The 1,153,433-nt window shown below is 41.6% G+C and overlaps 9 protein-coding genes and 3 long non-coding RNA genes across 32 annotated transcripts; 7 read left to right on the forward strand and 5 right to left on the reverse strand.

Annotated features, from left to right (window-relative positions):
• Positions 1-111,355: 111,355 nt before the first annotated feature.
• NAF1 (nuclear assembly factor 1 ribonucleoprotein) lies at positions 111,356-186,452 on the reverse strand. 2 transcript variants are annotated; one of them, XM_005299356.5, is made up of 8 exons: positions 186,101-186,452; positions 180,312-180,456; positions 161,245-161,338; positions 141,064-141,146; positions 138,340-138,500; positions 128,916-128,967; positions 119,912-120,017; positions 111,356-112,139 (listed from the first exon to the last, which is right to left on the reverse strand). In XM_005299356.5, the coding sequence occupies exons 1-8, from the start codon at positions 186,307-186,309 to the stop codon at positions 111,685-111,687; spliced, it is 1,305 nt and encodes a 434-aa protein (XP_005299413.3). In that variant the 5' UTR covers positions 186,310-186,452; the 3' UTR covers positions 111,356-111,684. The 2 variants fall into 2 exon arrangements, with proteins under 2 accessions (XP_005299413.3, XP_023961976.2); XM_024106208.3 differs by having other exon boundaries at positions 161,245-161,341.
• Positions 186,453-186,508: 56 nt separating this feature from the next.
• On the forward strand, positions 186,509-192,191 carry LOC135983664 (uncharacterized). The gene is made up of 2 exons (XR_010601390.1): positions 186,509-186,701; positions 190,780-192,191. It is a non-coding gene; the product is annotated as an uncharacterized LOC135983664 (long non-coding RNA).
• Positions 192,192-199,773: 7,582 nt separating this feature from the next.
• Positions 199,774-203,516, forward strand: LOC135983663 (uncharacterized). The gene is made up of 2 exons (XM_065596501.1): positions 199,774-202,296; positions 202,905-203,516. The coding sequence occupies exons 1-2, from the start codon at positions 201,759-201,761 to the stop codon at positions 203,405-203,407; spliced, it is 1,041 nt and encodes a 346-aa protein (XP_065452573.1). The 5' UTR covers positions 199,774-201,758; the 3' UTR covers positions 203,408-203,516.
• A 64,245-nt stretch (positions 203,517-267,761) lies between these two features.
• Positions 267,762-270,720, reverse strand: LOC135983662 (uncharacterized). The gene is made up of 2 exons (XM_065596500.1): positions 269,312-270,720; positions 267,762-268,317 (listed from the first exon to the last, which is right to left on the reverse strand). The coding sequence occupies exons 1-2, from the start codon at positions 269,886-269,888 to the stop codon at positions 267,842-267,844; spliced, it is 1,053 nt and encodes a 350-aa protein (XP_065452572.1). The 5' UTR covers positions 269,889-270,720; the 3' UTR covers positions 267,762-267,841.
• Positions 270,721-278,244: 7,524 nt separating this feature from the next.
• Positions 278,245-286,285, reverse strand: NPY1R (neuropeptide Y receptor Y1). 5 transcript variants are annotated; one of them, XM_065596502.1, is made up of 5 exons: positions 285,983-286,283; positions 283,883-284,311; positions 283,674-283,780; positions 280,689-281,539; positions 278,245-280,562 (listed from the first exon to the last, which is right to left on the reverse strand). In XM_065596502.1, the coding sequence occupies exons 4-5, from the start codon at positions 281,415-281,417 to the stop codon at positions 280,104-280,106; spliced, it is 1,188 nt and encodes a 395-aa protein (XP_065452574.1). In that variant the 5' UTR covers positions 281,418-281,539; positions 283,674-283,780; positions 283,883-284,311; positions 285,983-286,283; the 3' UTR covers positions 278,245-280,103. The 5 variants fall into 5 exon arrangements, with proteins under 5 accessions (XP_065452574.1, XP_005299349.2, XP_005299348.2 ...); XM_005299292.5 differs by lacking the exon at positions 283,883-284,311 and having other exon boundaries at positions 283,674-283,776; positions 285,983-286,285; XM_005299291.5 differs by lacking the exon at positions 283,883-284,311 and having other exon boundaries at positions 285,983-286,285.
• A 7,863-nt stretch (positions 286,286-294,148) lies between these two features.
• NPY5R (neuropeptide Y receptor Y5) lies at positions 294,149-303,111 on the forward strand. 5 transcript variants are annotated; one of them, XM_005299289.5, is made up of 3 exons: positions 295,044-295,183; positions 300,608-300,683; positions 301,292-303,111. In XM_005299289.5, exon 3 carries the CDS (start codon positions 301,304-301,306, stop codon positions 302,639-302,641), a length of 1,338 nt encoding a protein of 445 aa, XP_005299346.2. In that variant the 5' UTR covers positions 295,044-295,183; positions 300,608-300,683; positions 301,292-301,303; the 3' UTR covers positions 302,642-303,111. The 5 variants fall into 5 exon arrangements, with proteins under 5 accessions (XP_005299342.2, XP_005299341.2, XP_005299344.2 ...); XM_005299286.5 differs by having other exon boundaries at positions 301,295-303,111; XM_005299285.5 differs by lacking the exons at positions 295,044-295,183; positions 300,608-300,683 and adding an exon at positions 294,149-294,340 and having other exon boundaries at positions 301,295-303,111.
• Positions 303,112-357,210: 54,099 nt separating this feature from the next.
• Positions 357,211-409,624, forward strand: TMA16 (translation machinery associated 16 homolog). Its single transcript, XM_005299275.4, has 7 exons — positions 357,211-357,505; positions 363,421-363,530; positions 378,290-378,327; positions 379,495-379,579; positions 384,349-384,497; positions 402,880-402,922; positions 407,126-409,624. Exons 1-7 carry the CDS (start codon positions 357,503-357,505, stop codon positions 407,262-407,264), a joined length of 567 nt encoding a protein of 188 aa, XP_005299332.1. The 5' UTR covers positions 357,211-357,502; the 3' UTR covers positions 407,265-409,624.
• A 3,992-nt stretch (positions 409,625-413,616) lies between these two features.
• Positions 413,617-876,447, reverse strand: MARCHF1 (membrane associated ring-CH-type finger 1). Of its 12 annotated transcripts, none has more exons than XM_065596511.1 (9): positions 876,204-876,409; positions 798,917-799,030; positions 666,646-666,855; positions 587,809-587,948; positions 508,132-508,182; positions 477,774-477,853; positions 458,047-458,227; positions 422,193-422,340; positions 413,617-417,392 (listed from the first exon to the last, which is right to left on the reverse strand). In XM_065596511.1, the coding sequence occupies exons 4-9, from the start codon at positions 587,908-587,910 to the stop codon at positions 417,094-417,096; spliced, it is 861 nt and encodes a 286-aa protein (XP_065452583.1). In that variant the 5' UTR covers positions 587,911-587,948; positions 666,646-666,855; positions 798,917-799,030; positions 876,204-876,409; the 3' UTR covers positions 413,617-417,093. The 12 variants fall into 12 exon arrangements, with proteins under 12 accessions (XP_065452583.1, XP_042698069.2, XP_065452580.1 ...); XM_042842135.2 differs by lacking the exon at positions 798,917-799,030 and adding an exon at positions 476,750-477,511 and having other exon boundaries at positions 876,204-876,364; XM_065596508.1 differs by lacking the exons at positions 587,809-587,948; positions 876,204-876,409 and adding exons at positions 476,750-477,511; positions 875,569-875,680.
• LOC135983666 (uncharacterized) lies at positions 675,912-678,519 on the forward strand. Its single transcript, XM_065596513.1, has 2 exons — positions 675,912-676,955; positions 677,950-678,519. Exons 1-2 carry the CDS (start codon positions 676,379-676,381, stop codon positions 678,423-678,425), a joined length of 1,053 nt encoding a protein of 350 aa, XP_065452585.1. The 5' UTR covers positions 675,912-676,378; the 3' UTR covers positions 678,426-678,519.
• Positions 876,448-885,046: 8,599 nt separating the features above from the next.
• LOC135983665 (uncharacterized) lies at positions 885,047-887,717 on the forward strand. Its single transcript, XM_065596503.1, has 2 exons — positions 885,047-886,143; positions 887,448-887,717. Exon 1 carries the CDS (start codon positions 885,104-885,106, stop codon positions 886,109-886,111), a length of 1,008 nt encoding a protein of 335 aa, XP_065452575.1. The 5' UTR covers positions 885,047-885,103; the 3' UTR covers positions 886,112-886,143; positions 887,448-887,717.
• Positions 887,718-992,201: 104,484 nt separating this feature from the next.
• Positions 992,202-1,084,783, reverse strand: LOC135983667 (uncharacterized). The gene is made up of 5 exons (XR_010601391.1): positions 1,084,639-1,084,783; positions 1,074,672-1,074,744; positions 1,040,905-1,041,011; positions 1,038,476-1,039,692; positions 992,202-992,939 (listed from the first exon to the last, which is right to left on the reverse strand). It is a non-coding gene; the product is annotated as an uncharacterized LOC135983667 (long non-coding RNA).
• On the forward strand, positions 1,074,625-1,110,757 carry LOC135983668 (uncharacterized). Its single transcript, XR_010601392.1, has 2 exons — positions 1,074,625-1,074,762; positions 1,104,164-1,110,757. It is a non-coding gene; the product is annotated as an uncharacterized LOC135983668 (long non-coding RNA).
• The last annotated feature ends 42,676 nt before the right edge of the window (positions 1,110,758-1,153,433 follow it).

A 1,153,433-nucleotide genomic window follows, 5' to 3' on the forward strand; every position in this document is an offset into this window, starting at 1 on the left:
GACTGATCAGAACACTGCAAATAATTTATGGACATATGACATCTACTATTCTTTCAGCATCTAGTTTTCTTCAGGGGTTATAAACATTGTACAGTTTGAGAGACAGGTGGATTTTTTTGTATCGGTACCTCAATAGCATTATACTCAATATTGAGCTTTTTAAACTCTACTTCAAGGTAATTTGAATTCTTCGCACTCTTTTCTATTAATCTATCATGTCTAAATATACCATATCATGGGATTTTATAGTCTAGTTTTTCTATTAGCCAAGTCTCTTGTATGCATAGTATATCAGGCTTTCTTTTATCCCAGCCCATAGGCTATAAAACTGTGTGCATTCTCGCTAAAAATAGTCACCCCCATTCTCTTAACCGTCAATCCTTTCTTCACTTAGGTTGCTCACTCAGTTATTTTTCAGCAGCTATATCTATAATTCTTATTTTCTTAGTTTTCTTTCCTGTCTGAGAACAAAAAATTTATGGCAAATCATAAATGCAGTGAATCTTGTTCTATAATTGGCATGTCATCTCCTTTTACTCAGATATCACTCATTAATTCCTTCCTAGTATTTTGTTGTTTGCTAATCCCTGTCCCCCTATTGGTCTACTTTTGTTTCTCCTTTTAGATGTCTCCTAGAAGCTTCTGCATATGAGATGCTAATGATTTTGTTTTTTGAATTTCTTTAGCTTCCTTTGCCTCAACACAGCAGCCATATGGCGACCTGTGTTTTTCTCCACAGCTACAGGATTTTTGTTCTTTCCCTTCCTCATACTGGTCATATGAATGGTCAACTCCACAATTGCTGTACCATAATTTACCCTTGCAATTATTTACTGTGACACCAAATCTTGACACCTGTAGCATCTCAGTGGAGAAGATATATATGGCTAAATCCAGAACACCTGATATACTAGAGTTACTCTATCTTGAAGTATCCTTCCCTTAAATGTGACTAGCACAGCTGTTGAGGGCTATCACATCCCTTTCTGCTAATTAGCCTCTTAGCATGGATCACCTATTCCTTGTTTTTATTTCCTCTTCTGGTATTTCAAGTAGCACTTCATACACTACCCCTATTTTTCAGTTAGGAATCTGGGTAGCTGACAATTTATCTTTTAGCTTTCTAGCACCTTTGTCTTAAGGAACTTCCTTACTTGTCCTCTGCTTTTACATTCCACTAACAAGACTCCAGAAGGTAGTTTCCTAGCTCTTACGGTGTCTCCAACACTTTTTTGAAACACTCTGCAATCCTCAGGGAGTTGAAGTCTCCTCTCTTTATATCCTTAGCTAGGATTTACTATTAAGTAATTTTCTCCTATGTCCCATTCCTGCCTTCCCACTTCTTGTTCCTACTGCTGATACTAAAGAATCTACTCTTTTCTTTTTTCCTTGTTTGCATCCAGTCTTCCTCAATCTTTTTCCTATCCACATTTTCTAGTCTGGTTTTAGTATCATTTATTATCACTTCTATCTGCCCCTGACCAGCCAGTTTAGCACAGCCAGCCTGAGCCTCAGCAGACAGCCAAACCCGTACCTCACAGCCAGACCAATCCCCTTCTACTCCAGATGGCCTACCTTCATAATCACAACTCAGTTCCTTTCCCAGCTGGTCTTCATATTTAATTAAGCCTGGACCACCCTCCAGGTGTAGCCAGATAACATAATTAGCCGATCAGGCCCACATTAACCTTTTTGTTGTATGTGTAGGGTCATACACTATTACAATGACTTAATAGTGACTCTTTCTCAGTAGTAGTTATGGTTAGCAAGTAGAATAAGTTGTATGGAATTTGTATTAATAGCTTTTTTCTATCTTTGTCAAGTATAAACAGCAATGTGATGCAGGAATTATGCAACAATAAAGAATGTTTTATAGTAAAATAGAGCAATTGATATAAAACAATCTGATAAATAAAAAAATTCTTCTCTTTAACACTATTTCTGACTAAATAAGTTCAGAGAAGCCACACATGCTGACTAGAGCTGCATAAAAGTAAAAGATGCCCATTCTCAGGGGATTTAACCTTGTTCTTTGTCATTTGTTTGATTCAGTTTGTGTGGATGCACAACCCCTGCATCTTGCTTTGATTTCTAGATTCAATTCAAGTGGAATCTGCTGAGTTTCATGTGGTTTTGAACAAAACTTTTAATCCCTCCCCAAGATCCGTAGGGAGTGAGTGGGTCCACACCAAACCTGGCTACTGATTGCACAAAGTTTGGCAAACCTTTAAACCTGGCATGCATTTGACATTCTAATGAAAGGTTTAGGAACTAAAATGCTGGATCTGGGGGAGTTTATAACAAAAGGTTAATGTATAACAAAGGTTCTATTGCTAAGGAAAGGCCTATCGTTAAGTGAAGCAAACCTCTAGAAAACTTTCAGAATAATTTGTAATAATGTAGAATTATGAAATTAAGATGTTTGGCTTTTATTGATAGTAGTGTGAATAGAAAGTTTAAAGTTTCTTAATGTAATATCTTGTTTATCAAAGCAAGTGTTTTTAATCATAAAATGTACTAATCACAATAGTATAGAAAGTCTGGATATTGCAATATGTGCTTGGAAATTTGCAACATGTATCAGCCAAAAGGAATCTAAGTAACTATCACATGTAAAACAGGAGAAGTTGTACGTGATAAACAGCTAATCTATAAGTAGTCTTGTTTGGGGAATTGATCTTGAAACTGCTCATGTCATCATCTGCAAGCTCTGGTTTCCACAAAGACTAGGTATCATATGCAAATATCTGCTGTTTCTATAAAGGTAGTTATGCTTGGATATGCCATCATCTACCTTGTCAATTGAACACTGATACATTGCCTCTTAAATCCAAACCTATATCCATGAAAGGTAACTTTCAAATGCATGTTGTTATAGTAAGTAGCTTTTTGTATGAATGACTTAGTTTTAAAAAGTGAGTGTAGGGTAAATAAGCTTGGGGAAAATACAGTTGTTTTATAACTTAAATTTCAAGACAGAAATATTTGTGAAAATTTACATGGTGGATGTTTCTGCACCTGATGGAGTGAGCCAGGAAGATCCAAGGTTTTTTCCACCGTAATATTTACCAGTAACTGGTGCTGAGGCTTCAGAATTCCATCACTAGAAATGGAGGCCTCAGCACAATCCTTTGCTAATCTACCACCAAGACTCAACCTAGCACTGGTTGAGATTTTTCTCAGGCACCTCCTTTCTCTACTACTGTCTTGGTGACCTTGGTGACGACAAGGAAGACTGGAATATTCAGAGAAACTGGGGATTCCTTGTAGAGTTAGATTGTGGATGTAACCCAACAATTTTTGTTTGGTTGGTTGGTTTTTTTGCCCCTTAGCTTTTACTCTATCCAATCAAGAGTTGTGGTGAACCAAGAGAAGCTCACTTCCACTGATTCTGTGGATAGGAGTTATTGTCCAGGGGTCCACAATTCTAATTCTGGAAATATCTCTTTGGGGGATTGTGAGTATCCCTTTTATTTTCCTAATGCTGGGGCACACAAAGGGGCCAGATTTAGTCCTATGATGCTATAATCTGGATTTGTGAAGTAACTTCCTATTAACCAAAAAGTGAAAAGTCAATGAAGTAGTCTACTTAAACTTTTTAACTACAGTCTTGGCAAAGATTATCTTTCACAACTTATTTCTTTTTACATTAAAGGATTTATTTTATTTTGATTTCTGTAAGAGAATATGTACTATTGACATTTGCATTCAGCCAGATAACTTCTTTTCACTGTTCCCTCTTGTACCATCCTCAAATGGGGAAATTTACTTTGTGTTAGTTTCATTTTTACTTTGGAGTTAAAATGAACCAGCTGAAATAAATCAGTATTAGTACTAAATTTCCCCCTCTATCATCTAGAATGTAGATGAAACAATACAATCTCTGGAGATCCTGGCCTTTCCCATACATTGTTATTGGAAGGAGAGACTAATTATAGGTTTTGCACTACAGTTTAGAGCATATTTTTACCGACTGATATTCTCACTCCTTGTTGGGGATTATGGAGGTGAATGTGGCATATATGGGGAAGAAGGAAACTAGGAAAAGTGGAAAAAACATTGCTAATGTTGATTAGAACAGGGGGATTACAGAGGGATAACATTTTTTTAAAAAGTGTACTTATAACCTTGCTTTCATGCTTATTTGTTACTGCCTTTTCCCCAATTGCTAATCTGTATAATTGTCGTATTTTGGAGTTCAAACAGGACCAGTCAGAGGTTGTATCACTACTTGTTCTATAACCCCAAGTGCCTTAAAATGCTCTACTGCTGTAGCTCCCTGTCTAGTTTCTCCCAGCCAGCATACAAGCATGGAATGAGTGTCTGTATATTAAGCAGCCCTGGTTCTCCAGTTGTGACTCCAGCACTTGTTATATCACAACCACATTCTGGTCTACACCAGCCTGGGTTACTACTAGCCAAGTGACCCCAACACACCCCCAGTCTCACATTACCTCAAAACTGTCTGCCCTGAAATGTCCAGCCCTCTCCTGGAACATTCAGAGAAGTAATAAGGTCCATTGCTCCTTTAAAGAGACAAAAACACAGCAGCTTGCTGTGTTAGCTGGTGTTAATAACCACTTCAGGGTCAAACACAGTACTGGGTTGATTTAGAATAAAAAGTAAAACAAACTTATTTAGTCAAAAAGAGAGAGATTTCCAGTGAATTCAAGTTTAAGGTCAGAAATAGTTACAAACAAAAGTGAGAACACACATCTAAAAGTCTAAAACTTAATCTAGCATGATAAAGTCTTGTTCAAGATATTTTCTTCTGACCCACAGTTTTTCCAGCTTTTTACTGGTTGACCAGGCAAAGAATCATCACTGAAATCAAATCCCTTGGTTTCTTTGTCTCCTTAAGGTGAAGAATAACTTAGTCATTTGCTCCCCCCTCTATGTAGTTCAGTGTACCTTTGAAATATATTCTTCTCAAGTGCATCCCCAAATAATGTTCCTGCTGAATATAGAAGCAATAAGATCTGGAAGATAAGGCTCCATGCTGGTTCTCTACCCACTGGTGATTGCTACTATGCAAACTATCTCTTCCTGCTGCAAATTCTGATACATATGAATAGTCCATTGAATTTGGGCGACATCGGATCTGAGGCGTCGGCCTCTTTCCTTTGTCTGGAGAAAACCTGTTTATCAACTCTTCCTGACATGCCTGGTTTATGCACATTTTAGTGACATCACAGACTTTAAAGCATAATATTAGTGAATATCCATAATTCCACATACAGCATTATTACATATATTTTATAATGACATTATTAACCAATGTATTATTAATTTTCAAATGATACCCCACAAGGAGTATTTTGTACAAAAATCATTACAGTAGTATATAGGGTGTGAATACAGGGTGCCCCATGGTCATAATGATATCTATTTAGTTAGCAAGCACAGAGGGTTAGGGACTGTTTCTTTCAATGTGACAGTGAGGCACCTAGCACATGGGTAAAACTAGACAAATAATAAAAACATCAGAATCTTTTTTCATATCTCTAAATCATTGCTCTCTTTTAACTTTCTTTCCCTTTACTGTCAATAATGGAGTGCTGTTGGGAGAATAAGTAAAGTTTATCAAGTCCTATCCCATATAAGTTATCTTACAACTTTGCTATCACTGCAGTCTTTCTGATCTCTTGATGGTAGGCTCATAAACACACACACAGTGGATAAGAGGATATTTTCATGTTCTGAGGAGATTAGCAGATAGACATATAAAATTAGCAGGTAGAATCTGCAGGCACACAGCAGAAATGGCACAAGATCAAGATTAGCTGCCAAATCATATTCACTGTTGTCCCTGAAACTGGCACAAGAGTGTCTTACATTTCTAAAAGCTCTAGGCTTAATCCTTACTTGCTTTTTTTCTGTTGAGGAGACTTGTCCTTATTGTCAGATTCTCAGTTGCTATACAATGGATATAGGGGAAGACGAAAAAAGGGAACAAATAAGCCTTCATCTAGCATAAAATCAAAATGCTGAGAACAAAATTAATCAAGGAACCAAAGGACATTAAGAGAAGAAATTCTTTAATCGTCTATACACCAATGCTAGGAGCCTGGGTAACAAACAAAAGGAATTGGAATTGCTCTTTAATGAGCATAAATTCAACCTAGTCATTATTTCTTAAAGCTGGTGGGAAGATTAGCATGTCTGGAAAGTTAAAACCACTGGTTATGACCCACTTAGAAAAGAATGAGTGGGCAAAAAGGGAGAGGGAGTGGCACTGTGTCAAAAATGGCCTTACCTCTTTTTGAATCACTGACAACTCAAAAGTAAATGATCTTGAATGTTAGGGATCAATGTCCTAATAGATAAAGCACAAGATGCGATACTAATTTGGTGTCTGCGATAGCCCACCAAATCATAGATAATAGGATGACTAGCTCCTTAAGCACCTATTTATAATGTAAAGAAAAAGAAGCTATGTAATTAGGGGGGACTTTGATTTGAGTGACATATGCAGGAGGTCTCATCCTGACAATACTAAAACATCAATGAAAATTCTAAATATTATATTATAGAAGATAATTTCCTAATGCAAATAGTTTTGCATCCAATATGAAGAAATTCTATATTAAACCTCATCTTCACAGGTAAAGAGGAACTGATCACAGATCTAAAAATTTGTGGTAGCTTAGCTACAAGAGAACGTGACTTGATTAGATTTGTTATATGCAAACAGAATAGTCTAAACCAGTAATTTATATGCTTAGGCCCAGATCCTCTGGTATTTAGGTAACTGACTAGTATTGATTTCAATGGGAGTTAGGCACCTAAAAAACTTTGAGGATCTGGTCCCTAGTACTTTAAAGGGGCCTGTTTCACAAAGCTGAATGAAATTGAGCCATATCAGTTGGGAGAGAAGTTAAATAGAAGTTAAAAAGCCATAATTCAGAAAGAATGCAATGTTGGTTAAAAAAACAACCTGGTTTAGAAGGAAAGGAAAAGCAGTTATTTAAAAAGAGAGTGTGAGGGTGGGGGAGAGGACGTTGATAGTTGATAGTAACGAATATAAATCAGAAGCTAGGAATTCTAGAAAATTGATCAGGGACACAAAAGGAGACATCGACAGTCAGCAAAATCAAGACAATAGGACGGAATTTTTCAAATATATTGAGAACAAAAAGAATCATTACAATGGTATTGGTCCATTAATAAACCAAAATTGTATAACTGTCAATAATAATGCAGAAAAGGCAGAGGTGTTCAAGAAATGTTTCTGTTCTGTATTTTGGAAATAGACGGTGTTGTAATATCGTATGATGATGTAATAATATCCATTCTAACAGTAACTAAGGAGAATATACTAAACAGTATCTACTAAAACTAGACATTATTAAAACTACAGGTCTGGATAACTTCCATCCAAGAGTTTTAAAAGAGTTGGCAGAGAAGTTCTCTGGGCTGCTGATTTTTAATACGTCTTAGAACACGGGGGAAGTTCAGAGGACTGGAAGTAAGTTAAGGTTGTGCTAATATTTAAGAAGCATAAAAGGGATGACCCAGGCAATTATAGGCTTGTCAGTCTGACATTGATCCTGGATTGTCTGATATGGGAATTGATTGATAAAAATGAAAGGACATTATTTCAAGCAACATGGATTTATAGAAAATAGGTCTTTTCAAACTCACTTAATATCTGTTTGATGACATAAATTTGATTGATTAATATAATAATTTTGATGTAATGTTCTGTAATTTTGTGTAGAGGAAAAATCAACATGGCACATATTATATTTAAGGCTAAGATTTTGTCATGGATATTTTTAGCAAGCCAAAGACAGGTCATGGGCAATAAAGAAAAATTCAGGGAAGCCCATGGCCTGTTCTTGACTTTTACTAAAAATATCCATGACAAAATGGGGAGCTCAGCTGAAGTGACTAGGCAGCTGTGGGGGCCTGCTCAGAGCTCTGGAGGCCCCCACCAGCAGTGGGGACTCAGAGCTGCAGGGTCCCCCCCACTGAGCGCGGCGGCCAGGAGCAGCAGGAGGATCCTGCAGCTCCCAGCTGCTGCGGGCTGAAGTCACAGAGGTCACGGATTCCGTGACTTCCGTGACCTCCATGAAAAAAACCATAGCCTTAATTAATTATATTCATCAAAAACTGGCTAACTGATGGGTCTCAACATGTAACTGTAAATGGGGAATCATCATGGAGTCAGTAAGTTTGTAATGGGACACTGTAAATTGGTCTTGGCCCTATGCTAATTAACATTTTTATGTTCTTTTCCATTACTGATTATCATTACCAGTAAAATATACAGACACAAAGTCTGGGGGAATAGTAAATAATGAAGAAGACAGGTCACTGATACACTGTGATCTGGATAGCTTGGTAAGCTGAGTATAAGCAAACAAAATGTGTTTTAACACAGCTAAATGTAAGCCTTACATATAGGAATAGAGAATGTAGTCCATACTTACAGGTTGGGGAATCTGTCCCAGGAAGCAGTGACTCTGAAAAGGACTAGGGGGTTATGGTGGTTAATCAGCTGAACATGAGCTCCCAGTGCAATGCTGTGACCAAAAGGACAAATATTTTCCTTAGAGGTATAAACAGCAGAATATCAAGTAGGAGTAGGGAGGGTATATTATCTCTGTATTTAGCACTGTGTGTAACTGCTATTGGAATACTGTGTCCTTCAATTCAAGAAGGATGTTCAAAAATTAGAAAGGGTTCAGAGAAGACCATTAGAAGCATTAAAGGATTGGAAAATCTGCTTTATAACAAAAGATTCAAGAAGCTCAATCTTCTTAGTTAAACAAAGAGCATGTTAAGGCGTCTATAAGTACTGACATGGGGGACAGAAATTTGGTAATTGAGGGCTTTTCAAACTAGCAGACAAAGGTATAAAAAGATTCAATAGTTGGAAGTTGAAGCTAGACAAATTCAAACTAGAAATAAGGTGCAAATGTTTAACAGTATGGGTAATTTATCACTGAAATAACTTACCAAGGGTTGTGGTGCAGATGCTTCCTACAGAACAGAAGTGTTTTTTCCATCACTGTAAATAATCCACCTTCCTGGGTGGCAGAAACTAGGGCCTGGTCCCCACTAAGCCCCCACTTCGGACTAAGGTACGCAAATTCAGCTACGTTAATAACGTAGCTGAATTCGAAGTACCTTAGTCCGAACTTACCGCGGGTCCAGATGCGGCAGGGAGGCTCCCCCGTCGATGCCTCGTACTCCTCTCGCCGAGCTGGAGTACCGGCGTCGACGGCGAGCACTTCCAGGATCGATCCGGGATCGATTTATCGCGTCTAAACCAGACGCGATAAATCGATCCCAGAACATCGATTGCCTGCCGCTGGACCCTCCGGTAAGTGTAGACGTACCCTAGGTGGAGGAAGCATTCTTCCATCAACCTAGCCGTGTCTACACTGGAGGTTAGGTCTTCTTAACTATGCCTCTCAGGAGGGTCTGGATTTTTCACACTCCTGAGTAATGAAGTTACTTCGATCTAAATATTAAATGTAAACCTAGCTTAGATGACAACAGTGATCCCTCTTGGCATTAAAATATATGAATCTGTGTGTCCTATATATTCCAATAAGGATAGAGGGGAAAGAATAATGTTTACAACTTTGTTAGCAGCTGTGGCTTCAGTTTAATATCTGTGTCTTACCTTTTTAAAAGAGGAAACTAATTACAGTTTTTTATCATGACTATTTTTATTATGGTAGCATCAAGAGGCCCAGCTCAAGATCAAGGATAGCCACTGACTGTGACCAGGACAACCACCATATATACTCAGAGCATGAAACAGTCCTTGCCTTGAAGAGGTCATCATTTAAATAGGCAAGACAGACAATGTGTTGATAAAAAGAAGTATCATTATTCCTGTTTTATAGGTGGGAACTGAGGCATAGAGAGATTGAGTAATTTACGCAGGAAATCTGTGGAAGAGGCATTAATCAAACCTAGTTCTCCTATGTCCTAGTGCTGTAATCACATGACCATCTGACTCTAAGCCACTTGGATCAAAACTAGGCCTAACGCCATAACAAGTGATGTGGTCAGAGTTGATTTGTACACTCCTATAAAGTCATAGAAAGAATGCACTGATGTGCTTTCAGTCATTTTTTCTGTAGTGTTCGATTTAGGCATATATAATAATAGATAACACTGATGAAGTATCTCACACTTGTCTTTTGCTATTTTCCAAATGTAAAGATCTTTTTTCGAAAAACAAAACAAAAATATATTTCCATCCATCAGTCCTCTCCATATTTGTTCCTCTTACTCCCAGCAAACCGTAAATATCCCTTTCAAACACTTTCTAATATGGAAAATGTCTCAGATTTTTACCAAGATTTCACTTCAATTTTCTGTTTTGTAGCAGTAGGTGTTAGTGCCTCCCTATATAACCCAGTGCCAGCGGGTTTTTTTTTTTTTTAAGTTTTCCAGACTTAATGAAATTGCATTTTTCTAAGCCCCTACTTAATGCCACTGATGGAATTAGGTCACCCAAGGACCCTTTGTAGGATATCAGAAAATACTGAAAGGCCCGTTCTTCTCTTATGGTGCAGTTTTCTTGGACAGAAATGTTAACACATTTCCCTGCAAAGGGATTCCATTGTGTTTTTAAATGTATGATACACAGATGAAAATGCCTCACAGGATTGTTTTCCTATGCTCTTTTTAAACCCTGGCTATGACAACCTAATGTCATTAAGACAGAAAAGTCAGAAACGTTTGTCTTTCTATTTTGAATACCTACAAAAAAGAAGGAGAGCATCCCAGAGGGCATCATTACTGGATGTGCCTCAGTTCTGTAACAGCAAGCGCAGCAACAGAAACAAAAATCAGGAGCAGAAAGTCTTTTTGGTATGGAAGAATATTTACATATGAGAAAAGATTAGTCCTCTGGATGATTTCTCTGTCCAATTTCAGGAGCAGATTATAAAACAGACAGATGTTCAATTTAAAGAAGGGTAGAAGAAAGTAAAGCACATGAGGCTATTCAGATTGACAACTCTCTGCCACTTGCATTTACTGAAGTTCCTTATAAGCGATATGTTTTGCTATCTCACTGTCATATTTAACAACAATAATAACCCATCTCGTACTCATCTGCCCCAATCCTTTTATTTTTTAATATATGGATTTTACAGGCCTAGTCCTCTTCTCATTTACCCTAATTTTATACCACTGTAACTCCAGTGACTTTCATTTTACACCATTGAAAGTGACAGCAGAATCAGTCCTAAGTCTTATGCACTAGTCATCCTGCCCCTTTATACTTGTCTATTGAATAACCTTGCTCTAAAGCAGGAGTCGGCAACCTTTCAGAAGTGGTGTGCCGCATCTTCATTTATTCACTCTAATTTAATGTTTGGCGTGCCAGTAATACATTTTAACATTTTTATAAGGTCTGTTTCTCTAAGTCTATAATATATAACTAAACTACTGTTGTATGTAAAGTAAATAAGGCTTTAAAAATGTTTAAGAAGCTTCATTTAAAATTAAATTAAAATGCAGAGCCCCCCGGACCGGTGGCTAGGACCCAGGCAGTGTGAGTGCCACTTAAAATCAGCTCGCGTGCTGCCTTCGGCACGCGTGCTATAGGTTGCCTACCTCTGCTCTAAAGGTTATTCACTTGGTATGCTATGTCGGCTAAAATAGTATTAGAATTGTTTTCTTAGAAACAATTTAGGGATTGGTGATTGAAATGAAATATTGCTCTATATGAAACATATATATCATTTATCAAATGAATTGGGCTATACCAGTCATATGATTGTCTTCTAGCTGTGCAATTAATAGAGTACAATAGCACAGAACTAAGCTTGTGTGCCTGCTTTGCCACATCAAGGCCACCAGCATGGCTTTTGAGGAGGCACATAATCATCCAAGGCAGGCTTCTATTTCAGTATAATTCATGTCCTGTCTTATGTTATTGCTATACAGAGGAATCCTGAGTGCAATGTCATTGGCAATTAAATTCATTCTACAAACTGTGGGATGACAATAGTATATGTATAAGTATACATGTATGTACATATACATATACATATACTAAGTATAGTATATGTAGGGTTACATAATCTTTTGAAGTTCAAAATGTATCTTTTGAAGCACATGGACATTAAAGACCATCTCCCAGAGGGTTGAAGAGTATGAGAACTCCACACAATTGGATCATGACAGCCCATCCTATATTCAAGAATCCTAGACTCCCTGCCATTAAGACTTAGTATTCAAGTATATGCATACCGTCGTTTTTCAATTTGTCCTGGAAGATTTGTTTATTCTGCAACATGAATTTCTTTTCTATTTGGGATTTGTCTTTGCAAGTGAGGATCTCTGGGCAAACTATGCAATCCTCAGACAAAAGCTAAACTGGGCAAATTAAAAAAAAATGAATATATTCTTATAATTACAAATCATTTAAATGTCATGCAATGTTGTATCTAACCTCACATTTGCACTGGTGCCTACAGTCACTCCCTAGTGCACAAATACCTTGCTATGATTAACAATTTAGATATTTTATGGGTGCTAAAGAGAAAAAAAATCAATTATAGTTAGGCTATCAGGTCAATTGTAAAATTTGTACTGAAAGTATTATCTGTTTACACTATAGAAGCTGTTTGCCTTTTCATGCATTCTACTGTATGATGATCTGATTAGCATTCATGTACATTTATGTCACAGTTGAATTAGCAAAATTAAACTGAATTGTATCATACAGACCATGGATATGAAGATAAGCAGACTTTGTTAAAGTGAATCAGTTCTTATGAACTCTCACTAACATCTACTACTATGAAATATTCTGAATGTAAGAACATGCTACGGGTTTAAAGCTATAAGACAATTTCCTGGAGGCAGCATACTGATAAAATATACAGACTGTTATCCATTTTACAGCCTTAGCTAGAACTTTTGTGCCGTTACACTGTTTTACAGATATTATTTCTTATAGCTATTTTAATAAAATGGATGAAAGAACTTGAATAAAATAAGCCTGAAACTCTCAGTTTTGAAATATTTTTAATCAATTTTGTTTTGTTTTCAAAAAAGTGTCTGTGCACTTCTGCGCTTCCTAGTTTTGGCTAGGAACCAGAGTGATGGTTCTCATATTTTATGGCTTGTTTGAAATCAACAACAATAGAAAAATCTCAGAAGAAAGTCTGAACTTATGACATTTGCATATATAAATTGAGATAAACCTCTGCATTTTTGTATGTGAACCAATGCTTTTGAAGTCTACCTATCCATCGCTGGTTTCAAATAGCTTAGTCATTCTATAGTATAGAAAACTTTATAAGAACCATTACTAGTTTTTAAAATATGAGGGCAAATAAAAATAGACCATGTTTTATTTCTATCACAGATCCACAAAAAAAAGAAGGGCACAAGTGATTGCAGCATTTCCAATGAAATGATAGCTAGAGCTCACAGTGAACTGGCCATGGCTATTCGATAGAACCTCTATTGTATTTCTAGTTTTTCCTGGACTTTTGTAGGACCCACTCATCCCAAATGCTCATGATGTGCTGGTACAACAATTTGATACATCATGGATTTATTTAGTACAGCATTACCTGATTTAAATTTTGACATTTCAACAATCTTACTTTGTTTAATTACGCCACTCAGGTTCTAATAAGACTGCTGCTTTATCAGAGATGGATGCAGTATTGCTGTTGCCATGTTGGTCTCAGGATATTAGAGAGACAAGATGAGTGAGGTAATACCTTTTATTGAATCAACTTCTTACCTCGCCCACCTTGTCTCTCTATTATCAAAGATGGATGAGAAACAAAATCCCAGCTACAACTCAACTGTCTCAAATTTTGGGGGCTGTTCAGCTCTTGATCTGAGCTTTGTGGATGGTACTCCATCTGTAAAATAGGCCATATCACAACCCAGAATCCAAATGCTCAAGCTCCTACAGATCACAGAATAGGGATCTAGCCATAAGACTCCTAATGACCGTTAGGGAGGTCTCTGATGAGCCGCCTGAGGCTCATAAGCATGTGTGTGTTAAGAAGGCATGTAAGTACTTAATGGGTCTCTTGTCAGAAGTCTTATGGTTGCTCCCTTTCCCAGGGAACCACTAAATCCACACTGTAGTTAATGAACAATAATCATTAGAAAGGTAGGAAATTCAAAGTTAAGATTAAACTAGCAAGAAACCCATTTTAAGATTATGGAAATTCCCAGTTAAGGCACTATGCCTGTAGTGATGGCCTGAGAAACTCAGGAAAGGATATATGTCCAGAACAAGTATTTTCATTTTATTGTGAACACAAAATTAGAATGCTTTATTTTTTAATCATACAGGGGTTGTGCCAACTCTAACCTTCTTTACTGTCATATACAATCGAGAGGGGGGAAAAGACTACTTTACATATTTCTAATTAAACAAATTGCACTCTGAGGTCAATTATTCCCCACTCCTCATTAGGGCTGCAATCATGAGAGTGTGATTGGCACTTCAGAGGATCAGGTCCTGTAATTTCATATGATAACCAATTATTCAAATTTCCCTAAACACAGAACTAGCCTGTCTACAGTGGAAACATGAGAGAAATTATACAGCATTCCACTGTGGTGCACACTTTCAATATTTCACTTCCCAAATACAGTGGCTGGTCAAAATTTAAGTCATAGACTTTGGATTACAAGTCCTTAGAAAAAGTCCTTGTTCCAAAAGCAAAGCATCTTATGAAGCAGCTATAAAAGAAATGTAGAAGGTGGGATGGATCATCCAGGAAGATTACTTTCCATAACCTGCAAGCTTGGCAGTGCTTGAAGTCCTAAAAAGAGAAGTGCCAGAACTCACTACTCGGTTAGAGCCCTGCTGACACAGGTCTGAATCGACTTGCTTACGGGCAACAAGATCAGAGGAGGAGGAATAGCAGTGCGGGTCACTATACTCCTGACAGGAACCTGGCCTATGCATCAGTAAAGGACTCCTCTCCCTCCCCACTGCCTTGTGGGAAAGAAGTGGGTGCTAGCGGCACTAACCATAGGGAAGGCAGGGATGGGGCACAATGAAAGGAGGACTGCCTCCACCCCCAGCCAGCTCTGAGCAGAGACCGCTGCTGCCTGCCCTCCCTCCCATGCACAAGAAAATAGTGCAGGGTGGCCCCAGGCTGGGGACCTGCTGATCACACAGGAGATAACTGGATGGGGCTCCTGCATCCCCACCCAATGCAGGAGCTCCTGCCCAAGTCCCAGGCTGGGAGGAGAGACCCCAGCACTTCCCCAAGCACCCTGCCCCAGGCAGGGCAGCAGGAGGGAGTGGGGCTGCAGCCTTAATGCCAGAGCTTTCCACATGGAGCAGGGGTGCTGGTGGCCTGACAGAGCTGCATGGTATGCCCCCTGTACTCTCCAGGCTGTGCCCTGCCTGGCACTGGGGGACTAGGCTCTGCACCAGCGCTTCCTTGAGAAAGAAAGTGCATGTCTGTGATGGGCCTGGTCCCTTGTTGCCAGGGAAGGTCCACCCTGCACTGCTGTCTTGAGCAGGAGGAGAGGCAGCAGCTGCTGAGTCTCTGCTCAGAGCTGCTCAAAGGGGAGATGGGAGGACTGGCCCCTTCACTGCACCCTGTCCAAAGTACCACATCTCAAGGAAAGTGCTGGAATGTCATTCTGGAGTGTTCTAGAACCACCTGAGCAATGAACGAGGTTATTTTACATATGGCAGGTGGCTGACTCCTCAATATTGGCCAGACCCAATTTATTATCGGCAAATTAAGAGAATCTGCTGATTCATGGACAATATATGAATCAATGTCATAGGGTTTCTTTGAAGGGAGCATTGGATGACAGATATTTTTCCTACAGAGCATATAAAAATATTTCTCTCCATACCAAATATTGACATTATTGTCTATCCAATATTCTGTATGACTCACAATATTTGTCAAACTTGGTTTTTTATGTTGTAGGTATCTATTTTTTCAGAGCTATTACTTTGTTATGAACTTCATAGGAAGAAGCAGGCAGGAAATTTGCTACATAATGGGATGTTTAATAGACAAAAACCTGAAAGGATCTTTCATTGGCTATCATTAAGAATGTTCAGGGTGTTTAAGGATTGATCCATAGAGGTCTTTTGTGAAGTCACACTAATGAATTATTACAATAAATCCATGAAAGAGTGTATTGTGCCTTCTTCTAACATCATGTCCTGTTCTGACACCAGCATCACCCACTGCTAATCATTAGTAGATTTGGGGGTCTTGCAGGCCATCTTCCCAGTGGAAGAGAAATCAGTTACATGAAGTCCGGTAAATTCCAAGTGTAACTTGTTTTATTTATACACTTACTCCAGTCCTGAAACAGAGATGCTCAAACAGCATGCAGGCAATTCCTCTTTTCATGCCCCAAACCAGTGCCCAGATTCCAGAGAGTTCCTCTACCTCAAGTATTGACTCTAATAAAGCAGAGAGCAAACTGCCCTGCTGCTCAGGAATTCTGCTCCCCAGAACTTTGTATAACCAGAACAAACAGCACAATATGTCTTACCAAAAATGATCATTTGCTTACATGCTAAGAAAAAGAAATTGGAAGTCTATGTGTAACAGTGCTACCTGCTTTACCAAGCAGATAAGTCTGTGAGCTGCAGGTACAACTATATAAATGTGGGTTTAAAGGGAAAAAAAGTCATGGTGTTTGTGTATTTCAAGCTCTTCAAAAGCATGAAAGCTAAAAGCTCCTATTGATTAATAGAAGCTAAGAGTACAGCTGAAAAAGGAACAGAAAAACCTCATTAGAGATTGGAAACCATTTGGCTCAGTAAGGTTTAGAGAATTCAGAAGGTAAGAGGAAGAATATCTGTCAACATGCAGCCCCCACATTGCAGAATTCCCCCCCCCCCCCATAACTGTTTCCTCAATATACTTTAGAAAATTTCAGCTTTTAGTGCAGAAGTCAATTATGGCTAGTAAAATATAAAAAACACATCCTCCATTTATTTTTTTTCATTTTGAACCCACTCTTGCTTTGGTTGCAGAAGATTGCTACTGCAGCTGCTCCTCTGAAAAATATTTAATATGCATCTCCATATCACTGAGCATTGTCGGTGTTCAGAGACTTCATCCTTCATCCAAATGAGGTTAAATAATAAGGCACACATCAGGCAACATGTCATCTGGAGCAGGTGCCTTGTAGTTTTTCAGGGAGCTGACTGAGGCTTCAATTTCTACTTCCAATATGTGTTCTTTGTTGTTGCCTTCACAGTTGATAGCCTCAAGGACAACTGGGTCAACTTGAGTATTCATGTTCCATAACTGATGCAAATATTCTTTCCATCTTTTAAGCTTTTGAATTTTATCTAGTATCTAATTCTTCTGAGCATCACATAGCTGACTTGTCACAGGTGTTAATTTGTTTGATAGTACTCCGACTTTCTGAAAACCCCCTCTCTTATTATGTTTTTGACAGTGTTGTTCAAGCTTTTTTCCTTCTCTCTGAAGCCAGTATTTCTTAACCTTTTTAACCACTCTTTTTAATTCCTTGCCATGCAGTCTGTATTTGTTTTTCCACTCAGAGCAACTTTCAGAAGTTCATGATATGGTTTCTTTTTTCTTCTTGGTAGGTTTTCTATCTCTGGTGTCACACAGTCTTTCTTTTTTGGATGCAAACTCATTTCTAAAACCTCTTTGCTCATAGCATGAGCAATGACTTTCACTTCTGCCCAGAGTTGTTCTTGTGTTGCGTCCCCTAGGTCTAAGATAGGGGTAAAGGGCCACTGATGGCAGAACCAGCTCCAGGCACCAGTCCAGCAAGCAGGTGTTTGGGGCGGCCAAGGGTAAGGGGCGGCACGTTGGGCTCTTTGGCGGCAATTCGGCGGCGGGTCCTTCGGTCCCTCTCAGAGGGAAGGACCTGCCGCTGAATTGCTGCTGAAGAAGAAAGCTGCGCGGTGGAAACGACCACGATCGCAGTTTTTTTTTTTTCCCCGCCGCTTGGGGTGGCAAAAACCCTGGAGCCAGCCCTGACTGATGGTGTTCTGAAAGGTCACTATAGTGCCTGTATTTGTCAGGATCGGGGCGGCTCCAGGCACCAGCGCAGCAAGCGTGGGCCTGGGGCGGCAAGCCGTGGGGGGCGGCCTGCTGGTCACTGTGAGGGCAGCAGTCAGGCTGCCTTCGGCAGCATGCCTGCAGGAGGTCCGACAGTGCTGCGGTTTCGGCGGCAATTTGGTGGCGGGGATGCCAGTGCGGCACTGGCGGACCTCCCGCAGATATGCCGCCAAATCTGCATGGCCAGCGGACTGCCCGCAGGTGCGCCACCAAAAGCCGCCTGACTGCCGTGCTTGGGGCGGCAAAAAACATAGAGCCGCCTCTGGTCAGGATTCAACACTATAAACGCTCTTGTCTTTTATCCCCAAAACATTTTTTAGAGTATTAAGTCTGATCCTGACCATAGCAACCACTAAACAAAAGTCTGGATCTGCTTTTACGTTTTTATAGACCCTACAATTTAGGACACTTGTTTTTCAGCAATTATCTTAGGTAAGATGAAGTTGATCATGATTTTTCTAGTACCATTTTTCTTTATGGGCTTGCAGTATGTGCTAGAAACAAGTTGTTTAATAGCACAAAAATAAAGCAATTTATTGCCTTGCTTATTTCTTGCTCATATTCCTTCCTTTCCTATATTATTCTCCTAGTTGTTGTCACTCCCAATCATGGCATTAAGTTCCCCCATTACAATAAAAAAATATCTAGCTGGGGTTGGGGAAATCTCTCTTTGTAGTTCTTTGTAAAACTGGTTTATGACACTGTCCTCTGCATCTGTGTGAGTGAGCAGACTTCCATTAGAGTTAGAGGCCCATGTTTCCCTTGTAGCTTAATGCTCATTATGCATGATGAGATGTTCCTATAGCTTTCCAAGGAAGTGTAAGCTTTTTCTGATAGTATGAAGGCAAATCCTTCTCTTTGGGCATTGACAATCCTTCCAGAGTACATGATTTTGCAGCACTTTATGGAGAGTTCACCACTGCCAGTCCAGTGTGTTTCACAAATACTGAGAATGTCTGTGGAAAAGGATGTAGCTCTGGTTTTGAGTTTCATCAATTAACATTCTGGCTTTGCCACACTCATATAGTATTCTTAAATCCCATGTTCCAATATGCACTCTTGTTTTGGCACTGACCAATCTGTTTTTTCCTAGCTTTTTTATTTTTTTTTTTTTTTTTTTTTGTAGCAGCTGAAGTTTCCAAATTGCTGGTACAGACCTTTTTAGGCTGGGTGATGTCTGACCAATATGGTCATCATTTTGATTCTTGCTCATTTTGTCTGTTTCTTGGCTTAAGTAAGTACCTAGACTGACAACGACCTCAAATCTAGGCAACTCCTCCTTCATTCACTACCCATTATGAGTACCTGGATTGCACCACAAGGAGTTTGGAGTTGGACATTGTGTTTGTGGTCTGATCAGGTTTCTGCTCTGCTTAAGGTACCATAGGGTTGGACCTGCCAGTGTTTGACTCATCAACAAGATCATTTAGTAGAAAATTAACTTGCCCTTTACAACCCCATAATATAAGAGGGAGAAAAGGTGAAGAAAAAGGATAGAAGAAGGAGTTGTCAATATTTATGTCTAGTAGTGGGTTTTCCATGTCCATGGTGACTGGGACAATACCAAAAATGACCATTCCCTAATCTCCCAAGGAAAACTGCCAGATTTGGTTTGCCTCCTTATGCAGAAACAGGGTGGATTCAGTACTGCAGAGCTTTCTAAGAGAACAGAGCTGGTGAGAAACTGGATTTTTCATGCTGCAGGAAATTCTGACTTTAAAAAAAATTAATTTCAAATCAAATCAAAAAGCTGAAAATTCTAAATTTCCTGTAAAAGGAAAATGCTGGAATCTATTATTTTACTATGGTAAAAACATGTCATTATGGCTTTTTCAATTAATTGTTTTTACTCTTCTATTAAAATAAATACAATACATATTTTATTACATTTAATACTTTACTACTAAAATAAAAACAAAATGAATTGAAACTCTGAATCCCCCCACAACACATTTTGATTTTGACAAAACTGCATTTTTTGGCAGAAATGTTCCATTGAAGTTTTTTTACCAGATCTATAAGAGAACTATTTATTTATCAGGGAGAACTCCATACATTCCCAGAGTATCTATCACTTTGTTTTTAACATTAACAAAATTCCATGAAACATAAGTTGAAGTTACTGAGTTTGACTCTTATTCTCTACTTCTCCTATAGCAATCTGCATGGACTGCAGGAGGGAAGCGGTTGGGGGAGTCACCAGAAAGTCAGTCTGTTTGCACATGGCTTGAATTCTAGCTGCAGTTGCAGCATCTCTGTAAATAAACAACCAATTTAGTTTTAGAAACATGGAGTCTTTTCGTGTCATTACCCAGTATACAATACATGAAACATCTTCCATATCTCACACAGATTTGTATGGGGGAGTGAAGGGTGGGGTTATTATTTTGTATTTCCTTGTTAATATAAAAAAATAATTGATTAGCTTCTCGCAATTTGGCCCTGAGAGGTAAAATTAGTTCTGGTGTCAACAGTTCAAGAAGGATGTTGATAAATTGGAGCCATGTGGATGATTAAAGGATTGGAAAACATGCCCTGTAATGACACACTCAAGGAACTATCTATTCAGTTTAGCAAAGAGAAGGCTAAATGAGGATTTGTTCATCTTCTATAAGTACCTACATGGGGAATAAAAATTTGGTAATGGGCTTGCTGACAAGGGTATAATAAGATCTAATGGCTGGAAGTTGAAGCAAGATAAGTTCAGAATGGAAATAAGACACATATTTTTAACAGTCAGAGTAATTAACCGTTAGAGGAATTTACCAAGAGTTTGACAGAGTCTCCATCACTGGCAATTTTTAAATCGAGATTGGATGCTTTTCTAAAATATAATTAGGAATTAATTCAGGGAACTTCTATGGCTTGGGGTTATAAAGGTAAGACTAGATGATCACAATGGTCCCTTAAGGTATCTTATGCCCTTTGTAAGTTTTTCAGCTATGCAATCATATGGCTCATCTCATCAACTTTTGTGGAAGATGGTATCTTGTTTCTGTCAAAAAAATAGCCAAAAAGACAATAAAAATGCTCTTATATATGTCTGATATTGTAATAATCTAGTTTGCACAAAATGCTAGATTTAAATATAAAATTCTGAGCATGATTCTTCCTTCACACAAATGTTTTATTAGTGTAATCATATGTGTGTCTATAGTTGCTTATGATTTACACTGATAAAAGGAAAAAATAGATCCAGCCTATTACCAAGAGCATTTAAAGCCAGTAGCATGAATTATCCCTTTGATGACAGAATGGGAATAACTCAATTTACCTGGCAAATGGAACAATGGGTACAGTTTAAAAGTTTGGGGTTTAAAAACCTTTTTACTGGTAATATCTCATCTGTACTAGTGGTATCCCTATTCCAGGGACTACCTGCTCAAACTAGGAAGGAAAGGGAGACTCAGAGAACACTACTATATTGCCTAAATCTGAGAAAAAGGAATGATACAGGAAAGAAAGCATCTGAACGCTTCACTATGATGTCATCTTGTCATCCCAAAAGCCCAGTATTCTGAAATCAGCACTGAGGTCAGCACAGCACATGGAGTAGAAGATGAAGCCTGGCCTGCCTTTCAGAAGGGACTCAGCAGTTCAGCAGCATGAGAGTTAAGTGGCTGGGTGCAGACTCTCATGATCCTAGATGCACATAGGGAAAGTCAAGCAGAGGGAAAAGAGAAATGATAGATAGATAGATAGATAGATAGATAGATAGATAGATAGATGGGACGGAACAGGCATCATGAGGAGAAAAGAAAAGGAACCCGAAGAAATCCTTGGGAATGGATAAATTCCATGTGTGAAGAACATGTTTGGGAGCTAGTGATGGGGCAGGAGTGGGGATAAGGGTCAGGGTGTGAAATGATGAAAATCCTTAAAGGAAATTCCCCCTTTCCTCTTTGAAACAGAAATTAAATGAGGGCACCCTCCAGAGTGAAGAGCTGTGTTCTACTCCCAAAAGGCTATCAGATGGAAACCATGGGAGAGCGGAGGGAATGGACGCTAATAAAGTGCAAGGCCATAAGAGACACTGTGCAGAGATGTCCATTGAGCTTCCAACTGTGAGAGAGGAATTAGCATGAGCTGAAAAGAAAATTCTTATTGGAATCAGTAACTATAAACCTCAGTGAATTTTCTCATACGACATATTCTCTCCATGCACAACGGACTTCAAATCAGAATAGTGACTAAAGAGCTGACTTCTGTGGGTTAAGACTCCTTCACACTCCCCATGAAGGTAACAGATGGAAGCTCACTGGAACTAGTTGCTATGAATCTTGACAGCAGGGTTCAGCTTCTGGCAACTGTTCAGTCTGTGCCAACAGGTTGACTGTAAGATGAGGAAGAAGGCATACTCCCTTAGGGCGGAGACACAGCAGTGCCCAGTCACTCGGAGCAAGCAGTGGAGGAGAGAGAAAGGGCATTCTGTGTATTATGCAGGACCTAGCCCTGGGATTTCCAGGTAATAGAAGAATAACAGAAAGTTAGTTCTGAGTCTCTAAAGGGGCATTACCTTAATGCACTGATTTGAAGAGGCATGAAGTGGGAGAGATTCAGAGAAACAATTCCAGAGAAATTCCATCTCCAAGAGGGAAATGAATGGTATAATTTCATAAAGGTTTCTATGCTCAGTTGTCCCAAGGGGGGTGAGGGTTGCCCAGTAGCTTCCAGGGAAAGGAACAGAGTTTCCTGATCTTGCCAGACATCCTGGTTTCTTTTTTGGGGAGAAAAAAAGATGGGAAATGACACCAGAGTGTCAAACCTTGAAATTATGCAGATTTGACAATACCAAGAATGTATGTGATACTGTGTTGCCGTATAAAGTTAGTGTATGTAATCAGTCCTGATTGCATGAAAGTATAAATTGTATTAATTTGACAAATACTTTAAGATGATATAAAGCAAGGGTCAGAGTTAAAACTGAGCTTCCAATCTGAATTTTGAACCTGCAGACTTCTCATTGATTGATTTTTCAACCTTCGCTTTAATATTAGTTTTGTACATGGAACAGAAAATGCACTATAGCAGTATTGCCTACTCCAGGTCTTCAAAATCTATGAATCAACTTTCCCATCCCCACAGATCTTGAGGTTGGTTTAGAAATCCTTAGATTTAAAAAAAAAATGACTGTTATTCATCTACCTTTTAATTTTTCAGATCAATCAGGAGAAATGTGTCTCTGTCTTTAGCTTTCTCAGTTGAGCAGATGGTAGAGCTCCTGAGGGGTTCTGTGCTGGTTAAGATCCCAGGCAACTGGGGGTTGAAAGTTTCAAAGGCCCAAAGAGGGTAATTTGAAGATCCATGCTGATCTCCTGGTCCCCTGGATTGGCCCAGCCAGATTGATCAGGCAGGAGGAAGAAAGTTGGAAATGCAAGGCGGGTGCGGATCATTACAGATCCAAGACCAGTGGCAGATTAGCCCCTGGGCCAATGGCGCCCATTCCCAGGGCCCCCAGCCAATTCAGGGCCCCCTGGAAAAAGGCGCCCCGGTGCTCCAATTTGCTCCGTCTGCCCGGCGCTCCTGCCGGGGAGCTTCTTGCCCCATTACCACTGCCCGCCTGGTGCTCCTGCTGGGGAGCAATGTCAAGACATGGGGCGTGCCCTGCCCCACCCACCTGGTGCTCCTGCTGGGGAGCAGGGGAAGCCCACTTCCTGGCAGGAGAACGGGGGAGGGGGGCGAGGGGGAATGCAGGTGGAAGGGATGGGCAGGGGCCCCCTACTTGCTCCAGCCCAAGGCCCCACAAATCCCTAATCCATCTCTGTCCAAGGGACTGTGGGGTGTGTGGAGACCAGAACCAATCTCATCTGGGACTGGGAGGATGGTGCATGACAAGGCTGCTCTGTACATCTGGGGCAATAAAATCTCAAGGACTCTGCAGGGTAGATGGAGGCTAGGACCAAACCTCCTTTGGTCCTAGGCAAATGGTGCATGAAAAAGCAAGGCTTCTTTCACAGACTCTTTGCTTAGGACCAAAGGCAATTGGTTCTGGTCTCCACATCTCCTGGGGACCAGTGTATGTGTAAGGTACAGGAGTCCTCTGGTCCTGGAAAGATGGTGTGTGAAAGGCAAGTCCTCCTGAGATATTCAAGAGCCATTACTTCTTCAGGATGCTGCAGGATGTGGAGAGGATGGGAGAAATCTCCTTTGGTTTTAGACAGGCGGTGTATAAAAGGCAAGGCTACTCTGCAAATTCTGGGACCCTTAGCCAATTGCAAAGTGTCAATGGGGGCAATTTAAAGTTCTATGTCAACCTTATAGTTCTCATAACCCAAAGAACCTTAGCTCTCTCCTGTAGTGACCCAACGAGGAGAAGAATATGTCAAAAAAAGTCTTTAAAATTCAGTTTCATCCTATCAGAGACCATAAACTCTAAAATATGTTAATCAAATTAAAAGGATATTGCATGGTGGCTCTACAGGGCAGTTAGGCTGTTTGAGGGCCCTAACTGTGCATTTCCATACTTTAACATGTTTGGATTCCTTTTATGCTTAACATTAACTAGGAATGCCCTGGCTTAATCATGCTTAGCTTTGGTATAACTGCAGTTGTAATGTATTTTATCTTAACTTACTGATATGTGTTTTTAACCTTAATTCCATCTTTACATAGTTTTTGTCTGACAATTAAGGAGAGAGGAATAGATATCTCAATATGTTGCTCACTCTTTATGACTAGTAAGTATTTGATTGTAAAGGTTCAAAAATATAGTTCCAAAAAAAAAAAAAAAAAAAAACCCACAGGGGAAATATCCAAAAATAAAATTATCCTTACTGATTCCATAGAGGAAGCTAAAGAGTCTCATCTAGTCCCTCTTAACATTAAAAGACAAATAATATCTTTCCCAGAGCCCATTCAGTTAAAAAGGAAATAGCTCAGAAGAGAAACAGAGTCCATCAGATTCAGAAGATGAGCTTCCTATTAAAAGACAAAACAAACTTTAAATCCTAAATTCCTTTAGGGAATTTGCCATTTTTATTCAAGCTGAGTAATATCTTTCTCTTCAAGTAATCCCATTGATTTCAATGGGACTTCTTATTGAGTACTATTAAATGTGAATTAGAGTGGAAAAATCTGTCCCTTAGATTTTAAGAAAGGCCATAGACAAAGAAGAAATAGAGAGAGAGAGAGAGAGAGAGATTGTTCTTCCACTGACAACTCATCTGTCGCAGAATGGGGACAATTCAGATTTTGAACAAGAAAAGTCAGAGGAAAAGGGCTAGGATAGATTATTCCTAATGGAGTGTATTGCAACTGTGCCGAAGACATTGATTAATACTCTTTGACTTTAAGCCTGAAGAGGAAGAAAGCAAGAAGAAAAAGACAGACAAGAAAACTAAAAATGGCAAAACCAGCCATAAATATCAATTCCCTTCAGACCCAGCTAAGCAGGTCTGTGCCCCACTGCATTCAGAAATTCTAAAACAGAGAAGGAATATCCTCCAAAAAACAGGTATCTAAACAGGCAAAAATCAAAAGTTTTGTTAATCAAAAAGGACTTCATCATTCTTATCTAAGCATCACTAATTAAAATCACAATAATGCCTTCTTCCAAAGAACTCACTAACAAGAGAATGGAGTCCTCTCGGAGAAGGTCTGTGTTCAAGGTGCTTCTGCAGCTTTGCCAGAGCTGCTTTTGTTAAAATGGGTAACTTGCCACTCTCTGCTTAATCTTCCAAGCTAAAGGTTAGTGCCCTTTGAAGTCAGTGGAAAGATTCCCACTGACTTCAGTGGGTGCTGGATCAGGCCTTATGAATATAATCATACAAATAAACAAAGCCAGAGTACAAGGTCCTTGCTTACCTGAATGTGCGGAAACACAGCTGAGCTGAGGGCAAGGTCCATGCAAAAACAAAAACAAAAAAGCCAATATTTGGATCAGTGCACCATGCTGATCCAATACTAACTGTTAGTTTAGACTGTTAGAAGAGCCGCAAAGGAAGTATTTTTTGGAGAGCAGTGGCAGAGCTTTTCAATTATCCTTAAGCTCTTACCAGATCTGCAAATTCCCTTATTGATTGAGAGACGCATACATTAGTAAAGAGCTACAAAAAATGAGATTTTTATCTTGTCAGTTTTGATCTAATGCCTTTATCAAATGTATTTTGTGGGTTTTAAACTGCACTACATTTCATCTGACTTACAGCTTTGCCATGCAAACTTTCTACCATGAAGTAGAGGGAATCAAATCAGAACCACGTCTGTACTACCATTGGCCTTTGAAAGGGTATGGATTTATCAGTGACCTAAATTCACATGTCACAGGAGAAAAAGAAAAAAATATAACAGACTGAACTATTACATCAGAATAAAATGTGAGGCAGTTGAACGGATTATGAATCTGAGGTACATAAATGAGGGCAATAATAGTGATGGGTAGAAAGCATATATTTGAAATAGATAATGCTCATGTTTGGTGGTTGGAAGGGGAGTACATTATGAAATACCCTAAAGTCTGAGGAATTCTGACAAAGAAAAATTGAGAAGGAAATGTTTATGACAAAAATCTCTCCTAGTAATTTTTCTTTTCAATTGTTTTTAACGGATGGAGCTTTGAAATATTAGCACGTCAGCCAACACACCACTTTATTCCTGCAGTTTAAATGGAACCAGTTTGGAAACTTCTCATTACTGAGAAATAATTATTTTAATTAGTCTCCTATCGAAAACACTTACTTAGGTATTTCTAAATAAGAGTTGGGAGGAGAAGATTCCACATGAATTGTTCACTTTAGTACCATTCAATACTCAATATTGTTTTCTGATGGACATGCCAGATACATCAATGAACATGCTACCACCGGTGATTAGCAGATATTCCTCATGAGTTCTGTATCTGTCAATTTTGCCTCTTGTGAAGTTAGATTATAGTTTTCTCTAGAATAGGAAGGCATGATTCCTGAGTCCTGATATGATGCACAAGAAGGTTCCTGTTGGGAGACGACAGCTTCTTCAACACCCTGATCGCTCCCCCATTCCTATATATTGGAGCAGCTGGTTGGTGCTACACACTATCAGTGACCACAACAGCTTCCATTCTACTGCTGGCCACCTCACTTCACAAAGTGCTTCCCTCAAGCACTTCCTGTTTACCACAGGAAGCACTAGAAGGAGATTTACTATACTGCAGAGAAGACAGTGGTGAGAAATGTGATTGGAAGTAGAGAAAAATCTTTTAAGTCTGAATGACCCAATTGCGAGTGGCTCCCCCTTCATAGTAAGAATGGGAATGTTGACAATTTAGAAAAAGAAGGTGAACTCAAGAGAAAGACTAGGAGGGAAGACCTCAACAGAAGGGTGAGCATTCACAAAAGGAGGAAATGGCAAGAGTGGAGGAACTGGATGGAAGGAAACCTGTGGTTGAGAAGAATCTGTCCACAGGTTGGACAGAGGGGTGTTATTTTGGTGGATAGGAAAGATTATGGTGGAAAGCTGGATGAATAAAATGATAGAATTTGGGGGAAAGACACAAGGAAAGAGACAGTGTGAGAGAAAAGAGGGAATATGGGGAAATAAGAGAGAAAGACAAGACAGAACATTCTAAAACATTGGTGCCCAAACTTTTTATCTTGCATACCCGCTTACCAGTAATGAATATCTCCATGCTCCCCCCTGCCCTGCTCCCACACCCATTACTGCACAGTTGGTTTAGCAGAGGAGCTTGGGCTGAAAGCGGAGCTGGGGGCAGAACTGTGGATGGGGGAGGAGCTGGGGCTAGAGGCAGAGCTGGAGTGGGAGCGGAGATGGAATCAGAGCAGGGCTGGAGCCAGAGTTGTGGGTGGGGCCAGAGCTGGGCTGGGGGTAGAACAGGGCTGGGGGTCCCTGTCCCTTATGGGGGCTGTGCTGGGTCCCACTGTGCACCCCACCGAACATTCCTCCACCCCTCCCTGGTGGGTGCACCCCACAGTTTGAGGACCACTCTTCTAAAAGGAACAGACCGGCAAAATAAGCTGATGAGTAAGTGAAAAAAAAAAATCAGAAAATTGTTTTGAAGATAAAAGAGATAAGATACAAGAATAGTGGGAGGAAAATATTTTTTTTAAGTGAACAGCAAAATTATACCAAGAAAATTGATTGGCTTGTCCATTGAAAGTTTTCAATATGTGATAAAAGGCAAACAACATTTGCGTATGTGATATAAGCACATACATGCACAAACACACTTTCATTGTAAATGTAAATCTGTGCTTTGCCTCCACTGTCCAAAACTCCCCATCAACAATAACTTTCACTCTTGCTGGTCTTGTTATGGCTCTGCACAAATGTTGAGAAAAGTAGGAAAATTCACAAGAATGATACTGATGATATCATCAGTAAGCAACTGCTCATTTAGGATTTAATACTGAGCTCTTTGAAGCTATTGGCAAAACTCCCACTGTTTTCAGTGGTACAGGAGCAGGCTTTTAATTTTTATGCTGTTTTGGATTAAGCAATTAGTGTTAGTTTCCTACGTAATTATGCATTAAAGTGTATTCTGAAGTTAATTTTAAGAAGCATTAAATTGGAAATAAATGATGGTTTCATTTCTTGTATTCCAGTTTTTTTAGACTATTTAAAAGGTCTTTAAAAACCCTTATTTCCTGTCTAACTTAAATGGACATTATTTTCAAATGTATACTTCTCCCATTCTGTGCCAATGTATACAAGTAATTAATAATAGATCTTCACGTGAAATGGTTTGTTTAATTTTTTACCTTATGGAGCATATAATGGGGAAATAATAATAAAAGGAGAAAATTTAAATGTTATCATTGCAAAGGAAAGAGGCAGAGATTTTGGATTTATAACAAGGGTTGAATCTGGCATCCCTTGCCCATCCAAATTTCACACTGACAAAATAGGATGTATACAAAATATGTAGCTTCCTTCAGGAGCTATACGTGAAAGTAGGACCTTGGCAGACAAACATTTATGCTGCCAGTGCCATCAGAAGTTATAGTGAATCCCTGACATCATCAATGAATGTAGTTTTAGAAAAAGCTGACTTGTTCATTTTTATTTATATTGTTCCTGTTTCAAAGAAAATCTGGGATAATTTGAGGCTCAGGGATTAAGTGCAATAAGCTATAAATCTTTATTTGCACTCTTGAAGAATATATAGATGTCACAAGGTAACTATTTGGGAGGTGGGTGGGGGTGGTTATGTTTTAGTACACATACCATCATTACAGATGGAGTGAGTGGGCAGGGGTTGCAATCAACTATGAAATGCAATCGTATCTCATGCCATTTTTCCTGCTTATATGATGTGTAAAATATATTTTAAAAATCCAGCTCACTCTCTCTTCAGAAAGATGCTGTTTTCAGCACCACAAATATTTTTGATGCCACATAGAAATGTAAGAAAATACTGACATTGAAAAGGAGCTTAGCTATTAGGGACTGAATACAATAATCCTCAAACCACATAATTGTTGCAGCACAAGCAAGCACTTTACCTGAAACAGATGAAAAGTCACATAAAGAAGCTGGATATACCACACATCTAATTAATGTTAGTTGTTGCTATCCACTGATGTTGTGGAGTGCTGTAGGATCTATCAGATGTGTCAGTGGTTTTGATTAATTATGTATCCCTCCTTGAACATTTGCATTCTGATCAAACATTTCATCTTCACAATATTTTATGCAGCAATCAGCTTCACTGGGTCATCTTTCACGGAATCAGAAATGTTCAGTATGGAAAGTTACTAGTTTCAGAAAAGAAAACCTAAAGCATAACAAAATTTTGGTCTCAACTCAGCAGTCCATCTCTAGTCAATAAAACACAGAAGCACATTCTTATATTCTTTGCTAAATTGTACTTTAAAAGGTTACCTAAAATTACCATTGCTGAAAATCAAGTAATCTCATTTAAAAACTTATTTTTAACTGTTCTAAAACCTCCTATGGAATTTTTCCAATACTACACATGAACATGAATTTGGAGCCACATGTATATATTCATGGTAAATATGAAGCAGTCTTCAGTTGGTATCCAACAGGATGTGTTAATGTCTAAATGCAAATGACTATCCCCTCTACCCATCCTAAAAATAAAATTGTCCTGAATAGAACTAATATTTTTAATAGAATCAGCATCTATGTGCACATTTACAATACAAATACAAAACAATCTTAACTCTACCCCTTAAAATAAATGACTCAAAGTCTACAAATCTAAACCAATTTTATCCATCCTTCATCTAACTTTCAAAACTGTTCATTTGTGTGTAAAAATGATACCTTAATTCTTACTCATACAAAGTATGTACAAAGTCTGGTCATATATATAGCTATACAAAATCCACAAAAGCAAGGGTATTCTAATAAATCTGAATGAATCTTGCACATTCAACAATCTTATCCAACTGAGCAATATAATTCTTCAAATCCATAATTAAACAAATACTAAAGAAGGAGCAATAAAATAAATATTTAGGCCCAGATCCTGAGCTGGTGTAAATGGATGCAACTCCACTGGCATCAATGGAGGCATGCCATTTCCCCCCCAATTGTGGATCTGATCCCTAGTTTAAGTGAAAAGGTGAGATGAAGGGAATGCAAAATATAGTTTTCTCAAAGAAAAATTAATGCGCTGATTTCCATTTATTTGCAACACTTACAATTAAATCAACAATAAGGAAAAGGACATTTTAAAAGAAAAGGGGACATTAAAAAGAAGAGTACAGTACCAAGTCTGCAAAGAAAGAAGGGTTTATTAAGTTCATACTCGTTTCCATATGAGATTTCATTTTGAATTCTGGAATTCTTGAACTTGTTTTGGTTTTGTTATGGACTCATTGTCAAGATAAAATAAATAAACTTGCCTATGTTTCTATTAACACTGTAGAAATTTATAACATCTAATTTACTTTTTGCCATTTGTGTGGTTTATTGTACACTTTCATCAGAGTGGATAATGAAACTTGACTGGTTAATTACATTTGCTGATTCTAATGAAATAGCACAGTGCTCTAATATTTGGATTCCAGTACTTCAGGGCTAGAGTTAGATTCCCTAAAACCATGTATATTGTATATATATTTAAATTACAATGCTTTTATGCATATTAGTTTCACTAGCCTTTTTACCTGCAAGCCTCTAATTCTGAGGCTAATTACAGTCTATCGCTATTACCAATTTTGAACAATTAATAATTCAGTGGCTTTGTATATTTACAGCTATTTTACCTTACCATTTCATATTGATTTTGATCACATACCATCTGTGCTGTTATTAATTTGTATAATATTTTGAAAGATGATACCATTTAAGATATTCTTTTCTTCTGAGTTATATTTTGTTTTAAAACATACTGCAGATAAGCTTGTGGCTTTAGAAACTACTCTGTTCAGATGCATTGTTAATTGCTTATTAACACCTCTCTGTATTGCAGCCGGTATCAGTATGTCTGTCTCTTTTTCTATTGAACTGAACATGAACATTAATCAGGCCCATCTCGGATCTCTCACTTACTCAAATTTGACTAGGATATTCTTCAGCTTTTGATGGATATTAGAAGTGATGGGTGGGATTCAAAGGGTGGGGGGGCTGTGGTAATTGGGGAAAAATTTGTTAATTCTGCGTGAGATTATGAACTCCGTATGGATCATTACCAAGCTGCAAACTCCATCTTGAATGTGCAGCACTTTGCCTTTTCTATTGTCCATTTGCTTCTAAGCTGGACTGGAGTTCCAAAAGGCAGGTGGCAAAGGGCTAACAAAAGAGGGTTGTTAACTTAAAGGGTCAACCATTGACATTTTGTTGCTCTTCTAAACAAAAGGCTGGCCCCTGCCCAGGGGAACTGGTTTAGCAAGGGAGAGGTTGTCTAGCAATGAAGTCTCCTGGTAGGAGTTTGTAATCACTTGCAGAAGCAGACCATGGAGTTACCTGACTGATGAACTTGGAAGGTTATAAAATGAAAGAAGCAGTTCTATTTGGGTGCTGTCTTTAGCCATTTTTCACCAGTTTAATATTATGGGAAACTGTTGTAGGAGCTGAATGAGATGGAGGTAACCCCTAAGCAACTTACGTTTTGCTGACACAGCCTTAGCCTTAGACATATCAGACCAACCCCTGAAAGTGAGATAGGTGGAAGAACACATAGCTTGATTTTCACTGTCAACCTTCTTTGATGAAAAGGAAAGGGTTAATTTTACTTTCAGTCCTGCTGTGTGAAGGGTATTCACTTCTCCTGTTTTAAAGAACAAGCAGACATACTCAAGGTGACAGAGAGACAGGATAGGAAGGTGGAGGAAATATGGCTTTTGTTTATGTTCTTGGAACATTGGGTGGCTGGTCAATTATGAACAGATGTTTTTGGGCTGGCTTGCCAGCCACAACACCTATTGGTTGAACCTTGACTCACATTTTGGTTAGGGAAGTGACCTGATTGGGCCCTTTCTTCTTAGACAGGGCAGGGCTGGATGGGCTGTCTCATATCGCTGTGTTGAAGCAAGCAATACAATTGATTTCAGGATCCAATGACGTGTAGAGAGATAGGATAGGAAGAAGACTAATAAGGCAAAAAGTAACACAAAAAGGGAAGGGAGACAGAACAGGATCCTATATGCCTGACTGCAGTCTCTATGTTGCTGAGAAGTAGGTATCCTCACTGATGGGCTGAGGACTGGAAGTCAGGACTCTCAGATGAAGAAAAAAAAGTCCCTTAAACAAGAGCAAGGCCTTATGGCCTTTCTCTTGGGAAGAAAGTCCTTTGGTCTATTCTGCCACTTCTGTCTTAGGGTCAGGGAAGATAAGAGGACTTGGGACAAGATGACAAGACAGTGTCCAGCTGAGATGCACTGAGCTGAGATGCCATGATGATTTTTTAAAGTCTCATTTTAAGGGCTTCCCACAAAGGAGGGTGGCACATGGGCAGCACAGTTTATTGCCTCATTGTTTTGTCCACCGATTAGGTCCAATATCCGTCACACCAATCTTGGTTGATTAAATTCCAGACCCATATCTTGTTTACCAGGCACGACCTTAGCACAATCCTTGAGTTTTATCAGTAGGCCTTTTTGTTTGGACTAATTTAATCTGTCTGGTTTTCTTGCACCTGTTTAGAACATTTTTAATTGAAAATAACTTGACCTACTTTTCATGGTTAATTCCCAAACAGGCAAAAAGTTATAGGCCCACAACAACATTTTACCCAGTGTTATGAAGGCAGCAGTGTGTTGGTGGGGGAAAGGAAGAGTACTTTTCCAAAGAGAAGAATGATTATAAATACCTACCCTCAATCAGGTATCACATCTGTATTGGTAGAGAAGACACATTCTGCTCTGGCAAGTTTCACAGAATTTTTATAGCTGTTTCTATTCAGTGATGGTTTTGTTTGTTAGTTTGTTTTACTGGCTAGTGTAATGTCTGCATATGCATATTTTATTTTGTGGAGCACCCAAATGATTTTACTAAAAGAGCAACTTATAACTAAAATGTTGCTTTTCATACTTAGTCCAAGTCAATTCCTGCTTTCTCATTAGATTTTCCCTTGGAGCATTTTCAGGGATTTTATAAATAATTCAGCCCCTTATTAAAGATTCTGTTAAATCTCAATCCCATATTTTGGTTGGTATTAGAAGCTCTTTGTTTTAGTGAGCTATAAATTCTCTTTCTTTCTCAAAAGAGAAGAATGTATGGCACTATCAGAATATTTTTTCTGTGAAATATAGTATTCACCAGAACTATTTTAATATTGCTCTCTATAAATACATCAGATGGATAAATACCAGGGAGGGAGAAGAGTTATTTAAGTTAAGTGCCAATATGGACACAAGAACAAATGGATATAAACTGGCCATCAACAAGTTTAGGCTTGAAATTAGTCAAGGTTTCTAATCAGAGGAGTGAAGTTCTGGAACAGCCTTCCAAGGGGAACAGTGGGGAGCAAAAAAAAAATGACTTCAAGACTGACCTTGATATGTTTATGGAGGAACTGGTATAATGTAGGCATGTGTGGCCCTCCCTCTCTGTCAATCTCCAAGGGAGGCCACACCTCTTTGCTGTACATGCCCCTGTAAGAACAGTCTAAGATAATGGGAAAGTTAGTCGTCTCGGTGCTCGATACCTCCAGTGAGGTAGAGCAGTGAGTGGTTCAGGGACCCAAACCCTCAGGCAGGGCTGGGCACCAAACAGTCTAAAGCCCAACCCCTCAGGCAGAGTATAGTCAGGTACACTTTGGAAACCCAGGCCCTCAGCTGGGGCGGGGTACCAAATGCAGTCTTGGGTTCCAGCCCTCAGGCAGGGGTGAGCACCCAACACAATCTAGGGGGTTCCAGCACAGGGTGAGGTGCTCAGCAAACAGTCCAAGGGGCCGACAAGGATCAGGCACCCAGGTACAATCTGTCATTCTGGCTCTGGTGGGAGACACACAAGCACAGGCCTCTTGGCCTGAAGAAGAGGAGTACTGCCACCCCAGGGGTGGAGTGGCAGGGGTAGGCGGATGCAGGCCCACCTGACTCCACTGCTTCCCAGCCCAGGGCCCTAATAGTAGCAGAGTGGTCTGCCATTGTGTCAGTGGGGAATCCTACCAAAACATGCTGACCATGTTTCAGATGCCTCTTCAGCCAGACTACAGTCGGCTATTCCTGGGCTCCCCTCCTCTCAGAGTGTACCTGAACCCCAGGCTCATCCTCCGTCTCCTCAGGGTATGTTGCCAGTAACAATCCCAGCAGCTCTTCAGCACTGGTCAGGTCTGGTAGTTTGAGCAAGTCCTCAAGGTAACTGAAGTCTTCTGCATCAGCAGTGGAGAGAACGCATCCATCTCCTTTGGCAGTTGTCTCCCAACTGAGCTACAGGGCCTGCCTTTTATACTTCCTGTTCCTGTCCCACTCCTCTGATTCTGGTGTGGTGAGCATGGCCTTCATGGATCTGCCCACCAGCGGGCGTCTGCCCCTCCCTCGCTGTCAATCTCTGAGTGAGGCCACACCTCTTTTCTACAGGCATGTAGTCGATCTGTGACTACTAGCAGCAAATATCACCAAATATCACCCTAGATGGGGAGGGTTCTAAGTTACTACAAAGAATTCTTTCCTGGGTGTCTGACTGATGGATCTTTCCCACATGCTCACAATCTAACTGATCACCATATTTGGGGCTGGGAAGGAATTTTTCCCTAGGTCAGTTTGACAGAGACCCTGGGAGATTTTTGCTTTCCTCTGGAGCATGGGGCACTTGCAGGTTTTTATTAAAGTAAATGGCAGATTCTCTGTAACTTGAAGTCTTTAAATCATGATTTGAGGACTTCAGAAACTTAGCTAGAGGTTATGGGTCTATTACAGGAGTGGATGGGTGAGGTTCTGTGATCTGCAATGTGCAGGAGGTGAGACTAGATTATCATGATGGTCCCTTCTGGCCTTAAAGTCTATGACTAATATTGAATAGCATATTTTCATTTCTCTGAGTCTGGAAGTTGTTATAGAGATGCAGCATATAGTCTTTTCTCCAATTGCATGGAGGAAAAGCATTTTTTCTTTGCTTTTCTGTATAAACAAATATAATGCATTCAGTAGAAGAGGTGTCAAAGTAATATTTTGTACTTATGTACAGTACTTGGAACTTATATAGCTCTTTTCATCAAAGGATTCCAGTCCAATGACCATGTCTTAGTTGAATCGTCTTCATAACAAATAGACCTACTGATGGTATGCTGAGCATGCCCTAGTGGAGCAAAATAAGTGTTGTGTGCAACACAAGCCAGTGACCACCCTCTACACCAACTGCCTGTGTATATCCTGAATTATCATGCCTCAGTGAAGAAATGAGTGGTGTTAGCAGGTGGTGGACACACTTTGTTTTCCTCCTCACAGTTTTAGAGACAGCAGTGGCATCACTTTTCCAGTCTCTACTACAGTCACTGTTAGAAGAAAAGCGGTTTGGCTGTAGGAATGCAGAGACAAACCACGAGTAATAGCAGCTATTAGAGCCTATTACTTGTTCTAGAGGGGTTTTTTATGCCAAAATCCAAGGCAGTTCTTCTTACACTACCTTCACAGTTTTATGGTGAGAATATGACTCTGGATCAGCTGTCTTTTTCCAAGAGTGGAGGATCCTGACAGAAGCTGGAGATATTTTTGCCCTGTTGCTGGTGAATTAGAGGTAGGCAGGGTACCCACTCCACTGAAGATGTTTGTCATGGGAATTTGGAGTGAGCCTCCTTCATACCCTCAGGAGATGGCATCTGGAAGAGGATGAGAGGTGGATTACCTTGAAAAATGTGGTTAGGTGGAGAGACTGGAAAAGAAAATGTGGTGAAGTTTTCTGGTTTCAATGAGTAAATTCAAAACTAAAAGGCTGTGAATCTATGTGAACCAAATTCAGTGGTATAGATTCTCAAAATCTCTATGAACTGAAACCAGCACATTTTGCAAAGCCTAACCACACCTATACAAAGAGGAGAAAAACAAAGAAAACAACACAAATAAACACCACCATCACAAGAATTATTTCAAATGGATATGGGTAGAGTCATTATGCTATGCAACTTGTAAGGTGGGGGGGGAAAAATCACATAACCCAATTAAAGACCAAGAACGAAATCCTGCCTCCATTGAAGTTAATGGCAAAACTCCCATTGGCTTAACCAGCCAAGATTGTACCCCAAGTTTTCCTAGTGTTGATAAATTTTATATACAATTGCTTGAGTCACTTCATACTCAATAGACCAAATAATCAATGTCAGTCAGGTTTATTGCTATAAGCCAATAATATAGTACAAGAAAAAGGTTCTGTGTGATACCAGTGTTTGGTGGAAGCCATCTGATGCAGAATTGTTACATTGCATAAATTGTATGCAAAAGGTGTGCTTCCAAAATTATACCCTTAAGGCCAGCTTTTTATACCCTACCTGTTTACAAGTAAAAGGCAGTGTATATGTCATCTGAAATGAGATTTAACCAATCAGTTGTCTACCTTCTTTGATGGGGGTACAGCCAGAGAAGAAGCTGGTGTTACTACTCAACATTTGTACCCTTTCTCTTTTTGTTCTCAATACATGCATTACAACTACCAAAGGACGTGAAAGCACCTCCCAGCTTTGTACTGGGGTAGAACAACATATTCTGTCCTCTTCCTTTGGGATATCCTAGTACTAGCCTGTGAGAATAACTCCCTACCTGTTGCTTTGGTAAACTAATCATATGTCCTGATCCTGACAACTATCCTATCTACTCAGGGGCGGCTCCAGGCACCAGCACAGCAAGCATGCCTGGGGCAGCAAGCCACAGGGGGCGGCCTGCCAGTCGCCATGAGGGCAGCAGTCAGGCTGCCTTCGGCGGCATGCCTGCGGGAGGTCTGCCGGTCCTGCGGTTTTGGCAGCAATTTGGCGGCGGGTACACCAAAGGCGCGGGACCGGCAGACCTCCCACAGGCCTGCCTCCGAAAGCCGCCTGACTGCCGTGCTTGGGGCGGCAAAATACATAGTATCTACTTAAGCCAAATGGTGCTTCAGCTAAAGCAAGGTGCTAGCCTATGAGGGGCTGGAATGGAAACCCCTCCACAGTGCATAGAGTGTCCTCTCTGGGGGGACCTCTACTAGTACTCTCTCATCCTCAGCTCCAGTGTGGGGGATGTTACATGTGTGTTCCACCCCATGTGCATTTACACCTCAGGGCATTCAGCAGTTATTTAATTCTTGTTAACATATGATTCCAGTGGTGTTTACTTAATTTCCTTATTTAGGGTTAACCAGCTCTTTATAAAGACATTCTGTTCTCTGCATATGTGCTGTTGCCTCTAAATATAGAACTGTTTGTATAGAAGTTTCAATGATAATCTGAAAAGAGATTATTACAGACCTAGGTGAAAACCTATCATGGGGGTAATTCATAAAGTTTTTTTAAAAAAAGGCTGAAAATGTAAAAGTTGGCCAGTAACAGACCATGAGTCCCAGTGATGATTCAACTTGGTAATATTCTAAACAAAAAGAGCCCTCAACCATGCTTGTAACCTGTTGCAATCCATTCACACTGACTCAGATATTCTAGACTTCAAAGTGACACAGAGAAAGAGTAAGAATCCTGGAATCTTATTACAGGTCTGTCTCGTCTTACGCGGGGGTTCCGTTCCGCGGTTAGCATGTAAAGCGAAAACCACGTATAGCCAAAATTCCATTGAGTTCAATGGCGGGTGGAATCGCCCGCACTAGAGGTATAGTATTAAAATTGTTATTTCTCTCTTTTTTTGTTTGTTTGTTTTTTTGTTTTTGCCGACCATGTAAAGTTGAAATCGCGCATGTTAAATGCGCGTAAGACGCGACAGACCTGTATATAGATAGTAATAACATTTATTTGGTAGTATTCATAAATGAAATATATTAACCTGTTATTCCTTTGATCAATATAGCCAAGTGTTGTTGACTTCTAAGCCCTATGGAAATTAAACCAAATATGTTATTAATGAAGCCCCTTTAAAAAAATTTCTTTAAAGAAACATATATTCCTTTTTTAAAACTACATCAGCGGTTTATTAAGGGCAAAATTGTGATGTTTTTACTCTGAGTAGTCCCTGACTCCTTGAGTAGTCTCATTAATTTCATGGTTCCTTGCGATTTCAAAGAGATTTCTTGGGAGTAAGGTACTACTCAAAGTAAAGACATCAGAATCTAGCCCCATGTGAGCGCAGGGAAATGCAAAGTATGTTATCAATACTCAAGTACCTAATAAGTTACAATAAATGAGTAATAAATAATAATAATAATAATAGGAAGGCAACATAAAAAACGAATATAGAAAATAACTATTAAACCTCTCTTCTTAGGAAAGTGTACAGAGTGAGCTCTGCGCAGCCAGGATATTGATCCAATTTAATGATCCTAAAAAACAGAGAGATCAATATTGAAGAACAGAATATGACGCTGCCTATTTCTGCTGCTGAACTACAAATCATAGGTCTATAACATACGGACCTGAAGCTGTTTGCAATTTATGAACTAAAATTATTAATTAAAACATAGGAAAAAGTCAGGTTCTTCAACCCAATTTCCTGGTTAGTCTTTTTTACCCATTGTCAGACCATTCAGAATTGGCATAAGGCCCAGGCACAATTATTAAGAGAAAGATTTAGGTTCATCAAATGATAACTAAATCAAAACACTTCCTCAGCTATATGTTCTAGTTAAGGCTAATTTTAAAATTATGACTCATTTATTGTTTATTACTATTTATTTTTCTTTCTCAGAAAAATTCTCTGTCTTTAGTGGTGGTATCACATGACTTTCTGCTTTGTCTCAGCTTTTGACAGCTCTGCAGTTATCTGGATTTTATAAACAGTTTGTTCTTCCTTTGCTGATTAATTTTATTTTTGTTTATTCCATCTGCAATATACCAAAGGCCACACACAGCCTTTGTGTACTTTGTGTGACATTCAATGACATCTGACCAATTCATCTTTCAACTGTTGAGTCTAAAACTCTGCTTGTGAGCAAAATAAGTGTTGTAACTATATTGAAATGCAGTAAATTTTAAACATGTGGCCATTGAATAATTTATTTCTGTAAGCAATATATTTACATGATGGTTATTATAAAAATGTTAGTCATGAAAATTTGGTGTTTGAATAGATATCTGTAGTATTCATGAGTATATTAGAACTTTTTTTCTTAATAGGGCAGATGATATATTAAACTATTTTTACATATAACAAGATGACATCATAATTAAGATTTCATCTTTCACTATTTATAAAGCACTGGATGTTATTTTTTTAGTGTTATCTTAATACGGAGGGCCAAATTCTCTGCTGAAATCAATGACATTACGGCAGTAGAAATTTTTGCCTAGTGTTTTTTTATTTTTCTTAAGCTATATCCCTTGTTAAGAGATCATCAAGCCTGGAAGACTGAATATATAACCTATTGGCCCTGTTTCAGGTTGCATGCATGTGTATGCTGCAGGAGCTTTTCTCCCTGTTGTGCAGGTCTACTTCATTCTTTTTGTTAGCAGGCAGCTATTGAAATGTTTAAGAATCTTCACAGAGGCATTTCTTATACATTTAAATATCCTGCCTGATCACAAGTGCAGAGCACACAGAAACATGAAGGAAAACAGTCTGTTCCAGTGTTGTTGTGGTGGCTTTTGTTTGTTTTGTTTATATATAGTGCATCGTGGTAATTTATGGGGGGAGACACTGTTTTTGATGTCAGAAGGATAAAACTATGAGATTTCTCACCTATTAGCTTTGAAAATATTCTTTTAAAATGCATATTTTTTTCAAAAACAATTACAACAGTGATCCATGTGGCTCAGACTGAGCTGCCCGAGATCCACACACAGATTTCCCCTTTCCCATGACGGAGGGAGACCAGTCGCCTACACAGTACAATTCTCCAACCTACCCCAGTTTCTCCTGGGGATGCATAAGTAGTGATGCAGAAGGTGAAGGCAAGGCTTGGGGATATGAATTGTACCCTTACAACCACTGTGCAGAATAATTGGGATAAGTCCCTACTGTTCTGCATCATGGAGTCCTCCCCTGTGGGAAGGTCCCAGAGTTAACTCACGGGGTGGAAATACCACCGTGTGCCTCCATGAAGCCAGGAAAGGAAGCAGAGCACTCTGGAGTAAGCATAAAAGTACAGAGCTGCCCCATGAATGGCCTGTGCTTAGAGTGGCTCAGAGGAACCCACAGAGGTTAAGGCTTGACCCTGCTCCTTCCATGTGAGCATGAAGGGAAAAGGGACATACCCTGCTCTGCCCACTGGAAAAATTTGGAGGAAATTTGCAGAATTTTCTGGAGCCTTCCTGTGACAGGGTTGGGACTCACCACCGCAGCGCCTCCTGCTGGTTTTCTCCAGGAATTAGCTCAGTCCAGTGGAGCGCCCTCTCCTGGTGGTGTCCCACTCATTGTCTCACCCTTGGTTGGCCTCTGAGCCCGCGTTGCTCTCCAGCTCGTGGCATCCTCTTCCAGACCACTGCCCTCCAGCAGTGCCCCTTTGTCCATCCACACCCCCTTCCGGGGGGGGCGATGATCAGCAGTCTTTCTACGCCCCAGCCACCATGTCCAACCACGCCCCCAAAGTCTAATCCCTCCTGTCAGGGATCTGGCGTAGTCTGCGATGGCTGCTGCCCACGGCCGATAGCTGGGTGTACTGCAAGGGGGGAAGGGAAGGTACTCAGGCCCGCCCTCTACTCTAGGTCCCGGCCCAGGGACCCTCTGGCAGCAGTCTTGCTGTCCTCCTTCTCTCCCCCTCATTTGTCCACTTCCCTGGGCCGCTTCCCCTATGGTCCCTTGCACTCGCTAGGCCCTTCCCTTCAGGGCCTGCAGCCTGGCAGGCTATGGGCTAGAGCTCCCTTCTGCTCCCTGAGCCTGGCCAGCACTGCGCTGTCCAGGTGCTAGTCTCCCAGCTCTGGAGACAGATCTTCCCCTGTCAAAGGTCTGGGACAGCCATTATATAGGGCCAAGCTGAGCCCTGATTGGCTGTCTCCAATCTTGGCTCTGATTGGCCCACAGTAAGCCCCTTTCTTATTGGCTGCTGGTCTGTGCAGGCGCACTGGCTTGCTGCAGTCCCCTCCAGCATGGGGGTAGGGCACTCACCCCGCCACACCTCCCTTAACTCTTTTTCCACACAAGAGCACAATCTCCGTTCCCCCATGTTTGATAAGTATAAAACATGCAATGATGATCAAAGCCTCAATCATGAAAGGTGCTGAGTGCCCTCAGACCCCACTGACTTCTGGCTTCACACCCCCTTTTTAAGAGTCAGGGCCCAGAAATGTTTTGCTGAAGTTCTGCTGCAGCTGTTACAGAGTACACTGCAGTAGTCTGAAATCTCTGGAAAGACAAGGATTTTAGAATACTGCAGCAAATTCTACTACATCTGAACATCAAAGTGTCTTACAGAGTATATTTATTTATGGCCTTTCCTATGCCATTTATCACTATTGTATCTGAGCCGCTCCAAACATTAATTTATCCTCACAGTATTTCTGTGAAATATTATCCTCATTTTACGACTGAGGCACCGAGGGATTAGATAGACATAGGTAGTCTGACATTGAGCAAGAACAGAACTCCCTTCTCCTGAGTCCCCAAAAGCCATTCCTCCTCTAAAGTGTCAGTATGCCATTGCTGTGCAACTGAACCTTGTGGAGCATTTCTGGATCCCAATGCTGAAAAATAGGGGGAAAGCGTGCTGCTACACAGAAGCTTGTGGGCGATGACTTCCAGCTACACCCTGTGAACACTAAGCAGGCCCTCTGTTCAACTCCTGAAAGCTGGGAGAATAAGGTGGCTGCTGAACTCCTTCCAAGAAGGCCTACCAGCCAGGTAGAGATGGTTGGACGTTCCTAATTTCCTTATCTGAACTCCCTACACTTCCACCAAAAAGAGTTCAGTTTGAGATCAATTCTAATGATGAATGAAAATTTGGTGGAGATGTTCTTATGTTTTCCAAATCAGTTTGTTCCATGAAATTAGTAACATTTAAACGTAGAAATTTTATTTCTCCCTGTATCTACATGTCTTCCTATGGTACAGCAGAGGGAGAAAATTCAGGGAGTTAACTTTGAAAAGATATTGTAATGATAATGTAATGCTTTTTGGTGTCAATATAGAAGGTTATTACTGAGAAAAGGCCTTCTGATTTCACAGACACTGTCTCAAGCACATCTTTTAAACACTGGAAATATAATTTTAAAGAGAATATTCCAATCCCTTTCCCCTGTCCTCACCTCCAGTAATAGTGCCTTGGCTTTTGGGTGGTACTGGCAAAAAAATGATTGTCACTGTGCATTACTTCTGGGCAACTCATATCAGCCTAAGGGGACTTTGGAGCCCACCCTTAGTTTTAAATTGTTGTCTGTTTTCCATGCAAATCCCTCCCTCCCCCCAATTATTCTGGGTTATGTCATTCTACTATTCTTCTCCCCTTCATTTTAGGTCATTGTGCTGACTTACCACTTGTGTTCGTATCTGTGGACATACAGAATGCTATATAGCCAAGAGATCTGATAGAAGTGTTCTGTTATGGCTTTCTAACAGCTTTATTTCATATATAATCAGAGGCAGCATCTAGCTATTTTAGGCGGGGTCATGGAGAGATCTCAAATTAAATTTATGAAACTGCTGTTTTATTATCCATTAACAAAACAATTATATGAGCAAGGAATTTTGAAAGGGTGCTTTGGAATATTACATTCTGTCTGGAGACTAGTAATGAACCCAGGCCCACTGGCATCAGCCTTAACAGCTGTGCAACTAACCCACTCAGCCACCAGATATTACACATCCACCATTAGGGAATTCTGCCGATATGCCATTATAGTGAGCACATAGCATCCCTGCAGAAGAAGTATAGTCCTATGCACTTACCAAATGAAAATTTCCCTGAAGTGCTTCTGAATTTCAGATGCCCTGCTTAAGTGCCAAGAGTCACCATAAGTAAAATATAAGAAACTCCCTGAGGAGAACTTTAGCTAAGTCTGAGCTATTATACTGACTCTCTACTTAGACAATATAGTACAGGGAGGCAAGAGAAATACACAATCCCTATCCCCTGCTAGTACTCTGGTAAATGAAACACAGAAATTACCTAACAAAAACAAGACACTTCCATGTTTACTGAAGGATTTGTAAGTTATTTTGGACACTTGTGCTTACTCTGCAATTGGATGGCTCATTTATGACATTTTGCCAGTAAAGGTATAAAGTACAAGATTGCAAACTGTGCTATTCACTGGTAACTTTAACCCTTAGTATCTCAGCTAATAACCATGGTTTATGTCAACTCAATATATTGTATGCAGTTATTTAACTATGAGGAGATTTTATGAGTCTATCTTCTGTGCACTACAACTTTGCATTCACTAAGTGGCCTGTGGCTTTAATAATCCATCTTTTGAGCCTGTTATGTTTTCCATATGCAAAGAGTCAGAAAATATTCCTACTCTAAATAACTTATTTTAGATATTAGAAAAACTGCAAAGAATAAACAAGAGGCTGCACTATGTATATCCCTCACTCTGTAAGTTCCTCCATTGTGATCTGAAGATCCATTCCACTGTCCCCTACAGGGAGGCAAGAAGATTCCTTTACATTTAGAGGGGCCATACAAAGAAAACTAATTAGAACAAGGGGGATCAGGGAAAGTTGGGACTATGGCAAAGAAAAAGTCCTAGTCCAACCAACCACTGCCAGGAACTTTCTTCTCCAAGGACCAGATTAAGGCATAAGAGCTATAGTGCCTTAATTCAGCTCTGCATCCTCCCATAAGCCTATACTTCCAACGTGACCTACCTCCCCCTTGCAGTAATTTATTAGGAATTAACTCAGGGAAGTCCTATTGTCTGTGTTATACAGGAAGGCAGACTGAATGATCACAGTGACACCTTCTGTCTTTATAATCTGTGAAAGTCCCCCACTCCTCACCCAGTAGGAAGAAGATGGGTCACTTTACGATATCAGGATGGAGACATCAAATAGAACTGGAAACCAGCTGCATGGGTGAGCATATAATGGAACCACAGAATCATAGACGTGTAGGGCTGGAAGTCTGCCCTGAGGTAGGACCAAGTAGACCTAGACCATCCCTGAAAAGTGTTTGTCTACCTTACTCTTAAAAACCTCCAGTAACAGGAATTTCTGAACCTCCCTTGAAAGCCTATTCCAATGCTTAACTATCCTTAGAGTTAGAAAGTTTTTCTTAATATCTAACCTAAATCTCCCTTGCTGCAGATTAAACTGATTTCTCCGTGTCCTATCTTCAATGGAGATCAATCAATCAATGTCTTCTTTATAACAGCCCTTAACATATTTGAAGGCTGCTATCAGATCCACCCACCCTCCGCCCTCCAACCCGTCATCTTTCCACAAGATTAAACATGCCCAGGTTTTTTTAACCTTTCCTCACAGGTCAGGTTTTCTAAACCTTTTATCATTTTTGTTGCCCTCCTCTGGATTCTCTCCAATGTGTCCACATTTTTTTTAAAAATGTGATGCTCAGAACTAGACATAGTACTCCAGCTGAGGCCTCACCAGTGCCAACTAGTGTGGGACAATTACCACCCATATCTTACATAAAACATTCCTGTTAATATACCCCAGAGCGATATTAGCCTTTTTTGCAACTAGATCAGGGGTTCTCAAACTGGAGGTTGTGACTCCTCAGGGGGCCGCAAGGTTATTACATCGGGGGTCACGAGCTGTCAGCCTCCATCCCAAACCCTGCTTCACTTCCAGCATTTATAATAGTGTTAAATAAAAAAATGTGTTTTTAATTTATAAGGGGGGTTGCACTTAGAAGCGTGCAGTGTAAAAGGGGGTCACCAATATAAAAGTTTGAGAACCACTGAACTAGATCATCTTGTTGACCCATTATGAAACCAGGTACTTCAGAAAATAGAGACAGGTACTACTTATAATATAAACACACCTGCCTAGCCTGGATAAGATATCCTGGTTCTTCAGTTCCAAAAATGTTACAAAAGGAGATGTGTGGAGTGAGAGGAGATGCACAAGAAGTATAAGGCCATTTGCCCATTCTAGGATGGCAGGATGTGTTAATGAGGGGCAAAGGAAGGACTAGGAAAAATTGGGTGTTGTGTTAGGGGATGTCTGTGGTAAGATCCAGCTCTCCTGTTGTCAAGGAAGTGAGAGGAGATGTGTTGTCTTTTGCTCTTTACACAACAAATGGAATATGAAGAAACAATATAAGCACAGCAGATAACCATTATTTACCACATGCAAGGACAAGCTACATATACACACTGCTGGTTCAGGAAGGGTTTGGGTGGCTTTGAAAACCAAATAGCGAGGGCCACTACAGGGCTCACAAACTATTTAAAGGGTACTATACAATTCCTATAAACTACAAGAGGTACTGAAGACTAATATATAGCCTTTGACAGTCTCTGAGGAACACAAAATATGAAGATACTTCTTATTAGCACTCTAATAATTGGTACACATAATCCAGAATTACAACAGCAGCATCACAACCACACTGAATCATACCAATTAGAAATCATAGTCCATGCCACTTGATATGGTAGTGGATCTCAAACTATGGACTATGATCAACAGAGAATTTAGTGTTGTTGTCCAGAATTAAACTATTTGAGAATTAAGTATTAGGAGTGGGAGCTGATTCAGGAAATGAGCAATCTTACCAAATGAGAAGTTGGATAACCAATGTCATGGCATACTAGAAAGAAAGAATGTTGATACTATTGAACAACCTAAGGGCTCATCTATACAAGAAGTTAGCTATTCTAGACTATTATGCTTTAAATTAAACCTCCTGCTAAACACCAGCACCACTCTCCTTAGTGTTCCTTCACTTCTAAACAAAGAAGTGAAAGACATTGTTTTCTCTGCTAGAGATACTAAAACAAAGAAAATATTGGTATTATACATACAAATTCTATGGATTACAGTGCCTGAACTTGTTCAATTCCAGCTATCATGATTTCTTATGCAGTTGCTGTGAACAGCAAAGAACTCAAATCCCTAGGAAAGTGTAAGTCAATGGTACTACTTCTGGTTACAGCCAGGAGATGTACAAGTTTTTTCAGATGCTGCAGTTCTGCTAGTGCCTTCTGATCAATTTTACAACACCAACTCTTATTTCATGTGCAGCCACCTCTTGAATAGGGCATGCCAGTCACGCATCATTATGTGGTGTAGACAAATATCCATAGGAGACCAGAATGTGAACACCAAACTCAATTCACTTCTCATCCAATCAGGATTTGAATGCACCATGGAGGTGAAAGGTAAGTATGATAACCCACTGAGCTACTTAGTCTCCCAGGAATACTTTGGCTTTATAATGGAAATTCTGATAGACATGTAATGATGCAATTTAAAGTGGGAGTATGGGGATTTAGCAGACTCCAATTAGCAGGGTTAGCAGATGCTGCTGTTGTATAACCTAACATTCCACTTAAATTTTATTTTCTCTACTCTGTATTTTAGGATTAGCATAAAAGAAGTTCTTCCAGAACCTTAACAACTGTTCTTCAGTTCTTCGGTGGTGTGGGAGGAAGGGTAGAGAGAAAATATAATATGGCAGAGGACCTTATTATTTAATTGATCTTTTCCAGTTCTATTTTCATAGTTGATACTAATTTACATTTGCAGCAACTAGAGGAGCATATTGGACGTAATTCTGCATTCTCAGGACATGTCTAATAATCAAGTTTTATTTTATTGAATCAATACTAACAGAGCTTTGGTTCTGTTAAAATCTGTCTTCTAGTGGCAAGAACACTGCAGATAATAAACAACCATCTTACTTCTCCCGTACCAGCTTGTCTTTCTTCCAAAGCATGTCCTTTATAGCATGGTGCAGTATGAGGTGACCATGCATAGCAATGGCAAAAGGTGAAATCTAACCATTCTGTTGCTGTTTAACTTGCTGATAGTGGGGAAACCGTCCACTCTCCTGAAGGGCAGAATTGAGAAGGGGGATATGAAACTTCCTTGCCAGCTTGTACATCCCACAAAGAAAGGAGAACTTGACCAAAACATCATACTTTGCAGTTCACAAACAAGCCAGCCAGTTGCCCTATAAAGACCTCAATTGGTGTGCTGTGGGATGGTTAGTACATTTCATTCCATATACTGACTATCCAAATACAGGGGTCCTGATTTTTCTCTCACTTACACTGATTTAACACCCTTGTAATTCCATTCATTTCAATGGAGTTGCTCCAAATTTACACTGGATGTAAGTAAGAAAAGAATCTGTCTAAGAGGCTTTTCAAATTTCAGTTGCCTTAAAGCCTTTAAACTCATTCAGAACACAGAATCATGGAAACTAAAGGGTGGTTTATTTAATGTATTTTTAAATACAAACTAGGTAAAAGGTTATCTGGGGGGAGAGGAAACTGGAAGCTGGCTATCATCTTTGAGCAATGTTAATATTACTTTGACAATATTAATTTATTTGAATATGTTCTCCCCCCCCCACCTTATTTTTACACATCACCGTGATTTTGAATTACCAGATTAATTTTTGTTTTTAAAAGAATACTACATCTTATTCCTTTTCCCCACATTGAAGAGACATTTTTTCATTCCAAACTCTTCTGTTACAAAATGTTTGCCTGGATATTGGTCTTAAAATCCCAACCCACAAATATGTATTTGCACATCACTAGTAAAGCTTAGGGCAATGGACATCAATGGGACTACTGAAGGAATAAGGGACTACTCAACATGAATAAGTGTGGCAGACTCTGGCCATTAGTTAACAACCAGTTTCCGAATATATACCTACACAATTACGGAAGTTCTCATTTTCCTGGAGAAGAAACACAATTTAATTTTATTAAAAATGCGTGGTAAATAAGTTGTCAGAAGGAAAGGTACAGCACTTTCTAAAATAACATGCCTTTTAAAATATAACTATAATAAATCTCACTGACAGAGTGCCAAGAGACATTCAAATATCATTTACATTTGCCAAAATGCAGACTACTCCAAAGTAATAAAAAAATCAGTTTGAAAGAACTTGATAATGTATGGTTAAGAGGGTGAATGCTAGATGTATAAACAGGGGAGTATCATGTATGAATAAGCATTAGTTAGATCATTACTGAAATACGGTGTCCAGTTCTAGTGTCCACATTTAAATAAGGATGTTGAAAAACTGGAAATGGTTCAGAAAGAGCTACAAAAATGATTCAAGGGCTGGAAAACATGTTACAAGGAGAGACGTAAGCTCAGTTTGTTTATCATATCAAAGAGAAGATTAAGAAGTGACTTGATCATGATCCATAAGTACCTATGTGAAAACAAGATTTCTGATAGCAAGAGCTCCTTAACCAAGCAGACAAAAGCACAACAAAATCCAATGGCTGGAAAATGAAGCTAGACTGAGGAAAGTAGTGGATTCTCCATCACGTGAAGTCTTTAAATCAATGCTGGATTGCTTTGTAAAAGATATATCAGCACAACTAGATATTATGGGCTTGATATAGGAATCACTTGGTGAAATTCTATGGCCTGTGGTAGTTAGTGAGCTTAGTTAATGTGTTTTTACTAGATGGATATTCCTTCCTTCATAATATCAGTCACAAATATTATATATTGGATCATCATTAAGAAAAGCTGACAATTTTTCAAGGAATTTCAGGGCCTAGGATATCCTACAGTTTATGTCCTTATGCTTCTTCAGTGCACAGAGAATCTTTGCACTTAAAAAGAGGCCTATGAAGAATTTGCACAGAACACAGTTTTAGAATTGTGTAGGGCACAGAAGTATTATAATTAATTAATATAAAACAAACAACATGACATCAAAAAAGTAAAAAATGTTACGAAAGATAAAATCCTGACCCTATTGAAGTTTATGGCAAAACGTCATTTTCAATGGGGCCAGGATTTTGCCTGCAATGTTCAGCTACCATTATAAACTCAACATTTACCAACTGTTATCAGACATACAGTAGAACCTCAAAGATACAAACACCAGAGTTACGGACTGACTGGTCAACTGGACACCAGAAGTAACCCATCAGGCAGAAGCAGAGACCCCCCCCCCAAAAAAAGGCGCAAATACTGTACTGTGCCTGTATTGCATCTTAAAGGTAGGCACATCTGGGCTGCCTGTTCCCACCCCGACACCTCCACCTCCATCCCCACACTCAGGGCAGCCACTTACAGCAAGAGACTGGGGCTGCCAACCCAAAGCACAGCCGGAGCCAGCAAAGCAGGAGCAGGGCTGGGGTCTGCACCACTTTCACTGCTCCCACTCCCCACCTGCCAGGAGAGGTACATGCTGTTTTTACCCCTGCTTTCCCAGGACACGCTGTTGTTTCACACACACACACACACACACACACCCCTACAGGGAGGGGAACAAGCTTGTAAACTCATGTGGGGGCTGAGTAGGGGTTCAGCTGCTGCTGAATCCTGGCCCGGAGTGTTAGCTGCTGAGTCTGGAGCCTGAACTGCGCTTTGTTTAGAGTTGTGAACATTACGGACAACTTCCATTCCCGAAGTATCTGTAACTCTGAGGTTCTACTGTACTGCAATATCTATCTGAGTGTCTCACAATGTGTCTTTAATGTGTTTATCCCCACAACAGACAAACACTCTTGTGAGTTATGGAAGTACTAGTATCCTCATTTTACCCACAAGGCTCTTGTCCAATGTCACACAGGAAGTCTATGGCAGAGCAAAGCCTTGAACCCAAGACTTAGGCTAGTGTGCTAACCACTGGGCCATCCTTCCACCACATACTTAGAATAGAGAACAACTATTAAGAGAACAGAGGTTGTGCTGAGGTGATTGTGGGTGAATATTGATTTTCCAATGGCACCAACTGTATACTGTTATAGCCCTTATTTAAAGTGTCAGTAACATTATGTGATAGGTGAAAATACATAAAATGTACTACATTTTGAATTGCAAACTTACCCTCGCCTCACTTACCATGTGATGTGGTTGTCTGCCTAAACTGTCTGCCTCCCCCTCCCCTCCCCCAGCAGATGTGGGTATAGTGGTTCTGTTCAGTATGTTTATACATGACTGGTAAAGAATAATGGGTCCAGTTTAGCTAAACTGAATAAAAATGTTAACCTCAGAATTTGTAGAATCCTGTTTTGTTTATTATAGTAAATATTTTGGTTACTAGAAATCCTGAATTTAGCTGTCTGCAAATCTTGTTTAGTTATCCAAGCCAATTGACAAATTTTAAAGTAATGCACTGACACTTCATTTGGGATCCTTTGGGTAAAAGATTTCATATAAATATTGTTCAACTCCATATAATAAATGAGGAAAATTTACATAAAATAAAAAGTGAAGGTAAAAGTTAACATTTAAATGAGTTTATTATTTCAGGTTCTGGTGTTTGCGGAGAATATAGATTGTAGATATGAGATCTACATAAGCTTAAAGCATTGGTGTGCCAAAGGCCACAGATTTATTTTTGGAGCTGCAAATGGATCTGTTTCAGATTATATAATCGAACACAGTAAGACTCTGATCCAAAGCCCATTGAAGTCAATGAAAAGACTTCCTTTGACTTTAATTAACTTTGGATCAGGCCCTAAGCTCTTAATACAAAGCCTATAGCCTATACAAAGCCTATAATTGAGATAGGTGCTGAGGCCCCAAACAGTGTGTCCTTATTTAAGAAAATTGTAAAATCAATTTAATTTTTCTAAAGGAGTCACTTTGGCTTTCTTAGGATCAAAGTGACTTGACATGCATGATAATATGCTTGGTGAAAGGCTCTTGAAGAAACAAGACACCATTTCAGTTTGAGCTAGATTTTTTAGACAGCTTTATATTGTCTTTGATCAAAAGAGTGGCTGAAGATATTGCTGTCTTCTGTCCTCTTTAGTGTATTCCTACAGTGACAACTACATGTTTTTTAGCAATGACCCAACAGCTAATACAATAGAATCTTCACAAGCTGATCTTGTTTCATTATGAATTTTCTAGGTTAATGACTTGTATGTGAACTGATCTTGATTTTCTTTGAAGGTATTCTTCTTCTTCTTAGCATTTGTGCAATGTGCCTCAGATGACACGTGACCAGGATTCATCACCAAATTTTGTCCGCTGGTTGGATCATTAATTTCCCCAGCTTGAGCCAGTTACTGATGGGGAGTGCAATGTGAACACTGATCCATGCCCCCCTTTGAAAGTATTTATTCATGGTAAGTGTGAGGCTGTATGATTGAAGATGACCATTTATATCATTGATATTACTATCATTTTAGAACCGCAACAAATCTTGTACAAAGTGTATCGTGTAAGGTGTCAATGGAAAAGTTACAATCTGTCAAGTATGATTATCCTGGTTAAACCTATGTATCATCACTTTATCTGAAGTTCTGAATATTAGCTATGTATTTGTATCTCAAATGTGTTTGTTCTTGTGGTGACACCCACAAGGTCATTTATATGCAGTCTCATCAGCCCATTGTAAATCTCCTGTCTTCCATGACTTCTCAAAGATAATCACTAATGGCTCAGATATCTCCTCAGTCTGCTTCTTGAGTATTCTAGGATGTATTTCATCAGGCCCTGGTGACTTGAAGACATCTAACTTGTCTAAGTAATTTTTTAATTTGTTCTTTCCCTATTTTGACCTCTGATGCTACCTCATTTTCACTGGCATTCACCATGTTAGATGTCCCATCGTTACTAACCTTTTTGGTGAAAACTGAAACAAAAAATTATTTAGCACTTCTGCCATTTCCATGTTTTCAATTATTGTTTTCTCCCCTCATTGAGTAACGGTTCAACCCTGTCCTTGGTCTTCCTCTTGCTTCTAATGTATTTGTAGAATGTTTCTTGTTACCTTTATGTCTCTAGCTAGTTTAATCTCATTTTGTGCCTTGGCCTTTCTAATTTTGTCGCTACATATTTGTGTTAGTTTATATTTATCCTTGGTAATTTGACTTAGTTTCCACTTTTTATAGGACTCTTTTTTTGAGTTACAGATCATTGAAGATCTCCTGGTTAAACCAGGGTGGTCTCTTACCACACTTCTTAACTTTCCTATGCAGTGGGATAGTTTGCTCTTGATAATGTCTCTTTGAAAAAATGTGTACCTCTTTGGAACTGTTTTTTCCCTTAGACTTACCTCCCATGACATCTTACCAACTGACTCCCTGAGTTTTCTAAAATCTGTCTTCTTGAAATCCACCATCGTTATTGTACTGTTTAGAATCATGAACTCTACCATTTCATGATCACTTTTACCTAGGCTGCCTGCGTTCCACTTTCAAATTCTCAACCAGTTCCTCCCTATTTGTCAAAATCAAATCTAGAATACCTCTCCCCTAGTAGCTTTCTCCACCTTCTGAAATAAAAAATTGTCTCTAATACATTCAAGAACTTATTAGGTAATCTGAGTCCTGCTGTGTTATTTTCCAAACAGATGTTTGGGTAGCTGAAGTTCCCCATCACCACCAAGTCACGTGCTTTGAATGATTTTGTCAGTTGTTTAAAAAAAGCCCCATCCACCTCTTCTTCCTGGCTAGGTGGTCTGTAGTAGACTCCTACCATGACATCACCCTTGTTTTTTTACCCCTTTTATCCCTACCCAAAAACTTTCAACAAGTCCATCTCTTATTTCCATCTCAACCTATACATTTTTAATATATAAGGCAACACCTCTTCCTTTTCTTCCCTACCTGTCCTTCCCAAGTAAGCTGTACCCTTCTATACCAATATTCCAGTCATGTGTATTATCCCATCAAGTGTCTGTGAGGCCAACTATGTCAGAGTTGTGTTTATTAACTAGCATTTCAAGTTCTTCCTGTTTATTCCCCATACTTCTCGCATTAGTATACAGACATCTAAGATACGGATTTGATTCCCCACCCCCAGGTTCTCTCTTATTTCTACCTTATCCCTGCTATAATGGCCCATCCCCAGATTCTGACCCTTCTCCTAGGTGTCCATGTTTTTGACTTACCTATGGTGCTTCTAATGTGCCCTTCAATGATCCAGATCAATTTTTATTTATTTTGCTACATCTGCAACCCCTCACAACCCAGCCCACGTTAAGCACTGTGTGCTGGCCATTGAAGTCATTTGGTGTTGCTTCTGATCCCTTACTGGTTGACTGAAACTTTTTAAGCCAGAAAACAATGAGCAGCAACTACTACATTTCTAGAATGAATTTTCATACAAAAAATCATTTGCCCTAAAATACAGGATTCTTAGGATTTCTGCATATTTTCACAAAGAGCTGATAGTTTTCAAAATACTCAAATATATGATCTCCAAAAAGACATTTTTATTCATTAAACTATCCAGTAATCAGATTCAACCAGATCTACTCACCAGCAAGTGGGACCTAATTCTTCATAGTATTCTTTTCCAGTCTAAATATTTTGACTCAGTACAAGCTGGATGTGCAAATCAAACATCTCCTGCCAGCTTTGAAAAAAATATGGTCACTCCTGCAATTAATGCTAGAGGTATTTAGTTAAATAAGGATTGCATGGTGATTAATTTTTTTCTCTCTCCTTTTTTTTTTTTTTTTTTTTTTTTTGTAGTATATGGCAATTCTACCATGTATTGGAAGCAACAGGCAGTATCCTAAATGGTTATAGAAGAAGCGTCTTTGCCATGATAGCAAAAGGCTGGTTATTAAACGAAAGCTCTTCAAACTAAAACTCTTGCAGAATGCATTCAATTAGGCATAGAATGAAAATTAAGTAAAAATAGAGTAGATTGTTCATGGGGTTTTAATAGGATATATGGAGCCACAGCTAAGTGGACTGGATTGAATTTGGTCCAGCTAAGTGACTGACCCAGAATTGTTATCATAGCTGTTCTGTGTCCTATAACAAATGAATGTTTTAGTAAACTGTACAGTTCCACATTACAAAACCCACCAGCATTAATGGTAACCTTATTAGTAGTCTTACCAGAGTAGCCAAGGGTTTAAAATACATGGAGTGTGAGATACCATCTCACTTCTAGACATGATATTTCTAAGTTAAATTCCAAATGAAATCACATTGTGAAAAAAAAAATAGGTAGACCAGAATCATAGAGAACTTCCATCTCTATAGACATTCAAGTGATATGTTGTTTTACTAAAACTAAATTCACTTACAATTATTTGAAGCAAAAGAGTAAACATGAATGACCTGATCCAAAAGCCAGTAAATTCAAATGATGACGCTGACTTTGGATCAGGCTCAAAAATAGGTGGACACTTGCTACCTGTCAGAGCAGCACCTAAGTTTGATGGGTATATTGTATCCTTCTGCTCAGAGAAGGGGCAGTTACAGGTTTGGCTGATTTAATGTTTTAGAAAACATAGCATCCGTGATTGATTTGGAGCTGCTCAGTAATACTTATGAACAGTGTATGCTAACCTCATTATTGGGATGTTTACTGGAGGAATATGTTGGTTTTGTTTAAAGAGGTTGTCTGGAAAAGCAGGCAGGATGGGAAAGAATGGCTCAAGAGAAGCCAACTGTAGCGAGGCGGTGGGCTACCCCACAGCCCCACTGAGGGCCGAACCGCGGCCCAAAACTACTACACCAACCCTCAGTAAACACGTTAGGGTTGTTAAGGGACAATGACCAAAATATTAGCTTTGAAGATTCTACCTCCCCCTCCAGCTAATGTATAAAAAACTGGTTTGAACATGGACAGAAAAAGTCTGGTGAACACAGAAGAACAAAAGAACTATAGCAAGGTTTAAAAAAGGTACACTCTTTCAAGAGAGGAGGTAGTTGTTTGGAGGCACTAGACAAACACAGGCACCTGCTGGGGATGTCTGAAGAAGTTATTTCTATTCCCAAGTATGGTAAGCCTTTAGGTAAGATAGAAATTCATGTAGACTGCTGATTTTTTTTTCTGGAAATGCTTTGGTCTGAAAATAAACATTACTTTGATTTTAAGATGGCTGTGTAGTCACTACACACACACACACACACACACGCACACACACACAAAAACAAAACTGGTCACAGACTCCCACAGGGAAGAAACACAGGTGCCCTGGACCCAGTCAGACCTGCTAGGTAATAGTCAATACACAGGACACTGTATCTCAGGACCCATCTTGAGAAGGAGAATTGGGGAATTCCACCCCTGGATAGGTAAAAGGCACTAGGCCTAACCCAAAAGGTCTTCACAGCCAGCCGGATATAATGGCAGAGAGTCACAGAGCCCAGGTTTCCAGACTTGGGCTTGTAGGGTTTGCACTGTGGCACTAAAAATAGCTGTGTAGACATTTGGGCTCAGGTTGGAACTTGGGCTTTGAAGCCGAGGGACGGGATTGAGCTTCAGAGCCTGAGCTCCAGCACAACCCTGAAATGTAGACACAGAAATTTTTAGGGCTGTAACACAAGCCCTGTGATTTGAGTCTCTAGACCTGGGGTTTGAGACTTGCACCTATGGGATCCTGCTTGCTGTGTAGACGTACCCAGAGAAACCACAAAAGAGACAGCAAAGCAGCTGTGCAACCTGAAACAGTGACAAAAATCTTCAAAGAGGAATGATGTATAATGAGGAAACTAAGAATCATTAACTTGGACAAATGGGCTGCGTTGAAGACTTTACACCAATTCCCTGTAGAAGGTTAGCTTTTCTTCTATATGTGCATGTCATTCATACTTTCAGCTCATCCTCATATTTTTGCTACCAGACAGCTGACATGTTATAGTGTTGCCCATGCCCCAGAATACAAATGATTTTTCAGAAGAGGGTACTCTGCTTGCTTTATGGGGACAAAAATCTTGCTCAAATCTCTCACCATGGAAACTGTTCTACTATCTATATTCTTGCTCAGATTGTTTCATAAATTGTACAGTATTTAATTTTTACTTCTTAAAAAAATAGAAGTACTCCTTTTGACTGATTTCAAAACAGGGTCAAAATGTATCTATGGAATTTCATATCATGATTCATTACCTATTTCTAACTGCTCATGGAAGATTTTTTTCTCTCTTGCTAGACCTCAAACTGTCTGAAATAACCCTCTGGGAGTATTATGAATAGCAAGCTCAGAATATTGCAGAAACTTTTATGAAAAGATTTAAAACACTCCAGGAAACAAAATATTTGCAAGTTTTGCAATTTCAGAAATGAAAAGGAAAGTTATGGTTTCAGGTCCCATAAAGATTTTGTTTTACTGCTCTCCTTTTGGCACAGTGGGACTCAAGGGTTATTACAAGATTAAGGACATTCTGTGCAAAGCCATTCACCTGGGAAAAGTAGGACAGCAAGGCAGCTCCTTCAAAACTAACTGTATCAAAGTGAAGTTACAGTGACTGGCAATCATGAGTAATCAAAGGATGTCTGCAGTCAAGGGCATCACTGTAGTTACCAATGAAGCACCTGGCACTTCTGAGGGCACTAGAGAATAATTAATAGAGCTAGCTGGAAAATGAGGACTAGAGCTGCACAAAATTCAGAATTTCTGTCCTGTGGGAAATTCCAACATTTCAACTTTTGTTTTCCCTTCAATCTATAATTTAATTTACCCTAATTTGGAAATTCTGAAAAAAATAAAATTTGGAAATGAAGATTTCAACATTCCTGGAATGAAAATGTTTTGTTTCAATTTATTGAGCTGGTCTAAAATGCTTTCTTTAGATTCAGTTTAATATTAAACTGCATTTTCCTTTAGTGGTGCATTGCCTTATGGGAGTGTAGGGTTGTAGTGCCTTTGTTCTCCCTTATGGACTCAAATGCTTTCTACTGGGGGGGGGGGGGAATAAATAAATAATTGTATTGTGCTGCAACATTTATATTATGGTAGCACTTGGTGGTCTTGACCACGTTGAGCCCACTGTTATAGGCACTGTACAAGTATGTAATAAGTGACAGTTCCTGCCCCACGAGCTTACAATCTACAAGACAGGATGTAAGAGATGGATGAGAAAAAGCAGCAGGTCAGGATAGGATTGAGACAGGCAGTGTAACAAATAAATCTAATTGGATGTGTCCAATTCTTAGTCAGTCAGTAGTAGTGATCACGTGTTCTTTATGAGAGAAAACAGGGGCAACTTGTTGTAACAAATGTACAACTCAAGGGAACTCAATCATTGCTGATTAGAGAGAAGCTTGAGTCAAATATGGAAAGGTAAAGAACTCACCCCCTTGTGCCCTCTTCTCTTTTAGTGCTTGTAGAAAGTTAGGTGAACTATTCAGAAGAATCCCAATCCTGCCTGAATTTCTGTCTCATGCTATTTTCTCTGAGCCATTAATCCCTAACTGTGCTTAATCAACACTTCCAGACATGGCACTAAAACGGGAAATGGAGTTTCCAGAAGTTCCAGTCAGCAAAGTGGAATCAGGTAGCTTAGCAACAGTGGAAGTAGCCTTTAAAAACTATATCAATTTAACAATGCTGGGGGCGGAGGAGTCATGCTGAGCTGAGGTTGCTTGAGAAATGATAGTTCAGTATCTATAGTCACTACTTGATATAAAATAAAACATATTTATAGTGGTGGGAAATGGAATTACTAGTACATTCACTTCTGGAAAACTTCCATGTCGAGTTTTTTAGATTACTTAGATTTGCAGTTTAGCAGTGACTAGTTATATTCCTCAGTGTCCTGCAGCATCCCTGGAGCAATTACTTTCTAGAGTATTGTGTCCTCAAAGGATAATCATACCTCAGCTCAGCTACTTATTCTTTACCTACTTCCTTGCAACAGAACAATCTCAGTAGATTTATGGGAATAAAAAAATGCAATGTTTTGTCAACACACAGTGCATGAAAACTCAGATGGGATTTTATATCCCATTTAAATCCAATATCCCATCATAACAGGCTGCTAAAGGGAATCATGATGCTGACTGAAAACTACAATAACTCTGACACAGTCTGTAAATGCGAAGATGGGCTCTAGCAATTTCACCACAATATGCATGATAAATAGAGACAATTGCTTATACATTCGTTGTCAGGTCTCATTTGTGCTTTATAAATGGTTAGGAGAATGCAGATACTCTGAAGGCAGCCACACTAACCAGAAAATGTTGAAAATAATGGCACTGCAAAGCAGAGATTTTACCAAATACTGAATTTTGAGTGATAGTATTAGTATCTTGCAAAACATAATTATACAATTACATGCAGAAAGATGCTATGTGCAGTAGTCCTTAACTCTAGCTTTAGAATTATGACTATCACTTGTACTCACTTTCACTATACCTACTCCCATAACAACACCTTTTAAATCTAAGGAGTGCTTATAGTAACACTTAGGTATACAAAGTCATTTGTAGGAGAGGAGAAAAATCAAAATTAAGAACCATGCCTTTATTATTTACAGCTTCTGAAAGGTTCCAATTTACCAGCTCTGGCGACTGAATTCCTTAGCCAAGAAACAAATAGAGCATGAGTAGTGGCTGTGTAGCTTTCTGACATCATAAAGCTCAAATCCCAGTGAATCAGCTGTGTAAGAAATCTACATACTACAGTGATGCGTGCTTTACAACTACTGCATATAGTGTATTTTGTAAGCATAATGGGTGAAATTCTGGCCCTACTGAAGTGAATGGGACATCATTGACTTCAATGGGGTCAGGATTTCACCTAGTCACTCAAAACACAGAATATAGCATATGCCTCTTGGAAAGCAGTGCGTCCTAGGACTTGTCTTCATCTTCACCTCAGAATTAACTCAGGTTCTTACTCCCAGGTTATCCATAACCCCACTCCCATCTACACACAAAATTTCTAACACTTGGGCTAGCTGGCCCATCCCTACTAAAGTCTGATTACTGCTTGCACTCAGGGTATGTCTATACTTACGCGCTGATTCGGCGGCAGGCAATCAAACTTCTGAGTTCGATTTATCGCGTCTTGTCTGGACGCGATAAATCGAACCCGGAAGTGCTCGCCGTCAACTCTGGTAATCCTGCTTGGCGAGAGGAGTACGCGGAGTTGACGGGGGAGCCTACCTGCCACGTCTGGACCGCGGTAAGTTTGAACTAAGGTACGTCGACTTCAGCTACGTTATTCATGTAGCTGAAGTTGCGTACCTTAGTTCGAATTGGGGGGTTATTGTAGACCAGGCCTCAGACTAGAAACTCGCCCACTTTGTATTGTGGATGCTGTTTAACCACTAGAGTGGTCTTAGTCTTCCATTCCCTTCTCCCAGTTCTCCATCTGTGCTCAAGACAATTCCTCTCACTATTGACTGGAAAAGACTCATATAGCTGCTCAGCAAACTGTAGTGTTAAGAGTAATGTGAGGTGCTAGAACTTCTGAAGGAACCTTCCATGAGTGAGTATAGCCACATGAGTGTGGCTTTGCAGTGTGGCTGCTCACACCCAAGCTAGGACAATATGGGCACTTACACCTGAGTGCTAATCACCCAAACTAATTTGCAATGTAAAATTACCCCTAGTGGAAAAGGAACTGGGATGAGACTTAGAAGAGCAGGATTCTATTCCTGGCTCTTCCACTGAGCTACTGCATATTCTTGGGCAAGTCACTTTGCCCCCTTTTCCCTCCCAAACTTTGTCTCCTCTATTTAGATGGTGTGTGCTTTGCACACTGGCTGTCACTTACTGTGTGTTGGTTACAAGGTACCCCCAATGTCACTTGGGACCCATATTTGCTGCTTTAATACATATAACAATAATTGTAAGTTTGTTGTATCTATTTGTTTATCTGTGGAAAGTTTTTTTTTTCTTGATGCAAGATGTATATAAAATGTTAGTTTTACCTCCCACTTACTTCTCCAAGTGATGTAAAAAATGAAGTTGTCTAACAGAAGACAAGCAACTAAAGCCCCACAAATTTACCCCTTATAGAAAGGCACTGCTGTAAAATATGCATTTCATTTAATAAATACACTGAATTGCAAGATAAAAGCAGACAATAAAAAAATATCTCTAAGGCTTGCTGCTAAAAGCTGTTAAATTATCACAATCTTCAGGTAGGTAACAAATTGACCTCTAAAAAACTCTCATAATATTATCCAATATTATCAATTTCAGCCCATAGCTCTCAAAGCACAGTCTGGGTTCTCCAAGAATAGTACAGTACTTATATCAACAACCAAGCAATGACATCCTAACAAATGCATTGCTAATATCTCAAACTATTCACCTGATGCTAAGTAACATGCTTGCAAATTATTTGGGGAAATCTATTGGATCATACCAATAATGGCACTTACAGGTAGCATAGTAAGATCTCCTATAGCTTTAGGTTTTGATGGTTTTGCTACAGCTTCGGTGGTTGTATCATCTTTTGTTTGACTCAATTCTCTTGACTGTATATAAAAAGTAGTTGGATCTATCATAATTAGAATTAAAGAGACTGATATCAGGAACTTAATCAAGTCATTGATACTTCTGTCAGTCTTCCTGATTAGGGACTTGTAGACAATGGAAACAATCCCACTGACTTCAATTTACAGTGGCCTGGGCCTTAACCCTGAATTAACAGTCCTATAGGCATCTAAGGTTTTCCTCACAATTTGAGTAAATTCTCAATAGGTTGGTATGTAAATTCACGAGTACAACAAATGTAGAGCAGATGCTTCATTTATCAAGTCTTTTTGTTGCCTATACAATTGCTACTGAATATTTGCGTTGTCCAATTTAATGTTTTCTGAATAGGATGACATTAGCAGTAGAAATAGCACTACTCACAGACATTCTGATGGAATACAAAGACAAAACATTAGGGGGGCAGAATCAGCAAAAAAAAGGGCACAAAATCAACTATGTTAGCTGGCCAGCTAACAATTCCCATTATGTCTTCCAGTGATTCCCCACTGCTGCAACTGCCTTTTGGGAGCCATTGCAATTGTCCATATATTACAATAGCATCTGAATTTAAATTCCAGTCCCTCTTCCTTGCTTTGAACTTAGGGTAATGGGGTGGTTGTTCCCTCCCTTTCCACTCCTCCCCATTTGCAATCCCTCAAGGAACTCAGCAACACCTGTTACTTAAAGCTGCCTGTATTTAGTGTGTTTTTGTTTTGTTTTGGGAGAGTGGGTATTTTTATAAAACATTTTCCCTGCAATACTTACTGGACAAAAACCTCTTGGCTATTTCTGCTAGTGGAAAATGTGGTGTTGAAATAAGCAAATAGTGCTTCATATCTTCCTTAAATCTTCAGACAAACTCATTATAACTCATGATTCTTCACCATTATTGGATATGGTAGGTGCTTTCCAGAGGAACAGGAGGGCACAGTCCTTGCCTGAGAAGCTCACAATCCAAGGACAGACAGATGTTAGTGGAACAGTCTCCCACATATAAATAGAGTAGTTGGGGTGGTGGTTGGCCCCATCTTGGCAAAACGTGTCCATGTAAAACAACTAGATTCCTTGTAGGGAGCATGGCAGAAAAGTGTGCTCTAAAGGGAAAGGGTAAATGTGGAGAGGGTAGGGGGCCGTGGAAATGAGCTCAGCAAGGATGCTCCATGCAGAGAGGTGTGAAAAGTGGAAATGGACTGTGAATGCTGCCATCATTGGCAGAGCAGAAGGGCTTGATTTATCAGGATTAAACCTGGTTTTAGCAATGTACTGTATCAATTTTGGCTAAACAAAGGATTTGGAGGAGATTTCTTTCACGCCCTTTGCAGGCCAAGTCTTCCAAGTGTTTATTTTTTCCAGCAGCTCAGTGCAAACCCTTTCTAAATGTCCTGCAACTGCTTCTGGCAAAATTTCAACACTGCTTTTTACCTGTGGAGCTGCTGTCAGTTTGAGACTCATTTTATGGTTATCCTGGCAACTTGTCTTTTGTAAAGTCTATCTCATACCCTCTCAGAGTTTCATTAAGATCCTCTGTCTACACAATAGCTGCGATCATACAAAGATTAAATTCAGCTGTTAGTTGGAACAGTTTCGGAGGTGGGGTTTCTCTGGTCTCTCTTTCACAGAAACCACAGGAGCAGCTTATCTACCCTCTGCATGCTCCTCTTTAAGTATTTTAATCTCAGTATCTCTTTCAGTTTAGCACCTTAGTAGCACATTCTTCAAACTCTTTTTTTCCAGTCTATTGATTAAAATCTCTGAACATTGCAACACTTTCCTGTAACTCAGATCCTCATTTTCTTCAGCTTGGGGCTCTAATTTTTCTTCAAGCTTCATAGCTTTTTGTCAGCTTTATCTCTGTTCTTTTTTCCTGTGTGGCTTCTGCCGATACCTTATATATAAATTTCTATGCTTAGGAGATACCATCTTCCAGTTTTTTGTCTCTAGTTTAGCTCTTGCTTGACAAAGTTCTCTAAGATCCTAATTCTTTAACTTGTATTCCTTAAAGTTGTCCAGTTGGTGCTAAAGCAACTTCCAAAGTGATTCACATATATCTGTCAAGATTTTATTTTTACTCCCCCTTCTTTTCCCAAGCTCTAACACATCTATCCGTCTCAACTGCTCACTTATCAAATCAGTTTCAGTAGTTAAATCTCTTTCCCATTCTTTAGTCCGCATTTTTAAATGAATGATCTGCTGCTTCAAAACCTCTAGTTGTACCATCTTTTACCCAGGAAATATTCTGTCTATACTAAGGCCCTGGAACTGCAAGCACTTACACACATGCTTAATTTTGAGCAGGGGAGTAACCCCATTAAAGGGGGTGAGGCTACTGATGTGTTTAAAATGAATTATATTTGAATGATTGCACGGCTAAGGCCTAAATGAATCTGATAATGCCTCACATCCATTACTCTTTCCTTTCAAACTGTCCATAAGGTTCTTTCTTATACCTCGCAACCCTGCTCTGTCACCACATTTCCATCTCAGGATTGCTTGCTTCCATGTCACCAAGTACACATAAGGAACCAAGGTTTCAAGAAATGTGTTATATAAGCCAATCCTGCTTTAATCAAATATCACAACCTTTACACAGCACCCACAGACACACTAGTCACATAAACAGGTACCTTTACTTTTAACCTTAAGTTGAATGTAAGTTTACTCTTTTAGAGATTTGTGGCATTTGTCTTGAAATTATGAAAGGTTACATTGATTTTGATCTACATTACAAGGAGCAATGTTGAAGTTAGAAGTTTCTTGGACCAAGTCAAACAAAGACTTAATAAAAGTTTTCAACATTATCAGAACGCCAAATTTTCTGTGTGTGATTAATCTCTGAGCAAAAATATTGCCAAGCTTAAAATGAACAAAGGTATTGTCAATGTTAGGCCTCAAACTTCCGCTTTGCAAAGTTAAAAAGGGCAAGCTTTGCAGAAGTAAGCTAAGACTTGTGGTCAAAACGCGCTGCAACCAGACAACACATTCTAACTCCTATAAAGCGAGATAAGTTGTGCCCCTGGGCACAGCTTGTCTAACCCACAATTAAAATAATTGGCTACAAGAAAATAAGTATAAATTATACGGTCAAAGCGACACAAGGAGATAAGCATAAATTATACAGCCAAGGCGACACTAACCACATTAAAGATTTGGCTGACCCTAATTGGTTGGTCTGTTTTAAGACACGGCTGATAGATCAGATAAAAAGTACGGAGGCACGGGACTGTGTGTGTGTTTTGGTCATAAGGGAAACCTGACCCACACCCCCTGAACCCAAGGGACATGCACCGTCTGTACCTGGCCAGTGCGGAAAATGGCTGACTGAAGGGTAACGTATTTTCGGGCAAATGCAGGGTAAGGTTCTGGAGTAAAGATAGGGTTACCATATTTCAGCGAGCAAAAAAGAGGACGGGAGGAGCCCTGCCCTAGCCCCGCCCCTGCCCCTCCCACTTCCCGCCCCCCCTGACCTCCCAACCCTCCCCCCGTTCCTTGTCCCCTGACTACCCCCTCCTGGGACCCCTGCCCCTAACTGCCCCCCAGGACTATCTAAGCCTCCCTGCCTCTTGTCCCCTGACTGCCCCAACCTTTATCCACACCCCCACCCCCAGACAGACCCCTGGGACTCCCACGCCCCATCCAACCACTCCCCACCCCCTGACAGCCCCCCCCCAGAACTCCCAACCCATCTAAACCCCTCTGCTCCCTGTCCCCTGACTGCTCCGATCCCTCTCCGCACTCCTGCCCCCTGACAGCCCCCCCCAGAACTCCCAACCCATCTAAACCCCTCTGCTCCCTGTCCCCTGACTGCTCCGATCCCTCTCCCCACCCCTGCCCCCTGACAGCTCCCCCCCAGAACTCCCAGCTCTCTACCCCCCCCCGCTCCTTGTCCCCTGACTGCCCCCTCCTGGGACCCCTGCTCCTAACTGCCCTCCAGAACCCCACCCCCTACCTAAGACTCCCTGTTCCTTGTCCCCTAACTGCCCCCTCCTAAGACCCCCCCCCAACTGCCCACCAGGACCCTACCCCCTACCTGTACCCTGACTGCCCAAAACTTTCTCCACTCCCCCCAAAAAGCCCCCCCCCCGTTTCTTGACTGCCCCCTCCAGAACCTCCCTGCCCCTTCTCCTGTCCCCCCTTACCCTGCTGCTCAGAACAGGGTGTTGGGCTCTGTGCGAGCCGGACACGTGGCTAAGCTCCCCAGCACAACAAAACCCGGTCCCTGGCCCTGCACAACAAAACCCGGTCCCTGGTCCGGACCGGGTTGCAGGGGAGAGCTGCCCTTGTATCAGCACAAAGTGCTCTCGCTCCCGTTTTGCTACGCTGCATGGCAGAAACCGCTCCCAGTTGCAAAAGGGGAGGGCTGCACTTTGTGCTGAGACACTTGCTCAGAATGCAGGGCGGAGCTCCTCTCCAGCTGCTCCGGAGTCCAGCCCGGGACTTTCCTGCAGCCCTCCCAGCCGCTCGCTCTGCTGTGCCGGGGGAGGGGGAAATCCCGGACATTGTGAGTGCTTTACAAATTCCCCCCGGACGCTATTTTTAGCACAAAAAGGAGGACATGTCCGGGTAAATCCGGACGAATGGTAACCCTAGTAAAGAAGTCTGGTTGCTCAGGCAGAATTGATCTCAAGTTGTATCGATACTATAGTGTTAAGAATAGTAGTAAATAGCTAATGAATAACTTTACATGTACTTGTGCTTGTCTTCAGTATAACTTGCTATTTATATTAATCCTTATTCAGTGCTGGTCTTTAATCTTGCTTTTCTTATTTGGTCTGTGTTGCCTTTATAGGGCAAAGTCATTAAAAACCTTTTTTGAGGAATAATCAGTAGTTTTAATTTTTCTTATACCGGCACTACTCAACCTCATTACATCTGTGTTGGGTGGTGGAAAGTAGTGATCACCCAGGGCCCAACGAGGGTCCTGACACATGCCTCCCTCTTCCTTCATCTCCACACTATGAAAAAATCCAAAGCGATTAGCAGTCCCACACAATAACCCAAGACACAGGATTTTGTACTCCACTCAATTAGCTAGAATCTACTTTTATTATTTTCCATCAGAGAGCAAGAAATCAAATGGTATAATCATATTACAGCCCATACTTAACGGCAGCGTGCATATCACTTTGCAAGATCAACTACACTGTAGGTTATAGATAGGCTGGGAAGGATTAGATTTTTATTGGTAAATGTCAGTAAACATCACACACAAAGCAACAAACAATTGTAATAAAAATATATTGGTAATAATCAAAATTTACAAAGAGACAAAGAAAGAAAAATGCCTATTAGAACTCAGTTTGATTTAAGGATATTTACTTTGTATATTTTGACATGTGGTGTTGACATTGTGTTTTAACAGTTTTAAAGCTTTAACTTTTTAAATCTCAGCATCTATTGTCATTAAATAATGATTGTCTAACCCTTCTATTATCTGATTCCCCCAATAATTTCCCACAATTGAATCTAAACTAACAAAAATTGAAAAATTGCTTAGACAGATTATCCATTGAAATTGTAAAAAAAAAAAAAAAAAAAAAAAAAAGAATTCTTCCAAGGCTAATTATAGATTCCATCACATTTTTATTCCAAAAAATAGTATTATTGGGTACATAATTAATCAGGTGAAGATTTTGTATTAACCAAGTAACATGTTTAAACAACTCAAGTTTTAACAATAGTTATTCCAGCAGTCACCCTTTTCAGGATAAAGGTTAATTTATGTGATTGAATCCTTGCAAGAGAGAAAATCAAATGAATTCTTAGGAGGGTCTGTGTGTGTGTATATATATTCTACTAAAGAACTTTTAGCTGGATGCTAGTCAGAAGTAGTGCTATTGTAGGACATTTTTGCCAAAATGACAGCCAAAACTTTTCACAGATCTGTGTTGGTGTCCACAGAACTTTCAGCAGGATGCTTTTGGGTCTGGGGCCCAGAAAAAAGAAAACAACTATTGTTGAGTGGTTAAGTTGCTTTGTTGAAAAGTACTGATGGCTGCCATCAGGTTTTTGATCCAAAGACAATTACAGACCTAGTTAAAGTCAATGGGTATGCCAAGCACTATTTTAGACTCAATGGAAGGAACAGCTAACTCCCTTTTGTAGCCATCTGTTCTACATAACAATGAGAGGATGCCCAAGGCACATGGCAGATGAGAGCTAAAATGTGTGGGCTTTAGGGTTTCCCTGATTGCATGTGTGGGAGTTAGGATATCGGGTTTTTAGCCTGTGGGTGAGAGAAGCAGAAAGCTAGGAGAAGCTGCTATGTGACCCTGAGACAAAGCAGAGGGACACTGCTTCTTGGGCACAGGGCTCACTGGAGTGGCAGACATGGGGATTTCTGAGCAAGGAAACTGCCTGCTGTTTGTTTCTGTTGTGTTCAGGAAACAAGATTTTGTAAAAAATTTTGAAATAAACAAAATTTCATCAAAGAATATATCTGACACAGATCATAGATTTCTTCTCATAACAGAAACCAACTTGCAAGGCCCCGAATATTGGCTCATTACCCAGACCAAAGGCAAACAGTATAAAAGAAAATACAAGGGAAAAAGGAGACAGGGAGACAGAAAAGTTACTCTCAGAAATTATCAAAGGCTGAAACTGTTAATTTAGTGCTTTAGTAAGAGTAGAATTACTCCCAGGTTACGGGAAAAAGACATTTTCACATATAATCCTCTTAACATGGAGGTCTGGTTCCTGCTGCTTCTAGTGACCAAATCCAAAGTGGAAGCCACTTGAACCTCTACCTGTGGCCCAGACCTTGAGGTAAGGACTGAGCTCTCATCTGCCATGTGCCTTGGGCATCTTCCCATTGTTATGTAGAACAGATGGCTACAAAAGGGAGTTAGCTGTTCCTTCCATTGAGTCTGAAATAGTGCTTGCCATACCCATTGATTTTAACTAGGTCTGTAATTGTCTTTGGATCAAAAACCTGATGGCAGCCATCAGCCCTTTTCAATAGAGCAATGCTTACATACAGGCCAGTTCAGTTATAGGCACAGCTACAGCTGTTTATTTGGCCTCCCATCCTCACTCATACATTATATTTCCCTTCTTTTGAATTAGCGTATGTCTTCATTGCACAGTTAACCCAGGTGACTGGCACCCAAGTTAGCCTAGCTCAGATGTGAGCAGCCACACTGCAAAGCCATACCCAAATTGCAGTGTCCCTATTGGTGCTGCACTCACCTGTGCATATTGCTAGGACTTCTGGGGGAATCCACCGTGGTACTTAGGGAGCTGAGCTGTGCTATGATTCTTTCCCAATGAATTGTGGGAGAACCTCTCTGTCCTGGGCACACAGGAGGTACTGTGGAAGGGGGTTGGGGGTGGTGCCACTGGAAGACTATCAGCACTTGAGTGGTTTAGTCTGAGTTCTCACCACAAAGTGGGCAGGTTACTAGACCAAGTGAAAGACGCACTCAGATTTTAGTTTATAGTCCCAAATGGCCCAGATTGGGTTGAAAGCATCAGTGAGCAAATTGTGTGTGAACAGGAGCCATGTGAGGGACAATAACCCAGGCTCTTACTTAGTTAACTTTGCATTGAAGATATACCCCTAGTTATTCTGGCAAACTTCTTTCTCATTCTTAAATATGATATGCTCTCCTTTCCTGAGCTTCTTTCTCAGTTGCTTCTTTTTCCTACTCTCCTCAACTAGAACAATTATCAGACACAAATATGGGAAGGAGTATCTCATTCAATGTATACATAAACTACATCCAAAAAGAAAATTAAGATTGCAAAAATCAAACACTCAGAAGTTAGGAAACACCTAATTAAGGTTGCTAGGGCTTCTTTGTCCCAGTTCAAGTCTTCTTGCCTAGCCAGTCCAAATCTTCAGCCTCCAGGACTCCTCATCTCTTTCCCAATTGCAGGGAAAGTCCTATTCAGTCCCAGCACCACTGGGCTGGAGTAAGCAGGGGTGGCGAGTTATATGGGCCCATGGTGCCCGGGCTCCAGGAATATTCAGGGCCGGGGGCTCTGCTCCACCAATGTTTGGAGCTGGGTCTCTCCCCTCGCCCTGCCTGGAGCAGCCCCCGCTTTTCCCCCCTCCCCCCCCACACGCCTCCCCCAGGCTCCCGAGTGTCCTCCCCCACCCCCAGCATCCCTGCCTGAATGAAAGTGGCGCCTCTCCCTCGCCTGCCTGCGCTGCCGGCTGCAGCACAGCACAAGAGCAGCGCCCGCGGCAGGCTGAGGCAGCTGGCTGCTACTGCACTTCAGGAGGGGGAGGAGGCACACACCTGCTTGGCAGCCCTCCCCTCCCCCAGCACCCACCAGGAGGAGATGTCAAGGGGGCTTCCGGCAGGAGACATCTGGAGTGGACGTCACTCACCTCAGCTGCTGAGGCTTCGGTGAGTGTTTGACCCTGTGATCCACCACCCCTCCCCAGCAGACACCACTCCTGCCCCACGCTGGGCAAGGGGCAGCCCCATCCCCCACCCCCAATGAGGCTATGGTGAGGGGCAGCAGGCTGCAGCAGGGGAGGAAGGAAACCACATCTGATGGCAGTCTCCTCCCCCCCCCCCCAGCACCCACCCACCCTCTCCCAGAGCCTGCACTCCCACCCTTTTCCCACACACCCCTCTGGCCCCCAAACTCCCTCTCTCCGCACCCCCTCCTGCCCCAAAACTCCCTCCCAGAGCCTGCACCCAAACTCCATCCCAGAGCCTGCACCCCAAACTCCATCCCAGAGCCTGCACCCCAAACTCCATCCCAGAGCCCAACCTCTCAACCATCCTACACCCCAATCCTCTGCCTCAGCACAGGGCCTGCACCCCAGACCTCCTCCCTGCACCCAAACTCCCTCGCAGAGCCTTAGGCAGGTGGAGGGTGGAGTTTGGGGGGGGGGGGGGAGAGACGGGCTTTGGATGTTCTGGGCACCACAAAAATTTCTACAAACCTGCTGCCCCTGAGGGTAAGCTCAATACTGGCAGAATCTTCAGAAAATTTATCTGCACAACTCTAACAAGTCTCTACTGATCACGTTCAAACAGTTTGCAAAGGCTTATAACTTGACCAAATTTGGGCATCTTTTCACAGGAAGAGAAAAAGTCACTTCTCTGACAGTGGGAGACTCCCAGCCAAATCTGAAGGATTTGCACCAAAGCCTGGAGGGATTAGAGCTTTTCAATGAATGGTTGTATTTTTTTTTTTTTTTTAAAACATGGACACAGCAACATATTTTTCCTAATCTCATTCTTGGAATGGCTGAACCACTTTAGCTGAAGTTTCCAAACGAAAAGAAAAAAATATCAGCCGGAGGCAGACACCCACTATGGAAAGTTTCAGCCCAAATGGTCAAAGATTAGGTAAAGTTATAAACAACTGAAAATAGGGTATTATTATGGAAATATGTCTGACCAATTTCACCATAGATGTAGCTATAATGACAAAACCTAGAAGAGCAAAATCTTGAAAAACACGTTAGGGTATGTCTACACTGCAGTGAAACACGTGCAGCTGGCCCATGTCAGCTGACTTGGGCTCATGGGGCTCTGGCTGTAGGGCTACAAAATTGCAGTGCAGACATTCAGGCTAAGGCTGGAACCTGGGTTCTGGGACTCCGAAAGTGGGGAAGGTCCCAGAGGTGTTTTATTGCAATGTAGACATACCCTGAATAACCTAGGCCCTATTTATTTTCAAAGGGGTCTTAAGCACTTAGGAGCCTAAGCCTTTTAAACGTCAATAGCGCTTTGTCACTATATGTCCAGGAGCATGTTTACACTGCAAAAAACACCAAAAATTACACACCACAGCAGTGAATCTCAGAGCCCTGGTCAACTGACTTGGGCTTATGGAGCTCTTACCACGGGGCTAAAAATAGCAGTGTAAATGTTTGGGCTCAGGTTGGAGCCAGGGCTCTGAGACTCTCTCCCCCTCGCTGGGTTTCAGAGTCTGGGATCCAGCCTGAATGTCTATATTTCTATTTTTAGCCCCATAGCATGAACCCTGTAAACCCTCATCAGTTGACCCAGGCTCTGAGGTTCACTGCCACACATCTTTCTCTGTAGTGTTAACATAACTAAGGCACTTTTGAAAATAAGATCTGGAATCCTTAGTCATCCAGGCACTTCTGTGGGATATTTAACAAATTAAATGGTCATATCTAGGAGTATTCAATTCAATATATCCTTGTTATAGGAATAGACTCCCTTTCCCTACTGAGGGTAAGGACAAACTGATTTCAGTTAACAGCTAAATTCATTTTAACCCTTATTTTTAAGCAAGTGATGCTACACCATCAATTTTTGTTTCAAATTAATAGACAGCCCAACAAGCATTTCCTCTTTTATATTCACATGTACATTTAGACACCCCTGCAATCACAAGAGTCTCTCTTTATTAAATGACTAATAAAAGTCTAACTTGAAGTTTTCAGACAAGTCAGACCATTAATATTAACGAGTGACAGTCTTTGAATATAAAAAAAAGTATGTTTTGAGTAAAAAAAAAGGAACAAAGGTGAAATGAAGAAATTAGAAGTACACAAAAGAAAATAAAAGTGTTAATTTGTACCAAAGGCATCTTTGTTCCCACTTCCCTATTCAAAGTAGGCATGTTCACATGAGCATATCTATTGGATGAACTCTTTAGGTTAGTTGTCCAAGCCTGACACCCTTGGTTTGAAATTTGAGTTTCTCTTTTCCTGAGTGAACTGCCTACCAACACTACCAAATCCCACATGCCCTGGCAAGACTTATTTTAAGGAGGTCTTCATTCTCTTTGACATCCTAGTCATAGGCCCTATGTGGCACTTTATAGAGGTAGCTGTGCCACCAGCTGCCCCACCATGCCCTGCTGAGAGATGCCACCGCCAGTTGGTCCAATAGGGTATTTGCAGATGTCTGGCATCTGCAGGATGTTCCCCTATTTGCTACCCAGGGACCCACCTAATGAAAAACATGCCTAAGTAACCTAGAAGCCTAATGGTCACCTCTTCAAGGGCAATTTGTACCAAACATCAGTTATAATATTGATGCAAGTGAAGGCTATCTGGATGAAGATGGCATTATCCTGACCACCTGCTGAGTCAAAACTTGAATCCCCATGTAAATATCAAAGACAGATTCAACTGAAGACTCCTGCAAAGTTTTATGCACATGTTTAACATTAAGCTCAGGAGTAGTCCTACTGAATTTATTAGGACTACTTATAAGTGTGAAGTTAAACACATGCGTAAGTCTTTGCAGAGCTGAGGCCTTCATGCCCAGTCCTGCACCTTTGATATTAATGGCAAAATTCCCATTGATGTCAATAAGTGGAAGACTGGGTTCCTACAGTCTCTTATGGCTGAGTAGATTATTCAAAAAAATCTTAGTATGAAACTTCTCTGTAGTTTCTACTTGGCAACTGGTTTCTTATTGGAAAGCAGTATGTTCTTGAGCAGTAAGCAACAGCTGTAACATTTCACTGAACCTCTGTTATAATTGACAAGTATCAGGGGGTAGCCGTGTTAGTCTGTATCTATAAAAAACAACAAGGAGTCTGGTGGCACCTTAAAGACTAACAGATTTATTTGGGCATAAGCTTTCGTGGGTAAAAACCTCTGTTAGTCTTTAAGGTGCCACCAGACTCCTTGTTGTTATAATTGAGTTGCTTACTGCCCTTTTGGCTCAGAATTACATCAGGCTGGATAGGCTATTATGAGCTTAGCCATTCCATCAATGTTCCTTTCTACTGTGAACTGAACTGAATATCTAAAACTAATTATTCTGCCTATTAAATAGCAAATGATGGAGGTATGCCAAGAGAGCCTGTTAACCATACATAGCTTGGGAGAGCAGAAGGAATTGAGTGCTTATTTTTCATAGGTAATAAACCATTTATTTTCTGCATAGTTTTTGGATTCAAGCACTATTTTGAAGCATTTATCTTTGGGTGTCTTCAATTTACCAGCCCTTTTTTCCAAAGTTATATTTCTGATTTATTGTGGTATAACGTACCACATGCTTCCTACTAATCTAACAAAACAACTGTTATATCTTAAAGGCTATTTATTCAGTGTGAATCCAAACTGTAGGGATATTCAAATCTCACATGTTATTTCAAGACTATTTCTACTTAATGACAGGTGAAAATATGCAAATATAAGCTTGACTACTTTAGAATAAAGGTTAATGATATCACAATTTCAAGGCAGCAAGACTGTTAAACGACAACTGGGCCTTGATTTTCATAACTTATTTCTGGCTCATCCACCATATAACACTTTACAACACCTGCGTATTTAGAGCTAATCTTATTACTAATCAGGCCAATAAAGTAATCTAAAATTATGATTCCTAACCATGAGCCTGATGCTGAAAATATCCAGCAAAGTGAAGTTCCAGAAATTGTGCACCACAGAAAACTAGCCATCTTTTCTTTAGATCAGTACAACAAGCAGATCAGTAAACAGTACCTGTATTTGACTACCTTCAACCAAATGCTATTTTCAACCAGTCAGTCATGTAAATGAAAGAAAAGGCGCTAGAATGTTACCCATCCTGCAGATCAATGAAGTAGAGGACCAAAAATGTCTCTTCTTTGCACAACCCTCAGCAGACCTGAATGTACAAAAGCCACCATTATATCTGTCCTCTGCCACAGCTCTGAACATGGTCTCTTCAGGGAGCTTCATGAAATAATGTGCACATAAAGCAAAAATGGCAAATTTAGTCTTTTCTGGAGTGGTCAAAAAGGGGTAAAAGATTCATGTTCAATCAAGGTGGTGTCTCTAACTTGAAGTCTTTAAATCATGATTTGAGGATTTCAGTACTCAACCAGAAGTTATGGGTCTAAAGCGGTTCTCAAACTTTTAATGGGCTCACCAGGAATGGCTTAGACTTGCAGGGGCCTGAGCCCCACCACCCAGAGCAAAAACCGAAACCTGAGGGCTTAAGCCTGAGTGGTGGGGTTGGATTACAGGCTTCCCACTTGAGTCTGAAGCCCTGGGGCTTTGGCTTTTCTCCTTCCCACCTGGCGCAGCGGGGCTCAGGCTGCGGTCCCCCCTCCTTGGATCATGTAGTAATTTTTGTTGTCAGAAAGGGGTCGCAGTTCGATTAAGTTTGACAACCTCTGGTCTATTACAAGAGTGGGTGGGTGAGGTTCTGTGGCAGGAGGTCAGACTAGATGATCATGATGGTCCCTTCTGGCCTTAAAGTCTATGCGCTTAAATAACATGTTATTACACTGGGTTTTTTATTTTGTTTAGGGCAACAAAAAAATACCACCTTAGAACAGGGAAGCATGACAGGGCCAGCCACCTCCCAAGTGCACCCTTGTGAATTGTTCAAGTAAAATTTTGTCCAGGCTTTTTGAGGTCTGTCAAGGCTGAATCTCCATTCTGGCACTTCGAGTGCAGGAAGTGGGGGCCAGCAAGGATTTTAAAAATTAATACTTGCTACTCCAGGTTTGTTTTACACTCCCAAGATTACAGCTTCTCTCTGACCTTGGCTTGGTAAATGCTGCCACCACCCAAACGCAAAAATCCCCCTTTGAACCCAGGAAGGAGCACTTGGGAATTCCTCCCTGTGGGGTACCCTCAAGCCCTTTCACCCCTCTTCTGGGGAAGAGCTGAGAAAGAAAACAAAGGAAATTAGCTGTGGCTACGAGCTAATCAAACAACATGCACAAACCTCTTTGCACACCAAAAATCCAAATCCTTCTTTAAAAAAAAAATGTAAATTTTATTAAAACAAAAAAGAAAGAAAATACATCTGGAACTTAGGCATTTTCTAGATTTTAAAAGAGAAATTCCAAAAATTAAGCACCCAAACTAGCTTTCTTGGGTTCAGCTTAAAGGTTACAAGCAAACAAAAGCATCAGGGGTTAGTACAGAGCACATGTGTCAAACTCAAGGCCCGCGGGCCACATCCGGCCCGCCATACAACTATATCCGGCCCGCGAAATCGTTTTATATATCTGTTTTTAATGGCCCTGTGATATGACGCCCCAATAACACACACTACAAATCCCATGATGCAGTGCAATTGCCGCCAACGGCAAGCCGCGGTTCAAGTTCGCGGTCTGTTGATGTATACAACGCTAATATCAAATCAAAGCTAGACCCCAACAATGGCCAACAGAAAACTTGATTCTGAAAACCGAGGCTTTCAAAGCCGGTGGGAGAATGAGTATATGTTTACTGAAATTGCAGGTAAACCAGTGTGTCTCCTTTGCGGGAGTAATATCGCTGTAATGAAGGAGTATAACCTAAGACGGCACTACGAGACGAAACATGAGAACAAATTCAAAAACCTGAGCGCAGGACAGAAGCTACAAAAGGTAGAGGAGTTGAAGAAGAATTTGACATCCCAGCAGACGTTTTTCACCAAAGCAAAATCACAAAGTGAAGCTGCTGTGAAAGCAAGTTTCATTGTGGCCGAAGAGATCGCCAAATCAGGACGGCCGTTTACCGAGGGGGAATTCGTAAAGAATTGTATGATGAAAGTGTGCGACGTCCTTTGTCCAGATAAAACGCGAGCGTTTGCAAATGTAAGCCTCAGCAGAAACACTGTTGCTAATCGGGTTTGTGAGATGGCGACTGATTTGAAAACACAGTTGATTGAAAGAGCAAAAGATTTTGTTGCATACTCCCTTGCCGTGGATGAAACTACTGACGCGACTGACACTGCACAGCTGGCGATATTTATCCGTGGTGTGGATTCCAATTTGTGCGTAACAGAGGAAATACTGGACATTAAATCGATGCACGGGACAACGAAAGGAGAAGACATCTTTGGAAATGTATTTCAAAGTGTAACCGACATGAAACTGCCGTGGGAAAAACTCGTTGGACTTACAACAGATGGCGCACCTGCTATGTGTGGTGAAAAAAATGGACTGGTGGGAAGGATGCGCTCAAAGATGCGGGAGGAGAACTGTGCCGGTGAGTTGACAGTGTATCACTGCATCATACACCAGGAATCGCTGAGTGCTAAAGTCCTAAAAATGGATCATGTGATGAACACTGTAACACAAACCGTCAACTTTATCAGAGCCCACGGTTTAAATCACCGCCAATTCCAGTCTTTTCTGCGGGAAATAGATAGCGAGTTTGGCGATATGCCATATCATACGGAGGTCCGGTGGCTAAGTCGGGGAAAAGTTCTCAAAAGACACTTTGAGCTGCGAGAGGAAATCTGCCAGTTCATGGACAGTAAGGGGAAAGACTGCACAGTTCTGCGGGATGAAAAGTGGAAATGTGAGTTGGCGTTCCTGGCTGACATAACGTCGCATCTTAGCGCTTTAAACCTTCAACTCCAGGGACGGGAGCACATAATAACCGATATGCATGATGCAGTGAAGGCATTTCAAGTGAAGCTGCGCTTATGGGAGACACAAATGCACCAATGCAACTTGTCTCACTTTCCCTGTTGCCAAGTAATACGGAACCAAGAAAGTGCCACAGTTTTCCCAAATGCCACCTTTGCTGAAAAACTCAGCGCGCTGCGCACTGAGTTCGCACGGCGCTTCAGTGACTTTGAGGCACAGAAAAGTAACTTCGAGCTGCTTCGCAACCCATTTGCAGTCGATGTGGAAACCGCACCTGTAGAAATGCAGATGGAGCTGATAGAACTGCAATGTAACGGGACACTGAAGGCAAAGTACGACACTGCGGGGCCAGCACAGTTCACTCGCTTCATTCCTGAAGCGATGCCGCAGCTCCGCCAACATGCGGCTCGAATCCTGTCCATGTTTGGCAGCACATATCTGTGCGAGCAGCTGTTCTCTGTGATGAAAATTAACAAAACGTCACACAGGAGTCGCCTCACTGATGAACACCTGCAATCGATCCTGAGAATCTTCACAACACAGAACCTAACCCCAAACATAAACGAACTTGTTGCAAAGAAAAGACTCCAAGTATCAGGCTCTGACTAAATAGGACAAGAAAATGGAATGTTATGATTTGTTATGATTATACTTTTGCTTTAAATTCAATTTTTTATTTATATTTTCAGATTTTTTAATATTCCAGCATGTACAGATTTTGAATGTATTGTATTGACAGGATATTTTTTTATGAAGAGCAAAATATTTTAAGTTGAAATGTATTTATTTTGGAATGATATCCTGTATTTTGGTTCATATTAATGGTTAAAAAACATAAATATTTAGTCTGTTAAATAAATGGTTATACTGTTCGGCCCGCGAGTTTTGAGTTTTGGCCCCCTGTGCAATTGAGTTTGACACCCCTGGTACAGAGGAACCATAAGCCAAAATAAAAAATAAACCTGATAGCATCTAACTAAACATTCCCTATCCAAATTATTTCTTCTAGGTATGGAAGATACTTTTTCATACCTGGTTCAAACCTTACACAGCATTTCTGCTTATAGCATTGCAGCTCCGCTCCGTGTCCCTGCAGCCCAGAGAACAACAGACCAAGGGATAGCTTCTTTCCCCATTTTAAAAAGCTCTAGCCTTCCCATTGGCTCTTTTGGTCAGGTGCCCACTATTTTTTTTCTTTACCTGGGAGACTTTTTAACCCCTTACAGGTAAAGCAAGTAAAGAACAGCTGTACCATTTTACAGCTAACTGACTGGCTGGGTGTCCATCAAAGGAAGCTTTATTTATCACAAGGTCAAAAATAGCCTCCTTGAGGATTTGGTTTATTAATATAAATAACCTCCAAACAAAACTCAAAGTCCCCGAACAAAGTCCAACCAAAAATCCACACAAAACAAAGGGTTCTCTCCCTTCTCCCAGACATTTCCTGATTTGGAGGGCCACTCCCAGGCCCTACCTGGCTAGAGTCCCAGTCCTGACACTCTGCTTGAGCCTGCTCACTCCTAGCAGTCTCGGGTCCTTGAGCATTCCTCTCTTTTGCAGGTTCTTGCTGCTTTTTTTTTTTTTTAAATAGGAAAATCACCTGATTCCTCCCAGGTGTGGCTTGTTCAGTAATAAGAGATGATTGGTCCCCAACCCTCCAGCCCTTAAGGGCGAACCCCCATTACAGGAAGTAAGAAATTAAAGTTAATAAGCCATTGTCTGCATTGCTAGTTATTGAAATTAAACTAGTGCTCACTGAGAACCCAGGGGGGAGTTTGCAGGGTCAAGTGGAAAAGAGTTGAAGACAGTAGTCACTAAACTTCACTTAAAACTGATTTCTATTATTTACAAATTTAGAATCACACTTAAAAGGTTTGTTTCATTTTCTTCTGCAAAGGTTTGAGCCAAGAAGAAACAAACATGTTTGTTTTGCATTATTAATAGGGAGAGAAAGGAGGCATAGAAAATGATGAGACAGTAAAAGAGGAATAGATTTAAAAAAAAGATAAAAATTAAAATAAATTCCAGAAAATGGTTTGACCACACAGCAAATTCCCAGCATCAACACAACTGACACCTTTGTTTCCAGCCTCAGCAGAAAGTCCAAGGACTGAATGAACATGAAGACTATAAATCCTTGAGGTAGCTCTCCAAATCAGATTTGAGATACAAAGACACAAAGGGCAGGGACTGTTGTATTGTACCTGTGCTGGTGAAAACTAGAACTACCTTGTCCAACCATATCAATGGGAGCATTTTAAGAATAATTCTTTAATAGAAGGCATTGTATTCATCTTTCTAAATAAACTAAAAATTATAAGAATTTGTGAAATGCAAGAGGTGATATTACATTTTCTTCATATAATTGAATCCAAGAGATCATTATCCAAATAGCTAAAGACCTGTAGCTCAGTCTCTGTTGAAATGGTCTAATGTACAGTGAAGCAGGACAAGTACAGTATGAGTGCTCAATACTCAGACTATTAACTGAAAAGCGGCAGTTTTATATGTCAATGATTAAGGAATATGATCTTAAACTACCTGTTGCTTGGCAACACTAAAAGCTGTTACACTGAGATCCCGGAATCAGAAAGCTTTACATTAATGTCAATTATAGACAGACAGAAAATAGCATGGAATGGAATGAAGTCAAAATATAAATGACTTTAAGGGTATGAGATGAAAAAGCTACAGTTTTGGGATAGTAAGAAACATAGAAAAGGAATATAGGAGTCAATAGCAAAACATCCACTGACTTCAATGGGCCAGGATTTCACCCCATATCTTCTGATCACAGCCCTATCATTTCTATGTCACTGATTTTAATTGAGCACATTTTGATTGGACAGTAAATTACTATTAAATGATAACTTTCAATGTGAAATGGCATTTTAATTCAGTTAAAATTGTATTAGCATCCACATTACAAAAACCATCATCACAACTTTGCTGTCAGTCTCAGTAAACACCAGATATGGAATGGACTTGGAGATTGAACTAATCCTTAGCCATAAAGATGGCTCTCCAACTCATGAGTGTTTATTAGAGAGAGAAGTTTTCAGTGTATGAACTGTACATGGATCAGGAATAGAAAGATGACAATCTCCGAGCTATTGGTGCAGCAGCTTTTAGAAAAACTAAATTCACCTAATAATTGTGGGAAAAGATAATTCTTCCCTAGTATTTGTTTGATTAATTTTAATCCCATGAGTTTAAGCAAACATTGATTACAATTCTCGCCACAGATGGCAAAAAGTCATCTTGGTTAAAAAGAGATATGGAAGTGGATATATAAAGGATGGAAGTCAAAATACAAAGGATGGAAAAGAGGGGACACAAAAAGCAATGAATATAAGTCGTAGGTGACTGATAAGGGATACTAAAGGAATCAATGAAATACCAATAGTCAACAGGGCTAAAGACAATAAAAAGGCATTTAAAAAAAAACAACAACGAGATCATGTATATGGCCATTGCTAGATGCAGATGGTAAAATAGTCAATAGCGATATAGAAAAGGCAAAACTGTTCAATAGATAATTCTATTCTGCATTTAAAATGAAGCATTTCAATTTCTATTTCATATGATGTTATGAATGGAATAGAAAGTTTATCATCTGTATCAAAAGAGTATGTGAGGTAGCATCTGCTAAAATTAAACATTTTCAAATCAATATTGCCCAGATAACTGACACCAAAGAGTCTTAAAGGAGCTAGCTGAGTTCTCCAAACTACAAATGTCAATTTTTAACATATTTTAGAAAACTGGGAAAATTCCAAAGGATTGGAGGACTGTCAATGTAGTTCCAATATTTAGAAAAGGGTAAAAAGGGATGTCACAGGGAAAAATAAATCAGAATGCATGACATCAATCTCATGTAAAATAATGGAACAGTTAATTCAAGACCATCAACAAAGAATTGAAGGCTAAATATATAATTACTGCCAATCAGCATGGTCTCATGGCAGGTAGGTCTTGTCAAACAAATCTGTGTTTCTTCTTGATAAGAAAAAGGCAACTGTGGTGATACAACATACTTGGGTTTGTCCAAGTCATTTGATTTAGTACTGCATGACATTTTGATTGAACATTTGCATTATATGGCATAGACAGGGCACAAAACTGGCTCACTGACAGGTCTCAAAATGTAGTTATTAATGGGGAGACAAAAATGAGTGAGAATGGAAAGAATTTTCTCCAGATCAGACTGGCAAGGACCTAAGGGGTTTCTTGCCTTCCTCTGTAGCCTGGGGCATGAATCTTTTGCTAGGATCATCTGTCACCTAATCAACTCCCTGCCACTGCATGGGCCTCAGGCATTGGTGGCACCTCAGTCTCTCCTGTTCTTTGCCTGTGGGACACAGTAGTTTAGTCTCCCAAGGAATTATATGCTTTAGTCTATCTAAAGTGTTCAGCTTGCAAAAAACAATCTTGAGGAGATGTTCCATTACTGATGATGATTTTTGCAGTGCAGACTTCAAGTTCTTTCTCTATGGCAACTATGTTATTGACAACGGAGCTGAGGTAAAGTCACCCACAATCTTGACTAGTTTGTCACACATTAAGATGCTAGAGCCTGCAGCATGTTCAAAATCACTGACTGGAAGAATTTTGATTTTACCCCAATTAATTCTCAGCCATTGAGCTTTCCAGGGCTTTAAGTGCCACAACTAGCTTGTCCATTGATTTGACAACTAGTGCTATGTCATCAGAAAACTCAACATTGGTGAGGTTCTTATCATCAAGGCATATGCCTAAAATGTATTTACTTAGTGTCTGGTCAAGCACATAGTCTATGAAGGCCTTGAAGAGTTCTGGGGCAGCAAGGCATCCTTGTCAAGTGCCTGACCTAATTGAGAAGATGGTGGTTCTTTCCCTATTTCAAAGGACATAACTTGACAAGTCATCATATAGGAGACAGAACATTCCACAGAGCTTGTCAGGAAGGCCTGTGAGTTTCAAGGTCAGCATAGTGATTTCCTGTCAATAGAAACAAATGTGGCCTTGATACACAAATGCAATGTGATCAATTGAATTTTCATACCTTCTTGGTACAATGTAAAGATTTTCTCTGTCATGGAACAGCCACGAGTGAAGGCAGCCTGTTGTCATTTTCTCTTGCTCCTTTAGATATCAGCTGCTGGGCCAACAAGACAGAAGCAAAAACTTTTCCCGGGATGGATAGAAGAGCAATGCCATAATAGTTACAAGAGTCTCATTTGCTGTCTTTCATTTCCAACATGGCAAAATAATGCCTTTTTTTCCCCTCATCAGACAGGACTGACTCTGTTCTCCAAAGGATATTAAAGAGAATCTGCAGCCACAGAAGAATAGCTGATAAGTAGAAAGACAAAGGTGAGGCTATATATTTCTTTGATGGTCTGTATTCTGACCTATGTAATTGAAACATTGCCCCTCACTCTCAGGATTGAGAAGAAGTTAGACACCATTCAGACAAAGTATCTCCAAATGATGAAAAATATCAAATGGTATGAATTCAAGTAGAATGAAAAGCTCATTTTTCTAACTAAACAAGTCAGGTTCTCACAAATAGTTGCCCACCACTCTTTAAGATGGTATGGTCATCTGCTCTGAATGTCTACAAACTTCCCTGTGAGAATCATCTTTGAAAGCATGTAAGAAAGGGCCCCCAAAAACCTAAACCTTGATGGCTAGAGGGTGTCAACAGATACCTGTACCTCACAGGCATCCTACCCCATACTATGTCAGATTTGGCTCAGGACAGAACATCATGGAGGCACATAGTGCATTGGTGGCCTCTATGCTGTCGAAGCGACAGCGTGAGAACTAACCTAATCTGTTATACAGGAGAACAAACACGATGATCTAATGATCTGTGATGAGGTGTGTATCACAGATAGGCCCACATTAACTCCTTCAAGGCCTGAGAGGCCAGTTATGGTACCTGGAGGGAGAGCCACACTTAAATGATCATGAAGCCCAGCTGGACAGGTGCAGGTTGGTTAGTATAAAGCCAGGAAGTTGAGAGCAAAAGAAGGGAGAGAATCTGCCGTCACTCTCTGGCTATACAGAGGTGGTGAGGAGAAACCCTGGGGGGGAGAATAAGCCCGGGGATCCTGGCCCTGAAAGAAGGGTAAACCCAGAGAAGTTGCAGGAAAGAAAACCTGAGAAATTCTGTGTAGGAAGTAGCCCAAGAGAACAACAGTAAGGAGTAGGACTGTGCAGACCTTGGCTGCTAGTTATAGGGTTCCATGGCTGGAACCCAATGTAGAAGGTGGGCCCAAGTTCTCCTAGCAGCCACTGGGAAGTGGTGCAGGACTTGTGAAGGCAGCATCTGGACAGTTGGTACAGAAAGAGGTCAATACTCCAGAAGAGAAAAATTATGCAGTGACTTGCCGGAGAGCTGAGTCACAAAGAGAGAGCAACCTGAGTCCTGGTGAGAGAGACCGCAGGGTGAGCAAGTGATGGAAGGGAGCGCTAGACTGGACAAGAGCGGATCTCCAGACCCAGCTACAAGCAGTGAGTGAAGCCTGTTACATGGTCCCTTCTGGCCTCAAACTATCTGTGTGGTGGGTTCAATGAGAAGCCTCGGGGAGACTGGGAAGTATTCACTAAAAATCTCAGAATAATCCAAAATGCCTAGCTCCTCTTGAACTATGTGATAGTTACATTACATTCATAACTTTGCTAGACACTAAAAATCATGGTCTTGATAAAGACACTGGATTTATAGCTTATTACAAACTAAGCCCCCTTTTTGTCCTATGACCACAAGGATGTTAATGGGCCAGTTCACCTTGAGTGGTTCCTTAGAATATGTGCTGACTATTTATGCTAAACTATTTGTTGGACCTTGTATTTAGTTGTGGCACTCTGAGTACATTTCCCAGACCTGAGGAAGAGTTCTGTGCAAGCACGAAAGCTTGTCTCTTTCATCAAAGAAGTTGGTCCAGTAAAAAGATATTACCTCACCAACATTGTCGCTCTAATATCCTGGGACAGACATGGCTACAACAACACTGTACACACTATGTGAAGTCAGTTAACATCTTTGCACTCTAGTCTCCTGTATATAAGGCATTTATGATGCAACACTGCCTATTAACCCATAATTGAGGCTGTCTGAAACATCACTAGGTACACGAGGTACTATATGTAAATGTCAACATATTCACATCTGCAATTCTCCATTCTCCTTTTGCAATTACCAGATTCTTCTTGAAATTATACCTATCCCATATTAAACTCAGTGATTCATTCAACTATAGTGCTTCATAGGTATAATAATAATAATGGTGGGGGTAAGAAATCACAATTTCTACCTCCATTAACCTCCAGCCTTTACTAATCAAGTATCATAGAACTCTTATGTCCTGGAGAAATCCATTATGTGGTTGTTTTGTGTTTTTCCTAACAAGAAAGATGAGGTTTTCTTTGCAGGTAATGAATGAAGCACTGAAGTGAAGCAAGGGATTTTTTATTTTAATCTCTTGATGAACCTGTGTGTTGCTTCTGAATAAATCATAATGACTCCTATGACTTTTAGAGCTTGGAACCTAAGTCAGAATAAAATGAAAGGCATATATCAAGTAGGCAAGTTTGTGTTTGTTTTTGTACTGTCTGTAAACTTCCCAGATTTTTGCCTCCATTATTAAGTTTGATGACTACCATCAAAAAAGTTATAATATTTACAAAGACGGTTTCCTTTTCTTTCTTTGTGTAACATTAAAAAACACACACACACACACACACACTACCACACCTTTCACAGCACAACAGCAGTTAAAACAAGATCTGTCCATTCTGATTTACAGTAATGGACTAGTTGAATACAGTACCTCCTCAAAACTGTAATTACGTTTGAACAGTAAAAACGTGTTTTAACTGGATTTAGCATTTTATTCTCATTCTATTAACACAGGGGTTCTCAAACTGGGGGTCAGGACCCCTCAGGGGGTCACGAGGTTATTACATGGGGCGTTGTGAGCTGTCAACCTACACCCCCAAAGCCCACTTTGCCTCCAGCGTTTATAATGGTGTTAAATATATAAAAAATGTTTTTAATGTATAAGGGGGGGTCGCACTCAGAGGCTTGCTATGTGAAAGGGGTCACCAGTAAAAAAAGTTTGAGAGCCACTGTATTAACACCTTGTCTATTGCCATATTTTATTATCCTCTCTATTTCAAGACATACATTGGAACTATTGAAATTTTTCCTACCTTTCCGTATTTACAGTCATGCAGCATCACTAAGAAGAGAGTAGACATTTGTACAGCAATCTAGTGTGGCTGGAAATAAGCAGGCAGATCCTCAGCTGGAGGAAATTGCCATTGTGCTGTTGAAGTCAATGGCACAATGACAATTTACAGCAGTTGATGAGCTGTCTCTTAGAATCCATTACAGTGTCTTTTGTTCTTTACACAACAAACATAAAATGAAGGAACACAGGCACACTGGAGTCCAAATATCTGTGTTTACTAACCACACACACACACACTGCTCTGGCAGGTTTCTGGTGACTTCTGAAACACAAGAAGTCAAAGAGGGCCAGTAAAGGGCTTAGGGATACTACTCAATTCCGATACCGTACACATAAGCTCCTAGATTGAGCATTTAATTGGCAGAATTTATTAAATGCTAGGGGGGTCAAGTGACTGGCAAACTCATCTTTGGTGGGTTTGAAATTAGACACAACACTGAGTCTGAAACATGGGGAAAAATCCTAACCTCATAAAAAAAAAAGAAATGAAAAATGCTGAGCTTGATTCAAAGATCATTAAAGTAAATGGACTTCAATGGTCTTTGGATCAGGACCTTTCTCAGCTAAAACACAATATGAACTATATACAGAAAAAGGGATGTGTATAAAGATTCAAAGTATAGGCAAATAGAATGCTTCAGGCAGTTTTAGGCCTCTCATTCAGGCAAAATATTATCCTTGTTTAAATTTAACAAACTTGCATAGCTAGCAAACAATGCAAATATTCATTTGTTGAAAAAAAATTTCATTTATACTTTGTTGGGTATCTATGTATTGTTGTAAAAATTTCACAGGTGTCAAAGTGACATTAATAATAAGAGTAAGAAATTTACTTTGAATGTATTGGGAAGGGAGGCTGGGAGTACCTGTGGATTAGTTGTAGGGCAGCTTTGTCTGTATCTAATAGGCATATTTGGTCTTTCTAATAGAAATGTAAATAACTGCTTTGGGACCATGTCAGAAAGCCTGTGTATAATTCGCAGGCTTTTTGTAAATGTTGCAGAAGGAGAACTTTGACTTTCTTGTGTTCGTATCTGATCTTTTATTTTTGTTTTGACCAACATTTTTTTGATAGAAGTGGGAGGATGAAAGGCGAGGGAAGGAGAATCTGAAAAAAAATATTTAGAGACTTTAAAAATAATATACGTAATCACGGTCTTCTTAAGCATAAACAATTCTTACTTATTACAGACTAACAGTTTGATCCTGCTCCCAACTGAGTTTTATGGCAAAATTCTTATAGATGTCAATGGAAGCAGGACAGTGTCCTAAGTGGCCAACTGAATTTAGCAAAATGTGGATTTTCTTCGTTTTGTTGGACAAAAAGACCCCACTTTTAAAGCTGAACGTTCTGAATATCTGCTTACATAATATTATGTGATGATTTTGCTTGAAGTGCCTTTGGTCTCTGCTTGATTTTATGAGTGGAAACAAGAAAATACCTGCCAAGTGTGTTCTGAATCATCATGCACTGTAATTACATCTAGAGGAAGCCAAGATTCCTTCTGGAGTGAAAAACTGTCTTATTCTATCATCACAACACTAATAGAGTAAAATGCAGTAATATATTTCAGCAGAATGAGTCTAGGAATCCAAAGATGTGCTATAAATATTCAATTAATCCTCCTGGAAGAGTAGCAATAAGGCTAAGGATTAATCATCTTATCATTTCTTGATTGTTGTTGACAGTTTGACATGTGTTAATAATCTGGAAAGATTACACTCATCAGAAGCAGTTTCACATTTGACATCCAGGCATTTTCATGGTCTTCCATATAATACTACTGTGTATAATACCAGAAGTTCTGCCCCACTTGTGAGATAAAAGGCTAGGCTTTACTATTTATTCTGGATAATTTTTTGCACCATGCTTTGCTCTCTAATTAGCATTTATGCTCTTTGGGCAGAGACTACAGGTGGGATCCACAAAGGGATTTAGGTGTTTCAAAGCTGAGCATCACAGCATCTAACTTTTAGGTTGCTAGAAAAAAATCACAGGAACAACATTGCATTGCACAAAGCTGAGTTAGGCACCTAGGCTCGCCATACAAAGAATTGGGAAAGATAGACCCCTAAGAATGTGATCCACAAAAACTAGCATGCTAGGTGGGGAACCACCTAAACTAGCCAATGAAAGCGGTCAACTGGAGAGGTGTATGCTAAGCTCCACCCCTCTTGCAGAGATAGGCACCAAGACTGCATGGAAGTGCCTAGCCATCCATGAATGGTTGGAGGGTACCCACCTTATATCTTTTATCCCAGTGGACTGAGCTATGGAATAGTTTGATGTGGGGCCTATTGAAGCTGTTCCACTGTGGATAAATAATGAAAGAGTGATCGGAGCAAGGAGAGTGGACCCAGGGTCTCCCATCTCCCAGGTGAAAGATAACCATTGGATTACAGAGTCATTCCCTGTCTTGCTCTCTGGCCCAATGTCCATTTAATTATTTACAGTGGTACAGCTTCAATGGGAGAGACTGAGGGAGTGCTACAGAATATCCCATACCTCAGTGTTTAGAGAACTCTCCTAAAAAATTGGAAGCCCCAGTTGAAACCCCTCCGCCTTTGGCAGAGGGGGAAAATGAACATGTATCGTCCACAGTCCAGGCAAGTAGTCTAACCACTAAGCTATAAATTAGGCACCACTCCCACCTCTTTCTCCTCCAACCAGATTTGAATGGAACCAAGTCCAGAGGCAGGCCTCTGAGCACACATACCAAATCAGGCCCACTGTGGTTTAGGTGGCTAGATGCCCTGTTTTGTGAATCACTCTGGGGCTTAGACAGAAGGTCTACTTTTAGGGGCTACCCCAATTCTGACATTCAAAGGCACTGGGGGGCTATGACTTGTGCCCCCTACTTCTCCCTGCATGGCCAGCAGTAGGGACAGGAACTGTAGGGAGAGCAGCAGCAGTAGGTTCTGCTGCCCTCTGGTGGGGGGAAGCCAGGTGTAGTGTGTGGATAGACTGCTGAGGGTGGGGAGACTGCCAGAGTAATCAGGGGACCTAGCACCACTGCTTCATCAGGGGATAGTAGGTCCCATTGCTCAGCCTTGGCGCTTCACTGGTGGAGCCCAGGCTCTGACACCCTGCCTAGAACCCATTCATCCCAGAAGGAAAAAGAGGCACACCTGGTGCCCAGTCCAGCTGCTCAGCACCAATCAGCTCATGCCTGCTGCCTCTTGTACCAACCACTCATCCAGTGATGGGCAGGGGAGAGAGATGGTAAAGGGGGTCAGGGATCTGGGGAACCATGAGAGAGGAATTGGAGACCGGATGAGCCGAGGGGTCAGTGATCAAGCCAGCTGGAAGAGAGGAAGGTCAGGAATCAGTGGTCAGAATCTCTAGTGAGCCAGGGGTGAGAGAGAGGAACAGAAGACCTATGTGGGGAAAGAGGGCAGGGAACAGGATATTTCACCATAGGGGACCCAGGGGATGGGGGGGGGGGGGGTACAGACCCAGCCCTTCCCGTTCTAGGAGCTCTCCAATGGAGAGAGGCCATCTGTGGGCTGGGTGGAATGTCAGAGTGAAAAGGGAGACAGAGATGGGGCAGGCTTGGGGGAAGCAGAGTGAGTGTTTGTCATGTACTTCTGTCTTGCTCAGGCACCGGCTCCAGGCACCAGCCCAGCAGGCAGGTGCTTGGGGCGGCCACGGGGAAGGGGTGGCACATCGGGCTGTTTGGTGATAATTCGGCGGTGGGTCCCTCTCGGAGGGAAGCACCTGCCGCCGAATTCCCGCAGAAGAAGAAAGTGGCGCAGTGGAGCTGCCACCAGAGTGTCGCCGATCGCAATTGCAATTGCAGCTTTTTTTTTTTTCCCTGGAGCCGGTCCTGGTCTTGCTTATACACATCAGTTGTGTTCACCATAAGATCCTTAACTGCTCTTTCAGATATGGCTGAGGTTAGCTTAAATAAGGTCTTTTACACAAAGTGCCACCTAGAGGCTGAACAGTATAATACAGTTTATCATTCTATCACATCTCCCCTTTTAAGATCTACATTCCTACCATTTACAATATTTACACTATCACACTGTCTTTGAAGTTCAGTACAGATCAGTCTGTTAACTGTGTCTGAATCATACTGGTTTTCCAATTACATGACCCAAACGTGTAACAATTTGGTCATCTAGCGGTCCATTAGTTACAATGACAGATTGTGGTCTGTACAGAATCCTTGAGTTGTCTTCTTGTTATGCATCTACCATCTGTAGAGGTCACTCTGTTGATTGTTCTCTCTGAGAAACAAACTGTAGATGTCAAGAGTTTCCATTGTTGGTGTTGGTCACATATGAGCTGGGTGCTGATTTTTTTTTTTTCTTTATGACAGCTGGAATTGTCCTTTTTCTCCATCCTCTTTGACATGAACATCGTCATCCAGTTCTAGACCTGGCAGTTCTCTGAATGACATCTGCTGTAAAAGTGTTTGTCAGTTCTTTTCACCAGTTTTGAATTCTCTTCCCATCAGGAGCTGTGCTGGACTATATCCAGTAGCTGCTATTGATCTGTAATTCAGAAGAGCAAGGAATGGATCTTCCAGGATAGGATTTTCTTGGCTGTCTGTGCGGCTCTCTCAGCCTCTCAATTTGCTTATGGGTAATGTGAACTGCTACTAATATGATCACAATTATGTTTCATTCGGAATTATTTAAATTCTGCTTCAGTGAATTGTGGCCCGTTATCCATCACTAGTTGTTCTGGAATACTGAAGTGAGCAAAACTGCACTTCAGTTTCTCAATAACACTGCCACATGTTATGTCTTTCAAGTACATTCCTTCTATATGCCTGGAAAAATAGTCCATGACAACTAGGTAATGATGTCCTCTGAATTTAAATAACTCTGCAACTAGTAGTTTCTAAGGTCTCTCTGGTCAAGGTTTTTGTACATGGCATACTTCAGCACTGTCTCTTAAGTTGATTTGTACTGTATCTCCTTTCATCATATCATCATATCCTCCATCAAGTCCTTCCATCTTTCTGACTAGGCCCATCGTGGCTGAGAAAATTGTTGCTATTTGATCCTTTGATCATATGCACTCTGAATGCATAGCTTTTGTCTTTGTAAGTTGTTTTTGTGGTGAACTGACCCATGTAGTTCAGAATACCAGGTACTCAGAGCTATGGCAGATGAGTTCAGCTCTGGGAGAGGTTGAAGGAGATTGTAAATCCCTTCTAAGATGACTGTGATATCATGAGTCCATTTTAAAGTCAATAGTCTTGCCATGAAAACAATGCCGGACTCCTTGTTGTTTTTGTGGCTACAGACTAACATGGCTACCCCTCTGAGTCTTGCCATGGATATTCAGTTTCCCTCTCCAAGCAAGCTCTGTGTCATCACAAGTGACAGATCCCAGAAACAATGGCTCTTGACTGTCTGTATTATGAGTCAATTCCCTGATTCCTTGGGTGTAGCCAACAGTTTCAAAATGCCCAGGAGTGGAACAGGAGAGCTAAGGGGTTTTGTGTGTGCAGAAGGCTGGAAGGAGGCAGTGGTAGGGTGGCAGGTTAGACACAGGGGCAAAAGGCAGACAGCGATTCAAGAGGTAGTGGCAGGCAGAAGGGATGCTGTGGCGGGGGCAGAAGGAGGAGTGGGCATGGGGGGGAAGGTGGGGTAACAAGGGAAAAAACAAGCAGTCTTACTGCAGCTGGGCTTGGCTCAGCAGCAGACATGCCAAACCCGTGAAAAAAATGCAGAAATTGGACTTGTTTTTGGCTTAATTGGCTTGTGAGTTGCTTGATGGCTAGTTTTTGGCTTGTAGCTTGTTGCTGCTTCTTTTTTTAATCAGCTCAGGAGTTAGCAGTGGCAAAGGAGGAGAGAGAGTCAGGGGTGCACAGCGGGCCCACGACAGTCCCAGACTGCACGCTGGGGGGTCTAGTCACAGAGTGTTGGGGTTCTTAGGGACTGGCTTGTTTTGGCCTGGCTTTGAAATAGGATTAGCTTGACTTTGGGGTTATTGTGAAAGTTGGGGTGCTTATTTACTGCGTGAAAGTTGGCAATTGTGCTCAGCAGCACAGAAGAGCCAGCACAGGGGACAGCCAGGGGATACCCTAACACCTTGCTCTGCACTGTCTCCAGGACCATCTGTATTCATTAATGGTGCCCCCTATTTTTTCCCCATAAATTGAGCACTGTGGGCATGTAGTGCATGCAGCAGTGGGCATGCTCAGAGACTGAAATGTAGGCACCCAGGGAACTTTAACTTTGAAAACTCAGGCTCTGAGCAAGTTCAAAGGTGCCTGCTGGTCAGCGGGAGTTTTGTGGATTGCAATAGAGTCAAAAGTGAAACTTCGGGGTCTAAACCTGAGATTTAGGTAGCTAAGGCACCTAAGTACCTTTGTGGATCTGGACCTATAATTCTAATTCTGCTCTCACTTACTCTGCTTTTACATCAGTGCAACTCTATTGACTTCAGTGACATGACTCTGGGTTTACACTCGAGTAAATGAGAGGAGAGTGTGATCCTGTGGTCTCACTAGTTGTACTGTGAGAGTATTCATCCAAAGAATCCTTGGGAAAGTGAGGAAAGAGTTGATCTGCTTTCCTACAAAAGAAGAGCAGTTACCTATCCTGGTTGAAGGAATCTGCAAGGGAGAAGTGAAGTTATCTGCCTTCAAAGGGGAGCCAGAGATGAGATCAAGTGGGACTTGAAGGATGCTCCTGGGCTGGAAGTTTTGACAGAGGAAGCCCTAATGCTGTCAAGGAGGTAATCTCCTCCTCCCTTCCTGTATTTGGCTTATTTCAGATAGGGGGAAGGTCCTCTTCTGGATTACTAACGGTAGTTATTTTGTAATAAACAATCACTGCCTCAATAGCTTTGTCCAGTTTTACATTATATTTCCTGGACCTCACATGCCACAAGTGCCCAACATAGTTTTGGGTGCTGTTATGTAATTAATAATAAATGAGCAGGATATTTACAAGTACCTTGACGTTGTTGTTCTTCTCCCACATCTTTTACATATACCAACCTACCTTCCATCATTCCATAACACTGCACATATGTTGCTCACTTGTTCCCCCCTGTGATGGGGTATCCACTCCACAGAAGACCTGAAGGGATTAAGGTGGCTAGGTAGGCCAATTAACTGCCTAGGCTGCACCTGGAGAAAGAGCCAGAGAGTAATGAGTGTTAATTAGAGACAAGGCTGGCTCCAGGCACCAGCACAGGAAGCAGGTGCTTGGGGCGACCAATGGAAAGGGGCTTCAGCGGCAATTCGGTGGCAGGTCCCTCAGTCTCTCTCGGAGGGAAGGACCGGCCACTGAATTGCCGCTGAAGAATGAAGCGATGTGGTAGAGCTGCCGCCGAAGTGCTGCCGATCGCGGCTTTATCTTTTTTTTCTCCCCTTCGCCGCTTGGGGTGGCAAAAAAAGCTGGAGCCGCCCTGATTAGAGATGAGGCTCAGCTGGAGAAGAACTGTATAAAGCCTAGTAACTGAGAATAAAAGGGGACTCCAGAGAGAGGCAGACTGCAGTCACTGTCAGGGTGAGAGAAGGCATGGGAGGCAACACCCCAGAGATACAGCAGTAAGGTTTAGGATTGTGACCTTGACTTTTTCTTGTAGAATCCATGGGCTAAAACCTAGTGTGGAAGGTGGGCCTGGGTTCCTGCCTTACTGTGTTCTCACTTACATAAGCATGGTCACATCATCAATCACTCGCACCAGCTTCCTGTTCTTCCTAAAACTGATATCCTTGAGTGTGTTCCAGCATATCTCATGGATACTGATTCTCTTTACTCTCATCCCAGATTCATCCATTTCTCTGCTTCCTCTGTCTACCACCATTCTATTGTTTATGCAACAGCCTTTTTCTCTGTAATACTTGCCCTCTGTATCTTTCCATCTCCCTTTTTTCCTAAGCTGTCTATGTCACTTTGTGCATTACTTGCAGTGGAACATGCCACTTATTCCCTAGTGTACATTTACACAATTGACTTTTGTGATTTGTACCATACACTTATTGTATTATAATGTAAAGAATGATGGGAAATAGTTCGTATGAGAGATACCTGACAGGATAAATGTGGAGATCTCAGCACCTTTTTTTAAATTGAGTTGGGTTTATCTATTTAGGGAATGATACCTTCCAGTAATACTGGCAGAAGATGAATGCATCTTGAATTTAAACTCCTTACGTGGCTCCATGTGGCATTTAAACCATGCTTAGAGCATTAGCCAACACAAAATTAGCTAGTAACCCTGGAGGAATGGCCACAATGTAGGCTAACTAACCAGAGATACAGAGAATACCCAGAAAAACAAAGTTATCTAAAGTCTACCTAGGAAATTTGGCAGATGGTACTCTGGTTTTAATTTCTATTATGTCTGCAGGCATACTTCTAAGCAACATGTGGAATGGCAGCAACACTATTACTATGATAAAATCCACACCTTTCTAAGAGGCTGTCTACAGACACAATCAAAATTGAAACCACAGTCACTGCAAGGTGCTTTGCAGAGATGAACTTCTCAAAATGCAAAGGAACAGAGCTCTTCATTTGAAATATATGACTAGAAACCAAAAATGCTAATTTCACACAGAACAAAATAATAAATTCTTTACAGAATAACACTGAAGACTTGGAAAACCGATCTGGGCACTCTAAGTTCTGCTTGTTTGTTTTTCCAGAATATGATAAAAGGTAAACCAATAGAACTTAGGCAGATTTTTTTCTTTTTATGAGACTCATTACAACCCACTGATAACCTTAATTAACAAATCAATGTGCACATTCTGTATCTGGCACCAAGTCCCTTAGGAACTTCTTTTTGGAGGGAAGGCCAAGGAGCTACAAAAAATGTAGTAGGGTATCTTATGCCCTGCAAAAGTCATATTAAAGGTCTATATAAAATCTATAGAACAAGGCTCTAAGTTCTGAACAGCTAAGGAATTAACTAGAGGTCTTTACCTGTTGTATTTTAATTTCTAGCTGACTGTTTTCTGAGAGGGAAAAGATGACCAGCATTACAGTTTTCCCTTAATGGCTAAGGTAGAAACTTATCTGAAGGACCTGTAGATTAATAGAATACATTAGCTAACTACTAGTGTCTCTGGCTATTTACCTGGTTGTCCTGTTTCACGGTTTGCTTTATTACCACAGCCGATTCTTTACAAACAAGACTTCTGTGAGCCCTGGGAACTGACAAGGTATTGTAACTCCTCTAGATACTCTTATTATTAATCTGAAGCCTCTTAAATGTCTCGGGGACACAGATCCCCAGTGCAGAACTGAAATAACTGAGCTGGCTAACTGAGAAGAACAAAATTTTACAAAATTAGCCAATAAGTATATTCACCCAGCAATGTGGTTGAATTAAGGACTGAAAAAGAAAGGGAGAATAAAGTGATGGGTGAAATGCGAAAACCTATCCAGAAAAAATAAAAATAGATGGGAGAGGAGAACAAAGAGTAGTGTTCAAGGTCAGTAATAAAATAATGAGGGAACAACCATTCCCCCACACTTGAAAGAAGAAACAGAGATCTTTACTAGGCTACTGTTGAAGATAGTACTGGAAAGAGGAGATTGCCTAATATAAAACAATGAGTCTTAGTTGTCTGCTTTATTATTCCATTCTTGGTTCAGAATTAATAACTAAAAAGCATTTATTATTCTATTTACTAAAATCATGCATACATTCATATTGAGACATAAGATTACTGTTTACCCAGAATGGAGATTACTCACCAGTTGATATCACCTTCCAGCCCCCAGCCCAACACACACAATTAAAAAATCTCTTTTTTCGTCTTACCCTGGATGGCAAGGTGGGATTGCCCTCATTAGGTTGCTTCTGAAAATGATAAACTAGATAAGGCTTAAAAGATCAGCCTCACTGGTTCCCTCCTTCCTCTGCCACCCACACACCTCCCTTTTTATTTCATTATGTCTGGTTCAGAGTCAATTGTTAAGAAATTATTATTACTTTTTTATGCTCTGTACCTAACCATATGTGGTTTGAGACAGAATATTATAGTTTAATTGGATAAGTGATTAATCACTTATAGATACCGATCCTATTTACTTATTTTAACTTCACAGGGAAGAGGCAGAGGGACAAAACTGAGATGTGCTTAGAAGTCTGGCATAGAAAAAAGACAATGCTTTTCATCTACCTAGATTGCAAGCATCATAGCTAAAGGTGAAGATTATGCCCTGAGTGAGTTCTTCCCACCTTACACATTCCTTTGGGTCTTTATTCCTCTTTCTTATGGGTATGCAAACTGTTTCTCAATGAGGAGGGCCCCAGTCTCATAGACTCATAGACTCTAAGGTCAGAAGGGACCATTATGATCATCTAGTCTGACCTCCTGCATGATGCGGGCCACAAAAGTTGACCCACCCACTCCTGGAATAATTCTCTCCCTTGACTCAGCTGTTGAAGTCCCCAAATCATGATTTAAAGACTTCAAATCGCTGAGAATCCTCCAGCAAGCGACCCCTGCCCCATGCTGCGGAGGAAGGCGAAAAACCTCCAGGGCCTCTGCCAATCTACCCTGGAGGAAAATTCCTTCCCTACCCCAAATATGGCGATCAGCTAAACTCCGAGCATGCGGGCAAGATTCTCTAGCCAGACCCTCTGGAAAAAGTTCTCTGTAGTAACTTTTAATGTTCCATCATTGACCATTGTTACTAATTACCAGCGATGGCACGTTATTGACCTATTCACTAAAATCACTTTATCCCATCAAACCACCCCCTCCATAAACTTATCAAGCTTAATCTTAAAGCCAGAGAGGTCTTTTGCCCTCACTGTTTCCCTCGGAAGGCTGTTCCAAAACTTCACCCCTCTGATGGTTAGAAACCTTCATCTAATTTCAAGCCTAAACTTCCCGACGGCCAGTTTATATCCATTTGTTCTCGTGTCCACATTAGTACTGAGCTGAAATAATTCCTCTCCCTCCCTCCCTGGTATTTATCCCTCTGATATATTTAAAGAGAGCAATCATATCCCCCCTCAGTCTTCTTTTGGTTAAGGTAAACAAACCGAGGTCCTCGAGTCTCCTTTCATACGACAAATTTTCCATTCCTCGGATCATCCTAGTGGCCCTTCTTTGTACCCGTTCCAGTTTGATTTCATCCTTTTTAAACATGGGAGACCAGAACTGCACACAGTACTCCAAATGAGGTCTCACCAGTGCCTTGTATAACGGAACCAGCACCTCCTTATCCCTACTAGAAATACCTCGCCTAATGCATCCCAAGACGCATTAGCTTTTTTCACGGCCTCGTCACATTGCCGACTCAGTCATTCTGCGATCAACCAGGACTCCGAGGTCCTTCTCCTCCTCCGTTACTTCCAACCGATGCGTCCCCAGCTTATAACTAAAATTCTTGTTAGTCATCCCTAAATGCATAACCTTACACTTCTCACTATTAAATTTCATCCTATTACTATTACTCCAGTTTACAAGGTCATCCAAATCTCCCTGCAGGATATCCCGATCCTTCTCCGAATTGGCAATACCTCCCAACTTTGTGTCATCTGCAAACTTTATCATCCCACTCCTACATTTGGTTCCAAGGTCAGTAATGAATAGATTAAATAAAATCGGACCCAAAACTGAACCTTGAGGAACTCCACTGGTACCCTCCCTCCAACCTGACAGTTCACCTTTCAGTACGACCTGCTGCAGTCTCCCCTTTAACCAGTTCTTTATCCACCTCTGGATTTTCATATCGATCCCCATCTTTTCCAATTTAACCAATAATTCCTCATGCGGTACCATATGAAACGCTTTACTGAAATCGAGGTATATTAGATCCACCGCATTTCCTTTATCTAAAAAATCTGTTACTTTCTCAAAGAAGGAGATCAGGTTGGTTTGGCACGATCTACCTTTCGCAAAAACTTGTTGTAATTTGTCCCAATTGGCATTGACCTCAAGGTCCTTAACTACTTTCTCCTTCAAATTTTTTCCAAGACCTTGCATATTACAGATGTTAAACTAACAGGCTTGTAGTTACCTGGGTCACATTTTTTTCCCCTTCTTGAAAATAGGAACCACATTAGCTATTCTCCCGTCAAACGGTACCACCCCCAAGTTTACAGATTCATTAAAAATTATCGCTAACGGGCTTGCAATTTCTCGCGCCAGTTCCTTTAATATTCTCGGATGAAGATCATCCGGTCCGCCCGATTTAGTCCCATTAAGCTGTTCGAGTTTGGCTTCTACCTCGGATACGGTAATGTCAACCCCCACTCCTTTATTCCCATCTGTCTGGCTTCCACTATTCCTCAGCCCTTCATTAGCCTCATTAAATACCGATGCAAAATATTCATTTAGATATTGTGCCATGCCTAGATTATCCTTAATCTCCACTCCATCTACAGTCTTAAGCGGTCCCACTTCTTCTTTCTTTGTTTTCTTCCTATTTATATGGCTATAAAAGCTCTTACTATTGGTTTTAATTCCACTTGCAAGGTCCAACTCTACACGGTTTTTGGCTTTTCTCACTCCATCTCTACATGCTCTGACCTCAATAAGGTAGGTTTTTTTGCTGATCCCTCCCATCTTCCACTCCCTGTACGCTTTCTGTTTTTTCTTAATCACCCCTCTGAGACACTTGCTCATCCAGCTCGGTCTAAATCTCCTGCTTACAAACCATTTTTCCTTTCTTGGGATACAGGCCTCCGACAGCTCCTGCAACTTCAACTTGAAATAATCCCTGGCGCCTTCCGCCTTTAGATCCCTAAATATGTTAGTCCAATCCACTTCCCTAACTCGTCCCCTTAATTTATTAAAATTAGCCCTTTTGAAATCGTAAACCTTATTCTCCGATTTAATTCTGTTAATCTTTCCATTTAGTTTAAACCGAATTAGCTCATGATCACTCGAGCCAAGGTTGTCCCCTACAACCATTTCCTCAACGAGGTCCTCACTACTCACCAAAACCAAATCTAAAATGGCATCCCCCCCCTCATCGGTTCAGCAACTACTTGATGAAGGAATTCATCAGCTATCACGTCTAGGAAAATCTGAGCCCTATTATTGTTACTAGCATTTGTTCCCCAATCTATATCCGGGAAGTTAAAGTCTCCCATGATTACACAGTTCCTATTAGTATTTACTTCCCTAAAAACATTGAAGAGTTCTCTGTCCATATCCACGCTAGATCCCGGCAGTCTATAGCACACCCCAAGCACTATCCCAGGGGAGGCTCTAGTAGTTCTTTTACCCAATGTGAGTATTGCCCAGACAGACTCCGTTTTATCCATTCCATCACTTAATATTTCTTTACAGTTTACCTCATTATTGACATACAATTCTACTCCCCCACCTTTACCTTTGATCCGGTCTTTCCTAAACAGCACATACCCTTCCATACCTGTAGTCCAGTCATGACTACCATTCAACCACGTTTCAGTTATTCCTACAATATCCGGTTTCATTTCTTGGACCAGGAGCTCCAATTCCTCCATTTTGTTACCTAGGCTTCTTGCATTGGTGTATAAACTTCTTAATTTATGCCGTTTGGCATCTTTCACATTCGTTATCCCATTTGGTATGGACACCATACTGCTAGTATGACCTATTAGTCTAGTATCCATCCCCCCCCCTCCTCCTTATGTCCAATCTCTTTCCCCCGGCTATATCCGTTCTGATCTCACCGTCCTCCCTCTCAATGTATAATCTGGTGTGGAGATTAACTGGACATCTCCCAACCGTCTCCCCCAAATTCCTAGTTTAAAGCTCTTTTGATGAGATGAGCCAGTGTCCCTCCCAGAAGTCTATTTCCTTCCCTACTTAGGTGAAGTCCGTCCCGTGAGAACAGTTTTCTGTCCAGCAAACAGGTACAAATGCATATAACTTCTGCATGTACACCTGTACCCCAATATAACGCAACCTGATATAACACAAATTCGGATATAACGCAGTAAAGCAGTGCTCCGTGGGGGGCGGGGCTGCGCACTCCGGCGGATCAAAGCAAGTTCGATATAACACGGTTTCACCTATAACGCGGTAAGATTTTTTGGCTCCCGAGAACAGCGTTATATCGGGGTAGAGGTGTAGTTAGATCCATTGACTTTAAAGGGACTATTTGCATGAGTAAAGATCTTGTTGGCAGGACCAGGGTTTAATACAGTAAAGACACAGAGTTACATTCACAAGTGGAACTTAGATGCCTAACTGCTTGTCATTTTAGGTGATACTGGCATTCACAAAACCCCTGCTCAATGCCACCTAAGCCTGTAGGTGCCTAAAGTCACTAGCTACCTAAATTTCCACTGGTAAAGTCCCTCAGGTGCCCAAGTTTCAGCATCTGGGGATGTACACAGCCACTTAACTCATAACACCCCTCAGCAGCTTGCCATCTAATGCCAAAGATCCAGAGGGCTTCCCAACGAGGCATTCCCTCACCTATCTTGAGTGTGGGGCCCAATCCAGTAGGCATGTGCAGAGCATACCTAAACCTGCACAAAAGACAGTGGAATGTTCAGCGCTAACAAACTTACTTTCACTTTTACCTGATGTTGTGCATATTGTAATATGAAATTTAAAAGTTAGGAAATGCCAGGATTAAGATTGCCATGTAACCATTGTGTATGTATACATTAAGATAGTCTATAACTATATGATTTCATACTTTTTTTCCTACAGGATGTACAGAAATAAGGTAGGGTTATATAGTGAATGAGGCTGGGGTTTCAGAAAGGCAAATAATGGCCTTGTGATTAAAACATTGGGCTGTGAAACCCAGCAGTCAGAAGCCTGCACCAGTACATATAACAATAATGTGCACCATCCAAAGGTAAACTAGACTTGCCAATGGGCAATAGATTTTCAAACAGAAAATACTTAAATATTGAAAGAATGTTCCAGATACAAATAAAGTCCTGTATTTTCATTTGCACCAATATTCAAGAAAATAATATTCAGCACTTGCATTGCCTTTTTATTTTCAAAATGATTTACATATATTTAATCCTTACAACATTTCTCACAGGCATTGTAGGTAAATCATATTATCCCTCAAAGCAGATTTAGATGCAAGTCTTCCCGGAAAGCTAATAGAAGATATCTAAATCCCCCTATACTGACTTATCTTCCATTAGCCTTCCAGGAAGATGTGCATCCAACTTCCTTAGACTGCGTTAGAAATCTCAGCCTAAGTTACTTTTATCAGGCCACAGAAATAGTTAATATTAGTGAAAGTAATAGAATCAGGTTTCTAGCTGCTGGTCCTATGCTCAAACCACATCTCTCTTCCGTACATCATAGCTTTCTCAAGATGAAAGAGTAAAAATAAAAGATAAGGAAAGCTCAGATTAGAATTATGAGTTAGCCCAGTCATATTAAAACAAGGCAGAAATGGAGAGAGATTGATTTCAGAACATTATCCATCTTTTGCTCCTCCCACGTAGTTAGAGAAGTGGTGAAGTTCTGTCTTTTTTGGCATCAATTGCAATATATAGCATCACCATTTTATAGTATTCAACATTCAGATATAACTGCTTTGCTTTGAGGGTTGTTGTTTTTTGCGCAAAAAGTTACTGTTTCTTATATGTAGCATTTAACATATTGTCTCTTTTTTGCAAAGGGATTTTATCTCCTGTCACTGTTCCCCCCATATACAGTCTCTAATATTTGTTCTGATTTTAAAATATCCTACTCTTTTTGTCTCCTTTGTCCCTCCTCCGTTCTGCCTGAGTATCCTATCCCCAGAACGGGAAGACTGCATGCAATACAGGAACAGAAATCTTGTAAAAGAGTAGCTATCTCAAGATTTCCAGTGTCTGAGACAAAAGGAAGTCCTTTCTGATGGCAGAAGGTAACTAGCATTTTGAACCAGGAAATAAAACAAGATTTACAAGCCCAGAAGTTGCCTAAGAACACTAACCTTCAAAAGCTTGTAAATACATCTTAATTTTGAATCCACTAGCTTTACATGCACATAAGATCATGCAAAATGTGTTGTCATTCCTATTCTACAGTTCTGTGTACAATCCTTAAGTGGATAATTTTCCTGTACAAATTCCAGATCTGTGTCCTGAACAGATATACAGTACATTTGTCCTCTCCTCACTTATTGAATTAATTTCTTTGTTTAGCTATTCAGATAAAGGTAACTCTTCTCCTCAGTTAACCAGCAAATTAAGTCCAAAAGCCACAAAAGGGGGGCGGGGGGGGGGGGGGAGGAAAACCCATCTCTAACAAGACATAGCATTTACTCTCCTCCTTCTGTATGATATTTAGCAAGTTGTACTAGTGGACACGTGGAGTGTCAGCAGTTTTCTATCTATTACTGTAGCATGAGTGCAGGAAAATAAATCTCACTTAACGAAACAGTAGCATGAGTTCTAAAGTACTGCATGGAATAAAAAGAAACAATTATGAAGATGCCCCAAAAAACCTCACCCTATCTTTATCCATTTGAACAAAGCGAGCTTAATATTCTAACCAATTGAATTTTGAATTCAACTCACAGTCCAGAGTTCAGTATTTTAGACAACTTTAGCAACTAAATTCATTCTGCCTGAATTAAAGTTTAAATAGAATCTTCAATGCCATTTAAAATATACAGGGTTCACTGATCCTATCTTGTGCAAATGGGAAAAATAAACCATAATTACTTTTCTAACAGGATAGTCACTCTTCTGGCCTGTGACAACCATTTTTAACTTCCAGCATATTAGGCACTCTGCCTAAGCTAATTTCAACTTTATAGACAATTATTTTGTTGTAAAGACCAGAGTTTGAAACAAGAGTGTGCAAAACCTTCCCTCCTCCCCTTCAATGGGAGGAGTAAGAGGCTATTTGTTGTTTTGTCTAAAAGGCTCTTCTGATAGCAGCAGATTAATGGTCTGAGTGCTCTCACCTTCAGTGACATCCCAATTCTTTAAAATAAGGGTTTCTGTAAGCTTCATAACATTGTGGAACTTCTATCGGCTACATATCTTCCAGAGGACTTTCTTCTTTCATCATACTGAAGCAACTGAAACAAATACTAAACAGACAAATACTCATACACATGAAAGCATGAAACCCTAAATAACATGCCCAGGAAAGAAGTAAAGATTTCTTGCCAAATTATAGTAATTGTTTTTTACTTACTATCTCAATCTCTAATAGCACCATAGCACTGCTCTGCGCTGGCATGGTGGAGACCTGGGCTGCCAGAGCAATTTCAGAAAGAGAGAGAATTGTATTGACAACAGAAACTAGGTGGACTGGAAGTGAAATTATTCATGTTGGGGAAAACTGGTTCTTAGTGCCACCATGATCTCAGAGCACATCAAATGACTAACCTCATAATGTATTACTGGTAGGAGATAGTGGTCCATTTGTGCTGGGTGAGAGAAAAGAGCAGAAGCTTTCCTCTTGTAACCAATGCCAGTCCAAAGTGAAGATGGAGTGGAGGGCGGGGAGGGTTGCAGGGAACTGGCCATCACAAGGTAACACTTTGGGAAGCAATGGGTAAAGGCAACAGGGACAATCAGATAACTAATGGGAAAGAGATTAGGCTTATTAAGTGATATTGGGTGCCATGGCTTGGGAGTGGGGGAATTAACCCTCTTTCTCCCTCCAAGGTTGATCTCCCCAGGAAATCTCCAATCCTTTCCCCATGCTTGGAGGTTAGGCCCCCAAGGTAGGGAATGTGTCCTCTCCATTCCTAGCAATATTGTGTGTGTGCAGTATGGCATTCCAGCTCTTCACCACTTAGATGTGGAACTCCCTGGATAGAGGGTTCTCGCCATCTTTCACCTGGAGATTGCTGGGAAAGTAGTAAGGATTCCTCTTTACCCTCCCTCTCTTTCAGCAGCATGAGGGAAGGTGGAAGTGTGAGGGGGCCCGTTCACCAGGAACAAAATCAGTCTCCAACCCTCTCACTTCCTGATGTTATAGAACTATCATGAGCCACCGTTCTCACTAAAACTATTCTCCTTACCTGAGGTGACAGTTTTGTTTTACTCATGAGAGCACAATACACTCCAGCTGCTCTGGATAACCTTCATCCAAAATCCTAAAGTTCCAGGGAATGGATAAAAGGCTTTATTCTTGGCCCCTGTATGCTATTATTTTGAGGCTCAACTGGAATACAGTATCAGGTTTAGTAAAAATGGTCGAATGGACCTTCACTAGGAACAAACAGAGAAATAAATGGACTAATTTTCAGAGGTGCTTTTGTGTGCAGTTTACATCTCTGAAAAGTCAGGACATGATTTTTCTTTAAGGATGTGGGAGACCAAAGTTCAAATCCTGCTCCAATAACTACTTAGGTTATTTAGGTACAGTGAACTGTTTCATCAGGTTTTATCACTTCAAAAGTTTTTTTTCTCTTAATTAATTGGCCTCTCAGAGTTGGTAAGACAACTCCCACCTGTTTATGCTCTCTGTATGTGTGTATATATATTTCCTCAATATATGTTCCATTCTATATGCATCCGAAGAAGTGGGCTGTAGTCCACGAAAGCTTATGCTCTAATAAATTTGTTAGTCTCTAAGGTGCCACAAGTACTCCTGTTCTTCTTTTTGTTTCATCAGGAGAGATTGAGAGGGATCCCCCACACCAGAACATCCCATATTCTAGTGGCTAGAACAGTCTCATGCAATGTGAAAGCCCCAAGTTAGTATCCCTTCGCCAGATCAGGCAGAGGGGGAACTGAAGCTGGATTTCCCTATATCCCAGGAAAGTAGTCTAACCACTAGGCTATTGGTTATACAACACCATGAATCTAGTCCTTTGCTTTTGTAAAGAGGTCTGCCTTGGAAACAAATCATCTTTGTCAGGACCAAATGCAATGTTTGATTTCAACCCAATTGAAGATTTTTCTGACTTTGATTTGCTGGGAAAAATTGTTTTTGATTCAACCTGATTTATTAATTATTATTATTATTTTGGTATTGCTAGAAAACTGAAAAATCCATTATTCACTCTGCTCTACTCAGAAGTAGCCTTTCAAAACTGTATGAAGAATGGACCTGGAAACATACTGTAAATACTACTTACACTTCATCACCTAAAAAAGGAACGTTTCGGATATTTTAGAAAACTATTGCCTTTACACTGAAGAGTTGTTCATCTGAGCTACTGCACAAATCTATTTTTTCCTTCTAACCCGATGCTCATTTTTCACATGTATCAACATAAAAAAAGCATTTTTTAAGATTATTTTCCAATATGTGAAAAACACTTCATCTTTCTCTGAACATCTGCCTCTTTACTTTCTAAAAGATTTATCCCATGGTTTTATGTTCATTTTATGACACATCATGTTTTTCCAATGGCTTTATACATAACAATGCATTTCACCACGTCTCTCTTCTTTTGATGTAGCAGTGCTGATCAAGCCATGTCCTAGGATAACTGCACAGTGGTAGCTCCTATTTACAACAAATAAAAGCCTGATGGTGTTAGCATCTAAACCTCTTTTTCTGCAACCTAGTACTGAAGACGACAGAAAGCTTATGAACCTTTCTGAAAAAGACACAGGAAATGAGGCACCATATTTCTGATTGTCTTAAGTTATTATTAATCATGTTTAATAGGGCAATGCCTAGTGGGCCAGCAAAGAATGGGACCCTATTATGTTAGTTCCTGCCCCAAAGAGCTTACAACCTAGGCCATGTCTATCTGTATAGCACTGCAGCAGCATAGTTGTACCGATTCAGCTACGCTGCTGCAGCGCATGTGTTGAAGACACTCTATGCCGATGGGAGAAGCTCTCCCACCAACATAGTGCTGTGCTCATGAGTGCTTATGCCTGGGTAAGTTATGTCACGGTGGTTTATTGACACTCCTGAATGACAAATTATGCCAGCATAAGCTGTAGTGTAGACAGAGCTAAATAGAGAGGGCAGGGTAGGGGAAGGGATAGAATGCACAAGCAGAGTGAACTATGTGAGGACAGCAAACACACTAGAATCATAGGACTGGAAGGGACCTCAAGGTCATCTAGTCCAGTCCCCTGCACTCAAGGCAGGACTAAGTATTATCTATTCTAGACCATTCCTGACAGGTGTTTGTCCAAACCTGCTCTTAAAAAGCTCCAGTGACGGAGATTTCACAACATCTGTAGGCAATTTATTCTAGTGCTTTGCCACCCTGACAGGAAGTTTTTCCTAATGTCCAACTTAAACTGCCCTTGCTGCAATTTAAGCCCATTGCTTCTTGTCCTATCCTCAGACGTTAAGGAGAAAATTCTCTCTCCCTCCTCCTTGAAACAACCTTTTATGTACTTGAAAACTGGTATGTTCCCTCTCAACCTTCTCTTCTCCAGACTAAACAAACCCAATTTTTTCAATCTTCCCTCATAGGTCATGTTTTCTAGACCTTTAATACTATCAGAAATGCTAACCTTCACCCAAGTTAGTGCTGGCAGGCAGAGGCTGAGTTTCATGGACAGTACAAATTAATTAGAGTTAGATGTCATACAGGCACTCTGTTCCTTTAATTATTGTATGTTAACAGCTTTATCTGTATGTTTTTGATACAGAAGTGTCTCCTCATTCTTTAAGCTTTCCACTAACCTTAAGCACTATGTTACAAGTGCCATTGTGTACTCACAGATTACATGGTGGACAGCACTGAAGTAATTAAAAACTTCTGGTCTCTCATTCTGTCCAGGGACAATAGTTACTCTAATTCTGCCCCTCCTGGAAATCTCTGGTGTTAATGTGCATTTCCTCTACTTGCCATTTGCCTTGAAAGGAGAGTCTGGCTGCACATTCATTTATAGTTGGCATCTTGGTTTAACAAAAAATGTGATTGCAGGAACATAAGTACCTTTTTGTGTACTCTTGCATGCCTGCACAGTACAAAGACAGTTCTAAGGTAATAATAGTTGTTCGAGAAATCAGGAGAGATGAATCAGCCAGAGACTCCAACCAGTACAAGCACCCAAAGCATGTACTGCTGCACTACAGGACCCACTGGTGCCACCATTTCCTCTGCCCAGTTCTAGGGTTTGGGATACTTGGGAATTCCCCTGCACACTCTGGGGAAACTAGGACCCAGGTGTTGCCTTCCCTCCCCATCATATGCAGTCTTGAGGAGAAAATCTGCAGAAAGGGACCAGCTAGTAGGAGCAGCTACAAATGTTCAATTTCTACCAACTGCTCACAGAAGAGAGGAGGAAAGGAAAATAAGTAGAACTTAAGCATCTAACTTGCCATAGGTCATGGCACTGTCCTATCACAAATGAATTCAGCATCCCAGATATGAAAAAATGGTAAGTTCTGCTCCTCCAGTAGGTGTCATTAAAGGTGGGACACAATGTCTTAAAGGTATAACCAAAAACATTATGAAACAAAGATGAACCAGTGCCACAAACTTATTTTTGCTTGAAAGTCTAGTTCTATAACCAGATAGGGAATTAACCCACCCCACCCCCCCAAAAAATAAACTAGCAATATTTTGTCATGCTACAATTTTAAAACCTATTTGTTGAAATCTTCTGGCACATTAGTAACAGAAGATAAAACATGTAACTCCAATTCTGTCATGTTCTGTAGTTCAGTCAGTGCAATGTCTTTTTACAGTAATCATGAATATTAATTAACAAACTTGAAAATGTTAAGCTAACCTTGGGGGTATGCTTTAAACTTCCAAAACCAAAGACATTCAAGACGTCTATATACCTACTCATTCTGTAGCGCCTACATATTTTCGAAGGGCCTCCAAACACTTGATGATCTTACCTGTTACTGTGCAGTGTAAGTTCATTAGTAACTGGAACAACAACAACAACAACAACAAAAGGCTGGAGGAAGTATTGTTTCTGAAGAGAGAAGAATGGAAACCTGGGGCTGAAGAAGAGTCCCTCCTACAACCGATTTGACCAGATCAGCAAGCCAGGGGCTATTTTGCAGAGTTGTGAGAAGGTATTTGCCTTTCAGGTACAGATTTTGTTTTCTTTGTGGAGCAGGAGAAAGGGAAGAAAATGGGGAGACCAAAAGGCTGAGAAGGAGCAGTTACCTTCTGAAGTAACTGGAGTTCTTCATGGTGTGTGCCCCTGTGGGTGCACCACATACCTTTAATCAGAGATTTTCAGTAGCAGTGCTCATTTGGCCTACACTCAAGCTCTACACCTCCTTGTGCGTGGTACCTAGGATATATATAGTTGCTTGGATGAACTATCCTTGGTTCCTTCTGCACTGTGAAATGACACAGATGAGAGACTGAAGTGGATGGCAAGTAGTAGAGCACCCACAGGAAGACACATCTTGAAGAATAAGACAAGTAACCTCTCCTTCCACAAGTTGTGTCCCTATGAGCTCCACTTCAGGTGGCTCCCAAGCAGTATCTGTAGGAGAGAGCTTTGGAGCCAGATGTAAGACTGATGATCTGGCCTAGAGGCTCTACATGGGCATAGTGCTTTGAGAAAGTGTGAACAGATGCCCAGCTTTGCAAATTTCAGTCACTGGCATATCTTTCACCCATGCCATGGAGGTGGATTGGGATCTAGTGAAATAAGCTGTCACCTTCTTAAAGGACGCTTAACTTTAGTAGCCTTTTAACAAGTAAGGATACAGCCAGAAATCCATTTTGAAAGCCTTTAGGTGGAAATTGTAAGCTTTTGATCTCTCTGCAAATGAAACAGTCTCAGAGGCACTCTAAGCCATATGGTTCTGTTCTGTAGCCCTAAGGATTAATCTGCTTGTCTGTATAAATATATTTTTTTTATAAAAATGAGTATTTGATGTATTAAGGCTTATAGATTTTATATTAAAGTAAGTTTGGCTGTAATGCAAGAGACCTACCTACAGGCCAAAACCCTGTATGATTGAGCTAATGCGAAGTTAACACCTTTTGAGACCCTTACCCAGAAAAAGTAAAATTAGACAAAACACCCACACAGATGTCTAGAGACCTTTACCTAAACCAATATTAATAAAGGGTGGGAAAAAAAGGGATTTTGCCCACAATCTAACAGATACCCACAAGTGCGTACATACTGTATCCATACGCACATACATATTAGCCTATGGGGTAAGTGTACCCTAACATTTCCGTGGGGGAGGAATGAAATTTGGGCATAAGAGGAAGGGTTTCCTATTAATACCCTATAAAAAGGCAAGGCAGCTCACCATTAGACAGGCAATCTACCCACCTATTTGCTCCTGTCTACTCTTCATTGCCTCCATCTTTCAACTATGTCTCAATGCTACCCATCTCCTACACGGCTATTAACTATTGCTAGTTCTTTGTTCTTCATTTTTTTCAAGACTGTAAGTTAAAAAGATATGTAATCTCCCTTATATTTTATTTTTAGTTGAAACATATAGAGTTAAAGTTAGAAAGTAAATAACTCTGCAGTAGCTTCCTCTGTCAGAGGTGCGAAAAATGCACAAATGTTGCCAACACCAAGTTATTATCAAAACAGAGTATGAGTATTAATCAATTTTGCAGCTTATAATCTTATATTCATATATATCTATCTCTTAAAGAACTTTGATACAAGTCTAACTCTGTATTTCTAACTGTTTTACCATTTACTTACTGTCTTCATTGATTTTATAAAAAGTCATTATAACTACATCTGTCTCAGTGTAAACTTCCTGTCATAACCCCGAAGTTCCCTTTTATAAACTCTGTAAAGCCTGATTCAGGACGAACTTTATCTTCCGATCAAACAAATTGGCGAGCCAAAACCCATACTAATTAATATCCACAATAATCATTATTAAAATGATTAATTACATAAAATTAAATTAAGTGGATGAATTAAATCAACACTAGTAACACACCCCAAATCAGGCTACAGTTCAAATAGAAGGCTAACTCCCTTCTAGCATCCAGAGTATGGAGGGTAGATTCCAGCCTAGAGTGTTGAGGCTTTGGAAAAAACACAAGATATCTAACATAATTGATGTAGAAATTAGAGGACAGTTTGGGTTAAAAATTTAAGATGTGGACATGAGGAAACCTTTTTCTAAAAGAAAACTGTAAAAATGTGTCTGCCATTCATGCTCCCAGTTCTCCAACTCTGTGGAAGTTATGGCTACCAAAAAATGGTGTTTTCTTAAATAAGTGTAGCATAGAGCAATTAGCTAGTGCCTCAAATGGAGAGTTCATGAGGCAGTTAAGAACTAAGTTCAAATCCAATGTAGGAGTGGGTTGTGACACTCCACTCCACATTCTTCATAGAGATATTGTTATGATATGAATATGGCATAATTAAGATGCATTTTATGTAAGATGGGTCATGTGAAGTATCGTTGGAAAGGTTATGATTTACTGATTATTATTAACCTATCTGTATGCATGTATGGAATATTTACTATATAACAATTACAAGTGGATTTACACCTGGGGAGCACATACTAGACAGAATGCAATTAGCCTGGATGGGCCATTAGGGAGAACAATAGGACTTTGAAGATGCTAATCTCCCACCTTCATGAGAAGCTTCCTGGTATGCTGCAAACAACCTTTGACTCATGACTGCTTTGACACTGCAGAGTCATGTGATCATGTCATCGGGTACTGGACTCCATCTTGGACTACTAGTATTTTTCCACTAATAGGGAGTGGGGATCAAACTGGGAAACAAAAGATTCCCGCCATAGGTAAATCCTATTTAAGACAGAGAAGTGAGTTAATCAGGGTTCATTCTTCACTGAATCCCCACCCAGGATGAAACAAAGAAACGGGGGGAGAAGAGCTGAGTCCAGGCTGGAAAAGGTGTCTGGCCTGTGAAAGAAATGCTGAAAACATTTAGGGGGAGAAATTACTACTTGTAACAAGTTTCTTTGATGTATTAAGCTTAGTTTGCGTGTTTATTTTATCTGTTCCATAATCTGCTTTGATCAGTTTGCTATCTCTTACAATCACTTAAAAATCTATCTTTTGTAGTTAACAAACTTGTTTTTGTTGTCTCTAAACCAGTTTGTGGAATTCATAACTGGGGGCAAAAAGCTGTGCATATCTTCCTCCACATTGAGGGAGAAAGCGAATGTAATGAGCTTACGCTGTAGAATTTTTGTGCAGCGCAAGACAATACAATCTTGGGTTTACCCTCCAGAGAGAGAGTGCACTTGAGTTCTGGGCAATTCCCTAGCTGAGTCTTCCCATGCAGAGCCGATTTCAGTGTCTATCTTTCTGCAGCTGGGTGTGCCCCTATTTGCGTGTGTGCTGGAGGAGGCTTAAGGGCCTGGCTCAGCAGGACAGTGTAAGGGAGCCCAGGCTGGTGGAACAGGCGGGCAAGGAGGTACCTCAGTACATCAGGTGGCACCCCAGAGTGGGGGGTAACCTGTCACATGGATTTCCTTATTTGTGGGAATAGGTTAATCAATTTGTCACGGCTCAGGGCAACAGCACCTGTATTTCCCTCAGTGGTCCAGCAAGATCACCCATTCTCAGGCTTCCACTCAGAACAAGCACTTTCAGAACATATTTAGTCCACCCTTTATAGTGTTCAGAGGTCTTCACGTGCTCCTGGAAACTCCAGATCAATTAGTAGACAATGGATTTTCCTCACTGGGGCATAGCTTCAAAAGGGTGGATTCAAAGTGGATCATTTGCATTCCCCTTACACAACCCAGGAAATCCTAGTAAAGCCACTTTACATGTATTGTTCCAAAAGGCCCTTTGAAGTTCCTAAAATCTTCCGGTGATTGAATTAGTCAATGTCTTATAGAAGTTACATGCAATTCCACAATAACTCATACACAATTGCATTTTAATACAATGGACTCCAAAGGTATTAAAGCTAATTCAATAAGAGAACAAGGCAGGAACAAGAGCTATCACAGCTGTTGGTGACTGCTTTGAGCAGCAGCTAAATTGCTGCTGGGCTTAAAAGCTGATCCAACCAATCAGGCAGCGTAGCCAGTTAGGCAGCCCACTACAAGCCAGATGCATGTATTAGGTTGCCCTGGGACTGGCTCTGATGCAGGCCCTGTTTCCTTATAATATGGTTCCCTCAAGTTTCTAGCCTAACAGATTTACTTCCTAATATACCTAAGTAAAGATTATTTTAAATTCCTAAAGTATAGCTTTGTTCTCATACAATTCTTTTTTTATATTAATTTCATAATGCAGGTAACCTAGTGAGTCCAATTCTATCCCCAGAGTAGCTAGTTACCTGATTATCCAGAGTGGCTCATTCAGCAAGTTACTCAAGATTTACAGTTACTTCAGACATGAGGAGAAAAATTTGGCTCAATATATGTTTACAAAACAGTTCACTTGCAAATCAGTTCAGAAACAGAATACAAAAAAACCTTGTTTTAGCAGAGATTAACCTGTCACAGTTTCAGGGTTAACTGAACCTTTGCCCCCTCCCCACCCTGATCTTTCTGGAGGATACCCACTTAAGATTTCAGGCTCTTGGACAGAGACCCACACCTCTCCCTCCAGACCAGGGATTTAAGCTTGCAGTCCCTCTGCACCTGACTGATTTCTCTAGCAAGTGTGACTGTGGTCTATCACCTGGGGTTAACCTTTCTCCAGGGGCTACAAGTGTATACCAGGCAGAAAACATATAAAAACAATCAAAATTCCTATACAGATGCTAAAAGCTTATCAGAAGTCATCCATCTTATGGATCCCTAGTAAGTAAGTCTCTCCAACCCTCCACAAAAGTTGGGGTCCCATTTGCACAAACGTCCTGTCCATTTGCTAGATCAGAAAGAGGGCCCATTGTCATTATAAACTCATTGTTTTTATACCAAAAGCCCTTTTTGCACTCTGGAAAACAACAAACAGTCTGAACCAGCATACACCAACCTCCTCAGGAGCTGATAATTTTCTGGAAGTGGTTGCAGCCTGAGTAATTTGCCTTAATCACCTCCCTACTGTTTTTTATTTCCTGAAGGAGCTGTAGTAACACTCGTGCAGTGGAGCTACATACAATCCCTGGCCCATAGTGATTCATAAACCATTCATGAACTTAATACAATATGGTCCCTTGAGATATTACATGCAGTTGCAATATTAGAAAGGGTATATAATACCGGCCTTTAGAATGTGATGAAAGTGAATTATGTAATATTTTTCAACAAGTTGTACAGAAGCAACATTTTCAGTTAAGATACAAACTACAATATCTGCTTTTTTCCTAAAATATTTTTCTGGACCAATCATCATGCTATTTATGTCAATATATCCTTATTTTCATCTCAAGAGCAAATATTTCCTCTTGTACCTCTATCAGATTGATACTTTATATAAATGCTAGTTTAAAAGTTGCTACAAAAACACATCTAGACAGTTACAATGTAAAAATAGTGTTTATTAATTCTTGGAATACTTCAAACTTACTACATATTATCAAAGTTAAATCATTATTCAATATATTTCAGTTTTTTGAAGATGGGCTTATCAAAAGAAACACCAGGCTTTGTATGTCTGACATTGCTGCATAAGGCTGTATCTATTTAGCATTAGAACTTTGGATTTATTCTGTTCTTCTACATAATTTCAGCTCCCTCATATAAAATGTAAATAGCAATCACAAAACATAAGGGGGTTTGTGGGTGGGAAAGCCATAGTTTTCTAAGATCTGCCGCTCATTGTACACTCAGTCATGAAAATACTCATCTAACTGTGAGGTCCAAACTGAGATGGATGACCATTTGGAGAAGCAGGTGGCGGGGGTGGGGGTGGAGGAGGGGGCGGAGGGAATGGGAATGGTGGACTATAAATGTTAGAGTACATGTTGGGCCCTGTCCACATCATGTTTGGATTTGGGGGTGGAAAGTGATGCATCTCATTACCAACAGGTCCAAATCCTGGAGGAGGAAAAGGATACTGAAGCATCATGGGATTTTTTTGTCTATGAGGCTGTGGAAACATTGCAGATTCTTCATGTAGCCTGTGATCTGAAGAGTATAAGTGCGGAGGTCTTAGTTGTGGTCTTGAGAAGCCTGGATTAACAGATGGATGAGGAAACCTGTCCCTTGAGAAGCCAGGGTTAAATTCTCTGCCACGATATCCTCTTGAATAATTTGAAGTAGGCTTTTGCACAGGCTGATGTTGAACTTCATTATTCTCACCTTAAAAAATAGCCACAGAATTACTTTTTTTAAAGTCTTAATATTCAAATTTTGGAACTTGGACTATATTTAAAACAGCTTAGTCTAAAGGTCTGACAAAACAGGTGGTCTTCTCTTCCTCTTTAAAATCTAATAATTAAACATAAAAGTATGCAACCAACATTTAAACAAACTCAAAACAAGGACTAGATTATGATTATCAGCTGACCTATTTGTGTTTTTAAAATGATGAAAAAATAAACCATATGAACTGTAAGGTATCTTTTAAACATCTGAAATTGGTAAATTTTGTGCGATTACTGTGGCCAATAAATTACCATTTGTAAACAAAATGTTAAATGAACTCCATTAGGGTTTTTTTGTTTTGTTTTGTTTTGTAACAATGCTGAAATAACAATGATATTTAGTGGGTTTTTCTTGTAGGATTTGAAGGCTTGAAAATCAGTAGTAAAAAGAAGAAACAAACTTTCCCCCCCTCCAGCATGCTCAGATTTATTTACCATAGGGATACTCAAATTATGAATAGCACACTAAAGTTTTCTTTACAATACAATTTAAGAGTTTATTTTGAATAGAAAAAATATAAAGATGAAGATGTAAAATTTGTGTTCTGATTCTGTGCAGGAGTTTTCAGATTTTAACTCCACTGAACACTGCTAAGATTACTGGTACTGAATTGTTTATTGGGTAAATCCAATAAACCCAATAATTTGCCTGTAGCTGTCAAAAAAACACCACACACCACACTCATTTTGGTCAGATAAGAAGCCAAGACATAGTATTGATGCATAGAGTTAGAGGTGAAAGTAAGCCGGTACACCCCGGTACAGCGTACCTGCAAGAGCCGGTGCACCCTGACTTCCCCAGGCAGCAATTTAAAGGGCCTGGGGCTCCCAGCAGCAGCTGGAGCCCCAGGCCGTTTAAATTGCCACCAGAGCCCCCTACTGGAACCCTGGAGTAGCGGGGGGGCTCCAGGGGCTATTTAAAGGGCCAGGGCTCCCGCTGCCTCTACTGCCCTGGGCCTTTAAATAGCCGCGGGAGCCCTGCCGCCACTCCGGCAGGCGCCAGTGGCTATTTAAAGGGCCCGGGGTGGTAGAGGCAGGGGAACCCCGAGCCCTTTAAATAGCCCCCGGACCCCTGCTGCCGGAGCCCTGGGGTAGCAGCGGCAGCCGGGGGCTCTGGCAGCAGTTTAAAGGGCCCAGAGCGGTAGCAGCGGCTGAGCCCTGGGCTCCTTAAACTGCTGCCGGAGCCCCCAGCTGCCGCTACTACCCTGGCGGGGGAGGGCGAGGGCACTTACCAGTGCAGGGCGGGCCGGGGCTGGCTCTGACCCCCTCATCCCCGCCCCTTCTGCCCGAGACCCCGCCCCTTCCGGGGCCAGAGCCAGCCCCAACCCAGCCTGTAGCGAGTCGGTGTGGCTCCCCTCCTGCCCAGAAGAGGGAGCCCACGTGCAGGCACCAGAGTGGGTGGGACCACCACCACCTGTCCCCGCCCCCCGGAAGTCAAGGGGCGGGACAGGAAGTATAAAGGCCGGCCGCCAGAGCTCAGTCGGCGGCCAGCCACCGCAGGGAGCAGACGTGTGGCCGGGAGCTCCCGGCCAGGAGACCGCCGAAGACCGAGGCCTGGACCCTAGCTGGCCCGAGCTACCCCGGGCACGCTACGAGGAGGAGCCACCGGAGCCCGTCCACTCCCGTCACTGGGAGAATCCCTGGGAACCCCACCCCACCAACCCTGAGGGTGAGACTGTACCCGAACCCCTCCGCCCCTGCTGCTACCCAGAGGAGCCGCCTGAGGACCGTTGGCCTGACTTCCCGGCAGAGCTACCGGACCTGCCACCGAGCCCTGGCAGAGAGGAGCCCATGCAGATGGACTGGCCCGAGCCCGGCGCGACGAACGAGGTAGGCTTTGAGGGGGATCGTGGAAGTAGCCTGGGGGTAGCCGACCCCGGTCCGGCTGCAACAGAGTGTGAGCTTATGTCAGTGTGTTGCGGTCTGGATACCCCACTGACCAGCAGCGGCAGTAACCGCTGCTAGGGCCCCGGGCTGGAACGCAGTGGAGTGGGTGGGCCTGCGTTCCCCCCTGCCACCCCCGCTCACGGGTGGCAGGTTTCCCCCTCACCCAACGCTCGGCTACAGAAAGCCTAGGCGTGCCTTACCTGGGCTTCTGAACTGCTTGCTCACTCAGCCCCCTGCAAACAAGGGCCTGAGCCTAACTGTGTTTGCCCCGCCCTGATCCAGGGCCTGGGCTCTGAACTATTTGCTCGCTCAGCCCCTGCAAACAAGGGCCTGAGCTTACCTGTGTTTGCCCCGCCCTGATCCAGGGCCTGGGCTCTGAACTATTTGCTCGCTCAGCCCCTGCCAACAAGGGCCTGAGCTTAACTGTGTTTGCCCCGCCCTGATCCAGGGCCTGGGCTCTGAACTGTTGGCTCGCGCAGTCCCTACAGTCAAGGGTCTGAGCTTCACTGTGTTTGCTCCGCCCCTGCAGTCAAGGGCCTGAGCTTTAACTGTGGTTGCTCCGGCCCGGCACCAAAGAGCCGGAGCTTCGGGACTAACTGACTGCTTGTTCCCACAGTAGCGAGTCGGTGTGGCTCCCCTCCTGCCCGGAAGGGTCGAGCCCCGGCTAAGACCTACTACACAGCCCCGTACCGGTAAGTCCCTATTTCTACTTTCACCCCTGCATAGAGTTGACCAATATATGCAAGGCTAATTATAATTATATCATATTATCAACGTTAATTATTGATTCCACATATATTAATATGAATTAAGCATACAGTATCTATCTATATAAAAAATTTCTAGCAGTTACAGGGCCTGTTTTGACCTATGTCTTTTTATAAGCCTGTTCACTTACACTAAGTATCACTTTACAAAGCTAAACTCAGCTTTGGCATTAGAACACAAGAAATGTACCAAAGGGAAAATACATTAACGTTCTGACACGGTACAAGCTGAGGAGGTACCCTTCATGAACCAGTATCTAAAATACTAGTATACAAAATAAGAATAAGGACGGAACAGAACAACAAGTTAAAGAACAGTGACAAACTGGTGGATTTTAGTGATATGTAAAAAGTTTTGTAACTTGCAATATCATTTATAGGATGATAAACACTCCTAGTTAAAATGTGTAACTTTGGGAGCACACCTTGTGTGTCTGTTGAATTTAACAACACCTGCACAGGACAGCTTCCCTGAAACTAATATCCTTTAGCAATGAACCGGACTGAAAATGGTTATTTGGTCTCTTGAATACATTTCATACCAAACCAAAGTGTGGTCAAGCAATTGACTATACAATTTATCAACAGCAGTATGACAAATCTTGATTTCACCATTTAAATTTTACATGTCTCATGAAAGGTTGTGTCAAAGGATATCCTCTATATTAACTCTAGTTTATCAGAGTAAGCACATATGAGGCTTAATCAGGATTTTGATTTTTATGATAACAAAAACCAAGTCATGGAGCCCTTAATTAAAAGGTATTTTGACTCACTGTGTAAGATAATTTTAAAAACCATGTACATTTAAAAAACTGAGCTTATTATTCCACGGAAAGGAAAATTATCAGGATGTCTTTGGTCATAAAACATTCACAAGATTCAGCATTAGTCATCTAGGGAATTTACATTTTTATTGACATTCCTACTGTTGTAATAACTGAGACTACAGGTGAATTATGAGCTCAACTGTAAAAAAAATGAGCGAGTTCATAAGAGGTCATAATCTATAACAGGGGTCAGCAACCTACGGCACGCGAGCCGATTTTGAGTGGCATGCAGCTCCCTGCCGTGGTCCCAGCCCCCACCCCACTCAGCCCCCCCCGCCCACTGCTCTCCCCTGCGGGGGCAGGAGGCAGAAGCTTGGTTCTGCAACAGTCAAGCTTCCCCCCTACCCCTCTTCTTCCCCCTCCTTTCCTGTCCCTGCGCCAATCAGCTGATGGCCCTAGCGAGGGGGAGGGGAAGAGCGGCAGCATGCACACAGCTCCGTAGGGGACACAGAGAGAGGTAGGGACGGAGCCTGGGGGAAGCGGGTGGAACAGGGCATATCCCTTCCAGCCCCCTGCCCTCAGCCGCTCAGGGCAGGGGGCTGGGAGCACCCCCATGAGCCGAACACCCCAGCCTTCTGCCCTACACCCCCCATCCCCCTCTGCCCTGAACCCCCATACCCCTAGCATCTGCCCTGCACCCCCCACACACCCCAGCCTTCTGCCCTGCACCCCCCCACACACACCAGCCTTCTTCCCTGAACCCCCTCCCCCAGCCCTCTGCCTGACCCCTGAAACACCCCCTCACCCCCAGGTCTGGAGTCCCAGCCGCAGGCCCTGATCAGCCCTCTGCTGGCCTAGGTGAACAGAACCCCAGGCTGGCAGCGAGCTGAGCAGGCTGGTGGCGTAAGATCAGCATTTTAATTTAATTTTAAATGACGCTTCTTAAACATTTTGAAAACCTTGTTTACTTTACATACAATAGTTTAGTTATATAATATAGACTTGTAGAAAGAGACCTTCTAAAAACATTAAAATGTATTACCGGCACGCAAAATCTTAAATTAGAGTGAATAAATGAAGACTCGGCATACCACTTCTGAAAGGTTGCTGACCCCTGATCTATAACAACAAACGTTGATGCGAAAAGGTGCAGAAGCAAAACAGAAAAACTCAATTAGTCCCAGTAAAAAGACCTAGTGATATAACTCAAAGACTATGTTAAAATCATGCTTTGTAAACAAGAAAAGTGTAGAACTGAAAATCAATAGGCCAAAATTGGTGTTTCGGAAACTAGGCCTAACAATTGGTGAACAAAAATAATTAACGAATGGACTATTCCATCCAAACCTCCCTTTCAGGGTCCTTAAAAAACAAGCCTTTAAAAAAAAAAAATTAGCAAAAGCGGATTGCCAACAGCTACTGAAACAAGCTTCCCATCATGGCTGCCATCCCAAAGGTCTCCTGGGATCCCAGAACTTCTTTGGGAGTTCTTATCCTGAACTTGAAAGATGTCTTAAATAAACTGAGACAGAAAGAGAGCGAGAGAGCGAGAGCACGTGCTAGATGACATCACCAGCTCCAGTTGAATCCTGAATACTTTGGGGGATGTCAGACTTTGCCAACTACTTAACGCTCCTATGTATCCTTTTCTTTCCCCACCTTACTTCTTCCCTTCTCTTTCCTATCCCTCTCCTTTTGCCTTCTGTCTAATAAAAACCAAGACTGCATATTTTGTAACACTGCTATAAGCCCATGACCAGAAAGAGGCACCTTACAACAATGCCCTGAACAGCCCAATGCTGTTGCCAAGGCTTGGAGTGGCTGATAAGACTGTGTATTTCCAGAGGTGAGGTTGCAAGTGAAAGTCAACACCAGGGACAGAAGCTGCATTTTCCATCTTTGCTTTTCTTCTCTCCCCTTTTGTGTTTTTGTCTTATATCATCTTCTTAGGAAACAAAGATCGGACTTTAACAGCAGCAGGAATAACAGCTCCAGCCTATCACAACTAATTACCTCTCTTTTTCCCAAAAAGGATGGCTATTACTATCTTGGATATCATCTAAGAGATTGTCAAACAAGGGTTTTTGTCCTTCTAAAAATTCTCTTCAGCTTAGGAGAAAGGAAAAAAGGATGTTGTTAAAATGAAAGCCTTACTTAATACTTTACATTTTAATTGCTTTAACTGTTTTTCCTTCTTTTCTGTATCTTTAATAAAAGGTGAGTAGGATTTTTAATGGCATTTACTATGGCACTAAGCAGGTTGAGGTCTCTGTATACTAAACACTGAACCTGGTTTAAAATATTTAATGTTGAACACTAACTGAGTTATGTTAACAGCTTTGACTCTTTGGGCCCATTTATTCAGTCTAAACGTGTACACAGTTATGTAGTGTTTGCACACACATGCAAATTAAATATAATCTTCCAGACAATGTAATACTTAAGCAAAGTAATATTTTTAGTTCACAATAATGTTCTCATTTAATCTGTAAATATTTAAGCTCATCGGATAGCAATTATTTGTTCCAGTTTAGTGAGTTATGTTTGTTTTTGGCTTTCAGACCCAAAACCAAAAGAGAAAAACAGTGGTGAACTGTTGCAAATTCCAGGCCACCCCTAGACTAATGCATCAAGAACAACTCTTGCCAATGGTTTAAGGGTTAGACTATTCTAATAAACTTTGGTGCATTTGTGAAATTTCTACAGATACATCACCATATAACAGATCCTCCATTTTTCCAGTAAAGAAGTGAGATTATTTAAATGTCAGTTACACCAGAATCCTTGCCAGACTATGTACACTTTAATGGGTTAATGTAAATGGAGGGGGAGGAGTTAGGTTCCAGGAAAAAAATTTTTGCCAGATAAAAGACATTATATACATATACAGTACAAGTTTTAAATAATTTTATACTAACAATTTAATACTGTACTCACCAATGATGATTGTGAAGCTTGGTTGAGGCAGTGGCATAGTGGGATCGGGGTATGGTGGCTTGCCCTGCTCCACCCACTGGGCGTTCTAGCCAGGGAGTGCGGTCGGGGTGCAGAACTTGCCCTGTTCCATCTACCTGGGGCTCCTGCCGGGGAACGGGGTGGGGGTTTACCCCGTTGTGCCCACCCGGCGCTGCTGCTGGGGAGCGGGGTCAGAGCGTGGGGGCTTGCCCCGGTCCGCCTGCCCAGCGCTCTTGCCAGGCAGCGGGGTGGGGGCTTGCCCGCTCCCCGGCTGAAATGCCGAGTGGGGGGAAAAGAGCAAGCCCCCGGCACCCCCACCCCACTATCTGGCAGGAATGCCAGGCAGGCAGAACGGGAGGAGCCACACAATGTAATAAGGGAACACTGCAGGACTTTAAAGGAGTATGTTCTCTAATAGGTCAGCAACCTAGTAACAAAATAACGTTAACCGGGACAACATTAAGTGAGAGGTTACTGTAAATGATGAACTGAGTGCTTCATCAAGATTAAATGTTTTCATTTAGTGGATAGGGTCTTCTCTCTCTACTCAATGGCTCTGCACTGAGGCAACGATGTCCTTCCAGCCAAGGTGGCTGTGATGCAGCTCCCATGCAGTCTGTCAGTTTTGATAAACGTTCTCTAGAGAGGGCCACTAATGAGTCATTACTCCTTTTGTGAGAGTTCGTGACAGCTGCCCCCACTGTTAGCTATGCAGTAAAGAACTGAATTCCATTCCTAACCATGTTTCAACAAGCACACTAGACCAGCAGATTTACTTTTTCATTTTTGGATAGTAGGTAAATTGACAATTTAGAATATTCATTATATGTACTACTGATACTCAATAAATTATGTATATTTACATAGAAAAAAAGTGATAATTTAGCAAAACAATAATCTCCTCATAAAACTTATTAGTGTGTTTATCTGTAACAAACAGTGCAAGTTTAAGGGATGTGTCCTCATGTGTTTTTAATTACAACTTTTAAAAAAATTTAAGGTTTCAGAGTAGCAGCCGTGTTAGTCTGTATCCGCAAAAAGAAGAACAGGAGTACTTGTGGCACCTTAGAGACTAACAAATTTATTAGAGCATAAGCTTTCGTGGACTACAGCCCACTTCTTCGGATGCATATGCATAGGTTAGTCTCTAAGGTGCCACAAGTACTCCTGTTCTTTTTAAAAAAATTTAAAGATTTCATGATGAAATGTACTGAAGCTCCAATATTAAACCAGTATGAAATGTAAAGAAATATCTATCACTATGCTTTTCAGACTTGGTTTGAGGGATTGAGGTTAAACCATTTATTTTCTCTATGGTATTTACTCACTTGATTCATTCACTTCTGATTTGGGTTTCTTTCTTTCTTGATTCCGAGTTTTCTTTTTCTTTGGTTTTCCCTGCCTCTCCATTTCATCATCACTGAAATCTAAGGCCTTAGAAAAGTAGAAAAAGATATTATTTAGAAAAATTATCAGAAAGTTGTTATACATTTAAAAGTCAACATTTTAACTTTTAGAATACCTACAGAGGTCCTTTGGAAAATAGTTTGATCAAATAATTACAGACTGTATCATGATGTATATGCACAAGGGATTTAAATTAAGGTTTCACAGACAACATTAATTCTATCATTTCCTAACTTCTGAATGCTTAACTTAGTTTTTTGGATGTAATAACTAACTATATACGTGTACATAAACATACATGTAGTATTGTTAATAGCTACTGGATGCTGCCTACAATGTATTTTTACTCATTAGAAGTTAATGCATAACCGGGTAAGCCAGTTATCACACAACTAGTAATTCCTCATTCAAAAATTTTAACTGGCCAGAAAAACCCTCTGCAGTATATTGGCAGTAAAGGCATATTTAGGCCTGATAGAAGTGTACTGTGAATTTTAAGAGTTTGTCTGATAACATTTAACAGTGTAAGCATAAGTAGAATTGCGTAAGTGTAAGAAATTGCACATTAATCGTGTTTATGAGAAAAAGAACAGATAAAGTAACTAAAAAAGAAGATCCACTTAAACCAACACAAAACTTGTAATGATGGAGGAGGAAAGTTAACATAGAAATGAGACTAATACGTATAAGAAAAGATAAAAGTTATAAATAAGTTTGTGTAACAAAGGGAGACTGACGTTGTATTGTCCAGTGTTGGAGGCGAGTGTGATGGGATCATTCTGATGAGCTTCCTACTTGTAAGTAACTGATCATCACTTGCTGAGCACTTTGCCTTAATAAAGATTTCTTAGACCCATGTGCAGATTAAGTGAATCTCAATCCAACATAGCACATACAATAAATCCTCATATCAGGGGATGGAGAAACAACATTAATTTTTCTTCTTTTCTTCCCTCACTCCAACAAATTCCCAGCTACTAAACAAAAATATTGATGAAAAGTAAAAGGCACTTTGGCCCAAATTTTAAAGGTATTTAGGCAACTAACTCATGGAAATCAATGGGCACCTAAATGCCTTTAAAAATCTGATCCTTCTAATTATTCAGCTGCCTAGAGGCTGTAGTGAGAAATTAACCATTTACACAGAGGACAGAGTGCTTGTTAAGCACTCATTATGACAAGTCAAGGTTGAAAAATAATCCAATACATAAAGTATTTTTTGTGAATAGTGCTAATCAACAGCAAAAAAACACAAATACATTTTAACTTAATGCCTCTTACTTTAATTCATTATGCACAAGTACAGAATGTAAAATATACACATTTTATACAATAGAAGTTTCACAACAATAGTAAATTTTAAACCTGCATGGTGGTGGTCAGAACACCGCTTGCTGAAAGCTGGAGTAATAGGAGGAAAACTCTTTATTTTAAAGAATATTGATCTTTAAAGACCATTTGCCACTATTATAATGCATTCAATATTTCTGCAACATTTGTGTTCTGATTTAGCTTGGCTATGCAGCATTTGGAATTCTGGCTAACACAATTAATTTAAGATTAATATTACTCAGTAAAAAGTCACAGCATCCAGCCACATTCTATGACGAAGTCTTGTAGTGTGTTTAGTTCTTTGAGAACTTGCTCCTCTGTTTTGGACATAAAAACAAAACCAAACCATAACAAAGCCAAAATTATTTTGCTACTATACTAAGACCCATAGAAGAAAAACAAAGTGGGCACCTGTTTCTATTAAAGGCAGTGAGCTAACACTGCTGAAATGCTTGGATTTAAAAAAAATCATTAAAAACATAATGCAGAACAGTAAATAGCTATATTCAGAATTGTTGTATTACACTCATAAGTGAACCATAAAGGTCATGAAGTATATGCCAACACAATGTTTATTATTGAAAAAAATCTTTCAGCAACTTTTTCCAGTCATGATTCTTAAAAGACCTTGCATAAACTTTGCTCCCCTCCTAGAACAACTAAGGCACCTCCTGCAGCTAACTGTTTTGTTTCACTTAATGCTCTGTAAGAATCAACCTTATGGAAGAGCTGCAATTACTTCCCCTTAGCATTGCCGCAAATTGACCAATCTCAGAGTTTGCTAGAAAAAGCTGTGTGGCTTAACTGCCCAGATATTATCATGTGACCCCAAAGATGGGGGCCCAAGGCATGGGACAATTGAGTTTATGGTTAATCCAGGCCTATTTGAAAGTAACTTAATACTTCTTTACTGGCAAGTTTGTAAAGTGTTAAGGTGGTGAGTAATATGGGTCCCTGGTGCCCATACTCCACCAATATTTAAGAACGTGGACCAGCTCCATCAATGTTTGGGCTTACCGCACTTTGGGGGGCCCTGCACTTCAGGGGGATGCAGGGTCCAGAGTGGCCTGGCAGGCTAGCAGGGGGCCTGGCGCTGGCAGCAGCGAGCGACCCAGCCCCAGCCCACCCCAGCTCCATACATAGTCGTGGGCATGCTCCAACCTGCCACCTGGCAGCCTCCATTTATTGGCAGTTTGATAAGCAGTGCTGAAAATAACCTGGAGGAGGGAACACAGTCCTAACTGAACAGAGACTGAAACACCATTCTACCGAATCTAGCTTCAGACCTTGAGGCCAAATCAGAAGTCTAATACTTAGCAAAAGTATGTACAGAACTCCTGGTTGCAGCCCTGCAAATTTCAGTGACAGACACTTGCTTAAGGTAAAGAATATAAGCTGCCACAGCTTAATGGAATGAGATTGTACTGTCGCAGGCACAGGAATTTCTGCTAATGTGTAACATTCAATAATACATTTTAATCCATCTAGAAATAGTCTGGGAATGACTGTATAACCCATGTGATTCTTAGCATAAAACATGAATAATCTAGATGATTGTCAAAAGCTTTTAGTTCTACCTAAATATGCAAGAGCTCTTACTTCCAACGTATGTAAAACAGATCACCCTTATTAATGTGCAGCTTTGAAAAAAATACCATCAAATTAATTGTCTGATGTGAAAATCAGAAGCCACTTTTGGCAAAAACCTGGGATCAGTCCTAAGAACCACCTTATGTTTATGAGAGGACATAAAAAGTGGATCAGCCATCAAGACATTTAATTCACTCACCCTTTCGGCTGCTGTTATGACAATAATTAATTCCATTTTAACTGACAAATAATAAGGAACACTCATCCAAGGATTCAAAAGGTGGCTTCTCGTGTGTAACTAAAACCAAATTAACAAAGAGTCCTGTGGCACCTTATAGACTAATTGGAGCACAAGCTTTCGTGGGTGAATACCCACTTCATCAGACGTATTCACCCATGAAAGCTTATGCTCCAACACATCTGTTAGTCTATAAGGTGCCACAGGACTCTGTTGCTTTTTACAGATCCAGACTAACACGGCTTCCCCTCTGATACTTAAAACCAAATTAAGATCCTAAGGAGGGATAAGATTTCTCAAAGGGGGAATGCATAATGCATTGCCCCTTCATAAACTTCTTAACCATATTATGCACAAGCACCCATCTACTAAAAAAAATGGTAAGCAGAGATCTATTTGAAAGTTCAGTTGGCAGCTGAATGAGAAACCCCTTAGTTTTTAAGGTGCATTAAATGTTCTAAAATACAAGGTATGGAAGCTGAGACAGGAGAATCAGACTTTCCCTTCATCCAAGACACAAATCTGGTCCATTTCAAATAGTAACACATTCTAGTAGATACCTCTGTAGAATTAAGCGGTATATCCTAAATCAACAAGGAACATGTCTGTTCAAGAGCCAGAGTCCGATCACCCAGGCCATCAGGCAAAAGCACTGCTGGTCTGGATGAAGAATCCTGCCCACTTGCTGAGACAGAAGATCTGGAGACAGAGGAAGACGTACAAAGACCCCACTGAACAGCTGAAGGGGATCCATAAACTACTAAGGATACCACCAAGCCGGAGCAACCAGAAGCATCTTTACCCTATCCTGACTTATCTTTCTCACTGCCTTTTGAATCAAAGGGGTGGAGCGGGCATAAAGATAGCCCCTTTCCTTAGTGTAGAATGAAAGCATCTGATATGGATTGACTGTTCCTGTCTGCACTTGAATAGAAAGGGCAACACTTTTTGTTGAACCTCATAGTGAACAGGTCCATGTCTTGCTGACCCCAACTGGAAAATACGCTCTGAATCAACTGATCCTTCAGCGACCATTCGTACATTTGAGAACTGTCTCTATTGAGACAATCTGCAATCATGTTCTGTCCTGCTAAATGCAGGACCACGGGATAAATGTCACGAAGAATGCACCAGTCCCATAACCTGATCACCTCCGCACATAGCTTAGCAGGGTGAGCACCCACATTTGTTGGCATAACACATAGAACTACTTGCAGAAACCTTCCAAGTGAGGGAGGAATGATCTGAGGGCCAGACAAATGGCTCAAGTCCAACACAATGTGCAAGCCTCTCTCTTGAAAAGTCCAGTGACCTCAAACTTTAAGTTGGTTCAGATGCACCCTTCACCTCACCAAACATCTGTTGACACATATGAAGTTACGGTCACCAACAACAGGAGACTGAACTGGACACCTCTGAAAATGTTTGCTGACTACCACATCAATGTGTCCAGAATGTCTCAAGGCATGATGACTAACATTTGAAGATTATACAAACAAATCTGGACACTCAAGATATCCAATGCGATACTGGTCTCATTCTGAGACATGTAAATGGAATCCTGTAAGTAGTAGCTGCCATGAGACCCAGAGAAAAGATTAGTATCTTAGTGTCATCTGCGAACTTGCATAACTGAATGTTTAAAATATATTGCAATATCTTTTTAAAATTCTGCCCTCTGGTAGAAAGGCTTTCCATGCTACTGAGTCAAATATGGAACCTATGAATAAAATTCTGAGTTGGACAGAGATTTGATTTTTTTGACATTCAGAAGTTGTCCCACGTCTGAGGAAAAGGTGGCTGTAAAAGCAATGAGGTTTAATAGATTCATGCAAATGTCAGCCTTCAATAGCCAATCATCCAAATAGGAGTAATCAGAAATACCCTGCATTCTCAATTGAGCCGCTACCACAGAGAGGCAATTAGTAAAAACTCTTCATGCTGTGGGCAGGCCAAATGGCAGCACCTTGTCGTGGAAATGGTGTTTTGCTGCCACAAAATGAAGGTACTTTCAATCATTGTCAAAAGATTGTCAAACTGGCTCTGTGGATATGGGGAAAGTGGTGGACATGATATACCTTGACTTTAGCAAAGCTTTGATACCGTCTCCCACAGTATTCTTGCCAGCAAGTTAAAAGAGTATGGATTGGATGAATGGACTATATGGTGGATAGAAAGCTGGCTAGATCATTGGACTCAACAGGTAGTTATCAACAGCTTGATGTCTAGTTGGCAGCCAGGATCAAGCAGAGTGCCTTAAGGGTCGATCCTGGGGCCGGTTTTGTTCAACATCTTCATTAATGATCTGGATGATGGGATGGACTGCACCCTCAGCAAGTTGGCAGATGACACTAAGCTGGGGGGGAGATATAGATACACTGGAGGGTAGGGATAGGGTCCAGAGTGACCTAGACAAATTGGAGGATTGGGCCAAAAGAATTCTGATGAGGTTCAACAAGGACCAGTGCAGAGTCCTACACTTAGGATGGAACAATCCCATGCACTGCTACAGGTTGGGGACTGACGGGCTAAGCAGCAGCTCTGCAGAAAAGTACCTGGGGATTACAGTGGATGAGAAGCTGGATATGAATCAACAGTGTGCCCTTGTTGCCAAGAAGGCTAACGGCATATTGGGCTGCATTAGTAGGAGCATTGCCAGCAGATCGAGGGAAGTGATTATTCCCCTCTATTCAGCACTGGTGAGGCCACATCTGGAGTACTGCGTCCAGTTTTGGGTCTCCCACTACAAAAAGGATGAGGACAAATTGGAGAGAGTCCAGCGGAGGGCAACAAAAATGATTAGGGAGGTGGGACACATGACTTACGAGGAGAGGCTGAGGGAACTGGGCTTGTTTAGTCTGCAGAAGAGAAGAGTGAGGGGGGGATTTGATAGAAGCCTTCAACTACCTGAAGAGGGATTCCAAAGAGGATGGAGCTAGGCTGTTCTAAGTGGTGGCAGATGACAGAAGCAATGGTCTCAAATTGCAGTGGGGGAGGTCTAGGTTGGATATTAGGAAACACTATTTCACTAGGAAGGTGGGGAAGCACTGGAATGGGTTACCTAGGAAGGTGGTGGAATCTTCATCCTTAGAGGTTTTTAAGGCCCAGCTTGACAAAGCCCTGGCTGGGATGATTTAGTTGGGGTTGGTCCTGCTTTGATCAGGAGGTTGGACTAGATGACCTTCTGAGGTCTCTTCCAACCCTAATCATCTATGATATCTATGAAAATATGTTCCCTAAATCAAGAGTCACAAACTAATCTATGACTGAAAGTGAAGGCAAGAGTTTGTTAGAACCGAAATTTCCGAATATAATTGTACGGATTTCTTAGGTTTAAAATTGGATGAACCACTCCACTTCTTCTGTATCAGAAAGTAACTTGAATAAAACTCCTGATCCCTCAGGTGTTTGGATACCTTCATTACAGCCCTTATGAGAAGTAACTTCTGAAAGTAAAACAACCCCATGAGACAGTTCGGTGAAAAGGAAAGGGCAGGGGAAACTGAAAGGTTTTCAAACTGAATGGAATAGTGGTTTCTATAATTTCTAGGACCTATTCCTCCAATATAATAAGCCTTCATTTGCTGATAAAATGGGCTAGCCTATCACCAAACTGAGGAAGTGAAGGGTCCTTGCTGATTAGTGCTGGTCACTTGATACTCACATCAAATCTCAGGGTTGGTGTGCAACGAAGATGACGGAGAGGTAGCAGACTGCTTAGGTTTAAGACCTTGATTTAAAAAAAAAATCACTTTCTATGCTGGCTCTAAAATGACATACCCTGCTCGCGCTGTTGATGTCTTTGATTTGATGAGAAACAACCCAAAGATGACTGCAGATAATACTGTCTGATAAAAGAAAAGAGGAGTAAAAGGTCTATTCCTAATAGAAGAAATCAAGCCCAAAGAGCAGGTCATCAATCTTGTCTCCTTCAGCTTCTTCAGCAACTCATCCATCTTTTCACTGAGAACACTATCCCCTTCCAAGGGGTGATCTTCCATTTTAATTCTAGCACCCAGAGTCAAAGAAGAGGAACAAAGCTAAGAATGTCTCCTTGGAGTAGCAGTAGATGCCAATGCTCTAGCAAAAGAGTTCAAGGTGTCAAATGAAGTCCAGAGACTATGCTTTGCCACAATTTGAATCTCTGTTAGGATTGCATTTGCCAGTTTCCTTTTGTGATCCAGCAAATCCTGCACACACAGTGCCATCTTTAGAATTTATAACAGGCCATAACAGCTTGGTAAAGTGCCACCCTAATACCAAGAACATTTTTCTTCCTAGAGAATTAATCTTCTTTCCCTCTCTATCAGCAGAGGTGGAATGTGCCATGTAGAAGGTCTGTGCCAGGGCTCAACCCTCCCAGGCAGGAGGGGAGCCACACCAACTCACTACCGGTGGGACAGCGGTACAATTCGCTGGGTCCGGGCTCAGGTCCTTTGGCACAGGAGCTGCGCACAATATAACCGTTAAGAAGCTCAGGCCCTCTGGTGCAGGGGCTGAGCAACCGTACAACAGTCTAGGGAGCTCAGGCCCTTTGGTGCAGGGGCTGAGCAACCGTACAACAGTCTAGGGAGCTCAGGCCCTCTGGTGCAGGGGCTGAGCAACAATACAACAATCTAGGGAGCTCAGGCCCTTTGGTGCAGGGGCTAAGCAACAATATAACAGTTAAGGAGCTCAGGCCCTCTGGTGCAGGGGCTGAGCAACAGTACAACAGTTAGGATAGGCCCAGGACCCTGTTCCTGAGCATTGGATGAGGAGGAAGCCTGCCACCTGTGTGCGGAGGTGGCAGGGGGGGAACGCAGGCCCACCAACTCCACTGCGTCCCAGCCCGGGGCCCTAGCAGCGGCTACTGCCGCTGCGGGTCAGTGGGATGTCCTGACCGAAACACACTGACATCGGCTCATCCGTGACTGCAGCCTGACCGGGGTCGGCTACCTCCGGGCTACTTCCAGGTTCCCCCTCAGGGCCTACCTTGTCCGTGGTGCCGGGCCCAGTCCAGTCCACCAGCATGGGCTCCTCTCGGCCGAGGCTTGGTGGCAGGTCCAGCAGCTCCTCAGGGAAATCCGGCCAATTCAGCTCGGGCGGTTCCTCCGGGTAACAGCAGGGCCGGAGGAGCTCTGGTGGCGTCTCGCCTTCGGGGTTGGTGTGGGGGAGTTCCAACGGCTCCTCCCAACGATGGGAGCGGACAGGCTCCAGTGGTTCCTCCTCGTAGTGGGCTCGGGGTAACTCCGGCCAGTTAGGGCCACGGCCTCGGAGGTCTCCCGGCCACGAGCTCCCCGCCGTACGTCTGCTCCCTGCGGTGGCTGGGGCCGCACTGAGCTCTGGCGGCTGGCTTTTATACTTCCTGTCCCGCTCCTTGACTTCCGGGGGGCGGGAACAGGTGGCGGAGGCTCTGCCCACTTGGGTGTCTGTAAGGGCACTCCCCTCTGCTGGGCAGGAGGGGAGCCACACCGAATCACTACATGCCTGTCCAGACTTCAACCTGCTACTAGCAGCAGCCACTATCAGTGAATTAGATGCAGGGTGTGTATGGAAATATAAAATCCCCTCCAAAGATATCTGATATAATTTGTCTGCTTTCTTGGCTGTAGACAAAAAGCAAGAGTGGTCCAAGCTGTCTTACCAGGCTGGAGCACACCAGCAAGGATTGGTAAAGACATGGGGGGGGGGGGGGGGGTAGCCCTATGAACACCGAATGAGATATCTTCTCCACAGGCACTAAAGGCAAATTCAAAGTGGACACCAAATGATCCACTAAAACTTACCTCAGGTGGTGGCTCTTGGTCATGCTGCCATGATGCATCAGACCCTTTCTCCCTAAAAGATTGGACACAAAGATATTGAGAAGCTTTTAATAGCAATCTAATTAACTGGTTAACAAGAGATTCCTAATTCTGTGACTTCATCTAAAGTAATTACTTTACAAAAAACAACACTAAGATAACAGATAGGCAGCTATGGCACCTTGAATAAAATGTAAGTGTATTTTAAGCTCGTTTTTAAAACAATTTCTAACTGGTTAGAAATATATTTCACAGCTCGGTAGATAATGCAGTTACTACACACCATTTCTACAATGCTCCTACTTTGAGTGAAAAGAAGGCTTCATATAGTTAATATTAAGCTTTGGCTGAGTACTTTTTCAAATATTTTTTAAAGCCAAATTGTTACAGTAAACTGGGGTACCTGTTGCATGGCCATTCTCCTTCCTAAGAGTCCGTTTTGACAATGGCACAGCATAGTTTGGAGGAATAGATAATGTTAAAAGGAGGTTCTTCTTACTTATGGCCCTGTGTCCAACCAACTCATCCTCCTCCATATTGCCACTTCAGGTTTGTGCTTACCATTGTGTAACGCCAACAGACCCCGGTTGTCAGCAGGCGGGATCGAACCTGAGAGCTTAGTGCATGAGCCTCTACTGCATGAGGTAAAAGCCAACTGGCTTGTTAGCTAAGGCTGCAGAACAGACTCATTAATCTCTCTCTCTCTCTCTCTCTCTCTCAGTGGTCTCCGTGCCACTAGATGGGACAGAACACCAGACCCAGAAAGTATGTGGGTTACATATGCACTCCCCTTTTTCCCCAAACCACAATAATCACACACTATCTCTTGCTATCACTTTCGTCTCATTCCCCTTTCTGTTATTAGAAACCCCTCATACCCACAACCACCACCAGCTAGAGAATGCATTCAACTGTTCTAGCAGGTTCTCTGCAGTTTACTTATTGGCACAATAGAAAGATGGCTTAAGGAAACAAAGATAAACACTTCTTGCTTAACACAAAAGATGAACAATTACCAGTCCTGAGTTAAATTTCATTCAAAAGTCTGTAAAAAACCCCAAAGATATCAACATAAAAAGCAAATGCAAAAAAATGGTCAACTTAACGATTGTCCCTGAATTTCCGCTAGTCAGTCTTCTGCAAATTAGCAGGTATGAAAAGTTAAATTGTACTATCATCCATTTGTGAAAACATCAACACTATATAGCAAACTTAAATCATGATATTTGAGAGAGTTTATGCAAGCCTTTTTTTAAAACGATGAAAATATCTTTCTCCATATTTCTTACAAATAATAATAAATAATAATAATAATAATAAAACACTTTGATCTGCAATACCAAGATATTTGCTAAGATATTTGTTTATGATAGTGTTCTATTTCAGTGGTAAGCCATGGCTTGAGCAAAGTACAATGGAGATTTCTAGAAAGCAGTATTACAGTTCTATTATCCCTTTAAGTCACAGCACCAAATTGAGATGGGTCAGAGTTACATTGCCTCAAACTGTGTTATGGGAGGAATGCGATCTCGGAAAGGTAGAATTCTCCAGTCTGCACTGAGCATGCTCACTGATACACCCCTTCAAACTCTCCAATATACCATTATGTCCCATCTCCTCCTAACCTTCCCTGCCATTCTTGGTGCGTTTGGCCCACAGAATGAGCAGTCTCTGCACTCTGTGGAAAGTAAGGGTATGTGGGAGGAGGAAGAAGTTAAAGTAGGGTACAGCCTGGTGAATATTATTATATGTAATGAGGGCCATAGTGGTCACTTGTTTGTTTGTCTCTTACTGAGTCTTTGGTCTTGTCTTCAAAGACTGATAATTCTGTTACCATAGGAATGCATATACTGCAGAATCTATACATTTTGAGTGCAAATACAGAGTTGTAGGAATTCTCCTCTTCTTCTTCTTCTTTTTTTTCTAAATGTTCTTAAGAATATTTCCTGGGGTACACATTTCTGGTTCTTTTCCAAAAAATAGACCGTGCCGCTTCCTGCAGCTCCCAGTGGCCAGGAACGGTGAACTGCGGCCACTGGGAGCTGTGGGCAGCCATGCCTGCGGATTGTCAATATAAACAAACTGTCTCGCAGCCCGCCAGCAGATTACCCTGATGGACCACAGGTTGCCTACCACTGATCTAAAGTAAATGAACAGAGAATTACTTATCTGAACATCTGTTGAAATTATACAGTTCAAACGCACATAATGGAGAAGTAAGGGGCCACTAAGTGAAGAAGCCCACGCCTGTAGAGAAACTCAGTGAAAAGAAATACAATCACAGGAACATGAATTTAACAAGCACTACAAACTGAAGAGAAGCAAAAGATAGGACAGCAAGAGTGGAGCTGGACTTACAATGAAGGAGAGGAAAAGTTGATTCCTCTCTGAAATGACACAGTATACTACTGAGAGTAATTGTTAATGATGCATTTGGTGTTAACTGTACAAAGTAAGGAAGAGTGTACAAGCTCACAAAAGTTAATGTGTTGTTAACTTACAGTTCATTATTATAAGTAGTTGGTAATATGCTGTATTATTTACTTTCCAGCTACAGTTTTGGGTTTTCCCTTTTAAACTTCTAAAAATTTAAAATTATCCCTTTTGTCTTGACTTGCCTCTGCGTCCCCTCACATTTAGTATAGCCTAATCTAGTCTGGGATCACAGAATATGGATACAGTTAAAGCTGTATTAGTGGCTGCAAGCAATCTTAAAACTGTAATTCCCACAGGAGAATTAAGACAGACTAGTAAATTCCTAACGCAACATTACTCAGTGAATTTCACCTAATCAAATACTTTAGAGTTCTGAATCAAGCTCTGCCACTGCCTCACTGTATTGCCTGGTGAAGTCACTGAACCACTCTGTCTCAGTTTCTCTATCGATAAACTGCGGATAAAAATGCTCAATTACCTACTTCACAGAGATATTGTGAAAGATAAACTAGTTCTATTTTTATAGCACTTTGTAAATGTAAACCACTATGTAAGTAAGTATTAAGTATTATTTACTATCTAAGAAGTAAATAAAAGCTAGTTTCAAAACTGGAGTTTTAACTGAAAGGATGAATTCAAATTCTTGATAAGGAAGAAACAGATGTAAAAGATATCGGTGTACCTGGATTAAATTTAATGGCTGGTGATTTGCAGGAGGTCAGACTAGAGGATCTAATGGTTCCCTCTGGCCTTAAACTCTACAAAACTAACATTAAAGCAAGAGATGTCTTCTATCAAGGTGGAGCAGATAATGAAAATGACCACTGTATATACTCGTTCATAAGCCGATTTTTTTTTTTTTTTTTTTTTTTTTTTTTTTTTTAGTAAGAAAGGGAAGTACCAGAGAAGGTGGTCGGCTTATGAACGGGTATAGAGAGGGAGAGGTGGGACACAGCCCCTCCCCACAACAGAGGGAGCAAGGAGAGGCAGCACAGCCAGAAGGGAAGAGGCAGGGCCAGAGTCTCTCCGCTTCTGGCTATGCTGCTCTCCCCCCAGCCTCCAAAGCAGCAATTATGCAGTAACCATACAATTAAGATTCATACACAATAGTTTCAGAGTAGCAGCCGTGTTAGTCTGTATCCGCAAAAAGAAGAACAGGAGGACTTGTGGCACCTTAGAGACTAACAAATTTATTAGAGCATAAGCTTTCGTGGACTACAGCCCACTTCTTCGGATGCATATGCATATGCATATGCATCCGAAGAAGTGGGCTGTAGTCCACGAAAGCTTATGCTCTAATAAATTTGTTAGTCTCTAAGGTGCCACAAGTCCTCCTATACACAATAGTATTTGTAGCCTCAAATTAGAAGATATTTGTTTCTGAAAACATTTGACTTCCAATTTTTTCCTCATGGAAAAGCCAAGATACCTGAAGGAATGTGGAATGTGTCAGGAGTCACAATCTTTCCTCAAGCATCTAGGCTTCATTCCCTTTTGGAACAATAGGAGACAGTAGTCCTTTATGAAAATGGCTTTTTTCTAACGGCAACTCTAACTTCAATGTTCTTGTGAGCTATATGATGTCAATCATTTCGAAAGAGGGTGATATTTAATAGTTTTTTGTAATAACACAATTTATCAGGAGGAGAAGGAGAAACTTTCTGTTATGAAGAATAAAGGAAAAAATGACTTTTAATCCTGTAAAGCTTCTTTAAAGGTAGCCAATGAACTGTAAGTTATAACTATATGGGAAGCCTGAAGAGTTTGAACAGTTTCTTTATTAAGATCTCTCAGGACACAACAGTTGTCTGACACAGGATGCTAAGTTTCTTAGTGGACCCATTTTTTAAGTAAACTTTAACTTGGATTTATTTGTCAATTATCAGAAAATGTATTCTGTACCCAAAGACTAAGTGCTATAATTTTAGAGAGGATACACTGAATTCTTCACACATAAAATTCTTTAAGTGTAAAAAACTCAACCCCAACTATGGAGCCACTAGTGGGGCTTCCATGAGTTTGCAGCACTATAAGAACAAATTATTAGGATTTTTTTTTCCAATTTTGAAATATGTAGATTAAAATACATAAACTATACTACCCAATGGTTCAGGGAAACAGCAGGTTGCCCTCCAGAAAGACACTGCCTAAAAGTCTGCATTTTTTATAGCATCTGTGAGATATGATTGACACATTATGAATGTTATCTGTATGGTGTGTGCCAGCCCTTGACAGCATGAAAACTTCAAAGATTATTACCCTGAGATGGACCAGATGATATGGACCCATGGAATATTCATAGATCTTTGTATCAGAAAGTGTTAAATAGACTTGTGTTCCCGGCTCACTGTGGAATCTGGAATCATTAGAGGGCGATTACTATAAAATACCAAAACTAATTATGCACAAATGGTTTCCCTTGAGAGAAGGGACAATGACTAATTTTACCAATTGTTTCAGAAGACTTGGGTACAAAGGCTTTTGGGGGTATAAAGAGCCAGCTTGAACTGACAGAAGGGGATCCTTTATTTTGATTCAACAAATTGACGTGACTTTTGTCTAAGTGGGGGCCAAACACTCCAAAGGATTGAAAGGACTGGAATCTGCCAAGGTCTCCACCGGACTGACGGAGAGACACTGATAAGTTTAATGTAGTGTTTAGACCATTTTATTGTTTTATATATATTCTCTGTAAGGCTTTTATCCCAAAATAAATGTACTCTACTTTGAAAGAGCTGTTTTGTTACTTGTAACTACTTGCCTATACTATACATAACCCTTAGAGAATGCAAAGTGCAGGTGCTGGACTCTGGTCAGGCCTGCTGGAATAATCACACTGAAGTGCAGGAGGCCTATAAGCCTTGAACTCCAGTCTAGAGAAAGAGGGGTGCATGCCTCTGCCCAGAGAGAGGTTACTGCTCAAGGCCTGAGACCTAAGAAAGTATAGCTTGAGCAGATCACCGAGGGGATCAAAGCTGCAGTTATCCTGAAACTAAACAGAATCTATACTCAAAGCACATAAAACACAAAAATCCTGGTAACTTTTTTTTAGGGGAAAAGTAGAGGAGAGTGAGGGAAACAAGTGTCATCTTGTAATGAGTATAAAAAGTTATATTTTGAAACACAGACAGAAAGTAGAAAGGTGTTTTATTTTATTTACTTTTTAATCTATGTTTGGTTAATATATCTAACTTAACTTGTTAAGGGCTCGAGTCACGAAATTAAGCCTGGAACAAAAAACCTCACCAAACAAAATGTGTTCTAGAGAATTACTACATCTATGATTGCCATGAAGGCTGTTGTGATCCCTATGATGGACAGATTGAGGAAGAACACCAAGGTACTCATGTTGATTGATAAGATACACAAAAAATATGTACTAATATTGATAGTTCTTATCACTTCCGAATGAGGAACCTACTTATTCTAGATATTAAAACCCACTTTTAGTATTTATTAGGAAGTATCAATCTATTTAATGCATCAGTGGCAACTGAGTTATCTGAAATGGGTTTTATTTGACTTATGTAAATTCTATGGACCATAATATTCCCTTTCAATGCATACATGAAGGGAGATTCCTCTGTGGACAGATCTCCCACAAGAAAGGGTGACTCAGGCTCCTCTGTGATAGCATTTCCTCTCTATATCTGGGATCTGTGCTGGGAAGGGGTGGAAGAAATGCACAACATTCTTCTCCAACTCCACAGAAATTGGATAAAAGATAATACATCTTCTCTGTATCCTCCTCAGTGTTCCTAGAGGCAGTTGTTGCCAGGGGAAGTCCCTGGCAATGCAGCTAATGGAGGAGTGGGATTTCCCACTGGAGGCCTAGAGTGCCTCTGTTGGACTGGCCCAGCCTACTGGGGATCCAACAGTTTTAAGCATAGGCTCTGTAGCCTTTTCTAGCTCCTATCCCCAACCCTGAAATAATATACCTGGCAGCTACATGAGGGATCCCTAGGAGGTTGCCTCCCACGGGTCTGTCCAGAAAAAGGGAAGAGCTGAGCCCAAATTTATTTTCTTGTGTATTAACTGAATGCATCCAGATTCTATAGAATAAAAAACAAAATAAGTTTGGAAAAATACTATTATTGTTGGGTACTGCTGAAGAGACTGGTGAAATTTTGGTCCCAAGAGCAAACAGAAGAGAGGTCCTATGCCAATCTAAACAAAAAATACATATGTAAATGGGGGAGGTCACCAAAAAGCAATAATGGATAGTTCTACATGGCTCTTATCAGTGAATGCTTCTCTGGGGTTTGTCTTGAAAACAAGTAAATAAACTGGAATTTTTGAAGATTTAATTTGAAACTTATTCAGACAAATCCAAGCATCTGTCAGCTTTCTCAAAGGCTCCTGCAGCTGTCAAAGGCAGCACTAATGAGCCCATGCTAATCATTAAGCCCAAATGTCAATTATATTTAAGATAGTAACTGGGTTTTAACTGAAAATGACAGTTTCAGAAAAATTGTTTCAGCTATCATAATACTAAACATCTGGTGTAGCAACCTGTCCAAAAGTAATATAAGAAGCTTTTCTGACCACAATTTTGTTACATAAAACTTGTAAATAGAAATAACTGAAGTGCATATGTATATTACCTTGAAAGTATCTAATAGCAGCTGCATAATGGATATCAAGGGGAAAATTACTAGCAATTCTACTTGCACTGTTCTTCCCTCATCGTAGCATTAAGTACCATGGCTCCACCAACAAGGAAGCCAGGCAGCAAGAATCTACAATTCCAAGTGGTTTGAAGTCAGACACAGTAACCCCTCCCATTTCTACCTCAGTCAACAAGAAAATTCTTTTAAGGGACTCATCACCTAACGAGCATTCCCCAAGAGAGAAGGAAGACAATAGAGAGAAGAAGATAACAGTCAGTTATTGCTAAGTACATTTCTGCTGAGATACACATATTAAGCAGATACAACATGTCAGTAAGAATAAAGGGGAGTTAATATTCTCATAGCAGCACACATTTCATACTCTGAGCCTCAAGTGTCTACAATATGGTCCACAGATTATGGCATTGCACTGGAACTAATGAGATCTTGGTTCAATTCCTGCTCGAGCAACAGACTATCCATGTTAGCTTGGGCAAGTCACTGTAGGTACCATGTGTCTCAGTCCCCCCGTCTGTAAAACCACTGATAGCACTTCCCTGCCTCACACAGGAATCGGGAGGATAAAATCTATTAATAATTGTGAGGCACTCAGAACCAACAATGATGAAATACAAATACTTAGGAGGGGAAACCTGCTTTTTGTTGTGTGTGTGCACAGTTGATTATTCCTGAGCAGCAGAAGACTGCCAAATTGCTTTAATGGTGGAATGTAACTCTTGCCTTTGATGTCAGAGGAACAAAAACATCTCTCTTCCCCACCCTCCACCCCCAGAATTTCTGTAAGAAAACAAATGTCTGTCAGAAATACCAAAGCGAAGTATCAAAGGGAACCTGTAGCTCTGGTAGGCCATTACATGACACTTTGCAGCCATACTGATTGCCCATAATACTCAAACCTTGCTATAAGCCAGACAGGGAAACAATGACAAACTTGTCATCCTACTTCTGAGCCTGGCTTTTCTTCCTCATCATACCACAACAGTTCACATGACTAGAGATACTAAATAGCCTTCTGCAAGAAGGGGTAATAATTCTTTGATTTTTGAACTTTGGCATTTATTCTTACGATTTACAAGTCCATCAAAAGGCTGACTTATCAGAAATATTATGTAACAATAAATCTTAAAATTAAACTCTTTAGATTGGACTTCATGTTTCAGACAAGTGTATTTTCCTTTTTTAGCAGGTGATTATTCTTCATTAAAAGCATTACATTATTAACTGAACATCTACTTCCTCTGTTGTACTGGTTAACAAAACAAAGTGAGGTTTATGCATAAAACACTGAAACTTTACTTTGTTCAATATGGGCTGAACACAGGCTACATTTTCAAAGGAGATCATAGCTTCCCTTATGATCCTGATCTTCGAGCTGTTCCTTTTGGAGAAGTTACAATTATCTAGTCAGGAGCAGGACCTGGAGCATTATAATTACTGTCAATCATCAATGCTGGCTGCATAGGAGCTCAACATATAGGAGACCAAAGCTAGCTGTACTTGGAGCTCTGATTCTCAGGTCACAATCATAAGTCTCAGCATACCCAGATACACAGAGACTATGCTGATGCAGGATGAGAAAAATGCAAAGCCAGTCCTATAGCCTTGCAGATAACTATGGGCTACATCAGACAATGTACTGCTACTCAATATGACCATCCCCCACCCCCCTCCACTTGCAGCACATAGATGCAATCTGAGTTGTGTAATATTAACTACAGTTGCAGAAGTGCTATTTTGTCATAATGCTAGACAATGAATTTTATACTATTAATATCAAATTTGGAATAAAAAATCAGTGTCAGAGGGATTTTTATAATGGTGGTAGAGTCTCTTAGGACAGAAGAAAGCTTTCATTTGTGGAAGAAAGGAAATGAAATACATTACAAAGAAAAGGGGTGTTTTTTTTGGGGGGGGGCAGAAATTGTGCCAATTACAATAAAATTAAACTATTTCAGATAAAATAGTGACATGGGAACACTGGAAGTCTGATTATGTATTTTAGGTTGTTTTAACAATAATTTAAGTTTCAGTAATTACTCAAACACTTAGAAGCTTGAAGATTACATATGTTCCTCTAATAATTATCTTTCTACACTACTATATGTACAACTTTGTTATTACAGCATGGCTCTGAATCTCTGGAACAGTTTTGTTGGGGTGTTTTTTGTAGTAAGTACATGCAGAGAAAATTAGATTCTCTTTGTCAAAGTTGGTAGTACCAAATTTTTACCTTTTTTTTTAATTTTTTGTTCCTTTCCTGGCCAGTTTAAGATACCGTGCTTTGTTTAGCTACATTCCAATATATATTATACTAATATTTTAATAAGTTAGATACTCACTGTTTTAGTTTCTCTGTGAATATATACTGGGTGAAGTCTTCCACTGATGGCGCAAAATACACGGTATCTTGGATATTAATACCTTTTGCTTCAATATGCTCAGGGCTGTTAAATAGTAACACATAGAAGGGATGCAAAACAGGACCAAATATCTCATATATCTGAAAGGAAAAAAAAAAAAATCACAATTTACCTGAAGAAACAACTTCCAAAGAGAAAGACAACTGTGAAATTTTAAATGTAAACATTATTGGTTATTATAAGACAACATTAACTAGTACATTTTAAAAACTAGACATCAAATAATTAATTTTTTGCATGTTGAGATTTTGTGATCTGATTTTTTTAATGAGTTGTTTGACAGAGTTATGTTTGTCTTCTGCAAATATCACTGCTAAAAAATAATTTTCTTCTTTCCATATCTTTTCTTCTTGTCACCACCACACCAGTAGCAGTCTCTCACCAAATGCGCACTCCTCGTCCTTGCCAACATAGTCTTGCCTCTACCCAGCTCTCATTATCCTCTTCTACTGCTTTGACTCCCTCTGCTCCTCCCTGTCCTTTTGCCTTGTTACCTCTTTGCTTTCCTTTATTACTCTTTGTTCTTCTCTCTTTGGTCATGTTGCTTGTCAAAGTTCAGGGCAAGGCACTTATATTTTCCCCTCCATGGTCTACCAAGGGCAACCACTCTACATTACTGGATCCTCATCAGTCACCTTTTCGGACAGAGAACTACATCTCTATCCTTCCTGAATGGGTTTTTCCCCCCCCAGACTGCAAAGTTCCCTCCCTACACTGCGATATTTCTAGCAAGCTGAACTGCCCAAAGGCTCAGCATCTGCACTTTGCTTTCTTCCAGAGGTTATGAACAGTGTAATTGCCCACAGTTGTAAGTTACAACACAGTTTTCTAAGAAAGCACATTTATTATTAAGGTGAAAGCATTACAGAGAATACACTGAAAACAATAAAAGAACCTATAAGCATGTTAAAAAGCTTACCAGAGATCACCCCAACTCCGATCTCTGTAGGTATCAGTCCTTCAAACCCACAACTAGATTTCCCCATGCGTTACCAGTTCACAAGTAACTTAGATTCAGAACCACAATCACCACAAATAGTTCTGTCTTTCCTTTACAGTGCTCTTGACTTTAATCTTGATCTCATGTAACAGGTGATCAGCAAACAATGACCCACTCCTCATGGCATAGATTCTAAAGTATGGAGTTTTTTGCATAATCAGAAGTGGGGAATTTGCATTCACCCCCCACACATTCCACAGGAAAACCACTTAACACTTTCTGTTCCAAAAGCCCATTCTTGTCTAGCACATTGTTCAGTATAGTCCTTTGAATCCCCAGGTCTCACATCTCCCCCCTCAAAATATAACACACAATCCTGGTTCACAATAATATATAAACCAGGGATTCTCAAACTTTTTCTTTCTGAGGCCTCCCCAACATGCTATAAAAACTCCAAGGCCCACAGCAACTGTTTTCTGCATATAAAAGGCAGGGGCAGCGTTAGGGGGTAGCAAGCAGGACAATTGCCCAGGGCCCCACACCACGAGTGGGCCTGTGAAACTAAGTTGCTCACGCTTTGGCTTCAGCCCTGGGTGGCGGGGCTTGGAATCCCAGGCTTCAGCCTCATGCAGTGAGGCTTCAGCTTTCTGCTCTGGGCCACAGCATGTCTAATGCCGGCCCTGCTTGGCAGACCCCCTGAAACCTGCTTGGGGAACCCCAGTGGGCCCTGGACCCCTGGTTGAGAACCACTGATCTAAACCATTCATTTAATACAATATACCCCAAAGATACTGAAACTTAAATCAATAAGGTCTCCCTGGGATATAACAGGAAATTGCCTTACCACACAGTCTTCTATACCCAGGCCCCTACCAAATTCATGGTCCATTTTCGTAAATTTCAGTCATAGCACTTTAAAAATCTTGAACTTCACAGTTTCAAATATTTAAATCTTAAATGTCATGGTGTTGTAATAAAACATGAATACGTATTGTGACAGACCCAGACCAGTGGGGTACAGGAGTCTGGTAGAGGGCAAATATACTGGTCACTAGATTAGTAGTTTTCTGTTCCCTGAGTGACCAGAGAAGGGGCTGCATGAGAGTAATCAGGAACCTGCTAGAACCAGTTAAGGCAGGCAGGCAGGCTAATTAGGACACCTGGAGCCAATTAAGAAGAAGCTGCTAGAATAAATTAAGGCAGGCTAATCAGGGCACCTGGGTTTTAAAAAGAGCTCACTTCAGTTTGTAGTGCAAGAGTGTGAGGAGTTGGGAGCAAGAGGCACAAGGAGCTGAGAGTGAGAGGGTGTGCTGCTGGAGGACTGAGGAGCACAAGCGTTAGACACTAGGAGGAAGGTCCCGTGGTGAGAATAAGGAAGGTGTTTGGAGGAGGCTATGGGGAGGTAGCCCAGGGAGTTGTAGCTGTCATGCAGCTGTTACAGGAAGCACTATAGACAGCTGCAGTCCACAGGGCCCTGAGCTGGAACCCGGAGACTTTTTTCCTTGAAAGTATTAGAAGTATGGTTAATTATTTTAGTATTACATATACCGTCTGTTAAATGCAAGATACATAGGTTAGGTGTTTAAAAACATATGCAAAAATAGTCACACTCTAAACTAAAGAGAGCTATCAAAGTAACCTAGCAAATATTATTTTACAGAACAAACTGCAATACAATATAATAGCTTTTGTGTTTCACACACCTTTCCTGCTGCATGCCGATCTCCTTTAAAAATGATGCTTTCCTCATTTACTGGAGGTAGGCCTTTCAGAGACTCAATTATTACTAAAATACAAGAAGATTTAAAATATATTAACCTTTAAAAATGTATTTACCAAATTATTTTAACAAGAAGCAGTAATTGCAAATAAAGAGCATGTTTAATTATGAAACCGTTTTAAGTAATAAAATTTGTGGATGAGACACTGATGCACATTTGTCATGAGATATATATATACACACACATTAAACTATTTTTCAAATTAAGTTTTACCTTTACACGTATAATAGATCAAAATGCATTCTTGTTTGTAGTATCAGCATTTTATTAGACAGCCAAGAAACCCAAGAAAGCACAATAACTTCAAGGTTATATAATAAAACCTCTCTTGCAATACTGCAAGAGTGACACATTGATGGAGATTCTAGGTAGGAAGAAGAGAAAAGGAAAAGTTATGTACAGGACCAATATTTATATTGACCTTCATGGAGGAGGGAGGAGAGTGAGAAGAAATTAATTCAGATAGAAATAGAAGAAGGAACAGAAGAAGGGGGGAAAGAGAATAGTTTCACATACTATTCTCATCATAGGTAGGCAAAACTTGCCTTCTGGCCAAAAACATAATGCAGATCCCCTGAAAGCTTCTTGTCTTTCAAATGAAGGCAGTGGGATCATACAAAAAAGTAGCAAGTCACTAAGTATAATTTGACCCTGTCAAGTTTGTGGAGAAAGCGGTTTGCTGGTTTAGATTTACTTTTGAATGTAATCATTCTGAAGACTGAAGTTATGTCCTGGACTATGGGTCTTTGAAACATGCTAAAGTGTGTTGGTTGGGTGGAGACAGGTTTGTTTGTTTAAAAGAAAACAGTTTGGCTAACTACAGTGATAAATCTCAGATCAGAATGAGCAAATATTCCAGATTAAATGCACAACAACTGCATGGTGCATTATTTGAATTGCACTCAACCTCCACCATCTTCCCCCAGCCCAAATTGTCATACAGAGTTTAAAAGAAACAAGACATACCAGTTTCATGAACACAGCAAAAGTTGTTAGCTTCTCTATAAAGTTAGTTTGTTCTTGCTTCAAAGACACTGGGTCTTTGAAACTTAGCTGCAGTGAAAATACTTAAGCACACCTGCACTGCTAACAACTTCAAAGAATGGCTACTGTATGTATTGTCAAGATATTTATAACTATTTTAAAACCATTATTTACAATTTTAAAAACCTTCCCCAAACGTATTATACTCAATTTGAATGACAGGACCAACTGCATCACCTGGCAGCAGATGTATTAACACAGGGGTGGGCAAACTTTTTGCCCCGAGGGCCACATCGGAGTTGCAAAACTATATGGAGGGCCGGGTAAGGAAAGCTGTGCCTCCCCAAACAGCCTTCCCCACCCCCTCTGCCCCCTCCCACTTCCTGTCCCCTGACTGCCCCCCTCAGAATCCCTGACCCATCCAAGCCCCCCGCTCCTTATCCCCAAACCGCCCCTAACTGCCCCCCGGGACCCCACCTCCCCATCTAACCCCCCTTCTCCCTATCCCCGACCCCTATCTACACCCCCACCCCCTGACAGGCCCCCTGTAACTCCCACGCCTATCCAACCACCCCCTGCTCGCTGTCCCAACTGTCCCCCACCCCTGAACTCCCAACCTAACCAACCGCCCCCTGCTCCCTGTCCCAACTGCCTCCCGCCAAGAAGCCCCGACCCATCCAAGCCCCTCCGCTCCCTGTCCCCGACTGGCCCCCTGGGACTCCCATGCCTGTCCAACCCCCCCGTTCCCTGACACACACCCCCAGAACGTCCGCCCCATCCAACCACTCCCTGTCCCCTGACTGCCCCCCCAGGACTCCCCACTCCTTTACCATGACGGAGCCAGCCACACCACCGTGCTGCCCAGTAGGAGCAGCGGGCCAGAGTGCTGGCGGCATAGTGAGCTGAGCCTGTGGGGTAGGAGGGACAGCAGGGGAGGGGCCGGGGGCTAGCCTCCCTGGCCGGGAGCTCAGGGGGCAGGCAGGACAGTCCCGCAGGCCAGATGTGGCCCATGGGCCATAGTTTGCCCACCTCTGTGTTAACAGCTTCTCTAAAAGAGTCACAAGAATCTTTTATAATTAAGTGCTCTTCAATTTAAGTATGGGATGTCACCACCAGCTGCCACTATGGTTTATAATATATATTATAAGTAGGGCTCTACCAAATTCACAGACCATGAAATCTGGACTTTTGTGTGCTTTTACCCTATACTATAAAGATTTCACGGGGGGAGACCGGTGTTGCCCAAATTGGGAGTCCTGACCTAAAAGGGAGTTGCATGGGGGTCATGCTATTGCCACCCTTACTTCTGCGCTGCCAGGTACCCCGCTCTGAAGGCGGCGCCCTGCCAGCAGCAGCACAGAAGTAAGAGTGGCAATACTGTACCATGCCACCCTTACTTCTGCGCTGCAGCCTTCAGAGCTGGGCTGCTGGAAAGTGGCGGCTGTTGACTGAAGGCCCAGCTCCGCAGGCAGCAGCACAGAAGTAAGGGTGGCAATACTATACCATGCCATCCTTACTTCTGCGCTGCTACTGGCGGCGGCTCTGCCTTCAGAGCTGGGCTCTCAGCCAGCAGCCACTGCTCTCCAGCTGCCCAACTCTAAAGACAGTGCCACTGCCAGCAGCACCGCAGAACTAAGGGTACCAATACCACAACCCCCACTATAATAACCTTGCGACCACCCCACAACTCTTTTTTCAGTCAGGTTCTCTACAATTACAACACTGTGAAATTCCAGATTTAAATAGCTGAAATCATGAAATTAATGATTTTTAAAATCCCATGACTGTGAAATTGACCAAAATGGACCGTGAATTTGGTAGGGCCCTAATTATAAGTTATAAAATTTGAACACAGCTGTCAAAATACCATGTTAGTCTCCACGTGGCTTGAGATCTGCTTCCTACAGGTACTGCTACGCAAAATTCTCCAGCTTCAGTCCACTGAGCACATCCACATCAAAGTGGAATACACGGCTGCATCTACTTAAAGAATTATTAACTTTGTATGTTTTAAATTATGTACAAGTGCCATGGGCTTCAGGATAGTCACTTCTTGAAAGGCACTGCCTTGTCCCCAGTGAAGAGGATGGTTGCCGAAGCATTTGCAGAAGAGAAGGTGTGCAACGATTAAGTGCTAGAAACTTGCTGCCTGGGGAAAAAAAAGAGGGGAGGCTGTCTGTAGGAAAATAATGCTCTGCAGAAATGGTTGTAGATCTAGGCCAAATTCTCTCTCTCTGGTGTTTGTGTTAACTTAATTTTTGGTTATAAGCATTATCCTTTGAAGACAGAACTGTGGATACATCTGTATTTTGTTTCTACTGAGTCAGTACATCTCAGCTACCAGTACATTTTTAAAAATAATGCTACCATCTTTTTTCAGCTTTTTTAAAAGGTCATCCCAATATCCTGCATTGTGGTAATCCTCCCTTCCAGCAAAGAACTAGACTTGTCATAAGGGAAGCTCAGATGTGCCAAAAAACTATGGCATGGAGGTTATAATTTCACATTACGTTGTCGTTATAAATATGGAAGCTTTATTACTTCCACACAGTGCTGCTGTTAAAGCTAATTGTAAAGTTATTAGATTCCTGACAGAGAGCTGCAATACTCCATAATTGATGGGAGCTTACTAGACTGGTATAATTGAACAGGCACGGAGCAGTAGCTTCTATTGTCCCCCCCCCCCCTTTTTTTTTTTAAACACTGATTATGGCAATCTGTTCTAGAACATTTATGATTCTGCTACCCTGGAATATTTAACAAACATACCATACCATAAAGTACTCTTCATGTGCCCAAACACTATTACCTTTCACTGAGGTGTTTAGCATATGCATAGAGATGGACATAGGAGACGGAAGTGTTGAGAGTCTCTGGGTTAGGCTAAAAGGGGTAAAAAACAAGGGAGATGTCATGCTAGGAGTCTACTACAGGCCACCTAACCAGGTGGAAGAGGTGGATGAGGCTTTTTTTAAGCAACTAACAAAATCATCCAAAGCCCAAGATTTGGTGGTGATGGGGGACTTCAATTATCCGGATATATGTTGGGAAAATAACACAGCGGGGCACAGACTATCCAACAAATTCTTGGACTGCATTGGAGACAACTTTTTATTTCAGAAGGTTGAAAAAGCTACTGGGGGGAAGCTGTTCTAGACTTGATTTTAACAAATAGGGAGGAACTCGTTGAGAATTTGAAAGTAGAAGGCAGCCTGGGTGAAAGTGATCATGAAATCATAGAGTTTGCAATTCTAAGGAAGGGTAGAAGGGAGAACAGCAAAATAGAGACAATGGATTTCAGGAAGGCAGATTTTGGTAAGCTCAGAGAGCTGATAGGTAAGGTCCCATGGGAATCAAGACTGAGGGGAAAAACAACTGAGGAGAGTTGGCAGTTTTTCAAAGGGACACTATTAAGGGCCCAAAAGCAAGCTATTCTGCTGGTTAGGAAAGATAGAAAATGTGGCAAAAGACCACCTTGGCTTAACCACGAGATCTTGCATGATCTAAAAAATAAAAAGGAGTCATAAAAAATGGAAACTAGGACAGATTACAAAGGATGAATATAGGCAAACAACACAGGAATGCAGGGGCAAGATTAGAAAGGCAAAGGCACAAAATGAGCTCAAACTAGCTAAGGGAATAAAGGGAAACAAGAAGACTTTTTATCAATACATTAGAAGCAAGAGGAAGACCAAAGACAGGGTAGGCCCACTGCTTAGTGAAGAAGGAGAAACAGTAACAGGAAACTTGGCAGAGATGCTAAATGACTTCTTTGTTTCGGTCTTCACCGAGAAGTCTGAAGGAATGCCTAACACAGTGAATGCTAATGGGAAGGGGGTAGGTTTAGCAGATAAAATAAAAAAAGAACAAGTTAAAAATCACTTAGAAAAGTTAGATGCCTGCAAGTCACCAGGGCCTGATGAAATGCATCCTAGAATACTCAAGGAGCTAATAGAGGAGGTATCTGAGTCTCTAGCTATTATCTTTGGAAAATCATGGGAGACGGGAGAGATTCCAGAAGACTGGAAAAGGGCAAATATAGTGCCCATCTATAAAAAGGGAAATAAAAACAACCCAGGAAACTACAGACCAGTTAGTTTAACTTCTGTGCCAGGGAAGATAATGGAGCAAGTAATTAAGGAAATCATCTGCAAACACTTGGAAGGTGGTAAGGTGATCGGGAACAGCCAGCATGGATTTATAAAGAACAAATCATGTCAAACCAATCTGATAGCTTTCTTTGATAGGATAACGAGCCTTGTGGATAAGGGTGAAGCTGTGGATGTGGTATACCTAGACTTTAGTAAGGCATTTGATACGGTCTCGCATGATATTCTTATCGATAAACTAGGCAAATACAATTTAGATGGGGCTACTATAAGGTGGGTGCATAACTGGCTGGATAACCGTACTCAGAGAGTTGTTATTAATGGTTCCCAATCCTGCTGGAAAGGCATAACGAGTGGGGTACCGCAGGGGTCTGTTTTGGGACCGGCGCTGTTCAATATCTTCATCAACGACTTAGATATTGGCATAGAAAGTACGCTTATTAAGTTTGCGGATGATACCAAACTGGGAGGGATTGCAACTGCTTTGGAGGACAGGGTCATAATTCAAAATGATCTGGACAAATTGGAGAAATAGGCTGAGGTAAGCAGGATGAAGTTTAACAAAGACAAATGCAATGTGCTCCACCTAGGAAGGAAAAATCAGTTTCATACATACAGAATGGGAAGAGACTGTCTACGAAGGAGTACGGCAGAAAGGGATCTCGGGGTTATAGTGGACCACAAGCTAAATATGAGTCAACAGTGTGATGCTGTTGCAAAAAAAGCAAACATGATTCTGGGATGTATTAACAGGTGTGTTGTGAGCAAGACACGAGTAGTCATCCTTCCGCTCTACTCTGCTCTGGTTAGGCCTCAGCTGGAGTATTGTGTCCAGTTCTGGGCACCGCATTTTAAAAAAGATGTGGAGAAATTGGAGCGGGTCCAGACAAGAGCAACAAGAATGATTAAAGGTCTTGAGAACATGACCTATGAAGGAAGGCTGAAAGAATTGGGTTTGTTTAGTTTGGAAAAGAGAAGACTGAGAGGGGACATGATAGCAGTTTTCAGGTATTTAAAAGGGTGTCATAAGGAGGAGGGAGAAAACTTGTTCACCTTAGCCTCTAAGGATAGAACCAGAAGCAATGGGTTTAAACTGCAGCAAGGGAGGTCTAGGTTGGACATTAGGAAAAAGTTCCTGTCAGGGTGGTTAAACACTGGAATAAATTGCCTAGGGAGGTTGTGGAATCTCCATCTCTGGAGATATTTAAGAGTAGGTTAGATAAATGCCTATCAGGGATGGTCTAGACAGTATTTGGTCCTGCCATGCGGGCAGGGGACTGGACTCGATGACCTCTCGAGGTCCCTTCCAGTCCTAGAATCTATGAATCTATAGAGCAGTACCAGAAATAAGCATTCTTAAAGATATAACCACCTCAAAAGGTTTTTTGGGGATTATTTGTTTCTAAGAATTCTTATCAGATAGCCTAAAGGCTACATTTAAGACAACAGTATAAGAACTAGAATAAATGAGGAAAAAAGTTCCCTGGAACTGGACTTATAGCATTTCCTTTAAAGAATTATTTAGGATGGTAGGACACTAGCCCCTCTAGGGGAAGGACCATGCAGACAGGACAAGCTATCTCAAATATTAATATATTATAATAACTGCTACAAAGTCATTGTTCTAACATACCTATTCCTTTAAACACATATGCAAAAAATTCTGCTGTTTTGAACACACAGTTTGGTAGACAGGAAATAAGTCTACTGGATTCTTTTAATTAGATTTTTTAATGTATTTTCATCTTTGAGGAAATGTAAGTTTATTCCTTTTGTAGTTTCTTTTAAAAAAGAGTTGACTGTATTCAAGGGTTTTGTTTATTTTTGCTGCTTTACTGCACAGAAGAATTTAAGGTCTGTTCTTTTATTCTAGCAGAAATTAGCGTTGATAGTTGCTGGCCCACGGAAACTCAATGGGCCCCTTGGGCACAGCATTCAGGAATACTAAATCCAGACTCAAAGGTAAATTGTCCCCTCGAGGCAGCATAATGCTGAATTAGACAATCTCATTGTCTCATCACCATTAGTGTAGTCTCTTGATCACTTAGGCGTGGTTTACACTGGCAAGTTTCTGAGCAATAAAGCAGCTCTCTGCGGTGTAACTCCCGAGGTGTACACACTGCCAAGCCACTTAGTTTGCAAAAACTGCACAGTTGCAGCGCTGTAAAAAAAAAAAAGCCACCCCAACAAGAGGTGTACAGCTTTCTGCACCAGGGGTACAGTGATGCGATGCCAGTGTAGACACCCTGGTCGATTACAGCACTGCAATTGGCCTCTAGGAGCTATTCCACAATGCTTGTTCTCGCCTCTCTGGTCATCCGTTTGAACTCTACTGCCCTGCCCTCAGGTGACCAACTGTGAGCCCCAGTCCTTAAATTCCTTGGAAATTTTTGAAAGTCCCTTTCCTGTTTGCTCGGTGAGGCTTGTAGTCATCTCAGCGCAACTTTCCAGGTGATCCCCTACTTGGGGCAATGTCAAGCTGCCAGACCTCATCAGCATTTGGGGAAAGGATGCTGTCCAGTCCCAGCTGTGCTCCAGCCGTAGGAATTATGATACAGATTTCACAAAGCATGACAGAAAGGGGCCATGACGGGGAAACACTGCAGTGCAGGGTCAAAGTGAAGGAGCTCCGGAATGCCTATCACAAGGCGCAGGAGGCAAACTGCCGCTCCGCCCACATGCTACCAGTTCTACAAAGAGCTGGATGCAATACTCGGTGGCAACCCCATCTCCACTGTGAAGGCCATTGTGAATATTTCGGTGGCTCGTATGCCAGTTGAGAGTGGACCAAGCCAGGAGGAGGAAATCTTGGAAGAGGATGTGGAGGGGGACCCAGAGGCAGCGGATGACTCGGAGGTCAGAGATGCATGCAGTCAGGAGCTCTTCTCTATCCCGGAGGAGGATAGCCAGTCACAGCAGTCGGATCTTGGTGAAGCGCAAACAGGAAAGGAGGTCCCTGGTACGTGGCTTTGATTTTGGGAATCGCTGGAGCGAGTTGTTGGGGGGCAGCAGGGTTGCAGAAAGCAGGCTTGTGTCTGTATGATGCTCATATCCCTACATGCCCAGTCTGAGCGGTGGAACAGGGTGTTGATTGACTCCCACACTTCACAGGAATCTGCCTCAGAGATCTCCACGAAACTCTCATGGAGATACTGGGCAATCCATTGCCACAGGTTCTTTGGCGGAGCTACTGTTCCTTGCACCATTAAAGGTAACTTTCCCGCACCGCTCTGCCATCACTGGCGGAGGGCCAGGGCGGAAGCTGCAATCTTGGAGAAGACCCTCCCTGATTCCCTGCTCACCCTCAGCAGTGAGATATCTTCCATAATGAACACAACCTTTGGAAAATGTGGGGACAGGAATGAGTATAAGGCCTCTCCCTACAGTGCTGGTGCTCCTCAAGAGCAACATGCTTGGTCTACAGTACGGTCCTCAAACTCTGATTTCCCCTGCCCCTGTGGTTACTCACCATTTTGAGGGTCTTGTGGCTTGTGTGCTCTTGCCTGGGGTCAGCCAGTTAGTGACAGATATTTGAATAGTGTCTGTGTTTTAAATCGGTAGTCTGTGTTGCAAACAATACTACTTCTGTAAAATGTTGCATTTTGGCTTCCCCGGGATGACCTTGTGAGCCCAGCATCACTCTTCGTTATCGCCGATTGAACGGCTGCGCAGAATTAGAAAGCAGCCACTAAACACTAAGGAGGACTTTCTGCGTGATGTCATGATGCACTCCACAGCCAAAAAACAAGAATCGAAGGAGTGGCAGGACAATGAGAAGAGGGACCGAAAAGAGAACGCGGCGCGCCAGAACAAAGCCACGGAGCGGCTCTCAAACATTATGGAGCACCAAGCGGACACGCTCCAGGCGCTACTAGCATTGGAAACCGAGCAGCTCTGCGCCCGCCCTCCCCTGCAGCCACTGTCGCAAAACTCTTTCCCAAGATCCGCCCAGACAATGCGAACAAACTCTTATCAACCTCCTGGCTCCAGTCTGTACCTGCTGCATTCTACTCCTGCCCCATCACAGTCCAGCCCTGCAGACTCCCAGTACCCACTGCACTCAACACTCGAGGAAGTGGAGTACCACCCTCCAACCCCCATCGCAGACTCATACTGGCAGATGCTATAATTGGCATAGCCGCTGATGCCATCCCACACAGACCACTGCTTCTGGCACAGGGCCATAAGCACAGATTGGTGGGATCACATCATCATGCATACCCGGGATGACCAGCAGTGGGTCCAGAACTTTTGCATGAAGAAAGCCAAAATTCTGGAGCTTTGTGAGCAGCTTGTCCCCATCCTCAAGTGTAAAGACACACCTCGGAGGTCACCTTTGCCAGTCCAAAAGTGGGTTGCTATAACTGTCTGGAAGCCAATTACCCAACTGCTACAGGTTCATTGCCAACCAGTTTGGAAAGTCGACGGTGGTGGAGGTTTCTGAGGCAATCAGGTGTCTCGTTTACCCCAAGGAGACGAGCATTAAAGATATTCCTGAGAAAATTACTAAATTTTGAGGGAATGGGGTTTCCTAACTATGCCATGGTTATTGAGGGAACTCAAGTGCCCATAGTTTGCTCTTCTTAAGGACCACATGAGTACATAAATCACAAAAGGTACTACTCCATTGTTATACAGGCACTAGTGGACCATAAAGGCATTTTTATGAATGTCAACATGGGCTATCCAGAAAAAGTTCACAATGCCAAACTGTATCCTTATTTCAGAGGCCCTGGCAAGAAAAAAAAAAAGGTTTAATTACCAGCTTTAGAATGACTATTGAATGTGCTTATGGCAAATTAAAATCACATTGGAGGTGTCCACAAATCCATTTGGATTCCAGTGTCATCAAAGCTGTTCACATTACTGTCACTTGCTATGCTCTTCACAACCTTTGTGAAGCCAGAGGTGAGCCATTTCCCCCTGAACAGACCTATGACAGCAAGGGGACACTGGAACAGTACCCTCAGCTACCACTGCAGGAACTGGTTGCACCTGGGCAGCAGAAGTCAGGGGTGCTTTGTATTCTCACATTATGGACTTTAATGTCCCAATGGAAGAGGGGGGAATAGTACCTGTATAAATATGCTCGAGGGGAGTAGGCATGATTACCATGCAATATAAGTTAATGACACAAATAACGAATTTGGTGAGGGGGAGGGGGTAGCAGAATGGCTTTACAGACCATATTTATTGAAATATGAATCGCTGTGTCTAGCTAAATAGAGGAATACTGCTTGCTCACTAATGCTTAATTGCTCCTGAACATGTTTTTAGCTACATTAACTCAAATCATGATTGCAACATGTAATGCAGTGATAGCAATAAACTTTCTTGAAAACATAGCATGCTTTATTTGTAAACATATCTTAAAATATTAAAACACTCAGTCTTGGGCAGGCGAACTGCCATTATAAAAACCACACACACAAAAAAGGGCAGGAAATAGTTAATGCCCAACACACTCTACTTCCAGATGTCCCCTGGCCCCACATTCTCCTTTCTCTTCTTTACATATTTTCCCCTCTCTTGGCAGCAAGGGAGGCGGGTGGAGGTTTCCACTAGAAAGGGGTTGAAGGAAGGAAGGCCGCATGGCATGTAGATGTCCTGGCCTTCCCCTCATGATTCCTGAATGCATAAGCTGCCCCAACATGGAGATATCCAAGCTACTGCAGGTATGTTGCAGAATGATCATGCCATGGCGTGGGGGAGGCAGCAGGAGCTGGTGCTCTTGCAGTCATTATGGACAGGAGTTGCTGAAATAGTTCTCTCTGTTGAGCTCCGTCCTCTTCCCTTAGCTGCCATTCCTGTTCCAAGAACAGTTTTGCAAGTGCCTGCTCCCTCGCTGAAACCCTGTCTTCCACTTGGGCTGCGAGCCTTAGTCTTTCCTGCTACCTGTCAGCATGCCATTGTTCCAGTCTTTCATCCCTTTTCTTCTGGTACTGGACCTGCTGGTCTACCCTCTCAAGAGCATCAACCATAACATCATCGTGGAAACGCTTCCTTTCGGAATCATCCATAAAGATACGTTGGGCCAGGGATCAAGTTCCTGAAGAACAGCAGGCAACATAGCTTGAGGGTCCTGAAATAGGCCCCAAAAAACAAGAGGGTTACTGGCTAAACTAGCTCTGTGGAGGACCACAGAATTAATGATTGTGGAATCTGAAGGACATAAAATATAACATTTCTAAAGTGAACCAACACATATTGTGAGGTGGATATTTCAGTCCTCATACTGTCTCCGGACATAGCCTTGTTAATTGCAGTGTGAAGTGCAGAAACAGTGGTAAGTTTAAAACTATAATCTTTTTTCTGTTTAAAAATTTTTTTATAACTAAGTGCCATATTCAGGGGGCAGAAAAGGGTATAGTGCCTTTGCTGGAAAAGGCTTTTTCTGACATTTCAGGCCTTTCATATTTTGGAAGACATAACTGTTTTTGTGGTGCTCTATTGGTAGAGGGAGATGTTATTCCAAGCTGATGGATGGAGACCTGCAATGTATACAGCTCATGTAGTCAAACATACAGTGACTGAACAGCACATTTGAGAGTGGAGTGGATTGGTCAGCTGTATGGGGGGGGAGGTGGCTGTAAAATATGCCTTTCCCCACAATGTAGGTAACTATCTGGAGTTCCTGCTTCAGGAAAAGTTTGCAGCTATTAGCAGCCAGGATTGGGTCAGAATCTATGAGGGAATTAACACAATGCTGTGTTAGTTCACTTAACAGCTTGCATTGTTATTGCTGCATGCAAACACACTGAAATCTGCAGCTTTTCTCCACCCCACATCTGGCACGGTTCTGGGGAAAAAACCCAACCCACTTTGGAGACATGATTTTGTGACCTGCAGATTGCATGGATTACCTTTAACTGAAGGGACTAGATTTGGAAATAGAATACTGTTTCCCAAACACACACTCAGTTCACTGTTCACAAGTGGCTCAACAGACCCAGGAGGAGTGATTAAAGAATGGCAAACTTCTTATTACTGAAAGGAAAACAAGAATGACCCTAGCAGACATCTGTGACATAGTTAAAATAACCTTTTCAGTGGTCTATGAACATCTGAAACTCCAAGTCACCATTCTGAACTCCTTTGGGGAGGGGGGGGGGGGGGAACAGAGAAGACATCTAGGTGCTGTTACAGATTAGTAACTCAACGCCGGTAGTCAGACCTTATCATTTTTGCATTGCTTCTTACAGCAGAAATCTCTCCCATTACTATAATAATAAAGTTTACATTTGAGTCACACATACCGGGCTCTGGGACAGCTTCTGTCTCCAGCAGGTTCTCTGCAGGTTTGTCAGTGGGCTGTTCCTTGTCAGGGGTGGGGAACGGTGGAAAGAAAACAGTTCTTCCAAGTAGGGTTGGAGAATCTGCTGTTGATCCTGATCCACAGCCTGCTCTGTGACTTTTTTTTTTTTTAATGGAAAAAAGTCAATTCAAGCTCCTCACTGAGAGCCTGCTGCTGGTTCCCCTCAGTTCCCATGCTGCAGTCAGGGGCCAGCAGGGGATATCCCTGCTGACCAGGTCATCATGAAGCAGAATTGGCTCTGTGCTGGGTGCAGTGTCCAAAACCCAGAAGACATCATAAAATGGGCATGTTGTTGAGTTGCCTGAGGTTCGGTTCTTGTCTCTGGTCTTCCAGTACTCACTCTTCAGCCTCTTAATAAGCTCCCTGCATTGATCACTTGACCCAAAAATCTGCAGAGCTGCCAGTTTTTTAAGCTCTCTCCTAGTATGCATAGTCAGACCTGGTGCTTTTGCTGAAGTCCACAATTTTACTGGCCTCATGCCAGAGATTCACCTAAATCTGGTTGTGCTCTCATGACCATGAAGCAGCTTGCTTTGCAAAAGGTTTGATTAGTTCACTCTCCATTACAAACCCATGAGGCTCTCTGACAGTGTGCTTACAGACTGATGATCAGAAAAAAATGGGTAATGCTGATATGAGCTACTGACGTTTGCAAAGTGGGGGTGGCTTCTTGTTTTCAATAGAGTGGATTGCAGATTCTTGGGATAGAGGGGACGAAGGCAGTTATCCCATGGAATTGTGAAATACTAGCTAACTAACTCCTGGGACCTGAGTCAAGCAGGGCTGCATATACACTGCAAAGCAATAGGGCTCGGACCCTGTATCCTGGCTTGACACGAGTGAAGACCATCCAGCCCTGCATGGTCCTGTGACCCTGGATCCAAACCCTAGGTTAGCACAACTGCAATGCAGATGCAAGAGGAGTTAGGCTGGAGCCCTGGCTCAAGCTTGGGCTTACGCTGCAATGTAGACATATCCAGAGACAAATATTGGGAGACAACATCGATCTCAGAAGAGAATGGAATCTTGGGACCATTGGTCCTACCAATATGGACTCTGACTTAGATTTGGTTTTAACCTTAGACTTGCTCACCTAATGTCTGCCATATGTTTTATTCCAGTTGACTAATAAATGCCATCTTGTTTTGGAAAGGCTGCCTGCTTCACTGCACATACTTTGCTGGTTGCATTGCTCCTTCAGAAGGTACAGCCTCTCTCAGGAGTCTGATTTCAATTAGACTTGCTGTTGAAAGCTACAGTAAGAAGCAGGGTGTGCTGCAGCCCAAGAGTTCAGACTCAGAATCAGGGGGTTGCATGTCCCACCCTGAAAAAAGTATGGTCCCTTGGGGCCTCGCACACTGAAAGGGTTAGTCCAATCCCTTTAAATCTGTGACTATATTTTACTTTTCAGTGCTCTACAGATTTTTGTATTTATGATGCATCGTTTACACTGCAGACAATATGAAGTTGGAGGTTTTGCTAGTGCAGAAGAGAAAATGTAGACTTTAGTATCCAAAAGGAAGGAGGACACAGTTTGAGATTGTGGGATAAACAAACCAACTGAAGACAAAGCCACAGGGAGAAAGTCCATTCCCAGAGAATTAGAGGGAAAGGAAAACAGAGGTGCAGCGAGGTAGTGACCTGCCCATGCCTCACAGCAGGTCAGTAGCAGAGATGAAAACCTAGCACTCCTGATTCCAATTCTCTATGCCATGATATCTTGCCTAAATTATGTGAAATGCTAATGGCTAAAGTGATAACAGTTGACTCACATTGCCATTATAATGTTTCAGAACTGACAATCAATTGAAATTACTGGGCCAGTTCACACCTCGCAACTATTACATAAGGTAGTCTGCAGACTCAGGGCATGGGATGAGCTCATCACATAGTGCCATGAACGTGGCTTTCCTCATCCAAAAGTTCTGCAGCCAGTGCTCATCATCCCAGACGTGCATCACGATGTGATCCCACCACTCAGTGCTTGTTTCCCGAGCCAAAAGCAGCATTCCACTGTGGTCGGCACCTCTGTGAATGCCACAAGCAATCTCATGTCGTGGCTACTACGCGTGGCGAGATCAATGTCGCACTCCTCTTGACTTTGTAGTTTAAGGAGTAACTCCACTACCATTCGTAACATGTTAGTGAGAGCGAACAGCATACTGGTCAACAGAGCCATGAGCTCCAAACAGTCAGAGCACAGGACTACTAGGGGGCACAGTGTGGGGCCACAAGGATCGAGGATGCCTTGAGGCAGCAATTTGAAGCTGAAAGCCACTAATATTTGTTGCTATGCTCAGGAGTGCAGTGCTTGTAATGCTAGGAGGTGATTGGTGCAGACGATGAAATATGTGGGTTTAACATAATTCTATGTTGCTTTGCAGGGCTCTTTTTGCTTTCAATTAATAGAATAAAGATTGCTTTCAAACCAACACAATTATTTTATTAAAAGACAACAACAGAAGAAAGACTCAAACACTAATAATAATAAAAAAAACATCAGCGGGGATGGGAATGGGGATGGGGGAAGGGAAGGTCCCAAGAGGAGGAGGGGTCCCGGGATGGCTACAGATGTGTGTATGTCCAGGGATCATATCCTGGTTTGTCCTGATCATATCCTTCTCCTTTGGAGTACAATGCAGCAGGGCCAAACTGCAGAGGGCAGGTGTTGAGTGCAGTGGGAGTCCTCAGTGCTGGACTGTGAGGGGGAAGGAGTGGAATGCAGCGGGTATAGATAGACTGGAGCCAGGAGGTTGATAACAGTATGTTGGCGGTGTCGGGTGGGGGAGAGGAATGGGAAAGAGTTTTGCGACAGCGGCTGCAGGGGACGGCGAGCACGCGCGGAGCTGCTTTGTTTGAAGAGCTAGTATTGCCTGAAGCATGTCTGCTTGGCACTCCATAACCTTTAAGAGCCACTATGTGGCTTCATTCTGGTGTGCCGCATTCTCCTTTCAGTCCCTCTTCTCGCTGTCCCACCACTCCTTCAATTCCTGTTTCTCAGCGGTGGAGTACATCATAACATCACGCAGAAAGTCCTCCTTAGTTCTTCGTGACCGCTTTCTACTTCTGCACAGCCATTCATCAGCTGGTAACAAAGAGGGAGGCTGGGCTCCCAAGGTCATCTCTGTGAAGTTTAAATGCAACATTTTACAGAAGCAATATTGTTTGCAACACAGAGAACATTGATTCAGTCTGTACTCACACACCTGTCACTAACTGGCTGACCCCAGGCAAACATCCATGAGCCACAAGACCCCCAAAATGGTGAGTAGCTGCAGGGACAGGGTAAATCACTCTTCCCCAACCCTGGTGTACACTGGGTACTTGAGGAAAGCCAGGACTGTAGGGGGGGCCTGATAATCATTCCTGTCCCCACACTTTCCACAGGATGTGATCATTATGGAAGATATCTCGCTGCTGAGGGTGAGCAGGGAATCAAGGGAGGGTCTTCTCCAAGCCTGCGGCTTCCGCCCTGGCCCCTATGCAGCTCACCTGTGTGCAGCAATGGTCCCCCCCTCTGCCCTCCTCCCTGTGACGGCACAGTGGCACAGGAAAGTTACCGTTAATGGGGCAAGAAACAAAGCAGCTCTGCCAAAGAACCTGTGGCAGCGAGTTGCCCCAGTATCTCCACGAGAGTTTCCTGGAGATCTCTGAGGGAGATTCCCGTGAAGTGAGGCAGTCAATCAACAGCCTGTTCCGTCACTCAGACTAGGCATGAGGTGGGAGACAAGCCTGCTTTCTGCAACCTTCCTGCCCCCAACAACTCGCTTCGGCAATTCCCAAATTCAAATCCACTTACCAGGGGCCTACTCTCATGTTTGCACTTCACCAAGCTCCGACTGCTGTGACTGGCTAGCCTCCTCCGGGGTAGAAAACGTCTCCTGGCTGCATGCATCTCTGACCTCTGAGTCATCCTCTGCCTCTGGGTCTCCCTCCCCATCCACATCCTCATCCAAGATTTCCTCCTCCTGGCTCAGTCCACTCTCAACTGGCATGTAAGCCACCGAAGTATCCACAGTGGTCTTCGCAGTGGAGGTGAGGTTGCCACCAAGTATTGTGTCCAGCTCTTTGTAGAACCAGCAGCTTGTGGGGGCATTACCGGAGTGGTTTGCCTCCTGCAGGCCTTGTGGTAGGCGTTCCACAGCTCCTTCACTTTGACCCTGCACTGTAATGTGTCCCGGCCATGGCCCCTTTCTGTCATGCATTGTGAAATCTTTCCGTAGGTATCATAATTCCTACAGCTGGGACTGGACAGCTTCCTCTCCCCAAATGCTGATGAGGTCCAGCAGCTTGGCGTTGCTCCAAGAAGGGGATCGCCTGGTGCGTGGAGCAGGCATGGCCACCTGGAAACATGTGCTGAGACTACTACATGCAAACAGGAAGGGGACTTTCAAAATTCCAAAGGAATTTACAGGGTGGGGCTGATGGTTGGTAACCTGAGGGCAGGGCAGTATAGTTCAAACTGTTGACCAGAGAGGCGAGAACAGGCATTGTGGGACAGCTCCTGGAAGCCAATCGCAGCACTGTAATTGACCATGGTGTCTACACTGGCACCACAGCTCTGTAGCCCTGGTGCAGAAAGCTGTATGCCTCTTGTTGGGGTGGTTTTTTTAAAGCGCTACAACTGCACAGTTTCTGCACATTAAGTAGCATGGCAGTGTGTACACCTTGGGAGTTACAGCACAGAAAACTGATTTACTGTGCAGAAACTTGCCAGTGTAGACAGGGCCTCAGGAACACACCACCCATCCCTGCACTGGTTTACATTTGGAAGGTTCCTTTGAAGCCATAAGGACTACAAACTTAGGCCAAATTTTTCAAGCCTGAAAAGTCAGGCCACATCTACACTAGAGAGCTTACAGCAGCACAGCTGTACCGATGCAGCTTCACCACTGTAAGATCTCCCATGTAGCCAATCTATGCCAACAGGAGAGTGCACTCCCATCCACATAATTAAACCACCCCCAACGAGCGGCGGCTGCAGCTACATTGGTGGGAGAGTGTCTCGCACTGACATAGCACTGTCCACACCGGCATGTCTGTCAGTGTATCTTATGTCGCTCAGGGGGGTGTTTTTTCACACCCTTGACGTAAGTCATACCAACAAAAGCGCTAGTGTAGACATAACCTCAGTCTCTTAAAATTTCATGTACACAACTAAAAATATAAGTGATCCTCAGGAAATAAATGACTGAGGAAAAGAGATTAGGCCCTACTTTATTCCTTTTACTTCCTTCCAGAGGATCTGTTTCACGGGGACTATCCTTCCAAGTGAGGACAACTGAACTCAACTTCCTCCCAAGATTCATTTTGACTCCTTTGAACAGCTAGAAAATGCAAGGGGACTGCGTGAACAGCGCCTTCCTTTCCCCCAGTAACTTGTCACAATTTAAATTTGGTTCCAAATAAAAGAGGTTGTCGGGTTCAAATTCATTTAAAAAGAAAAACACAGCAGGTTTCCTTACCTATATTACCCAACAAAAATTTAGATTCAAATACATTTTAAGTGATCTAATTTATTTTTTGGATTTCACTTAAAGGAACAATTTGAGTCAATTGTCAGTCAATTTCTACTAGTCAATTTCAGTCTTCTTTAAAATGAGTTTCAATTCCTGGTTCTCAAAGGTGATAGGCTTCTGCAACAATTAGGTCTGAAATATTTTTAAAGGAATAATGTGCTCCCACAAATAAGCTTTAAGTTAGTTTTTTAAACAAGATTTCATAGAAACATTTCTTTTAATGTCATGTGCTATAGAAGTCTGATTTCACAAGATCTACATTTGGGACCTATATGGACCTGAAATATCCCTTTAATATATACTGCATGTATCTATGCTTTTGTCCACTATACTTCACAATCCCACCTGGGCTCACCCTACAACCAGCACAATACATTAAACACTTCTGCACTTTAGTCATGCTCTATCCTATGGCTGCTGGCACTCGCAACCAATACCTGGGTCACGGTGCCAGAAGCAACATAAGTAAAAAATGTGAAAAGGATGAACAAATGCATAGTGCAAACACTGTGGGAGAAACACAAGGTTGTTTCTCTATTACCATATACTGAAGGAGAGAGGAGAAAGCATTCTGACCTGCATTGCTATAAAACGTTGAAGGCTTTCCTTCACCATCCTATATACCTTCTAAGGATGGGTCTTCACTGACAGCGCTTTTAACGTGGCTGTGTAGTCGCGGCACCAGCGCTGGGAGAGAGCTTTCCCAGCGCTGTAAAAAAACCCACCCCCACGAGGGGAGTAGCTCCCAGAGCTGGTGCACTGTCTACACTGCCACTTTACAGCACTGAAACTTGCATCGCTCAGGGGAGTGGTTTTTTATACCCAGAGCGAGAAAGTTTCAGCGCGGTAAAGTGGCAGTGCAGACAAGGCAGCCTGAGACAATTTAAATAGAACATGTGGGACTAAAAAATTTTCTGAACATTTTTTAAATGTTTACAGGAAGATTAAACGTTTACTTCCCAAATATTTCTGTAATTAAGATATTTAAATAACTCATTCCAAATGATGGAGAAAAAGTTCTCATTTTAAACCTTTCACAAAAAACACAGCCACTTGACACCTCATTTTTGTCTATTGCTGTAATCATGCTGTGTTCACTTGGTCAACCTCCTTTGGCTTCCCAATTAAGAGTTAATGTTCGGTCACTGAGGGTATGTCGGGGTTCTCAAACTGGGGGTCGGGACCCCTCAGGGGATCATGAGGTTATTACGTGGGGGGTCGTGAGCTGTCAGCCTCCACGCCAAACCCCGCTTTGCCTCCAGCATTAATAATGGTGTTAAATATATTTTAAAGTGTTTTTAATGTATAAGGGAAGTCGAACTCAGAGACTTGCTATGTGGAAGGGGTCACCAGTACAAAAGTTTGAGAATCACTGGGGTATGTTTACACAGCAAAGAAAAACCTGCTGTTTTGTTGCTGTGTAGACTTCCAGGCTCAGGCTGGAGCGCAGGCTCTGGGACCTTCCCACCCTGCAGGACTTTTCTTTTGCTGGGTAGACATACAATGAGAAACTCAGGGTCTTGTCCAGATTCTCCATTCATATATGTTGATTCTATTCAGCTCTTGATGGCACTTTCACACTAACTCAGACAGTGACTTAACTATCCAATAGCCACAGAGGGGCATTCAGCACAACTAATGGACAACCTACCCTAATTCTCAATTACTGAGGGACAATCTCCACTCATTGATATATTTTGCTTTCCACAATCAAATCTCTGTACAACTTCTCATGAGTGAGGTGCCCAAATACTTAGATGCTAATATCAAAACTGTATTCTTAAATGTATTCACCTAAATTTGGATTATTGCTGATTATGTACTCTATGTATCATATGACTTTTAAAAACAAACTCTGTATTTGTGGATAATCTAAGCACTATACCCAGGTATACAGACACTCTTTTCTCTATCTATGTATTACATAATTTTTTTAACATTAGCTTTAATACAATTTTTTATCTGTTCAGTAGAACAGTTTGTATTCAATGCCCTACTTTCTTTTCCCTTACATTCTGTAAGAGCATGAAGCCAAAAGGAAATGGAGGACTGCCTTATCCTTCAATTCTAGTATACCGATATGTAGCTTCTTTTCCAAGTGGTTCCAATTATCATGAATATATATGTATAAATGTATTTTCATTTAAACAAAATAAGAGAACTAGATCTTGCTTACCCAACTGCTCAATAATGCTTGAAACTGTCCCAAAGGGCTTCAGCTCAACATCCTCAGGCAGAATTATTGTCAAATCTTCAACAGAAGGTGGTCCCTGCTAATATAAAAGTAATTAATTTTCAAAATATAATACTTTGTGGTCAGACATTCCTCAATGGCTGGCAGGGTAGGATTTTAAACATTTCACTTTTGCAGTTCAAGAAAAAAAATTATGGCTAATTTCTAGTAATAATTCATTCTAATAAATGGAATACAAACAAAATTGTTCAAATTAAAGAGAGCTGAAATTACATCTGGGGAATGTTATTTTACTGATTTTTAAAATACTTCCATACCACAGCACTGCTGCATATATATCCATTACATCTAAGTCAGTTTTACTCAACCAAAGATTAACTTGAACAGTTAAGAGAAATTTGGTTTTAAACTTCACTTTCTGACATGAACTTTTAAATGATTATACAATCACATCCATGTACAACACTGGAAAATATTTCTGTAGCAGCAGACAAAAATGGTATTAAATGCAGCACAGCAGAGATTAAATATCTGATATAACAGCATGGAGAAGAGTGTATTAAACCTAAAAATTATTGAATTATATAGGATACAAGTACAGCAATAAATTAGTAAGCCTTTAGTAAAAAGACATCTGAGCTGTTGTCCGGCACACAATAAAACAGCCTAGGAGAACCGTCCCCCCACATCCTCACAAAGATACATAGGTACAAACCAGTATACGCAATATACATATCTAAAGTTATATCTATACTACAGTCCGCAAATGTGACTGCAGCATATGTAGACATACCCAGCACAGTCTTGATCTAGCTAGATCAAAGCTAGCTTGAGTAACAATAGCCATGAAGCTATAGCAGCACAGGCAGCAGCCACTGAATTACGTACCCATGGGTCCTGGATGAGCAGAGCTACCCTATCCAGCCACCAGTCTGTGATCACACCTCCTGAATGCAGCATAAGCATGCCCTAAGTTTCACTGTGCGTAACAAAATGTTGAAAGACCCATCATAGTACAGCAATCAACACCACTCTCCAAACTTCTCTAAAACTATTAGCATACAAAACTTAAACACACTCAACATTATATTAATTATCTTCATCATCCCATTGTATTGTATTGCATTGATATTGTCAGGAAGACACCATGTGTAACTTCGCCCTATATTCCTGTAAGTTTGATACAGACCTCTTATCTTATGGTGTTAAGATAATATACACATTAGTTCACTCATCCCTGAATCCAATGTATTCTGGATTCTCTTCAGTAGAGTTCACAAATACTCAACAGACCTCACAGTACTAGCTTCATTTTTGTTATTTTTGCCCTCCACAATCAGGAAACTCCACAGTATTAAAAACGAGATATTAGTGAAGACTCCTTTATCCAGTTTCCTAGGATGGACTTGTACACTAAGATAAACAATTTTGAGATCATACCTCCCCAACCCAACCCAACCAGCAATGGGCCTAAATCTACAATTTTTGTGCCACATTTCAGATAAGTTAATTATTGGAATAAATTTGCATCTGAACAGTGGAGGAATGGTTTGAGGGGTTTAGTATAACTACAGTGCTTCTCTTACATCAACATCATTAGAGGCTTTGGTAGTTGTATATAGTACCACATTCAACACTATCAGCTCCCCTATCCTGAGACATCGTTTCATACCATTCTAAACTTAGATCTAACAAAGGTTCCTGTTTTCACTGAATTTTTATATTAGCAGAGACCATACTTTTAGGAGGGCTTCGGGTATACAAAATGTATTTCAGGGATAATAGAGCAAAGCCAATGATTACTTTATAGATTCACATAAAATACGCAGGGTACTGGCTGAGCATATACAAAAAATGTGAGGCATCTGGAAAGCTTTACTCTTAGTTATGCAAAAAAGTACAAAGGTTTGGAACCAAAACATATCAGCCTGACATTTAATACCAGCCTCGTACCACACATGAAACACTGAATTGGCCAAATTAATTTGGAAAAAGAAATGATTCAGGACTGGCCTTAGACAGGATAGGGATAGAAAATTAGCCAGATTGTCTCTACTTTCAATATGTAACTATCCTTTTTATTGGCTCTCATATCCCTAAATAACTAAAAACACATTAGCTTAATATATTACTCAATAGCTTCTTGGAGGCATCATGTTGACAAGCTCTTCTCAGTCTTGGCAGACAAGCTCTCAATCTTGGTAAGAGTTCAGCTTTTCAGGATTCAAACCCCAACAATTTGCCATTGACAAGCTATGCTCTACGGTTTCAGGTTGAGGACTTCTAGGCCTCAATTCTCCTTCCTACCCCTACCACACTGAAACATTGATAGACTTTTTAGTTGGATACTAAATTTCTTGGGACAGGAACCATCTGAAGGTTACTCTGCTGCACCCAGAGTTCTTCACAATGGATCCTGCACATTCCTACTCATGGGACAATGGAACATTTCACAGCAGTGCCCATTGCAGTGCTCTTGTGTCCTCTCCTACTCTTTTTCTCACATTTTCTGAGAATTAAGGAGACTGGTGCTCCAGTTGCCCGAGTTCCTTCCTTTGCCTCCTCAGGTCCAAGACTGTAGTTAGGACTCCAGGGAAGAGAAAGGAAAGCAGGGAATGTGAATGTGCAAAGAATTTCAGGTACAGGTAACCATCATTTCTACTTTGTGGTAGTACCCTCTTCACATTCCCAACACATGGGATAGTTTGGGAATAAGTACTGTCATCTGAGAAACAGAGACCTAATTAAACAGTGACTGAAGAACCACTCTACCAAACTGAGCAACTGACCTGTATGCTAGGTCTATTGCACAGTGTTTAGTAAAAGTGCAAACAGAGTTCCACAGAGCTGCTCTATAAATTTCTACAGTGGGAATATATCTAAGGCACAAGGCCATCTTTGGCACTGTGAAATGTTATCTAATCCCTAATGGGAGAGTAGAGGCTAGCTATCTTCAATAGATGTTTTCTTTAGGCGAGAGGAAACACATCTAAAATAGACTGATAGTCTGCTTCTGTTCTCAAGCAGAACCTCAGACATTTGGAGTTGTGCCTGGATGTGAACAGATTTCCAGATAACCCGAGGCAAAGCTCTCATCTATCAATGATGTCTTTAGAGACCATTCATGCAGTTCTCTTCTGACACTACCCAGCTGATCTACTACCTTGTCTTCTTTGCCAGCTATGGTGTAAATGTAATGAATGCATCAGTCCCATAATCCCACAGCTTCCCTGCACAGTTGGGCAGAATAAGCTTCTTTGCTCACATTGTACATCACTGATGTGTTGTCCAGAACAACTTGAAGTAGCTTGTCTTGCAAGTGAGGAGGAAAGACTTTAGCATCCAGCTAATTGCTTTCAATTCTAGTACACTGTGTGTATGTAGCTTCTTTTCCAAATGGTTCCAATTATTATGAATTGTTAGGTTGCTGAAATGGGATTCTCCATCCCATATTGGGTTGCTGATGAAGCTATGGAGTTTAAAGTTACTCCTTTCAGGATGTTCTAACACTCTTTCTACCATGAAAGAGATAGGAGAGCTTCTCTTGGGAGAGTCAATTTCAACTTGGCAGATATTGTGCTAGTCAATATTGCAGAGCTCTCATCTTGAGCTGTGCATTGAGGTTACGTATGTAGCTGAGGCTATTAGGTCTGAGGAAGAACACTGCTGTCTAGTTGGAGTTCTCTTGACATCTAATTATTGCTGACTGAATTTTCAGGAAGGGTTCATGTGAGGAAGGCTCTTCCTGCTTGAAAATCCAGAATCATCCAGTGAAGGAGAATTTTTGTGTATGTAGTAAGTGCTTTTCCCCCCCAATTTATTCTCAGTCAGGTTCTCAAAAAGGTAACATGTGTGAGTCATATTCCTGGACAGACTTCTAAATAGGGGTATACAGGGTGTCACAGTTACAGGGAAAGATGCACTTTAGACCGCCTTTAATCCTCTTGAGTACATCCTGCAGGTAGGAGGCCTGGCTTCCTTTACCTCCCCCGATGGGAAAACCCATGCAGTTCAAGCACTCAGGCTGGGTCTCCCCCTTTAACAATCATGTTAACTCAACAGGACCAACTATGTTTGGCACCTATAAGCCCTTTTCCTCTGGGAGCCTGTGACAACTGATTAAAGTGACTCAAAAGCAATCTTCAAAACTAATTATTCATTCACCTAGAGGTACATAACACCTAAAGCAAAAGATTGAAACTAAAAATCCTATAGACATAGGTTTTACCTATGTTATCATGTTTCCTTGCAAGTTTTTATACATACCCTTTCAGCCAGTTACCTCCAATTCTGAGTTGGGGGAGAGACCCTGACTACTGAAGTTTCTGTGACTTTCTAAGGCCATGTCTACACTACCACTTATGTCGGCAAAACTTGTCGCTCGAGGGTGTGAAAAAATAACTCACCCCGAGCGACATAAGTTTCACCTGCATAAGTGGTAGTGTGCACAACACAATGTTGGTGGGAGAGCTTCTTCCACCGACATAACTACCGCCCCTTGTTGAAGTGCTTTTATTATGTTGATGGGAGAGTTCTCTCCCACCAGCATAAAGCAGCTACAGGAGCGATCTTACAGCAGTACTGCTGCGACACTGTAAGCTCACTAGTGTAGACATGGCCTTGGTCTCTCTGTCAGGGTCTCCCTCCAGGCAGCTTCTGAATATCCACTCATTTCTTCCCTATGCCAATATATTGAAGGCAGTTTTCCAGGCTTTTATTTTTTATTTTTTTATTCGGGGGGGAGGGCGGGGGGGAGTGAGCTTCCCTTCAGAGATTCATGTCTCATGCACCCCTCTCCCCATTTCCCTCCAAAAAAAATATTTTTTGCAGGGAGCCAGAGATGCGTGCCAAGGAGAGCCATACTGAAGGTGGGCAGGTGCTCACCATGTGATAGTTGAGGAGGCCTTCTGTTCCCTGTAGTGGTCAGGCAACTTCAGCGGCCAGGACCCAGCTTCCTGTCTGTCTCACTCCCCACTGTGGAGGGGAAACAAACCGAGTATTGCTGAAGGGCTGGGGTCAGGAGAGGAGCAGAAGGCTGCACCCCATGAGTACTGGTTCCCCTTCTAGACACAGCCCCCATCCTGACCCTTCAGCACAATCCCATCCACCTCCCCAGCGCAGGCTCTGTCCAGCAAGGAAAGTAGGCAACATGGTGTGTCCTGAGGCCACGCTCAGGAGGGGGCTCTGTCTAGCAGGAGAGTCAGTACTCTCAGGGTACAACCTTCAACTACTTGCTCAGAGTCCCCACCGGCCTCCTGCAGCTACTCAGTGAGGACGCAATACGGGCAGGGAGCCTAGCCCCAGCAGCCAAGACACCCTGTTTAGAGCTCCCTCCTTCAGCTCAGGCCTATAAAGTCATCATGCCACCCTGATAACCTTGGTGAATCACCCATAGGTGTATATACCTCCCTGTTTGAAAACCTCTGCTTTAAGGTACCAGTATTCTCTTTGATCCTAGGCTAAGGCCCGGGAAGAGCGAACCTTGCCAGGCTGACTGGAGCTAGACAGGAGCATTCCTCACTTCATAGCGCCCCCACTGTCCCACTAATGAGCCTTGTGTGTCATTATTTCATTTGCCTGTTTGTTTCCCCCACAAAAAACCTCCTTCAATTCAACTCCTGGCAGTCAGGCCGGATAATATCAAACAGGTAAACTGAGGTGTATATATTTATAGGAGATTACACACAACTCCCTTATTCTCCACACCATGTATAGCCTATCATCTTAGATGTGCTGCCACCACCGATAGACACTTTGTAAATACTGTATATGGGAATAGCAGATACACCAAAGGGAAGGACCCTGTACTGCTAGTGATCTACTCCCAGAAGGAAGCAAAAATACTTGCAATGTGAAGGCCTCATAACAATGTGGTACACACCCTGTAAACAGAGCCCTGAACCAATTTTGGGTGGATAGGGAAGGAATTATGGATGCTTGTGTCAATAGACAGACTATGAACTTTCTGATGAAGAAGCTGAGCTTTCTCAGATCTAAGATGGGTCAGAGTCCTTCATCGGACGCCAGAAAGCATATGGAATAGAATCCCTTTTGAACATTCTATATAGTTCCTACTTCCAAGAGCGAACTAAATTCTGTCCTTAGCTTTCCGAGGGTCCGTGAATAGGAATGGAAGGGATGGTGTAAAACTGTAAGGAATAACTCCTTTGCATTATTTCTAGGATCCAAAGGGGTGGGAGAAGGAGGAGAAGAAAGGAGAAAGAGTATAAACAAATTAAGATTGGTTAGGAGCTTGAGCCTCACATCAAGCCTGAAAAAAGGCCTGATGCAGAAGACAAAGATGTGGTTTGTCTGCCCTTTCGATGGGACTTGACGCTATCTCCTCTTCGCTGCTGTTGAGCAGGAGGTTGCTGGTGCTGGTATCGATCAGGGTGGATAAAAATCAAAGTTTTTAAAAAAATCATTATTTAAATCGTATTTTTTGATAAAATGCTTTTTGAGGAAAAAACCTATCTAAAGATTGTTTTAATTAAGATGCATTATAGCTCAAAGATATCTCATCATGGAATAGGGATTATGAATTCTAGTTCTATAGTATGAGAATATATTCATGTAATATTTAAGTTTTGTAAATGAGTTCCAATAGTTCATGGATTAGGGACCCAATGTTATGGGGTTCCACAGGCTTCTGTATAGATTATTTAGGTTAATCTTTCTATCTACCCAATGGGACCCAGTGCTCAGTCTAGAAGATACCAGACTGCTTAGTTTTGCAGTTCACAAACTGTGATGTGTGCCTCCAGAGGTAATATGCTTGTTAACAGCAAAAATGTTTTAAAATAAATAAATATATAGAAGTGAGAAATAACAGATCTCAACCCTATTGTCCCTCGGCAAATTTGTGTACACAGAGTCAATCCCTTACCTCGTTCTAAAAGTGCAAAGTTTCAAAAAGTTCAATAAATAGAAGATTGATGGGGGTGGAATAGATCTGGACAGGGAGAAGAAGCCTAGAGATAAATGTGAGAAGTGAGGGACATACGCTTGTTTTGTTAAAATATTGTATGTTTGCTGTTGAAGAAAAAAATCCAGAATACTTAATGTTGTTGTTTTAGTTAAATAAAACAATTTAAATGTCTGTCTGGTGAGGTTCTCCTCCTAATGCAGCATGGCAAGAAAATCCTCCAAATATTAATGATAAACCTGTTGAATTGGAGATATTTATGAAGTCACTGGGAGGTGAACTATCTGCTTCAATTACCTTTGGTAAATGAAATAACCAATCATTCATTTTCTGATATAGCTGTAAAACTGATCTGAAAAGTGTATAAAATAAATCACTGTTTAAAAAATTATAGTGTGTACCTTCTAAAAATGAAACCTACATCTCTGAGTTATGAAGAATATGTATTAAGGTTATAACAACCAACAAGAATGCACATTTATGTATAAATCCATGATTAAATCGAATCTTCCTGACTAGTGACTGATGCAATTGCATCAAGATGAAGAGGCACAAAGGCAATGCTGTGTATGGTATCTAAAGACAGGAGCTTCAAACCTCTTTTCTGGGGACTGATAAACCCCTAGCAACCCAGGTGTTCATCTAATAAGGCTCATCTTTTCTAGGATTTCATCAGTCCTTACAATGAACAAACCATCACTTTTGAATAGAAGATCCTCCATACATATTCTGGTTTCAGGTAGAAGACCAGAGGATGCATGTCTTCTCTACATGATGGCTGGAACTTCTGCAACATCTGACAAATCAAATGAGGCTCTCACAGTGTTATGCACTCTACTCCATGTACAGGCCCTGCAGACTTCTGTCTACCACCCTCAGATCGATAGTCTTGTGGAAAGGTTCAACAGGACCCTCAAGGCCATGATAAGGAAAGTGGTAAGTTGGGATGGGAAAGACTGGGACACACTACTGTCTTACCTCATGTTTGCCATCTGGGAGGTTCCTCAGGCCTCCACCGGGTTTTCTCCCTTCAAGCTATTATACAGGTGCCACCCCGTGACATATTAGAAATAGAAGGGAGATCTGGGAGAAGAATCCAACACGGGGAGAAACATAATCGAACACATGCTACAGATGAGAGATCGGATAGCCCGAGTCACCCCCATCGTACGGGAGCACTTGGAGAAAGCACAGGAGGCCCAACGAGCCCACTACAACCACCAAGCAAAGGTTCAGTGGTTCCAACCTGGAAACCGGGTGATGGTATTGGTACCCGCGGCGAAGAGTAAGCTCTTGGTCCCGTGGCCAGGGCCCTACGAAGTGGTCGAACTACAAGGCGCAACAGCTGGGACACCGGAAACAAGAGCAAAGGACACGAGAATCCCTACCCAATAGGGCAGACGGCCCTTCCGGGCCCCGGAGGTCTAAAGGAAGAGACCCTGCCAGAGGGGAGAGACTGAACCGGGTGTCTGGTCTATTGCCATGCCGCCCGGAGGGGCTACCAGAAACTGAGAGGCTCCCCTCCCTACCCGCTCCCCATCAGGGAGGCCGGGAGGAACCGTGCTCTGACAGGGTGTGGACAGTAAACCCAAGGGCCTGGGGGAAAATTCTGAGGGAAAAGAGGAAAACCCCAGCCCGCCGCTAAACGGAAGTGTGGGACCCACCGAGGTGGAGAGGAAGCTTTGTCACAGTTGTTTTACAGGATTATTAACACCAGCACCATGTAAAGGTGGGAGCTGGGGCACTTAGTCCCAGGTCCCAATGTCACTCTGCTTTAAGGACTCCCTTCACTTATACCTTAATTCTCTCCAGCACTGCTGATTTGGTGTACAGTGCAGCAGAGGCAGCAATGCAATGGGACGTCTTTTCAAGCACTCATGTTCAAAGCATGCAGCCATGGAATATTTAAGAACAGTGATAGCTGGGACAAGTAATCTGTCAAATATAGCCTATGAACAAGATTTCAGTTAATTCCAGCTATATATAAAGTCTAAACAGTCTGTTACTCTGTTAAGATCTTCATCTCAAAAGACTAACACAGATGTTAAATGACAGTTTTTCAATAGTTTTAACTCAAATTAATTAACGGATTTAAGTTTGGAAAATTCACTCTGAACCCCCTAGTGCAGTAAGTCTGGGGATGATTCACTATATTTTTCATAAATAAAGCAAAAAAATTACATCACTGCTAAGTACAAAACATAATTCATATAACTATGGAATTGTGACCAATGCCTTCATAATACTTCTCAGGAAAATGATCAAGCCACCTTTTATATATTAAGTCTATAAAGTACATGTACCTAGTCATTTTATATTTGTTTAAGCCAAACATTCAACATCACATTAATGGATAAATTCTGTACCCTGATTTAATAAGAAGACTATTCATATATTTAACCTACGTCTCAATACTCTTTATGAGCACAAAGAACTTAAGAGGATCTATGAAACTATTCCAAAATTTAAGTCCATTTGACACATTGTATCCAATGTCTGCTAATCCTACTGTCCTAGAGTGGAAAGTTTTTTGTTTCGTTCTTTTAAAAAATAGGAAGTCTATGTACATTTCTTCATGTGACTTTTTCCTCTTCTCAGGATTTGGTTAAATGTACTTTTATGGAGGATTACATCACCAGTTTTGTAAGGCATCTTTGACCAAAGTCTATTTAAGTCATCTTAGAGTATATGACTACACTACAAGCGTTACACCGCTATACTGTAGACATTTGCTACACCAATAGAAGGGGTTTTTCTGTCACTGTAGTAAATCCACCTTCTTGAGAGGCTGTAGCAAGGGCTACAAAAGAATTCTTCCATCAAGCTAGCAGGGCTTAGGGTAGCCTGACAACTCTTAAGGGTATGAAGTTTTCACACCACTGAGCTATGGACCTAGGTCAATCTAAGTTTTATGTATAGGAGGCCTTAGTCATTAGAGGCCCTCTGACTTCCCAGTGAGAAAAAATATATATATTTGGATTTCTCTTTACCTTTGAGTTTCTCTTTACCTCCAAAGGTAAAGAGAAACTCCCTTCTCTTACTAGTGTTATTTTGAAAGATAGCTTACTCTACTTTGTTTGAATAAAGCAACCATAAATATAATTATATAAGCTGTCAGGTATATACCTCCTGTTAATTCTAGTACTGTAATGTATGGCAGCTATACGTTACAATTGATAATCTTGATGCTTAGAAGATCAGCCCTTATTACCTGTCAGCTGCATCAAGTTATACTTTTGTTTAAACAGCTTACAATCAGTGCTGAAGTGGAAGCTGAAACTTACTATCAATTGATCCTGTAATTTAATTAAATTTAAATCAAAAGAAAAAATTGCCGATCAATTCAGCATTTTCATTTGAACATGAATTTTATATAATTCAACATTTCATTATAGATGAGCATCCGAGGATTTCACTTCCCAGTTTGAGCCCAGTACGAGAAGTCTTGTTCATTTCTTTTGTAAGTCAAGACTTAGTGCTGGTAAGAATTGCAGAGATGCTTTGTAATGACTCCACTATAACTATATCCAAGAATGTGAAATCTGTATATGTAAATCAGCGGTCTCCAACCTTTTTACACCCAAGATCACTTTTTGAATTTAAGGGCAACCCAAGATCTAGTCTGCCCCTTCCCCAAGTCCCCATCCCGCTCACTCCATCCCCCATCTCTCCGTCACTCGCTCTCCCCTACTCTCACTCACTTTCACCAGGCTGGGGCTCGGGAGGGGATGCGGGCTCTGGACTTGGGCCGAGGGGTTCACAGAGTGGGAGGGGGCTCTTGGCTGAGCCTGGGGCAGGAGGGTGGGGTGCAGGAGGGGATGAAGGGTGCAAGCTCTCGGAGGGAGTTTAGGTGCAGGAAGGGGTTCTGGGCTGGGGCAGAGTGTTCAGGTGCAGGAGGGAGTACAGTGTGCTGGCTCTGGGAGGGGGGGTCAGGGCTGGGATGCAGGAGGTGGTTTGGGATGCAGGAGGGGGTATAGGATGCTGGCTCCAGGAGGGGGCTCAGGGCTGGGGTGCAGCCTCCGCAGGGAAGCACTTACCTTTGGCAGTTCCTGGTCAGTGGCACAGCATGGCTGCTACTAAGGCAGGCTCCCTGCCTACCCTGGCCCCACACCGCTCCCAGAAGGGGCCAACACGCTCCTCGGGTGGTGGGGGACAGGGGAAACATGTCTCAACGAACTTCCCCTCTCTGCAAGCACCGCCCTCGCAGCTCCCATTTGCCACAGCTCCCCATTCCCGGCCAATGGGAGCGGTGCTTGCAGGCAGGAGCAGCGTGTGGAGGGAGACCCTCCCTGCGCCCCCCCCCCCTCCCACCGCCCTGGGGGCGCATTGGCTGCTTCCGGGAGCAGCGTGGGGTCGGGGCAAGCACGGAGGATACCTTAGCAGCAGCCCCACTACACTACCAGAGATCGCAATCAACTGGAAGATCCTCTAGGATCGACCAGTTGATCGCGATTTACGGGTTGGTGACCACTGATGTAGATATTATTCTGATGCTTTATCCCTTCCTAAAGCAAAACAGCTCGTGGGATGAAAACCCTGCTTGTATAGAGATACTAATATGGCTCTGCTCTCATATAAGGTACTCATTTGGTTTCACACCCTTGCCAAACTTGTGGTGGACTATATTATAGTGAGTAACACATCCTTAATGTTTCAAAGTTGCTCATGGGTCTTCAGTGCTAAATAGTGTAGTAAATGGTAAATTTAACCACAACAGGCAAGTAAGTAACAGCTTACAAAATAACACTCAAAAGGTACATCAGCAATATTACAGAACCAGTCAGACCACTGCGATAGCTACAGAGCCTATCATTGTTTGACTCAATCACTCCATTTGCTTGCTTTTATGGTGTGAAGTCCTAAACACCAAAAAACCCTCCAAAAGGAGAGAACACTAAAGCTAGTCTTCAGTCCTTGATACATCTCACTATACTTCAGTGTGCCCTAGGCAAGCACGCTATCTTATATACACACAAGATGAGCTGGTAACAATAGGACAAGGACAGGGCAACAGGCTTAAAAATTATTTTTAAATGCTTTTTCCGTGTTTAAGTTTGTGCAGAATTTATATATATTTAATTGGCATGAATTTAGGGGAGTCCAACACAATACATAAAAGGACCTCAATAAAACCCACAGTATTATGGGATCTGCCATACTAGATCCTATTCCAATCCCATCTAGCCCAATATCCCGTCTCTGACAATGGCCAGAATCAGCTGTTTCAAAGGAAGATGCAAAAGCCATACATAGTAGGAAGGTATGGTACAATCTGCCCCAATGAAGATCTCCTCCTAACCCTTAATAGTTTGAAGTTGGCTTAAGCTCTAAAGCATGAAATATTTATTCCTTCCAAGTTATTTTGTTTGCATTAAATATTACAACTCTGAATATCCAATATTCATATTGTCATCCAATCCCTCCAAACCATATAAATTCTTGCCCTCAATGACACACTGCATTACTGTTCATAGTTGCATTAGGTCCATTAGAAGGCTCTCTAAAGCAATTTGTCACTAATCAGGAAGTATTTGTTAATGTTTTTCTATGCATCAAGTGAAAAACATTTCCCTTTTTCAGTATTCAATTTGCCACCTTTCAATTTCACCACCCATTCCCTCTTTCTTGTGTTGAGAAAGGGAGAACAGAAGCTCCTGATCTACCATCTCTATATGCTTCATTCTTTTACGTACTTCTATCATGTCCCTTTTTATTTGCCTCTTTTCTAAAATAGACAATCCTGACGAGTGCAATCATTTTCATTGCCCTTTTCTGAACACGGTCTAATTCGGTAGTATTCTTTATGTGATGAGATGAGTATTACTGCACATAGCATTATAGATGAGGGCATATTGTCAATTTATATAATGACATTAAACTATTTTATAATCCTCTTATTCTTACTTCATATAAAGTAGATTATGGCTAATTACCCAGCCTCATTTTATCAGAAAGATGCCAGTTTTAAATATCTTAATTAGAATTTAGTTCTTATCTTGAAATAGGGAGTAATAATTACAGAACTATTTAATGAGTTTGTATCATTTATGAAACTCAGGAGCAAAGAAAGAAACAATTAGATTCACATCAAGATGTTTCATCTGCAGTACTTAGAACAGAACTGTAATTGCAAGCACACAACAAAATATAAAAATCCATGTCAAGTTCTGTTACCCACCAGACAATTCTCATTAATATGAAGTGAGAAGCAGGATGGTCAGCATAATCTTTGAATCCTTTGGGAGCTTAAGAAGAGCCAAATACATTTGGGAGGGCCAAAACTTACTTTTCCAAGGTTTGATAAGCTCTACAAACATTTTAAAATAATTTGTAAAACTTGCAGAATGCATTCAAGTTTTACGAGTCCCACATTTGAAAGAAAGATTTAATTTAAAAAAAAACAGGGAAATCTGTATGACACAAATGATGAAGAAAAACACTAACAAATACTTCCTGATTAGTGACAAATTGCTTTAGAGAACCTTCTAATGGACCTATGCAACTATGAACTGAAAATATATACACACACACACATATTTTGAGTTGTGAGAACTTCTCTTAAGATGATCTTATGTAACACACTGAAATGTCTCTGAAAATTCTGAAATAGTAAACAAGCTTGTAATTTATACTGAATGTTAATTATAAATAGTCTACATTTCCTCTAACAAGTCTGTCTATGACTGACTCGTGAAGTGAAAAACCAATAAATAAGTACGGACATACTAGCTCAGACCAACGTCCACCTAGCCCACTTCCATGTCTTCTGACAGTGGCGGGTGCTAGGTGCTTCAGAGGGAATGAACAAAATAGGGCAATTATTGCATGATGTATCTAGTCCCACCTTCTGGAAAACAGAGGCTTAGGCAGGGCCGGTGCAAGGATATTTTGCGCCCTAGGTGAAACTTCCACCTTGCACCGCCCCGCGCCCCCGTAACATCGGTTCATTGAGGGGCAAATCCCAACAACCCTTTCTAGACCCCGGGGCGAGCCTGCCCAGGGGCCAGCCGTGGCCAGGGGCTGCTCCCCAGACCAGGTTTCCCCCTCCCCGCCCCCTGAACTCCCCTGGAGGGTGCACAGACCCTCTGTGAGCCCTCCCCACCCTACCCCGGCAGCCCCCGCCCTGAGTCCACTCAGTGGCTTTGCCGGGCTTCAGCCGCTGCAGCAGCTCGGCAGGGAGGAGCTGCCTTCTGGGGGCTCCTGCAGCAGATGCATGTGGGCAGAGGTCCCCGTGCGTCCCCCTGGCTCCTCCCTCACCGCACTCGGGCTCTGCCGCTCCTGGGAGTGCGAGCCGCCGCTGCTGCTGCTGCTGCCCCTCCCGGAGCAGGCTCAGGGCCCTGCGCCCCAGCGGTGGCTCACATGCCCAGGAGTCGTAGAGCCAGAGCGTAGCGAGGGAGGACCTGGGGGGCGCATGGGGGCCTCTGCCCGCATGCCTCTGCTGCAGCCTGCAGGAGCCCCCGGGGCGGGCGCCAGGCCGCACCCTGGGCAGGAGGGGCAGGGGGCGCGGCTGCTCCCCGCTAGCGGTGCCACCGCCTTTGTGGGGCTCCTGCCCCCCTGCACCGTGCCAGCTCCTCCATGGCTGGGGCTCACTGCCTCCACAAGCCAACGCTCCGGAAGGCGGCTTCTCCCTGCCGAGCCAGGGCACTGCTTTTTGGCGCCCCCAGGGCCATCCTTAGGATTTATGGGGCCCTATGCACTATTATTAAACTGGTGCCCCTATGCCCGACGGCAGCCTGAGCTTGTAGCCCAGCGGAGGCGGGGGCGGAGGGACAAGGCAGAAAGAATAACAAGACGCTCAGCCCGCCTCACGGTGGCGGAGAGTCACAGTTCCCCGCAGAGACCCTTGTACCCTCTCCCTCACGCAGAATGGACATGCAGAAGGTACCTAATTAAAAGCACTAAAATTGGGAATAAAAAAAAATGTCAGTCACGGGTTTTTTGATATGCCCTGAAGTTTGTCAGACATTTACTTGCAAAAACTTTGTAGTAAGGGTGAGTCAGCTGTCTTGCTGAATACGACATTAAATATTATGGAATACATGATGCAGCTCTTCTCTGTTTTACATTTTCTTAATCAGTATTTCTGAGCTGATTTTATATTTTAAATGTACTTTTAAGCCTTCATAAAAGTAATCATTCCAGATTTCTACATATTTAACGTACTGAAACACACATTATTTTAAATTAATTAGTCACAGAGGTTTAGTGTGTTCATAACAATGTTCATTGCTTTTAGAAAAAGGGAACACTAATTTACTGTGTGAGATCTCCATAACAATACACATGTTTATGAAATTTCACCATCTTTAAAAAATATGTTTCCAAAGATTTTAGGCATAACAAAGGATTTTATATCTTACTAAGGTACTGATTTATTTAAAACTAGTTCATCAGATAGTCAGAAGTAAAGAAAGGGAAACTCTTTGTCCAGCTATCTGGAAGCAAAGGGCTGTTGTTTCCTTGGGGGGCTGGGGAGGGCGGGGGGAGGGGGGGAGGAGAAATGGACGGACAGAAAAGACAGGAAGACTTTGGAAGTAATTTTTTTTACTATAGTAATTTAAATGTGTATTTTAGATAAGGGTGGTCTTTTTAAGAATTTATTTAAAAAAACATATGTCTGAAGATCCAAGCATTTAAGGCTAAAGGTGATTGTGCATCTAAAAATCTATGCAAGGATATTTTAGAGATGTGATTTTTATAATCTTCACCAACTCACTAATGAAATATTTTTAAAGCAAATTTTACACTAAGGTCCTGTAGACTGACATGTTCTGAGTAAATATTACAGTCATGCACAACTGTTTTTGTCAGTAAATTCAGAAACTGACAGATACCTGGGGGTTGGCAAATGCCTGTTAAATGTCTTCATTACCCCTTGAATGGCTCTTTAACAGTTTCAGTGTTGTACTAATAGGTCTGGCAGACTGGAGACTTTTTCTCTTTTAACTACTAGATCCCCTTCCCAGGACAGTCTCTACGCAAAAGAATTAATGGACACAAATCTGACATCAGGAATCAAAATACTCAAAAACCAGTGGGAGAACACTTTAACCTGTCTGGTCATTCAGTGACAGACCTGCGGGTGGCTATATTACAACAGAAAAACTTCAAAAACAGACTCCAACGAGAGACTGCTGAGCTAGAATTGATATGCAAACTAGACACAATCAACTCCGGTTTGAATAAGGACTGGGAATGGCTGAGCCATTACAAACATTGAATCTCTCCCCCCTTGTAAGTATTCTCACACTTCTTAACTGTCTGTACTGGGCTAGCTTGATTATCACTTCAAAAGTTTTTTTTCTCTTAATTAATTGGCCTCTCAGAGTTGGTAAGACAACTCCCACCTGTTTATGCTCTCTGTATGTGTGTATATATATCTCCTCACTATATGTTCCATTCTATATGCATCCGAAGAAGTGGGCTGTAGTCCACGAAAGCTTATGCTCTAATAAATTTGTTAGTCTCTAAGGTGCCACAAGTACTCCTGTTCTTCTTCTTCCCAGGAAGACTCAGAGCCTGCAGGAAGGGTCAGAACAGGGATAGGAAAACCAGGAGGATGGACACTAAGACCCAGTGGTGCCCCAAATTTTCAGGTGTCCTACCCAGCTGCTTATGCCTGAGGACCGCCCTGGGCGCCCCCAACCACTTGCCGCCCTAGGCCACTGCCTAGTTCGCCTAGTGGTTGCACCGGCCCTGGGCTTAGGGACACCCAGAGAATGGGGCTGCATCCCTGACCATCTTGAGGGACATATCCTCTATGAACTTATCTAATTCTTTTTAAAATCCAGTTATACTTTTGGCCTTCACAACGTCTCCTAGCAATGAGTTCCACAGGTTGACTGTACATTGTCTGAGAAAGTACTTCCTTAGGTTTGTTTTAAGCTTATTAATTTTGTTGGGTGAGCCTTGGTTCTTGTGTTATGTGAAAAGGTAAATAACATTTCCTTATTCACTTTCTCCACATCATTCAGGATTTTATATATTTTAATAATATACTTCTATTATATCACCCATAGTCATCTTTTCCAAGACAAAAAGTCAAAGTCTTTTAAATCTCTCCTCATATGGAAGCTGCTCCATACCTTAATAATTTTTCTTGCCATTCTCTGTACTTTTTCCAATTCTAATATATCTTTTCTGAGATGGGGTGACCAGAACTGTATGCAGTATTCAAGCTGTGGGTGTAACATACATTTATATAGTGGCATTATAATATTTTCTGACTATCGATCCTTTTCCTAATGGTTCTTTATATTCTTTATATTTATATAGTTCTGTTAGCTCTTTAACTGCCATTGTACATTAAGTGGGTGTTTTCAGAGAACTATCCACAATGATGCCAAGATCTCTTTCTTGAGTGCTAACAGCTAATTTAAGACACATCCTTTTGTATGTACAGTTGGAATTGTGTTTTTCCAGTGTGCGTTACTTTACACTTGTCAACACTGAATTTTATCTGCCATTTTCTTGCCTAGTCACCCACTTTAGTGAGATCTCTTTGTAACTCTTCATAGTCAGCTTTGAACTTAACTATCTTGAATAAATTGGTATGGTCTGCAAACTCTGCCACCTCACTGTTTATCCCTTTTTCCAGACCACTTACCAGTATGTTGAATAGCACAGGTCTCAGTACAGATCCTTGGGGGACTGCTCTATTTACCTCTCTCCATTCTGAAATCGATCATTTATTCCTACCCTTTGTTTCCTGTCTTTTAACCAGTTATTGATCCATGAGAGGACATTCCCTCTTATCCTGTGACTGCTTACACTGCTTAAGAACCTTTGGTAAAGGACCTTGTCAAAGGCCTTCTGAAAGTTCAAGTACACTAAGTCCACTGGATCACCCTTGTCCATGTTTTCTGATCCCCTCAAAGAATTCTAATAGACTGGTGAGGCATAACTTAGATTTACATTTCCCCAATATATTATACTCATCTATGTCTCTAATAATTTTGTTTTTTTACTAGAGTTCAAGCAATCTGACCAGTACTGAAGTTAGTCTTGCCAGCCTATTACTGCCAGGATCACCTCTGGAGCCTTTTTTTTTTTTTTTTTTTAAACCCACATTACATTAGCTATCCTCCAGTCATCTGGTACAGAGGCTGATTTAAGTGATAGGTTACTGCAATAAGTAGTTCTGCATTTTCATATGTGTTCCTTCAGAACTCTTGTGTGAATACCGTCTGGTCCTGGTGACTTGTTACTGTTTATCAATTTGTTCCAAAACCACCTTTCCTGACACCACAATCTGTGACAGTTCCTCAGATCTGTCACTAAAAGAGAATGGCTCAGGTATGGGAATCTCCCTCACATCCTCTATAGCAAAGACTGATGCAAAGAATTCATTTCTCTACAACAGCCTTGCCTTTCATGTATGTTCATTTACCACTTTGATCGTCCAGTGGCCCCACTGATTGTTTAGCAGGCTTCCTGATTTTTATATACTTAAAATAGTAATGCTGCTGGTTTATTTCTTTTGCTAGTTGCTCTTCGAATTCTCTTTTAACCTGCCTAATTATATTTCTACTCTTGACTTGCCAGAGTTTATGTTCGTTTCTCTTTTCCACAGTAGGATTTCACTTCCAATTTTTAAAAGATGTCTTTTTATCTCTAACCACCTCTTTTACTCTATTTCACCATGGTAGCATTTTTTTGGTCCTCTTACTGTTTTTCTTTTTTAATTATTTGGGGTATACATAGTTTGAGCCTCTATTATGGTTTTTTAAAGTTTCCATGCAGTTTGCAGGCATTTCACTAGTGACTATTCCTTTTAATTTCCATTAACTAGCCTCCTTGTTTTTGTGTAGATCTCCTTTTTGAAGTTGAATCCCACTGTGGTGGATTTCTTTGGGTTTTTTCCCCCTAGAGGGGGGGGTCCATTTTATTACATGATGGTTGCTATTACCGAGTGGTTCAGCTATATTCACCTGTTGGACCAGATCCCATGCACCACTTAGAACTAAATCTTAAATAATTAACTAATCATCAAGTGAAAGCCATAAACCCATTGATCATTTTATTTTAAAAAGTGACTTTACCAAAGCTGTAAATATATTAAGTTTAATATATTTAACACAATAACTGAAAAATGTTGGAAAGGTAGTTTTCATAATATACTTACTTCAAGAGGCAATTCATCTTTTGTTTTAACATGGTAAGATGGGTTATCATTTCCATTTTGCTGACTATTACTTTCATCAGCAGATCCAATTGAAAGAGAACATGAAGAAGAGGAGACAGAAGATGAACTATCAGAATCCGTATCACTACAGAAGACAAAAACAGAAGTTATAAACATCTATGTCTTTTTGTAAGAAAACTCCTATGCTACAGTAAAATAAAAGACTGTAAGAATTATACTTTAATCTATTATCCTTGGATAACTCAAATAAACACAAGATTAGGCCAGTTACCAGCAATGGAACAAAACCGCCATCTTTCTTAGATTGTAAACTTACTGGGTCTACGAGTGTTTACATAGTCCTGACTAAGGCCCCATTTTACTAGGTTTCCTGAATACCACTGTAATAAAAATAATAATTGTAAATAAAATAAGTCTGTGTATATGTGTGTGTGTGTATACACACACACACTTATTTTATTTTTACACACACACACACACTCATTTTATGCAAAGATATTGTGGTTACAAAAAATTTAAATTTATGTGGAGGTGTTTTATGTGTCCATCACTATGTCACCTGAGCATATGACAAAATTAAAACTTATTAGTTTAAACTATCTGCTACAGAGTACATAGCCATCGTTCCTGTACAACCAACAAAAACATTAACATGGAGTCTAGCCCAGTCAAGCAAATACTTGCTCCAAAAGATACATTTTGCACCATGCTCTGAAGGTAAATAATTCCTAGCCCTTACAGATAAGGAACAAGTTTCACAGCCAATGACAACCCCTTGAAAATGGTCTCTTTTTACCCTGCAATTATGCATTTAGAGATTTAACAATTTCATCTGTCACAAAGGTACACAGGGCACGAGAAGTCTTTAAGGTAGCCAAGTCCTAAACCATTAGGCTTTACAGGTAAGAAGCAACACCTTGACTTGCACAAAGAAGCAGTCAAAAGGAAGTACCAGTACTTCACACAACAGAGTCAACCTGTGGAACTCATTGCCAGGGGATGTTGTGAAGGCCAAAACTATAACAGGGTTCAGAAAGGACTAAATAAGTTCATGGAGGATAGGTCCATCAATGGCTACTGGCCATGGATGCAACACCATGCTCTGAGTGTCCCTGGCCTGTTTGCCAGAAGCTGGGAGTGGATGATAGGGGATAGAACACTTGATGATTGCCTATTCTGTTCATTTCCCCTGAAGAACTTGGCATTGGCCACTGTCAGAAAACAGGATACTGGGCTAGATGGACCATTGTTCTGACCCAGTATGGAAGTTATGTTCTTGTTCCACTGAGCAGACAGGCTCCCAGGTTCTGTATTAAAGTTTCTGAGCCATCTTCAAAGATTGCTGCAGTGAATTCAGGGTTCTTAGTCCTGCAGGTTGGAAAGGTATGTCTGAACATGGCAAGGTCTGCTACTAGGGAGAGCAATTAACTGTAATCAGCAATTGTCCAAATTACTTCTCCCCCCAACTTCAGCTTCAGCCAACTCTCTCAAAGCGCAGTTTCATTGCATTCTCAAAATCTATCTTCTAGATCTGATAGAAGAGACAGAGCAAAGTATCAGCAGCAAACTATGGTACTACATCTTAGGACTCTTTGCAATTTCCCAAACATATACTAAAAGGAGAGTAACAAAATGGAATCTCTAGGAAGCTATTATAAAGCCTTAAAGGAGGATTAGCAATATCAATCCTCCAAGTTTCTTCAAAAAGGAAAGAAAAAAGCCACTGCAGAACCAAACTAATTCAGACATATCAGCAACACCTCAGTCAAGAGTAACGAAAGCTTTTGATCACACTCGTATCTGGTTGTGCAGAAAGACCTAATCAACTAAGGCCCGGTCTACATCTAATAAATAGATCAACCTATCTTCATCAGTGAAGGTCATGAAAAAATTCACACCCTGCACAATGTAGTTAGGTCCACCTAACCCCCACTATAGACACAGCTAGGTCAACAAAAGAATTCTTCCATGGACCTAGCTACCGCCTCTTCGGGGAATCAATTTACCATAGGGATGGAAAAATCCCTTCCATCACTGAGTAGGCGTCTACACTTCAGCACCATAGCTGCATCACTGCTGCTGTAGCACATGTATAGGGTGACCAAACTTCCCATTTTTAAAGGGACAGTCACATATTTAAGCCCTCCTGCAGGTGTCCCAACTTTTTCTTACGAATGGGCAAATTGTCCATATTTTCTGTCTCTCCTTCCCTCAATAATGGTGGGTCCTGCTGCTGGCCAGATCCCTGCTTGCCAGCCAGCCGCCAACTCACCAGCGATGGGGGTGGGGGGGGGGTTGTTTCCAGTGGCAGATGATGGGTGTGCAAGGCTGGTGGCAGGGCAAAGCTGCAGCACGCAGGGGCAGACGCTCCCCCTGCTGATCCATGAGCGCAGTCCCCGCTGCGTGCCAGCTCTCGGCCAGCAGAGCCTCGCCCCCGTCCTGTTTCACTGGCTGCGTGCTGTGAGCTGTGGTGGCTGGTGAATGCAGGCAGGCACTAGGTGGCGGACAGTTACATGTCGCCTCTGCTGCCCACCCATCGGTCCATTACATGCTGCCCCTCTTGCTGTCCTCTCCCTTCTTTACCCCTTCACACACCCCTCCCAGCCCCACTGCTTCTCCATATCCTCCCCGGCGGGGTGTGTCCTGCTCCCAGAGCTGTGCAGAGAACCAGCCCCTGGTTGGAGCATTCAGCTCACTAACAGCCTTGCCAGCAGGCTTCTTCCTTCCCCTCTGCATCTGGCTGGGCTGGCACCGCAGGAAAGCCCAAGACCCTCCAGGCCAGGGCACTGGCCAGGAGGAGCCAAGCCCTGCATGTGCTAAAATCCCATACAGCACTGGCACAGGGTAGACTCTCTGCACCTCAGCTAAGCTCTGGAGTGGTGGGGGGGGGGAGGAAGCAATTTCCAGCCTGTTTGCACCCCGATCCTGCAGGCTCCAAGCAGCCTCTTCACCTGTCCCCCTCCCTGTGTCCTGCCCCCAGGGAACGTGGGGCTGCTTCATCCCATAGGCACCCTCGCCTGCTGAGCCACCTCTCTGGCTGGGTTTGCTGAAGCCCCTGCAGTCAGGTTCCTTGGGCCCCAGTGCACAACGCATCCCTAGTGCTTAACCTCTTCCTGCATGCGCTGTAGCCAGAGACGGCTGGGTTATGTCGGTGGTCAGCCTGGAGGTGTTAGCTGCTTTTTGACACTGTGCAGGCAGGAAAGGACAGGAGCTGCTTCCAGCCACATGGGTGGGGGCGGAAGAGATGAGCTTTGCAAAGACAGGGGCCAGATCATCCCTTCCCCTCCTCCTCCTGCCCTGTGGCTGGAAGCAGCTCCCATCCCTTCCCTCCCGCACAGTGCCGAAAGGGTGCTGCTGGCCACATTCTAGTGGGAACCCTGGCAGAAATCAGGGGAGGGGAGCATCTAACCACACACACACACAGTCTCAGGAAGATGTGGTGCCAGGTACCAGGTGAGGAGCCTAGTCCCAGAGGCCCAGCCAGGCGTGAGGGATGGAGAGCGCAGGGCAGGGAGGGTCGGGTCAGGTCGGTCACTCCCCCCGCACCCCGACATCTGTGTAAGAGAGCTGTACCAAAGTGTGTGTGTGTGTGTGTGTGTGTGTGTGTGTGTGTGTCACCCCTCCCTGTGTGAACCTTAAAGATAAGAAGGTAAATAAAAAGAATTCAACTATGTAGTATTTCTTTTTAACAGGGGGCTCAGTCAACTTGACATTAATTTGAACATTTATACTGCATAGTTCTGATTGATTGCCACTGAAGTCACTTGAATACGAGTAATTTTACCAGGTGTCCCATATTCAGCATAGGGAAATATGGTCACCCTACACATGTAATGTAAACATAACCAAATGATACTGAAGTTCTGTATGCCATACCCAATACTTGACACCAGAGACACAAGCTTGGAAGTCAGAGGAATCCAGATGAAGCCACACCTGCAATGCACGGGCCTTCTCTGTCTCCCTTGCCCCACCTCACCCACAAGGATACATTCAAGACATACATGTGCTGTCAAGTTTTTTGGTGTCAAGAGACAACTTCTTGAGCAAAACCTGACCCACCACTTGCTTAAGGTATTTTTCTTTTAATAACGGACCCTCAACTTCTGCATTAACCTTTACCAGACATAATTCTATGTAAGTTTTTATATCACACTCATCACCATGGTATCTGAGCACCTTCCAGTATTGCATTAAGAAACATGATTACACATCTGTCACTGGTCTCTCTTCCTCTCCCCAGAGGGAAAAGAATGTGTTGAGGAATGTCTTATTTTGGTAGGGTTTTTTTGTTTTTGTTTTTAAATAATATACCTTTTTGAAGAATATACCTGTTCTTATGTTTTTATATTAGAAAAGGCAAGTCAAAGAAATGGGCCTTGCACTTCAAATGGAAAGTGATGAGGTCTGTGATGGTCCTTCATTTGGGGGGGAGGAGCTCATTCCAGTGTCTTGGACCATCCCCCTCACAGAAATGATTCTCGGGACACAGAACTTTTACTCTTGTTCCATTATGCAAGAGGAGAAGGTAACTGTTGACCACAGTCTTTGTCTCGGGCTTTTAGGTGGTTTTTTAGAGATCTTGGATCCATAAAGTGCTCTAAAGATAAGGACTGAGACCTTGACTCAAAATTATATGGGAAGTGCAGAGAGCAGAGAGCTATGATGAGGTCAGCTATGATGCTGAGGATATGCATTGCAGTGTTTTGTTCTAGATAGTGTTTCCTAAGTGCCAAAGGCTTCATGCCCAGTATATTGCATTGCTGCAGTCCAGCCAAGAGGTGACAAAGGCTGGAACAACTGAGGCCAAGTCTTCGTATGCCGGGATGGGATGGAGAGATAGAAATATTACTCATGACTGTATCCAAGTGTGCATCTTGTAGTTAGTAAGTTGCAGCTCCTCAAGCATGCTCAGGACCCTAGCATACAAAATCAACAGGACAGCATATTTATCTCCTGATAGTGAATCTATAGTCAAGTCAGTCTGATCTGACTTAGCCACAAAGTATATGGAAGATTCCGCTCACCAACTGTACTACACTTCTGCTCACATCTGTACTTACAAAGCGAGTCTGTTCTCACTTACCTTTCATACCACAAAGAACAGTTCTGCAAGCCTGGACTAGATACATTTCTACCCTTCGCTATAGCTTCAGCATAGTTATGTAAATTAGAAGTCCCCTAAATCAACTCTTTCAAATTTGTGCACCATGATCCACCAATACTAGTGCAAAAGAAACTAGTACAGTGGTTGAGGGCCCATTGTTAAAATTATGACTCACATCCACGCACCCACCCCACAAAAAGTAGAGATTAGGGTTTGGCTTAAAAAAACAGTTGATACCAATAACCTTGACAGTTAACAATCTGCCTTGAATTGTACGTTGATTGAATTTTCACATTTTCAGCAAGTAATGCTTAGTTCTCCTCCCTTTCCACAGGGAAGGCAACACCTGTGAGGAGGACAAGGCACAAGAGCACATCCAGAGGGCTGCTGGGGGAGAAAGCCAGTATAACCATAATCACTGAAATACACATCAATGGGGCAATGATATTTTCCTAATGGTGGAGACTGGCAGACCCAGGGCTCTGCTGGTCAGCGCTTCCCCAAGTCGCACAAGGGTGAAACTGACAAACTGACAAGCCCTCCGCTCAGTTTCGCGACTGCTCCTGTCAACTCCGAAACTGACCGGAGCTGTGAACGCCACCAGCGGCCGGCACAGGGGACGAGGAGCAGGGAGCGCAGGGGACGAGAATAGGCTACGCACCTGTCCGAGTCGGCACTGCTCTCCCCGGGCTGCTCCTCCTGCAGGCCCTGAGCGCCGGGGGCTCCTCCAGCCGCAGGCGCCGAGGCCTGGCCCGGCTCCTCGCTGCCCCTGGGCTCCTCCTGCCCCGGCTGCGGCCCCGCTGTGCTGGGACTCCCCGGAGCCCGCCCGTTATCAAACTTCAGCGTCTCCAGCTGCTCGACCACCTCCATCTCCCCCCGCCCGTCTCCCACTGCAGCACCACGCGGCGAACGGCCACGCTGCTCAGCCTCGCCCCCCAACACTCCTTCCGGCTTCCTCTACACGTGCGCAGGGGTCTGGACCGACTCAGCAGCACCAGCGCGCATGCGCATCCCGTCCGCGGGCGGGCTCGCGTTCCAATTCGCCAGGTCTTATTGTTTTCTGTGTGCGCATGTGCAAAAAAATTAATAATAAAAATAAAGCCTGCGAGTCCACGAGAAGCTGCTCCCCGAGGAGCGCTAGTTCTTCCTCCCCGCTTCTCCCACTCCCCCGGACGCTTGTGACAACCGCAGGCAGGGGCGGAGGAAGCAGTGGAGTCAGGGACAGGAGTAGCAGCGGGGTGGGCGCTCTTTGGAGGAGTGAGGTAAGTTACTGAGACTCAGCAAGGAGAGTTTCTACCTGCGCCCCAGTCTGATCTCAGGTGCCCTGGTGGCCATTCCAGCCCCTCCAGCTTCCGCTCTCACTTCCACCCCCAACATGTATGTGCAGTTTACAGGAAACGATGCGCAGGAGTAGAAACATAGATCAGCCCCAGCCGTATTTCCATTCCAGGGTGCTAGCCCTCACCATCCATCCCACCCCTGTTCCACCGTCCCATCAAAGTATGTTCACTATAATTAGTAGGAATATACTTTGGATTTATTATTAATTTGTATTATTGTCAGATACCTAGGCACCCCAGTCATGGATCTGAACCCCATTGTGCTAGGTGCTGTACAGACACAGAAAAAAACAGTTTCTATCCCAAAAGGTAGGGCCCAGTCTTACAAAGCACAGAGCATCTTTCACAACTATGATGCCCAACTGCTTGAATAGGTTACAGAGCCAGGTATAGCCTCTGAAAAGGAGAAGTATTGGACAAGGTGACAATGTAGGTAGAAAGTTAAGAAACTCTTCTGCTAGTTTATTAAAGATTGTAATTTGTTATTGGCCTGATTTAGTACTTTACAGGATTGGGCCCTATATTAAATTAGGTCACTATCGCCACATGAAACTAAAAAAAACACTGCAACTATTGTTAATCTATTGGGTAAAGGTACAGTCAATGTTTATATTTAATTAGTTATTACCATCTCTAATTTGCTCTACCAATATGAATAATAGTTTTCAGTTTATCATTTTAAAAATGCTGTTTGCTTAATTGATTCCTAATTTCAATGTTTACTGTATTTCATAATTTATTTAAAGTATAAATGGTAAGTTTTATTTTCATTAGCCATGTATTTACTTATATGACATAACAAACATAGGGACCATTCCTACTGTTTTGGGTAGGCGTAAACACACCATTATGGAGATTATTTCTTTTTTAAATCAAATCTTGAGTGATGCTGGAGATATGAGGAATTCACCATTCATGTTAGTACACCTCTACCCTGATATAACATGACCCGATATAACACAAATTCGGATATAATGCGGTAAAGCAGTGCTCCGGGGCGGCGGGGCTGCGCACTCTGGTGGATCAAAGCAAGTTCAATATAACGCGGTTTCACCTGTAATGCAGTAAGATTTTTTGGCTCCCAAGGACAGCGTTATATCGGGGTAGAGATGTATTTCTTATGGCTCAGGTAAGGGGCTGACAGAACAGCACCATAAACATTTCCTGTGATTAAAATTAATTTCAAATGTATAGGTACTCCCCGTTAAGATTTACTCTCTAAAGTCTAATCAATACCATACCATCTTTAACAATGCCAGACTATGCCCTATTACCACCGTATGCAGGAGGGTTTACCATTATAGGTACATTTTTATTCTCTTGTAGATTAAGTCAGAATTTTGGCCCTGAGCTATCAAACACTTATGCACTTAATTTTACTCAAGGGAGTAGTCCCATGGAAATAATAGGACTAATTTACCATGTAAAGTTAAGCCCCTCAGTAAATGTTTGTAGGATAATGCACCATTATTTTACTGTGGTAGATTTACCTGAAATTTATATGTACAATTTAATTAGAATAGGGCCACTGTTAAATATTGCTGCAGATTTAATATTATTTTGTAAATTCTTTGGAACAGGAACTGTATCTGCCTCTCTGTCTTTATTGCATCAATCATTATAAGGCTTCATTTCAACCCTCAACAGAGTCCCTGGGCACTTGTGAAATATAATTATTACACATTCACAACAATATTAAATGTTAACAGCTCTTCATAGTTGCACAGTCAATGTCTCAAAAATAAATGGTGAACTGTCACCAAAAAGAATATATTTTAAATCTCACTAGTGATAGGGTTTTGTCTCATTTTGATTACATGAAATTAAGGAAGAATGACAAAATAGGGAGGTACAAGCACAGAAGATTGATGAAAGGCAGGATGCTGCTAAGGCCCCATCCCTGCAAAGACTTATGCACATACTTAATTTAAGAGTTAAGCAAGCCTTTGCAGGATTGGCGTCTAAGAGCAAACAGTGACTGTAGCAGGGCTACGGCAAACCAGCAAGAGAGAAAGTTCAGAGGTTCAGGTTGGAACACAAGTCAGCAGCGACTCTGGCCTCTGGGTAAGAGTTATTGCAGGGATTCTGGTTCAACCCAAACTGACATCAGCTTGATAGAAGTCTCTAGCTGCAATCCTTCCATGCAATTGTATACACCCCACACTCAAAAATATAATAGAAAGCATAAAGCATACAAGATAGTCACTATGTTTCTGGAGAACAATCCCCTTCTTACAGTGGGACTAGTAGTACTGACAATTATGTTTGCCTGACACTTGCCTTTATGAAATCCTGTTTTCAGTTGCATATAACTTTGCTAGACTTTACTGTTTGGGCTGAAATTTTCTGTAATGTCAGCCTCAAGCAGAATCTTTTTGTAAAATGTCAGCCAAACAGTCAGTTGTTTCCAGAGAAGAGACTAGGGAAAATCCATTGCTTTGCCCAAGTGAAATAATTCTAGTACCTTTTCTTTGAAAAGCTCTATCAACCCCATGCTTTGAAATAGGAAAATGAAATTTGGTATGGGTGGGGAGATGGCCTTTGTGTCAGGGATGTGCCTTTTACCATCTCTGTGAAAATCCATCAAAATTTGGCCAGGTTATAAGCCTTTGAAAAATTGCATATGCTCAGTAGAGGCTTCTGTCATTTTAGCAGCTAAATTCTACTAAGATTTCATCTGCACTGGGCATATTCAAACCTGGAACTGAGCAGGCTTTTTTCCTACAATTCTCTGTGCTGGGTCCAGGTCTGGATCCAAGCACCCCTGAGTGCTGGAACAAATTTTATAGTGGGGGTTCTGAGAGCCATTGCACCAAACTGTAAACTCTGTATATGATAGAAACCACTTCAAACCACGGGCAGCACTCCCAGTATCCCTATGCAGGCACCTGAACTGAGACCAGGGAGACTGTCTGTCCTGTGCTCTTAGTGCTTCCCTGCTTGTCCCAGGCAGTCTGGAGGAGATAACTGCCTGATTTAATGCTGAGGATACAAGAATAAGACCCAGGGAAACCTGGAAGTGGGAGAAGGAACATGAGAGGGGGATACTGAGTCTGGGTGGGTGATTAAATGAAGTGGAATGGGAGCCAGGGATAGAAACTGGGACTGGGAAATGGTGGGAAGAATGGGACTGAGGGGGCAAAGAGAATGGGACAAGGAGCCGGGGGGAAGGGGGAAGGGAGACAGTGAAATTGGGGAAGGAGCCTGGAGAGGGAGATTGGGATTGGGAGCCAGAGATGACAGGAAATGTGGGTGTGGAAGAGCTGACTTGAGTCTAGGATAGGTGAGAGAGATCTAATGAAGAGCTGGGAGGGTGTGAACTGAGACTGCCTGTCAGGGAGACAAGGAGATGAAGCTTGGGGCTGAGACTGGGATTTGCTAATCAAGAATATTGGAACTTGGATGAAAAACCTGGAGAATGAAGAGAATGTGACTGGGACAAAGAGCCTCAGTGGAAAAGAGACAAGACTGGGTAAAGGTCAGGCTAGATGGGACAGGCAGAGCGGGACAAGCTTGGGGCAGAAGAGACAGTTCCTCCTGGATCACACTTGTCTCTAGATCCTGTAATGAAACCTAAGATTTCCAAATTTCATTATTCCTCTGCTGATAGCAATTATCTGTGAAATCTGCTGGCAAAGCGTCCCATCCTCCACTGCTGCTGGACCACAGAGACTACTACTCCCATCAGTCCTATCCATTGGTTCAAGTGGCAACGGTCTGAGAGATGGAGCTAAATGTTACATCCCTTCTGATGACCCATCGAGGTGTCAATATTATGCCACATGATGGAATTTCTGTTATTTCAGTTTGCTTTTTGAAAAAGACGTAGGAAATTTTATGCTCAAAAATGTTAAGAACATTAAGATTGCAAAGTCAAGGACTCAAAAGTTTGGAAATGCCAATATATTAAGGTTGTGTGTGCAACCTTAATTCAACCCCCTCATGAATGTGCTTATGATACAATCTTTAATTACATGATCAGATGTTATTTTTTCCACAGGATCCCTGCCTTATTCAGTGCACAAGATGGACTATAGAATTGATTCAGATCAGAGACATTCAGATCAGTAGAGGGCTCATGTATGAAAGCTGACTTTGTGACATAACTTTCAAGTACTGAAGACAGCAGCTCAACATGCAACGGGCAGAGAATAGACTAAACGAGCCATATAAATATCTGGACATAAAAACAATATTTAACTTAATAAATAATATTAGTGGCTTCAAATTTGTCAAATGAGTGATTTGAAATGTCATTGTGACAGGTTTTTGGTAAATCCATGGAAGGGACCCCAAAGCCCTGCAGCACCACACCCAGTTCTTACCCTAAGAGGAGCCATGCTAGACAACACCCTGGAACATCAAGTTTAATTCCCCAGCCATAATTCAGAGACAATGCAGGAAGGCATTCCAAGCTAGGAGCTAATTAGGTGCAAACAAGTTCCCTGCTAAATGTAAATATTGTAATAATAAAACACTGATTCCTGTCATGCAGTTCTTGATCAGGCAAAGCACTACGTGATTTTTAAGCATCTTATGAATCATACTGTGACATTCCATATTCCTTATGAAAATGTGTATATGTCCATATTCCTTATGGAAAATATACTTACAATATGAATGACATAACTGAGGTGTACTTAATGCAAGATGACTCATGTAAGATATAATTGGAAAGGTTATGATTTACTGAATGTGATTATCCAATTTGTATGCCTGTATCATTTCTGTATCTGAAGTTAGAAATATTAACTATGTATCTGTATTTCAAATGTGTTACTTGGGTGTCAACCCCAACCAGCCCTTCACGTACAACAATGGAAAAGTCAGACAGAGCTAATAGGCCATTAGTAGAGACAGTAGACTGTGAATGAGCTTAGTCTTCCTGTGGACACTGGAGACAGCCTATGAGCAATGGCTGCCACAGCCTTGCAGAGACATGGTTCCAATTCACCTGGTGCTGGATACCCCTCCTCCCCTTTTGGAATGCCAGTGGTTTAATACTTGAAGACAAAGGGTTCCTGCCTTACACAAGAGCTTTATAAGGCAGAGGAGTGACATCATCATGCTTCTCCTCTGTTTCCCCACCTAAAGAGACACTGAAAAAGACCTGGAAGCAAAAACTGAACTGGCGGGAGAAGGGTTGAACCCAAGCTGGAAGGGCGTCTAGCTTGAGAGTAATAATACCTGAGGGAGACCAGTGCAGCAGCCTTTCAAGACTTTCTGTAATCTGTCTGCAACAATATCTAGGGTGAGAAATACTATTTGTAACCAGTTTCTTCAGGGAAACAATCTTAGTTTGTGTGTTTGGTTTCATTTGCTTAGTCATCTGCTTTTTTCTGTTTGCTACCCCTTTTACCACTTAAAATCTGCCTTTTTTCATTAATAACATTTGTTTTGTTTACAATATAACCCAGTTTCTGTAATTTCTAATGGGGGGGGGGAGGGGGCTAGCAGGCGAGAAGTTGTGCATACCTTCCTCCAGATTGAGGGAGGTGGTGGATTTCATAATATACCTTTGGGTCTGCATTCCAAGGGAGGTGGACACCTGAGTGCTGAAGCAAGTCCCTTAAGCTGTGTCTTCCCAGACCTGATCTGCAGCTGGGTGTGGCCCTGCCTCTGTGTGTGTGTGTGTGTGTGTGTGTTAGAGGAGGCTTTAATAGCCTGACTCAGCAAGACAGGTAAAAGGGGGCCCATGCTGGCAAAACAGGTCCACTCAGTGGTATCTCAGCACATCAGGTGGTTTCCTAAGGGTTCCAACCTGTCACACATACCTTCCCTATATATGCCTTGTAAAAGTATTTTAGTATTTGGAGATTATCCTGTAGCAATCACATTTGTTGTACTATACAAGTTTCCTCCATTTTGAGAAAATTACCATTTCCAACAGAATTCTTCATTTTGAGTAAAAGGAATCTCTCTCAAATTGGAGAATCTTTCAAATCAGAAGACTATTTAGTGTGAACATAGGGATTCTCTTAGAATAATGGTTATGAAAGGCATTATACATAATAAACATCAGCCTCCATTCAACAAGGGCAGAAATTGAAACAATCTGCAAAGCAGCAATGCAAGCACTAACATGGTCTAGGATAAAAAGAGAAATATTTAATATATGAACAGCTGAGACAGTATAGTTCATAAGCCTATTTTATTCTCTATCCTCTATTGCAATGGAAAGATAATGCAATGTCAGTTTCTTTTAGATGGATTAGGTAAATTTTGCTTAAATATGTTTACAAAAACAATTCTTTGCTTTTATTTTACTGAGTTTTTCCTCTACTGCTCTTTTTTGCTTTTGTTTTGGGAGAATGGCAGAAAATATGAAAGCAGACATTTTATCAACTGGAAAAAATATGTTTTTAAAAGCCTTAATTACATGGAGCATACTGATTTTTTTTTTTATGTTAAGGGAGTATTAGTGAACCTTGATTTGCAAGAAGAAGGTATCAGGTGATATTTTCATTAACTTGTGAAACAGGCAGAAACAAATATTATTTTATTTTATTATTGTTTTAAATTTTAATATTAACAACTGGAGTTGTTGATGTCCATAAAGAGTTTATAAAATCAGCTGTATATCAATTTATTATTCAACATGTTTAATTTCAAACACTGGATATTCATTTTTATTTTTTAAGGACAGGATTGTGATCTACCATTTTGACATTGCACAGGGAAGTAGGAGGACACTAATGTCCCTTTTCCTTTCTTCAGACCCAACAGTTATCAGTTCTGTGTTTGCACACTTTCGTCATAGCAGCCAGAGTCTAATCAGAATAGAATATTTTCTGCTGAATTAACTTTATCATAGCTCCAAGGAGGACAAGTTTCATATTCATGCTAGGCTGGATTCTTCCAGCCTTACTCAAGGTGAGTAGTATCTTACTCTGAAAGCAGTTCCATAGTATTCAGTGGGACTATTTGATGAGTAAAGTAATATTTAGCATAAGGGTTTCAAAATCTGGTCTGTAATGGCATGTTTGAATGCTGTGCTAGGTATAGTTAAGTACAACAGATGTTTGTATCTGCAATGCATAGCTTTCTGCATTTATTATTAATACGGCACCCCAAAAAGTTCTAGTTGAGTCAGGAAACATAAATGACCTCAGCCACAAATACTTCAGTGACTAGAATCAAGAGAAAATGTCAGCTGCTGATAATCTCTCTATGGGTAGGTAAGTATTCAATGGGCTGCTCATGTGAGTAAAGTTATGCATGTAAATATGTATGTGCAGAGTCAGAAGTCAGGACTGAAGGTAGCCAGAGAAACAATGTATGAGAAAGGGATACGTATACACAGTAGGAAGGCCTGTGTGTTGCTAGTGTCATGATATTTTAATTGGGCTGTCAAATGATTTAAAAAAAAATCATAATTGTGAAATAAAAAAGTCACAATTAATTAATTACAGTTTTAATCACACTGTTATTAATAGAATACCAATTTAAATTTATTATAAATATTTTGGATGTTTTTCTACATTTTAAAATATATTGATTTCAGTTACAACACAGAATACAAAGTGTACAGTGCTCACTTTATATTATTTTTAATTACAAATATTTGCACTGTAAAAAAGATAAAAGAAATAATAATTTTCACTTCACCACATACAATTAATGTAGTGCAATCTCTTTATCATGCAAGTGCAACTTACAAATGTCGATTTCTTTTTTACATAACTGCACTCAAAAACAAAACAATGTAAAACTTTAGAGCTTACAAGTCGAAGCATGGAGAGGCACACAAAATCTGCTAATCTGGCACATAAACATCTTGCAACACTGGTTACAACAGTGCCATGTTAACTCCTATTCTCACTTTCAAGTGACATTGTAAATAAGAAGTGACAGTATTATCTCCCTTAAATATAAACAAACTGTTTGTCCTAGCAATTGGCTGAACAAGAAGTAGAACTGAGTGGACTTGTATTTTTTATTACAAATATTTGTAATAAAAATAATAATATAAAGTAAGCACTGTACACTTTGTATTCTGTGTTGTAATTTAAATCAGTATATTTGAAAATGTAGAAAAACCATCCAAAATATTTATAATAAATTAAAATTGGTATTCTATTATTGTTTAACAGTGCAATTAAAATTGATTAATCTTGACTTTTTTTTAATCTGATTTGTTTTGCGTTAATCATATGCATTCATTGCGTTTAATTGACAGCCCTAGTATGAACCATTTCCCTCTCTCTTCCAATGTCTTTGGGTGCCTCATCTTACCCATTCTCTCCCTTGCCAGATAAAGTAAGCACAATCAGAATTACACTGTGTGTGGGATACCATAAGAAAAATCTGCTAATCAGAAGTTGCCTAGTCTAGTTAACGTGTTCTAAGGTGGAGCTGAAACTTCTGGCCATGGCACCTTCATGACTCTCCCTGCCATGAAATCCCTGCCAGCTCTTGCCACCTCCTTCTTGCCCAGAGGAGAGTGAGTGGAATCTGCTTTGGTGGAGCAAGAGAACAGGAATCCTTATGGCTGGTCCTGCCCCTAGATTTTGTGCCTGCTCATGGAGCTCACACTTCTCTTCTTTCTATCTCCCTTCTCGGATGGCAGGGAAGACAGCTGTCTTCTGGGTCACTAGCGTAGATCATCATGTCCATCGAGAACATTTTCAAATTGTTACATATATTCAGTAAAATGTTGCCATTAATTACAATACTAGTTTTCACGCTCTTAACATTTGATGCACGTTCTTCCTGGGACTGTGATCCAATACCATCTGTTAAGATAGGACTAGAAATGATCTCAGGCCTGTTCTCTGCCATGTGCAATTCCTTCTGTTGAAGCTCCAGGAAGCCGTTTTTGACACTTACTTTAACAGTTCCTGCCAAAAGCCGATGAGGGAGTTCTGCCTGCTTGACTCCATAATACTTTTAAAGTTAAAAGTGACACCATAAAAATTGCAATGTATTGTTGTTATGATGCTGGGTTAATTTTTTTCTATACACTTTAGGAACCAGTAAAAAATATCAGCTTAAAACTCAAGACTGCAAATTTCCTTGGGATTAATACGCTATATTGTGTGTGAGGAGAAAAAGTAGAAAAAAGCAATAATGAAAATGAAAGACACAATCTGTATTATTATTATTGATAACTTTATTTAATTTCATCGTTTTGCATTACAATTAATATTTCTCTTGCAGTCATATTTGTATCAGTAATCCATAGTCCTTATGTTTTGCCAGGATATTAATAAGTCAATTTTTACTTGTATAAATTGTTTTTGGTTCCAACATTTCATCTTTGCCACTATATCAATACTATGGCTTGCACAGTTAAAATGTCTTGTTCTGAAACAAGTTTAAAAGTTACCGTACAACATTTTGTTACCTGTTCTAAAACTTCAAGTTTGTTTGTTGTTTCTATATATGAAATCCTTTTCTGATAACTAGATAAAAGAAAACATAAACAGAGAGCTTAACCTTCTAGCTACAGAAGACATTTTTCAAACCATCTGCTTTCAAATTTGGAAGAAACAAAAAGAGTTCCTCTAGGATTTATTTTTGAAATGTTCATCATTTTCTTTATCCTTCCAAACACAACCAGTAATTTCTTGATGATTGAGCTCCCTACAAACCATTTCTTTTAGAACAATTTTACATCCATTCACTGGCATACTAATTCTCCAGCTATTCTCAGAGAACGTACAGTTCATTTATCATCTCTTCTAGTAGGTTCTATTAGACTTTTCCCAGTTATGATTTGTATCCAGTCTTTTTACTTATGCCAATTTAAGTACTGTTTTATCAGTTGTCAAGCTTGTAAACTGCATCTACAAAAGTGGTTTAATTCTTTACTTAGTTCTTAGTATTTTGGCCAGAAATTTCAAGAGTCTTCACACGTGAAATTGGTATTTTGGGTAACTAGAAGGTTTTTTTTTCTGGCCACTCATGGTGTCTTCGAAAAAGGGTGAGAGTTGCCACAGGAGTTCTGAGTGCACAACAGAGAAGAAAGGACCAGAACATGCTCTTGTTCTGGCCCTTTCTTCTCTGTTGTGCACTCAGAACTCCTGTGGCAACTCTCACCCTTTCTCAAAGGCTGCTGACCTAGCACTTTCAAACATCCTACCAAAGGTACCATGTCCTCAGTAGGTGCTACTGCTTAAGAGCTTTCTTCACCGCAGTGTTGCCCCTAACTTGACTCCTGTCCAGACACTAGAGGCTCTAGCTCATATTAACTGATGCTTTAAACTTGCACTAGCTGGCCTGCTAGGGGGCACGGGTTTATGTGCAATGCTGCTGATTCTTGAGCTAGTAATATATTGGGGCTGCAGCTGCTGTGTGTTGCTAATCCCAACAATCTGTGCAGCTCAAGTGTTAGTTTCCAATGTGACTGCTCTCACTGGGGCAAGGCTAAGTCAAGAGATGATAACTCAAGTGTAGATAACTTGAGCTAACTCTGCACTGAAGAAATACCCTTAGTCGTGCCTCAGGCATGTCTAACTCCATAGACAGAAATTATTAGATTTACCTCAATGACACTCATTAGCTCAGATACATGCCACACACCTGCAGACCCCATCACACAATGACAGAAAGACCACTCAACAGACAAGATAGCATAGGAGAGATAGTGGGAAGTGGCTGTGGTTAGTGGGTTTGTCCTGGCCAGGAGAAGGGTTATAGGAGAATGGAGGTAGGCAGAACAGAGGCTGGACATGGTCCAAAGTCTCTGATAGAGCTGGGAATTGAACACAGATTACCGACTTAACTACAAAACCTTTCTGCCTCCCTATGCAAGTGTAATATGTTCTTGCCAGCCCATTCCCCTCATCTTGTACTTGTACATCATTTATATATTTAAAACCCTCTTTTTTAATATTAAGATTCTGGAACATAAACAACAAAATAGGAAACCCAAGGTTAAATTTGACATTCCCTAGCTCTAATTTTTAAAGGGGGGGGGGGGCTGTGTTTCACCCTTTTCTCTACCCTGGGTTTGCATATACATATTCCAGTATGCATGTTTTTGTACACTCCCTTGCACTTTCAGATGACAAATTCCATCACTTGCCTACACAAGTAATAGAGGTTTACACCTGGATGTATGCAAATCTCATTGTGTGTGTATGCAGGGGACTGTGCACAGAAAGTGCACATGTAGGTGTGAGAGTCTTCAAAGTCATGAAACCACAAATGTCAGTCCTGTCCCATTGAAAATGAGACCCAGAATGTCAAATTTAACATTGGATTTCCTCTTTCAAAATTGTGCATGCACAAATGGAGGCTGCCATTTGAAAAATCTAACCCTCCCTCTTTAGCTGATATGAAAAAGTCAGTATTGTTAAGAGCAGAATGACAAACTTACACTGAAAAGAGTTGCCAAGACAAATAAAAGAGACAAACCAAGCTGAGATTGACTCTGGAAACAAAACAGTTTTCATTGATATGGATAGGAGTTCACTTATGTGGATATACAATTCTTTTATCCAAGGAGATAATTGAATATTACCCCCATACAAATTAGGAAACTTTGGCACAGAAAAGTTAAAATGACTCACACTAGGTCACACAAGATATCCCTGGAAGAATGATAGTAGAAATCAAGTTTCCTAACTCCCTGGCCAGTACCTTAACCACAAAAGCATTACCTCCCGCATTCCTCGCCAGTTACAGTAGATACAATTTTGGAATCCTCAGCACAAAACTGTAACTAAGATTATTTCTGGGTATTCTTCAACATGTCAATCCTTGAAAACCCTGCCTACAATGTATGCCATCATTATAGTGGAAGTGGACAAGAGTGTGAAACAGTATGGTATATTTAAACAATCAGGGCTGTTGTTACAGTGAACTGATTTGTTTTGATCTAGGATTTCCAATACATTTCTCCTGTGATACTCTGCTTACAGTTTTGAAGCATCACTTTTGTACTTCCAAATGGGGACAAGAAACCAAATTCCTTTTCCATGGACAATATTGAATACAACTGACAAAACCCATGCACAGGTTGAACAAGAAACTGTCAGTATAGTTTTGGAGATTAGATTTGTTCATATGGAAGGCCATTTACTTTGAACACAGATCACTGTTCTAAACACAGCATTCTTCTTCAATAGCAGAATGCCTATAACAATGAGCTCCTTTCTTGTTTGTTCACACTTACATCATGCAATACAAAATATAAAATTGTATTCCAGGTCCCTAGGCCTCTCACATTGTCTCTGCATAAATTATGAATAATTAAAAACTGCTTCAGAGATCTTTGATGAAATTGACAAAATTATCTGTCACTGGTAAAAACTGATCCACCGAGAGAGTGGCAAGGATCTTTTACTACTAATGAAGGAGGTTCTTCACAATGTCAACAAGAGACTGCTGATTTAGCACCATATCACACAGCTTTCTGCACTACAGCTGATTGGATTCACCCCAACTTATGCTCACTTCTGCTGATATAAATCAGAATGCAGGACCCCATCACTGGAAAGTTGTTCAAAGGACTCTGCATCCACATAAGGCAGCCATAACCTACCCTCTGCCAGGGCATGAAGGGGTTCAAACACAGCTCAAAACTGTGCTGTGTTAGGCTGGGACAGCTGGACAAGGCAGTTGGGGAGATGCCGTGATTTAGTGAACCTCTTCAGCAGCCTTTACTGGGGAGATCCTATGGAGCTTTGTCCCAAATTAATACTGCTTCTCCAATCTAACCCCTGAGGTTGGAAATACCTTCTGCCCTCTATGAACAAATTTCTACTGGAGAGCATTATGTCTTGCTGGCATAGGGAGTTACAGTTTGCATTTTACTGCACTCACTGGGATGGATCTGGCTCAGTAACATAGGGTGTGCTAGAATCAGAGGTGCTCTGTAATAATGTCTGAATACTATGTTGGATGTTTATTGTATGAGCATAGTGGTTTAATTTAATAGGGAGCTGTAAGACAAAACAACAGAAATAAAACATAATGGTTTGAGAAAAGCCACTTCTCCACAAACACTTGAGGGCTGTTAAGGGATAATGCCTAGACTGTTAGTGTGACTGTGGCCCTCTTGGCCAACACATCAGGAATTGAATGGGGACCTCTAGAGCTATAAGTGTTAATTGCCACAGTTTGGGCTAGAGAGTCAGAGCTCTGTAGCTGGGGAGCTGTAAGAATTTTACCCCCTCCTCAGCCCATTTGCTAAACTAATTTGTCCAGAAGGGCCACTGCCTGGGAACACAGAATAAAAGGACTACAGCAGTTTAAAAAGGGTCTCTCTCCCTCTCAAAAGAGGGAAGGAGTTGTTCAGGGGAACTAGACTAAGGTGCACGCACCCATTATGATATCTAAAGAAACAAGGCCTGCCTAGGTTATCATTAGAGCATGATAAGCCATTAGGTAAGATAGTCATGCATATAGACTGTTGTTTTAAGATCTTTTCTCTCTAAAATGCTTTGTTCCTACTGTTAAAATAAACATACTTTGTTTTAAGAAGGATATTTAACCACTGTATACTCCTGTAGGGAAGAATGGTTGGTATCAAATCCAGTTGGACCATCCGGGTAAGCACAGTTGATACACAGGGTACTTTAGCCCAGTGGCCCACTCTGAGAGTGGGAGAATTGTGTAATTACACCCAACTCAACATAGGTAAAAAGCTGAGGCCTGACACCTGAGAGACTAGAGGGGACAGAAGTACAGCTAGCTCTGTAACATAAGAGACCCATGATCTCACTCTCACATCAGATTAAATGCTATAGTTAGCACACACTAAATGCACTGGAGTATGGTAGTATGTGAACATGATCATTAGGTGTCATGTTGGGACCTGTAATTGATCAGACAATTGACCACACTGCAACATTTTTTTAATTGGTTGTCATCTGGGTCCATTATAGCTTCATCATGGTCTCATGAGTTTTACGTACGTTCACTTGTCCTCTGCAATGTTTCTGAAAACCCAAACAGCCATGGTCACAAAAAACACCCGGTCTTTTCCAATCTATGTCTGACAAGAAGATTGTGCCCCTTCTGTTTTCAGACTTATGCTCAGAGATCCATGCCCAATTGACCTTCAGGTTTGATTACTGGAGTTTTCCGTACCTAATAATGTAACTGCCAAACTTACAGAATCTACAACTGGCTCAGGATACAGCATGCCATTTGCTCTTCAAAACAGGTTAGATTCTAGTTAGAACAATAATAAATCCTCTGATCCCCAGTGGCACCAGAACACTTAATTTCTTTTGTTTTGTGGAGGAAGGGGGGGAAGTGTCTGAAAAGCAAGACACTTTAAGGAATCAGAAGCTGCAAATAGAAAACAAAAATATAGTGGAGGCAATGGATTTTGCCACCACTGCTGACCCCTTTGGTAATCAAGTTGAATTTAATTTCATCAAGGAAAAAGGTATCATTTATTTTATGACAAGACAAAGATACCCTGAACTTTAAAACTCATTAATGTCACTGGAAAAACTGAACGATACCTATAATTTTCTTAATTTGGTTTACTCACTGAAGTAATTCAATATATTAAAAGGAAACATAATCCAGAGTAGCTCATTCATTTTCAGTCCACTTGGAAATTTTTGTTCATTGGAAGAGCTTCAGTGCCTCATTTCCACAAACATTTATGGGGTGGAAACAGGGTATACTCAGGCCTAGTCTACACTATGGGTTTAGGTCGACTTTAGCAGCGTTAAATCGAATTAAGCCTGGACACGTCCACACGACGAAGCCCTTTCTTTCGACTTAAAGGGTCCTTTAAACCAGTTTCTTTACACCACCTCCGACGAGGGGATTAGTGATAAAACCGGCCTTTGCGGGTTGGAATTGGGGTAGTGTGGACGGAATTCGACGTTATTGGCCTCCGGGAGCTATCCCACAGTGCTTCATTGTGACCGCTCTGGACAGCACTCTCAACTCAGATGCACTGACCAGGTAGACAGGAAAAGACCCGCGAAGGTTTGAATTTCATTTCCTGTTTGCTCAGCGTGGAGAGCACAGGTGACCACGCAGAGCTCATCAGCACAGGTAACCGTGATGGAGTCCCAGGATCGCAAAAGAGCTCCAGCATGGACCGAACGGGAGATACGGGATCTGCTCGCCATATGGGGAGATGAAGCAGTGATAGCTGAACTCCGTAGCAGTAAAAGAAATGGAAAAGTATTAGAAAAGATTTCCAAGGCCATGAAGGACCGAGGCCATAACAGGGACACACAGCAGTGCCGCGTGAAAATTAAGGAGCTACGGCAAGCTTACCACAAAGCCAGAGAAGCAAACAGAAGATCCGGGGCAGAGCCGCAAACTTGCCGCTACTACGCGGAGCTGCATGAGATCCTAGGGGGTGCAGCCACCACTATCCCAACCGTGTGCTATGACTCTCTCACTGGAGAAACACACAGGGAAGACGGTTCGGGGAACGAGGAAGATGAGGATGGAGGTACTGTAGGTAGCTCACAGCAGCAAGGAAGCGGAGAAACCGGTTTCCCCAACAGCCAGGATATGTTTGTGACCCTGGACCTGGAACCAGTAACCCCCGAACTCACCCAAGACCCTCAGGGCACACAGGAGACCTCTGGTGAGTGTACCTTTGTAAATATTTGTAAACATTACACACAAAAAAGCAAGCGTGTTTAATGATTAATTTGCCCTGGCAATCGCGGCCAGTACATCTACTGGAAAAGTCTGTTAACGTGTATGGGGATGGAGCGGAAATCCTCCAGGGACATCTCCAGAAAGCTCTCCTTTATGTACTCCCAAAGCGTTTGCAAAAGGTTTCTGGGGAGGGCTGCCTTATCCCGTCCGCCATGGTAGGACACTTTACCACGCCAGGCCAGTAGCACGTAGTCTGGAATCATTGCATAACAAAGCATGGCAGCGTATGGTCCCGGTGTTTGCTGGCATGCAGACAACATCCATTCCTTATCTCTCTTTGTTATCCTCAGGAGAGTGATATCATTCACGGTCACCTGGTTGAAATGGGGTGATTTTATTAAGGGGACATTCAGAGGCGCCCGTTCCTGCTCTTCTGAACAGAAATGTTCCCCGCTGTTAACCACGCGGTGGAAGGGAGGGGCCTACCATGGCTGCCTGCAAGCCGAAATATGCGACCTTGTAATGAAAGAGTGTACCCATTGTTCTCTAAAATGTGTCTTTTTTAACCACCTCTCCCTTCTCCTCCACCAGCTGCAAATGTTTCTCCTTCGCAGAGGCTAGTGAACATTAGAAAGAGAAAACGTAGGACGAGGGACGATATGTTCACGGAGCTGCAGATGTCCTCCCACGCTGATAGAGCACAGCAGAATGCGTGGAGGCAGTCAATGTCGGAGATGAGAAAAGCCCAATATGAACGAGAGGAGAGGTGGCGGGCTGAATGGCGGGATGAAAAGAGCAAGTGGCGGGCTGAAGACGATAGGTGGCGTCAGCTTGCAGACAGACGCCAAGAGTCAATGCTTCGTCTGCTGGAGCATCAAACTGATATGCTCGAGCGTATGGTTGAGCTGCAGGAAAGGCAGCAGGAGCAGAGACCGCCGCTACAGCCCCTGTGTAACCAACAGCCCTCCTCCCCAAGTTCCATAGCCTCCTCACCAAGACGCCCAAGAACACGGTGGGGGGGCCTCCGTCCACCCAGTCACTCCACCCCAGATGATCGCCCAAGCATCAGAAGGCTGGCCTTCAATAAGAGTTAAAGTTTTAAAATGCAGTGTGTCCTTTTCCATCCCTCCTCCCCCACCCATCTCAGGCTACCTTGGCAATTATCCCCCTACTTCTGTGAGGAACTAATAAAGAATGCATGAATGTGAAAAAACAATGACTTTATTGCCTCTGCAAGCGGGAGGGGAGGGTGGGGTGGGGTGGTTGGTTTACAGGGAAGTAGAGTGAACCGGGTTGGGGGGGGGGGGTTTGGAGGGTTCATCAAGGAGAAACAAACAGAAGTTTCACACAGTAGCCTGGCCAGTCACAAAACTCGTTTTCAAAGCTTCTCTGATGCGCACCGTGCCCTGCTGTGCTCCTCTAACCGCCCTGGTGTCTGGCTGCGCGTAATCAGCGGCCAGGTGAGTTGCCTCAACCTCCCACCCCGCCATAAAGGTCTCCCCCTTACTCTCACAGATATTGTGGAGCGCACAGCAAGCAGCAATAACAATGGGGATATTCTTTTCACTGAGGTCTGAGCGAGTCAGTAAGCTGCGCCAGCACGCTTTTAAACGTCCAAATGCACATTCCACCACCATTCGGCACTTGCTCATCCTGTAGTTGAACAGGTCCTGACTCCTGTCCAGGCTGCCTGTGTACGGCTTCATGAGCCATGGCATTAAGGGGTAGGCTGGGTCCCCAAGGATCACGATAGGCATTTCAACATCCCCAACGGTTACTTTCTGGTCCGGGAAGAAAGTCCCTTCCTCCAGCTTTCGAAACAGAGCAGAGTTCCTGAAGACGCGAGCATCATGTACCTTTCCCGGCCATCCCACGTTGATGTTGGTGAAACGTCCCTTGTGATCCACAAGGGCTTGCAGCAGCATTGAAAAGTACCCCTTGCGGTTTACGTAGTCAGTGGCTTGGTGCTCCGGTGACAAGATAGGGATATGGGTTCCGTCTATGGCCCCGCCACAGTTTGGGAATCCCATTTCAGCAAAACCATCCACTATTGACTGCACGTTGCCCAGAGTCACTACCCTTGATATCACCAGGTCTTTCATTGCCCTGGCAAATTGGATCACAGCAGCCCCAACCGTAGATTTGTCCACTCCAAATTGATTCCCGACTGACCGGTAGCTGTCTGGCGTTGCAAGCTTCCACAGGGCTATCGCCACTCGCTTCTCAACTGTGAGGGCTGCTCTCATCTTGGTATCCTGGCGTTTCAGGGCAGGGGAAAGCAAGTCACAAAGTTCCATGAAAGTGCCCTTACGCATGCGAAAGTTTCGCAGCCACTGGGAATCGTCCCATACCTGCAGCACGATGCGGTCCCACCAGTCTGTGCTTGTTTCCCGGGCCCAGAATCGGCGTTCCACGGCATGAACCTGCCCCAGTGACACCATGATTTCCACATTGCTGGGGCCTGTGCCTTGTGAGAGGTCTAGGTCCATGTCAATTTCCTCATCACTCTCGTCGCCGCGCTGCAATCGCCTCCTCGGCTGGTCCGGGTTTCGCCTTGGCATGTCCTGGCTCTGCATATACTCCAGGACAATGCGCGTGGTGTTCATAGTGCTCATAATTGCCACGGTGATCTGAGCGGGCTCCATGATCCCAGTGCTAGCTATGGCGCCTGGTCAGAAAAAAGGCGCGAAAGTAGTATCTGATGGACCAGGAGAAGGAGGGAGGGCGGGAGGGAGGGAGGGCCGAGTGACGACATGGCGTACAGGTACAGGAACAGGGAATTAAAATCAAGAAAGGTGGCTGTGCATCAGGGAGAAACACAAACAACTGTCACACAGAATGGTCCCCCCAAAGATTAAACTGAAAACCCTGGGCTTAGCAGGCCGTTGATTTCACGGAGGAAGGGGAAGCAAATGAATACAGAACAAATCTATTTTTTACATCTTAAGCTGGCAGCCGACGGTGCAGCATGAGTGATAGCCTCTCCAGTATGACAATGACAGATAGCAGTCATAATATACCATCGTCTGCCAAAAGGCAAGGGGCTGCTGCTGTGTAGCAATGCAGCCCCACGTCTGCCAGCCCCACGTCCGCCAGCACCCAGCATCGCCCTCTGCCTCTTCTGGGTGCTTAGCAGACAATACTGGGCAAGTGGCAGAAAATAGTATATTACGATTGGTAGCCATCATCATCGAAACAGTAGCATGTCTGCCCAGGTGGCCATAATTGACAGCCACTCCAGTACGACGACGACGGGTACCAATCATAATATACCATCGCCTACCAAAGGGCAAGGGGCTGGTGCAATGCAGCCCTACGGCTGCCAGCCCCACGGCTATCACTCATGCTACACCGTCTACCGCCAAAAGGCAGTTAGCAGCTGCTGCTGTGTAGCAATGCAGTCCCACATCTGCCGGCACCCAGAGGACATATGGTGACGGTGAGCTCAGCTGAGCTGAGCGGGCTCCATGCTTGCCGTGGTATGTTGTCTGCACAGGTAACCCAGGTAAAAAGGCGCGAATCTATTGTCTGCCGTTGCTGTGACGAGGGGGGAGTGGCATGACGACATGTACCCAGAACCGCCTGCGACACTGTTTTGCATCATCCGGGCATTGGGATCTCAACCCAGAATTCAAAGAAAAGGCGCGAAAGTAGTATCTGACGGACTAGGGGAAGGAGGGAGGGCGGGCCGAGTGACGACATGGCGTACAGGTACAGGGAATTAAAATCAAGAACGGTGGCTGTGCATCAGGGAGAAACACAAACAACTGTCACACAGAATGGTCCCCCCAAAGATTAAACTGAAAACCCTGGGTTTAGCAGGCCGTTGATTTGACGGAGGGAGGGGGAAGCAAATGAATACAGAGCAAATCTATTTTTTACATCTTAAGACGACGGTGCAGCGTGACTGATAGCCCTCGGCATCTTTCTGGGTGCTTGGCAGCAAATACTGGGCGCTTGGCAGTTAGTGTATGACGATGGTCTTCAGGCCTACTGCACGATCGGGTGCTCGGGGAAGACTCTGCTAACGTGCGATGACCCGACTTGTAATAGGACGGTTAACAGTCGTAATACACCATCTACTGCCAAAAGGCAAGCCCCACGGCTGCCAGCACCCAGATCGCCGATGAAGGCTACCAGTCTACTGCACCGTCTACCGCCAAAAGTCAGTTAGCAGCTGCTGCTGTGTAGCAATGCAGTCCCACGGCTGCCGGCACCCAGAGGACATATGGTGACGGTGAGCTCAGCTGAGCTGAGCGGGCTCCGTGCTTGCCGTGGTATGTTGTCTGCACAGGTAACCCAGGTAAAAAGGCGCGAATCTATTGTCTGCCGTTGCTGTGACGGGGGCGAGGGGCCTGACGACATGTACCCAGAACCGCCCGCGACACTGTTTTTGCATCATCCGGGCATTGGGATCTCAACCCAGAATTCCAAGGGGCGGCGGAGACTGCGGGAACTGTGGGATAGCTGTGGGATAGCTACCCATAGTGCAATGCTCCGGAAGTCGACGCTAGCCTCGTACTGTGGACGCGGTCCGCTGACTAGAGCACCTAGAGCATTTTATGTGGGGACACACACAATCGTCTGTATACAACCGGTTTCAATAAAACCGGCTTCTATAAATTCGAACTAATTTCGTAGTGTAGACATACCCTCAGAATGGTTACTTACACACAAAAGCAGCATGCATATCTGCACTATTTCTGCAGCTCCGGGGCAGAAGAGCTTTAGCGATGGAAGAATTCTTGAAGCCTGGGATGCTATCTGCCGCTCCAAGTACACAAGCAGAGCCACTGTCTGAAACTCCCCTTCCCTGTATCTTCAGCCTGCACTGACCTCGTTTTGTAGGCAAGTGGTACCCTTGATCCGACTTCCCAGCCTTCTGTCCTACCAAACTGTATATATAGACCACCTCTAGCCCTTTATATTAGATACTTCTTTTCTCTATGGCAAGTAGACAGGGAGCACTGCTTAGAAGAGCTCTTAGCAAGGGCTGGAAGAATAAAGGATGAAAGATTGGAAATCCCATTCTCTTATAGAGAATCAATTCTGTCAGTACTGGGTGGAACTGGGGGAACGGACACAGGGCAATGAGGCATAAATGACTGACAAGAAGGGGAGAGGCATTGATTGGAGAAGATGAAGAGAAAATGAACCAGCAGTGAAAGGGAAATGGGTCGGGGGAGACAAAGAGAAGTGACAGCAAAATATGACATGAGGCAGAGACTGGTAGTATCTGGAGGAAGTAATAGTAAATTACTGGATTGTGGCTATTAAGAAGAGATGTGATGAGGGAGAAGCAGTGACATTGGAGCAGCGGGCAATGTAGGTGATTTAAATGTTAGTTTAATAGGGACACTGACATATGAAACCATTCCCTGTGGTCACAGTAAAAGCCAAATCCTAACTGATTAATAAAAAAATATAGCTCAGAAAACTAATAGTAATATTTACAAACTTTGCCCATTCATTTTTTGTGATTTGTTTTCATGGTTGTTCAGTAAAATTATGTCTCTTAGGGCATGAAGGCTTGATCAGCTACATGAAAAGTTAGAGGGAACATTGATTCAGATCACTAACAGACGATCAAAATGCAGCATCTTAATTCCATCTAGTATCACATGCAAAAAAGAAAAAGAAAGAAAGCCTCAGATACTTAGGCCAAAGAATTACATATGGGCCTATCAGAAGAGTCTTTTAAAATAGTTTAGATGAAATAATTGTATTTCTAATACAGTTACATTTAAATTAAATACATTTTCATTAAAATGTGGTTCTATCTGAAAAGTGAGTCAAATAAAAATTTAGCATCCTGGAAATTCTACTTACTCTTGCAAGAGAGGAAAATCAGTCCAATATCCCTTATTACTGTAGTAGATTGAGTGTTACTATTTCTCAATTATTCTATGCATTGATCCTGTACCACTAAAATCAAGGGAAGCAGGACAGGGCCCCACAGATGTTATACAAAATGGAAATATAATCAAGCAATAGAATTGTCTTTACAGTGTATGATAGGCACTGAAATATAAAACAAAAAAGGTAGTTTAACAAAGGTGACAAAAAGGTTGAGAAAATTTGGAATATGACTACAAAGCAAATATTTTCTCATGTTGTTACCTCTATCTGCAACCATATTATTTGCATACCTATCTTTTTCTTAATTTATGTTCTGCTTAATCTTTGTAGCCTTCATGCACAGAGCATAGAAATCAAATAACAAAAAGACTGCTGAAAGATAATCACGGTAACCAATAACAAAAGGCAAATAATTTGTTTGATTTATCACTTTATTGCCACTTCCCTGTTTAATTACTGCTGTATTAAATTTCTTTTTATCATCTGGTATTACATGGTATAATAAATGTACTTTTCAATTTGTACTTTAAAAAAAAATCAATACAAAGGTGTGTGTGTGTGTGTGTGTGTGTGTGTGTGTGTGTGTGTTTTATTTCTTTGATGACCCTGACTAGGATCAAATAATTTGGCAGTATTACCAAAGACTTTTGCTGTTTTGCAAACAGTTGGTTAGCCAATGCAACAATACCTTACTGAGGTACTCCTAGCTGATTTTTAATTTTACACTACTATATCTTTTATTTACATCTCACAGTTAGTAAGAACTGGATTTTTTTTTCAGACACCCTTTTCTTTTTGTACATTAAAATACACTAACAGTACTCAGAAATGTGGAAAGAATTAATATAGAGGATAGATTCAGTTTTCCATTCCAGAAATGTCAGTAGATTCAACAGTGAACATTTGGCATTTCTTCAAACTAATAATCCAGATGGTGAAGTCATATCTGAAGCATGTTGAGAACATAATTTTACCAATTTCTACTAATGTTTCTTGTCTTTACAGATAAAATGCTGAATTTTCTGAACTCACGTTGGTTAATTTAGAAGCTATATGAATTTACACCACTGAAACTCAATTTTGGAGAAAGGCAATATTTGAATGTTTTCAAATACTGTGCTTCTTGGACATTTCTGTTAAAGGAAGACAGAAAATAGGCAATGCTACTTATTGACATTTGTACTGTTTCTCGGTGTATGCAAGTGTGTATTCCACCCAGGCCTATAAGTTACCGATATCACCGTAGTTCTGCTGCATAAATGGGCCAGTTTATGGAGAGGCTAGGCAAGAGGACTTGGAAGCCACCTTCATTCTGGTAGACCAGTATGGAGCTGCTCTGTAATATCTAGCCTGTAGCTATGGACTGCCTGAGAAGGTGCTTCAGGTGCCTGCAAGTGGCTACAGGTTGGTGTGGAAGGAGTCAGTGTTCCCAAAACACTGATTTAGTCCCTTCCATAAAGCCTGTGTTCTTAGGCTTACTGTCAGTAACGGAATTTTCCACATATACAGCTATTAAGTGAAATGCTAGCCCTATTGAAGTGAATGGGAGTTTTTCCATTGATTTCAATGGAATTGGGATTTCACTCATTGTTTCTATCTGGCTGTGCAGAGTTGGTATAGTCCCAATTATTGATCTCAGGGGGTGTTGGATTGGCCTGTAAAAACACCATAGCGGTCTGTACTCAGAGTACTTTGTCTGAAATCATAAGAGTTAGAAACTTAATGTATCAATTTAATAATATTTAGCTTATATAGCACTTTTTCATTTCTAGATCTCAAAGCAGGTAAATAAGTTTGTATTTTGCAGAAAATAATCTGGACCATCAGAGAAATGCAGGTATAGTATCCCAGAAAGTAATAGCTCAATCGAACACATGCTTTTGGATCTTTCAAAAAGTTTGCTGGTTTTGTAATTAAAAGCTATCCCCAGTCTTACTTTCTTGCAGAGTAAATTTCTGGTCATTATATATTTCCTTTGCTGGAACACTTTTCTTCAAATGCTTGACATTTGGTGTAATGGTTCTCTAGATATGTTCCTCTTCAGATCAGCCATGACTACCCAGCAGATAAGTAAAAGTGATATCCACATATGCCTTTCTAGCTATCTAAAAAAGGTAAAATGAAACTTTCATGTCTCTCTCTATATATAATGATCTCAAGCAGTATGACTCCCGTTAATTGAGGATATATAGCTCTAATAACCATTCAGCATCAAAGAAAATTTCAGGTATCATTCTCTCCCTGAGGCCAAGAGGTATTTCCATACTTTCTCCCCATCCCCATTTTGAAAAATCAGAGGCTGAAAGAATCCATTTTATGACTGGACTCAGCAGCAAATAACTATGACAGTGACTGAAAGCTTTCCTCGTCAAACTGATGTCTATTGACTTCTGCAATGTGTATGATATCCATAGTTGCTGTCTCTGTGGACAAGGGCTCTGCACAATATTTTATGAACTGGGGGTCAAGGCAGTCACTTCCTGAAGGATGAATTTTCTCGGATTAATAGCATATTAAACTTTGACAGGAAGCCTTTGTATTGCAAAGGTCGATGCTGTAATTTGGTTACTTGACATCTGTCATGTTTGATTTCTTGGCTCATTAAATAAGACATGGGCTGTGGAAGGAGTCAATTATGGTTTCCTGTCTCCAATAAATGTTCAGCAGAATTGAAGCACCCGGAGAGTATGGTTTAACGCTTTATCACAAGCTGAGTACATCTTGTCAACATAACTGAGGCTTTTGATAGAACAACCAATCACACATTTGTATGATTCTTTGGTATAGCCCCATACTAATTCTTCAGTTAGATTACTCAATTTCAAGGAAAAACGTGTGCCATGTGGATATGCAAAATGAGGGGACATTGCTGAGCCTCTCCTCTTGTTTTGTTCTCCAATTCCATTTCTGATTTTGGTCTCATAACTCATTCAAGGGTCTTGTGACATTGACCTGGATCGACCTAGGTACTTAGATGCCTAAACCCCAGATGTAGGAACCACTACAATCCACAAAACCCTTGCTTGGCTGCCACCTAACCATGTAGGCACCTGAACTCACTCAATGTCTTTCACTGGAAAAGTTCCTTTGGTACCTATGTTTCTGCCTCTGGGCATGTACACTATTGCCTGATTAGGCATCCAGGAGCCTAAAGCCCCAGCACGATTCAGGAACTGGGGGAAAATAAGCACTCCTCCACCAATCTCAGATGTGGGGCCTGATCTGTTAGGTGTACTCAGAGGCCACTTAACTCCCCTCCAAATCAGCCAGAGGAGGATGAGTTCCCTTATAACCTTTAGCTAGTGATTAGGGTACTCAGGAGGTGAAAGAACCCAGTTCAATTTCCCCCTCTGTCTGATGAGGAGAGAGGATTTGAATAGCAATCTTTCAGGTGCGTGCTTTGGGGATCACATTTTTACATGCCTGCCTTTCCCGCTTCATTGTCTTGGGAGCCTACGTACCTAACTCAGGCTTTGTTAATCCCAATACTGTTCCAGAGATTTTTCTAGGCACCTGCAAGGTAAGTGTTCTGATGCTCAGTGTCACAATGAAAAGTCTCATTGTGGATCCAGTCCTGAAATAACAGAAAAAAAGTGTATATCTTTACAATACCACTTAGCCCTGTAAGGTTGGTGAAGGGTGTTCAGTTGTATCACTTCAACTCCTTCTCTCTGTGAGAGCAGGGCATTCAGTCTCACTACCATGCCCACAGATTTCACTTATTTTCTGCATATATCTTCTGAGTGGCATTTTCATTTTTTTTTTTTTTTTTTTTTGCGGAAATTGAGGAAATCAAGTACTTCTTGACCAAAGATATTCAGGCTAGCACTGACTGATTGTCTTATCCACATAAATGAAGACCCTTCTTTTCAGGGTGTTATCAGCTATGAATTTTTTGTAGCCACTAATGGATTCTGCAATAGCCTGGCATTTGCCTTTGTCAGGATCTCCACTGTATATACTGTACAGAGGTTAAACCACAATCTTACAACACTTAACACATCTTTAAATGCTCCAAAAATTAGGTGGCATTGTTTATTCTCTTCATTTGCTAGGGGATCTACAAGTAGGAACATATTTCTAATCTGGAGGTATTGCTCAATTTGAGCACTGAGTGAAAAACCTCAGAAGGAGGTGAATTTTTTTCCTTTGCTTTCATTACTTCAACATCCTGTTGGACACGGAAAGCTGCGATGTCTTTCACTGATGGAGTCTATATGCAAGTGACATAGGTGAAAATGGAATTCTGTGCAGTTGTGTAAATGACTTTCCTACCTTTTGTCCTGGGGACTCTTTTGTTCTTTTAGGGGAAGTTTCTATCTCCTCACTTTCCTGAGATAATGACACTATAAGCTGCCCTGAAGTCACACTGAAGGATGTCACTCTCATTTGGGTACTGCTCTCTCAAGGGCCCTTCATTATTACACTGTTAAAATAGTCAGGTCTATGTTTATCATAGTGGTGAGGATGAGGCCTAGAGGGCAATGATTTAGAGATGGGGGAAATGAACTTTTTTAGCAAAAAAGGAATAGTAACCACTTAATTCCAAAAAACATAAATGAGACTTTAAGAAAAGTCTCACTAGGTTTGAACTAGTCTCATGATTTTTGATCTATTGAGGTTGGCAAAACTGAAATGATGAGTTTGTTCTCTCATCCTCTGCCGAGGGGGAGAAGTGTGTGCAGCAGAGTGTCTTCTTTTGGTAGGGTGATTTGTTGTAATCTTTTGGGGGGAAGAAAAGGGGGGCAGTTCTGTGTTGATTCTCAGGGCACCCATGGCTGAGAGAGTCTCCTTGTTTCCACCTGCCTCCAGCATGAGGGAGTCTTGCCTGGGCAAGCTGGGTGATAGCTCCCTAGTTCAGCCAGCCTAGCCTGTCAGACACTCAAGCACTCTTCGTGGTGCTATACCACCCCTGACGGTTGAGAGTAGATGCACCCCCAAGTCCATTCAAAGTGTCCTCCTGTGATATCCAACCCAGGATCACTGGATACCCATAGAAATCTCAGATGCCCTGCTCCCAAAGTGGGTCACGACCACATTTTAATGGGGTCACCAGGGCTGGCTTAGACTTGCTGGGTCCCGGGGCCAAAGCTGAAGCCCAAACCCCACCATCCGGGGCCGAAGCCAAAGCCCAAGAGCTTCAGCCCTGGGTGGAGAGGTTCAGGTTACAGGCCCCCTGCCTCAGACTGAAGCCCTTGGGCTTTGGCTTTGGCCCCCCTGCCCAGAGCATTGGGACTTTGGCCCCACCACCCAGGGCAGCATGGCTCAGGCTTTGGTGTCTTCCCTCCCACCCATCCCCGGGTCATGCAGTACTTTTTGTTGTCAGAAGGGGGTCACGGTGCAATGAAGTTTGAGAACCCCTGCTCTAGATAGAGGCAGTTGCGGCCTCACAACATTTTATATTCAGTCTAGCCCCTAGAGGGCAATGAAGAGCCACATTTGTACTAACATGAATTGCATTCAGTCTATTCCTCTTATCTTTATACATACTATGCTGGAGTGCTTTTATGATTTTAACTACCACGTTTATGCTGATGATTTATGCATAGGCCTCTCTAAAGGACCCAGGAAAGCAGATTGGGATCTTTTTCATCTCTTAATAGATGGGGCAGAAGTGTCAAATCTTCCACAAATTAAAAATAAAAACCTTTCTATTTAATATTGTTAAAATATAATGTACTATTTTTGTGTTGACAAGAAACCACTGCAGCCAATATTTTGAATTATTGACTCTATTTTTCTGGTATATTCCAGAATACTGAATCATATATAATTGTATATAATTTCCTTTGTATTTATATACAGGAAAATCTCATTGTATTCCATTTCAATGACAATATCATATTGATGGAAGGATTGTTTCTCGTTGAAGTTTATGATGACAGGAAGAGACGCTAAAACATCTGAACTGATAGTCATTTACTGAAAGGGAAAAGAATGATTTTTAAAAAGTGAGTGGAAGGAGAGATAAACAAGAATACAGGAATCAGGAGCAGTGAATTTAAAGCATGAACAGATACAGTATATGCGTTGGCCATATTAATCTATCTTGGGTAAAGAGGATAGATAAGAAAAGTATGACCAAATGCATTATTTATGCCATTATTTCTTTATAACTATAAACCACACTATCCCTTTTGAGTTATAAATTTACATAATAGGCCAAAGCTGTCTTTGATATTTGGAAGGTCGCTAGAATTCCAGACTCTTAATATAATAGTTAGCGCACAACAATGTTGCTGGAAGCCATTTCCTGTGGGGATTTGAATTTCCAAGTGTGTCTTTGAACTTGTGAAGTGTCCCCAGTAGTAGTGCCCCTAAAGTGTCTAGGTATTTAGGGCCTGATCTTCTGCTGGTATAAATCAACCATTTACACCAGCTAAGGATCCTAGCCTTCATTTATGAAAAAAGGTGTAGCCTGTTGCCAGAACCTTCATCATTTCCTTCATACTGTAGAAGGCACACTGCACTACAACAGCACAGCTTATTTTGTATAAAACACTTGTGTTGCATTTGGAGATATTGAAGTCTTATTTCCCTGGATGAATGTTTAGATGTTCATGTTTCTCAGAAATGTCTTAGCTAGTGTTACTTTTGTTATATTTTTTTCCTGGATGTCCAAATCAACTTACAGAAAAGCTTTGAACCAAATTATAAGATGACATTAAAATGGCGGAAACAATGCAATGTCTAAATTAGCTGTAAACAAGTTAATCACACATCTTAACACCTATTTTAGGCTTGTTTATTTTTTTAAGTGAGTTAGGCAATATTTTCACCCTTCTTTTTATCTCTTCATCGTTTTAATGTGTGCTTAGGAGCTTTCACAATATTTTGACATTTCCCATATACGAAACATGGATCCCCCCCCACACCTTTATTTTAAAGGCCCCTAAAATAAAATGAATTTGATTGCTTTTGTTTACAGTTTCACCTAGTTGCTTATTCAGTGAAAATATATTTGAGTAATACCATTACTGATGAGGTAAGCTAGTTACTGGTGGCAAATTTAACATCAGAAGAGTATTTACAGTAATTGAGTAAAGACTGCCTACCCTGCTGTGTAACACAGCCAGTTTGGGTATAGAAATACTGAGTTCAAATACTGATGGGGTGCTTTATTGCTAATGGATTAGCAGAAAATGGATGAGGTTAATGTACCATGGAAGAATAAATTCTCACCCTTAATTCAAATGCTGTTTACAGACGAAGAAGAATATCCAATTAAAAAAATTACACAGAAAGCTTAGAATTTTAGACAAGTGTTAGCTGTTCAAAAAGCAAAGTTAAATAGACAGAGAAAAATCACTTCCACCCTCCAGTTTCATACTCCACAAACAGTACGATGACCAGACAGTAAATGTGAAAAATCGGGACAGGGTGGGGGGTAATAGGAGTCTATATAAGCAAAAGACCCAAAAATCAGGACTGTCCCTATAAAATTGGGACATCTGGTCACCCTAACAAACAGGGGCATCTAGGGCAGGAACACACAAGGGAAGAGGGTCTTGTTTGTTTCAGCAACACTGACTGTGTTTATTTTGAGTAGGTAACTCTCTTTCATTTTCTGTTCAAATGTTTTCAATTATTAGTTTATAAGGAGAATTGTTTCCTGACTTAGGACTAAATAATGCCCCCTGCAAGAGAATCCTGTGGTGGATGGGAACGTTCCAGAATTTCCTCAGAAATAAGGAAATTATGGCCAGAGGAATAGGAACTGAGCTATCTAGTAGAACCTCCATTGCCACAGATACCCCTTTCACATATTTAGGGTGGAATCAAAGGTAGCCACCACCCATGCACTGCTCATGGTCTGGGGTGGTTCTGCAGCACCCTACTTCATCTTTCCCCTCTTGTAGGCTCCTTAAATAAACTCCACCAGTCCATAATCCATAAAACATTCCCCTTCTAAGTTTAATTTACTTTATGGAATTTAAAAGTACTCAGTCCTAGGGCCTCTCTTCTTTTTCCAGAGGAGAATCCTGCTGTCTCCTGGCCACAGCCACATCTAGCTGGAGTCTTTTCCCCCTCATGTCCCAAACTCAGTCTTGGGCTTCCCCCCTTTTCACAGGAGAGGATCCAAGCCTTCTTGCTTCATTGTGGTTATTCCCTGCTTTTGGCAGGCCACTCTGACCCCTACCTGACTGAATTCTTATCCCATGAAGTCTCAGACCGTCTTGCAATCTTCTACTCTCAACAGCTTGCAGGAGACTTCTAGTTCCTTACAGCTTCACTCTACCACCACGTCCTTTCCCTGTTTCCTGTGGCCCTCTAGCTTCTTATACAGTCCACATGTCTTCTAACAAGCTCCAGCCAGAGGTTGTTAATGAGGCACAGGTGGGCTGGGTCAGTTCCCACTGTTCCACTGGCTCTTCAGGTTAGGTGGGTATGGCTTAGTTTTCAGGGCAGTGAAAGATGAGTTGGGGGGGTGGAGGATGGCTACTCTCCATAACATCAATCCCCTTTAAACCTCCAGGGACACAAACGACATGAACTGTCATTGGGGAAGGAGAACGTTATAGTGGCATTTGACCTCTGCATGAATGTTCCAGCTCTCAGAGATTGTTCTAAGATCCATAAGATTTCCTGACCAATCACAGGGCACTCCCAAATTTGGAATGTCATGACACAGCCTGCTCCAAGATAGAGCAAACAGTGTCCCTCTCCACTTCTAACAATAGGATGATTCCATGGAAAGAGGAGATTGGAGGGGGCAATCTCAATGGATTTTGTCAATTTTCTCTTGTTTGCACACACTGCACAGTGCTATGTTTCTAAAAAGAGATGCTCTAGTTCAAACAGGAATTATTTGGGGTAAGTTCTGTGGCCTGTGTTTTACAAGAGTTCACACCAGTTTATTCCAATGGTCCCTTCTGGCCTTGGAATCTATTAATCTATGTCTTTGATCAGAAGTAACCATAGAACTAATACAGTAACAATTCTACACACGCACACAACTTCAGTACACCAATAAATACATATGTAACAAGTTCTTTAAATAATATTTATAATGGCTTTTGTTTAAAAGTATAAAAGCTTTCCTTAGGTGCATCAATATTTTTCTTGCAAAAGGACTGTTGATTTTGATTTGTGTAAATCAGCTTCATTGTCCTAACTGGAATGGAGAGAACATGTGGAAGGTGTATGCTATTTACATTGGACGATATGCAAATTGCCACCACAAAGCCTTCAAGTAGTGTGTGTGTGTTTGTGTGTGTGTGTGTATATATGTGTATAAAAACACATCTTTTTTATGTAAGACAGTGAACACTACTATAATTTCAGTGTAACAGTCAGTTGTGCTCTAGTTGTACATCTAGTATATGAGGATATCTTGAGAACTATTTACTGATCATGAAACGAAAACGACTGATAACACAATGCCTTACTCATATATAGCATAGTAAGGTGTGAGCAGATGCTGTGTAAGGCCCTAATCCTGCAATCAATTGCATGTGGGTATGCCAGTGCACCTACACAGAGCCCCAGTGGGGGTCTGCATGTAATCAGTTACAGAATGAGGGTCTTTGTAGCCTTACATGATCTTCTAAGGTACTTCATTCTAGATCTGCCACACTATTGCTATTTCCTGGGCATTTTCTGGCAATTGTACTGAACTATGCTATTTTTGAATACCACAATACATATTGTGTGGTATGGAACACAGATGGTACATACCCAGTGGAATTTACATTCTAAATTAGACAGACAATAAGGGTCAGACACACAATTACCAGATGACAAAATGAGGTTTTAGTCCTAAAGCAGCGGAAGTTGTCTGGTTTATTTTCTCTCTTTCTTTCTTTGGTGGATATTTCTGATAAGGCTTCACAGAGAGTATATCTGAAGGAGGAACTTGAATGAAAAGAGGCTGGCCTCTTGGTAGTGGTTTTGTATGATGCACAAAAAGTTACTAGAGAAGAGGTTGAAGTTATCAAAGCTTTCTGCCTGAATCCCAGGCCTCAATCCTGCGAAGTCTTAAGCACACATGCTGAAGTCTCTGCAAGATTGGGACCCAAGTCTCCATTAGTGAAAAGCTAGTGCACTTATATATGAAGATAATGCCTTTAGAGACATCACAAAGCAAGTGCCTGGAAGTATACAAACTGAGTCACTTTAATCAGTGCTAACAGAGCTCAATTGCAGATCTTTATGATGCAGACTTCAAGACTGTGGAACTAGATATAGCCAGTGACTATACACAGTGAAATAGCTTCTCCTACAAAGACAAAACAGTCATCCCTTGCAATAACTAAAAAAACCAACCAACCTTAAAATGTGCATGTGGGGAAAACTCTTGCTTATGCAATCCTGTCAGGCTTTCCAGAAAAGCTCTGAGATCCTGAAATGTTTAATATTATTAAATATAATTTTTTTAATGGCCTATATGAAAGAATGTTACAAGTAGAAAACTTTAAAGAGATACTTGAAACTGATCCTGGCAGTTTCAAATTATTGAAGACTGTTCTGATTTAGGAATGATGTCACATTTCAATGATCTACTTTGTTTGGAATCAAAGGAAAGTCATTATGGTGACTGAAATATGATTGTAACTACATTTTAAATAATAATCCTGATCCTGTTTCCATTTACAGCAATAAGAGTTTTTTGTGGGAACATGATTGTGCCCAGAAATTGTTAATGATTTTGCTTAATTATATATTGACAATTTTTTTTCAGCTTCACCAAGATGCTTTGCTATGTCTGTAGAGTAAATCTGGAGATATCTGGGTCAAACCAGTTTTCCAAATTAAAGATAGAGAAAACTGGGCTTCATCATGGAAGCTGGTAGCTACCTTAACGATGCAGAGGCTAACTCTACGCAGTTGCATCAGACACCTTCCCTCCAACAGACACTCTCACGTGAGCGATATACGCTATCGAGCTCTTGAGAATGCATAAGAAAACAAAACCCAGCTTCTCTTAGGCACATCCTAGTTCCAAAACACTTAATAAAATCAGTTTGAGGTGTTTAAGCAAAGATCTTGTTTTCAACCTATTAACTACAAACACCTCCAAAGTATGGAAGGTAAATAGTTACAGTCTAAAACAAGTTTTGTTGATTGAATTGATCTAAACCATAGTCCTTTGAGATTCAGCTTTCTCTTCACAAGAAGAAAGAAGCTTTGTTTAATTATTAACACTTCATGCTACTGGGGACTCTTTAGAAGAGGCACTATCTTGTAGTCAGGTTAGAGGAAAGGAAGAAACTGATGGCACTACACAAGTCACAGAAATTACTGATGAGTTGGAGTGGGGCTTGTGCAAACCTCTAGTTAACAGAACAGACCTTTGGCCCCAAGAAGCAGAATCTCAGCTTTCATTAAAAAATGTCTAGTCCCTTTTCTTGAGAAGATAGCCTTGAAAATATAAAATTATATAAACTGATCTCTATGATTTAAAGAAACAAGTATCTTGACCAGGGCCAGCGCTTCCATTTCGCCTAGAGCACCAGGATTTGGGGTGGTGGCATTTTGCCGCCCTTGGCGGCAATTCGGCAGCGGGGGGTCCTTCCGCGCTTCGGGTCTTCGGCGGCAATTCTGCAGCGGGTCCTTCACTCGCTCCGGGACCCACTGCTGAAGTGCCCCGAAGACCGGGAGCGCGGAAGGACCCCCCCGCCACAGAATTGCGACAACGACCGGGAGTGCGGAAGGACCCCCACCTAGGGCACCAAAAACCCTGGCGCCGCTCCTGATCTTGACTCAATTTCAGCAGCAAATGTCTGGTAAGCGGGTTACTAAAATATCCACACCACTCCCATCCACCTCCGCACACACACTTCTTATGTAAAATGATTAAGTTAAATCTGAGATGTTTAAAAAAAAATAACACCCCCAAAATTCTCAGTCCAACCCTAATCATAGTGACTGGGAATCTTGTTTGAGAGACCATCCTCAGAATGCTGAGGCTGGTTTTACTTGTTAAATATTCTAGCCCTCAGCTGGCTATTCACTCAGGCAGCTGCTGTACTGTGTGTGTGCACACCTTTGTCATGCAGAGCAAGGGGAACTCCCCTCCTGCATCCCCTAACAGCACTATTAAGAGCATGATAGGTGGATACATCACATAGTCTCTGAAACATGCACCCCGCGGGTTGCTCCAGCAATTTATAGGAAGAAAACATGGCCAAGTTACTTCTGCTCTGAGTGGGAATCCTGAAACTGACTTCTCCCCCAGACATTTTATCAAGCATGAAGCTTGGGGTATGTCTTCACTACCCGCCAGATCGGCGGGTAGTAATCAATCTATCGGGGATCAATTTATCGCGTCTCGTCTAGATGCGATAAATCGATCCCTGAACGCGCTCCCCGTTGACTCCAGAACTCCACCAGAGTGAGAGGTGGAAGTGGAGTCGACGGGGGAGCCACGGCCATCGATCCCATGCCGTGAGGACCCGAGGTAAATCGATCTAAGATACGTCGACTTCAGCTACACTATTCTCGTAGCTGAAGTTGCGTATCTTAGGTCAATCCACACACACACACACCCCCAGTGTAGACCAGCCCGAGAACCTGGACTGCGAAATAGCCTGGAGAACTGATCCCTCCAGACACTCCACCAGTTGGGAAAATAGATTTATCCTAACAAACCAATCATACCATCTAGGAGAGACTTGCTCTCTCATTTCATCCTTTACCAGCAAAGGGAGACTGCCAGCTGTTAAGGGAGACTCATTCCTGCAAGAACCAAAGGGGATCTATTCCCAACCAGCCAAAGGAGAGGTCCCATTCCTCACCAATCAGCCATAGCAAGAGGCCTCCAAATGAAATGCCTGCCTCCACTGCTACTAGCAAAGTGGAGATCACCCACCTCCACTTTGAGGAACAGTTGCCAGGTCATGGAGTCAGACAGAGAAGCCTCCATGAACTGCAAGGAGAAGTGGCAGTGGTGGATTGAGACAGCTGTGTGGATTGATGATTTTGGTGTGGGGGGGTACTATTTTATCTAGGCAATGTTGCATGTAGCCTCAACTTAGGTAGAACATTTCTGATCCCCTTGTTAAAATTTTGGTAGCAAATCAATGGATGAAATAGACCTTTATCTTTTACTGCTTCTGTATTTTTGGGAATGTTTGGAGGTAGTTGGTATTCAGCTATATTTCCCCATTCAAATCTACAAAATAATCAGCTTTCATTGCTTATAATAATTAAGCTGAGATGAAAGACCAGAAAGCTCCATGGGACTGTTACTGTTGAGGAAAATGACACTAATTACCACAGAGAGAAACACTCTTTAATTGCCTGAAACAGATAGAATGTATTTCAATTGTTGTCTTTAAGGGATTATATTCATAGCAGCAGGTTATATTAGGCAGTATTTTTTTTCAAACAATTAAATGCTGAGGGTAAAGCCACAGGGTTCATTTCAGAGTGGGGGGAAAGAGTTCACCTTGCTAGGAACATTATTCCTATTACACAACAGGAAAAAACAGCAATCACCAACTTTTTTTAAAAATTACTTTTCCTGCTTGCTGTCATTGGACTTTTCTGCGCTACCATATTCTTGGACTTGCTTATCTATCTATTTATTCCCTTTTGGAATAGCAGCAGAGCCCCTCACAGTCATTAGCATAGTTATCTTCAAAACAGCTCTATGAGGAAGGGAAGTACTATTAGCCTCATTTTACAGATGGGGAGCTGAGGCACAGAAAGACTAAGGCTATGTCGACAGTACAAGCTTGGGGTGTGATTCCCTTGCTCGTGTACACATACTTATACTAGCTCTCATAGAACTAGTATGAGTATAAATAGCAGTGTAGCCCCAGTAGCACAGGTAGTGGCAGTGAAGGCACAGCAGAGCCATGCCGAGTACATACCCACCCATTTCAAGTGGGTCTATAGCACTGCTCAGCTATGTCACTATTGCAGCTGCAACCTGTGTTACCATGACTATACTGCTATTTATTCTCACACCAGCTCAATGAGAACTAATCCAGGTATGTGTACGTGAGCAAGGGAATCACATCCCCAGTGCATACTTTAGATTAGTCTCTAAGGATATGTTTAAACTGTAGCTGGCAGGTGTAATTTCAAGTTCAGGTAGATTGAGCTACTATGCTAAAAATAATTGTGTGGCCACAGTGGCACGGGCAGCGTGCCTGAGGATAATCAATCTGAGATCCTAGGTACATGATGGGCCTAAGCCACTGTCCATGCTGCCATTTTTAGCATGCTATATTGATCAAAGTTAGTCCCTGTATATCTACCTGAACTGGGAATTAAAGAAGAGTTAAGGACAACTGGTCCATTACTAGAGGGAAGTAGTAGAATTATCAATACTAATAATCATTCAGAAAAGGTAGCAGTAGTATCAATAAATATTTTTGTTTTGTATTTTGGGAAAAATAGATAATATCGTTTCATCAAATGCTGATGATAATGTTCTTTCCATTCCACTAGTATCTCTAGAGGAAGCTACTAAAGTTGGACATTATTTTAAATCAGCAGGTACAAATAACTGCCATCCGAGAGTTTTAAAAGGCTGACTGAGAACTTAATTGGACCATTAATGTGGATTTTCAATAAGTCTTGGAGCAATGGGGAAGTTCCAGAAGACTGGGGAAAAAAGCTAGTGTTGTGCTAAGCAGGGGTGGCAGGTTTATAGAAATTTTGGTGGTGCCCAGAACCTGCCCCCCCAAACTCCGCCCCTCACCTGCCTAAGGCTCTGGGTGGGAGTTTGTGTGGGGGGAGGAGGTCTGGGGTGCAGGCCCTGGGCTGGGGATTGAGGTGCAGGATGCAGGCTCTGGGAGGGAGTTTGGGTTCAGAAAGGGTGAGAGGTTGGATTCTGGGTGGAAGTTTGGGTGCGGGAAGGGGTCTGGGGTGCAGGCTCTGGGATGGAGTTTGGGTGCTGGTGCAGACTCTGGGGGTACAGGAGGGGGTAAGGGGTACAGGCTCTAGGACAGAGTTTGGGTGTAGGCTCTGAGCTGGGGCAAGGGGTGGGGGTGCAGGAGGGGTGCAGGGTCTGGGAGGGAGTTTGGGGGCAGGAGAAGGTGTGTGGGAAGGGGGTGGGAGTGCAGGCTCTGGGACAGAGTTTGGGTGCTCGGTGCAGGCTCCGGGCTGGGGCAGGGGGTGGGTGTACAGGAGGGGGTGAGGGGTGCAGGCTCTGGGATGTAGTTTGGGTGCAGGCTCTGGGCTGGGGGTGGAGGTGTAGGAGGGGGTGAGGTGTGCAGGCTCTGGGAGGGAGTTGGGAGTGGGAGGGAGAGTGGAGGGAGGGGGTGCAGGCTCTGGGAGGGAGTTCGGGGGCGGGAGGGGGTGCAGGAGTGAGGGCTGTGGGGTGGGGCTGGGGGTGAGGGATTTGGGTTGTGGGAGGGGATCAGTGCTAGGGCAGAGGGTTGGGTTGTGGGGGTGAGGGCTGTGGGGTGAGGCTGGGGATGAGGAGTTCATGATGCAGGAGAGGGCTCAGGGCTGGGGCAGAGGGTTAGGGTGCAGGGGAATGAGGGCTCTGGCTGGGGCTGGGGATGAGGGGTTTGGGGTCTGGGAGGGGCTCAGGGCTAGGGAAGAGGGTAGGGATGTGGGGGGTGAGGCTCTAGCTGGGGGCGCAGGCCCTGGGGTGGGGCAGGGCTGGGGATGAGTCTGGGGTGCAGGCAGTCTGCCCCGGGGTTGGGGCCAGAGAGGAGGACTCCCCCCAGCCCTCTCCCTGCTGGCAGCAGTGAGCTCTGGGGGAGGGGTCCCCCTCTCCCCCCCAGCAGCACACTCACCCCACACCACTGTCACTGCACGTGCTCCTAGGGCCCCTCTCAGGTCCAGGAAGCCCCCTCACCTCCCCTGTGGTGGGTGCCAGGGCTGCCATCACATGGGGAGATGCGCGGGGGCAGCAAGTGGGGGCCGGGGGACACTCGGGGGAGGTGTGTGGGGGCAGCAGGCGGGGCTGGAGGAGAGTTCCAGCCCCAAACATTGGTGGAGCCAAGCCCCCGGGCCCTGAATATTGCTGGAGCCCGGGCACCACGGGCCCATACAACTTCCCACTGCTGGTGCCAAGTTTTAAAAAAGGGTAAATGGAATGACCTGAGTAATCCCAGGCAAGATAATGGAATGGCTGATACAGGACTCAATTAATACAGAATTAAAGGGGGGTAGTGTAATCAATGCAAAATCAACATTGGTGTATGGAAAATAGATCCTGTTAAACTAACTTGATATCTTTTTATGAGGAGATTACACGTTTGCTTGATAAAGATATTAATGTTGATGTAATACACTGAGAATTCTGTAGGCATTTGACGTGGTACCACACAATATTTTGATTGAAAAACTAGAACAATATAAAATTAACATAGCACACATTAAATGGATTAAAAACTCACAGTTTGAGACCTATCAGTTAGCAATTGTAAACAGGGAATTGTCATCAAGTGGATCCCACAGAGATCAGTTCTTGGCTCTATGCTAAGTAACATTTTTATCAATGACCTTGAAAAAAACAAAATCATCACTGATAAAGTTTGCAGATGATACAAAAATTGGGGGAATGGTAAATAACAGAGAGAACAGGTCACTGAGTCTGAGCAATCTGGATCATTTGGGAAACTGGGCTCAAGCCAATGGCTAAATGTTTAATATAGCTAAATATAAGAGTATACATCTAGGAACAAAGAACATAGGCCATACTTAACAGGATGGGGGACTGCATCTTGGGAAGCAGTGACTCTGAAAAAGATTAGGGGATTATGGTGGATAATCAACTAAACATGAGTTCCCAGTGTGACGCTGTGAACAAAAAAGCTAATGCGATCGTGGGATGCATGAACAGAGGAATCTTGAGTGAGATTAGAGAGATTACTTTAGCTCTATATTTGGCACTAGTGAGACCACTGATGGAATACTGTGTCCACTCCTGGCGCCCACAATTCAAGAAGGATGTTGATAAATTGGAGAGGGTTCAGAGAAGAGTCTTCAGAATGGTTAAAGGATTAGAAAACATCTATTCATTTTAACAAAAAGGTTAAATCGTGATTTGATTAGCCTATAAGTATCTACATGAAGAACAAATAGTAATGGGCTCTTCAATCTAGCAAAGAAAGGTATAACAATCCAATGGTTGGAAGATGAAGCTAGATAAATTCAGACTAGAAATAAGGTGTACTTTTTGAAGAGTAATTAACCATAGAAACAACTTACCAAGGGTTATAGTGGATCATTGACAATTTTTAAATCAAGGCTGGATGTTTTTTGGATGTTTTTTCTAAAATATATGCTCTAGAATTATTTTGGGGAAGTTCAGTCACCTGTGTTATATAGGATTGACTAGATAATTACAAAATAGTTCCTTCTAGCCTTGAAATCTATGACTCTCCTATCTGCAGTGTAGATGTACCCAAAGTAACTTGCTGAAAGTTGCACAAGAAGTCTGTGGCAGTGTCTGTACTTGGGTCTCCTGAGTCATGCCACAAGACTATCCTTCTCCTCTCCTGATGTCACTTTGAGCGTGGGACTCTTGGATGAATACTTGTGTGGGCACAACACAAACAAGTGAATAACTCTCAGGGAATGGGCTGTTTCTGCGTGGGAGTTGGGGGAAGAGATGCTGGCACACAGATAGTGTCAGAAAGGATTTCAGTGTCCTTTGTGCGAGGAGGACTTTGTTTTTTCTTCAGATGCATGGAGTGGAAGAATGCAAGAAGTGGGTTTTTTACCCACGAAAGCTTATGCCCAAATAAATCTGTTAGTCTTTAAGGTGCCACTGGACTCCTCCTTGTTTTTGTGCATACAGACTAACATGGCTACCACTCTGATACCTTGTTTTTTCTATGCAGCATTACTGAAATCTTCTCCTGTCATACAATTTTAAATGATTGCTTTCTCCAACTTAGCCAAGTTAAAAACTTAAACCCATTAATTCTTCACTGGCATATTTTAATAAGCATGTTTTCTGTAAAAATCTTAAAGAAAAAAACTGCAAAAAGTGGTCCATTTATCTTATGCAATAATAATAAAGAAAATGAATTCTACTGCCATAAATTACATCATGTTTCATTGATGGTCCTGCTTTCTGATCAATGACTTTTTTCTGGTGTAAAACAAATAAATAAAAGTAATGAAAACTCAATAACAGCAGAGATAAGGAAATTTAAAATACAGATCAACTCATTTGTTCATTTAAAATTTGTGACAAAGCCCACAGTAATGCTATGATTCTTGCAAACTTTGAGTGCATGACAGGTTCTAATGCACAAGCACATACAACAATCTTTTCTTAATTAGAGTATGTCTGGCTCATAGTGACTGACAGAGCAATACACTGGAGTCTTGGAGTTCATAATAAGTATAATGATCTTAGTTTAAAAGAAGTTACATTCTTCATTACAATTTGCATAAATTAACCAGCTCTCTGCAAGATTTCTCTACAATCAATTATATAAACTAGAAATCTAAATTTGATTTTAATATAAAATGAGCTCAAACTAGCTACGGGAATAAAGGGAAAAAAGAAGACTTTTTATCAATATATTAGAAGCAGAGGAAGACCAAAGACAGGGTAGGCCCACTGCTTAGTGAAGAGGGAGAAACAGTAACAGGAAACTTAGAAATGGCAGAGATGCTTAATGACTTCTTTGTTTCAGTCTTCACCGAGAAGTCTGAAGGAATGCCTAACATACTGAATGCTAATGGGAAGGGGGTAGGTTTAGCAGATAAAATAAAAAAAGAACAAGTTAAAAATCACTTAGAAAAGTTAGATGCCTGCAAGTCACCAGGGCCTGATGAAATGCATCCTAGAATACTCAAGGAGCTAATAGAGGAGGTATCTGAGCCTCTAGCTATTATCTTTGGAAAATCATGGGAGACGGGAGAGATTCCAGAAGACTGGAAAAGGGCAAATATAGTGCCCATCTATAAAAAGGGAAATAAAAACAACCCAGGAAACTACAGACCAGTTAGTTTAACTTCTGTGCCAGGGAAGATAATGGAGCAAGTAATTAAGGAAATCATCTGCAAACACTTGGAAGGTGGTAAGGTGATAGGGAACAGCCAGCATGGATTTGTAAAGAACAAATCATGTCAAACCAATCTGATAGCTTTCTTTGATAGGATAACGAGCCTTGTGGATAAGGGTGAAGCTGTGGATGTGGTATACCTAGACTTTAGTAAGGCATTTGATACGGTCTCGCATGATATTCTTATCGATAAACTAGGCAAATACAATTTAGATGGGGCTACTATAAGGTGGGTGCATAACTGGCTGGATAACCGTACTCAGAGAGTTGTTATTAATGGTTCCCAATCCTGCTGGAAAGGCATAACGAGTGGGGTACCGCAGGGGTCTGTTTTGGGACCGGCGCTGTTCAATATCTTCATCAACGACTTAGATATTGGCATAGAAAGTACGCTTATTAAGTTTGCGGATGATACCAAACTGGGAGGGATTGCAACTGCTTTGGAGGACAGGGTCATAATTCAAAATGATCTGGACAAATTGGAGAAATGGTCTGAGTTAAACAGGATGAAGTTTAACAAAGACAAATGCAAAGTGCTCCACTTAGGAAGGAAAAATCAGTTTCACACATACAGAACGGGAAGAGACTGTCTAGGAAGGAGTACGGCAGAAAGGGATCTAGGGGTTATAGTGGACCACAAGCTAAATATGAATCAGTGTGATGCTGTTGCAAAAAAAGCAAACATGATTCTGGGATGTATTAATAGGTGTGTTGTGAGCAAGACACGAGAAGTCATCCTTCCGCTCTACTCTGCTCTGGTTAGGCCTCAGCTGGAGTATTGTGTCCAGTTCTGGGCACCGCATTTTAAAAAAGATGTGGAGAAATTGGAAAGGGTCCAAAGAAGAGCAACAAGAATGATTAAAGGTCTTGAGAACATGACCTATGAAGGAAGGCTGAAAGAATTGGGTTTGTTTAGTTTGGAAAAGAGAAGACTGAGAGGGGACATGATAGCAGTTTTCAGGTATTTAAAAGGGTGTCATAAGGAGGAGGGAGAAAACTTGTTCACCTTAGCCTCTAAGGATAGAAGCAATGGGTTTAAACTGCAGCAAGGGAGGTCTAGGTTGGACATTAGGAAAAAGTTCCTAACTGTCAGGGTGATTAAACACTGGAATAAATTGCCTAGGGAGGTTGTGGAATCTCCATCTCTGGAGATATTTAAGAGTAGGTTAGATAAATGTCTATCAGGGATGGTCTAGACAGTATTTGGTCCTGCCATGCGGGCAGGGGACTGGACTCGATGACCTCTCGAGGTCCCTTCCAGTCCTAGAATCTATGAATCTATATCTAACCAGATTGCAGGAGAGTTTGCAAAATAAGGTAGATTCCATTGCAGGGCTATGTTTCTGATTTACACATTTAAATTACATTCTCAACTGATCAGTTCAATCAAATAAGAATTTGTTACATGCAGAAGAGAATAAAGACTGAATGGGACCTAGATCCACCAAAATGCCACAGTCCTCAAACTTTCTGCACAGCCTCTTCCTCCCAGTGCCAATCAAATCCTTTACCTGGACCCAGACAAATAAACACTTGTTTCAATTCAGTCCTCACTGGAGCCTTGGCATGGTGTAGTGCATATTTCCTAGGGCTACCATACGTCCGGATTTCCCCAGACATGTCTGGCTTTTCGCTCTTTAAATAGTCGTCCGGGGGGGGATTTCTGAAAATCTAAAAATGTCTGGGATTTCCCCCCGGTCGGCTATTTAAAGAGCGAAAAGCGGCTGACAGGGCGGCCAAGCGCCACTCGCATTGGTGCCTCGGCAGCCAAAGCCCCTGCCCGGATCCCCTTATCCCCTGCAGCCTTAGCACGCCGCCCGGCAGCGCTGGGGGACGGGGCTGTGCGCCTGTGAGGGAACGCAGCAGCGAGGCTGGCAGCGGCAGCCAGAGCCCCTCCCCTGCTTCCTCCCTCCTCCACAGCCTCAGCATGCCATTCGGGCGGGGCGGAGAGGGTCAGAGCCAGACACCTGCTCTAAGCCGAGCGGCATGGTAAGGGGGTCGGGGAGTTGGAGAAGGGGGGCAGTCAGGGGACAGGGAGTGGGGGTGGGGGTTGGATGGGTCGGCTGTTTGGGGGGGGCTGTCAGGGGGGCAAGGGTGTGGAGAGGGGTTGGGACAGTCAGGGACAGGGAGCGGGGGGGTTAGATGGGTCTGGGGGGGCTGTCAGGGAGGCAGGGGTGTGGAGAGGGCTTGGGACAGTCAGGGACAGGGAGCAGGGGGGGTTAGATGGGTCGGGAGTTCTGGGGGTCCTGTCAGGGGGCGGGGAGCAGTTGGATAGGGCATGGGAGTCCCGGGGTCTGTCTGGGGGCAGGGGTGTGAATATGGGATGGGGGTGTGGATAAGGGTGGGGCAGTCAGGGGACAGGTAGGGTCCTAGGGGGGCAGTTAGAGTGGGGGGTTCTCAGGAGGGGGCAGTCAGGGGACAAGAAGCAGGGAGGCTTAGATAGGGGGTGGAGTTCTAGGGGGCAGTTAGTGGCAGGGGTCCCAGGAGGGGGCAGTCAGGGGACAAAGAGTGGGGGGGTTGGGGATTCTGAGGGGGGCAGTCGGGGGGTGAGAAGTGGGAGGGAGTGGATGGGGCGGGGCGGGGTGGGGCTAGAGCGGGGCTCCCCCCCAGTGTCCTCTTTTTTGATTGTGGAAATATGGTAACCCTATATTTGCTACTCAACATTGCTTTAAGGCAATGAATGCAGTATTGTGATTGTGAGCCATGCAACTACATACTTGTCACCTATCTAGGATTATCATCTTTCTGACTGCAGAGAGGCAAGGAGTAGGGTACTCCAATACTGCCAAAGGCACATCCGTGGGCCTCAGCACCTTCTAGTTTTAAATTCAGAGATGTTAAAACACTTTAATCCTAATTGTCTACTAACATCAAATTTGAACTGAGGATTGGTAAAATGAAATACTGGAACTGAGCCATTTATAATATTCTGAACAATAGTTTATAACCCTAATTCTCTGCATGGATAATATGCACTTTTATGTTAAAGTCAGATTGTGAGCATGCTCTGTCAAGGAAACAAAGTTCAGTCTGAGGTTATGTAAGTAGCCACATTTGTGATCCCAACAGTCCCTCCATTCACTTATAATCTCATATAAGATATTGAGGAAAATTCAGTATAGATCCCCACTGGTGAGAGATTAACAGGCAGCACCAATTCTCAAAGAAAGAGGTGGGTTGGGATATGTTAAATGAAGATTTCAGAAATGCTCACTCAAATGGGTATCTGATCAACCTTGCCAAGTCAAAGGAATGGTTCTGTGTAGGGGATGAATATAACTCCAAGTAGCAGCCTTACATGTCTTTTTAATTTCTGAGACATTCTTCAAAAGTTGCTATAGACCTACATGAACATGTTACAAGACTTGGATACTGAAACCCACAAGATCACAACAAGGTTTGATTCATTCAGACAGTCTTTGATCAGTGATCATTTTCACTCTGAAGTCATGTTCCTAAAATAGATAATCTAGGAGACTTCAGTTTATTCACAGGTGCAAATTTAAATGTTGTTTTCCATGAACATTTGTGCAAATAAAATACATTCACTGAATGTTCATTGAAAGCAATCACAAAAGAGGTACCTACACTGGCTAAGAGTGTTGGATCATTCTTCCCTCTAGGGTCTGTCCACCAGTAAAGGACTTAGAGCTGAATTTTAAAGGTATTTAGATGCCTAATTGTTAACTTCCGTGGGAGTTAAGTGCCTAAATGCCTTTAAAAATCTGGCCCTTACTCCTTTAGTTTAAGCATTAGAGGTCTCTGATTCAGTGACTTAGTTCTAGCTCTGGATTCTTTCTTGATGACTGATGAAAGTGAGGGCTAAGCACACCTGAAGGAAATTCATTTTAAGATTTAAGTGAATACTCAAACTTGTGCACATTATTTACTTAGCTACAATATTGTCAGTCATTTCTCTTCAATAGAGAATGGTGATAAGCAACTTCTCGTCTTCCCCAAAAACCTAGATGTGTGAAATCTTAAAAGTTCCCCTACTCTTTCAATGTAAGACCATTTGGAGAATTAATGAGATACCTCAGATTTTGTGATCAGTACACTAATGACTCTCAGCTGTATATCTCATTTTTCACAGGTGCAACCAGTGCTGGCACAGATACTACAATGCCTAGGGGAGATCATACATGGATGAAAAGCAGCTGTCTCAACCAAACCCAAGCAAGGACAGAGTGATGCTTGTCAGACAGGAAAGTTTTGGTGGACTAACCGAAACATCATCCTTCCCTTCTGCTAAGGAATTAACCACCATCATTTTTTTTTCTGAACAGGTCTTTCTTTATTCTATCACCTACCAAATAGTATATGAACTCTTACTAAACCGAATTTTGAGAGTGTTATATACCTAAGATCAAAATAAATTTAGCTCAAGACACTTCACAAAAAAGATTGGAATATTTTTCTTCTAAATTTTAACCATGTGACAAGGCACAGTGCCTCCACTCCTGTCTCTGTCTTCTCATATAAGTGACTCTGACACATCCAGTCTGTAATCACCACTGTGTATTAGATTTGTGTTTTATAAGCCACCACGCTCTTACACTCCCATGCAGCAATTCTTATTTATAGTGTTATACAATCATAATGGAGCTCATTCCATGCCAAGAGATTCCACTCCCTTCCTGTGCTCCTTTTCTACTCTTGCAGTTAAGGGACTAATTAACTGCTTAGCTCTCCCCCAACTCAGGCTGATATAGTAATTAGCCATTCCGACCCTCAATCAGGCCCTCTCTCAGGCGCTAACTGGATTTACAGTGATCAGAGTGCTGATTCAGCTGCTGGTTCTCAGCATTCTGTGACAAATCCCCAAACAACTATTTATAATTTTTTTGGAATTCTGGAGGTAGATGAAAAACAATTTTAATTGTTACAGCTCTTAAATGTAGTATGCAAGGACCAGTATGAAAGTCTAACTGCAATTTGAAATGCTAGATTTCCCAACACGTCTCTCTGACAAGCTACAATGTTACTCAGATGTACTTGCATAAGCTCTTAAAAACTGGAAGTGCTTTCCCACAGGGTGTTTTTGGAAAACTACAGTGTATGCAACATTTATTTTGTTTAGTGCAGAAGCATCACATTGTTTGACATCCTTGACTAATATAATCACAAACCCAAGGTAATTCTATCTGTCCCTGTAGAAGCATCATAATGTTGACTCTGAAAGGAAAGGGCAGCTCACCCAGTTTGAAGAGTCATAATACAAAGGTAAAAAAGTAACAAGAAGCCTATCATTCTGCCAGAGAGAGACATTAACACTCGCAAGTACCTCCTTAAGTTTCAGAGAGAGAGAATATTTTTTTAAAATCAATATGTTGGGTAAAGAGCAGAGGAGAGAACTAAACTGATTACGCAATATTCAGTAATGTTGCCTCCCACAACAAGCTCTCTACAAATTATTTTGTGGCACAGTTGTAATGAAGATTTTATAACAATTTTCTACATTATTTTTCTCTGTTCTGTTTTTCCCAAGGGCAGAGAAAAAGTGACTAAGAAAGAGATGTCAGCTTCAATAAATAACATCAATTTCCAATTATGCCAGAAGCCTTGAACCAGGCAGGCTGTAAAGCAGGAAGTGTTGGGGATGTCCCACAGAAAGTGCACTTAAAGTCTGCTCCAGAAGCATCACCATGGAAGCATCAAAGACTGAAATAAGTCATAACTTGGAAATTTGTATTTGAAGTATTTGTGTATGGCACTCATTTCAATAGCATCTAGGGCTGTCATGCTATTTTAAAATATACAGTTATAATAAACAATATCAGTCAATGTTACTATAACCCAATTATTAGTATGTATGCAGCAGCATAGTGTGTAAAATATCTAACTAGTACCATCCACTATTTTCCACATCACACATTACCATTCAAATATGTATTGAAAAACCTGATTAGCTAGATGCATTCTGCCCTGTAGATGATCACACTCAACAAAATTCCAGAAGGAACAAATTCTATAGGCAAGGGCTCTGTAACAGAAAAATACCCTGTAGACAAAGCAAGAGAAAAATGACTGTATTTATATTCTTGCCATTTATGTATTGGATGCAGCAGTAAAGCATGTGAAGTAGTGAACATAGAACAATGAAAGATACTCTTAACTGTGTTTGTACTTGATATCAAGTTGCCATTATGAAAAAGGAAATGAATTAGCTGTTGCACGCCCCACCTGCGAGACTATCTAGTATTTAAAACAAGCTGTACATGCACACATTGTTTGCCTTAAATATGATTTCCTTCTTCAACCTTAGTCCATGTCAATAAAGTCACCTCAATCACAGCATACATTTTCAATTGAAAGTAAAAAGTAAAGTTGTAACACTACTGAAACACTCTAGAGAAATGGGCATATGATGTTGAGAAAACAAATCTTCATTTGTAGAGAAATCATTCTAAGTGCCAAATGCAGTCTGGAGTAAGTGGAGGGCTGTAAATGTTGTACCTTCCTTTAAAAAAAAAAGTGCTAAGCATGATCTTGGGATTTTCTTTTATTTTTATTTTTTTGTTGGTTTTTGTGAACTTTTTGTTATTGTCCATCACTTTCCCATGAAAATTGGTGGAAACAATAATTTTAAACAGAATTATAAAATACTTGAATGACATGATATAATGGATAAACTAGAACTGCTCTGCAAAGGAAAACTATGCCTCTCTAATCTACTAGAAAGGTTTGAGAAGGTCAACAAAAATGGCTAAAGGGGAACCAGTTGATATAATGTATTTGGATTTTCAAACAGTCTTTGATGTAGTCTCTCAGAATAACCTATTAAGGAAAACCAACTAGTGATAAGATAAAGATCTGTCTCAAAGTAGAAACTGGATAATATACAGGGGAAAGGAGGTGTAGGAATAAATGGTCACTTTTCAACATAACAAATGGTTAACAGTGGGGGTGGTCTGCTCCAAGAATCTATATTAGGGCTAATGTTCTTCTTTTTCAAACTCCATGCAAGCAGAGCTGAGATAACAGAGTCCTCAAATTTTCCTTACTCCAAGGGACAAATTATGACAATCGCCACTGTAGATGTGACAATATTTTGGCCATGGTGGAATCAAAAATTTTCATGATTCTTCCCATTAATTCATAGATTGCAGAGTTTATATATTCCTCCAGCTGGACCAGTTCAACAAGAGGTTTATCAACTTTACAGAAACAGGTTGACATCAACTGAACTGATTAGATTCAAGAAAAGTAAAAAGCAATAATATATATTATATTTTCACATACCATTGTTATTAAATACTTATTAGAGAAAAAATCCTCAGCAAAAAGTGCTAAGATAAAGCTAAGGTTTTAAATACATATTATTTAAAACAATATTGTCAGAATGGTGTAGCTGTATAAAGCACTTGAAAGTGATAAATTGTTGATTTAAGTTTCCACAAATAATCTTAACTTTGACCCTTTATCAATGCACATCCTTTACCTTTCTCTCACCTATTATATCTAGGACAAGCATTTAGTTTTAAAAAATAGAAGGAACTGCCCACTGTTGTATTCCAGGTCTGGTCTGCACTAAAAAGTTAGGTCAAACCAGCTATGTCACTTAGGGGTCTGAAAAATCCATATCCCTGAGTGATGTAGTTAAGCTGACCCAACCCTCAGTGCAGACAGTGCTAGATCTGAGGAATTCTTCCATTGACCTAACTACCATATCTTGGGAAAGTGGATTACCTACACCAATAGGAGAACCCCTCCTGTTAGTGTAGGTAGTGTCTTCACTGAAGCGTGACCGTGGTGCAGCTGTAGATGAGCTCACAGACTATTTGTGTTTGTCAAGACTGGGGAGATATCCTTGAAAATCGCTGTGACAGAGTGTTGGGAACCAACAGCATAGCTAGAACTCTGATCTAGAGGGGACCTGACTTTGCCTAATTAGTGGATTAGAATGGGCTGGGAGAAGACTAAAGAGCTAATTAGTCCATTAACACAGGGAGTAGAAGCACAGGAAGGAAGGGGGAGGGTGGCAGCAGGCTAGCAGAGCCAGAACCAGGAAGGATCTCTCGATGGAGAGATCTCTTTCCTCTCCTCACCTTGGCAGAGAGCTGAAAATAAACTAATGCTGTAAATAATGTTGTATGAATCAGTAAAGATGGTGGAAAGACAATGTAAATAAACTACACAGTGGCATTTAACAACTGAAGGTCTCCAGACAGTCTGTGTAGACACAGCAGAAGACACAGACAGGACCACACCTTGTCACAATCCCCTTTTCTTTATCATGTGTTGATTTTTCTGAATGCAGAAAGCTAAGAAAGTGAGGTGGGTTTTTTTCCATCTCTATATTGTAATTAATTGGTCTCATAGCACACTGCTTGTGATACAAAGATAGAGTCTCATTAAAGAGGGATTAACTGGACAATTCAAACCCAGTGGTAAATGCAACTGCTGCCCCTGTTATCTGTTAGGGTAAGATGGCTCTGACCATAAATAGTTTCTAGAAAAAAATCTATTGAATGTGGAACCTGAAGTGGAACTAATGCATAGTCTAATTTCAAAGACATGGAGGGTTAATTTTTAAAATATTTACATTCTATTCAGGTAGGAATCTTGTTGCTTTTACTCATGAATTGGATGGCCCCTCATTTCACCAGTGATGCTGCACAGCCAAGAGAATGATTGGCTGACTTGATGTAATCTAAGGAAATATCTAAGGTAGTGCTCCTTGCAATATAAAATTCTTGGAGTTGACTTGACTTTGTGCTGGACAGTGTACAGGCAAGGAACATTGGCCAACAGGGCTTAATTCAACACATTGACTGTTAAGTACTCTAGTTTATGCCTTCTATGATCACCAGGGGGATCACTGCTAATACATGTTTACTGGCAGAATTGTTGGCAAATTTCAGGATAAGTCATGCTGTGGATAGTATGGCTTTGAGTCATAGGTGTGTTATAAAATTTAGACATTACTTAAAAAAGCCAATTGGGGTTTTTTAAAATTATTATTTCCCTTGCTGACCGATGTACTACACATATCCTGCAGTCTGCAAGAACGGCATATTAACTTAGCTTGTAAAAAGTATCTTATAAATTTTATTTCCCTAGGATATTAAAAACTCTAATGAAAAACTGAACATGCAAGATGTCTGTTGATGGGAAGGCAACCAAGGTAACTGATTTTGGGAACCAATAGCTAACCTCATTTTTATTAAGTCTACAGAAGTTTTAAATAATTTCACAAACGTACACTGGCCAAAATGATACCTGAGTTGCACTGAGTGTGTCACAGGCTGCAGTATTCCTGTCATTGTTATTCTTACTAATGAGGGGTGGATTTTTTCTTATTATTGGGCTAAATTGGAACTTACACTCCACTTCTTGGGCATGCAGTCTGAGAACCTTGGCTCTAGGCCATCATCATGTACACTTCCTCCACTTCTTGAGCAAGTGGGTGGAAATATACAGGAAATAGTCAGCGGTTTGGATCCACTCCCTTGTTGGCTGGTGCAGCGGGTGTTCATATAGGCCAGCAGCAAAATACTCTCCTGCCCTAAGCAAGGAGAAAGCAGGGAGGGAATTGTGTCTGAGAGAGGGTACCTTTAGTCAGAATGCCTGCTCTTGAGTTGGTGCAGTCTACACACCAGCCTTTGCTAGGGATTGGGTCTAAAGGCCTAATCTAACCTACAAATAGGAAAAGTTAAGCTTTGCATTTCATTTTTCACCCCTTCAGAATGCTAAGAGTAGTGATAGTATAAGGAACTGGATTTTACTGGGGTTTCATGTAGCTTTTATTCTAATTGGGAGCAAATTTGGTTTTGATAGCGTGAGTCTCGGGAAAAGTTAGTGTGTATCTAGCACTTGTGAAACATGTTGATCTGGCAGTTCTGGAGCCTGAAGTCTGCTGTTTATTCATAGAATTGATACAGTCAAGGGAATGGTAGTGCAAGCTTCCCACACAATCCCTCCTCAGCGTACCTCAGCTTGACCTGGAATCTATCTTTAGGGGGCAGAGAGGAGTGCAGTCTCTGTGCTCATTAAATCCTTGGTGTTTCTGATCAAACCAACAACATTTAGTTCCAATTAAGAGGTCTGAAAGCATTCACTGCTCTAACTTTTGAAGTGTTCTGACCTTGAACTGCACATTCAAGTTTAGTCTTCTCAAGATGCTTCCTTCTGGATGAATCAATCTGGATGTAGGCAGACGTGTTTTTCAGGCAACCTTCTGAAGAATAAAGATAATTAGAAGTCTTAGCATACATGCCAACCTGGCACACTGAGAAGAAACATTTATACTTCAAACAGGATATAATTTAGGATAATCATCATCTCAGGAATTAAGCACCATCGATGATGGTCATTCCAATATTTTTATAGGGAAGGGCAAGTAATATGTTTATACCATCTCATCTTCCTAAATTTAGCTTTGTTTTTGCTATGATCTTTCAGAGCTTGCTAAAGAATTAATAACCAAAATCATCAGGAAATCCCCAAAGAAGCATATAAACATAAGCACTACATTATTGGAAACAATTTCCTATCACAGTGTTAATACACTCATGTATTTTAAAGTGTAAGATAGTTAATTTATTGCTGCATTAACCATCTGGAACTTAATTAATTTTTACATTGTGACTTAAGAAAAGCATAGGAAAGCTAGAACAACATCTTTGTTTCTTTTTTATTTTATTTTATTTTAAGCGACAAAGATTTGCTGATGGAGCCTGCTCTGGATGAATGTAGGTTTACTCAAATTCTTTCCATCTATTAATCAAACGTTATTGCCCCAAAAACAGCAGCACAAAGATTTCAGTTTACCTATGGGCTCTTCATTTTTTTCTTTTTAAATAATACAACATTTCTGAGGAATGTTCCATATAATAATGAATAATAAGCAGGAATTGTAAGCCAAAGAAAAAGGTAATAGTTATATCACTGAGACTTTAAAAGACAGTATATAATGCTGGCTAATAATAACAGACTAATATTGATTTAGAAGAAGAAAAAATCCTGATGTTGATAATCAGGTCATGAGAATCTTCCTAAAAAAATTGTATCTGGATATTGGACACATGAATCCTGCACTCATGAAAACAGTAAACATAATTATACTCTTTTACTGGGTCCAATGGAGTCACAAGCAACTATCTTCACTGAAAGCCGAGCAATCAGCTTCCTTGCTGCTTGGTGTTATATATTAGTGTAATCAATGGGGGAAACTAGAGTTAAGGGGACAAAGAAAAAGATACAAAAATGGAGAAGGGGGGCATTAAAATAGACACTAAACAGTCTCTTCCTGAGTGAAACATTATAGCCACAATAATAAAGGAAGCAGGAAGTGAAGGACCAGTTAAAAGCTATACATTCTTAAAACTGGTCCATCATAGTTCTGAATATAAAAATACATACCAACAGTATAGACCGAATGTATTAGATGGCTTTAGAGAATTTTACTTTCTTGAATTAAATTTAATTTACACATTTACTGTCTATTCTATACAGGGTCTTATGGCATACCCATTACTGTGGTCTTTGAGCACCTTCTAGTATTATATTATATATTATTGTAGCACATAGGAGCCCTAGTCATGGATCAGGACCCCATTGTGGTAGTTGCTGTACAAACACAGGACAAATCAGACAGTCCCTGCCCCCAAAGAGTTTACAAGCTAAGGGCTCATTCTGAATTAAAATGACCTTCATTCGTTTAGTGTCAATGACTGAAATAGTCATTTTAATGCTGAATGACAGGGGTAATGCAGTATAACTAATCCACTTTAAATTCACACCTTTTGTTAATTCAGATTAATTTTCCTGAGTGTTCCTGTACAGACAAGCCCTATGTGATGTGAAATTGGGGCACATGTAGGGGTTAGAGGAGGAGTGCAGATGAGAAACTTCTGCATCTATGACTAGGGAATTGGAGGAGAGAGTTATAGGGGAGAAGGGAAGGCAAGTTGACTGTGCACATTATTAGCTTTTCTCGAAGAGCCTGATTCTGCAATACATTGTGCTGACCATACTCCAAAGAAAGACAATGAGAGCTCTGCCTGCATTGGGACTTCAGGAATGAGTCCTGAATATTTCCTTCTATGGGCAGGTTTTTGTGTTTCATTTCATACCCTTTTTTCTAATCATGGTTCCCAATGCACATGTCCTCTTATAAAGAAATTGAGAGTGAAATTCTGGCTCCATTGACATCAATGGAGCCAGGATTTCATCCTGAATCTTTAACTTCAGTACAAGTCTTACTTTATTGATGGAAAGGTGGATTTTTTTATTGTGCTTTTAGGGTAAATGGGAACTCCCATTGTGATTATTTGCTATGTATTACAGTGTTTTGCTTTTATTTTAAACATTGGTTAATTTAATCCTCCCTTGTAGTTAAAGGAAAGGAACTCAACTATTTGTATTGCAAAAAACCCCAATTTTATTTTAACCACTTTTGGCAGTTTTGACTACGTTTTTCCATCTATTGTCACAGAAAATTCTCATTTAAGTAACAGAGAAGTTCAGAATTCAGTATGAAACTAAAGAAGAAAGAGCCAAAAGGAAAGTCCAAGGCATGAAGGTCTATAACTTGAGACATTTCATAAGCATTTTTACACTATAGTTACACCAGGGGTGGGCAAACTACAGCCCACGGGCCGGATCCAGCCCCTCAAGGTTTTGGATCCGGTCCACGGGATTGCTCTCAGAAGCGGCCAGCACCACTTCCCTGTGACCCCCGGGTGAGGGAGGGCAGAGGGCTCCGTGTGTTGCCCTTGCCTCCAGGCACCACCCCCCGCAGCTCCCATTGGCCGGGAATGGGGAACCGCAGGCAATGGGAGCTTCAGAGGAGGTGCCTTGAGGCGCGGCAAGGGCAGCGCACGCAGAGCCCTCCGCCCCCTTCTCCCCCAGGAGCCGCAACACTTCCTGGAGCGGCGCGGGGCCGGGGCCAGGGCAGGCATGCAGGGAACCTGCCCTTGCCCCAGTACGTGCTGCTACCACCCAGGAGCCGCTTTAGGTAAGCGGCGACGGACCAGAGCCCAAATCCCTCCTGCACCCCTCCCCTCAACTCCCTGCCCTAAGCCCCCTGTCTGCATCTCGCACCCCCCCTGCACCCCAACCCCCTGCCCTGAGCCCCATGCTGCAGTCCACACCCCTCCTGCACCCCTGCCCTGAGCCCCCTCCTGCAGTTCGCACCCCAACCCCCTTCCCTGAGCCCCCTTATACACCCCGCACCCCTCCTCTGCCCCAATCCCTTGCCCTGAGCCCCTTCCTGCACATCACACTCCCTCCCGCACCCCAACCCCCTGCCCCGGCCCTGCATACAATTTCCCCACCCAGATCTGGCCCTCGGCTGAAAAAGTTTGCCCACCCCTGAGTTACACCATATTATGTATGTATTCTGCAAGCTGTGGTGTGGCCCCTGGTGATCAATACAGATAATGTAGTCAGCCAGTTATATAGATCAAAGGGATACTGTAGTAACAAATTTAATGAAAAATGAAAGGAAGACACTCTGACAGCTGTTTTCGAAATGTTTTCTTGTTTCTGGGGGGAAAAAAAGCAGAGTAGATGTTTGGGCTTGGGCTGAAGCCTGGACTCAGACTCTCTCCCTCTCTGGATTTCAGTGCCTGGCTCCAGCCTAAGCCCAAACATCAACACTGCTACTCTTTAGCCCTACAGCCCAAGTGCCACAAACCCAAGTCAAACTGACCAGGCTCTGAGACTCTACGCCGCAGGTTTGTCTTTGCAGTATAGACATACCCTATAAAACCAATCCTGCTCCAGTGGAAGTCAATGGCAAAACTCCTATTAATACTAGTGGGGGAGGATCAGGAATAAGCTCTCTCTCCCTCCCTTCTTCTCTGTTCTTTTTTTATTGTTTATCACATAGACTCTAAGCACTGTACAGGGTAGTAAGTGTTTACACAACTGGCTATAAATTATCACTTGTACACTCATTGTTTTTATGTTATGTAAAAAAAAATCTTTGCTGCATTTTTGACACTTTTACTACAGAACATGGAAAAAGTCAGTTCATTTCCATAGTGACTTGAGAACTTCTCAGTTTTAGCATTTCTAAAATAACAAAGCTATCACCCACACATTGCTAGTGTGATTCTTCTTAGTGTAAACACTTTAATATGTAACACCACAGAATAAGTACAGTAGATGCAGTATTTTGATTTTTGTGAAAAATAAAAGGCAATGGCATGAACACAAAGTGTGGTCAGAATATTTATGGAAGATATAGGAAAATATTATAAGTCTTCTCACTGAACAGGAGAAATGCCTTGAACTCTTGTCATTTGTAATGGATTAATGGCTTTCTCCATTGCCAATTTACCTCCTTTTAAATTATCTGGACCATATCCTTCTCTTTTCATGGAAGCATGTTTGAAAGATGAGGATATACTCAAACCTATCCTGTCATCTGTAGTCATATATGCTTTATGGGGTTCACATGCCACTCAGTACAAACCCTTTCCATCAGCAGATTTTATGCCAGGCTCTAAAAAAGAACATGCTAGTGTTATGAGCTGGGTGAAATGTTGTGGGTTGAGTTAAACCCTCTTTAAACTGATGTGTGAATGAGTCCCCCATTTAAATCAGTTGTAAGACAACTCACCTAAAACAAAGCCTAAGAGTCTGCCTGTGACCATCTCTCATCCCACAAATAGGGGGTTGAGGGCAGAAGCAGGGCTGGCCTTACCATGAGGCGACCTGAGTGGCCGCCTCAGGTGCCAGACTGTGGGGGGTTGCCACTAGGACCCAAAGTGTAAAAAATTGTGTCTGCTGCTAGTGCATATGTATTCTCTCTGCTCTAGATGCACAGAGATGGTGAAGTGCTGTGCTGGAGGAAGGAGGGCACAAGAGACATAACAGGCAGGCAGGAGAAAAGGTGAGAGGGAATAACAGAAAGCAGCAGGAGCTGCAGGGGGAGAGAGGAGGAGGAGCCTCTTATGTACCTTTCTAGCAATCCCCAGGAGCCTGGACTGATTAATGTCAGCTTCTCAGGGAGCTTCCTGTTTGAACCCACTTGAGGAGAACAAGCAGTCAACTGAAGTAGTAGGAGCCAGTTAGGCCCTTAAGACGCTGATATCTTCCCTCACTCAGGCCCTGCTACCAGCCTGCTTATTTGTCCCATTCAATTGAGTGTTGAGAGCCACTAAGGCTGGCACAGAACAGCAGTCATGAGTGAAAGAAGAAAATGCCCCTCTGGGGCAGCATTCAGAAAAAGAAAGAAACCAAAGGAAGCTTTTCTATCTAAGCAGGAAGGAACTCTACTGAGATATATAGACACAAATGTTCACGGTGAGCCTCACCCCAGTGAGGATGTGAGTGGTGAGGAGATGCCTGATCTTCCAGTTTGTCAGAGTGCAGGTGACCTGGCAGCTACTGCAGCATCCATATCTGCATCTCAAATGGATGTAACCATGCACGTTCCCAAAGAAAAGTGTAGATCAGAGAAGAGTGTGGTGGAGGTGCAAGAAACAGCTGCTGCTGAGTTTAGTTCCTTAAGTCTAGATCAGTGGTCCCCAACGCGGTGCCCGCGGGCACCATGGCACCCGCCGGGGCATCCATGTGTGCCTGCGTACTGGCTGGCGGAGGAGCATCTGCCGAAATGCCATCGACAAGCAGCATAATCCAGAGGTGTTGCCGCTGAAATGCCGCCAATTTTCGGCAGCAACGCCTATTGACATTGCCGCTTCTCGGCAGCATTTCAGCGGATGCTTGTCCACCGGGCCATGGTCCGTGGTGGCTCGTCATCTGGCGCCCGCCAGATGAAAAAGGTTGGGGACCACTGGTCTAGATGATCCAGGACTGTGGACCCACTTGAGCAGTAGCCTGAGGGACTTCCTTGTACTGTATGGGCCACAGCAAGTGAAAAACTTCATGTTCTCCAAAGACAATGAAAATAGAAGTTTCCATCCAACACATTACTGGCGTGAAATCCCCAATGGTGACAAAGTGGAGAGGCCATGGCTTATGTACTCAAAAACCCAGAATGCTGCATACTGTTTTTGTTGCAAACTCTTCCAGTCTAATGTTCCAGCCACATTGGGTTCTACAGGAACAAAGGACTGGAAAAATCTGGCTAGACATCTGGCATACCATGAGAAGGCAGCAAATCATCAGAGAGCATTCCATAGGTGGAAAGAGCTTGAGATGAGACTAAGGTTAAAGGCCCCATAGATGATGAGCATCAACAGAAGATTGCATCAGAGTCTCTTTACTGGCAAAATGTTCTGAATAGACTCATTGACATTGTAAGAATGCTTGCTACGCAAAACCTAGCACTGCGTGGCACTTCAGATCAGCTGTATGTGCCAAACAATGGAAACTTCCTTAAAATTGTGGTGCTGATGGCTGAATTTGATGCTGTACTCCAGGATTATCTAAGAAGAGTCATCACCCAAGAAATGTACACACACCACTACCTTGGGAAAACAATTGAAAATGACATTATACAGTTACTGGCAACAAAAGTCAAACAGAAGATTGTGGCAGATCTGAAGTCAGCAAGATATTACTCTGTTATTCTGGACTGCACACCTGACATCAGCCATATGGAACAAATGACTTTAATGGTGCATTTTGTAACCACAACAGAACTTAGTGAAAATGTCGCTGCAATGGTGACTGTCAGAGAGCATTTTCTAGAATTTATTGACATCGATGATACTACAGGAGCTGGTATGACAAATGTGCTTCTTAAAAAGCTGGAAAATACAGGAATTGCGATAGCTCACATGAGAGGTCAGGGCTACGATAATGGTGCCAACATGAGAGGAAAGAACAGAGGAGTGCCAACACGGATTCGAGAGTTCAACCCTCGAGCTTTTTTTGTCCCATGCAGTTCTCATTCATTGAACTTGGTGGTCAGTGATGCAGCATCAGCTTCTAGTGAGGCTGCTGAATTTTTTAATGTAATTCAAAGCATCTGTGTATTTTTCTCTGCATCAACTCATCGATGGCAAATTTTGAAGAAACATCTGGGAACATCCTCTCTGACACTGAAACCACTGAGTGCCACACGATGGCAAAGTCAAGTGGAGGCGATAAAGCCCATCAAACACCAAATTGGGAAGATAGATGATGCCATAGTTGCCATTATGGAGGATAATGCTATGACGTGAACTGTTCATGGGAGAACAGTGACAGAGGGAAATGGAATCACCAAAAACATATATAACTTCATATTTCTGTGTGGCTTAGTGTTGTGGCATGACATACTGTTTGAAATAAATGTTGTAAGCAAAAGACTCCAAGATGTTGACCTTGATATATCTGGAGCAATGGAACAACAGGACAAAGCAAAGTCATACCTACAGTCTTACCTGTCAGATGAGGGATTTCAAAACTTTCTGAAGAGTGAACAGAAGTTGGCAGAGAACTTCACACTGAAGCTATTTTCCCACCCATTCAAGAATACAAGAGTCACCGAAGAAGACGACATTTTGATTACGAGGCATGGGATAATCCCATAAGAGACCCCAAACAATAATTCAAACATGAATTCTTTAGCCAGGGGAGCAGTGGAGGCAAAAGACATATCTGGTTTCAAGACTAAGCTTGATAAGTTTATGGAAGGGATGGTATGATGGGATAGCCTAATTTTGGCAATTAATTGATCTTTGATTATTAGCAGTAAATATGCCCGATGGCTTGTGATGGGACACTAGATGGGGTGGGATCTGAGTTACTACAGAGAATTCTTTCCTGCATGTCTGGCTGGTGAGTCTTGCCCACATGCTCAGGGTTTAGCTGATGGCCATATTTGGACTTGGGAAGGAATTTTCCTCCAGGACAGATAGGCAGAGGCCCTGGGGGTTTTACACCTTCCTCTGCAGCATAGGGCACAGGTCACTTGCTGGAGGATTCTCTGCACCTTGAAGTCTTTAAACCATGATTTGAGGACTTCAATAGCTCAAACATAGGTCAGGGGTTTGTTGCGGGAGTGGATGGGTGAGATTCTGTGGCTTGCATTGTACAGGAGGTCAGACTAGAAGATCATAATGGTCCCTTCTGACCTTAAAGTCTATGAGTCTATGAGGTGCTAGATTGTGCAATACAGTCAGTTGAAGAATGTTTCATGCAGCTCAAGGAACACAGCAGTATATTTGGGATGTTGTATGATAATCCAAAACTCCTCACTATACCTGAAGAAGACCTACACCAGCAATGCAGGGCACTAGAGTCAGTGTTGACACATGATGACATGTGCGATATTGATGCGAGTGATTTAGGTAATGAACTGAAAGCCCTTTCAAGATACATTTCAGCAGGATCAACTCCAAAGGCTGTTCTGGAATATATGTGCACAAATAAGATGACCACCCTCTTTCCAAATGCTTTTGTTGCTCTGCGCATACTTCTAACACTTCCTGTAACAGTTGCCAGTGGAGAACGCAGCTTCTCCAAGCTTAAGTTAATAAAAACACATCTACACTCCACAATGACACAGGAGAGGCTGGTTGGCCTTGCAACCATCTCAATAGAGCATGAGCTGGCCCAGACTGTGGACCTTCAGCAGGAAGCAGTTCAAATCTTTGCAACCAAGAAGGCATGGAAAGCATCACTTTGATTATTCAAACAGATAAAAATGCTAATGTTTACTATGCAGACAAGAAACGTTACATTTGCTATTCAGGCGTTTTAAAATTAAGTGTTACTTACATTTTTGAACAAGGCATTTTAAGTTGTTAGTTCTCCTTTATTGGGGTAGGTAGCAGAGCAGTACCATGAGAGGAAGAAGGCAGAATTGAGACCTTTCAAAGCTTTGGCCCAAGCGAGGGGGCATGGGAGCATCATTTGAGCTCCCCTCCTCAGGTGCCAAAATGTTGTGGGCTGGCCCCGGGCGGAAGAGCACTGCCTACGAGTCCTCTCCCAAGCTTTCTAGATGACTGGGTCAAGGTCTACAGTCCAAAATACCGGTGAGGGCCCCGGGGATCGGGGCAGCGTGGCCTAGCAGCCAGAGTTCAATGGAGACACCCTTGGGGTGCAGGGCGGCATGGCTTAGCAGCCAGAGTTCAACAGAGCAGCCATTGGGTGCAGGGCAGCATGGCCTAGCAGCCGGAGTTCAATAGGGGTTGGGGCACCCAACAAGGGGTGTGGCAGCCCCATAGGAGGTCCCAGGCCCACCCAACTCCACCGGGTCCCAACTCAGGGCCCTAACAGTGGCGGAGCAATTTGCCACTGACTCAGCGGGGGGGTCCTACCGAAACATGCTGAGGTTTCCTGGATGGGAGGTACCACTCCGTCACCCTCCCCAGGTCACTTCCTATGAGTATCTGCGTTGGGGTCTTCCATGAGGCTTCAGATTCTCCGTGGTCAGTTGTGCCGGTCACCTCCAGTCACCGGAGTTCAAGCGGGCCCAGGGAGGCTCTGATTCCCGGCGCAGTCAGGGGCTGTGGCTGGCCCTCTGCAGGAGCTTCCCAGACAGGTCCTTCCCCTGTTGCCTCCAGCCCAGAATGAGCTGGGTTTCCTCCCTTTATACTGCTAGAGCATGCCCAGTCCCACCAAGGAGGTGGGACTTCTGCTGTCAATAATATGGACTTAACCCTTTCTGGGCTAGTGTGGGGTAAACAGACCCCATCACACTGCCCAAAAACTAGCATCAGGTGAGTGGAGGGTTTGACTGGGTATGGTCACCAACTCCGGCGATCAGGTGGGGAGAAGGGTAAATGGAGAAAGATAAGACCGAACAAACTGAGTGAGATGAGAGGCTGAAGTAGCAGCTGAAAGCATGTGGCAGACCCGGGAAGAAACCTGAAGAGATTTTGAGTCAGTGGGGTTAGGCTGAAAAGGATTCTTGCAGAACAAGCTGTTTCCCGCTATTTGATTCCCTCTGAGTTCACAGATACAGGACTTTGTACATTATTTGTAAATAAACAAAACAATATCAAAGAAATATGTAACTATCACCAGTTTCTACTCCCAACTGGAATACCCTCAGGACCCCAAACTTTGACTAGCCATTCAGGTCGAAAAGGGACAAGAGTAGTGTCAGGAGCAGGATCCAGTTTCCAAGAAGGGATATTGTGAGCTGGTATTCCTGCTGCACTAAAGTGGAACAAATAACGAAGGTGCTTTCAGAAATCAAAAATGGCTAGCAGGATTTTAAAAAAGACCTAAAACAAGAGCTGGAGATTTCACAAAAGAAATTAAGACCAGATTTAAAACAAGTGCTGGAGGTTTCCAAGATATCTTGCAGGCTGAGATGACATTCCTATTGGAATAGCAACTACAAAGTGCCTGGACATATTGGGAAATCCAGCTAAAACGTACCAGGCTGGAATGGTAAAGTGGAGATAAGGTGACTGCCATAGACCAAAGGATTTTCCACAAAGCAGTAAGGACCAAGCAAGCTTTAGCCAATACGGAACTTGCCAACTGAGATGAGCTGCAACAAGGACTTTTGGAGCTAAAAACTCAGCTATAGGAGGAAATCAAAGGGTCACTGTCCACAATGGAAGGCAGCCACCTGGAGGAGGAAGTAAGCCTGCCAGAGGATTTGGGTAGAACAAGACATTTACAATAGTTTTCTGCCCCCTTTATAACCTACAGAGGCCCAGAGGGGAGAGGTCAGGTTGTCTCAGCACAAATAATGCAAAAGCTCACTATCTTTGAGAGGGAAATTCCTTGGGATGCTTATTTGGCTCAATTCAACATTATAGCTCAAATGAATGGCTGGAAGAAGGGACAGAAAGGGGGATATACCAAAAGCCAACTTGGGTAGCCCAGCTCTAATGGTGCAGAATTTACCCCCAGAAAAGCGATGCAATGATCCAGACCTGCTACAAGTCCTTGACATATGGTTTGGATCTAGATATCAATCTGAATTGGCCAGGGCACAGCTAAGGGCTGGCAGAGCACTTGCAATGATTTGTGTTCCTGGCATATTTGGATTCCACCAAGGCCTTCCAGAATAGATTGGCAATGGACCAATTTATAGGTGTTCAGAAGGACTTGGATTTACAGATTAAGGTGAATGAAAGGAGGCCAAAAACAGTCAGAGAGATTGCAGGATTTGCCACAGAACTTGAATCTTTTCTTGAAGTAGCTCACCGGAAGAAAAAGCAACTGTAAGTGAGGAAGATGGAAGCTGACTGCCATTAGCCCTGTAAGTACAGCTCCATGTTCAATATGTCTGATGAAAGAGGGGATTCTAATCTGGTTCATGGCTGCACTGAATGGTTGGAGCAAATGATAAACTTAGCTTGTAAAACAAGGGAAATTAGCAATAATGCAAGAATTAAAGCAAAGAGTTCAGTTAAATGCTGGTACTATGATTAAATTGGCCACAAAGAGGGTTGTTATAAATTTAAGGTGGGCCAAGACAGACCGTCACATGTGTCTCTCCCAGTTTGGGGAACAGGGGGACACCAGGCTGAAGAGGCAAATTTTGGAGGTACAAGGATCAGGCCCACAGTTTTCTCTTAGATTTGAGTTTGACTATTTAATGTGTAATGTAATGTGAATGTTTGGCTGTGATGTGTATAGGAATAACTGGCACACGTTCAAAGATAAGTTATAAGACCAGATGTGCTAAAAAAGCTAGGGAATAGAGGGATCCAAAACAGCTTAATTGGTCTCAAACAGAGACAGTGACTGGGGTAACAAAACAAAAAACTGGGTTTGAAGACTGGACCTTTGAAATTTGAGCAAGAAATCTGGATGACTGTAATAGTGAATGAGCTAATATTTGGATTTCATTAAGGCTAATAACTGTGAAAACAATACAAGGAAAGGTGTCTTGCAAATTCAGTCTGTGGAAATCCCTTTAAAGATATGGCCTAGGTAAGATAAATGGTTTGTAGGCATTTGGTTTGCAGTGAATGAGTTGTCCTACCACTGAGGGCAGAAAGTATTATAACAGCTAGATAATGTGTTAGCTTTCCAGCATGACAAAGATGAGGAGTGGTTGAAACCTGTTTTTAGACCCAAGGTATTGGGGGAATCTTGGTTTCTAAAGCTCTTGTGGATCCAAACCAAGAACTGATCCCAGTTCATTTGCTGAATGTTTATGACAAGAAGCAAACAGTAAAAAGGGGACTGCAGTGGCAAAATGTGAGATCTGGCATAGAAGAAAACTACAAGGGAGAAGAGGGTGAAGGTGAGCTCCCAGAGTTTCTACTGGACTTTGTACAGTGCAATGCTGCATACTTTAAATGGGGAACAGCAGAACAGTATAAGAGACTTTCTGGTTATGAATCGGAAGTTGTTCTCTTGATCCAACAAAGATATAGGTTGTACTATACTGGTCCAGCACAAGATTGGTTCTGGAGGAAACTGACCCATTAAACAGGCATCTCACCAGTTACCAGCTGCAGAAAGGGAAGAAGCACTCCAGGCCATGAAGGAAATGTATCAGGACAGCATTACTGAGCCTTCAGCCAGTTCTGGGGGCCTCACCCATAGTTCTGGTAAAAACAAAAAAACAAAAAACAGCACCAGGTACATGTAGACTATAGAAAGTTACAGGAAGTCATTTTAAAGGCTTCTTAGCCATTACTATGAATAGATGGTACCTAGATAGATACGTTAGATGCTGTAGCAGATTCAGTTTGGTTTTCCACACTGTATCTTAAAAGTGAGCATTGACAAATGGAAATGAATCCAAAAGACAAGGGGTGGGGGAACTGCTTTCACAGTAGGACAATGCTTGTGGCAATTTAAAGTGATGGCTTTTGGCTTGTGCAATTCACCAGCCACACTTGAAGCTAATGGAGAGGGTATTACATGGCAAGCTATTCTCAGCCTATGTGTTATACCTAGAGGATATCCTGCTACATGCTAAAACATTTGAACAGGAACTAAAACATTTACAAATGAACTGTGTTGAGCTGAAGGTGGCCAATTTGAAACTGAATCCAAAAACATGTGAGTTGTTCCAAAAAGAGGTAATCTAGCTTGGGAACACAATTAATGAGGAGGAAATTTTCATGAACAAAAGAAAACTGAAGCTGTATAGAGGTGGCCCACTCCCCTGATGCCAACAGATGTGCAGCATTTTATAGGGCTCTGCTCCTATTACAGAAGGATCATTTGTAGGTTGCCAGTATTGCAAAACCACTGCGTAGGTTGGGTGAGAAAGGAAAACCATTTTAGCAGTCTGCAGAGTGTGATGTAGCATTTTCAGAGTTGAAAAAGGCTCAGACTGCTCCTGTCTTGGCCTATCCGTGTTTCAAAACCCCTTTCACATTGGACACAGAGGCTTGTATCTATGGTTGGGGGCAGTATTGACACAAGAACACAAAGTACTTGAGAGGGTGGTAACTTAGTCAAAGTCTAAGTTCTCCTGAGAGAGATTATTGCCCTACCCAAATAAACTCAAAGCAGTGTTTAAATCTAGAAAACACTTTCATCACTATCTCTTTGGGAGGCGTTTATGGTCAAGACTAACCAAGCTTCCTTGCAATGGCTCTTTAGAGTCAGGAATCCAGAGGGACAGCTTGCCAGATGGTTGGAGAAACCACAGTACTATGATTTCACAATCCACATGGGTCTGTCATGGTAATGCTAATGCTTTTTCCAGATGGTTTTGTTGGGAGGCTAATTACAAACACTGCCCCAAGCAGGAGCACAAGGAATTAGTTGCTAAAGGGGGTGCTCTTTCACCAATTTGCAGAAGTGCCCCCATTCCTGGTTCATCCACTGGAACAATGGGGATGGGGTTTCAGGAAAGAACCCCAGAACAACTAAAAACTTCCTAAAGAGAAGATCCTGATATCAAGATAGCATCTGAGTGGAAAATCAATTGGCAAATGTAGCCACCCTGGAATGTAGTATCACTTCACAATACAACAGTAGACGCTATCTGGTCAGTGGGACAGCTTGGAGTTTGAAGATGAAATATTGCATATGAGATGAGGTATGTGATGGATACAGGTACCAGCTGGTTGTGCCAGATATATTAAAATGGAGGCTCTGAGACAATGTTATGATCATAAAATTGCTGGACAGGTTGGGGTTACAAAACCTTAGCCAAGCAAAGGGAGAATTTCTACTGGGTGAAATGCAAGCCGGATATAGAAAGCTGGTGAAGGAAAGGTGATGCTTTCCTTGCAAGGAAAGGCTCCCCTGAAACTGGTAGAGTCTCTTGGCAACAATATCCTATGAGGGCACCAGTGGAGTCCATTGCCATTGGTGCTCTTGGGCCCCTACCTGAGACAGAGACTGGGAATAATCAATAGTTGTTGGTAGCTCTGGAGTACTTCACAAAATTGCTTGAAGCATATCTAATAAGAAATCAAGATGCTCTGGGTCCTAGTGAATGAATTCTTCGTCAGATTTGGGGTCCTGGATGAGTTATACATAGATCAAGAGAGAAACTTTGAATCCAAAGCATTTCAACAGGTTTGCAAGATTTTAGGGGTCCACAAAACTCACACTTCCCAGCACACCCACAATCTGATGAAATTATGGACTTTGAAGGTTCATCTGGTTATCTTGTAGTACAGCACCAAAGAGCCTGGGACCAGGATATACAATTCCTTTTGATGACTTATAGAACAGCAGTCATTGAGAGTTCAAAATATACCCCAACTCTTCTCATGTTTGGGCATGAGCTAAGGACCCCAATAAACATGGTATGGAGTTCCTAAAGAAGAATAAAGGGATATAAACCATTTGGATTACATAGAAACCCTACAATCCACAACTCAAAAAATCATATCTTTATTAGGGAAAATTTGAGGACAGCCTCTGTTAAAATGAAAAGGCTGTATGATGTAAAGTCATATGGGGAAACTTTTAAGAGGGGAGTTGGCCTGGTTCCACTATCCTAGGACAAAGAAGGGTAGGAGCCCTAAGCTGGATAAGCTTTGGGAGGGACCCTATACAGTAATGAGTTAAATAAACAAAGTGCTGTACGGGATAAATTGGGTCCCAGGGCTAAAACCAAAAGGTATCCATAAGGATTTATCTAAGGCAGTATCAGGGGATAGGCTTTCAGCAGGACTCCTCTTGATAGACATGCCCCAGGAGCACACTAAAAAGAAATCAAGGAAGAGAAAAGCCCCAAAGATTTGGATGGCAATAAAATTCTTATATAATGAAACTATCCTGACAGACATATGTAAGTGTAAATAACTTGTTAAATTCTTTCTTTCTTTCTGTTTGAGATGGGTTATTGGGTGTTACCATTTCAGGATAATGGACAAAGCTGAGGCGGGTCACAGTAGAGGGATGTGTGGAGCTGGATCAAATCTTGTTCTGAGTTGAGTTAAAACCTTTTTAAACTGATGAGTGAATGAATTCCCCAATTAAGTCAGTTGTGAAGAGCCAGTCAGGGGTAATACCTAAAACTAGGCCTAATAGAGTCCTCCCAAAAATTAGCACTAGGTGAGCAGAGGGTTCAACTGTGCATTGTGAGCAGGTGGGTTTTGGGAAGGAGGGGAAGAACACACACAAACTGAGAACAGTGTGAGTGGGAGAGACAGGGTGAAGGAGCAGCTGAAAGCACGTGCCTGACCTGGATGAAGCCTGGGGAGAAGTTTTTTGGGTCAGGAGTGCAGGGTGAAAAGAGTGTTCTTGGTACCATGTGCAAAAGAAGCTATGTCCTGCTATTTGATTCTTTCTGATTTGAGAGACCCAGGACCTTGTACATTTTTTGTAAATGAAACTGAATCAGAGAAATACCTGACTATCACAAATTTTTATTCCCAACTGGAATACTTACAGGGCCCCAAACTTTGATTAGCTGCCTGGGTTGAAAAGGGACACCGCTACATTGAAAGGCATGTTCCCTAACTCCTAGCTCTGTCTTTCTTCTGGTTCTGCCATTTTTATCTGGTCTGCCCCCTGAAGGGAGGAGATTGTAGTAGCTACAATGTGGAAGGGAACATTCTGTGTAGTCACTATACTCCTCATGGCCCTCCTGCTCCATTTTGTACAGAATTTCCATGGTTCACACAGTGAAGGGGAGCTCAGTCTCCCTCAAAATCATATGCAGACAGCTTTTGCCTCATGGAATAGTATGTGAAAAATTACAGATACCATGGTCACCATTCAAAGGTCAGTAGAGGGGTGTTTTTGCGTGAGCGAAATTAGGACAACAACTGTGATATTATGTAAGGTGGTGAGTATTACAGTGTCCCTTGAAATTAGTCACTTTCTCCTGTCTTCAACACATTAACCCTGTTTATCATTTCAAGTTGGCAAGTGATGGGAGGGGCAGGAACAGTCTCAAAATACCTGAAAGTGTATCAGTTTTACAGGATACTGCCACTAAACCAATATGTTATTGCTCAGTACACTCCTACAGGGCTCTTCATGCTCAACAGCAACCTGAGATCTATGTGGCAGCAGGATCAAGCCCAAAGGGCCTGAACCAAAGTCCATAGAAGTCAATGGGAAAATTCCCTTTAACTTTGATTGGCTTTATATCAGGTCCTAAAAAGTCAACATTTACCCAAGATGGACCACACAGTGGCATCTGGTGTCTCCTTGTTTTAAGTAAATACTAAAGGATGATAGCTATAGGTAATATTGATTTTTTTAAAAATAGTGACCACTGTTCCTGGACTTCATTAGATCACACAAGTGGATTGATATCAATGTGGTGGACATGTAAGATATAAGACCTGATCGGTCTGTTTTGTGTCCATGGACACCTGCTCTGTAAGTCTCAGTACTAACAAGCTTAGAGGAATGGAACTCTCAGCTGCCTCTATAATGGAAAAGCCAGCTTTGGTCAGCCCCAGTCACACAAATTATAATGTTGCTTATCCATAGCTCCACATACTTTGTTTTGTTCCTTTAATTGGAATTTCTCTGTTTTGATTGTATAAATGATTGGTACTGTGACTGTACTCATGAAAGAGCATAGGAATTTTGCAGGTATGTCCTGAAGTGCGTAAGTCATACCGAGCTTACAAGCAGTGGACGCTGGTTTGGAAAAGGAATTTAAGCTCAACAAATGAGGTTAAAAGGCTCTAGAGAGTGGGAAATCTGTCCCAGGATTGTATTGCTCTGGATTCTCCAGGAAATTCTGTGCCCCATTGAATTCAACAGAGCTAGGATTTCACCCTTGTGGGAAGATGTGGCACGCAGAAGTACAACAGTTACATCCATCTAATGTCATGCTGCAGTTGTAGCAGCAACAACTTTTAAAAAATTCATGTATGCTTCTGTTTTGCTTTTACAAAAGTGTTTAACCTTTGATTCTAGGAAATTGGATCCTTAGATGTGCTAGGTGTTACCAGTGGAGGGAGTTTCATATCTTCCCACTATAAAATACAAAATAAGACTGTGGTTTTGATCTCATAAGACACTTCAGGTACATGGTATCACAAGCTAACAGCATCAATCATGTTCTGTTGTTTGGCCTCTATGGTTTATGGCTAGTCTACTTGTTTGCTTTAGATAACACACAATTGTAGCTTGACAGTGTTACTAGGGTGCTACCTTGTAAATAAAATGTATTTTAAATATATATCCTGGTGGAGAAACAAATAAAAACAAAACTCTTTTATAAATACTGTGATAAGTTAACTAGCAACTAGAACTGAAACAGATCTGCTCGGAGACACTAATCCAGTGCTTCCGGTTGACAAGGCCTTGGTAATCATGTTTACTTCAGCTGGATATAAAATTACATCCACTGACTATGGCACTGTAGTTCCATGAAGAAGACTTATCTTCCAAATAAGTTAAATAATGTTCCAAGTGTATGTTGCCTATTTAAATAATGTGATCTTTAGGAAACCATTCTTTCAATAAGATCAAGTTAGCACATATCATGTAAGGGAAGAGTGCCCTCTTCACCCCACTGCTTCTCTGTTGTCATATTTTAATGGTCTACTAGTAAGTGATTAAAGTAACAGTGAGTGGACTAAACGTAGGACAGGAAACCAGGAACTCCTGAATACTATTCTAGATCGATCACTTATTCAAGTAATCTAGACAAGTAATCTAGGCATATGTCATCAAAACTGTCCACTAATACTGGGTACCTTAGATTCTTAGAGGTGCTGAGTACTTACAATTCTAGTTATCTTCCATATGAGTTATGGGTGTTCAGCATCATTAAAAGTCAAACACTATTTGTCCCAATTTGGCCACTTAAAAGGAGGCATCTAGAATTAGTGGAGAGTTTAAAAAGTACCATTAATCTCTCCATTTCTCTGTTTCCCAAGATGATATAATTGGATTATATACTCACTCTTGCTTCACAGTCATTGTTGTTCCAGTCTTCATTAGTTCATGTTTGTACAGCATTTTGAAATTGAAAAGCAACATACATGTGATAAATAATATTAATTTCAAGGGTAGCTAATGACAGGGAGGTAAAGGTTGGAGAATGCAGATAATTTAAAAACAAAGGAATCAAAGGAGAATGTAGTAGAAGCCAATATCTTGACTTTAGCAAAGCTTTTGATACAGTCTCCCACAGTATTCTTGCCAGCAAGTTAAAAAAGTATGGATTGGATGAATGGACTATAAGGTGGATAGAAAGCTGGCTAGATTGTCGGGTTCAATGGGTAGTGATCAACGCCTCAATGTCTACTTGGCAGCCAGTATCAAGCAGAGTCCCCCAGGAGTCGGTCCTGGGGTCGGTTTTGTTCAACATCTTTATTAATGATCTAGATGATGGGATGAATTGCACCCTCAGCAAGTTTGCAGATGACAGTAAACTGGGGGAGAGGTAGATACCCTGGAGTATAAGGATAGGGTCCAGAGTGACCTAGACAAACTGGAGGATTGGTCCAAAAGAAATCTGATGAGGTTCAACAAGGACAAGTGCAGAGTCCTGCACTTAGGACGGAAGAATCCCTTGCACTGCTACAGGCTGGGGACTGACTGGCTAAGCAGCAGTTCTGCAGAAAAGGACCTGGGGATTACAATGGATGAGAAGCTGGATATGAGTCAGCAGTGTGCCCTTGTTGTCATGAAGGCCAATGACATATTGGGCTGTATTAGTAGGAGCATTGCCAGCAGATCGAGGGGAGTGGTTATTTCCCTCTACTCGGCACTGGTGAGGCCACACTTGGAGTACTGCATCCAGTTTTGGTCCCCCCACTACAGAAGGGATGTGGACAAATTGGAGAGAGTCCAGCAGAGGGCAACGAAAATGATTAGGGGGCTGGGGCACATGACTTACGAGGAGAGGCTGAGGGAACTGGGATTATTTAGTCTGCAGAAGAGAAGAGTGAGGGGGGATTTGATGGCAGCCGTCAACTACCTGGAGGGAGGTTCCAAAGAGGATGGAGCTAGGCTGTTCTCAGTGGTGGCAGATGACAGAACAAAAAGCAATGGTCTCAAGTTGCAGTGGAGGAGGTCTAGGTTAGATATTAGGAAACACTATTTCACTAGGAAGGTGGTGAAGCACTGGAATGCGTTACCTAGGGAGGTGGTGGAATCTCCATCCTTAGAGGTTTTTAAGGCCCAGCTTGACAAAGCCCTGGCTGGGATGATTTAGTGGGTGTTGGTCCTGCTTTGAGCAGAGGATTGGACTAGATGACCTCCTGAGATCTCTTCCAACCCTAATATTCTATGATTCTATGAAATATATTATTTATAGAATATTAGGGTTAGAAGGAACCTCAGCAGGTCATCTATTCCAACCCGCTGCTCAAAGCAGGACCAATCCCCAGATAGATTTTTACCCCAGTTTCCTAAATGGCCCCCTCAAGCATTGAACTCACAATGCTGGGTTTAGCAGGCCAATGCTCAAACCACTGAGCTATCCCTCCCCCCATATGATTCCATGAATATGTCAAAGGAAGATTAGAGGTAAAAAAGATCAACATTCCAGAAATTGTGAGAGACCTAACTGAGCCAAATTCCTCCTTTCTTTAAGTCCATTGATTTTAATAGTATTCCACTGTAAATTTGCCCCATTATAACTGGAAGGACAGGCATTAATATGAGATACCATAAATGCAATCTGTGGTCTGTGGACAGCTGGTGTTCCATGGACAACTAGATGGTCAATGCTGGCCTCTCTCTAAGTGTCTAGATACTCTTCACTGGAGAGAAGAAGCAGCAGGCAGAAACAAGGTGGATCCAGCCTTGCTCTTTGTTTTTTCTCAAGCTAAACACACTACGTTCCTTCTCCAGATACATAGAAAAGCATTTGGAGATATTCCCATGACTAACAACTGCATTCAAGAATATATTGCCCCTAGCACTTGGCTGTTTTTAAACCAACTCTATTTATTCTCAGTAAACATGGTTGTAGTGCTTAAGTCACTGGACTTAGTAACTCCCCATAAACTCTGATTTCTGCAAATTCTCAAGTGTTCTATCCTTCTATTGTTGATGCCCCTTTAATTCTTAAGTTGTTAGCATTAAGAACTCCCACATTTAATGGCAAAAATCCTTCTGCAAATCCATTCCTCAGACAATATCCTTGCAAATATAAACTGTGCTGGCTTTAACGGTGGTTATTTCTAGTCAGACAACTTACTTTAAGGCTTTTCCAAAAGCTTTTCCTAAATCTTTCATACACCACATCTTAAAAATATTTATAGTTGTTAATGCCTTTAAAATATTTATCACATGCCATACTAAAACTGAATGCAGGATTACAGTTGTAGCCTCTTTTGTTTTGAAGACAATGAATGGTAAGTAAACAAGTATAGCCAAATATGTATGTTAGGTACACAAAATTAAAGATCAGTACTGTACTGTCTCAGCTGTTTCACCCTTAGCTTCTCACGCCAAATCTCTGTCTTTCATCTATTTACAAAGTAACCATAGGTAGCAATACTTATGGTCCCACTTGAGTGATCTCTGACAATGGCTGCTTCATCCTTGTCTCCCCCTTGTCCTTACAACCATCAAATCTTCATTAGAGAATCTAGGTCGCACACCCTAATACTCCATCCACTAAATTTACCTCTCACACCCTCTTCATCAGTCATATATGAAATATGCCCCACTTTCATCATTCTCATCTCAGCAGCAACCTTGTCATTTCTAATGTACATGCCTTCACATGGGTTGATTCACTGTTTCTCTGCACTTTGTGTAACCATTTACAACATGCAGTGTGGATATGAAATGCTACCATTCTGAGTTGGTGATATTTTACACACACTTTACACTGGTGTAAGTGACTATACCAAGTGTACAGCAACAATAATATTTAGGCACCTGCGATGGAATGTGAAAGAGGAGAAAGAACCTCCACTCTCAGAATGCCTCACACATCATTAGTACCTCCCACATGGCTTGCATCTGGTATGCTCAGGGCTCTTTGGGTTGGATACATGTTACAATTCTTTTTGACATCACCTGGAACATATCACTGAAAACTGACAGTTAATATTCAAGATGTCTGTCACAGCCAGAATTTCCTTCATCAGCTCTGTTGCTCAGACACATAGTAAAGCTTGCCTTCCATGTTGGCACAACTTTCTCCTCAGCACCTACTCTTTCCTCAACCAGCTACAGTACAGATCTGCTCCTAGAGACTGTGGCCCCAGTTCATAGCACTGCTCAGTGTAGCTCAGGAATAGGGCAGAGGAGCAAAAGTAGTCCAATGCTGCTTTTGTAGCCCCTGGATTTTAAATAAATTAAAGCAGCCTGGGGGATTCCCTAATTTACCCCTGGCTGCCACAGACCCAAGAAGCCATTGTAAGACCTATGAATAGCCAGAACACAAAGGCACTCCAGCAAAACCCCCTACACCAGAGCCAGTTGGTGGATGATGAGGAAATTCCCAGAAATCCAGTTAAATTAGAGTGGTGAAAAGCAACCAGAACAATGGCCAGAATCTGGTTCTGTTTGTCTGCAGTTCCCCACTGCCTCATCCTTTTCTACTCTCTCATCTCTTAGGAAAGTAACAGCAGTGAAGTGGCTTGGCTGGAACAGTGCCTGCTTGTGGATCTTCCAGGTCTCCTTACATGACCCTGGATCTCCCTGGGGGGAAGAAGTCTCTGTCTCTGATGTCCTTTGAGTAGGGCTCCAACCCACCAGCTAATTATCTCTTCAGTCCTATCCCTTTCTGTGGAATTTGGAACAGCTTAGCCCCAAATCATTTCAAACAAACCCAACTCAATACTGGCCATCCACCATATTCTTGTGTGGCATCCCTGCCCTTTCCTTCATGTGCAGGTCCCAAAAAGTCTCTTACTTATGTGTTGCCTGTCCTAGGGGGCTAAATGCTCCTCCCCAGTAGCTACTCATTTCTCCACAACTCTGCAAGCAAAGCTTCCTTGTGGCAGAGCTCCATCCTTCCTGGCCAGTCAATCCTGAATTGACTCAGGCTCTCTCCTCTTATCTGCCCCTAATTCCCCCTCCATTGGCTGCAAATATAGGGGGTGGAGCTAGCTGGGCCCATAGGTTGTCCTTAATGCTTTCTCTGGTGGTGTGCAGCCTCTCTCCCCATCACAAGCAGTTTTGTTCTAGTTCCCTTTAAATGGGAAAAGCCAATACTTCCCTTTCCTCTTCTATGCAATTCAGCTCATTACAACATGTCTTGAAAGCAATTATAGAAAAATATATTACTTAACACACACACTGGGGAATCTGATATTTTCAGGAGAAAGACACAGAAGGAATACTGGGAAGTACTTTAAAGCAAATGGTAGGCATCCCAACAGAGTTATATCATGGAGAAATAAATATGTTAGAAAGCAAAATGCAGCACGCCTGAGATATGCAGGGATCAATGGAAGAAAATGGGAATGCATGAGACTTATAAGTCAATAGAATCATTGCTATACAAATAGTGTGTATCACAGGTGCTGACTTTCCAAAGTGCCGGGGGGTGCTCGATCCCTGGCTCTGCCCCAGGCCTCACCCCCCTCACCTCTTCCCACCCAGTTCCTCCCTGTCCCCTGAGCACACCATGTCCTCGCTCCACTCTCCTCCCTCTCAGCCTCCTACTCCCCACGAAACAGCTGTTTGCGGTGGGCAGGAGGCGCTGATCTGTGGGGCCCACCAGCGGGCAGGAGGGTGAGAAGCTGATGGGGTCTGCCGGTGGGTGCTCAGCATCCATCATTGTTTCCCCGTGGGTGCTCCAATCCTGGAGCACCCACGGAGTCAGCACCTATGGTGTATACAGTAAAGAAATGTCAGAAAATAATCAAGACACCCAAGGATGTAATTTGAAAATGAAGTGCAAAAGACTTGAAAAGCAAACACCACAAAACTAAAAATATATAAGAAGTGAGAAGACTGAGAGACTGCAAGAGCCTTAACAGATAATGAGATGAATTTGTTGACAAATGAGATGTATATGGCTGGGAAACTAAACATATTTTCCTATTAATAAAAAGTATTAAATGAAAAAGTCATAAACACAACTTCAGAATAAATGAAAAATAAATCAGGGAATTAACATGAGAGAAATCTCTAGGAATGGATGTCTGCATGCCAATATTTCTGAAATATATGGAAATACAAGGAAGTGAAAACGTTCAAACTAGAGGGTTCTAACTTTTTGCAAGAAAGAGTAAAGATATCTAAGGACTGGGGAGATGATAGAGACAATAAAGTGTTTCCTGATCATTAAGAAACAGGGAAGCAGACTTCCCCAAAACACAATGATCCAATAACAGTGATGTGATATACTCCAGATATGTGCTAAAAGCAGTTATCATAAAGGTTATGAGAAACAAGTCCCAGGCTAACTACAAAACCTATCAGATTAAAAGCACAAGATGAAATTCTAGAATCTAGAATCTATAATACATAGTGTATATTACTGTAAAAGTAAAAATCTTATGTGGAATTAGCCCCAATCAATGGATTCCAGGAGTGGTGCAGTGATAGGCTTGAAATTTGTTCCTGGACAAAAATAAGGAGTAAGAGTCACACTGGCAAAACAAGTGTAGAATAAAGATCTGTGAAAGAGTAGGAAGCATAAGCCCAGTTTTCATAGTAGAAATGATAAAAAAAGACAAATAAAAGGAAGAGGCTATAGACATTCACCCCTGTGGTGAATCCTTATTATCATTATTATTAATTAGTATTATTTGTATTGATTTATGTTTCAGTAGCACTTACAGACCTTAACCAGATCCGAGTCACATTATGCTAGACACTGTACAGACAAAACACTGTACAGTACCAGCCTTCAGTCCTATACGTGTAAAATAAATAGTGCAGGCCTGATTCTGATGTCATTTACAATCTGATGTCATTTATGTTCCGGATATAAATCAGGAATTACTCCAATGAAGTCCTTTTGTAAAACCAATATGGGTGAGGCCAGATGCAGGCTCTGTAATTTCACACAGTCAAGGAGTTATTTGAAACTGTAATTTTCCAAATAAAAATATGTCACCATTCAAACTGAATTCTCATATGTTTAATCTAATATTGTCCATACTTAATTTTAAAGATATTACTTTGGAGGCCAACATTTGTCATCACATTGTTGCTGTTCTTTGACTGCTGAAGTTGCTTTATAGGAAGCATTGTTATTAGTGAAATCTACAATTCCTGCCACAAACTGATATTTCTTACAGTGCAGGGTGAATTTGTAATGCAAATCATTCAGCTCTTGAAGATAATAATAATAATAATTATAACAAAATAGCAGCAATAATAGTAATAATAATAATTAATAAACACACACTCTTGGTAATGAAAAAATTGTAAATGTGTACACCTGTCAGGAACCAAAAATACATTCAGCATTGCCAGTGCATTTCTTCCAATTTTTCACTGCAGTAACCTAGTTAAAATCAGCAAGCCAGACAGTTTTGGCAGATGCATTTGGCTTAAAGTTGCATTAAGAAAAATGCATAGTACTAAGAGACACTGGGGAATCCATTATATTTTCTGCTTCCATGAGCAAAGGACAGCAGTAACAGACATATCTAATTTGGGCTGAGGGTGAGGAAAGAGAAAGCTTGAAATAAGGTCCTGATCTGAAGCCCATTTAAGTCAATAGGAGTCTTTCCATTGACCTCACTGGGCTTTTGATCAGGCACTAAGGCCCCGGTTCAGCAAGGTACTTTTGCTTCTACCTAACTGTAAGCACATGAATAGTGTAAACTGAAGTCAATGGGACCACTCATACTGAAAGTTAGGTAGATACCTAAGTATCTTGCTGGATCAGGGTCTAAATACGCATTCCTTCAGACTGCAATGACAATGCAAGTGCAGAGGCTACACTGTCTACACTGCAATGTAAGCCCATGCTTGAGCCCATGCACTAACCCTTTACTGTCCCAGGGCCTTGGAGAGTTGGAGGGTCTGAGCCTAAGTCAAACTGGGACCCAGCATCAAAGTCTTATTGCTTTGCAGTATAGCTACAACCCCACTTGACTCGGGTCCCAAGTGTCAGCCAGGAGTATCCCACAATTCCATGGGACAACTTCCTTAGTCCTCTTTATCCCGACAATCTGCAATCCACTCTATTGAAAACAGAAGTCCCCCCACCCCCTGGGCAAAAGGCAGCAGATCAGGTCAGCATTAGCCCATTCTGTTCTGATCACCAATCTGCAGTCAAAGTATTAGAGCATCTCCTGGGTTTGCAATGGAGAGTGAACTGATCAAGCCTTTTGCAAAGTGAGTTGCTTCCTGGTAACATGCAGGGTGGGCAGTAAAGCTTTCCTACATTGCACCATGTTCCTAGAGCTAGAGCGGCCACATTTTGGGGGGGGGGTGCAAGGAACTCTGTGATATGGTTACTTCGAGTCAGGTTTGTGCTCTGCAGTGTGGAGGTCAGAGCCCTAGGTTCAATCATGGGTCAGAAAATTCTTAATCTAGGGTTAAAATAAAATGTAGACACTTAAGCTCAAAGTTCCCTAACACAGATCAGTTCACTTGAGTCCCACTGGCCCTGGGCTTACATTGCAGTTTAGACATACGCAACGGAGTAAACAAAAGGCAGCCTGGACTTTTCCAGCAATGGCATTATTGAAATATAGTATTTGCTAGATCTAGAAAAAATATAGGAAAGAACTTTTATTGTCAAATATCTGAGGATACTACAAACAACAAACTGTGACAGACCCAGACCAGTGTGGTACAGGAGTCTGGTAGAGGGCAAATATACTGGTCACTGGATGAGTAGTTTTCTGTTCCCTGAGTGATCAGAGAAGGGGTTGCCCTAGAGTAATCAGGAACCTGCTAGAACCTGTTAAGGCAGGTAGGCTAATTAGGACACCTGGAGCCAATTAAGAAGAAGCTGCTAGAATCAATTAAGGCAGGCTAATCAGGGCACCTGGGTTTTAAAAGGAGCTCACTTCAGTTTGTGGTGAGAGTGTGAGGAGCTGTGGCTGTGCTGCTGGCGGACTGAGGAGCACAAGTGTTATCAGACACCAAGAGGAAGGTCCTGTGGTGAGAATAAGGAAGGTGTTTGGAGGAGGCCATGGGGAAGTAGCCCAGGGAGTTGTAGCTGTCATGCAGCTGTTACAGGAGGCACTATAGACAGCTGCAGTCCACAGGGCCCTGGGCTGGAACCCGGAGTAGAGGGCGGGCCTGGGTTCCCCCCCAAACCTCCCAATTGACCTGGACTGTGGGTTCTTCCAGAGGGGAAGGTCTCTGGACTGTTCCCCAACCCACATGGTGAATCTCTGAGGCAAGAAAATCCACCAATAAGTGCAGGACCCACCAAGATAGAGGAGGAACTTTGTCACAATACATACAACTATAGGTGAGTATGAGGGAAAGATCTCAATACTGATGGGAAAATATTAATAAAACTATTAACTTTTGTTTTTGATGTTAGATCATCACAAACTTGTCTGTGTCTTCACTGAATATTAAGATTTAGCTACAAGTACATTAGAACCAATGCATGTTATGTTTAGCTAGTTATATTACAAAATGTTCCAGCTAATCAAAGAAATTCCAGGAGCTTTCTGCTTCTATCACCCAAAGACAAGCCAAATGTCAGGAAGATATCCCTCATTAGCCATAAAACTATGTTATTACCCTTATAGTGTCGTATCTAGACTAGGATATCTCACTCTTGTATAAATAACATTTGTACCAAACTGGAATCCTTATCTCAAGAATACAAATCATGTAAAACATTCATGCTTTAAGAAAAGATCTGATGTGAAAAGGAATGCAAGGTTGGGTTATCAAAGCAGTAAATCTTCATGTAAAGTTGGCTTTTTCATCCTCCCGAGAACAACTTCTGAGTAAATATTCACAAAGAATTCTAGAAATATCTTATGGAAATGAATTTTATAATAATTCTAAAAACATCATTCAGAAAAGGCTCTAGGAAAAACATATGTAGTTGGATATGTTTTAAACCTTTATTTCTAATGTTGAAATGGAAAATCATTTTGAATGGCATATTTGCAAGTATTTTACCTAAAGGCAAAGCACCTAACATAATTTTCTAACATCATTCCTATGTAAATGGTAAAATGCTTTATGTACCAGTGATGCTTTCCTGGCGTGTCCAGAACTATAAGTCATATTGTTACCTATCTGCCTCAACAGAAGAGATATTTGCTGATGCTAAACTAAGGCTGGGTCTACACTACCCACCTGAATTGGCGGGTAGAAATCGACCTCTCGGATCGATTTATCGTGTCCCGTTGGGACGCGACAATCGATCCCCAAATCGACGCTCTTACTCCACCAGCGGAGGTGGGAGTAAGCGCTGTCGACGGGAAGCCGCAGAGGTCGATTTTGCCACGGTCCTCACAGCGGGGTAAGTCAGCTGCAATACGTCGAATTCAGCTACGCTATTCACGTAGCTGAATTTGCGTATCTTAAATCGACTCCCCCCTGTAGTGTAGATGTAGCCTAAGTGTCAGCTCCCTGCCACCCCAGTTAGTTAACCAGACCAAAAAACTACTTAGAATTCTGCCAGCCCCCCCTTTGCTTTGAAAACCCTCACTTGTTGCTCTTCAGTTCCCAGACTCGCTGGAAGTGCGTTCCACTGCAGTATAGAGCCCGTCACTGGACACTCACAGAAATTACAAAGACTGCTGTTTCCAAAGACAGAATTTACACACCAGCCTGTTAGCTCAGCACACTTTACTGTTATATATTGCACTGAGATGAACTTACAGTAAAGCCGGGACTAAATGTATTAATAAAGAATAGATTCAAGTAATACTAAGCAAAGTTAAAAAAAAGAAAATTGTTATAAATAAAATAAAAATATAATACGATTTCTAGTGACTACAACTTAACAGGCTACAATCCTTGTCTGGGGTGGTTTTCTCATCTAAAGCCTCCACTCAGAATCACAAGGCCCCCCTGAGCCAGGATCCAGCTTTCATGGATGCAAAGAGTGCTGATCTCTTTGTCCCCTCAATGATGGATAACAAAATCTTTTGTGTTTATAGCTCCACAAAACTCACTGTTTTGACCCCAGAGACAAGACACCTCCATGTGGCTTTGGTCTCTCATGATGATTTCACATCCCCCAGTCAACCTGGCTTTTCCTGTTGACTTACTTGCAAATGGGGCTTCTTTTTGTGTTGATTTTACAATGCTTAGTTTATATTAGGCCTTGTCTACACTACGAGAGTAGTTCGATTTTACTTGCATCGAATTTTTGTAATTGATATTGCAAAGTCGAACGTGTGTGTCCACACTAAGGACAGTAATTCGACTTTGTGCGTCCACACTAACGGTGATAGCGTCGACATTCGAAGCGGTGCACTGTGGTCAGCTATCCCACAGTCCCCTCTGCCCATTGGAATTCTGGGTGTAGCCGGCAATGCCTTCTGGGTAACAAAATGAGTCGAGGGTGCTTTTGGGAAACTGTAAACATCCGTCCATCACTCCCGCCCTCCCTCCCTGAAAGCGCCGGCGGGAAAACAGTTCGCGCGCTTTTCCAGTCATTGACAGCGCGGACGCCACTGTACTCCGAGCATGGAGCCTGCTGCGACCATCGCTGCAGTTGTGGCCGCTCTCAACGTCTCACAGCTTATCATAAAGGTTTCCCTGAGGCAGATGCAGAAAAGTCAGGCGAGGAGGCTACGACACCGCGGTGATGTCCTGAAGTCTGAGAGTAGCACAGACCTGTCAGAAAGCAGGCGACCCAGCGCCGAGGACATCACAGTGGCAATGGGTCATGTTGATGCCGTGGAACGGCGATTCTGGGCACGGGAAACAAGCACTGAGTGGTGGGACCGCATAGTGCTGCAGGTCTGGGATGAATTCCAGTGGCTGCGAAACTTTCGCATGCGGAAGGGAACTTTCCTGGAACTTTGTGAGTTGCTGTCCCCTGCCCTGAAGCGCAGTGACACCCGGTTGCGAGCTGCACTGAGTGTACAGAAGCGAGTGGCCATAGCCCTCTGGAAGCTTGCAACGCCAGACAGCTACCGGTCAGTCGCGAACCAGTTTGGGGTGGGCAAATCTACCGTGGGGGTTGTTGTGATGCAAGTAGCGAAGGCAATCGTTGATGTACTGCTGCCAAAGGTAGTGACCCTGGGAAACGTGGAGGCGATCATAGATGGCTTCGCAGCGATGGGATTCCCAAACTGCGGTGGGGCCATAGATGGAACTCACATCCCTATCCTGGCACCGGACCACCAGGCCACCCAGTACATTAACCGAAAGGGATACTTTTCCATGGTGCTGCAAGCACTGGTGGACCACAGGGGACGTTTTACCAACATCTACGTGGGATGGCCGGGCAAGGTTCATGACGCTCGTGTTTTCAGGAACTCTGGTCTGTTTAGACGGCTGCAACAAGGTATTTACTTCCTGGACCACAAAATAACTGTTGGGGATGTGGAGATGCTTATAGTCATCCTCGGGGACCCAGCCTACCCGCTAATGCCCTGGCTCATGAAGCCCTATACTGGCGCCCTGGACACTGAAAAAGAACTCTTCAACTACCGGCTGAGCAAGTGCAGAATGGTGGTGGAGTGTGCTTTTGGCCGTCTCAAGGGGAGATGGAGAAGCTTACTGACTCGCTGTGATCTCAGCGAAACCAATATCCCCATTGTTATAGCAGCTTGCTGTGTGCTCCACAATCTCTGTGAGAGCAAGGGGGAGACCTTTATGGCGGGGTGGGAGGTTGAGGAAAATAGCCTGGCTGGTGATTACTCACAGCCAGACAGCCGGGCGATTAGAAGAGATCAGCGGGAAGCGCTGTGCATCCGGGAGGCTTTGAAAGCAAAGTTCCTGAGTGAGCAGGGTAACCTGTGACTTTATAGTTTGTGTACTGAGAAGCTAAACCTGCCCCCGTTTCTTTACCCAGGTAATGTTGACTATCCTATCCAGTTACATACCCCCTTCACCCCCCCTCCAACACACGTGTCGAAATAAAAATAGTTCTACTTTGTTAAAGCACACCGTTTTCTTTAATACTGTTTTCGCGGGAATTTTTTAAAACTGGGACGCAGACTGTGGTGCGGGGCGGGTGTAGTGTTGTGACGCGAATGCAGCTTCTAAACTCAAGGATTGACAGGCTCCGCTGCGGTGGGATGCTTGTTTCAACGGAGCCTGTCAACCCTCCTGATCGGAACTGTGTGTATGGGGGGTCTATTTGACTTTGTGGCAGGGGGAGGACGGTTACAGATCCCATGCTGTGTGGCTCTGTGATCCTGCCTAAGGACCGGCGCTTAAGATCTGTAACTGCCCTCCCCCGCCACAAAGTCACAGAGCAACCCACCCCCCCCCCCCAACATTACATCAAAACAACCTCCCAGACTAACCGGGGCAACTAGTCACTGCATCACTGCACTGTGTATGTGCCCTGCTGCTGTGCCTGCCCCCGACTATGTACCCTGCCAAAGGAGACTGTCCTGTCCAATTACCAACCCCCTTTCCCCTCCTCCAAAAGAACATGATTGAAACAGTAGTTAACAGAAACGAATTTTTTATTATCAACTACACATGGCATTGGGAGGTGAAACTTGGATGTGGGCTTGTGTCAGGCGGGAAGGAAAGAACTTTTCAAATTTTGGGAAATGAGAGCCTTCTGCTACTAGAGCTCTCTGCAGGGGTGGAGTGAGACTTAGCAGGGACTCTGCCGCCTCTCCTTCTTTGCACTTTGGGTGAGGTGGGTATGGGACTTGGTGGCGGGGGAGGGCGGTTAGAGATGGACTGCAGCGGGGCTCTGTCCTCCTGCCTCCGTTCCTGCAGAACATCCACAAGGCGCCGGAGCGTGTCCGTTTGCTCCCTCAGTAGTCCAAGCAGCGTTTGAGTCGCCTGCTGGTCTTCCTGCCGCCACCTCTCCTCCCGATCCATGTTGGCTTGGTGCATTCGGGTCAAGTTCTCCCGCCACTGGGTCTGCTGTGCTGCCTGGGCTTGGGAAGAGGCCATAAGCTCAGAGAACATGTCCTCCCGTGTCCTCTTCTTCCTACGCCTAATCCGCGCTAGCCTCTGGGAGTGTGATTCCAGGCTAGGTTGTGAGACAGTCGCAGACGGGGCTGTGGAAATGGGAAAAAGGGAGTGAATTCCTCAGAAAGATAAATGTAGTTGTGAACAAAGAACATAGTCTTTCTCTGTGAACAAGACCATGCACAGCACCTTTCACATGCGCACTCAGCACAAGGTCGAATTCTCGGCCTTCGCATTCAGTGCCTGGGGTCTTGAACAGCACATTTGAGAAGCGAGGCAGCACAACGGAATTTCTGTTGCAGGCAGACATGGTAAGCCGTACACTTGTGGCAGTTTAAAACTTTTATATTACCACTGGCCTCATTTCACATTTAAATCAATGTCAGTCCCTGCTGCCAGCAATCCGGCAAGCGGGAACTCTGCCCCTGTCCCACCCCCTCGCGGCTGTCCCCGGGAACGATCCCTTTCGGCTGCCCCTCTCCCGCCTCCACCGCGTGGCTGCAAACCAGCGGTTACAGTTCTGTAAAGGAACGGGAAAGCAGTCCCAACACTAACATTCCCCTACCTAATTAAAAGCAGGTCACCATGGCCGACATCACCCTGATGAGGATCTCCGAGAGCGACAAAGAGAGAATGCTCCGGGAAAGCCTCCAAAGACCAGGGCCGTATGCCGCCCTGCTGTGCAGAGCAATGATCCCCGAGTACTTGATAATCTCGTGGCGCGGCAACGTGTCGTACTTCGGAGGACCCAATAAGGCCGCTCTCCCCAAGAGCCTCATGCAACGGCTTTCAAGTTACCTCCAGGAGAGCTTCATCGAGATGTCCCAGGAGGATTACTGCTCTATCCCCGGACACATAGACCGCATTTTACTGTAGCAGCAGTAGCAGGGAATAAACAGTAGAGCGGCTTGTGCAGGACAATCACTGAAAACCGGACATTGCTAGATTTCTTTTCAAAACTTGCACTGCCCCTTACTAAACCGTTAAGCGCCTAGGGCACACTAATCATGAACAACCCATTCTTTTAATTGTTAATATTCCTGTTTTGTTAAAAATAAATGTTTAGATGTTTACAACACTTACTGGCTGATCCTTCACCAGATTCTGTGTCCGGGGTAACGGCGGGGGACGCTTCGTAGGGGATCTCTGTAAGGGTGATGAAGAGATCCTGGCTGTCGGGGAAATCAGCGTTGTGAGAGCTGCCGACTGCCTCGCCCTCCTCATCTCCTTCCTCATCTTCCCCGTCCCCTAACATGTCCGAGGAACCGGCCGTGGACAGTATCCCATCCTCAGAGTCCACGGTCACTGGTGGGGTAGTGGTGGCGGCAGCACCGAGGATGGAATGCAGTGCCTCGTAGAAACGGGATGTCTGGGGATGGGATCCGGAGCGTCCGTTTGCCTCTTTGGTCTTCTGGTAGCCTTGTCTCAGCTCCTTGATTTTCACGCGGCACTGCGTTGCATCCCGGCTGTATCCTCTCTCTGCCATGTCTTTAGAGATCTTCTCGTAGATCTTTGCATTCCTTCTTTTGGATCGCAGCTCGGAAAGCACGGACTCATCGCCCCACACAGCGATGAGATCCAAGACTTCACGATCAGTCCATGCTGGGGCTCTCTTTCTATTCCCAGACTGCACGGCCATCACTGCTGGAGAGCTCTGCATCGTTTCCAGTGCTGCTGTGCTCGCCACGATGTCCAGACAGGAAATGAGATTCAAACTGGCCAGACAGGAAAAGGAATTCAAATTCAAATTTTCCCGGGGCTTTTCCTGTGTGGCTGGTCAGAGCATCCGAGCTCGCACTGCTGTCCAGAGCGTCAACAGAGTGGTGCACTGTGGGATAGCTCCCGGAGCTATTAGCGTCGATTTCCATCCACACCTATCCTAATTCGACATGGCCATGTCGAATTTAGCGCTACTCCCCTCGTCGGGGAGGAGTACAGAAGTCGAATTAAAGAGACCTCTATGTCGAACTAAATAGCATCGCAGTGTGGACGGGTGCAGGGTTAATTCGATTTAACGGCGCTAACTTCGACATAAACGCCTAGTGTAGACCAGGCCTTAGTGGCAGAGAGATAACTATCTTCCCTCCTGTCTGGAAGAAAACCTGTTCTCTCTTTGTTTGGTTACAGATTTTAAAGCATAATATCAGTGAGTATCCTTAATTCCTAAGATAGTGTTAATACACACATTTCACAATGATATTAGAGACCAGGCTATTACCAGCTTTCATTAAATACCTTACAAGACAGTCTTTATAGATAAATACTATGACAGCAACATGTTAGGTCTAGTAAGTTTGTCAGGCCTGATGGTGGTTCACTACTCTGTGTCAGCAACTTCTAACGGGCCTCAGTATCACCATACCAGCATGTAACTGAATGATCTTGCTAAATCAATTACTAATGTAAGAAGCCATTCAAGTATAAATATTTATTTTAAGGGGGTTTTAATTATTGGCAGTGTTCTTGCACTCCCTTACCCATATTAGGAAAGCAAGAAGAATAATCTCTCCAAAAATTGTTATGAAGACTCAACAACTTCTTTCTAGTTTTTAAAGAAGTTGTTGAGTCTTCATAACAATTTTTGGAGAGATTGTTCTTGTTTTCCTAATATGGATAAGGGAGTGCTTGAACACTGCCAATAATTAAATCCCCATTAAAATAATAAGTAGAATGGTATAAAACTCTGAAGTGAGTACCTCCCCCCCCCCACACACACACACACCCTCTGCTACCCTGCTTAAACAGCAAGCATGCCACAAGTCATCCTGTCCATCTCTACAAGCAAGCTACTAGAGAGAGCTAACAACCCAAAACTTTAACATGGATTGGTGAAGGAAACTTAACTAAAACACTTGATTAGATTTTAAAACTCTTGCAGTAATTTTGTTTAGCTATGGAAATTCTGTTGTAATTTAAAATACTAACAGTTTCACCTGTTAATCACCAGATGGTTAGACTATGTATTCCTGGAGAGGAGACAGAGGCTAACCATTGGCAAACCAAGAAATAATGCATTTAAGATTCTTGCTATTCATAATTGTCTTGTCTTGAAGATCCTTAAATGGCTTTCTCCAAGTAACTGATTTAAATATTTTCTTAGATTTCATAAGAGTGCTTATTTTTTCCCAATTATAAACTGGCTGGTTATTAACAACTAGACAGGTATCGCCTGCCCTTAAACAAATTATTTTGTCCATACATAAACAATTTTAAGTATCTTTTAAGAAATGAAGACTAAATTGATAATAACTTTGGGAAACAATATACTTTGGTCTTAATTTACCAAATGAAGTACATCCTGATTTCACTTTTAAATGTGAAATCTCTTCTAAAAGTTCTCTACAAAGAGGCATATAGAAGAGATTGTAACAGAAGTAACCAGTTTATCAGTTGTGTTCTGTAATTTGTGTTGTGGTGTTTAATGGTTTCTTTTCCTTTCTTTAATAATAAATATCATGGTTAATAAGTGTGGTTATGTTGCATATCATGGTGTCCCCTAAGGTATGGACTTCTGTGACTAAAATAGTGGGACTCACATCCCTGAGTGTCTTACAAATAACCTGTATTAATAATTTCATCTTTTGATTTTGGTTTTCTTGGTTTGGCAGTAAGAGAAGCACGTACTAAGAGCTGGCCTACCATTTCTTGTTTCTCTGGACTAAAAAATATTAAAACTATTTAAAGTAAAACTACTTGGCTTGCAACAATTTAAAATTAACCCTTTCCACCCCACGTAAATATACAAACTTATCCATTAGGTGAAGATTTATAAAGCAAAAGGACCACATGTAAAGAATCTTAAAATAAAATGAGGAAGAGAATGGAACATGTTAATAGATACATTTTGTCTCCAAAATGAGATTCAGACGTCAAACCCGCAATAGCATTTCCACAGAAACAACCAACCTCATGGTCAATATATTGAAACACTTATGACATAAGGAATACTCAACACAAAAACCTGAGGCTCCTCCAAGAAACACCTTTTCACAGACATCTTTTAAGAAACCATACAAAGACCATAAAAATGAAACAACTTAGGGGGATGGAAGGGTCTGAGGGTAAAAAAAGAGCTACACCACATCAGTGAGAATAAGAACAAGGGAGCTTTAAGGTGGCCAAGGCTCTGCTCCTGCCATAAAATAGTTTGACCTCGCCCTGTAGAAATGAAAGAAACGAAACTCAATGTTTTGCCAGTGTCAAGGGCTGCACTGTAGAATATACTTTTCTGCTAATGCCAAAATGCTAATTCCCTTGGCCTTGGTAATGAGATCTAGGTAAATCTGAGATGGAAAGTCCTAACAAGTTATCAGTTGTCTTGCCTGGCAATTGTGAGGATCTATTTTTTTTTTTTTAAGGTGGAACAGAGAAATTTAATTGTTAGAGCTCACAGCTTGGGCTTACTTTCCAATGCCCCACCAACAATTTATGAAAACTTGTTGGCCTCAATTAGTGCTTGATTCTGCCCTCAAATCTTCATATACATATCTCCAAAAATGCAATAATTAATGATTAACTGTTCTGCTGTTTTTCTTCTGTCTTTTCTTCTTTCTGTTCTTGTTTGAACAGGTATATCCGATCAAAATTAGTAATAGACTGACAGGACATTGGAGATTTCAGCGTAAGTTACACCCATGCAACAATCTGAAACAGACGTATCTGGTATACATTTCTGAGGGCAGTGTGGATCTGGGAAATCTGCCCATAGTCTGATATGCACATGGAAAGTAAAGGGTGAACTGAGGAATACAATTTGTTGTGATAAACAGGAATTCTCTGTGCTGAACTGATACTGTAATGCCTAGGTTTTACAAAGGTACGACACAGTGTAAGGCCCATTCAGTAATGCATCCCTACCCTGAACAGAACTTACGTGCAACATATTGACAGCCTTAATCCTGCACCTTCTTTAATTTTTTAGCCTACATTAGACCACTAGTGCTATTTTTAAACAAAAATGTCATTTAATATATCAGCGTTGGCAACAGGCAAATTGGAGCATAAAAGATGTGAGTTGGTTATAGTTTTTTCCTTTCTTAAATTACATGACATCCCAAAACATTTGGACTTCAGTAACACTTTTTTTTTTTTGTATAAGTATCTTCCTTTCAAACACACACACTGGTAATGACTCAGGTATTTGTCTTTTCACCAAGAGATGCAAATACTGAATATCAAATAATTTAGAAATGAAAAGAACATGGTAGATCAGTCGTGATTTTGATCTATATCCTTTAGCTGAGAGACTGTCAATGCAACTTATTATTTAAGTGTAATTTAGCATCTCCTCCCTCTCCACCCCCTCCATCCAGCCAAATTCTTTTCAACTGCATAAATCAGAGGTGTTATCTGAGAGCACGTTCTGTACTGTTATATATGCTGTAAAAATTAGAGGTAAAATCTATATATTATTTCTTTCATTCACTGCAAATCAGCTGGTTAGAGTCTCTGCTGCTAAGAACTAGAAGAGAACTTGAACAAAAGCCCTGGATCAAAACCTCCTCAGGCTTTGGACTCCAAATCCAACTCTAGATCCAAACTTCATGGCTTGAACTTACCTGTATAAAAGGCTGAAACTAAACCCAAGAAGCAAATCCTTATGATCTTTGGGACAGATCTGGGGCCCTGATTCAGTAGTCCATTCCTATTCAGCAAAGCAATTAAGAGAATCTTTAACTTTAAGCATGTGCTTAAGTCCCATTGACCTCAGAGCGATTTGCTGAATCAGGGTCTTACTGAATAGGGCTGGATTAAAGCATGTGCTTTAAACATTTTGCTGAACTGGGGCCTGGATACAGCTCAAGATCAAGATCCAGACTTTGCTGAGAGGATGTATTCCTACTATAAACCCTGGTTATAAACGGTCAATATTTATCAAGAATTTTCTTCTTTTTTTTTTTTTTTTTTTTTTTTTTAAACTGATGTTAGAACAAGAGGTGCAATGACAAGTTAGTTGTGGGTGGGTAATCTATGTTAAATAAAATGTTGACATTTTATATAGAAGTTGATCATTTTTAGTAGAAGCTGATCATACATCCTGAACTGGAATTAGCTGACATTGATCATCCATGGCATCTTCAGCATATGTCCCACCATGTCACTTAATGGAAGTTCTGTAATAATTTTTAAGTAAAAATATTTATATACAGGATCAAGGTGGAAGGGCTCTGGTTCCTCCTCACTAACAGTAGTAGTAGGATCTCAAGCAGCTTCTTTGTATTGGTGATCGATCCTAATGGCCAGCTGAAAAGCTTTTGAACATCATTCAGCAAGGCACTTAAACACATGTTGACCCTTACACTCAGGAGTTCCATTGACTTCAATGACATGTGTAAGTGTCTCGCTGAATTGGGCCATTATTGTAAAATGGCAGGATCAGCACTGGATGCTCAAGCCACTGGTCTTCTGAATGGCCAGTCCTGAAGCATAAGTAGCAAACATCCCAGGTCAGATAGGGGCCAGTCCTGTAGGAAAATTTTTTCCCCAGGTTTAAACATAATTTTCAGAGATGGATTAAACCAAAATTGTTTTCATTTTTCTAATTGTAACCATAAAATACAGTCCTTAGTTAAAGGCCTCATACAAGATTATTTTCCATCACACCAACAGTAGGTGTCAGCCTAGAAACAAATAAATCAATGATTCCTTTTATATCTTCATGTAACCCTTCTTCATGAAGACACACAGGATATAGATCAGAATACACAATAACAAGTATTTTGAAAATAAGGAATATGGGACTACTAGTCTGAACACAGATAATTATTAACATGGTACCTACGTAACATTTTATCTGCTGTCAATCATAAAAATACTGAATGTTAAAAAACAAAAGCAAAATGTTTGTTGCTGGGGGGAGGAGAGTCTAAGATAATGTAAATGACCAAACAAAGGGAGGCTATCAGATTTTTACTAAATAATTCAATGTATTATTTAAGGTTGTAGTTTGGATTTGTATGTAGTGTAAATAAATGAATAAGTAATATTGATTCCTCTCTCTAAAACATTCTACCTGGCTGAAAGTCAGAACAAAAGCAATTTGCACAGAGTTTTGTCTAGAAGTCAGCATAGGTTGTGGGTTACAAGTGGACAGTACAGCACAATAAAAGAACCAATCTCAAAATTGTGTGATTGTTGCTTTTGTAAAGGTGAAACTGTGGAATTCATGTGGACAACATGACCTTGGATGAATGGCTCTCATACAAGGGAACTTGGCTGGTACAGGATGAGGGAAGTAGGGAAGGAAATCTGAATGAAGAACACGATCAGTGATGTGCCAGGTGTGTGTGTGGGGCGGGGGGATCTCTTTCTGGAATTTGGGGACCCTGTTGTCAAAATATTGACACCTAAAGTGACGGTGAATGTTGGCATAATCTATGAGGAAATTTTTAAAAAACTGGGTACAGTTAGTCTTAAGAAAAGAAGACTGAGGGCTGGGAGCAAATAGTCTCCAAATATGTTAAGGACTGTTATAACATGGAATTAATCAATTGTTCTCCATGTCCACTGAAGGTAAAACAAGAAGTGATTGGCTTAATCTGCTGCAAGAGAGATTTAGGTTATATATTAGGGGAAAAAAACATTTTAACTATAAGGGTATTTAAGCTCTGGAACAAGCTTCCAAGGAAGGTTGTGGAATCCCCATTATTGGAGGTTTTTAAGAACAGCTTAAATAAACACTTGTCAGGGATATTCTATGTCTTCTTGGTCTGACTCAGCATGAGAAGGACGTACTAGATGACCTCCTAAGATCACTTCCAGCCCTACATAAAAATACTCTGAAGAGTAAAGATTTTGCCTTTGAAATGCCCTAGCGTGTTAGGCATTTGCAAACACATTGTCCTAAAGGAGGAACTTTCTCATGCCCAAAATCCCCTCTGCAATGTCTTCACTTCGCACCACCATTCCAAATAACTTAAACTGCACTGTTAATATATTTTGTTCCTGCAAAATATACTGGACTATATCCTCAGCTGAAGAGTACACAGCGCTTCTTGGGGAGGAAAGGGGGAAGAGTGCAAAGGTGACCTGATGTTGGTTCCCAGGTATAAGACATAACCAGCCATACTGGCTCAGACCAATGGTCCCTCTAGTCCAATGTCCTAACTTCTGACATTGGCCGATGCCAAGTGCTTCAGAAGGAATGAACAGAACACGTAATCAGCAAGTGATCCATCCCATCATCCATTCCCGGCTTCTGGCAAACAGGCTAGGGACACTTCAGTGCGTGGTTTTGCATCCCTGCCCATCCTGGGTAATAGCCATTGATGGACCTATGCTCCATGAACTTATCTAATTCTTTTTGAACCTGTTAAAGTCTTGGCCTTCACAACGTCCTCTGGCAAAGAGTTCCACAGATTGACTGTGTGTTGTGTGAAATACTTCCTTTTGTTTGTTTTAAACCTGCTGCCTATTAATTTCATTTGGTGACCCCTACTTCGTGTTATGAGAAGGAGTAAATAACACTTCCTTATTTACTTTCTCCACACCAGTCATGATTTTATAGATCTCTATCATATCCCCCCTTAGTCATCTCTTTTGCAAGATGAAAAGTCTGTCATATTATTTTCTTCTCAGATGGCAGCTATTCCATCCCCCAATCATTTTGTTGCCCTTTTCTATAACTTTTTCAATTCTAACATATCTATTTTTTTTTTTTTTAGATGGGGCGACCAGATCTGCATGCAATATTCAAGATGTGGGTGTACCATGGATTTATATAGAGGCAATATGATATTTTCTGTCTTATTATCTATCCCTTTCCTAATGATTCCAAACATTCTGTTAGATTTTTTTTGATTGGTGCTGCACATTGAGTGGATGTTTTCAGAGAACTATCCACAATGACTCCAAGATCTCTTTCTTGAGTGGTAACAGCTAATATAGACCATCATTTTATATGTATAGCTGGGATTATGTTTTCCAATGTGCATTACTTTGCATTTATCAACACTGAATTTCATCTGCTGTTTTGTTGCCCAGACACCCAGTTTTGAAAGATCCTTTTGTAGGTCTTCGCAGTCTGCCTGCAACTTAACTATCTTGAGTAGTTTTGCATCATCTGCAAATGTTGCCACTTCACTGTTTACCCCTTTTTTCAGATCATTTATGAATATGTTGGACAGTACTAGTCCCAGTACAGATCCCTGGGAAACACCACTATTTACCTTGCACTGTTCTGAAAACTTACTATTTATTCCTACCCTTTGTTTCCTATCTTTTAGCCAGTTACTGACCAATGAGAGGACCTTTGGTGAGGTATCCTGTCAAAGGCTTTCTGAAAATTTAAATACACTATATCCACTGGATCCCCCTTGTCAACATGCTTATTGACCCCCTCAAAGAATTCTAGTAGATTGCTAGAACATTTATAGGGCAGCTATAACTTAACCACACTGACAACAGTCTCAAGAGGCTGTTACAGTCATCAGGGATTGCTTGGCTTTGTTCATATGTCCTACACCAACCACAAGGAAGGGTTGGCATAGGAGCTGTTTCCTCCATAGGTTCTGAAACTAGGGGTGCTAGGGTGCTGACACACCCCCTGGCTTGAAGTGGTTTCCAGCATATACCAGGTTTACAGTTTGGTTCAGCACAAGGCTCTCAGCACCCCCACTATAAAAATTGTTCCAGCACCCCTGGTTACCCCACTCTCCTATTCGCATCACAGGCAATAATAGCTTTAGAGTTGCTTTGCGCTAGTGAAGCCAAACACAGGGGAAAATGTATAAACATCTCCTGCAGGTACATTAATATGTTAGTTTGCCAAATACTTTTGTCTCCTGCCTTCTGTATGGTTACAAGAAAGTGTTTTTCTTTAAATGGGAAAAACAAGGATGGATTTGCCAGTCCTACTCTATTTCTCCCTGCGAGAATATTTACCCCTGATTCATGGCATTTATCACAGAGTGAAGGGGAAATATTAGTAGAAGTCCATTGTTAAACTATTGGCAATATATCACCAAAGATGACCACAGAGAAAAGGAAAAACATACAAAACACAAAAGTGGCCAAGCTCCTAAAACAAAATGTTCTCTTCTGGATACATTATATGTACAGTAGTTGTCTCATCGCCCTCATGATAACATTCCCAAAATAATGAGATACATGAAATTATAATAGTACAAGGACACACTGTTATCTTAACATTCTATATAATACATTATTTATAAGACTGCACAAGGCACAAATTATTTTTTGACTTTTGAACACTGGCAAAACAAAATAATTTCATTTCTTAATCATCTATTCCTATCATATTTTGAGTATATTAAATTCAACATCATACTTAGAGATCCTTTATGTTTAGAGATGCCAGGCCTAATTTCCACGTGTGCTATACTTACATTACACCTACTTTTAGGCCTTTTTTATACTGCCAAAATAGTTTCAAGGGATCTTAATGTAAACAAGAATTAAGTCTATTCTTTGTATTAAACAAGCTGATTACTTGTATAGGCACTGACTTAGACAGAAAAGTACACTTTATGGCATAGATTCTCAGCTAATGAATATTGTTGTAGTTCCATTTACTTCAGTGGAGCTATGTAGATTTACATCAGCAGAGGATCTAGCCCTGTATGCCTATATTCTGGAGATTTATAGTTGAGAAGCCTTTTAACAAATGTAATAATTCAGAGAACTGTATTGTGGACATTTGGGCAAATAATGAGTGGCCTCCACAGGTGAAAATACCTTTGATCAATAGATGGAATGGACGTATGGCAACCAAATGTGCCAACAAAAATTTCAAGCCAAATTCTGCCTTCCTTTACAACGGTGGAAATCTGGATCAACTCCTTCATTGTGTTGGAGAAAGTCCAGAAATACATCATTGTATCTGACGGAAGAATACAGCTCTACATTATTAATGTAGACTAGCAAAGTAATTACTATAAAAATTTCAGAAAGCCAGGACCACCATATAGTTTTACTAGTGGACTTGATTTTCAAAGTATTCTTTGAAGGTGAAATTGCACCCTGTGCAGAGGGCTGGCTATTAAACACTATTTAGGTCCTCAAAAAAGGGTGTAAGTAGGATTTAAATGGTGTGTATGTCTTGAGTTAGAGGCGAACTTCACACTAACAGTCCAATTCCCTCATATATTAGCAAATGAAAATGTTAAATTTTGGTTTTTAAATGAAAAAATTGTTTACATTTTTAAATTTAGCTGTAAAATGTTAGGATTAAATTCAAAGACAGGATTAAGAGCTAAATTCTGCTAAAAGTTACACTGGTGAAACTCCATTGCACTCAGTGGAATTACTCTGGATTTTCAGTAGTATAAATAAGAACAGAAATTGGCCCTTAATTCTTTCTTTGATCCTAATTGATTAAAAAACACCATTTAATTTAATTTAAGGGTTTGTCAGGGAGTCATTCTTGTCTGGTTATTCCAGCAAATAGGCTTTTATTTAATACTGCTCTAAAACTGGATTAAAAAAAATAAAGCTCTTCAATTCAGAATGATCTAATTTTATGCCAGACTAGATGTCTTCTTTAGTGATAGTCTCATTCAGACCACTATTGTTTCCAATGGATTTGTATCTATTCACACTGCTGAAAAAATATTCATTTTTGATAAATACAATAGATAAATCTTAGTGCAGACGTGCATAACTTTGCAACAAAAGACAGCTGATGAAAACCCTAAATAGAAGCAGGTCCAACAATGTCTTATAGTGTGATTCAAATATAACTGCTGTGAATATTAAAGCAGCAATAGGGAAAAATGCACAGCATATGATTTCAAAGTGACAAAAGAGTTCCTTAAAAAAAGAAAAACCATTACCCATTTTGTTACAAGTTTGTGCTTTTCCTTGGGCCCATATCACCTGTGACCATACTGCCAACATTTTGGGTTAGATGGGGGGGTTATATTTTTTCATCATAATCATTATTTATTTTTTTAAATGCTACTGGGCTTGCTTGCTTCAAAGAGGTCTTCGAAATATCTGTATGCATGGTGGACATGGCTATAGTCTCATAATCATCATCCCTGGAGCGAAAATCACAAAAATGAAAGAAAAATTGCAAGTCCCTCTGGAAGTTCTTGTTGAGAAATCCATAAAAGATAGGGTTCACACAAGTAGAGATCATGGCTGTGAGGTGGCAAATCAAGAACAACAAATTGTGGCTGCAGGTGGCAACAGGTAGAATTTCATGATTCCAGTCAAACACAATATTAAAGATGGTAAGAGGTAGCCAGCAGACTGCAAATGCAACCACAATAGAGATCAGCATGATGTTGATCCTTTTGGTTTCAGTGGATCTGTATTTATTGTCTCGCATCTTGTCCATCATGTTGTTCCTTCGTTTTAAGCGTATGTATATCTGCAAAAAACAAAATTCAACAACAAAGAAAAATATAGAATCATTTAGCCCAGAGGCAATTCTTTATAAGGACAAACAGAAATCAGACAGAAATAAGGAGAGATCATAAAATAGATTCTCTCTTACCTTTAAGTAGCAAATAAATATAAAACAAAGTGGTCCAAAGTACTGTATCACCAACAGAGCTGTGGTATAAGAAAGCCTGATAGTGTCCAAAGGGAACAAGTCCAAGCACACATATTTGTCCTTATATTCATCGATTGTTATATTTTTGAAGGGTTCATCAGTTAATACATGATAAACCAGGAAAGGCAAGGAGGAAGCCATGGCTAGAATCCAGATGGCAGCAACCCCTAGGTAGGCATGTCTGTTATTCGGCCTCCACCCTCGAGGGTTGATGATCAGCTGGTGGCGTTCAATTGCGATGAGGACCAAAGAGAAAACGGAGACTGTGATTGAGACACACTGCACAAAAGGATTCAGCTTGCACATGGCCTCCCCGAAAATCCAGTGGTCCATTAAAGTGTATACAAAAGTGAAGGGGAGACACATGATGGTCATTAGAAGGTCTGAGAAGGAAAGGTTGACAATAAGGATGTTGGTAACATTGCGCATCTCCTTCTGTTTTAAGATGATGATAATCAAGGCTAGATTTCCAGAAACACCAAGAATGATCACAGCCCCATAAACCAGAGCCAAGGTGAAGACCATGGCCAATGGCATGTGGCAATCTTCATCTTGGAAGTGTATGGTTCTGGAATTCTTCTCTGAAAAGTTCAGGTGGATGGACTGATTCCCAGCAGAGGAGAGAAATGATGTGTTCATGTTGTTGGAACTTGCGTCCAGGCCCTGCATTGGTCTCGACTGCACTGAGTTTCTTCCGAATGGTTTCAGAAGCTCAAAATGTTCTCATCACTCAAGCAGCAGGATCTCACTAAAAGCTGTCACTTCATTTCTTTGATAACCTTGATAACAATCTGCAAAGGGAAAAGAGCACATGTGTTTATTTCTTATCATTTTAATTGTGCCATAATTGTATGGTGCTAAGGATGCAGATATGACAATGGAGAGAGATTGGCCCTTCTTTCTGCAGTATAGAGTGTATGAGTTGCTTCTGTGATTCCTTGTTCATAACCCTCAAAACAGACCAAGTGGTCTCAGACACTAAGCAAGATCCCCACAGCAGAAGAGGTTTTACAGACTACCCTACATCAAACACCCGCCATGAGGATCCCATCCAAGCAATGGCAATGGAATATTCTCTACCATTTCAAATGCATCTACCCAACTGACTTAGAAATATAGCCAGCAGTGCCACTCACTCTGGAGCAGAAAGCACCAAGGAATATGAGAAGACTTGCCCATAAGCAGAACGGACGACACGAGAAGAATTTTCATCAGCACCACGGACAGACCAAAAAGCAAGGCGAGATTCAGCACGCAGAAGAACAGGACGATGAGTATATAATCCCTAGCAGAGCTGTCCTGCCGCGAATAGACGCCAACGGGGAAGTCACTTCCCAGCGCCCTGCACCCCGAACCTTAAATTCTCAGTCAAGGATATATGCTGATTTCTCTCTTATATGAGTTGACAGCGAATGAATCTGGAAGAGTTTCCCAGCTGGTGGGCTGCACCCAACGCTAGGAAGCAGACGAGTCCTTTAGACATACGCATGAGAATTTATTAGAAGGAGGGCGCTTGATCACGGGGGAAGGACACGTATCGTCTTAATTTATGCTAAATATAACCGAAAGTATAACAGGGACTATCGTTTCAGAGGCAGAACAGAAGCAGACGTATTGTCCTTCTAGTTTCATGTCACGCGTTTGCCAGCCAGGATGAAATCTGTCGAAAGGGGGATTGGAACAATGTGGGTGGGCAACGCATATCAGGAGTTTCACAATCTTTCCCTTGAATGTAATTGCCTCTCCAGACGTGGTGACATGAGTTCTTTCTTTGAGTGTGCCACCGTGAGATTGCTTTGTGCGGAGCTGAAGAACTGTATAGATTAGAATGAGCGAATGCTGCTGACAAACTAGAAAGTGAGGACGTAGGTATAGTGTCAGGGTGGTAATGGAGGCAAGGCGGAATTTCTGTTTGTATGAGCGACGCTGGCTATAAAACAAGGCTAGACGGAGAAGACGACAATTTTAATGGATTCTATGTCTTCTCCATTCTGGGACTTCAAAAGAGAAAAAGGAATCACTCCCAAACCTACAGCCCTCAACGATCCCCATCTCTCACCTTTCCCAAGCATCAATAATTTTCATTCGAATTATTCCCCCAAAGCTTTTTTAAAATAGAATGTTTGTAGTGAAACGGTTTCCATGGTTAACTACCTTCGCCATATGACTGGGGTTTGGGAGGAGAATTATTCACTGCTAAATAGCGGTGCAAGCACTTCTGCGAAATCCCTGGCCCCTTACCTTCTGTACTCTGCCATTACTGAGATCTTAATCCTACACTTCATCACATGCAAAAGGAAGCTGTATCACTAAAACTGAGAGAGGAAGAAAGGGGGTTAATGGATCCCAATCTATGCTAGGAGAGTACATGTGGCACAATTTTAATAATCGCTCTCCAGATTCTGGAAGTCCGCGAATCCTAGAATGCAAATAGAGACTGGAAGGCGAATTATCAAAATTAGGGGCTAGATCCCGCGCCCCTTACTCAGAGAAAACTCTTTATTGAAGGCGATGAGAAGTTTTGCCTCAGTAGAAAGTGCAGGATACAGTAGAAAGAAAGAAAGAAAGAAAGAAAGAAAGAAAGAAAGAAAAGCTCCATTATGTTACAAAATATTTACAAGTGAGAGAGAGAACAGTTGCCGACAGTTCAATAGCTAAACAAATTACATTTAACACTAATGTGTTAACAATAAAACATTAATAATGGTTGAAAAAGTGAGCTCAATTTACGACCGATTGAACCTTTAACCATTACATTCTTTTTAAGTTTTTTTCTGACCTGTTATGTTCTGTTTTCTCAAATTGTCATGTGTTTAATGCATCTCTTATTTTAAAGCTATTCAGCTATACAATAACAAAGGACAAGCTCAATCTGACATGAGTAAACAGTGATGAAAAAGTTACTGCAAAACATAAGTTCCTTACCTAATTGATTTTCTACTGTTGACGGGCTGGTCACTAAAGTGCAGCTGACATTGGGTCAAAGGCAAATCAGCAACTCCGATCACTTTAATCTCAGACAGAATTGCTGTCTAGCAGAGAAGAACAAAGGGCGCGGGAAGGAAAGAAAATTAAAAAGCAAAAATTAAAGAGTTTGCAAAATAAAAGAGAGAGGGGAAGCGATCGATATTTACCTATGCAACACAAATAGAAATGCTTAAATAAGCCCCTCCTTCGCAAAAGCTGCAGGCTATTACATCACAGAAACTCAGGCATGTATGGGGGGGGATTGGGGGTGTTGAAAGAAGTCAACAATAAACGGACACACCTCTGCTACAATCTGCAGTTAGCAACAGTCTGGTTGAATCTGGAATTTTCCCTTTGCCAAATCTCAGACACGCTATTTACAATGTTGTATGCTTAACCTCAGGTCAGAGCTGTAGGAGGGAGTATTGCCAGTTTACGCCATGTTAATGGTTCCTGAATCACAGCTCCATAATGTCGTTGTCACAAATGTGATCTTCAATGACTATGAAAGCCGCCGGAGCATATATTGCTGAAATCCACTTTATTTTAAGATACCTCCAGGGAGTGAAGTTACCTTAAATGACAGTCGGTATAAACTGCAAACACAAACACAGAGGTAAGTCTTCAGAGGAGAGATGTTTTCCTCCTATCAGGAAACTGGCCTTACTTCTATTTGATATATGCTAGGGTTCAGAGCCCGTACTCTCACTCAGACAGACCTGAACACGTTGCTAGAGTGAGGACTGCACGATCGGGCCCTAGATATTCAACAGGAAGATTACAAAAGTAAACGAGCTCACGCATAAATTAAATCGCACACTCAGCTCAGCTGGTTTTGCATTCCATTTCTGCAACGGATTCTTTACAACCATTATTAGCAATACATGCACATTTAAAATCGCTAATTAATATAGCCAGGCTTTGGCGATTTTCATCCACTGGCCAAAGTTTGACTACTCTGATTGTTCCAGCTAGCTTAATAGCAGACATCCATCCACCTCAGTGTTATCGCTTATAATATCTTTACCACATAGCTTCATCCAGTCTGTCTAATCCCCCCGGTCTATTTTAGGAGTTTATATGCAGCCTGTCATCATGGTATGTAAGGCCCCTAGCCAAACTGCGTGTGTTGTATTTTGTATTTTAACAGACAACTGTCTGTGTTGAAAGACAGTAGCGCTCCCAAGAACCAGAAGCTGTATGTAGAAGTATTTAGTGCCTGCAATGAGGACTTCATGAATTATCTACTCCTGACAGTATGACTTTGCCGTGACCTGCTGAAAGACAAACCAGGACTGGTTTTGCTGTAAACATTAACTACATTTTCATTTCAGCAGCAGAGGTCATACAACTCCAAGCACGTTGGGACTTCAGTAGGTTTCCGCAGGTCGAAGTACAGGAAGGGGGAATGTGTTCTCTCCTCCCCGTTCTCCAATCAAGAGAGGGACTGGACTCAGACCCCGCCGCAGGACCTTGTTCGGGGTCACGCCTGAGTCTCGCTGATTTTGCCAAGCTCCTTCTTAAACTACTTCTTGTTTAGTAGACGGCTCTAAAGGGAAAATGCTTATGCTCCTTATTCTCGACAGAGAAGCCACCGGAGCCCCCAGCCCCCAAATCGCCCCCCTATGATCGGATTAAAGGAAGCTGTGTTTGGTGTGCGATTGTGACTCCCTATCTCTCCAGCAGGGATAGACTGGGAGGGGTAGCGCAGATGAAGTTGACAGCGACCGCGCTTGTCTTTCGTTGACAGCTCATCAGCCGGAGAAGACGCCGGTTTTCCCTCTCTGTGCTCAGGTTCCCCCCCCCCTCCTTTTTTTTTTTTTTTTTTTTTTTTTAAGGCTCACCAGAGAGGCTAACCTGTGCTTCTAGGGGCGGGGAAGGAGAAATTAAAGGCAGGCAGAAAAAGCACACAGCCCGGCAACCCAACCCTCCCCCTTGTCGGGATCACACAGACCTCTCCTGCTCTCTCCAAAGATTTGATCTGAAGTTTGATGCTAAGGGATAAAAGGCTACGAGAATAAAAGGCAAGGTGACGGGAAATACCCTGTAAAAAACTATTCCAGCCGCTCACCGGGAAGCACATACTGTTAGCCTGAACCGACAGGTAGCATACCCAAGAGAGACTCCGGACGGTCAGGAATACACCTCTCTCAGCTACACCTGTTCTGTCACCCTGATGAGCCACACAAACATCCGCCTAAAAAGCACGCTCGCACACCACAATTAAAAATAAAATAAAAAACGAGGAAACCACAAAAGGAACCCACCTTGTAATTGATCGTATTTCCCCCTGTTCCTTGATTTGGTGAGGGTTTGAGCAGAAGGGTGGATCGAGAACAAGGAGCCAGGCAATGGGGAAAACATCCACTGGTATTTCTCCAGCTCTGATCCTAAAGATTTGTGAGGCGAGCTGGAGACACCCCCTTAAAGCTGAACTCCACCTTATCCCAGTATCACATGATGGTGTTCTATTGAGCAGATTCTGAAGATACCAGTGCAAGCACATCACCTTTAAATTATACATCTGGGGGTGGGTTGCCTAGTAATTCTGAAATAAATGCAATTAAGTATTGAAACAAAAGGGGAGGGGGGTTGCACTGAGAAGAACTTGGGAGGGGAAGCAGTTTGAAATTGCTTTTACGGATTGAATATTGCAACATTTTGTTTGCAAGCCAGTGCCACCTTGTGGCCAAAGTTAAAATGATATTATATAAGAGCTGACTGGAGATGAGGCTGGTAACATGCATTGTGTCTCAGATGTGTCAGTTATAAAGTGTTCTGTTGTTGGTTTAAAGCAGCACAACTGGTCTCCACTTTGTTTTCTCTTGAAAAGTGATTGAACTGATAAGGAGTCCCAAATGTAAAAACGCCCAGTTTCTTTACATTTCGAAATACTAAGAAAGCTAAATGTTTTCTTTAAAGTAGAAACAAGTCAACTAACCAACCACCAAACCTCAAGGAACTATAACTAGTACTCCTTAGATTCAGAGAATGTATGATTTTCTGCAGGTACATTTCACAGCTGTATGTAGTCCTGCTTTGCCCTAGCTCAGCATTTCTCAGATTTTGGTCTGTTGGATGTTCCTGAATGCTGGAACATCGTGAGATCTCATCAGTGGAATGGTTGGGGGATTAGGAAGAGAAATAGGCCATGAAAGAGTAGAATTATCCTCATAATATGATAAGTAGAAGGAAAAGTTGGAGAACCATTGCCCTAGGCAGCTCCTGCATGTATTGTAAAAACTCCAAGTTTGACCAGATATTTGAATACAGGATGCACCTGGCTAGTTCTGCTCACCTTTCCCACTTCTCACTCCATGAACTCAACAACAAAGCACTGCTGCTTAAGGGTTGTAGTAGTAGCGTTCAAGTCTCAGAGCCTGGAAGGTTTTAGGACCAGTGGAGAGTCTCAGAAAAGTCATACAATTAAACTTGTATTTAATTTTAAAAAATCACCACAATTACCATGTAACTTGCAAACACTGGTGAGTTTCACTTAAGTCTGGAATGACTAGAAAGCTGAGATCCTGGGTTTTCCAGTGACTTAAATTCATTTTCAAAACGTAAGTCATTGCTGACGTAGCTGTATTAGGATGGCACTCTGTAATTTTTGTGTGACTTGCCTTGTCAAAAAATGTCGGGTGATGATTATTATTATGCTATCACCATTACAGTAGTAATTTCATTACATTAATTAATACAATATTACCAGTAAATGGGAGGCCTGGCTTAGTGTAAGAAGAAATCAGGAACTGGTACTGAGGCTTGTGGCTAAGCTGCACCTACAGCTATAACTGCCAGGAGCCCCCATGTCTCTCAACTGAGCAGAGTAGGGCTGGCCAGTACTCAGTCAGGGAAGCCCAGCTGTTAAAGGGGACATGAGTGCTGGCATTCCCTAGATAGTGCTTTTCTTTCTGAGACAATGGCCCCTTCAGGATCTGTAAACTGAGGGTCTGACCACTGGTCATTGAAGTGCCTGTGACACTATTCATAAGTAGGGTCAGTGCCAATTTTACAGATTTTTTTAAAAGGAGTGAGAGAGTTGCCAGTCTAAAATGGAAGGGACCAGTTTCTTCTATCTTCCCCCTGTTCCTCCTGCACTAGAAGGCTCCCACTGCTTAACTGCTTCCCTGCGAGGCTCATGCCCATCCTCCCTCACCTTACGGTTATTTTAAAAAATAAATGTAAGCTTTAGTGTCTCATGCACAACCCCAGCACTTTGATTACCAACAGATGCCAGAGGCAAGGGGTGAGCCTATTTACACATTCCTAGTTCTGAGTAGTGGTGTTAGAGAAATTACATTTGTCTTATCTAAAAAAAAATACCAGCAGTTTCAATTGTATGAGACTCTTTGCTTCTTGTTTTCCAATCTTATACTGTATAGTGTTACTGTCAGCTGCAATGTTTCACCTCCGAGGTAGCTGCACTTCTGTAGTATAGGAAGTAATCCGTAATACTTTGTTTCTATTGAACCTTCCATCCAAGGATCTCAGTGCACTTTATAAACATGGATGAACCAATCCTCACACCATCCCTTTTGTAGTTGGTGGCTATTAGTATCTTCATTTTACACATGAGAAAACTGAAGCCAATAGAGATTAAAGATTGGCTCCTGCAATGACTGAGTGCTGTGAACTCACAATGAAGTCAATGCAATGGCAGTTCCTGATGCTCAGCACCATGCAAGGGGGTGCAAGTTTACAAGGCCCTTGAAGGATTGTCCACTATCACACAGCAAGTCTACAACAGAGTTGGCAACAGAACTCGGAATCTTTGAGTCCCAGTCCTGAGTTTTAACTACAAGGCCATCCTTCATCCCATTCCCATATCTACCATACAGTGAAGTGTCCAGGTTTAGTTAAATAAGATTTGTGCAGTACTTTGGAAGTCCCAAAATATAATTCGTTGGAGTACAGTCCCAAAGGCTTATAGTACCAAAACTGGTGTTACTGCTTCCCATGTGTTAAGAACCATTGAGTTAGATCTGTAGTTCTTAACTTTTGTACCCTACAATATCTTTCAAAGGCAGCTTATATTGCTATAACCCTTGTCCTATCTCACATCACATACCCCTTTTGTCACCCCCACATGATGTTTTATGCATTAAATTTAGACTGTAAACTCTACTGGACAGGGACTATAGCTTTCCTCATTGAAACACTTAATACACATGCGGGGCACTAAAAAAAAAAAAAACCAACAGTAATAATCAGGACTCACCTTATAAAGCAGAGATGTTTTCTTTTCAGACTCATAATATGTATTGTAAAGTAAATGTTCCATAATATATAGACATAGTATACTTGCCTTATGAAATGAACTCAGACTTTAGAAGTCTTCTTATCCATTCTAACTATATTTCTCTAGTGCCAGCACTAATAGCACTTTCCAGCTCAAACTCCCTGGTTCACAAAGAGGTCAAATAATTCCCCAGTAATTCTTTCTTATTGCTAGCCATAGAAAGGACACAAGAATACTGAAACAACAAAATAGCCAAGCAGTAGTTCAGTAAAATAATATATTCAGACTTCTCAGGGGAGTACATTATCTCAGTACACCAAAGGCACCATGAGCAGCAAACATATTATTGTTTATTTTGTAGTAATTGACTTTCTGCAACAAAACACACAGTATGCCAACACCCTACCTAGAAAAACAGTACTGAACAGATAAAATATAACAACCTTTCATAAGATAATAATTTAACATTGAAGGAGGAGTAACATCTGTTATAGAGCCATTAGGAAAGCAATATTACTAGCTTGCCTGTTGACCAATCCATAAATTATAATCTATTTGTATATCCCAAAATAATGTAAAGGATGTATTAAAGAAAAAGAAAACATTAAAATTAAGGTGGTGACACCCTCTGACATTTATTTTGTTGTGCCCAGATAGTGCAGCACAAATGTTATACAAATCATCTTTTAGTGCAATACTCTGCAATACTCAAATACAATAGGGTGAATTAAGGGATACCTGAAGAGTTTTGTGTGATCCTTTTCTATGTGCAAAAAACCCGTCTTTGAGGTTGAAATTGCTCTGAATAGAAATGTCACTCTTTTTTGCAACTTTATGTTTTTTGTTTTAAACTTTATGTTTATTGTTTTAATTTTGCAATAATGAGCATATGCTTCTACTTTCATAAGTCTGCAAGGCTTTTGTTGCACAACTGTACATTGTTCATATGTAAAGAATCACTTGTATTATTGAACCTGCTCCTGTTACCATTAGAGTGAATCAGGGCTTTGCCACAGGTTTCACTCTCAGCAGCACTAAACTCTCTGTTCGAATGACTAAATTATATGCACTCTGTTATAGGACTAAATACTACCCTCTGCTGTGCTGGAGACCTATTCTCCCCCCCACAAGTGATGGACCAGGATCTAGCGGTTAGAGCTGGATGCCAGCCCAGTGGTTAGAACTGTTGCCCAGCCTAGTGAGTAGAGCCAGAAATAGGAAACAGGAGTCAGTGCCAAGGGTCAGAGCAGGGCTGTAGCAAGCTGGAACCAGACAGGAACAAGGCTGGAGGCAAGGCAGACACAAGAGTGATCACAGCTGCAGGAATAAGCATTGAGCAGCCAGAAACAACTTCTTATGCTTTATGGTGAAGCAGACTCATTTAGACTCATCCTTACAAGATCCCATATTTGAGGAAGAAGACTGTGCTGCTAAAAAAAAATCTGGTTTAAAGGGGAAGTGAAGGCAGCTGTCAAAAACAAAATAATAAAAATATATAACAAATGGAAGAAAGGCAAAGCTGATAGTCATGAGTATAAAGCAGAAGTTAGGAATTATAGCAAATTGATAAGGGAAGCCAAGGAATACAAGGCAAACTCTGTGATCACAGAGTTAAGTACAATAAGGAGTTTTTTTAAAATTAATGGTAACAAAACAAATCCTGACAGTGGTGTTGGTCCATTGCTAGATGGATATGGTAGAATGGTCAATAATAATGCAGACAATGCAGAAGTGTTCAGACATATTTCTGTTCTATATTTGAGGGGAAAACAGATGATGCAGTTTCATCATATGATCTCATCTTTCCATTCCACTAGTATCTTTGGAGGGTGGTAAACAGAAGGTATTAAAGTGGTCTCTGCCATGTGTTATGCCAGTTCACTGTGACGCATCCTGACACTGCACAGATGTCACAACTGTATTTCACAAAGCCACCTTCCCGCTGCTGTCCAGGCTCATCCCTAATTGTTTTATATAAGGAAGGAATTTGGCTTATGCTGTCTTTTTGGAAAGGGAAGAGGCACAAATGGAGGCAGAAATAACCTGTAGGATTTTTTAAAATACATGCATTTTGGAGGGAAGGAGAGGAGAGAGAAGAACGGAGGAGATGGCATGGACAATCGAGTTATCCTGTGGAAAGCAGTGTTTTCAAACAACAGAGATACTGTATATAACTTCCTTATATATCATATCAAATCATAAAGTTGTAATTGTTTTTTAATTCATTCCAAATGTCTTGCTGATGGATTACTGCTACACTGGTAGCAGACTTCGTAATGACATTAGGATCTGACTCAGAGTGATTGTATGCCAGAGAGTTCTGACAATTACTAATTCAAGGCCTGATTGTCACAGACACTGAGCACTTACAGATCTCATTGACTTGTGCTGAAGCTTTGAGTATTCAGCGCCTCTAAAAGTTAGGCCCTAAAATCTTAATATACTCCCAGAGTGAAGGAGACATTTCAGAGTCTGATGAGAAACTTGTACTAAAATAACAGACTCAGAGCAATGTGTGAAGTGAGAGGTGATGGTCTGGGGCATCCCCACTCACACGCCATTGGTTGTGGGATTGGATTTCACTTCTGGGACCCCCTGCAATCTACCTGCACAGAGACTGATTACTCAGGCTTTTTGCATGTAGAATGGATTTTGCTCTGTACGAATAATCTGGAGGAAAACAGAATAATATGGAACAAATCATGCTCACTTGAGTATTACACTGAAGAGACTACTCATATGCATCAGTTGAGCAGGATTTGGCCCTGTATTGGCATTATGGTCTGAGAGGTATTTTAAAATGTGTATGACCATTTGTTTTTATATGGTAAAGCTTTTCAAACTGTAGTTATACCAAAGGGTTGTGTTCAGCACAATATTAAATATTGATAGTGTAGTGATTGTAAGAGAATGGAGAAGCTAGTATTATATTAAGCTGACATACAGACTTCAACATGAGAAACTGATCTATTGAGAAAAGGAAGGAATGCTGGTTAGGACAGTGGGGATATTCCCTGTTTTTTCCAAAAAGTGCTTTTGGATCTTTAATTTTCACCTGGATTGCCACTAAAAGGGGCTTCACTGTAGGGCCAGATTCTATCACTCTTACTGAAACTGTGTTGCACCTCACTTACTCCTCCCATTATTGTTCCATTGTGATCAGTGAGACTTCTTGCAGAGTACTTGAAATTCTCCATATGACTAGCAGAATTTGGCCTCTTAATGTCTCATCCCATGACAGACCCTACACTTCAAAAGGAAATCTTACAATTTTAAAAATAATAGTCACTTAAACATGTCCTGTCTTGGACTAGATAAGGGGTCGGCAACCTTTCAGAAGTGGTGTGCCAAGTCTTCATTTATTCACTCTAATTTAAGGTTTTGCGTGCCAGTAATACATTTTAACATTTTTAGAAGGTCTCTTTCTACAAGTCTATAATATATAACTAAACTATTGTTGTATGTAAAGTAAATAAGGTTTTTAAAATATTTAAGAAGCTTAATTTAAAATTAAATAAAAATGCAGAGCCCCCCGGACCAGTGGCCAGGACCCAGGCAGTGTGAGTGCCACTGAAAATCAGCTCGCATGCCGCCTTCGGCACACATGCCATAGGTTTCCTATTCCTGGACTAGATCTTTGGTCAGCCAGAACTCTCCCTTTGAGGGGAATAGAGTTTTACCTCCGCAAGGACTGCATTATTTATTTCTATAATAAGCCAGTGTTGTTATGCAGAGTCCACCAACTCCCATACTCTTCTAGAAGTATTGAAAACAGTGAAAATCAAATGATTAAAAGTCTCTTCAAATTAGTATTAAAATTCTGAACTCTCCAAACCAAGAAAATGCAGGCTAAAACTGTACCAATCATCCTGCTGTGATTACCTTGTTACTGGTCTGTTTCCAGATTACTTATCTCCTACAATATACAAAACATTCTGTTTTAGCAAAATAAGTGAACTATGGTCCGAGTTGAGAATGACCTACTGAATCTATGGTGTAGGATTTGTTTACAGTTTCAATAGCTTTCGATCAGAACCACTGTATGAAGTTTTGACAAGGGGTAATCTTGAAACTTGCAGGATACAAATATTGCATGAAATCGTTTGTCAAGATTCCCCAATAAACTGAATTAGGCCTGATCCTGTTCTGACAAGGGGGAATGGCAAAAACTCCTATCAACATCAATAGGAACTCGATCCAGCCTTTATATTATTTCTAGGCAAGGATGTTCTTGTTTGGAAGATATTTTCGCAATACTCTCCCTTTTATTGTGGTATTCTCCAAGTCACAATATTTCAACTTCGGACCTATTTATTAATTAGTTCACAGCACAGATCTGCCATTTTTATACCTCCTATTATATCATGTTTTTAAATAGTTGCATGCATCCATTCCCTCTCTCTGCTATGCATGCAAATGTGACAATAAAACCTAAGAGGGCGGCTCAAAATGTTTTGTTGGCGTCTGACCTATTTCAAATTCGCTTAGTCTCTCTCATGATTATAGCGCTCCTGCTGAAATACACCTCCAGTAGTTGTGATCTGTGTGTAAACTGGAATACCAAATTGCAGAGTACATAAAGATCTATCAGTAAAATGGGAAGACCTTACAAATATCACTCTGGAAATTATAGGAAGAAGGCAAACAGCCCTGATCACTCCATGGGAAGCAACATCCAAGTAAGACAAAGTTCAAGCACTTTCCATAAGGAATAGAGCTGGAGCTGGTTAGTACGTGCACAATTGCATACAAAACCCGAGTTATCTGGAACATTGAAAAGGTAGATGTCCAGTTTAACCTCGTGGATTGATTTGTCATTTTGATTTTTGCCCGTCCGAATTAAAAGGGAGTTTGTATGTTTACTAATACCTACTAAATCCGACCGAAATTAAATCACTTGTTATCTTTAAAAATATTGTATCGCTTTTAAGCCCTCTGCAATGCGGGCCCTGCCCCTTCCCACACTTTCACACACATAGGAACGTAAAAACGGGCAGGATAGCCAATGTTTCAAGAATGGTCCGTCCCCCCCCCCCCCCAAGTCCCTGGTGGTTCGCCTGGAGATGGATTCAGGGGATCTAGTAGCACTGCTTCTTTTCTCTCCATCCTAATCCTCCCATCACCCATTCTTACCCCCAACGCCCACGCTTCTGTCAGACAAAGACACAGTCTTCAGCTCAGAAACCCTCTTCGAGGCGGTGTTTCGTACATGTAAAACGCTTCATTGCTCTTTGCTCTTTCTCCAGGATTCCAGCAGCAATCAACTGCCTGCTAGGAAAGCAGCTCTGAGGACTTTGGGATAGTATGGCTCATGGCTATTAATTATTCTCCATTAAAAACATCGATAAATCATTGGCTCCTATAGGACTCGCCGATCAGAAATGTGAGGCTACATGAACATTATTCGATAGCAGGTGGGGAGGGGGAGTTAAATTAACTGGCTGGGTTTAGGGGCATCTGAATGGCTAGGAGTGAACTGGCTCGGGGAGGATGCATAGGCTGCATTGTATTTAGTACCGTTTGTCGGGATTAAAGGGATACCGAATGGTCCCAGAATGATTCGACCTCCGGTAGGTTGTGATCAGTTATACAGGTGTAAATGATGCGGAGTGACTCCCCCGAGCTCAGTGGAGTTACTCCGGATTCAGACAAGATACTGCTGGTCTCTCTGCTGGTTTGGCTCCTTTAAGCGGCGAGCCAGGCTGAGCAGCAAGTCCCCCGGGCCCCTTAAGAGGAAGTCACTGGGGAGGGGGCCGGGGAAGGCGTGAGCGCGAGGGGGCTGAAGTTAGCCGCGTAGCAGCAGTTCGCGCAGTGTGTGGCTGGCACTGGGCAGCGGGCTGGGGAGGCGGCAGCGCTCTGCCCCACCAGCCCCGGCTCTGGGTCGCCGCCCGCCAGCAGCGTGGAGGAGAGGACCTGGGCCAGGGTCGCTCCAGTCTCCCCGGCACCAGGCGCCCGGGTGCCGGGTCCGCCTATCCCCAGCTCGCCCCTTCTCCAGGCACTAGGCAGCCCTGGGGCAGGAGCAGCCTCCCTTCAGCCGCGCCAGGCGCCCTGGGGCAGGCTCTCCCCGGCAGCGCGGGCCACTAGCGCTCCGGAGCAGGGTCCCCCGCAGCCCTCCACCGCGGACCGACCGCCCCCTGCTGCCAGGCGCCGAGAGAGAGAGGAGCCGGGCCTCGCCCTCCCCGCGGGCGCTGCAGGCAGAGGCTCAGGCGGCCGGTCCCAGCGGCAGGTACAGTACGAAGCCCTCGCCCCGCAGCTGCTGAGCGGGGCGCCGTCAGAGAGCCGGAGGAGAAGCCGCCGCGCGCCGCCTGGGCAGCGGCTGCAGGAGGTGCTGGGTCAGGGGCCCGATCCCCTTGGCGATCCCATTGGGTGCGATGGGAGGCGGATTTGGCCCAGCATCTGCAGCTGAGAAGTGCCCAGGGGAAGGAGCTGCAAGGGGAGCGCTTGCTTTTTAGCCCCAGGTCTGCAATAACCAAGCCGGTGTCAGCGCCCCGATGGCCGCTCAGAGCACCTGTGCCAGACAGCATGTCTGCCGCCGGGCACTGCCCGACCTGGGCTGCTCGCTTCGGGCTGCTCCAAAGGCACCCAGGCGGGGCTAGCTCCACACTGAATGAACCCATGTGCAGTTTAGGAGCCAGGCTGCTAGAGGGAAATCTCTGCTCCTTATTTATAATCGCTTTAATGGAATATAGTGTACATACTTTTTAGAGCAGATAGTATCCAATTAAGGACTTTTCCAAAGTGTGGCTAGGTAGTGATTCAATATCCCTTGAAATGGAAGTAAATATTATCGAACACCTCCCACGTTGTTGAATTATACTTAATGCAATGCCCTTTAAACAAATATTCTGGCATTCGTGTTTTACATTTTGATGAATAATTTACCTCTGACTTGCTTATAGAATATGAGAAATGCCCAACTGGAATGAGCACGTGTTTGCCATCTCTAACTCTGTGATTCTTTGAAATTAATCCTTTTATTTTTAACAATGATACTTTGGCAGTACTCCACTGAGGATCATTGAGAATCTATGCTTAATAAAATTAGTATTTTGTCTAAGTAACTAATAATATACTTTAGTTGATTGCTGGAGGACAAATATAATATATTGTATTAGTTGGCACAATCCAAAATGCCTCCCTCTAGAAAAATAGAGAAAAGCATGTTACATATCTAAAGTTGTAAGGTCTTCAGTGTTTGGTTGTTTATCTAGATGTTTGTTACAGTTACTCTATGTGCTCAGTAGCATATACTTTAATAATATGTTAGGCTTGCTTTACTGATCAGTGAGGTACTACCTTACAGTATATCACACTCCTTTGAATTTGTAGGTATAATCCTATTTTTAACTAATAGATTATTTGCCCACTGTGGGAAGCCATATTGTTGTTTTTCCAGAAGAATTTTATAATATTTATTATCCTTTATCAATAATGGCCATTTTAAGAGAGAAAAGTAATCTTTTCATCATTAACATATGATAAAGCACTTGTCTGGAGTTTTGAAGTGCTCTTACTCTTTTTTTCAGAGCTCAAAGGTTCTTAAACTGAAGTTTACTGTTGAATGTACGAATTATAAAATAATTGGAACAGTTGCAGTGGTAGCTCTACCTCTTTAATCTGTGTTTTGTAAATGCACAGCCTTAACTCTCCTTTGTTGCATATAGGCATTATGACACAATCTGTAATTACATGACATTTTTTATCCAATATAATATATTTCAGTGTTTCTAGGAACTTAGATAGCCAATGATTAAGTAATTATGAATTATTATAATACCTAGATGCAACAAGGCAGCATTAAAGTTATATGTTCAACTTTTGTATTTCTTAGCTTCTGGGTGCTTAACTATACAGGGTTAACATTGTGTTTGCAGTGTTGTTCCCAGGATATTAGAGAGACAAGGTGGGTAATATCTTTTACTAGACCAACTTCTGTTGGTGAAAGAGACAAGCTTACACAGAGTTCTTCCATCCCCCAAAATTATGATTTATGGATTTTTTGCTTTTTGCATTTTAAACCAATCACAGCCTTAAAGTGGAATAATGAACATAATCTACTTCAGATATGTTAAACCAATATAAAGTTAGATCACTTTATATCTTAAACTGAGCTCAGACTGGACAGTGGTTTAAGCTCTTTGTGCCATTTTAAGGCTTTAGATTAGTTTAAATGGTTAAAAAAAAAAAACCCTCCCCCGCAAAACTCTTCCTAAAAACATAACTTGGGGGAGAAACAATTTGACTAAAGTGCTCATCAGAGGAAGATGAAAATTAAGTTACATCAGTTGGACATAGGTGAACGTGGTTCAGGAAGATGTCATGAAGATCTTCCTGGTTCATGATGCATTTTCCTACTTTAAAGTACATTTATTTACATGCTGAATGGTGACTATAAAGCAAAGTTGATAGGAAACCAATGAGACGCAAGGAGTATGGAACCCCAAGATACTGTTTTTACAGTCACTGTTCAGGTTAGAACCTCACTTTAAATATGATGAAGGGAAACATTTTAAAAATCACCTTAGTGATTTAGGAGCCTAAGTCCCATTTTTAAAAGTGATTGGCACCTAAGTCTTATTGAAAGTCTCATTGGATGTCATTGACAAGAATAGGGCCAGAGAGGGTAAACAGTAGAATCCCAGCAGTAGAAGTTGCTGCTAATACCAAGCAGCAAGAGAGAAGCCTCAGTAAGAGCAAAAGTCCAAATAATATCAGTGGCATGTTATTGTGTGATTGTGGGCTGAAAACCAGCAGTATGGTGGGGAAGCATTTACAGCTTCATTCAGCTAATAGCACTCAAGATGAAGACACACTGTGTAAGTGTTGTGAGTCAGGGTAGAACCCACAGAAACTGGCAACTACCTCTTTACTGAATCATCTCCATAACAATCCCCCACCCATTCCTTGCATGACCAGCATGCAGCAAAACAAACAGCTTTTGCAGTCCAAGCTTCGTAAGATACCCACCAGTTCCAATATATGTGCTGAATCATTATCTCTGGGAGAGGCAAGCAGTGCTGGTGCATGCAAGTTGACTCTGGGTATGTATTTACTACAAGCGCTACAGTGTCAAAGAAAGCTGAAGCATAGAAACTTAGTACAGTGGCAGAAGGGTTTTTTCTGCCCGGTCATAAAACCACCCCCTCAAGAGGTGATAGGTCGATGGAAGAATTCTTCTGTTGACCTAGCTGCATCTACAGTGGGGGTTAGGTTGACCTAACTACATCACACAGGTTGTGAAATTTTTCACAGCCCTGAGTGATATAGCTAGGTTGATCTAATTTTAAGGTATAGACCAGCCCAAATGTCTCCCTCTTTCCACTCTGTTATTCTACTCTCCCAAAGCTGGCAGTGATACTTCTGTCTTCATCCTTAAGTAGGAGTACCACTGTGATGGGTTGCCCCCCTTTAAGTTGCCACCTGGTGTACTCGGATACCACTGAGCCCTCCTGTTCTGCCAGCCTGGGCCCCCTTTACCTTGTCTTGCTGAGCCAGGCTCTTAAGCCTCCTCTAGCACACACAGGCAGGGCCACACCCAGCTGCAGAAAGACACAGACACTGAGATCAGCTCAAGGGACTTGCCCCAGCACGCAGGTGTCCACCTCCCTTGGAGTGCAGACCCAAAGGTATACTGTCTTGTGCTGTATAGAAAAATCTGCACTGCGCAAGCTCATAAAAATTCATCCTCTCCATCAATGTGAAAAGAGATATGCACAGTTTCTTGCCCACCCCTAGATATGAATTGCACAAACTGGGTTATATTATAAACAAGAAATAAGTTTACTGACTCCAAAAAACAGATTTTAAGTGATTATAAGGGATAGCAAACAGAACAAAGCAGATTACTAAGTAAATAAAACAAAACACACAAAGTAAGCTTGATTCACTAAAGAAACAGGTTACAAAATGTAATTTCTCACCCTAAATGTTGGATTAGGCAGGGTGCAGAGTTTCTGTAGCTCAGAGTTATGGATATTTGTTCTTACAGACTGGTCTCCTGTCTCAGTCTGGACTCATCCTTGCCTTTCCCTTCAGGTTAGTTCCTTTGTCCCTTCAGATTCTTTCAGCAGTCCTTCTTCTTGGTTAGGAAATGGAGGAGAGTCTAGATCAACCCTCTTCCCAGCCCTTAAAAGGGATTTACCTAAGGCAGGAATCCTTTGTTTGATCCCCATCCCCCTACAGAGGAAAAGTACCAGCAGTATCCAATGGGGTATTTTTCATCAGGTGACATTATCATCTGACCTTGTAGTGTTAATGCAGCATCTTCAAAGTTCTATTGTTCTTCTATTCAAAGTTCATTCTTCTATATGACATTCTATTGTCATTCAGGAGGATTGCCTACTGTCTAGTGGGCATTCCCCCCAAGTACAAACACAGTTGTAATTGTTACATAGTCAATACCCCTAACTTTAGATACAGAAATGATACACATACAAATTAGATAATCACATTCAGTAAATCATAACCTTTCAAATGATATCTTACATAAGCCATCTTGCTTATATCTTAATTATGCCATAGTCATATCATAACCATATTTCTATGAAGAATATGTGATGTAATGGCACAACCACATCACTTCAATTCTGTTCATGACCTCTCTCAGAAAGAAAAAAGGCAACGACAACCCATAAGTGAGAGCAACAACATTAGTGTTTATAACTAATCCAAATATGCAGACCTTTGGGGGCAAAACTAAATATATTTCCACTGACACAAGAGTACTTAGCTGAAATGAAGGCTATACTGGGTTTGGTTCCATAGTCTATCGATTTTGGAGATAGGTAGGTCTCCCCAACCCCCAATACATGAGATTTCCTTGTGGTCCACCTTTTCTATAAGAGTGCTGCCTTGTATTTATCAAAGGGTCTGAAGGGGAGATTCCAGACTTCTAAGGCAGGTTTATATCTGGACCAGTACCATTTCAGTGCACACCTAGCTGTCTTTGACAGCCCACTACTGTAGCCACAGCACAAAGCATCAGTGGACATTCCTACTGCTCTGTGCAACAACCAACCATCTATGGGTACTTAGGTAGATCTTGAACATTTACTGCAATGTCTTGATACAGGCTATGAGCTTACACTGGAATGACATATTGTGCACATTACGCTGATTGGACAGAAGCAGGCTGTACACCTCATGTCCATCGGGCAGGACACAAGGGGAAGCACTAGAACACCATAAGTGGTTCTTGTGGAAGTCACTAGTCATAGTAAAAGAACCCTTCAAACATGGCATGCTTGATCTTAATGACAGCAAGCATCATTGAGTGGCTCATATACACTAGACTTCAATCTCTCATTTGCTAGAGCAGGCAAGGAAGGATCCAGAGGAGGTTTCTGGGGATGATGCTGTCCCTGTCACTGCCTTGAGGTCATACCTGAAAACTGTGTACAATAATCTATAACAGAACAAACTGCATTGTTGCAATGGTGCTGGAATTTCACTGATCCCATTTTAGTAAAAGGGAGATTTGCTAGTATTAACCCAGAATTCTCTATTTCACCTCTACTGACAAAACTCTGTGTAACTTCAATTGAAGTTTTGAATCAGTGGAATCTGCAGGACTTGGCCTATCTATTGTTTTCCAGATTAAGGAGATTAAATACTATTTTCCAGATTAAGGAGATTAAATACTATTTTCCAGATTAAGGAGATTAACTTGAGTATGGCAGCTATACAATTCAGAAATTGCCACACGGGGAACTGAATTCTGTGGAACAGTGAGTAGCCATAATGTGACACTTTCTGAAAGATTCTTTTTCTGGTGAAATTCCCTATTATGAAAATAGCGAATATAGCTGGAACAAAACATTACGCATTTTTAAGCACTCCAGTGCAGTTTGTCATCATGTAACAGAAATAGATACCTTAATAATATAGTATATGGGTGGGTACAATTATTGCACAGAGCCAAATTATGAACTCCTTATTCACAATGGTGAGCAGTTATTCAAATGACTAGTCCCATTGACTCTAAAGGGACTACTTTGATAAATAGCTGCTCACTCATGAGTAAAGGGTCCACAATCTGGCCAACAGCAAACTATTGTTAATTGCTTACTTCATCTGCACCACGCTTTAAATTGTAAGTGCAAAATATGAGAATCCAAGGGTTTGGGCCTAGGTAGGCTGCATAACACATGCTAAGAACTGTGCAAATTAATTGGTGAGGGTTTATAGTACTACTTTGCCCTAAATCCTGCATAATGATATTACTGCACTTTTAAATGTAATGAAGCAATAAAGAAAATGGTTGTTTCTCTAAATTCTGATTAACACCAATGTCATCTTTTCTGCAATTGCTAATTAACATCTTTCTGATTCTAAGCAGGACTGTAATATGGATTTAGAACTCAAAGACTATAACACAACGCTTACTAAGGAGAACAGCTCTGCTACTATCAAGAGTTCTAATTTTTCTGCCTGGGAAGACTATAAGAGCAGCATAGATGACTTACAGTACTTTCTGATTGGCCTGTACACATTTATAAGTCTTGCTGGCTTCATGGGAAATCTACTTATACTGATGGCTCTAATAAAACGCAAGCAGAACACAATAATAAACATTCTCATTGGAAACCTAGCCTTTTCTGACATTTTAGTTGTGCTGTTTTGTTCGCCTTTTACATTAACATCTGTCCTGCTCGATCAGTGGATGTTTGGAGCAATCATGTGCCATGTTATGCCCTTCCTCCAATGCGTGTCAGTTCTGGTTTCAACTTTAATGTTAATCTCTATTGCTGTTGTCAGATACCGCATGATAAAAAATCCCCTTTCTAGTAATTTAACAGCAAAACATGGCTATTTCTTAATAGCAACTATCTGGCTTCTTGGTTGTACAATTTGCTCCCCTCTGCCAGTTTTCCACAAAATTGTAGATCTCCATGAAACCCTTAATTTAGAAACACTGAACAGCGGGCATATGTGTATTGAATCATGGCCATCTGATTCATATAGAATTGCCTTTACTATTTCCTTATTACTCATGCAGTATATATTGCCCTTGGTTTGTTTAACTGTAAGTCATACCAGCGTCTGCAGGAGTGTAAATTCCAGATTGTCAAACAAAGAAAACAAATGTGAAGAAAATGAGATGATAAACCTAACACTTCATCCACCCAAGAGTTGCAGATCTCAGGTGCAACTCTCCAGCAATTCTAGATGGAGCTATACATTTGTCAGACAACACAGAAAAAGGTATAGCAAAAAGACTGCTAGGGTGATGCCAGCTATTTTACGGAGTCATCAGGATAATAATTCTGGAGAACTCCCAGAAACCTCTGGTACAGAAAGAAGCCAGCTCTCTTCATCCAGTAAGTTCATACCAGGGGTACCAATCTGCTTTGAGATGAAACCAGAAGAAAATTCAGAGATGCAAGACATGATTACAGTATCCCGATCCATCACTCGAATTAAGACAAGATCTCGGAGGGTTTTCTGCAGATTGACAGTATTGATCTTAGTTTTTGCTGTCAGTTGGATGCCTCTTCACCTTTTCCATGTTGTCACTGATTTTAATGCCAATCTTATTTCTAATAGGCATTTTAAATTAGTATATTGCATATGTCACTTACTGGGTATGATGTCCTGCTGCCTGAATCCCATCTTATATGGGTTCCTTAACAATGGCATAAAAGCTGATTTGATGTCTCTTATTCCATGCTACCAAATATCATGATTTTAAAAGCTCTACAATAAAATATAAAACAAACAATGTTATGCCTATAAGCATACTGAAGTATAAAATATCTTTTATTCAGTTTTAGGTGTGAATCAGTTGTTAGCAATGATTAGCAGCTTTAGGTGTGAATGGTTAGTTCTAGGTCTGAATGGTTTGTATATGCCTCATGTACAGCAGAAATATACAGATACATTGTAATATTAGTCTTTTGTTTATCTGTTGTATGGAGGAAATAATGTGTAGTGTACAAAACCATATTATCATTTTAATAGTTCAATCAAATGTTTCAACTGTACCTTGCAAATATCTGAACTCTACATTCACAATTCATGTACAAAATGAGTTCAGTCATCTCAGTATCAGTTACCATAAGGCTATAATTTGCAAATTATTATTATTGCTAAATAATGTTTAAAATGAATCAGACTATTTTGACCACTTTTTAAAATAAATTTTTTGTTGCTTGATGTGAGTAGAACAAATTTATATTTTTTTATCTTGATACATCCAGTCCAGCCAATATCTCTCTATCACAATTGCTAGACATCAACAGATCTTTTGTTGCTTCTTTAAAGACTGTCTTCTTCACTTGGATGACTATGTGGATAATCACTATATTCCAGATTGTTCTCATACTTCTGGATTTAATTAGCATCATCTACCCCTTTTTTCTGGTAATTTTACTGTGTCCTATCATTTCATATGATTTTCAACTTAACCTGAACATAGATAGAATGCCTCTGTCCTTATTTTCATGACTTTCCTCCAAGAACAGTATGTTTTGAGTCAGAATGAACTCTATCTACTGATCCCTGGGAGAGCAAGTGACAAGAAATAAGAAGAAATAGAAAGATAAACATTTGTTCCTCATGAAAGCAAATGATAGTCTGTTGTTTTGGAGAGTTGTGGTACCTTTCAGATACAAATATTGGTTGAGTCTGCATCCAAGCAGCAGACACTAGGGCCCTGGTTCAGCCAGATGGTGGAGTCAGTGGAACTACTCCTGTGCTTAAAGTGAAGAATGTACGTAAGTATCTTACTGACTCTAGAACTAGATTTTAAGAGCCCACTGTGGCTCTTTGTTATCCCCAGTATCTCTGTGAACAAGTCAGTACCTGCATCTGTTTTAAGTACAAGTGGCTAGGTTCTGCCACCCCTTACACTGAGAAATACACTACTCCACAATGAACTCCATTGGAATGAATTAAACTGCATTTGGAGTAAGGTATGACTCAAAGTGAGCAAGGGTGGCAGAATCTGGCTCAATGTATTTCTTTTACTAAAAAGTACACTACGCTCCCCACTCCCCTATCTACTTTATTGCTTTTTACTCCTCACCCCTCCATTTTCCCTCTCCCTTTACGCACTTCCCTCTCTCTTCATGTTTATTAAATAAAAACTCCAAAACAAAACCAGAAATTACAGTCACGGCCGGGACAAATCACAGACACAAAAATAAACCATTCAACCTTCCTCACTCCAGACTCTTTGTCCTAAGAACTAAAAGGTCACTTTGATCTCATAGGCTGCCCACATCCAATGACAATTGCCATTTTGTTGAACTTATCTGTTTTCTCCTCAGCCATTGCTCACAATTGAATGACTGCATAAATAGTGTGAGCTACAGTATCAGGTAAGTCATTCTGTGCCTGCAAATGGGCTCTGCCAAGGTAGTATAAAACTACGGCATTAGTAACTGTTCAGAGGCTCAAAGAAAATACATGGCAAATGTCTGTCCTTCCTTATTGAGGTATGTGCCAAATCTTCTGGTGTCTGAAAAAATCCGAAAGTCAATTGTCCATAAGTCTCTCTTATACTCCAACAGTTGCTTTATCTTCCCAATTTAAATTGCAAGTGTCTTCCCCAAAGAAATCTGACCCCCTCCCATGCTATATTTTTATAATATAAATGAACTAAATATATATCATTCCTTGCTTCTGGCTGCTTTAACTCAGCACAGGGGAACTGGCTTTGCAGAGAGGCTGCAGCAACAGATGGGGGTACAAAGGTGAGCTTTAAGCCACTTTTGTACACACAACCTTAATCTGCGTTCCACACAGGTCAGCTTCACCCTAGGAGCTGCCCATTAATTCCTTTCTCTTTAGCCCATTTTCTCCTCCAGTTCACATTTTCAATCTGGTGGCATTTAAAGGGCATTTTTTGGTGAACAGGGAGAACAAAAGCAAAACTAAACACAAATAATTTTACATGCAATGGTAGGTATACTATTAGAAGTATACTTTGGCACTGTATCATCATTGATGTGTTTTGTTAAGTTTGCAGCATACAGAGAAGTCAGATGACATAAATAATCTTGCTGGAAGATTGCAACATAACACTACTTTATTTCTTAGAATTCCGAATGATAACGCACAAGAACCCAAAATCAGAGAGAGAAAAAGCAGGCTGCTCCCTAAGGGTGTCTCCCCACTGCAGCTGGGAGATGGGATTACAGCATGTGTAGAGATACTCAAACTAGCTTTGCTCTGGCTATATCAAAGCTAGCTTGAATAACTATCTAAATTAGAAATTGGTCAAAATACCAGAGTGAACATCTCTAGACTTGTTCTTAAAGACACCATGACAATTTTAACAAGCGAGCAGAACTTTTATTATATGTCTTCTTCAGAGATAGAATTAAGATTTAGGAATCTACTTTCTTACTGATTCTCACTAATACTAATGGGGATTTACTTGCTTACTAATCTGGGAGACGTTTAACCCAGTGCTGAAGAACCAACACAAAACCTGTATCCCACTGAAGCTCTATTTTGAAGGAATAAGTGGCACTTAAGCCTTTTTCTGGCCCTCTGCACACTTGTTAATTTCACCCATAATGCACTGGGGAGACAATAAGCCCCTTCTGATCAAATTTCATGCACAAACAAGATTCAATAGATATTGATTTAGTAGACTCAATCATCTCTAACGTTACACTGAGAACTATTCATATAGGGACCAAACCTGCAACATGCAGAGGTCCATTTGTGGGGTGCTGAGCCCCTGCAAATTCCATTAAAGCTAATGAGTCTTGAGGACATATAACACCTTGCAAGAGAGTGGACTGAGCCCATAGTTCAATAGATGACTCACCCACTAACATTTGAGGCCCTGGAAAGAGCCAGTGCCATAGATGGTTCTGCTGCATAGAGGAGATGGCTTGTAGAGAATAATGCAGGAGAACTAAACATTTCTTACTTGCCACAGAGCAAAGCTCCCTGTGAGCTCCACAGAGACAGGTAAGCTGTGGAGAGAAAGTAGCATGGCTATCAGCTGCTCCATGGTTACACTAATCCAGTGGCTGCAAATGCTAACAAGGGCATACAAGGATCTGTGCTGCTATTCCAGCCTTCTGCATAGTTCCTCACTCAAAGCTTATTTATTGAATGAGGGGAGTCTCTGCATAACTGAACAATTCAAATGCTTTGAATTTTTTTTGAAATTGGTTTTTGAAAGCACTTTTGTATGCTTTCAAATGAAGGTGATATATGCTTATGAAGATGTTCCTAGACTCAGCACCTTTCTATATCAAGTTTTGTGTTTTCACGCTTAAATAGTGCACAGAGAAATAATATTTGCTTACTGAATATCAACAGACCTTGACAGCTCTAGCTAACATCAGTGCGAAGGCAGCTTCAAGCCAATTAAACATATTCATGCTAAGGATATCGCACTGTTGGATCACAGTGGTTAACATTTTAAACTGTCTTAAGAGTTTTCAAATGATTGCGCAGTGCACACTTTGACATGCCCTGCCTTTTAGATTCTGAAATAGATAGGAAGTGTGGAATGGCAAAGAATTCATATGGACAAAGACTGATTTTCATATAACATTCATGTTCAACGTGCTTTACAAACATTATCTAAATTCTTACAATACCCCTGTGCGGTAATGGAGTATGAGTTCTTGCTTTAGAGATGTGGGGAAATGAGTCGAAGGGAAAGAGGCTTGTCCATATCTACAAAGGGAATCAGCGTCTAAAGTAGGATTAGAATTTGGGAATTCCTAACTTCCAGCATAAACTCAAACAACCAGAACATTTTGTACATTATGGGTGGGATTTTAAAGAGTGCTTAGTGTTGGTTTAACTGTGCTCTCACTGAAGTCAACTCATAACATCTTGGTCCCATCAGAGTCAACTGCAAGACTCCCATTGACTTAAATCAATATGGGGCCATATTCTATATGCTGTGCCTATATATTCATATGTGTATTCATAATGTAATGGAAAAATAGTGGGTGGGATTTTTAGAAATGCATAGGCTTAACTCAGCTCCCATTCAAGTCAATGGACCATGAGGTTGCAGGCGGACCTAGATGTCCCCTCCAGGGGGTGCCAGAGAAGTGTACACATTGTCACATGCACCTGGATGAGAGCTGAGGGAGGGCTCTTCCCACTGACCCCTCCACATTGCTGAAGGGGTAGTTTGGTGCTGTTTATCTCTAGTTGGTAATATAACGTGCCCCACTCTTCTATCGGTGTTATGATGGGGTTGCTGCTTCTTCTCCCCTACCGCTGGCCCCACCAGTTGCTATGTGAACCAAAAAGCATCTTCAGTCTGATGGGCTCTATTTCCTCTTCCTTGGCTGTTACAGAGCTGGCAGCCAAGCTTTATCAGAACTTCTCATATGTGGGAATAAAGCCACATGCCCTTAAAAAGATCAAACTGTTTTTTTTAAATCAACAGCCCATCTGCTTAGCAACACAAGTTTTCCACAGTATTGGGTCCCTGATGAATACAGAATCCAGTTCTAGGTCTCTGTTCTAACATTCAGAGCTTTCCATAGGACTGACCCTAGCTACACTGGCTCTCCCTCGAGGACCACAGCCTCTTGTGACAGCTATGCTCTGCAAAAAGGCTTACGCTTCATCCATGCTCCCAACTGGGCTGAAGACAAGTGGTGTGCAACACTTACATTTGACAGCTGCAAGCAAGCAACCTCTAGCCAGTCTGTCAGAAAATGTTATTCAGCTGAGCTGAGAAAGCCACTGGCTAACCTTTCCAACCACAAACCATCTTCCTGAAGCCAAATGAAGCCACAAGAGTCATGACAACCACCTGCATAAGTAATATAATTTTCAGTTTTATATTTTCAGTTTTGTTGTTCAAATTTTTATTAGTAGACGGATGCCTCTACCTCAGCATTCTTACACTTGCTTTTATTTTAACTCTAGCAGATGGCTGGTGGTGAGTGTAGGAGTTTGTGGATAGAACCCACAGAATTTATTTGAGAACACTGCTTGTTGAATAGTTCCTCAAATAGCCAAAACTGTCCTAGAATAAACAACCTCACTGTCCAAAAGATCACACATGAATATATCTTGTGTTAAGTGTGTTTAATCATGATAAGCTGTTTTCATCTAAAATTTTCATTTGAAATTTAAATGCAACAAATTGTGTCACCTTGACTTGGACTGGAAATGTAGAATCGTATGACTGGAAGGGACCTCAAGAGGTCTTCTAGTCCAGTCCCCTGCACTCAAGGCAGGACTAAGGGAAGGGGAAGAGACTGGCTATCATCTAACCACCTATGGGCAAGTCTACTCTAGAAGCGCTACATGGGTACAGCTGTACTAATGCAGCTGCACCACTGTAGCGCATGTGGTGAAGATATTCTATGCAGATGGGATAGCAGTCTTTCATCCGCTTAACTACTTCATCTCCGTAAGAAGCGGAAACGATGTCAGTAGGAGAGTGTCTCCCCCAGACATAGCGCTGGTATGAACAGCTCCCTTGAAAGCGCTCCCCTTTAGCTTCAGGGGTCTGAACAAGCCTCCCTCTTGGGGCTGGGGCTGTTTTAGTCAAGGCCTTCCCAGCCCATAGACTCTCCCATCAGGTTCAGACATTTTCCCACCCTCCTTATTGGGTTTGAGGGGATTTTAGTCAAGCTTCTCCTCCCTTGTGGGGCTGTGCTAGTTACCTCAGACCAGCTGTGGGTTTCAGCTAGCTTCTCCCTCAGATGGTTTTCTCTAGTTGCTCTCAGGCTCAGCAAACATCTTTCTCCTGAAGGTGTCCCTCTCTGAGGGATGAGACAGAATATATACAGCTATCTTCTCCCAGATCATTCCCAGTTGGTTGGCTGAAAAGGGAATCGTGTCTCACCCACTCTGTAAGGTTCCTGGTCTTGGGCCCTTAAAAAACAGTAACTGATGTTCTCCCAAATACGGTTTATTCCTGCTTCCTCTCCACCAATACCTCTTATTTCCGAAGTCTTTTGCATACATCAAAGCCTCCCAAAATCATAAAGGACCATGCCACATGACCAGAGTGATCTGACTGCTAGGTACTACTACCTTCAAGGGGGCAGACTGCCTGTGGCAGGGCTGGGTTATAAACCCCTTGGATGCCCTGCCAAAGGGGTAGCTCCTCCCTGGCTTCCCCATAGAACGACCAAGTGCAGGGGCCCAGACACTCAGCTACAGGCTCTAATGAGGAATCAGCTGAGTTGAGTGGAGCCAGCTGTGCTGGGGGCTGGGAGGAGATATAAGCCCAGGGGAAGGCTCACTGAGGAGGTGAAAGGTGAGCCAGGGGGGAAGACAGAGGGACTGTAGCTGTCTGTAATGGCTGCAGAAAGCCTCAGGGGCCGGTAGACCCAGAGAAGGGTTAGAGTGGGGACTGGTGTTGTGTGAATTGGGTCTCTGTATTAAGCACTGTAAATAAAAAGATACGGGTGAACCACCTGAAGGAGGTGTTGGGACCCTTTCTTTGACCAGCCTAAGCACAGAGGACAGGGGTGAGAGGGCAGTAACCTGTGCAGACCCTGTGACACTGCCCTATCACATCCTCACACAGAACATTCAGAGAAGCTGGACCTAGACTATGGAGCTCACTTCTACATGAAATAGGCCTGACTACAGATCTCACCACTTTCAGAGCTAAATGCAAAACTCATTTGTTTGACCTAACTTTCCCTCAGTAAATTCTCCACACACGCTGATGCACAACACACCCAGTCTCTCTCTTTCTATATCTCTCTCTCACACACACACGCACACTCACACACATACACACAAACTAATTCTAAACAACCCCTATAAATGAATCAAGTCTCTTAAGAAGACTGGGAAGAAAGAAAGGGAATGAGGTTTAAAATATTTTGGAGATGCTCAGATACTATGTGATGGGTGCCATATAGGTACCATAGATAGATAGAAAAAAGAACAATTTCCCTACTATGCTAGATGATCCAGCACTGACTACATTCAGTGAATCCCCTGATTTCATCATTACAATATACAACAGTCAAAATGGGGTGTAGGATGGGAACAGATTAATTGACTCCAACCATGGAAAGATGCAGGGGACTGGATAGACACGTAAAGCCAAAATCAGCTTTATGCAGCTGAATCTGAAGGGAATCATCTCACCTCAGAATAGGGAGGAAGCTCTTTATATTCAGAATCTGGAAGGCTTGTGCTTGTGTATGTCTTATACGGTAGCTGTGCTTCCCCTAAGAGCAGGAGTTGGAAATGATTCTAATGATGAAAATAGCTGTTTGCCTCAAAAAAAACAACACAAACCAAACCAACATACTACCAGAAAGAGTGAAGAAATATTCAGCATGGAGAAAGGGATAGGAAAGGCTCCAAGTTCTAACCATGTATCTGCTTTTTTGTTGTAAAATTCATCCTGTTAGATAGCTCTAGATTCAGAGATACAATTAATAAGATAAGTATTACATTTTTAATTAGATTAAAAATAGTCTAGATCCTCAGCTGGTATAAATGGATATACTTCCCATAACTTCAATGGAGTTATACCACTTTGTACTGGCTGGGGATTTATCTCTGCGTTTTTCAAAGTTTTTCTCACATGAAAGTTGGTTGATATATTTTTAAACATATTGATCCAGCATCACCAACAGAGATGCCTATACAATATACAATGATGGCACAATAAAGGGCTTTTTAGAAAAAAATAAAATCTACAAAATGCAATAATCAGCTGTCACAAATAAACTACTAAATGATATCACCATCAGACATGACAAATTATGTGCTATTGTGTAACCCAACTTTGGGAAAATTGTTGAATATTGAAGGAAAGACACGACTAACTGCTATGCAATAGACTTCTTATCAAAAGATAGTCTGGAGAGAGAAGATGTCAGAAATATTGCAATAACAGTAGGCTGACAATTGTTTGAAGTATTATAAAGAAGGACGGCTTTTGCCTGCAAATACCTCCAGCCAAGAAACACAATAAAAAGAAAGATTTTGCCTCTTAGTTTGAAAAGTTTATGAGCGAGACTACTGGAAAAATACAAAGATAATGAAAGGAGTGCTGTATATGGGAAATAGTTTCCTGAAATATGTTAAAATTAACAAGAGGACTCTTTACAAATAGGAAATTGAAACCAGGAGACAGGATAAAGCTCTCTGGTTTTATAGGGGTTGTTTAGATACAGGTTTACTGAAAAGCTTAAGGGCTTTTGACAAAGATTTGCCAGGACAAAGTTTTTTTCTTGTGCATTTAATATTATATAAATTGTAATCTATCATGAAAATGGAATGCATGCTGTGAGGAAGGATGGTATTCTGTTCTGTTCCTGGAAAGACAGATACTTGAGTTCTATTCCTAGATCTGCACAGATGCTCCATATGACCTTGAGTGAGTCACTTATGCCAGCTTTTCAAAGGTGGGTGCCTCAAGGGCTTTTCAAAGGAGCTGAGCACTGCCAGCTCCCACTCAAATATAGGTTGATCAATGCATCTGAAAAGCAGGCCACTTATTTAGGTGAATAAATAAGGATTTAAGTGCTTCAGTTTCAGCATCCAAATTTGAAATTTTGGCCTCAGTCTCTTGGAGACAAAATGGTCCTTCCTCTACAGCTTTATCTGCTCCCCTGACAGTGGAACCAATGTGCTTTCCTTGTTTAGGGGAGACTGTGGGAATGGGATTTGTGAGGATCAGAGAGGGGGATTCATCCCCCATAGACTGTGTCCCCACCCACCTGCATATCAGTACACAGGAAATGTGGGGGTGCAAAGGACTGGAGAAGTTGCTGCTACACAGATACTCCCATCATCCTCTTTTTTCCCACAACATGCACATGCTAAGGCTGCAGGGCTCACTGTAGTCTCAGAGTTGCAGTAGTAACAGCAGAGAAACTGTACAACTGCTCCATGTTCTGTGAGGGAGGAGTCCTGTCCTCTGGTTGTCCCACAGAGATACTCAATGTATTGCCTGTTATTTGAGCTATGAATTGTACAGATGGGACTTCGGCCTTGATGCATACGAGCTGATGGCTTTCCTACACAAAAGACAGTCTACGCAGAATATATAGGTTCAAAACTTACCCTTTTTCTTAGGGTTTTGCTTGATGACTCGTCTATAAAATGAGAATAATACTTAATCTCAATACCCCTGTGAAGAACTTAATTCATCGGTGTTAAATGCTTAGAGATCCTGTGATGGAAGGTTCTAAAGAAATGTGAAGTAGTATTACATATTATTATTAATTATTATTTATTATTTATTATTATTTATTTTGTTATTAGTGAGGTCAATTGTTACTTTTGAGTAGGGCTGACAAATGATTAAAAGTTAATCAGGATTAATCACAAGATTAAAAAAAATAGTTGTGATTAATTGCTGATGACGGGGTCTGCTAGATAACAATCCAAAGCAGTGCAGACCACCGCATGTTCATTTTCATCATCTGAGTCAGATGCCATTAACAGAAGGTTGATTTTCTTTTTTGGTGGTTTGGGTTCTGTAGTTTCTGCATCAGACAGTTGCTTTCTTAAGACATCTGACAGCATATTCCACACCCTGTCACTCTCAGATTTTGGAAGGCACTTCAGGTTCTTAAACCTGGGGTCAAGTGCTGTAGCTGTTTTTAGAAATCTCATGTTGGTTCCTTCTTTGCATTTTGTGAAATCTGCAGTGAAAGTGTTCTTAAATCAAATAACATATACTGTCATCTGAGACTGCCATAACACAAAATATGTGGCAGAATGCGGGTAAAATCACGGAGCAGGAGATATACAATTCTCCGCCAAGTAGTTCAGTCACAAATTTAATTAACACATTTTTTAATGAGCATCATCAGCTTGGAAGCATATCCTCTGGAATGGTGGTTGAAGTATAAACGGGCATACAAACATTTAGCATATCTGGCAGGTAAATATCTTGCAACTCCAGCTACAACAGTGCCATGCAAATGCCTGTTCTCGCTTTCAGGTGATGTAAATAAGAAATGGGGAGCATTATCTCCCGTAAATGTAAACTAACTTGTTTGTCTTAGCAATTGATTGAACAAGAAGTAGGACTGAGTGGATCGGTAGGTTCTAAAGTTTTACTTTGTTTTGTTTTTGAGTGCAGATATGTAAAAAATAATAATTCTACATTTGTAAGTACCACTTTTACAATAAAGAGAGTGCACTACAGTACTTATATGAGCTGAATTGAAAAATAGTAATTCTTTTGTTTATCTTTTTAGTGCAAATATTTGAAGTACTGTACATTTTGTATTCTGTGTTTTAATTGAAATCAATATATTTGCAAATGTAGAAAAACATCAAAAAACATATATAGTAAATTTAAATTGGTATTCTGTAGCTTAACAGTGTGATTAAAACTGTGATTAAACACGACTAATTTTTTTAATCTGGTTAATTTGTTTTGCATTAATCGCTTGAGTTAACTGTGATAATTGACAGCCCTACTTTTGAGTATTAAACAGGACTGTATCAGAATTGTAAGCTAATACTTTAACAATGTGTGAGTGTGTGTGTGTGTGTGTGTGTGTGTGTGCGCGCAAAGGGGGTTCCAGGTCCTGCAAGCAGACTAGGGGCTCTGTAGCAAAGCATGTAAGTAGAGTCAGTTCTGGAAAGACCCAGCTTAAAGCCAGGTAGGGTGTGTTCTGTGTCTCTGCTTTAAGGTCTGTCTACACTTCAATGGGGAGGTGTGATTGTAGCACGTGTAGACATTCCCAAGCTCGCTTTAATCAAAGCTTTTAGTTAGTATCCTCTAACTCCATAAGCAGTTCCATTGGCTCCAAGTGGACTCCTGGCGGAGTAGGGTACTATTCAGCATCAATAAGGGTTTTGGAATCTGGCCTCTGGGAGCAGAGTGTGGAAATCAGGATATAAGCTCAGTCTGAACTCTGACTTTTCTTGTCTGAATTTATACTGATAGCCACATTTTTGTTGTGATATAATATCCTGTAAATACAATTTGTCTTCAATAAATTTGAAAAAGTGCAAGTTGTTCCAGTGAAACTCATCTTGTTTGTTTTATGTAACCACTGGGACTCATTACTTAATACAGGCAGAACACTTATGCACTTGAATATGTGACCATCAACAATATAATAAATATTATATTATATTATAAATATTTATTATATTATTATTATATTAATATATTATTATATGTGGGATAGCTGTCTCAAGCCTTGTTCATCTGAATTAAGGCAGTAGAGTCTTAGAGGGCTTGAGAAAATACAAACCTCAGAATCCTTACAGACAGGCACAGTTGCATTTCTGAAGAGAACTCTATTTTCAACAGATCAGAGCTACTCAGATTGTATTGCAATGTGCTCTACATGGGGCTACCCCATAAGACCAGAGACTGAAGTTGGTGCAGAATGCAATGGATTGTTCACTGAGCTGGGATTGTCTGCTGGGAACACATGAAGCCAGTGTTCCAGGATCTGTACTAGGCACACATAGTCTCTGGGTGGAGTTAAGGTGTTGGTCATGACCTACAAAACTCTAACTATGCTGGAAGTAGCCTACATGGCTGAGGAATTGCCTCTCTCCCTGTGTCATAATGCCACAGCTGCAGTCATCAGGGACACTGGAGCTGGATCCTCCTCACTATAAAAGAGAGGAAGTACCTGGCAGGGTGTTCTCTGTGAGGACTCCAAGACTGTGGAGCTTGCTCCCCCCTTCCCCACCCCTTGCTCTGAAATAGCCTGAATGGTGTCCTTCTCCGCACATGGCAGAAGATGTCCATTTGAGAGGTATTGTTGAGAAGGTGGGTGTCTGCCTCTCACAACAAGGAAGGGGTAGAAAGAGTGTGTGTCTGTCTGGCTGAGTGCCAGTTGGGATGATTATTTTAATGTTGGGATTTTATTGAACTGATGTGTTAGGGCCTCTAGAGCCTTGGTGAGGCACCTTTGTTCATTATTTTTAAATTGAAATAATAGATAATCTAAGAGTATAGGAGGCAATGCGAGGCTTTAACCCTCACTTATGAAAGTCATGACATTAATGTACAGAGAAGAAAACAACTAGCTACATAAAGTTCACAGGACAGAAACAAAGTCAGTCTCTTTGGTGTACATATAGTACGTGACACTATGCCCATTGATTCTGATAGAGCCTTTAGACGTTACTATTATTAATCATTTATATCACTCTTACACAAGAAAAGAAAGTGAATGATTAAATAAATGAATCTATCCAAAGAATAGTAATGGAGATGCTATGATAGTTAAATACCACTTGTCCTATTAAATGAAAACAAGGGAACTTTTTAGCAGTAGTTCAATAAGTCTGCTTAGGTGAAATGTTATTTGTATTGTGCCTTTAGATAGGTGTATACAGAGGACACAGCTATACTTCTAATTCCACAATAGTGAAATAGAAGAAAAAAACCAGTCAAAGGCTTAAGTCTAAGGAATACTTTATACATTAAAAATCTCTCTTCCTTGCCCATATCACTATTACTACAGCAAAAGAAGTCAGTAAGTTGCTGCCTTTTTTTTCGCCATGCAAAAACTTAATAGCTTATTCCCTACAACAAATCATCTGCAGTATTACTGCGCTAAGGAAGAACTAACAAGCAGAGATATAAAATTCCATCACAAACATAGAATCATACATTTTACTGTGTGAATTTGATTTACTGTTATTTAAATCTAACTGCAAAACCAGCAAACTGTTTTCTACAGTAATTAGGCAAAGATTTTACTGCATGTACCATTAGGAGGTTTTGTGGGAAAGTTACCAGGCAGGGTGCTTATGGCATGGATAGGCCCTCTGTATTTGTATTCTGATTATACATTTGTTCATATCATAATGAATGATCCCATTTTTCCAGATATTGGGAATCAACTCTATAACGATGTTTAGAACATGCATAAAGTTCATGATCCCCTTTAGAGTTTTCCTTAGGGAATAAGTGATTGAAAGCCAAATGAGGAAAAGAGGACTAGTGCAACTACCTCTATAAAAAAGATCTTGATGAATATGGGGTATTCTTCTGGCAATACAAAGCACTGGAGCGTTATTCTTTGTGTGGTGTGGTTTTGCACAGAGCTGATTGTTCTAACATCACAAAGTCAAAAGTCTTATATGTGGAGAAATTAATAGGAACATTCTTATCCTTCTCACACTTTTGTTGAAGCATTGAAAGTAAATCAGTCTCAAATTTTACATTTATGGAGATCTTGACATGAAATTGGAAACACTGTTTGAACTTTGCAGTTCTTTTCAATTTTTTACATTAATTTTGGTCTTCTTCTTAGCGTATGCGCAATGTGCCTCAGGTTGCACGAGATCAGGATTCATCGCCAGATTTGGTCTGCTGGCTGGATCATTAGCTTCCTCAGCTTGGGCCAGGTACTGATGGGGAGATTTCTTCAGATTCCATATTTCTACAGAATTAGTAGAAGAATTTAGTCACCCTCTGCTGGTGGATTCAATACCTCTCATCTTCAGCTATTGCCTGCTGACTAGAAACTTTGTTACAAAGTCCTGCTCTATATTAGAAAATGGGTGGTGTTTAAAGCCTATGAAGTTAGTATTTTTATTACTCCCCGTAGTGTAATTAGAAATTTGTTATTTCTTAACATTCTTGTGAAATAAAAAGCAACCTAATCAGTGAGACCAACATGTGTACCTTGAAAATCTGTCCTTAGAGTCTTCCCTGGGTCTCCTTTGCCAAAAATTTGGCATACTCGGCCACTTCTCTTTTTTTCTTGATTTGGGATTATTGTTTCTTCAAAACACTGACTTTGCACTTGCGTTGCAGAATTCAAGGAGTCACTAAGTACCTACTGATATCAGAGGGAGTAGGTGTTCAGCCGTTCTGGAAAATCAGGCAATAAATGTTTTGGTCCCAAGTAGAGCTGGCAAAATATTACAACATGCTTCCTAAGAATATTCATTTGAATTCTTAAGTGAATTCACTTCAACTCTATTTGAGCCCAATAACAGGGATGGTCTTTCCCCTGTAAGGGCAGTAGGGGTCAGCAACCCCCATAATACTCAGTGAGTTTTAGTAGCACCGCATGCTCATAGGAAGTGATATTTAAGCTTACTTGCTTAAATATTTATGAAAGGAAGTTTTAAAAATTGATTTTCTGCTGCAAATGCTCAAAAATACTGGATGATTTACTCATCCACATAAGGAAAAGAAACAAGTTCAGGTTACCCTTAAGTAGAATAGGGATTCATGTCTCCAAGACCACCTTACAAAATGAATAGTTAAGTCACGAAGACTATTCATCTATCAAACAACAAATACCTGAGCAAGAAGTGGCAAAGAGTACAAGTAGTATGAGTTTCTGAATCTCTCGATACCCAGTACACTTTACAGAGATTGACCTGATACCCTTACAGAATGCTGCACGCTATTCCAAAATGGAGCCCCTCTGATGCATTATTCGTTTATAAAAGTGTTTTGACAAAGAGCATGTACACACTGAAATTTATCAAGCAGAAATTGAATGAGTGAGCACAGGTTGAAAATCCTATCACATTCTAGATCAAGGGTGGGCAAACTTTTTGGGCCGAGGGCCACATCTGGGTGGGGAAATTGTATGCAGGGCCGGGGCAGGGGGTTGGGGTGCGGGAGGGAGTGTGATGTGCAGGAAGGGGCTCAAGGCAAAGGATTGGGGCAGAGGAGAGGTGCGGGGTGTAACAGGGGGCTCAGGGCAGGGGGTTGGGGTGCAGGAGGAGTGCGGGATGTAGGAGGGGGCTCAGGGAAGGGGGTTGGGGTGCAGGAGGGGTGCGGGGTGCAGGCAGGGGACTTAGGGCAGGGAGTTGGGGGGCAGGGGAAAGGTGGGGTTTGGGTTCTGGCCTGGCACCACTTACTTAAAGCAGCTCCGGTGTGGCAGCGGTACGCACCAAGGCCAGGGCAGGCTCCCTGAATGCCTGCCCTGTCCCTGGCCCTGCGCAGCTCCAGGAAGTGCTGTGGCCCCTGGGGGAGGGGGGCGGAGGGCTCCGCGTGCACTGCCCTTGCCCCACCTCCAGGTACCTCCCCCGAAGCTCCCATTGGACATGGTTCCCCATTCCCAACCAATGGGAGCTGCAGGGGGCAGTACCTGGAGGCAAGGGCAACGCACGCAGCCCTCTGCCCTCCCCCCCCCAGGGGCCGCAGGGAAGTGGTGCCAACCACTTCTGAGAGTGGCGCGGGGCCCACAGCACCACGGGGGGCAATCCCACGGGCCGGATCCAAAGCCCTGATGGGCTGGATCTGGCCCATGGGCTGTAGTTTGCCTACCCCTGCTCTAGATGATACCATGGGAGAGCCCTAGAATTGAACTGTAGTAAAAGACTCTCAGCAGGAGTATGTTGTTGGTTGCAGACAAAAGACATGTTGGAGAGACAAGTAGAAAAATCATGTTTTGTCCCATATTTCCTATATCTATTGCCATACTCCCTAAATATGTTCACACTGCAGTAAAGAACTCAATATACTATAGTATTGTTTCCCTTCATCCACCCTCTCTCAGTTGCTGAATGCTATCAGTAATGCCAGATTTCCATTATACTTAATACATTGTTTATAATACAAATTGGCTCTCTCTCCAGCCCTCCCCTTCCCATTCTCAGTACAGATATGTAGGCACCTCATTTATGCCAAAATATTTAATAAAAAGTATTCACTCTCTCCCAGGGTTTCTTCCAAACAGATTGCTGCTCCTTTTCACTGATTTGTAACTGTCTCTGCTTCAGCTCAGGATAAAATAAGAGCCATTAGTGGGAATATCACTCATGAATTAAACAGATACACTCACCATTGAGGTGCAAAGCTGGGCACAGCCTAACAAGCAAATGGGGGTGGTAAATATGTAGCTTTAATAGAAATCTACAGGGCTCAGTTAGTCTGCCAGTGTTTGGTTCTCTGGCAAACAGCTCACTGCAGCTCTTCTTGGTCATAACTTCACCATATTAATTGCACAGACCATGCTAATGCAGCATAATGGCTGAGATTGGAAATACGAAAACATTACTTGTCCTGGTTATGTTATGTATACGTGGTAGCTTGTTTTACTATAGGTGGTATTAACTAAAATGCCATTGTCCCTTCCACATATACAAAAATCCATCTTCTGTCCCATTTTCACACACAAAAATCTATGCTTTGTCTTATCACCCTTTAAGTCACCATTCCATACCGTCTTTCAATGTGGTGCTGCTGGGGATTACATACAGGGTTGAGATAAAACGGGTGCCTAAAATTAGGCTCTTAGTCCATATTTAGGCACTTAAGTAAGTGGCTTGATTTTTCAGAAGCAGTGAACATTCAGCAGACCCCAATGTATTCAATGGCAAAAGGGGCAGTGAGAGAGAGGCTACATCAGTGGTCAGAATTGTAATTCTTTCCCTGCTCCTCTCTTGGTCTGCTTGGCTGGTAGGGAGAAAGTTACTGGCTGCTGCATATAATCTGAGCCTCCCACCCACCCCACCACTCCAAGGGAAGGTAGTATTGGGTGCATAGCACCTGCTCTGCTCTGCTCTGCTCCATCCTAGCCACATAGGGCTGTGCAAGAGGAAAATGCTCTTCATGATTCCACTCTATAGTCATATTAAGGCTAGTAAATATCTAGCCTTGTATCATCTGTAGCTGCTCTGGACAATTTAAGGAAAGTGTCTGATTAATCTGAAGTGGTCAAAAAAGCAAACAGTCAGATCCTCAGCTGCTGTAAATCAGAATAGCTCCACTGACTTTAGAGCTACGCCAGTTTACATCAGCTGTTTATTTGACCCAAAATGTAAGGATGTATACAGAATTAGGTAGAAACACTGAAAATATGATATACCCTTATTTAAATTGATGGTGTGCCCTTACCTAAAATATTGTATTCCATCTTGATCATCTGACCTAAAAAATGATGAGCACCAAAATGATCAAAAGCACAGAAATACTTCTGTATGAAGAGAGGTTGAAAAGATTGGGACCAGTGAGTTTAGAGAGGAAATGAGTAAGAGGGGAAATGGTAGAAAAATACAAAACAATGAAAGTATAGAGAAGGTAAAATGGGAGCTTCTAACTATCCTTTCTCATGATGCAAGGACAAATGGATTTTCAATTCAACTAGAAGGCAAGAAGTTTATACACGAAAAAGGGTTGTTTCTCCCTCTTCCCCCCTCCATGCATAATTAATCTGTGGAACTCCTTGCCAAAATATCACTGATGTCTAGATCTCAGTAAGATTCAGCATATCTATATGAATGATCAATTACAGTAGATGTGGGTGGAGGGAACTATACTCAAGGCCTCATGCATCAGGACATAAGCCAACCATTAGCATTAGGAAAAAATTTCCCCTGTGGGCAGGTTATTCCTTAATTATCAATTACAAGGTTTTTTTCCATCTTCCTCTGAAGCTTTTGGTTCTGGCCAGTGTCTCAGGCAAGAATTTGGATTACACATGTCACTAGTTTAATCCAGTCAGTAATTCTTATGTTTCTAGGAAACATCACCCCCATAAGTAATGTCTTTTTGGGGAAAAAAAACTATAAACCATTGTAGTGAGAAGGTGTGATCTCCCTCCGAGACTGACAGGGAGGAACCACTTCCCATCCTTGGTGGGCAGGGACAGGCAAGCCACGCCCACTCAGCTGGAAGCAGAGGGGTGGAACAGGAATTTCAAAAGGCAGGTCCCACAGCTCAGTTGTGTGAGAGCCAAAGCAGATAGATGCCTCTCACCCACTGCGGAGCCCTGCACCTGAGACAGAGCTTTGCAGTGCCAATGACTTGGAAGAGTTGCCGGGTCTGCTGACCAGTGAGGTCACAGAGGAGACTGCTGCTGGTTGTATATGCCAAGGAGACAGAAGAATCCCAGGAGATAGAGGTACATGCCACAGTGGTAGTAGGAAGTAGCCCAGGGACACCAGACGATAGCCCGATTCTGTTGCCAGAATTCTGGTCAGTGTGTTTTGGTGGGATTCCCGCTGACACAGTGGTGGAACCATCTGCCACAGTTAGGGCCCTGGGCTGGGACCCAGTGGAGTATGGTTGGCTTGGGCCCCTGGGGTGGCAATGTAGCCACCTTTGGCAAAAAGGCCTGCATTTGTCCACTGTCTGCCTGAGCCAGGAGGCCAGGTGATAGACTGCTTATTGCTCTGCCCTGCACAGAAGGCCAGCCCTGTAGACTGCTTATCGCTCTGTCCTGCCAGAGGGCCTGAGCTCCTGAGACTGCTAATTCCCCTTTGAGACTTGCCATTATAGATACGCGGTTGCGAGGAGCCATGGCCTCCCTCGGAGACTAATGGGGAGGGACGGCCAGAGACTCCTATAGCCACAAAGGAAAGAGTGAGCAAAAGCCTTATAAATTTTAACTGCAGGGCTGCTCACATGAAACTATAATAAAAATAGTAGCAAACAGTTCAATTAGTATAAAATTATTTCCCCTGGTGCTGCTAGGCAGATACTGTTTTATGAACAGATTTAGTTTACAGTGAATAATATAGATGCTGTCAGGAAAAAAAACAGCTGTTCTGAGTTGCAATACCCACTAAGCAAGAGCTGGCATAGTATCCAAAAAAAAAAAAAACAATTTTAATACACTAAGTCTTACGTAATATTTTTAGACTAAAGCCTTCCATAACAAGTGCACTACATTTCACAGAGAATGTCATGTGTTTACAGAGGCACAATATTAACACGTCCCTTCAATTTATATAATTAGTACACTTTGTCAACATATTGAATGTTTCTAGGGGGCTCCCAATGAAATTAATAAGCAACAGGTTTAAAACAAACAAAAAGAAATATTTCTTCACACAATGCACAGTCATCCTGTGGAACTCAATACTATGGTATATTGTGACAGCCAAAAGTATAACTGATTTCAAAAATGAATTAGATAAGTTCATGGAGGATAGGTCCATCAATGGCTGTTAGCCAAGATGGTCAGGGACACAATCCCATGCTCTGGGTATCCCTCTGACTGCCAGAAGCTGGGACTGGACAATGGGGGAAGGATCACTCGAAATTACCCTGTTCTGTTCATTCTCTCTGAAGCATCTGGCACTGGCCACTGTCAGAGACAGGATATTGGGCTAGATGGACCACTGGTCTGACCCAAAATGGCCATTCTTATGTAAAGAAAAGTATGACACTTATTGTCTAGGTAGGACTGAACTTAGGTTTGGGTATTGCCCTGCTAATATCAGGCGTTGAAAATTCATTGTTTTTACTATGCAATAGCATAATAGCTCTACTGCTAGCTATATTGTACATTATACCATTTCTTAGAACTGCTTCTCAAGTTGGAATGTTATTTCTCTCACCAGCTACAAGTATACTTACAATATTAAAAAAGAAAAGAAATAGCAGTAACGCTGTTATTCAAGTCTTGACGTTGAAGTCACAAGATAATTGGGTGAAGTTTTCAGAAGTGGGAGCCCAATAGAAAGCTCCTAAGTCTATATTTAGGCAACTATGGTGACATTTTCAAGCTGTTTAAAGGATTTCGATACTTAATTCCACTGGAACTGGCACCCAAATCCCTTATGAAGCTTTGAAAAATCTCAGTCCTACATAAGTAGCCTGATTTTTCAAAGATGCTTAGTGTCCCACCAGGCTCTCCTTAAAGTCCATGGGAAATGTTGTGTGTTCAGGACCTGTGAAAATCAGGCTGTTTATGTTGGTGCCTAAACATGGCTTTAAGAGCTTAACTGTGACAGGAATTTTCAAAAGTCTGTAAGGAAGTTAGGTATTCAAATCCCATTGACTTTCAACAAAAGACGGGTGTTTTTGAAAATTCCAACCTATATCTCTCTATATTACTAGAAATCTGAGATTTCCTAAAACTATGCTGTAAGACACATTTCTTAATCAAAGACCTAGGTAGAGTGTTTGTGAAAATTCACACAATTCTTTCTGGGACAAGTGTGAATGAGAAAAGACAGCTCAATTTCCCAACAAAAAGTCTATGTTAAAAAAAAAAAAAGAAGAAGAAGCTCAAACAAGATCTCACTTTCCCAAAGGATTGATCATTGTTATTAAAAAAAGGAATGTTCTTCATTACATCATTTCTTGTCCATAATAAGATTTCCAATTGTGAGTCAATAGATGTTTGTAATTGGCTCTTTCAATTCTGGCATCCCAATGAAATTTTAATATGCCTTTCTACTCCTCCACAGATGAGACATCATTGCACCTGCTATTGTATAGTTAGCCATGTTGCAGTCTTGTTAACTGGGTAACTGAATTTGACAGCAAATAGCCTTGTAGAGAGGTGGTGTGGCCTCCCTCCGAACTAGAGCGTGAGGAACCACTCTCTCTGCCTGGGTGGGAGGAGTCAGGCCGGGCTCAACCCTCCCACCGGAAGTTGAGAGGCGGGGCAGGAAGTACAAAAGGTGGAGCCCCTAGCTCAGTTGGAGCCAAGCCAGGGAAGGAGACAGATGTGCCTTGCTGGCCGAGCCAGGCAGCATCCTAGACCCGGAGAGGACTGAGGCTGGGGAGGAGCTGGTGGGACTGCCGGCGGCTGAGTACCCGGACAAAGCAGAGTATCCTGAGACCACGGAGCCTGATCTGGTACTCTGGTAGGAAGTAGCCCAGGGAAGCCAGACTTTGGGACACCCTGCCACTGTTAGGGCCCTGGGTGAGGACGCAGTGGAGTCAGGTGGGGCTGTATTCCCCTACCCCAGCCATCCCACCCTAGACTGCTTGCTAGCTCTCCCCTGCCTAGGGGTTAGAGTTCATAGACTGCTTGCTAGCCCTCCCCTGCCTAAGGGTGAGAGCCCATAGATTGCTTTATTGGGCTTCCTGATTACGGGCCTGAGCCTATAGAAGGCTTGTTAACCCAGCCCTGCCTGAGGGCCTATTGACTGTTTGGGGTTCCACCCTGTTACAAAGCCGAGGCAATAATGCCTAGTATGCTAATTCCCCTGACACTAGACCATGATCCCAGTGACGTAGTGAGACGGCGTGGCCTCCCTCTGACCCAAAGGGGGAGTGACGACTGTGACACCACTACACTTGGTGGAGAATGTGGGCAGCGACCCCACCCCTGCGATAAGTGGTTTAGAGAGAGTCACACCGCAAAGCATCCCTGACACGATGATGGAGATGGACAAGCTCATTAAGTTGGCCAATGGGCAACCCAAACCCCAAAGGCAGGATGGCTGGGTGGATGACACCCTGCGACAACCTGACCCTACACCATGGGGAACACCAGGGTGTCCAGATCAGAAGGCCCAGGCGCCGATCCCAAGTCCACCCTGGGACATGGCCAAAACCCCTACATGGCTAGGATGCCCTGAAGTGGGGCCATGCTTCTCATGCGGCAAGTTTGGATACCTGCAACAGGAATGCACCAAGATGAACTGAAGCTTTGGTTGGGTCTACACAGGCAAGTCGCAGGCATGTCAACAATCTGCCGCTAAACTTATGACTCCCATGTGGAAGTTGGGGAGACCCCCGTCACCACCCTCATTGACTCAGGGTGTGAACAAACCTTTGTCCGCCAGGAACTTGCCCTGGACTCTTGGGGAGATACGGATCCAATGCATCTACTGGGACATAAAGCCGTACCTCAGGGCCTGGGTTCCCCTTACCGTAAACGGGGTTACCCAGGTAATGACGGTGGGACTGGAACCCACACCTGCCTACCTTGTCATCCTGGGTCATGACTGGCTGGATTTTGTTGGAGTGCTCTTGGCCCTACTGCTCGAAGCAATGTCTAAACAGGAGGCCCTCGAGGGGAACTCACCCGAGAACGGTGTGACCCAGGAAAAGGGGCCCAACTCCAATGACCCACAAGGTCATTTGCCAGATGGGCCCAGTCACTTATGAAATTAAACAACCGGATCACCAGGAGAAAAAACAAATATACCATGTAAATCTCCTAAAACTATGGCGGGAGCATGAGGGGCTACTCATTGCCCTGTACCACCCTAAACTGGCACTGGGTCCTTAGGCAAAGGACACCCGCAACAATGGCGAACCCCAGTTAGGTGATATCCTCATCACTGAGCAACAAGCAGGCCTGCTGCCTGTTAAGAGCTTTCCCCCAGACCTTCACCGCGATGCCCAGCCAGACCACTCTTGCCCACCATGTCATCCTGACCAAATGTGGCGAGATGGCCAGGGAGACTTCCCACCCCCTTCTCCAGCAAATGCGGGAAATTGTAAAGGAGGGGGTCCAGATGATGTTGGAGCTCGGCGTCATAGAATGTTCCCAGAGTGAGTGATGGAGGCCCATCATCCTTGTCCCGAAGCCCAATGGGACCCACCAGTTTTGAATTGACTTCAGGAGGGTGAATGCCATTTGAAGTTTGATGCGTACCCAATGCCCTGCGTCGATGAGTCTGCTACATTACGACCCTGGATCTCACAAAGGGATACTGGCAGATCCCCTTGGACCCAAGCTTGAGAAAGAAAACAGTTTTTGCTACCCCTTCCAGACTATATAACTTCACCGGGATGCCGTTTGGCCTCCACGGGGCCCCAGCAACCTTTCAGCGCTTGATGGACCACATCCTACAACCACACACCGTGTATGCCGTGGCCTACTTGGATGATGTTGTGATCTATGGCCGCCATTTGGAAGATCACCTAAACCAGGTGGTGTTGTTGTGGCTTACCAGCCAGTCAGCGTGTTGCGGGAGGATCCCCACTGGTCCAATGGCAGGACACCCCACCACTGTTAGTGTCCTGGGTTGTGCTGCAGTGGAGTCAGGCAGGCCTGCATCCCCCTACCCCTGCCACCCACCCCTCGTCTGGCAGCCTTCCCACCATAGAGTGCTTGCTAGCTCTCCCCTGCCTAAAGGTTAGAGCTCATAGACTGCTTTATTGTGCTGCCTCATTACGGGCCTGAGCCTATAGACTGCTCGTTAGCTCAGCCCTGCCTGAGGGCTAGAGCAGACAGACTACTTGTTAGCCCATCCCTGCCTGAGGGCCTAGGGCCTATTTACTGTTTGGGGTTCCACCCTGTTACGAAGGCCAGGGCAATAACACTTACTCTGCTCATTCCCCTGATGCTAGACCGTGATCCAGAGGGGGAGGGACGACCGAGATACAACTACAAGCATGTAGAACCAAGCTGAGGCAAGTGAAACACTGTATGATGCACTTAGCATTATAAAATTACCTCAGTGTTATCTTTTTGATGATAAGCAAGGCTTTGGGCATGATCATCATTTACACTAAATGCTCATCACAGCCACTTTAAGGCCCCTTTACACTTGCAGAGTGAGGCAAGTAAAGTCCAATTTATTATGTCTGAATACTGTTACATCATAGCAAAATCTTCATCACCATTCTCGATCCATCACTAACTTCACACACTCAGCAGCTGACCTCCAGTGATCTGATGAACACTATCTATCTATCTCCTCATTAGTTGTTCCTTACTACAATGACCTGTCACATTCCTTCCATGTTAACTTTCTTGAGTGTATTTCCATCTCTCCGAGTGCGACCAAAGTACATAAGTTTGCACCTGCTGATTTCAAAAAGCAGACTCTGCTTCTTTCAATATTTCAAATATCAGCATTCATTTTTTCCATCAAGGAAACATGCAAGGGTCTTCACCAGCACTACATCTTAAAGGCTTTAATTTTCTTCTTCTCAGCGGCATTTATTTCCCAGGATTCACATCCATAAGTTGCTATGGGACAGGAGGAGGTTAGGTGGAGCTTACCATGATTTTTCCACACTTTAGTAAGGGAGACCATGGCTGAGTGAGCCACCCCTCATAGTCTTCAGATTTCTTTGGCACAGCCTCTTTGGTCAAAGGTGTATGATTCCAAATGATTAAATTTATCTACTGCCTCTACACCTTGGCTGTTAATTGTGATGTCCACTTGCATCCTGTTGTTCTTGATTGTGTACATGCATTTGGTTTTTGCCACATTCAGGGATAGTCCATATTCCTCACTAACTGTTTTTACAGACTAACATTTGTTGCATTGCATTGGTGGTTGCAGCAAAGAGTATCATATGACTGAGGTCAGTAAAGAGGCATCCATCAATAGAAATCTCAGCTCCTTCCACTTAGACAGGCCCTGGAAGATTTTTACATTGCGTGTACCTGTTGAAAAGATTTGGAGAAAGATTGCACTCTTGTCTCATACCCTGCCCAGTGGAAAACCACTTGCTGTTGCCCACTGTTCACATTGTGGGCTGTTAACAGTAGAGACTCTCAATGAGATACTGTAGAATCCCAATATCTGTCGATATCATCCAGCAATGACTATGTTACATGGTATTAAATGCTTTGGAGTAGTCAGAGAAACACAATCAATGGGTGACTACACTACCTACAGTTTTAAGGATATGACAGATATTCATGATTTGGTCATCAGTGCCTTGTCCCTCTCTGAAACCAGATTGTTGTAGTTCTGCTTCTATTATCTGGTCATGCAATTCCTGAATTACGGAGAGCAGTACTTTACTCATGTGCAATATCTGGAAGATGATACAATAGTTGCTGCACTTTGTTATGGCCCCTTTCGTTGGTAAGGAGGCAAAGATTCCCTTTGTCCAGTCATCAAGCCAATCTCTAGACCTCCATACATGGTTGCACATTCTCCACATGAGATCAGTACTGTGGTTACCAGAGTGGGGGTAAAGGGGCCTTAAATGTATATCAGACTCAGAGACTGCTGTAGGCAAACTAGATAGCTGAGAGGAAGTGCTGCCACAGATGATGAACTACAGCAACATGAATTGCAGAGTGCTCAACCGTGTAGACCCTGCTAGTGTGAACTAACAAGGTAGCTCATACATCTTGATGCAGTCTTGTTTGAAACAGGACTATGTTAAAGTGCAGTAGGTTTCCAAACAGGATTACCTCAAGGCATAGTATTTGCCTTTTTAGCTCAAGCCTGCAGGGTCCACCTGGGGCAGTTTGAGTGATTTGCAATTCATCTCACCATAGACCACCCTCTAGTGTGACAGCACTTCTCACAGAAATCTGCCAACCCAAGGGAGCTGCCTAGTTTGCCTATAGTTGGAGCAGCCCCTGGGTTAGAATGTCGGGGAGGCGAGCCAGAGCCCCCTCTTCCAGACACCTATTTCTCAGAAGAGATACACTGCATGAAGGAGTATGTGTGAGAAAGAGGGTGTATGAGTCTATGTGCAGTTGTGTGCAAGGGTGCATGAGGGAGAGGTAGTTGTCTTTATGAGAAGGGGTGCAGAGAGGGAGTGTGTCAGAACTTGTAAGTATGTGCACATGGAGAAGGGTTATGTACATTTGAGAGGCACGTATAAGTTTGTGCATGGGTGAGGTGTATGAATGTACGTGGGAGTCATGCATGTGTATACTTGTTGGGGGTACAGGGGTTGTGTATTTAAAAGTGGACCCCTGTGCATGCTCCAGTGCATACGTGTTGTATGCGAATGGGGCACAGGTAAGGAAGGAAGACCTTTATGAGCTGCCACAAACTAATCTACCTTGTCATGCCAGTAGAGCCTCATGGGAGTGAATTGTATGTGGGAGTACACGGAAAATTTGTGTGTAAAAGTCAACAATAGCACCACATTCATCCAAAGACAAATGCCCTGGTGGGCTCTGTCCCCACCATGTGGACTCTGCCTGAACTAGGGCTCATGCTTGTCCACTCCATGCTGCCACAGATAAATGCTTTCTGAGAGGGAAAAGCCCAAACCATGGCTCCTCTACCACCCACCCTGGCTCCCTCTTCAGCAGGTCCATTTCTACTGTCACCTGCACTCCACTCTCCCCCTGCAGCCACTCCTCACTCTCCCATTCAGTCCAGGTGCACCCCAGCACATCACACACACTGGCAATGAACATGCTAGAAGACAGGCAGGCAGATGTTCCCAGCATATACCCTGCCAGAGGGCCCACTGTAGAACAAACTGAAATTTAAGGCTGAAAGTCACCTTAGTCTATGAGTATGGGTAATGGCCACCATCATACTAGGCACAGTTTGCCCCACCCCTGCCCTGAGCCAGTGCCCAGCTGAGCTGACTGGGTTAGGTATAGGGATCTCCACAACCTCACTCCAGTACAGGAGTGTTTACAGCAGCCAGCAATGAAGGGCAGAGCAACACTTCCATGGACCTAGCAGCCTCTGGCAGGGTTGGGAGGGAAAGACCAAGGGCTACCAGTCAAATAGTGCGGTATGAGAAAGGGAAAGTGGTATGAGATTGAGTGGAGGGTCTGTGAAACTGTGCAAATTCTACCCCCACTGCAGTCAGAGTGTGGGCTGCTAGAGGGCTTGAGTGTGATCCCTTACAGATGAACTGTTCCTGGGGGCTGGCCATTAATGGGTCAGCCTGGCTCCTGCACAGAAGCAAATCTTGTAACAGAGAGCAAACATCCCTACTGATAAGGTATATAAACATTTCATCTTGCAATTAAGTACACTTGTGCTGATTGGTGAGGCTGTACACTCCAGAGCATGGGAAAGGAATGACTCAGAGAGAAGCTAGGCCCTTCCGAGCTGGGGACATGAAGGCTGGATTGGTAACAAACTGCTCTGGATTTCAGCAGGCTGCTGAGGGAGGGGATTCCTCTGCATACCTCTCTTTTTCATGACAGTGTTGCATTAAAATTAGTTAATCTGCAGTAGCCAGGGAAATGTCAGGGGCTAAACTTCAGGGCTGGAGCCATCAGTGTAGGAGGGGGGCAACCCACTGTGGCTGCAGATTGTCACAAGCGGTCTAGGGTTACCATATTTAGTGCCTCCGAAAGGAGGACACTTTAAAGGGGCCCCAACCCCGCCCCCAGCCCCGCCCCCGCTCCCGCCCCAACCCCGCCCCCTCCCCAAAGTCTCCGCCCCCTCCCCTGCTTCCCGCGAACATTTGAGTCGCGGGAAGCCTGAAGCAGCTAAGGGGGGGTGGGGGGGAGGAGGCGCGGCCCACCCCCGGCACCGCAGGTCCCCAGCCCGTCCCCCGAGCCCCCGGCCCGGCACCGCCGGCCGAGCTCCCGACCCGGCACCCGAGTCCCCGGCCCGGTCCGGCACCGGGCCCCCCCCGAGCACCGCCGGCCGAGCCCCTGGCCCGGCACCCGGCACCCGAGCCGCCGGCCGAGCCGCCCGGCCCCGGGCCCCCCCGAGCACCGCCGGCCGAGCACCCGGCACCCGAGCCGCCGGCCGAGCCGCCCGGCCCCGGGTCCCCCCGAGCACCGCCGGCCGAGCACCCGGCACCCGAGCCGCCGGCCGAGCCGCCCGGCCCCGGGTCCCCCCGAGCACCGCCGGCTGAGCACCCGGCACCCGAGCTGCCAGCCGAGCCGCCCGGCCCCGGGCCCCCCCGAGCACCGCCGGCCGAGCACCCGGCACCCGAGCCGCCGGCCGAGCCGCCCGGCCCCGGGCCCCCCCGAGCACCGCCGGCCGAGCACCTGGCACCCGAGCCGCCGGCCGAGCCGCCCGGCCCCGGGCCCCCCCGAGCACCGCCGGCCGAGCCCCCGGCCCGGCACCACCGGCCAGGCCCCCCGAGCCCCCGGCCAGGCACCCGAGCCGCCGACCGCATGTCCGATTTTCCCGGACATGTCCGGCTTTTTGGGATTTCCCCCCGGACGGGGATTTGGAGCCCAAAAAGCCGGACATGTCCGGGAAAATACGGACGTATGGTAACCCTAAAGCGGTCTCTGGTCAGCATCATACCCTCTGTCTTTTGTAATGCCTTGGGCCCTCACAACACTGCAGAGGGAAAGGGAAAGGTATTTGCTAATTTTGCAGTTAATTTCTGTCTTAAATTCAGAATGATTATCTAATCCGTTTATGGCAAGGTAGTGTTAGTAGACTCAATTAGTCTTTCTTACACTGTCTTATCATGTTTCTTCTTTAGGGGATTACTACTTAACTCATGTGTTGGAAGAGCTGGTGGTATTAGTTGCTAATGAGATGGATTATTTAAAGTGATTGAATAGTAGTAATAATATTAATTATCTATGGGGCAGCTTTAGCTTCCCATTGTAAAACTAATTTTCAATTAATTCACCTTATCAAGAAAAAGCACAAAGGAACCAGTTCCCCATAATGTCATTGCTCATGCATGGGTAGAATTTTTTTTTTTTTTTTTTTTGAGGGGGAGGAAAAAGGTGTCTCAATAGTTGTTTTTCAAAAATATCCTTGTCATTGCATATATTTTTGCAGGTTTTATGGGGTAAAGTTCAAAGTAACAAATATGGAGCAAATTTCAAAGTATGCAATCCTCTTCAATAAAGTTTATTCAGTAAAGAAAACATGCAGGAGTCAGCCATATAGTTTTATCATGTTTTTTTCTAAATAGGAAGAAAATACAAAAACTGCAACAACTTACCACAGAGAGAAGTTGATTATAAAGTACCCCTCTGGTTCATGACTTTTGGCTGGATACAATTGAAAAGTATTGTTAGGTAGTTTTCCTTTTGTAAATAGAATACAATAAATGGCATTTCTCTTTGTTATTTATCCAGTGGCTATTTTTTAAATAATCTAAAAATAAATTTCTGATTCTTCATACTTCGAATGAATCTCTTGACCTGTCATATGCCTGGATACATAACTGTTATACCTGTTTGTGTAGCAATATGTGGATATTATAATAGAGAGATCACTAAAACAAACATCTTTCTGCTTGAATATACTAATGCATATAAATGCTGTCCTATAATAATGCTATATAATTTATAACTTTTCCTGGTATGTAAAATCTGCCTTTGTGAATTAGCAGTTTTTTTAGATCTATTTACAGATTCCTTTTAAAATACAAATCAAGTTCTTGAATAAAGAGTACTAGTAGACAATATCACACAACATGAAATAATAATTCCCTATATTCAATATTGACAATGATTACTAGAATATTAATTGAAATTTGAACCTAGACCAGTAGAGACTAGATAATCTATGTATTTCATATATAAATAATTAGCTACCCAATTGCATTTCCATGTATACTGCTCATTGTTTAATTATGTTATAAACTCAATTACTGCAAACCCACAATGGTCACCATTATTTTTATTTAGTAGGCAGCATTTTTGGAATACCTGACTAGAGACTAATGGTACACAAGGAAACATTTGTAATAGTTCCATGTGATTGATTTTAGAATAAAGTTGGCTGATTGAAAATGGAGACAAGCCTGTGGCCACCTGGGGTTTAATGGTTTTCATTATGCTACACTTCATGGGCTTTTGGAAATTCATGGCAGCAGTGGATAGGACTCAAATCCCTTTTCCAAGACAAATCATAGGTACCTACTATTTAGGTTATGTCTACACTGTGAGCTGGGGGTGTGATTCCCAGCTTGAGGGGACACCCGCACACTAGATCTAATCGAGCTAGCACACTCCAGATACAGTGTAGCCATGGCAGCACAAGTGGTGGGAAGGGCTAGCTGCTCCAAGTACAGACCCATCCAAGACCCTAGGCCAGGGGTGGGCAAACTACAGCCTGGGGGCCACATCCAGCCCTTCAGACATTTTAATCTGGCCCTCGAGCTTCTGACAGGGAGCGGGGTCCAAGGCTTGCCCTGCTCCGCATGTGCTGGGACTCCATGTCCCCCCTCCGGCTCCTATGCATAGGGGTAGCCAGAGGGCTCCGCACGCTGCCCCTGCCCCAAGTGCTGCCTCCACAGCTCCCATTGGCCGGGAACCGTGAGCATTCATGGCCCGCCATACAATTTCCATACCCAGATGTAGCCTTGGGCCAAAAAGTTTGCCCACCCCTGCCCTAGGCACATATCAGGGTGGCTAGCCTATCCTACCACTCAGGTTGCCATGGCTACACTACCTTGTGTGTTAGCTCAGTTGGAGCTGGCATAGGTATGACCCCTTCAGCTGAGAATCATGATCGAAATGTAGATATATCTTTATTTTGGCAAAGTGATTCAACAACCAGCACACTGCCTTGTGGCTACATGCAGCATTTTTTCCTCTGTAATCTTGCCAACCAGGTCTGCCGGTGATCTCCCTTTGCCTTCTGATTCAGCCCTCCAGCCAGGTCACCTTTGGTCTCACCACTTTCAGGGTAAGCTAGGGGTTTTCACCCAATATTCCCAGGACCTCACAGCAGATCGAAAGCCCTGATCCAGGCCTGATAGTCCTCCTTCCCATGAGGTTTTCTGCTTATCTTCCCATTGATGCTGCAGGAGAAGCCAATACCTGCCTTTACTGTGGGTTCTGGCCCAGAGATCATTGTAGTAAGTGGTTAAGAGCGATCTTGTCAGACCTCTTGCTTCTTCCCAGGATGACTTCCTATGTTTGGTAACCTTTTCCTCAGGAGGCTCCTTCTCAGTGAGGGTCTGCTCTAGGATCAAGCCACTAGTCTCAATTCTCAAGGTAACAAAGGAAAGGAAGCTAACTTAACCGAAATAAGGAGTGGCACCAGCCCTCTATCCTACCAGGATCCTCCCGCTAGTTCTGTGCTCACAGACCACCTAAAGTAGCTTGGCTCATTTCGGTGTTCCTTTCAGGGAGCTGAAGATAAAGTCTGTCCACTTCCCCAAGTTCGGCACTTCTGAACAGAGCTTCTCTCTTTTAAGACTCCTTCTCCAAGATTAGCATGCCTCAGATGTGTGGCGGGGCTGCCTGAGCACACAGTTACTCTAATTCCTCCTTGCTTGGTACAGGAATTGTACACCCCAACCAGGCACTTAAGGAAAGTCCCCAGTAGTTGATAGCAGTTGTGTTTATATGGTAATTCAGTTCAACACTTCTGACTCTAAGAGAAACATGGTAAGCATGCATACCAATTTATTACACAATAAATGCTATAACAGTCTGCTTGTTTCCGTTTATTAAATAGTAGGTAGTATATCTGCTACATTAGCAACTAAAAACTAAGGAAGAAAAAGAAAAGGTGCTTAAAGCTGAAAATTATTCAGCAGAACATAATGAGATAACATTCAAGCATTAGTAAAGAAAGATGTTAGGCTAAAGTATGTCAAATTAATTTTGGTTCCAGATTATTTCGCTACATCCTATTAGAAGGATGTTTCTTTTTGGTCTGGTACTGATTCAATAGAAACTAATTGAGAGTACAGTATGTCACAGGCCTTTTGAGCTCCTTCCAGTTTCCTTTGGGAAATTAAGGAAAAAATTAAAATCAGGAAGGGGTGAACTGTTTCTTCTCATTCCTACTTATCTTAGAAAGTGATGAATTGATCTGTTCTTGTTTATCCACTTACATAAGTAAATATTGTGTAAATCTCATTTCCAGATGCCTGTTAGGCAGAAACAGCTATATGACAGTCTACTGTAGGGCTAAATGAGTCAAAGTACCTGACCTCAGCTATCAGAGCTAAATAGGAAAGATTCAAACTCATGTACATGCAACCACACCAGCAGATACCAAATTCAATATTTAATAAAACAAATTGAAAAAGTGGATGTGAACAGATATTGGGGCTTCTCAGGAATAATGGAACTTTGATCATATAAGTCTGATTTATTTACCAGGACTCTCAAACTGCTAGAAGAGTTATGCTGGAGAGGCATAAAGAGTATTGCATAATTATTATGCACAGGGTAAACACGTCCTACAAGTTCAGCGGTATTCAAATGTAGGCATTTGGTTCAGGAAGATTTCTTGGTGAAAGTGGTCATGTTACTAGTATAGAAAAGCAGACTGGTTATTTCAAGGGTAAGTAGATTTCCCTAAGCAATGAAATATTAAATTCATCCTAGAACCATAGGGTTAGAAGGGACCGCAAAGGTCATCTAGTCTAACTCCCTGCCACGATGCTGGATTAGCATCTTGTGTGCTGCAGTGGTGATATCAGACACCTATCATTCACACACTATCAGGTCACCAGGTGGTTGCACAACAAACAAAATGCTTACAGGACCTTGCCCCACAGCCATAATCCTTTAACTAACACTGGTTGGTTATTCGGCACAGGTTACTAAGTGATATGAAATATTCCTTCCCCTCTTCCCCAAAGGCCTTCACACTCCTGGCCCTGGGAACAAGAGAATGGGGCTCAGAATAGCCATAGATTACAGCTGTGCATGTTGTGCAGTGTGCAGGGAAGCAGTGTGGTCCATTGGCTAGAGCATGAGACTGAGCCTCAAAAGCTCTGGGCTCTATTTCCAGCTATGGCATGGATTGCTTTGTGGCCTTGGGTACTTCACTTTCTTCCTCAGGGAAACTGAGGCAGAGGAGTTATTATACTCATCTTTGTGAAGTACTTTGAGCTTTCTGGAGGATGAGTGATTATTATACAGCTAATCCCTTTTTGCTTCACAGATGTCTGAATGTTGTCTTCATACCCGTGCATGTGAGTTCACACCTACTATCACTCCAAGTTTGGGATCTAAACGTTATAGCCAAGTTTCAAGTGAAATACATGTAATATAATGAATTTCACGTGTTTTTGATGTAAGACACTTCAATGAGGCTTGCCCAAAACTGGGTCCAGGATTACAAAATTTAGCAAGCTTTTCAAACATGAGCCTAATTGAACATTAGGATTGACATAAAGAAGGACAAAAGCAAGTTTTCTTTGGTTTGATTGTATCGTTTCCTCTTTACGCAAAGATAATGTGAAGAAGCCACAATGGGATTTAGATTGTTATATTTACTGAATATATACAACTGCAAGATTTAGCTAAACATACACTGCTACTCTGGTTGCATTCTGGCAGCTTCCCAAACACACAATATGGAAAGGACCACCTTATGTTGAAATGTTTCCAATTAATACTATGTTTTTAAAAATAAGGGTGCAGTAAAACCCAACTTTTCAGGTTTGAGCCTCTCGGTCCATTACAGAACATTTATTTAGTAGAGGTCCAATAGGAAACACTTTGAATAATATGCCAAACTTTATTTAAAAAGAAAAATTAAGCAAACAAAAACTACAGTCATGCTTACATTCAAAGATGAAATAGCATATCAATGGGTGATCATCCACTAATAAAGTGAAGTACAGCCTTATAATCCTGTAACCTAACGTTTGATGTTAACTGGAGCTTCCCCACAATTTAGCAAAACTACTCCTTTAATACTAAATTAACATAAAACTATCCTTTACCATAATTCTGTTTCTTCCACTTTCTTATTTCCACTTCCTTGACATTGACCATTATTTAAATTAATGTCTGTACCAATGTTCTTCTCATGCTATCAATAGACAGCATTTAAATAAAATTCACAAATCTCAAAAACACGCATTAAAAACCTTGCTTAAGCTATTTATACATAAATGGTAACATAACTCTGAGTCATGTCCTTGCTAACTCTTACTTTCTCATTACACACTCTCTCCAACCTATTTCTAACTTTCTCACACTAACAACTTCAGTTTCCCATACTCTTCTACGGTTAGGCTAACTTAAGCCCCAAACCTAATTTCTTTTTATTTCTTAAGCCCCAAACCATCCTATAGGCTACACACTATGGGGTTCACAAACTATTGAGAGATACTACACTATTTTCATACACAACAGGTTTCATTGCAAACATTTCATACAGCTCTAGTATAGAAGTAATTTGTATCTCTGTTTTTGGCCACCGTCTCCTATGGCTAAATCTTTGAAACCCCATGCAAACACTTACTGTGCTATCATCTCTGTAGTTTTACTTGTTTCTCCTCCTTCGTTTCAATTTTTTTCCTCTCTCTATATTGGAAATAAGAGAGGAGGTAGAAGAGATAGTAGTATTGTACTGTAGTTACTTTCCCTTAAGAAGTTTTGTCATTACTTGTCTACTTTTTGTAGCAAACAAGACAGTTTGTACTACTGGAAAAATGCAAAACAGTTATTTACATACAGTTCTATGTGGAAATATTTAATTAACAAGCAAGGCCGGCTCCAGGGTTTTGGCCGCCCCAAGCAGCCAAAAAAATAAAATACAAGCCGCGATTCGGCGGGAGGTCCTACGCTCCGAGCTGGAGTGAGGGCCCGTCTGCTGAATTACCGCCGAATAGCTGGACGTGCCGCCCCTCTCCGGAGTGGCCGCCCCAAGCACCTGCTTGACAAGCTGGTGCCTGGAGCCGGCCCTGTTAACAAGATAGTAGGGCTTTAGCTGAAGCTGAAAACTAGAATTACGTCTCCAATGGATGTTATAGTACAAGAAAAAAAAAATGGCCAGAATAGCCCCATTGATTTCATGGACAGCATTTTCCTAAAGATGATACTGTACTACAACTTCAGTAGATTTTGCCATTTACACCAGCTGAAGATTTGGCCCCATGCTTTCTTTCTATGTTGCCACTCTAGCACTAAGAATATAAAAGATTAAGTTTGGGCAGAATCCTGCAGATTTCAGTGGGAATATTACAAGAGTAAATGAAGAGCTGAAGGGTTTGGCCTTAAACTGCAACTTCAGGGGACATTCTAGCCACTACACACATAACATATCCTTGTTCTTATAAACAGAGGATGATACCCTGTTCAATTCCTCTTTTTTGTGCTTAGTCACATGAAAACAGACTGGAGCACAAAGAAGAATCAGTTTGTGTTTGTGTTGGGTGTTTTCCTATTCACAGGCCAATAACTGAAGCAGTCCAACTCTAGGATTTTGTTGATGCCATGGTAGGTAGAGTTGTTACGGTGATGAATCTCACGATGGACCATGTGATATGGGCATCAGGCATGCTGTGTATGAGCCATTACAACTATTGCATAACATTTGGGCAGTGTTTTTGCTCTTTAAAAACACCACTTTCCATTCTTTCTACTCCGAAGCACCAGCAACTACAACTCTGATTGCTGCTTCTGTAAGCTTTTAGATCTTAGGGCAGGTCTAGTCTTTAAAATGCTGCATCAGTGCAGCTGCATCACTGTAGCACAGGGGTAGGCAACCTATGGCACACGTGCCAAAGGTGGCACGTGAGCTGATTTTCAGTGGCATTCACACTGCCCGGGTCCTGGCCACCCATCCAGGGAGCTCTGCATTTTAATTTAATTTTAAATGAAGCTTCTTAAACATTTTAAAAACCTTATTTACTTTACATACAACAATAGTTTAGTTATATATTATAGACTTATAGAAAGAGACCTTCTAAAAACGTTAAAATGTATTACTGGCACACGAGACCTTAAATTAGAGTGAATAAATGAAGACTCGGCACACCACTTCTGAAAGGTTGCTAACCCCTGCTGTAGCACTTAAGTGAAGATGCTCCTATGCCAGGGGTCGGCAACGTTCGGCACACGGCTCGCCAGGGTAAGCACCCTGGCGGGCCGGGCCAGTTTATTTACCTGCTGACGCGGCAGGTTCGGCCAATCGCGGCCCCCACTGGATGCGGTTCGCCGTCCCGGGCCAATGGGGGCGGCGAGAAGCGGCGCGGGCGAGCGATGTGCTGGCCATGGCATCTCGCCACCCCCATTGGCCCGGGACGGCGAACTGCGGCCAGTGGGGGCCACGATCGGCCGAACCTGCTGCGTCAGCAGGTAAATAAACTGGCCCGGCCCGCCAGGGTGCTTATCCTGGCAAGCCACGTGCCGAACATTGCCGACCCCTGTCCTATGCCGATGAGAGCTTCTACCGTTGGTGTAGTTAATCCACATCCATGAGAAGGCGTAGCTATGTCTATGGGAGAAGTTCTCCCACTGATGTAGCACTGTCTAAACCGGGGGTTAGGTCAGTATAACTATATCACACTGGGATGTAGATTTTTCACACCCGAGTGACCGATGTAAGTGTGTAGTGTAGATGTAGCGGGGTGGACACCCGCTCCTGCCTGAAAGGGCCTGAAACAGCCCTGGGAGAAGGCTGGGGCAAGGAAGGCTGAGCAGATTTGGGGGAAGTGGCTGCAGCTGGGGCCACGCCCCAAACAGGCTCAGCTGGCCCTATAAAGGCAGGGAGCCAGGCGCTCAGCCAGAGTCTTTCTCTACCTTCAGAGGGAGAAGGGCCTGGTTGCAGGGAGCTAAGACAGAGTACCAGAGTGGAGCAGAGCTGGGGAAAGACTGGGGAACTCCAGCCTGGAAAGCCCCAGGCTGTAGCCTAGTATTAGGCCAAGGGGTACTGGGGGTTGCAGAGGGCAACCCAGGCGTAGGCCAAGGCAGCAGGTCCAAACCCAACCTTGCCTGTGATGAGTGGCTGATACTGCAGTCCGCCCTTGGGCATGGGGCTAGATGGTGACTGGCAGTAGCCTTGTTCTGAGGCAAGGTGGGGTTAGTGGGTGGGGGTTCCCCTGGGAGGGGAGACCCAGTGAGTGTGGGTACTGCCAGGGGGTAGCACCCAGAGCAAGGGGCACTGGGGTCCTGGGAGGGACACGGGAGCCAGCTGAGGACAAGGCGGCTCGCAGAGGGCGCTCTGGAGGCTGGATTGAGCTGATTCCCCAGACCACCAGCAGGAGGCACCGCAGGGGTGAGTCCAACCCCTTACAGTAGACCTGGCCTTAGTAACTTTAGCACAGTATCTGCAGTGTTCAAGGTATTCCCTACAGTAGATACATGAAGGTTTATTTAATACTATAGATGCTGCTGTAAGCTTATCAATTAATCTAAGGCAAAATTAGCAAGATTTTCATGACAACCCTTGTAGTTACCATAATTCTCTTTGAACGGGGAGTAGTGCTCTAATGCTGCAAAATCTAATTCATTCCCACCATTGTGTAATTCAGAAAGTGTCTTTGTAGCTATAAAAATAAGACTATTACCTTTTTGTGGCATTACAAAAAGCATGTTGCAGCTTTAAGGAGTTTGGGTAAATCGGGGTTTGCAGCCTCTGTAATAAGAAAATGTACAGCCTAAAGTAGAAAGCAATGCTACTAACTTCTTTCTAAGAGCTATCTTAAGCTTTCTTCCATTCTCCCCTCAGACATCACTCTCCCTCCCACCTTCAGTTAACGAGGCAACCACTCTTTTCCTTGAAATTCAGCCTGAAAATACACATCTTCCATTAAAGCTCCTAATTTAATGCAACTACATTAGAGGTGCTACTACGCATGGATTTAAAAAAAAAATCATAACTACCTTGCATCATCCAAAGCTGTTTGTGGCTGTTGTGTACATTTACACTGTAAACTTTGAGGTAGGTACCAGGTCTTCCTCTGTTTTGTTTATACCGGAGCATGCTGTCAATGCTAAACACAAATGACAAGGACACTAAAATTATGTTTACTAAATCATGTCAGTCTGCTCACCCTCTCTTTCACATTTAGTCGGAGGCTATGAAATCAGTGACATTTTAGACTGTGGAAAGTTGCCAGAGAAAAGTGGTGGAAGACTGTCAGCTGAGCAATTTTAAATAAGAATAGACAAAGCTGTCAAAACACTGTTGGACCAGGTCTTGCCCTGGTTTGCGTGATCTATTAGGTCTACTCAATCTCATAGTCCACAATTCAAATTTACATTTTGCATTGTGAAGATCTCCTCAGGCCTCTATTACTGTTTTCTGTAGCCAGTTGTTTTAGTCTACCACAGGCTGGTATAAAAATATATTAAAGTCTTTAAAATAGTTGGTCAAATGCAAGTGGTCTCCGGAACCTAGCCAAGAGAAAATAACAATGCTATATTTCTCCATTACATTTTAAACATGGGTAATACATCCAGGAGGATCTAGCTGCAATTTTTTTTACAGTATATAAACGGAAACAAGATTATACTGTGCACCCAGGAGACTGTCTGCCTGTAGAGTAATTACATATTAAGCAGGCTGTCCCTCCTCAAATCAATCTTTTAGATATTTATGATTTTAAATTAGCAAAGTTCTTTTCCTTCCTTTAGGAAGAAAAGAGCCATCTGAAGTGCGATGTGCAAGTGCAGGGAAATGTTAGTCATATTACTAATGTTGTTCTTTGGTTTTGTCATGGGATTGCAGAGTCTGAGACTTCCTAATGGGTTTTATGTTGTTTGTTTTTTGTTTTTTGAGACCTGTCTTTCTGCCACTGCCCTGATCCCTGTAAGTGGATAAACAGCTCCACTACTCTTCATTTCTGCCTTCTACATGGGGATGTAAAGGCCCCTGATCCTCCCCTCCCTTTGGCTAAACTCAGAAGGCTTGTGACACACTTGGGAGGGTGACAATTTGTGACACACTTGGGAGGGTGAAACAGTTCAGACACCAGAAGTTAGTTTCTGGAAACTGAAAAGCTCAGATGTTTTCATCCTATTTATCTTCTTTTCAAAAGGCAATTACTAAAAAAAATAGTACCAATGCAATACTGTGTTCTGGTCACGTCACTACCAGGAAAAAAAATAGAGAAATTAAAAGTAGTAGAGAGAATCACAATAATTGTTAGATGGCTGGAGGATTGACTTGAGGAAAGGTCATCTCATATAGATAGAGCCACATCCTCAGATGATGTAAATCTGTCAAATTCAACAGAAGTCAAGAATGCACTGTAGTGTGTGTGTGCGCACATCTCAGTCACAAAGCAGTCAACTCTAGCTTCTCTCACAGTAAGGGTAGTTCTCTTCTTCTCCCTTTATACACTGGCTGTAAACTGCTCCACGATTGTTGGGGCTGGAATGCAACTTGTTTACATCACATTCTGGGGCTTTGTGTCCTGTCATGCTAGACAATATTTGGTCAGGACTGGGGCCAAGACAACTATCAGGTATCCACAAACGGTGCTGCTTTTTTAAAAAAAAAAAAAATTAAAATACTGACTTATGTTTTTATGTTGTCAGCTCTTTAAAGCAGGTAACATCTGACACAATAGAGGTTGTGAGGAAGAAAGTCTGAGAAAAATCAAGTAATAAATGGAATGTACAAATAGGATATAGGATTTGCCATACAAGATTGGACCATGGGTGTGTTCATGTCCACTATCCTGCCTTCAAATGACTTTTTTTTTTAAAGCATCAAAAGGAAAAGGCTTAAGAAAATATTGCCACTAACAGGTTATACAATAGGCGATACATTCCTTCCTGACCCCTACAGCAAGCAGCTTAAGGCCTGACTCATGAAGTTTGATTGCACTTATCTTAGCATACATAATTACAAGCATTAGAAGTTAAACATCTCCAGTTCTTTTAAAAATCTAATTTTGAGTCTGGGGGTCAAATTCAGACAATAGACCGAGTAATTAAAGTGACCTAAGCTCTAAAGATTAATATTGAAAAGTATTATGGGCCAGACACTCAGCTGGTATAACTTGATATAGCTATGTTGAAGTTAGAGCACTACACTGATTTAAGCCACCTGAAGAGCTGATCCTTAAACTTTTTAGGTTGTCATTCCCTGTGATCCTGTACACAGTTATTGCTGCAGTCAAGAATGTCTCAATCTGCCTGTCTATCCTGACTGAGAATAATCCAAAAACAGAAGTCATCAGTGGCATTACTTTTAGCTGGCTTCAGAACGATCACATGGGAGCAACTGATGAAGCCATTCTGGGATCAGACGAGGAAGCTCATATCCAGGAATCTCTAGCAAATATAGTTCCCAGACTGATCACTTAAAATGAGAAAGTGTACTGCATGTTTTGTAGTACATTCAGACAACAGAGGTGTAACTGTTGCAAATTGATTATCTGGTCCACAGAGATGTGAATGGATGGGGGGGGAGGGGAAGGGGAACCCACCAAGAGAACATCCAAAACAGATACCAAGAACAGAAAGGACTAAAGAATTATCTACTGTATGAATCACATTTAAATTAAAGAAAATGTGTTGTGATGCAAAGCTGACCCATTGCAGATTCTTTCCATGTTCTGTGGAGAAACCAGAAATTGTCTTCATATAAAAACTGACTCTTAAATGAGGCAGTTTTTTGTCAGGAAAATGTTCCTTCATCTTGCATTCTTATTAGAGTTTACTGGTGAAAACATCTCGGTGTACCTAGGAATATGTCAATTAATTATTTAGCAGGCACATGATTCAATTTACACTAAAATGAAGAAAACTGTGTTGCACCTTAATCTTAACACTAACTTAAAGGGACACGGTCAGGTCCTTCATTCCCAAAGTGTAGTGTGCCATTAAAGCATGCATTCTCATAAGGGAGGGAAGTCTTTATTGTGATTTAGGGCTGATCTACAGGAGGTCGCTGGTATACGTCTCCCCCTTAGCCATTGTTTCGGATATCTGTTGCTCATCAATAGGGGAACGTGTTCTGATTTACGTTGGTCCTGATCCACACATCCGTTGTTTGCATGGATCAGGACTGACGTGAGTTGGAACACATTCCCCTATTGTACAGTACAGCACATTCAAGGCTTATTACCTACAGAGGATGTTCTCCATGCTGATTAAGGAGATGGCAGGTGAAAGAAAGCCCAGTGTAAAGGAGTTTGGGAAGTCCTATAATATCTTGAACTGCATGGAAAACATTGACGGGTCGTGGGAAGAGGTCACTTTGCAATGTATGAATGGCATTTGGCACTGTGCATGGCTAGATGCTGTCCACAGCTTTGTGGGATTTGATGCCGTTCCTGCTCTCAAGCAAGAAATTGTCAAGTTGGTGACCTTTCCTCGGCTTTGAGGAGGTGGAGGAGGATGATGCACAGGAGTTGTTGGAGTCTCACGCTGAGCAAATGAGAAACTGATTGAGCTGGACCAACAATGGATATCCAAGGAAAGCAAGGATGATGATGACATAGGGCAGGAAACCAGGAGTCTGACAAAGAATCTCTCCTGTTTCTTTGGATTGCTGGATGAGATGATGGAAATCATAGAGAGCAGTGATCCTTTTCGTGAATGGTCTGCCAAAGTCTCCAGGGCTCTCAGTGATGCAGTGGCTTGTTATAGGGAGATCTTTTGTTCAAAGATTCATGCAGGAGAGCAGACATTTTTTTTAAATCCTTTTTAAAGACTTCTGCAACCAAGAAGCCAGCCACGGAAAAGCCAGCCCAAGAAAACCCAGCCACCACCCCTACCTAAATTTAGTGTAATTGACACTGGTTTATACTGTTACTGTACTGTATTTACTGTATTAAAATGTTCTATGTGTTTGAATGGTGTTAGTAGGGTTGTACATTATTTTATTCAATGTTTTATATGTAAAATGTGTACTGTAGTCTGTCATTGTAAAAAGGCACACTGTTTAGGCAAAAAGAGCATTGTCATAGGTGAGTGTGGTGAAGTTGTGAATGCATTCCCCCCGCCCCCTTCCATTATTTCTTCTGGGGAAAAATTCCCCAGTATACATTGTTTCGGTATCCATTACCCTTTTTCAAGAATGAAATCCCAGTGTATACATGGGTGTGGAAAAAGATGTAGCTATGCTGACCTAACTCCCCAGTACAGACAGTGCTAGGGTGACAGAAGAATTCTTCCATTGACCCAGTTTCTGCCTCGGGGGGGAGAGTGGATTAGCTTTAGGGCCAGGAGAACCCATCCCATTTCTGTAATGTGTCTCTGCACAGAAGTGCTATAGCAGCACAGGTAGAATTTTAAATGTAGAAATAATGTAGTGAAGGTTGCCTCACCGGTGCAGTGCCTCCTGCTGGTCATCTTGGGAATTAGCTCTCCAGCACATGGAGCGCTTCCTATTGGCCAGTGTCTCATCTGTTGCCGGCCCCATGTACCTCCCGGACCCTTTACCTCAGGGTTCTGCCCCAGCAGTACCCCCACACTCTGGGTCTCCCCTCCCAGGGGAACCCTCAACCCTCTATGCTCACCTTGCCTCAGGGGGCTGGATGATGACTGGCAGTAGCCACTTTCTCTGGGGCAGACTGCAGTCTGTAATGGCCACTCATCACTGGCCAGGGGATAGGTCCAGCTGCCTCTGCCTATTCCCAGGCTACACCTCTGTAGCCCCAGTACCTTTGTAGGCCTTCACGCAGGCCTGGAGCCCTAATTGAGCTGGCCACAGCTGTGGCTGCTTCCCCAGTCAGCCTAGCTTGGATGCTTTTAACCCCTGCCTATCGGAGTGGGGCAGCCACCCCACTACAGATAGCCTTAGAAAAAAAAAATCTGCAGCCTGGGCTGGGTAGATGTACAGGCAGAATGAGAAAACAGATACTCCCCATGGAGACTGTCTGTGGCTTTCCGGTTGACCCTGCACATCCCAAAGCAACTCAAAGGTAGTGGTTTGGGAGGAGAGAGTGGAAGCAGATCCTTGGACCTGCCTTTGCTCCTACACAGCCCTCTGCCTTGCAGAGAGCCCTTGAGGAGTGAAACAAATAATGAACATACACAAATGTTATATTATACATTTAGACAGCTTATTTCCTTTAAGCTCTTTGGGGTAAGGCCCAGCATTTTGTTGTGTTTGTACAGAGTCTAGCATAATTACAAAATACAAGTAACTATAGACCTGATTCTCCTCTGACTTGCATGGATGTAAATCAGGAATAGTGCAATTAAAGTCAATGGTGTTACAAGGAAGGAAAACTAGTGTATGTGAGAGGAGAATCAGTTCCTAGGTTTCTTCTGCTAGAGATTCCCAGAGTTTATTAAACAGCATGACAACAATGTTACACCAGTATCCCATAGTCTGGTTGCAGGGCCTTTTTAGTGAGAGGGTTCTCAGGTCCCCTCAGTCCAACAGCCTAAGATTGGGCAATCTTTAGGATTGCTGAAAGATTTCTCAAACAGATGGGATGAATAGAAGGATTTGGACAGTTTGCTGTGGGAGGTTACTACATTATGGTGAGGGGGTTGCTTAGCTGGTTTGGGAAAGAAAGCAGATGGTTTTGAGTTGAATGGGTAAGTTTGTGTGCACTGGTATTGATTTTTTGCTATTCTATTTTTTTAGGTTTTAAAATATTTAAACATGATTTTAAAATATATATATTTATCAGCAGGTAGAACATGAGAGCCACTTAAAATGTAATCTAAATAAGTTAAGGGATAGTTTCCTACTTGTATACAGTTAACAGTATTGTTAGAGTGGCTGGATATGCCAGCTAATTGCAATAGCCTAAAAACCTCTGACCCGAAGGTAAATGGTCGTCATCTTCTTTTGTTAGTGAGAGGCAATTGATCAGGGCTGTAATGTAACTGGAAAGGAAAGAAAGATATGGAGGTCCAAAAAGCTAGAGTAAGAAAGAGATCAAGTAGTATGTTAGGTTAATTGTTTAGAAATGAAGGGAAACTAGGATGCTGCAAAGGTGTAATTATTTAGAAGTAGGATTCCACATTTTAGATTTTATTAAGCTATCAGTTTGACTATAGTCATTGTATCTGATTCTCCATTAATTTTGCTTGTTGTGTGCTAGTTTACAAATTAGAGCCTTAATCATGCAAACATGTACATGCTTAACTTTAGACCTGTGAGAAGCTCTATTGACTTTATGCCCATGAATTGTTCCATTTAATTACTTGAGAGAATATTTGCAGGATCTGGACCTAAAATGTATATCTGTGCAAAATGAGTGCAACATGACTACATAAAGTGTAAGGTAGTTGGGGGGGGGGGGGGGGGGGGAATCAGGCCCAGAATCCCTGCAAGTGGACCATCCCAAGCTTGGGGGAAAGGAGAGACCTTCTGATGGCTTGTCTTAGATCACATAAGATACGTCTACTCTGCACTGTAAGATCAGGGTTAGTAGAACTAAAGTTAACAAACCCTGGATTTGTTAACCTTAGGCTTGATCATCTACCCCAAGTTATGAATTGTTGAACCCAGGGTCCCAACCTGGGGCTCCAGCATCTATACTTCATTATGGAGGCCCAAGTCCAAGCACTCATATCCCAGACTTCCTGTGCCCTCTCATAATGTGGGCACTCTAGCCCTTGTTCATGGTGCAGTACAGGAAAACTTGACTGTTCAGAGGACTAAAAGGTGGCCTGTGGGATACTTTTGGCAGACTTCCAAAGCATGAGTCAAGTGGTACTGTCTAAATTGCAAAGCAATAGAGATTGAATCCTGAGTCCCAACTTGAGAAGACTAAATGAGTGAACGAAAGCATATGGGCTAAGAGTAGTGGAGTAACTGGGAGAGGGGAATTTGGTAGAGGTAAAGAGTGGTTGAAGTATAGAAATGGCTGTGTAGTGTATTAATCATTTTTTTTAAAGACAACATAAATCGAAAGTGGTCTTCATCTCTACAGTATTTACATCGGAGTTATCATTCTCACACAATAATCCAATCATTTCCCCCCTATTCAATTAGGTTCTTATTTGTATTCCTTTTTGAAACATTAATAAAAACAGCAGAATGACTGTATGTGTTTTAGAGAACTAGGCCTAACACAATTCCAGCAGTTGTTCCCACTGTTGCCTGCAGGTTCTCTTCTCCATGGATTGTCGCCCTCAGCATCTTAACTTTGCTCATGGTCCAAGTGACTCAACCTCATCAGTTTCATGCTGATCAATTCCTGGGGCATTTCAGATTTCTTTCTCAAATATGCTTGCTGTATACTCAGTGATTCTCTTTGGTGATAGTCTGACTTGGTTTGAAAACATCCTCAGGGTTCAGGTAGCTTCCCAGAAGTTCTAAGGGTTCTTGATAGATTCCATAAAGTGCTTCACAACCCATCTGTTCCAATAGTATTGGAGAAAAATCGTATGTTCCTGCCACATCCTTTTCTTCCACGGTCAGTTACATGGTAGTTCAAGCAATGAAGAGAAAGATAGCCCAGCTCACGTACTTAACTTTACACACTGCACACAGTCCTATTAACTTCATCTTTGCAGGGTCAGAGCCTATACTGTATATAGTATAGCTTGGGCCTGATTCACTTCTCACACTTGGGTAAATCGTGAGTAACTGCATTCAGTTATTGGTGTTACGGTGCTATAAAAGTGATGTGAGAAGAATCATCCTTGGATTTGTGCAGAAAGGAAGGGAAAAAGCCATTTTAACAGCTACTGATATTGATCATCCCTTCCAATGTATGGTGCACAGGAAACCAAAGAAAGTAACCAAATGACAGGCAAGCACAGAAGAGAGTGTGGGCAGAGAAAAGCCTAAACATCACCCTTCCCCCTCCACTCCAACAAACTGAGATGGCCTCTCAGTCTAGCCAAGTCAAATGTGGGCTGCCATTGTGTTTTGGAAGGATGGAATAACTGGGGATCAGCCATACTACATGACATTGTTTCCTGAAAACCAGAGCATTTTCCTGTTTAAAAAAAAAAATGCATTTGGATAAATGCCCTCTCTGTGTGGCATCTCAAATTTTCCTTCTTGAGAAGGCAATACCTTGGAAACCCTTGATCAGCTGTGCACATAACAGATGTTTCAGTTCCCTGAGTCAATCCAAAATGAAAACTTTTCAGTTTTCTCAGCAAAATAAAAAAACAAAAAAAGTTGTTTTACATTGACAGAGATATTCTGTTTAATCCAAAATGAAATATTTTGCTTTTAGATATTTTAACTTTAAAAAATTAATTTAGGCAAACTTCAAAACATTTTGAAAGGAAAAATTGAAATATTTTGTTTCTAAAGGGTCAAAACAAAACATTTTAACTTTGGGGGGCTGAAATTATTCTCTGAATTTGACTGCAGTTTTTTTTTAATAAAATATTTGTTCAAAAATTGTACCCAGATCAAAATGCTTTAATGAATGGAGATTTTTGAATAACTTCCTTCTCCCATGCAATTTTGTGAGGAAAGGGATGTCATTGACAACTGTATAGAGAGGGAAATTAAAACCCATGTTCATTTAAAAACCCTTGAGTGTGGGGACTCGGATTGGAGCTTTTAGCAATGACTACAATGCAAATGAATAAATAACTGATTTGATATAGTTAAAAGAAACCTCACCTTTCAGCCTTATAGGTTTCTGATACATGGAAATGTTGTGAGGTTACACATAATCATATTACAAACTAAGATGCTTCCACTTGCTCTCAGTAAATGGCAAATGTCCAGCTGTGACATCTTATCCAGTAATACTCAGGGCCATGATCTTATGTGGATTAGAAAGTATGGTAATCAGGCAACATATTGAAACATTGCTAGGTTTGAGAGCCCACTAATCTATTCAAAGAGAAAATATTGTAATGTACTATCAATGCCCCTATCCTGAATGTCTTTGGCAAGTGCCCTTGAGATAAGGAAATTATGAATTTATGTCTATTGAAGGTGATATCTTAGTAAGAAATGTCAAGTTTTGAAAGCTACATGCTGCAAAGTGGATTTTTATCCCATACTTGATCTTCTAAAGGAACAGGAAATATTCTAAAGTGGCTCATACATTTTCAGTCAATAAATGGTCCTTAGATACGAAAACAAGATGTGAAACAATTACAAAACAATAAAGATTATAGAACTTGACAAGGTTGCACTTGGGGGAAAAAAAGGTCTCTTCACTCAGTTCAGTAGAGATGTAGAACAGTTTGATCAGCTAGTTTCAGCAGTAAAATATATTTTCCCTCTCCTCAATAACTAGTAGCTCTTCCACGTTTTTTCTAACTAGACATTTATATATCCCTCATCACCATAGTGTATAAGTGCTTAGTATTTCATGCTAATAATAGTGACAGATATGAACATACATCTGTGGACCTATTTCTACCTAGATGTATTTGCAGTCATTAATACCTAAGTGCACAGTGCCTATGAAATGCAACAACTCTGCTCTGGTAGTATTTCACACCCACATTGCACAGGTGTAAATAACTGAATAAAGAGGTAGGCAGTGGGGAAAAATCAGGGCTCTACCAAGATGTTTTTAAAAATTTAAATTCAGCTCAAACAGTAAAAGAAACAGCCTAAACTCACATTTATCTCCCAAGTCTATCCTTTTCCCACATAGAGTAGAACAGATGTACTTTTTTCTGAATCACAAAATAATAGCAATTTTAGATTCAATTCAGCTGGCATGCAGTCATATAATTAATGACATTGTTTTTACATTGTATTACTATTAAATCCAAATTCTCTTACCCATTATAATTTGTAATTATTGCTTATATAGTACATGATGTCTTAGCTCTCTAATGCTGGGCTAGTCTATCAACCCACACTGGACAGATTTTGACACATAGCAGATATGACTGACACTACTTTGAGTGTTTATTTCATTTCTGCCAGCGCACTTCAGAATGATTACATACTATGTTAATTTTTAAGTGCATTACACAAATATTCCAATAGCTATAAAAATTGCAAGTAAAATTTAACTTGATAAGGGTCTCAGGTGACATTTGAACCTTGAATAAAATCAGGACATCATAAAAAAAAATTTGGTTCTGTCAACATGTGGCCTAGTCTCAGGCACCCGTTTGTGGCCTCAGGCAGCCCTGTGAACAGTCCTTCACCTCACTTTCCCCTTTCCTCAAATTAGCTCCAAATGAGGATTTTACAAGTGCAATAATAGCCCTCCTTTGGGTCTGGTTTATTCACTTAAACTAAAACGTGACACAAAGGCCTTCCCCTTAGCCTTAGGCTGGGCACAGGCCCAAGCTCCCTTAGTGCCTCATGACCCTTCCTGCCTTGGCTTAGGCTACTCCCCGCCTTTCCTAACAACTCCCCCCAGTTTTAGTCTTCCCTGTCTCACCTGCTCAGCCCCCTGAATGCAACTTGCTGTTCCTTTGTAGGGGACCAGCTGCTCTCTTCAGTTGTGCCTCTTCAGTAATCAGGGTTGGCTGGGCCCAGGCCTCTAGACCACAAAGGAGCAAGCAACCATGTTAGAGTTCTGTACAAATTTTGTGTATGGCTCAGATCTGAATATCAGTTAGATAATGGAGTTTGAAAACAAATAAACAAAATACACCCTACAACCAGCATGAACAACTGTTCAAGATAGAAGTTTTCATATTTACCAAGATTATTTGCACTACAAACGAAGAAACTATCGCAAAGTTATTGTATTTGATATTACCCTCACAATAGTTCTCAACATATTTACCATTGTAGGCCACATCCAATACTACCCGTGTGGCCCGGAGGATGTCACATGGGCTGCAGCTCTGTGCTGAGCGCAGGTTGAGAACCACTGCCCTAACACCTCAGTTACTTTTTAATCCATCTGTGAAACTAGTATCTTTCCCTTAACACCTGTAAGATATGTGCTGTGCACAATTTTCTATTTTAGTTCAGTAGCTGATGAGCTAATTAACTCTTTTGATCCTCAATACATGATAGCACTTGAATAGCCTTTAGGGAACATTTCAAACTACTAGGAGATTATTCTACTACTTCAGTGACAAAACTTTTGGTAATTTGGTTTAAAAAAAAATCCCTTCCCTATTACACTGTACTGCAACTTTTACAAGTCTTCTGAGTTCAAGAAGGGAATCTGTGCAATTTCATCTCTGGGAGCCCTGTGGCATTCCTTGCAGACCTAAGCTCCAACTGAGAATGATCAATGGCAGTTTTGGGCATGCAAGGCATTGGGACTTCGGTGGATCGGTAACTATCTTCATCCAACATCAGTGTGGGCTAAGTTGCATGTTATTAAAACAAGAGGATAAGCAACTCTGTTTAAATTATCCTAAAAATATAGATGAAGAAGAAAAAGTGATAACATAATGGTACCCTGACTCATTTTAGTTCTATTTCCATTCTGTTCAAATTTTCCTGAGCCTTAATCACAAGACCATCCTTCCTCCAGTATTTACTGCAAAAATCTCTGTTTAGTTAGTTTTTAGAACAGCCTAAGAGGCTACACCTCCCATCACTGTAGCAGTCTTCTCCCGGAAGAGCAGAAATGATGTTGTGTTAGGTTTTAGTCTCTGATGCATGACAATGATGTGCATTTCTTGTGAAAAGAAGCTTTTCTACAAGCAATGTGTGGGATGGGTAAAGTGCTGAAAGGCAAGAGAGGCCTCTTATGACTAAGGAAATTCCGAAAGCTAAATGATTCAGTGGCTGAGAGGTTCACTGGTCTGCTTTTATTATGCAAAGTATGGTTGGTGGAAGAACAGGGAAAATAGGAAGGAAGGATTATGAGTTTATCTCTTGCATAGTGGATGTGGATAGAAACTTGTCTTTCTTCATAGTTATCCAGTCTCTTCTTTTCTTCCCATCCTGACAGAGGCTTATGTTCCCTTTGGCTCCATCCACACTGTACAAATGACATACTGGGTTACAATTGTCTCGTCTCGTCATATGGTTAAAGCATAGTACTGTTTTACAGCATGGGTGGTATAACTGTGATGCTTCCTTGGGGTAACTAGGGTTGTGAAACACCTTACTACCACCTTCTCTTAATGTGAGTCCTTGTCTGTGGCCGGCTGTGAGTCAGCTCCCCAACCCCACCGGCAACACAAGCACCCCCCTTATACTTCACAGGTCCTGCTGTCACTCTGCTGGTTAACAGGCACAGTCCAGTCCTGAGAGCATCTCCCTGGCCCAGCTTCTGGTCCATTGGATACTCATCATATCCACCAATTCACTGCTTCCAAAGAAACAGTATACCCCCACTTACCAGTTCCATCTCAGATCACTGCTACACTTAACTCACAACACTTAAATTTGCTTATAGGGAAATCAAGTTTTTTAAACAAAGTATAGAGAGTCAACAAGTAGAAGTATTGGAAACAAATGGTTACATATAAAATAATAAACACTCCATTCTAGAGCCTAGACTTAATTAACAAGATACTCTCATATCTAATCCTCACCTGAAATCCTTGCAGAGCTTTACAGCTAGGCAGGCTTGTGACCCTTCTGGTTTTGTTCAATATCTTCATTAATGATCTGGAGGATGGCATGGACTGCACCCTCAGTAAGTTTGCAGATGACACTAAACTGGGAGGAGTGGTAGATACCCTGGAGGGTAGGGATAGGATACAGAGGGACCTAGACAAATTAGAGGATTGGGCCAAAAGAAATCTGAGGTTCAACAAGCACAAGTGCAGAGTCCTGCACTTAGGACGGAAGAATCCCATGCACTGCTACATGCTAGGGACCAAATGGCTAGGCAGCAGTTCTGCAGAAAAGGACCTAGGGGTTACAGTGGATGAGAAGTTGGATATGAGTCAACAGTGTGCCCTTGTTGCCAAGATGGCTAACAGCATTTTGGGCTGTATAAGTAGGGGCATTGTCAGCAGATCAAGGGACGTGATCATTACCCTCTATTCGACATTGGTGAGGACTCATCTGGAGTACTATGTCCAGTTCTGGGCCCCACACTACAAGAAGGATGTGGAAAAATTGGAAAGAGTCCAGCGGAGGGCAACAAAAATGATTAGGGGGCTGGAGCACAAACTAGGATTGTTTAGTTTGCAGAAGAGAAGAATGAGGGGGGATTTGATAGCTGCTTTCAACTACCTGAAAGGAGGTTCCAAAGAGGGTGGATCTAGACTGTTCTCAGTGGTACCAGATGAGAAAACAAGGAGTAATGGTCTCAAGTTGCAGTGGGGGAGGTTTAGGTTGGATATTAGGAAACAATTTTTCACTAGGAGGGTGGTGAATCACTGGAATGGGTTACCTAGAGAGGTGGTGGAATCTCCTTCCTTAGAGGTTTTTAAGGTCAGGCTTGACAAAGCCCTGGCTGGAATGATTTAGTTGGGGATTGGTTCTGCTTTGAGCAGGGGGTTGGACTTGATCAACTCCTGAGGTCCCTTCCAACCCTGATATTCTATGATTCTTCTTTCATGAGACATGCACGCTGTGAATTTGACTCCTAGGTGCAGGATTCAGTGTGTCTCTTTGCATTCCAAGATATATCAGACAAAATCCTTTGTCCTGATTCTTAAATAGGACCCTTCCCCACTGCTGTTTGTTTCTTCCTACAGATTTCCTCTCTTGTAGATTTCACAATCTGTCAATTTAAACCTGGCTCAGTGCAAACAGGCATACAGTGCGAAGCATATCATATAGAGGTGGTCAGCCAGGGAGATGTCAGTTACTTCCTACCTGAGAGAAACTTCTTCAAAGTAGGTACCTTTTTGGTGACCTACCTTAACTCCAAGACCTTAAGCACATATCTTTTAGTATAGATACCTAACTCCTTAAATATTACCCATACATACATTTTACTACTGGCTCTTGGTAGAGACCTCACATCCCATTCTTAGGTGAACTACCAGGCAGATATCCAACCCAGGGGATCCCTGTAAAACCCTATGACCTCTGCCAACTGGCACCAAGGGTCCCTAGGTCACAACTGTCCTTGAAATGCTATAGCCCAGAGGTTCTCAAACTTCATTGCACTGCAACCCCCTTCTGACAACAAAAATTACTACACGACCCTAGGAGGAGGGACTGAAGCCTAAGCCCATCCAAACCCCGTCACCTAGAGTGGGGGGGGGAAGGGGGGAGAGGCTAAAGCTGAGCCACACTGCCCTGAGCTGGAGGGCCAAAGGCTTCAGCCCCAGGCAGGGGGCCTATAGCCTGAGCCCCAACACCCAGGGCTGAAGCCCTCAGGCTTCAGCTTCGACCCTAGAAACTGGGGCTCAGGCTTCGGCTTTGGCCCCAGGCGGTGGGATTTGGGCTTTGGCTTCCAGCAAATCTAAGCCAGCCCTGGTGACCCCATTAAAATGGGTTCACGACCACTTTGAGAACTGTTGCTGTAACCAGTTCTGTCCAAGGTTATAGCACAATTTGGAACAGAGTTAAAATAAAGCTGGGCCTGATTTTCAACTCAGCTACATTGGTGTAATACTAATAAAAATCCATCTAAGTCAAAGGAGATATGCTAGCACAAGGTAACGTGGCAGAGTTGAGAATCAGGCCTGGTTAGGATCAGTGTATGCTACAAAATACTATTGTGTTTAACTATGTTGGGACAATTCTGTGGTATCTGGATTTCCTAAACTGCTTGTCCATAGTGTAAATGGCCCCATGTAGCTGGTCATTAAATGTTAATTGAGAGAAGACTTAATTCCTCAATATGTTAAAAATAATAATTTGAAAAATTAACATAGTAAGAATTAAATGTTCAGAATATTATTTATTAGTATGAATGCAAAATTTGTTTAACAAGAAACAAGTTATTAATACGTTCATTTCTGCCTTTCTTCAGAATAACTACATTTAGTTGTCATTGAAATAAATGCATCTTGTCATGTTGAAGTCCAAAGGTGACGCAATGCTTTTCTGCAGTTTCTGGAAACAATGTGTATAATGAGGAAAATTAGTCCCTTTCCACACTTTAGGTTTTTTTTTTTTAAAAGAAAAGAGAATAACACAAAATATGATGATAATACGCTTTTATCTTTCTCCTACATCTTCATACATTTCTTTTGTCTCAAACAGAAAAACCAGACTTTGCAGACTTGGGAGAAGTTACTTGTAACCAGATACTTTTTTTTATTTTATTTCTAATATAATTGTCATATTGGCTAAATTTTATTATTAGCCTTGTTTGGTGTTTGATCCTCATTGCCACACAGGTGAAAACAAGAATTTCCAGTACAATTCTTATATCCAGTCAAATCCTAATAATTCAGGAGATATATAATATAAAAATTTGTGGAATCAGCTTTCTAATATAACCTCATTCTTTCTCATGTATCATAAATGGTAAATAAGTGCAAATAAAGAGACTACATTCCTCAGTATAGTCATTACATATTAAAGTAGCATACTACCCCATATTCTGTATTATTTTAAATCCACATACTGTTATAGGTGCTATGGACCCTACCTTTCAGCTCTTATGCAAAAAAGTAGTAGTCCTCATGCCCAAGTAGTTCCACTGATTTCAGTTGGGCTACTCATGTGATTAAGGACTTTTCTTATAAGGGCTGCAGGACCAGGTATTCAGATGTCCTGAGTTGGTCTTGGAAGGTAGCAGTTTATGGGAGTAAAGGGGGGAAAAAACAGCACAAAATAGGAAAAGAATGACAGAGTAAAGCATATAGGTAGATGATAGAAGCTCACAATAGGAGACAAGGGGGCCAAATCCCTAGCTAATGTAATAAACCAGCATAGCTCCATTGACTTAAATGGTAGTATACTAGTTTACTCCAGCTGAGGAGCTGGCCCAAGAATCTTTTTTTAAAGTGAACACTTTTAGTAATCGAAAGAATAGCATCTTTAGGACATGTATTCTATGGAAAATGCTCTCTATATTCTCACACTACATCAGACTCTGAACTAGTTCAAGATATTTTACACTAATTTCCTTGAGAGAAGCTGTGTAAGCAGATGTCATACAAATACAGAAGCTATAGTATCTTCATGAGATAAAAGTTACTGCTGTGATGACAGAATAAAATAAATGGTGTCCTGACATAATGTTGCCAAAGTAATCTACCACAATGCAGTTGCCAAGCTGACCTATCAGGATGCTCTTCTGACATATCTGAGGAATTTTATAATAGTACTCATAGATGCTGAAACTAAGGGTGCTGGGGATGGTTCTGCACCCCTGGCTTGAAGTGGTTTCCATCACCCATAGGAATTTACGATTCAATGGCTCTCAGCACCCCCACTATAAAAATTGTTCAAGCACCCCTGGTAAAACTTAGCAGTCATGTGTCTCTCCCCAGCAGTATGTTTTGGGTGCCGAGGGCAGAGAGGTAAATCATTGTGGGGCAGAGGGTGAGACAGGGGAAAAACCTGCTTGGTGGCTCCTACCCTGTGCTGGGCTCAGCTGCTCATCATGGCTGGGCGGGGGAGGACAGGACTTACTCTTCCCCTGAACGGCATCTGGGACCGGGTCAGACCCACCCCCAGCTTTCTTTCCCAGCTGTAGGAAGCTCTGCAAACTCCCCTCCCTCTACCCCTTCCTGCACCCATCACTCCTCAGCTGCAGGGTGAAGGATCTCTGTACAGGGAGATGCTCCCCCCCCATCTGCCCAACCCCCATACATCCAGACCCCCTCATACCCAGACCGTCCTACCAAGTCTTATCCCCCCTCACACTCAGAACCCCCCCCCCCGATGAGCCTCACTCCACCTGCACCTGGACCACCCCGATGAGCCGCCCCAACCAGCTGAACCTGGATCCCCATTCCAATGAGCCCCATTCCCCCAGCATGTTGATCTCCCCCACTCAGCCCCCCCAGACCATCCTGCCAAGCTCGCTATCCCTCCACCCAACCCCATTGCTGAGCCCCAACCATCTTCATCTGGATTCTCCTGCAGAGTCCAATTAATGTTTCACCCAGAAACCCCCATCTAGATCCCCCTGCACCTGGATCCTCCACTGATCCACCTGCAGCCAGATTGCCCCACACAGAACCCTCTCAACCCACAGCTGGATCCCCCCACACTAAGCCCCTCCATACCTGTAGCCTGATTTGCTGAGCCTGTCTGCCCACACCTGGTGCACCTGACATGGAGGGGCAGGGCCCTGGGGTGTCTGGGGGCAGGCCCGGTCCTTGCGCTGTCAGGGTTGGGTGCAACCTCACTGCTGAATCTGTGTTCCAGGGGGAGAGAGAAGCTGCACAGTGATCTCCCATCTCTGTGAGGCAGTAGCCTCTGCTCCCCACTGCCATACTAGAGCCTCCACATTTATTTGATAAATACAATTTTAAAATATTGTGCACAGAATTTTTATTTGTTTGGTGCAGAATGCCTTCAGGAGTAAAGCACTGAGAACTGCTGACTCCCTAGGTCTGTGTGCTAGTATTAAGGACACACATACTTTCTATCATTATTATTGTATTGTCAAGTGCTGCTCCTTTTGGGGGATCAGTCAAGTGGTACTAGTTTCCCACAACGTCCTTCGTAAAACTTGGTTTCGTTGTGAGATTTTTCTCGGAAAACTGCTGCTCTCGGGGTGGGAGCTGACCCACACCCGCGCACGTGGCTGTAGCTTGCTTTTTCCTCCAGTCGTGTTTGGGGTAGTCCGCGGCTAGCAGTCAGCGGGCGGGGCGGGCCTACCACCCGCTGGGGAGACACGCACCCGGCACGGTCAGGAGCACAAGCCGCAGCCTGGACCGGGACATGGCGCCGGGCCAGTGACGGAATCACCGAGCGCAGGCGGAACGAGACCCTCGGGAGCGGGGCACTGAGCCGGGCTCTTTTCACAACGGACCAGACATCCGGTTCCGGTTTCTGCAGCTGTGCCCGCCGCACCGCTCGAGTCGCCGTTGCCTGCCTGTGCCGCTCGCTCGGTGGGCGCGTGGGACTCGCCATGGTGAGTGCGGGGGAAGGGGGGGTGTTGCCTGTTGCGCTGCCTGTTCGAGACACGAGCACCCGCCCCGGAGGACACCATGGTCTGTGGCGCTCGTCGCCGCGAGACACGGAGCGAGGGGGCGGCCGGGCCGGGCCAGGGGGCTGGTCCCTGCGGGGAAGCAGCAGGTGCGGAGCCGCGTGTACAAACATTGAAGCCCAACACGTCCGCGCTCGTCGCAGGAACCCCGGTGCCTCGCCGCGTGTCCGGGGAGCGAGCGAGGAACCTACCCGGGGGCCCCTCTGCCTATTTCTAAAACCGACTGGAGACAGGGAGGAGCCGTGGGGCTGCTTTGGCAGGGCCACTGCCCGGCTGCAGGCAGGTTACATGGGAACGGCGGCGTTGGGGTGTCTGGAAAGGTCGTTCGTTGTCTCTGTGTTTCAGGGTCTTCCACCTCGTGCCTACGACAATCTACTTTTCCGTATAGTTATTCTGTGCTTTTAAATCATTCAAGCATGATAACTCCGCAAAGAATTAACTAAGGGATCCTGCCGCTCCCCTGCGGCCAGATAGTCCTTCATTACTTGCTATTCGCTCCACATGCCTTACCCGGCACACCCACTCTTAACCTTACATACTGAAATTTGCAAACGTATATACAAAGACCAAAAATAACAAGTAACCAGGAGATCATAACATTCATATTATTTTCAATTGAGTCCCTTCCAGTGTATTAAAATACCAAAATATAGAATTGTGTTGGTCAATATGAAGACTATAGATGAGATTTTCAAAGTCAGATGGGGGAGTTGGACATATAATCCCTATTGGTTTCTAATAGAAATTAAATATCCGAATTGCTTAGATAGATTTGGGAGTCTATTGCTACACAATATAATTAAAAGTACAAATTTGCAAAGTCCGTGTTTAATATATGAAGCTGTGCAATCCACACATTTCATAACAGATAATTCATTCCAGCTGTATTCATAAAAAATATTTTTACCTCAACATACCACAGTATAAGAGAACTAATAAATTTGTAGCATAACTTGGTATACCCTGGGACTATATTCTTTTCAAAATCTTTACTCCTTTAATAATAATTAAAAATATATATGCAACAGTATTTCTATTACAGAAAAAGGAATAAAGTTTAGGTGTAAGTCTTACTTTCTAGTCTGCTGATTTTTTTTTTCTACATGCCTTATGTAAGCAGTCCAAATGGTTTAAGTCATAGAATCATAGGATTGGAAGGGACCTCGAGAGGCCATCTAGTCCAGTCTCCTGCACTCATGGCAGGACCAAGCATTATCTAGACCAGTGGTTCCCAAACTTATTCCGCCGCTTGTGCAGGGAAAGCCCCTGGCGGGCCGGGCCGGTTTGTGTACCTGCCCCGTCCGCAGGTTCGGCCGATTGCGGCTCCCAGTGGTCGCGGTTCGCTGCTCCTGGCCAATGGGAGCTGCTGGAAGAGGCACGGGCCGAGGGACGTACTGGCCGCCGCTTCCAGCAGCTCCCATTGGCCTGGAGCAGCAAACCACGGCCATTGGGAGCCGCAATCGGCCGAACCTGCGGACGCGGCAGGTACACAAACCGGCCCGGCCCGCCAGGGGCTTCCCTGCACAAGCAGCGGAACAAGTTTGGAAACCACTGATCTAGACAATTCCTGACAGGTGTTTGTCTAACCTGCTCTTAAAAATATCCAATGATGGAGATTCCAAGCCTCCCTAGACACTTTATTCCAGTGCTTAACCACCCTGATGGGAAGTTTTTCCTAATGTTCAAACTAAACCTCCCTTGTTGCAATTTAAGCCCATTGCTTCTTGTCCTGTCCTCAGAGGTTAAGAAAAATTTTTTTTTCTTCCTTCTCCTTGTAACAGCCTTTTACATACACCTCTACCCCAATATACTCCTCGGGAGCCAAAAAATCTTACCGCGTTATAGGTGAAACCGTGTTCTATCGAACTTGCTTTGATCCGCCGGAGTGCGCAGCCCGTCCGTCCCCTCCCCCCCCCCCCCCCGAGCACTGCTTTACCACCTTATATTCGAATTCATATTATATTGGGTCACGCTATATCAGGGTAGAGGTGTACTTGAAAACACTTATCATCTCCCCTCTCAATCATCTGTTTTCCAGACTAAACAAACCCATTTTTTTCAATCTTCCCTCATAGGTCACGTTTTCTAGACCTTTAATCATTTTTGTCATTCTTCTCTGGACACTCTCCAATTTTTCCACATCTTTCCTAAAATGTGGCACCCCGAACTGAACACAGTACTCCAGTTGAGTCCTAATCAGTGGGGAGTTGAGCGGAAGAATTACTTCTTGTCTTGCTTACAACACTCCTGTTAATACATCCCAGAATGATGTTTGCTTTTTTTGCAACAGTGTTACACTGACTCATGTTTAGCTTGTGGTCCACTGTGACCCCCAGATCCCTTTTCATAGTACTCCTTCCTAGGCAGTCATTTCCCATTTTGTGTGTGTGCAACTGATTGTTCCTTAAATGGAGTACTTTGCATTTGTCCTTATTGAATTTCATCCTATTGACTTCAGACCATTTCTCCAGTTTGTCCAGATCATTTTAAATTTTAATCCTATCCTCCAAAGCACTTGCCCTCCCAGCTTGTAAGTGTACTCTCTATGCCATTATCTAAATAACTGATGAAGATATTGAACAGAACTGGACCCTGGACTGATCCCTGCGGGACCCCACTCATTACACCCTTACAGCATGACTGTGAACCACTGATAACTACACTCTGGGAATGAGTTTCTAACCAGTTTTGCACCCACCTTATAGTAGCTCCATCTAGGTTGCATTTCCCTAGTTTTGTTTATGAGAAGGTCATGCGAGACAGTATCAAAAGCTTTACTAAAGTCAAGATAATAATTTACTTTGTTTATATGCTTATGGGGAATTCCTCTAAAATAGGTGTTCTAGCTTTCAAGGCCAGATATTCAAAATAGCCTCAACGCCTGCCCCCAAAATTGTACCTGCAGTTTGGCATGTGCAAATTTAGCAGGTGTATTTGATTTTCCTACTGTAAGTGTAGGGACTAGGAAAACTAGTGTAATAAAATTCTACGTTGTCATATTTAATGGTGTCCACTGACACACATTCCAATTTGCAGACTTTGCTTTCTCCACTTAAAAAACATTAGTACTTTTTAATTCTAGCTGTGAATAAAATCTGTTGTTGTACCACAGAGTGTACTTTAAAAACTCTTCCAGACATTCATTGTAGGTTCTTTAACCAGGCCATTTTTTAAGCTGTTCTATCATCAGAAAAGGCAATTTGAAACTTGTTGCAGAAGTTGGAATAGGATCAGTGCTCTGTTAAATGCTCAGGTAGTTAATCGGTTCTTTCCTTTTCTATGTCAAGTCAACAGGACAGAAAAACATTCTGTTCTAGAGACTATAAACAAACAAAAGTTAAATGAACATAACAAACTTGATTGCAGCCAAAGGTCTTCCCTATATGTAGAAGACACATACCACCAAACCGAGAGAATGAAAAACTAACAGGTGGTAGTAAATATAATGTTAACTGGTTCTGAATCAATCATTTCAAGCACTATCTACAGGGAGTTGTCTGGATAAATTAGTTGTCAAGATAACCATATATAAAAGTGTTTGAAAGCTTTAAATTTTTACTCTCTGTGGTGTTGATCAATGTACAGCAACTGAAATGTATCTGTCTTTTTGGACTCTTTTGGCTCAAGTTTTGAGCAAGTAGTTGGCTCGTATGTGTGTTGCTGTTTCACAGTTGTATTTCAGTGTGTTTCTGAACTGGATGGGCAAATGAGTATGATTGTTAGCAATGACTTGACTAGAGCAATTATCTATGTCTAGAAACTCCAATCCTAAACTGAAAAACTTCTGTTCCAGTCTTGTGGGCAGGAGGCTGTGTCAAATTATATCACATTTTTGTGATGTGGACTAGAATAAGGCTATCAAACTGCAATTATATTTCAAAGCCAGAAAATCTTTGTGTTCAACCAGATTTTGATAATAGATATGAAAATGAGTTCAGCACCATGGGTTCTGGTCAACTCTTGGTTTTAAACATTTAATTTCTCCTATGTTTTATCCTCTTGGCCCTTATCCAGCACAGTGACTTAGGACAGAAGCATGCAAGTGTGTAGTTGATCACCAGATGCTAATGTCACTTGTGTGGTAGCAGAGGGTGTTGAAGCCCTCAACTAGATTTGTTTCCTTTGGAATGCATATACACCAGTTCATTAGTACAGATTCTGCCCGGTCCACATTGTGATGCCCCCAACAACGGAAACTACAGAGCTTCCTATTTGTTTGTTTTTCTGTAATGTTACAAAACAATGTTCATGTTATGGTGTGTTTTTAAGTGCTCTGTATATACGTAACTAAGTAGAATACAATATTACTTGCTCTTTGGCCAGAAGGAGTAAGTTATTTTGGCACAGTGGTGTGCGTAAGATTCAAGAGGAAAATTCCTTGCTGCTTATGGCATGATATTTTCTTTTTTATATACCTGCCTTGTTCATGTTGCTGTTGCTTCCAGTTTGGCATGTAATTGGGCTGAAGTCACATGAGCAACAATAGTTGGCTATTAATACCTTCTTTAAATTAGTGAAGCTTCAGGGTGTCTTCTCAAGAAGTGCTCGAGGAAGCAGTCTATGCAAATTTAAATCATCACATTAATAAACTTGTGAACAGTAGTGCAGGATCACTACTTTATGACCAAGCTTACTCTTGTTTGTTTTCTTCCCTATGTATTCCTCAATGTCGCACTCCTTAGTAGTCTTTCCATTAATTTTGGGGCAACCTTCAAACTTCATAATAAATAAATAAAAATGATGGGAACTACTGGGAAAAAAACAAGCCACAACTGAAACCTGAGTCTGGTTTGTATTAGGTAGATGTTTACCGCTGTATTCCTATCTGTATCTTCTTGAGAAGTTTCTTGTTTCAGTTTCAGAACTGAGAAATGGAGTGGTGTGGGGATGAGGCTTGCGATGCATTCCTTTTTAAAAAGAGCCCCTTCCTGTAACCTGAATGTTTGCTTAAGATGTTTTTCTTTAGAACATATACAAATGCACTTGAATCACTGACATTGCAGAAAGCTATAACTTTATCTCTATTTGTAAAAGTCCTTTAGTGCAGAAATGACCATTGGATTTCTTTCAGAGTAGCAGCCGTGTTAGTCTGTATCCGCAAAAAGAACAGGAGTACTTGATGTTGCCCACGAAAGCTTATGCTCAAATAAATTTGTTAGTCTCTAAGGTGCCACAAGTACTCCTGTTTTCATTGGATTTCTGTTGCTCCACGAAGATGGAGCATTGTATTTTGGGACATGTAGTCTCTGTGGGGGTGGCAGCTGCAATCTGGTTCTTTCTGTGCAGATTAGATGGGTTCCTGACAAGGGTTTAAACGGAGCCGTCAGTTGGGAAAAGTTTAAATAAGGGTATACTGGAAATTGCATCCTTGTTAGGAGAGGTAATTTAAAGTTTCCTCACCACTGAGCTCTTTAAGAAGGAAGGTATTTTCTGTTAATAGAAGAGTAGCAGCCTGTAACAAATTTTATATCTTTTTTTTTTTAGTTTAGAGTTGGTGTGTGTTATAACTGCATGCTTTGCTTCAGCCTTCAGAGTTTGTATGCCTGATTTTCATATTGCATGTGCTATGTTGGAATCTGAACTCAGGAGTCTGCATTTTATTATTCTTAGTAACACAAGGAGTGACATGAATATAACTTACACTAGTCCACCTAAACCCACTGTAAGAATTTTGGACCTTCTGAGGTGTTAATGCATGCTCTTTCTTGAGTGAGTCTCTTTGATAAGGTGCTGCTGGCTTCCCTTTGAGCAGTCTTTTACTCTGGTTGCAGTAGCTTATGAGACACTTTGTGAAGAGAACTGAAGTGTCTCATTTTATTCCTTGTTATGTTTCATTTCAGCCAAAAGTACCAAAGGGCAGAGGAGGGCAAGAGAAAAAAGTCATCCATCCTTACAGCAGAAAGGCTGCTCAGCTTACGAGAGAAGCACACAAACAGGAAAAAAAGGAAAAGTGAGTTAATTTGTACAGATGTTATCCAATGTGGGGAAAAGGGAGAATAATTCTGGTTTTTAAAAGTATTATTTTGAGTCTGAATTTCAGGAAAGCGGGGAACACGAAATTTGGAACCTTTTTTAGTAAGTGGGTAAAACTAGGAGTAATTAATAATATGCATTGAAAACAAAGATAATTAGGCTGAATATCAGGTATTATTTCCTAATAGTGAGACTGTTTGTAGAATAACATTTTTTGGAAACTGATAGAAGCTTCAGCACAAGAATAATGTAAAATTAAATTAGACAACCTGATTTATTAGAAAGTCAAGGTACCGAATTATAGGAATGTAGGATTGGAGGGGACCTGAAGAGGTCATCTAGTCAATGCCCTTGCACAGAGACAGGATTAAGTAATCAGGATTAAGTAAAATGTAAGATCATTGCATAAAACTTGAACCTAATGCTAAATTCTACCAGATGATTTTCAGAATTTTTACTTACACTATCAATCTATTTACCAAAATACTTTTTTAAATGATTCTGATTAACACGTGACTGGTAATTGACCTTTTCACCTGGTTTGAGTCTACTGCAAGTTGACATTGACAATAAGTTTGGTTTGAATTCTGTTTCTTGGTACAAGTGTCCAGATGACAGAAAACCCCAAGATAGCTGGCATATTTTGTAGCCTTACCAAAGGAGGGAAAGACTGAATGAGAATAGAGCCTGAATAACTCATCTCTAGAGGTGGTCCCTGCATCTTTTTTCCTGCTTTTTTATGGGATCTGTCTGCCTTCTCCCAACCCCCCTTCTGTGGGGCTAGCAAAGACCACTGTGTTGAGAGGGCTAGAGTTTGCCTAGTGCCAGCAGGGTAGAACATTTGGTGAAGAGTTCTGATTGTGTCTACTGCTGGAGCTCCTTTATGTCATGGTAATCTGATCTTCAGGCAGGACAGCCTCTCTCTTCTGGGAACAAATCTTCTCCTCAAACTGGGAACTCTTTTTTAGGGCTGCTTAGTGCTTTAAAGGTCTGCTTGTTGGCATTTTAAATGACAGTATATATAATTAGAACAGCTTTGGGAGATTCTCTGCTATTGCATGTTTCATCTATTAAATGCATGGTTAGAGATGACCAGGACAGTCAGGGTGGATAAAAATCAATGACTTTAAAAAAAAAATACAAAAAAATCCGATTTTATTTATTTAAATTGGATTTTTTTGATAAAATGCTTTTTGAGGAAAAAACCTACCTAAAGATATCTTTGAGCTATAATGTATCTTAATTAAAACTATCTCATAATGGGATAAGGATTATTAATTCTATAGTATGAGATAATATATTCATGTAATGTTTAAGAAAAGTTTTGTAAATGAGTTCCAATAGTTCATGGATTAGGGACCCAGTTTTATGGGATTCCAGGGGCTTCTGTATAGATTATTTAGGTTAATCTTTCTATCTACCCAATGGGACTCAGTGCTAACTAAGTCTAGAAGATACCAGCAGAGAAGCTTAGTTTTGCAGTTCTCAAACTGTTGATTTGTGTCTCCAGAGATAACATGCTTGTTAACAGCAAAAATGTTTTTAAATAAATAAATATATAGAGGTGAGAAATAAGACCTCAACCCTATTGTCCCTCTGCAAATTTGTGTACACAGAGTCAATCCCTTACCTCTCTCTACAAGTACAAAGTTTCAAAAAGTTCAATGAATAGAAGATTGTTGGGGGGCGGAATAGATCTGGACAAGGAGAAGTTTGGAGATAAATGTGAGAAGGGAGGGACAGGCAGTAGAAACAAAAGTGACACTGTTTGAGCAGCATGGTCCAGAAGTCTTGAGGTCTTTCAGAGTGTAGCCTTCATTGATTTGAGATCTACCATACCATTCTCTCACTAGAAGGGAAAACACATAATGGCAACAGGCCGTAAAAGAGATCCAGTTTGGGTCTCATCTATCACTGAGTTGTGAAAAATATTTATTAAGGCTATAACAACCAACAATAATTTACTTTTATGTAGAGATCTATGATTAAATCGAGTCTTCCTGACTAGTGATTTACATCATGATTTAAATCAAATCTACCCTGAGGACAGTTAATCTGGCTTTTCACAAACTACTATTGTCCCATAACCCTAATAACATTTAAATATAGTAATCAACCAGGAAAATTAAACTTCAATGTAAAAAAGAGTGGACTCACCACTGCAGTGCCTCCTGGCAGCTCTCTCCCAGTCTGGTGCCCCAACAGCCACACTGGTCCTGCAGTTGTCCACCTCTTCCCATGACTCCGCCCTTCAGGCAGGTCACAATTTAACTCCACCTCTTCCAGGGTATTAGAGTTCAAAAGACAAAGGAATATTACAAACTCAAAACCAGGGTAATCTGAGAAGCCTTTGACAGGACCATACCCCACCCTGCCCAGGATTTGTCTTGATGCAACCAGTCCTTTTAATTAGTCTTTCTGGGCTGGTTGTCCCATCTGCTTGGAGGTTCATCCATGCAGGAAGCTCTCTGACTCTTGCTTGAAACCAGGCTTCCCTTACCAAGAGGAGTAGAGCTCTACTTTCTTTCCTTGTCAACCCAAAACTGAGCTGGGCCACCTCCTTTTAATTCCCCTCTCCTCTCCTGACATCAGGTATAGTGGTGCAGGGCCAATTGGGACTACAGACCCTTATCAATCCCTTCCTTGCCAGTGTGGGGCCTGATGGTAATAACTAGAGTAACAATAACCAGAGTAAGACTACACACCACACTTGGGTTTAATTTGGTTTTGTTTCCAGAGTATTTGCCTTAAGTGTTACTGAAACCACACTTCTTGTGGAACCATGTGCAGAGGTAAGGTTTTATGGCTGAGTTAAGGATATTTGTGGAATTCTGACTATGAATTTCCTCACTTTCCAATATTTGCGTTTAAGAATTACGGTGTTCTAACCATGATTTGAATTAATGGGTATATGTGTAGGTTAGGTGTTTTTTAAACTAATTAGGAACAAGACATTTGAAATACATAATTGTAAAATATTTGAAAACTAGTATTCTATTGTGCACGTTTAAATGAAACTCCCACTTCAGTAAAATACCACTTTTTAAACATAGCTTTTTCCGGTTTATTTAACTGTCTCTCCTGAATTTGTGCTGCTGTCTTCTACCTGTGCTTCTGTTGTTGTCTGCTTCTTCCTTTCTTGTTCATGGCAGTCAGCTCTCCTCAGCCTAGTACTTCTTGTTTTTCCCCCTGTAGCAGTGAGTGCCATAACCCTGCATACAGTATGGACTAGTCTACATTAGAAGCGCTACCTCGGCACAGCTGCAGTGCGTCTGGTGAGGACATGCTTTGCCATTGGGAGAGAGCTCTCCTGTCAGTATAACCACTGAACCTGCACGAGAGGCGGTAGCTATGTCAGTGGGAGAAGCTCTCCCACTGACATCGCACTATCCACACTGGCACTTAGGTCGGTATAACTTACATTGCTCCGGGTGCTCCGAGTGACAGAAGTTATGCTGTTATAAGTTTCAGAGTAGCAGCCGTGTTAGTCTGTATCCGCAAAAAGAACAACAATAAGTGGTAGTGTGTACAAGCTCTATGTAGAGAGAACAGATGTGAAATGAGAAGTGGCTGAAATCCTAGAGACTGGAGGACGTGAATCTTCATAGCTGTCTTAGCATTTTTAAATAGATAAAATATATGTTCCACACTTTTGAAAATTTGTCAAGTATCTTTGTTCTAGGGCTTAATTAGGGTTTACGTAAAACCAAATGCCCAGTTAATAATACCGGTTTGGAAATGGAAATCTTCAAATAGAGGTGCTGGTGCAGTGTGTGCAGATGCAATTAAAATCATACTTGTCTCTTATCCTTCCAACCAAGGATTTTATTGTGCTTTGCAAACATCAATTAAGTATGCAGTGGAGAAAGTGACAAATATTAGAAAAATAAAAATGCTGTTGAATGACAGTGAGTGAACTGTAAGTAATGGACAAGACTGCCACTGCCATCAGTATCAGATTGAGACTGCATTATGATCTTTGACCTGCTTTGCCCAGTCTAAGGCTTGCCTCCAGAGGAAAATTATCCTGATATAAATTAAGGTGTGAATTTAAACTGATTATACCAGTATAATCTGGTATAGACACTCTGATTTGGTATGAGTGCTCCTTCTTTCCGTTTTGCTGATGTTGCTTGGAAACAGGTTTAAACTAAACCAAGAGAATAGGGAAACTGGGAATAGATGGGGAGTATAGTATATTACCAGTAAACCTTGATCCTGTCAACAAAGCCTTAGGCAGCTGTTAAAGGTTGCATGTGCATATCTGTGCTTCACCTGATAGGAAACACTGCCAAGTATGTCAGAATGCAGGAGGCAACCCAGCTTTTGTAAACCAGTAATTTATCTGCCTGACACCTTTAATATTGCAATAATGAGAGGTCATTGTAGCCCTCCAAGCACAGGAATATCTTCTATAGCTAGCAGAGGAAGATGTAGTAATAGAGTGACCTAACTAGACTGTAACATAATTCAACAAACCAGACAACAGTACTTGCTGAGGCTTGTTCCCAAGGCAACAAACATTGGTAAATATTATCTGGCTGATGTGCAGAAGTGACTACAGTGCATAAAATGTCTTAGAGAAGTTTATGAAATGCTTCTGTCTCCTGATACTAGTGAGTGCTGATTCTCTTGAACTGCATAAAGTGTCTTCTTTGATCCTCTCTGTATTATAGTGCAGGCAGAATGCCTTTGAATCTCAATTCTGTATTGATGGACCCTTTTATTGTGAGTGGGTCCTCCAGGCAGTGAGACATGGAACCAGAATAATGCTAGAAGTCCGGTTCTCAACCTCTACAGAGGACTGTACCCTTTTCAGGAGTCTGATTTGTCTTGCATACTCCAACTTTCTCCTCCCTTAAAAACTACTAGCTTACAAAATCAGACCTAAAAGTACAAAAGTATCACAGCACACTATCACTGAAAAATTGCTTACTTTCCCATGTTTACTATATAATTATAAAATAAATCGATTGGACTATAAATATTGTACTTACATTTCAGTATATAGAGCAGTATAAACAAGTCATTGTCTCTCTGAAATTTTAGTTTGTACTGACTTTGCTAGTGTTTTTTTGTAGCCTGTTGTAAACTAGGCAAATATCTAGATGAGTTAATATCTAAATGAGTCTCCCTGGAAGACCTCTGAATACCCTCAGGGTATATGAAGAATTTGGTATGACTTTAGGAGCAAAGTTTAGTCTGCAGGGTATGACACTGGGTCCCCTATTGAAGTGGTAACTATATAGGTTGGCTTTATCTTCATGGACATATGGTTCTGTGTCACAAAGAATGTGTGGCTGACATGCTTTGAAAAGGAAGAGGGATTTATTGCTACCTTCAGTGTCTCCTGTACTAGAAATAATCATCATTTTGTTCTGCTGTCAGATAGAATTTCATGGTTCACGTGATTTGCCAGAGAGAGGAACTTCACAGCTGAAGTTTGCAAAATATAGATAGGCCTGTTGTGAGCGGCATTGACTTTCAGGCAGTCTTCGCGACCACATAATACTTGATGCAGTACATTGTTTATGGTGTCTTCAGTAGGGCTGACCCAAACTTGTGATTTTCAGTTTGGGAGAATTTTTTTTTTTTTTTTATTTGGGTTAATTCTGCATTGGAACAAAACTGAATTTGTCAAAATTTCTCAGTAAATTTCTTGATTCCCAGCTGCTGTGGAGCTAGGAACCAAGTTCTGGTTCGAGCTGGGGTTCCCTGGGCTTTGAGACTCCGCTCCAAAGTGGGAGACTGGAAGCCCTGGCATGGCAGAGCTGTCCCAGAGCTCCAGCTGGAGCCAGGGCTCTCAGGTCTTGTAGGTTTCCTGCTCTGCAGCAGAAAGCCTGGCATAGCTGGGAGCCTTGGCTCCCTGCTGTGGATGGAGGAGCCTAGACAGTCCCAAGAGTCCCAATGTCATCTGGGGCTCTTGGGGCTGTCTTGGGACTTGCCTTTGAGTGAGGAGTCAAGCCAGCACTGAGAGTCCCAGCATCTGGATGGGGTTAAGGGGGCTGGGAAGCTGCCTGCAGTGGCATATGTAGTGGGTGCGTAGCAGACCCCAGAGACCTGGCTCTAGCTGAGAGTCTAGGGACTGGGAGGCTGCCTGCCTCAGAGCAGGGAGCCTAACAGACTCTAGTCCAGCCAGGGCGCCAGTGGAAACCTGTCTGTTTCAACAAAACATTTCGGTCTATCAAACTGGCATTTTCTGATGAAACTAAGTTTTGTTGGTTTCAGAGTAACAGCCGTGTTAGTCTGTAGTTAGTCTCTAAGGTGCCACAAGTACTCCTGTTCTTCTTTTTAAGTTTTGTTGGAAATTTTCCAACAAGCTCTCGCCTTGAGTGGTCTTGTTAGCATAGTGGACACAATGGAAGAATATTCAGATCTACAAGTGCTGTTTGAGTACTCCCAGAGTAGAAGATAATTTCATAGATTGTGGTTAATTATAAGATGGGTACTTGCACCCAAGAAAAGGGGGGGGGGGGAAAAAGGGGAACAGCTTTAAATACATTGTCAGGATTCCAGCAAGGGCAGTCAGGGCCAAGGGTGAGAGATGCGGCAAACCTGAGGCTGAAGTAGCCACAGAGCTCATAGGTTCAGGCCAGGGTCAATACCAAGGGTCAGAGTCTGAGTCAGGTTTCAGGGTCCGAGTCAGGAGGTGAAGTCCAAATCAAGCCAGGAATTCAAGAGTAGGAACAGTTGTGTCAGCTACAGAAGACCCACACTGTTACCTGGACACTTCCTGGAACGCCCCCTTGGTTTATATAGGGCAGGGTGCCAATTGGGATTCATGGACTGCTGTCTGTCAAACCCTTGAGGTAGAACATCCCATGGCCTATATCCACAGTGGGTCGTAGAAATTGGAGTGCAAGTAGGTTACAGCTGCTGCTGGGTGGCAGCCTGGAGATGTCAGCCTGGAGATGTCAGGCCTGGGTTGTAGAGCCTTGGGGCCTTACATTCACTATTAATTAGCTATGAGTGCACGTGCACAAAATTAGAGAAATTTTAGGTAGCTTTATTCGTAAGCAACCTCGAATACTTGTTTCAAGACTTGAGGAAAAGAAGACTAGTTTTATTAAGTAGCTATGTGAGTGTATTACAGACACCTTCCTGACTCCATTCTGTTTTATATAGGTACTCGCTTTGTCAGTTTCCCAGTTCTGTCATGTTTCAATCTTCCATTGACTAGAGGTTAACTTTACATACAATGCAAAAACTACAAAGCAGTTGCCTCATTCTCATTAGGAGCAAAGGGTGATGGAGTCTTTTTAATACAAGGCTGATAGGAAAGTTGGTTTCAGAGAATCTGCCAAATTCTACAATGATCTGACCCACTTCCACGTATGTGCTCTCTCTCTCACAGATGTTGGCTTCCTCCTTGCCCCTGGGGTGCTCAATCTCTGCCCCAGGCCCAGCCCCACCCCTTCCCCCAAACTCCCGCCCTGACTCTTTCTGCCCCGTTCCGCTCCTCCCTCTCCCCCAGCACCTCCTACATGCCGCGAAAGAGCTGATCACAGCGGGCAAGAAGCGCTGGGAGGGAGGGGGAGGAGTTGATCAGTGGAGCTGCCGGGGGGCGGGAGGTGCTGCGGTGGGGAAGGAGCTGGCTGCCGGTGGGTGCTAAGCACCCACTATTTTTTTTCCATGGGTGCTCCAGCCCTCGTGAGCCACATGCAGCTCTTTTACCGTTAAAGTGTAGCTCTCGGAGACCCCCATCTCCGCGCCCCCCCCCCCCATTCTGCACCTACCAGACTGGGGGAGAAGGGGGTTCAGGATCTCTGCCTTGCAGTGGGGTAGTGGCTTCTGCCCAGTGGGGAGGGGAGTGTTTTTGGGCTTCAGCCCCACAGGGTGCACCTGACGGGGCTCTGGGCTTCAGTAGGAGTGGGGTTGAAGCCCCGAGCCCCGGCAGACGCCTCCCGTGGGGTTGAAGCCCCAAGCACAAGCAGGTGAGCCCTGGCTCTCAAACTTCTGAAGATTGTCGTATGCAGGTCTGAGGGTCAGTAAGTTTGGCTACCCCTGCTATAGAGAAACAGATCATATTGGAACATCCCTTTAAACTTGTATCAGTAGTTATGTATGAAGTGTAGCCTCCAGTAGTTATAAAAATATATCTCGTCTTGTAGGCCTATAGTAGTGGTTCTCAACCTATTTACCGTTGTGGGCTGCATATGCAGCTCTCTGTGTTACATGGGCCACATCCATACAATATATATACTACCTGTACATCTACCCAAAAAAAAAAAGGTTTAGTATTTAGCAATACTATATCAGTTTGAATCATACCTTTAATTTCAACACTGGCAAATATCTACCAAGAGCATTTTAAATGAGCAAAATAACTGAAAACGTTAACTGTTAAAATTAATTAATTTGGGTGTCATAGCATGGTGTATTGCCACCCTCAATTCTAAACTGCTGCTGGTGGCACGGCTGGGCTGAGCACCCGGAGCCTGCCTGCAAAGCTCGGGAGCCCTGCCTGGTGTGGCGTGCCCCCAAGACAGGGACTGTACCTCATGCACCCAGCCCTCCCCAGGGCTGTCCCCTCGGCATTCAGACCCTCCCTTCCCCCCCCCCCCCCAACACTGGGCTGGAACACGTGCCTGCCCTGCAGAGACATGGTGCCATGTCCAGGGCAGGACTGGCCCCCCTCTTCCCCAGGGACTGCCACCTCTAGCATCCAGTTCCCCACCCAGGTGTGACCCCCCCATGCACCCAGCCCCCAACCTAGGGCCTACCCCTCAGCAACTGCCCTCAGAACGCAGTCCCCCTAATGACTGTTCCCCAGCACTCAACCCACTCATCCGGGGACTTTGCCTTGGTCTCTACCCTCCCATTCAGGGACTGCCACCAGTCCTCACCATCTAGAGTCTGTCCCCCATGCACTGGCTGTGACCCAGCCCCATGCACTCCCTCCTCACTCCCCAGCCCCCTGCACCTTCCTCCCCGTGGCCCTACGTCACTGGTTTTCAAACTGCAGTACTGGGTCGCGTAATGTAAGGCACTGGGTCACGGTGGCTCTGGTCAGCACCGCCGACCGGGCCGTTAAAAGTCCCGTTGGCAGTGCTGCCAGGCTAAGGCAGGCTAGTTCCTACCTGTTCTGACACCGCACTCCGCCCCAGAAGTGGCCAGCAGCAGGTCTGGCTCCTGGGATGGGGGATGGGGGACGGGACGGGACAACCAGAGCTTTTCATTCTGCCCCTGACCTGAGCACTGGTTCTGCACTCCCATTGGCCGGGAACTGGCCAACAGGAGCTGCAGGGGGGTGCCTGCGGTCAAGAGCTGTGCGGAGCCGCTTGCGTGCCTCTGCCTAGGAGCTGGACCTGCTGCTGCCGCTTTCAGGGCACAGCGCGATCCGCGGTGCCAGGACAGGCAGGAAGCCTGCCTTAGCACTGCCGCTGACCGAGAGCCACCTGAGGTAAGCCCGCTCCCCAATCCCCTGCATCAGCCCTGAGCCCTCCCCAAACCCTGAGCCCCTTCTTGCACCCCAAACCCCCTCATCCCTGGCCCCACCCCAGAGCCTGTACCCCCAGCTCAGAGCCCTAACCCCCAGCCCTGAGCCCCCCCAAACCCAGAGCCCCCTTCTGCACCCCAAACCCCTCATTCCTGGCCCCACCCTGCAGTCTTCACCCCAACCCTCTGTCCCAGCCATGAGCTCCTCCCACAGCCCAAACCCGTCATCCCCAGCTCCATTGGGTCACGGGCATCAACAATTTTCTTCAACTGGGTTGAAAACCACTGCCCTAGGCCTCTACACCCTCTCCCCATGCCAGCTGGTCTTCTACCTTGGCAGTACGGAGGTCAGCTCTGCAGCCTGCCTGCTGCTGCGATCCTAGTGCCGGGAGCCTGCTCCAGCTGGGATCACTGGACCTGCAATCCTGTGTGGTGGGGCAGCACTGAGCACCCTGGCTTCCTGCCAATGCTGCTGTGCCCAGTCCTGCTGGGGTGGGGGGAGCTGACGTCACTGGGCCCAATCCTACACTGACTCATTTTTGCACCACCACCCCGGCTCTGCGTCTGGGACAGGGGCCCCTGCCCCCACTTGTCCCCAGTTACAGCCCTGATGATGTCACTTGGTCCACAAGTTGAGAACCACTGGCCTATAGTGCTTCTGGTAGTCAAATTTAACAAAGTTTTCTTGTTCTAAGTAAGGATACAGTGTTTGTAGCTCATATATTGTAAAGCATTTAAGGGGTTTGTGGTATGTTGCATGCTTCCATTGCAGATATGCTAGTCTAATATATCTCATGCTGAAAGGCTTTTACCGTACTACTTGATTTGACATGAAACGACCCTTTAGAAGCAGCTTTAAACCCTTGCCTTTTAGAAGTGATTTTGTTTTTTCCCTAGCATGTCTCATGTCTTGCATCTTAATCTATCTCATGAAGGTGGTGTTAGCAGCAGGACTGCTTTAACGTTTACTCTTGCTTACAGATTCGATCTCTGGAATGGTAGAATATTAACTGTTTTCAGTTTATATAAGCAAAAGTGAAGATGTCGAAAGCCAAATGTAAAAAAAGAATGAGGATTTTAATTTTTATAGAGAGCTTTTCATATGGAAGGATCTTGAAGTGCTTTGCAAATGTAGTTGCTGGATCAACTTATGAAAAATGGGCTTGGGTAGAGGAGGGAACAGCAACTGTTTAACAGCCTGAAACGGGAAGAGAAGGAAAATTTATTCACTCACCTGTAATTTTTAAAGTAGGATCAAAGAACCCAGCTTGACCTTTGGAGCCAGGGATGGAATTTGTAGGAGAGAAAAAAACCCTCTTAATTTAGATACTGAGGAAACTTGACATGGAATCTGAGACACAAACATAGAACTTGCAGAGTAGAACCAAAGTTTAGTCTCAATTTTCAGAGTAGAATCTCAGTTTCATCTCTTAGCCATCCACCATATGCAGTCTTGTCTTTTTGTTCTGAGTTTGTACAGCACTTAGCACAATGGGGTCCTGATCCATGTCTAGGGCTCGTAGGTACTATAATAGTACAAATTAATAATAATATTGGGTAGATACCCATATTGCAAACAAATAAAAGCCACCACCTTTACGGCCGCTTTTCAATCTCCCCCCTCGCAGGGTCCCAATGCCCAGGCTGCAACCTGAGACCGAATGTCTACACTGCAGTTAAACAACCCCAGATAGTCCAAGCCCCGTGAATCCAAGTCAGCTGACACATGCCAGCGTAGTGTAGACATACCTGCAGTGTAGACATACCTTAAGACACGAGGAGGTGGAGTGGCTGACTTGTGCATTTTTATCAGACTGCAGCCTGTTGTGATGGGCAATTGTTTCTCATTCCCACAAGCGCTCACTTGTGAAGTTCCACATGGCTCAATCCTGCATCCAAAATGGTGGGCCAGTTTGAGAAAGCTGCTAGTTTTGTGGATAAAAGCGCCTTTGTTGTCACTGCAACAACTTCCACAAGCCCTAATATTCACTGGAAGAAGCCCTAATATTCCTGGAAGAATTCCTTGTGTTAAGCTCTTGACTAGAACATACTGCTTTAATTTCTAGGAGTCCCCTCATCCCTCCCCCTATTAGTGATTCCACAAAATGACAGTGATCCTTTCAGGAGTTTAATATTTTTTCATTTGGGATCTACATGGCTTTAACCTCCACCCACTCTAATCTCTTCTTGCAGAGTACAGTGCCAATCATGTAAATAACATGTGTTCTATGTTAACTTTTTTCATGATAATCTGTTAACGTGAAGTGTTTTCATAAATGTGCACACATAAATATTGCCTGTGTGCATTCAAGCACTCACCCCCGCCCCTCATCCCTGGAAAAAAGAAACAACAAAAAATTTTAGTGGTTTTTGGATAGTAACCTACTACAAACTAATACATACCTCATATGCAGCATTTACAGGCAGGGTGAAACTATATAGCTTACACTTTTAGTTAGGCTGCTTGTCTGTCTGACGTCCCAATTTTCTCCATGGCAACACTCTGTAGACATGCACTATTGTCTGTGTGTGTTGTCATGTAAGGTATGGCAAACACTGAAGATGACTAAATAAAATGCAAAGCTTCTGATATAACTAATATGTAAAAATAATGGGCTGACTTGTATTATTCAAAATATTAGAAACAACTATTTTGTTTTGTAAAAACTGTATCATCTGCCCATGCTATTTCCTTTGTCATCTTTTTTCATGCTGTTACCTATTTATGGAATGAGATTGCTTTTTCTGTGCTCTCCTCCTTCAAAATCCTCTCCCTTTGCTTTGCTTCGCTTCTCACCATGTGCTTCCAATTCTGTGCACTGCACTCCTTCCCTCTTTTCGTACATCAGTCTCTATTTCAAACCTTTAGGTACAACTCACATTTTAATTTGTTTTAATATTAAATCCTTTGTATTGTCTATGCTCATCACATTCCAGATTTGTCTAATTTAAAGTCTGCTCATCCTGTAAATCCTACATTCAGATGAATTCCTTTGACTTAATTGTTGTTTAAGCATTTTAATCTTTTAGCTAGCGTTTATAAACTTGCTCTTACTTGTAAAATGTTTAAAGAAATAAAAATAACTTCAACTCCCCCTATCCCCTACTAAACTAATTTATTTAGATTTAGACTCTACTGCACAAAAGAGTGTCCATCCCAGGTAGAGGGTGCCCTAGACCAGGGGTCTCAAAGTCCCGGCCTGCGGGCCACCTGCGACCCGAGAACCTCCCCATTGCGGCCCGCAGAGGAGAGATGCATGCAGCCATGCCGCCAGCAATGTCTGCTGCAGGTGCCGCCCCCTGCAGCTCCCATTGGCTGGGGGAGAGGGACAGAGATACCATCACTAGTCACCGGGCAGAGTCAGCCATGGAGGCAGCATCATTAGTTGCCAGACACAGGCAGCCATGGAGGCAGCGTCACTTTTTTCCACAATGAATATAAACAAGTCAAAATGCCGAACTCAACTATCTGATGCACACCTTGCTGCAATCCTGAAGGTTTCAACTGCTTAGCCACTGAGGCCAAACATCAACAAACTGACAGAACTGAAGCATTGTCAGGTGTCTGGCAAACACTAAAAACTCTCTGGCAGGCGAAGAATTGTATAAAGTTGTATGATAGTTTTATTATTTCTAAGAAATTCAAAATAAAAAATACAATATAAACTTTCTTTTCTGAACACCATCTTCAGTGACATTATTGGCCCACTAGTAGGATTTGAGGACTGTCACTGGCTCTAAGGTAAATTGATTTTGAGACCCGTGCCCTAGACATTTTGGGCAGATCCTCAGCTGGTGTTAATTCTCATTCGCACCACTGAAGTCAGTGTCACTATAAGTTTATACCAGCTGAGGATCTGCTCCTTTATTTTGTATATTTTAATCACTCTTTCTCTCATATAACTTTTGCAGAGTCTCCATCAAGTCTGTAATACAAGAGTAATACTGTTTTTTAAAAGAGTTAATAAAGCTTTCACATTGCCATGTTAATCTGCCATTACACCTCTACCCCGATATAACACGAATTCAGATATAATGCGGTAAAGCAGCGCTCTGGGGGAGCGGGACTGCGCACTTGGCGGATCAAAGCAAGTTTGATATAACGTGGTTTCACCTATAATGTGGTAAGATTTTTTTTTTGGCTCCTGAGGACAGCGTTATATTGGGGTAGAGGTGTATTGTATTAAATTAAATTAATGGAGATATCCTATCTCCTAGAACTGGAAGGGACCTTGAAAGGTCATTGAGTCCAGCCCCCTGCCTTCACTAGCAGGACCAAGTACTGATTTTGCCCCGATCTCTAAGTGGCCCCCTCAAGGATTGAACTCACAACCCTGGGTTTAGCAGGCCAATGGTCAAACCACTGAGCTATGCCTCCCCCCATTATACAGGTCTGTCGCATCTTACACACATTTAACATGCGCTATTTCAGCTTTACGCGGTCGGCAAAAAAAAAAGAGAAAAATAACCATTTTAGTATTGTACCTGTAGCGCAGGCGATTCCGCCCGCCATTGAACTCAATGTAATTTTGACTATACGCGGTTTTTGCTTTACGCGCTAACCGCGGAACGGGACCCCCGCGCAAGATGAGACAGACCTGTAATGTTTTTTTCAGTGCCCAAGTAAAAAATAATTAGAACACTTCTGTATATTTTACCCTGGCTTGCTGGAAACAAAATTAGGACAAATGTGGGTCATTGCTGGAGATTGAACTGAACTCTCCAGTGGTAAAATCATGAATGTCTACTACTTGAGCAGCTCCTTCAGGTAGTAGCTCTAGGAGACTTGTATCTTCTGTAAACCAGCCACTAGAGTGGGATATTTAACACGTACTGAATAACGGGTTACATATGCATCCTTCAGAATTGATGAGGTTTCAGTATATAACCCATAATTCAAAGAGAATGAGAAAAAGAAAAACTCTTTGGGAACAGATCAAGAAAATCTTAGTGTGAAAGCCATTGGCTGGCTTTGTGAAGATATCAAAACATTTATATCTACTTGTCACAATAAAATGTTTATATTGTAGGGTCCAATAAATATCAAGGGGTCTTTTTACTCTGCCTTCACCTCCCTTCCACCATTACTTTAAACAACGCAATAGCGAAATGTTAGAAATAATTCAGATTTTAGTAAACTAACTGTTGCCCTGGAGCTCTCACATAAAGAAAATCAGAAGTTGTGACGTTGGTAGGTTTTAGAAGTGGAATTGTGCTTCAACATATTTTCACCCAGTTTTTCCAATGACTTTTCTCTTGGGAAATGATTAACTAATGTGTGCACTTTCTGTCTTTTAGGTTGAAGAATGAAAAAGCCTTGCGTCTCAGTATTGTAGGTGAGTATCATAAGCTACTTGGTTGAAATCAAAATTAAGGTTTGTCCTATAATTTAGGTCTTACGGACTTTCTGGGAAAAGGAATTCTATCCAATTATTGTCTGTTTGGGGCAAGGACTGTCTTTATAAACTGTATAATTGTTGGAATATCATGGATGTTCTCTCTTCAACCTGGCAACTGCAAGTTTAATCAGAGCTAAGAGGTGTATGGTATCTTTTGACTTCACTTCTTTGCAACATATGTGGACTTCATCACATGGCTGACTGTAGCAGTAGGCAACTTGGCATACTACAGAACAAACCTCTGTTTCATTAATACCACCAAGCCTTGTCAATCCATATTATTAGATGTAGCCTACTCCAAAATTTATACTTGCGTCATCTCATGTAGATGTTTGTGAATGGACAGAGATGTCAGGCAGCAATTTGGAAGGCTGGTAAATTTGATCCAGTGTTTTAAAGAGTTTGATGTTTTACTTTTGTTAATTTACTTTACTCTTAAATTATCCAGATATGTTGATCAGGGAATGAAAAGGCCTCAGGCCAGTTTCTCATACTGCAACTCTAAGTTGCTAATTTTGACAATTTCTCCATTACATATTTGATTGTCTTTATATTGATCCAATATGGTGATTCCGCCTCTCTCTCTTCCCTCTCCTCCTCCCCCCCCCCCAATCATGTTGCAATAAAACATGATCTGAAAGTGATTTTTGGTACTTTTAAACATTTCTCAAGCAGTTCTTACAGAATGTTTTTTTAACAATTTTAGGATGTTCATCTAATTCCTCTGCACTTTACTATCTGAAAAAAATATACTGTGTGTATTGATTGCTGAAGAATTGGGTTGTGTTTTTAAAAAAATAAATATAACATTTTCTTCCTGATTTCCAGTACTTTGACTATTTATTTATTTATTTAGTAAAGGAGGATGGAAAACATCTGTAAATAACTTCTATCTTCTCTCCCAAATTAAAAATGACAACTGGATGAAACCTATTCTTTGTATTAATTTCATATCTAGACTGAGACCTTGTACTTGTACCATAGTGAGGCAAATTTTTATGACTGAATTTTAAACCCCTGAAAAATGGGATTTATTACAGGAACATTGACAGGGTTTGTTCTGTGCTAGTGTTACTATAATTAACACACACTTTGTTCCTGTAGGAGAAAAATTGCAATGGTTTCAAAGTCACCTTGATCCCAGCAAAGCAGACTACACAAAGAAAGAAGCCTGTGAACTAATTGAAAAGTAAGAATGGGGTATACAATAATATAAAAGGCTCTTTTTTGTTGGAAATAAAATTGACTTACTGACTGGTAAAATTAGGATGAATTTTAAATATACTAAATATCTCCCTTTCATATTTATTATTAGAAATCTCATTGATTTAGTAATAGTGAAGATATTATGCACTAGCATAAGTAGATCATAACTATTCTGGAACTACTGGATGAGATCAGAGTATAACCAGAGAGACTTTTATATTATATCTCTGCATATGTAGTGAAGGCAAACGCAAATTAAAATGGATACACCTATATATTTTCCAGTAACCACATGATCCACAATCTAAATGTTTATGTCCCCAGTGCATGAAGTGTTAGTCGCATTTCTTGGTGAAAGTGCAATCTACAGGTTCTACTTCACTTAGCCCTGCTTCTTAGCTTTGCCACATTCTGTTTTAGGAAGGCCAGCTGAGCAGCGCCAGAGCTGTTTCAAAAGTGGGGACCTGTATGGGCATTATATCCTTACTATACATAAGATTACATGTACCAAAGGCTGCCCCCGTTGCCAATTTGTCAGCTACGTCTCTTGATAGGTTATGCCTATCTCATGATGGTAAATTCTTTTTACCGTCAGTATTTATGGCATATTTTGTATGCAGTTCAATGAAACCTGCATTATTGAGGAGAATCTCCAGTGCTGCTCTGGGGCAGATCCACCACTGGTGTATGTTATAGGATCTACTGCCATCTTATGTTTTAAAGTCTTCGCAGTATAAATGATGGCATGAGACTTTAAAATATCCTCAATATATCCGGAGTACTTTAGTTTTTCTTTTAGTGAAAGACCACTTATAGCAGGCAACATATGACTTTTGTTTTCTGGGTTGCAGAGCATTTACTTAAGGCAGGTTACACTAAGTAAAAAGACATTCACATTCAAAACACTACATTAAAACAACATTATTATGGTCGTGAAGTCAAGCACTCAAAAATAAGGAAATGCTAGAATTACAATTGCTTGTGCAACCTTAATTTGGCTCCCTTGTGTATATAACCATTATGATAGTCCTTAAGTACAGCCGTGGCTGGAGTACTGACAGAGTCTTTGGACAATTTAGCTTCCAAACTCTTAACAAGTCTTTACTGAACATCTATAAACAGTGATTTTTTTTCCCCCCATAGGCTCATATCTTAGACAGATTTGGCTGTTTGTTCCACAGAAATGCAAAAATAGGGCAACACCCCTACCCCCCCCCTAAATTTCAAGCACTAGAGCTTCTCAGAGAAATGACAGTACAAATGTTTAACATAGGCAAAATAACACTTTTCTCTAATCTCATTCTCTGAAATGGCTAAACCATTTTAGCTGAAACATTCAAAAAAATTCTGCCTGAGGGAGACACCTGGCCTGATAAATTTCTGCTCAAGTGATTAAAGTTTGGCAAAGTTATAAGCAACTGAAAACAGGGTCTTATAATGGGAAGTGTCAGGCAATCAAGGAAGAAGGCTATACTTCTTCTGACCTGATTTAGAGGGGACGTGAAGGCAGCTATAAAAAATAAAATATAACAAATGGCAGAAAGGGAAAGTTGATAGTAATTAATATAAACCAGAAGTTAGGAATTATAGAAAATTGATAAGGGAAGCAAAGGGACACGAGAAATCTGCTAAGCAGTTTTTTAAATATATTAGGAACAAAAACATTCTGACAATGGTATTGGTCCATTACTAGATGGAAATGGTAGAATTATGAAGAATAATGCAGAAAAGGCAGTGTTCAATAAATATTTCTGTTCTGTAGTTGGGGGGAAAAACAGATGATATACTCTGATCAAATGCTGGTGATAATGTCTCTGGAAGATGTTAAACAAGCTCGTAAAGTCAGACATTTTTAAATCAGCATGTCCAAATAACTTGCTTCCAAGAGTTTTAAAAGAGGTGGCTGAGAAGATTGCTGGACCATTAATGTTGCTTTTCAATAAGTCCTAGAGCAATGAGGAAGTTCCAGAAGACTGGAAGACAACTAAGGTTGTGCCAATTTTTAGAAAGGGTAAACAGCATGACCCGGCTAATTATTGGCCTGTCAGCCTGATGTCGATCCTTGGCAAGGCAATGGAGCAGCTGATACAGGACTCGACTAATAAAGAATTAAAGAAGAGTAATGTAATTAATGGAAATCAACATGGTTTATGGAAAATAGATCTTTCAAACTAACTTGATTTTTTTTTTTTATGAGGATACAAGTTTGGTTGATGAAAGTAATAGAGTTGACATAACATACTTAGACTTCTCTAAGTCGTTTGATCTGGTACCACGTGCCATTTTGATTAAAAAACTAGAACAATATAAAATGAACATGGCACCAATTAAATAGATTTAAAACTGGCTAACTGATGGGTTTCAAAATGTAACTGTAAATGGGCAATCATCATCAAGCCAGTGTGTTTCTAGTGGGGTCCTGCAGGGATCAGTTCTTGGGCCTATGCTATTTAATCAGTGACCTGGAAGAAAACATAAAATAACTGATAAAATTTGCGGATGACCCAAAAATTGGGGAAGTGATAATGAAGAGGACAGGCACTGACTCAGAATGATTTCGATTGCATGGTGATCTGGGCACAAGCAAACACTGTGTTTTAGTATGGCTAAATGTATACATCTAGGAACAAAGAATGTAGGCCACACTTAATGAATGGAGATTCTATCCACTACAGCCCACAAATCTTTTTCAAAGTCACTGCTTCCCAGGATAATCAGCTGAACATGAGTGTGGAATGATCTGGAAAAAGGGGTAAACAGTGAGGTGACAAAATTTGCAGATGATACAAAATTACTAAAGATAGTTAAGACCCAGGCAGACTGAGAAGACCTACAAAAGGATCTCTCAAAACTGGGTGACTGGGCAACAAAATGGCAGATGAAATTTAATGTAGAGAAATGCAAAATAATGCACATTGGAAAGCATAATCCCAACTATATATATAAAATGATGAGATCTAAATTAGCTGTTAGCACTCAAGAAAGAGATCTTGGAGTCATTGTGGATAGTTCTCTGAAAATATCCACTCAATGTGCAGTGGCAGTCAAAAAAAGCGAACAGAATGCTGGGAATAATTAAGAAAGGGATAGATAATAGGACAAAAAGTACGTTGCCTCTATATAAATCTATGTTACGCCCACATCTTGAATACTGTGTGTAGATGTGGTTGCCCCATCTAAAAATATATATATATATAGGAATTGGAAAAGATTCAGAAAAAGGCAACAAAAAATATTAGGGGTAGGGAATGGCTTCTGTATGAGGAGAGATTAATAAGACTGGGACTTTTCAGCTTGGAAAAAAGACAACTAAGGGGAGATATGATTGAGGTCTATAAAATCATGACTGGTGTAGAGAAAGTAGATAAGGAAGTGGTGTTTACTATTTCTCATAACACAAGAACTAGGGGTCACCAAATGAAATTAATAGGCAGCAGGTTTAAAACAAATAAAAGGAAGTATTTCTTCACACAACGTACAGTCAACCTGTGGAACTCCTTGCCAAAGAAAGTTGTGAAGGCCAAGACCATAACAGGGTTCAAAAAAGAACTAGATAAATTCATGGAGGATAGGTCCATCAATGGCTATTAGCCAGGATGGGCAGGAATGGTGTCCCTAGCCTCTGTTTGCCAGGGGATGGATCACTTGATGATTATCTGTTCTGTTCATTCCCTCTGGGGCACCTGGCACTGGCCACTGTTGGAATACAGGGATACTAGGCTAGATGGACTTTGGTCTAACCCAGTAGGGCCATTCTTATGTGAGGCGGTAGCTAAAAGTGCTAATGCAATTCTGGGATGCATAAACAGGGGAGTCTCAAGTAGAGGTTATTTTATCACTGTATTTGCCACTGGTGCAATTGCTGCTGCAATACTGTGTCCAGTTCTGGTGTCCACAGTTCAAGAAAGACGTTGATAAATTGGAGAGGGTTCAGCGAAGAGCCACGAGAAAAATGAAAGGATTTAGAAAACATGCTTTATAGTGATGACTCAAAGAGCTCAATCTATGTAGCTTAACGAGAAGTTAAGGGGTGACTTGAATATAAATATCTACATAGGGAACAAATATTTAATAGGTTCTTTAATCAATAAAAAAGTATAGCGTGACTGGAAATTGAACATAGGCAAAAATCTGACTGGAAATAAGTCATGAATTTGTAATGGTGAGAGTAATTAACCATTGGAACAATTTACCAAGAATCGTGGTGGATTCTCTATCACTGACAAATTTTAAATTGATTGCATGTTCTTTCAGAAGATATGCTCTAGGAATTATTTTGGGCAAGTTCTATGCCCTGTGTTATGCAGGAAGTCAGACTAAATCACAGAGGTCCTTTTGGCCTTGGAATCTATGAACCTTTGCTATAGGTGGAACAGGTAATGCTGCCTATAACAACAAACAGGTAGGAGCAAAATCTGCGCTCTCATCGTTATCCTGTAGTAATTTGGAAGTTCTCCCAGTACACTGCTAGTCTTCCTTTTCCCAGAGATTCTTGGCTACAATAGGTGACATGCTATACTCTGCTAAATCTGAGGTAAGAGTCTAGAGGTCACAGCCTAAACAGAATTTCTCTTTTGGAAGAATATTGCAAATCTTTAATTTAGTGTGAAAAACTGCACCTGTGGCATATTTAGATGTGGTGCAGATGGCAAAGAAACAACTGGTAAATATTTCCCTGGCAAATGACCAAACCAGTATAGTTTTATTAAAATGTTACGAGACATCTCATAGCTTAAACTTGTTGTCTTTCAGATATTTACATCGATTCAGTGATGAACTGGAACAGATTGAGTTACATAACAGCATTAAAGGCAGACAGGGAAGGCAGCACAGTTCCCGGGAGATAATCATCAAACAGACCATAGAGCATGAAAGACAACTCTATGAAGGATATGGGATAGGTATGGCTGCCTTATTATTTCTTTGTTGTGCAAACTGCAGTAGCTGCAACTTACACCCCCCCCCCCTCCTGTTCTCAAGGCCTGAATCCTAAGTGAAGGCTTTAGGTGATACGTTGGTTTTTTTGTTTTAGAGAAATAAATCTTCCTTTACTTCTCTTGATTTCCAGGTTCTTTTAAGGTGGATGTAAAAACAAACAGAAAGATCCTAGTTAGAAATTCATTTTACTTCCTTGAATGCAGTGATCACCTTTGAGCAATGACTCTGCTTTATGCTTTATGACTGTTTTATGTTGCTTTAAGGCATATGTGTATGTAGATTTTGATTACTAAAGTTGAGAGGATTCCTGTGAAGTCTGACTTCTGTTTTTAAAGCATATTAATATAGCCACCCCAAAAGAGCATGAATCACATCCCCTTTAAAAATGTTTCTTTTTTAAACCGAGGGATAGCTCAGTGGTTTGATCATTGGTCTGCTAAACCCAGGGTTGTGAGTTCAATCCTTGAGGGGGCCACTTGGGGGGATCTGGGGCAAAATCAGTACTTGGTCCTGCTAGTGAAGGCAGGGGGCTGGACTCGATGACCTTTCAAGGTCCCTTCCAGTTCTAGGAGATGGGATATCTCCATTAATTATTATTATTAAAAAAGGTGGGGTTGTTTTTTTTTAGCCTGAACAAAAAGGTTTCCCCCTCTTTAAAAGGGTGCATAATTATGTGTTTGGAAACATACATATGAGGTTGTTTGTTGGTATAAAGTTTTATTAGCTCTCGTTTGAAATGACAGCATTACTTGCTCATGGCTTCATTACTCATGACTGGTAACCATCCCAAACTCATGACATGAAACCTTTGTACCATGAAACATCATAGCATTGTCTCAGTAATAGAAACCTAACATCACTGAGGTCTCCATGTATTCTTCTCTCCCCCAGGAATGGGCCAGTGGGAAAAGTTCTACAAGATTCACGTTGCATAGCTTATGGTGTGTTGTCCACTTAAGAGGGTGGACTTAGGAGCCTACTAAACTTAGAGGGCCCAAGGCTTCCCGCTCCATGAATCACAGGGATCTTTAAAGGAAAAAAAAGAACCCTTGATCCAAGGAGGTAGGAATAGTCCTGTATCAATTGGACCTGCCTCCACCAGGATTTACACTTTCTCCTTATTTGCGGTGGAGCACGGCTCCGGCAGTAGATGCAGTGGAGCCCAAGGGCATTAATATAGCTCCAGACTTAATTAAATTTCTTGGGGTTTCCTGGATTTCTTCATTAAAATGTAGGGGCTCATCAAGGAATGGTGCTTCATTTTGACAGGTCTCTTGCTCCACCCTAACCCCACCTAAAACTTTGTGTAGCCCCAACAGACACTCTGATCAGACTGAGGAGATACGTATACAGAAGGACCTCTTCAAATGTGTAGCTGATGATGAATCTTTGGCTCCATGGATGTTTGGAGTAGGGTTGAATGTGTACGTTTATAAAAATGCCCTAACATTTAACCTTTAACAACCAAAGGCTCCTGAAACAAAACCCTGAAACATTTAGAATACAATAATGCTGTAATTTATAACAAAAGTAATAATAGCCCAATAGACTGTTAGCTCAGAAAAATATTCTTAACTTCTAATTTGACATTTCAGTGTTTTCACTGTCTGCTATCACAAATAAATATAAAGTCAGACTGCCAGACATGATAATTGGTCTTTATTTTTAAATTGCCCTTGGGGAAAAAAATAGCAGTTGCCCCTTTGTCACCACAGTGTCTCACGAGGTCTTAAAAATAGCTGAGAGGAGAGCCGTGTGTGTCTTGAGAACCTCAGCATGAGTATTACCAATGAAAGGTATTGGTCAGGGATGCTGCATGGGATTAACATTAAAGAATGAAAATTTTTGAGCCTAAGTGAACTGATAGCATCCCTTTAAAAATATATATTCTCTTTAAAGGTGGTATGCAAATGCCAGCTATGCTTGAGAGAGAGTCTGAAATGACTGAAAATCATGTACATGGAACTAGGCTGATGGGCAAGAGCAGGAATCAAGTGTAACAAGGCTAATTGGGATGGGGAAAGGAATTGTGGAGACTGAGATCCAGGCTGTGTTGAGGAGGGTGTGGTAGAAAGTAATACCAAATTTAATGATCTGACATTACTTTTTAAAAATAGACCCTTTTTGGAGCCAAACCCTTTTTGGAGCCAAATAACCAATTTAACTTTAATGTCTAGAAGGAATAGTGTTCATATCACTATGAAAATATCACTGGCTCTGAAAGTTCATTAACAAAATGGAAAAATCAACATTTGTTTCCTGCTTGGAAGGTAAAATCTTGGCCAATTAGCTTCTTTGAAATAAGCATTTCCTGTGTTCATGGGGAGGGGGGACAATGGAGGGTAATGTAAGGTTTTCAAAATATTTGCCAGCCATATTTAATCCTCCAGAGCTGCTCATATCCTGTTCTGAATGAGATAGCAAACAATTCAGGGGTTCATGGCATTAAGCTATGTGACTTAGTGCAGAATGGGAATCCAGTGTTCTTTCTCCTAGCTTCCTCTTTTGCATTTCTTCTAGGGCAGAAATAGGGAAGCAATCTATATGACTTAAAAAAAAAAAATCTATTCTTGTTTTAAAATTGTTGTTCACCAATACAAAGTCCTCCTTCCAATTTCTGTGGTTTTAAAAATTACGTTTCCTTATTTTTAAAAATGTTTTTCTCTCCTGTTGCTGTGTGAAAGTTCCAAGCAAACAAACAAACAAAAAATCCATGAAATAGGCTAGCGAACAACTCTATCAAATGCACAAAATAAACAAACTGGAAAAAATAAAGAAACAAGATGTTTTCATTTATAGAAATCTCATATTTTACTTATTGTTGTTGTATGTTTAAAAATCGCAAAAATGTGACATTTTTAATTTGATGGTGCCCCTTTACATGTTAAATGCAACCTCAAATCATTCATCATTTGTTATTGCAGCTGTTGAAGGTTCAGTCTGTCTAGAACTCAGTCTTCATTCAGAGAAAATTGTTGCTGCTAAATACAATAATTGGAAATGGGAGGAAAAAAATGGGAAGTCAGCTGGAGATTGTGCTTTAATGGCTCTATCTCATCATTATCACTAGAGGCTTCTCTAATAAAAGGGAATATCTTCAAACTGACTTTATATTTGAGTCTCTCTCTTATTGATGTCAGAATTTTCCCTTCTGTGTTGTATGTTTTGCCTTGAAGCAGCCTTAAAATATAAAAGTGAAGTTCTAAAAGTCATCCAAGATTTGACATTTTTGTATAAATGGTCATGTTCAAGTGAATAGACATTCAGGATTATACATTTCTTCACTAGTTGATCATTAACAGGCTGAATTTCATACAGAAGTTCTTAAACAGCTACACCGGCAGCTGAGTATTCAGATAAATTAGTAAATGCTGTACAGATCCTTCTAGGAACAGTAACAATAAGGGAAGCTTCAGTCTGATAATCAGTGAGGTTGTTAAGGAAGTTGTTTCTTTACTAGTGTCTCATTGGTTCCTGCCTTTCCCTCTATGCTTAATTGTACGACTAAACAGGTTCCTACAGGTTTGACTTTTCTGGCATATTGTCATTTTCATCATTGTGTATTTCTGAAAGGTACTTATTTTTCAGGTGTTCATAGATAATGTCCAAAGCTTGTTGAAAGGGCATCCCAGATGTTGACAGAAACTTCCTGATGAATTGAGAGTGCATGCTTACAGCTAAAAATGGCAAGCAGTAGTTATTTCATCTGAACTTCATGTGGTTTAGTTAACTGACTAACTTTTAATTATGCATTCTGTCAGAACATGGAAGCCAAGTGTCCTAGAAAAAGGAATTGTCCAATGAGCTTTCAAAGTTAAATATATACAGATATGAAGAGTTAATTTTTTTAATATTTGGGATGGAAGGAAGGTCAGATGGAAGACACGAGAGCAGATTATAATAATATTTAGGTTTATCTCCCAGCATAGCTAGTGCCTGTACTGTTTATTCAATACATTAATGATCTGGAGGATGGCATGGACTGCACCCTCAGCAAGTTTGCAGATGACACTAAACTAGGAGGAGTGGTGGATAGGATACAGAGGGACCTAGACAAATTAGAGGATTGGGCCAAAAGAAATCTGACGAGGTTCAACAAGTGCAGAGTCCTCACTTAGGATGGAAGAATCCCATGCACTGCTACAGACTAGGGACCGAGTGGCTAGGCAGCAGTTCTGCAGAAAAGGACGTAGGGATTACAGTGGACGAGAAGCTGGATATGAGTCAACAGTGTGCCCTTCTTTCCAAGAAGGCTAATGACGTTTTGGGCTATATAAGTAGAAGCATTGCCAGGAGATCGAGGGACGTGATCATTCCCCTCAATTCGGCATTGGTTAGGCCACATCTGGAGTACTGTGTCCAGTTTTGGGCCCCACACTACAAGAAGGATGTAGAAAAATTGGAAAGAGTCCAGTGGAGGGCAACAAAAATTATTAGGGGGCTAGAGCACATGACTTATGAGGAGAGGCTGAGGTACCTGGGATTATTTAGTCTGCAGAAGAGAAGAATGAGGGGGGATTTGATAGCTACTTTCAACTACCTGAAAGGGGGTTCCAAAGAGGATGGATCTAGACTGTTCTCGGTGGTACCAGATGACAGAACAAGGAGTAATGGTCTTAAGTTGCAGTGGGGGAGGTTTAGGTTGGATATTAGGAAAAACTTTTTCACTAGGAGGGTGGTGAAGCACTGGAATGGGTTACCTAGGGAGATGGTGGAATCTCCTTTCTTAGAGGTTTTTAAGGTCAGGCTTGACAAAGCCCTGGCTGGGATGATTTAGTTGGGGATTGGTCCTGCTTTGAGCAGGGGGTTGGACTAGGTCACCTCCTGAAGTCCCCTCTATGATTTCTGCTGCTACTTTTGATAGAATCCCTTGTACAGCTGAATTGGTCCATGTCTAAAGAGATCACTCCTAACTCTTTTAATGACCCGTCGTTTCTCAACTTTACTTTGTGGCTCCTTGATTTTAACCCTGCCTCTTGTTCTCTTGATTTTTGCTCCACTCCTTATTGAGGAAATGTATACATGATTTGAATGTGGGTTCAAGAACAATGTATTCCAATTCTCGTAAGACTTAACAAACCTTTAGTGCAATCTGTGTGTCTGAGAGAATGAGGAGAGACAGTTGATTTTTATTTTTCAGAAACATTCTATTGATATGAATCTCTATTCTGACCTCTACAGAACCTGATATTATTTAAATTATGTAGGTATCTCTATACTTTGTTTGTAAGCTCTTCTGGGCAGGGATTGTCATTTTGTTATGTCTGTACAGTGCCTAGCAAAATGGAGACGTCCTCCTCAGCTGGGGCTCTTTGTTGCTACCATAATACAAATAAATATTAATAGACTAGAGTGTTTACCAGAAACTCTATGTAGTCACCTTTGTTTGACTTGCTACTCAGACTCATGTACAGTAACTCCTCTCTTAACGTCGTTATGTTCCTGAAAAATGCGACTTTAAGTGAATCCAATTTCCCCAGAAGAATTAATGTAAATGATGTGGTTAGGTTCCAGGGAAATTTTTTTCACCAGACAAGAGACTATATTATATACACCTCTACCTCGATATAATGCTGTCCTCGGGAGCCAAAAAAATCTTACCACATTATAGGTGAAACTGCGTTATATTGAACTTGCTTTGATCCACCGGAGTGCGCAGCCCCGCCCTCCCCGGAGCACTGCTTTACCGTTTTATATCCGAATTCGTGTTATATCGGGTCGCGTTATATCTAGGTAGGTGTGTGTGTGTGTGTATACACACACACACACACTCTCTCTCTCTCTCTCTCTCTCTCTCTCTCTCTCTCTCTCTCTCTCTCTCTCTCTCTCTCTCGGTTTTAAACAAACAATTTAAATCTGGTATACAGTGATGATGATTATGAAGCTTGGTTGTGGTGGAGGAGTCAGAGGGTGGGATATTTCCCTTACTGCTAAATGATGAACTAGCAATTGGCTGAGCCCTCAAGGGTTAACTCTCACTTTACAAGGCAGCAGGAATGGAGGGAGATATGCGAATTTCCCCTTTAAGTACACTGCCTTGTTAATTAGATCAGCTTGCTGAGACCGCAGCTGCTACAAGCTCCCTCCATCCTGAGCCCCGGTGTGTCCCCCCCCTGCTCTGTGGAAGATGGGGTAAGTGGGGTGCAGGAGCAGGGGGAGAGGGGGACACCCTGACATTAGCATTAGCCCCCTCTTCCTTCCCTCCCCCCCCTGCACAGCAAGCAGGAGTCTCGGGGAGCAGCTCCAAAGCAGAGGGCAGGAGCAGCACATGGCAGTGGAGGTAGGGACAGCTGCAATTGCTAGCCTGCTGGGCAGCTGCTGCCCAGGGAACTTAGGGGAACGGGGAGCTGATAGCGGGGCTGCCAGTCCACCCTGGTTACAAGCCCCCACCAGCTAGCTGCAATGGGCTGTTCTTCCTGCAAGCAGTAGGCAAAGCAGGTGACTGTCAAACGATGTTAGAAGGGAGCATTACACAACTTTAAACGAGCATGTTCCCTAATTGATCAGCAACGTAACATCGAAACAACATTAACCAGGATGACTTTAAGTGAGGAGTTACTGTACAGCAATGGAAAGGCTGATCTGGATTGCTTAGTAAAGTGGTCTCATTTAAGCAACATGGCTTTTAATGCAGCCAAATGCAAGGTTGTACATCTAGGAAAAAAATGTAGGTCACATTTACAGTGTAGCAGTATCCTGGAATGCAGTGATATTGAACAAGACTTAAGGGTAATGGTAAATAAACAAACAACTAAATGTGAGTTCCCAGTGCTGTGCTGTAGCTAAGACAGCAGTGGGCAAACATTTTGGCCTGAGGGCCACATCTGGGTATGGAAATTGTATGGCAGGCCATGAAGGTTCACAAAATTAACAATTCAGAGATATTTAATAAAGATACATTTTAGTGGAAATAAACATAAAACCTTACTTACTATTATAAATATATCATAACAATGTATTACAATAATTAAACCAAACTTAACCCCTTTTCATTAATGTGAGCAATACAGCTGGTCGCCCTTCTTTACTATGGCATCAAAGTCTGGTGTCATTCTTGTTATGGAAATCCGCAATACAGAGCTGAGATATGCTGGTCAGTTAACTAGGATCTGTAGTGAGATTTGTTGTAATTTAGCAGGGAACACACAGGTGGTGAACAAAATAAGGATTTTCTGTTCCACCTTGTGGTTATTTATGAACTTTGTTTCACTCAAGGGGCTTAAAACTTGTCCAGTTTTTCTGAATTGTACTTTTTCTTCAAGGTGGATTCACACTGTAGATCAATGAGCTCCAGTTGTAATTCTTGCGGGGCTCTCTCGTAATCAAATGACAGTGGGCATGACACCAACTCCAGTGTTCTCTATCTTCTCAAAGACAGGGAATCGATGAGAAAATTCTCCATGCAAGTCACTCAAACTTTTGCTGTACTTTTCTGTCTGCTCTGGCGACATTTCCAAGTATTTCTGTGTTGGAAACTGAGCGAACACTTTGTTCTTAAATTGTTTTGAAAACAAGACTAACTTGGCTTTGAAAGCTGTCACACTAGAATACAATTTGTGTACAAACACATTCTTTCCTAGTAGCTTCACATTAAGTTCATTTAAACGTGCCAAGATATCCACACCAAAAGCAAGGTTGCACACCCACTTTGAATTCTTTAATTCAGGGAAATAGTTTTCTTCCTCCTGCATCTCCAGAAAAGTGTGAATTTCAACTCTGAGCTCTCCCACTCTCTGCAATACGTTTCCTAGGTTGAGCCAGCGGAGATTTGTATGATAAAGTAAGTCTGGGTGTTCGGCACCAGTGCCTTCAAGAAGGGAAATGAATTGCCAATGATTAAATCTCCTCGCTTTTATGTAGTTCACTATTTTCACTACTGTGTGAACAACATGATCAATGTCCAGGACATTTATGCAGAGGGCCTCCTGATGTATAATACAATGTAGAAAACTCACCTCTTTATCAGGGTCATCTTCTTTTACTTTGTCCTGAATTCTTTTAAAAAGTCCTACGTTTTTCCCACTTAAATTTGGTGATCCATCTGCAGTTACATTTGCCAGTTTACTCCAAGGGAGCTTCAGATGTGCAAGGCAGCAGACACCTTCTCATATAAATCTGATTCTTTAGTTGTGCCTTTCATTGATTCAATTGATAAAAAGTCATCTGATTTCAAATTTCAAAAATCAGTAACTGTGCTGTGTCCTTAATGTCAGTGCTATCAGCGAGAGCTAAAAAAACAAGGTAAAGCCCTGTGCTTTCTTGTTCAACTCAGAAGCCAAATTTCACCAATCACTTCTACACATCGAGTAACAGTTCTTCATGACAAACTAATGTTCTCAAATTTGTTTTGGTATTCCGGGCACAGAATGCTAGCAACATAAACCATACATTCTTTCAAAAACTCTACTTTAGCAAAAGGCTTATTTTGTTTAGCGACTTTAAACGCCAGAACATAACTTGCCTTTGTAGTGGCTTCCTGAACTGTAGCTAGTTGCACATAAATATTTTGCTGAGCTTTTAAGTTTGTGGCGAGTTTCTCAGCTTTTCTTGCCCTTTCCTCAGTTGTTAAATTACTGCCATAATTAGGATAGTTCGTTGAAAAATGGTAAATCAAATTGTACTCCTTGAACACTGATCCTCTCCTGACAAATCAGGCATACAGCCTTTGAGTTCACTTTTGTGAAAAAATATTTTGCATTCCGTTCTTTGTTAAAAACCTGACACTCTTTGTCCGTGTACAGGAGTTTGCCGGGGCTCGACCCGCTCCGGGGCGGCGGGGAGCCACACCGACTCACTACCTGCTGGGGCTTGAGTGCTTTGTCTGGCTGCAGGGTCTTGCCCGGCAGCCCTTGCAGTCCTGAATGATACAGGAAGGCCGACCCTGGCTCAGGGCAGACACCAACGTTATGTCAGGGCTCAGACTCTTAGTCAGGGTTGAGCAACAGTAAACAAAGTATTTAAGCCCATGCCCTAGGTCAGGGCGGGGCAACAAATGCTGAGGCAGAGCTCAGGCCCTCAGGCAGGGCTGAGTAACAGTAATAGGCCTGAGCCTCAACAGGCCTGGGAGAGGGGAAGACTACCACCCACAGGTTGGGTGGCAGGGGGGACGCAGGCCCTCCCACTCTGTGTCCCAGCCCAGGGCCCTAGCAGCAGCAGAAGACTCCGTTGCTTCATCAGTGGGGATCTTGGCCGCAACACACTGACATCGGCTCTGGCAATGCTGCAGCCAGACTGGGGTTGGCTGCCCCTGGGCTACTTCCACACTCCCCCTCTGGGCCTACCTGAGTGCTGGCGTCGGCCTCGGGGGGATCCTGGACCATGGGTTTGTCTGGCCAGGGATCGTTTGGCAAGTCTGGGAGCTCCTCTGGATAGGAGGCGCTGGGCAGGCCCGGCGGCTCCTCTGGGTAGTAGGCGCTGGGCAGGCCCAGCGGCTCCTCGGGGTAGCGGGCGCCGGGCAGGCCCGGCGGCCACTCTGGGCTGTGGAGGCTTCCCAGCCCCGAGGTAGGCTGGGGACATCTGGTCTCTCCGGCTGCTGGGGCCTGACTGGGTTCTGAGGGCCCGGCTTTATACTTCCGGGTCGCTGCCTGACCCTCTGAGGGGCGGGCTCAGAATTCCCTAGCTCCGCCCACTCCGGCCTCTGGATGGGCTCTTCCCCTTCTGGGGCGGCAGGGAGACCCTGGCGCACGCTTACCTCGAGTGCGCCAGGTTGCAGCCCCTGTTCCGGCTCCTCCAGAACCTCTTGTTGAGGTTCTGGCTGCACTTTTCCCCACACCTGTTTGTTTATGCACACCCTATCCGTGGCCCCACTAAGTCGCGAGACCTCCTCGTCAACCTCTTCCTGGCCCTGGCCAAACTCACCATCTATAATACCAGGGAGAGGATGTTGGACGAGGGGGTGCTCTGCGACTGTGGGGCCTACTTCTGTACCTCCCTAGTCTCACGTCTCCGGGCGGAGTTCCACTGGGTAGCGTCCGCTGGCTCCCTTGCCACCTTTGAGGAGCAGTGGGCGCTGTCCAGGGTTCTCTGCTCGGTGTCCCCATCCGGCTCCCTGATTTTGAACCTTTGACCGTCACCTCGCTCCCTGCTTTTTTATTAGTTGTCCCAAGCGATCATTTGGTTTCTGGGTCCAGTGGTCCCTCCCGCTAGGTTGGGGGAGGGGCCTTTAGCAGTGGGCGGCTGAGCCCGCCCACTTCCCGGTTCACCAATACCGACTCACTACACTCCACTTTTTTTTTTTTTTTTTTTGCAGTGTTCATTTTTGAAAGGGAAAAGAAAATCCAAACTGCTGCCCTTATTTCAAACTGCTGTTTTACAAGATTTCATGCACTGTGAAAAACCTGGGCACTCTCTCTAGCCTGGATTTCTTGGGTGTCAGTGCCCCTGATAATTTTGAGCCATGGCATTCTGTCCCAGAACCCATGTGGACAAGAGGAGGCAGAGGCAGGTGTAAACTCATCTGTAACTTTATGTCCAACTCTCCCCCCCCCCCCCCAAAATGGTATATTTGAAATGTTCTTACTGTTGTACTTTGAGTTCTGTTTGCACTGTTGCGTTCATTAAAAGTTTACATAGTAAGGGATGTTACCAAGGTGGGGCGGGAGGACTCATGGGATGTGGCGGAGGGGGGCTTTATAAGGGATGTTACCGAGGTGAGAGGAGGGGGGATTCATAGGGTGTGGCACGGGGGGGCTCTACAGGGGTGGTATTGGGGACACCAAGGCAGCCATACCAGGCACCGCCACGGGTGGAGGCTGCGGCCCCTGGGCAGTTTCGAGGCTCTTGAGGGTGGGGCCACAAGAGACCACGAGGGGATTGGGCATGCCGGTGTGGGGGGGGCGGGGGAGGGGGGGCTGCCATGTAGGGGCAGGGTTCCGATCCCGGAAACAGTGCGGTGAAGTCGCTCCTGCACAGTGTGGCTCTTCTGTGTGCCGGAAGGAATCTTCCAGGAAGATGGTGCTCATCAGTGAGTCGGGGGCTAGGGAGCACCGGGCGGAGTGAGGCAAGCCCGAGACCCTACTCCCCATTGGGCGTGCCGGAGTGGGACAAGCGCCCGATTCTGCTCCCCGGCGGGAGCTCAAGGTCCAGATAAAAACGTCTCATGAGCTGGAAGCAGCCCGTGGGCTGTAGTTTGTCCACCCCTGAGCTAAGAGGACTAATGTAATTCTTGGATGCATAAGCAGGGAAATACCAAGAAACAGTTGAGAGGGGGTATTACTACTTTATAGCGCTTTGATGAGTAGAACTGGTTGAAAATTTTTCATTAAAATGATTTTTTGATGAAAAATGCCCTTTGTGCAAAATTGAAATATTCTACAGAATTTTTAAACCTGGGAAACCTTAACTCACTTTCTAGGTGTACAGGTGCCCGTAAATCTTTTGATTATATTGCAGTACTAGAATAAGGTTAATCTAGCTCTAAATGATTTTTGCTTCCTATATTCTACAAAGGTAAAATGTCTGTTATTGCTGTGGTAGATACCAACAACATTTAATAGCATTTTAACTGGGAGTATGGAATGGTCGAGATTTTATTTTTTAAATTACATCTTTGACCAAAGCTCCTCTCTCCAGTTCAAGATGAATCAGACTTTTATCACAATCTTTCAGGAAATTATTTTATTTAACACAAATAAACATGGGATTATCTTGTGTTTACATATTGGACAGGGAAAAAAATGAACTGAAGCTGTTAAAGACTAATCCCGTTTCTTAGAAGACAAACAAGACAAATGCACACAAGAGGGGCTGAAAAAGAATAGAAAAGATAGAAAATGGTTCCTGTCGCTGTGTTGTCTCCACTAGTATCTTCACTGCTAGAGAAACAACAGCATGGCACATGGTCTTATTAGCCACTCTGAGACCTGGTAAACTTGTACCAGCCTCAGGCAGTTTAAGGAATTGCTTTCATCATTCTCTCTGGTCACAGGCTGACAGCAGTGTTGCAAAATATATAGTCTTGGCTGGCTAAGCCTGACTTTTATTAAACAGAAGGAAAAAGGAGAGGGATAGGAAAGAGAAGGAATAAGGTGTGGCAGGAAAAGGATACAAAGGGTGTGTGTGACAAAGTCTCACATCCTAGATGGTGTTTGGGATTTAGCTGGAGCCAGTGAAGGTATTGATGTCATCTGGGTCCCTCTCTTGGCCCTGACTGGTGAGGACATCTCTCAGGACGGGGCCGACAAAAGCCCCACAATGCCACAGTGGCTCTTGAGATCCCAGAAGATGGTAGGTGTGGCAGCCATGATGGGGAAACTCTTGGCTAATCTTTGTTAGGGAGTGATGAGCAGAATAGCCAATCCTCTAATTATTGTCCCTAATTTCTGAAACACCAATTTTGGTCTACTGATTTTGGGACTCTCACTTTTCTTCTTTAGCAGGCATGATCTTAATTACAGTCCTTGAATGATATCAGCAGGAGTTTTTGTTTGCACTAGTTTAATCTTTTTGTCTCACTTTTGCAGCTTTTCCCATCAGTATTTTTTATTGTAGGTTATGACACTATATAAACTTTCACTCACTTTTTACAGTTGAGTTCACAATTAGGATAAATCTGCAGGGCCAATTATTACAACAGTTGCTGCACAACATGTGAGTAAAGCACTTGAGTTAGCCATGAACATAAAGGAAAAGGCAAAATTTATCTTCAGCTGATGTTGAACAAGCCAGAAAAGCTTGGATTATATACTCTCCTGTGACAAATTGGAAGCTTTCCCATGTCAGTGCAGTCTACTTCTAAAGAAGCTAAACTCTCATTTAAAAAACAAAACCAAAAACCCCCTCCAAAACCAATTTAGCACTTTTGAAGAAAATATTCTAAATATGAACCAAATGTAAACTGATGCAGAGATGTCGCCTTAAGTCTTCAGACAGTTGTGCTCTGCTGCTGCTCAGAGTTCTGACAAGTAGCTACAGGGTGAAGACTAACCGGAATCTTTAGTCTTCGCTGGTGCTATTCGGAAGCCTGTGAGCAGCAGGAAAACTGACAAGAGTTGGGAAAGTTTTGTTTTGCTACTGTCCAGTTAAGCTAGGAGCAGCAGCAGAGGCAATCATTCTGTTCTACAAATATTCTTATACTGTGCTCATCTGAGCACCTTCCAGTAATACATTACATGAAGTGACTACTCATCGGTCATGTAGTGTTTGTTCTCTCATCCTCTCCTCAGGAGAAGGTGCAGTGCCTTTGTTTTGGTAAGTTGGTTTTTGTTTTTTGTTTTTATCATACGTTTCTATGTATTGTTAGAGATGGCAGGGTGGAAGAAATGTACCTTGCACTCGGAGCAGAGTGTGATCTGACCAATTTGCCTGGTGGCTACATGTAGATGTTGAAAAGGACTGGGAAGAAAATTGATTCTTGTGGGACTCCACAAGTGAGGGGTCTAGTGATGGGAAATTGCTCCTCTACCACTACTCCTTGGTTGTGTCCCTCCAGGAAGGACTCAGACCATTTTAGTTCATTACCCTGGACCCCTGCTCCCTCTCCCTGGTGAGACAGCACTATCTCATGGTCAGCAATGTTGAATGATGTAGAGAGCTCCAGCAGGATCAGAATGGATCTGTCTGTCCTTTTATCCATTGACAGGAGGCAATCATCCCTCAGTGCTACTAAAGTGGTTTCAGTTCCATATTCTGGCCTGAATCCAGATTATGACGGGTCTAGAATTTTAGCTTCAATTAGCTGAGCTTGTAGTTGGCCTTTGGCTAGCTTCTCTTTGAGCTTGTTCAGGAATGGGAAGTTTGACATTGGGCAGTAGTTGGGTAGAACTCATTTGTCCAGGGTGGGTTTCTTCAGTGTTGGTCAAACTATTGTATATTTGAAGAAGGAAAGGAAGAATGAGGTGTTGTCTTTTCGGTCGAGAGTAGCACCAGTTGTTCATGCCTCTTTCACAAGCCAAGAAGGGTATATTTCAGATTTTCAAGGCTTGGGTCAATACTCCTTTAGGGACTCCTCTCTCATTGAAGCTATTCAGTAAAATACAGGACCAAAAATCAAGGGTTTGGGGTTTGTGTATAGTAGTGTAGATATCCCTGTTGTAGTAGTCAAGATAGGTAGAGCAGTTGAGATAATTCCCAGTACTTCTCAAGGCCTATCTGATGTATGGTTGCACTTCAGTATATGACCTTATAATGCAGTGTAAGGAAAATATTTTTTAAAACAGCATCGGCAGTCCAACTACAACAACAAAGATGAATGATAAGTAACATGCTATATTTTATCATGGAGAAATGTGATACATAATCCAATATGGATAGAATTATCTGGCTTATTACCTTGAGACTGAAGAAAATTGATAGACAAAGAATAGCTTCTAACTTTCACTGTGTGTTCAAGGTCAATCAAAGACAGCATAGGAGCCATCTGAAATGTGACATTTATATGACACGAGGCAGTAATTTAGATTTAATGCTACAGAGGTAGCATTATTCCTTGTTGAGACACTTTGCTGCTCCTTAAATCTATATAGTTGTTTCTAGATAGTAATAAGACATTTCAAGCTGTGCTAAAACTTCAAAGCTTCTGAGCATTAGAATCTCTCTGAAGTGTTCACTATTACTGATGGTATGAGAAATAGGTCACCTGTAAGATTTTAGAAATGGCCATGTGTCACGTAAAGCAGCCTAAAGGTTCTTGGCCAAATTGTGCACTGATTTGCACCCTGTACAACCACCTTGATGCCAATAGGAATGCACAGGGATATAAGTAAGTTCAGAATTTGGCCATGTAATTTCAACTGGAAATTAGAAAAATCATCTCTCCTGTACATCTATATTCTGCATAGTGTTAAATCAATAAAGGTTGGATAATCAGTGTATTACTAGATCCCATTTATTTCCTATTTAGTTAGGTTCAGTTAGGTTCAATATAAAAGGCTCTTATTAAAAGCTACTGCTATTTATTATGATTAAGCAAGAGATAAAATCACTTAAGGAGAAAGAAGACAAAACTCAACATACCATGTAAGCAAAAATTGTAATTACAAATTATACAACTGCATTTCTTTTAAAATAGAAATTTCAGTAATTGCAAAATGACAGTTTCTTAGTACCAAGAGTTCTGTTTATAATAATGATATATAATTAACAGTGTAAACTTCAACTACTCTGTAAACAGATACATTGATAGTGAAGTGGAAGTGCCCTGTCACTCAAGCAGGCATTACCTCAAGTTTTCCAGGCAATTCAGACAGTGATAGGGGCCAAGACAGTTGAATGGCTTGAGTGGGGGAAATGGTGTGTTCCACAGCCAAAGAGAGATTGTCGTTTGGATATCCAGGGGTTTAAACAGCAAGATATGATTATACCCCTCCATGAAGATACAATCTTATACATGCTCATTTTTTCTTAATGTTTTATTGATCTTTACATTCTTAGAACTGTGTTTTAAAATTAATTATTTGAACTGGAAACCTGGGTTTGATTCCCAGTTCAGGCACTGATCTGTTTGACCTTGCACAAGTATCTAGTGCACTGCGTAGGAAAGATAGGAAGTATGGCAAGAGACCACCCTAGCTTAACCAGGAAATTTTCAATAAGTCCTACAAAAAGTGGAAACTATATCAAATTACAAAGGATGAATATAAACAAATAATGCAAGTATGTAGAAACAAAATTAGAAAAGCCAAGGCACAGAACGAGATTAAACTAGCTAGAGACATAAAGGGTAACAAGAAAATATACTACAAATACATAAGAAGCAAGAGGAAGACCAAAGACAAGGTAGGCCCATTACTCAGTTGAAGGTGCGGGGGAACAATAACAGAAAATGTGGAAATGGCAGAAGTGCTAAATCACTTTTTGTTTCAGTTTTCACCAAAAAGCTTGGTAACAACTGGACATCCAACTTACTTAATGCCAGTAAAAATGAGGTAGGATCAGAGGCTAAAATAGGGAAAGAACAAGTTAAAAATTACTGAGACAAGTTAGATGTCTTCAAGTCATCAGGGTCTGATGAAATACATCGTAGAATACTCAAGTAGCTGACTGAGGAGATCTCTAAGCCATTAGCGATTATCTTCAAAAAGTCGTGGAAGATGGGAGAGATTCCAGAAGACGGAAAAAGGGCACTATGTTTGCCCATCTATAGAAAGGGGAATAAGGACAACCTGAGGAATTACAAATCAGTCAGCTTAACTTCAGTACTAAGAAGGATAATGAAGCAAATAATTAATTAAGCAATCAGTTTGCAGACCCCTAGAAGATAATAAGGAGCTAAGTAACAATCAGCATGGATTTAAAGAATAAATCATATCAAACCAACCTAATAGCTTTCTTTGACAGAGAACCAAGCCGTGTGGATGGGGGGAAGTGGTAGACATGGTATATCTTGACTTTAGTAAAGATTTTGATACTGTCACGCATGACCTTCTCATAAACAATCTAGGGAAATACAATTTAGATGGAGCTACTATAAGGTGGATGCATAACTGTTTGGAAAACCATTCCCAGAAAGTAGTTATCAGTTGTTCACAGTCAAGCTGGAAGGGCATATCAAGTGGGGTCCTGCAGGGATCAGTTCTAGGTCTGGTTCCGTTCAGTATCTTCATCAGTGATTTACATAATGGCATAGAGCAGGGCGCCAAAGGCGGCACACAAACTGATTTTCAGTGGCACTCACACTGCCTTTTAAATGAAGCTTCTTAAACATTTTTAAAACCTTATTTACTTTACATATAACAGTAGTTTAGTTATATATTATAGACTTCTAGAAAGAGACCTTTTAAAAACCTTAAAATGTATTACTGGCACGCGAAACCTTAAATTGAGTGAATAAATGAAGATTTGGCACACCACTTCTGAAAGGTTGCCGACCCCTGGCATAGAGTGTACACTTAAAGTTTGTGGACGATACCTAGCTGAGAGGGGTAGGATTAAAATTTGGAATGATCTGGAGAAATGGTCTGAAGTAAATAGGATGAAATTCAATAAGGACAAATGCAAAGTACTCCAATTAGGAAGGAACAATCAGTTTGTACACATACAAAATGGGAAATGACTCTCTAGAAAGGAATACTGCGGAAAGGGATCTGGGGGTCATAGTGGATCACAAGCTAAATATGAGTGAAGAGTGTAACACTGTTGCAAGAAAAGCAAACATTCTGGGTTGTATTAGCAGGATTGTTGTAAACAAGACATGAGAAGTAATTCTTCTGCTCTACTCTGCGCTGATTAGGCCTCAACTGGAGTACTGTGTCCAGTTCTGGGCACCACATTTTAGGAAAGATGTGGACAAATTGGAGAAAGTCCAGAGAAGAGCAACAAAAATGATTAAAGGTCTAGAAAACATGGCCAATAAGATTGGAAGATTGGAAAAAAAAATGGGTTTGTTTAGTCTCGAGAAGAGAAGACTGAGAGGGGGCATGATAATAGTTTTCAAGTACATAAAAGGTTGTTATAAAGAGGAGGGAGAAAAACTGTTTTCCTTGTCCTATCAGAGGTTAAGAAGCAGTAGGTTTAAATTGTGGCAAGGGTGGTGTAGCTTGGACATTAGGAAAAACTTCCTAACTGTCAGGGTGGTTAAGCACTGGAATAAATTGCCTAGGGAGGTTGTGGAATCTCCATCATTGTGGATTTTAAGAGCAGGTTTGACACACACTGTCAGGGATCGTCTAGTTAGTCCTGCCATGAGTGCAGGGGTTGAACTAGATGACCTCTCGAGGTCCCTTCCAGTTCTACATTTCTATGATTCAAAGTCATTTTAAAAGTGTCCAAGTCCTATATTCAAAACAAATTTAGCAATTTAGGAGCCGAAGTGCCCAAATCAGTTTTGAAATGGGACTCTTCTCCCATAGTTTAACTGGTTTGTCTGTTTAAACTGTAAGTTCTCGGGTGTGTGTGTGTATGTATGTATATCCGTATAGCACAATGGGGACTATAGGGTACAATTGTAATAAAAACAACTTAATTATGCTGCTAATCTCACTATAAGCATTTGCAGGTTCCTTTTAAGGGCCTAAATCTTTTGCTGGTTTTGACACAAACATTTAGACAAAATGCAGCTTCCTTTATCAACTTTTTAGTTGCCTCTAGTTGCTGAAAGTACCTTGGGAGTGTCTCCCCCGTGCCCTGCTAAAATGGGCTCAGGAACAGCATCTTGTTAGAAATCCCAGCATCCTCCCCCTTCCTGGCAGTTGTGGGAGAAAAGGTAGACTTCCTGCTAGATTATTATCCTTGGACCTCGCTATTCTCAGTATGATCTGTATCCACCTCTGATCTTGTGGGTTCAGTCCTTCAGCTAGCATATACCTGATACATCTTTGAAGTCCTAGTTTAATGTTTGCTCTGAAATGAGAATTGCTATGGATAATTTATAGCTGGTAATCTAACTGTATTTAATTTTGTTCCCTTTAGACATTCCTGACATTGTGAATGGCAAACATCTTAATATTTTCAGGTGAGTTTCTTTTTGTTGTATTTAATTATTTGTGTTCTGTATGCACCCAACTGGACATCTCTTGAAATGGCATGGCATGTCTCACCTTTTTTTTTGTTTTGTTTTGTTTAAAAAAAAAAAAAGCCAACCAACCAACCCAGCATTCTACAAGAAGCAGTTGGTGGAGGACAGTGTTCTCTTGTTTGAAAGGAAACTGATGACATATTATTAGTGTACTCAATATTTTGGTGTTCTAGTTTTTTTCTTAGCTACTGCAGCCTAAAAATTGTAACTTACTAGCTAGTAACAATCAATTATTGAAATATTATAAGGTTTAAAGTGCTGAGACTGTTAGAATTGAGTTCATATAACTTCAGTGGCTTCTTTTTTTTGATATTTTCAAACAAACTTTTAATGTGGGAAATTCTCGGCCTATATTTTAGCAATTCTTATAGCAAATAACCTTGGAGCATGCTCCTTTGAGAGATTCAGGGGATCAGAGTTATGGTGCTGAGCTTGATTCTTTTCTCCGTGCATCAGTAAAGGCTCAGTAGGGTGCACTATAGAGTTAGCATGTTCCTTTCCTGAAGAAGAAAACATACTTTGAATGTCATTTTGGGAGACTCTTCTGGCCCCAGAGAGACCAACATACAGTTCTTAACCGGGAGGACAGGCCAATATATAGTCTCAAGGCACAACGTTTAATAGTAAATGGGAAGATAGACGAGCACCACTCCTACCTGCCACATACACTCTCCTCCCTCCCCCCCACCCCCCAAAAAAAGTCTAAATAGTTATCTGCATCTCACTCATCCTATCATGTAATAGTTTGAGTATTGCATTGTTTAGATATACCCTTAAGTAACCAATATGAGTTAGGGCACAGTTTTATCTTCTGATGGGTACATCATACAAACATGCATCCGACGAAGTGGGTATTCACCCACGGAAGCTTATGCTCCAATATGTCTGTTAGTCTATAAAGTGCCACAGGACTTTTGGTCGCTTTTTACAGATCCAGACTAACACGGCTACCCCTCTGATACTTCATACAAACTAGATATAGTAAAATCAGTAGTATTGCATGTGTACACCAGATGCAGTTGTTGATTCTTCCCTTTAAGTTTTCAATGTGATTTCCAAGATTTGCATAGCCACGGAATGCACAGCCATAAAATATCATTCCTGCCAACAACTTAGAAGACATTGTAAAATGAGTAGACATTTATATGGATGAGAACTGGCTCAGAAAGTTAATTAAAGGAGATGCAACTATTTTTTTTTTTTTTTTTGAGGGATAACACGTTTCAAAGCATTAGCCAGCCACTAAGTCATGGAGACTGGAAAGAAACTTTCTGTATGGACAGGTGTCATGGTTACAGGTTAAACTGTGGTTTTTGTCCCTCTTGAGAGCACCCCTTAGATGACAAGCCTGGCTTCCACGGCATGCTCTGGGTGGAAGCATACAGTTCAACCATTCTGGGACTGGATTTCTGTGCTGCAGCCACCTACCCTGTTTCCTAACTGTGTTAATGTGACAGGCTCTGCTGGGTTTGGCACCTGTAAAAGTTTCCCTTCTCGAGCTTGTGACAATATAAGTGTGCAGTGACAGAAACAGCATCTTCAAAACAAAACATCATTTATTCTTTCATCCTAAGGTACAGAGCTTGCAGAGCAAAAGGTCAGAAAAACAGAGTCCTGATACCTATTTTTCTATACCTACATCTTAATCTTTCTTTGCAAGAATTTGTAAGTTCAATTCAGTCTAGTTAACTCCTGTCTCTGGGGAGAACCAGACTGTCCTGCTCGTAGCATGTTCTCTTTCAGTGTGTCTCTTAGCTCTCACTGACACTCCCTGGGCAGCCTCCCCTTCCTCCCAAAGACATCATTTTAAAGATTTTTAGGATCCCCTTTCATACTAGGCCTAGTCTGGGGGAGAGTAAACTCTTCTTAGCCTGGATGGTAGGCTATAAACAATTTCCCTGTTATTTCCTCAAGGATTCTTATCTGTGTCATTGTTTTGCCTTCCTGCTTGATTCCTTTAACAATCCTATTGATTTAACTCTGTGCATTGAGGGAGGAGAATATTACGGACAGCCTGAAGGGCATATGATATTTATAAAAAAAATACCACACACAAATCCCTCTTTCTCCACAACATGCTATTCTATAATCGGAGTTTCTTGGACCTTCTTTTGATACTGAATACAGGAGGGTGGACTAGATGGACCAGTGGTCCAATCTGATATGGTAATTCCTGTGTCCATTTGTAAAATGAAATCCTTAAGGATGGATTTTCAGAGTTGCTGAGCACCTTCAAGTCCTTCTCACTCAGAGCAAGTTACGGGTGCTCAGCATTTTAAATGTTTGTTTAAAAATTCAGCATAATAAACTAGCATTTTCCCATGGCAATGCAAAACTGCAATAATAATCCAGTCAGACTTAAGGCAAACTATACAGTCAAGAGCTACATTTATCTAAGAATAACTATAAGAAATCTTAAGAATTGGGCAGTGCAGTGGATTAAGTACCACAGCTCAATCTGCTCTGTCCATTAGGCAGAAGGCTTTGGAGGATTTCATCTGTGTGGTAGGAGTTAAATTTAAAGGCACTAAACCTCCAACTGCCATGAGATCAGGAATGTATAGAGTGACTTACCGTACCATGAAAATTCTGACAGAAGGTTTCTGGTTTATTACCTTGTTAGAACCACAGCAGATTTGGCCATGTAAAAAAAAAATGGAAAAAAAAAAAAGGCTATTGCCCTTGAGAAAAATCATCCACCAACTGCCTTTAGTATACTCAAACAGCTATAATTTTGATCTTGGGCCTGATGTGATTATTAAATGAGTCCTTCCTCCTTTATGCAGCCTCAAGCCTTTTGAAAGTAATAGATTCAGTTCGTGAATTTAAATTACACATGCATTGTATCTCCTTGGAATCACTCATACAACATTTTTACATTTCTCATAGATCATAATGAACTACTGTTTTCCAGTAGGTGGAATATTAGCTCTGCACAGTGAGCACCCAAATGGGGAAGTTGATCCAACTGCACTCATTACGTTGCACAAAAGGAGTTAAATCTGTCAAATCTAAAACCAACTGGTTCATAGTCAGAAAGGTACAGAATAGAAATTGACAGTGGGAGTAGAATGAGTAATATATGTAACTTACATTTTGTCAGCGTTTCTTATCCCACAGAATCCTAAAGCACTTTACAAACTAGATAGATACGTGAATCACTTAATTCATCACTGGAAGCAACCAGATGTGCGTTGAAAAGTCATAACGGTTTTAATTGCGCTCGGCAGCAGTATACAAGTTCAGGACAGGAAATGAAGAACATTGTATCTAATTGAAACTGCAGGGGGGATTTAAAATTGATAGTGTAAGTTAGTAAGGCAGACTTGCTTGACTTAATATTTTCTCAGGGGAGCTGGATTAACACTGCTATTCTTTAAAAAAAGTTTCTTGATTTATGCCTCATCAAAAAGACAGCATCAGCGTCCCCTCATATGACATGCTGTGGCACTGGGCAAGTACTGACTGTCAGGGAAGAATGTCACTGCTATAAATGGCTAACATCACTTCCCGAAGAACCTTATCAAAATACAGACCAGACCTTTTTTGGCTGAATTCTTACCATGTTTCAGCCCAATGCTGTATAGATGTGTAAACACACTGCAATTAGTGTGGTATACAGCAGCATGCATTTTAACAAACCTTATACAGTCAGTCCTAGGTTTGTTAACCCTTTAAGCACTGACTTCTCCTGAGCATCCCCATCTGCTTATTTTTAACCCAGCACCCCACTCCTGCTAATCATATACACCTTCTCCTTGCCTGTTGCTTTCTTATCTCACAGTTGGATAGTTGCTGGCTTGGGGTTCTTTTTTAGATTCCCCTGCTGATCTGCTATCCCAGCTGACAAGTACCCCTCTTACAGATTTCAGGGTGAGTGTAGAACAAGTGCGAGGAAGATGTATCATTTGTAGTAGGCACCTGCTTGTGCACGCATGAACCAGTAAGGGTTTGAGGAGGACAGAGCACATTGGGACTGATGTCAGGCTAAGGCTAATGCAGCATATCCTTTCTGGTTCCAGACTTATGCCTCTACCTGACCTACCTGAAAACCCTTTTCAGTAACCAACAATAGTTAATTTTTCTGGGTTCTGAATTTTAAACATTAATTATTTTCTATTATATCTTATTTTCTTTAAGAGAATGGGATGGCGATCTGAAGAAACTGCCAAACATTAAAATGAGAAAAGTCTCTACTAAAGATGCTGTTTGCAGTAGGACAGAGGTGACAAATGGGGAAGCTGAAGAGGAATTAGATGCAGCAAAAGACACAGACTAATGAGTACCAGCCAATACAAAAGGTGAAACAGCTGAAAGGGACTGCCAGGAACCTATTTGAACTATCACTGGAAGCAAGAATAAAGCTGGTATTTTCAATTATATTTGAGAAGACTTGGTTGGTTGAATATTTGATTAGTTGATTGTGCTTCACCCTGGCCTTAAGTTATGTAGTGAAATTTCAGCAAGCAGCATGTTAGATTCAGTGTGGTGCTTACTTAGAGAAAAATGAATGAAGGCTTTAAAATCTAAAACTTTCAGAAAATCTCCATTTTCCCCCTACCTCTTCCACCCTAGCTTCTCTTGAGAGTGCAAGCCCCTGGGTATGGGTTGGTGGGGAATAGTTATCTCTAGCCTAATGGCTGTGGGACAGTGCACTCTCTGTGACTCGCCTGTTTTGGCAAATGTCATGGGGGGAAGAGGGGCTGGATTTTCTTGGTAGTGTCCACTCATTGGATGATGATAATGAGAACATAAATGTCATTTAATTTTGATAAGTAGGTAAGATACTGTTATACAGCAGACTACCTTTACCCATAACTTGGTCCATTACCTGTGGCGTCTAAGTTAAGATAAAATGGTACTAAATATGTGACTTAAATCTATCCCCATAGCCACCATCTCCAGATTTTCTTTACTGAGCCAGCAACCAGGCCCTCAGCAAATTGTGCATTTGGCTAATGCTCAGGTAATGGCTTAGAGAAGCAGGCTTTCATACAGCCTCATGTTAACAGACTTGAAAAGGAGCATCAAAAATTGGAGGAAGGCTTTTGGAGCCTCCTGTAAAGCATCCCTCCACCTCCCTTTGTGCCTAATTTGGACCCATCTTTCAGGGAAGCCCTTGTCAGACTTGAGAACAAGCAAAAGAGAGAACAGTAGGAAGAATCTCCTTCTCTACCCACGTCCTTTAAGCGCACAGGCCCTGCCCTGTAACTAAGAAATGTATGTCAACCTAGAAGCATAGTGTCCCATTTAGTGATAAGGGATATCCATAACTTGATCATCAGAAGGGTTCCTAGATCTACAACTGCATGAACTCAAGAAAAGCCTTTAACTCTAGGGCTGTAGAGGCAGAATGTATTTCTGCCACTAAAAGCTATGTGCCTAAATTGACCATTTTCTGATGCTAGGGGTAGCCAGTTAACCATTTTATGTAGGAGATTTTATTGCCTTCATTACAAAGACTGAGTTGATCACTAAGCTGAGACACTGTTGGTTATTGGTGTGGCTTAGTAAATAGAATACTGGACTGAGGTTCAGGACACCTGGGTTCTCTTCCCAGCTTTACCACTGGCCTACTGGGTGACCCTGGTAAGTTACTTCCCTGTGTCTCAGTTTGCCTATCTATAAAATGAGGATGATGAGGCTTATTTCCCTTGTAAAGCACTTTGAGATTGACAGATGAAAAGTGATGTGTAAGAGGTAAATGATAGTATTTGTAGCATTGCTAGCACATTTACATTTACATAGGGAGTAGGGCTGGCTTTGAGGCAGAGCGTGGAAGACCCTAAAATCCTTTCCCCAATGAAGCCTTGAGCTAGCAGGGAGGGATAAGGGGAAGCAAGGCGCACCTGGGAAGGAACCGTCTGCAGAGAGGGAATGTCTCCTCAAGGGCTGCCTTTCACATTTTTGCTCAGTTAATCCATCATTCCCTAAGGCTGAACATCTGAGCATTCTCATTCGTCCGTGCTAAAAATTTTATTGCCTGCTCTACACACCCTGCATTGATTTAACTAGAGATGTGATAACTGATTTAGTTAAACTGGTGCAATGTATGTATAATTGCTCTTAACTCTATTTAAATCTGTCTCATCTGCTTAGCTTGCCTAAAACCTGAACTCATCTCACAGATCTGAATCACCAATAGACCTGTGTCCACAGAGCAGGTTTGGGGGGGTTTTTTGGTTTAAAAACCAATTTTAGTTGAATTGGTGTAACTTCCATATGTAGACAAGCTCAATGTTTCACTGTGGCGATAGAATCACTGCCAGAAGTCCTTTTTCTTCCGCATTTTCTTTTAATGGGATGAATAAAAGGGGCAGTAAGCCTTATTCTTCCTGGAATGACTTGAAAGGCTAGTTTGTCATTGTAAAAGATGTGGTGTCCTTAATAGCACTGTGTTAAGCTGACATTTGTGTAAACATTTTTTTTTAAATGTATGCTATTCGGAGTCATGGAGAATATTAGATTAGCTGTCTAAGTCTTTCCATGAACAATTCCATTAAAACAAAAGGCAATATATAAAGCAAATGTATAATCTGTAAAGTTAACTTGACAAAAATTGAGCAGTCTTGAAATAATTTGTAATACTCGCTGCTCATGTTATGCATTTTAAAATAAAAGCGAAATGAGATATAGAAATCAATTTTTTAATTATAATCTCATGTACCGTGTTCCTTTTTGCTATCATATCGACTTCAGCTTTTTAGACTATTATATAGGTTACACAGGGAAATGAAAACTTCTCCAGCTAATGAAGAGAAAAATATTTTTTATATTGATGTAGGCAGAAAAATTACTATAAAAATGGCAAGATCTTACATAGGGAACAGATAGGATGACTATCTGACTCATGCTGGCAAAGGCAAATTGTTATCAAGTGTCAGTACAGAAAAATGAGCTGGATTTTATTCTGTCTTGCACATCATCAATTTGTTGAGTAAGTTTTGACTGCAGAATCTTTATATGGTAATGATGGAAGAGAGAAACTCATGTTGACTTTAAATTTCTAGGTTGAGAATGTTATTGAGACAGAAAATGAATATAGAATCCCATGATGTCATTTTTATAGTAATCTTTCTGACAATTACTGTGCTTTACAGCCAGCTGGTTTGTTTACTGGACTGAAGAGCTATTCCTTCTCCGAATGCTATAAGGATGCTTTGATGTTCTGTTGCACTTACATTCTCTTTTAAACGAAAATATATATATAGTGACTGCCATTAACATGAAAATTTTGACTTCTGTCTAATTACTCCAGTGTTTTTCTATGTTTAGACATAGATTGCTTTAATATAAGAAATACCGTGGAAATGTTACTTGCAGAAAGTAGTTATAAACTTTGTAATGTTAACCACTGTAGATGGGACGCGCTCTGTGTTCATAACTAAACTTTATCATACTCTTAATTAGAAAATCCAAAAGAAGTTTTCTCTTTCAGAATGCTGTGGCTTGATTTTCCCCTCACCCAAATACCTGAGGATTTTTTTTATTTAGTTTTAGGTAATTGATTTTAATGGTGTTTAACTGCAAAGTTTTAAGTGTTACAATGAGTCTTTGTTTTAGCTAGAGGGACTGAAAACAAGTTGTGTACAAAACTTCAAACTAGCGTAAGGGCTGGTCTTTAAATTAATATAGCTCAAATAAGATAGGATGTGAATTTAAAGCAAATGAATGATGCCTCATTAATTCCACGTGTGGACACTTATTCCCGAATAAGAGTGCTTTATTCAGAATTAATTTAATCAAAGAGGATTAAGCTAATTCTGGAATAAGAGCATCCACCCATGGGGCTAATCAGGGGAAAAGAAACTGCTGCTATGGCATCAGTTAGTAGATGACTAAATTGGTATATCTAAGAAGCTTTCAAAGATAGGGGCCTTTCTTCCTCCCACCCCCCATTCCTACTCATTCATTCAGCGGCATGGAAGCCTCCTGAAGGATCATCTCTAATATACAAAAAGGAGATGGAGGAGAGGCCACCTGGTCATGTTTTTTCACATCTTCACCAAGTTTTACAAATTAAATGTGAAGGCCTCCTCTGCCACTGGAGGAAGAGACCTGTATGCTAGTATTCACCCTGTAACTGATGTATTTAAAAAAAAAAAAAGACAGTATCTCATCATTTGTTTCCCATGCTGGTGACACACTGCTTTTGGATATCCCATTGCAATGGATCTGCAGGCTTTCACTGTGAAGAATAGGAAAATTTGCCTTAACCTGGGAATCACCTTTTTTCTAGCATGGAAGTCAGCAGATCCAACCCACCCACCACAATGTTATAGTTCTGAGGGAAACTTCAACTGTTGCCCTCTCCTCCATTTTTTTTTGTCGGGCACATATATACATATATATCCACCGCTAATTGGGGTGGAATTTGAAGTTATTCTCCGCCAGGAAAAGTTTATATAAATTTTTGTTCTACCTCATAACCTCTGAATTAAGGTTTAAAGTAATTACTTCTAGAGCTGCTTTGTAGAGCTTGTTAACTGGGTCTTCAAGAATGTGGCCTCTCCCAGCCTGCTTTGACTGACCTGATATCTGCCTCCAAGGAGCTGCAACTATGAGTAAGACCCATTATAATGGAGCTGTAGACTCTCACTATAAAGGAGATGTTCAGGTAGGTTTTTTAAAAAGGGTTCCTAATTTGGAGCCTCATAATACCATTTTAGTAAGATATTCCACAGAGTAGAACTGTACTTTAAGCACCTACACTTAAACTGTTACCTTAAAAATCTGTGTATAGTGGTATGAAAATACCCTGTGCAAAGTGTCATGAGGCATATAATAAAACTCTGCTTACAACTTTACAAAACTACTCAGTAGAAAATCCATAGTTAATCAGAGTAACTCTTAATTACCTGTAATTCAAATACTCTGACCAATTTTCTACATAAATGGAACAGCTGTGTCATTCTGTAACTAGTTCATTGTTAGAAATGAACAAATAGAATTACTAAACCAATATTTACATAGAGAGCCTGGACTAAAATACTGGTCTCTCATTCACTGCTCTAAAAACATAGGCTTGTTCCAGTTGAGGTAAAAGAAGCTCTCGGTTATGCTGTCAGCCCTGATTTATATTCTTGAAGCTACATCCAATCAAGAAGGGCAACATGCTCATTGAGAATGACTGGGTCACCGTGCTATTCCCTATCCTACTATACATGTAATGTGATCTTGTCCAAAATTCTTATTTCTTTTGCAGCTTTAGAAAGATAAGCAGTAAATGTCAAGGTGAGATTGCTAACAGTTATCAATAAAACCTTGCCCAAGCTTCCCCTCAGACTGGTTTATTCCCAGGGTTGCTCACTGCAGGGTTTCCTGTATCTAGCTGTTTTGCCTCTGAGAGCCACTGAGCTTTTATTGGTTGCTGAACTGGTTCAAGTGAAACCCACCTAATTTTGTTACTAAAGAGAGACTTACAGACAGCATGTCTGGCTTTAGGAACCTCTCACTTTGCTACAACAATTCCTGTGTAAATTTGTTTAAGAACAACCTAATTTCTTCAAATTATAGACTATGTACTAGCTCTTAAGGAATTTTAACTATATGGCAAGTTCGAAGGAGTAGTAAGTTAGTTTTTGCTTTCTCCAAGAGCTTCAAACGGCACACAAAGCATCAATTGGAATAAACAAAAAAATGCTGTTTTAATTCCCATTTCCTCAGTGTAACTATAGAAGAGGCTGCTCCAGAGGTACTGCACACAGCTTACCAAAAGGTATGTGAATTCTCAGGCAAAGTGATCAACCGCACAATCCTAAGATCAAGTTGAAAGTGTATCAGGAAATACCTAGTGCTGTGGAAGGTAGGGTGGAGTTCTGGTCATCTCTAAAGTTGCAGCCAAGTTCCAACATAAGCCTTAGTTTAGCTGCCCAAACTTTAGCAAAGGACAATTTTTTTTCCCTGAAAAGGTAGAAAAAAAAATTGGCCAATGTGTTCGAGCTAAAAGGTTACCCTTGACAGATACTAGTCAAACATTACTTCAGGTTACCCATAATTCCCTACTTTTAAAATAAATTTAGCTCTGTATTTGTATACAATAGATAAAAATGACTGAACTGCTTCTATTAAACATGTAGATCTGTTTAAGCGATGAAATTTTCTTTACACTTTGGCAAAGCTGGCTTAGATGTTCTCTCAAGGAGCACTGTAATCCATTGGTCTTAGAGGCAATGGATACCATTTAATGTGAACACCCCTGCTCCAACACTTTAGATGTCATTAGATAATGTCAGACTGCTTTGTTTCAAATAGATTATCCAGAGCATAGTTGTAGAAGTCTATCATATGAAAATGATGGGGCCCATGCTTGCTGGAATTCTGTGCAAAGGGGCTTTAAAAACTTAACCAAAATCTGGGTGCATAGCTTAAGACAATGGGGAGGGGGCAGAAAGATGGAATCCTCCCAACAAATTCAGTTATAATTATGCGCGGAGTTCTGCCTGTGGAGAAAAATGGGATGTGAAAATGTTTTTTCCTGTTGAAGGAATGTCACAAAGCAAACATAAATTTTGCATGTTTGCTTTAACAAAGCAAAATGGTTTTTCTTTTGGAAACTTAAATATACTATATGGTGGTAAGATCATTTCTACCACTTAAAAATACATATAAAATATGGAAAACTGCAGTGGTTTGGGTCATTTGTTTAATACAAATACAAATTTGTTCTACAACAATTAGCATTTATATTAATTTTGTTTCCTTTAAGCTCCAGCCCCTTTCTTTCAGTACATATTCACTCACAAAAAACAACCTTTTTTGGAAAAGAGAATGGGGTTAAACAAGTAATAACTCTTAGTTCCAAGTATTACACGGTGTAAAATATTTTCTTCATAGATGAAGTGTCACTGCAGTGTCCAGATATATAAAAAAAGGGCTTGATCCAATGATGGGGAATGTATTGTTGTGGACAGACCAGGAAAATAAACATTTGCTTTCAAGCTATAGCGCTATGTGAAATACTACCATCGGACTGGGTAAAAATCCTCATCAGACTAATACAGAGGTAAGTGGTGCATTGTCACTAACTGTTTTAAAATGAGTAATTGAAAGCATTAGTTCTGGAAATTGAAACAAATTTTAAGAAACCAGGAAAGAAGCATTTTGTTTATGTTCCACAATTCCTCACTAGTAATTCTGCAATCGTTATCCTAGCAAAACTGCCACTGAAGTTAAAGGGAGTGTTGCTCAAGCACGAGGCAGAATTTGACTTCATATCAGTGCAGTCTACCTGGGACTGACCACAACTACAAAAGGGCAGCTCGCAATGAGTGTTCATCCCACAGCCTGATCCTGCAGTTCTTAGCCAGTCCAAATTCCACTGAGGTCAGTGGTGTTTTGCCTGAATGAGGACTGCAGTTGATTACTGGGCCTAGGCACTGTGGTTTAGCTACTTATGTATATGTAGGTTTTTACTGATCTTTAACTTCTTCTCAAAATAACATTATTTCATAAAAGAAAAGCATTAAATTACTACTTGCCAGTGAAAAACCGTGTTTTTTGTGGCACAGAATCCTCAAGTGGACTATACTGATTGGGTTCATACAGAACATTATACTCTCTGATAGACAAGGATGGCAGATGTTTTAAGATGAAGTGTTGTCCAGTACTTACATTCTTGACCCATTTTCATGTGAAGTTATTCATGCAAGCCTGTATCCCTAACACCTCAGTATAAATAATCTTTTTGCTGGAGACAAATCTTATACTACTAGGTAAATGTGGCTTTGAGTATATAGCTAAATCTCTACCCCAGACCAGAAGAAAGAGCTCTGTGTAAGCTCAAAAGCGTATCTTATAATTGACCAATTTCTGCTGATGAGAGAGACATTACTTCACCTACCTTGTCTCTCTAAAAGCAATCAAGTCAACTGTAACTGACAGAGGGGATGAGAGAGGATTTTCAGTTTTTCCCAGTTTAACTGAAACATTCCTGAGTTTTACAAAAAAAAGTTATTAGGCTTCTAATGATTTTTTTCATCTGAATTTTGGAAGAAGTGGAAGAGACAAGGGCATCTTCTCCTTATGCTGCCGCCTCTGTCTCTTCCACTTCTGGGCTTTGCCAACCTGGCCAGCTCAGTTTGTGAAGCTACCATCTCTGCTTCCAGAGCAGGGAGCCAGGTCAGAAGTATGGGAATTACTTGAATACTGGCTTATGTACTATTGTCAATCTCATGCCCACTACATACACATTTCCAGCTATACAGAAAACATGGATAAAAGTTAGGGAATTACTTTTCATACTAAAATGGGCTGAAAATAAAAAACTGTATCTGACTACCTTTTGGACGAGTAGGGGCGTTCTGAAAGCTAACAAAAGAAAAAAACAGGAGCAGTGATATTTACCCCATATTTACTCAGAAAAGTGCAAACTTAATTTTTTTCTGCAGATTTTCAATCTTTTCAAATTTTTGTAACTAACATTTTCTGGAAATTTATCAGTTTAACTAAATAAAAACTGAAAGGAAAGGGCCTCAATAATGCTGTAAGGGATTAAAGGCCTAATCCTAGCCCCTGTAGTCAATGGGAGAATTACAGTTGTGTTCAATGGGCTTTTGAGTAGACACTAAATACTTCACTTTCCCTGAATTCTCTTCAGGGGACAATTTCAGTTGAAGTATATCTTCTTTTGAACTGAAACTAAGACTCAATTGCACAGTACTTGCAAGACAACTGCCATTTAATGATGCTTTAAGGTTAGAAAACTCAGGATAATTACATTCTGCAGGGTAGATTCTGCTTGATACATTACATCCACAAAATGATTGGTTTGATTCCCTATCCTCCCCTCACATGCACACACCAATTTCCTAAACACAAGATCAAAGAGGGCCTTAGTTTACTGTAGTCCCCAGACTTACTCAAACTACTTCTGGCCACTTTCCCTCTCCTGTCCCAATAATAAACACCACAGCAATTGGAAGTGAATCACAAAATTCTTTATGTAACTCACCTTTGTTGGACATCATTTTATCTACATTTATTTATCTATTGCACTCTTTAATGTTATTCACACTTCAGTTTTACATGAAAATGCTCAAAACACAAAATTAACAACTGAACTGTTGAATCCCTAATCGCACAGTCTTATCCTGAACAGAGGAGAACTATCCAGTCAAGTCAGAACAGGGCGATACTGGCGTCTTTTAATAGGTCCAGGTATGCTCTTTTGTGATTACCTTAATTGTTGAAGCATGAAGTCTTAAAAAATTCTACCTCTGCCCCCCCACACTTTAACTGTCATTCCTAGGGGTGTGAGGGTATAAATTCATTTCATATTCTTTTGTAATGAACTGCATACTTCAACCTGTAATGCCTCTGATTATACTTTGTCTTTTTGCATTTTGGAGAAAAACTTTTCTATATATCCTTTCTATATATGTAGGCAGAGTGTTCATGTTAATTCACCACTTAACAAGTCTTTATTTTATTTTAAGATAAGCAGCACTAAAAGTGTTGTTCCAGATGTAGAGCCAATAATTTTAGCCTTGTGGCTAAATAATACTTGTATTTTATGGGACCAAGGAAGTGTTTGAGGCAATTTGAAGACTACTTGTTGAAATTGCTTATTTTGCAAAAAAAAAAAAAAAAAAAAAACCACACACATCCTCAGCTCACATGGCTGCCAAAACATTCAGGCTCCAATGTAGCCATTCAACGATTACTTTAGAAAGTGAGTGACATGGTGCAGGTCTGTTTACTTTGTTGATTTAAGTTTAATGCAAATGACTTTTTAGTAGTGTCACCTTGAAGTGTATTTTTAAGATGATTAGCGAATAAGATGCCTAGTGGTAACAAATAGAAAGTTGTTGATGTTTTCTGTAACAGAACAGGTCTGTTTTCAATTCCTCCTGATCATCAAGTTAAAAAGGTCATTTTGTCATGTCTGTGAGAATTGTTCTCTGTTGTGCTTTCTACATTTCCACTACACCTGGCTGACTGAGAAACTATTTCACAAACGGTCACATTCCATAAGTAATGCATGTTGCTTCACTGTATCCATTTCCCTGGTCAGGGTTTTTTGTTCTTTTATTTAAAATGCATGATTGTAGTAGCTGTGGTGTAAAAAACACACACACACCGTCATTGAAGAAACAATGCCACCTCTGTCAAACTGGCATGACCTCAGAGGTCATTTCTTCAGCTGATTGCTGAGAGTTTGTACCTGTCTGTGATACTGGCACTACCACAGCATCCTTGATTTCAGAGTTCTGAATGCATGAAGAATTCTTCTCCAGTTTTTTGGCAGTGTCCGGGCAGTTTTGAACAAAGATCACTCGATTGTAAGCCTTCAATCTGCGCCACAACTGAATGTAGACTTTACACTGTACGTACATGAAGACTAGGCCTCCAGTGAACCCAATTGCTACCACAACCAGTTTTGTCCAAAATGGCCATTCAAGGACACCTTTTAAACAAACAAGTTACAATTAATATCATCATAATTTCATCATGTCTTGCTGATTCTTGTCTTTTCTGTAGCCTATACATTCCAGTATTGCATAATGTTGACATATTATTCTTTTCAAAGGTTCTCTAATGCTATTTGTACTGTATGTATACAGTCACACACATGACGTGCAGCTGTTGTTATGGTAGAAGACAGCACCTGTTCCCTTGATCCTAGAAACATCTAGCACATTAGGGGATTTTTGGTTTAACAAGGAGTGCAGTAGCAGGTCCTATGACAGAAAGAAAAATGTCTGTTGTTTCTAGTAAGGACAGTTATACGTCCCTTAATTGTACCCATGCCCATAGTATCTATGTTAAGTAGGCAGAATGTTATTATCTAAACTGGAATGGCCAGATCACTGGGCTTTAGCCCTACTACTGAAATAAATAATTTTTTTTTTTAAACACATTTGAAGTTTGATGGCTAGTCTACAAGGAGACTCAAGTGTGCCACCAGCCAGGGTATGTAAAGTGTACTGGTCTGCTACACACTAAGTTCCTGCGTGGACCCTGCTACCATGCACAAAGTTTCGTAATGAGTGGTAGCAAGGTCCACATGGCCACTTGGTGCGCTGTAGTTTTACATCCTAATTTGCAGCATACTAATGGTCTGTAAATATACCGGGCACACCCTATTTTATACCTCATTGATGTCCCCCTGGTATGGTGCTGTAGCATTGGTTCAGTAGCAAATTAGTGGGAAGAAATCAACAGTACCACAGCTTTTGGTTTTTTTTCCCTTCTCTAAATCAATACATTGCTATTTTCCTACTTAGTTAAATAAGAACTTTACAGTTCCTGGTATTGTTTTTGCTCATTGTACCCTTTGCTCTCTGTTTAAAAACAGGAAAAACTCTTGAAAGGTCTTACTGTAATTGTAGAAAATTCTCTATTGGTGATGACACTAAAGCTACAGAACAGAGAATTTGAACTCAGTAATGACATGAGTAATGATTCACTTTAGCCTAGAACTAGTCTTAGAACTTTACAAAATCAATTACTGCTATACTGGGAACAGCTTTATAATCACAGGATAATTAACATCACTGCAGCTGCTTCTTCATATGTTTAGCAGTATGACTAAAATGGGGGGGGAACCTCAGTTGTGCATTACTGCATCAGATCTAACGATGACAGTGTTGGCGTTAATACATAATATGCAAGTGTGTGGTTTTGAGAATGCATGTCATAAGCCTCTGTCAATGCTGCTTTCTAGATATTTTACTTTAAATAAATTTATTAGTCACATACAGAAGATCTTTAAAAATCCTTAGCACATATAGAGTGCAAATCATGATCAAGGTGCTTTAGAAACAGGATAATTTATGCTTCACAGCAATGCTGATAGGTATGTCAGTTATCTAGATTTTACATATGGGAAAATTGAGGCAAAGAGAAACTGAACAACTTGCTTGTGACTGTTAGGCGTCATTAGAGAGAGGCACTCCAAGAAGGATATGGTGTCAGCCCTATGATTAGAATCCACGGGTGGTCAACTGCCAGGCTTAGTTGCAACCAATAGAGCAGTAATTTTGAGTTTAACCTAGGGCTGTCAAGCAATTAAAACAATTGTGATTAATCGCATTGTTAAACAATAATCAAACACCATTTATTTAAATATTTTTGGATGTTTTTCTACATTTTCAAATATATTGATTTCAATTACAACACAGAATACAAAGTGTACAGTACTCCCTTTATATTTTTATTACAAATATTTGCACTGTAAAAAACAAATGGTATTTTTCAATTCATCTAATACAACTACTGTAGTGCAGTCCCAGTTCTACATTGGTAAGTTCAACTTTCATGATAATGTACAAAAAAACTCCACTCAAAAATAAAAATGTAAAACTTTAGAGCCTACAAGTCCACTCAGTCCTGCTTCAGCCAACGCTCAGACAAATGAGTTTGGTTACAATTTGCAGGAGATAATGCTGCCTGCTTCTTGTTTACAGTGTCACCTGAAAGTGAGAACCGGTGTTTTCATAGCACTATTGTAGCCAGCGTCGAAAGATATTTACGTGCCAGATGCGCTGAAGATTGATATGTCCCTTCATGCTTCAACCAGCATTCCAGAGGACATGCGTCCATGCTGATGACATGTTTTGATCGATAACGATCCAAAGCAGTGCAGATTAACACATTTTCATTTTCATCATCTAAGTCAGATGCCACCAGCAGAAGGTTGATTTTCTTTTTTGGTGGTTTGGATTCTGTAGTTTCCGCATCTGAGTGTTGCTCTTTTAAAACTTCTGAAAACATGTTCCCACCTTGTCCCTCTGAGATTTTGGATGGCACTTCAGATTCTTAAACCTTGGGTAGAGTGCTGTAGCTATTTTTAGATATCTCACATTGGTACCTTTTTTGCCAAATTGCAATGCCAAAGCGCTAAGCGAACACCTGTTCTCACTTTCAGGTGACATTGTAAATAAGAAGCAGTCAACAGTATCTCCTGTAAATGTAAACAAACTTGTTTGTCTTAGCGATTGGCTGAACAAGAAGTAGGACTGAGTGGACTTGTAGGCGCTAAAGTTTTACATTGTTTTATTTTGGAATGCAGGTTTTTTTGTACATAATTCTACATTTGTAAGTTCAACTTTCATGATAAAGAGATTGCGCTACAGTACTTGTATGAGGTGAATTGAAAAATTATTTTTATTATAAATATTTGCACTGTATAAATGATAAAAGAAATAGTAAAGTAAGCACTGTACATTTTGTATTCTGTGTTGTAATAGAAATATTTGAAAATGTAGAAAAACATCCAAAATATTAAATGCATTTCAATTGGTATTCTATTGTTTAACAGTGCGATTAATCACAATTTTTTGAGTTAACTGCGATTAATCGACAGACCTAGTTGAACCATCTGTTTTTGCTGCTTATGCAACTGGCTTGCCTTAGAAAAGTCTTTGTAAGTGAGAAATCATTGAAATAATCACAGAATGGTGTTTGATAACAGCAATTTCCGTGATAGGGAAATCTGTGGTAAAGTGCTAACTTTTTCAGGTTGGCACTTTTGAAAGTCAAAGTGACTTTAGCACATGTTCCAGTGAAGTCAGTTGGACTCCTACTCAAATGACAGGGATGGTCTCCTTATTAAGACAATGACAGCTACTCCACACACTGACCTATGAGCTTCTGAAAATCCTACTTACTAGTGATGGTTGTTGAGATGTGCTGTTAGTTTTGAAAAGTTACACACCAGGCAATAGCCTCAGCTGCAGTAAATCACTGTAGCTCTGCTGAAGGCAGTGGAGCCATGCTGATTTACACTAGCTTGTTTGATTAGATATTTCTGTCATCTCACCAGACCTGGAGTAATTATGCCACGCAGAAATAGGGAAAAATACTTTTTAGGATTTTCCCCCATCTTCCCACTTTACCTGGCTAGCGTGCAACTTTTTGGGTAGTAAATCAGAGTTCTGAATTTCCATATGAAGAAGAGTGGGCCTGCTGTCCCATCACTGTAGCGGATGGGAGCTTTGCAGTTGTCTGCAGTAATCAAATAAATGCTACTACATGTGGATCAAATTCTGGTTTTGAATGTGCTAATCTGAGTGCCCAGGGGTGTATCCATAGCCAGGATTTGCTCCCATATGTTAATTTTTTACCTTAATGGATTCTTGTAACTAAAAGCAGCATCATTTGCAACTCTCTTCAGATCGTATAAATATTTCGCCTTTTACTATATGCATGTTGGCAATATCTACTTAGTTCATTAATCCACTGTAGTCTGTTGTAAAACAAATCAGCTATGTAAATCCAGTCCTGCATTCAAATGCCCTCTGGCACACCGAGGCCACAATCCTGTGGTATCCAGGAAGGGATTGTACTATTATACTACTACTGCTAGTACTGAAATAATAACCAAAACTTTTTTTAAGGTTCTAAATCAGGGATAGTGAATAGGTGGGCCACGGGCCAAATCTGGACTGCCAGATGCTTTTGAATGGACCCAAAAATCTTTTTATTTATTTATTATTTTCTCTGGATCCTGGACCTTGACTATACCTTGATGAAGAAAAGTAGACCTTGACAAAAATAGACTACCCCTGTTCTAAACTGTTCCAGTAACTCCTCCCTCTCCCTCATTTTTCTCAATCTTTGCATGTCTGGGTTCCCACTAGAACTGGAAGTGCTGAGATATCACAATAAAGGCTGCAGTCAGAGGATGAAATCCAGCTGTGTGCTGAGAATGCAGGAAAGGACCTCTGTGACACTTAATTCCCACATTAAGGGCTGCACAGAACTTTCTACACTAGGGTGAATTTCATGCAGAGTTTCCTGCTGGGTCTGGAAGTTAACTTGCTTGAAATCTTCTAAGAAAGCCTGTTGCAAGATTTCTACCCCAGTTTTGTAGAAGAGAGAGGTTTTAATAGGTCAGATGGGCAGCTTAAATCTTTTGGATGCTCTGAACTGAACTTGCACTGAACTTTTTAAGTTTCACTCATCAATTTTTAATTGTAGCTTAAAAAAAAATGTCCACCTATTGAAGTAGAATGAAAAGAATGAACTGAATAGTTTAGTAGTTGTGATGGGTGCATTGAACTGTGATCTCTTTGCACTACAGGAAAAAAAATATATTCAGCAAAAAACAGGTTTGTAAACTGAATTGTGTCCTTTGCTTTGTCATCAAACCAATTCCCTATAATACTGTTATATATTTACAAATAAAAAGTGCCTCACTATCTATCTGCATTTCTAATGTCTCCCTCATTATGTTAGCAATGAAGGAGATAAAGTCACTTACCATTGTCATTGCCTTGCTTAATTTCCTCAGCAGTCCGATCTATTAAAACATACAATGACCAAACAACACAGGTAATAGCAATAATATGGAATGTAACTGAACAGACTATCTTCCTCCTTTCACTTGTTGTCATCTGTAGTTTCTCCCACTGTAATCAGAAAAGAATTAGAAATTAAGTGGGCTTGTAAAGAAAGTCGCCTTTTCATTCTGGTTGTTCCTGTCTGAAACAAGAAAGAAGGGTTAATTACAAAATATTTTTCTTATAACATATGTCTCTAAGATAGCATTGTAAGGATCACAAACTAACCTGATGCAGTACATACAAATCTACATCAATTCATAAGACTGTAAGATCCTCTGGAAAGAGTCTCACCTCTCATATATTTTTCCACCTGCCTATGAGTTATGCCTAATCTTGTCTTTCTGCAGCAATAGCAGATTAACAATGATAGGGACGTCAAAAAGTGAATATTAGTTTTAACTGCAGCAAGCACCCCAAACCTGGAGCTATGAAGAAAAATCCACATCTTCCAGAACTCCAAATGTTCTTGGCTGCTCAAAAACCTGTCACTTAATCCTGGGTTAGACTCTGGATAGATTTCATACAGTAGGCCAAAGTCTCTCCTCAGTTGCACCCATGCAATTCAACTGACTTCAAACTCTGTCTTTTTCTTTTGTTAATTCCGTGTAGATTTTTTGTTTTTGTTTTTACTACAGTTCTTCCTCTTAATCATAACACATTCAACTAAAAAATACATGCTTTTTAAACCAAAGGATAGGGTATTTAAAAACAAATTGCCTCTAACTTTGATGAATACTTTTGAAATCCACAGACACACCCTCATGAATGAAAACAACGAGAAGTCCTTGTGGCACCTTAGAGACTAACAAATTTATTTGGGCATAAGTTTTTGTGGGCTAAAACCCACTTCATCAGATGCATGGAGTGAAAAATACAGTAGCTGTGTGTGTGTGTGTATATATATATATATATATAGCACATAAAAAGATTGTTTTTGCTGATACAGACTAACAGGGCTACCACTCTGAAACCTGTCACCCTCATGGATATTAGTAAAGTAGGTGGAAAACATAGTACAACAGTGCCACCTTTCTGATGGTCATATTACTACATGACTGAACTGTGGAGCTAATGAGACTTTTCTAGTTGTAGCTCTTTCACAAAGTATCGAAGCAATGGCACAAAGCAGAGGGTAAGTTCAGCTGCCAATACGTGCACAACTTGGGAGGCATGGGGTAGAGCTGAAGTGCAAAATAGAGTAAGATGAGAAGGAAAGGAAATGTAAAGACTCAAATTTTCTCTGACAGACATACATGCTCTCTCTCTCTCTCCAGCTCATGCAAGACGACAATTGCTATACCAGTAATAGTTCCTATTTAACCCCATGTCGGGACTGGCACACATTTTTATTGTTATGTTGGTGTCCTTTGCAGGATAGTGATTCCTATATGATGCTACAACTTCAGTAAAAGTGTCAAAAGTACCACTTTCCAAGTGAAGCAATTCTGAATGCGGAAACAGTTATGATTCTGGGGAATGTGCTATATATAGGTACAATGTAAGTCTAGACCTTTGGGACTGAAGGCTAGGGTGTTAGTGGGTAGGTCAAAGGATGTTACAAAAGCGTTCCTCACTCTTAAGGCTTCATACCACAGTTTTACACGTCAGTGATCTCAGTGGGTTGATGTAACAAAACAACAGTTAAAAGCAGAATACTCTGGAGGTGGAGGAAAGATCAGGATGGTGTGAGGTACAGGAAAGAGAAGTAACCCAGACTCTTACATTAGAGAGAGAGAACTAAATAGCCATGGTTTATATTGGTTAAAAATAACAGGTGTTAAAACAGCTAGTGCCAACCTTCAAGAATTGATTTAACATAGAAAATAGTTTCTTTTCCTATTTTCTGTCTGCATTAGGTCTCCTAAGTTATTAGTTTAAATAACTCTAGAACAATCTAGGCTAATAGTGTCTGTTGTTAACAGCCATCAAGTTCAAAGGCTTTGGGTCTCCTCCCCAGTTAACCTGGTTCCATGCTAACTGCAGTAGCTGTTAATCACTACTACATAATCCCATATCAGATATCTAGTTCAATTAGAGATGGTTGAAGAAAATAGGTGAACAGATTTGCCAATATACCACTTTATTTTTAGTCAAAATTCAAATTTTTCATGAAAATCTCAATGTTAAAATGTTTAACTCTAATTGACACCAAGTTATTGGATTAATATCTTTATCTTTCCTGCACTAACCTAAGCTCATTCACTCTTTACCACACTGCAATGAGAATCTGTATATGGAACATTTTATTGCTAAGGCAGAAAGGCCACATTTTGAAATTGCTTCTCCCTGACTAGCATGTTCGCAATGAACTGTTTATGAAACACTAGAATGTTACAGAAGGTGTGAAACATACTAACTTAATATGTGACTCACTCAGGTTCATATTCTATAGTCCTTGAATAATTCTTGTGGCTCTTCTCTGTACCCTCTCCAATTTTTCCCAACATGCATTTAAAGTGTGGACATTAGAACTGGAGACGATTCCAGTAACAGTCTCACCAGGGTCATATACAGAGGTAAAATCACCCCCCAGGACTACCCTCCCTTCCTCATTTTATGCACGTTCTCATACAACTTCATGTTCAATCTGATAGTAATGTACAAATTTACACTTACGAACAGATGAATCCACCAATCCAGAGTTTATTATTCTTTGATTTTGTTTCGTTTTGAAACCTTACGGCAACTTTAATCCAGAATGCTGTTTTAGACTGTCTAAATAATATATGGCTTTATAGTGAAATGTTGATTGGTGCCTGTAGTGCATTCTGCAGTGATAGTACCTGATTGGTTAAGGTTGAAAAATGTCACTGCCTCAATGCTGGGCACAGTTTCAGATGACTACTTTTACCCACAGTTTGTAATTCTATAAATGGTGTGCTGGACCAAACAATTTTCAGTCTTTCATAGCAATCTACCTACAATCAGACTCCCACAATTCACTTTGAGTTGGGTGCATTTCTTGACATTCAGATAAAATAGTCAAGATGCAAGATATTCAGGGATTATTTTCAAGTTAACGGTTACAACAGGTGGTCTAGATGAATTTTCCAGGTGTGTATGCTTGTTTCACGGCTGCTGCCATAGATGACTCTCTGAGGTTTCTAGAGCATTCACTATTCAAGGCCTTGGGATAGCTGGTTTCATTACAGTTGTTCTTATTAAATCTTGCAGTCTTACATAAAACTTTGGAATTGCTGAAAGATCTCAGAAGTGATGTGAAATGAAACATGCCAGGTACATGTCAAGCATTTAGTCTTTTCAATTTTCCCAGAGAATATCATCTCTGCATTCAGTGATATTGAGGATAGAAGCTTCTATGAGATTATTTGTCCACAGCCAGTCAGAGGCAATAACAAGAAGAAAAATTGTGCTCAGTTCTTTGTATCTTGCAGATAATTTAGATAGTATACAACAGCATTCAGTTGTCAGGATATATAGAATGTAGCATTATCATCACAACTCACAGTATTAGACCTGCAGACTTTTCATCATGAAAATTCCATTCAAGCCTTGCCACTAAAGCTTGCATTTCTGAGGAAAACACAGTCTTCAATTATTTAGATTTCAGAAAAGGGAAAGGGGCAAAAGGATTCCACCTCAGTTTAAATCACGGATGTTGACTCTGAATGCTTTACCTGGGATAAGTGCTGAATGTAAGAGGACTCAGTTGGGTTGCCTATAGAGAAGTTTGTTCTGTCATCTCATTTTCTCTCGTGGAGCATATTTTGCCCTACTGGTAGCAGTATTTCATGGTATATTTCCTTTGCCATTAGTATTTGTGACGGGTTGGATCACAGAAACCCCCTTGGGAGCTGCCACCCGATGTGCAAAGACTACCCCTGCTTCTGTTTTCCCTGCCAGCTCAGGACTCCAGCACCCTGTCTTGCTGAGCCAGACACTCCTGTCTGGCTCCAGACACAGATCCAGGGTCTGAATCACTTGTCCCAAAGCTGCAAGTTTACCTGAAAACAGCTCACAGCTTGTCTTTAGCACTCAGATGCCCAACTCCCAATGGGGTCTAAACCCAAATAAATCCGTTTTACCCTGCATAAAGCTTATGCAGGGCAAACTCATAAATTGTTCGCCCTCTATAACACTGATAGAGAGATATGCACAGTTGTTTGCTCCCCCAGGTATTAATACATACTCTGAGTGAATTACTAAATAGAAAGTGATTTTATTAAATACAGACAGTAGGATTTAAGTGGTTCAAAGTAGTAACAGACAGAACAAAGTAAGTCACCAAGCAAAATAAAATAAAATGCGCAAATCTATGCCTAATCAAACTAAATACAGATAATCTCACCCTCAGAGATGTTTCAGTAAGTTTTTCTCAGACTGGACACCTTCCAGGCCTGGGCACAATTCTTTCCCCTGGTACAGCTCTTGTTGCAGCTCAGGTGGTAGCTAGGGGATTCTTCATGATGGCTTCCCTCTCCTTCTCTGTTCTCTTCCCCCCCTTTATATATCTTTTGCATAAGGCGGGAACTCTTTGTCTCTCTGGGTTTCCACCCCCCCTCACTGGAAAAGCACCAGGTTAAAGATGGATTCCAGTTCAGATGACATGATCACATGTCACTGCAAGACTTCATTACTCACTTGCCAGCACACACATATACAGGAAGACTCACAGGTAAATACAGCCATCTGCAGACAATGGGAGTCATCAAGATTCCAAACCATCATTAATGGTCCACACTTTACACAATTACAATAGGCCCTCAGAGTTACATTTTATATTTCTAGTTTTAGATACAAGAGTGGTATATTTATACAAATCAGATGATCACACTCAGTAGATTATAAGCTTTGTAATGATACCTTACAAGAGACCTTTTGCATGAAGCATATCCCAGTTACTTACATTCACTTATTACCGTATTTTCTCTAAAACTATCTCAGTTACATTATATTGACTTATTATCAAGTTTTTATAAAACCATATAGACTGCACAACGTCACAGTATTCACTAGTCTCATTTCAGTAGTGTAACTATCTTGTTCTCTACTAAGGCCTTCTAAACTCTGAGAGGGCTGATCCACCAATAGTCTCAATAAAACAGAGATAGAGGACAAAAGCTGCTTGAAAACGTTGTCAGTGTTTTTTCTAGTGGAAAATGTTTTTATGGTGAAACAGAAATGTTTGTGAAAACTTCAGTTTTTGTCAAATTTTTGAAACGCTGAAAACTGAACATATTTTGGTCTCTGAAAATGTTTCACCTTCACATTTTCCCCTCACTTTCTCCTTTCCCTCCAGTAGAAAAGGTGGGGGGTGAAGAATAGGGAAGCCTTCCCCCTTTTTCACCCACTGGAAAATACTTACCTTTTTGGCCCAGCTCTCTAGTGCTCTTTTAGCCAGAGGTCTAACAATCCAGCTAGTCCGACCAATAGGTATTGTTTACATGCTGAGGTCTGTATATTTTTGTTTAAATTTTGGACAGGATTTGATGATCAGCTCAGATATCCGAAGACTCTTGGCCCCTTAAATCTAATCATTGTCACTAGTAAAATAACAAAAGTATTGGGGGAGAGAAGGGGACATCACAAAACATTTAAAGGACAAAAAAAAAGGCATGATGGGTTTATAAAGAACAAATCTTACTAGGCAAATTTAGCTGCTTTTTGATTGTTGACAAATTAAAATATTAGTAGGTGAAGGGGGATATGGCAGAGATAATAGGCTAGAGCATCAGCTGAGAATGAAGAGCATTAAGTCACTTCTGTGCCCCCACCTTAGTTCTGAGGAGATTCTGCCTTAGCCTTGTCTAATCTGAAGGATGCTCTCCCCTGCACCAGGTGCTAACAGCACCAATGGACCACTTTGATAGCTGGGACATACACTATCTCAGCTGCAGAAAGAATAGTGTTACTACGGTGGTGTCTACCACCTGCGGATAGTGGGATGATCTATCTGTGGCTGGATAAGCCAGCATCAGGGCTGTGATGTGTAAAGTTGCCCTGAGGCAGGAGAAGACTTGGCCTAATATATTACAAATTTAGTAAAGCATTTGATTCAATGTCCCAAACATTTTACTCCCAATATTAATACAGATTGGTTTGGAAATACAATAATATGGATTAAGGCCCATAAACAAAGAAATTGATAAACAGTAATGTATTGAATTGAGGGAATGATTATAGCCCATCTCATTTAATATCTTCATTAATGATCTGGAAAAGGGAGTAATGAGTAGTGTGATGGTGTGCACTCACCTCTCGTGAGCACCTCCTGTCGGTTAGGTGCGAACCTACATTCTCTCTCTCTGTGTCTGCTCCCAGCACCCCCCGTTGTCTGTTAATCTCTTCAGGCAGCCCTCTGGCCGAGTCGCACACAGTATGAATACATGAAGGAACCTTTTCCCAGATAAAAGGTCCAACCATGTCCCTGTCCAGGGTCTTCAGCCCCATCTCTAAGCCGGTTTAAATCCTAGCCCCTTTCGTGGGCTTTTAAGTATTGAATCTTATTACCGTCTTGGGTCTTAGATCCCTTCCCCAGTGGCAGGATCCGGACCCACCCACTACTCTGGGACCCAACGCAGGGACCCTATGAATAGCAGCCATGTGCTGCTTCCTTTAACTCTGTTGCTATTCCCTGGGCCCCTTCTTCACCCTTACCTCAGGGTTCTCTCCCTCCCCTGCTTGAGCAAGGTCTCTCCTAGGCCTCTTTATCTGTGGAGTTTCACAGCCTTCCAGTCTTCGTTACCCAGCCAGCAACTGATCTGCTCAGGCCCTGCAGCTCCTTTTAATTGAGCCTGCTGAACTCTGACAGGCTGCAGGGAAGCAGCCTTTCTAGGCAGACCTGGAGGACCCATCCTTACTGCTCCTTTCCTGGGATGAAGTTTGGTAGGACCATGAGGTTTCCAGGAGGGAGCCTCAAAAGGCCTGGTACACCCTGTTACAAATAGGTTAAGGAAATTAACATATTAAAGTTGGAAGGAGCTGCAAATACCAGTGAGAACAGATAAAAAATGTACCCAAATGAAATTCTGTTTGGAAGTATGTGTTAATACATGTAAGAGACTATAACCATAGATATTAGATGGGAAGGAGAAAAAATTACAAGGAGCAATGCAGAAAGATGAGGAATTTAATAAGGATAGGCAATTAAACGAGTCTGTAAAGTGATATGGCAACAGTGTGGGCTGCATAGTCTGTGGCATCTCTCTCCACTTGTACATCCATACCTGGTATGTCTACACTGCAATTAAACACCTGTGGTTAGCCCATGTCAGCTGACTTGGGATAGGGCAATAGGACTGTTTAGTTGTGCTAAAGAGGGAGGGCACCAGAACCTGGGCTCCAACCCAAGCCTAAACGTCTACCCTGCAACTAAACAGCCCCATAGCCTGAGCCCCGCAAGGTCAAGTCATCTCTCTTCATTTGCCTCTCTATTTGTTTCGCACGTCATCTTTCGTCCAAACCCCCACAGTTGGTCATACCATGGAGTTGATCTTCAGCACAGATACCAAGCTAGAGGACATTACAACCCAGACACTGTTTGGCCACACCATCATCTCATGAAGCAGTGGTCAGAGAACTTCATAAGAATGGCCATACTGGGTGAGACCAAAGGTCCATCCAGCCCAGTATCCTGTTTACCGACAGTGACCAATGCCAGGTGTCCCAGAGGGAGTGAACTTAACAGGTAATGATCAAGTGATCTCTCTGCTGCCATCCATCTCCCCCTCTGACAAACAGAGGCTAGGGACACCATTCCTTACCCATCCTGGCTAATAGCCATTAATGGACTTAACCTCCATGAATTTATCTAGTTCTCTTTTAAACCCTGTTATAGTCCTAGCTTTCACAACCTCCTCAGGCAAGGAGTTCCACAGGTTGAATGTGCGCTGCGTGAAGAAGAACTTCCTTTTATTTGTTTTAAACCTGCTGCCCATTCATTTCATTTGGTGGCCCCTAGTTCTTATATTATGGGAACAAGTAAATAACTTTTCCTTATTCACTTTCTCCACACCACTCATGATTTTATATATCTCTATCATATCCCCCCTTAGCCTCTTCTTTTCCAAGCTGAAAAGTCCTAGCCTCTTTAATCTCTCCTCTTGAGACCCGTTCCAAACCCCTAATCATTTTAGTTGCCCTTCTCTGAACCTTTTCTAATGCCAGTATATCTTTTTTGAGATGGAGACGACCACATCTGTACGCAATATTCAAGATGTGGGCGCACCGTGGATTTATATAAGGGCAATAAGATATTCTCAGTCTTATTCTCTATCCCCTTTTTAATGATTCCTAACATCCTGTTTGCTTTTTTGACTGCCGCTGCACACTGTGTGGATGTCTTCAGAGACCTATCCACAGTGACTCCAAGATCTCTTTCCTGATTTGTTGTAGCTAAATTAGCCCCCATCAGATTGTATGTATAGTTGGGGGGGGGGGGGGTTTCCCCACTGTGCACTACTTTACATTTATCTACATTAAATTTCATTTGCTATTTTGTTGCCCAATCACTTAGTTTTGTGAGATCTTTTTCAAGTTCTTCATAGTCTGCTTTGGTCTTAACAATCTTGAGCAGTTTAGTATCATCTGCAAACTTTGCCACCTCACTGTTTACCCCTTTCTCCAGATCATTTATGAATAAGTTGAATAGGATTGGTCCTAGGACTAACCCTTGGGGAACACCACTAGTAACCCCTTTCCATCCTGAAAATGTACCATTTATTTCTTCCCTTTGTTCCCTGTCTTTTAACCAGTTCTCAATCCATGAAAGGATCTCCCTCTTATCCCATGACAACTTAATTTACGTAAGAGCCTTTGATGAGGGACCTTGTCAAAGACTTTCCAGAAATCTAAGTACACTATGTCCACTGGATCCCCTTTGTCCACATGTTTGTTGACCCCTTCAAAGAACTCTAATAGATTAGTAAGACATGATTTCCCTTTACAGAAACCATGTTGACTTTTGCCCAACAGTTTATGTTCTTCTATGTATCTGACAATTTTATTCTTTACTATTGTTTCAACTAATTTGCCTAGTACTGACATTAGACTTACCGGTCTGTAATTGCCGGGATCATCTCTAGAGCCCTTTCTAAATATTGGCGGTACATTAGCTATCTTCCAATCATTGGGTACAGAAGCCGATTTAAAGGACAGGTTACAAACCATAGTTAATAGTTCCGCAATTTCACATTTGAGTTCTTTCAGAACCCTTGGGTGAATGCCATCTGGTCCCGGTGACTTATTACTGTTAAATTTATCAATTAATTCCAAAACCTCCTCTAGTGACACTTCAATCTGTGACAATTCCTCAGATTTGTCACCTACAAAGGATAGCTCAGGTTTGGGAATCTCCCTAACATCCTCAGCCGTGAAGACTGAAGCAAAGAATTCATTTAGTTTCTCCGCAATGACTTTATCGTCCTTAAGTGCTCCTTTTGTATCTCGATTGTCCAGGGGCCCCACTGGTTGTTTAGCAGGCTTCCTGCTTCTGATGTACTTAAAAAACATTTTGTTATTACCTTTTGAGTTTTTGGCTGGCTATTCTTCAAACTCCTTTTTGGTTTCCAGCACTTAGGTAACCCGGAAAGACCAGTATCCTGAATAGACCACAAACACTCAGACTCCCAACAAATTCCAGAGCCTACTAAAGATAATAACACCCAACCCACAGGACATGTAGCCTAGGACTTGGTGAATCATTACCATTCTACAATGGCCTTCATCACTGATACCCTAGCCCACCGGTGGCCCCATCCTCCCCATCACCCACACAGATCTCTTTGGTTTTCTGGCACCCTGCACTGGATGAAGAGAGGGATGGAAACTCAAGCACCAATGGTGGAAAACAAAGGATGATTTAGACAGGATGAAACATGACAAATTCATGAAAGCCTCTGCTGAGTCTGTATTACAGGCCAAGAAAACCTTCTTGTCAGCTACCATTCAGGGTGCCAAATCCCACCCCCAAAAAATATCCAGGATGGTACATGGATTCATCAATTGTGGGTGCCTACCACCTGCATTAGAGCTGAGCATCAAGTGCTGCAAAGAACTATCATTCTACTTCCCTGAAAAGATCACACACGTTTGAAAAGCCTTCTCCAACAGCATGAATTTTAAATTGGGTTCAAGGTCTCGGTCCCTATCTTCAAAATACATAATCAGGGGCTGGGCCCAGGATACCTAAAACACGATTTAAAACTTCAGCACAAAGATCACAGTCAACAACTATGCTCCTCTGACATGATGGAAAACTCTGAACAATAACAATAAAGTTTGTGTGGGAAACAGAACCTTTTCCAGAGATGATCTGAGACTGTAGAATGAACTCCCCCAGGAGTTGACTATCACATACCTCATTATTTTCCACTCCAAGTACAAGGCACATTGCTTTGACCTTGCCTGTTCTCATATAAACACACAGCAACAGTTGCATTTAACAATAACAAAAACCCATCACCCTACCAAAACAAGACCCTCCACTCCACACGATTCTCTCTGTGGGGAGGGGGGGAGAGAACAAACAAGTGACAGATGTGCAGTCATGTTGCTTCATTCACTACTGGCAGGCACTCAGATAGTACTGTGATGAGCAAGGTATAAAAACCTGTAGGGAATAGAAGTTTTAATAGTGAAGAAAACTCCACAGATTTTGTTTAATTTATTGATAGCATCTAGTAGTCTCAACCAGGTCAGGGCCCCATTGTGCTTGGCACTGTGTAAAAAAACAGAATAAATGATCATCCCCGTCCCAAAGAGCTTACAGTAGAAAACTTACCAACAAATAGAACATCCTTTAACACTGGGCTTTCATTTATAACACTTAGGAAAAACAAACACTCCAATTAATCTTTTCTCAAAGTTAAACTGGGTATGTAATGTTGTTGATGCCTGAAGCACAAAAGACTTTTGAATCTAACTAGGGAGACATAAGGGGACAGGAAGAGGGGAAGCAGTGAAACCTTGGGGAAGGGAATGAGGAAGCAGTCAACCGAAGAGACTAAAAGGGAAAAAAGTGAGGGGCTCCCTTCAAAGTCAATCTACAACTAGGAGCAGAATTTGGCTGAAGAGGGGGTGCTGTAATGAGGCTGGTGGAGTAAAAGAGACTGCAGCAGGAAGGAGGACAAGCCAGAGAAACAGCAAGAGAAGTCTAAATGGGAGTGGGGGAAGGGATTGGGGAAGACCTATTACATAAAACAAAAACAAAACAAACAAAATTTCACCCATGAGTGTCAATATGGGTGGTGATGGTATGTGCACCAGTTTCACTCTTGGTGAGATGTTTATACTGTGATTTCACATTGCTGTATAAGAGCTTGGTTACACTTGCAAGTTAGAGCGCATTAAAGCAGCCCCGGGCGCCCTAACTCCTGAGGTGTCCACACTGGCAAGGCACGTAGAGTGCCTGGACAGTGCAGCTGGAGCGCTACTGGTAACCCACCTCCAGGAGAAGCATAAAGCTTGCTGCGCCCCGGCTGAAACACCCGGGCGTCAGTGTGGACAAAGTGTTGCATTACTGCGCTGTGATTGGCCTCCAGAAATGTCCCATAATCCCCTGAAGTCAAGTGGCCACTCTTCTCATTGTTTTGAAATTGGCTGCAGGCATGCAGATATCCCCTTTCAAAGCTCTGTTTCTGACAGCTGGCATGCTTATCTGCTTATCTGCTCCGGGACAAAGCAAACCATTAGTGTGGAATGCTGGTGTTGTGAGTGTATGTGTGTGTGTGTATTGGGGGGAAGGAGGTCTCCTGTTGTCTGAACTTACAAGACAGCATGCTGACACACTCTCTGCCCCCCAAAACACACTGTCTCTCCCCCCACATACACACAAAACACTCTCTGTCATATCCACACCCCCCTTTGAAAAGCACGTTGCAGCCACTTGCACACTAGGATAGCTACCACAATGCCTTGGTCTTTGTGGTATTGCAAGAGCTGTTCATGTGGTCATGCCAGTGCGCTTGCAGCTGACAGTGTAAACACAAGGCAGCGTTTTCCCTGCTGCCGTCTCCGAAGGCTGGTTTAACTCCCAGCGCTCTACATCTGCAAGTGTAGCCATGCCCTAAGAAGATAGTAAGCTCTTCAGGGCAGAGATCTATAAGACAACAGAGTGAGTGAAGACAAACAGATAACGGAAGAATATGGGGAAAGAATGAGGGGTACAGCAAATAAATACTATGGTTCTAATTCAGTCCTGCCACAACTCCAATAAAGTCACTGGGGATGTACTTGTTTATACCAAGGATGCTTTGTGTCTTGTGGAATTTTGTGTTATAAGTGTCATAGGCATCTCTCAATTCTCTCTCTCCTTTTCATTTTGAGCAAGAGGGTCAAGTGGAGGTGAGTGACAGAAAGCTAACCAGAAGAGGTCATTTTAACAAATCCACCAGAATATCACATTTGTACTGCGAAAGACAAGATGGTTGTGGTAATAACTTTTATTGGACCAGCTTCTGCTAGTGAGAGACAAGCTTTTGAGCTACACAGAGCTCTTCTTCAGGTCTGGGAAAGTATTCAGAATGTCACAGCTAAATACAAGGTCAAACAGATAGCATAAGTAGTTAGCACACACTCTAAGGGATCATTCAAGGTAAAGTGGCCTGTAGTCATAGGACAAAATGGGGGGCGGTGAAGGGGTGTTTAGTGGGTTACAGAGTGTTGTAATGAGCCATAAATCCAGTGTCTTTATTAAGACCAGTGCTTAATTTGTGCCGGGGCTCACTGGGCTTGCCACATCAGTTCAAAGTTCAAAAATTGTTGAGCCCTTGCACCTCCTTCATTACAAATTAAGCACTGATTAAGATTATGATTTTTAGTTACTAGCTAAGTTATGAATTCAAGCTCCAAAACTTGTCTTTTGAAAGTGGTGTGCAGGTTTCCTCGAGAATGAGGCCTGCTAGCCACTAGAGGGGGCTATAAGACTGTACTAGGTTCATAAAGTTCTTAACACAATGTATTGTGATGAGCATTCAAAGGCACAAAGAAATGAAAGCAAGATTTTGTAACTTCACACAAAAATAAAATCAGCCATTAAAAAGTGTATTGGACTAAATACAGAAGTAGAAACAATGTGCACTGTAGATTTTATGCACACATCTCAAAACCTTTGAAAAAGAAATTGAACATTTTGTTACTAACTCATGCCATAGAAAGTTTGTAATAATCTTAGTTAACAGTACACATTGCTCTTCATTCAAGCTTTTTGCTTCCTCTGTGTTATAAAGACATGATCTTCCTCTGAAAACTAAAAGCTGTTACCAAAGTTCATAATCTTTTTTTTTTGTAATTACAAACTAAATCATCATGAGTCATCACAGAAATATGAATTTAAACAGTTTGCCTACACTCAGTGAGGAAAGTGTATCTAAATAAGACTATAATAGCCAGTGTAGTTAACCAGTTCCTTAGCCCTGCTGGGTAATCTACAGGAAATCCATAGTACTTGTGCGGGCTGGCTATAGGTCAAAAGGAAGCAGGATCAAAACTACCTCTTTTTATGTCATTTTGAGGAGACACTGGTTAATCAAAATCACTATGCTGGTTTTATTCAAGCAATTACTCAAAGACAGGTTTTCTGAAGTATCCATTTTCTAGAGATTGCTTACTATAGACATTTTTGGTCAAATTTTCAAAGGGGCCTTAACTCAGTCTGTAAAAGTATGCCTGCAATTCAAATTCCCACACACACCACTTAGGTAAACAGACTTTATGTAAAACAGTTCCATGATGGAAACAGAAGTCTCTCCAAACAGGCTGCACCCTTAGGATTATAGTTGCCATTGGCTCACATGTCCCCATTCCCCTGCAACAGAGTCACAGACACTGTTCAGAGAGCTACACATCCCTGATCTGTCCTCTCCTGTACCTCAAGCATTAGCCATAGTATGGCAGATAGAGCCCTGAACGGGCATATTTCTGCAACATGCTAAAGGTGCAGTACTCTGCATCCTTACACCCCCTCACTGCAGTCAGGGTTCCCACAACCATCACTTGGGCCAAAAGACTTGGCCCACAATAATTTATTCCCACAATTTTGTATTTAGCTATCCATATTTGTAAATTAATATGCTATTTACATACACAAAGGTTTCTCTTTTGCAAGGGGCAAATGACTGTACATACAAAATTGAAGTTACAAGTTAGGCTGCTTTGGGGAAAGGTGTCTCTCCTTTGAATGCTTGGAGCAGGAGGAAACTAACCTTGTACTGTATAACAAACTTCAGAAGAAAAGATAAAAAAGATCTCAAGAAATTCAGATATCGCCAGCAAAGAAGTGATAGTGGCTCAAAGTCCAGGTCAGTCAGCGTCCTGAGTATGTCATAGCAGCCACTCAGAGGGCTGTGCCACTTCAAAGAGGCAACTCAGAGACTGGCTGAAGTAGAGAAAGATGTCTGATCCTGCTGAGAAAGTGCTTCTGGTACAGGGCTGGTACAACCCATTAGGCGACCTAGGCGGTCGCCTAGGGCACTAGCATTTGGGGGTGGCATTTCGGGTCCTTCAGCGGCGACCGGATCTTCGGCCGCCCTGGTCGTCGTCGGCATTTAGGCGGAGGGAGCTGGGGCAGGGGGACGCGGGGAGGGCTGCCTGCAGCAAGTAAGAGGGGGGCACACAGGGGAACTCCCCACCCCAGCTCACCTCTGCTCCGCCTCCTCCCCTGAGCACGCTGCCCCACTCTGCTTCTCTCCCTCCCAAGCTTGCGGTGCCACAAGCCTGGGAGGCAGGAGAAGTGGAGCGGCGACGGCATGCTCGGGGAGGAGACGGAGCAGAGGTGAGCTGGGGTGGGGAGCTGCCGCAGGGGGGCGCCTCAGGGTGGAGAGCTGCCACAGGGCTCGGGGGGGGGGGGCAGCGCAAGGTGGAAGTTTTGCCTAGGGTGCGAAACATCCTTGCACCCACCTAGCTCCTGTAGAATTCATTAATTGTAACTATTGTATCTTTTTCTGGATCTTTGTTTTCCAGCATTGGTTAGAGCAGCCCTGTAAGGGGAAATTCTATAGTGATCAAGCATTAAATCTTTTGTGTTTGATGTGTTTTCCTGTTGCATCAGTCCTCCTTGCTATATATAATTCTGCAAACAAACATAATAGGTAACAGATACAAGAAGCAGCGCACACACCTGAATGGAGCTTCTTCTGTTCACATCTAGAGACAAGGCTATTTTATTACTAGTTTCTGTTCTTTTTTCAAGAAGGTAAATGGGGGGGGGGGGGGAGGGGAGGGGAGGGGAGGGGAGAGAGTGTCCTTCTCCCTACTCCCACCCAATAATCTCTGCAAAAGGGAGTCTGAAATGATGATTTTATGACGGCACCTAAAATGTGCTAAGTCAAGTGCTCTACAAACAGAGAGAAGTGTGGCTCCTTCCCCAAACGAAGCCTAATATGATTAGCAAATCTTGAATGATCTTTTGGAACAGATAGGGCAAACGACCATAAGGACTTTAGCAAGTATATGATGCAGTGAACTGAGCACTCAAGATATTTCAGTGAGATCTGAGTATATAACTTGGGGGCATTTATTTTCTATTTTTTTAGTCAGTTGTCAAAGTGCTAATTGTCTCTGACTCCATAGTAAACCACTCACTACTATTGAACTACCAGCTGGAGGAGAGAATCTGAGACTGTTTTCAGAAATGGAATGGGTTCACTAGGCAATCTGTGTGGGGAGGAAGGAGAAAGACAAACTAATACTAATAAAAGACAATAGGAGTTCCACACAGGGAGAGCAGAAGAGCTTTGAAGAGATCAGAAGTGTGAATCAGAGAGGAGAGTTTAGCCTTTGTAGTATAAGAAGCAAAGCAAAAGAGGCACTAGGGGTTAGATCTGTAGCAAGGAATCACCTTATACCCTAATGCAGCACAAAATACCCTGCTGTACATCACAGTATTGTGAGTGGGTCTCTGGCACCTCCTCTTAGGATAGTGCAGCATTTGCCATGTCTACTGGGTCAGCAGAATAAGGGACAGGACCATGAACTTCCCTTTGAGATAAGCAGCACCTCAGAGGCACCAGAAGAGAGCAGTTCCTGTGCTCAGTAAAGCATAGGGAGTATATTTGTGCCTGGTTGCTGTAAGAAGATGTGTGTTAGACTCATCATACCCCCTTCTCTTTCCTATGCATCCAGAATCAGGTCGCTATGTGCTAGACGTTGTACACACATACAGAAAGACATAGTCCACAGAATGTATAATCTAAGACCTGGTCTACACACAAATTTGCAACAGTTAGGCTGTGTCTACACTGCCACTTTCAGCACTAAAACTTTAGTCATTCAGGGGTGTGAAAAAACACACCCCGGAGCGACAAAAGTTTTAGCGCTGAAAAGCGCCAATATCAACAGCACTTTATTGCTGGGAGCAACTACCACCGCTCATTCGGGGCAGCACTGTATTACTGCCTAGGCCGACAAGGCCTAAGCCGGCAAATTTTCAGGGGCAGAAGCTCCCCTCCGCGCCCCGCCCCCCTGCTCCAGCTCACCTACGCCTCACCTCTGCAAGCGCGCTGCGGTGTCCTGTTTCTCTCCCCTCCCAGCGCTTGCGCCGCAAAACAGCTGTTTCATAGGGCAGAGAGGGAGGGGGGAGAAAAGGGAACGCCATGCGCTGGTGGAAGAGGCGTGGCCAGGGGCGGGGATCCAATAGGGGAAGGGAGGGGGTGGAGTTGGGGCGGGGACTTTGGGGAGGGGGTTGGAATGGGGGCGGGAAAAGGGCAGAGTCGGGGCAGGGCCAAGGCAGCAATTATTTCCCGGCTTAGGGGCAGCAAAATTATTAATCCGCCACTGGTTCGGGGTGGTGTTTTTAATCACCGGGAGAGCTCTCATGCGGTGGTAAAGCTCATCTACGCTGCCCACATCACAGCGCGGCCACGGCCGCACTGTAACATGGGCATTGTATACATACCCTTAGTTAAACTGGTACAAACCCCTTTGTAGGCACTCATTTCAGTTAAAGAGTAACTTATTTCACTGTTCCTCATCAACATAACCTAACATATACCGGTTTACACTGAAATCAGTGTTTACACAGACTTGCACCTGTTTAACTAAAGAAATTTTAAAATCACACATATTAAATTGGTGCAATTCTGCTTGTAGAAAAGCCCTAATATTCTACAGCTTCTGCAGTAATGGTCGCATTACAGCTTATTGAAGAACTGTGTTATTTAAATACATGACTTTGCTAATCACCTTTGTAATGAGATTTTTTTTCTGCACAGAATTCATAATGCAGCTTTTTCAAAATAAAGAGCAATACATTTCTCTTTTAAAATGACAGTGAATTGAAAGAGTTGTCCTTGGTTGGTACAATCAGTGCATGCCACTTGGTAAGCTTATGAATTTGTAACTTTGTATGTCATCAATTAGCAGGCCCTTAAAAAGTGCAAAGTAGGGATATTAAGTAATTGGAGCAGATCATCTCTAAAATGCAAAATGAAGTAGCCATTTTTGCAATCTGTATCATCAAGAATAATCATATTTCACTAACTATTCTCACCCCAGTACCTACATCCTAATCATTCCAGCACAGAATGCAGGAACGTGGAACATTAATATAAGAATGGCCATACTAGGTCAGACCAGTGGTCCATCCAGCCCAGTATCCTGTTTCAGGGTGGCCAGCAGCAAATGCTTCAGAGGAATGTGCCAGAAACCCCATGGTGGATAATTATAGCATCCTCTGCCCATAGCAGGACCTTCTTCTTAACCCCCATCATCATCACCTCCCCATCTATTAGGGATATGCTCATGTCACATTATGGTGGTTTATTTAGAAAGCAATATTTACAGCCTCCTACAATGCACCACCCTCCTCCCTAAAAAGCCTTTAAGGATCCTCTTCACGTGTTGAAACAGCAGTTAATACAGTCTTTGTTCAGTGTGACATTGCATGATCTAGTGGACAGGGCACTGGAGACCTGATGTGGGGCTTCCTCAGAATCTCCTGTTGAAGCTGTTCCACTTTGCATAAATCATGATAGAATCACTGGGGAGGTGCGAAAGGAAAAAGAGCAAAAGAGAGCAAAAGACTAGCTGATGGTTGCAGCACTTGCTTAGAAAGTCAAAGACCTCCAGTCCCTCTGCTCCAAATAATTTTATAGGCATCTATCTCCAACAAAGGGGCAGTTTTGAGCACACACCACTTGGCTTAATGTCTCCCATTGACTACCTGAGGGGAAGAGCTGCCTAGCATGCTGGCTTTTGTGAATCTCACTGTAAGGGGCCTATGTCTCCCATGCACTGTATAGGAAGCCAGGTGCCTAACCGAGGTGTTTTTTCTAGGCATGTAAAAGTTAAGCAGGTGACACTCAGCATTGCCATGCCCAAGTTCCTTTGTGAATCTAGCCCCATGTGACCTTGTGCAAATCACTTCACCTTACTGTGAATCAGTTTTCCTTCTGACTCTTTATTTGTCTTGTCCACTAAGACTGCAAGAAATCTGGGGAATACAGTCTCTCACTATGTGTTTGTACATGCCTAGCACAATGCATCTCCAGTTGTTGCCGCTTAGTGCTAGTGCAATCCAAAAGACAGTCATAATAGGTGCTGTGCTGCACTACAGGCCAGTACTGAAGCTACCACTATCAAGTGGAGCTCAGTGCCACCACAGAGAATAGCTTGGATGAAATCCAAAATGGATAAGGCTTTCTTCCAGATCAGTAGGAAGTGATCTTTTCTGACAAACAACTAGAAGATGGCCACACCTATCTCATTACAATATCCAGAAAGGCTGCACTCTGGCTGCAGAGAAATCCATCATTCACGCAATGTCAGAGAGGCCAGGCTAAATGTGAATAACCCACACAGGAGTGAAGGGGGATGAACTCTAGCCCCGACCCTCCACCAAGAACCTTCATCAAGAGCTGCTGCTACCACCCACTCTTGCTAAACCAGACTCTTGGGCAATCCTTCTGTATATTCCATGGATTTGTTGCTCACATCCCTGGCTCTTCCACAGCCAGCCAATTCCTTTCTCTGTCCACTCTGCCATAAAGAAATTACTGCACATCTTTGTGGCAAGATCCCATATAAAATGTCTCTACAGCATATATCTTTAGGTAAGATGTCTTGCTCCAGCTATCAAATGGAATAACCTAGTCTGGAAAATATTTGCACCTGAATTTGCTTTGTGTTAAGCAAATATAAGGGGAAAGAATTGCACTCAGTACTGTATTGTGCTAAAAATGTCCTGTTCTCTCCAAATCAAACACTTTCCCCCCCTTTTATTCCATTTGCCCTAGCATCAGAGTAAAACCACTCTCGAGAGAGAGAGAGAGTGAAAATCCCCTATGCTCGCTTGTTTGTTACAGACAAAACTATAAGCCACTTACTTGAGATTTGCCGGAGATCTTATCGTGTAATTTGACCTGAAGGCATAATATTTTCTATCATCAGTATAATCCTAAAGCCCATGTGCATAACTCCCCATCATGTTAACGTATGTTCCATAATTTGGATTGAAAGAAGTATAGCTTTGTATGTTGGAAGCAACAATACACAGATAAATACACACACAACAAAGAAAGACTATATCCCAAAGAAAGTTCCTAGAGAATCCTGACACAAAAGGGAAGTAACTTCATTAGAAACTTTAATACTCATTCAGGAGGAAGACAGAGTTAAAACCCTCAAATATTCTGAAAAATATATTCAACTGTAGCCAATCATTCTTCCCCTCAGTATCAGCCTTACATTTTGCTGAAATACATTCTTCAGACCTATTTCTAAATACCCTGAAGTCTCACTGTCCATAATTTCATGACTGTCTATTAGGAAACCACATACAAATATTTTTCTGGGCATGTCTACCTGGTGCTTTAGAGTGCATCAGCAAGGATGCAAATACTAAAGTGCATCAGTGTGTTGCACACTAAATGGCCCATGTGGATCCTGCTGACGTGCACTAAAAGTTCCCTAGCGCACATTAGCATAGTTCTGCTTGAAATGGGACTACATTAAAGTGCACTAGGGAACCTTTAATTCAGGCATAATTTGATAAGAGTTGGATGAACCTCTAAAAGCTGCCACCCAAATCCCCATCTGCGTCCCTGTTTTTATTTTCATTTTCTGTTCTGTTAGATGCAAACAAAATTGCCCCCAGCCAATTCTGCTCCTTCCTACTCACCCAGTAAATAGTGCAAGTGATCCTGAAAATAGCCATTTTTCATGTGGTCATTATTTTCTTCCTGAAGAATAAACTAACCTTACTTGGGTGGAGAAACAGAACCCACTATTTGATATTCACTTATTCAAATCAGTCATAAGAAAGGTGTTTGATTTGGGTGACTCGATAGGCCAAAGGTCTGCCAGACTGACATTTTCTCATGCATTTCAGCTTGATCAGGTCAGTACACTTGACTGTTCAAGTGCAAGTGTAATATATATGTCCGATTCAAATGCATGACTTGCCACATCCCAGTGATTGAAAGAAGGGAGGTGCTTTATTTTTTTAAAATCTGACCTTTGCAAAAAATGTACCAATTTGTCAATAAACAAACACTCCTATCTCATTGTTTCTTATACTTTTCTCCATGGAGATGATCCTCTGATCTAATGAAACAAAAAGCAATCTGTGCTGAATAATCCAGGAGAGTCCTTCACAAAAGTACACAATTGAGTCCTTCACAAAAGTACAGCCATAACACACAGATGAGGAGTTGAGGCAAACTTTACATCCTCAAAGTCCTCTGGCAAAGATCTAATATTGTGCTTTTACTTTTCACACAGCCAACTTCTGAACATCATGTGGCAGGGGAGTGAGGTATATGTAGAACATTTTATGTCCTTGTAGTGAAAGACTATATTTATAAACTTAAAAGAAAAATGAGTTCAATACTGAAAGTTGTAAAATATAGGAAGTTAAATATATTATTTTCTCTAATTTAACATAATTTAGACCCAGTGCTGCGAATATAGCAGTTGATTACAAGAGAAGAGCCATGATATATATTGTAAATGAAATAGTTACATTTATTCCACCAATAACAAGCAAAGCAGATCCAGGCAGACACTATATGTAACCTGCTTCTTAGCTAAGGAAGGCCTCCATTCAGAACTACTCATATGATTTGGAAGTTTAATTTAAATAATCTCGGTAAAGTTTGGATATTTTAATTTGATTAATTTAATCATTTATTACATTATTAATCAGTATTAGGCTGGCAAACAGCCCTCTCCCATTAAAGCCAATGGCAAAATTCCCATCAGCTTCAAAATCAAGCCCTAAAAACTGAATGTTTCAAGTATTTTTGGAACTACCCAAAAGTAAACAAATAACTGAAAGCTTCAGATTTGTTTTAAATCCAGGTTGGGGCTGAGAACTGAAAAATTGATGTTTTCTGCTTCTTATGTTTTTAAATTTTCCGGTATAGCTCAGTAAATTCCCAAAACCCATGTTTCATATATCACTATTAGGACATGCTTGACTGGACTCTTCACCAAAAAGGATGGGGATAAAAGGTCTAGACTCATTCTGAGTTCCACAGGCCACACTACTGAGTAGAGCAGAATTGTAATAATCTCAGCACCTGCTGAAATGCTACATTTCCGTGAGGATCACAGCTGGGACTCTGGGCTTACCCACAGCCCCCAAGTGTTTGTTAACTTTGTCACACAATGAGAGTTTGGAATGTACAGAAGGCATTTTACCTAGCCAGATTCAGGTTCAGGTTTCTGTGCAGCAGTGGATGACATCACAAACATCTAAAGTTGAGCAATGTCCTGAATTCCTTACACTTCCGTGAGCGTTATTGAGATCAGCCACTGTAGCTGGGGAAATACAGAACTTTGGAACGGCAGATGAGTGAAAGAGGAAATAGCTTTTAGTAGTTGATTTTTAACAAGCGTTATATTCTGATAACCAAAGCCTTGGTTGTTTATCTTAAAATAAGAGCCCAAATCACCGTGAACAGCAAAGCGACATTAGAAACAATAAAAGCCATCTTGTATTCTCTTCAGGAAGGCTGCTGCACTGTGGCGTCACAGTACAATGTTCTGATGTGATGACATTTCGCTAGCATGAAGATACCTTGGGAATATTTTTGGGTCATGAAAGGTTGGGGGGGACAGATTCTCAGCTGGTGTAAGGCACTGTAAATTGGGACAGGAGCAGCAGAACCTCCACTGAATAGAACAAAAAGAAATATTGGGAGAGGTGGCTAGCCCAGACTTTCCACTGTGAAATATTTATGACCTATTGTTCTTGTTGTGGCACAAGTCATGAGAAGGTTGCACCACAAGAACAAGTATATGTGTGATCTGTTTACATACAAATTAGCAGTAGAGCTCAACTATCATATCTAAAACATTAGAGGTACAACAACTGTCTGTACAAAACAGTCCCTTGTATCCTTGAGGCATCACAACCGGACATAAATGCTATAGAATGATTTTAACTTTAAAAGCTTTAATATACACATTCTCCCTTGTGCACAAAGTTGTTCACTATAATGACATGATAGCCAATAAAAAAGTAATAGCTTTGTGCCTTTGTGCATACTGGTGAAGTATTTGACCTCACATATTACAAGAAATGAGTGTGATTTAAGGCTTGCAATGTTTGAGTCTTAGTTTACTGTAGGAAAGAAAACACTGATGCTGGTTGCCTTGACAACACTGCGTAGCAGAAATCAAAGGAAAATGCAGGACCTTCTGCTATGTCAAGGATTGAAACGTATCCACCAAATTAGGTTAAAAGGAAACGAATCCCACAGCAAGTCAATGTTACCGGACCCACGCGTTAGCTATCACTTCTTATCATGGACCTTGTTATAAAGATAATGAAAAGGCCATGTGGTTTCTACATCACAGCTTAGAGTAATAGGAAGAAAACAGCAAGGGATACAGTAGTGACTGCTCAAAAGTTTCCTTTTTTCCTAGGAGATACTGCAGATCAATTCAGGTTCTGAGAGAATCTCTTCTGTTGGGAGGAGTGTTTTGTAATGGACTAGCTTGATTTCACAGCAGGAGCTCACACAGCTCTCTCTGCAGGGAATATCAGTTTCAGCAGTGAATACCACATGGCATGTTTTTAAATAATGAGCGTAAATAGGAATGATCAAAGTGAAGCTATCTTTTAAACAAAAAGAAAGCAACATCTTTCAGCATATTTTGCCTTCATTTCAATTATTATATCACCCGATAAAGAAGATTTATCCTCAAATCATCAAGCCTTGAACTAATCCCTCCAGTAAAATACTATTTCTATTGTCAGACAGATGCACTTCCTAAAGGTTACTCCTTCTCTGGCTTTGTACTGACCACACAATTTCAAGGCTCCATCACAAAGAAAACATTTTTCCTAATGAAACCTAAGTCATTCTCTTCTAACTCTGTGTCCCTTGTAAAGAGCTGACTTTAAACCATATGAGACGAATGTATTATATAGAATACAAAGATTTGGAGGATAGTTATAATGTCACTTTGATATGCTAGATTCTGCACTGTTTTCTGCCTCTATAGAGTCTATGGGTAAATTGAGACTGAAAATTTTGCCAAACACATGGAGGAAAATTGTTGTACCCATGAAGGTGAAACAATATAAGGAGTAGTGTGAGAATCTTTCCCTAAGTGTTCATGGAATGGACTCGGTGAGAGAGACTGGATTATTATTATTAGCAAACACAAGATACTGTATACAAAATCTGTAACAGAGTTTTGCCTGAAGATATTTTGAGGGAGCTCATTTGTGACCGGTATTATGGCTTTTTATTCTTGCATCTCATAGAGAACAATACTAAGTAGATCTTAATCAGTTGCCAGCCCCTTCCCTAGGACCCAGCAAGCCCTGCTACAAAGGGTAATAATTTGTTCCCTATTGCATTAAAACGGAATATCTGCTTTTGACCCAATAGTGAATCTCTGTGTTGAATAACTTAATTCTCCACTGACCTGCCTCAACCACTGAGTCACTATAATCTACCCCATTGGTGCACTGGGAGGACAGCAGTGACTTTAAATTTTTCCTTTGGAGAGTCTTGAATATGAGCTAACCCATTTAAATGAGTTTATTTCTTCTATATATTTTATTATTCTTATTATGGGCTGATGTTATGTGGGAAGAGACCTTATCTTCCTTCCGCCCCATTATGGGTATCAGTGGGCTACCTAAGGTAATCCCATGGAGTCCTCTGATATTTGAAAATCAGTAGCCCAGTTGAGAACTGTCTAGTAGTAATGCTTGATTTGGTATACAATATCAATGTATAAACAAACACAGGCTGCAAAACTAGTGAATGCGTGGAAGCATTCTCTAATGGATAAACAAAAAAGATCACATTTGTTTGAATATTAATAGTTCTAGACTTGCATTTAATTTGTTAATATGAGTAATGACAGAATTGTCATTCAATTTACGAAAACCCAGAAACATGCCTTACGTTTTGTAAGGAGGATCATCCTGTAACTTCTATTACCCTTCCAAATAGAAATAAAATGGTGCCTGAATTATTGCATAAACAAAGTTGATGAATTCATTTTTAATGGTTAATGGTAATTACATGATAATGATTTGTGAAATTGCTCTTACTTCCTAAATACAGTAAAAGCTTTGTTATCCGGCATGTTCAGGGAATGGGGGGGTGCCGGTAAGTAAAAAATTCCAGTTAACTAAGAGGGAGGGAGATTGGGTGTGGGAGGGGGCTCGGGGCAGGGGGTTGAGGCACGGGACAGGGGCTGCTGCCCCCGCCCTGAGCACTGGCTCTGCAGCTCCCATTGGCTGAGAACTGAGGCCAATAGGACATGCAGGGACAGTGCTGCTTGCGGGGAGCCACCCCAGATGAGCGCCACCCGGATCCAGCACCCTGCACCCCCTCCCGTACCCCAACACCCTGCCCTGAGCCCCCTCCCACATCCAAACTCCCTCCCAGAGCCTGCGTCCCACACCCCCTCCCACACTCTGAACCCCTCATGGCCTTTCTCTGCCTAAGAGCAGCAGGGACATGTCGCTGCTTCTGAGGTGTCACGCAGAGCCAGGCAGGGAGCCTGCTGGCCCCACACCAACTGGACTATAAACTGGGCTTTCAATGAAGATCAGAAATGCCGATTTATAGAGTTTTCTGGTTGGTAAAGTGCCGGATAACACAGATTTTACTGTAAATGGTTATTTAAAAAGTTTCCAAAGTTAAATCAAAACCAGGGAGAAAAAGTCATATTTGACCCTACAGAAAAATCAGTTGAGATAATACATTAAGGGAAAATAGCTCAGCAGAGACCAACAATCTTTAACTAGACAGCAAGATTTAAATATGAAAAGTAATTTAAAATATAATCATAGTGAGAGGCTTTGGGGAAAATCTCCATTTGAAGATGTATCTCTGTGTTATGCACATTTTAATTTGATGCTTTCATCCATTCCATATGGATTATTGTAATATGTTGATTCAGTTTATGTTTTTTACTATGCTTCACGCTTCAAATATTGGATTGAGTATCTCTGAACTGTAGCTGCAACTTTACCAAGATTCCAACCTTTTTAAAAGGAGAATTGATTTTCTCAAGGGTGGAGCTATAGCCTGATAGACTTCAATAAGGAACACTAAAACAGGTTAATTCTCTTTCTTTAATCCTCCACATGATAAACAAGGGGAGCTCCTAAATGGGAAACTGAGTGATACACAGTGGAGATGCTGAGTGGAAAATCATCAAGTGAAACAAAATTGCCTTATAAATGTAAGCAGATATAATGCACATCAGTAGAAATAAACCTGACTAGAAAGAGTGGCCTAGAATTTCAAACTTAACCACCTCTAGGCTTCTAAAGCCATGTTTAGGCAAGTGGCCTCATTTTCAAAAGTGCTGCTCATTGACAGCATTTCAAACCATGTATTAGAACTTTTAAAAAAATAAAGGTTACTTCAATATAAATAACCAAAATGACATATCTAAGTTTTATTTTATAGCACATGAGGCCTGGAAGAGACTGGGATAGGCAAACTGGTATAAATTGGCATATGACTTTTGATTTCAACGAGACTATCAAGTTTACATCAACTGAGAATCTGGCCTATGGCCCCGTCTGACTCAGATATAACTCTACTGAAAATCCCGCAAGGTAAGTGCCAATCTGACCTAGGGAGAAATTAATTCCTGACCCCACATATAATGATCAATTAGCCTCTGAGCATGTGAGCAATAACCAGCCAGCCAAGCACCTGAGAGAGAGAGAATTTTCCATGCCACTTCAGAGCCCTGACCCTCCCCATCCTATGTACCATCTCTAGCTGTGACCATTCCTCATTCTTCTGAGGAAGGAGATTAAAGGAAACCCAACAGAATACACTGGGGGAGGGGAGTGGGAGATAAAATCCATTCCTGACCCCTGGAGATGGCTAGATGAAACCCCAAAGTATGAGCTTTTAGGACATATGACATAAACCAAAAGTGAACTCCAGCACTGTTGAGCCTTGTCCCCCCCATTACCACCACAAGCAATCCCATCATACACACTCATAAATTTGTCCAGCTCTCTCTTAAAACAAAATAAATTGTTTTCCCTCACAACTCCCATTAGGAGGCTGTTCCAGAATCTCATCCTTCTGATGGTTAGAAACCTTCTTCTAATAGTCAGCCTGAATTTGTTCGTGGCTAGTTTATACCTAGTTTTGCTAGTGCCAGAATTCTCCTTGAACTTTAATAGCTCTTCACCCTCCCTGCTATTTACCCAACTGATGTACTTATAGAGAGCAATCATATTCCCTCTCAGATGCCTTTTTGCTAGACTAAACAAGCCAAGCTCTTCGTCTCCTCTCGTAAGACAGACCCTTTATTCCCCTTATCATCCAATAAGCTGTTCTCTGCACCTGTTTCATTTTGAATTTGCCTTTCTTGAACACAGGTGATGCAACTGTAAACAGTATTCCAAATTAAGTCTTACCAGTGCCTTGTTCAATGGCATTAATACTGCTCCGTACTGGAAATGACTCACTTGATACATCCTAGGATCGCATTTGCCTTTTTCACAGATGCTTCACATTGGTGGGTCATAGTCATTCTGGGATCAACCCACACAACCAGGTCTCTCTCCTCCTTTGTTGCTTCCAACTGACAAGACCCAGCTTGTAGTAGAAATTCTTATTATTAGACCCTAAGTGTTTGACCTTGCACTTCGTACTATTGAATTTCATCCCATTTCTGTCATGGGAGTCTTCAAGGTCATCCAGCTCTTCCTGTCTAATATTCTGATCTTCCTCTGTACTGACAATGCTTCCCAACTTTGTATCATCAGCAAATTTTATTAGCACACTCCTGTTTGTGGCAAGGTAGTGAACAATAATATTGAATAAGATTGGTCCCAAGATTGATCCTTGAGGAACTCCACTAGCAATCTCCTTCTAGTCCAATAATTCACTTTTTAGCACAACCTGTTGCTTCCTCCCCTTTAGCCAGTTCCTTATCCACCTTACAATGCTTGTACTGATCCTCTTCTTTCCTAATTTAACTAATAATTTCCCACATGGTACCATGTCAAATGCTTTACTGAAGTTCAAGTACGTAAATGTGGGTTAATCACACAATCTTAGACTGTGTTGTAAACAACATTAATACATATTTAAGGGCAAACGGAAGTCTGAGGCATAAAACCTCTGAATAAATATGGTACTTCACCAGTCAAGTTAAAACAATGTTCTTTTAATGCCAATCCTGTTTCATGGTATAGTAGAAATAGAAATGTAGATAATCTGTAAATAGGTTCATTTCTGATCCTTACAAGTCCGGCATTTGAAATGTTCCAAAGATGCTATTATGAAAACATTTGTAACGGAACATACTGCAATCAAGAGCCAAACCTCCACAGTTTGGTATCAAACAGAGATTTGTGAGAATTAGTGGCAAGACTGGTAATAGGATTGACACGGTGCACTCCATATGATGTTATGAAAATATGCTAATGAGTGTGAATATAATGTAACTGGAATATGCTTCATGCAAAAGGTCTCTTGTAAGGTATCATTACAAAGCTTATAATCTACTGCAGGCCTGCACAACTCGTAAAGCAGCGAGGGCTATTCCAAAGAAAACAGCTGAGAGCCGAAACCCCCGAGCGCCACCCACCCCCACCCCCAGCGCCACCCACCCCACGGAAACAACCCCCAAAGCGCCGCCGAACCCCCCCCCCCCCCAGCACCACCTGCCCCGAGGAAACAAACCCTCCTTCCCCAGCGCCGCCCCACCGAAACAGCGGTATTGAACCTCGGTAATTTGTTATAGCGGGCCCCTAAAGTAGTATAATTAAGGTAAAAGATTTTTGCTGTCTTTTTGCTAGAAGTAGAATAAGATCTTCCCCCCGCTTTGTAATCAATTGCCCTGTTGAATGAATGAGGTGTGAATGAGGACGGCGTGGAAGGCAGGCACCTCCAGACAGCTGCAACCCTTGGAGAGGGCAGGGCCAGCTCTAAGATTTTTGCCGCCCCAAGCAAAAAAAATGGTGCCCCCCCTTTTTTTTGTGCTCCTCTGCCCCCAGCCCTGCCCCAACTCAACCCCTTCCCCAAATCCCCAGCCCCGCCTCCTCCCCCGGCATGCCGCATTCCCCGCCCCCCATTGCTTCCTGCGGGCCCCCCGCGACCTCCCGCCCTAGCTCACCTCCACTCCGCCTGCTCCCCCAGGCGTGCCGCCGCTCCGCTTCTCCCCACTCCCTCTCAGGCGAGGGAGGGCGGAGAAGCGGAGCAGTGGCATGTTCAGGGGAGCAGGTGGAGCAGAGGTGAGCTAGGGTGGGGGGCACAGGAAGTAATGGGGGGTAGAAGAACCGCTCCCTGTTCCAGCTCACCTCCGCTCCTCTGGGAGAGGGGATGGGAGCCAGACCAGATCAGCCCCCTCCCCTGGCTCGCCTCCTCAGCCCCCCTCTCCCAGCTCACCTACTCACCCGGCCACTGCACACCTGCTCACTCGCCTCCTCAGCTTCCCACCCCCCCGGCTTGCCTACTCACTCCCCACCACTGCCTGCCCGCTTGCCTACTCAGCCCCCCTCCCTCACCTGCTGCTTGCCTACTCACCCCCCCGCGGGCTGCACAGTGAGCCCACGCGGGCCGCATGTTGTGCAGGCCTGACTGAGTGTGGTCATCCTAATTGTATAAATGTATCATTCTTGTATCTGAAACTAGAAATATGAACTATAACTCTGAGGTTCTATTGTAGTTATGCAAAGTGTGGGCCATTAATGGTGGATTAGAATCTTAATGGCTCCCATCAACTAGGACAAATTGACTGTAGATGGCTCTGTTTTACTTGTAAGTCTTCCTGTATACGTGTGTGCTGGCAAGTGGGCAATGAAGTCTTACAGTGACATGTGATCATGTCACTTGAACTGGAATCCATCTTTAACCTGGTGCTTTTCCATTTAGAAGGAGGGGTGGGAACCCAGAGAGGGACAAAGATATATAAGGGAGTGGAACAGAACAAAGGAGGCTGCAATCATGAGAAATCCCCTAGCTACCACCTGAGCTGGAACAAGGACTGTATCAGGGGAAAGGATTGTGCCCAGACTAGAAAGGCATCCAGTCTGTAATAGAAGCTTATTGAAACATCTCTGAGGGTGAGATTTTTATCTGTGTTCAGTTTTCTTACTGTACTAGGTTTAGAGTTGTGTGTTTTATTTTATTTTGCTTGGTAATTCACTTTGTTCTGTCTGCTATTACTTGGAACCACTTAAATCCTACTTTCAGTATTTAATAAAATCACTTTTTACTTATTAATTAACTCAGAGTATGTATTAATACCTGGGGGGACAAACAGCTGTGCGTCTCTCTCTATCAATATTATAGAGGGCGAACAATTTATGAGTTTCCCCTGTATAAGCTTTATAAAGGATAAAACGGATTTATTTGGGGTTTGAACCCATTGGGAGCTGGGTATCTGAGTGTTGGAGACAGGAGCACTTCATAAGCTGTTTTCAGTTAAGTCTGCAGCTTGTGGGGGACGTGGTTCAGTCTTGGATCTGTGTTTGCAGCAGGCAAGCGTGTCTGGCTCAAACAAGGGAAGGTTCTGACGTCCCAAGCTGGCAGGGAAAACAGGCTCAGAGGTAGTCTAGGCACATCAGGTGGCATTCCCAAAGGGGTTTCTGTGATCCAGCCCGTCACAAGGATATTGAGCCCTTCACCTTCAGATTGCTGCTTCAAATCTAGCCCTGATGGTAGTAGTGAAAATAATTGTTTTAAGCCGACAGCTGTTTGGTGGGTTTAGTAGAGCTGGTGGAATACTTTAAAAAAGCTGATTCATTAATAATGTTTTATTAAACTTGTGTAGTTCAATTTACTATGATTCATAGACTCACATTATTCATCGTTTGTGAATCAAGTTTCATGCATTTTAGCACAATGTTTTTTTCATACCAGAAGCTGGTTCTTCATTATTCACTATTCCCCTATTCAACAAGCTTTAGTCATCCAACAGGGAGCAGAAACAATATTTAGGTGACTGACCACACAATGTGAATAGTAAAGAGCCAAAGAGAACAGCTGTCAAATAATCCATATGTTGAACATTATTCATCAAAACTATTCAGCAAATACTTACAAAGAACAAATACATTCAAAGAAAAATGAAGACGGAGTCATGAATTGCTTGCTAGTCAAAAAAAGGCTAAATTCTTAAGAATATTATAGATACAGAACAGTCCATCTCTAACCATTAGTTCTCAGATTGTAGTCCATGGAGTGCCCATGGTTTGCAGAACCCTTATTAGGGATGAACAGAACAAAATGTTTTTCAAAAACAAGAAAGGAGGGTATTATAGCACACCTTCACCTCTATGGCACTCCCTCGCGCCTGGATATGGCATTGCAGGGGATTTTGCTTCTAGTGCCCTCAGTGGCCATTTTCTCAGCCCTCTGAGGGCCTGTCTTTCTCTGGGTCTTCTGTGGCCAATTAGACCTCATCAAAGGCTTTCTGAAAGACCAAGTACATCATACCCACTGGATTGTCCTTGTCCACATGCTTGTTGATACCCTGAAAGAATTCTAATAGATTGATGAAGCATCATTTCCCTTTATAAAAGCCATGTTGACTCTACCCCAACATATCGTGTTTAGCTATGTGTCTGATAATTCTGTTCTTTACTATAGTTTCAATCAATTTGCTTGGTACTGAAGTTAGGTTTACCAGCTTGTAATTGCCAGAATTGCCTCTGGAGCCTTATTTAAAATCGACATTACAGTACCTACCCTCCAGTCATCTGGTACGGAGGCTGATTTAAGAGATAGGTTACATACCACAGTTAGTCATGGGAGTCAGCTAACTGTATCCATGAAACAGCATCTCTCTCAGCTAACTGTATACACAATCCAATAAGGTGAAATAACTGTTATTTCACCTTATTGGATTGTGTATATCAAACCCCTACCCTACCAGTGGACCTGATCTTGCCTGGCTTTGAGCACTTCTCTCATCTGTGCCTACCACCGTACTGTCTTTCAAGTATTCTCAGGTCCCATGAAATCAATGACTAAGTCCCCAGTGGACATAACATACAGTAGGTATTGGATGCAAGTGTGATCTACTGGAAGCTGATGGCACTCAGCAACTTTGCAAGAGATGCTCAAACCCTCATTTGCATGGCTGCAAGACTGAGTCTTAAGGACCCGATCCTGAAAATTGCTAAGCACCTTAACTTCCAAAGGGAGCTCAGTATCTCCCAAGATCAGGTTTCAATCTTGGCTCAGTGTCCTAGATCACCACAAAATCTGTCAAATAATAGCCTTCTGTTCTCAGTTGCTGAAAATTTCCCTGTGTGAACCTGAGAAATCTACCATTTTGCTGGCACTTCTGTGCTTTATAGTTTGCCTTCCTTAATGAAGTTCAACAGCTCTGTAGAGCAAGAGGCTGTGTGGGGATCTGGGGGAGCTGACAGTGGCCTAACAGGCTGTGGAATCTGTTAAAAGCACATGGAGGTTTGCCAAGATCCACTAGGCAGAGGGCAGTAGTCGACATGGAGAAGGATGGTCTGGAAAAGATGGGTCTATATAGATGGCTTTGAAAGGGATGGTCATCGAGGGAATCTCTGGAGACCAGTGTGGGGTTGAGGGCGGGAAATCTTTCATATTTAAAGTGGTTTTACAATCAAAGCCATATTGTTTTCCTCTTTAAAAGGGAATCTTTAACAGGTTATCTGCGAATACCATGGCTTTTTCAATATTAATAAAACTTCTGTGATCAAATTAGACAGGAATATGTAAATTGCTTTTCTATACATTTTTCATTGTCATCATTGTATTTTTAACTGATTCATTTACGTCTTGATGCATTTACAGTTGATTCAGGCACTCTTGAAGTAATCATAGTTTCCAGAAACTGCCTGTTATACACCAACATTTCTCAATCCACATAACTAATGTATTTAGCCTGGAAGTAACTATTTCCTAAAGCAGTTTTTCTACCCTCATTCACTAGTAATAAGTATTCTCATTTGTAAAAAAATTGTTTAGTTTGTTATTTTACTCCAAAATGAAACTGCACTATAAATGTACAATAGAGCCACAGGATAATGTACTTCATGGTAACGCACTTTTAGGCTATGTACGCACTACAGCTTAAGTTATGTTGCTCAGAGATGTGAATAAACCACCCCCTGAGCGATGTAAATTACACTGGCCTAAGCGCTGGTATGGACAGCGCTATGTTGGAGGGTTCTCCCACCAACATAGCTACGGCTACTCACAGGGGCTAAAGGACTTAAGTCAATGGGAGAGCTCTCGCCCATCGGCTTAGAGCATTTGAACTACCAGTGTTACAGCGGTGCAGCTGCACCGTTGTAAGCTCTCTAGTGTAGCCAGCCGCAGCCTTACTCTGAACTACTTTGGAACACATACTTGCTTTCTCTCCCCCTTCACCCATTTTTAAAATATATACCTCCTACACATGGACAGATCCAGAGTTATGGGATAGCCCTATTGAATTTAATAGAGATAACATCAATGGTATAGAAATGTAAATGTAAAAGCTTACAGAATTTAATTAATAGAGAATGATAGGTTTTTCTGAACCATCTTATCAATTGTTTAGCAGTGCTATAATTTTCTATTAAATTCTATAAGAATGGTTGAAAAAGCCTAGATAAAGATTACCTTTTTCGATAGGATTTAGCCATAAGAGCAGGTCCAGCTAGACTGCATGGATAGAGATAGGTAGTCTCTGTGGCCCTCTCCTCCATTAAATATGACGGTAGCTGTGGCTATATGTTCTAGAATTCTACAGATCACATTTAACCTGAAAATGCCTCGCCTTGGCTACCCTTGCCATAAAAGTCACTCTCAGTGTTCTGAACTGACCAGTTGTAGAGCGGAAATAATTGTTTTGGGGATTCCCAATGAAGTGACTAATCCTGCTATCATTGATATCAGTTGCAGAACTCACATTCATTTGATTGGGAATGGGATCAGGATTGTAGTGCGTGGGTAGGCAATGCTTTGGCATAGGAAGAGGAGCCTCCATCTGATGCCTTTGAAGGGCTGAGTGGGATTATAGAACATTATTGGGACAGGTTAGGACATCTGAATCCACCAAGTTCATATAGATTGTGTTACTGCCACAACTACTATCACACATGAACATTCATATGGCTGATCTCTGTGTGATCTCTCTTCCCATTCTAATTTTGCTTTGCAACAACATACAAAACAGCTTCTTCATGGCTGTACGGTGTATCTTAACATGGTGACATGATAAGAAGAGATAAATGTAAACACTTAGGCATGGTATAGCCGTGATATTATATCAAAAGGATGTAATACTCAGGACTCCATTAATGCAAGTAATATAGATAATTTTAAGAACTTCTCAGTATTGTTTCAAAGAAATTCCCGGTAATTTTGGTATGTTGAAGTAATGAGCAGAGAAGAATTAACCAGAGAAGACCAGCAAGAAAGAGGAGAAAAAGTATATTTCCGAGCCCAAATTACAATATAAAATTCAAACTTTTGTCACTAATTTCAGTGGGAGGACTAGGTCCATGCAGTTATACCCTGGGCCCATACTGTACATACAATATTGGTAAGTTATGAATTTTGGGGGAAAAGGCTGGTTGGCATCTTTTAATATTGCTGAAATAAACTGGGCTTAGAATGCTTCTTCTAGTGGAAAATAACTACTTTCTGAAAAGGAGGGACAATCCCTGGCATGTACAAAATCAGAGATATTACCAAAAACTGGTGATAACTGAGAATCAGGGGGCCATGACTAAAGTGTTTGCCATTCAATGAAGAAAGTTACAGACTTACATGAATGTGGTTTTGTGTAACCACTCTAAATTTTCCAGTATTCCATATGATTTTCAGAATGAAAGAAGAATTCTGAGTGAGAGTTACCTGCTCAGATGTCAATAGTAATATGTTAGTTTTTCATTTCTTTTAATCATGGAAGCTGTAACTTGTATTTCTTGGGCTTTCCACACACACTGTTTAAATTTAATGTATAGTGGAATTAGGCAGCTTCTTTGTTTAAATAACATGCTCTCAGTGTATTCACTTGGGAAACATGGCAATTTTTACTTGTAAGTTTGGCAGTTATGTTGGCGAGAGTGAGCAATTTGTTTAGATCATGCCAGAGCGTGTGACTAAAGATATTTAAGTATGCTCCATCAGATACAATTTGCCTTTGTATTTTAAAAAATATAAATAATAATTAATAACTTTGTTAGATGTGCTCAGTTCTCAGATCCCAGGTTGAGTTTGCAGGACTGGCAGTTTAAAATAAAGTATTCCTTCTCTGTAACATGACCATCTGTGATAAAGCATTTGCAGATCAAATTAAGACTTCCATGACACCTGCACAGCCCCAGTGCTTTTTATTAGCTGGTATAATTGATTGGAACTTGCTAAATAATTTCTGTGAATGAGACACAGGAAGGCATAGCGTCCGGCTCACTCTCTCTAGGCTGTGTTAACAAGAGTAAAAAGCAGTAAAACCTATCTTTTTTTCACCGAAGTGGCTCTGAATACACATAGGGAACAAGTCTGTTGAGTAAGATGTTATTTTTACATAATCACTTTTCAGAAAAACCTCACATAAAAATTAAAGGTTAGCTTTAAATTAGATGCTGGCTCTAGTGAAACTCCAACCCTAAAGATAATAAAACCTCAGCAGGACACAATGATGTATTGGGGGAAGGGGAGGGAGAAAATCACAAGAGAAAGAAAGGATATTTTCCTTTTGCAAAAAAATTAACATCTCTTCACCTTCTGTATACTGACACTTTATTGTCAATTAAACTGACTTTTAAAAGATTCACCTGGAAGAATAATTTATCCTCAAGCTGCATATATTTGACTTCCTAGATACCAAATCAGTTAATGTAACCTAATTTACAGAGGAAACTTTATAATACCCACATGGATGGGTATTATAAATTTTCACACAAATGTAAACATTAACATGTATGCATCTAGAAACATTATTTGGGTTATCTCCAGTTTCCATCTCTGCACAATCATCTACATAAATCTCAACCAAAAATTATGTGCTTGATGGAGGAATTGCTGGGTGATATTCTATGGCCTATATTATGTGAGAGATCAGATTAGATTATCATTGAGTTCCTTCTGGTTTTATAATCTATGTACATACCAATATAACACCAAAGATAAGGAAGAAAAATCTAAACAGCAAAATATATCATATGAGACAATGTTCTAAGGGCATGAAACACATTGGACCGGAACCACAGCTGCTCTAAACTGATCAACTTCTGTGGAGTAGAGCATCACCCCCATTGTGTTTATTGCAACAGTAAATCAAATGACATTTGGGAAATGTAAATGTATCTTAAATGTGTCAGCAGGTTGTGCAGCCATCTCATCCTTTCAACACTTGAATGTAATTAAATTACTAATATCGTACCTTCCGGAGAGGTTTGAGCTTGGTCTCCATTATAAAGTCATACTTGCAGAGTTCACAACAGCGTGTATCTGAGCTTTTAATCCATTGGTGCAGGCAGGCCTGATGAACAAAGCGTAGGGTCCCTGTACAGCGACATGGTGTGATGAGGGGGCTTTCATCATCTCCCTCACAGTGACAGATCCTGACAGGGAGGACAGCAACAGATAGTAAGGGAGCTTTCCAAGGAGCAAAGCAAAAACACTGGTTTATTTACACTGCTTTTCATTCTCAGATTTGACATTCATAAGACTCAAGGTATGTGACCTTTTAGATTAGAGCCCAGAAATGCATTCCTCATTCCCTTCTGACACTTTGAATTTGCTGTGTGATATAGAGATGAATCAGTAGAAATTATACTCATTTCCCTCCCCCCTCCCAGCTTTTGTATGACAAAACTTTTAGGGCCTAATTCTGTCACCTTACTCATGCTGAGTAAGTAGTATCTCACTCTGTGAGTAGTCCCAGTGATATTCTCAGCAAGGATGACAGAATCAGACCCCAAGTTAAACAGGCAAAGTATGAAAGGTATAGAAAGCCTACCCTGAAAATGGTCCAAGGGGTAAGGGAGACAGACTGGTGGATATCTTTAGGATTCATACAGTCCCCTTGGGAGAGGGTGAGAAGGGATTGGAAGAGTCACAGCCCTGTCTGTTCTCCATTCGTTTCTGCCCCTTTTGAGGTAGGTAGCTGCACTATCTGGAAGCACAAAGACTACAGCAGCAGCCAGCCTGGCTATGCCTACACTGCAGCTGGGAGTGAGCTTCCTAGCCAAGACAGACAAATTCATGCTAGTGGGGCTTGAGGTAGTGTGCTAAAAATAGCACGATAGAAACTGCAGCTCCAGCAGAGACTTGCATAGCTACCTGAGCTCACACTCAGAGCATCGGGTGAGTTTGAGAATCCAAGCTGCTATTTTTAGCACACTACCTCAAGCCCCACTAGCTTGAGTCTGTCTACCCATACTGGGAGCTCCTTCCCAGCTGCACTGTAGATGTTGTGGGTGTTGTGTGTGCACCTTGTGGGGACTAGTCCTAGACGGTAATGGGATACAGAGCTTTTTTTACATTTGGATCTCTGTTTCAAATGTATTTGGAGTCAGTAGTGTCCTAAAGGTACTATTATTTGATGTCTTTTCTGTGACCTACATAAAATGACTTGGTGATCTTAGTCAGTTCTTAGTAAACATCTGTCCACATTAAAAACTAAACCAAAAACCACAATAATCAGAACTGTTACTTACTGACACCTTTGTTGACAGTGTCTCTAGAAAGGTTAAGAATTGTTCTGCAGGTGAACAGAGGACTTTGCTGTAGGACTGTTCATTAAAAAGAAGTTAAATTTCAACAACACTCACAAAAGCTAAATGGACGTCCTAAATGGCAAACTGAAAAAAATAAAAAGCCACAAGCAATGCATCAAAACCCAAACCACATCAACCTCAAAATAGAGAAGTGGTAACCACGGCACTTAGTCCTTCAGAGGCAAATGAAGCTTGCAACAGGCAATTAAAATGTAGAAAAGGAACACTTTGTAACTCTTCTGCAAATTCTGTCGCTTATGTGAGAAAACCTAAAGAAAAACTTTTGCCGCAATATACAGACAACTATGTCCAGTCTGTTCCCTATGGGACTGTCAAGCTGGATTTGTTTTACACAGGGAAGGAGCGTCATATCCATCAGGATACATGAGCACTTGACATGAATCGTGAGAAGGGCTAGCAAAGTCTTGCAAATATGTTGCTATAACTATTGACTACAACAGTAGCAAATACACTACCTAGTCTATTGCCAGAAGAAAGAGGAAATTTGAAAGACAAGTAAGAGTTGATTTATGCCAAAAGTGCCATTGAAAAAACTCAACTCCCTTCCGTTTCTTTCAAAGGCCTGGCCCACAGCCATGAGAAAATTAGTCTACAAAAATGAAAAAGCAGAACAGAATCAGTCTTCCAGATGTACAGCCAGAAATGAAAACACAACTTAAAAAGAAAACAGTACATGAAATTGAGAACTGTCCACACAGTTGGTTCAGTTGGTGATCTGATAATGGTGCCTAGGCACTACTCAAAGATACAAATCTTCACTCATGGGCACCATTTTAGGTTTTTGTACATGTTCAGGCAAATTCACATTCTACAAAAAAATCCATCCGTGTTCCAACCTTTGGGGGGAGGGATAGCTCAGTGGTTTGAGCATTGGCCTGCTAAACCCAGGGTTGAGAGTTCAATCCTTGAGGGGGCCATTTAGGGATCTGGGGCAAAAATCTGTCTGGGGATTGGTCCTGCTTTGAACAAGGGGTTGGACTAGATGACCTCCTGAGGTCCCTTCCAACCCTGATATTCTATGATTCTAGCCCAGCCAAACTTGACAAATTGAAGCCTCAGCTATTGTGTCCTCACTGTACACTGACTTTTTACTCAAAATCTCCCTTAAATGGGCTTAATATTTTTTTTAAAAATGAATAAATAGCTATTTTGATACAGCACACAAATTCCCAAGAGTTGATTAAAGTTTTGTGAATGCAGTTATGATCTTACCTTTTTGCTAATGGTAATTTGTAAGTCTTACTCTTTGCCAGTTTAGATAAAAGTTTCATCTCTGTCTAAAACATTACATAAAAAAGCAACATCACTTTCTTTTTAAATTAAAACCATTTTCCAAAGGGAAAATACAAGGCTTTGCTCATTTTAATTCCAGTTACATTTAATTTATTTTACAGCATTTAAGCCATTTAGAAATTAGACAACTAAATTGGGTACCCAAGAGTCTTTTACAACCATTGTTGAAATCATTTTACATTATTATAAAAGCTAAAATATCAAGCTAAAATTCCATTGGGATCTGCAAATAAAATGACAGTACTACTTTGAAAGGAACAAAACTATTCTTCAGTAGAAACACTTAATACAAAACACTATCTGAAATATAAATTAAAAACATGCAATGAGAAAACAAACATTCTAGCAATAGAAATGATATCCAGAGGAAATTATTCTAGAAACAATTTTCACTATATTAAGTGCTCGTCTCTTCTGTGTATTTCTGTTCTGTTTGTAATTTATTTACCCATAAAAGATTGGCTTAGAATGATGCACAGCATGTCTTGCCTAAAGACAGAGTAAGTAAATGTGAATGTTTGGCTTAGGAGGATTTGAGCCAGCACAGCAATTGACCAGGCCTACCACTGCCCACCTACCCTGGTCATAAATTTCACCTTATAAAAGATTTTCTTCAAGGATGTTGAAAAAAATATTGCATAAAATAATTATAGCTGGAGGGCTAGCAATAGCTATATTTAAAGCTGCCAAAGTTTTTCCATTCTAGCCCCCCATTTTCTGATGCTCAAATTGCTGAAATATCAGGTTGACATTTTGCAGGCCTGGTCTCTGCCTGAGGTTTTTTTTTTATTATTATTATATATTTATATAATACAGCTGTAGATAGCTCTCCAGCTATAATTCAAATTTTACATATGTGTTATAGACACAATTATATAATTTAATATATAAATATGTCATTTGATTCTATAAATACCCCATTCCCACCCTTGGAAAGTTTGAATATAAATTGTTTGGGCACTTTTGAGATGAATTAAAAGGGAAAAAATATTCCCCCCGCCCTCCCAAAAAAGTTTTGTTAATTTTTGAACCGTTCTGATACTGAACTGACTGTGCCAAAGAGAGCAGGCTGAGTTCTTGGAAGGGTCCTAAAGGAGGAGTCCCAGCTGCCACTGACTTCCCAAGCTTTAAATTTGGCAGACAAATAGTCTTCATTTTGGAGAAATTATTTTGACTATACTTGGGAAAATCAGCTACTTGGCTGAGTTAGGTTCCATTTAAAAATCACAATTTGAACGTGCACAGAATTTTTTCAAACAATGACAGTTCAATGTTTTAAAAATACCTGCTCATGGACAGAGAACTAATTTGGCTACAGTGTAAAAAATATACACAGTGACCGAGGCAGGGCTCCTCAGGAGATATGCCTCAATGATTTAGTTGCACTCTGATAGCAAGTGGTTTTATAAATATCTTGTAAGATCCACAGGACAGCAACTTTTAATTATGTATTTCCAAATTATAGAATTTATCCTTTTTTCATAGAAAAGCAAAATTAGAAAATACACACACACACACAGAGGAAATTCCATATAAAATACTGTTAAGAGTATTTATGGTGGCATAGTTAACATTACTCCTTGTGCCTGTGCATTATATGAGTCACGTATTCATAAATTCATAGATTTTAAGACCAGAGGAGACCATTGTGATAGTCTAGTATGGCTTTATGCACAACACAGACCATATGACTTCCTTGAATTAATTACGGCTTCGAGCCCAATAGCTGTGGTTGAACTAGAGCAGGGATCGGCAACCTTTGGCACACAGCCCGTCAGGGAAATCCGCTGGCAGGCCGGGATGGTTTGTTTACCTGCAGCGTCCGGAGGTTCGGCCAATCGCAGCTCCCACTGGCTGCAGTTCGCCATTCCAGGCCAATGGGAGCTGCAGGAAGCAGCACAGGCCGAGGGATGTGCTGATCCCTGAAGTAGAGCATATTTTTTAGAAAAACATCCAATCTTGACTTAAAAATTTCAGTGATAGAGAACCCACAACAACCCTTAATAAGTTGTTCCACTAGTTAAATACCCTTACTTTTAATAAGTTATCCTTTATTTCTAATCTGAGTTTGTTCATCTTCAACTTCCAGCCATTGGATCTTGTTATAACTGTCTGCTAGACTGAAGAGCCCATTATCAAATATTTGTTCCCCATGTAGGTACTTATAGATTGTATTCATGTCACTCATTAACCTTTTCTTTGTTAAATTGAGCTCTTTGAGTCTATAAAGCATGTTTTCTAATCCTTTAATCAGTATTGTAGCTCTTTGAACCCTGCCCAATTTATCAATATCCTTCTTGAATTGTGGGGCACCAGAGCTGGTCACACCAGTGCCAAATACAGGGATAATACAACTTCCCTACCCCTACTCAATATTCTCCAGTTTATACATCCAAGGATGGCATTAACCCTTTGGCCACAGCACCACATTGGGAGCTTACGTTCAGCTGATTATCCACTATGACCATCCCCCTCCCCCAAGTTTTTTTCAGAATCACTGGTTAGAGTCCCTGTGACTGTGTGTTCTTCAGAATCCAGGACAAATGATAGGGCAGACTCGACTAGAATGCAGAAATCTAGTCCCCTCTTCCACTGGGGATTTCTTGCAACAGTTTCATTAAGCCCATGGGCCAGCACAGACAGCTCAACAGTCTTTATGTAGCAAAGCAAAGAAACTGTCCCAAAACCAAACTCAATAGTTTTGTGCTGGCCTGCTTGCGTCCCTCACTCCTTCTGGAAGGCTCCTGCAGTCTCTGCAGTGGTTCTAGGCTGGCCCTTTCCTCAGGGAGCAAAGGGTAGAAGGTCTGTTCTTCTCCCTCATCAGCTCACTACTGAGCGCTCCTCTTCCTTTTTTACCTGCCCCTTCATTACCTGACAGCGAGTGCACATGTAGCAGAGTGGGGCTGAGTGGGCCCACATCAGCTCATTAACCTTTACCAGCTCACTGTGGGGTTGGTACCCCCATCACAAGTATGGCCTATATTCTTTGTTCCTAGTTATCTGACCTTACATTTGGCTATATTGAAATCAGGGGCAGCTCTATGTTTTTTGCCGCCCCAAGCATGACAGGCAAGCAGCTTTTGGCGGCGTGCCTGCCGGTGGTCCACTAGTCATGCAGATTCGGCCATCGGCGTCCCTGCCGCCGAATTGCTGCCGAAGCCTCACAACCAGCGGATCTCCCGCAGGTGCGCCGCCGAAAGCTGCCTGCCTGCTGCCCTCACCCCGCGGCTTGCCGCGCCAGGCACGCGCTTGCTGCACTGGTGCCTGGAGCTGCCCCTGATTGAAATGCACACTGTTTGCTTTCATCCAGCTTACCAAGAGAGCCAGATTGCTCCAGCGGCCTGTCCTATTCATAACGTACCACTCCTTCAATCTTTGTCTCATCTGCAAACTTCACCAGCGATTATTTAATGTTTTCCTCCAGATCATTGATAAAAATGCTCAATAGAGTAGGGCCAAGAGTAGATCTCAGTGGGACATCACCAGGAAACACACCCGCTCAAATTGTATTCCCATTTACAATTACATTTTGAGTCCTATGAGGCAGTTTTTAGTCCATTTAACGTGTGCAGTGTTGATTTTGCATTGTTCTAGTTTCTTACTCAAAATGTTATGCAGAACCAAGTCAAATGCTGTACATATGTTTAAGTACATTACATCAAATTAATGCCTGATAATTACATAATCATAAAATATTTCTCAAGCATAGAATTGTTTCTACTTTTAGAGAGACACACGCATAGCATCTGGTAGAATTATATGCTACTCTGTGTGTATGCAAGATAGAACCCATGAAAATTATTTATTTACAAAATGTGCTCCCACAGAACCCAGATTTATTTGTTATGCACCAGGAAAACAATTTTATGAACAATTTCAGTATTGTTTCCATTTCTAATATTTTATGCAAAACGTTTTGCAAAAACTGTTTTCAAAGCTTTTCATTTACTGAAAACTGGGTTTTCAGTAAGAAAATATCTTTCAGTAAACAAAATAAAAAAGAAAAATTTGAAAATAATTTAAATAAAAATTTAGAGAAGAATTGACAGTTTCAGTAATATTGACAATTTTTCATGGTTTTGTATTTTATTAAAAAAGCAATTTTTGACAAATTTTTTGCTGTGAAAAATTTTGACCAGCTCTAAAATGTACATGACAAGATTGCACAAAAACTGAATGTTAATATATTGCATCATGTAACAAATTGAATGCATGATGTAATTAAATGAATACACAGAAGTGGACAGAGGTAAAGTTGTACCTGCAACCTTAATTGTTTCATCTTCTGGCTTTTGAGTACACAACTGTGCTACCTTAGTTTTATCTTATACATATTACATCCAAAATTATTGTTAAAAGTATATTATTACGGTTGCACAGTCAAGCACTCAAAAGTTAGGAAATGCCTAAATTAAGATTTCCCATGCAATCTTAATTCATCCCCCTTGTGCTAAGGCACCATGATACAATCTCCAATTACTTGATCAGACACTACTTTTTTCCCATGACTCTTTTCCTTCCTCATTTTTCCTGACTCAATTGTTGTTGAAGTTGGAAGGATATGTAGTGAATGAGAAAAGGGACTGTAGAAAGGGAAAGGATGGAATGTGAGAACTGTGATTTTTCAGGGGCTCATAAATTGGCCATCTTTGGGTGGATTGTCACAGGGACAGCAAAGCACATACCCTTGACATCAGGCTGACCCCCCCTACCAAATTTCAAGTCCCTGCTCCAAAACATAGAGACACTGGAGTTTCTCAACTAAAGAGTTGTAAGACTTTAAAAAAAAAAAACATGGACAAAACAATGTAATTTTCCATAATCTTGTTTTCAGAAACAGCTGAACAAAAAAAATATATCCAGCACTGGGCAAACAGCTGGCATGGAACATTTTAAGCCCCTATGGTTAAAATCTGGCAAAATTATTAGCAACTGAAAATAGGGTCTTTTAATAGAAACTGTCAGGCAACCTTAATAATAAGTGTCACCACCTGCTCTGCCTATAATTTAGAGATATAGATAGGTTGCAATAGGTTTGTATTTTTCCCTTCACATGCAGGGTAACAATTTTACCCTCATTAGGAAGAATAGCTGCTAATTTCTGCCCTCATTAGGGAGAACAGCGGTTATCCTAACCTGTCTTTCACTAATTATCTTTACACTTCAGTAGTTAGGAAAACAGGCCAATTTCATTCCTGCTTGTGCAGCAAACAACATATTCCACCATCCTGCATCAGTCTTGCCTGCTTTATCTGAGGGATTGTACTACCATTGGTGAACAGTCCACTCTCAAGCTGTCCATCAACTGATCTGTGCAAAGTGTTCTGAAGGAGCTTTCTCCTGAGACAGATTAGGATTATGACTGAATCAATACATCTCTACCTACGTTATCTTGAACCCAGCATTTGCAGGGTGGCATTGGCCACATGAACGACCCCCACAGAAAGGAGACTGCAGGCACTTTGCGTCACCAGAACCCCAGAAATGGACTTTACATCACAAAAGATTCGGGATACATTTGGTATATTTATGTATAAAGCCATATCCACGTGCATAATTTTCTCATCAGGGATTTCTGGTGACAATGTAAACTCTAACATTGGTGACACCAGAATCCAAAGATGATATACTGTAGATTTAAAATAGGTTTGTCTTAAAAAGATCCCTTATCCACAAGATATCCACACCCATATTTTCCTATAAATTGCATCACTCATGGCTATATTTTAAAAAAGTGGCAGCTAAGGTCTGCACGTGAAATGTGGATGCAGTTTATAAAAGAAACAAGAGCAAAATGACATGCAGTAACCCATTTTCTGCACTCATGTGGGAGTGTGGATACACCAATTAAATGCATTTTTGCAAGAATGTGGCCCTTACATTTGTATTTATTTGATCTTCCACATTCATTCCTATATCTCAGTCTGGAAAAAAATAAATCAAGGTATTTCAGAGGATATTTTGATCCACTGTATTTCATTTAACTACGTAGGGCCAAATTCTTCCCTCATTTACATCTCTGCAAGCCCATGGGGCATTAACAAAGCCTTTCTGAAGTTCTCAGGGTACATCTCACCACAGCCAGGGATGTGAATTGCAGCTCGTATAGATGTACCCATCCTAGCTTTAATTTAGCCAGCTTGCTAAAAACGGACGTGAGGATGTGGCAAGTGTGGGCTTCAGTGTGGACTGCACAAGCCTGCTGGACACCAGTGGGCACATAACTTACATTTGTAGCCCATGCTGAAGCCTGTGCCAGTGTGTTCTCACTTCAATTTTAGTGAGCTACTTAGATTAAAACTAGCACGGCTATATGGTGACCATAGCATGTGTGAAAAATCAGGACAGGGGTGTGGGGGTAATAGGCACCTATATAAGAAAAAGCCCCTAATATCGGGACTATCCCTACGAAATTGGGATATCTGGTCAACTTACACGGGTATGTCTATACGAGCTGCAAATCACACCTCTGGCTGCAGTGTAGACGTACCTTCAAAGACAGAAGAGAGGGCAGATACATTCTGTGACGGCATGGTACATAAACCACCCATGCTGCCAACTATAAGGAGCAGCTAAAGAGGTATATGAAGCTGCCTTCATGGGGCTGGATGGCTGTAAATGAGGCTAAATATGGGTGTTATGTTGTCACTCAACAACGTACATTGGGACCCATTACCTTGTCAGCATGCCACAGAAAGCAGCTCCTTTCTCTGTCTTGCTGGCCACCCCCACTGTAATTGCACCAGGCTTTACTTGCCTTTGTTCTGAAACAGGCACGAAGGCATTTGATGGAAGGATGCTTCTGCCCGTGGGGACTCCCAACAGAGTCCTGAAGGGGAATACACACTATCCAAACTTTCAGGTACTTCCTCTAGAACAGGGGTTGGAATGGAAATTGTATGGCAGGCCATGAATGCTCACAAAATTGGGAGTTGGGGTGCGGGAGGGGGTGAGAGCTCTGGCTGGGGGTGTGGGCTCTGGGGTGGGGTCAGAAATGAGGAGTTCAGGGTGTGGGAGGGGGCTCCGGACTGGGACAAAGGGATGGGTACCAGGGCGAGGGAGGGGTCAGGGCTCCTGCTGGGGGTGTGGCTGCGGATGAGGGGTTGGGGTGCAGGAGGGTGCTCTGGGCTAGGACTGAGGGCTTTGGAGGGTGCGAGGGGGATCAGGGTTGGGGTGCAGGAGGGAATCAATGGTGCAGGCTCTGGGTGGCGCTTACCTCAAGCAGCTCCCAGAAGCAGTGGCATGTCCCCCCTCCGGCTCCTACGAGGAGGCGTGACCAAGCGGCTCTGCATGCTGCCCTGTCTGCAGGCGCCACCCCGCAACTCCCATCGGCTGTGGTTCCTGGCCAATGGGAGCTGTGAGGGCAGTGCTTGAGGCAGGGGCAGTGTGTGGAGCTCCCTGTCTGCCCCTATGCATAGGAGCCAGAGGGGGGACATGCTGCTGCTTCCAGGAGCCACGCGGAGTAGGGCAAGCCCCTGACCCTGCTCCCCAGCGGGAGCTCAAGGGCCAGATTAAAACGTCTGGAGGGCCAGATGCGGCCCCTGGGCCGTAGTTTGCCCACCCCTGCTCTAGAAGCAACCCCAGAGAATTGTGCCCTACATTCCTTTTCCAAACTTTTCACAGACCAGAAGAAAAGAACCTATCCATGTACCCACGCTTAGTGGACATAAAGCCACGCACCTACTGACAAGAAGATTACATTTGTCCCAGATTTCTTTTTTTATGAAGAGAGACTTAAATAGGCAGGCACAATCTGGCCCTAAAGTGCAAGGTGTATCCCACCTCAGCAGGGATTAACCCAGTGCGAGGATGAGCCTCCAGTGGAAAAGAGGCTCCTGTGCCATCCCTTCTGCTGCTGGAAGGGGGCATGGCCAGAGGAAAGGCACTGTTCCACACTAATCCATGGTGGTTTGGGACTCCTGGAGCCATTAGCATCCAGCATAATTTACTGAGCAACCCTCAGTAAGTGGGCAGAGAGGGACCAGCTCCATGCACAGCTGTAACGGATCCATGCATTGCTCTACGTACAGTCTGGCAGTCTTGAAAAGTCCATTATAAAAATTTCAGTCATCCAGTCGGATGTGTCAATACCATGTGTCTTAGATAATCAATCACACACCACAAACAGCAAATGACTGAAAATTTAGACTGTGAACAACCCACAGCAAATAATTAACACATTTATAAGAATCAAACTCAGCTCAGATAATTTGTCAACAGGAAAAAGAGTTAAATCTGCTGAATAAATTATTCTCTCTGGATAGTTCATCCAGCAGTAGACAACAGCATATTGAGTTTCTCCCTCCTTCATTTGGCAGACTTGCCTTCTGATCACACACTCTTTTTCTTTCTATTCCAGTTTTTCAATACAAAATAATCTAAATGACAAATTGGTCTTCCTCTCCCTCTAAACCTAGTGTGAATGAAGCACATTAATTCTGCATACTGAATGTAATCAATTTGTATACCTCTGCTCTGTCATTCCTGCCCTTCCATTATGCCATATAGTCAGCTGTCTCTATCTGAATACAGAAAAACACCTTTTGAAAATGTTGTACCACACTAACATAATTTCATAATGGTTCTGGTAAAATGCTCTCTTGATTTCTCAAAACGTGATCAGAATAAAGAAGAGAGTCAAGAGCAAAATGTACTAGGGAATGCAGGCTATGAACGATTTATTTTGTCTACAATACTTCTATTAATCTTCTTTCATTATAACTGATGAACAGTTTAATCATGTAAATAGTTACGACTCATTTCTATCCAATGCACTGCCAGTGACACTCAAAATTGCAGTGCAAAACAAGACCTCATAACACCCCAAAATTTAGGATTAAGGAACCAAACCCACAATTTTAATAATATAAATTGTAATATACACATCAGCCAATAGCCTCTACATCTCTGTTAATCAGAGATAAATGCTGAAAGCAATAACTTGATGACCTATTCAAGAGATGCAACCCTTGATTCCTCAATTATAGTTTTATATCAGGGTCACTGGTGGAGTTCCCCGTACCAGTGCGTAATAAGGCTTTCCCTACTATATTCTCACACTGTCCGTGCCCCTGGCAAAACCTGTGCCAAAATTTTGGGAAAGGAGGCTCAGAGCTTGTCTACACTTAGGGCATGGCTACACTAGAAGATGTAGAGTGCTTTGAGTTAAACCAGCCTTCGTAGAGTGCAGTAGGGAAAAACACTGCAGTCTGTCCACACTGACAGCATCAAGCGCACTGGTGTGGCCACATTTGCGGCACTTGCAGTGGCATTGGGAGCGGTGCATTATGGATAGCTATCCCATCATGCAAGTGACTGCAACGTGCTTTTCAAATGGGGTGGAGTGTGACAGGGAGTGTGTTGTGTGTATGTGGGGGGAGAGAGAGTCGGTTTTGGGGGGGCTAAGAGCATGTCAGCATACTGTATTGTAAGTTCAGACAGCAGCAGACCCCCCACCCCCCGCCTCTCTCTCTCTCTCTCTCACACACAGCATTCCACACTAATGGTTGCTTTGTCTCGGAGCAGATAAGCAGCTGGCTGTCAAAAATGGAGCTTTCAAAGGGCATATCCGCATTCCTGCTGCGATTCAAAACAAAAACAAGAGTGGCCACTTGACTTAAGGGGATTATGGGACGTTTCCGGAGGCAAATCAGAGCGCAGTATTGCAACACCTTGTTCACACTGGTGCCGCGGCGCTCCAGCGGGGGCACACCAAACATTATTCCACTCGCTGTAGCCGCGGAGTCAGAGCGTTCTACGTGCCTTGCCAGTGTGGATGGGTAGAGAGCTAGGGTGCCCGGGGCTCCTTTATTGCGCTGTAACTTGCAAGTGTAGCCAAGCCCTTAAAATGCTACAGCAGCACAGCTGCACCGCTGCAATTGTAGTGCTTTAGTATAAATACTACCTACACAGACGGGAGGGCTTCCCCCATCGGTGTAGGTAATCCACCTCCCTGAGCTGGATCCACCTCCTTCCGTCAACCTAGAGCTGTCTACACTGGGGTTAGGTAGGTTTAGCTACAACTCTCAGGGTTGCATATTTTCATAGCTACACATATGGTCCTAGCATAGACCAGGCCTCCAACAACCATAATTCCACCATGCAGGGACATTTATCTAACAAGCTGCAACATAGCCAGCAGCATCTACATGTCTTATAAAAAACACTGCTTCTTCATTGCACCACACTTTTGTTACTTTGGGTACTAGCCTGAGCTGTGATCACTCTTCCAGTAAATGCCATATTTCTTTTAGAGAGCTGTTACAAACAGGTGAGCCCTGCAAGAAACTCTAAATGAAAGGAAAAAAGATATGGAGAAACAGAAGTCTATTCACAGTTAAGATTGCTACCAAGTTTCCATTTTAAATCTGATGTTGCCCCCTGCTGCCATAAAATCCATCAGAAGAAGTCCCATCCACCTCAAGTTTGGGTAGCTTTTTTCTCGAAAGTTTGAAGTAATTTGGATAAGCAATTAATTTATTATAACCCCCACCTCCCCACAAAAACTCTGTTAAACGTAGTTCCAACAGCCTTCTAACTTTTTGCTATTTCCCAGTAAAACTGGAAAGAAGAAGAGGACTACCTAGTTTATTGGACTCTCCCGGATGAGATTTGTGCCCATTACTAAAACTTAGTTGCTTAAAGTCTAATTTTAACAGTTATTAACTTCTTAATGGCTCTTCTTGTATCCCCACCCATTCTGTTAGGAGCATGTTGGAGACAAAACTTGTAGGCCTAATACTGTACATACATACATCCTTCCACCAGCAGCTCAAATACTGCATGAGGAAGAGAGGTAAGCTTGTGCATTTCTCCTTGCCACTACCTGCCTGCCCAGCCATCTTGGAATTTGAACAGGGAGGGAGCCCCCCTGTGATGCTGTATGATTTAAACATGACCATTTATCTCATTAATATTGCCTCTCTTGGACAATTGCAATACATCTTGTACGAAGTATATCTTGTAAAGTGTCAATGGAAAAGTTATGATTTGCTGAGTACGATTATCTTGTTTATAGCATGTATCATTTTTGTATCTGAAGTTGAAAATATTGACTGTATACCGGTATTTCAAACGCATTTGCTCCTCAGGTAACCCCCACCAGGTAGTTTATATCCAGTCTAGCCAGCACATTGTGAATGGACCAACCATTAAAGGACACAGATATAGAAGCAGCTTGTCCCCACCCCATTAGCCAAAATATGAGTAATGGCTACTCCTATGAGTCATCAAAGCATGCAAGGGCATGTGACTTTCTCATGTGACCCTGGACTTCATCTTGTGCCTGTAATTTTCCACGAACTAAGAATAAGAGCATCCTCCCCACATGGGTGATGATATAAAAGACCCTGGAACCATCTCCATTTTGCCTCTTTCCTGCTCTGATCTCTGGACTATGAACTTCCACTAAAAGGAGCATTCCAACCAATGGACTGAGGACCTTCCAATCTCTTGGAAGTTGAGACTTTACAAGCCAGTAGTTTATTCCAACATTGCTACAAACCTGATTCAAGAACTTTGCAATGAGTATGTATGTATGTATATAATTTCTTTGATCAAATTTTAACTCTCTCCTCCTTCTTTTCTCTTATAAATAAACTTTTAGATATTAGATAATAAAGGATTGGCAACAGCGTGATTATTGGGTAAGATCTGAGTTATATATGGACCTGGCTAAATGGTTGCTCTTTTGAGATTAGAAGGACCCTTTGTTGGATACATTGGTTATAAATAACCACACATCATAAATCTAGTTTCTGGGTGGTGAAACAAGGGCTGGAATGCCTAAGGAGACTGCAGTTTGGACTTCTTGTTAACCAGTGTGGTGAGACAGAAGTTTACTTTTGTTTCTGGCTTGGCATATCTAACAATAGAATAACCACCAGTTTGGCGTGAGCCTCAGCAGTTTGTCCTGAATTTGGTATCCTCAGCTGTCAACCACTAGGGCACGGTGACACCCCCATACAATGCAGAGATCCACTTCCCTGACCTAACCCCTTGCCCCAGCTAAAAGAGACCACCTCTCATGAGGGGAAGCTTGTTCGACCTCAAGACGCTAAAGTGTCCAATCCCTGACCAGCCACCCAGTCTTACACTGCAGTAAACATGCATCACTGACTTATGTGGAAATTTGGAGGGAGCTCCTTATTAATATGTTGGCAGCACTTTACTCACTCTGAATACGACACATAGATGGGTAGAGTGTATGCCCTATATGCCAGGATATGCAGTGCAGAAGAGTGTGACTATATGAGCACATACAACAACCCCAAAGTGAATATTTCATTCCTTTTTTTATTCCTGAAAGAAACATTTGAATCTATGGAAAGAAACTACAAATCAGCTGTTGACTAAATAGCTAAGTAGCTTGTACCACAGTACCTAGTAAGATTCTTTCAGCTGAATCAGTATTATCGCATAATACATCTTCTCCCTTCTGTGGAGCTGTAGGCAAATTTAACAAGTAAAATAACTTAGTAGCAATGAAAAATTAGCATGATTTTGATTTTGTAGCATCCTTCCTAGATGTGCAATCTTCCATAGGTGATACATCTAGAACAGTGGTCTCCAAACTTTTTTGATCGCGCACCCCTATCAATAAACAAAATTTGAGCATGCACCCCCTGCCACGCCGCAGGGCCAGCTCTACCATTTTTGCCACCCCCAGCAACAACAACAAAAAAGCCGAACTGCCGAAGCAAAAAAAAAAAAAAAAAAAAGCTGCTCCTCCTACTGCGCACCCTGAAGGATCCTCTTGCACACCCCCTGGTGTGCGCGCACCCCATTTTGGAGACCACTGATCTAGAATGACTGCAAGAAATACAGCACTTTCCCTGAGAGTGAGGAAAGGGTGGCCTTATGTCTCTCTTAACATGGCAGCATTTTAAAAGAAGAGGGCAGATTCTCAGCTGTGCCACATTTACACTCCATAGAGCTGAGCAGAGTGACAGGGAAAGGAGGTGCCATGGATCCAATTATGTAGGCTGTAGCAGTCACACACAGACACTGCAGAGCTGCCTAGGTCTCAGGTGGAATGCCACATACTCTGCCCCACCCCTTCCTTGTTCCTCCTGATGTCAGGGGAATCTTTGGCTACTCCTTTAGGGTAGCTTTCCACCTGCATTTGTGTGCTCCCTCAGCAATTCCAATCTGGCAAAGTCAGGGCTGAGACTCTGTTCAAGCATTTATCTAATTTTAAACATGCCTGTGATGCTTTCTTTTGTGATTTTAATCACTCAGTCTTATTTTGGGTTGCATGTGTCTGTGTGTATTTTCAGAGTGAATACTGAAGATAGGTTCATGGGTCAAGCAGGTATTAGATGTTGCTGAATATTAACAGGGAGTTTTTTAATAAACTAGAAAGGAATTGTGTATGCAGCAAAATTACAGTAGTGGAGATTTCTTACTAATATGTCGTACAAGAAGAAAACGTGCTTCCCTTATTTTTATAATCAAACCAGGACAAAACACTTGGATTCAACTAAGGCAGTTACACGTTCCAACCTTGGCCATAACTAATGGAATCAGGATAGAGTGGAAACACAGGAAGCTACCAGTTTCTATCCCATCCATATCTAATACTAGCACAGCTACAGTGCCACCACAATGAAGAGTCAACACGATGGGACAAAGAGCCAGGTAGAGAGATTTGCCAGCTTCTCATAAGGGTGCCTGATCCTTTCATATACCTACTCCGTGTTCATGTTTACCATGAGATCAAGTAGGGCACACCCCTCTCTAAGCTGGGCACCCCTTTTTCACTACACTTGAGCCTGGGCCAGAGTTTTATGTGAACCTTCAAAAGTTTCACTTCCAGCCTCAAGCCAGGAAATTTTACACTGCTGTAAAAGCAACTATGACGGTTGAACCTTAAAGGGTCCTCCTATTTCCCTCTCTGTAATATCCTCCTATCTCCTAGTTTCTGACCCTACCTAATGTACCACACATTTATTTTGGTGCATAAACACTGTAGTGAAAGTACACTTGAGAAACACATAAGATGATAAAGGAAATTTAATTTAACAGTTCCTAGGCCTCCTTCTCGCCCTACATGACCTTTCTCCTCCTTTCCTGCAAGCCCCAGGGTGAGCAAAATGTGGATTAGGTAGCAGCCATAGCTCTACAGATAGAGGATTCCCAGGACAGTCATAGTAAAGCTGGGTGGGTGGACAGAAAAGCAATAAAGAGAAAAATGGAGTCCATGCTTGCATCTGAAAACACAATTTGAGTTCATGGGTTGGGGCAGCAACTAGGCCCTGTCTACCTGAAAAAGTTACACTTGTTTCATTTAAATCATTTTTTAAAATTGATTTAGTTAAATCCGGGCAAGCCCTTGTGTGGACATATTTATTTTGGGTAAAGAGAGAATTATATTCAGTTCATAACTGAATTTTCTTATTCTATATTTGTACAGTACCTAGCACATGGACCCTCAATATATGTTCAGGTCTCAAAGTGCTACTGTAATATAAATAAATAATAATAATAATAATAATAATTTATTGCAGTAGTAGGCAGGGCCCCAAGCATGGATCAGGACCAAAACACAAAACAAAATGATGGGCCCGGCTCCCAAGATCTCACAATGTACGTACACAATGAGACACAACAGGCAGATACAACAAACAAATAATGAAAAAGGGAGCTATGTTGTGGCTTGCCATTGAAGGATGTACAGCACATGATCCACTAATAATTATATCTTACATATAGTAATCTGAAGGAGCACACTGTCTATACTTCCACTGCCTGACAATTTTCTTAATCAGGACCATAGGAGCTTACTGCCAGACACAAAGTACACTGTATCACGCCATGTAGTTTCACCACACACATTCATTTCCCCATTCTACTTCTGTTTACATTTTCATACCAATTCTTCCCAAAAAGAAGATTGCAACGTTTTCAGTCACTGTACCAACATATTAGGTCTGATTCTCATTTACAGTAAGGCCCACTGCCAGGGGACTCACTGGAAATGAGAAAAAGGCCCAGCATATTTTTTTAAAGAAATACTAACTTTAATGCCTGATTCTCCCCTATAACTTCCTTTTCAATTTACTGATGAATTGATTTACTCAAGTTCACTCAGTTTTAAAGGGGTCAGTAAGCTGAAGAGTGTTTTTACTCACAATCCTGTGATCTTTCAGATCCACTGACACACTGCCATGTACTGATTTAATGTTGTGATGTTGGTCTGAAATCCTTCCTTTTAATAGTTTCCTCAGGCACAACTTCTCTGCTTAGCTGGACAACTTGTTGATGTTACTTTATCTTAATTCTAATTCCTTTTAATATATTTTTTCCTTCAAATATTGAATTTATTATTATTCCATGCACTTCCAAGGGTCTGTCACTGTGAATGGTGCCAGACTGACAGCCCTGGAAACCAAAGACCTCTATTAATTCACATAACACATCATGGATAGCAGCTGCACAAACTTCCCCACACTACCTGCCAGCATACCTCTGTCCTAACCTGGAAGGTAGTTCACTATTCATGCTGATACAACCCTTAATGTATGTGCCAAGCCTGCCAAAGGAATGCCAGCTATAAGGATGTCATGTATAATATGCACTGACTTGAGACCAAGAACTCACTTCATGTAGGTCAATGAACAGTCCCAGAGAGTAACACATTTCAATCACTACAGACCAGAGATGGATTTGAACTGGTCATATAAGAATGAAAGCCTCCGTATCCCATTAGCATTGAGCTATCTGATCTTCCCATTCAATCTCTGATTCTCATGCCTGAGTGCACAGTGTCTCAAACTTGGTAGGACAAATCATCATGTAGGAGGTGGGAATCTAATTCTGTGCTACTAGTGTTGTTAAATGAGTTAGGTGTCCTATCTTTAGAAATCTTCCTTTATCAACTATTTTGTGCTATGAATCACAGTCCCTAACAGATAGCTACCGAGCAGTAGTTATAAAAAAAAAAAAAAAAGATCCAAATGACAGCAAGAATCAGGTAAAAGGCACATGTATAATTCATGGCAATAATCAATTCCTTTTGGTAATATCCAATCTTTCTTATTAGAGACTAACCTGCATACTTCTAAATCATCAGACCAGTCATCATATAAAACAGGAAGTTTCTGAACTGCATCAGTCACATTGGGCGCTGCCCCAACAGGTTCTCCATTTTCTGGAACTGTCAGAGTATCACTGCCAGAGCCTCTCTCTGTAAAACCTTCCTCGGCCACTTTATTTTGTCTAAGGTGAGATGAAGACTGCAGCTCTTGGGGGTAGCTTCTGCCCTTGTTTTTTCCACATTTTCTTGAATAATTCCTCGCCTCCAGAGAGGACACTGAAGACAGCGAAAGGCAAGATTCTTTACATCTTGAAACCCTTCTCCTCCGGTGATTTAAAGTGTGGTTATCAGAATCAGACACCTCTTTTTTCTTTTCCCCTGTTGTCCCCAGAGTGACAAGTTCAATGGCATTGTTATTTGGACATCCATCTGTGTTACTGCAAGATCTATTGCTCCTTCTCCCTCTCCTGGGCTTTTTAACCTTTTCTCTGGCTCTCCTTCTAGCCTGAGCCCACTGATTCTCATCTGAGGATGATGAATCAGATGTTTCCTTGTGCAAAGCATTGCATCTGGAGCTTGCAACCATTGGGTACAATCTGCAGTCCTTCTCTTTTCTTTGCTTTTCTGTATGCTCAACATTGTCACCAGTCTCTTTCCTCCGCCTACACCTTCGTTTCACTTGTTTCTTACCAGACTCCCTACTAGCAGGGGTCAGCACCATGACAGGTGTTGCATGTTCAAACTCATCTTCTGACACATCATGCAAGGTGGTAGATCTAAACAAAGCAGCAGCAAAGGAAAGGGATGGAAAATGGTAAGGAGAGAGCAAAAAAAAAAAAGATGAAAATAGAAATGAGTTGATTTAATAGAAAATATGAGATTGAAAAGGAAACATGACAAAAACAAGAGCTCAAAAGAAAACCCAGACGTATGTAATTCATGAATAATGCCAGGCAGAAGCAAGAGCTTATAGCTTATTAGCGAAAGAAAACAACTAATGTTTGACAGACAGATTTAAATGACTGATTCAGCACCTACCTACAGATGTCCTGAGTAGAAGGGCATACAGACAACCGTGACTGACTCCTAGGAGCTGTTCCTGTTGTAGGACTGCTTGCCTGTTGAAAAAAGTTAGACAATTTGGAATCTTTGCTCATGAAATACATTGCAGATATTTTACTGCTTTGCCACATGATTAAAAAGTTTAAACAACTGTTGCAGTTGTGCATCGTCTTCTGTTGCAAGCACACAAGTTCGCAAAATACAGGAAGAGTGAACAGAAGTAAAACCTTTTTGAGGAACTAAATGTGACTGAAGGGCTGCAGCTCTCATTTGCCCTTGGATATTTTTTTGTTTCAGGAAGAGGCTTTCATCAGCTGAGATTTCATTTTAGTTCTGATCTACTGTAAGTGTTTGATGGGAAAGAACGTTGTTTTCTATTTCAAGCAGGCAAATAAGTATGATGATCCTTGTCAGAATTAAATAAAACACATTGACATTATTCTGAGTCAGGATGAGCACAGAGGCTCAGCTGGCAAACTTGCGTGGCACGGAGTGACCAAGCATCATGCATATTAAAGCATTTTTTAAAAAGGTTTCCAAGGCAATCAAATCATCTACCGGAGTTGAATGAATGTGAAATTGATGAGCCTGAGAAAGTCCAAAGTTCAGGCTGCAACTCTACAGAGCCTATCACATTCTCCAAACAGCAGGAGAGAGAAATTCAATACACATCTACTGTACACAATTCCCTTCCTAAGGTTGTCACTGCAATTTGCAAAGCGCATCCAGTGAGAAACATGTTTTGATGGTGCTGACAAGAAACAATTTTGGTCTGCTTGATAGTTTATTGGTAGGGTAGCTGTGAGGGATCCAAATGTAGGTCCTGAGAGATTCCTGTTTACCAGGGACTAGATTGTGGAGGCAGCACGCTTGCTTCTATAGGGAGAGAGAGACATAAAGTAGCTGAAATATCTGAACCCTCCCCATGGCTGATATGTGCACTATGATATGGGATGCATCCCTGTGAGGTGCTGAGAACCTTCAATTCAGTGGGAGCCAGAGTATAATGAATGCTAAACATGAAGGAAATGTGTCCAAGACAATCAGACCACATACAGGAGAAGAATGAATATTAAATAGGGGCTGAGAATGCAAAGGATCAGACACCAAAATTTAATGTTGATAAATCATAGGCCCTAGTTAAGGCAAATATTATATAGACCACTATCAAACTGACTCCTGCTTTACTTTGCACAGGGGAGGATGTCAATTTTTATTTTGATCAGGTGTGAATTTTGTAATGAAAATAAGGAATTAATAGCCCAAGCTAAACATTGTTGATAGAGGCATCAAGAGCTTCCTGCCACTGCAGCTTAATCCTGACCCAAAACATCCATAACGTTTAAGGTCTGAGTCTGTCTCGAGCAGGACCACCACTGTGTTATGATGATTTTTAATATGGACTCAACTGAGACTTGGGAGCCAAGGTAGGATTTGAAGCGAAGTCTGCATGAGTGAGGGATTCAGTCATTAAAAAAATTGAAACCTTAGGAATAAAAAAGTGAACTTGATAATGGTGTGATGTGAGAAAGCATGCATGTTAAAATTGCTTTTGTATGGATTAAGTCCCTTCTGTCTGTTATAAAACTCAGGTGTGATGTGTCATTAGGCACATTAAAGTGTCTGCCACTGAATGAAAAAAAACAGTCATCAATGGAGATAACATTTTATGTTCCTTTGTGTCTCTATATAAACAAACATCTCAATTCAACAATTTTGAAGGAGAAAAGGCAGAGTCAATTACATCTAGGGAAAGAGGATGTTAGAAACAGCTGGTGTGTGCGCGCTGTGGAATATATTCTTCCTTATCTCAACATCTGTGATAAGCCTTGTTAAGTGATAGATAACTCATGTCTCAGGCAGTTTGCGTGACTACTTACTACAGCATTGACACTGAGGAAGAAAATGCAGGGGTCAGTGTCTGACCAAACAGCTGGACTGTGCACCAGCAAATGCGTAGTGGATAAGGGCATGAGAACACTCCATCCAGGCCGCAGAGCAGCCAAGGAGTTGCTATCTGGCGATTGCTCCAACCCAGCTTATGGGGCCTTACACAGGCTCCCTGCAGGTAGGACAGAAAAGAAATTCCACATAGCAGTGGATCCTCTGCTCTTGGTACTACTGGACCCACCCATGCTCTATTCCTGCTAAGCTCTATGGCATGGACACACCTTGCCTGTTCCTCTGGTCTTTTCTTTTTTGGGGTGGGTGGATGGGTGGTGGAAAGTGGTGAAGTATTGTCAGAAACAATTAAGGACAGTTCTTACACTTGAACAATTACCTTTCCATATGTGTTTAGCTGTAAAGAGCTGTGTCCTTTGGTGAAACAAACACAAGTTGTACCCGACAGAATCAGACCACTGTTCAACTAGCACAACATCCTAAGTTAACTTTAGAGTGAAATTCACCCAATATTCACCCAGAAGGTTTAGGTGGGACTTAAATAACGCACAGACCTTGTGCAGTCCTTCTACACAAGGGAGAATTTGGTTTTGAGTTAATTTAGCTCTTTCTCTGTACATCAGTTGAAATTCACAGTGAGACTGTGAATTATATTATTTTGTTCCATATTGGCAACTATTTGGATTTTTTTTCCTAACAAATTTCAGCTGGTGGATCAGTCACAAACTATTCTCTGCAACAAATTCTTCATGATTCACTAGTTGGGTGGTGTGACTGATGACCTGGCACCATGTGCCACTGTTTCTGTTACCTGTTTGATTGACCTAACCTTTATAAATTAATTTTGCTTTTATCCAAAATAAATTTAATTTAAAAACAAAGCCAATTGTATGTTGTGATCGAACAAATCCCAGGATCTAATTGCTTTCTGCGAACATTTGTAAGGGGAACTTCAGTCACATAAATGTTTGTAAAACGTGAATAAAAATGGGTGACTCTCAATGTGGTTGAAGCAAAATTATATTTAGAAATGAGCAAAATGTTTGTCAAGAATTGGCCTAATTCTGGATTAGTCCAAGGTGTATTGAGAGGAAGGATATCCCACATGTTTTGAGCACTAGCCTGGTACTTGGGAGACACTAGTTAAATTCCCTTCTCTACCACAGGCTTCCTTTGTCAACAGACAAGTCAATTTGTGCCTCAGGTTCCTATCCATAAAATGGAGATAAAAATACTTCCCTATTAGAGCCTGTTATGAGATTTCTGAGGAAATGGCATTGTCATCAGAAAATGCTCATTCATCTAAAACTAAATGTTTTCAAACAAAACATCAGTGGAAACACAGTCCAGGGACACTAGGGCTTCCACGCTTCCTGCTGTGAGGAGAAGAGCCAGGAAGCCCTGGGACTCTCAGCTCAAGATGGGTCTCTATACTGCCCATTGAACCTGGGCTCTGACTCAGGTTTGAGCCCAAGCCCCTCTTCTGTCCACACACAAATCAGTCAGTGAGACTTAGGTCAGTGAGAACTCAGGACTTGGATCGCAGGACCTTGCTAGTGGCAGGGCGGTCCCTATGGGGGTGCAGGGTTCAGGACATAGGTGCCGAGTTTCTATCTGCCGGGGGGTGCTCCCCGCCCAGCTCTGCCCAGGCCCTGCCCCCACTCCACCCCTTCCCCCAAGGCCCCACCCCCCGCCCCACCTCTTCCCACCCCACCTCCAGATGCTGCGAAACAGCTGATTAGCGGTAGGTGCTGGGAGGCAGTGGGTGCTGATCGGCGGGGTCTGCTGGCGGGCAGGAGGCACTGGGGGGAGGGGGAGGTTGGTAGGGGTGCTCCTTCCTGCCCCCCGCTCCTCTCACTTCCCTGCCCGCCTCCTTGTGAAGCACGAGGCCCAGGGCAGTTGCCCCAATTCGCGGTACCCTAGGGATTCTGGCTAGTGGACTGGCCCACTGTGACTTAGGTCCAAGCTCTGTCATTTTGCACTGTGGATGGAAGTCAAGCTGCAGAACTCAGTCCGAAGGTCTGCATAGTACAGTGGGGACACATTTGCATGGCTGACACACAGAATTGGAAACACGGAGTCCACAAGCCTGGGTCTCACAGATTCAGGTTTATAATTCAGTGCACATATACCCTCAGAATATTGTCTCTGTGGAAGCCCTTAATTGGCTTCAATGTTATTAGACACACAAGATGGAAGAGATATTTATTATTAGACCAACTTCTGTTGGTGAGAGAGACAAGCTTTTGAGCCACATGGAGCTCTTCTTTAGGTCTGGGAAAGCTGGGTGAAATCTTTTGAGTTAAAACTTTACTGAGACTGACAAATGGGAACCCACCCTTCAATTAACATAACTGTAAAGATAAGTTAATCACACTCTCTCACCTAAGGCAAAAGATATTTGTGAACTCACCCATGAGTTCTGGACTGTATGGGTTGATTTCTCCCCCCACCCTCGCCCCCCGAGTATTGTTTTGGGGAACGGGTTGGGAGAAGGAGAAGAGAGACCCAGCCCAGACAACCTGAAGAAATCCAAGCAGAACCCTGTAAACACAGCATGAGTGTGACCCTGGGAGAAGCTAGAGAGACAGCGTTTGGGTCTGGTGCTGGCTAAAGAGGCTTGGGGCTGTCAGGTAAGAAACTGCTCCTTTTGCCTTTGCAGAAGCAGGATTTTGTAAACTCTAAACAAGATTGCATCAAAGAACATCCTAGATTCCATAATCAATTTCTACTCCCAACTGGAACATCCCCAGGACTCTGAATTTTGACTAGCCATTCAGGTAAAAAAGGGACAGCATTATGTTTCCCATTCACTCAGATGGTTAAAGAAGATTTTGAGTCTGATTCATAGTGAGGTTCACTTTCTATTTCTCATACATTGGCAAAATGGTGTTTTTTGGTTTCCAACACTAGAGTGGAATGTTCAAACCTTGCCAAAACTGTCTTAATTGAATTAAAAAACAAAAAAAACAAAACAAAACCTGGAAACATTTTCATGCCCATTACAGTGAAACATGACCCATATGCAGGCATAAGGGCTATGAATCACCTAAGCCCTCAAAATAGAGCTTAAGTAGGATTTAAGTGGTGCACATGCCTTATACAGATCTTCTCCTGAGGGTAAATTTCATTCAGTAAGTTCCCCACAATTTTTAAGTGAAACACAAATTTCAGGTTTAAACTAAACAGTGTTTCTTTAATATCCAAATCCCAAACTTAAGTGATGTGTGAGGCTCTAAAACTGAAAGACAGTGTTCTTAACATTTGTTTTGATTTATTTATTATTACCTCTTTTCAACCCAAATGGCAAGTCAAAGTCTGGCGTCCTGTAGGTGTTCCAGTTGGAAGTAGAAATTGAGGATAATCAGGTATTTCTTTGATGCAGTTTTGTTTGTTTACAAATAACAACATACAAAATTCTGTGATTCTGAATTCAGAAGGAATCAAATAGCAGAAAACAGCTTCTTTTGCTCATAGCACCAACAACATTCTTTTCAGCCTGCATCCCTCTGCCCTCCCCTCTCTGTAGATTTCTTCCAGAGTCAGCTGCTCTTTCAGCCTCTCTCTGGCTATATCTGTTCTTTTGTGTGACCTCAATTTCTGTGTGATCTTTTTTCCATCCCTACCCCAAACAATACTCAGCCAAATGTTCCTGGACAGGTTCACAAACACATTTTCTGTTAGGTTTGGCTTATGCTTTAACTATGTTAATGGAACTGTGAGTTCACAGCTACCAAATTTAATGAGGTTTTAACTCAACCATAGAAAGTTTCACCCAGCCCACTCAGGTTGAGGTGTACCTTGGGCCCTGGAGCCTGCAAGCTGTACCTTACTTAAGCCAATGGGGTTCTGCATAGGTGCAGGAGTCCATCTGTGCAAAGCTCCTTGCAGAATAAAAGCCCTTAGCTTGCAAGTAATCCCACTGAGATCGTACAAAGTAAAGTGCTACTCCTTGTCAGGATGGTAAAATCAGATTTTAAGTTTTGTATCAAGAAGCTAAATTTTTATGAAGAAATTCACACAGTTACAGTAACAGAATCATGCAGTTAAATTAATTGTTTATGGGCCCCCTCTAAACTGAAAGCATGATAACTTGCATGCATTTTTCTAATACAATCTCAATCAAGATAATGAATCCTTAAGGGAAAATGTACACAACAGATATCTTGCAAATACATAAACTCAGCATACCAAATCTCATTGCTATAATTTGCCACTTGGCACACTATGATTACGTTGAAGTTACTGTATTCATTGAATGGGGACAAGATTGATACTAAGGTCTCTATTTCATTTGGCGTGTAGAATAATGAATTCTTGTAAAGAGTGTATTCCTTTAATAGATGTTTATTTCAGACAGCTTCATTTTACGGTGCATTCAAATGTGGAAACTAAACCAGAGGCCAGCTGCACTAATTTTATCATAGCAAATTATATCGAGTAGCATAATTAAAGGCAGTAATTCAAAATTAAGTTGTCTGACAACCCATTTATAAGCAAGGCAACTCATTTCTCTATGACATGAAGGCTCCGAATGTGCTGAAGGGACAGTGCCAACTCCAGCTGATTAGGTTTGGCATTTCAAAAATTACTGTTAGAAATCATTCTCTAGTCACCACTTTCTCATGTCTTAACCAGTTTAGATTAATTCTTCTTCAAAAGGATGCAATTCAATTAACAGAGATGACAGGATGTTTTAGTCATAATTATTTTCAACGAGCACTGATGATGCACTTTACAAACAGAATAATTGTAAATAGTACACATTCAGGACAACAAAAAAGCAGGCTGGACCATCATCTGACTGCAGAAAACCCTCTAATATCAAGCATCTCTCTCTGCTTTAAAGGGCCTCCAGTAAACTACTATCTTCTGGTAAAGACAAAATATTCATGGTAGCAAGATAGTAGTGGAATTAATGTATCATTATTGCTGGAACCCTAAGAACCCTCCCATCAGCTTTCAAATTGTTTCTAGGTCTTTGGTTTGTACACTACAGACTTGTAAAGCTTCCCAGAAAATGTGTGTCTTCTGTAACTCAGCTGTACTCTTGACAAATTATTTCTGAAATATTGCACATTTAAGTTCAAGAATTTAAGTCACAAGCATGAAGCAAGCTTCCTTCTGAATTGGAAAAAAGGAACTTTGAAGTGACCTTATGGAAATGTTCAGTAAAGACACATGGTTTCACACTTGCAAAGCATTCAGAACTGAATGGGCAACATGTTTCAGATAAATAGTTCATTTGCCCAAAAAATGCAGTTTCAATTGACTCAAAACTATTTGTGAATTTGACCCAATAGTTTCAGCTGGGAAAAGATTTGTGTATGTGTAGTTTGAATCCCCATTCTAGACCAGAGTGTTAAACTAAGATTTCCTAGTGCCAGATAAGTGACTAACCAGGAAGCTATAAACTATATTGCAATCAGGGCCTGATTAATCTTTTGTGGGCTTGGTGCCAAACATATTTGTGGGCCCCCATGGGGGCAATTCAGCATGGCCCAGGGAGATTGGTCCCCGGAGCGAGGGGGCTGGCCAGGGGCATGGCATGACAGGAACGGCCTCACTCCTCCCAGCCCAGTGCAAGGGCACTATTTACAAACTGGCAGTTGCCAGATGCAGAATGGCCTGCCCGTCCCTATGCTCCCAGCGTGCCCCAAAAAGGCGTACATGTCCGGGAAAATCGGGACATGCGGGGCCGGCGGTGCTGAGCCGGGGACCGGCGGTGCTGGGCCAGGGACCGGCGGTGCTGGGCCAGGGACCGGGGCCGGGACGGGCCGGTGGTGCTCGGCCGGGGGCTGGCCCGGGGCCAGCACCCCAGGGCCCGAGCCGACCCAGGCTGGAGACGCCGGGGGGGCCAGACTGGGCCGCGCCTCCTCCCCCCACCACACCCCCTTATCTGCTTCAGGCTTCCTGCGAATCAAATGTTCGCGGGAAGCAGGGGAGGGGGCGGAGTTGGGGCGGGGACTTTGGGGAAGGGGTGGAGTTGGGCGGGGCAGGGGCGTGGCTGGGACCGGGGCCCTGGCCCCGTGGAGTGTCCTCTTTTTGGACACTCAAAATATGGTAACCCTACCACAGGGGGTGGGAAGCAGAGAATGTCTGGAGCCAGAGGTGCACTGGGGTCCAGCCAGAGGCAGAGAGAAGCTGGCAGATGGGGCCAGGGGGTGGAGAGGAGCCCTCGGTCAGCCGGTGGGAGCAAATGGGGGAGAGGGGAAGCCGGCAGGGTCTCAGGGCACAGTGCAAGCAGAGCAGGCCGGGGCCCCTTCTGAGCATGGGCCTGGATCCATAGTGCTGCTGGCACCATTGTAAACCCGGCACTGAAGCTGTTTCACTTTTACTATTTTTATATATTATAGACTCTATAGCCTGGTGATTAAGACAGTACCTAGGAGGTAGGAGCTGTGGATTCAAATCTTCTCTCTGACTGATTCAGTCTGAAGGCCTGACAAATGTTGGACAAATTTGCTGACAAATGTTAAGTATTTTCAGAATCAAATGCAGTATTCTCCCTGATTCTTTGGTCTCCTGGCCAAACTAAAAATCATTCATCCAGCTCTAGGTTTAAGCTTTGAATGTAGCCAGTTATAAATGGATAACCCATGCAGAATAATTTTACATAAAGGGTAAAGATATGGCAGGATAGGTGAATAAATTATCCTAAACCTCCCTCTTAAGTAATACCAAAAGTATTTGCATGGGATGCTTGGTTCAGGATGGTACTTGGGGCTATGTTGAAAAGGAAGGTGCTAAGACAGAACCAGCAGCAAAAGTATGTTGTCCTAGATGGCCTTGTCTGGTCCCTAAAATGACACATACTCTTATTCAGATACAAAGTATACTTTATAGCAGTGATTCATCATAAAATCCTCCAGATTCCCAACACCTGACATATTCAAATAACTGAAACTTCAAGTCCTATTAAAATAATGATACTGTGGGGAATGGATGCCTTAGAGGATCAGCAATAGTTTATGGAGCTTTACACATCTTGATTTGAATGCTTTTAAAGTCACATAAAGTCATTATCGTCTGATGACTGTTCAGAGACCCTGAAATGAGTTTGTTATCTCTGTCAAAATCCTGGTGGACATGTATCTATAGTACACAATCCATTATCATTGTTTGAGACTTAGAACATGCTTGGTGCCGCATAGGTGTAAAGGGAATTTACAATCTAAATTGGACATGGACAGCAAAAGTCCATATTATTATGCATACAGAAAACATGCACGGCTCAAAACCTGAACAGTAGAACTTCATGTAAGTGCTGTTTATGTTTTATTTCCATAATTATAAAAGATGGTTGAATATATATATATATATATATATATATATATATATATATTTCCCCATAAAAATAAATATTTTCTGATGAAAAAATCTGATTTTTCTATGGACATTTTAAAAACAAAATTTTCTTTTAATTTCTGTTACATTTTGAATTTTTTCCTTCACTATCTTTCCCTTTATACTTTCTCCTTCTTTTCAGTGAAAGAGGAAAACGAGTAGAAAACCAGAGAAACTGGGAAATAACCATGTCATTTTTCTTCCTTTTTCGCTGATGGAAAAAGGTAAAAAGAAGACCCTCAATCCCCCACCCCTTATTCAACTGAAAAAGTGTGAAAAAAGTTTGTTAAAAGATTAGCAAGTTAGCAAAGTAATACATTCTTTCACTTTATTTTATTTATTTCACTTTTTTCACACTTTTCAAGTGGAAAGATGTTTAATGTAAGTGTGAGAAAGTGGGAAAAATCCCTAGTCTTTTAACTTTTATTCCCCCTTTTCCACTCAAAAAAAAAAAATAGAAAAAGTAGGAATAAGGAGAAAGACGTTGCTTTTTAATTCCCCCCCTACTCCTTCTCTCCCCTTTCTATTTTTTTCCCCAGTGGAAAAGGTTTTCCCCCTTCCTCTCCTCTTTTCTTTTCCTTTTTAATATTTTCCAATGGCTCAAAGGGAGAGAAAGAGGGGAATAAATCCCCCCAAAACCCTAAACTGAAAATTGAAAACCAAAGTTTTTCAGGTTTCAAACTAATAAAACAAAATTTTAACCAAAAACAAAACGAAATTTTGAATATTTTATCAAAAAGTTGAAAAAATGTTAAAAACAAAATTTTCCTGTGAAAAAAATTGTTTTTGACAAAACTGCATTTTCTGACCAAAAGAGATGTTGCTAGAAAATTTTCTAACAGTCCTATGGTGACACTGTTACTTTGTCTTGCCACTCTCCGATCTGTGTGTTTTATCCACCTAGCTTGTGAATGCCTTCGAACAGAGAATTTTCTTCTTTGTTTACACAGACGTAGCTCAATGCATTAATCATTATACATAAAACACCACCATATTGTTTGTACTATAATAAAGGACCAACATCAAGGATGAGGGATGCATTGTGCTAGGTGCTGTACAAACAAGACGACAATCCCAGTACCATATGTATGCAGGACTTGAACATGTTGTCATCAAAGGACCTGAAGAAAAGGTCTGTATGAGCTTGAAAGCTTTTCCTCTTACCAGCTTCTTGTCCAATAAAAGATATTGTCTCACCTGCCTCATCTTTCTGGTGAATAAATGCACTTTAAAGAGGATTTTGAATGTATCTGGGGAGATTGCTTGGTGTACAAGGAGAAGGAAGGCTTTTCAAGCATAAGGGGCAATATGGAAGAAGGCTAAAAGACAAGAGTGGGCAAATAATAAAAATGAGGTGCTTGGGGGGCGGGGAGCGGGACGGCTTGGGAAGAGCCTCAGTTTTGGGAGGGAGAGTTGGAGGGAATGAGAGCAGAAATATAGACAGGAGCTTGAAGGCAAGATTGAGGAACAAGAATTTGATTTTCAAAGGCACTGAGTACCAAGAGCTCCAGCTGAAGTCAATAGCAGTTGCAGGTGCTTAGCACCTGTGCAAATCAAAGCCTTATTGTGTAATTTTTCACTCAAATGAGTACACCAAGTTTATTTCCAACAAATCAGCATTCAAACACAAATTCTAAGTGGTATCATTATCCATCTGTTAAAAAAAAAAAAACACGAACCAAACAGTATGTCCAATTTTGGCATTGGTAGTTAATGGATTTCTTATCAACTTCTCTCTTACTGGGGGAAGTCTGTTTCCTCAGGGGTTCAAGTCAAAATTCTGTTCATTGTATAAAATCAAGAAAATTGCTAGCTAAACTTGGAATTACCAGGACTATAGTTTCCATTATGCGTTTGTATTATAGCAATGCAATTATTCTGAATTGTGATTCCTTCTCAACTCTTTAGGACATATTTCTCAGCATTATCATTTTGTTAGTAAAAATATTGCCTAACTCCCTTGAACAATTAACGCTATTTCCTGAATCAGCAGCCTAAGCAACTGGAATTGAGTAAAAGCAAAAAAGTGAGCACAAATTTAGGTTTCCAACTATACCAAAGGTTATATGAAGTTAATTCCTGAACTTCCATCTCAAGCAACCTTTTTGTTTAACCATCTCCTTCTCCTCTTTCAGCTGCATAACTAATGAACCAGCTTGTGACAAGTCATTTTGTTCCAAGCAGAATTCTTACAAAGAGCTGAAAGTTTGTTTAAGAAGTAAAGCCAAATGCCTTTTCTTTTGGGAATGGGGTAAGTCAACATTATTATGAATATTTGTATTACAGCAGAACCCCAGAAGCCTCAGATCGGGGAGCCATCATGCTTGGTACTAAACAAACACATACTGTAAAATGTATATATTAAGAATTTATGGACTAGGTTTATTTGCTCTTTCATGCCTGTATATACACCTTATATGTATCCTAATCACAGTTCGGGGTGGAGAGGGGAAGCGGAGCAGACTTTGTGCTCAAATGGGATTTAGAGGGATTAGTATCCAATCAACTGGCCTCTTAGAACTGAGACAGAATGGGCTGAAGCATACAACCACTGGGCTCAAGCTAAGATGTAGGGCTCTTCACAGACTTCTGTAAACAGCTTCTATTTAACCAAATAGTTAAGTAATACAATACTGAGCTCTTACTTCCCCATTCCTGAGACATTTATCTCTCAATTGATATAAAAGCAAATAAAAGGCATTTGGAGAACATCCCCTTGGTGGTAGGAAAAAAAAATAGAAAAAATGCATCCTTAGGCAGAACTTATACTGGGACCTAGCAAAGCTCCGCTAGTGCTCCTTGTGCTGGCTACAAACCTGTGCCCCAATCCTGCAGGTTGATCCATGAGAGTGGACCCGTGGGCCCGTGTAGAACAGCTTGCAGAATTGAGGCCTGGCTCAGCAACAACATATGTAAATTAATCCTGCAAAAATTATTTGGAAACCATGTAATATTTTCTGATCTAAAATCAAGAGCACTGATTCCTCCCACTTGTATGCTAATACAAGAGATAGGATAGTTCAGGTGGGAAGAAATGCAAGTGCTAGATGGCCCATCTGTATCAATGACTATTAACACATCTAAGTCATAACTCCAATGTGCTTGCCAAAATAGGAGAGCAAGAAAAGGCCAAAGTGCTAACAAACACAATCACAAGATACAACGGTTTGAATTACTTTAGCTTGTCTTAGGTGCTGAAAAAGAAATGAAAAGAACAGACTCACTGCCTTGTTATTTAATAGACTCAGCTCAAGCTCATAGCCATATTTGATGTTCTAAGATTTTGAGTGTTCTCCTTGAAAGCTGTTCGGGAGAGCTCTGCAAATGCAACTTGGTTGTGATTCCACTCTTTGTGGGCTAGATTATACCCTTGTTTTACTAAGCCATGTAAGGCAGAAAGGGAGACTAAGGCCCTTTCCCCATCTTATAAGAACATAAGAACGGCCATACTGGGTCAGATCAAAGGTCCATCTAGCCCAGTATCCTGTCTTCCGACAGCGGCCAATGCCAGGAGCCCCAGAGGGAATAAACAGAACAGGTAATCATCAAGTGATCCATCCCCTGTCGCTCATTCACAGCTTTTGGCAAACAGAGAGTAGGGACACCATCCCTGCCCACCCTGACTAATAGCCATTGATGGACCTATCCTCCATTAATTTATCTAGTTATTTTTTGAACCCTGTTATAGTCGTATAGTCTCCTACTTGGCCTAATAAGTCCCATACAGATCTTGGATCTGGGTCTGGTGAGGAGTGCAAATCTGCTCTCCGGATACCCTTCTGTGAGCAAAGGGGGCAGGGAAGGGGCAAAACCTTGGCTACTCCTGTCCTACTTGCTGGCTGTTTGTTGTGAAAGGTGGGAAGTAAACTGCAGCCTTTCAAGGACTGAAATAATTTATTTGCCCTCAGAGAAAGAGGAGAGCAGGAAAGAATTGCGCCTCTGAGGGAAGGATCTGAGGCACAACAACTCGCATGACTCCTCCTGAGGTTGAGAGTGGAATGAGATTTTGATATCCTTACAAGAGTTGGAATGTGCCTGGTTCTACAGATACTCCCACTGGGCTAGACTGTGCCTTTGGGCACTGCCCGGAGACAAGGGGTCAGGCATAAGCTGCAACACCCCTGGTCTTTGATTAGCAATGTGCCTCAGACACATCCCTCTGACTCTCACTTCCTCAGAAACAGCTACAAGGATTTCAGTTACACTTTTGAAAACACATTCACCTTAGGATAGAGACCACACATGGGAAGGCTCAGCCCAACAGAAACATTTCTGGGAAGTGTGCGTGGGAGAATAGGGGGTTATTATGAAGACCATTTTGTACCTTAACAACAGCATTTGCTTCTCTGAAAGCCATAACAATATCATAATTGTACATATAGAAATGAAGGCCCTGTCCTGCAAACTCTCCTTCCACAGTATTGCCATTGTCTTCAGTGTAATTTCTCTAAGCAGGTGCCCTGTGGGACCAGTGTGACTAATAACAGTGCCCCGAGGATACCTGCTGATAGATACATTCAGGGCCAGCTCTAACTTTTTTGCCAAGCGCCGCCCTGCCCTGCCGAAACAACCTCCCCCCCGAGCGCCGCCCTGCTGAAACATCCTTCCCCCCTGAGCGCCACCCTGCCCTGCCGAAACAACCCCCCCCCGAGCACCGCATCGCTGAAACAAACAAACAAAAAAACCTCAAGCGCCACCCGCTGAACCAAAAAAAGAAAAAACCCCAAGCACTGCCCCGCCACCCGAAGATTGGCCGCCCCTTACAAGGTGCCGCCCCAAGCACATGCTTGGTCGGCTGGTGCCTGGAGCCGGCCCTGGCTACATTGATGTAAATCAGGAGAAATACCAAAGGAAACAGTGGAGTTTTGTGAACCACATCCATGTAAATGAGAGCAAAATCAGGCTTGGCCACTCAGGTAGAGTCAAAACGTTATTTCACCGAAAATATTTTCTATTTTTTAACCTGCATTGGTTGGGTCTAATTTGTCTTAGTTGTGTTAAATTGTAACGGCTGAATGTATACCATCAAGTTGTTCATAATGCATATTAAGTGAGCAGTATTCTGTCTTTCTTTTTATCCGATTCTGTGTGCGTTTTAGTTTAATGTGGAGAGTAGCCATTCTTCAAAAATTATCAAGAGGATTTTCTCTTCCATGGAGGGCAAATATTATTCTGACAAACAGTTCTGTTTGCAAGCCTTTTCTTAAAGTCTCAAAATACTTTTATAAGGTGAACTTCTTGCAAGAACATTGTCCCCCACAACAGAAAGCTCTATTTCATCTGCTTCTTTTTTGATCTTTTGTATTTCTGAGCATGCAGATTGAGGAAGTTCCCATATCTGGGACTATAAAAATGAAAGAACATATCCGAACAGTACTACTATGTTCTATGTTCGAGAACACTTTATTATTTTATTTAAAAGAAGAAAAGAGGGCAAAGGGGTTACCAAATCTTGGAAATAACTAGGTGAAAGGATCTCAATGCTCCAGTAAGGCAAAATGTTATAAGAATTATGGGGCTGCCACATTTTTAAAGAGACAGACAATATTGCAGAATGCAGCAAAACATTTTGGGGTCTGTGATGCCAGCTGGCCAGATGCCAGCTCATGCAGAGGTCCCCATGTCTCAGCTGGACACTGACAGCTACATAGCTAGAATCAGTCTGGCTCACTTGTGGGTTCATATTTGATAAAGTAGGTATTAGAATGATAAGAAAGTGTTTAGACTATTGAATGCTTGTGAGTTGCTGCCTGCATTAATTTCCCTTGTAATATTGTAATGTAATATTTGAGTGGTTGTACTGTGAATCGCCATACAGGAGAGGGACATTAATTAGGGCGAAGAGCTGCTCTTCTAGAGTGAAGAGCTGCTCCTTCCAAAAGAGGAGACCCAGCAATACCAGCTGGGCTAGGGTTGGATCTTACAACTGGAAACTCCCTACATATGGATTGAGACACGGTCCACAAAAGGACTGAAGACACTTATTGCTTTTCTCCCCTCTTCCCCATGAAGATGAGTCATGCAAGTGGACTCCTTTCATCAGCTGAGTTTGCACCTCAGAGCACATGACACAAGGGGGATAAAAACTCCAAGCCAAAGGAACTAAGGATCTCTATGCTTCTTTGACTCTGGGTGTGCAAGGTGTTTCTAAACATAAGCAAGAGATCCCCAGCTGTTTCTCTTGGCCCTAAAGGGTAATATAGGCTTCAGTAATCAGCAAGCTTTACTGATTCGATAAAGGACAAATCAGCAAAGCTTGCTGATTACCGAAGCCTATATTACCCTTTGAAATCTACGGCTATAACTCATTTGTGTGTCTATGTTTCTTGCTTTAACCTTGTAAATAACTCTCTAGTTTCCTTTTCCTATTTAATAAATCTTCATATAGGTTACTATAGGATTGGTTACAAGCGTTGTCTTTGATGTGAGATCTAACATGCAATTGCCCCAGAGCAAGTGACTGGTCCCTTGAGATTGGGAGTAACCAGAATATTGCTGTGATTCTTGGAGTAAAGGACCATGCATCACGGAGCTTCACTCACCTGGGTGGAGGCAGGACAGACCAGAGTACCCAGGGGTCTGTCTGTGACTCCACATTAAGGCTATTAAAGTGTCTGAGGAGTTTGCACTTGGTGCAATTGGTTAGTGAAATCTAAATTTAGAACTCAACCAATTTGGGGTTTGTGCCCTGGTTTTTAAAGTATGTCCTGAGGTTTGTACTCATGCTCTTGAGTCACTGTTGGGATCATCACAGGGTCAGTGGGACTCTGTACACGGAGAACCACCACTTAGCAGGACTGGGGCCTTAAATTTGCCATATTGCTCAACAATGAAATAGGCACATCAAATCTGATAAAAGTGCATAAGATAAAGTATGTTAAGGATAGGCAGATCAATCCCTCAATTCAATGGATTATTATTTAAAAGCCTGCTTGAAAACGGGACATTTTAGATAACTCAAACAACTTAAGCATCATTGTTACTCTGATACTATCAGGACTGCTTGATACATAGGGCTATGTATATAGTCTTATAGCTCAGGGTATCATAGGGTTACCATATTTTAGTTTTAAAAAAGGAGGACCCTCCAGGGGGCCCCGGCCCCGCCCCAACTCCGCCCCTTCCCCAAAGTCCCCGCCCCAACTCTGCCCCCTCCCCTGAATGCTTCGCCCCCTGCTCCTCCCCCTCCCCAGCTTCCCGCGAATCAAATGTTCGTGGGAAGCCCGAAACAGGGAGGCAGCAGGTAAGCTGGGGCTGGGGCTGGGGCGGCGCAGCCTAGTCCGGCCCCCCTGGCCGAGCAGCTCCCTCCGGCGGCCGGCCGGCCCAGGCCAAGATGCTCTGACCCCGGCGTCTCCCGCCCGGCTCGGCTCGGGCCCTGGGGCGCCGGCTCCCGGCTGAGCACCCCCGTCCCAGCACTGCCGGCCCCGTCCCAGCACCGCTGGCCCCGGCCTGTCCCCAGCCGAGCACCGCCGGCCCCGTCTCCGTCCCGGCCCCAGCCGAGCACCGCCGGCCCCAGCCGAGCACCGCTGGGTCCTCCCTCCCTATTTTCCCGGACATGTCCGGCTTTTTGGGATTTCCTCCTGGACGGGGATTTGAGGCCCAAAAAGCCGGACATGTCCGGGAAAATTTGCCAACTTGCATGACTTCAATTGAGTGATAAACTATTGTTTATAAACTGTTGGTGGGCATTTTGATTACATAAAACAATCAGTACAGCAGCATGCATAGTATTTTTTCAAACACACACACACCATTTTATTAGAACAGCAGTTTAAAACAGGTCAAGTATAACCAAGAATAAATTGAAAAATGCATTATTCTATACTAGTAGGCCCTTGAAGTTGAAGCATATTCAATGCAATTTTATTCAGAAGTTCAAAAGTCAGGCAGAGACTTAGGAAAACAAATGCTGTTATCATACACGTTGTGAGTTTATTGTAAACAGTATATTCTACAAACAGCCACTGTGTGTTTTCTGAACAAATTCAAATATTTACACCTGATAGGAAAACATCAATAATTTAGAATGCTGCTGCATCTAATTTTAACAACATATGCTTTATTAATGTTTGCAAGAACAGCCTATTTTTCTAAGAATGTGTTTGTCAGCATCGGAGTTTTAGAGTTATAATGGTTTAATATGAGCTATGCTCCAGGTCTACTCAATACTTTTTGATATTGCCTGTTCTGGTTATCAGCAGCAGGGCTGGCTCCAGGCACCAGCATTCCAAGCAATCTGCAAGGGTCGGCAGTCCGTGCATTTTTGCCGCCCCAAGCAGCGCGCTGAATTGCTGCCGTGGATGGCGGGGGCAGTGTGTGCGCTGTTAGGGCAGCACGTGCATTTCCGCGGCGGTGGCAACTTCTATGTTCAGCTTCCTGCGGTGGCAATTCGGCGGTTTCTGTCTTCCGGCTGAAGACAGAAGCTGCCGCTGAATTGCTGCCGCTGTGGAAACGCACGTGCTGCCCTAATGGCACACGGACTGCCCCTGCCGTCGGCGGCGGCAATTCGGTGCACTGCTTGGGGCGGCAAAAACAGTAGAGCTGGCCCTGATCAGCAGGAGTTAGGTGACTAAGATAATATTTACTGTAATATATTTTAATGCTGGTTTTGTAAACATAATATTAACTGAAGACACTTTTTGAGGCATGACTTAAGATTTATACATTTTTGGTATTGTTTTTTTAATAAGCCATAAACAGTTATTACATAGGTATAGGACAGTGGTCTCCAAACTTTTTTTGATTGTGCACCCCTATCAGTAAAAAATTTTTGAGCACGCAACCCCTGCCATGCTGAAGCAAAAAAAAACAAAAAACAAAAAGCCGCTCAGACTCCCGCCTGATGAAGCCCCCCCCCAAAAAAGCGCTCCTCCTGCTGCACACCCCCAAGGATCCTCTTGTGCACCCCACTTTGGAAACCACTGGTATAGGATATGCTCACTCTCTTACACATCTGAATTAATAAGGGCCTTATTATACCTCAGATTTATGCACTATCCCCATCGGACTCAATTGGGAGTTATGTTTTAAAAAAGATGGAATATAGCCCTTTGAAAAGTCACAGTAATTCAGAAAAGAATACCCATTCAAAGGATTAGTGCAAAATTTGGAAAGGCCTATTAAGAATCACAGACAAGGGCCAATTACCAGCTACATGCTGCCACTGTACCAGGGTATGTGGGATTAAATATTCATAATCTTAAACCCCAATCCTACAACTGATAGTGAGCAGATGCACAAGGCCAGCCTATCAATTGCAGGATGTGAATATAGATTCTTTTAAGAACACTCCCAGTTCTGTGAAAAATACATGTTCTTTTCTAAAACCTAAGTCAGCAGTGGTTATTTGCATAAAGAGACTGCTCAGAGCAACAAAAATAAGTCTATTCACAGAACTGCAGGGTGGAAACTTGCTGCTTTATTTAACTGTATCACGCCACAGTGGTGGGAAAACTCCCCTGACTAAAATGCGAAGTAAAGGAGGGGCAGAGCATAGCTCCATCCCATAATACACTTGGTAACCCAGTTAACACTCTCACAACCACTTTATTACAATTATACATTCTGATAGTGTGTACTGTGCATTCCCGGATAGCTGCACTGTGAAGGAAATGTGCTGTTTGCAGCTATAGAAAAGCTACATTATGCATGGCATCTTGAGTTTTGCTTGTTGTGTAAATCAGCCACTTACATTGTGATAAGGTATGCTTCATATTTGCACCTCAGAGTGCTATATAGAGGGTAAACTAAGAATTTGAAAACCTAGGCAGAAGAATCTTAAGCTTTGATTGAAGGAATGAAATAGCTCTCCATACTTCTAACTTAGGATGGGTAGAATAGATTGTAAACTATGAAAAAAAACCTTCCATCAGTGAAGTCTGCTTGTACCATTTTTTTAAACCCTTAGACAGAAAGCAGTATGTAAATGGGTATATAATGAATCTTTATAAATATTCCTCTAAAACACTATCTAGGACAGATGCTTCAAAATACCAAATCATGTGAGGTCAGTAATTCGGCATTTTTAATGTAATCATTAATCCAAACATTTAGCAAGTATATCTTTGACATGCCAGTGCCCCTTTTGTTGTTGTTTATAATATCATGAGAGGAGACAAAATTGATAAATATTTGGTGACAAAAATATTAGATAAGGTGAGGGTAAAGGTACACCAAAAATCAATTCCATCTTTCAGTCTCTGTCCGTCGAGTGTTACTGTTCTCCACATTCTAAACCAGGCAATGAGCATTACCACACTTCATCTTTCTCCCTCCCTCCAACTATAACTCAACTGAGTTTTATATGACAGACCCTGTGCCAGACTCCCAAAGAAAGAGTATTCTACTGCCTGTGCTGGGCTTTTGAAAAGTAACTGAGCCAAGCAAAATCAGACAATTTACTTTGAGTCTGAATTTCTTTTAATTGGAAAATAAGCACAAACCTCCCATCAGGGAATTTTTAAGACTTTCTGCATGGAGAGCATATAGCTTCCATCACTAACTAAGGGGTACGTGAATCATAGTGAACATGCAGAAAGATAATTACTATGTGTTAGAAGCATTTCTCCCAAGAAGCATTTTAGTACAACCAGTCAGTCTCACAAACACATACATAAACATATTCTCAGAGGGTTATATTTCAAAGACAAGATTTGTTCCAGATAACCACAATGGAAAGAAATGAATCCACCAGATCTCTCTCATATCATCAGACACCTTAAATAATTCAGACATTTAGGAAGGCAAAGAACAGTCACAGAGAAACGACACAGGCAGTGAAGAGAAATATACTCTCCTGTGGTAAAAGACTAGATATTTTATTTATTTAGATTTAAATAAAGGCATTTAAAAGACAGTTCCTGGGATAGACAATCAGACCTTCCCAAGAGTTCTAAATATTGTCCCAATCTCCCCCGCCCCATAATTAGAAGAGTAGCACATTCACCTACACACATACAAGCACCAGGCAGGAAAAAAAATACAAACCAAATCTGGATATCTCCACCCCTCACAGTCCCAATTATTTTCTATTTTCTTATTCTTATGTATTGGTAATACGGTAGTGCCTGGGGGCCATAATCGGGACTCCATTGTGCTTGGCACTGTACACATGACATAAAAAGACAGTCCCTGCCCCTAAGAGTTTACAGTCTATTATTGCAAAGCTGTGGGAAAAGCACACATTGCCAGCAAAGCAGGCCTAACCCTTCCTTCCTCCTCACTCCTAACCCAACAAGCACCACACATCCACATGTTGTAAAAACAAGCACTCTTTTGGTCTTGCCTTACAAAGAGGATTCAAAAGACAACACAGTAAAACAGATTTCATGTCCCCCCTCCCGCCCTTTAAAGTGTCCTTTTACTACAGAAACCAAGGAACATATCTCGACGGACAATTAATTCAGTTTAAGGGGGGCAGAATTACAGTAGCTGTGCATGCTTCCTAACTGTGGCATCTGCAAAAGGCTTATTATGAATGCTGTGTTTTCATTAATTAACAAAAGACTGATGAAATCCTGGGCCCATTGAAGTCAATAGCAAAAACTCCCATTGTCTTTCATGGGGCCAAGATTTCTCCCCATGTACTTTTTACAAAGAGAAAGCTAGCAGAGATCAAGCTGCAAAATACTAGGGTTTACTCAATCATCTACACTGAAGTAAAACTACTGCTTTGCCTTGTGTGCACTTGGATTTCACAGCGAGACAGTTTTCTCATGTTAGTGCTCATAGAAAAGGACACACAACTTGTACTAGTGAAAACTTACCCTATGTGACAGATGGCAATTTTCTGCAAAATCCTGGACAAACCTTATTGAATTAAGTTTAATCCCTTTGGGGTCCATTGTATTAAATATGCAATTGTTTATGTATTATTGGATGTAAATTTTATTGGAGGGGGTGTGTGCTAATGTAATTCCTTTGGTTCTCAACTCTTTCAAGTATCAGAGGGGTAGCCGTGTTAGTCTGATCTGTAAAAAGCAACTCTTTCAAGCTTCATTCTGGGGAGGGTGCCTATTGTCTGGCTGATTACCTATTCGTGGTCTCTTCAAAGATCCAAGAGGGATTATCTAAAGACCAGCGGACAAAGAAAGGACATTGGGATAAACAACCTGAGTTTAAACTGACTCTTGACCTTTTCCCTGGATCCAGAAAACAGACAGGACCTCCAATCTACAGAGGGCCCCAATGCTTAAGGAAGGATTGGAAGGACTTTGGTCAACTGCAGCCCATAGGGCTGGGTTCTTGTTCAGAGCAAAGCGGTGTGATGAACTTTAAACCACAGGAAAACCCCTGGTTGTGGGCTGATTGACTACTCCTGCTGGAGTTGGGGGGGGTGATCTCTGGTAAGCTTACTATCACATGTATAGGTTCTTTAATTGTTTGAAAATATATTCTCTGTAGTGCTTTTACCTTAAGAATAAAATAGGCTTGCTTAGAAAGAGTTGTGTGGTAACTTATATCTGTGGACAATTACACTGTTTTTAGTCTCTGAAGAGAAGGCAAAAGAAGCCTGTTTAGACAGTCTGTATTTTACTGGGAATAACACAGTGAAGGCAGGGAACTGTTCAGCCCAGATCTACAGGCAGGAGAGAGACATGTCTCCATCCAAGAGAGGCAACAGCCAGGGTTGCCAGAAGCCTGAGAAAGGCTAGACCACTGAGGGGAAATGCAGATGTAGTTGCCCTCAACTGTAAGGCCCTATAAGGCTATATTTCCAGTAGCAGTTAGAAACTGTTGTGCCCTCTGGGTATAATTAGCCTCTGAGTTTGTTTCTTTGCTTCAATGTCTTGATATCCTGCTCAAGTGCATGGTGTCTGAAGTTCTGTGGAACTAGACTAATGTGAAATTCTTCCTCACCAGTTTGCTTCTACATTTTCAGTTAAACTCAGGAAATGAATTTCTATTTCTGCATAAACTGAGTTATGATGTTTTTAAACTCACCTCCAGAGTCCTAGTGACTATTACTACAACCAATGCTAATCTTCGCCCCTCTAATTTTCTGGGTCCTTACATCACATAAATACCTGATTAATTACCTCTGTGATAGAGCATATTTACAGTGTTCTCGATAATGCAGCACAGTCTCTCATCAAGAGTCCGCAAAATGAACTAATAGAGTAAGCAATAGACCAAAACAAAGATATAAATATATGTGATTGTGTGAGAGATAGAGATGAGAGTGAGATAAAGAAGAGAAAAAAATGTACAGCTATTTAAAATGAAACTAGCTACTACCATATTAAAAAAAAGAAAGTTGACCTTTTCTGTAAGTAACATGGACAGAAAATCTACTCAGAAAAGACCTTATCAAATATGTTGCAGTGAGAGCAAAGGGTAACAATGAAATTTGACTAGAGCCTAAAAATTCTTGACTAATGCTTTGTTAAAGTGGTGAAATTCTTTTGCACATTTTCACACTAAAATTTTCAACATATTTCTCATTATTTTACATCCCTAAAATTCTAATTTCCTATGAAACCTGGTGAAATCACTGTTTAAACATAAAAACATGCAAAAATATGAATTTTGAAATGTCTTCAAGGCAAAGTCTCCGACACTCAAAGTTGGCCATTTTTCTTTGAAAAATATCCTTTAATGCTGAAAATGAGTCAATTTTCATTCATAATGGTACCAGGTTAAACAGGTCACATAACTGGGCAAATACTTAATGAAATTATAAAAAGTTTCATATTCAAAATAAAATGTTCATAAACTCACTTAAGAATATTTTCCCTTTTTCTCTCCTCTCAAATATTGCATTTACCTGTAGACTTTGATTTTAATCTGAGTAATCTAGTTGGACTCACATGCTATAGATCCTGTGATAGCAATAGATGTGCTTAAAATGAAAAACAGGCAATATTCCTATAAGTATATCTATTAGATTATGTGCAATCCTTTGCTTGAACTTGGACATTACTTGCAAAGGAAGTCAGATAGCTACAGTTGGTGCCTGCTGTGAATGACCTAATAATTCTTCTCTATTCAGTCATTAAATGTCTGCAAGCTGTAATGAGACTCAGTTCTTCAGACAGAAATACAAGTAGTGCACTGAAACGCATTTCAATGAGACAAAAGGGGTTGAACATCTTTATGCATGACTGATTTTCAAGGAGTTCTCTTCCCTGAGATGATAGAAAAATGGAAAAAAAAAAACTTTAATTTTAGTCTTTCCTTCTTTATCCATGCAGATGACCAGTGATAGTGAATATCTGGCAACTCAAGAAGTGCACAGAAAAATCTAGAGTACTACTAAGCCTCCTTCAGAAGTGCTATAGAAATTAAACACAATCACTTCACTATTTGGCCATGATTAAATAGACCATCAACCAATTGGAATAGTCCTCGTCTACATTTGGGCAGTGTGTAGGGTACATGTACATGACAGTGAAAAGCAGGCTGCAACCACACGGCAGTGTGTAGCTACACATGGCAGTTAAAGGCTCTGACGGGGCGGGGAGGTGGCAGGGAAAGGCTCTGGAAGCAGGGTGCTTGCTCCCAGCAGCATGGGAAAAGTACCCAGAAGTGGGTCTAATTTCCCCCTGAGAGCAGCTGTGCAGGGGAAGAGCAACTCCTGTTCCTCCCAGATCGGCAGGGACTAGCAGTTAGGAGCCTCTGGGCTGGAGCGCTCTCAGCAGCACAGGGGAGATCAGACCCACCACCACCTCCAGAAACCTCCTGCAGCTGCAGAAAGCTCCAGAGGTGCTGCCTTCAGAGCTGAGCTCTGAAGGCAGCACATAAGTGAGTGTGGCAATCCAGCATTCTCCCAACAGCAGCTTTGTGACCCCTCCACAACCCCCTTTTGGGTCAGGACTAGGGATGTAAAATACTAAAAACGGTTAACTGGTAAACATTAGTCTTACCGGTTAACCGACCCTAACTGTTAACCCCCAGCCACGCTGGCCAGCCGGCCAGAACAGCCCCAGGCCACACGGGCTAGCCGAAGCAGCCCCAGCCCCTCTCCCTTTAATTGGTTAACCAATTAACAACATAATTTTAATTGTTTAATTGGTTAACTTTTTTAACAGATATTTATATCCCTAGTCAAGACCCTGCATGGTTCCAACACCCTGAAATTTCGGATGTAAACATCTGAAAATGTGAACTTGATTAATTTTCAAATCCTATGGCCATGAAATTGATCAGAATGGACATTACATTTGATAGAGGAAGTGCCTAGCAATGGACTGCCACTGGAGCTACTGCTGAAAGCAACTTCTCCAGAAACCCAAACAGACAAGGCAGACAAGAAGGGAGCCCTGGAGGGCTAAGGCTCTAAGGAAAGAGCCAGGAAACCTTGTTATGGTGTGTGAGACTGATCTCAGGAAGAGATGACTATTCTTGCACAGATTTTGCAATAAGAGACATCAATGAGTGGGAGTGTGTTTTATAAGATGACTCAATTACAGGAACTACCCCAGCTGAAGATAGTTTCCCAGGATTCCTTGAGAAGCATGACAGGATAAAACTTGGTCCAAAAGGAGAAGGGCACTAGAAGATAGGCCAAATCTATTACAGTTGCAGCAAGTGAACTAGCATGCTCAATGGATTTTCCCTGAAACCAACCACAATTGACCACAGGAATCAATACTGTGCAAACCTACAGACTGAAACTGGAGGATTACGGCAGACAGACAGCATTAGTTCTATGCGTAGATTATCCTCTACTTGATTTTTAATAATCTTTTGCAAAAATCAGACCCTCCCACATTGTTTGCCCTAATGCTTAAGTGTTTGGGGTCATAGAAGTATCTTTCAAAATGTTAGTGCCAACTGTTGCACATTAATGATCCATTTCTGTCAGAAAGGATAACAAACAACAATCAAGAAGAGTATGAAATGTGGGTGACCATGTGAAATAGAAATATTAACGATGAGCTGCCTTCTAAGCTTAGGATAGTATTTCTTCCTCTCCAGACTGAGTGCACCAAGTAATGTGAAGATTACTTCACAAGTTTAAGCTAAACTCCGTGGCTACATCCAGAGCACTCCTTGGCAGATTTACAAAAATCAGCATGGGAAGAAAACAGATGGATGAGCAAAATGGTTGGGAGAAAATAAGAATGACTTTTCCTCTCCAATTCCCTCACCCAAAATACAATTTTCATCTTTGAAACACAATGAGATATTTCCATAGGTTTGATTTAAAATATTGTAATAAAAAGATTACATACCTATCTCTCGATCTAATGATAGAACTTATTAGCCTGGGCTGGGAAGTGCCAAAATAAAATGCTGGGACTTGGATCCTAAATGGATAAAAGACCAGCTTCTCTTCTCAATGATCACAGATAGAGTTCCACCACTGTTTCTCTCCTGAAGTCTAGCATCGCACATCATCATCATTCCTCAACTGAACACAAAAAGGTCTTCTACATCTTTCTGTCCCCTCCTCAACAGTTTCCTTGTTTACATCTCAGTGGCTGTGGTTTACTTTGGGGAGACAATAGGAAAAAAAAAACCCTCCTTGGACTCTAGTAAGCCTGCCACAAAGGTGCCTATTGTGGTAAGTAGTTTTGTGCTTGGAATTGGACCTTCATATAATATGGAGAACAGTGAATAGATGGGAGAAACCAAAAGTTGTCAGCAACATGAGCTAGATTTAAACAGAGAGCCACAAGGTTAAAGATCGCACATTCTATTATTAATGGAGTTTCGCCTGAGTAAGGACAGCTGGACGTGCCCCTGTAGTGACTGGTTTAAATTTTGAGGGTTATGCTCTACACTGAAAGACTAGAGACTCTTTCTTGTTTCAAAATGAATGTTCATAATAAGTAGAACAGAGCTTGTAACTTTCACCAGACCTCTCACTGAAGTTATAAAAGAATCAGAAAGTTGAACAGTTCGGGCCATATCTACAGTATACATCAGTGTAGCTTTATTCAACTCAGTGGAGCTATCCCAATTTACACTGGCTGAGTATCTGGCCCTTCATTTCATGCCCACAGTGGGCTTTTGTTCCCCATTTCCGATTATGGGATATTCTTGACATGGAAAACTTACTAATATGAGCAAAGGAGGAAACTGAACAGCATTTTGCTATTTGGTATCCTTTTATTAAACAAAATAAATCTCTTTACTTCCTATGTAACACTTATTAAATTGAACCGTTTCAGGACTGCTAAATGTCACTCATTGTGCAGGACACTTTATGTATTCCCTCAGCCAGCTGGAACCTCACACATCTGGCTGGGCTGATGTAGGAGCTGTAGTAACTCCTTTTTTGGCTGCCACAGACTACTGTGGTGCCTGCATTTCAGGCATCCTCATTAACTCTCCTTCTGTGAATGCCAGATTAGCACATAACAGCAGCTGCTAGTATGGAGGGGAAGGCCACAGGAGCAAGGTGGAGCTGGAATGGAGGACTGAGTGGAAGGCTGTAGAGTCTTAAAAGGTGGCAGGCTCTAATGGAAAGTGGAAAAAGTGGGTGAGACTACCTCAGTCCCCTCTTGCACCCACAACCCTCAGGGTCCACTACCATTTCTGGCCCATAGCAAAAGTCCCACATACTACAGCACCGAGCATGTTGTTGGGCAAGCATTTGTGTGAAGTTTGCCCTGCTGCTGCCCTCTAGTTAATCAAATTACTTCATTCACTAGGTGTGTAAATTGGCACCTTTCACCAGCAATAAATCTACATCATTTTCTAAGGTGACCTTTAGAGACAAGTGCACATTACATTTATTGACTCTGTTCCCAATAACGATTTTATCAACCACCCATAAATTGACACCTTTGTTGTTTTAATTTATGTATAAACCATGAATTACCACAAGTACAAAAATCAACTTCTAATCAATAAAACTTTTTTCCTATAGCTTGGTTAAAATACTTCAGTGAGCAAATTCTTATTGTGGATTCATATATAAAATAAGCAAAATATGTATATACTCAGCTCACTTTGGATTATAAGGAGAAAATATTCTAACGGGAAATATTTATTTATATTTCAAAGTCCCGTAACTCTCTCTGCTTCTCTCCCATATTCTTTTAAATTAGAATTTGGTGAATTAAAAAAAATATGGAATTGTTACTTTTAAGTACATGATTAACTAAGCTAATTACACATGTTCTACATAGCTACAGGCCTGAGGTGTATGTCTATACTGCATCTGCGGGCAGGCCTCCCAGCCTGGGTCTACAGGCTAGCAGGCTCATGCTAGCACTCTAAAAACAGCTGTGTAAGATGGTGCTTAGACATTATGGTTTGGGCTGGAGCTCAGGCACTAAAGCCCAAACCCCACCATCCAAACTGTGCTTTAGAGCCTGAGCGCCAGCCCAAGCTGCAATGTGTCTCCACAGCTATTTTTAGAGCATATAATCCAAAATGAGCAGAACATGTACATATTTTGCCAAATGCATAATCAATACAATGAAACTAGTGTATCACCAAGATGTTGCCTTTAATTCAACTGAATACACTACCCCTATTATGGGGAGTCAGAGGCTCAACTAAGCATTCCCAGCACGATCACGATTTATTTATTTATTTACTTTACTTTATTTTTCAGCAGATACTTTCAATGTAAAAAACAATTCATGGCAACTTCTAGATAGATTCAGGTTTGAAGAAGTTATTTGATCAGTCCACAGAAAATGAAATATGAATCTGTATTTGCTAAATCTTTGATATACTGAATCTCAAATAGGGTCTGATCGAAAATCTACTGATGTCAGCGAGAATCTTTCCATTGGGCGTTGGGTCAGATCCATAGGATATAGCTATCTCCTCCTCTCTCCTCCCCCCCATTTCTACAGAAATACTACAGACAGAAACCTGTAGAATAAAAGCAACATACTTTGATATTGTATTTCATATCACTAGATAAAGACTTAAAGTCTGGTCCTGCACCAATGAAGTCAATGGGAACTTTGCAATTGACTTTGATGGGTGCAGGATCACCTCTAATGAGAATAGTCTTGGTTTTTTAATGTTGCTCTGGGAAAAAATATGCTGTACAACTATGCCGTTTTGGGAATCATTTCAATTAGATCAGGTTTTGTACCACACTATATTAATCTAAAGCCATGTATTTTCTTTTTAAAAAATGTTTTCCGGAGCAGAAAATTAATTGGAAACATTGGATCCCCTGTCAAGTATACTCCAGCATATTCCCTATTAGTGGAATATATAATGTAGCTGGTCAAATGGAATGACATCATACTACAGATGAGCAGGAGACAGCCTAAGAAAGGGCAAGTCTGGATAATTTTGCATTGCAATAGCTAATTTGTAAGCTGTACACATCATATTTAAAGAGTATCATCCAGAAAAACTGGTCTCCACAGAGGTCACTTTAAGAGAAATGTTAGTAGTGGATATGTTCTGCCTTAACACACACTGAATATATTTCTACAGTCCCTTACTGATTATTTATGAACCGCTGATGCTGTGGCTTTGTCATAATTTACAAGTAATTCATGTACTTTGACACTGTTAGAAAAACAGACAACTATGTATTGTAAATCGTTATAGATTTAGTTATTATAAGTAACCAGATTCAAAATTAAGGAGGCACTGGGTCCTCCCAAAGTCTGGGAGTATTAGGGTTTTGAGTTTAGTTCAGCATATAGTAGAGTGAAGTTTGAATCAAAACTTTCCCAAAAGTTCAAGAGTCTTTGCATCTGGGGTATCAGTTTGGGCCCATCTATAATGACACTATTAATATTCACACACATAACACTACATTTACATAATATTAAGAGCAGCAAAGAGTCCTGTGGCACCTTATAGACTAACAGACGTATTGGAGCATGAGCTTTCGTGGGTGAATACCCACTTCTTCAGATACTTGATAATTTTAAGCATTTGTCAAAAATTAAAACGTGAGGAATTCAGAGTTAGGACCAAACATACATAATTGTAATTTCACTGCCAGAACTAAGGGTATCTGTTATTTAGTTCAGTCTCCTATCATGAGAGGTACCTGAGCTCATTCTTCTTCTTAATTATTATTAATACTTTGCATTTCTATAGCCCCTTTCATCTGAGGATCTCAAAGCATTTTACAAGCATTGATTAAGCCTCTCAGAACCCTTTCTACAATTCAACACCGGTCCTTTCTTTTAGCCAATGGTATGAGATAAAGGCATGACAGACTAAGTTAAGACTTAGAGTTTGAGGCTGAATTTTGAATTTCCTATAAATCTATCATTAAACTCACTAAAAGAGGAATTTGACATCATAGAGTCATTACAAAAAATCCTGAAAGAAACAAGAGACTAGATCATACTATACACTACAGTGGTTTTATCAAAGCCATAGTTTTGTTATACAAGAGCAGAACACCTTTTTAAACTTTGAACTGCTGTCATGTAACTTAAAAATTACTAGAGTGAGCATTTTCAAATCAAATGTTGCTATGGGGATAAAACCTTTTATTGCAGGGTCCAGCGCACCAGACATTTTTGTTAGAGAAGGCCTGAAGACAATGTTCAGATCTGGATCAGGTATAGGATGGAGTTTGAAATTAGATTATGGCTAGTATTTGGATTTGGCTTCTATAGTGCCAAAACCTTTGGAACTGCTCTCGTGAGATTTCAGTTTTTAACTCTGTTTTCTGCCATTTTGGACTTGACATTTCAGCCACATTTGAACCAAAACCATAAGAGTTGGTTAAATCCATGGATCCAAGTCTGAAACAGACACTCTCTTACTGTCCTGAAGAAACTGAAAGGGATCTGAGATTCTACCACTGGCCTATTTTTGGTGTAAATGTACTAGTTGTAAATCCCTGTAGATGGGACTCCGATAGCAAATGCTGATACAATCATAACTGCAACATATTGCAAACTATGGTGCCATCATTCCAGAACTGAGTAAGAAATAATTCTGCCTTAGACCAAAGATGACAGCATATTTCCCAAAGGTATTATGCTGAGTGGGGAAAAAAGATTGTTATGTATTTTAACATGTTTTACATTGAAATGAAAGAGCAGCAGCCTAAAATTACAAACTGGTGAATACAAAGAAAATGTCAAAATATGGTATCTGGGTAACGGAATAAAGTACTGCATTACACTTAATAAATTGCTATGACTTGGAATTCTATATAAAAGTAAATAAGTTAACATATTCCACTTACCTTTGAAATGTTACTTGATCGACTTGTAGAGCGTCCTGGGGATTTGTCATTCTGGAAAACAAAATTGGACGAATTACTGAATTAGGTGTAACCTAGACCCTACGAGCTCAGACTGAGAAGAAACTGAACTCTTTAATCTTGACTGTGAACATACTGAGTTCTGTGCATACACTTGTGTGTTAGTCCACACGTCGTATACTCTCCAGCAGCTCAGCAACTGGCTGCCAAAATTGCTCATACTGTGCATGCTAAGAAAAAACGAGCATGCTATAAAAAAATACAGTGGATACATTAATTTGAATTCTGAATTGCTGTTCAATGTGGCCTCTTTTTGTTTGTTTTTCCATGAACACTTGAGCGAAGAGGTTTGAATATGCATTAATGTTGGGAAGTGCTTGATGTGAACACCCCTATCCGCATGTAAACAAAGATACGTTGTACACAAATATAGGAATTCAATATTCCCACTGATCTCTGTTCATGAAATTTCAATCATCCATTTATGGAGAACAAATGGCAACAAAATGTAGCTTAAGTGACCAATCACACACTGTGAACAACAAATTGTGACTTGTCAGAGACAGTCACAGTAAATAGCTCACAAATATTATATATGCTTAAATATACTAGCATAAAGTGTTTGTTGAATGATTACTAATAAATCAAATTGTGTTTGCAGACAATTCACAGAAAAAGGGCTCCATTGGTTCAATTAACTATTCAGCAATAATACTTCTGCCACTCTTGTATCAGCTTAACTTAGTCTGATAAAAGATGCCTTCTCAAATCTGGATCTCCCTTTTCTAAGAATTTTATTTTGAAGCATAGAGCTCATCCATTCACTGCACCTATTATTTCACTGTTGTATGTTGGAGACAGTAATGTTTTTGTGAAGTTAATACAAAATAAATATTGCTGTTGCAGTTACAGTTGGTGGGTCACCCAGGGCCGGCTCCAGGCACCAGCCTGGCAAGCAGGTGCTTGGGGCGGCCGCTCCGGAGAGGGGCGGCATGTCCAGGTATTCGGCGGCAATTCGGCGGATGGTCCCTCACTCCCGCTCGGAGCAAAGGACCTCCCGCCGAATTGTTGCCACAGATTGCGATTGCGGCTTTTTTTTTTGGCTGCTTGGGGCGGCCAAAACCCTGGAGCCGGCCCTGGCGTCACCTGAATAAAAAGTTTGGGAACTGCTGAGCTAACAGATGCTCCTTTAGCTCAAGTGATTTAGTTTTGTGTTTTTAGCACTTAAGGTCCCGGATTCAATCCCCTCTGCACTGGCAATTCCCCACTGTTGGGGAGGAAGGTCTCTGTTCAGGCCCATAATTTCCTGCATGCCATTTAGAGGTTTAAGTGGGGTACCTTGAATGTAGGCCCAGAGAGTCCATAATACATTTGGCATGGATATAAAACTGATGTTTGAGACTGTATATTAAAAAAAAAAAAATTCCTAGAGTAAACACTATGAAAACCTACATAAATAGTGCCAGGTTCAAAATTCAGCTCTTCTGGGAAGTAATAGCTACCAGAATCACACCAGCATTTGAATCCACCATCTGGGTTGATAAAAAAAACAGATTATGACCTCCATAAAATATGTATTTTTTTCACATTATATTTTTCAGGTTATATTTTCTACCCTATTTTAAAAGTCTGAAATAATTTTCAACAAGAAACTTGTTGCATTGTTTGGTCTTAATTGCTGTCAGCATGGAAAAGCTGTTTTTCACACAGGTAGGTGGTGCAAAATGGTAAAAGCTTTTTCTGACAATGCAGGGTACTCACATTTAATCCCCAAACAAAGTTTCCAATGACTGGGAAGGAAATCTCATCTTCAGAAAACTAACGCATGAGAATTAAATGAACTCATTCTTTTCTTTGCTCTCCAGAGAATGCAGATTTTCTGAATTTACTGTAAATTGGGCCCCCAATCCAGTCAGATTTCAATTTGGGGAAGTAACATGAATATTTTTGGTGAAGTACTAATAAGTGTGTTTTATTTGATGCTGTCAAACATGTTGTCAGTACTATTGAGGTTTTCTGAAAGAAGTGGAAACGTCGGTTACTTCATTCTCAATTAGAATTTAACAAACGTGAAGTTTCCTCTGGAAAACTTTCAATTTGTCTTGCAAAAATAGAATATTGATATTACTACCCAGCAAACATAAATTAAGGGCATACACTGCATTAAAGATATCTGCAAGATCTGGCCATCCAAGCACCATTTCTGAAGCAATCTGCCAAACCAGAGTTAACTCCTGACAGAAACTACAGCCGTTTGTTTCTAAGTTTTATAACACATTCCAAAACTTTTCCGTGAGACAACCAACACATTTGTGAATGAAGCAGGTCAGCATCATCAGTTGTGCCCATTATAGAACACAAATAGCAAGTAAACATGAATTCAAGTGTTTGCTTTGACAAAGTTTACTATTGTAATGGCACTATTAAGAACTTCATGCTATTCTGCACCCATTTGTTTTGTTGCCAGTGCTTCGCGGTGGATAATGCAGTACATTGCGTTAGCATTCAGTACAATTTCTTTAGTGTTTCATAGTGGCAGCTCCATCTGTACAAATGCCCACACAGTTTTTCCTATTTATATTGTTGGTAATTATAAATTCATTTAGTAGTTAAAAAATTTCCTCCCCCATTGCATGACTTGGAATTTTTCTGAATAAAAGCATTTTTTCCCCATTAAAGTCCCCCTCTCATACAAACCATACAAATGCTACTTCTTGGCTTTTTGAGCCATGTTAGTTGACTCATCCAATTGTAGTGTGCATGTATCCCTAGCCTTAATTTCTCAAAGACCTGTGTTTTGATATCAGAAGCTATATCTTAAATTCTTCTGTGTACAGTGTTGTCAGGCAGTGGGATAGTTTCCAGTTTTCAGGCAGCTTCAGTACCAATCATGACTTCACAGGTCAATAGCTGCTGGAAGCAGAAGTTGTTCTCCAATCATGCGAGGTGTTTTATTTTTCATTATCCTCGATGATCTGAGATAGGATGCCCGCAATGGTGCTTCTGACACTGTTGCACCTTTACATAAGCAAATTTGTTGTTGCATTTTTTTCTTGCTGTTTATTCGTAAAATGCAATTTACCAGTTTATCAATTAAATAAGGATATCTGGTGTTCAGATGCTGCTGCAATTTCGATGGCTACATGGATTCATTTGTTAATGCCTCAGAACAAGCCAGGCACTGTGGTTTTTGATTTTCTCTGGGACCTACAAATCCAAAATCAAATTTTCAAGAATTCTCATCATACTTCTTGATCACAGATTTTGGCACTTTCACTCTTTGTTCACTGTTTGTTCCACTGGATTCTTTACTTGAAGCATGTATACATTGATGCTTGTCTATAACTACGTTGCTGTTTCTAACGTAAATATCAGGCGTATTCTACAACGTCACAAGTGTTATGCTGATATGAGACAGTTGTTAATGTTATTATATGAGAGTTACTTTAATTTTTCAACAGCTTTGAAAAGTTTCTTAGGAGATAGCCGCAGATAACCAGCTCATAATTTAATTTCTGATGCCAACGTTATGCAATTACTCTGAAGTGAAAGTTGGAAACGGACACCCTATATGCAAAAAGTGTTGAGTTCTACTCTGACGATTGAATAACAGCTGACCTTGAACACTTTGGTATGCTTACGTATTCTTAAAAACCCAATTAAAATGGAAATATGTAAATTTAGAACCAGGAAGCAAATCACTGTGCTGTTTAAGGAAAACCAGTCTGTTATATTGAGAATTGCTGTCACCTCCCAGCACCCATTTAAATAAATCCTGAAATATGGCGACCCATCTAGAATCTTCCTGCAATCCACTGGTTCATCAGGACCTATCATTTGGTGAATATTATATTATCTGGTAGCAGTAGTAGGCTCTGTTTCTTTCATGTGGACCTGCCACGAGACGGGGATGCAAGATGCAATGAAATAATGGGTTACATTCACAAGTTCTGTAAGCCCTAAAATTCACATTTATGCACTCACACAGCAAATCCGCAATCAAACTAGTATTTATATTTTGAACTACCAGGTCTGAGAGCACAACTAGCATTCTGGGATTGTGCAAAAGCTTATGCACCAACAATGACATATACAAAATGGAGGCGCAAATTACAGACTCTGTTTAAAGATCTGTCTCTTGACTAGAACTTTGTACTTCTTTCATGTGAGTCGCTTCTAAGGTGCATCACAGCAAGGCTCCCTCTTGCAAATCTTACAAAAGTGAGTACCACTCCTTCATTTCCCCTAAAGAGACAAGGATTCCTATGCCTGAAATCTACTGTCATCCACTCCTTGAAAACCATCAACTCAACCACTAAATCATCCATCCTTGAAAACTCCAGGTCTACCTTACTGCTGCATGCATGAAGAGAAAGAAGAGAAGAGAGACTTTGAGCAAATCAGTTATTTCAAAGAAACATCTAGTTATCCAGAAGCACACCAAAATAAAATTAAATAGAATAAAAGTTAAGATGGTTGAGATTATGTAGATTAAAGGCAGAGTTCTTAACTCAAGACCACATTAAATTAGGTGGTGTGTGCTAATAGGGAGAGCATAATAACAGAGCTGCAATGAAGTGATGACTATAGAAATTTGCCCTTAAATGACTCCTGGTGTAACACCATATGTAATTTTGAAGCTGAATTTCAAAATCAATGGTTTAGTTTCTTGAAATACGTTTTCTTGTTGAAGAACTTATTCCCTTTCAAGGAAGAGTCACTTTTGCTGAAAAACAGGCTGTGTTTTTCTGCACACTTGATATCATTTTACATTTAAAAGCTATTGTAAAAGAAACAACCATATGTTCTTTTTTATTTTTATAACAACCATATCTTCTCTATTTTTATTCTTATTTTCATATATCAGGAAAGTGTATTATCATGTTCTTCCTAATAGGTCTTTTGCAATAAAAACCAGCATTAATACTTGACAATTTTATAAGACTTCATAGCATGAATTAGTTAATGTCTGTAAAGTGCTTTAAAAGGTGTAAACTTGTTCGCTTGCATTTTAAAAAGTTCAAAACAAAATTCTTTTAAAGCATATTATATCAATTACAAAACCACAACACTATGTCTGGAGAGACCTACAGTAAAAAGTTCCATACAGCAGCATTTAAGATATTTTATTATTCCATAACACCAATGGTAAATTATACTGAATTCCTTGTAGTGGTAATTTAATAGTAAGCCTTTACAGTGATATTTTATACAGTAAGCCAGTCAACAGGTTTTAAGGAAACTGTGGCCCTATGTTTCTTCTTGGAGTTCCACTCCTCCAATTCCATTCTAGACCCTCTCCAATCCAGCTTCTTCCACTTTGCACTCCAGTGAAATCACTCTCACCAAAGTCTTTAATGACTTCTTTGTAGTTATAGCTGAGAACCAGTACACCATCCTCATCCTCCTTGAGCTGTCAACCACTTTTGACACCACTGACCATGCTCCTCTTCTTGAAATTCTTGTCATCCCATGACTTCAGTCCTCTCTGGATTCTCTAATTGCTTCTTCCTCCTTCAGAGGATCCTCCTTATACCCCTTCCAGCTTTCTGTTAGCGCTCCCTAGGGCTCTGTCCTTGGTCTCTCTCTTCTTTCTTTACATATTATCACTGGGTAATCTCATCCACAAATATAAGTTCAATTACCATTTCTATGCACATGAATCACAGATCTACCTCTCTACTCTAGACCGGTCTCCTTCTGTCCAAATTGAAATCTCAGCTTGTCTCTCTGACATCTTCTCATAGATGTCTAGCCATCAGCTCAAGTTCAGCATAGCTAATATAGATCTCTTAATCTTTCCTCACATACCTACCTCTTTTCTCTTAGGACAACACCACCATTCTACCAACCAGTCAGCAAACATTGAGGGTCTTGCGGCTTGTTTCCCATAGGAAGAGAAATTGATGGTAGAGTTGCTTTGATTCATTCCTGTTTATTTACAAACAATGTAAATAAAGTCCTGTTTCTTTGAACACAGCAGGAACCAAACAGAAGACTGTTTCCTTGCTCAACATTCCCAAGCCTCTTTTTTCTAGCCAGCACTATAGCCAGGAAGCCTCTCTCTCTTAGCTTTCTCTCAGGGTCACTCTACAAGTGCTTCTTTGGCTGTCCTTGGCTTTCTGCTGCCTTCTCTGTCCACTTTTGTGGTGTTTCTAGCTACATCTGTTCTCTTACACACACAGCTCCACCAAAAACAATACTCAGCCCTCTGCATTTGCATTCAGTCCTCTGCCCACAGAGCTCAGCACTTGACTGGCCTTGCAGGTGGCCTGTGTTTTGGGCCGTGGCTCCTATTGTTTCAACTATTTTACATCAAAAGCAGCCTAACTGCTTCTTACATTTATCCTTAATGAAGGGCAGCTATTATGGTTACCAACTTCACCTAATTCCCAGCATAGCAGTACTAATAAACTAAGAAATTTGTAGCTGAGTCGCCACAATCTTCAAAGATATGATTATTTAATTGAATGAAATAAGAGTCAACACTAGAGCTGTGAGGGACCTGAAATTTCCATTTTGTGGCAAATTCAATTGTTTTGACATTTGTTTTAATTCTGAATTAGAGGAAAGAATTTAGAAATTTTCTGAAAAACGAAATTTTGGAGAAAATTGGTTTGGGTCAATCAGAATATTTCATCTAGATAAAATTAAAATGTTTTGTTTTAATTTAGACTTTTTACGTTTTTATTGTGTAAAATAAAAACGTTCAAAAGCAAAAGTTGTTTTGAAACAAAAAAATCTAAATGTGCCATTGCAAAAATGTTGAGGGGGATTGTTTCAGCCTTATCAAAATACTTCTTTCCCCTACCCTCATGCCCCATTTTTTCTAAATGAAAAAAGTCTAAATTGATACATTCCCATGTTTCAATAAGGAAATGGCATTTTCCGACGGAACGATACTATACTGGAAAATTTTCAACCAGCTCTAGTCATGCAATACTATACAGCACAATCCAAAGGACCATACAGGACTGCAATATCTCCTCTCTTCGGTACATTGAGATGTCACTGTTCTCAATCTTTTGCATCTTACATCATGGTCTAGTGGGCTGACTGTGAGGCTAAGAGGCCATGAATTTCTGAGTTTAATCCCAGACATGCTATTTATTTGCATCATAGTCTCAGTCATTTAACTTATTAATTAGTATCATCCCCATTTTTAAGGTGATGCAAACACATACTTACCTATTATTGCTATTTCACAGGGGCATTGCGACAATTAATTAGTCTTGGTGAAATCACTCTGAATATGTAAAGACCAACTCATAAAAACTAAGTAATAGTATGATATTCACGTATACAGGTGCCACTTGTTACTTATCAAGGCCTGTAAGTAATTCTGGAGACAACATGTCCATGAAGAAATACCATGTGATGAGATGAACATGAGGAATTTCATTATGTCCAGGTGCCACTGGAAGATATGCAAAAGAACAAATCTAGTGAGGTTCAGTAGGCGATGCAAAGAATCCAAAAACTCACTTTGTGCTTTTTTCTGCAAAAATGAGGCAAAAGGGTAAAATGATGGATAGAGTTGTTTTGATCGAACCAACATGTACAAGGTGAGAGGCTGCTACATAGAGGGGTTGTACCTTGCTACGTAGAGGGGTTGCATCTCAATACATCAGGAGTGATGTGTAACTTGTTTGTATCTGTGTATAAGAATGCATCGCTGAGTGGTGTCTTTGTCTGGCCGAGGAGGCAGTGGAAAGTCCCGCCACTGACTGAGCCGGGTCCATTGCCAAGAGGCACTTTCTTGTAGTATGCCCAGTAGACTAAGTAATCTACGGGGAACTGCAACTGTGTCCGAGGTCGCAATAAACCTGGTCAACGTGACTTTGCATCTTACTAGACTCTGTGGTCACTGCGGGTTCTCTTCGGGTCTGCTGGGTCAGCTATCTGCGCAGAGCTGGGGCAGCACACAGAGAGGACACACGCACGCAGCCAAGTGATATCAACATAGGAGAAAGCAGAGCACCACACCGGTAGCCTCTGACAACACTCTGAATATATGGTTTTGGTGTCTCTCAAGGACACCATTTCTCATTAAGCATTGTTTAAATTATTTTATGTTAAATGTAGTTGTTATATTATGGGGAAACCACACACACGACTGAAAAATGCTTTTTAGTGTGACTGTTTTTTGTTTTAACTTACTATTATCCGTCTTCAAAAAAGAGGACAGAAAGGAAGGTTGATGCCATCTCACAAAGGGAAGGATAAGATTTTGCAGTAGAGAAAAGTATAGCAAGTCCCAAGGCTTTGGAGAGTTAATGTTATTTTCTAACATTTCAGTTGCATAAATTTGAACATACTGAAATTTATTCATAGTGGAAATTACTTAGACCTGAGAAACACAAAGGTCTTAACACAAGGAACAGGAATTAATGAGTATTCTTTAAGCTCTTTTGAATTATTCTTACATTTGAAATAACCTACCAAAGTACAATTAATAAAATAAGGCTGAGCATATCTTCTGAATATTCTCTCTTTCGATATCTTGAGTCCAAAAGAATGGACAGATCTTTGACCACCAGGTAAGATAGCATATGCTTTGTGAATATTTGGCAACATTTGCTCCAATTAAAAATAAAAATGGAGACTTTAAAATATAGTAACTCAAATAACTGTTTTAATTTCTAACATTTACAAACCTGAGTTATTAAAGCAAATATTAGCTTAAGGAATCCTTAGTGAGATCATTCTAGTGGCAACAGACTGAGCTGCAGAGAACTTCATTGAAAATACTCTAAAATGATTGCTCTCTGGGCTGATCAAGTTGGGAAAATAGTTCAGTATTTCTGCTAGGAAATTCATGCAGCAATATTCATGAAAGCACTGAATGGGCTCATCCATCTTCTCTTGATAGTGGCAGTGTCCAGGATTTTGTTACCACCACAGATAGATATAACTTCCCAGTGGGAAAGTTGCATTCCCCACCATGATACACCAGGTAATGAGGATACATGAGGAAAATTTTAAATTGTGGGGGAAAAGTTGAGGACTCCACTTAGGCTCATTGTCTTGTAAAGAGAAGGCATGATAGCAAGAAAGAACTCTCTAGATGTTTGAGGTCTTCACCTCAGTAGATAAAAATAGTAAAGTAGAGTGCATTTTCAAAGCTGTGTGAAGTACTGGTGGAGTGAGAACAAATTCTCAGCACTTGAACTTGTTAAGATGGAGGAAACTGATACACATGCCCTAGAATGATGTTAAATATACTTTTTAAATGACTTGTAATGAAAGTTCTGCTTAGAGATAAAGATAAAAGAAGTGTAGTTACAGACAGCACTGGATCTGCAGTCTGAACAAGGCTCTCCCGCACGCGCGGCACCTGCACAGTAACATTCTAGAGATGCAGTTCTAGGTCCACAAGCCATTTCAAGGCCTCATCTGAGGGTGAACTAGTTGGCCTATATCTGTCAGGACCTTAGCTCCTTTCTAGTTATTGGTATAGGAAAAGAAGTGAGGGTCAAATGCATCTGTGCTAAAGAAGAAACTGAGAAGATGACCTGCCAGCAGGAGCACCATAGACTGTTTCACACATCCAAAATGCACCAGAAAACTAGGGAATTTTTCCATCCGCTGGGGGGGGAGGGGAGGGGGGAAGAGGTTGGTCCAGCAGCTGTAGGAGCCATATTGAAGGATGTCAGAGTGAACAGAGATTTCTAAAAGGCTCTGAAGTGGGCAACTTTGGCCCAGGAGTGCACCAGAGTGCTGAGAGATCAAGAAGGTAAAGAGTATAAAGAATCATGACCATGAAAAATGTTGTATGTTTAGTCTGTTAGTTTTTAAAGGAAGTGTTTTCTGTGACTATTCAGTATTTTGCTTACTAAGCAATACAAGTCCTATAATTATCTATTGTTCACATGCACCATGACCCTAAATCACCATGCATCATTTCAAAATCATTTACACCTCAATGAATCTTAACAGCAGAAGCAGAAAAAGTTCTCTTTTACTTTTTCATATATGACACAAACACACAATTTTCTGACTTCAAAATTTTAGAGGTTCATTCACCACTAATTATTACCTACAATTTTAGAAGTTCAGTTTGGATATAAACATCTAACTTTTTCATGTTTTTATGAAGCCTGAACTTATTTGAAACTGATCTAGAACGGATGTTGGAAATCTCAAAAGACCAGGCCTTCATGGGAGATTTACAGCAACAACAGGATTTGTCTAAGGATAACCTTTCACAAAAGATTGTTGGTATTTTCACTTTCAACCCCAATAAAAACGACAGTAAAAACAGTGAAAATAAAACTTAAAACTAAGCTTTTTTCAAACCTCATAGGTTGGTTCAATTAGCGGGTTAGGATTGGGTTAGTCAATTTATCTGAAGTGTCTTACAAAAAAAAGTATAATATTTTAAAATAGTATCTCAAAATACTACAGCTTCCAACAGCAATATTAAAGTGCATTGGGCTACAACTATAAAATACTGTCATTCTGTATAAGGCTATTTGCCTTTTTTTTTCTTCTGTACAGCACTCAGCAAATAGTCAGCACCAAAAAATAATAAATAATGATATTGACTGCCTAAAATAACTTTTTAAGGTCCCATTTACATACAAGAAATATTAGCCATCCAAAATGAAAGCTCTAATACAGATAACATTACAGCTCGGAACCGGTCTGCCTCAGCAACACAAAAAATGAAACAGCAGGATTGCTTTACTTTAGCTCACAGGCCCTTACATGGTACAATTTAGACCCTCCACTTTACCCTGCCAGCTCCATTTGTGTGTTGAAAGAATACACCTACAACACTTTTCTGGTGCACTCTTGCAGTGTGTGAGTAGTGCATTCCTGTGAATCTAAATAAAGTTGGTAGATTCAGGGATGAGCTGAAGGAGGAATCTCAGGAACCTGATGTGTTAAAAGTTTAATAAAACCGAAAGAGCAAATGGAGTGGTTTCCTTGCTTTCCTCTCATCTTATCTAGTAAAAAGAACAGGAGTACTTGTGGCACCTTAGAGACTAACAAATTTATTAGAGCATAAGCTTTCGTGGGCTAAAGCCCACTTCTTCGGATGCATATAGAGTGGAATAAATATTGAGGAGGTTGATGGATTTCCACTCCATAGGGCTAAATGCAGTGCCTTGCATAATGACAGGTTTCAGAGTAGCAGCTGTGTTAGTCTGTATCACTTGGTACGCATCAAGAGATTGAAGAGTAAATATTTTTCCGTTTGGTATGAACCAAGCTGCATCAAATGGCAGATATTTTTCAAAAAATTCCAGAGCAGGATTCTTTGGACTCCTTCCCCGTTACACAAGCTGAACGCTACGGCATAGTATCAATATGCTTGGTACATAGTTATGAAAATTTCCAACAAATGCCATAAATATGGGCTTGTTTATGGTTGTGCGACACATGAAGAGACTCTCCAGTCCCTGACCATTCCTCTCTTGAGGCCGATGGAGCCACAGGATTTGTCACAGTGCAAGGAAGACAATTTTATGGCAATATCTGCAGCTGATAGACAGATCTCATTCCACACCTACCAGTGTTGTATTCTGCAGATAGCCATTTCAGGGAAATGATTTCTTCTCAGCATTTACTCAACAAGTAAATCTACACTCCCACTAGTGAAGGGAAAACTAGTGCCAAATTAATAGAGCACTTTTTGATGCTATTTATCATTACACCAACTCAAATAGTGGGCCAGATCCTGATACTCTTCCATTGAATAGTACCTTTCTTCACAAACAGTTCTACTGAAGTCAATGGATAACTTTGTAAAGAAGGGTGCCAATCAACAAAGATGATCAGAATGTGACCCAATATCTTTCTGATTTGAAACTGCTAATTGCAATGTAATGAGACTTGGAGCAATTTACCTCACAGGCCAAACTGAGTCAATAGTGTACGTACTGTTACAGTGTGAGGGTTTCACAGTAATGCTTTTGCCTGCAATTACAAGTACAATTTTCACGCTACCGTATTCGGTTACTATCCTTGCATTACTCTGACGCACAAGGTCAGAAACTGCATTCAAAACAGAATAAATATATCCTTGACTTAAAAACAAAATAAATTATCCATTAGTGAATGTTGAAACATTAGTGGTTGCTTTTCCATGATATAATCAGGTAAAAAAATCACATAGAGCACATAATGGGGAGGTTTCAGGTATGCTTTAAAGTGAAATAGACATGACTGTCCAAAAAAAAAAAAAAATCAAATCAGATGTGCTACAGCAAGAGCCTTTTTTTGCTTTGTTGTGTTTTATCCATGTGGGAATTTTGTAGCAGTCCTTATCAAAACTCCAAGCAAAATGAATATACAGTTTCAAGGAGAATTACTGACTAAGTCCAATACACAGACATGATATTAATTACATGTCATGTGACTAAGTATTTTTGAGTGATCCCAAGATAAAAAGCCTATCAGAAGCTTTATTGGAAAACAATTACTAGCATTACACAATGCTTATGGGTATGACATTATAGGAATAAAACCAAGGGAAGATATCAAAGGCTAGGATTGCAAGAGACCCATGTATGAGGGTAGAAGAGCGAGCAACAATCTCTCTACACACACACCTTGCACAGCTGTGCATGGGCCTCTCTCAAAAAAAATCTCTTGCATTTTGGGGAGTGCAGAGACTGTTTGACCTGCTCCCTGCCAGAGTCAGGATGCCAAGAAAGAGTGGGGGAGGATTGGAGATATGGCCATGATCCCCCTCTGCACCAGCCTGTGGAGAGGTGGCAGCACACAATCTGATATAGCAGATAGAACAGATCACACCCTCGCCTCCTCCCCCCCACCCACCCTGTGCACAAGGAAAAAACCTGAAGAATGATCTCTCTAGTCCTCCTCCTGGGCCAATGCAGTTCTGCAGCCTCCTCTACTCAGGACAGCAGTGGAAGTGCTACAGTCTAGTCTCACCCCCAAATGATTGAGATTGTTAACACCAGAGAAGGGAATTAAGTGACATGTAATATGCACAGAAAGTAAACATTACAACATTACCCATATTCGGTATTACTCAAATGCAATTTGCTGCATCTTTAACACATTTCCCCACTTTTGTCCCTTGGATGTAAAGATTTCAGGCTAGATCTGAACAACAATCAACACACTGCTGCACGGCCGCATATCTTCTGCTTTCTTTGATACAGATCAGCACTGTGAATTGCAACTACAGATTAACTAGTGCTGTTGTCCTTTCCCAAAAGTAAAGCAGCCTCCTTTCTTCCATCTCTTTCCCAAATGTCATCACCTATCACAGCCTGTGAAAACCAACACACCCTTCAATCTCAGGATTAAATTAATATCACAGAGCATTTCTTCACCTAGTGATGACTATCTTTGTTCCACACTATATGGAATGTTATCTACATTCTAAGCTTTAGACAGCTTTGACAGTTGTGGCACAGATAAATATTGAGTCACAGGTCCAGTGTGTGTTCATTGACAGCAGAAAGGAATCCTAGCCACATTTATCTAGCTCTCCTATGCCCCGACTTAAAGACTAAGATGTGATGGAAAGCATGTTATTGTGTAATGATACATTTATCCTTAGATAGCCATTTGCCATCACGGCATTGCACGAAACAAATGGACTGCAATATCTCAATACTGTTAGTAAACGTTGGATACAAAACTTAGTTAACTTAGAGGTATTTTCTCAAGTGCATTTCCTACCAGCACTATGACTGAAAAATCAAGGTAATCACTAATTAGGGCACTATTATCACCATTCCTTAACACCTACACATTATAATACCTAAACACATTTAGAGACATGCCACCACCAGAGGAAACTTCCTGTCACTTCCACCATATAGCTAATTCCTCACAGTCACATCAAAATTCAGTTTCTACTCTAACCTCAACATTTTAAAAGAAAGTAATAACATATTATAGGTCAGACTTAAGGTTGTGCATTGGAGTGTGATATTGAGGAATCGGATATGTGCATTGTGAGTGGTTGTCAATTGTAAGTGGAGAGGAGAGAGAGCACGTGCTTTGCCATTATTTTCCTATACAAATTTCAAAAGGAGAAAAAAAACATCAGAGGAAGACTATAGATAAGAGTAAACAAAAAGAAATTATCAGATTGAATGTAAGTGACATACACAAAAGATTATGAAGATAAATGGCAGGTACTTCACAAATGCTGATTAGATGGAGAAATACAGTACAGAAGATTAGATAGACAAAGAAAAACGAAAGAAGGAAATGAAGAGGGAAGGAGAGAAAGTGAAAGCAAACGTATTAAATATCACAATTGTCCCTACTACCTTCAGAACATACTGTGTCAAAAGGCAGAACTATACGTGAAGTCACAGATCATTCTTGAGCATAAACCTATTTTTAAAAGTTTGTCCTATACACAGTTCTTTAAGACAAGGAGTGAACTTCAGGGAAGTAAGGGTAGTTATATCAATGCATTAATTTTAGCTTTCAAAGTGGATAACAGGAGCAAACTGCACACAAGAAAAGATCATATTGATATTTAAATACATGGATCATCCTTTTCTTATTTATTAACTTTTATATCCTATATAACATCTAATTTTGGGATATACATGTTTTCTTAATACTGCAGCAATGTTCTGGTTTTCTATATAGCACTATTTGCCAATGTATTTCTCTGCAGCAAGTATAAGCTTTCTTCATTATTCATCCATCTAAATACAGTCTGTTTTATTTCTCTATGGCATCCCCACAACATTAATCATAGCGCTGTAGTTATAAAAGGTAGCAATATAATTTGTGATAGATTTCTGCATGTCAAAACCACCTTCTGTTACTTGCTTGCTAATGTCTAAATTACCTGGCAATTATAAATGACCTGCATGATTGCACGAATACTTGATTTACATTCATTTATTATTGGAGACCTGCTAGGGGAGCTTCGATATTTGGTGGCTGTTGATAAAGATAGCTTATGTTGTAAAACTGCAACTCTTGGTTTTGTATCTTTCTTTCTTACCATTGTTCATCTACTGAAAATCAAGACAAACACCTTGGTAGGCACAAAAACATTCAAATAGCTCAGTAAAATGTAGCAAATGTAACAAATAGCTTGTGGGTTTAAATCTATTTTCCTAATTTATTAGCATTGCTTCAACCTCACTTTGTCCCCTGCAGCATAAAAGGCATGCCTTTGTGTCATCACACATCCCTGATCCAGTAAAGTAAAGCAACTAGTTGCCTCTTATTTTTATGTATGAAGGAGTTCACTGTGCCTACAGTACCTCCCCTTCTAATTAAGCCTGATAAATGTACGATTGCTAGGTGTCCAGTTTTCAACCAGAATATCCAGTTGAAAAGGGACCATGGCGGCTCCGATCAGCACTGCCGACCGGGCCATTAAAAGTCCAGTAAGCCCGCGCTCCAACCCTGAGCCTACAAGACTCAGTCTTGGCTGTCAGTCTCCTTTTCATTAGCATCCTGAACTCTGATCCAAATAAATTTGAACCACCATGTGGAATTTTGAGCTAGGTGTCTTTAGGTCCTGCTAAATTCTTTGTTCTCTGGATATTCTGGGATGCAGCTATGAAATTAACTTATTTTGCACACTGGAGTGTATTTTCTCCTCTAGTTTTCTCTTATTTGAGGTGTGCCCTTCCACTGGTTATTGTATTTTAAGGCTCACAGTAAAACCCCAGCAGTTGATGGATTTTTCTCCCCTGAATATTCTATCCTCATAATTACCTCCCTGTATTGTAAAAAGAAGAACAGGAGGACTTGTGGCACCTTAGAGACTAACCAATTTATTAGAGCATAAGCTTTCGTGGACTACAGCCCACTTCTTCGGATGCATATAGAATGGAACATATATTGAGGAGATATATATACACATACATACAGAGAGCATAAACAGGTGGGAGTTGTCTTACCACCTCTGAGAGGCCAATTCATTAAGAGAAAAAAAACTTTTGAAGTGATAATCAAGCTAGCCCAGTACAGACAGTTAGATAACAAGTGTGAGAATATTTACAAGGGGAGATAGATTCAATGTTTGTAATGGCTCAACCATTCCCAGTCCTTATTCAAACCGGAGTTGATTGTGTCTAGTTTGCATATCAATTCTAGCTCAGCAGTTTCTCGTTGGAGTCTGTTTTTGAAGTTTTTCTGTTGTAATATAGCCACTCGCAGGTCTGTCACTGAATGACCAGACAGGTTAAAGTGTTCTCCCACTGGTTTTTGAGTATTTTGATTCCTGATGTCAGATTTGTGTCCATTAATTCTTTTGCGTAGAGACTGTCCGGTTTGGCCAATGTACATGGCAGAGGGGCATTGCTGGCACATGATGGCATATATCACATTGGTAGATGTGCAGGTGAACGAGCCCCTGATGGTATGGCTGATGTGATTAGGTCCTATGATGATGTCACTGGAATAGATATGTGGACAGAGTTGACATCGGGGTTTGTTACAAGGATAGGTTCCTAGGTTAGTGGTTTTGTTCAGTGATGTGTGGTTGCTGGTGAGTATTTGCTTTAGGTTGGGGGGTTGTCTGTAAGCGAGGACAGGTCTGTCTCCCAAGATCTGTGAGAGTAAAGGATCATCTTTCAGGATAGGTTGTAGATCTCTGATGATGCGCTGGAGAGGTTTTAGTTGGGGGCTGAAGGTGACAGCTAGTGGTGTTCTGTTATTTTCTTTGTTGGGCCTGTCTTGTAGGAGGTGACTTCTGGGTACTCGTCTGGCTCTGTCAATCTGTTTTTTCACTTCAGCAGGTGGGTATTGTAGTTTTAAGAATGCTTGATAGAGATCTTGTAGGTGCTTGTCTCTATCCGAGGGATTGGAGCAAATGCGGTTATATCTTAGAGCTTGGCTGTAGACAATGGATCGTGTGGTGTGTCCTGGATGGAAGCTGGAGGCATGTAGGTAAGTGTAGCGGTCAGTAGGTTTCCGGTATAGGGTGGTATTGATGTGACCATCGCTTATTAGCACAGTAGTGTCCAGGAAATGGACCGCTTGTGTGGATTGATCTAGGCTGAGGTTGATGGTGGGATGGAAATTATTGAAATCATGGTGAAATTCCTCAAGGGCTTCTTTTCCATGGGTCCAGATGATGAAGATGTCATCAATGTAGCGCAAGTAGAGTAGGGGCGTTAGGGGATGAGAGCTAAGGAAGCGTTGTTCTAAGTCAGCCATAAAAATGTTGGCATATTGTGGGGCCATGCGGGTACCCATAGCAGTGCCGCTGACTTGAAGGTATATATTGTCCCCAAATGTGAAATAGTTGTGGGTGAGGACAAAATCACAAAGTTCAGCCACCAGGTTAGCTGTGACATTATCAGGGATACTGTTCCTGATAGCTTGTAGTCCATCTTTGTGTGGAATATTGGTGTAGAGGGCTTCTACGTCCATAGTGGCCATGATGGTGTTTTCTGGAAGATCACCGATGGATTGTAGTTTCCTCAGGAAGTCAGTGGTGTCTCGAAGATAGCTGGGAGTGCTGGTAGCGTAGGGTCTGAGGAGAGAGTCTACATAACCAGACAAGCCTGATGTTAGGGTGCCAATGCCTGAGATGATGGGGCGTCCAGGATATCCAGGTTTATGGATCTTGGGTAGCAAATAGAATACCCCTGGTCGGGGTTCTAGGCATGTGTCTGTACAGATTTGTTCCTGTGCTTTGTCAGGGAGTTTTTTTAGCAGATGGTGTAGTTTCTTTAGGTAATCCTCAGTGGGATCAGAGGATAATGGCCTGTAGAATGTGGTGTTAGAGAGCTGTCTAGCAGCCTCCTGGTCATATTCCAATTTATTCATGATGACGACAGCACCTCCTTTGTCAGCCTTTTTGATTATGATGTCAGGGTTGTTTCTGAGGCTGTAGATGGCGTTGTGTTCTGCTCGTTCACCTGCACATCTACCAATGTGATATATGCCATCATGTGCCAGCAATGCCCCTCTGCCATGTACATTGGCCAAACCGGACAGTCTCTACGCAAAAGAATTAATGGACACAAATCTAACATCAGGAATCAAAATACTCAAAAACCAGTGGGAGAACACTTTAACCTGTCTGGTCATTCAGTGACAGACCTGCGGGTGGCTATATTACAACAGAAAAACTTCAAAAACAGACTCCAACGAGAAACTGCTGAGCTAGAATTGATATGCAAACTAGACACAATCAACTCCGGTTTGAATAAGGACTGGGAATGGTTGAGCCATTACAAACATTGAATCTATCTCCCCTTGTAAATATTCTCACACTTGTTATCTAACTGTCTGTACTGGGCTAGCTTGATTATCACTTCAAAAGTTTTTTTTCTCTTAATTAATTGGCCTCTCAGAGGTGGTAAGACAACTCCCACCTGTTTATGCTCTCTGTATGTGTGTGTATATATATCTCCTCAATATATGTTCCATTCTATATGCATCCGAAGAAGTGGGCTGTAGTCCACGAAAGCTTATGCTCTAATAAATTGGTTAGTCTCTAAGGTGCCACAAGTCCTCCTGTTCTTCTTTTTGCGGATACAGACTAACACGGCTGCTACTCTGAAACCTTCCCTGTATTGTACTTCCCCATATGAATGTTCCTGATGGTCCACACATAAATTTGAGCAAATTGCCATGATCAAAAATAGTAGAGGGCATAATAGGAAAAGAGGTGATCTTTGCCATTGTCTTTCCATATGCTCCTCCTTCCAACTTTGAATTCTGAGTGTGATACACGTTCATCTTTTCTCTATGAATTATCAGTATATTCACATTCTTTAATTTGGAAGACAAATTAATTTGTTTTGGAAGCCAGAATAATTCACTTTGGATTCCAGTCATAGTAATTGGCAGACAATAGTCAATTAACATCAGAGATGAAAGACTCTAGGTGGCCAAGTACTTGTCTAACAGGCAAAATACATTTCAAAGGAAAGAACATTAATTAAATACACCAGGTCTAGGTAGCTCAATTACAATAGAGCTATAAAACACTTAACTTGATTATTTTATGTACTGTAGCATCCAGCCATTCTTCATACTATATTTACTGATTAGAACAGGAGTACTTGTGGCACCTTAGAGACTAACAAATTTACTGATTAGAGTTTGCTTTAAAGGGACAATGAAGAAATGAACCAAATGATGAAATCCAGTTTCTTGTATGTAAACGGGAAGTGAGAGAAACATGGCTTTATTACATAAAACTCTCTATTTTTAAGGGAAGAGACCTGACGGAGGGCTGCACCTCCTACCAGCCTTGAATTGTCTAATGTGGTACATGCTGTTTCCAAGGGATTACTCATTAGGGTAAAACTTTTACTGAAGAAACTTGATGCCTGTCTTATTTTTCCTTAATCTTTTCTATCTTTAACACTATTCCTTTCAGTATAAATTAAACTGAAGAAATGTGCACCTGTAAAACATGTTACTATAATTATAAGGATTTTAATTAAGCATCCCCACCCCAAACACAATGCACAATACACCCAAAACAGGATTCAAACAATTCTTAGTGAAGCCTTTGTCTTGATTAAATTACTGTAATAATAATTAAAATAATACCACTGATAACCTATGCGAATACTTTTCATCTGCATATCTCAAAGCACTTTACTAAAATTGGTAAGTATCATTACCTCTGTATTATTCATAGGAGGGCAAGAGTGATTAAGTGACTTGCTTAAGGTTACACAGCAATTCTGTGGCAGATAGTTATAGAACCCAAGTATCCTATTACCTAATCCAGTGCTTTATCTACTGGGTGCATTACTTCCCATAATTAATAATTACTAAGTGTGTTCTCTTCTTCAACCAAGGCCTCCCTGAGACTGTCACTTTTTGTAGCATGGAAGGTGATGCTGATGAGCAAGATAAAAGATTTCCCCATCATCATTATCATACTGGAGATCACCACTTTTAGAAATCCTGTTCATGCACAAAAAAACCCCATGCAAGAATGAAAAATGAATCTGACAGTTCTTATGAGGTTTTGAGACCATTTCCAAACTCACGACCTCAGAGAACTTTAAAAATAGCTGATCTGGGCTAAATGGCTTATCCTGGGAATTATCCCATACCACCTTTTACTCTACCAACATTAGTGGAGTTTAGTGGGAGGTTTCTCATTCTTTTATAGGACTGAAATCCTTCCCTTTTTGCCCCAGAAAAAAGGGAGGAAAAATGGGAGAGGGACACACACACACACACACACACACACACACACACACACACACAAAAGGTATAAGAGTGCAGTAAGATTATCGTTCCAGAGAAAAGTATTTTGTTATACAGGCTTCACAGATTGCAGTGTAATGGCTCTCAGGTGGTGTAAATCAGAGGACCTCTACTGACTTCAGTCTCTATCTTTGTGTTACACACAGAGTACAGCATTCCCTGCATACCCTGCAAATTTAGTCACATTCACTAGCCTCTCTCCATGATAAAAATAAAATAAAGTATCCTGACTGAAATCCAAACCACAACTTGTATTTAAATTTCTTTATTTTCACTAAGGTTTTTTTTTCCTCCCTCATACTGTATGGTGTGACCCTTATTGATCTAATTGATTCATTATACCCCTCACTGTTCATTAATTATTGAATCAGTTGGTCTTTTAAATCTGTCCTATTTATAGTCCTATGACAATAGAAACCAAAGCTTTTTAGCAGTCCTGCCCTTTGACTATGAAATATACTTCCTCATGCCTTTTGTAATGCTCAATCTGTGCAGCAATTCAAAATTGGGTTGTTGTTGCTTTTAACTGTTCTTAACTCCTGGAAATTTCATAATGTGTACGCACTCTATGGCTTCTTTGGGAAGAGTGTTATATAAGTGTAAATTGCTATTGCTGATGGGCCAAATTCTGCTCTCAGCAAGGTGAATTTGGAGCACAGGTAAACCCTAATGTAGCAAACACCAAGTAACTGAAGTTTAGTTACATCCACTTAAGTTGCAGGAGTGGAGCATCTGCCCTGAAACATACCTAAGCTGTTCTCAGGGTGAGCAAATACTTAGCAGGACTGAAGTTCCCAGTTATGAGAAGCTTTCAGTGCCTTGTGTACTCCATTGGTTTCACTGGGACTATTCATGGAGTTAGGTACTACGCATTGTGTAATGGGGACAGAACCACGCTCTTAATTGCCTGACCCAAGACCTAGGCAGGCAAAGTGTCATGCATGCAGCACTCATTTAATTTTCTCCAGAAGAGCTGCTTATTTGAAAGAAACCTATTAACTGTATTTGTAAGCAAAGTGTTTGGGTTTATGATGAAGCCTGCTATAATCAAGCAGGTGGGTACACTACCGGCGCTGATGTGGAGTAGAGAAGGGGGTAGGTCTGCGCTGCAGTCAGAGGGTGTGACTGCAGCTCATGCAGACATAACCGAGCTCTCTTTAATCTAGCTAGCTTGGGTACCAGAACAATGAAGGCATGTCAGCATGCACTTCAGCAGCCTGTCCAGAATGCTGCATAATTACTCATACTGCTAGCCCACACTGAAGCCCATACTCGATGGGGACCCCATCTTCAAAGAAATCTTCCCTGAACCTCCTCTTCTGGCCTTCAAACAACCCCAACCTCTCCAACTCATAATCAGAAGCAAGCTCCCCACAGACCAGGACACACCACTCAAAACGGCACCAGACCCTGCTAGAACAACAGATCCAAAACCTGTAGATATATCTCCACTGCTACAATGATCAACCCCCAACACATCTTTCAAGATCCCTGGGTCCTACACATGTCTATCGCAACATGTGGTGTACCTCATCCAGTGCACTAAATGTCCCAATAACAACCATGTGGGTGAAACCAGACAATCACTAGGTACCCAAATGAACTCACACAGGAAAATGATAAAAGAAACACCACATCACCAGTGATGACTACTTCTCACAAAACGATCACTCTGTATCTTACCTCTCGGTCCTCATCCTCAATGGAAACTGCACAACATTTTCAAAAGATGAGCCTGGGAGCTTAAATTCATAATGCTGTAAGACACTGAAAATCATGGACTGAATAAGAGACACTGGATTTATACCCACTAACAACCCTCTATCCCAGCTGCCTTTCCCCTCTTGACCGGAAGGGGGGTAACTGGCCACTCCACCTTGAAATGTGTGTTAATTACTTATGCTAAACAATCTGTTCCACCTTGTATTTAGCTGTGACACTGAGTACCTTTCCCAAATCTGAAGAAGAGCTCTGTGTAGTTCAAAAGCCCGTCTCTATCACTAACAGAAGTTGGTCCAATAAAAGATATATCTCACCCACCTTGTCTCTCTAGTAGCCTGGGACCATTGGAGCTATAACACTGCATATACCTCTAAAAGCATTTGTGACTATTATGATGAAGTCAGATTTATCAATAGATAAGGATGACACCACAACATGAGGAAACAGAAATGTAGCAAGAGCACAAATGACTTGTTAAATCCTGCACTTTTAATAACTGCAGATACAAACACGTGTATTACCAGCCATGACCAGATCCAGATCTCAGTTACACCAGTGTGAACCTGAAGTATCTTCACTGAAATTACTCTAGATTTATACCACAACTGTTTTGTTTGCCTGTTTGTTTTGTAGGCACTGAGATATTCAGTATAGCAGAGGATGTCTGAAGCGACAGAACACTATTTTATTGCTAAAGCTCACTTGCTTCCCTTTTACTACGCATTGCGCTACCCAATAGATTTAACATTTCATTTAAAAGCTAAATCTTAATCCTCTTTTCCATTTTTCATAAAGTTTAAAGGTTTGGATGGGAGTGCTGCATATTTGGTCCTCAGAACGGGGTTAGAGAAGGACAGCTAGTTGAAAGTCACAAATTGCCCCTTAGTGACCTCCCCTACCCAGCTCATTCTTGGGGCTGTCTCTCTGACCAAAGAAAACATGGAATCTTTGAGAGTACTAGAAGATATCCCACCCTCAACAAAGGGAAGAGTTATTTGTACAGCATACAATTCCTTAGTCAGGACCTAATAATTTTAATAGAAACATGAAACCAAAGTGCATGTAAAAGAGTGACACTAACAGAGTAGCTGGTTGACTATAATGTAAAGACCTTGCAGGCAATTCTTAATTCCACCTAACCACACCTTCATGCTTGAGAAAATTGTCCTTTGCATGATCAGGACAGAACAACATCCAAGTTGCTACAAATAGTTATTTACCAGATGATGTGATCTTTAGCACAGAATGTATTTATTTTATTCATCTCTCTTAATTACTGCACAGAATATTGAGTAATGTAATGGGATTACACCCTGACACGGAGATTCACTTGAATGTTTGCCCACTGTATGCTATGAATTTAAATTAGAGAATTGTCACACTTCCTAGCTCAGTGGTCCCCAAACTTTTCCTCTCGTGTCCCTCCTGGCATTAATAGAATGTGGCTGTGCCCCCCATCGCTGGTTGGGAGCGAAGCTGCGGCAAGAAGCAAAGACCAGGGACGGAGAGCGGGAACCACGGCTGGGGCCAGGGGCATGGCTGGAGTGGAGCTGGGGGCGAAGTGGGGCTGAGCGGCACTCCCTCCCTGCCCTCTTGTGCCGCACCCCTCATTCCTCTGCATCCCCCTAGGACTGCGCACCCCACAGTTTGGGGACCACTGTCATAGATGAACAATGTGTTTTTGTTTGTTTTTATGGGTACTAGCTGTTAAAAATTACCATTGAAATGATTTATTTACTCATTCATGGACCATTTTAATTAGTTTTTTAAACTGCGGTTAATATCTTATTTTTTTTCCTCTTTCCGTTGCTGTAGAAAACCATGTAGTCTGGCTGGCTCCATTTTATCTCTTTCTCTGCTATCTCTCTTGGGAAACATGCATCCCTCAAAACAGCAATAAAACTATATTCTAATCACCATTCCCATTCTGAATAGATATCACATTTTTCTTTTTTTTATTCGAGGGCATTCTTAAGGGGATAGTTTCTCCAGGTTTTCAATCTGCAGTTTATCTCCAGCTTTCTTCATGTATGCTTTGTAGCTTCCAGAAAGAATATAAGACATCGGGCAATGCTCCACCAGCAATGCCTGGGCCAGATCCTCAGCTGATACCAATGCAGCAGTTTACATGAGCGGAGGATCTGCCTCAGTCACATGGTTGAGATAATTTACACTTTGCAGTATGTGGCTTGGAACATATCTTCAGTGAGATAGATTTGTGGAAACCTGGCCTCAATGCCTATATAAACTACACAAAAATGTGACTCAAGTTGTAATCAAAATTGAGAGGATGCTCAAAGTAATGATTCATGGTATATAACATATCAGTAAACCAATGCATTACCCTGAGCTTAATAACATAGCGTAAGTACACAGGAGATGATGGACTAATCTGAGCCATCTACACTGAGTTATCAAATTAAATACTTACCACTGTATGAAAATTTCTTCTTACTTTGTAGATAAAATTGTGCCTAGTTGGGAAGAACTCTCTGCCTCCATATGGCAGGACAGTATTATGAAGGAACAAGTTTTCTCTCCTTAGAGTATCAGTCTCGGTTACTCTAAAATACTGAATGCGCTGTGAATACTTTGTGCGATAACTAGAGCTGGGCAAAAAATTTCAGACAAAATTTTTAATAAACAAATGACCTTTTCAGAAAACAAAATTACTTTGTTCACTGTTGGATTCCCCCAAAAGCTTAGTCACAAGTTTTTAACATTTTTTTCCAAATCAGAACAGTTACCAACTTTTCTGTTTACCAAAACCTGGCTTTTTGATAAATGAAACATTTTTATAACCATTTTGATAAGAATTTCAATAATGTTTTTAATAAAAATTCCACTAAAATAAAAACAATTAAAAATAGGTGTACTTGGATCCCTGTGAAATAACTTCAAAATTGTTCACCATTTTTTGATGGCCACTAGAATGAACTGGGCTCATTACTGAGATTAGTGGTGCTTCTTTGGTGGCCAGCTTCTCTTAAAGAACCATATATGCAGCTGTTGCTCAAGCAATCATTCCTTGATATTTACAGTCTGGCCAAGTGTTGCCCTGTATCTAATAATATTTCATTCTGAGTTAAAACTAGTTAAAAGGTAGTGATGGACTTGCAGGTCACAGGAGGGATAAGCAGGGCTTGCTTTTGGTTGGCTGCATTTCTTTCTTGCTGCATATTCCCCAAGAGAGGTGATGGAAAATTCTCTTTCCTTTAAGGGCGAGTTCTTATGTTCTGCAGGATTCAATCTCATCTCCCCTCTTGTTTAAGAAGTACACCTCTACCCCGATATAACACGACCCAATATAACACAAATTCGGATATAATGCGGTAAAGCAGTGCTCGGGGGGGGGCAGGGCTGCGCACTCCGGCGGATCAAAGCAAGTTCGCTATAATGCGGTTTCATCTATAACTCAGTAAGATTTTTTTTGGCTCCCGAGGATAGTGTTATATCGGGGTAGAGGTGTATATGGGCCTCTTGGAGAGTTAGGGATGACCCCTGCATTGTAGTGTAGTCAGTACGGTATTGATACCTAATTATATATTTCCATCTCATTTGATCCAGTCAAAGCTGTTGAATGCCTTACCAAGTAGCTGCAGTGTCGCTGTAGAGGAGATCTCTGTGTAAGCTCAAAACCTTGTATCTCTCAACTACAGAAGTTGGTTCAATAGACGATATTACGTCATTCACCTTGTCTTACCTAGTGTCTGTCCAAGACTGGAGCATGAAAGACAGCTAGCTGAGGCTCAATCAGGATAAAACTGAAGTGATGTTGTTTGACTAGGGGAAACAACTGGAAGATGGGGTGAAGATAATACCCATCTTTGATTAAAGGTGTGTCTGCATTTTATTGTTGTTTGAGTTCATAATCTAAGGCTGGTTTCCCCGCTACTGTTAGGTAACCAGTTAGCAGCAATTGCCAAGGCAGATTTTTTTCTATTTACTTACAATCAAAACTTCCTGGTCCTTTATCACGTATGATGCCATCCATGCCTTTGTCACCTTGAGAGTAGGTTAGAGCAATGCACCCTACATGCAGCTACAGAATAAACAGATGGTGTTAACAGAACTAGTGAAGAACACATTAGCTCATTTGTTAAGCAGGGCATCTCTCCATGAGCATATTACACTCATGGTCTATGATCAGCACTGTTTGCCTACCAGTTTCCAGGTTGAGTTTTAAATGCTTTTCTTAATCTATACAGCCTTAAATGACCTAGGGCCTGCCTGCAAGATACCATACCCTCACCGTTCAGGTCAGCAGAGGTGCTCATGCTGAAGCCCTCTAGGAAAGGCAGCTGCCTGCAGAGCTTTCTGTCAGTTCCCCTCAGACTTGGAACTCACTCCTCCCCTTGGTCTGAAACAGCCCCAAAATGCTGACCATCAGAGCATGCTGCTAAGCCCATGTCATTTTCCATGGCTTCATTCCTAGGGAATGAAGGTATGAGAGTGGTGAGAGGATTTGGGATATTTTGTTTTTTGCTGGTTAGATTAATTGATAAACTTGAAAATCATAAAAATATTTTAAAAATTTTCTTAAGGGTGCCTACATCCTGGGATACGGGTTCCCATTTTTTGTATGCAACCATAAAAGGATTAAACCTTAGCATAACACCCTACTTCCTGTCATCATTAGCTACATCAATTGTTTTTTGCTCCATGTTATTTTTATTGATTTACATGATTGACCAAATGTAGACTATCATAATTATTAGCCTGCATGGCCAGTTCTATGTTACATGGAAAAAATCAATCCAATCTTAAAAAAAAAAATCTATAGCTTGATGGAGAAACTTTGATGGAACCATATTCTGTCAGAATATGCTATTCACCAAAATTCTTTGCAAAAGCAAGTTGATTTTGCCAGAATTCTGTTTTGGAAGAAAACCAGAAAAATAGTTCTGACAATGTAAAACGGGGCCAAAACATCCTGTTTTGACATTTTTGGAATGGAACATTTTCATTTTTTAAAAACATGTTACTTCAATTTATTTTATTTTGTACTGTAGTATAATAATAATACAAAATAAAGTTAAAATTGAAATGAAAGAGTTTTTGCTCTGATTTGGAATGAAGTCAAATTTCAAAGCATCAAAATGCTTCACTAAATAGAATTTCTGTCCTCTGCACAGCTCTACCTTTTACTTTTGTCTATAAATTTGTACACAAGAGGGTTTTCTCTCCCTTACACAAGAACAGCCATGTCCCTAAACTCACTATTTTACTATGTTTGTTACATAGAGAAAACTTCATCCGACTTTCAGAGGAATAGTGAGGTAATAGAGAGAAACATAATTTAGAAGTGGGCTACAAAGATATGGAATTATGGGTCCAGTCTTAAAGCATTTAACATGAGGTGTCTCACTGACTACTGTGCAAGTTAATCAGACAAAGACATCTGGCAGTGGATTATATCTATCACTTCTTTGTAATGCAGACATCACAGACACTTGCTTCCCTCATTTAATTTCTTTTACAATTTGCAGACATACCAGCAAAACAATTGGAATTTATTATTTATTAAGAAGGGACATGCTAGACAGAAAACGTTGGTGACTCCAGTGTGCCCTTTCTTTGCTGTTCCAATTTTACAATGAAGATGTATGAAAACTTTCAATACTCCATGAAGTTTATCAGTCCTTAAAAAGTTTAACTTTATGCTCTGTCATTTCAACATTCACTTTCCTTTTAATCTAATCTTATGCTATCCCAATATATGACAATTGGTATATGTGATCCAATAAATCTCCATGTTAGAATCTGCAACTATGGTTCTTTCTTATACTTACAACAAATAGCTTCTTGGTACATTCAAGGGTAAAATATTTGTACACTGGTTGGGAAGTTAACTGAAGTGTGGTTCCATCTGGTGGGTCTAGTTGGAAAGGTTGCTGTCCTGATTTAATCGACAGTGAAATGAACCTTTTACAATCAAAGATGACAATGAAATGGAGCTGTGGAACTGTAATGCAGCCACGTAGTGCTGTATATAATTCTGATCAGCTTGCTCACCCATGGAAGAGAGACTACCAAAGTTGGGGGAGGAGAGATGAGAATAGAAACTTCCACAAATCTTATGCTTATGACAAATTAATCAAATGAGAAAGGTACTCTTGCCCTGTGGCTTGATGAGTACACTCTATGCACAATGAAAGAAGAAATAAAATAATCCCCAATAATTGCAGGACTGACATATTTTATCTTTTGAAATTTACACATGCTTACTGATCTGAGCTACAGTTGTCCTTGCTACAAGGAGGAATATGATATTTTCCAACACACTAGTGTTGGTTTTGTTGATTTGCAACAAGGTCACTTACGTACCAGATTGAGCCTGGCACTTGCGTGCGTCTTTTGGGGACAGAAGGTTTGGAACACTGCAAGGAGTTTATTCCCTTGCATGGCCTATAAAAGGTCTAACAACAATTATAGTCCCTATGAACATGAACTGCTCGCCCCTTCTTTCCTCAGTGAGCAAACTACCCCAAAGGGCTGGGAGGAGGTGAACCCCACTCTGGAGCTAACCCAATCTGCACCCTCCATGGGTGGCACAGAGTGCACATCCTCTCCTCTCCACCACATACACGCCAGTGAACTCAGGTCAAATTACGCCTAGAGAGACTAGACAAAGACAAGGGGTTGGGGTATTAGCCAGTAAAAATATAGTCAGCATTCTAGTCCATATATTATCCAGAAGGCTAAATATAACCTAAATAATAGCAGCTGTGCTTGTGGTAAGGAGAGCTCCTGTACATTAGAACTCTATATCCAGAGGCCAAGCCCCATTGCCTTAATTTTCCTACAAAGTCCAAATGTTTGGCTCCTCCAGCTAATTGGAAAAAAGAAGTGGAGCAGCTGGAACCTTCTTTCCCTGTTCAGGTTTGCAGAGTGGTTGTTGGTTAGTTGGACTCCAGCGTTAGGAGAAAGAGTGTGTGTGTGTACGTGCATAAAAGCCAGATGAGCCCCTTATAAGTAGCTTAGGCGGTCATGGAAAATTGCTCTTGAAAAACTCAAAACAAAAGCAAGACTTTAGAGTCAAACCCTCACTTCTGCACCAGGAAAGCTCAGCACCGGGGCTGCAATGTTGCACTAAACTACTCCAGGGCTGGTGTAAGACCTGCCAACAGATCAGGAAGCTTCAGCCAGTTCCTCCTGTTCCACCCCAGGTGCCCAGCAGATACTAGGGGCAGCAGAAAATCTATCCCTCTTCTTTAGGCAGGTAAATATAAGCACAAGCTTTTAAATTCCATCACTCCAAATCCAGGATAGTCAGTGACTCATTTCTACAGGGTTACTGAGAACTAAGATCCTGCTCTCTAAGTCTGTAGGACATTAGCTTTTTTTTCTGGTCAGACTTCTAAAACACTTCTCCAATGGGTAATATTATTTTATGTTCCTCAGCCTAATTAAGATCAGGCAACTTGCATTAAATTTCTTCTCCCAAAAAAATCCTCTAAAAAACCTGTGGTAAAACGGAAGCAAAGAGTGTCTTTGAAAAGGTGCAACTCTTTGTAAGCTTTAACCTGGAATTTAAGACAGGATATATTTAACTTCTCCATTTTCTACCCTCTTCTCTCCCCTACTCTCAAAGTTAACACGTGAATGGTAAATGCAAATAAAGATTTTTTTCCCCATAGTTTATTAAGCTATTTATTATAATCAAACATCTGCCTGACTCTCCATTAAGGTGCTGCCTGTACAGAAGCTTTGTCAGGAATGAGTCATGTCTGCAAGTTAAATGCTGATCTCCATGGCAACGGGGTTCTACACTCTTCAAATAAAAACTGGTAAATCAAGGTTATTCTTTCTTTCTCTCTCCTGTTCAGGTATCTGGAACAATATAAAAAGGGACTGAAAAAACTAAGACTATTTATTTTATGATCAGCTTTAATCATGAGATCAACCAACATCAACAAAAATAGTATTAAGATGCTTATTATTTATTCCTATGATATAGTCATTGCAATTACATTAATTAGTAAGGAATTCTTGCTATTCATATGCGCATAAGCAGGTGTGCCACTGGAATCCTTCTGTAATTTAGCATTAACAACCATTCCTGTTAGGATGATATAGAAAACCTACTCTATGATACAGCAGTGCCACCCAGTGAAGAGTAAATCATTCCCACCGGGCAGCTATGGTTGCTCACTGAAAGTAGGAACACTTGTCTCTGTAGACTAGAGGATCATGCCATGCCTTAGCAAATTCATTTATGTTTCTCCAGAAACTTGTTTCCCTAATGACCACTGCACAACTGTCCTCTTTCTCCCCACTTTATTACCTAGCCTCTTTTGAGATATATCACACTATGACCACCATCTTACCAGTGGTATTGGACAAAGTTGGAACCTTTGTGGTCTGTCAATGTTTTCTAAGGATGTTTTCCTACATCATCATCAAAGGTGTGATTGCAGCTTGAGTAGGCATATCCATGTTAGCTTCAGTCTAAATAGCACAGCTAAAAATAAAACTGCAAAGACACAGTGGCACAGACCCTGGCACAAGCTAGCACCACGAGTACGTGTCCGGGTTTCAGGCTGGCCTATAACGGCCTGTATTGCTGTGTCTTTACTGTTGTTTTTAGCTTCACTAGCTAGAGTAAAGCTAGCTGCAGGTATGGCTATCTGGGCTGCAAATTACACCTTCGATTGCAGTGTAGGCACACATTTTATTTTGCTGCAGGGGTGTTTACTGAGCAACACAAAGCACCTTCTCCTGGCTAGAGATCAGTGTGATGCCTCTATGCCTTTCCATGCTCTTTCTGGCCCTGGGATAGACTTGAAGAGCTCTGAATAAGCTCAAAAGTTTGCCTCTCTCCCCAACAGAAATTGGTCAAGTAAAAAATATCACCGCACCGACTCTGGCATTGACATTCTCTGGATGTATCTAGTGCTTTGCATATTCAAAGCCTTATACATGAAAAGTAAAATTCACTCCTGTGCAAAGAGCCATCACTAGGTTTCTTTGCTACTTTGGCCCTCTTAGTTCCCCAAGGTTTAATATGCATAACTACTGGGTGAGGTTCTATAGCTTGTTATGCAGGACTCAGGAAGTCAAACCAGATTATCATAATAGTCCCTTCTGGCCTGAAGGCACATAAATTTGGCCTTAGGAACCTGACTTTAGGCTCCCATATTTCATATTCTTGGGCCAATTTTTTGATAATATTTTATCTAAGCATCACTCAGTGGGGAAAAATGATGCAAGAGACTTTAGAATTTCTGTCTATTTACTTGTATGTGTAACTTTCCACTTTGTGTGCACAATCATACATGCAAAGTAGGAAAACAATTGCATTCTGAAAAAATTATCTTTTTAAAGTACTACTGGGTTTCAGAGTTGAGTTAGCTCCACATTAGGGTGAATGGAGACAGTTCACATCTACCTTAACACTATGGTTTCAGGGCTATTTAAAACAGCATCACATTAGTTCACTTTTGGAAGATTATCTTCAGAGCCTGATTTTTAGAAAAACTCAGCACCCACAGCTCCCACTGTCTTCAAGGGGAATTTTAGAAACTCATCACTTCTGAAAAGTATAAAACCCTATTTTAAAAGAAAATGTGAAAGCTAGAATGCTGCAGAATTTGAGTCTGTCGGGGAATTAGGTGACTGGAAGTTTGATGTCCCTGATGAAAAATATTCAGATTGCTTTTCACCAATGTGCTCTAAATTCAGGGCCAAATCCTGAAGTCTTAACTCAGTTATTATTCAGACAAAGCTCCCATTGAGTAAATAGTAGTTTTGCCTGAATAAAAAGTGAGTTGGTCCTTAATCCAGTTTACTCTGTAAATAAGAAGCAATCAGAAACAATCTCCTCAGAAACATGGCTTTTACAAGTCATATTTTACTCCCAATGAAAAAAATACATAGCTAATGACACAGCTCGACCTTACTTTATGCTGAATATAGTGTTACAACCCATGCTACAATTTCTACTGAAACTAAACCCTCTGATTAAAATTGTTGTGCAAACAACAAACAGAAAAACCCTACGTAGGCGGACATTGAATACCACAGAATGATTAATAAATTGTCATTGCTGATATATTATACTTTAAACATGAAGTAGAGCACTTTGTTAAATAAAAAGTGAAAACGAGATCAGATTTAATGCCAGACTAGTTGATCATTGTCATTTAGATTACAGTCTTCCATTTATTCAAACCTAAGGAATATAGCTCTCAAGTAGACTATTATGTTTCTTTCTCTGCCATCAAACATGCATTACATGGATTTGCATGGGAGATCTTCATCTCTGACAATGTGATCCATTACTAAGTGCCTGATAAGTTCTGTTTCAATTATTGGACCGGCACAGCAGAATTCACAGTAAACCACACAAAATTTAACAAACTACAAAGAAACCAGTCTTGTTTGTGAACAGATGCTTCATATTTAGAAGGTTCTAATTAAGACACTTTGATAGCAAGGATATTTTGTAGGTGAGAATGTGTCTACTTCATCTATTCAGCACTTGGAAAATAAAAATTCAGGGTCGTGAAGAATATGAAGAAGAGGAGAGGGTTTGGAAGGACACAGCTTGGTGATATTTTAAATCTTGGCACAGGGATCCTTTTTTTCCATTAATTTTAAAAGATTGTGAATATTTTAATGCCAAACCTGTAAATATAAGGAATTTAACAAAGAACAGGTAGTTATCAGTGAATACATAATGCAGGAATGGTTTGACAGAATCATAGGGAATCTGGGTTTAGACCCACCCCCTAATTTTATTAAAGTTCTAAGTCCTCTAACTGTTGATACTGTAAAAGCTACAAGGCCTCTGCAACATCTTGTGTAAGTACCATTGTAGAATCTCAGTTGATAAAGCAAATGGACATATTCTGGATTGTCACATTGCAGTATGAGAATAATCAGGTAGATAGTACAAAAAAATAGTAGGACATAATGTTCTAATTTACTTTGGAGCTCTAATGTTGTATCACAGCATAGGCCAGTGACTACGTCCTCAGACATCATCCTATTCATGCAGCAATGGCACGTCGCCTGAGATCATTACAATAACACAGCTTTGTTCATGGACCAGTCAGTAGAAAACAAGGAAAACCCAAACATTTAAGCAGGTTTGAGATCACAGCTATTGGAAGCCAATGGTACACATAAAAATCAGCAGAACGTTCCATACTTCCCCCAGTTCAAGGCTTATCCATGTGCATTTAGTGTTTATTAGAAGCATAAACTAGGTACATATAAATCATGATCATCAGCTAAACAGCAAACAAGCAGAATCACGAGCAGAACTCAAAACTTCTAGTATGGTAAACACTGAGGTCTACCATTTGAGCTAAAGGAGAATTACCCTTAAGATTTATATCTTCTTTATAGGCTAGTTGCTAGCAGACAAGAAAATCAAAAACACCTGAGCAGTTCTGATTCTACTTAAGAGTCATAGCATGCATACCCAGAAATTAGTACACGTCTACCCTGATATAACACGACCCAGTATAACATGAATTCGGATATAATGCAGTAAAGCAGCGCTCCGGGGGGGCGGAGCTGCACATTCCAGCGGATCAAAGCAAGTTCGATATAACTCGGTTTCACCTATAATGCAGTAAGATTTTTTTGGCTCCCAAGGACAGCGTTATATCGGGGTAGAGGTGTATATTATGTTAACAATCCCTTATTCTTTATGAGGCCCTTTTCCAGTCCTGTTGGTCTCATCCATCACAAGTTTCAGGAAAGTTTATTCAACACTTCAACTTAATACAGACCTTTGATGAAGGGTTATCATGTAGCTGAACAGAAGCCATGTAAAGAATGGGAGATTTCTAAATACCTTTGGGATACCAGCTGCTGCATGATAGTGTGGGAATACAATTTTACATGCTGGGTTACTTCCATCAAAGGTCACCAGACACCATACATGATGAGGGAATGGTGCTTTGAAAACGGAACTAAATGAACAGGCAAGGAAATGGAACTAGGTGAAATAGAAAACAGTACATTTTTGTATTAACTGTATAGCATTCTTAACTTGAAATGCCACAAGACCCAGAGCCAATTATAAGCTTAAAGAAGGTTTTTAGGAAACATTTAAAGAGACACAATGGGAAAGACAATTGCTTTGGGAAACAGTGGAGGAAAGAAGGGAAAATGTGCGCATATATAGGCAGAACAAGTGGAAGATAGACTTCAATATGTGGAGAGCTGATGAGATAACATAAAGCCTGCAAAGTGGGCTAAGTAAGCTGGGGAGTGAATGTATGACAAGAGACAGGATAGAGATAATGTAGATGAAAAACTGTAAATCAGCTCAGTGGGTACATGAAAAATGGTTTTGTCAGGTCCAGTTGAAAGTTGCTCTCCTTGATATTAAAATCGTCCATGAGCTTGCTCCAGAATACTGCTCTCACAAAACTTCTCTGTCCACTCTTTTTGCTTATCCACCACTAGTTTCTATAGATGGTCAGGAAATGATTATTTTCTCTGCAGTAACTTTTGATTTTAATTGAAAAAAAATTAAAAACCTAAATAATTTGGTGTCTTGGTTACCGAGAAAATTTTCTATTTTTAATTCACTGGGTGTGTATGTGTGTGTTTTGCTTTGTTTTAGAGAAAACAGATTTGTATTTTTACAAAAAAAAATTTCTAAAGTAATTTTCTATTGAAAAAAAGTTTCAAAAGAAGTTTTTTGACCAGCTCTATTGGTTTCCTCTCTCTTCTTGCACTCGACACTACAGTAACAACAGACTCCTCTGTCGGTTTTTTGGTCTAGGACAACCTACTATATTTCTCTGCGTAATGGACACCCCATCTCATTTCATATCTCACTTGAAAATTTGTCCTCTTTAGGAAAATAGCAACAGAAGAATTACCATACTGTTCCATCAAGGCTAGATGTTTCAGGATAAAGTGCAATTAATCCAGTAATGGGCAATTATGGGATTACGTGCCAATTGAGGAAGTTCTTTCATAACCCATTCTTCATAAATTGGCATATGCCTGAAGCATCATCGTTTATATCCATACATGTATTTTATTTTTAATCCTATGCAAAGGATGTAGATTATCTTATTATTCATACAAATGTCAATTCCATTATACAGTCTTCCTAACCTCTTGGCCTCAATGATATTTTATAGCAGTGAATACTATAATTTTGCATTGTGTGAAAGAAGTATTTACTTTTTATCAGTTTTTTAATTTGTTGCAGTTCGTCTTATTCTTGCATAAGGAAAAAGGGTAAATATGAGTTCCCGATTTACCTTTTCTATACACATATACACATTCTAGTATATAATTTTTGAGGTAGTAGGCCCAAAATGAACATAATATTCTATATGACGATAATTAGAATTGATATATATAGTATCATCATAATACTTTCAGTATTACTTTCAATCCCGTTTATTATACTTACATTTTCTTAGCCTTATTGGCCACAATTTTGCATTGATCAAAGGTTTCCATTGAGCTGTCTGCAATTACACTTTGGTCATTTTCCTAAGTGCTAACAGTTAATTTAGAATGCAGCAAAGAATATGAGTCGTATATATAATTGTTTCCAATTTGCATTACCTTGCATTTGTTAACAATGAATTTCAATTGCCTTTGTGTTGCCCATTTATCTTTATTTGTTAAATCACTTGGATGTTCCCTCAATACTTTTAGCATAATCTTTACTAACTTAAAACATTAGTATCGTCTGAAAATTTCACAAGCCTAATGTTTCTCTCCTTTTGTAGATCATCAATGAATATTTTAAAAACTGATCCTTGGTAAACTTTTGCCATGATGAAAACACCTGACCATTGAATTTTACTCTGTGTCCAGCCCATACAGGAGAATCAGGCCATGAGACACCTGAACTACAACTCTTATTAGGTACCATGATGGCATTTCCAAATCTAAATGTTCTTTTTTCAACTGAAAGCTTTTGGCCAAAATTGTTCAGTTTGGGGGAAACAATTTTCAGTTGTCAATTTTTTACCAAAAAAAAAAAAATCAACTTTTTTCCCCTTTGAGGAATTCCTCACCTTCCCCTCCTCTGCATTCTCCTCCACCATTCCCTCCCAATCAGCTGTAATTTTCATGGAAGACACTATACAGATTGTGTTGTAACTCATAAAAATGGACTTTCTGGATCTGGTGTTGGTACTATTTCTCAACTTCAGACTAGGATCAAGACTTTCCATAACCAATTTCTTTTCCATACACAAATACCATGCTATCTGGAAAAGTCATTGTTTTGGGCAGTTTTCCTTCCCTCCTCTATTCAGAGGGAAGCAAAACAATTAAACATACTGTTTGAATAACCCGTCCCTAGTATTCCCATTATAATGTTTTTAGTAACCAATTTATTAAAACATAATTGAAGACCCTATTACTGTTAGTTGAAATATTTGTGCTATTTCATACTGAGTATTTCTCTTTGCTCATCTAATTATCATTTTACTCACTTATACTTAAATCTCTCTCTTTGCTAACATTCCATCCTACCAGATTTATATTTTTAACATGCTTTTACTTATTATTTGTACTACTCTTTACAGCCTATTTAACTGCATGGCTTTCTGCACTGAAAACTTAACTGGAACAATTTGCATTTGGGTTGTCTCCAACTCTTTTTAGACATATTTAACTTTACTGCCATAGTTCCCCCAAACAAAAATTTTGAAATAAAATGTATTAAGCCATTTCTTATTCCCTCAAAGTGAACTCTCATAAGATCACAAGTGTTTGTCTTGCTGCTTCTTGTGAATCTCTCAAATCTAATTATGTAGTTATTGAGAGATGGGCCAGATGTAGAAAAAAACCAAGTTATGGATGGCCAGTTCACCTGCTGTTGTGTTAAATACCCTCCGGCTTCTAGAAAAAGAGAGAACCTATAGAATTCTGGGAGTGATAATATTCACCAAACATTCACAGAGGTACAAAATCAGTTCTGAAAGTACCATATTTGAGGTTTCACTAATGATGGTACCGAAAATGTTGCTATGCTACAGCTATTTGGGGTTACTGAAATGCTCATGCAGATGGGTACCTTCATATTACTAAGCAGTTAAAATTTCCCATACTATCTGTAAACTTATCTTTGGTGTTATTACTAGGTCTCATATTTCCCTAAATGCAATTATCTTTCTAGGTAGTAATTCATATGTGCTAAGTATTATCATCATCATCAGCTACCACATCTATACTTACATGGACTGATTTCTAGAGATGATCAAACTGGTTCATCAGAAATAGCAGGAATTCTAATCTCCCTCACATGCCAACCTTAATTAATTTTAAAAGCAAAGGTCTTGAGTTTCCGCAGTGTCTGAACAGGCTTTTTATTTCATTTTTGTTTGCCTTTTCACCTCCATGCTAGGGCTAAGACAGGATCTAGGATTGATGAAATACTCAGAAAAATGCTGTTTTTCCAGTTTTTTTCCAGTCAGGATTAGAAGCAAGGTCCAGTAAATGTTGCGAGATCACCTGTCTATGGGAGACTTTGAAGCAATTTGAGTAGTCAAGATGAGCTTCAGATAAGCACTGGAATTTCTGAATGAGCAGACTATAAAACCTTAGAGTTTTGCTCATCAAAACTTATTTCTTAATAAGCTTGTAATGATATAGGAGAGCTGTGCAAATGCCTTGAAAACGTGTTCATGAATATTCACTCCAAAAAAAAAAAAAAAAACCATTCACTTCTACTGTGCTTATTGGTGTCCACCATCCTTAAATATTCTAACAAATATGTTCCTCAAGTATGTAGACAGGGAATTGCATGAAATTTTTGGAGAGTGAATTTCTAACTTGAAATCTGGTATTTGCATAAACAATTTGATCCAAAGACTTATGTCAACATCAAGGAACAGAACCATCATGTCAGCTCTGTGTCCAGTCAAACTTAATCAACACAGCTTGAATTTTGAATATTCATACTGAACTCCTCATGAACAATAGATGGACCAAGGATTATTCATCAACATTATTTGGAAAATAATTTTTAATTATGAAAAAATTGAAAAAGAATCAGTCTTTCCAGACAACACATGAACAGAAAAAAGGCTAACTTGTCAAATAAAGTATTTACTGTGAATTATTCACTCAACTTTTCTACATAGTATCTTAACTAAAGGTCAGTTCTAGTCCTTTTGAAGTGCATGGCAAAATTCCCATTGAATTCAGTGGGACCAGGATTAGGTTCCAAATGATTAAAAACAAAATCCTTCACTGCTCCCTCACAAAGTATGGCCCATCTCAGTTTCCACCTCTTTCATTATTATAACTGCAATTCCTGGAGTCAGTGGGTACTGACCCTTGTCTGGTGACAGGGAAATTAACCTTTGTAACTCTGACCTCAGTTAAGCGACTGGAGCCAGAAAAAAAAGTTCAGTCTCTTACCCAGCATCTCAGTGTGCTATATGTTTATTACAGTTATCTAGTAATTCAAGTCCTTAGTGATCAGACTTTGATCTGAAAACTGAGATCATGGTCTTATCTGTGAAATATTTCATGTTTTTAATCAATATTTTTTTCTAATTGCTCTGGAGGTCAATAACATTAAGGAGTATGCTGTCTACTTGAATTCTGTGGCTGGGTTAGGACTCTTAGGTGAAGTTATTAACCCTCTTCCAATGCATTTAAATGTAGGTAAATAATAGAGTACAAATCATTGCTAGAAATGGCAAGTTCACAGATTCTGGATGTTTGATCCCGCTGCATGCTGTTGTAGTTAAAAGCATGCCAACAGGTCCATACAACCAGGAACGGACCTGGAAAACGAATTCTCTCCCAACAGCCTTATGCACCAGCGTTCAGTGCATTGGAAGCAACATTACAGAATCCATCATAGGATCCCCACATATCATTCATATATCATACACTGACTAAAGAAAAACTAAACAAAATGAGACACTGTCACAGAATAACAGTCTCCTTCTGCGGGGGGAAAAAAGCCAGAGTGAACTTGGGACTGAGGTTATTTCAAATTGGGAGCTGTTGAACCTGAGGCAAACTAATATAGTGACTTATATTAATGCATCAACTGATTGAAAGAGGCATTTGGCCCAAATATTACAAAACAAAGCCATGTGTTATACTGTAAAAACATGAACACACATCAGTAATTCAGTTAAAATGAACAGCCTGCATTTCTCATAAAATCCACCCTTACAACACATCCAAGGCATATTGGTATCCTTATGGGTCAGATGCTTTGAGGGTGTAAATTTATTTAAAGTCAGTGGAGCTACAAAAATGTACATCTCTGTCGATCTGACCCAACACGTCAACACTCTTTGCTAAGAGCTCCTACTACTTGAGCTAAGTATCTCTACTGGCTTTTAGTAATATAGTGACTATGACATAGGGTATGTCTATATTTTGAGCAAGGCAGAGGTGATTCCCAGCTCAAGGAGACATACCCACACTAATTCAGATCCAATTAGCATGTATGGATTGCTTGGTTAGCTGGGCACGAGCAAACAATGTGTGTTTTAATATGGCTAAACGTAAATGTATACATCTAGGAACAAAGAATATAGGTCATACTTGCAGGATGGGGAACTCTATTCTGGGAAGCAGTGACTCTGAAAAAATATTTGGGAGTCAAGACGGATAATCAGCTGAACCCAAGCTGCCATTATGACACTGTAGGGAAAAGAGCTAATATCATCCTAGGATGCATAAAAGCAGGGGAATCTTGAGTAGAAGTAGAGGTTATGTTACCCTGTATTGGGTTGCTGGGATATTGTATCCAGTTTTGGTGTCCGCAATTCAAGAAGAATGTTGATAAATTGAAGAGGGTTCAGAGAATGACTGAAGGATTAGAGAAACATACCTCAGACTCATGGAGTGCAATCTATTATCTTAAAGAGTAGGTTAAGAGGTGACTTGAATACCGTACATAAGTACCTACATTGGGAACAAATATTTGATAATGGGTTCTTCAATCTAGCACAGAAAGCTAACACAGTCAAATAGTTGGAAGCAGGGTCGGCTCCAGCTTTTTTGCCACAAGTGGCGGAAAAAACCCACAACAACCCAATTGAGCTTCCACCAAATTGCCGCCGAAGAAGAAGAGATGGAATGAAGGACCTGCCGCCAAATTGCCGCCAAAGCCGAAGTGCCATCCCAATACCGGATGGAGCGCCGCCCCTTTCTATTGGCCACGCTAGGCACCTGCTTCCTTCGCTGGTGCCTGGAGCCAGCCCTCGTTGGAAGTTAAAGCTATATAAATTCAGACTAGAAATGAGGCATAAATTTTGAACAGTGAGGGTAATTAACCATAGGAACAATTTACTAAGAGTTGTGGTGGATTCTCCAACACTGGCAATTTTTAAATCAAGACTGGATGTTTTCTAAAAGTTAGGCTCATGGAATTATTTTGGGGAAGATTGGTGGCCTCTGTTATACAGGTGGTCAGACTAGATGATCACAATGGTCCTTTCTGGCATTGGATTTTATCAATCTATGAACCTGGCCTTTATTACAAAGTATTTTGTTAATTTTAAATCCAACTTGATTTTATTCAGGGGCAGGTTAATCTTGACAGATCTTGACAGGGCTTTTTTTTTTTTTTTTTTTTAAGATAAAATAAATGTATGGTCAATAATAACTTCTTCAGTTATACATGTGAACGAAATATCATATGTCTAAGCATTATGGGATTATCACTTGAGTCAGGAAATAACGCCCCTTGCTCTGAGTTACAACACTGTACAATTAGTAAGATTCTTTTTATGTATGTTGTAAAATTAATTACAGTGAACATCTGCTAATGACCATCCAAATGTGAAGAGAGAAATAACATTCTTTGACCAACTCTCCTGATTCTTTAAACTGAGGTTTATTATTTATGGAGGATGTCCGCTTCCTGTTTGTATTCAGAATCAGATCCATTAACTTCATCAACAATTTGGGGGTTTTTTGGGAGGTGGGGAGTAAGTTCGTTCCAGTAAGCCCACGTGTGGTCAACACAAAACTAAAAGGGAATGAACTGGATTTTATTTATTTTCCTATATTATCAACAGAATTGTTAGTTACGTTTCAATTACAGGGATACATTTTGTCTTCAGTTACACTTGTGCAACCACCTTGGATAATTTGAAGATAATGAGGCTGCACATCTGTAACTGAGGGTGATAAACAAGCTACAAAGAATCCATTTTGACTTTCAAATCACACTGAGTTTGCAGGGCTGGCAGTTACTGAAACATATTTTTTACTTGCAATGAGTAAAACTGAGCACATTTGATCTGGAGTCATGTAGTCACAATATGAACGGACCCCAGGAAGCCTTTCCCTCCCAAGTACTATAACCCTTTCCTGGGTAGCCTTGAGAGACTCCTCCACCAATTTCTGGTGAGTCCAGATCCAACCCCCTTGGATCTTAAAACAAGGAAAAAATCAATCAGGTTCTTAAAAAGAAGGCTTTTAATTAAAGAAAAGAAAGGTAAAAAAAAAACCCTCTTGGAGATTGCATACAAGCTGATGACAACAGATTCAAAACACAGGATGTTCCCCTGGGCAAAACCTTAGTATGCAAAAGAATACCCAATTTGATTATCCCGCTAATGTCAAGACAAGTTATTAAAAAAAATAAACATAAACCTATTTATTTTCTTCCTTAATACTCACTACTCTGATAAGTGGCTGATTCCTTGATCTTTTTCACTTTGGCCAAACTGAAACTGACTCTAAACAAAGGAAACTTTCCTCCTTCCTTTTGAAACATTTTGTTCCCCCATTGGTTCCTTTGGTCAGGTGTCAGCTAGGCTAGGTGAACTTCTTAACCCTTTATAGGTGAAAGAGGCATTAACCCTTAACTGTCTGTTTATGACACTAATGCTCATGGTGTGATCATCGGAGATTTTTGCCTATTTTTGCCTTTTGCGGTATCTGTACGGCCAGCTGTGTTGCCTCCTCAAGTGCCCTGCTCATGTGCTGGTATAAGAGGCGATGCCAATCCTCCGCCCTCTCAGTTCCTTCTTACCTCCCGTGGTGGTCAGTTGACGTGCCTTTCCTCGCTCGTCAAGGACTTGCGCTCTTTTATAGGCCTATTACAGGAGTCGCAGGGCTAGAAGGTGGATAGAAAGCTGGCTAGATCGTCTGGCTCAACGGGTAATGATCAATGGCTCCATGTCTAGTTGGCAGCTAGTATCAAGCGGAGTGTCCCAAGGGTCGGTCCTGGGGCCGGTTTTGTTCAATACCTTCATTAATGATCTGGAGGATGGCGTGGATTGCACTCTCAGCAAGTTTGCAGATGACACTAAACTGGGAGGAGTGGTAAATATGCTGGAGGGTAAGGATAGGATACAGAGGGACCTAGACAAATCAGAGGATTGGGCCAAAAGAAATCTGATGAGGTTCAACAAGGACAAGTGTAGAGTCCTGCACTTAGGACAGAAGAATCCCATGCACTGCTACAGACAAGGGACCGAGTGGCTAGGCAGCAGTTCTGCAGAAAAGGACCTACTGGTTACAGTGGATGAAAAGCTAGATATGAGTCAACAGTTGCCAAGAAGGCTCACGGCATTTTGGGCTGTATAAGTAAGAGTATTGCCAGCAGGTCGAGGGACGTGATCACTCCCCTCTATTCGGCATTGGTGAGGCCTCATCTGGAATACTGTGTCCAGTTTTGGGCCCCATACTACAGGAAGGATTTGGAAAAATTGGAAAGAGTCCAGTGAAGGGCAACAAAAATGATTAGGGGGCTGGAGCACATGACTTATGAGGTTGAGGGAACTGGGATTATTTAGTCTGAAGAGAAGAATGACGGGGGATTTGATAGCTGCTTTCAACTACGTGAAAGGGGGTTCCAAAGTGGATGGATCTAGACTGTTCTCAGTGATACCTGATGACAGAACAAGGAGCAATGGTCTCAAGTTGCAGTGGGGACGGTTTAGGTTGGATATTAGGAAAAACGTTTTCACTAGGAGGGTGGTGAAGCACTGGAATGAGTTACCTAGGGAAGTGGTGGAATCTCTTTCCTTAGAGGTTTTTAAGGTCAGGCTTGACAAAGCCCTGGCTGGGATGATTATTTGGGGATTGGTCCTGCTTTGAGCAGGGGGTTGGACTAGATAACCTCCTGAAGTCCCTTCCAACCCTGATATTCTATGATTCTTTGACTGGGGCATGCCCCACCAGGGGCAAAGTCCCCGCTGGAACCTAACTACTACAATAAATAGGTATTTAACTCCAGAGATAACTATGTACAAAGCCTAAAGGCACAAAGACCAAGGTAAGAAAAAAATGCAAGTCCTTGATGAGCATGGAAAGGTGCGCCAACTGACCAGCATGGTGGTAAGAGAACTAAGAGGGCGTAGGGCCGGCAGCACCTGATACACCATCGCATGAGAGTGGCACTCAAGGGGGCAATACAGCCAGCACTACGAATATCGCTAAGGCAAAAATCTCCGATGACCGTGCACTTGGGTGTGCGCACATCTACAATGGAATCGACACGAGCAAGCATTTGAAGAAGAACTGCTTTCTTTCCTCTGAAGCATCAGGAAAACATTAGAAGCAGAATACAGATCTTGGAAGACCATTGGCTGGAAATGGCCCAGCAAGATGCATGTTTATATATTCCCTATTTATTACTGACATCAGAAATGCCTAACATGATAATTGAGAATATAAAAAACTTGTATGTATCAAAGAAAAGAGTTCCATATTAATTCAAACGTTATCCTCTGCTATTTGCGATTTCTGTGACCCTTCAATTTGGTCTTCAACATCTATTTCAAAAGGCAATATCTAAGGCAGAGTGGTGCTAAATTGAGAGTTATTTTTCCTTTATTTGACTTCCCACAGCTGAAATGAACTTTCTAGGGTTTTGCAGTAGACTCTGAAGAACTGAGCTGAAGACAACAATGATTTATGCTTCTATAAACGGGCCAGAGCAGGAAAGTTGTTAGATTAAAGGCCGGCTAGTACCTTAAACAAACAGTGTCCTATTTTATTTTGACCATGTTTCTTCTTTAGTTCATCCATACACAGACAGTAATAATTTTCTTTTGGAGGGGGGAAGCGGGAAGGAAGTTTAGTTAGTGGCTAATGCCTTCTTTTCTGCAAGACTTGTTCACATACATGTAACATTATAAATGTACTCACTTTCATGTTTTATTACTGACTTATCCTGCTAGATTACAGACTACATTATTTTTTGTATCTTGCCCCCTTCGTAAAGCTGCATTATTTACTTGACATTAACATCAGTAGTGTAGTGGTGTTGGCCACATTATTCACTTCTGATGTGCAGGTTAGAAAATACAGTCAGAAATCTCAGCCCATTTTGTAGCAACACAAAGAAAAGCTGTAAAGAACAGTTTGCATGTTGATAAATCTATGCTTGGAATGCAAAGGCTCAGCTTGAACCATCTGAATGGTCTATTATTTGTGTTCCATTTCATCCATTTGTAAATAAAGGGCAACAATCTAGACTTGATGTAAGCATTTGAAACTATAGCATAGTACTAGTGGAAACATACGAGTTAACAGCAAGTGCCTCTTTTCATCAAGACAATATACTCACATTATGGAGAGACTGTCAAGGTTGCAACCAGTTTTTATTGTAAGTCCTATTTCAACCCCACAGTAACTTAAGATTGGAAAACCAATTTGGGCTCAAAATTGCCAGTTTTACTGTGTAGGCACAATTTGAAATAAACAAGTCATTAAAAATGTATCTCAATTTAAAATTTTAACCTTTGGTTAAAATTTGTCTCATATTTGTTAAAAAATGACTTGTTACTACCCCTTCAAACTTTTCATATCCTTGAATCTCTTTGCAAACTCCTGCATTAGATGTCTGAAAAAATTGCATTCAATCATGCAAAGTTATGGCTTCTGTCATGGATTGCGTTATGGCTCTGTCATAAACATACAGCTAAGGGTAGCGTAAAATCCCTCCTTTACCTGTAAGGGGTCAAGAAGCTCAAATAACTTGGCTGGCACCTGACCAAGGGGACCAATAAGGGAAGAAGATACACCTCTACCCTGATATAACGCGACCCGATATATCACAAATTCAGATGTAACGTGGTAAAGCAGTTACTAGTTCCATAGTACTAGGGGAAACATACGAGGGGGGGCGCGAGGCTGCGCACTCCAGTGGATCAAAGCAAGTTCGATGTAACGTGGTTTCACCTATAACGCGGTAAGATTTTTTGGCTCCCGAGGACAGCGTTATATCAAGGTAGAGGTGTAGTAGAGGTGTACTTTCAGGTCTGTGGGGGGAGGTTTTGTTTGTGCTCTTTGTGTTGTTCTCTCTCAGACAGAGAGAGACCAGGACAGGAAAAAACATCTCCTAAAACCCTACCTGAAATAAGCATCCAAGATTACAAAAATTGTGAGTAATAGCAAGGAAATGCGTTAGCTTATCTTTTGTTTTAGCTTGTGAATTCTCCCTATACTAAGAGGGAGGTTTATTCCTGTTTTTTGTAACTTTGAAGTTTTGCCTAGAGGGGAATCCTCTGTGTTTTAAATCTTATTACCCTGTAAAATTACCTTCCATCATGATTTTACAGAGGTGCTTCTTTTACTTTTTTCTTTATAAATAAAATTCTGTTTTTAAGAACCTGATTGGTTTTTAGTGTCCTAAAAACCCAAGGGTCTGGTCTGTGCTCACCTTGTTTACCTATTTAGCTGGTATATTATTCTCAAGTCTCCTCAGGAAAGGGAGTGAAGAGGGTTGGGGGGATATTTTGGGGAAACAGGAACTCCAAGTGGTCCTTTTCCTGAATTTTTGTCTAACTCACCTGGTGGTGGCAGCGATACCATCCAAGGACAAGGAAGAATGTATGCCTTGGGGAAGTTTTTAACTTAAGCTGGTAGAAATAAGCTTAGGGGGTCTTTCATGAGGGTCCCCACATCTGTACCCTAGAGTTCAGAGTGGGGAGCGAACCCTGACAGGCTCTCACTGATGTCAATAGGAGCATTATTCAGGGATTATCATGAGAGCAAAATGAGGTGCCAATATATTCCTGCAAGCATGATGCTCTTTGTTGGCTTGCAGAAAGAATGTAAGCTCAACTGTGGGCTTGGAGCTGTGATACTAATATACTCTCCTGCCTATGGAGTTGTGTGGTTTATTACTGAGAGTTGTTAACCATTCCTTTTACATATGCCACTTTATTTGAGAGAGACATTGTGTTTTTATTTATTATGTGGGCAATCTAAAATGCATGATTGCCCTAACTATTCGTTTCTTGATTTTCAAATTCTGGAGTTTTATAAATCATCCAATAGGTAGTTCACAGTTGCTACTTTGCAACCTTAAAAAGTGGCTTGTTTGTTTATTGTTTTTTTGAGGGGTGGTTGAATTATTGACAAGGGTTATAGTTTTTCTTGACCTTAAAAATTAGCAGTTTGATCCTGTAAACACACAACTAACTTTATTCATGCGAATAATCACATTTAACTCTTATCAAGATACCACTAATCAACTTATGATATACAGTAACTAATTTCCCATCCGATGTCCATCATTGCTCTTAATTGGAAATGATCATTCTAATTAAATTATGCTTCATCTATCAACCTTTTTAAAAAATGTAATTGCATATCTTGTTGAGTTGTATCACCTAATCAAATTATGGTTATAGGAAAAGAAAACTGACAGATCCTAATTCATCCTGATTTATACTGCCTATTTGTCGAATAAAAATTAAAATGTATAGGAGAACAATCCAGACACATAACGACATGTAATTATTATTAACCAGTTATGTGCTGCATTTGTAAAGCCAAGTGCTTTTTAGTGGTAGGACAACAAAGCACTAACCAATAAAAACAGACTTAATACTGTCCTCTCAATACATTTCTTGGAAGAAACACATGTAAGTACATCTTTTGAAGTATAAAAATCCTCTAGAGAAATCTGTCTTTGAAAGTACTCCAAGGTCAATAGCACAAGAAGATAAAAAGAAACAGTGAAATATTTACATCACTGTGCAAAACCATTATCTCAACTATCCTAATGAAAACATAATGCAGGAATTAATATATTGTACTGCATAGTTAAAAGAGCATAGAACCAAAATTAAGAAGTGGTCATACTATTAATTACAAAGTAATATGCCAGGTGAAGATGATCATGGTGCTCACATACTTTTAGTCAAGAAAAAAGGAATACCATGCCTGCAAGTTGATTGATAAAGAAACTAAAGTATAAAAATAAATAGGTCACCTGCAGACCTAACTCCAGGGCTTCATTTCCACCTGACAGTACTTCTCTGCTGCCTTCACTTTTAGCCTGCATCCAGTCCTGTCCTCCTTTACAGCTGCATGCCTCTCTTTTCCCTCTTGGCCTTTCATCACATTAAAATCACATCGGAAATTTTAATTATTATTTTCCAATGCGACTGCTTCTAACGATGTTAAGTGACTCTAGTTAAGCCTTTGAACATAAAGCCTTTTCCATCTTTGTATGGTAACTCAGCAAGTATCTGAATAATTCATGAAGGCAGATGAATGTCTGCTTCCCCGTAAATATACTACACAGACAAATAACTACTTTGAAGTAATACCGAGGGTCCGATTTAACCAACCAACAAAGAAATTCAAAGCTAAAACCTAAAATTGGTCCTTAGTTAGCAATAGTTAGAGAAATTTGGGGGCCCAATACATCATATTCCTTGGGGCCCCACTACCACCCATTTCACCCCCCATTTTGCCTCAATCACAGAATTTTTGGAGGGGGGGTGGAAGTGAGCTTGAGACCCCGGTACAAGTGTCTCCCCTTGCCCAAATCAGCCCTTAGCATAAGGTCTTTAGATATTGCAAAGGGGTCTGCATGCATTATGGACCAAATTCAATTCTCAGTTATACCCGTGCAGTCCTGCTGAGTCAGAGATTTCACTAGTGTAAATGAAAGCTGAATTTCATTCTAGGTAATTTTACAGTACGCTAAGAACATTAACACTTTGACACAACAGATTAGGCTTAGCATGGATTTTGAGTTGCTTTTAGACTTAATATTTTAGCAACTGTGCATATGAGAGATATTAGACATACATTACTGCATTCATTACTCCTGGGGAGAATTCTGCGCCACTGCGCATACACAGAATTTATGTCCCTCACAGATTTCTTTGCTTCCCTGTAGAAAAATTCCCCTTTCTGATGGGGAAGCAAAGGGAAGCCACAAGAGCGGTCATGCAACCTTCCCTGGCAGTTTCGGATGCCCAGGGCAGCCAGCAGAGAGGTAAATCACTGTGGAGAATAGGGCGGGACTGGGGAAGACCTGGATGGTGACTCCTACCCTGCGCCGGGCTCAGCTGCTAGTCCCAGCTGGGCTGAGGAGGACAGGACTTCCTCTTCCACTGCACAGCATCTGGGGCTGTGTCAGACCCACTGCCAGATTTCTCCCCCGGCTGTAGGAAGCTCTGCAAACTCCTCCTCCCCCCCCCCCGTTTCCTGCGCCCATTGCTCCTCACCGGCAGGGGGAGGGATCACTGTACGGGGAGCTTCTCCCCCATCCGACCAACCCCCATGCATCTAGACCACCTCGCACCCAGACCCTCCCACCAAGCCTCACCCACCCCCACACCCAGAACCCCTCCTGATGAGCCCTGCTCCCCCTGCATCTGGACCACCACAATGAGCCATTCACACCCTGACCCCTCCCTGCTGAGCCACAAGCACCTTCACCTGGACCCCCCTGTGGAGTCCCGTTACTGTTGCCCCCAGACCCTGCCAACAAGTCCTGTGCATCCAGATGCCCCCTGCACCCAGATCCCCTATTGAGCTGTCCGCACCCAGATTACCCGACACAGAACCCTCTCAACCCACACCTAGATCCCCCCATACTAAGCCCCTCCACACTTGGAGCCTGCCTTGCTGAGCCTGTCTGCCCACACCCGGTGCACCTCGCTCAGAGGGACAGGGCCCTGGGGTGTTTTGGGGGCAGGCCTAGTCCTTGTGCTGTGTCAGGGTTTGATGCAGCCTCACCACTGAGTCCATGTCCTGGTGAGGAGCTGCACAGTGATCTCCCACCTCCGAGCAGGCAGTGGCCTGTGCCCCGCCCCCCCAATGCCATGCTGGAGTCTCTACATTTATTTGACAAATAAAATTTGCAGAATTTTAAAATATTGTGTGCAGAATTTTTAATATTTTGGCGCAGAATGCCCTCAGGAGTAAATTCATAGATGCAACTTTAGTCTTCAGCCTTGAGACACAGTGTTACATTCAGCAAGCACTCTGACAGTTAAAAACAAACTTCTATTCCTTCACAACATAGCATCCTGATGTCCTCAGCAGATACAACATATTTTGCTGTCAACATATTCTAAACTTCCCACAGTCTATTGCTAAAGAAGCTGGACTATCTTATCAGTCTCTATGACTATCAGTTGCCAGATCCCTGGCATTACTGGCAATCTGTCACTACTGGCACACTGTGTACTTCTATAATGTTGTATGCTTCTATTATATTCTTGAATGGCTAAGTTCTAGAAGAGTAGATTAACATTCTGCAGTTAAAATTTTATCAGCATTTCTCATTTGCCTACCACAGTAGTTTCTGGGCACTGTACATAGGTTCTAGAAAACTGTAGTATCTGCCAAAATGAGACAGTTAATTCTGCCTCCTACTCTTTGATATAGTTGTTGGTATCTACAGTACCTGTGAAAGTGCCTTCAGTGCATGTTCAAAAAGGACTTTGGGAGTTAGTCTGTGCTGGCTTAATGCTCAGAGCATGCAGACATGTAAAGCTCAGTTATGTGCCTCCATATCAGTTCTCTTTTTCTTAATTTAAGGACTTCCCAGTGACCTGGGATAGAGAAGCGTAACAATTGGGTGTTCCTCCCACACCTAATTAACCGGGATTAGTACTATCACTCTCCACATTCTGGCATTCTTTATGTGTAAGAACAAAAATAAAATCAGTTTGTGGTCTACACTACATAGTACTGGTGCCTGCTATAATTACAGGAAAAAGTAAAAAATTCCTTTGTATTGCTTGGCCACTTCTGTATGTCATGGTACCATGTACCACATTGCTTTACATGGTTATGTAAAGCAAGGCTCTATGGTAAAGCATAAGACCTAGGGAAATGAGCTAATGTTGAAGTTACTCTTTTGGCATAGTCTCAGAATTCCTTGATTTTTCTGAGCTCTAAAGATGAGTCCTAAAGATGCAGAGGCATAGAAAATGAACACAACTTCCTTTGATTTGTATTTTTAAAGAAACATATCTGGAAAAAAAAAAGAAAATATGGTAGGTAAAGTGAAGCCAAAACTCCAGGAATAGCTTCTACAGATAAAATAAATGCAGTCTTAGCACAAACTCTGTTCTGCAGACTTATTTTTTTCCCTTGGCAATCTTCATGTACTGACCAGGCCCGCCTTGCTTAGCTTATGAGATCTGACAAGATCACAGCTCATAGCAGTATAGCTGTAGAGAACAGATTTTGTTGCTGCTGTGTTCATTGACACTTCAGGGAATGAGATAAAAGGAAAAAGCATCAACAAATCATAAATAACATCAACAAGACATAAAAAGATATTAAACCTTTCCTATACCTTACTGTATGCACATATTATATATATTAAATACTCCTGAAAGGAATAAGATTAGTGAAGGTGAAGGAGGGTGGTAGAATCTGGTCCATAATTAAGATTCACCACAAATCTAGAACACTAAGCACAGAGTTGACTAACATGAGCATTCATTACACCCAAACCTACTGTGCTTCAGGAATTAGACAAGATTAGGAATATTCAGACCAGAAAGCACATATTTTTCAAATCTGTAACTGCTGGGCTTTCAATTGCAATTGATCCTGATTCCAATAATTTATTCATTCCAGGCAACAATTGTATACTCGCAATATCATTATTGATGCTACAATTACATTGCAAATTAACGTGTAGGTGACACATTCTGCTACATTCTGAAAATGATGTTGAACAGTGTTCATGCTGAATAAGTGGTACAAGCACAGAGATATTTTGCTAAATGTTACCAACTAAGATCTTTAGATTTGAGAGAGAGAGATCCATACTACATCTGACCCCAGTGAAAAGTCTTTTAGAATTAGTGATGACTGGGGATATCTACATCTCTGAACAAGTGGATAATTGCACTTTGGTACACGGGAAAACACCCAGTAAAGATACGGTGATGTGCAGGGTTTTCAAGTAAAGAATGTATTCAAATATGTCAGTTCTTTTCTTAAAATAAAGCCAGTTTGTGTATCTATGTGCTAAAAGACCACCTGAAACATTCTCAAGAATATGTAAAAATATATTTTCCAAGCTTGAAGAACATGGATATTAAATGATTTTCTTTTAATTAAAAATAATAAAATCTCTTACAAAACAGTGCATGAGAGATTTCATCCACAAAAGTGACCCTGTGAGAGAAACCAACAGTTTCCAATAGAAAAGTTATATCAACCTTAAATGCAGCTTCACGAGTCTGATGCTCTAATTGTAGGAATCTCTGGGCAACAAAACTTTTAAGGAAGGGCTGCAAAAAAGTTTCAATTATACCTCCATGTTTACACACACACACACACACACACACACACACACGCACACACACATTCTTAATTCCTTTGGGGATCTGAAATGTTCCAGTCATGGCCTTAATTTGGTGATGGGAGGGAAGTACAGCTTGTGAAGAAAAATCTATTCTATTTTTCAGTTATGTGAAGCTGAAAAATAATATATATTTTCTTATTGATAAAAAACAAACAGCCCTCCCCGCTATCTTCTTTCCTCTCCACACACCATATTTTTATTGTAACAGGGGCACCTCAAAAACAGCTGAACTTTTATGTGTGACATACAGATATTGCTCTTTTTTAGATTACTTCTATAAACAAGCAGATAAAAATGGGAACTGTGTAATCCCTTGTGTTCATGTCAAGCAAACTGTGGTCTCTGGAGCAGTTTCCAAGTGACCCATGGAGCTGATTATTAATGAAGTGTCTGCCAAACTCATACTGCAGAATAACATGGGGAGTTTCACCAATTTTCAGCTCTCATTACAAAAGTTTGGCACAGTTCTAATGTAGACCGTTTTAAAGGAGAAGAAATTTAAAGCATTCAAATATATACTATGAGGGTGTGCAACCTTTCCAAGATGTTGACTTCTGGAGCTGCAACACTGAAAGAGTGGCAAAGACATTTGGAGGAACGGAGAGGGGTCTAATGACCTTTGCTGTACGTGGTCTCAATGCCATTATGTATAACTCAATTGTTATTTTGCAAGTGAGTTGTTGTAGGTATTTAGAAGAAAATGAAATACACAATACACTCAAACTTAGCACAGAATTGTTTTAGGAAAAAAATACCGAAAATACAAGTAGCTTTTAGGTTTGACAGTCTTCACATAAAAAAAAGCCATTATGTAGAAAGAAGAGCAATAAAATTATATTCTTCATATATTATTTTAAACCAACAATAGGACTAATTAACTAAGTTTGTTTCATATGTCTGATGTTCTAATCACTTAGTAATACCAATTACAACATTCTTACAAAAATTGAAATTTTAATCAAAAGAGGACAAGTTTGTGATATTTTTCACCTGTTTTCTCCTTTTTTCGAGCAGCTCTAAAGTAGAGTTCAAGCTGGAAATGATTCCTAATTTACACAAAGAGAAAGCTATGCTGAGAGCGGATAGGGATAGAACTGTCTACAGTTTGGTTTGAATGCTCTTACTTTGGGGGGGGGGAGGAATCTATATTCTAATAAAATACAAGTAAATTGCTAAGAAAATGCAAGCGGTAAGTTCATGATTCTTCATTGCAGAATAAAAAAAAACCTGCACATGGGGCCATATTTTTCTTCCCATTACACTGCTGTGAATACGAAGTAACTGCACTGAAGTTAGTGGTATTAATCTACTCTCTCTTACACCAATGTAGAGCTGAAGTTGGAACTTCGTCCTTCCATCGTTATGCTGATTTTGTTCTGGAAGCAGTTCATCTGAATTTGTGGAATAGTAACATATCATACTTTGTAAAAAAGTGTTGGACGGTTGGACCCTAAAAACAAACAAAAACCTAAAGGAAGTTATAAAAGAGTGTCGAGTTTTTGAATATCAACACGCTTTTAAAAAAAAATCACAATATATTCTAGACACCAAATTTAACAGTTAACTATAGCCACACTTATTAATCACCTCTGAATGGTGATAAACCAATATGTATACAACTCTCACCGGCTCCTATTCAGTCAATTACATTCTCAAAATAAACAGAGATAACAGAAAACCAAATTGTCTTTAATTTTCTCATGTACAAAAACATAAGTTGCTTCCAGTCACAATTTTTTTTTATCTGCTGCACAGTTTGAATTGAAAATAAACACACAAAATGACTAAACTAATTGCAAACCTCCTACATGATAGGAGCCAATATGTAACGTATTTCCAGTGACAGCCAGAGGCTGAACACAGCGCTAGCTCATATAACACTGCCTGCTGCATTATTTAAAAAAGTATCTCTTTGCAAAAGATTCACTTGGGCTCAGTATCAGGCATTTATAGAATTACACTATTTAAATATCATTGCATTCAAAGAAGCAAAATCCTCATCTTATGAGCAATGCCCATAGGAACTATGAGGATGGGCAGAGGGGCTGGTGTTGAAGTGATCAGAGTCTTTCCCACCAATCCAAAACTGTGGCATCAGGCACTCAGGATGCAATTACAGCTCACAGAGAATAGTAGCAGCCCAATAGCTCTCTTTCCCCTTACTCCAATATCCAGTTTCGGACCATGACCTGTGTACTATTCAGTGACAGAATGGCCACAGTCCAACCCTACCACGTCCGTTCAGCATTCCTATGCAGAGTCAACACAGAGTTGGGCTCAAGAGTATGAAGGACAAGTGTAATATCCCACTCTGTGGGTTTCTGCCACCCCCTCAAAATGCTACTTTTTGGCCCTTGTAAGGAGGAGTTGGGGTTTTGCCCTAGAGATGAGTATTTTTACAGGAAATACTCATAACAAGTAACCATATTTTATACGATTATTTGAAAATAGGAGTTTTGGTCCTAACTCTGTCCTGGATGAGGGATGCAATCTCCCAAATCCCACTGAAAGCTCGGACAGTGAAATGTGTGTACCTGAGAGAAGAATTTATCTAATATGTGTTCTAACTCTTTGGAGCATGGTATATACCAGGGGAGGGGGAAGCTGTCAGAGGAATGCAGAGGGACAGTGGAAGACATGGATGTTAAAGTAATCTTCCTTTACTTTTTACAATTTTGCCAGGGACTCTTTCAAACACTGCATTAGGTCACATCCCCTGATAACCAGACTACTTGTGATATAACAGATCATTATTTAAAAATAGAGGTTGGGTTGTTTTAATTTGCACCTCCTGGTCTATTCCTGCCCAGAGTCAAGTGCTACATGATGGCTTTTTGTAGGTGTGCACAAAAGTTTATTGTTGACAACATTCATTACTGAAGGAAAGCTTTGCTACCACACTTTGTAGAATCCATTGGGTTTAAATAATTTATTACAACCCATGAGAAAGACAGATTTCCAATAAATAAATGATATATATATATATGTTTAGGAGGGTCGGTGCTTCCATTTAGGTGACCTAGGCGGTCGCCTAGGGCACCAGGATTTGGGGGGGCGGTATTTTGGCGCCCTTGGCAGCAATTCAGCGGCGGGGGGTCCTTCCGCGCTCCGGGTCTTTGGTGGCAATTCTGCGGCAGGTCCTTCACTCACTCCGCCGCCGAAGTGCCCTGAAGACCGGGAGCATGGAAGGACCCCCCCACCGCAGAATTGCTGACAACAACCGGGAGCACGGAAGGACCCCCGCCTAGGGCGCCAAAAACCCTGGCGCCGCTCCTGATGTTTAGAAATAAAAGTAGATCAGAGTGCAGGTCAAGCTGAGAAAAGGGATGATTTTCATTAAACACAGAGCCCAGGAATCAGAAGACCTCAGTGCTAATTATGGCTCTGCTACAGACTTCCTGTGGAACCTTCGGCAACGACCTGCAGTTTTCCAGCAGCTATAGGCTTGGTGTCCTTTTCTGAACCAGATGTGGGCACCTAAATTGATACTTGAGCACCTACATCAAAGACCATGATTTTAGGAGATGCTAAGCATTTTGTTTCCAGATTCCTCAGAAAATCTAGCACCTACATAAAAATGGACTAAGTATGAAATTACATGCCTTTCTTTAGGCATCCAAGTTTGAAAATGTAGGCCCCAGAGCTTGATTTTCAGATATTGAGCATCAACAGTCATTTGAAGCCACTGGGAGGCGGAGGAGCTCAGCATCTCTGAAAAATCAGGTCTGTAAAGGTATGTAAAACTGAGCACCCAAAGTAGAAGGTCATATTGGAGAATGTGGGCCTTAATCTTTCTATGACACTGTTCGTCTGTAACATGGGGAGCATAAAACTCACCTATCTGATTGAAAGGCTCAATTCCTTCATGTTTTGTGAAGTATTTGAGATCTGAAGGCACTATTTTAACAGGTCTAACTGCTTTTCAGAATGCATAATGCTACTGAATCTTAGGAGCTACTCTGAAGAAGTAGCTGGATGCTCTGCATGCCAATTTACTTTTAAATACCCAAAATGCTCTTCCAGCTGTCTACTAATTCACAGCATTTGGGGGATCTCTAAGGCAATATGGAAAGGGTTAGTTGTGCTAGTTTGTGCATAGAGTTCTTTTCTCTATGATTTGTAACACATACTATTAACTGGAATCACAATGGGGATATCTGCATGAGGTATACTAGAAAAGCACCTGCACATTACAACTTCATTAACTCAACTGTGAGAGGACATGGCTCACAGAAAAGCACTTGGAATTCTGTTACTTAATAATTAATCCAGGGACAAAATTTAGACACCAGAATATTTAAAAGAGAACATCTGTACTTAGCAATAACGCTGTAAACCTGAAAGCTTCCTTCCACTCCCTCTGCACCCCAAAAGTCTATCTGCAAGTTGTTCCCCACCTGACCCCCATTACAAGTATAAAATTGTGTGGGTATCATTACCATGCCCATTCTATCCTTAGGCAGCTGGCAGACTCCTTTTGTTCTCAGGTAGCCAAATTGCATTCAGGTTTGTCTCATTTCTGCTAAGTGAGCAATAAAAGTCAAGTTTTAAACAGAATGCCTGGAACATCAATGATACCACAGTAAAAACAAGGGAAAGAGATTTAAAAATCAGTGGGACCAGATGTTCATAGTTACATCTTAACTGTTAGAAAGGCACTAAAAAAAAATCACCTTACAGGAGAGAATAAAATGTGAAGGTGATCAATAGGCACAAGATTACTCCCCTGTGGTCATCAGGGAAGTTCTGTGGGATCCTAACTATAAATTATATTGATCTGCAAGAAGGAAGATCTGAATACTATACAATGTCCAGCTGATAAATTAAATACAATGTTCTTTGTTCTTAAAAAGACTGTGCTGAGATGTTTTCAATAATGTTCAGATATCCTTTAGATTATAATGTAACCACTTGGAAGCTTGAAAAAGAAATTGACTCATTATTTAAATGTGTATACACATGGTTATATTACAAGTACAAGCACATAGGGGCAAACTCAGAAAGGATAAAGCACAGTATGAGTTACACCTGGAGAGGGACATAAAAGGCAATAAGAAGAGGTTCTTTAAATACATCAGGAGCAAGAGAAAGATGAAGAAAAGTGTAGTACTACTTAGTGAGGAAGGAGAGCTGATAACTGATGACATCACAAAAGCTGAGGTGTTTAATGCTACTTTGCTTCTCTAAAAAGATTAATTGTGACTAGATAATCATCACAATTAATATTAACAAGGGGGGAGGAACACAAGCCAAAACAGGGAAAAACCAGGTTAAAGAATATTTATAGATAAAATTAGATCAGGTTGGAGGACTTGATAAAATAAATCCTAGAGTACTTAAGGGACTAACTGAAGCAGTCTCAAAACTGATAGCAATTATCTTTGAGAACTCATGGAGTTCAGGAGATTCCAGAGGACTAGAGAATAGCAAATATAGTACCTATCTTTAAAAAGGGGAACAAACAGAACCCGGGGAATTACAGACCAGTCTGCCTAACTTTGATACCTGGAAAGATACTGGAACAAATTATTTATCAATTTGTAAGCACCCAGAGGATAATAGGGTTATAAAGAATAGTCAGTATGGATTTCTCAAGAACAAATCATGCCAAACAAACCTAATTTCCCTCTTTGCCAAGGTTACTGGCCCAGTGGAGGGAGGGAATGCAATTGATGTGATCTATCTTCATTTAAGTAAGGCTTTTAACCATACTAAAAAAATTCAAAAAATAAAAAAAGAAGACACTCCACGGGCCCTAGCCCCGCCCCTTTCCCAACCCCGGCCCCGCCCCAACTCTGCCCTTTTTCCACCCCTTCCCCAAAGTCCCCGCCCTAACTCCCCCTCCTCCCTCCCAGCCACGCGAAAAGGGCTGCCCGAGCGCTACCGGCTTTACGGTTTGCCGGGCAGCCTCCGGACCCTGCGCCCCTGGCTGGCGCTTCCCCAGCGCAGCTGGAGCCTGGGAGAGGAAGCACCCAGCTGGGGGCGCAGGGTCTGGAGGCTGCCCAGCAAACCATGAAGCCGGTAGCACTCGGGCTTCGGGCAGCCCCTATGCCTCCGGGCAGCCCCTATGCCTCCGGACCCTGCCCCCCCCGCCCGGGCACTTCTCCTCCCCGGCTCCAGCTGCTCTGCTCCTCCCCGGACTCAGACTTCAGCTCTGTTTAAGAGCCAAGCTGCCCGAGCCAGCGCTACCGGCTTCGGGCAGCCCCCTTGACTCTGGACCCCAGCCGCTGGCTGGGCACTTTTCCTCCCCGGCTCCAGCTGCTCTGCTCCGGCGGTGCAAGGTCCGGAGGCACGGGGGCTGCCTGAAGCCGGTAGTGCTGGCTCGGGCAGCTTGGCTCTTAAACAGAGCCAAAGTCTGAGTCAGGGGAAGAGCAGAGCAGCCGCGGGAGAGGAAGTGCCCGGCCGGTATTTTTCCCGGACATGTTCGGCTTTTTGGCAATTTCCCCCGGACGGGGGTTTGATTGCCGAAAAGCCAGACATGTCCGGGAAAAAACGGACGTATGGTAACCCTATTTTAACACAGTCCCACATGACATTTTCATGTAGTCTAGATTAAATTACTATAAAGTGGGTGCAAAACTGGTTTAAGGACCATACTCAATGGTTTGCTTTCAAACTGGGAGGTGGTAAGTCTTACATTTGCTATTATTCCATATTCTCATTAATTACTTGGATAACGGAGTGGAGAGTATGCTTATCAAATTTACAGGTGACACCAACATTGGAGGAGTTGCAAGGACAGGATTAGTATTCAGAAGCTGGACAAATTAGAGAATTGCTCTGAAATCAAGAGGATGAAATTTAATATAGATAAACAGAAAATATTACACTTAGGAAAGAAAAAATCAAATGCTTAACTACAAAATAGGAAATAACTGGCTGGGTGGTAGTACTGCTCAAAAGGATCTGAGAATTATAAAGGATCACAAATTGAATGAGTCCACAATGTGATGCAGTTGCAAAAAAGGCTAATATCATTCTGGGGTGTACTATCAGGAAGGTTGTATGCAAGACACAGGAGGAAATTTATCCACTCTACTTGTTACTGGTGAGGCCTCAGCTAGAGTACTGTGTCAAGTTCTGGGTGCCACACTTTAGGAGAGATGTGGACAAATTGGAGAGAGTCTGGGGAGAGCAACAAAAATGATTTAGGAAATCTGAGCTATAAGGAAAGGCTGAAAACATTGGGCATGTTTAATCTTGATGAAAAAGAAAGACTGAGTGGGGGACCTGATAACAGTCTTCAAATATATTAAGGGCTGTTATAAAGAGGACTGTGATCAATTGTTCTCCATGCCCATGGAGACAGGGCAAGAAATAATGGGCTTAATTTTCAGCAAGGGAGATATAGGTTAGATATTAAGAAAACCTTTCTAACTATAATGGTAGTTAAATTCTGGAATAGACTTCCAAGGGAAGTTGTGGAATCCCTATCATTGAAGGCTTTTAACACCAAATTAGACAAACACCTGTCAGGGATGGTCTAGGTTTACCTGAGGCTGGACTAGATAACTTTTTAAGGTCCCTTCCAGCCCTACATTTCTATGGTTATAGGACTGCTCAAAAGTACTTGGATGCAGGCATTGCTTTTTAATGTTTATCATATAAGCAAATAAGCATTTGTTTTAAGAAAAAAACAAAAGTATATGAATATCTGCATGTGATTTATAAAGAAAGTTCAGTAAAAAGATAGGTTATATTTGGGGTCTACCATTCATCTTGGCCCTTTAATTGAAATGTCTCTTTACTTTTATCATCTCCGAGAATTCAAATAAAATGGCCTTAAACTATTTCATCAAAGAAACCACATGAAGATCTTATTTATATTACACAAAATATTCAATCTACTCTACTCTATATTTCAACAGGAACCATTATTGGTGTTTTGACAATTTGGTAATTATCTATGCAGTCATGAAATCAATTTAAATTGATTAATTGAATTGCTTGTTCTTCTGCATTTTGTTTTATCAGCTGCTATTAACACTACATAAACATTAATATTTATAGATTATAGAGATTACTAGGAGCAATTAGCACATTTTGAAATATTATCCAGAGAAAACAAATGTCAAACGTGATTAATAAATCATATGATTTCAGTTTAAGGAAATATTGTGCTCTACATTAGAAAAGTTTGCCAAGATAAGTATACTCTAAAATGTTAGTGGATTGAATCTTGCCTCCCACCCAACACACAATTTTTGTATATGCTCTTGGTCTGTTGGAACTATGATGGGTTTGAGGGAATGCAGCCTCAGCTTATGAAAAAGCCATCTCTAGACCGCTCTGTTGCCTCTAGCAGAGACTGTGGCTTTATGCACAGTGGTTTTGAGAGACATTGGGTCTGCATGACCACAGACTCACTGGTCACATCACTGCGTCTCTACTCTGCTCTCCTCTCCAGCTTATATGCAAACCTCTGCTACAGAGATGTATGCAAAGCTGATGCACAGCCCAGCTTTACTACCTACTGCAGGCATGGAATCTGCAACCACTTAAGTTCTTATTGACTATGTACGAGGCAAACTGAGATTAACACCTAATATGTAAAATGTGCTTATTCCACTGTTACCTCTTCTCTCACCATTCTTTCCCATTTGTATGTTCCCAGGATGCGTCAAACCTGACTATGAGCTCTTAGGGGTAGAGACTGTCTTGCTTGTTTGTACAGCATTCAGCACAATAGGGGCATGACACACTACTGCTAGACAAACAATAAATAATGAGAATAGAACAAAGTTGCTCTATGTTTGTGGAGGGGACCTTCTATGGCTTCCTAATAAAAGGCAACAATGAGTTAAAGAAAAAAACAAACACATTAGATATCCTAATTTAGCAATAATCCTTAATAGAGATTGTGTCAGTCTGAGATCTTACAATACCCTTATGTATTGTTAGGACAAGGCACAACTGCCTGACAAGTGGCAATCTACTGTGCTAGCAATATGCACACCACATACATCTTAGGATGTCTTACTGTGATTACAAATATACTCTTACTCTATATTCATGACCCCATCTAAAGGAAAGAATAAATTAATAAGTAAAATCTTTTCTTAATTTCCAAAAATTCATATTAGTTATTGTTTATTAAATCCAAATTACATTTAAAAAAAACAACTAATTCATAATTCAGCAGAGCTTTGGTAAACATACATCCCTACTATTCTCTCAGACAACATAATGGGAAAGCTTCCACAGTTAATTTTTAGATGTACAAATGTGAAATCACGATTATGGTTGGATTTATCTCTACTTGAAGTAATGGAGCTCAAAACGCAACTCTTGTTTAAAGTATCCTGTGAAAAATTTGCATTACATCCTTCAGATTCTAGCCCACATCCAAAACCACATTGAATTGTGTATTGCTGAGGAGAGTTTGGGTGACCAAGGGGGAGGAATTTCAAAAATGGAGCAAGGATGGAAGATGCGCGCGTACACACACACACACACACACACACACACACACACACACACACACACACACACACACACACACACACACCCCTACCTACCTACCTTCACAGAAGAGCAATGGAGTTAGATTTAAAGAAAGAAACACAGCCTGTTAGGGTGACCAGATGTCCCGATTTTATAGGACTATCAGTCCTGATAATCCGGGCTGTCTCTTATATAGGAACCTATTACCACCGCCCCGCACCCACCCTCTGTCCCAATTTTTTACACTTGCTATCTGGTCCTATTCACCCTATCAAACAATAATTAAGCACTTGGCTAAATCCTCATAAGTCCATTGAAATATTATACAATGCCAAATACCCATTTTATTCCTTTTTAAAAGACTGGCCTTTCTAAGGGAAGAAAAAATGAGGAAAAACAGAAACATACAAGTTAGAGATCTATTAGAAAACCTATTGCACCACTATTCCCTTCACTGCTTTTCTGATATTTTGTACAGTTTAGTTTTCAGACTCCCAAATAATGGAGCTTCCACCATTTCCACAGCATAATATCTTTTACTGTACATTTTCCACAGCCAAATAAATTTTCTTGATAGTCAGCTTGATTTTTCTTTTCTTAGTTTCACCCCATTACCTCTTCCTCACTTCATGCAAAACACTACAGAATTTTATTCCATGTCTACTATCTATACCTTTGAAGCATTAGACTTTTATCTGTTTCTTCTCTCCTTAGTCACTGACTCAAGCTATACATTAGTTCTTTTAACCTGTCCATCAGGTAATCTTATGGTCCTCACCTGTGTAGAATCTGAGCACCTCACAGTCATGAATGGATTTTATGCTCACAATTGTGTGCTCTTTATATTACACATGGGAAACTGAGGCACAAGGTAGCTCAAGCAACTGTCCAAGGTTGCACAGGACTGAAGTCTATGGCAGAGCTGGGAACTGGACAGAGTTCTGCCAAATCCCAGTCCAGGGCCTTAAATACCAGATCATCCTTCTTCCTCTCAGGTTAATCTCTCTTACGCTTTATACCTTCTGTTGCTCTTCTCTCAACTGCCTGCAGTTTTTACTCAGTCTTTCTGGGAATGAGTATCCAGAACTGTATTTGCATTTGCACCACAGCTACATACATCTAAGGCTAACACCTTCCTCACTGGGGCAGAGTCATTTTGCATATGCATTCCAAAGTTTGTTTTTTTTATATATATATTTACAGCCGCTTTACATTGTAAACTCATGTCTAATTTTAAAAATTATTTCTATTGTGGTAATATTTAAAAGCTCAGTCAGGACCAGGGCCCCACTATAGGTGATTATAGGACTGGGTGAATCTGTAGATGTGAAAACAGGAATACTAGCCAGGTTGTAGAATCCCCTACTGATAGCAACCAGTGATTTCAGAAGAGTCAGACGCTAACCATTAGCTTTTGACTGCCTTTCAAGGTTTGTTGTGGCAGTAGTTCTGAAAGAGGAAGGACCGTGGTGGCCTGTTCTCTCCCCTTTGCTCCAAAACCTTCTATTGCCCCTAAACTCCCACCGTTTTTGCTGTGGATTCCACCAGAATCTTCCATAGAATGGGGCCCAACCAAACTGCCAACATCAGGCTATATTCTCTGCTTCTCCCATTCTCCAATGCACACAGCGAGGGGCTACAAAGAAGTTGATTCCAGTTCCATGATCCAGAAGCTGTTTCTACAATAACTGTGGCCTAGTTTAAAGCATCCTTGTCGCTGTTCTTATTTATGCAGACTGGCTATGCCCCCCAAAGTGCAGTCCACCAGCTGAGGAGAACTAGGGTGCAACGGGGGTTGTGTATGAGCTGGCTCCGCTGGCTCTATATCAGCTGGGGATTCCATCACATCAAAGGAATTCCCAGCTGTGGCTATCCAACCCATTTATAGACTCTTTGTGCTGCTGGAGCTATTCAAAAGAGATGCAGCATTGGGGAGAATATGGACCCCGACTATTTTTGCGGGGAGCATGGGAGGAAGTGTATTCTAAACTGTTGTAATTTAAGCGCTATCAATAGAATGGCCCGCTGTACTTTGAAATATAGTTCTCTAAGAAATTTTCTTCTTCCTTATTCTTCCATTACCATCAATAGCCAAATGGAGGACTTGTCTATACAAACACTTAGTCTGAGGCAAGCTGGGATGTAAATCTACCTTGCTGTAGCCTGCCACGTACTAACTGTCCATGTGGACCTTGTTTCTATGCACTAAAAGTTCCATAGGGCACTTTGATCTACACCACTTTGAAATAGGAGTAGATTATAGCACACTAAGGAACTTTTAGCACACAGCAGGATAGTACAAAGTAGATTTACACTGAAGCATGGACAAGCCTTTATATACATACTTATTTTAGTGCATAAAATGGCTTCTCTGCTTTGTTGACCAGTTAAATTTCCTTCTGTTAATTACATAAGAATAATTTTTGGAAACAGTAATAATTATTTGGTAAAATGTGATTAACAGAGATTGAATCCTGTTGCATAGCAAAATAAGTATCCATATTATTTTTCTGGTGCAAGTTTGAAGTAACTCAACTGAAGCTTGCGGAATAAACTGGTGTAAAAGTGCTATAGGTGAGATCAGACTCAAACCCTTGCCTTCAAATACTGTGTAACCTTTTATATGTTCTGTCATATCTTGAGCCCTCATCCTGCAAGCTCTCTTGCTTAACTTTAAACACGATTAGTCCAGTGAAATCAATGTAAAAACATGCATACATGCTTGCAGGAGTGGGGTCGTGGATTGTGATGAGGACCGTATCTTGTGTGTTTTTCTACCGCACCTATCATGATGGGGACCTGATCCTGATTGCAGCCTCTAGATGCTACTGCAGTAGAAATAGTGCTGAATCACAAAATATAATACAACTGTAATAATGTTCTGACACACCTAGGCAATAGAATGAGTTAAGGACAAGGTGACCTGGGAAGTTTCTGATTTAAATGGAAGCATTCAGGATGATCTGAGATTTCATAGATTTAGCACCCTGCACTCTTTGCTTGAATGCTGTACCTTAGCAGATTTTCTTGCTAGTATTACTTCTGGCAGTGTAAATGTAAAATGCAAATGCAAATTGTTCTTTATTGCTCTTTGTAAGGGGGAAGCTTGAAGGACAATGCATGTGTTCAAATTAATTGTGTACAACGGGACAAAAGACTTCACGGAGCTAAAATGAGAATAACCTTGTTCACCTTTTCAAACAGGCAGGTTAATTGCTTGCCCCTGCCTGACTAATTTTCTAGAACTCATTTTCACAGATAGCAGGTAGATTGTGATCTGGTAACCCCCTCTTTGTTTTATCATCTATAAACCTATATAATGTATAGCCTAGAGCTATGTGTGCTTTCAATTACTCAGCTTTCAAATAAATCCAGGATTTTTATGGATATGTTAAAAATTAATTTAAGCCCTGAAGGTTCAATGTGAGAATGTTTAAACTCTGCTGAGATGGCCCAGCCTTTTTCTCTTTGGCAAAAAGTATAACACATTTAAAACAATTTACAAACAAAGATGCCAGTTGTCTCCTTTTAAGTGGAATAGTCCCTACTATACAAGAGAAAAAGGAAAATAAATGACGAGAAGATAAATAGAAAATAATAAATAACAAATATTTTTGTTTGCACTCAAATAACCTTGTTTGCATGTGAATACAAGCACTCATGTGAGGAATAGCCACTACCCAAACATTCTGTGCAAAATATTCATGTGAACATTTGTAAACAGGAAATGAAAAGAGGTCAAACATGGTGTAACCAGACAGCCCTATGGAAAATTAAAAAAACATTTATCTACACTTTTCCTGTAACTGTAACTAACTGTATTCGGCCAGTTGTATTAAATATATTTCCTTAAGAATTCTGCAGTTTGTAAAAGCCTGTTTAAAGAAATATATAATTAATTATGTCAAATGCACACAAGTACGTTGGAAGATTGTAGAGCTGAACAAAACTTCATTGCCTCTTGAGTAAAACATAATATCTAACATGGAAGAGATAGCTTTGTTTAATGTGAGCTCACTGCAGTAATATGAATGGATTAACAAAAGTACAGAATTTACTATAGTAACACCATCAGCTCTTTGTAAACTGGGCAACATGGAATAACCACTTGGGAATGCCTTATCCTACTCCTTCAACATTCTAGCAAAGGTGACACTTGTAATTCTTTTGGTTACAGTTACCTGCATTAAGATAAAGTAACAGCATTATTTTCTGCGCCACACAATTGTTTTCAGATAGAGATGTGTTCCTTTTCATGAGTGAAGTAAAGGCTTCAGCCAGATTATGGATTTTATTGTTTATAGATTTAGATATTACTTAATACAACAAATTTATCTGGCAGTCAGCTCCTGTACATGATCACATAAAAATGCATCTTCTGAAGAAAGCAACACTGCACCCTAGGACTGGATCCTTATTCGACTCTACCCACATTCCCCAAACCCAATGTTTCTATCATGTATCACTGAGATGCGGTAAAGGACTTACAAATAAAGACATGAGGAACTGAAACTTTTATAAACAGTTGTAAATTGGTAAACAATTATCTTAATTTACATAGCTTTTCATCTCAAAATACCCCAAGCAAGACTGGGTCCTTTATACTGACAAAAATCACCCAGGGATGGACATGGCGGCAACAGGAATCAACGTGTATAACGAGGAAGAAGGGGAATTTTGGGGCAAGGACACCAGGACAAACTCTTACTTTTACTGAGACATGGTGTGGATTTTGTACTTAGTTGTTATGCTAAATGGGGTACAGGTCTTGATTAAGGTAATAATGCAAAAGCCTAGAGGTCTCAAGCCTGTAAGATAATAGCTTAGCCCAGGGTCGGCAATGTTCAGCACGCAGCTTGCCAGGGTAAGCACCCTAGTGGGCCGGGCCAGTTTATTTACCTGCTGACGTGGTAAGTTCGGCCGATCATGGCCCCCTCACCGGCTGCGGTTCGCCGTCCCGGGCCAATGGGGGCGGCGGGAAGCTGCGGCCCGCACATCTCTCGGTCCGCGCCGCTTCCCGCCGCCCCCATTGGCCCGGGACGGTGAACCGCGGCGAGTGGGGGCCGCGATCGGCCGAACCTGCCGCATCAGCAGGTAAATAAACTGGCCCGGCCCACTAGGGTGCTTACCATGGCGAGCCGCGTGCCGAACGTTGCCGACTCCTGGCTTAGCCAAATCAACCATAACCTACAGCCTAAAGACTTGACATAAGCAGCTACCCAGTAAGTGACCTTATATGACAAGGTGTAACAAGACAGAGTGGTGTTATAAGCAACTGTTGCTAAACTGCTGACAGATAATTACAAGATGTCAGTTTACACCATCTTTAGATATTTAAAGTTAGGAATATCAGCAGATGTTTGACCACGAGAATCCCATGGTAACAATTGACATACATGCTAATAAGCTTGAAGTAAAAGTCCTTGCCACCTATTGGAGCAGAACACACAACATTAATAGAATGAGAAAATACACATAAGGAAAGGGGCTGAAACTGCTACTGAATCTGATAATAGGCATAACCTCTGCTAAAAAGGTCACACTTCATCCATGCACTCCCAAGAGATTTCCCGGAAACTGTCAGGCAAGGACCACTCCTAGGTCATCTTATCTAGTATAGGACTCCCTGCAAAGGATGGCATAAGTAAGTTCTGATTCCTCTAGTCTCTCTGTCTACTTTGCTACATTGTAATTTGTGATATCGCTGGTTGTGTTTAAAACTATTACAAATTCAGAAGGTCTTCTTTAAGTGGGAGCGCCTCTTCTGCATACACCAGGGTCCTCACTTCCAACCTAATCTCAAGGCAGCTGAACCCTGCCAAACCATACCATGTTAATTGGAAACTTTAACTGTAACTAATACCTAACTGATAGATCAGGCAACAATTTTTAATGTCCCTGAAAGCAGAGAGAACCTCAATTTTAAGGTCCTCTCTGAAAAACTCATATACAATAAACTGCATGAAACTCAGTTTTCCAACCTCAGAAAAATGAAGGGTGAATCAACCCTACTGGGGTGTGAACCTCTAGTTCCAAGGACCATGAGGGATTAAGAATAAATTAAACTATCTCCTTTCTTATTCCTATGAATTTATGTATGCGCCACATATTCTTCTAAAAGCTACCCAACATAAGCCAGCAGTAATGGTGCTGAACCATAGGAACATGCAGTAACTATATTATATAGGGTGGCTCCTAGGTTTCCAAAATACACAATTATAAATACAGCATGACATATGCAACTGAATTTTGCATTTTTCAGACATACAGATGGTGAGACATGATAAACAGTGTCCAATTTATTATGTCTGTTGAATAATGCGGTTTTGTTTAATTTCCATAGGTGGAATCATTCTGACCTTGGAAATAAGATGTCTTTTATTTCTTTGTACACTGCAATAGGGAAAATGTAATTCAGAGTGAATGGAAAGATGTGTGTGGAAATTGACAAGCTGGGAAGTATGGGGTATGAAAGATATTTGTTTTCTTATCCTTGAGAATTACTGAATTGTTAAATTCGATTTTATTTCCCTAGGATAAATGCAGCGTGCACTGTATATTCAGGAAAGTTCCTACCCACCATCAGTGCACTGCCTGCACTGGATTTCAAGCAGCAGTGTTTGCATGAAATTTTTGTGGATCTCCTAATACAGCGAAATCATAAGCTTGTTTTGCAGCCTTGTTAACCTAATTACATTCAACAATTAATCATGTAAATGAGAAAATAATTAACACAACCCCTATCTATCTGTCCAGGTAATTATATGGCCTTCATCACAGTAGCATCTAAGCACTAGCTTTTGGCTTTAACCTACAGAATTTCCTTATGGCAAAGCACACTCAGTATTGATGGTGTTATGCTAAAAAGAGTTAAAAAATAAAAAAAAGTTAAAACAGTTGGACTTCTATATTCTCTTAACATGAGCCTATTCTACAGGAAAGTCGGTAAGTAATTACAATATCCCTGATGGAAATCAGGGAGGCAATTATTTCATGTTCAGATCAAGAGGTTTTCTTTTTATTTTGAAATTAAATTTTATACTTTATCTAAAACTAAATCACTGTTTCAGTATTCAGTACTTTCAAATAACTAGGCTGAGCAAATGAACATATTAAAATAAAACAGTTTACAGCATGCTTGCTATTCTAATGCTTCTGAAAGAAACTGTTCTATGTTGTTTCCCTCCGGGTTTTTTTGCATTACTATTTATTATATCATACCTAATGAATTGAAAAAGCTCTTCAGCTTCCATGGTAATCTGTGACCTGCATTTCTGCATTAAACTACCCTCCTCTGACCTTTCAGTTCACACATATGCATTTTGTTGTTGTTGCTGCTGCTTGTATGCTAAGCAGCAGGACAGAGGTGGATAATACACTATATCCTCAGTTGCATCAAAGGCAGGCTGGCCTGCTCAGATAAGTTAGATATCAACTGGCTCATCCCCTGAATTATGTATGTGAAAGACTGTGATGCTGGTTGGAAAAAAAAATGTATAGGACATGTATCGAAGGCCTCAGCTCATCAAAGCAATTAAGGCTTATGTCCCATTTATGTCGATGGGTTGGAAGCACATGTATAATTGCTTTAATGAATCAAGGCCCAAACTATTAGAACACATAGCTTAGAGAGAAGAGAACTTATCATATATTATTATTTAGTGTTTTTATTGTGAAAATGCTGAAAGACCTGAATAAGGATCAGGAACCCAATTGTGCTAGGTGCTTTGCATGTGATGAATTCACATGAAGACATGGTGCCACCTTTTTTGACCCCAAACACTTACTGAAAACACACACACAAGTAACTTTACAAATCTGAATATTCCTATTTAAATCAATTGGACCACTCACACACACAAGTGTTTGCAGAATCAGGTCCTAAATAGACAAGACAGATGACAGACACATATAAACCATTGAAATTTTGTTTACATCTTGTCAGTTACATTTTTAAAGTTTATTCCCAAACCATCCTCCAGACAAGAGATGAGCAGAGAGCATTTATTTCAAGGAGGATTTTGAGATTTCAAAATTTGGTTTCATTCTGATTTGGAACAAAACCACAAAATTTAAAAATACTCAGCAGAACAGAATTACTGTTCTCCACATAGCCCTGCTGGGAGACCATGCTCCGGGAAGAAGCACTGGAACCAGGGATGATGGAAACCTTGGGAGCCTGGGGGAGCCCTAAATCACTGGGAGCTGAGCTGCGAATGAGATACAAGTTTGGGAACCAGGACTCCCAGGCGCCCACCTTCCCATCAGCCTGCCAGGCAGATTGCCATGGAGCTGGGCAGGTGGGATCATTTCTGAAGGAGTTTTGTTAAAACCGACACAGTCCCATAGAACATTTTGATGAATTGGCAAATTACAGCAACTTTTTTTTGGTCAATTTTTTTCTGACCTGTTCTACTACACACCCTACACTTCTGTTCAAGTGTCTCAGCCAACATGCTCCGTCAATGCTGACACATTCTCTCTTCCACCTTTCCCTCCTCACAGAAATAGACTCAGGCTCAGCGTGTGAAGGGGTGGGGGAGATGAAGAGAGGGTAGTGAAGTGGCTAATCAAATACTGTCTCTATTGATGTTACTGAAAGAATCTGAAAGCCTCATGGCTTCCTTTGCCCCTCTGCAGTACTCGTTGTGAAGGCAAAATATTCAAAAACACCTAAGTGACTTAGGAGCTTAGTCCCACAGGCTTAGGTCCCAAAGGCCTAACTCAAGGGTGCTGGAACAATTTGTATAGTGGGGATGCTGAGAGCCATTGAACCAAACTGTAAACCCTGTATATGATAGAAACCACTTCAAGACAGCTGCATCCCCAGTACCCCTTGTTCGATCACCTATGGCCTAAATCCTCTTTGAAATGGGCTTAAGGTTCTAGGTCATTTGGGCACTTCAGAAAATGTTATGCTAAATCAACACAGTTAATGGATCATTCTAATAATGAAATTAATGTAAGTAAAAGATATACCAGATATGTACCCAGTGCTTAAAGTGGTGTGAAAAACTACAATTTCTCATCATCTGAGAGCAGGTGGTTGGCAAAAGAGTGCTTAAAATCTGACCTTCAGACACACACACAATTTTTTTTTTGCTGGATCTGACACCATTTGCACCATCCTCTCCCCCACTTTAAGACTGCATGCTTCTAAAGTTTATAAAAATTAATTGTAGGTATTATAAATGTATTTTTTGAGAAACTGTATGAAATCCTGTAATTATAAAATGCATCATAATTATGTGCATAAGGATTTCCTGGCATTTGAGTGCTTGGCCGTGTAAACAATGTTCTCAAAGTGGTTTTTAAAATAACATTACAATTATAACACAATTTAGTGAATTTGATGATAGGACTGAGGCATTATTTTTATCTAGTATTTTTATAAGAGTATTAGTTAAAAGAAATTTCAACCTTCATTTGAATTTCCTATCAGTTCTTTTTTGTCACTACCTTAATACTACTTTTTCATTACTTGAAATATTAACTCTCTCTAAGCTCCTCCCCATAATAAATCCAGGGTAGGCATCTACTTTGTAAATTTTTGCACAAACAGCCCCCTCAGGCTGCCTCTATCCCAGCATAAAGGGTCTACACTGGGGTCCAGAGTCACTGAGATCTTGCAATCTCTGCCAAGTGTACTCCCCTAAGAGTTACAATTATGGTGATGTTTTCTGTGACCAAGTAGGAACTGACAAACAGGCAGCTGATGGATTACTTTGGGCAGCTACTACTAACTCCAGTGACTTATACTTAATAGTCTCTATTTCTCGCTATGTTTTTTAGACATAGTTTTATAACAACCATAAGATTTTATATCATTCATTTACTTTGAACAAAGTTTCTCAGTGCATTTGGAATAACTCACCATCTTATTCAATGTCAAAGCACTGTTTTATATCCTTGGTCCCTTGTCTTTGTGGAGTTTTGGGAGTAGTTTAACATTGCACCTGTCCTTCATCAGTTTCCCATGTCACAATGCACTGCACAACCTGCATGCCACATCTGCTGAACAGTTATCTTTATATTAATATTCTCCTCACAGATAGCCCTATTTATAGTTTGGCAAAAAGCCAATTGAAATGTTGTGCAAATATTTAATCTGAAAGGTTTTCTTCCTCATACTACCCCATCCCCACTCTGCTTCTATATCAACTTCTTCCCCATTCTAATGTAATTCTCACAATACACGATAATCACGGCATGCTTCATTGTGTAAGGATCACACTGTTCTTTCCTAACTGTTCTGCTAAGCCTGTCTGGTCAGATCATTTACAGGAGCAGGGAGGAGAACCCAGGATCCCTTGCAAAGACAAAATGTTGCTGGATTCTTTTAAAATATTTAGGTTTTATTTTTTTAAAGAGATGCTGCTATATAGCTACACAGTCTTCCTTTATATAATAAGAACAATCTCTAGCATCCAAGTTGAGTGAAGTCTCTTAAGTAGCGCTTGTCTACTTTGGTTTAGTCTACATGGAATCAGAGCTTTCTTCAGCCTGATCCAAACAAACCAAGCAACCAAAACAGAGCTTAACCTTACTTCATAAGTAGTATGCAGTCCTTGAGTTTCATACTTCCCCCATGCTTCCTGACCCATAGACTGGGTAAGCTCTTCCTCTGCCTTTTCCTCTCTAAGCTCCTTCCACAGTATTTCACTCTTCCTTTCCTAGACATGTTTGAATAAGCTAGTAATTATCTTTCCTGCCTAACTTAGTGTGAAGTTGTGACATTACGAACAGCCCCAGGGTAGAAGGCAAGGGGCACCCTGATGTCCAGCAGTGTGTTTCAGCTGGCCTGACCAGCTCACTGTACCCCAACTCACTACTGTTATCATTTGCATCTAAAAGGTATCCTGTAATACATCACTGGAAAGCTCATAACTCACCAGTTATTCGTATCATCGTGTGATGTAGGTGCAACTGATGCAAAGTTATGGACATAAATTATAATTCTTAAAACGTTTGTCTAAGGTGGGATTGCTCTTGTGTGAGTGGCAAAGGAATGCAGTTTTGCCACAGGACAGTTACTTCCAAAGTACGTTGAAAGACAATGAGAATACATTTATGTATCAGATAAACAAAGCTATCAAGTAGGGGGAAGAGACAGCTTGGTTACATCTCAGCAGGGAAGAGAAACTTTATCTGAGCTACAAAGACAGGACAATCTAAACCTCAAATAATAACCAACTGAATCAACTGATTGAATAGAATATTAATGTATCATGTAAGTGTGACACTGTATAAAGATGGGTGATCATTTATATTATTGATACCATTATTATATAATTGCAACAAATCTTGTACAAAGTGTATCATGTAGTGTATCAATGGAAAAGTTAGTCTGTCAAGTATGATTATCCTGGTTAAATCCATGAATCATCTTTGTATCTAAAGTTATGAATATTGGCTATGTATTTGTATCTCAAATGTGTTTGTTCTTGGGGTGACACCCACAAGGTAATTTATATACAGTCTCGCCAGCCCATAGTGAATGGACTATTCAAGCTTGATGGGCCATTAAGAAGAATCAACCCTCCAGATAATTCTTCCTGAGGACGCCTCAGACAGTGTGGAGCCAATGGCAACCTCTGTGATTCAGCAAAACATATAAGGGCATGTGATATGGACAGGTGACCTCAGGCTCCATCTTTGTCATCTTTCCATACACATGGGCTGTGTTTGGGACAGTAAATTTCCATGCACATGGCAGAGGATATAAAAGACACCTGAGACATCTCCATTTTTCCTCTTTCCTGCTCCAATTCTCTGAACTGTGGATTTATAACTAAATGAAGTATTTTGAACTATGGACTGAGGACCTTCCAGTCTTTTTGAAGTTACCTAGACTTTTGCAAACCAGCAGTCTATTCCATCACTGCTATAATCCTGATCTACGAACACTGAAAATCACTTGTATGTATAGGATTCTTTAACCATTCAATACCTCTCCTTTTCTTTTACTAATAAAATCTTTAGTTAGTTTACTAAGGATTGGCTGACAGTGTGATATTTGGGTAAGATCTGAAATATATGTTGACCTGGGGGTAAATGTCTGTCCCTTAGGTAGAACCTTATAGATGGTGACTTGGTCTAATATAGTGAGAGGTTACTGAAAACCCTATTTGTTTGGATGAGAGCCATGGTCTGGAATGCCTGAAGAGGACTGTGTTTGGCTTCTTGTTAACCAGTGTGGTGCTATAGAAGCTCTTTTGTGTACTGGTTTCGTGAATCTAATTACAGAATAAACCACCATTTTGGGGGGATTGTTTGCCCTGTTTCTTGCAGTCTGCCCTGAGTGTGGCATTCTCAGTGTGGTCCATTCCAGGCACCCAGTCACAGTAAGGTCTTTTACAAATGCCTATAACACACTGGTAATGAATATCAGTGTAAAATGTATGTATTAACACTACAGGAGGAATTATGGATACTGCATTGATATTCTGTTTTCAAGTGTGTGGCCGAACAAAGAAAAACAGTTCCCACCCAGACTGGGGGGACAGGACTATTTATCGGTCTTCTTTGTAAATAAACATGGTAAAATCAGAAACAATGAAAATTCAGGACTCGGGGTGCATTTGGGGTCATCTAGCTTGTTGTAATAAGGCTGAGGGAAGCCAGAATGAGGCTGAAAACAGGCTGCTAGGGTCAGAGCAGCTGAACCACAGCTGGGTAAGCACACAGACATTCAGGGGGTGACCTGCTTGTGAAAGTCCCAGGTTGGAAGCTACTGTAGCAAGGCACTGTAAGGTGCCTGGGGTTGCAGGACAAGTGATGATACAACTCCTCCCTGATATAGGCTGCACCTTGAACCTGACTGGACTGTCACAGAAATATTATATGTGCTTTTATGTTTATTATATATTTGTAATTTCCACATGAACCTGCTTCTCTTCCTTTCAGAACACTAAAAGGTATTTCTACTTAGAAAAGCCATCAGAACATATTTGGAATTTCTAAGCCAATCATTTTTGGGGAAATACACAAACAAATTTAAGGTTGAAGGGCTAGTAAATTATTTCAAAATACAGTAATTTTGTGAATTTTAGCAAGTTCCTCTGATGAAATGCAGTCTACAGAATTTTAGTGGGAACATTAATCTTTGGGGAATTTAAAATAGGGCTAAAAATGGAAGCTAAATTCAGTTTGTATGAAACTACCACTGCCACTCCGTAACACACATACATAGGTTGACACACACACACACACACACACACACACACACACACACACACACACACACACAGCATGGTACCGTAGTTGTCTCTGGGAAGAGTACTTACAGTTGCTATCAGCAATTTAAAGCATAATCAATCTTCTGCAGGATGCAAGAAAATCCATAACACTCATAGGAGTGAGTACAGAGAGATGAATGGATTTACAGGATTTGTTAAACTGGATGGAAATTCAGTAAAACACCAGCAGTCCAGTTCCTGATTGAAGAAGCACTTAGCTGGGTAATGTTGGAAGTGAAGCAGTGGAGAAGAAAAGCTAGGCTGGAGCAATTCATTTTTGTAAAGATATAACCCTCTTAATCAGACCTTCCCACTCTGTAAAATTCCCCTAACAAGGCATAGGAATGAGTGTTTATCATGATCATTGTCCTCTGCTCCTGTGTTTCTGCACAAATGGGTCTAACATCTCCGGTTTGTAACCGCTGCCATGTAGTTTATTTGTGTTATACCAACTTCTACCCCTTTACATTTCCGTGCAGCAATTCTATTTACAGTGACATACATTCATCATCCCTTTTTTTTTTTTTTTTTTTTTTTGCCAGAGACAGGAGAAGGAAGAGATCTTTACATGCAGAGATCTCCCTTACCTGGATGCTGCTGGCCTTTCTTTTTCTCTTTCTCCCATGCACTTCCTTCCTGTGCTCCTTTTCTACTTTTGCAGTTAATGGACTAATTATCTCCAGCCCAGACTGATCTAGTAATTAGCCACTCTTTCCCTCAATCAGGCCCTCTCTGGGGAAGCTAATTGGATTTACAGTGACCAGAGTGCTGGTTCTCAGCATGGTCACAATCCTGAAAAGATTTGCTATGAAATTCTAAAAAAGAAAATGCTAGAAGGTTTTAGGTGCATTGGATTTAAATAGAAAGGACCATATATGCACATAAGAATCACAAAATCATATAAAGATGGAAAACACCTACTGGATCATCCAATCCAATCCCTCTTCAAAAACAAAGTCATTCCCTACAGTATATGCAGGGGAACAATGGCTCTTACTGCCACAAAATCTGCCCCCACACTAGCCCCGCCACCCCTGCAAAAAAACACCCTAAAAATAGCAAAGTCTACCACATACAGCAGGGATTGAGCCCATGCAGGTGATTTTACACTGCTGAGGAGTAGGCAGAGCTCATTCAGATATGAGGCTCATGACTCACCAAAAACAGTCCAATAGTCCTTGTTCTATCTATTCCACTAGGCTCCCAAGGATATTGCAGCCTTGGAGTTCCATAAACACCTGCAGAATACCTGGGAAAGGCAGTTGAGGAGTGTAACTGGAGTTGGGTCCCAAAGGGTTAGTGGGAGCTTGTGGGCCCCATCTCCCTCCCTTGGCTGCTGAGAATTATCTTTTTCCTGATGGATTATCCTTTCCCAGGTTCCAGATCCATTTTGCTGTTGTATCTGGGCAATATGGTCCAGGCAGTCTCTATAGCTGTCAATATGCCAGGGAGGAACCCATCCCTTACCTAGAGCCCAATATCTCCGCTACATTATACAGTTTTGCCACAAAATTAGAAAAATTAAACATTCTCTGACAAAAGGTAGAGAAAGAGCTCACAAAGGAACAGTTATACTATGAGTATACTTAAACCAAACAAGGATAAAATTATGGCACCATTGAAGTTGATAGCAAAGCTTACATTGACTTCAAGGGAGGTTGGATGTCACCCAAGACTCAAATTGTACCCTACTAGTAGAATTAAATAAGTAATAACAATAACTAGCACTTGTCATCACTTTATATGCTTTAAAAAGTGTTCAAGATCCATAGCCTCATTTTACAGATAGGGATATAGAGGTGCAGAGAGGTTAAGGGACATCCAAGGCAGATTATAATTATTTAATAGTTATTTTGCAATAACACTCAAGGGCCCCAATCCAGAGTGAAACCCCAGCGTGCTAACTGCTATATACAAGCAAATACACAATCTCTAACCTGGTGATTCTACAGTCTAACAAAACAAGTAATTTACAAAGGTGTGACATTTTGGCTTGTTTTGGCTTGGAATCAGCCCGATGTGCTGCAGTTTGGACAGAATCCAGGGATTTACCCAAACAGTGTATCTGACTTCTTCAGAACATATGCTCAGGAACTGCTCCTCTGCAAAACAATCAAGCAACTGTTCATAATTCCCTGCTTCCTTTCCCTTGGCCCATTTTTTATCCAAATTGCACAATTTACACACACACATTGTCTCTGACTCTTCTTGTCATGCATTTTGAGGGCTCTAAATTTCAATCTATACACTTCAGGAGTAATTTGAGACCTTTGCAATACAGCCTTTTAAAAGTCATCTTATTGCAAAGCCTTATCAACTGGCATTTCATTAAACACATGTAATGCTTTATCCAAAAGCTTACTAATCAATGTTGGTGAGTTCTATAACAGCCTTCCAAAGTGGAGCAATGGGGGTAAAAAGCCTAATTGGCTTCAAGACTGAGCTTGATAAGTTTATGGAGGGGCTGGTGAGACTGCCTACAGTGGCATATAGCTGATTTGTGACTAGTAGCAGCAAATATCTCCAACAGCCAGTGATGGGAAACTAGACAGGGAGGGCTCTGAGTTACTACAGAGAATTCTTTCCTAGGTGTTTAGCTGGCGGGTCTTGTCCTAATGTTCAGGGTCTAACTGACCACCATATGTACTGTGGGGAAGGAATTTTCCTTTGGGTCAGATTGGCAGAGACCCTGAGGTTTTTCACGCTCCTCTGAAGCATGGGGCATTTATCATTTGCAGGTTTAAATGATAGATTCTCTGTAACTTGAAGTCTTTAAAGCATGATTTGAGGACTTGTAACTCAGCCAGAGGTTAGGGTCTATTACAGGGGCGGTTGAATGAGGTTCTGTGGCCTGCAATGTGCAGGTCAGACTAGATGATTATGATGGTCCCCTCTGGCCTTAAAAAAAAATCTATGACTCTATATCAATAAAAAGAAATAAAGGTAGGAATAGTTACAAGCAAAAAAAAGCGAACACATGCATCTAAAAGTCCAACAATTAATCTAGCAAGATACTGCCTTTGTTCAAGATGTTTTCTTTCACCTTCAGTCTTTCCTCCAGCTTTTTACTGGCTGGCCTGGCCAGGATCCACTACAGAGATCAAATTGCTGGGTTTCTTTATCTCTTTAAATTGAAGGAAGTATAACTTAAGGGTTTACTCCCCCTCTCTTTTTAGTTCAGTGAATCTTTGAAATGTGTCTTTTGAAAGGTACTCACAGATAAAGTTGATTAGTTCATGGTGAGTAGAGGAGCCATGAGATCTGGAAGATAAGTCTCCATGCTGGTTCCTTCCTCACTGGTAGTTATTACTATGCAAATTATCTTTGCCTGCTGCAACCCTCCATACAAGTGAATAGTCCACTGAATTTGGCCCCCGCTTGATTTCAGGTGTCTGCCTCTTTTTTTTTTTTTTTTTTTTTTTAAGGAGAAACCTGTTTACCAATTCCCCCTGACATGCCTGGTCTAAACACCTTTAGTCACCTATTAGTGAGTCGTCCATAATTTCACACAGAGTATTATTACACATACTTTACAATGATATTATTGACAAGTGTGTTATTGGTTTTCAAATGACACAGCACAAGGCATCTTTTGTACAAAAATCATTGCAGTAGGTGTGAATACAGGGGGTGTAGGGCCACACAAGGATTGGGGGAGGTTACAATACAATTAGATCTACAGACATAAATATTTCTCATATAGATATATACCACTGTAATTTTTTAATAATTATAAATAGATACACAGAATAAATAAGTGCCAGCTAACCTCATTGTCCCCTCAAGCTGTCATTAATCAGTTGAGCTAGAAATATTATCCAGACCTCCCAATTACAAGTTCCAACCCCTGCCTGCTTGACCGCAGTGCTTTGCTCTGAGACATTCAAATTGATGACAATTATAACAGGAATTAAGGACACAATTGGGCTCTAAATACAGATTTTCATGCATTTAAGTTACGTGGTGGGGTAAATTCTCCTTAGGACCTGGAGATCACCAAACATTACCACCATCAAAGTGAAGGGGAAACACACTTAAAATAGGATTCAGGGCTCACAAGTTTTGGTTTTCTCTCACTCTCTCTTCCTCTCTCCTTTTACTTTCAGATAAAGTATATTTCATCTCCAAATACAACTCTCTTAAATTCTTTGGAATTATTTAAACATTAAGTATAATAATCTGAAATTAGCAGACTTGCTTTTCATCCCAACAGCATATAGTACATGAATACCAAGAAACTAGTGAACTTTGCCATGTTAAGTAACACTAAAGGGTTCTTTTCACCAGAGTTTGAACCTCTGCTATGTAGCCTGCTGCAGTTCTGTATGTCTCCTCTCCCCTTCCAGCACCTCTCCATACTACCACATTCCTCTGAAAAGAAACCTGGTTTTAAACAATTATTTGCTTTTCTGTTTTGATGTCAGGTCCGTGTTTCAACAACTGTTCTCCTCTTTCTGGTTCCCTGTTCTAATGTTTCTTCTTGACAACTCTTTAGTAATGCTTGACATGAGATGCCTGCCTCATGTAAAACACTAAAAATGTTAAATATTCCTGAAAAGTGGGGCAGGGGAGAGATAAGTGGGAAAACTGACAGATCATTTGTTTTTGCTTAAGGGGCAATTCTCCATCACCTTAACGCAAAAGTTACAATAGGCATTTCAATAAAAAGAAAAGTGTCTTCACAGACTAAATGCCCAAGTCAAAACAAGTGACAAAGACTGAATGAAACTTCAAAGGAGGCCAATTTAACACTCAGTTTCATGTAACTAATGAATATACCATACTGTAACATCTTGGAGAGAGAGAGAGAGAGTCACAATTGTAAGTCTTAACATGTTCATTTTAAACTTAATTAACTGTTACAAAGTTTTTGAATAATAAACCAACAACCACAGTGCATAAAATAAAAAGGAGGAAAAATAAGTTGATTTAAGAGGAGTAATTGCCAGCAAAGAACACCATTCATATCCGGCAGGAGCCAGGTCTTGTTTTACATCAGGAACTGGGCTTCCAGCTAATGTCCTCTTTCCATCTTAGCAAAGAGAAATGGTAAGCATTTCTAAAATTTCATCCACATTGTGTCAAATATTCAACTCAATACGGTTCTAAACAGATAGTGTTCCATGCAGTTTTAGAAGAACTGAATACACAAATGATTTTTATTGGTGCTAGAGCCATTTGGCTAGGGGCCAGACTCTGCAACCTATACTGTCTTTACTGTATGAATAGTCCACTGACCTAAATGGGTCTACTTGTATGAGTAACAGCAGCAGGCACAGACCTTAATCAAGTCACAGTGGGGCATATTTGATAGTCTGATGCCATTTTTCAAACCAAAGGGAGTAAAAGTACAGATTTATCTCAGACATTTTCTTATTACTAAGATTGTGGCATGAAAAATGGAATGGACAATGCATGACAGAAAAGAGGGAAAACTGGCAAGTGAAAAACCGAAAATAGCAAATGATGCCAAAGTGATTCAAATATAGAAAGATGAAGGGCAAACACTACTTTTCTTAAAATTTATTCTAGCAGTTTTGAGGTTCATCTGCATACCATCATTAAATGTAACTTTTCACTCACCAAGGTAGAGGTATGTGAAGCATCACCTGAGACCTCGGGTGTTCTTGTGATGTTTGGGAGTCTGTGAGGGTTACGAGCTATCGCTTGACACCAGCCCAACATTTTCTCCTTCCACTTATCCCTTCTCAATGTCTGAAATTCTGAAAATAATTTAGATTCCCTGAAACATTGACACTTGAAGTTCATTGCGTGCATGCCTTTTAACAGCACTTTAGACTGTGTCTAAACAAGGTAATAAACATTTTTTACAGAAAAAAGTGTAGTTGAAATAAACCATGCAGACAGAAAGAGAACTGTATACTTATAATATGTATTACATGCACTAATACTATTTCAGTACCAGAAAATTCCCTTATCTAAAATTAAAAATATCTCTTGCTGAAACATGCCACCTTCTAGGGGAATTATATTATAGCCTAGCTGTGAGAATGGTATTACCCCTATAGCTCACGCATTGCCTGAAACAATCAATAGATATCAAATTTCATCCAGGAGCCCTAAAGGTGTGGAGCAAAGTGAGTACAAATCAACTGGGTGAACGAACACGAACACACACACACACACACACACACACACACACACACTCTCAGCCTGAACAACTGGCGTCAGACAGGATGGGGAATTTTCATTGCAAATAGCAAAAAAATCAACACACATGCTCCTTTAGATACATTAGCTATATATAATACATAACCTGTATGGAGCAGAAATTGTACCACACATTAGTTTTAGCTATCTTGGAGTGGTTTGATTGAACATTATATTTTTATCTTGGAGATATCTGGAGATCCATCAGTGGTAGTTTTCTATTAAATGTGAAAACTCTACAGGAAATGTAATATTTTCACTTGCAAAATTTTACAATCTACTTTTCCATCACACTACTTAATTTGAAATAATATAGTTAGGTCTTTAGTTAAATGCATTACACTGCCAATTAAATATCAAAAATAATTTGGAGTAATTATTTTTCACAGCATCTGAAGCAATTAACAATCTGGTGGTTTACAACATTTCAGGATTTAAAATAGGCCATTCTATAGCATTATGAAAAGTAACATAAAAAGATTTTGCTAACAGATTGATGAGTTATTACTACTCTTAATGAGAAAAGATTTGAATTAAATGGATCTGAACAATGTAAATGGGGAAATGATAAAGACCTTTCATGAAAATCAAGACCAAAATGTTTAAACGAACTGCACTTTAACAACAAAGAAAAAACTCTGTGTGGGTGTAATTCTATCCATTTTAGATTTTCCTATAATGTTCATCACTGTAGTATCTAAGTGATGAATAGGTAAATCAGATGATGATTATATCTTCACCCTTCTTGGGTTCTCATTATTGACCTACCAGTAGTCCAAGAAGAGATCTCAAGACATAATATTTTGATAGGCATTAACATATCCTGGTATTACCATTCCCAAACTGTATGCCTTATTTAATGCTTAATTAAAGGAATTAAATGGATGAGGCAGCATTTTTCTATTGGTTACAGCATGGAATTAAGTCATGACACTTGGGTAATAGCTGTAATTCTGTCCTACTTATGATGGGGTAAATCACAATCTCTTTGAGCATGATAATACTTACCCATCTTTGTTAAGTGTCTTGAGATCATCACATGAAATGCAAAGTATTAATATAAAATATTCATCTAATCAATGTAACGTACATTTAGTCAAATCCATTTTCACCTTAGTGAGAGAAAAATCTTTCTTGTAGACTCCTTTAGGGATCAGTCCTTCAAAGTATCACCAGTCTGATCCAGCAAAGGATTTACTCATTTGCTTACATTTAAGCACTGGTTAATCTTACATGCTTATAGATGCATATTATTTAAGAGCTGTGTTGGATCAGAGTGCTCAGCACCTTGCAGGATTAAGTCTTATAACAAAGTATCCGTTTTAAACTATGTTTCTTGAATATTGTCAAAAGTAACATATAAATTGGCACAGTTTTGTGTCTTTAAAGTAACATGCAACCATACAGCCCTGTGCACAAACTATTATTAAATCCAAAGGGTAAAATATGTAACAATCAAAACAGTCTACAGGTGCATGAACAGCTGCTGTCCTTAAAATATTAGCTAATTGAAAAATCACAATTTGAGTTCCAAGTTTCCAAAAATGATTTTTAGTGCCTATCCAAACACCAGATTGAAGGATTCATACACAGAATAGGTTGGGATGAGCAGCAATAATGCAAACATCCCCATACTAACCTGTCAATTTTCGCCAAACTCTTCTCTGGGAAAACTACCTCTACGTATGAAAAGACCATCCATTGTGTTCATGTTCATTCTAAAGCCTTCATTGACAATGCAGTAAGGCTAATAATTTTTGTTAAGTGTGATGGCATTTTCTGGTGTTTTAGATACTGGTCACACGGCCCACCAAGCAATTTTGGAATGGCAGCAAATCTTGATCCCTATTAGAGCTGGTCAAAAATTTTGAGACAAACGAACAATAATTTAGTCAAAAAATGCTGTTTTGAGGAAAGTGAAATTGTTTTGTGAAAAAATCTTGATTTCTTTGAAATTTCTTGTATTTTCAGTATAATTTTTAAGATTGGTTTTAAAAAACATCATTAAAAATGTTTTGCTACACCGTACCCCGTGATTAATGACAGAGTTTTGTCACATGGTGCCTGTGTTATTTTGTGATTGGACGTGTGTACCTATAACTACTGGGTGACAATGTGATTAGCTCCGTTGACCTACAAGTATCAGAGGATGAACTGTTGCTCTCCTTTTGATGGTACTTGGGTGCACTGCATGACTGATCATTTGCTTGTGCAGTTTCCAATAAGGATGCGGAGCTGTAATGCCCTTCTACACCAATCTCTGGAGAGAGGGAATGGATTCGGGGCTGCTTTTAATTCCTCTGATCATTAAAAAAAGGTGTCCCTTGACTAGTCTCTCTGGGATTCTGGGCAAGCCTTACACAATGTGGGTTGAATTATTTGCTAGTGGGGTTCCCATCTAGGGCTTCTCAGCCATGCCCCTCCCACCATGAATATGGATTTTGTTTCTTTGGCTGATTAACCATTTTGTGTCTGTGTCCACATGCATCCTTGGAGCCTAGGAACAACCCAGCTTTTCTGCATCCCCTACCCACAGATGCACTGAATAAATAAATTCAAATGGCCTATCTTAAAATTTATCTTCTGGGCTGAAACGTAGGAATCGCTCATCAAATTGCTTCATTGTTTCATGTTTTTCCTTTTGACAGTTTTCAATTTGAAATCACTGAAATTTTTCCTTTTATGTAAGTTGTTAAATTTAAACATTTAATTTCATGAAAAATTTCAAAATTCAGAATTTTTTGATTCAGTGGATATTCCTCTTTAATCAGAGCTAGTCACCGCAGACTTGTATTGGATTTGAGAGAGTGATGTAGGGGCAGAAATCTTCCTTGTCCATTAGCAATCACCCAAGATCTATGGTCTCCTAAATACTTGTACACAGGCATTTTTAAGTCCCAGCTAGCCCAATTTTTAAAATCTTTTCAACAGTTCCAAAATGTTCACTGTTCCACTTATTGTGTGTCATTGTAAACATGAAGCAAGATTTGTATCCATAAAGCCCTATTTACCAAGAGTCTAAATAACATTTGACCCTTTGCTGAAGTTTAAATGGTCACTTAAAAAGAAGAAAAGCTTTACTCCACTGGCTATTCATATACAACTTGAGCAATTCAATGATCTGATTAGGAGAAAAGTAAATTGCAAAGCTATTCATTCCCACAGCCATTCCATCAAGATCTTATTTTAAAGTTATCATGATTTCAAATAATAAATGCAGTGCTTAACTTGTGCCAGGGCTTACCAGGCCTGAGCCCCACACCTCTAGGCTTGGCAGTTCATAGACCCAGCCCCTCTGGGCTTGCCATGTCAGTTATTAAAGTTAAAAAAAATTGCTTGAGCTCTGGCACCTAATTGCTTGAGCCTCAGCACTTCTTTCATTACAAATTAAACACTGAATAAATGGCCAGGCATACTGAGCTGTGCACTCAAGAGCAACACCTCTGAAGAAGTCTTAAGTGCATGTGATATGATAAAAAGCTGAAACAAAAAAGTGAGCCCTTGAGCATGAACATATTTATATAGTGGTGAGAGAGCTATGCACGTAGGTCTTATCTGATCAGCTTGAATAAGTTGAAAAAACTTAAGAGCAATAAAATGACTGGTTGCTGGGTCCCTGAGGGACTAGCCTTCCCTTACTCTAGGCCAGATCATGAACCCCTTATTCCCAGTGGAGAACAGTGACTCATATGAGTAGTCCTACTGAAACTAATCGAACTACCCATATGAGTAGTTGACAGCATTCACAATCTTACCCTATGTGCTTGATACATCACATGGTTGCAGCCGTGGCTGCAGAAATTTATAAGAGCCAGGAAAGCGGGCAGTTTAAATACATTAGTCACCATCTCAAAGGTAGACTACTAGGCTAGTATTTAAACACTGAAGTTAATTACAGTCTATTAGGTGCATTTTGATTCCAGTTACATTACATTGAAATCTATTGAATTACTATAGTATCAAAGTAGGTGTAAATGAAACATAATCTTACCCTATATTTGTCTTTTCTTACAAAGCATATGCACACTATACAGTGCCATACTGGGGAAAATAATGGCCCAGTCAAAATAGTTTTAATCTATTGTCCTAACAGTCTAATGTTAGTGCTTTGGCAAACAAATGGACTTTACACATGGTTTTATCAAATACAAAATACGGATAGCTTATAAGAAAATTGCATGTGTGACCTGGCTCAGTGGTTTAATGCAGTCTTTTCACCCCTAGAGATCTGGGATGAAATCCTAGTTCCATTGAAGTTAATGGCAAAACTCCCATTAACTTCAGTGGGGCCAGGATTTCACCATGAATACTTATGTCACAGTAAGTGTTTTTGATGGACTTTACTTAATAGCGAACAATTATTTGGATCAATTAACTGTCAAATTTGTTCAATTGTCCTCTCAAATTTTCTTGAGAGGACTTGGCCTTGACATAGTGGTTTTGCTACAGTTGTAAGAGCCCACACTATACCATATCCTTATTTATAAACGTACACACAGTTTTACAAGACTAAATATGGCCCTTACCCAACAGATCTTACAATAATACGAGAGCAAAATTCACATGTTGTGATATACAAACACATCAGTGGTTAGAAGACAAATCTAGTGAGTTCTATGGAAACATGGGCCTTAAAGAGGAATTTGACTGAAGGAGTCAACCACTTTGGTCAGTGCCAAATGCACACAAAAATGAAAAATAAAATATTTATTAAAAAAACAAAAAAATATGCTAGTTTATCTGTCTCTGCAAAAAGGATGAGATAACAAAAAATTATGTGTGAGATCAAAGCCTTTTAAACATCTTATGTTGTAAACAACCTCAAGGAGGGTCATTTATTTAGGTAAGAAAGCTCATTTCAAATCAAGCTTCTGTGCAGCCACCTGGCAGAGAGGCTGCATTCCTCACAGCGAGGTCAGGTGAGGAGGCATGGGACTGACAGTGTGGAGCAACACGGGACTGCTGGGAGGTGGGGGGTGTCACAGACTAGGGACCAGAAGGGCTATTTCACAGACTGGGGTGTGGGCTCAGGAGCTAGTAGGTTGACAGAATTGAGCCAGGAGCTAAATGAGAGGGGGCTGCAGGGCCACATGGGAAGGCTGGAGGGGAACTGCAGGGCCACACGGGGACAAGGGTAGATGTGCCTGATTGAATGGGAGAGGCTAATAGTCTATATAGGGGAGGCTCCCCAACTCCCTAACAATCCTCTCCCCAAAACCCTGTTCCAAACTTCTCCCAGCCATACCCAATAATTATCCAGGCTCACTCCCAGGCTTCTTCCCAGCAATTACTTCCCTCCCCCTCAGCTCCTCTGTTACCCCTGACTCCCCCAAGTCTTTGCACCGCTGCTAAAGGGAAATAAGTTTCTGTTTTGTAGTTTCAATGAATTATTACTCACAGTTCTGTATTAATATGCCTAGTAAGGAATCTATACGTCAAAAACCACCCATTTCTTGAATATTTTTGTCTGTATTCTTACAGACATACTTGCTGGCAGGTATTTTGAAATATGTTACCAAAATAATTGAAACTGACATGATTATATTGTTATTTTGACAAATAAAATATGTAGAATTTTAAAACATTGTGCATAGAATTTTTTATTGACAGAATTTTTTGGCTCAGAATTTCCCTAGGCGTATACTATGAGCTTCCACACATCTGAGACTGGTATACTGCATTTTTTATTTGTTCAGAATGACTGTACCTGACCTCCTTCAATTCCAGCAGTCAGGAAATCTAAGTTCACATCTGTTTTATAGCTAATTGAAAATATAAATTAATTGAGGCCTCCAAAGTGACTTTCTGAGTTACAGCTCTGATGAAAAGTGGACATCCTGCACCACCAGGTGATCTCTCTCCAAACAACTCTAAGGGGAACATGCCAAAGAGTGGTGCTTACACCTCCTTTTTGTAGGTGGAACATGCAATCCCCCTTTAGCTGGCTGCACTTGTGGGAGGAAAGACCATGACCCTGCCCCGCTCGCTTTGGAGTGGCTGAACATCCTGGCAGGGCTGTAATTTTTCCTTCTTGCATTCTGCCTGCAAGGACCAGGATCATGGCTGTATCTGCGTGGGTTCACAATGGAGGGAAAGTCTTGTATTTTCTCACCCAATTTAAAGCACCTACATAAGCCTAGCTGCAACTGACCCTTAATCTGAAAAGTTTCCTAGTTCAGTCCCAATTATTTTACTTCCATGGAAGTATTGTGTGTTTTCTGTTGCTTTTGCTTCTATTATGGAAATAATTTTATCTCAAACCTAATAAAATAATATAGAATGTAACAATAATATTAAGTAGATCCTATGGATTGGTGGTATTTTATTATGAGTGGTGATTTAAATATCTTAAGGGGAAAGTATTATTTAAAACTAATTATCATATATGAAACAAGGTCTAACATGCCAAAATTAATGTTTGTCTAATCTGGAAAAAAAACACACACCTCTTTCAGGATTACAATTAGATTTAAGTATCTTAACAAAGGCTGAATTAAGACAAAATATATCAGAGGTTACTGCTATTTCAGTCCTTCGTGAGATGCTCTGAATGGCTTAAAACATTAGGAAATGGAACACACACAGTGTTATTCCATGCATAAGATAAATGGCTCCCTTCTTTGCATTGTAACATTCCCACTGGCAATCAGCGTGAAGGCATTTGCCCAGCACACAAACATACTCCATGCCTTGGCACACTTAAATAAGACCGCCAGAGAGGCCCAGAACTGCAATACTAGGTGTGTCTTAAATCTATACTGAGATGCACTGGCTGTGCTATCAGATGCGAACAATACAGTACCTGTTGGTTATGCCTGTCTATAGCTTGCACTTTATCATTCTCTTACTTTCATGCACACATTATTCTAATTGACTCAAATAAAATTCACCAGTTTCACAAAAATGCTCCAGCTGCATTGTGCCTCTCTGGTGACATAAAGCAGCCATACATTTTAGTTAACTAGCTAATTAATCTTGGTTTAGGCTGCCTTGCATTGCTGGAGTAGTGCAAAGCAACCAGGGCATAACAGTGAATCCCAGCCCTGTATTTCTGAAAAGAAATTATATTTTTATCACTTCTATTTTTAACCTCACTAATAGCAGTATGTCAGTGACAATAGTTGCTATTGTGAAGTCAGCATGCAGCAACAGTTTTGTAATACCTTAAATCTCATAGTACAGTTTTGTACCACAGTTTTGTACCGCATTTTCTTATAATTGGAAGAATTAGTTGTAGTAAACCCAGATACCCTCAGTGGTAACTGTTGATAAACATTAACCTCCGAATGGTAGCCCCAGTACAGCAAGTGATCCTCCAAATGAAGGATCCATTTTTAGAAATGTAGATAAGACTGGCATTCCTTCCTTCCTTAATATGGTTTTTAGTGGCCTCAATAGCTGACTGCCCTAGTAAATTTGAATTACCCTTGGTTACCTTCTTCATGGCTGCTTTCTGTGTTTAGATAAAGAATAAGCAAATTAATTGCCACAGGTTGCCAGCAACATAAATATATCACATTAGCAATGGTCAGAACAGCTATACAATATCAAACACTCACAGAGATATGATCTATCACAGTGGTCCCCAACCTTTTTCGTCTGGCGGGTGCTAGACAATGAGCCATGGAGGACCGTGGTGGCGGACGAGCATCCGCCGAAATGCTGCCGACAAGCAGCGTCATCCAGGTGTCGCTGCTGAAATGCCAATACGCGAGTGCACTTAGATGCCCCGGCGGGTGCCATGGCACCCCCGGGCACCGCACTGGGGACCCCTGATCTATCAAAGTAGTTTGGTCAAGCCAAACTAGTTTTCCTTCCACAACATACTGTATGTCATCAAACTGCTTTGCACTGTTAAGTATGAACTGATTTCTTTAAGAGCTAAGGATCAGATTCTGATACATTCAATCACAATCATTAGTTCCTGGCTCTGGGAGAATACTATTGGGGCTATTTAGGGGGTAAGGCCCTGATTCAGCAAGGTACTTAAGCACATGCCTAACTTCAAACATCTACTTAACTCATTGGCTGCCATGTGATTTATAATGGATGGAAATAGTATGTTATTTTAAAAAAATACTGTAGCATGCATCTTTGGAGACATTTCCAATTGCATAAAGAGCAGACTTAATTTATGTAATGAGCTTGGAAACTATGTATACCCTCTTCTTCCTCATTTGCTCCATAACATCACTTTAAACATGAAGCAGGTAGTACATCTTGAAGAGACATTCTTGGAAATAAAAACCTGGATTTAAATCTGATTCAACAGATTTCTAGATATCGCCTTTTCCGTTATGTTGCATCTTAATAGGAATTGTATCCAAAAATTTAAAAAAAGAAAAACCTCTACTTAGGCCAGATTCCAATCCCTTTACTCACAATCTGTAGTGATACCACCTTAGACCCCAATTCTGCAAGCTATTTTAGCATGTGTCTAACTTTAAGCATGTGATCAGTCCCACATTCACATGTTTGAATATTTAATAGAGACTCACAAAGTTTAAGACCCAAAGGGACCATTAGATCATCTAGTTTGACCTCCTGTGAGTCACTGGACATTAAGTTTTACCCAGTGACCTCTGTATTGCGCCCAATAACGTATGTTTGGCTAACACATGTCTCCCAGCAAGGCATTCAGTCTTGATTTAAAGACAAAGAGATAGAGAATCTACCACTTCCCCTACTACTTCGTTTCAGTTAATTACTCTCCCTGTTAAAAATTTGTGCCTTATTCCCAATTTGATTTTCTTTGGTTTCATTTTCCAACCATAGATTCTTGTTATGCCTTTTCCTGATAGATTAAAGAGTCCTCTAGTACATGGTATTTTATCCCAGTGAAGGTACTTATACACTGTAATCAAGTCACCCCTCAATCTTCTTTTTGATAAGCTAAATGGAACAATCTCTTTGTGTTTCTTACTGCAAGGCATTTTCTTCAGTCCTGGAATAATTTTTGTGGCTCTTTTCTGCACCCTCTCCAATTTTGCAACATCTATTTTAAAATGTGGACACCAGAACTATAGGCAGTATTCCAGTATAGTCTCACCTACACCAAATACTGAGGCAAAAATCACCTCCCTACTCCTACTCAGTACTTCCCTGTTTATACATCCAAGGATTACATTAGCCCCTTTTACCACAACATTGCACTGGGAACTCATATTGAATGTATCCGCTATAATCCCAATACCCTTCGCAGAATCACTGCTTTCCAGGCTAGGCCCCCCGCGTACACATACATCCTGTAGGTATGGCCTGCATTCCTTGTTTCTCACTATATAATTTTACATTTTTCTTTATTAAAACACATTTTACCTGAATTGACCGAGCTTACCAAGCAATCCAGGTGGCTCTGTATGACTGCCCTATCCCTACAATTATTTACCACTCTGCCAATTTTTGTGTCATCCACAATTTTTTTTAAAAGTCAGCAGTGATTTTATATTTACTTCCAGATCATTGATGAAAATGTTGACATGTTGGCTTAGTACTCTTCCCTGCAGAACTACATTAGAAACAACCCCATTCAATGATTATTCCCCATTAACAACTAATTTGTGAGATCTGTCAGTCATACAGTTCTTAAGCCATCTAGCATGTGCTCTACTGATATTGTGTACTGCTAGGTTTTTAATCAGAATATCAAGTTGCACTAAGTCAAATTACTTACAAAAGTCTAAGTATATTACATTGATAAAGGCAATTGTGTCAACCAAATTTGTAATCTCATCACAGAATGAAATGAGGTTTGTTTGACAAGACCTATTTTCCATAAACTAGGTTGACGGGCATTAATTATATTCCTATCCTTTAATTCTTTTTCAGTTGAATCCCATATCAGCATTTCCATTATTTTGCCCAGTCTAATGGGTCTATAGTTACCTGACAAATTCCACAGCATTTTTTGAATATTGGCACGATGCTAAGAATCTCTCTACACTGCAATGTAAGCCCACAATTCAAACTCAAGCTTAAGCCTATCCCCCGCCCTCTCTCTACACACAAATCGCACTAACCCAGGGCTTGGGATCCAGGATCCCACGGGCATGGAGGGTCTGAGCCTGAGTCAAGCTGGGATCCAGGGTTCAAGCCCTAGTGCTTTGAAGTGTAGAAGCAGCCCCACTGGACTTGTGCTCTGGGAGTCCACCAAAAGTATCCCACAATCCCATGGGCCAACTTTCTTTGTCCTCTGGACCAGTCAAGTTTTCCCATACTACTCCACAAAGGGCTAGAGTGGCGACATTTTGGGGGAGGGGCACTAGGAAGTCTGGGATATGGGTGGTTAGACTCAGACTATATAATGTAGGTGTATTTGCTGGAGCCCCAGGTTGGAACTCGGGGTTCAACAATTCCTAACCTTGGATTGCAAATGAATGTAGATACCCAGGCCTTAATTAACAAATGCAGAGTCTGCTAACTCAAGTTCTATTAACCCTGGTCTCACATTGCAGTGTAGTCATACCATCACTCTTCCATTCTTCTGGAATTTCCTTGGTATTCCAAGATTTATTAAAAATTAACATCAGCGAGCCAGACATCTTTTCAGCCAATTCTTGTATGAATCTTCGGTGCAAGTTATCTGGGCCCAATGATTTAGAAATATTTATCCCTTGTAGATATTGTTTAACATCCTCCTTAGTTGCTAATGGACTATAAAGTAGTTCATCATCCTCATGTGATACACACACTACATTCTGCTTCTTTCCAAATATATCAGGGATGGTCTAGACAGTATTTGGTCCTGCCATGAGGGCAGGGGACTGGACTCGGTGACCTCTTGAGGTCCCTTCCAGTCCTAGAATCTATGAATAGAACAGAAATATTTAGTGAACACTGTATTTTCAGCATCACCATTATGATTTTGACTATCTCCAGCTAGCAATGGGCTTATACTTTTGCTCCTAATATACTTAAAAAATCTCCCTCTTATTGTCCCTAGCCCTGCTAGCTATGATTATTTCCCCTGATATCTTTAGCTTTCCTTATCAATGTCCTGCATTTAAAAACATCTAATTTATACTGACTACTATATATTTCCTTTTCCCCCCTCACATTTGTTATATATAGATTTTTTATTTCTAATTCCCGCAGCCACTTTCTTAAATAGCAGCCTAACATTTCCACCCCTTTAATTTGCACAATAGAACAAAATGGCGAGCCTTACTCATGGAAAATATGTGATAACCTGAGGGGAACAAAAAGCAATGGAATATTATCCAAAGTGTGCCAGCAGCAATCATGTAATTAATATAGAAATCAAACTTCATTTCAAGATATTCTAAGCTGACACCCCTCCAATGCTGCTGTTTCTAGATTTTCTCTTTAATTCCTGAATTTACTTTCAATGAAAGTCACTTCACCCTGCTCTCTGTAGCTGTTCAACTAATACTATACAGCACATCTGTATTCATTGACTTATGAGTTCAGATAATTAAGAAATGAGTGATATGAAATTAAATACCAGTTCAGCTTTTATTTTGGATAGCTGATAAAACATCTAATTCCCTCATTTTTAGGAGTCCAAAATAATTGGGATTCATTAGTAATTTTTTATCATTAGTAGAACTTTTGATACTGGAACTTGCCATTAATCAATTTAAACAAAAACAACAAAATTATACTTTGAAAAATAAGATTAATTTCAAAGAAGCTTCTTCAAAAGAAGATTGGAAGAAAGAAAAAAATTGTTGGGAAATCTGGCTAAGGACTGGATCACATCTACTAATTACTTGACAGTTCAGTTGGTGAAATTAAAAATCAAAATAAGTTTGGGGAAACAATTATTTTATTTCTTGTGGTTAAAAATGATCTCAGGATTCTTCTGATTTTTTTTTTTGGACTATCTGCTCTGTTTCAGTGTCTTTCTTGCCGATCACAAGTGTCACCTTGAACTGAAGATGAGTAGCTCCCTCATGCTAAGGACACAATCAAGTGACACTCTGGTTCAAATCAAACATGCCAAAAGGTGTGTACACACACACACACACACACACACACACACACACACACACACACACTTAAACACATACTAAAGTAGATAGTTGAAAGTGGTCTTTATAGGAGGAATACTGCATGCAAAAACACACATAGCAGAAACAGTAGTGATATATACAGAGGGTCTAGTGTAAGTTAGAATTTTTTAACATATAGAGCTAATTCTCATTTTTTCCTTTACCTACTTACATTCTAAATACTTTAAAGCCACTATATCAGAAAAGAGAAGAGATTCCTACAAGTTTTTTTACAATCTTACTCAAAGAAGAATAGCCTTTACCTCAGAGTCTATGCAACCAAGTTACAATGAAGGCATGAGAACATTAAAATGTGGGCAGATCTGTCTTCACATTTCTTGACCACCTATTTCTTTGTATAACAAATATATTGTAAATTAGAATGCAGTGTCCATTTTAAAACATTTGACACTTAATAGAAACTATTCAGGTCTTTTCCCTTTTCCAGTAAAACCTCTAGCATCATTATTCCATTCTTAACTTTCGAGCAATCCCCAGAAGGAAACAACGCCTAGCTAAAGGGAGATAATATCGATATTAACAACCTAATGGCTACAGATTTCAGACCAGATTCTTCCCTAATATATGTGGATGCTGCACCCTCTGATATCAAGGAGAGATGTATCTGATTATGGCAGAGATGATTTTAGCCCATTATGCTATATGCAATAAACTACTAAAACTTCTTCAACTGATGTGTCTTTTTAATTGGCTAAATAGAAATCTATATAATGGACAGTAGTGGTAGGTTATTTACCTACCTCTATACTGTTTTTCTGTTAATCTTCAGTGCTTATTTTTCAAATAATCACCTGATGAAAAAGGAACTAATATTACCAACTACTCATTTCCCCTGCTTCACTTATCAAGCTCTGTACTGTATCCAAATCAGCAGTTCCTTTTCTGAATGGTAAGTTTGTATCTCATGATCCCCTTGTCTTCAGATGATTATCTTTCAAACACAATCATTTCAGCAGTGAGACTGAGGAGGCTGAGAAATGATCATTCCAAGTCCAAATTTTCTTTTTAAGGCACAATGCTTACACTTACAAATATGTATGCAAAATTCACCTGTAATTATGCATAAAGTTATCACAATTGTCATGCAATTGTTAGTTGGGTTCCTATTAGCTGTATGGGTGCACATTTATCCAATTAATACACACAAATGTGATAGTTGTAACCCAAATATGGATGAACTTGGGAATGGATGTGGGCGAAACACTATTAGCAAATGATTTAAAAAAGTAAAATAAAATTAAGAGTATGTTACAAAACATTTTCACAGCCACTGTTCCTACTTACCTGAAGTTATCTAACATTAACAGATCCAATTTTTCTTTTCTGTTTACCTAATTGAAACTCAAACTAAATACAGAAGATTAAATTTCTCAGGGCTTGTCTACACATGAAAATTAATCCAGTATAAGGTAGGTGTACATTTAAAATCAATAACTATTCCTGATTAACTCCATTTGAGGACACACTTATTCCAGAATACAAATTTCCAGATATGGAATTAATCAGGAATAACTATTCCGGAATAAGCCTCAGACAGAACTTTCTCCTTAATGCCCATTCTTTGGAAATAATATTGTGTTTATTCATAATGTGCCTGACCTAGAAGACCTGAGCCCATTCCCCTGAAGCTAATGGGAAGATGTAGGTACTCTGCACCTCTCAGGTCCAATGAACAGATGTTAAGAAAATGTATTTGTCATACTGAAAAACCCATAGAGACTGAACTTAATTTTCCTGCTGAGAGCAGTTCATTTTCAGACATTTCAGATGTGATCAAAACTTGGTTATAATGGATGAGATCTTGCTGTTAAATATTCTAGTATTTTTCCCACAGAAGAGGTTGGGAAACAGTTCATTGTTCAAAATTCAATACTTAGGACCTGCTTTTGCAGATAGCTCTGCGTGGATGGACTCCTTGAAATCAATGGGGCACAATGCACGTGCGGGGCTCAGCCTGTGAAGAAACTCACTGACTGTACAGTCCATGTGTGGATTTTCTGAGGACATGAATCTTGGTCAATCACTGTAAACTACTGTATTCTGAAAGACCATGGAAATTATAAATGCAGTTATTCCTCACTTAAAGTCATCCCAGTTAACATTGTTTTGTTGTTACGTTGCTGATCAATTAGAGAACATGCTCGTTTAAAGTTGCGCAATGCCCCTTATAATGGCATTTGGCAGCCGCCTGCTTTGTCCACTGCTTGCAGGAAGAGCAGCCCGTTGGAGCTAGCTGGTAGGGGCTTGGAACCAGGGTGGACCAGCAGCCCCCATATCAGCTCCCAGGGACAGGGTTAGTCTATTTTTTTCTTTGTACAATGTCAAGAACTAAACAAATAATTACTAATGCAAATACTTATTTCTTTTACTCTCACTGTATAAATCAATCATCTTAGCCCTATCTTATTCATTGTTATTCGTCTCCTCTAGATTGTTTCTAGTTTATCAACCTTTTGCTGGTACATTGAAGTACCTAGAACTACATGCAATAGTCTAGGTTTGGTCTCACTGGTGATGTACCGAGAAGGACACTAATGTGGCCTGTGATACGATACATTTGTGTATGCAGCCAAAAACAGTATTGCCATTCCCAGTTGTCATACTGCCTTGCAAGTTCATATCTGCTTTGATGTCCACTGCCAACTCTATGTCTTTTTTCACATTATTGTTTTCTAAGTATTTCCCTCGCATGGAGGTAAGTGTTTGATTGTTTTCCCACTAGATCTCATCATACTTCTGACTCATATATCTAACCTCATTAGTGGTATAGCCCTCGTTATGATTCAGAAGCAAGACTTATCAATTACCTTTGTGCTCCCCCTCACTCAGGAGGTGTTTATTTTGAGTTTGAGGCAAAGCAGCAGAAGCACTAAGCTCCTTTGGAGAGGCTTGGCTACTGTCAAACAATTTCACACCAGATGAGAATTACCTATTAACACCAACACAATCATGTCAACAGCCAGTCATGTTTTGCCACATCCTGTCTGAAAAAAGGACAGGGAGTAAACCAGTGTCCCCCTCCTCAGGTTGTTTCTAGATGACACTTAATCTGTAATAAGGGGGTTATTTTGAATTGTATAGTGTGAATTTTGAAAGTTGAAGATACTAAACTGTTGAGAATATGAACTTTTTAGTTTAGACCAGATTATCTGTTTGGGAACTGCATGTAATAAGTCAAACATCTCACAGTAAAGAACTGCTTAGTAATTGCCTTTCTCTTTTGTTCCTTCCTCCCCTATCCCAGACATACACAGTTAAAAATAACCCTGAAGTATCAAAAATTGTATGTTGTTAAATGCAATTTTGATTGCATTTTGGAGAAGAAAGTAGAAAGGGATTTACACAAATTCTTTTTTTCCACAGATTATCTTTTTTGCGGATCATTAATAAAGATGTGGTACTAGACACCTGCTACAATTTGGTACATTGTCATTTATCACTACCATTTCTTTAGTGTCCTTCAGCCAGTTTCAATTCATTAGACAGTGTAAATAATTGGAATTAAGATTTTGTGAAGCACAGTGTGAAATCCATTAATAGTATGGGCCAAATTTCAAGGTGCTTATAAAATTAGATTTAGTAGAGATGGAATTCTCCAAAACAAAGAGCATGCAAAAGAGTCCATATTATGGATCAATGGCAAGAGATATTGGGATTTGTTGAAGCTGTGAATGAGGAACATGCTCAATGGTGGGTTTATAGACTGTGCATCAGAATGTACCATTTCTCAACCTCATTATTCTCCTCCTTAAAAGGGCTACTCTCTAGCTCCCTGGCTAAATCTGGTGAAGGATCTCTTCACATGCCATTTCCCGTCCTGGGAAGCCAAGATGTGCAAAGGTCAGAGGCTATCACACTGGCTTTGCTGCTACATTGGCTAATTTCAGCTGATAGCTGGAGTAAGTTATGAACCTGAGATGCCAACAGTCAAGGAGATGGAAGGTCCATCATACCTGTATTCATTCTGCCCCCCCCCCCCCCCCCCCCCCGTTTAGGATAACTGAAATCTAAAAAATGGCAGATCTGGGAACCTGCCAGTTTTGCTCTTCACCTAGAACTGGAACGTATTTTCAAAGGGCTAGGATTCTGGAATGACTGTCTTTTTAAGTGACACTCACTTTTTCCTTTAAGCAGGACACAGCAGATTACTTTAAATCTACCATATTCCCTCTTGCATTTCTCTAGCCATTTGTTCTAAAAGAAAAATGACTATGCTGTTTACTATCAATAGTTTTACTTTCTGTTAGGTGCTTATAGGTTATCAATATTTGTTTCATTATTTCACTCAAAACTATTTACAATATATAGGTATCTATATACCCCCTCAGGCCAATTCTTTTACACTTTTTTTGGTTGGTTGGCTGGCTGGCTGGCTGGGGGGTTGTTTTTGAATGTTTTGCTTGTTTTTAGAAGATCAGTACCATAATGAAAGATTTAAGGACTGATCCATAGTCCTCTGAAGTCATTCAAAAGACTCCTATTGTCTCAGTGGATTTTGGATGACACTAAGACTTACTTTCATATTTGCATTTGCCCAATTCTCTGGTAACTTCTTTGTTCTCCAAGATTATTCAGAAATAACTGCCAGTGGTTCAGTAAGTTTGTGAGACCCAGAGCTTGTCTTCACTATTGGGGTAAGTTGACCTAAGTTACACTACTCTAGCTACGTAAATAATGTAGTTGGAATCGACGAAGCTCAGGTCTACTTACCATGGTGTCTTCACTGTGCTGCATCGATGGGAGATGCTCTCCTGTCTACTTCCCTTACTCTTCTTGGAAAGGTGGAATAGTGGGGTCGAGCGGAGAGTGCTCTGCCATTGATTTAGCGAGTCTTCACGAGACCCGCTAAATCGACCCCTGCTGCATTGATTGCAGCAGCATTGATCTCCCCGTAGTGAAGACCAGCCCCCAGAGATGCTGGATAATCATCCAAATCTACTTGACTGTTCACACTAATGTTACAGAGTATTCCCTGACCTGCTTTTTAACAACAGCTAGTTGACAAGACCTTATTACTTCCAAATTGTCCACATCCCTTTTATTTTTCCCTAATTAAAGACCAATTTAAAAATATTTATGTAAATACCTCAGACGTTCGAATCACATTTAACCTTTGTCTCTTCTCACCTATTTGCTCTTTTTTCCTGTCTGGTATTTGTAAAATTCTTACATTTGGTTTTCTGCATACTGTGGTTGAAAATAATCATGATCACATTACTCAGAAGTTAATCTAAAAATAACAGTTATGTAAATAAACATAGTTTACTTATGTAAGGATACCCAGTTATTTAAGCTGTTACAGGTACTTACTGGCCTACTGGCCTAACAGAGTAATTACCTGTAACAGCTTAAATAACTGGAATCCGTTTAACCTGAAAAACTTAGAATCAACCATCTGGCATGATTTCCTCCTGGGGTGAATGGGTTTTGAGGAGTGACCTTTACCCTGCATGTGGCATAGCATATACTTAAAGTGCAAACTTAAGATGTGGGTAAATGTATCATTTGTAATATTAACCGGAAATCATTTTGTCATCTTACTGTAAATGGTAACATTATTTAACATCTCTGTTATTTGGGCTGAATTAATACATAAATTTAGACATGTAGAGCCAAAGTCTCTGATGACTGCTAGTGTAAGTTGATGCAGATCCATTGCCAAGAACTTGGTTCAACACTCAGTTTATTTATTAGCAGTTGATTGACGTATCCAGTTAATCCTTGATGATACCATAAGACAAGACCTTTTTTCCAAAATTCTTTAACAGCTGTTTCTAGATATTTAATATGTTATGTAAAGATGATAAATGTGACAATACCAGACCTCAGGGCTCAGTAGGATTGCAAACAGGATTGCTTTCTTCTCACTGACTTCAAAGGTTTTGTTGTTAATTTAAAAAAAGGTGTCTATCTGCTGAGTCCTACTCCCATCTCTGAATTTTTTGTCTATGAACATTCAAACAAAGTATTTCACTAGCATACATGCCTAGGACTTCACCTCAGGCACAACATATGGCAGTATTGAACACTATTAGGGGCAAGTTCATTGCAGGTACTATTTATTATGGATAAAATAATTGCTAAGCAGCCAGAGTTTATTGCCGTTGTAATGGTTTATAAAATAGACTGAAGGGATGAGGGAGCAATCTGAATATCTAATATTCCAACCCATGCAATTAAGCAACAAAAACAGCATAGCTCCAGCTTATTATGCGTTATTAAATATTTCCCCACTTTAAATGTCAATTTTACATTTTTGTTTTGACAGATAAAAACAAGCCAGGGCACACAGTTGTTCTAACAGCAGCATGCTCCTTAGTCATAAACCATTGAGGCACATGGGTGGGGCTCACATTTACCAGAATGCCATAGCACGTGTGATTCCTAGCATAAACCATTTTACAATATCAACCAAAAAAGCAATATTTTTGTAAAATATTTTTACTCTTTGGGGAAAAAAAACACACAGAAAGATGACAACTTGCTATTGTGAATGGAAGCCCCAAAATAAGGTACAGAATGGTCTTTGATCCATTAATATTTGACAGTCTAACTAAAATCTAAATTATGCACTAGTAAGATGAACTTCTAAGCATTTCCAATATGTCTTATATCAGCACATTTGAACATGAAGTTTTAAATTACAACTACTAATTCTAAACCCGCAACATATCGCAATGACCATTTCAGTGAAAATAACAATATTAGTTATACTAGCAATAACAGAAACCATAAAGTTTAGACCATGGTTTAACACCGAAGGAACAACTTTAATGCTTGATTGTGTAAGCCACACTTACAATGTGGAACTCGGTTTCCCATTAGTGGCTGGCTAAACAGAAAGGTTTATGAGAATACTACAGCCTTGATCTAATACATCAGGCAATGGAAGCTCATACTTTTAGATCCAGAGGCCCTGGTTTCCAACCCCACTGCTGACAATCCACCCAGGGATGTTGCATTACCATTACAATCTTCTGTTCTCTGGCCTCCATGCCATTCATTGGTCCGTATTAAGCTCAGCTTTCTGGCCTGTCATTCTGAATAAGTCACCTCCCTGTTTAAAGCTACAATTCAGCAGCGACTGAAGTAGGACTACTCACATGCTTGAAATTAGCCCTGTGCTTAAGTATCTTGCTGAATCAATGGGCTCAAAACAAATTTGTTAAATATTTGTCTAAAAGGTAAAAAAAAAATCAACTAAGTTATAAATTGCAGAAAATGGCCCTTACTCAATGAGTAGTCCCATTAAAATAAAATTTACGTTTGGGAACATGAACGACTGCAAAATGAGCCTGAAGCAAGATCCTGGATTTAAAAACATCATATCTGTAGGTGACTGGATGGTATTCAGTTTTAACATATATTTTAAAAGCTAAATTGAGAGACTTAAGCTTTTTAAGTAAAAAAATTAACTCAATTTAACTGCAGCCCAGCCACCTAGAAAACACAACATTTCAGGAGGAGCGAGGGGGAGAAGGGATGCTTGGGTTAAAATAATGTATATACCATATATACTTGTTCATAAGCCGAATATTTCTGGTAAAATAATGACTCATCAAAGAGCGGGGATCGGCTTATAAATGGGTCTACACCAAAATTTGATGATTTTAAACTCTATGGAATCATTGAATTGAATATCTAATGCATTGTCATTTTGTTTACCTGGAGCATCTGCAGGCCTGGAGCCCCTCAGCTCCTGTGGCCGCGGTTCGCCGTTCCTAGCCAATGGGACCTGCGGGAAGTGGCGCACCATGCCTGCAGATGCTCCAAGTAAACAAAATGTCCCGATCCACCAGCAGCTTACCCTGATGGGCCGGGAGCCAAAGTTTTCCAAACTGCTGAAATATAGGGTCCGCTTATGAAAGGGTCATACCGTTTTTGCTATTTTTACCTATCCATTTTGGGGAGTCAGCTTATAAACGAACGGGCTAACGAACGAGTATATACGGTAGTTCTTGGCTGCAAAAGTATTTACTTTTAAAAATGCTTAGAGATGGGAAAGAAAGATTTTTAGTCCCTATTCGCTTTTCTGTGAGTCTCATTGCCTAAAGGACAACAAATCCAGATCAGGATCCTGATAGTCATATGGAAATAGGTAGATCCATTTCCAAATTTAATCAATGGAAATACTGTCTTGAGGGGAATTTGATTGGGACCTGTAATAGCAAAGGCTCTAAGTTTTATGCTTTGGATTATCTACCCAAATTATTAACTGTAGAAAGTAAACAAGACTGCCTTCTTGAATAGCCACTTTTTCTTAGTTTCTTCTTTATCCAAGCAGCGATGCATTAACATGTGAGCAACATGTTTACATCCCTCATTTTCTGTCCCTTTTCCACCTCATGTCAAATCAATCATATCTTTGCACTCTTTCTTCTACCTTCTTTGCACATGAATATTATGATTGGGGATGTAAATACATGACTACATTAGGCAATAAGTCAGATTAAGGGGAAAATATGTAACCTTAAATATATGGGTTAGCTAAGATAAAAAGTTATAGAACATTTCTTATATTGATATTTTATAGTGATTAATAAGTTTCGAGTAAATTATCAGAATATAGACTACAGAGGAGGCAGAGAACTACCTCTAAATTGAGGCCACATATGCCAAACTTCATCAGAGGAAGTTTCACTCACTAAGTTATAAGCCCAAGAAAAAAGGGGCTTAGAATGGAAGTGTCTTAGAATGATGTGCCACCTCAACCTTATCTACAATGAAGCTACGGCTCTATTAAAAGAAGGATGCTTTTTCAGAATTTTCCATGAGGCAGCAGATGTTCTTTACAGTAAAAAAGGACTTTAAAATGATTAAAAATAAGTGCTAAAGTACTAGCCACGCTATATAATGGAATATGTTCTGCTTCACTTAAGCAGAGCAGAAACTTGTTCTATAAAGAGAATGCATGCACAAGAAGGCACGGTATCACAAGTGATAAAATAACACGCAATTCTCATTGCTATTGTCAATGGTCAATGTCAACCGCCAGCTTAAAAAAAAAAAAAGAGACAACGGAGTCCATTAAAACGAATGGAGACATTTCTCAGATGTATTACCATTTGTGTTTGAAATGTTCAGCGATTAGTGAAACAAACATCAAAACAGTAGGTGAGATTAATGTCAAGCACAACTTCAGTCACTGTGGAGGTTCAACACATAGGCTCCACAGCTATACAGTGACTACATTAAAGCCAGATGATGCTAATTATATAAATCAAATTAAATATTAAGACAGTAGCTTATAGCCACTTTATTGACAACCATTATTGAGGAAGTCCATTTAACAAGCTATCAGAATGATATCATGGGCTCTCAAAATACTGTACATGGCATTAGCAGTGGTAAATTTATTGGCTAGGACTTAAAGTGATTTATACTTACTAATTTTTGGCCCTCCTCAATAAGAAAATCTCTGAAACACAATTTCCATCATAAAGCAATTTGCACGCATTTGTAAAAGCACCTCTTGAATTACTAATCTCTCTCTTACGAGATAAACAACTACCAAGTAGCAAACCCACAGTGCCATTCTCACAACTTGCAGCTGGCTTTAAATCCCCTGCTGATGGTAAAGACTGACTACTGAATCTTTTTATTTGTAAGGATTAATTACCTTGTTTCCTCAGTCATCAGTGAACCACCAGGTTGTGCTTCTGAAATAGACTTCTGAAAATTATCAGGGGGTAGTCGAGTTAATCTGTATCTACAAAAACAACAAGGAGTCTGGTGGCACCTTAAAGACTAACAGATTTGTTTGGGCATAAGCTTTCGTGGGTAAAAACCTCACTTCTTCAGATGCATAGAGTGAAAGTTACAGATGCAGGCATTATATACTGACACATGGAGAGCAGGGAGTTACTTCGCAAGTGGAGAACCAGTGTTGACAGGGCCAATTCAATCAGGGTGGATGTAGTCCACTCCCAATAATAGATGAGGTGGTGTTAATTCCAGGAGAGGAAAAGCTGCTTCTGTAATGAGCCAGCCACTCCCAGTCCCTATTCAAGCCCAGATTAATGGTGTTAAATTTGTGAATGAATTTTAGTTCTGCTGTTTCTCTTTGAAGTCTGTTTCTGAAGTTTTTTTGTTCAATGATAGTGACTTTTAAATCTGTAATAGAATGACCAGGGAGATTGAAGTGTTCACTTACTGGCTTTTGTATGTTACCATTCCTGATGTCTGATTTGTGTCCATTTATTCTTTTGTGGCGGGACTGTCCGGTTTGGCCAATGTTCATGGCAGAGGGGCATTGCTGGCACATGATGGCATATATAACATTAGTGGATGTGCAGGTGAATGAGCCCTTGATGGTGTGGCTGATGTGGTTGGGTCCTCTGATGGTGTCACCAGAGTAGATATGGGGACAGAGTAGGCAACGAGGTTTGCTACGAGGATTGGTTCCTGGGTTGGTGTTTCTGTGGTGTGGTGTGTAGTTGCTGGTGAGTATTTGCTTCAGGTTTGGGGGTTGTCTGTAAGCGAGGACTGGCCTGCCTCCCAAGGTCTGTGAGAGTGAAGGATCATTTTCCAGGCTAGGTTGTAGATCGTGAATAATGTGCTAGAGAGGTTTTAGCTGGGGGCTGTATGTGATGGCCAGTGGTGTTCTGTTATTGTCCTTGTTGGGCCTGTCCTGTAGTAGGTGATTTCTGGGTACCCGTCTTGCTCTGTCAATCTGTTTCCTCACTTCCCCAGGTGGGTATTGTAGATTTATGAATGCTTGATAAAGATCTTGTAGCTGTTTGTCTCTGTCTGAGGGGTTGGAGCAAATTCGGTTGTATCTTAGGGCTTGGCTGTAGACAATGGATCATGTGATGTGTCTTGGATGGAAGGTGGAGGCATGTAGGTACGTATAGCGGTCAGTAGGTTTCCGGTATAGGGTGGTGTTTATGTGACCATCACTTATTTGCACTGTAGTGTCTAGGAAGTGGATCTCTTGTGTGGACTGGTCCAGGCTGAGGTGGGGTGGAAATTGTTGAAGTCCAAATGAAGCACTCTGTCAAGTTTCTGGTTGGTCTTAACTATCTGACTAGAAATAACATGGGATCTGATAGAATCATAGAATATCAGGGTTGGAAGGAACCTCAGGAAGGTCATCTAGTCCAACCCCCTGCTCAAAGCAGGACCAGTCCCCAGACTGATTTTTTACTCCAATTCCCTAAATGGCCCCCTCAAGGATTAAACTCACAACCCTGGGTTTAGTAGGCCAATGCTCAAACCACTGAGCTATCCCTAGCTTCAGGTAGGTTGATTCCCCAACAGCCGTTCTAATTGATCACAAGGCATCACTGCTAGTCTACTGTTTCCTCATCATTCTGTGCAAGAGATCCTGGACACAAGGGGATAGAGACAAATTCCAGTTCTCCTCAGTACAAAGGTAATTTGAATAATCTATATTTGATTTAATAACTGATTGCAAATTAACTGAAGTATACAGCTTAATGCCTCTTAAGAGGGAAACTGAATAGCTCAAAAAACTGGTAATGGTATACAGAGCTTTTTACTTCTAAGTTAAAATCTGTCCCAGGATTGTAGTAACTGAAAGTCATTACTACTTAAAGGCTTTCTAGTGACTTAGGAGATACATAATAGTCTCCATCTACCTGGTTTCCTATACTATGTCCATCATCCTGGTATCCAAGCACCAAGGAACAGTTATGGTGCCTCTTGTTAGGAGCAACTAACAGAAATCAGCCCCTCAAAGCAAACTAATGTCAGTAAAAAGCTCAGTTACTGGAGAAGGATCTACTCTCACTGCTAGAAGCGGTCTTTGCAGGTAGGGCTGAGGCACTCCAGCTGTTGTACCAGTGCCTCTGATGTATCTGTTCTGTGGACTGAAAGAGAACTTTATTCTCCAAAGACTGCCAATCTAGCCTCTTTAATAAGTACTAACTTCATTTAAAGATTTAAAAAGAAAATATGATACAAGCCATTCAATTATTCAGTTGTGCTGAGGTAACTGACCAAATGCCTCCCAGGTATAACTCTAAGTAAGAATGGGTTCAGAATTAATTACATGTATGTGCCTGCTACAGAAATACTCATCATATGCAGTTAATACTATAGATTTTGCCATACATTTTTCTTCTCAAACCAGGATGCTGTAGACTCAGCAGATATGGGACCAACAGAATAATTTCTCTGCTACAGAGCAAGCTAAGTGAGCAAAACATATTCTTCATTCTTTTATCCACTTTTCTGCTCACTGTGGATAAGAATGAACATGGTGTTCAGTGTTGATTTTTATATCCTACTAAGCTGTCTTGCCTCCTTTTTTATAATTTTTTTAAGTGTAGATTTTATATAAGCTGTTGCTTATTCCCCCACCTTTGGATGCCTGTCTGAGTGCACTGTGTAGGTCTTGTGAGGCTTATTTTCTCCCCATGTCTAATTGTATGTGATATTTTCCTTTGTATTGTTGGTTAAATAGAGATTAAATACAGAAGTATTGTTGCCACAAAAGCAGATGCTGATTATTTCTATTACACTGCATGATGAGAAAGATTTTACATTCGGATTTCAAGAACAGTATTTAGTTAAACTAAAACAAAATCAGCCTGCTTCCTAAGAGGCAGCTGAGGATACAGGTACTGCGTCCAACACTCAGAAGATGAAAGTTAGAGAGCTAATGGCCCATTTTTCAGAAGCGCCAAGCACCTACATGTTGCCAATGAGTAGTGTAGTTGGCCAGCACCCCTGAAAATCAAACCACTTATTTAGGTGCCTTAGGCCTCAGTCCAGCAAAGAATTTAAGCCCATGGTTAACTTTCACTTCAGTGTTTGAAAATTTTCATGCAAGTAGGAATTTCATCACACAGAAACAGTAATCCATCATTAAAACAATCTACTATATCCTAGAGGACAGCTATTTTTGTACCTATCCTTAAGAAAAGGCACTAATGGTGATCCTTGGAATTACAAATCAGTGAGCCTTACTTCAGTAGGAGATAAATTATCTGAAAAAAAAATTAACGCTATACAAAAGACCAAGATATGATGGGGACAAACTAGCACAGTTCTATAAAGGCACAACTTGTTTCTCCAACCTATTAGCATTCTTTGAGGAAATCAAGAAAATAATGGATAAAGAAGGGGAGATATTTGTGCTTTCAGAAAGCCTTTGATAAAATCCTTCTCTAGAGACTATTGAAGCAACTATTAATGGGTGACAGAAGAAGTTCTGCAATGGATAGGAAATGTTTAAGAGACAGACAACAGTAAGAAAGAATAGATGGTCAATTTTCAGTATGAAAGAGGATTAACTCATGGATACATAAAGAATTTATACTAGGACACCTTTATTTCTGTTCTCCCTCTGAACCTTTGCTCCTTGTCAGATTTGTCTCCCCTCAACCTCTTTTCGCCTACTTTACTGGCTTTCAGTCCCAGTCACATTGACCAATCAGTCCCAGTCTCCCGTCTTACTCCAGTTCCAGTTTCCCTCTTGTCCCCTTGCCACTAGCCTCTAGTTCTAGTCATCTCCCGGAGTCAACAAGAAAACCAGGGCAGGGAAAATAAATCTCCCTAAGCCATATCTTAACTAAGCATCTAGTCTTGCAAAAATAGTAAGTAATAGCAAAGAAATGCGTTAGATTACCTTTTGTTTTAGCTTGTGGATTTTCCCTGTGCTAAGAGGGAGGTTTATCCCTGTTTTTGTAACTTTAAAGTTTTGCCTAGAGGGGAAATCCTCTGTGTTTTTGAATCTTTTGTTATTCTGTAAATTACTTACCATCCTGATTTTACAGAGGTGATTTTTTTTTACCTTTTCTTTATTTAAAATTCTTCTTTTAAGAACCTGATTGATTTTTCATTGTTCTTAAGATCCGAGGGTTTGCGTCTGTGTTCACCTGTACCAATTGGTGAGGATATTATTCTCAAGCCTTTCCCAGGAAAGGGGGTTCAGGGCTTGGGGGAATAGGACTCCAAGTGGTCCTTTCCCTGATTCTTTGTCTAAATCACTTGGCGGTGGCAGCATATTGTTCAAGGCAATGTGGAATTTGTGTCTTGAAAAGTTTTTAACCTAAGCTGGTAAAAATAATCTTAGGGGGTCTTTCATGCGGGTCCCCACATCTGTACCCCAGAGTTCAGAGTGGGGAAGGAACCCTGACAGTTTCTAAGAGTTTGAACAGCAAAAAGTTATTTAATGTCATATTTCACTATCACGTTAGGCCTAATTATGAGAATCTATGTTATCCAATCTGAGAGATTACTTGATAAAATCTGTCATCCCAGGAATTTGAACACACACATAGAGCAGGACATTTTACTTGTACACTAATGGGAATACAGCTGGTGATTTTATGACAATTTTTACAAGCTCTAACAAAATATAGACTTCACCACTTCCAGCACATCCTATAAATTATGCCAAACTCCCCCAAAGAAGACAAGAACATCAATTTCTAGAATTAAGAAATGGTTCAGTGGAGTTTATCAAGAACTTTCTCAGCATATTAGGGGGGAAATAAAGTTTATAAGCCATTTCATTATTTTCTCTCTAACTTCTAATCCTAAACAGAAAGTTGTTGAGCATCACGGATAATTTGCAATAGAGCTTCAAGTTCTGCAATGTAAGGGGAAAACCCCTAATTTAAAGGCTACATTTAAAGACACTGTGGTCCTAAGAACAATGTAAGTATTTAATCTTGAGGAAATAACAAAACCTTTATCTCCACACAATCAGGTTTAGAGATTTAACTTTAATATATATTTCATGTGGACAATAAGTATTTTTGTTTTGACACACCCATGAGCTTCATCCCACTGTGATCAATACAAATAACATTTCCTTTGCTATTGCACTTTGTACGTGACTAAGAAAGCATTTCTTCAAACAATAAAATGTTTTCTAAGGGGAAAACAGTTGCATTTAGTTCTGATATAAATCAGCATTTTTTCTTGTATTAATTAGAAGTGAATTGGGCCCGAGTCTAATTTACACACCTTCCCAATCTCAGCTTTTCCACGTTTATATATTTCATCAGATGTTGAAATCAGATTCCACAGATAAAGAGTTATGTTGGCCTCTCTCCTGTAATGTAATTCATTAAATCATTAACTCATTGAACAGCATTTGAAGAATTAAGGACTTCTAACAAAGTATAAAAATGTGTTTGTGTAATTCAGATTAAATCACTTCAAAGGAGCTTGTGCCACAGTGGAACAAGATTAAACCTCCAGCATGAATACATTTCTGGGCATCGTCTTCTGAAATCTCTCTGCTACAGGATAAAACCAGGCTTTATTTTTACATAGAGCATGATAAGAGTCTGATTATAAAATTACTTTCACATTCCCAGTCCTTAAAAAATAAAATAAAATAAAATATACACTAAGAGAAGATACGTTGATGGTAACGTAAGTTTAAAAATTTTGCCTTTGTGATAGCCTCTGAGAAGCATAAAAGCTCAGAGGTCAATGCTTAACACACCCCAAAGTCCTCCTGATTTAAACAGGCATTTACATTCTCTTTCTCTCTCTCACACACACACACACACACACACACACACACTTACTTCTGCTCTTTACATTCATATTATTTTAGCTGATTTTTTAGCTAACGCTATAATTGTGATTCCCTAAGTAATTATAACCTCCTGTTTTCAGTTGCCCATAACTATCTGAAATATTCACCTTCTGAGGTTATTTTCAGAGTTTGACAGATTTTTTTTAAAAACTGGGAGAAATGGCATTTTTAGAACACACAGAGAAATATACTTGCTTGTGATGTACAATATTAAAATAAATTGAGATAGAATGCTGGAGTTTGTCAGGAGAACGCTCCTTTGTTGAGGAGATACTAGTCTTGAAATGGCTGATTTATGATTACACGGTGATTGCACAGGAGGGTTTACTTCGTTAATTTTTACTATGACAGCTAGAGCAAGGGGGAAGAGGAAAATGTTGACAAAAATTAAATTTTGAGCAGAATTAAAATGTAATTTCACTAAATGTGTTTGTTTTCCAGCCAGTTCTAACAATAGTGCATTTGATCAATGACTACTCAACATCATAAATAGAAGAGCTTTCACTGCATTCAAGCACAGCTAATTTTAATTCATAGTAAGAATTGTAGTAAGTTCTGTCTCAATCAAGGTACAGTTACAGGGCCTTTTTTGAAAGAGACAGAAAAGTAGGCTAATTTAATACACAGTTTAGCATGCATTCTTTCATTCAGGGTCTAATCCTGAACCCATTGATTTCAATGGTGCAGGGTCAGGCTTTCACTGAGCTATTTTACATGGGTGCCTCACACTACTGAAAATGGTGCAAGGCATGCCACTGTGGCATACCATCCTGGTTTCATTTCTGGCATAGTGGTGTGTCAAGTAAAAATGTGTAGGCAAACAGCACAATCTGTCATCTTTTTGATTTTCTGACTTTTTCCTTAAAAGAAAAAACCTATGATGTTCCATACTGAAAATATAGTATATGACCATGAAAGCTGCAAGATTAAGTGACCAAAAGTTAAAAAACGTTAAAGTTAGCCTGTGATTTTCCTCTGAAGTGTGACTCTGAAGTTCCTTTGTGGGATTCTATGCTGATTGTTTCAGAATGACGTGCCATGAAACGTGTTCAGTTTGCATGCAAAAAGATGGCTTTTTTAACTGCCAACCCTGCAAATTCAACCTCAGCTCTGAAGAGAAGTTCCTTTTTTTCATGCATTACCACCAGCAATAAAGATTGTTAGCAAAATTATGCTGTCTTGCAACTCTATGGTCTTTGATGGTTTTGGACAGGTGTTACTATTTGGAGCTTAGTTAAAAAAAGTTAATGATGTACAATAAAGAATAGAACCCAGTTCCCTCCCTCTTGTGTTTTTAGCTCCTGCTGATTTTAAATGGGAATAAAATGTATTTTGATCACTAAAGACAATGGATGCAACTCTGAATGCATGCAGAGAGCACATCTGTGGAGTGAAAAGATCCCATTTTAACTCACTTTTAAGAGTAGAATCACTCTTCTCTCTCGTACATGCCAATTATGATACAATTTTTAATTACATGATCACATACTATTATAGTGAAAGAAACATGCATCATTCAATTAGCAGATTTGAAAGTATGTAAGGCAACAGACAAGGGGTCCTGATGATTCTGCAAAATGTTCTGTGTAATTACATAAATGTAAATTTAAAGTAACTATTGAAGTCAATAGTACTACACGTTCTTAAAGTTATGCACTTTAAAGAATCAGGACCTAAGTGATGTAATACTATTAAATGATCATATGACAGAAATATGTGTCATACGAAGGAGCCTATATAGGGTGACCAGATCAGAGAGGCGAAATATCGGGACGCCGGGGGGGGGGGGGGGGGGGAGGGGAAGGGGGCGGAGCCAAAAAATAAAAAAGCCGGTAGGGAGAAAAAAAAAAAAAAAGCACAAACAAGCAGGAAGCGCCTAGGCTGGTGCCGGTAAACAGCGGCCCCCAGGTCCCGGGATGCAACAACCCCCTCCCGGAGCCCGATGCCGCGGAGATGGGCACGGACAGGGGGAGCACCCCCGCCAAGTCCCTGCGCGGAGACCGTCCTGGGCTGGCCGCGGGCGCGCCAGTGTGTGGCAGCCCCTTCCCTGGCAGGCTTCAGCTCCCCGCGGGCCCGGGAGTGCAGCCCGACCGGCCCTTCCAGCTGCTACTCCGCCTCTCCCTCGCCGCGTGTCAGGCAGAGGCATCTGCCTGGCACCCAGCGCCAACTACACCCCTCCGGGGCCGGAGCGCACGTGGCGGAGGTGAAGCCCCGAGGAACCAGAGTCCCCACGCGGACAGCTGCTGCCCCCCCACCCATGGGTGCGTAGGGAGCCGGTTCCCCAGGCTGGACCCGGGGCTGCCCCCCTGCAGGTACCCCCCCGCCCTCCTGCCTGCGATTGGGCCAGGGCCAGGCCGGACTCATCCCGCTGTCCCCGGGCCTCCTCCCTCCAGCGCTTGCCTGGGAGGGAGGAGGAATGCGGCGTGCTTCGGAAAGAGGCGGGGATTTGGGGAGGGATCCAATGGGGCAGTTGAGCGGGTGGGGCCAGGCCGAGGATTTGGGGAGCTATCCAATGGGGGAAGGAGGGGGCGGAGTTGGGGCGAGGGAGGGGGCGCGAGCCAGAGCGGAGGGCAAAAATTGCTTGTTTGTCCAGTGTCCCGACCAAACATTGGTCGGGACGCGGGACAAACGAGCAAATATCGGGACAGTCCCGACAAAATCGGGACGTCTGGTCACCCTAAGCCTACATTACATGTAGATTTTAAAATTTACACCAGATATCTCTTGGGGATGATTGGACAGAAGATTGTAATTTATTTTCCAAGGAACAAGCCAGTTTCCAGAATGGCTGCCTTACCATTGATAACTGCTTTGTCCACTCACTTGATTAATAAATGTTGTTCCCTCCCATGGGAAAAAAATTATGCAACCTTTGTTGATCTGAAATCAGCTTTGATTCTGTTGACAGAGGTCATCTCTGAGAGAAACTTGGGGAAAGGGAGGGGGTGCTAGCAACTCTAGGCTACTTATCTCCTGAGTGCTCTTCATAGCCAAATAGTGTCCAGGGGACAGGACAGCAAGGTTAGCTAACCCTATATCCATTGCAAAAATATGTCCATTTGTATTGGTTATTGGCCTCTTTCCTTTTCAATTTTTATATTAATGAGGTAATGGCTTTGGAAGAAATGCAATAATTCCCTCCCAAAATTCTGAACCAATTTATATCAATCCTACTTTTTTCTGACGGCATGGCTTTGCTGACCCAAATTCCCCTAGACTTGAAGTAAATGTTAAAGGACTTTAGCTCTTAATGACAGAAGGAGTGCTTGACCATAAACTATCAGAAAACTAAAGTAATTGTCCTTGGTCGCAGACCCAGGCTTCCTAAATGGATGATTGATGGCCATTATATAGAACAGGTTAGATTTTCCCCTATTCAGGTATTTGTTTTACATATAATGGCCAATGGGATAAATATATTGCAGTAGTAAAGAAAAAGCTTTACATTCTATGCAAGCAGTTCTGCATTTTATTTGGGTCGATGAGCACAATTTAATCACTCCAGCTCCTAGAGTTTTCAAAGCTAATGTCTGTACCCAAATACTTTATGGTATGGAGATTTGGGGCTGGAAGAATCTTAGTAAGTAGAGATTGTGCACAACAAATTTTTAAAGAGAATACTCGGCCTCCCAAATTACATCCCAGCTCAGGGCAGAGGTAGGGGAATGTGCTATTTTGCCTTTATATTAATTATTGGCTCCATATGAATCAACAACACATTCCAAGGTTGTGTCTGGAAGAACAGCTCAATGATATCCATACACTAAAGTTTCCTTGGATTTTGCAAGTTCAGTATTCCCTCCATTCTTTGCACTTTTTGGAACTTGATTTAGGACAGTAGGCAAAAGTATGAAAACCTGAATTAAGCTCATTGCAGAAGATATGTGCAAAAAACTGGATATGGCAATTATTTATATAACAAATATCTCTTTGGCTTTCTCACTTAAAGAAAGTGACAGTTATGAGAAATATTTGGATATTTTGAATAGCAGTATGTTAAGGAGGGCCTTTACAGATCTCCATTTCCAAACTGTGTAGAAGGCCTATTTGGAAAGGGAGTGTACTGGTACGAAGAAATGTAATTGTCTTTGCCCCTGTGTGTCTGGTCAGTTTGAAGACTTACCACACTATTTATTTCCTTGTAACCTGTACTGCCACCCACGAAATAAATGGTTATCTCCCTTTCTGGCCCAGATGCCTTCAACCAAATCACCTCAGAAATCAGAATATTTGCTACACACTGAAAAATGTTTCAGATATACAGGCTGTCCCCTTATTTACCTGATTTGCCATAAAAGAGAGGCTACATTTGACCTAAATGGAATAGTGTACTCCTAATATTTTTTTAAAAACTTATTTTCACATACTGGTGTAGATGTGCTGATTTTACCAGTATAACTGATTTTAGGGGCGTGTTAATCTTGTTTTTAATTTGTGTTCTTAAAATTTGGAAAAAAAATTGGAGTTGTGTCAATTTAAAATAATTATTGTATTATACGCAATGGCCTATGGCTAATGCACTATGTTAATAAATTTCTAAACTTTATATCTTCAAGGGGGTAGAGTTAAGGTTGAATTTCTAAACTTGATTTTGGCATTTCATTGTTCTTCCGTGCTTCCTTGTGTAACAGTAACATTTTCATAACAGTTTTCAGTATGAACTGTAAATTATTGCATCTTTATATATGCATAATGAACAATTTTAGGTAATCATTGAGTTTGTATTTCTACTCTGTACATGCAAACATCTGCATATGTACACAGAAGGTAGTATTAGACAGCACCCAGATATCATCGTGATGGGTAAATGATAAAATGAAATGCTAAACAAGGATTCCTGTGGTAAACATTTAATAACACAAGATGTCATCCTCAAATATTTCTGTGCATCATCTAACATACTTTTATATTCATAGTTGTGAAAATTATGTGTCATTTTGAGATAGTCATGACTAATAATGACAGGCTATTAAAAAAGGAGAAGCTTAGTGATAACAGTAATATGTCACCATAGTGATGTTGCCACACTCTTATTTGTAAAAATGTATTGCTAGAAATAAATTATTTTTTTCCTCCCTGGAGTCATTATCCTAAAGGTCTCTTCTAAGTTAGACCTGCTGTGGCAGCTTTTTGGATATTTCTCCATTAAAAAAAATGTTGATCTTAAAACTTAAAGAATTTATTTTAAAATGACTGTTAAAGGCACCTCAAACATAACCTAAATTGTTGATTTCTCAAAGCAAATTTTTTTCATCTTTTCAAAGAAAAAAAAAGCAGTAAATATCTTAGCAAGCCATGATTTTGCGAAAACTAATTTTCTCCCTATAAATATAATCACAATGAACATTTTCTCCCTTTAAGAAGCAGGGGGATTATTCACTAAAACAACATACATTTTGGTTTAGAGCATTATGGGTTTTTTTCCCCTCAGAAACTTGCATAATATGTGCAAACCCAATTTATCAAAGGAGAAAAACGCAGCAACATAATGTTTCATATAAAATTGCTATACGAGCGTTGCAAGGTGTTTATCTGCATGAGCTTCTGTACCAAAGCTCTGTTGTTCATTATCAGCAGCACTGTGGGAATCTGCTGAATTCAAAATAAGAAATTGAGCAGATAAAATATACCAAAAGTATGTGGCATTTACTTTTTGGGACAGCAAATATAAATTTACCAAAACAGCTGAAAGAAGTTGCAGGATATGGGGCATAACACATCAGAACTATAGATTCATAAACTAGAGTAAGATAACACTTAGTGTAACTGGGACTGCATGATGCCTAAATCTGAAATTTTAATGAGAGTTACACTCTTCCACTGATGAATGAGTGTACGCTAAAATTAGTGATGGCAAAAATATTCCTCTGTGAAACTTTATAGCTCCAAGAGTGAGTATACCCAAAGACCAACTAATATCCTCCCCCATGGCAAACAACAGAATATTATTTTCCCTCATGCCCCACTAGTTACAATTAGAACATAAGAACAGCCGTACCGGGTCAGACCAAAGGTCCATCTAGCCCAGTATCCTGTCTACCGACAGTGGCCAATGCCAGGTACCCCAGCGGGAGTGAACCTAACAGGCAATGATCAAGTGATCTCTCTCCTGCCATCCATCTCCACCCTCTGACAGACAGAGGCTAGGACACCATTCCTTACCCGTCCTGGCTAATAGCCATTAATGGACTTAACCACCATGAATTTATCCAGTTCTCTTTTAAACTCTGTTATAGTCCTAGCCTTCACAACCTCCTCAGGTAAAGAGTTCCACAAGTTGACTGTGCGCTGCGTGAAGAACTTCCTTTTATTTGTTTTAAACCTGCTGCCTATTAATTTCATTTGATGACCCCTAGTTCTTGTATTATGGGAATAAGTAAATAACTTTTCCTTATCCACTTTCTCCACATCACTCATGATTTTATATACCTCTATCATATCCCTCCTTAGTCTCCTCTTTTCCAAGCTGAAGAGTCCTAGCCTCTTTAATCTCTCCTCATATGGGACCCGTTCCAAACCCTTAATCATTTTCGTTGCCCTTTTCTGAACCTTTTCTAGTGCCAGTATATCTTTTTTGAGATAAGGAGACCACATCTGTACGCAGTATTCGAGATGAGGGCGTACCATCGATTTATATAAGGGCAATAATATATTCTCAGTCTTATTCTCTATCCCCTTTTTAATGATTCCTAACATCCCGTTTGCTTTTTTGACCGCCTCTGCACACTACATGGACATTTTCAGAGAACTATCCACGATGACTCCAAGATCTTTTTCCTGACTTGTTGTAGCTAAATTAGCCCCCATCATGTTGTATAATTCAATATGAAATATGATGTTTTGTCATAAAGATAGTCCCAGGCACTTGATGATAAAATTAGACAGAGAGACAGATTGAAAAGACAAGCAATCTCTACTAGTGTCATTCAAACTAATGTATTTGTGATGAAAATCACATTATCTCCAGGTTAATTGATGTAGACTTGTATTTATCTGTCCAAAACAACTTGATGGATGTATTAGCAAAGTAGGAACCATGAAATAATTCTCCAGTAGCAAGCAGCTGAGATATTAAGAGAGAGTTTGAAAATTCTTCAAAATTTTCAGTATTTCCTGGTCAGGCTGCAAATACCATATGAATAGCCTTCTTTGGGGTATTTTGGCCCTCAGCCATAACCAGGAAGCACGAGGCAGCATAGTAATGGAAAATAACGATAACAAAAAGTTAACCAAACCTTTCCAAATCTCAACAAAACATTTGAGTTTGGGACAGTGGTTGCGGTCAATTCTTATTTTATCCAAAAGGGATCACCCATCCCTTTATATCATTAATATGAGAAATAAACAGAAAGAAAAATACCCCACAACTCAGACAGCTTGGGTCTGTGACTCATAATGTGCTATGAAAAATAAGATGCCTGAAACATCCTGGGTGTGTCAGATTAGAGCAAACTGCCTGAACTAAATCTTGGGATTTTTATTCAGTTGAAAGAAAAGGAAAATATTTCCATTGAGCTTTTGTAAGGTGCGTTTCACATAACTCACATGTTTTTGACAACATGACACTGAGTATAGTCTACTGAATACTGTGCTGAGAGAATGCTAATCAGCCTTCTTTCATTCTTTACATATGCAGCTATTAAAATCTATACTTCAGCGAATGACTGATAGCTGAGTTGTGGAATTACTGGAGGTTGTTTAACATCAGCTTGAATTCCAGTGAATGCATTTCACTAATAATATTTACATGATGATATCATACAAAGATTCTTCAGAACCAGCAAGGGAATGCACCCACAATAGTCACTTGTTCATACAGCCTTTAGCCCAGTGAAATCTCCAGCAGCCTTCCTCCACTGTACAGGATACATTAGTATATTTTCTAGCTACCACCAAACGGCACCTTCCTTCTCATCCCACTCCTCTCCTCCCCCAAAATAAAAACCTGTGCCTCTCCTTCCTTCAGGATTGTTTTAGACCAGCCACTCATCTATTGATCAGATGCAGAATAACAAACTAACCCAATGGGAAATTATGACTGCTCATAAAAAGCTATGCAGGAAAAAAGAGGAAATGGAAGGATAACTATACTTGCTGCTACAGCAAGTAATATCTCCTCAGGTGATGTCTGGTGTCTGCATATCTCAAAGGGCTTAAAGTTAATCCTACTGTGGGATGGTATTAAAATGTGTGTTATATAAGTATACTAATGGGGATATAGAGTTGCTTAACCTCTCAGGATAATTACACCTTATCTAATTTCTTGGAAATATGTTACTGTGGACCAATGAGAATAGAATATAATTTGGTTGGGTGTTTTTTGTTGTTTGTTTCATTTTGTTTTTTTCAGATCATAGAGTCTCACTCTTATTCATTTTAAATTTCTTCCGCAACATAAAACATAACATAAAAACAGTCATACTGGGTCAGACCAACATCCATCTAGCTCAGAATCCTGTCTTTCGACAGTGGCCAATGGCAGGTGCCCCAGAGGGAATGAACAGAACCGGTAATCATCAAGTGATCCATTCCCTGCTCCCTTTCCCAGCTTCTGGCAAACAGAGGCTAGCGTCACCATCCCTGCCCATCCTGGCTAACAGCCATTGATGGACCTATCCTCCATGAATTTATCTAGTTCTTTTTTGAACCCTGTTATAGTCTTGGCCTTCACAACATCCTCCGGCAAGGAGTTGCACAGGTTGACTGTGCATTGTGTGAAGAAATACTTCCTTTTGTTTGTTTTAAACCTGCTGCCTATTAATTTCATTTGGTGACCCCTAGTTCTTTTGTTATGAGAAGGAGTAAATAATACTTCCTTATTTACTTTCTCTACACCAGTCATGATTTTATAGACCTCTATCATATCCCTCCTTAGTTGTCTCTTTTCCAATCTGAAAAGTCCCAGTCTTATTAATCTCTCATCATACGGAAGCCATTCCATACCCCTACTCATTTTGTTGTCCTTTTCTGAACCTTTTCCAACTCCAATACATCTTTTTTTGAGATGGGGCAACCACATCTGCACACAGTATTCAAGATGGAGGCCTACCATGGATTTAGATAGAGGCAAAATGATATTTTCTGTTTTATTATCTTACCCTCTCTTAATGATTTCCAATATTCTGGTCCCCGCCCCCCCCACACTTTTTTAAACACACTGCTGCTGCACATTGAGTGAATGTTTTCAGAGAACTATCCATAATGACTCCATTATTTTATATGTATAGTTGGGATTATTTTTTCCAATGTGCATTACTTTGCATTTATCAACAGTGAATTTCATCTGCCATTTTGTTGCCCAGTCACCCAGTTTTGAGAGATCCTTTTGTAGCTCTTCGCAGTCTGCCTGAGACTTAAGTATCTTGAGATCCTACAGAATGCTTTTCAACATAGCTTGCTCCCTTGAAATGATAAGACACAAAAGTCTTGCCCATAGTTAGCCCCTCCTTTACAGTGATTACTGTGCTATATCTTATTTGTTTAAAAACTCTTGAAAATAGGAACAAAAATAATATCTAGTGTACTGTTCAAAATAAGTTCATTCAGTGGGACTGTTCTTTATTAAAATACCTTGTTTCTCTGTTACTATCAAAGCAGAACTGAAATCTAAACATTCACTACCTCAGAATATTGACTCTCCCCAAATCCTTACAGCTCTACCACACAACTATGATGTGAAAGTGACTTGGGATATATCTACACTGAAGCTGGGAGGTTTGATTCCCAGTCCAGGAAGACTGACTCATGCTAGCTCTGCTCAAGCCAGTGCTCTAAAAATTGCAGTGTGGATGCTTTTACATTAGCAGTGGCTCAGGCTAGCCACCCAAGTCCAAGCTCCCATTACCTTCTGGGTCCAAGCTTGGGTGGCTAGCCTGAGCCACCACCCAAGCAGCAACATCCACACTGCTATTTTTAGTGTGCTAGCTTGAGCAGAGCTAGTGTGACTCTATCTCCCTCCACTGGGAATCACACTTCCCAGCTGCACTCTAGATACATCTTTAAAAATCTGGCCTTAAATGCCTAAGGGTATCTACACACCTAAATGTAAGGGGACTGTTGCCCCCTTACTAACATTCAGTGGGGGTGTTTGGGTTGCTAGCTCCCAGCACTAAAAGGGGAAGGGTCGATGGCAAATCAGGAGCCTGAGACTGACTGTCCCCGGGAACAATGGGGAGAGGCCAATGCTCCAGATCAGCCTGATTGACAGGGCGGGCAGGCTAATCAGAGAGTCAGGAGGCCGGGGGGGTCCCGTCCTCCGTGTGAACTGGAATGGCCTGAGACAGACAGAGTGGGGCCGAGCTAAGGAGAGAGCAGGGGCCCGAGCCGAGCTGCTGGGAGCAGAGCTGCAGCCCCAAAGCCAGAGCACAGCCCAGAGAGAGCAGAGCTGTAGCAACCAGAGCCAGAGGGGCCAGACAAGCAGCCAGGAAGCAGGTCAGAGCTGGGAGCAGAGTCACAGAAGCAGCCTGCAGAGCAGAGCTGTGCTGGGGGCAAAGTTGCAGCAACCAGAGCCAGAGAGGCCAGACAAGCAGCCCAGGGAGCTGAAGGCAGAGCAGCAGCAGCAGCCGTGCTGAGGCAGAGTGGAGCTGGAGCCGGGGCTGGAGCAGTCCGGAGCTGGGGCTGGGGCAGTCCGGAGCCGTGTGCAGTCCGAGTGTGGTGAGCAGCTGGGGAGAGTGAGGGGAACCCTGGGCAGTGGGCCCAGCACAGGGAGACGCCTCAGCCAAGAGGCCTTGCAGGCCAAACTTGCAGGGGGATCATAACTCCGACCGGGCGGGGGCGACGCTGGGAAGAAGGGTCCTGCCACCTAGAGCCTGAGAGCGTGTGGCCACCACCAGAGCAAGTGTCCAACCCGCAGCGTCCCTGCAGCACAGACAGGGCCTGAGAAGCAGGCCTGGGACCTACAAGGAACAGACTGAACTGCCCTGACGTTCCAGAGACACTGTTTGTAATGTTCCCTGCCACAGAGCAGGGTGATGTGTTTTCCTTTAACCTTTCCCATTTTTTCCTTATTCTTTTTTAAAATTAATTGTTAATTAAACAACTTGTATTTGCTTTAAATTGTATGGAATAATCAGTGGGTCAGGGAGGTGCCCAGTGCAAAGAGAGTACCCCGGAGTGGGGACACCCTAGCCCCTGTCCTAGGTGACCACAGCAGGGTTGGGGGTCGAGCCCCCCAGGAATCCTGGGCCCAGCCTTGTTGGGGTTACGAGGACTCAGCCAGACAAGAGAGTGGAAGGGGAGCCCTCAAGGGCAGGGAGGCCTCTGGGTAAAGGAAGTGGGAGCGGGGACTCAGATCCTTTCGCTAGTCCACTTCACCGGGGTAGTGCAGAAGCCAGGAAAGTTCCCCACAATAGCGGGACCATTCCCCCGCTTACATAATTGGCGTCACGAACAGGATCCTATCCACAGGGTCCATCCCATTGGTTTTCTGGTTAAGTTCTAGTAGCATGGTCCGGGCCTAGTTGAGCACCCTACCATGGCTGGAATTGAAGAACTACGAACCCAGTTTGCTGAACTTCAGCACAGATTATCAGACCAAGCGGAGGCATTACAGCAAGCTAGAACTGAACAGAGAGAAGCCTTATCGCTGGCCAAGGCAGTAATAGACCAACAGACAGCAGAAGCTAAGAAACCCCCTACTATTTACGTCCCACGGGAGCGGAAGATCACGGAGTTTGGTGGCTTCCCGACTAGACCAGGAGACATTACAGTAGAGGAGTGGGTCAAGTCTGTGAAGGCGGCTCTGCGTGTGCTAAGGGTACCTGAAGAAGATCATGTGGACTTCATAGAGGAGCACCTCAAGGGCCAGGCCAAGGCCACAGTAAAGTTCATGGCAGTGGCAGACAAGAAAGATGTGGAAAAGGTATTTGAACTCCTCCTAAAAGTGTATGGAGACAAGGTACCTATTGGAACCCGACTAAAGGAGTTTTTTGAGAGAAAGCAGGAGCCTGGTGAAACTGTCCGGGCATACGCATATGACCTCCGGGAGAGAATGAGCAAAGTGGAACGGCGAGACCCTCAGCGAGTTCCAGACCCAGATACGGTTCTGAAAGAGCAGTTGGTGCTGGGGCTCCGTGATGACTCCCTCCGACGTGAAATGAAAAGGAGGTTTAAAGAAGAGCCCAGTAAGAAGTTCCATGAACTCATGCAGGCTGCCATTATGTGGTCAGAAGAAGAGGAAGTTCCTGTGGCAGAGGCGGCCAAGCCTAATCCCCATACACGAAGTGGGGGCCTAGTGAATGCAGCTGCTGGGGAAAAGGTCCTGCCCCAAACAAAGCTAACATTGGAAAGCTTAAGTGAAGCTGTCCAAAAACTGGCGGTCCAACAGGGGGAGATGCTGAAAGTGATGACCGAGTTGATGAAAGAAAAGAATCCCATTAGTATGCCAAAGTATCCAAGGGCACCGGGATCCCGAAGAGCCCCACTGAAGGATGAGCTGGGAAGATACATTTGTTACACTTGTGAAAGGCCAGGACATACTAGCCGAGAATGTCCACTGAGAAGGAGAACAGAGTCCCAGGCACTCGAAACCAATGGGGCACCAGGAGCAAGTGGTCCCTCTACAGTAGAAGGCCAAGCAGTGGCAGAAGGATTCCTAGGCCTGTCCTTTGTGGAAAATCCCTCTGCATACAGTGTTGAGAGGAACATGGGCAGTGCCAGCATATCTAGCGATTTCTGTAAGCGAGCATTTGGAGATTGTCTAACTGCTGAAGTATGTATAGCAGGGGTGAAGACCAGATGTTTGTTAGATACTGGCTCAGAAGTCACCACCATTACTGAGTCGCATTTTCAAAAATATCTGAAGGACAAGGACCTGACCATGCACAGCACACGGTTTGTACGTCTAACAGCTGTTAATGGACTGGCAATCCCAGTGGTGGGGTGCCTCGAAACAGACATAGAGTATATGGGCCAGACACTGCCAGGAAAATGCATCTTCATCCTGAAAGACAAAGCCTCAAAAGGGAGCCATATAGGAGAAGGAGTCCCAGGGATTCTAGGGATGAACATCATTAGTGAGCTGAAGGAGCTACTGCTGCCAGGAGAAGGAACCAGGAAGATGAACTGTCACGAGCACTCTATGAAGAATGCTGTGCTGAGTAAAGTACTGGCTCGAGAGGAGAGGCAGAGTCTTTCCCTGGGCCCCACAAGGCATATGGGAAATGGTAAAGTGGGCAGAGAACGGAAGACCATTATTCCTCCTTGGAGAGGGAAGATCCTTGACGAACACAGCTGTGTACCAGGAAATGAGCTGCAGGTGATGAAGGAGAAGGGAGGACGAGTTACCTTTCTTCAAGAAAGATGTAATGGGAGACTGCAAGTTCCAGTTCAAGCGGCACGTCAAGGGCTGATTCCTGCATATGTGGCTAACATAAGGGCGTTGCCAGAGAAGCATCAAGAAGTCTTTTCTAAGAATGAGATGACCAATTATGATGACCAGGTCAAAGGTCACCATGATAGGCTGAAGACAGCCTGGAAAGTTGCTCTCAGAACAACTAAAGACAGAGCCCAAAGTAGGAAAGGGACTTATGATAGCAAGTCCAGTGGGGCTCTCATCAGATCTGGTGACTGTGTACCACTTCGTAGCCGTAGACGCCGGAGATGTAATAAAATACAGGACAAATGGAAGCCAAATCCCCCCACTGTGATCACCCACAACAATCCCGAACTGCCAGTGTACGCTAACCAGCCTGAACGAGGAGGTCCTGGGATAGTAGTACATAGGGACCAGTTGAAACATTGCACTCTTAGTCCAGACAGGGACCATAGGAGGCGTAGATCAGTACGCCCTAAGGAGGCTGAAACCAATTGGGAAATGGTTCTAGTCCCACAAACCGAATACAGAGGGGGACAGAGTGGGGCAAACCCAAACCCTAACAAGAATGGCCAAATCCTTCAAACTGACCCAGTATTACCCGAGGATAGGAAAATAGAAAATATGGGTAACGAACCGCCAGTCTTAAGAAGGTCCCAGAGGGCTAATAAGGGCGTACTTCCTGTTAGATTTAAAGATAATTATGTTATTGGTTCTATGTAGTGTTTTAATGAATATTGTTATGTATGGTATTAAGAAGTAGATGTGAAATGTTAAATGCTAAATGTTCTTTTAATAATTGCTAATGGGTTGTTAATATACAATGATATGGGTATATGTTGTTACCATGGGGCCTGGATGTACCGATGTAAATATTGTGAATGTGGCAGTATTTTAGCAAGGGGGAATGTAAGGGGACTGTTGCCCCCTTACTAACATTCAGTGGGGGTGTTTGGGTTGCTAGCTCCCAGCACTAAAAGGGGAAGGGTCGATGGCAAATCAGGAGCCTGAGACTGACTGTCCCCGGGAACAATGGGGAGAGGCCAATGCTCCAGATCAGCCTGATTGACAGGGCGGGCAGGCTAATCAGAGAGTCAGGAGGCCGGGGGGGTCCCGTCCTCCGTGTGAACTGGAATGGCCTGAGACAGACAGAGTGGGGCCGAGCTAAGGAGAGAGCAGGGGCCCGAGCCGAGCTGCTGGGAGCAGAGCTGCAGCCCCAAAGCCAGAGCACAGCCCAGAGAGAGCAGAGCTGTAGCAACCAGAGCCAGAGGGGCCAGACAAGCAGCCAGGAAGCAGGTCAGAGCTGGGAGCAGAGTCACAGAAGCAGCCTGCAGAGCAGAGCTGTGCTGGGGGCAAAGTTGCAGCAACCAGAGCCAGAGAGGCCAGACAAGCAGCCCAGGGAGCTGAAGGCAGAGCAGCAGCAGCAGCCGTGCTGAGGCAGAGTGGAGCTGGAGCCGGGGCTGGAGCAGTCCGGAGCTGGGGCTGGGGCAGTCCGGAGCCGTGTGCAGTCCGAGTGTGGTGAGCAGCTGGGGAGAGTGAGGGGAACCCTGGGCAGTGGGCCCAGCACAGGGAGACGCCTCAGCCAAGAGGCCTTGCAGGCCAAACTTGCAGGGGGATCATAACTCCGACCGGGCGGGGGCGACGCTGGGAAGAAGGGTCCTGCCACCTAGAGCCTGAGAGCGTGTGGCCACCACCAGAGCAAGTGTCCAACCCGCAGCGTCCCTGCAGCACAGACAGGGCCTGAGAAGCAGGCCTGGGACCTACAAGGAACAGACTGAACTGCCCTGACGTTCCAGAGACACTGTTTGTAATGTTCCCTGCCACAGAGCAGGGTGATGTGTTTTCCTTTAACCTTTCCCATTTTTTCCTTATTCTTTTTTAAAATTAATTGTTAATTAAACAACTTGTATTTGCTTTAAATTGTATGGAATAATCAGTGGGTCAGGGAGGTGCCCAGTGCAAAGAGAGTACCCCGGAGTGGGGACACCCTAGCCCCTGTCCTAGGTGACCACAGCAGGGTTGGGGGTCGAGCCCCCCAGGAATCCTGGGCCCAGCCTTGTTGGGGTTACGAGGACTCAGCCAGACAAGAGAGTGGAAGGGGAGCCCTCAAGGGCAGGGAGGCCTCTGGGTAAAGGAAGTGGGAGCGGGGACTCAGATCCTTTCGCTAGTCCACTTCACCGGGGTAGTGCAGAAGCCAGGAAAGTTCCCCACAATAGCGGGACCATTCCCCCGCTTACATAATGATGCAGACAGCTGCCTACTGTGATTTTCAAAAGCACTTAGGCATCTATCTGCATCTTTAGGTACCTAATAACTTTTTAAAATATGGCCTTTAGGATCCTAAATCTCACTGAAATTTAATGGGATTTAAGAACATTAAAAAAATTACCCTGTAAACTCTGTCAGGAATTGTTTCTTGTTCTGTACAGCGCCTAACACAATGGAACCCCAATCATGAAAACCCACCTTTTTTACTTGTTGATTAAGACTCTACACACTCTCACCCTTACATCTCTTCCTTTAACTGGTTTGTATTTTACCCATCCAATTTAGGGATAGATTGCAGCTTCACCACACCTGCACAGAGTAAGGAGCAGTGTATAGTTGTGCTGCCTCAGGGAGAGCCCAAGGCCCAGACTGTAGACTCCAAGCATCTGCTTCACAATCTGGACATTGCTGCTACCCCTGCCCCAAGGGAAGGTGAGGAATAGTAATCTGTGTCTGCCTTATATCCCGTTTCTCTCTTCCATGCCAGTTCAACTTCAGTGGCTAGTGCCTTACATCTATATGCACAAGTGCAGAGTCAAGGCTCTCCAACCCTTTCTGCCCCATCTGCGGGTAATGTGGAATAGTGGCTGCTTCTCCTTATGGTACACTCTGATACAACTAACCCTTGCAGGGAAGTAAGGGGTACCTTACCACAAAGCATGGATCTTGCCTAATAATGTATTTTTTTGTATGTGCCATGCAAGCCCATGGCACAGTATATAAGCTGTTAATAGTAAAGCAAACGTAACAACTATTTCTAGTATTTGCCAAAGACAATGACAATAGGAACAAATAATGTAAGTTATATTTTAGAGAAGCCAGAGGGTGACTTGGAAGGGAAAATATTGCAGAGTACAATTGCTAATACAAAATGAAGGGAACGATTTCCAGCATTTCAGTTCTGCCACAACATAAATATGACTTTTTGTTAAATTATCTATTCCAAATTCTGTATATTCCCTGCTCTTTTGCTTCAGTGGCTTCTCTCACTTAGAGGAAGACATCCTCAGTAAATTCATATTGATGTTCATAAGTGGTCTGAGAAAGTTATATTGCTATTGTTTTCTCCTGGAAATGTTGATTGGCACCTGCGTACACCTTTAAATGGTGGTGGAAAGGAAAGGAAGCATTTGAATAATAATTCAAGGAAGCAATAATTAGTGTTAATTTTCTTCTAAATAAATAAAATATGGTTCACCTTTTTAAAGCAGATTTTTTTCTATGCTTCAAATCTTTTGTGAAGTAAGCTGGCATTCTTGAACGTGACACCATTAGTTTTCTCAGCTTAAACAGTGCCAGTCTCAACTGCCAGTGAGGTTTCATGTTTTAGATGTCTTGAAATAATATGACAGTAGAAACTATATTCATGAGTTGGGCTTTGATGCTTGAGAGCATTTAAATTTTAAACAAACCAGAGAGAATATCAATCTTCATAAAATAATGGCAGAAGAAGTTAAGTTTGCTGATAGGAATTTTCACATCCCATTCATGCAACTGCACTGTGACAGGGTACAATCACCACAGCGGTGCCTCCTGCTGATCATGTTTGGGATTAGTGCTGCAGGTCGGTACACCCTCTCTTCATGGTGACTCGTCCACCATCTTGTTTGCTCTCGAACCCACGTCACTCCCAGGACTGCAGTGTCCTCTTCATGATACAGCTCTCCAGCTGTCTGACCATCTGTGCTCCCTGCTTCCAGGGGACAGTATTGTAGTCAACTGTCCAGCCACTTTCCCAGTGGCGAGTGGGGGGGACGGACCTGGGCGCACCCACTGCTCTAGGTCCTGATCCTCCCCTTTTAGGTGGTAAATTACCAGGTTTGGTCAACACCTGCTGTGGGCATTACACTAGCTGCCCCTTTTTTAGGGGGTCTGGGAAGGAATTTTTCCCTTACCACCATATTGGCTTGGGTGCATCAACTAATACTGATGTCGTATGCTGTGCAGGCCATCAGTGGCCCCCACATATAATTGTGGTGCATCTTGGAAAAAATGATTTGGGAATGCTTAACAGGATGGAACTAATGCTCAGAGCAAGGAGGGACTTGGGGCTGATCCTTGAACTTTTTCCAGGAGTTAACATTATTTGGTCAGACATGTTTCAGCGCAGGGTCTGGCAGGGAGCCATGAGGGACCCCTCCCGCACCAGGGTGGAAAAGGCAAGGAGGTACGTGAACAGGGAGGTAGCCAAATTCCTTGGGACCATAGGAGGGGCAGTAATTTCACATCCTGGCATAGTATATGGGACAGCAGAGTTGTTTCTGGAGGATGGGGTTCACCTGTTCAACTTAGGTGCTGCCATGTTTTTAACTGATTTAAAGAATCGCATTAGGAAATGTCTGGGAACTGGACTCTGTGTGTGGAGGAAGCAGCCAAGCTAATTGCTGGGGCTTCCTTGTGGTGGATGTCCAGTGCAGGTCCTCAATAGGAAAGGGATACAGTGACCGGATAAATGGCTTGGAAAAGGACTTAAAAAGAGGTGTGCATTAAAGAGACGAATTGGGGAGGGGGATGGTTCGGACTCCTACGATTGGTATGACAGGGAGCCAACCCCCCATTTTTTTAGCCCACCTTAACCCTCCTACGAGGGTGGAGGTGGATGGTAAGGTCCCAGCAATGGATTTGCCAGAGGGACATGGATGGAAAAAGGGGGGGAGCTGGTAAAAGCTCCTTGGGTAATTATGGAATAAACATGGGGTTGACTGCACTGTACACTGTTATCTGCCGGGTAGTCCCAGACACCTAATAAAGTTGCGGCCTGATTAAACCCATGTCAAATGTCTCCTGACTTCTTTTGGCATAGCCAGACAATGGTCAGATAAGTTCCACATGTGGAGATGTAAAGACAGACTCTCTCCAACGCCTACAGCCAGATACAATATACTTGTCCAACTAGCTCCTCGGTCAGGAATATTAGCTTTTTTTTAAAAAAAAAAAAAAGAGAACCTAGAAGGATCATAGCCATCTAAAATTTCTCACCAGCGGTAGTCACAAGGAGCTCACTGGCTGCTAAGAACTGCTTCTACTTCCTAAAGGGAATGCCAACTTAAACTGGCACAGTCACTCACAGAAGACAGTTCACCATCTGGAAACTCCTGCTGCACCAAATCAACAGCCAAGAGAGACAACAGCAGTAGAACATCAGTTGGAAACTGCTTCCAAGTTTTTTCATCCCACAGGCCATAGTTCAAGGCGGCCAACTGCTGTTAGAATCACAGGCTGTCCTTCAGGGAAGCTGTTCATAATGGAAATGTGAAATTCTATGAACATTAAATAGCTATTGAACTTAAACTTGAATTCTTTGAATTGTAATAATTTCCCAAGAATGGAAGCCCTTTAGTCATTTTAAATGCATCTACATTACAAATAGGTCTAAGACAAAGTTCAGATCCAGATCTGGATCTCCCAATTTTCCCAAAGTCCAAGAGGAGTTAGTTTGTATCCTCATTCAGAATAATCCCTAATTCTTGTCACCATTCAATAATTTATCTTTAAAAGATAGCATTTGACGCATGTGATGTGGGACACCAAAGTGGAAGTAACCAAGACTGGGAGATTATGAAAATTTGCTTATACTTAGAAAATAGCATTTCAAATTTAGGAGTGATAACAAAATTAAACTAATTGCTACTACTCACTAGAAAAATATGCAAAGTATAACTAGCATTCAGTTGAATATAAAAATACCAACACTGCCATAGTCAGCAAAGAATGTACATGTCACACTGTGGAATTTTGCTGAATAAAGCCAGAAATTCAAAAGACTATCTGGATTTGAATGAACACTACATTGTCTCTGGATTTTTTTAAAATCTTTAAATTGATGAGAATCATAAAAATTACTGATTTTTTTAAAAAGAACCATGCAGTCTCAACAGCAGTCAGTCATGGAGGCGTCAAACATGATTTAAGATTATTTCACTGTTAAATTAGTTTTTAGTTATGAAGGGACAACAAAGTTTAAATGTTTATTAGGAGAAACAGAAAGCCAACTATTCTCAGTAGTAATGGATTGACTCCCTTGGTATTTGCTCTATTTTTCTTTAACTATGTTTACTATCTAAATTAATTTGAGGACTTAGACATTTAGCAAACTAAAAACCACTGGAGCAAATCACGAGAGTATAATCCATTATGGAATTAACTTTTGTCACTATACAGTGAAGCCAAAGGACCATTAAGCTCTACTTGGTGTACATTATCCATTGCAATGTTTGTTTATATACATACTACAAGAATGAAAAGCAATTAACAGCTAAGACTAAACAATGTTGTTTTTGTACAGTAGGATGCATTGGTGAATCCCAAGGATAAATAGAAGTGAACACTAGGACTTCAAGGATGTTTAGGGAAAATAAATACCTCTTTAGAATCTATAGAACAGAAAAAAATGGTTAAGTAAAAACAGCAGTATACTGAAAAGTTATTAATGCTGCATAGGTTATTTAAAAGTTTATCTGAAACTGAAAAAACAAAATTATTTTGTGTGGATGGAGAAAGTCACAAACGTATTAATTTAGAAATTATTCTCCTTCCAACTATTATAAAAGATGAGTTGTGAAACTGTACACTTTTAGATATATGCTCTAGACTGTAGGTAATTCTATAACTATAATTACCAAACATCTTGTTTGGCTGAATATTTTAATGTATCAACACCTGCTAATGGACTAGGTATTTCAAGCAAAAAGTGACAGCCTGTTACAGTTCTGTAGTATCATTCAGAATGATTTTGTTTATATAACCCAAACCTAACGCATTATCCATGATCAAGTCAAGTAAAATGCAAGCTTGCTGACCAAAAAAATAACATAAGCATAGAAGGGGTGAGTCTCTATTGGTCCACACCCTAAGAACCAGAAATGAAGGGACCAGTTGAAAATGCCACAAACTGGTCTCCACCCCATAAATAATGTGTTCCATACTGGTTTCCTCCTACCATCACAAGTGATCAAGAATCCCAAACCCATGCAACCTCTAAAAAATACAACGAGGAGTCCTTGTTGCACCTTAGAGACTAACACATTTATTTGGGCATAAGCTTTCATGGGCTAAAACCCACTTCATCAGATACATGGAGTGGAAAATACAGTAGGCAGGTATAAATTGTACTTTTACCCACCTGGTGAAGTGAAGAAGCAGATTGACAGAGTCAGAAGGGTACCCAGAAGTCACCTACTACAGGACAGGCCCAACAAAGAAAGTTACAGAACACCACTAACCATCACCTACAACCGCCAACTAAAACCTCTCCAGTGCATCATCAAGGATCTACAACCTATCCTAAAGGACAATCCCTCACTCTCACAGACCTTGGGAGACAGGCCAGTCCTCGCTTACAGACAGCCCCCCAACCTGAAACAAATACTCACCAGCAACTACACACCACGCAACAAAAACACTAGCCCAGGAACCAAACCCTGCAACAAGCCCCGTTGCCAACTCTGTCCACATATCTATTCAAGGGACACCATCATAGGACCTAAGTACAACAGTCACACCATCAGGGGACTTGTTCACCTGCACATCTACCAATATGATATATGCCATCATGTGCCAGCAATGCCCCTCTGCAATGTACATTGGCCAAACTGGACAGTCCCTACACAAAAGAATAAATGGAAACAAATCAGACATCAAGAATTATAACATTCAAACACCAGTAGAACACTTCAATCTCCTGGACACTCAACAACAGACTTCAACATGGCAATTCTTCAACAAAATACTTCAAAAAACAGACTCCAATGAGAAATTGCAGAACTGGAATTAATTTGCAAACTGGACACCATCAAATTAGGCCTGAATAAAGACTGGGAGTGGATGAGTCACTACGAAAACTAATTTCCCTCTGCTGATACTCACACCTTCTTGTCAACTGTTTGAAATGGGCCACCTTGATTGTATTGGCCTCATTAGCACTACAAAAGTGATTTTCCCTCCCTTGGTATTCACCTCTTCTTGTCAACTGTTGAGAATAGGCCACTTCCACTTAATTGAACTGGCTCGTTAGTTCTGACCCCCCACTTGGTAAGGCAACTCCCATCTTTTCATGTGCTGTGTATTTATACCTGCCTACTGTATTTTCCACTCCAAGCATCTGATGAAGTAGGTTTTAGCCCACAAAAAGCTTATGCCCAAATAAATTTGTTAGTCTCTAAAGTGCCACAAGGACTCCTTGTTGTTTTTGCTGATACAGACTAACATGGCTACCACTCTGAAACCTGTCTCCAACCTCTGTATTCCCAGTTTATGCTACCATGTTCCAGTTCCCATGGATTTCCTCATGTCAGGATTCCCTCTGGGACCTTTTTTCCACTCTACTTCCCAAGAACTCAGTTTGAATCCAGACTTTGTCACTCAGGTATTTTTATTTGGCAAATAGTAACGCTTCGCTGAGTTCATCAGGCTCAAACACCTGGGAGGTGGATGCAGAGTACATCATAGCTCCAAAGTTACAAAGAAACCCTATCCTATTATATACATTTCATATCTCATTGCATTTACTATAAATTGCACAAGACATTTTTGGATGGTTTGGTTACTTTGAACAAACCAATGTGCTTCCATGCCTGACCTCCTCTTTACCACCTCTCTACATTCCTATCTTATCTCATTCATTGTTATTTTGTTTGTAATAAATGGTTCCCTGGGTATCCTCCCTCTTACCTTAGCTGGTCCAGACATTCTGTCTTTTTAAACAGATGATCTGTTTACCTCCCAAATTCTATCTTTCAGGAAATGGGGTCTCCATCTATGTGTTAATCACTCATGTCAGGCCATGCCTCAGCTATACCTGAGGGAGCATAAAATCTGTCCCGCCTTCCCTGGCCTCTTGGGCCTATCCTGGGTTGAAGAGCAGGTTACCAGTCAACACCATCCATCCTCAGTTCCCCCTCCGATCATATGACTTCAAAGCATTATGATCCAAAAGGAATCACAAGGTTATTCAAAAGCAAGGGATAGCTCAGTGGTTTGAGCATTGGCCTGCTAAACCCAGGGCTATGAGTTTAAGGAGCCACTTAGGGATCTGGGACAAAAATCAGTACTTGGTCCTGCTAGTGAAGGCAGAGGGCTGGACTCGATAACCTTTTGGGGTCCCTTCCAGTTCTATGAGATAGGTATATATCCATTTTTTTTATATGGCCTACAGGTTGAATTAAAAATACTGACACAACAAAATAGTCTTTTATGCTGCAATGGTGAAAAGTCTCAGTGGACTTCCTTAAACTTGAGGAATGAAGTAAAATAATACATGAATCACACATGTTCTTCTATGCAAAGGATCCTTTCTTTAGGGCCTAGAGGTTGTGACATAACAATATCCTCACCCAAGAGTCCATCTTAAAATGAGGTTTCACAGCTGGATGTATGAGAAGTTATTGTTATGCATCTGGCTGATGGAGCTGAGCCTGATTAATTTCCCCTTCAGTTTATACCTTCAGTGTCCATGATGCCCATTCCTAGTTTTGAGGCAACACAGTGTGTCTACATTTTAATGCTAAAGTAAAAAAAAAAAAAAGAAAAGAAAAAAGAAAAATACATCAGTAACATGCCTGATAATCTAGGAGGAAAAACATTGCGCAGCAACAGATCCTGTATTTAGCTTTTAGGTTCACACAAAACACAGAATTCCAAGTCCATTAAGACTGGTCCCATCAGATAATTTTTTTTCCCCTCAACCAAATAAATGCCTTTAGGCTTCAGACTTCGCGATTATTCATGATACTGGAGAAGCATCAGCTCAAGCTGCAGAAATCACATTACAAAAGACACAGAATGAGGGTCTGTTGCAGGAATAAGTTAAAGCCCAATTAATACTTGTTTTTAGCACTGATGGATGAGACAGCAGTATACATCTCCAGGACAGCTGACACCAGTTCAAGTAGTCCAGAGTTTGTTCGGTACCAGATCATATGTTCTAGAAGTGTCCATATAATTAACATTAGACAAATAATTCTACATTTATCAACAGATTAACTGTTAGGATGCGTTTTGGTATTTTTTCCCCTGAGAACCACATAAAACATTACAAGTTACTGAAGCATTTTGTTTCATATGGTTTAAACCATATCTCTAAAGATTATGCTCCTGAATACTCCCATTATTCAAAATGATGGAAGCAACACTTTGTTTAAATGATTCAAAACTGTCTACAATCAGCATGCAACTCCCATCCCCCAGCCCACTCTGACAACATCAACAAACTAAGGCCAAAATATGCACCAAAAGTGGCAAATACATGGAGTGGTCACTTATCAACACAGCTGCTCCCCCCCAGACTAGTATCTCATAGAAAGATGCAATATTAATTAGCCTTTTAAAAAACAAAACCAAAAAACACATTTAAGTGGGCTCCCACCAGTATATCAGGTTTGAATAGAGCAGTTTTTGAAATCCTGGTTGAACAGCTCAATCATTTGTTTGGCTATAGCTTGCTTTTGTTATCAATTGACTTTAGAACTACACAATAGATCTAGGATTTTTTGTTGTTGTCAAGGTAAAGAAAATCCACCTTAAAAATATCAACATGTGAAAACACAGAATGCAATTCTGCTGAAGAATGAGCATTTTGTTTTGGGAGAGTATTAAAAAAGTTAGGAACAAAGCCAAATTTTGCACAAGGGATGTAGCAGTCCACCAGTTTTTCTGCTATATGAAATGTTAGGAAAGCTTCTTATATATGGAAATGGATCCTAACACATCTTTCGGGGCTTTTGACTCTTGCTGTTCAGCTGCTGTGTTATCCAACTAATATTACAATGGAATGCTGAACAGCCATGCTTAACTTATATATGATACATTCACAAATTCAGAAAAGACTAGGATGAAAAAGATTCACAGTCTATGTCAACCCAATCATTATGGTTGCAAAGTGAGCACCCAAAAGTCATGAAATGCCAGAATTAAGGTTGTCCATGCAACCTTAATTTGGCTCCTTTGTGCATATGCATTATGAGATAGTCTAATTACATAATAACCATTTTTCGATAGGATCTCAGCCTCATTCAGTGCACAGGACGGACAGCGCTCAATGAATGGGTATCTATTCAATACATCTTTCTATCCTCAATCAATGTATGGCCCCATGCATTATTTACTGTATATCATCCAAGCACTGCACTGCATACAGAATTATTAATTTCCTCATGAACTTTTCTATGATATTCATATCTGAGTTCTTTACAAACAATTAATTTAACTTTGCAACAGCCGTTTGAGGCAAAGTGGCGTTACCCCCATTTTACACATGGGAAACTGAGGCTCAAATTAATGCCAAAATTTTCAAAAGTGTCAACTAATTTTTGGTGCCCACTTTGACACACCTAGGGCCTCATTTTTCTGAATACTTAGCATTTTATCAGACCGGTGCTCCCATTGATCTCAGGTGCATTGTGAGTGCTCAACACTTCTGTAAATCAGACCCCAAGTGTTGCAAACATGGTGCCCAGAAAAGGAGGAACATACCATGGTCACCTGTGAAAATTTTGGCCTAAGTGACTTTCCCAGGGTCACATAGGAACTCTGTGGCAGAGGCTTGGATAGAATCTAATTCTCTGTGGCAGCATTCAACTGTCTTAACCATGAGACCATCTTTTCTTGTCCTGTAGTTCCCAGATTCATTCACTACACACCTTCCAACCCCTGCAACTGATGAGATGGAGTCCTATAGAAAACAGCTTCCTTCACTAAACTAATCTGAATCACCCCAGAGGCCAGTCCATCCTTTGCACTGAATGAGTCAGGGGTCCTGTGGAAAAAATAGCATGTGATCACGTAATTAAGACTATCAGAATGCACACTCACAAAGGGGCCAAATTAAGGTTGCACTGATAATCCTTATTCAAGCATTTGAATGCTGGACTCTGGCACCCTTAATGTCCTTCAAGTATTTTTTTTTATGTAATTTTCTAAGATTTTTTAAAAATTAAAAATGAGACAATCCCACCACTATCCCCTTTCAAAGCTTCTGACTGTCCACCATTCTGCTTGACTCCTGTTCCTCCTTCCACATCTGCTCTGGCCCATGTCTCCCCCACCCACCTATCTCTGTCCTTCCCCCTAGCAGCTCTGCCCCTTCTACCCCCTTACACTTCCCCATCCACAGCTTCTGTCCTTTTCCCTCCTCTCTTCCTAGTCCCTCATCTTCTGCCTTCTCTCCCAGCTCAAGTTCCTAACTCCCATCACCTCCAAATTCCTACTTCCCCTCCCCTCAAGCTTCTGTCCCTGTCACCCTGCACTTCATTCCATCCCATTCCTCACCCTTCTGCATTCAGGTAAATTTGCTTCTCCATCTAATCCGTTTTACCTGAGCACCAGCAGATGGGGAAGTAAGAGCACAAGGAAGACAGTCTCCCTGCTCTCAGTTCCAGAGTTTAGTGCCATAGCAGCAGGAGCAACAATTGCATGGAAAAGCCTGCTCAGTCCCTGCTCCTCTCAGTTAAAGCATCTCAGTTGCTCCAGGGGGATGGTTTACATCCAGTCCATTGAACACATAGGAGTTGAGAGCATGCCCAGTACAGACAGGATAGTTAGAGAATTTAGCTGCCAAACTAACAAGTCTCTAATGAGCATGTGTAAATTGCCATTTTTCCAGAGGCTTCCAAGTTGCCCAAATTTGGGTATATTTTTATGGGGCTGGCAAAAGTCCCAGACATAAAGGCAACCTGCTGCCAAATTTCAAGTCCCTACTCAAGAGCATAGCGCTGTGCCGCTAGAGCTTCTCAAAAAACTGTTGTAAGTTTTTGTTTTATTTTGTTTTTTATACGTGGACAAAACAGTTCTGCTTAGCCTTAATTTGAGAAACATCTAAACCATTTTAGCTGACTCCTCTCCCACTCCCATCCCCCCTGCAAAAAAGATCAGCCTGCAGCAGACACCTAGCATGGAAAATTTCAGACCAAACAAAGTTGGCAATGTTATTAGCAACTAAAAACAAGATCTTTATTAATAGAATGTGATAGTAGTCTTAACAATAGACATGGGTAACCTATGTGTGTATTTTCTGGCTTCTTTAAAAAATAGTAATTTCTCTTTTAGAGACACTATTCACTTATGTGAAGAAACATTCCGACCTTACTAGAACAGCAATATTTTATACATACTAATAAAACTTTGCCCTTTCACCTGAGAACATCAGTATACTTCACAAACACCGGTGAATTTAGTTTTTAAAAGGTCCTCTGGGATAGAAAGAGGTTCCTGTTCCCATGCTATAGATGATAAAACTGAGGCAAGGATGTTAAGACACTTGCCCAAGGCTACACAAATTCCATGGCAAATTTGAGAATAATAGAACCCAGATCTCAACCTCAATCTTGTTCTTTAACCTTATTTGTCCCCCTATACATTACATCCTCTAAAGATTTCTCACTGTAAGTGGTACAGTGAAATACATAAATTAAATTACCACAGCATCCAAAACTTAAGGCCAACAGCTAATTAATATGATGGACATATTTACAATTACCATATTGTGATATAATAGAAGGTATTATGATACTAGTAATGTGACATAAATATACATTACTTATTTTTCCTGAATCACTTGATTCGAAATCTGCAATCTATATCTAGAGTTTAGTCAGTATTTTGAAGTTCAACTTCTAAAAAAAACAATGGGAAGTAGGGTACAGATTCTAAGCAATCATTAAAAATACATAATCAGAATGAGTGAAATCTAATGAGGTGACATTTAGAAATGCTTATAAACAATTTTACCATTTATCTATTCCATGTACTTAGCTGAAAATAAAAGTGTACCTTTTAAATACTTGATAATGAGCTTCATTCTTTCCTGTTCCATAGAATTTTATCAGCTTTATTTATTTGACATTGTTCTATTTTTAATTGTTTTCAGAGTTTGAGTCCGTGCTTACAAGCTACACATTCAAAGATGAAAATCTGAACAACTGAATCCAGTTTCAGAGATTAGCTTCACATGCTCAGACTTTTCATGACAATAGATAATGGAAAGAAACTGTCTTCCAAAAATGGTCCCCTTAAAGTGCCAGTCAAAACAACGCTATAGACATCATTCCTTTGGCACTTATAGAAGCTAATATTGATTCTGAAACTTGCATGTCCAACATGCTGACTGAGTAGCACCCAGACACCAGGGTTTAGTTGCATTCACTCCTCTTTGTTCTCACCATGCATCTTGAAGTCACACCTACTTCCACCCTCCAATGATCATACAAGGAAAATTACCCAGATTGACAGTAATATTATGACTCCGAGCATTGCCAGAATGTTCATTGATGTCAAGAAGGAATGGCTCCCAAGAGCATTATTTTCTGCCCGGCTCCCCAGTTCTCCTGAAATGGAATTTTTCAAAAGTTTCCATTCCATGGAAAAAGTTGCATTTCTGAACTTTCATTCCAATTCAGAATGTAAAAAATTTCAGAAATGGAACATTTTCCATGGAATGGAAATTCCAGTTTCTGCACAGTTTTATATAATAATGTTCATGCTTGGCAGCGTTCACTGCTTAACTAAAGGGCTCAATAAAGATTTTGGAATTTCAGTATGACTTTAATCAGACATATGTTTTTGCACCCACAATTTTGCATCTGTTTGTAATTTATAGATGTGATTGAATTTTAAGTTTCTATATATCTGATTTTGAGGTCCAAAAGTGAGGGCCTGTGCTTAATCTATGTGCCCTTTGTGTTCTTAATAGTGTACCAAGTTGACAACTGGTAAAGTTGTCCTAATGCACTGTACACAAAATGGTACTTAATGTGTTTACCTCTTGGCCCAATAATAGTTTTGTGCTGGAAATGCCTAATTTGATTTTAGCTCCCAGTCTTTTGCCCCCATTCCATGACTTAATAGAGGTTAAAGCAATGTGGGCTACTCCTTTGGCTATTTAATGAGCAGCAGCACTTCTAGATGCTTATTATTTAACATTTTTATTGCTGTGCTGGTTAAAGACCAACTACATTTCTCTTGGATCTGCCATGCAACAAAAATCATGTTGGTGCCACAAGATGGTCTGAAACCACATTGGGATTCTGGAAGGACATCTTCGGCAAGAGGGAGGAGACTGTTCGAAAGGATACAAGCAAGGATCTACCTGGCAATGGAGAGGAGGGCAATACCTCAGTAATTCCCACACATTGACTTGTCCCCTTTCTTAAAAATTGTCACAATATTGGCATTCTTTAGGTCAGGCAGAATTTCCTAATTAACTCAAATTCTAACAAGAAGTTGATGACGTATTTTCACGAGTGCTATTCCACCAGTTTTGAAGACCTCCATGGGGATGTCATCTGGGCCTGGTGCCTTGTTGTTTCTAGTCTGAGTGAAGGCTCACCAAACTTCCTCAGAAGATGGGGGGTCAGCAAGAGGTTCTATTACTGGATGCTGAGGTACTCAATGGTGGCAGCTGAGACTTCAGATTCACAGTTCAACCAGCCATTGTTTATGGCTTTTATTGACCTAACAAGGCCTTTGATTCCATCAATCATCGTGAAGCATTATGGAAGGTGCTGTCTAAGTTCAGTTGTACATTCATGCTCTCAGGTTACTTCATGATGGGATGACCGCCACCATCCTCCATAATGGGTTGGAGATGGAACCATTCACCATTCATACTGGTGTTAAGCCGGACTGTGTTATTGCTACAACCCTTTTTTCCCCATCTATCTTGCCATAATCTTGATTCTTATTCATGACTGCCTTTCTTCTGGAACTGGGATTGAGTATCACATGGACGACCAGCTCTTCAATCTGCAACATCTTCATTCTAAAACTAAAGTCACCAGGACTGTTATTACCGACCTTCAGTATGCTGATGCCTGTGCTATTCTTGCACACACTGAGACTGACTCGTAATCCACCCTAGATCTCTTCTCAGGTGCCTATCATAGCCTGGGACTTTCCCTCAACATTGGGAAGACTAAGGTGCTCCATCAGCCTGTCCCAGCATAAGTTGCCCCCATTCTCCCACAAATTGTCATCCGTGGTGACCCCCTGAAAAAACGTTGAGCATTTCCCTTACCTTGGTATTCACCTCTCCCAGACAGCCAATCTTGATATGGAGATTGAACATAGGATCCGTTGTGCCAGCATATTCTTCAGAAAGTTGCTCCATTATGTCTTTATTGATAGAGAGCTGCAGATGGAAACTAAGATCCCGGTCAGCTATGCAGTAGTCATCCCCACTCTTCTTTATGGGTGCGAGACATGTGATATATACTGAAACCACTTCAAGCATCTGGAGTGGTACTAACAGCGGTGCCATAGGAAGATTGTCTGTATCAGATGGGAAGACTGTCACACCAATGCCAGTGTTTGCTCTGCAGCTATCATCACCAGTGTTGAGGCAAAGATTATGAAACATCAACTTTGCTAGGCTGGTCATTGGGTGTGGATGGCTGATGCTCATCTTCCATAGCAAGTCCTCTTTTCTCAACTCAGTCATGGTAAGAGAACCCATGGGGGACAGAGGGAACACTACAAGGACAACCTGAAAGTCAATCTTAAGAAGGGAGGCATTGACCCCATGAATTGGGAAGAGCTGACTGGCAATAGACTGTGATGGTGTTGCATCATACATCAAGCCTCGGTCCGTTTTGAAGAGAATCACCTTGCTCAAGAGGCTCAGAAATGGCAGAGGAGGAAGAAAAGGGTACAGCATCCTGGCCAGCAGTTGTGCTTTCTCCAAGTAACTAACTGTCATATATGTGGAAAAACCTGTAAAGCACGAATTGGACTCCTCAGCCATCTTAAGTTTCATCAATAACATTTCCCCCTAGCAGACATCATACTTGTATAGCTGACGAAAGACCAACTAGTCAGGGTCCCATTATATTAGACATTGTACAAAAAAAATAGTAAATGACAGCCCCTGCTCAAAGTGCTTACAGTCTCAAAATCTTGGAGCCAGATTTTCAAATGAACATATTTATGCCCACACAGCATCTGATGTGTGCATGTATATAACAGGGTACACACACACACACACACACACCATTTATATGGGCACAAAACTACTTTTAAAAACCTGATTGTTAAACAGTAGCACTGATAACCTCAAGGGGGAATCGAAATTGAGCGCCTCTCAACTGGAAGGAGGGTGGACTGATGAAGGGCCTTACCAAATGAAAGATAAACCAACATTTACATTAACAACTTACTTGGTCCCCTAAATTCCTGTTGAATTCGGTGAGAATTGAGGGTGCTCTGCACCTCACTTTTGGATTCTTGGTCCAATCTTTTAATGCTAATGGTCTGAATCCTTAAGGCTAACTCTCTTCAGCTTCACTGAGTTCACAGCTGACCACAGTGACCAAATGTCACTGTTCACAAATTTCTGCAGCACATCTGTGGGTCACTTGTGAAGATACCACTGCAGGATCGAGGCCTTAGAGAGCAGAGCACAGTGAGTGTGCTGCCTGTTATGCTTGGAAAACTGTAATTAATCAGTGGGAGATTTCTGCATCCTCCAGAACTTCAACAAATCGGTTCTCTAGTTTATGCCACAAATATTTACCCATCTGTTTTTTTTTTAAGTAAAAAATTGATTGTCATTTTTCTTTTCCTATTTTTTCCAAAGTGCCAAATTCTTCCTTAACTGCAGTGTTGAACCCAGTGTTTAAAAATCATGAGATTGTATTTAAAAAAAAAATAAGCCATTTTGGGTTCTTTTTATTTGCTGTTTTTTGAGCTATTAGGGTTCATGTTGTTTAATTTTTTCTCCACAAGTGCTAGGACTGGAAAGTTACTTATTTAAATGAAATCTGAGATTCTTATGTGATCAACTGACTCCAGGAGCTGAAGCTTTAAGAAAAGCACCAAATATATCAAATATATATAAAATGTGAAATATGGCAGCCCTGCAGTAATCTGTACAGTCCAACAGTCTTCCACTGTAAGGCAGTCTGTTTTTTTGGGAGGGAGTGTTAATGAGTAAAAGTGCTAGAGGTCAGTAATTCACTTCTCTGTCACTGTAAATCTAGAACTTTGCTTCCAGGTCAATTCAGCTCTGAGGACTAGGAAGTGTTTAACTGCAGGATTTGAGCTGCCTGTAATGCCTGCACAATGCCTTTTGTTCTCTCAGAAGATCACCAATTTTCAGTACATTTTATCAAAAAAAAAAAAAATCCCTCCTACAATATTAAGATACATGATTGCCTTTTGTAGAAATATTACAAATTGTAGTTTAAATATTATACATCTGATTAGCTATACTTGGAGAAACTGAAGCATTTAGCAGAATTCTTTTTCAGAATACATTATTATGCAATACTACTGTGCATGGTGTTTTTTTTTCCTTGTATGCTCTGCTACTCTGATCCTGTATATGGCAATCATTCTTACAAAATCCACTCTCTGCACCACCGATTTAGTAAACTGAAGTAACCAGGAAAAAAAAAAGTTTTGAAAATGCCTCAATCCCTGGAGCAGGTGAATGAGGAGCAGTGGGGAACAGGTGGAGCTTTGACTCCATTCTTGTTCTACATGGACATACAATGCACTGGCCAACACAGCTGATCTGGCATAATGGATATAGTATGGGCCAGGAGCAAATTACTATCCCCAGAGCAAGGGGAATTGGGTCTCTGAGAAGTGTATCTAAGCCATAATGCTTCCTGGAGGTACTGCTGGGGCAGGGGGACTGCAGATTATGCATTACCCGTCGGTTGGGCTATGCTAGAGGCACAATCTCTCTTCACATGACACACTAAGCAATGAAACCTCTAAATTACACTGACATCACAGATATCCTAAAGATATCCTGCCTTGGTTGGAGTGTCAAATATAGTTCCTTTGTCCAATACATGACATAACTGTAATCAAAGAGGCAACTTGGGCATTCCTTAAATCCATGTGTAAATGTAAGGATCTGAGGGTGCAGGTCCAGAACCCAGGGCTCTGGAAGATGCTTGTCTACGACACTCCCTCGCCGCCAGGAAGGGAGACAGATGAAGCAGCACCTCACTACTCCTGGAAGGTCAGGCCCCACAGGAAGTCCTCTCGGCTTGGGGTTGCTGGTTTGTCTCAAACCCACTATTTGAGCCAGTAAGTGACCTGGTTGGGTGGTTCGAGCAACTGTGCGGACTCCCTATTGCTGCTGCATCAGAGCCCATTCTGCTGTGATTACATCCAACCATGTTCCTGCTCTGCTCCCATCCAGTTCCTGCCTTGCTGCTGGCTCTGTGCCTGAGCCTTACCTTAACTCTGGTTCATGCTCTACACCTTGATCCTAAACATCAGCTCCAATTTTGGCTTTGACTCTTGGCTCCAGCTCTCACCTGTGGCTCAACTCCTGACTCTGCCTCTGGCCTTCAGTGCTGCCCTGATCACTAGACCTGACAGACACTGCTCCAACCCTTACATCAGACCAACTACATTCAGTTCCTAACAGTCAATGGCTCTAAATGACTCCATCATGGTCCTTTAACCTGTCTATTCTTGTTTTGATATATAATTTTCTTACTTCTGCTCTCCAACAAGGCTGGCTTTATTGGTGGTGCCACCTGCTGGACAGGTCACTAGGTCCCAATTCTCCCTCATCTCCAGCATCCGTTGCTAGCAATTACTTAGTTATTGTGGAAGTCCCCCTTTTGGTATGTAGTGACTTGGCCCGCCAGCCAGGTCACCAATCGAATCTGCCCCCTTCTGGGGTAACAAAGTCCAACAAAATATATGCAGTCCAACATCTCCACAAAACAAGGTTCTTCAGGCCACCTCCAGGCTGCTGTGGGTTGCACACCCTTACCTTGAGGTACAATGGCTTACAATGTCTCTGTCCTCCTTATCTCTGGGGTGGGGGGGGGACAAGGCAGTTTTGTCCCCTTCCCAAGAAGATGGTTGGTAGGGCTTCCCAGGCCCTCCTTCTCCACTGGGCTCCAATCTGGGGCCCTATAAGAAGCAATGATATCAAACACCCTGGGTGCTTTGGAATTGCCTCCCTGGGCCACTTCCTACCCACTTATTTTCCGAGTCCAGGCTGTGGTGAAAAGCCTTGCAACTCACAGAATCATAGAAATGTAGGGCTGGAAGGGACTTCAACAAGTCAACAAGACCAGCCCCTGGTGCTGAGGCAGGACCAAGTAAACCTAGACCATCCCTGACAGGTGTTTGTCCCACCTGTTTTTAAAAACCTCCAATGACAGATTTCAGAGCCTCCCTTGGAAGCCTATTCCAGAGCTTAAATATTCTAATAGTTGAAAGTTTTTCCTAATGTCTAATCTAAATCTCCTGTGCTGCAGATTAAGCCCCCTGCTTCTTGTCCCACCTTCAGTAGACATGGAGAATAACTGATCAGAGTTCTCATTATAACAGCCCTTAATAAATCAGATGACTTATCAGGTCCCCCGTCAGTCTTCATTTCTCAAAACATGCCCAGTTTTTTTAAATAACTTTTTTCATAGGTCAGGTTTTCTAAACCTTTTATCATTTTTGTTGCTCTCCTCTGGACTCTCCCCAGTTTATCGATATTTTTCCTGAAGTATGGCACCCAAAATTGGATACAGTACTCCAGCTGAGGCCTCACCAGTGCAGAGTAGAGTGGGACAATTACCTCCCATGTCTTACATACAAAACTTTTCTTAATACACCCCAGGATATTAGTCTTTTTTTTTTTTTTTTTTTTGCAAATACATCAGATTTTTGAGTCATTCAATCTGTTAACCATTATAGATTTTTTTCCAATAGTATTAACACCTAGCCAGTTTATTCCCCATTTTAAGATTTTTCCTTCCTACGTGTAGTTCTTTGCACTTGTCTTCATTAAATTTCATCTTGTTGAATTGAGACCAATTCTCAAATTTGTCAAGGCAGTTTTGAATTTTAATTCTGTCCTCCAGAATGCTTGGAACCCCTCTCCCAGCTTAGGGTCATCCGCAAATTTTATAAGTATACTGTCCACCCCATTATCCAAGTTATTAATGAAAATATAGAATAGTATCAGTCCCAGGACTGGCCCCTGTGGGACCCTACTACATATATCTTCCCAGTTTGACAGAACACCGCTAATGACTACTCTTTGAGTAATCTTTCAACCAGTTGTACACCCACCTTATAGTAATTTCATCTAGACCACATTTCCCCAGTTTGCTTATGAGAATGTCATAGGGCTGTGTCAAAAGCCTTATTAAAGTCAAGATACATCACATCTACTGCTTCTCTCCTGTCCATGAGGCCAGTAACCTTGTCAAAGAAGGAAATTAAGTTGGTCTGGCAGGATGTGTTCTTGACAAATCCATGCTGGCTATTCATAGAATCACAGAATAACAGGGTTGGTAGGGACCTCAGGAGGTCATCTAGTCCAACCCCCTGCTCAAAGCAGGACCAATCCCCAGACAGATTTTTACCCCAGTTCCCTAAATGGCCCCCTCAAGAATTGAACTCACAACCCTGGGTTTAGGAGGCCAATGCTCAAACCACTGAGCTATCCCTCCCTCCCAGTGGTTTTGCCTGCTACAACAAGCAATCATTGTCTGACATGCTGGATTTGTAAGATAACCCATGGGCCTGCTTGGTGGGCCTGAAAACATTCTTACGGTTAGTAATTACTAATTACTAATTACTGTAAATGAAAAAAAATCAGAGGGAAACTATTTCCCCATTTTTTACAATTTGTTTACTTTGTGCACCTGCTAACATTCTGTGTACAGTCAGTTTCAATGTTTCTTCTGTCTAATCTGTATCCCCCTTTGTTTGTGTGGCCCTGTCATGTGGCAACAGGAAAAAGAAAAATATTTTTAAAAATAGGGAACTGAAATTGTCAAGCCACAATTAGGAGGGGGCTCAGGGGAAGGAGTAGCTCCTTATTTCATGTTTAGAAAATGACTAGATTTCAACTGGACAGCATTCCTTTATGTGCCCTGGCAGTGTAATCTCATGCCACTAAATATAAGGAGATTCCTTTCCTGCTGCTTCTAAGCTATATTCACCCCTTATTGAAAGACTGAACATTTCCCCTTTGCTTTTTTCCCCAGCTTATTTTAATATCACACAGAATTTGCCATAATTGAAAATATAAGTAATGTTCTAATATATCATCTTTAGCTTTTCAGATATGGATCAATGGGCCAAAACAAAGTTCAAAGTTACCATCATTTACACTACACTTTACTTTTCTGAAAATGTAACAAAAGATAGTCGAAGTTTTTAGAATTCAAAACATGTGTCTGTCCTGCTTGAGACAGGCGGTGTGATTCATTACAAGGACTTGGGACATGTATATGTGGGACATTTCACTCATGACATTTCTCATTTCTCAGAAAAGTAGGCTGAAAGGTCTTCATCATAAGTTTGTTTTCAAACTTTTATCCTTTTCTCCATTGACACTACTACCGGAGGCAAATGAGACAGAACACAGAATATAGTTAAAGCAGTGGCCACGACTTTTATTAACTTTTAACTCTGGTTGTCAAGCAATTAAAATAATTAATTGTGATTAATCATGCTATTAAAAATTAACCTCAATTAATTGTGCTGTTACAAAATAATAGAATACCATTTATTTAAAAATATATATAAATTTAAATATATTCATTTCAATTACAACACAAAATAAGTCTACAGTGTCACTATTTTTTATTACAAATATTTGCATGATAAACAACAGAAATAGTATTTTTCAATTCACCTAATACAAGTACTGTAGTGCAATGTCATTATTATGAAAGTTGAACTTACAAATGTAGAGTTATGTACAAAAAAATAACTGCATTCAAAAATAAAACAAATGTAAAAAACTTTAGCGCCTGCAAGTCCAATCAATCATACTTCTTGCCCAGCCAATCGCTCAGACAAACAAATTTGTTTACATTTGCAGAAGATAATGCTGCCTGCTTCTTTACAATGTCACCTGAAAGTGAGAACAGGCATTTGCATGGCACTGTTGTAACCGGCATCGCAAGATATTTATGTGCCATAAGCGCTAAAGATTCACATCTCCCCTCACGCTTCAACCACCATTCCAGAGGACATGCGTCCATGCTGGTGATGGGTTCTGCTTCATAACGATCCAAAGCAGTGCTGGCCAACACATGTTCATTTTCATCATCATGAGTCAGATGCCACCAGCAGAAGGTTGATTTTCTTTTTTGGTGGTTTGGGTTCTGTAGTTTCTGCATCAAAGTGTTGCTCTTTTAAGACTTCTGAAAGCATGCTCCACACCTCATCCCTCTCAGATTTTGGAAGGCACTTCAGATTCTTAAACCTTCGGTTGAGTGCTGTAGCGATCTTTAGAAATTTCAATTGGTATCTTCTTTGAATTTTGTCAAATTTGCAGTGAAAGTGTTCTTAAAACAAACAACATGTGCCGGGTCATCCTCCAAGACTGCTATAACATGAAATATATGGGAGAATGCAGGTAAAACAGGGCAGGGGATGTACAATTCTCCCCCAAGGAGTTCAATCACAAATTTAATTAACGCATTATTTTTTTTAACAAGCGTCATCAGTATGGAAGCATGTCCTCTGGAATGATGGCCAAAGCATGAAGAGGCATATGAATCTTTATTGCATCTGACACGTAAGTATCTTGCCACACCAGTTAAAACAGTGCTATGCAAATGCCTGTTCCCATTTTCAGATGACATTGTAATTAAGAAGTGGACAGCATTATCTCCCATAAATGTAAACAAACTTGTTTCTCTTAGTGATTGGCTGAACCAGAAGTAGGACTGAGTGGACTTGTAGGCTCTAAAGTTTAACATTGTTTTTCTTTTGAATTCAATTATGTAACAAAAAACTACATTTGTAAGTTGCACTTTCATGATAAAGAGATTGCACTACGGACAGTACTTGTATGAGGTGAATTGAAAAATACTATTTCTTTTGTTTATCATTTTTACAGTACAAACATTTGTAATCAAAAATAATATAAAGTGAGCACTGTACACTTTGTATTCTGTGTTGTAATTGAAATAGATATATTTTAAAATGTAGAAAAACATTCTATTGTTTAACAGTGTGATTAATCATGATTAATTTTATTAATTGCGATTAATTTTTTTAAATTAATCGCATGAATTAACTGCGATTAAATCGACAGCCCTACTTTTAACTAAATAAACCAAAGAGGAGTTTAAATGGTACCTTCCTAACATAGTTGTCAAACATTAGCCCAGTTCAGTTCTGAAACTGGCTAATAGGACAGAACTTAAATATGTAAGGAGAAGCAAACTCTGGTTCCCTCATTCAAAATGTAGAGACATGGCCCCAACTGCTAAAATCTCCCAGAATTCTTTCATCGTGCGAATACTAAGAATGAAAAGGTGTGGAGGAATTTAGTATCTTGGGATAAAATGGATTCTAGACTCCCAGTCTGCCCAGGCCAAATGCTTTGCAATCTCCACAAAGGTTTACGAACTCCAAAATTGGCTTTGTTAACATGACAGTCTCTACTGGACAATGCAAAAGCAACAATTAAAGCATAACAACAAGCCAGTCATCTTGGTGGCTGATTGGAGGGCAAAAACCAACCAAAGCACAATGTGAAATTCACTTTGGGATGGTGGTGGGAATCCTGCCTGATCTCAAACAGCAATTAACGGAGCACAAAGCACACTAAAAAAATTGACAAAACAAACATAATTGACATGCAACTACCAACCTACCAAGTGAGCAGGATAGATCAAGAGGCACCAATGACTGGACCCATCCAGGAGAAGGATTAAAAAAATGCCTCCAGGTAGTCGGAAAAAAAATGAACTCCCTTGCTCTTGCAAATGGCCAACTACAACTCAAAATGGGTGTGATGGTCAAGTGTTCATTCCATCTTCTAACCCAACTCCATGTGGAGCACCTAAACACACACACACACACACACACACACACACACAAAAAGAGGAGGAAGGACTCCTCGCCCCTTCAAAGCGTCAAGGAGGTGTCCATTATCCTGCCAGCTCAGGTCAAAAGCACCGCCTTAATAAGTGGAGTAAGCATTTACGTGCTACTATTCTAATGACTCCACCAGTTTGCATTACTGTTCTATGAGCATCTACAATAAATATTGAAGTCTAAACATTTTAGGCCATGTTTTCAAATGTGAGCATGTACTCTGTTACAACAGATTTTGAATGCCCAGGTACAGTGAGCTCCCTCAAACGTTTCTTCCATTTTAAAAATTTCTAATAGTTTAAGAGATATTCCCTATTCCTTAAGTGAGAAGTAATATTGGAACCAGTATTGTCTTTCAAAACAGAATTTTTTTTTAAGTGTGACCACTGTATTGTACACACAAATAGTACTTTTTTGTAAGAAAATAGAAATTGAGGCCCACAATTGCTTATTATTGTGAGCACAAGCATGTTTGTGTGCAAGATGAATATGTACACAAATTTAGGACAAATTTGTCACTCTCATCGGAACAAATGGCCCAATTAGTTCAAAGAACATTTCCACTATTACAGTGGGAAAAGAGATTATTTTAAAAAGGAAAAATATCAGAGAATACTGTGAAAAACTATCAATTTTCCACTTTGTTAATGTAAAAATGAAAATTTCTGCCAGTTTGTGAGAATTCACTAATTTGGTCCAGGGTGATATGTCACCATTTCCTCTAGAGCACATTGTATTCATAGCAAAAGGGACAAAATTCTGTTCTGGCATGAAGTCAGGTCTTCATGCAGTAGTCTCAGGCAAAACATTACTATTATCACTGAAAAATGGCAGTTTCTTTCTCTCGCTCGCTTTCCTTTTCCTCCCCACCTCATCCCCCACTGCCTCTCTAGCTCCTTACACTGTCTTCCATGGGAAACAAAGAAACTATAATATATTTGAGATGAAAGCACAAAATATTTAGCTTTTCATAAAAATTGCAAAAATACTTGAAATGTTAAATCGCAAGTATGAAATGTGCCAACAGATATTTTTCAAATACCATTTTTCAAATTTTACAAATAGGAATAGACTAGGGATAGGGGAAGCAGAGGCTGACTGATAAACCTTGATTGCTGTCCAACATGCTGAAATTATTCATACAGTAGTAAATGTTTGTGTGTAGAATTTGGCAGGCTTACAATAAATGGAGCCTCATAAAAGAGCAGGAAAAAACCCACAACTACCTCTAAAGTGATAGGAAACTGCATGTCATATTGGTTGCTTCCACTGAGAAAAAGGTGAATATACCACACTTCTGTGCTTAAACCATTGCATCTGAAAAAGATAATGCATTAGATAGAGACAAATTTTTCAGTGCCAGGCTCAGTGGATTATTCCCACACATCCCATTATTACTAATAGATGTTGCAGTTGTAAGATGCAGTCTACAAAAATGAAAGATTACTCCAGAGATTTCTTCTGCTCTAAGAAGAAGTATCCCAGATGAAGTCCATTCAAGGAGGAATTGTAAATTAATTGTAAGAAACACTAAACTGGAAGAGTCTGTTCCCTTAGGCAAAAGGTTTAGAGCCTGATTCAACACTGCCTTGCACCTTGTGTCATCAACAACATCTGGGCAAGATGGTGTTAAATCCAATCAAATCAAATGATGAGTTTTACACACACTTGTATTGGTGTAAATGACAACACAGGATGCAAGACAGAAAAGAATCAGACCTGATTTCTACAGTGGAGAGGGTAAAACCCAAGACAACAAAACAAGTGTGTGACTTTTCTTTCCATTTACATACAGTAAGGTGAGTAATAAAATACAATCAATTAATAGTTTACCTTTCAAATTTTTTCGTTACATATATTTTTCTGTAATTCTTAAAATGTTTCTTTTTAGGACTGTTGATTAATCGCAGTTAACTCACGCAATTCACTCAAAAAAATTAATTGTGATTAAAAAAATGCCTCGCAATTAATCACAGTTTTAATCACACTGTTAAACAGTAGAATACCAATTGAAATTTATTAAATATTTTTGGATGTTTTTCTACATTTTACTATTACAACACAGAATACAAAGTGTACAGTGCTCAATTTATTATTTTTGATTACAAATATTTGCACTATAAAAATGATAAACAAAAAATAGTTTTTTTCAATTCACCTCTGCAAGTACTGTAGTGCAATCTCTATCGTGAAAGTGAAACTTACAAATGTATTTGAAAAATGTAGAAAACACCCAAAAATATTTAAATAAATGGTATTCTCTGATTAACAGTGCAATTAATCACGATTAAATTTTTTTAAAGCACTTGACAGCCCTACTTCTTTTATTACATTATAATTATCAATGTTTTTAGTGCTGACAGTGTGCTTATTGCTATATAGTACACAAAATTAAGTCAGCTCTTGCCTGAAATATATTACTGTCTAGGAGATAGACACACAAGAAGAAGGAGGGACACTCTGGAAGATGCAGAAGTGAGGATCATGTAGCATGTTTTATGGGGTTGTGGGCATTTAATAAATATTTATAAATGTACACCTTTGGAGACTCTCAGAAGTGGATATTTAATTAACTGTATGGTTGAAATTAGCCACTTGGTCAGTGCTGAAACTGTTGCCTTTAACCATAACTGGATTTTTGGACTTACTAAACTTGCAGTCGAAGGAGACAGTTGCTTCTTGGCGAGAGCTCCAGATTGAAGACGAATCTCAAAGTGAATCTTCGAATGTAGGGTCCGATGCTGACTAAATGCTGTACTGAGTAGTCAATACAATAAAGAGAAGGCTGTGCCTCGCTTGTTCTAGAAAAAAAACAACACACAAGCACAGGGAATGGGGATAGCGGAAAAGGGAGGAAGGATTGACCAGAGTAGAAGCCCCCAGAAATAACCTTACCTGGAAGCCCTTAAAGCCAGTCTAGTCCTTAATTTGAAAAACCTCTTTAACCGCTTTCTCTGGGATATTCTTGTGTTCTAGCTGTACTTTTCCACCCTCACAAAATATGAGGTGTACTAGATTTGAGACTGCACTTCAAGAATCCCCTATATACTGTAGTTGGTACATCATTCAACACTGAAGAGATTTTAAAAAGCATATACGTAGTTGCTATATATAATTTCCCACTTCTAGTGGGGAAGTTTCAATGTATGCAATTAAATAATAGAAAAGCCTTAAAAGTAATAATCTCGCTGAAGTCATGAAAAACACCTCACCATTTCTGTAGCAAAGGTGCAAAGCACAAACCTCCCAGTTTGTTCCCAAAGCTGGAGTTATTGTTTCCATAACAAAGCTGTTTATAATGGGAAAGAATTGTGGGTAGCCTGGAGAGTACATCACCAGTCTTCCAATTTCCAGAACGGAACCCAATCAAAACAGCTCCACAGAAGAGCCAGATTTATGCACTAGAACAGTGTTTGGGGCAGACCTCAACTATACCTTTGCCTAGACTTTCAGGCCATAATCAGGCACCTCTCTGAAATGCAAGTTAATGAAAGACCATGGTCCAATATAAACAAACACATATTTATTAGCTAATGAGAGGGAAAAGCTTCCACCATTTATCAGCAAAGCAAATATTTGTTGTGCATATTTGGACAAGCAAACTTTTCCTTTTATTGTTCTTCTTACCAGTGGCCAATTTATACTGTTATTCCAGCAAAGCACCAAAACTAATCTTAAACTAAGCAGGAAAATACCAATTATTCTTAAAACTATGTAAAAACTCAGGCAAATGTTAAAGTGAAATCTACATGAAAGTAAATCCAAAGTAAGGCGTTCTTCATACATTTTTAGAATTAGACTGAACAAACCCATTTCAAGTGAATGCTACTGGGAGTTTCAGAGCTATCAGGAATTATAACTACAGACTTTCTCCATAAGACTTGCAGGCAAACTTTAGAAGTAGCAAGAAATATGCCTCATCAGATTTTAAGCACGGATTATGAATGTAGAGAAAGAAGGCGGCTAGTGAGATATGGGATCTAAAGCTGCAAATTGTTTATCAGCGAGAAACGCAATTTTCTCTTATTTGGCACACCCCCAATGCATGGTAACTCAAATTGGTGAAATGTGCTGCTATCACCTCCTTTTCATAAGGAGCCTGACTGTCATACTCAGTAGCCACCGGCATTTATGTAGTCTTATCAGGCAAAGCAGCCAGTGAGGAATTGTTATAGATCTACAGGAAGCTAATAAAAGCACAGCAAGCAATCTCCTATTTCCTTCCTGCTAACTGAAGAACCGTTTGCCATTCAAAGGAATATCAAGCATCAACAAGGAGTCAAAAATGGTTAGAACAGAAGAACTAAGTTTTCTTTTTTCAGTTTCATGAAATTTGCTGACATCCAGGCCCACCATAACTGACCAACACAATACTAATACCAAGATTGCAGGACAAGACTCAGAAGGGTTAAATAAGGATTTACCTTTACAGAGCACCTTAAATCTAGAAGAATTCTAAGTACTTCACAAACTAATTTACACACTATACTTACTTTAATTACAAGAAGTGACTGTAACTTAGCTACATAAAAATTTGGTCAGGAAATGGAGAATAGCTTATAATTGCAGTTACAGATGGAATTCAATGTAACAATATAATTATTGAAATTGGAACGTTTCCAAGAAAATTGGGCTAACTCCCGAACTCTTGTGAGACGTGCCATAGGACAACAATAGATGTCAGAGATTTGGTTTTATGTCTTACCCAAAAGATGGCACCTCCCGCAATACAGTATGCTCTATACCAGCCTGGAGCATTTGCTCATCACAGACTAAAAAGAAATCACGTTGCCTAGAGTTGCCAATGCCATTTTCTGCAACCCTAGTTAGTATGTTTGAGTATTTTTGCTCTATCCTGTCAGATAAAAATAATTATCTTCGAGTGTGTGTGATTTTGTAACCCTCGACGATCTGGTCTACAAAGATAATAAAACCCCCCAATACTTCTGGTAACTAATTTGTATGAGTTAGCAGGCAATAAATGTAGGAAGGCAACAAGGCTGCCAGCATTACACAGATGCCAACACTGGGAAGAGAATTTAAGAACTTCAACTACAACAAGTATCTGCCATCTAAGTTGAAGAATAATTTCATTAATTGTCAGTAGTATTAGGGCTTTTGAATCCTTGCCCACATGCTAGAAGGTGACAATCATCAACAATTTAGCAGGCCTGATTCCATCCAGCAGAGAGGAGGACCATTGTACTCTTCTATTACCTCATTTTTATTAGTACCCGATTAATTGCATCCACAATTTTCAATAATCTAATTTAGGCATATCAGCAGCTGCTCCGATTTTTCCCCTTAAGTAATCATTAAATAGCTGTTACACTTAATTACATAAGTAAAACCATGTACCTCTTCATCTTAACAATTACATGTACATATAATTTATTCTAATTTTGCAACTGAGACAATATATATATATATTTGTGATTTTTACCTTTAGTTCCAAGTACCAAATAGTTCGGTATGTAGTTCCCAATTAACAGTGAGAATACTGTACAGATGCACATGACCACATCATTTTCTTTAGTATGCAGCTGCATATATGCTACTTACCAAATATTATCATTGTATTTTTTAAAAGAAATCTTCATTTTTATTTGAGTAATTGTAGTTTATGTAAACTGAATCCAATTGATGTCCAGCAAGAACATTCAGCTACTAGCATCCTCTTCACAAAGCATGTCAATAACTTCTAAGCTATTTGTGTGCTTTAAGGTAAATGTTAGCAGTTACTCCAGGTTGGCATTTGCAATCACCATTAGATGTCAGCTTGATTTCTCACTTGAACAGAAGAGATCTGTTTAGAAAAATAGTATATGCTCTTTACACTAAACTGATGCAATTAGAATGCAATTTTCTTTTAAAATACAGATCATAGAATATCAGGGTTGGAAGGGACCTCAGGAGGTCATCTAGTCCCACCCCCTGCTCAAAGCAGGACCAATCCCCAACTAAATCATCCCAGCCAGGGCTTTGTCAAGCCTGACCTTAAAAACCTCTAAGGAAGGAGATTCCACCACCTCCCTAGGTAACCCATTCCAGTGTTTCACCACCCTCCTAGTGAAAAAGTTTTTCCTAATATCCAACCTAAACCTCCCCCACTGCAACTTGAGACCATTACTCCTTGTTCTGTCACCTGGTACCACTGAGAACAGTTTAGATCCATCCTTTTTGGAATCCCCTTTCAGGTAGTTGAAAGCAGCTATCAAATCCCCCCTCATTCTTCTCTTCTGAAGACGAAATAATCCCAGTTCCCTCAGCCTCTCCTCATAAGTCATGTGCTCCAGCCCCTAATCATTTTTGTTGCCCTCCGCTGGACTCTTTCCAATTTTTCCACATCCTTCTTATAGTGTGGGGCCCAAAACTGGGCACAGTATTCCAGATGAGGCCTCACCAATGCCTAATAGAGGGGAATGATCATGTCCCTCGATCTGCTGGCAATGCCCCTACTTGTACAGCCCAAAATACCGTTAGTCTTCTTGGCATCAAGGGCACACTGTTGACTAATATCCAGCTTCTCATCCACTATAACCGGAGATCCTTTTCTGCAGAACTGCTGCCTACCCACTCAGTCCCTAGTCTGTAGCAGTGCATGGGATTCTTCCATCCTAAGTGCAGAACTCTGCACTTGTCCTTGTTGAAACTCATCAGATATAGACTTAATAAAAAACATAACATGTTCAAATTCAAATATCATACTGTCTCAGGCTCCCTGTTGGCCAAATTCTGCCTCTGATAATGTCCCAAGGCTAAAAAGCTGCAGTTCTGTCACCATTCTTATGTATATGAGATTATATGGTATGGGAGAGGGGAGAGATGCATTGATGGGACACAAATAGAGATTCAGCATCCTTTCTGCACCACAGAATAATGTGCTGGTATATTCCATAATAAACCATGGAAGAGAGATGGCACTTATACAGATTGATGCACATGTTCCTACAGTCCATGGGTTGTAATCACACATGCAAAGCAGCTATACTGGTGTTCCATACCCTGTTGTCAAATTGGTGGGGAGGAAGGGAAGTTTCTTCTTCCCCCACCACCAACCTCTGTACAGGAATTCTGTGCAAAGCTTTGTCCAGGGGACTAGTTTTTGTCCTGTAGCTCTGCCTGGGTAGCATAGTCGACAGGAATATTAATTTGTAGTAGTCTTAAGTATAAAGTTAACATTTACCAGTAAGCTACCAATGGTATTTCTCCTTTGCAAAGAAAGGAAAATAACCATGGAAACTCTAATGATGTGGTATTGTCACAGGCCCAAGAACTCCTTTCCTCAGGAGGTCCCAAGGGAAGGCAAATCAGCATTGTATCAGAGAGTCTTGTGGCACCTTTAAGACTAACAGATGTATTGGAGCATGAGCTTTCGTGGGTGAATGCCCACTTCATCAGATGCATGCGACGAAGTGGGCATTGACCCACGAAAGCTTATGCTCCAATACATCTGTTAGTCTTAAAGGTGCCCCAGGACTCTCTGTTGCTTTTTACAGATCCAGACTAACACGGCTACCCTTCTGATACTTGACAGTTTTGTATGTTGCTAACGCAGTTGTAAGTATCCCATGCCAGGGAAAGAATTTAGTTTGGTTGTGGTTACCATTTTCTCTAGTTACATCATGCTACTTATCATTATCCTCTATAATCACAATTCATACATTCACCCAATAAACAAAAAGGGCGAGAGTTTGTTTCCCACAGTGGCAGCAGTAGCTTATTCTTCTCCGTAAGCTCTAGATTGGTGTTATATATTGTGTCAGATAAGCTTCATTTAGTTGCTTTGGCTAAATTACTCTAACACATACAAATTACATTTTCAAGCTAATTTTTCCTGCCTGGGGGCAAACCATGCCTATACAAAGTCAGGCATAGATGGAGACTCCTTTAGGTACCCATAAGCATAGGCTCTTGGTTATTCAAAAGAATTTATCATAAGGGAATGTAAGCATCTCTTGCTCATCTACTCTGGATTTTTGGAGACCCATCCATAGCACTTCTTTAGCCTGTCATCACAGGAAAGGAAATCCAACAGCTCTCAGGCACAGCTGCACAAAATACTGTCATTATGAGGTCTATTCTGCCAATCTCAACTCATTGATGCCTAGATTTTCAAAAGTTTTGACAAGTTTATGGTGCTCAACTTCAGACAGTGGGGCCCTGATTTTTAGGACTGTTGAGTCACAGCTTCAATTGATTTGAACAATTCAGTTTGGACAAACACACACTGTGGCTAAAACATAAGTGAACTCCTTTGAAAATTTAGGCTTTCGTGTTTTCCCATTCGCATGTGGGATGCTGCACATACAAGTTAGGCATACCTAGGAGTTTTTGTTTACTTGGAGTTTGGTTTTTTTTTTGTTTTTTTTGTTTAGAAATAAGTGCACAGAAATTTCACATTATGTATATAAACCAGAATTCTAATATAATTATAGGTCTCTCAGAGCCTAAAATATGTAGTAGCAAATTCATGTCTTGCAATTTCCCTGAAGTCAATGGAATTACATCCAGAAAGAATTTGGCTTATTCTCACACACAGGCATAAGGCAAAATATTTATTTGCACTGTAGCTTTTCAGAAAAATGTACATTGAGAAAAATCAATGTAACAATGGAATATTAAAAAATAACCAAAAATCCACTCACAAGTTTTAGAATGGCTGCCTACAACCACCAATTCATTCCTCATTATTTGCAAGTACCCTTTTTAGACAGCATTGGTGGAGGAATAGATTGAGAAGAAGGACATGTAAAACTCGCTCAACTAAACTTTTTGGGCCAGAGCCTGTCCTGCATTTCTGAATGCAAAACTGCCCTAAAGCTAGTGGAAGATTCTCCTTGCCTTGAGGAAATGTAGTGGACAGCTATTGTAGTAGCTCCAGTAACACCCACCTCTCCATGCCACAAGCGCATGGAATTGGCCATGGAAAAGACGGTGTGACTTTGGCACCCCCATTCCCTGAAAATCCCTGGCTGTCAGAATAGTCCCTTGGGGAGCCTTCAGGCTACTATAAATTGCTTCTTGGAACAATACCAGTGCCCCGTGGCCTCAAACCACTTTTGTCCTCCACTTTTCCCCTGAACTGCGCAGTGTGCACAAAGAACGGACCTGGCTCTTTATTATTACATTTTATGTAGAACCCTACTGTTAACCATGACTTCAACAAAACACAGTGAGACAAGCTGACCAGAAAATGTGTTATGTGGCTAAAAAAAAGTTGAGCATCTTTGAATAGCACCCACACTTTTACTCCCACAAAGAAATTACACATCACGCTCTCAAGAGGCAGGCCACTTTGTAAACATATCCTCATATGTGTATACTGTGTTGGTGCTCCCAATACTGCTAGAATATTCATGTGGTTGAGGGCTCTAAGTAACCCTGCACTTACTGATATTATTGATAATGTCTCAGTATCAGCCAACCACCTGTCTTAAAAGTGAAAAATCCTTTACTGAAATAAAACATTCGGGGGAAGTGCTCCCAGGAGAGATTAGAAACATGCAGCAGTGCCAGCAGTGGTGGGTCTTGGAACTTTGCATAGTTCTGAGGTCCTTCTTTTGGCTCAACCAGTATACACCTGCCTTCACACTACTACACACTGTGAGGTTAGTAACACTTGTTCTCTCACTGCAGCCAGCCACGTGAATAGACAGGAACGGAAAGGTTACTCCATAATCTCTAATCAGCAATTGGGGAACCCAAGGGAATTCCCTACCAACCACTTGTTAGAGGACACACACCTTTTATGCCCACATAGTAGCCAGGGATTATGGAGCATCTTTCGCACCCTACTCAGGGAATAAGAAGGCACATTTCCCTGTTCTACTAAACTAGCTTTCGGGTTCTACTACCCAAGAAGATCTTTCTAATGGCTAGAGGACAGTGGCTTTCAAAGACACTTTCCCTTCAAATAAAAAACACAACCTGCTGGTGGAAAAGGAGGGGAAGCAGCTACTCAGAGGCCCCTAAAGACCCAGGGGAAGGATAGAGGGTATTAATATACCTCATGAGCCTAGCAGAAGGGGAAGGCTGCTGCTGGAGACAAAAATAAGATGTGGAATGGGATGGGATGGAGGAAGATTTCTAGGTGAGAGTGGGAGAGAACAGAGGATAGAGAGAGAGAACAGCTAGGAGGACAAAGGACTGTTTCTGTGAACCCAAACATTAGCCCACTTCGGCACAATGCTGGTGAACCTCAGGTACCCACAAACACAGAAGAATCCAAACCAAGCATACATTTAAGATATGCTTAGGGTTTTAGCTGAACAGTTTCAATTGCCCTGTTCAAGGGCCTTCAGCTCTGGAAAAACATCCCTACCACTTGATCTACAGGAGAATCTCCATTAGTTGTTAGTAGTATTAGGCCTTTTATCCTGCGTAAATTGCAGCTACGGACAGAGGGAGGACCATATAGTTGAGCAGATCAGACATGCTGTCCAGCAGAGGGCAGTTCTGAATATGCATTTTAACCAATTCTCTGCAACAGAGACAATTTTTTTTTAAAGTAAAAACTAATTAAACTTTCATGAACCTAAGAAATTCTGCAAACTAGTTTGCTCTTCCCAGCTACACATCTGTATGAAAAACCTGCAAACGTTTGTACTCAGAGGTATCTGATTCTTTCCAAAATGATTTGATTCAGCCCTTCACAGGACAAAAATCACCCACAGTGGAGCACAAGACAATTCTACTGATTCTAATGAACTCTGTGTGGATGTTAAACAAATGTGTTACTCTGTCAAAAATAATTTAAATCAAAAATTAGAGAAAGCCATTTTATTCTAGGTATCATTTTACATTTTAAATTTCCATATTTGCAATCTTAATTTGAACACTTTCCACTTCACTCTTTATCACTATTCTGGAAAAAAAATAAAGTTTGTTCCAAGTGCACAAAACTCTAGGCATTATCAAGTTTGATAAACACTGATTAGCACAGTGCATTTGGAAAAAGATACTTTTTTTCACTTCTAGGAAAGGACATTGTCAAGGATATTCTTCGCTGAAATTTAAAAATCAGAAAACAATGACTGCTACATTTGTCTTAAGCCAATTACCGGACCAAAAGTTTCTCAGTCTAAAATCAGTCAACAAATCAACCAGTATTTTCCACCATCACACAACAATCCTAGAAACATCAGCATCTGTTAGTCTCTAAAATTATTTCTTGAAAACAAGTCATACAAATGATTAAAAAGGGGGGTTGTAAACACCACTTCCCTTTGGAAATTCAGTGAACTTTATTACTTTTCTCCCAGTTCATCATTAAAATATTCTCATGTGTTTTCTCCACAGCCACACTTGTTTTCCAGATAGAAAGATTAACATCCAGAACAGAAAAAAAAATGTTTGTTAATGATTAATTGGGAATATATACCAAGCAAAAATTGTTTAAAGGGGCGGGGCAGCTTTAGCTGCTACAGTATTTATTTCTGATATCATCTCAGCCTTGCTTTGTTTTGTATGGTGTCACCTACTACTGATAGGTATTTTAAACTAGAATCTCTGCTGCCTACCCACAAAACACTTTTCAAAACTTAGAAACAATTGTGTAGATTTTTACATTTTATGTGCATATTTTTCATTATATTTTGATCCAAGACGTTCTCTTAAATAGGCGAAACCTGATTATTAATACTGGTGGAATAATATTTGTTGCTTTTTAATAATCTTTTTCATGAAAGGCAGGGGACAATGGATGAAAAACAAAACAAACTGATGCATTTTAAATGAAAATGTAGACTAATTTGTAGGCTATAGAACTTGTGCCTATATTTAATACAAGGAGTACATGCATATTAGTGAAACAGACTTTAGCATTAGCACAATGAATATGTTTTCCCTTAAAGAGGAATCTTTCTAAGCTATTCTTTTTCCCCAAAAAAACTAGGAACAAAAAACTATAATGTTCAAACTGCTTTGACATCTGAAAATCTGCAAGTATACGGAATCATATCCATTGTCTTTCAATGCTAGTGGGCTATAAAGCTCATAAAAGAATTAAACATTGAAATATTTAAATGAAACGTAACAAAAAGCATGCCACTGACACTGCAATTCGCAACCTCCTCTTTCAGCAATAACCCTAAATATTTATAATCCCCCCCATAATTCAGAGATGCATTTTAGTATATTATTATTAGTTTTATGGGAATTCAGTTCCAGTCTGCTAAAGCATGCTGTGATCCTGTCAGCGCTGGTCCAGAGCTACAGCACAGTACATCCTGTTGAGCAGACAGAAATGCTAGCTACTGTGGATTGGCTTTTCCTATTGTATCAAATCAAAACCTTCCTCTTACCTCGACTTCCTTGCTCTTCTCTTTGTTTCTGCCCATTGAACTTCTCCCATTGCTGGCCGTCTCCCGCGCTGGGACTACAGAAATCTGTTGGAGGGGCATTTTGACAGTGCTGCAGGTTGCCAATACCTGATTGGATGCCTTATATCTTCACTCCCCCAGAGTAGCCCACCTGTATAATTGTTCATATCCTGGCTTTGCCAAGCTCAGTTTCTAAATAAAAAGGGGAAAATATTATTTGAGACACTGTAGCACAAGCCAGAGTCTTCCATCAAAAAAGTAAAGCGAACCACATTTGGGAAAGAAAAAAAATCTGCACAACGTAATGATCCAGAGAGTTTTGCATTCTCAGACAGACGAGTTACTGCAAGTAATAACTACTCTGCCTTGTCACTGGAGCACCCCTTTCTCCCCCCAGAGCATTGTGGGAGACAATTCAATTTCTATGCTACCTAATAACTGTCATGGAAACCAAGGAAACCTAGGTCTCACAGGCCCTTATTAGCAACTGCTTCCCTTTAATGCCACAGACTCCCACATTTGCAGCGGCTGCCACTTCTGCTTTTGTTTCCTGGCTGATTCCACAGGAGTCCACTAAGCACCCAGAGACACTGCATCTAGCTGACTAGGTAAATAAGCATAAGTCGAAAGGCTTAGTGTCCTATTTTGGAGCCAAATCTCCCCCTTGAAAAGCACGGATATCTTGCTGTGTCCTTCATGCGTCCACAATAATCTGCTTAGGTCAAAGGATGTGCCTTGAAGTGAAGAGCAGCAGTGAGCGAATGAGGTGTAAAAAGGAAGACAAGACCGGGAGCAATTGCAAATGTGCCTTTCAGTGGTTGGTGGTAAGAAGTTAACCCTTTCCCATACCTTCCTTTCTCTGAGACAGCACCAGAAGCAAGCTCAGCAGGATAAGTCACAGGCACAGAGCAGAGCACACATGGCAGTTTTACACTTACACATGCATTCTGAAAGCTAATTTGCATGAATTTATTACACCCAATAGCTGCTGCTCCTCTCAGGTTCCAGAAATAAAACCAAGGAAACAATTTCTTCTCCCCACTTTAAACTACAAAACAATAGAAGCAGTCCTCAAGTGTCATATTACACAAAAGGGTATGGAAAGCAAAGCTGTTTTAGAAATGTCTCCCGCTTAAGAGTCCTTTGTTTGATATATCTATTTCTAAAAACATTTTTTTAAACTTCTTAAGATATAAGAAACAACTAGCCTAGAACAGAGCAAATCATATTCTAAGCAGTGCTTCGATAACATAGTTATGGGTGCAATAGAGAAAAATATAGACAGATCAAGCACCAAAGTCTTTTATGGGCAACTTACACATTAAGTAATATGTGAACAGGCTGTACCATGTGTGTTTAAATATATCCTGAAACAGGTAGCTGAGTTTTTACTTATATCAATAAGGCGGCTTATGTATATATATTGGATCACATTATTTATAATTTTGTGAAGAGATTCTCTTAACACCTTTTTCTTTACTGTGTCAACTACTCTCTCTCACTTTAATGGATTAAAATAGCCTACTAGAAAGTACCCAAAAATAAAAGTTAAGGTCTGGTTCACCATTGCATTACTCCAATTGTGCACCAGTGATTTCAATGGAGTTACACTTGCATTAAACTGGAATAACGTGAAGGTGAATGGATCTTTTAGCAGTCCTATTGGAAAGCATGTATATGTGTTACACCCTTTCTGTGGAAGCTGCACAAAATATAACGATATTCAGGGGAGACATATTTACACTAAAAACAAATGAAATTATTCGCACTTCCATATTTCTTTTAAACTTTTGATTCCTTTATTGGATTTTCCACCTATTTACATCCAATTCACAAATTTTACATTTTAAAATTAGTTTGAAAAACTTAGACCTTGAAACACCTACAACATCAAAGGGGGATCTTTTCTGAACTTGGAATATAAACTAGAAAAATACTGGGATTTAAGCAAAGCACAACTAGAAACAGTTTATGAAAACAGTTCTATATATGGATCAAGTACTTTAATGGCATTTCAAGACAAGTAATGCTGTATACCATATTGTTGAGCTTAGTTTGTTCATATTAAGTAATATTGTTGTCTAAGGTTAACAAATCCTTATTAACTTGTCAAAAGTTTTAAGTCTCTAGACACACTATCTTCCTGCTCTTAAAATCTATAGGATTAGGAAGCCCTGAATCTAGGTCTGCTTTGTCATGATAGTCATCCACCTCTTTCTTAATGCAACAGCAAAACTTTATTATTTGTGTTAGAGACCTGAAAGTGAATTTTCCAGAAAAGAGCAGAGTCCACATCTGCTTCAAGTAAAAAAAAAAAAAAAAAAATGCTAACTTCGCTTTTGATGCAATACCACTCTAATTCTTCATTTTAAAGAATCTGTATTTAGATTCAAATCAGAGATTTCTAGGTTAACCAGTAATCCATTTAAGCCCATCCAGATCTCTCAGTTAACCAGAAAAAGAGCTTACAGGATATGACAAGCAGTTCTTGGTAAGCTTGATTTCTTCCCCCCACCTCACCGCAACCTATTTAGTTTATGAAGCCCCAGTTTATTCTAAAACAGAAAGTCAGATCTAAATCGAGGCAGATGCCTTTTATAGGCAGAGGTTAGTTGCTGTACTTCAACTAAACTACACCCCATCCTCCTCTTTTTCCTGAAATGTCAATGACAGATTTTAGGATGGAATATTTTACCCTTTCAGTGGCTGTTCCATTAATAAGAGGAAGCCTATTGTGACTTCTTTGCCATGTGTACTGTTGTGGGGTATAGAGCTAATGTTCTACCCCAAATCACAATCCTTTGGTCCAACTTTGCTTTCTCATTATGTACAGTATTTGTTCATAAATTTGAAAATGTAATATTTTAAAATGTAATAAATATTTATTTCTAAGAACACCACATGATCTCTGAACAGCAATATCCTATCTAAACACTTCTTGGAAAGATAATATTGATTTGCATTTATAGCATATTTTAGCCAGAGTGACTCTTGGCTTTCTGAAGTGATTTACAGACTTACAGATACACCCAAGAATCACTTCACATCTCACTGAAATGTAGTTTCATCTGGGGTCAGACACTACACAAGAGGAGTGCAGGATAGGAAGTGCAACTACAAGGGAAATATTAGGTAGATTGTATGTAAACTGTGCGCCAGATTTGGAAACCCTTCCCCATCCTGAATAGACCCTTATGCCATGAACAGGCCCACTGAAATAATTGAGAGACTTAGGGCAGCCAGATGTCTGGTTTTCTACCGGAAAGTCTGGTCGAAAGGGGGCCTGAGGGTGTCCACTCAGATCTACTGACCTGACGCCCAGTTACTGCAGGTGGGGGAGGCACAGAGTCATCACCCGGGCCAGCCCCTATGCATCCAGGGCTGCCTCCTACTTCTATTGGGCAGCTGCAGCTCCCAGCCCCAGCTCTCCAGGTAAATCCCTCCCAACCCACACAGGGAGGGGGAAAAAGCAGTGAGCGACAGAGAGAGGGAGGAAAGAGGAGCAAACGGGGTGGAGCCTCAGGGTGGGAAGCAGCAGGGCAGGAGCGGGGCCTCAGGGAAAGAGGTGGGGCAGGGATGAGGCCTGGGGTAAGGGGCAGGGCAGGGGCGGGTCCTCGGGGGAAGGGGAGCTTCCAGCACTCTGCTGGAGTGTCCGGTTGTTAAATATTACAAAGTTGGCAACCCTATTGAGACTACTTATAGAAAAAGATGTTAGGATCATCAGCATCTATTCTTTAGTTTCCCACATTGGAACTAGGCTAGAAGGTTGGAATTAACAACACTGCTTTTACAATAAAAATCAAACCACCATTTTATGCCATATGTCCAGCATGTCTGGCTGTCTAGTAACCATAACCAGACTCAAAGGGCCATGCTAGTGCAATAGGAGCGTAGCTTCCAAAGAAAGTGTGGTTATAGGAGAGGGGCATGACTAGGATGCTATTGCACGGCTCAATCTCCTGCTGTGGTTGCAGCTTCTTGAAACCTTCAGTAGCTGCTTTGACCAGCCTTGCACTCAGTAGTCCCAGGAGCAGGTAAATGCAAAGGGGAAGTTTAAGCCACTTTTTGCAATCCCTCCTTCGACTTGTTCTATGCCCAGTTCAGATGGACCAAGGTATCTGTTTTAGAACTTCCATTTGTCCAATGCTCTCAACAATATGCTAGGGTATGTACTTGTTAAACTGAGCAGTCATCATTGGACCAAAACCTTGAACACAAAGGAAACGATAAATCACAAGAAATCAGGCCTCAATCCTGGCTCCCTAGAAACCAGCACTGTTCACTATTCAGAGGGTCTGCTTCGTTCTTCCACATACTGAGCCTTGGTAGATGAATGCCAAGTCAGGGCTTATGGAGAAGGAGTGTGAGTTATATGATTGAGGTTGGATGTGATGGATGCTCCTGTGGCCACTACTTACACTCCCACGCTTGGATCAACCACACTCTTAGTACATGTAATCTGCATGGGCAATGTTAATTTACACCTGGTTGGAGAGCACAAAAGAGGGAGCTAGGGTATGTCTATACTATCCGCTGGATCGCCAGGCAGTGATCGATCCAGCGGGGGTTGATTTATCGCATCTAGTCTAGATGTGATAAATTGACACCACCACCACCCCCCGAGCGCTCTCCCGTTGACTCCTGTACTCCACCGCCGCAAGAGGCGCAGGCACAGTCGACGGGAGCGGCAGCAGTTGACTCACTGCAGTGAAGACACTGCAGTGAGTAGGTCTAAGTACAGCAACTTCAGCTACATTATTCACGTAGCTGGAGATGCGTAACTTAGATCGATCCCCCCTCCTAGAGTAGACCAGGCCCTAGTATTCTAATTATGTTCTCTCACTGGTTCTACGTTATACTGTAAAAACATGATTTTCTTCTCATACTCCTTTACATCAAGAATAACTTTGGTGAAATAAGAGGAGAATTAGGCCTATTATCTTGCAGGGTGACATTGTGATACTAAATAATATCAATGAGAAGTTACAAAATCTAAACTAATACCCTTTTAAAATTAGTTAAAACACAATTTGCAAGGAAACATTACAACTATTGCTTTCCTGGAAGGTTCTTTTCATGCTCTATTTTATTGCTATTTATTCAAATGGCACACATTTGCACATAATAGAAAGATTTCAGAACAAAAGAAATTATAGTAGTGGTAAGTAAAACAATTTGATTTTTCTCTGCTTCCTTTCATTTTTGGGCAGTAAAAGCTAGGGACGATGTAGTGGATTTACAGATTTGGGGCTAGATGCTCAGGTGATTAAAATATGCACAGCTCTGTTGAAGTCACTGTTGCTACACTGATTTACATCACATAAGGATCTGGCCCTTTCTTTTAACAGTAGTCACATTAATTTATTCTCAGTAAAATTATCTTTGGGCAGAGGAGGCTGCAGAATGGCCTACACAACACAGAAGCCATATAGCATTTGTGCTGAAAGTAGCATACCAGTACAGCTGCCACATATGAGGACCTAGACCAGGGGTCAGCAACCTTTCAGAAGTGGTGTGCGGAGTCTCCATTTATTCACTCTAATTTAAGGTTTTGCGTGCCAGTAATACATTTTAATGTTTTTAGAAAGTCTCTTTCTATAAGTCTATAATATATAACTAAACTATTGTTGTATGTAAAGTAAATAAGGTTTTTAACATGTTTAAGAAGCTTCATTTAAAATTAAATTAAAATCCAGAGTCCCCCGGACCAGTGGCCAGGACCCAGTGGGCAGTGTGCGTGCCACTGAAAATCAGCTCGCATGCCGCCTTTGGCACACGTGCCATAGGTTGCCTAACCCTGACCTAGACAATTACTGTGTCCCAAGGACATGGACTCTGCACTATATCTGAAAATTTTTCCAGTAAGGGAACACTGCTGATGAGGCAAGAGTGTCACATGAAAAGGCTGTAGTCTTATGGCCTGTATTCCTGAGTTGGGAGAAATGAGTTTCATCTCCCCAAAAACTGCACAGCAGGGCTACATAAATTCTGGCTTTTTTTTTTTTTTAAAGGCAAACTTCACAGATGCTGGAAGAAGTCAGTTTAGACTCTGTCAGCACTTCTCTTTATTAACTACCTAAAACTTCTGTAATAAACTTAGTAACACATCTCTACAAGAGTTGGATAAATGTAGCTCAGATGATGTTTCCAGGGTTTGACTGGAAAACCTGCTGCCAAAATTTTATAGCAAACACCATATGCATTTTGTTCCAGGGAATCTTTGGTTGCTCCATAAATACCCACGGTCTACTTGCAAAATAGAAGAGCTATGCACAAGTAGCAAAACTCTCTCATTTTGCGCTCTACTATTTTCTCTCTCTTAAATGCTGTTTTTCTATGTGACTTTGGCAACATAGCCTTTTTTCACATGGAAAAAAAAGTAGTGAAGTCCAAAATTTCACATAAAAGTGCTATACCAACTAGTTTGGGCTTTTTGTGCATGGAGGGGAGAGGGAGGTTAGTTAGTTAAGTAGAGAGAGAGAGACTTTGAACTTTTATTAAAAACATTGCTCTCTCTTCCTTTTTCCCTACTCCCTACAACTAAGGTATTGATTAAATCACAGCAGTACTTCTTTTATAACATCTACAAATCTATTCCTTCCTCCTTCTCTGCCACTAACCCTGGATCTATACCCTAGTCACCTCTTCCTTCAGCTACTTCAGCTTCTCCATCGCTGGCCTCCTGGATTCAGACATTGTTTCCTTCAAATCTATTCAATGTGCTGCAGCTAAAGTAATCTTCTTTTCTCACTGCTCTGACTGTCTAGCACCCCTTAATTCCCCCTTCTTTACATACTTGATTTCCTGAACTGGTTTCCTTTTTCTATAAGCATCAGATTCAAACTTTTTATCCTCATCTTCAAGGCTATGCACAGCAATCTGCCCTTCCCTAAATCTCAATAATTCCTTCTTTGCTGCTTGTACTCTTCATTCTGCCAGTTTACTGCCAGGTGCTCCCCTGATCTTGTCATCTCATAAGTGACTCCAGATCTTTTATTATGCTGCTCCCTCCCTATCCTTCTTGACTTCTAATCTTCACCCTGAAGTTTTCTCAAGAGACACTTCTTCCACCTAGCCTTGAACACTGATGTAAACAAAATATCATTTAAAACAAATTAATTAATTAATATGTATTTAACAAGAAATGTCTGAAAAAAAACAGCATAACAAGATCTCTCATGACTGTAACATTTGTCTTCATAACTTTATTGAATAATATCAATAAGAAAAATAAGGTTTTATCTAAGAATGAGCTGGGCCTTCAAGAAGAGCTCATCTCTGTCTGGTTTTATCCCAAATCAGGAGATTATGGGCTACAACAAAGCCTGCTGGGATGAGGAAAACAGAAAATCAAAGGTAGACCCTATTCCTCAGTAGAGTAAAAGAACCTGGAAAGAGCAGCAGCTTGCTTAGTGGGGCTTTCCCAAGACAAGTGGTCTGGACAACAGATCAGCATGGTTCCAGTCTGTAAGGGATCTTGGGAGAGGAGCCTAGGAGAGTGTCTAATGTACAGTACATGTGGGGGAGAGTGACCTAAGAGAAAGGCAGGTAAGCCAGGGTTGGAAACAGCCCAGGGAAAGAGTGAAATGGAATACAGAGGCTGGAAGAAATGACTGCTTCCCTGCAAGGACTAGGACATACCAACTCCAGGGCCCAAGCAGGGTAATGGCTCTTGCAGAATCCTACCATGAGAAAGATTTCCTTCCCCCACTCCCACATTTGGGCTTTCATTTAACCTGAAGGAGAGGATTTAGTTTAGCCAGAGGGCTAACCTATCCTATCAACAGAGGCAGAGTGCAGCCCCGAGCAGAGAAAATAGGGTATTACTGTGACTGAACAGCAGGAGAAAAGCAGTATCCTCAGAATTTTGTAGGTGGAATATTTTATTTTCCAAATCAGAACATACTCTTTGAAGGGTGAGGGAACACTTGTTAAATTTTAAAGCCATATTTTTAGAAGGTGAAGGGACTGACTAATTTTTCCTTTAATATAAAATATAATATAATTTTCACCTCTCTCTGGTGGGGAAGAAGGGAAGGCAAATGCATGGAATTTCCCCCCTCCCCCCCCCCCAAGAATTTTGGAGAGTCCATCTCTAAAGGATTTTGTTTGCTTCTTAACTATAAGACCTGTGAAATCTTGAGTGTTTTAATTTACCAGTGATCTTATTATTAAAACTTCTTTTCAATAGTAGAAGTTCCAAAAGTAAGAATTTTATTTTGCCATTTTTTCCCCCTGATGCAACTTTGAACACTTCACATATAAACTGACAGGATTCCATACAAGCAAATTATAGTACAGGAAATTAGTGAATGCTGCTGTGACCCTGGGAGACCCTCAATGCCAACTGGCAGAGTCCCCCCGCCTACTGTAACTCACATCAGGCCTGACACATTCAGTTCCCCAGCACACGGTTGTCATAAGATATATATCCAAAGGCATCATGTAAGCTATCATATGTAAACTGATGACACACTGGTCTTAAAAATCATTGTGTGATGTATGTAGTGGTTGTGCACGAGTTATAGATGTGTGCTGTTAATATGTTCAGGAGGTCTGCCCTAGACAAAGGAATGTGTATTTACCTGTCTCACTGGCTTGGTAACAAGCAGAGAGGACAGTGAAAATACATTTACATATAGGGTAAACAAAGCCATCAAGCTAAACGAGTAGGAGAGACTATTTAACAATCATGCTGGGGGACAGAATCTGCTCCACGGGAAGCTTTCCTGGCTCTTGAGGCAGAGACAATGGACTTTGAGTAAAATGGGGTTAGCAAAAAAGACATTTTAGTTACCCATCACTTAGGGGGACATAAATGGACAACATCCTTTGAGCCTATGAAAGCTGGACCTCTTGACCAGAAAGGCAAAAGTTTCTGGAAACATGATGTAAATGAAAAATCTGTTAAGACAAAACTTGCTGAAATTAAATTTTAGTCACTAGAAAGCATGTTTTCATTTGTTTTGTTTGTAAACATATCTGTCTAATTGATTCTTGCTTCCTATCAATTACATATCTGTTCTTTATTTATCAACTCATTCTTTTTTATTACACAGCCATCTCAGTACTATGTATTAACAGTGGAGAGTGAGTCCTCAGGTAACCTAACAGGTTGGTGTGTACACTGTCTCTTTGGAAGTAGCAAACTTAACTTCTGTGAGTGTGCAGTGAGAGGGACTGTAAACTGCAGGGAGACTTGTCTGGGGAACTCGGGATTTGGGGTTCCCTGACCATCTTGGCTAAAGCCACTGATGACCTATGTTCCATGGGCTGTGTCCACGAAAGCTTATGCTCTAATAAATCTGTTAGTCTCTAAGGCCTGGTCTACACTAGGCGTTTATGTCGAAGTTAGCGCCGTTAAATCGAATTAACCCTGCACCCGTCCACACTGCGATGCTATTTAGTTCGACATAGAGGTCTCTTTAATTCGACTTCTGTACTCCTCCCCGACGAGGGGAGTAGCGCTAAATTCGACATGGCCATGTCGAATTAGGCTAGGTGTGGATGGAAATCGACGCTAATAGCTCCGGGAGCTATCCCACAGTGCACCACTCTGTTGACGCTCTGGACAGCAGTGCGAGCTCGGATGCTCTGACCAGCCACACAGGAAAAGCCCCGGGAAAATTTGAATTTGAATTCCTTTTCCTGTCTGGCCAGTTTGAATCTCATTTCCTGTCTGGACATCGTGGCGAGCACAGCAGCACTGGCAACGATGCAGAGCTCTCCAGCAGTGATGGCCATGCAGTCTGTGAATAGAAAGAGAGCCCCAGCATGGACTGATCGTGAAGTCTTGGATCTCATCGCTGTGTGGGGCGATGAGTCCGTGCTTTCCGAGCTGCGATCCAAAAGAAGGAATGCAAAGATCTACGAGAAGATCTCTAAAGACATGGCAGAGAGAGGATACAGCCGGGATGCAACGCAGTGCCGCGTGAAAATCAAGGAGCTGAGACAAGGCTACCAGAAGACCAAAGAGGCAAACGGACGCTCCGGATCCCATCCCCAGACATCCCGTTTCTACGAGGCACTGCATTCCATCCTCGGTGCTGCCGCCACCACTACCCCACCAGTGACCGTGGACTCTGAGGATGGGATACTGTCCACGGCCGGTTCCTCAGACATGTTAGGGGACGGGGAAGATGAGGAAGGAGATGAGGAGGGCGAGGCAGTTGGCAGCTCTCACAACGCTGATTTCCCCGACAGCCAGGATCTCTTCATCACCCTTACAGAGATCCCCTACGAAGCGTCCCCAGCCATTACCCCGGACACAGAATCTGGTGAAGGATCAGCCAGTAAGTGTTGTAAACATCTAAACATTTATTTTTAACAAAACAGGAATATTAACAATTAAAAGAATGGGTTGTTCATGATTAGTGTGCCCTAGGCGCTTAACGGTTTAGTAAGGGGCAGTGCAAGTTTTGAAAAGAAATCTAGCAATGTCCGGTTTTCAGTGATTGTCCTGCACAAGCCGCTCTACTGTGTATTCCCTGCTACTGCAGCTACAGTAAAATGCGGTCTATATGTGCGGGGATAGAGCAGTAATCCTCCTGGGACATCTCGATGAAGCTCTCCTGGAGGTAACTTGAAAGCCGTTGCATGAGGTTCTTGGGGAGAGCGGCCTTATTGGGTCCTCCGAAGTACGACACGTTGCCGCGCCACGAGATTATCAGGTACTCGGGGATCATTGCTCTGCACAGCAGGGCGGCATACGGCCCTGGTCTTTGGAGGCTTTCCCGGAGCATTCTCTCTTTGTCGCTCTCGGAGATCCTCATCAGGGTGATGTCGGCCATGGTGACCTGCTTTTAATTAGGTAGGGGAATGTTAGTGTTGGGACTGCTTTCCCGTTCCTTTACAGAACTGTCACCGCTGGTTTGCAGCCACGCGGTGGAGGCGGGAGAGGGGCAGCCGAAAGGGATCGTTCCCGGGGACAGCCGCGAGGGGGTGGGACAGGGGCAGAGTTCCCGCTTGCCGGATTGCTGGCAGCAGGGACTGACATTGATTTAAATGTGAAATGAGGCCAGTGGTAATATAAAAGTTTTAAACTGCCACAAGTGTACGGCTTACCATGTCTGCCTGCAACAGAAATTCCGTTGTGCTGCCTCGCTTCTCAAATGTGCTGTTCAAGACCCCAGGCACAGAATGCGAAGGCCGAGAATTCGACCTTGTGCTGAGTGCGCATGTGAAAGGTGCTGTGCATGGTCTTGTTCACAGAGAAAGACTATGTTCTTTGTTCACAACTACATTTATCTTTCAGAGGAATTCACTCCCTTTTTCCCATTTCCACAGCCCCGTCTGCGACTGTCTCACAACCTAGCCTGGAATCACACTCCCAGAGGCTAGCGCGGATTAGGCGTAGGAAGAAGAGGACACGGGAGGACATGTTCTCTGAGCTTATGGCCTCTTCCCAAGCCCAGGCAGCACAGCAGACCCAGTGGCGGGAGAACTTGACCCGAATGCACCAAGCCAACATGGATCGGGAGGAGAGGTGGCGGCAGGAAGACCAGCAGGCGACTCTAACGCTGCTTGGACTACTGAGGGAGCAAACGGACACACTCCGGCGCCTTGTGGATGTTCTGCAGGAACGGAGGCAGGAGGACAGAGCCCCGCTGCAGTCCATCTCTAACCGCCCTCCCCCGCCACCAAGTCCCATACCCACCTCACCCAAAGTGCAAAGAAGGAGAGGCGGCAGAGTCCCTGCTAACTCTCACTCCACCCCTGCAGAGAGCTCTAGTAGCAGAAGGCTCTCATTTCCCAAAATTTGAAAAGTTCTTTCCTTCCCGCCTGACACAAGCCCACGTCCAAGTTTCACCTCCCAATGCCATGTGTAGTTGATAATAAAAAATTCGTTTCTGTTAACTACTGTTTCAATCATGTTCTTTTGGAGGAGGAGGGGAAAGGGGGTTGGAAATTGGACAGGACAGTCTCCTTTGGCAGGGTACATAGTCGGGGGCAGGCACAGCAGCAGGGCACATACACAGTGCAGTGATGCAGTGACTAGTTGCCCCGGTTAGTCTGGGAGGTTGTTTTGATGTAATGTTGGGGGGGGTGGGTTGCTCTGTGACTTTGTGGCGGGGGAGGGCAGTTACAGATCTTAAGCGCCGGTCCTTAGACAGGATCACAGAGCCACACAGCATGGGATCTGTAACCGTCCTCCCCCTGCCACAAAGTCAAATAGACCTCCCATACACACAGTCCCGATCAGGAGGGGTGACAGGCTCCGTTGAAACAAGCATCCCACCGCAGCGGAGCCTGTCAATCCTTGAGTTTAGAAGCTGCATTCGCATCACAACACTAGACCCGCCCCGCACCACAGTCTGCGTCCCAGTTTTAAAAAATTCCCGCTAAAACAGTATTAAAGAAAACGGTGTGCTTTAACAAAGTAGAACTATTTTTATTTCGACACGTGTGTTGGAGGGGGGGTGAAGGGGGTATGTAACTGGATAGGATAGTCAACATTACCTGGGTAAAGAAACGGGGGCAGGTTTAGCTTCTCAGTACACAAACTATAAAATCACAGGTTACCCTGCTCACTCAGGAACTTTGCTTTCAAAGCCTCCCGGATGCACAGCGCTTCCCGCTGGTCTCTTCTAATCGCCCGGCTGTCTGGCTGTGAGTAATCACCAGCCAGGCTATTTTCCTCAACCTCCCACCCCGCCATAAAGGTCTCCCCCTTGCTCTCACAGAGATTGTGGAGCACACAGCAAGCTGCTATAACAATGGGGATATTGGTTTCGCTGAGATCACAGCGAGTCAGTAAGCTTCTCCATCTCCCCTTGAGACGGCCAAAAGCACACTCCACCACCATTCTGCACTTGCTCAGCCGGTAGTTGAAGAGTTCTTTTTCAGTGTCCAGGGCGCCAGTATAGGGCTTCATGAGCCAGGGCATTAGCGGGTAGGCTGGGTCCCCGAGGATGACTATAGGCATCTCCACATCCCCAACAGTTATTTTGTGGTCCGGGAAGTAAATACCTTGTTGCAGCCGTCTAAACAGACCAGAGTTCCTGAAAACACGAGCGTCATGAACCTTGCCCGGCCATCCCACGTAGATGTTGGTAAAACGTCCCCTGTGGTCCACCAGTGCTTGCAGCACCATGGAAAAGTATCCCTTTCGGTTAATGTACTGGGTGGCCTGGTGGTCCGGTGCCAGGATAGGGATGTGAGTTCCATCTATGGCCCCACCGCAGTTTGGGAATCCCATCGCTGCGAAGCCATCTATGATCGCCTCCACGTTTCCCAGGGTCACTACCTTTGGCAGCAGTACATCAACGATTGCCTTCGCTACTTGCATCACAACAACCCCCACGGTAGATTTGCCCACCCCAAACTGGTTCGCGACTGACCGGTAGCTGTCTGGCGTTGCAAGCTTCCACAGGGCTATGGCCACTCGCTTCTGTACACTCAGTGCAGCTCGCAACCGGGTGTCACTGCGCTTCAGGGCAGGGGACAGCAACTCACAAAGTTCCAGGAAAGTTCCCTTCCGCATGCGAAAGTTTCGCAGCCACTGGGATTCATCCCAGACCTGCAGTACTATGCGGTCCCACCACTCAGTGCTTGTTTCCCGTGCCCAGAATCGCCGTTCCACGGCATCAACATGACCCATTGCCACTGTGATGTCCTCGGCGCTGGGTCGCCTGCTTTCTGACAGGTCTGTGCTACTCTCAGACTTCAGGACATCACCGCGGTGCCGTAGCCTCCTTGCCTGACTTTTCTGCATCTGCCTCAGGGAAACCTTTATGATAAGCTGCGAGACGTTGAGAGCGGCCACAACTGCAGCGATGGTCGCAGCGGGCTCCATGCTCGGAGTACAGTGGCGTCCGCGCTGTCAATGACTGGAAAAGCGCGCGAACTGTTTTCCCGCCGGCGCTTTCAGGGAGGGAGGGCGGGAGTGATGGACGGATGACGACAGTTTCCCAAAAGCACCCTCGACTCATTTTGTTACCCAGAAGGCATTGCCGGCTACACCCAGAATTCCAATGGGCAGAGGGGACTGCGGGAACTGTGGGATAGCTGACCACAGTGCACCGCTTCGAATGTCGACGCTATCACCGTTAGTGTGGACGCACAAAGTCGAATTACTGTCCTTAGTGTGGACACACACGTTCGACTTTGCAATATCGATTACAAAAATTCGATGCAAGTAAAATCGAACTACTCTCGTAGTGTAGACAAGGCCTAAGGTGCCACAAGTACTCCTGTTCTTTTTGCAGATACAGACTAACACGGCTGCTACTCTGAAACCTATGTTCCATGAAGTTATCTAATTGTTCTTTGCAAGGCAAGGTTTGGACTGGCAGAGTCCTGAAGAGTTTGCTAGCAAGCTGGACAAGCGGTAGCAAAGTTCACTCCTGTTGAGGTGAAGTGGCAACACAGTGGCTCATAGTTCTGGGTGTCTTGCACAAACTGTCACATCTACCAAACAGCAGCAGTCTATTTCTACAGACCTCTAAGCATGCTTCCCCAATAGCATAAGGAATATCTAGATGGTGATACAAATCCCCAGGTAATATTTGGTTATCAAAGGCAATTGAAATTTTTTAAAGAACGACTATGTTTAAGGTAATAAGTATGTGTGATGTTGTATGATTCAAATATTACCATGTATATCATTGTTGCTACCAGTGTTATACAATTGCAACAAATCTTGTACAAAGTAGCTCATGTAAGGTGTCATTGGAAAAGTTATGATTTGCTAAGTATGATTATCCTGTTTATATGCAAGTATCATTTTGTATCTGAAGTTATGAACATTGACTATATACCTGTATTTCAACTATGTTTCTTCCTGGGGTAACACCCTCAAGGTAGTTGCATCCAGTATAGCCAGCACATTGTGAATGGACTATTCAAGTTGAAGGCTCATTAAAGGACACTTAGCTCCCAAAATGGATATAGAAGAAGCTTGTCTCCCACTCTCCCCCTCCCCAATAAGCCTCTCTGGGGGATGTTAGGTCAGAATATGGGTAATGGCTGCTCCTATGACTCATCTAAGCATGCAAGGGCATGTGCCTTGCTCATGTGACCATGGACTCCATCTAGTGCCTGTAATTTTCTGCAAACTAAGACAGAGAGCAGTCCCTCCATATGGGAAAAGGTATAAAAAAAAATCCTGGAAGCATCTCCATCTCCACTAAAAGGAGCATTCCAACCAATGGACTGAGGACTTTCCAATCTTCTGGAAGTTACCAGAGACTTGACAAGCCAGCAGTTTATTCCATCACTGCTTCAAACCTGATACAAGAACTTTGAGATTAGTGTATTTGTTTTCCTTGTTCATTTTAACTCTCCTCCTCCTCCTCTTTTCTTATATATAAACTTTTAGATATTAGATACTAAAGGATTGGCAACAGCATGATTATTGGGTAAAATCTGAGTTATATGGTGACCTGGCTAGGTGGATGATCTCTTAGGATTAGAAGAACCCTTTGCTTGAGGAAATTGATTTTAAATAACCACTCATCATAAAGTCTAGTGTCTGCGTGGTGAAACAAGGAGATTGCAGTTCTGACTTATTAACCAGTGTGTTTACTTTTGTTAATGGCTTGGTATTTCTAATGGAAGAATAACCACCAGTTTGGGGTGAGTCTGTCCCACTTCTAGCAGTTTGTCCTGGTATTCTCAGCTGTGACCCCCTGAGGCACAGTGGCAGTATGTAAAACAGCAATTTGTATAAAGGCAGTCACTGTACCTCTCCCCTGTTATTAGTGAGTGTATCAAGGCAATACTGATCTTCGCCTGTGATCTGCACAAACAGCGGTTACAAAATTACAAAGGAGTAAATCATAGTATACCTAGAAATAATGTCAGGTACAGCAGAAGAGTTACAGAGGTTTCCCAGCTTGCTACACATCCATTTTAATAAAAAATAATGTGCGCACTAAACCACTGGTAAGAAAGACTAGGACACTGCCCACAGGATCACGTGTAAACCAATAATACTGTATAAGAAAATAAGCTCTGTCAATAGGAGTGGCAGCAGATTTAGAAAGAATTCACAGCCAGGTTCTCAAAAAATGAATCCTATCCACAGTTAATATTGCTTGGTTCTAAATAACAAAACTTGCCCAACAGACTACAACTGATTACATCAGATATATAAGTTAAAGTAATGAGAATCAAAGCAAAATAGAATTATTGCCACTGACACATGATTTCTGTATCTAAAGAGGAAAAGAGAACACAACTCTTATTCAGCTACATAAAACAAAAAGGAGAAAGGGGGAGAACAAGAGAAACATACAGGGGGCCTGGAATCTTAGTGGGTTTATACTCCAGAGCAAAAGTTATCTGCTTCTCTCACATTTGCACAGCAAGTGTGGAGAAGCAAATCTGCATGTTGGTCAGTGCAGGAACTGTTGAACTAAACACTTGTACTAGATTATAGGCAACTTCATAAAACATTGCTACTTAAAGCAGCTGAAGCTTCAAATCCCTTCAAGCTGAATATACCATTAGCAGTTATTTATTGGCAGACAACAGAAGGGTCTGGTCCACAGTCTTTGCGGCCCTTACATTTGCAGAATTCTCAAGCCCCTGACAATATACACAAGTCCCATTCTTCTAAATTGGCCTAGAGAGATTGTGCTATACAGGTTCTTGTACCATCCTCATCAACATGGTATTTTAGTGTTTTCCAGTAAGGCATTAACCATCATGACTAACATCTGTCATAGGAGGTTTATTCCCTCTCTCTTATTCTCCTTATGGGGAGAATTGTGTGTCCAGTGTACATTGTGTTTAGTTTGGGTTTTTAAAACATCTTCACAGCTACTATCCACATAATTCTCTTGCACACTGTCACTGCTGCCACCAAATGAGATTGGTGTGGTCCAAGCATATCATAAATGTTCCCAACATCAGGTCAACTGAATTTTACTTGTGTTGATTATTCACTTCCATTAAGCATGAGAACAGTGTTGGGGGTTTAAAAATTGTAAATCTGGGAACAGGGACAGGATATAGTAATGTTCCTGCCCTATGTCACTGATGCACAGGTTACTCTTCAATGTCCAGTGCTTGCTGCATGCACTTGACAGTGCCAACTCATCATCTGCCTTCTTGTACTAGCCATTAATGAAGGAAAGATCTTTCTCCAGCAGAGAAATGAGCAATATCACTTCACAACATTATTGTTCATCAGCTTTATGAAATCAAAGGGCTTTAAGATGACACGTGCATGCCATACCTTAGGCCCCAGGCAGGTTGATCTCACTGGGTCTGAGTGCAGTGTTACTATATATTGCAGTAAAAATGTTGTGTTACTATATATTGTTCATATTATGGGCAGGATGGAATTCAATCACATCACCAGCTCCTGCTTTTTTTGTTTTTGGGCAGCTTTCCCCCTCCACACACCTTAAGAACATAAAAATGGCCATATTGTATCAGACCAATAGTCCATCTAGTCCAGTCTTCCGACAGTGGCCAGTGCCAGATGCTTCAAAGGGAATGAGCAGAACAGGGCAATTAATGAGTGATCCATCTCCTGTTGTCCAGTCCCAGCTTCTGGCAATCAGAAGCTTAGGGACACCAGAACATGGGGTTGTATCTCTGACCATCTTGGCTAAGAGTCATTGATGGACCTATCCTCTATGAACTGATCTAATTCTTTTTTGACCCAGTTATACTTCTGGCCTTCACAACATCCCTGGCAATGACTGTGCATTGTGTGAAGAAATACTTCCTTTTGTTTGTTTTAAACCTGCTGCCCTAAACTCCAAAAGGTGGTGAAGTGCTGAGTAAGTCAGTTGAAGTGCCATCTGTGGCATAGAGACTCAGCTCTTGGAAGGTATGTGGATTTGCTGCCTTGTCTTTCACTGAAAGCATGGACACAAATGAGGAAATCAACTGACAGGGCTGGCCCTACCATGAGGCGAACTGAGGCGGCCGCCTCAGGTGCCAGACTGTGGGGGGGCGCCACTAGGACCCAGAGTGTAGAAAATTGTGTCTGCTGCTGGTCCACATGTATTCTCTCTGCTCTAGATGCACAGAGATGATGGAGGAAGGAGGACACAAGAGATATAACAGGCAGGCAGGAGAAAAGGTGAGAGGGAATAACAGAAAGTAGCAGAAGCTGCAGGGAGAGAGAGGAGCAGCCTCTTATGTACCTCTCTAGCACCCCCAGGAGCCTGGACTGATTAACACCAACTTCTCAGGTAGCTTCCTGGTTCCTGCTGCTTCCATGAACCCACTTGAGGAGAACAGGCAGTCAACTGAAGTAGTAGGAGACAGTTAGGCCTTTAAGACACTGATATCTTCCCTTACTCAGGCCCTGCTACCAGCCTGCTTATTTGTCTCCTTCAATTGAGTGTTGAGAGCCACTATAGCTGGCACATAACAGCAGTCATGTGTGAAAGAAGAAAACGCCCCTCTGGGGCAGCATTCAGAAAAAGAAAGAAAGCAAAGGAAGCTTTTCTATCTAAGCAGGAAGGAGCTCTCCTGAGATACGTAGACACAAATGTTCACGGTGAGCCTTCCGGTGAGGATGTGAGTGATGAAGAGATGCCTGATCTTCCAGTTAGTCAGAGTGCAGGTGACCTGGCAGCTACTGCAGCATCCATATCTCCATCTCAAATGGATGTAACCATGCACGTTCCCGAAGAAAAGTGTAGATCAAAGGAGAGTGTGGTGGAGGTGCAAAAAACAGCTGCTGCTGAGTTTAGTTCCTTAAGTCTAGATGACATGAACTGTTCATGGGAGAACAGTGACAGAGGGAAATGGAATCACCAGAAACATACATAACTTCACATTTCTGTGTGGCTTAGTGTTGTGGCATAACATACTGTTTGACATAAATGTTGTAAACAAGACACTCCAAGGTGTTGACCTTGATATATCTGGAGCAATGGAACAACTGGACAAAGCAAAGTCATACCTACAGTCTTACCTGTCAGATGAGGGATTTCAAAACATTCTGAAGAGTGCACAGAAGTTGGTAGAGGAATTTCACACTGAAGCTATTTTCCCACCCATTCAAAAATACAAGAGAGTCACCGAAGAAGATAACATTTGATTACGAGGCACGGGATAATCCCATAAGAGACCCCAAACAACAATTCAAAGTTGAATTCTTTAACCAGGGGAGCAGTGGAGGCAAAAGATATATCTGGCTTCAAGACTAAGCTTGGTAAGTTTATGGAAGGTATGATGGGATAGCCTAATTTTGGCAATTAATTGATCTTTGACTATTAGCAGTAAATATGCCCAATGGTCTGTGATGGGACACTAGATGCGGTGGGATCTGAGTTACTACAGTGAATTCTTTCCTGGGTGTCTGGCTGGTGAGACTTGCCCACATGCTCAGGGTTTAGCTGATGGCCATATTTGGGCTCAGGAAGGAATTTTCCTCTGGGGCAGAGTGGCAGAGGCTCTGGGGGTTTTTCACCTTCCTCTGCAGAGTGGGGCACAGGTCACTTGCTGGAGGATTCTCTGCACCTTGAAGTCTTTAAACCATGATTTGAGGACTTCAAATAGCTCAGACATAGGTCAGAGGTTTGTTACAGGAGTGGGTGGGTGAGATTCTATGGCCTGCATTGTGCAGGAGGTCAGACTAGAAGATCATAATGGTCCCTTCTGACCTTAAAGTCTATGAGGTGCTAGATTGTGCAATACAGTCAGTTGAAGAACGTTTCATACAGCTCAAGGAACACAGCAGTATATTTGGAATGTTGTAGGATATTCCAAAACTCCTCACTATACCTGAAGAAGACCTACACACCAGCAGTGCAGGACACCAGAGACAGTGTTGACACATGATGACATGCACGTTACTGATGCGAGTGATTTAGGTGATGAACTGAAAGCCCTTTCAAGATACATTTCAGCAGGATCAACTCCAAGGGCTGTTCTGGAATATACATGCACAAATAAGATGGCCACCCTCTTTCCAAATGCTTTTCTTGCTCTGCGCATACGTCTAACACTTCCTGTAACAGTTGCCAGTGGAGAACGCAGCTTCTCCAAGCTGAAGTTAATAAAAACACATCTACACTCCACAATGACACAGGAGAGGCTGGTGGGCCTTGCAACCATCTCAATAGAGCATGAGCTGGCCCAGACTGTGGACCTTCAGCAGGAAGCAGTTCAAATCTTTGCAACCAAGAAGTCACGGAAAGCACCACTTGGATTATTCAAACAGATAAAAATGCCAGTATTTACGATGCAGACAAGAAACGTTACATTTGCTGTTTAGGCGTTCGAAAGTTAAGTATTACTTAAAATTTTTGAACAAGGCATTTTAAGTTGTTAGTTCTCCTTTATTGGGGTAGGTAGCAGAGCAGTACCATGAGAGGAAGAAGGCAGAATTGAGACCTTTCAAAGTTTTGGCACAAGCAAGGAGCATGGGGGCGTCATTTGAGCTCCCCACCTCAGGTGCCAAAATGTTGTGGGCCGGCCCTGTCAACTGAGATGAATGTCTCTGGAAAGTTTTTTCCTCTGTTGTGCATAATGTATTGTACATTACTACACGTCAATTCAGCATCAGCATTACTAGTTTATTTACAATTCTTTCTCTCCCTCTTCAACAGAGACTGGAAAGGAAATCAATGCAGTTACAGAGAAGAATAATGCACTTGCCACTTGTGAGGTCTGTGCCTATATATTGCATACCTGCAATGTCTAGCTCTCCATCTCCACTGTCACATGGAAGTGGTAAGTCAAAAAAGCAAGTTTGAAAATATGGAAATAAGTTGTGCAAGCAAAACCCAAAGACATGTTGCATGATATGATGGCCCATTACATTACCAACAATGTTAAGTACCATACAGTGCAAAACTGTATCTCAACAGGAAGTGTTACAGCAAGCAAAAGAGTGGATTGATGCAGGACAAAGTTCCCTAGTGTAATTTTCAGCAATGAAACAAAACTTCCATGGCACATCATATCCTTCAGTCAGCTTGGGCATCACACTACGAAGTTACTGGCACAATTTACATTAGACCTTCCCTATACTACATATCATTTAATGCAGCTCTGCAAGTGCAGGATGATGGTTTAAACTGTACCTCACAATATCTAGGCTGACTCCCTTTTTCTGTATTTCAGTCATTGTGAAAAGTAGTGTTTTGAACAAATTATAGGCTCGTCTGGTGCTTTATATACAAAGAAAAGTGAAACTAGCAGCCATTGTTTACTCTAAACAATGGCAGACTGGAGTGGCAAAGAACTGTAGAGAAAGGAGCAAAGAAGGGCCTCCAAGCCAGGCAGTAGTGGTTGTATTTCTCCACCATCATTGCTGTGGCCTGGGTGGATGGGGATTTTCTTTGCATGCTCCAGCAAGGGTGGGGTTGGAAATGGCACTGCTGCATTTAAACTTGTTTTTTTTCTGGCAGACTCAACTGCCTCAGTGCTTGGCACTGCTCTCCTGCCAAATGCTCTTTCTCAGATCATAATGAATATCACAGGATTCTAAATTCAAACATCAGAGCCAATAGAGGACATCCTGAGATTGCCTCAACTCCTGTGCCTTTTCTAGCAGTGGGTGTGATGGGTTGCCCCCCTTTAATGTGCTACCTGATGTACTGGAATACCACTGAGCCCGCCTGTTCTGCCAGCCTGGCTCCCCTTTACCCTGTCTTGCTGTCAGGCTCTTAAGCCTCCTGTAGCACACACAGGCAGGGTCACACCCAGCTGCAAAAAGAGACAGTCACTGAGATCAGTTCTGGGAAGATTCATCTTAAGGAACTTGCCCTGGCACTCAGGTGCTCCCCTCCCTTGGAGTGCAGACCCAAAGGTATATTGTCTTGTGCTGTATAGAAAGATCTGCACAGCACAAGCTTATAAAAATTTTCCCTCTCCCTCAATGTGAAGAGATATGCACAGCTTCTTCCCTACCTGCCCCTCTCCCCCGATATGGATTGCACAAACTGGGTTATTTTATAAACAAGAAAAGTTTATTAATTACAAAAGACAGATTTTAAATGATAATAAGGGATAGCAGATTTCTGAGCAAATAAAACAAAACACACATACTAAGCTTAAGATCTTAAAGAGACTGGTTTCAAGAAGTAATTTCTCACCCTAAATGTCATTTTAGGCAAGTTGCAAAGTTTCTGTAGCTCAGAGTTCCAGTTATTTCTTCTTACACACTGGACCCGCACATCTTAGTCTAGACTCACCCCTGCCTTTCCTCACAGGTTAGGTCCTTTGTCCCTCGAGGTACTTTCAGCAGTCTTTCTTCTTGGGTAGGCAATGAAGGAGAGTGAAGATTAACCCCCTCCCCCAGCCTTAAAACGGATTTACCTAAGGCAAGAAAACCTTAGTTTGATCCCCATCCCCCTACAGAGGAAAAGTACCAGCAGTGTCCAGGGTGGAATTTTGTATCAGGTGACAGGACCACCTGACCTGGTAGTGTCACAGCTATGTCTCAGGACCCCTCTCAGGAAGGAGAGTGATTAGTATCATCAAAGTCTTATCATTTCTTCCTAGTGGCCCATCAAGGTTGTGATGGCCCCTTGTCTGGTGGGTGTCCTCCAGATACACACACAGTTGTAACTGTTACATAGTCAATATCCCTAACTTTAGATACAGAAATGATACATACATACAAATTGATAATCACTTTCAGTAAAACAACCTTTCCAACAATACATTACAAGACCCATCTTGCATAAAATATATCTTAATTAGGCCATATTTATATCATAACTATATTTCTATGAAGACTATGGGGTATAATGTCACAGTGGGAGTCTCACCACAGATGGATCTAAGTTCCACTGAGTCCCCATCCACCAGGAAGTAGATCCACAAATCAAATCTGTGCTTAACCTGCAATAGATTGGATGGATCTTGGAACACCTGTAAATCCAGTGGCTTCCTGGGAAATCTGTGTTAACTTTCCAAAGGAACCAAGCCAGAAATATTTGCAGTTAACACCAATAGATAATTAAAATATATCATGTAATTAAAAATGTAAAATTAGACTCCTTGAAAGACATTTGTGCCCAGCAATTGTATGCATTACAAGTTAATCTACACAAAAGTTTAGCTTTCTGTAAAAATAATAATAATAAAAAAAATATTTAACAAACGTTTACCTAGCTGCAGCTTGGACGTGATGTGATAGTTATGTTAATGACAAAATAGTGCTAAAATTGTATAAAATGTAAGCAGTCGGGATTAAATCTGTAGTCTGCCCACCAGAGTTGAAAAGCAGCAAGATCAAAACATTTAGCAAAAATTGCTTATGTTAACAGTACCTTTCAAATCCACTGTTGGGTGTTCACTTTTGTAGATGATGATGATGTAAATGATGATGGTCAAATACAATCCAGTAACAGCACCAAATTTGCTCTCATTTGAAATTCAGTCCTAACTCACACATTTTATAGGTCATTGACATAAATACCAGCTAAACAAAAAGCATGTGTTTATCATCTACTGTACCATAGTCCCCCGGGTTAGTGAATGAAGGCTGAGAGTTCTAATTCTATTCATAAATGAGAAGTATTAGGTAGAAATTGTACTATGTGTTTTTAAAATTAAATAGTATTTTTTCTATTCATAATATTTTATAAGAGGCATTGCAGTTTGTGACCCAGAGGATCTGTAACGGTATACACACATATATATCCTCACAAAAAAAAAACAACCACCAAAACTTTGAGTGAAGGTTGGTAGACATGTCATGAACCAACTCAAGCCACAAGCAAGCAAGCAAATATGCAGTTAAGTTATTCAAACTCCCCACATACTATTATTGTACATTACTGACTAGGAACTATTGTGCCAGGCCAAATTCTGACAGAGGAAATGAATGCTCTCCAGTGATTGCAACAGATCAGGGTCTCTTTGTACAAAATAAGAAGTTGGTCAGATTTTTGTTAATTCCCTTATCATTTCCTTAATTTTTTTTCCTCTAAGAAAATTAGGAGCTGAGAATTTAAATGCATCCATATCATATTCAAGAGAACTAATTATGTTTTTAAATGAAAAACACAAGTTCACAAGAAATTGAGTTTGGTCTTCTACATGAGAGTCAGCAACCTTGTTCACACTGTTACGCAGATACTTAAATAAAGGAAAACTAAGAACTTTAATGTAAATGAGCCACTAGAGGGAGCTCATATAGCCATAAGACTGTAGTAGAAACACTGTGTTGGGGAATAACTGTCATACACTGCATTCCCTTCCTGTCAGTTCTTTTTTTTGCTTCCACAACTGACACTAGCAAAAAGTTGATTCAATATTTTTTATAAGGGCTACTGTCTGAATTCAAACAAAGCACTTTCCCTAGCCCATAACACTACATACAGATTCAATTGATTATGTTTTGTTTCTTTAACCAAAGGAACTGTTTAAAAATGGTTTAGTCAAATGAAACATATTTTGGGGGTGATAATTAAGCTGGGAAGTTTGTGATCCATACCACACAGAAAAACATGGCACACACTTTTTTTAAAATAAACATAGATCCTAAAAGATTCTGACTTACTAAATGTCTAAATATTTTTGAAATGTATATAGTTTTGCCTAACAGCTATAGAAGTTTCAATGCAGCGTAGTTGTAGCCATGTTGTTCCCATGATACCCTCACTTCTGGCCTTCAAACAACCCCCCACCTCCCCAAGCTCCTAATCAGAAGCAAGCTCCCCAAAGACCAGGACACACTAATTAAAACAGCACCAGGCCCTGCCAGAAAAATCGATGCAGACTTATCTCCACTGCTACAATGATCAACACCTCCCACAACACACCTTTCGAGAGCCAGGGATCCCACACATGTGGTGTACCCCATCCAGGGCACTAAATGCCTGAACAACAATTTTATGTGGGTGAAGTCAGACAACCACTACGCTCTCGAACGAACTCACACAGGGAAGTGATAAGACAAAAACACCCCATTACCTGTGGGTGAACACTTCACAAAGCGATCACTCTATATCTAATCTAGCAGGCCTCATCCTCAAAGAAAACCTGGACAACACTTTCAGAAGACAAGCCTGAGAGCTTAAATTCTTAACTCTGCTAGACACCAAAAATAATGGACTGAACAGAGACACTGGATGTATGGCTTATTACAATCTGTAACCCCCTAACTCTTTTTTGTCCTATGACTGTAGGGTTGATAACAGACCACCTCTACCTTGAATGGTCCCTTAGGATATGTGCTAACTATTTATGCTAAACTAGCTATTCCACCTTACATTTTACTGGGATGTAGGGAGTACTGTTCCCAAACCTGAAGATAAACTCTGTCTCAAAAGCTTGTCTCTCTCACCAACAGAAGTTGGTCCAATAAAAGATATTGCCTCATCCACCTCGTCTCTCCAATAAAAGTTAATAGGTTTTTAAATAAGCCATCACTAGAAGCTCATCAAAAAAAACCATGAATTTGATAGAAGCATGATGTTGATAAAAACAAAAACAAGTGCCCCCCCCCCCATTTTAAAATTCTGTGCAAGAATTAGAGAATAAACAAGATGCAATCCCTGGTTATACTGTACTCCAAATTAAGATTTGCACTGCATCTTTTGTTTGTCTGATAACCAAACTGAAAAGAAATGACAACACGGGGGGAGGGGGGGGGGAAAGAGGAGGAAATGTTCCTACTTTTGGCTATATACTTCTCCATGACTAGAAGAACTAGCAAATCATTTTTGGTTTGATATTTTATCCAATAATGGTAACGCTACTTCAATGATTGCTATTTGTTACTTCCCATCACATTCAAGCCTACATAGCCACTAGGAAAAACATATATTCTTATCTAGCTTACTATCTCATAGCTATGATTCTTATTGCATTTTATAACTCTTCACTACAGTATTGTGATATTTGTTTTATAGGACTATCAAACAGGGCCGGCTCTAGGTTTTTTGCCGCCCCAAGCAAAAAAATTTTTGGCTGCCCCCCACCCCAGCCCTGGGCTCTCCCCCCACCCACACCGCCTGCCGCCCCAGTCCTGGGCTCTCCCTCACACCCTACCCGCACCCCCTGCCACCCCAGCGCTGGGATTCCCCCCTCCCCCACCCGCACCCCTGCCACCCCAATGCTGGGCTCTCCCACCTACCCCACCCGCACTCCCTGCTGCCCCAGCCCTGGGCTTCCCCCCCACCAGTGCTGACTCCGCCCGCTTCCCCCCTCGCCTCCAGCCTGTCCGGCGCTGGCAGGGTCAGGGTAAGCAGCGGGGCTCCCAGGCCGCGCCTCAGCCCAGCGTCCCTCCAGCTGGGGCTCCCACCTCCAGGACCGTCTGGGACCCAGGACGGCAGAACCAGGGGACCACCTGGCAGAGGGCTGAGGAGCTGGAGCAGGGCAGCCCTAGAAGAAGCGGAGCCCCGAAGAGCAGGATGTGGGCCTGCAAGGCAGCACCCCGGGCACCAGTCCCCACTATGGCCCCGCTGCTGCTGCTGCTCCTGGCCGCCCTGCCACAGTCCCTGGGTGGCTCGGGCCACTTCACCCAGCTCCGGCTGCAGTGCTGGGGGGCGGCCGCCCTGCGGCACCTGCAGTTGGCTCCGTGCGCCCCACAGGGTGGCCCCCAGCCTGGGTGTCCTGCACTTGGAGCCCGCCCGGCCATAAGGTGCGTGCGCTGCTCCCCAATGTGAACCGCAGCTGCCCCAGGGCGCCCCTGTGCAGTACACACTGCTGCTGCCAGGAATGGCTCTTGGCTCCTGCCGCCACAAGCGCCAAAAAAAGGCTGGCTGGAATGCTGCCCCTGCAAATGTGCCGCCCCAAGCACCTGCTTGGTTTGCTGGTGCCTGGAGCCGGCCCTGCTATCAAAGGCCCCAATAAAGCAAGCACGTAAGCACATGCTTAACTTTAAGCATGTGAACAGCCCTATTGACATTAGGAGATCACTCACATGCTTAAAGTTATGCACATGATCGATTGCTTTGCTGAGTTCAGGCTAAACTGAACAGTAAGAAATAGGTTTAAACTCATGCTAGACTTCTGATAGCACCTGAACAAAAGCCTGTATACCAGAATTTCCAGGTGACAAATATTTACAAGATAGTCAGATGGAGGAAAGGAAAGAGGCAATTAATCTAATGTGCTTCTGGTCTCTCTCTTCTCCACATGATCTCTAGCTTATCTCCTTACTTCAATTATCTCATCCCACTATCTCAGATTTCTTCCCTATTTCCCTCCATTTCCCCCTCCCCCCAGATCCCTGGCTACTAGCCCCAACACTGTTGTATTTGTTGAGTTTCTTCCCATTACCACCACACTGCCTATTGTTAATGCTCCACAACTCCACATTCTGTGCAAACACAACCTCTACAGGGATGTTGCCAAGTTACATTTCAGTAGTTCTAGCACAGAATCTCAATCTAAAAATGTAGTGGATTAGTGTAGATAAGATTAGAAAACAAACCTTTCAAAGTCTTATTCTGAAAAGTTTGAAAACCAGTTTTATATCTACAAATTTTGTCTGAGAACAAAGTGTAAGAATGTGCATTTACTCATAGGATTTTACATCCCCAGTTTAATGACATATTTACCTAAACATCACTAACCAATTAGAATCTAGTGTACTATGTATTTGTCAAGGACAATGATACATGTTAATAGTCAGACAGTTTCCAGCATATATAAAAAGGTTGTTAACAGAATCCTCCTCTGTCCCTTCCTAAATTCTGAACTGAGATTTGTTTGTGAGCATTATGTCACATGGGATTTTTTGAGCTATGTTAGAATATAAACCTCAAAGCTATCCAAAAGGGACCTCTGATTCTGAAATCTAGACCTATATAGTTCAAATATGTACATCAAGCATATAGGACTCCAGTTCAGTTACATATGCTGGAAATATCATTCCTAGCATATCTCCTGTGATAATGCCCCAAGATACTTTCAAAAATGTCTGTATTTAAGACCAGGATAAACCCAATCTTATAACAGACACTGGGCTGACAAGTAAGTGACTCACAAATCTTTGCATAAAATTATGGCTCCCACCAGCCATTCTTTGTGCTAAAAAAATAAAGAGTGCTTGGAATATTGGAACCTATCTACACATAAGAAACTGGAGCAATACCTTTTTAGAAATGATGCACAAGAACGTTGCTTTATTTGGCTGAATTAATTAAATATGTACAAATCTGACAATCTTTGTAGATCTATATGTGGAGTGTATACCTTATATATTTCTGTACAATCTCTACAAAGTACAATTTGGCCCAAAGTTCTTAAGTCTCAGTTTTCTGTAGGTCATCCATTGCCAGGTTCCAAAAAATTACTACAGTAAGTGTAAGGGCTAGAGGTTGTTTACTCTCATCTTGTCTCTCTCTCTCTTTCAACTCTTCAGGGGATACAAGAGAATCTCAATGTCCCATGACATTAATTTGCTCTCTTAGGATTTCAAATGCTACTCAAAACAAATTTTGTCTATTGGAATATATTTTTTGCTTAAAGACAATATAAAACATCTTGGCATATGGCCAACATAAAAACTTGGTGGATTTTACTCCATATTGTTAAGCAGAGATCCACACCAGGATCTAAGTATCCCTTAAGTCTCACTTAAAACCCATCTAAAGAGGCTTTTGCTGACTCTTAGAACAGAAGCTTCACCTTTGTTGAGTAGAACTTTCAATCTATTGTTCAGGTCAAGCCAAAATGATCTGGAAAAGATCAAGGTTTACCTTTAAAGGACCTTCTATCATTAATATGTCTCATTCCATTTTTCCTGAGAGTATTCATGGACAAAATCAGCACAACATACAAAATGAAAACAGCCTCTTTTAGAGGGTTAGAAGTGATAAACCAGGATCACTAGTAGTAACTGAATATGTTAAGACTGTTACCTCGTACTATGCCACAAAACCAGCCTCTCGCTACAAGATGTGTACTAGCTAAGGTTCCTTTTTGTTGGTGAATATCTCACCAGGTGTTTAGTTATCATGAAAATTTTTGCCGCAGTGTATTTATGGCCTGCATATATTGGATATCACTCAATAACAACATTAAAAATTATCAACAATAAATGACTAGAGGAGGTCACCAGAAAAGAATTAGGTCCTGGACTTACTTGTAGATCTTGGGGTTATTTACACTAAAATGAAGAGAGATAAATTTACCTCTGTGCAAAGACCTGTACAAAGCCTAAGAACAACTGATTCCTAAATACAGAGTTTGAGTGGGACTTAAGTGGTGAGTATGCCTTGTGCTGGCCTTTTCCCACAGGGGTGAATTTCAAGACTGGTTTAGATATAGTGTATCAGAATGACTTTATTTACATACACAAGTCCACATTCTGTCTTTGACATGAAGCTTGCAACTCAACTTTACCAAAACAAGGATAAAATATTACTTTTCTTTTCCATCAAGTCATTTAGACTGTATGTATCACCATAGTATCTGGGCTAAACAATGGACAATGTTAATGCTTTTTGTACCTTCACCCACCAATCAGAGCATTTTTGTTTGCAAAAGAAAACTTTGATTTTACATTCTGAGCAAAAGGCATTGAGATTGTAGTTTTAACTTCTTCCTTTGTCCACATGAGCTATGCCAAAGTAATCCCTCTCTTGGGAAGTTAGGACTCTCAGTTTCTTTCTCAGCTTCCAAGTAATTACAATCTAGCTAGTTCTCAGTTATTTTTAAAAAGTTACAACTAAAGAAAAAAAATGTCATGTCAAAACCATGTCACCGCAGCATATAGATAGTGAGTTTCCTTCATTCAGGGCTAAAAATGTGCCATCGGTTTTGTACAAGCTATATGGTTAATGTGGGTCAAGTGAAAATTGCAATTTGTGTATGCAGTTACCTAATTTGGACATTCAACTAACTGCACACTTCAGGACCATATCCTGCCTTCAATTTACAGAGAACTCCTATTAGCAGTAATAAACATTGTATCCCGGGGCCCTTAGTGATCACCAAGATGTACAGCATGAAACATAATACCAGTGACACTTACCTTAAATAGATCTAAGGAACCAAATTTCAAGAACTCTGTACTGACAGAGCTCGTCTGGTGAAGAGGAGGTTTGTTTACATGTCTAATTGCTTGAGTATGTTGAGAAAAATATACACAGGTGCTGCTTTAAGGCCATCAAATATACCAACTGAAAATCATTTCAAACTGCCTGGAGAAACTAGCAGGCACTTTGATGTGCAGACTTCTAAAAACCTATCTATGGCATAATCTGCTTTAAAATAAAAGGGCAAACCAACTTACTACACAAAATAAGTTATTTTTCCATACAAGGAAATCACAAGACAGTTGAACACCAACTGAAATGAAAATGGTTCAAAAGGAAAAATAATGCCTTAGGACACCACCACCAATGCTAACATATTACGTAAAAGTGGGGAAAATAAGTTTAGTAACTAAACAGAAACTGCCAAATAAGGATCACATTGCAATATCAAAAAATGTCCATGTGGGTCTAACTTATCAAGCTCAGATTCTGTAGCCCTTATTCATATGAGTAGTCCCTTTCAATTCAGTAGTTGGGTTGCTTAATACCTCTGAAAATCAGGTCACTTATTAAGTGCCTGAGTCTGGAATTAGATATTGGATTTTCAAACAGAACTAAGGGAGTTAGATGCCCATGTCTCACTAAATAGTAGTGGGAATTGGGTACTGTGACCCTCAGAACCCCTTAAAGCTAATTGGTAAAGGTTTCACTGTTCCATAACAGTAACTCCTGACAGGCCTGACAAACTCACTGCACCAAACACATCGCTTTCACAGTAATTATCCAGAGAGGGTCAAATGAGGTATCTAATAAAAGCATATGTCATACTGATTCCCATAACTGTTGAGAGAGACATGCACTGATGACATTTAAGTTGTGTGTAAAACATTTTCAGTACATATAAAATCTGCACCCAAGGCAGAGCTGATAAACCGTTTTGGGTCGGACAAAGGCTGTTGATTCACCTGTCTCTTCATTGGCCATATAGATTAAACATTGTAGGCCAACACAATAGAAGCCCAATTTACATGCGGGTCAACAGGAGGATGGGAAGTCAAAAGTAGACAAGATACCCCCACCTCAGATTTATTCTCCAGTATCATCTGGGGCAAAACAATGAATTTTGGGGGTATAAGAGGATGGCAAAATCACACCATTTTATGCTTCACCGAGGAAGCAAAAATAACAGTGCTTTTCGCATTAATGAAAGGAGGATCACAGCCATGAGGGTTGGAATCGTTGAGAGATTGCTTTAAGTGAGATAAGCTCCGTTAGACAAAGGTTTTTATCCTGTTTAAGTGGAGTTTAAATTCTAAGTGTGCTATACTTTATTTTATATGTAATCATTTCTGTTATTATCCTTCTTCATACATTCAAAGACTCAGATTTAAGAGATAGTTAATGTCTGCACTATAAATATATTTCAGTGCTGTGATATTACACTGGAGCTGATCCCAGTTATACCAAACAAGCTGGTGTGCACACTGTTTCTTTGGGGATATCTTATCTGGTAATTTCTGTGAGTGTCCTTTGACAGAGCTGGATACTGCAGGGAGTGCTCAGAGGATTCAGGGTTGATGTGTGACTATTGCTCGCCTGCACAGAGAGGTTGAAGTCTGCAGAGACTGGAAGGTCTCTGTGGTCAGAGACTAGTGGTTTCAGGGAACTGATCCACAGCTGGCACAGACAAGGCTGGCTCACTCTAAACTCCCTGAAGCTGGGTACCTTTGGCAAGAGTCACAGGTGCCTACTTTAAGCCCCTTTGAAAATCCACTGTGCCTAACTGCATCAACATTCGAAAATGTAATCCTGAAGTAAGTAAATGTAAAGGTCAACATATAGATTGCATATGATTAAAATGCTATCCTTAATAGCTCCTTTCCCAGCTTGTGTTCTGTTAAGGTAGGTAACAATACTGAAACACAGACTAGATACAGCTTACCTGGTTTGAAAATTTCTTTCATGTTAGTGATGGAAAGAACCAGTTCAAATAAAATAAGTGACCAAAATCTTTTTCAAAACTCAAATCGAACCTTTTCTGAGATTTGCAAAAGCTTAGTTAGCTCCTCCTCTCACCCCCACTCACTTTCATATTCATTCACTTTCTGGTTCTTGAAAGAACTGAAAGTGGAAATGCAGAGAAAGGATAGATACATTTCCATCCTGAACAGAAACAGGAAGTACCACAATATCACAAACAAAAAGCCTGTTCCCATGACATTTCAAGTCCACTTTTTTGGACTTTGAAGTCTGGATAACTCCTGGATGCTTACATGAACTAAATTTCTGAACTTCCCGAGTCTGGCTCAACACTAAGTGTCTTTTGAGAAAGCTTTTAAAAACTGATGAAATACATAACACTAATCAAAAAAGCATACCCTTTTCAAAAAAAAAAAAAAAAAAAAAAGCAGCTAGTTTTCAATTGACATACTCCCTGAAGTTCTGTATGATAGGGGTTTACAGGACTGGATGTAAACGTTGGTCTTTGCTTTCCTATCACACATTTGGCAAACATATTTAGTCGCTGAAAACAGAAATATAAATGGAAAGAAATATCTGATTACTATTAACTATACTCGCCAATATCCCCAGACTAGCCATGTCATAAATGGTTTTCAGGAGAGGACTGAAATTAAAGTAGTAAATATTTAACGAAAGGATTAAAAGACAGGCTGTAGTTTCATTTAATTTTCATTATCACATTTTGCAATAATAATATTACTAAACAAATGTTTTGGTAAGATATAATTCTTGTTAAAGATGATTTTGCTAAAATATATTTCCCTCACCACTCAAAAATAATTTTTCCTGCTTTTATATCTTTTTTCCAGTTGTCTTTATTGCATCTTTGATAGGCCCAACAGTGCACTCGGCTTTTTAAATTTCTTATCCCGCTGGCTTTTTCTAGCATGCTGTATGAACACACTGCAATAGCCATGAAAATTCACACCTTTTCCTGTCCAACTGCAACTCTCTGATCTGAAACAGAAAATCGCTCAGCTAAAAAATAACTCCTAGCAACATTTTTTATCAGTGTCAAAAACAACTGAAGTGATACATACACCTGAGAATAAGACCAATGATGATAACACACTAACACATGTTTATGAGAAAGATTAGAAATCTCATATCTACAAGACCCGAAGAAAGGACTGAAGGAGGTTTGCTTCATGCTATATCTCATCTAAGACTGAAATAAAGCAGTTACTTTCTAAATCCATAAGACAATCACTGGCTTACTAGCTTAGAAATCAATGCCAAAAGGTCACAATGACCAAGCACAGCTATTATTGACTTCAGGTCAGAAAGATTCATTATATATTCATGATTACAAAGTAAGATTTTTCCCTCTGAGCTCTTCAATGTGAAGATCATATTTGGGTCCCATTAATAGTTGGGTTTGAGTCCATAATCCAATTGTAGAACTTGCAGCTACTACATGGGTGCCCCCCAGTCCCAATGATGCACTGCTGGAGCCCTTTGCTTTAGGAGAGAATGTTGAGCTTCCTCAATTTCCATTGCTGGCACTGCAGGTGCTAAATCAGTACTGAAATGATGAAAAATGGTGTCCTACAGATTAAATAACCAAGTTTATTTATTAGGTTATACACAGTGCACATTCATGACCGGCTGCTTTGGGTGATGGCTGTCCACTTAAAAAACTTGTGCTTGTCCTGACACATTATCTGAACCACCTAGCATTGAGAGCAATTTGGAGGACACTGACCATATCTAGTATCTTGTAAGGCACTGTATTTATGTACAAACCAAACCTAAAAATGAAGGTTTGTCCAAACTCTAATCATCCTCAAGATGCACATGTGCAACTTCTGTGTATTTGGGTATTTAATGGAAGGCAATTTATAGCTATTTAAGCAGATGAGAGCCTACTCAAAGGTCCATAGGAGACAATTATCAAAGGCCTAATAGGTGGGTTACCATGGTGATGAGGCACAAGTGGCAAGTTATCTAGATGCATGTAACACAAACTGTTGGCAACATCTGTTACCCTGGTCTCCTGTTTCCCTGCTACTTCCTTTCTCTTGTATCAAGTGGCCAGACTTGTCATGCTTTTGCAAAATGAGCTGTACTTACTATTGTATTAGGTTACTTATTTTGCTGTAATAGGTGCCTGCAAGAAAAGACATCAAGATACAACATAGCTGCTTTTCCAAAACAAGCTGGAGTCTGCAGATATTATAAAGGTTATATCAGATTATACCAGACCCTGACTCAATTTAACCTGGCCTGAACACAAAGGAGAAAAGAAATCAGTTTGAAAGTGACCTATTCAAACAGAATTTAGGGTTTTACATGCATGGCATTTTGTTTGTTCCCACCCTGTGTGTGTCTTGTAGACTGTATGCACTTCTAGGCAGGGACTGGCTCTTTTGAGGCACGTGCTACAACTAGCACAATGGGATCCCGTTCTCGATTGGAACCTTTAGGTAGTACCATAATACAAATAAAACCACACTAAGTATTACAAAGTAAGAAAGTGAATACACTGATTTGAAAAGGATATAACTAGAAAATCGATGCCTCATGCCATTCCTACTTCGCACCCTATACATAAGAATAATGTTGAAAACACGATCTGAAAGGATAGTGATGTTCTTTTTTCCAATGAGAACAAACCTAAGTATGAAACTACATTGAACAGGCAGGTCTTAGGGTATATTTATTATAACGATCCCATCAGACTATTCCCATGAATCTAATAGGCTAAATCTGATGAGCTCATTAGAAAGTCCTGGAAAGCCCAAAATTTTGATTACAAAAATTAAACAATTTTTGGGGGAAAGTCATAATTTCTTTTTTTTTTTAAACCTTGCACAATGAATTATAGTACAGATGGTTGATATGGGATTGCGAGTCTCCTGGTGAACACTCCAACCCTTTTTGTCTCATTGACCAGTTTGAAATCTTTATAATATCTTTTATACCAAGCGAGATTGTTTACCTTAGAGAGGAGATTAATAAGAATAAAAGGATATATAATAATTGATGGTATACAGAAAGTAGAAAGGGGACTTATGTTGAGGGAGAATAGAAGAACAAAGGGACGTCCAGTATAACTCAAAGGTGGCAAATTCAAAATTGATGAAAGGAAATATTTTCCCCCACTAATATACAAGTAGACTGTGACCCATTGCCACAGGATGTCCCTGAGACCAAGAATTTAGCAAGATTCAGAGAGGAATTGGACTTTTATATTGATAACAAGCATATCTGTGTTATAGATGTAAAGTCTAAAACTAGAGTTTTGGGTGCACGTTGGATGGGATTCTTCAGGGCTTAAGTTTAAGTCTACCTATTAGTAGTTAGGAAGGCTATGTCTACACTTACAGTGCTGTGTAGAGTACAGGCCCTACATGTGTAGCTACATGCCACAGTGAAAGGAAGGCTGTATCTATGCTTATCACTGTGGTGTGTAGCTACATTCTGCAGTGAAAGGCTCTGGCAGCAGTGTGACGGTTCCGGGGTACCCAGGACAGTGTCACCTTATTACCCCCATGCTGGAAGCAGGGGGAGTCTTGCTTATGCCTAAACTGGGTGTCAGCTCCCTGACACCACCAGCCTATTAGCCACCCATGCACACTCCTCTGGGCTATGCCAGCTGTTATTTTGCCATGCAGGTTAACAGCAGGTGAACCCTGGTCCCTTTGAAGCATTCCAGCCTCTTATCCACTGAACTCTCACAGAAATACCAGGTCTGTTGTCCCCAAAGAAACAGTGTACACACCAACTTGTATGACTGAACTCAGGATCAGCACCTTGCTTAATATCACAGCACTGAGATATAGCAAAGACTCAAGATTCAAATGATAGCGCTAGTGTGTAAGATTACTGGAAACAAATGGTTACATATATAAAAAGCATGTTATGATTTTTCTACAGAATGAACTTAAGTAACTGGTCAACCCCCTGTCTAAAGATGTTTCTCACCGCCAAAGTCCTATGCAGTGTTTCAGCCAAGGTTGGCTGAGATCCTGTTTTCATGAATGTTCAGTTAATTTGCTTAGTGCAGGATAAGGGGATGTCTTTTTTGCCTTCTACTTATATTCCCCAAAGTTCGTTTTCTGTATTCTCAGACAGTGTAACCACCTGTGGCTTGTTTTCCCTGTGTGCTGCTGCCCTGTTGACTTTACATTTCTACAATAAACTTCACAGTGAAATGGCTAATCCATTCTGTTAGCTTGCACTGCTTAATTTACATCCAACAGACATCTCTTGTTACAGAAAACCTGTTTTTTCCACTTCTGCTGGTGACTCATACCTTGCTACAGCCTCTAAGAATGTATTTTATAATTTTATATAAACTCCTTACATAGTATCTGTACATACATTTCACAATGATATTAATGAGCGGTGTGACCCCAGCTTTCATTGAAGACCTCACATGTTGTTCTTTGGTGAACCACTACGTACATGCCAGAATCAGGAACTTCCTGTAACACCCTTGCCAGATGGATAGCGGGGTTTTGGGGTTATAAGTAGCAAGGCAGTGGGGAAAGACTCTGGCAGTTCCTGCTGCTGGAACCTTTCACTGCAATGAGGAAAGGCTCTGGCAGTGGGAAGGCAGCAGGAAAGGCTCACCTCCGGCAAACTGCTGGAGCTTTTCCCATTGCCTCCCTGCTGCCAGAGCCTTTCCTTGCAGCAGGAGGCAGCGTGACACTACACTACTAAAAATAGCAGTGTTGTTGTGGGAAGCACTGCTTGGGGATGTACAGAGACATGCAAGGTACATAACCTGGGGATGCAGGCACAGGGCCATCCTTAGAGGGGTGCAGAGCCCAGGACAACCCACACTCCACCCCTTCCCACAAGCCCCCGCCCTGCCTCTTCCCGCCCCTGCTCCACCCCTGCCCGGCTTCCACCCCCTCCTCCGAGCAACACCAGGAGCTGGAGGGGCAGAGCAGAGCAGGCTGGGGCCGGATCTCTTGCTGCTGCTGGCACCAGGCCCACTGCTAGCCCGCCAGACCACCCTGGACCCCGCGTCCCAAAGCTATGGATGGGACGGCTCTGTTCAAGCATGTCAGACACACTACTTGCCTAAGCAAATCTCCCCATCTACACTGCTAGTCATACCCATGTAAGCGGACTATGCAGTGTCTGTAGTGTAGCCACAATCTAAGAGACTTCCTTAGATTATCCCACATCTTCCAAGGTATTTTCCTCTGAAGCATCTGGTGCTGGTCACTGTCAGAAACAGGATACTGGATTAGATGGACCATGGGTCAGATCCAGTATGGCAATTCCTAAATTACTATGTTGTCAAAAACTTATAGCTGGTATTAAGATCCATTATTGTTGAGTAGGTAAATTTCACAGGTGAATCTAAACTGGTGTTAAAAATTTCTTCTAATCCTGGACTTTTCCATCCATCATGTGCATTTATTATTAGTATTTATTATTTCTATTGTGGTAGCACTCAGACACTCAAATCAGAACCTGTGCCTCATTGTATGTGGCTCTGTAGCGCCATAGTCTTAAACTCCAACAACTCTCCCTTAGACAGTATTAGACTACACCCACTTGCTAATGTGAAACTGCCATCATCCCCCTTAAGAGCAATTCTGTATTTGATTCATTTAGTCTAAAGCAGTCTAAGTTAATATAATTTGTATGTAAAGGAGCCAGAAGAGAGATGTCTCGCAAGAAATGCAGCCAATAGTAGAGTGCAAGAATGCATAGGTTAAAGTAGCCCATCAGCTACTTTAAAACAATGTTGCACCTTCCACTGGCTCCTCAGCACATAGCGCCCCCTCCTTCCTTCCCCCATACACCTAAACAGGTATAAAGGTTAGACCAAAACATGACTTACAGACGATCCTGATAATTCATCTCCTGATTGGAGGGCCCATTGTGAATTATTGAGTAAGGCCCACATGTTTCTCGTCTGCACAAAAACTCATGCAGAGGAATAAATTAGTATTTACTCCCTAGGCTACAGTGGAGCTGAGAAACTGATCATTTTCCCCTCCAATCTGTGGAATTCGTAGGTGTACAGAATAGGCAGGGATAGCACCAGAAAAGGTGGCAGATCTCTGATCCGTGTCCTAACCAAACATCCTTCCATGTGGCTTGGCAGAAGTCTCCACTGGTACTCCTTTGAATACCCACAATCAGCCAAGGCAACTGTGCATGGCAAGTAGCCAGGCTGTCATTGGCAGCACTCCGAGCCGTGCAGAGAGGAAGCACAGAACATCAAAGGGAGTTAATGCTGTCCCCCATGCAGAACCTCTCTTTGCAATTTTTCCTGCAACTGGTTCTCAGCCTAGCATGGGAGAGCCACACTGCTTAATTCTGCTCCTTCCCACTCCTGCACTTGCACACCTGACTGCTGCCACTGCCCACCTTTGCCACGGGGATGATTTGTGGAGGAGAAACACAGAATGGGAAATATCCCATGTTGCCAATTTGCCTTCCAGGTGAGCCCACTGTGGCTTTTTCTCTGAAAACATGTTTCCCCTCCAGTGGATGGGAGCAGCGCATATAGGTTTAACTGAACAAATATAAACAAAACAAGGATATCATATCACAAAGTATGCCTTGTGCATTCATAACTGTAGTGTACTCTGAGTTTATGATAACAGTTCATAATACGAGAGTAAATGTATTGATATATTTGGAAAATAAAATGCAAGGTCCTATTAACACAAGACCTACACTTGGACCACAGCTCAAAGAGCCAGGAAGCGATTACTAAAGCACTCAGCTATCAAAAACTTTGGTGAAATGTGGGGAGAGGCTGCTATTTGTTTTATATGAATTCTTAGCAAAGTACATATTAGCAAAGTTATAGTGGGAAAGTAACCATGTCTGTCTTTTATGCACCTATCCCTCTCTCCTCCCCCCTACCTCATCTTCTACCCCTCAATTGGTACTTCTTTACATGTCTTTTTCTTCTCTATTTTAAGAGTTCAGCTATTCTTCAACATGAAACAATCCTACTTAAAGAGAAAACAGTCAACATGAAATGATCTTACATAAAGAAAAAAAGTCAAAAAGAGACTGTAATATAACAGGAGAAATAAGCCAAAACTATTCCAGCCGCAAATGTTAGTTATGTTTGGTTCAAAACATCATTGTTGTTGTTTAAGAAAATAGTTTACAGTGTAATGGGCATGTAACACAATATAAGCTATTGTAACTAATTTATTTTTGTCTAGTAAGCAAGTGTCACATTCTCTGTTGCATATTTGATCCGCAGGCAGAAAACAGGACAGGATCAGGAAAGAAAGATCATAAAACTCCTCCAGTATGCACACTAACTACACCTTTTCCAGGGAAATGTGAACCATTGGCAAAAGGAAGCCAACTTGACCTAAGCAAAGATAAAGCTGGGTGAATACTGCGGGGGGGTTGTTTGGCATTTTTTTAAGCCACAAATATTTGTTCACTTTTAAAAAAATCTGTTTCAAATGTATACACTTTGTATTCACTTTGTGTGAATTTTACGAGTGATTTTACCAGTTGAAATTTTAATTTGAACAGCAATTTTAAGTGAATATTGTAGAATATTCTAGGAGGAACACATTTCAAATTCATAAGTATGAGTTTTTGCCTCTTATACATGATTTTAGGAGCACGTTCATCCAATCAGGGGTCAAAAACCTGTGTGCCAATCAAAACAGCTCATTTTTAAAATTTTGAATATCAAAAATTTGCAGCAAATTACTAGTGGACAAACTTCAGTGCAAGAATTCATAGCAGAAAACATTTTAGTGAATAATTCTAAATAATAAAAACATTCAAGAAGATTGCAGTCTGTTTGTCGACAATTCACATACAGAAGGAGAAACAATGTGTCAGAGAAATTGTTCTATGTAGGAGTTATATAAAGCCATTTACTCTGATGTTTACTGAAATAAAAAAAAAGTTATTTTAGCACATCACACAACACGCCACTAACACTAACAACATTTCTTAATCTACTATATATTTTTACAAAGAAATATCTAGGTAAACAAAACCTGTAATGCAAATAAAAACAGTACATATGTTGTGAGAACAAGTAATAAAGGAGTTACCATACTGGAGTCAAATTTTGTCAACCCAACCAAGCACTCCAAAGTTTCATTTTTTAATCCCAAAATGTTTGAAGGAAGGAAAAATTCTCTTTAATCCTTGGGGATTTAAAACTCTATTTGAGAATCCATTTGCTGGGTACTTAGAGTAAAATTTTCAAAAGTGACTTAGGGCTTGTCTACATTACCCGCTGGATCAATAGGTAGCGATCGATCCAGCGGGGGTCGATCTATCGCGTTTAGTCTAGATGCGATAAATTGACCACTGAGTGCTCTCTCATCGACTCTGGAACTCCACCAGAGCGAGGGGCACAGGCAGAGTCGACGGGGGAGTGTCAGCAATCGACTCACTGCAGTGAAGATACCGTGTTGAGTAGATTTAAGTACGTCTACTTCAGCAAGTTGCATAACTTAGATCGATCCCCCCCAGTGTAGACCAGACCTATGTGATTTAGGACTGGAGCCCAAGTGCCATTTTCAAAAGAGAGAGACATTTAAGAGCTTAAGTCTCACTGAGAGTCAATGGGATTTAGGGTAGGTCTACACTTAAAATGCTACAGCGGTGCCACTGCAGCACTTCAGTGTAGTCACTACTTATGCTGATTAGAGGGGTTCCCCCATCGATTTAGATAATCCACCTCCCTGAAAGGCAGTAACTAGGTTGATGGAAGAACTCTTCCATCAACCTAGGCTGTCTACACCGGGAATTAGGTCTGTATAGCTACGTCTCTCAGGGATGTGGATTTTTCACACCCCGGACAGACATAGCTAGACCAATGTAAGTGTCTAGTGTAGACCAGGCCTTAGACTCTTAAAAGCCACACTCAGTGTGATTTAGGTTCTTTGAAAATTTTGAAAAATCAGTGTGATTTAGGTGCTTTGAAAAATGTATCCTTAGTTTTGTTAAGCTAGTTAAAAAGGGGGGGGGGGGGGAGAGTTTAACAGGCAGCCAGGACTTTACTTTGCTGTTCTCCAAGTTTTCAGTGGTGTTTCATCAATTGTTTCCCATCACATCTGCCCACACAGAATAATACAAGAAATGTCAAAAGTCAAATATATATTTTGTAAAACCATAAGATTCAGAGAATCTGCGACTCCAATGGGAGCAGAGACATGAGTCTGAACTTGTCTATAATAAAGTAATTGACATATAGTTCAAAATACTCTAGGTTATCTTAAGTTAAAAAGGAGAAGCACTTTACAAAAGTAAAGGACTAAATCCCAGCAAACTTTTTGCTGTAAAATAATAGGGCCATATCCAGAGGTCATTACTGAGGATTCTGTAGGAGTTTTGCTTGACTAAAACTGAGTGAGGACTTCAAAGTTCTCTTACAGATAGACAGTCATTTCATTTCTGGCCTTATCAATAAAAGATAACTTGATGTTTAGAAACACAAAAAAATGGTATAATCAAACTAAGAACCGAATCCTGAAACATTACAGAAATAGCCCCAAAATAGGTGCATATTAATGTGGCAAAAGTAGCCAGATTTCAACCCAAAAGGCCAGATTTTCCAGAGTACCTGAGTTACATTCATTGCACCTGACATAGAAAAGGCCAGCTTTTACCCTTTGACCTCCCTGCTACCATCATTCTGTCCCAACTGCACCGCTGAAGCAGCTTAAAAGAAGATGAAGCATGGGCCAAGATCTATGCCAAAGTTGCAACAACTTTCCATTGATGGACTGTATTACATCATCCCATCTAATAAGTTAATATCGTCTCCATAACAAATTGCATTATTTCATCTCCTAACGACTTTCAGAGTTTTACTCTATACAACTACTTTTTATGTTGATGCAGGCAGAAGTTGATCCAAAGATGACCTACATTAATCTTTACAGGGCAGTTCAAGGACTTTGTTTCTTTGAGGTGAAGCAGAGTGTAGCTGACTTCTTAAAAGGAAATCTGTGGAAACATTCTCTCCTTGCTCATCTTAATGAGCCAAGTGTTTTTAATTGATCTCTGCTGCTTTACTTGTCGCTGGGCTCAGCCCATTTATCTCCTTGTCTGGAAGATTTTAGCTGCATTCTTGGCAGAAGAGATAAATCTGGTTTAAGGAACTTTCCTTTCCCTTTCTCCTGTGTGGACTATTTGAATCCTCTCGCTACAAAGATTTAAATGATATTTGTGTGTCTGTTACATTATTATACAGTATCATCCCCATTTCTATGTTCTCCTATCTCTCAAATCTTCAAATGATGCACAAATTTAGAATTAAGTACTGAACAAAAGCATTGCACCTGGAGTTCTTTAAGTTATATGGTCTAGGCTAAACAAATTCCCTCTGTAATATTCTCTAGCTCCATTATGGCTAATGTTAAAGTGTGCCCAGCTCCCAAAGCTTTGCAGGCCAGACTATAATTAATAGTTTGCAACATCAGCCAAGCATTTCACTTCCACAAATAGTGAAGCACATCTTGTTGTTGGCTTTTATTCCTAACTGGCCTTCCCTGCCATCCAGATCAACTGCCAAGTGTTATTCACCAAGCACAGCAAGGACATGTGCAGAAGGGGCATCCAACAATCTACTACTGGCCTTTTAAAAACAAATGATAAAATATTAAAAATACAAATCAAGAAATCCTCTTCCATTTTACTGAGGCTAAGAAACTATAAAATCTAAAAATTAGGAGTAAACACCATTAATACTCATCACTTATACCATATCCTTCCTCCCTTCCTAGAGGAGCTCAAAACGTTAGTTGATTCATCAAAACAACTGCCCACTCACCACTTGCTGTACAGTTCTTTGTAACCATCCTTTCCCACCACTGTTGCTACCTTTCCACTGGTACCTCTTCACACTTTCCACAGCTGAACTTGTGCACGAGATTGCGGATGCCTCATCTCTAATTCCTGGGGCAGTCTCTGAAATTCCCATATGTATAAGGCTAATAGAGACACAGAGGGTGGCCTATCAGTGCACATAAGTTCATCAGCATTGAGTTAACAGCAAAGTGTGTCAACATATTGACAAGGGAATGAGATGTCAATACTTCCCCCCATCCAAAAAAAATACAACTAAACAAACTTTAACATGCAAGAGATATTTGCTCTCCCCTCACTTATGGAGACATTTTGTTATAATCAAATCCTCTAAACACCTCAGAAGTTTATCTTTCTTTAGTGGAGCTTGTCCCCTTATTTCACCTTCAGCAAGTCATAGTGTTCTCTCATTTTAACAAGGCATGAAATTATGCTTGAGAAGTAAATTATCCTCAGGAACACCAGCGACAGATGTTGCATTTCTTAGTGTCATCAGTTTAGATATATCAATTTATATTCCCCATTATATCCTTTATTAAAAAAAAATCTACATAATAAGTAATGAAGCAATAGATGAAAGACCTTTGCAATCATTCATTTTTTTTCTTGGTCTATAAGACAGCTTTGTACTAGCTTATGATCAGGAAGATGCTTACTGTATGCAAAGAGGGCAAAATTAAAACTAGTCTCCCCTTGAATACATTTACAAAATCCAACTTTGTGTCATCTTAAAGTTTAATTCTATATCTAATTTTAACAAGACATGAAGACATAGAAATTGGATGCAAGATGCCTACCTCATCTCTATTGAACCAACAAAACCTTCCATCTAGAGCTGTGCAAAATATTTGTCAATTTTAAATAGAATAAATCTGTGCTTTTTGATCTGCATAAAATGCAAAAACACTCATTTTCCCCCAATCTCTCTATATCAGTTAAAATTTCAGTTCTGTTTCTTAGAGTACATTTGTGAATTTTTGGCTGGGTTGATTAGTTTCATCCCATGCTGAGTTTGAATTTTCGGTGTGTGGTTTATGACCGACTCTGAATGACAATGAATAATCACTGGCCCAGAGAAAGAGCAAGAATGACTATTACCTGGTGGTTTGGGCTTTCACCCAGTAGGTGAGAGACCTAAGTTCAAATCCCTTCACCAATTACTATTTATTTACTGATTGATTAAAAGTGAAACAGCTTCAGATTGAGCATGACCCTCACCAGATTATCCATAGCCTAGTGCCTCATTCACCACACACCTTCTACAGCAAATGAAGCAGGGGTCCTACAGACAACAACAGCCTCCTTTGTGACGCAATATATGGAGATATACCTATCTCATAGAAGTGGAAGGGACCCTGAAAGGTCATCAAGTCCAGCCCCCTGCCTTCACTAGCAGGACCAAGTACTGATTTTGCCCCAGAACCCTAAGTAGCCCCCTCAAGGATTGAACTCACAACCCTGGGTTTAGCAGGGCAATGCTCAAACCACTAAGCTAGGGTGACCAGGCAGCATGTGTGAAAAATCGGGACAGGGGGTGAGGGAGCCTATATAAGAAAGGAGCTTATATAAGAAAAAGACCCCAAAATCGGGACTGTCCCTAAAAAATCGGGACATCTGGTCACCATACACTGAGCTATCCCTCCCCCTGCTCCGTCCCTGGAACAAATCCATTCTTTGCACTGAAAGAGACAGAGCTGACAAAAAAACACTATGAGCTCATGTAATTAAAGACTGTATACATACAAGGGGGAAGAATGTATAGGGAACCTCAGGTCGATCATATTTTAAGTTTTGAGTGCTTGAAATTGCAACCTTAATAATGTTATTTTAATGTAGTTTTGTGTCTTCATAATTTTCTAAATTTTTAAAAAAAAGCAAACAAAAAAATGTCATCACCTTTACATCATATTGACACAGACACAGGACATCAGCAGGGTTGGATCCAAAGCACAGATCTCTGTTTTTTGAGATAATGAAGTAACAGAGCAATAGTATGTTGCCATTCTTATATTTATTTCATTGGACCAGCCAACAGAGAGTTTTGCAGATATTTACTGACGGGAGAGGAAGAGTGAGGCTCAGGAATCTTGGGTTCCATTTTCATGACCTGGAGGGAAATGTGCCTAGTAATCACAGATCCTATGTCTGTTCCCCTGCCCTGATTAACTCTTTCTGCCCTTTCTCATTCCTGTTTTCTCCCCCTCCCCGCTCACAAGTCTTCCAAACCCAGTCTCACTCTTTGGATTCCTCAGCCAACCTCAATCTCCATCTTCACCCCATCCCTAGCTCGTTGTCCTAGTCCCTTTATCCAGCCAGCCCTAGATCTCCTTCCACCCAGGGCCAGCTCCAGGCACCAGCCCAGCAAGCAGGTGCTTGGGGCGGCCAAGGGGAAGGGGCACGTCGGGCTGTTCAGTGGCAATTCGGCAGCTGGTCCCTCTGGGAGGGAAGCACCTGCCACTGAATTCCCGCTGAAGAAGAAAGTGGCACGGTGGAGCTGCCGCCGGAGTGCCACCGATCGCAATTGCGATCGTGGCTTTCTTTTTTTCCCCCGCCGCTTGGGGCGGCAAAAACCCTGGAGCTGGTCCTGCTTCCACCCTCTCACTTCCTTCTCTACAGCTGCTAGTTTCCTTATTCACCTATTTTCACCAGCTCTCTGTCTCTCCTCACTCACTCCCAAGTTCCAGTCCCAGTCTCCTTTATAAAGGAGTCAGCCTCTCCCCCCTCCCTCAGCTCCCAACCTCACCAGGCTCCTAGTCCAATCTACTCCTTTATTCTTCTCTCCCTCTCCCTGCAATCTGGCTCTTATCCACTCTGCATTCAAGACTGGGCACCAGCAGGGGATTAATGAAAGCACAGGAAAGAAATTTCTGCTCGCAGATCTGGTGCTCACTTCCACCCCAACTGAAAGCAGCCAGGAGATGCAACTGAATGGAAAGTCCTGGTTCATTCCTGTTACCAGGGGCTCTGTAGGGATTGCAACTATGCCATTTGGTCACACAGAGGCTGGAGCATGCTTGGTGAAGATGGAATCTTCAGATTTTACCTGCTGAACACTGACTTTGCGCAAACTGCAGTTTTTCAAAGGCTTAAAACTTGGCCACCTTTGGACAGTAGAGCTGTCAATTAATCGCAGTTAACTCCCATGACTAACTCAAAAAACTTAATCGCGATTAAAAACATTATTCATGATTAATCGCAGTTTTAATCACACTGTTAAACAATAGAATACCCATTTAATTTTACATATTTTGGATGTTCTTCTACATTTTCAAAATATATTCATTTCAATTACAACACAGAATACAAAGCGTACAGTGCTCATTTTATATTATTTTTATTACAAATATTTGCACTGTAAAAATTATAAAAGAAATAGTATTTTTCAATTCACCTCATACAAGTACCATAGTGCAATCTCTTCATTTGTAAGTTGTGCTTTCATGATATAGATTTTTTTTTTTTACATAACTGTACTCAAAAACAAAATAATATAAAACTTTAGAGCCTACAAGTCATAGAATCATAGAATATCAGGGTTGGAAGGGACCTCATCTAGTCCAACCCCCTGCTCAAAGCAGGACCAATCCCCACAGGGCCGGCTCTGGCTTTTTTTGCCGCCCTAGGCAAAAAAAGCCCCCCTCCCCTCCCCCCCCCCCGCATGGCAGGGGAGGGTGCCGAGCCCGGCTGCAGGCCCGCAATTCCCGACCGGCCGGAGCGCCGGGGAGCAGGGCGGCGAGCCCCTGGCGGCCAGAGAGCTGGGAGGAGGGCGGAGAGCCCGGCTGGTGCTCTCCGCTCTTCCCAGCGGCCAAAGTGCTGGGGGGAGGGCAGCGAGCCCGGCCGGGGCTCTCCGCTCTCCCCGGCGGCCAAAGTGCCGGGGGGAGGGCAGAGAGCCCCTGGCGGCCAGAGCGCCGGGGGGAGGGCGGAGAGACCGCTGCGGCTCCGCTCTCGGGCCGGAGCCCCCCTCCAGGCGCCGGCCCCCTCCAGGCGCCGCCCCAAGCACATGCTTGGTGGGCTGGTGCCTGGAGCCGACCCTGAATCCCCAACTAAATCATCCCAGCCAGGGCTTTGTCAAGTCTGACCTTAAAAACCACTCAGTCCTACTTCTTGTGCTGTCAAATGTAAGAGAAAAAAGTTTGTTTACATTTATGGGAGATAATGCTGCCCGCTTATTTACAAGGTCACCTGAAAATGAGAACAGACGTTCAACATGGCACTTTTGTAGCTGGTATTACAAGATATTTATGTGCCAGATATGCTAAACATTCATATGCCCCTTTACACTTTGGCCACCATTCCAGAGGAACTCCACGCTGATGATGCTTGTTAAAAAGAAATGCGTTAATTAAATTTGTGACTGAACTTCTTGTGGGAGAATTGTATGTCTCCTGCTCTGTGTTTTACCTGCATTCTGCCATATATTTCATGTTATAGCAGTCTCGGATGATGACCCAGCACGTTGTTCGTTTTAAGAACTCTTTCACTGCAGATTTGACAAAATGCAAAGAAGGTACCAGTGTGAGATTTCTAAAGATAGCTATAGCACCTCAACCAAAGATTTAAGAATCTAAAGTGCCTTCCAAAATATGAGCAGGACGGAGTGTGTGGAGCATGCTTTCAGAACTCTTAAAAGAGCAACACTCTGATGCAGAAACTACAGAACCTGAACCACCAAAAAAAGAAAACCAACTTTCTGCTGGTGGCATCTGACTCAGATGATGAAAATAAACATGCATTGGTCTGCACTGTTTTGGACAGTTATCGAGCAGAACCCATCATCAGAATGGATGCATGTCCTCTGGAATGGTGGTTGAACCACGAATGGACATATGACTCTTTAGCGCATCTGGCACGTAAATATCCTGCGACACCAGCTACAACAGTGCCATGAGAAAATCTGTTCTCACTTTCAGGGGACATTGTGAACAAGAAGCGGGCAGCATTATCTCCTGTAAATGAAAAAAAGGTTTGCTTGTCTGAGCGATTGGCTGAACAAGAAATAGGACTAAGTGGACTTTTAGGCTCTAAAGTTTTACATTGTTTTGTTTTTTGAATGCACGTTTTTTTGTACATGATTCTACATTTGTAAGTTCAACTTTCATGATTAAGCAATTGCACAACAGTACTTGTATTAAGTGAATTGAAAAATACTGTTTATTTTATTTTTACAGTGCAAATATTTATAATAAAAATAAATATAAAATGAGCACTGTGCACACTGTGCATAGTATTCAACGTTGTAATTGCAATCAATATATTAGAGTATCAGAGGGGTAGCCATGTTAGTTTGGATCCGTAAAAAGCAACAAAGAGTCCTGTGGCACCTTATAGACTAACAGACGTATTGGAGCATAAGCTTATGTGGGTGAATACCCACTTGCGTCTGTTAGTCTATAAGGTGCCACAGGACTCTGTCGCTTTTTCAATATATTTGAAAATGAGGAAAACATCCAAAAATATTTATATAAATAGTATTGTATTATTTAACAGTGCAATTAATTGCGCTAAATTTTTAAAATCGTGATAAATTTTTTAAATTGCTTGACAGCCCTATTGGCCGCACCATCTACTCAGGACACTCCCTACACTAACACAGGAACAATTCAACATACCCTTGGAGCCCCGACCGGAGTTATTCTATCTACTACCCAAGATCCACAAACCTGGACGCCCCATCATCTCTGGAATTGGCACTCTCACTGAAGGACTATCCGGATATGTAGACTCTCTGCTCAGACCCTATGCCACCAGCACTCCCAGCTATCTCTGTGACACCACTGATTTCCTGAGAAAACTACAATACATTGGTGATCTCCCAGAAAACACCATCCTAGCCACCATGGATGTGGAGGCTCTCTACACAAACATCCCACACACAGATGGAATACAAGCTGTCAGGAACAGTATCCCTGATGATGACACAGCACAACTTGTTGCTGAGCTCTGTGACTTTATCCTCACGCACAACTATTTCAAATTTGGTGACAATATATACCTCCAGACCAGTGGCACCGCTATGGGCACCCTCATGGCCCCACAATATGCCAACATTTTTATGGCTGACCTGGAACAACGCTTCCTCAGCTCTCGTCCACTCACGCCCCTCCTCTACCTATGCTACATTGACAACATCTTCATCATCTGGACCCATGGGAAGGAGACTCTGGAAGAATTCCACCACGATTTCAACAGCTTCCACCCCACCATCAACCTCAGCCTGGACCAATCTACACGGGAGGTCCACTTCCTAGACACCACAGTACAAATAAGCAATGGCCACGTTAATACCACCCTATATCGAAAACCCACTGACCGCTATGCCTACCTTCATGCCTCCAGCTTCCACCCCGGACACACCATACGATTCATCGTCTACAGCCAAGCACTGAGGTACAACCGCATCTGCTCCAACCCCTCAGACATGTAGGAGAACACTTCAACCTCCCTGGCCACACAATAGCAGATGTAAAGGTAGCCATCTTACAGCAAAAAAACCTTCAGGGCCAGACTCCAAAGAGAAACTGCTGAGCTTCAGTTCATTTGCAAATTTGACACCATTAGATCAGGATTAAACAACGACTGTGAAAGGCTAGCCAACTACAGAAGCAGTTTCTCCTCCCTTGGTGTTCACACTTCAACTGCTAGCAGAGGACCTCACCCTCCCTGATTGAACTAACCTCGTTATCTCCAGACTGTTTCTTGCCAGCATATTTATACCTGCCCCTGGAAATTTCCATTACATGCATCTGACAAAGTGGGCATTCACCCACCAAAACTTATGCTCCAATACATCTGTTAGTCTTAAAGGTGCCACAGGACTCTCTGTTGCTTTTTACAGATCCAGACTAATACGGCTACCCCTCTGATAAAGGGACACTGGAAAATCTAACTTGACACCTGGACTGGTGTCATGATAGGTAAAACTTTACCTCTGAAAGACCTTTCAATGAATCAGACTTTTCCTTTATTTTTTATAGGAGAGAGTCCATTCTCTGTCAAATATTTGTTGCATGACAAAATAGTTTCGTATGCATGTTCCTAACATACTGCATATTATATGTTAATAGTCCTTTAGTGAAGCTGTTAAAAGGTAACTTGTAAAAGGCACATGACAGAAATGGAAGACAACAGACATTAGCTAAGAGCGGGCCAATCCAACTGTGCGAAAAATCCAGCAAAGAATTCCGTTTGCTTGTTAATTCTCCCATTAACGCTAATGGAAGTTATGTGCATATATCCCCCATGCGTGAAAAGTATAATAAACCCCAAAATAGCATAATGAACCAGCCATCAGCTTACTCTAAAATGCACAACTACTTGGTAAAATTATTCAGTTTGGATAATAAAGCCAATGACAAGCAGTTTGGTCAATATTGATTAGAGCGTTTAGGACACTATCAAATAAGATATGTGCTGTAACAACACAACTAAGTGCTGAACCTCAGAAAATATATGCACTACTTCATCAGCACTATCATTGAACTATTCCAGTCTAAAACAAGTCCACACACAAAGTGGAAATCTAACCTCATCTTAAACTAAGATTAAACGAATTATCTCCATGCAACTTTCTGGACACAGAAGCGTTTACTTCCCCCATTTCAACGGACAAATTATTTAGCTATCTTTCAAAGCTCTAGATTGTGAAGTTAGGCACAACTGAGCAAGAGATGGTACATACACTGAATCTGCCTTTCAGGAGCACCAAGGGGCAAAGAAATACCTCTAAGTCACAATACCTCCCCTGCTTCTGAGCAGATAGTAAGTTACTACTAGTATAGTTACTAGACAGCAAGAGTGAAGAAAAGCTGGGAGGATCTACGGTAATATAGTCCAGCAGCAAATTACTACCATCCTGACGTGGCTCAGCTACTCTGGCCCATAAGAACATGGGGTGGAGACAAACCCCTGTTCATTCATTGCCCACCTACTCCAGGGAAGGATCAAACCGCATATAAGCAAAATTACTCACTTAAGTGCCTCGATGCAAGGACTAGGTGGCTCACACAGGACCATAATACTGAGAAGGGTTCTTACTCCCTTATGCAGGCACACAGTCCTAACCAGAATTTAGTCCTAAAGGAGGCTGCACTGTTTCTTCTCTGTGTGTTGGACGCTTGTTGGGTCAGGGATGCATCTATAGACTCTTACCATTTTTCTCTCAACTTTACTGTTCAGGTGTGATGATTAATATGGGCGGGGGGGGGGGCAGTTATTATAAAATGAATGGTCCAGATTTGAGACCACATCTGACCTGTGCTCTGTGAAGTGTGTGTGGGGAAAGAGGCAAAGGTGGATTTAAGAAACCCCTTTGCATTCTCTAGCCAGGTGTTTGTGAGGCCACTTCCTGATGTAAAAGAAAGAAGCCTCAAGGCTTATCTTTCTTATAGCTTGTGCCAATATCCCTGAAGAGCCATTGCTCTACCTGGTGAGGTTGGTTGGTGTGACTTCCTGGCCATGTCCTCATTCCCAACCTACGGGACAGGAGGAGGAGGAGGATGTAGGAGTCAATACTGGGACTCTCCTCAGAGGATTCCCCATTGGGCTGAATCTACCGGGCTTCCAGCTGTTTTCTGCTACCAGAATGGCATACCAAACTTCCATAGCCTGAGATACAAGGGGGAAATCCTACAAATCTCAGGATACTTGTAAAGGACAGTGTCAGTAGCATAGATATTCACTTTCTCTCTCTCTCTCAGGAATGGGGTTCAGGTTGCTGGTTGGTACTCTACAGAGCATAAGAATGTTAGGATGAGCAATTTATTGGGAGGGTGGGGAACTGCAGTTGTTGATATGATAGGATGCTTCCTGCTCCAAGACCTGAACCTTTAATGTCACTAGATGTGCTACCCAATCTATTGTGGAGATATCAACTACCATTCTGATCAGTGGAGGATGGGCCAAGAGAACACCCTGGCAAACAGTGTTCTGTTCTGCCTACCTCCGTAGTGAGTCCAGTATTTCAGAAAGCACTCAACAAGCCTGTCCAAAGACAAGCAACTTGTCATTCATGCATGAAGTTGGTCTAAGGTACAACTGTATGCTGAACCACAAACGGGCATGCAGCCATATGGCCCAGTAACTTCAGGCATACATGGGCCATGATATTGGGCATTCAGAAAAATGTGACTGATCTTCTAGAATAGTTTGTGTGGAAGAAAGGCCCTTGAATTTGTAGAGTCTAGCTGGGGCCCCATGAACTCTAATTTTTTTTTTAAGTTGAATTCAGTTTCAACACTGCTTTATTTAAAATCAACTCATCAATCGAAGAGGTCCAGTGTGAAAATGAACATGACTGAGGACTTATTCATCACATCTGCCTCTTACTAGCCAATCATCTATGTATGGGAAGACATGAATTCCCCCTCTCCACCGTCACGAACTTGGTATAGAAGTGTGGAGCTGATGACAGGCCAAAAGGAAGAACTGTGTACTTATAAAGTTGGCCAGTTATGAAGAATCTCAGGAACTTCTGAGCCTGTGAAGACCAACACCTGGATACAGGCATCCTGGAAACTGAGAACCACAAACCAGTCACTATGATTCAATGCAGGAAGAATAGTAAGCCATGGTAACTATGCAGAATTTTATATACTTGATGAGACTGCGGAGATAAAAGATAGGTCTTCTCTCTCCCTTGGGCTCGGGGATCAGGAAGTACTGGGAGTAGAATCCCTTTCTGCAATGATAATGAGGAACCTCCTCTGTTGCTCCCAAAGCACATATATTCTGGACCTGCTGAAGAAGCAGTGACTTGTGAGAGGGATACCTGAAAAGGGATGGAGTAGAGGAGGCAGAGGGGGAAAAATTGAGAGAGATTGAAAGGCATAACCCAATCCCATAGTGCTTAAGTCCCATTTGTCCAATGATATGGCTTCCCAAGCATTGTAAGAACAAGACAATCTGTCCCTGAATTCAGGAAACAGAGTTGAAACATTCACAACTGGTATGTTGTTCTCAATACAGAAGTCAAATGGGCTGGCAGCCCAAAGGTGGAGGACCACAAACTGGTTGGGTAAAGGTAGATTGATATAGTCTTCTGTTCAACTCCTTTCCCGAGTAGCCTTGGTGCCTTGACTGGTAAGGTGCCTGTGTGAAATACCACTGAGGGCACTTTTGCTGCTGCTGACCTGCAAAACAACCCCTCTTTGTGGCAGGGTTATAAATCCCAAAAGAACAAAGAGTTGTTCATGAGCCCTTAAACCAGTGGTTCTCAAACTTTTGTATTGGTGACCCCTTTCACACAGCAAGCCTCTGAGTGTGACACCCCACCCCCCTGCCCCTTATAAATAAACAAAAACTTTTAAAATATTTAACACTATTATAAATGCTGGAGGCGAAGCAGGGTTTGGGGATGGGGGCTGACAGCTTGTGACCCCCCACATAATAACCTCGTGAACCCCTGAGGGGTCACAATCCCCAGTTTGAGAACCCCTGCCTTAAACAAAGGTGAAGTCATCTCTTTGTCAGAGAACAAATACTGATCATCAATGGGTAAGTCTTCTTACACTGGATCTCTGAAGCTATGCCGGAGTTCTGCCACCACAAAGCCTCTCATTGTACAGGCAGATGCCTTAATTCTAGTAGCTGCATCCATTAGGTCTAATGCAGATTGCAAAACTGTCTTGGCAAGCACACTACCTTCTGCAATGAATGCCTTGAACTCCTCCCTAGAGGATCCAGGTAGCTTGTCTGTGAATTTTGCTATCAACTCCCAATTCACAAAATCATATTTGAACAGCAGCACCTGCTGAGTTGCAATGGATATTTGCAAGGAGGAGGTTGACTTTTCTTCCCATGAGATCCAGACTTTTTGTCCTGGTGCGTGGATTTGTATCTCCCTTATCATGACCTCTCATTAGCTGCTTTTACAACAGAGTTGGGGCAGGATGTGAGTAAAGGCACTCAAACCCCTGAATAGGAACGTAATAATGCTTGTCTGTACATTTTGCTGTAGGCATCAATGAAACTGAGGTACTCCGCAAAGTCTTACCAGGTTCTAACAGTGCTTCATTGATAGGGAGAGCTACCTTCAGGGCCGAAGACTGAAGAATATCTACCAGTTTGTGCATATTTTCTTGTTCAACATGAAGACCCAAAGGCTGAAGCCATTTATCTTAGAAGCTCCTGATGCTCCTTAAAATCTTGAGGCACTGGGGAGGAAGACTCCAGTATCATGGAGTCATCCAGTGAGGCAGATGATGACAGAAGTGGAACCACTGGAATCCCCTACTGCAATACAAATTCCTTTATAAGTGGCTCTGTCTGAACCTGCCCTGAGGAAGAAGCCTCTGTGTTAGTCTGTAACATAGGCAGCTGAGCAGGTGGTATCAAAGGTTGTTCAGGCAACCTCACCCATAGGTTCCACGGAGGCCATTGAGATATAGGATTGGTGGCCAATTGACACTAGGCCAAGAGGTCCTCTCTCTACTATGGGAACAGTGCCAATCCCAGTACTGATCGTGGTCCATAGGGAGGTCTTGACCATCTCCTAGAACAGCGCCTGGATGGCAAGGGAGAGGGGGAAGATGTCCCTGAGCTCAATCCTGATGAACCCCCCAAAGCCATCAGAAAGCAACTGGGGAGCCACCCCAGGTGGAGCAAACAAATGTTAGCCTCATCTAAAACCCAAAATGGCCACTGCATTAGCAACAAGGTCAGTAGAGAGGTTAGCACCCTAAAGACTCCCATTCGGTAGCAACACCAAGGATGGCACCAGCACCAAGGTCGGTACTGATCCTGAAGATGTGATCTGTACTGCAGTCCATGTCAGAACTGAAGATAGCAACTCTGCTGATGGTACCAATCAGAAGGCAGACCTCAAATATCCACTCTGATTTAGGCAGTGCCAAAGACAGTGCTAACAACGGGAACACATCTGCAATCACTCCAGGTGGCGCCATCCATACGGACGAGGATCTGGCAGTTGAATGCTCCTGAATTATTGTGGAATCAGGAACGGAGCGGCAAAGCAACCCTGATATTACCTAGTATGCTAATGGCATGGAAATATTTGGTGCCGATGTCATTGGTACTGAACTCAACAGTTAGAGTTCTCACCAAGGGTTTGATACTAAAATGCTTGTTTACTCACATTAGCAATCCACATGAGTATGACTATTGATTGCATGGGGATTACACTTTTGCTGGGGACTTTTGATTTTAAATGGGACTGCTTCTTTCACAGCAGTGGATTGCAGAATCAGATACCAGGTTTTTAAGTGTGTGCTCTGAAAGGATTAGTAATGGGCAACAACATTTAGGATTGCGGTACACAGCTTTGTAGTTTATTGACAAAAACCTGTCCTTTGCCAATATTTTGGACTATTTACAATCAGGCTTCATATCCGGTCACAGCACAGCCCTGCCTGCATTGGGGTGGATGTTCTCCTTTTGGCCTTAGAAAGAAAACATCCTCCACGCTACTAGCTCCATAATCATCCTTTAGCACCATCTATGTTTACCTGCTTATGACATGAATATAAGATGTAGCTGGAATAAACAGAGCAGCACTTCTCTGGATCCACATGCTTCTCTGAGAAAGTCAGTGGGCACTTGCTACTCCTCACCACGACCCGTCATGTGTTAAGTTCTCAAGGTTCAACACTTTAGCAGCCCTCTCAAACACACACACACACACACACCTGTAACACACCACTGACTTCAATGTATCCTGTAACCAACAAGCTGTCAAAAAAATTAAAATCCACAGGAAATTTTTCACAGCAACACAAGAGACATTTTGCTATTTTGAAGGTTCCTAGTTTTCTGTGGATATCAAGTCAGCCAGTGGTCTTTCATTACCAATTCAGGACTTACATAGGCTAGAAGACAACGGTGATTGGAGAATTAGTGAAACTATGACATCAATCAAGAGAACAAAAGCTGAGTAACTAACAAGGGAAGGGCTTTTAATCAAACTATTCACAACTCTGATTTTCCTTTGCATCTGTTAACATCTATTTAACTACATTTTTTCTCCATCATGACATTTAAACATCTTCTGAGTCTTCAAACAAGGAAAGAAATCTCACAGTATGCATGCTCCAAACCAATAGACCTCAAGTGATATACCTGATACTTCTAAGGGCTTGTGTACACTCCCACTTTTATCAGTATAACTTACATCATTCAGGGGTCTGAAAAAACACACCCGAGCAACATAAGGTACATTTACTGAAGTGCTGGTATGGACAGCCCTATGGTGGTGGGAGAGCTTCTCCACTGACATAACTACCGTCATTCATGGTAGTAGTTTTATTATGTTGATGGGAGAGTTCTCTCCGGTTGGCATAGAGCGGCTACACGAGCGATCTTACAGCAGCACAGCTGCATCAGTACAGCTGGGCTCCTGTAAGCTCGCTAGTGCAGACATGGCCTAAGGATAAAAACCAAACCCTTAATCGACAGCCCTAGTTTTAGTTGCTTGTGTTTAATAGCAGTTAACTCACGCGATTAACTCAAAAAAATAAATTGCGATTAAAAAATGAATTGCTATTAATCACAGTTTTAATTGCACTGTTAAACAATAGAATACCAATTTAAATTTATTAAATATTTGGATGTTTTTCTATATTTTCTTTATTATATATATTGTATTCTGTGTTGTAATTGAAATCTGTGTATATTATTTTTATTACAAATATTTGCACTGTAAAAATTAAAAATGAGACAGTATTTTTCAATTGACCTCATAAAAGTACTGTAGTGCAACCTCTTTGTCGTTAAAGTGCAACTTACAAATGTAGATTTGTGTTCTATAACTGCACTCAGAACAAAACAATGCACACTTTGTATTCTCTGTTGCAACTGAAATCAATATATTTGAAAATTAAAAAACAAATCCAAAAATATTTAAATAAATGGTATTCTATTATTGTTTAACTGCAATTAATCACACAATTAATCTCGAATAATTTCTTTAATTGCTTGACAGCCCGAACTAAAATCTATCTAGCAATAAAGGACTTGACAATATGGGGTCCCACTATCTGACTTTTTCTTCAAACCCTTTCTGCTTACCCTCAAACATGGTCACCCCATTTAAAAATTAGACAGAGACTAATTTCCAGTACTCCAGACATTGCAACTGCCGGGTATTTGTTGTCTAATATGCCATAAATATGACATTTTGCACAATATGGGTTCCATGTGTTTTGCCTCATGTCATATAGATTTTTCTGATGGCATCCCTTTGTCTATTCTAGTCAACTCGGCATTTTTATTATTTCCAACAATATTTTTCCTTAATTTGTTGCCCTCAGAGAAATGCAATTATAATATAACAGATGGTAGGTGAGTTGGAATAGGCAAGCTGATTCTAACTTCAACCCTATTTCTTTTTTTAGCCTAGTAGTATGTTGTTGGAGCTCTACGTATGCCATTTGCATTAAGTAAATTCACCAAGCAATATTAAAAACTTGACATATTTAAATATCAAGCAGTGGTCATAAGGCAAATACCCTCCCCTTCTCCTCTTCCCAATTAATTGTGAAAGCCTGCATGAAGTGTCCTGGGACAACCTGTAAGTTCCTAACCACAATTTTGGCACAACCAAAAAGGAGATGGCATTAGATGGAGGCAAAGTTTTACACTTAATCTTGGGTGACAAGGAACAAGTCTTTGGGCATTTAGTCAGTGCTATGTGAATATTAATACAGTGCAGACATGACAAACAATTTGTGTGGCTCACTATGAAGTTTCACTGCATACAAAACTGAGGTTTCAAAATATAAAAAAAGTTGATAATGAAATTTCTATCAATTTGTGTTTTTGTGCCAGGAGTGTGGAAATACCATGAAAACTGTCTCTGGGATCATTTCAGCACTGCCTAGTGTGACAAAGTTCCTCCTCTATCTTGGTGGGTCCTGCGCTTATTGGCAGCAGGGCTGGCTCCAGGGTTTTGGCCGCCCCAAGCAGCCAACAACAACAACAACAAAAGAAAGAAAAAAAAAAGCCGCGATTGTGATGGCAATTCGGCGGGAGGTCCTTTGCTCCCAGCGGGAGTGAGGGACCGTCCGCCGAATTGCCGCCGAATACCTGGATGTGCCGCCCCTCTCCGGAGCGGCCCCCCCAAGCACCTGCTTGCCAGGCTGCTGCCTGGAGCCGGCCCTGATTGGCAGATTTTCTTGCCTCAGAGATTCACCATGTGGGTTGGGGAACAGCCCAGAGACCTTCCCCTCTGGGAGAACCCACAGTCCAGGTCAATTGGGAGGTGTGGGGGGAACCCAGGCCCGCCCTCTACTCTGGGTTCCAGCCCAGGGCCCTGTGGACTGCAGCTGTCTATAGTGCCTCCTGTAACAGCTGCATGACAGCTACAACTCCCTGGGCTACTTCCCCATGGCCTCCTCCAAACACCTTCCTTATTCTCACCACAGGACCTTCCTCCTGGTGTCTGATAACACTTGTGCTCTTCAGTCCTCCAGCAGCACACCCTCTCACTCTCAGCTCCTTGCACCTCTTGCTCCCAGCTCCTCACACTCACATCACAAACTGAAGTGAGTTCCTTTTAAAACCCAGGTGCCCTGATTAGCCTGTCTTAATTGATTCTAGCAGCTTCTTCTTAATTGGCTCCTGGTGTCCTAATTAGCCTGCCTGCCTTAACTGGTTCTAGCAGGTTCCTGATTACTCTAGTGCAGCCCCTGCTCTGGTCACTCAGGGAACAGAAAACTACTCATCCAGTGACCAGTATATTTGCCCTCGACCAGACTCCTGTACCCCACTGGTCTGGGTCTGTCACACTAGATAAAACCAGGAAGTGCTACCAGAAAAAATATAAAAACACAAAGCATAAACAAATTTCTTTGAACCTCCATAAAGGTCTGATTTGGGGAATTGACCAGTCTTTGCAAGTTCAGGATAGAGGTTTTATTTTTATCTAAGTCATCAGTTTGTCCAATAAATTACAGATACCAGGTACAGTGGTATTTTCTATTTGAAAGTATTTAGTACCGGGAATACCTCAGATCCTGCAGTAATCCTAATTATTTTAAAATGTTAAATGCTAACATTGTCATGGAAACCATCATATGTTAAGAAATCAATTTGTCTAGCTAGTAAGTCAGCAATTTAAAACGTAATGCTATATTGAAGGGGAAGTATGATATAAATGGAGACACCAGGAAAGTCTCAATATATTAAAGATATTTACATGATTGTTGTAGGCTAGTAAGTAGATAATGTTTACTGGACAGCTAGCTTTTGATAATGTATAAATAATAGAGAGACAGTTTATTATTTCCCCCCAAGATATGAGTTTATGCATATTTGATGATATAAGATCTGGTCAAATCAGGAGATTGCTAACAGGATATGGAGCCTTTCATCTCTACATTTTAGGTTTGTTTTGTAGTTAAAGCACTGAACTGAGATTAAGACAATCTGGGTTCAATTGCCAGCTTTCCCACAGACCATGTGACCATGGGCAAACCAATCTATCTATAAAATAGGGCTACTAATCCTTCCTTCACGGAAGTGTTATCAGGACAAAATTCATATTGGTGAAGTGCTTCCTACCAATGTTTGTTTTGTGGTCTATATGAAATCAAGTATCAGGGGGTAGCCGTGTTAGTCTGTATCTACAAAAACAACAAGGAGTCTGGTGGCACCTTAAAGACTAACAGATTTATTTGGGCATAAGCTTTCGTGAATAAAAACCTCACTTCTTCGGATGCACTTTCACTCTATGCATCCGAAGAAGTGAGGTTTTTACTCACGAAAGCTTATGCCCAAATAAATCTGTTAGTCTTTAAGGTGCCACCAGACTCCTTGTTGTTTTTATATGAAATCAGTCGGTTTCATTCCAGTTCAAAGAAAGTCACCACAAATATCATTACTGGTAGTCCAACCTCTTCAATGCTGTGGGCTGGATGCTAGCTTTGGAGCACCTCAGGGTCACATACAAAAGTACACTTCCAAATTCTAGGATCAGATTTTTATTAAAGTTAGGATTCAGCCATATAAAAAATAAAACCCACCTTAAAAGCACATAAGGCATTATGCTTGTGCACTACTTTCAATGAACAAGTAACCATCTTCCAACTTACTTTGGAATGCTCTATTCTTCTCTGCATCAACCTCTCTTCTTACCAGAAGCCATTACAGTTACTTCCTCCCTTGCACTTGAGAGAAACCACTCCATCCTCTCCCTCAGACTGAGTGCTACAGGAGACTAGGATCTACGTGTGGGGATTGAAGGAAGAACGGAGTTCAGGGCTCGTTAGGGCTTTTCCCTGTTAATAAGGATTACCCTAACCGGATAGCTGAGAGATGGTTCTGCAGATTGACAATGCTCACCAGCTACCTTCATACTCTGCTGCCGTAGCAAAACGTTGTGCTGCATATGCCGGAGGAAGACCATCTCTACAACATGGCCTCTTCCATGGTGCATGCATGGAGAATGCTACAAATGGTGTCCTCACACACACCATACGTACAAGGTCATGTTAGGCGGAAGACATTTTTTTCTCCACATTTGGACTGGGCAGCATTTCACTCACTGCAATGCTCTGTTCCAGGCAACTGCTGCTGGGGGAGCGGAGGACTCAAGGGCCAGATGGAATCATTCTGCAGGCCAGATTCAGCCAGTTGTACCACTGACAATATTTTTATTGGCTGCCACAGGAGAGAGGCAGTCACTCCAAAAGAGAACTAAGGCACACTGGAAGTGGCATTGCTAGTCTCTATTACAAAACTTTTTGGTGCATTAATAAGTTTGGAAAATAAAATCTGGTGTTTATCACCTTTTGCAAGCACTAAATTCATTTTTTAAATATAAGCTTATTTCACTGTATAATGAGTAACTACAGTTTAGCACGTCATGAGATGTACAAAACTGGTGGACAAAATGCACTGTCAGCATAGAGCCTTAATAGAGAAGAACAAAACTGGTCACCACCCACTACAACTCAGCAATATAGAAATAGTAAAAGTGTGGAGAAAATGATGTATTAGTGTTTCCTTTACATACAGTAAAAATGCAGATGTTCCTAAGGTAAATAAACTCTCTACTTGTGAGAATACATTTTCCTATTAAATTATGACAAAGAGGAATTTACAAATAAAGCAATCTCTTAGCAAATTGTTGCTAGGCAGAACTGTGTGTGTCCCTTCAAGATCCTTCCTGGGTACATTTCCTGAAAACAACAGAAATCAATTAATGTATGATAACAAAAAACATGCACACCTGCAACTCACACACTTTCTGTGAATTGTCCTTCAAAGCATGTTAAGGTTGATGATGCCTTTAGAGTATTGGCCTATGTTGGGGATGGTGCAGATCATCAATGCCCATGGGTCTGGGAGTCATGGAGCATGCATAAATAAGCACTGAACATTCTACAGCTTGAAGGGATAGAAACATCTCTCTGGTTGATCTTTTTGGTGTGGTTTGCAGCACTATCCAAAGAGCCATCCTTGAACTCATGGGAGCATGAGACCTGAACCATTATTGTCTCTATGTTGATGATATTGATGGGGAAAGGCTCTTTGTAACCGCCACCCCACCCACACACTCATTCAGAGGCTGGCTGCAGTCTGAGGAAAAGTAAGTTGAAAGCAATAAAAAAAGGCTAATGACAATAGTAATAGCATCACTAGTGTAGAAGAGCAAGTTACTTAACAATTGCCTTAATACACTGGATATTTGAGCTAATATTCATTAACCTTTGCGCTGTATGCAACAACAATGGAAATGTTCCGCTCTATTATCAGATGAGTACCACATATGAAAAAGATACTCAGAATCACACGAACTCCACTTACGGTGTATCTAAAGCTGGAACTCAAATATTCTGAAATATCAAATGCCCGATCAATGATCTGACTACAACAAAGCAACTATATATTTAATGTGTTAGACAACAAACGATGGGCTGTATTTTTATTATGCCTCATACATCCTGTTGTCTCATATATTGCATCAGTTAAAACTGCATGTCTACACAGGGACAAAAATAGAGACTTGAAACAAAAGAACATTAAAACAAGTCTAAATATATGTAGCTATATACAAAAATGGTATTTGGTGTCTCAGAAAACCTATTTTCACATGAAAAGCAGCATATATGTGTGCGCGCACACACACACACACACATTCCCCATTAAATAAATATTAATTATACTAGCAATCAAGACTGTAGAAAAGTCCATTTTTAAATTGAGGAAAATCTGTGTGTTTTCTTTTAAGTGTTCTGTGAAATCGGTCCATGCTCAGGAGAAGATAAAAGTGAAAGGAGGTTAAATTAACCACTCTGAAATCACCTCTCTTTGTGTGTTTAGAAAATTGTATCAATCCATCTCCTTGTAATTTGGATAGTCTAAGTGGTATATAAGACATACAGGAGTTCAGGTACGAAAGACAAATTTATAGATTCACAGGGTAAAATCCCAATCATGTCAAATAGGTTTTGTCAAGAACTTCAATGAGGCCACGGCTTCACCTATAGGTTTAAAGGCCAGAAGAGACCATCTAACCTGACTATCACCCAGTTATTCTTACATCAAGCTTACCTTTAGATGATCCTATTCTTGGTACTTACATTAAAAAGGTAGAAAATAGGTGTATAAATTTTTGGCACTTTTGTTAGACCTATAAATAATGTTTCTATAAATACATATTCCTTCATTGTGGAAATTTATAAGATTTCAAATGTTTATGTTTGCTTAAATATGTTAAATTTCCTTGAAAACTATCCTTCACTCTGGAAATCAACTTGTTGCTCATGGGCCCATATATTAAATCAATCCATCTTCAGTATGCTGTTATTAGAAGGAATCAGGCCAGATCCCCAGCTGGTGTAAATTGGCATAGCTCCATGGACATCAGTGGAGTTACGTCAGTTTAAATTAACTGAAGATCTGGGCTACCATACAGAAGATATTCCTTGGAATAGGCCCATGGAAAATGTTTATATAGTAATTTTTGAATATCTTAATGAGAAGAGAGGCATGGAGACAGACCCAACAAAAGACACAATATAAATAAATCTTTTAGATTAAAAACTATTCTTTTGCCAGTAGAATTTACACATCTTCAAAAAGGGATCAATTTCTGAAAAGAATTGACATGTTTACACTTAAGTATTCAAATTTTTCACAAACATACGACTACAAAAACACAATGTTAATGTTCCAAATATTTATTTCCCAAAGGAGAAAGTAGAACATTAAAACCTTCTGCAGACATTACCTCCAGAGATCCCAACCACTGAACGTAGTGTACTCAACACAGAAATACACACACACACACACACACACACACACACACACACACACACACACACACACAGAAAGAGAGAGAGACAGACACACACATTATGAGTTGGTTAAGTTTCTACTGAAGTAGTCTTAAGGGATAACTAATTTTCAAAATGATTAGCTTTTTTGCTCAATAAAATGTATTTGTAATGCCACAGAAGAGCTTTTAGCAACAAAGAATGAGTTAAACAAACAAGATTTTCCATTCCTTTCAGTAGATGTATAAATCTGCAGCCTTAAGAGCTACAGGAAAGATAGTTTACAGATAGAGTAATCAGGGACACTTATTTTCCCACGTAAATTGAAGAAAAAAAATAGGATGAACTCTGAAGATCACTGACTTTTTGAGAATCAAATAATTAGTTGGCTGTTTCCTCTTCCTGGCCAGCAAAATACAGTAGTTTTACCTCAAATTATTAAATTAAAAATATTATGAAAATTACTGAAGTTAAAAGCAGACAAAGAACTTTATAGCAAAGTGTCACCATTCAAAATTAATCTACTGACATCTCCACCCAAAATGTGCACAGTACTATTCATTGAATTTTGTTGCATTGCTTAGTGATCATGTTTTCCTGTTCTTTCACAGAAAATTACATAGTTCTTGTTCAATACCTGTATCTGTTTTATTTAGCCTCAGTCCATCTGCTCTGCAAATGTTCTTGTAAAGCTATCTCCCATGGCAACACTAAATATCATGCAGTTCCCTGTCTTCCGCTGAAGCACTTTCCTCCTGACTGATCCACTTCAGAATTTCAAGTAGTCTCGTTTCTATAGTAGTTTTTTGTTGTTGTTTTAAACAAAGTCTAGTATGCAACACTGCATTCCATAAAGCCTCAACAACAGTATGGAAAATTGAAGTTCTAGTTGTTAAGGTTTAGCTGGTTTTTTTTTTAATTGTTTCATTTTAGAAGAGCATTATGAGAGAATCATATATAAATCCTGTAAAGCTGGATTAGCTGGGTTATTTTTATAAACAACTGCAGTTCTATTGGTATATTTCACTTCATTAAACCACTCAAAATATTAACTATACATCTAGTAACATACATTTGGCAAAACAAAGAGTTATATATAATAAAAAGTCAGTTAAGCTGTAAATTGCAAGGTCCAGAATTAAAACCTATAATTATTTCCTAATACAGCACTATTTAAACTGAGTACAGACCGTCCCAGTACTCTGCCTTCATATTCACATTCCTGCCCATTATTGGTCTAGAGGAAAATTCACAATATATACAATATATTGGTGAGATTTTATTTTTTGAATATAGTGAGCCAAAGTTGTGCACGGATGTATAATCCATGCAACCCCACTGACTTTGTTCTGTTTATGTCAGCCAAAATTTCCAGCACCAGCCAGTAATTCTGACTGCCCCGAATTTCTGGCAGTCTAACTTTAGAAACCTTGGCCTGACTCTCAGAAGCATTGGGCATGTTCAATGCCTTCTTAAGTCAATGGTAAGTGCTGAGTACTTCCATAAAAAAAAAATCATTCAAAAGGTGTCTCAAGGTGAGCACCTAAAATTGCTTAATTTTGAATATATTGACCTAAGTGCTGAATATGACATTCACCACCATGATATCGGAGGACCTTCAAGGTGTTGCACACATTATGAGTCAGAGAAGAATTGCTCTGGTAAACTCAAAATAATGAATAATGAGAATATGTGCCAGATTCTCAGATACACCCAATATCTGTTGGGAACAGATGAGGTGAGTGATTGAGAAGGAGCTAGTTGTAGGTTCCTCTACTCTGAGTCCAGTTCTATACCAGCCCCAAAAATAGTCTGGAGCAGCCTGAGGGCTACTTTAAAATACACCAGCTGTTATGGTTTTTCAGGGCTGATACATGAGCTGAGAATAGCTGGAGCACAGTAGTACTCTACCCAGACCTCCTCCCACCCCACACCATGCTCCATGTATTTATTACCTCCTCCCTTCCCTCAACCCTGTCTCTGGCGATCACCAGTGGAAGAAATCCGCAGGCTTCCAGAGTGGCAAAAGGGTGCTGGATCAAAGTAAGAAATCTGATCCTGTAACTCAGCATAAATAAGGTATAAAAACAGATACGATAAAGGTTTATATTCATACTACTCCATATCCTTAATATTTTAAAATTGAGCTAGTTTCTGTATACATACTTTCAAAATATGCTCTTAAGTTGATAAGGATATTTGTCTGTTAACTTTTAGTACTTAATTTGTAAAATGGTTTCATAACCACATATTTACATGCGTATTTTAGTCAAATGTTTCAACCAAAAAATATACAAAGGGTTATGAAAATGCATTGAAACCTGTAATTAAGTATCTCTAACAATCTGTAACTACTCCCTAAATAATTTGGAGGGGTATTACATTTTCAATTGCAAATTAATTATAGTATTACCCATTTCCTAGATATCGTCAAGTGTTAATTTTAGCATTGTGCTTATTTTAACAGTAACAAGTGACTTCACTTTAATGCCGCAATATATTCAAATCAAAATATTAACTGAATAAAATTCCAAAAGCAATGGTTTGAACTGAAAATGGAAAATAAGTGCTTAAAGAACTAAAACCTTTTTTTTTTTAACTTTGTCTCAGTCAAAGACTAAAATTCTGAAGTTATTATAAGCCATTCAGGGAATGGCTAAGCAACCAGTACTGTATTCATTTATCCTTTTGTCCTTTTAAGCTTTCAGGCTGCTGTGTAGCCATAGTAACTCAGTCTTTTTGCTCTGAAATCCAATAGCTGGTTTCAATACTACCATAAAAATCAAAGCCACAGATTAAAAAAAGTTTTTAAAAATGGTAAAGATTCCTGGAGAAAAACATTTCTTTATCTAATTTCTTACTGCTTCTTTTGTAAGCAACAGCAACCAGAAGGGCACAAAAAGGGAAATCAAGACTAAATTTAAAAACATGGTTTTCACTAGGCAAGGTAGAAGAGAAGTTTTGAAAATCTGGTCTATACTACACATCATGGTAATACAAACCAGTGGGCAACACTTTTCATAAAGTTATCCTATATTTGAATATGGTACATATCGAAGCTCAACCCTGATCAATGTGTAACTCCGACTTTAATTGATAGGAATTCTACATATGGAAGGACTGCTGGATTGAGTCCTATTAGAAGAAAGCAGGAAGGTAGGCACTAGTATCCTGCATCCTTTTGCAAGGGGCTTAGTTGAGTGTTTGTGTTGTCAAGTACATGAGCCCTACATGAATGCGTGCTGCAATTAATTCTGTTTTATACTAACTGGCAGACGTAGAATTCTCCAATAAGGTCATAGAGAAGTTGAACATCTGTCTGGAGAACAAATAACTGGGTCTGAGATGGAGATGACCTCTGCAATAGCCAAGCTTGGAGAGAAAGTTTATATTGTATTATTTCAATTGCCAATAAAACCAGACCCCAGGCCAGGGATAAGTTTGGACTTTATATACTGAGCATGTGTATTTGTGGTGTTCAGAGCAGGGTTGAAACTCCAGCAGAGTAAGGTTGCTTACAAACTTATTTTAGAAAAAGGATATCATTCTTTCAGTTCCCATAGAGAGATTTACAGTTACCTATTCATCACGAGATATTTCTTTGCCATACCAACTGCACATATCAGGCCAAACTAAAAGAAGGTTCAAACTCCTTCTTAAATCATTTACAGTTACATTAGACCGAATCAGAGCATCTAAACTACCATATTTACATGCACAAATGCCATCTGCTCACCCAGATTCTGCATTCTATCTATGCAAAAACTGGAACTAAAACACTGTAGGTACAAATTTTTGAAAATGTAACCCGTACAATGAAAAAATAATTTAAATTGCAGAAATCTTTAGTACAGTATAATACAGTTTCATATTGACAAATTTTAAACAGTTTCTGCCATTTTTTGTTCAGTTTGCAGTTTTTAAGTTTTATATAATGTTGAGTGGAAGGACAACAAAGTTTATTACCACCATCTTTGTTTGTTGAGATGGGATTATGATGTTATTTCTACACTCAACACTAATTTAAGGGTGTGCTTATTCTGGTTTACTATACTGAATAATATGAATATTCATTTTGAACAGTTCTTTACCGTATGCATAGCCAGGTTTGTAGCTTTGCAGTAAGAAGCGACAAAGAGTCCTGTGGCACCTTATAGACTAACAGATGTATCGGAGCATAAGCTTTCGTGGGTGAATACCCACTTCATCATCGCGTCTGACGAAGTGGGTATTCACCCACGAAAGCTTATGCTCCAATACATCTGTTAGTCTATAAGGTGCCACAGGACTCTTTGTTGCTTTTTACAGATCCAGACTAACACAGCTACCCCTCTGATACTTTGCAGTAAGAATGACTCTTTATTGACTACGTATTGGAAGAAAAATGGAACTGATTTTTTTTTTTAAACTAATCACCTCCAGGAATGTGAAAAAAATCCCCACTGTCATATATAATTTGTATGTGCGCACACACACACTAACCTACGAAACACCTTAAGTATACAGAGTATAGTATATTGAAAATGGGGGGCAGAGGGAGGACAAGGGGGGAGAAAGTCTCCAGTAACCTACATGCATTACTTTATTTTTGAATTTAGTTGCCATAATATTCTGCCCTGGATGCTGAACCTCTGCTAAAGGATGGTGCAAAGGAGATGAATTATGGTTGGAACCGATGAATTGTGGCTGGAACCCCCACCCCACCCAGCAGGAATGTTAGCCAAAATTCCTCCTGTGGTGCCTATGCCAGAGTGGTATCTTCAACAACCTTGGAGAGATGCAGCATGCTCTCCTCTCTGAGCCAGGCCAGGTCCACTAGCTGCTGTGGATGGGAGTGGGACCATACCTAGACCCTGACCCCATCAGATCCCATTCCCTTTCAGACAGCTAGTAAAGATATGAGTAGAGAGAAAGGAGTAGAGACTGTGGGATTTTGACCAGCCTCTGTACAGGGGTAACAGAAGGCAGAGGGAAACTCCTTGGGCCATATAGCCTCTTCTGTACATCCCTGCAGATGCTGACTACAGTAACTTCTATTTTGGCATTAGGATATAAGATTATATTGATCATAGGTGAAAATAAATATATTCCACAGAGACTGCTTAGAAAATTTGATACAGGACAACTAAATCGGCCTGTGTCTTTCCCACCAGTGTCCACAAAGTTGAAATTCATTGTGGAAGACTTGTCCTTGAAAGAATCCAGGACACAATACTAGGAGGTACTGAGTGCCTCCTTGGTTTGCAAAGCACCTTCAACTCTCATTGACTTTAATGCAAGATTGGACCCTGCATCTTGATATAGGTCATAGGTCAATTGGGTTGACTGTTCTTTCCAACTCTGGACACCCAGTGATTTCCAGATGAGTCTATAATCCGGAAATAGGATTTTTAGCTACCATCAACGCAAAAATACAGAAATACTTATGCTCCATTTGTCTAATGCCATATTCCTCAGTCAGGAAAAAAACCTTTCACTGACTTCCTAGCAGTCAAAGTCATTTTCACATTAGCCTGGCTCTTGCTAATTTGATTTAACATTTGAATTTGTTCCCTGTTCAAATAATCTAAATCATGATTTTAGACAGGGGGGGGGAAAAAGTGATCCATCATCGTAAGATTGCATTTTTTGCAATTATATCTTCCATTAAATTTGTTCTATTGAGGGCATGATTCTAGAACATCAAACAGCAACAAAAGGCTTGTAACCCTCAGGCACCATTACAATGTTAAGTCATATGTGACTCAATCCACATGCAGTGCCCCTACAAAGCAACTTGATAAATTCAATGTCTGTTTAATATGAAAGAAAATATGTGAAAAATATAAACAAATTTTCAGGTATCAAAAATGTACACATTCTTTTGAGACATTTGCATGTCATTTTTTTAAACTTAGAGATAGTTTCAATTTTAAAGCGGTCATTCTAGGGGAAAAACATGAAAGGTGATTCATAAAAGATGTTCAATATAATAGCTCCACAGCCACCAAGATAGATTTTTTGTAAAATATGAGGTTGTGAAACACTAAATCCTGATATCCAACTACTTCATTCTGGCTCCTTACTCTACTGAAGTCCTTTTTAAAACAAACAAAATCCTTGACTTTCAAGAACAGCTTTTCAGAGGATAAAAAGGAAGAGAGCTGTTTTATTTCATTTTAAAACAAACTAGAAGCAACAGCAGGGTCCTTTATGAAATAGAAACATCTGAAGTTCCAATGCTAGGTTAATGAAGCCTGAGAGACTCTTCAGCCAGAAATGCAAACAGTATCATTGCTGCTCTCTTCTTCTTATCTTTTGTATGGCTCTGGGAAGCAATGGAGAATGTTGCCAGCATATAGGAGAACATTGCCTAGATGAGCAAGGTGTCATTCACTATCTCCCATCTTGGGTCCTGACTCAAGAAGAGCCCATGGGGCACTTTTTGCTGTTTACAGGTGCAAAGAGGTCAATCACCAGCCCATCAAATTGACTTCTGAGTAAGGGTATTTCTGGGTGCAGGTTCCACTCTGTCTAACCCAACTTTGTCATGTAAATCTTGGTGTTCACCTCCCCCTTGATGGGCAGTGCAAATCAGCAATAGGAAACTTTGCTTCACCCAGAACAGAAGTTGATTTTCCCTCTGGCTAATCATGTTCTTCCTAGTTTATTTATGAAAACAACAACAGACATGTTGACTGTCATGACTGAAACTCAGCCGTTATCCATGGAAGGAATATTTACCCAAGATCTCAATGAATCATTGTGGTCAAGCTGGTGAATGGGTTCCCCCTCTGTCTTTTGGTACCTATTACATGGAGTCAGTTAGAACCTGAATGAGGCCCCTCCATTATCCCCAGCTGGTATCTAACATAAGGATTTCTCTATCTGGTTCATTTTTTCCTTTAAAAAAAGAAATGCTGATTCTCTGTACTCACCAGTTGAGGGAATAGAGAATATACAATGGAACCTTGATCTCTGCCAGGATGAGACAGGGTGAGATGCAGAGACGTTAATGGGAATTACTGGATAAGTCTCATTTGCACTTCATTGAAATTTATCTATGCTTGAAATCAGCATTTCCAATAGGCTCCAATTAAAATTGGATTTTTTGCAACACCAGTTTCCCACATTTTCTTACTACTGCCTTACAGAGTCATAGTCAGTCATCTCATAGCCACAGCCTACTGTCAGTCAACCAATCCCAAAAGGTTCCCGTCTTCCCAAAATATTTTGAGTTGTGCAAGAACATAACCACACTACTTCATTAAAGTTAATGTAAGTGTCAAATCCAGGAACATTTGGAAAATGTACTCATCTCTGTAACAATGCATATTGTATTTTGGCCACAGCGAATATAGGTGAACTCAGTAACACTGAAAACACTGACATTTCAAAGTTATGATTAATAACCAGTCACTGATCATTAGTTTTGGTCAAGTGACCTTTAATCATAGATTACATAAAGATGGTGCATTTGTAATCATGTCTTTTTTCACTTCTCAAACAAAAAAATATAAGAAAACAAAGGGTTCCTCAGTAATGCCTCTGTAAAAAGGCTCAGAATTTCTGGTTGCTTGGTGAGACTTTTTATGAAATACCATACTCCTCTTCCCAACCACACCACAGCCCTATCGATTTTTTCTTAAATTGAAACGGTTAGTTAAAAAATATCCTTAGACCCTAAGCTTACGAAGGAAGCCTCTGAATAGGAGCAGATTATGAACCACACGCAGTGTTGTTCTTCTGAGCCTGCAGACACACAGGAACAAGAGTAATGAAAAGCACAAAGTGTGCCATTTAGTAATAAATAGAAAGCATAACTATGACAGATTTAAACTACAACACTTATGTCATCTACTGCCAGACTAGAGCCCAATCTTGCAAAGTGTCGACTACCCTCAACTCTCAAAGTCAATGGAAGTCAAGGTCATTCACCAATCTGAAGGTTAGGCCTATATCTAGACTAATTTATTTCATGTTGCTACTTGTAAAGCAGCAGACTTGTAGCAGGAGTTCTGCATTCTCTATTCCCTACCCTTTCTATCACCACTTAGTCTACCAACCATTGTTATGGCCAATATTTATTAATCATGCTTAGTTTGTAAAATAAAAGATTTATTTCCAGTTACTGGTATGCACTTAAGGACCAACATCTTTTCCCAAGGAAAAAAGTGTTTCTACTGAAATCAAATTGTTTTCTTAGCATGAAGCAGGGATTGCTCAGGACCAACACAGGCTCATTCATATATGCAGAGGAACACTTTTTCCATACACATTCTCTGCCAAATGAACATATGCTTCTGGTTATAGAAACTACCCTACTCTCAAGGCATCTGATGGTCATAGACAATAGGCAAATGAACAGTGAATCCTTCAGAGAGAAATCTTCCAATAAATTACTGTAGAATCTTTAACTGGAAAATATCTGCAAGCTGAGAAACTAACTAGTTTGTTTGACTGAGGACAAACTAAGCCTGGGACACTGAGCCAGTTCTGTATCTCTATTTTACACCACCCAGTCTGTACATCACAATAGATTAGGAAAGGGAATTGGAGACTTAGACATAGATGAGATCTAGATGGCAGAAAATCAATCTAGAGAAGACTGAGGTGATACTGGCAGGTTAGGGGAAGCAACTAGAAATTTATGAGTGGATTATATCTAGCCCATATGTTGTGGGTTTGTGCATGCCATTTTCAACTCAACTTCACAACCTGAGGGTATTGCTGGATCTCCTGCTGCATGATCACAGAGCAGAGTTTAGGAAGGCATTTTCACCTTTGTCTGAATAGCAGATTGTGACAATGTCTTTCCTGTTCATATCTTGTTACCATAATCCATTGCTTAGTCACTTCAAGACTGCATTACTACAGTGCACTGTGCATAAAGCTACACTTTTAATCAACCTGGAAACATAATCTGGAGTAGTGTGGTTTTGTACAGAAAAGCTTCCAATTTTCTCTTATGTGGCTGTATTTTTAATTAATATAAAAAGGATCCTAAACTCTGGAATAGAAGCTAAAAGCTCTCTGTCAGAGTTTTATACTGACACTCCTCTCAGTGGTGTCTGATCGTCACATGAAAAAAAAAATTAAAGTAATCAAATGAAATACCCCAGAAAAACAATATTTGTTACACAAGAAAAACTGGTCTGTATTTCAAGTGGAAACAGAAACAAGAGAGTGTATCAGTAGAAGACCAATAGGTACCGAGAGGCAGATGAAAACATTATACTGTTCTAAACTAAAAAAACCCAAAACACAACTTTTCACTGTACTGTATTAAGAACGCACAAATGAGGATGGAGAATGTGCATCACTGCAGGAGACTGATGTAAACTCAGACTTGCATGTACAAATATTATTGTGTATGGGTTCAGCAATTCTGCCTTAGTCTGGCCATAGAGAGTATTATTGCTACTTTCTAGGCTACTAAGGGCATTACAAATTCAGGGTTCACTTCTGCAACCATTATTCACACTGGCAGCCATTTAGGGTGACCAGACAGCAAGTGTGAAAAATCGGGATGGGGGGGGGTAATAGGAGTCTATATAAGAAAAAGACCCCAAAATCAGGACTGTCTTTATAAAATCGGGACCTGTGGTCACCCTACAGCCATTACTCAAGCAATTACTCCTATTGAAATCAATGAGAATGCTTCAGGACTTAAGGTTTGCAGGATCAGGCTTGTATTAACCAAACTGAATTTGCAGATGGTAGGAAAAGGAATTCCATATGCAGTGGGAACCTGTTTTTTACTCTTTAGTTAAGCACCTTTGTGGGTTTTTTGACCATGCAATTCCAATGCCAGTCTTATGTCAGAAATATTATGGAAAGGTTTCTTCCAGCTGAGCAGTTTGCACAGTTTGTGCCCTTATCTCACAACACACTTATAACCACAAGTTTGACTACTGTAATTTCATTTTAGCATGGCCTCAGCAGGGTTCCTCTGCTGCTTGCAACTTGTAGAGAATATAGCAGCCTGCACATTTACTGGCTTGAGCAGCAGTGACAATATTACGCTCGCCTTGTAACCATTGCACACTCTGCCTGTAATGTAGAGGATGATTTTAGGATGGCAATATTTGAACCTTTCTTTATATGTCTTATTGAGGTGGGTGTCTGCACTCTAACCTCACCTACCTTCTTGGCAGAACTCATTTTAAAACGATGGGTAAGAGCTTTTGCTCTTGTATTCCCCATACATGAAGTTTGCTCCCTCCTGGACACATGCCTTGTCCTATCTTTCCAATGTCTTACTAATCACCAGAAAGCTTTATTCTGGCAGAGATATATGCTTCCATCACTGTTGGTCTGTGTGTAGGGGCCAATATCAGTCTATTTCAGGGGAAACCCATCTTTGTTTCACTATGATGAGTTATATTTAGTGCCTTCAAAATTAAAACAAAATAAAATGTATAGGGCTTCTCTCATACATAGCAAAATAAAATGCCAGGTGTTTTGCTGTTATTTGGTTTGAAGCTACACATTGGTGAAAGGAATACGCTAAAGGCCCAACATTTTTGTTCATGTTATATTACTTATTGTGTGATGGTTAACATCTGTTTCATCTTCCTGGATTCTCATGTGATTGATACTATTGGCCTTCAACCACTTCTTCAGGTTAAGTATTGGCCTCCAATACATGCTACATTTGCAATAGCCAATAAAGTCCATCAGGTTCGCATATATATGAAAGACAACTTGGGCCACTTGGAGCCAATCATGCTGTGATTTACTCATTGGAATAGTCACACTGTTTTTGTGCTTTGTTTGTCCTTCATTTAGGTCCTCAGTAAAGTGATTTCAAATTTACTCAGGTTTCAATGGGCAGACTGTTGTCATGCTTACAGACTAGTTTTATCTGTTTATTCAGTCTTGGTGAAAGCAACAGTATTTGCCCGTCATTATCTAGCAAAATGTAATTGGACAAATGAAATCACTAAACCCGTGTCACACTTGACAGTCCAAACTAAACGAAAAAGCCTAGCATTTTACTCCTCTAAAACAGCTTTGTCAGTATTTGCAATTCTCTGTTAAGCAAGCTGTACCTCTTGTTTTTGTATTTCACACTTAAATTAAGGTGATAAATTACTCATCAACATCCTTTGATGTTTTATTTCCATGAACTCTGAATATATTTGACTAGCATTTAAATTAATAATCAACTGAAAGAAAGGCAGAGCTGTACAGTTCTTGAATTTGAGACATGACAAGAAATATCTAGAGGTCAAAAGAGGTGAAGCAGACCATCTTCTACTAAAGGACAGTTACCTGTTCCGTAACTGGCATTCTTCGAGATGTGTTGCTCAGGTGTATTCCACAGTAGGTGTGCGTGCTCGCCACGTGCACTGGTGCCGGAAGTTTTTCCCTTAGCAGTACCCATAGTGGGGGAGCACCGCTCCGACCCCTGGAGTGGCGCCTCTATATCACGCCATAAAGGGGGCTGCGCGCTCACCACACTCTCAGTTCCTTCTTGCCAGACAACTCCGACAGAGGGGAAGGAGGGCGGGATGTGGAATACACCTAAGCAACACATTTCAAAGAACGCCAGTTACAGAACAGTCAAAAACGCCTCTTGCCCTTCGAGGGTCTGGGGCGTGGGGCCGAGCAGGATTGACGCTGTGATCTGCGCCTCTGGTCCCTAGGCCTCTTGGACGGGGGCTCATATCTGCCCCGTGGAGGGGGAACCAAGGTCTATGGTCTGGGCTTGTCCTTGGCCAGTGGGAGATAAAGATCAAGTGTCTGCAGGGTTGTGCGGGAATCCTTCATCCCATGCAGACGAGTGTCTGTCTGGTCCGCAAATAACGCCTTGCCGTCAAATGGCAGGTCTTGCATTAAGGACTGGGATTCAACTGACAGCCCCGACAGGGAAAGCCACGACACCCGTCGCATGGAGATAGCCGTGGCCATTGAACGAGCTGCCGTGTCAGCTGCATCCAAGGCGGCCTGGAGAGCTGCTTTCGCTGCCGCCGCACCCTCGTCAACTAGAGCCCTGAACTCCTTCCTGTCCTGCTCTTGGAGGGAAGGCTCAAATTTTGGCAAGGAGCCCCACAAATTAAAGTCATACCTGCTCAGGAGTGCTTGATGGTTCGCCACCCTGAGCTGGAAACTGGCAGACGAATAAACTTTTTTCCCCAAAAGTGTCCAGTCTCCTGGCCTCCTTGTCCTTGGGGGTTGGTGCGGGCTGGCCGTGTCGTTCATGGTGGTTGACGGACTCCACCACCAATGAGTTCGGGGTAGGATGAGTGTAAAGGTACTCATGCCCCTTTGTTGGGGCAAAGTATTTCCATTCTGCCTTTTTGGAAATGGGCGGCAGAGAGGACGGGGTTTGCCATAGGCCAATGGAAATGTTGGCTACCCCTTGGTGAAGCGATAATGCCACACAGCCCGGTGCCGAAGAGGAAAGGACATTAACAAGTTGTCCGACGGCTCCTCCATCTCCCTGCAGCTGGAGGTTGGTGGCTACCAGCTGAAGGAGCTCCTGGTGCGCCTTGAAGTCCTCCTGAGAAGGAGGGGGCGGTGCCGCTATGGACTCATCCGGTGCCGACGCAATGACCGGGACGGCCCCTAGGACATTGGTCGGTGCCAGTATGTCGCACTCCGTGTCCTAGTCCGGGTGCGGTACCAGTGGCACGGACCCCAAGGACTGGTCTCAGTGCCGAGGTGGGGACACCGAGTGGGCTTGGAATGCCCCAGCCACAGAGCGGGGCTCTGGCGGTGCGGGCACCTGGGGCCATGGTGCCCACTGGCACCACTGTCCTTGCCATGGCGCCCCTGAGTCATCTGGAGTCCTACCAGGGTTACATGTTCCTGGGGGATGGTGTGGCCCGGGGAAGGACGGCTGGGCGCTGAGGCAGAGGTGGCCGAGGAGCACACAGTACCGTATGAGCGGCTCGACCAGTCCCGTCCACGTCGAGTCCGGCCCCGGGATTTAGACCTCAACGACGATGAAATGTATATGTAGGAGGTGCTATCTCTGGTGTCCCATTGATGGCCGCGGCTACGACGCCTCGGTGACTGTGACTGTCCGGATACGCTACGAGCATGGCGCGCACCGTGGTATGGTTGGCAGTGCCAATGGTGTCGAGACCCGTTATCGCTTCGGCTGGATGAGGGGAGTCAACGCTTCCTGTCTTGGCGTCTGTGGCTCCTGTGGGCCGAGGACGACTCTGGCAACTTGCTCCCAAGTGACCCCGACAATGGAGTGGAGGTCTGTCGCAGGCTTCAGGAAGGCCCTGCGGATCGAGCAGAGACCTCTACCTCCGACCTGGCCGGTGATGGCTGGTGGGCACCCAGTGGCAGCTTCCCATGGGACCGGGGGCCCGACTCAGGCGGCCCGCTCGGTACCGGCAGGACGAGGATGTCTCGCACTGCCTGAGCTGCCTCTGGTGTCGACGGAATCCGCATTGTCGGGGAGGCATGCGCTGATGGGGCCGGACTACTCCATTCCACATGAGTTGGAGGTCTGGGTCCTGAGGGGGATCGTGGGCTGCCCAACTCGGGTCCGGCCTCACCTCTGTCCTTATCTCGGCGCTGCTGGATCTTGCCTTACTTCTTAACAGGGGAGAGGTGCCGACTGGTGGATGAGACGTCGCTCCGCACCAAAGACGCGGTGCCCGGTGCTGGGTCGGTTCGGCGCACTGGTGCTAGGGCCAGTGCCGACTCCATAAGCAGGGCCCGGAGTCAGATCTCACGTTCGCGCTTAGTCCGAGGCTTGAAGGACTTACAGATTTTGCAGCGCTCACTTATGTGAGCCTTGCCCAGACAGCGAAGACACTCAGAGTGCGGATCGCTTTTGGGCATGGAATTGCGACAGCAATCGCATGACTTGAAGCCTGGGGCTCGGGGCACGCTTTGAGCCAGGCTACTAACTGTAGAAACTAGTAATGGTCGAAGATCATACTACTAAGGAAGACGCTGCAGCAATGCTGGAGCAAAAGTTCTGACTACCTTTACTGGCGGCAAGAACGAACTGAGGGTGGGGAGAGCATGCAGCCCCCTTTATGGCGTGATATAAAGGCGCCACTCCAGGGGTCGCAGCAGTGCTCCCCCAGTACGGGTACTGCTAAGGGAAAAATTTCCAGCACCGGTGCACGTGGAGAGCATGCACACCTACCGTGGAATACACATGAGCAATCACTCGAAGAAGAACTTAAACATGTAACATTGTAAGAAACTGATACAAAGTATTATTTAACATAGCCAACCCACGGTTCAGTGACTAAGATAGAGGAGAAGGCTAAGATCTGGGTTCTATTTCTATCTCTAACGGACTGGCTGTGTGATCTTGGGCTAGTCACATAGATCCAGATTCTGATACCCTTACCCACACTGCACACAGTGGGTCTATTTGAGGATACGATCCAACTCAAGGCAAGAAGTAAGGGTATTAGAATATGGTGCTAAATCTCTAAGCTTCAGTTTCTTTTATAAACACACCAGTGACAGGGGTTTCAGGAGAAGATTCTGCACATTTAGATAAAATGTAAACACCTCGGTAGTGTGCTTTCTTGAAAAACAAGTAAATGTAATTAATGTCCTGCTCCTTTAAGGAGCAAAATGATACAACAGGGCTTCTTCCAGCCAAAGTCCGAGGTATAGTGCAGTTTCCTGCAGCCAAAACCTAAATTGTGACTCAGTTCATTCAGTTCTGGAAAAGGAGAGGAAGCAGAAATCCTAACCAGTCTCTTCGCTCAGCTCCAGCTCTCTAACTAGAGATTGTAATTCTTCCCTTTATATTCATCCCACAAATCAACATGGCATATCCTTTACTCTAGGCTTGTCTGCGCTAGAGTAACAGGTCTAAGTACGTTAACTAACCTCTACCTAACTACAAATTCTCTCTGAGTATGGATGCATTGCCAGGCCTTTAGCTTGATTGAGCAGGTTGAGATGTATGCTAGAGTGTCCCCTCAAAAAACTATTGTGCAGAAGCACTTATAACTGAATATAATACTATACTAAAGTCTTTTCAAAAAGAGTAGTTGGGCACATTTTATTAAGTTAGGCTTAGTTTAATTGTTTACAAACTGAAGAGAAGCAAATAAATGTGATAATATTATAGATATGTTTAGGTTATCACTAACAGTAACCATCAGCACTTGGATACTGAGATAGTGGATAGAATATTGAAAATCCCTATTAATATTAATCCCTATGTCCATTTTTATAAGATATAATTAACTAAAGATCCAGCCCTGCAATCCTTTTTCACAAATGTAGCAACTACTCAACTGTAACAACAAGGAGTCCGGTGGCACCTTAAAGACTAACAGATTTATTTGGGCATAAGCTTTCGTGGGTAAAAACCTCACTTCCTCAGATGCAACTGTGTAAAGATTACTAATGTAACTAAGTGGTGCAGAATTAAGTACTGTTATAGTGGATGTTCAATAACATTGGTTACGGAAGGAATCAGATCTTATTCTTCTTTAACAGGAATCGTAATAAGGTGCTCTTTTTATTAATCGAGGATATGAATTTTTACTTCATATCTATTTGAAATACCTCCATTAGTTGGAAGAATACCATTAACATACAAGACAAAAACAAGAACAAAACAAAAAGTGCTTGACATCCATAGATTTCAAAAAGCTTTGCAAAGGTGACTAAGTAGTCTCTCTATTGTATAGTTATGCTGGGCTGCAATTCACTTGCACCAGAGGAAAAAGTGTGTGTTTTTCCCAAAAGAGCAAAACAGTAGCTTTCTCTTGGCAATATTAAATTCCATAGCTCAGTAGTCAGCATCAGTACTTTGTAAGTGTGCTATGAGTGTTCTGGTATATAACTGAAAAATATAAGAACTAACAAACATTTTCTCAAGTTGATTGAGAGAGGAGGGTCACTGTTCTCTTAAATTCTCAAAGTTTGTTCCTCTCTCCCACTTCCCAATGATTTAATCTCTCCTGAAGTCACGGTCAGTGAGATCATCAGAGGAAGGAGGGGAAAGAAAAAAAGACCCACAAAAATTTAGACAGGGCTGAGCTCCCTCTCTCTTACCTTAGCTTTTTGTATAGGGCCCCCTATGAATACAGTATCTAAGCACTGAACAAAATTAAACAGCATAAAATCATGAAACAAAAAGATGTGTTTCCCTCTCAGTTACTCTATCCTCCCTCATGCAGCGTGTGAGTGGCTCGATCCGGCTGGCTGCCCTGTCAGCCATGGCGTGCTCTGCGGGGAGGGGGGGAGGGAGAGAAATCCAGACATTTACAAATTCCCCCCGGACGCTATTTTTAAACTCAAAAAGCCGGACATGTCCAGGGGAATCCGGATGAATGGTAACCCTAATCAAATAAGAATACTAGCACAACGTTTAAGTTTCACTTCCCCCTTCCCCTTAGAGATGGAGTGTGGTTTGGACTCTGTACCAGCACAGGGAAGAAGAGAGAGGAAGAACCTTTCACTCGTAAATGAGCTACCTAAAGTGAGTGGGGTTACAAATCCAGCTACTTCCTCCTCAGAGCAGGTGGGCAGGCTGTGGATGAAGAGGGGCAAAGGGTTAGTTCCACAGCCTCTTCCCTCACTGAGTGGACAGACTAGCTGAGCCAGTGTTTGCTGAGTAATAACAAAAGGCTCGTGTAAACAAGCAGTAAATTATCACCACTGACAGGAGCAAGGATGACATGGGTAAGGAATTATGATTTGGAGCTATGCTTTTTACAAAGCCTCGCTCAGAGCATGCCTAAATTCAGAATCTAGCCCTTAGATTTTATGGTTTGTTTTATCACAAATGGTGAATTGTGATCCATGAAATCTGTTACTGTGAAAGCAACATAGCTTTGCAGATGGGTACAGAGATGTTAAGTAATTGATTTTCAAGGTCATACAGCAAGTCAGTGACCTTCAAGAATGGAACTGAACTGTGCTCTCCTGACTCAGAAACCTTTCCAGAAAACAATGAGGAAGACCTACATCTTTAAACTCAAATCAGTTAATTTCTCTCCCCAAAGTCATCTCTGGATATTTACAAGCTTCGGATGTAGTCCTGTCTACAAAGGAAGTCGAGGGGACTTTATTATGGATTTCAATGGGGCTAGGATTTCACCATATCAGTTTGTATTTAAGCTACACTTACCTGTATTTTAAAAGGAGGATTTATTGAATAGCAGCTCAGCTTTCTTATTCATATCTGTAAGGTTTTATTTTATGATTAAATTAAATGTTAGTGTAAGAGAACACCTCCTATGCTCACATTTACATCAAATACGTAATAGGTTTTCATGGGAGTTCAGGTCTTTGATGACCATCTACTCCTTTAAAAAAATATACAAAAATAGGAACAAAGCTTATGTATTTTACAAACGTGTTGTGTTAACTGTTAACAGTCTTTTTACTGCATATTCTGATAATCACGTTTTACTCAACATGTGTTTCATTTGATCTGCTAGTACGTACTGTATGTATTTCAGTGCTGAAATGAACTTGTCTCAAGTTTCTGCTATTGCTGTGGTGTGGGTCAGTTGTGACAATTTTTTAAAATCATATGTACACAAACCACTGACTGATAGCCCAGCTCAGTCACTCAGTGTCTTGTTTTAATGATAAAGGAGCAGGTCTTCAATGATAGTTGAGATGGACCAAAACTGCAGAAATCAGATCAGAATCTGAATTGCCTTAGATGGTAAGATGAAGGTTTGGTTCACCAGATGTCTTTCCCAATCTGTTCTACACACCTCGTCTACACAGTTGAAAAAGTCCAACTTCAGCTCTTTCCTGGGGTTTGGGTTTATTTTTAATTTTATTTTTTAAAGCAACAGTAAGAATATAAGGATCCACTCAAACTTTCTCTCCAGGTGTGGCTGCACCTAGGGTTTGCTCTCTGAACTGCTTAGCCCATCCTCAATCCTCTCCTCCATAAAGCCACTCACACTTCCCATAAACCTAAGTGAGATCCTAAAGCACCTGCCTCCCTCAGTCAGTAGAACCAACTAAACCCTTTCCCATCAGGATCAATACTTGTTATCAGCACAGGGTGTTTCAGGTAAACACTGCCAGCCTCTTACAAACTCAACTCTAAGTAATATAATCAATATAGCAGAGATTTAATGTATCAGTTTCTGTAGTAAATTAGCCAGCTAATATGCCTATCTTAAACTAAAATGTCATCCACAGAGAACTCAGAAAAAAACTGAAGAAAATCACCATCCAAAAGACAGTATTTAGCACCTGCTTCTATTTCACACACGTTCTCGCAACACTGTACTTATGAAAAGGGCATATTGATATAGTGCAGCACAGATGTACATTACTCATCTAGAGATACTGTTCATCCTTTCAAAGGACACAGATTTTGCTAGTAAAGCAAACACCTCAAACTATCATTACAAGCCAGTGCTATATATATATATATATATATATATATATATATATTCAGAAGTTTCTGAACTAAAGTTATTGTTCAGCCGCAGAAGACATATGATGCTATCATCTGGTTTCTTTTTTCAAAGTTTTCTGGGACTGATTTGTTAAAGCAATCAAGGATTTCAGCTGAAGTAACTTTACTCTGTCAACTAAGATCAATGCAAATGAGCTCATCAGTTGAACTAAAATGGTTATTTGCCACCTGTATAAATGCATTATTGCACACTAACACAAGGAGGATGTCATCAGTACAGAGAGGTAACTTTTAAAAGGTCCTAAGGTTTGGATGTTGCAAGAAGCTTATATAAATGTTTTGAGCCTCCACCCGACTCATAACCCTCTAGCTTTCACTCTACGCATCTGAAGAAGTGAGATTTTTACCCACGAAAGCTTATGTCCAAATAAATCTGTTAGTCTTTAAGGTGCCACCAGATTCCTTGTTGTTTTTGTAGATACAGACTAACACGGCTATCCCCTGATACTTGAGCTCAAACACTGTGTAGCACTTTGATCACGTGGCATGGAGATGTTTGAACAAACTCTTACATGCCATCTATAAAGGCTGCAAGTTGTCTTCCTATTTTGGCTCACATGAATTAAATGTGAACTATTTAAAAAGGGAGCTGATTATTTCATTCCAGTTCCTACTTGAAACATCACAAAACCCACCACTGTAATTGCCACTGACAGGCAAACCTATCAGCTCTCTTAGTAGAGAGGCCAAGGGCTAAATATGCATAAGGACTGAACATCCCCTCACATCCAAGAATTATATCTCCTCCCTCTAAATTAGTCCATTCCTTCAGTTCTATAATATTAACAGAAGATTTCAGTCTCTAGGACTGTTAGCCTGGTACCGGTTATGAGCAGTAAATGTCTGTTTTAAATAAAAGGACACTGGAGCTTTTAAAAAGTATTCTCTTTACATGAAGCAGAGTTTGTTGTTCAATGCAGACTTGCAAAGTTTTATCCATCTATACGCCCAACGCAAGTAATTTAATTTCCTCACCCCCGCATATCAAATATCATTAGTTTTTTCAACACCATCAGTATCATCATAGTAAGGGGCAGGACAAGAGTTTTGGGGGGTTTGCTTTGGCTGGCAAATGTTCATAACTTTCATGACTCTCATGGCTGATTTAATGCTATTAATGGTACACTGTGCAATGAAACTGGTTAGACATAGCAGAGGACACACCTTATCCAAAAAAAGATATTATGATTGGCGAGCTGGATTTTTTTTGGAATGGGGCACAGTCAGGAGCGCCGCCAGGTTTTTTGCCGTCTTAGGCAGCGAAAGGTCCCACCCCCGAAATGCCGCCCCTGACAGGGGCAGCGGAAGGTCCTGCCCCCAAAATGCCGACGACAACCGGGGCAGTCGAAGATCTGGCCGCTGCGGTCACCGCCCCCCAAATGTTAGCGTCCTAGGTCACCTAATGGGTTGCGCCGGCCCTGGGCACAGTTGAGCATATGTATTTTGTGAGGTCCCAGCCATACACATTGTATTAAATAGGAAGGAGGAGTTAATGGGGGAAACAAAGATAAGAGAGACAGCCTGAGGGCATAAAAGGTTAGAGAGGAAATTTTAGGGAGAGGTTGGAAGGAAAGAGTGACAGTTTTAAAGTCTTCTCTCCGTTCAGTGTACATGCTGCCCTTTTAGCAGTAGATCATGTGGAGCTGTAGCCACTCTATCCAACTTCCAGCGTAAAATTTAAGTTAGGAAATGTTCACGGGCAGATTCTCAGCCAGTGTAAGTTGTCATAGCTCCTGTGATAAATGAAGGGGGCGGGAGGTAGCTCCGTTTTATGGACACCCAGCCAGTCAGCTACCTACAAAATTCCCTGCTAGTAGCTATTCTCTACTTGTTTTACCTGTAAAGGGTTAAAAAAGTCCATAGGTAAAAGGAAGGGAGTGGGCACCTGACCAAAAGAGCCAATGGGAGGGATAGAACTTTTTAAATATGGGGGGGGGGGGTAAGAACCAAAAAAACTCTCTCTCTTTGTCTGTCTATCCTTCTCCAGAAAGAGGGGAGAGAGCAGAGACAGGGCTGGAACTATGCTGTAAAAAGCTTTAAGCCAGGCATGAAAATCACCAGATCATATCTAAAAGCTACTTATTTGAAACCCCAGATATGTAAGTAGATCAGGAAATGTCTAGGAAGACGTGATTAGGTTTATCTCTTATTTCTTAATGCTTAATTCTTGTAATTATTTTTTTAAAGTCTAGCAAAAAGCCTAGGTTCCAAATGTATTTTCTTTTTTTGTTTTTAATAAAATTTACCTTTTTTTTAAGAACAGGATTGGATTTTTGTGTCCTAAGAGTTTGTGCATACGTTATTTAATTAGCTGGCAGCAACAGCTGATTTCCTTTGTTTTCTTCCCCGGAGGGAGGGTGAAAGGGCTTGAGGGTACCCCACAGGGAGGAATAGTGCGCCTTCCTAGGTCCAAAGGGTTTTTTTGCACTTGGGTGGTGGCAGCATCGACCCATCCAAGGTCAATGAGAAGCTGTAACCTTGGGAGTTTAATATACGCCTGGAGTGGCCAGTATTAATTTTTGGAATCCTTGCGGCCCCCAGCTTCTGCACTCAACGTGCCAGAGTGGGGAAATCAGCCTTGATAGCTCCACTGAAGCCACTGACTACTGCAAACATCAAACGTATTCTTCACTCCCCACACTGGTCTCCCACAGAATATCAAGTCAAGTTCAAGGTTTCAGCCCATATCATCAAGGCACAAAATGTGGGCCCAGCATGTCTAAAAGACTGCCTAAAACTCCAGGATAAGGGAGGGTGTCAGCAACCCTATTCCACAGGCACAATGGAATTTTCTACCACAGGGGCACATGCAACTCATCTGTGAAGGAGGCAGAGCTCTCTCATAGGCCAATCCAAAACCATGGAATGATTTAAAGACCATCACAAACCTCACCAGTTTCCACCCCTAGTATAAGGCACACTTCTTTGACCTGCCTTCTCTAAAGAAAACATATAGCAGCATTTAAAATACAAGCAAACAAAAGACATCCTACCAAAGCAAACACTCCACTGTACACACAATTCTCCCCCTGCAGAGAGAATGAGAGGAAGAACGAATGATGAGACAAGCAATGTGGCCAACATCTAATACACTCCTGGAAAGCACTCAGATACTATGGCAAGGAGGGTTATATGAGAACATCTAGAAAAGAACTATTGCAAGACTGGGGTCTTGTTTTTAATAGTATAAAGTGAGCTGTTAATGGCCTCCAGGCCACAAACTCCTGCTAGTAGCAACGGGGCTATTGAAGACTAGGAGGAGTAAGGATGACTCTATATGGTCCAGGAATTCTTTTTTCAAAAGTTTATTGTTTAATATTTTTTAGATTCAAAAACAGGGTAATTTTTAAAAAACTTTTTCCCTACCAATTTCCTCAGACATTTTCACCAGAAATAATTATTCAAATTGGAAAAATAATGATTTTATGAAAAATTAAAGTTAGTGAGCCATACCACAATGGTAATAAGCCACGAAAGGGAGAACATTAGTAGAGTATTGATATACTTCTTGGATTTTGAAGGTACTCCCCCTTCATGGTCATCTCTCATAATGCAACTGAAACAATTAATGAAAATCCTGTTGTGGCTTAATAAATCCCTATTAAAAAACACATATGGAGTATGACTGTCACTTAGCTTTAAGTACAGCTTCAGAGCTTTTGCCATACCAATGGTTTTTGCTTAGAGATTTGTTTAAGAAGCTCATTTTGTGGGTTTTGAATTTTGTCATTATACATCTTGATTTCAGTTCAGTCAAATCCATGTTTTAATTATTAGATAAGCAAAACTCCACTATTTCAGTTCTTGCTCTCGTGTGGGTTTAAAAAAAGATAGCATCTTTAATTGTTTTTGATAACATCTGGTTGATTAGATTCATAAACATACTATATATGAGTCAAATTCTCACAGGACTAGCCTCATTAAGAAGTCAAATTACTATGCTGATTACAAAACCTTCTCGTGAACCTTAGAATCAATAATACTCAGAATAATCTGAAATCTTATGTGGTTTTATGAAAATAATTATGCTTTTTTTGTACAGTATTTAAATAGAAAAATCTAAGTTTTCTTTAGCAATAAAATTATACTAATAATTCCTTAATTTTTCAGCACAGCAAACACAACAAAAAGACCCACAAACAACCCAGAAACACACACACACACACACCCCTGCACTCATTTTGATGCTTAAAAATGTCAAAGGAAAATCTCATTTAGTAGCTATAAAAATAAAAAATTGGGGGTCTAAACAGTGAAAAGTTCTTAAAATTTGGTAATGGGTTCTGACTTGAAGTTTAAAAAAAAAGAAATGAAGTTAGAGTTAGCGAAAACTTAACAGAAAAGACAATTAGACAATGGAATGATCTGCTTAGACAGGTCATTGTAGGATCATCACTAAAAGGATTTAAAATAAAACAGTTGAGGGCCTAATGTATAGAAAAATTCTGCTTCCTTGCTGGGAGCTGGCCCAATTGTTCACAGAATTTTCATAGTATTATGTAGAGCAGTGGTTCTCTACCTGTTTATCATTGTGGGTCACATATGCGGCCCCCAACATGTTATGTGGGCCGCAGGTAGAGAACCACAGTTCCCTACACCCTTACCCAGAGATCCCTCCACAGAGTGAGGACAGGAGGGTAGCCCTAGGCGTGGGGCCCAGCAGCCAGGACCCAAGTCCCGCTGCGCAGCTAGGACCCCTGGCGCTGGGCTAGAGTGGAGCCCTACCTAAAACCTCGGGGTGTTGCAGCAAAGCTCTAGTTCCCAGCACCCCACCCGGTCACTGCCCAGAGCCTCTCTTTCCCCCAAGCCAACCCAACCCAGAGACCCACTCTCCCACGTCCATGCACTCACTAGCACCCTGCTGGCAGGAGCGCTACTGCAGGCTGCCTTACGCTCTCTCTCTCCCCCACTCAGCCAGCCCTACCCCCTGCCAGACCAGAACAGCAAATTTTGAAATTTTTTAAGTACACAGCTGGGCTGCAGCTGTGTGCTAATTGGGCCACAGGCTGAGAACCACTGATGTAGAGCAACACAGTACCTTGATTCAATCCAACAATTGGTTCCAAAATAGGCATAGAAAGCAATGCCACAAAAGGTGCCATATTAAGTTTCTTGTTTCAGCAATTTGGAAATACATGTTTCTTTTTGCTCGCTTGCCGTCTCCCGAACCTCTAAACCTTTGCAGAAAACATGTGTGACAAGGAGCATGTCCAATACAGAAAGTCCTTGGTTTATTTTTGAAGTAATGAAAAACGATGTTCCACATAAGGTAAAGAAAACCTGTCACCTTTAATTCTAACTCTTTAGAATATGATATTGTGTTAATAATCCAAACCACTGCAGGCTTAGGGTTATTCATGATTCAATGATTCAGGACCAAATTCATCCCTGTTGTCACTCCATTTATTTCAGTTTTGAGAACTGCAATAGAATGACAGATGAATTTGGCCTTCCTAAAGTGCACAGATGGGTGTAAGCTGACCATAGGTTCCAACAGGGGTTGACTCTCCCAAAGGGTCCCCACTTTGGAAAGGATAGCTTTAAATTCAGGACAATGCTGAATTAACACATCTTTCTGGGACCTGGGTCACACCCCCTCCAAAACCCATTATGCTTGCTTTTGGGCTGTGCTCTTCCATTCACTAAATGTATCAGGGTGTGATGGGTTGGATCATAGAAACCCCCTTGGGAGCTGCCACCTGACGTACCAAGACTACCCCTGCTTCGGTTTTCCCTGCCAGCTCAGGACTCCAGCACCCTGTCTTGCTGAGCCAGACACTCCCGTCTGTTCCAACACAGACCCAGGGTCTGAATCACTTGTCCCAAAGCTGCAAGTTTACCTGAAAACAGCTCACAAAAGTGTGCTTGTCTTTAGCACTCAGATGCCCAACTCCCAATGGGGTCTAAACCCAAATAAATCCATTTTACCCTGTATAAAGCTTATGCAGGGCAAACTCAAATTGTTCACCCTCTATAACACTGATAGAGAGATATGCACAGTTGTTTGCTCCCCCCAGGTATTAATACATACGCTGAGTTAATGAATAAAAAGTGATTTTATTAAATACAGAAAGTAGGATTTAAGTGGTTCCAATTAGTAACAGACAGAACAAAGTAAGTCACCAAACAAAATAAAATAAAATGCACAAATCTATGTCTAATCAAGCTGAATACAGATAATCTCACCCTCAGAAATGCTTCAGTAAGCTTTCTCTCAGACCTTCCAGGCCTGGGCACAATTCTTTCCCCTGGTACAGCTCTTGTTGCAGCTCAGGTGATAGTTAGGGGATTCTTCATGATGGCTCCTCTCCCCCCTTGTTCTCTTCCACCTCTTTATATAGCTTTTGCATAAAGCGGGAACCCTTTGTCCCTTTGGGTTTCCACCCCCACTGTAAAAGCACCAGGTTAAAGATGGATTCCAGGTCAGGTGACATGATCACATGTCACTGCAAGACTTCATTACCCACTTACCAGCACACACATATACAGGAAGACTAACAGGTAAACACAGCCATCTGTAGACAATGGTCCTGGTTAATGGGAGTCATCAAGATTCCAAACCACTATTAATGGCCCACACTTTGCATAACTACAATAGGCCCTCAGAGTTATATTTCATATTTCTAGTTTTAGATACAAGAGTGGTACATTTATACAAATAGGATGATCACACTCAGTAGATTATAAGCTTTGTAATGATACCTTACAAGAGACCTTTTCCATGAAGCATATTCCAGTTACATTATATTCACTTATTATGTTTTTATAAAACCATATAGACTGCACAACGTCACACAGGGATTACAGAAATCTTTGACACTTCAACTCATCATGCTATCGACGCTCTCCACTTCAGAGGAACCAGAGCTTTGGCTTACACATCAGTGGAAGCTGGGGTTCGATGCAACCCTTCAGCAACAGCTTCACATTCAGATACAAAACATTTCACAGAACTCTACAGTTCACTTAGCATCTCACTAACATTGTAAACTGAAAAAATCCCAAACCATCCAAAACAAAAACCCCAGCTTATTTCAAAGGGCTTTCCTTTCACAAACCAAAGCTTGACCAATTTAGAAAAACAGGCTTATTTTGGCAAGAATGAACAGAGAACTTCTAAAGTGTCAGAGCATAATAAAACAAAGGAGAACGTTTCATACTTAATTCACATCATTGTGTTCTGTGCTGCTTGTATCACATCAGTGAGGGGACAGTTTTGGAGGTTTGTATTTGATTTCCCTGGTTTGGTCAATTTGAGACCTGCAGCCATATCACCTCGTGCTTGATTCCATCAGATCTCACCAGTCCAGCAGAATCAGGCCAACTCATTCTTTAAATAAGATTCGAATAGGAAAAACTAGGTGCTGCAATAAGTTGTGTTGGAAATTCAGCAGGCTTGTGTATCCGTAAGAGCACCCCAGTGCCAGAGGGGAAGAGGCTCCCTTATATTTAACAATGAGTCTCAGCTGGACTGACCAGCTCAGTTGTACCCCAACTCAATTGTTGTCATAATCTGTATCATAAAAGGTATTATGTAAGATATCATATGCAAACGGGTAACACACTAGTCAATATTACTGTACAGCATGCATATGGGTGCCAGAAATATATTCCTAAAAGATGTTTGGCAGCCGGGGCTAAAGTCACCCCCATCTTGACAAAGGAATGTGGTTCTGCTTGCTTGAATGCATCTCCAATGTAAATCGATCAAGGAGAGAGACAATGAAATTACATTTACATGCCAGGTAGACAAAGCCATCAGCCAAATGAGAATGGAGGACTAAGCAAGGGATGGAAGTTGCAGCTCCAGGAAATCTTCCTGCCTCCTGCAGTGAGGTCATTGAACTTTGGAAGATTTAAGCAAGGACAGAAAGCCATTTTGGCATCCATTACTGGGCAGAAAGAAGAGGCCAGAGTTCTTGCATCTGAGAAAAGTGGAACCTTTCAACCAAGGGGGTTGAACATCTTCAGAAACTGAATATAGGTGAGAAACCTACTTGAACAAAAGACTCTACTTTGTTAAGTTAGACTTTAGTTTTAGAAACATATTTTTACTTTTGATTGATTGTAATAATTTCTAGCCCTATCCTTTCTACCTGGTATCCCTTAAATATGTGTTCTTTGTTAATAAACTTATATTGTTTTGTTACACATCTCAGTGCAGTATTTCAGACTGAATAGCAAAATCCTCAGCCTAACTGGCTAGTGCTGTATACAGTATCTTTAAAGGAGCAGCAAACTTTATAAGGTTTTGTGGGTGCTACAGTCAGAGGGGCTGAGCACTGCAGAGAAAGACTTTTTGGGGAGACCTCAGGACTCAAGGGGCTGTTGGTGTCATCCTGCAAGGAGTAACCAGGCTGGTGAAAGTCAGGATGAGGCTAGTTTGCTCCGATAATGCTGTTAGTGTCAGTACTCTGAACTCAAGCTGTACAGCACAGAGGCACCCAGGGTTAACAGGCAGAGGGTGACAAAACCTGTTACTTGTCCAAGTTGAACCCCAAAGCATCATAATACTGGGAGGTAATTGACAATTGGTACACTGTTTGCTCAACTGGTATTCTAATTGGTAAGTGGCATGACAATACAGTAGCCAAAACATTTCAACTTAATATTATAAATTCAAGCCAAGGCTATAAATTCAAAGTGAAACAATTTTGACCTTATCAAAAAGAAAATGTCATCAAGTTATTCAAAATGAAATCCCGGTATTTCATTCCCTGAGAAATTTCTGTTTTTGGTCCCAATTCAGAACGAGGGGGGGGGGGGGGAAGAGTTGGGAATTTTCCCAAAGAACAACAATTCCAAGTTCCAACCAGCTCAAGCTGCAAAGCTGAATCCAAAGGCAAGATGGAGATTAGAATTTTCCACTTCCTTTATCCCTATTTCTCCCTGTAAGAGGGCAGGCTCCATCCCTATCCTTTGATGCCCCAGAAATCTCAGACTCACCAGCAAGTGGCACTTGTGTGTCCTCATTACAGTCTCATGCAGCCAAGTATTTACAGTGTTTCTTGCCCTTTCCTACAGAAACAGGGAGGAACAGTGCTCTCCTTTCCCTGAGATCTCAGCACATACTATGCTCAGCTAGCCCAGTTCCTCCCTCCTCACCTCTTTCCTGTGTCTTTTATACCCCTCAGCTGATGGCTAATTGGTTCATCAGCTCTCCCCTACCCCAGCCTGATGAGCTAATTAGCAGCATCTTGCCAGTCAGCCTTCTCTAGGGGAACTCATTGTTCCTAAGTGATGAGAGTGCTAGCTCACTTGTTAGCTTCCAGCACTCTGTCACACTCCCCCATTACTTCATCCTGTGTTTTTGTCTCATCTCAACTGAGTCAGCAGCATGCATGTTCTTCTGTCTCACATCAGCTCTTTCCATTGCCTGAAAAACCAAGGCCAGAGCAGAAAGCCAAGCATAGATCAGAGAACTAATGCTAGTCAGCATTCAGCAGAGTAAAAAGCTCTTCGATCATCATTTTTTTGCTGCCTGCAATGGCAGTGTGTTTTATGCAGAGGTGCGTGAAATGAAGGTGTCATACATAAGAGTGTCAATAAGTGACTGATCTTTATTTTCTGTCCCTGAGCACATAACGTGGGTCAAGTTTACAAAAGCTTAATACTCCCACCACATTGAAGAAGTTTGTATGTATATATATATATATACACATACATACATACATACACACACACACACACACACACCCCAACTCCACTGGCTAGTCGGCATAAGATGACCTGACCCCACTTCAAATAAAAGGGGATTATTCTCTCTTTTCTTGATCATTTGTCAATAACCACTCAAAATCTCAATGGTTTTCTGATCATCATCTCTTCCTATTTTCAAAACAGTTTCTTCTGCTATGTTCTGTTCAGCTGTGGAGGTGGACCCACTATCTGGAGGGTGAGTTTACTTCTCCTCATGAATGGGTGGGCATATGATTCCTTCTACACAGGAGCACACTACCAGGAGCATCATGCATGTTCTCAGAAAACAGATTCAGTATCATCCTTGGTTTCAGTCAGATGTCTTCTCTTCTGCCTATAGGTTTGACCTTCATAGGTGGTGATGATATGCAACCCTTTTTGTACATGGTGTAGCTGTTACCTCAGCAGGTTGCCTGGAACCAGCTCATTGACATTTAACACTCTCTTCCACTTGCAATGGAATGATTATTTGGTATTTTTGTTACAATATTTCTTCTGTTTTAATATCCTTTATGGTTTCTTTTATGGTGAAGAAAATGTTTCAATATTATTTTGGGGTTTCTTACAAATATAAAGCAAAATTCAAGGTGGCTTGTAAACCAAAACCGCAAAAAATAATTGACCAAACTACATGCAAACCTCAAATGCTAAGCTATGCTTGGTAGTGAATACACAGAGGAACTAACTTCTGCAAGGGGTCCAAGAGAGATACAGTTATTAAGATGATATTTTATTTTGGTTGGGCATATATTAAATAGGTTTAGGCAGTTTTCCATAGCAAGCCTGACCTTAATGGTTAGGTCAGACATCTTCAGATCATTTCATTTCCTCAGGATCCTCTAAATGATTGACAGTTTTTTTTACTGTGTGGGTTTTTTTTGGTCAGTAGTCCCTAGACAAGATTTGCAGAAAAGAACAGTGACTTTGGGTACCACAATTTTTGGGTCCCAATTTTTGAGATACATTGAAAGGGGCCTGATTTTCAGAAAGTGCTGAGCACCCAAAGAAAAAGGCAACCAAAAAAAAAATTTCACTCATTTTTAAAGATCTTGCCCATCATAACTCTTTCCAAGCTAATGTGGGCCAAATACAAAGCCCACTGAAGATAATAGGAGTCTTTTAATGGACGTCAGTGGACTCTGAATCAGGCTCCAAGTGCCTAACCGGCATGAAATATACATTCCTGATAGTTAGTGTCTATATGGAACCATGCCCAACTTATCAGAATCATACTGAATGGCATAAAATTATTCTATTTCCCCAACATAGAATTTCCAAGCATGAACACTTTAAACAGAATATATTTGCTGGATCATACAGCATCTGTTTTGCATAGTATTAAGCATTCTGAATTCTACTAAGAAACACAGTTTAGTTGACTAGGTCACTGTTGAGTAAAATCAGAGTTCAAGACCAGGAGGGACCATTGTGATTCTCTAGTGCCTAGCCCAATCTCCTTTATAACACAAGCTATAGCACTCCTCCAATATATATTCCTGGAGCATATCTTTTAGGAAAACATCCAATCTTGATTTAAGAATTACTGCAACCTTTAATAAATTGCTCCAATTGTTAATTACCCTCAAATATAAAATCATCAATGGTTTAGAATAAAGACATTCTACATTATGCATAATTTAAAAAAATCACTAAACAAATAGATCTCTGTCATAACAGTCACAGGTCTACACTTTGAAGTGGGTTTTTTTAAAGTTTGTCTTTCATGCTTTTTCTACGGTATCTTTATTTCATACAGAAAATTATAACAATGTATTCCCATGTTGAGGGAGCTCTCTCAGTTTAATAAAAATTTTGCCAAAGCCCAAATCAAGCGTAAAGCTCAGCTAAAAGCTTTATTTTTCAATTCTATAATCCAATCATCCAAAAACTGCTTTAATCAAAATTCTGGGGCTTTCAAGAAAATATACCATTTTCTCCAGGCATCACAGTTTCAACATGCATCCTCAAAGCTCTAAACGCTGACACCTACATTCCAAAGATACAATACTATCACACTTTATTGTTTCAAAAGGACAACCCTCTATTGTTAGCAACATCATGGCTGCTGAACATAACTATTGCCTATGCTCTAACTTAGTACGTGAAACTAAGAAATGTTGCCTCTTGGTGAAATACTTCAATGATAGCTCAGTACCCTGTTCAGTTAGAAGAGCAACAAAAAATGAGGAGGAAGCCTGAGGGAGTGACGTACCAGGAGAATCTCAGGAAATAGAATGGATTAAAGGATATGAAAGCCTTCTACATGTGCTTGAAGAGTACACAGCAAGCAGGGAGAGTCATTATTTAGGATAGGTATGCATCCGAAGAAGTGGGCTGTAGCCCATGAAAGCTTATGCTCTAATAAATTTGTTAGTCTCTAAGGTGCCACAAGTACTCCTGATCTTTTTGTGGATACAGACTAACACGGCTGCTACTCTGAAACCCATTATTTAGGATGTTTCAAGATCGCATAACTAGGAATAACGGGCTGAAATTAAGAAAAAATAGGCTAAATGTCAGTGAAAACTTTCTAATAGTGAGATGAGACTGTAAAACAGTCTCAAGGGAAGTGGTGTAAACTGAAATAGTGGAGACATTAAACTTAAGAGCAAAGAAAGCACAAAAAATAATTCCATTGGCTTTAAGTTGAGACCTATGCATATGCGTGCTTTTATCCTTGGGTATTCTATATATATATATATATATATATAGATATAGATATAGATAGATAGAATTTTAAGCCAGCACAGAGTTCAAATTATTCACATGATCAAACTAATGATTTTGTGCAAAAAATACTTTTTGATTCAATGATAGGTAATATTTTCAGAAAGTATGGTCATTTATTCACACCATAGGAGATGTATAGGATTGCTTCATTGTTTAGATTGAGACTAAAAAGCCTGCTTTGTTAATACAAGTCTAAAGTAGTCATAAAAAACAGCACTACACTGTGGTTGCCATTATAGAGATAATTTACTCACACAGTTATATTCAAGACACCATAGATATATTTCTGATTATAAAAGAACATGACATTTCCAATACTATTGTATGGTAACTCAGGATAAGAATTTACTTTGTAACTGTTCTCACAGTGAACCCAATTCAGCTATGCATTTTCTGCAAGAAATCCCAGGTCAGTGGACCTACTAATGCAGTAAGGTACTATTATCTGTGGATAAGTGGACAATATCAGGCCCTGTGTGTTCATGCATGTGAAGTATATTGTTAAATATTATTCCTATTTGTTGTTGTTTTTTTAAATATAGGAGAAGGATAGTAGGTTATTATCTTTGTGTCACAGGGGGAAAAAGAATTCCTAGGATGTCTGTATACATAGCTGGGGAAAGAGGCTTGTACATATGTTCGTAAGTTATGTGGCATTTTACTTTCACTCTGACTCCTACAACAAATGCTGTGTGCAACAACTTCCAATGGCATTTGTTGGGACAATTAAAATAATTAAAGATTAAATGGGAATAGTCCCTTCTACATGGAATATAAACTTGTCTTGGAGTTTGTTCCAATTCCAGGTGCATCACTCAGATAACCAATGACAGAGAGAGAGAGAGAGGCCAAGCAATTATAACAAGCAAAACTAGTCACTCATCATTCTGTTGGAAGTTCAAGTTCACCCTGCTGAGGTTTTCCTCCCTGAGTCAATTCAAATGTTCATTCGCTTCAAATCAACTCAGTCCCAACTTGAAATAATTTTTAAAATTTCATCAGCATTTCTCAACCTTTCAGTAACTTAAACATGACTATACACATGCAAAGAGATTGTATTATACCAGAACTTATTGTTGGTTTAGTACATTGCTCCCTATTCAAATTCTCTTTGGTTGTGAAGTCAAATACACATTGTAAAATTTTAAGGACAAATGCAACCCTACTGTAAGCAGGTATAGTACATCAGGTTGAATTTTGTTTGTATGCTGGTAGACTTGATTCTGTTGTTATTGTTTAATATTATACCTAGGCTTGGAAGGATTAGATCAGTACATGTCAGTAAATATTATAGATGATAGTTAAAATTTACAGATAGGCAAAAGAAAAAAATGCTGCTTGACAACTTGAGAACTGAGTCAAAACCCAGTGATGTAAACTTTTGAATTAGGCTAGTTACAAATGGACTAGCAAATGAATAGTAACAACAGGTATACTTTATTAATTTAAGGATATTTACTTTGTATATTTTGATAGGTGATGTAGACAGCTTGTGTTTTTAATAGTTTATCAAGTTTTAACTTATTTAATGACTGCAGATGTTGAGATTCAAAAACTGTCTGGACCCATTCCCCCCAACTATGAAAATTTAAAATACTTAAAAATAAACATTGATATTATCCATCAATTTAAAAAAAGTGGTCAGGACTAATTATACCACAATGTTATAAAACTCTTTCTTGTATTAACATCCCATAAGGTTCTGATTTTGATTGAGAAGCCTGTAAGTATTAGAGAGAGCCAAATAAATCCAGGCTGTAACTCCAATGATAGAAATGGCATTACAGCATGGATGAATTTGGTCCAGTAGTTTTTTTCCCGTTTATCCCTATATTGATTAAGCTAGGATCAAATCATGCATAGTGTTTCAAAATGCAGGAATAGCTATTGGGCCAGATAAAATAGGGAGATACAGTAACATTAATGTTAGGGATTGGGATAATATCTTTTTCAACTGTACTAGGAGAAGCTTGACAGCTGCAAGTCCCATTCCACCCGTACTCACAAAGATGCATCACAGAACATCTGCCTCTTGCTGGAGATGCCAAGAACAAAAAAGAACAGTATTCACATAAAAAGGCAGTATACAAGAATGTTCATCTTCTGGAGGGGTGCTTTTTATTAAAATCAGTTTAATATTACATCAAGATTTACAACTTGAGTTTGAGGCAGAAATTCTTGGAGATACTTCTAAGGGGTGTGGGTATCTATCCACAGTGCTGATTTGAGATCTACCTTCACAGCTAAGAGGATTATCCAGTCTTTGTCAAAAGATAGTGTACAACACTTATGGTTATGGGCAGTACTAGATTACCTAATATTACTGGATTATTTCCATATGTGCTGTCTTTCAAATGAAAAATGCCCTTGACGAACCCTTTCCATGCAGACTGTACAAAACTCATTATCACATTATGGATTTTATCCTACCCCAATTCCACAGATGTGGAAGACTCAGATGTAGCAGAACCACTGGAGGCTACTGGGGGTTGAGAGTGGGGGAGGGCAGGGGTGGAGAAGAGGGCAGGATACCAGAATTCTGTGCAGGGAATCTGTACCCCTTCTACATTGCAGTATACAACTCCATGAGCAATCCTAGAAATTCTGTGCTCGGACTCATTTTGGAGCCAAGACAGGTGAAGTGGAAAGGGGTAGGGCAGAGCAAAAAAAGTCTGCTACTCCACTGATCCTAAGGTTTTTTCTTGCCATACAGATGTTAGGCACTAAAGCAAATTCAGATGCTGCTCCACCTCCTTGAAGTGGTAAGATTAGTCTTCTTTCCTTTACCCCTTTGGAATTCCAATACCTACACAAATTACTCAAGCTGGATACTGGGACAGAATTTTAGTTATATTAATAAACAAATCTTTTTTATTAAAAACACTGATTACTTTTAGATATATGAAATAGCTCTAATGTTAAATGACCCTTAAGTATTATTACTCTTTTCTTTTACCATACAGCAATCACTAATGCATCTCTCGTTAATAAATGCAAGTTCCTAAGTCAGGAGAAAGGGGATTTTAACGCTTTTTAAAATTTCTTTATATAACAATGCAAAACATTCTTACTGCTGGATGCAACAAGCTCAGTCAATAAATATTATTAAATTTCTCAATTCCACATAAAACTAATTCAGTGGACACTAACACTGAAGTTTTTCCATCAGTCACTACTTGTGTAAATCTTCCACTGAAGTCTGGGCCAAATAAGGTCTTTGGATCAGGACTGAACCCATTGAAAAATGCAAATTGTGTAAGAGAGCAATTACTACCTTTTATGGATTGAGTTTGTTGTAGCTGGTGGTAATATTGTCTTCTGTAGGGGACGCAATATATTTCACTTATAAGCAAAAGATAGAAAACACCAATTTATAACATCATACCAGAAACGTGAGCTCCTCTAATAGAACTAAGAATTTTGCCATTAACTTTTGATAGTTTTTAATTCATTGCACTTCAGTGTTTTAATTTTTTGTTTGCATCAGTTAAGAAGCAAAAATACAAGCAAAGAAAGGGCTGACTGCTAAAAGAATGTAGTTGGTTACATCACAGCAAAATCAAGTGCACAGTGAAAGTAAATAGCCAACACCAGAGGAAAAGCTTTATATTTCTTAGTTAGAAAACAGCAATATAAATTTTAAGTTGTCCAGTATACTATGTAATCTGGTAAATTCTATGGTAAACCTAGACAAATAAATATCACCTCGTTATATACTCTCCGATAAGAAACAGGACCCAAGAGCTGAACAACAGGGCTTAGCACCAAAATGTCAATCAGTTATTACTAGCTATACTTTAATGCCTTGAATGGACACATTCATAGGATACTTGCTATGAACATATGAATTAATTTGAATGTGGAAGCTAACAAGCTATTTCAAGAAGATTGCATGATTGATATTACCTTTATCACTGCTGTAATGTATTTACATCTTGCATATCATTACGTTCTATGTATCATTCTAGCCCAAAAGTGTGAGTACTTTTAAATGGCATGACCATGATTGTTAAACGAGCGGAGAATAATGCATAGTGTATATATCTGATTACCTTTTAGAGTAGTGGATTACTGTGATGTATTACAATTTTAGAAAAATGTAATCCTGAAAGAACCTCTCTCATTTACAGCTTAGTGGGGAAAAAATCCTCCTCTGTAGATAATAAATTGAAATAAATCTTATGAGAAAAAAGGTAAATAGATGAAAAAGAGGTTAGGGACTGAACTTTCAAGGTGACAGATACTAGCACCTGCACCTACTTTTCTTTCTGTGGAAGAAAAGTAGCTTACTGAAACTTAATTCAGGAAGGATAGGTCTGATGCTGGTGGGTAGGATGTGGTGCTTAGAAAGACTACCAAATGTATACTTCACTATCAAAATGTGAATTTCTTCCCTCTGATTGTCAGTCTAAGGCATTCTTCTGGATTCCTTCCTGATCCTGCACCTCCAAATGGACTCAACAGCCAGAAACACCCCCTCCACCTTTGGCTAGGCAGGAATCTATGCCATTTGACAGCGATTGACCCAGCCAAAGTAATCATGAACTTGTCACCTCAACTAATTTAACATGCTGTATACCTAAGAGTTGAAGTGACTGCCTGATGAATCTTCAGATTGTAAAACATGCAGCAACCATATACATCCAATACGGAGTGTTGAATAAATCACTCCCTACTGCTTTATACTCTGAACTGGTTCCCTGTCCAATATGAGATCCAGTTTTGAGACCTAATGCTAAACTTCACAGTAACTTCTCACAGATGATAAAAACTAAACACACAATTTCTAGGCATGCCACAAGGCAAGACGGAGAACACAATCATTGCAGAATTTGTGTATTTTTATGCTTTTGGTTGCACTCCGAATACCATAGAGTTGTGCAAATTAGACATAGATCTGACCAGTTATGGTTTTGCTACAAAACAATGTTGAAAGTCATTAATAAAATAAATAAAACAACCACCACCACCAGGGCTACAGAAACAACTGGTCTGAGAAAGCCTTGTCATTTGGGCGGCTCCAAGTCAGAGCAAAACCACACAGGTTGGAAAATCAGCAGCAAGTTGCTTCCTCTCCAGTCCTGCTACTGGTGGACTTTTGTTGTATTACTCATTTCAGCTTAGTGTTAAACATTACTGTCCTTGAAATCTATTGATCTTTTTCAAAACAAACATTTTGAGACAATGGGAGAACAGAAATAAACATGTTAAATCTACAAGTCGCAAGGATAGACAGCATTACAGAAAGCATAAAAGGCTCTGTGTAGTTAGGCTGATCCGTAGCACAACAGAATTACACAGTACTGACCTATTTTTATGGCAAGGAAGATAACAATGAGGTGGAAAGATATAGTTTAATCCATTCTGCTGATGACTAAATTCTCAGTATATAGCCTTCAGAAGAGCTGGGTGACATTTTTCTGACCAAAAAACTTTATTAATTGAAAAAATGTAGTTTTGATTGATCCAAAACTAATGTGAATTTGACACAAAAATTCATTGAATAGTTTAATCTAAAAAAATAAACATATTTCAAGCTGAATTCACAAAACCACAGCACTTTCCTTATAACCTTTAGCCCAGCAGTGGGGGCACTCACCTGGGATGTGGGAGACCTGATTTCAGTTCCCTCCTCTGACCCATGTGGAGCAGGGATTTGAACATGGATCTACTACATTGCAGGTGAGGGCCCTACTCAGCAGGCTCTAGAATATTCTGAAGTATATTGCAGTCTCCCCTCTTGAGCGGTCTCACTGCATATAAATTATTCAATAGTCCACAGAGCAGGAATTGGACTTGGATCTCTCCTCACCCAGGTGAGCGCCCTAAACATCTGGGGGGCGGGGTGGGGGGGGCAGAGAGAGAGAGAGAGAGAGAGAGAGAGAGAGAGAGACTGTGTGTCCCCCAGTGACTAATCAAGTACTGTATACAAAGTAGAACAGCTTCAGCAAGGCAGACAGACAGACACCCCCCCAACCCCCATCTTAGGCCTGGTCTACACTACGAGTTTAGGTCGACTTTAGCAGCGTTAAATCGAATTTAGCCTGGACACGTCCACACGACGAAGCCCTTTCTTTCGACTTAAAGGGCCCTTTAAACTGGTTTCTTTACTCCACCTCAGATGAGAGGATTACCGCTAAAATCGGCCTTTGCGGGTTGGATTTGGGGTAGTGTGGACAGAATTGGACAGAATTCGACATAATTGGCCTCCAGGAGCTATCCCACAGTGTTTCATTGTGACCGCTCTGCACAGCACTCTCAACTCAGATGCACTGACCAGGTAGACAGGAAAAGCCCTGCGAACTTTTGAATTTCATTTCCTCTTTGTCCAGCGTGGAGAGCACAGGTGACCACACAGAGCTCATCAGCACAGGTAACCATGATGAGTCCCAGGATCACAAAAGAGCTCCAGCATGGACAGAACGGGAGGTACGGGATCTGCTTGCAATATGGGGAGACGAATCAGTGCTAGCTGAACTCCGTAGCAGTAAACGAAATGGCAAAATATTAGAAAAGGTCTCCAAGGCCATGAAGGACAGAGGCCATAACAGGGACGCACAGCAGTGCCACATGAAAGCCTACCACAAAGCCAGAGAGGCAAACAGCCGGTCTGGTCACAGCCCCAAACATGCTGCTTCTACGCGGAGCTGCATGCCATTCTAGGGGGTGCAGCCACCACTTACCCCAACCGTGTGCTTTGACTCCATCAATGGAGAAACACGCAACAGGGAAGCGGGTTTGGGGTACGCGGAAGATGATGATGATGAAGACAAAGAAGATAGCTCACAGCAAGGAAGGTTTCCCCAACAGCCAGGATATGTTTATCACCCTGGACCTGGAACCAGTAACCCCCGAATTCACCCCAAGGCGTGCTCCCAGACCCTGAGGGCACACAAGGGACCTCTGGTGAGTGTACCTTTGTAAATATTAAACATGGTTTAAATGCAGGTGTGTTTAATGATTAATTTGCCCTGGCAATTGCGGCCAGTACAGCTACTGGAAAAGTCTGTTAACGTGTATGGGGATGGAGCGGAAATCCTCCAGGGACACCTCCTGAAAGCTCTCCTTCATGTACTCCCAAAGCCTTTGCAAAAGGTTTCTGGGGAGGGCTGCCTTATCCCGTCCGCCATGGTAGGACACTTTACCACGCCAGGCCAGTAGCACGTAGTCTGGAATCATTGCGTAACAAAGCGTGGCAGCGTATGGTCCCAGTGTTTGCTGGCATGCAGACATCAATTCCTTATCTCTCTGTTAACCTCAGGAGAGTGATATCATTCACGGTCACCTGGTTGAAATGGGGCGATTTTATTAAGGGGACATTCAGAGGTGCCCGTTCCTGCTCGGCTGAACAGAAATGTTCCCCGCTGTTAGCCACACGGTGGTGGGGGAGGGGTGAAGTGATCATCCCAGAGAATTGGGTGCGTGTGTGTGTGGGGGGGTAGTTGGGTTTGTGCTGCATGTTAACCCGGAAACCCTAACCCCTCCTTTTACATTGCAAACCCATTTTAAATGGCCAACCCAATGGGTCCTTGGTATGGGAAATGAGGGCGCTGCTATTTGAAACCATCCCCACATGTTATGAAGGTTAAAAAGCCAAAAGACTGTGGCTTACCATGGCTGCCTGCAAGCCGAAATCTGTTGCCTGGCACTGCGTTAGTGATCTCTCAAACCAAACCGGCAGGCCCTCAATATAAGAGGAAAATTGCGACCTTGTAACGAAAGCACATGTGCTGTGTAATGTGAACAGCAAAATTTAATGTGAAAGAGTGTACCCATTGTTCTCTAAATGTGTCTTTTTTAACCACCTCTCCCTTCTCCTCCACCAGCTGCCAATGTTTCTCCTTCGCAGAGGCTAGCGAAGATTAGAAGGAGAAAACAGTGGACTCGGGATGATATGTTCACGGAGCTCCAGATGTCCTCCCACGCTGAAAGAGCACAACAGAATGCGTGGAGGCAGTCAATGTCAGAGTGCAAAAAAGAACAATTTGAACGAGATGATAGCTTGCAGACAGAAGGCAAGAGTCGATGCTCTGGCTGCTGGAGCATCAAACTGATATTCTCCAGCATATGGTTGAGCTGCAGGAAAGGCAGCAGGAGCAGAGACTGCCGCTACAGCCGCTGTGTAACCAACAGCCCTCCTCCCCAAGTCCCATTGCCTCCTCACTCAGATGGCCAAGAACATGGTGGGGAGGCCTCCGGCCACCCAGTCACTCCGCCCCAGATGATTGCCCGAGCATTGGAAGGCTCGCCTTCAATAAGTGTTAAAGTTTTAAAGTTTTAAACTGCAGTGTGTCTTTTTCCTTCCCTCTTCCCCCACCCATCCAAGGCTACCTTGGCAATTATCCCCCTAGTTGTGTGATGAATTAATAAAGAATGCATGAATGAGAAGTAACAATGACTTTATTGTCTCTGCAAGCGGTGCTCGAAGGGGGGAGGGTAGGGTGGGGTGGTTGGTTTACAGGGAAGTAGAGTGACCCGGGCGGGGGGTTCATCAAGGAGAAACAAACAGAAGTTTCACATCGTAGCCTGGCCAGTCACAAAACTGGTTTTCAAAGCTTCTCTGATGCGCACGGCGCTCTGCTGTACTCTTCTAACCGCCCTGGTGTCTGGCTGCGCGTGATCAGCGGCCAGGTGATTTGCCTCAACCTCCCACCCCGCCATAAATGTCTCCCCCTTACTCTCACAGATATTGTGGAGTGCACAGCAAGCAGCAATAACAATGGGGATATTGGTTTTGCTGAGGTCTATCCAAGTCAGTAAGCTGCGCCAGCGCGCTTTTAAACATCCAAATGCACATTCCATCACCATTCCGCACTTGCTCAGCCTATAGTTGAACAGGTCCTGACTCCTGTCCAGGCTGCCTGTGTACGGCTTCATGAGCCATGGCATTAAGGGGTAGGCTGGGTCCCCAAGGATCACGATAGGCATTTTAACATCCTCAACGATTATTTTCTGGTCCGGGAAGAAAGTCCCTTCCTCCAGCTTTCGAAACAGACCAGAGTGCCTGAAGACATGTACCTTTCCCGGCCATCCCACGTTGATGTTGGTGAAACGTCCCTTGTGATCCACCAGGGCTTGCAGCAGCATTGAAAAGTACTCCTTGCGGTTTATGTACTCGGTGGCTTGGTGCTCCGGTGCCAAGATAGGGATATGGGTTCCGTCTATCACCCCACCACAGTTTGGGAAATGTGCAGGTCATAGTGGATGGCTTTGCTGTAATGGGATTCCCAGAGTCACTACCCTTGATATCACCAGGTCTTTGATTGCCCTGGCAACTTGGATCACAGCAGCCCCCACAGTAGATTTGCCCACTCCAAATTGATTCCCGACTGACCGGTAGCTGTCTGGCATTGCAAGCTTCCACAGGGCTATCGCCACTCGCTTCTCAACTGTGAGGGCTGTTCTCATCCTGGTATTCTGGCACTTCAGGGCAGGGGAAAGCAAGTCAAAAAGTTCCATGAAAGTGCCCTTACACATGTGAAAGTTTCGCAGCCACTGGGAATCATCCCACACCTGCAACACGATGCGGTCCCACCAGTCTGTGCTTGTTTCCCGGGCCCAGAATCAGCGTTCCACACCATGAACCTGCCCAGTAACACCATGATTTACACATTGCTGGGGCCTGTACTTTGTGAGAGGTCTACGTCCATGTCAATTTCCTCATCACTCTCGCCGCCGCGCTACAATCGCCTCCTCGGCTGGTCCTGGTTTTGCTTTGGCATGTCCTGGCTCTGCATATACTCCAGGACAATGCGTGTGGTGTTCAGATCACCGCGGCAATTATGAGCACTATGAGTGGGCTCCATGATCCCAGTGCTATGGCATCTGGTCTGAAAAAAGGTGCGAAACTGACGGAGGGAGGGAGGGGCAACTGACGACATGGCGTACAGGGTATTAAAATCAACAAAGGTGGCTGTGCATCAGGGAGAAACACAAACAACTGTCACACAGAATGGCCCCCCCAAATATTGAACTTAAAACCCTGGATTTAGCAGGCCGTTGATTTCACGGAGGGAGGGGGAAGCAAATGAATACATCTATTTTTTACATCTTAAGCTGGCAGCAGACGGTGCAGCATGACTGATAGCCCTCAGCATCTTCTGGGTGCTTGGCAGAAGATACTGTACTACAACTGCTAGCCATCATCGTCAAGACGGTTCAATAGGACTGCCGGCAGGACTGAGTCATCAGGAGACAAAGCATGTCTGCCCAGGTGCCTCTGATTGAACTGGAATATGACGATGATGGATACCAGTCGTAATACACCATCTACTGCCAAAAGGCAAGGGGTTGCTGCTGTGTAACAATGCAGTACCACGTCTGCCAGCACTCAGATGACATATGGTGACGGTGAGCTGAGCTGAGTGGGCTCCATGCTTGCCATGGTATGTTGTCTGCACAGGTAACCCAGGTAAAAAGGCATGAATTGATTGTCTGCCGTTGCTCTGACGGAGGGGGAGGGGCCTGACGACATGTACCCAGAACCCCCCGCGACACTGTTTTGCGTCATCAGGCATTGGGATCTCAACCCAGAATTCCAATGGGCGGCGGAGACTGTGGGAACTGTGGGATAGCTACCCACAGTGCAACGCTCTGGAAGTCGACGCTAACCTTGGTACTGTGGATGCGGTCTGCCGACTTCATGCACTTAGAGCATTTTACGTGGGGACACACACAATTGACTGTATAAAACCGATATCTATAAAACCGGCTTCTATAAATTCGACCTAATTTCGTAGTGTAGACATACCCTTAGACTACCATATAGACCACGTTATAGCACTTACCCAGGAAGTGGGAGATGCAAGTTCAAATCCTTGCTCCACAGCAGGCAGAGAGGGGCAATTGAATCCAGGATCCCCACATCCCAAATGAGCGTCCTCCCCACTAGGTTCAAAATTGGAAAGACACCTCCTCCCATTTTGTGAATAATTTCCTTTGCTTTTTATATTAAAAATGGCTGGAACTGAAATGTGCTGTTTGATCCAAAACAAAAGTTTTGTCAACCTCCAAAAAAATTTGCTAAAGCAAAAAAAAAAAAAAAAAAAAAAAATTGGGGGAGATTGGTTCAACCCACACCAATTTTATTTTGGTCTTTCAGCACTTCCAGCAATCCAAAAAAAAAAAGTGGTTCTTCACCCAGCTTTCTGGGCCACACCTTGACTGCCAACCACATGAAGTGCTATGTCAGTTATACATATTGTAAATGTCCTTTAGACAAAATAAACATGCAGAGCTCTTTAAGGCATTTTTGCTTCATCCACATTTTGAAGTGTTAGCATGAAACCGATTCTAGCTGTTACTAATATGTGCTCTATTTTAAAAAGTCTACGTTTTTGTCTTTGGGGACTTTTAGGCTTGAAAAACAACATTTGTCAGCCAAAACTTTAACCGTCAGACTGTCCTTGTTTGGCTGAGATGAGAAATAGAACTCAACTGAGGAAAGAATGTCTGGCAAAGATCTGGGTTCTAACATTCAATGAAAAAGCATGGCTGGGTTTAAGAGTATTTTTTTCAGATATTAAAGTGAGAAATGGCCCAGATTGCTGTGCAAAAATAAGCCTGTTTCAAGGAAAGAGGTGATGTAATATTGCCTGCACCAACATTTTCCTTTAAATTTCCCACAGTTTCACCTCCACAAGTGATAGTGGGAATGCTAATGTAGATAGGCCACCAGTGGTTGCCAGCATTTTAGCCACCTTGTCATCTCACCATGTTCCTGTTCAAAGCAGGATGCAATTACACTGTGGTTAGATTGAACTAAGCTAGCACTCCCATCACCGATACCCTTATACAAGCTTTGTAAGGCTATGCAGTTTCAATGTTAAAAAGGTAAAGGTATGTATCAAGTATTGAGTGAAATATTGTTCTAGGCAAGTAGTTTCAAGCAGGTAAATTCTGGAAAGCAGATAAGTGACAGCAGCTCTGATCTCTAGGACTGGGTCATTGTAAATACAGAAGTCAGTTGCATGAAAAATGGAATATGATAAGATAGGGAGGCAAAAATTAAGTTAGTATCCCATCCATCCATCCACATGCAAAAACAGTTGTTTTCTGGAAGAACTTACCATGGCCCCTACAGATGAGATGCTAGTATCTTATTGTTGACCACCTAATATACAATATGTTTTTCTTAATTGAACTTTTAGGATAAGGAGGAAAAAAACAAGCATTCTAGTAACTAAATATGCTCAGGTGTTGGGTTGTGTGTCCTCCTCTAAAAGCCAGCTATATTGAAATCTTCATTTTCACAGTTCCCAAATGCCCATGTTCATCTGTGCCAACATTCTCTGAATCATAACTGGAAGATGTACAGGAGGTCTCATGAGCAACAATCTCTTCGCTTTTAGCAGCTACACTGTAATCATAATTTCTGTTACTAATACTAGGTGATGTATTTCAATAAGAATATAGTGTCCCTGTATCAAACCCAGGTCAACTAGCTGAATTACTAAATAAATCTCTCTCTCATACACACACAGAGATCTGGGATTAGAACCACCATCCTTTCACTCCAGCCATACAGTTCTACTTCTTAAGCTTAAGAAGAAAGTCATTACCTAAGAGTAGTTCTCATAACCTCTCTGTGGACTAAGTTTTAAGGCAATGTCACATTCACTCATACACACAAAGTCTGTACATTACAGCCTGATATAGCATATAGAATTTCAGATCCTGAATATTATAAACAAAAGCCTCCCTACATTAAAGTGTTCGATCCCTCTGTTTGGAGATTAAAACACTGTTTTGGAGAAGTTGTTAATTGTAGCTGTATTTCTATCTCTGTAGCCATGTGACCACATTTTCTCACCCAAGTTGCTGTGTCACTAAACTGTTTTGCCATTACCTTACATTCCACATAGCTCCATCAAACTTACCTTGACCCCATAAATGTCAATAGTACAATATGAAGTCATGGCAGAATTCAGCCTATTAGATTTTAATAGCTATAGAAGGTGCTGAGAATGGAGACTGTAATACTGTATGCATCTCTATTCATATCACAGTTGACCTTTTACTACTAAGTTGGCAAAAGAAGCTCAGCTACTAGAAAAGTATATATTGTAAAAATAAATAGTGTAACACTTCCTTGTAAGGCCCTGTTTTTGTTTGGTTGGATTGCTTTTTAAAGTTATATTCTGTACTTCAAAGTTTTGTCTACCTACTTGCTAGAGTGATCAAATGTCCCAATTTTATAGGGACAGTCCCAATTTTTGGGTCTTTTTCTTATATTGGCTCCTATTACCCCCCACCCCCATCCCGATTTTTCACATTTGCTGTCTGATCACCCTACTACTTGCAGAGGGATCACTCTGTTAGAAACCTCAGAACAAGCAAACAAACAGTAGTATCACATTTTGCACTTAGCCAGTACACCCCACCCCTCCAAACACACACACTCTTTTGGGCCACAGAGTTTGCTCCACCACAAACATACATAAGAGAAATGAATCCCCTCATTGCTGAGGGTAATTGCAACTTAATTTTGTGTTTGGGTGCTAATCATTTTCATTCCCCTATACATAGATTTTCTTTGAGGTACACTACCCTTGGTAGTCTGTATTTTGTTGTTTTCTGAAAACCCTATAGTTTTCAATGGCAATAAGGTGTATTGGATTTCTGAGCACATGATCAGATAAGTCTATGCTGGACAACAAGAGGCTGTTAATTTTTTTCTAGGAATTCATCTATATTAGAGAAAGATGATGGATCAATACTCTAAGTTGAAGCTATGCATCCCTAAATCAAAGTACTATGTTGCTTTTGTGCCAGGATAGATAGAGGGTAGTTGTAACGCCTAACAACTTCACAATTCAGACAGAAAAACAAAGATGAGCACTGAGCTTGTTTTGAGTCCCATCAGAAACCTTTTTCTCTGTTATAAGAAGAGTACTAGGTATGTGGAGCCACTAATTGGGACACCAGGAAAAGTCAGGAGTGGGCTAATTTTTTCCTGTTATCTATCAGAGGAGCCATCCAGGAATACAAGGTTCAGGAGACCCGTTCCCCCTACAAACTCCACTAATAGAGCTGGCTTTTCCAACAGCAGTTTTTTGTAAAGCCTGTTTCCCTGGAGAATACCTTCCAGTGGCACCAGCCCTGCCAGGAAAAGGGAAACGTACTTTCAGAGCCTCCAGGGTAGCCTCTTCTAGTTTTGCTCCCCCTCTCATCACCCTCAGTCACGCACGAGCCCAGTGCAAAGGCTACAAGTTTCCAGATCCATTTTTCGAGCACTGCTCAGAGAGCTGAGATGCCTTCCCTTCCCCCCACCCCTAAACAGTGGCTCACATCTCAAGCCTCTCATATACCAACTGTCCATCTCTTCCTCACCACAAAAAACACCATCTGATCTGCAAGGTGGTCTCAGAAGCCCCCTGCTCCAGCCCAGTCTCCCTCTAGCAATGGCAGGATTCCAGAGTCCATCATCAATTGGCTTGACTGCCACCTGCTTCATTGAACATAGTTGTAATTAATACCATCGCTATTTCCCCATCTCAGCATGCCACCCGTTCATCCTCCTGATCTTTAACAGACCCCTGTGCCCACCCACCTCTTCTTACTGTATCCTTCCCCTCCATCCCTTATAGCTTTACTATTCTCATGTAGCCAATTTTGCCAGCCATCACCAATGGCAACTTCTACACAGAAGTGAATCAGACAGTGCGGGGTGGGGGAGGACCACTGAAGGAGGCTCTCTAACCACCTCTATAATGTCTTCAGATAAAATTATTTCTCAGTGTTACTCACCTTGCAACAATCTCTTTAAGACAGACAACTGAATTTATTAGCCTTCCTATCCATCAACTCCTTCAGCACTGGAAGTCTGATGCTCATACTTTTGCAGGGCTCCAGAGAGCAGCTAAGAGTCCCAAACAGGACGTTCATTTTTCTTTTTAATTAAGTATTTCTGCACTTTGAGAATATAGAGGAAAATATGTAATTGATGTAACAAAAAAGCTTCAAGCACGGCAGATAGTTACAATGGGCATGTAGTAGGGGAAAAGAAAAATAAAAGATTAAGGGAGACAGGTGCTCTGTTTTTCATCCCCTTACTATTACTGCTATCCATCCAAATAAAAGCACTGGAGATAAATATTACTCTTCAGTCCAGAGGGGTGGACCTACCTGAAGACACAGATAAAGAAGCTAGAGCTGCAATAGCTATATTTCACTATTTTATAAACCATGCACATTCCTAACCCACACAAGCATAGAGCAAGTATGATAACTGTATCTGTAATCTGGGCTTCTTTTTCCTCTTTGTTGTCTACACTGACTCATGCAAAGACTTATTATATTTTAATACAGCAGTAGCATCCTAATCTCTGAGATCACTTTAGAAATGTATTAAGGGCAGCGCAGGTGGAAGTACACAGTGAGTTTTGATGTACATCTCTGAATAGAATTCAGGAACTAAGATTCCTATATGCCAAGAAGCTCTTTATTAGCTGATAGCAAAGACAATTAAATAAAACATAATTAAAATGCAAAAAGATTCATTTGAAAATGAATAATATGTCGTGTCTGTCAAACTATATTTCAGCTAATTAACTGCCTACACCCATGGCCTTCACCTTTTAATTATCTGCTGTCACCCTAAAATAAACTCTACTAGAAAGCAATTGAATCACTAGCCTATCAAGTAATTCATATGTTCCATATGACATTTTCAATATATTATAATGGGAGATAAAATGTAAATGGTTCTTAAAGAATTTCTGACCAGTTAATAAGTCCAAAGAAAACAGAAAATGAATGTGATTTCAAACTCCTGAGGGGTAATAAAATGATTAACTACCTCACCTATCTGCAAAGTAGTTTACACAACAATTTCTGTCTGTTACAAGAGGAAATGCTCTCAAGGGTCCTATAAGGAGTTCTTTGGTTGTATGTTTTTGGTTTGTTTGTTTTAAGTAAAGACATCTTGCTCAACAAAGCAGTTAAATCAAAACTGTAGGATTGTTCATTTAGTGTTATTGCAACCAGTGAGGGCTTGCACTTCTATTTATCTGGTAAGTAAAGACCTTCTCCCCCACCTTTAGAACTGGATGGCTCAGAGTACTTGTAATAGGACACGGAGCTTTTCATTTCTAAATTTTTGGTTCAGATACAACTATGAACTATTTGGTTGTCTTGTCCAGATCTTAGAAGAGAAAAATACATATAAAACATCATGGCCAAGGATTAAATGGGGATGAAAAATAACTATGTTCTCACAGCTAATTAGTTAATTGTCCACTTGCTACCTACAAGTTGTGGCAGAAGTTGGAAGGTGTGTAGTGAATGAAGGTGGGAACTTCAGGAAAGGTAAGCATGATCTCATAGTTAAACGGATATTGGGAGACTGATTAAAGTTGCCACATTTCTGAAATATGTGCTACAATACCTAAGATGCACTTCGATGTGACTACCTCTCCCCTTCAACCACAGGAAGTAGCATCAATTCATTCAACATCAATACCTATGAAGTTGAAAAAAAACCCTTAAGATTTGAAACCCCCATTTTTAAAATTTCAGTTCAAAGCAACTTACACCAGGTCCAATGCCTTGCTACTGATGCTTCTCATGAGATAGAGGAGCCGAAAATATAATTTTGATGTGAGATGTGGTGGGGAGGGTGTACCTTGAAAAATGCTGACCAAACAGATTTTTGGGTAAGGTTATGTAACTGTGTAAATCACTTCACAATTCAATTTTTCAGTTTATTCTGTTGGGGCAGCTTCTGGTGGAGGGAGGGGACGGAGGTGTTGTGCTTTAAAAAGCAAATGAAAGCAGGAGCACAAAACGTTTCTCTTCCAATTTTAAGATGCCTGTTGTTGAACAGCACCTGAGACAAAAAATGACAAGAGAAAGAATCAGCTCACCACAGACTCTGCCTTAGACCCTTTGTTTTAAATAAGAAACTTTTCCTTAAGAGACCAGATTATCTGTCCCTGACTAATTGAGCATAATTTCTACAATTCTTTGCATAAGTTCTCAAAAACTCCCTAAATGTTCATTTAAGTCAGTTTTTCCAGGTGGCCATTTTTACAATTGACACTCCTGGGGGAATTATGTGCCACTGCACAATGCAAAATTTTGCAGAAATTAATGCTTTTGTGCGCAGAATTACCTTTCCTACCCTCACAGAAATGGGTTGCAGTGCTGTTGGCCGCCACTAGACCCGACAAAGCCCAGCTTGCACATAGAAGACACTGCCAGGGGGAAGGGAACTGAGCATCAGGCTGTTTCTTCCTCCAGATCCCTGGGCTCTGGGAGGTAGGAGGAGTGGTGTCTGGGCATGTGGTGGTGTGGGGGGCACACCACAGCAGGACTTGGGGGGGGAGGAGCTGGTATCTGGGCTGGGGAGCACCGCAGCTAAGCTCTCAGGGGTAGGAGATTTCGGTGTATTGGCTAGATTGGCCCTGTGTCTGGGCTTTGGGGGGGGGGAGGAGTTGTGGGTGTCTGGCCCACCAACTGGGCTCTGGAGGGGAGGGGGGCAGAAAAACAGGAACTGGGTTGTCATAAGGGTTTCTTTAACTCTAGTCCTGAGGGAATCTGTGTGTGTGTCTGTACTGTTAGAGACATACTTGCTAACAGGTATTTTGAAATAATTACCAAAATAATTGAAACTGGCGTAATTATGTAGTGTTATTTTTGACAAATAAAATTTGCAGATTTTTGCAGAATTCGTGTTTGTATGAAGAATTTAATTTTTTGCACCAAATTCCACCAGAGTAAATTGAATTCTATCCACAAAATTACATAAACAGTTTTAGAACAATTTGGTCCTCTCTAGGTACTTATTTGACTCCATAATAGCACACTATTCCAAATGATTAAATTTATTGCCAGATGGGTGGAAACAGCAATGACAAGAGGTCTGGAATTCTCAACTTTGGCTAGAAATGATGAAACATTGCTATAATTAAGGTAACTGACTCAAGGAATTCAGTGAAGAATTTGGATACACCATCACCAGTTTCAGTGATAAATTCTCTCCATTACATTGGTGTAACAGAGTCAGTAGGTGAAATCCCAATTCCATTGTATTCAGTTGTTTTGCCATTTAATTCATTTGATGAAATCTTGGCTCCATTGGAGTTATTTAGATTTAGTGCAGGATAAACAGTAGAATTTGGCTGTTTACCATTAATTGACTGGACTTCACAAAATTAAGAAGGCAAGTGAACCATCATTTGTTGGCATCTCAATTTATTTAAAAAACCCTTCAAAATAATTAGTGATCAGTAAGCCTCAAAATGTTTCAAGTCTCAGACTGGATAAGCCTCCCTTAGGTTGGATGACAAGTTCTGCTCTCTTATGTGCTCACAACTCCTTTTCTTTTCTGTCTGAGTTACCCACATACAGAGGGAAGAACTGGCCAGAAAGTATAACTGAGGGGTATTTTAATCTTCTCCCTCTTTCCTTCCATTTCTGCCCTTCCTTTCTATCCCTTTTTCCAGCCTCATTCTCTTCATTCCACTATTGAGTAAGATCAGCTTTGAGCTACTCCACTTCTCATTTCTTAGCTCCCCATGATTCTCTTTCCCCTCAGCCTGCTCCCTATATCTAATTCTACTCCTAGATTTCCTCCCTTTTGCAGATATGCAGAAACCATTCTAGAGTCACCAGTTGAGATGAGTGGAAATTTTTGACAAAACATTTATTGAAAAATGCTGATTTGTCAAAGCTGAAACTTTTACTGGAAATATATTGGTTTCATTTAAATTCTGTTGGGAAGTTTCTCAGGTCCAAAATGGAATTTCTGGTCTGAGTGAAAGACACCCATGTCAGAATAGCCAATAGCCCAGTGGTTCAGGCACTCACCAGGTATGTGGGAGACCCAGGTTCAAGCCCCTGTTCTAAATCAAGTAGCTCCTAGATACCAGGTGAGTGTCCTAACCATCAGGTCATTGGCTATTCTGTGGTGGGACCATCTTTTTTTGTGAAAGTATTAAAAAGAGGGCTCCTTTTGTTCTAAAGCTAAATTTCAAAACCTCAAAATATTTCACAAAATGGAATTCTTGCTTATGGCCTACCTTAGTTACCACAGTTCAAGAGTCCTCTTTTAGGCTGGCACCTCTCCCCCCAGCTTGTGGCTTCACTTCTCCACGTTAGTGGCACAAATTGTATTATGTGCTTCTAGCTTTGGAAGACTTGTGCATCATGCATGATTTTAAGATCACAGACAGTGCAGAACAGACTGTCGGACCTGGTGAAACCTCACCAAGAATATGGTAAGCAGTAAGCTCAAGTGGAGAGGGGGTGGATGTCGAGGATATATACAGAACATCTTGAATCAGACAAGATGGTCATTTATTTAGATTGAGCCAAATTTTCAATAAGTTATTTGGCATTTGTGCCTAGTATAGAGTTTGTATTAAGAAATAGGCTCAAAGTATCAAAACAGTCACAATACAGCTGCAGAGAGACAAAAGATTGACTTGTCTATTCTGCAGAAGAAGCTGTCATTAGATAAGCAAAGAAAAATGACACATGGAATTATAACCTTGCTTATTCCCATTTCCGCAGAATACTATTTTTAAAAAAATCCATTAAATGTAAAGATGCTATTAGTGCTCTGGTTAGATCCTCTGATTTGGAGTGAAAAGAGTATCTACTGCAGAAAAAAAATAAAAAAGAAATATGCAAAGCAGTGAGGGAACAATTATTTGCATTACCAAAAAAAAAAAAAAAATCTGAACAAAACAAACTGAATAAATTGAGTTGATTGGAAAGCTAAACCAAATAAAAGAAGCCTGAAATTCTCTGTCAGTCTTTCATTGGAGGAAACAGTCTGGGATTAGGTTAATTACTGATCAAGAAATGGCTTTAACTTTCATTACCCAAATGTTTCATGATTGTACATAAACATGCATTCTGTGGTTCTCTTCTGCCATTAGAAAATTAACTGTAGCTATCTGACCAAGCATCTTAGTCCTGATGTCCATTTATTTTACAGCCAGGCAGAAGCAGCATTTTATATGAGAACATAATTTAATGTGAAGCATTACAGAGGATAATATTCTTAAATCAGGGTGGGATTGGCATGATTAACTGAAAGCTAAATTTCAATGTAAACAGGAGCATTTGAGGGTCATAAATATGGGGGGAGGGGGAAATCTTTACAATCTGTATCTCACGTCCAAAATACAAGCATTATAGAGGAATTGCCTTCTGAAACATGAGCAGTAAGAAGAGTCAGGCAATAGATTAAGCCTGAATTCAAAGTTTAATCTTCCAGATGAAGAAAATAAAAGCCTTTCTAAGAATCAATTTAGCAAAAGCCTTCTCTTTTCACTGTCAAGTGTTATGCAATATGTCAACATACAAAATGCCTTGACAACCAATTCTCTTTGGATGCTACTGTCCCAATCTGCAATGTTGCCATCAAGATACAATTCCCTCAAGTAAATAATCTGCTGTCTGACTGTCCCATCCTTCACAAGAAAACTGCCATGCCAGAGGTCGCTTTTCTGACAAACCAGACTGGTCTGTAGGAGTTTTGCTAGCACTATTTTGTAAGATTGAAATTACGCTTCCTCTCAAACAAATTGTTACTTTGTCACCAACATGTATTTTGTTGTATATGGATTAAAGAAACCTGCATTTGTTATAAATTTATTCATTAAGGGTCATGTACTACTTTTGACCAATGTGCAAAACTCCGCAAATACCAATGGCAACGCCTCACGTGGACTGAGGTGTTTAAAAAGGGTGAAATTAGAGATAAATCTTTTTAAAAATGTTCTAAATTCCCTTTACCTGCTATTTGTTGTCCATTAAAAAGGTCTGTCCTCCCCTCCCCCCTGATTTTACATAGGGCAGAGGCAAAAGTTTTGAGAGATCACAATATTAACTAACTTCTGCCACTTAGATTTTTTTGAGGTTTTTAAGTGGCACATAACCTTAAGTTACCTTCTTATCTCCCACAATAAAATTATCCAATTTAAAATAAAAACTTGTAATAGAACATAGTGGGGCAAACTTCTAAAGGGCCTCCACCTGGCTTCTTAATTTACATGTGCAAATTCAGTGTTAGTATTGTTACTATGATAGGACCTCTGAATCCCAATCCAGAATCACAACCCCATTGTGCTAGACACCATACAAAACAAGAGAGACCGTCCCTGTCCCAAGAGTTTACAATCTAGGCATCAAAGTACACAAGGAGAGAAAACAGACAAATTCCATGAGGGTGGGAGAGTGAATGAAATAATTATACATAATTAGGTAGGAAAAACATGCCTCAGCTCACCATATACATGCGCATGTATGTATGTGGCCCCTACAATCATAACACTTGTGCATCATGTGTGCAATTACCGGTAGTTTCCATTACTGCAAAAGTGCAGAATGCCTCCTCGAAAGGGTTAGCCACCCTTCACCAGGAGGGGACAAAGATCTCATAAGATCAGCCATTCATTGCGCTTACATAAACACCTGCCTGAATAGGTGTGCATAGGTGTGTGTTTAGAGTCCTGATCTAGTAAAACCCTAAAGCAGTGTGCAACTTCAAGCATATGAGTATTCACAGTTACTGTAATGCAATATGATTACCTGTGCTACAAAAACCAGCTAACCCATAATGAACATTAATCCTTATACAAGGTCTGCATATAAAAAAAAAAAACAACTCACTACAAGAAATCTGCAATTGGAGATAGTTGGGTATTTGCATATGGAAGATCCTTTTAGCTTGTACAGCCAAATTCTGCTCTCAGTTACTAGAAGAGAGTTCCCGACCCTTGTATTTGAAGAAACAAAATCCTAGGTGCAACAAAAACCTCACTTCACCTTCTATGAAGCCGTCATCATATAATGTAATAATAATTATTACAAAAACATGTGCTTTATAAAAGGAGGTCCGTATCTCTTCTCCCATCTGTAAAATGGGGGCTAAAGGAGACACAGCAAGTTGAAGTGACTTGCTCGAGTTCACCAGCCCGCCACTGGCGCAGCTGAGAATACAAAATAGTTCTCTTGAGTCCCAGCACAGTGCTTTATCTCACTGTGATGGAAATGTATCCACCTAACAGTTCTAACTAGGATGTTTCCATTTTTCATAGGCATTGAGGATAAACCACCACACAAAGTTTCCCCTCCACTTTTATTTTTAAAATCAATCATATGCCTTTGGGGAGGAAATAACTTTCAGCAGGGTGGTTACACCTCTGCGTATTGCATGAGGGAGAAGAAGGGAATGAAAAGCAAGTGTGATTCACATTGTGTGTTACTGTTAATAATACATTTTGAAAAAGGATACTATATACAAGGGAAAAGACCTGCAATGTACAGGAATACAATGCTACTTTTTCCAACTGTATGGATCTTCATTTGCTCTGAATCTACTAACTGGATAGGAAGAGCAATAAACAGGTATCACATTTTCTTGGGTTTACATTAGTTACTACTATCCAACATGCGTATCTACACCTTTTTTCTAATTTACAATCATTCCTCTTCATATTAAAATTGACCCAGCCTAGTCCCTCTTCCCTCCACACACTAAACTCCAGATTCCACCCCCTGTGTCAAGCGCTTTACCTTCCAGCCACAGCTGGGATTTCATTTTAGTGAGATTACTCTCAGCAGTAAGTGTAATACTGACAGACCCTGGTTGTCAACGTGCGGGGACCTCTGGAGCTTAGTGCATGAGCCTCTACTGCATGAGCTAAAAGCCAACTGGCTCTGAGCTAAGGCTGTAGAGCAGACTCATTTTAACTCTAAGTGGTCTTGGTGCACTAGATGGGACAGAACACCACACCCAGGTGGTGTGTGGGTTACATAAGCACTATGTTCAGCTACAAATATTTGCAAGATTAGGACTCAATATATTGTACTAGAGAAATAGCATGGGATTAGAATTCAGATACTCCTAAAATGTCACTTTTGGATCTGGCACGGACTTGCTGCGTAGCCTTGCATCCGTAGTTATGTAAGACAGATTTTGCACAATTACACCTGTATAGTTCCAGAGCAACAGAGCAGAATTTGGCACTGCAGGTCAGTTTTTGCAGCCAAAAAAATAGGAGTGCTAGTTACTACTTGTACTATTTCATGGCCCTAAATGAAAATCCTTAATCCGATCATCCCCTGAACATTAAGAACATTCAACTCTTCATCTGGATCCAGACTTCTGAGCACTCCACTCCCAAGAGTTGAAGCAAGCTCTAATATATTATACAAGTCTTACTATATTAACTATGCATAAATAAATGCCCTGCTACAGACTAATAAGAAGTTCTCCTAAAGAGACTTATTTAGAAGCTTTGAATTTCTCCTTTCAGGCCTTCTAAGTGATCCTGTTGACTTATTTAAAGCTCATCTAAAAAGGATCACAGAAGCCACATCTGTACAACTAAAACACCATTAATAAAAGGATTTTTTTTGCACAGACATGAATTATCTAGGTAGTGAAACCACAGCCAGATCTTTGTTCTAACTGAACACGTGTCCCTTAAACACTTCAAACACACACACTGTGTTCATGCAGCTCATTTACTACACTGCCCTTTTAGCCTCTCGTGTGCAGGGAGCTCATGAGCCCAGAATGTTACAGAGAGGCTGTCAACATTCTCCTTGTTGAAGGGATGTGGGGAAATGATTTAAAATATTCTTTAGGGATATATGACAACCTGGAGTATATTAGTCATCAGTCCAGTATATCTTGCTGCCTTCCACAGATTACTGCAATATACTTAGCAACTTAGAAGCCTGCGATGTGGCAGAATATGTTTCACAATCCTTTTGGCTAATTATGAAGCAAACCTATATTACTTAAATACAAATAGCAAATTAATTTTTCATATATATAAATTAAATACAAGTTTTTCATGGCATAAAGAAAGTGACAAATATATTTTTCATCATTCACTTCCTCTTTTATGTACTATGACAATAATTTAGTTATTATAGTGAGAATATTATGGATTTAATAGATGACCAGTAGTAAACTTTGGAAAATATATTCATTCCTATCGGATTCATACAGACTTCCTGCTAATGAAAAAGTACACAACCAGCAGCATGACAACCTTGATTAATTCAGAAAGAGCAAAGTCAAAACAAATTTTAATATAACCTAATTTTAATCATTCAGCATAATTAGCATTTCAGCTCAACATCCTTTGGTTCTAATCACTGTCTTCACCTAGATGTTTCACAAACCAGCAATATTTACCAAAGCTGAAGTCATGGAATGCTATAATCCATGTATACCAACATGCAAGTTCAAAATGGGCTTGAGTCACTTAAACCTGGTCTACACTCACAGACAGACATTTATAAGGCAGCTTACATCAACCTGTCTCTCCATTACCAGGACCATTCTACCAACGTAACTTTCCTGCCACTTTGGCTTAATTATTCCACCTCCATGAGAGACATAGCACTTAAATCCATCTTATTAGGTCAATGACAAAGCAGAGAAGACAGTGCATTGCTTATGTCAACTTTACAAGCCTCCAGGAGGTATCCCATAATACTCCCCTGTGACCACTCTGCTCAGTGGCCGGGTACACAGGAAACAGCCCCTCCCCTGTTAAAGTACAGGAACTTTGGAATTCCCATTTTCTGTTCTATCAGCATGGAGAGCTCGCCAGCACAACTGATCATGGCAACCAACATCCCAAACACGCTCCAGCCTAGAGTACACAGGAAGTGCTAGATATTATTGGTCTGTGGGAAGAAGAGTCTATGCAGGCACAGCTCCTATACAGCCACAAAAATGTAGACATCTACTAAAAGATTGCACAGGGCACCGGTGACAAGGGCTACATCAGGGACACACAGCAGTGTCGCGTGAAAATCAAAGAGCTTCGGCAGGTGTACCAGAAGACAAGGAAAGTGAACAGTCACTCTGGTTCTGCACCGCTGACATGCCACTTCTACAATGAGCTGCATGTGATTCTCAGTGGAGACACTACAATGACCCCCAAGAGCAGCACTGATACCTCTGAGGAGACGGAGTCCCAAGCCACTGCAGGCAACACTGAGATGGTGGTCCTGGATGCAGATGAGGAAGAGGAGAATGGGATAGAGGTATGCAGGGGATCCATTCTCCCAGAGAGCCAAGAGCTGTTTGAAGCCCCGGAACAGTCGAAGTCTAGCCAGTCGCAGAACAACATATGGACGAGCATGATGCCAGGGAAGGCACCTCTGGTAAGTAGGCAATTCCAATTAATATTGCGGGGGAGAAGGAGGGACTGTCACATGTTCTTATTTTTTATGTTTAGTTCTTTAAAAAAATAATAAAGAAAAAGAATGAGGTACAGTGGCTATCTGCTTTCCAGTAGCCGCACCAGCCAGGCAGATGGGGCCCCATGGAAAACACGGTCTGTGGGCACTGGGATGGCCCCGGAATCCTCCAGAGATATCTCCAGAAAAGTTTCATGGAGGTACTCTACAATCCAGTGTAGAAGGTTTCTGGGGAGGACTGACTTATTTCTTCCACAGCAGGACACTTACCCTTGCCACTCCAATATTAGTTCTGTTGGCATCATCGCAGTACACAGCATAAGAACCCAGTCCTTACTCAGATGTTTGCAGCATTAGTTCTCTTCCCTCCTCTGTTACCCTCAGGAGGCTGATATCACATAGGGGCAACCCAGGGGATATGGTGGCCATTTTCATTTCAATTGTACTTCAGTGGAATAAGGGGGAGTGATTTTTATACAGCAGCTGTGCACTAAACCCTGGCTATGCACGGACAATGATTGCTTTGTGTTTTCCAGGTCTTACAGCTGAAAGTGTGGCCTTCAACTCATCCTCCACAGCAGGGGAAAGGCTGTCCCAAATTAGAAGAATGCAAAAAAGAACATTTGATAACATGTTTATGAATGCCTCTGGGACATTGGACACTAAGCAGAGGGTGTGGAGGATTTCTCTCTGAAGAATTGCATATGGACATTGCAAGCAGAAGAGAAGACCAGGGGCATGAGCATGGCACGCAGCAGGAGATGCTGGGGATTCTAAAAGAAGACAGACAGACATGTTGAGGCGACTGGTAGACATTCAGGAGAAACACTGAGGCTAGACTTCCTCTGTAGTTCCTGCAAAACAGCATTTCTGCATCATTGTATTCCCCCTCTCCCAAATACTCCAGGAGGTGGGGGGTGGGGAGAAGCTATATCCCCTCCACTCCACATCAGGGGAGGGTACTAGCAATAAAAGGTGCAGATATGATGCTCCATGCTGTGCTCGTCTTGTTGTCCGGCTATCTGGCTGCTCTAACTTAGCAGACAGCTTATCTGCCTCTACAGCCCACCCCGTGGAAGCTTCTCACCCTTTGTCTCTCAGATATTATGGAGCACACAGCAGACATGGGGATATTGCTTTCACCGAGGTCTAACCCAGTATGCACACTGCACCAGCGACCCTTTAAACAACCAAAGGCACATTCAATCACCATTCTCTGCATTGCTCAGCCTATTGTTGAACTGTTTCTTGCTGCTGCCCAGGTTTCCAGCTGCATGAGCCATGGAAGCAAGGGGTATGCTGGGTCTCCCATGATTACTACTGGCATTTCAACATCACCAATGATTTGTGTGTGTTCCAGAAAAAAGTCCCCACTTGCAGCTTTCTGAACAGACCTGTGTTCTTAAAGATGCAGGCATCATGCACCTTCCCTGACCATCCCACATTCATGTCAGTAAAACGCCCCCCAGTAATCCGCCAGTGCTTGCAACACCAGTGAAAAAAGTATCCCTTTCTGTTTATGTACTCTTTGGCAAGGTGTCTGGTGCCAAGATAGGGATAGGAGTGCCATCTATCACCCCACTGAAGTTAGAGAACCCCAGTGCAGCAAAATGATCCAGTATATCCTGCACATTGCCAAGAGTCACCATCCTTACCAAAAGGTGATTAATGGCCCTCCGTACTTGGATTGCAACAGCCCCACAATGGATTTACCAACCCCAAATTGATTGCCCACTGACTGGTAGCAGTCTGACGTTGCAAGCTTCCACAAAGCAATCACCACTTGCTTCTCCACTGTCAGAGCAGATCTCATTTTATGGTCACTGCACAGCAGGGCTGAGGAAAACTCTGCACATAGTTCCTGGAACGTGGCCTTGTGCATGCGAAAGTTCTGCAACCACTGATAGCATCCCATAACTGCAGAACAGTGCGATGTCACCAGTCAGTGTTTGTTTCTGGGGACCAGAAATGAAGCTCCACTGTGGTCAGTTGCTGCGTGACTGCCAGCAGCAACCAGGAATTGTTTCATTCTATGAATTCCAGCAGGGCTACTTGAAGGACATTGCCATGTGGTGGCTCCTCTCCTGACCCTGGAAATACCGCAGGATAAGACACATGATGTTTGCAATGCTCACAACAAGAGTGGGAGCCATGCTTCTCAGGAGATGGCATATGCATGGCTATACCAGCCTTTTTGAAAAAAGGCATGAATTATGGTTTGTAGTTGAGATTCAGGGGGTAGGTGGGGGGGTGAAAACTCAAGACTCAGACTTTAAGGTCAGAAGGGACCATTATGATCATCTAGTCTGACCTCCTGCATAATGCAGGCCACAGAATCTCACCCACCCACTCCTGTAACAAACCCCTAACCTATGTCTGAATTATTGAAGTCCTCAAATCGTGGTTTAAAGACCTCAAGGTGCAGAGAATCCTCCATCAAGTGACCCATGCCCCACGCTGCAGAGGAAGGCGAAAAACCTCCAGGACCTCTGCCAATCTGCCCCGGAGGAAAATTCCTTCCCGAGCCCAAATATGGCCATCAGCTAAACCCTGAGCACGTGGGCAAGTCTCACCAGCCAGACACCCAGGAAAGAATTCACTGTAGTGACTCAGATCCCACCCCATCTAACATCCCATCACAGACCATTGGGCATATTTACCGGCTATAATCAAAGAGCCTAATTTTGGCAATTAATTGATATCCCATCATACCATCGCCTCCATAAACTTAACTGCATCATGGGATGTTGAAGCCACATTCCCAACCTCCCATGAGAAAATGTTTTGGTCCCATGAGGCATTGCAAGCCCTTCCCAAAACCCCTGCAGTGAGTGGCACTGTAGGACAGCTACTCATAGTGCACTGCTGTCAGCATCGATGCAAGCGCTGCTACTGAGAACACGCTCCACTGACACAAGAAGCGTGGTGTGGACACGCACTATCGACTTGATTACTGTGGTGGGTGCATGTTGACTTAAGTTTGAAGTGTAGACATGCCCTTCAAATAAGCGCCTGGCCCCTTCCCCACCAATTAAAAAGTGCAGAATGTTCTACTAGAGGATGGGATGGTTTGGCCCTTTGCAGATGTCGGGGCCCCAAAGGTGAATTCTAGATCCAAAAGTAGGTTTGGATTCCAAACCACCCTCCCCCCAGCACAGTTAGGTGAATTTGGATTCAAGGTTTACATATAAGCCCTTCTAGTACAAAAGCTGCATGTTGACAGAAGTAGAACCACATCTTACATAAGCATTGTTTCAGGTGAGTGATTTTTCCTTTCTGCTTTGATTTGAATATTTATGGTAGCATCTAAAAGTGATTATAAATCACCATCATTCTGCCCCCTGCAAATTTTTGCACCCTCAGCTTAGCAGGCAAACCACTGCACTCATCTCACCACCCCCCCCTTATCATGTAAAGGGCACTATACAGAAGATTCAGGTGGAGCATGTTTGAGAAGAAATTAACTGTTACACACAGGGACAAATAAATGCTTTTCTGGAGTCAATTAGCCTGGTCGATATGTTATCCACAGAAGGAGGGGAAAAATGGCTCAGGAGAGGAATCGCAGTAGTCCCAAGGTGGTTTTGGTGCCACTTGCATGTAGCACCTCATGCAGCTGCCTCCATATCTTATACCTGAACTCAGGAAAGGCCTTATGATAAAATTCAAAGCCAAGAAATTCAAAACTACGGCTGAAGCTTTATTTTTAACTCACCTGAGGTCATTTTCCATCCGCTACTTAGGGGAAAATTCTGTCTTACTTTGAATTTCATGTCACTTGTATATTTGCCCTTATGAGGCAAATATACAAAAGCCTCTTTCAAAATGCCATCGCTGTAAGACACATATTAGCCACTGAATACCTTCCTTCGTATTTTTAAAAAAAATTGAGGTTTCCCCCCCCCCTAAAGTGTTCCCAAATAATTCTGAGGGACAAAGTCAAAACGTTACTCTACAATTTGTTACATAAGAAGAATATAAATTATATAAATTTCCATATACCTATAATTCGGCTGCAAAGTTATTTTATAAGAGTGTCCAATTTTCCTCTAAATTGAAATGCTGCACTGACTAAATTGAAGTTCAAATCAGATGGCAAATGATTCCAGATACAGAAGCACAATAAGAGAAAGTATGCCACCCACAAATAATTTGCATGTTTGAAACATAATAAACAGCTTGTGCAGCTGAATCAAGCTACATGAATCATGTTCTCTATTCTTGTGAAGAAAACAGATGAGAATGTGCAGCTAGGTAGGGTTGCCACCTTCCTGAAAATATAAGGCAAAATACTTAGCTGCCACAGAAAGCATTAGAAGCATTAGCACTACCTAGATCTCCACAAATTCAGGGCTTTGGATGCTCTGAAGTGCAATATGAATAATTTCTTGATCTTTTAGTATATTTCTTTTATTGGTAAAAACATTTCAGCCCAAGTCTCCCCCTGCCTAAACAGGTATAAAATATATACTGTATCACCCATCTTAACATTCATGCTGTCTATCTACGTCACTGATTAACTGAGCATTTATTTTAAAATGTTTAAAAGCATGACTGTACTTGAATGCAATATGGTTGATATTAATGAAGGTCAAGGGAAGTATCAGATATGTTTGGACTTCCTTTTCTTTAATTACTTCTAATAACCCCTAATGTATTTTGGGACCTTCTACTTCCTGATTACAAGACGACAGTTCCACACCCTGCTGGTAGCATAGAAAAGGGAGACCACCGTTTTATCAGCAACAGTACAAGGAAAACCATCTCCAGCACAACTAAGTATGTTGATACAGTACATACAAAATGGGAAATGACTACCTAGGAAGGAGGACTGCGGAAAGGGATCTGGGGGTTATAGTGGACTGCAAGCTAAATAGGAGTCAACAGGGTAACTGTTCCAAAAAAAGCGAACATCATTCTCTGATGTATTAGCAGGAGTGTTGTAAGCAAGACACAAGGAGTAATTCTTCAGTTCTACTCCGTGCTGATTAGGCCTCAACTGAAGTATCGTGTCCAGTTCTGGGCACCACATTTCAGGCAAGATGTGGACAAATTGAAGAAAGTCCAGAGAAGAGCAACAAAAAAAAATATTAAAGGTCTAGAAAACATGACCTACGAGGGAAGATTGTAAAAATGGGTTTGTTTAGTCTGGGAAAAGGAAGACAGAGGACAAAACCAATTTCAAGTACATAAAAGTTTGTTACAAGGAGGAGGGAGAAAAAATGCCCTTACCTTCTGAGGATAGGAAAAGCAGCAATGGGCTTAAATTGCAGCAAGGGAGGTTTAGGCTAGACATGAGGAAAAACTTCTTAACTGTCAGGGTGATTAAGCACTGGAATAAATTGCGTAGGGAGGTACTGGAATCTCCATCATTGGATATTTTTAAGAGCAGGTTGGACAAACACCTGTCAAGGATGGTCTAGACAATACTTAGTCCTGCCACGAGTGCACAGGGACTGGACTAGTTGACCTCTTAGAATCACAGAACTGGAAGGGATCTCATGTCAAGAGGATGGGGGAGGAGAAGAGATAGGAAAAGAGGCTGTAGCAATGCTTCTTTTCCCAGCAAAAAAAAAGATCTAGGCTAGGGCAGCTGCTGGATTGGAGTGAGATCAAATCAGTTCTCCACACCCATCAATAAGGCATTTCTCCTGGAAGTTGGAATTCTGACTCCATGGCCCACATCCCTTGCTCAGCTGCCAGCTCAACTTCAGAATGATCAACCAAGAATGAAGGTCAGTGAGGATGCAGTTAATGCTTTACTGACCACTAGCCATAAGCACAGCTTCCTGAATCCTGCTCATGAAGAGTTAGGGGGGAATTGTTCATTAATTTCATCCCTGAAGACCCAGAAAATGGAGTCACAGAGTCTGTCTTATGGGTAAGGAGGGTAGAGTTTGGTAGCTGCTTAGTTGGATAGAGCAGGCACAGGGTTTGACGTAAAATTTCAGAAGTAACATATAGGAAGCTACACAAGCCTTCTCTCCCTTATCATGGATCTTAAAAGGTGGGCTTTTTGTGTGTGGGGGGTGATCATTATAACAGTAGATGTGTCTCTCCAGGTTTGTATCTGGCTGCACAGCTAATCTACACTCCAAAGGCTGTTGCATTTCACGGATAGATTACAAAAGGTTGCCAATAGTGCCTACAATATACTACATGCTGTACAAACCACAAGGAAGTAATGGTCTCTGGTTGGAAGAGAATTCCTGTCTTTGTATGTAATTATTAGTTCATAAAGTGCACCAGGGATGCTGGAACAATTGTTATAGTAGGGGTGCTGAGCGCTATTGAACCAAACTGGAAAGACGGTATATAATGGAAACCACTTCAATCCAGGGAGTGCTGCAGCAACCCCAGCACTCCTAGTTCCAGCACCTATGCAGTGCACTAGATTTCTTTGGGAAGAAAGGTGTTATATGAACACACAAACATATTACAGTGCTCAGTGGCGCCATTCAGATGGTCTCTCCTAAAAATCAGTCACCACTTTTCACTTGGAAACAAAAACACTTGGCAGATTTTAAATTGCTCATCAGTAAACTAGAAAGACAAGGTGGGTGAGGTAATATCTTTTACTGGACCAACGTCTTTTCGTGAAAGAGGAGCTTTTTAGCGCTACACAGAGCTCTTCTTCAGGTCTTGGAAAGGTACTCCGAGCTTCACGGCTAACACAAGATGGAAAAATTGTTTTGCATAAATAGTTAGCACATACTGTAAGGGACCATTCCAGATAATGTGGCCTATTAACACCTCTGCAGTCAGAGAACAAAAGGAGGGGGTTAGTGGATGACAGTGTTGTCATAAGCCATAAATCCAGTGTGTCTGTTCAGTCCATGATTTTTATTTTCTAGCAGCATTATGAATTTAACCTCCCAGACTCATCCTTCGAAAGTATTGTGCAGGTTTCCTTTGAGGATGAGGACTGATAGGTGAGATACAGAACGATGGCTTTGTAAAAAGGTGTTCACCCACAGGTGATGTGGTGTTTTTCATCTTTTATCATTTTCCTCTGTGAGTTTATTCAAGAGCATAGTGATTGGTTTCACTCATTCAGTTATTATTGGGGCATTTAGATCATGGATGAGGTACACCACATGTTGTGATAGGCATGTGTAAGACCCATGGATCTTAAAAGGTGGGCTGTGTGTGTGTGTGGGGGGGGGGGGGTGATTATTATAACAGTGGATGTGTCTCTCCAGGTTTTGCATCTGTTCTTGCAGGGTCCAGTGCTGCTTTCAGTTGGTATTACCTCACCCACCTTGACTCTAATATCTTAGGACCAACACGTCTATGACTACACTGCACATTAATAAACTCTCACATGATTATCAACAAGTGATAATGTTCTGTTATCTGTCAATAAGTGACCACTAATTGCTAATAACTAGAGGGACCAGATGTCCCGATGTTATAGGTCTTTTTCTTATATAGGCTCCTATTACACACACACACAGGATTTTTCCACACTTTCTGTCTGGTCACTCTACTAATAACCAAGGCTCAAATTCACAGAAGTATTTAGGTTCTTAAAACCGAGATGTAGGTAGCTAAAATCTCAATTTTAGACTCCATTACCATTCATAGAACCCCTGCTTGGCTGCTGCTAAACCTCTAGGCAGCAAAATTCACTCAACATCTTATTTTCAGGATAAAATTTCCCTGGGTACTTCAGTTTCTGCCTCTGAGCATATGCACTGCTGCCTCACTCTAGGCATCCGGATGCTTATCTCTCATATAAGCTCTGGTACAATCCACAACCTGGGGGGAAATAAGTAGATGAGAGCCTCTCTTACTCGCAGGGCCACATCCAGTAGGGTTCTCAGATCAGGCCCCCTTCAAAAATCGGGAGGCTGGCAGTGCCCACCATATAACTTTTAGCCAGTGGTTAGAGCGCTGACCCTGGATGTGGGAAACCCAAGTTCAATTTCCCGCTCTGACTGACAGGGAGAAAGGATTTGAACAGGAGTTTCAGAAAAGTGCTCTCTACTACTGAGCAATGTGATATTTTGTTGTTGGGCTCCCTCAATCTCTCATGTTGAAGTTGTCCCACTTTGGATAAATGAAATAATCACTAGAGCAGGGGAACTGGACTCTGGGTCTCCCACCTTCCAGGGAAGTACCCTACCCACTGGGTTAGAGAGTCATTCTCACTCACCCCCTCTGGCCCAATGAGTGCATAGATATTTATACACAGTGGAACGGTGGAGGAAAGACTGATGGAGCCCCCCCTCCGTCAAAATATCCTATAGACTGGTGGTTAGGGCACTCAGTTTCAAATCCCTCCTCCTCTTTAAGCAGAGAGAACACCGGTCTCCCACATCCCAGATGAGTGCTCTAACCCGTGTACTAAAAGTTGAAGGTGGGCAACAGAACCACAACCACCTCCCCCTCCCCACTTGTATGGCGTTAAGCCAGCACCTGACTCATTCTCCCAATTAACAAACACACGTGCCTAAGCCACTTCACTCCAGAAGAGGGGCTCCCAGCTATTTATCACAAGCAGAGACAGGTGCCTCTCTCATCAACATCTCCCATTGGGTAACTTGAGCAGCTCCCTGCCTAGCATGCTGACTTTTGTGGATTACATTCTCGGGTGCCTCTCTCTCCCCACGCATTGTGTAAGTATCCTGGAAACTTACTCTGACTGTGGATCCCAATGATTTTCTAGGTTCCTAAAAGTTAAGCATTGCAACACTAACCAAATGCATCCCTGTATTCACACCCTACACACTATTGTAATAATCTTCGTACAATATGTGCGTTGTAGGTAGCATTTGAAAACAACTCACTGGTCAGTAATATCATGCTGAAATATATGTAGCAACATTATATGTAAAGCTATAAACAAGATGAAATTAGGTCAGAAATTAGTTTATCCAGACTTTAGGTAAACCAGTTTCTCAAAGAAAGGACAAGCTGATACCTCTAACCAGGTATCAAAGTTGACAGGAAATCACCTGTCAAGTGACCATTCTTTGGCAAAAAGAGGTGGGGGAGGGAGGAGCAGGAACAAAATGTATCTACATTTTAGCAAACAGCATGGAACTTTTTTTCCACGATGAGACTCCTTGTCTCCAGCCGCACAGAAGGAATTAACTTTATTTAGGGGTAATCCTCAGAAAAATTCATTTCAAAGGGGGACTGGTCTATAAAGTGAGGGGCAAAACCACCCCAAGCTATCTCTCCCTATCAAGCTCTCTTTCAGCTCAGATGACAAAAGAAATAGCTTTGGACGCTGGGAGCCAATCCTGGCCTGAGAATTTGGTCAGCAGTGTTACTGGGAACAGATGGTAAAGAATTTCACCTTGAACCAAGTTCTAGTACTAGGCAGTGTTTTTATCTTTATTTCTCTTGTAACCATTTCTGATTTTAATGCCTTTACTTGTACTCAAAACCTCTCTTTACAGTTAAACTTGTTTTATTCTTTAATCAAAACTAATCCAGTTTTATGAATTTGGTTAACATTTAAAGTCACAAACCACTGGATATTAAGTATCAGAGGGGTAGCTGTGTTTGTCTTTTTTACAGATCCAGACTAAGAGTCCTGTGGCACCTTATAAACAGACATATTGGAGCATAAGATTTCGTGGGTGAATACTCACTTTGTCAGATGCGACGACGAAGTGGGTATTCACCCACGAAAGCTTATGCTCCAATACGTCTGTTAGTCTATAAGGTGCCACAGGACTCTTTGTTGCATTGGATATTGTTCCCTCACAGGGCCAATGGACCTAAAATATCTGAAGTGTCCAGGAGAGGGCTGGACAGTGCAGAATACACATTTGGGGGGAAACTCGGGACTGGGACTGTGTTGGGATCACCCTGCAAGTGGTAACCAAGGCTATTGGAAGCTAGAGTGAGATTCGAGTGTGCCGGCAGGCTGCAGCTATGCACAACACTCAAGGTGTGACATGCATGTGGTTTGGCTGTTTGTGAGGGGCCCAGGTTAGGAGCTACAACAGCAAAGGATCGCGAAGCACCCCAGGTTGCAGGACAAGAGTGACAACCCTTCACTGGTCTGAATTGCACCCCAGAATGTCAAACACATGTCCCCCTTTGTGGATCCAGGCTTGGGTCTCTATGGATATTGAGCTGACCACCCCTACAGGCAAGTATTTACTTACGTACCACATAAATTTAACATTGTGCAAAATTTGTAAGAAAGGAAGGCAATTAAGTATTTACACTTAATAATGGAATCCATGTCATTTTGTGTTCCATTCTGGAAAACTATTAAACATTAACTGAACATAGATTATAAATATGATCATTATTTCTCAGTTGGATTATATACATCCCTGTTGTCAGTACTGCACAAATTAAAAAGCTTCTCAGTCAAAATACAACTCCTAATAAGACTATGTAATAAAAGAGGTTTTAAAATCCCACAAAACGTATAAAAAGCAACAGAGGGTCCTGTGGCACCTTTAAGACTAACAGAAGTATTGGGAGCATAAGCTTTCAATCAGGGAGAGTGAGGTGCTCTGCTAGCAGTTGAGGTGTGAACGTCAAGGGAGGAGAAACTGCTTCTGTAGTTGGATAGCCATTCACAGTCTTTGTTTAATCCTGATCTGATGGTGTCAAATTTGCAAATGAACTGAAGCTCAGCAGTTTCTCTTTGGAGTCTGGTCCATCTTGTATCCTCTTGAGTAGAGAGGATAAATAGACAAGTCAAATATCAGGAATGGCAATATACAAAAACCTGTAGGAGAACACTTCAACCTCCCTGGCCACACAATAGCAGATGTAAAGGTAGCCATCTTACAGCAAAAACACCTTCAGGACCAGACTCCAAAGAGAAAGTGCTGAGCTTCAGTTCATTTGCAAATTTGACACCATCAGATCAGGATTAAACAAAGACTGTGAATGGCTAGCCAACTACAGAAGCAGTTTGATTGAACTAACCTCGCTATCTCCATACTGATTTATACCTGCCTCTGGAGATTTCCATTACTTGCATCTGAAGAAGTGAGGTTCTTACCCACAAAAGCTTATGCTCCCAATACTTCTGTTAGTCTTAAAGGTGCCACAGGACCCTGTGTTGCTTTTTACAGATTCAGACTAACACGGCTACCCCTCTGATACTTGAAAAAAAATGTATACTTTGTAATGTTTTCAGTATAGTATGATACATAAACATTCAACTCACCTCTAGCGGCCAAATTGTGTCCTGACTTATTCAGAGTTTGGTCCGGTTAATATGCTATACTTCACAACACATTTTCAGTGAGATGTGAGAATTTAGATGCATGTGTGTTTCATTAGTATTAAAATGTATCCCTATGGTCCAACTTCAATGCTGGTTCCCTGTCAAAGACTATGGGAGAAAGTAACAAGATATTCAAGGTCGGTTGGTAGCACTGCTATTATTAAAGTTGCCTGACACTTCCCATAAGACCCTGTTTCCAGTTGCTTACAACTTTGCCAAATTAAACAGATTGGACTGAAATTGTGTGTGATGGATATTGGACTCAGAATTGATTTTTTTTTAATTTATTTCAGCCAAAATGGTTCTGTGGACTCAGACAAAAAGGTTAGGGGAAAATACATTGTTTTGCCCATGTGAAAACATTCCAGTAACCTTTTCTTTGATAAGCACTAGCACCCCAATGCTTTGGAGCAGAGACTTGTAATTTGGCAAGGCACTGGCATTTGTCAGTGATGTGCCTTTTGCCATCCCTGTGAAAATCCAGTGATATTTGTCCAAATCTTTTTTTAAAGATCACATATGACTCAGACTCCGTCGAGACTTGCTACAGCATCAAAGTTAAAGTGTGAAGATTCCATCCACACTGGGCATTCTCCAGCTGTGGGTTGATGAGAATTTTCCTTGAAATTGCTGCCCTAGGCTACTAAGGTCTGGGCTGAGACCAGGTTCATGCCAATGCATGACCAAAGAGCCTGTCTCTCTTGTGCTCTCAAAGAGAGGAAGAAACCGCCTGATTCAGATGCAGAATGGACAAGAGCTGGACCTCAGGGAACAGCAAGAGGACTAGACTGGGGAAAGAAGCCTAGGGAGAGAACTGGAACGTCAAGATAAGAGAGGAAGTCAGAGCTAGGGGTCATAAAGAGACCGAGATTTGGTGAGGAGCAATGGAGAGAGAGAGAGAGAGAGAGAGAGAGACTCTGAGACTGAATTCATGGGGTAGGAGGGAAAGGAGAGTGATCTGACATGGGGCTGTGAAATAGGAGGGAGAACTGAGACTGGCTGATCAAAGAGACCAGGACAAGAAAGTGGGGGGGGTTAAGCGTGACACACATTGGACAAGGAGTCCATGGAGGAAGACTGGGACAGGGAACATTGTAGGGGGTGGGAAGACGGATTGCAAGCATGCGAGGGCAGAGAAGGAATGGGGGGTGATGGGGAGGAAGACTGGGACTGGTATAAGGAGTTGTGGAGGGTGGGGGAGTCCATGGAGAAAGACTGGGATTTGAAACCTGGGGACTGGGACAGATGAGGTGAAGAGAATGGGACAGGATAAGGAGCCAGGGCTGGGAAGAGATAGGACTAGCACAGGTTGGAGGGAATCTAGTTTGGGAGAGGAGCAGTCAGAGGAATCTGTGCCCACTAGAGCAGCCTCCCCTCCAGAGCTTAAAATGGAACCCAAGATTCCTGCATCTTCCCATTCCTCTGCTGTCAGTAAATGCACACCACTGGCAAAGACTTCCACCCCCCATAGGTGCGGGAACTAGGGGCGTGGGGTACTGGCAGGGCCAGCGCAACCCATTAGGCGACCTAGGCGGTTGCCTAGGGCACTAACGTTTGGGGGGGGCGGCGACCGCGGTGGCTGGATCTTCCACCACCTCTGTCAGGGGCGGGACCTTCCGCCGCCTCTATTGGGGGCGGCGCTCCTAGGTACTGGCCACCGGCCTCCCACACGCGCAGCTGCTGGCCTCAGCTGGGGGGGTGGATGGGGTAAGGGGTCTGGCTTTCAGCACCTCCACTATTAAAAAAAGTGTTCCAGCATCACTGCACCCCCCTCTAACACTGTACGTAAAGGTTCCAATGCCGAAAGGACTGCATGTGACAGCACACCAGTGAAACAGGGAATGCTGGGAGTAAGGCTGGAAGCAACCCAGCCACATGGGACAGAGCAGTGCCAAAGATTTGTTAGAGTTCCACTTGTTCAACTTAAACTGCATTCTGCTTCACTCTGTGAATGGTGGTGGTCTAAGCTGTAAGTTCTCTGCACTACACCAGCTGGCAGTGTGAGCCATGGAACTGTCTGAAGCTGCCCTAGATTTTGTGGATACAAATGTAGCTGAGCAACTGACCCAGTTGGAAAGAGGAGCTCCAGCAGCACACAGAGCTGGCTATGCAGTAGGACAACAGCAGCAAGAAAGTGAAACTGTTACTTTACCTTAGCGGGGAACAAAGGAGAAAGGGCTGCAGCACTCTGAAGCTCACCACTGCCTTGAGCCTCACAGCAATCCTAGGAATCCTGGCCTTCCACACCCATAGTGAGATGTATTTACTGTGGGAGACAGAATGACCAGGTAAAGGAGAAGTGCCTCACACTAGGACATCGCTGCAAGGAATGTGGCAAGTTAAACCACTTTAGCAGAGTGTGCAAGAGCAGAGAATGAATCTTTCTGGGACCTGTCAGACATGTACAAGAGGGGGAGGGCATGTTAGACAGCAGTAATGACTTCATGATGCTCCTTCAGTCCTAGAGCATATCAAATTCAGATTGTCGGGACAGGAAAGCAACCAGGGACAATACCAACTTCCGTGAATGCAATAATGTTAATAGGGAAATGTGCAATTTCAGCTGGCTAGCTGGGCCTCCTGCAGTGAGATTCCTTGGGGTAAATTGGACTCTGCCACACCCATGACAAAAAGCAGGCATGCACCAATATTATACAATGAGAGCATAGTGCAGCCCAGAGGAAAATGTGACCTCATAGTAACTAAACTGAAAAACAACAGACTGTACCAACTGAAGTTTGTGGTGGTGGATGATAAGCACCAAAGACCCCTCTTGGGGAATACAGCCATACAAGTCAGGGATCTGATCAGGATAGAATGCAAAAAGGGGGAGTCCCATAGACAGTTGAAACAGTGGAACCTGTGTGCTTACAACAAAGTAAAATTCCATTTGCACTGTGTAATCCAGTATACAAGAAGCTCAAAAGTCTGCAGAGTGGGGGGGGTATCATAACACCTACAGAGACCAGTACAGCTTGAGTAAGCAGCATGGTGATGGTAAAAAAAGCAATTAGCCACGTTATTCATCGGCATAGACTCAAAACTTCTGAAGCAAGTATTGAAAAGATGCTATTATCAGCTGCTCACAATTGAGGACCTCTTGCCAGAACTTTACCACGCTAGAATCTTTACAGTCTGCTAGGTAAGGAATGGGTTTTGGAACATAAACCTGAATAAAGAGTCCGGCATGCTGACAATCGTTGCAACTCCATTTGGTCGCTACAGATAGATGTGTAGGCTGATGGGTATAAGCCCAGCATCAGAGGTGTTCCAGAGAAGACTCACCAGAGTGCTAGAAGGACTGCCTGGGGTGAAAATAATTGCAAATATCATCCTCATTGTAGGTGAAAGGAGCAATGATGTAAAATCTGAAGGAGACCATGAAAGAAAGCTCCAAGCTTTTCTACAGCAATGCAGGGACAAGAATAACTCAGCCCAGAAAAAAATGCAACTCAGACAGCATGAAGTGACATACATTGGATAACCGCTAGTAGCGGAACCCATATATCAGCTCACAAGGAAGAGTGGGACTGGGCAGGTTCTCAACAGCAAGCATCTGACATGCTAAAACAAATTATAATGGATGCCCCTGTCCTGAAGCACTACAAGACAGGAGAGCCACTGAAACTCCAGTGTAATGCACTGGGGAAAGGATTGGGTGTAGCACTTTTGCAGGAGCAGCTGGTCACTTATACCAGCAGTGCCCTGTAACACTGAACAGGGGTACACCCATTTGCTCAACTTAACCTGCATTCGTTTTTTCTCTTTGCGAATGAAACTGTTAATCTGATGTCAGACTGCTGTGAGCACCAATCAAGCCCCAAGTTAGCTGTCCAAGACTCAGAGCAAAACGAGAACTCGGGAATTTGTTTCCTAATCCTGTGGTTAGATTCCACCCCTCCCCCCACCCTCCTGCTTTCAATAGAGTATTTAATATTGATAAATATGCCTACAAAGACTACTGATACTGGATGTCTAACATGACATGCCTTTTTCTAGCACTTGATTTTCACAACAGGCTGAGCACTCAACCTTTGTATTCCAAATTTGAAACATCTTGAAAGGGGCTTTATTTTCAAATGTGTCAGTCACTTTAAATCTTAACCTTCCTCTTTGCAACGCTATTCTATGAGGGGGAAAACATTCTACTTGTTCTAAGGAGGTGTTTCTGTAACAAAAATGTCTATCCATTAGCTAAATGAGGCAAGTGCTTACTGGGCTATGTTCAACACCAGTAGTTATTAGGAGACTGAATATATTTAGAGCCAAATTCAGTAACTGTATACTGGTCAGGGGGAAAACAAAAAACAAAAACATACTGCACTAAAGATCTTAAGAATGGAGAAGTCTGTTACCATAGTAGTGCTCTTCCTGACATTTCTGCATCTTTCTATTCATGAGTAACAATTCTTTGTTAGGCAGCAATATGCTATGCACGCTTTGATCATACTATGCTCCTTCCCGGTCTTTCCTTAAAATAAGTGTTTTGACAAAGTTTCAAAGTACAGGATATATATAAATATATATAGGCCATTGACTTAAACCCACTGATTTCATACAAACCAAGATTTGGGGGTGGGAGGGATGAGTCAGTGACATCTTAAGTAGGCCATCGCTGATGCTAAGAGAGACAGTCTCTTGAATTTAACTGTATAAAATGTTAGTGATTCATGCTCTGTCTTCTTTCCAATTCTCCAACCTCTAACAATTTGTCATGACTTAATACTGACTTTACACTGATGACAGTCTTTTTGACAACTAGACAAAAAACACTTGGCATTTAAAAATATATTACTACATTGTGAATAATTAGCTCTCTGTGCTTTCTGTCTCCTTTTTAATTTATCTACTGACTGGGGTGTCAGAACTTGAGAGCTAAAGATACATTTTTTTTAAAAATCTCTTAGCGGCATTTAAATGATGATGCATTAGCAAAACGTTCTAAAGTAGTGATAGAAATCTTAATTTGATCAACACTTTATATTTAGATGCCCTTTCAATACAATATATCATTTGTTTTTTTAATCTGTTCCAATTTATCTCAAAAGCCACTTAAATTTAGTTTTCCAATAATAAAGGGGGTTCATTTTTCTGACACTAACATGACTCTGCGGAGACAAATGGCATTAAGGTGCTATTTGAAAGCAGTGACTATGAATTTTATCAGGCTTTTAACAGCTACAATGTTCAAAATACAAATCAATTTGCTGACGTGGATACACTATTTTGTTAAGGTATTAGTGTTCCTAATTGCATGGCAATGCTCAATATATCTGGGAACAAATGTGGACTGCTATGTGGGAGTAAGACAGAATTAGAAGCACAAGAATAAAAGTAAAAAAAAATGTCAAGTTATCTGGGATTCAAATCTTTCTTAAATGCTTCCTACAACTCACTCTTTCCTAGTTCAATACTTCTAAGGTAAAATAACTTATAATAGATGTGGTATGACTAAATTCGTAACTAAACTGAGACATGTCCCTTGAAATAAGAGGTGATCCTAAAGTATCAGGGATGTGGAATATCACTCAGAGCCATGACCTCATGTTTTCAGGATCTGAGTAAAAAAATAGTTCATTTATTAGTTTGCAAACAATGCAACACCTTTCCAGTGCAAGTTACGTAAAACTGATATTAGCCAATATGTTTGTACTGTTTTACGGTACAACAGAAAACTTATCCAATATTCAGTTAAACCACACTGAAATACAGGTTCTACTTGTAAGACACAAAACAGTGAAAAATTACGATTCTTATAGTGGTATGCATTTAGTGTTCCTTTCCCCAGCAATCTTATGTACTTCATAGAATGTCTTACAGTGCACTTATAGGCATTCCTCTAGCATCAGGAAATATGCCATGTTTTTTTCCTTAGTTTCCCAAAAGTAGACAATTTTGTCAGTTCCTCTAACTCTTCGTTAGTCAATGTTTCTGCAATTTCTTCCAACCAATTTCTGGGTTGACGAAGCCATCACCACCTAGTTGCCTGGCCACCTGAACAATGCGTTTCACTTAGTTACTGGCCAGGAAACCCTTAAAATCATTCACACATTCTTTCCATAGGTTTCGCCGACATGCATTGACTGTTTCAGGCTTGATTGCATCCATTGTCTGTTTAATATAAGTGATGTAATCTGCAACGTTGAAGGACTTCCAACACTCCATCACATTAAGATTGGGATCAGCATCCATAGTGCTATGTACCAGAGAGAACGTGAGCCTCGTGTACATGGCCTTGAAACAGCGAATCACGCTTTGGTCGAGAGGTTGGAGGATGGATGTGGTATGGGGGGGGGGGAGAAGAGAAAGATGACAAACATCGTTATGTGCAAACCGGTGTGCCGCAGAGTGGCCAGGAGCATTGCCTATGATCAGCAACACTTTAAAGTCAAGTCCTTTCTCCTCAAGGTACCGCTTGACCCCTGGAATGAAACACTTGTGGAACTAATCCAGAAATAATACTGCTGTCACCCAAGCCTTTTTATTTGATTGCCAGAACACAGGCAGGAGATTTTTGTTCTTGCCTTTTAGGGCACAGGGATTTGCAGGCCTGTAGAGCAAGCCCGGCTTTAGTAAATGCCCAGGCGCATTGCCACAAAACACAGTCACACGGTCTTTAGCTGCTTTGAAGCCAGGGGCTTGTCTTTCTGATTTCGAAATGTAAGTGTGGTTGGGCATTTTTTTTTTCAGAAGAGCCCAGTCTCGTCAGCATTAAAAACGTGTTCCAGAAGATAGAAGAAAAGGGCTATGATTTTCTTTAATTGTTTGGGGTAGGCTTTTACTGCCTCTTCATCGGCAGATGCAGCTTCACTAGTGCAGTAGTCTGCACATTTTTGAGGTTGAAGTGGTTCCTAAAACTGTTAAGCCAACCTTGGCTGGCTTTGAATTCCTTCTCATCAGAAGGCTGTCCCCCTTTGGCAGGAGGTTTGAACAGCGCGTAGAGGCTAAGAACCTTTTCTCGCAACGTATTGCCATCGATAGGCACACATTTACGGTTCATGTCTTCCAGCCATAAGTTTAATGCCTTTTCAGTCTTCACTAAAGACTTATCACGCACCTCGCTCAACACCTTAGCAGTTATTGGAGCACTTGATGCCACGGCTTGACAAATATCTCTCTTTCTCAAATCTTGATGGCACGGATGGTAGATTTGTTGTGGCCATATTTATGCGCCACGTTGGAGACTGACATACCGTCTCTCAATAAGTCCAACACAGCCAGTTTTTCCTCCAGCATTGGAACAGATCGCTGTTTCTTCAGTTGAGCACCAGATGAAGTAGTTGGCTTGCATTTAGGAGCCATGTTGTAAAAAAAATATGCATCTTTAAACACTAGAATCACATTCAGCGCGGTGAGATGCTCAAACTATGAGAGGCACATAGGAAACAAGACCGACTGTGGGTACAGCAGATTCACATCTCCCATCTCACGCTCACTCTGGGGCATACGCTCATTGAACACATATAGTTGAATTTGTGTAAGTTAAATGCACGTATGATGTGACTCCACTGTATTTCGTCACACAACGCATAGTCAACCTGTGGAACTCCTTGCCAGAAGATGTTGTGAAGGCCAAGAGTATTACAGCGTTCAAAAGAGAACTAGATAAGTTCATGGAGAATAGGTCCATCAATGGCTATTAGCCAGGATTGGCAGGGATAATGTCCCTAGCCTCTGTTTGCCAGAAACAGCTGATGGATCACTTGATGATTACCTGTTCTGTTTATTCCCTCTGGGGCACCTGGCATTGGTCACTGTCGGAAGACAAGATCCTAGGCTAGATGAACCTTTTGTCTGACCCAGTATGGCCGTTCTTATGTATTGTACCCTTTTACTGGGAGGCTAGAAGAATAATGTAGGTGTTTTGGATGGAACTTTTTTTTTTTTTTTTTGATTGGGTAGAGCTTGCTTAGATTTTACAAATCATTTCTATAATACAATATATAAATTCATCAGTTGCACAACACGTATTTATGAGATTACCAAAGAGGTACTTACTTTCATTTTGTATTGAATTCTACACCCCCCCCCCCCACACACACACACACCAGAATATAGAGGCCCATGGCATGAGATTTACAGTAAGACTAGCACTTTTGCCTCTTAAATTTGCTTAGGTTTTCTGATTTTGGCATTATTTGTTGCTAAAACAAGACATTTATTTCAAACACCAACACTAATCAAACCATTTTTGCAAAAGAAAATATTGTACTGTAAATGGCAAGTAACTAAGTGGTATTCCAGTTCATTAAATATTTTTTCATTCAAGAGTTTCATTTGGAGAAACCAAAAAAGTCTTCTCTTACCATATTTTCAGAAATAATGTTGGCCTTCAAGAACAACTAAAAAGGTAATTAAAATCTAACCATATTGATGGCATCATTTGAAAAAAAGAACAGGAGTACTTGTGGCACCTTAGAGACTAACAAATTTATTAGAGCATAAGCTTTCGTGGACTACAGCCCACTTCTTCGGATGCATATAGAATGGAACATATATTGAGGAGATATATATACACACATACAGAGAGCTGTCTTACCAACTCAGAGCTCTGTGTGTGTGTGTGTGTGTGTGTGTGTGTGTGTGTGTGTGTGTGTGAGATAGATATCTATATCTATATATATATATATATCTATATATATATATATATATATCTATATATATATAGATATATATATCTCTATCTATCTATCTCCTCAATATATGTTTCATTCTATATGCATCCGAAGAAGTGGGCTGTAGTCCACGAAAGCTTATGCTCTAATAAATTTGTTAGTCTCTAAGGTGCCACAAGTACTCCTGTTCTTTTTGCGGATTCAGACTAACACGGCTGCTACTCTGAAATTTGAAAAAAAGTATACTGCAGTCAAATCTAAGATGACTTTACAATAAATGCTGCTTGCTGTTTGACTCAGTCTGTAAACTAGCTTTCTATGTATGATATATCATCTTCAATGTCTTTTTATTTAACTGCATAAGGTGGATTAAAAAAAAATTAAAACCCACACTTCTAGTTTCTCACTTCAAACATTTCTTAATTAATACCTAACGCGACATCCATTACAATAATGATATGACATTCTGAATTAGGAGTTGCTTGAAAACTAATTAGTTGGTCTAGGTTACACAAGGATGATTAATTCATAATTTGCTGAGAGGTACTCCATAACAAAACTCACTTTTATTGATCAGATACCTTGGTTCTAGTTGCGTATTCTTCCTTTATCCTCGTGTACCCACAGGTGAGTAAAACTTCCACCAATTTCTGCCATTCATTTCAGTCTTGAGCAGGTCTATTCACATTTTTGAGTGTCTCAATGAATCTGGCTGCATCTTCTATTATTCTGTATAATGCTTCTCTAGGTAGCCCAACTTCTACCCTTATCATCACTTGATGTGGAAGTCATGTGGATGGCATCCTTAAAGCCTTACCACATTTGATACTTTAGGTTGGTTTGCTCTACTTTGAATTTCTGATGTTGCAAGAAAACTTTCTACTCTGAATATCCTTCAGAGGCATTTGCTTTGGAATGAGTTGGCTATCAATTTCTATTCCAGATTTCCATAGCTCTGTTCAATTAAAGGAGGACAGACATGATACCCATGTTAAAAAAAATTCAAAATTGTCAGTACCAATCATGTTACTTTTCCAAATCTTTTCAAGCTTATGAAAGTTGTTTGCTTGACATCTAACATGGTTTCGCTGTCATTGCATATCTCACTCCCTAGATGGAAAAAATAACGTATTTCCTGTAGTGTTTCTTCCTCTATTCTAATGGTTGCTTTTGGGGCACTGATAAACATATTTTGTTTTCCTCTTGTTGATGAAACAATTGAATTTGTTTTGCTGTATTGCCAAAAGCTTTTCTTCCATTAAGTGATGTGTTGAACTAAGAAGGAACAGCTCATAAGCAAAAAAAGGTCATCCAATTGTGCTTTATCATTTGTCCATACAATACCTAGGTTGCCTGCTGAGACTACTTTATGACCATGTCGTGAGTAAGAACAGCCATACTGGGTGAGACCAATGGTCCATCTAGCCCAGTATCTGGTCTTCTGACCGTGACCAATGCCAGGTGCTTCAGAGGGAATGAACAGAACAGGTAAAAATAAATATAAATATATGGAGATATACCTATCTCATAGAGCTGGAAGGGACGCCAAAAGGTCATTGAGTCCAGCCCCCTGCCTTCACTAGCAGGACCAAGTACTGATTTTGCTGCAGATCCTTAAGTGGCCCCAACAAGGATTGAACTCAAAACCCTAGGTTTATCAGGTCAATGCTCAAACCACTGAGCTATCCCTCACCCCTCATCAAGTGATCAAGTAATCCATCCCCTGCAAACCATTCCTAGCTTCTGGCAAAGAGAGGCTAGGGACACTTGAGAGCATGGTTTTGCATCCCTGTCCATCCTGGCTAATAGCCATTGATGGACCTATCCTCCATGAACTTTAGTTCTTTTTTGAAACCTGTTATAGTCTTGGTCTTCAATGACCAGTACATACAATAGCGGGGACATAATACACTTTTGCCTTATTCCAGTTGTCACTTCAGTTGCTTAATCCTAATAAATACAGTTTCCTATTGCTAAACATACACTATATTTCTCTAGCCAGTAGCATAGTAGGGGGTTTCACAAACACTCCTTTAGCTTTGGAATTGCTGGATTGTATGACTTAACATGCCCAAGGAATAAAGAACAAAAGAAAGCATAAGCAGAGACACAAAGTGGGTAATATCAAGCTTATTGTCCCTAACTCTGGCTTGAAGCCTATTAACACTTCTCCTTCCTTTGTTTTTAGTTTAAATTGGTGCTTCTACTTATTATAAACTGTCCACCTTATAAATATTTGTAAGCTATTACTAGGGACTTCTGAAAGGAAAATGTAGGACTATCCCTATTATGCCATTTATATTGCTTTAGGCTAGGAGAACTTTTTAAGCAGGAGCAGAATATTAGAAAAGTGACACCACAATACTGTCTCCCCGAAGTCAACTAGCATCTGAGTGCGTGTTGTTCAGCATGGAGTAAGGGTTACAGAATTTAAATTTAATTAATTACATCTGAGCTGTCCATTTCTTCACTGCAAACCCAGGGGGGACAGACAGATCAACGTTCACATTGAACTTCCCATCAGTACCCGATCCAGGCCAGGGAAGCTAATGATCCAACCAGCAGACCAAATTCAGTGATAAATCCTGGTCACATGCCACCTGAGGCACTTTATGCCTACGCAAAGATGAGGACTGCAAACCCAGTACCCTCAAGTTCTTAGCTCTAATGTTATTTTCCTAACATGTACAGCTTTCTCTCAAAGCTTAGCTTTTCTCTAGTTGTAACCTCTAAAGCTTCTCAGATGTTTTGCATTTTCTTTGTTAAGGTTCCATTGTCTTGTATTACAGTTTTAGCATATTCTGGGAGAAATTTAAAGGCCTGCAGCTTCCAGCATTCATTTCACAGAGGGCATCAAGCTTATCTGCATATGTTTAAAATTTGTAATCTAGATATTTTAATTTAACACTTGCAGAGTTGCCACTTCTTAATTGGGCCTAAAACAAATGAAGCACATTGTTTACATAAAGTAACAATCCCAACCTTGGAGTAAGACGTGACATTGCACTCGTTGGCTTCAACACACAAAATACAGTGTCCTCATGTTTTGAGTTAAGTGATTAATGTGGAAAAATATAATGCAGCCAGTTTTATAGGACATTTTTTACTTAATTAAAAACAATTATTCTTCTCGCACTCTTTTTGACCATGACCTGGCTCTCTTCAAAGTGTCCAAGCTTCATCCCCTGGAAGGAGCGGTGTTTAAAAAAAAGTTTTGATTCAAGACTGCGTTCTGATTGATAACCTTGTCCCTTACATTAACAATAGTTTGCTGACATATATATGTGTGATTGATGTGCCAGTGTTGACACTAAAACAAATATGAAAGACGCACCTCCACAATGTGAGCTTACAATGATTTCTATATACATTTGAATACAGCTTGAGGGCTAATGCACAGTGGCCAAATGAAATCTGGTACAGAGAAGAGTCACTGATAGAATGAAAACAGTTTCTAGCTGCATGGAAAAGTGATCTACAGAGCGCTAATGGGCCAGTTTTGCTAGTTCAAGACACTCGTTCTCACTGTATTGTACATGAACCACTATTCTCTCAGATTTAACTCTGAGCTCATTATTACCTAGACACATACATTTACTATTAATTGGCCAATATAGTTATTTCAAGAGGGGGAAAAAAAAAAAACTTCAATTGGTAGCAGAACCCAGGATGCCCAGTGATTGAGTGTGATATACCCTGGCACCACAATATTCACCACTAACATGTTATTAAGATGTGTTTTGTGCAAAGTAGGTCTTACGAGGTATTCTAAAAGTCTTGATCTGCTAGACATTAATATCTCATTGGATTGTATGTATTATTGTCATATGTGAAGTTAGGCTATGTATGTGTTACTGAAATCTGTTGTGAGGTTGAAAACACCCACAAGCAGCCTTTCAGATACATTAGTAAAAAGGTCCAACAATGTTAATGGCTTATTGAGGAAATGCACACAAAGCCAAGGATTAACCCAAGAACTGTGTACAATAGAAACCTCTCTGAGAAAGCACTACACATTGGGAACTGTTTGACCCAGGTCACAGCAAAAGAGCTTTCCAGCAAGTGGGAAGAAAGTATAAAAGGGGGACAATGACATCATGAAAGGACCTCACTGTCCCTGCAACAGCACACCTGGAAACACCTGAGGGGCAAGGACTGAACTGTAGGAATTGATCATCCCAGGCTAGAAGGACTGTGTATGAATGCCTTGGGTTTCCCAGGTTACTTGTGCCTTATGAGTCTGCCAGCCTGTTTCGCAAATTCTCACCCTGAGTGATAATTTATATCTTGCTTATCTAGTGTGTTAAACTGTGCATATCTTCCTCTACATTGAGGGAGGGGGTGGATTTCATGAGCTTACATTGCATAGTTCTCTGTCCAGTGCAAGACGATACAATTTAGGGTTTACACTCCAGAGGGGGTGCGCACTTTAGTGCCAACTCTCTTAGCCTTCCCATGCAGTGCTGATTTCAGTGTCTTTCTGCAGCTGGGTGTGTTCCTACCTGTGAGAGTGCTGGAGGCGGCATGAGTGTCTGGCCCAGTGGTACCCCAGTACATCAGGTGGCACCCTGGAGTCGGGGGTAACCCATCACAGAGTGGTCTGAAAATAAGTTTAAAAGAGCAAATCCACTCAATTATACTGTAGTGAATCACAACCCTTCATAATGGTTACTTGTCTAGACCAATTGGGAGTGCAGAAAGATAGACAACTGAGTAGTATGAATTTTTTTCAGCACAGTTTTCCCCACAGGCAATAATGCCAAAAATAAAATCCAGAGAATTATCTTCACTGTGTAACCATGAAATATTCATTTGGGATCTTAAATATTTCCATCCAAGCTCTTCCTTCTCTTCTATCACTGTGGACAACTTCACCATCCTTCCTGTCAGTGTCACCCAAACTCACAAACTGTGGGTCATCTTTGATTATGCCTTTCCTTTTATCTCTAGATGCATGCTTCCCTTAAGTCCCTCTCCTGTCACTTCTTTCCTCATCTTCTCACTCCATTCCCGCCACTACAATTCTGGCCCATACATCCTTTTGGCACCTGCTGTCACAACCACCACCATCTTCCTGCTCTCCTTCCTCCGGTCTATCCAAAACTCTGTCTCAAAGATTTTCTCCCTCCACTCACCACTGGTGTGTTCATCTCTCACACCTTTACATGTTCTCTCTCTGGTTTATATTAACTTTCCATATCGAATTCAAGCTGCTCTTCCTCTGTCAAGGCTCTGTATGAGTATTCTAACTCATTTCCCTCCACATCATCTCCTGTTCTCTTTGCGCTTTCCAAGCTTCTCTCAATTCCTTCATCTATCTCCTTCGCCATGCCTAACTTCATGCTCTCCTTCATTCTGCCACTTACATTTGAAAAACAAACAAACAGACTGTTCACTAATTTCCTTCCATCTCCTCTTTCATGATGGATTCTTGCGAATAATAAAACTTGGTGCTATGTGCTTGTTCTATTGTGCCTTTTTAGGTCAAGGATTCTTATTTACTTGGGAGTATTTAACTGTATACATAATGACAGAAGTACACAGCCCTGTACAATGGGTAAATTACTATTACTATTGTAACCACTTGTGTAAGATGTGTATGATTTAACATTTAGAGAGAGAGAGAGAGAGAGAGAGACTTTCTAAAAGTATGGGTATGTACAATAAGAGTACTTCAGGAGTGAGAAATTCAGTAAAATGTTTGATTTGGATCTAGTTTTATTTCAAATCATAAATGCCAATTAGATTTTAAACTTATTAACAAAAAGTCATTTGCAGAATGTTTGGAATATTTCAAAAGGACAATTCACGCATGTCTTAGACATACGCTGAAAATTTTTTTGCAGTAGGTATGTGTTTTATTTTCACGGTTTCATTTGGGACCTATTCCAAAGCTCATTAAAGTCTGTGGAAAGACTCTACAATAGGCTTTGGATAAGTCACCGTAGTATTCTCTCTGTAAATGCTAGGAGCAAGAAGACCAACATGGCATAACTGCCTTTTGCCAAGCCAAACAGAATGACATTCCAATACAATATATTTAGGCAACTTAAGGTTTGCTTAATTAAACTTAACCAAAAAGTGGCAAGACTGTATCTCACCATATTTAAGTAACCCTTCTAAGCTGCATCAACTATTACCTACAGCCAACTATACTTTCTCAAGGCATCATATAGAAAAGAAACAATCACTTTACTAATGGCATTTTCCATTTTCAATATTGCATTCAAGATAGCCCTGTTTCCACAGGAAAGACGGGCTATGATCCAATAGCCTTATCACAAGACCACCAAATAACGGGAGCCAGAACTTTCAAATGCTAAGGTCAGTATTATTGACTACTTATGGCTTGTGAACAAGTAAGAGAGACTCTCAGGCCTATGTTATAGATGGCAAAAGTAAAAAGTGAATAATTACACACTTACAGACCTCATAGGGTCTCTTGAAAGAGAAAAAAAGCTTTTCATCTACCTTTTTAAAATTTAAACTACTCAACGTAAAAACGTAAAAAAATACACTATCGATGCTTCATTTTCTAGTTGTAAGCAAGTGAAGCTTCATTTATCAAAAAAAGAAGATGCTTATTCAAAGGATAAGAGCATAGTTTACTTGCTTTCCCCTCATACAAGATTCACTGTTTAAGATAGCTTAGTTAGTATTGAAACTTTTATGGTACAAGCATGCTTGCAGATACAATCATTTATTCATCTTTTTAATTGATCATTTTCATGCCATTGGTAAGGTTAGAAGTGAATAAGACCCCTTTAGCCCATATAGGTGGCCGCATAAAATCATCACAGCAGGTTTTCCCCTCCAAGATCAAGTTTCAGACCTTATTGTTATTCTGATGAACAACAGAGAAGCAAGTAAGAAAAGGAAACATGGCTCTGCCTTCTCTGTGCACTGGCAATAGAACCATCAGGACACAAACAGAACTATGATTTTTTTTAGTTTGGCCATTTCTTTTAAAACATTGGATTTTCAGTTTGATAGACAAAACATTAATAAAAATGTCTTTCATATGAAAGTATAAAAGTAATGGTAAATCATTCTCTTAATAAGAATGCTTTAGCAATTTGTTTTGCAGTTGCACCTGTAAGTAGATTATACAACCCTCTGGTACACCAAATTTAGAAACATCATAAGAATGGCCATACTGGGTCAGACCAAAGGTCCATCTAGCCCAGTATCCTTCTACCGTCAGTGACCAATGCCAGGTATCCCAGAGGGAGTGAACCTAACAGGTAATGATCAAGTGATCTCTCTCCTGCCATCCATCTCCATCCTCTGACAAACAGAGGCTAGGGACACCATTCCTTACCCGTCCTGGCTAATAGCCATTAATGGACTTAACCACCCTGAATTTAAATCCTAAGATTTAAATGAAATGTGGCCCTGCAAATAACTGAATAACTCCAACCAAGTGCAGTACCCCATTGATCTGGAAAATTGATCCACTGTTTCTTGGTTTGTTTTGTTTTTTTACACTACTCGACAACACTTCTCAGTAAGAATCAAGGTAATGTTTCAGTACTCCTGGCAATTAAAATGTAATGACTTTCCCCTGGCAGAGCTTCTATCAAAGAGCTTTCAAAGATTCAATAGTTTGTATATAGACAAGCCAGACCTTCAGCCTTGCACAACTAAAAGAGTTATTAAGTATCAGAGAAATGGGAAATAAAAGCTTTTACAAAGCAAAAATGGATCAATGAATAATCATTTATGGAGAGCTGTAAACAGAAAAGGTCAGTTTTTCCTCAACTGTCACTGTTATATGCAGGGCCGGTGCAAGGAAGTTTCACGCCTTAGGCGAAACTTGGACCCCCCCCCACCCCAGGGAGCCATGCGGCAGCTCCCCACCCCAGCTCACCTCTGCTCCGCCTCCTCCTCGAGCACGCCGCCCCCACTCTAATTCTCCTCCCCTCCCAGGCTTGCAGCACCAAACAGCAAGCCTGGGAGGCAGGAGAAGGGTGCTGGGAGAGGGAGTCTGAGCCGCACATGTCAGCGCACCGTCGGCAACCCAGCCCAGGAATGCTGTAATAAATAAATAAATAAATAAATAAAAATTGGGGGCACTGCTTTTTGGTGTCTCCAGATCTTGGCGCCCTAGGCAACCGCCTAGTTTGCCTTAGTGGTAGCACGGGCCCTGGTTATATGGTAGTTTAAAAATACATTTAGATTTAAAATATACACTTTCAAGCAATTTGCTGGAGAGCATATACTGCCTTGAAAAGTTATCACTTTTAGAACAGAGCTTTACATAAAGTGACATGGCTAGAAATGCTAAGTTTTTTAGGTAAACAACTAGACTTAATAATAGGGGAATATATCGGAATTGAAATAAAGATCATCCCTCTTTATTAGAAGACTCTAATCAATTTAGAGCTGCAGAGCATTTGAAGTATTCCATTATCAGTTGACAGGCTGTTAAATGAAGTTTCATCTCCACAAACAGCTGGGCTCACACATATTTAGTGGCTCCTCTACAAACAGGTGAAGATAATTTTTAATGCCTTTTTTTATTCTTCTCAGCAGGCATACACACACACACACACACACACACACACACACACACAAAACTAACACCCACAGCTGTTAAATACAGTTACAGAGCATTTAAATTCACATAACTAGTCACACACAAAAAGCTTCCTCCCAGCAACTTCTGTACAGTTACATTTACCATAACAAGAAATTAAGAGTAATCAACCATCTAGCCAATACTACACATGCTTAAGAATATTAAGTGTATGATTAGGGCAGTGTAAGGCAGTTGTATGGAGACAGGAATCCTTCCATTCAGCATTTTTACTATTCTAAATAATTATGAATAGGCAACCAATAATCAACTTTGGGTATTACTACAAGACAATGAGGTGTAATTGCACTCTGGTTCTAGTTTTAATCTAACTAGCATGGCTAAAAATCGCTGTGAAGACATGCAGCATGAGCTTCAGCACAGGCTCTATAATAGGGTTACCATATTTTGTGCCTCCTAATGGAGGACACTCCCAGGGGCCCCGGCCCTGCCCCCAGCCCCGCCCCCGCCCCAACCCCGCCCCCTCCCAAAGTCTCCGCCCCCTCCCCTGCTTCCCGCGAACATTTAATTCGCGGGAAGCCTGAAGCAGGTAAGGGGGGTGTGTGTGGGGGGGAGGAGGCGCGGCACCGCGCGCCCGGCCCGGCCCCGCGGGCCCGGCACCGCGCGCCCGGCCCGGCCCCGCGGGCCCGGCACCGCGCGCCCGGCCCGGCCCCGCGGGCCCGGCACCGCGCGCCCGGCCCGGCCCCGCGGGCCCGGCACCGCGCGCCCGGCCCGGCCCCGCGACCCCGGCCCCATGTCCCCGGCCCCGCGACCCCGGCCCCGCACAAAGAGGCCCCGGCCGAGCCTCCCGATTTTCCCGGACATGCCCGGCTTTTGGGGATTTCCCCCCGGACGGGGATTTGAGCCCCCAAAAGCCGGACATGTCTGGGAAAATCCGGACGTATGGTAACCCTATCTATAAGGCTGCCTGGAACTCAGGACATGAACTTGTGTACTCAACCCATACCATAGTCTGTGCTGCCAAGACTTGGCTGTTATTCTCCAACTGCAGTGAAGGCAGTTGGAGACTATTGCAAAATATTTGCACCTTAGGGTGCAAAATGTTCATTCTGTTCCTGAACAGGAAAACATACAGTAAACTGAAGCACCCAATTCAGTGTTTCTGGCACTACCTCCATGTCTGCGTAGACTGTCGGTCCTTCATCAGTTAAGACAGAGCCAATCACAACACGTCTACCAAACTTCTCTCACTCTGGCCATTCTTCACCAAGCTTGTTCATATCTCCTTGTGAGGAGATCATCCCACCTCTCTGGAGGCCAACTGCGTGGCCATTTCAGTTCTTGCAGATACCACTCAGTGATAGCTGCAGTCCACCTGTTGTCACTGAGTCGGGCCACATGTCCTGCCCACCGCATTTTGCTGAGCCTGCTTTCAACAACATCTCGCACTCCAGTCTACTGCCTAATTATTTCATTGGGGATGTGATCGCGGAGTGAAATGCCCAAAAATGTTCATTCCATTGCCCTCTGTGTGACAGACAGTTGATGTTCTTTAGTCTTTGTCAGTGACCATGTTTTGCTGCCATATAGCATTGTTGGAAGCACAGTCTAGTTAAAAAGATTCGCACAAGTTGTTTTGCTGATCTTTCCTTGGAGGCTTTCCCTGATGTCATTGAATGAGCACCATCCACCTCCATGTCATCATTCTTATTTTCTCAGAACAAATCCTGGCAGAGAATCTGAATTTGAGTATTTACATGATACTTAAAGGAATGCAATGAGGCTAAGAGCAACTCCTTCTGAAAAAACCATTCAAGGCTGAAAATAAAACATTGTTTTAAATTAGATTAGCTGTTATTAATGGTTTCTCCCACATTTTGTGCAACAATTCCTTTAAAAATATATTTCATTGATGGGGCTGAGAGTATATTACAAGCACTTAATTCCCTATGTTTCATATTTCCCTTCCTAACATTCAGGGTGCCCCAGATGCCCATATCTTTTAAACTTGAGGCAACGTATTTATTTATCCAATATCCGAATGTAAGACATTGTGGATCTGATTTCCTTTCTGCTTGCACGGATGTGAATCTGAAGTAACTCCATGGTCAGAGACTAAGCATGGTATTAGAATTAAGGCACTGCACTGGGATTCAGGAGATCTGGGTAAAAATCTTGACTACCATACATTTCCTGCATGACCTTAGGAAATATATGTCATGTCTTGGTTCCTGAGTGCCTATCTATAAAATAGGAATATGACTACTTTCATTCTGCCACCCTTAGTCCCTCCCCTATGTTAGTTAATAGCACTTCCATTTAGCCAGTGCCCAGTTATCTGAAACTTTCAGATGTCCCCAGCCGCTTTGGATAAATAGGACTGTACTGTGTTTGTTTATACAGAGCCTAGCACAATGGCACTCCAATGTAATAACGTAATCCAAATAATATATAAAATAATAGAAATGAGTAGATTTGCAACAGTATAAAATAGGTGTGATGGGGGGGGGGGGGGGGGAGAAGAGAGTGTGTGTATAAGTAAAGTCACCCTTGCAGAATTGTCCTGAGAATGTCAGCCCATCATTTAGCATGGGGCAGGGGGGAGGGGTTTACTCATCTCAACAATTTATATACATAACATACTTATTTAATAAGCAAAGTGGACAAGTAGAACTCTGCAAGGCTGGAATATATTAGCAGCATAACTAGCACATGCAAACGAACTCCTAGCCTTCCATGCAACATTATTCTTGACTCCTAAGTGTGCAGGCAAAGAACTTGAAGGCAATGGTGGGTGGGGCGGGGAGATTGAGATGGTCTTCAGCCTTCATGTATTACATTTTTCACAGTTAATGTTATCATATATTGATCTTCTATAGAGCTGTGTGAATAACTGTTCTTTGGTTTGCTGTGACAAGATGGGTGAGGTAATATCTTTTATTGGACCAGCTTCTGTTGGCGTGAGAGAGGTTTTTGAGATCTGTTTGGTGAGAGAGACTGATCTCAAAAACCTCTCTCACACCAACAGAAGCTGGTCCAATAAAAGATATTACCTCACCCACCTTGTCTCTCTAATGTCCTAGGACCAACAAGGTACATCTACATTGCATATTTTGTTTTGCTGGAACTTCTAAATAGGAAAATAATTCTGTTCAGATCAAATTAAAACTGAATATTTTGGTGAAATTGAAAAAAAAAATTCCCAAACACAATTTTTGGGGTTGAACTAAACATTTCCTTGAGGCATTTTCAACCTTTTAAATAAAAGTTAAGGAAGTTAAGGGTTGTTGAAGCTTATCTACCATGTATAAAATACTTGAATAGTCACTGGACCAGAGAAACAAAGAATTACTCTAGATTCTGGTGGTTAGAGCACTCAGCTAGGATGTGGGAAACTTAAACTCCCACTCCAATGAATATTTAAGTATTTATATAGACTGGAACAGCATCAACATGACAGAGAGACCCACCTTAGAATAGCCTGTAGCTTGGTGGTTTGGGGTACTCCTTTGCCTGGGAGGGGGAAGACCAAGATTTGGTCTTTGGTTTCCCCTCATCTCTGGTGAGTGCTCCAAACACTGGGCTAATGGCTAAAGGGGAGTGGGTTAGTGGCACTGTAACCACCATCAGCACCTCCTCTTCACCTCTTGTGAATGTCACCTAAATCCCGTTGTGAATATAGCCTGAACAAAAATAAAAAATATTTTGTTCTCAATGCCAAAACAAAATCAGTCATTTCTGATTTGTTTTGTTTCACATCAAAACAATTTTCCACAATAGACACAAATTCATTAAATATTTTGGTTGACCTGAATTAACGTTTTCCAGTAAAAAACATTTTCTAGACAAAATTTTTGGCCAGCTCTAATTTAATTTCCAGACAAAAAACTCCTTGAAGGTGAAGTTAAGGTTTTGTGCCAGGAGACTTTTTCAAAAAAAAGTGGAAGTATTTAAAAAAAAAAAAAAAAAGGTGGCAACCCAGGAAATTCACAATTACTGTAAAACTTATAAGAAACCCTAACCTCTGAACACATGGAAATGCAGTTAAAATCGGCCTCAGATACACTGTTCTCATCTTCCCTCTTTTGTGGAAAGGGCATAAAAAACATGCATGTTTTAAGAGTAGAACTTCACCACAAATGAACATTCATGCAGAATTAAGCTATGCCAAAAAGAAAATTCAGGCTTTGCGCATGAAATTAAATCATTTTTGAAATTTTCTCACCCTCCACCCCCTGGGGTGATAACATTTTGTTTTAACATATGCTTAATGGTACCCACGGGATCTGATCCCTGGCTAGGAATCAAATAATTTGAAGAATAAATAATCAAAAGAGACATGCAATTGGTATATATTAGTTACACATGAACATTATTAATTAGTAATATAAATTAACATAGCAAAGCTTAGTGCTTGGTCTCACAGCCTGACAGTACATTTTGAGTCCTTCGCTATAGGACTAAGTTATGTTTTGTATATAGAATCACAGCATAAAAAGGGAAAGGTGATATTTGTGCATTCATATATTGATACCTAGCATATGAAAGTCATTTCTTTGCATTTGGATACCATAGGTCCTCGGTTCGTATCAAATCAATTTTCATTTTGAATTCAACTGAATATATAGAGCCAAATTTCAAGTTACCTTATGACAAAGCAGAAGACCAAAACTCACACTGACCTATTTTACACTTGGGTACAGTCCTCGACATGCAGTTACTCCTGAATCCTGGTAAAGCAGTAAAACAAGCAAAATCCCAACTCCTTTTACATCTGACGAGGCAGGAGAAAAAGAGCGTAATACCCCTAGCCATATTGGGTGGCGTCAAAATATGTACAAATTCACTATAGGCCAATCCCTCCTTCCTGCACAAAACCCAAATAGATGTAAAAAGATATTCTGTAGGTTCAATGGGACAAAATACTCCCTGCCAGACAGCCCACGACAACAGCAATCTTGTTGCAGCCAGCGCTGCTCCCACTCAGAGAACAGGTTTGTTTTGTTGATCCATGTATTTGCAGTTCCATTGGTTATGCTCCTGTTCTTCACCCCTATATGGGCCTGTTGGTGAGAACACAATGGACTTCAGGGAGTTTAAAGACCTCCCCCTGAGAAAACTACCTACTTTTCGATCTTGGCACTTACCCCACAACCTACTCCTCCCCACAAAGCAAACCTGTCCCAAGGTTCAGTGTCAAGAACTTGTTTTGGCATTACTTGAGCCAGAGAATTTGGTATTATATGAGAATATTTTTTCAAGCTTAGAACACGGCAGAGATGAAAGGCAGGAGTCTTGGGAAAGAGGTCATGAACTGGAAAAGAAGCTGGTAGCCGAAAGATCTCAAAGATTCAGAGGACTAGACCAATCATTCCTGGTGGAAGAAACTATATTGTTAGGTCCCATATTCAGTGGGTTCCACATGTGCTATACTTTATAGTACCTACAACTCGGGGGGGGGGGGAGGAGGGAGTGCACTGAATTTCACTGAAATTTGAAAAGCAGATTTTTGGCACACAAAAAAGTCAGAATTTGGCTCTTACTGCTGAAAGATCTCTGTAGGTAGGCATATCTAACTTAAAGCTTCTTTGTTTTTGTTTCTTTTACAGGTGTACTTAAAACTTCCAACCAAAGTATCTCTGGCAAAAAAGATCAACCACCTTGAAGTGCTTTTGATGAAAGATTTATTTTAAAAAAAAAAAAAAAATCACTCCTCACTTCCCATTCCAAACTTCATGATCCCTCCATTAGATTAATGTGATTTTGGCGAAAGATCTTTGCTGCAGTGTCTTCACTTCTTCGACTGGTATCAGGTGATATCTATTTCCAAATCACATATCAGTTTATATCTGGTTAGAATCAGAGACCAGAAACATAGATTAAGATTCTCCTATAATACACTACAAAAATATTTTGTTCGATCAGTGAACATAGCGTACCTGAAATAAATGGCAACAGAGCAGTATTTGCACAGGCTTTGCCTGAGCCAGCCCTCATTAAATTTCAACTTCATTAAGTACTGGTCAGGCCTCTTAGAGATACATAAAATGGAGATCATTACCTAAATATATGATACAAACCAAGAGCAATTGTTTTTGAGGGGAAGAACCCCTAAAATGTCTTCAAGCAACTATGTATTGGTGCTGATATATAAAATTATGGGGCAATTTTCCAGCATTACCTCTATGCCACAAACAGCTCTCTCATGTGCACCACACACTCTCCCTCCCCCCCCTTTAATTGGGAAATAAAGGCAGCTGAATGCTTTCAAACCAATGGCCCAACCAAATGGTTTTTTTTTTAAATTAAAAAGAAATGATAGAAAATAAAACAAACCAACACTTCTTTGTTTTAAGCTCTGACAAAAGATCAGCCAAAGCCAAAACTTGCAGACTCAGGGCAGGTCTACACTTAAAATGGTTTGTGATCAGAGACTTTCTTCCTAAATGGAGGCACAGGGTAAAAGTAGTCTTTATCACCTTTTCTATTTGCTCTATCCATTGAACTGCTTGCAACGGCTATCAGAGATGCTGCAGAGACTGGAGAATCAGTCTATGATTAAAAAAAAACTGCTCTTTTTGCAGATGACACCTGCTTGATCTTAGTGAAATAGAAGCCTTTTTTCCGATATCTTAAAGAAATCTCAGTGCTTAAAGCACCGTGTCTGGTTTCTGTGTAAATATGCCCTTAGGTATATTACCTTAAGAGGTAATGCTCTTAAGAATGGTTCCAGTGAGAATCTCTAATTAATTAGATTTTTGATGGCCCGGGGGATTTGAGAATATAGGGGTACAATTCTCACTCAATTGAGATAAACCAACACTAAATATGCAACCTCATCTGCACACTTTAGATCATGTCTTTCAAGAGGCAACAATTTACCATTATCTAAACTTAACTGAGTTTACTTGAAAAACATTAATAATCCTTCCCTAAATGCTGTACTTTCTTCCAATTCTACTATTTATACCTATTTAGCATTAAAAGGGGGAAGGGCAAGGGTCCTAGATAGAAAATGCTTGAGTTTTACATGGCAGGGAAAGAAACCAATAATCAGCTTGTTGAAGCGTTTACTTCTCTTCCTGGAAGTTTTATAACTGAACAGCTGTAATTTGACATTTTTGGAACTGGTTACATTTTACAGAAAAGCCAAACACCCCCACATGGCAGAGCACTGAAGCATATATTGCTCTTTTTCTCCATTCCAACCTGATTTATAACAAAGACACTTTGCTCCCACTGGAGATCAGACAACATCCTATCTTAGGAAACAGTCTACAAAAATGGGAAAAGGCAATCAGGTAGCTTGGTAGAACGTCAAAATTCAAATTGAGTTTTTGAATATGTGAGCTACTCAATTCTTCTGCAGCACATGATGATGGCAGCTTTCCAAGATGGGATGCTAAAAGGACTCTCTACCATTGGTAAATCTCCAAAGTATAACCATGAACAATTTTCGAACAGTTTAGATTAATTTTTTCCCCCAAAAATGAATCTACAAGTTAAACACTGCCTAGACATGGTCACTAGAGAACCAACGGTGGATAAATTTATTCAAATGAACCTGCAGACTGTGATCGAACCCAAATCTACTCTTTTGGGTACGTCTTCATCCAAAAACATTTGTAAGTGCATATTTTAAACTTTATTAAAAAAAAAACACACACCTTAAAATTCCTTTTAAGCAACAATTGATGCTAAGGGCATTTGAACAGCCAACTGAAGTCTTTACTTGCAACACTTGAAAGATAATCAGTTACTCATGCTTCAAAAACTTCAGTATTCTTTGATTTTCAACAAAACAACAACTCTAGAACTAGGATTTAAAATTTTCGATTGCAATTATCCGTTACTCCTACTTCTATATGGCCTATGACACAAATACACCAGTTTAGGGTATCAATTTAGCATTTCATACATTCCAAGTTGTCAGTGGCTATGATGTTAAACCTTTATTATATATTCTGGGAATTGAACTATGGGACCAAGTCTGGCATTGACTTAAGAATACAGAGTGGAATGTCTATCAAGGACAAAACATCTAATCCTAAATCTACTGGCTGTACCACAATGCCTACATTACAGTGTCTGACATCACATGCTATACTACCTTAACCAATTGAAAGCGTCATAACAGAAGATTTCTTTGGTTTTGTTCTCTTAAGTATGGAGCAGAAAGAGAGCCTCTCTCTTAGTATAGTCTCTGGACATTCATAAAGGGAGAGCAATTTTTAAAGAGAAAGTATAGTAGAACCTCAGGAGTTACTGACCTCAGGAATGGAGGTTGTCTGTAACTCTGACGTGTTCTGTAACGCTGAAGAATAGGGCTCCCAGGGCCGGATCTTTTTTTTTTTTAAACCATTATTGCCATCCCAAGCAAAAAAAATAAATAAATAAAATAAAAACAAATGCCACCACCTGGACTGTGCCACCTCAAGAATGGATGGAATGCCGGCCCTTAGCATATGCCGCCCCAGGCACGTGCTTCCTCTGCTGGTGCCTGGAGCCAGCCCTGAGGGCTCCAGGATCAGGACTTCTGACCTGTGGGAGCACCAGGGCTCAGTGCTTTAGACCTGGAAGGAGCACTGGGGCTCAGGGTTTCAGCTTCGTGGGGGGCGCCGGGGCTCAGGACTCCCCATGGCTCCTCTCCCAGCTTCAGCAGGGGGGCACATGCACCAGGGCTCAGGGCATTAGCTAGAGGGGAGGGGAGACTTGGGGCTGATACTAGTTAAATTGGAGAGGATGGGGTTTAATACAGCAATCAAAAGGTGGGTAATGAATTGATAAAAGGGGAGACTACAACAGGTCACACTGAAAGGTGAACTGTCAGGCTGGAAGAAGATCACTAGTAGAATTCCTTAAGGATTGGTCCTGCTCACTATAAATACATCAGAGGGATAAAACATCAGGGAAAGAGAGGAGTTATTTAAGTTAAGGCCCAATGCTGGCACAAGAAAAATGGATATAAACTGGCCTATCAACAAGTTTAAGCTAGAAATTAGACAAAGATTTCTAACTGTCAGAGGAACAGCCTCCCAAAGGGAGCAGTGTGCATGTGTGTGGGGGGGAGGGGTAGCTCAAATCTGCTGTTCACCCAGATAACCTCATCACTGGCCAGTATGGGGGGAAAGGGGGGAGGGAACCCGGGCCTGCCATCTACCCCAGTTTCCAGCCCAGGGCCCTGTGAACTGCAGCTGTCTAGAATGCCTTCTGGAACAGTTGTGCAACAGCTACAATTCCTGGGCTACTTCCCCATGGCCTCCTCTCAACACCTTCTTTGTCCTCACCACAGGACCTTCTTCCTGATGTCGGTTAATGCTTGTACTCCTCAGTCCTCCAGCAGCACGTCCTCTCACTCCCAGCTCCTTACGCACACCTCACTAACTGGAGTGAGAGCCTTTTTAAACCAGGTGTCCTGATTAGCCTGCCTGCCTTAGTTAGTTCTAGAAAGTTCCTGAGTGTTCTGGAATAGTCCCTGTTATCTTACCCAGGGAAAAGGGACCTGCTTAACCTGGAACTAATGTATCTACCTTTGACCACTCTTTGACCACTCTGGCCTGACCCTGTCACATGTGACTGTCCCTTCCAGCCTTAAAGTCTATAGGAGAATCTCAATTCTGTCAGGGTTAGGACGTAGGAGGCCAAGCCTAGTAGTTAGCATAGGGCTGTGGTCTGGGTCCCCACATCAGCCAGGGTTCAAAACCAGGTGGTCAGCAATCAAGAGTCAGATAGAGGCAAGTCGCATCATACTCACATTTAACTTACACGAATTCAACTACCTGCGCTCGGCAAAAAAAAAAAAAAAGCAAAGCAACAAGATAACTGTAAATAGTGCGGGTGCTTCCACCCAATGAGTATATGACCCGGAGCGAGGGTGAGATAGGAGACGTGAATCTGCTGTTCCCTCAGTCGGTCTCAGTTCCCACGTGCCTCTCAGTGTGAGCATCTCGCCGCGCTGAGTGCGATTCTAGTGTTTAAAGATACATATTTTTCATACAACATGGCCCCTAAACGCAAGACAACTACTTCATCTGGTGCTAACCGAAGAAACAGCGATCTGTTCCAACGCTGGAGGAAAAATTGGCTGTGTTGGACTTATTGAGGGATGGTATGTCTGTCTCCAACGTGGCGCATAAATATGGCCGCAATGAATTTAGCATCCATACCATCAAGAGTCAAGAGACAGGCATTCGTCAAGCCATGGCATCAAATGCTCCAATAACTGCTAAGGTGACGAGCCAGGTTCATGATAAGACTTTAGTGAAGACTGAAAAGGCATTAAACTTATGGCTGGAAGACAGCAAGTTGGAATCTTCATAAATTTGCTGAAGTGTTCCAAGCAGCGAAACACTTGAATGATTTAATTTCCGAATACGATCCCTCTATGGAACGAAGCCTCAAAAATCACACATAGTATTACGAACGATTTGAGACCGTATCAAGAAATGTTTGAGCAGCTCAAGAGACAACAGCGACAGTTGCCGATCACCAAAAAACAGCAAGCAGCAGATGAGCCTAGGCAATCAACTTCTCGAGCTGAACCAGAGCCAACCACTTAGTCTACGACTTGCCCTCTGTCACCCACACTCTGTCACCACCTCAACATCAAGCCCTAACGACCCCGTACAGTAATTACCCCCTGTAATTACCGCATGTAAATAAAAAAACAGTACTGTAAAATTGTATTTTGCAAATGTACTCTGATATACTGTACATTACTGTATACATTATACATATTACTGTATAGGATTGTATACCCAAAACCATGTACAGTATACTGTGCTTTATGGGCGATTTAAGGAATTTTCAAGGGTAATTTTGACTATACGCGATTTTCGCCTTACGCGCTGACTTTAGAACCTACGCATAAGATGTGACTCCACTGTACCAGAAAACAGGCTGAGTCAGGGAACTAGGAGGTCAGGATCAGGAGACAGGAGCAAGTAACACTGGGTGAGTAGTCTGAAAGTGTGGAGCCCAGTTGAATGGATGACTTCCTGTTTCTCTTCTGGCTTAAGTAGGGGAAGCAGGCAAGTCAGGACCTCTGGTGTTCCACCAATTGGAGCCCAAGGATGGATTTTCCATCTGAGCTAGACTTCTAGTTGTCCCAGTTCTAGCTGATCCCAGTAAGCCATTGGGTGGAGGATGGACCATGATGATCCAGGAACCTGTGGATCTGGCCGGGTAGGAGACCCATAGATCACAACAAGTTTTCCCTGGTTCTACATCCCCACCCCCTTGTTCCAAGGGAGAAGTCATCTATGCCATCCTTTTATCAAACACAGAATATTTCTCCTCCCACTGCCAGCTCAGCTATATTGGCCAGAACACTTGGGGGAGGGGGGAGTGCGCAAAACTAAGACTCCTCCCATTTCTTACCCCCTACATGGTTATAATGAAATAGCAGCCCCATGGAACCTACTATCCATACATAGGCAGTCTAGATAACCCATAGACAGGCAGTAGGTTGTATTGTACACAACCCCCTTTCTTCCCCATGCAGGCACATAGGACAAATGATAAGCTAATTTACTGCCACATAGATTCTAATACTCAAGTCATATCAGCTAACCACAACATTATTTATAATGAAAATTACAAGGAAGGGAGTACTTAGCATTTTTAACACTGGTTAAAACAATGCCACAGAATCTGTTCAGTGGAGAAGCTGCTCATGTAACATTAGAAGGTTAAAATGGTATGTAGTGTGTACACCTTTGAACAGCATTCTAAGTGAAGAAGCCTCCTTTATCCTTCAAGTTTAACCTTAAATGTCAAAAAGTGTCACTCTAGGTTATGATTACTGTTGATGCTGTGGATGATTTATTGCATTTGTAAACAAGTGATTGAATTCCAGCAGTCAATTGTGGTGAGGATGGAGGCATCATTGCCTACAGTTCTGTCAGCATTTTACTGTAATGAATAATAAATTGCTTCTTTAAAATAATCTGTCCTTAAGATATTAAAATCTTTCAAATAAATCTCACCATGTTCTAGGATCACAAGCCAGAAAGGGAATTGGGTTTAATTTCTCATTATTATGAAATAATTAAGCACACCAAAGCAGGGAAAGGAAAGCACAGCAAACTAAACTAGTTGCCTAAGAAATAAGCATGAGAGAACTGGGTTGTGAGCCCTATTCAGGATTCTTGTGCCTGGTAACAAGTAGGAGCTAAATTTTGCCCCTGGATGCATATGACTCCCATTGAGTTCAAGAGGAAACACACATGCACCAAAGCCATAAATTGTCCTAGGTGTCATTTTAGTGGGAATTACACTAAAAGGACCTGATTCCCCTGTTGATAGAATGTCTTGTCCTGCAGATATACCAAGAAGCTGAACCTTTGAAGTCCTCCAAGGAAGTGGCTTCCAGCTGGAGGAAGAGTTTCTACAGATACAAAAGGAACGATGATAAAGGATTAAATTGTATAAGGGGGTGATGGGTACTGATTTAAGAAGTGGCCAAAAGCCAACAAGAGAAATTTCTGCCATTTGCTATTAGGTCAGAAGGCCAGTAGAACATGTATGGATTTCTTCTGGTATTCCATTAATATGCATTTTCCGACAGACTATGAATATATACTAAAGAACAGTACAAGCCACAAATTTTCATTTGAAAATACATTTACATCCTTTATCTGAACTTTGGACTTGCATATCTCCTTACATTTGGCATCTCAAGAGATGAACAGCTCCCTATACCACCTCTTTCCACTGAAACCATTACAGCAGATATTCTGTGAACAGTCATAATTTATACCATTGTTCCGGTGACTGATTTTGAAGCCATTTGAAAACACACAGAATTAAAGTCTATCTCTGTGGATTACCAGATCCAAGATTCTATGAAATTGTGATTTAATATAATTAAGTTAGCTAGTAGAGCAGTAATACCCTGCCTATCCATAATCAGAAAATTAGAGAACTGTGATACAAATTATATAATTGACAAATTCAAACTGGTCCAGAAACAAAGTTGCAACTTAAGTTAACTGCATTATAGAAGGCTTAAGAATGTCTTTAAAAAGGCATGCTACGTGGGTGGAGGAACAGAACAGAAAATGTCACAAAGAAAGATTAAATCCATGTGCCGTATGTTCGACAACCCTGCACAGCCAAATTGCAGTACTTGCAATAAGGGACAGTAGGTTTTTGCCCAAGGGTCTGGAAAGCTAAAGGTACAGTAGGAATAGCTATATTGCTGCCCAAAAGACCATGGGGAAAACAAACAGGGAACAATTTCTTAGCAAAGAAATCGGAATATTAATACGCATGTCCACAGATAACTTTTTTTTTTAAACAAAAAACACACCACAAACCCCCCCCCCCACGCACACCCCAACAACACTATAAAGCAAACATGTTTAGACTCCATTTCAGAAGCTTACTAGCTTTAACATCTCAAAAATAACCACTCGAGGAATTAATTTTGAGGAATGAAAACAGAAGAAAGTAGAAATCTGTCCAATATTATTAGTAACAGCCATATAAAAACAACAGGGAAAGGACTTCAGCAATCTGGGAAAACAGGCTTAGGTTGTGTCATTATGCAGACTGCAGAGAAGAGAAGGTGGGGAAATAAAGATGGAGCTTGTGCCGTGTCATTGTGCAGACTGCTGACAAGAGAAAGTAGTGGGGGAGGGGGAAGAGGACAGAGGGGGAAAAGGAAGTGTGACAGTGAGAACTATTGAAAGCCTAGAATGAAAAATAAGCACAAGAGAGGCGGAAAGGAAATCAACATAAAACTGTCAAAGTGGACTTGACAAAATATCTATTTTTTCAGATGCTGGTATACAAAGACACATGCAGGGAAACTGCTCATTAAAATGCATGTGACAGGTTTCTAGAAATCAATACGTTAAGAAAAGACAGCTAGAGATTTTAGAAAAGTTTCCAGTATTTTGCGTCTAAGTCAAGTAGACAGATGAACACAAAAATGATACTATATCCTTATCTGCTAACTGGGTTTCTGCTAATTGAATTATACTAGTCCAGACACACAAATTCAGCACTCTCTCAGCAGGTAGATGGACCAGTGAGAAGATTCAAATGCAGCTGCAAAAAGTAACTGCACAATAAGAAATTTTCCTGACCCTCACCATCATTCCATAAAGTGATAATAGGGAATGGATTACAAATGTAGCTTGCTTGCATCATGTCTGGTCCTGCATATTGACGACATCACTTCAACTGGAGTGGGACCAACTATTTAAAAAATATATACATCATCCTACAAGAAACTACTACAACCATTGTTTTCCAGCCCAACCCAGTCCTCAGCTGACATTCTAAGTGAATGTTCCTTCCATCACATCACAGTCTCCCATCAGCTTTCAAACCAGCAGATATCACTGGAGAGAGGCTAAGATTTAGCATCTGCTATTCCTCTCACTGTGAGAATGCCACAGCCACTGGCTTGGGTGCCCCATCTTTAGGGCTAGACACTGTTTAGGAGAAGAAGCCATTTGTAATGAAATAAAACAGATTTGGGGAAAAACAAATTTAGATACCACTCTATTATCTGAGAAAGCAAACAGTGTATGGTATTACCATGTCCAAAACTGAAATCTTCCTATTGGTCTTTCAGCACGTTGATATTACAATTAGCAAAAAACACAACAATTTTCAGATTCTTATTTCGAGTGCATCAGTAATGGTAACCAATGTTTTAGGAACATCCCCAGCAGATTCCTTACCAAGATTTTGAAACAATCAATGGAAAGTCCACAGGAAATCCTTCCAAGGCTTTAAAACTTAGCCTACTCTGTAGTGGGACAGAACTGAGTTTAATAGATACTCTACAGATACTGATACAGTTCACACGTGATTTTTTAAAATAGCATATACTATGTTTACATACCTACTGAGTTTCAGTGTGGGATTTTCAAAAATACTTAAGTGACTTAGATACCCAAGTCAAATGGAGAGTCAATACGACTAATTTAGGAAGATAAATCCCAGGAGACTTTCAAAAGAATGCATGCTTTTAAGTAATTGGGTGCTTTGGAAAATCCCACCCTAGGTGCCTTGATTTAAGTAGCTATGAGTACCTGAAGGCAAAGCAGAGACATGGAAATATTATATATTTAGTAGTTCAAAGAGAATTCCACATTAGGAAGCACTACTAAGAATACAATAATAATAGGATATACATTAGAAGATACCATACTAGAGTCTCTGTATAAAAATGTCTCAAGCTATAGTCAATTATTCTCATTTTAAATTCCATTTTTAAAAGTCAGAGATCTGGTAAGAGGAAAGACATTGCTATCAAACCCACATTACTACAACTTACAGGGATTGATAGGTAATGATGAAAAATATTTATAGTGCAGGGAAAATTCTAAGTTGGTACAGAATTCAAATCTGCCACAAGGCCAAATGTTGGTTCATTATAGTAAGTGTGATTGCATAAGTGAAATCACTTAATACTAAAGAATACCTACTGCATCAACATTTTAAATTAGTATACACATACTAGCATCAAGCAAGTCGAGGCAAAAACCAGCAAGTTGTGGCACATAAAATGCAACCGTTTAATGCATCAACTAGAAGGGCCTTGTTAAAGATTGTTTGATCAGACCCCCATCAAAATAAATTAAGCCAGAGGACTCATACCAGATGTCAGCAGACAGAATTTACAAAAATGGGTTTACAAGCAGTCGTCACTACAAGAAATTTAATGTATTATATAAATAAATGCACATCCGGGTTTGAGGGCCCACCAAAAGAGACCATAGCACATGGCAGGATAGTAAATATAACATGGTAGGCAAAAATCAAGTGCCAGGCCCATTACTCATCTTGTCAGCATACTCATCCAAATGTATTAAATCAACAAAGGGCAAATCTGACTCCCTCCTTAGTACTACAGCAATCCCAGTAAACAACAGATGCAGCCTGATTTCACACTCCAGGTATTCCAATACACAATCTCAACTCTTCAGACACATCCGCATGGCCATGAGCAAGTGAACTTTGGAGCAGAGGTTTTTAAATGGGGCAGGGGGAGGGAGAGCTCCCTGGGGGAGCATGAGAAGCTTTGGGGGTGGGGAGGGGGGGGAAAAAAAACACAGTGTGCACATTTTACCCACAGTAATAAATAACTAGAAAGGCTAATTCCTCCAGATAGACATACCAGCTCCTTAGAAGGCACTGAATTTTGACGGATTTACAAAGTTGCCATCTGTACGTAAATCAGTTTGCTACAACACATCGAGCACCATTGCAGTTTTGTTTTTGCTCGTTAGAATGGATTGTTGGCTCTGTTTGAATCAATGCCTTACTGTTTTTATATTTAGTGAGAGTTGCATGTTGATTTTTGTTTTTAATTGGTACATGTGCTTGTGTGGTGGGAAGGGCAGTGTAAACAGACACAAAGAAGGGGGTGCAATCAAATAAGTTTGAGATCCATTGCTTTAGGGCATGACAAGGTTAATTCAATCTTCCAGCCAACCAGGGCTGCAGGCATCAAAGTTACTGCAGCCTCAAAACTTCGAGAGCAACTTTGGAGCATCTCCATGACCACTTCCCACTTCTTCCTACTCCCATAACCCTAACAGAGATCACTAACCTACAGCCCACTAGGTGGGCTATGCACTAATTCTCAGTATTTATAATGTCTCCTGATTGCAGCATATACAGTATGTCACCTTTAATATAACCAGTGCCTTTTTAGAAAGATACCCAATTCTCTTCTGCATGTGAATTTCAGTATTTTTATGTAGTGCTTATAAAAGGCAACAATTCACTGATATTTACATAGTTACTGTCTGAAATAGAAGCAATAAGTGACTGGGTGCTTAATCCAACAGTTTCAAAACTGACTAGTGATTTTTGATGCCCAGCCAGAAACACTTTAAAGGGGCTTGATTTCCCTACCTCACTCCCGCCCCCAGTTAAAAGTGGCCAAATATTGAGAAATGAATGGTCTCGTGAAAAGCCAGAATTTAGGCTCTATCCTGGGATTCTCTGCACTCTGACCAGGCAATTTTGAACTCCATTCTGCCATTGGAAACATTTAATAACTATATTAATTTTGAGTAGCACATTAAGGTTTTGTCAACTTGTCTCTATTGGCACTTTTCATCCAGGCACCTCAGAGATCATTAAATAATGCCTATGTTTGACACCGATATAAGAATATCTGTCTTTCAAATGTCTATTTTGAAGATCGATAAAATATATCCAAACCAGAGCGCAATTATGGCAGAGACTTATGTAAAGACCACACAAAAGTTAGTTGCACAGCCAGGACTCAGGAGTCCCAGTGTCTGTCATAAGAGAAGTAGGCTGTCTGCTATAAATTCCATCTTGAGTCCCCCCTTCTATCAATATTCACTAGAATATTAGAGTGAGAAACAGAAAAACAACAGAGCCTGAAGTAGATGAAAGTAAAACCTGAGCATACAAATTAGTGGACAACACATTTTTTAAATCTGTGTGATACCATCAGGGCTGGCTCTACGTTTTTTGCCGCCCCAAGCTCCGAGAGCTCAACTGCCCAAGCAAAAATATTGTGCCGCCCCAAGCATGTGCTTGGTTTGCTGGTGCCTAGAGCCGGTCCTAGATACCATGTGGGAATTCTGTCATGTACAAAAATTACATCTAACTCAAACCTTTTCCATTCTTGGAGGGCGGGGTGGGGAAAATCAAGCACAAGTTGATGATTGTGGGTGTTCGCAGAAGGTGAGCCAAGAAATAGCCATGGTATGGCAGCAGCCAAACAAGTCACAGAAATAATCTGACAGCACCGCATTTGAATTTAAAAAAATTTGACCCAAATAATTGGGTCAAAAGAAAAATGACAAGGCAAAACAAACCAGCTAACCTTATGCTGCCGTGATAGTCTTTTTATTCAGAGAATAGAACATTTTGATGTTTGAGCTAAGAAGCAGAGTAAACGGCCACAAATGCACAGATCTGCATGGTCAGGTCAATAGTAGAATATGAGAAAAATAGGGATAAGTAGTGAAAAGGTAAATATATTGTGACCCAAGGACCCCTTAATGCCAACAGAGAAGATAGCTTACTGTAACCCCTTTGCGCTATCTCCTGAGTCCAATATGTACATTTTAGTTCACCAGCTAATATCAGAGGGCTCAAAAGCCAGTGTCACACAGGTCATGAATAATATGGTGAAATATATGTACAGATATTATGTAAGGAGTTGTGCAGAGATACAGAAATTATGTTTTTAAATTCTATACCAAGGTATTGGTCACCAGCATAGGTTAAAAATCAGGTTCTCTGTCAAACAGGAGATGTCTGTTCTTTTACATGTAAATTGAGTATTGTCTTGTTCACAATGGATCCCCTATCACCAATCTGAACTGGAGACAAATGAAAGATTGTAAAAAAAAACTTCAGAACAAGAAGAGAAGAGCAGTGGTGGAAGAGAACCTTATACTGAGGTGCATATCAAAGGTTTGAGTATATTTGGGACAAAGGGCAAACCCATGTACCATTTACTGAGGAAGTAAAAAGGAGCCTCAGCCAGGTTTGGTTGAAAACACTGGAGAGAAATTTGGATGAAGCTTCTTTAGACAAGAGAGTAATTGGTTAGTTAAGTTTAGTCTCTAGAAAGCATGTTATAATTTTGTTTTATATGTAACCCTTAGTGAGTAAGAATATGGGAAACAATCACTTAAGAATAAGCTTATTAAAGAATGGGGACTCGTTTTCACTATAAATATATCTAAGTGCTGTGGTGTTAAGCAAAATGCTGGCCCTGAGTTGAATCTTACAAGTTGGTGTGTACTGTTCCTTTGGGGACGGTGGGCCTGGTATTCTGTGAGTGTTTAGAGTATAAGGGGCTGGACACTGCAGGGAAGGCTGAGTGTTTGGGGTTTAGACTGTGCCTATTACTACCTGTACAGAAAGAATGAGACCTGGAAGGAATTGCTTGTGCTGACAGAGGCTGTTGGTTTCAGGGAGCTGACTCACAGCAGGAACAGATGAGACTTCCTCATGCTAAAGGGAAGTGGTGGTGAGGAGCCTTCCAACTCTGAATATCCCTGGGGAGCACCACACACAGGGCCGGCTCCAGGAACCAGCTTGGCAAGCTGGTGCATGGGGTGGCCACTCCGGAGAGGGGCAGCAGGTCCAGCTATTCGGCGGATGGTCCCTCACTCCCCCTCGTAGTGAAGGACCTTACACCGAATTGCTGCCGCAGATCGCGGCTTTTTTGGGGGGGGGGGCGCTGCTTGGGGCGGCCAAAACCCTGGAGCCAGCCCTGACCACACATGCTTATCAATTTTATAAAGTATGTTGCAGAATTACACTTGTGGGAGATGGAAAGTACAGGGTACAATGGACAAATTGGAGAGCATCTCATATGAGGCAGTTCTATTCTTCAACACCTATCTCTGTGCTACAGCACTAGGAACATGTATGTCTATTCCGGGAAGGACAGACAAATTCTGGCATGAACACTGCAACATGATTTCATGGCAGAAAAAAAAAAAGGATCATCTGATTACATATTTGCAGACACATGCACATACATTAAGATCCTGCCAACAAGTATGGACTGTACAAGTGCACAGACACATAATTGTATGCTATAGGTTTTAGTTATTTAACCACTTTGGCATCCTATGCCTTTTAACTATATCTGCATAGGTTACAAGATAAATGGTCCTTTGGACATAGTGCAAACATCCTTGTTTTTCCATGGAGGTTCTTTTTTTCTTGCTACATTACCTACTACACTACACAAAATCATATGACCCAAATGCACATAGGAGTGATATCCAAAGTTCATAGTCTGCCAAATTTTGGTTGAATTATGGGGGTCTTCCCCCACCCCCCACTGTCTTTGATACAAGATAGGAAGCTCACTATCATCATCTGTTTACTGGTGGGGGAAGAGGGGAGAGAAGAGACAGAGGGGCAGGAACAAAGGAGTTCTCTGCAACCATCCACTGGTGAACAGGGGAAAGAGCTGCCAACTGTTGCTTCAAAAAAGTCCCTACATTTCTTTAGCATTTTTTGTTTTGAATCAGTTCAAAAATATACTAAACATCATTTCCTTATTAGTGTATTGTCTTATGGTAGTTGTAGTGTGGGCCCGTTTCTCTGGTATGAGCTGAGCTCCCTGGAAGACATCATCATCTCCCATAATACAATGTGGATTTCCCTCTGACCAAGTTATGTGTGGTGCATCATGGGAGATGTAGTCTGGCCAGAGTGACTGCCCTGCAAGAAATTCTGAATTTTGCTCAGCTTTACTATTTACCCAGAACTCCAGATGGACGAAGCTCTATAAGGAAGGAGCTCCGAACCACCATTCACTGATGGTGAGAGGAAAGTACAACTACAGAGTTTATTTGCACAAGCTTTGTAGCCAGAAATCCTCCAAGTGACACTTCGGGATTCACTGGAACTATACATGAGCTCCAAATTGGTTGGGGAACGGGAATGAACTGAGAGAGGGAAGGAGATTCGTACCTTGCAACAAAGACTGCTCAATGACAGGGCTGCACAGAGGTTTTGGGGAGCCTGGGGCAAAATCTGAAATTGAAGCCCCACTACACCTGAAAACCACAGGGGCAAAAATACTGAGTCGTCCCAGGGAGGCAGGTTGGAGGGACAGTGCATCCCTCTGGCGCTTATCCCACAGGGCTGGGTCTGGCTCCCCACTCCAGACATTGCAACTACTGCATGGAGTCTCAACGCCATTCAAAATTTGGCCCATTCATCCCTAGGTGGGGACAGGCCAAACATGAGTGGTGCTTCAACCCCATGTGCCAGGTTGCAACACCACTTTGTTGGGGGGGGGGCTCTCGAATAGGAGGCCTGGGACAAACTGCACCCCCCCCCCCCCTTTAGACAGCCCTACATGCTATTGTTCTCCTTCCATTCCACTTTACAAAAAGGCTATGCAGAAGCAACTAATGACTGCCTACCCAAGGCAGCTTTGCAAGAGGAAGCACTCTCTGAAGCCCCAGAGGGTAGCAACGGAGTTTACTCAACTCAGGTCAGGGCACCCCTACCCAGCAACAATAAAACTGAACTCCTATACCTGGGTGAGGTGGGGAAGCATCAGGTGTGCACAGCAGCACTTCCCCCAGGGGCTGGAGAAGGGACTGTTCAAGTGCACTCCCAGACTTTGGGACTACACAACCCACTGACACCAAAATATGAGTGGCATATAGGGCAGGAGGAATACATGTGTTAAAAGAAACATTTTTTAATCAGACATTCACACCAGCAGGTGGAGAACTTAGCTAAAGGACTACTGCTAAAGATACCCAGGGGGTGGGCATTTTAATATCAATCTCTCTCTCTCTAGATATATAGAGTGAGTTAGTTGCTGTGTCTCCCCCCCCCTCCCCCCCAGAAGACTGCGTCAACTTGTCCCCAGTAAAGTCTTCCCTTGTTTTATATGCTGATTCAGCATTTGTGAACAGGGAAAATATTGCCTGTTAAAGGCACCCAGGAAAAGGTATTTAGTTTTTCCACAGGTTTCTGAGTGAGGCCAGTGTTGTTAGCAAAGTGAGAAGGGATGCTAAAATGCACTGGTTTGGTCCTTAATCACAAACCTGATAGGGCAACTCCAAATGATTCTCAGGGGTTTATGGCCTGGTTTCAACACTCATTCAAACAAACTGGTGATGTCACATGACCATTACAATAAGCCAATGCATTACAAGTTGTCATTGGGTGCACAGTACAATAGATAAAAATCAAGTTAGTGTTCCAACCTTCCTCTTTTCTTTCTTGCATACAGCACAAATACTCTCCCAAAAGGAAATGCATTTTAAAAGAGACAAAAATCTAATTTAATTTATCCACAGGTTTCCTTATCTTATCTCAGTCTGTGAATTAATTCTTAAGTAATTCCATAATAGGGTAGCACATGTACTAATACTTTCCTGGCTGACTATTTCAGATCCCAATTATTGGAGGCTTATTCATCCATTAGCACCCAACAACTTCTAAAAAATGTATTGTCCTGTTGGAAGAACAATCAGTTATGGGGACTGTTCTGGACTCAGCCCAATGAAGATTTACTGAATAAAGCAGTTTTAAATATTAGGATCTATGAATTGAGCTAAGGTTATGGACCTTGTTTGCACAGTATAATCATCACTGCTTCAAATGAGTCTTCATAAAAGAACTCTTTAGGAAGAACATTCACTGCTATTTGTAGAATGGTGCAAACCATGATGCTAAGTTGCAACATGCATAACCCATGCTCTCAAGTTACAGAAACCCAAAATGGGCAAAGTTGTACAATTTTAAATGCTAAAGTCCTAACTGAAAGAGTTAAAAATAAAAGCTCCAAACTCCATCCTCTAAGATTCCACTGACTAAAGTCATTCGGGATGTAACTTATTTAAGTTCCACACAGAGAATTTGGCCCAATGTGCCTGTATTCAACATGATGCTATTTTACTGGTTTTGTTAGACAAAGCTGTCTGAAATGAGTGATTTACTTCATAATGAGGCATAGATGAGAAATACGATTTAAATGCATCCAAATGTCATTATATGGAAGTAAGAGAAGGGTCACATACTAAAAAAAATGTATTTATACTTTTATGATAGGGTAGTCACGTAAGAGATTTGTCATTTTGCTTTGACCACGATAAACAACTGACTTCCACATTTCTATTGATGTCATTTATCAGAGAGCTTGCAGTTTAAGCCCATTGCTTCTTGTTCTATCCTTAGAGGCCAAGGTGAACAAGTTTTCTCCATCCTCCCATTGACACCCTTTTAAACACCTGAAAACTGCTATCATGTCCCCTCTCAGTCTTCTCTTTTCCAAACTAAACAAACCCACTTCTTTCAGCCTTCCTTCATAGGTCATGTTCTCAAGACCTTTAATCATTCTTGTTGCTCTTCTCTGGACTCTCTCCAATTTCTCCACATCTTTCTTGAAATGCAGTGCCCAGAACTGGACATAATACTCCAGCTGAGGCCTAACCAGAGCAAAGTAGAGCAGAAGAATGACATCTCGTGTCTTGCTCACAACACACCTGTTAATGCATTCCAGAATGATGTTTGCTTTTTTTGCAACAGCATCACACTGTTGACTCATATTTAGCTTGTGGTCCACTATAACCCCTAGATCCCTTTCTGCCGTACTCCTTCCTAGACACTCTTCCCATTCTGTATGTGTGAAACTGATTGTTCCTCCCTCAGTGGAGCACTTTGCATTTGTCTTTGTTAAACTTCATCCTGTTTACCTCAGACCATTTCTCCAATTTGTCCAGATCATTTTGAATTATGACCCTATCCTCCAAAGCAGTTGCAATCCCTCCCAGTTTGGTATCATCTGGGAACTTAATAAGCGTACTATCTATGCCAATATCTAAGTCACTGATGAAAATATTGAACAGAGCCAGTCCCAAAGCAGACCCTGGTGGAACCCCACTTGTTATACCTTTCCAGCAGGATTGGGAACCATTAATAACTACTCTCGGAGTATGAAGCAACAGAGGGTCCTGTGGCACCTTTAAGACTAACAGAAGTATTGGGAGCATAAGCTTTCGTGGGTAAGAACCTAAGTGAGGTTCTTAAGCTTTCGTGGGTAAGAACCTCACTTAGGTTCTTACCCACGGAAGCTTATGCTCCCAATACGTCTGTTAGTCTTAAAGGTGCCACAGGACCCTCTGTTGCTTTTTACAGATTCAGACCAACACGGCTACCCCTATGATCTCGGAGTATGGTTATCCAGTCAGTTATGAACCCACCTTATAGTAGCCCCATCTAAATTGTATTTGCCTAGTTTATCAATAAGAATATCATGCGAGACTGTATCAAATGCCTTACTAAAGTCTAGGTATACCACATCCCTTATCCACAAGACTCATTATCCTATCAGATAGGGAATAGTCAACATGGATTTGTAAAGAACAAATCCTGTCAAACCAATCACCATAGCACCTTCCAAGTGTTTGCAGATGAATTCCCTAATTACTTGCTCCATTATCTTCCCTGGCACAGAAGTTAAACTAACTGGTCTGTAGTTTCCTGGGTTGTTTTTATTTCCCTTTTTATAGATGGGCACTATATTTGCCCTTTTCCAGTCTTCTGGAGTCTCTCCCGTCTCCCATGATTTTCCAAAGATAATAGCTAGAGGCTCAGATACCTCCTCTATTAGCTCCTTGAGTATTCTAGAATGCATTTCATCAGGTCCTGGTGACTTGCAAGCATTTAACTTTTCTTAGTGATTTTTAACTTGTTTTTTTATTTTATCTGCTAAACCTACCCCCTTCCCATTAGTATTCACTATGTTAGGCATTCCTTCAGACTTCTCGGTGAAGACCGAAACAAAGAAGTCATTAAGCATCTCTGCCATTTCCAAGTTTCCTGTTACTGTTTCTCCCTCTTCACTAAGCAGTGGGCCTACCCTGTCTTTGGTCTTCCTTTTGCTTCTAATGTATTGATAAAAAGTCTTCTTGTTTCCCTTTATTCCTGTAGCTAGTTTGAGCTCATTTTGTGCCTTTGCCTTTCTAATCTTGCCCCTGCATTCCTGTGTTGTTTGCCTATATTCATCCTTTGTAATCTGTCCTAGTTTCCATTTTTTATAGGACTCCTTTTTATTTTTTAGATCATGCAAGATCTCGTGGTTAAGCCAAGCTGGTCTTTTGCCACATTTTCTATCTTTCCTACCCAGTGGAATAGCTTGCTTTTGGGCCCTTAATAGTGTCCCTTTAAAAAACTGCCAACTCTCCTCAGTTGTTTTTCCCCTCAGTCTTGATTCCCATGGGACCTTACCTATCAGCTCTCTGAGCTTACCAAAATCCGCCCTCTTGAAATCCATTGTCTCTATTTTGCTGTACTCCCTTCTACCCTTCCTTAGAATTGTGAACTGTATGATTTCATGATCACTTTCACCCAAGCTGCCTTCTACTTTCGAATTCTCAATGAGTTCCTCCCTGTTTGTTAAAATCACATCTAGAACAGCTTCCCCCCAGTAGCTTTTTCAACCTTCTGAAATAAAAAGTTGTCTGCAATGCAGTCTAAGAACTTATTGGATAGTCTGTGCCCTGCTGTGTTATTTTCCCAACATATATCTGGATAGTTGAAGTCCCCCATCACCATCAAATCTTGGGAATTGGATGATTGTTACTTGTTTTTTTACCCCTTTTAGCCTAACCCAGAGACTCTCAACACTTCCATCTCCACCTCAGTCCAAGTGTGTACATTTTTTATATACAAGGCAACACCTCCTCCCTTTTTCCTCTGTTTATCCTTCCTGAGCAAGCTGTACCCATCCACACCAATATTCCAATCATGTGTATTATCCTACCAAGTTTCAGTGATGCCAACAATGTCATAATTGTATTTATTTATTAGCACTTCCAGTTCTTCCTACTTATTACCCATACTTCTCGCATTTGTATATAGGCATCTAAGGCCTTGGCTACACTTACCCGCTAGTTCGGCGGCTGGCAATCGAACTTCTGGGTTCGACTTATCGCATCTAGTCTGGACGCGATAAGTCGAACCCGGAAGTGCTCGCCGTCGACTGCGGTACTCCAGCTCGGCGAGAGGAGTACCGCGGAGTCGACGGGGGAGCCTGCCTGCCGAGTGTGGACCAAGGTAAGTTCGAACTAAGGTACTTCGACTTCAGCTACGTTATTCACGTAGCTGAAGTTGCGTACCTTAGTTCGAATTAGGGGGGTAGTGTAGACCAAGCCTAAGATAGTGATTTGATCTTGCCTCACAGTTTTGCCCTGACCCTCCTTTCTCTCTGCCATTATAGCCCACACTTCCTCCTATTTCTGACCCATCTCCCATGTCTCCATGTTCTCCACTTACCTGTGGGCTTTGCTCACCTGTCCCCGTAGAACCTAGTTTAAAGCCCTCCTCACTAGGTTAGGCCAGTCTGTGTCCAAATAGGGTCTTCCCTCTGCTCGAAAGGTGAACACCATCTCTGCCTAGCAGTCCTTCCTGAAGTAGCATCCCATGGTCGAGGAAGCCAAAGCCCTCCTGGCAACACCAGCTTTGCATCCAGGCATTCACCTCCACGATGCACCTGTCTCTGCCCGGGCCCCTACCTTTGATAGGAAAAATGGAAGAGAATACCACCTGCGCTCCAAACTCCTTCACCTGTACTCCCAGAGCACTGTAGTCACTCTTGATCCGCTCAGTCTCACACCTCACGGTATCATTTGTGCCCACATGGATGAGTAGCATGGGGTAGTAGTCAGAGGGCTGGATAATCCTCGACATTGCCTCCATAACATCTCTGATACGGGCCCCCGGCAGGCAGCATACCTCCCGAGATTAAATGTCAGGGCGACAGATGGGCACCTCAGTCCCCCTCAGAAAAGAGTCTCTGACTACCACTGCCCTAAGTTTCCTATTTGCAGTGGTGGCAGCAGACCTCCCAGCCTTAGGGGTACGAGGCTTCTCCTCCTCTACTCTTGGGGGTGATTCCTTCTCTCCTGTATCAAGAAGAGCATAATGGTTACCTTGTACCATGGCAGGAGGGTTCGGCGCAGGGGTGGTGCACTGCCTGCTGCCAGAAGTAACCAGCTGCCAGTGTCCACCCTGAGCCATCTCCTCCTCCACCAGTGGTGTGTCAGCAATCCTATGTACTGGGACAAATACCTCAGCTGTCTCCACATGGACACTGTCCAGGAATTGCTCATGGATTCAGATGCTCCTCAACCTAGCCACCTCCTGCTGAAGTATAGAGAAACCTAACATTCATATTAGATTATCCAGTGTGGACCAGGAATTAGGCAGTAAACAAAATATCCAATCAAGCACCTGAACAGCAAAATAATCCTATGTACTATAGCACAGAATATATTTGTTTATTTTGATAAAGGTAGTTTGATACATCATAGCATACTAGTAAAATGTATTCTTCAATATTGTGTAAGAGTAGTAGGAGTTCATGTTTGAATATTTTCCTCTCACTAAAGATCTTTCCTGAGCTGTGGGATGATATTTTGCAGAGGGGGGAATGCTTTTCTAATTGGGAGAGTGATAATTAGAGAGTTTCTACCATGAGATGGTGTTCCAAGGAGGAATGCTAGGCAGAGACGGGCTCCACCTAACGAAGAGAGGGAAGAGCATCTTCACAAGCAGGCTAGCTAACCTAGTGAAGAGGGCTTTAAACTAGGTTAACCAGGGGAAGGAGACGAAAGCCCTGAGATAAGTGGGGAAATGGGATAACAGGAGGAAGCATGAGCAGGAGAGCGCAAAAGAGGAGGATTCTGGTCTCATTCTGAAAAAGCGGGATGATTGGTGAGTTATCTTAAGCCTGGGAAACAAGCAGGGAGAACTATAATGGGACTCCAACAAGAGACTGCTGAGCTGGAATTGATATGCAAACTAGACACAATCAACTCAGGATTGAATAAGGACTGGGAATGGCTGAGCCATTACAAACATTGAATCTATCTCCCCTTGTAAGTATTCTCACACTTCTTATCAAACTGTCTGTACTGGACTATCTTGATTATCACTTCAAAAGTTTTTTTTTCCCCTCTTACTTAACTGGCCTCTCAGAGTTGGTAAGATAACTCCCACGTGTTCATGCTCTCTCTCTGTGTGTGTGTGTGTGTGTGTGTGTGTGCGCGTGTGCGCTCAATATTTATTCTACTCTATATGCATCCGAAGAAGTGGGCTGTAGTCCACGAAAGCTTATGCTCTAATAAATTTGTTAGTCTCTAAGGTGCCACAAGTACTCCTGTTCTTTCTGCGGATACAGACTAACACGGCTACTACTCTGAAACCTATAATGGGATTGGAATAACAGAGACTTGGTGGAATAACACACATGACTGGAGTACTGTCATGGATGGATATAAACTGTTCAGGAAGGACAAGCAGGGCAGAAAGTCAAAATGTACATTTTGACTGTGTGTAAGAGAGCAGTAGGACTGCTCAGAGCTCCGGTATGAAACTGCAGAAAAACCTGAGAGTCTCTGGATTAAGTTTAGAAATGTGAGCAACAAGGGTTATGTCATGGTGGGAGTCAGCTATAGACCACCGGACCAGGGGGATGAGGTGGACGAGGCTTTCTTCCGGCAACTAACAGAAGTTACTAGGTCACAGGCCCTGGTTCTCATGGGAGATTTCAATCACCCTGATATCTGCTGGGAGAGCAATACAGCGGTGCACAGACAATCCAGGAAGTTTTTGGAAAGTGTAGGGGTGCAAATGCTGAAGGAACCAACTGGGGCAGAGCTCTGCTTGACCTGCTGCTCCCAAACTGTGAAGAATTAGTAGGGGGAAGCAAAAGTGGATGGGAACCTGGGAGGCAGTGACCAGGAGATGGTCAAGTTCAGGATCCTGACACAAGGAAGAAAGGAGAGCAGCAGTATACAGACCCTGGACTTCAGAAAAGCTGACTGACTCCCTCAGGGAACTGATGGGCAGGATCCCCTGGGAGAATAACATGAGAGTGAAAGGAGTCCAGGAGAGCTGGCTGTATTTTAAAGAACCCTTATTGAGGTTACAGGAACAAACAAACCATCCCGACGTGTAGAAAGAATAGTAAATATGGCAGGCGACCAGCTTGGCTTAACAGTGAAATCCTTGCTGAGCTTAAAACACAAAAAAGAAGCTTACAAGAAGTGGAAGACTGGACAAATGATCAGGGAGGAGTATAAAAATATTGCTCAGGCATGCAGGAGTGCAATCAGGAAGGCCAAATCACACAGAGTTGCAGCTAGCAAGCAGGGCCGGCTCTAGCTTTTTTGCTGCCCCAAGCAGCAAAAAAAAAAAAAAAAAAAAAAAAAAAATATAAGCGCCGCCCCCTGAGCCCCCCAGCCGAGCGCCACCTCCCGAGCCCCCAAGCCAAGCGCCGCCAGAACCCCCCCAGAGCGCCGCCCCCCCGCCGAGCGCCGGAGCCCGCCCCCTCCCTGCACCGAGCGCCATACCGCCGGAGCCTGCCCCCGCCCCCTGCCGAGCGCCGCCGGAACCTCCCTCCAGCGCCGCGCCCGTGCCGCCCCCCCGCCGAGCGCCGCATGCCAGAGCCTGCCCCCCTCCCGTGCCGAGCGCCGCCAGAACTCTGCCCCCCCCCCCCCGGAGCGCCGAGCCCCGCGCTGCCCCCCCCCCCCCCACCGAGCGCTGCGCCACTGGAGCCCACCCCCGCTGACTGCCGCGCCGCCGGAGCGCCCCCCCCCCCCGCAGAATGCCATGCTGGGCTCCCCCCGCCGCCCCTTACCAGGTGCCGCCCCAAGCATGTGCTTGGGTGCCTGGAGCCAGCCCTGCTAGCAAGAGATGCTAAGAGTAACAAGAAGGGTTTCCTCAGGTATGTTAGCAACAAGAAGAAAGTCAAGGAAAATGTGGGCCTCTTACTCAGGGCCAGCTCCAGGGTTTTGGCCGCCCCAAGCAGCCAAAACAGGGGAGGGGGAGGAGGAAAGCCGCGATCGTGATCTGCGGCGGCAATTCGGCAGGAGGTCCTTCACTCCCAGGTGGAGTGAGGGACCGTCCGCCAAATTGCTGCCAAATACCTGAACATGCCGCCCCTCTCCGCAGCCGCCGCCCCAAGCACCTGCTTGAGAAGCTGGTGCCTGGAGCCGGCCCTGCCCTTACTGAATGAGGGAGGCAACCTAGTGACAGAGGATGTGGAAAAAGCTGATGTACTCAATGCTTTTTTTGCCTCCGTCTTCATGAACAAGGTCAGCTCCCAGACTGCTGCACTGGGCAGCACAGCATGGGGAGGAGGTGACCAGCCCTCTGCGGAGAAAGAAATGGTTCGGGACTATTTAGAAAAGCTGGATGAGCACAAATCCATGCGGCCGGATGCACTGCATCCGAGGGTGCTAAAGGAGCTGGCGGATGTGATTGCAGAGCCATTGGCCATTATCTTTGAAAACTCATAGTGATCAGGGGAGGTCCCGGATCACTGGAAAAAGGCTAATGTAGTGCCCATCTTTAAAAAAGGGAAGGAGGAGAATCCGGGGAACTACAGGCCAGTCAGCTTCACCTCAGTCCCTGGAAAAAACATGGAGCAGCTCCTCAGGGAATCAATCCTGAAGCACTTAGAGAAGAGGAAAAATGATCAGGAACAGTCAGCATGGATTCACTAAGGGCAAGTCATGCCTGACTAACCTAATTGCCTTCTATGATGAGATAACTGGTTCTGTGGATGAGGGGAAAGCAGTGGATGTGTTATTTCTTGACTTTAGCAAAGCTTTTGATACAGTCTCCCACAGTATTCTTGCCGGCAAGTTAAAGAAGTATGGTCTGGTTGAATGGACTAGAAGGTGGATAGAAAGCTGGCTAGATCATCAGGCTCAACGGGTAGTGATCAATGGCTCCATGCCTAGTTGGCAGCCGGTATCAAATGGAGTGCCCCAAGGGTCAATCCTGGGGCTGGTTTTGTTCAATATCTTCATTAATGATCTGGAGGATGGCATGGACTGCACCCTCAACAAGTTTGCATATGACACTAAACTGGGAGGAGTGGTAGATACGCTGGAGGGTAGGGATAGGATACAGAGGGACCTAGACAAATTAGAGGATTGGGCCAAAAGAAACCTGATGAGGTTCAACAAGGACAAGTGCAGAGTCCTGCACTTAGGACGGAAGAATCCCATGCACTGCTACAGACTAGGGACCGAATGGCTAGGCAGCAGTTCTGCAGAAAAGGAGCTAGGGGTTACAGTGGACGAGAAGCTGGATATGAGTCAACCATGTACCCTTGTTGCCAAGAAGGCTAACAGCATTTTGGGCTGTATAAGTAGGGGCATTGCCAGCAGATCGAGGGACGTGATCATTCCCCTCTATTCGGCATTGGTGAGGCCTCATCTGGAGTACTGTCCAGTTTTGGGCCCCACACTACAAGAAGAATGTGGAAGAATTGGAAAGAGTCCAGCAGAGGGCAACAAAAATGATTAGGGGGCTGGAGCACATGACTTATGAGGAGAGGCTGAGGGAACTGGGATTGTTTAGTCTGCAGAAGAGAAGAATGAGGGGGGATTTGATAGCCGCTTTCAACTACCTGAAAGGAGGTTCCAAAGAGAATGGAGCTCAGCTGTTCTCAGTGGAACCAGATGACAGAACAAGGAGTAATGGTCTCAAGCTGCAGTGGGGGAGTTTTAGGTTGGATATTAGGAAAAACTCTCTCACTAGGAGGGTGGTGAAGCACTGGAGGTGGTGGAATCTCCTTCCCTAGAGGTTTTTAAGGTCAGGCTTGACAAAGCCCTGGCTGGGAAGATTTAGTTGGGAATTGGTCCTGCTTGGAGAGGGGGTTGGACTAGATGACCTCCTTAGGTCCCTTCCAACCCTGATAGTCTATGATTCTAGGATATGCTAGGTCATGATGATCTTGCCCTAAGATATTCATCTTCTTCCTAGCAAGAGTCTAAATGGCTTATCTACATATATAGCTGTGCATCAGATGTGCTGCAGCAGAAGACGTAAGAAAGCTACTGGTGCTTGTGGAAGTGGTTATGTCATCAGGAGAAGCTCTCCCACCAACATAGCACTATCCACACCAGTGCTTATGTCAGCATAATTGATATCACTCGAGGGCATGGTTTAGTCCCACCCCTGAGCACCAAACTGTAGTGTAGACATAGCCTTTCTAAAATTTACCTGTAGCCCAAACAGTACAGAAACCAGTGTTTTGGGAGAAGACAATTACAAGTTCTATTCTTTATGCATATTGTTGGTTGCTGCCATTTATTCCATCTAGAAGCTCCAATACTTAGTGATCTTGCAGAAAAGTTTCTGGTTGCTAAGAAACAGGAATGAGAATCATCATCTAAGATCAAATGGAACTGAATTGATTCAAGGTGATAATTTTTGACTTGATTAGACTTATTTCATAAGGAATCCAAAATTCCATTTGTACAAGTTTTGTTTGCTTGTTGTAAGTGCTCTACCTTAGGCTCATGTTATTGCAAGGAGATTCTGAGCAACAGCCTAATATGTGCAGCACAGAGTGAGGGGAAAAATAGATGAGAATCTTGATGCCCTGATTAGACATGTCAACAGGAAATCAAGCATAGGGAACCTCTTCCCAAAGGGGTTAACAGACTCTTGTTAACATTTTGAACCACTGGTCACTCTCCTACCACCTTTCATTTCTGAAGTATTTTCCATCCACTAACCTTTGATCCCAAGTTTAATTCTAAGGTTGGCATGTGTATCACATCACTTGGCTCAACAAGCAAAGTTAAAAAGGCAGTTTCACCCGGGGCATCACTTTCATTGACATGAAAGATGGCATTAATTCTCGTTACCTCCAGCATAACTGGTTCACATTTCACTGTCTTTCAGCATGCTGATGAGCACTGAACAAAATCTGGAGTGCCTCTACACATTAAACAGTCAAAATTCAGCAAAGGAGCCCTAACACAGTGGAGCTGTGGTGTTGCATGCCAAGTTTACGGGCCTTCATCTAAGAGTGCATAGTCCCAGAACATGCCAAACAAGCACTTATTTTTCTTAGGTCATGGAATAGATTGCATACATTTTACAGCCCTCTTCCACATTCATTTTATTTACAGAATCCTTCTGGATAATAGGATATATAACAGGAAGTTATGTTTTTTTCCTGAGAAAAGCACCATTCTGAACTTATTTCTTTTAAGTTTTCAAATAAAATTTAGAGTCAAAGTCTGAGCAAAATATTCTAGAGTGAGTGCCTCAGTTTAGGCAATTTAGTTCTTGAAGGTAGTATACTCAAACCACAGTGTTTGCAACCCGAGATTCATCTTAACAAATCTCTGTCTGGGAATTTTAAAGAAAGCTCTGCAATCAGAATGGAGAACAAGTGAGATTCAGGGGGCAGTTGGGCAGGGGGCGCAAATTCCCCTAACTCCTTTCCCACTCTCCTCCCAAGGTGTGAAGAGAGCCTTATTAAGGCATACCTCCTAAACTTCTTCAGAGTGGAGCACACATTAAATCAGTCCCATTATAAGGAGATGCACTCAGCAGACCCCTTCCTTCTGCCCCTCTACCCAGCTAGAGGATGATCCAACATATCGATGTCTTCTAGAACATATGTTTTAGCCAATTACAAGTTATTGGGCTCAATATAAGGATATTTGGGTGATATTAAGTGATCTGTCAGGGTAGGTGATCTGGCCTTAAATTCTATGAATCTCTTCATCTTAAATATGGAGTGACTCAACTTCATCACAGTCCTAATTTATTTAATTTATTCCATGCCACACCAGTTTAGTACTAGAAGGTTTAAAAAAAATTAAGATTTGTAGGTGTAGCACACGCACACACAGCAGAAGTTGTAACTTTGGCCACTCCATCCTATATACAAGGAGTCCCCTAATAAGGCATGAAAGACCTCATTAGATAATGCTAAAAGATGGTTTCTCTCTCTCCTTATTTTTCCAACAAAGTTGAATAAATACAACCATAATACAAGAATAATTAGAACACAATTCTAGGGTTAGCCTCAAAACCTGGAAATATATCAGATTACTGTATACTATATTTTTCAAGGCATTCTGGCAAAAAAGTAAAGTTGCCTTGAAGCTAATACATGGGACAGGAAGTCAAAAGACCTGGATTCTCTCATTAGGTCTATCACTGACCTTTTGTGAGATTTTGATAAGTGACTTAAGATCTGTGCCTCACTTCGCCCCTCTGAAAATGTAGATATTTTTCTTTGTACTGTGCTTAGAATCACCAAAGAGAGAGTTTATGGAGAAGTTAGGGAGTTATAAAAACTCCCCACATAAAATCACATCCACCACCATTCTCCTATTTGACATTATCCTGCCTAACTGCCAGGTGTTAAATCAAGGGATGTTGTTGAAGGGGAAAAACAAATAGGAAATGAAATAATGGTAAAAATAAGGTATACTGGGGAGAATACTGGGGTCCTTGAAGAAACAATGAGGGAAGTATGAATTGGGGAAAGCCCCTGCCTCACTCCAGCTAAACTGGCATGGTCTTTTCATCCCTGGCCTGAGCCTAGGATAAAAAGGGGATACTAATATCTTAAAGATACTGGCCTAGAGAAGGAGGGTTGAGTGGATAGCAAGCAGCCACGGGATAGGATCTGAAGAGACAGAAACTACTGCAAGCAGGCTCTCTCCCCCAACCCAGAGACGGAGGTAACTGGGCTAAATGAAACTTACTAAAGCTTTCAAGGAAAGATTAATGTTTAGGTGTTGGCAAAATAGAACAAAGGGTGAAATAAAGAAAGGCCTATACACCTATGTGTGGTGTACTTTTGGGAAATGAACAATGTTTTGTTTTGAAAATAGCTACGTGAGTAACTTTAATCTGCTGCTCCTTGGGGGGGGGGGGGGGGAAGACACCACAGACTTCTAGATTTCAAACCAGCTGAGCCTCCCATGTTAACACTCTTGGCAAAACAGAGATACTTGTCACCCAGATATCTAGCCTAAAAGTGGGAGGAACACATGGTTCCATCCTAGAGAGGTCCAGGAAGCCAGGCTTGTGACTGGAGAGGGACTGAAAGGGGAATAAAGCGCAGCTTGCTGTGTCACCATGACAGAGCTCTATACATTTTATTGCCAATATATGGTAGCACATGTAAGAGGTTTGTACTAGTTCATTACTTATGTAAAGCTACCATGCAATGTTTCAAGTTTTTAAAGGGGGGGGGGGCCCGCGAAGGAAGAGAAATCAAAGCTTCAAACCATATGAGTTAAGACAGTTCACAAGGTAGGAATAACTGCCCTCTAGACATAACACCATTATCCACATTGCTTCTATTCTGATAACATTCTAGGCTTGTTTTAATACACAATCTACATCAGATGTTCAGGGGGCACATTTTTTTCCATCTGAATACCTTGTCGCTCATTTGTAAAGATGGGCACTCTACATGTATATGGGAGAGGGTGTCACTTTGTATGGGCAAAGCATGGATGGGCTCCAATTATGGCATTTTAAAGAAATAATCCACATATCGGTAACCATGAGGTGAAATGCTTTGTATGAATATGAAACAAGTTGACGGGAACAATCTTTAGTCTTTATCTGCAGGCTATTCAGTGACCTCAGTCCAGTGTGGTATGAAATGAATTAGTAGGAAGAGTCTATCCTTCACAAATAGTACCAACTCGCACTCCTAAAAGTCTCAGCAGAAAAAGTAAAGGACTGATGGCCACGGAGAGCAAGTTAGCCTTTTACCTCTATAGATAGTTCTACATGATTGAGGTCAGGCCTGGCTCCAGCTTTTTTGCTGCCCCACATGGCGAAGAGAAAAAAAAAAAAAAAAAGCCGATCTGCGGCAGCTCAATTGCGCCACTTCATTCTTCGGCGGGTCCTTTACTCCCTCTCTTCCTCGTTGGCAGCACTTTGGTGGCAGCTCAAAGAGGAAGAGGGACTGAGGGACCTGCCAAATTCCCACCGAAGACCCAGACGTGCCGCCCCTGTCTATTGGCCACCCCAATCAACTGCTTCCTTCCCTGGTGCCTGGAGCTGGCCCTGATTGAGGTCCATAGTTGGGGCAGTTTGCACAGATACTGCCCATACTGTACTTTTTCTATGGATGAATAGGAAAGCTCAACTTTCTAGTTCTGCCAATCTGGTCCCTATCGCAAAGACTGAAATTCAGTTTAAAAATATTAAATGTAGCTAAAGCAAACAAATGGAAAAATGTATTCTACAATTTACTTAAGCACGCCAGGTTCCTCTGGAAATGAGCCCAAAAAAATTTATGCACTGAGCTCTAGGCTTGTAACAGCTCCATAAAACACTTCAGATCTCATTAAAACAGGGTGAACAATGCCAATAAGTATCTGAAGCCAAACTGCAGCTTTTCACTGGATTGGAGTCATTGAACAAAAATAAGTAGTATTTCCATGGGTCTCTACCTTTCAATAACAATGCCATCTTGTGGAAAATGTAGAAGTAGCAAAGAAGAGCCTCTCTAGCACATTCTGACTTAATAATAAGAAGAGGGACTTCACTGTCACAGTACACCAGTTTGTGACATAACTACAGAGGATACAAGGCTCTGTACAATATTCTTTTTACATGGTAATCAGTAGTTAATTTAGAGTGGATTTAAACCATGGGGGAGCTCTGGTCATCGAGGAGGAGAGAGCAGCTTTCCCAAATGAGCAAGAGTATGGGGGCTATCTATAAAGTGGATCTGCAGCCCCTGAAATCCATTCCCACCCCCCATGTCAGTGCCTGATAATTAAGATTCAAAAAAACATTGATCTATAGCCACCCTGTGGAATGGAGAACTGGATTTCAGTTACTGTCTCCCAGGGTTTTTATTCTGCTGTATTTTGCACCATTGTACACCAATAGTAGCTCTCATGCGGTCAGACAGCAGACATAGCTCTTGAACATACAAAATCATCAAATTAGCATGAGATGATCACAAGACATGCTTCCACCAACTAACTAAATGTCAAAGCACAGTACCTGTCATGATAGTGGCTGATTTTTTGACAAACAACTGTCACTTCTGTCAGAATGTGGTTCCCTCCCACCCCATCTCCCAGCATCCTGATGCTTACATATTTCTTAGGTCTTTATTTAGGCCCTGATCCTGCAAAGGCAACTGCATTGGAGGATCCCTGCACAGCCCCACTGAATTCAATAGTGCTGCTCACAGGTGTGGGTATCTGGCTAGGCAGCTGTTTTACAGGATCAAGGAGTGAGACTAAGCCCCTCAGGAGGGTGACTGTTGCTTATTTATGTATACCTACAAATGGCCAGGCCCCAAGTACCGTTTGATGTAGGGTGACCAGATAGCAAGTGTGAAAAATCAGGACAGAGGATGGAGTGGGGGTAAAAACAGGTGCCTATATAAGAAAAAGCCCTGAATATCGGGACTGTCCTTATAAAAATCGGACATGTGGTCACCCTAATTTGGTGCCTGTAGGCACAATCCTAATACATACCTTTCTATGCATGCATGGTTTTTAAGGCCTTCTTAAAACATTATAGCCAATGCACATATTATACAAGTACAAGTGTTACCATGCACATGTACCATAAAAAATTTGTTTGAGGGAGGCATAGAGTGAGGAAGTAATGTAAGACGCATATTTATCTGAGCAACAGACAAATTTAGTGCACCTGTAGACTTCCAACTGGCTGATCTTCACATGCATGGAATATTTGCTCATTTTTTTACTTCAACATTATGAAAATGCAGACACAGTACAGGTGTGCTATGTTTTAATAAACATACAGGTATCACAAATTCAGACTGTGTTCTCCATTACTATCCAGGACAGACAGCAAACATGGGTCAGATGGTTGAAGCAGAATTGGGGGGTATTTCACAGCTAACTGGGCTCTGGTATTATGGTTACTGTATTAAGTATTACTGCCAAACAGTGGGAGCAATGGGTAGCTAAATCCAGTTTGTTTTATATTTAATTTTACCACCCACAGGCGCTGGTTTCCTCATTTCCCTGGGGGCGCTCAACCCCCGATCTGCCCCAAGACCCACCCCACCCATTCCCCAAGACCCCACCCTTCTCCCGCCTCATCCCTCCCCATTCCCCTTCCCCCCTCCCCCAGTGCCTCTTACATGCCGCTGAACTACTCATCTGCAGTGCACAGGAGGTGCCATGGGAGAGGGGAGGGAGCTGATCAGTGGGGAAGTCAGCAGCCACTGAGCACCCACTATCTTTTTCCCCTAGGTGCTCCAGCCCCGGAACACCCATGGAGTTGGTCCTATGTTACTATCCCTACAAAGGAATAGTCTGAGGACCTCACCATACAACCTTTACTCACATGTAGCCCTCACCTCAAGAGAGGAATCAGAGTAATAGAGCCCAGTCCTCCAACCTGCATTAATGCTGCTCAAAATTAGATTCTTTTTTGCTCTCTTCCACTAACCTGTATTTAAGCATTCTGATACAGCTGTTAGAGGAGATCTATTTTTAAAACAAAAAAACTTCAGGCCAGGGAGGTCCAAGCTATCTCATACTGAACACCAATCTGTTCCTCAAATCCACTTGAATATACAGCAACATTGGTGTCCAGAGCAGCAACCAGCCCTGTGATTCCAGCCAGACCCTTTTCATTAATGTAAGTTACCATAATTTGTTCAGTGTCACATGGTTGTGATTCTGACACCATACTTCACAAATAATTTCCAGCACTGGTGCAAAAACTATTCAGAGGGTTCTTGTCACAGAAGAACTTCCAATTAAGGATTCCTCCTAGCAGAACTTCTAATGGTTGTCAATTGTTTCACTAGCTAAGGTGGCATGTATTTCACAGCACACACAGTGCCTGCCGTTTCTAAAGTCTTCATAGTATTACAGGGGAAAAACGAAGCCAGAGCTTAAAAATTTGAGAAACTATGGTACAATTCCTAGCATTCTGAGTTAAGAGCTGCAGTGGTAAGAAGTTTTCTGAATTTCAGTGCATCAAAATAGGCTAGTGATTGACATTGCAGTAACAAGAGCTGTGGCAAGGCAATCACCCCACCTGCAAAAACCCTTGAAAAGGTATAGGGCAGTGAGGTCTTGACCCAACATGGCTCCCAAGCTGTGTGCGGCTTTTTATTGCCTATGTCTCTCTTCTCAAGCTTGAATAAGATGTTGTGTGGTGACCTAGCAAGTATACTGTAATTGCCCTAGGGGAAAAGTTGCAGCTTACAAACAAAGGCAGGCATATTCTCAGAGAGATGGGTTAAATCTATTCACAACGATGGCCAACTAAGATAAAGCACAACATAAGAAATAGTGGGTGAAAATGCCTGCTTTGCAGTTTTAGCATTGATTGATTTAATGGGGAAGATAATTTAGCATTTCTCATCTTCAGAGGGCCTTAAAAACCATTAGCCTAATCTCTCAGCATCCCCTTTATAAATGGGGCAATTGAGACAAACAGGCCAGATGACTTATCTATGGCCATAGAGGGAGCAGCCAGTAATGAGTCAGGATTAGAATTCAGGAAATCCTGGCTTCTAATTGTGTGTGCAGATCACAACTGTTTCTTTACTAAGCTAAAACCTGGTATGGTCCCTGGGTACCTGCTCACCAGTCCACACTGCACTGTTTTCACTACTATTGCATTCAAGCTAGCTCAAGTAAGCTAGCCCATGTACAGCTTTTCCTGAGTAGACATCCTAAGAGAGAGAAAAGCCCCCAAAAGTTACAAGGTAATGTGTTATGTTTAACCACTGTTGTATATACTTGACAGATATACAATATCCAAGTGTGAAACTATTGTGGCATGCCACAGAACCCCTACTGGCATATTAATACCTAGGTATCATTTACTAGATGTACATGTTTCAAAATGTAAAACAACAAACAGCGAAGACAGTGATATTAGTGACAATTAATGTCAGTCTCCCCCTTTTGCCTCCAGTACATTATGGGCTGTAAAAAGAAAAATTAGCTACTATAGAATTAACTAGAACTAAGGACTGCAGCTCATTACATGCAGCAGTAATATCAGCTATCAGAGTTATGGTCCAGAACTGTAATTGAAATCACAGTCAGATAACCAGAAGACTAACACTTCCAAATCAAAGCAGAATATACTAACCACTTCCAAAAATAAAGTTCCATAGGTGTGTGGACAAAGGCTAAAACATTAAAATTGGGTCTCTCTTTTGGTGATACACGTGCAAAAAGGTCATTTTTAGTGCTGTGGATCAAAAACAAGCAGTGAGTGTATTGATGCGGAGGGAAAATGTCAGTAGCTACTCTAAGAAAACAGCAAAGCCTCAAAAGGATGCACTGCTCCCCACCAGCATTTATCACGCAAATCAGTTGTCTTATCACATTTGTTTTGCTATCAAGACTACTTGGAAAAAAGCCAGTTTTCAAAACAATTGCTTTTGTCTAGAAGGTAAGTTACAAAGTGAAGCAGCCATGTTTGTACTAAAACTAGCCAGGAAACTAATTTCTGTCTCATGAAAGATGGAGTTTCCACAATTTTTCATGGGACAGAAATGCCTAAATATTTCCAATCAAACACCAAATATTTCAATGCATCCTAAATGAAATACATTCCTTGGCAGCCCCTGCCATCCAGCTCCCCACTTCCCCCACTTAGCAAACTGATGCACTCCCCGGTTGCCTAAGCTGCCACACTAGTCCACTCCTCAGGGTCCCTGCTTAGAGCTCTGTTCACCAGGTGGGCCTTGCTTCCCACCCAGCAGGCAGAGGAGAGCACAGCAGCCTGCCAGCCAGCCCATGTGGCAGGCAGAGGGGAAGCCAGGCTGGCTAGCTCATAAGAAACCAAGCAAGCAGGCTGACTGACCAGCCAGCCTACTTTCCAGATTTCCAAATAGAGCTTTGACAGAATCAACAATTTCCATGGAACGTTGAGATTCGGTCAAATCAGTACTTTCCAAGTACGTTCCAGTACTGTCTAGTTGGAAAATTTGACCGACTGTAGTTTGTACCCTTTATTGCTCCTTTACAATACATAATACAACACATTTTTAGAATAGAGTCCAACCCTTCCTGTCCCTTTATCCTCACCCACGCACTCAGTGGACTGGAGCAGGATAGTGACTTTATGAAAACCTGAGCTGGTGCATTTCCAGTCTTCAGATGAAAGGTAATCGACTGGTAGCCTCCCTAAAGTTTCTTTGTACTGAAGTAATAAAGGGAAACTTTAACTCACTCTGAACTTCGGAATTCAAGGAAGTAGTTTGGGTCTGCATCCCAAACTTTCATATCTTTGCAACACTACGTTCATCATGGCTCCCAAGTTATCTGGTACTGTGTACTGGCACCTCTCTCAAGCTGCTGTCTTGTTCTCCAAAAATCTCATCTTATGTTTAAAAAAAAGTTTCTAGCCATTACAGTTGCACAGGTAACCTCAAAATGTTGAGAGCAACAGAGCAGAGAGGTGTACAGTGACTCCAGAGAGCCTGGAACAATAGCTCTGAGAGGTTTGAATTGCCCCATTCATCTCAGATGAATGTTCACAAGATGTGTCTTGTTAACCTTTAACATTAATGGCAAAATGAACAAGATTATACATATGTAGCCCCATGAAGCTACCAGTTGGGTCTGGGTCCAGCCCCAGCCCAAAAAGCAGCAAGCATATACCCACATGGTAGTCTTGTAGACTCTCACATGGAAATCCTCAGCAAAAAGTCATATTGCCCTCATTGTTCTGAATTAAAAACTTAGGCTAGGTCAGATGGGCCAGAGCAGAAAAATAGAAAAAGCCCATTTTGCCGAGTTGCTTTGCAACACAAACTCTCTGCAAGATCGGACTATACCTGTTGTCCTTCAAAGCTAGCTGCTCTGCAAACCTCCAGTGAAATAAAGTATGCTCATTCTACAAAATTCACATGACAACAATCCATGTACGCTTACCGGAGAAAAGTTTGTGGGGGATTTGGGGGTAATACTTTCTGTTTAACTGTTTCTATGTAAACCTTCACATCAAATACTGAGTGTTGCCAATTCTCATGATTGTATCACGAGTCTCATGAGAATTATTGTTTTCCTTAAAGCCCCAGCTCCTGGAGTCAAGTGAATGTGTGATGATTTCAGCCTTCATGCTTAAAGTAAGTTTCCAGCCCTGTGGCTGTGCATAAGGCTTCAAAATATGAGCCCAGTGCATCCTAAAGACTCAAGTAGAAGGCAAATAACACCACCAAATCTATTTTTACATAATCTCATGATTTTTGGTGAGTTTGACTCATGATTTTTGAACATTTGGGGTTGACAATACTGAATACTTACTAGAACAGATTAATAACATGCCTTACTTTATGAAGGGCAAGGAAAGCTGGATCTCAGGTTTCAGTTTGATGATCTCACCACATGCCAGTTTCCCAACAAATATATATATTTTCACACACACACACACACACACACTTTAAAAAGAAAAAATGAACTGAATCACTGTACAAAAACATTTAAAGGTTGCAATACCAAGATTTTTCCCTTTTTACAATTCACCTTTAAATTATGTACTGCCCATGCTTACTCAGGCCTATGACTAAGTAATAGCCCAGTCTTCCACTCAAGCAAAAACGGATTTAAATTGGAATTTTGTCTCAGTGAAGATCACAGTACCTGTCCCAAACTGTGTTTTGGGATACTGTATTTTAAATAACCGCTTCGATTTTGAAAACACTACTCCATTTTAGTTGCTAATTGGCTGTCTGTTCACTTTAAGGTTACATATGGCAAAAATTACCAATTTCAAAGTGCTTTATTTAGCGTATTAAACATTTTAGAGAATTATGCAAAGGCATTTGGTCAGTAAGACACTTATTGGTGTGGTTAGCTTTTAAATCTTTCAGCTTATTCAGAGGAGTGGCTACAGCATTTATTTTCCTTTGTGGACCATGGGCCACATCAGTTTTCCATTTCGAATAAACAAGTTTCATGGAGACTTTCACCTAATACAAATGCCTTGATTTCAGAGGCAGAATTTGGCACTGTATCTTTAAACAAGAAGAATTTTTTTTTTTTAATTGCATGCCATTTAATCTCACTTCCCCATGTGCCAATCACACAAGTTTGCACATTTTAGCACCATCTTTAGGCAAGTTGAATAAGATTACAGTGTAAAGTACACAAGGCTTGGAAGAGAATGAGAGCTCTCTCAAAGCTTTTTTTTTTTTTTTTTTAGAGGTGTTTGAAGAATGCAATAAAGCTCTTCCACTCCATCCTCCGTTAAAAACGTTTACTCCCAGCAGTACATGAGATTTTGTTGTCAAAAAGATGTCTTTTTATCTGTTCTCCTGAAAGTGATAGAATAAAAAATGGCTCTTAACCATGACCAGTCTTTAGAAGGTCAACAGTTGTACATTTGCCATTTTTGGAGAGTTGAGGGGGGTCATTCCAATTGGCTGTTCTTCAATCAGTTATAACGCCCAGAAATTAGCCAGTTACTCCCTCACCCTCATGCAAATTAGTATCTGCTTTTACTTCATCACACATACACCTCCCCACATAGGAGTTGAGCAAGGCAAGTCATTTTTTTCCCCAGGGTACAGGGCCAGCTCTGGCTTTTTTGCCGCCCCAGGCAAAAAAGCCTCCCACCGCCCTCCCCCAGTGCGGCAGGGGAGGGCGGCGAGCCCAGCCAGGGCTCCACTCTCCCTGGCAGCCAGAGCGCTGGGGGGAGGGCAGCAAAGCCGGCCGGGGCTCCGCTCTCCCCGGCGGCTGGAGCCGGAGTGCCGCCCCCCTCCAGGTGCCGCCCCAAGCACAAGCTTGGTGGGCTGGTGCCTGGAGCTGGCCCTGCCAGGGTAAATACCATGATAGCAAGTGCATTTCACAGCACTGATCATTTTTATTATTAATTTTCTTTTTGTTTACACCACTGAGCAGAGAGTTTTTCTATTTTCAGAAGAGTCTAATTATTAGATCTCTGTTGTGTTCCCATTTGCTCTTTTGTAGAAACAAAAAAATCCTCCAATTATTAGCCCCAAAGGCAAAACTTACTGCTGAAATCCTTAATAGCTTGTTAGCCAACTACAGTACAATGGAAGAATATAATTTATTCGTCTGGCAGTCACAAGGAAGAGTTTTCTACACTTCACAAACATTACCACAGAGAGGGTGAGGCATTGGAATAATTCAGAAAGCCAAAAGATGCTCTGTGAAATTACAAAAAAAAGTATTGCCAAACCAGAACATATTCCCCCCCCCCCCCCCCCCATCACCTTTAACTTAAAAGAGTGAGAGTGAGGCATGGCATTTATGTCTATTGCCCTTTCCAAACCATACCATCCCTATTTCAAAACAGTAAGGTGAAACTTACCCCAATGCAGATGTCCCACACAGGGCTTGCACAGCACTGAGGACTGAAGTGGTGCAAGGGCACTTTTACAGGTTGCATCCCATTGCAAAGGGCTTAAGAGTCAAACTACCCTGAGTAATAGCCATATGACCTTGAATGGATATAATAAGGATATAAAAAAGAACAGAATTTGGGACTAAGTGAAAAGTTAGAATGAGTAGAATTCTCAGTATAATTCTTGACTTTCACATATTCATCAATTTTTAAAGCCAGAAGGAACCATTAGGATTATCTAGTCCGACTTCCTGCAGAAAATGAAACAATAGAATTTTACCCAAGAATTGATGCATGACCCCATAGCATCTGGTTGAGCTGGAACACTGGATAATTACCTAAAAGTGGTCTTTATTTGACAAGGACTTCAAGTGATGGAGAAGCTACACATCCCTTGGTGGAAGCATAAGCCTTTGCAGCTTGAGCTAAAACAGCATACTCCCCCTTAATTAGCAGCTATATTGTGGTTACAGTACTTTTTTGTATTACAGTATACCGATTATGAAAGCCCCTCTTATTAAAGATTTTCCATAAGCTCTTGATTATATTAGTGGGGAGAGCAGGTTCGTGGTCCATATTTTCCTTTTCTTATTTAAGGATACTAGGAATAAATTAACATTAGTTAATTCTCAACTGGTCCAATCACCAGCACCTGGAAAAAAAATTACCAGAATACTTAGTTTGTATGACTGAAGTGTCTTCCCACAAGATATGGAAGAACACCTCTAAATAAACCAAGAAAGAGTCTCAATGTATATGAATCGTGCACACAGCCATGGCTATTTAACCCTACAAAAAGGTGGCAAACTGGAATTTGAGTATTCTGTCTTCTGCAGTTGAAGCACCCCCATCTTTCAGCAGTGGTGTGTAAGGGTAAGTCATAATTAAGAATTCCAGAAGACATGCATATAATGATGCAATCCTGTAGTTCCTATGAAGTCATTACTAAGGCAAGACTCCCATGAAAGTTAGTGCTTGTGGGTTGAAGCATAAAATGCTTCTTTCCACAAAATTCCTTCTGTCAGGCATATTTAAGACATAACCTGCCTGCAACCAGTTACTTGTTAGATGTGTTTCTCTAATTACTCCACACACACACACACACACACACACACACACACACACACACACACACACACTCTTCACCTCCCTGGGAAAGAATCTAATTTCTGTAAAATCAAACAAGGTGCTTCCATTACTGAACTCGTTAAGTTGGAGAACACATTTAGGCCTGGTCTACGCTACGGGTTTAGGTCGACTTTAGCAGCGTTAAATCGAATTAAGCCTGGACACGTCCACACAACGAAGCCCTTTCTTTCGACTTAAAGGGCCCTTTAAACCGGTTTCTTTACACCACCTTCGACGAGGGGATTAGCGATAAAATCGGCCTTTGTGGGTCGGAATTGGGGTAGCGTGGACGGAATTCGACGTTATTGGCCTCCGGGAGCTATCCCACAGTGCTTCATTGTGACCGCTCTGGACAGCACGCTCAACTCAGATGCACTGACCAGGTAGACAGGAAAAGACCCGCGAACTTTTGAATTTCATTTCCTGTTTGCCCAGCGTGGAGAGCACAGGTGACCACGCAGAGCTCATCAGCACAGGTAACCGTGATGGAGTCCCAGGATCGCAAAAGAGCTCCAGCATGGACCGAACGGGAGGTACGGGATCTGCTTGCCATATGGGGAGATGAATCAGTGCTAGCTGAACTCCGTAGCAGTAAAAGAAATGGCAAAGTATTAGAAAAGGTCTCCAAGGCCATGAAGGACCGGGGCCATAACAGGGACACACAGCAGTGCCGCGTGAAAGTTAAGGAGCTACGGCAAGCCTACCACAAAGCCAGAGAAGCAAATGGAAGGTCCGGGGCAGAGCCGCAAACTTGCCGCTTCTAGGCGGAGCTGCATGCCATTCTAGGGGGTGCAGCCACCACTACCCCAACCGTGTGCTATGACTCCGTCAATGGAGAAACACACAGGGAAGACTGTTCGGGGAACGAAGAAGGTGAGGATGGAAGTACTGTAGGTAGCTCACAGCAGCAAGGAAGCGGAGAAACCGGTTTCCCCAACAGCCAGGATATGTTTGTGACCCTGGACCTGGAACCAGTAACCCCCGAACTCACCCAAGACCCTCAGGGCACACAGGAGACCTCTGGTGAGTGTACCTTTGTAAATATTTGTAAACATTACACATGGTTTAAAAGCAAGCGTGTTTAATGATTAATTTGCCCTGGCAATCGCGGCCAGTACATCTACTGGAAAAGTCTGTTAACGTGTATGGGGATGGAGCAGAAATCCTCCAGGGACATCTCCAGAAAGCTCTCCTTCATGTACTCCCAAAGCCTTTGCAAAAGGTTTCTGGGGAGGGCTGCCTTATCCCATCCGCCATGGTAGGACACTTTATCACGCCAGGCCAGTAGCACGTAGTCTGGAATCATTGCAGAACAAAGCATGGCAGTGTATGGTCCCGGTGTTTGCTGGCATGCAGACAATATCCATTCCTTATCTCTCTTTGTTATCCTCAGGAGAGTGATATCATTCACGGTCACCTGGTTGAAATGGGGTGATTTTATTAAGGGGACATTCAGAGGTGCCCGTTCCTGCTCTTCTGAACAGAAATGTTCCCCACTGTTAACCACGCGGTGGGGGGAGGGGTGAAGTGATCATCCCAGAGAATCGTGTGTGTGTGGGGGGGTGGGGGTTTACTTGGGTTTGTGCAGCATGTTAACCCGGAAACCGCAGCCCCTCCTTTTACATTGAAAACCCATTTTAAATGGCCAACCCAATTCATCCTTGATATGGGAAATGCGCTGCTGTTTGAAACCTTTCCCGCATGTTAAGAAGGTTAAAAAAGCCAAAAGACTGTGGCTTACCATGGCTGCCTGCAAGCCGAAATATGTTGCCTGGGGCACTGCGTGAGTGATCTCTCATACCAAACCGGAAGGCAGAGGAAAAATGCGACCCTGTAATGAAAGAGTGTACCCATTGTTCTCTAAAATGTGTCTTTTAACCACCTCTCCCTTCTCCTCCACCAGCTGCAAATGTTTCTCCTTCGCAGAGGCTAGTGAACATTAGAAAGAGAAAACGGAGGACGCGGGACGATATGTTCACGGAGCTCCAGATGTCCTCCCACGCTGATAGAGCACAGCAGAATGCGTGGAGGCAGTCAATGTCAGACATGAGAAAAGCACAATATGAACGAGAGGAGAGGTGGCGGGCTGAATGGCGGGATGAAAAGAGCAAGTGGCGGGCTGAAGATGATAGATGGCGTCAGCTTGCAGACAGACGGCAAGAGTCAATGCTCCGTCTGCTGGAGCATCAAACTGATATGCTCCAGCGTATGGTTGAGCTGTAGGAAAGGCAGCAGGAGCAGAGACCGCCGCTACAGCCCGTTTAACCAACAGCCCTCCTCCCCAAGTTCCATAGCCTCCTCACCCAGACGCCCAAGAACACAGTGGGGGGGCCTCCGGCCACCCAGTCACTCCACCCGAGATGATCGCCCAAGCATCAGAAGGCTGGCCTTCAATAAGAATTAAAGTTTTAAAATGCAGTGTGTCCTTTTCCATCCCTCCTCCCCCACCCATCCCAGGCTACCTTGGCAATTATCCCCCTACTTCTGTGAGGAATTAATAAGGAATGCATGAATGTGAAAAAACAATGACTTTATTGCCTCTGCAAGCGGTGCTCAAATTGGGGAGGGGAGGGTGGGGTGGGGTGGTTGGTTAACAGGGAAGTAGAGTGAACCGGGTCGGGGGGGGGGGGGGTTGGAGGGTTCATCAAGGAGAAACAAAACAGAAGTTTCACACAGTAGCCTGGCCAGTCACAAAACTCGTTTTCAAAGCTTCTCTGATGTGCACCGCGCCCTGCTGTGCTCCTCTAACCGCCCTGGTGTCTGGCTGCGCGTAATCAGCGGCCAGGCGAGTTGCCTCAACCTCCCACCCCGCCATAAAGGTCTCCCCCTTACTCTCACAGATATTGTGGAGCGCACAGCAAGCAGCAATAACAATGGGGATATTCTTTTCGCTGAGGTCTGAGCGAGTCAGTAAGCTGCGCCAGCGCGCTTTTAAACGTCCAAATGCACATTCCACCACCATTCGGCACTTGCTCAGCCTATAGTTGAACAGGTCCTGACTACTGTCCAGGCTGCCTGTGTACGGCTTCATGAGCCATGGCATTAAGGGGTAGGCTGGGTCCCCAAGGATCATGATAGGCATTTCAACATCCCCAACGGTTACTTTCTGGTCCGGGAAGAAAGTCCCTTCCTCCAGCTTTCGAAACAGACCAGAGTTCCTGAAGACGCGAGCATCATGTACCTTTCCCGGCCATCCCACGTTGATGTTGGTGAAACGTCCCTTGTGATCCACCAGGGCTTGCAGCAGCATTGAAAAGTACCCCTTGCGGTTTATGTACTCGGTGGCTTGGTGCTCTGGTGCCAAGATAGGGATATGGGTTCCGTCTATGGCCCCACCACAGTTTGGGAATCCCATTTCAGCAAAACCATCCACTATTGCCTGCACGTTGCCCAGAGTCACTACCCTTGATATCACCAGGTCTTTCATTGCCCTGGCAACTTGGATCACAGCAGCCCCCACAGTAGATTTGCCCACTCCAAATTGATTCCCGACTGACCGGTAGCTGTTTGGCATTGCAAACTTCCACAGGGCTATAGCCACTCGCTTCTCAACTGTGAGGGCTGCTCTCATCCTGGTATCCTGGCGTTTCAGGGCAGGGGAAAGCAAGTCAAAGTTCCATGAAAGTGCCCTTACGCATGCGAAAGTTTCGCAGCCACTGGGAATCGTCCCACACCTGCAGCACGATGCGGTCCCACCAGTCTGTGCTTGTTTCCCGGGCCCAGAATCGGCGTTCCACGCCATGAACCTGCCCCAATGACACCATGATTTCCACATTGCTGGGGCCTGTGCCTTGTGAGAGGTCTATGTCCATGTCAATTTCCTCATCACTCTCTTCGCCGCGCTGCAATCGCCTCCTCGGCTGGTCTGAGTTTCGCCTTGGCATGTCCTGGCTCTGCATATACTCCAGGACAATGCGCGTGGTGTTCATAGTGCTCATAATTGCCGCGGTGATCTGAGCGGGCTCCATGATCCCAGTGCTAGCCATGGCGCCTGGTCTGAAAAAAGGCACGAAACTAGTATCTGACGGACTAGGGGAAGGAGAGAGGGCGGGACGGACTAGGGGAAGGAGGGAGGGCGGGCCGAGTGACGACATGGCGTACAGGTACAGGGAATTAAAATCAAGAATGGTGGCTGTGCATCAGGGAGAAACACAAACAACTGTCACACAGAATGGTCCCCCCAAAGATTAAACTGAAAACCCTGGGTTTAGCAGGCCGTTGATTTGACGGAGGGAGGGGGAAGCAAATGAATACAGAGCAAATCTATTTTTTACATCTTAAGACGACGGTGCAGTGTGACTGATAGCCCTCGGCATCTTTCTGGGCGCTTGGCAGTTAGTGTATTATGATGGCCTTCAGGCCTATTGCACAATCTGCTGCTCAGGGAAGATTCTGCTAATGTGCGATGATCCAACTTGTAATAGGACGGTTACCAGTCGTAATACACCATCTACTGCCAAAAGGCAAGGGACTGGTGCAATGCAGCCCTACGGCTGCCAGCCCCACAGCTGCCAGCCCCCAGATCGCCGATGAAGGCTACCAGTCTACTGCACCGTCTACCGCCAAAAGGCAGTTAGCTGCTGCTGTGTAGCAATGCAGTCCCATGTCTGCCGGCACCCAGATGACATATGGTGACGGTGAGCTGAGCGGGCTCCATGCTTGCCGTGGTATGTTGTCTGCACAGGTAACCCAGGTAAAAAGGCACGAATCTATTGTCTGCCGTTGCTGTGACGGAGGGGGAGGGGCCTGACGACATGTACCCAGAACCTCCCGCGACACTGTTTTGCATCATCCGGGCATTGGGATCTCAACCCAGAATTCCAATGGGCGGCGGAGACTGTGGGAACTGTGGGATAGCTACCCACAGTACAACGCTCCGGAAGTCGACGCTAGCCTCGGTACTGTGGACGCGGTCCGCCCACTAGAGCACTTAGAGCATTTTATGTGGGGACACACACAATCGGCTGTATACAACCGATTTCTATAAAACCAGCTTCTATAAATTCGAACTAATTTCGTAGTGTAGACATACCCTTAGTTTCTTTATGCTAGGAAGCCATTAGAGACATGTAGTACCCATTCTGGGGCAGAGTATTTTAAATTGAAAAATGTTAAATATGACTGAGGAAATGAAAACATCCTTGAAGACAGTAAAGGCGTTTATCCATCTCAAGCTAGGTTTAACTATAGGAATTTATTCTGTGCAGTATGGAATGTATTCTATACCAGAAGCTATTAGATTAATACATGAGGTAACATATGAGTGGAATCAAGAAATGAGAGCTCTAAAAATCCATATTTCTGCAACAGAAAACATTGAAAGCACAAGATGTACCACTGAAGGATCCAGCTATATACCTCTGAAGAATATTCCTACCCTGTGTTATGTAGGTGCACTACGGGCTTGATTCTATACCACTGAAGTCAATGGGATGAGGTCACTAATTTCAAAGGAGAAAGCACCAGGCCTTATATAAGGAAGAGGTGCAACTGCACAAACAGGGCAGGATTTCACCAAAAGATGCTCACCATAATAGACTGAGTCACAGAATGAATTTGTTTTTGTTTTAAAGACAGCTAAGTGAGTTAAGAAAACAAAACCAGTTCCCTGTGTCACTCCAGTTCTAGCACCTTCCCAACAGATCCGAGTAAGAACTATTTTCAAGATCTTTCGCCCCATTCTGAGGTTTCTTGGTATTCTGTTCCTAGACAATCTGCATTTTTTGGATGGGTCCCCTAGACAACATACAAGTATCAAGTGGGGAGGAGCATAGGTGCAGAAATACACATTGATATATATCAGCACTGGAAAAGCCACACACTGTGTATTATTTGGGGGCAGGAGCTACAACACAAGTGACATTACACACAAATTTGTTTAAATGATATTAAGGCTGCACAAACACAAAAATTATGAAGTGCTATAATTAATGTCTGTTCAACCTTTTTCAGCCCTATATGCATATGATCGCCTACTATTTTCTCCTCAGAATCCCTGCATCATTCAGCATACTTAGTGGATGGTCCTCAATTCAATATTTTGTTTTCTTCTGGTTGGTCAGTGTGAAACCCCAGGCATTATCTACTGCACAGTATTCAAACCCTGCTCTGAAAACAGAATTATTAATTTTCTCATGGCTTTTTCTATGGCACTCATCACTATACTAACCAAGTGCTTCACACATTTAAAAAAAAAAATCTATTTTCACTGAATTAAGCAGAGTTCGGGGGGGGGAGGGAAGTGTGTGTGATCACATAATTAAAGACTATCATAATTATAAACACACGAGACATGGTCTTTAGATCCACCACACAGACTTCTGCCACTTGAGCTAACAGCGTTATAGATAACAGTACTAGGTGGCCATCTATTTTGGACCTGCCCTGGGTGGGGTGGGATGGGACATGACATATTTTGCCAGTGGATTTTCACAGATATTTACTGCCAGCAGAGCAATGGTGAAACCCAAGGTGCTTGGGTTCCCATTCCAACCTATGGTAGATAGTGACTAGTAGTGGGCACAAATTCCTCTGCCCAATCTTCCCTGAGTGCCTCATCCGATCTGGAATCGGAAATCTTCTGCTTGATATTATAACACAATGCTAGGCAGTTCATTCATTTTTGGTGCATTTCACTCCTGAGTAGGGGACTAAAACATATTTAAGCCATCAAAACAAGGCTGAAGTATGACAAGCAGTATAAAGGCCTTTCATTAGTCCTCTGCACAGGGACAAATTTCACTCTTATTTCAGCTTGCTACTAGATTTTTTTTTTTATTCCATCTTCTTGATTTCACTGGTTTCCTCCAAGCATCTAAATCTTTTCATTTCAGTCCTTTATATATTCATACCAACAAAGCTTCTCCCTCTCCCCCGCCCATAATTTCTTTTTTAAATCTAGACTTTTCATGTTTTCATCAAGTTTGTCTCCTTAAAATTATCTGTTTTGTTTTCAACTCTTCACATTGTTACCACTACTTTTTAAATCAGTTCCCCATATTCTTATGGCGAAAGCTGTAAGTGTGCTCTATTACAGCACATTTATCTTGTGGTGGAAAATTAGCTTGTGTGGTACTGCTTTCTTTTCCTCATAACATTGCACTCTTTACTCAGTGTCACATGAAGCTTATTTTACTTTTGGCTCTGTACCACAACAGATTTCACTCAAGATTCATGTTTTGGTAGCTTCACATTTCCTTGACTTATTCAGGTTTTTCTGTGTGTGGCCCTGTGTAAAAACAAAAAACAAACAAACAAAATTTTATCTTAAAGGTTGCCTCTGGTCAAGCACTACACTAGATCCATCAGGAACCAGTGGACCACTAGAAGCCATATTTTGTTGCCATTTGGTCTCCATCTTTGCTGCCCTCACATCATTGGAAAGACAGTATTTTTGTGCTTATGGATAAGATCACATCCTTTCCCCTTGATTCAAGCTCGCCTATATGAGGGCTTGTCAGAGTACATGTTGTAAAAATTATGAAAAATGATTATTAAAGCAGCAAGAAGAAATTACAAAATAAGCTGTTGGTCTTTTTCACCCCCTCAAACAAATTCTGGAACTCAGTTTTATGAGTTGAGGAATAATCAACGAATCAGTCAAATTCATCTGAATCCCTCCCCTCCTCCCCAACAGAGTTAAAAGTTACCACTATTTTCAAAAATATTTAACAAGTGTTTGAACATTATTTACTACTCTTTTTATTGGTATTATCTCTTCCAATGTTGTAATCAAAAAATCAGACTCTTGTTTGGACACAGAAGTCAACATTGTGTGTTCCATGGCAAGATGGCCATAAAATAAAGGTTCTGTATAAATATTTGAAGTTACTAAGCTGAAATTCACAGTTCCTGAATATTGTGTACTTAAAATTTGTGTTTCAGCAAAATGTTTCTGCCAGTAAGTTTGTTCTTTATACTATTCTTCGAAAATGAACATTAGGGGTTGCAAATAGTTGAAGCAAAATTGCTTTTAAAGTTGAACAAATTCTCATGAATAATTGTTAAGGTACTCACTCAACTTACACTGAGATTTCTGTAGCTTTTTCATCATACATCCATGCAGTTGTCTCTTCCATATCTTGGGTCTGGATTTTGATATATTTTTCTACCTGCTCCATTTCTACTGCTCCTTTTCACTCTTAAATCTACTCTTGGTTCCAATTTTCATCTCAACAGCTTTCACTGAGACTTTTCTCCCTCTAGTTTATTGCTTCTTGTTCCCTTTAATCTCCTGAGGCCTTTTTCCATTTTCTAAATCTTTCACGCTTCCTCCTCTTCAAGAGATTCCTTTATGTTTTCTCTCAAAATTCTTCACCCACTCTCTCATTTGAACAGTCTTGATCCTCTTATTCTTCACTGCTATTTCTCTTCATCTCCATTCACTCTTTACTTCTTAAAAAAGTTGATTTCCCCTCCCCATTCTAAAATAAACATTAGTTTTAAATTACACTGGTCTACAATTTTTAAGAAATCATCTGCTTCAGAGATAAAATGTGCTATTTATTATGTATTTTGATGTGCTGAATTCAAATATGACAATTAAAACTGATAAATATCTTAGAAACAGTAGCCAAAGTTTTTACATTTTATGTCTATATATATTGTGTAGATAGAGTTTTAATCATAAATTGTAAACCTAGGTCTTTTCATGTGTTTATGGTTACTTTACATGATAATATTTCACCTGTCCTGTTTATGTAACACTTTAAAAATCAGCAAAAGGGTTATATAAATAAAATGTATTACAAAACAAAAAGGCAAAAAACTATTCTGTACATAAGTTTAGTCCTATTCAGTGTCTACTCGGCGCTTCTTGGCTTGTCTCTGTATCCATTAAATGGAGCATCTCTTGTCACTGTCAGCAACAGTCTGCAAGCATTGATGGCTCCATTTGCCCTGATAGCGTTTCTCCATTGTTGCAATGTCCTGGTGAAATCTCTCGCCGTGCTCATCACTGGCTCCGCAGTTAGGTGGAAAAAAAAAAATCTAGATGAGAGTGCAAAAAATGTATCTTTAGTGACATGTTGCAACCAAGGCTTTTGTATGCCTTGAGGAGGTTTTCCCACCAACAACCTGTAGTTGTCTGCCTTGTTGTTTCTGAGAAAGTTTATTGCCACTAACTGGGAAGGCTTTCCATGCAGTCTTTTCTTTGCCATGCAGTGCATGGTCAAATGCATCATCTCGAAGAAGTTCACACGAATCTGAGGACCAACAAAGACACCTTCCTTTATCTTACCTTCACTTAACCTTGGAAATTTTCCACGGAGGTACTTGAAAGCTGCTTGTGTTTTGTCAATGGCCTTGACAAAGTTCTTCATCAGACCCAGCTTGATGTGTAAGGGTGGTAACAAAATCTTCCTTGATTGAACAAGTGGTGGATGCTGAACACTTTTCCTCCCAGGCTCCAATGACTGTCGGAGTGGCCAATCTTTCTTGATGTAGTGGGAATCTCTTGCACGACTATCCCATTCGCAAAGAAAACAGCAGTACTTTGTGTATCCAGTCTGCAGACCAAGCAAGAGAGCAACAACCTTCAATCACCACAAAAAGCTGCCACTGATGTTGGTCATAGTTTATGCACCTCAGAAGTTGTTTCATCTTGTCATAGGTTTCCTTCATATGGACTGCATGACCAACTGGAATTGATGGCAAAACATTGCCATTATGCAGTAAAACAGCTTTAAGACTCGTCTTCAATGAATCAGTGAACAGTCTCCATTCATCTGGATCGTGAACGATGTTGAGGGCTGCCATCACACCATCGATGTTGTTGCAGGGCTACAAGATCACCTTCCATGAAGAAGAATGGGACAAGATCCTTTTGACGGTCACGGAACCCCTAACGTTACCTGCCAGGAGATTCCACTGCTGTAGTCTGGAGCCCAACAGCTCTGCCTTACTCTTGGGTAGTTCCAATCCCTGACAAGGTCATTCAGTTCACCATGTGTTATGAGGTGTGGTTCAGAGGAGGAGGATGGGAGAAAATGTGGGTCCTGTGACATTGATGGTTCAGGACCAGAAGTTTCATCCTCTTCCTCGTCTGACTCAAGTGAGAATGATTCTGGTGCATCAGGAACCGGCAGTCCTTCTCCGTGGGGTACTGGGCGTATAGCTGATGGAATGTTTGGATAATGCACAGTCCACTTTTTCTTCTTTGATACACCTTTCCCAACTGGAGGCACCATGCAGAAGTAACAATTGCTGGTATGATCTGTTGGCTCTCTCCAAATCATTGGCACTGCAAGAGGCATAGATTTCCTTTCTCTGTTCAACCACTGGTGAAGATTTGTTGCACAAGTGTTGCAGCATATGTGTGTGGCCCACCTCTTGTCCTGATCTCCAATTTTGCAGCCAAAATAAAGGTGATAGGCTCTCTTAACAGAGTGGTTGTACTGCGCTTTTGTGATGCAAAAGTCACTTCACCACAAACATAGCAGAATTTATCTGCACTGTTCACACAAGTACGAGGCATCTCTGCTCACTTTGGCTAAACTGAAATGTGTCCCTTTGCAAAATCAAACACTGACAAATAAGAGAGCATGACACTATGATTTCTAGAGCTGATATAGGGCAATTTATTCAGCAGAGTGATGTAAGCTCGTTATGATTGCATCATCCATGACTTCTAGGATAACATGATGCAATTCATATCATGTATGATTGCAATACCAGCTTCAGATTGCATCATTCATTGTTTTGCCTAAACAGCAAGTACTGTCCAAACCCCAGTCAGATTTATTCATAGATCCAGTCAAAGATGTATTTTAGTCATTCTGGTTTAAATTGAGATCCCTTCCCTTTATAACTCACTATCCTCCGCCATTCCCAAGTCAAGGGTCGTATATACTGACCCAATAGCATATCTTGAAAACTAGAGCCAATCAACAATTTTAAGCATCATTTTCATTCTCAGTGACCCAGAATTAGTAAAGTTTGACTACATTTATTTCAGAAGCATTTGGCTGTAGAGCAGTGTTATCCTGTTTTCAACTTTCACTGAGAGAAAGTTTGTTACCTTTTTCTGGTGAAGTGACAGAAAACAACTGCAGACCACCACTGTACCAGCAATTCAGAAGAGCTTTTTTTTTTGGGGGGGGGGGGGGGGAGAGAAGTATATGAGCTCAGAGGTCTACATTTCCAATAAACTGTGTTCAGAAATGGCTAAGTAATAGAGAACCACTATGAGAGGAATGCTACTAAAAACATCAGTATTCAACTGCAGGAGACTTTCATCAGTGCTCTTGCAGAAGATTATCTGTTTTCACACAGTTCATGTTACTATTAGACCTAAAAAGCTGACGTTCTACTTTCAGTTACATTTGCAGCCTTATCAGGCATGGGGTGGTCACATGCCCCCACCCCCCCAACCTTTAAATTGTGCCACCACCAAGGGTCATCTCTGCCTGGAAATAGCCTGTTTTCTTTTCATTGCTCTCTTGCCGGAATCCATGACTTTTTGCCACTGTTTTCTCTTCCATTTGCCACACCCCATGAAGAACAGAAACCAGAAACAGGAGTTAATGCCCAGTAATTTCAACACAGATTTCCTATCAGGAATCCAACATATCCCAAAAAAGGGATTATGTCACATTTGCTTCCCCAGCATGTTCCCCCATCACATGGCATCAACACAAATGTCTTCCACAATATATTGGAGAGATGAAGGTGTGTGCTGAAGAGCCACTGCTCCCTGTCAGCACTCTTCCTCCGACTTTGTATTTTCCACTCATTCAGTACTGCTTTGTGCCCCATTACACTACCCAGCCAAAAGGGAGTATTTAATTTGCATAGACACAATGAATATGCTTGGGCTTCAAATATACCTTCCTTAATATGGAAGTTAAGTGACATGTAGCTGCAGTTTGAGGTCATTAGTAGTTTTCTGATTTAAAGAAATACATCCAGTTGCTAGGATATTATCCATATACCTTCCTTGATTGCTAGGTATACCCAAGGTATTAAACATTAAAGGCCAAGATTTCCAAACTCCAGCACTATAGTTAGACTTGTAAATTCATCCTTAGGGGCCCTAAATAAACCTTTTGTTTTTCAGAGGTGCTGAGTACCCAAAATTCTTATTGTTTGGTCCCCAGTAATACAGCATGCTACTGCAAATAAATATTATGTATCAATTTACAGAATCCCCCTTGGCTTTTGTGTTTAAATGAAGTCAACATGAGGGCACAAGAAGTGTGACAACATCCTTTTAACCTAACTTCAGCAGAGAACCTAAAAAATATCTCCCACTCTCTGACCTCCACGTGCAGCAGCCAATAGCATCAATTCACATATTTTTGGGGGGTGAAGGGAAGGAGGTGGCAAATTTCAGCTTCTGCCCCTCCCTGCCAGGACCCCACATCTCCCTCAGCTGGGTAGTCTCCCCTCTGTACCACAGGTGGCACTGGTATGTTCACGGTAGAGTCACATTCTAATGAACTCCCCATCACTCCACTGTACAGGAACAGACTCCCCAGTACTCAAGGGCACACCACCATTTGGCCCAAACATCCCTCAATCAGGACAGAGGCATGACCAGGCCAAATTTGAGTGGCATTGCAACCCCGTGCACCAGATCACAAGCCACTCACTGAAATTTGGCCTGGCAACCCCTTCTTCTGTCAAATTTCAGTGGCACTGAGGCCATGCAGTTGGGCAACACTCCAGACTATACCCCAATATAGTCAATTAAAATCAGAGCTATTTTGATAAAAAAAAAAGTTTCATTTTCAACCAACTCCCCTGCCCCCCCATTTTTAAATGAAGAAGTTGGCCTGCTCCAGTTCTAACCCTCCCTGTAGTTATTGATCCCTCCATCTCATTCCTTAGGAGGACCAGATCCCCACACAACTTCACTACTGTCCTGTAATCCCATCCCTCAAAAGTCATCACAACCAGGCATTTCTCCCAACCACTGTCCTCTCTTCCCAACCTGCCTTTTCACTGCTGTCCACTCCATCTCTTTGCCACCACTTTTCTTGTCCACGTACATACATGGCAGCCCATTAAGCCTCACAACAATCAAGTAGCATCAGCAGAAAGATAGGTTGTATGTGGAATGCATGCCCATGTATTGGGAAGAGATCAGCAGTAGGAAGGCAGAGTAGAACAGGACAGATCCAGAAACACAACAGTGGTACCCTAACTCACCCAGCAATATCGTCAATTTATCCAGCTACACACACAACCCAGCAGAAGAGTCTGTCCTATCTCAGGGACTCTTTTTGCCCCAGCACCCCCATGAACATGATACAGTTCTGTGGTGATCTGGAAGCCTACTTTCGCCGCCTCTGACTCAAAGAATACTTTCAAGATAACACTGAACAGTGCACTGATACACAGATAACCTCCCACCAACAACACAGGAAGAACGAGTCCACATGGACTCCTCCTGAGGGTCGAAATGACAGTCTGGACCTATACATAGAATGCTTCCACCGATGTGCACAAGCAGAAATTGTGGAAAAACAACATCGCCTGCCTCATAACCTAAGTTGTACAGAACGCAATGCCATCCACTGCCTCAGAAACAACCCTGACATTGTAATCAAAGAGGCTGATAAAGGAGGTGCTGTTGTCATCATGAACAGGTCTGACTCCCAGACGGAGGCTGCCAGACAACTCTCCAATACCAAATTCTACAGGCCACTTTCCTCAGATCCCACTGAGGAATACACTAAGAAACTGCACCATCTACTCAGGACACTCCCTACACTAACACAGGAACAATTTAACATACCCTTGGAGCCCCGACCGGGGTTATTCTATCTACTACCCAAGATCCACAAACCTGGACGCCCCATCATCTCTGGAATTGGCACTCTCACTGAAGGACTATCCGGATATGTAGACTCTCTGCTCAGACCCTATGCCACCAGCACTCCCAGCTATCTCCGTGACACCACTGATTTCCTGAGAAAACTACAATGCATTGGTGATCTCCCAGAAAACACCATCCTAGCCACCATGGATGTGGAGGCTCTCTACACAAACATCCCACACACAGATGGAATACAAGCTGTCAGGAACAGAATCCCTGATGATGACACAGCACAACTTGTTGCTGAGCTCTGTGACTTTATCCTCACGCACAACTATTTCAAATTTGGTGACAATATATACCTCCAGACCAGTGGCACCGCTATGGGCACCCGCATGGCCCCACAATATGCCAACATTTTTATGGCTGACCTGGAACAACGCTTCCTCAGCTCTCGTCCACTCACGCCCCTCCTCTACCTATGCTACATTGACAACAACATCATCATCTGGACCCATGGGAAGGAGACTCTGGAAGAATTCCACCACGATTTCAACAGCTTCCACCCCACCATCAACCTCAGCCTGGACCAATCTACACGGAGGTCCACTTCCTAGACACCACAGTACAAATAAGCGATGGCCACGTTAATACCACCCTATACCGAAAACCCACCAACCGCTATGCCTACCTTCATGCCTCCAGTTTCCACCCCGGACACACCACACGATCCATCGTCTACAGCCAAGCACTGAGGTACAACCGCATCTGCTCCAACCCCTCAGACATGTAGGAGAACACTTCAACCTCCCTGGCCACACAATAGCAGATGTAAAGGTAGCCATCTTACAGAAAAAAAGCTTCAGGACCAGACTCCAAAGAGAAACTGCTGAGCTTCAGTTCATTTGCAAATTTGACACCATCAGATCAGGATTAAACAAAGACTGTGAATGGCTAGCCAACTACAGAAGCAGTTTCTCCTCCCTTGGTGTTCACACTTCAGCTGCTAGTGGAGGACCTCACCCTCCCTGATTGAACTAACTTCGTTATCTCCAGACTGATTCTTGCCAGCATATTTATACCTGCCCCTGGAAATTTCCATTACATGCATCCGACGTGGGCATTCACCTACGAAAGCTTATGCTCCAATACATCTGCTAGTCTTAAAGATGCCACAGGACTCTGTTGCTTTTTACAGATCCAGACTAACATGGCTACCTCTCTGATACTTGACAAGTTCCAGAAAGACTCCCAACCTGCCCACATGCCAGCTACCAGAAGCTTCCTCCCATACCTGGAGTACACCCGGTACCTAAAACAACCTACTTCAACAGTGACTGTTCAGGTATCAACCTATAGTGTATTTATGGCCTTTACTGAAGAAGAAATCAGGAAGCATTCTCCCCCCCACCCCCACCGCCCAAATGGGGATCATCTGGTCTTTCCTCCCCTTCCACAGTTGAGCATGGCTGAGATTGCTAGCTTTGGACACACACTGCAAGACAAAATATGTAGCACAACCTCATGATTCAAACTTCCTCATATCCTTATGTCAGGCTCCTTTTGTCTCAAGTATATTTGGTACTTTCATAGCATCCTGTGAACTAATCTTGCAGACTATACCAGTTAGGAGTGACATGTAAGTGTTGTGCTACAGAGAACCAGAATAGCTTAACACAGGAAGAGCTACAAGCTTCAACACGATTCAGCTCCCTCCTATTTGTAGATGAAAAAAGACACTTCACAGCAATAGATCTAGGTACATAACCCAGTCAGAATTTTAGGAGAATTTTTTTCTCTCTTCATTTTAGTTATCTGAAATGAGAAACATGGTTTTGGTGCAGCTTTGATCTGGAAATCCTAATTATAACCTGAACTCTAACTGTAAGCAATAGCTAATTAGCTTGCCACTATTTAATAAAGTACCATGCCATGGTCAACTTTAGCTGTTCAGTACTAAAAGTGAAATTTTCTGCAAGATAAGCTCATTTTCTTGTTCAACTGCACTGGAGACACTGCACTTAGAGTGTGTAATTATCACAGGGATTAAGGAAGAAAGCGAAAATAGCCATCATCAGGTTTCCAGAGAACAGTTTTTAGACCTAAAAGTTGGTCTTCACAGTAGTTTATTGTCCATTCTCCCATTGTATGAGAAACTTCACCTTCCTCTTTCATGCTCTAAATTGCTCTTAAGGTTGTTTGGATTTATTATTCAGTTTTCTCTCCTCTTTTCATCTCACCAATGGCTGTAAGGTAACAAAAAACGAATGGGAAAAAGTGGCCAAATTTATAGCTTGTTCTCCCTAAAAGCACAAATGTCAATATGAGAATAAAGGGGCATACAGTAAGGGAGAAGAAGGAGAGAGTTCAATGGGATAACAGGTTTCATGTCACAAACAATGAGGAATCTATTATCTTGTTTAAGAGAGATCCAGAACTAAAATAGCCCAAGTAATGATTATAGTAAGGTGCACTGGCAGATCTGAGTGGGCCAATACTTGTCTTCACTATCCACAGCTGCTCTAGCTTTCTGTCTCTCACTTTTGTAAGCGCCAACTAATCAAACTCTCTCACACACAAAGTTAGTATGAATATTAGAGACTTATGACAGCTGTTTCTCCCAAATTACCAGGTTCATTTTTGTTGCCAGAATACTACACTTATTCAGAAACTCCATAACAGTCAAGAACCATTTATCACACTATAAACAGTAAGGGAGAAGAAGGAGGCATATGGAGTTGTCCCTTAATAGTTATATAAAGGTGTTTGAAATTACAGTGGGAAAAAGCCTTACCAAAAGAGCATATCTGAATACCTAAGTACAATGTAGCCAAATAGAATCTCTTCCCTCATAACTTGTTTCTTCAATTTTTGAAAACCGAATTCGTGTGGGAACAAAATACGTATTTTCAAATGTGAAGTCAATGGGCTCCATCTTGTGAAACAAAAATCAGAAACAAGAGTTTCTAAACAAAAGTGCAAACACAAACAAACGGATTTCAGGAGTAGGAAAGAAGATAAAACTAATCAAAACAAACCGGTCACATTTGTGGTGGCAATTACGTAACTACAGTTCAAACCTCTAATACTCAAATTTTACAGTCAATTATTTGCACCCCACCTTCCCTTACCATTCACTAAAGCGCCCAGAAGCTTGAATCTGTGTGCGCGCCCTTTGACGGGCTCTGCAAGACCAAGAAAACGAGCAGTAAGAATTAGAGGGGAAGCGAGAGGCGTGTTAAGTCTGATCTCCCCAACCGCAGCTGTGGAGTTCGCAGGAGTTGGGACTGTTTAAACCACCCCACGTCCTGTCAGCTTGGAAGCTTCTCAGAGAAACAACCAGGCAGCTGAACCAGGTGCTGTATCCCTGATTAGCCAGGTGCGCTGAGTTTGCACCAGTAATATTAACTGACCGTCATGGACCCAAAATACGCGATCAGTAACTAAAACCAACAAGCAGCCCTCCATGTCGCACAATTAAAGAGCAACCCTCCAGAGCTAGCCCTCAGTACACATCTCCCTCCACGCTGGGGCATAGCTGGTATTCAGAAAACGCGCTGGGTTTGTCATTGCTCACACGCACCGCTCCTGGGGATTCCCCACGCCCAAGGGGGAGTTGAGCGGTCATTCGGGATCCAGCACTAAGCATCCGAGATCTTTCCCTGACACTGCACCTAACCTAAGAGCTGGTTACTTGCACCATGCCTGGGTATGTGTATTCGCTTTCGCCTCCTGTGTTAATTGCATGCGTGTGGAAATCACTCACCAGCGGAGGGTTAAGTTTCTCAGTGAGCAGCCTTCCTAAGTGGCGGTGCAGGCTGTAAACCGGAGCGCTGGCATCTTCTCCCCATCCTTTTTGCCAGGCACTCCTCCAGACCTCGCCGATGAGCAGTCGAGTGGCAGGCAGCCCGGCTCTGCCTCTCTCTCTCCCTCCCGTCGTCGCGTCCCCCTCTCTGTGCCGGCTCTCACACTGCTCCCATGATGTCATCCAGTAGAAATCTGCCATGCTCAAAGGCTGGAATAATCCAGAGCAGAAGCAGAGAACGTGGTAGCCTCCTGCTGTAAATGTCACACACAGGCAGCACACCTGGAGGCAACCAAAGTTGCTGAGAGAGCAGTAGGGGGTAGATGGGAGCTGCAAAACGCCTAGGACTTAGATCACCTTTCTGTAAGCTACAAAACACCACTCCTGCAAGAGGGCTGCAGTCACTGACCTAGTGCCTGGCACATCCCAGAAAGATTTTGTAAAAAAAAAAAAAAAAAAAAAAAAAAAGCTTCATAACCCCACACTATTACCAGTAGCAAAGTTTTCAGTACTTACAGGCTGAAACAGAGTTTGGAAAAATGCTCATTGAAACAAACAGAACTGGCATGCTTTTTAATGGAGAACAGGAGAGAATAAAAATGGAGTATTATTGCATATAGAGGTCATTTTCCCACTGCAAGACAGATCAAGCCAGGTAGGTATTAAGCCTTTCCTCCCTACTTGATCATATTAGAATCTCAGCCATTGCGTATTACCTACATCCTCTCCCTTCCTCTGGGCACTTTTGTGACCTAACCAAGTTGCTCGAAAAAAAAAATTCTTCAGAACAATTTTTGAATGAAAAATGGCGCCTCTTGGCTAAAAGCCGGAGACAATTTTCTGTTAAAATTTTCCTTTTACAACCATTTTTTTTCAACTAAGTTTTCAGTTCTCTTTTAGGTAATAACTATATGGATTCTCAAATCCAAAAATACTTTAACTGAAAATGGTTTTGGAAAGGACAGTTTCATTTTTATTGAAATACTGAAAGTGTTTCATGAACATAAAAGGTTGTTACAGGGAGGAGGGAGAAAAATTGTTTTCATAAAGCTCTGAGGATAGGACAAGAAGCAATGGGCTTAAATTGCAACAAGGGATATTTAGGTTGGACATTAACTACTGGAATTAGGAAGTTTTTTCTAAACACTAAAATAAATTGCCTGGGGAGATTGTGGAATCTATGTCATTGGAGGTTTAAGTGCAGGTTAGACAAACCTGTCAGGGATGGTCTAGATAATATTTAGTCCAGCCCTGAGTGTAGAGGACTGGTCTAGAAGACCTCTCAATGTCCTTTCCAGTCCTATGCTTCTATGATTCTAAGACAGTTAAAGCCAATTTTTAAAAAGTTGTTTGAATGAAAATGTATTTACAATGTCACAAATTGTATTCTGGATATTTTGTTGGATCTGGTTCAAAACTGTCATATTTTATGCCCCCAAAATAATAATTTAGAATGGAAATACAAGATCAGCCTCAATTACTGCTACTGTGCTACACTAGGTTAGTCTTTTTTAATATTGCTGCATAAATGTAGGGTGACCAGATCACAACATGAAAATATCGAGACACATTGGGGTGCTGTCAGCCCTGCCCGCAGTCCACCCCTGCTCCTCCCAGGCGTCGCCCGCCCCCACTCTGCCCCAGGTCCTGCCCACTCACTGCCCCCCCACCCTTCCTCATCCCACGGCCCCCTGCTGGCTTGCTGCATCCCTGCTCAGTCCCCCACCCCCCCCGCTCGCCCACCAGCCTCTTCACCCTCCCCGCCCGCCACTCATCCCAACATCCCCTCTGCCGGGTGGGTGCTTGCCCACCTCTCTCCTCTTCCCACCCTCACTCCTCTCCCATTCCACTCCCTTCACCCCAAGTCCCCGCCCCTTCTCCACCTCCTCCCCTAAACACGCTGTGTCCCCGCTCCCCCCCCCCACCGGAAAGCGCTAAGTGCCACCAAACAGCTGTTAGGCGGCGGAAAGCACTGGGAGGGGGAGAGGAGCGGGGATGCAGTGCGCTGGGGGGAGAAGGAGGCAAGGAGGGGGGAACTTGGCTGCAATTTTTTTCCCAGGGGTGCTCCAACCCTGAAGCACCCACAGAGTTGGCGCCTCCCTCCCACTCACCTCTTTATCTGAATATCGGGACAAATGGCGTACCCAAATCGTACATTGATCAGGATGCGGGACAAAGGGGTAAATATTGGGACAGTTCCGATTTTATCGGGACATCTGGTCACCCTACATATACATAGCAAAATAGATTTCTTTTGTAATTCTAAAAAAGCGAATTGCTACATTTTCTTCCCCTTATCATTCGGGCACAATTTTTTTTCTCTATATTCTGGAATTACAAAGCTGAAGTTTTAAGTCACTAACTATTGTCTGCTTAAAAACTTTTCAGATACCAAGTCATGAAACAGTGATCTATTTTCTCATATACACATGGGATTGCAATCCTAAACCTTGGATATACAGTTGCATCATCATGATGTGTTTGCTCACTTTAGTTACTGTCCTCCTCACCATCATTGATGTTTAGTGAAGTGTTACTAGACTCATTAATTCAGTACTATTTCATTTCAATAGGTACACTTAGTGACAACACTCTGAAGTTCCTTAGGGCAGCAAATACAAGAAACAGCTGACAGCTGCTATCAAGTGAATAATGAGACAAAGACCCATTCTCTGATAGTTACAGACATAAAACAAGAGACAACAAGATAACACTTAGAGTGATATAATGAAATAAAGAAAAAATAGTATGAAACTATTAATTCAGATAAAAAGAGGCTGTATAAAAAGCGGTTCATTTTAGTGTCTTATGCTGAATGCCTCAGACATCTTATCAACTTTGGCTAAGCCATCAAGCCTAATACTTTTTTTTTAAACTGTGACTATTAAAAAAAAAGTTATCAGCTGATGTCTCTCAGAGATCCATTGAATTTCATCATTTCAGACAGTTGTGACTACAGAATACAACTATGAAGAGGTTTCTTTAAAAAAGAAAGGTTAAGTGCCTCGACCTGTAGGTACTTAGTGCTCCCAAGTCCCAGTTACTAGGGGATTGAGGGCTCTTAACATCTTTCAGATGGTGCTCAGCAGCGTACAGGGTCAGGCTCTTGTCTACACCTGTGAATTATTACAAAGTTCTTACCATTGTTAAAACCAGATCAGATTATTAATCATTACTCTAATTCTATCTAAATAGAGATTAACCCCCATAAAAATGAAGGTTATTTAAATGGTTTTAAGACTAAGGAAGGGGGTAATTTAAAAAAAAAACCCACCACAGAAGAGCAATAATTCAAAAGTACAAAGCCAGCATGCTGCCAAGGACTTAAACCTCATGCAACCTTGTTATAGTCAATGGTGTTTATGGACCTTCTGTTGGACAGGAGATAACACCTCATGTGGTAATCTAGTATTTCATACTTGGTAATGCTTCCCTCCTGGCTGTGGGGGGTTCACAGTTTCAGAGAAAACACTTATACTTATATCTGTATCCCAGCTCCAGAGATCCCAGGTTCGATCCTGCCTGCTGATGACTGCCGTCTGTTGGCATTACAATACACGTGCACAGCATAACTCCTGCTTTTCACAGTCTCCTCCCTGCCCCCCCCCCCAAAAAAATCACTTGTCACTGATGAGACAGTCCCACTTTGATAAAAACTGAAATGAGAAGTGGGTTCTAGCCCACGAAAGCTTATGCCCAAATAAATATGTTAGTCTCTAAGGTGCCACAAGGACTCCTTCCCCCCCCCCCATTGGGAAATGTAGTCTAAGGCTGTTCAACTCTCAGTCCACTTATAGGGCTATCATCATATTAAATGAGCAAGTGTCATTAATGGATTTTAGCCTCACAAACCACCCATGAAGTAGATCACTATTAATCCCATTTTATGGCTTGAGAAACAAGGTATATTAAGGGTCTTGTTTAAGGTCACAGTGGAAGTTTGTGCCTGAGCTGAGAACTAAATCTATAGACGCCCACTAGACCATCCTTTCTATGCATGATCATTGGGTAGGAGTTTGCATATCTAATGCCAAATTACCTACACATCATGCTTAAAAGAGCATATGTGGGGGAAAGGGGACCTTTCTATAAAAAGAATCATCAATGTAGTGATTTAACAAAATCACAAACTGGAAAAAAGGATAGCTTTCTAAGGGACTATTTTCAAAGAGCCAATTTATATAAATATACCTTACTTTCTATTTAGTGCTTATCTAGTCTACAAAATTCCCCATGTTAAAAATAAAAAACAACAACAACAATGGCTCTACTGAAGCATGGAATAGGGACACATTGTGTTGTTTATAGCATCTATTTTTGTTAGCTTTGTATATCTGTTTCTGTAAACTACCCCAGTTAAAGACCCAGGACCAAAACATTGGAAATTTGATCTGATATGAAATAAAGCTGCAAAAGACTAAAGGACTGCAAGTATCTGACTTTAAGGAAATATTTGCTGTAAGTTTGGTTTTGAAGAAGAGGAAGTCACCTTTGTCACATTAAAACAGAGCCTCTCTTTCATATTTAGTTGCTTAGGTGAAGATATCCTCCAGTGGAAATGTCCCTAATGGTGCTTTGAAGAGTTCCTAAATCAGAAATAAATGCACAAAAATAGCTTGGGGATGAATTCACTATTAAAAACGCACAAAGCCATAGAATGACTCTCTCTCGAAGTTTTACAACAGGGAGCCTTAATTCAGTTTAAGGTACTTCATATTATACGTCTGCTAGGATTTAAACTCAGACTTGCATGGCTTCCTGTTCAGCACCTGTTCTGAGGACATGACACTGGCTTCCAGTAACAAGTGTTTTAAGTTATTATTCACATTAGAGGCAATTCATGGAATACACCTGCTCACTGAACTGATTATACTCTGCATATATTACCTATGTATCTCTATTTTGGTCTTGATTTGCTGTCTGCACTCAGTGTAATCCACCTACAGACTGCTGTACTAAGTGTTTTGTTCTTTTTTCAAATTTTAAACCCCTGTATTGCATATTTAGCTTAATTTTGGTACTACACCAATGCAGAGAAGTGGAAGGGCTATTTGAAGAGGTGCACAGCTCCCATGCTGGTTTTCTCTAAATGTACCTTCTGGCCTGGGACAAAAGGTCTCCCCTTCTGCAAGTCAATGCTAAGTTAAGTACATGGCATCGTTCTCAAGTTATGAAGACTTATGTTTACAGATAAAGGTGTAATAGTCAAAGCAGAAATACACAGAAGAGATATATTAGTCAGTGTATGCAAGATACTAACTTCCTTTCTTCCTCTGTAAGTCAATTAAGTATATTCAATGTGTATACTCATGTAATTCCTTTTGTTGTAGGTTCTATAGCAGCCTGCTCCTAGATCAGGGGTCAGCAACCTTTCAGAAGTGGTGTGCCGAGTCTTCATTTATTCACTCTGATTTAAGGTTTTGTGTGCCAGTAATACATTTTAATGTTTTTAGGTCTCTTTCTATAAGTCTATAATATACAACTAAACTATTGTTGTATGTAAAGTAAATAAAGTTTTAAAAAATGTTTAAGAAACTTCATTTAAATTAAATTAAAATGCAGAGCCCCCCGGACCAGTGGCCAGGACCCGGGCAGTGTAACTGCCACTGAAAATCAGCTCGCGTGCCACCTTCGGCACGTGTGCCATAGGTTGCCTACCCCTGTCCTAGATGAAGTTTCTATTCTGAGGCACAGCTAGTCTCATCCTCTCAAATACAGATGAAAAAGACAATGCTCACTTTCAAAATAACACTAAGACAAACTGAGCCAAATGTTTAGCAAATTTTTTTTTGTTTGGGGCCAGATTGTGACTCCGATTCACCCCGTTGACTTCAGTGAAGTTACTTGTGAGAGGAACTACTTACCACTCTGTGTGCTGGAAGGGTCCTGCCCTAAATTAAGACACAAATCCTGAGTTACTTAGTTGGGTGCTAGATATCTCCAATGGGAAGGGAGGAAATGAATCTTTCCCCTCCACCCAAAGTATGAAACAGCAATGGAATCACTCCAAAGCCCAATGGTTGGAGTTGGCTTCAGGAGATCAGTTACCACAGTGATGAGCACTAACTAAATGTTACCTAGATAGATGCCGTTTCAACTAGAACAAAGATTTCTCTCAGAAATCTTGAGCTGATTAAATCAGTTTAAACACACACACACACACACACACACACACACTTTAGAATATTTACAGCATGTACGGCTGTACTTCTGACATCTCCCCCCTACCAAATCCAGGTTATCACTGTGCTAAAACTATTACAAAGCCACCTGACATATGAAATCTCATCAATCAAGTAACACGATTAAGTTCTCATGCTAACACAGTTATTGCTTAAAGTTAAAATAAGCGATTACTATTGTGACCAAGAGTGACCAAGAAATTTTAAGACGTTGAAATCACACACAAGGGAAGATAACATTTGCTACCCTTTTAATGTACAAAAGGTATGCTGAAACCCAATGTTCAATCAATATATCATCTTACCACAGAGAAATTTTGAAGGCTGCTAAATTCAATATGAAGCAGAAATTTGGGGGGAGCCTCAATCAATTCCAACTCCACTAGTCTACCTTTTAGGCTATGAAGTGCCTAACATCTCTGCCTTCACTAATCCACTGTTGTTGGAACTCTTGATAATCAGTTTTCACATAGACAACACTAGAATTAATGCCACTGTAGATGTGTATGAATGAGCCATATTATATTATTATCTCTCTCTCTGCTAATAATCATTTTGATGAAAGATGTTCAAGACAGTTCGGGGGAGGAGGGGGATGCCAATGTGGACGGGCGCCCGGGGCTGCTTATTGCGCTCTAACTCGCAAGTATAGCTATGTCCTGAGTCTCTCAGTCTAATTGAAGCTTCTCTCCCTCTTAACTTATGGCAATATGACAGCCACAGACCACATTGTTTATCATGTAGTAGGAACATGTCAGCTTTGTATTTTTTTTTTATTGAAATAAAATGCTGTATTTGCTACACACAAAATATACTCCAGTGCAGAGAATCTGCATGAGGGCATACACACCATTTTACGCCTTTACAGTCCCATATTAAGGGTTTCATTGATGCTTCAGGCCACCTTATGAAGGCTCTCTGCACTGGAGTGAACGTGAATCAGATGGACAGGGGTTCATTCCCTGTACATACATCATTTAAAGCTCCCCATATTGAATTCAGAGAGGCAGCAGCAATACCATTTTCAGATGCTGCTTTCATTGTACCACCACACATACACCCCTCTTTAGAAGTTTCAATCTCTGCCTAAACTGGAGATAACTCAGGAAGGTTTATATATGCACCTATCCAAGCCATATCCTGCTTCTTAAACCCCCCCCTCCTCCGAACACTTCTCAACAACAATGCTCAAGGAACAACCCTACCCCATCCTGTCTTGTTTATCCTCACAAGCATCTTCTCAACAACTGGCTCCCAACAGGGCCTCACTTTCTTGCTTCTTCCAGCTGCCCTTTCCATTACCTCCATGACCCAATCACCAACTGCTTCATGGCCCTTCTTCCTCTTGTTTACCCAGCTTCCTTTTTCCCCAGCACATCTTAAAAATGTAATTGCCCAGACTGTGGTTCCTCCAAAATACTCCTATCACCAAGCTAGGGAGTAAGGTAGAAAATCTTATAGCAACTGGGCGAAGGTAGGAGAGCAAATAGTCATTCTAGCTATCTAAGCATTTATGCAACTCATCAGCATGATAGTCAAGTGCTTAAGTTACAAGTTTGGCTAGAGTACCGAACCTGTGATAGATGATTGTTATAATTAAATTGTCTGTGAAATTGTAGTAGATTAACTAAGAAAAAACAACTCTGGAACTATCCAAATTGATCCACCAGAAGTCTGACAGACAAGCTCAAAATTCTAGTAAAATCCTAAGATTTTTGCTTGTATAGTTCAACCCCACAGCAGGATGGCAGGAAAGGGGTGGCCACTCTCTCCCTCATATAGTCCTCTATTAAATCTGATCTGGGAAAATGGGCTTTGCAAACACAGAACTTAAAGGCTGGTATCACAACATGAAGTGTTGCAATGAAAAAACTATCAAGTTATGACACCATTTGGGCACATGTTTGCTGACCAGTATGATTAGTACTTGTGCCCCATTCTTTACATTAGGCATAATAGCTGACTCTGAGCTAGCACTAGAGATAAGATAGCAATAGTGAGTGTATAAAAACTAAAATAGATTAGACAAGTTATTGTATTCCAAAAGAAAGAAAGAAAGAAAGAAACACCTCTACTCACCGGCTAAAGAAATACCCTTTGGAAATCTCTCTGATCAGGACACTGCATGTGCACCAGTGCTTATCCATCTGCAGAATTTGCCACATATCAAGTGCCTCACTTAGAAAAGATTCAGGTGTAACAGACTGCAAGAAAGATTGCACTAGCCCTGAATAAGGCAGGTTTTGAACTTCTCATTGCTCTTAATTTGCAGATACAAAACTGTTCTAACAAGCGGCGAACAGCAGAGGCTAACAGCGGGAGTTTGCCTGGGAGCTGTCCAAGAGGAGGTACGCTAAGTGCTGCATTAGGGGGGCTGTGTTGGTGAGTATCTGAGTGCCTGCTGCTGGGACAGTTGGTCAGTTTGACCGTGTGCTTGATTGCTTGCTTGTTTGTTTGAAAAGTGTGAATTGGGAGTGCTTTGTTCCAGGTGGGCCTTGAGTGGGCCTGACTGGTATATAAGGGCAGTCAGCAGCGAACCAGCTGAGCGGCGAACAGCAGAGGCTAACAGCGGGAGTTTGCCTGGGATTTCGCGTGGGGAGAGTGCACCGAGGCTTCCATCTGCAGGTTTCTCTGAGTAGTTCCTGCAACAGTTGAGGAAGCTCTTAAGAGGACAGTGATATGGAAGGTGAGCGATCAGCTGTTGTAACCTGCACAGGTTGTGCCATGTTTGTCTTTCTTCCACAGGACAGAAGCGACTTTGTCTGTACAAAGTGCAAGCTGGTCTCCATGTTGGAAGAGAAGGTTCGAGGGATGGAGAAAAGAGTGTCGACTCTGCGTTGCATAAGGGAAAATGAAGATTTCCTGGACAGACGTCAGGAGATGCTTCTACGGCCACAATGTTCTGAAGATTCAGAGCAGGCGCAGCAGGGACAGAAGGATTGTGAGGAGGTTTGGCAGCATGTGACCTCCAGAAGGAGAAAGAGGAGCGTCCATGCACCAGCAATGGAGATACAGGTGAGCAATCGTTTCCATGTTCTCTCTACAGGTACTAATGCGGAGAGTGGACTAGATGACCCATCTGAGGGAAGGGAGCAGAAGGAGACTCCACCGATTGGAAGGCAAAAGATGCACTGTCCTAGAGATGGGGGTTCCACGACCACCACTCCCAAGAGGAGGAGGAGGGTGGTGGTGGTCGGGGACTCCCTCCTCAGGGGGACTGAGTCATCTATCTGCCGCCCCGACCGAGAAAACAGAGAGGTCTGCTGCTTGCCAGGAGCTAGGATACACGATGTGACGGAGAGACTGCCGAGACTCATCAAGCCCTCGGATCGCTACCCCTTCCTGCTTCTCCACGTGGGCACCAATGATACTGCCAAGAATGACCTTGAGCGGATCACTGCAGACTACGTGGCTCTGGGAAGAAGGATAAAGGAGTTTGAGGCGCAAGTGGTGTTCTCGTCCATCCTCCCTGTGCAAGGAAAAGGCAGGGGTAGAGACCGTCGAATCGTGGAAGTCAATGAATGGCTACGCAGGTGGTGTCGGAGAGAAGGCTTTGGATTCTTCGACCATGGGATGGTGTTCCAAGAAGAAGGAGTGCTAGGCAGAGACGGGCTCCACCTAACGAAGAGAGGGAAGAGCATCTTCGCCAGCAGGCTGTCTAACCTAGTGAGGAGGGCTTTAAACTAGGTTCACCGGGGGAAGGAGACCAAAGCCCTGAGGTAAGTGGGGAAATGGGATCCTGGGAGGAAGCACAAGCAGGAGAGCGCAAGAGGGGAGGACTCCTGTCTCATGCTGAGAAAGAGGGACGATCGAGGAGTTATCTTAAGTGCCTATACACAAATGCAAGAAGCCTGGGAAACAAGCAGGGAGAACTGGAAGTCCTGGCACAGTCAGGGAACTATGATGTGATTGGAATAACAGAGACTTGGTGGGATAACTCACATGACTGGAGTACTGTCATGGATGGATATAAACTGTTCAGGAAGGACAGGCAGGGCAGAAAAGGTGGGGGAGTTGCGTTGTATGTAAGAGAGGAGTATGACTGCTCAGAGCTCCGGTATGAAACTGCAGAAAAACCTGAGAGTCTCTGGATAAAGTTGAGAAGTGGGAGCAACAAGGGTGATGTCGTGGTTGGAGTCTGCTATAGACCACCAGACCAGGGGGATGAGGTGGATGAGGCTTTCTTCTGGCAACTAGCAGAAGTTGCTAGATCGCAGGCCCTGGTTCTCATGGGAGACTTTAATCACCCTGATATCTGCTGGGAGAGCAATACAGCGGTGCACAGGCAATCCAGGAAATTTTTGGAAAGTGTAGGGGACAATTTCCTGGTGCAAGTGCTGGAGGAACCAACTAGGGGCAAAGCTTTTCTTGACCTGCTGCTCACAAACAGGGAAGGACTAGTAGGGGAAGCAAAAGTGGATGGGAACCTGGGAGGCAGTGACCATGAGATGGTCGAGTTCAGGATCCTGACACAAGGAAGAAAGGAGAGCAGCAGAATACGGACCCTGGACTTCAGAAAAGCAGACTTTGAGTCCCTCAGGGAACAGATGGGCAGGATCCCCTGGGAGAATAACATGAAGGGCAAAGGGGTCCAGGAGAGCTGGCTGTATTTTAAAGAATCCTTATTGAGGTTGCAGGAACAAACCATCCCGATGTGTAGAAAGAATAGTAAATATGGCAGGCGACCAGCTTGGCTAAACAGTGAAATCCTTGCTGATCTTAAACGCAAAAAAGAAGCTTACAAGAAGTGGAAGATTGGACAAATGACCAGGGAGGAGTATAAAAATATTGCTCAGGCTTGCAGGAGTGAAATCAGGAAGGCTAACTGCAACTCCACTTGGAGTTGCAGTTAGCAAGAGATGTTAAGAGTAACAAGAAGGGTTTCTTCAGGTATGTTGGCAACAAGAAAAAAATCAAGGAAAGTGTGGGCCCCTTACTGAATAAGGGAGGCAACCTAGTGACCGAGGATGTGGAAAAAGCTAATGTACTCAATGATTTTTTTGCCTCTGTCTTCACGCACAAGGTCAGCTCCCAGATTGCTGCACTGGGCAATACAGCATGGGGAGAAGGTGACCAACCCTCTGTGGAGAAAGAAGTGGTTCGGGACTATTTAGAAAAACTGGACGTGCACAAGTCCATGGGGCCGGATGCGCTGCATCCGAGGGTGCTAAAGGAGTTGGCGGGTGAGATTGCAGAGCCATTAGCCATTATTTTTGAAAACTCATGGCGATCGGGGGAGGTCCCAGATGACTGGAAAAAGGCTAATGTAGTGCCCATCTTTAAAAAAGGGAAGAAGAAGGATCCGGGGAACTACAGGCCAGTCAGCCTCACCTCAGTCCCTGGAAAAATCATGGAGCAGGTCCTCAAGGAATCAATTATGAAACATTTAGAGGAGAGGAAAGTGATCAGGAACAGTCAGCATGGATTCACGAAGGGGAAGTCGTGCCTGACTAACCTAATTGCCTTCTATGATGAGATAACTGGCTCTGTGGATGAGGGGAAAGCAGTGGATGTGTTATTCCTTGACTTTAGCAAAGCTTTTGATACCGTCTCCCACAGTATTCTTGCCGCCAAGTTAAAGAAGTATGGGCTGGATGAATGGACTGTAAGGTGGATAGAAAGCTGGCTAGATCGTCGGGCTCAACGGGTAGTGATCAATGGCTCCATGTCTAGTTGGCAGCCGGTTTCAAGCGGAGTGTCCCAAGGGTCGGTCCTGGGTCGGTTTTGTTTAATATCTTTATTAATGATCTGGAGGATGGTGTGGACTGCACTCTCAGCAAGTTTGCAGCTGACACTAAACTAGGAGGCGTGGTAGATACACTAGAGGGTAGGGATCGGATACAGAGGGGCCTAGACAAATTAGAGGATTGGGCTGAAAAAAACCTGATGAGGTACAACAAGGACAAGTGCAGAGTCCTGCACTTAGGACGGAAGAATCCCATGCACTGCTACAGACTAGGGACCGAATGGCTAGGTAGCAGTTCTGCAGAAAAGGACCTAGGGGTCACAGTGGACGAGAAGCTGGATATGAGTCAACAGTGTGCTCTTGTTGCCAAGAAGGCTAACGGCATTTTGGGCTGTATAAGTAGGGGCATTGCCAGCAGATCGAGGAACGTGATCGTTCCCCTTTATTCGACACTGGTGAGGCCTCATCTGGAATACTGTGTCCAGTTTTGGGCCCCACACTACAAGAAGGATGTAGAAAAATTGGAAAGAGTCCAGCGGAGGGCAACAAAAATGATTAGGGGTCTGGAGCACATGATTTATGAGGAGAGGCTGAGGGAACTGGGATTGTTTAGTCTCCAGAAGAGAAGAATGAGGGGGGATTTGATAGCAGCCTTCAACTACCTGAAGGGGGGTTCCAAAGAGGATGGAGCTTGGCTGTTCTCAGTGGTGGCAGATGACAGAACAAGGAGTAATGGTCTCAAGTTGCAGTGGGGGAGGTCCAGGTTGGATATCAGGAAAAACTATTTCACTAGGAGGGTGGTGAAACACTGGAATGCGTTACCTAGGGAGGTGGTGGAGTCTCCTTCCTTGGAGGTTTTTAAGGCCCGGCTTGACAAAGCCCTGGCTGGGATGATTTAGCTGGGAATTGGTCCTGCTTTGAGCAGGGGGTTGGACTAGATGACCTCTTGAGGTCCCTTCCAACTCTGATATTCTATGATTCTATGATTCTAAGCTATTGCAGTGGTACTGAATGTCTAGTTTAAGTCCAGAGATGAAGTAGGTGAGGTAATATCTTTTATCGGACCAACTTCTATCGGTGAGGGAGACAAGCTTTCAAGCTGCACAGAGCTCTTTCCAGGTCTGGGAAAGGTACTCTATATGTCACAGCTAAATACAAGATCAAACAGATAGTAGCATAAGTAGTTAGAACATATTCTAAGGTACCATTCAAGATGAAGTGGTTTAAGCACAGGCAGTAATGTTTTCTGTAATACCAAGCATCTAGCCTGCACTTTGTGTATGCAATTATCTGTCACGACTTTGATAGTATATACCCAGTGGCAGGACCGGCTCCAGGGTTTTGGCCGCCCCAAGCAGCCAAAACAAAAAAAACAAACAAACAAAAAAAGCCACGATCGCAATCGCGATCTGCGGCGGCAATTCGGTGGGAGGTCCTTCACTCCCAGGCGGAGTGAGGGACTGTCCGCCGAATTGCCGCCAAATACCTGGACCTGCCGCCCCTCTCCGGAGCGGCCACCCCAAGCACCTGCTTGGGAAGCTGGTGCCTGGAGCTGGCCCTGCCCAGTGGTACTGGGTTTTTTCCATTTATATACCCATGACCAATGGATTCCCCCCCCACCCATAATATATATTTTTGCTGCTTTGGAGAAAAAAAAATTCCCTAGTAAATAGGCTGATTGAATATCTATGAGAGCTTTTCTCATGTGCATTTGCCTAGGGACAGCTGCTTTGGTAGGCAGTCTTTTTACAGACTCCAGTTCCCATACAGTAGTTGAGATTAATGATGTGGCAAGGTATGATGCACAGTAGGTGGTCGAATGGGTGATTTAACAGCAAGTCTGTGCAAATCAAACTATTTCACATCGTGCAAGTTCGCACAAAATAGCCCTCCTAGCCCCTTACGTTTTCTAGAACTTGGAGCCTAGTCAGGAAGATTTGTTACATTTTTAATGCCTTCTAAAGGTTTCTCAATTGTAAATATTGAAAGCAATACCCAGACTTGATTTAATGATACCAGAACAGGATTTCATGCACGGAGTATAAGCCCCAAAGCTAGTGGTGACTAGGAACATTGCTAATGCCATATGGTATTCCATGAAGTGGGGAAAACAAGGAAGGGCTTCATGAGGTTTTGTCTGTTTTTTTTTAAATTGGGTCTTTTTGATAAAGGACAAACAAAAAAAAATAAAAATCAGCAGCAACATTCAGCTCTCTCATCTAGAAGAAGAGTCACCACAACTAAGCTTGGCTGTAGGTATTTTATTACTGTATTGTGACAGCACCTGAAGGATCCATTCAGGATTGGGGCCCCAGTGTGCTAGCCACTGTACAAGAGAGTTTACAGTTAATTGCCCTGATCCTGCAAACAATGCCCTATACCGGACTTCAATGTAGAATTGATTTTGTAGACAATGTTAATTGTAAAAGCTTTTGAGTTAAGCCTTTTACCGATCCAGATAAGTCCTTTGCAGAAGTTAGAGCACTTAAAATATTTCAAGTCTCTGGTGTCTCCAATCTTTTTTCCCTAAGAATATTATTTGCAAACAGACTTGCAGTAACTCACTCTCTCTCTCGGGGCATGTCTACACTACAAAATTATGTTGACCTAGAGTTAAGTCAGCATACAGCCACTGCAGTAATTAAATCACTTGTGCATGTTCACACTATGCTCCTTGTGTCAGTGGTGCGCATCCTTACCAGGACTGCTTGTACCAACTCTACTGTCAGTGCAGGGCATTGTGGGATGACCAAGGGCACCGTGGGGTGACCAAAGGCACCAATTAGGGAGGGCAGAGGGGCTACCACCCTCCACCCAAGTTTCATATAGAAAGTGTGCTCCCAGGTGGAGCTCTTAACTGCACAGAATTAGTGTGGAATGCGAGTTCTGCAGAGAGGTTCTTCTCTCAATTTGTGCCTCTGGGTCAGGGAAGTCAGTGCTTTGTTTACAAACAGATGCAGGGTAATTAAGATAAGAAAAGGCTAGTAATTAAATTAAGGATCTGGAAAGCCTTAGATTAACCTGTAAAACAGGAATCGCTCTGTGGGGGGAAGGGTGGGTGCTGAAGAGAGAATGCAGGGGACTCAGAAGAAATATAGCTAAGCCCTCTGAGCCAAGGTTACATTCAGAAAAGAGTGAGAGGTGAGGTGGGGGTAGGCATAGGCACTGACTCTGTGGGTGCTTAGCACCCACTAGCAGCCAGCTCCCCTCCCCTTACCTTCCAGTGCTTCACCAATCAACTCCTCCTCCTCCCTCCCAGTGCCTCCTGCCCTGCCACAATCAGCTGTTTTGCAGCATGCAGGAGGCGGCACACTCAGGGGCAGAACTGGGCAGGAAGAGGCAGGGCAGGGACAGAACTAGGGGGTTGAGAAATCCCCTGGGCCCAGAGGAAGCCAGCACCTATTGGGGTAGGGGTGAAAAGAAAGGGCCAAAAAGAGGGGTCATACAGGAAAGTGTCAAAGTCCATGGGGGGGGGGGGGGGAGAATAGAACCCAGGTCTCTCAGGGCTAGTTTCTTATCTACTGGATCTCTCTCTCTCTCTCTCTCTCTAAAAAGAGGACTCAGATGGGAGCAAAACTAAAGCAGTTCTCTACTACAGCAATTGGTCCCAGGTGATTGGGAAGGAGATGGGGGAGAAAGGAAGGGAAGGAGGGGAAAGAAAAAAAAGGGTGGCAGCAGGGGGAAGAATAAGTCAGTCAGATAAGAGGAGAGCACTTAAACCACCAATGGGTGGCAGATTTTGCCCCAGGCTGGGTTGTACAGCAATGCCTACTGTGCAATTTTAGTTTTTAACTGAAAATCATTTTATTTCATCGCCTTTTTTTCCGAGTTTGAGAAAAGAAGGAATGAGAAAGTGTCATATGAGTATCAGATGTGATTATGCCGCAAATTCTTAGGATTTCAGCTGTATTCAGGCCAATTCCAGAACAAATTACAAATTGCATCTGCACAGTCCACAAAGTCAACGATTATTGTTATGATTTGTATTCACTGGGCACTATCTGTGTGCTCAGCACTGTTCAAAATATGACAAAAAATGCAGTCCCTGAGACACTGCACACAAGATGTGTAACTCTGGAGAAGATGGCTCAGATATTTATTGACCACGTTATCACATGTTCACTGTGATGTGAATATCTGTTAGTGGAGGTACTGTGGCAATAGAAGTTTTACTTGATTAAGGACTAGAAGATTTGTTCCTCCAACTTTCTTTCAAGAGGAAGAGCTGCCCAGAGCTCCTGTGCCGGTTTGTTTTTTTTTTCTTTCCTGCCTGCAGTGGCCCTGATACAACTCAGAAGTCTGAACTTTTTTCTCAACATGAAAATTTGGAATTTTGTTGGTGTTTGATTTAAAATATTCTCCAGTGAAAACTGCAACTCAATCACTGTAGGGTATTTAAGACCCTTCTGGAAAGTAACTAGCCTTTAAACAGAAGTGAAAGCAGTGTAGGGTGACTAGATGTCCTGATTTTATAGGGACAGTACTGATTTTGGGGTCTTTCTTATATAGGCTCCTATTACCCCCCACCCCCGTCCCGATTTTTCACACTTGCTGTCTAGTCACCCTAAAGCAGTGTTGCCAACTCTCATGATTTTATCATGAGTCTCATGATTATTATTTTCTTTGAAGCCCCAGCTCCTTCAGTCAAGTGATATGTGATTATTTCAGCCTTAATTCTTAAAGAAAAATCAAGTTTCTAGCCCTTGTGGCTGTGGAGAAAGCTTTAAAATGTGAACCCAGTGCACCCTAAAGGCTCAAAAAAGCAGAATGTAAATAAAAAGAAAACCAAATCTATTATTTTTTACATGATCATTATTTCAAAACCCATCTCATGATTTTTGGTGAGCCTGATTAATGATTTTTGAACATTTGGGGGTGGCAATACTATGAAAGTGACTTGAAAGTATTAGTTTCACTCCTGTTTAAAGCCAGTTTCTAGTCTGTTATTTGTAGTGAGGTAACACCCCTAGAGCCCCAGGCAGGTGCAGTATAAACTCAGGGGGCCTTGCCAAAAGTTAAATGATCTATTCCCAAGCCTGATGAACTGCAAGAAAGTGATAGAAAGTAATCTAGATTTTTCTACAATTGTTGTATTCAAGAGTTAGTAACAAAGTAAGAATATACATTACATTTTTAAACCTAACCAGTGTCCCTTAAGTGAATTGACACAAAATGTCAGAACATGTTACTTTTAGTGCTGAGTGGGTCTAATATTTAATTTTCTTTCTTTACATAGAAATTAGAAATCTGACAGGAATTATCATCTGACAGGAGCACTGTATCTAAGTTATCTGCACAAAAACAAGAATTTTCAGGTGCCCAAGTCCTCCCCCCCCCCGCACACACACACCAAAATCTGAAATGGTGCCCCTAGGAATGACTTCTGAAAGCCAGTAACAGTTGATGCAAGTGATGCAGTGTCTACAATGACACTGCATTCACATTAAAATTTACACCTCTTGGAGAGATTGAGTTATTAAGTCAGCACAGCAGGCTGTTATGTCAGCAGGAGCGAAATTTTTGTGTAGACACTTACATAGTTAAGTCAATGTAAACTACTTTGTGCCGACTTAACTCTGTAGTGTAGACCAGGCCTCAGATTCAGCTAGTCAGATCTCCATTGTGGCCATTTGTATATGTTCCAAGCAGGGATTGCACTGAAATGGAGCCAAATTATGAATGCAGTTACTGAAGTATATATCTGGACTCGTTTCCATTGAGTCAAAGTGATGTATGCAAGTCTTATATTTGGCCTACATGCTCTACTTCTTCCTTCTACAGACTTTTTTGTAATACAAGTTTCACATTGTAATATAGCTATTGTATCTTTAAGTAATGCCAGTGATTTTGTTTTCCTGCCCTCTGGCTCAGCTGGTGAAATAAAATGATGCAAGCTTTTGCTAGTTCCTGCTCTGAAGGCAACATCCAACCTTCCAGAGCTCTTCGTCCCCCATTCACAAAAATGGTAGCAGTGGTCTTGGTATCAGTTTTAGAGAATAGTTAACCACCTGGATGAGTGGTTTATGTACTAGATAAACTGGAGGTAGTCTACAGTACCCTCTTACTGTTAGGGATCTATGATAAACTGTTTTGGTTTCCATTAAGTGAGTTTAGTATGTATAAATCCATAAATCTGTATAGTTAATGATTTCTTTATGAACCCCAGTCATTTCAAAATTTCAGCTCAATGGGCTAACAGCAACCATGATGCTTAGTTGCATGAGGCATGTTACCACCACAGTCCTGGAGCCTTATAAGTCAATTGTCCTGCATGGGCCTCTATTCTATGACCACCACAGTCTTCCTGAAGAAGAGGTGGAACTGGAAGACTCCAGGATTACCTTGTAATTACACATGGAAGAAATAAAGTAATCCGATTCTCTCAGGATACCGTTTGACCAGAAGCCACTTCTTCTGAACTTTAGTCAGATGGCCTCCTGACCAAAGCCAAGTTTCCTCTTGGCAGTTTAAAAGTGAAGAGTGCAATAAACTGTAGAGTGGAGAAACAAGGGGGGTGAGGTAATATCTTTTCTTGGACCAACTTCTGTTGTCTCTCTCACCAAGAGACATTGATCCCAGAAAAGATATTACTTCACCCATCTTGTGTCTTTAATATCCTGAGCCAAACACGGCTACAAAACTGCAAACAACTGTATGGTGGAATCAGGGCAGAACTCATCAACAGTGTTACAGAGAAAGCTGCTAACAGTTTGCATATTAGGAGCAATTGACGTACAAGCACCACAGAGGAGACCCTCCTCAAAAAAAAAAAGTTAGAGGCCATGCAGCTGTTAAGTAGGGCTGTCAGGAAAACAAGATTTTTTTTTCTTCTTCACAAAATAGTAAAGTCAAAATTTGTGTTTGTTCTGCATTGGAACAAAATGACCTTTTGAAGTTTTTAATGAAATGACATGAGACAGTCACCCCAGAATAGCCAACAACACAGTGCCGGGGCATTCACTGGGAGACTTAAGTTTAAGTCCTTACACTGCCTAATTTGGAGCAACAACTTGAACCTGGGTCTCACACATTTTTAGAAACCTGACTGCCATGCTATGGGGTACTCTGGAGTAGGTCTCTCCAGTGTTGAGGTTGCTCCACTTTGTATACGGCTATGGCTACACTAGAAAGCTTGCAGCAGCACTGCTGTACTGATGCAGCTGTGCCACTGTAAGCTCTCTAGTGTGGCCACTTTAATCAGGAGCACTGGAATGGGAGGGTGGCCCCATCACTTTTTACCGACCATAAGGGCAAGAAACAGAGGGGGGGCAGAGGGGAGTGAGTCAGGTGGGGGGTCTTGGGGAGAAGAGGTGATGCGAGGGCAGGGGGCTCAGGGGGAAGTGGTCATGGTTTGGGTGCCAGTGGGCCCTTCCCCACTTTGAGAGTTTCCATCATACCTGACTCTAAGCCAAAGGGAGAGCGCGCTCTTCTGTCGACTTAATTAATCCACCCCCAATGAGTGGAGATAGCTAGGTCAGCAGGAGATGCTCTCCCGCTGACATACCACTATCCACAACCGCACTTAGGTTGATGTAACTTATGTCGCTCAGGGCTTAATCACACCCCTGTGTGAGATAAGTTTAACTGACATCAGTGGTAGTGGCTGGGATGTGGGAGAGTCAGGTTGAAGTCACTGCTATAAATCAGCAAAGCTGGGACTTGAATCTGGGGGTTTCATATCTCATGAAGTGTCCTAAAATTCTATGATGGGGTTTCCCTCAGAAGTTTTGGTTTCAATTAATACACATTTTCTGACAAAAGTGTTTTGTCAGACTCCTAGTAATCACTATTGTTAAGGGCATTGTGTGGGTTACAGAACAATTCTTCATCTAGGCCATTAGAACTGTGAGCTTCCTTTTTGTCAGAGTATCTGCAAAAAGGGTTAATGGGTAGGTCACCTTTTTCCAGGTCGTGCAGTCTGAGGATAGCCCTGGACTTGGTGTTTCACAGGTGTAAAGTTAAGGACAAAGAGGGGTATAAGACAATTTAAACAGCTGGATTTGTTTTGAATTTTTTTGCACGCATGAGACAAACCTCCCCCACCCCTAAAGCATCTGCTTCATAGGACAATGCAACAGTGCCAGAGATATTTTTTGAAAAAGTTATGTATTCAAGGGAAAAAGGATTTGTATATGTTATATTTAAGTAAATTACACTAGGATACTCAACTCTACATCACTAATTTCTCCTCCAAATGGGAAACTGACTTGCAAGGCCCCAAGTTTGCAATCACTTCAGAAGGGGGGCAACAATAGCTGCAAATAAAGGAATGGGTGAAAGAGCCATAACTAATGTCAGGTTTTTGAATCAGGTTAAATTTTCAGGGTCTTTATGTCACTACCTTGGAGCACACCCCCCCCCCCCATCTTCTTCCCTGCAGAAACTACAAAAGTTCCACCAGATGTGCACTCACTGACCTTTTATTTCTAGTTCCCTCTACCAACATCACTACAATTTCCATGCAACAGCCTATTTACAATGTTAGCCAAGCTTTTGGCCCTCTCACCAGGATCCGAGGGAACAGAAGTCTCCCTACTCTGAGCCCTGACACACTAGCCCCAGCTAGCCCATTCCTCTCTCTCTCTCCTCCTTGCACTTCCTTCTGATGCCTCTTATTAGTATTGGGCTATTGGGGCCAATTGAGTTTTTACCCCACTCAGCCAACCAGTCTGATTAGATCATTGCCCTCTCCCCCATCAGCTTCTGTCTCTAAAGTGAGCAGAGTGCAAACTCCAATGCTCACTCTCTGCACTCCGTCAGAGTGGTTAGCATTCCTCTGGCCTATACCATAGCAGTGTTGAAATCAAAGCTTCTGTGAGCCATGTGCAACAATATTTATTTTAAATATTAAACCCATTTTGCTAGATTTAAACAGTTCAGCTAAAGGAAACAATGTCAAATATCACCTCTTTCCTCAAATCTACTGAGAGTGTGACACTGCTGCTGTTGGCATACACAGGGAGTTCTCTTGATATTTATTATCATGATCATTCATTACAACTCTCCCTCCTCTTCTCCCCCCCCCCCAAATCGGAGACAAACTCTGTCATTAGGTACAGTCTGGCTTAGTGGAAGTTTTCATACATGTGATAGAAAGCTAACATATCACTTCTTGCAAGTAGTGTTTTACTACTTCAGATAGTACCTGATGTGCAGAGACACTGGCTCTGGAAATTGTCACATTCTTTAAAAGCAGTTTGCTCATTGGTTGCTAAAAAATTAATGCAATACTTTCAGTAACTGATTTGATGGCTGTCTAGTTTCTATTGCAACATGAAGGCTTTGTACTTCCTTCTGAATCATAGATATTATTGGGTATATATGCCTCCAAAAAGTGAGCTTTACGGTCTACTTAAAAAAGGCAAGCAAACAAACCCCTCTTAAGTGGTCTCAGTGCGCTTCCTCACACTAAAAGAAGAACAGGAGTACTTGTGGCACCTTAGAGACTAACAAATTTATTAGAGCATAAGCTTTCGTGGACTACAGCCCACTTCTTTGGATGCATATAGGAATGCATCCGAAGAAGTGGGCTGTAGTCCACGAAAGCTTATGCTCTAATAAATTTGTTAGTCTCTAAGGTGCCACAAGTACTCCTGTTCTTCTTTTTGCGGATACAGACTAACACGGCTGCTACTCTGATTCCTCACACTATAAGCCAAGTTTATCTGTGTCAGTTCTCAGCTACTGGTCATTATGACCTCTGTATCCTAAAGAGATTCCCAACGAGGAAGGGGCAGAAGATCACTAGCACACATTCCCCATAACTACTGCACCAAACATTTGGTAACAGTGGGGGATTTCTACATCCTTTGAAACACTGTAGTAACCTGTGCAGAGACTTCTGGGATATAGCAGAGAAAGAACCGATAGAAGTAATTAAAGACATATTTATGCCATCCATACTCTTAGAGTAATACTTTATGCCATGACAGTCCTTTTGGGGGAAGTCCTATTGAATATTCAATAGGAGTAAGCTTGTTACAGAGGAAGGCCCATAGCATGTTGTAAAAGCTTTCATTTTATGTATTTACAGATTTTACCTGAAAAAAGGCAACTGATTCAGTTGCATCAAGTTTCACAGTGTACAAACCTTGTTTTCACTTTCAGTTTGTTCCTAAGACAACCCTTATTATTCTAACAAGCCACAGGGAGTAGTGGATAGTGATTGAACTACATAGTTCAGCTACAATTTTTACCTCTAGAGAAGTAAATCTGTTCTAGAACGACTGAAAACCACTGTGTTTAGAGGAAACGGCTTGCACTTAGAATTCCTGGGGCTGATGCACGGTTTTGGTGACAGACTATGTGTGATATGCTATACCTTGGGGGAGTGTACTGTAGCCCCCATATTCTTCATTTTCATATAATCATGATCTCACATATAAGGCATGCCTTTTAAGGTATCAGAGGAACAGTTATGTTCTGCTGAAAGTCACTTGGTCCTGTGTGTCTCATAAAAGCTGGTAAGAAGTGTAGCTCCACAGATAGTGTTATGAGGTGGGTGAAACTTTGTTATCAAAGCAGTTCACCCTCATTGAGGCTGATAATTGAAGGGTGTGTTTTTACCTAACAAATTTAACCATAAACCCCCACCTAAGATAACAGGAATATGTGAGCCCACTTACCAACTTTGCTGAGCATTGTTTTGGGTAGGGGTGTGTATGAGGAAAAGCAGAACTGGAGGACCAGAGAAAACAAAGACAGCCTGAAAGAGCAGCTGAAAGCATGGTGCATAACCTTGGAAGAAACCTGGGGAGAGGTTTTTGGGTCAGGCTTTAAAAAAAAACAAAAAACCCCACACATCACACCTTCTAGGTGCTATGAGCAGAGTAAGTGGTTTCCTGCTATTTGATTCCTTCTATGCTGAAGGACAGGACTTCATGTATCTCTTGGAAATAAAGAAGATTACACCAAGGAAATACCCAAATGTCACCATTTTCTCCTTCTAACTCGAACCACCAAATTTTTGGCTAGTCAGAAGGAGATAATAATAGCTTATCAGCCATACATAGCATACAATTAGACCAACGAGTATAACTGATTCAATCTTAGAGGCAAATCATCTTCAGAACTATATAGAATGTTAGTCCCAGGGTCAGGATGTACTTGCTATGTTTGTTTGCCTATACCATACCACTTTACCAAAATAGGTTTGGGACTTGGGAGTGGGGTGCTATTGGATTTTCCTGGCATACTAAGCATTCTCACTTGTGCAATATCATTGGTGAAGACTTTCTGCTGCATCAACAAGGGCAAGGTTTTCAGTTGCATAGCTGGATAGAAGCAATTCATTGAACTATACTTATCTTCTTGGGTGTTTACATCCGTGAAATACTCAGGCCATTGGGCCACCAACTATTTCAGTGATCACTAGTTCAGTCTTAAGATTTCCTTTAAAAAACAAAGACCAGGACAGATGCATCCAATTCACAAGTACTATTTTAATGAGTTTTCAATCAAAATAGGCACCCACCCAAAATAGTCACGGGAGCATGGTAAAACTCCACACGCTTTTGGGGTTTTGCTTTTGGGGGCGTGGTTTTGAAAGACAGGCTTGATGTCACATTTAAAACTCCAGTTCTAAAGATGAAGGAGCAAAAACTTAAGACCCACTGACACCTCATGGGAAACTTTGAAACAAAGTCTACTGAAAAACAATGCTCTATAATAGCAGATATCCTCACAATATTTTTAAAAATGCACAAGAGAAATACAGAAAATATTTGCATAAAAACAGGAGCCTTTTCTCTGAGGAGTTCATCTGTTTCTGCTACTTCATCATTTGAAGCCATAATTCTGTCAGAAATAAGCAGCAGAAAAAGATAACTGACTTAGAAATAAAGAAAGACATTGTTTTCAAGAAAACGTCCTTAATATAGGGTTACCATATCTAATAAATAAAAAAAGAGGACCCTCCACAGGCCCTGGCCCCGCCCATTTCCCCACCCGTAGCCCCGCCCCAACTCCGCCCCCTCCTCCCTCCCACTCCCAGCCAGGGGGAAAGGGCTGCCCCAGCGCTACCGGTTTCAGGGTTTGCCGGGCAGCCCCCAGACCCTGCGCCCCCAGCCGGCGCAGCTGGAGCCCGGGAGGGGAAGCGCCCAGCCGGGGGCACAGGGTCTGGAGGCTGCCCGGCAAACCGTGAAGCCGGTAGCGCTTGGGCTTTGGGCAGCCCCAATGCCTCTGGAGCCTGCGCCCCTAGCCAGGCACTTCCCCTCCCAGGCTCCGGCGGCTCAGGGTCCGGAGGCACGGGGGCTGCCCGAAGCCGGTAGCGCTCGGGCAGCCCGGCTCTTAAACAGAGCCGAAGAGTCGGGGAGGAGCAGAGCCGCCATTTTCCCGGACATGTTCGGCTTTTTGGCAATTCCCCCCAGACGGGGGTTTGACTGCCAAAAAGCCGGACATGTCCGGGAAAAAGAGGACGTATGGTAACCCTACCTTAATAAAAATCACGTAAAAATAAATGAATAAAATATGCTACATAAACAGACTTCTCTAAATAGAATGTTTTTAGGCCTCAGGTGGTCTAACATTTTATTAACCTGAAGAACTGACTTCAGCACGGGGGGGTGGGAGGGGGGCGAAATCAGAATGTTAGTGCTGTTTCATCTTCTTTGCACAGGTAAAATGACCTTAAAGTTACAAATCCAGGGATAAACCTCCCTCTAGACAAGGAAAAATCACAAGCCAAAAATAAAAGTAAGCTAATGCATTCCCTTATTATTACTTACTAATTCTAATTGAGTTGGATTGCTTGCCTTCTTGATCTGTCTCCGGCAAGCACACAGGACAGACAAAACAAAGCCTTTTCCCCCCCTCCCCAGATTTGAAAGTATCTTGTCCCCTTATTGGTCTTTTTGGTCAGGTGCCAGCTAGGTTACTTGAGCTTCTTAACCCTTTGTGCCTCTGTCCAGGAGGGATTTTATAGTACTGTATACAGAAAGGTGATTACCCTTCCCTTTATATTTATGACAGTCATAAATGCAATTCATTTGATATTGTTTGAGGGAGGACCCCACAGAAAGGAATAAGCAAGCCAGTTTGGCCCACAGTGCAGTCTTTTCCTTTTGCCTGTGATGGAAAAGTCCTGAAGAAAAAAGTTAAGCTTTACAATCAGGGCCAGCTCTAGGTTTTTTGCCGCCCCAAGCAACAAAAGAGGTGGCTGGAATAACCACAGAGAATATCCACTATCAAGGACTCCAGGCTAATGTTACTGTGTGACAATCTACTGTTGTCACTAGAAATGAGATATTACCACAGTTATTTTAAGAATCAATATTCTATTTAAGCTAGCAATTAGACACTTTGCATTCTTCCCTGTTTCAAGATGGTGTTCAAATTACCACAGTGCAAGATGAACTTATTGTTGCTCACTGTCTACACTTGCACTGGCAAGTCTCAAAGCCCGGGTCAACTAATTTGGGATACAGAGCTAAAAATAGCAGCATAAACAGACTGGCACCTGCTCTACAAGACCCTGCTGGGGTTTCAGAGCCCAGGCTTCAGCCCATGCCAGGAACATTCTACACTGCTATTTTCAGCCACATAGCGTGAGCCTGAGTCAGGTGACCCAGACACAGACTCGCTGCCATGGGACTTTTGTTTTTCCTGTTGCACTGTGTAGACCAAAGCAGAGTAATTATTACTGAGAACTAACCAAGGTGAGAATGCAGTCTGAGACAGATGGAACTATATAGAGGAGCCAACTGGAAAACTTCAACATAAATACATTCTCTCCCAGGGTCTAAGATATACACATGGAAGCAAATTAGTATCCAAAATAACTCCATTAGTGACATGATTTACACCAGGATAAATTTGGCCCTTGATCTTTATTTTAAACACATACCATTTGGAGAGTATGATTGTGGTTTCTGAACAGAACAGCAGAGACAGAGCTACACTGACTACTGCTACCCAGCAATACAGATTATTGTAGAGTGCGGACTTTGGCCATTTACACAAGCCCTGCTGAAGGAAATCCTGTGACTATCATGCCCAACAATGGAGTTTCATTACTATATAGCTGAACTTTAGGTTCTGGACTGCTGGTTTAAAAAAAAAAGTCACATTTCCAGTACTATTGTTTTCTATGATTACAAATAAAGTGGATATCGGTGAAATAATCTACATTTACCCATCCAAGACTGATGCATGACTGCTCCAGCCAACTCAGAAGTTGGCAATAGACAAATCTAGAATAGCAACACAGCAAGACCTGACATTGGGTTTCCAACTGTTAGCATTACCAAAAGGATATTAAAAAACAAAAAGACCAAAATAAACTCAAAGTAGGAATTTAGCATCCCACCAGAAATGAAGGTAGTTGCATAGTATCCCAAAAATCAGTTTTGTTATTGTATTAAAAAAAATGACTTAACTTGGGGGGAAGGGGGAAAAGTCTCCCAACAGAAATGAAAAGCACTCCTTCCATTGTCTCATTTGAAAGAGAAAACACTAGAAAATGTAAAGTGACTTAAAAAAAAAATCAGGGAGAGGAACTAATAGATTTTCACCATCCCTTTACCCTACTGTACTGGAACTCATCACTGTGATCCCCATCTTTGCACAAATATTATTTCTGAAGCAGAGTGACCAGATCCATTTTTTAAGCTAAACAGAAAGTTTACATAAAGTGTTTAAATCATTCTGTGCGAACACACACAAAAAAGGAAACTTGTCCTCTTGTTTGTGGAATATATTTTCTATTGACTTTTGCATTTATTTAATCTAGAATTTAAGAAATGTTTGGGGGCACTGACTTTTAACTAAATTTCAGAACATAGCAACCGCTTTATTGAATCAAACCAATGGTCCTTCTAGTCTAGGTGTCAGCTGAGCAGGTGGGCTTTTGGATCTGAATTTTGGACTTAGGCTCTTAAAGTGGCAGGTAGATACTTAATTCCCTTTGTGGCTCTAGCCCTGGGTCTCAATGATATCTTGTGGCTGTGAGTTCCACAAGTTGATCATGCATCTGAGTTTTAATCATAATCTTGCTGATAAGATCTCTCCCAAAAAATTCTGAGCAACACATCTAGGGCCAGATCCTCGGCTGATATAAATCTTGTGAACATTCTACTGGTTTCTCAGAGATTGTGAATGCTTTGTGTCTCTTTTTATCCTGAAGTTGAGTATGGCTTTGGATATTGCACCTGGGTTGTTGGGCATTTTGGAGTCACATCCATATTCCATCTCCCAACTCCACTCACCAAAGTAAATAAAGCTATGCCTATATTCACTATACTTACTGAAGGATGAGTGAAGGAGATAACTGGTGGGGAGGGAGGAAAATCAGTTAAAATAAATTAGTTAGAGGAAGATAAAAGTATTTTTATATTTAATTAAATCTGTTTTAAATATACAAGCTACCACTGCCCTTGATATGCCTAACTGCTGAGATGAATTCCGTATATACTCGTTCAAAAGCCGAATATTTTTGGTAAAAAAGTGATGCATCAAAGAGCGGGGGTCGGCTTATAAACGGATCTACATCAAAATGTGATGATTTTAACCTCTATGGAATCATTGAATTGAATATCTAATACATTGTTGTTTTGTTTACCTGGAGCGTCTGCAAGCATGGAGTCCCTTATCTCCCTGTGGCCGCAGTTCACCGTTCCCAGCCAATGGGAGCTGTGGCCACTTCCCGCAGGTCCCATTGGCTGGGAACAGTGAATCGCGGCCAGGGGGAGATGAGGGGCTCCATGCCTGCAGATGCTCCAGGTAAACAAAACGTCTCGACTCGCCAGCGGCTTAGCCTGACAGGCTGGGAGCTAGTTTGCCAACCCATTTATTGATGTAAATACTGCAGCCTTTTAAAGTTGCAAAGGCTTTGTTTAGTGGACTAGATTGGCTTGAAAGGCATACTAAAAGAGCAGTGCTGCAGATCTGCATGACATTTGACCCATGCATTTCACAAAATGCTACACCTTACAAGCCAATCAGCAAAATACAATGAACGATAGTACTATAGCACTGGTGTCAGTCCGCTACTGTGTAATTTGATCTCTTTGTGCATTTCTTCATGCAACGGCCCTCATAAATCTCGAGCCAATATGAAAATATAATGTGCAGAATCTATAGAATCGCTAATAAAATTGAAATAGCCTGTTATCCCCACAGACATGCCAGTCTACAGGGCTGCTTTGAAATAAACAAAGAACAATAATAATTTGACAGTGATAAAACAGGTGACATTCCTATATAAAGTCTTACAAAATCTATAACTACAATAATAATAATCTATTTTCATACTAGTATTTAAAATGAACAATGGTGAAATCAAAAGAAAAAGGTCTGCTTATCACGCAGCATTCAAACTTACAGTTGTTGAATACGCAGAAGCAAACAATAATTGCGCCGTTGCTCGTGAATTCTGTATCAATGAGAAGCAAGTAAGAGAATGGCAAAAAAATAAAACAACACTAAAAGACATGCCAAGAAGCAAGAAAAAATGTCCAATGAGGTGCACTTCATTTCCTGAGCTGGAGAAAGATCTCAATAATTGAGTTGTTGAATGTCGACAAAATGGGTACATTGTCTGGAATTCATCTGCGTGCTCTGCAAATATCGAAAGACGACAAATACAAGTCAGTAAAGCCACCAATGTTTGTCGCATCAGCGGGTTGGTGTACTCACTTCATGAACCATCATGTCTTCGGCAGCGAACAAAGATAGCACAAAAGCTGGCAAGAGATCTGGAAGAAAATATTGAATCTTTCCAAAGATTTATTATAAAATATCAAAAGGAATATGCATTTGAACTATCACAAATAGGAAATATGGATGAAACACCGATGATATTCGATCTCCCGAACAACAGAACGGTAACCGGTGTTGGTGAAAAAACAGTTTTAATTAAAACCACTAGCCATGAAAAAATCCATTTTACAGTGGTTTTATCATGTTTGGCAAATGGATCAAAGCTCCCTCCTATTGTTATTTTTAAAAGAAAAACCTTGCCTAAAAACATGAAATTTCCTGCTGGTGTCATCATACGTGCATACGAAAAGGGATGGATGGATGAAAGTGGGACTATTGAATGGCTGGGAAAAGTGTGGAATAAGAGACCAGGAGCACTTTTCAAGAAACCTGCAATCCTCATTTGGGACATGTTCAGGGCACACAAGACGGATGAGGTGAAAAATGTGGCCAAAAATATGAAAACTGTAATACCTGGCTGTAATACCTGGAGACTTAACTTCAGTTCTACAGCCGCTTGATGTCTGCCTGAATGAACCCTTTAAAGAAGGCTATGGAAAATGTGGTCTGAATGGATATGCTCAGGCATGGTGAAGTTGACAAAAGATGGGAACCTTATGAAGCCCAAAATCAATTTGGTTGCCCACTGGATCAAGGACGCGTGGGTGTCCATTCCCGTTGGAAATGATAGAAAAATCATTTAGGAAATGCTGTATCAGCAATACACTCAACGGGTCAGAAGATGATGCCATATTTGATGATGACACAACAGAGGCTGATGATGAGAAGGAATCTGAGTCTAAAGACGACACTGCCGACATCTACGATGACAATGCAGGCACAGCTGTGACTGAAGCTGAGTTTAATAAACCTTTTGGTGAATCAGAGACTGATTCAGATTTGAAGGATTTTAAGACTTTTTAAAGTCTCATATTGTTCTAGGTTTCTTGTTTTAAATATCCATTTACTGATTTTAAATATTGACTGTAATTTTGAAGGTGAATACATATTTGTTTAGTTATTATTATAACAACAACAGTTTTTCATTAGATTATATTAAAATAATTGTAGCAAAACTTTTGAGTGTTTCTTTTGACGCCAGCTTTTAAAATATAGCAGGGAAAACTTTGGCTCCCGGCCCGTCAGGGTAAGCCACTGGCGGGTAGAGACGTTTTGTTTACTTGGAGCATCTGTAGGCACAGAGCCCCTCAGTGGCGCCACTTCCCGCAGCTCCCATTGTCTGGGAACAGCAAACCGCGGCCACTAGGAGCTGAGGGGCTCTGTGCCTGTGAACACTCCAGGTAAACAAAACATCCAGGCCCGCTAGCGGCTTACCCTAACGGGCCAGGAGCCAAAGTTTGCCAACCCCTGAAATATAGGGTCGGCTTATGAAAGGGTCATACAGTTTTTGCTATTTTTACCTATCCATCTTGGGGGGTTGGCTTATAAATAAATCGTCTAATGAATGTGTATATATGGTAATACTACAATGGGTAAGATGAGACACTCTCTCTGTTTATTACTATCCATTTCTAGCATCATTCTGAATGCTGGTTTGAAAATGAGTGGATGATTTTTACTGGAGTGTTCTCCCCTTAATGTGTTCCAAACTCCATTAATGGTAAGGGATGGGGGTTGTAGTTGCCCATGAAGAGGGGACAGAGAGGGGAAATAGAGGGGATAGGAAAAGTTGTTCAGAAAACATAAGTACTCCAGTCTTCACCCAAAACTAATACCGAACCTTACCTGCACATCATTTACGTTTAAACAAGAATGGTTAATGCTATTGTTGGTGATACTACTATTATAATTATTGTTCATTTTCATGTATGTCTGCAATGCCTAGTTCCTGCCAAAACCAGAACAGAGCTGCCAAGGGACCATAACAAAGGTTGTTCTCATGGTATTTCCAGCAAAATCAGGACGTGCCAGATATCTCATGAGAAAACCTTACCTTATAATATTTCCAGCCCTATTTTGCAGGCTGATTAGGGTAACCAGATAGCGGGTGTGAAAATTTGGGACACTTTTTTTCGCCAAGTATCAGAGAGGTAGCCGTGTTAGTCTGAATCTGTAAAAATCGACAGAGGGTCCTGTGGCACCTTTAAGACTAACAGAAGTATTGCAGCATAAGCTTTCGTGGGTGAATGCCCACTTCATCAGACGCAAGCCTGATGAAGTGGGCATTCACCCACGAACACTTATGCTGCAATACTTCTGTTAATCTTAAAGGTGCCACAGGACCTTCTGTTGTTTTTTTTCCCAGGGAGCAGAGGGTATAGTTGCCTATATAAGAAGAAGCCCCTAATGTCGAGACAGTCCCAATAATATCGAAACATCTGGTCATGCTAAAGCTGATGAGGCTCAGATTGTTGAGCTAGTCATCTGAACTGTAACCAGATTGAACTTCTGAACTGTTTTGAGGTCTATCCAATGTTTATGGACCAGTTTGATTCGTTTACAGGAAGGGATCCTTTTAAAGAATCCCAAGAATGCCCCTTTAAGGTCCTACATGGTGGAGACTCCTTCTCATCAAGGAGGACTGGAAGAAAACATTCTCTGGGTTCCATCAACACTACCTCTGGATCAGCTAGAGGTGTCACTAGCTAGAGACATGAAGCTCACTCTTCCTCCCCATGGGAGCTGGGAGTGAGTCTAGAGACTAATGAACTGAGATTCCAAATAGTAGTGCCTTATGTGTAACAGATATTCAGGGAAGCTCTCTATTATTTAATAAATATACTAATCAATTTTCCGCAATAAGAAAAACATAATACATATATGCATATTAAAAAGGTATGATGCTAAACAAGTTAATTTTTTCTTTAATTTAAATTCAATATATGTAGAAATATATTTCTCTCCTTGTGAAAAACTTTCTAAATGAGAACATTTGAGAATTCTCAGAAATAAAATCATATCTTTGTATCAGCCACATTTCTATACTTTGTAAACATCACCAATACCATCAGTTATATGATCTGAAAATCTACTAGTGCTGAACACTGACTGCATAATAACAATTGATCAGTTCACCTTCTTAGGGGTAACTTTTCAAAGAGGCCTGAGGGGTATAGGGGGTGTGTGTGTGTGTGTGTGTATCTTTCTTCCTGTAATTGTTTGCACATACTTTTTTTTTTTTTTTGCAAATTATCTAGTGAGCACATATGATAGAATGTGTATGTGCAAACCTCATTTTGCTTTGTATGTATATGTAAACCATTTTTTGCACAGACAACTGACAGTGCATAAAATGGCTTACTTAAGTGAGAGAACATGCAAATTAGAATATGCATAAATAGAGGTAATGTTTTGAAAATCTGCCCCTTGGTTTTTAATTACCTGAAAACTTTTTAAAAGAGGACAGATAAGAAGTACGATAATTAATAAAAGTTATATTTGTTCCAATATAGAAGAAACAGACCTCCTTCCTGCTCATCTAAATAATCACTGTAGCATGTCTGTTTTCTAAGAAGGGATTTAAACTGTCCCATATTTAATTAAAAATCAACTCTTAACATCCTAAAGATCTGAATTAAATACTCTGGATGTAAAAAGCATCATCTTTGTTCCCATGCCCCTTGTTATTGCATTTTTGTTTGATTAAATGGATGTGATGGTATTGCTGTGAAAGTTTTTTCCCCCCTGTAAAGCCAATGCTGTCTGCTATGTCTTGATACTGCAGCACACAGTAGTGACAGGAGTTTATTAATTTCACTCCCGCCATGAGATTTTGCACTGCTTATATTGTGAGTTACCATTGGTTACTGTGGCTTCAACCATTTATTCCCAATGCAAATGATGACTTGCTGCATGAGAGCTGGCGACAAATTATACAAGTTTCATGAAGGGTGTGAAATTAGCCTGTGTCACTCCACCGTACCTCTGTGCTACTCTACACAAGGCATGTGCTGCAATTTACAGCACTAATTTATTTATTTAAATATAAAAAGCATAACCATCATCATTGAAAACCCATAGAGTGGAGTATTTATGGAAACAAATAGAAACATGCTTTGTATCGACATTAAAATGAATTGGATTAAGTGTGGTTTCTGGATGGCCAAAGTAGGAGGAAAAGCTGTGTATTTCGTTAAAATATAGACACGGTCTCATTTAAATATGGCTAGGTGGTATGTGCAGAACATTTTTGGAGAAAGAGCCCTGTCACAAAGTGAGTTGACCAGTGAAGGATGTTAGACGCTCAGCTCCATCTGTGCCAGGTTTAGCATCCTCCTTACATGAGGAAGGAGCGTAGGGGTCCCGTGACAAGGGGGAGCATGTGCTAGGCTGTTGGGAATATGAGGGCAGCCTGTGCTTAGTAAAAGAGAAGAGAAGAAGCCTTGGGAAGGAAAAGCAAGTCAGTTTGAGTTATAGAGCAGCTAACCCAATAATTTAGGGTCCAAGAGATAGTAACCAACGGTGGGGGTAGGTTCCCCCTATGCTGCCACCTTGTGAGGTGGTCGAGATAACCCTGCTAATAAGGGAGAAGATGAATGGACCTACCGGAGCCCAAGAAGGCTGTGACATGAACCTAAGAGAAGAGTTAAAGGCTGTGGTGGAAGAGGACAGATCCTCAGACAGACCCTCTTGCTCCTGGCAAGAACCTGGGGTGGAAGACTGGGTTGTGTTTACTTTTGTGGTTTTGATTAACTTGGGAAGGAGTGCATTTTTGTGATATAGCTTGAGAGTGACCTAACCAGCATGGGAGCTGATGGCTCCTTGCTGACATGGGAAACTGAGGCAGCAGTTGGGTCTGAAACCAGACCATGTACGACCCCATTACAGACCCACAGTTTCTAATGTGCAATTGCTAGAAAGACCCAAAGGCAGCCTGGGGCCCCATTTAAGAAGTCTAATGATAAGGACGGAATCCTGGAGATTGAGGAATGGAAGAAGGTGTGTGCTGGGTCAGGAAAGAAGCTAAGTTGTGTGACTAGTCCCCAATTTAGTTGGTTTTTGGTTTACTATAAAGCCATTTTGAATTATGTTAATGGGGACTTTTAAACAGTATGTGGCTGAATCTAGGAGTGTAGTATACATCAAAACAGATTTTGTTTTATATAGCACCTTTCATAATTATGATAGCTTCTTAAAGCACTTTATAAAATACTTAGCTGTTGGCAATGGAGAGATTATGTAGGCAGGAGCATTCATATCATTATGCACTCAATGGAGCACACAGCCATAGGAAAAATAGAATCTGTTTTACTGAGAAAGGGAATATCGACCAGAACATCTACTCTTTCAAACAATGCCATGGAATATTTATCTTCCACATCAAGAGCCACAACAGATGGGCAGAGCGGTCCTCAGTTTAAGGACTTATTTGAAGGCTGATACTTGTCATGATTCAATAGCTTTCTGGAATACTGTAGTGCCATCACTGGACACGAACCCAAATCCTAACTTGGAAATCCATGATATCCTGAGGGACTACTACTGTCTGAAGGCATCATCAACTGCCGTGGACATTATGTGGATGTTTAATTGCTCAAAGTAGAATCATAGAACTGGAAAGGACCTCGAGAGGTCATCTAGTCCAGTCCCCTGCACTCATGGCAGGACTAAGTATTATCTAGACCATTCCTGACAGGTGTTTGTCTAACCTGCTCTTAAAAATGTCCAATGATGGAGATTTCACAACCTCCTTAGGCAATTTATTCCAGTGCTTAACCACTCTGACGGGAAGTTTTTCCTAATGTTTAACCTAAACCTCCCTTGCTGCAATTTAAGCCTATTGCTTCTTGTCCTATGCCCAGATGTTAAAAAGAACAGTTTTTCTCCCTCTTCCTTGTAACAACCTTTTTTGTACTTGAAATGGTTATCATGTCCCCTCTCTGTCTTCTCTTTTCCAGACTAAACAAACCCAATTTTTCAATCTTCTCTCATAGGTCATGTTTTCTAGACCTTTAATCATTTTTGTTGCTCTTCTCTGGACTTTCTCTAATTTGTCCACATCTTTTCTGAAATATGGCACCCAGAACTGGACCCAATACTCCTGTTGAGGCCTAATCAGCATGGAGTAGAGTGGAAGAATTACTTCTCGTGTCTTGCTTACAACACTCCTGCTAATACATCCCAGAATGATGTTCGCTTTTTTTGCAACAGTGTTATACTGTTGACTCATATTTAGCCTGTGGTCCAGTGTGAGACTGATCAGAACAGTAGTACACTCACTTTGCACAGGTGGGAATGACTACACAGTGCAAGCAAGTGAAGAATCATACTATACACCAGAAGTGGCCAGTTAAAGTGCAGCTCACGAACTGGGAGGGGGAAGCTTGGTGCTTCTGCCCCGCGACAGGGTTGTGGGGGTAGGGCCTTTTGCCAGAGACGACTGGTGCCTGCTGAGAACGGGGAGCACAATTTGAGTCATGACCCACCTCTTACCCTCAGCGGCCCCTCCCTGCAGCCCCCAGATGTTATCTCTGTGTGGATATGCTATCGGAGCCACACTCCATTTCAGTCAAGGGAACAAATTCAGTGCAGCCAAAGATGTACTGCCAGGGACTTTGGGGACCAAAACATATCAGAATGAAGTCATTCTCACTCTGATCTGTCAAAGTTCATTAGTAGTGTGTGGATGCAAAGATCAAATTATAGTAATTGGTGATTTTAAACCTCTTGCTATCCATAAAGGATCCTATGTGTAAATGTAATTAGATTTCTGGACTACAGTATATTGGGATTGCTAAATCTTGTTTTATAGCCTGATACATTAAACAAAATGGAAATAGCAGTTGCATTTATGCTTAGTGTCATCAGATAATACTTCTGACACAATTAGCAAAAGGAAATCTGTACAACCCAGACAGGAAAAATTCAGTCTAATCATTGTGATTATGGTTTACAATATGGCAGAATGTGCAGTGGGGCAGGTGTCAAAGCATTTATTCCCCTGGTTGAAATATTTTAGCATATCATGTCATTTTAACTCTAGAAAGCATCAGAAAACAAAAATATAAACAGAGGCTTTTTCACAGATGTAGAACCATTTAAAACAATTAAACATGCAAAATAAGAAGGCTAAACCTTAGAGTCAAAAGAATGCTAGACATGCAGCTGGCATAATTGCTATACTTTTCTCTTTATATTGTGACACCCAGAATTATAATAGAGCACTCGACTGTAAGTGCCTTCATATTCATGAAACATGCTGTCTGGGATTTTTAAACTTTCTCTAGGATCAACTGAAATGGTACACCACATTCTGCTATTTCTTGCTTGCACTGGGCACACAAAAGAGAGTGGGGAAAGATAGCCTTAAAGATTATAATTTTCCTACTCTCATGCTTGTTGTTAATAGATTTTAACAGAGTGGTGTGAAACTCTTGCCTTGCAGGCTGTAAATCAGTGGTACTTATTCAACCCCATGACAGATTTAGATCCTTCAGAATGCAATTTATCTTCCAGAGCGCTACAGATGCAGAGCTAGGTATCAACATCATCATAATTTTAAAAAGTTTTTAGTCCTTTTGGTTCTGAAGAAACCTTCCAGATATGAATCAAGTGTAGTTAATGCCAAACTGAGGTAGCTGTCTTCCTGAGTCTGCAGGCAGCCTGAAAGCACAGCTGTGAGAAGTTCATGCTGTCCTGTTCTTAAGGGGCTATTACTCTTAAGCCTAATGATGGGACTTCAGGAGGAAAAAGTTCAAACAGTCTAGGTGCTTAATTATACATCCAATTTGTACAATTACAATGGAATGTGTACACAAAAATGGCCACACTGAAAAGGGAAAAAATTAGCACTGGTCCTAAATTTTCCCACTGAATAATGATGAATAAAATAGTAACATTGCTAACTTAATGCCAGATTATGAATCAGTCTACACACATGCACAGGGGGGAAATGGAAACAAGGATATCTCTTTGCATAGAAGTGGGGCTACTCACCCATTTTCTCTAAGGAATGGCTGGGTAAGGAATGCATGGTAAGAGGCCGGAAATGGGCCAAGCTATTGCTGTATTCCTCCACTTGTTGACCAAGGCTTGGTCTACACTGCAAAGTTAGGTCAACGTAAGGCAGTTCCACAAGAGGCGTAGGACTTATACTGGTGTAGTTGGGGTGATGCAGTGTTTGTGTAGACACTGGGTTCCTTACATTGGCTGTTGACTGTGTTGTCAATTTCACGGCTCTAGTGAAGCTGCAAAATTGACAAGAAAGCCAGCTCCAGCTCCCCAGCTGGGCTGCTGCCGAGTCTCCTCTCCAAGCTAGGCTGCCCCACAGCATCCTGGCTCCGCACTTCCTGCCAGGAGCACAGCAGCTGAACGGACTCAAGGCGCGGATCTTTCCAGCGGAGGTGAGAAGCCCTGGTCAGCTTCCCCCTTGCTCCTGCCTGAGAATGGGGAGGCAAAAAGCTCCAGGGGCAGCTGGGCTCCTGGTGGCAAGCTACACAGAGCTGAGAGCCAGGGCTTTCACTCCTCCCATCCCCCCCCCACACACACACTGCCCCTCTTCAGTCAGTGAAAGCGCTGCTAATGGGGATATACACCACCAACAAAAGGAGGGTAGTGTGGGCATCAGCCACCACAGTAATTACTGCAGTACCTGTAAGTCAACTTAACATAGGTCAATTTAAGATTGTAGTGTAGACCTGCCCTAAAGGAGCTGAGTCAGTGCGGGGATTAGACATTCATTGGCTATATTATATATACTGACATATTATAGCTGGCGTATGCTAGCAATAAATTACTAACCCCTGGGCACAAAGAGGAAACAAGAGATGAAAATGTGATTCAGAGATAAATCTCTGAGGCCCAATGCCTCCTAAGGCTACTCATGGGTGATGCCCTTTTTAGGAGACCAGACTACTGTATAATGTCTTTTTAAACAAAAGCTTTTGTTTTTGTTACTGTTTTATTTCTGGTATTTACATGGCAAGGATTTGTAAACCTGTTAAAACTTCCTAAAGAAATGGTGTTAAAAAAAACCTATCAAAAATAAAAGAGTCTAGCCCTTAAAGTCAGGGCTGGCTCTAGGTTTTTTGCCGCTCCAAGCAAAAAAAATTTTGGCTGTCCCCCACCCCAGCCCTGGGCTCTCACCCCCCCCCCACCAGTGCCCTCCCCCACCCGCACCCCCTTCCGCCCCACCCTGGGCTCTCTCTTCCCCCCCCACCGCACCCCCTGCCACCCCAGCGCTGGGCTCTTCCCCCACCCCACCCACATCCCCTGCCGCCCCAGCCCTGGGCTTCCCCCCTCCCACCAGTGCTGACTCTGCTTGCTCCCCCCTCGCCTCCAGCCAGTCCAGCGCTGGCAGGGTCGGGGTAAGCAGTAGGGCTCCCGGTCCGCGCCTCAGCCCAGGGTCCCTCCAGCCAAGGATCCTGCCTCCAGGACTGGCTGGGACCCGGGAGGACAGAGCCAGGGGACCGTCCTGGCAGGGGGCTGAGGAGCCAGGGTAGGGTAGCTCCAGAGGGAGCGGAGCCCCGGAGAGCGGGATGCGAGCCCTGCACTGCAGCACCCCGCCCTCTATGGCCCCACTGCTGCTGCTGCTTCTGGCCACCCTGCCGCAGTCCCTGGGTGGCTCGGGCTGCTTTGCCCAGCCCCGGCTGCAGCGCTGGTTGGCGGCCGCCCTGCAGCACCTGCAGGTGGCTCCGTGTGCCCCGTGGGGTGGCCCCCAGCCCTAGTGTCCTCTGCTCGGATCCTGCCTGGCCCAGCCACAAGGTGTGGGCACTGCTCCCCCACGGTGGCTGCTGCTGCCAGGGCCGACTGTAGGCTTTTGCTGCCCGAAGCAAAAAAAAAAAAGAGGGCTGGAATGCTGCCCCTGAAAATGTGCCGCCCCAACCACGTGCTTGGTTTGCTGGTGCCTAGAGTTGGCCCTGCTTAAAGTTCAGTTACTTCATATTTGATCATTAGGGTATGTCTTCACTACCAGCATTAAAGCGCTGCCCTGGCAGCACTTTAATGTGGCTGTGTAGTCACGGCACCAGCACTGGGAGAGAGCGAGCTGTAAAACAAACACCCCCACAAGGGGAGTAGCTTCCCACGCCGATGTACTGTCTATACTGCCACTTTACTGCACTGAAACTTGCATCGCTCAGGGGTGTGTTTTTTCACACCCCTGAGTGTGAACGTTTCAGCGCTGTAAAATGTCAGTGTAGACAAGGCCTTAGAGAGACAAGTGGATGAGGTAATATCTTTTATTGGACTGTCTGCTGGTGAGAGAGACAAGCTTACCCAGAGCATTTCAAAATGGAAGGTGGAACAGGTTGTTTAGCATAAGTAGTTAGCACATATTGTAAGGGACAATTCGAGGTAAAGTGGCCGGTTAACATGTCTGCAGTCATCAAACAAAAAGAGGGGTTAGTGGGCTACAGATTGTGGTAATAAACCATAAATCCAGTGTCTCTGGTTAGTCCAGGATAGTGTCTAGCAGAGTAATGAATCACTATGCTCTCGAATGAATGCACCTAGGAAAATGATAAAAGACAAAAACAGCATACTATCTGTTGGTGAACACCTTTCACAAAGTGATCACTCCACATCTGGCCTATACCTATCAGTCCTCATGCTCCAAGGAAACCTTCACGACACTTTCAAAAGATGAGCCTGGGAGCTTAAGTTCATTACTCTGCTAGACACTAAAAATCATGGACTTAAACAAGATACGGGAGAAGAGGCCAAGCGGGAAGAGCCTCAGGGCAGAGCACGGGTGGAGCCGGGGTGGAGCCACAGTCCGAGCACCAGGGCCCACAAAAGATTAAACCAGCCCTGCACACGTGTACATGCACACACACACATGCATACACTAGGGTGTCCAGGTGTCCAGTTTTCAACTGGAAAGTCCAGTCAAAAGGGGACTTGACAGTGCTACTACCGGACACCCAACATCCGGTTACTGTGGGTGGGAGAGGACCCGCACCAGCCCCTACTCAGCCAGGGATGCCTTCTACCTGCATCTGGCAGCTACAGCTCGAAGCCCCAGTTCTGGAGGCGAGTCCCTCCTGACCCAGGCACGGGGTGAAGGAGGAAGGAAAAGCAGCGACGGGGGAAGAGGGAGAAGAGGAGCGAATGGGGGATGGGGCCTTGGGAAGAACATGCGGCGCCTTGTGGGGAAGAGGTGGGGCAAGGAAGGTTCCAGCACTCCTGCTGGAGTGTCTGGTTTTAAATATCACAAAGTTGGCAATCCTAACACACACAGTTAAAAGAATGTTATTTAATTTGCAAAGTCAAGACCTTAAAAGTTAGGAAATGCCACATTATGGCAACCCATGACAAATACTCATGGGAACCTGAATATCATTCTTTTAACCTAACTTTCTCTGTGTGTGTGTGTGTAACTCTGTGGAAGAGAGAAAAGGATACAGGGAATTTGAACGCAGGTATCTTAAATTTTAGGAATAAAGTAAGAGTCAGGCTAACACTAGCTCTAATAACGTGAGATTTCAGGCAGGGCCTGGGCAAGTGGAAAGCAAGTGAAACAAAAAAACTGTAAGAGATACTGGTTTTCGACCTTGTGTTAGATAAGAATGGAATAGAGACTGTAGCAGGAACTGCTGAGAAAAGTAAAATATCAGAAGGAATATGTATAAACAAGATGTGGTTGTTGATCATTATTGTCTGTAACAAAAGGTATAAATGCTTGCCCTAATTGTTTATCTAAGGGAGACCTGCCCAGGTGAGGGGAACCCCTGCCCGTGTGTACTCTCCCATGCATATTGCAATTGCTTGAAATAAAGCTGCCTCTGGCTTGTTGCTTCAAACTCAGAGTGAGGACATTGTTTTCCTTCCACAATCCCTTGAAGATTTTTTTTATCATATGCGAATATAATAGCTCCCTGTAAGAAATAACAACATTGGACGGTTGCAGGAAAAGTCTTGTTTTCCCAGAGAGGGGATGGATTGATGAGTCCAGGATGTGGCTGGGGAAACCCAGCCCCCATCTGTCTCTCTCTGACCCTCCCCCATAGGAGTTGGGAGCTCCTGCCTCTTGTGGGGACCCAGTGGAAGGGGTTGACAAATGGACCCCTAGGCCACATTTACAGTGGTGGGCAGCCCGCTCTGACTCTTTGACCCCTCCCTTCCCCCCCACCTATGCTCTGGCCACTTGCTGGTGTTCCCAGCGTCGGCTGCTTCTGCTGTTGCTCTGGTGGTAGCACAAACCTGAGAATGTTCAGTGATATTGGCATTCTGCCAACATCTCCCTAACTAACCCATACAAAAGAAGGTAAGTGGCAATTTTTAACACTTTATAGCTTGGACAAATCACTGGACAAAGAAAAGGCAATTCTGTCACCTAAGAGGATTCCCCTTGCCATATATCAAAGGCCTGCTGCATAGAGCAGAAGGGCATGATCTTCTCAAAGAAAAGGTGGAAAGAAATTTCTATAACCTAAATATAGATTTTGCTATCAGTTCCCCCTACAGGTCTGCAAGACTAAAATAGCAACCATAGTGGTTAAACAAATCATCACCAACACAGTGGTAACTAAGGTAAATGATGGTGCCTGGGATATCATGCATTTTCATTAGGATAAAAGGCTTGCAGAACTCAGCTTTTCACTGCGAATTTTATGTAGGTGGGTAGGCTCTTATTATATAGTAGTGAAAACCAAAATAAATAAAACAGATTGTGGTAAAATAAGAGTTGTGTCTTTTGGTGTCATTAAAGCAATATGTCATAGGTTAGCTTAAAAAATAAAATTCCTCAGAAAATTGTTTAGAGGAGACTGGAAGTCTCCAAAGGACTGGTATTGAGATTATAGAGTTCTTCACTGCCAGATAACAGATTCAGATACAGTCCAGGAATACTGGTGACTTTCTGATGGCCTATGTGAAATGAATTTGTGGTCTCAGTCTAGTTTCTAGCAGATCAATGTCCACAGCACAAAAATATCATGACAACATAAAGTAACTGACGTCTTTGTTGACAAGCTTAGCAGAGAGGCCAGTGTTTGAATGCACATTGGATTGAATTGCATTCTCTGTCTTAAATTGGTTGATCAGCCACTACAGATGGCTTTTACGTTTTGTTGTCCACCTTAGTTTCAAGACCGTTTTTATTAATTAACAGAGCTCTACTAAAATGCAAAAATCCTAAGTGGGTATTTTGTTGTTGTTGAGGCTTCATTGGTTATCCTCCTGATATGCATATACTGCCACTAGACAATCGTAACCCAAACTTGGATGTTTCTTCATGAAAGTCTGACTAATTTCGTTATCACAACTGTGCTTCCAATAAAAGTGACAATGATAATGCTGTCTATTTAATCACTGATATTCCTGGCTGTAAATTTGTATTTACAGCCGGTAGTTTCATTGCTACTTTGCAATTATATAAATGACTTATATTAAAAGTTTGAATGCCACAACCAGCCTGTTGGACTCCAGAGGCCATCACAAATGTCTATGTTTCAACTGAGAAACAGGATATATTGTTGGAACTGACTACAAATGGTCAAAGATCTAAGGCTAGGTCTACACTACGGGGAGGGAGGGGGGGTCGACCTAAGATACACAACTTCAGCTACGTGAAAAGCGTAGCTGAAGTTGCATATTTTAGGTCGACTTACCTGGCTGTGAGGATGGCGGCGAGTCGACCGCGGCTGCGCCACTGTTGACTCCGCTTCCGCCTCTTGCCGCGGTGGATTTCCGGAGTCGACAGCAGAGCCATCGGGGATCAATTTTATTGCGTCTTCACTAGACGCGATAAGTCGATCCCCAATAGATCGATTGCTACCCACCGATCCGGCGGGTAGTGAAGACGTGCCCTAAGAGTTTCTTCGTCTGAGCATAGAGAATAACAATTTTTCGCAAGCAAGCATTGTCTGTCTATGTAGCTGAAGGTAGAATTAAAACTAATGAAGCATGGGTATAGTTCCTGGAAGAGTTCCCAGTGCTTCTCCATTGGCTGTTACAGCACATAAAAATCTGGTCATCCGTAAAATGATAATGTAGAAATCCAGCCTACTCAGGCCTTCTTCTGGACTAAGGAATGTTAAAAGAGCATAATGGGAGAACATAATGGGTGGGAACAGCATGATGATACATTCTTGCCAGTTTTCATTGCTATTCTAGATTGGCAGGAAGCTTTAGCATTACTCATTTTCAGCTACTTTCCTCTATTAAAGCACTGAACTAAAATAAATCTCTCTGATTTCTGGGGTTCTTTTTATATAAGGGCTTCATTGCTGATGCCACAGGTGCTTAGTGCATTTTTTTGATGACTGCCTCTTATGACTATCATAAATCTCACTGATTGATTTGGAGTTGCGATCATACTTGCTGTTCTCTGTAGCAAAATCAACAGCACCCTCAGGGTCAGATAATGTTGTTCTTGGTGGTTTATTTCATAGAATTGTTAAGTGACACATCCATCTTTCTTGTATATTGGCATTGTACGTAAAATAACCCTCATTCATTGCAAATCAGGATGTTGGGCTGTGAAGTATAGTAAGGTTTTGCTAAATACAGAGATCTGTTCTTGGGCGACTATAGAGAGATGCACCACAAGGTTTTTTTGTTGTTGTTGGGGTTTTTTTGTTTCTTTGTTTGTTTAGGATTATCTTTCAGGACTTCTCCTTGGCTTCTTTCTAGGAAGTATTCAGCCATCTGCTGTTACCATGTTGCCTGTTAATCTGGCAAGTCGCTTTCTGAACATGGGTGAAAAATTGAGCTAGCAATATATGATTTGTGTTCTTCAGGTTCTTCTCTCTACGTGTTTAATGTATAACACCATGTTGTTTTTTCACTCTGATGGGAGCCCAGTGCATACTGAAATTGTGTGACCGGAGCCTGGAGAATTTACAGCTTTTGGCAAATAAATACATACACTCCTATATTGGAGCCAAGGGGTGACTCTACCACAGCTAAGGTGGCAGTAAGAGTTCCATTGTAACTTCTTTTTAGGTCATTCCCTTTCACCCATAATTCTTTTTCTGAGTAATGGATTTGTTTGGAAATGTCAGTAAAATAAGTTAGAAGGTTTTTAAAAAAATTTTTCCTAACTCTAGGATACATAGTTTTCACTTACTAGTGATTAAAACTACTCGCATGCAAGAGCATATGTATAAGCTGAGTGGTAATGTTGGTGTCAAAACTGTTTATGTGACCTTGTCTTATTTTCCACAGCTTGAAAATTTTCTAGAGGGTGTTTTGTTTTATTTTTAAAAGATGTTTTCCATTATATATTTTCTCTTGAATTGTACTCAGCAGCCTAACTCTAATTTAATATTTTAGTTAAAAGTGTTCTGCAGATTTATTATATAGGCTAATATTTTCATGTTTTATTACTTGAACATAGTGTGTCTAACATTGTTAATTATATATATTTGCAAAACTATAATAGTAACATCATGTACTTTTATATCAATTATATCAACAGATCAGCATATATGACTTTTACACATTCCATGCATTTGGGAAGATATTCTACCTTTACACCGCTGAAGTGACTGCTAAGATTTTAAGGAACTTTGGCCAGAATGTAGGTCTGGCATACCATGGAATATCTGGGATCTTGTATAGGTGATAGTTGTCTAGGATAAGCTCATAGGAGTTAATCTTCAAGGACATGGAATTATTTCATATTAGCTAATTTCTTGAGAGTATCTCATTGTTAATGGTCTGTAGTAATATGCTGCAAAAAGATGGAGTTACTTGGGATATTAAAGGAACTGGTATTATACTTACAGCTTTTGTGGAAGGGAGAAGGGGAGAAAAGAAGATCAGTTGTCCTAGCTCAGACATGTTGAATTGAGTGGTTGCCTTGTTTCTTTTTATAAATGTTGACCCTAAAGTTTAAATTGAATCTGAAGGCCTGAGAATAAGTTGTTGGAGCAAGACCATACTACATTATGCCATAGTCAGTGATCAGGAAGCAAGGATTAAAGACTCAAAGAAGTGAAATGTGTGCTAGATCTCCAGCTGTTAAATTCACTAAGTACTCTGCAGGTGCTTAGCTGAAACTACAACTACTGTTATCTTTCTACGCAAAAAGTCACTTTATCTTTTTTTACACAGCATGCGTTTGGTAATTACCACATTCTTAGTTAAGCTGCTTAATCTAATAAAAATATGTTAGCCATTTTTTAAAGTTTTCTAGACATGGAATGTGGTTGTAAGGTTTCTCATATTCATAAGGTCTACATTGCAGAGACCCAAATGAATCAGATCCCTACTGTTCATATGCAGAATAGTTTAACAATTGCCATGAAATTTGGAACTATGCATTTACAATAGTTACCAAAGCCAGATTTTTGGCTGCTGAAACTCATATGATTAAACCAATTTTCCTATATTAAAGTGACTAATTATGTTAGTAGTGTTTTGTTTAATCAAGCAGGGTTAATTTACTCTGTTTAATAAAGAAATACATGCAGCTCAAATTTCAGCTTCATGCTTTGAAAGTATCAGGCCTTGTTCTACATATTTGGCATCTATCTGGGGAAATACTATAACCTCTACCATTCACACACTTCCTTTCTATACCTACCCCTTGTTGCTTTCCTCACATACTCACAAGTGTCAGGGAGGAAATTGTGCTTTTTATTTAACTATTATAGCTAAATTACACTTATTCTTCTCCTCTTTATTTACAAAATATCATTATTCATATAAACACCTCTTATGATGTAATGTCATAACAACAGGGCTGATGGCACCTCTGTCCCCTTTCTGGTCTCCCTGAGTGCACCCTCTCAGATATTAGACTTTACGTCCTTAGATGGCTGAGAATTTTGCAACTCTCGACTCTGAGACTGGAATCTGGTACACCACCACATGCCAACCACTTATTACTTCTCAAGTCCAACTGGACAGCTGCATTTCTTCCCTTTACAAGCATCTGACTAGTCATATACTGACGAACAGCCTTCTTAAAACAAGTAGGTTTATTATCAAACAGTATAAAGCATTAGAGAAAAAGACTTCAAAACCACAGTCTACATGCAAATTTGGTCTCATCTAATCCTTCACTTCACTTACAGAGAAGCTAGATGGGCTTCTCTTGAATTACAGGAAAAGCACAGACCTAACTTACATTGCTTTAGAAAGCCAAGGAGCTCTTGGCTCTTCCCCCACCTCCCCACTCACTAGACTCTCTGCAGGCCTCTGTGCAAATTGTACAACTAAGCCTATATTTTTGAATGCCCTCTTGTTGTAATTATAATTATGATACTACTTAGTACTTCTCCAGGAGGAAGTAGGACATTTGCAGAGTGACAAACAAATCGTGATGGATTGTTAGCAAGTTTCAAGATCTCTCTGTCCTAAAACAAATCCCATAATATGTACAACATTCCATACATGCTCCAGAATATTTTACTTATTTATTTGAACTATTATTGCCTGGACATGCAATAAAAAAAAATTCTTTCATGTCAGATTTCCATAAGAATGGCCGTACTGGGTCAAGACCAAAGGTCCATCTAACCCAGTAGCCTGTCTACCAACAGTGACCAATGCCAGGTGCCCCAGAGGGAGTGAACCCAACGGGCAATGATAAAGTGATCTCTCTCCTGCCATCCATCTCCACCCTCTGATAAACAGAGGCTAGGGACACTCTTCCTTATCCATCCTAGCTAATATCCATTAATGGACTTAACCTCCATGAATTTATCCAGTTCTCTTTTAAACGTTGTTATAGTCCTAGCCTTCACAACCTCCTCAGGCAAGGAGTTCCACAAGTTGACTGTGCGCTGCGTGAAGAAGAACTTCCTTTTATTTGTTTCAAACCTGCTGCCCATTAATTTCATTTGGTAGCCCCTAGTTCTTGTATTATAGGAACAAATAAATAACTTTTCCTTATTTACTTTCTGTACATCACTCATGATTTTATATAACTCTATCATATCCCCCCTCAGTCTCCTCTTTTCCAAGCTGAAAAGTCCTAGCCTCTTTAATCTCTCTCCTCATATGGGACCCGTTCCAAACCCCTAATCAGTTTAGTTGCCCTTCTCTGAACCTTTTCTAATGCCAGTATATCTTTTTTGAGATGAGGAGATCACATCTGTACGCAGTATTCAAGATGTGGGCATACCATGGATTTATATAAGGGCAATAAGATACTATCCTTCTTATTTTCTACCCCCTTTTTAATGATTCCTAAAATCCTGTTTGCTTTTTTGACTGCCGCTGCACACTGCGTGGATGTCTTCAGAGAACTATCCACGATGACGCCAAGATCTTTTTCCTGATTCGTTGTAGCTAAATTAGCCCCCCCATCATATTGTATGTATAGTTGGGGTTATTTCTTCCAATGTGGATTACTTTACATTTATCCACATCCAAATTTCATTTGCCATTTTGTTGCCCAATCACTTAGTTTTGTGAGATCTTTTTGAAGTTCTTCACAGTCTACTTTGGTCTTAACTATCAGCGTGCACAACTTGATGGTTCTGAATCATTCAGAAGTTTTTACCCAAATCACTGTACTTATCCTTAATTATAATTACATATAACCCTGAACCCATACTTTGGATCAAAACATCCTCAAACTTCATAGGGTTATAATCAGAAGCAATATCTTGATCCACAATTTTTGACTGCTCCTTAATTTTATAATAGGCTGATCTAGAACCCCAGTGGCACCTAGATACTGTGCTGATTAAACCTATGTGTTTATATTGATAAAGAGAGATCCATACTCCTCAAACGTTGAAAGGGTTGAAGTCTAAATTCAACTTTTGCATTTCAATTCTTCTCTATCACGGTACTCTTTTTTCTGTATGTCTCCTAGAACATTCAGGACCAAGGACAGGAAAAAAGCCTGTGTAAAAGCTTGCGTTTTTTTCATGTGGGTCTCTCCTTAAAGTTTATTTCCTCAGGACAACCCTACTAACAAAAATATATAACCTGGTGGAGTATATGGAAAATGTATCTCTCTGGCAGGTTTTATCCAAGGCATTCACACAAAGCAATAGCAGACAGTATTTTAAAACAATTTCAAGATGCCAAGAACACATGCACTATACTGTGTTGGATTTTTTTAGAGCTGCATATTAGAGTATACCATCATGTGCCTGGGTGACTGGACAACAAAATGGCAGAAGAAATTCAATGTTGATAAATGCAAAGTAATGTGCATTGGAAAACATAATCCCAACTATACATATAAAATGATGGGGTCTAAATTAGCGGTTACCACTCAAGAAAGAGATCTTGGAGTCATTGTGGATTGTTCTCTGAAAACATCCAATCAATGTGCAGCAGCAGTCAAAAAAGTGAACAGAATGTTGGGAATCATTAAGAAAGTGATAGATAATAAGACAGAAAATATCATATTGCCTCTATATAAACCCATGGTATGCCTACATCTTGAATACTGCATGCAGATGTGGTTGCCCCATCTCAAAAAAGATATATTGGAATTGGAAAAGGTTCAGAAAAGGGTAACAAAAATGAGTAGGCGTATGGAATGACTGCCATATGAGGAGAGCTTAATAAGACTGGGACTTTTCAGCTTGGAAAAGAGATGATTAAAGGGGAAATGATAGAGGTTTATAAAACCATGACTTGCTGTGGAGAAAGTAAATAAGGAAGTCCAGATTAATGGTGTTAAATTTGCAAATGAATTTTAGTTCTGCTGTTTCTCTTTGAAGTCTGTTTCTGAAGCTTTTTTGTTCAATGATAGTGACTTTTAAATCTGTAATGATAGTGACTTTTAAATCTGTAACTTCAGAAACAGACTTCAAAGAGAAACAGCAGAACTAAAATTCATTTGCAAATTTAACACCATTAATCTGGGCTTGAATAGGGACTGGGAGTGGCTGGCTCATTACAGAAGCAGCTTTTCCTCTCCTGGAATTGACACTTCCTCATCCATTATTGGGAGTGGACTACATCCACCCTGATTGAATTGGTCCTGTCAACACTGGTTCTCCACTTACGAAGTAACTCCCTGCTCTCCATGTGTCAGTATATAATGCCTGCATCTGTAACTTTCACTCTATGCATCCGAAGAAGTGAGGTTTTTACCCACGAAAGCTTATGCCCAAATACATCTGTTAGTCTTTAAGGTGCCACCAGACTCCTTGTTGTTTTTGTAGATACAGACTAACAAGACTACCCCCTGATAAATAAGGAAGTGTTATTTACTTTTTTCATAACACAAGAACTAGGGGTCACCAAATTAAATGAATAGGCAGCAGGTTTAAAACAAACCAAAGGAAGTATTTCTTTACACAACTCACAGTCAACCTGTGGAACTCCTTGCCAGAAGATGTTGTGAAGGCCAAGACTATAACAGGATTCAAAAAGAACTAGATAAGTTCATGGAGGATAGGTCCATCAGTGGCTATTAGACAGGATGAGCAGGGAAGCATCCCTAGCCTGTTTGCCAGAATCTGGGAATGGGCGACAGGGGATGGATCACTTGATGATTACCTGTTTTGTTGATTCCCTCTGGGGCACCTGGCATTGGCGACTGTCAGAAGACAGGATACTGGGCTAGATGGACCTTTGGTCTGACCCACTATTGCTGTTCTTATGTTCTTATGTGTTCTTATGTTTTATTTTTCAGCTAAACAGTGCTTAGTTAAAGAGTAAATCATTCTCTTTTACTACAAGAGAACAGGGAATCTGAGATAGATATATATCCTGACCAAAATTAAAAAACAAAAAAACAAAAAACCACAGCATGAGACCTCAGTTTACCAAAGGATGATTAAATTAAAAATGACACTTTCAAATAACATAGGACTAAAATTTATTTATTTTAAATTATTATTACCTGAATGAGATGTTCTTCAAGAATCTCAATATTACTTTAAATTAGACTGAGATTTTTTTTAAAGACACTGACTGCATATGTGGTACCCGCAAAAAAAAAAATTGCTATCAGCAGACAGTAACAATGATTTCCCCAGAGCTGTTCCTGTTGTTATCAATGATCTGTCCTAAATGCCACTATAAAAATAATCACACCTGCCCAACACACTGATCACATCATTCATCTCTTAAATCCTTTCACTGGTGTTCTCTCACTTTCTGTATAAAATTTAATCTCACATTCTAAGCTCTGAACAATTTGACCTCAAGCTGCATTTATGATTGTGTTTCTTACTACTCCTGCCTTTATTCATTTATTATGATTTAAATAGTTTTTAAAAAGCCTGTAAATGGCACTGGGCAACCTAGCACTCGATTAATATTACAACATACCACCAGCAGTTTTAAACAATCAATTAGACAGAAATTTGGCTAGTCAGCCATCTACAAAATAGTTCTTTCCCAATCCATCATTCCAGGAGAATACACTCATCCCTCTCCAAAAACCCTGTGAAACAGACGTATTTGGCAGCATGCCTGGAAAGTCACCTAATTAATGCTATTCCATACCAATGGAGGAGTAAGTTCCAGAAACCCTGAGCCTCATGCCCTACTATCTGCCCCCTCTTTTATAATGACAGGGATCCAACTCAAGTGTCCCCTCCTGACCACAGCTGCACCAATGGGAGAGAGGCAATTCCTCAGGTAGGCTGTTCCCAGGGCAGTTAGGACTTTATGGGTAATGCCCAACACTTTAAACTCCATCCAGAGACTAATCGGCAGCCAGTGGAGATCCTGGAGTGCTGGTGTCACATGTTCCAAGCAAGATGACTCACTCAGTAAATGAGCCACTACATTCTGCATCACCTTCAGTCTCTGAATGGTTTTAAAGTGTAGCCCCAAGTAGAATACATTGCAGTCTTTTAAATAAGAATAAGAAATCAGAACGGTCATTCTGGGTCAGACCTATGGTCCACCTAGCCCAATATCCTGTTTTTTGACAATGGCCAGTGCCAGATGCTTCAGAAGGAATGATCAGAACAGGGCAATTATCCAGTGATCCATCCCCTATCATCCAGTCCCAGCATCTGGCAGTGAGCGGCTTAGGGACACCCAGAGTATGGTATAGCATCCCTGACCATCTTGGCTAATATCCATTGATGGACCTATCCTCCATGAACTTATCTACTTTTTTTAGAACCATTATATTTTTGGCCTTCACAACATTCCATGGCAATAAGTTCCACAGGTGGACTGTGTGTTGTGTGAAGAAGTACTTCCTCATGTTTGTTCATCTAATCTTGAGGTGACAAAAGCATGGATAACAGTGGCAAAGTCCACATCTGAAGGGAAAGATCACAACCTCCTACCCAAACACAGATGGGAAAAAGCTGATGGGGTCACTGCTGTAACATGATGGTCACATAGCAGCTCCTTGTCTAAAATCACTCCTAAATTTTGAACCCTACTAATTAATGGTGGCTGCATTCCCCCAGTCAAAGAGACTGATATCATCTCTGCCATTACCTCCAGCTGCTTCCCCCACAACCTTCCATGACCAGTCACCTACCGGTCTTGTCTATGTTGAGTTTCAGCCAGTTTGTTCCTAACTAGTCTCTAGTTTCAGCTAGATTAATCAGCTGCCTTCAATACAGTTGATCATGAATCTAAACCCAGAGAAGGGCCACTAGGATGATCAGAGGAATGGAAAACCTGTCGTATGAAAGGAGACTAGAGGAGCTTGGGTTGTTTAGTCTGACCAAGCGAAGGCTGAGGGGTGATATGATTGCTATCTTTAAATATATTAGAGGGATTAATACAAGGGAGGGAGATGAATTATTCCAGCTTAGTACTAACGTGGATACGAGAACGAATGGATATAAACTGGCCGTGGGGAAGTTCAGGCTTGAAATTAGACGAAGGTTTCTGACCGTTAGAGGGGTGAAATATTGGAACGGCCTTCCGAGGGAAACGGTGGGGGCGAGGGACTTGTCTGGCTTTAAGATTAAGTTAGATAAGTTTATGGAGGGAATGGTTTAATGGTAAAACATAGTTGTCAAGGAAAACCAAGCAATGGTAGGTAAATAGCATAATGGCTAAAAGGGGTCAGGATGGAGACTCTTGCCTATATGCTCGGGGTCTTACTGATCGCCATATTTGGGGTCGGGAAGGAATTTTCCTCCAGGGCAGATTGGCTGAGCCTCTGGAGGTTTTTCGCCTTCCTCCGCAGCATGGGGCAGGGATCTCTAGCAGGAGGGTCTCTGCCGATTGAGGTCACTAATAACAGGATTGGGGACTTCAGCAGCAGAGTCCAGGGAAGGGGCGGGGATGGTTTTATGGCCTGCAGCGTGCAGGGGGTCAGACCAGATGATCATAATGGTCCCTTCTGACCTTAAAGTCTATGAGTCTATGAGTCTAATGGGGCAGGTTATAGCCGTGGAATGCCGATTCTGGGCCTGGGAAACAAGCACAGACTGGTGGGACTGCATAGTATTGCAGGTGTGGGACGATTCCCAGTGGCTGCAAAACTTTTGCATGCGTAAGGGCACTTTCATGGAACTTTGTGACTTGCTTTCCCCTGCCCTGAAGTGCCAGAATACCAAGATGAGAGCAGCCCTCACAGTTGAGACGTGAGTGGTGATAGCCCTGAGGAAGCTTGCAACGCCAGACAGCTACCGGTCAGTCGGGAATCAATTTGGAGTGGGCAAATCTACTGTGGGGGCTGCTGTCATGCAAGTAGCCAAAGCAATCACTGAGCTGCTGCAAAGGTAGTGACTCTGGGAAATGTGCAGATCATAGTAGATGGCTTTGCTGCAATGGGATTCCCTAACTGAGGTGGGGCGATAGATGGAACCCATATCCCTATCTTGGCACCGGAGCACCACGATAGCCAGTACATAAACCTCAAGGGGTACTTTTCAATGGTGCTGCAAGCACTGGTGGATCACAAGGGACGTTTCACCAACATCAATGTGGGATGGCCGGGAAGGGTCCATTATGCTCACGTCTTCAGGAACTCTACTCTGTTTAAATGGCTGCATCAAGGGATTTACTTCCCAGGTCAGAAAATAACTGTTGGGGATATTGAAATGTCTATCCTTGCGGACCCAGCCTACCCCTTAATGCCATGGCTCATGAAGCCCTACACAGGCAGCCTGGACAGTAGTCAGGAGCTGTTCAACTACAGGCTGAGCAAGTGCAGAATGGTGGTAGAATGTGCATTTGGATGTTTAAAGGGTCGCTGGCGCATGTTACTGACTCGCTCAGACCTCAGCCAAACCAATATTCCCATTGTTATTGCTGCTTGCTGTGTGCTCCACAATCTCTGTGAGAGTAAGTGGGAGACCTTTATGGTGGGGTGGGAGGCTGAGGCAAATCGCCTGGCCATTGATTATGCACAGCCAGACACCAGGGTGATTAGAAGAGCACACCAGGAAGCGCTGCGCATCAGAGAAGCTTTGAAAACCAGTTTCATGACTGGCCAGGCTACGGTGTGAAAGTTCTGTTTGTTGAAAACCCGCCCCCTTGATTGACTCATTCCCTGTAAGCAAACCACCCTCCCCCCTTCGATCACAGCTTCTTACACGTCTGGGTGAGGAGGCTATGGAACATGGTGAGGGCGGAGGGAGGTTATACAGCGGCTGCAGCGGCATTTTGTTATCCTGCTGCTGTTCCTGAAGCTCCACCAGATGCCGGAGCATGTCCTTTTGATCACGCAGCAGCCCCAGCACTGCAGTCTGCCACCTCTCATCTCGAGCGTCCCTCATGACCTCACGTTCACTTGCATCTTTCCTGTACTTTGATACCGTGTTCTTCCACTCATTCAGATGAGCTCTTTCATTGCGGGTGGATTCCATGATTTCAGAGAACATTTCGTCTTGCATCCTTATTTTTTGGCCGCCTTATCTGAGATAGCCTTCGGGACGGAGGAGGGAGGCTTGAAAAATTTGCAGTTGCGGGAGGGAGGGAAAAAAGGGAGAGAAGTATTTTAAAAGATACATTTTACAGAACAATGCTTATACTCTTTCACGGTGAACAACACTATTCAAGATACATAACACATATGATTTCGGTACAAGGTCGCATTTTGCATCTTAATATTGAGTGCCTGCGGCTTTGGTGTTAGAGAGCACAGACAGAGGTCCAGGCAACAGAATTCAGCTTGCATGCGGCCATGGTAAGCCATTGTCTTTCGGCTCCTTTCCCACATACCAAGCAAAGCCCGTTGAGTGCTGTGGTTTTCCTGTTAACATGCAGCAGCAGAAACCAAACTAACCCCCCCCCCAACCAATTCTCTGGGATGATCGCTTTATCCCTCCCCCCACCACGTGGCTGGTATCAGGGAAGATCCCTGCAGAAACCAAACTAATCACCCCCCTCTCTAAGTCTCTGGAATGATCGCTTTACCCCTCACTCCACCACATGGCTGGTATCAGGGAAGATCCAACAGCCCAGTAGGAATGGCCACCTCTGTCCCCTTAATTAAATTCCCATATTTCAACCAGGTTACCATGAGCGATATCACTCTCCTGAGGATAACACTGCAAGATAAAGAACGGAAGTTGCTTGAATGCCAGCAATCACTGGGACCATACACTGCCAGGCTTTGTCATGCAATGATACCAGATTACTTGCTACTAGCATGGCGTGGTCAAGTGTCCTACCATGGAGGACGGAATAAGGCTGCACTGCCCAGAAATCTTCTGGAAAGGCTTTTGGAGTACCTCCAGGAGAGCTTCATGGAGATGTCCCTGGAGGATTTTCGCTCCATCCCCAGACACATTAACAGACTTTTCCAGTAGCTGTACTGGCTGCGAATGCATTCCAAGTCTTCAGGGCAAATTAATCATTAAAAAAAGCTTGCTTTTAAACCATGTTTTATATTTACAAAGGTATACTCACTGTAGGTCCTTTCCGTGGCCTCATTGTCTGGGTGTTGGGAGGGTACTTCAGTCAGGCTGAGAAAAAGATCCTGGCTGTTGGGGAGAACGGAGTGCTGGGTGCTCTCTGCAAGCTTGTCCTCCTCCTCCTCCTCCTCTTCCCCGTCCGCAGAACCCTCGGGTATGGCTGAGATTACCCCCGCCTCAGAATCCACAGTCAGAGGTGGGGTAGTGGTGGCGGCCTCCCCTAGAATTGCATGCAGCTCAACGTAGAAGCGGCATGTCTGCGACTCTGACCCTGAGCGACCGTTTGCCTCCTTTGTTTTTGATAGGCTTGTCTGAACTCCTTAACTTTCACGCGGCACTGATATGAGTCCCTATTGTGGCCTCTCTCCATCATGCCCTTGGAGATTTTTTCAAAAGTTTTGGCATTTCGTCTTTTGGAACGTAGTTCTGCTAGCACTGAATCCTCTCCCCATATAGCGATCAGATCCTTACCTCCCGTACGGTCCATGCTGGTGCTCTTTTTCGATTCTCAGACTGCCTGGTTACCTGTGCTGATGAGCTCTGCATGGTTACCTGTGCTCTCCACACTGGGCAAACAGGAAATGAAATTCAAAAGTTCACGGGGCTTTTCCTGTCTACCTGGCCAGTGCATCCGAGTTCAGATTGCAGTCCAGAGCGGTCACAATGGTGCACTATGGGATAGCTCCCGGAGGCCAATACTGTCGAATTGTGGCCACACTAACTGTAATTTGAAATGGCAATTTTGGCAAGGAGGAGAACAGAAATCGATTTTAAGAGCCCTTTATTTCGAAGTCAATGGCTTCGTTGTGTAGATGGGTGCAGGGTTAATTCGATTTAATGCTGCTAAATTCAAATTAAACTCATAGTGTAGACCCAAGTGTTACAAGGCAAACAAAGTTGTGATTTGATGCTATCTGATGATGCTGGACAGCTCATCTACAGAAAGAGAAAACAAGTGCCCTCTCCACATGATGAAGCCACACAGAGCTACTGTTAGTAGAAAACACAGTTGTTGGAAGCTAGGATTCCATTACAAAGTCAAACAGAAAGAGCAGCAGGTAACTGAACTGTGATGGCACAGACATTAACTACGTGTGAATAGATCAAATCACTCCCTTTCCATTTCATAGATTCAATTGCACCAAATTGTTCTGCAATAAAGCCAGATTCTGCTACCCATGACTGCTTGTGTAAGACAGAGGTTATCTACTTCCTGTGCATCACAGAGCTGTACTCCACGTGATCCCATAGCTGCTGCACACAGGAGCTTATTTAGTGTGAAGCAAATTGGATCAGGGTCATGCAAAGTGGTTCAAATGGTTCCAGTGGAACCATAAAAGGCCCCATTCTTTGTTTTTTTTGGTGTTTTTACTCTTTTACATCTTGCTCTTTTCTTCCATCATGGGGCCTAGCTTCCTCCAGTTAGGGTCTTGAATAGTGTGTTCGGGGGGGCCCCACTTAGTGCTTTGTAGCTGCCATTGATATCGACACTAAAACAGGGTAGGCCCTTTATGGGAACGGGGTGCAGTGAATGTCACTGGGATTGGGAGGGCTCTCAGTGATTCAAGCATTGGCCTGCTAAACCCAGGGTTGTGAGTTCAATCCTTGAGGGGGCCAGTTAGGGATCTGGGGCAAAAATCAGTACTTGGTCCTGCTAGTGAAGGCAGGGGGCTGGACTCAATGACCTTTCGAGATCCCTTCCAGTTCTATAAGATAGGTATATCTCCATAGAAGCTAAATTTGGAGTTCTCTGTGGATAAGGGGCTTGGGGTACAGTGAGATTCAGGGGACTGTGGGGTCTCTCTGGGGCTGCTAGGGGGTGCACTGTGATTCAATGGGATTGGAGATTTCTCTAGGGATACAGGCCTGGGGATGCAGTGAGATTCAGTGGGCTTGGAGTCTCTCTGTGGCTGGGGAGGTGCAGTGACAGTGGGGGTAGCGGGTCTAAGGCCTTTGCCAAGGCTGTTGCCTCTGTTCTCCTATCACCCACACTGGCCGGACTCAGAGCCTATCTTTACAAGGTGCTGGGCAGCCAGCAGGGGAGGGTCTGTTCCCCTGCAGATTTGAGAGGTTCAAACTAGAAATTAGACAGTTTTCATCATGATAAGTTTTGGGGTTTACTTAAGTCTCTGGCAAGGTATAGTATGTTGGGAGAGCATGTGGAAGCTCTTAAGGCCAGTACTGCAAAGGTGACATACTTATCGAACCAAATACAAAATGAATTTATCAGTAGGATTGCAAGAAAAGTATGGTAGTCTATTTTCGACAAGGTTAGGAAAGCTAACTACTTCTGTATTATGTTTGATTGCACTCCAGGCCTCCCTTGAATGGAACAATTGTCTTGGGTATTAAAGTATCTTGAGGTTTTGAAAGATGGAGTGAAGGTAGTTGACAGCTTTATACATTTCACTGATCCCTACACCAAACCAGAGAAAGGTATTATGGCAGTTATTTTAGAGAAGCTGAAAAAAGATGGTTTAGATGTGGCTGACTTCAAAGGACAAAGCTATGACTATGGAGCTAACATAGCAAACAAAAGTATTCAAAATCGAATTCAGCAAGTAAATCAGTATGTTACTTTCATCCCAACTGCTACCCATTCACTGAATCTTGTTGGAAAAGCTGCTTCAATGACTGTCCCCCAAGTTATTCCCATTTTTGGAATTGTTCAAAGATTGTATTCCCTGTTTTCCATTTCTACTGGGTGTGTTGAAAAAGCACAACAAGATGGTCAGCAAGGGTGGAGGCCATCCATTTACTATGAAATCAGGCTGAAGGTGTTTTTAGATGTTTTAAGATGAGATCAAAGCTTTGCACAATCTTACACCAAAACATAAGTCAGAAGCTGATAGCTTTTGAAATAACATTTGAGAATTTTCATTTCTTGCCTTAACCCAGATGTGGCATACTATCTTATCAAAAATAAATGTCATGAGCAAAAGTTTGCAGAGTCCAGATCTTGACATTCAAACAACTCGCGGTTTACTTGGCCTTTGAGATACTTTATTGGAATTACAATCTTCTGGATTTATTCCATGTAAGAAAGCTGCTGTTTCACAGGCTGAAACATTAGTGTCCCTTTGAACTTCATAGATATTCCCATCTCACAGGAGAGAAGCAATGCCAGTGAACTTGCAAAGGACAAAGGTCATCAGATCCCCTAAAAAGTTTTTGAATGTGAGATTTCCAGGCCCATTTTACACAACACTAAGATAACTGAGCAATAGGATGCATAAGTACAATGAACTCAAAGAAAAGAAGTACAATGAACTCATAGAAATGTTTAGTGGTTTTGACAGGCAAGAAACTGAAAAGCAGCAAAAACCTAGAGGAATGCTCAAAACTTAGCATGCAGCTACTCTGAGGTTTTAAACTCTGAGAGTTTTGAGTACGAGACTGAGCTCTTCACCAATTTTTACAAACAAGTCTTTAAGGATGACTTGGAAACAAAGGCACCCATTGATCTCCTTAGCTACATTCACACCAGGTTTTTAGATGAGAGTTTCTCTAACACAGAAATGGCACTGTGTATTTTGATGTTTTCCAGTAATTGTGACTGCTAACAAAAGCTGTTTCAGCAAATTAAAATTAATCAAGACCTACCTAAGAACATCCAGGGGACAGGAAGGGTTAAGTTATCTGGCAGTTATTTCTATAGAGAACTCAGAAGCAATGCTGATAGACTAGGACAGGGGTCGGCAACCTTTCAGAAGTGGTGTGCCAAGTCTTCATTTATTCACTCTAATTTAAGGTTTCGCATGCCAGTAATACATTTTGACATTTGAGGTCTCTTTCTATAAGTCTATAATATATAGCTAAACTATTGTTGTATGTAAAGTAAATAAGGTTTTTAAAATGTTCAAGAAGCTTCATTTAAAATTAAATTAAAATGCAGAGCCCCCTGGACCGGTAGCAAGGACGCAGGCAATGTGAGTGCCATTGAAAATCAGCTCATGTGCTGCCTTCAGACTAGGATGTGCTAATTAATGAAGCCTAGGAAAGTCCCTTTTTAAAAATATTTAGTGGTGAAGCAGGGTTTTATGCAGCCAAGAGGGCTAGATTTGAGTCTTTGAACCAAGTCTTGAACACCCTTGGCACAACATTGGGTGGGATCCAAAATTATCCATTTTCGGGAGAGGCAATACCACTATGACTTGGCGGTGTGAGGAGGAAGATTACCTCCTTCCTCTAACACCTGCAGACCTCCCCAGCACATAATCTGTTTATTCAGTATGTATACAAAGAGGATTTGCCCCATGTGCTTTATTGTATGCCTTGTAAGCCACTTTAGGCTAGACAGTAAACGCAGCTCTTTAGCTTAATCCCCAAACCTGGCAATGTATCTTCAAATAGAAATACATTGCTTTGACATAAATCTGGCTCAGTGATGACTGATTTCCAAGAACTTTAAAAACTATCTTCAAGTTCTGCAAACCAGACAATTTTCAGCTCAAAAGCAACTTCAATCTTTGTGAGGTGGCTTTTGTATTTGAGCTTGAAAAGATTATTGATTTTTATTGGCATGCTTTCGCTTCAGGCTGGGGATCACTGAATCTGTGTGTCTCTGAATTTAACAGTAAATTTAATAGTGATAAGTTAAATCAGCCTGAGTTTTATCTACCTTTAAGTTCTCAAATTAGCGTGCTAACACTACTTACTCCTGTTTGTTTCTGCAGACCATTTGTTACAGAAAATCTTAGAGGTTTTGGGGGAGTGTGACGGGGTATATCAGCCCTGCACTGGTACAGCAGGGGTTAACTCTTCTCTCTTAGGTGAGGAGGCCATGCCCCCCCCGGATTCTGCTGGGCATGCTCCAGCTGGAAGCAGGATATAAAAGCCAGCAGAGCAGCTCAGTCTGGGGGGAAGGAGGTGTGTTGCCAGCTCCTGAGGGAGGACCGCCTGTACTCCAAGACGCAGAGGCCAACCAGTCGGAGATGGACCCCAACACACTGGCACGGGACATCGCAGAGAGGGGAGAGACTGGAGAATCCCAGAGGAGTCCAGAGACTCGGATAGGAAGTGACTTAGGGAGGTTTTGCAGGGAAACAATGACAGAACCTGACCAAGGCTCACTGACCCTCACCAAGCTGATGGCGGGCTAACCTGCCACCGATGGAGCCCTGGGTTGGGACCTGGTGGAGAGGGCGGGCCTGGGTCACCCTATCCTGGCCACCATGCACCCCGGGGTGGTGGCCCAGCTTGCCAGAAGTATTGACTTTGGCCGTTGGGCTGTGCTGCCCTGACAGCGGGGGCTATAGTATTGACTCTGGCCATTGGGCTGCACTGCCCTGACAGCAGGGACTGCAGTAAGGGCTGAGGCCCCTGAGCCATGCTGCCCCGAGACCCAGGGCACCTTTCAAACTTGATCACAGTTGTACCTCTGATGTACCTCTCCCCCGCCCCCAAGAGATGATGAGGTGTATCAGCCCCGTGACAGGGAGTTGTTTTGTTTTTAATCTGCCAGCAATACAGAAACTTCCACGAGCCAGACAGTGTTAGCAGAATGTGCCTGTCAGACTCACTTTCAAAAATGTGCTAGAAAATAAATTAGTATGATAGGCTTCCTTTGCATGAACCTGTGTAGAACTCAGAAGCATTTACTTCTTGTTGGAAACCTTGAGACCAACTTAAGTGAGCTAGTGGTAGGGGCTATAGAACACATTTTGTTAAAATTCTGTCTCCAAATTGAAAGGAGACTGAAGATGGTGTTCAGCCCATTTCTGTTCACTGCTTAATCATCCCTGACAATGTTGATTTAGCTGCGAGCCACGCAAAAAATATACAAAGGGCAAATTTCAGTTTATAGAAATGACAGTTGGCAATTTATTAACACATGTAAATGGGCCACAGGTTTTGGTATTTTGAAAAATAAAAGGAAATTCAAACCTGGGAATACATTCAAGTTATGAAGAAAGATGCCTAAGCCAAAAATTTCAGACCCAAGCACTCCTGAACCTTGGGGAAGCTCAAATTTGGATTTGGAAATGAATTTCACAGCTTTTACTCATCTGTGGTTAAAGAAATGTTTACTGCATATGCAAAGAATCCCCCCCCCCCAAAAAAAAAGTTCATAGGTGCTACTGTGGCTGCAGGATTCTCATATTTCCCCATCTCTGCTTCCTCTGCCTTCAAAGTCTCTGTTATTGCCACCTGCACGCAGACCAAGAAAAGCTGGATGAAATCTGTCCCCCCAGTCAGTATCTGCTGGAGATGAGCATACAGAGCAATTCAGGACCTTTCCAGACCTCTTTGGCACAAGGAATAGGATGGAGCTAAGCACTTGAATTTGGAACCCCATATGGCAGCATGTTATACTGCTGCTAAGCCTCTGGGCCAGTGCCTCGTAAGGATTTTCAACATTGCATATCATTCGGATCACTGTACTTACTCTAACCAAGCTATAAAATATCTCAATCACCTATCCAGGACCAAAGGCCGGGGCAGCAGGTTTGTATAATTTTTGGTGGTGCCCAGAACGGGTCCAAGTCCCATCCCCCTTCCTCCCCCCCCACCTGTCTTATAAGCTGATTTTTTTTAAATAATGTAAAAATGGACTGGAAACAGTAAGCATTTAATAGTTTCCCTATATTGCACAATGTGGGGGGGAGGGATGAGGGCTCTGGCTGGGGGTGAGGGGTTTGTGGTGTGGGAGGGGGTTCAGGGCTAGGGCAGAGGGTTGGGGCTTGGGGGTGAGGGCTGTGGGTGGGGACGGGGATGAGGGATTCAGGAGGGGGCTCCAGTCTGGGGCAGAGAGTTGGGGTATGGGGGGATAAGTGCTCTGGCTGGGGGTGAGGTCTCTGGGGTGTGGTTGGGGATGAGGGGTTCATGGTGCAGGAGAGGGCTCAGGGCTGGGGCAGAGGACAGGGCTGTGTGGGAGGTGAGGGCTCTGGCTAGGGGTGAGGGCACTGGGGTGGGGCTGGGGATTGGGGGTTTGGGGTATGGGAGGGGGCTCAGGGCTAGGGCAGAGGGTTGGGATTCAGGGGTGAGGGCTGCGGGGTGGGACCAGGAATGAGGGGTTCAGGAGGGGCTCAGGGCTGGGGCAGAGGGTTGGGATGCGGGGTAGGGGTGAGGACTCTGGCTGGGGGTGTGGGCTCTGGAGTGGGGCTGGGGCTGAGGAGTTTGGGGTGCAGGCAGACTGCCCTGGGGCTGCGGCCAGAGAGGAGGACTCCCCCCAACCCTCTCCCCCGGGCAGCACATCACCCCGCACCACTGTCACTGCACATGCTCCTAGGGCCCCTCTCAGGTTCAGGGGGTTACACTTCCCCAGAGCAAGAAATCCTCATTCAAAAACAAGAGCGACAAGAGTTCAGAAGGAAAACCAACTATCAACAAACTTTTCTCCACCCTCAACTCTGGAGGGAGATTATAGGGGAGGATGGGGGACAGAGACTTCATGCTGCACCCCGGGAGAAGCCCTGAAAGGAGCTGCTCACATGCAGGAGGTGCAGTGAGAAGTCCTGCTGGCTGTGGGGTAGCTGGAGGCTACATTGCACCAACGGCGACAGAGGGGAAAGAAGCTGGCTCAGTGAGAGGAGGGAGGAGGAGAAGCGGTGAAGTTGTTTGCAGGGAGGAGACAGGAAAACAGCCCGAGTTTCTACCCCAAAAGTGGAGATGGGGAGGAGGGCGGAGTGTCCTGGCTACAGCCACAAAAAAGGGAAACTAGCAAAAGAAAAGCGGAGGAGAAGAAGGGGGGGGAAAAAAGCCCAAAGCAGGCTGAGCAGCCACCTGGGGCTCCCTGAGCTGCTGCGATCACTCCCTCACTCCTCTGAACCTCCACCCAAACCCCTCAGCTGCTCCCTTTTGTAACCACCAGCGGCCGGTGAGGGATTGCAGCGCAGAGCAGCAGGGCAGCCGCCCATTGCCTAGGGCAGGGCCGGGGGACGTTCCAGGAGAGGCATGCAGGGCAGCAGGCGAGGTTGGGGGAGAGACCTGGCCCCGATCATTGGTGGAGCTGGGCCCCCGTGCCCTGAATATTGCTGGAGCACGGACCCCCTGGGCCCATATAACTCGCCGCCCCTGCCAAAGGCTAAGTACTACTTTGTTCATTCCAGTGAGTGGGAGCAGAGACTCTGCCCAGTGATCCAAGACACAGCACTATGTGGTGCATTTTGCTGATCTTCTAAGCAGGAGCAGCGTGCACAACTATCTTCCATTTGATAGTGGCATGAGTGCCAGCCAATGTGGGAGGCTAGGCGGGCACCATAACCCAGAGAACATGACTTTGGGGATGTGGTTCTCATTAGCCATCTCTCTGACATTCTCTTGAGAATTCTGGAGAGCCTGTTTGCACAAAGGGAAGAGGCTCTCTAGATTCTCTCCCTCCTCAGCAGGGGCTTGACCCTGCAAGATGCTGAGCACGCTTCCTCACTTCAAGCAAAGCACTTTAAGTATGTGCTTAACTTTAAGATGCCTGTAAGTGCTTTTCTGGATTAGGTCAAAGTGCTCAGCAGCTGACAGGACCAAGCCCCAGTATACCAGTGATCTGGATTTATCATTAATTTGCTGAGGTGTCTAGACGGTTTCTACAATAATGGATAACATGGAAACTAAAGTTTTATATTTTCTTACAGACCTTGAATTCTTTTTTACCACATTTGAGGTGGACAATTCCTCTTTATCTTAAACATTTATAGTAAGTCCATCTTCAATTTTTGCGGCAGAGAAAAATTCTATTTGATTGCTATAGTACTTTTATAGAAGGAATGTAATTGGTGGTTGACTGTGCACACTAATGTAAAAAAATGTTCCAAATGCAATACAGCTGTCTGGGGCAAGAACAAGAGGCCAACTCGAATAAAAAAATTGTATCACATACATTATTGGCAATGGTGGCCGTGAATTGCCTAGCTTCTGATCTCAATGACAAAAAATGAAAACACTACTTCTCTACATTTCAGCGAGCTCTGAACTGTTTGGCAAGCTTTGTGCTGCCATCTAGTACACATCTGCCAGTTCCAACATAGTAAGCATCCTCATCCGTACTCTGGGCCAAAACAGTGAGCTATTTGGATTTATTCTCATTTGTGGGCTCCTGGAACATCCTGTAAGATAGCTGCCATCCAGTAATTACTAAACTACAGGAATCACTGGTATCAAAGCACCAAAGAGTTTTCTATTATTGCCAGAAGGGACAGTGGGAAGTTTGAAAGCTGAATCCACCATCCTTGTCTGCCAAATGCTAACTAAGAGCAATGTGGCACTAGTTAGTCTGTAAAAAATCATTACTGGATCAACAACTGGAAATTGTTAATCTGTGCTGCATGGGTTTCTCTAACAAAGATACCAATGGTTGTTACAAGGGATGATGCTACACAAGAGCCAATGAAAATTTATTAGACTGATAATAGATACTTGATGTTTCCCGATGAAATACTCTTTTAGAGCACCTCACAAATTCTATACATACACTGCCCCCACTGAAATGTAACCACCTATGCAAATCTGTGCACAGTATAAAAGCCTAGGATGTGCAGTATCCATCCGAAAAGGTAAGACCATGGTTTTGAAAATCTCCTTTGAAAGACCCTCTTGCTGACTAAACTTACTTTTTGGAAGGCTAAAGGATTGAGTTGATCTGTTGAGATTTTATCATGGGTTTCAATGAAACTTTTGTATTCTAAGGCTGATGCTTAAACTACTGAACTATCCTTGCTGGATTATTATATTATCATACAACATTTTGCTTTGGTTTTCAGCTTTGAGTCCTTTCTGTGGCTTGGCTGTCTACTCTGGAAATGTTACCATAATGACCCTACTCCTGCATACACTTACACATGTGCTTAATAACCACATCTGTCGTCCCAGTGACATCAATGGAATGTTCCAAGAGTCCATAAGTGACTTCAGTGGGACTGCTAATGTGCTTAAAGTTGAGCATGTATGCAAGTGTACTGCATTCTTTCTTGATATTGCTTATGATGAACTCAGTAGACAGTATTGCAATATTACAGCTGGATTCTGTGAAAACGATTGGGATGTCATAAAACAGATTATGGTGCTGGTTTGTGGATAAAAACAAAGACAAAACATCCGAAATACATTTTAAAAGGGTTTTCTTTAACAGACCAACTACAAAACTGCCTTTGGTATTTTCAGATGCGGGGGGGAACTGTTCTAATTCACTGTCTCTGGGCAGCCCCTTTGGGGTGCCCTCCTGCAACAGACTGCATCTTGACAGGCATGTCTGCCTCAGTTTCCCCCTCATGCAGCCCAATAACTTCACTTCAGGATTTTTTGTCTCAATACTCTCTCTCCTTAGGGTTGGTGTATTACAATCTGTTATTCCAAATAGTCTATAACAAAAGTCCCAGATAAATAGTACATTTATCACCCCAGCACAAGCAGTGATTAAAACTCAAGACATCTCATCCCTTGATGCTCCATGTACCACACACTGACGCCCTCCCACATACCAAGAATCTCTGTCAGTCCTCAGCCACCCCAGCCCTTCCAACTGGAGTGCAACCCCACTCTTCCCAGCAGGAACCCCCACAACCTCTCTGCTAGGATTATCCCTCAATCTCCCTGGTCCTCTCATGGTTCCTTAGGGTCCACTTCTTTGGCCCTGGAGATACCAGTGAGTAAGCTCCTCTGCTGCTCCCCTGCCTTCAATCCTTACCAGCTCTTGGCTCCAGCTGTCCAGTTTACAGACCTCATGCAACTCCCTGTGCCCTCTTCAGCCCTCCAACCCAGGTTCTCTGGCTTGGGGACACCAAGCAACAAACCCTTCTTGCTCCTTTCTTTCCTGCCTTCAGCCTTCTCCCAGGAACTGCTTTCTGCTTCCTTCTGGGACCCATCCAGTTCTCTGGTCTCTGGAAGCTCTTATCTGCTCTTCCTGACTGAACCAGTCTACTCTGACTCACTGGGGCTCCCTCTCACCAACTTGATCCTTTATAGCTCCCAGGTGCTGCTCTGTCCTCTTCACTGGCCCAATAGGAGCACTTGTCCTGGCACAGGGGAGTTGGACCTACTTCATTTAAAGGTGTCAACCACTCTGTGACACTAGCATACCTCATGGATATCAATTGATGCTTTTTACAAAGACAAAGATGCTTCACTTTAAGAAGTGGCCCAGCACTTGCACAGTAGGTACTTTTTCAGCTCCTTTTTTCTCTCTAATGTGAACAATATCAATTGCATATTATGGTTCTATTCAATTTTCAACACAATATGTCTCAAAGTGCTGTTTCTAACCAAATGTGTACTTCAAACGTTATTGACTTCTCACTGTTCTATAGACTCTTTCCCCAATTTTTCTTTTTTTCTTTCATTCTCCACTTACTATAGGTTTCTCATCATTTTCTGCTCTCCTCCTAAAAATATGGTATGTATTTATTATTTTTGTGTAGTCACTCTAGGGCCAGATCACACTCCATAGGAAAAACCTATGGGAGGTGGAACTGCTAGATTCCCTGTCATTCAGGGAAGGTTTTGTCCCTATAGAGCAAGGAGGTGCTATTTCCAGAACTCATGGATCTCCACCTGTCTTGGAAGGCCAGGCCACTAGTACAAAACCCTTTTCTGAACACTGGTCATCCTTCCCTCCCCCACGCCCCCACTCCCTTGGGCTCCCTGGAAATGTAGCTCTAATGGACTCCTGACAATAAGGAAGCTCTTCTGTGTGACCTGAAAACAGTGTGGCTAAACCAGGCTTCCATCTATTAATCCCCGGGAATAATCTGACTGAGAACAATTAGATCTCTGTGCAAATAAACATAATAAAGTTCCATAGTTTGGTACTCTTTGGGTGAAACGGTGAATATATTACACATTCTATCTAGCCATCTGTATTGGCTTATTTGTGTTTTTATGGGTGTTCTCTTGATTCTGCTGTGATCCCTTCAGAACGGATTAGGTTGCAGTTAACCTATTACACTAACATATTGAAATCTAATTGTCCATATAAACACATAGCACATGATCATTTGATGGCCATTTCATCAGAACCTGGAATCTGTCATGTTATCTCACATAGTGTTTTTACAATATCATTTCAGTGCAGGAAATTATTTTCTTTTTGGACCCAAACGCTGACATATCAGTAAGGAATTATCTCTTAGCTGTTTAGGAACAATGTTACATTATTGATACTTAGTCCAAATGGAGAAGTTAGTTATAACCTGCAAAGTTATGAAAGAACTGTGGTTCCTGATTTTGACCTTCTTGTAAAAAATCATTCATGAATACACAAGGTTACAGCCTCATCTGTATTCTTGGCACCTATTTAGCTTTTATTTTATAGGAATTAGGGCTGTCGATTAATCGCAGTTAACTCACACGATTAACTCAAAAAAATTAATCAGGATTAATAAAATTAAATCGTGATTAATCACACTGTTAAACAATAGAATACCAATTGAAATTTATTAAATATTTTGGATGTTTTTCTATGTTTTCAAATACATTGATTTCTATTACAACACAGAATACAAAGTGTACAGTGCTCACTTTATATTATTTTATTACAAATATTTGCACTGTAAAAATGATAAAGAAATTGTATTTTTCAATTCATGTCATACAAGTATTGTAGTGCAATCTCTTTACTGTGAAAGTATAACTTACAAATGTAGATTTTTTTTGTTATATGACGGCACTCAAAAACAGAACAATATAAATCTTTAGAGCCTACAAGTCCACTCAGTTCTACATCTTGTTCAGCCAATCGCTAAGACAAACAAGTTTGTTTATATTTACGGGAGATACTGCTGCCTAATTAAATAAACAATGTCACCTGAAAGTGAGAACAGGTGTTTACATGGCACTTTTGTAGCCAGCGTTGCAAGGTATTTACTTGCCACATATGCTAAACATTTGTATGCCCCTTCCTGCTTCGGCCACCATTCCAGAGGACATGCATCCATGCTGATGATGCTCATAAAAAAAATAATGCATTAATAATTTGTTTCTGAACTCCTGGGGGGAGAATTGTATGTCTCCTGTTCTGTTTTACCCGCATTCTGCATATATTTCATCTTATAGCAGTCTCGGATGATGACCCAGCACATATTCGTTTTAAGAACACTTTCACAGCAGATTTGAAAAAAAATGCAAAGGACGTACCAATGTGAAATTTCTAAAAATAGCTACAGCACTCGACCCAAGGTTTAAGAATCTGAAGTACTGTCCAAAATCTGAGAGGGACAAGGTGTGGAGCATGCTTTCAGAAGTCTAAAAAGAACAACACTCAGATGCGGAAACCACAGAACCCGAACCACCAAAAAAGAAAATCAACCTTCTGTTGGTGGCATCTCAATCATATGATGAAAATGAACATGCATCGGTTCACTCTGCTTGGATCATTATCGAACAGAACCCAGCATCAGCATGGACGCATGTCCTCTGGAATGGTGGTTGAAGCATGAAGGGACATATGCATCTGGCACATAAATATCTTGGAACATTGGCTATAACAGTGCTATGTGAATGCCTGTTCTCACTTTCAGGTGACATTGTAAACAAGACGCGGGCAGCATTATCTCCTGTAAATTGTAACCAAACTTGTTTGTCTGAGTGATTGGCTGAAGTAGGACTGAGTGGACTTGAAGGCTCTAAAGTTTTACAATGTTTTCTTTTTGAATGCAGTTTTTTTTTGTACATGATTCTACATTTGTAAGGTCAACTTTCATGATAAAGAGATTGCACTACAGTACTAGTATTAGGTTAATTGAAAAATACTATTTCTTTTGTTTTTTGCAATGCAAATACTTGTAACAAAAAATAAATATAAGGTGAGCACTGTACATTTTGTATTCTGTGTTGTAATTGAAATCAATATATTTGAAAATGTACAAAACAGCCAAAATATTTAAATAAACCTTATTCTATTATTGTTTAACAGCACGATTAATCACATGATTAATGGTGATTAATATTTTTAATCACTTGACAGCTCTAATAAGAATATTTACAGCCATGTTCCTATCTCTATTCCTATCTTTTACGCTTGAAAATAAAGAGCTCCAGAGCCCTGCTTTGGTCAGGGTCATGCTATTTTTTTTTTTTTTACTAGCTATTCAATATCTAAGAGTTGGATTTTTAGTCATCCCACTCCTGAAAACCTGTCTGTTCCCCAGGTAAAAATTGTCATCTTCGGCCTGCCTTACTCTACCATGAGATCTTAGGAGAGGAAAATTCCAAGACTCCCCTACGGAATGTTCTCCAAATTGTTGGACACATACACAGCATGTGGAATAGGCACACTACACATACACCTGTATTAATATTAAATTTTGTACATGCAAGTTAGGGCAGATTTCAGTATCTTTGTTTATCAATTTCATTGCTTTCACTAACTCAATCTTGTGCAATTAGATAAACCAATTCAGAAATTACTATAGAACCTCAATTGTCTTAAGTAATGATCAAATTAACCTGACCATAATTGTGTCTTTGCTTATCCCCCTATTGTGAAATACATACCTTTATTAAGCAGCAGTGGGAAAAAATTTAGTGCGGTATATCATGAAGACACTGGGTCATTGACCCGTGGGAAAGTAATCACCGAAGAAAGATTTCAACAAAACTGCTTCTGAATACCACATTAACTCTGGCTCAGGAGCTTTATTTTTCATCAATTTTCCAATGGTGACTTTTACGTTTCCTTCATTTCATTTTAGTATACACGTTAGATCATCCAGAGCCTTATTTTTGTACCTGAAAATTCTCCCTAATGAATTATTTCTCAGAGCAGAATTCCTGCTCAGTTGAACAATGCTGATTGGAGAAAAGACTGCAAGAGCAACTATACTATATACCATAACAAGGCCAGGAAGTTACAAAAGGGCAATGACTTTTGCTGCCAATTATTAATCTACAGTACTAAATGCACTCCTAAAATTTTGGGTTTAATGAAGTGGGGTAAATAGTGAAAATACCTACACTTCCTATTTAATTAATGTTTTAACAGATGATTAAATACTACTGTCATGTATGTGTAACCCTCCTGTCAGGTGTTAGCAGCAGCAACAAGAGCCAAGTTCAATATGTAAGGGTTCCTTTTAACATTACAAAACAGAATTGACTTAAACACCCACCCAGAAATCTGAGTTAACTAACCACCACCCCAGTTGCTTTTAAGAGGCAATGCTTCCCCACTCGCAAGCTCTGAATCTGTGCACAACCGAAAAATAATAATAATAAAAGGAGAGGGCACACAGCATTTGTGATAAACTAAGGCTACATCTACACTAAAGGGGGGGGGTCGATTTAAGATATGCAAATTCAGCTACGCGAATAGCGTAGCTGAATTCGATGTATCGCAGCCGACTTACCGCGCTGTAGGGACGGTGGCAAAATTGACCTCTGCGGCTTCCCGTCGACGGCGCTTACTCACACCTCCGCTGGTGGAGTAAGAGCGTCGATTCGGGGATTGATTGTCGCGTCCCGATGGGACGCGATAAATCGATCCCCGAGAGGTCAATTTCTACCCGCCGATTCAGGCGGGTAGTGTAGACCCAGCCTCAGTGGGGAGTAGCTTCCTTTTATGGACACCCAGCCAGCCAGTTAGCTATAAACTCCCTCTTAGTAGCTGTTCTCTAATTGCTTTACCTGTAAAGGGTTAAAAAGTCCATAGGTAAAAGGAAGGGAGTGGGCACCTGACCAGAAGAGCCAATGGAAAGGCTAGAACTTTTTAAAATTAGGGAAAAAACTTCCCCTTTGTCTGTCTGTGTTCTCCCAGAGAGCAGACACAGGGCTGGAACTATGCTATAAGGGCCAGGTATGAAAAATCATCAGATCATACCTAGAAACTACTCATTTGGAACCCCAGATACGTAAGTAGATCAGGAAATGTTTAGGAAGACGCGATTAGGTTTATCGCTTTTATTTCTTTATGGCTTGTGGAGTCTAGCAATACCCTGAGTTTTTAGATGCATTTTTTTTCTTTTTTTTTTTAAATAAAGTTTACCTTTTTTAAGAACAGGATAGGAGTGTTGTGTCTTAAGAGGTTTATGCACATGTTTAATTAGCTGGTGGCAACAGTTGATTTCTTTTGTTTTCTTTCTCAGCTCTTCCCTGAAGGGGGGCTGAAAGGGCTTGAGGGTACCCCATAGGAAGGAATTCACAAGTGCACCTTCCTGGGTTCTCAAAGGGGTTTTTGCACTTGGGTGGTGGCAGCATCTATAATCCAAGGTCAGAGAAAAGCTGTAACCTTGGAAGTTTAATACAAGCCTGGAGTGACCAGTATTAATTTTTAGAATCCTTGCAAGCCCCCACCTTCTGCATTCGAAGTGCCAGAGTGAGGAATGAGCCCTGACAGCATTAATTTGGGAAAATACCTGAATAAGGATTCAAAAGTGTGATGTCTCCTACCCCTTTAAATGGTTGGGTACTCTGTACTCAGAACAGAGCTTAACTTCCATTTGTTCATGTTTCTTTCTAGAACGCTGAAGTCACCTGTGTTTAAATTGCTCCCCCGTGTCTCTCTCTTTCACTGCTAGGTCCTATAACATTGGCCACAAGGATGGAATCCTGAAGGAACTGAACAGAGTTCAACGCTAGCTGGATGACATTGTTACAGGAAAGGAGCAAGAGGATCATCTTCAAAATTTGGATGCTGTCTTGCAACGTTTGGAAGACTGTGGACTGAGAGTACATCGAGAGAAATTTGAGGTTTTTCAAACCTTCAGCTGAATACCTTGGATGTGTAATTGATGCCATAGGCTTAAGGAAATCACCAGAGAAATGTCACCACCAGAGAATGTGTAACAGCTATGTTAATTCTTAGGACTGCTTAACTACTATGGTAAATTTCAGGTTAATCTGGCAACAGCTCCGGGAGCTGCTTCAGGGGGAAAAATGGAAATGGACTAAATGTGTGTGTTCATTTAAGGAAGCAAAGAAACTACTGACATCAGCCCAAGTTCTTACGCACTTTCTTGCCTCGCTGCCACTGCAATTGGCCTGTGATTCTTCACCATATGAAGTGGGTGCAGTTCTTTCACACAATTTTTCCCTGATGGCATGGAGAAAACAATTGCCTTCTTCACAAACACTCACCACTCCTGAGAGGTAATATGCACAAATAGAGCGAGAAGCGCTGAGCATTATCTTTGGAATTCAGAAGTTCCATACCTAAATATATATATGGTATGTTTCGATCGAAACATAGAATTCTGTCATCAGCTGCTGCTCATATATTACAATGGACATTGTTACTTTCAGCTCATTCCTATACTATTCAAGACCATAAAGGTACTCAGCATGGCAATGCTTATGGGCTGCCAAACCTCCCATGCCCAATCCTCCATCAACTCACAGAAACTTCAGACAAAGTGTTTTATCTTAATTTGATGGATAGGTTACCCATCACTAGGACAAATATCAAAAAAACTGCTAAGGATTATGTGCTTTCTCTTGAGAAGGGAATGGTACTACACAGTATAATGTTGGATCATAAGAATCCCCAGTTTACACAATTTATGTCATATCAGCATGAATTATCTGTGAAGCAAGGTTGCATCTTATGGGGGAATGCAAGTGATCATTCTGAAATCACTTAAATTTTATGTTTTGGAAGCTATTCACAAAAGTCATTTTGGCACTGTACAGATGAAGGCCATAACCCAGAGCCACATCTGGTGGCCGGGAATCGACAGACATTGAGAGGAAGGCGAAGTGCTGTACTATGTGTCAGCAAATTCAGTCTGATACTGACCTAGCTTATCTACGCTCTTGGTTGTGGCCTCAGACTTCCTGGATACGTATTCTTGTGGACTTTGCTTTATCATTAGAAGGTTTTGGTTTTTTTCCATAGTTGACACTAATTTTAAATGGCCAGAAGTTTTCAGAATGACTTCTACTACAGCTACCAAGACCATTGGATATCTTTGTACCTTGTTTAGCTAATTTGGTCTACTGTTAGTGAGTGAAAATGGACCTAAATTCTGTTCAGAAGAATTTAAGAGGCTGCTAGCCTCAAATGGAAGTCAGCACATATGTTCTGTTGGGACCTGCTATGTCCTGATGTTGCCTCACATGTAGCCAAATCCCAAATTATGCAAATTTATCAACAATGTGAGACTCATCATCATTCTTTTCTAGTAGGAGACAATGTAGATTTGCAACTATGGTTGTGGAGGGAAATGGTTATTTGGAGAACTTGTTAAACGCATCGGACCTGTGTTGTTTGTGGTAAAACTATCTGACAATACTTTATGGAAGTGACCTATGGACTAGTCCATGGATGTTCCAGAGGGACTTTCTGTTCCTCTGTTCAAACATCCTTCCACTACAACTCCTAATTTCAATAATTTGTTGGAAGAAACTTTGGAACCAGATCCAGTTGATTTCTTGCCACCAACTGTTCCTGTTGTACAGAACAATGCCCCATCACCATCACCACATTATCCCAAGAGAGTGCGAAAACCAGAGGTGCTTCTGAACTTATGTTGTTTAGCTAGCAAGTTTTTATTCCAGGGCAGAATAACCCTGTGCAACTTGAAAGTCCGTGGTAGTCCACCAGCCAATGCCAATCGGGGGAGGGGGAGGGGGCAGGAGGACCATTTGGCCTGGGCCTCAAGCTCAAAGGGGGCCTAAAATTTAGACACTTGTTAATTTTTTGGCATTTAATAAGTTTTGCGACTTGTTTTTATGCGCATCCCTATTGGACCAAAATGTGACACAAACTCTCAGCTTAGAGCTGCAAATTAGAGATGTGATTTGGTAAAAGACAATTTTTTGTTAACTGATACAGATTTTGTCATATTAAAGAGTTAATGTTCATAAATAGCAATAAAAATATATCAGTTCTGATGGCACAAGATTAGACGTGTCCTCTCAGATCAGCTGATTATATAACCAGTACTAGTGGCTGGTGCTAGATCAAGTGTGTGTTGAAAGGTAGAGAATGGTTACATTTTAGTGTCTTTATAGTTTTAGTCAACTAGACGTAAGGAATTATTTGTGTGAGAATTCCTCATTATTATCTTCATATGGTAGCTAAAAGAGGTGACTGGCTGGTTGGTTGAGTCCTGGCTTGGTAGCTTGGCCATCATCATAGTCTGTAGGCCCAGATTCAAGGTGAAAATTTGTGAGGACAATCTTGTACAGTGAGTTTCATGAGGACACATTTTTGAAATTTTTGGACATTATCCTTCTCTGTATCTGTGTCTGTGATATTTCAATGCCAATACCTGAACATGAGGACAGTAGTCAAGAAGGAGATGTGCCAACAGTAACAGATGCCGCAGAAGATCCTGTGTATGATCAAGAAACTCAACAGCAACAGGAAGATCATGATGTAGATCTTACGCAGCAAGAGCAATTCATGAGTACTACAGGTTTGACTGTGACTGACACTGGAATTATTGACAAGAGCAATGCTGCCCAAATGCAATCTTTTCTTCAAATTAGTTGTTTTGAAATTCCAAGTAAGATGCCACGAAATGCTGATGATCATGCTTTCCCTACTCATCTGCTGACAAAAACTCTTCTAAATGGTGAGACCTGCACAAGAGACTGGTTATGCTGGAGTATGGAAAAACAATCTCTTTACTGGGCACCCTGCTTCATTTTGAACAAAAGTACTACAAATGCATCAGTTCTCTCTGATCAGTCAGGATGGAGCATCAGAGTTTGGAGGAAGTTGAAAGACCAAATACCATCACATGAGAGTTCACACAAAGAAACCTATATTGCATGGAAATTAGCCCGTAGGGCAGCATCAGCTGAAAGTTCAGTTGAGAATTTACTCTTGACTGAACTCTCTACAGAAACTAATTAACTAATACTGGAGAAAACTTCCTGAGCACATCGTGAATGTCATGCTTTTTCTTTCTGAGCAGGGATTGGCTTTCTTTGTTTCCAATCAACATATTGGGGATCATGCAAATGGAAACTTTCTAGGCATAGTTGAGCTCCTCAGCAAATATGACCCACTTTTATCAGAGCATGTTAAGCGTGTTCGAGAATTGTACGAGACAAAAGTGCATGCAAGTCCCTTATCTCTCCACATGTATACAAAACCAGTTTATTGAGCTATGTGGGTCATTCATACAAACAACAATTCTTGATGAGATTTGAAATGCCGAGTATTTTTCAATCATTGTTGATGCCACTCCAGATTGTTCTCACAAGGAACAGACTACTATGGTTATTCGATATGTTAAGATTGTAGACAGGTTTATTTTGTTTGATAATTTCACGAAAAAACTGGAAAAGAAATTGCTGCTCGAGTACTAACAATTCTAGAAGGTTTTAAATTAGATTTTTCAAGTCTGCATTGGTCAAGCCTATGACAATGGATCTAATATGACTGGGAAGTACAAAGGTGTACAAGCAGTTTTGCTTGAGCATAATTCAAACTGTATTTTCTCCCGCATTGCGTATTCTTGTCAGTTTGCCTGCATCAGTGGCTTCAGGTGAACGCACCTTCAACGTGTTGAAGCAGGTAAAGAACTATCACCTTCAAAGTGTTGAAGCAGGTAAAGAACTATGGGACAAGAGCGTTTGAATGGGCTCGCTATGCTTAAGATCAACGGTAACATTGCACGAAAGCTAGATTTCCCCTTCAATAATTAGTGCATTTGCACAGAAAAAGGCTAGAAAAGCATTTGTTAAACCACACACTAAACCTTGGAGGTGTTGACTGTGCTGAATCATGTAAGGAGGCAATTACTTACTTTGGAACTGTTCAGCAAATGTACAATCTCTTCAGTAGCAGTCCACAAAGGTGGGAAATTCTGAAGCAATATCTTTCTGTTTCACTGCATGGGATGTCCAAAACTAGATGGTCTGCACAGATTGATGGTGTTCAACCAGTTGTGCAGCATTTGAATTCAGTGAGAGGCTTTAAATGACTTTGAATCTCTCAATCTCACTGCACAGACTCGAACTGAACTTCAGTCTATTCAGAAGCACATGTCCAAATTTGAATTAATTCTGATGTCATGTTTATGGATGAAGCTACTTACAATGTGGGAGCGCTCCCACGACAGCGCTTTGAAGTTTTTAGTGTAGACGTAGCCTGAGTTCTTCTTCAGTTCTGGAAAAGGTACTCCCAGGGCTTGGCTACACTTGCGAGTTAGAGCTCATTAAAGCAGCCCTTGGCACCCCAGCTCAGTACCCATCCACACTGGCAAGGCACGTAGAGCACTCTGACTCCAGGGCTAGAGTGCTCCTGGTACTCCAGCTTGGCGAGAAGATTAACGCTTAGCGTGCATTGGCTGAAACGCCCGGGCGTCAGTGTGAACAAGGTGTTGCAATACTGTGCTCTGATCAGCCTCCTGAAACGTCCCATAATCCCCTTAAATCAAGTGGCCACTCTTGTCATTATTTTGGAATCACTGCAGGCATTCCAGTATGCCCTTTGAAAGCTCCGTTTCTGACAGCCGGCTGCTTATCTGCTCCGAGACAAAGCAACCATTACTGTGGAATTCTGTGTGAGAGAGCGAGAGGCGGGGGGAGGGAGGGGTTTGCTGCTGTCTGAACTTACAAGACAGTATACTGACATGCTCTCAGCCCCCCAAAAAACCCACTCTCCCCCCCACACATACACACAACACACTCCCTGTCACACTCCACCCCACCTACCTCATTTGAAAAGCAAGTTGCAGCCACTTGCATGCTGGGATAGCTACCACAATGCACTGCTCTCTGTGGCCGTTGCAAGAGCTGCTAATGTGGCTATGCCAGTGCGCTTGCAGCTGTCAGTGTGGATAGATTGCAGCGCTTTCCCTACTGCACTCTACGAAGGCTGGTTTAACTCAAAGCGCTCTACATCTGCAAGTGTAGCAATGCCCCCAGTGTCACAGCTAAATGTAAGGTGGAACAGATTGTTATCATAAGTCATTTACACATATTGTAAGGGCCCATTCGAAGTAGAGTGGCCCATTAACGCCTCTGCAGTCATAGGACAAAAAGAGGGAGTTTGTGGGTTACAGACTGTTGTAACAAGCCGTAAATCCAGTGTCTGTTCAGTCCATGATTTCAGTGCCTACCAAACTAATGAATTTAAGCTTCCAGGCTCATCTCTTGAAAGTGTTGTGCAGGTTTCCTTTGAGGATGAGGATTGATAGGTCAGATATAAAGTGAATGGTCCCTTAGAATATGTGCTAACTACAATCTGTTCCTCCTTGCATTTAGCTGTGATGCTTGGAGTATCTTTCCAAGACTTGAAGAAGAGCTCTATGTGGCTTGAAAGCTTGTCTCTCTCACCAACAGAAGTCAGTCCAATAAAAGACATTATCTCACCCACCTTGTCTCAGAAGGCAATAGGCAGGTAGTGCAGATCATGGAGTACTGGTGTTGTGCTTGTGGAGAGAGATACCCTCCTCAATAAGTGGGCTGTCGGTTGAATAGAATTAAGGTGTAGTCCTTGTACACTACAAAAATTATGCATTTGCTTTGATGGCAGCAAGGAAACTAGAGCAGTAAGAAGAGCTGTGAGAACAGTACAGAGGTGGTGCCCAATGGAAGCTATAATTGAAAGGCAAAGCAGCAACATAGAGCACACCTATGTCAAATAGGGTGACCAGACGTCCCGATTTTATCGGGACTGTCATGATATTTGCTTGTTTGTCCCGACCAATGTTAGGTCGGGACACTGGACAAGCAAGCAAAGGCTCTGGAGCCCAGAAGGGCTCACACACACACCCCGACTCCGCCCCCTTCTTCCCCCATTGGCTCCCTCCCCAAATCCCCGCCTCTTCCCCAAGCACGCCATTCCTCCTCCCTCCACAAGTGCTGGAGGGAGGCCCCGGAGAGGCAGGGGGAGCACGGGGCCGGGGTGAGTGAGAGTCCTGCCTGGCCCCGAGCGCAGGCAGGACTCAGTCGGGCGGTACCTGGAGGGAGGGTAGGGGGGTGCAGGCGGCGGCTGTTCTCTCCACCTGGGCAGCGGGACTCGGGAGCAGCCGCTGCTGCAGCTCCTACTGCTGCCATGGCGCTCGGCGGCTGCGGCTCTGGCCCCGGGGCGGAGGCATCGGCAGCCCAGCCTCGTTCATTCCCCTGCAGGACCCGAGCGGGATGCGGGGGGCTGGGGCCTGCTGCTCCCGAGTCCCGCTGCCCAGGTGGGGAGAACACCCGCCTCCTGTGCCCCCCTACTCTCTGTCTAGGTACCGCCTGACTGAGTCCTGCCTGCGCCCGGGGCCAGGCCAGCCTCTCAGTCACCCCGGCCCTGCACTCCCCCTGTGTCTCCGGGGTCTTCCTCCAGCACTTGCGGAGGGAGGAGGAAGGGGGGGTGTTTTTTTGCTCTGCTGCCGTTTCCTCCCCCCCTTCCCTCCCGGGTCCCGATATTTGACCTGGATGATCTGGTCACCCTAATGTCAAAACACATACCTCCTCCCTTCTTTTGTTTTCACATTCTGTCTAGGTTTTGCTTTCATGTGGCTTTTCTTGCCCCCTCTGCAGTTTGGTATTCAGATGCTGTAACCAAATAAGGAAGACTGCAGTTTTAAAGATTGACACAATTTCTATGATGAAGAGCAACTTGTCAAAATTATGCATACAAGCCCTACGGCAGAAAAGAAGGTGCTTTCAATCACAGTGGTAAATAAAGTTCTTGACAGTCTGAGTGAAGGTGGAGAGGGGTCCAGCTGGCAAATTTTGGATCTAAGTTCTTCATTATGATAGAAAGATCAAGGAAGATGTACATAGTTAGCTTTTATCAAACTGGAGTGACAAAAGCTCTGAACCTACAGGGATTTAACTTGATGTAAAAGGTTACATGCACTGTAGTTTCAGTGTGTTGCAGTGTTTAATACCTGATCCAAAGAATTTCACAAGCAAAAATAAATAAATAAAATAGAATAAAAAACAAAGCCTTGTTTAAAAAAAGAATATTTCAACTATATGAAGATGTGATTTGTATGAACACAGGCTAATTTAGAATAGGGTTACCGATTAAAATGATCATGATATCAACCCATAATTACAACTCACTAGAAGATCATGTGGCAGTACTGCAGTCTCAGAATTGTGGTAAGACTGGAGAGGTACCTCTCAGTCTGAGTGATGTATTCCCCTTTCCGCCCCAGAGTAAAACACTTGTGTCAGCCTCAGGTTATGCCATGCACAATATGCTTCACACAGGAAGAGTGGATTTGTCTCTGAAAAACATTTTAGAGTACATTCTTAAATTCCAGTCCCCACAATTGGATCTGTGTAGGCAGACCCTTGCACTTACACAGAGCTCTGAGGGTCTGACAGAATGGATCCAATTGCATAATTAGGGACTTAGGTTGTAAAATATTTGGGATAAGGGTATGTCTTCACATGTGTTTGAATACACTAGTATAATGAGGCTCTATGATTAGGGCTTCTGGGTGCTACTATACTATAAATATCAGTTATACGTTATTTGTCAATTCCCACCACGCACCAAATTTGTGTCCGACTTTCTTCAGTTGAAAGGCTAAGGGGACTTTTACCCCTTTCAAACCATAGTTCTGCAGGATCAGTGTGTATTGTCCAATGGAACTGTCAAATGGAACTCCCTCCATTACAATTTTGGATAGACTTTCCAGTTTGGTTTTTGGTTGGTTGGGATATTTTTAACAAATGCTAGCTATGAGGAGGTATAATCAGGAGGAGCTCTTCCAGCTCTGTACATATTCCCTCCAACAGAGGCTGGCTGGATATCAATGTGATTACGCACAGACAGCATATGCACAGGTGCCAATTAGAGGAGGGCTGGGGACATTCCCCCCCCCCAGGTTTTTGCATTTGATAAGCAGGATATTTACTGTACATCTCACACGGCTGGCACCTAGGTCCTCGATCTGCCGGAACGCACTGCAGCTCCTCTGGGCACCAGGGCCTGACAAGAAGCCTCGAGCCCTCAGGGAGGAGGGGTAGGGAGCAAGGTGAGGGAGACAGGGGCTCCTAGGAGAGAGCACAGTCAGCAATTGAGTCCCACTCTGTCTGCTGGGCTCTCCTGCTGCAACACATGGCAGCTCCTCTCGGTGCCATGGGAAGCCTCGAACCAGCAGGGTAAGGAGTGGGAAGGGGAAGACATTTACTAGGACACAGGGAAATTGTTAATGGTCCCATCCTAGCAAGCTTCATCGCTGCCCCCAGCAGCAGCACCCAAGAGCTAGTGGTGCTGAAATGAGCCCCTAGCAGCCCAGCCCAGCCCAGCCGGGAGCTGAGGCAGGGGTAGAGGGGGAACCTGTGTTGCTAGCACCGCTGTGGCAGGGATGCTTTATCCTCATGCTCCTCCTGCCCATTCTGAGCTGTGATGGCAACTCCCTCCTATGGGGGATGGGGCAGCAAGGCTGGCTGTGGGGCAGAGAGGGAGGAGAGCGGGGTTTGCAACTTCCCTCCAAAGAAATATTTGAATGGGCACCGCTGCTGAGAGTATGCCACTGTGGTGTTCTTAAGGTATGGAGAGCCTGTAGTTAACAACTACTTATTTTTATTTAAACATTACATGATTAACAACAGCAACAGATCCTAGTATTGGCTGCAGCCCACTGCTGTCCTGAGGATCCACCTTCCAAACTGGAGGATGACCTTTGGTCTCTGGAACCACATTCACATCCTTACATAACAATAGCAGCTACTCCATACAGCTCCTACTTAAAGGCTTGAGTATCCAGTCTTTACTTAGGCCTGGTCTACGCTAGCCTGTTATTTCGGAATTAGCCAAGTTATTTAGAAAAAAAAAATATTCCGTCCACATGACCAAACTTTTTTTTTCGATTTAAAGGGCTCTTTAATTCGATTTCTGTACTCCAGCTCGGCAAGTGGAGTAGCGCTTAAATCGAGATCGCAATCCTGGGTGAAAGGTATTGTGAACGCAATTCAATGTTATTGGCCTCCAGAAGCTATCCCAGGATGCTCCCTTGTGACTGCTCTGGTCAACACCCTCAACACCAATGCACTAGCCAGGTGGGCAGGAAAAGCCCCGTGAATTTTTGAATTTAATTTCCTGTTTGGTCACCATCAGCACAGGTGACCATCAGCACAGTCCACCATCACAGGCGACCATGCAGAGTCCACCATCACAGGAGATCACGCAGTCCCGGATTCACAGACGAGCTCCAGCATAGTCCGAATGGGAGGTACTGGATCTCATCGCATGCTGGGGAGACGAGTCTGTTATGGCAGAACTACGTTCCAAAAAAAGGAATGCAAATACCTATGCTAAAGTCTCCAGGGCCATGACAGAAAGAGGCTACTCAGGGACACAGAGCAGTGTCGTACAAAAATCAAGGAGCTCAGGCAAGCATACAAAAAGCCAGGGAGGCAAATGGGCACTTTGGGTCACAGCCCCATACATTCCACTTTTACCGTGAGTTCCATGCAATTATGTGGGGGTGATGCCACCACTACCCCACCACTGTCCGTGGACACCTGCAAGGGGGGAGTTGCACGAGCGAGGAGGAAGAGACATTTGAGTATGAAGAGGAGGAGGAGGAGGAGGACAGTGCATAGGCAGCAAGTGGGGAATCTGTTTTCCCCCCTAGCCAGGAACTAATCTTAACGCTGGATCCAATAGCCTTCCCTCACTCCCAAGGCGGGCTCCTGTTCCATGACCCTGGAGAAGGTACTTCTGGTGAGTGAGAGCGTGATCAGAGCCATGCGGTGGGGGGCTGAGGGGGGGGAGGTTGTTGTGTGCAGTGATCATCCCAGAGAGCCCACAGGCCCTCCTTTTATATGGCAAATCCACCAGACATTGCTTGCTGTGGAAAAGGGGGCCCAGCAGTTTGAAAGCATTGAAATGAATGTAGAAGAAGCAGAACCACGCGTGCCTCTAGGGGCTGCCTGCAAGATGAATTCTGTTGCCCGGCTGTGTGTGATGGCTTACTCATCCCAAAGTGCCCCCTTTGTTCTCTGCAATGTATTTGTTAAAATACTACCCTCCCTTTTTCTCCTCCTGCAGGTGCAAATGTTTGAACTCGGCCCCTATCTACTCCATCCCAGACACAGGTCCAGATTAGAAGGCGGCAAAAATGAACTCGGGAGGACATGTTTGCCGAGCTCATGCAATCCTCCCGCACTGATAGGGCCCAGCTGAATGCATGGAGGCAAACAATTGCGGAGTCCCATAAAGCATTATAGGAACACAAAGAGAGGAGGGAGGCGCAAGATGAGAGCAGGCAGGATGCTATGGTCAAGCTCATGGGGGAGCAAACTGACATGCTCCACTGTATGGTGGATCTAATGCGGGAAAGGCAGCAAGACCACAGACTTCCGCTGCAGCTCCTGTATAATCAAATTCCCTCCTCCCCAAATTCCATAGCCTCCTCACCCAGACACCCAAGAACACGAGGGGGGAGGCTAGGGGGACCCACACACTCAACCCCAGAGGATCGCCCAAGCACTAGAAAGCTGGTATATGTGAACTTTCGACTTGGTTTCTGGACTTGTCCTTCCCTCCTCCTCCACCCTCTTAACCCAACCCTCCCTCCTCCAATCTACCTTCTAATTTCTCTCAATGCATTGTGCATCAAATAATAAAGAACAGTTTTTAAACAATTTTGACTTTATTTCCTTTCATATATATAGGGTGCGGGTAACTTCAAGAGAAATAAACACAACTGTCACACCATACCCTGGCCAGTTATGAAATTGGCTTTCAAAGCTTCTCTGATGCGCAGCGCCCCCTGCTGCACTCTTCTAATCGCCCTGTTGTCTGGCTATGTGAAATTGGCAGCCAGGCGAGTTGTCTCAACCTCCCACCCCGACATAAAAGTCTCCCCCTTACTCTCACAGATATTGTGGAGCACACAACAAGCAGCAATTACAATTGGAATATTGGTTGTGCTGAGATCTAACCGAGTCAGTAAACTGCACCAGCGCCCTTTCAAACGTCCAAAAGCACACTCCACCACTATTCTGCACTTGCTCAGCCTATAGTTGGACTTACTACTGTCCAGTGTGCCTGTGTACGGCTTCATGAGCCACGACATTAAGGGGTAGGCTGGGTCCCCGAGGATAACTATAGGCATTTCAACATCCCCAACAGTAATTTTCTGGTCTGGGAAGTAAGTCCCTTCCTGCAGCTGTTCAAACAGACCAGAGTTCCTGAAGATGCAAGTGTCATGCACCGTTCCCGGCCATCCCATGTTGATGTCGGTGAAATGTCCCTTGTGATCCACCAGCTTGCAGCACCATGGAAAAGTACCCCTTGCAGTTTATGTACTGGCCGCCACGGTGTGCTGGGGCCAAGATGGGGATATGCGTTCCATCTATCGTCCCACCGCAGTTAGGGAACCCCAGCGCATTGAAGCCATCCACAGTGGTCTGCACATTTCCCAAAGTCACTACCCTTGATAGCAGCTGGTCAATGATTGCGTTGGCTACTTGCAGCACAGCAGCCCCTACAGTAGATTCGCCCACTCCAAACTGATTGCCGACTGACCGGTAGCTGTCGGGCGTTGCAAGCTTCCACAGTGCTATGGCCACTCGCTTCTCATTTTGGTGTCTTTGTGCTTCAGGGCAGGTGACAGCAAGTCACAAAGTTCCATGAAAGAGGCCCTACGCATACGAAAGTTTCGCAGCCACTGGGAATCATCCCAGACCTGTAACACTATGCGATCCCACCAGTCTGTGCTTGTTTCCCGGGCCCAAAATCGGCATTCCAAGACGTGAACATGGCCCAATGCCATCATGATCTCCCAATCGCCACATGCAGTGCATCTAGGAATGCCTGTGTCCATGTCCTCATCAGTATAGTAATTGCACTGTCGTCGCTTCCTCGCCCGGTTTTGCAGGTACTGAACATACTGCTGGATAATGCGCGAGGTATTTACAATGGTCAAAACTGCAGCAGAGATCTGAGCGGGCTCCATGTTTGCCACACAATGGCGCCTGCAAGGGTAATCCTTGAAAAAGGGCACTAAATGAGCTGTTTGGTTCAAGATGGCCGATAAAAGGCGGTAAATGGTTGTCTTCTCTAGCTTCACCGGAGCCCAGGACAGCTTCCGCCACTTTCTCCAGATTGTCTGTGCAGCTCTGTTCACAACGGGTGAGAAACAGCAGGGAATTCTTGCCTTCTGTAGCTTCCATGGGAGCCCAGGACCGACAACATGGAAAAAGCGGCGAAAGCAGAGTTTGCGTCGGAAGCACGAGCAGAGTTTGTGGCGGAAGCTGTGCGGCTCTGTTCACAATGGGCAAGAAACAGCAGGGAATTGTTGCCTTCTGTAGCTTCCACGGGAGCCCAGGACAGACAACATGGAAAAAGCGGTGGAAGCTGTGCAGCTCTGTTCACGATGGACGTGAAACAGCAGGGAATTGTTGCCTTCTGTAGCTTCCACGGGAGCTCAGCACAGACAGTCTGGAGAAAGTGGCGGAAGCTGTGCGGTTCTGTTCACAATGGCTGAGAAACGGCAGGAAATAGTTAGATGAAAGAGTAGATCGAAAGAGGAGAGGACATTCGAAGTGGATTCAACATACCAGGAGACAGGTGGTGCACTGTGCTGCACCGTCTGCTGGCAGTATGGCATCTGCCGTAGCTTTCACGGAGGAAGGAGCGAGTGACGGCACACACCCAGAAAAACCCGTGAGAATGTTTTTGCCCCATCATGCACTGGAAGCTTAACCCACAATTCCAATGGGCGGCAGAGACTGCGGGAACTGTGGGATAGCTACCACAGTGCACCGCTGCAACATTCGATGCTAGCCTCGGTACTGTGGATGCACTCCGCCGAATTCACACACTTTAGTGGGGACACATAACATTGAATGTATGAACTTGATTCTGGAAATTCGAATAAAATAACTTCGAATTAATTTCGTACTGTAGACGTACCCTTAGGCAAAACTTCCATTGAAGGAAGGCATAGCTGGGTGGAGGTTCGAGCCAAAAATCTTGCAATGCATTCATATTAGACTTCAGGTGGTAGCCCTTTGACAAGTTTATATTTTAGCTATAACTTTCAGATGTTGAATTTGTCTCTATTGTTCCCTGAACAGAATATATTGAAAATTACAAAGAAAATATTAATAAAGGAGAGCTCTAGCGTTCAAACAGTGCCTGTACTCTAGTTCATAAGAGAACCTAACTGCATACACAATTTCATGAAGAGTAGGTATATTACTGTATATTCTGTTTGCTTCTTCAAGAAATGAACTGATTAAATGTTTTTGTTAATGGAGATTACTTTTGGATGATAAAGATAATTAAGTGTTAAAGATTTAATGATATTTTGACCTTAAGAGAATAAAAGATATGAAGAATGTCTCATAAAAATTCAAGGATCTAACTCACTATCTTTGCAGTGAAAAGTGGACACTGTTCAGTAGACTGCAATCTTTTATTACCATCTATGGGAATTGACGTGTATTAAATTAACTACAGGAGGGCTCCCCTATTGCTCCCTGCATACAACAAAAACATACTGGGAATTACAAAGAAAACATTAATAAAAGAAACTGAATATTAGATGTTCTGAGTTCAAATAATTTCTTGTCCCTAGTTCATAAGTGCACAGTTTCATGAAAAATCAAATTTAGTTTCTGTGCTTTTCATCTTTAATATTAAAGTGAAAAAAGATGAAGCACAAATTTGCCTGTGTTTCAGTGTTAGATTTCTTCATAAATAGAATTACGAGCAATGATATCATAAAAGAAAACTCCTACATTATAGACTCTCAAACTGTGATCCCTGTCACACTTCTGGTGTCTACATAGAGCTGGTTGGTTTGTTTCCAGTTGCCAAAATCTCATTTTAAAACAGCAAAAAATATATTATGGGTGGGATATTCAAAAGCGCCTATGCTACTTAGGATCATAAGGGTACATCTTCACTACCCGCCGTATTGGCGGGTAGCAATCGATTTATCCAGGATCGCGCTCACCGTCGACTCTGGAACTCCACCAGAGTGAGCGGCGGTAGCGCAGTCAACAGGGGAGCCGCAGCCATCGATCCCGCGCCGTCTGGACCCCAGGTAATTCGATCCAAGATACTTCAACTTCAGCTACGCTATTCGTGTAGCTGAAGTTGTGTATCTTGGATCGATCTTCCCCCCCCCCAGCCCCCCCAGTGTAGACCAGCCCTAAGTCTCTTTGACTTTCAAGGGGACTTGTGCTCCTGAGTCACTTACGCATTTCTGAAGGTTCTACTTGTTGATCCATGACCTGATTCTGTATTGCTTACGTTTAATTTGACTGCTTGAGTTTAATACATATAGTGTACATGTAATTGCTTTTTAATGTTTAAGAGTGAAGCACATTTAGCTGAGACATACAACTGAGTATTAACATTAAGGTAGGCTTGGCAATAGGTGAAGCCTACATGAGGCCTAGTAGTTATAGACTTGTTAACATAATAAACAACACGTCTTAGCATAACTAAGTGACCTAGGGTTATAAGATTTAGCAATAAGGGATCTTATAACAAGTTAACCACAAGAGAACAAAGTAATGAAATCCTAACGACATTGGGAAGGGAGGGGAGTTATTGAGTTAAATGTACCCTTCTGGCTAATGAAACATTGGGAAATGTATTAATGCAGTATTGACACAAAAAGCTTATATCAGCAATTGGAACCCCAGTTATGGATACGTGGAAAGCCACATATGGATAAGCTGAGACCTAAGTAAATATAGTCATGATAAATAAATGTATGAAAGAGGGAATATAAAACCCAACGCATGAATGATCACAAGTGGGTGTCAGCCCCAAAAGTCATCTCCTTGTGGTGTGCTCCACTGACAGTTGCTTCTATCTTTGTTTCTAAGGGCCTCCATAAGGGTGTAAGTATTCACAAGGTTCTGAGAATGTCAACATTGGGGAATTGCTTTGTTTTGTACTAGCATAAGGCTGTAAGTATGCACAATCTAGGTGATCATTTTGCTATGTTTTTCATACTCGTATTTTCCTATGATTTCAATTATATGTATCTGAACTAACTAAAGCTCAGTCTGCACGTGCTTCACCAATCTCAAAAATCAGTAAAATTTCGTAAGTAGCTGTCTAAATAAAAGAACCTGTTATTTACTGAAGCAGCACAATTTACACTCAAAATATTCAAGGCGAAACACTAATTTTTTCCCCTAAAGTTATTTATCCACGTTAGCAGTTATTGTCGTTGCCACAGGTGTGTTATACAATCAAAACTGTAATGAGATGAACTTCACAATCATGAAAGGAAAGGGCCCATAGGGCCCATAGGGCAATTTCTCCATTACAATGTAGGCCACACTGAAGAAAGATTAAGATCAGTGATACTCAGAGTGAGGGCATAGCTTCACTAGCAACGTTAAAGTGGCAGCGCTTTACCGTAGCTGTGTAGTCACGGCGCTCTCTCCCAGCGCTGTAAAAAACCCACCCCCACAAGGGGCGTAGCTACCAGTGCTGGAAGTGCAGCTCCCAACGTTGGTACACTGTCTACACTGCCACTTTACAGCACCGAAACTTGCAACACTCAGGGGTGTGTTTTTTCACATCCCTGAGTGAGAAAGTTGCAGCGCTGTAAAGTGGCAGTGTAGACAAGGCCTGAGGTTCAGGAGCCACAAGTGGCTCTTTAATGTGTCTCCTGCAGCTCTTTAAAACATTGTGTGATTTAATTATTAACCAATCTAAGTTATTAACCAATCAGGATGCATATTCTATGTTAGTAACCAGTTGTAGTTGATAAAATAATAGTAAATCAAACAATGAATACACACTGCTGAGGGCTGGGTAATGTTGATCACGGATTTAGCTTCTGAACCACTGAGGTATCACTGATTAATAATATCTATTGTACACAATCAAAAAGACAAGAACCTCAATCTTTAACGGCCCAATTTAATCCCCTTTGAAATCAAACAGAAGCAGAAGGTGTCTACAAAACTCATCATGAGAAAAATAAAACAACTTTTTTGATGTTACCTAGAGAAGAATAGACTCACTACTAGCTCACCTCCTTGTGGCTGGGTGTAACATAGCAGGCCCGCCTCACTTAGTATCCCCTGCCGACAGCTGCTCTGGCTCAGGGGTTGTCTGCCTCTTCTTGTAACTTAGCCTCCAGCCATGTCCTGTTTAGTCCCACCCCTTCTGGAGTAAACAAAGAGTCTAATAAACTAAACTTAAACATACATAACTCTTCACCCAGATCCACTTCTCCTCAGACTCTTCATCACTTGCCAGACTCTGCAGAGTTGTCCTCCCTCTCATATTCAATGTGATACCTCACAGGGTTTTTCTCCTTGGAGGCTTAGCTCCAAATTCAGCAGTCCTTCTCCCCCTTGTGTCACAGCATTTCTGCACTACCTTTCCTGGTGGCTGATAGGGGAATCCAGGCCCTCTGTCTCCGCTGGGTTCCAGTCAAATGAGCCCATAGAAAACAGTTATAATCTGCTCCCTCAGACTCCTTGCTGCAACTCTAGACTTCTTCCTGCTTTGGCCTTCCTGCAGGTCCTGTTCCACAGCTCCTCCCTGGGCTTATTGTATATCTACCTCTCTCTCAGCCCTTTCTTCACACTCTCTAGCAGCCAGAAAGGGACTACAGAGTTCTTCTCTCTCCCACAACCCCCTTTGCATCAAGGCTTCCTCCATTTATTATCACCATCCAGCTCCTTCCCCAGCTGGGCTTAATTTTAGCTGAGTCTGCCCCGCCCTCCCTTTCCTGGTGAACCCAAGTGCCTTAACTGAACTCTCTAGCTCCAGTTAACCCTTTTAGTGCCAGTGTGGGATATATACCCATCACATTACCAGTGTGACATAGCTGGACTTCTGAATGATCACATAATGTTCTTCTTTGAATTGTCACTGTCGTTTACTCAGTGAATTACATTGGGAGTTATGATAGTCTGGGACTTTCTGCAAGGTAATTCAAGGATTCAGGGCCTCCAGAATCCAAACATGGGACTTGAGTGTAGCAGAACGGCACCATCCATTATTAGAAGGAAATAAGATGACACAAGAACACTCACTCTCTCTCTCTCTCTCTCTCTCTCTCTCATATACACAGAGAGAGAGAGAGAGAGAGAGCTTTCTTGGGTTGTTTTTCATTTTTCTTCAGGCCTGGATTTGGAGGCCTAAAAATCTATCCAGTCAAGCCTTCACATTAAGATACATTAGTCTTTTTAGTAAACAGAACAGGATTGCAAGCATAACACTGCCATTTTTGCTACACAAACCAGCAGAAGAGGTACAATTTTGCCACTATGAAAAAACTGGTGCTGTTTAACTGCTAAGTATGATGATTTGCATTCACTGCACTGATTCTGAAAAGTACTGAACATCTCCTAAGCAGACACAAGAGCCAGTGATTTGAATGTGCTCAGCTCTCAAAATCATGCCCAGAGCGCTGAGGACAGAGGACACATGTTGCAGGCTTCCACCCGGGTACTGCCAGAGCCCCATATCACGGAGGTGAAACCTGCCAAGACACAGGGTGGATATCCAACTACCCGCAGTCACCCAGGAGGTGTCATAACTGTCGGAAGCTCCACAAGCCAGAAACCCCAGAGACTCGTGGACCACTTCATTGGAAGACAGGGTAGAAAGTAACCCTGGGGGACTAGCCATTCATCCAGGTGTAGGACCAGGCATTAAGTCACCATGTTTCAGTCGGATCCCTGCAGACACAATGGTGAGTACACCCACCTCTGACTGGGACCTGGGTTGGGACCTGGTGGAGTAGGGAGGGTCCGGGTCCCCTACGTGGTCACACCCCCCTTTGGTGGTGGCCCATCCCCCACTGGCCATTAGGTGATGCAGCCCTGTGGGAGAGGGCAGCCATATTGACTCTGGCCACGAGGCCATGCCATCCTGAGGCTAAGGGCGATCAGATAGACTTGACCATGGAGCTGTAACACCTCTTCCCAAAGGGAACTTGCCCATGACATTTCAACACTCAAGTGTTTGGTTGACTCTCTCAGTCATGGTGTTTATGTGTGGTACATGGACATCTTTAAGGACTTAATTTTCAGGAGGGTACATAGTTCTTGCATTAACCAGATATGAAAAAATTGGTCCCTTGGTCTGAAAATGTTCCCTATCTGGGCAAAAAGTTTCATGAGCCAAGAGTCAACTATTGCTGCCTCTGGGGAATGCAGAAATATTGCCTTCAAATATTGTGTAGCACAATCTGTGATCACAAGAATGTACTGGTGCCCTGAAGAACTCCTATCCAGGAGATTTATCAATCCCTGTCTAGTCAAAGAGAGTTCCTATCTATGGAAAAGGACTCAAGGGTGCTTTTGGGACCCTCTTTGGGGCAACCAACTGTTACTCTGGGACTGAGACACAGTAATTATGAACTTTTGGGTGGAAGCTGTGCCAATAAATGTAGGCCAATACCCAGACAGATCTTGGAAGAGACTAGCTTCTGATTTAAGCAAATTCAAAGGACATCATTACCAGGTCATAGTGGACTATTTTTTCCAGATATATAGTAATGTACTTGAAAGACAGTATGTCAAAGTGTTGAGAAACTAAAGTGCATTATTGCTCATTTTGGTATTCCAGAACAACTAGTGATAGACAATGGACCACAATTCATCAAGCAGATTGTTTTTCCAAACAAAAAACACATTACCCACAAGTGCATGGAGAGTCTGAGAGAGGAGTACAGATGATTCCTTGCTTTTCTGACTCACATAGCAACACCAATAGCAGCTACTGGATGTGGGAAGACAATTCAGAATTACTGTTCCAACTTTGGAAAAGAACCTATCTTCAAAATGGCCAGACATGAAGAGAGTAGCCAAATCAGATAAAAAGGCAAAAAGAACTTACAATCATTTTTATAACAGACATCACTCAAAGAACTGCCTGATGATTGAGACCAACAGTGGAGAGTTCAACAGAAACCATCCACCTCTACAGTTTGTTCCTCAGAAAAAAACAAACAGAGGAAACTCTACAGATGGCAGATGCAGAACAAGACGACAACCCAAGGATTCTGGACTGATCACAGACAGCTGTTGCAACTAATGGACAGCCATATGACCAAGTTGTTACACATTCAGATCATGTAATAAGAAAACCTATATGATTCAGAGACACTTCACTGGCTGATCCATACTGAACTTTGTAGATAGCATGATTTTTGTGTAAGATAATGTAATTTTTAAATGGTAGGAATGTAAGCTTAAAAGAGGAGATGTAATAGAATGTTAAATTGTATTATACTGTTCAGCCAATAGGTAGCCCATGTGTAACAGACCTTAAGTTCACACCAGCCATTCCTGGCAGTACAATAAAGTGTTTTAAGGTGAACACATGTCTGGTGTATCTCTCTGGGAAGCAAGCTATGGAGCCAATGTAAACTGATACCTCAGAGTAGGACTATTGTGTTATAATTTGAAATACATCTGAGAGTCACCCTGTCCCTATAGCACTGACCAAAATTTAGTAATGGTCCATAATAGAGGTGATATAATTTACTTAGCGATGAGATCACAGGGAAGGGACGGGGGGTGGCTGTGTTACACTGTGATAATAGATTATTTAATGGTACACAAAATAATACAACTGGTTGTCAAAAAATGGGATTTAAACTAGAACAAAGGAACTGGATCCACCTACAACATTATTGTATATATTCTTCAATTTGAACACACGCACAGTAACTGATTACTAAGTGTACTTAACTAAATAGCACTCTCTAAATAAAAAAAATCTCTCTGTATGTACAGGCTATTATGGGTTATTATTTTTAGTTCAAGATTCCCCTTTCCTCAAATATCTCACTGGGTGCTATCAAATGCCCAAGTCAGTTTGAGCCTATTGTGACTTCCTAAAGAGATCAACTTAACTCCAGTGATGCTTGCAGGGATGCACATTAGACCAGACACACTGGATCAGAATGACATTTTGTTCTCAGCTTCGGGGTTTCCAAGACAACATGAATCAATGACAGGGGACAACCAGATCTGATGATCAGGAACAAATAGGAACACACCATCACACTTGGACTGATCTGACCAGCCAGCTTTAAACCAAAGGGACCCTTTCCTGCCAATCTGTCTCCTGCTCAACATCAGCCTCTCCACTTATTCTTGGTTTCTGGCTCCCCTCCCCACCCATCCTGTTTCTCACCATTTGCTCACACTCCATCTCCATCTGTCTCAGGCTCCCTCCTGTCTGCCTACGTTCCTCCACCATCCCCCTCTACTCCCCCATAGGACAATGACAGTGCATTCACTCTGAACACACCCTAAATCATATATGCCCATACAGGGTCGAGTCCTTTTACCATATTTATACCAGTCTATGTCTTGTGCAGAAGTATGACCTGGTAGTAGCAGTCCTGAAACCTACTATATACAAGGTGTACATGGCAAGGGGACTGTAGCGCAGTGGTCACCCCGCTCCGGCCCTGAAGAGGTTAAAAGCAGCCCTGCAGAGGGCTGTGGCAGGGAAAAGCTAGGCTGATTGGGGGAAGCAGCCAGAGCTGCAGCCACGCCCCAATCAGGCCACGGCTGGCCCTATAAGAGGGCTGAGGGCCAGAGACTGGAAGACACTCTCTCTCTAGCTTCTTGAGAGAGAAGAACCTGGCTGCCTGGTAGTTGAGAAGGGTACCTGAGGTGGACCAATGCTGGGGAAGGGCAGAGGGAGCTGGGGAGCTCCAGCCTAGTAAAACCCCAGGCTGCAGGCCTTATTAAAAGGCCAAGAAAGGTACTGGGGCTGCAGAAGAGCAACCCAGAGATAGGCAAAGGCAGCAGGTCCTAACCCTCTTGCCGATGATCAGTGGCTTACAGGCTGCAGTCGGCCCCAGGGAGCCGGGGCTAGATGAAGACTGGCTGTAGCCACTGAGGCAAGGTGGGTTTAGAGGGTTGTGTATGTTTATACAGGCTTATGCGCACAACAGCAGTGAGTTTACAATGAAACCCAAACTGAAGCTTTCAACCTGTTCCACATGCACAATCATCACACCTCAGCCAACACATACACACAATACTCATATAAATGCATTCAGCTTTCACAATATATTAAGAGGTCTCAGTCCAGTAAAATGGAGTTGCCATGACTATTGGTCCCTAGAAAATCTGTGGGCTTCTGGGATCATGACCTATTACAGGAAATGGAAAATATTTATTTTTTCCAGTAGCTGGGAGACTTCTCATTAGGGAAATTCCTATTGCCCCACCCCACACTTTCCCTTATGAATGAAATGTCAGGACACAGAGTCTAAATCCAGAGAGCCAGACATGTGATCTTTCCTTGACTCATCAAGAGCCATATTGTCCCTTCTGCATTGGTGGAAAGAAGGGACTAGAATGCAGTGGGGGGAATGCCACCACTGCAGCATTTTTTCCTTCCTCCTTTAGCCACTACAGGTCCCTATATGAGGTTTCAGATCTGTTTGGGGAGGGGTAGGCCAAGGATAGCTGCAGAGGCAGCATTGTATATCTTCCAAAATCCTTGGCATTTCAGCAGTTGAGTTCATGTTTGTTCATTCAGGATTATCTTAATTCCCTGTTTCTTCCACAGTTTGGAACCTCGTTTAGAGAGAAATCTGGAAGCAGTGGCCTCTGTAGTTTCCAGGTAACAGAAATACTGCAGGAGTCATATTGATGGTGGACAGAATGAGCTGAAAGAGTCGTGGTCCCAGTGAACAGACACAGGACTTCTTTCCACGTGAATGAGGTGTTTTTGCAGCTCACCCATGAGGTCAACATGGAGCTCAGATGATCCATGACCTTAGGAGAGGAATACTGGTCAGTTCCATTGTGTCAGGAGCCAACTCAGCCCTCAGCAGAATTCCAGGGAAAAAATGCAAATCAAAACTCCTGCCTCTGTTGGAATCACCTGCCTAGGAGAACCATCTGTTCCTAGCTATTTTAAGTCACTGTAGGGACTAGAGAAAAGATGTAAGTAGTTCTGTTACTGACTTGTGAAATCAATTCTATATAAAACGAATACCTGAGGCTCTATATCTCTTAATATTATAAAGTGAACCTGTCACTTCACACACGTATATGTTAAAAAAAAAGGGTGTGTGATTGATTTTTTAAGAGCATTTATCCTTAACTACTCTTATTTTGAAAATGAATGGATGTCCTAGAGAATAAGAAACATATAAGCAGAGCCATTAGTAACCTTATTTTATTAATGCTTCACTCAGCTTAATAAGTCAAGGCATGTTAATAATGGCCAGACCCCACTCCACTTCAAGCTCAGTATATTAGAGTCTTCTAGAAAAAGGCATAGTCTTTGGTGTTTCTGTCAGAAACACAGAATAACAAATTACTAATCTTGTTTTGTATCACTACTATTTTGTCAGAAGGCAAGTGGGTGTTCTGAGATTGTCACAAAATTGAGTTCTACTGGTGGAAATGTAATAAATATGATAAATAGATGTTACCTCCACACCTGCAGTGCCCACACAATGCATGGCATATTGTCCCCCACACTTGATAAGGATACTAGCAGCCAGATTTTCAGAAGTGTCAGAGCCCAAGATAGGGAGCTCTTATGAAAATCTAACCCCGACTGTGTGCTGTGTGCTTTAAAAAAAAAAATCTGTTCCTTAGTGTCAGAATCCCAACAAGGGCAATCAGGGCCAACGGTCACAGCAAAAGAGTTCATAGATAGGTTCCAGGCCAGGAATGATACAAAGGTCCAGATCAGATGGTGAAGTCCAAATCAAGCCAGGAATTCAGGAACAGAGACAATTACAGGAGACCAACACTGTTGCCTGCACACTTCCTGGAATGCCCCTTGGGTTTATATGGGGCAGGGAATGAAGCAGGAGCCACAAAGCTCCTGCCTGTCAAAGCCTTGAGGCGGAACTTCCAATGGTCTGTGTCTACACCAGGTGATGGAGTGCAAGCTGATTAAAACTACTGCTGGGCACAGCCTGGAGATGCCAGCTGCTTAGTAACTCTGCAGGCCTAGACACATGGGGCCTTACACTTAGTGACCAAAATGTTGGAAGGAACAAAGATTCAGTTCTCAACTGCCATTTCTTAAATATCATCTAAAACCCTTAAGAACATAATTTACCTGAGACCATATAACAACCTCTGTAGCACTAAACAGTATTTCTGGTTCAGCTACTACATCCACAATTGAAAGGAAAACTGATGTAATAAGGTGCCTTGATTTCAGTCTTATTGCTTCTATATTTTGAAGCTATTCTCAAAGCTTGAATCTTCTTCTAAAGGCAAACTTGATTGGTCCATTCAGGAACTCTGAGTCTAATGTATTGATTGCTCTCTGCACAAAGTCTGTAATGAATCTTTTACCTTTACTGAGCCAGAATCCTTTCATAGTCATCTACGCTTGATGCATTCTTCATATCTGAGAGAAATATGGTTTATGAAAGGGCATATCTTCAGCAGAGGATTCTGAAATCAAGAGAAAATGTGAGGTTTTTTTTATAAGAGCTTTGCATGCACTGGCTGAAAAACTGATTTGGGGGCTGCAAAACATGAAAATACTAGAAACAGGTTGAATTTTGGGTTAACAAACAAGAACTTCTCACATCAACTACAATTGAAGTTACACTTAAATCTACCCACAGCTATAGAGATAGCAAAGCAGTATGAACTAGTCTAACAGTAGACCAAAAGGCAGGAACAACTTGAAACTAGCTTCAAAGCTGTAAACAGACACAGCATGAGTGCTAACAGTCATCATCTTTAAAGCCCCAAGGCTATGAGGGAATCCCGGGCAAACACCAAAGCCATTCAGACTAAATGTGTAATATGTGGAAAAATCAGAGCCTAATAGCCAAAGGCCCAAGGTGTAATAAATGCACAAAATGTGGACATTTTCCAGCTGTTTGCTGTACCTATGCAGTCAGGGAGTTGACTAATATTAGACAATCAAGAGGTATTTTTTATGGGATCTATCACATGTGATGACAGAGCCTGCCTGGAGAGGGAACTGAATAGTCAGGGAAAGACTTTTGACTTTAAAACTGACTCAGGAGTACATGTGACCATCATCTCAAAAGGGACTTACAATCACCTTCAACCTCTCCCAGAGCTGAAATCACCTGACACAATTTTGACTAGACTTGGATGAATTCTGAACTGCATGGGCCATTTCACCACAGAAAACAAGTCATAAAAACAAAAGCTTTGCATTCAAAGTGCATGTGATCAAACAATCAAAGACCAACAAGCTTCTCCACCCATTGCAGCCATGATGGGCCTAGTACAGTGGTTCCCAACTTTTTCAATCACACCCCCCCTTGCCAGACTGTGCACCCCAGGAGCTGGGGTGGGGGGTTGGGAGGGGTGACAGGGCAGGATGGAGGAGGGGTAGCTGCACTCAGGGCAGGACAGGGAAGCCACGGTACCTCTCTCACCGGAGCCATCCCTGAGTGCTCCTCCTGGCTCCAGCAGCAGCTGATGCTGTTTCTGCCCCCCAGTTACTGTAAATAATTGGACTTGTAGTGTGCAGGCAGCTGGAACTGGGGCTGGGACCGGAGCAGAACGGGGGGCAGAGCAGGGCTGGGTGATGTTCCCTTCTTGTCCCCCTGGGGGCCCTCTGGATGTTCCTCTCTGCCCCCCCCAGAGGGTGCACCCCACAGTTTGGGGACCACTGGCCTAGTGAGAAAGGTGAAAAAACTCAGTGAACTATTTGATGCTATTGGACTTTGAAAGGACGTCCAGTACAAATAACCTTAAGAGACAATGCTGAATGTATATACACCTCACAGGATTCTTATCCCATTACTTCATGAAGTAGAAATGGAATTAAAGAGAATGAAACAGACTGGTATAACTAAGAAAATCTGGGCCAACAGCATCGAGTGCCCCAGTGGTACCAGTCACAGAGAAAAATGGAAAAATATGAATCTGTGTGAACGTTCAAAGACTTAATGAAGCAGTTGTGAGAGTAAGATATAGCTTCCCAGGTGACCTCCTCCACCCAGTGAAAGGAGCTATAGTATTCTCTAAGCTGGATACCTCAAGCAGCTTCTGGCAAATTTCTTTAGCCAAAGAGATTTATAAACCCACTACATTTATCACACTTTTTGGGAGATTTTGCTTTCAAAGATTACCTTTTGGGCTTACGAGTGCTCCTGCAATTTTCCAAAGAAAGATGTCAGAACTATTAATGAAAACTAGAATTCCATTTGTGTTCATCAACGATATTTTGATATATGGATCTTTGATGGAAGGACACAACAAATCTCTCAGTGAAGTTCTAGGCCTAGTCAGTCAGTCTGGACTGAAGTTAAACAAGGACAAGGGGTAGGCAAAAAACACACAAATTATTTTTTTGGCATAGACAACAAACAAAAATGGAATCAGTCCTAGCTCTGAGAAATTAAAAGCAATTCAAGAGTTAAATGCAACGGCGAATATATCAGAACTAAGACATGTGCTGGGAGTGGTAAATTACTTGTGACTGATACCTAAAAGACGTTTCTACAGTGAAAAAGTCACTGAATGAACTATTTAAGTCCAAAACATTTGGGCTATGGGGGGAATATCAAAAAATTGCCTTCAAAAAATTATCTCAACAGCTCTAGTTCTCAAGCACTGTGATGTGAACAAACTCACAATGGTGGATGCACACAGCTATGGCCTAAGTGGTGTATTGGTTTGAGCATTGGCCTACTAAACCCAGCGTTGTGAGTTCAATCCTTGAGGGGGCCACTTAGGGATCTGGGGCAAAATCAGTACTTGGTCCTGCTCGTGATGGCAGGGGGCTGGACTCAATGACCTTTCAAGGTCCCTTCCAGTTCTAGGAGATAGGATAGATCCATTAATTTATTTTATTTATAACATGGACCTGAGTGGAAGCCAGTTGCATTTTGCTCTTGCATACTCAGAAGCAGAAAAACAATATGCACAGATTGAAAAGGAGTACCTCGCAAGCATATGGGCATGTGAGAACTTTTACAGATATCTGTGTGAATTAGATTTTATTTTACACTGATAACTTACCATAACCCACTTATTACCCTCATCAGCAGAAAAGACCTGGATCAAAAGCACTACTGAGATGCTGCCTATTGATAAGGTTAATGCTATTTAACCCAGTTGCCAAATATGTTCCTGGAAAGAATCTGGTGGTACCAGACACGCTATCATGGAGCCCTGCATTGCACTCAACTACCCGTGACCTCAAATATGACGTAAAGCCATACATGGATGCTGTGGACACATACAAACCAGTGTCAGAAAAGAGACTACACCAACTACAACAAGCAACCTTGACAGATCTGCAACTTCAAGAAGTTCTAAGTTACATTAGGGTCAGCTGGCCCAAGTATCCAAAAGACACTAAGGAAGTGACAAGAGACTACTTTGTGGTACATGGAGAATTAAGTGATCCCAATGGACTCATGATTAAAGAGATTTCATTGTAATTCCAAACAAACAAAAAATGAGAGGAGAAATCCTAAACCTCATCCATGAAGTGCATCAAGCATTAACTAAATGCCATGAACAGTCCAACCAGTCAATGTGGTGGCTGGGCATCAACAAGGATATAAAGAATAAAGCATGTGAACATTGCAGAATAACACAAATAGCAAGATCTTAACCAGACAGACCTTGGAAGAGACTAGCTACAAATCTGTGCTAATTCAGAAGACATCATTACCCGATCATAATGGACTTTTTTTCCAGGTATATAGAAATGATCTACTTAAAAGGCATGATGTTGCAGTGCTACTGACAATGGACCACAATTCAACACAGCAGAATTTCAGTCATTCCAAACAAAATCTGATTTTTATCATATTACAAGTAGCCAGCATTACCCCAAGTAAATGGAAAGGCTGAGAGAGCTGTACAGACAGCCAAGTAAATCCTACAGCAGGAAGTTCCATTCATTGCTCTTCTGAGCTACAGATCAATACCAATAGCAGCTCCTGTATATAGTCCAGCACTACTTCTCATGGAAAGACAACTCAGAACTACTGTTCTGACTTTGGGGAAAAAACTATGTCCAAAGTGGCCAGACATGGAGAGTAGCTAAATCAGATAAAAAGACAAAAAAGAACTTATGAACACTTTTATAACAGATAGCACTCAGAGAACCGCCAGGTCTAGGACGTAATGACCACATTTGTGTCAAAATAGATGGAGAAAAGGGGTGGAGACCTGCAGCCGTTGTAAGGAAAAAAAATTAATTGTCCAGATCATATATGGTCAAGACCAACAGTGGAGAGTTCAACAGAAACCATCAATATCTACAGTTTGTTCCTTAGGAAGAACAATCAACAGAGCAAATTCTGCAGATGGTGGATGCAGAAGAAGAAGATGACTCAGATTCCACAGCAACCAGAGACAGTGGCTGCAACTAACAGACAGCCAGATGACCAAATTGTTACGTGTTCAGGTCATGTAATTAGAAAACCAGTATGATTCAAAGAAACTTAACAGACTGATCCTTACTGAACTTTAAAGATAGCATAATACTGTAATTTTTGTAAGTGGTAGGAAAGTAAAACCTAAAGGGTGATGTAATAGAATGCTCAACTGTATTATGTTATTTAGCTACTAGGTGGTATCAGGTGCACCATGCCTTAACTTAGGCTCACACCAGCCATTCCTGGCAGTACCTTAAAGTGTCTTAAGGTGATTACAGCTCTTGTGCATTTCTCTGGGAAGGAAGGTGTGGAGCTAGTCTATATCTGGTACAGAAGCCTGACCTAGCAGTAGCAGCTTTGTAACCTACCATGTACAAGTTGTACATGACACCGCTAGCACACTGGGAAAAGACTATAGTTGTGTCCATCCTTCACGCCACCTGTGTTTACAGGGTTAACAGCTGCTGTGAACAATAACTGAGATGAAAGGTGATGACAGAGCAAAGATCTGGTGATAAGGAACACAGACTTTCTCTTGGGTCCCCTTTCCTGAAACTGAGTACCTAATTAGTAAGGAAATGTACACACTATGTCTGTGCTCTAAAGATTGGAACCTGTACCAAAATGAAGATACATAGCAACTCTGTGACAATCAAGATTGTTGTAAAGCATCTTTAAAACTGAACAAGTTACTGTTAACTACAACTATGGAACTGTACATATATTTACCATAGTTAATGGTATCATGCTGTCTTTCAAGTTCTAGATATATATAGACATAAATTGAGACCAAGTGTGCACGTTTCTTGTACTGCACTCAGTCTATCATAAATGCAGGAATTTATTTTAGGTATTTAGGAGTGTTAGTCAGATCCTGGGGAAATAGATTCATTCATTGGGAAATAGATTAAAAGAGTTGGCAACTATAGGTCTATTGGGAAGGAGACCTTGGTGAATTGGCATGTAAGTAATTAACCAAATTGTTTTGTGACCGAGCTTTGGATTGTTTTTCTTCTGTTGTGTTAGCAACACTGGAGTTGATAACTAATTTGCACAAGTGAGGCCCTATTGTGAAGGTCTCAGTCAAAAATCTAAACAAAGTCTAAACAAGACAGTACTTGAATATAAGTGTTATTTTCTATTGTGGTTGTGTAATTTGATTCTGAAAACCTAAATAATTATATCTGCCAATTTTATAATTTGTTGCCAAATCATAGTCCAATATCATTTTTGCCTTGTTATATCCTATACTATTAGTTGCTAGTCATAACCCGGATGCACCCACCACCCTGTCCCATCCTTTAATTTTTTGTTTTTCATAGTCTGAAACTCTATAAAACTAATTTCAACTCTTAAGTCCTTTTTCTTTAGTCAAGCAATAAAATTAAAAGAACACCAAGAACGGTGGTATGGGTAATCAATTAAGCAGTTGCTTAACAAAGATTTGTTTTATACCTTATGTGACACTCAGCCAGTGAAGGTTAAGTAACCAGCAGGCTGTGTGACCTGAAAACAACCCTTAAGGACATATTAGAAGAGTATTGAAATGGTAAATAGGGCCATTCCTTATAGACAGTTAGCAAAGCCATGTTAAATAGACTACAGTCCTTGAAATGTAGGCCTATATTATCAGAGAATCAAGGAGTAGTTACTAACTGTATTTGTCTGTGTTTACCTATATCTTGTTAAAAGTTTAGCATCTACAAGCTAATTAGACCATATTGTTAAACTTCTGTTCCTGTCTGTAATGTTTCATTACATATTCTATTGATTCAGAGATCAAAAGGGGATATTAACATTTAGATGGAACTGGTGGTATAATAATATTATTGTCTTCATTTCACTTTGAAATTTGTGACTCCACAATGTAAAATTACCTGTGAACTGTCTGAATGGTTAATAGCCTAATCTAATAAATGCAACTAGTTACTGGTGTATGCCTAGGAAACAGAGATTAACTTCAAAGCAACAATGTACATTACCTATTCTTCATCCAAAGAATGCCTGCTGTGATCATTTGCTGACAGGAAGCTTATCCTCTGAACATCTGCCACAAAGGACTGACCCTGCTATCTCAGATCTGCTTAAACTTTGTCATGGAAAGTCTAAGTCACAAGACTGAGGTCTCCAGGTCTACTCTGGATTATCCCTGCAGTTTCTCATGGAAGAATTTGCACAAACTCTGCATATGGACTGCCAATTGGACTACAACCTTTTAAATTGATTTCAGGAGGATTTTTACAAATCAGCAACCTTGCCATCTCTGCTATGAAACTGACCTAAGAACTTTATTCCTATCTGTATGTATAATGTTCTTTTAACCACAGTAATTCACTTTCTTTTCTTTTTTAATAAATCTTAGATTTAGTTAATAAGGATTGGCTGTAAGTGTATATTTGGGTAAGATCTGAAATATTCATTGACCTGGTGGGTAATGTCCAATCTCTTGGAACTGATAGAATTTTATATATGGTGAGTAATATTAGACTCACTAATATTGGCTTGGCTGTCTGGGTCGGAGCCAAAGGCTAGATTGCTTAAAGGGAACTGTATTTTGGCTTCTTGGTAACCAGTAAGAGATTACAGAAGCTGTTTTGTTACTGGCTTGGTGAAATCTAATTATAAAATAAACCAGCAGTTTTTGGAATTGTCTGCCCTGTTCTTTTCAGTTTGCCCTGATTGAGCATTCTCAGTGTAGCAACCCTGGTCACACCCTATCTTTCTTATAAGAAATACCTGAGCCACCTGGACCTCAGGATTCCATCCCTCTGCCCCACAACCTGTTCACCAAAAGCTAAACAATTCTACACAGGCTTTTGTGTTGCTCAGGATTTCGCCCAGAATATCTTCCAGAAAAAGGGTAGATTTAAGGTTGCTGCGGGATCCTTAACTCTGGCTTCCTTGGCATTTCCATTAAGTGTATAAAACATGATTCTATACTGTACTTTTATGGTTCATTTTCAGAAACTGTGCTGGGTTGTACCTTTGCTGGCAGTGGAGCAATGCTGACTTAGCAGAAGCAGCACTAAGTGCAATCTATATTTCTGTGAAACCAATTAAACCAATTGTACTTCGCTCTTCAACAGTCCAAATGTTAAAACCTATTCAACACTTTGCTCAAGGAGTTAAGGAAATCTTATTCTGTGCAAAGCATTTCATTCTTCCTGCCAGAACAAACTGTTCAAACAAAAAACCTTCTTAACAGCTTAGCAGAAATTTTGATGACAGACGATCCCCAGTATCTGAACCTGGAGAGAAAACCTGTTAGCTTGTTATTTTTGCAACATTAATTCAGTTGAAAACACAAAGGCTCGGACGGGTGGTCGCTTTCTTTGTGTTAGCAATAAATACATCTTGAAAGGCTTTGGACTACATGTATTTTTTTAAATAAAGGCCTCTCACTTTTCAGAAAACCAGTCAGTTTTCACACTTTTCACCTAATGTGTCACATTGAGAGGTGAAGTTGAGGTCTCACATTGGATTGCTTTAGTCACATCATGTTATGGCTCATTGTGACATGACAGCAGATGACAAATGAAGCTAATGCAACTTGGCAGGGCAGATCACCTCAATCCTGAGGAATTTCACAGCATTTTTTACTTCTTTGCAATCTATAGGGTTCTTCACGTCCCCAGCCATTACACAAAGAGAGTCTTATGTTCACAAATGTTGGTTCACATGTTCAGTATCTAAAAACTGGGGGGGGGGGGAACCTTGCCAGGGGAATTGCAACTGAGAAATAAGTTCCTGCTTCACTGATAAATGGCATCAGGTTATCTAATGGCATCAGGTTGTCCCTTGGATGGTTTTTCAACAGGATCTAGCATTTTGAAGGGAGCAAACCACAAATGATAGACACACAGATGTGCAGAGATATGAATATAAACCAGGGTGAGAGTTGATCATGCAAGATGGTGAGCACCCTCAATTCCCATCAACATGAATGGGAGTTGAGGATGCCAAGACTCTCACAGGTTTGGGCCCTTGAAAAGCAGCTGTCACAATTAGTATGAGCAATTGCCTGATTTCATTTATTCTGATATTGTAAATAGGAGAATTACCAAGGGCCCTTCCTGTAATATTGAGGCTCAGCCTCAGCATAATTCTGACATAGATACTAAGGCATTCGGACCTTGACTACAATAGACAATAGAGTGAAATATTAATATCCAGATGTTCTGGTTATGAACTCATGTTTTGTTTGTAAGTGGAAGTTTAGGTAATAGATTCCTCTTTTTTCAAACAGACTATAAAAAAACAAAAAAATTAAAGGATGGGACAGGCCAGTGGGTGCATAAGGGTGATGATGGTGTTCAAGTATAAAACCACTGATCATTTAATAAGCAATGGAAGTAAATAATGAATATATACATAACTATAAATACATAAAATACTACAAATAATGTAATAAATTCTTAATCATTAGTGGCACATTTTAAAAGGTCTGTCTCACATCTTAGTATCATTTCTCCTGACCCTTAACCCTAATAAACAAAACATGTGTGACCAAAAGTACCTCTGCATTCATGCTTTACACATTATTGTAATAATCTTTGTACAAAATATGCCTTGTGAGGTATCATTTGAAAACTAATAACTCACTGCTCAGTATCATCATGGTGACATGTGTGTAGCAACATTATATGTAAAGTTATGAACATAAGCTGAAATTATGACTGAAATGTGGTTACCAGACAAGTCTGGGAAGTGGATGAACCTGTTTCTCAAAGACAAAGAACAAGTTGATGCCTCTAGCCAGGTGTCAAAGTTAATGGGAAATCACCTGTGAAGTAGCCATTCTTTGGAAAAGGGGGACAGGAGCAAATCGATCTACATTTTAGCTAATAGCATGGAACCTCTTTCACCATGAGTCTCCAACCTCGCAGTAGGAAAGAACTTGATCTAGGGGTAACTCTCAGGGAAATGCATTTCAAAGGGTGACTGGTCTATAAAAGGAAGGGGTAAAAACACCCCAAGGGATCTCTCCCTATCTCTCAGACACATACCTAAGATGACAAAGAAAGCAGCCATTTGATTCTGGGGGACAGCCTGACTTGAAATTTGTTCAGTGCTGTTGCTGGGAGCATATTATGTTTTAACTGAAGTGTTGGGTGACTTCAATTAATGTAGTAAATTGTTTTATATTAACCCATCAGGACAATGAATTTATGATGTCTGGACTGTCCAGGAGAGGGCTCGATCATGCAGAACACAGGTTCTATGGGAAAATTTGGGAGTAGGATTATGCTGGAGGTCACCCTGCAGCTAGTAACCAAGGGTGCTGGAGTCACTGCTGCTGCAGGCTGCAGCTATACACAGACACTCAGGGTGCGACCTGTATGCTGTTTGGCTGTTTGTGAGGGGTCCAGGGTGGGAGCTACAGCAGCAAAACATTGTGAGGCAGCCCAGTTTGCAGGGCAGGTGTGACAACATGACATGACAGAGAAAAGAAAAACCTATTTCCGAAGGAAAAATAGCAGCATTCTAGACATTGACAGACACCTTTGATAAATGTTAAGTTAAACTCTTTTGAGCTTGAAGAACATTTCACATTGGTCAGAAGAGTCCTACTTAGGAAGGGCCAAGGGCTCTGCCATTAATTTCTCCACACAATTATATATACAAATATTTTCCATGAAGCAGCCTGCTACCTTGTGTCTCCTTTAGCTAATAATCTCTTCCTTGTTTTTGGTCACACCAGTCTGTGATTTGCCTATTTCTCATTACACACACACACACACACACACACACACACACACACACACACAAAAACAACCATCAGATACAGGCCTATGTGGACACATCTAAAGATGGGTGAAATGGGTCAAATTAAAGGGCAACTTAACCAAATTTTCACCTCAGCTGTGAAAAGAACTTTTTGAGCTTCAAAAAAGATGGGTTAACTAGAGAGGACATTGGCAGGAAAATGGACTAAGTGATCTAATAAGCCTTTTCCATTTCTGACTGATATGATTCTATTTACTTTCATTTCTTTTTCATTTTCACTTGGTAGTGTTTACAGGGCCAGGAAGCAGAAACAACAGATTACCACAAAGAATGCTATGCTTGTGATGTATTTGACTTTACAGAAATGAGAGATGCACTTAAACTGTGAAATTCAAATCTGGGCATCAAGTACTCCAGAGAGTATTCAGGTCTAGAATTTTAGTTTGACCCATTATAAAGGTAGAGGTCATTTTACAAGATTTGGCTGTGTATCTGGATTCAGATTTCAGACACTTCCAAACACTGAACATGTCTGATTCAGGTCTATCTCTAGTGTCACTATCATGAGGCTCTTCCAGTGCTAAAAAATGCAATTGGACTATAGACATTATTTGTTGGGCCAAATTTTCCAAAATCAATTTTTAAGGATCTGATCCTGCAACTGGATCACCATGGGCAAGGAGCCCCATTGACTTCAGTGGGACTTGAATCCACCAGCATGGGGCCAGTTTCAGAACTATACCTGCACATCTAAAATTGCATGTTCGAGTTTCTGGTGCACAATTTCAGATGTCCAGTTTTTTGGGTGCACACATTCATGGCATTTCCACACAGAAATCAAGTGTTAAATCATCCAACTACAAGGTTCATGCACACAAATCAGTGCTCTTGGAGGCCCAGAAACCTGGAGGACCAAAACTGTAATCAAAAGCGTGTGTCCACAATTTTGTAAATATCAGTTTATAGGCTGTGTTGAAGCCATTTGGGAATGTTGCTCCCCCTGTGAACAAGAATTATTTTCTGTAAAAAAATATCTTTCTGGATAGTAATAAAAAAGTAGTTATATTATGTGCAGTCAAGTTAGTGAAAATAGAAATGGGCATATTTCAACTGATATTCTGTAAAAATTAAAGGAAATAAATAGGACACGGCCATTGTTGGCTTGATCATGACTTTCTCATGAGCCCTAAGCATGAGATAGTGGGCTGGGGAAGACCAAGAGGCAGACTCTGGGGTTACAGTCAGCCTCTGAATTCTCCCTGCTGCAGGGGGTGGGGGTGAGGGAGCAGTAGGAGAGAGAACCCTACACCTTATGTGTCCTTACGTTCTTGCACCACCAAGAGCTGGTCCATGATCTGGCCCTGTAAAAGTAACTAGGTTTTGTACGCAATGTTGGTGTAGCTGTGTTAGTCCTAAAATATTAAAGAGAAAGTGGATGAGGTAATATGATATCTTTTATTGAACCAACTTCCATTGGTGTTAGAGAGAAGCTTTCAAACGTACAGAGTTCTTCTTCAGGTCCAGGGAACTGACACTTTGATTAAGTTCCCCAGACTTGAAGAAGAGTTCTGTTTAAGCTCAAAAGCTTGTCTCAATCACAAATGGAAGTTGGTCCAATAAAACATTACCTAACCCACCTTGTCTGGATTTTGTTTATTCAAAATTTTCACCCAAAGGCAGAGGATAGCTGATTAGAAGGCACTCCAGTTCCTTATGTAGGAACCCAAAACTCAACATTTTTTCTTTGTTTCCAATAATGCAGAAAGTATAAAAATAAAAAATGTAATTTGCAGGTAGAATATTTAAAAGCTCAGCTTATTTTTCTAAGACTGAAAAGCACACATACTATTCCCTAGTGCTTTGACATTTTTGTTGCTTTGGGCACATAACAAATTAGCTGTATTAATCATTACTCTCCAGGGGAACCTACATCTCATTCTTTCACCCAATTAAAATACAAGTATAAAAGAGAACATCTGGTTTTGTGGTTTAAATAAATGGTTTCAATGAGCAATAATGACAAGTAGTGTAAGTGGGGCAATGATAGACGGGTGCTTTCACTGTGTATGATGTTACCCAAGAAGGCCCAGCTGAGGGCTTTTAAAAATATACAGGCTAAATGAACTCTGAAGGTGATTTGAATACTAAAGTTATAAATAATGCAATTGTGAGTAAAAGAAAGAGTAGGGGAAGCAAGGTGGCTAATGCAGTAGCTTTTCAGTTCAAGAGACCTGGGATGAAATCGTGGAATCCACTTCAGAACTCCCATTGATTTCAGTGGAGCCAGGATTTCATCCTTGGATTCAGATTTGACTTAAGTCACAAGTGAAATGAACGTCTTGGTCTCAAGCTGTATAGCAGACATTTGTCTACATTATATAAGCATCTCCCAGTTAGGTGTCATTGGCATTCATCAAAATAGTCCTTGGGTCAGATCATCCCTTCCCACAGCAAAATTCATTGCAGGTGAGCTGGGCGTGGGGAGGGACATGGGGACGCAGGGATGCAACATTTTAGTGGGAAATCTCCTTCAGGACTTCCCTGCAGAGATTCCCTCTCCCTTTCCCGTCACAGGAGTGAGTTTTGCCCCCACCTCCAGAAAAGCCACCCCCAAACCCATCAGAACCCAATGGATTTGTGAGAGGCCAGAGACATTTGTGTGTGGGAGGTCCTGTACTCACACAGTACCATCACACACACACCAGAAGTGGCAATTACTTCTCTCCCATCCCAATTCCTCCTATTCCAAGAGAGAGGAGGCTCCCATGGACACTGGGGCTGTACTAAATTTTGAATAACTTCTGCCAGGTTACAGGGGAGAACACTGTGCTCCCACTCCAGTCCTGCCCTTGGTCAGCCTACTCCTCTTCCCATATGGATCCCAGACCTCCACAGGGTCTGGGTGGTGAAAGAGGGTGAACACTCTCATAAAGAACAGGAGTACTTGTGGCACCTTAGAGACTAACAAATTTATTAGAGCATAAGCTTTTGTGGACTACAGCCCACTTCTGCTTATGCTCTAATAAATTTGTTAGTCTCTAAGGTGCCACAAGTATTCCTGTTCTTTTTGCGGATACAGACTAACACGGCTGCTACTCTAAAACTCTCATAAAGGCACATGAGTTCCCCTTCCATTGAGAGGGGCTGAGAGGACCAGAGGTGAAAGTAAGCCGGTCCGGTCCAGTCCAGTGTACCAGCAAGAGCCAGTATGCCGTGCCGGACTGGCTTCCGCAGCAGTGATTTAAAAGGCCCAGGGCTCCAGCCACTGCAGGGAGCCCCGGGCCCTTTAAATCCCTGCCGGAGCTCTGGCAGCTGGGCTCGGGCGAGGATTTAAAGGGTCTGGTGCTCCGGCCACTGCGGGGATCCCCGGGCCCTTTAAAGCGCCACTGGAACTCCGGCAGCCAGGCTCAGGCAGGATTTAAAGGGCCTGGAGCTCCGGCCCAGTGCTCCTGCCACTGCCGGGAGCCCCAGGCCCTTTAAATCCCCGCTGGAGCTCTGGCAGCCGGGCTCTGGCGGGGATTTAAAGGGCCCAAGGATCCCCGCAGGGGCCGGAGCTCCAGGCCCTTTAATTTGCCCTTGAGCCATGAGGCTCCCAGCCGCCACTGCAGCTGATAGCTCCGGGGTGATTTAAAGGCCCTGGGGCTCCCAGCCACAGCTGGAGCCCCAGGGCCTTTAAATCTTGAAAGGCCACGCCTCTTCCAGTTGAGGCCACACCCCCGCACAGGACTCCAGCGTACCAGTAAGTCCTTTAAGTTACTTTCACTCCTGGAGAGGACCCCTAAATTCATGGCTGTTGGATGGTATGATCTGCTTTTAAAATGGTTTGAATAGATGATGAATTCTGACAGTCCAAAAAATTACTGGTTTAATTATCTCCCAGCAAATGCAAACACCAGTGCTGTGAAACATCTGAGCAGCCAGCTCATTGCCCCACTCACCACCCTTGAAGAAAGTAATATAAGTAAACTAAAAAAGATGTGAAAAACTTTTACTAAAATTGTAATAGTTTCATCAAGTGTAAAATGTCTGACTCACAGCTGCTTTTCTTTTCACAAGTCCTTGTGCTGCTGCCATTGTTACCCTATCACAATAGTTTGACAAATCCAGTTAATTAGAATCAGGAGCCTGCTTTAACCCCCAAATACCCCTCTGCTGTTCTCCTGTTTCCTCTCCAGAGCTTCCCTTCTCAAACTCCCACTTATCTTATTGTAGCTCCTGCTTATGCTGAGAAAGCAGCATTTTTACTTCAAAAATGTAGAGTGAAATCCTGATCCCACTGAAATGAATGGCAAAACTCCTGTATTGTTTAGGACTCAGTCCTGCATTCTGCCAGCTTCATTAGCAGGTATCCTAGAAATCCATTTGCCACAGAAAAAATGCAGAATTTCCATTTTTACAGAGAATCTTCAGTTTTTGTGGAAAAAATAATAACATGTTAACTATTAACAACATTTTACTGAAAGTACCAGTGTCACTTATTCAATGTGCACAACCTCTCCCTCTTGTGGTTGAATTTTGAATGTGCTTTAAATATACATAGCTAAACATACTCCAATAAACTGCTTCCAGCATACACCGATTACTCAACGGCATATAGGGGTTTGTGTTTTAATGCATCTCAATTTTCACTTCAGCCTCCAGATGTGAGTAATTAGAGTTATGAAAAGATGCTGAAAACTTTAAAAATCACCCCTAAAAACCGTGTTACTGAGTTTGGCAAGGACAAACTTCATGTTGATGGTAGTGTGCTGTTCTGTACTATATACAGAGCAAGGCCGTAGGCAGACAATTGTAGAACACATGGAAAGCACTAAACATAAACTGAATGAAAAGAAACAAAAACAAGAGCCTGAAACAGTGGGGCCATCAACAACAGTGAAAAAACAATATACTGTGACGTTTTACAACTGTAAATATATCAATAAAATATTGTGTTCAACTGATACCTAAATATATTGTCAACTTTTAGTAACAGGATATAACATTTCACAACAAGCTTTCTTCCTAATATTTTAGTGCAAAAATTAAGACTGGGATTTTCAAAGGCGCCTAAGGTGCACCTTGAATTTCAATGGGAGGTTAGTGCCTAATTCCCTCAGGCTCCTTTCAAAATCCCAGCCTAAGTGATCATGTTCTAAATGTAATAAAATACCACCAGGCATGCATATACCATCTGATGGAGTGCATATATGGAAGAATATTATTGTTGTCCAGTGCATGTTCCTGTTGAATACAATGGATTTCATAGACTTGCGGGATTATCAAAGAAGCCTGAACTTTTTCTGCTCTATCCAATGCCATCAGTCTATCATTTCCATAAGAAGTTTGGTAATAATTATTTAACTTAACCCATATGTATGAAATCTGTTTTTTAAAATCTGGTCTTTTCTTATTTTTCTTATGATGATGAGCTATTTTTGCACCTGAGAAATGCAGGTTCTTGAGTAGAGGGTGTTTTTTTTTAAAGTTGCTACTGTCTATGAAAAATATACAAACCCCAGGGCCTCTCCCATTTTCTCCATCAGTACAAGGAGATTAATTCCTTGCTGTTCTGTGCTGACACCAGAAACTTCAGCCAGTGTGAAGTATGATTCATGTACAGCTGCAGAACACAGAGACTTAAGTACAGCTGCAGGTTGTATTAATACTATTAGAATGGACTGAATATCCTGATCCCATAGTATTCAGTGGAAATTTTGGCATTAATTTGAGCTAAAGCAGGATAGGTCCTATTTTACTTTTAGCAACATAATTTTTAACTGTTCAAATTAACCGATATAAAGTATATGAGAGAACAGACAGACTGTTTGGTAACATATTGTCATGATATAAAAGGCTGAATTCAGCTAAGATGGTGCCAGGGAGGAAAAGGGAATGGGTTAAATTACCCTTCCTTATACTAGCTGGCGCCCTTTCTCCCCATACCCCAGCAGAGATTGAGCCTGAGGAAAGGCAAGTCTGGCCTCCTCCACTGGGGTGTCTGCCAAAGAGAAGGAGCATTAAATTATGGCCTGAGCTCTCTGCCCAGTTTTATAGGGTATTTCCACACATGCCTAAGCATGTGAGTAGTCATTGGGACAAGGTGGGTGAGGTAATGTCTTTTACTGACCAAATTCTGTTGTTGAGTCCTGGTCTACACTGGGCGGGGGGGGGGGGGGGGGGGGGGGGATTGATCTAAGATACGCAACTTCAGCTACGAGAATAGCGTAGCTGAAGTTGACGTATCTTAGATCGAATTAAAATTACTTACTTCGTGTCCTTGCGGTGCGCCGCGGCTCCCCCATTGACTTTGCTTCCGCCTCTCACCGAGCTGGAGTTCAGCAGTCGACGGGAGAGTGATCGGGGATCGATTTATCATGTCTACACTACACAAGATAAATCGATCCCAGATAGATCAATCGCTACCCGCCGATCCGGCGGGTAGTGTAGACGTACCCTGAGAGACACAAGCTTTTGGGCTTATGCAGAGCTCTTCATCAGTGGACATAATGTTGAATAAGAGCCTATAGAAGTCAGTGCATCCTCTGACTGCCATGGCCATGCCCCCTCCCTAGTCAGCAATACTCATTTTGGGTGATTCATTGACTTCTGACAGAGAAAGTTTGAGAAAACACACCAGGAGATTTTCTCTTACCAGACCTCTACACCTGGGTCTACAACAACAGAAACTGACATAATATTGACCCAAATTCAATGTATCACAGAAAATGATGACATGAACCATAATGTTACAGGAATAACGTTAAATTTATAACACTAAATATTTGAGACGTGCTTTTGTCCATCAAAACATCTTCAAAAGGTACCCACCTTTAATATTTTATGACAGAAAAAGAGACAGAGAAAAAAGATATATAAGAGATCAAACAGATACTTCAAGGAAAACAAATGATAGAATTTTTTGATCCAAATATTGAACTTTAAATACAGCATTTCTGGAAAAGGCAGAAAAGAAGCTGGTATATAAATATTATAAAAAAATAAAACACAAATTGTACATATAATTTAGAATTGTGGCTTTATCTCAGAGTTCTAGTAAATAAAGTTTTGCTCTTGGTGTATATATATATAGTCACCAAAAATCCATTCTAAGAGTTTTATTAGTTACTGTTCAGTTTATTCTATCTTTCCAGGGCCATGTTATATGGACTATGGTCCAAAGCCTCTAGCAGCCCCCAAATAATAATTAATATATTAATGTTCCATAAAAGAGCATGCCATGATTAGCTGGGATAGCTACATTTCATAGGTGAATTTTGGTCATTACAGATACTGGTAGACTCCGAATTGCTGATGACGTAGCAGTGAAAGGCCTTGTATTCATTTACTAATCCTTGAGATGGCAGGTCATGTGCTGTTTTCAACTGTACACAAAGAACTGAAATCAGAGCACCAAATTGTTTCATATTGATAAGGGGGAAATATTTTCACTGTTCAGTTGAAACATTAAATTGACTATCAGTCATGAAAAAAAAAACCTCTATGAAAAGCATGAAAATTTAACGTTAATGCCAGTTTTTTTCCTTATGCAAATGCAAAAGGAATAGCCTAAGAGATATGAAAATGACTAAGCAATCATTTTGCTGATGAAACAAAGGATTTGGAAGTGGGGCCTTGTCTGAAACCGCTAAGAGAATCATAGGACTGGAAAGGACCTCGAGAGGTCATCTAGTCCAGTCCCCTGTACCCATGACAGGACTAAGTATTATCTAGACCAGTGTTTCCCAAACTTTGGAAGCCGCTTGTGTAGGGAAAGCCCCTGGCGGCCGCGCCGGTTTGTTTACCTGCCGTGTCCGCAGGCTTGGCCGATCGTGGCTCCCACTGGCCGCAGTTCGCTGCTCCAGGCCAATGGGAGCTGCTATAAGTGGTGCGGGCCGAGGGACGTACTGGCCGCAGCTTCCTGCAGCTCCCATTGGCCTGGAGCACCGAACCACAGCCGGTGGGAGCCGCAATCAATCGGACCTGCGAATGCGGCAGGTAAACAAACCGGCCCAGCCCGCCAGGGGCTTTCCCTACACAAGCGGCGTCCAAAGTTTGGGAAACACTGATCTAGACCATCCCTGACAGGTCTTTGTCTAACCTTCTCTTAAAAATCTCTAATGATGGAGATTCCACAACCTCCCTAGCAAATTTATTCCAGTGCTTAACCACCCTGACAGTTAGGAAGCTTTTCCTCATGTCCAGCCTACACCTTCCTTGCTGCAATTTAAGCTCATTGCTTCTTGTCCTATCCTCAGAGGTTAAGAATAATTTTTCTCCCTCCTCTTTGTAACAACCTTTTATGTACTTGAAAACTGTTATGTCCCCTCTCAATCTTCTCTTTTCCAGACTAAACAAACCCATTTTTTTCAATTTTCCATTGTAGGACATGTTTTCTAGACCTTCAATCATTTTTGTTGCTCTTCTCTGGACTTTCTCCAATTTGTCCGCATCTTTCCTGAAATGTGGTTCCCAGAACTGGACACAATATTCCAGTTGAGGCCTAATCAGAACCAAGTACAGCAGAAGAATTACTTCTCGTCTTGTACAACACTCCTGCTAATACATCCTAGAATGATGTTCACTTTTTTTGCAACAGCATTACACTGTTGACTCATATTTAGCTTATGGTCCACTATGATCCGCAGATCCGCAGTACTCCTTCCTAGGTAGTCATTTCCCATTTTGTATGTGTGCAACTGATTGTCCCTTTCTAAATGGAATACTTTGCATTTGTCCTTATTGAATTTCATCCTATTTACTTCAGACTATTTCTCCAGTTTGTCCAGATCATTTTGAATTTTAATCCTGTTCTCCAAAGCACTTGCAACCCTGGGTTTGAAGCCCAGCCTGAATTATACACAGATGCAGTATGAGAAAACAAGACATGTCTTAAATTTAAAATGATATCATATTAAAATGACCATATATGATCATTTCCCACAGGAGTCCTTACACCAGAGCAGCCCATAAGCAGGAATTGGAGAGGTCTTCCTTTGACTTTGCTTTCACCACAGCATATGCTGGGGAAATGTGCATAAAAGGAAGCTGGTTGAAGACTAAAAAACAGTGTTCACAGATGCTCATTCAAATTTCTATGTGCATTGACTTGGATTGTGTTGGTGACCCCATTTTGTGTTCCCCTTCTACAAAAATGTTACAAAATAATTTTAAATGCAGAAATGTTCACCAGAATAGTGAGTTTTAGATGAATATTCAAAAAATCTGCAATCTCTTATTTGCAAATTCATAATGGAAATCTGATTCTAAGAATTGCACTCACCCAGTTAGAGAAACAGATGCATAATGTGACCTACGTTTCAAAGCAAAACAGCCATACCAAATACTGACCCTATACTTAAATGAGCTTTAAGTAGTACATAAGGACTGAGCTGGCCCCCTGCACAGAGGTCAATTTCACTGTTGGTAAGTCATTTCAAACAACAATTAAATTCAAGAAAACCGCACTCTGAACAATTCAAGAAAATGAGAAAAACTGAATGGATTGTTTGTTTTTGATTATTACATATTATTCACTCAGCTCTATTATAGAGTTCAAACTTTCTGAGAGCCTTATGGTCCAGTTGCTAACATTCACTCCCAAATACACACTCAGATGAAAACAACCAGAGATCATTTCCTAGGATAGGAGTATTTGGTGAGCACCTACATCAGAAAAACTGCATTTTGATGATATATTATAGCAATACTTCACTGGCGCAAAACTATTGAGACAACATTCTGGAGACAGCTATTCCATAAGACCTTTTTTGTGGCTGCTGCTTTAACATTCTTATTATTCATAACTGAGATATAAGGACAAAATACGGAAAGTAAGCTTGTCTTGAAGCAAAGAAATCTTTCCTTGAAGACCTTTTGGTTTTCCCTTGTTGGACAGTTTTCAGTACAATTGTGCTTGATATGACATAGTATGTACTATAATCATGAGAGCAAGCAGGCACTGAAGTAGGCACAGAAATGGAAACACTTCACAACAAGTGAGTGATGTTTATAGATTCAGTGGACAGAAAATTTCCTTCATGAAATAAACACTACCGTATTCTACGTTAGTAGCTCAAAATACTGCATTAGTTACAGCTAATCAAATTTTGTTAAATGCCCCAAACAAGATTTTTATGTGCATTTTATTTTCTTTAGTTTATGGTAAATAACCTCTAAACAAGGGGGAGCCCACTCCTAAATATGTGAAACCAAATTTGGATAAAAGTGGCCAAAAAGTATTCCACAAAATGTTTCGCTCATTGCTTTTTCTGGTTACTAACCAGCTTTCTAGCTAATGTGACATTTTCAAAAACTCTCTGAAGTGCTAACTAAAAGCAGAAATAAAAAATGAAAACGTTCATGATTTGTCATGATTTCCCAGCCATCCCAGGTATTAACACTAGTGTAAGGTATAGATTCTTGTATACTTTGAGCAACTCCGAGGGAAACCCCAGCTGTCCCTCCTCCTACATTTACATGGCATGACTCAAAAGCAGGACAAAATAGCAATATTGAAAGGGGGCAAGGAAGGGTAAGACTCTGGCACCACATTCATTCTGCACCATCCCAATACAGCCAGTGCACCAGAAAGAATAATTTATGCCTACCTAAATGCTTACCCTTATTTGTGGAGAACAGCACCATGGAGATTGTGGCTACCTGATGCACCATCTCCCCAGTGCCTTTCCTGCAACAGTGCAGCACTGCTCTGCTCCCTATTCAGGCCTTGCAACAAAACATCACAATTTAGCCTTGAGAGCTCAGAAAACCAGATGGGACTTTTGTCCCTCAGTTTGGTACAGCTTAACCATGGGTCTCCTTCCCATTAGCAGTCAATCAGATAGACAAGGTACCAGAAATGCTCTAAACCTGCCAGAGTTGTGTACTTAGGGGTGTCACGGGGTCTGTTCTACCTACCATTCAGCAGTGCCTCCTCATGGCTCATCTGGGGAATTAGCTCACTGCCTGGTCTGATGCCTCATCCTGCAGTTACTCAGACCATCATCTCACTCGCTCACTCCATGGCCTCTCACACTGCCAGAGCTGCAGCACTTTCCTCTTCATGGCTTCACCCTCTTGCCAAGTCACATTAAAGTGCTCTCCACTTCCAGGGTATTATCAAAGTCTGCTTCCAGACTGCTTTCAGCAGTCCCCAAATGGGCTGTCTCTAGCATGCAACTCCTACCGTGGTTTGTATTTTTCAGTCCATTATTCTTGAGGATTTAAAAAAAATGTACTACTCAAGTCAGAAAAAAACCCTCCTATTATATACACCTCCTGCACAAACAGAAACTGCTAAAAGATAGACCTTATATAAAGCAAGCGTGCTCTGCTTCTCTTTTAATAAAGATGCAGTGCTCCTCACTTTAATAAATCTTGCCAGTTAACAATCAGACATAATGGATAGAGTTATTCAGCAAGACATACAAATAGGGTGATAACTGAAAAGCGACGCATTCCTTATTTTCTGACCTGCTGCCTAGTACGTTTAAGAAAAGCCTATTGGGAGGTTCCAAAAGGCTAGTTCTTCCAAATCCAGGAAAGGCTGGGCACCCGCAGCTCATTTTCTTCTGGGAGATGCTGGTGCTCAGTCTTTCCAGGATTTGGCTTCTGTTGTTTAGAAGTTATTTAGCATAAAGAATAGAAGCCAAAATGCCTTGCTGGGACTCATAACAGATAGAGCAGTAGTATAGAGAACCAGAGGCCCGTTATTTAAATACATTTTTCCCTCTCAGTGACTTTGTCAAAGATGTATTAACGGAAAGCTATATGTAGGATCTTTATGAGGATATGGAGAAACCTGCATAGCAATGTAATGATTCATTATGGAAAGCAGTAGAGAGAGTTCATTCTGTATGTATGAAAAAAACTAATTGAAGTCTCCTTGGCTTTCAACAATTGTATCATGCACACACTGAAATCTTCCTATAATGATATCTTAAAACAACCCACCCCCTCCTCCCCACTAAAATTAACAAACAAGTGATCTAGAATAATGTTCTCAGGATAGCTAGGGTTTGGAACTTGATTAATTCATTGAGAGGATGATACTGACATTTTTACAGATAACCAGGATTCTCCTGAAATGTTCAGCAGACAATACATCAAAAGTAAACATTGAAAACAGTACTGGTAGTCCTTCCCCACTTAAAGCTAAGGGGTAGGAGGAAATCATTATGTCCACAACGATCACCTTTAAATGTCTATATTATCTGACATAGGAGGGGGCACTTTAAAAATACCAAAGGGACAGGATTTTAGAAGAGGGTGGAAAGGTGAAATCAGGCCCAAGAGGTACTGAGGCTTTAATAAAAAAAGGAACAAATTGAAATCATAACCTTACTTTTTAGGAGTCTAAAGGAAATCTCAAACCAGATTATCTGCGTAAAATGCATAGGAAAACGAGAAATTGTGCATCATATTGTTCAGTGTGTGTGAATAACATAGATATAATATATTAACTGAATCATTTTTGCCTTTCTTCACATTAACATCAAATCTATTTTAAGTTGATTGACAATTACAGAATACACACACATTTACAGTGGAAACAGTTTTTGAGTGAACTCAGAATGAAACTTTGCTTATAGGCCTAAATCCTCATGCCTAAGCAAAGCCTCAATAAAAGCCTGAAGATTTGGGTCTTTGTAGTAAGGTGCTCCATAGGGGTAAGGAGACAGAAATCTCCAATCCAGACCAAAGAATGGCAACTGAGAAAACAAGGAAAATAAAGTTAACAGGTTTTTTATGATAGTTCATTTCTTTCACATGAGCAGGAGTGCTGGCAAACATTCTAAGACAGAAAGAGACCTGTTTTCATAAAACTCCTCCATCTGTATAAACCCAGTCAAGGATACAGTTACAAACCTAATCTATGGGACTATTAACATGGTAAAAGTTTGGCCCACGGTTAAGTGCTTTGTTGGACTTTGGCCTAAGAAACAAGACATTGCAAAGGGAATCTGAATAAATGTGAACTCTCCAAGGTACTGAAAGCCATAGGGAGGACTGGAATACCAAAAGTAAATTGACAGGAGTTTGGTGGTCTAGACATGGTCTGGATTAAAAAATGTGAGTATGGTTAAATAAAAGAGTTTAAAGGTAGAACTGGGCAAAAATTGTCCAGTGAGTTTCCATCAGGAACACGTCAATTTTGTCAAATTTTCTATGGAGATCAGACAGGCAATAACGACCACAGGCTGTTTGTATCTGTGAGAGAGCTGCTTGGGATGACTGAGATCTAATTCACATGAAGTTCTCATTCTCACTCATCTCCAATCTCTGCACTTTACTCCAGTGGAGTGCATATGGAGTCCATACAATCCCACATCCCGCCAGCAAACTGTTCTCAGGATCAACAGAGTTGATGTGGAGCTGCTATATATGGGAGTACTCCTGACCCTTGGCACAGCCAGAGTTAAGGATTTAGTCCAAGGTATGTATATGACAGTGATCACAGTTAGAAAACTAATAATTTTCCATAGTGTCTGGCCTACGCAGGCTCTCCCCAGTTTAACAGAAGAAAGGATATAAAAACAGATTCTTGTAAATGGCCCTAGGAAAACAAAACAAGAAGCAGATGATAAAGCAGTGGAAGCACATGTTCCAAAAATACAGCAACCTTTAACTCTCTGGAAACATTTTACTTAAAAAACACCTTTTGGAATGAATCATATCGTTTACAAAAGACAATTTATTTTTAAATGTGAGGAAAAATAAAATGTTGTTAAAACAGATACTTAGCAAATCTGCTGCATACTTATTTAAAATTCTCTGAATGTTCAATTTTAATGCTCACAAAGAATGCCTGCAACCAGTTGGATGTAAGCCTGATCAGTTCCAAAACATTAAAGATATTTTTTCCTTTTCATCTTCAGTTACAAATTGCTTGTGCATATGATTATGGACTCTTAGAAACAAAGCTGTGCAGTTCCTCGCTTGTGCTACATATTTCCAGAATGGATGCTAATCAAGTCCAAGATTTGCATCACGTATGAGCCTTTGTTCTCAGCACTTTCCAATCCATTAAAATAAGAAATGAGAGCAATAGCTTCAGTTCTTGACACTGGCAATGTTTTACAGTTATCACCCATCAAAATAGGTACCAGGCACAATTGTGTGTAAGAACTACTGAATTATTTCCTGGATAAGGTAGAGTGACAGATGGTATAAATAACTCCATTATTTACATATCTGTCCAATGCTACAATTTTGAATCAGCAAGCTAAAATTCCATTACAGTTATATTTTTCCCCCTGCATTGTTCTAGGTATTCTAGCAGAACAATGGATTTCACACTTCAAAGGAATTAGTAGCCAAAAATCTGCAAACACTGAAATAGAAATGACTATTCAAATGGCTATATCAAGTCTGCAACATCAGCATGCTGATTAAAACTTCCCATATTTCATAACATTTTCTGCTGCAGAATGGAGAGACAAGCTATATGGAGAAGGGAATAGAGAATCATAATAGAGCAAGGTAGATTAAAGAAGTGTACAGTGCTGGGAAAGATTGCCATGTTGCTGATTTACAGAAATGTGACTCAGAACATTTTATAAATTTTATTCAAGCGTTTAAACAAAAATCAGTATATCACCAAAGCTAAGCTACTATTAATAATATTAAAGTGAACAATAAAGCATTACAACAATCAAAAAAATCAAACTGAGATCCAATCACATTGGAGTTAAATCATCAAATTAATACCAAAAATAACCAATCTTTACACAAATTCTAAGAAGGCGGCTGTCTTCTTGATTATAAATCCCAACACAGAACAAAAAGTGAATCAAATGTCAGGGCCAGGACATAGGCAGCCGGCCTAGTGGTTAGTAAAGGGTGGCGATCCAGGTCCCCATGCCAGCAAGGGTTCAGAACCAGAAAATCAGGAGACAAGAATCGGATACCAGGAATCAGGCCAGGTCAACAGACCAGGAGGTTGGTATTAGGAGATGAGTCAGAGGTCAGGAACTGAGAGTCAAATACCAGGAACTAGGCCAATTCAGGAAACCAGGAGATCAGGACCAGGAGACAAGAGCAGGTAGCACTGGGTGAGCAGTCCAAAGCAGGGTGGAGCCCAGTTGTACAGACAACTTCCTGTTCCTCCTTGAGGCTTAAGTAGGGAGAATGAAGCCCAACTCAAATAGGAGACTCCACCCAGAGTCCCCAAATGGCGGAATACTGGAACTGTTGATTGGCCCAAAGAGTTCTGATGCCAGCAAGTTATCAGGCTAAGGGTTGGAGCATGATTACATACCAGGAACCCTGCAGACTCAGTTTCATGACATTACATCTATAATTTGAATTGTTAAATAGCTTAATACTGAAACCAGACTAATACCAACTATCTGTACCACAACCTAAATATAAAGCTTCTGTCTTAGAATTCAGTTTTATGTGGTTGCTAACCCCCATCTTCCTCCCCTCATCTCTCCAGCAGAAATATTGTAATATGGACCTTACCAGATCACTCTGGATTAGCAGAAGTTTGACAATTCTTAGTTACCAAAAATTGCAAATGACAAGCTCAAGCTTTCTAGGACTTCTAAGCACAGAACACACCTTGTTGAATATCTTTATGAGACAACATTTAGGGCTGTTTAAACCTAAGGAACATTTTTTTCAGCCACCTTCCCATGTGCTCTTGTAGAGCACTCACACACATTCATGCACACAACCACATTTTCAGTTCAGATGTCTGGGATGTCTCCCAGTTAATAAAAAACAAACACAAAAATAGAAAAATGGAAAATTAAGATACTTAAGATAACAGAGTGCTGAAAAATCTTCAGATCTCACAGTATTCTGGACTCTCATACTGTAGGAGCTGGAACTGCCGACAAGGAACCAGAGGGTATGTTCTGCAGGCATGGTGTTTCTTGTTAGTGGGCCTTCTTTGAATGTAGGGAACAACTGGTCACGGGCTGGAGTTGGTTGGTTGTTGATGTCATGACTTCCTCTCCCCAATGTGATCTTTCTTGGAGATTCTGGAATGTGAGTCTTGCCGCAGGTAGCCTGATGAAGGGAAAGTCTTATCCTTGATTCTTATACTTTGTGACCTTCACTTACTCACCCTTATAGCCCTTTCCTCCAAAATGTTTTGACAAATCACGTGCATGTCCTAAGTTGGAGCCATTCAACTTGGTTCAATCAGGTTTGAATTAGGTCATCCTTGGCTAGCATCAGTTTGGAATTAAATTAGCAAATTTAAAGATATTTTATGTGACAACTTCCCCCCCATAAAAGTCTGGATACATAAGATCACATTTGATGAAACTGGCACTGTCTTATCTAAGTAAAAGTTCTGCAACTTTCTGTAAACGCAAAGTTAATATAAAAATCCTATCAAATAGCTAATTGGTCAAAAACCTCTAGCAACAAAACAAGTCACTCAATCTTCTATCATCAGCACAATTAAAAATCAATTCAAACTTATTATGAGTTTCATCTCTCCACTTTCTTCTTCCTTCTTTCTTCTACCTTCCTATTTCAGAACTAGACTATAAGTCAAAAAATTATCTTCTGAAATCTTCATCTTGATAAAGAGACATTACTATAAAATCTATCAAAATGAAACCCTCTTGAAACATACCATTTGAAATTTTATATAGTGGCTATATTCCCATATAAGCTACTCATTTTACACTATTTGGATAATTTTAGTCTGAATCACTTTAAGAGACTGAATTGAACAAAATGCACACTTACAATTTGTGATAGAAATAATAACATAAATATTATTGCCCTGAAGTTATTATAGCACCGTTGTAACCCAGTGTCACAGCCTTCAAACAGAATTGGTTAATTCTGTTGATTGTGAAGTCCACAATGATGGGATTCAGAAGAAAATACCAATCAAAATCCCCACAATCCAGAATAAGTAGAGTACCAGGCAACACCAATCCATTGGCTTTCTAACAAGCTCATTCATTCAGAATATTCCTCTATGCAATCTTCCTGACTTCAGATCTAGCAGGAACATGATGCAAAAAAAAAAAAAAAAAAAAAAAAAAGCAGCAGCAGCAGCATCAAGCCAAAATCCCTGATACTTACCGGCCAATCCCCTCCAGCTGCTTTATTAATACCACCCACTGTAGGGTCAAATGTTTGTAATACAGTCAGGTCCCATGCTACAAAGGTACTTAGACCCCTAAATCGGGGGTTTAGGTGCCTACATTCCAGTTTTAGGCTCCACTGCAATCCACAAAGCTCCCGTCAAACCTTGTAAGCACCTAAACTTTCTTAGTGCCTAAGTTTCTGCCTCTGGACATGTACACTTCCACCTCAATCTAGGTGTCCAGGCACCTATCTCCCACCTAAACCTAGGAGCAATCCAGTTGGCAGCACCCACCTTATAACTTTTAGTTCAGTGATTAGAGCACTCACCTGGGCTATAAGAGACTCTGGTTCAAGCCCCCACCCCCTCTGCCTGAGTGGGAGAAAGGATTTGAACAGGGGTCTCCCAGTTCTAATGAGCATGCTCTAACTACTGAGCTATGGGATATTCCAGTATTCAGTCTCTCCTGTTGAAGCTGCTCCATTTAGGATAAATAATTAAAGCGTGATGGAGCAGGAGGAGCGAACCCTGGGTCTCCCATCTCCCACCACCAGGCTACAGTGTCATTCTCTCTCTGTGTGTGTGTCCCAATGACTATTTAAGTATTTATACATAGTGGAATAGGAAAGATTGAAGGAGACACACATCAGAGCATCCTGTAGTCCACACTCCTGAAAGATGGGAGACCTCTGTTCAAACCATTTCTCCCCTTCAGGCACTGCAGGGAATTGAACCTGGGTCTTCCATACCCCAGGTGAGTGTTCTAACCACTGGGCTAAAAGTTATAAGGCAGGAAGCAGTGGCACCACCAGTACCTCCTGCTGGGTAGAGTGAGGCAGTTATATCACTCCTCACAAGAAACAACTTAGGTTAGGTGCCTAAGCTGTCTGACTCCAGAAGAGGGGTTCCTGTTTGTGGATCACTAGCAGAGATAGGCACCTAGCTTCATTGGAGGGAAAGGGCTTAGAACACACCCCTCATCAGCATCTCCCACTGGCTACCTTAGGTGGCTGTCCACCTGGCATGCTGGCTTTTGTGGGTCTCACTCTAAGTACGGGCCTATCTCTTCCCATTCATTGTATAGGGAGCTCAGGCACCTAACACAGGTTTTGTGGATCACAGTGTTGTTTCTGTGATTTTTCCAGGCACGTAGAAGTTATTCATTGCAATGCTCACAGTCACAGCATCTAAGTCCCTTCGCGGATCTGGGCCTCAGTGTCTGTGATCTGCAGATTGTTCTAAAAGTCATAGTTTGGGAATTTTGGGTGCCCAGAATTTGCAATGACAAAACATGTATGCTTAAAACTGAAGGTATCAAGTTTAGAAGTTACTTTGGAAAATTGGACTCTAAATCTCTACATTAATGCCCACTTGTTCTTTCACCAAACATGAGAAAGAAATATTGTATTTAAACATTAGACATGTCCTACTGTAGCATTAATTGATTGTCAAAACTATTTACTTAGTTAAGGATAGGCAGGTCAAACCACATGTTTATTCATTTCTCATTATGCAAAATGTGTTCTTTTCCCTATTAATAAAATTTGCCTCATTGGAAAACATTTAATCAGAATGGCATTATTGAAAGACAGTGTAATAATTCACCTTTTTTGCTGAACAATTACATGAAATAGGCAATTTCGGGCTTAAAATATATCTAATGTATTCGCATTACCTAATTTGTTCTTTGTGATTTTCCCATTCACTGTGAGCATTCAGAGTCCCAAAAATGTGTAGCTAAAAGAAGTGAGTTGCTCTTCAGCATGGCATAACTGGATAAACAACTTTGACTATTTTAAAAATGATCTCATTTTCCATTCATTCAGAAGCTTGATTCATAGATTCTAGGACTGGAAGGGACCTGGAGAGGTCATCGAGTCCAGTCCCCGCCCTCATGGCAGGACCAAATACTGTCTAGACCAGGGGTGTCAAACTCAATTGCACAGGGGGCCAAAACTCAAAACTCGCGGGCCGAACAGTATAACCATTTATTTAACAGACTAAATATTTATGTTTTTTAACCATTAATATGAACCAAAATACAGGATATCATTCCAAAATAAATACATTTCAACTTAAAATATTTTGCTCTTCATAAAAAAATATCCTGTCAATACAATACATTCAAAATCTGTACATGCTGGAATATTAAAAAAATCTGAAAATATAAATAAAAAATTGAATTTAAAGCAAAAGTATAATCGTAACAAATCATAACATTCCATTTTCTTGTCCTATTTAGTCAGAGCCTGATACTTGGAGTCTTTTCTTTGCAACAAGTTCGTTTATGTTTGGGGTTAGGTTCTGTGTTGTGAAGATTCTCAGGATCGATTGCAGGTGTTCATCAGTGAGGCGACTCCTGTGTGACGTTTTGTTAATTTTCATCACAGAGAACAGCTGCTCGCACAGATATGTGCTGCCAAACATGGACAGGATTCGAGCCGCATGTTGGCGGAGCTGCGGCATCGCTTCAGGAATGAAGCGAGTGAACTGTGCTGGCCCCGCAGTGTCGTACTTTGCCTTCAGTGTCCCGTTACATTGCAGTTCTATCAGCTCCATCTGCATTTCTACAGGTGCGGTTTCCACATCGACTGCAAATGGGTTGCGAAGCAGCTCGAAGTTACTTTTCTGTGCCTCAAAGTCACTGAAGCGCCGTGCGAACTCAGTGCGCAGCGCGCTGAGTTTTTCAGCAAAGGTGGCATTTGGGAAAACTGTGGCACTTTCTTGGTTCCGTATTACTTGGCAACAGGGAAAGTGAGACAAGTTGCATTGGTGCATTTGTGTCTCCCATAAGCGCAGCTTCACTTGAAATGCCTTCACTGCATCATGCATATCGGTTATTATGTGCTCCCGTCCCTGGAGTTGAAGGTTTAAAGCGCTAAGATGCGACGTTATGTCAGCCAGGAACGCCAACTCACATTTCCACTTTTCATCCCGCAGAACTGTGCAGTCTTTCCCCTTACTGTCCATGAACTGGCAGATTTCCTCTCGCAGCTCAAAGTGTCTTTTGAGAACTTTTTCCCGACTTAGCCACCGGACCTCCGTATGATATGGCATATCACCAAACTCGCTATCTATTTCCCGCAGAAAAGACTGGAATTGGTGGTGATTTAAACCGTGGGCTCTGATAAAGTTGACGGTTTGTGTTACAGTGTTCATCACATGATCCATTTTTAGGACTTTAGCACTCAGCGATTCCTGGTGTATGATGCAGTGATACACTGTCAACTCACCGGCACAGTTCTCCTCCCGCATCTTTGAGCGCATCCTTCCCACCAGTCCATTTTTTTCACCACACATAGCAGGTGCGCCATCTGTTGTAAGTCCAACGAGTTTTTCCCACGGCAGTTTCATGTCGGTTACACTTTGAAATACATTTCCAAAGATGTCTTCTCCTTTCGTTGTCCCGTGCATCGATTTAATGTCCAGTATTTCCTCTGTTACGCACAAATTGGAATCCACACCACGGATAAATATCGCCAGCTGTGCAGTGTCAGTCGCGTCAGTAGTTTCATCCACGGCAAGGGAGTATGCAACAAAATCTTTTGCTCTTTCAATCAACTGTGTTTTCAAATCAGTCGCCATCTCACAAACCCGATTAGCAACAGTGTTTCTGCTGAGGCTTACATTTGCAAACGCTCGCGTTTTATCTGGACAAAGGACGTCGCACACTTTCATCATACAATTCTTTACGAATTCCCCCTCGGTAAACGGCCGTCCTGATTTGGCGATCTCTTCGGCCACAATGAAACTTGCTTTCACAGCAGCTTCACTTTGTGATTTTGCTTTGGTGAAAAACGTCTGCTGGGATGTCAAATTCTTCTTCAACTCCTCTACCTTTTGTAGCTTCTGTCCTGCGCTCAGGTTTTTGAATTTGTTCTCATGTTTCGTCTCGTAGTGCCGTCTTAGGTTATACTCCTTCATTACAGCGATATTACTCCCGCAAAGGAGACACACTGGTTTACCTGCAATTTCAGTAAACATATACTCATTCTCCCACCGGCTTTGAAAGCCTCGGTTTTCAGAATCAATTTTTCTCTTGGCCATTGTTGGGGTCTAGCTTTGATTTGAGATTAGCGTTGTATACATCAACAGACCGCGAACTTGAACCGCGGCTTGCCGTTGGCGGCAATTGCACTGCATCATGGGATTTGTAGTGTGTGTTATTGGGGCGTCATATCACAGGGCCATTAAAAACAGATATATAAAACGATTTCGCGGGCCGGATATAATTGTATGGCGGGCCGGATGTGGCCCGCGGGCCTTGAGTTTGACACATGTGGTCTAGACCATCCCTGATAGACATTTATCTAACTTACTCTTAAATATCTCCAGAGATGGAGATTCCACAACCTCCCTAGGCAATTTATTCCAGTGTTTAACCACCCTGACAGTTAGGAACTTTTTCCGAATGTCCAACCTAAACCTCCCTTGCTGCAGTTTAAGCCCATTGCTTCTTGTTCTATCCTTAGAGGCTAAGGTGAACAAGTTTTCTCCCTCCCCCTTATGACACCCTTTTAGATACCTGAAAACTGCTATCATGTCCCCTCTCAGTCTTCTCTTTTCCAAACTAAACAAACCCAATTCTTTCAGCCTTCCTTCATAGGTCATGCTCTCAAGACCTTTAATCATTCTTGTTGCTCTTCTCTGGACCATCTCCAATTTCTCCACATCTTTCTTGAAATGCGGTGCCCAGAACTGGACACAATACTCCAGCTGAGGCCTAACCAGCGCAGAGTAGAGCGGAAGAATGACTTCTTGTGTCTTGCTCACAACACCTGTTAATACATCCCAGAATGACGTTTATTTTTTTTGCAACAGCATCACACTGTTGACTCATATTTAGCTTGTGATCCACTATAACCCCTAGATCCCTTTCTGCCGTACTCCTTCCTAGACAGTCTCTTCCCATTCTGTATGTGTGAAACTGATTTTTTCTTCCTAAGTGGAGCACTTTGCATTTGTCTTTGTTAAACTTCATCCTGTTTACCTCAGACCATTTCTCCAATTTGTCCAGATCATTTTGAATTATGACCCTGTCCTCCAAAGCAGTTACAATCCCTCCCAGTTTGGTATCATCTGCAAACTTAATAAGCGTACTTTCTATGTCAATATCTAAGTCGTTAATGAAGATATTGAACAGAGCCGGTCCCAAAACAGACCCCTGCGGAACCCCACTTGTTATGCCTTTCCAGCAGGATTGGGAACTATTAATAACAACTCTCTGAGTACGGTTATCCAGCCAGTTATGCACCCACCTTATAGTAACTGGTTTTGTTGCTAGAGGTTTTTGACCAATTAGCTATTTGATAGGATTTTTATGTTAACTTTGCATTTACAGAAAGTTGCAGAACTTTTACTTAGATAAGACAGTGCCCCATCTAAATTGTATTTGCCTAGTTTATCGATAAGAATATCATGCGAGACCGTATCAAATGCCTTTCTAAAGTCTAGGTATACCACATCCACAGCTTCTCCCTTATCCACAAGACTCGTTATCCTATCAAAGAAAGCTATCAGATTGGTTTGACACGATTTGTTCTTTACAAATCCATGCTGGCTATTCTCTATCACCTTACCACCTTCCAAGTGTTTGCAGATGATTTCCTTAATTACTTGCTCCATTATCTTCCCTGGCAGAGAAGTTAAACTAACTGGTCTGTAGTTTCCTAGGTTATTTTTATTTCCCTTTTTATAGATGGGCACTATATTTGCCCTTTTCCAGTCTTCTGGAATCTCTCCCATCTCCCAGGATTTTCCAAAGATAATAGCTAGAGGTTCAGATACCTCCTCTATTAGCTCCTTGAGTATTCTAGGATGCATTTCATCAGGCCCTGGTGACTTGCAGGCATCTAATTTTTCTAAGTGATTTTTAACTTGTTCTTTTTTTATTTTATCTGCTAAACCTACCCCCTTCCCATTAGCATTCACTATGTTAGGCATTCCTTCAGACTTCTCGGTGAAGACCAAAACAAAGAAGTCATTAAGCATCTCTGCCATTTCCAAGTTTCCTGTTACTGTTTCTCCCTCTTCACTGAGCAGTGGGCCTACCCTGTCTTTGGTCTTCCTCTTGCTTCTAATGTATTGATGTGAAAGAGATGATACAGAGAGTAGTTAAATCTTTTTACACAGGAGAAGCACACTGATTATAGAGTAAGACTCTCAGGACTCTAGCTGCCCTTTGAATATTCCTGCCTCTTGCCAACACATTGCTTAGCCTGAGACACTTTACTTGCCCTCTTGTCAGTAAATTTACTTTTAGTTCTTTTGCAAATCTCTTTACTGGGTGAAACACTCAATTGTTTCTGACTTGCAAAGTACTGATGCATATGCTTAATTTTAAGGATGTACTTATGTCCCATTGGCTTCAATGAGCCTTAAGCACATACTAAAAAGCTTTGCTATATAGAGAAGGATTTAAACATGTACTTAACGTTAAGTATTTTGCTGAATAAGAGCTTCTCTCCTATTTGAAGTGCACATTTTTATACTATCATGGCCTCATCATATGAGGCACACCAAGTACATGAAACAACTTTCATGTGTGTTGTTTCACATATCACAATAAAGTGGTTAATTTGTAAGAAACGCAAAAGTACTAATGGATTTCAGAGCTCCTACACTTTCTTATAGTTATTAATATGCTGAAGGATGTGCACATGGCTATTTTGATTGTACTACTGCATACTTTTGTGGACTGCAATAAAAACACTGGAGAGTCACACTTCAGCTGCTTTAGTTCGTATATTTATTACACAATGTTAAGGTTGCAAAGTCAAGCACTCAAAAGTTAGGAAATGCCAGAATTAAGATCACCTGTGCAACCTTAATTCGGCCCCTCTTGTGTGCATGAATTATGATACAGTCTTTATTTCCATGATCATATTCTATTTTTCCAAAGGACCTCTGCCTCATTCAGTACACAGGATAGACAGTGCTCAGTTGAGTGAGCAGCTATTCAATATTTTGTTTTCACTTTGCCATTCAAAGTTAGTCCCAGGTCTTATTTACTGCATGCTATTCAAACCCTGTTCTCAAGGCAGAATTATTAGTTTTCATATGGGATTTTCTATGGCATTCATCACTATAGTAGCTGAGTGCTTCACAAACACTGAATTTATTTTTGCAACATCTTTATTGGTTATGGGGATGTTGTTATCCACATTTTACAGACAGGGAATTGAGGCACAGAGAAAGTAATGTCAGAAGAATGCACTAATTTAGGTGCCTAATTTGAGACACCTGGGACCAGAGTTTTCAGAGTACTTAGTAAAATATAGGGTTTTTCAAAATATTTAGTATTATATAGCTCTTTCCATGTTCAAAGCATCAATATGCAAACTACATCTCATATACTGCGTTCTGTTTTCCTATGAAGACTACCATAAATGAGCTGTGGCACAGCAGTGTGTTTATTTTGTTATGATAGATTGCATAAATATGTAAACAATTCTGTATCTGTAGCAAAAAGGTATGTGAAAATGCTCAAGAATCATCACATAAATGCAAAATTCATGACAACTTGTTTGGCATAATGTTAAAGCCAATTCCACAGAAATAGTTTCTGAATACAGATGGCAAATACTTGAAAAGAAAGGTTTTTCAGTGCTGAAGCTTAAAAAACAAGGGAGTTCCCTATGTCATACTTTGATTAACTATATTATACAAATGTTGCTTCCCAATCAGCCACTCAGCCTCCCTGAATCATCCCAAGTTTGATGCACTGTTTTTACAAATAAGTAATCTGTATAATAAGATTCCAGGGTTGTTATTGTCTGTGTGTCACTCTGAAGCCTACAATGTCTGTTGGGTTGGTGTAAAAAAGTAGAAACAGCTACAAGCATGGCTGGAAGCTTATTGTGTTTTGAATATCAGCAGTTTCAATCATAACTGGCATTTGCGATCTGTTACTATCCCATTTTTTTTGAGTTCTCAGACATTTTGACATCATGAATTACACCCATATGACAGCATGGGCTTTCAGCTATGGTAAGATATGTATGCCATGCCAAGGGTCCTAAACCATTGTAATATCAGAGGTAACTCAACCAGTCACCATCCTGACTCCACAGCTTATTTGCATACAACAATTTCATTGAGGGAGACTGCACAGAGACTTGGCCCAATTACCATATCCATTCAGCTACCAATAAATGAAATTATAAATAATAAATAATAATTTTTGAGGAAGCCCTTCATGTACTTTCTTTTCTGCTTTGCATTGCTAAAGTGTTTTCTGAGGTTTTTCTTTGCTTTGATCAGCACAATGGATGGAAGCAAACAGGAAGGAACTTATTTAAGTGTTATGACAAACCTGTACGATATAGCAGGTAAATGCTACTATATTCACTTTCAATTTGGTAAAGTGAGGCAGGGAGAGCTGAAGAATATGCCCCTGGCTATACCATGAGTCAGTGAAAGAGCTGAGGTTATTAGAACCCAGGAGTTTGCAATTTTTGTTCCCCATTCACTGGCCTTTAGATCACACTTCCTCACATTTTCTTCTCAGGGTGTCATAAATGGAATTCTGAGAACTGTGAAAAATCCTAGGTAGATGGTGTGCAGTTTTGTTTTCCTCCCGATGAACATTTCCTTAGAACAAAGGTGTTCTCTCTCAAAACAGAAAAGATATATGAGAGAGAATTTGTATAGTAAATGAAATGTGTGAAATGTGTGAAATTTGCAGTATTGAGTAAAAGCTTTCCTTTCCTCTTATCTACACCACACGAGGCAACATGCTTGATCATACCATGGTTATCATAGATGTTAAAAACATACAAAATTTGGCTTGGGTCAGTGAATGTGACCCTAGTCTGAAAAGTGACTTGAAACATGCATTTCCCTGTTTATCATCTTTATTTGCCTATTATTTAAGTAAAACATTTTTTTTTCCTAACCGGTAGCCCTGGAAACTTAGCCTGGCCTCTTAGAGTTGTTGTGCTGAACTCTATTTTAGGTTCAAGATTTAAATAGTTCAAAGAGAGTGAAAAGAGAAACAGTGATCATTTTAACCTATCGATACCTCTGAAGCATATCTCCTCAACGTATGGATAATATCTCTACCAAATACCAAGCTCCTATCGTTTACCACTGATGTGCCAAAGCTGTTCAATATTTTTATACAATAGGAAAAGTGTTTTATTTGTGTTATTTTTTCCCACTGTTTTCATTCTGAAAAATAATTGAACTGTTTTGGCTCAAACTTAAAAGAAAATTCAGACTGAGGACAAAACTTGCCAAATTCTATCAAGAAAGCTAAAAGACTGAAAAGTTATATGGAACTAAAAATGACGTCTTAGAATTCAACTTCATCATGCTGGGAAGATCATCAAGATATTCAGTCACAAAACTCAGGGCATGAGGATGGGTATAAGTGAAATCAATGTTTAGAATTATATTTAAAATCCTGATTTTGAAGTGAGCACCTCTATGCCAGGTTTGAGACAGGGCCAATATTTAATTGCCAAGTGAGAAACCTCTGAAAGCTGTTTGAAAGGAAAACTTTGACAGACGCTTCATTGCAGCAATGTGCAAGTTATCTGGCAAGGAACAAGAGGGGGGGAAATAATTTTGTCTTGAGTCTGCCTTTAGAAAGTAAATAATCTATGTGCAGTATTTTTTTTTTATTATTCCATCATTCCGATTTAAAATTCTAACAAAAGTAAAATATGAGAAGCAATAAATGTCGTTGCATTGTATATGTCTAGAATATTATTTAGTTTAGGGCTGATAAATCTCCGTCTTTCTTTTGCAGACACAGAAATGCATTGTCACCAGCTTACTACAGGAAAGGGAGCACTAAATGAAGCAAGACATAAAATGCTGGCTATAATTAGATGGGATAGCTGCAATAGAAAACAGAATGGCTGATATTAGAAGACTCCAACGTATCCACAATTACAATAACACTAGGATGTCCCTTCCTGGAAGTCACAGACTTAAGTATCGTTCAACTTTAAAGCTGCAGAAGTTTTAATATGAAAAAAATGAAAATTCCATCACTGCTAAATCCTCCTTCAAAATTGATTACATGCTTGGAAAGTAGTTCACAGTTAGTGTTTCCAATGTACTGGTAGTCATCTATATTCCTCACATCAGGTAGCCTAGAATAGGATAATGGCTGTGATTGCCAGCTTGCAATGTTCAAGAATAACAGAAGGTTGTACTCTGACATTATGTTGTCCAATAGCTGTCAGAGTGGAGAAAGATTTGTCTTGGTGAGTACAATCAGCCTTGGAGTGTGGCCAAGTGGAAATCACACTTACACTGGAGGTTGCACAGAAATATTCAAGATTGAATAAGGACAATGTAAGGAGATGAGCCACAATTCTGGGAGTAGATCCACTACAAATGCATCTTGCAATTTCTGCTGTTACTTAAAATGGAAAATATTGTGAAGTGCTTTGCAGCGTGAGATAGTCTCACCACATAGCACTTAACTAAATGGGGAATTTGGCTATGACTGTGACCACTTCCCTGTAACTATTCTCATGGAATAATTGTCACGATTTCTAAAAACGTTGGGCCAAATTCATCTCTTCTGTACGTCCATTTAAGTCAAGGTTAAATTTGACCCTTTGTTACTTTGCACAAAAGACAGTTTTTTTCCTGGCCTTGCTAGACCAGGTTATAAAAATATTAATTTTGAAATTCTTTGACAAAAACAGGGAAATTGTTTTTTCACAAATGTTTTCCTCAAAAAAAAAAAATCCCATTTTTTTGACTGCCTCTAATCCTTATTAGCTGAGTATTTTCAGTGCATATTATTTCTGGGGACAGGCAAATTGATTTGACAAATGATTGAAGCCTGTGCTGAAAACTCAAATCAGACATATTTTGAAGGGTCAAAAAGGCTTACATGATAATTATGCTTCCAGTCACACTCTATTCTAAGGGTACACTGATAAATAGTTTATAAAGGGTTAATAAATGATTAATTGGTGTTGTTATGTTACAGGCATGAGGAATATGTGTTAGAGATGATTATAAGCATATCAGTGGAAGAGGTTATAGATGTTATAAGTCATTGTTATAAACAACCTAGTGACCTGTTGAATTATGATTATAGATAATACTAGACCTGCCTCAGTGCAGGGGACTGGACTAGATGACCTATAAAGGCCTCTTCCAGTCCTATATTTCTATAATTTCTATTTTTTACCATTTATTAAGAAATCTATTCATCATTTATTAATCCTTTATAAGGATTCAAAATGTACCCTGAAAATAAAATGTGACCATTTTTCCATATTGCATTCCACCTCTGCATTTTCTGGTTTTGTGTAGAACCAGAATTGGAAATGCCAAAAATGCCATGAGAAAGACTCACAAGATTCATGGCTCACTTCTGCAAACCCAAGAAGTTCAGATTTTTTGGATAAATAACTAAAATTTAGGGAGCTTATTCTTTAAGACAAACCTTTAATGATTCTTCTTTCATTAACTTTCATGTCTCTTTAACTCTTCCTTAGATTTTTACCCTGATTCCTCAATAAACATCATTGCACCTTCAGGTTTTGCAATGCATTAGGAGAATGCATTTATCTCCTATAAACATAAGCTTTCAAATACACCACAGTTTCTAAGCAGTTTCTAAGTCAGACTCACAGAGATACATAATACTGACTGAGAGACCATACCACTAGCCACAGCATGAACAGCAAGACACCCTCAACTGCTCATTTAATTCAATGGGAACATGAGGGGGTTTCCCACCATTTTGCTGAAGGACTGCAACACTACATCCTGACCTACACTGTTATTGTGTGCTTAGAAGAGAAGATAATCATTTTTTTTTATTAGGGGTAGTGATAACAGAATCCATTGCAAATTACAAGCTGTGAACGCTATTACACTGGAATGACCATGTAACAATTTAATCCTTTTCAGCTCTGCCGGTTGTGTATCACCACATTGCTCTGTCTGTACTTCTTTAAAGTGCAGTTTTATTGAAAAAAGCACTGTGGGACTATTGGGGATAGAAGACGTGATACAAGGCAAGATATTATTAATATTTTTTAAAACCACATGCAGGGCTTGCTTCTGATCTCACTGCAGTCAATGGGATTTTTGTCAGACTTCAATGGGACTGGAATGAGGCCAATAGCAAGTAGATAGTGAGAAGGGAAAAATCTATTGCTGCTAACAGAGGTTGAAAAGTTGCTTTAAATTCAAACTCTGAGATCTTGTGGCAAAAAAACCCAAATTTTAATCAAGTGTCCATAAATTCAGCAAATGAAGGGCTAGATTGCTGAACTCTCAAAACCAACGTCTTTGGTAAGACTATCCTTTAAAACAGGGGTCGGCAACGTTCGGCACGCGGCTCGCCACAGTAAGCACCCTAGTGGGCTGGGCCAGTTTATTTACCTGCTGACGCGGCAAGTTCAGCCAATTGTTGTTTAGCCAGGGTGACACTTTTTTGGTTCTCTTACTCTGTTTTTTAATCTGGGGTATACATTTAAATTGAGTCTCTATTATGTTGTCTTTAAGAAGTTTCCATGCAGCTTGCAGCAATTTCACTTTTGGTGCTGTACCTTTTAATTTCTGTTTAACGAACATCCTCAGTTTTGTGTAGTTTCCCTTTCTGAAATTAAATGCTACCATGGTGACCTGCTCTGGTGTTCCCCCCCACCCACAGGGATGTTAAATTTTATTACGTTATGATCACTATTACCAAGTGATTCAAATATCTTCACCTCTTGGACCAGAGAAGTCGTCTGCTTCAGAGATAAAATGTGCTATTTATTATGTATTTTCATGTGCTGAATTCAAATATGACAATTAAAACAACTGATTGGCTACTGTTTCTAAGATATTTAAGTTTTTACATTTTATGTCTATGTATATTATGTAGTTTTAATCATAAATTGTAAACCTAGGTCTTTTCATGTGTTTATGGTTGCTTTACATGATAATATTTCACCTGTCCTGTTTATGTAACACTTTAAAAATCAGCAAAAGGGTTATATAAATAAAATTTATTATGAAACAAAAGGCAAAAAACTATTATGTACATAGTTTAGTCCTATTCAGTGTCTACTCGGCGCTTCTTGGCTTGTCTCTTGTATTCATTAAATGGAGCATCTCTTGTCACTGTCCAACAATAGTCTGCAAGCATTGATGGGCTCCATTTGCCCTGATAGCATTTCTCCATTGTTGCAATGTCCTGGTGAAATCAGTCGCCATGCTCGTCGCTCACTGCTCCGCAGTTCGGTGGAAAAAAATCTAGATGAGAGTGCAAAAAATGTATCTTTAGTGACATGTTGCAACCAAGGCTTTTGTATGACTTGAGGAGGTTTTCCACCAACAACCTGTAGTTGTCTGCCTTGTTGTTTCCAAGAAAATTTATTGCCACTAACTGGAAGGCTTTCCATGCCGTCTTTTCCTTGCCACGCAGTGCATGGTCAAATGCATCATCTCGAAGAAGTTCACGAATCTGAGGACCAACAAAGACACCTTCCTTTATCTTAGCTTCACTTAACCTTGGAAATTTTCCACGGAGGTACTTGAAAGCTGCTTGTGTTTTGTCAATGGCCTTGACAAAGTTCTTCATCAGACCCAGCTTGATGTGTAAGGGTGGTAGCAAAATCTTCCTTGATTGAACAAGTGGTGGATGCTGAACACTTTTCCTCCCAGGCTCCAATGACTGTCGGAGTGGCCAATCTTTCTTGATGTAGTGGGAATCTCTTGCATGACTATCCCATTCGCAGAGAAAACAGCAGTACTTTGTGTATCCAGTCTGCAGACCAAGCAAGAGAGCAACAACCTTCAAATCACCACAAAGCTGCCACTGATGTTGGTCATAGTTTATGCACCTCAAAAGTTGTTTCATGTTGTCATAGGTTTCCTTCATATGGGCTGCATGACCAACTAGAATTGATGGCAAAACATTGCCATTAGGCAGTAAAACAGCTTTAAGACTCATCTTCGATGAATCAGTGAACAGTCTCCACTCATCTGGATCGTGAACGATGTTGAGGGCTGCCATCACACCATCGATGCTGTTGCAGGCTACAAGATCACCTTCCATGAAGAAGAATGGGACAAGATCCTTTTGACGGTCACGGAACACGGAAACCCTAACATCACCTGCCAGGAGATTCCACTGCTGTAGTCTGGAGCCAAACAGCTCTGCCTTACTCTTGGGTAGTTCCAAATCCCTGATAAGGTCATTCAGTTCACCTTGTGTTATGAGGTGTGGTTCAGAGGAGGAGGATGGGAGAAAATGTGGGTCCTGTGACATTGATGGTTCGGGACCAGAAGCTTCATCCTCTTCCTCTTCCTCGTTTGACTCAAGTGAGAATGATTCTGGTGCATCAGGAACCGGCAGTCCTTCTCCGTGGGGTACTGGGCGTATAGCTGATGGAATGTTTGGATAATGCACAGTCCACTTTTTCTTCTTTGACACACCTTTCCCAACTGGAGGCACCATGCAGAAGTAACAATTGCTGGTATGATCAGTTGGCTCTCTCTAAATCATTGGCACTGCAAAAGGCATAGATTTCCTTTTCCTGTTCAACCACTGGCAAAGATTTGTTGCACAAGTGTTGCAGCATATGTGTGTGGCCCACCTCTTGTCCTGATCTCCAATTTTGCAGCCAAAATAAAGGTGATAGGCTTTCTTAACCATAGTGGTTAGACTGCACTTTTGTGATGCAAAAGTCACTTCACCACAAACAGTGCAGTTATCTGCACTGTTCACACAAGTACAAGGCATCTCTGCTCACTTTGGCTAAACAGAAATGTGTCCCTTTGCAAAATCAAACACTGACAAATAAGAGAGCATGACACTGTATGATTTCTAGAGCTGATATAGGGCAATTTGTTCAGCAGAGTGACGTAAGCTTCGTTCTGATTGCATCATCCATGACTTCTAGGAATAACATGATGCAATTCATATCATGTATGACGCAATACCAGCTTCAGATTGCATCATTCATTGTTTTGCCTAAAAATCAAGTTCTGTCCAAACCCAGTCATAGATTTATTCATAGATCCAGTCAAAGATGTATTTTAGTCATTTCTGGTTTAAATTGAGATCCCTTCCCTTTATAACTCACTTATCCTCCGCCGTGCCCAAGTCAAGGGTAGTATATACTGACCCAATAGCATATCTTGAAAACTAGAGCCAATCAACAATTTTAAGCATCATTTTCATTCTCAGTGACCCAGAATTAGTAAAGTTTGACTATATTTATTTCAGAAGCATTTTGGCTGTTGAGTATTTAGCTCATGCCATAGTAGGCTAGTGTAGATCACACCCCAGCTTGCTGCAAATCTGCGGCCCTAGGCAGCTGCCTAGCTTGTCTATGCCTAGAGCACCCTCTGCTTCCCTCTATTGGCTCCTCATCCAATCTCAGTCTTCCCTCTCCATCCCGGTACCCTTGCCCAACCTGCCCCAGTCTCCCCACCAACATCAGGTCCAACTTTTTTCCCTTTTGCATTAGAGTCAGCATGGCAGAGTGCTGCTAGAGAGGCCTTAATCAGCTCCTGCCACTCCAGTCCCAATTAGGGCTGGGTAGATAGCCTGATGCTTGCCTGGTAAGTGACCTCACCTGCCAACCTCATTAGCAGGAGCTATAAGGCTGGGAGGAAGTGAGAGCAAAAGGAGGGATGGAGACCAGACCCGACCCGACCTGACCCGAGATGGGAGTCTCCTAGTCTGTTGCTAGCCAGGCCTATGGTAGGCCAAGCTGTTGTAAAAAGCCTGTTGGAAACTGGTGGTAGGGACTTGATCACAAATAAAGAGCACGGGTGTCGCACCAGCCTGAAGTGTCTCTGAGAAGAGGGGGAGAAGGGATGAACTGGAGGGGCATGACATGTGCCCCATTACACGTGGGGGCTTGTCTGGGATACAAAGCCACTGCCAGGGCATGGCTACCTGAGGATGGAGGGAACTGTGCAGTGGCTAGCTAAACAGCAAGAAGAGCTGCAGAAAACCCTGCAGGCCTTCCAGCAGTCTCACCAGGCACAGTGGCAGGCGTTACTTGCCTGGCAGGCTGAACAACAGAAGACCCTCTCAGACTTCATCAGAGAGCAGGCCAGTGTACAGCAGCAGCTCCTGCATCGATGGGTGAGTCCCCCGGGAGATCACAGCCACGCGCCAGGGTTGGGACTCTGTAAGATGGGCCCTGCCGATGACCCTGATGCCTTCCTGTGTATGTTTGAGTTGGTGGCCATGGATGCCGGATGGGACAAGGCGACCTGGGCCCTAAGACTGGTAACTGCACCTGTGGCCCAGGTGGCTGGGGTGAGGTACAGACCCACCCAGCTCCCCTGCTGTCCAAAAGTGGAGAGGAGCCGGGAGGGTGACTGCGAGGCTGCGACTGGTGTGAGGACCTGTGGGTAGCAGTAGACTTGTGGGGCGGTCCGCGGCCGACCCAGTGTGCCTTTTGTGGCTGGGGGTGGACTGACACCAGAGACCACCCAATGGACAGCAGCGGGCCTCCCCAGAGCAGCTTCCCAGGCAGGGGGAGAAGGGGCCAGACCAAGTCCCCTGGGGCAGTGACTTAAGGGGGAAGGTGTGTGGCAGGATGCTGCTAGAGAGGCCTTAATCAGCTCCTGCCACTCCAGCCCCAATCAGGGGGATTGGATTGAGGCTGGGTAGATAGCCTGATGCTTGCCTGGTAACTGACGACTCCTGCCAGCCTCGTTAGCAGGAGCTATAAGGCTGGGAGGAAGTGAGAGCAAAATGGAGGGTGGAGGCTCAGATGGGAGTCTCCTAATTTGTTGCTGGCCAGGCCTGTGGTAGGCCAAGCTGTTGTAAAATGTCTGTATATAGTTGGAAACTGGTGGTGGAGACTTGATCACAAATAAAGAGCATGGGTGTTGCACCAACCTTAAGTGTCTCTAAGAAGAGGGGGAGAAGGGCCGAACCGGAGGGGCATGGTATGTGCCCCATTACAGGCTGTGTCCTTCTCCTCAGTGCAGTGTGGGAGGTTGTTCGGAACACAGGAGTGTCAGTCTCCCTGTTCTCTGTTCTGCGGCCCAGTCCCACAGGGATTTGCAGCAGTTGGGAGCAAGAATGCAGGGAAAATCCTGCTCAGCTCCTGGAATCCTGAGCTAAAGTGTGCACAGAGCAGACAGATTCTTTGGAGAACTTAGCTGCCAAACTCCAAAACTCTAGTGATCATGTGTGAACTGAGAATTTTAAAGGTTTGTAACTTGGCCATATTTTCATGGGAAGATTTTTATGGGAACAGCAAAAGACTGACACTAATGTGACACTTGTTCCAAATTTCAAGTCCCTGCTCCAACAGACTAGGAGACTCCCACCTGTGGGTGGGTGGGCGGGCCGCCCCGACCTACCCTGATCTCCACCCCCACCTTTTTGCTGTCATATGCTAGAGCTTCTCCATTAAACTATTGCAAGATTATTTTTTTTAAAACATGGCAAAGCAACATATTTTCCTTAACCTTATTCTTTAAAATGACTAGACCATTTTTGCTGAAACTTTCCAAAAAGTTCAGCCTGAGGCAGAAAGCTAGCATGGGAAATTTCAGGCTCAATAAAGTTTGGCATAGTTATAAGCAACTGAAAACACAGTTTTATAATGGGAAGTGTTGGGCCACTTGAGAGGTGGCAATACCAGCTCCATTTATAATACTGAAAGTTAAGAAATTAAATCGAAATCCAATGAATCATTCTCCACTATGTAGAGCAAATTGAGAACTACTGTTCAATTTATCTGTTTTTGAAATATGCCCCTCACCTAGTTGTAATCTTTAACCTCTCATCCCCACTTCAGGACGAAGAACAAATAGTTATATATATTCGATATACCCCATAGGTAACATAAATGTACTCTAAATAATCTAGACTACACCTGATGAAGCAATGTCCCACTGAAAAAATTTACCTGTGAAATATCAAATATTAGAAGAGGAAAGGAAGGAAACAATATAACCCATTAAACATTAGGCTTTGCCTCCTAACTTATAATCAGGAAGTAGTATGACCGATCAGTTGCACTTACTTATCTAGAGAATCAAACTTTCATCAAACATGTGGAGAGAAATATGGAAATGAGCTGAGTTAAATGCAAATCAATTTTCAAGCCCTTTCTCTGTTTACAGAACAGAAAGAAGACATGCCAGAACTAAATGGTAATTGAGGACCCACATAAATGATTAAGTACGATTTCTGATTCCCTCTGATTTCAGATTGTTAGGATACATATTGCACACTGCTCACTAACATGAAAGCATTTTCCTTAGCCCACATGGGAAACTATCCACCATCATGCTAAATTAAAAATAAATAAATAAATACAGTATCAATATGCCTCTGGAAGCCAGACTGCACACCATGAAGGAAGGCTGGTGCTATGAGAAAACAGGTCTTTATTGACATTGTTATTTTGGCAGACATACTGTATGGATTTGCTTGCATTATACTTCATGTTAATGTTAGTATAGCTCACCCCTATCAAGAGAAAAAAATGGATACAGCATAAAGTGAAAAACTGATCATACAACAGCCTAGCTTGAAGTTCAGGAGTTTGTTCATTTATTATCAGCAGGAAAAAACTCTCACAAAGCAAAGTGATCATCTCTAAGCCTAGGTTCCATGCTCAGTCTGTCTCAGATGCTGTGCTATAGGTAAGTCTGACTGCAGTGTCGGACTTTCTCCTACTTGAAACGAGATTTATTTAATAAGCCCAGATTTCATATTCTAACCAGTTGTATTATCTACAGAAAGTTAAACAGAATTACAGATCCCCTCAGGTTCTGTGCCTCAGCATCACAAATCCAGTCACATGAAAGGATTTTCAGGATAGGGCAGCTTCTGCTGCAATTCCTTTTGGAATTAGGGTTACCATATTTCAAGTTCCCAAATAGAGGACACTGTGAGGGGAGGGAAATAGAGAAGACAAAAGCATTGCACAATGACAGCATTATAACTTGGCCACCACCAGTAGTGAGCTGGAGCCGGTTCGCATCGGTTCACAAGAACCAGTTGTTAAATTTAGAAGTCGGTGTAGAACCGGTTCCTAAAAGGGCGGGCGGGTGAGCAAACTCCGGTCCGCGGGCCACATCCAGCCCGCGGGACCATCCTGCTCGGCCCGCAGGACCATCCTGCTCGGCCCACCTGAGCTCCTGCTGGGGAGGCTCCCCCGGCTCCTCCCCTCACTCCCCCCCCTCGCAGAGCCCCAGTGCACCGCGCTGCCGGTGCCAGCGTTCTAGGCAGCTCTGCAGCTCCTGCCACTTTGCGGCATGGTAAGGGTGTGGGGCTGCGAGCTCCAGCGGCCGCGCGGCATCCTTACACAGCAGCATGGTAAGGGGGCCGGGGCTGGGAGGAGGGGTTGGATAAGGGGCAGTGAGCAGTTAGAGGGGGCAGAGGCTCTGGGGAGGGCGGTCAGGGGATGGGGAACGGGGTGGGTTGGGTAGACGTGGGAGTTCCAGGGGTCTATCGGGGTGGTAGAGGACGGGGTCGGGGCAGTCAGGGGACAGGGAGCGGGGCAAGTTGGGTAGGGGGTGGGGTCCTGGGGGGCAGTTAGGGTGGGAAGTCTCGGGAGGGGGTGGTCAGGGGACAAGGAGCAGGGGGGGTTGATGGGTTGCGGGTTCTGAGGGGGGCAGTCGGGGGCAGGACGTGGGTTGGGGTCAGATGTGTGTGTGGGGGAGACAGTTCCCTACCGGGTCTTCAGCGGCACTTGGCGGCGGGGGGGGAGGGTGGGAGGGTCTTCATTCACTCCGGGTGAAGTACCTGCTGCCAAAATGCTGCCGAAAGCCCGGAGTGAGTGAAGACCCCCCCGCCGCCAAAGTGCCGCCGAGGACCCGGTAGGGAACCGGTTCTTAGGATTTTGGGAGCTCATCACTGGCCACCACCCTCCACAGTTGTCTTTAATATATGACTTGTCACAAGAACAAATGGCTAATTATCTCTGAGAAACAAAACCCTCACAAAGTTATGTAGCCCCATAAGTATGTGCCAATGTTCCCTCAATTCCAGCAGACGTACAGGTTGTGAAGGTGTCCCACAGCACAAGCAGATGTCATCCTCTACCTCCCTATCGTGTCAAAATGTGTGCACATATGGGATCTCTGTCTTCCCTTGCCTGCTGGGAACTGGGACCAATGTACACATGGGTGGGATCTGGCAGACTTGTCCTGAGCCCACTAGGAACAGGAGCATTCCCCTTTACCCTCACAAACATTATGAAGAGTGCAGCAGATGATTATATGAACGGCGTTTGCCATATTGGCATCCAGACAGTTTCACAGGAGGTTCCAAAGAGATTTCAGCCTACCAAAGGCACACTCCGTGACCATTCTTCAGTTACTGAGCTTGCAACTGAATTCCTTTTTTCAGGGGTTATTGATGTTGGGGTATGGTTTTATGAACCAAGTTAGGAGCTGGTACACAGGGTCCCCCAAAATAACAGTGGCACAGACACACTGTACTGAACAATATAGTTCCTGGGGAATGAAATCACTTCTTGCCCCTTCAAGTACAGTCCTGATCTCCTCAGCACCTTAACATCATGAACCTTTCCAGTGTTTCCCACATTGGTATTTATGTATCTGCCTCTGTGGCCCACTAATCCTTGCAGAACAAATGAATACTAACCATTTTAGTTCACGTACTCAATTGCCCTGGGTGGTGGACAAAGTGCTGGGATATCCATTGATGGCTCCTTTGCAGTTCAAAAACCCCATTCTCTCAAATAAAGCTATTATTTCTGGAACTTTTCTTATGGCGAGCATCCCTGGGGAGATCACAGTGTTAATTGCCTCACAAACCTGCACAACCTGACAGTGGACTTTCTAACCCCAGAGTGGTTTGCAACAGACCTATAGGTGTTGCTAACATCTACAGGACTATAGCCACCCACTTCTGCACTGGAATAGCTTCCCAGAATCGAGTGTTCTGGCACTGGAGGTTTGTTTGACACAGCTCCATGAATGTCTGGTTTCTCATTTGGAAGTTCTGAAGCCACCGCTGGTCACCACATCATGCTGGTTCTCCTGCACCAAAAGCAACATTTCATCCAAGAGCATACCATGGTATAGTTAGGTGAATGCAGGTATTGATGTACCAGAAAGTTCTGCCCAAATTCCATCCAGTATTTTGCCAATTGGCTACTCTACTGCAAAAACATTTGTCCCACAATAAGGAGGAGCCGAACCACATCATCATCCCACTGCTCCATGCTTTCCATCCACTTTTGCAGGAAACAGCAGTGAAAGGAAACGTGATCAGGAAAGGCCACTGGCAAATGTGTGAAGGCGGGGGACACTACCAACATGACACAGCAAATTGGTTCCTAGAGTCTCCTCTTGTCCGCACAGAAACTTGGGATACCACCCCTGAAATGGCAGCACTAACATTGCATCACAATGGTGGTGGGGACATAGCTTTATGCATGTACACAGTGTTATACCAATGTCTAGCACAGCATATGTGGACATTCAGTGCGGGTACGAGGAGCACACGCGAGCATGTTCACACCTCAGTAACAGAGTATGCAGACAAGACATAGCCTTCAATTATAAACTCTTTGGGGGCAGCAACCATCTTTTTGTTACGTGGGTGTACAGGGCCTAGCACAATGGGGTCTGGATCCCCAATAGGAGCATGTGGCTGCTTCTGCGATTGATATAATAAAAAGTATTATTCTTATAATTTTATTTTTATATAATAAGCATTTCTTTAGTGCTTTAGAACCAGTTTCCACTGGAGAATGCAATTCTGTTGAAATCTAAATGCTTTGCAAAATTATATCAATTTCATCACAGTTTCAATTTGGAGAAGGGTGGGAAAGGTTCTGACACTGTCAAAATACCATTTTGACATTTTTGTAATAAAACAAACATTCTCATTTTCCTTTTGAAATTATTTTTAAATTTTGAATTATATTTTATATCAGAATATAAAAAAATCAAATAGACTCAATGATTTTTTTCTGAATTTTCTTTCACAGAATTTCAAATTTTCAGTTTCATTCCTAATCTGTACAAAAACAAATCAAAACTATACACAAAGTGGAATTTCCACTATCTGCACAGCTCTAGCCATATGCTATAATTGAAAAGAGGAAGGATGTGGATGGATGCCCAGCTCTATTCTGGCTATTACAGATAGGCACTTTCATGCCTCATGACCCCTCAGAGCTATGATAATGTTCCTGAAGAAAAATTAAAATGGCGTAAGTAGTAGTCTGTGTCTTCATCAGACATTTTAATGTCTAGTGATCTAGATGCTGATGCCGCTTTCAAAGAAAGTGGTCACAGGAACCTGTTGCACTGCCTCTCTCAGTTTTAGTCAGTCATTCTTCATTCAGAAAGCAGCAGTGACAGAGTGGTTTTATCAAGCTGGGCTGTGTATCTAGTTATGGTTGCTGTGGAAAGTAAGTGGCTGATGAAAATCAAAGTTAAGGCTCGGTTATAGACATTACACTTTTGCTTCACAAAACATCAAATGTAAAGGCTACCTCAAGATAAAAAATATGTTGGTTATTGAGGTATTCAAATTTTTTTCAGTGATTCTAAAGGAACTGCCAATTGCTTGCAGATCCATCCAAGCCAAGTTATGGCAATGAAGCAAGTGAGAAGCCACTGGAATGTCTATTATAAAATACTAGTAGGGGAAGATGTACTTAGAAATAAATACAGGAAACTGGGGAAAAAAAGAGTCATCATATCAAATGTTTTTGATGTCAAAAGGAAACTTTTGTTTTGTTATATCTGGTAGGACATCCTCTGGGATGTCAGGTTTGTGTCATGCATTACTTGCAACATATATGGCACAAAGTTGTTGCAGGTTTTCTAGACCTAGATCTGGACCCATCCTGGGACTAAAATGCCTATAACAAACCTTGAGAGGTATGATGAATTACTCAGTATTTGTGTTATTAGCAGAAGGGTTGTTTGGATTCCCAAACCCTTTGGGAATCTGATTTGCCTAAGTGTTTATACATTGAACAAAGTGACATTCTATGAAAATATGAACTTTTAAATTATCCTCAGAACACAAATAGTTTATGTCTCTTTTAAAACCCCTGTAGAAAAGGAAAAGGACTACAAAAAAAGACCACTGAAAGGTTGCCTAGTCCCATCAGCCAATACTGTCACGCTACAATACTAACCATATCCAACAGTGCTGATTGACAGACATTCTTTCAATTGGGGGAACTTGGATAAACCACCAGAGTTCTTTTTTCATGATGATTGACATTCAAATTCTATTACTAAAAATGTGTGTGTGTGTGTGTGTGTGTGTGTGTGTGTGTGTGTGTGTGTGTGTGTGTGTGTGTGTGTGTGTGTGTGTGTGTGTGTGTGTGTGTGTGTGTGTGTGTGTGAATTCTAAAGGCAGTCTCTCAAGTTCTTAGAAAAATATGCCAGATGGTGTTTTGCTAGTAGGGAATAAAAAGTTGCTAAGAATGTCTCTACCCCATATTAATTGGGAGTTAATTAGAAACTCAAGATCACCTCTTTACCCATTGTATAAGAAAATGTTACCATACCCTGGAGGAAATACCAAACTTGCTTTTGCTAAGAAGGAGATTTGTGGTTGATTATTGTAAGAACTACTGATTATTTTGGTCAAGAAGCAGCAGCAGAGGACAAGATGGATATTTATAGTTTTGTTTGTTTTTTGTTTTTTTAAATATTGAAATCTTTTTCCTCCTTGTGTAGATAAATGAAGACACAGTTTTCAAAAGTGTAAAAAATGGGATAGGTGACCAGAACATTGAAGGAGAAAGATGCTGGACAAGCTAATACTGACTCTTGCATATCACTGCTTATTCAATACCTAACAAGATATACAGGTTCCCTAGCTAGCTGAATTAGCCACAATGCATTCAGTTTTCCCTAACCTGAGAAATTCAGTCTTCCTCAGACAAAGTTATGCTGAGGAAGTACAGAAGAGATGTAATATCTCTGTGTCAGTGCCAGGGATGGTCACCCTCAACACCGGGAAAGGAACAATAGGCAACAACTCCTGGTTTCTAAAAGACTAAGGACTGGTATTAGACAGAAAGGCTATGAAATAAACACTTTTCTTTTCTTTTTACTGCCAAGAGCAGAGGCACTTGGAAATAGGCTGAGGGGCATTACAACTACAATTTCTTAGAACACGCTGCTAAAGCAAATTAGGCAACATATCTAGACTGTAGGCCACATGGCGGGATAATTAATTATTCCATAAAGAAGGCCAGCAGAGACAAAACATCTGCATATGTACTATAATGCAGAGGCAGGGCCGGATTAACCTTTTGTGGGCCCACATATGGAGCATGGCGCGGGTGGGGGTGGAGGGGTCGGTCCCTGGATTGAGCAGCTGGCCAGGGGCATGGCATGGCAGGGGCAGCCCTGCTCCGCCCAGCCCAGTGCGAGGGCACTATTTACAAATTGGCAGTTGCCAGACGCATAGGGTGACCAGATGTTCCGATTTTATAGGGACAGTCCCAATATTGGGGCTTTTTCTTATATAGGTACCAATTGCCCCCCACCCCCTGTCCCAATTTTTAACACTTGCTATCTGGTCACCCTACAGATGCACAGTAGCCTGCCCTGTCCTGTGCTGCCAGCATGCCCCTTCCCCTCGGGGATGGGCCCATGCCACACCACAGAGCCCCCCCCCCCCCACCCAACACTGGAACAGCCCTCCAATTCCCTATGGCCAGAGCACCCCCAGACCCACTATGCCCAGCGCCCCCCCCAGACCCTGCCACAAATGCACAGCGCCCTGCACACCACCACCCCGCCCAAAGTCCCACTGCCCACAGTCCCACCACAACTGCCCAGCACCCCACACAGAACCCCCACTCCCTAGTGCCCCAACACACAGATCTACCAAACCCCCTCACAGCGCAGCACCCCTTTCCCTCCAGACACCCCCTTTCCCACACCCTGCCTCCCGGCTGCATTCACTGGCCCTGCTGGGAGGTGACAGTCTGCTGGGCTGTGCTGCCAGTGCAGCCATGGCTGGTCCCGGGGCGGGGAATCGCTCCAGCCCCTCGGAAGTGGTGCAATCAGCCAGACCAGGGCCTGCCCCAGCCGGGCTCCCTCAGGACCCACCTGCCTGGAGGGGCCCAGCCAAGCCCTCCAAACTGCCCCACCAAACTGGCCGAGACTGGCCAGGCTTCTGCACCAGTCTCAGGTGGCTCAGCTCCAGGGAGACAGGTGGTACCCCAAAGGTGGTGAGAAGTAGAGACTGCCCAGAGCCGTGCACTGGGGTCTGGCCAGGGGGCAGAGAGAAGCCGGCGGGTGGCGCCAGGGGGTGAAGAGGAGCCCTTGGCGGGCAGGCTGAGAGGAGCAAGTGGTGGGCAGGCTGGGAGGAGTCAGCAGGCTGGCGGGGTCTCAAGGCACAGTGCAAGCAGAACAGACCAGGGCTCCTTCTGAGCATGGGCCTGGCTCCATGGTGCCGCTGGCACCATTGTAAACCCGGCACTGTGCAGAGGAGTGTTCTTTATTTTAAGAGACCATGAAAACTGACTAACAAGGATTCAGGGAACCTAGTTACACAGTTAAAAGTTGTAGTATCTCCCTTGTAACTGAGTTACAAACTTGTGACTTGTTTATGGAAACTAAGTCTTTCCAGTAGAGTCGGTCAGAAAATGGAATTTCCTTTCTGCTGGAAATTTTAACATTTAAAATTCAGTTTTCCTTCTCAATTAGAATGAAAAGATAACATTTCAAAGTTTCAAATGGAACAAAAATTCTGGAAGTATCATATTTGGACCTAGCAACATATTTCATTCTTTCACAGGTGTAGTTAAATGGTTCATTAGCCTTGACATTTTTGGCTTACTTTGCAAAGGCATACAGTTTCTGTTGCACTCTTACATAATAGTTCTGGCAACGTTTCATTTCTTCCTATGCCTATGCATTTTTCAAACCAAAACCCCACACGATGACTCAGAATTCTAGAATACAATGTGGTAACTAGTTCTTGAAATAAATAGATTCAAGTAGAGATAACTGATCACGTCAGAAACCAAGTCTTTTCCAGGCTTTGCCACCAACAGTCAAAAGATCACACTGATTTTTATTGGAGAGAGTGTTTTGGTGGCTGCTATTAAGAACATTTCATCCAACCTCTGCTGTTTCAAGAAAGATTCATTTATAAGGTTAGTGTGTACATACTACAGGAACATAAATGTTTATCTGAAATACACGTTCCATTTGGGAAGAAGGTGAGCTTGACTTGCTGTAGCCACTCAGGCATTAAAATCAATTGCGAAATTTCCTATTCTTAATAGCAAAGGGAATCTCATGCTAGTACCAGTTATGGAATTCCCCATCCCCAACCTTAATCTTTCCATGTTTTTGTAGCATCACCTGGAAAAAAATATTTTAATAGTTAGTGAAAATCTGTCAAAAATATGGCAGAATTTTTTTCTTCTTGTTCTTCTTGTTGAAACAAAATATATTGCAAATTTGATTCAATAGGCATATATGCCAAGGCGCCTGCATAAGGGAACCTTCTCTGTTTGAACTCCAGAGTCTTTATATACCATTTAAAATTTTCATTTATTCCAGTACCTTTCAACAGCTTTGGAAAATATTGCTAAGACCCGCTGCCACTGGGAGCTATTTTAAAATCCCATCTGTTTTATTAACCAAGAATGATATACTGTAGTTTATATAGAATTTGATGTAAGAGGTTGCAGGTTGAAGTTTAGGATTTTAAAATTTCTTTTGATTAAAATTGTCAGTCTTTTAAATAAAATATATTAAAGGAATTAGGGACATTAATGAAACATTCTGCCAATACAATAACAGTAAAGTAATAAGCAATACAAAGTTGTAAAGAAGCTAAAATCTTCTGTGAGAAGCAGGGCCGGCTCTGGCTTTTTTGCCACCCCAACCAACCAGTAAACAAACAAAACAAAACAAAAAAATCGGTGTGGCTGGAGCGGCAAAGCAAAAAAAAAAAACCTGCGGGGCGGCCGGAGCCAGGGTCCAGGGGGACTCCCTGCGCTGCGGACGTGCCCCAGCAAGTGCGGGGAGGGGAAGAGGGGCGGCCAGGGCTTCAGCAGGGCGCTCACCAGGCGGCCACGACCGCCGCGCTGTCTGCCGGGAGGGCTCCGCGCTGCTCCAGTCGGCGGGGAGGAAAGGACGCGGGCTGCCTTACCGGGCTTGCTACAGACCTGACACCGGCTGGGGCACACGGAGTGCGCTGCCCGCTCCCAGCAGGGCGCTCCCCTCCTCTGCGCCACCACCCCCTACACGGCGGCCGGATCAACAAACAAAACAAAAAACAAACAAACAAAAAAAGCGGCCGTGTCGCCCTAGGATTGGGCGGAATGCCGCCATGTAGAATCTGCCGCCCCAAGCACAAGCTTGCTTGGCTGGTGCCTGGAGCTGGCCCTGGTGAGAAGCAACCAGCACATTTTTGTCTGCTCAGAAATAAATATATATATTCACAAAAATCATGAGTATAAAATATTTAATATTTGACAAGCCTCTCTAATAGAGATGAAACCAACAAGATTCTCAAGAAATTACACTGAAAGCTGATAGAAAGGATAACATTTCTATTGAGTTCTACACATTTTTTAGGCCACGCTATTGAACATAATAGGAGTTAAGTGAATTTAATAGAAAATACTTGCCATTGAAATCTTTAGGCAGGTTTACATTTTCTATAGAAATTTTTTCTGTTAAATTCTAAAGAAATTCCCAATGAGGGTTGAGTAATGTTTGATGCTCTAATGCTGGATTAGGATCTACTAGCAGAGGTGATGTTATGGAAGTCCCGGGAACTCAGTGGAGCTCCACGAAAGGTCCATAGAACTTGATCCTGATGCAGGATTAGAGTTTAAGTTACTTTGAGCCACTGCTTGCAGGTCTTGGTCCTAAAAGAGGTTGAAAACCTACAACTCTTATTGACTGATGTGGGAGATGTGATGGTTCTGAACCTCTGAAGAGGTACATAAGCATATCTTAAATGCTTTACTATTATATTTCTCATGGTTTTTCTATAGCCTTTTGTATTTAGTTATTATTTAATAAATGAATGAGTGTCTTTTGACAGTCCTTTGGCAAATAATGGCTGTGCTATGCAAATACATTAGGAGTAAGTGCAAGGGATACAAGAGAAAAAGGTTGAGTGCAACAGATTCATACATCAACAAACCAATGGTGTGTATCTTTCATATTAGATGTCTACAGTTTTTCTAAAATAAAAGTGGTCCGAAAGTCTAACTAAAGGATCATTTTAAAATCAAATGATTAAACTAGGGGCATATATTTGGCCTCTGTTTGAAGGGGGCATTTGCAACTGCAAACTTTTCACCTGCATTTGTGCCTGAAGTTTATTTGTATATATAAATCTGAGAAAATGCACGTTTAACCAGGGCCGGCTTTAGGACCTGCGGGGCCCGATTCAAATACCCGGCGGCGGTCCAGGTCTTCGACGGCACTTCGGCAGCAGGGGGTCCTTCACTCGGCTCCGGGTCTTCCGCGGCACTGAAGGACCCCCCGCCACCGAAATGCCGCCAAAGACCCGGAGCGGACCCCCCCGCCACCAGAATGCCGCCAAGGACCTAGAGCGGACCGCCACCGGGTGAGTAAAAAAAAAATTTTTTAATTAAAAAGGCGCTTAAGACACGGGGCCCTCTTAGGCATGGGACCCGATTCTGGGTAATTGGGGGAATCGGCCTAAAGCCGGCCCTGCGTTTAACTACCTGATTGTAAATATTCATCAGGAATTTAGAGGTGCAACTACTCAGATTTTCATTGCAAGCAGGAAGGATGGACCTCAGCATGGCTGAAGACATCTCATTTAAAATCTCACTTATAGAGTTTGTCATAGTTTTCTGAACTTTAGTTTTTTAGAATAAGAAACATAAGGCCAGATATAGAAGGGTTTTTTATTTAGTCCTCCTTAATAGAGCTGATCAGAAAAGCCAACAGAACCATATACTTTGAGGAAACACAGCTCTGTCTAAATCAAGATGCTGTGTGAAAACATATCAGTTTCACCACAATTTTGTTTTGGAGTTAAAAAGAGGAAGATTCCAACATTGTTGAAATATCCTGTTTTAACATTTTCAGAACAAAACACTTTAAATGTTATTTCAATTTTTATTTTATAATACAAAATAATAAAGTCTAAGTCAAAACAAAATGCTTTGATCAATCTGAAATATTTATTTTTAAATTTCTTTCATGGAGAACCTCAATGTTTTCAGGTTTCATTTTTAGTCAAAACAAAAAAAGATCCAAATTCTTAAAAACTTTCATGGAATGGAATTTTCAGCTCTACGCTTACCCTGTCAGAGTTTTCCAATATCATACAACTGCAGCTATGAGCAAAAAAAGACAGTTGAGCTGGAGCCCCTTTTTTATAAAAAGGAAGGAAGATAAGATGAGAGGACCTCATTTTTGGAACCTGATCCCCACATTCTCTAAAATAGCCTGAACTGGTTGAGCTTCAGGGTACATGGCTAGACTTACCTCTTTAATAAGCTTTGGGGCTGGAGGAACATAAAAAAGATTTATATTCGTGGGGAAGTGGGAACTGTTTGGATTTAACTTTGTTATGATTAGTCATATTTTGGTTTAATGCCAGAAGGGACCACCGTGATTATCTTGCCTGACCTCCTGTATGAAGCAGTCATAAAACTTCCTTGAATTAATTCCTATTTGAACTAGAGCATATCTCCAAAAAAAAATCCAATCTTGATTTTAAAATGGCCAGTGATAGAGAATCTACCATAAACCTGTTGTTCCAGTGGTTAACTGCCCTCACTGTAAAAAATATGAACCTTATTTCCAGTCTGAATTTGTTTAGCTTCAACTTCCAACCATTGGATTGTGTTATACCTTTGTCTGCTAGACTGAAAAGCCTAATATCAAGTTTTTGTTTCCTATGTAGATGTTTTTAGACCATGATCAAGTCACTCATTAACCTTCTCTTTAAGATGAACAGATTGATCTCCTTAAGTCTAAAGCTCCTAGCTTTAATTTTCATTTGTATTTTTAACTTTTGGAAAGGGGTTTTGATGGCACAGTACATTGTTTTGAGCAATAGATTGATGTTACCCAGATACTGTTAAAGGCTATTTATTGGACATGGACAATGTGCTTAGCAGTGTTAATGACACAGATAAACACGGTCCCTGCCCTAAAAAGCTACAATCTCTGTGTTTTAAGATGTCACAGACAGAAATATTACAAGGCACATGTTTCCCAACACGTACAGTACACCAACACTATGAGCACGTAAAATGTGCTGATTCAATCTGCATCCACTGACATTATTCCTCCTGAACTCACAGCCTCACTGTATGGAGACTGTCCGGATTAAGGATGGTTGCTGCTTCCACTGGAGTTTGCTTAGAGAGCAACATGAGAATCTCCTTTCTACTTAATCACACGCAAGCACTCAGCTTGAGTGCTGAACACCACCATTCAGAAGCTGACCACTAGATTGTTGATCAAATTGCAAGAGGATGTAGATATATTTGTGATCTGAATCTATGAAGGCATCCCTATAGAACAGGGGTTGGCAACCTTTCAGAAGCGGTGTGCCGAGTCTTCATTTATTCACTCTAATTTAAGGTTTCGCGTGCCAGTAATACATTTTAACATTTTTAGAAGGTCTCTTTCTATAAGTCTATAATATATAACTAAACTATGGTTGTATGTAAAGTAAATAAGGTTTTTAAAATGTTTAAGAAGCTTCATTTAAAATTAAATTAAAATGCAGAGCCCCCCGGACCAGTGGCCAGGACCCGGGCAGTGTGAGTGCCACTGAAAATCAGCTCACGTGCCGCCTTCGGCATGTGTGCCATAGGTTGCCTACCCGTGCTATAGAACATGATATGCCTGAGATTAATCCATGCTGCCACTGGATGTCACTGATGCTCTGCTTGTATAACATACATACTGTAATTAAATGGGAATTAAATGTGATCATTGAAGAGAAGACCCTTCCCCACGCACACACACACATACATAATGTGAAATTATAAAAGAAATAGACGTGACTGAAAGGTTAAATTATCAAGGTGTACAAATTGTATAGTTCAATGGTATTGATTTCTAAGGGATTAATGCAGGGGTAGGCAACCTATGGCACGTGTGCCGAAGGTGGCACGCGAGCTGATTTTCAGTTGCACTCACACTGCCCGGGTCCTGTCCACTGGTCCGGGGGCTTCTGCATTTTAATTTAATTTTAAATGAAGCTTTTTAAATATTTTAAAAACCTTATTTACTTTATATACAACAATAGTTTAGTTATATATTATAGACTTATAGAAAGAGACCTTCTAAAAATGTTAAAATGTATTACTGGCATGCGAAACCTTAAATTAGCATGAATAAATGAAGTCTCGGCACACCACTTCTGAAAGGTTGCTGACCCCTGGATTAATGGTTCTATCTATAAATTGGTACTACATCACTGTGTCTAACAGATGTATGCTACAGTCTGAAAGGGAAAAGACATTTCAGTGTCTCATAGTGATTTGATACAAGATAGTGCTCAAATTGAGGGTGGGGACAAAGATAGTTATACTAAATCCCTACTTTAAATCCTGCCAGTTGGTAAAAGCTGCAAATAAGAAAACCTTGTTGAGAAAGAGTTGAGGTATACGTACCATCATTTTATTTGAAGGGATGGTGAAAAGTAGCAATTCAAGACCCTAGGATGCAGAGGAATAATTGTTGCAAATATACTAAAATGCCAGTGATACCAAATAGGTCTCAGCCCTCAGTGTTCCTGGGTTGTATTTTTGTTAATATCATAAAAATATAAAAGTTTAGGAAATCCTACCTTCTGATGGGTCAACATGGAGAAAACCAGGCACAATACAACAGGTTGGAACAACTACATCACATATATTAAGAATGGCTATTGACAGATATAGAGAATTTCTAACAATGTATATAGTTTGAAGTATATTTGCGAATAGAACTCTGATATGTAGTAAAGGCCCAATCCTCTAAAGGGCTGAGCACCTTAAACTCCCTCCTTTGTTGTGCTTCATGGTTTCTGCTATTTTTACCTTCTTTTTCTTGAGATGTTTAAGTCTTGTAGGAAAACCAAACATGATGTTTTCTTACAAGCAAGGAAACAATAATACAGGAGTGGGAGGGGAAAGGGTAGCATGAGCAATGACCTGATGTGGTTCTTTCATCCCCACCCTGAACTCCCTTAGTTCTGCTTCATTCCCTTTTTCTCAGCACCACCTCTTTCTTGAGAGGCTTTTAAAAACTTATTTTCTTGTGAATAATTGGAACTTCTGAATCAACGATCTCATTTCCACTTAATCACACACAAGCACTCAGCTTGAGTTCTGAACATCAGGTCTCAGAAGCTGACCACTAGTCTGCTGATCAAATTGCAAGAGGATGTAGATATATTTGTCAGCTGAATCTATGAAGGCATCCCTATGGAACGTGATATGCCTGAGAATGAACCATAATCTGCTGTGGAATACTACACTGAAAGGAATGAACAGGAGTCTCTACCATCTTCATGAGAGCATGCAGGCCCTGAGTTACTGTCCAAATGCACCACCTTCCTGGGATTTGCTTTTATGTGTTACTCAGAAACACAATACAATATAACCTCAGCCTACCCAAGCTGGAGTTTCCAATCTCTCTGTTACAGCTCTCTCTGTGTGCAAACAGCCCACTTGCACTTCCTTTTTGACTCCACCTGCCACAATGAGTTAGCAGAATGTATACAGGTTTCTAAAACCTCTGGACAATTGTCTGCTTCCATGCTGAACGTGGGCACCTGACATTCACGGGGATCAGAAATAGTCCAACCTTTGACACCATCACCATCTCCGCGGTTACTGAAGAAGATGGAATTGCAGGTTTTGGAATTGCAACCACAAAGAGGCTACATGACTGCTACTCAACAGCCCAGATGTAATAGGACGGTCTGTCTCTAAGATCTAGGGGATCTGGATCCAGCCAGCCCTGTTTGATTACACTGCTCTACAGCCAAAATGCTTCTGAAATAAATGTAGTCAAACTTTACTAATTCTGGGTCACTGAGAATGAAAATGATGCTTAAAATTGTTGATTGGCTCTAGTTTTCAAGATATGCTATTGGGTCAGTATATACGACCCTTGACTTGGGAATGGCGGAGGATAAGTGAGTTATAAAGGGAAGGGATCTCAATTTAAACAAGAAATGACTAAAATACATCTTTGACTGGATCTATGAATAAATCTATGACTGGGTTTGGACAGTACTTGCTTTTTAGGCAAAACAATGAATGATGCAATCTGAAGCTGGTATTGCGTCATACATGATATGAATTGCATCATGTTATTCCTAGAAGTCATGGGTGATGCAATCAGAACGAAGATTACATCACTCTGCTGAACAAATTGCCCTATATCAGCTCTAGAAATCATACAGTGTCGTGCTCTCTTATTTGTCAGTGTTTGATTTTGCAAAGGGACACATTTCTGTTTAGCCAAAGTGAACAGAGATGCCTCGTACTTGTGTGAACAGTACAGATAACTTCTGCTATGTTTGTGGTGAAGTGACTTTTGCATCACAAAAGTGCAGTCTAACCACAATGGTTAAGAAAGCCTATCACCTTTATTTTGGCTGCAAAATTGGAGATCAGGACAAGAGGTGGGCCCCACACATATGCTGCAACACTTGTGCAACAAATCTTTGCCAGTGGTTGAACAGGAAAAGGAAATCTATGCCTTTTGCAGTGCCAATGATTTAGAGAGAGCCAACTGATCATACCAGCAATTGTTACATCTGCATGGTGCCTCCAGTAGGGAAAGGTGTGTCAAAGAAGAAAAAGTGGACTGTGCATTATCCAAACATTCCATCAGCTATACGCCCAGTACACCACGGAGAAGGACTGCCAGTTCCTGATGCACCAGAATCATTCTCACTTGAGTCAGACGAGGAAGAGGAAGAGGAAGAGGATGAAACTTCTGGTCCTGAACCATCAATGTCACAGGACCCACATTTTCTCCCATCCTCCTCCTCTGAACCACACCTCATAACACAAGGTGAACTGAATGACCTTGTCAGGGATTTGGAACTACCCAAGAGTAAGGCAGAGCTGTTTGGCTTCAGACTACAGCAGTGGAATCTCCTGGCAGGTGATGTTAGGGTTTCCATGTTCCGTGACCGTCAAAAGGATCTTGTCCCATTCTTCTTCATGGAAGGTGATCTTGTAGCCTGCAACAACATCGATGGTGTGATGGCAGCCCTCAACATCGTTCACGATCCAGATGAGTGGAAACTGTTCACTGATTCATCGAAGACGAGTCTTAAAGCTGTTTTACTGCCTAACGGCAAAGTTTTGCCATCAATTCCAGTTGGTCATGCAGTCCATATGAAGGAAACCTATGACAACATGAAACAACTTTTGAGGTGCATAAACTATGACCAACATCAGTGGCAGCTTTGTGGCGATTTGAAGGTTGTTGCTCTCTTGCTTGGTCTGCAGACTGGATACACAAAGTACTGCTGTTTTCTCTGCGAATGGGATAGTCGTGCAAGAGATTCCCACTACATCAAGAAAGATTGGCCACTCCGACAGTCATTGGAGCCTGGGAGGAAAAGTGTTCAGCATCCACCACTTGTTCAATCAAGGAAGATTTTGTTACCACCCTTACACATCAAGCTGGGTCTGATGAAGAACTTTGTCAAGGCCATTGACAAAACACAAGCAGCTTTCAAGTACCTCCGTGGAAAATTTCCAAGGTTAAGTGAAGCTAAGATAAAGGAAGGTGTCTTTGTTGGTCCTCAGATTTGTGAACTTCTTCGAGATGATGCATTTGACCATGCACTGCATGGCAAAGAAAAGACGGCATGGAAAGCCTTCCAGTTAGTGGCAATAAATTTTCTTGGAAACAACAAGGCAGACAACTACAGGTTGTTGGTGGAAAACCTCCTCAAGGCATACAAAAGCCTTGGTTGCAACATGTCACTAAAGATACATTTTTTGCACTCTCATCTAGATTTTTTTCCACCGAACTGCAGAGCAGTGAGCGACGAGCACAGCGAGCGATTTCACCAGGACATTGCAACAATGGAGAAACGCTATCAGGGCATATGGAGCCCATCAATGCTTGCAGACTATTGCTGGACAGTGACAAAAGATGCTCCATTTAATGAATACAAGAGACAAGCTAAGAAGCGCCGAGTAGACACTGAATAGGACTAAACTATGTACATAATAGTTTTTTGCCTTTTGTTTCATAATAAATTTTATTTATATAACCCTTTTGCTGATTTTTAAAGTGTTACATAAACAGGACAGGTGAAATATTATCATGTAAAGCAACCATAAGCACATGAAAAGACCTAGGTTTACAATTTATGTTTAAAACTCTATCTACACAATATACATAGACATAAAATGTAAAAACTTAAATATCTTAGAAACAGTAGCCAATCAGTCATTTTAATTGTCATATTTGAATTCAGCACATCAAAATACATAATAAATAGCACATTTTATCTCTGAAGCAGACGACGTCTCAAAAATTGTAGACCAGTGTATCAGACCCAGCTGGGAGGAGGTCATAGCCCTATAAAGGGCTATTATAGCTCAGTGAGCAGAAGTGAGACAGGCTCCTTACAGTAGAAGCAGGAGAATTGAAGGGAAAAGGTGTATTGTTCTGTCAGCACTGAGAGAATAAGGGGGAAAGCCTCTGAGAACTGTAGCCCATGGTGGGCAGAGGAATGCCTCTGTTTTGACAATTTGCCTAAGTTTTGTGTTTGAGTTAATAAACTGTGCCCTGAGGGAAGGGCCTGAAACTGACTTGGGTGTGGTGCTGAGTTCTTCCTGGACTGGCGAGGGAACCACCAGCCTACATAAGGGCTCTGCCCAATGAGGAGAATTTTCATTCTAGAACAATCATCTGAAGCCAGGATGGCCCGCAGGTTCAAAGATAGAACACAGCTCTCATCTACTGCAGGCAGTTCTGGCACCATTGCTGCAGTTGTGCTATAATCAGGTGTTATCAGGTTACCTGTTGCTGCAGTAGTAGTTGCTGCTACTATCAATCTGCCATTTTGTCTACTTCTGTGATAACAATGGGCACCCTACATTCAGTATGGTTAGATATATCCCACTGCTTGACACTAGTTCTAATAGGATCACTCTTTCAATACTTTTATGCCAGGGTAGGAAAGGAAATCAAGAGGAAATAAACACAATTTAAGCACCCTTTTGGCTGTTTGCCTCCTGGGAGACATTTATTCTCTCACTGTTCCCTTTTTACTGGGGCGGCTTCACTAAAACAAGAGGAAACATCCTTTCAGTAGGAATACCATATAGTCCCAGTCATCCCTATGTCAGGTAGATGGTGAATAAAGTAGTGAGTGTTGGTCCCTTTCCCAGGCTTTCATGCTCTCCTGTCTGTATGGATGGAAGGAAGCTAAGTTCTGCTATTCCTTTCCTAGAACCACTTTATTAGCCCATTGAAAAATGTAGCTTTCTATGGTTTCCCTGTTAACTAGGCATAGTTGTCTGATCCACCTTTCAACTGCCTAATGGGCCACAGCTGTCAGCCTCTCTCAAGACTAGATGCTTAAGACAGTGGATGGACTTTTCATGGTTCAGTTGAGGATGCAGTACAGACACTCCATCACATAGGGTAATTAAAGTGACATAGGGTATTCTAAATGCCTTAATTCTCAACACAATCTCCATGACAAATCCTAGTCAGCCTGTAAACCTGTTTACTTCTGTGTAGTGCTCTATTTATCAGAACATTGGTTCTCGGCAACAAGATAATCTGTTTATACATTTGATTCAGTACTGAGTGCATTGCTTATATATATTGTGGGAACCATATAAGAACCTGGACAGACAGAAGACAGACAGATATGAAAGACTAGGAGTTTAAAACTGGTACGAGCTTGCCATCTGAAGCTAAAGTCCAGGTTTTTTTTCCTTGCCCTTTTTCCACTGACACTTTCTTACAACTAACACTGTAAGTAAGAATACGGCTTAGTAGAGGCCCAGGGATGTGGCAAAAGTTAGCTACCTGTCCTACTGCTTCCATTACTCCATATGGTTTGCTACCAACCCTGGCTGTGGTAGAACCAATGGGGTGAGAGAGGAGGGGACTTGGATTTCTTTTTGGGTGAAATTCATCATCATCACATCAAGTTAGACCAGCAGAGTTTGAGGCTATTAATATTCTTAGTCAGTTAGCTGCTTATCTTTTTTGTGACTGAGAGTGTAAATTAGAGAGTCATAGAGTCTAAGGCCAGAAGGGACTATTCTGATCATCTAGTCTGACCTCCTGCAAAACACAGGCTATAGCATCTACCCAGCTGGTGTGCAGATGATATCTAAGATATGGCAATATTTCTTTCATTTAGAATTGGAAATAAGTACAGGAATTTGGATACCATTGCCTGATAACCTCATTTTTAAATGGGGAGTCCGGTATATATAAAAATACAATATAATAAAAGTACAATACTACAAAGAACATTTCCCCCTTTTCCTTTTTCAACAGAGAGCATTGGGAAGCCTATCCTATGGGCTATACATATGCTGGGCTGGAAATGGCAACCATTCTCTTTTCCATGCTAGTATTTGTCCTCTTTGCTGTGTTTGGAATCTACAGTGAAAACAGAGGTCACCACCATGGTAAGCAGAAAATTTAGTTTCCTTTTAAAAATGATTTGTGGCCTGGTTCACCTCTGTTTACCCTCCAGTGGTGTAACTCTGAAATCAGTGGAGTTATACCAGAGTAAGCCTGGGTTATGATTAATTACCCTCATTGTTAAAAATCTATGCCTTATTTCTAATCTGGATTTGTCTAGTTTCAGCTTCCAGTCACTGGAGCATGTAATCCTTTTGTCTGCTAGTCTGAAGATCCCTCTTACCAAATTTCTGTTCCTCGTGTAGATACTCATAGACTGTAATCAAGTCACCCTTTAATCTTCTCTTTGTTAAGCAAAATAGATTGAGTTCCATGAGTCTCTCACCACAAGGCATGTTTTCCAGTCCTTTAGTTACCCCCTCCACTCTTTCAATCTTGTTATTGAATAGTGGGGGCTGGAACTGGACACGGTATTCCAGTAGCAGTCGCACCGATGCCAAAAACAGAGGTAATATAACCTCTCCTTGTTTCTACTTGAGAGTCCCCTGTTCATACATCCAAGGATCACATTAGCCCTTTTAGCCACATCATCATACCAGGAGCTCATGTTCAGCTGATTATCCACCATGACTCCCAAATCTTTTTCAGAGTCATTACTTTGCAGGATACAGTCCTCCCCATCCTGTAAGTATGGCCTATCTTTTTCATTCCTAGATGCATGGCCTTACATTCTCTGTATTGAAATGCACATTGTTTGGCTGTGACCAGCTTTCAGAGTGATCTAAATCATGCTGTATCAGTGCCTTGTCCTTGTCATTATTTACCCGTTGCCCAATCTTTGTATCATCTTCAAATTATCAGTAATGATTTTATGTTTCTTCCAAGTAATTGATAAACATATTAAATAGCATAGGGCCAATAACCTCTCTCTGAACCACTAGAACACACCCACTTAATGGTAATTTTCCAGTTAAAATTCCATTACCACACCTATTAGGCAGTTTTTAATCTATTTAACAAGTATCATGTTGATTTTGTATTGTTCTAGCTTCTTAATAAAAAATGTTGTGTGATACCAAGTCAAATGCCTTACAGAAGTATAATGCAGTTTTGTTGTAGCCATGTCAATCCCAGGACATTAGAGGGATAAGGTGAGTGAAGTAATATCTTTTATTGGACCAACTCCTGTTGGTGAGAGACACAGCTCTGTGTCATTCAAAACCTTGTCTCTTTCACTAACAGAAGTTGGTCCAGTAAAAGATATTACCGCACCCACTTTGTCTCTCTTACAGAAGTCTAAATACATTTCATCAACTCTACAAGTTTGGTTGACAAAGATAATCTCATTTAAAAAACCTGACAGTTTCCTGGCTAAAATGTTCAAATTCAGCATTTGAATTATTTTTGTCAGTTTTAACCTCAAAAGATTGAGCCATATCCTCAGCTGATGTAAATGTATGTAGCTCCACTGAAGTCGAGATAAGATTTTGGCCCATGGTCTCTTTAACTCTATGCTCTTCATGCCAAATGTTTGTGCATGGTACTCAGTGACATAGCCTGCTTCAAGACTGATAACCAAAATTCTTTCTTCATTACAGATACTGGACAAAAGTTAAGTTTCTCCACAGAAGAATCGGTTATAATATGATCTGCATTTTCTTTCACTACTGGGAAATATATACTAGCAAAAGAATACAGAGTATTAGAAACTAACTAAACAGGTGATATTTTCCAGTTGGTCATTAGTCTTGGGATATTCTTACTCTTTCGGCATCTGCCCACTGTACAAACAAGAACTAAGATTGCCAAAAAGACAGATCAATTGGATGTAAACATTACAAAACAGACTTTGCATCATGTGTGGCAGAGGCTAAGGAATGATTGGCTCATTCCTGCTTTTGGAAAACAGGAAATTTAACTATTAAACATGCCATGAATTTTCATAATAGTTAGCTAGTTTCAGCTCTTCTGCTCTCATTGTTCTCTTTATTGTGTGTCCAGCCAACCTTGTGTCTGCTTTTCATTTCCTCTGCTCTCAATTCTTCTGGTTCTGGACCTCTACTTTAACATCTTGTGACACACCAGACCTCAAAGTAGCACCCTGTAACCCCCATATTCATCATTTATATATGGTTGTGATATTTCATAGGAAGCATGCCATGTAAGATATCATAGGAAAGGTCATGATCTGCTGAAACCCACTGTTCTGTCAAATTACATATATTGTTAGTGTGTATACAGTTATGAGATTTTGCTGTATGGTTGTTATTGAAATATGTTATAAGTTTGGGAGTCATCCATTGCTAGTTCTCCAGTGACAACAAAGGAGGTGATTCACACCAAGGTGGGCATTAAATAACCATAAATCAGCAGAGGAGATGTAAACAGGGATTTACAATTCTGTAAGAGAAGTACCGTACAATGGGGATTGCTCAACCCCGTGACTCAGCAAGGCCCACCAGGCATGCCTGGGCTAGTTTCTTTCGAGGGACATAGAGTATAAAAAAAGGGACAGTGGCATCATAAGGGCATCTTTCTCCTCCCCGCACCTGCACTGGCAGCAACAAGAACGCTGAGAAGACAAAGACTTCAACTCAGGAGACTGGTCCCAGGCTTAAAGAGAAAGCCTGTGTATTAAGGACCGTAATCTACCTGTAACATCCAGAGGGGTGAGAAAAACTGCTTGATCCAAATATTGCTCAGTCTAATAAGGTTCAGGATTTAGATTGCATGCTTACTTTTTATTCTGAGGTATCTATCTCTGATCTTTTATGCCTACCACTTATAATCACTTCAAATCTATCTTTCTGTAGTTAATAAATCTGTTTTGTATTTTACCTAAACCAGTGTGTTTTGGTTGAAGTGCTTGGGAAACTCAACTCTGCTTACATAGGCTGGCGTGTGTCCTCTCCACATCGAAGGAGGGGCAGACTGGTAATGAACTTACACTGGTCAGGCTTCTGACCAGGGCAAGATGGCACAGTTCTGGGGTGCAAGGCTGGGGGCTTCGAAGATTTGCTGGTGCCTTTCTTTGTGTGATTTGTGAGTGGCTCCTGGAGCATTCATGCAAACTAGCTGGGTGTAGGGCTCCACATGCTATTGTACTCCATGATAATGCCTGAAGGGGTTTGCTGCTTGCCTCTAGCAAAGCATTGTGAGAGACAGCCCAGGCTGGAGAGTTAAGGGGGCACAGTGGTACCCCAGTTACAGGTTGTACCCCAGGGAACCCATCACACATCTATATTATATTCTTTAGTTATACCACACCCAAAAGAATCTTCCTGAATATGGTTATAGATATAAAGTGTGTTTCTTCATTAAAAATCTTGATTTTCCCCACCTATGACTGGAAAAATCAGCCACTCACTTCTTTTTTTTTTTTTGCCTTATTTTCCCCTGTAATGTAGCTCTACTCCATTATTCCTGGCATTGCAACAAAACAGAAAATAACCACACTGACATTCACCAACAACTTTCATGTCAGATCACGGACACCAAAAAGAAGAAAGCCTTTACAAGTTTATTATGGCACTAATGGGCACCCTACGGCATTAGTCTCAACAGAACAGCCAGGGACTGAATGGGCATGGAGAAGGAACTATCCTCTCAACTGAGAAGAGTCAGGGTAGAGGCACAGGTGTGCATGTGCAGCTGTTGCCCATGTCATACCTGTTCCACAGCTACACAAAGGCCTTCAGTCAGCAGCTTTCGAACAAACCCGAAATGTTGAAGGTGCATATTAGTGTCCACATAAATGAAGTCAAGCTGAAGCACAGTTGAAAATACATCCTTTAATCTTTTGTGGATTAAAATTGTCTTGACTTGCTAAAACACTATATTGCAGAATCAAATTACTGTTTCCAGAAACTGATAGGAGCAGCTTTCATAACATTTTGATGTGTGGCTATTTTAATTTTAACATTAGGCTGAAATACGAGAGTATTAGCATTCCTGAAACATTCTTGTTGTAAGAAGAATGCACACTCTTGAGCACCTCTGAGTGCCCTCCACTTCCACTGTTTAGCACTTTGCAAGACTGAGCACTTACTGCAACACGGCCAGAAATCTTCAGCCCTTTACCATTATAATTTTGCATTAGCGTTTTGACTGTAAAATGTATTTTAAACATTTTTAAAGAAAAATTAAACTTCAGCAACATTTAGTGTTTTATTATGTGGGTGCTATAGATAAAAGTATCTTCCTGCCTTCCCTTTCCCTCTATTAAATGATGTAATATTTTGAGGTGCAATTTCCCAATAAACAGTGAAAGGTACTTTGTTATTGGAGAGAGCAGTAAATAATGGAGAGATGCAAAAGGCTACACAAGCCTGAAACAAATTAGCTTTTAGCTGATGCACATAGATTTCCCTGTCTTGATTCTGACCCTGATTTGTCAGAGTAAACCAAAATCAGGTGAATTGAAGCCATTAAGGACCAACACTTCTTCTTGATCTGTGTTTTACAGACTTTCACAATAAAATGACACAAACTAAAGTGAAGCAAACATTTTCTTTCACTGACTACATTAATCTACAAAGAAGACTTTAGAATAGTCTAAACTAAAAACCCCTTTAATTACAGAACTGTCTTGCCAGTTGTCAGAAATAAAGGGAAGGGTAACAACCTTTATGTATGCAGTAACATAAAATCCCTCCTGGCCAGAGGTACAGAGTCACTTACCTGTAAGGGTTTAATCAGTTCAATTATCCTAGTTGGCACCTGATCAGAAGGACCAATGGGGAAAGAAGATACTTTCAATCTGGAGTAGGGGGAGTCGAGATTTTGTTTCTGCTCTCTTTGTTGGTTTCCTCTCGGGACAGAGAGAGAGAGAGAGAGAGAGAGAGAGACAGACCGACCAAGCAGGTAAACCAGCTCCTAAAAGGATCCTGAAATAATACATCTAAAATTACAGAAATTGTAAGTAATAGCAAGGAAATGTGTTAGGTTATCTTTTGGTTTAGCTTGTGAATTTTCCCTATGCTAAGAGAGAGGTTTATTCCTGTTTTTGTAACTTTAAAGTTGAGCCTAGAGGGGAATCCTCTGTGTTTTAAATCTTTTTATTACTCTGTAAAGTTACAGTCCATTCTGATTTTGCAGGTGTGATTCTTTTACTTTCTTTATAATAAAGTCTTCTTTTAAGAACCAGATTGATTTTTAGTGTCCTAAAAACCAAAGGGGTTAGTCTGTGCTCACTTTGTTAACCTATTGGTTAGTATATTATTCTCAAGCCTCCCCAGGAAAGGGGCTGAAGGGACTTGGAGTTCCTATTTCCCCAAAATATCTTCCCCAAGTGGTCCTTTTCCTGAATCTTTGTCTAAATCACTTGGTGGTGGCAGCAATACTGTCCTAGGACAAGCAAAGGATTTGTGCTTTGGGGAAGTTTTTAACCTAAGCTGACAGAAATAAGCTTAGGGGATCTTTCATACGGGTCCCCATACCTGTATCCCAGAGTTCAGAGTGGGGAGGGAACCCTGACACCAGCCTTTTATTGAGTCACATATCAAGTAGTTGCATTCACTTCAGTGGGACTATTCTTAAGGTATATCTACACTTGGAGGTAGGTGTGTGATTCTTAGCTTGAGGAGAAATACTTGTGCAAGCTCTTATCAAGCCAGCGCACTAAAAGTAGTAGGGTAACCATGGTAGCACAGGCAATGGCTCATGAGAGTGTGTCTCCTGGAGCTGGGAATCACACCCCCAGCTCTATATGTAGGCACACCCTTAAAATAAGGCCCACCTCAATGTGAATGCAGATGAAAGATTCTTGCCCTAAATTCCTGGCCCATATTTCACGCTGGGTACAATAAGCATTTCTGTAAATATGCATGCATATATTTGACACTGATAAGATTCCTGCATTTGTATGCTTAGGGGCTGGATTCTGATCTCAGATACACTGGTGTAAATGCAGAGTAACTCCATTGATTTTAAAAAAAATTACAATAGCATAATTGAGATCAAAATCCAGTCCTTTCTTAGTTCAAATATTTTGAGGGCCACCCATCAGGTCACAGATTAAAAATGTTGACTTATATATAAGGCTAAAGGAGAAAGAGCAAACCATATTTTTTCTTCCAATAATGCTATTATTAGATTACCTGAAGATGAAAAGACAGTGTTCAACTTCGTGTGCAGGGAAAGGGTGGCTTGAAAACTTGTGCAGAAATCAATGTCCATCAGAACCAACAGTAGCCGCTCGGTGTTACTGCAATACAAATAATAAACAACACCTTCCATGGGAGCATGAGAATGTCACTGCATTCTGTAGTGCAGTGGTTCCCAAACTTTAACAACCTGTGAATCCCTTTCACTAAAATGTCCAGTCTCGTGAACCTCCTCCTAAAAATGATTTCCAGGGATTTTCTCCTTTACCTGAGTATAAATTATAAAAGCAGTGATCTTGGAAATATAAAATTTGTTTTTATGACATGCTTATTACACACCATTTATTAATAATCATCACAGTATTTATTACATTATGAAAATGGCAACACTCTTCCAATATGTCACTTTCTTAGCTTGTATTACTTTGAATAAGCCTGTTATAAGACAAGACTCCTATGTTTCATCAAGGAGTATCAGATGTGAAACAGCATAAAGGTATTTAAGAAGCCAACTCAAAGAGTTCCTCTTACATGAGCATTCAGGTCTTGAGCAGTCCAGGCAAACAAACAAAGCTTAAACTTGTTCTTCATAATAATTTTAAAAACAATGCTAGCTGCCTATTTAATTTTAAAAACAGCAAAAAATATCCACCTCCCTTTCCATTTCTTATAAAGAGTCTTGAAGTTTAAATCTCCTCAGTGTGATAGATATGCTTGCTTTGATCTGCTTAGCTCTTGGAAGTCCAGGGGCATCAGACTGCTGGCCCCATGCTGCCTGGGGTCCCTAGGGACAGCTCTGTCCACCATTAGGGAATTTTTCCCCCCAAGAACCCCCCATAACATTTTGCGAAACCCCAGTTTGGGAACCACTGCTGTAGGATGAAAAACAATGGAGATCACCACTACAAGGGAAATGGAAAGTTTCACTCATTCACATCCACCCACAAAGTTCCCGGGATTTTACTACAAACCACTCACATTGTCATAAAACCATCATTTTTATTTAAGTTATGCTACCTCGGAGCTTCATAATCACCCATGTTATCATAATTTTGAAGTCAATATCACAACAGTTAACAAATAGCAACTTAATATATAATTAACGTATAACTTAATGTATAATTAGGATGAAGCTATGTGACAAAAGTATTAACACCAAGTTCCACTACTGAAATTATTTACCTCTGTAACACTGCCTACCCCAGTGAGCCAGACTAACTCACATGTAGTCTCACATGGCTGCACAGGGAAGTAAGGGGACACAAGGCAATCGCCACCCTCATGTGCAGCTTCCCAGGACTTGCCTGGTTGTGGGGAGAGGGAAACAGAGCAGGGTCTGCCTAGCATCTGGGTTGGGAGAGGGGAAAGCCTAGAGCCTGTCCGCATCACACTGGCCAGCAGAGCTGACCAGGCCTGAAGGGGAAGTAAAACGCATGTTACAAACAGGTGCAGTAACTTACCATCCCCTAGATCATCACTGATCTTGCAAGATTTCAGCTACCTTGGGGTCAAAACTGTATAACAACAGCTTAAAAAATTTTGAAGTTGTTGAGTGTGACCCTTAGCCCTCATTCAACCTTGAACACTAGGCTAAAATAGATCGGATGTAAATCCTGTGGTGTGGTCATTAGTAGAGCTGGGCAAAAACATGGTATTTTCTGTGAAAATTGTCAAAACAAATGAATTTTTTTCCCAAAAAATTCTAACTGAAATTTCTAGCTTTTTTATGGAAAAATAAAAAAAAAATCCCATTTCAGTTTCTCATTTAAAAAAAATGAACCAGAAATTAAAATAAACAAAAACAAAAAACAAACAAGAAAAACAATCTGCTTGATTTAGTTCACGCTTTCCCTCAAACAAGTATCACCTTTAGGCTAAGGTTAAGCATGAGTCATTTCTATGTAAGATATTTCTAACGCATCTATCATCATAGCATTTAAGCACCATTTCTGACCCAATTGATTTTTGTTGTTGTTGTAAAAGTTAGAAGAGGTGAGTAACAGTGGAATGGCTCCTGCAAATAACCTATCAAGAATATACTGGAAGAGAGTGTTACTAAATCCAATTGTATCTACATAGCATGGGATTATCTTGTTTCTGAATTCTCCTAGATAAGGTTTATATGTTGGTTTTAGTTTAAAAAAATAGATTTGCCATTGATTGTCCATAACTTAATTGATTCCTTTACCAAAAGGTAAAATTATCCAGATGAAATATTAAACCACCTAAAAATCTCCATTGCTTGCACCGTGATAGGGATTTTGCAATGAACATAAAACTATTACAAGAAATGCAGAAAGACATTATCTAAATGACTAGGATGCACATAGCAATTTGTCTTGTAAATTGTGTGACAGTGTGAACAAGTTGCAGTTTTAATTAGAGCTGAATTAAATACTGTAGTGCTAATCAAGTTAAATATCCCATGGCAAACAAAATTGCTGGACAATTTCAGTGCTTGGTGAATTTCTGCAGCTGCCTAACCTAAATCATTCCTCTCTATCATGGAAAGATGAACAACCATACGGCTAGATTCTGTCATCTTGGAATAACGTACAACTCAGCATCAGTAGGGCTTGGTCTACACTACCCCCCCTAATTCGAACTAAGGTACGCAACTTCAGCTACGTGAATAACGTAGCTGAAGTTCGAAGTACCTTATTTCGAATTAGTTCAAACTTACCTTGGTCCACACTCGGCAGGCAGGCTCCCCCGTCGACTCCGCGGTACTCCTCTCGGCGAGCTGGAGTACCGCAGTCGACGGCGAGCACTTCCGGGTTCGACTTATCGCGTCCAGACTAGACGCGATAAGTCGAACCCAGAAGTTCGATTTCCAGCCGTCGAACTTGCCGGTAAGTGTAGCCAAGGCCTAGGAGTGGCAGAATCTGGCCTACAGATATAAACACAATGTGTAAAATTTTCATATCTCTGTGATAGCTTTGGCCAAATCAATTGTGGCAACAATCACTGGCAAACACTATTAAATTCTGCCCTCAGACGTACATTCATGACTGTCATGAAAGCCAACTAAAAGTATATGCAGTTGAATGTAAACTTCACCACTTTTTTTTTTTTGCGCCATGTGTGTGGTTTATTTTCCAGAACTACAGTCTCATTTCCCTGACATGCATTTAAAAAAAAAGAAAAAGAAAAACAGTCAGCCCAACAGACAACCACAGGAAGTGGCTCTAGACTTGGTCTGCATATGTTTGTGCATACATATTATAAAGAAATAGTGTGGAAAATTCAGCAATCTCACCACTTCATCATTACTTCCTCTGCTTATCATGTCAGTTGGCCAATTTCTTGAGATGGTGTGGAGGAGTATGGAACAAAAATATACAGTTTTGTATTTTATGGGGAAAGTTATCAAATGTTAAGATTTTTCCATAAAAAAGTAGGTTAAAAAATAAGGTGCTTTAAAAAGATGGTTCATTCTTCAACTCGTTCTCCTATGCAACCCTATTTCTTTTCCTCCCTCTAATTGAACAGAATTTTGTTTATCTTGACTATGTGCAATTTTTATATCCATTTTATGGCATTCTTGTCTGAGTTCAAGGAGTGGGGGAAAAAATCCAATAAGATGTAAAAATATCTGCTTTTTGACTAATCAAGTATAAGTAACGGGCTCTAGATTCTGCCTTTCATGTATACTAATATGTTTTCCTAGGAGCCTGTCACATCCCTTGTTGTTTTGGATATTAATCAACAACTTTCTTAGTTTCAGCAACACTCTGATGTGTTAACATATGCAAGGAACATCTGATGTTACAGAAAATTGTTGCAGCTTTAAGGCTACTCATCATTGCTCCCTTCCTATTCACTTTTGTATCTTATCATGTCTTTGCCCTCCCAGTCTCCTCTGCTTTGCCAATAATGCCAATCTCTGTCACCTGTTTCCCCACTTCCCTTACACATGCCTTTTTTTCATGCCACCCCTTATGCACGGAATGCCCTTCTCCATACAATCATTCTCCTGTCATTCAAATCCCTTCAAGATTGACTTCTACCATGACACTTATGGAAAACCCGCCAAATAATAAAGGCTAGGCAGATGTCTAGTAGTGATTATTTATATCATAAATAAAGAAATATTAATATCTTTTAAAAAAATAATTTGGACTGAAAGCCTGCTAACATTGAAATTAGGCTAAGGTGTCTAACCATCAGAGGAGTGAAATTCTGGAACAGCCTTCCAAGGGGACTAGTGGAGGCAAAAAAAAAAAAAAAAAGCTTGATAAGCTTACTGAGCTTGATAAGTTTATGGAGGCAATAGTATGATGAGATTGCCTACAATGGCATGTAGCCCATCTGCAACTGCTAGTAGCAAATATCTCCAACAGCTGGAGATCGAACACTAGATGGGAAAGGCTTAGAGATACTACAGTGAATTCTTTCCCAAATGTCTGGCTGGTGGGTCTTGCCCACATGTTCAAGGTTTAACTGATGGCCATATTTGGGACTAGAAAGTAATTTTCTCCCAGGTCAGCTTGGCAGAGACCCTAGGGTTTTCCACCTTCCTCTGCAGCGTGGACACAGGTCACTTGCTAGTTTGAACTAGAGTAAATGGTGGATTCTCTGTAATTTGACATCTTTAAGTCATGTGACAAAGTTCCTCCTATATCTTGGTAGGTCCTGCGCTTATCAGCAGATTTTCTTGCCTCGGAGATTCACCATGTGGGTTGGGGAACAGCCCAGAGACCTTCCCCTCTGGAAGAACCCACAGTCCAGGTCAATTGGGAGGTTTGGGGGGAACCCGGGCCCGCCCTCTATGTCAGGTTCCAGTCCAGGCCCTGTGGACTGCAGCTGTCTATAGTGCCTCCTGTAACAGCTGCATGACAGCTACAACTCCCTGGGCTACTTCCCCATGGCCTCCTCCAAACATCTTCCTTATTCTCACCACAGGACCTTCCTCCTGGTGTCTGATAACGCTTGTGCTCCTCAGTCCTCCAGGAGCACACCCTCTCACTCTCACCTCCTTGCACCTCTTGCTCCCAGCTCCTCACACTCACACCACAAACTGAAGTGAGTTCCTTTTAATACCCAGGTGCCCTGATTAGCCTGCCTTAATTGATTCTAGCAGCTTCTTCTTAATTGGCTCTATGTGTCCTAATTAGCCTGCCTGCCTTAACTGGTTCTAGCAGGTTCCTGATTACTCTAGTGCAGCCCCTGCTCTGGTCACTCAGGGAACAGAAAACTACTCATCCAGTGACCAGTATATTTGCCCTCGACCAGACTCCTGTACCCCACTGGTCCGGGTCTGTCCCAGTCATGATTTGAGGACTTCAGTACCTCAGCCAGAGCTTATGGGTCTATTTCAGGAGTGCGTGACTGAGGTTCTGTGGCCTGCAATGTGCAAGAGATGAGACTAGATAATCCCAATGGTCACTTCTGGCCTGAAAGGCTGTGAGTCTAACACCTATATAGCCATGTTTCTTATCACTTCTTCTCCCCCTCACCCATTCCCTTAATTTTTTTCCATTTGTCACATCCATTTGTTACATCTTATCTAAAGTTATATTGCAATCTCTTTGGATAAGGGAATCATCTCTTACTAGCTGTTTGTACAGTGCCTTAATGACTGGGGTGTAGGTGGCTAGCCCAGTAATGTCTGTTGGTCCAGGGTCAAAGGCAGGAGTCAGGCCTAGTTACCAGGCTGAGTCAGCAGACAAGGTCAAGCTGGGCCATGGTCAAAGGCAGGAGTTCAGAGCAAGACAGAATCTGTAGTAGTAGCAAGCCAGTGTCTGCCGTATTGCTCAGACAGCCAGAGGTGCTGGAACTAGGGGTGCTACCGCACCCCCTGGCTTGAAGTTGTTTCCATCATATACAGGGTTTATAGTTTGGTTCAAAGGCGCTGAGGACCCCCACTATACAAATTGTGCCAGCACCCCTGCAGACACTGGCTTGCTACTGCTACTGCAGACAGAACCCTGGGGAAACTTCCTGGTTTAAATAGTTGGTGTGGACTAATCAGGCGGCAGCAGTATTCTATCACTCTGGGCTCTTTGGGTGGTACTTCCTGTAGTGGCTAACCCTCCAGTAACTGTTGGATGCTGCTTCACCTGGCTCCCCAGTGGCAATGTGAAGATGTCAGTCACCTAAGGCTCTGGAATATTTGGTTTTAGACCCATGGTTCCTTACAGTGCCTATCACAAAGGATTCTCAAGTTTGTTTGAGGTCTCCAGGCACTAGTATATTGCAACCACTAGGTGGCTGTGGTTAAGGCACAGGACTAGGATTCAGAAGATTTGGATTCAATTCCTTGCTTTGTTGCAGATTTCCTGCATGACTTCAAGTAAGTCACTTAACCTCACTGTGCCAATCTGTAAAATGAGGGATAATTCATTTGAAACTGGGCTCTGGTTTTCTCAAAAAGTTCATGAATTTAACAAACCTTTTGACAGACCTGGACCAAGATTTGAGTTTGGAACCAAACCTGGAACCAGGGGATTTTCTTGTGGTTTAGGATTTCATTGCAAACATTTCACATAGGTCTACAGTCTTTTGAGTGTACAGTTCAGGATATTTACATTTCTGTGATTTAGCATGGACCATCAAAGCCATTGCAGAGTGTCCAAAGTTACTGGTGATGGGCAAATGATTTTCAGCCTGTAAATTAAACAGTAACTGAGAGCAATGGAACAGATAATCTCACATTTTAAGACATGTTGTATTATCCCTGATAAGTGATAAAATCTTTGTTATTAATATCATTATGAAGAATTCTCCATGTAAGTGCTACGTGTGGCTACTGCTTTCATGCTATCTCTTGTGAAGTCAGAAAAAAAATTGCATCCTTTGTACATCCTCAAACTATGACATTCCTGGTTATCTAAGAAAGGCTCATATTGAGCTTTATCTTCTCCCAATCAAAAAAAATCAGTTTTGGCATCAGCTCTGTCAACAGGTCACTGGAGGACCTAGACACATGATGGCTATAAATTAAGAGTAAACTAATGGTTCTCAGATCAAAGCGTGAAAGAGGTAGGGAGAATCCCTCCCCCACTCCCCATGGTATTATGATTGCAGGATGTAGCATACCATCTTTCAGAAAGAAAGTTGGGCTTCTCCTGTAAAACCACCAGATAGGGAAGAAGCAAGAACTGCGCGTGCACACACACACACACACACACACACACACACACACACACACACACACACAAGAAGCCTTGTAAGTGCTATAAAACTTGAAACCATTCTCATACTCCGAGGGATGGGACCCCACTCAAGAAAGTGGTTAGCCTAAGGCAGAGCCGTAACTAGCTATTGTTGCACCCGAGGCAAGAATATAAAATTGTGCCCTCCCCCCTCCATATAATTTCATAGTAGTTACTTTGTAAAAAAAAGAAACATACGTAAATAACAAGAATAATAATGATCGTAGAATGTTTATTGATTTCAAACATAAGATCCGCGTACAAAATCAACTAATACATATAAGGTGTGCATCACAGTGCATCATGAACTGTGGGGGTCAGGGTTGGGGCTCGCAGCCCGGAGCAGGGGTCGGGGTTGGGGCTTGCCTCGCAGCTGCACACTAGGGTCGGGGCTCACAGCCACAGGTCGGGGTCGGGGCTCGTAGCCCCGCTGCTCCACACAGGGGTCAGGGTCGGGGCTCGCAGCTCACAACCGCACACCTGGGTTGGGGCTCGTAGTCCCGCAGCTCCACACAGGGGTCAGGGCTCGCAGTCATGCATCACGGTCGGGCTCACAGCCCAGTGCAGGGGTTGGGGCTCGCAACTTGCAGCCGCATGCCGGGGTTGGGGCTCGCTACCCCCCACATAACCGGGTCGCGACCCACAGTTTGAGAATCAATGCTTTATAATTACTGTAGGGTGTATTCTATTTATTTTCCATTTACATTGTACATTTGTCATGACACAATGTGCATATTATGTGATTATAATTTTTCATAAAATAATAAGAATTAAAAAACTTAATTTGTCTTTTTCTGCGCCCCTCAGCTTTGTGCACCCGAGGCAAGTGCCTCACTCACCTCGCCCTTGTTACGGCACTGGCCTAAGGAATGCAGTAAGTGGTGAATCTGCAGACCCACTGCTGTACTTGTCTGTTTGTTCTATCTGGGATATTGCCCAATCAACACAGTGAAGTATTTCACAGCTGCCCAGCTGCATTACTGGAGTGTTTAACCTTTCACATTGTCAGAGAAATGAAACCAGACCAAGGCCTAAGTGAACCTTCCGCCCACCCTCCATGCCAGTTCCTAGGCTCTACCAATTTATCACTCAAGAACTAAACCTCTTAGCAAGTACAATTTAAATATTCACACTGATATAGGTAGGTTTCCATGGACAGCTTGTGATTTTTAAATGTAAATCAAAATGCAAACTAGTAAGTAAAATAAGGGCTAAATTGATAAGAAATCAAATGTAGCACCTGAATTTTGAGGTATTCCTGTTTAAAGCAAAGCCAGTCTGGATTTTTTACATCCCTAAGAGTTCTTCCTACAATTACCTGTAAAACATTGTCACTTAATGGTCTAGTTATTTTAAAGGACTTTGTAATGCCTTTTGTCAGACAGGTTCAGCCTCAAGGAATATTTTTATATATTTACATGGAAAGAGTCATATTACAGCTAAAATTTTATATGCACAAAATGTGAGGAAATTCAAGGTTATGGATCTCATACAACCATAGTTCAGTTCTCATACACATATGTAACAGTAAGAATACTTAGCACTTTACCTCCTCTAAACCCTTTAAGCCTCACAATTTCCCTAAGGTAAGCAAGTATAATTGTTTCCATTATACAGATAAGAAAACTGAGCTACATACAGGTTATGGCCTTGAACCTACAAGATTTCTGCATGTGCTTAGCTTTAAACACTGGAGCAGTCCCACTGGAGCCAATGGGACAACTCATATGCTTAAAGATAAACACATGCATAAATCTTTGCAGAATTAAGTCATAAGTGATTTGCTCAAAGTCGTAAAAGGTCTGATCCTGCTCCCATACAATCCAATGGCAAAATTCCCATTGCCTTCAATGATGAACGATCAAGTCCATAGTAATTCATACACAGAAAATGAATTAGACTTCAGGAGCTCTTAATTCCAAATCTCTACCCCACATTGCAGTACTTTGTGCTACTGTACATGCTGTGCCTTTCTATATATGCTATGTGTCCAAGTTACAGTTGCTGTAGCAACTGTGATAATGAATTCCCTGATATGTATGAATGTAGAATCTTAGCCTCAATGCTGCATTAGTGGGGGGGGGGAGGTTTCCCCTCACTAAACTTATTGTTGTTTAAGGGGTTAAAAAGGAAATAATAAATCCCTACCAGTTGTGTTAGCAAAATTCAAGAACAGCATACATTTGATTTGGAGTTCAGTCAGGTTGGGATACTAAGCCAGATATAAATTCTACTTCTTAGTAGCAGATTATACCTCATTTAATTTGATTGCTAACCAATCAAAATTAAAAATCACTCAAGACTGTTTTCTGAGCCCTCAGATTTATCATCTCATAAAGGGTAAATCATCTACTTGAAAGAGTCACCAACTTGGGGGGCATCTGATTTATGAACAGTTCCCAAATGTCAGAGATCTATTACTTCCTGGCAGTCATTCTACAACAATTGATTCTAAAGAATTTTGATTGGGACTTGGGTGAAATACATGCTGCTTGGAACTGACTTAATATGTAAAGCATCACTCACCTCCTTTCTTTGATGTATCATTCCTACAAATCCGGTAAGCTTCCAGTGCTATTTATGTATCATGGACCCTGGTGGACAGCCCTCTTTTATAAAGCTAAAATGTCATTATGATGAATCACAATCTGAGATCTCAATTTGGTGCTAAACCCAGAATATATTATACACAAATGCAATTCCTTCCAGAGCAGAAAAGGATTAATAAAAGTTGTGGAATTATGGAAATTGCTTGCTGATGTAATTTAAGAGAGTCTAAGGCTCACACCTCTCAACAGCTATATCAAGTGGCACATGACAAAAATGTAAGAAAGTCATTCAAAATCCATGACACCATGCTAATGAGGGCCCATATGGTGTCTCATTGCTACTCCCACACCATTCCAACGTTCTCTGTCTTCACCTGGGTTCCCAAATGGAAGCCAGAAGTTAGTTTAAAAATTATGTTTGCATATTATGAGTCTCAGGGGGTGTAAATCTGAAGCTATGCTAATTTACACCAGCTGGGAATCTGGCCATACATTACTAGTATTATTATTATATCTTAATTTAGAAGACATGGGCATATTATACAAGCCTCTGAGCCCATTTAATTAAAAAAAAATACACTTAGTAACAAGTTCCAACACTCAGTCCTCAACCAATATGTTTTAATTACTGTATGCACTTCTAAAATCTCATCAACCTAATCACAACAACTAGAGTATTACAGCAACCAGCATACATAAAGAGGAATTCGAAATCACTGTCTACCCCCAATCAAATTGTCTTCCATAATCCTTTCCATTTAACAGAGATACCTATACTGGTATAATTCCCCATGTGGACACCCTAGCTCCAGGAAAAGAGTGCCTTTTTTTGGTTTATCTTATCTCACTTGGGAAGAAGTTTAAGCTAAACCAGAAAAAAGACACTTGTGCTGGAATGTGCATGTGTTATGCTCTGATGCACCCCAGAACAGCAATCCAAAACACAAGGAATTCGAAGCAGGGCACACAAGTGGATGGTCAATCAACACATATAATAACCATGAACCAGTTAAGTCAGCTACAGTCTGAACAAAATATAACAGTCCAAATGGCAGATATGTAGCAGCAGGCCCTGAGTAACTTCACGTACCCAACACTACACACACACACACACACACACACAAGGGAACACTGAGTTTAGGCAGCAGGAACCAGGAACAAGCAGGAACAGGAAGCAATAAGCAGGAAGGCACACACAGTCATCACAGAGTGTGTACCAGAAGCTGTGGGTAATACCAGTATAACTAAACCTGTATTACTGGTAAAACTTTCCAGTGTAGACAAAGCCCAAAGTCAACAGATGAGTTTTGCATCACACCTTTAATGTGAACAAATGGATTGTAACAGCTTGGCAGCATTTTCCTAAAAATGCACCCCCTTGTTAGCCACAGTTTATCCTGCTGGGAGAGGGTTAAGTGAAAGTGGTGGTTCATTATCTCACCCAGACAAATGGAGGTGGAAGTGGTTCTCTAGAGATAAAGGATGTAGGTCAGGGTGTGGGCTGAGTAGACCTGAAGTAGTAACTCTAAGAGCAGCAAAGCCTGAGGAGAAGACTTGAACTGAATTTTGTTATCAATCACTTTGCTAATAAAGGCAAATCTCAGCAAGGGGATGAGGCTTGACCTTACATGGTGGCTTTGTCTACATGACCCTTTTCCCCTTACAATTTCCCTGATGCTACCATTGGTGCAGTTCCATTTTGGTATCAATGGGGGAAGTGCTACTGTAGACAACATGCTAGCAGCTCCAGCACTCTAATTCCTATGTGGTCGAGGCTTGCAGGATAGGACAACACAGAGCTTCAGATGCTTCTGGTTCTCCTAATAAGTGTTCCCACCATCGGCTACCAAGAATGGGAATTTTTCAAGAAAAAAAAGCTAATGCTGACTTTGTTTCAGAGCAGGTTGGGAAAGGTACCTGCTCACACCCATACTCTGACAGACTGACAAGGGGAGTTTTCCTTCAATTGTGGCCTTTTTACAGGCCGTGCATATGATGGACTCCAATCATCTTACTTAGCAGCATGACATGGTGTATGCTGAAATAGCTCATATAGGGCTTGTCTATGCGCGGGATCGATCTAAGATACGCAACTTCAGCTACGTGAATAGCATAGCTGAAGTCAATGCACTTAGATCTACTTACCATGGTGTCTTCACTGCGGTAAGTTGATAGCTAACGCTCTCCTGTTGACTCCACTTATGCTTCTCATTCTGGTGGAGTACCGGAGTCGATGGGAGAGCACTCAGTGGTCAATTTATCACATCTACTAGATGCGATAAATAGCCCTCCACTGGATCGATCGCTGCCCGCCTGTTGATTCATTTCCTAATTCAGGATCACTTCCAGGGCCAAATCCAAAACACTACCCCATTGTAAGAAGGAAGAGAGGCAGGCAGAAAAGTGTTATATAACAATGGCAAAGAACTATGTCAAACAAAAAAATAATATGCAGGGGGAGAGGTAGCAATTAGATTGTTCTCTACATCATTACAGTATCAGAAGTGCTAGGCAGAGAACTTGAACAATGTGCTCTGTAAGACCATGATACAATGCCATTGATTTTGAATTTCCTTCATAAAATATGAAGTGCTATACTATGAGATTTAGTCTCAAACTAAATCAAATGAAAGAAGAAGCTTCTACGGAGAGTTTTAGAAGGAGGAAGTGACTTATTGGGATGCTAGAAGAAAGTGAAACAGTTCTAAAGAATACAGAAACAGAAGTGAAAGTGTGACCCTCAGCCCAGCCACCTGTACCTCTCAGGAGTCATGAGGAAGTGGCACAGAAAAGTAAAGTGAATGGGAGGGGAGCAGATGGACCTGAGAGAGACAGAAGCTGGGCAAAAGAAGCTAATAGAAAGTTTTGAAAAAAGTAAAGCCAGTTCTGAATGGGCCTGAAAGCCAGTGCAGATTACAAAGGATGGTTTTACTTCCTTGGAGTGACATTAGTCTAACTCTAGACACATCATTCTGGATCCTGGATGTTTAAAGAATCAGGCTGTTTGCACTAGGCAAGGAAGTAGGAACTCTTTTCTCTGACTGAGGGAGAGATGGTGCCCATATGATGGGATATTTGTTCTCATTTTATCATTCTTTCTGCGAAAGAGGAAGACATATTGCCTGAGGATATAGATTAAACAGCCTGATAGAAAAGGATGAAGTAGTGTACTATGTATCTTCATGCCTGGTCAGTTATAATAAATGTTCATGAAATTCAATCAAGATAGAGACACTGGGCCAAATCAAATGCTGATGGAATACTACTGAAGGCAATAGATTTAACCAGGGCAGAGTTTGGCTCTGTCTGTGTGTTCACACGTGTTTGTGACCCCTCTGCATACATTTAGACACATTACAAAGAGCAGATAATTTCCTTTGAAGATTGACTATAGCTTCAAAAGTCTGTCACTAGTTGAGTGCCGAGGAGGAATTAATTTGGTAGAACTGTGTAGTGGACCAGCCAGGCGCACTAATTGGCAATGCAATTCCCTGTCTAGATTTGACGACCAAAAACCTCACTTCCATAGCTACATTCTGTGTCAAAGGGAATTAAGTAAGGCTCTTCATCAGCATTAAGCAATGTGGGGAAAGTGAGTTAGAGGAATTTAAGGGTTAAAGTCTTTCATCACTGAATCTTTTTTCTCTGCTTTAGATACAAATTTCTGCTGGGCTACTGGGCACATTCTCCAACCTTTGTTGGATTTTCTTTTATTTCACTCTACAGAGGCTAAGTCCTGACTCCAGCACTAGCTAGTCTTGTAAAATTTTCTAGAAAAACCTGTCCCTAATCTCTATCAGCACAAGTAGATAAGAGCTTTGACTCCTCTCACAAAGGGAATAGTGTAGCTCTGTAAACAATTACATTTAATGAGCTCAGGGTGATAGCATTGACAATGGCTCCCCCTTGTGACACTATATTGAAATCGCATTGATTTGGAGACTGGAAACTATGTGAGTTGTCTTTATACCTACTTCAGTGACTGGCCATCTATCAAGCATTAGTGTCTTGGTCCTGTTCCGATAACTTTAAAATCTGTATGTTTGTCTTAACTATTCAAAACTTTTTGGCCTGCAAAACTGGGATGGAAATTCCACGTTTACCTCAATTTTTACAAATGTTCTAGGACACCAGGGACATTCACAAAAATCAAGGAGTCATAAAACTGAAATAATCTAATATAAAAATATCAGGTGAGATATGGGTTTTGGAAAACATGGAGACTAAAGCTTCAGAAAAAAAAATTAGGATTTACTCACAATAATGACTTTTGTCTAGAAGAATTCTAAAGCACTTTAATTTTAAAACTCCTGCTCATACATATACCTACGTACACACACATACACACACATCACTTCATCCATCACTGCTGCTCCAGCCCAGTAGGTCATTTAGGGTTCAAAGAGAAAGACAACTGGTGATTCTTTGATAAATATGCTCTCAAGTAATTCTTTCTTTTTTTAAAAAAAAAAGTGTAGGGGGAGCAGGGTAGAGAGTGTTTATTGGTTTTCATCTATCTGTGTCAGTAAGGCAGAAGAAAACACTTTTTTTCCATGTAAAGATCAATGGTTGCATCAATACTTTCATATCTCATATGTGTGGTCTGAGAAAATAGGTGCAACAAAGGGTGCAGGCAGTGGGCATCACTTGCTTATCTCAGCAACCTGCGCACCAGATCTATACAACAGTCTAAACATTTTCCTGTGTTCCTTATCCTCTCCCCTCAAAAAGGTCTCGTTCCAGTTAAAGGTCTCATCCAAACATCACTTCCAAGCCAATGATGTCAGTTATGTGAAATTTAAACTGATTGATCTTGAATGAAGTAATCATTTGTGTAATGTTAGTGTACCTTAGGCAGATATCCCAAAGCATGCTATAAGTTAGAGGAGACCCAGAGTTGGCCCTATTAAATCAGCAGGTTCTTTAACTGGATTTTAATTTTTATGCATGACTTAAAATGGCATGACTCTTTAAAAAGGCCAAGAAATCTCTGATGTTGTGGTGTAGGTCCTGGAGCACTGGGGTTACCAGTACAGCAACAACAACAACAATCTTGGTGATAATTCAGCCCCAAATACCTTCTTGAACCTGAATCTGACTCTGAAGATGGAGATTCTGGATGAGGAAGTATACGGTGCTGGCCTCTCTAAAACTACTGTGGGGAACCTTAGGAAAACAAAAGCTTATATTAAAAAAAAAGCAGCATGCAGCTAGTTCATCTAAAAGACCAGGTGATGGCTCACCTGGCTAAGAGAGCCCCAAGAAATAATCAGCATTCCATATATGAAACTTTCAGGTAAGAAACTGTGAAGCTATTTGTTGAGGACCAGCTTGGGCCTTTAAGGGTGTACCCTGTGTGGGGGGCAGCACAGAGGCACACTGTGCCGTGAGGACATCCCAAGCTATTGTACATATCTGCTGCAGCTCCAGAGGCATGGCCATCCTGCCAGGCTTTGTAAGGATGCAGTATTTATTCCCCCATACCTTGGACAGAGCAAATGCCAGTGGAAGGAGAGGGTCATGGCTCCTTCCCCCCCACTTTGGGGAGTCTAGCATCTCTATTGGCAGCAGTCTCATGGAGTCCTTGGATGTGAGAGAGTCGCTGAACAAGGACAGAAGAAGCCTCGCTCTGTTCTCTCTCCATTGCCATGTCCACTGAACAAAACTACCTCAACTATTTTTCCATAGGTTCCACAGTTTATTTCTTGGATTAGATTTCCAGGATTAGAACTCAGGACAGCATTCATTCCTCCAGGCTACATACATACTTACATATCCCACCACTGGTTTTTATTCCCATTTGTCTATTGCTGCTTTATACTGAAGTTGCTCCAGAATGACAGGGACCCACTACTCAAAACTTTTTGTACATTAAAGCAGTGGAGCTGACTGGAGGCAATGTTTTCTGCAAAATAATAATAATAAAAAAATCAGTAGACAGCTTTATTTTTATATACAAGATAAATTTGAAATATTTTACTATTATTTATATATGGTGTCTTAGGCACTTTGCAGAGATATGAAGGCATGCATTCTGCCCCAAAGAGCTTACCATCTAAGGCCCCAATCCTCTACTATGTTGGTGAAACCCTCAGCCCACCCAGAGCACCAAGGATTCCAGTGGAGCTCTATATGGGTATAGGGTTCTACCCATGTGATCCTCAGACCAGGATCAGTGCCAAAAATAGACAACCCACAAAACAAGGGAGGGTAAAAAAAGGAAACAACAAAAAAGCAAAGCAATTGGAAGTTGAACACACATCGCATTGCTTCCAAGACTTTTATATGGGTTTTTTGTTTGGTTGGTTTCTGAGGTACACATTATTTTCAGTAATTTAAGTGGGGAGCAAGCCAAAGTTAATAGGGGCTACTACAAATAACTCAGGCTAGATGTTATGAATATAAAAATCAATATATAGCATTTTACATGCAGGAAGAAACTTTTAAAACCCCTAATTAAGAGAACTGGGAAAGAGAGCTACTTTTACTTGGGATATCAGCCTAACAAAGCATGGGATTGAGTTATACTGGCAAGTTACAGATTTCTGGAGTTCTGAGGAGAATTGTAAAGTATGTGTTTATGATAGGGCTGCTATTCCACATAATACTCTTAGGATAATTGGATGAAATGCAGGATGGTGGATAATCCTGCTTCTCAAATGATACCAAGTACATTTATTTCTTAAGTGCCTTTAGGGCCCCAGAGCATCAAAGAAACTGCACTTTGCTTAGATAAATGAAGCTAAGAAGGGGGTTTCTGTTCTTTATCAGTTTTATTTCCCATTAAAATGTCCAAAAGAATTGCATCTACACAGTTCTGATGGTGCTCGATGCAAAGTGAGCTCCTAAAGTATCTCCTTAAGCCTTGACAGGACTTAGGTTGGTTGTAAATAAGATACCTGAGTGTTAATAGATAGGACAGTGTTTATAAAGAGAGGTGTTTAGCTGAGGAAATAAGTGTGATATTGAAGGACCAAATAATTTTGCATATTGTTCAGCAACTTCCATTTGTTGCTGTTATCAGATTCCAAACTCTCCAGCAAAAATTCAGGTCAGATAATGTCTACAGCAGATACTGTCACAGTCAAATTACATATACCAAACTTCATTTGCTGTTGAAATATAATTCAATTAACAGACTGAGAACTGAATTCTATTCCATGCATCAGCATCAATAAGAGTGCGCAAGGATATTGGACAGGCAAAATTGGACATAGTGGAGGGGATTGATAGGCAGACAGTGGATGACATACTGCCAAGTCCCAGCATAAAGGTAGAGCTGTGGAGGAGGAGCTCTAGCTCATACCATTGAGAAAAGGTCCATCTGAGGAATTCTGCTTTGCTTCGTCCTGCCCTGCTTAGCAGGCCAGCGTATTTAGCCCTTAACAAGAGCTGAAGTAAAAAGTTTGTTTTCCATTAACCACCAGTTCAAAACCAAATTTGTCCTTCAGCTCCCTTTTTACTACCAAAGCATTGGTGTAATACAATAAACATAGTAAATGTTTTATATATGCATATTCCTAACTTTAATATTCTATGTATTTACTTATAATTATATTTGCCTACTTTCTAAGGACGGTTCATTTGCCAATTGTGTTTTCCCTGCACATCAGATCATATTTATACACTTCAGTGTTCAGACTAGTAGAGTATTTCTGAATTTTTCCTAGATGAAAAGTGTTGTTTTCAGTTCACAGCATTTGTGAGAAAAATCAAATTCCAAACATCTGTACAAAAACCACAGAAACGGAAAAAGGGACCCAACAGAAAACTTTATTTGCTAAATCCCATTTGTCATCCCAGCTGTAGCTTTGCAGAGGAAACTTGTGCTCAGGCGAGTTGCTCAAAGTAAACGCATTGTTTTACCATGAAGAAATACAACTGACCTGCCAGCCATGCCAGTTAATAACTAGTAAGCTAAACTGGAAAAGTTAGAATCCATTCTAATGTCTACAGATCTATGAACATTTGATTGGCATTTCCAGAGCAGTTCAATTTTTTTAAAAAAGCTCTTCAATAAATAGCCAGGCTGATAAGAATTTCAGCTTTGCATTTATATGGCCCCTTTTCTGTTCCAAGCATTGCACAAATACTTTATGCTCAATCCAGCAAAGTGATGAAAACCTTCTCTGAGGTGCGAAGTGCTTTCATCTTCCATTGAAGTAATTAAAGTGGAGGGTGCTTAGTACATTGTTGGATTCAGCCATAATCTTGGGCTCTGGCCTGTTCATATTTAAGTCAAAGGCCATTTGTCATTGATTGACAGGAATGTGACAGTGTGCCCTTGTTGCCAAGAAGACTAATGGCATATTGGGCTGCATTAGTAGGAGCATTGCCAGCAGATCGAGGGAAGTGATTATTCCCTTCTATTCAGCATTGGTGAGGCCACATCTGGAGTATTGCGTCCAGTTTTGGGCCCCCCACTACAGAAAGAATGTGAACAAATTGGAGAGAGTCCAGCAGAGGGCAACAAAAATGATTAGGGGGCTGGGGCACATAACTTATGAGGAGAGGCTGAGGGAACTGGGCTTATTTAGTCTGCAGAAGAGAAGAGTGAGGGGGGATTTGATAGCAGCCTTCAACTACGTGAAGGGGGGTTCCAAAGAGGATGGAGCTAGGCTGTTCTCAGTGGTGGCAGATGACAGAACAAGGAGCAATGGTCTCAAGTTGCAGTGGGGGAGGTCTAGGTTGGATATTAGGAAAAACTATTTCACTAGCAGGGTTACCTAAGGTGGTGATGGAATCTCCATCCTTAGAGGTTTTTAAGGTCAGGCTTGACAAAGCCCTGGCTGGGATGTTTTAGTTGGGGTTGGTCCTGCTTTGAGCAGGGGGTTGGACTAGACGACCTCCTAAGGTCTCTTCCAACCCTGATATTCTATGATTCTATGAAAGGGTCTGACCTCTCATTAAGCCTTGTAATATCTCTCTGATTAGATCCAGCCTTAGCATTTGGGGGCTGACCTGCTCACGAGGATGCTGCAAGGCATGTACTGTGACCCTACCATGATATACAAAACCAGCCTGAGGACTTTGGGAAGGATCAGTGTCATAGGCACTGACTCCAGCCCCGGAGCACCCATGGGGAAAAATTGGTGGGTGCTCTGCACCCACGGGCAGTTCCCCGCCCCGCTCACCTTCACCTTCACCTCCTCGTCTGAGCATGATGTGTCCCTGCTTCTCCCCCTCGCTCCCAGCGCTGTTTCACGGCAGCAAGCGCTGGAGGGGGGGTGAGGGGGAATGTGTCGTGCTCTGGGAAGAGGCAGGCCTGGGGCAGGGATTTTAGAAAGGAGTCTAATGGGGCAGGGAGGGGGCAGAGTTGAAGCAGGAACTTTGGGGAAGGGGTTGGAATTGGGGTGGGGCAGGGGCGGGAGGGGGCAGGGCAGGGATGGAGTCGGTGCAGGGCTGGGGGAGAGCACCCACCGGCGCCGGGAAAAATTGGCACCTATGGTCAGTGTGATGCTACAATGCCTCTGGAGTGACTCAGTTCCGGGGGGCGGGAAATTAGTTGACAATTAGTAGGCCAACCCTGCAGTCCAGGCCGGGCACCAACTGAGTGTGTGAGCCCTGGCCCTCAGCCAGGTTGGGGCAGCAAACAGTTAATGGGTCATCAAGTCCAACCCCCTGATCAAAGCAGGACCAACCCCCAACTAAATCATCCCATCCCATCCCCAACTAAATCATCTTTATAGACTTTATTTTTAAAAAATTCTCATTGTGGTCAGCCACTTTGTGTTTGCAAGTGGAAGAGTGTGCGGGAGGAGGGGCGTTGTTCAGTGGAGAGTTTATTTGTCATAAATAGGGCTTCTTTTATTTGTCTTTCCAATTTCCTGTTTTATTTGGCTCTAAGCTTGGCAGACTGAAATGATTCCATGGCCTGTGGGGAAACATCTGTTTAGTTGAGAGTTTGACTTGAGTTTTTAAAAACATTCAAGAAAATTTACACAGTGATGGTAAGGAACACACCATTTATAGTGCCCCCTTGTGTCAGGGTATGATGCTGCAAGGGGTCCTCATCTCCAGTTCCTCGTACTGGCCATCTGCCTCTCACCAGGTCTTCTGTGGCTCGGCTCTCCAGCCAAGACACAAAGTTCAGTGCCTTTCTGGGGTAACAAAAGGTCCAACTGAAAGTCCAAATCAAACACCTAAACCTCTGCTAAAGTCCTCTGCTTCTTGGCCCCTTCTCCTGACCCCTGCAGAGCTTCTCTTACCTTGCTTCTTCTCCAGCAGGAGTCCCTTATTGTCTTCCTTCCTGGGGGGACTCTGGCAGCTTCCCTTAAGGGTCTCCTTGATCTTTGTAGACCTGTCTCAGGGGTCCTCACCTAAGAGCCTACCCTGCTTCCTCCCTCAGAGTCCTGTCTTCTCTACAGTCTCTCCCCTAGACTAAGTTCCCAGTTCTACCTAAGTAGTCCTCTGCAGCTGGGGTCAGTCACTCTAACTCCATTATATACAGCTGAGATCACTAACTGCCCCTGGGTGGCTAGATCAAGAGCAGGGCAAGGACAAGGACAAGGACAAGGACAAGGACAAGGTAGCTGCTAGATCAGGGGTAGGCAACCTATAGCACGCATGCCAAAGGTGGCACATGAGCTGATTTTCAGTGGCACTCACACCGCCCGGGTCCTGCCCACTGGTCCGGGGGGCTCTGCATTTTAATTTAATTTTAAATGAAGCTTCTTAAACATTTTAAAAACCTTATTTACTTTACATACAACAATAGTTTAGTTATATATTATAGACTTATAGAAAGAGACCTTCTAAAAACATTAAAATGTATTACTAGCATGCAACACCTTAAATTAAAGTGAATAAATGAAGACTCAGCACTCCACTTCTGAAAGGTTGCCGACCCCTGTGCTAGATCATGAGCCACACTGAGCCCAGCTTGCCTTAAAGGGCCAACTAGCGAGGATTCACATAGAATAAATGAAAAGACAAAGGGGCATGACCTTTTACCAGGTACAGATGAAAAGGAAAAACAAGGTGACATGCATCCATGTCTAGAAATGTGGAAACAGCACCACTTAATTCCTTTCTCCTCTCCCAGAGGAGCAAATAACAAGCCAACATCCTCTAACTCAGGGGTGGCCAAACTGCGAGTGGCTCTTTTACACTTAAAGTGCGGCTTGTGGTGCCCCCCACACCCATCTCCCCATTCTCCGCCTACCAGACTTGGGTGGGGTGGGAGCTTGGGGTTTTTCCTTCACGAGGAGTGGGGCTGAAGCCCCGAGCCCCACCAGGTGCCTCCCACGGTGCCTTGAGACCCCTTCCTGCAGTGCAGAAGCCCCAAGCCCCAGCAGGCTGCCCCACAGTGCTGAAGCCCTGAGCCCTGGCAGGCCTGCCTGGCTCTCAAACTTCTGAAGATTATCGTATGCGGCTCAGAGGATCACCCCTGCTCTAACTCGTTGAAAGAAATCTATCACAGACCCACCAGTACAGTAGAGTGGCTGAGTCACAAATAAAGAGTAGTTCCTTTAAACATTTACAATACAATGGACAAGATGAGTGAAAGGGGGCTGTGGAGACTTTATACACAGAATTTATCCCAGCATTACATAGAGCAATTTTCTTTATATTTTATTCAAACCCTCTTATTCACAATGACAACTATATACTTATTGGAATAGTATTTTCAGTTAGGTACAATTAAACAAGTAGAAAGTAGAAGATCTGAAGTCTTATTATCACATAATATATGCCTGCACTTTACATTCACAAAAATATCCCACATGTTATTTCCTCAGGAACAGTTTGCTGAAAGTAGGGCCTGATTCTCATTTACACTAAGGCCATTTTATACTGCTCTGGCCTTAAAACAGGTGTAAGGTCCTTGCTCTTTTATTGTCAATACGTTATATACACACATTCTCAAACACTCATTGTTCCTGGTTTTGTTTATGCAATCAGATGTATTCAGCCTATGATAACCCCAGGTAGATTGTTCTCATTAATATGGTCAGCCTTTCAATCAACTCTTTTACTTCCAATAGTCGTATATAATTGTGACGGTGCCCCTGATAAGGCTTTATGGAAATATGCTTATGAATGTATATATGACATAACTAGAATATGTTTTATGCGACATATGCCATGTAACATATCTCTGTAAAGGTTATCATCTACTGAATGTATAAATCCTATTTGTATGCATGTATCATTTTTGTATTTGAAGTTATGAATATTGGCTGTGTACTTGCTTGATTTGTAAGTAGCCTTAGTAAGGCATTTGGTCAGCTTCTTAAGAAAGGAATGTGCAAATTAAGTGCCCAGTCAAGAAGCACATCATTTGGCAGTTCCCAAGGGGGTTTCTGTGATCCAACCCATCACAATAATATACAAAATACCCTGCATGTGTAGAGGTGCTCTCACTGGGGTTCTGCATGGACACAGGGAGCTGCCTGCATGGCTTAACATACAGGTTCAAAGTTAGTGTGATAAAATGCAGGACTCCATGTTATATGAATTTATCATGCAGCTTTGACTGTCTCCCCTCCCTGTTGCATTAGCACTGACTGAAGCTGAATGCGGGTTAAGCTGAACTTTATTAAACCATGTGCACTTCTCTATCAATGTGACTGTGTTGCTTCCAACCCAATCTCTCACATTCCCTGTTTCCCTGGTGTCCCCTCAATAACAGTTCCTCCAGGGAATATTGGCCCTCTGACTCCAGTTACATTAATCATGACACACTCCCCACAACACACTGATCCATCTCCTTAGGTTCCATTCTAACATTCCAAACCCCGGAGCAGCTTAAAAGAGTGACATTGTTTTTTTTAAAAGTCAACCTGCCATAAAGTGTTTCCTCTTCCTCCCTCAACCTAAAATTACACCTGTCTGAAGCCCAGTATAGACAATATTTAGTTTTGGGGTCAGTGATAGCTTTTCTGTATATAAACATGTCACAGCTTTAAAATCCATACCTCACATCATGCGGGATGAGAAACAGGAATGTTATACAATGGGACCTAGGATTAAATTCTAGTGCTCAAGGGTCCCAAGATTATAGAACACCAACATCTTTGGATATTATTTAGAGTTTTTTATTGTCCTCTCAGTACAGCTAAACTCATGAATCTAGATTCTCTTCTCACTTACACTGGTATAATTTATAGGAAAATTAGGCCTATGGCCACTAAAACTCTTGCCTTCACAGGCCAAGGGATACAAAAATGAATCTCAGTAAAATGAATGTTGAACTCTTTAAACCATTCATAAAAATAGTTTTTCCTCTAACATGTGCGCCCATACACAGAACAAATGATGGCTTTGGTGTGGTAAAAGGGATTTGTCAACACTCATTTAGGGATGACTTACAAAATTCATTTGTGGCTTCACGAGTTGTTGTATCCATCCCAAACTCATGCTAATGAAACCTGTATACCAAACCTTTTCTCTATATTTAATAAAACCACACACCCGAAACACTGAGTGCAGATAGGTGTCTTGATAGTATTCCCTTATTTTTACCATCTTCCATCACTCACCAATAAAATGCTATCATGACAACAAATTTGGATACATTTATCTATCAAGATACCATATACTTCATCACTGTGTTATTCAGACACTTGCAGCATTTCTGCATTTGCTTTCTGCTCAGTCAATCCTCATCCAGCATCCCAGTACACATGTATCAGTATTCCAGAACTATGCCATTCAAATATAATAAGCACTGATTTAAGAGCAGAAGCTGCTGGCCTGCGAGATAAAGAATATTCAGTGACTATGAATACAATATTTATTTTTGCTGTTACTCATGACCTTTCATAATTGACAACTTTCTGCTCCACCACTGATGAGTTATAAGGTCATTGATAACTCATATAAATAAAGTACATCCACATTGCTCATTTGTTAGTTAACATAAGAAACCATACACAACGGCAGGTAAGAAAACACAAAAAATAAAAACTGGATAGCGAAGCGAAAGATGCTTGATATAAGCTATATACCTGGCATGCAATCAAAAATATAGTAACATCTAGAATGCAAAGAAGCAGGTTCTGCTAGACACAATAGGCTAGAAAAACTACTTGTCACCGACAACTACTGTCAACAAAGGTACAGCTGAATTAGGTTTAGCTGCAAATGTAAGTAAGGATGTCATGTTCCGCAACTGCTAGCATAGAAAAGCCCCATAATAATGCTGTAACAGGCCAGCAGTGTTTGTCTGAAAACCCCAACTACAAGCAGGTGATGATCCTGCAGAAAATGTTGTGTGCGTGCTGCTGATTCACTATAGCAAGTGTCTCATTTCTCTACTGAGATAACAAAGGAGAACATAGGGTGAAGGCTGAGAAGTCTTCAAGCAGGAACTCTCAGAGCAGCCAAACCTGGGAAGAAGGCTTGAGTCGATTTTTGAGATACCTTCATGTTGATTTATTTGTTAATAAAGCCAAACCCCTAGGAAATTGGAGAATTTTTTAATACATATAGTATAGACTGTTTTTACAGCACTCTGCTTACAAAGGTGTATTTTATATACTCTTCAAAATGGCTTTTAAGACCTAATTATTAGGCCTGTCGATTAATCGCAGTTAATCACGTGATTAACTCGAAAAAATTAATTGCAATTAAAAGCATTAATCGCGATTAATGGCCGTTTCAATCACACTGTTAAACATTAGAATATAATGTATTAATTACTTAGGATGTTTTTCTACATTTTCATATATATTGTATTCTGTGCTGTAATTGAAATCAAAGTGTATATTATTTTTATTACAAATATTTGCACTGTAAACATGATAAACAAAAGAAATAGTATTTTTCAATCTGCCTCATACAAGTACTGTAGGCCAATCTCTTTGTTGGGAAAGTGCAACTTACAAATGTAGATGTTTTTGTTACATAACTGCACTCAAAAACAAAACAATATAAAACTTTAGAGCCTACACGTCCACTCAGTCCTGCTTCTTGTTCATCCAATCACTAAAACAACAAGTTTGTTTACATTTACAGGAGATACTGCTGCCTGCTTCTTATTTACAAAGTCACCTGAAAGTGAGAACAGACATTTGCATGGCACTTTTGTAGCTGGCATTGCAAGGTACGTGCCAGATATGCTAAACATTCATATGCCCCTTCATGCTAGGGCCACCATTCCATAGGACATGCTTCCGTGCTGATGACACTTGTTAAAAAAATGTGTTAATGAAATTTGTGACTGAACTCCTTAGGGGAGAATTGTATGTCCCCTGCTCTGTTTTACCCACATTCTGCCATATAATTCATGTTATAGCAGTCTCAGATGATGACCCAACGTGTTTATTTTAAGAACACTTTCACTGCAGATTTGACAAAATGCAAAGAAGGTACTAATGTGAGATTTTTAAAAATAGCTACAGTACTCAACCTAAGGTTTAAGAATCTGAAGTGCCTTCCAAAATCTGAAAAGGACAAGGTGTGGAGCATGCTTTCAGAAGTCTTAAAGGAGCAACATTCCGATGCAGAAACTATAGAACCCGAACCACCAAAAAAGAAAACCAACCTTCCGCTGGTGGCATCTGACTCAGGTGATGAAAATGAACATGTGTCGGTCTGCACTGCTTTGGATTGTTATCAAGCAGAACCCATCATCAGCATGGATGCATGTCCCCTGGAATGCTGGTTGAAGCATGAAGGGACATATGAATCTTTAGCGCATCTGGCAGGTAAATATCTTGCAACACCGGCTACAACAGTGTCATGCGAATGCCTGTTCTCACTTTCAGGTGACATTGTAAACAAGAAGTGGGCAGCATTATCTCCTGCAAATGTAAACAAACTTGTTTGTCTCAGCGATTGGCTGAACAAGAAGTAGGGCTCAGTGGACTTGCAGGCTCTAAAATTTTACATTGTTTTATTTTTGAACGCAGGTTTTTGTACATAATTCTACATTTGTAAGTTCAACGTTCATGATAAAGAGATTGCACTACAGTATTTGTTTTAGGTGAATTGAAAAATACTATTTCTTTTTATTTACAGTGCAAATACTTGTAATAAAAAATAATTATAAAGGGAGTACTGTACCCTTTGTATTCTGTGTTGTAATTGAAATTAATATATTTGAAAATGTAGAAAAGATCCAAAAATATTTAAATAAATGATATTCTATTATTAGCAGTACAATTATTTGCACAGTTAATCACAATATTTCATCGCTTGACAGCCCTACTAATTATATAACAGCTGCTAAAACATGTCCACCTATCTATTTTTGACAAAGATGATCCACTACCAAGAGTTGTGTTATGCTTTGCCACTTGTACCACAGTACATTTTCATAATGGATCAACCTCGTTATAAAAAGGACATTTCCAGAGAGAGGAAACAAAAACGAGCAGAGGATTGGCAAATATGTCCTGTAAGGAGGTTCAAAGAATTTCGCATGTACCAAGTCATCCAAGCATCCCCTTATAACCAAATCTAAAGGCCACTCCTCTATTCTTATCCTCCTTGAGCTATTTGCTGCTTTTGATACTGTCACTTACTTACTAGCTCCTCCTGCACTCTATTCTCTACTGCTGCCTCTCCCACTAATCCTTCAAAGACTCCTTCTCTTCCCTTCTTTTTTCTTGGCATTCCTTAGGGATTGGCCCCTTCTTCTTTTCCCTTTTCACTTTATACTTAGCCCCAATACAATCTGCAGCTTTCCATATCTTATTGAGAGAGAGAGAGAGAGAGAGAGAGAGAGAGAGAGAGAGAGAGAGAGGATGGTCCATTAGCATTTCTCCAGGAGACAAATCGCAAGAGTAAACCCATTTAGGAAAGGGATGTAAATCAAGATGAAGATGGTATGGTATTTCACATGCCAATTATGTTATTTTCAATTATATATATGGGAATTAGGTACTAAAAGATGGGTACAGTGGAAATGCATGGATGGAAGGAAAACATGTGAGCTACTTTTTCCAAGATGAATCTCATTGTTATTTTCTCCCTTGTTTTCTCTCTCTCTGTGTATGGGTGTGTGTGTGTGTGTGAATGTGAAAGGATACATCCACCGTGTAGCACCCCTGCTAGCCAAGCATGGCTCTGCTGAGGCCTGCCTCAGTTCCCCCTTCACTCATGGGCCCTATAAAAAGTCCACACAGTCCAAATATTCAATCCATTTTCCCTCTGGGGTCCAATTTATTAAATCCTACGCAGTCTTTCAAACTAGAACTCAAACCGACAAGTCTTCTTCCCAGTTTTAGCTGGGCCCAATCTCTCCTTCCTGAGGGTCTACCCTCTGGAAGGATGTTCTTTTCTTTTGCCCTAAACCCAAGCTAGGCACATCCCTTCCTGCTCTCTAGTACCTCTTGCCTGGAGTTCGGCCTTCTCCACAAGCCTTGCCCACTGCTATCTTCCCCCTACTGAGTGAGAACTGCTTTATAAGACCCAGGTGCCTTCTATTAAACCCAATTGGACCGCAGGTAATAAGTTCAGGTGCACTAGACCCTGCTTCCTTTCTTCCAGGGACCAGTCACCCTCTGACAATGTGATAGATTAAAAGACTAGAGAACAATGCAAAGTATAATTAAACCAAATGCTCTATATTCCCATTGCATTTAAGATAAACAGCAGTTTAACAAGTTAATTGCTTACAAAGATCATATTTATTCAGCCTGGGCTGTGTAGAATAGTTAATGTATGTTATCAGCTTTAACTAGCAATAATTGGGTTGAAGCTGCATACGTCATGCTTTCATATGTTACCTATTGAACCTTGTACTTCACTCGATTTGGTCAGAATGGACTGCATGATATCTACTAGTCACTGGAATGTATCGAGAAGTGCACAATTTAAGCAGGATATAAAAGAAGTTTTGGTTTCACCAGTACCATTATTTTTCTAGTGTTTCTGTTGAACTGGGGGCATCATCTACATGATACAGCTTCAGTTTGGGAAAAGACCAATGACACAGGATTTAGTGTGTTGGGAAATGTCTGTATACTAATTTACTTCAGAACTTCAAATCAAGTACAGAAGATGCTATCATGGATGAGATTTCCACTAATTACCAGCATTTCTTTCCAATGACAGGAATACTGTATGTGGTATGTAGAAATATACATTTTAGTATAGTATTTTGTGTTTTTTAGTGTTTAGTTTTTTAATGTCTAACTCTGTATTGTTATCATCCCCATGTCATGCTGATAGAAATATTAAAAAACACTGAACTCTTTTTTTTTTTTTTAGCCAAGTAATGAGCTAGACTTTTGGAGTGAAGGTTATCAAACTGGAAAAAAAAATCATAGCCATGAAATAATAGATTTTTAGTCCTGTCCAACTCCCACTAAGGAGTTCTCTTTCTAAATCAAGTTCAGATTTTTCTAACTTTTTGAGTTGTATGTCCAACTTGGAGAAATACATATTTCATTCTTTTTCTTCGCTTTCTCTCCTCTTTTCTCTCTTCCTTCCTTCCTCCTGGCCAGCGTCCACCACCTCTACTCATGTTAAATAATACTTTACTTTGTGAGTAGTTCCATGTAAGTCAGTGGGAATGGTGGAGTAATCGTATTCTGAGGGTGAAATCTATGCCATACTAAAGGCAATCATTGTTATGACTACATATTTACAGCAGAGAAGGGAAAAAGTAAAAGTGAAAGCTTAGAATTTGCAAATATGACGAATACAGACGAAAAGTCTGCTGAGATCCTGGAATCATGAGATCCGCAATTTGTTCTCAGCTATGATTTCTTCCTGTCCTTAATGTTTAGGCTGTTTTTTTGGAGAGTTTTGTGTGTGTGCTTCAATAAGATGGCTATAAATTAACCTTCTGCAAATTACCGCTGCACTTCCCCGTGCCTGTCAGAGAGATGCTACCTGTATTCTGTTATAAGAAAGAGTGGGGCTTCAGTGGGATCTGATAAAATGTTAGCAGACAAACACTGAGCTTGCTCAGAAGTGATTTTTCAATAGGTTATACTTGATTTACATTTCTTCCCCAACCATAGTGTCATATGGGAGAGTAGTTATCATTGAGAGACTACCCAGAGAGTAGTTATCAGTGGTTCACAGTCATGCTGGAAGGGCATAATGAGTGGGATTGGTTCTGGGTCTGGTTCTGTTCAATATCATAGAATCTCAGGGTTGGAAGGGACCTCAGGAGGTCATCTAGTCCAACCCTTTACTCAAAGCAGGACCAATCCCCAGACAGATTTTTGCCCCAGATCCCTAAATGGCCCCCTCAAAGATTGAGCTCACAACCCTGTAAACTCCCTTCCTAGGCCTTGTAAGTGCAGTAGCTGCAGTAGCAGTTGCTTTTAGCTCAGTCACCTACTTACATTGTGGATGAGATTACAGTCTCATCATGAATGTCTGTATTTTAAACTCACTCTTCCCTCTGAGAAATGTGTTCCTGTTGAACTATTTTAAAATTAAAACGTGTTGAAATGGTTAGGGTTACGGTTGGGGTTGAGCAATGAGATAATAATAACCAGTGATTAGAATTAAAAAAAAACTTGGAGTGTTATATTGTAAAAAAACCAAGATAATTTTGAAAGTGGTATCATCTCCATTTGCCTTCCCCCGCCCCACCCATTTACTTTATAGTGTCATAAAAAATTGATAAATCCAATTCAGGTATCAAAATAAACGAGGATTGATAGGTGAACTTAAATATACCCATCTAAATGGCAGTTATTTATTTCAGGCCAATATTCCAAATGAATGAATTCCATCTTTAAAAAAAAACAAGAAGAATTTGAACTTGTTTCAGATTGTTAAATTCTAGAGTTAAACAAATACACAGGGATCTTGCTGCAAATTTGGAATGATTCACAGTGAACAAAAGGATCAGACTCAACTTGCTTGCTTAGACGCACTTCATAACTTTTAGTATGGGTAACTGCAAGTGTGGATAGGACTAAATTTTGAAGATAATTACAGGTAAGAGACTGTCTTGGAGCTTTTTGGACTTCAGCAGCGAGTCATAATCTCCTGCCAGAATTTCCAAGGAATCATCTAATCCAGCAGTTCTCAAACTGTGGGTTGGGACCCCAAAGTGGGTCGTGACCCTGCTTTAATGGGGTCACCAGGGTTGGTGTTAGATTTGCTGGGGCCCGGGGCTGAATCTGAAGGTCGAGCCCTACCGCCCGGGGCTGAAGCCGAAGCCAGAGTCCCACCACCAGGGACCAAAGCACAAAGGCTTCAGCCTGGGGCTGCTGGGCTAGGGCTTCGTGCCTCCCCCCTCCCCACCTAGCGCACTGGGGCACGGGCTTTGGTCCCCCTTTATGGGGTCGTGTAGTAATTTTTGTTGTCAGAAAGGGGTCACAGAGCAATGAAGTTTGAGAACGCCCTGATTTCTATTCAAGGAGTCAGATTTGCTTCATCATGGAGTGGTAGGAGAAATGTTCCATCAATCCCAGGAATATTTCAAGATCACCTGGAAAGCCTACTGTAGCAGGGGCACACTCACCTTTCGTGAGCACCCCTTTGGCCAAGTGCATGTGCCTGCACTCACTCTCTCAGTTTGTCCCTGGTCCAGGATAGAGCAGTTCCCCAGGGCTCCCTCTCTGGAGACAATGTCTTCACTCTCTTGGGCTTTCTGGGCTGCAGTTCTCCAGCGGCGACACGATAGTTCAGTTTTCCCTCTGGGGTTCCTTAATGTCCAGGCCACTTCTCCTCAGTGGCTAATGGGGGGGGGGGGGGGGGGGCAGGCCCACCCACTACTCCGGGTCCAGCCCAGGCAGGGCCGGCTCCAGGGTTTTGGCCGCCCCAAGCAGCCAAAACAAAAAACGAAACAAAAAAAAAACAAAAAAGCCGCGATCGCAATCTGCAGCGGCAATTTGGCGGGAGGTCCTTCGCTCCCAGGCGGAGTGAGGGACCATCCGCCGAATTGTCGCCGAATACCTGGACATGCCGCCCCTCTCCGGAGCGGCCGCCCCAAGCACCTGCTTGACAAGCTGGTGCCTGGAGCCGGCCCTGAGCCCAAGGACCCTGTAGATAGCAGCCATCTGCTGTGTACCTTTAACTATGTCACATGGCTTCTCTAATTCCCTGGCCCATTTCTCCATGGCCCCGCACCATCTTCACCCTTACCTCAGGGCCTTGTACTAATGGAGACTCAGCAAGCAGTTCAGGGCTCCTTCTCACTCTCCCCGGCTTCTGGCAGTTCTACAACTCCATCAGCCTGCCATCCACACTCCTATATTTCCAGCAAGGAACTGAACTCCCCCTCTGGTCCTGCAGGTCTCCTTATACTAGGCTGCTGGGCCCTGATTGGCTGCGTGCCACACATCCACTCTAAGTAGCTTGGAGAACCCTCACCACTGCCCTTTTTTGGGGTAGGTTGTGGCAGGGCCAGGAGGCCCAGCATGAGGCCTCAGAAGGTCTGGTATACCCCATCACACCCACAAATTTCAGGACATCTATTGAAGGCTAAGAAGTCTGCATGAGAGGATGACTCCTCCATGCTTTTCCTTCATCTGTATAGGCAATATACCTCTATTTTCAACAAATCAGATATTATGTAGACTATTCTGTACTCCACCTAAAATTTACATGCTTGGCATGCGATTCTAAACTATGTTACTGATGCTCTTATTCAAATCAAGATTATAAATATATGTTTTGGGGTTGCCTCATGTTGGGGAAAATGACCCATATTCTCAATCACATGATACCTGTTATCCCTATAGTGTTCCTTTTGCAATGAAGTAGAGTTGTCTCAAACAATCAGCAGCATAGACATGCTGCACAGTTAATAATACATATTTCTCAATTATGTAATTCCCTGGCCTCTGCTTAGTAAAGAGGGTCTGAACTGCATAGTGACTATTCCCACTTCCCCTCAATAACTGTACAATAAGCAATTCCCTGTACTCCTATAGGCTAAAATATCACACAGCCAATCAAAGTTCAGGGATTGGTAGCATCACAGAACAAACATCTTTCTCAATAACCACACATTAATTATGGAATATTCTCAGCTCTGATTGCATAATCATGTATGAATATACTGTAGGCAGACTATTCGCCTAAGAACACCAATCAACATGTTCATAATGAACTTGGTTGCCTTAACGTGCAGTGTTTGCTTGAGCCCAGATTACCAAGCATTCCAGATCACTCCGTATCAGGTACCTCTCCTCTTTATTATTTGCCACCTCCATCCCAATCTTTGTGTCATCTGCTAACTTTATTAGTAATGATTTCATGTTTTCTCCAAGGTCCTTGATGAAAATGTTAAGTAGTGTAGGGCCAGGAACAAATTCCTGTAGTATCCCACTAGAAACACACCAGTTTGATGAGGATTCCATGTTTACAATTTTGAGACCTGTCAGTTTTTAATCCATTTAATATGTATCATACTGATTATGTATTATTCTAGTTTCTTAATCAAAATGCTTTGTGGTACAAACACCTTACGGAAGTATGAGTATATTACACCAACACTATTACTTTTATCAACCAAACTTGTAATCTCATCAAAAACATGATACATCTTACTTAGGTAAAATGTTCAAATTCAGCATTTGAATTATTTTATCAGTTTTAACCTAAAAATATTGGTCCAGAGCCTCAGCTGGTATAAATCAATGGGATTTGATTAATGAAGAATTAAGAGGGGAAACATAATTAAATAAAATATGATCAATCTTATTAAGATGAACTACAAAAGGAAATAAATGTTTGCCCAAGGGTGGCACATAAGCCCCCCCACCCCCTTCGGGGAGGCTAGCCTCCGGCCCTGCTGCTTCCACCTCAGGCCCCACCCACCTGCCAGAGCCCCGAGCCCTTCCCCCCCCCAACCCGCAGGAGCCCCAGCCCACTCGCTCCAGCTGCCCCCGAGCCACTGCCCCCAGGTTTATTAAATTCCGTTAATGTTGAAGACCATCAAAGAACTATATAAATGCAAAGTATCATTGTTATTTGTATCAACATAGGTCTGTGTTTTAATACTCTATTTTGTATTTAGAGTACAGTTTAAGTGTTCTATCTCATCCTTTTATTGCTTAGCAATAAAACTGCATCCTGTTTTCTTACCATGTTAATATTTCACTAATGTTTACTATTCAAAATGTTTTACGATGTACAGTACTCAGTCTTGACTGCCCAGACTGCATTTTTGCACCTTCTGTTGCTGCTATTTCCATTAACATTACTGATATCCTGTAAGTAGGTATACAAAAAGCACTTGTTGAGATGTGAAAACTTTCTAGCATTTTCACTGCTTGATTCCAGGAGCCTTTATTAGGATGTGTATATTGTACCTTGCATTAGGAAGGCAGCAACTGAAAGGCACCAGGAAACCACATAACACTAAACACTCCCAACTGTGAGTGATTGGCTCAAGACAATGCTACTGAGTCATTTATAAAAATGTAGTGATTTTGAAATCACAGAAAGAGATCCCACTGGAATATACACACCAAATCCCCAGAGTCAGTAAGTGGAGACTTTCCTTTTCTTTATTCTGATTCTCCCTTGGCTTTCTTAAAAATATGCCTCAGAGTTTTTGAGTATGTATAATACAAATTAATTGGAGTCTTTGGCTTTTGATGGCAGCAGATTGCCTTTTGAGACTAAATCCAGTGAGATGCTGAGCATCTTAAATTCCCATTGACTTCAGGAGTGGGCCATTGGTTTGGATTTGATTACACTGTTCATGGGGCTGAGGTTTTTCCTCTTACATATTAAACTTTCTGCCCCACTATTAGGAAATGCTTTCCTGTAGATCTCTACCAAGATATTTTTCTCTCCTAGCTGGGTTTTACTAAATTAGTGTATGGGACCCCGAATTACCTTATACATTATATTTATTCTCAGTTATGGGGAGTTATAAGTGCTGCTCTCAAAATAGCATGAGCCAGGCTTCAGATGTGCCATAGTGAGAGGAAGAATGGCACAATTTACTGCACATTACTTGGAGTGGGATGGGATTTGCCTTCTTCTTGAGAGTAAACAGTATTATTTCCTTGCCAGCTAAAGTCACTCAACCAGTTTGACCAGGATCTATATCCTCTTGACTGAAAATAGGCTACTATACTGATCAGACCATGCCTTTTCTACAATATATCAAGTAAACATTTCCATTTTATTGTAGGTGAAGCGGCATTAACAGTTCATGGAGCTGCCATTCACAAACCTTGAAACAGCTTTCATCTTGTTGGCTTTTGTCATTTTCTCCTTGTTTATCCTGGCTTCCATCTACAGTGACCCTGATGAAAATAATGCAGGTAAATAAAATAATCCAACGTAGAGATAGTGTTCTACAATTCTTAGAAATCTAGTGCCTGATATTCTTGTTATACGTTATTTTCTGAATCTCGTCATTAGACCATTGTAGCAGATGGGCCTGCAACATTGTTAAATTTCCTACAAAATAGAACAGCAACCAGTCAAGGGACAAACAAAAGTCAGGAGCCTAGAAACTGTCGTACTGGATCCGATCAAAAGCCCTTCTAGTCCAATCTCCTGACTCAAAGAACAAGCAATACCGAAAGGTTCAGCGCAAAATGCAAGTAATCCCATAATGGATAGTAGAGCCATAGGGGAAGATTCTTCTTAGCTCCAGGCAGCTGGCTCATGCTCAAGTAGGAGGCTTTATATCACTTATAAATGTTTAGCCTGACAGAAATGATGTTATTACACATGTAAGTATATAATTCCCCTTTTGAACCTGCCAAGCTCTTCAAGCCAAATCTCGTTTGTACTGCTGTAACAGCCCAAAGAGGTGGATCCGATTGAAAATTGTAGGGTGTGTGCAAATGTTGTGCAAATGTTTATGAAAATGTTGTCCTTTTTTTTGGTTGAAAAATTTTAAATTCAACGATTTCTACCAGCTCTATGAATGGGTGAAAGCAGCCGATGACACCCTTTTTATAGTGCAGGGCGGGCGTAATTAGACCTCTGCCATTCATTTCTCACTCACTACTATAAGAAGTATCGTGGGTTGGACTGAGAGCAGAGTCAGAGCATGAGGAGTTCTAGCAATCCTGATCACCACAGCAGCTCCTTTAAATACTTTAAATTGTGCTAGGAGCCAGTTTGACCCTCAACAGCCTCTTGGGATTGAGAGATGATTTCAAAGGTATTAGAAAGTTACCCATAGATCACCTGGTGCAGCAGAGCACTAACCCTTGGTCTCCAGAATATCTTATGGCAATGAGTTCTACAGGTTAACTTTGTATTGTTTAAAAAATAATCTTTTATCATTTTAGTATGTTGTTTAGCAACAAGGATTTGGGAAACCTATAGTGTGGTCTCATATAGCAGCAAGCAGCTTAATAAGAGTGATCCTTGCACGGGTCTCACTGTATTTGTGTAACAATATTAATCAGCATGAAAAGTAAATAAATGTGCAAGGGTTTGCTATTTGCATTCCAACTGTTTTTTTGGTTTTTTTAAATCCATTCTGCTCCACTGGGTTTTATATAATTGTGGAAAGTGTGGAAAAACAATAGACATTTCTGTAGGGAAAATGTGGTTGCCATGAGAACTCACCTCAATTAGAGAGCATGGACATAAACAACTTTTCCTGGGAGGAGCATGTAATGATCTAAGAGTACAGCAACACTCCATGCACAAAGACATTGTCCCGCCCCACAGATGAAGGAACAAGAGGAAAATCTGAGAGGGCTACAGGTATAGGAAATTTATACACATCTCTGCTGTATGTGCAGAAGTGCATGCATGGACGTGTGCTAATGCTTTTAAGTCTTGTGTGTGCCTTTAAAGGTTAAAAAGGGAAGTTTGTTGAACCTTTCGGATTCTGAGGTGGGTGAGAATGTGGGCTCTGAAGTGGTGAGATGAAAAGATGAGCCCCACTGCTTCCCAAAGAATCTGTTTACTATGATGTAGCATTTATCAGTGCTGATTTGCTGCCACTGTCTTGTCAGTGTAGAAACTGCATGAAAATTGTTTGTTTGCCAGGTTTTCATCAACCTCAAAACAATATCATCAGCCTGGAATGAGAAACTGACTTTTTTGTTAATAAAATTCTGAATTAGAACAATCTCACTTCCATGGGGTTTCCCAGGTGCCAAAAGTACTGTTACTCCTGGCATACACCACAGGGCTAGTGCTCATATCTCAGGCAAAGGCTGTACTCAAGACATTTTACTCTCTTTATCTTGACTGAACCCCCATGGAAGTAAATCCAACTTACTATGCCAATGTAATATTCACTGAATATTCCAGCAATGTCTTCTGCCTCATTCAGCCACTAACTCTTGTTTCCCTGCATAACTCTAAATTCAAAGGGAAGGCCAGCAACTGCCAACAGAGCCAGGCAATTATCTTTCCATTAGCTGAGTGTTGAGTAATTTATAACATGCTCAGTCTATACAGAAACACATACACACACAACCCTTCAGACGCCACGGACTTAAAAGAAAGGCCAGCTATCTAAGCGACAGTGACATTCAATCAAAGAATGTGAGCCTTATGCCTTCCCACTACTAATTTTATTATTATTACATTGGAAATAAATAAATAGATAAAGTATAGGGCATTGAACAAAGTAATTTGGAGGGAGAGGACTCATAGCATGAACTCCATTTAATGGGATTAATGCAAGGAAGAAGAGGAGAAATAAATGTTTTGCTTCAGAGCTAGCTTGCTGACACAAACCATAAAATGTGGGTTCAAGAACTCTACACTCCCCTTGGGGCATTTTAGTCTCTCTTCTATCTTATACTGAGGGCAGGTATCCTCCACTAAACACTAAAAAGCATCAGAATCTCCCTTCATCTCCAGGTTAAATTATTTTCTCTCTCTCTCTCTCTCTCTCTCTCTTTATATATATATAGAGAGAGAGAGAGAAAAAAAAACAGATATGGAATCATGTAGATTCCAATTCAGCAGGTAGTCTTTAGGGGGACAGAGTTTGTTTTTTGCGCAAAGGACACTGGACAAGATGGTCTGGATGTTGCTATGTTTTTCCCATACACATAGAACAAACCACATATTTTTCAGTCTAGGTGATTTATTTCAGATTAAGAAAAGATAACAAATTGAAGTATAATTCTCCATGAGAGCGCAAACACAACAACCCCTTTTAAATAATTACCTCTTAACTGAAACAAAATGGCTGCTGCCTTGCAACAAGAAGCAAGGATCATCTTTATTTAAAGGTGCGATGAACAGAAAACAGAATTAAATTTCCTTTCAGTGATATACCGAAATACACCACAGATGGCAAAGAGGAATGAGATATGGAGCTTTTCACCTCTATGCCACTATTCAAAATCCAGAGCTCATCACTTGTGATGCAAATTGACCCCGAGAAAACTGTGCTGCACAGCCTAAGTAGAATGGGTTGATGGTGTCAGTCCAACCCACAGTTAGAGCATTGTGAGTAAACTGCTACTGCCACTGCCTGTGATATACCTGTTCTGCACCTGAAGAGAGAATTTCAGTCCTCAGAGCTGTCAAGCCATCACTCTTAATGGGCACAACATTGAATGAAGAAAATACATTTAAAATAAAAAGGAAATTGTCATTGGAACCATGCTGTATGGTAGCTATTTGAGTGTTGCAGATAAAAGAAGAGCTATAAAAGCTAGAATATACCTGACATGTTTTACAGGATACTCCCTTCTTTACTATGAAATACACTGTTCTATGTCCTGACACTCCGATCATGTTGGATCACAAATCTAGCATGCTAGCAAACAGCACTAGCTACACTGCAGGAGGTGCGGGGGGCACATTATAGCAAGAGCTGCCAAAAATACAGACTGCTTCCAGGGAGTATGTACTCCTATGGTATCTCTGCCACTCTGGATGAGGGTGCACCATGCTCTCCCCTCCCTAGCCACCCAGACACTCTTTTTGGGAAGGCTAGTAGAACCACTGTCAGAACAAACATGGAACAGTGTCTCCACTTGCTAGCCACATCAAAGCTGTCCTGTGAGAGGAAGGCGTCCTGTGCTTTTTTTATCCCTCCTCCCTCACACACACTAGACAGGGCCAGACACAGCCCAGTTCTAAATATTTACCCTTTATCCCTTTCCTGAATCCAGCCCTTTGTTCCTAGTTAATGTCCCTTCTACCTCCTTTTACAGAGGTCAGCTCCTAGAGGCAAAATACAGGGTGCTTTAGAGAGTTTTATTTTAAGTGAAAAACGCTTGTGAATTTATTGTAAAAGGGCAAAAGGTGTCTGCTAGGGAGCAGAACACATTCATAGCTTATGACTGCATTTGCTGCCAAGGAGACACACTTGTGAGAAGAGCATAGTTTCAAGTAGAGTTCATGCAATAAATCTCCCACTGGAGGGAGTTCTCTAGTCATCATGACCCATTATCAGCTCTATTTATAGAAAAATTCTTTTGCAGACTCCAGAAGCAATCTGTGATTTCACTGGCAGCCTTGTTTCCAGCAGTCTCACTCTGAATTGAAATAAGTTTGAAAATTAAAATGCATTTCTTGCAATCCACATCTCCATATGTGTGACAAGCCACACAGAATTCAGACAATGGCAAAGGTGTACTTTTATTCAGTTGTAGATTTTGGCCTCAAGGAAACTTGATTTCTCATGCATGGGTTGAATTTCAGTGGAATAAGGTTACCATCTTGCTCCACTTCCACACAAAAATCCAAATGGCAAGATAGTAAAGAAACAAGCAGCATGAAACTCAGTTTGCTCTGTGACCTCCATTCCCCTCCATCTACAGAAGTGTGTTCTTTATCTTCAGAGAGAAAAAACAACTCACATTGGGGCAAGGAAAGAAAGAACTGAAAGAACTGCTTACATAAACCATTTTTAGAAAACAAGAGAATATGCCATTTACATCTAACACATCTTTGATACTTGACATTTAACAAAAACTAAAAGTGGCATTAAAAATTCAGATTGTCATATGTGCCGCTTTAAAAAGATGCCTCTATAAATCCCAAACACTGGCAGAATGTGATACAAGTGATCTAAGTATATACACTAGCTCCCTTACAAACTTACTATTTGCTGTATTGTTTAGTATACTTACAGTATTTGAGAAATTCTCTATACTTAGAATGGGGAATTGTAGCAAATATCCCAGTAAGTATTTAAACCATTAAATGAGGTAAATACACGTTTGTAAGGGCACTCACATTTTAAATTTAATCCTCTCAGGGTCATTCTCTTAAGGACCCTGGACCATATATTTGAAAGCTTTAGACATTAATGGAAAGAGCACCCACAACTTGAGGCGGGGCCCAGTAGCTCTGAATCAGGGAACTACAACCAGCTCCTTGTGGCATTCCACCCTTGCCCTCTTCCCTACTCCACCTGGACTATGCTTGAACAAAAGGGAGAATTAAGGCCAAAGTGTTTAAAGACTAGATTGTAGACTGATTCATTTGGCATCTTGACTTAAGCTTTTCATCAAGTTGTCTTTAAAGTCCATATAGATGTGTCACAATCTTCTATTCTTTTGTTTTAACCAAAAGCAATAGAAGAGCTTAACATTCTGCTAATTCCAAGATACACACACCTGTTCAGGTCTCTAAATTTATCACTATTCTCAAGCCAGTTTAAGAGGTTCAAGTGGCAAGTATTCTTGTACATGTTAAATAATAAAATATAAATTAATTATTGTTATTAAAAAGTGAGCCAAACTGAATTGCACTTTCCCATGACTGTAGAATTCTGGGTCACAGATAAAACACTAATAAATTGCCAAACTGGAAGGACTCTGGAAAACCCCCTTTCAGACAAAGCCAGGCTCCCTTTTAAAGAGGCTGCCTGGAATGTGCAATTTTGCATAAAATTAATTTATTGTTTCCCCTGTTCAGTTTTTCAGGGGGTTGCCACTTTGCATCTGTGTTCTTCTGGGGTCAGAGGTCTCCTTCTGCTGAAAGCATGGAGGGAAACAAACATGTATTGATTGTATGAAACTCAGACATTATAGACTTCAAAAAAACGAAAACTTCCCCACACGCCAGCTACCCAAAGCCTCTCCTCATGATTAGGAATATATGACTTTGGTGGACTATGACAGACCAGAAGATAATTAGGGAGTAGCCACTTTGTGCACCATGCTCCCTTTCCAAATTAACATACCTGATGTGGCAAATTGCCACATTAGGAAATGTTCTGTCATTCAGTATTAACTCCCTTTCCATGTTTCAGTTCCTGCTGCTGGGAAAGGCAGTGCACAGCAGTAGCTGGGGAGTCAATATTAGCCTGGCACTTAAATCAGACATACTGCCAGAGACTGGAGGATGATTTCAGGAACAACTGCTACCCGTAGATGTTCTATGATCCATGTTGTTTGCGTTCCCTCCATGATCCTTGGGCTCCTTGTGGTTGGCAACGTCACACCTCCTACCTTACCTAATGCCTCCTCAACAAAGCTACAGAGGAGAAATATTTGCTGATTGTGGAACCCTACAGAGATTTTCAAAGTATGTTTTTCTTCTTTCTTTATACATGAAAATGGACAGTTTTCTGCATCACAAAAAACATTGCCGTCATGGGCATTAATTGGCATCCTGGTTGACAAAGAAGCCAAGCATTGAATGGGAATGTAGACTGTACCATCTTCTCACAGTAGAGATAGTCCCTCCAGAACATCTAGAAGACATTAGTGGGGCAACCAGTGCCGGGTTTACAATGGCACCAGTGGCGCCATGGAGCTGGGCTCATGCTCAGAAGGGGGCCCCGGCCTGCTCAGCTTGCATTGTGCCCTGAGACCCCGCCAGCCCGCTGGATCTGCCCCTCGGCCCGCCCACCACTTGCTCCTCTTGGCCGGCCAGCTGGCCAACAGTTCCTCTCCAACCACTGGCCTCACCCACTGGCTCCTCTCTGTCCCCTGGCCAGACCCCAGTACACCTCTGGCTCCGGGCAGTCTCTGCTTCCCACCACATGTGGGGCCCCACCTGTCTCCCTGGAGCTGAGCCGCCTGGGACTGGTGCAGAAGCCTGGCCAGTCTCAGCCAGTTGGTGGGAGGGGTGGGACAGTGAGGGGGAGGGCTTGGCTGGGCCCCTCCAGGCCTGAGGGAGCCCAGCCAGGAGAGGCTCTGGCCTGGCTGATAGCGCCACTCCCGAGGGGCTGGAGTGATTCCCCACCCCAGTACCAGCCCTGGCTGCACTGGTGGCTCAGCCTGGCAGACACAGTCGCCTCCCAGCAGGGCTGGTGAGTGCGGCCCGGAGGCAGGACATGGGGGAGTGGGTCTCTGGGGAACCTGGGAGGGGCGGTGCTGGCTGTGAGGGGGCGGAGAAGATGTGTGTATGTTGGGGAACTAGGGAATGGGGGTTCTGTGTTGGGCAGTTGTGGTGGGGCTATGGGCAGGGGTGCGCTGGGTGGGGTGGGTCGGGGGGGGGCTCTAGCCATAGGGAATTGGGGGGAGTGTTCCGATGTTGGGTGGGGGATGTGTGGCACAGCATGACCCACCCCCGAGGGGAAGGGGCATGCTGGCAGCACAGGGCCGGGTGGGCCACTGTGCGTCTGGCAACTGCCAGTTTGTAAATAGTGTCCTCACACTGGGCTGGGACCCTTGCTCTGTGGACCGCCCCTCCCACACCTAGCTTCATTGCCCCCATGGGGTCCCACAAAAGGTTAATCCAGTCCTGGGGGCAGCATGTGGGAGGCTTGACCTATCCATGTTGTATTTTCTGAGGCTGGCAAAGGAGCTCCAGGCTGGCTGTTAGCCTTTGTTCAAACCCCAAATTCAAAAATAAATAGAGTCTGATTTACCATTCAGTTATTCCATTTTTATATCAGCGTATGTGATGCTTTGAGGTTCCACTCACACTGGTAAGGGGGGGGGGGGGGATAGCTCAGTTGTTTGAGCATTGGCTTGCTAAGCCCAGGGTTGTAAGCTCGGTAAGTGAAAAATGCCCGTTAACTAAGAGGGAAGGAATTTGGATGCAGGAGGGGGTGTGGGCACTAGGAGGGAATTTGGGTGTGGGAGAGGGTCAGGGTGCCGGATCTGGGGGCTGCTCACCTCGGGCGGCTCCCAGCAGGCAGTGACCTGTCCTGGCTGTTCCTAGGCAGAGGCACAGCAGGCGGCTCTGCGTGCTGCCCCCACCCCGAGCACTGGCTCCGCAGCTCCCATTGGCCAGGAACCGCGATGAATGGGAGCTGCAGGGCAGCACCTGCGGACTAACACCCTCCTGACCGACATAAGTTTCACCAACAAAAGTGTTGGTGTGGACAGTGCTGTGTCAGCAGGAGATGCTCTCCCACTGACATAGCTAATGCAACCTGTTGTGTGTGGTTTAATTATGTCAGCAGGAAATCTCTCTCACACTGGCAAAAAAAGGCTACACATACAGTAGTGGTACAGCTGTGCTGCTGTAAGATCTGTAGTGTAAATATAGCCTAAAACTTGACTTCAGCAAGTTACAATCTTTGCTTAAACTGGTTTCTTACCTATATTCAGTTCCCAGAGACTTTCACCTACTTGGCTGAAGTCTCCGAAGTTCTGTGATTTCAAGAGCTCTAGCCTCTTTAATTCCCAAAGTGATGGATACCAAAATGGTTTTCTGTTTCTGCTTACATCTCCCAAAGTTCTTTGATCCTGTTACAAGAGTCAGGGTGGCTTCCTGTTGCTCTTCCCATCCTGTTGACTTCCCATCCCCCAGCTGATTCATATGTAAATTGAGCTTCCATTGTTTTGATTCCATAATGCTTAATTTACATTGGAAACAGATAAATAGCTGCCTTTCCTCCTCTCTGGGATAAAACCTGTGTCTCCCTGTGTTTGGTCACAGCCTTTAAAGCATAATATCAGTATCCATAATTCCTTATATAGTGTTAGTGCAACCATTTCACAGTGATATTAATCACCATTGAGTCACAGGCTTTCATAAGGGACCTTTCTCAATACACTTTTGTAATACAGTAATATTGTATACAATTAGTTGATTCAATTGCTCATCATTTGAGGTCCAGACTCCTTGTCTTTATAGCCCTGTAAACCTTTGAAATGTGTTCTTCTAAAGAGTTTCTCTCTCCTTCTGGGGTGTAGATGCCATGCTGTCTTCTCAACTGCGTGTTAGCTTGATTGCTTTATTTACCTTATAAGTAAATGTACCTTCATTGTCACCTCCTGATAACCAAGCTAGTCAGACAAGCAAATCCACATTCCTTTGTCTAGAGCAGAATGTAATTACCATGCAAGAACAGTAATGATGAGCGAGTTATTAAGTTTTTCAATGATATATTACATGCCATCTTTCAGATATATAACATGGCAACAGTGTATTAGCTGTAGTGAGTATGTCAGGACTGACAAGAGTTGCTGACACAGAATAGTGAAATACCAACAGGCCTCTGTGTCACAATGTGATGCCATAAAAATCCCTGAAGAAACACTGTGGTAAATCAGGCCCCTCCTTTTTTCTCTCAATTGAGAGCTAAAGGGGCTAAATGAACCGCCCCGGCAGCCCAATTTTTAGCCACAGAATAAGTGTCAGAATGAGCATTTTATGCACTAAAGAGAAATGGATCAGAGTCTCGTTTGCCCTTTGGGATGCCCAATAATTCAAATATTCTGTGACCTTACAAGGTTTTGTAGAAGCTATGATCAATGATCTGTAGCTGCATTAAATCAATGGAGTTACACTGGAATACAGCTAGAATAATGCAGTGGTAAATCAGTCCCATAATCTCTACACAATAAAAAAAGACATGTTAGCAGCAGGGTTTGCTGCAGAGGGCAAACTGGAAACTATAGGAGTTGTGGTTTAACCTTGATGAAAGGGGTTAACAAAGCTGAGAATCATTTGCACTTAAATGAATCCAAAGTGTAACATCTGAAAGCTAACACAGACAGTGTCTGAAGAGTTGCAAAATTATTGCTAGGGTCATACAGATCATCAATTAGAGCTTCTACAAAACCTTGTGAGGTCACAGAATGTCTGGGTATTAGATATCCTAGCAGGCAGGCAAGTCCCTGACCAGTTTATGTTTATTATAAGGAAATGTTCACACTAGTTAAATGGTCCTATGCTTACAGAGCATGCATTATAACTAGAAAAGTGGTATAAATCAACTCCTCCAAAATCCAACCCAAAAGAGACAAGAAAGGCAGCATAGCAATTATTGCTTTATAGGAAGTCAAGTATCAGAGGGGTAGCCATTTTAGTCTGGATCTGTAAAAAGTGACAGAGTCCTGTGGTACCTTATAGACCAACAGCTGTATTGGAGCATAAGCTTTCGTGGGTGAATATCCACTTCGTCAGATGAATGCTTTATAAGAAGAATGTGATGAGGACAAGGTCCTGAACCTAGCATGAAAGAAAAATGAAACAGTATTTGGAGGGATTTAATCTGTTTTCCACCACTGATTAAATCCAATCACACCGAGGAAAAGGAAAGAAAGAGTTAAGTATTGTAATATGAGCCTTCCCAGCTGAAAACATACCTACAGCCACACAGTTTTATGCTAAATCCTGTGATATCTACAAACAACCTCAGTACGTTTTCAGGGACAAAGACTTGGCCATACATGTACTGTAGAAAATCAAAGCAGATAGCTAGGATAGATCTACAAAAAGAAACCCTAGGGAATGAATGCTTAACCTTCCTTAACCCACAAGAGGCTCCCTTTCACTGCCTTTGTAATAACATTTAGAATGACCTAGTTTCATCTGAAAGTTTAATATATCTCTCTGTCTCCCTCAGGAGGGACAATATCAGAATTTCTATGAATAATGCAATGTTCTATATAAGTTTAGAAAACAACTGCATTTCAAATTTTAAAGCAGCATTACAGTCAGTTTTATTCAGGTTAAAATAGTACTTTTTTGCCTTTTTGGAGGGCATAAGTCACTGTGTTAGACTGCATTATTCCACAATGTCATTTCATGATTTTCTCTTTCTGCTTATGGACTAAACCCTAGCCCTATTAAAGTGAATGGCAATAGTAAATGTAATATATTTATTTTAACTGTGGCCACTGCAAATGTTGGAGATGGACTTTCAGTTTTACTATGTGTAATGTTAATCTTAAATATGTATTTGCCTGAGCTAGTCATAATGGTCTTTACATTAAAAGTGGTCCTTCTAAACAAGTATCACACAACCCTTGATATTTATACTGGAGTCAATGGAATTTTGATGCTTGTATACAATGGTTTGAGTGCTAAACCCAGGGTTGTGAGTTCAATCCTTGAGGGGGCCACTTGGGGATCTGGGGCAAAAATCAGTACTTGGCCCTGCTAGTGAAGGCAGGGGGCTGGACTCAATGATCTTTCATGGTCCCTTCCAGTTCTATGAGATAGGTATATCTCAGGCATTTGCATGTTAACTGGTATCTAAAGGAACTAGTCCATATTATAATCCAATCACTTCCCTAAATTCATATTCAAAAACAAAGCATTTTAATAATTGTACATGACTAACACTTCCAAGCTGGGAGAATTTGTATTACTTATATAAATGACCAAACAGACTGGCCTTTCAAATTTGTTTGTAAGAAATTCCTTCTTCATGGTCAGCTTATTTGGGATATTACAGTTTGCAGTGGATTTCGCAGGTGAAATGGAAATCCCTGAAAAATCAGGCTACATAATGGGGACAGTGACAAAGATGCAAATACACACAGTAGTTGCAAGAAACAGTTGAACAGTTAAATGGCCTAAGGCAATTTATTCTACCTGAAACAGTTTCAGTAATGCCACTGCTTGGTTCTAATATATATACAATTTAGTCTTGACTTTACAGACTTTGATACTGGTGCTGTCTGAATTAGTGAAGGAAATGGAAGGAAGCAGGAAGTGAGAGCAAGAGAGAGAAGATGACAGAGGATAAGGAAGGAAGGTTATAAATCATTTGAGTCTTCATATTTGCCTATTGCCAAAATTAGCATCTAGATTTGGATTATCCATCAACTCTTCCAGGCAGAAATATAGAATGGATATAATGTAATCTATTTACATAGAGCCAAATTCTGCCCTCTGCTGCACAGAAGTGCTAGAGGGCTTTGGGGTGGGATGGTAGGGATAGAGACACATACCCACATGCTAATGCATTAATGAAGCATCAAGACAGGATTCCTAAAATAGCACTAGGATGGAGGCCTGTCTGTTGCACCCCTGGGCTTTATTAGATCATTGCTGGAGGTGTGGCCAAGGCTCAAGCTGGCTAGTACACATCTGGCAGGCCACGTGGAACCCAGCCAGTGTGCTATTTCACTTTGGCACAGCACCAAACAGCATTCGTCAGTGCTTTTTGCTACACCCTCCAACTCACTCTGAGCTGTGCTTCCCTGCACCAGCAGGATGATTCTGTTGTCAAACATGCTGCCAACACCATTCTGCCAAGAATAACTACATCACTGAAGGCTTGGATTTCAGCTGTAATGTTGCATAAATCATTGGACCATTAAAAGGAATGCACTGCAAATGATTTTATTAAAATAAAGTCATAATGTCAAATTGAAAACTTCATAAAAAGCTTAGGCCTGGATGCACAAAAGCAGTTAGACTTCGTGACACTGACTGTCACGGCACTTAGAAAAATCACCATGATTCACAAAGCCTGAGTGAGGTGCCTTGGCTCCTGCATAATGAATATGGAGAGATAGATGCCATAGACAGCAATTCACAAAAGCCACATTCTAGGGAGCTGCCTAAATTAGGCAATGGGAGATGCTGACCAGAGGGGTGCTTGGTAAACCCCACCCCTCTCACAGAGATAGGCATCTAAGTCCAGGCTGCAGGGAGATGCCTATCTCTGGTAGCAACTCTCAGCTGTGAATCTTCTCCTGGAGTTAGGCCCCTATGCCGTTTTTACAAAAAGCTGGGGTGAGTGTGCAAAGCAGGACCATCAGGTCTAGCAGGTCCCTAGAACTTTCAACCCAGTGGCTAGAGTGCTCACCTGGGAGCAAGAGACACCCAGTTCAAGTCCCCCCCTCTGCTTGAGGGGAAAATGGAATTTGAACAGGGCACTGCCATGTCTTAGGTGAGGGCCCTAACCACTGGTCTATGGGATATTCTGATGTGGGCTCTCTTAGTTTCTGCTGTTGATGCTTTTTCAAACTGGAAAAACATATGAAGCCCTTTGGGCAAGAGCACAAGCGTGAGAAAGATTCTATTGCCTGTTGATTAGAGCGCTCACCCAGGATGTTGAAAATCCAGGATCCAGTCCCCCTGCTCCAACCATTCTTTCATTATTTATCCATGGTGGAACAGCTTCAACAGGAGAGACTGAGGGAGCCCCATATCCGAACATCCCATAGCTCAGTGGCTAGAGCACTTTTCTAATAGGAAACAAAACCTTCTTCAAATCCTTTTGTCCCCTCACATGGAGCAGGGGACTTGATCTGGGGTGTCTCCCACATTCCAAGTGAGTAACCATAGTCACCCTAAAGTTATGAGAGAGCCCCTCCTCCCCCTCCTGGATGTTTTGTGAGAACTCTCCAGAGGGGCCCAATCCAGTAGCCATGCTCAGAGGGCATCTACAGGATTGGGACTTGCATGCGACTGAGGCAGCCAAACACCTATTTTCCCCTGGTTTGTGACCCACTTTGAGGCTTAGGCAGGAGACAGGTGTCTGGAATCCTAGAGTGTGGCAGCAGTGCATATGCCAAGAGGCAGAAACATTGTCCTTAGGGAACTTTTACTCTAAAACCTTAGGCACCGAGCGAGTTTAGGTGCCCACAGGGTTCAGTGGGAGTTTTGTACATTGCAGTGATCCCCAAACTGGGACTTAGGGGACTAAAACAGGACCTTAGGTGCCTAACGTCTTTTATGCATCCAGGCCTTATGCATCCGATGAAGTGGGCTGTAGCCCACAAAAGCTTATGCTAAAATAAATTTGTTAGTCTCTAAGGTGCCACAAGTACTCCTGTTCTTTTTGCGAATACAGACTAACATGGTTGCTACTCTGAAAGATAAATCTTGTCACTTTTCTGAGAAACCTTCTGGGGAGATCTGATCAATCAGAGCTTTTTCCCTAAGAGAAGAGAACTGAAAGTCACTAAGGAGTTCTCATATCTTTCCTTCTCCTCCCCAACAGGCCTGCTATCTCCCTTTTGTGTCAGAAACAGGGAAGATAAGTGGCCTTTGAAAATGACTACAAGAGCAAGGGAGAGAGAGAGTAACAGCCATAGGTTGTCAGACTAACAATGTGGGAGCTGGAGCTGAATATCAAGTCTTTCCCAGGAACCCCCAGAGAGGTGTAAAATATGATTATAGGACTAAAGTCATTCCATATTGGACTCATAGGAGTGCTTCTGAATTATAGGATAATAACCCTAGAGTGGATGACTCCCTCATCGAACTCAGAAGTATTCCGCTGCTTTGCTCTCTCTCTGGGAGGTAACTGCTGTAAGTTAAATACATAGTACAATAGGCGACAGAGAAATTTGGGAATGAATTAAAAAGCTAACTTCTTAGGCTTGGAGATGGCAGCAAATAAGGACAATGATCAGTTAGCTCCTTCTCCTTCTGTGTCCTAATTCTATTTCTTTCATCCTAATTCTAGCAGCAAGATTAAAAAATTTTATGCCCACCTGTATGAGCGTCTGCTTAGATTCACACTAATCATCCTTGAGGGGAGCATTTGGAACCTTTGAAAGTTAGGTGCCCAGATCCAGTCCACTGCACTCACTTTGTCATGTCATTCTATTTTGTTCAAAGTTCTGGAACAGCCTTCCAAGGGGAGGAGTGGGGACAAAAAAACTGACCGGCTTCAAGATTGAGCTTGATAAATTTATGGAGGGTATGGTATGATAAGCTAGACTAGTGCAAATGGTGGCTTCTCTGTAACTTGAAGTCTCTAAACCATGATTTGAGGACCTCAGTAACTATTATGGGAGTCTATTACAGGAATGGGTGGGTAAGGTCCTGTGGCCTGCAATGTGCAGGAGGTCAGACTAGATCATCATGATGGTCCCTTCTGACCTTAAAGTCTATGAATCTATATAGGATCTCATTCCACCCTGATCACCAAATAGTACGTGAGCACCTTCCAGTAGTGCATTAAGGGACATGACTAACATCTGTCATATATGGTTCATTCTTTCATCTACACAATTGTGTGTACAGTGGAGTGTTTGTTTTTTTAAAGGTACATGCTGCTATGTATTTATATTAGAGAAGGCAAGGTTGAAGAAAAGCGTCTCCTTTTTTGAAGCAGAAGGTGGTGAGGTTTCTTATGGTCCTTCATTCCTGGGGGAATTTGTTCCACCATCTCAAATTGGCCTCTGAGAAAGCTCCGTCCCTTTTACCCCTTATGGTAGAAAGTTCCATTTAGGTTTGCCAGGTGTCTGGTTTTCAAGCAGAACGCCCGGTTGAAAACGGATCCTGGTGGCACCGGTCAGCATCGCTGACTGGGCTGTTAGAAGTCCAGTTGGTGGCACCACAGGGCTAAGGCAGGCTCCCTGTCCGCCACGGCTCCGCGCAGCTCCCGGAAGCAGCAGCATGTTCTCACTCTGGATTCTAGGCGTAGGGGCAGCCAGGGGGCTCCATGCACTGTCCCCCACCCCAAGCACCAGATCTGCAGCTCCCATTGGCCAGGAACTGCAGCCAATAGGAGCTGCAGGGGGGATCTGTGCACAGAGCCGCCACGCCTCCGCCTAGGAGCTGGAGTGGGGACATGCCACTGCTTCCGGGAGCTGCCTGAGGTAAGCGCCACCCAGAGCCTGCAGCCCTGACCCTCTCCCATACCCCGCCGCAGTCTTGACCCCCTCCTGCACTCCAAACCCCTCGTCCCCAGCCCCACCCCAGAGCCTGCACCCCTGGCTGGAGCCCTCACCCCCACACACACTCCAACCCCTTGAGCCAGCCCAAAGCCCCCTCCCGCATTCTGAACCCCTCGTCCCAGCCTGGAGCACCCTTCTGCACCCCAAACTCCTCATCCCCAGCCCCACCCCAGAGCCTGCACCCCTGGCTGGAGCCCTCACCCCCCCCCACACTCCAACCCCTTGAGCCAGCCCAAAGCCCCCTCCCGCATTCTGAACCCCTCGTCCCAGCCTGGAGCACCCTTCTGCACCCCAAACCCCTCATCCCCAGCCCCACCCCAGAGCCTGCACCCCCAGCCGGAGCCCTCACCCCCTCCTGCATCCCAACCCACTGCCTCAGCCTGGATTTCCCTCTGGCACCCTGAGCTCCTCATTTCTGGCTCCATCCCGGAGCCCGCACCCCCAGCCGGAGCCCGCACCCCCTTCCGCACCCCACTCCCCTGAGCCAACCTTGTGAAAATGAGCGAGTGAGTGAGGATGGGGAGAGTGAGTGACAGAGTGGGGGGGATGGAGTGACCGGGGCGGGGCCTCGGAGAAGGACGGTGCCTTAGAGAAGGGGCGGGGCAAGGGTGTTTGGTTTTGTGCGAGTAGAAAGTTGGCAACCCTAGTTCCATTATCATGGGTTAGATTATAAAACTGCATTAATTCTGTACTCTTGCATTTGATCTTAAGGTTTGGGGGTTTTGTAATGTTTGGGAGCCTAATCGCTGTATATTGATATGACTCTCCATCATTTATTCTCCCATGTGGAACAGATCCCATATTAGTGGAAAGTATACATGTGAACAATAAATCAAAAGTCTTAGAAAACAATACAGTACAACTGTAGGGAATAACAGGTTAAACCCAAATTCAGCTGGAATTCAATTATGCACGATTTCTATACAATAGGAAATTGCATTTTTGAAAGGGGAAAAATGAAAGTTTTTATTATGATCTATGTATCCCAAAAAATATAGGTCAGCTCAAAATTCTAGTGACTGCCTCTCTATACCATGTGAACGTATATTATAAATATACACAGACAGTTAAAAGGCATTATGTTTTATAAAATGAAATTAATATTGAGTATAAATGTTACTAAATAATTGTATTTATGAAAAGGAAGAATATAATTAGATTCGGAATTAGAAAAAACTATTTAATCTGCATCTGATTCCTTATTTATATTCAAAATGGTATTAGTTTAACTAACGATGTGATTTTAAACTGATTTAATTAAACCGGTGCAAAACCCTTGATGGATACTTTTAATTTGATTTAAACCTGCCTTATATCTGTGCAGTCTAACTTGATTTTTTGTGAAGTGAAATTAATATAACCAGATTTAAATCAAATTAAGAGTATTCAGACATAGTTCCGCACCCATTTAACTAAATCAGTTTGTTAACCAACAAAGTTAACCTGGTGCAACTGTGAATATAGAAGCGGCCAGAGTAGAATTAGAACTAAAGGAAGAGAGAAGTATTTAGCTTTTATGGTCTGTACTGAGCTAGAATATATTACTGTAGAAAGAAACAAGATCCCTCACTGAGATTAATTTAGAATTAAAGCAAATTTGATTTTTTTAGGAATTACACCCTAACACTAAAAAGTAATGAAATAAATTCAGACAACACACATCAAGCTCCAAGCATTAGTCCACTAGCATCTAATTTCTTCTCTCGTGCTCACTTTCAATTCAACATCATTAGTACCCTCAATACAGTGTTAATAAATCAAAAATTAACATTAATAAATGTTAATAGTAGCATAAGCCTTACATTAATCTACAGTCTAAAAGTGAAGAGGAATATTTTACCAGCACTATGTTATATCCTTATTACAAAGCAGTTCCTACATTTCTACTGTCACAGACTATAATGGCAATGAGTATAATAACTATCCTAGCACAGATATTTTGCATGTTTAGATAAGGTGAACCACTAGAAACTGAAAACAGTAAATGTATAATCTGAGACAATTTGACTGGTAATGCTTATGACACAAAAGCAGTAACAATAGATTTTAGAGTAGATATTTGCAAATCAATAAAGGTGAATTAACATTAATGAAAGCCCGCTTTTTCCCCTTGCCTGGATATACCAGTTTGTTAGATGTCGTGTGTATACTATGTCAAAGTTTCCTCTGCTGCTAAAAATCCTTTCAAATAGTGGCATGCATTTTAGAGAACAGCATGAATATTTTACTACCCTGTAGCAGAGTAGTAAAGTAGTTCCCTTTTGTTTTTATAAGAATAAAATCAGCTCTGTGGTTTTCTTCCAGCTGCAATTGATGGATGAGGTCTGATCGCTTTATACTTTTTAAGATTCTATATACTATTTTCTCCTTGACAATGCTATCTAGAACCAATTGTTAGAAATCACGTGCCTAGCATGATATCAGTTCTGATCTGGTATTGCAACTACTACATGTGATCATGTTTAATAAAATATTCCACAGCTATATTATAGGCACATATAGCCTGCTATGAAAGGCAGCAACTCTGTTGTGAGTCATCCCTTGTATTAGCTTTTGCAGCCTATTTCTACTGTGGAACTGTGCTGGTTGTTAAGTAGTTTGTCTTTTAAAGAAGTGTGTTTGAACTGGAACAGAGCTATATGCTTGCTCTTCTTGGATACAGTCAAGACATTCTGTGATAGTGCCCTTCAAAAAATTGCAATGAAACTACCACAGAACATATGCTAATACAAGGTTTGTTCAGGGTTTTTAAAAAATACTTAATTAGACTTCCAGTAATATTACTACCGCCATTGCTCCAACTGTCTGCCTCTGCCTTGAATTGCTTGGCTGGTGACTATTAAAATAGCACATCAGCAACATTCCTTTTGTGACCTGGTTGGAACTGTAGAAATATGGCTCAGAATGAAAGCGTTTCCTTTTAGTTCCCTGTATACTATGGTTTGGTTTTGGATGGTTGAACGGGGAGCTGTAAGGGCATTACAAATTATGCCCCAGATTTCTGTACCAACAACATTAGTCCCTGATCTGCAACTGTGAGATCTGGAAAACTCTTGGTTTTATAAAAAAAATAAGAGCTCTGATCTCTCCTTTCAGGATATGCTGAGTACAAAGCAAGCCTGGCTCTTATTCCGTGTTCTGCATATAGAAAACTGATTACCTCTGCTCAAAGCAAGTTTACAGCTTTGCCTGTTATTCTTATTTCTTTACAGTGACCTAGTTTACTTAAGTCTCTCAGGAAATAAAATAATAATTTGTTGCACTTACACAGCTCCCTTCATCAGAGCTTCTCAGTGTGCTTTGAAACATTAATTAAGCATGCCTTAAAACACCTTATCAGGTAAGTACATACAAAGAATATTTCAAATGGGATCAACATAAAAGATGTATAAATGGCTTTGTCTTCGCCAAGAGACACTGGTAATGTCCTACATGCTCATGAGGGCTTGGAATGGGAAACGAATAATGACAAGGAAATTGCAATACTGTCTGAACAATAATCTGTAAAAAAACATTTTTGTGGCCATCAAGTACACTTTAAGCATAATTTAAAAACACCAGGATTCCCTTGGAGATTAAGTCTTGAATTTCATACAGTTTTATTATCTATCCTGTTCAGAAACTATTTTTTTCATGAAAGGAGCTAGCAACGTTAGCCCAGACTTAAAAGGACTTTTCTATTCAACATGTCACCAGTTATATCTTTATTTTTAGCCCATTTTCACATTCCAAGATTAAGGGATCTCTCAGTCTTCTGAGAGTCTAGGTATAAAAATTAGTATTACAAACTATAAGGGACTGGCAAGATTTGTCTTAACATGTCACTGTCCACAGGTGGTGATCCGGCTTGGAAAGAGTTACATGGTTTCTGCTGACCCACTGAGGCAGATGGTTCATTACCCCCACCCAGATATAAAGAGGTGGCAGAGACTGTCTACAGAGAAAGAACTTACGGTGATGGCTGAGCAGTTCTGAGGAAGGAAGCAGCCAACCCTGTAGAGTTTCTCTTTAAATACCAAACTGGGGGAAGGGAAATGAGGGCAGGAGACTGGAGAGAGTATTGAACTCTGCACAGCATGTGAGCCCTGGTTTTAGAGCAGATTGAGAAAGGCAGTTGCTCACACAAATACTCAAATGCAGAAATAAATACTTCATATGCAAGAGAGCAGTCACACATGAAATGGGATGGTAAAGGATATGGGAGAAATAAGTGTTACGTCCATAGGCACATTGGAGAATTTGAAACCAATTGGTAAAGCCCATGGATATCAACCTGTGTATGGAATACGCCACATATTTACCGACGCAGCTGAGACTCAAACCCAGACCATCAGCTACAACAGTAAGTTTACTAGATGAGCTAAACAAAGGAAGACTTCAGCAGTCAAAACCAGTCGGAACTATGCTAAGCTTTACTCAGCTAGAAATCTTAGTGTAGTAGATTTTAAAGCCAGAAGGGAATATTAGATCTGACTTCCTGTATATCACAGGCTATTAAATTTAACCTGTATTGAGCCCAATAAGTTGTTTTTGATGAATACATATCTTCCAGAAAGGCATCCAGTCTTAATATGAAGGCATCAAGAGATAGAAAATCCACCTCTTCCCTTGGTAATTTGTTCCAATGTTTAATCAGCCCTACAGTTAAAAACATGTGCCTCACTTCCGGTTTGAAATTGCCTGGCTTCAGCTTCCAGACATTGATTCTTGTTATGCCTTTCTAAAGCAGATTAAATAGTCTTTTAGTATTTTCTCCTCATGAAGGCACTTCTACACTGTTATCAAGTCACCTCTCAAACTTTTCTCAAACAGCCTCTCACTGTAAGATATTTTCCTCAGAGAGGTGAAGTGACTTGGCCAGTAGGCCAGTGGGAGAGCCAGAAAAAGAACCCAGGTCTCCTGAGACTGAGTCCAGTGCTTTCTAATGCTATTAATCTGCAAATATTACTCCACCTATTAGGGATCAAGCCCCCAGCCTAAATACCCTTAGCAGATTTGTCACCTTCCATGCATTCTTAGCTCAGTCAGCACCACACAGTTTAACACAATTAGCACAGTCAGTCATGTGGTATAGTTTAAATCATACATCTGGGAGTTAAAATAAAGGATTTGGTGGCTAAGCCAGCAAACAAGATGGTTGCTTAATGGTTTAATTTTGGAGGTAGAAAGAGAAGCACCAGTCACTAACGCTAACCTGAAGGACCTGGAGCAGAAAATAAGAAGCTGAATAAGGAGATGAAAGAAGAACTGCAGGCCAATATTATGGACATCAAAAGTTAAATCAGTGAGGTTAATAAAAAAAAAAAAAGTTGAAATAGGATAAAACAGCAATTGAAAATTATTACCAATCTAGGTCAAAGACTGCAAATAATATTTTTTTAAAGAGAGAATTAAAATTACAGGACATGTAGAATAGGAAATATGGAAACAATGTAAGGATTAAAGGTATTCTGGAGGAAGAAATTCTCTGGAAATGCAAATGAGATTTTTCAAAGTATATTAAAATTGGGCAGCCAGGTTGGCATTTATAGTGAAGGGGTACACATGTCCCTTTTTCCCAAGTCTCCATTAGGATCAAGACAGACATGTGATTATCTGTCTACATTAATACTAAGGTAGGAAATACATACTAAGAGCTATGAGGAAGAGATCTGAAACATGGATCATACTTTCACCAACCCATAAAAACCTTTCCAGATCTGGTAACCTCAGCCCATAGAAAATAAAAGGAACTGCACCAAGTAACCACAATTCTTAGAAAATGGGGGTTCCCATTAGACCAGTGGTGGGCCACCTGTGGCCCATCAGGGTAATCCGATTGCGGGCCGCGAAACATTTTGCCGATGTTGACCGTCTGCAGGCACAGCCCCCTGCAGCTCCCATTGGCTGGGAACGGCAAACCGCAGCCACTGGGAGCTGCCGGGGGCCGTGCCTGCGGATGGTCAATGTCAGCAAAATGTCTCACAGCCCATGGGCCGCAGGTTGCCCACAACTGCATTAGACGGTCCTTTAAATGGAGAAGTGTGTTTTTTTTTCAGAGCCAAAGGAAGGAAAAGAGATACTAATGAAAATGGGAAGAGGCAACTCAACTAGGGAACAACAGACCGAATGGGAAAAAAGCAACTGAACCTACATGTCACCAAGAAACAACTGGGAATCAGTGAGACCAAAGTGAAAGAAAACAATATAAAAAGATGCAACAAGACAACAAGACAGACCTGAGAACGGTAGTAGACCAGACATAGAAGAACAAGATTAGAATATGGGTTAAATCATTATTCTAAGTAATAGATATTGCTATAAAAATATAATATGGATAATCGGCTGTCTAGCACCCAGGAAGCAGTGTACTTAATAGATACAAATTTATTGCTAAATTAATGCTGTGGTTCATAGGATTTAATAGACAAAGAGAACAGTGATTTAGCTGGGGACCTTGCTATCCTTCCCCTAATGAAGTATATTTGATGTTAGAGTTATCAATATGAGAATGTTTGTGATATTCATTGAAAAGGAGTCATTTACAGTGAAAATTTTAAGAATACATGAGCTCAAGATTATACCACAATCTTATAATGTTGTGCATTGTAAGAACATTTGATAAGGCCTGGTTTTTGTTAAATATATAGATCCCTTCAGCAGGGATCCAGCACATGCCTATAGGAAGAGTTCAGGTTCCCATGGACAGTGGGGACCAGCCAATAATAGGGGAAGGAAGAGAGAAGTGGGAATGGGAACAGAAAGTCAGAAGTGAAGGAAAAATATAAATCAAACTGGGTTTCGTGACAATAGAGGCACCAACACCTCTAAACTTTCAGAAAGAAATACAGCTTTTTTTCTAACCCTGCAAATTTGTACACCAAGATCAGCTACATCCAGTCCTCATCATCCATTGGTAGCAGATAATATAGACTGAAATATCATACCTCAGATATCATATCCCAAGTGTGGACACAATGGATGTGACCCAATTTAACATTAATAGTGGGGATCCTATAGAAAAGACTTAGAAATTGAATGGTTCCCTAATAAAGCATTTGGGGGGGTTTATTTATTTATTTATTTACTTGTTGGATTTGGCTTTTGGTTGCTTGGTTGTTTGATATTATCAAAACAGAAACTAAGTGGGTTTTGTACTAATGATAAAGGTCAAACCTCTATAAACATTGCCTAGAATGCATATGAAAGCAGTAATAGCAGGGAAATTAGCCTCGCGTCCCAAAGGAAAAAAGAAAGGGAAACAGAAGCAAATTACTAATGGAGATTAAAAAAATGCAAGCTTTGCATAAAATAATGAGGTCTAGAAGTATATTTAAATGCCTCTTCTTCCTCAGAAAGCAACTAAATGCCATATTTCTAGAGAACACTAAAAAGGCCCTCAGCTAGCTGACAGAGATTTTAGGAGGGGGCAATAAGGCTAATAAACTCCTTGCCTGCAGATTAAGAAAAAAAGGAATGAAAAGAGTCAAATTCAGGCAATACAAATTCAAAATCAGAAGTAAAATTTAAGACCAGGGAGATTGTTGAAGGATTCCGAGGCTTCATACAAATTTTTATGCCTCAAAAGACCCACTGGAGAAAATTATAGACTATATTCATGCCTGTTAACCCATGAACAGGAATACTTAGAAAGACCAAGAGAGGAAGGGGAGTTTATAAAGGTGAATAAATCTGCGCCGACACAAAAATCTCCAGGACCAGATGGGTTCTCAGAGTTTTATAAGAGGACATCAGATATAATTGCTGGTAAACTACCCAGTCTATTGAATTGTTTGTTTGTTTTTTAAAAGCGCAATGAGATTCCCAATACAATTCCAGAAGCAGATACAGTAGAAATACCAAAGTTACAAAGAGACAAGGTGCTATCTGGCTCATGTGGGCCATTCTCACTTCTTAATGTAGACATGAAAATACTTTCAGAGACTCTTTCCAGAAGACCAGAAACAGTTCTTCTTCAGTTAATATACATTTGATCAAACAAGTTTCCTACATAACAGATAACAGAGCAATAACATTGGATGAATCATAGTAGTAATTCATGATATTCAAAATAAAAAGAAATAGAGATCTACCACTATCTTTAGACTCTGAGAAGGTCTTTGCTAAAGCAAGGTGGCCCTTCATAAAAACACTGCTATTAGAGGAGGGTTTTGGAGTTTAAGAAAACAATATATCTCTAATCCCCAAATAAAACTTTCATTTGAATAAACAGTTTACTGTTGTAGACCTAGAACTATTAGCCTATAAATATTTACATTTAATAATTGGGCCACACCATTTGCAGCACATACACTCAACTTCATCCTTTTCTCCTGTTTTTCTTTTTTTTAAACTTTCAAATACTTCCTTGTGTTCTGAAATGTATTCAGACACAGATTTTCATTTTCTTCCCATTTTACTGTGTCAAATCTTTAAACCATTATCTGCTAACAGCTTGAAATGAGTATGTGGTATGTGTGAGATTCATCAGTACGCTCATGCACTTCAGAGCTTGCATGTGTATGTACCCTGTTTGTTTCTTGTGTGTATTTTCTAGACTAATACATAGCCTTATCTCAACAGGCAGCTTTGCATATATACACAGACTAACATATTATCATAATACATATATCTCATGTATTATATTTTCCTAATAAAACAAATGATTTTTTATATATTTGAATGATACAAAAGTAGGGTGAAAATCAGAAAAAAAATGAATACTTTTTGTAAAACCCAGGAATTTTTTGGTAAAAATCAGTTTAAACTGTAAATGAAGGGGGTTATATATTATAGATCTCAAGATCAAGTAGATTTTATAATGTATGTGGAACAAGGTGTGCTGAGTCTGGAGCTAACTTAGAACCTGTCATTCTACTACCCACCATTATATATTAATTGGGAAGTGATTGGAAGACAGGTAGTCGACAGAGGATGTCCACTAACGGAGTAGAACTACAACGGAAGGGCTAATTGAGGGGGAGGTAACCCCAGCAACTGGGATTATATAAAAAGACAGGAAGGGAGTGGTCGAGAAGAGTTAGGAGCCTGAAAGAACGCTGAAGTTGGCAGGACTAGATGCTGCTAGTACTGTTCCCTGCCCTAGAAGCAAGTGGGAAGCTGTCTGTGAACTGTACCCAGGGCCAATCAGAGGGGGTGGGGGCAGGAGGGCCATTTGGCCTGGGCCCCAAGCTCAAAGGGGGCCTCAAATTTAGACACTTGTTAATTTTTTGGCATTTGATAAGTTTCGCAACTTGTTTTTATGTGTATCCCTATCGGACCAGAATGTGACACACTCTCTCAGTTTAGAGCTACAAATGTAAGGAAATAAGAGATGTGATTTGGTAAAAGACATAATTTTTTTGTTAACTGATATAGATTTTGTCATATTAAAGAGTTAAAAATGTTCATAAATATTAATAAAAATATATCGGTTCTGATGGCACAAGGTTAGACCGTGATGAATGTGTCTTCTCAGATCAGCTGATTATATAAACAAACCACTACTAGTGATTGGTGCTGGATCAAGTGCGTGTTGAAAGGTAAAGAATTGTTACATTTTAGTGTCTTTATAGTTTTGCGTCTAATTGACTAAGGAATTATTTATGTGTGAGAATTCCTCATTATTATCTTCATATGGTATCTAAAAGAGGTGACTTGTCGGTTGGTTGAGCCCTAACTTGGTAGCTTGGCCATCATCATAGGCTTTCATAGTCTATAGGCCCAGATTCAAGGTGAAAATTTGTGAGGACAGTCTTGTACAGTGAGTTTCATGAGGACACATGTTTGAAATTTTTGGACATTATCCCTCTGTCTGTATCTGTGTCTGTGTTTACTATATATATGTCATCCCTTTGTCTTCAGCTCAGCCTGTTATATTATACCTTGCGTGCTTGAGTTTTGATTCAGTGATAAAGATAATAACCTGTCTGACTGTTTCATTTTGTGTTCTTAATTAGTATTCCTTCGTTGATAATTTTCTCTTGACTGAATTCTCTACAGAAACTAATAACTGGAAAAAACTTCTTGAATGCATATTAAATGTCATCCTTTTTTTTTCTGAGCAGGGATTGGCTTTCTTTGGTTCCAGTCAACGTATTGGTGATCGTGCAAATGGAAACTTTCTAGGCATAGTTGAGCTCCTCATCAAATATGACCCACTTTTATCAGAGCATGTTAAACATGTTCGAGAATCGCAAGAGAGTCAAAAGTGCATGCAAGTCCATTATCTCTCCACACGCATACAAAAAAAGCTTACTGAGCTATGTGGGTCATTCGTACAAACAACAATTCTTGATGAGATTCGAAATGCCGAGTATTTTTCAATCATGGTTGATGTCACTCCAGATTGTTCTCACAAGGAACAGACTACTGTGGTTATTCGATATGTTAAGATTGTAGACAGCTCAAAATTTTCAACTGAAGAAAGGTTTATTTTGTTTGATAATTTCATGAGAAAACCTGGATAAGAAATTGCTGCTTGAGTACCAGCAATTCTAAAAGGTTTTAAGTTAGATTTTCAAGTCTGCATTGGTCAAGCCTATGACAATGGATCTAATATGGCTGGGAAGTACAAAGGTGTACAAGCAGTTCTGCTTGAGCATAATTCAAACTGCATTTTCTCCAGCTGTGGAATCCACACACTAAACCTTAGAGATGTTGACTGTGCTGAATCATGCAAGGAGGCAATTACTTACATTGGAACTGTTCAGCAAATGTACAATCTCTTCAGTAGCAGTCCACAAAGGTGGGAAATTCTGAAGCAATATCTTCCTGTTTCACTGCATGGGATGTCCAAAACTAGATAGTCTGCACAGATTGATGGTATTCAACCAGTTGCACAGCATTTGAATTCAGTAAGAGGCTTTAAATGAGCTTGAATCTCTCAATCTCACTGCAGACTCGAACTGAACTTCTGTCTATTCAGAAGCACATGTCCAAATTTGAATTCATTCTGATGTCATCTTTCTGGATGAAGCTACTTACAATGATCCACCAAACTAATCAGGTAATGGAAGTATGCAATGCTACACTTGATGTTGAGAGGGATAACACTGAAACGCTTATCAATGACATTCAACAGATTCATGAACAATGGGATGCAATCCTGACTGAGTCCAAATTAGTAGCACAGAATATTGGCATTTCATCTGAGTTCTCCACCAATCGCAACTTACCTACTGAATCCGATGCCGAGCAGCATTATAGGGTCAATGTCTTCTTTGTCATCATTGACTCTATTCAGTCAGGTCTTACACATCGATTTGAGTCACTGTGACTAATTTGTATCCTTTTGGGGTTTCTTTGGCAGTTCAACAGACTGAGTAATGAAGATCTACTTTCTGCAGCTGAACAATTTCAGCAACAGTAAAACAAAGAAATCTCAAAGGATCTCAGTGATGTGTTCATCTTCCTCAAACTAATATATTCCACGAACTTTAAATTGGATTGCAAGCGAAAGGAATTGCTTCAAGTAATACTCAAACTTGGAATCTTTGGGGTGTTTCCTAATATCACAATTGCATTGCGTATTTTTGTCAGTTTGCCTGCATCAGTGGCTTCAGGTGAACACACCTTCAACGTGCTGAAGAGGGTAAAGAACTATCACCATTCAACTATGGGACAAGAGCATTTGAATGGGCTCACCATGCTTAATATCAACTGTGACATTGCACGAAAGCTAGATTTTTCCGCAGTAATTAGTGCGTTTGCACAGAAAAAGGCTAGAAAAGCATTTGTTAAATAAAAAAAATATTCAAATTATGTGTCACTTTTTTTGGTGCCTTATTTTGTTTTCATGTGTCGTCATTTTTTATTTTATTATGGCTAAGGGCCTCAAAAGCTGGAAATGGCCCGGGCCTTTTTGGACCTCTGAGAGGGCCTGACTGTACCTATGTGTAATGTAAATAACATTACAGTTGTGGTCTGCTGGAAGAATACAATAAAACACAGTGGTAGTAAAGGAGACCTGGAGTGTTTATGGTCTGTGATTAAGGCCTGAAAGGTTACCATTTTTGGAATCTGAACAAAATAAATACACTGACAATGATATGGCACTGCCAAATACAAATGGGTCTTTTAAAGTTAGCAAATGCAGGTTATGAATAAGATTAATACTTGATGGAAACTTCGTGTATTTTAATAATGACAAAATAAATGTAAAAAATAAATAAAGGGTTTAATATAAAACTTTTGGATCTAAAAAACTAAAAAATTGAGTGGGTTTTAAAACTTGTAATGATAGGCTATTTTGATTGTTTTACTTTTCAATTTGTTATTAATTTATTTTTTTACTATGGTATAATTTAATCTATCAGACATCTGGGAGTTAAAATGAAAGATTTTTGACAACTCTCATAACAACATTATGAGCCAATGGAAGGTGACCAGGCTTGCCCTTATAAACTCAAATACCATTAAACCTGTATTTCATCACCTTAATTCCATGTGTACAGCTTCTTCTTGCAGTGATTTATGCTTCTTACTGCTATTGCTGACTTCAGCAGTTCATTCTGTCTTCCAGCCACTCATTGAGATAATCAAATTAATGTTTTAACATAGTATTTTTATTATTATTTCAAAAAAAGAGATACATTTTAGTAACATTAGTGGGGAAGAGGAGGACGGTAGAAATTCTTGTCAGCAGGAAATATGGTCCATCATATAATATGGAAGACTTGAAATGTAGACCCAGTTAGCTTTGTAGTAGATTTTTTGCCACCCAACTAGCAAACCAACTAGCCTTCAGATGTCATGGCACTTTATTCACACCAGAAAACATGCATACATAATGGCAGGTAATGAATGATTATTCCTTAAATTATGTTGATACAGTTTATTGGTTAAAATTATGGATCAGAGACTCCAAAAGAGTTCTGGGTTTTGCAAAATAAAGTTTGCAGATGATACAAAAATTGGGGGAGTGGTAAATAATGAAGAGGACAGGTCACTGATTCAGAATGATCTGGATCTCTTGGTAAACTGGGCGCAAGCAAAAAATATGTTTTTATATGGCTGAATGTAAATGTATACATCTAGGAACAAAGAACGTAGGCCATACTTACAGGATGGGAGACTTTATCTTGGGAAGCAGTGACTCTGGAAAGGATTTGAGAGTCATGGTGGATAATCAGGTGAGCCACTGTGGCCAAAAGGGCTAATGTGATCCTGGAAAGCAGAGACAGGGGAATCTTAAGTCAGAGTAGAGAGATAATATTACTTGTATATTTGGCACTGGCATGACTGCTGCTGGAATAGTCTATCCAGCTCTGGTGCCCACAATTCAAGGATGCTGATAAATTGGACAGGTTTCATAGAAGAGCCACGAGAATGATAGATTATAAAAAAGATTTTAAAAGATCTAATAGTGATAATATCACTAATTATAATGATATAATGATATAAAGAGCTCAATCTATTAAACTTAACAAAGAGAAAGTTAAGGGGTGACTCTGAAAATCTTTAGAATTTGAGTGGAAGGGATCACTAATAGGAGAGTAATTCAGTATTCATGCCAATTCAGTCGATGATCACTCAAGCAATGGTATCCCCAGACACTGGTTTGAAAGCACTAACTCATTTTCATAGGACACCAAACTGCCATGAGATACTTTCAGTCCCTGACAATCTGCATTAAAGTCCAGCAAGCTCTTTATCTCATTTCCCCATCTAGTCCTCTACCATTATTGTCTATCTCTGTATAAGAAAACACTCTGCTTCTGACACACCATTAACTAAGTAAGCCAGAATTTGGAAAATTCAGAGATGGCCAATGTATTATAAATTATGAGAGTGGCCTTTAACACAGTAATTCTTCACTCCCTCATGTCAAGCCTGAACCCACAATGTACCAAGTGCTTGATCAGACTCCTACACTTTTTTCCCCTCACGTGTGACAATTTTATTAGCCAAAATAAATAAATAAGCAAGCTTCTTTACAGGAAAATCTTTGATGTAATCTAACCCCTAAAAATATATAGATGAATGCTTTTTCTATTAATGTTGTTCTCATGCTTTCCAGACATGGAATGCCACCAACAGGAAGAGAAAAGGAAAAAGAGAAAGTTCAACAAGAAAAAGACAATACATGCAAGTGTGGTTGAAGTGATTTAGGACAAGTACTTCTCAGACCCATTGCTGGAAATACTTCTGATAAAGGTAGATGTGGAAGCGGGGCACCTGGAGACAGTGAAATAAAGGATGTGATTGAGAGAGGAAGGAGCTGTTCATTGATCAAATGGAATCCAGACATGACAATAATAATAGTTAATGAACCGTGACCTATGAAGCGGCTTCAGCACCTTTTTTATAACCCCACTTCATGGCCTTAATAATAATAAAACCATCAGGGCTTTTTACAGACCACATCTCCTCTGGCTTCTGAAGGGAGAAATCTTTAACTGCAGAAGGTACATTTGATTCCTTCCCATTTTTTCATTTTTTATGACTATTATGTTTAGAGTATATTTCATTGTAATGTGTTCACTTTTATATCTATAATATGCACAGAAAAGAGCAGAATTCCATATCTCTAATGGATTTTGTATAGCGTTATTTCAGAAATTAAATATTTAATTTATATTTATTTTAAGTAGCAGCTGAAGCTGACTGAAGAGTAGTAAGCAAATCCTTTTAAAAAAAACTTCTCTTCAGTGAAATGTCTGGTCTTAACACAAGGTACTACTTTTGATTTCAGATAACTTGTAAGTTTACATTGAAAAAAATATGAAGCTGATTTGTTGCTTGTGAAAGATGCCTGACTAACAAGCCTGGAGAATGATGTCTTCTGTTTATCCATAGAACAGGTATAGCTAATGCAGCAATAAAACCTTCCCCAAACTGGGCGTGACCCATGACTGTACCTCAACCCTGACCTGGGAGGAACAGTTCTGGAAGGGCAATTCAGTCTCCGTATCCATTCAGTATTGAGTCCTTTTGCTGAGAGTCCCAGATAATGTCAACTGTGATGGTGGAAACTGGACTGATGATAGCAACATGCATACAGGCCACTGAAGAGTTTTTAGATGTTAATAACTTTTTCTTAGTACCAACCTGGATTAGATCAGCATTTACAGTGAAAGGTTCTGTATTACATTACCAGTTCCCTGAACCACACAGCACTAAAGTTTATATTTTACACTGAATTCACATTCAATTAAAGGAATTTCTAATATAATCTATACTTAAATATACTGAGCTGAAATCAGAACATTTCACCCCATCTTTCAAGATACCATAGCATTAATATGGTGTCCAACACAGAGACAAATAAACTGGCCTAGTTGCACCCCAGAGTATAAAATCATAAATTGGCCTAAACAGTATCCAAGCCCTGAAACTGTCAGTGTATTTCAGGGGAATGCCCACATGCTCAGGGTCTAACTGATCAGGGTTGGGAAGTAATCTTCCCCTGGGTCAGATTGGCAGAGACTCTGGGGTTTCTTTGCCTTCATCTGCAGTATGGGGCATGGGTCACTTGCAGGTTTGAACTAGTGTAAATGGTAAATTCTCTGTAACTTGAAGTCTTTAAACAATGATTTGAGGACTTCAGTAACTCAGCCATAGGTTAGGGTCTATTACAGGAGTGGGTGGGTGAGATTCTGTGGCCTGCAATGTGCAGGTCAGACTAGATGATTACAATGGTCCCTTCTGACCTTAAAATCTATGAGGGGCCTACACCCATGAGGCAGCTGAGGCTGTCCCAAATTCCCTATTTTATATCCGTACCCTCTCTTCACCATTTTTTTCTAGCTAAAGGGGACTGAACAGACCTCCATTCAAAGTCTGTTAACATTATGCCTTAACTATTGGAGCATAAGCATCCTCATCTTTAATAAGGAATGGAGACAGATTAATTTGACTCTCTCCCCTCCCCACCACACCCATCCTCTCTTCCATCCAGCATCTATTAGTCTCCCTGCCAAAGGCCATCAGAATATGCTGTCCTCCCTCCCTATCCACTCAAGCAAGCCAAAAAAACAAACAAACCCAAGAATTCCCTGTCCATGAGAAGCCAAATCCCCTCTCTCCTCCCAGCCCAACAGCTTCACTGAACCCCTCAAAAATTGACCATTCCCTAAACTGTTAAACCCCTGGGGATTAATCAGTACGCTAAGGGTTAATCAACTGGCAACACTCCCAGTCGGGAGAGTGAAAGACCAAGATGATACATTAACCAAGGCTAGGTCTACACTAGAAATATTTGCTGGTATGACAATATTGGTTCAATGTGTGATTTTTTATTTTTAGGGGGGAAGGCATATACAGGATACACCAGCAAACATTGTCTAGTGTAGACCTGGCCCAGTGTCCCACCAGGTAAGGCAAAGCACTCATCACTAATACATGAATTTAGCCCTGACCTTTCCATATACCAAATTGAAACAGGACCCTTCATGGTCCATCTCCGTTAATATACCTTCCTCTGAGTTTATTTCCTCTCTTACAGTGAAGTTACTTTTCACTAAACAAGGGACAGTTCTGTCCTATGCACTTAAGGGATGGGCAAACCAGTGTGACTAAATTTAAAGCCAACTCAAATCTCAGTCCAAGGAAGTTTACAATTCGTATACAGTGACAGATGCTTCTATACTAACTAGTTTGGGCCAAAAGAAATATAGAAATCCCATTAAAAAAATATTCTCTCAGTACATGTGAGCTGCACAGAAACACGAGTGTCCACCCACTTTATAGTCTTAGGGTCTATTTCCTTACAATGCATGTAATGGACTACTTTCATGTTATGCTAAAGAGGACAGCATCACTATTAAAAAATTCTCAGATAGGAAAAGGATTCCCTCAAGGAAATTAAGAAAAGATTATAGAAGAAGAGCGAAGGAAACAAAAACATTGTATTCTAGTTGTGTACACATTTTGATTCAATAGGCTGAGGCCAAAGGAATGCTATTTGTCATTTCTCCAAATATTGATTAACACATTAAAGAGCAAAGCACTTCATTTTACTTCCTACCTGGTGGACATAAAAGATTCAGACAACATTTAAATGACGTGGTATTAAAAATACCTGAGCCCCATCTCCACAATCACTTAGCTCATTGTTACCACCAGTGCAGCTGCGGTATTGCCGTACCATGGGTTTTAATTTTCTAGAGCAAACAAGGCCTTAGCGATCTCCAAGCAAAAAACAATCAGGTGAAGTCAGTATGTCGGGGAAAAGACAAATGGGAGGTTTAAGAAAATACATTTCAAAATATGTAGCATCATTTGGAAATCTCTTCTACTTACTTACACCAAAACTGTTTTTTAAAAAACAGGATTTAGAGGAGTCTGCAACATGTAAGAGTATTTAGGATTAGCAGCTCATCTCAATGTGAATAAATCATCCAGAGTCAGGACAGTAACATTTTAGAGATTCGTTATTTTTAAAATCGCCTTTAAAATGACAATAGTGCATTAGAAGGGAAAACACAATCTATGAAAGAAGGAAGAATTTCAGGAGTCACCCAAAAATATTTGCCAGAAGAAATAAATGGCTACACTTAAAATCACTCTACAGAGATTCAAATTGGAGACAGAGTGTAGCTAGCGCCTCCAACAGTTCCTCCAAGAACATTTGAAGTCTCCAGAATAGTAGAGGTATTCTTGAGAAAAGTGTTCTACTAAATGTTTGTGTTTTCAGAGACCACGGAGCCCTGGAGCGGGTAAACCTGATGGGACTTGGGGATTCACAAAACCTCTAGCACTTTTAAAAAATGTTATTAGGGTGTGATCTTTTATTAAATGTTTTTTAAATGATACTTTGAGAAAATTTAATCTACAAAGCACTTATTTTAAACAAAGGGGAAAACAGTGTTATGAAACCACAAAGATTCTTGTTTGAAATCAATTCTTGCAATGCTTCTAGCTAGCGATAAACAAGAGAAAAGCATGCAGCAGGGCCATAAAGACAAGAGAACATGCAGCACCCAAAACTCTCATTTGGCCAGATCCAAATGGAAACTATCTCAAAAGCTTCAAATTTTGTTCTAAATTTGCAGCCCAAAGTTTCCGCATGAATTCTAAATTTAAGCAAAATAAGTTATCCCATCCCATCCCGGGCCACCGCTTCCTGCAGCTCCCATTGGCCGGGAATGGCAAACCGTGGCCACTGGGAGCTGCGAACAGCCATACCTGCGGTCGCTTAGGTAAACAAAGCATCTTGTGGTCCACCAGGGGCTTACCCTGAACAAGCCACAAAACAAGTTTGGGAACCCCTGTTCTAAGATGTGAATTTAAACCACTATAGCTAAACCAGTGCAAAACCCCCTGTTGTGTACACTCTTATTTTGGTACAAGAGTGGCTTTTTTGTTCTACCCTAAATTGATTGAGAACAGAGTTAAGCTAAAATGGAAACATCCACTCTTATACTCAAATAAGAGTGTCCACACAGGGCTTTTCATTGGTTTAAAACCTGACTTAAGTTAAATCGGTCTGACTATCCTGTGCAGTCAAGGCCTGAGTGTTTCAGGCAAATACTGCCAGGTATTACTGCAGAGGGGCACAACTGTGACCCAGATTATTAGCCTGCTCCCACATATATGCATTTTAGTGCTTTGCAGTTATAAAGTACCTTGAAGATTAAAAGTGCCATGCAATCATCAAGTAATTAATCACCTAACCATTAAGAGACACAGGAAGCAACCAACCATATATTATAGCATAGAGGAAGCATATTTTATTAATGACATGGAATATTACCTTACATGATTAAAATTCTATGCTCTGTTCTATTATTAACCACAGGTCTAAATGATGATGCCAGTCAGGGCCGGCTCTGGCTTTTTTGCCGCCCCAGGCAAAAAAGCCTCCCGCCACCCCCCTCTCCGTGCCTCCCCCCCGGGGAGCGTGGTAGGGGAGGGCGCTGAGCCCGGCCAGGGCTCCGCTCTCCCCGACCGGCCAGAGCGCCACCCCCCCTCCAGGTGCCGCCCCAAGCACGTGCTTGGTAGGCTGGTGCCTGGAGCCGGCCCTGATGCCAGTGTTCCATAATGAAACAATATAATCATCTTTAACCCTGGAAAGTTCTGAGTCTATCTTGTGCTGTTGCTCCATATTGATTTTCCCCTTCCCATTAACACTATGGTTAGTTTAGATCACACATGACCAAGTTCTTCCAGATGCAGAAGGTCCAAGCAAAGACCTCCACAGTCCACAAATCCCTCTTAATCCTACTGAAGTTAGGAGGAGCTCTCCCATTGAGTTCAGTCAAAATAAGGCTTGGACCTATGGGCCCATATCTGCAGTCCTGTTGCTCATGATAGGGGAGGAGAACTGTACTTTCAGGAGTGGCTTGTAAGGTCCTTGTATGGGCCTTCTACTCTGGGGTGAATTACACCTATTTTAAATTAAATTTCCCATAACAGTGGTTACAGAGAAGGATTAATGCATTCAAAACACAAATGCTATCCAGGTAAAATAAATACTGTTTTTCCAAGATTTAGTGGCTGTTGCTTTTCAGTACTACCCAGTAAACTAATAAAATACACAATTTCTGCATACATTGCTGATTCCTTTCTTAAGTTTAAATAGTTTATTAATTGAAAATGAGAGGAAAGAATGAATATCATTAATTAACTGAAAATATAACAAATTGCAGTGAGGACAGTCTGACAAAGAAAATATGGAATTAAACTGCTAACTGTGATAACGATACTAAACAAACTAGCAAAAATTAAATAATGTATATGCACAATAAATATAAACTACTTAAGAACAAAACATAACAGGTTTAGTTTACAGCAATATGGAATGTATATATGGCAGACTATGTATTATTATCCATTTGTCTAACTGAATATGTGTTTGAATATTATAGAAGGTATTTAATAAATTGTCCAAAATTTCCTCCAGATTCTGGATTTTTTCATATCTGATAACAACATATAATATATATATTCAGGATTCATTTCTTAGCTAATGTAAATTGATGTAGTACCATGATTTTCAATAGCAGTACATCAATTTGCCCCACTGGGGATTTAGCCCTGAATTTCTAAGTAACTTCCTTATCATTTATTTTACATTATTATACTTTAGAGTTTCTTTCTTATCTTTCCCCTTTTTGCTCCTTTCTTTTTACATTGATATGGATTTTCTTTCATTCTTCCTACTTGCCTTTTTCTTCATCAGGCATTTATGATCTTGCAGCAAGAGAGTTTGCTTATCCCTGATAATCCTTTATGTTGTCATGAGCTAAATGAAACCTTGTTATGAGTTGAGTTAAAACCTCATTGATAGGTGTGAATTCACTCTTGAATTAATATGACTGTAAGGCTAATCCCCCAGCTAAGACAAAAGGAGTATGTGAACCCACTCAGGAGCTTTGGGTGAGTATTGTTTTGGGCAGGATGTATATATGAGAGAGAGAGAGAATGCTGAACAGACAAAGAAATGGGAAAGACTGAGAGACATTGTGACAGCCTGAAGGAGCAGCCAAAGCACAGTGTCTGACCCTGCCAGAATCCTGGGGAGAGGTTTTTAGGTCAGGAGTGAAAACAGAAAAGAGTGTTCTTGGTAATGTGAGAAAAAGAAGCTCTGTCCTTCTATTGGATTCCCTCTGTATTTGAAACACAGGACTTGTACATTCTGTGTAAATAAAATAAAACTGTATCAAAGAAATACCTGACTATCACCAATTTCTTTTCCTAACTGGAACAACCTACTAGACCCCAAATTTCAAAAGGGGTATTAATATTATTTCTCTCAACCAGAACAATTGGTGAGGTAGCTGTTCTTTTGATCCTTTTTTTGGTGCTTCTGAAAGATTTCAAATTAGGAGAGTGACTCTCATAGCTGTCAGTCTCAATGAAGCCAATAATCACTAGGCAGAACTACTTCATAACATTGATACGGTTCCTAGTTTGCTCTCTCTCTCTTGGATTCCTAGATCCCAACTAATCTGATAGCATCAATAAAATGCATCACACAAAGTTCATTTGCTTTTGGTATTTAGGGTATTATTGTGTACAACTGAATTAAGTACCCCTTACTTTCCAAAAGGAAAGTGACAATGAATTAAAGTGGAATGAATACAGCTGAACTCTGATATTATGCAATGACAGTTATGGTAGCACCTCTCCATAATCCACTTCTGCCACTACTGAAAATAGTCTACTGGTGGTTGGTTCCCACTTAATTCCAAAGTGGTTCATAACCCTAGCATGAAACTGCCAATGTGACCAAGCAACATGAATGGATATGACAGAGTACTGTACCATTCTTCATACTTACCCTGTATAGTTAGTAATAGATTTATAATGTCTCAGACTAGGAACACAAACAGGGAGATCTTGTTTGGGGAACTCTTTCCTTGATTAATTGACAATCGCTACACTATACCTACGGCAGGTAACAGACCATCTTTATGTCTGGTAAACAGAAGACCCAAAGTATTCATAGGGAATTCCTTTGACCCCACAAGTACCATTTATGTGTATTACAGGTCATTTAATTATTTGTCTTCTCAAGCGAGACCCTTTGATGTAACAAATTCAGGATGTCAGAGCACTGGTATATAGAGAATTGATTAATTCCATCAATAGCATCTTCAAAGGTGATTTTACAAAGTAATACAGAGCCTGAGCTGAGTTCACGATTACCAGAAAGAGGTGACAAATGAAATGTAGATTTCAGAGTAGCAGCCGTGTTAGTCTGTATCCGCAAAAAGAACACAGGAGTACTTGTGGCACCTTAGAGACTAGCAAATTTATTAGAACATTGGAGTGGGCTGTAGTCCACGAAAGCTTATGCTCTAATAAATTTGTTAGTCTCTAAGGTGCCACAAGTACTCCTGTTCTTTTTATGAAATGTAGAGACAGTTTTGACTGATTCTTTCTAAGTAGACTCCCTGTGATAGTCCTGAATATGCTACTTGTTTCTTTTATTTATAATATTTCTTGAAATAGTTCGATTCCAGGAAGTTTTTAGTCTATGTCCTTGAGACTATTTTATATATAACGTGTTCATTTAAAAATATAATTGAATGGTTTGTCTGCTCTGTAATGTAACTTTTGCTCTATATTATAATGTATGTACATATTTATTATGATGTAATTGACTCAGGTAAATTTATGGGAATATCTATTTCAACTAGCCAAAGAAAGGTGCTATTTAAAAAGTCCACACTGTCTCCATAAGGAAAGGATTTAGGTCCACACCCTCTAAGGCATTTATACACCTAACTCCCATTGAAATCAAACAACTCAATACCTTTGAATATCTGGGTCTTCTCCTGAAGAAGCCAATGTTATAAATCCTCTGGCTTTCAGCAATATAGGATCAAACCCAAGTTTTGTCTATACACAAATTTACACTGGTTTAATTAATTAATAATATATCTATCTTCACAACACTCCTGTGAGGAAGGGAAATATTATTATCCCAATATTATAGATGGGCAAAGAGAGACCCAGAGAAACTAAATAACTTGCCTGAAGTCACATAGAAAGTCTGCAGCAGAGCAGAGATTAACACCCAGGTCTTCCAATGCCTAAAGTAGTGCCCTAGTCCCTGGTCCATCCTGCCGCTTAAGAAAAAGGAGAAATAAAATAAACCAATCTTAAATGAAAATAAGCATCTATACATAAACTGACTTGGTTTACATAAATAAGTTTAAATATACAGCTTTAGTTCAACAGGTTAGTGTTCAGACAAAGCCTGAATGTTTTCATTACTCCAGCTAGTCTCATATGGCTTTGTGCTAAAGAGTGAACAAATGAATAGTGTGTGTTTGCAAGCTGAGTATTTTGATAAATTGGAGCATCCAGAAGGTGTTTAAATGCAATGGGGCTGATCCCCAGCTTGTGTAAATTACACAGCTCCATTAAAGTCAATAGAACTATGACACCTTACACCAGCTGAGCCCTTAACCAGTAACAGACTATCTTTAAAAATTTCAAGCACTACCCAGAACTTTCCCAGTTGGCTCTTGATAGATTCAGTACAGTCTGTACCAAGAGCTTTCCAGATCTGCTTCTACAAAGGTTATCCACATTCCAAACACCTCAGATCCTTAGATTCTGAGGACACTACCTGCCCACCCATATCTTTCCTTAGGATCTATAAACACGTGGATACTTATATTTGATAAAGAAGAAAAAAAGTCACCTCTGCTGGACTTTGTCTCCTTCTATTATGAGGATGTGTATTGTCATTTTCTAAATTTCCCTGAGAGTTAACCTTCCATAAAGGAATGTAGACAACTGTATTCTTGGATGCATAAGAAAAAAGAGAGAGTTCCTGAGAACCACAATGACAGGAAAAAGACACCCTCATGACCCGGGAAAGCCAGTCAACCCCAGAATTGCAGATTAGTGCATTATTGAATAGGGGCAATTACTAGGACACTTTGTTTGTGGGAAAGGATATAATGGATGAGTATGATTCCATTTGGCAATCAATCATTCTTAGACTTATATAGGACATGATCTTGCAAGGTGCTGAGCACTCTGGCCTCAATCCAGCAAAGCGCATATGCACATGCTTAACTTTAAGCATGTATGTAGTCACACTGACTTCCACGGTACCATGTATATGCTTAAAGTTAAACATATGCTCAAGTTCTGTGTTGAACTGGGCTCAGCTTTGCAGGATTGAACCCCAAAGTATAAAAGTCAACCGAATGACTACGATCTTCTTGTTTCCTCTACGTTTACGTGTAACTGGTTGATATTGGAGGTGGAGATGAATGATGATTCATTTCCCGTTGTTTTCTTTATTGGGCTTTTTGTTTGTTTGTTTTGAAGACACTTTGCGTTGTACCAAAATGCTACTTACACTCATCTAAATTCAGTGGAACTGCTCAAAAGATTAAGGATTTTCAGAAACAACCCCTTAATATATCATAGGGGTATGAAATAAGAAGTGGCCCAAGACTTTTCCCAGAAGTCAAACCAAACTCTACATGAATCTTTTTAGAGGTTTGAAAAAAAAAATCTGATTTTTTTTTAAATGGATATTTCATTCTATTTCCACAACCCTTTCAACTAGATCTGGAAGCAGATATGCTGAAGTACTAAGAGGCTGTTCACATGATACTTCCAGGCCATTACTGAAGACTCTGATGTTTGGATGCTTATCTGACCCTAATCTTCCAGCCTGTTGTGACTCACGCATCATGCTCCGCATATTTGTTAAATGAATTTTAATTAGGAAACTTATTTCATTATGACCTCTTTAGCTAGAAGTGCATCATGAGAGACATCTTTAAAAGGGTGGATAGAAAAAGAGTACATTTCTTTCCTTAAAAAGAAGAACAGGAGTACTTGTGGCACCTTAGAGACTAACAAATTTATTAGAGCAAAAGCTTTCGTGGACTACAGCCCACTTCTTCGGATGCGTATAGAATGGAACTTATATTGAGGAGATATATATACACACATACAGAGAGCATAAACAGGTGGGAGTTGTCTTACCAACTCTGAGAGGCCAATTAATTAAGAGAAAAAAAAAAAACTTTTGAAGTGATAATCAAGATAGCCCAGTACAGACAGTTTGATAAGAAGTGTGAGCATACTTACAAGGGGAGATAGATTCAATGTTTGTAATGGCTCAGCTGTCACCTTCAGCCCCCAACTAAAACCTCTCCAGCGCATCATCAGAGATCTACAACCTATCCTGAAAGATGATCCTTTACTCTCACAGATCTTGGGAGACAGACCTGTCCTCGCTTACAGACAACCCCCCAACCTAAAGCAAATACTCACCAGCAACCACACATCACTGAACAAAACCACTGACCCAGGAATCTATCCTTGTAACAAACCCCGATGCCAACTCTGTCCACATATCTATTCAAGTGACATCATCATAGAACCTAATCACATCAGCCATACCATCAGGGGCTCGTTCACCTGCACATCTACCAATGTGATATATGCCATCATGTGCCAGCAATGCCCCTCTGCCATGTACATTGGCCAAACCGGACAGTCTCTACGCAAAAGAATTAATGGACACAAATCTGACATCAGGAATCAAAATACTCAAAAACCAGTGGGAGAACACTTTAACCTGTCTGGTCATTCAGTGACAGACCTGCAGATGGCTATCTTAAAACAGAAAAACTTCAAAAACAGACTCCAACGAGAGACGGCTGAGCTGGAATTGATATGCAAACTAGACACAATCAACTCCGGTTTGAATAAGGACTGGGAATGGCTGAGCCATTACAAACATTGAATCTATCTCCCCTTGTAAGTATGCTCACACTTCTTATCAAACTGTCTGTACTGGGCTATCTTGATTATCACTTCAAAAGTTTTTTTTTCTCTTAATTAATTGGCCTCTCAGAGTTGGTAAGACAACTCCCACCTGTTTATGCTCTCTATATGTGTGTATATGTATCTCCTCAATATATGTTCCATTCTATATGCATCCGAAGAAGTGGGCTGTAGTCCACGAAAGCTTATGCTCTAATAAATTTGTTAGTCTCTAAGGTGCCACAAGTACTCCTGTTCTTCTTTTTGCGGATACAGACTAACACGGCTGCTACTCTGAAACCTTTCTTTCCTTACTTATGGCAAGAAGAAATGGAAGCCAAAGGACTTTTCCTGAGGGTTAAGATAAGTATGCTGGAAAAGAAAGGATAAAACTAATAAAATAAAAAGGATAAAAACAGATGAGCTATAAAAGCTAGTTAGTGGAAACCATTGTGTTCTGGCTCTAGCCGCAGGTGGTTGAAAAGGAACTGGAGTGATGGTTGGGCCACCCCTTCCTATGTACACTTTCTACCTAGACTGAGCACAAGGAGGTGTAGGGCTGAGGCACAGACGCAGGGACACTGATGACAAAAATCTCCACTTAACAGCGCATGAACACATGCATGTACCTGAAGTGGCACACTCACAGAGACAATAACCAGGAGACAATTAACCTCATAATGCACTGAGACAATTATGCATGCAAGTGTGGGAGAAATTCCTTTCTGAATCTGCGGGTGATTGACCTGCACTCTGAATTCTGATTAGTTATGCAAACTAAATCTATAAAAGTAATCTAATCTAAAGATCTTTTCAACCTAGTCACAATATCTGTGATTCATTAACCTCCTGCAGCAATGAATTCCACAGGTTGCCTATACACTAAAGAAAATATTTCCTCAATTTACTTGTAGTTCTCTCTGCCTCAGTGAAACACTCAAACCCTTTTATATCTCTGAGTTGGAGCCAATATTATCTAGGCAGTCTGGGTGCTAAGATGAATCGTCAAAGTAGATCTTCATCTCTGTGCAGGACACTAGAACCTAACAACCTGATAACAAAAGAATGTAATATACATTGTTTGCCTTACACCTTAGGAGTTCAAATCCTGTGCCAGTGTAGTTTTTATATACTTCATAAATTATTTGTTTATTAGAGGCTTCAGCTTGTTATGTATTTGAGTGTTACTTATTTGGGAACTGTTATAGACTGGGCCATAGAGTTTATCTAATAAACATGTCACTTGCTGGCTTACAGGCATAAAAGTAAAAAGAGAAACAAGGTGGGTAAGGAAATATCTATTCTGGACCAACTTCTACTGGTGAGAGACAAACTTTCGAGCTACACCAGCTCTTCTTCAGGTCTGGGAAAGGTATTCCCAGCGTCACAGCAAAATGCAAAGTGGAACAGATTGTTTGGGATAAATAGTTAGCACACACTGTAAGGGACAATCACAGATAGTCACTACACTCGCAGAGGAGCTCACAGACGAAAATGACAAAAGACAAAAACCCTATGGGTAAACATTTTTCACACAGTGATCTCTTTATAACTGACCTATCAATCCTCATCCTCAAAGGAAATCTGCACAAACACTTTCAGAAGATGAGTCTGAGAGATTAAATTCATTACTCTCCTTGACACTAAAAATCATGGACTGAACAGAAACACTGGATTTATGGTTTATTACAACCATCTGTAACCCACTAACTCTTCTTTTTGTCCTATGAGAGAAGAGGTGTTAACGGGCTACTCTACCTGAACTGGTCCCTTACAATGACCTATCATCCTAGGACCTGGGTCCTAAGTGCTTGCTGACAAGAACCAGACTGATTTGTGTGGGTGAACAGACTGGGGACTTGGGCTCAAACCTGAATCAGAGCCAGGGTTAGTGTCCAGTGTGTACATACCATGACCAAATGCTGCTGCTAGCACAGCTAAAACTGGCATAGGGCCTGGATTGGCTTCCTACTTCTTCCTTCACCATCCTGAGGCTGCAGCTAATGGAGCCAGCGCTAGGTCCTGAATAGCCTCCCTTTCCTGCTGTTGCTCCTGGCCCAACCAAGAGCCCTGGTGATAGGGAATGAAGGAAAGGAATATAAATAATGTGGAAGGATAGTAAGAGAGGTGAAGTGTGGGAGACTAAGGGGAAGGAGAAAACTAGGAAGAGGAAATAAAGATAGAAAGGTAATGATGGATGGAGGGAATGGAGAGAATAAAGAGTGGGGGATATGGAGAGATGGAAAAATGGGCAAAGAAAAAGGCAAAATAGAGACGAGGAGAGGTTTGGGCTCAGGCTGCTTTCTACCTACCTGTCCAGTCCTTTCTGTTTCACTAGTTAACTGTGGTCTCTGCAGAAAGAGTTGATGATGGGAGGGGGAGAGGAGGAATTTCTCAACTTCTTTGAACAAGAATGAGTGCTGCATTGTATCATTTTAATTAATCTCCAAAATTTATTCCAGGCTTTTTTCCAATTTGTCTCAATTCTTATGCTTTCCTCCCCAGTTTCTTGGATTTCTAAAGCAAGGGCTTCTCTGCTCACTAAACAAATGCAACAGTAAAAATTGTCATGCTTCTGTGCTCTGCTTTTCACTAATTCCAGCCAGGCATAACACTTCCCTGACAGTTGGTGCCATTATTATCCGGAGCTGTCAGCATTGAGGAAAAACAACTGGAAAGCAAACTTGCTTTCCTTTTTTCATGTGAATAAAACAAACTTAGCATAGTCATGTGCCTAAGGAGAGCATCATTAAAATCAACAGAAACACTGACAATAAGAAACTAGAGAAGAAGAAAAAAACATATAATAACATAATAATATATGGAGATATACCTATCTCCTAGAACTGGAAGGGACCCTGAAAGGACATCAAGTCCAGCCCCCTGCCTTCACTAGCAGGACCAAGTACTGATTTTGCCCCAGATCCCTAAGTGGCCCCCTCAAGGATTGAACTCACAACCCTGGGTTTAGCAGGCCAATGAAAAGGGGGCATGTTACTGGTATGGAGGATTTAATTTCTAATGAAGCCCCTCAACTCATCCCAAGTAGAGCAAATTGCATGTGGCATTCTGCATGCCTGGGGAAGGCATGATCCATAGATGCAGCAGAGAAAGAAGAGTGCCACTTCCACTCATCCACATCCACAGAGGACTTAGTGCTTGGACCAAGTATACTACTCTCCCTTCAACCTTTGGTCCTTATTAGATGCTCTACCTTTTGTAAAGGAGATTGTTTGGGCGAACGCTTTAGGTATACAGGTGTATAGGAGTATCGTAATGCCCATTGTTTCCCCATGTAACCACCACTGCAATGTCTTTAGTTATTACTTCCATGACATCTCTTGTGTTCTCCCCTATTTGTTTAGTGTATGGGGAAGGGAAAGCCCCAATGAGCTTATGGCATTATTCAGTTGCACTGTTTTCTTATCTTGTATTTCAGTATTGATATCCTGTTCGTGCAGGCTCTTGTGGGCATCTTAAATTAGTACGTCCAGATACTATGGGATTATAAGCAGTATTATCGTTTTATTAAGATAGTTTTTGAAGTTGTGGTGACAGATGGCCCTGAATATCTAGAGTGTGGGTATACATTTGCTCTGTTAGCCTGGACAACCTTGTATATACGGAACTGCCCTCAGGAATCAGTTAAGAAAAGAGGAAGAGTTGGCCAATAAAAATACACCCACACCTCCATTTTAGGCTTCCTACCATTAATCCCACTCCTTCTCCTCATAACATTACTGGCCAGCAACTCAATCACCAGGAAGGCAGATGGACTTCAAACAGGTCTTCCCTAAGAACCTGTTAGCGCATTCCAAGGAGTTAGGTACCACCCCTTTGCCTCCCTGAGCGAAAGGGACCAATGGAAGTTAAGAGCGCTCAGCAACTTTCATGAGAAGTTCAATCAGCCTCACAGGATCAGACCATAAGGCCCCAATTCAGCAAAGTATTTAAGCATGTTTACATTGACTGCTATTCAACAAAGAACTTCAGCACATGCTTCATTTTGAGCCCATATGTAAGTTACATTGAAGTCAATGGAATTTAGGCACATGCTTAAGTGCTTTCCTGAATAGGGATGGACTGCAGAACTGGGGCCTAGGTGCCACAGTTCAGGGCAACTGCACCTGCATTTCCCCTTAATGACCCAGCAAGGTCCCCCACTCCCAGGTTTCCAGCTCCCTTGCTGTTGCCTCTTTTTGGTGAAGACCCACATCTCACTCCCTTCCAGGGTATATCCATGCTGAACAGTTTCCTCCCTTCACTGTGTATTTCCCAACCAAGACAGTCTGCCTAACCAGACCTGTTTGCCTTCTCTTCAGAGACTGATAACAGAGTGATCGCTACAGATATAAGTTACCATCCAGCACTTCCTATGCAAGACTCCTTTGTTCTTAAAGTAAGAAGTATGATAGAGAAAACATATTAAAAACAATAAAAGAACCTACACACATGCTAGTAAGTTTACCAGTCATCACCCCACATTAGGGGTTTCTTTGTGTTTACAAGTTCAGAGCTTCAGCTCAGAACTAGCACCCAGTTTTAAAAGGCCTCAGTAGACAAAGTCCTTCCAGTCCTCCCCTAAGGATTGGGTCCTCCATGGACCAGGGATCTGGCCAGCATTTGCTGGATCTGGAAGATGGCCCTGAATCAGTTTAAAACATTTAAGACATTTATCCAAAAGTCTTTTTTTTATCTGTTGGTCTCTGGAGAATTCAATTTGAACTAATATATGCATATCTACCCAGATAGCATCCCCTCTTGCTACTAGAGAAGGTACATAAAATAACAACAATACACACACAATTGCATTTTTACACTGTACCACAAAGATGTTAACCCTAATTCAGTAAGGTTTACCGGTAATTAAACTCAAAGTTTGTCACAACTGTTCTTTTGCTGCACAGTTCCTCAGTGACAATGGCAGCAAGGAAGGATGTAGTAATAATATTGCATTTCTCTCCTTGAAATGTGGGTAATGTTCTACAGTGTCAGATTAGGGCCATTTATTTTCTTTGTTGATTTCCTCTCTGCACCTCCAACCCCTTAAAAAAAATCCTTCATCTGCAACTGTCCTTTGTTCCAGACTAGCAGCCTGTTTTGAGGCTGAAGAAATGACACTTCACTGAGTTACATAAGAGAAAAAATGTAACTGTATAAAAAGCTGCAGTGAAATGACAGCTCACAAAAATTAATGCCATTCTAACTGCCTGCAGTGAAAAGAAGGGTTTTTGCATCATTTTACTTAAGTAATTGAACACGTGCAGCATGTTCAACGATCTGTTCTATCTTAAGCTACATTCTGACTTGCAGTGGTTGTGAGTAGAATAAAAGGTTGTTTGTTTTTTAAATATCTCCAATGACAACCATCCAGTTCAAACTGGCTTCAGCCTGATCAGGGCCGGATTTAGGGGAAAGGTGACCCAGGCCACTGCCTGAGGTGCAAGGCTTGGGTTTGGGGGTGCTGTTTTTGTTGTACAGATCCTAGGGTGCACATTTATCAGCTTATATGACAGGGATAAATTATGCATGCAAATCGTGCATCAAATTCGTGAAATGGGCTGCAAATGCAATAAAAATAAGGTATTCAAAAGTTTAACAAATGGAAGAAGGGGGCGCTAAAGACGCTCCTCTCCTGGGGCGCCATTTGGTCTAGGGCTGTCCCTGAGTCTGATAAATCTAACCTCGACTATTTTTAAAATATCAACCCCCAGATGCAAAGTGTGTCAGTCTCAATGTAAATTATTAATAAAATGAATAAATGAGAGACTAAGGAGTCTTAGAATCCCAGGGTCTCCTGTGAAACAAGTTAAAAATCAGGGAGAAAAAAAATTCTTTAAAAGTTTTGCTTTATTTGTTTTTATTGATCTCAGAGAGGCCAACGTGATTAACTTGTTCTTACCTGCATAGTAACCATCTCAAAATGGCATAGGTTAGAAACTTGGCCCTGATCCTGCAAACTCATCCCTGTATTCAGACCCTTGTGCTCACACAGTTCAGCTTGCAGAAGAAGGGAAATAGGTAGCCAATCATATGATTTCTTCAGTTCTATAAGCATATATTTACTCACCAGCAATGACTTTACAATAAAAACACAGTGTTTGTTATGAAATGATAGGGGAAGCTGGTAGCAGGTTGCCTAACTCTTTCCATTATAAAGGATTCTTATCACCTGTTCTCAGAAAAGCCTTAAACAACTCCATTATTTGCATCAGGCCTTTGATATTCAGCAAGGAGAACCCTTAGGCTGTATAGAAATGCCTTTTTTTTTTTGGTCCTGTGAAATTCCATTCAGATTTAGCTGAGCTGTACAGTATTAAAGTCACCATTTTCTTTCTCTCACTAAAAATCATTGGCTATTCTAAGGAGCCCAAGCCCAGCCCTGCAGCCACCAAAGCAACATCAGCAGCTACTATGCTGGGAGTGACTGGGAGCTGCCAGAGCAAATGAACTAGGGATTTAGTGGGGGAGAAAGATTTCTTTTGACATTGCCTGCCCTCCACATTTCCCTTCTCCCGCCCCAGACCTAGCAGATGGGACCCACCCTCTTATCCCCTGTTTTCCCATGGCACCATATGGGGCAGGAGTGCTTCCAGGGATGAGTCAAGCAAATGATTCCAGCAGCCCACTGGCCCTCTAGGGCCACCACATGGAGCCCCATACCTCCTAGGGGAGGAAAAGAGAATCTGGTACTTAGCAAAATTGTGTATCTGCAAATTCCCAGCTCACCATTGAGCTTGGAAGCAAGACAATACCGCTCAAGGGGGTTCATAGACCTCCTTTGCAAACAACACTTCAGCCTAGCCTTCTCTCAGTAACCCCACCAAAATAATTTTTTGGCGCGTGAGGGACAGAGAGGGACAGACAGATCTTCTTTAAATACAATGAATAACAGAAGTAGTAATTCAACCAGCTATCACCTATCACAGGTAGCCCACCCAGGAAAACAAGTGTCTCTAAAATGGCTATATAGAGCCCAGGAGACAATACCATGTCCCCAAAAGAGGGATTTTAATAGTTTTGCCTGGTTCAAGCTTATGAGGTCTACTAGTCCTAGTCTTATTTAATGTTTCTATATAAGAACTGCTCCATCCAGGCAAGAACTTAAGACAACCTTATGCAGTGACACTAGGTACCATAGCCTTGGAGCAAGAAAGCCAGAGAGAACTATAAAGTGTGTGTCCAGCAGCCACAGTGAAAAGTTACATTTACACACATTACAAGAGAGTCCTGTCTCTTCTCTATGGCAAGAGAGCAGAACAGTGCTTACTGGGTGGGGGTGATTCATGTGTGGAAATGGAGCTTCATTTTCACTTGTAAAGACAGCTTTTCAATACAGTAAATATTTGAGCTAATGACAAACCTTTTAATTTCACCAGCATTATTAACAGGATTTTTGGTTTGGTTTTTTGCATAATGTAGATGACTACACAAAACAAAGTGGAGTTTTAACCAAAATGGTTTTACAGCATTAAATAAATCAATGACAGATATAAGTAATAGAAGAAGAGGGAAAGGGAAAGGCTAGGAAAAAGTATCTTCTTCAGCAGAGATATGGGAAGGGCAGGAGAGACACAGGAAGGCTGTTCCAGATGACAGGAGACACAGAGGAGAAGGCTTGCCCTCTCTTATTTAATATTTAACACTGTCAATCATTTTGGGATACAGGAGCCAGATTATATAGAATCACAAAGGAAAGATGAGTGGAGCTGGGAGGAGAGAGTTCATGTGAGAGAGCAAAGATCAACGAACAAGTCATGGGAGAGCTTTTATAACAGAGGTCAAATTAGAACAGGAACTTAAAATACACTGAAAGTCAGTGGAGGAGGGCAGAAGTACCTGCTGGGGCAGGGTAGGGGCGATGACAGAGAGTGCCACAAGCCAATGACATTACAGCAGACACAGAGGGGAGGGGAGGCAACCAGGAGATGAGCAGGAGTCTGGAGAAATCAGACTTTGAAGTTATAGAGGAGGGAGTTAAAATGGTCCTCTTGAGAGTTCCAGAGATGGGGAAACAATGCAGGTCACCATCCCCCATAAGGCCATAGGCAGCTCAGGGTTCTTTTGTTATCACAGAACAGTTTTATTGAGAATGTGTTTTTACATTTTCATGGTCTGTGTGAGAATTGTATTTTATGTATCCAATGTAGAGTGAAGCTCTGTGGGGCCTGGATTGCATCTTTATGTTTCCACAATGCCAAGCCAACTGGCAGCACCAAATTATTTAACAAGGAACTTCATGTAAAATTTTAATGTTTAAAATCTTGTCTGAGACACTGTTGATGTAGATTTGCAGTTATAAGAGGAACCCAAGATACCTTACCCTTACATTTGATTTTCAGGCAAGTGACAGGACAGCTATTAGATGATGGATGATTAGAGTTATAATGACATCAAAGAGGACTGTACCAAGCAGGGTATTTTTGACAAATTGATTTGATACAACTATTGTTCGTGAAATGACAAGCTTTCGAGCTCTTCAATTGTTTAGCATTTTTTCACCAATTTTAATAAATCCAGACTATATTGTCAGCCAGTGCTGTAACAAGGGCGAGGCAAGTGAGGCACTTGCCTCGGGCGCGCAAAGCTGAGGGGCGCAGAAAAAAACAAATTAAGTTTTTTAATTCTTATTATTTTATGAAAAATTATATTCACATAATATGCACATTGCGTCATGACAAACGTACAATGTAAATAGAAAATGAATAGAATACCCCCTACAGTAATTATAAAGCATTGATTCTCAAACTGGGGGTCGCGACCTCTCGGGGGGTTATGTGGGGGGTAGCGAGCCCTGACCCCGGCACGCGGTTGCAAGTTGTGAGCCCCAACCCCTGCGCTGGGCTGTGAGCCTTGACTGCAACGCATGGCTGCGAGCCCTGACCCCTGTGTGGAGCTGCGGGGCTACGAGCCCCAGCCTAGGTGCTTGGCGGCTGTGAGCTGCGAGCCCCGACCCTGACCCCTGTGTGGAGCTGCGGGACTACGAGCCCTGACTGCTGCGCCGGGCTGTGAGCTCCGACCCCGACAGGGACGTGCGGCTGCGAGCCCTGACCCCGACCCCTGCGCCGGGCTGCGAGCCCCGACCCTGACCCCAGTGTGCAGCTGCGAGGCCTGACCCCTGCGCCGGGCTGCGAGCCCCAACCCCCACAGTTCATGATGCACTATGATACACACCTTATATGTATTAGTTGATTTTGTACGCGGATCTTATGATTAAAATAAATAAACGTTCTATCATCATTATTATTCTTGTTATTTACGTATTTTTCTTTTTTTTTTTTACAAAGTAACTACTACTATGTAATTATATGAAGGGGGGAGGGCGCAATTTTATATTCTTGCCTCGGGTGCAACAATAGCTAGTTACAGCTCTGTTGTCAGCACTGTGAAAAAGAGCCCTCACTAAGTATTTTTTAGGTCAGATTACAGGATGGGACCCATAATTAGGAAACAGGAGTCTTGCTATTTGTAAATAGGATTTACATTCTCATTCTAAGTATGTATTTCTATTGCAATAGTTCTTAGAGGCACCAACTGTACTAGATACTGTAGAGACACAGATAAAGAAAATCCCTCCCCCAAAGTTCTCACATTCTATACATGTAACAAATCAAGAAGAGGATAAAACAAACAAGTGAGGGAGGACAAAGTAAACAACATAAGAATCCAAGCATTTTAATAAGTAGATCACAACTGCCTGGCCATTGGGGCTGGGTGTTAGAGAGGCAGTGCTGGAGAATGGTGAGATATTTTGTAGTAGTGCTGAAGGGATCACATGGTGCTGTAGAAGCTGGTACGGTGAAACCATGAGAGGTTATGAGGCCTGGGAGCTCCTGTGGTGGGGGAGAACAAATAGGATGCCAAGGATATGAAGCTGCTGCATGGCGAATAGACTAATAATACTGCACATATCTACAGCTTGCCATACCCCTAAGTGCTAGCAAACTGGCTTGAGCTCAGGAAGGTACTTAAGCCTGTGCATAGCTTTAAACAGGTGAGTAGTGCCATTGCATGAGTATCTTCCTGAAGAAGGGACTCTATGGTACAGGTATAGCTGCAGCAATCTCTGTGTTTTTTTTACATTAACACTGGGTGAGTTGCCAACCCTCCAGGATTGGCCTGGGGTCTCCCGGAATTGGCATCAATCTCCCGGTGACTATTGAAAGCCATCCAGGAGATTTTAATAAGATATTTTAAGAAAATGACATTATGTCATGTTGGGGGGGGGAGGGGAGAATATCCCGGAATACCTTCAGTCAGAATTGGCAAACCCCTAACTGGGCCATTAATGCTCTTAGTCACATAGACTTACTTTTGCAAAGAAGAAAATGCATACAGTCCAATTAGAACTTGCATAGATTTGAACTGTGTGATCATGAATGAAGACAGTAGAATTAAGTTAAATCCTCAAATAACACTGCTCTACAGCCAAAATGCTTCTGAAATAAATGTAGTCAAATTTTACTAATTCTGGGTCACCGAGAACGAAAATTATGCTTAAAATAGTTGATTGGCTCTAGTTTTCAAGATATGCTATTGGGTCAGTATATACGACCCTTGACTTGGGAATGGCGGAGGATAAGTGAGTTATAAAGGGAAGGGATCTCAATTTAAACAAGAAATGACTAAAATACATCTTTGACTGGATCTATGACTAAATCTATGACTGGGTTTGGACAGTACTTGCTTTTTAGGCAAAACAATGAATGATGCAATCTGAAGCTGGTATTGCGTCCTACATGATATGAATTGCATCATGTTATTCCTAGAAGTCATGGATGATGCAATCAGAATGAAGCTTACATCACTCTGCTGAACAAATTGCCCTATATCAGCTCTAGAAATCATACAGTGTTGTGCTCTCTTATTTGTCAGTGTTTGATTTTGCAAAGGGACACATTTCTGTTTAGCCAAAGTGAGCAGAGATGCCTCGTACTTGTGTGAACAGTGCAGATAACTTCTGCTATGTTTGTGGTGAAGTGACTTTTGCATCACAAAAGCGCAGTATAACCACGATGGTTAAGAAAGCCTATCACCTTTATTTTGGCTGCAAAATTGGAGATCAGGACAAGAGGTGGGCCCCACACATATGCTGCAACACTTGTGCAACAAATCTTCGCCAGTGGTTGAACAGGAAAAGGAAATCTATGCCTTTTGCAGTGCCAATGATTTGGAGAGAGCCAACAGATCATACCAGCAATTGTTACTTCTGTATGGTGCCTCCAGTTGGGAAAGGTGTGTCAAAGAAGAAAAAGTGGACTGTGCATTATCCAAACATTCCATCAGCTATATGCCCAGTACCCCACGGAGAAGGACTGCCGGTTCCTGATGCACCAGAATCATTCTCACTTGAGTCAGACGAGGAAGAGGATGAAACTTCTGGTCCTGAACCATCAATGTCACAGGACCCACATTTTCTCCCATCCTCCTCCTCTGAACCACACCTCGTAACACAAGGTGAACTGAATGACCTTGTCAGGGATTTGGAACTACTCAAGAGTAAGGCAGAGCTGTTGGGCTCCAGACTACAGCAGTGGAATCTCCTGGCAGGTGATGTTAGGGTTTCCATGTTCCGTGACCATCAAAAGGATCTTGTCCCATTCTTCTTCATGGAAGGTGATCTTGTAGGCTGCAACAACATCGATGGCGTGACGGCAGCCCTCAACATCGTTCACGATCCAGATGAGTGGAGACTGTTCATTGATTCATTGAAGACGAGTCTTAAAGCTGTTTTACTGCATAATGGCAATGTTTTGCCATCAATTCCAGTTGGTCATGCAGTCCATATGAAGGAAACCTATGACAAGATGAAACAACTTCTGAGGTGCATAAACTATGACCAACATCAGTGCTGCTGTTTTCTCTGTGAATGGGATAGTCGTGCAAGAGATTCCCACTACATCAAGAAAGATTGGCCACTCCGACAGTCATTGGAGCCTGGGAGGAAAAGTGTTCAGCATCTACCACTTGTTCAATCAAGGAAGATTTTGTTACCACCCTTACACATCAAGCTGGGTCTGATGAAGAACTTTGTCAAGGCCATTGACAAAACACAAGCAGCTTTCAAGTAGCTCTGTGGAAAATTTCCAAGGTTAAGTGAAGCTAAGATAAAGGAAGGTGTCTTTGTTGGTCCTCAGATTCGTGAACTTCTTCGAGATGATGCATTTGACCATGCACTGCGTGGCAAGGAAAAGACGGCATGGAAAGCCTTCCAGTTAGTGGCAATAAATTTTCTCGGAAACAACAAGGCAGACAATTACAGGTTGTTGGTGGAAAACCTCCTCAAGGCATACAAAAGCCTTGGTTGCAACATGTCACTAAAGATACATTTTTTGCACTTTCATCTAGATTTTTTTCCACCGAACTGCGGAGCAGTGAGTGACAAGCATGGCGAGCGATTTCACCAGAACATTGCAACAATGGAGAAACGCTATCAGGGCAAATGGAGCCCATCAATGCTTGCAGACTATTGCTGGACAGTGACAAGAGATGCTCCATTTAATGAATACAAGAGACAAGCCAAGAAGCGCCAAGTAGACACTGAATAGGACTAAACTATGTACATAATAGTTTTTTGCCTTTTGTTTCATAATAAATTTTATTTATATAACCCTTTTGCTGATTTTTGAAGTGTTACGTAAACAGGACAGGTGAAATATTATCATGTAAAGCAACCATAAACACATGAAAAGACCTAGGTTTACAATTTATGATTAAAACTCTACTATCTACACAATATATATATAGATATAAAATGTAAAAACTTAAATATCTTAGAAACAGTAGCCAATCAGTTGTTTTAATTGTCATATTTGAATTCAGCACATCAAAATACATAATAAATAGCACATTTTATCTCTGAAGCAGACGACTTCTGAAAAATTGTAGACCAGTGTAACCAGCACTTACATTTTCACCTTCTCCAATTGAGTTCTAAATTCAAGATCCTGAGGTGGTAAAAACTCATACAATGGTTAAAATAAATGGTGACTCAGATGTAATTTAATGGGCATTTTCATTCATTTTGTGGCAAAAGTGTTATACAAATGCTTAGTCTCTTTCTTTCAATGACTAAATTTGCCTAATAAATGAGCCAAGTTTTGCAATGCCTACAGAAAGTATGGGCTCTCCAAAAGCACATGATTTCCTGCCCATGCTGAACATTCGTGTTTCATGACTATTAAGACATCAGATTAGTGCTGTCTTTAATATCCAGTTTAATGGGTTTGTTCAGGTCTACTGAGAAGAACACCTTGGACTGGTTTTGTCTCCCTCTGATAAATTACTGGCCCTCACTGTTGTTTCCTCTGTCTCCTGAATAGTTCTTTTCACTATCCTGTAAAGCTGATGTAACTTTAAGAAGCATAGTGCTATAAATCTCTCCGTTTACAAGGCATTGCCCTTATATGAGAGTCTGAGAGCTGAAGAGTTGACAGTCTGCAGAAGATTTACTTTCTTCATTGCTAAAGAAATAAAATTTAAGTTAACTGCTGCTCGTTTCTCTCTACCTCATCCCCTCATCTCTATTAGGCACATGCATCAAAGGGCCTAGAAACAAAACAGGGATGTCAAATTCATTCAGAGGAGAGGGCCAAATTCTATGTACAATCATGACCTGTGGGCTGGGGTATAAATTCTAGACTATCTACTCCCCACGATGCACAGGCAAATGTCCACTGCTGTCAGTAGAAGGTCTGCATAAAAATCAAGAGAAGAATATGGCTGTGATGTAGTAACTAAAAACTTTGTTATTAGTTGTTCAGTGTCTTATTTGAGAAAACATGCTCCCCTTTGGGCTCACTGCTATTTTTGCCCTTTGTTTCTAACCCTTCCCCAGCCTTCTTTCTCTTCTGTCCCCTTCCCTGTCTTTGAGAGTATCTTCTCTTCTTTTATCTGTGCTTCCTTCTATGTAGCAATTCCCCACCCATTGACTTTCTTTCCAACCTCCTTCCTCATTCCATTCACTATAATGATTATTGATTAAAACAGTTGGTTTTGACACTGAAAGACCATCATTGGGTTATAAAGTTGATACTCCAGTCACATTAATAGTGAATAAGGGAGTGTATGCCTATGAGTCACTGACTCAGGCAGTCTGCAGACTCAGACAGACAGTTACATTCACTTCACATTTGACTGTATGGTTTTTGGAGCAGAGACCATGTTCTGTTCTGTGTTTTTACAGCGATGGATCCTGGTCCATGACTGGGGTTCCTAGGAGCTATCCCAAAACAAAACTACAACTAATAATCTCTGCAGTCGTGAGGGCTAGAAACTTCCTCATTTAAAAATGAAACTTAAGATTCTAGAAAATCTCAATAGGTCATGCAGGCCCATAAACACATCATGTGGACCAGAACAGGCCTAAGGACTGTACATTTGACACCATTAGCCTACAATATGAATTTAGGAAAAGCACTGTAAGGCAAAAAAATTATAGTCTGTGCATTTTGTGTACATTTTTTTCCTGGTGCATTCAAAATAGTTAAAGATTAAGAACGGCACAAAAGCAGTTAGAATCTGAAGTCTTGACATCGTTGTCTCTATAAAGACAAAACTCCCACTGACTTTAATGGAAGTTTACCCTGGAGGATTAAGTAATAAAGGAAGTGAAAGCTATTTAAAACATAATTCACAAGAGCCAGATTCTGCTAGTCTTATTCCACAGTACCTAATGCCTTATAACTCATAAAGGAAGGTGCTACACCTCATGGTAAGAGTGACAGAATCTGGCCCTAAATATTGGTATAAGCTATAACAATATTGATGCCATGGAAAAGTACTAGGAATGAAAGACTATCTGCTGTGTTCATTAATTTATCCAACAATGGCTTAGCCAAGAGAAATGTTTTATCTAGATCCTATCCAGGATTCCACAGGTGAGGCTACATACTGCATAGCTTGATGCACAAGAGGTCTGGAAAACCAGTCTCATTTTTCATGCAGACGATAATGATGATGGGTTCCCTGGGTGAAGGGCTCCGCACCTCAAGGGCTTAACATGAGCAAGATCTGATGGAAATTGCTGTTTATCTGCATGAACTCAGCAGAAAGGTTGTTGATTTGTCCCTCCTTCTGAAATAAAACACTTTAGAAGCTGTCAGGTTTTGAAAGCAGGGTGATAAAAGTGACCAAACAGAGGGTCAAGATCAGAATCTATCTGTTGGAGGAGTAGGCAGCTTTTAAGATAAAAGAGAAGCACTTCTAAGATGAAAGAACATACTTTTCCTTAAGGATTAATCTTTTATAGATACCTTGTCATGGGGAGATATGGATCAGTCTCAGGCCTTTCTGCTGTCATCCAGCTCTTTTTACATGAGTAAGAGAACTATTTGGCATTCACAAAGCAAATCTTCACAGGCCATTGTTGTCAGGAACTGTTTACACCAAAAGTATTGTTACCTGGGATGGGTACATCCAGGGAGCAAATTAGCCAATAATTTGCAGTCAGTATTTGCCAGTTATTTAACAGACTATTGTTCTTATTGTTCTTTTCCAATTTTAAGAACGGGGTGGTCTTATATGCCTTATAATAAAGTGACCCTGGAATACAACTACATTTGTGTCCATAATATGATAGATACAATCTATAAATAAAAAACTTTATACCTTCCAGGTGTAACAAAAACTACAAAATCCTTGCATTGACCTGATAAAATATGGCAACATTTGATTGTGAAAAATTAGTCAAAAAAGAGGCCTACATTAGCAATAAATATTATTTGCAGTTAATTATTCAAGCACACCCATGGGAGACATAGTTAAGCCAACCTAAGCCCTAGTGTAGGCACCACTTAGTATATGCGCAACATGCCTCAGTTTCAATTCATCACTGAATTTGGTCCACTGGTTGGATCATTAGCTTCCCTGGGTTGAGCTGGGTATTGACGGGGAGCCCAATATGAATGCTGATCGATGTCCACCCTAGACACCACTAAGGCCACTAGTGAGTTTACAGCGGCACAGCTGTACCGATGCAGCTATGCCACTGTAAGATTGCTCATGTAGTCACTCTATGCCAATGGGAGAGAGCTCTCCCATTGACATAATTAAACCATCTCAACAAGCGACGGTAGCTATGTTGGTGGGAGAAGTTCTCCCACCAACATAGCGCTCTGCACACTACCACTTATGCTGGTGAAATTTATGTTGCTGAGGGGGAAGTTTTTTCACACCTCTGAGCGACATAAATTTTGCTGACATAAGTAATAGTGTAGACATGGCCTTAGTCAATGGAAAAATTCTTCTGTCAATCTAGCAACTGCCCGTCAAGGAGGTGGATTTATTACAGCGATGGAAAAAACCCTTCCATCACTGCAGTAAGTGTCTGTAACCCTTCTGCCAGGTGGAGCCAGCAGCAACCAGAGCCCGGTTCAATATCTGGGGGTTCCTTTTCAACAATACAACACAAAACTGGCTCAAGCACCCACCCAGTGACCTGGGACAATTACACACAACCCCTTGGGTGCCTCCAACAGGCAATACTTCCCCTCTCGCAAGCACAGAAACTTAGCAAAAACTTTTAATAAAAGTAACTCAGCAATAATGTGGGAAAACACACCAACTAGTGTTTATAAACATAAACCATAAGCAAAAGACTCACCCCCAAGTAAGTTGGGCAGTGTCCTTTCCCCCTCAGGTTCTTAAGTTCAGCAACCCAAAAGCCCCTTTAACATGCCCAGCCCTTCTCTGCACCCCACTCACAGTTCCTGTCTTTGGCCAGTGCAGCCCCAGAGTTTAGAGGTTCATGCGCAGAGTTCACCTCTCACCCTGGGTGGAAGAGATGGTAAGGAGGCACCTTACATTCTCCACTGCTCGGGCACTCGCTCATCGCCCTGACAGCTGCTTGTTGTGCCTCTCCACCAGCCACCCTGCTGGCCGCACCTCTCTGCCCAGCTGGCCACGCAGTAAGATGTCTTCAGGCCCGCCCCCCCCCCCCCCAACTTAACACAGCTCTCAGTGATTGTCTCTTGCAATAGAAACACTGTCCCAAAGCAGGTCTAATATTAGACCTAGGTATCAGTGATTTCAGCTCTGCAGCACATAACAAGACTCTCAATTGAGTCTAAATTATCTCTTTTATTATACCATGGAGAGAGGAAGGGTCAAATGGTGTTTAGGGCCCTTAAACAGGGCCCACACAACCAAGTACACGTCCCCACCCTCTCTCAACTCATTGGGCTTTGGAACCCATGTCCCCTGCCTAGCGAGTGCTATTCAGTTGAGGGGGAATCCCTCCATTGGGGTATGCCAGGTACAGTTCTGCTGCCCTCGGTTCACACAACAAGGATAACAATCCTTTATTACTCCTACCCCAATAACAAAGAGACTGGGGATCCAACAACAGCCACAAGTGATCATTTGGGCAAGCAATCCCATCATGCTGAGTACCTAGGCAGGGTGGGTGTGTCCATTCAAACAAGATCAGCTCCTGACGTCCTTTTCCACAGCTCACCACTAGATGTCAGGGGAGAGCTCATTCACACTCTGCTTACATATTTATACTATCATGCTGCAGTGGCGTAGCTGCAGCACTGAAGCTATGGTGCTGTAGTGCTTCTATTGTAAAGCCTGTGGTATTGGGGACTGTACCTTTAAGGGCTGAGATGCCCAGACAGATTCTGGGCAGGGCGCTATAAAGTTCTTGTTGTTATGCCCAGCAGTTGGAACCAGACCTTGGCCAAGATCTCTCAAGCATTGGACACCACATAGCCTACCATAATTCAGACCATCTGAAATGGCCACATAATCTCATAGACAATTTTTGTAACCCTTTACAATATCCTCAAAATACTTTGCACACTGTATCCACTGTCTACTTCTGAACACCAGCATCATGGGTGTAAAGTTTCCACTGCAGACAGTAGTGACCTCTTGTCATCCCAAACATTGCCAAAAGGCACACAGGCAACATATTGTAAGCATACTGAAATCAAGAGGATGCCAATATTTTTTATATAAACATGATACTCAAATCTGGAACACACTTTACTTATAAATGTAGTAATGGACACATTGAGGGACTAAACTATCTTCCACTCTGCTGAAATAGAAATACGTAGTGGTGTTGTAGCCCTGTCAGTCCCAGGACATTAGCAAGACAAGGTAGGTGAGGTCATGTCTTTTATTGGACCAACTTCTGTTGATGAGAGAGAGAGAAGCTTTCCAGCTTACACAGAGCTTTTCTTCAGGTCTAGGAAATGTATTTAGCTGTGGAGCACTGAGTACAAGGTGGAACTGATTGTTAGCATAAGTAGGTACCATTCAAGATGAAGTAGCCCCTCAAGTCACAGGGAGTAAAGGAAGGTCTGGGGAACAGCTGGGGTGGGGAAGGGAGAAGATGTTAGTGGGTTATAGATTGTTGTAATAAGCCATAAATCCAGTGTCTCTATTCAGTCCATGATTTTTAGTGTCTTGCAAAGAATTTAAGCTCCCAGGCTCATCTTTTGAAAGTGTTATGCAGGTTTCCTTTGAAGATGAGGACTGATAGGTCAGATATAGAGTGATCACTTTGTGAAAAGTGGTCACCTACAGGTGATAGGGGGTTCTCCATCTTATTAATTTCCTGTGTAAGTACATTCAAGAGTGCAGTTACTGTCTGGTTTCTCCCACATAGTTGCTATTAGGGCATTTATTCTTTTGGTTGGTCCTTTTTATGCATTCTTTCAGCTTCCCAGTAGCATGGCAGACACTTTGGCTTTGTTCTTAACACACCTCAGATATCTCCATCTTCCTTTCTGGATAACATCTATAAGTTTTTGAACTCTGATGAATTTCAGTATTTGTTATAAATTCATTCCATTTAATACCTAGTATTTTCCTGAGGCATTTGCTTTCAAAGACATTTAAACACCTTTAGTGAATTTCCACCTTTCCCAGTTATATGTTTGTCAAGCTGTCTGGAGTGGTTCACAGCCGTGAATGCCAGCCTCAGGGAAGACTGTCAAGGAACAGGGCAAAAGGGCAAAACCCCCAAACTGGCTCTATGTTCTATAATTAGATTTCACCAAACAGGTGTGAGCTTTTAGAGCACTATAAATAGCCTTAACATGGAGTCATAGACTGAAGTACCCAAGGGGACTGTCTATCTTGCCACCCAGGCAGCCTGCCTTTGTGATAGATGATCCCTTGCACCAAAAATGATAACAATACGCAGGTTACTCCCAGTCCCAAAGGGCCACTCATTTATGCCAGGCAAATTGCACCCCAGATCTCTCACCAAAGACACTTGTAGCCAACCCCATAATTAACTAAAGATTAACTAAGAAAAAGAAATGACAGTTACTTACAAGGTTAAAGCAGGTACAAATACATACATAAATGAGGTACAGTCTTAGGTTCCAAAAGGTTACAGTAACTGCTATATATGCAAGTTCAATAGGTCCTTTAGGGCTAGCCCAAAATAAACAGCTTGGGGGTCCCCTGCTTATGCTTAGAAATATTGCCCTCTCAGAATTCCAAGCAGCATAGTGATAATTTTTCTTGACAAGGATTTTTATCTCCTTCCCCCCCAGAGCTCAAGCTGATGGGACGAGGGTCTGTGCATGTCTCCACTTCATGAGCATCTGGGGCACAATCAACAAAGTATTTCTTTTGTCCACTGATGTTCCACAATGGCTTGTCTGATGTCTGTAGACCTTTTGTTGAGCAGGAGATGACATCTCTTGTGGTAAACTAGTATTTCACAATTGGTAATGCCTCTCTCCTGACTGTGGAGTTTACAGTCTTAGAAAATGTGTTTATAGTTACAGAGCAAACACTTAAATATTACCTAAAAATATGGCATAGAGATATTATATGTAAGATTAACACATGCAGCATCCTACAAGCATTTCATAAAGTCTAAACATTCTAATAATTCTAATATCTATTTTAACAGTACTAACACATGGGTGAGCCAGACTGGTTTCCAGCTATGCATTTGTCAGTGTTCAATTAGGCCTAGGCATGAGCTGGCACCTGGCCTGCCAGCATCACAGTGTTAAAGTGGAAATAAAACGTAAGAGTTGAAGGTTTGTAGGTTGGTCTTTAAGTTATAGATTTTCAGTGTTTAATCTGGCAAATGCAGCTGCCACCTTGCCAATTTGTGACATAATTTCCTTCTGGATGTCCCCATTTGCTTTCTTGTTGCTGTAAAGTATATGAATTCACTCACTTCTTGTATTCATTTGTCTTCTAATGTAACACTTGAGTTGGGATTTGCTGGGGTTCTCATTATATATATTTTTTTAAATAATTATTAACTCAGTCTTTTTTTGCTGTGGTGGACAGTCTTTCAGTCGTTGCTTGCATGTTGGCTGAGCTGTCATTTTAGAAGATCTATGTTGTCAGCAAAATCTAAATCTTCTAGCTCACAGTTGATAAACCATGTGATGCCTGCATAATAGCCATTTACACTTTTTTCTCATAATAAAAATCAATGGCAAAGGAGAGGAGAGAGACTACATCTTTGTTTGACACCAGTGCCTACATTAAACCATCCACTCAAATCTGTGTTTACTTTACCTGGGCAAACAGCACATTGATATAAAGACTTGGTTATGTTAAATATTTTTGTTAACATACCATAATACTAAATTTAGTATCTAATAATACTAAATTTGACACCATCAGATCAGGATTAAACAAAGACTGTGAATGGCTATCCAACTACAGAAGCAGTTTCTCCTCCCTTGGTGTTCACACCTCAACTGCTAGCAGAGCACCTCACCCTCCCTGATTGAACTAACCTCGTTATCTCCATACTGATTTATACCTGCCTCTGGAGATTTCCATTACTTGCATCTGAAGAAGTGAGGTTCTTACCCACGAAAGCTTATGCTCCCAGTACTTCTGTTAGTCTCAAAGGTGCCACAGGACCCTCTGTTGCTTTTTACAGATTCAGACTAACACGGCTACCCCTCTGATACATAATACTAAAGATGTTCCAAAATGAATCGTGACATGATTTCATAAAATCAGTGTTTGTCACCTTTCAATGATCATTCTAAGAATGAAACTCTGATCAATACATGATTTTCCTGTTTGAAAATCCAGCCAGATAGCTTTTTTTAAATAAAAATGCAACAATGACTACTAATAACTTGCATGGCCAACAACAATATATTAAAAACTGCCAACTTTAAATCTGAAGTTCTCTTGACTGATATGCTCAAAGAGGCTTGCTTGTTGTGATTCCAAGCAAGTTTGCCAATCACATTGGTGCCCTGCTTTGCCTGTTAATGATGTATACTGATCATCCGACCCAAGTTTTTGCATTTTATTCTGGGCTGTCCCCATCCAGTCCATTCAGGCTGTTGGGACCCTCTTCAAATCCCTTAACTGGCTTCTCCATGGCTTGTACTTCAAATTTAAGCTCCTTGTCCTTGGCTTCAGCACTCTCTACAGCCCGACTCTTACATGCCTCTCACTTGCCTGCTGAAGCTGCAGGACTAACATCTCCCTTTGTGACTTTCTCCCTGCCTTCCAAGCAGCTAGAAAGGAGAGAAAAAAAAATCTTACTGGCTTTTGGTTTAAAATGATCCCACCGCTCTGCCACCATGTCAAGGTTCCTTCCCCACTCTGAACTTTAGGGTACAGATGTGGGGACCTGCATGAAAACTTCTAAGCTTAACTACCAGCTTAGATCTGGTTTTGCTGCTACCATTCCCAAGTGCTAACTCCCTTCCCTGGGTAGCCTTGAGAGACTCCACCACCAATTCCCTGGTGAACACCGATCCAAACCCCCTGGATTTTAAAACAAGGAGGAATTAATCATTCCCCTCCTTCCCTTCCCCCCACCAATTCCTGGTGAGTCCAGATCCAATCCCCTTGGATCTTAAAACAAGGAAAAATCAATCAGGTTCTTAAAAAGAAGGCTTTTAATTAAAGAAAGATAGGTAAAAATCATCTCTGTAAAATCAGGATGGAAAATAACTTTACAGGCTAATCAAATTCAAAGAGCCCAGAGGAACCCTCTCTAGCCTTAGGTTCAAAGTTACAGCAAACAGAGGTAAACCCTCTAGCAAAAGGTACATTTACAAGTTGAGAAAACAAAGATAAACCTAACATGCCTTGCCTGGCTGTTACTTACAAGTTTGAAATATGAGAGACTTGTTCAGAAGATTTGGAGAGCATGGATTGATGTCTGGTCCCTCTTAGTCCCAAGAGCGAACAATCCCCAAAACAAAGAGCACAAACAAAAACCTTCCCCCCACCAAGATTTGAAAGTATCTTGTCCCCTTATTGGTCCTTTGGGTCAGGTGTCAGCCAGGTTACCTGAGCTTCTTAACCCTTTACAGGTAAAAGGATTTTGGTGTCTCTGGCCAGGAGGGATTTTATAGTATTGTACACCGGAGGGCTGTTACCCTTCCCTTTATAGTTATGACACTCCCATGTTTATATTTACACAGGACCCTGAAATCCACTCCCTGACCTGATCCAACAAACATCTATCTTCTCTTTCTGGTATATCCTGTAAACACACTTCAGGAAAGCTTATGAAGCAAAAAAGAGCATGTATGTGCTCAGGCACAAACGTCAAACATACACAGAACTAACAAAATGCCATCCTAAGTTAACTACCCCCAACCCCCAAACCTCTAGTCACATTGCTTTTATTGTTCCCCTTTACTGTCGTCCAGTTAGAATTTACCTCTTTACAGCAGATATGAACACAAAGATCCCTGACCCAGACCCCATGGTTGGCACTACACAAGCACCACATTTCTTTGCTTCCATTTATTCTAAAATGTAACAGTACAAATGAAACGTCTTGGCATTTCATTTCAGGTTACTTGTTTAAAAACAAAAACAAAACAAAACAAAAAAACTTTTGTTAACAAAGACCTATGTCAACTTCATAGCAAATTTCTATATAGCCATTTATTAATGACACTCATATTTCATAGCTTCTTAACTGAAGCATAATGAAGACATGTGAAACAACACAAATGGGAGGGGAAAGCAATAATGAAATACATGTCCAAAGCAAGAGACACAGAAAAGTGGACGAATGGTGAATGTAATCTATGACATTGATGTATTCACTAAGCCATCTGGCAGAAAATTTAACATTTTACTTTTAAAATAACCAGATGACATTGTGCTCTAGTAAATGTCAAAATGCATTAAAGAGGTAGAAAGGAATTGTGTCTGTTTAGAGAATTATAATAATGTCTCATTGCGGGGGGAGGGATAGCTCAGTGGTTTGAGCATTGGCCTGCTAAACCCAGGGTTGTGAGTTCAGTCCTTGAGGGGGGCACTTAGGGATCTGGGGCAAAATCAGTACTTGGTCCTTCTAGTGAAGGCAGGGGGCTGGACTCGATGACCTTGCAAGGTCCCTTCCAGTTCTAGACGATAGGATATCTCCATTAATTATTATTTATTTTATTTATTACATTCAGGGAGCCTATCCTTGATGTTAATTTATTGCAATTTGCCTTTATTTACCATTTCATCCATGACACTAGTGATTAAAAATGGAATACATGAGAGAGAAGAGAGTTCATGGAATTTATACACCAGAATTGACGAGCTCAGAGCTGATAAACGAAGAACATCAAACATACAGAAAAATGCAGAATAGGCCTGGATTAGGTAGTCACGATACAGTAATTATTACAGTATACTGTTTAATTAAGCTCTTTTGAGCTGCGGCAAAGAGGCAATTTTCTGTTGTTCTTTCTGCATGTAAAGCACTACAAGCTCGAACCACACAAATAGTCATAAAATGGTATCAGTGTCTTTCCTTCCTATCTTCCATTTTGTATCCTTCTACCACATTCATGTGTTGAAACATCCGCTACCCTCTTGAATACCAAACCAGCTTTGTCCTCCTTCAAACACAACTCTTCTGCCAACCTTTCAAAAGTGACCACTGCCAGATTTTCCATTAGCTCCAGCTCATACCAGCCTGCATGCTATGTGTCTGCTCTGCTTTGCTTTGCTTGTAGATGAGTGGATGTAGCTATACTAGAAAAACCAGAAGCCATCTTACAATATCAGCCAGTAAAGGTGAAGCTGCACTGGTGTTAGGCTGATAAAATAAATAGGGCTTAGGCATTTTTACCATATCATAAATGCCTGTTCTGAACTCAGTTTCATGTCACAATGGTAAAAATACACTGAGTCCTGTCCACATTAGTGCTTACACAATTGTTACCATGAGTTCAGCTGTACTATTGATGTCCATTTCTGTAATACAGGTACTAACTTTTCTAATGTAGATAAAACCCAATGGCATGTAAGCAATTTGGGCTGGGTCAGTGTGTGTTTGTTTGTTTTATAATGTGCCACGCAAGTTGCAGTTGCTGTGTGAATAATTAATATTATTATTCTGAATAAACTTTCATTGGCTGAACAGTAAATCTGGGGCCACAATGCCCATTATCTAGCAAATTCTGAGAGCAGGATTTTACAAATGAATCCCCTTTGCGGATCTCACTCCACAATTTTCTACTGATATTTTAAGAATCTAGGGAGCTAAGATGCAGACATGGAAATACATACACAGTTGTAGGATATTATGGAAATGAAGATCTAGTAAGATTAAACACTGACAGGAATAAGAATCACATCTACATTTACACTAGCGAAGCTAAAAAGAACACAGGATATGTATCACAGTATAAAATGATTACCAGTTGCGATCAAGAATAAATCTTTACTCCATACCCTAGTGGCTCAATTGGCCAGGTGAGGTTGGTTTTGTGTTTTTCTGAAACAGACTGAATCAAGACCTAGAAAATCTGCACTTGCAAGAAACTAGACTAGATGATGTAATAGTTCTTTTCCATCTCCATTCTCTATGGTTTTTTCTGGATCCAGGCTAGGCCTCTGTGGAAAACAAGACTAGACAGATCACAGATTTGTTCTTAGTAGGTAACTCCTATGATAGCTGTGAAGTAAGGTGTCTTCTGATAGTAATGAATGATTTCTGAGCTAGTACAGCCAAGGAGCAGTCACTCCATTTTACCAAAAATCTGAAAATTAATCACAAGCAAGGGGAAAAAAAAGTGGAATTCTAATCTGACATCAATTTCTAATTGTAACCCAATTTAAATTAAATTAATAAAAAGCTACTCTAACTGATTTAAGGGTGTCCATGGAGGGGGTGGTACCAATTTAACTACATCAGTTTCTGAATAAATTAATTAAATCAGTACAACTCTTGTTTAGAGACCAGGCTTATTGCAAAACAACACTTAACACTCTTTATTCCCTTCAGAGATTGAGCTCAGTTGTCAAGATGGGTAACACTGTAGAGTTTTGTAAACTAGTAAAGGAAGGAGTGGAACCAGGAGACATACAGCCACAAACTTGTTTTTAAAAGGTGACCTGAAAAATGAAGAAATAATTGATGTTTGCCCCTTTCTTGCTTCTTTCTGAGTTATGAAGACTGCTTAAGAGGTTATTGTTGTTTTTACTTCATGTAATTTAGAGTTTTTTTCCCCATGCTTATTTTTCCATTGACATAGGAATAGTAAAGCTGGTCCTCACCTTTTTGGCTATAAGATTTCTTGGATGACTAGAAAAGTGTACTGGAAACTCTGTCATACCTTAGTTAAAAGGGTGCGGATGGTGAAAGGGCATTTTCTGCCAAGAGGTAAAGTTAACAAAAAGTGTTAACAAAAATAGGTTTGTAACATTCTCAATGAAAAAATTAATACACTTTTCAGTTAATCAGGCTTCACTTCCTTGGTATCTGATGTTATCCTTCAAATGTGCTACCTATCCATAGCGCCTTTGAGGTTAGACAAAACCTGAATTTCTTGAGTAGAAACCAAGTAGAATACTCTCTCTCTCTCTTTGGACTTCGTTATACATCAAAGAAAAGGGAGACAAATTGAGTTTTGCATGGGCTGGGGAGACAAGCATGTCTTTTAAATTGTCAGGATTGGGTTGCCATTGTGCTAGAAGCTACACAAATATGTATTAAAGGATTGTCTCAGCCCCAAAATATTTACAATCTTATTCCCCAATCCTGCAAAGATTTATGCACGTTTAACTTTATGCACTGCAAATAGTTCCATGGAATATAAAGTTACGTATGTGCGTAATTCTTTTAAGGACAGGATCTAACAACAAGAGGAAAAAAGTAGGTGTAACAAACGATCCAGGGAAATGGGGGAAGGAGGATAAAGTAAGGCCTTGTCTACACTACAGAGTTTTGTTGACAAAAAGGCAGCTTTTGTAAACAAAACAGTGAACATGTACATGCTGCGATATGACTTTTGGCAGCAAAAATGCCATTTTGGCAACAAAAACCACCTCAACGAGAGACATAAGACTTTTTGTGCAAAAGATTTGTCAACAAGTGCCAGTGTAGACACCACACTTGATTTTATACCTTTAGTTGGCCTCCAGGAAGTGTCCGACAATGCCCATCCTGACCTCTCTAGTCAGCAGTTTGAACTCCACTGCCCTGCAGCCAGGTAAACAACCATTCACCCCTCCCCCTTAGAAGCCCCGGGAATTTTTGAAATTCCATTTCCTGTTGGCTCGTCGTGGAGAGGTCTCATTGCATCTTCCCAGGTGAGCATGGTGGCTTATCGCAGCAAACTCTCTCCCGCTTGAACCACTGCGGAGCTGCTGGATCTGCTCAGTATATGGAAAGAGGAGGCTGTGCAATCTCAGCTGCGCTTGAGCCATAGAAAGGCTACGGGCATATTTCTCGAGGCTTGTGCGAAAGGGTTATGATCAGGACACACTGCAGTACAGAGCAAAGATAAAGGAGCTGAGGCAGGCATACCATAAGGCAAGGGAGGCAAACCATCGCCCCAGTGCTGTACCTAAGACCTGCCGGTTCTATAAAGAGCTGGACGCTATCCTCAGTGGCCACCCCACCGCCACCGCCAAGAGCCCTATGGAAACATCGGCGGGCCTGGAGGTGGCAGAAAGAGGACCCAACCTGAAGGACAAAGTCATTGATGAAGAGGTGGAGTTAGACGACAATGTGGAGCTCCCGGCAGAGTGATTCAGTGGGACAGGCAGCCAGGAACTGTTCACCACTCTAGAGGTGTCTAGCCAGTCTCAACAGTCATACTCTGGCGAGCAAGAAGCAGGAGAGGAGATGCCTGGTAAGTGGCTGTGGTTTGTGTAGTACAGACGTGGGTTCAGGATATAGAAGTGTACAAGGCTGGCTGTGTTTCTGTGAGCTGGACATTTCCCTGTGCAGCTAATCAGTATGGCAGAACAGGGTGCCGATGCAAGCTGAGATCTCACGGGAATCCTCCAGAGAGATCTCTAGGAAAGTTTCCTGGAGGTTATTGGCAATCCTCTACCAAAGGTTCCTTCACAGAGTTGCTTTGTTCCTTCCCCCGTGGTAGAAAACTTTCCTGCGCCATTCGGCAATCACTTGTGCAGGGACCAAAGCAGTACACAGGTGAGCAGCACAGGGACCAGAGCAGAAGCCACAACCGTGTAGTAGATGTACCCTCAGTTCCCTGCTTACACTCAGCAATGAGATATCTGCTACAATGACCCTTGCCCGTGAAAAAGTGTGGGAGAATTTTATAATTTTTTCCCTATTTGGCTGCACCACAACCCTTGCAGAGTGCTCTTTTTCCCACGTAAAGTGCCCCACTCCCTCCCCCATCCACAGCCAACATTCACCATGCTTTGGGTGTTCGCCAAGATGTGTGCTTGCCAAGGGTCAGTGAGAAAGTGATTGCTATGTTACCAGAGTATATTTTACTGAAATGTTTCATTGCTGTGCATGAACTTAACAATCATGCTTCTGTGCATTGTTCCTTGTGCTTCAGCTGCTGTGGCCTTGAGGAATACCCCACACACACTGGCCAAGCATCTCTGCTAGATAAGAAAACGCTGAAGATGGAGCAAAAACATGCTCCGGGAGATACTGCACTTCTCCAATGCAGAGAAAAGGGAATGCAAGGAATGGAGGGAAGTCAAAAAGCAGGACAGAAAAGAAAATGAAGAGTTTGTTAAGGATGCTACTGAGCGGATTACTAAAGTCATGGAGGAGCAAACAGATGCTGAAGTCCTTAATAATGCTGCAGACTGAGCAGATGCATGCCCATCCTCCCCTGCAGCACATTCAGAACTCTTTTCTGTGCCCCTCCCCCAACTCCACCCACATATTCCTTTCCACTTCCAGGCCTTCCTGGTTTCCCCTTCACTCCACCCCCTTGGACAACTTTCATAATGATAGCTGGACCTACAAACAGCTCTGAAAGTCTGCCCTTCCCTGGTACCTTCTTTCCCACCGAGAGAGAGAGAGGAGAGAGAGAGAGAGAGTGTGTGGTTTTTTGTGCAATAAAAGCAAAGTTTTTGAATGGTAACTCATCTTTATTTGTTTCCTACAAATTGAGATAGCAGGCTCTACCAAAGACATACACAGGCAGTTTAATCATTTGCTTACTGGAATGTAAGGCCCCAAATTTCGCCATCGCTTCCTAGGAAAACTACACATAATGTAACAGTTCAGCACTAATCACAGAGATATACATTACTGGTTCTCATTTTCAAAAAGTGTTGCCTCAAAGCCTCCCTGATTTGAATTGCCCCCGCTCTGGGTCCCTCTTATAGCCCTGGTATCTGGCTGCTCAAAATCACCAGCCAAATGGTCTGGCTCAACACACTACCCCGAGCAAACCTCTCAAACTTAGCTTCCCAAAGATTATGCAATGCACAACACATGGCTATGACCATGGGAATATTATCCTCATTGAGGTCTAAACTGCCATGAAGGCATTGCCAGTGTGCCTTTAAGCTGCCAAACACACATTCCACTGTCATCCGGCACCTACTCAGCCTGTTGTTGACCACTCCTTACTGCTTTCCAGGTTTCCCATGTAAGTTTTCATGAGCCATGGCTGTAATGGGTACGCTGGGTCTCCCAATATCACTATGGGCATTTCAACATCCCCCACTGTAATCTTCTGGTTTGGAAAGAAAGTCCCCACTTGTATCTTTCTATACAGGCCAGTGTTCCTGAAGGTGCGTGCATCATACACCTTCCTGAAGCACCCAGCGTTAATGTCAGTGAAATGCCCACGGTGATCCACAAGCACCCGCAAGACCATGGAGAAATACCCTTTCCTATTGATGTACTCCATCGCAAGGTGGTCTGGTGCCAAAATTGGAATGTGTGTGCTATCTATCGCCCCTACACAGTTAGGGAAACCCATTTCTGCAAAGCTGTCCACTATTTCACACATATTTCTCATAGTAATGGTCCTCCATAGCAGGATATGAATAATTGCCCTGCACACTTGCATTAATGCAGCACCAACAGTCGACTTCCCTGCTCCAAATTGATTCATGACCAACTGGTAGCAGTTTGGAGTTGCCATGCGCTTTTCTACCAATAAGGCAGCTCTCATTTTGGTGTCCTTGCATCGTAGTGCTGGGGCAAGCTCTGCACACAGTTCCAGGAAGGTGGCTTTCCGCATCCGAAAGTTCTGTAGTGTTACCTAGAAGCTCTGTGTTCTTGGGCAGGGCGCAGTACCCGGCCTGTCTGACTCACGAAAGGCCCCCTCTTCCCTCAGCCCTGCTTGAACCAAATCTGCATCAGAAGAAAGACTTACAAAAAAGCAATGAAAAGGCAATGGGACACCCCCACTCCCTCCCGGGATAAGGATGACAGAATTAAGGAAACTTCCCCTAGCCTCATTTATATCGAAGATGGGACAAGGAGCATCTCCATTAGCATACAGAATGGAGAACAGAGATTCCAAGGCAAGAACCACATGGAACTCTGGGACCAGAAAAGCAGGAAAGCATTGCCTGATGGGGGATCTCTGCTACAGATGTTAATGAACCTATGCCTGCACACACTCAGCTCAGTAGTCATCAAACCAATTCTAGTAATAAATCTTTTATTAGTATCCAAAATAGTGAAGCTCCCTAATTGCATTGTGAGCTCCCTCCAAGGACCACCACCCAAAGCCAGGAATGATCAGATCCCCTGGTCTAGCCTGAACAAAACAACTTTAGTATTCTCCCTTGTTTACACATAAACAAATCTAGTATTCTCCCTTGAACCATTGTTGTTTCTCTACAAAAACTCCTACCCATGCTCAAGTAAGTGTTCTGATGCCTGGATCCAAAATCTGCATCAGTTCCATTGGGACTTCTTCTCCTGACTGATCATGCTGGGGGCTCTGCCTTTCTCCCTCAGCTACCACCACCACCTGAGACCCCCAATCGATTCGAGCTTCATGGAGTGGTGAGAACCCAGTTCTCTTGCTCTTGGTATAGCCTTCTGACCCTGACTTGTGTGATCAGTTATAGTTTTGTAAACCTGACTTTTATAATCAAGTTTAAGTTAGATTTAATATTAGAACTGTTTTGTTTGTTTGGCTCCCCTATGCTTATTACCTGGCAATAGATAACTTTCATGATTAAGCTGGTTGCCTCTCTCTCTCTCTCTCTCCCCTCCCTCCCCCCCCCCATGGGTGTTTTTTGGTTTCCTCATTCGCTCCGCAGCTATGCTCCTCATACCTAAGTTAAAAGATCCCTGCAGCCCCCACAAATCCTGTGGGGTTTGCTCATCAAGTGGGTTACTATCAGAACAATTGTAACATGAAAGTGGGGCTAGAGACATGCTGAACCAGGGACATATGAGAGTGGCAGATTGAAAGTGCTGCTCATCCCAGCCTGCTCAGGCGTGCTCTATTCCAGTGCGGTACCGATGGTATATGAGGGTGACAGCTTGGAAGTGCTGCTCGACCCAGCCTACTGAGTCCAGGACATATAAGGGGTCAACTTGGGAGTGCGTATTAACCTGGTCCTCTCAGACACGCTCTGTTAATGTGTGTGTGTGTGTATTAGTCTGATTCTGGGGCTGGAAGAAACCCAGCCCTGGGAAACCTAGGTCCTGCAGGATAGCTCCATTGCGAGGGAAGTTGCAGAAGGGAGAAGTAGAACTCCGTATGGGAACACAAGTGACAGAAGCAGTACATTGATAGAAGTACAGACCCCCACCCCCACCGAAGAGTAACCCTAATAAATGAGCATACCCCAAAGTAACGGGCAAAGCTGGTAACAATAACCACTGCTCATCATCCCAGACCTGCATGACGATATGATCTCACCATTCAGTGCTTATTTCCTGAGCCCAAAAGCGACAGTCCACCATCTGCAGCAGTTCCGTGAATGCCAAAAGCAATCGAAAGTTGCTCCTACCCATATCACACAGCATGTCAGGCAAATGGGAGTCTTCTTCAGTTAGGAACTTCGTGATTAACTGTACTGCCATCCGCAGTACATAGGAGAGCAGTGCGGGATCATCCCTTCTCACAAAGATGCTGGGGTGCACAGCAAACAAGGGCCATTGAAAAATGCCACAAAAGAAAGCTGGAAGCTCATGGAAGCCTGGGACAGAGAACAATGCACCATGGGACATTGAGCCCGATCCCAACATGCTCCGTGATCTGCTCTGCCTTCCCACAAGACCTACCGGCAGAAGATGTTGAGCTATACTGTGGGATAGGCACTCACAGTGCATTGCTCACACTGTCGATCATAATGCCCCAACTGTGGACGTGTGGGAGCAGAGGGAGCAAGTGTGAACATGCAATAGCAATAGCAATTTTTATTATGTGCTTTTTGAGTGTCGACATGACTTTTGTCGACAAAACTCTGTAGTGTAGACAAGGGCTAACTGTGTTAGTACATAGTATACACAAAAAAATGATAAATGTTAGCACCACTAGTACATATGAGAACTTCTGGTCCTATATAGAAACCTACTGAATATACTAGGGATTGACACGCTCTTAGGGATATAATTCTGTTTAATTCTACATAAGGGCTTAAAACAAAAGAACAAAACACCCCAGCACTTATACAAAGGCTATTATTTTCTATTAAAAATTCTATAGGACTTTCCATAAAGGTTACCTTGCCACGATTTTCTTCCCTGCTCCTCCCAGCCACTTGTACTGAAGTACCATGCTATTTTCTGAAAAACAATGTAGGTGGCAAGTTGTATTGACTTGTAAAATGAAGATATTTGGTACTGATGTGATAATTCATTAGCTTTAAAGCAGGGTCTTTTACTGGGGTGGGGTAGAAGTTACGGGGAGAGAACTTCATTGTTTCTCAGCATTTACAAAATCAGCTCTGAAAGGGGACACTCTTTGTCTACTCTAGGTTGTAAAGCACATAGTCCCATAAAGTCAAGATTTATAAGGCTGCATAAATTAAACATACATCTCAATGGGACAAAGGCAGGCTCTGTCAGCTTTGGAGTGTGTTTTGGATCTATGAACACAGAAGGAGTACACACAGTGTTCAAAAGGTTCAAAAACTACTGGCTGGTCTGTTGTTATTAGCTGGAAACGTCTGCAGAGTAAATTGAAAACAGAGGCAACACCAGAAGGTTATCTGAATATACGTCCAATGGGCTTATGGGTGGAAAGGGGCTAAGAAATCTTGCACAATCAAGAAGCAAAGCTAATGCTTTTAGAGAGGGAGCAGAATGACTTCAAAATCTATCTAAGTACAATTCAAATGAACATCTTCACTGTGCTGTTTAGATCCCTAAATGAGTTATACCTTGGTTGCCATATTTATGGCACAAATATCTATACGTAGTACATGAAACCATTCTGAAATTATGTTCTCCTCTGCAAGGCTTTCCAGTCTGATATGGTCTTGCAAAAATAGGAGCCATTATAACTTCCCCAGGGTAAAAATAAAAATACACATATGTTGCATATATTTCTTTTTCTTTCCTGATGATAATAAACCTATTTATATAAAGAGTTCCATAGCCTATGTCACACATGGTACTGTATATGAACTCAGGATAGAATGTTAAAAAAACCCACAGAAATACTGAGAAATAAAACCATGCTCTTAAACTGATAACTTTAAAAAAAAATCACAGTTCTGTCTGAAAATGCTTCATCCATTATTACTAATTGAATACCTAGGACTGAACTGAAAAAAAGTCAGTGATTTTTTTCGCCATTTTGTTTGTGACTGTTCTCTATAGTTTCCCTTGTATCTAGGCCCTAAACCTCAAACAGTTATGCACATGCTTAACTTTATGTAAAGAAATATACATTGAAATCAATGGGACTAAGTGTTTACAGTATCTCATCCATATTTAGCCCATTTCTCCTGTTTGTATAGGTCTTTCACACAGCAACAGGGGGACAGAATAAATAAATAAATAAAATTATAATTGAAAAACCACCCAGAAAAGATAGCACGCGAGCTTAGTAATGGAAATTACTTTTATTTTTAAACTGACGAGTTTAGTGTGGCTCTTTGAAACTACAAAGGCAACAAATAATTATGGACATTCTAAATATGGGGCTCAGAATTGTCATACAACAATCAGGAGACAATGGTTATTGGTAGGGTTAGTCAAAAACTTATTTAAAAAATTTTCTTTCTGATAAAATTGAGATTTTTGTGAAAAAAATTCTATTTTTGAGTTTTCCCTGAAAAAAAAAATGGTTTTCATTCTTTTGAAAACAAAAATAAAAATAATTAAAAAAAAACCTAACTTCCACAGCTTTTTTCCTGATAAACAAAAACCTTTAGAATAAAACTAACTTTTAATGGAAAATAAAATCCATTTTGTGACTAGTTCTAGGTGCTCAACATTCAATCTATGCTGCACTAGTAAAATCTGTTACAGTAGAGCCTAGTGTGCTTTCCACTGTTCAGACACTTAGGAGGGTGGAGTCCCTGCCCAGAAGAGCTTACAACATAATAGCTTGTCTATACTAGAGACATTTCCTGTACTAATTTCATAGCACACTTATAACATATCTTGGGTAAAATCCAGCCCCAATTAAGTCAACAGGAGTTATGCCATTGACTTCAGTGGAATCAAGAATTCACCCCTTGTGTTCCCAATGTTCTATATGCATGCTAAACATAGTTTGGATACAGCTTGCTTCCTTCAAGGCTAACTTCTGTGTCAGGCCCTAGAAGTTGGAATAGATAAGATGAGATTGATACGAAGGGTCAAGAGAGGATCACACCTTAGGGGCCACTACAGCAAAGGCATTACTTCCAGCTGATTAAAGAAGTGAGAGTGAGATACCTAATAGGCTGGTAATCTCTGAAGAAGGATTCAATAATTTCTCTAAATCCAGTATTTCTTGGTGGCCTATTACCATTCACTGGGTGCAAGGTCTGCATACTATGTCTAAGTAACTTCCATTTCCATTAAATATGTTGTCCTGTGTAATGCATGGGTGATTAGCATCCCAGCCTTAAAGTGTTAAGGCTTTGAAATCCTCAACACTCAGTACCAAGACTGCCCTCAAAAAATATTCCAGACAGCACCTCTCCTCTGCCGTCCCCCAATTAAGTGGTCCAGAAGAAGATATTTCTCCTATAAGTTCTCATTTAAGATTGTATTTCTTTTCCTTTATGGGCTGTTGCTTAACATTCTCCTGCTTTCCTGTTAGCAACCACTGCAATGCAGTAGTAGCTGTCAATCCAAATTATATCAAAACTACCAGAGACAATGTGAGATGAATGCAAAATATCCCTTCATGATTACTGAAATGCAGGGGTGCTTTTGTATTAAGAAGCTGACATGAGAAGAGATGTGTTTATTGGGCAAATCTCATTTCTTTCTTGGCATTGCATGCATCATATCAGCTCAAAGCATAATTTTTAGGCAAGGGTACAACAAGGATAGTATTAAATATGGTTTTCTGGTGCTATTGTATGCAGCAGTCAAATCAAAAGACAGTTTTAAATCAAATGTTGATAATACAAATCAACGAGCCACAACTTAGTATGCTGGATAAAGGAAATTTTCAACAGCCTCTTCACATACACCTCTACCCTGATATAATGCAACTCGATATAACACGAATTCGGATATAACGTGGTAAAGCAGCGCTCCGGGGCGGGGGAGGAGGGAGCGCTGTGCACTCCAGTGGATCAAAGCAAGTTCGATATAACGCGGTTTCACCTATAACACGGTGAGATTTTTTGGTTCCCGAGGACAGCGTTATGTCGGGGTAGAGGTGTATATTGAAACCTTCCCAATAGCTGTTTTTCTGCTCTCTCTCACCTCAACTTTGCAAAGCTCTGACCTGTGCATAACTTTAAGCCTATAGGGTTGCTCATGCTTTAAAGTAGGGGTTCTCAAACTGTGGATCAGGACCCCAAAGTGGGTCATGACCTAAGTTCCCTGTAAGTTGTGCAGCCATGCAGCAGCCTGAAGCCCGGGCCCCACCATCCAGGGCTAAGGCTATATGCCACCCAAGCAGGGCAGAAGCCCTAGTGCTTCAGCTTCCCACCCCCACCCACTGCCCTCCCGCCCAGGGTGGTGGGGCTCGGTCAGGCTCGGTCTTTGGTCCCCCTCCTGGGGTCTTGTAGTAATCAAATCCATTGTCTACAGCCAAGCTCTAAGATATAACCACATTTGCTCCAATCCCTCAGATAGAGACAAGCACCTACAAGATCTCTATCAAGCATTCTTAAAACTACAATACCCACCTGCTGAAGTGAAAAAACAGATTGACAGAGCCAGACGAGTACCCAGAAGTCACCTCCTACAAGACAGGCCCAACAAAGAAAATAACAGAACACCACTAGCTGTCACCTTCAGCCCCCAACTAAAACCTCTCCAGCGCATCATCAGAGATCTACAACCTATCCTGAAAGATGATCCTTTACTCTCACAGATCTTGGGAGACAGACCTGTCCTCACTTACAGACAATCCCCCAACCTAAAGCAAATACTCACCAGCAACCACACATCACTGAACAAAACCACTGACCCAGGAACCTATCCTGTAACAAAGCCCGATGCCAACTCTGTCCACATATCTATTCAAGTGACATCATCATAGGACCTAATCACATCAGCCATACCATCAGGGGCTCGTTCACCTGCACATCTACCAATGTGATATATGCCATCATGTGCCAGCAATGCCCCTCTGCCATGTACATTGGCCAAACCGGACAGTCTCTCCGCAAAAGAATTAATGGACACAAATCTGACATCAGGAATCATAATACTCAAAAACCAGTGGGAGAACACTTTAACCTGTCTGGTCATTCAATGACAGACCTGCGGGTGGCTATACTACAACAGAAAAACTTCAAAAACAGACTCCAGTGAGAGACTGCTGAGCTGGAATTGATATGCAAACTAGACACAATCAACTCAGGATTGAATAAGGACTGGGAATGGCTGAGCCATTACAAACATTGAATCTATCTCCCCTTGTAAGTATTCTCACACTTCTTATCAAACTGTCTGTACTGGGCTATCTTGATTATCACTTCAAAAGTTTTTTTCTCTTACTTAATTGGCCTCTCAGAGTTGGTAAGACAACTCCCACCTGTTTATGCTCTCTGTATGTGTGTATATATATATATATATATATATATATATATATATATATATATATATATCCTCAATATTTATTCCACTCTGTATGCATCCGAAGAAGTGGGCTGTAGTCCACGAAAGCTTATGCTCTAATAAATTTGTTAGTCTCTAAGGTGCCACAAGTACTCCTGTTCTTTTTGTGGATACAGACTAACACGGCTGCTACTCTGAAACCTGTAGTAATTTTTGTTGTCAGAAGGGGGTCACGATGCAATGAAGTTTGAGAACCGCTGCTTTAAAGTAATGCAGAGACTTAATTGTGTTGTTGGATCAGGGCCACGAGCTATGAAGGTGCTTAGTGCCTGCAATACACAGTGAAGTCAATGGGAACTACAGGCACTCAGAACCTTTCTGCATGTGATGATCTCAACTTGATTCTGTTCAAATCTTTACCTGGCCCTTATGACACCACTAGTTAATGGGTAACAGTTGCAGCAATGTAACAATATTATGAACAATTTATTTCAACCAGATATTGCAATTCTAACAAATCCAAAGTAACTATTTGATTATACTTTTGATCATTAAAATTTTTGGTGAATTGGATATTTTAAAATTTAAGAAATGCTGATAAAAAAAAACCTCAATCTTGAGTTTGGATTTAAAAAAAAAAAAGAAAAAGTATTCATTTTTCTTAAGACAGATTCCCCATAGTACAGACATTCCAAAATTTACCCTCACACCTTCATACCGTAGCTCCGCCATTCTATCTACTGTATGCTGAGAAAATTAAATACTATTGCTTATTAATAAAGCTACAAGACCATTACAGTGCACTCTTATCTAACCCATGCAACCCCCATTATCTCCAAATTATGCCCTCAGTTACACCTGTTCAACCCCCCCTCCGAATTATACACCTTGAAAGCTTAACACACACACACACACACACACACACACATCAACAGAAAACTATGGAAAAAATACTCAACGTACTATACTACGCATGGCACACAACTTTGAATAGTTCAAAACTTAGCCAAATCAAAACTAATTTTCAAACAAACATTCAAGTGCACTTTTCAATTAGGTCTATTTCTGTACTAGGCTTCAACTTGCAATTCCTAATTCTAACTATAGAGCTGTTCAGAAAGCAGTCACAAGAGAGATTGGTTTTTTTGTTTGTTTGTTTTGAAAAAAAATCCTCCACTATTTCTCTCCCATTTACTATCTTTTTTTAATAAATGAATTTATCTTTTGGTAGAAACCAACCCTGGACGGTGCTTCTCTTAGAGGCAATAGTATCAAAAAGCTACGATCCAATGAAAACAGGAGCTTAAAGATAGAAACTGCTTGTGCAACCTCAAATATAGGCAGTCATTTCAATTAAAATGTATTTGTAATCATACTACTACATTTGAAAATTATTCTAAGAACTTGCACTTATTTCATAGTTTGAACTAAATGAAATTCATATGCTCTTACTTAGAGCTGAGGCATAATGCAAATACATTTTCTATGAATATTTGCTTGACTTTTTTTAAATGAAACCATTTTGAACTCTGTTATGTCAATTTTTTGCCAAACATTTGAACAATCCAAATTTACTGGTACAAATGTTCCTGGATAGCAAATTTCAAACTGAATTTTAGTGTTTGTGTATTTACCCAATCAATGAAAACAAACAATATTATCTGACTTTTATGACCAATCAAAACTGAGCAACGCAGCTTGTATTTAGACTATGCATGATCAATCCATAGAGTAAAAAAACCCAACAAAATGGCTATTTATTAAATACATTTGAAAGACGAATAATGATTCA

The sequence above is a fragment of the Chrysemys picta genome, chromosome 5, assembly GCF_011386835.1.
Source record: "Chrysemys picta bellii isolate R12L10 chromosome 5, ASM1138683v2, whole genome shotgun sequence".
Classification (NCBI taxonomy): domain Eukaryota; kingdom Metazoa; phylum Chordata; order Testudines; family Emydidae; genus Chrysemys; species Chrysemys picta.

Bases quoted from the DNA above. Each gene is read 5' to 3' on its own strand.
- NAF1 (XM_024106208.3), bottom strand. From the start codon at position 186,309: ATGGAGGTGGTCGAGCAGCTGGAGACGCTGAAGTTTGATAACGGGCGG. The intron at 180,457-186,100 runs GTGCGTAGCCTA...TGTCTTCTGTAG, and splicing joins AGCAGTGCCGACTCGGACAG to TGATACGGATTCTGATAGTT. The intron at 120,018-128,915 runs GTAAGTTTTAGT...TACTTTTCTAAG, and splicing joins ACCAAGAGCCACCACCTGAG to GCCTTAGATTTCAGTGATGA.
- LOC135983663 (XM_065596501.1), top strand. From the start codon at position 201,759: ATGGAGTCCCAGGATCGCAAAAGAGCTCCAGCATGGACCGAACGGGAG. The intron at 202,297-202,904 runs GTGAGTGTACCT...CTCCTCCACCAG, and splicing joins GGGCACACAGGAGACCTCTG to CTGCAAATGTTTCTCCTTCG.
- LOC135983662 (XM_065596500.1), bottom strand. From the start codon at position 269,888: ATGCAGAGCTCTCCAGCAGTGATGGCCGTGCAGTCTGGGAATAGAAAG. The intron at 268,318-269,311 runs GTAAGTGTTGTA...CCATTTCCACAG, and splicing joins ATCTGGTGAAGGATCAGCCA to CCCCGTCTGCGACTGTCTCA.
- NPY1R (XM_005299292.5), bottom strand. From the start codon at position 281,417: ATGCAGGGCCTGGACGCAAGTTCCAACAACATGAACACATCATTTCTC. The intron at 280,563-280,688 runs GTAAGAGAGAAT...TGTTTTTTGCAG, and splicing joins TATTTATTTGCTACTTAAAG to ATATACATACGCTTAAAACG.
- TMA16 (XM_005299275.4), top strand. The intron at 363,531-378,289 runs GTGAGTTAATTT...TCTGTCTTTTAG, and splicing joins AAACAGGAAAAAAAGGAAAA to GTTGAAGAATGAAAAAGCCT. The intron at 402,923-407,125 runs GTGAGTTTCTTT...ATTTTCTTTAAG, and splicing joins AAACATCTTAATATTTTCAG to AGAATGGGATGGCGATCTGA.
- MARCHF1 (XM_042842135.2), bottom strand. From the start codon at position 587,910: ATGTTGGGCTGGTGTCAAGCGATAGCTCGTAACCCTCACAGACTCCCA. The intron at 477,854-508,131 runs GTAAGTGGAATA...TTTTTTCAACAG, and splicing joins GATCAAGTAACATTTCAAAG to GCAAGCAGTCCTACAACAGG. The intron at 422,341-458,046 runs GTACGATATTAG...TTCTGATTACAG, and splicing joins AGCTCAAACCTCTCCGGAAG to TGGGAGAAACTACAGATGAC.
- LOC135983666 (XM_065596513.1), top strand. From the start codon at position 676,379: ATGCAGAGCTCTCCAGCAGTGATGGCCATGCAGTCTGTGAATAGAAAG. The intron at 676,956-677,949 runs GTAAGTGTTGTA...CCATTTCCACAG, and splicing joins ATCTGGTGAAGGATCAGCCA to CCCCGTCTGCGACTGTCTCA.
- LOC135983665 (XM_065596503.1), top strand. From the start codon at position 885,104: ATGGAAGGTGAGCGATCAGCTGTTGTAACCTGCACAGGTTGTGCCATG.